Source organism: Homo sapiens, chromosome 10 (genome assembly GCF_000001405.40).
Source record: "Homo sapiens chromosome 10, GRCh38.p14 Primary Assembly".
NCBI classification, from domain to species: Eukaryota; Metazoa; Chordata; class Mammalia; order Primates; family Hominidae; genus Homo; species Homo sapiens.
The window spans coordinates 10395672-11425325 of record NC_000010.11 but is presented as its reverse complement, the minus strand read 5'-3'; the positions used below and the strand labels follow the sequence as shown (position 1 = coordinate 11425325).

Below are 1029654 nucleotides of genomic sequence, written 5' to 3'. Positions count from 1 at the left end.
TGGGCCTGAGGTTTCAGGATGAACTTGAAGGCTTGAGGAGGGGAGTCCTCCTTAACAAAGAGCATCTTTTCGATACCAATGAAGTGTATGTTTTTAGGAAGGCCTTAGAGAGCAGAGGGACAAGTGGTGGTTGCCCATGGTAACCGAGGTGAACTTTATTCCTGATTGGATGGAGGGCAGGGGAGGCCTGGCTGCTCTGCTTCTAGGTAGATTTTTTTTTTTTAATTATACAAATGAAAAGAAACAAAGGAGTGGGGTATAAGAGCCCATTACGGAGGGGCTTTTTCTTTTTTCTGATAATTATTGGTTAGGGAGGCCTCTTTCATGTAAGGCTGATGGAGAGAAGACCTAATACAGGGTGAATATTGCTCCTGCCATTTCCAAAACTGCAAACATTCAGAAAGATTTTGCCACCCCAGAGGAAGTTAGGTAGCAATTTATAAGAGGTGGAGTTTTTAGTAAGTTGACACTATATGCTCATAAATAAAACCTTTGGTAAGTTTAAGATAATTTATGTGTTCATTTATATCTTAAAAAAAAAAAGAACTATTAGCTGGCTCTTAAGTTTTCCAATTCTCCCAGCTTTAGAAGCTGGAGAGGGGCTGGCCCTTAGACACCGCAGGCCACCTAGCGGCCACTGCATGCATCATGACGTCCAGAGGGAACTGGGTTTTTCCTCTAGGATGTCCTTGACAAATGCAGTGTTTCTTCAGTGATAGACACATCAGCTGATTTGCGTGGCTTGGCCTGGCTCGCCCAGAATTCTGATTTTTGTTTTTCTGATTCCGTCCTCCTCACTTGACCGAGCCTTTGATTCGCTCCTTCATCATCATTCAGCAGGAAGAGCTGAAGCTTCTCTCCCTGACAGCTGAGGGCGCGTCGCTTCAGCAGAGACCTGGCAATTTGCAGGGCGGTGAAGCACCACTCCTCCCCTGGATAAGAGCTGGTGACAAATGGAGCTGAAGAAAATAAAGCAAATTCCAAAAGTGGAGACAATGGGGTGAGATCAACGTGAAACGTCAAGGAGCCGAGGATGCCGTCTGTAGACATGGCTGGGGGCTGCACACAGCGCTGCCTCGGATGTGGCAGGGGTGGCTCTTCCCTCCTTTTGGAAGGGCTGGGGCATGAGCACGGCCAGGTCTTTTCCAGGGGAAGACAAGTTGGTCTTGCTACCCTGTCCGTTCAGGGTTCTAGAATATTCTTTCAGGAACCTGAATTGCGTCTTTCTCTCCTAGGCAATCTGGCTTGTTTTGGTGCATTGGGAAGACTGTATTTTCCCACTGGCTAGTGTGAATTAAGTCGTATTTGCTGCCTTTGACAGAATCACCTTGAGGTGATAGGAAGCTGCCCTCCCGTGCTCAATTCCTGCTGGCCGGGTTCATCGAGGCTGCTGGGTCAGTTTGACACCTGCTCAGCCCTGGTGAGGTTGGCTATGTGGTCACGTTTTCTGTTCCCTCCTTCCCATCCCCGACCACAGAATACAAAGTCTGTGTGTGTGTGTGTGTGTGTGTGTGTGTGTGTGTGTGTGTGTGTGTTTGCTTGTATTTATAAAATGGAATGGAACCCCAAAACTGCTTATGGAGGGGACATGAGAGAAGCTAGATCTCTTCTCTGTTGGGGCACCCTTGGGCCTGGGTAAGTGCGGCCCCTGTCCTGGCCTGCCTCCGGCACCATCTTTCCTCTGGGATGCGGGATCCATGGGGCCGGGGGATATGGAACTGATGCCTTCCCTTCCAGAACACAGACTCCAACATTCCCTGCCCAGAAGGCCCAACTCCAGGGCTAGGGCTGGGCAGGCCTCATGGTGTGTCCTTCCTCCTGAGGGTGAAGGGCAAGATACGTGAGCATGGCCTCAGACCCGAGGGCTGACACGTCCACACAGGTGTGTGCAAGGTGCCGGGGGGTGTGGGAGGTGTGAGGAATGGGAAGAGAAGGGGGAGAGGAAGGCTGGTGCTCTCCATGCCCTCATGTTTCAATGTGGGATTCCAAAGAGCCAAGAATTTGAAACTGGAAACTGGTCTTCTGTGCTGATGTGAAGTGTTTATGTAAGTAGGAGGACAGGACATGTTCTAGTCAAGAACCTGTTGGGGCCAGGCGCGGTAGCTCAGGCCTATAATCTCAGCACTTTGGGAGGCTGAGGCAGGTGGATCACTTGGGGTCAGGAGTTTGAGACCAGCTTGGCCAACATGGTGAAACCCCGTCTCTACTAAAAATATAAAAATTAGCTGTGTGTGGTGGCAGGTACCTATAGTCCCAGCTACTCCAGAGGCTGGAGGCACGAGAATCGCCTGAACCTGGGAGATGGAGGTTGCAGTAAGCCAAGATTGCACCACTGAACTCCAGCCTGGGTGACACAGTGAGACCCTGTCTCAAAAGAAAAGAACCTTTTGGCTGAGTGAATGACTTTTGAATACATGTACACGTGGGGTACGGGCCTCTGTGACCTTATCCCAGGACCTACAGGTGTGAAGGTTGGTCTACTCAGTTCTCCTGGTTTTTGTATATTTGACTTCAGAATCATGTATATGTTTTACAGAAGTAAGAACAAGAATTAGAATTTAAAGAATGATCCCTAAATGTCAAAAGCAAAATGAAACAAATGAACTGATTATCGAGTTGGCCACATAACCACCTAGGAATGAACCATTTCAAGGGATGTTATTTTAAAACAGTAATTTGTTATTAGATTCCTAACTGGGCTGGATTTAGAGAAAACTGTAAAATTTTTAAAAAGCACCGTATCCAATAATACTATTATTTGTGGTAGTGTTAGGCATTTTTATTCTGAAACAATGTTGTATATATTGTGAAATAAAGCAAATGAGTTCATTTGTTTGCATCATTGAGAACTGTATGATTTGACATGGAAGGAAGGAAGGACAGATGTGCAACTAATTAGCTAAATAAAAACCCTCTAGGGCCTGAACCCAAATAGGAGGTTTTATTAGGAAGTCATCATGCATTTTATCTTAAAAAACTTTTCATGGTTTTGTCCAATAGAAAGGCTTAGAAACAATGATTAACTCAGTAGCAGTGAACACCCCCAGAACTCAAATTGGGGTGTCTAAATATCTAAAACCATCTCCCAACAAAAGGAAGCAGCACCGATTCCAAGTTTGGGATGGGATGTGCTTAAAATGAGCTCAGACTCTCCTGTCATACTGGAAGGCAAGGATGGTATCAAAGATGCTGACACCACATCAGAAGCACTCAGGAACCAAACCAAAGGGCTTCCACTTCCAAGATGAGACTGTTTTGAGTGTCAGTAAGAATACAGGGCCACAGAAATACTTGTTTCTACTTATGCATTATTTTGAAAACTGGTAAATAACAGAATGAAAGGAGTCAACCAATCCACCCATCCATCCTTCCTTCCTTCCTTACTTCATTCCTCTTTCTTTTTGATGGAGTCTTGCTCTGTCACCTAGGCTGGAGTGCAGTGGCATGATCATGGCTCACTGTAGCCTCAATCCCCTGGCCTCAAGTGATCCCCCTGCCTCAGCCGCCTCATTAGCTGGGACTACAGGCACGTGCCACCACACTCAGCTCTTAAATTTTTTATAGCAATGAGATCTCACTATGTTGCCCAGGCTGGTCTCAAACTCCTGAGCTCAAGTGATCCTCCTGCCTCAGCTTCCCAACATGCTGTGATTACAGGTGAGAGCCACTGCATGTGTCCTAGTTTGTGGATATCCACAAAATCACTTGCTGGGATTTTGGTTGGGATTGGATTGAATCTATAGACCAAGTTAGGAAGAACTGACACTTTGACAGATATTGAGTCTTCCTATCCATTTATTTAGTGCTTCTTTGATTCCATTCATTAGTTTCATAGTTTTCTTCATAGAGATCTTACATATTTTGTTAAATTTCTACCTAGGTATTTCATTTTTGAGGGTGCTAATGTATATGATAATGAGTCTTTAATTTCTAATTCCGCTTGCTTATTGCTGGTACAATTGACTTTTTTTTTTTTTTTTGTGATGGAGTCTCACTCTGGCTTAGGCTGGAGTACAGTGGTGTGATCTGGGCTCACTGCAAACTCTGGCTCCCAGGTTCAAGTGATTCTCCTGCTTCAGCCTCCTGAGTAGCTGGGATTACAGGCGTGTGCCACCATGCCCAGCTAATTTTTGTATTTTTAGTAGAGATGGGGTTTCACCATGTTGGTCAGGCTGGTCTTAAACTCCTGACCTCGTGATCCACCTGCCTCGGCACAATTGACTTTTATATATTAACCTTTTCTTCTAAAACTTTGCAATAATCTTATTAGTTCCAAAAGTTGTTTTAAATTATCTCAGATTTTCTACATAGATAATCATTTCATCTGCAGAAAAGGACAATTTTATTTTTTCTTTCCCGATCTGTATACCTTTTATTTCCTCATCTTATCGCATTCACTAGGACTTCCAGCACAGTGTTGAAATGAGTGGTGAGAGGTGACATCCTTGCCTTGTTCCTAATCTTAGTGGGAAAACTTCAAGTTTCTCATCATTAAGTATAATGTTAGCTGTAGGTTTTTGTTGATATTCTTTATCAAGCTGAGGAAGTCCTCCTCTATTCCTAGTTTACTGACAGTTTTTATCAAGGATGGGTGCTAGACTTTGTCAAATGCTTTTTCTGCATCTAATGATATTATTATGTGATTTTAATTATTTAGTTGTTGATGCGATGGATTGTATTTGATTTTTTTAAATGTTAAACCAGCCTTGCATAGCCAGGATAAATCACACTTGGTTGTGTATAAATCTTTTTTTACATAGTTGGATTTAATGTGCTAATATTTTGTTGAGGATTTTTACAACTGTGTTCATGACATATATTGTTCTATAGTTTTCTTTTTTTGTAATATCTTTGTTTTTTGTTTGCTTGTATTAGGGTGGTGCTGGCCTCATAGAATGAGTTAGGAAATATTCTTTCTGCTTCTAGCTTCTGAAAGAGATTGTAGAGAATTTATACAATTTCTTCTGTAAATATTTGGGGGGATTCAAGAGTGAGCCCATCTGGGCCTTGTGCCTTTTATATTGGTTGTTAATTATTGACTGAATTTTTAATAGATATAGGTCTATTCACAGTGTCTCTTTCTTCTTGTATCAACTTGGGCAAATTGTGTCTTTCAAGGAATTGGTTCATTTCATTGAGATTATCAAATTTGTGGGCATAGAGTTGTTCATACTATTCCTCAATTATGCTTTACATGTCTATGGGATCTGTAGTGATGACACTTCTTTCATTTCTGATATTAGTAATTTGTGTTCTTCTTTCTTAGCTTAGTGGATTAACAATGTCATCGACCTTTTTTAAAAAACAGCTTTGATTTTGTTTATTTTCTCTATTGCTATTCAGATTTCATTGATTTCTGCTCTAATTTTTATTACTTGCTTTCCTCTGCTTATTTAGGATTTTAAAATTTACTCTTCTTGTTTCAGTTTCCTAGTGTGGATGCTTGGATGACTGATTGTGGAGCTTTCTTCTTTTGTAATATATGCATTCAATGCTATAAATTTCCCTCTAAGTGCTGCTTTCACTGCATTCTATAAATTATGATGTTATGTTTTCATTTTATTTAATTTAAAATATTCTTCAATTTGTTCCTTGAAATTTTGAATTATTCCTGGAAATACTGAAATTTCTTCCTTGACCCGTGTGTTATTTAGCAGTGTGTTGTTTAATCCCCAAGTATTTTGGGTTTTTCTATATTTCTGTCATCAATTTACAGTGTAATCCCATTGTGGCTTAAGAACAGACGTTGTATGATTTCTGTTATTTTAAATTTATTAAGGTGTGTTTTATGGCCCAGAATATGGTCTGTCTTGGTGAATATTCCATGTAAGCTTGAGAAGAATGGATGGAGTGCTCTTGTTAGATGGAATAGTCCATAGCTGTCCATTATATCCAGTTAATTGGTGGTGGTGTTGAGCTCAACTGTGTTCTTAATGACTTTCTGCCTGCTGGATCTGTCAATTTCTGAAAGAGAAGTGTTGAAGTCTCCAACTATTATAGTGAATTTCTCTATTTTTTTCTGTGGCTCTATCAGGTTTTGCCTAACATATTTTAATATTCTGCTGTTAAGCATATACATATTAAGGATTATTATATCTTCCTGAAGAATTTATTCCTTTATTATTATGTAATACCCTTTTTTAACCCTGATGACTTTCCTTGCTCTAAAGTCTGCTCTGTCTGAAATTAGTAGAGCTACTCCTGCTTCCTTTTGATTAGTATTAACATGGTATAGCTTTCTCTATCCATTTACTTTTAATCAGATATAGCTCTATATTTAAAGTAGATTTCCAAAGGAAAATAAATTGTTCTACCCAAAAGACACATGCAACTGTATGTTCACTGAAGCATTATTCACAAAAGCAAAGATGTGGAATCAACCTAGGTGCCCATCAACAGTGGATTAGATAAAGAATATGTGGTACATATACCCCGTGGAATACTACACAGCCATAAAAAATAACAAAATCACGTCCTTTGCAGCAACATGGATGCAGCTGGAAGCCACTATCTGAAGTGGATTAACACAGAAACAGAAAACAAAATACTGCGTGTTTTCATTTATAAGTGGGAGCTAAACCTTGGGTACAGATATACATGAAGATGAGAACAATAAACACTTGGGAATACAAAAGGGGAGAGAGAGGGAGGGGACAAGGGTTCAAAAACTACCTATTGGGTCCTGTGCTCACTATCTGAGTGACAGGTTCAGTCGTATCAGCATCATGCAATATACTCTTGTAAGAAACCTGCATATGTACCCCCCAAATCTGAAATGAAAGTTGAAAAAAAATAAAGTGGGGTTCATGTAGACAACATACAGTTGGGTTTTGTTTTATCTGTTCTGATGATCTTTGTCTTTTAATTGGTGCCTTTAGATCATTGATGTTCAAAGTGGTTACAGATACAGTTGGATTAATATCTACCATATTTGTTACTGTTTTCTATCTGTTGCTCTTGTTTTTTGTTACTATTTTTGTCTTCCACTGTTTTTCTGCCTTTTGTAGTTTTAATCGAGCATTTTCTATGATTTCATTTTCTTACTCAACTAACCTAAGTCCACTTCCAAACAACATTATACTGTGTCACAGTTAGTGTGAGTCTCCTATAATAACAAAAAATCCTAATTCCTCCCTCCTGTCCCTTGTGTCATTACTATCATTAATTTTTCTTACACATAAATCTACATCAGTGTATATATACATGCACAAGCACACATGATAAAATCAGGTATTGCTATTATTATTTTAGGCAAACTGTTATCTATTAGGTCAACTAAAAGAAAGAAAACTAAAAGTTTGGCTGGTTGCGGTGGCTCACGCGTGTAATCCCAGCACTTTGAGGCCAAGGTGGGCAGATCACCTAAGGTCAGGAGTTCGAGACCAGCCTGGCCAACATGGTGAAACCCTGTCTCTACTAAAAATACAAAAAATTAGCTGGGTGTGGTGACACGCACCTGTAATCCCAGCTACTGGGGAAGCTGAGGCAGGAGAATTGCTTGAACCTGGTAGGTAGAGGTTGTAGTGAGCTGAGATCACACCATTGCACTCCAGCTTGGGTAACAAGAGTGAAACTCCATCTCAAAGAAAAATAAGAGTTTTTATTTTATCAGTCAGATGTGGTGACTCATGCCTGTAATCCCAACACTTTAGTAGGCTGAGGCAGGTGGATCACCTGAGGTCGGGAGTTCAAGACCAGCCTGGCCAACATGGTGAAACCCTGTCTCTACTAAAAATATAAAAAAATTAGCTGGGCGCGATGGTGGGCGCTTGTAATCCTAGCTACTCAGGAGGCTGAGGCATGAGAATCGCTTGAACCCGGGTGGCAGGGAGGTTGCAGTGAGCTGAGATTGCGCCATTGCACTCTAGCCTAAGCAACAAGAGCAAAAGTCCATCTCAAAAAAAAAAAAGTTCTAATTTTACCATCACTTATTTCTTCTCCAGTGCTATTTCTTTCTTTACATAGTTCCTAGTTTCTGACCTATGTTGTTTTCGTTCTTTCTAAACAGCTGCTTTTAACATTTCTTGCAAGACAGGTCTACTGGCAACAAATTCCCTCAATTTTTGTTTGAGAAAATCTGTTTCTCCTTCACTTTTCAAGGATGATTTTGCAGAGTACAGCATTTATTTGGGTTCAGTCTTAGCATGTCCATCTCTATGCTGACATTGCACATCTGTTCCTAATACTGTCCACTTGATCCATTAGTGTCCTTAGCATCTTTTTTTTTTTTTTTTTGAGACTTGGTCTCACTTTGTTGCCCAGGCTGGAGTTCAATGGTATGAGCCACAACCTCTGCCTCCTGGGTTCAAGCGATTCTCCTACTTCAGCCTCCCAAGTAGCTAGGATTATAGGCGCCGGCCACCATGCCCGGATAATTTTGCAATTTTTTTTTTTTTTTTTTTTTTTAGTAGAGATGGGATTTCACCATGTTGGCCAGGCTGGTCTCGAACTCCTAACCTCAAGTGATCCACCCACCTCGGCCTCCCAAAATGCTGGGATTACAGGTGTGAGCCACTGTGCCCAGCCCCTTAGCATCTTAATCATAATTGTTGTACATTCCTGGTCTCCTTAGCGCATAGGTTTAAAATTTCTGGTCTGATAATTCCAACATTCCTGCTGTATCCGAGTCAGGTTCTGATACTTGCTCTGTCTCTTCAAACTGTATTTTTTGTTTATAGGTATGCCTTGTAATTTTTTCTTGATAGCCGGATGTGATGTACTAGGTATAAGGAACTGTGGTAAATAGGCCGCTAGGAATGTGGTAGGAGGTAGGGTGTGGTGGGAAGGGAAATGGGCTGTAGTCCTATGATTAAGTCTCAGGCTTTGAGTGAGCCTGTGCCCCTGGGCTGTGAGCTTCACAAGTGCTTCTGAGTTCCCCTCCCTTAGGTGAGACGGGATGGCTTAAGTGGGTTGGAGTTGGGTATTTCTCTTCCCTTAGCTTGGTTTGGCTGTGATAAAACCCCAGGAGGTTAGGCTTTGGTTAACTACATATGTGCCTTGATTTACAATGGGGTTACATCCCAAGAAATCCATCAGAGAGGTGAGAATGCATTTAACACACCTAATCCACTGCGTCATAGCCTAGCCTGCCTCGAATCCGCTCAGAACACTTGTATTCTCCTACAGTTGGGAAATCATCTCGCACAAAGCCTGTTTTATAATAAAGTGTTGAATATCTCATGCAATTTGTTGAAAACTATACTGAAAGTGAAAAACAGAATGGTTGTATGGGTGCTGGAAGTACAGTTTCTGCTGAATGCATCCACATCAGCTTGAAAATTGTTAAGTGGGGCCAGGTGCGGTGGCTCACACCTGTAATCCCAGCACTTTGGGAGGCTGAGGTGAGTGGATCACCTGAGGTCAAGAGTTTGAGACCAGCCTGGCCAACATGGTGAAGTCCTGTCTCTAATAAAAACACAAAAAGTATCCAGGCATGGTGGCGGGTGCCTGTAATCCCAGCTACTTGGGAGGCTGAGGCAGGAGAATCGCTTGAACCCTGGAGGCGGAAGTTGCAGTAAGCTGAGATCGTGCCACTGCACTCCAGTCTGGGTGACAGAGCAAGACTCTGTCACAAACAAACAAACAAAAAAACTCCAAAAAACAATAAAAGAAAACTTGTTAAGTCAAACCATCTTAAGTTGGGGACATCTGTAGTTTCTTCCGGGGGGCAGACCTTAGTGAGAGGAACAGAATGCTCTGGCATTTTCTGGAATAGTTCCTTTCCCCCTCCTACTGCCAGAAGCAGGAAATAATTTTTCTCCAATATTTGCTGTGAGAACCTGGTTGAGCTCCTGGAGGTAAAGTCCACAGAAGTGTGGGGGCTTCCTATGGCTGGGTTCCCCTGGAGTTTTAATCTCAGGGTGGTCCACGGTGAGCTTGCAGCAGTTTGCCTGTGAGTTCAGGTTCCCACCTGGCGCTGGTTCCTGTGGAGTGTTATGTACATGGGTTTCTGCCCTTGTAAGTTGTGGCCCTGTGCCTACTAATGTCAGGCATTGTGCTAAATGCTTTATTTAGAACCCATTGAATGCCGTATGGAAGGTGACAGTGGCCTCCTTTGACAATGCAGGAAATTAAGGCTCAGTGAACATACGTGACCTTCCCAGAGCACAGAGCCAGTGGGAGTGGGGTTTGAAGCCAAGGCAGAGTGACAGTAAATCCTACATGGAGGTGCCTGCACTGCGCCACTCCCTTGGGAAAAGTGGCCCACAGTGGCATAGAGGGGAGCAGTGATTTTGTGAGAGATTTACCCAGCATGCACTTAGCTGAGTAGCTCCAAGGTTCTCTGGTCTCTGGCGAGTGTTTTGAGACAGATGGGGAAGGGGACTTAAACGCCCTAACTTCAGAATGATTTCCCCTAAAGTGGAACTGAGGGACAGACAGAAGACCCGTCTGCTGGTTTGCATTTTTGGGCAGTTTCTCCTGAGCAGCCCTTTGCCCTTGGCTCAAAGTCAGGAACACAAAGCTCTGGGGCAGAGAACAAAGATTTCATAGAAATCCACCCTGTGATCTTAGTGCGCTAAGTTCCCGGTGACTGTTAACTCTGCCTTTGTAACATTTCTATATTTTTCAACGAGCCTTCACAGTGATTGTTTTATGTAAGGCTCACAGCTGCTCTGTGAGCCAAGACAACTTATTGTCCTCATTTTCAGGGCAGAAAACTGAGGTTGAGAGGGTCAGTGACTTGTCCAAAATTACAAAGGACGTTAGCAATGGAGAAAGGTGAGGATTTAAACCTCTGGACTTCTAGCTCCTTCTCCATGGCAAATGCCATCTACAGTCCTGGGGATCTCTGGTTTATCAGTTAGTGTTCAGGCTAAGCTGCTGTGATGAAGAGGCCTCAAAATACAGTGGCTCAAATGAGATAAGGTCTTGTTTCTTTCTCATGTGACATTCCAGGGATGAACAGGAAGCCAGGTTCCTTCTCTCTCCTTGCTATGGCATTCTCTAGGCTGTGGTCTTTGCCTGGTTTGAAGGTTATGTGTACTATCACTTTCAAGTTCCAGTCCACAGGGAGGAAGGAAGAGAGGAAGCCAAGGGCAAGCAATTTCCATGAAAAACAAACAAACTAAAAAACATGATCTGGGCCGGGCATGGTGGCTCACGCCTGTAATCCCAGCACTTTGGGAGGCCAAGGCAGGCGGACCACGAGGTCAGGAGTTCGAGACCAGCCTGGCCAACATGGTGAAACCCCGTCTCTACTAAAAATACAAAATTAGCTGGATGTGGTGGCACATGCCTGTAATCCCAGCTACTCAGGAGGCTGAGGCAGGAGAATCGCTTGAACCCGTGAGGCAGAGGTTGCAGTGAGCTGAGATTACACCATTGCACTCCAGTCTAGGTGACAGAGTGAGACTCTGTCTCAAAAAAAAAAAAAAAAGTAAAACATGATCTGGAAGTTGCACACATTCTTCTGCTTATATCCCACTGGCCAACACTTTATCACATAGCGGCATAGAATTGCAAGGGACATGAATTGCAAGGGAGTCCAGAAGTGTGCCCAGCTGAAACTTGGTGGGAAGAGGTCTTATTACTAAAAGTGGTAAGATGAGAATAGAGAATAGATCCTGTGTGATCATTAGCAGCCTCTGGCTCAGTTGGTCCCCTTGGCCACCCAATTATCCAGGCAAATGTTTCTTCCCACACAGAGATCACACTCCCCACTCCCCACTCTCCACAGGGCACAGCCTCAAGGCCCACCCGGTTACTCATCCAGCCTAGTGCCCAGGATTTCCGAGTGTTGTGCCATCTTTCCCGTCAGGGTCCCCATGGTCTGGCAGCCTATAACTGAGTGGTGAGTTCCCTGCCCGCCTCAACCCATATTCAATTGATTTTCCCTGCTGGAGTTGGCACTGGATAGGCTGCCAGTCCAGAGGGAGTTCAGGGACACAGGCAGCTCTGCACCATAAGATCATCCGTTAGGTCCTGTTTCTGAATTCTCTGAGGCCATCATTTTCTCCCCTCTGAATCCTCCTTTTTCTCTGTATCTGTTATAAGAGAATTCCAATAATCACTGGTGGAGAAACATCTTGGCAATCATGTTTGGAAATGGTTTGGGAGAATACATGAAATGCTTGTCCCATCTCAGGGAGGCAGCAGGAAGAGATGCACAGCCCAGGGGTAAATTCTGCAAGACACCGTCTCTCACCTCCTGTGGGACCCTGGGGACTCACTCTTTGCCTCAGGTACTCCTCTACCAAGTGAAGGCTATGATAGCTCCTGCTCTTGAGACTGTCATGACGATTAAATGAGTGAGTACTCATAGCAAGGCATCTGTAATCCCAGCTACTCAGGAGGCTGAGGCAGGAGGATCACTTGAAGCCAGGAGGCAGAGGTTGCAGTGAGCTGAGATCACACCACTGCACTCCAGCCTGGGCAACAGAGCGAGACTTGGTCTTAAAAAAAAAAAAAAAAAAAAAGTACTCATAACAGGTGTTTAGTAAATATTACCATTACTGTTATTGGATTGCCTATCTCTGTGACCTAATCACCCTATTTGAGCTGCTTGCTAAATATTTGCTGTTTCAGTGAGTACATACTTCACTCTAGCCTTTCCTTATGCACAACTGCAAGTTAAAACACTTGCAATAATGCTTACAACTCTCTCTAGATGTTTCAGTCTGGGTCCAATCAGGAGACTGATATCATATTATAGTTAGAACAAGGGAAGACAAACATAAATAACTATTATGCAGTGATAGAAGAGTGAACACAAAGATGGAAGGAGAACTCTAACAGGTCTCCTAGGGCTGAAGAGAGAGTACCCAATGGATGGCAGGCTTGGAGAGGGGGCAGGCATGGAAGAAGTTGTGGTTGAAGATCACTGGATGGCACAGAAGTCCACTGCGTTAACCTGGTTAGAGCTGGTTCATGTTACTGGGCAGCAGGAAGAGCACTCCAGGACAAAGGTGAGCAGGAGCAATGGGGAGGCTTCCAGAGGGGTCAGGGCACTGCTGTCAGCGTGAGTCCTGGAGCTCAACAGTGTCTGCATTGAGGGGTCTGGAGCCTAGGGGTCACCAGGTGGGGCCAGGGCTCTGAGGCTCCTTGTGCTAGGGCAGGGTGCCACTGGATGTTCCCCAGCTGCTCAAAACACATATACACCACTGACCAGCAATGCAACTGGAGGAGGGGAAAAAAAGCAAAACCCAGCACACTGAAATGAGGATTAGGAGTCTCCCTCTCCTTGCAATGTTCTCTCACCCTCTACTGACAAAATTTAACATTGCACTCACTCTAAAGGAGAAATGCTTCATCCATCCAATTCTTGCAGAGCAGATACTGAAGGATGAATTTGGAGCCAACAGGCAATACATTGATAACTGGCACACTGGGTTAAAAAAAAAATTGCAGTATTCATCCACCAGATAGAATACTATGAAATAATTAAAAATTATGTTTTAGAAGACAATTTGTATTTCCCTGATGATTGGTGACGTTGAACCCATTTTCGTATACCTGGTGGCCATTGTATATTTTCTTTGCAGAAATGTCTGTTCGAGTCCTTTCCCAATTTTTAAATCAAGTTATTTGGGTTTTTAATTTTTTAATTTTTGTTTTTTTTCCATTGAGTTGGAGTTTCTCATGTATTTTAGATATCAACTCCTTATCAGATGTATGGCTTGTGAATATTTTTTCCCATTCCATAGGTTACTTTTTCATTCTGTTGTTTCCTTTGATTGTATTTTCTAGTTTGATGTAGTTTGTTTTTGTTTTGTTTTGTTTTGTTTTTGTTTTTTTGAGGCAGAGTCTTGCTTTGTCACTCAGGCTGGAGTGCAATGGTGCAATCTCAGCTCACTACAACCTCTGCCTCCTGGGCTCAAGTAATTCTCCTACCTCAGCCTCCCAAGTAGCTGGGATTACAGGCACCCACCACCATGCCTGACTAATTTTTGTATTTTTAATAGAGGTGGGGTTTTGCCATGTTGGCCAGGCTGGTCTCGAACTCCTGACCTCAAGTGATCCACCTGCCTTGGCCTCCCAAAGTGCTGGGAATACAGGTGTGAGCCACCGTACCTGGCCTGATGTAGTTCTACTTGTCAATTTTTTTTTTTGCCTTTGTTGCCTGTCCTTTTGTTGTCTTATACAAGAAATTATTGCCAAGACCAGTGTCAAGAGGTTGTCCCCTTATCTTTTCTTCTATCTTACATTTAAATCTTTAATTGATTTTGAGTTGGTTTTGTGTATGTTGAAAGATAGGGATCCAGTGTCATTCTTTTGCATGCGGATATCCAGTTTTCTCACGTGTAGTGTTGAAGAGACTGTCCTTTCCCCATTGTGTACTCCTGGCACCCTGTTGAAGATCAGTTGACTGTGTATGCATGGGTTTATTTCTGGGCTATTTTATTTCAGTGGGTCAGTATGTCTGTCTGTATGCCAGTGTCATGCTGTTTTGATTACTGTAGTTTGTAATATATTTTGAAATCTGGAAGTGTGATGCCTCCAGCTTCATTTTTTTTTCTCAAGATAATTTTGGCTATCCTCAGTCTTCTGTGGTTTCATATACATTTTAGGATTGTTTTTCTATTTCTGTAAAAAGTGACATTGGGATCTTGATGGGGATTGCATTGAATTGGTAGATTGCTTTGGGTTGCATGGAAATTTTAACAATATTGTCTCCCAATCCATGAAAACCTAGAATTTGCATCACATTACCTTGGTTGTCATGATGATATCATTTTATAAAAAAGAGTAAAGCTCTTTGTTAAAAAAAAAAATAGATTCCTGAATGTGTTCTCCTCTCTCCCTGCCTTTTACCTCCTTCTATTTTTCCTCTTTACTTGGTGAGAGACAGGTCTCGAGGGATAGTCACTTTATGTATTAAGAACTGATGATTTTCACTCCTTTCTTGTCATCTGCCTCATCCCTTATCCAGGAAGAGTTAGGAGGAATGTGTGTAGTTACCTAAAATTGCAACCCATAAATACTAATTGGCCACCTTCCCTCTCCTTGCTTTCAAAATTCCCCAGGGACAATGGGTTGGCCTCTCCTCACGCTCGGGAGAACTAGGAAGGATTTGTATCCTGGCTTAAGAAAAGGGCATGAGAAAATACAATTTCCTGTATTTTATGCATTTTAGCACGCATCTATCTGTGGTGAAAACAAGGGTCCCTGGTCTCCAGTGCTGGGGAACCAATGTCTAAGGGGTTTATTTTCTGCTGGACTTTGCATGCACTGTGTTTACATGCACTGAGAATCTCTCTATGGTCTGCAGCATTTCTCAGCTTTTGTTTTAATTAGTTTGTCTTGTGGAACACAGTTTAGAAAATGCTGCTAGAGAAAGGTATGAAAGACGTTTATAAATAACCTTTTAAAAATTTAAATATTAAAATGCTTGTGATCTTGTAGCATCTTTTCTTATATTGGTGATTGCCTTCTGTTATAAACAAAGTGTTTTCTCATGAAAACATCACTGCATGCATGTACACAGGTATACACACATGCATATGTATGCATTGACAAAGACTGGAAAATTCTACATCACAGCGGTAGCGGCTCTCTGAAATTATCTACCGTTTATCCCATCTGTGTGATTTGCATTTGTCTCCATTTCTATGAGTCTTTGTTTCTTTTGTATTAAGACAAAAATAACCGTGAAGTGCCTTTTATTATTATTATTATTGCTGTTATGATGATGGTGGCATTTAAAATCATCTGCCAAGTGCCTCTCTGCAGGAGAGCTAGGCACATCACCTCCCCACCCATCAAGGTGACTGCACAGGGGTTGTCACCAACGTCAAGTTTCTTGATGAGGCGGCAACGACGCAAATGTCAGCTGGGGAGGGTTCCCTGACCCGCTAATGGGCAGAGCCTACTTTCCTCTTCGGGGCACTCTCACGTTTTCTCAGCGGGTAAAGCCCTCACCCTCTTCTGACAATTATTACTTCGTGTCAAAAGGTTGCCGTGCTGAGCTGTCCAACTCTGACAACAGAAGACAGAGCAGCCCCTGTCAATCTCTGGGCCATGAGGCTCTGGCAGGGGGTTAAAGGTTCTGGAGTTTTCTGTGGAAAGACATAACATCCTCTTTCCTGTGCTCCCTGGCAGCAGCCTCCCACGAGAGACCTCACCAGCCCGCAGTGTCACTGTGTGCTGGAGCCACGGCCTTCGATGCTGGCACTGTCTTGGCGCCTGGCTCTACATCATGACAGTGTGACAAGGAAGACAGGCTGCCTGCTGACCATCTTTGGGACAGAGAAGCTTAATATCCTGGGATTTGTTCAAAAAGGAATTGGAAATGGCTTCTTGCTCCCTGTCATGAAAAATGACCTATATAAAATCCAGGCTTTCTGCAGGTGTAGAAAGGGAGGAACAAAGGCGGAGACAGGAGGGTTGGTTGAGGACAGGAATTCTAGACCAGCCTGGGCAACATAGCAAGAACTCATCTCTATAAACAATTTAAAAACAAGGCCAGGTGTGGTGGCTCACATCTGTAATCTCAGCACTCTGGGAGGCTGAGGTAGGCAGATTGCTTGAGGACAGGAGTTCAAGACTAGCCTAGGTAAGATAGCAAAACCCAATCTCTACAAAATATTTAAAACATAGCTCAGCCACGGTGGCTCACACCTGTAATCCCAGCACTCTGAGAGGTTTAGGTGGGCAGATTGCTTGAGGATAGGAGTTTGAGACCAGCCTAGGCAACATAGCAAGATCCCATCTCTACAAAACATGTAGAAATTAGTTGGGTGTGGTGCTGAGTGCCTGTAGTCCCAGCTACTCCAGAGGCTAAGCTGGGATGATCATTTGAACCCAGGGGTTTGAGGCTTCAGTAAGCTATGATCATGCCACTGTCCTCCAGCCCAGGTGACAGAACAAGACCCTGTCTCTAAAATAATAAAAATAAATAAAGGGAGGGCCAAGGGCCATCCTTTGACCCCTACACTGCATCCTTCTCATGTAGTTCATGATGCACCCATGGCGTGGTTCCTGTTGCACCTGCCCTTCTTGGAAGGGTTGGTTCATCTGTGAGGAAAGTAGAGGGTCCTCGAGTGAGGCCAAGGGTGGCTGAGGGCAGTGGGTCTTCAGAAAGAGGTCACTAAAGTGAGAGGGACCAGCCTGGCTCCAAGAAGCAGCTCCTCTGGGAGAAGCTGGTAGAACTTCCAGGTCCAAGCTCAAAAGCACCAGTGACATTCAATTCCACCCTGTCACTTCTCCTGCCCCACTCTGTGTGCACAGCAGCGTGGCCCAGAGGAAGTGCAGTGGCTTCCTGGCAATGCTGAGACCCACCCTCTGTGTGTGAACCCATTTACATGATGAGTGGAATGAAGGTGGCTGATCACAGCAAAGGCTAATATGACTGGAAGGCTCACTGTGTGCCCAAAAGATGCTTTTCACATGGATTATTCCATTTCTATCATTCCTTTAGCCCGTGCTTGGACACCTGCTGTGTGCTGGCACCATTCTAGGTGCTGCAATATGGCAGTGGATAAAAAGACCAAGACTCGTGGTGAAACAAAACATGGTCTATCCATGCAATGGGATATTATTCAGCCTTAAAAAGGAAGGAAATTCTACCCATGCTACAACATACATGCACCTTGAAGACATTACGCTAAGTGAAATAAGCCAGACATAAAAGGATAAATACTGTATAATTCTACTTACAGGAGTCCTCCCCTGGAGTAGTCAAACATCATAGAGACAGAAAGTAGAATAGTGCGTGCTGAGGGCTGGAAGGAGAGGGGATGAGGAGTTGTTTAATGCGTGCAAGAGTTTCGATTTGAGAAGATGAAACAGTTCTGGAGGTGGATGGCAATGATGGTTGCATAACAAGGTGAATATGCTTCATGCCCCTTGTATTAGTCTGTTCTTATGCTGCTAATAAAGACATATCCAAGACTGGGTAATTTATAAAGGAAAGAGGTTTAATGGACTCACAGTTCCACATGGCCGGGGAGGCCTCACAGTCATGGTGGAAGGCGAAGGAAGAGCAAAGGGATGTTTTACACGGTGGCAGGCAAGAGGACATGTGCAGGGGAACTTCCATTTGTAAAACCATCAGATCTCCTGAGACTTACTACCATGAGAACAGTACAGGGGAAACCTCCCCCATGATTTGATTATCTCCACCTGGCCCTGCCCTTGACACATGGGGATTATCACAATTCAAGGTGAGATTTGAGTGGGGACTTAGCCAAACTATACCACCACTGAACTATATGCTTAAAAATGGTTCTGATGGTAAATTCTATGTGTAATGTGGTGTAATTTTTAAAGAGACAACATATGTCCTCTAAGGGTCCGTGCTGCTGTGGGGATGTCTCTAGTCTAGCGGCTTACACTTAATTTGGAAGTTGGAGTGGGTGATAAAATGCCTGCAAACCCCAGTGATGGCTAAGGATCCTGGCCCAGAGGGAGAAACACACCCCAGTCCGCCCTGGGAGGGCTTTTGCACCAGGCCTGCTGGCTCTTCATTGACTGCCCCCATCCCACACAGGCCACGCCCCCCAATCCCTTTGTCTCTTTCCAGGGTGGCATCATCTGACCGTTGATTCTTGACCTTGACCACACACTTGACTCAACTGAAGAGCTTTAAAAATTACTGACATTTGGGTCCCATCCCCTGAGGTTCTGATGTCATGATTTGAGTGCCACTTGGGTTATAGGGGTTTTAAAAGCCCCCAGGACCTCATAATGTGCAGTCAGGGCCGAGATCATGGCCTCCTCAAGGCCAGCTGCCTTTGCCACGGCACAGTACCTAGGAGCCCTGATACTTGGAAGGGCTCACAGAAATATTTTAATCTTCATTTTTTTTTAAATCAGAAGAAAAGAATGAACTCTTAGGTTGAAGAAAATGTCATAGCTAATATTTATACATTTGTCTTAGGCTGGGTGCAGTGGATCATGCCTGTAATCCCAGTACTTTGGGAGGCCAGGGTGGGTGGATCACCTGAAGTCAGGAGTTTGAGACCAGCCTGGCCAACATGGCGAAACCCTGTCTCTACCAAAAATACAAAAATTAGCCTGGTGTGGCTGCAGGTGTCTGTCATCCCAGCTACTTGGGAGGCTGAGGCAGGAGACTTGCTTGAACCTGGGAGGCAGTGCACTCCAGCCTGGGCAAGAGAGTGAGACTCCATCTCAAAAATAATAATATGTATACCTTTGTCTTTATACCAACACAGTCATGAAATATTTTCATTCTTTTTGGAGGAAGGGCTCATGAAGGTCATGGGGCGGACACTGTCTGCCATGACCCTGCTGTCCTCAGTGCCCCATTCAGAGCTTTGCAGCCACTAGGCACAGAATGAGTGGAGGGACGCACAGAATGAAATAGTACTAAGGACAATGAAACCCTTCAGGATGGAGGGAGATGCTGGCATGAAGTCTCCTGGAGCGAACCCTGCTAGTGGATCTGGAGAGGCGAGGCTGTGAAGAATAAGGAGTGAAGGTAAGATTGAGGAGAGAGCTACCTAAGCATGATACACAGGGTGTCTCACAGGGGGTTCAGGAGTGTCTCTCTGTATCTCTGTCATTCTCTGTCTCTTTTCTCTGTCTCTCTTTCAATGTGAACTGCAAACTTTGTTCAGTTTGAAGCAGAAGAATTTAGGATGAATGTTAGGGAAGACTCCCAGAACCTACAAATTATCCAACACAAGAAAGGATTAATAGCCTGGACAGCATAGTGAGACCCTATATCTACAGAAAATGAAAAAACAGCCAGGCATAGTGGGGCCACCTGTAGTCCCAGCTACTGGGGAGGCTGAGGAAGGAGGATTGCTTGAGCCTGGGAGATTGAGGCTGCAGCGAGCTATGTTTGCACCACTGCACTCCAGACCCTGTCCCCAAAAAATAAGAAAAGGAAAGGATTATTTCCCAGCGGGGCTGGGTCTAGGTGAGTCAGGTCAGGAGTCCAGGTGCACGATCTTAGGAGACCCCCAGACTAGCTTGAGTCTTGCGTAGCCCCTCATGTTTGTACCCGGAACACCTCACTGGCCTGCCCTTGTCACTGGCCTGCCCTGGTCCAGTGATGTTTTCTGGGGTCCTCTGAGTGTGCCTTGGTGTGGATGCAGGGTCTGGATGTGATAACTCAGTAAGCTCTGTTCCTATGGACAATGGCAGCCTTCCTGAGAACACTGGAGAGGATCTCGGCCTTTGGCTCATTTAAAAATAATTGGAGTAAACCAGCAAGCTGAGGTTAAAGAGTCTCCTGGGACTCCAGCGGAAGCAACCTCAGCTGGCTGTTCTGAGCCTGGATTTCCACGGCACTCGGTAGGGAGGAATGCTTTAAGAATTCTGCAGTCAGAGCCTCCTGGGAGGCCTGGCTCGGGTGGCACCTGCCTCTTTGCGGTGGCTCAGGTGCCCCGGCTGAGATGCCTGGTAGGGCGTGCTGTGGGAGGTGAGCCTGCCTATGTCACTTGCTCTGGCGAGAAGCACAAAGCCCGTTGTATTTATATGTTAGGAATCAAGGCAGCTGTCGTGTGTTTTCACGGCACGTGTACCAGCGTCTGTCACAGTCAGATCTGTTCCCTGGAGGGTGGGGCGAGGACAAGACTCCCTGGTACCAGTGGGGAAACTGAGCCTCAGGGCCATGAGGGACTGGGTGCGGGGGTCTCTGGAGTGGCAGGGCTGGCACCTGGGGGAGTGCTGGTGCTGTCAGGAGCCTGTGATGGAGCAGGGGCCGGCATTAGCATTTGACCTGGGGCTGCGCAGTAGTTAGTGTTATCAGGCGCTGACTCGTGTTTCTTTTTTTTTTTTTTCCTTCTTTTTATTATTATTATTATACTTTAAGTTTTAGGGTACATGTGCACAACGTGCAGGTTAGTTACATACGTATACATATGCCATGCTGGTGCGCTGCACCCACTAACTCGTCATCTAGCATTAGGTATATCTCCCAATGCTATCCCTCCCCCCTCCCCCCACCCCACAACAATCCCCAGAGTGTGATGTTCCCCTTCCTGTGTCCATGCGTTCTCATTGTTCAATTCCCACCTATGAGTGAGAACATGCGGTGTTTGGTTTTTTGTTCTTGCAATAGTTTACTGAGAATGATGATTTCCAATTTCATCCATGTCCCTACAAAGGACATGAACTCATCATTTTTTATGGCTGCATAGTATTCCATGGTGTATATGTGCCACATTTTCTTAATCCAGTCTATCATTGTTGGACATTTGGGTTGGTTCCAAATCTTTGCTATTGTGAATAATGCTGCAATAAACATATGTGTGCATGTGTCTTTATAGCAGCATGATTTATAGTCATTTGGGTATATACCCAGTAATGGGATGGCTGGGTCAAATGGTATTTCTAGTTCTAGATCCCTGAGGAATCGCCACACTGACTTCCACAATGGTTGAACTAGTTGACAGTCCCACCAACAGTGTAAAAGTATTCCTATTTCTCCACATCCTCTCCAGCACCTGTTGTTTCCTGACTTTTTAATGATTGCCATTCTAACTGGTGTGAGATGGTATCTCACTGTGGTTTTGATTTGCATTTCCCTGATGGCCAGTGATGGTGAGCATTTTTTCATGTGTTTTTTGGCTGCATAAATGTCTTCTTTTGAGAAGTGTCTGTTCATGTCGTTCGCCCACTTTTTGATGGGGTTGTTTGTTTTTTTCTTGTACATTTGTTTGAGTTCATTGTAGATTCTGGATATTAGCCCTTTGTCAGGTGAGCAGGTTGTGAAAATTTTCTCCCATGTTGTAGGTTGCCTGTTCACTCTGATGGTAGTTTCTTTTGCTGTGCAGAAGCTCTTTAGTTTAATTAGATCCCATTTGTCAATTTTGTCTTTTGTTGCCATTGCTTTTGGTGTTTTAGACATGAAGTCCTTGCCCATGCCTATGTCCTGAATGGTAATGCCTAGGTTTTCTTCTAGCTTGCATCCTTGCTGGGAACCTCCTCCTGCTCTCAGCCCCACCAAGCCCCGGGCGTGGTTGACCCATTATTGAAGATCAGTGCTGAGCCACGCGTCAGCCGGTTGGAAAGAGCCCCTTCCCCAGCAGCCACTTCCTTTAATCAGTAAACACCTGCACCCCAATTGTCTGCCCTAGTGTTAAAGAAAAAAATGATTCAGTGACATTCAGTAAAGCACAGGAAGGAAGCCGTCATTCAGGATGTGGTGACAGACATGGAGACTGCAGCAGTGGGGTTGTGCCATGGGGCAGAGAGATCGGGCTCACCTCTGAATGCAGCCTGGGCCAGTGGCGTTTATAGTCACAGAGCAGCGTAAGGGGAGTGGGCGTCGGTGGATGGAGAATTACTAAGAGGAACATCAGAGGGAAGGGGGATTCTGGCCAAACCCACCTAGCAGGATTCTTTTTTTAATTTGATTTTTGTGGGTACTTAGTAGGTGTACCTACAAGATTTATGGGGTACATGAGAAGTTTTGATACAGGCATGCAATGCATAATAATGACATCAAGAACAATGGGGTATGTATCCCTTCAAGCATTTATCCTTTGTGTTATAAACAATCCAGTGATGCTTTATTTTTAAATGTACAATTATTATTGACGATAATTGCCCTGTTGTGCTATTAAATACTAGACCTTATTCATTCTACTATTTTTTTTGTAGCTATTAACCATCCTTATCTCGCCATGCACCCCCTTACTACACTTTCCAGCCTGTGGTAACCATCCTTCTACTCTCTATCTCCTTGAATTCAACTGTTTTGATTTTTAGATCCCACAAATAAGCGAGCACATATAATGTTTGTCTTTCTGTGCTTGGCTTAATTCACCTAACATGTTGACCTCCAGTTCCACGCACCTTGTGGCAAACTACAGGATCTCATTCTTTTTCATGGCTGAGTAGTACTCCATTGTGTATAGGTACCACAGTTTCTCCATCTGTTCATCTGTTGATGGACACTTAGCTCTTGCAGGGCTCTTGCCAAAAGCAGGCCAGGGTGATCACACATCACCTAGGGGGTGGTGGAGGATGAGGAAGGACCCTGATCAGATCTCAAGGGTGATCAGATGTCTGGGGTGGGGGGTTCTTTCTGAAACTGGATTTTATAAGGAGGTGTACAGATGAGCCTCGGAGAAGGTTCAGGAGCCTGATTACAGTTTAGCCAAGCAGAGAATCTTTGTCATCAGTATGTTCCCAAGTCGAATATACATTTTGTAGGGAGGGTGTCTGTTCCTTTAACATCCTGTAAAGCAACCTGAGACCCCATTTACACTCAGCTGGAGAGAGAGCACAGCCCCTCCCCAGGCATTCTGAGGTGCTTTCCTCTAGAATAACAGGGGGTCCGCTCCCCACCCTTCCACAATCCACGCTGCAGCAGCCTCCTTTTCTGAGGCTCCTCCCGCCTCAGTTCCTGTGTGGCCAGAGCCCTGGGATGTGGCCCACTTCTTTGTCCCCTGAAGCACACCAGCCCAGGGCCTCTTCCTGCTGACTTCAGAGGCGGATTCATCGCCCTGCTGATGGTGACAACTGGAAATGCAGCCGTCCATGTCCTCAGGAGCCCCTCTTCTTGGGGGTGCCGTCCTGATTCCTTTTCTTAATTCCAGCACCCTGCCTCCCAGTCCTCCAGGGAAAGATCCAAGTCTTGCTGCTTGAATTGCAGTTCTTTACACAGAGCCTTTCAATCCTGCTTTGACTGAATCCCTTTTATCTGGGTGAGGCCTTTGCAGGGAGGGGCAGGCAAGTCTTTTAAACCCAAAAGACCCAAGAAAGCCTATCAAAAGCCCAAGAAAGCCCATTTTTCCCCAAAACAAAAGATCACCCACCCTGAAGCTCAATTTTGTCACTTCCCATGAGAGCCCACAGTTGGGCTTTGTTTGAAAGGGAGTTCGTTTTCCCTTCTGCACAGCAGTCACCAGGAACTGCCTGTGGACTCAGCCTGGAGACAGGCCCCGGGGAGCCAGGGAGGGCCGTGGGTGGGCCTCGCGCATCAGTTGCCTTTCTGGGTTTTGTGGTGGCCCTGTGGCTGGGCGGAGCTGTCCTTTTCTGGGGAGCAGAGGCCATCCCTGCTGAGGGTTTAACCTCGTTGCTGCCCGTGGGCTGGTTCTTTGACCGTGAAGTTCTGCATTGAGTTCAGCTTTGGTTGCTGGCCTGACTGCCACATCTGGGTGGGGAAGCTTTCTCTAGTCATTTAATGGCTTTCTCTTTGTTCCAGATGGGGGCCACATCTGGTTTAGAAAACCGAGAGCCCCAGGGAGACTGTCATGGGATCTCTGCAAAGATTAGGGTCGTCGTCCTCCCATGTTGTGGCTGAAGTCTCAGGGAGGGGCACAGCCTCAGGAACGCTGAGTGATTCTAAGAGAGGACAGGCTGGGAGACTGGCCTCCTGCAGGGTGTTGGTCATGTGTGCACACATGCACACATGTGCATGCACACACAGTCACACATATATGACTATGCACACACATACACATATATGTGCAAGAATGCACAAATGCTTGTGCACACGTGCACAGATGCCAGTATGCACACACGGACACATACGTGCACACTTACATACCTGTATGATCCCTATACGCACAAGCACATGCATGCACACCCATGTACACGTGCACCCACAGATACACATACACACACAGACAAATATAAAGACGTGTGAGTGTGTGCACCAGGTACGCACACGTAAACACACCCTAAAGCCAGCTCTGCCACAGCCACTGTCATGCACTGTCATGCCCAGGGTCTGTTTGCTGACCATTGCAGCTTCTGAAAGAGCAGTTCCTGAAGTGTCTTCTCCCCAGGTGAGTGGTTGTTCATGAAAATGGCTGTAACAAAGTATGGGTGCCCGGGCAGGTTTTTATGGGATGGGAAGAAGATGAGGTCTGAAGAGGTCAGGGAAATGGAAGGATTTGAGCTGGGTCTTAGGTAGGATTGGAATAAGCAGAAGAAGCGTGAGGCTTTTAAGATAAAGGGGGCTGTGGAAGTGATGGTTGATGAGGAAGTTCGTAACTCGGGTGAGAGCAGGCTGGCTGGGCTGGGGTGGAAGATGCATAGGAGGACAGTCCAGACTAGGTGGGTAAGGTGGGGCCAGACCAAAGGGGGCCCAAATGTTTGGGTGATGGGATGGACTTTAGGAGCCACTGATGTTTCTTGGAAAGAGAAGGAAGAAAAGGAATGCCGCCTCCTGCCATGCTCTTACTGTTTGTTAGTTTCTAAGCTGGATGCTTTAATAGGCATTTATGAAAATGGCTGCAACAGAGTGTGTGTGCCCAGAGAGGACTTTACTGGATGGGAGAAAAGAGGATTTGTTTCATCTTTCCCACAGTGCTGTAAGGTGAGATATCATTACTCCTATTTTTACACATGAGGTAACTGAGGCTGAGAAAGGTGATGTAAGTGGCCAGGGTTACATAAGTTGTCATGGATTTAGCCAGTTTTCAAACTCAGCTCTCCCAGTTCTGAAGCTCATGCGTGTTCTTTCCCTCCCGAGAAGAGAAACAGAGCTAAAATTTAATTTAGAGAAAGATTAATCTAGCTGCAGCAAGGACGCAGAGAGCTTGGAGGCTGGGGTCAGGGGACCTGCTGTTGAAATAAACAAGAACGAGATGAATGTGCAAGAGAGGCCTGGAGCATCTCATCACACCAGAAAAGCAAAGAGCCTACCGAAGTGGACGCTGGAGCCAAAATAGTTCCTACTGGCCAAAGATGAGGTGATTCAAGCACCAGTGAGGACTGTAGCTGCAAGGGATTGGTTACAATGGATTAAAACGCATCAGATATGTTGAAATTCAAACCTTGATAATGGCACTAAAAATGATACCCACGTCGACCACTTTTGGAAGATGCTGGGAAAACCATTCAGTATTTGGGGAACTGGTATAAGAAGAGAAAGAATCAAACATTCCTTCTGCTTTTTCGATTATGGAATAAATATTCCGTATCTCCAAGTGTCTGTCTTTTTAGAAGCACTCTAGCTAATAAATGAGGAAGGAATTGTAGGGTTAGATCAACACCATTTGACAACCTCGAATGAATGAATGGATCTGGGCGATGATCATCGATGTCTACTGATAACACAAGAGCTGATCAAATACTATGCACCACCCAGCGGAAGAAACATCACCACCTTTGAAGTTCCTCGACAAAAAGAATCATGCCTGAATCAGATGAAGTCTCTAGGGTTACACATCAACTTACCAGAAATTCAAGGGACCAAGGAACATATTAAATGACATCTTGGGGATGACATCAGCAAAGGCCAGACTACAGGATCATTGACTGGATACTTGATAATATTCAGAAATGGATACCATTATTATTTATTTTTGAGACAGAGTCTCCCTCTGTTGCCCAGACTGGAGTGCAGTGGCATGATCTCAGCTCACTTCAACCTCCACTTCCCGGGCTCAAGTGATTCTCCTGCCTCAGCCTCCCGAGTGGCTGGGACTATAGGCATGCACCACCACGCCCAGCTAACTTTTGTATTTTTAGTAGACACAGGGTTTCACCATGTTGGCCAGGCTGGTCTTGAACTCTTGACCTCAAGTGATCCGCCTGCCTCGGCCTTGCAAAGTGTTGGGATTACAGGTGTGAGCCACCGCACCCAGCAAGAGATGGATATCATTTTTAAAGGGATGATAATGGTATTGTGGATATGTATTAAGAAAACTCTGATCTTTTTCCAGATGCATTTATAAATATTTATGGATGAAACGATATGGTGTCTGGGGTTGGGGAAATGAAAGGGAGATATGGATGAAACAAGGGTGGCCATGTGTTGAAAATTGTTGACTTTAGGTGATAGAAGTTCATTGGGTTCTTTTTTCTATTTCTGTGTATGTTTTAACAAGCGCATCAAGTGGAGAGGTCATGTTGCTGCAGTGAGGTTGGAAAAGTAGTGCATGAGGAAGCATTTCTAGAAGGGAAAGATTAATGAAGCAGAGCTGGATCCAGGGCATGAAGTCGAGGATGAGGCACTGTTGAGTCCAAGCCCTCGACATCCGCCCATCAGGGCTCTGCCAAGAGTGTGGCCTGGCATGGCTCAGGTTCCCACGGAGCTAGGTCCTGACTGCAGACAAGCTCCTCTGCCTTTGGGGAGCTGAGAAATGTTCTCAGCCCAGCTGGGAAGATTGCCTGCCAACTCTTAATGATCTGTTCAGTACTCCCAGCTCCAATGTCATCCACTCTGTGAATCCTCCCAGATCCCTCCCAGGCAGAGGCAGTCATTTCTTCCTCTGGGCTCCCCAGGCACCTGGCTTAGGCCTCCTGTTCTGTGCAGTCTGGCTTGCATTTCAGTGGGTTGTGGTTAGTCCCTTGTCCCCGGTGCTGAGTGTGCTCCCAGGGCAGGGTCCATGCAGGAGCCGAGAGTCCTCCACACAGGAGGCCTGTGGATTACGACCCTCTTTCCTCTGGCAGGTGAGGACAGCCAGGGATAGACACTGTGGAAAGCCTGCCCCGATGAGGTCTGAAGCTTGCCCCCATCCCACATGGTCAGGGAGAGGCTCAGCCAGAATCGAGACCCTTAGCTGTTTCTATGGTCCCCTGCGCTGTGGCTTCTGACTCCCTTTCTCAAAGTCAAGTGCATTGAGGACCTTGGATCAAAATGATCCCAAAGGCCCTTCCCATCGGGGCATTTTCTGGGTCCCTCACATGCTACTCTGGGGTCTCAGAAGATGAGTGCCTCTGTGCTGGCTGCTGGCAGGGGCCAGGCTCGGGTGGTGAAACAGATGACTGCGTACATCTTGCCCTGGGAACCTGCAGAGAAGGTACAGCCCATGGAGAGAGCTCAGGTGGGGAGCATGAAGTGAGAAGGCCCAGGAGCCAGGGACGCGGTCACATGCCACTTTCGGAATCCCCTTTCTGCTCTGATTTTGGGAAGCTGGGCCATCTCGGGTGTCATTTTATACAACTGCTGCTGAACTCAAGCGGCCTCCCTGGGAGCATCGAAGTCTTGGATTCATTCCAACCTGCGTGATTGCATTGCGCCTGTTAAACTCCCTCCACAGCCTCCGTTGGATACTGTTTTCATTGAATTTGCTTTTTCAGATCAGTTTTCGGAGGGGCATCTGCAGACAGCACGCTACCCAAAGCTGTCTCAGTGTGGAGGCCCAGAACAGAACCCCAGGCCGTGCTGACACAGGTTTCGGGAGCTCCTGGCCATATCCCCACTGCTGGGGACCAGGAGCCCTGGGGGACAGCTGCTGGTGGGCAGGACTAGGGGATGCTGCGGGCCTCCCTGCCCATTTGTCCTTATCCAGCTCAGGGAAGAATGACTCATGAAGGGGTCAGAGCAAGTGGGGCTGCAGGGCTGAGCCACACACTCATGGTGTGGGCCCGGCTGGGCGTCAGGGGTCAGGACTGGCCCTGCTCAGCCTGGCCGTGTGACTTTGGGCAGGGGGTGCTGTCCAAATTAGATATCCCTGAGGTCTCTCCTAATTTTAACAGGATGCCTTTCAGCATCTTGGAATTGTCTCAATACTGTGAAGTCAGGAAGCTCCCTCCAGGCCAGCGGGTCAGAGGTGGCCCATGAGGCTCCCTGGCTCTGTGGCCATCAAGTCGGGGTGCAATGAGCAGACAGGGGCCTCCAGCCTCCCGTAGCCAGCAGGACCAGAGAGCATCCAGTCCAATCACAGTTGGCAAGCCTTCCAGAGCTGCAGGTCCTTCTTGAAACTCTGTCTGTAACACAGAGACACGTGCAGCTGCTTGGTAGACTCAATCCCCTGCCTGCCATGGCATTGACTCATGGATCTTGGCTGTTGCCTGCAGGGGCAGTTTGGGCTCTGAGCATGCGTGAAACCAGGTCCACTCTGCCACCCTCAGGCACGTAGGCCCGTCTTCGAATCCTGGGGGGAGGGAGAGGGCGTCCTCAAGGCACAGCTTGAATCCAGAGACTTCAGTCCAATTCCCTCATTCTGCAAGTGGGAAATTGAGGCTGGAGGTCCCACAGCCTGTCAGAGGGCAGACCAGGACCAGAACCTGGCTCCTACCACCTGTCGAAGTTTCTCCCGTGGCACAGCCAGCCCGTTCTCTGTCGCATGCAGCGACCGACCGAGAGCTCTGGGAAGGGTAGATTGGGAGATTTCTCACCTGCTTCCTCAGTGCCTGCTGCCTCAGGGGCCCGTGCAGGTTTGTTGAGTGAAGTGGAGCTAACCACGTGGCTGTGGAATTGTGGGCATGTCGGGGAGGGAGCTGCCGGAGGTTCTGAGGCCTGGAGAGGCTAGTCCCCACGTCTGACCTCAGAGTGGGACGCCACACTCACCAAGAGAAAGATGGCATTTCTATGCAGGACCCCAGTGAATAGATGGAGGATCTGCTCGGCCACCGTTCTCCTGAGCTGACTGTGCCTGGATCTCTGCAGGCAGCTGGGATGACACCTGCCCCTGAGGACAGCCAGTGGCTGCAGATATGTGGGGCCAGGCCCTGCACACAGGGTTGTGCTGGGAGCATCTTGATAAACTTGCATTTTTACTGTAGTCCAGTCACCGTCAACATTCTTCACCGGCCCTGGAGAGGGGAACCTCATCCAGAACCCGTGGTTCTGTGGTATGAGTCTACATAAACCAGGCAACTCCTGGCAGACTTCACTTTTCCTGGCCAGCAGCCCCCTGACCCCCACCTAGCTTCTACAAGCCTCTTCTGGCTCCAGAGGTCTCACACGCCCTTGTCTACAAGTGGAATGAATGATGGAATCTTCTGGAATGATAGATTCTGGAACTCTGAGCTTCGGTCTCTGGAATGCGTGGATGAATGTCTGTTCTGTTTATAGGCACGTCTCCCTGAGTCCAGGCTTCATGCTGTAGCTATCCCATGGTCAGGAGAAAGTTCTCTCAAAACACTAAAAACTTGGTGGCTTTAGTCGGTGGCCTTTTCCTCCTCATTTCCGTTTAGTGAAGTAGTAGAGGGGTCACTTTCCCTTCTAAACTTTCTCATGGGCCATTAGCGGGAGGAGATGTTCCATGATCTGAGCCCTAATGAGTCCAGGAACTGGAGAGAGAAGGACCTGTGGGGGTGATGTAATTGGAAAGTCAATGGCCCAGTTATTCTAATGGGCTTTAATCTGGACCCTGGTGCCCACAGAGGGGGTGTCTTGTTGCAGTCAGACATCAGAGTGGTACTGGGGGCATGGGGACACGGTGCTAGGAGGGCCAGAGGCAGTGAGGGAGAGACTCTGCTCTAAGGCAGCTTCCTGTTGTTTTTGCTCATAACAGTCTCCTTCCAATTACCCAGGTCCAGACAACAGCTCAGTGGCTTTAATGACACTCCTCCAGCTCTTACAGTTAATTCAAAATGTTCTGGAGGAAAACTCTGGCTTGCCTGTGGGTAGCTCGATGTCCTATTTCCATGAAGTAATAGATGGTTCCTGTCTACTATTCTAGATACCAAGTAGCCACGGGGCATGGGTGGCCGTCTTAGGACAAATCTCATAAAAAGTAACAGCCCGGATTTGGATGTCTATTGCCAAACATATTGGGTTTTCACTCATTTGTTCATTTATGAATTCATTCATTCAACCTAGACTCAGGATCTACATAAAATATCCCTCTAAGCATTTCCCCTACCCACCCCCTAAGGGGGTTCCATGGCTCCAATTATGAGCTCTGGTTGCTCTTGTTGGGGGAAGGACTGTCCCTTCTTATCCCTGAAGCCCGTGTTCCCTGTCACCTCCTCAGGATCCATGGCTCTGTCACCATGGTGCTCTTCTCCTGCATCCTTTTTTGTTTTGTTTTGTTTTTTGTTTTGTTTGTTTGTTGTTGTTGTTTTTTGAGAGAGTCTTCTGCGGTTGTCCAGGCTGGAGTGCCGTGGTGCAATCTCGGCTCACTGCTACAACCTCTGCCTCCCGGGTTTAAGTGATTCTTGTGCCTCAGCCTCCCGAGTAGCTGGGATTACCGGCATGCACCACCATGCCTAGCTAATATTTGTATTTTTAGTAGACACAGCGTTTTACCATGTTGTCCAGGCTGGTCTCGAACTCCTGACCTCAAGTGATCCGCCTGCCTCCGCCTCCCAAAGTGCTGGGATTACAGGCGTGAACCACTGTAACGCAAAGGTTCTTGCCTTAGCCACGCCAAAGAATTGGTGTGGCGGCTGCCTGCAGCGAGTGATAGAGACATGGACCAATAGAGAGAAAAAGCTGTAGGCTTTATTGAGCAGAGTGAAAGTACAAAGCTTCCACAGCCTGGAAGGGGTCCCGAATGGGTAGCCATTGTTGGTTTTGGGTAAATGCCTTTTAAGCTCTTTACGGTGGGAAATATGGGAGGCGGGAAGACGTTACTAGAACGAGAAACAAAGGCAGTAAATTATTTTGTGACATGCCATAGATTTTGAGGAAAATCAAAATTGCAACTTAGGTTTTATCTATTTTATGACCTTGCAGCGGCATGGCAAAGGAGTCAGGATCTCACAGGATTTTACAAAGTATGTTTACAAGGAATTGGAATTGGGAGTAGAGATAAGGTCCGCTGGTCACAGAAAAACAGGCAATTAACGTTTGTTTTACTTTAGTTTTGGGGGAGAGGGAAAGGAGAGAGGGAGAAAGGACACAGGGAAACTTACAGCAAAATTTTCGCTGTTTATAGCTTTCTTGGGGAAGAAAACACATGTACAAATCTGGGCGTTAGGAATATTTTAAGCATATATCTTCAATATTATTCATCCAGGACCGAAGGAAGTCCTGAAGCAGGAAATGAGTGAGTTTCACAGCTTTCTGAGCCCCTACTCGACCCAGGAAGCCCAGCTGCCCGCTCCTTTCTCCACCGTGCCCGGCCTTCTGTGTCTTTCATGTATGTTCATGTCTTTTCTCTCATAAAAGTTCCTTCAGGATTCCTAACTTCTCCAGTTATGTCTCCTCTCTCCTCCCATTCCCAGCCAGGGTTGTTCCCTACCTTCTCTTCCCACAAAAGTTTGGCTTTCAATCCTACATGGCCCTGAAATGACTTTCACCCAGGCCACCAGTGCCCCCTGTATAGACACATGCCTTGGGCGCTCCCCACCCTTCCTCGCGTGGCCACACCTCTGTGGTGACCACTCTTCTCTGGGAATTCTCCGTCCCCTGCCTCCGGAGACACCACACTCTCTGGGTTTCTGCCTCTCTCATGGCTCCTCCCTGACGTCTCCTCTTCTCAGCCCTTCAGTCCTGTGCTCCCTGGGGCTCTGTCTTGTTTCTTCCTCTCCCCATCGCTAGGGCTCCAGTTTCCATATGTGTCCCAACATCACCCCGAAAACAGCATCTCCCCAGGTCTCCCTCTCCTCCCCAGCGCTCTATTTTGGTATCTCTATTTGGGTCTGTCAAATTTTGCATTTCTCTTGCCATCTCCAAAAATCAGCATCTCCGTCCCCATCGTTGTTTCCTATCTTCTTCCCAAATCCCCCCCTGAACTTTTCTGTTTCTGGCCTCCATGCCTTCCATCCACTCAGTAACTCACAGCAACAGATTCTAGTCCCGAGATTCCCTCTTGTGCATCCAGTCCTCCCACCACACAGTGCGCAGTGCTCTCTCCGGCCCCCGTCACCGTCACCGGCCACCTGCACTGCCCACAGCACTTGGTCTCGCAGCACCCGCCATGCCCCCTCCAGCTCTTTACCCACCATGTAAACAGAAGGGCCTTTCTACAATGCAGTTTCTCATGTCACTCTTCTGCTGGAAACCCTTCAATGATTTTAGAGTCACCATTAAGACAGGTGAAATATTTCAGACTTTACCAGACCCTTCACGACCACAGTCTGCTCTTCTCCAGCTATTTTTTTCTTTCTAGAACATTTGATATGGTTTGGTTGTGTCCCCACCCAAATCTCATCCTGAATTGTAGCTGCCATAATTCTCACATGTTGTGGGAGGGAGCTGGTGGGAGATAATTGAATCGTGGGGGTGGTTTCCCCCATACCATTTTCGTGGTAGTGGATAAGTCTCACGAGATTGGATGTTTTTTTGTTTGTTGGTTTTTGTTTTTATTTTTATTTTTTATCTTGAGATGGAGTTTCACTCTTGTTGCCCAAGCTGGAGTGCAATGGTGTGACCTCTGCTCACTGCAACCTCCGCCTCCCAGGTTCAAGTGATTCTCCTGCCTCAGCCTCCCAAGTAGCTGCAATTACAGGCGCCCGCCACCATGCCTGGATACTTTTCATATTTTTAGTACAGATGGGGTTTCACCATGTTGGCCAGGCTGGTTTCAAACTCCTGACCTCAGGTGATCTGCCTGCCTCAGCCTCCCAAAGTGCTGGGATTACAGGCATGAGCCACAATGCCCAGTCAAGATCAGATGGTTTTATAAGAGGTTTCCCCTTTTGCTTGGCTCTCATTCTGTCTTGCCTGCCATCATGTAAGACGTGACTTTCATCTTTGGCCATGATTGTGAGTTCCCCCCAGTCACATGGAACTGTGAGTCCGTAAAACCTCTTTTTCTTTATAAATTACCCAGTCTCGGGTATATAAAAGCAGCATGAAAATGGACTAATACAACATTCTTTTCAGGATCGGTCACCTGATCAACAACTAATAGCCTTATAGGCTATTTGTGTCCCTCCCAAAATTTATAGGGTGAAGTCCTAACCCACAGCATCTCAGAATGGGACTCTATTTGGAGAGAGGGTCTTTAAAGAGATAATGAAGTTAAAATGAGGTCATTAAGCGAATCTAGTAGGACTGGTGTCCTTCTAACAAGAGGAGATGAGGACACAGACATACACAGAGAGAAACCATGTGAGGACACAGAGACGGGACGGCATCTCCAAGCCAAGGAGAGAGTCCTCAGAAGAACCAGCCCTGCCGACACCTTGACCTTGGACTTGCAGCCTCCAAGATCATTGCAAGAAAATGCATTTGTGTTGCTGAAGCTGCCCATCTGTGGTATTTTGTTACTGCAGCCCAAGCAAACTAAGATGTAGGCTTTTTACATTTCACCTAGTCCAGGAGGCCTTCTTTTTCTCCATACCCTTGACTTCCCTTTTGTAGCTCTTCTTTTTTTAAAATTTTTAATTATTTGTGGGTAGATAGTAGGTGTATATATATTTATGGGGTACATGAGATGTTTTGATACAGGCATGCAATGTGTAATGATCACATCTTGGAAGATGGGATATTAATCTCCCCTCAAGCATTTATCCTTCATGTTACAAACAATCCAATGACTCTCTTTTATTTTTGAGACAGAGTCTCACTCTATCACCTAGGCTGGAGTGCCGTGGTGTGATCTTGGCTCACTGCAACCTCTGCCTCTCAGGTTCAAGCTATTCTCATGCCTCAGCCTCCTGAGTAGCTGGGATTACAGGCATACACCACCATGGCCAGCAATTTTTGTATTTTTAGTAGAAAAAGGGTTTCACCATGTTGTCCGGGCTGGTCTTGAACTCCTGACTTCAAGTGATCCGCCTGCCTCAGCCTCCCAAAATGCTGGGATTACAGGCATGAGCCACTGTGCCCAGCTGCTTTTAGTTATTTTTAAACATAGAATTAAATTGTTTTTGACTCTAGTTACCCTGTTGTGCTATCAAATACTGGGTCTTATTCTTTCTATTTTTTGTACCTATTAACCATCCCCACTTCCCACCCCCCACGGACCGTCCTCACTTCCTGCCCCACCCCCCACCCTTCCCAGCCTTTGGGAACCATCCTTCTACTCTCTATCTCCATTGTTTTTATTTTTAGCTCCCACTGCAACACTTTGTATGTGTGGAATCACTTCTTCAGTGGCTGGGTTCCTTGCAAGTCTTTGAGGTTCTATGAAAGTAGACACTGGTGCTAGTGCTGATGGGTGTATCTCAGTGCCTCACACATTCCTGCTGTCTGGAATCTTCCAGGCACCACATATGTGTGACTGACTGAGGAAACCAGTGGGCAGCATTGGAAACATCCAGGAAGATCCTTGGAGCCGGAAGACCGCCCACTTTGTGCAGGCTGCATTGACCACAGAATTGGAGCCCAACTATTGAGTTCCCGTGAGGGAGATGTAGGGACCAAGGAATAACTTCCCCTTCACCCTCTGGAGGTTCATTGAAAATTACTAGCAAGAGGTAGATTAATAGGAGAAAAGACATACAAATGTATGATCAGTGTGTTCACATGGGAGTCTTCAGAACGAAGAGCCCAAGATACAGGGGGAAGTGTCTGTTTTTATGCTTATGTTCAACAAAATATGGACAGCCACGTAAAAGTATGATTGGATGCAAAGGGTCTGATCTAATGCTAATAGACGGAGTGAGGACATCCAGCAAAGCCTGTCTCTCTAGATTCTTCTTGGCCTCTCTGAGTGGCGTTCCTTCCTTCCGGGTGTGGGCAGGACCCTCTCTTGAATGGGGGTCTTATGACTTACAGTCAAACACAGTAGCTCAGAGAATTTCTTTATGGCCTGCTTTTACAGAGAAAGGCAGAGGGAGAGTTAGAGTAGATTGTCAGGATTTATGACTGGCTTTGGGGAGAAGGGGTTCTGGATTATATGACCCGCTTTGTGGAAGAGAGGTTCCAGTTTCTATGCCTAGCTTTTGGGGAGAATGGGTCTGAGAGACAGGAGGTCAAGAGAAGGTAAAAAGAGAAAGCGTTTTGCGTCTGAGGCTGCTTCTGAGACCTTCATTTTGGGGTGTCATTTTCCGAACCCCAACAAAGGCAATGGGAACGTTGATTCCTAGATCTTGTCTATTTCCTTTTCACTGCTGATTGTTCAGGAATAAATGGAAGTGAAAGGAAGATTTGAAAATATCATTAAGGGGAATGGTGTGTGGATTTGGTGCTCAGATCCTATGTGGCCTCTTTAATGAGGCCTATTTGGAGAAGGACAGCTAAGAGGAAGGTGTTCATGGTGGGAGGTGAAGTCTGGGGGGTAGTGAGAGGCTGTCAGGAAGGAAGGTTGTGGTGTGGAGACTGTCCTCACTCAGGGTTCATTTTCCTCTAGAGTCTCCCTGGATAAGGAGGGTCCAACAGCCTGCCCCTGTGAGTAGCTCCTGAGTGAGGCAGGGATGTGGAGGGGAGGATTCCAGAGGCTTCCACGACACACACACCTCAGCATCTGTGTGACCATTTCTTCCTGCACTGTTTTTTCGGCTTTTCAAACTGAGGGTGCAGGAGACCCCAAGCTTCCTGAGAACAGGAAGATAAAAGGCTTCTCTTGTCCCCCTTTGCTCCTTTCCACATTTTCCCTTCCCCTTTTCCTGAACCTTCTCTTACCTCATCTCCTGCGCCATCTCTAGCCCAGGCGTGCTCCTCCAGGAGTGGGCTCCGGCCAGGCTGGCATCATACGACCGCTTCCTGCTGGTGTTGGATGGAGGAGGGCGTGTGGACCAACCACATTCTCGCTCTGGGACTCAGGAATGGCCAGGTGGCCCCTGCAGGCAGCTGCATGATGGGAAATGTGTGTCCAGTCCCAAGAGCCCCAAGGACTGCAGGGTTTTCGTGCACAGCCACATGGACTGAGAAGTGGAGAACTGGGCTGTCGGACAGGGAATGAGGCAGAGGTGGGGGAAGAGGGGAGGAAGAGACTGAGAATGGCCTGGGTTTCTGAAGATTCTCTAGTTCCTTCTTCCAGGACTTTCTGGAGGCCTACCTGTGTGAATTTCCTGAGTTATCCCCTCCGTCTTTATAGTATGTACCTCTTTTCTCCTAAGCTGGCTTGAGTTGGTTTCTTTTTTATTTATTTATTCATTTTGTTGAGATGGAGTTTTGCTCTTTTCACCCAGACTGGAGTGTAGTGGCATGATCTCGGCTCACTGCAACCTCTGCCTCCTTGGTTCAAGCGATTCTCCTGCCTCAGCCACCTGAGTAGCTGGGATTACAGATGCCCTCCATCACGCCCGGCTAATTTTTTGCATTTTTAGTAGAGACGTCTTTTCACCATGTTGGTCAGGCTGGTCTCGAACTCCTGACCTCAGGTAATCCACCCACCTTGGCCTCCCAAAGTGCTGGGATTACAGGCGTGAGTCACTGCGCCTGGCCTAGTTGGTTTCTTTCAGTACGACCAGAGGTCTCTGGCTGCCTCCCTTCTGTCCTTCTACTTTCCTTTGTTCTCTCTCCTGCCTTCCCTCTCTTCTCTCCTGCCTCCATTTTCCTTCCCTTTCTTTCCAGTCATGAGTCTAAAGGGTCAGTGCCGGGAACAGACAGGCCCAGGCAGCAGAGATGGGCCGTCCCCTCCCGGGCTGCTTGCAGGCGCTGGGGTTCCACTGCGTTCCTCTTCCGAGTTGTGGAGAGAGGCCTCCCCTGTAGGCTTGGCCAGGCCTGGTAGGTTTTTTGTTTGGTTTCCCATAAATCACCTTCCCAAACCGAGATCTGCTTCTTTGAGCTGATAAATATCTTCGTCTTGTGTGCCCAAGTTCAAAACCACCACCCTAGCAATGAAAACACACTTGTTTTCACCCGTTTCTATATGGGGTCACTTTTATGTATATTTTAGAGGCACAGTTTTTCCCCTCGTAGATCCTAACAGACAGACTCATTCCTGCAGAAGGTCCCATTGTCCTCCACGGGTAGACGGGATGCAGCACGCATGTGTGTGTCCACATTAGATACAGAATTGAATCACAGTAGTGCAAGTTTAATGACAGAGGGAGAGAATAAAACCCTTTAAAATGCTTTGCCTGATCAAAATTTCTAGGCCCCATACTTCATATTTGTTAATCCTCCTGGGAGAAAAGTGCTATGGTAATGGCTAAAGCATGCTGAGTTTAGCCTCTCTTTATTGAAAAGGAATTTTTTTTAAAGGAGTTTAATTTGAACAGCAGCTTCTGCCAGTCTCGCTGTAATTACAGCCTTCCATTTCGACTGCAAGTTGTATCAAGCTCGGGAGAGCCATAGGGTGATGTGAGGGCTGGAGAGAGACAGGCAGGGAAGCCTTCTTTCTGGGAGGATTTCTATTGCTTTTATATAGAGATATATTCTTTTTTTCTAAGCCTTCACTTAAAATACAGGGTGAACAGTCAGATTGTCAGAGCAGGGCTTGGCGTGAAAGCCTCTTATTATTAATTTTTTTTTCCATGACAAACTGCCTCTGGGTTTTTGTTGTGTTGGTTTCCTGCCCTCCCCACGCCCCTGCTGGGATATGAGAATCAAAGCTCATCCCACAAATGGAGAGAAGAGGCAGGTCACAGATCAGCATGCTGGTGGATTCCTCCCACTGTCCCCAGGATGTGCCAGTCAGTTTGTCCACCCTGCCTCTCCCAGCCCCGTCCCCTCCTAAGGGGTGTCTCAGGACCCGGCAGCCTACACTCAGCATTGGATGATTCATGATCCATCCACTGGAGCCAGACATCTGCCAACCCTCATCCTCCGGCCCCAGCGCCGTGGGAACATCCTCTGTCTTGATCCTGCACCTACGTGGGTACAGAACTCAAAAAGCATCCCCTCCCGCGATAGCAGGAGTGAGCAATTGGTGAGAATTTACAGATCTCATAGGGGAGACAGTTACAGGGGATCACGCCACAGCAAACTACTTCAGGATGCATTTTAGATGTTTTGTTTCTCGGCCGGGAGCGTTGGCTCATGCCTGTAATCTCAGCACTTTGGGAAGCTGAGGGGCGTATATCACCTGAGGTCAGGAATTCCAGACCAGCCTGGCCAACATGGCAAAACCCTGTCTCCACTAAAAATACAAAAATTACAGGTATGGTAGCGCGTGCCTGTAATCCCAGCTACTCGGGAGGCTGAGGCATTAGAATCGCTTGAACTGGGGAGGCGGAGGTTGCAGTGAGCTGAGATCACACCACTGCACTCTAGCCTGGGCGACAGGGTGAGACTCCATCTTAAAAAAAAAAAAAAAAGATGTTTTGTTTCTCTAAAGTCTTTTCTCTGAGTGTGTTTCTACTCCCTGTCCTCAGAAAGTACCTAACCTTGGTGGCTGTCCTCTCTTCTTTTATGCAGAGCAAAATGCTTTGTCTCAGCTCCTGGACTTGCACAAAAACCCAATATGGACCACAGGACAACACAGAGCTACTGGGTGAACCAGATCCGCTTTCCATAAAAGGCAGTTTTATGATTATCTTTGATATAGAAATAGGTCACTCAGCATCAGGGATGGATCAAAATATTTCTCTCCTCTGCCTAAGAGCAATAATTGAATGAACAGCTCTTCTTTGTTATTGAGGTTTTAATCGGTAAAACCTTTCATTGACAAAGCATTGAGGTTTTGTCAATGTTACGTCGCATTTAACACTCATTAGATGCCCTCCCTCTGAATCCGCATCTCCCACTGTCTTTAATTAGTTCAGGAAGTTCCTTGCAGTCCCCTCACTGCTAGCACTGGTCTGGTGGAGACAGAACTGGAAGGGAGACCACCTGGGGGAAGCAAGAGGAGCTGCAAAGACACAAATGGGCCCTAACTGCTCTGCCCTCCTGCCTGGCTCGACAGTCTTCCTATTGCTTCAAGAAAAGTCCGCACCTCTCAGCATGGTGTGCAAGGCCCCCCGCAGTCTGACGTCCATGGAGCTTCTGAACCTCCCCTCCTGCCCCTTTTCTTCTCTTCAGCCAGCTGGGTATGCACTTACCTCAAACAGGGATTCCCACATAATGCTGGTCATGGGTGTTCTTCAATAGAGTTCCTTAAATTGTTGATCTCTAGGGCGCTCCAGGGCCTTGTAACTGGAGACCACTCCCCTTCTCACAGCAAAAGTGAACCCACCTTTGCTATTACCCTACTGTACATGGGAGGGTGTAACTGACATGAGAGGGTGGAATCCTGAGTTGGACCTCAGACTCCCAGTCCTAGGACGAGGGTGGAGCCCCCCTGTCCCCACCATGTTTGGGGGAGCTACTAACCTCTCTCACGTACCATTCTTGGAGGGCAAAGTATGGGATGCTGTTGGAGTCTTGTCGCCTGGGCTCTGTTCTCTGAGTTCTTCCCCACCTGCTGCGCAGAGCTGGAAACTGCAGTCCTACTTGCCAGGCTCTGAGAAGGTGTGCACCAGTAGCCATAGGGACTGGCTGTTGATTCAAGCAGGTTGCTGGAAATAATGGGCTGACACCTGGAATGGGGTAGGATTTGTCCCACTAACCTGGTCCACTTTGCCAGGCCTTGAGGGTGGGGCACAACTTCTCTCATGCCACCTCGGGAATTCATGGCTCATGACAAGCACCTGAGAGAGGCTCTGTCGTCACCTTGCGTCCAACGCCTGGCACTGTCCAGTCCTGCAGTAAGATGTGTGTGAGATGTGGCTTGGACAGCACCAGGAAGGAGCATGAACTTATTACCTGATTGATATGGTTTGGCTGTGTCCCCACCCAAATCTCATATTGAATTGCAGCTCCCATAATTCCCATGTGTTGTGGGAGCGACCTGGTGGGAGATCATTGAATCATGTGGGAGGTTTCCCCCATACTGTTATTGGGGTAGTGAAGAAGTCTCATGAGATCTGATAGTTTTGTAAGGGGAAACCCCTTTCGCTTGGTTTTCATTCTCTCTTCCCTGCCACCACGTAAATGTGCCTTTCGCCTTCCGCCGTGATTGTGAGGTCTCCCCAGCCATGTGGAACTATGAGTCCATTAAACCTCTTTTTCTTTATAAATTACCCAGTCTTGGTTATGGATTTATCAGCAGCGTGAGAACAGACTAATGCACTGATACCTGGCATGGCTGGGAGGGATGCCTTCCTGTCTTGAATTTGCACTTGTATCACCTCTGGCCCCACCAGCCAGGGGGTTGGGGCCAAGAGCCCAGGGGCAGCTTTGGTCCTCAGTGAAGGCTGGCCCAGAGGCTCTAATCTATGACCCTAACCTATTTTCTGACTGAACCACATCTTCACCACTGAGAAATATTCCACAGGACATACGCAGCCCATCTTTTCTACCGTCCCGCTGGACAGTAGTAACTGACATGGGAGGGTGAAGCCTTGAGTTGGACATCAGGCTCCGTGTCCTAGGAGGAGGGTGGACCCCCCATCCCCACTCTGTTTGCGGCAGCTGCTAACGTCTATCTCTGTAACTATTTCTTTTTTCATCCCTAAGACTTGAGCTTTCAGCAGTATTCTCTTTCTTTAAAATTTCTATGGCCTCCACTTTCTCCTCTTCCTCTGGGGCTAATCACGAAGCTTCTGGAAGTCCCTCAGGCTGTTCATGGAGCCTGAGGTTGTTTGTGAACTGTCAGTTTTTCCAAGCAGACTTCTGGCTGTGTCGTGCTAGGCTTCCTGACGTCTTTGCCTCCTTCTCCACTGCCTTGCCACAGCTCCCTCCAATGTCACTCTTGCTCATGGGTCTCTTCACCCCCTTTTCTCCAGGCACTGAGAAACTTAAACTCTTCCCAAATCCTCCCAGAACTCTTTATTCTAACAGAGCTGCCTCTTCTTTCAGGAAGCTATCTGATACGGACAATGTTTGTGTTCCTTCAAAGTTCATTTGTTGAAGCTTTAACCCCCAAGGTGATGGTATTTGGAGGTGGGGCATTTGGCAGGTGATTGGGTCCTGACAGTGGAGCCCTGATCAATGGGATTAGTGCCCTTATCAGAGACACAAGAGAGATGATCTCTCTCTCCATCGTATGAGGCTATAGCAAGAAGGTGGCATCTGTAAACCAGGAAGAGAGCCCTCACTAGGAACTGAATCAGCTGGCACCTTATCTTGGACTTCCCAGCCTTCAGAACCATGATATATAAATGTTGTGTAAGCCACTGGTTTGTGGTATTCTGTTATAGCTCTCCAAGCTAAGACATCATCTATGTTTGAACATTTTGTGCCAGAGCTGGGCACTGTGGTGCATTCCTGGAATCTCAGCACTTTGGGAGGCTGAGACAAGAGGACTACATGAGGCCAGGAGTTTGAGATCAGCCTGGGCAACATAGTGAGACCCCTGTCTTTACAAAGAAAAAAAAAACTATTAGCCTGGCATGATGGCATACTTGTAGTTCCAGCTATTTGAGAGGCTGAAGTGGGAGGATCTCTTGAGCCCAGGAATTTGAATCCAGGATGGGCAACATAGCAAGATCTCCTCTTTATAAAAAAAGAGAAGGAAGAAAAGAAAAGTTTGTGCCAGAAGAGGAGTGCTCATACCCACCTTCTAAGAACATTCCAGAGCCAAGTTCCCAGCTGCCCATTCCAAGTCCTTCTTGCTTTGAGAGGCGATTCCAATCTCCATAACCATGGCTCTGGATGCCAAACAGCTCTGCAGTGTGGAAGGACTCAGCTCTGACTCCGTGGGACCCTAGATGTGATTCAGCCATAGCTTTGCTTCAAGGTTTAGAGATCCAAGACGGTAACCTTTCCCCCTTTTCTTCTATAACCCATGCAACAGGCTCCATATCTTTTTGCCCAGGATGTGAGCTAAGAGTGGGAGGAGAGAGCCTAAAGGACTCTCTCTTACTATTTTTTCAGCCATTGAAGGGGGCTCATAGCCCATGCTAAACATGATTTTCTTGCCTGGGTTCCCTGGGAGCTGGGGTTGGGGCTTAGTCTATGCTTGTAGCTGGTGACCAGCTTGGCCACTATCCCCTTAAAGTAAACATACACATGAGCACAGGAGAGACCAGGGTGTTCACATAGATGGTAAGGTCTTTGGTGAGAAGTCAGAGCTTCAGAGGGAGGGGTGAGAAGAGAAAAGTCAGGCAATAGACACTCCTCCCATGCCTAGTCCTGGTCTAGTGACCTCGTGTCCCTTTTACTCTCTGAGAGCATGGCCGTCTGGGCTCAGGCCTTTGGGATGGCCCCGGGGAGGACACTCCTGGCCCGGCGCGTTGTGCCCTCTCTGCCTTACTGTTTCCTTCCCACCCAGTTTTTCCGCCCTTTGAACTCCTTCCTTTTCCCTGACTCCCCTTCTCCTCTGCTCCACCTCCACCCTCAGACTGCCCTAGAATTTGAGAAGTTTCTAGTTTCTTCTGCTGTTTTGTAAGCTTTCTTCACCTCTGGAGACAGTCACGAGCCAGGTACACCATCCATTCTGCTGCCTGGTGGATGACAGGGGTGGCGGTGGGGATTTTCCGCTCTCAGTTGCAATTGCCCTTTTTCCCCCTTGATTTACTTTAAGTTCCTAACATCAGTCAGATACATCTTACATTGAAAGGGGTCATTTCTGCCAAAAGTCCTCATCGGTTTTACGTTTGAGATTCAGAGCCTCCCTGCTGGCCTAATACCAACCTTATTATGCAATAGGAAGTCCTCCACAGCCCCCGCCCCCAGCACTGCCTTCTGACTGGGTTACCTCGAAGCACCTTCATCCACTGAGTCAGCTCTAAGGGGCCTCAGGCCCAGCGTCTCTCTGGCCACAGGAGAGGGGTGAGAATGGGGGCTTGGTTGCACTGCCACGCGTGAGATTGGAGGCCAGGTACGGTGGCGCACACCTGCAATCCTAGCACTTTGGGAGGCTGAGGTGGGAGGATTACTTGACGCTGAGAGTTTAAGACCAGCCTGGGCAACGTAGCAAGACTCTGTCTCTATAAAATGCAAAAACTATCTGGGCATAGTGGTGCATGTCTGTAGTCTTTCCTACTCAGGAGGCTGAGGCAGGAGGGTCACTTGATCCTGGGAGGTTGAGGCTGCAGTGAGCTGTGATCACACCATTGCACTCCAGCCTGAGTGACAGCATGAGATCCTCCCTGTCTTAAAAAAAAAAAAAAAACTGGAGATGACTGAGAGGTGGTCTTTTCAGAGACCTGTCATTTTACAGACAAGAAGCCTGAGGCTTTGAGAGGTTAGGTGACTTGCTGAATCCCATTGTCAACAAAGGCATGGCAGAATTGGGGGTGGAATTGATCTCCTCTTGGAGGTTGCAGATTGATGCACACTTCCTGGGCTGCCTTGGAGGCATGGGTTGAGGTGGAGTCCAGCCTTCAATGGCCCTTGCCATTGGCTCCTGGCCTCCACTCCGATACTTCACTGGGACAGATGTCATCTCCAGAGGCGGCCCACACACGTTTGCTGAACACGTCTTTCCTTCATGGAAATGCAATTAGTCTCTCTGTGGTTTCCACCCTGAGGTCCTGGTTCTTCCTCTCAGAGTCAGCACCCTCCTGCCTTGATAGCAGTGGTCCTGGGAAGTGGCCGTCTGTCTCTCTGCCTTCTCTCCTCCCTGTCCCCCTCCCTCGTGGGAAGCCTCAGGGCTCTGCACATATGCTCCGGGGGTGCCCCCGTCTAAATAGGAGAAGCACACTGCTTTCTCTGTGCCTCCCACCGGATGCATGGGAGCTTTTCCCACACCCGCACATTCTCCAACTCTCTGGACCCCACCTGGGTGTCTTCAATGCAGCTATGACACTGACCAGCTGGATTAGTGCGGGCCCCACAGGCGAAGGGCTCAGTGCCACAAGACTGCCCCCCCATGCTGTGTCAGACGCCTGTCATAGCAGTGGGCCCCCAGGTCACCCACACTTCTATTTGACTTGGCTACAAATCAGGGGTTCCCATAACCCCATCCTCAGGTTGAATCATTTGCTATGATGACTCACAGAATGCAGAAAACTTTGACTGGTTTCTTATGAAAGAAATGATAGAGGATGCCAATGGGCAGCCAGATGAAGAGTGCACAGGATGAGGTCCGGAAGGGTCCCGGGCACAGGAGCTTCTTCCCTGTGGAGTTGGGGTCTCCCCCGTGGAGTTGGGGTCTCCCACCTTGCTGGCTGGTGGGAATGCTCACCAACCCAGAGGCTCTCCAAACCTCGTCTTCTAGGGATTTTGTGAGGCTTAGGCATGATGGATTATTTTCTTGGAGTGGGACAGGGTCTCTCTGTGGTCCAGGCTGGAGCACAGTGGTGCAGTCACAACTTGGTGCAGCCTTGACCTCTGGGGCTCAAACAATCTTCCTCCTTCAGCCTCCCCAGTCCCTGGGTCTGCAGGCATGTGCCATCATGCCTAGATAAGTTTCCATTTTTTTGTAGAGATGGGTTTTACTAGGTTGTCCAGGCTGGTCTCAAACTCCTGGGCTCAAGTGGTCTTCCCATGTTAGCCTCCCAAAGTGCTGGCATTACAGGCGTGAGTGTGATGCACCTCGCTGGCATTCTCTATTATTAACTCAATCTCCAGCCCTTCTCCCCTCCCCGAGGATGGGCGTGGAAGCTTGAAAGTTCCAAGCTTCTAATCCTGGCTTGATCTTTCTGGCGACCAGCCCCCACCCAGGAGCCCACCAAGAATTGCTCATTAGAACAAAAGATGCTCCTATCCTCCCAAAGGGTTTAGGAGCTCTGTGTCAGATACTGGGGTCAAAGACCAAATATTAGAACCAGGGATGTGCTTAGTACTTCTGACATTCAGGAAATTTTAAGGGTTTTAGCAGTTCTGTGCCAGGAACCAGGGACAGAGACCAAAGATGGATTTGTTTTGGTGATACATCTTCTGTGTCCATTTGTGGGGCTGAGATCCAGGTGTTGTCTGGCGGGCTCAGAGCACACCGGATTGCATGAGTCCCTTCGGTGGGCACATTGCCTTGCCCTCTGCTTTCAGGCAGCCCATGTGTGGCTGAGCAGGAAAGAGGCCACAGCGCTGGAAGCCTGACGTAGGGAGCTGTCACCACCTGCCACCGCAGCCCCCCAAGCTGCTCCTGCCAGGCCAGGAGTGCAGCCAGCCAGGGAGCGAGGCCGGAGCCAAACAAAGATGCAGATGCTGCTGCCGGAAGCAGGAGAGGAAGCCGCGGCCAGTGCTTGGCATCCCGATTGGCATCTCGGCCAGCGGGGCTCCGGGGAGGAGTGCTGGGCAGTGGATGGCTCATGAAACAGACAGATAAAGAGGTTGTGAGTGGATGGCTCTCCACACGGCCATTGACAGGCAAAGATGGCACCGAGCGGCTATCTCAATTGCGCGGCCAGGGCACTTTGCCATCTGGGGCTCAGGCTCCAGAGGTGGCCAGCAGCACGGTTCCCACAAAAGGTGGAGCCGTTGGAATTTCTGGTTGGAAAGCCAGTTTTTGAAGGATGATTTCTCGGCTCCTCTAATTAATGAGAAGCAGAGATTTCAGGTTGGCAAATGGAGCTCCCTCCGGCCGGATGCACGTTTTCGTGCTCTCTTGCTGCCTTCAAGTCCTTAGAAAATGTTTGGGGGAAAAAGCCTTTAAATAGGCTCCAATTTTCTAATTTAATGGGAAAGTATCGGGCTGAATGGAGGGGCTCCAAAGAGGCCCCCAGCCCCACCTTTGGGCAGCACCCAGGCTAGACTCTCTCCTCTGGTTTTCCAGCCTGCAATCATTTTAAACCCTGGGTAGATTATTTCCCTGCTCTCGGAAATCCCATAGTGCTCCCAAGTCCCAGTAGAGTAGAATCTAAATGACCTACGTTGGCATCTAAGGTCCCTGTGGCATTCCTCTCTTCCAGGTCAAAACAATTCCAGTTTCTAAAGAGACATTTCCCAAGGGGACACAGTGTGCTCTTCCTCAAACCTCTAGGGGCTGGGTGGAGGCTGTGGGGACGACCTCCCGTGCTGCCATTGCGCTGGGGTCTGGGACACAGCCCCTCCCTGAATAGCTAACTCCCCTACTTGGCTTCCCTAGCAACCAGCCCTGCGTGGTTCATTTCCCATGGGCCCAAACGTCATGGAATGTCAGAGCTTCCTGTGGCCTGGTCACTCTATAAAGGAGCTGCTGAGGCCCAGAGAGGGCAAGGAGCGTGGTCCAGGTCACACAGCCAGTTGCTACTGAGCATAGACTTCCCTGCACTGGGAGAGTGGGGTCACATCCTGCCCCCCTGCTGTGGGTGCCTCTTGAATCTCTCTCAGTGCTGGGCACAGAGTGGCCTGTGTCACAAGTGCTGCTTGGTTGATCCATTTCCTCCTGACTTCTTTTGCTTGTCTCTTTTAACCCATTTATGTCTGAGGTTGCAATTTTTTGAATTTTTGCAATCAGACCTTGGCAATGACCTTGAGCAGTAGGATATAAATAACTACCACATGCTTAGCGTTCCAATAATGGAACACTAGGCATAAATGAGAAATGACACTGGCATGAGCGAATCTTGTTGGAAGAAAAGACCCTTGGAGAATGGGGAGAGGGTTTCTCGCCATCGCCCCAGTGGCCTTTGCCTCTCTTCTAGCTGATTCCAGAGACAATCCCAATACGGCCTGTCCAGAGGCCTGGCTGGCAGTGGGGCCTGCTTTCCGAAGTGTCCCTGGCTGCTGCTCTGGGGATCGTGGGTGGTCATCTCCCCCATAAGCAGGATGCATGGCCCCTCATCAGGCGGTGAATCCAAAGCTCGGCAGTCTGTGCTCCTTTGCAAAAAACCAGCTCTTCTGTGTCCTGTGGCCCCGTGGAGAGGGTTGCGCAGGGCCACGCTGGCAGTGACACTCTTGAAGCAGGAGGTGGCCCAGGATTCATGACCCTAATTACTCCTTTTCCAGGGTTGATCGTGGAGGTGGCAGGGACAGTGGGTTCCCTCTTTCCTTTCATGTGCTCCCCCAATAGGAGTTCTCACAAGGGGTTGATTTTGCACTCTCGTTAAAAGCAGCACAGGCTGGGCGCAGTGGCTCACGCCTGTAATCCCAGCACTTTGGGAGGCTGAGGCAGGCGGATCACAAAGTCAGGAGTTCAAGACCAGCCTGGCCAACATGATGAAACTCTGTCTCTACTAAAAATACAAAAAGTAGCTGGGTGTGGTGGTGCACACCTGTAATGCCAGCTACTGGGGAGGCTGAGGCAGGAGAATTACTTGAACCCGGGAGGCAGAGGTTGCAGTGAGCTGAGATCCCACCACCGTACTCCAGCCTGGGCCACAGAGTGAGACTCTCTCTCAAAAAAAACAAAACAAAAACAAAACCAAAAAAAAGGAACACATTAGAGCCAACGAGGTCTGGGGGAAGAATCTACTGACCTGGGGCCCCCTGGGAAACTAGGCATGTGTGTGTGGGAAGCCTACAGGCCGAGTGAGAGCTCTGGGGTCTGTGTTCTAGGCCCAGGCATGTCTCTGACTTTTTGTGGGATCTTGGACAAGTGGTTTGACTTCTTTGATTCTCAGCTTATTCGTTTGTGATAATCTGTGTTTCTATCCTGGCTATACAGGAACTGCCAGAGTGATGTGGGAGCACTCGTTCTAATAACAGATTCTACTTTGTGCTCAATTTGGGCCAGGACCTTTAATACAGCACTGCTAAGAGTTACCACTCTTGTCAACCCCACTTAATAAACAAGGAACCTACAGCTCAGAGAGGTTCAGTAATTTGTCCAAGGATGCACAGCTAGTGCATGCAGAGCTGGATCTGAGTCCACAGCAAGGGCTCCTAACACTGGGTTACACTGCCTTTGAGAACTTCAGCTTGCAGCTCTTCCATTTTCCAAAGCAGTAACATGGGGCAATAGTACCGGTTTCCATCCTCCCCCACACAGATGCTCTGAGGCCTCAGTGGACTTAAAGACTCTGGCAAAAATTCCAAATATCCTCAGTTTTCCCAGCCTCAATGATGATTCCTCTGCCATCGGGTTACCTGGCAGGGATGGAGCATGGCCCAGAGTGGAGGACAGTGGCCTGGGACCTGCTACCATCTCCGAGTTGGTCCCTGCATGGTTCTCGGTGAATGGAGGAAAACCCTTTAAAAGTCCCAGGGTTGGATTTCTTATCTGTAAAATCAGGAGGTTGAACTAGTTCAGGGGTTCTCAAGTCCAGCTGCACCTGAGAAACATTTAGGGGAGTTTTTAAAAGACATCAATGCCCAGGCCCACCCCAGACCAATCGACTCGGCCCACGGGGCTGCTCCCACCTTCTCACAGCTCCTGGGAGTGAGGAATGTGATGTGCACCCCAGCCTGGAACCCCCAGCCCAGGCAATCCCCAGGGCCTCCCTCCACCTCTGAACGTCTATGTCATTAGAATGCATTTGAGTGTCTACTCTCATTCCAGACTTGAACTAATTTGTACGATCCAACCTCACATTGAATTAAAATCAACTTTGAGGCCAGGCACAGTGGCTTACACCTGTAATCCCAGCACTTTGGGAGGCCGAGGCAGGCAGATCACTTGAGGCTGGGAGTTTGAGACCAGGCTGGCCAACATGGTGAAACTCTGTCTGTACTAAAAATACAAAAAGTAGCCAGGTGTGGTGGCGGACACCTGTAATCCCAGCTACTCGGGAGGCTGAGGTGGGAGGATTGCTTAAACCCAGGAGGTGGAGGTTGCAGTGAGTCGAGATCACACCACTGCACTCCAGCCTGGGCAACAGAGTGAGTGAAACTCCGTCTCAAAAAAAAAAGAAAAAGAAAAAGGAAAAAAAATCAACTTTGAGAGTGGAATGGTGGAGGCGGAGTGACTATAACACAAAAGCCAGGGCTTGGGGTCAGGGGATTTTTAGTCTATTCTTGGTCCTGGAGATTTTTATTTAATTCTTGGCCTTGGCAAATGGAGACACCAGTTTCCCTCTCACGTCATCTCCTCATCTGTTAGCACGCTGCCTCCTCAACAGATTCGCAGCTGCATGCCCTGCGTGGGCTGGCTCTGATTTCCCCAGCCCGCCGACGTGGAGATGCCTCCCTTCCCTGACCCCTTACCCTCCGTCTCTTTAGCAACTCATGCTACCATTATGGCTGCAATGAATCGAAAATCTGCAAGAGATTTTTTTTTTTTTTGAAAAGCAATTCATGACACCTCATGAAGAAATGAGTCCCCCTGGAATATTCTGTCCCATTATTTCCAACCCTTGGGCACATGCACCCTAATGGAGAGGAATATTTCACAGATTGGCAGAAATGCACAAATAAGAGCTTTGGAGTCCAAAGGCTTGTGCTCAGATCCATATCTGCCATTGACTAGCCATGGGACCTTTGGGATGAGACTTACACTTCTGAAACCTCTGTCTGCTCTCCATAGAATGGGGATGAAATGATCTACCTTGCAAGGAGTTTATGAGAAGACAGTGATGGACATGCAGTGTCTCCAGCCTTGATGACTCAGGAGGAGGAGATGGAACAGCTCCCCTCAAAAGCTCTCAGGGGAGGTCACAGCTGTGTCCTCATCTGGTCTCAGTGTCCTCAGTGGGAGAGTAAAACAGGTGTAATGTCTCCAGGTGTGACATGATGAATGATGTCTTGTTCTTGAAGCAGGTGGTAGGAATAATGGGTACAGCATTGCTGTGGGTGAATGTTTGTGTCCCCCTGAAATTCATACACTAAAATCCTTGCCCTCAAGGTGATGGAGGTAGAAGGAGGGTTTTTTGAGAGGTAACTAGGTAATGAGAGGGCAGAGCCTTCATGATGGGACTAGTGAGTTTATAAAAGAGGACCCAGGAAGCTGCCTCACCCTTGCCATCATATGAGGACACACTGAGAAGACCAGTATCCATGTGAGTCTTCACCAGACCCCAGATTTACTGGTGCCTTAATCTTGGGTTTCCCAGCCCAGCCACCAGAACTAGGAGAAATAAATTTCTGCTGTTCATAAGCCACAAGCCACCCAGTCTATGGCATTCTTTTTTTTTTGGAAGACAAGGTCTTGCATACTGCTCTGTCATCCAGGCTGGAGTTCAGTGGCAATTCACAGGTGTGATCATAGCTCACTGCAACCTCGAACTCCTGGGCTCAAGCGATCCTCCCATCTCAGCCTCCTAAGTAGCTGGGACCACAGGTGCATGCCACCACACCTGGCTGGTATTCTGTGATAGCAGCTTGAACACACTAGGACAAGCATGATTTGAGGAGAAAAGTCTCCACATTGGTTTTCTGTGTGATTTTCAGCCATTTATACAACAAATATTTATCGAGAGCCTACTTTGTACCCGGCGCTCCTCCAAGTCAGGGGTTAGCATGCTTTTTCTGTAAGGGGCCAGGTGGTAAGTATTTAGGGTGTTGGCCGTATGGTATCCATCACAAAACTCTGCTGCCATTGTAATGCAAAGCAGCCACGGACACCACGTAAACAAGTGAGTGTGGCTTCCTTCAACAAGATTTTGTTTATGAAAATAGGCTGCAAGCCTGCGCAGTGGTGCATGCCTATAGTCCCAGCTGCTTGGGAGGCTGATCTGGGGAGGATCCTGCCCTAGAAACCTCCCCAAGAACCACTGTGCTCCTCTTCCCACAAGGACTGAGTTCTCATTTTGTGCCGTTTTGGCACATTTGCTCGTCACCATCTCTGCCTCTCTCCCTGTGTCTCTGCGCCAAGTCTTAGAGGGCGGGATCCATGTCTTCCACTCCTCTGGGCCTAGGAATTTGAGACCAGCCTGGGCAACATAGCAAGACTCTGTCTCTTTAAACTAAAACCCCGCGAACAGGCTACAGGCCAGATTTGACCTCCAGGTGGAGTTTGCTAACTCTTGCTCTAGATGCCTGGGACCTATCAGGGAATAAAAACTAAAACCAAGCTCAATTAGCCAGTCTCTGTGGAATTTATATTCAAGTGGGGGAAGGCAGACAATAAACAGTAATATAATTAATATGTAAATTTCTGCATCTGTGAGAAGGTGAGATCGTGGTATAGAGAAACACAGCAGGGTTCAGCAGCGTGTGCTGGTGCCCGCTGTATGCATCTCTTTGCGGTGAGCTCATGTTGGTCACTGGAAATCTGCCGTGATGGGTGATGGGACTGCTTACCCCAGAGAGATCAGCCGTGGCTATGCCTCAGGGCTCCCTGCTGGGAGCTGGTTGTTAAACATTCACCAGCACATCACTGCTATCAGGGGATGCGGAGTGCTGTGTTTTAATTTTTGGAAGATGGGTCTGGGTAGGTCTTCTTGAGAAGGTGACATCTGAACAAAGGAGGATCTGAACAAAGGAGGATCTGAACAAAGGATGATTGAAGGAGGTTGGGGTGAGCCCGTGGCTTCCGGGGGAAAGGGTGTTCCCTGTGGAGGGAGCAGTGGCGGTGGGAGGTGCTGGACTGCTGGAGGAGCAGCAAGGACGGGGGCGGGAGACCAGGACAGCGCATGGTGCAGACCAGGTGACACCCTGGCAGGAGGGGAGGCGGGGAGTCTGCTCAGAGGCTATGGCAGGAGTCCAGGCATGAAATGATGGCTACTCTGTGCACAGTGGTAACAGTAGCAGCACCAGTGTGACATGGTGACACATGTGATGGCAGCTGGGAGAAAAGGAGTCCCGTGCTTAGGTGTTTGGGCTTAGTAACTAGAGGGAGGAGGTTGTCTTTTTTATTTTAAGTCACAGTCTTGCTGTATCACCCAGGCTGGAGTGCAGTGGCGCGAACTTGGCTCACTGCAACCTCCGCCTCCCAGGTTCAAGCAATTCTTGTGCCTCAGCCTCCTCAGTAGCTGGGGTTATAGGTGTGCACCACCGCACCTGGCTAATTTTTGTATTTTTAGTAGATAGGGGGTTTTGCAATGTTGGCCAGGTTGTCTCGGACTCCTGGCTTCAAGTGATCTGCCCACCTCGGCCTCCCAAAGTGCTGGGATTACAGGTGTGAACCACCATGCCCAGCCTGTTGTTATTAACTAAAAGGAAGGATCAGATATCAAGTTTTGACAGAAGTTTGAAAGGTGCCCAAAATCCTAGTGAAGTTGTTGATGAGGAGTCAGATATTCAAGTCTGGACTTGGGAAGAGAGATCTGGCTGGGCGTGGGGGCTCACGCCTATAATGCCAGCACTTTGGGGGGCCAAGGTGGGAGGATTGCTTGAGGTCCAGAGTTCAAAACCACCCTGGCCAACTTAACAAGACCTTGTCTCTACAAAAAAATTAAAAATTAACAGCATAGTGGCACATGTCTGTAGTCCCAGCTACTTGGGAGGCTGGGGTGGGAGGATCGCTTGATCGCTTGAGTTGAAGGCTGCAACGAGCTCTGATGGCGCCACCACACTCCAGCCTGGGCAACAGAGCAATACTCTGTCTCTAAAAAGCAAAAAAAAGAGATATCAGTCAGGAGTTGTCTATTTGTGGGTGATTTTTCACTCATCAGAGGAATGGGCACCAATGGAGTGTGGAGGAACATTGAGGACTGAGCCCCGGGGCTGCCAATGTTTGGAAATTAAGAAGATCAAAGGTGCCCACAAAGAGGACAGAATATGAACGACCAGGTAAGGAAGGAAGAAATGATTCTAATGTCTAAGTAGAAACCACTGGGAATCATAATTCAAAATCTAGCTCAGGCCAGGTGTGGTGGCTCACACCTGTAATCCCAGCACTTTGGGAGGCTGAGGCCAGAGGATCACCTGAGGTCAGGAGTTTGAGACCAGCCTGGCCAACATGGTGAAACCCCATCTCTCCTAAAAATACAAAAATTAGCCGGTCATGGTGGCATGTACTTATAGTCCCAGCTACATGGGAGGCTGAGACACGAGAATTGCTTGAACCCGGGAGGCGGAGGTTGTAGTGAGCTGAGATCACACAACTGTACTCCTGCCTGGGCAACAGAGTGAGACTCTATCTCAATAAAACAAAAAAATAATAAAAAATAAAAAATAAAGTCTAGCTCAGTCTCCTCTTCTGGGTGTCCTCCATAACCACTTTACCTCCACTGCTCTTCCCCTCCTGTGAGCCTCTCCTGTAGCTTCTATACAACCGCTCCTTGGGTGTGTCTCACATACTGTCTTGGGTCAACCAGTGGTCCCAAGAGGAGGCCGGCTCAGTGGTGTGGTAGTTCACACCTGTAATTCCAGCTCTTTGGGAGACCCAGGCAGGGGGATCAGTTGAGGCCAGGAGTTGAAGGCTAACCTGGGCAACATACTTGCCCTGTTAGAGACCCTGTCTCTAAAAACAAAATTAAGAATTAACAGAGCATGGTGGTGAGTGTCTGTAGTCTCAGCTACTCAAGAGGCTGAGATGGGAGGATCGCTTGAGGTTGGGAGGCCGAGGCTGCAGTGAGCTATGTTTGCACCACTGCATTCCAGCCTGGGCGACAGACAGAGACCCTGTCTCTAAACATAAAAAAAACAAAAAGGGGCCAGGTGCGGTGGCTCACACCTGTAATTCCAGTACTTTGGGAGGCTGAGGCAGGCAGATCACCTGAGGTCAGGAGTTCGAGACCAGCCTGGCCAACATGGTGAAACTCCGTCTCTACTAAAAATACAAAAATTAGTTGGGCGTGGTGCCGGGTACCTGTAATCCCAGCTACTCAGGAGGCTGAGGCAGAAGAATTGCTTGAACCTGCGAGGCGGAGGTTGCAGTGAGCCGAGATCACACCATTGCACTCCAGTCCAGGCAACAAGAGTGAAATCCTGTCTAAAAAATAATAATAAGATAAAAAATAGAGAAAGAAGAATGTCTTTGGCTTTCTGAAGGAAAGCCTCAGGGAAGACCCATAGGTTCCCCAACCTTCATCCCACCCAATACCTGAGTCACCGTACGGACAGCACCCATGGGCTCCTGACTATGGCTCACTGGTTGGGCAAAACCTTTCCCTCCCTTTGTTCCTTGGGAAACGTAGGAGGTGGTGTGTGGCTTCTTCCAGAGAACACGTAGGGACTCTAGAGCTGAACCCAAGGAATGAGGCTGTGTTCCCTGGGGACCCTCCAGCAGCCCAGGTCACCCTCACACATTTGCAGATAGATCCAGAGCCTCTGACCTCATCGTGCACTCCCGAGATCAGCCATGCACAGCGGCATTCTCCAGGCTGCAGTCACGGAGAACCACTGTCAATTCTCCCGTCAAAGACCATGGCATTCGCCCTCGAAGTGAAGCCCAAGATGGCGGATGAGGAGTGGGGATGCTTAACAAGTTACCTGACGCCTCTGTCACCGGATTTTCTCTGGGCCAACTATGCTGTTAGCTTTTGTCCTTGAGGTTCATTCACATGTCGAGAAAGCTCTAGTCCAGGCACATTTTCCTTCTGTGTGGTCCCTATGGCCAGGATGTTCCCCGAGAACCACCGTTGTTTCTCTTTCTGTGAGGACATCACCATAATTTTTTTTTTTTTTTTTTGAGACAGGGTCTCATTCTGTGGCTCAGGCTGGGTTCAGGTGATCCCCCGACCTCAGCCTCCCAAGTAGCTGGCGCTACAGGTATACCACCATGCCTGGCTAATTTTTTGTACTTTTTTTTTGTAGAGACAGGGGTTTCATCATGTTGCCCAGGTTGGTCTCAAACTCCTGAGCTCAAGTGATCTGCCTGCCTCCTTCTCCCAAAGTGCTGGGATTACAGGCGTGAGCCACTGTACTGGGCAGTCCTCTTTTTGTGCTGTTCGTGATGCATTTGTTGTCACTTTCTCTACCTCTCCCCCTGTATTTTTTTTTCTTTTTTTTGAGATGGAGTCTCGCCTTGTCACCCAGGCTGGAGTGCAGTGGCCCCACCTCGGCTCACCACAAGCTCTGCCTCACAGGTTCAAGCGATTCTCCTGCCTCAGTCTCCCGAGTAGCTGAGATTACAGGCACCCACCACCATGCCTGGCCAATTTTTTGTATTTTTAGAAGAGATGGGGTTTCACCATGTTGGCCAGGGTGGTCTTGAACTCCTGACCTCAGGTGATCCACCCACCTCGGCCTCCCAAAGTGTTGGAATTACAGGCATGAGCCACTGCATCAGGCCTGTATTTCTGCACCAAGTCTTTGAGGCAGGATCGATGTCCTCTGTTGTTCTGTAAATCTGCTCTTCATATTGCAGCCAGAGGACTGACCCCTCTTTAAAGCTCCAAGGCCATGTGCTTTTTCTTAAAACCAGGACTCAAAACAGTGCCCTGCACACAGTTGAGCTCAATGGTGGTTTGAATGAAGGGAACCCTTTGAAAATGCTCTCTCTTTGCCTTCAGCCTCTACAAAGATAAGACCTTTGTGGCCATGACTTTGTCATGGACTTTCTCCTACCTAGCTAGCAGAGGAGGTCTGACTCTTGCAGCCAGCTTCCCTGTGGTTTCTGCTTTCTGTTGTAGGGGCAAAAAGAAGGCCTCTCCTTCACTCTCAGAAGGTTTGCTGAAAAATCAACTCACAAAAAGCAAGTTAATGGGAGAAAAGGCATATACATTTATGGTTAACATGTGCACGGGAGCCTTCAGAATGAAGACCACCCCCAATGCAGAAGCTTGTATACCATCTGGAAGACCATCCCCATGCAGAGGCTCATATACCATCTGGAAGACCACCCCCAATGCAGAAGCTTGTGTACCATCTTGGAGACCACCCCCAATGCAGAAGCTTGTGTACCATCTTGGAGACCACCCCCAAGGCAGAAGCTCATATACCATCTTAGAGACCACCCCCAATGCAGAAGCTTGTATACCATCTTAAAGACTACTCCCAAGGCAGAAGCTCATATACCATCTGGAAGACCACCTCGGTGCAGAAGCTTGTATACCATTTTAAAGACCAACCCCCATGCAGAAGCTTGTATACCATCTTGGAGACCACCCCCAATGCAGAAGCTTGTATACCATCTTGAAGACCACCCCCATGCAGAAGCTCATATAACATCTGGAAGACCACCTCCATTGTGAAGCTTGTATACCATCTTGAAGTTACAGAAGGAATGTGGGCTCAGAGCATGGTCAAAAATAGTGGTAAATCAGGTTATAGTGGCCAGATGGTTATGGAAGGGGGAGAAGAAAAGGCCTGGCTAGCAAAGCCGGTCTTATTATGTAGATGAAAGCTCACAGGTAGCAGCCCCCAGAGAGAATAGATGGGAAATGTTTCTTTCTGACGTTTAAAGGTCTCAGTCTCTCAGTTCATCTTTTGTAGTTCTAGACAAGGGAAGGTCTGGCTGCATCATTGCAGACTTTTCTACAGATGCACATTTTCCCCAAAAAAGACAGCTTTGCAGGGCTGCTTCATTGAGCTGGCCCTCTGACAGCTATCTCAAAATATGTCAAAGAAATATATTTTGGAGTAGAAAATGTTTTGATTTCCTTCACTGTCATCCAGGTTTATATAATATTCAGTCATTTAGGCTGTTCCCTCCTCTTCCCCCAATTCAGACACAGATCCTGGACAAGGCCCATGGTGAGAGAGCTGGGCAGAGCTTGGGCCACTTCCCCTGCTGTGGACACCATCCTGGGAAGGACTACATTTTAGTGACAGCACAGTGGAGTAAGATGAGCAAGATGCTGGTGACAGACCCAGCACTTGTGTGGTCTTGGGGATTACTCAGTCTCTTCAAGCCTCAGTTTCCCTGTTGAATATTGAAGATAAGAACCATGACTCAAAGTTGATTGCGTGACATAGGTAAATATCCGGCATGATTTTGCCATAGTAGGTGTAATGGGTTTGTTACTGGAAAGGGGCCCTGATCCAGACCCCAAGAGTGGATTCTTGGATTTCATGCAAGAAAGACTTTGGGGCAAGGCCGTAAAGTGAAAGCAAGTTTGTAAAGGAAGTCAAGAAGCAAAAGGAACAGCTACTCCGTAGGCAGAGCAGTGTCATGGGCTGCTCAACGGAGAATGCTTATGGTTGTTTCCTGATCGTTTGCTAAAAAGGGAGCAAAGAAGTGAGGAAGTGAGGAAGTAGGCAGGGCTGAGAAGTCTCGAGCCCCACCTAAGATACCTGAGGCAGCTCCCACACCTCCTGCCAGGGAAAGAGGCCAGGGCCCTGAGTACACGGTGTGGTGATGGCAGCCTGGGCTTGGGCCGGCTCCAGCATCCGCCTCCCCTCCCCAGCCTTCCTCCCTGGGGAGTCCCACCTTCACTGCACCCATCTATCCCTCCTGCCCTCCTGATGAAGTCAGGAGGAGCACGGTTGGCGGCGAATCCCCTCTGCAGGGATTCTGAATTTTCTCCTGAAGGCAGTGATAAGCCGGTGAAGAACACTAAGCAGGAAGTGGTATTAGCAGATTCGCCTCTAAAAAAAATCACCAGAGGCTTGTGAGAAGGACATATGACCATGGCAGGCCAGGGGAGGGCTGGATCAGGGTTCCAGGGGAGGCCTGGGGACAGAGCGAGCTCAATGGAGAGGAGGAGAAGCTGGAGGGATTTGAGCCATTTGCAGAGGCGAGCATGGACGGGAGGCTGAGATTGGAGGTGTGGGGAGGGGAGTGGGGTTCTACACACTGTGCTCTTGAATAAACCAGGGCCTGGTGCCCTGTGGGCACCGAGTGCACACTTGTCCCCAGCGCCTCCTGCTGGCCCTCCCTGGAGGCACCGGCACTCCCGTGTGTGCTTGGGGTCTGGAGGAGCCGCAGTCATCAAGGCCCCATCAGCCCATCCACCAGGATGCGCCTGGACTTTCCCTTCCATTTGGAAATCCTGCAGATGTATCACTGATTGGCCACACAAGAGCTATGACTCCCTAACTCCATGTAATGTGTAATGATAGCAGCACAAGCCTAAAATTACCGAGGACAAGGAGCTGCGGAATAATTATAGGGTGCTTTGTTACTTGGAGGATTTTTTTCTTTTTAAAGCTGATTCCATTAAAAGCACCAGTTTGGTGGGTGGGTGGGGACAGCAGGTGGCCAACGGATGAGAGAGACTGATGGGTGAGTTCAGCTTCCTCGGGGCTTCAAGACAGGAGAAGTGGCCCAGGATGAGGGAGGGAGATCTGTGTGGCCCCCTCAGTCCCATGTTTGAATGGCCCTCCAACCCTCCTTAGCAAATAGCATCATTGCAGCCTCCCAGGTTGGCGAGGGGGTTGGAGGTGGGAAGGAGTTGGGAGGAGAAGGGGGAGGGGAATGGCATTCCTGGGCAGCTCTGGGATCACCATGATATAGTGCAATGCAATGGCAACCAGACTCCACCCAACACCACACCACGACTCAGCAATCCATGCATGACCTTATACAATGACTCAGCTCCTAATCCATGCATGACCCTACACCACAACTCAGCTCCTAATCCATGCATGACCCTACACCACAACTCAGCTCCTAATCCATGCGTGACCCTACACCACAACTCAGCTCTTAATCCATGTGCGACCTTACACCACAACTCAGCTCCTAATCCATGCATGACCCTACACCACAACTCAGCTCCTAATCCATGCGTGACCCTACACCACAACTCAGCGCTTAATCCATGTGCGACCTTACACCACAACTCAGCTCCTAATCCATGTATGACCCTACACCACAACTCAGCTCTTAATCCGCGCATGATCTTACACCACAACTCAGCTCTTAATCCATGTATGACCCTACACCACAACTCAGCTCTTAATCCATGCATGACCTTACACCACAACTCAGCTCTTAATCCATGCATGACCTTACACCACAACTCAGCTCTTAATCCATGCATGACCCTACACCACAACTCAGCTCTTAATCCATGCATGACCTTACACCACAACTCAGCTCTTAATCCATGCATGACCCTACACCACAACTCAGCTCTTAATCCATGCATGACCCTACACCACAACTCAGCTCCTAATCCATGCATGACCCTACACCACAACTCAGCTCCTAATCCATGCATGACCCTACACCACAACTCAGCTCCTAATCCATGCGTGACCCTACACCACAACTCAGCTCCTAATCCATGCGTGACCCTACACCACAACTCAGCTCTTAATCCATGCATGACCCTACACCACAACTCAGCTCCTAATCCATGCATGACCCTACACCACAACTCAGCTCCTAATCCATGCATGACCCTACACCACAACTCAGCTCTTAATCCATGCATGACCCTACACCACAACTCAGCTCTTAATCCATGCATGACCCTACACCACAACTCAGCTCCTAATCCATGCATGACCCTACACCACAACTCAGCTCTTAATCCATGCATGACCCTACACCACAACTCAGCTCCTAATCCATGCATGACCCTATACCACAACTCAGCTCCTAATCCATGCGTGACCCTACACCACAACTCAGCTCTTAATCCATGCATGACCCTATACCACAACTCAGCTCTTAATCCATGCATGACCCTACACCACAACTCAGCTCTTAATCCATGCATGACCCTACACCACAACTCAGCTCCTAATCCATGCATGACCCTACACCACAACTCAGCTCTTAATCCATGCATGACCTTACACCACAACTCAGCTCTTAATCCATGCATGACCCTACACCACAACTCAGCTCTTAATCCATGCATGACCCTCCACCACAACTCAGCTCTTAATCCATGCTTGACCCTATACCACAACTCAGCTCTTAATCCATGCATGACCCTACACCACAACTCAGCTCTTAATCCGTGCATGACCCTCCACCACAACTCAGCTCTTAATCCGTGCATGACCCTCCACCACAACTCAGCTCCTAATCCATGCATGACCCTCCACCACAACTCAGCTCTTAATCCGTGCATGACCCTACACCACAACTCAGCTCCTAATCCATGCATGACCCTATACCACAACTCAGCTCCTAATCCATGTGCGACCTTATACCACAACTCAGCTCTTAATCCATGCATGACCCTCTACCACAACTCAGCTCTTAATCCATGCATGACCCTCCACCACAACTCAGCTCCTAATCCATGCATGACTTTATACCACAACTCAGCTCCTAATCCGTGCATGACCCTACACCATGAATCAGCTCCTAGTCTATGCATGACCCTACACCAGGACTCAGCTCCTACATGACACAGGACACTACACCACAATACAGCTCCTACCCCATACACAACACTGCACTCCTGTTATACCTTGCCCCAGTGCAGTAAGACCAGATATCTACACCGAGGTTTGCAGCAGGAGAAAGGAAGGCTTTTATTTGCAGGGTGCCAAGCAAGGAGGACCAGGCAGCTCACACTTAAGTCCCAACCTCCCAGAGGGCTTACAGGTTAGGCTTTTTAAAGGCAGGGAGGCAGAGGTTATGGGCAAAGTCATAAATCAATACAAGGCAGCTATCCATTGCATTGAACTAAAAAGTGGGGACATCTCCAGGCAGGGGGGCCTACAGGCCATAGGTGGATTTAAGGATTTTCTGATTTGCAATTGGTTAGGGAGACAAAGTTTTGTCTAAAAATTTCAGATCAGCTGGGCGCGATGGCTCACGCCTGTAATCCCAGTACTCTGGGAGGCCGAGGTGGGAGGATCACCTGAGGTCAGGAGTTTGAGACCAGCCTGGCCAACATGGTGAAACCCACCTCTCTACTAAAAATACAAAAAATTAGCTGGGTGTGGTGGGGCACGCCTGTAATCCCAGCTACTTGGGAGGCTGAGGAAGGAGAATTGCTGGAACCTGAGAGGCAGAGGTTGCAGCGAGCCAAGATTGTGCCATTGCTCTCCAGCCTGGGAGACAGAGTGAGACTCCCTCTCAAAAATAAACATAAAATACAATAAAAATTTCAGATCAACAGAAAAGAATGTTAGCTCCAGCTCATGGGTGTGACTTCCTCCAGGCCCCTCAGGAAGGAATTTAGAACAAAGAACAGGGATCAGAGCTGAATCCTCTGCTCCCCTTATCTGAGGTCTGTTTGCCAGTGAGTCTGCCTGGTGGGGGTCTGGGTTTCTGTAAAACAACTCAGGGACATATGTTAAGATGTTATCTTTAGTCTCTAAAGGGAACCAAACATTTTTGACTCTAACTTTTTTGGCCATTGTTTTAAGCCACTATTACCTTCTTGTTTCCTGAATTGTTTATTTTTTAAGGCTAGCTGGGTACCTGGAATTTTAAGTTGTTTGTTTATTTTTTAGGGCCAGCTAGATACCTGAAATTGTTCTTGAAGGAATTTAAGATTTTTTTTTTTTTGAGATGGAGTCTTGCTCTTTCTCCTAGGCTGGAGTGCAATGGTGCAATCTCCGCTCAATGCAACCTCAGCCTCCTGGGTTCAAGCACTTCTCCTGCTTCGGCCTCCTGAGTAGCTGGGATTACAGGCGCCCACCACCACACCTGGCTAATTTTTTGTATTTAGTGGAGATGAGGTTTCACCATGTTGGTCAGGCTGGTCTTGAACTCCTGACCTCAGGTAATCCACTTGCCTTGGCCTCCCAAAGTGCTGGGATTACAGGTGTGAGCCACCACGCCAGGCCTAAGATTTTAAAAAATGTCCACGTTTGGGTGTGGGGAGGGTGTGCCCAGCAGGCCCTTAACAGGGGGTTCCTGCTCCGTCTCACTGCAACACAGCTCCTACACCACACTCCACAGTCCACCACAACTCAGCTCCTACACCATGCACAACCCCATGCGTGACACTTAACACACATGAGGCCACACTTAACAACTACGCCCCAACTGTGACACACCTCCTGTGCTGAACTCCACCCTCGCCCCAGCCCTCTGCCCTGCCCCATCACATGCTTCCCACGGATCCCCTTGGCTCTGACCTAGCAAAGGCCCCAGGCTGGACATCAGAAGGGGCCCTTAGGAGCAGAGCAGAGGATGGAGGGTGCTTGCTGTGACCACCAGCCCCGGCTGTATCTGTAACCCTGAGGACGTGAAGCTGGAGAGGGCCATCCTGTGTGTGCAGCCTTCCTCAGAGCCTTCCTGCGCCAGCATCCGCGCTCTCCCTGGTCACGCTCTACCTGTGCTCAGCTATTGTTTGTGGCATTGTCGTTCTTCCTCTATGCAGAGCTCCCTGGTCCTTGCAGTTGCTCTGCCGGTGACAGCTTCCCCAGGGCTGCTGCGGGGCTGAGCAGTGCCCCTTGCCTGGGTGCACAGGCACCAAGGGGCCCTCTGCATCTCCCACCTCAAGGTTTTGCACAGTAGGTAGCCAGGAAAGGCTTCCTGGATGGAGTACTGGGCTGAAGTGGGACTTGGCTGTAAGATGCAGGAAATCCACTGAGAGGGGACTCTGTGGTGTCCCCTCATTCTCCGGTGAGTTCCAGGCTGAGAGTGGTTACCCAGAGGCCGTCCCCGTGCCTCTAAGATTGCTGTGCAGGGGCCACCTCAGTTCTGTCCTTCTCTCACAGGACCTTGTGCCGACTTTGAAATGAAATTGTCTGCTCCCACCCCTCTCTTCAACTTCTGTGCACCATTATTAATTTGCACTTCCTATGGCTGGGCATGGTGGCTCACACCTGTAATCCCAGCACTTTGGGAGGCTGAGGTGGGTGGATCACCTGCAGTCAGGAGTTCGAGACCAGCCTGGCCAACAAGACGAAACCCCATCTCTACTAAAAATACAAAAAATTAGCCAGGCATCATGGCGGGTGCCTGTAATCCCAGCTACTCGGGAGGTTGAGGCAGGAGAATCGCTTGAACCTGGGAGATGGAGGTTGCCATGAGCTGAGATCGCACCACTGCATTCTAGCCTGGGCAACAAGAGGGAAACTCTGTCTCAAAAATAATAATAATAATAATTTGCACTTCCTTAACATAATGCTTCTGAAGGGTTTCAGTTAGCTCTAGCCATGAGTGTCCGTGTGGATTCTTTCCCCTCAATGGGCCTCTGCAATGGTCTCACCACCGTGGGACCTCACCATGCCAGCCAGGGCTCTGTGCTCAGGGACCTGTGCCTTGTGAATGTCCCTGGACAGTCATTAATTGGAACCACTTTTGAAAATGCTCTCCCTCATGCCCATTGTGGTGTGAATTACACAGCAGTGATCCCTTCGAGGAGCTGTGTAATGCTTAGGCCACGTCCATTCGGCCCATTCATGGCATCAGACAGACCCACACTTAGCAGAGCCCAAAAAGTCAGGCACATTCCTCCCCCCAGGCCCCTTCCTGGTGCTGTGGAGAAGTGACAGGGAATATTCTTGACTTAGACTGCCAGTTCAGGAGAGGAAGAGAGAGCTGGGGTCCAAGAAAATTTCCCCCAGCGTTACTGGTAGCAGGTTGTGTGGGCCAGGTTTGCCAGGATGGTGGAGAGCCATCCACCAGAATGGGGTGGGAGTGTTTTGGCTGGATTTGGGGTATCATAAAAGCAGTTATTTGAATGGCCCAATTGCTGGTTTGATTGAAGTATAAGATCTCCATTTCTAGGTTTCCAGAAGGAAGGGCAGAAGCCCAGCATTAATGGCATCAATGTGGCAGTTCAGATGGGTTCCCTGTCCACACAGCCATGGGTCTTTCTTTCTATGGTGGAAGGTGGGTGTTTGGAAGTCTAGAGTCAAAGCCATCTAGAGGATGATCTCCCAAGACATTGTCTTCTCTTCAGGGTCAGAAGAAATTAATTACCAAAGGGGAAGGGAGGAAACCAACACTATGCTTTTTAATTGCTTTTCCCTCAGAACAATAGGGTTTTTCACTCTATAGTTTTCATGAAAGCCCTCTTCACCCCAGCCCATCCCTACTCTCCCACAATCCCAGAAATAACCATTGTTAACAGTTGGTATATATACTTCTCCTTCTATCTAGATGCATAGTTAGATGCATAGGGATATATATGTACACGCATAATTTAAAAAATCACATAAGCAGGTCAATACTATATACAGACGTTCCCCAACTTACAGTGTTTTTATTTTATGATGGTATAAAAGTGATACCCATTTCACAGAAACCATACTTTGAACACCCATTCTGCTTTTCACTTTCAGTACGCTAGTCAACAAATTCCATGAGATATTCAACATTTTAGTGTAAAATAGGCTTTGTACGAGATGATTTTGCCCCACCATAGGCTAATGTGAGTGTTCTGAGCACGTTTAAGGTAGGCCAGGCTGAGATGTTCAGTAGGTTAGGTGGACTAAATGTATTTTCAACTTACAATATTTTCAACTTTCGATGTGTTTATTGGGACGCAACCCCCTGTTAGTCAAGGAGCACCTGGATTGTTCTGTAGACTGGTTTGTTTCACTTGACAGTGTGGCCCAGGGATCTTTCCATGTCACTCTATATATGTGTGTACTTCATCACTACATAGTATTTTATATCGTGGATGGCTCATAATTTATGTTACCACTTCCATATCAATTATTTCTAATTTTTTTTGAGATGGAGTCCCACTGTGTTGCCGAGGCTGGAGTGCAGTGGTGTGATCTCAGCTCACTGCAACCTCTGCCTCCCAGGTTCAAGCGATTCTCCTTCATCAGCCTCCCAAGTAGCTTGGATTACAGGCACCTGCCACCATGCCTGGCTAACATTTTTTTGTATTTTTAGTAGAGATGGGAGTTTCGCCATGTTGGCCAGGTTGTCCTCGAACTCCTGACCTCAAGTGATCTGCCTACCTTGGCCTCCCAAAGTGTTGGGATTACAGGCATGAGCCATCGTGCCAGGCCTCCAGTTTTTTTGATATTACAAATGATCCTATGGTGTCTGGCAATGCATTTTCCTGCAAGTAATAAACAATCCAATTATAATCTTTCAACATAATTCTTCCCTCTGTCCTTGGATCTTCCTTCCTTCCCGCCTCCCTTCCATCCTTCCTTCTTGTCAGGGTAACAGGACATCTGCCGGTAGACAGTCCAGGGCTGGGGCTGCCGCCAACAGATGTTAGGAAGGAAGCAGCCTTTTTCTGTTTTGCCCTCCTAGGGTGTGGCTTGGTCCTCCTGGTCACAAGTCAGTTGACATATCTTGGCTGCACCTGTATTTCAGCCAGGAAGGAAGATGCCCAAAGGTAAAAGAGTCAAGCCAAACACTTTCTTCTTTTGAGACACTGCATTTGGGGGCTGGGTGGGGAGGATGGAGGAAAAGCCCCCTTCACAGGAACTGTTTCTATTCAAATGGCCAGACTGTGCACATGGCGATCTGAGGCTTAAAGGAGGCTGGGGATAGATAGGTTTCATTTTATAGGCTCAGCTGTAGAGGAAGACAAGGAAGATCATGGCTGGAATGGTAGATGAACCAGGCTTGGAGTACAACTGCCACAGGACATGTGTGAATAGGGGTGTTGGAGAGATTCCTAGAACTGGATTTGTTGTCAACAGCTGCTTGGCATGGTACTCAAGGCCTGAGACCTGGAGTGTTACCTTCTTCTCTTTCCTACAAGTCCCTCTGACTCAGCCCAGTGTCTTCATTTCTGACCTCTCAGTTGCACCCATGCCTGAACCACACTCTCCTAGAAGGTCCGTGCGGCTTCTGTGCACCAATACCCTCTGAGGTTCATTCTGTCTTCCATTTTCCCTGGAGCATGTGCTGGCCAACGTGGCTGGGCAAAATGTTTCTTTCTCGAAACTTAGAGGCTGCATGCTTTCACCCTTCTTCTCCCTCCTCTCCCCTTACATCTTTCATAGAATTATTACCAAGGGTCTGTTTGGCTGAGGAACTAAGGAGGAAAAAAACATCAACGAAGAAGAAAGAACCAAGGCCACAGGCTAGATTCAGAGCCAATGCCTCCCACTTGGAGATGCAGGGATCTGTTCTCAATCAAGTCCTCATGGATTTGTGCCAACGTTCTGGAGAAGAGGGGCTTCAAATAGAAAGTGAAAAGGCAATTTCACTGGGAGACCCTCTGGTCCCTCAGCAATCACTGTTCCAACAACAGTTACTGTTGGAGCTCCTGGGAGCAGCAGGCAGAGTGGGAAGCGGGAGAGGAAGCCACCACAGAGCCCCGTGGTTCCCAGCACCATGGGGTGACACATGGGGTTTGTGGGCAGCAGAGGCCTTGGCACAAACATCAGACCCTTGGTGGCAGTGGGCAGGGAGCCAGAGGAGGGGAGGTGGAGGATGGCCTGTCACAGTGTCTGGGAAGATGTGCCCACACACCCACGTGAGCTATCCTCAGGGGCAGGGTGAGCTGCTGGTTGGTGTTGAGGCCCTGGAATAGCAGATGAGAGGGAGCAAGACAAATCCTGTTTTATGGCTGCTATGTTTGTCTTCAGCTATTTGAGCTGCTATAACAAAATGCCACCAACTGGGTAGCTTATCAGCTACAGACGTTTATTGCTCACAGTTCTGGGGGCTGGGAAGTCCAAGATCAAGGCACTGGCAGACTGGATGTCTGGTGAGGGCCCATTTCCTGGTGTGTACATGGTCATCTTCTCACTGTATCCTCACATGGCAGAAGGGGTAAGCCAGCTCTCTGGGGCCCCTTTTCTAAGGACACTAATCTTATTCTTGAGGGCTCTACTTTTGTGACCTAATCTCCTCCAAAAGGCCCACCTCCTAATGCTATCATCTTGGGAGTTAGAATTTCAACATATGAGTTTTGGAGGACAAAGATATTGAGACTATAGAGATGTTGATTCTGTCTTTTTTTTTTTTTTTATGGGACAACTTGGATCACGTATGCAGATGTTGTCTGCAGGTATAGATGGTAGGTCCCTGGAGGTCCAGCTTTCACTGTTGTAGCTGCTTCCTTGCTGTGGAAGTTGCTTTCTTCGTGACTTCAGCTACATTTTGCAGCAAGATAATTTTGGAGAGTATACCAGGAAGCAGCAGTTCTCAAAGCTGGATATTCTCTGGGTGCTTTGTTTCAACAGTCTGAGAGTATCTTTTGATTAGATATGCCTTCAACTTTTTCCAGGCTAAAATGACCATATCCCTGCTCTCTGGAGTGGAATTTTGGAGCTTCTGTCTGATATGAATTTCCAAATTATTTTCTATGGAGAGTTGGCTTTTTTTTCTTTTTTTAATTCCTGTTAAATTTTCTTGAGATAACGATGGGTTTACATGCAGTTTCAAGAAATAATATGAAGAGTATACCCTTTAACCAGTTCCCCCAGTGGTAACATCTTGCAAAACAATGGTACAGGATCATAGCCAGGATACTGACATTGACAAAGTCAAGGAAGTTACAGAACGGCTTTATTACCACAGGGATCCCTGTGTTGGCTTTTCATAACCACCGTCCGGATGCTTCTACCCCTCCTTAACTACCAGCAACCACTAATCTGTTCTTCATTTCTGCAATGTCATTTCAACAGTGTCCTGTAAATGGAATCAATGCTGTATATAACCTTTTGGGATTGGCTTTTCTCACTCTGCATAATTCCCTCTAGATCCATTAAATGGCTGAGCATGTGAGTAGTTCACTCAGTTTCACTGGTGAGTAAGAGTGATCTCTTTCAAGTTAACATCGGATCCCATTGCTCCACGGCTTCTCTCTCCAGTAGCCCATGGAATGACAGCCAAGCTCCTTGCACGGGGACTTTGACCCCTGCCTGGCTCTCCAGCCTCCATGACATCCGCTCGCTGCTGGTTTGCTTTGCTCCAGTCACCTGGGTTTCTTGCCAGTATATAAATTCTCAGTGTTTTTCTGCTTATCCTTCCTCCCCTACCCTAGTCTTTGACTTTACAGTTTCCTCTGCCTGGAATAGAAATAAGAGCAAACATTGACAGGGTCCTCCTTGCATGCCAGGCATTGCTGTCACTTATTCAGGCCAACTATTTCATCTAGCGCCCCTATGAGGCAGATGCCATTATTATGCTGCTATAGACACGGCAGAGACGTTCTGTCATTTGCCCAGGGTCACACATAGGTTACACAGCAGAGCAGGATTTGGTTCCAAGTAGTCAAGCCCTGCAGCTGTGCTCTGTAGCCCCAGGGTGTACAGGGGCCTCAGCTCCTGTCCCCATGCCTGCAGCCCCAGCCCTTTCCTGTCATTCAAGCATCTCCACAGAAAGCTTTCTCTAACCATCAGCCCTAAGCAAGTACGATCTCTCTTGCTGTCATATTTTATTTTCTTTCCTCTGTTTTTATACATTTACTACTTATTTGTGGGTCCATATGTATATTATGTGGTATTGGTTTTTTGTTTAAACAGGTTTTTAAACTTTAAGCAAAGGACCACATACTGTATGTATCACTATGCCACTTGGTTCTTGGCTCAACATTGTTCTTGAAATTTGTGTATGTTGAAGAGGTGGCTCTTATTTGTTTGTTTTATTTAGAGACAGGGTCTTGCTCTGTCCCCCAGGCTAGAGTGCAGTAGTGCTATCATAGCTCACTGCAGCTTTGATTTCTTGGGCTCAAGTGATCCTCTTGTCTTAGCTACAGGCATGCGCCATCATTCTTGGCTAATTTTTATTTTTATTTTCTTTTGTAGGGACAGGGTCTCGCTATGTTGCCCAGGTTGAACTTGAACTCCCAGCCTCAAGCGATCCTCCCACCTCAGCCTTCCAAAGCACTGGGATTACAGGCATTAGCCACCACACCTGGCCTACAGTGAACAATCTTGTTTCCAGGTTTTTACTATTATAAACAGCAGTGCAGTGAACAATCTTAGACTTTTTTTTTTTTTGAAGAAATTGGCATTAAAAAGTATCTTTCTTTCTTTCTTTTTTTGAGACAGAGTCTCTCTCTGTCACCCAGGCTGGAGTGCAGTGGCATGATCTCTGCTCACTGCAACCTCTGCCTCCTGGGTTCGAGCGATTCTTGTGCCTCAGACTCCTGAGTAGCTGGGACTACAGGCGCCTGCCACCACACCTGGCTAATTTTGGTATTTTTAGTAGAGACAGGGTTTCACCGTGTTGGCCAGGCTGGTCTCAAACTCCTGGCCTCAAGTGATCCGCCTGCTTTGGCCTCCCAACATGCTGGGATTACAGGCATGAGCCACCGCACCTGGCCTAAAAGGTATCTTTAAATTATGGAAATTATATAAAAAATATAAGTAAGAGAATATTCAACTTTACTAAGTAGTGCCAAGTTTCTATCCAAGGAGTATCTTACCAGTTTATTCTTCCATCAGAAGTTTAAGACTTTTTCTCCACATTAAATAGTCAGATTTTTGTTTTGAAAAGATTACTCAAGTTGCAAAGTAATCTTTTCAAAACAACTATGCCTACATCTCAATTTCAGCCCAGTGAGCCCTATTGTAGACTTTTGACCTCCAAAGTTGTATCATCATAAATTTGTGTTGTTGTTAAGCTGCTAAGTTGAGGGTAATTTGTTACAGTAGCAATAGGAAGCTAATACAAGCCTGTATTCGTCTGTTCTCATGGGGAGGAATGAGGGGGAATGCAGGAAGGGCCCAGGCAAATGGAGAATTAAGAGCTGGGCCAGGCAAGTTTCTTCTGCTGAAAACTTGCAGTGGAGAACTGTCCCTGCAGCACGATACCGCCTTTTGATGTTTTCCATTATATTGGCATCGGGCGGACAAGAATAGAATTATCTGCTTGTCAAGTGTTAACAATCAAATATCAAATTGTGTGGGAGGCCCAACAGCTACTCTTTGTAGAAAATTATTATTTATTTTTTATTTAACAGAACTCGAGGTTGAGAGGCTGCCCCACAGTGGCCTTCTGTGGCGCTGGTGTTTTCTGTGCTTTGGCTCAGCCCGGGCTGTTTATTATGCAAGTGCTGTATTGCAAATGTGGAACAAAGGAAGCCGAGATATCAAATTAATACTGTGATCTGTTTTTCTGTTTTGTTGCCATAACAATCTGTGGCTCTTGAAGCAAAGAGAAAATTAGAATTGTATTAAAGGTGTTTACACCATGTACGCCCCATCCTGCATGATTATTTATTGCTATAAGAAGTGTATTTCACATTTGCTCAAGGAGAGTGAACTGCTTTTTCCCTCATGACTTTTCTAATAATCCTTCCAACCTGGCCTTGCTTTTGACCTTGGCTTTTTCTCATTGTTCTGAGCAGGACAGAAGAAGGAGGTTCAGTCGGATGCCTTTTGACTTCATGACTCCTATTAATAGATACCCCTTCGCTTCTCCCCAGTCCTTGGAGCTCTTTAAAGTCAAGAGTCTTGGATAGAAACAAAACAGGACTTGGCGTAAGTTTTCCCTTTTTCTTTGTCTCCTTCCTGACCTCTAAACCTGATTAGGAGGCCTGTCATCCTTTGGGAGAGATGAAAAAAAGCTGAGGGGTAAAAGAAAGGATAGTTAGAATAAGAGAAAGGATAATTGGAGTAAAAGAAAGGATAACTGGGGTAATTGGAGCCCCAGAAGAAGTGCAGCGGAAATTCATATGGCCAAAAGAGAAACAGGGTGCCGGTCCTCTAAAATCCCCCTCACCTAACCACGCTGCCAATGTCAAGCACTTAACTGCTCAGAGACTTCTTTGAGGCCTTTTCTGCCCCAAGCATCCCAGTCTGAGTCACAGGGTGGCTGCAATGATGGGGCTGATGTGGTGTGAGCCCCGTGACTAAGTAGATCCATTTCCTCAGGTGGGACAGTCCGCTTGGGACTGTCCAGTGCTCTAAGGTCTTTGAAAGCAGGTGTTGCTCCTGCTCCTTTTGTCAGCCTGCAATTCCTAGAACAGTTCTAGGCACATATGAGAAGCCAAAGAAGTACTTCATCCACTGGTTGTTCGGGCCGTTATGATGACATACCTAAAGAATATCCTCATAGTGAGGGAAGATAGGATTAAAAAGGCACAACTCTGGGTGAATATGGCCAATTTTTGAGTGTCTATGGCTCCAGAGAGAATAGAATGAAGGCTGGGCATGGTGGCTCACACCTGTTATCCCAGCAATCTGGGAGGCCAAGGTGGGCAGATCACTTGAGTCCAGGAGTTCGAGACCAGCCTGGCCAACATGGCGAAATCTCATCTCTACTAAAAGTACAAAAAGTTAGCCAGGTGTGGTGGCATGCACCTGTAGTCCCAGCTACTCAGGAGGCTGAGGCAGGAGACTTCCTTGAACCTGGGAGGCAGAGGTTGCAGTGAGCCAAGATTATGCCACTGCGCTCCAGCCTGGGCGACAGAGCAAGACTCTGTTGCCAAAGGAAAAAAAAAAAGAATGAAAAGGAATATTTTGAATCCTTCTTAGAAGAGCCTTCAGGGGATTTGTTTCTATTTTCTTCTTCTTCATCAGGAAAGAACATGGGCAGAGGGGGAGGTGTGGGGACCTGTGACCCTCTAAGCAAAGAGATCAGAGCCACAGAGGCCCTAGGTGAGAATAGATTCCGCAATGTCTTGCTGTTGTCCTTTACGGCCCAGGGTACCTGCAGCCAGGTCTAAAGCCCAGAGCCAGATTAAGGCCCTTTTGTATATGAGCCTCTTTGTCAGCAGGAGAAACTCAAACCTGGGATTGTCCCTGGTCATTCCAGTGCTACTGGATGAAAGAGCCCATGGGGACTGAGAAAAATTCAGCCTTTCTCTCAACACCAAATTAATTTACTTTCTCAAATTCTTGTACACAGGCACACACACACACACACACACACACACACACACACACACACTCTTAAGAAAGGATAAAGAGTACAAAAATGAGTCTGGAGGTCCAGGTTCGTGGGTGAGCGGTCACAGTGTTACCAAGGGGGGTAGCTGCGTGTGAGTATGATAACTTCCATCCCCAGGGAGAAGCGTGAAATGGAAGGAATATTAATCAGGAAACTGGAAGGAGGATGCTGGGGAAAGGATGGGCGGGGCAGGAGGATATAAGACAGTTGGGCAAGGTTGGCTCTGAGCATATCAGGAAAAAGGCAAATTATGTCTTTCATGTCTCCCACTTCTCGCTGTAGAGAATATCCTCATAGTGAGGGAAGATGGGCTTTAAAAGGCATTTTCTAGAAAGTTCTGAGCATATCAGGGGAAACGCAAATCATACACATTTGCTTTTGCACATTTGCTTTCTAGAAAATGCCTTTCAGAACTTTCTAGAAAACGGGCAGTAACTTCCTGGTCACTGGCACAGAAAAGGGCGGTAACTTCCAGGTCATTGCCATGGCATTTGTAAACTGTCATGGTGCTGGTTGGAGTGTCTTATGCTAATGAGCAATGAGGGCAGCTAGGGATGCTTTCCTGCCATCTGCTGGTTCCCGCCAAAGTGAAGAACCCCACTTTTCTGTGCAGAGGCACAGTCCTAGGGCAGAGGTGCCTCTGGAACTAAGGACATGGCAGCAAAAGACAAACACGAGGCAAGTTTTGGTCTTCCCCAAACACTGATGTTTTGTTTTTATGAGTAACCTGATGACATGTTCCATCTTAATCACTTTCACTGGTGGACATTTCTGAGAAGGGTGAGTAACTTTAGTTAATTTCTTTTTCCCAATGGATCTAAATTGCTTATAAAGTGGCACATGTCCTACTTCAGTGCAGTCATCTGTTCTGATTCCAAAGTTTACATTATAGTGTGTTTATTTCCATGCCAGCCCTTTCCTGAGGCGTAGAGATGTGAAGTAACCCATCTAAGTTCACACTGAGAGTAAGTTCACATCAACCAGAGTGACGGCAGAGCATTTTGCCATTCTGCTTCTTTCAGCAAGCATCAGTGTGTGTGTGAGGAGGGACCTTGGGGGCTTCACTGCACTTCAGTTGAATCCCCTTGTATCCATATGGTCTGACTGTCTGTGACTGAAACACAGTCATGAGAGCAGGCTGAGGTTGCTGTCACTCTGAGGAAGGAGAACTGCAGGACTTATTTCCTGATCCTTAAAGGATGAAGTGAAAAAACTGGCAGGAACAGGCAGATGGTACAAAAGGGATCCCTAGCTGCCCTCACTGCTCATTAGCATAAGGCAGTCCCAACAGCACCATGACAGTTTACAAATGCCATGGCAACGATCCAAAAGTGATTGCCCCTTTCCTTGGCAAGGACCTGGAAGTTACTTCCCATTTCCTAGAAAGTTCTGAATAACCTGTCCCTCAGTTTGCATTAACCTGGCCTTTAATTTGCATGTAATTGAAAGTGGGCATAAGTGGATATAAATGCAGTTGCCAGCAGCCCACAGGTGTGGCTCTGGGGGGCACTGCCTAGGAGTTAGCTCTCCTCTGCAAGCAGCAGTGCCCTTCAATAAAAGCTTGTTATCTAATAGTGCTGGCTGGCCTTTGAATTCTTTCCTGCATAAAGCCAAGAACCCTCCTGGGTTAAGCCCCAGTTTGGGGGCTCACCTGCCTGCATCATCCTGGCAACCACAGAGGGAAGAAGCCAGACAGTGAGACACAGCAATGGCAAGAGACAGCAAGATGGCAAAACGTGACCAGTGGGATGGTGCGAGGTGACAGTCCATGATTGTTAAGATGGCGAGATGGCAAGAAGCAGGAGTTGGTGGTTGGTGATGTGGCGATCAAAGCTGTGGAGAGCTGTTGGCACTGCAGAGAGCTGGAACACTAGCCACACGCCTTTTGAAAGCCATGGTCTTTCTTGCAGGTGGTGGCAGCAGAACTGAGTGGACGGGTGAGTGGCCACAGCGCTGCCTTGTGTGAGACCCACTACCCCGGCTGACTGGGCACTGGACCACATGCTGGACACATCACAGCTGCCAAGTCTGCCCAAGCTGGGGAAACCTGGGGAAGAGACCTTCGCCTGAGCGCCATGTTAGAGACTGGTTGGCACCACTGTGGCTTCTGCAGACAGGTAAGTGTCCCCTTTGCCCCCCCCACCCCCAACAGTATCAGGTGAGGCAGGAAATGAGGCCTTTGGATAGGTAGTCAATTCAAAGCCCCCCGCTATTTGGTTGCCCTGGACAGAAGCACACCTGACCTGCCATGTCCTTGTCAGCCTTTCTCTCCATTGTTTCTCCCCTAATGCCATCCACATAATTTTTCCATTGGCCGTTTCATTTTATTTTCCACCTTGAAATACATTTTTTTTTGAGATGGAGTCTCTCTCTGCCACCTAGGCTGAAGTGCAGTGGCATGATCTTGGCTCACTGCATCTACCGCCTCCTGGGTTTAAGCAATTTTCATGCCTCAGCCTCCCAAGTAACTGGGACTGCAGTAGTGTACCACTACGCCTGGCTAATTTTTGTACTTTTAGTAGAAAGGGGGTTTCGTCATGTTGTCCAGGCTGCTCTTGAAACGCCTGGCTCGGCCTCCCAAAGTGTTGGGATTATGGGTGTGAGACACCATGCCCAGCCTGAAATGCATATTTCATTTGTAGCTTTTGCTTTGGTTCCCTTCTAACTGTATTTGGGTAATTGTTTAAGGCAGAACACTTGGTTGGAGAGGTCTCCTGTTGTGTTGATTCTGAGACACCAGAATCACGTTGTTCTGTGGCCCTACCTGGCCTTTGGGGTTCACTGTTTCCTGGCTCCTTGGATGCTCTAGGGCTTTTGGTATTTGGTGGGGGGATCCTCATTGGCTGATACTTGGGTACTCTGGGTTTTTGATATTTGGTATTGTTGGCTACGCCCAAGATGCTCTGGGGTTTTCAGCGTTGACATTCCCTCTAGGATTGTGGGTTGGAGGCCCACCCTAGGGGAGTCTTAGTCTTGCCTTTTCTTGTTTTCTGCCCTAAAGTTATCATTTTCCATAGAAGCATTTTCTTTTCTTATTGTTACTTTATTTACACTTTTCCTTCTGCACGTTGCTTAATAAAAATACTTCTGTAGTGTTTAATTCACTGGCAAACACTTATAATATATTTTGTAATACCTTGCTACCTATACGTACACCTTCCCTACAGGAAGTGCGAATCTGAAAGGAAGAACTGCGAGGGCCCAGTTGCTTTCCCTCTCACTAGCCTTAGAAAAGCTTCTTTGTCTGGTGAAGATTCTTCTTAGACAAGCGGACAATGGCGAACATCCGAAAAGACTTGCCAGTAGGGTGTCTTTAAGGCTTTTGGTGAAAATTGAAATTCGACTTAAAAAGAAACTCATTTTCTATTGCAGCATCATTTGGGTCCAATAAAAATTAGAAAACCAAGAGATTTGGCTTAAACGTGGTTCTTTATACCATAATGCTATTTTATAATTGGACTTACTTGGTTAAAAAAAAAAAGGAGGGGCCAGGTGCAGTGGCTCATGCCTTTTATCCCAGCACTTTGGGAGGTCGAGGAGGGAAGATAGCTTGAGGTTGGAGTTCAAGACCCATCTGGGCAACATAGCAATACCCCATCTCTACAAAAAAAAAAAAAAAAATGCTGGGCATGGTGGTATGCACCTGTAGTCCTAGCTACTCTGGGAGGTTGAGGCAAGAGGATCATTTGAGCCCAAGGGTTGGAGGCTGCAGTTAGCTGTGACTGTGCCACTGCGCTCCAGCCTGGGTGACAGAGCAAAGTCTCAATAAAAAAGGAAAATGGGAAGAGGTCCCTTATGTACAGGCTTTTATGGCCCTTTACTGGCTTATGTTACTTCCAGGCACCAGGAAGTCATGCTTAAGGAATTCCCTCCTAGCTGCTCCCCCTAGAAGGCCTACACCCTCCTCCAGAGTCTCCTCAGCTCCCCCAATTCAGAGGGAGGGTTCCCACCAGGTCTGTAACACAGGATTCCACCCCAAGGTCATCAGGTACCCCTCTCCTTATCCAACTGTCCCCAGCCTATCCCCCCTACTGCCTGAGGAAGTAAGCCCAACCAGTACCACCAAAAGTGTGGTCCTGTATCAGCCCCTGAAATCAAACCTGTGTCCATTGTGGGAGGTAGCCAAAAGGAATAAAAGAATAATCAGAGTACATGCACCTTTTTCTATGCCTGGCTTGGCTTTATGCAAGGAAAAATCTGGCCAGTTCTTAGAGAATCCAGGAACATTTGTAGAAGAGTTTATTAAATTGACCATGTCCTTTGATTTACTTGGCATGACTTGCAAGTATTGTCATCCACTTTCTGTGCTGCACAGAAGAGGCAGAGAAAAAGGTGTGTGGTTAAGCCAGTAATCCTAACAATGTTAACAAAGTAACTTAGGGAAAAAATGAAAATCCCATTCAGGGCTGAATGGTTGAGGCACTCAGGAAATATTTACTAAGGTAAATCCAGACACCCCAGAAGTGGAAGCTCTCTTGGGTATGCATTTTATGACTCAGTCTGCCTCTGACATTAGGAGGAAGCTATAAAAAGCAGCAGTGGGACCCCAAACCCTGATGAGCCAACTCTGGAACATGGTCTTTAGAGTTTACAATAGGGACAGGGCAAAGAGGGCAGAGAGACCCAAAAGAAATAGCGAAAAAGCACAATTGCTAGTGAATGCTTTAAACCATCTGGCCCCTCAGGGTTACCTATCCCAAGAAAGTGTCATGAGATCAGCATCTGGGATACCCAGATGAAAGCCCCTGACTTGCTGGCCCCTGGGCTGGAATCAGCGTGCCTACTGTAAACAAGAGGGCCATTGTCAATGAGAAAGTTCTAACCATCCTGATGAAAGAGGGAAAAAGCTACCGTCAATACTAGAGCTAACCTTCTTCCAATTGCTCCCAACCAGCTGCCTTGCTCAAGTGATATTACTGGGGGTCCCAGGCCCTTGACCTGACTGACAGACATCTTCCCTCTGTGGCAGACAAGTGGCCGTCTGGATGTTTCTCTTTGGTGTCTCTGCTGCTAAGTGGACTCTCTGCTGGCTCAGGTCTCCCCTTGAACAGTGGGGTTTGCCCCCTCCCTTCTACGGGATCCCCTTCCTTGACTCTCCCTGTTTTCCATACCTATCAGGGCAAACAAAATTTGGCTAGGTTGACAGGTCCCAATTTTGCAAATAACTTGGATCCAGCTGTCTTGGATAGGTCACTTTGTGTGATGTGTGTTGTGTCTAGTGTGCTGTCAAATTGGCTTATAAGTAAAAGATCGCTCATAAATTAAACAAGTAAGACTAAACTTATTAGTTTAAAGGGAATATTGCATCTTCTAAAATTTAACTTTAAAATTTTTATTTAGGTAAACCACTGATATTTGTAGGTGTTAGAATGATTAAAACGGCTTTAAATGATGAGCTTTTTGTGTGGTTTAAAGTCTTAAAATTATAGAATGGTTCCTTATCTATAAAGTCCCAATATCTGATAGGCAGTTTAGGATTTCTTGCTTCCTAGGTTTATATAAAATAAGCCAAAGAAGATGTATCCTTTATTGGGAAAAAGAATAGTCTTTGTCTAATTCAGAAGTTATTAAAAAGGAAGTTCAAAATACAAAGAAACCAGTAAGTAGAAAAGAGAGATGTAAAAAAAAGTTATTGGTAAGGAAGGATATAAAGAATAATTTTCTATAAAAAAGATCTTATATGATAAATTCTTGTCCTAGGGTAGAATGACTGATTATTTAAATAAGCAGTAGTATTAGACAAGTCAGAAAGTCCAAGTGTGTCAGAGGTGGTCTAAGTTGTGATAAGGTTTGTAAAGGGGAATTTATAAAGGAATTTTGTGTGTAATTAATTTGGCTGTCATTAAAAGAGAATTGTTTCTAATAGTCTTTCTAGAGAACGGTCCCATGTTAAAACAAGGTTTCCCTAAGGTACAGATTTGCTGTTAATAAAATTATAAAAATGTTTGCTTTTCAATTCTATAACATGTTTCTTTGAAAAACTTCACAGATTCTGATATGTTTAGGCCATGTCCCCCATCTAATCTTGAATTGTAACTCCCACAATTCCCACATGTCATGGGAGGAGCCCAGTGGGAGGTAATTGAATCATGGGGGTGGGTCTTTCCCGTGCTGTTCCCGTGATAGTGAATAAGTCTCACGAGATCCGGTGGTTTTAAAAACGGGAGTTTCCCTGCACAAGCTCCCTTTTTGCCTGCTGCCATCCATGTAAGGTGTGAGTTGCTCCTCCTTGCCTTCCACCATGATTGTGAGGCCTCCCCAGCCATGTGGAACTGTAAGTCCATTAAACCTCTTTCTTTTGTAAATTGCCTAGTCTTGGGTATATCTTTATCAGTAGCATGAAAATGGACTAATACAGATTCCTAACTCAAAAGTTCAACCGTTGTGTCAGGCTGCTCTCAGCACTGTCCCCCTTTGGGAAGGCCCATGATGATAACCATCTCCTTTAGCTTTTTCATCAGTGCCTGTAATATTTTTTCCTCTGGTTCCCACTGTTGTTATGGCCTGATGCTAAGATGCTAAAATATTTTATCTTAATGCCTAGAAAAGCAATGTTTTCTCCTAGTATAACTTGAACCTGTACTCTTGGTTTTTTCTTGATGTATAATCTTATTTTTGGCTTTTAGGTTTTGACTCTTATATTGCTTAAAAGGGTTTTAAGGGCTAATGAATGCCTGCCTACCTCCATTCCTGTCTGGCCTAGAATGTTTAGTTGGTTGTAAGTCCCTCGGCCAAAGAGAATCCCAAAGAAACCTGAAAAACTCAGGCAATGACATGAAATAGGGGGTTGGACATGCCTCACTGTGCCTCCCCTTGAAATCTGGGCAAGGTACAAACGGTCTTCCAACATTATGAAAATAAAGGATTGCCCTTTCCCATAAAAGAAAAGAATAGCCTCCCCTATTCAACCAGCAGCTTTGCCTTACTGAAAATTTTTTAAAAAGGACCCCCCCACCACTGGATCAATTACAACTCATCAGGTATTGTAAAGTGTCCTCACTGCTATTAAACTTCAGGGAATCACTAGCTGGGTAAACCTGTCCAGGATGAAACCTGTTTCTCTTAAGTCTCCACAGGTATAAGAGGAGGACAACATGACTTACACTTGTGAACCCCTAAAAGACTTAAAGCTGCTGTTTCACAAATGCACAAATACATAATATGACAAGGAAGAGTGTATGCAATAATAAACCACACCCATTATTCTCACTTGTTTGTTTTTTTTAACTTTCCTAAGACTTTTGACAGCTATTTTATTATTACTAACTTTTGACCCTTGCTTAACTTCTTTTTTTTTTTCCCTGAGATGGAGTTTCACTCTTGTTGCCCAGGCTGGAGTGCAATGGTGCGATCTCGGCTCACCGCAACCTGTGCCTCCTGGGTCAAGCAATTCTCCTGCCTCAGCCTCCTGAGTAGCTGGGATTATAGGCATGCACCACCACACCTGGCTAATTTTGTATTTTTAGTAGAGATGGGGTTTCTCCATGTTGGTCAGGCTGGTCTCGAACTCCCGACCTCAGGTGATCCATCTGTCTTGGTCTCCCAAAGTGCTGGGATTACAGGCGTGAGCCACCACACCTGATCGCTGTTTAACTTCTTAGTAAAGTCTGTGCCTTCTAGACTATGACAATTCCATGTGAAGATGATGCTGCACAAGGCTTGCCACCCATCCAGTTGTCTGACTCGGAGAATACAAACATCCTTCCATAGGGCCCCTTAGATCAGGTCCAGAGATTTTACTCCTCCAACACTAGGCAGGGCCTATGCCCATAAAATCAGAAAGAAGCAGTTACAGAAGAAAGACCTCTGCTCTTCTGCTGTCCCCTTAAGAGTAAGGAGCAATATCTAATCTTTGAGAGGGAAATGAGGGAGGAGACCAGCAGGACTTACCTCCCTATCCCCACAAGATGAAGTGAAAAAACCAGCAGGAACCAGCAGATGGTGACAAAACCAGGTGCCTGGCTGCCCTCATTGCTCATTCACATAAGACACTCCCATCAGTGCCATTTCAGTTTACCAACGCCATGGCAACAACCAGGAAGCTACTGGCCCTTTCCAAGGCAGTGACTCGAAGTTATTTCCTCTTTCCTAGAAAGTTCTGAATAACCCAACCCTCAATTTGCATGTGATTGAAAGTGGGCACAAGTGGGTATAAATGCACTTGCCAAGAGCCCACAAGTGTGGCTCTGGGCACACTGCCTATGAGTTAGCCCGGCAAGGAGCAGTACGGTTCAATAATAGATTGCTAACACCAGGGGCTCACTCTTGAATTCTTTCCTGGACAAAGTCAAACAGTGTTGGGGCTTGCCTGCCGTACATCAACGCTATTTGCAGAAACATGTGCATTCTATCTTATGTAATACATGACAGCTTTATTTGTTCCAAATAAATACCTGAGAGGATACAACTCTGTGGGTTTGGCAGATAAAATGCCACTATTATGCTTCCTTTAAAAACGTTCATGGAAGGGGAGGCTTTTTTGGTGTGTGAGGAGATGATATTGTGAAATATCAAGATCACTTACCTCCCAGGGACAAACACACGCCTTCTTCCCTACGACACTACCCTGACTGAGGGTACAAGAAGTGGCCTCTGTTTTCCCAAAGTAGGATTGCCAGATTTAGCAAATAAAACCAGAGGATGCCTAGTTAAATTTGAAAATAACAGATAAACAACAGTTTCAGTATGTCCCAAGTAATGCATGGACGATACTTAAACGTTTATTGTTTTCCTGAGACTGAGCGCCCTGTATTTTCTCTGGCACCTCTACCCCAAAGGAGAGTGAAACCAAAAAGACCAAAATATCCGAAGGACCAAATGCTTGGCTTCCAAGTTTAAGAATTGTGGTCTAGTGTAAAACAGGAAGTAGGGGAAAGAATTCTTGCTGGGTTTTATTTTTCTGCCTGAGATGGGAAAAGTTCTGGAGTGCCTTAGAAAGTGGCTATGGTGACTGTAGCTGCTCTCTGCCCCTCTCTTTGCTTGGCTGCAGCAGGAGGGATAGAGGGCAATAGACTCCGCAGGCGCCTGCAGCCAGGGCATGGGAGCAGGGCATGGGAGCAGAACGTGGACGCGGGCTTTGAGCGGCTCCGCCCACTCTGCCTCACCTGCTTCCGGTCCCAGAGAGTTGTGCGCCAGCAACCGGATGTTCCAGGGTTCCTCGCGGCCTTGCAGGTGCTCAGGCCGGGAGCAGGCCTGTGCTGTCATCGAGGGGCGCCCCTAGGTGCGGTGGGACTAACTCCACCTCCGCCGGGGTCGAGGGTCAAGGGTGGGGGCTAGGGCCAACCCACTGAGAAGCAGCACAAGGACGCTGCAGTGAAGGGGAAAAGGGAGTCGGCCGCGCGGGATCCCAAGCTAACGCCAGGTAAGCCACGCACCGCCCCCGCCTCACCCCACCACCTCCCGACGACGACGCTTAGGGTCAGGCCTGCGGAAAGCGGGACCAACAGAACCTAATGTCCCAACCCGGGGACACCCAAACAGACGGGATGTGAGTGCAAAGGAGCGGTTGTGAGTGGAGAAACCGTTTCTGTCCTCGCTTGCCCGAGTTCGCGGTGTGGGACGCTGGCGCCGGCCCCATTAGACAGTCACGCGCGCCGGGCTAGCGCAGGGAGGCCGCGACGCGTGCGTGCACTCCGCCAGGGTGTCCCTGGCTCACGGGGGTTGCAGCTGGCATTTGAGGTCAAGGCAACGAACTCATGGCTGTGACCAGCCCTGCCCCGTGTCCTGGGCCTATGCGGGAGCCTCTGTGCCAAGCAGTCTTTCCCATCGACCTGACAGTGGGCTGTGCCCCGGTCGCCACCAGGGCACATCCAGTGGGAGTGGGGTGACCCAGGCTCTCACCACCTGTGCGCCCAGGTGGCCGTCAGGGACCTTGTGGAACGTAACGCTTATGCCGTGCCGGTTAGTGGCCGTTTGGCTTTAGACCGATACTTCACATCTGAACCCGTTTGCTCTCCTGCAAAATGGAAATAATGCCTACTTCACTGGGTCACTGCCGCGTAAATGAAGATGATGCACGAAGAGCCCATCCAGCGCCGTGCCTGGCACATAGCAAAGGCGCCATACGCCAGCGTGGCGGAAGTGATTTGTCGCTGGGCAGCCCTTGACCACATCCTCCCACCTCCCTCTTCCAGGCTCTCCGTGTCTTCTAATTCTGTTTGATTAAAATCACCTTGCCAAGAAGGGCCGTTCAAGTTTCCAGGTGGAACTGTTACTTAACTTTTTCCGGGATCGTTCATTGCGTTTTAGCCTTTTATCTGATGGGGGAATGAAGCCTTTAATTTATCAGTGGAGCTTGTTAGGGAGGAAGTTTTTGGAGAAGAGAGCCCTTCCCGGTTTTGAGGATCATAGCGGATGGCAGGTGCGGCCTGAGGGATCGAGGTGGCACAACACTGGTCTGGGCCCTGCTCCTGGCACAGGGTGATGCTCAAGTGTCTCCAGCAGTTGGCCAGAAGACGCCTGGATGCCGGGAGCTGGCGGGCAAAACACCAGGCAGCAGTGTATTTCAGGGTCACACTAGCAGGTATGTATTCTTGGCCAGGGCAATGAGCTTCAAAGTGGAATGTCAGTAGGAAGAGAACAGGGCTTTCACACAGGGCCGGACGTGACTGATGTGCTGTGGGTGTGGTTTTCAGCTGCAAGAGAGGGAAAGCAGCTAATTAGGTGAGCTAATACTACCTGGAGATTCTGCTGACCCAGGTGGAGATGGAAAGAATCACAGCTCGGGGTAGGAAATTTTGTTGTGGTTTTGTTGCAGCCATCCTGACATAGGACAACAAGAAAAAAGAATGTTTTTTTATTTTCATGTAATGTGTACAGTGGACTTTGCTGACCAGAATGCATCCCTGAACTTTATCCTTATCCCTGAGTGAAGCCCAAGGATGCAATTAGGCTGAGGATGTGATTAAGAACATGAGGGGCGTTAGAGATAGGGTGAGAGCATTTGAGCATCATTGCTGGTAAGAAAATGTTGAAAACACACTAGCCTATAAATTTAGCTATGTCACTATATTCCCATGTCAAGTGGCCATGTCACAATATAGTTTCATGGATGTAGACAGAGCTTGGCAATTTTCTGGCCCGTGTAGAAGAGAGAGAACGGACTAAACCATCTCCTTTGGATAGACATCCCAGGCATCCGTCAGCAAGCAGGGAAGAGGAGGAAGGTCTCTGGGGGGCAAAATGGGCTCCTGAATGGGACGTTAACTCCCGATGTTAACGTCCTGGCTCATCCAGAGTACCCCTGTGGAGTCCTTTCTGGGAGGGGAGAAATAACATGCCATCAACCTGGATCTTATTGTAGATGATGCTCAGTACAGGCCCTTCCCCCACTCTGACAGTCTTGCAGAGTGGGGCCAGCATTCCTATAACTGCTTCCCACCCAGTTACTGATGCTGCCCACATCTGTAGCTGGCCCTACCTGGGAGCAAGACCAGGATGGATTTGAACCTGACATGAGCCCAAGTTGTCACCCATCACTTCCCAGGACATGCTGCTGCTACTACTGTGTCCATCTCAAGGACCTTTGCTACAGCCTTGGTCTTCTCCATTCCCCACTCCGAATTCTGCCCCATCCCCCAGTTTTTTTTTTTTTTTTTTGGTCATTTCTATGCTTTCTCTAAATGTCACACCCAATATTTTGCTGTGTTTGAAATACCTCTCAACCCTTTTTCCCCTTCTCTGGTCTGATTGCCTCTTCTGTGCTTACCTGAACTGGTTCAATTTCCTTGAAACATGTCTCCTTGCCCCTAGTCTTTTCCTCTTCTACTCAGTTCACTACCCACTCTGATCCTTCCTTGGTTGACTGGTTGTTTTTGACGTTGGTGATCCTTATTTCCTGTAGACTGAAATCCCAAGGTCCCTAATTTGGAACCTGGGGCCCGTAACAACCTAATGTCAGCCACGTTTCCAGTGAAGTGCATTGTCCCATCTTCCGGCTCCTGTCCACTCTAGTCAAATCGGGCTGTTCGCTGTCCGCAGCCACACTGCACACCTACTCTGTATTTGCTGCAGTTGTCCTCTACTTTTCTGCTTGGTGAAATCCTGCTTATGTTTTGGGATTTCTGTCAATTTGGCTGTAGATTGTTTCCTGAAACCTTCCTCACCGTTAGAAATGCAGTTCCTTCCCTTTGGGTTCCAAAGTCCCCACATACTCCTTGGTCATGACTTAACATGTTGAGTCATAATTACATACGCTTTCTCCTACCAGTCTGTAATCTTACGGAGAGATGATGTCTCCAGAATTCTATAGGACTTCCAATTCTCTACCAGTGTTTCCCAACCCTTGCCTTAGGACACTAGTTCTGCTGGCTGTTCATGAACACCTCTCTAGAGCTTATTGTGTTATAAATGCTGTTAGGAATAGTTCCCATATAGGTAGGTGCTGCTGTTGGTGTCCTGTGTTTCACAGATGATGAAATTGAGGAACTTGCTCAAGGTTCAAGCTAGTAAGTGGCAGAGCCACGGTCAACCCAGGCAACCTTATTCCAAAGTCCATGTGCTTCCCCACTGCATTGAATCACCCCTCCGGTTAATAGGTATCATAGGATGACAGTTTCAAGAATGAAAGCACAGCTTGCACTGGGCTGAACAAGGTGAACTAGGTAGGTCTTTGCTGCAGGGTGCAGAGCTGTCCCAGAGCTTTTCTAAGTGACTGCACATGGGCAGCTTCCAGGAGGATTGGGTTAACAGCACTCCTCACACCTTCTTGGCTGCCGAACTTATTTTTCCCATAGATTATCTTGCAGGGTAATGTCTGTAGAATAGAATTTGGAAAACATTACTTCAGATCAATGTTTCCAAATTCATACCACACCGTAAGTTTGTGAATTATTCAAATTTTAACCTGGATGGTTGTAATTATAGAGGTGTGTGACATATATTTATAATCACATTCTTGAATGACAGATCACCAATATTTCCTTGTTTGTTTGCTCTGGCCAACCTGAGGGGCTGCTTGCCTGGCCCTCTCGTCACCGGGTGGGGGAGTTGAGTTGGGAATCTCCCCTTCTCTGACACCTGCTCTGCAGAGCGTCATGTGCCAGGGAAGGCAGGCAAGTGGGTACCAACATTTTATTGCAACTGGGCAGAAATTGAGGCTGCGAACAGGGATGTGCTGACACTGTAGGAGAGGCTGAAAGGGGCACCTCTGGGGAGATGCAGTCAGTGGGGGATAGAAAGCGGGCAGAGCTGGGCTGGCGGGGCATGGGGTCCTGGAGCTCCAGGTGGGTGGTGACTGCAGCATCAGCTCAGCAGGGCATTCTTCTCTTGCCAGAGCCCCCGCCTCTCAGGCCCACAGAGGCCCTGTCCTCCCTTACATCCCCCCTACCCACCTACCCAGCCTAATTGTGTTCCTTGAGGGGAAGGCACCCAGCATTTATTTCAGTTCATAGTTTTTAAAGATGTGAAGCTGTTGGTTGGATCCCATTTTGTAGATGGGGAAGAAAGTGTCATAGTTGGGTGGTTGGGAAACATGACCCTGGAGCACTTGGGCCACTTTGGTCAGCTCTGGCCTCGGTAAAGACGTTGTTGTGTACAAGCTTTAGGGAGCTTCTTGCCCTGTCTCCCACTGTCTTTCATCCTCCCCCAGGACAGCCGTTGAAGCTCCAGCGGGGCGATGCTGAGTCTGAGCAACAGTGAGCTCAGCTAAGGTAGAGTGTCCCATAGAAGTGTCTCCGAGCAAGTAATCTGTGTGGGCGCCCTGGGATGCAGTGTCTGCTGTGCGGGGAGAGAGGTTTGCCTGGACCATCCACTTGATTACCTGTTTTCCCTTATTTGGCAGAGAAGCTAATTATGGCCAAACTCTCAGAGGGAGGGGTATGACGTGTTAACTGTCTGCACCCACGGCCTAACCAGAATGCCTGCCATAGGGTAGCTCTTTAACGTGTGTTTTGAACAAATGAATGATTAGCGGCGAACGTCCTCGCTCTGTGGTAGCTATTGTTTTGTTGGGACACAGAACTAGGATCCAAGCCCATGTCCTGCGTGCCTGCCGCCAAATGGCATCCCTGCAGTAGCAGGGACCTTGTGCCTGTCCGAGTCTGTTTGAATGGCTCGGTTGTGCTGTGCAGGGTGGGGGGCTGGCGTCGGCCCCATCCTGCCCTGGGCACTAACTTGCCAGGCCCAACAGGAGCTGCCGTGGGAGATGGGGGAAAGGGAGCGGATCCGCTTCTCAGGAATGCCTGAGTCAGGCGCCTGTCTCCACAGTTTCTGTTCATGTGCGCTTAGTTCTATGTCCGTTCTGATCTCAGATGTTAAACTTCTGTCGAGATAGAAAATGTTCCTGAGCGGGTGCAGAAAGAGATGACGGGACATCTGAGGTGGCTTGACCTCATAGCGGGCAAGTCTTCCATTTGGGACCCCTTAGCTGAGAAGCTTTGGGGCCACCAGGCAGAGCCTGCATAGGGGGCTCACCGCAGTGGTTCTCCCTCATTCCCACCCATGCCCTAGGCCCCCACTCTGTGGCTCCTGACTTTGGCCAGGGGGTCTCCAGTTTCCACCCCGCTGAGCGCATCCACAATTGAATAAAGAAGCCTTGTCCCCAGCCCCAGCATGCTCACTGCTGCTTCCCAGAGTCTCCTCGACCAGCCAGCATGTTTGAACCCTGACTAGATGGCAGGCACTGTGCGAGGCACGGGGGGTTCATTGATGGACGAGACACAGTCACTTCCTTCAGAGAGCTCATGGTCTAGCTGAGGAGACAGACACATGTGACATGGAAACAGCACACCATAAATAGCGAATGTTCTGCAGCATTGCAAAGAATGCGGGAAGATAGAAGTGGGTGGAGAGAGGAGGGAAGGGGAGAATGACTCCGAAGACTTTAACCATTTGCCACAGGGCTTAGGTAACAGAGAGTCTCTCTTAATAGTCACCCTCTGCTTAAGCTATGACTTTTAATCTTTGTGCTTTTAGTAGCAAAATCATTTTTCCAAACTTCTGCATGGATCACCAATAAAGACAACAAAAGCAGAGTGCCTGTGGTGAATTGGGAGCAGGGTGAGGATGGGGGTGGGGGTCGGGTGCTCTCTGCCTGGCTGCATCCGTGTGCCTGCCCTTGTTTCAGAAGTCCGGCCTCTGCTCTCCCTGAGGTGGTCATATACCCATTCAGGTTGCTGTTGAGCACCGCTTTGCCTTGGAAGGGCCTGGAACCTACAGGCTTGTTACAGACAGATCTACAGGTGACCTTGTCATTCCTGCCTTGGGTCCAAACTGGACAGCTAGGCTTTTCTTTTGGGGAAGAGATGCCTAAATACAATACAGGTAGGAAGGGGTGGATCTGAGTGAGGAATCGTTGCCTTTTCCTAGCGTGGGATGAGTTGGTGGCTTCCTGGAGCTGTGTGGTGTGTGAGCCTGTGAGGGGAGATGCCGCTAGAGTGGACAGTGTCTCTGAAGGGGAAAGGCCTGTTCTGGGACTTGTCAGTGCAGAGAGCTCTGCTGGAAGAGCTGTACTTTCTGGTCAGACCTTGCCTACAGTTCCCCAGGGAACCCAGGGAGCTAAGTGGACACCTGCTGGGAGAAGGTGAGAGGCCAGGCCAGCAGAGGCCAGTTCAGCTGCCCTGTCTTTAGGTGTGGCTGCTGCGATTCACCTGCGGCCCGGCCTAGTGCTCACAGCGCCGTGGACCCTGAGCACATCATTTTATGTGTATTGGCTTAATTGATCCTCATGACAACCCCACATATTAGGTATTATTTTTACCCTCCTTGTGCTAATGAGGAAATTCAGGCACAGAGGTTCCCTGGGTAATCAGTGGTAGGGTTGGCATTCACATCGAGGCAGTCTGGCTTCCCAGAGAATGCACCTGAGAACTTTCTATACATGGCCCAGCAGCTTCATGAGAGAAGGATCCTCCAGTGTCTCACAACTGGGGATTTTTATGTGCGGCTTCAGCTATAAGTGACCAGTTGGAGAACAGTGTGTGTGTGTAGTTTGTATTAAAACACCCTCCTGATGCAGGCACGTGGAAGCTGGTGCCAGGGTGCTTTGCTGACCAGTAGAGACAGGTTACAAGACATGGAGTATTCCTCAGAAAGCAGCTCCTGCCCGGCAGGTGACTTCCAGCTGCCTTGACCTGTTACTCTGTGCTGGTCTCCCAGCATGCAGCCCCTGGTTAGGGAGACATGGGGGACTCTGGAATCAGGGCTGCACACCAACAGGGGAAGACGTTGGTCTTATTCCTCCTTCCCCGACTAACTCAGCGCCCTCCTACCCATGACGCCCTCGGCTGTGTGCTCTTTACGGAAGGGGTGTGTTCTAGCTGTGTGCCTGACTGGCAAGGGAGGACTGTGAAGGGCGCCCCACACGCAGGCAGCTCTTCAGCGCCTGCGCCCAGGTCTCCTGGACCATGGGTCTCCCAGTGTTAAGCGCTCCCCACGCGGCTGCACGGCACCAGCAGGTATGCCCTCTCCAGGCCCTTGGCTTTGGCTGCCTTTTCCTGCTTCTTGGCTCTTTCTCTGCTCCCTCACTTTCATTAGAAGCTTCTTTTTTTGTGAGAAGTTTATGAGTAGGAGGTTTGTGGTGGGAGAAAGCAGAGAATGGAAGAATAATTCTGGATTATCTGTGGGTTTTCATTAGCTGCTCTTTCTGTCCCTCATTACCAGGAATGAATAAGATTTGCTTCATAAAGGATCAGGATGCTTGTGCCATTTTGCAAGTAGAAGTTAAGGAGTTTTTCTCAGAATCCAGCATTAAGCTAGAAAAACAAATCCAACATAAAACCCTGAAGCAAAAAAGGAATCCAACAGAAAATGCCATTCTGTTCAAACTTACGGCCTGTAGGAAAAATTTCAAAAATATTCCTTCAAAGGGCCAAGCAGCAGGCCTCCCGTTTAAGCGCTGCAACTGTTATAGGATGTCTCTCTCTCACACACCGCTTTGAAACATTACCCTTCTCATCCTGCATGATCAAATGCCTTCTCTTGCTGACTCTCATTCTGCCTTCCTGAATAGGGCGGCTATTGTTCTCCAGCAGGGCATGCTTTCAGTGTCACATCATTCTGGCAAAGTATTGACACAAACCAGCATTATTCCTGGATCTGCCTTTCTCTTTGGTCCCCTTTCTTCTGGGCCTAAAGAGATCACATCCAGAAAGACAGTTGGGTTTTCTAGGTTGGGGCAGACTCTGGGTGCTTCCTAGTGGGCTTTTTGGCCATGAAGGGACTGCTCTGTTCCGCCACCCACAGTGTGCGGATAGAGACTGGCCGTGGTCACGAGGCAGGCGATGGATTTCCAGAGGTCTCTTGGCTAAAATGCACTCCGGAGAACTTTTGTTTCCAAAGTCAATTTATTGAATATTAAGTCATAAAGCCAGTGATATAATTTTAATGAAAAATATCCTGTATCACTCAAGACTTAAAAGAACAAAAATACCCCTTAGAAACACTGCTTTGAAAAATAATCACATTAACTTTACACACAACAGAGTCCTTTCTTAAGCTTTATTTAAGAAATCGAGTACTATATAGTTCAATATATATAAGACACATCCAGTATTGTGTTCCTGATAGCAAGTGCATAGATTTTGTTAAGATATCATTTTCACTCAATAGAAACGTTTCATGGTCACATGAAGATAATATTCCCAGTGATTTGCCCAAGCATGAGAGGAGAAAACAGAACACAGCAAAAATAGTGAACTACAACAGAGATGAAAAACAACAACAGCAAATTAGCAGAACAGTCGATTCCTGATAAGTGAATAAGCTGATTGTTTGGTCACAATGTTTTATTCACTTATCAGGAACGATTCACAGTACATTAATGTTCACTGTGTGTCCTAGCCTGCCAGCTAAGAGTCCGAGCCCATCGGCTGCGTGCGACTGCTGTGGGCTGGGCAGCGTGTGTGGCTTCCATCAGCAAGGCGGATGTTGATGGTGCTGCGGTATCCCAAGGTGGTCCATGCATGGCACACGGATTCACCTTGCTCACACTGCAGTGGTGTCATACCGACTCAAAACTATGGGTATGAATTTAAGCAGGGACCAACTTTACAGTCAGTAAGTGCTTAAAGGAACTAGCATTTTCATCCCCTTCTTTGGAGAATTATTTGTTGCTTTAGAAAAGCAACAAAAACTGGCTTTGTCTTTCTCTTCCTTTGCTTAGCATGAGTATTTTGTCTTGTGCCAAAATGGTGGAACTATGTACTTATAGATTTGAAAAATAAACACTTGCACCTTGGAAATGATAATTTAATCACCCCCCATGCCTCCCAACATCCCCCTCCCACCTCCCTAATAAAAAGAAATCACACCCTTAGCCATCCTTTCCCACTAACGTAGGCAGTGTGTTTTCAGAGGAGACTGCCGAAGGCTATGAGGAGACTGAAAGCAGAAGTGATGGTAGGAAGTGAGCTCCATCCGTGCAGGCTGGAGCTGGTGGCATCACCATCACTGAGGCGGCCAGCCCCGGGGAGGGAGCCTCCCTTCCTCCACCTCGCCAGGCCCCTCTGTTCTTGAGCAGACTAGAAAATACAATCTCGGGCCAGAGGGGCTGCTGCAACGAGAGGGTGAAGAGCCTGAGCACCTACTGGGAGAGATTTCACTGGCACGCAGAGGAAGGCTGCCAGGTGCTGGGTGGCCTGAGTCAGAGCTTGTGCGTCTGAAAATACTGGAAGGAGAGATAAGACAGAGGGAGCAAACATCGACGGAATCTTGTAAGAGCACTTTAAGAGCAATCAGATTCCTGAGCAGAGGCAGAACAGGGCCTGCGGCTTCAGTCTTTGAGGGCAGAGAAGGAACAGTTTTTGATAACTGGCCTTGGGGTGACAGTGGGGACGAGACTTAGGTTCATCCAGGAGGGAGTGTGTGGATGCGTATGGCGTTATTAGCTTTTGTTTGGAAAAGGACAGTAAACTATGAAGACGACTTGAGTGTGAGAAACTTTACCTCCCCCTGCCTCCACCGGACTGAGTACAGCTTCCATTTGAGCCCTTGGAAATACTTCTTTTCTCTTCCGTTAGTGTTAATAATTAAAGCTGCTCCTGGATTCAATTAGCTTGTAGAAATAAATAATTTAAATGACTTTTCTATACATATCTTTTGATTGAGGGCAACAAATAATAGACTTAAGTTTAACCCTTTTCACTGGCTAAGTTGATTTTTCTTCCCTGGAGAACTCACTTCTTTTAGAAAGTGATTAGTGTCTAAGAAGAGTTGGACTGTAATGATGCGGGTTTGGCCTCGTGGGTGTGGAGAGGAAACCCCGCAGCAGTTTGGAATGTATGTTAAGAACTGCGTGGATAGACTCATGAGGGAGGGGAGAGAAGGGGAAATTAACCTGTGTGGTCAAAAGACCGTAAAACACCTTGGCAAATCCAACCCCAAAGGCAGTTACTGAGGTGAACTGTAGGAAAAAAGTGTATAAATCTTGGAAGCAGGAGTTCAAGTGGGCGGTTGTACATAAATCAAAGGTGGCTGCTGTGCAGTTTCCTCTTCCCCAAATCAGATATTCACTTAAGTGGAATCGACTGTATCTTTTTACACAACATAGAGAAAAAAACAGATACGTGAAACAGTGAGGTGTGCAGATGTATCACCAACATATAATGACTACCAACAATACAACACGCAGAGAGAGAAACAAGTATTAGGAAAATGGTTTAATATTGGAGACAGAAGCAAAAAACTGCATCACACAATAACATACATTACAAAAATAAGTTTGACTGTTTCAACTACACGGTTATGTTCACAATGAGGACAGAAGAATCAGAAAAAACTTTGATCTAAACAGCAAAAAAGCAAACCCTAAAGTTTTAACTAATACATTTATCCACTTAAAGTGACTGAGTACTTCTAAATCTAATTACCTTATTGTGTAACTGCACAATACAGAATAAAAAGTGAAACTTACCGCTGTTATTTTAAGACAAAATTCTAATGCTAGATATAAGCAAAGGGAAAAAAGAAATCAAGCCAAAGTTTTTAATTCTCAAAAGAAAAGCAACTTTCTTTCTATCAATCAATCAATCAATCAACCCGAAATCAAACTTGAAATCAGTCATTGTCAGGGGCCCACCAGAGCAAGCCACAAAAATTTCCATTTTTTTTTTAATCTCCAGTATAAAAAGTTCCACTGGTACAAAATGCATAAGTACAATCAGTTGTAGAAATAGGAAAGCCTGCGTATTTTTTTTTTGGCTCAAATTCCATCAAACAACAAAATCCAAATGCATCAATAAAACAAACAATACTCAAATGGTCTTACAGTTTCCACTAGGTTGCATTAACTTTGGCTTTTCTCAGACAATATTTAAAAACTATTTTGTAATTCTAAACAAAATGATTATTAATCTACAAACATCAATTCTCACAGCACAAAAAAACAAATACATTTTTTGTATGACATTATTCAAAAAGGTAATGAAACTACAGGTTTTTTTAAAATTTTATTTTTTTTTTAATTAGCACTTAAGATAATAAAAACAAACAGTAAAATGATTCCAGAGTAGCACAAGCCAACTATAACCCCTATGGTGAAAGAAAGATGAACTCGTTACGCCTTTGAGGACTGCCATTGTATCACAATTCTCTAATTTAGATTAAAAATGACTATTCTCTACAATTGATTAAAAAAAGCGGTTTCCCTGTGTGTGTTTTCTTCTGGCACAGGCCCTTTGCACCCTTGCAGCTTTTTCCTTTTGATATTTATTAAAAGATAAAAGTGGATAGAAGGACAGTTTGTCTCTGTGGAAGGTTATTTTTTGGAGAAGGGCAAAAAGGACTTTCCCCCTCATGTCCTCTCTTGGTGACTTGTGAAGAAGAAACACTCGATTCAGAGGGCGCGTCCTGAGCCTCCTGTCCCCTACCCTCAGTGTTTCCTCTGGGGGAGATGCATGCAGGTGGGTTGAGGTTGAGAGGGAGATGGGGAGGGGAGTCGGCTTCAGTAAATTGTTTTTCGTTGAGATTTAGGTAATTGATAAGAAGTTTCAGAATGAAATGGTCTTAGAAATTCAAGTGGTGGGCTCTTGTGTTTCCACGTACGTGGTACGTGTCGAGACACACCGTGTTCTCAGAGAGAGACAGGTGCAATAAGTGTTGTTATTAAGCTGATTGCTGCAGAAAGTACAAAATAGCCCTCAGAGGATGAAGGAAGGCCCCAGCAGTAGTAAACACATGTGAGGATAATACAAATCATGTCATTGTAAGGAAGTGCATGTGCTATAAGAAGGAAACGTTTGTGTTGCTTTTTGTTTTTTTGCATCAGTAGAGGCTAGTCCTTTCCATCCCAGGGCTATCCCATCCACACACACTGATCCTAACAGGGTGCTGAGCGGGGAAGGGGAGCTGAGGCCAAGAAGCTTCCAGGGCATGCCGAAGAGGAAGACTGGAGCTTGTGTTGGGGCTGTAGGCGTGACATTAGGATTTGTCAAGACAGCAAGGTACCTGTTCGTAGAAAGTCATATGGCACTTTAAAAAGTGGCAGCAGGAACTGGTGCTAGGTATTTGGTCAGTAAATTGTGATAAAGAACTGAGCTTTACTTAGATGAAATGTGTTCAATTAAAAAAACCAAAAAGGCTGGGAAAGGGCTATGGGCTTCTAACTCCAGACACCTGGTATATTCAGAGGTACCTACTGGGATCAGAGATGCCCCAGCATAATGGCTGATTAGAAATATTATTTAGGAGTATTTAGGAAACAGAAACAAAACCCCTCAAGAGACTGTCCTGCCACAAAGTCGTTTTACTGCAAGGTATATGAAAATATTCTAGACTAGGACATAGCACTAAACGTGATCTCAAAAGCATACAGGATTGTTAGGTGCTGAATCTACCTCCGTTTTCCCTCAGGGTTTATCCAATTACTCGTTAAAACTGAAGAAGGAATTCTAGTAGCACATTAGGAATTCTTTTCCCAAAAATGAGAAATAATCAAAAGTAGTAAAAGTAGTGTAGGATTTTTTCCCTTTAGATTGGCCTCGTGGAATTGTTTTCTGTTTTCTTTTGGATCTTAACCAAAGAACAAAGTAGTCAAACCGAAACAACTTAGAGGATAGATGCAGGGAAAAAAATCCAAATTGGAAACACCCCAAAACAAACTCAAATCATGACAGTATAAAAAGTCATCAACATTCCAGATAGCTCTGGGTAGAAAGGGTTAAAAGTTCAAAACTTTCTCACCTTAGAGGTTTCCATAGATTATGAAGAAAATACATGGTGAGGTTGCCTTCACAGCACTGATGTGCGGAGTGGTTAAAAAAGTGGGACATGGGCACTTATACAATGTCTTACAAAAAACATCAGAGAGAAATAACAAACAATAACAATTTCAGGCAACAAGACCACAGGATAGCAAGTTAACAAACTTTGTAACCTTTTTTTGTTTTGTTTTTTTTTTTAAATATTAGGGATTTATACAAAACACATAATAAAATACCCATGTTATCAAATTACTTCTCACAAGAAACACACTGAAGCTCTAGGAAGGAAGTACCTTTGGAATTTGGCACTATATATTTTCACTTTTTTTCTTTAAAAGAAAAAAACATCACATTTTGCTGAACACAAACACATCTAAATAGTCCACAATTAAAAAAAATGACATCAATGCTTCACAAGCCAACACAAAACTTATTCTGGAATAGGTTTTTTTTTTTTCCCTCACATGAAATTTTTTTTAAGCAAACAACTTTTTTTTTTGAAATTCTTTTTTTTTTTTTTGTATTAAGTAAACCAATTCTAAACTTGTCTTATCAACAAAGAACATTAAGACTCATGATGAAACCACAACTTAATTCACAGAAGCACCAACATAACACAGTTTACAGTAACCTTTCTCCTGTACATTGAAACAGTATAAAATATAGGTAATTTCATGTGCATTAAACCATGGATTGTCTAACTGTGAGTTCAGCAAAAGGTGACACAAATAGGTAGCATTTGCCCCAAAACAGGGTAAATATTTTTCTTATACTAATCTACAAAAAGTGGTTCTATATATATATCTTAATGAGAAAGTGAGCCACCTAAAATGGCCTTATCAAAAAACTTTACACTGCCTGAAAAATGTAAAAACTATTACAGACCTCTAGAGACTTAAAATCAGACAGTTTTTTTCTCAAACTGTTTTTGGAAGTAGTCTGTTAGAAACCAACATTCTGTGTCCCTGGACACATATTGCTATTGTTACCAGTGACCGGGAAGAATGCCAATCCCTGTATAATACTTTCAAGTCTGTTTTAGGAAAAGAAAAAAAATAAGAAAGAAACGTTTTTGCCACAGGTTTTTTCTATAATGAATTTGTCTAATAATAAATTTCAGTCTTGCATGAATGCAGCAATGTTTTTCACATTGACTTCCCAGAATTCATAGCTAGATGAGGTCACATGCAAATTTCAAAGGTCAAACTAGATCAAAGGTCAGTAGGAGAACCAAATATGATGTGAGGTCAGAAAGACATCAGAAACAATGACGGGACGATGAAACTTTTTTTTGAGACGCCACAGGGACATGCTAGGCAAACGATGAACTAACGGGCATGAAGATGTCTAGGGAAAAAACAAGGAAGAGTAAAAAGTTACACAGAATCTATGCAGCGGCAACAAAATCACTTTTAAGGGTGCAGGAGAAAAACTAATGCAAATCTTAGGTCATTAGGGAGTCTCCGAGCCATTCACATAATTTGCATTTCTTACACTCCTTATCCACAGCACAATGAAACCCCAAGAGAATCCATCTGGAGAGAGCGAAACGGGATGGATTCCGGGTGTTTTGGGGTGAGGGACAGGGGGAGAAGGTCCAGTTTCAACAAATGTGACATACGGGGAAAGTCAGACGACTGAACTGTAAACTAGATAATGGAAGTTACAAACAAAATAATCAGACAGATACAAACAACGAGAGGATAAAGCATGAACTTCAGGTCTAGGGTTCAACGGTGAAAAAAAGCCCATTCCTAGAACAATTCCTCTAGAGACTACTTCAGAAGGTTCTAGCTAGACAGAGAACTGCTCTTTAGGTACCCAATAAGTTAACAATAGGCAATAAATAACTTCCATTATTTCTGAGGCAGTAAAAATTTTGTATAAAAATAGAAATGCTTTTTTACAAATAAAATTTACAGGCCTGTGGCTTTCTTTTTTATTTATGTATTTATGTATTTATTTATTATTATTAAATTTATCTTTCAAGAAACATCAAGTATTTTCACTCATTTTTATTTTTTAAACCCTGTAGCTTTAAGAAACAGATCTCTAAATCTTTTTGTACATTAATCCTTTCTAAAAACTAAAATAAAACAATAACAAAATAGACAACCAGTGTAATATTTTGACCAATAAATGTCATGTTTCTTTGAACCCTAAAATAAAATCCTACTTAGTAAAACAAGCCGATGTAGTGGAAAGACGTGTGGTTGGAGTAAGTGCTTCTCCTGGCTTCTCCCTCTCCTAGGCCACCAAGTTAACCTCTAAGCACCGGGCCCTCCCTCCGGGGGCGGGCGCCGGGCAAGGAGGGGTGAATTCTCCAGGCAGTGCTCTCGGGGCACCAGTGGTTTCAGAGTTAGAATTGCACATTAGCGTTTGTTTGTTTGCCTTTTAAATTCTCAAGATGCCATTTATTTGTGTATATGCTTCTCTTTAAAAAAAAGCAAAAATGAAAAAAATTAAAAAAAAAGGTAAAAGGAGATTCAAATCGCAAAACAAAGGAGAATACAGTGGCACAACTGGAGGAGGAATTACTCAATAGAAACAAAGTAGCCCAAGTTTTAATTATGGCAAACTGGGTAGGGGAAGTGGGTGGGGACATGGAGGCCTTATTGTAAAAATAACCGTCTCTCTTGGTAAAAGTTGGCAATGTGGTCCTCCTCTGCCTTCCCTGTTGAGACAGGCTGGCTCGTGGGACTTACCCTAAGAAAGCTAAAATGAGAGCAGGGAGCCTCTGGGGTTAGGATCAGTAAGGTTTGCTGTCGTTTTTGGAACGCTTCAGCTGCACCTTCAAGCGTTTCATGCCGATCTGAAAGCCATTCATAGCTTGGATAGCAGCTTGTGCAGAGACTGGATTGTCGTAGCTAACAAAACCTGGAAAATACCGAGAGAGGGAGTCAGCCTGGAGAGGAAGCCCAGCAGAAAACAGAAAAGGGGGCTGGAGCTCTGGGGAAGGCTGAAGAGCCAGCATGAGGTGCCAGCCCCACGGGCCCAGCACAGCTCTGCGGAACTGATCGTGAGTCCACCGTGAGTGGATGATGGGGCGTGCCCACTGAGCAGCTGTGGAGCAGCTGGCTGGACTGGAAATGTGGCATCATGGAGCACACACCCCTCCCCACAACACTGAAACCTCAGACTCAATTGTTTGGCTGAATTCAGTTCCACTTACTGAACTCGCTCAAATCATTGTGTTTCAAGTCCTTTAGTATCTCTCCAAAAGAACCCCAGGTCCATACATGCTACTCATACAAGCAGTGGTGTAAATATTTCAGGGCTGTGGGGGCCCCTAGGGGCTCACGTGTCCCAGCCAGGTGAGGCCAACAGGCAGGCTCGGGAAGGGAAGGGCTGGAGAACAGCAGATACTGCCAAGCCCCAGCCTGTCACTCGAGCTCTCCATCGTCTGTCACACAGAGCCTACACCTGTTTAGCTGGAGGATGGGTCAATTAGCGAATAAACTCTAGAATAACTCACTCATACTTGATTTTTACCCATTTGGAGTTAATACCAAGGAGACTAGGGAAGTGCTGGGCCTTTCTCCTTATCTCACTTTCCATTTCCAAAGCTCCAGTAAATTCAGCAGAAAGGAAATTGCTCCCTGGCATCTCCCAAAGTCTGGGGGATACATAGTCAACGGCTTAGAACTTAATCATCTGAAGAGAATTCCCCATCTCTTACTCTGTAGCAACGACCTCCACCATAAACAGCAGGGAAGGCAAGCTTTTGAAAAAGAACTGCAAAGACCCAGTGACAAGAGGATCTTGGTCCCAGAGTCTGTTCCAGCACTGGGGGAGGCAGCAGCAGAGGTATAGCAAGGCTGTAAAGGGTGCTGATCCGAGTGGTGACAGGAAGCTATGGTCCTGATTTACATTTAGGTCTAAACGTCAGCTGTTCGGAAGGTTCTATACTAAGCACCTCTATCCATCTGCTATTAAAGCTAAAGAGAAAATTCCTTTACAAACTAGAGGAGGAAGAAGAGGACATGACTTTTCTGCCCAGTTCTCGGCTGATAAAAATGGGCATGCGGCATAACGCTGGGCAGCTTTTCAGAGGTAGGCTGGATTGCAAAGAAGTGGCTGTTTACATTTTTATTAAGTCTCATTCCCAATAAATGTGATCTGGGATCCAAGATTTTTGCTCTGACTTTCCTTTCCCTCTGGGTCTTTATCAAGGAACAGCAAGATAGTTACAGAATGGAAATGGACAAAGGTGAGATGGATAACAAAACCTGGCTAAGAACTAGGAAGGAACGGGGCACTACCTTATGACTGGCAGCCCTAAGAAATGCGGCTGGCTCACCAAGCAAACTGGGTGCTATAGCGTTCCACAAAAATGGAAACCAGTCCATCATGCTCAAGAATTGTCTGCTGACACTAACAGCTATGGTTTACATCAGTATGAGCACATGGTTAAGGAGGCTGTAGGCTGATAAACAATCTGTTTTCAAGGAAGTATTTTCTCAAATCAAATCATGAAGCAGAATTCCCTTCCAAATCTAGAATATTGTTTAGCTACGAAAAACACAAAAGTCAGCCTCAAAGCCTTGTAAATCATGTAGGGAAGCCTCCCTAAAGTAGGCTCCTGCTCAGACACACCCCCCCGCCCCCCATAATGATTTAATTTGCATATCCCTCTCTACTGAACTGTCACACGGGTTTATACAGTTGCCACAGCAGCCGCCGAATGGGTCCCGACTGACAGCCTTGCTGCTAGGGTAACGTGGTGACTGTAAGTGGCTGACATGCGGAGTCCTTTAACCATGCCTTCAGACCTTCCTGGGTGATAGCACAAATTAGACCTTAGGATTAGAGTTTTAGAAGCCAAAACATTCTCTTTGGCCTGATTACTCATTACCAGCCAGAGTTAAGTTTGAGAACCACCCTCCCTTTGCTACTTTCCTTTACAGCACAGAATTCTGTGTGTTTCCTCCAGCCCTTACCTAACTACCTGGGTTTTATGCTGTTACTATTTCCCACCAGCATGAATTATTAAATTGCAGGAGTGATTAAAGCAAATACTCTAACTCAAACTGGGCCCTGAGCTTGCCAAGTAATATATACTCTGAACATCCTGGCCTGTAAACTGCTTTGGGGGCCAATAGGGTTTGAAAAATGAAACAAGGAATATATTTAATGAATGCTATTGTCCTGGTGTAAAACATCAGTCCATTCTGTGAGCATCCCTTCCTCCCTAAGGGAGCGAAAAACACCCACAAGAGGCAGAGTCCAGGCTGCTTGAGGAAAGGGGGCATGGCAGCTGAGTCTCTGATAACAGCTGCACGCCCCTGGACTCCGCATTCATTCCCACTCCCCGATGGTGGCCCTTCAGATCTCATCATGCAGCGTGCTATGTAACCGTGAGATCTGTCAACTGCTCATCCCGGGCACGTGGAGCTGCGATCACGCAAGCAGCCTGAACACATGGATGTGTTGGTGCTGATGAATGGGTGTCTGTCTGTGAAAGTGTCTTTGTGTGCGTGTATGTCAAGGCCAATAAGCCCCCAATATGGTGTTGCCCACAACCACGGTGTCTGAATTGTACTAAACCTGGAGGGCTAAGGAATTAGTGGGGAAGATGAGCTAAATTGTGGTTAGATTCCTTAATAGTGTAGTATAGAAGATTACCTAATGTATGGGCGTTGACTTTAATTTCCCAGAGCCTTCCTTTCTTTGCCCAAATCTGCTTACAAGGATCCAGAAAATCAGAGCCCAACACAATGTGGGGAAGGCCCTATCCTGGCTGAAACTGTCTCACATTTTCCTTCCCACGACTCTTCACTTGGGAACCTACTGCAATATACTAGCTTAGTTTCTTTTGCATACCAAAGCACTTGCTCAGATTGGTCTGTTTGTCAATGAAGACTTTAGCAGAGATAACATTTCCAAAAGGCATGAACATCTGCAGAATGTCCTGGTCTCCAAATTCCTGTGGAAGGTGGTAAATAAAGAGGTTTGCCCCCTCTGGACCTAAGGAGGAAAAAAAAAGTCAGAGTAAGGTATCCCTTGAGTCTTAGTTTCCAAAGTCCCTTCTTAGGAATACTTTAACAACAGGTAGGCTAAGCATTTAGTTGAACAAACAAACAGATGGATAAATGTCAAGTGCTGGAGTGCCTTTCAGGAAAGCAATCATCCTTCAGATTTTCCTGATTTCCAAAGATGCTGGTTACGAATGGCTTCCTTTCCACTGACAGTCTTCTGTGAGTCACAGGTGCCACTGCCCCTTGGCATATGCATTTCAGTCACCTTTTCATGGGGCTGAAGGTGACAGTGGGCAGAATGGGGACAGATAATCTTGGCATGGGTTTTTCTTGGGTGGCCGTATTTTCTCAGGTACGGACAGGCTGTGAGAAGGAAAAAAGGGTGCTCTGTGCATTCTAAAAAATTGTAACAATTGACAATAATGGATGTAGCAGTAATGCTGCTCCGATTTCTCTATCATTTGCCTAGTTTTCCAGCCAGTTTTGATTTGCCAAATCTCTTAACACACAGTCTAATAATCATCTTTATTAGAAATGACTGGCAGTGAGTCAAGGCAAGGAAAGAAGGTAGCCTGAGTCTCATGACTTTGAGAGGAATGACTCTCCTGGGCGTTAGCCTTGGAGATGAATGCAGTGGATGTAGAAGCTGGGCAAAGACCGAGGAAGCCAAGCTCTGCCCGTCCACCTATCCTTTCCCAGTAAACACAGGCAGCAAGGGCAGGATGGAGATCTTGGCCCTGCTGGCTGGAGAGGTGCGTGCTCCTAAGCTGCCCTCGCTTTTCCTCTCCTGACTCTCCCCCACCCATATGAGCACCATGTGAAAGTTAAAAGCGGCACAAAAGGGCATAAATATGAGCTGAGGGAGATGAGGGCTGGCTGTTTCTTGGGCGTTCCAGGCATGGAGTCTTCCGAGGAGGGGCGCTCACAGAACTGGTGAGGCGACTTCTGCAGCGGGTCAGGAATCCTCAACTGGCCTTCACAGGAGAGGAACAGGCCTGCCTGCCCAACTAGGCAACCCCAGGGGATAGCTGCACTGGGGTCCCTAGATGTGGGAAGGGTGTCTGTGTGGCATGAAGAAAAGTAAAATGGGGATAAAAAGAACTTTGTAAAAATGTCAAACCAAGCTTCTTCCCCTGCCTCCACAAAATACATCACAAGAAAGTATCCTAATGATTGGGACTTTTCACAAAGAAAACTTCTTGAGGCAAACTATGGAAGCCACAGAGTGAACTCTTCCTTTCTCATTTAAAAGTGTGTCTTAATGACTACTGTAACTTTCCATATTGCTGCCAATTTCCTGGGATATATCCGTATTCTAGGGCATGGGAAGGAGTCTATTTTAAAGGGACACAATTGCAGGGGGGCCTTTGGTCCCCAGATGTTTTCTGGTTTTAAGGGAATCAAAATTTAACATGAAAAGATGCAAAACCTGAAACACTGGAAAGGGATGTTCTGAGCACTGCTGTGTGTGCACATCCTGGGTGGTATGTCTGATGGTCAGATTTGGTGCTACCAGCTTTCATGTTGCTACTGCACAAAAGATCCAAATGCACAAATGAGAGTTATTGGGCCCCAGTTTGAACTGTGAAGTACATCTCACCTCCTGAAGCCGGGGAGAAAATACAGTTTCAATGCACATGACAGATGACTGGGTATGCCTGAGTAATCCTAGCTTTCTAGAATGTTGCTCATGCTGAATTTGTCTATGCCCAACAGAGACCAAGGAAACAGAGAGACCAGTAAACGCACACAAGTAGGTTTTGTCCTTTTGCTCCTGATATTCCCAAGAAAAAAATGTCAGCACCATCTCTTGACATAGATCCCCCAATTTTTCCATCACCAAGAAACAGTTTGGTTTTGTATATCCCCCGAGTTTTTAATATTAAAATGAAAAAAAAAAAAAGATTTCATATGGAAAACCTCCCTTGTATGCAACTAAGGTGGCTGAGATGAAGAGGAAAAAACAAAATACCTTTTTTAAAAATGGGATTCTACCTGTGTGTCATCTCTCTTCCTCTAGAAATGGGAAACACCTGTTCACAAGTCACCCTTTCATCAGATTTCTCCCAGTGCACGTTACTGTCACTTGTTAGATTCTCTGTTACACTCACTACTGGTCCTGGCTGTTGGGGTGTTCATGTTTTATCTCTCTCACAGGGCACTTGATCTGGCATAAAGAACTGGGGACGTTTGTAGGAACAAAGCTGTAAGAGTCCACCAGCGTCCCCATTCCTCATGGGACTCGCCTCCTGCAGGTAATGGACAGAGGCGGGCCATCAGAGGCTCACTTCCTGTCTGGGGAAAAAACACACCAGGTCTCGCAACCTCGGACTGAACTGTGGAGTAGAAAATCTGGAATTCATTATTATTATTATTATTATTATTATTATTATTATTATTTTTGCTCTGCCTGGCATCATTTGCTTTTAAAATTATGTTTTACTTAAACTAATAAGAAGATGGTTTAAATTTCTTGAGCACATATTAACTGGGTGAGAAAGGGATCAGAAGAGAGTTATGACAAGGTGGGAGATGATTCCAAAGAAAAACTGAACAAATCAAAAACCCAAAAGCATGCTACTGAAAACCCGCACTCTTAAATCAGGAGTGGGCAATGGTTATTTTGGGCAATTTTATCTTAATCTCAGAAGGGGAATTACTGCACTAAGCAGTAACCCCTAAAACTCCAGGCGAGTAAGTTGAGGGCAGTGGGCTCAGATGAAACCTCAGAAACATGTTGTTTCGAAACATGTTGTTTCAGGGCCCAGACTTCATCCCTAAACTGCTCTAGAGTTTACTGGAAGGCCCTGCTCTGTAGTGGAGAGGTGACCACCATGTGGGGAACTGGCCTTCTGGCCTCTGTGTGATGATATCATTGTCCTACAGGGCCCTGCTCTCTGCCCTCATTTGTCACCATGGTACTCAGACCACAGAGAAAAGGAACACACACAGGCCTTTCTTTGGGAAGACAAGTGATGTTTATGATGTAGGGTCTCTTTCACAAGCCTGGGGAACCAGTTGTCTGAACACCTGTGCATGTTTCAAAAGCCTACCATAATAGTCAAAGAGAAAGTTGAAATAATGAAAAGTAACTTAGACTTTCATATATTTTTCATTTTAAAAGTGATATCCATGTTATTTATACAAAGAAAAAACCTTTTCCTTCCTTTAAAAAAAAAAAAAAAACCATGAGTATCTTTTAAGCTGTGTTCTCTTAAAACCCACTTCAGACAAAGCAGTTTGGAGCTATGGGGTGAGGGTAAAAGAGAAGGGAAAGAAACTTCAAAAAATCTCCCTTAGTGCTTCTCTATTCTAGCTTTTTATCCCATATTTAAACAAGTCAGAAAAAAATATCATTCAGCAGATTTTGCTCTAAAGGAGCTTCAAGTAAGGAAGAATGACCAGTGATCCTTATTTGGTCTTACTCATGAACCATTTCATAATTAGCTTTCATTTATTCTTAGCATTAACTTCCTGGAGTTTATTTTGCTTTACTGGCAGAGAAGCAAGGCAATCGATCACTTACTTGCTTTCCCTGAAGACCCCCAATTAAACAAAGACCAAGGCAATCCTAACCATGGATTTCATCATTCACCTGAAAACCATCACCTACTGAGAGCCGGCCACACACTCATAGGATGTGTGGACTCCAAAACCCTGGCAAACACAGGACAGAGAGCGTTTCACCCACAGAAGCCTGTGGCCATCCATCCCCTTCCCCCAACAAGTAGTTTCTGTGTAAGGGGAAAAGGTGATGGTCTGTGCTGACTTGGGAGAGGGAGGTCCCTGGGAATTATTTACAGTCAGCAGCTATGAAGTAGTTTATGGGAAATTAATAGTTTATAGAACTTAATTATGGCAGGGGGTGAGCAGTGAGAGGATATTTGGGGATTGCAAGAAAGGTGATCAACTTTCCTGGACTTAGATCTGCAGAGATGCCATAACCCTTCAGAAGATGTAGCTGGGGGAAATAATTAAAACCATTTATTTATCAACAAAGCCAGAGTGGTATATAAATATACAATGGACAAGAACTTCATCTGAAGAGATCGATGAAAAATTAAATTAGAAGGTAACTATAAGACCAAGTGAGAAAGACTGAAATAAATAGGTTTTTGCTTTTGTTTGAGAGAGAGGGGTATGTCTGTGTTCCCCGAATGGAGTGCAGTGGCTAGTCACAGGCATGACCATGGCTCACTGCAGCCTCAGCTCCTGGGCTCAAGCGATCCTCCCATCTCAACCTGCCAAGTAACTGCGACTACAGGTGTATGCCACCATGCCCAGCTTTCAGTTTTTTTTTTTTTTAAACATGAATAACAAAACAACTGCTTTCTGTTATGACATGGGTTCAGTTCAATTTGATACCTTCTAACCGTGCTCTAGAGGCCAGTGCTGCCTGTTGGGCTGGGCCCTGCCTGGGGCCAAGGGCGGCACCTACCTTCCTTCTGGCTGCCTGCAGCGCTCTGCTGCTGCAGCAGGCTCTGGCTGTACAGAGTGGGCAGCGCGGCGGCTGCGTACTGTTGAATTCCTGAGTAGGCCTGGGTGAGGGCGTCCATGGTGCCAGCCGTGCCATTCGTCAAGCCTGTGGCGCCAAGTCCTCCATTCAGAGCCGCCATACCTGAGAGCATTTGAGCAACTTTACAAAAAACCCAACAATAGAGAAGAGAAACAGCACTTATTCATTAGTGCTTTCCAAAGGAAGTTAGAGAATCATTTAAACACAGTACAACAGCAAGTACATGCAGCTAGCACACAATTACACTGACAGGAAACTAAAAATGAAACCATGAAGAAATAAATCGTGATAATGGGGGAAAATGACCTAAGCCATGAGAACCCTCACTCCCTAGGCCAGTGATTCAAATGCACTGTGGCACGAGTTAGACGAGACAGCTCAATGCCATGCAGCGTGCTACTGGCAAGTACCGTTGTTATCTTTTGGAAGTAAAAGCCTTTTGCTTCTGGGAGCTTAGGAGCATGTAAAAAAAAAAAAAAAAACCTTAGTAGCAGAGGCCTGTAACATCTGTACACTGAAATCCATTTACTGGGCTCTTTGAGGAACTATGGGATAGCTTGCAGGGCTGAGGAGGAAAGGATGAAATAAAACTTTTTTCCCTTAGGCCGTGTGATGAGGAAATGGTGGAGAGGACAAGTTCTGTACTCTCGGAACCAGTGGACCTGCAGTTTGAGGAGTTACAGTGTGGGAAAACGGACTTTCTAAACAGCTGAATGATGATGTCAGGGACTAGGACCTTAGGAATAAATAGCCTGGCTGATGAAGAATTGAGGCACAGAAGCCATGTGGACCCTTCCCACAGTCGCAGAGAGCTGAAGCTACTCGTTCGGTATCAAAGTGGTGCAGTTTTCAGCAGCAAATAGTTATTCTGTGCGTGCACGCATGCACACATGCCCAAGTGGCAACTGGGGTTTCGGCCACTGAAAGAGCTCCAGGTCATGTTTTTCAGTCAGCCGGAGACAGAGGTGTGTCTATGGGCTGGACCTTGGCTATCACCTGATGGGAACGGGATGGTGGCCAGTAGACTCGATTTCTCCCCTTGTATCCTGACTGCTCTTTGGCTCTACTGGGGTGGCTGACTGTCACATTTTCCCTGAATACGGAGTCAAAGCAAGCAACACTTTATAGAGTGCTAACTTTCATATCAACTCAGGAAACGGAAGAGGTGACATCACAATTGCCTCTGGGTCCCTTTATGATCACAGTTCTTTAAGAAAAGATGTTTCTGAGAAGAGCTTATTGAAAACATTAATGAAAATCTCAATGAAAGTAGGGCTATTGATTGGAGATATGAAAACAGCAAGGATGGCTAACTGAAAAAATAGGTAAGAAGTCTAATGAGAATGGAGGACAGCTAAGGTAAGGCTGCCTGGAAACACCAGAGAATCCGGCAGCAGAGTGACCTCCACACGCCCAGCAACGCTACTGCCCTAACAGAGCAGGTGGGGAATGTTCTGTTTACTCCACTTGTGCTTCTATTTGGCCAACTTCGCCTCTTCAATTAAAAGGACACATGTAAGATATGAATTAGGCTATAGCTTAACAGTGGAGGACTGTCATTGTGCCTCACCTCGGGTATTCCTGTGCTTCTCAGAACAGACACCAAGCAGGGGTGGCGAGACGAGTGTGAATGGCGTGAGAATGGAGTGGCAGCCTCCTGAGTGCAGGCTCAGTTCAGAGGTGTTGCCAGCTGAGGCCCTGCTGTGTCTGCTTTTGTTTCTCATTATGAAGGGGTCTATCTATTAATGAAAATCATTGAGATTTTCATTAATGTTTTCTTTGGGTCATGCAAGTAAGTGCTGTCCAAAGAGCTTGGATGCAGACTGTCCTAATTACCCTAAATGATCCCTCGGACACCAGCAAATCGCGGCCACCTCCCTGCCGCTGTGCTTCCCCTCTGTCCCTGTTACTATGGCCACCAGAGGGCTGGAGAGTCATTTCTCTATTCCTCCAGTGATCTTACTTCATCCTCACCTCCCACTATTTGTGTGATGCAAAGGAACTTCCGTGTTTTTTGAGATAGGTGAGAGGGGTATGTACAATAACTCGGGAAGGGCTGGACGCTGCTGATAAATTCTGTTGGTCTCACTTTGGCCAGGCTGTTAACGGGTGCTGTGGATTACAGATGATCGCACTCTGGGCACAGTCCTCTGGAAATGCAGATGCCCGTGTGGAGGAAATTCTGGCGGGAGAGGAGCGGCGACTCGCCGCTCTGCTTGGATCTCAAGGCATGAGGTTCTGGGTGTGCCTCGCAGCCTGCAGAGCCATGTGGGGCCTTGCTGCCAGACGAGGACGGGCTGAAGACAGCAGCTCGTCTCCAGTGGACGCCTCCAAGTTCCCATGGAGGGGTGGGCAGCATCGCACCACCATGATGCCTTGTCTGCTGCGGGTGGGAGTTTTCAGGCCCTGTCATGTGAGACCCACGGGGGATCCTTCCTGCGATGTGCAGCCTCCACGACTCGGCTTCTCCAGAGTGCCAGATACACAGGTGGCATTTTATGGCAGTGGTCACTGGGACCCAACTCCCTTCTCTGTACACAGCTGTTTTTTTAATTTCCAGGTCAGAAAAATTATCTTCCTACTTTGAACTCTTTCTCCTTTTTGCCAAAAATGTTTCTCTCTTACAATGCAGAAGCAGAACACAGCTCCTGCTCTTGAAATACTGGATGGATGTTTCAGAGGGTATTGTGAGGCTTGGAGCTCCAGCCAGTGACATTCCAGCCACATCCTTCTCTCCTGGCTCCACTTCACAGAGGCTGGCTGTGTCTCTGGACTACACCTCAGAGCTAATCTGCTTTCTGGAAGGGTCGTGTTTACTTCTGCTGGTGCTGTGCATGTAGGAGACAGCTGTGGCCAGCCCTGTTTCCCTGGGGAGGTGGCAGAGGCGGTACCATGAGCAAGGGATGCAGATGCTCAAGGGGGACCAGTCAGGGGACACGGGGAGGGTTTGGCCTCTCCAGCCAGGGGCTCGCCACCTCCATGGTATAAACATCCATGTGAACAAAAAAGTTCTAACAAGTACCAGCACACTGAGAATATTTTAAACCACAACTATCGTGGAAAATCTGGGAGGGTGGTTCCTAGGTCCAGGGTGGAAAAGTAGCTGAAAACCTGGTAGGGTTTGAAGAACAATCAGAGGCGGCCTTCCACTTCTGAGAACAGTTCCTGTGAGTCACCTGATGTTGTTCTAGATTAATTCTATCAAAGACAGTGTTGGTCAACCCAGCTGCAGGCACTTGATTTCCTCTAAAAGCTCTGGATAACAGAAGCAGAGCTGTGAAGAAAGTCAAGTTGAATAAAATGCTTCCACTTAAAAGAATAGGGCTTTTCCTTGAAATGGTCCACTGGATCGACCATTTCCTCTCATTTATTATTATTATCATCTCCATTCCCATGCATGCTATTTAGACAAGGAAGGCTGGAAGCAAGTGACAGGTGCGGCAGTGCGCAGCAAGGCCTCTGCACCTGGCCCGTCAGTAGGGCCGGCACGCAGCCTGACTACTGAGTTTCTTCTGCCTCATTCCTCTCCAGAGGCCCTCAACTTACAATAGAGACCCAGGAGCTGGGAGATGACTGAATCTGTTAACATGACACAGAAGGACTAACCCATAAACATGAGCGTGAATGTCTTTTGTTGGGGGACTAAGGAGATGACACTGAAAAGGAGAATCACAAGCCAAGTGCCATAAGCAGACCACATTCCCTGCAAGCTGCCCTGCTAGGCTTTATCCCAAATCAAAGAAAAAGGGAGAATGTCTTAATATTCTCACAGATTTGTAACCACTTCACTGGGGTAAGTTTTCCTTTGTATAGATGACGGATTATCCTTCTAAGCTGCAAGCTGATAAATGAGAAGCTAAGTATAAAATATCTAGAACTAAGGTAGATGAAGATGTCTATATGTGCACTGGGTGTCACTTATATATCTGCCTGTGTTATTAAGGGCACAAAGGTTGTGTGGGGCTGTGTAAACTATAGATATTAGGAATACAGATTAAAACAGTAATTTCACAATGCAAGTAGTGCCAAGCCACGAAAATATGCCTGGAGCATCTTCTCTTTTCTCTACTTCACAGAAAATATTTCCATAGACACTTTTCACCAGGCATCTGCAGCTGTTTTTTTTTTTTTAAACAATCATAATTTTAAGCACTATATGGTAAGCCATTTGGAAGCCATTCGAATTATGCATTAAAACAAGGAAAAATAAGATGCCACTTGACATACACTGAAACACATAAAATCAGATACAGACTCTTGGGTGGAAAAAGTATGTTCTTCAACTTAGTTCAGATGTTAACATATAAAACATGCTCAGGGAACCCTGAAAAAATCCAGAGGTGAACACTCTGATGGTCAATCACATGTGTTCCTTCTTCTGATCTGGATGATTCTTACATTTTTAGGGCGCTGTACTGTTTTTTAGCCCTTTGACTCATTAATGTATCAGGGAATAAAAAGGATATCAAACTCAAACAGTTTAATTGAGCTACTTGTCTACTGACCAAAAACTTCGTTTTTTGGGAGAGGTGCTGGGCTCTTGGGCAGGAAAGAGGGTAAAATGTTGGCTCTGGTGAGTCATCTACCTGCTTTCTTGCTGACCGCTGTGTCGGTGGGTAAGAGTTGGCTCTATTCAGAAAACCTGAATACTCTCCATATGGAAACAGATAATGGCTGCTGCAGTGGGGTGGGATTCATAGCAGTGCTATGGAAGCTGCCGTCAACTATTTGAGAAGCTGACTCTGTCCAGGTAACCACTGCTTGACGAATTTCTTTAGGAATTATCCAGTGGAACTGGTAGCATAATCATCTCTGTTGAGAAGGAATGGTCTGAAAGAAGATACTCTATCTTGGAAGGTTTTCTGTTGATATTTAGAGACAAGCAGCAAATATTAGCTCGAGGTCAATGCTGGAGATTGTAAAACGGCTCTGCATTAGTAACACTTTCCAATCACAAGGAATGTATTTTCATTGGTGTCTGGTTTTGGGTTTAATTAAATATTTTCTTGGTTCATACTATCTAGCAGGGGTTATTTGAAATGACAAACATTCTTTCTTCGTTTTCTATGAACTATACAGACTTATATTAACCCATTGGCAAAGAATTTTAAAAAGCAAAACAATTTAAGCCTGTTGTCCTTGCCAGAAGCAAAATGTGTATCACACAAGACCCCACACAAGAACTACTCATGGTTTCTCTGCCATTCAACACAGCCCCTCTCCAGTCCCTGACGAGAACGATGGGAAAATCTCAGCAATGCAGAGCAGAGCAGCGTGGACAGGGCGGGACGCAGACGAGAGGACACACACACACCAGTCATGAGCACGTGCTGAGGAGGACAACCATTCCCACTGGCCTGTTACTCTGCAGACCAAGGACAGGCAGGCGGTCAAATCAAAGTCCTTGTTTTAGGGGAACTAGGTCCTGGGGCAAGAGAAGCAGCATGAGGGGATGTGTGCGAGCACACGCGTCCTCGACCTAGGTGAAGGACAAGGTCAGAGCGAGGAGCTGTACCGGAAATGGGGGTCAAGGCAGTGAGGCTCCTACTTGGCTGCTGGAAAAGTCAAAGCTGGAGGCGGTTCTAACTGGAATAAAACAATGAGGCCGCGGCACAGCTACCACTTCACGGGCTCCACGCTAATCACGAGCCGTCCCATTTGGGAGGTATGGTCAGCTAAAGCTCGGTCCACGTTTTCGCTTTTCCCCAAAAGATGTACTAAATACAAAGATGTACTAAAACCTGAAAAATGTCCTAATTCTGAAAATGATTTATCAGGATTATACAAGTTAATTTTTATTTGGATAAATTTTAGGTTCATTTTCTACCAAGTCCAGTGCAAGGTATTCCGAGCCTTTACAGTATGAAATTACTGGGATTATTTTGCTTTAAAAAAGTATACTGCCTGGTCACCCTTTAAAAACAGTCCACTTATTGAACCATGGCTTAAAATAGGGCAACAACTGTCACGGACTCCTTTATTAAAAATGAGAATGGGCAGGTGCCGGGGTGCCTGGGCTGCATGGTAGCTAACTGGGCTCCCGTATCAGCAGCTCTGTTAGCTGTCGTGGATCTGCTGGGCTTGGCTACTCTCAGGCAACCAGGGGATCTGAAACGGAGGGACAGGGAAATTACATGTCCCCGCTGTGGGCTGAGGATCAGTTTCCTCAGTACAGGAACCCACACCGAGCATGAATCTAAAACACGACTTATCCTCTGGCCGGCACACTGCTCCCCCATCAACCGAGAATGACAGGAGCGGGTGGGCTGTGGAGGACAGAACCTGCAGTTCTCTGGTGAGTCCATCCATATGTTTCGGAACCAAGTACAATTTTCTAAGTGATTTGCCTCCAGCCTATTTCAACCTGCCACAGCTAAATGATGTCCCTCTGGATGGTCACTGATGTAGAGTGACCCATACCTGTGGGTGCTTAATAAAGATTCTGATCATGTCACTGCCAGCAGTGGCTCCTCTCCCCTCAGTTTCATTTCCTTCTTTCCAAGGCCTAATTTTCTCCCCTATTTAATTGTCATGAATCTTTAGACTTTGGAGCTGGAGGCTACCTTTAAGAATCATCTGACCCAGAACTTTCCATTCTCAAATGGAGACTCCCAAGCCCAGAGAGGGAGCAGCATCTGCCTGACTTCCCACAGCTGCCTGGCAGCAGAGCTGGGTTCAGGCTTCCAGCCTTCCAGTCCATTAACTTTTCCCACCGTAACACCCTGCCTCGCAGGACAGAACCGACCGAAACCAAACCAAACCAAACTCCTGGAAACCTGAAAAGAGCTGCCAGCCACAGAACCCCATGGATGAGCACACGCGCTGTGCTACACACTGAAGAGAATCTGGGGGTGGAGAGTGGTTGGGGATTTTCTGAGGCAAAACGAGTGTAGACAGCTTTTGCCTATCAAAGCATGTGCTCCTCCATCCCAAGTTTTAGTTCTCCCCGTGGCATATCCTTTTTCGGGTCATTTCTGGCTGACCACTTTCTGTGGAGAATTTGGGGGAAGGCTGTCCACCAGAGCAGCAAATACTCACTGTTGATGGTACCTGCTAGTGCATTAATATTATTCAGTCCAACAGTGGCTCCAGCCAGTCCTTGCAGAGTCCCGAGAGAGGTCAAGGAGTTCATGGCTGCACCAGCAGTGGAGTTGGGGGTTGAAGCAGCCACTGAAAAAAGGAAAACAGAGACAAGGGGAGAGAAGACACGAGGTGAGTGAGAGCCGAGACTGGAAATCCTTCTGTCATCATCTCAGTGGACGGAGCTGAGGAGCTGTGCTTGTGGCTTTGGGTGAAGGACATGTGGGATTGTACTTGTGGCAATTTTGACAGATTTGGTGATTAAAAAAATCTTCACAGCACTGTTTTACCAATACTGCAAACACACTCACTGCTGGATGGTGGGGAAATCTGCGAATGGGAGGCCTGCCCTGCCAGGTTTAGACATAATGAAGTTGACAATCATTCTTTGGCTTCATTATTGGATAATATCTTGCTTAGTTCTTTTTTTTTTTTTTTAAGCCTATGGGCATGAGTAAGATGGGCCTTTATTTTTCCTTCTTGTACTGTCTTTAGTTTTGCTACCAAGGTTTTGCTAACCTCATACAGTGACTGGGAGAGTGTTCCTATTTTTCTGTTCTCTGGAATAGACTGTGTCAGATTAAAATTAATTGTCATTTAAGTGTGTGGTAGCACTTGCCAGTAAAATGTTCTGGACTTTGTATTTCTTCATGGGAAGATTCTGAAATAGTGATTACATTTCCCTGATAAATAGGATGACTGAACTTTTCTTTTTGTTCTTGAATCCGTTTTACTAAGTTGCTGCTTTCTAGAAATTGCTGTATTTTGTTTTCAACTCTATATTGGTATAAAGTTATTCATAATATCTTCAATAAACTTCTAAAATGGAAAACATTTAAATGTAAGACATTTCTTGGCCTGCCTGATCTGTCAGTTACTGGAAGAAGCATGTGAACGTCTGTCATTCCAACTCCATGTAAACATGCTTATTTTTGGAAATGTATCTTGAAGGTATATTTCTATGCAAGAGGTTACTACTTGCATAGATTTGGAAATTATCCTATCTTCTGGTGAAATAAACCTTTTTGGGGCAACCTTTTTGTTTCTAATTTTTCCTTGAAGTCTGTTTTGTATGATGTTTGGTGTAAGAAAGCCGGCTGTTTTGGGTTTTTGCATTGGATATCTTTTGCCATCTTTTTACTTATCTGTTTGTATTTTGGCTACATCTCTAATACACAGACAGGTTTAAAAACAACACAGCCTGATAATTTAAGTCTTTTACTAGGGGTATTTAGATTTTGTCCTATTTGTTCTGCTAATATTACATTTTTTTCTCTCCTTTCTTGCTGTCCTTTGAGACAGAGGCTCGCTCTGTCGCCCAGACTGGAGTGCAGTGGCATGATCTTGGCCCACTGCAACCCCTGCCTCCCAGGTTCAAGTGATTCTCCTGCCTCAGCCTCCTGAGTAACTGGCACTACAGGCGCCTGCCACCATGACTGGCTAATTTTTGTATTTTTATTAGAGACGGGGTTTCACCATGTTGGCCAGGATGGCCTCAATCTGTTGACCTCGTGATCCGCCCGCCTCGGCCTCCCAAAGTGCTGGGATTACAGGTGTGAGCCTCCAAGCCAGCCAGGTTTGTCTTTCAATTCCATTTCCCCTCTCTACTACTTTGGAAGTCATGCATAGTATTCCTACTCTTTCATATATGGTCATAAAAACTTTAAGTCATCTTTAACTTATGAAAATCAAAGTTACTTATCTTTGCTCTTTGCCAGAACAATTCAAGGATCTGAGAATACTTTAAGGCAGAAGAGCCCCCTCTGAACCCAGATGTGGGATATTCATGTAGTCATGTATTTTACTTGTAGCTTGGTTTTCAGTTTTTATTCAGCACTTCATTATTATTCTTCATACCACGTATTTTGATTTGCCCACATATTTACCACTTCCTTTGCTTATTATTCATTCTTCTTTCACCTGGGTTATTTATCCTTTAGTTTGAAGTTATATCCAATACAGCTTTATTTTGTGAGGGTCTATTGGTGAAAAAGTCTTTTAGCTTTGGTTTGTATGAAAATTACATCTTTATCCTAGTTCATGAAATATTTCTTTCCTGGGTATTCGAGACTGAGAGGTTTTTCCAAGCACATTTTATGGCCTTCTGATTTCCATTATTACTGTTGAGAGGTCAGGTACTGAGATGTTTGTGTTTCTTGGACAGTGGTTTTTCTCTCTGTTTTAAAGATCTTCTCCTTGTCTTTGGTGTTCTGCATTTATCACTATGGTGCTTCCAAGTTTAGATTGATTTTTATTTTCACTGCTTGGAATTCATCTGGATCCCTGAATATGTGGATTTTTGTTTCTACCTTTTATCAGTTCTGAAAAGTTCTTGGTTATTAGCTGCTCTTATATTGACTTTCCCCCATTCTCTTTCTCCTTTCCACTAGGAATTTAGCTAGACCTAAGTTAGATCTATTCCATGTCACTTCACCTCTCATATTCTGTTTCTCGGTTGGGCATCATCTCCAAAATCTGTGTTCCAGCTCACCACATTCTCTTTCAATTGTATGTAATGTTCCGCTAAACTTACATCTCCAAATTTTACAATTTGATTATATTTTTTCATTTCTAGAATGTTATCAACATGATTGGTCATTTTTCATAATCAGTGGCTTTTTCGCTTTTCAAATTCTTTTAATATGTAAACATATTAGCTGTATTTCCTTTCTGTTGTATGCTAATAATGCTAATATCTGAGGTCTAATAATGGTGGTGTCTAATAATGTCCCTGCTATTTCTCACTCTTGGTGCTTGGTTTACTTGTATATTTTGTGGGGTTTTTTTTGGTTGTGAGCTTAAATATCTTGGAACTTTATTTCTAGGAATAATTTGAGGCCTGGGTTGAAGATGGGTTCTTTCAAGATGACTTACATTTGATTCTACAAGGTGCTGGAGGAAACTACAAGCTGGGGATACTTTAACTTCATGGCTTAGGATTTTTGGCCACTCAGATACAATCAAACTGGGTTGTAAACTCACGTGAGGGATGGTTTATTGTTATGAATTCTCAGAGGGAAATTCCCCTGGCCCTACCCAGCACTATGTTTTGAGATAGTCAGTTTTCCTTGTAGTTTTCTAGTGGGGAGTATTTTTTGTTCATCTTTACACTGAGAGTTTAGCCTTTTGAGGTTTCAGGCTCGTATGGGGAGGGTCTCCTATTAGATACTGCACAGGAGCCTTGGACTTCCTTGTATTCCTTATGGTTGGGAAAGCTGTGCGAACAGTTATTAGAATTTATTCGGTTCACCAAATATCCTTAAGGGGAAAGCCACCTTCAATATGCTACCCCTTCTCTGAGTTTCCTCTTTCACTTAATCATTGATTTATGAGTATTCTTTGCTAATTGAGTAGTTATTGATGTCATTAAAAATATTTTAAAAAATCTTACTATACATTTTAGGGTTTTTCCCGGTGGGAGGGTCTTTCCAGTAATCTAGTCTGCCTAACTGCCAGAAATAGAAGTCTCTCCTATTTGGGGTATTTTCTAGGGACTGCATCCGATGCCAGTCTACATGTAATAGTCCTTGCCAGATTGCTGCGCTAGTAAGTAGCGTGTTAAAAACTATCCCTCGCACATGTTTGAATTCTAAACCAGCAAAAAAGGCCTGAACATTTTCACACAATTTTAGGGTACACCAGGGAAGTACTTCTAAAATAAGGATATCCTTGGGCCCTCCTTCCAGTGAAACAACTACAACAGATAAAAATAATAAAAACCAACCACTTAAAGTCTCTGGAAATTGTCCTAAGTGTATAGATGAAGAAATATTTTTCTCAAGAAGATTTATCAAATCTCAGTAAGAGCAGCAAGAATCTGTGGCATGTGACCCACAACCCACAACCTGCTCCCTTCCCTGGTACAAATCCCCTCCTCTGAAGCTCAGCATAAAGGAAGCTCTACCCTGGGCAGGTATGGCCAAGAAGATGGGGCTACCTCTTCCCACAGCTCCAAATACACAGGGTTATGGTTTCTCCCAGGGAGGGGGAGACTACCAACATTGACAATTCACAGCTCCCACCCCTGCCAACTCTGTGGCAGAAGCTCTATTCTAGACCAAGAAGCAGAGGGGTCCCTACCTCAGTCCAGCCTTTACTCATGGAGGGGAAGCTCTACGCTAGGCATAGCATTCTGAGTACTGGGTCCCATTCACTCCATCTCACTCACTGGGTGGAGGTCTTATGCTGGGAGAGGCAAGGAGAGAAGACCAGTTGCTCCTATGCTCACACAGTACCCTTCCTGTAGACCAGAGGTGTCATTCACAGAAAAGCAGGCCACTGCCCCTGCACCACCTCCAGAGCAGGGAGAGACAGGTCACAAGAACAAAGGGCTCTGTAACTTCCCCTAAGGATAACTAATTATTTGGAACAGAGTATAGGAAAGTTCAAACCTCAGGCACTGTCAGAAACAAGATAAATTTTGTTGGTGAGCAATTAAGAGTAGGCAGTAGCTCCATGATGGCAAAGTAGACCAGCTGAAAGCTTAGCAGAGAGGGCAGGGAAAGGGACAGCCAGAAAGAGTCCTCCTGGGATCAGAGCAGGCCTCAAGGACTGGCCGAAAGAGCACCCCTACGAAAGGGCCCAGCCACAGTCAGAGCAGACTGTGGGGACAATCAGAGCAGACTGTGGGGACAATTTATGCTCCTGGGCCAAAAATAATAGCGCAAACAACTGAAGATTAGTGGAGGCTAACAGCTGGAAGTGAAAACAACAGAGATACAGCAGCCAGAAACTTAACAGAGATCAGGCAAAGAGGCAGTGAAAGGGAGCTGTCTGGAAGAATTTTGTAATTTAACAAAGGAAAAATAGGAATGTCACTCATAGCTCAAGGCTGTGGCCTCTGAGGAGTGACAGCAGAGGCACAGTGCAGGGGAATAGACTTCACTGAATTATTCTTGCTAAATCAGTAAGGAAATAAACACAAATGAGAAGCCAGTGGGGAAGGGGTGATGTGCAGTGGGTAAGGAGGATTAGCACCCAGAAGTGCTGTAACATCTACAATGTCCTGTTGTTAATAGAAAGCTATGATATATGCAAGGGAACAAGAACATGCAATCCGTACACAGGAAAAAGCAGACAGCAGACAACAGAAACTGTGCGTAAGAGGGCCCAGATGTTAGACTTGGTGGACAAAGACATGAAAGCAGCTATTATAAATATGATAACAATCTAAAAAATCATGCCTAAAGGATTATAAGTGTAATTACAATGTTTCATCAAATAAAGAATGCCAATAAAAAGGCTGAAATTATAAAAAGAAAAAATTGGAAATTCTTTTTTGCATTTTACAAAGTAAATCTATTTCTTTCAACATTCATAAATCAACACAGTACATGCAAGTAAGTAGGACAGAGGACACTTGCAATTCTAAGAAAATCATACTGCCTAGCATGTGATAGACATCTACCAGGCAAATGGCAAACGGCAGCATTTTAAAATTTAACTTTCAGTAGGAAAGTGATGGAAATAAAAATTAGCCTAGACAGTTCACCATACAAAAACAATTTTAAATGAGGGTAAGTCCAGTGAAATAATCTGCAAAATACCTACACAACTTTAATTAATAAATAAATGTGACCTGAATTGAACTGACAAGTTTTAATAGGCTATATGTAATTTACTTGTGTCCTGATTTAAAAAAATGGAAATTCTGGGGCTGAAAAGTAAAAACCAAAATGAAAAATTCACCATAGGGCTCCACAGTTGGTTTGAGTTGGCAGAAGAATGAGTGAACTTGAAGATATACTGATAGAGATTTTACAATCTAAAGGATGGAAAGAAAAAAGAATGGAGAAATGAACAGAGCCTCACAGAAATATGGTACACCATTAAGCACACTCACACACATGTAAAGTGTGTAATGCATGCACTAAAGACCAGAAAAAAAATTTCAAGAGATAATGGCTGATAATTTCCCAAATCTGATGAAAGACAATAATCCACACATGCAAGAAAATAAACAAACTCCAAGTAGGATAAATGGAAAGAAATCTATACCCTGGCACATGACAGAAATATGTTGAAAGTTTAAGAGAAAATCTTGAATGGAGCAAGAGAAAAATGATTCATCATGGATCCCAGTAAGATTAACAGCTGACTTCTCAGCAGAAACAATGGATGAGAAGTTAGTAAGATGACATATTCAAAGTGCTAAAAAGAAAAAACCTATTAACTCAGAATCTTATATCTAGCAAAACACAAGACACAAAACACAAGACAGGCTGTTGCTCTTAGTCTCTGCAGCTTGCACTGTGCAGAACGTCATCTTACAGCACAGACCTCACCAGTCTCCCCACCTTTTTGCACTGTAAGTGGGGATGGTCACCTGCCTGCCTCTGTGGTGAGCAGGGGAAGGATCATGGAGGTTGGCTGGCATGGGGCATCACTGAGAAAGGCAGGAAAAAGGGTCCTGGCCCAGCCCCATTGCTACTGAAAAATGAAACTATAGCTCTTAATAAAGAACACAACTCTATAGTTTCATCAGCTCTTTTCAGTGGAATCTTAAAAACAAAACACAAAACAACTGGAGGCAAAATGGGGTTTCATTAAGCCTGCCTTGTTCCCTCATCTCCCCAACCTTCTGTTTCATTGTATTTAAACGGAGGAAGAAGAAGGGCACTGAATTCACCGGGTTATTGTAAAGATTAAATAATCTATGTAATGAATTTGGCACTGTATTTGGCACCATTTTTAGATCATCATCAGTTATTAGGTAGAGGCTGAACAGAACAGACAAAATGATATAGGATCTATTTTATGAAACAATGAAAGCAGGTAACACTTTTCCCCACTTTCATCTAAACATCTCCAACTGTTGATGACTGCACAGCCACTGATCTGGCTTCTGCTGGAGGACCTTCTCCCACCTTGCAGGAAATCACAGGAGGGCCCTGTATGCCAGGCTGTAACCTTTCTCTTCCTATGATGTCCACACTGTGAACTGCTGGCCCAGAGATGCTGCCTGCTGCGCCCCCATCCAGGTGCCTCCAGAGTAGTGCCCGTCAGAGCGCGCTTCTAGAGAGTGCTTCGCCCTGGGGCAAGGGAGAAGAGGCGCTGGAGGACACCAGGCCTGGCTGATCTTGTGCTTAGGGAAGACTTCTCAAATCCTCCAAGTCTCCAAGGTGGGTCTGCAAACAGGTGTGTTGATGCCACACACTGCTCTCATGTGGCTGACTCCCAATGGTGATGGCAAACAGTGAGTTGGACAGAGAACTCCTTAGGCACAGATACACGCACAGCCTATGAGCATGGGGCAGCCTAGCTCAGGGGGCCATAGGAGAGGTGGAGGCGGCCTAGAAACTCCCTGGGCCCCTTTTGTTATTGATGACAATGAATCAATATGCAAATTAGGTCTCTTTACACCCTGGCTTCCTATTTAAAAACTGGGAGGCTGGCTATAGTGAACTGGACATAATTTCTCACTTCTTACTACGCTGTTCTTAGACGGTCCCAGTAGAAAGTTGGGGAGACGGTGAAGAAAAGGAGGGAGAAGAATCAAGCATGAGACTAAGAAAAATTAACTAGATGACTTGCCTTAAAGTGGAAAGACTCCCTGTGCACTCTACATCATCAGACAATACTTTGAAAATTCACCCCAACTGGCATCTCAGTTGTAAGAGGGTAGTTTTATTGTACATTTAGCCACCTTTAAGAACCTTCTGAATGTTAACAAATAATTTAAAGCATAAGAAAAACTCCAATTTGTCACACAGCCAACCTTGATCAAGTACCTAAAGACTGACCGTTCAGCAGATGCACAATTGAGAAAGAGGTCTTAGACAGAGACACATGCGGTGCCACCAACACCCAGACTCTCCATTTCTGTGCTGGCAGGCTGGCAAGATGCTGCCTCGGACAACCATCTGCATTCTTCCCACCTCAGATTCCTTCAGTCTGTGCTGAGAACTGTACCCTACGCTTTCTCACTTAAAAGTTTTACAAAATGCCAAAGGAGCATCTCAGGAGAGGTGCGGTCTATAAATGTTGGTTCATAATCTCCCAGAACACCTCTTCAAGCAGAGGCTGCACCATCCAAGCAGGAGGAGGCAGAACAAAGCCAAGAGGATCCCAGACGGAGGCTGCAAAGTGCACCTCACCTTGCTCGCACAGTGGCTGCAATAACTTGGATACGTCACATTTTAAGCCTGTTGTACCACTGGTTAAAACCTATCAATCAGGCGACGGACGTTCAGGCCAGCTGGCGTGCCAGGAAAGAGAATGGTTGAGCAGGCAAGGATGGCCATGGTTTTATCAGCTCATGTGCAGACAAAGTCTGTGGCCTTTTGTGAAAACTGTTTGTGGGGCAGGGTGGGGTGTGGAGAACAGGAAAAGCGAGGTGGTCCAGAGACCCTGATGGTGAGGATATGCCCACCTTGGCCTGGCCACAGAAGTTCTTTGCTTGTTTGCCCAGATAAGCTCACTGTTGGAAAACTACAAATTGAGTAATCCCAAACACTAATCCCAACTGAGGGGACGGGATGGGTTCCTTCTCCTTAGAGCTGTGCTAGGTCTGGGATGAACACTACACCCAGAAGAGATTCTTGTCTTAGGTTAACACTGTAGGTCAGAGACCGAGTGCCTAGGTCATTAGGTGCTAGATCATCACCTGGAATAACTCCCGTATAATATCTCCAACAGAGCTGAGAGCTGAACCCCCCAACCTTCCTTCTCTTCCTAATCCCACTGACAATAACAGGTAATAGGACATCTTTCAGACGGATATTTTACTGCAGGTGGGATCCTCCCAGGCAAACTGTGAACTAGACTGGAGTCTTTCCTGCGCTTGAAAGATGAGGAAGCAGAGGCCCAGAGTGTTGAAGGGACTGGCCCCGGTGTACCCGTGAGGGATGCAGGATGGGCGCCGGCACCCAGGTGTGGGCATGAGGACTCCACAAGGAGGCCAATGGCCTTTGCCACTTAGGGATACAGCAGTTGTGGAGGAAGGGCTGTTTGGAAGCTCTCTCAAACCAACTCAAATAAATTTCCAGAGAGGCAAGGACCTGAGCTCCACTTTCCAGAAAAAAGTTCTTTTCTCTGCTATGTGGATAACCTGGACCACCTCCCCCTAGCCCCTCACCAGCCTTGGATTTCCTGTGGGAGGAGGGGTGACTATCAGACTGGTAGAACTGGGAAGGACCTGTATCCACTGGGCCAGGGCTGGAGGAGGGGCACCGAGTTGAACCAGAAGATGCCGATGCGTGTTTGACAAAGGCATTCCCGTTCTCTCTTCTCTCTCTGTTCAAACAGCGCCATTCCTGGATAGGTAAATGAAGCTTATTTGGGGCCTAAGGGCTATGTTTGGAGAGGGAACTAAAAATTACTATTATGTTCTCTGTTCACCCCCCAGCCAACCCGAGACATCCATGTCCTAAGTCCTGGAACCTGTAAATATGTTAGGTTACATGGCAAAGAGAAAATTGTAGATGGAATGTGCTATGGTTTCAATGTGTGTTCCCCAAATTCCATATGTTGGAAACTTTATCCCCAATGTGGCAGGGCCTTTAAGAGGTGATTGGATCATGAAGGCTCTGCCCTCATTAATGGATTAATCCGTTCATGAATTAGTGGGTTAAGGAATTCATGGGTTATGTAACAGGAGTGGAAGTAGGGCTTTATACGTAGAGGAAGAGCGTCCTGAGCAAGCATGTTAGCACACTCAGCCCCGGCCATGTGATGCCCCGCACTGCCTCAGGACTGCAGAGTCCCCACCAGCAAGAAGGCCCTCACCAGATGCACTGCCTTGACCTTGGACTTCTCAGTCTCCAGAGCTGTAAGAAATAATTCCTCTTTAAAATAAATTACTTTCAGGTACTCTGTTATAAGCCACAGAAAATGGACTAGGAAAGTTGCTGATCAGCAGAACTTGAGATGGGGGAGGTTATTGTGGATGGTCTGGGTGGGTTTTTGTAAATGGAAGAAGGAATCAAAAGAGAAAAAATCAGAGATGGCAGCATGAGGACTTGCTGGCTCTGAAGATGGAGGAAGGGGCCATGAGCCAAGTAAAGCTGGTGGCCTGCAGAAGCCGGGAAAGGAAATGGATTTACCCCGAGAGCCTCCAGAAGGAACACACCCTGCTGACACCTTGACCCTAGCCCAGTGAGTCTGCTGGGTTCCTCATCTACAGAACTGCAACATAATAAATGTGTTGTTTTAAGCCATGAGGTTGGTGGTAACTTGTCATCTCAGCAACAGGAAACTAACATTCTGCAGCTCCACCGTACTGGGAATAAAGCTAACAGTGAGCACAGCTAAGGTGTGAGTGCTTGCCACGTGCTGCTCATTGCCAAAAGCACGTCACATGCCTTAGCCTATTAAGTCCTTTACAGTTATCCTGTGAAGTGAAGTCGCGTGCGGAAGGTCACACAACTCTCAGTGGCAGAGCCAGAATTTAAACCCAGGGGTCTGGCTGCAAAGTCAGCATTATGTTGATGTGGAAGTCAAGATTCTATTTCCCCTCTTATGTCTATCTAGTGGCTACTGCAGAGATTTACTTATGGAAGCAGTAAACTTGCACTCACTCAGATTTGCCTTTAATTTTTTGGCTCTGTTCCTTCCAGTCTGTAAGACCTTAGGCCATCTGCTCCATTCAGCTGAGGCTTAGTGTTTATTCACGAAACGGGAGTAACACACACTGCCTCTGCGGATGGGCGTGGCAATCCAAGAAGGCGGCACTGATGTCTGATGCACAGCGGGTGATCAATAAACGTGTGTTCAGTCTGTATCTGAAGGAGGAGAATCTGGGTATTCTGTCCTCAAAAGAGGAACTGCATCTTTACACTTCATTTTACAGCACTTGCAATGAAGATTCAACATCTTCTTCCCCAGAGTGGCGACTGGATGGATGACTAATTTTGCAGCCTTTCTCATTAGTCCAGTCATTGGGAAGGTCAGTCTGTGTGTATAGTTTTGAGAGCGTCCCGAGAAGGGTGACCAGACATGAAAGTTGAGTTGAAAGAGAGTGAGCTGATAAGAGTAAAATTGAGCCTAGAGAGGCAAGGGACTAAGGCAAGAAACAGTCTTAGGTCTTGACGTGAGAAAGATATTCTTTGCAGCTCAAGAGATCAAAATTAGGATCAGTGGGTGGAAGCTGTTCAGAGGCAGATTTTAGTTCGATACAGAGGAGAGCCGGCTAGGGAAGAAGTTTCCGCTGGGCCACCTCTGAGGCACTCGAGTCCCTGTTTGTGGGGTGAGAAAGCAGATGCCTCCGACATGTATCAAGGGGGTTTCTGTAGACCCTGAGGCTAGGCTTGATGGCCACAAGGTCCAAAAAGCCAACTATTGAAAAGCTCTTATTGTTGTGCCAAACACACGCTGGCTTCATCTCCTGGCAGAGAAAGAGAGGACTCCGGGAAGGCAGGATTCTAATGCTTCCAGGCAGAACTCTGGTGAAGGCTCCAACTTCCACTGTCCGCAGCACAGCGGAACAATGTGAAAATCTCATGTCAATTTAGAGACCCGAGAACAAAGGATCGACATAAATACAAGCCCCATTAAGCTTAAAATGGAAACAGCTTTTACTTTCTCTCCCGGGGAAACCTATACACAGCAGCTGCCACACCAAGTACACCCAACTCGATCCTAAATGACCAGATCACAGAGAAAGTCACCAAGAAAAAGACCACAGTTGTGTGGTGTCAAGTCCCTTTGGCCCAGGGCCCTGGGCTGCGGATGCTCTGCAGGCCATTTGGTCAGAGTTCTTGTCTGGGGGAGGCGGGCCCAATCCTGTCCTTTGGGGGCACTGCAGCCACAGACACATTTAATGGAGAAGATCGTTACTGTAAAGTTACAGCCTCGCCCGCATCGGCACCACCTGGGGCTCCCCTCACTCCCGCTGAGTCAGACGCTCTGGTTGTGGGGCTTGGGCATCTGAGTTGAACCAGCCCTCGGCGCTGCTTTTGCATGCAAACATTAGAGAACCACGTGTGTCAGGACTATCCGATGCGGTGCTGTCAAATTCCATCACGACTGGGTGAAAACTTGATTCTGAGGCATGAGAAGGTGAGAGGCTGCAGGGAGTGGGAAGGTTTGGTTTGTGACAGGAAAGGGCAACAGTCACTGGGCACCAAGGAACCCAGAGTCAAAAACTAGGTGAGAGTGGTAAGTTACGGTTCTGTTCTTCCAGAGGAAAAGAAACCCCACCAGAAGACAGCCGGTTGAAGAGCAGGGATTTGCTTGTCCGTTTCCCTAGAAACTATGAGAATCACTGGTGCAGCGGGCACTGAGCTGGCATCTGCTGAGCGGAGGAGGGGCAGGCGGTTCCAGCGAAGGCGGAGGCGGCTGACCTGGGCGCCCTGTCTGGCTCTCTCCACATGAGGCCCACGTGCAGGCCCTAGTGCGCTGGACAAGGGCCTCGCACTCCACCTCCCGCGGCCTAACTGGGGCTCCTCACGACATGGGTGAGCCTGTGGCCCCACCCAGGACCCTCATCAAACCATTCCCTTCTGCTTATGTGCCAGAGAAAATAGGAAGAGCTTCAGAAACAGAGTGGGTAAAGCCAGTTGCTGCCGTGGTGCCACCGGGCCAGGGCCAGAGAACCCCTCCGTTCCTCTGATGCAGCTCAGAAGCAGGGCTGCCGAGGGCCACGCTCAGCTCCCAGGCCGCCACTCTGCACAGGTGGGAGCTGAGGCCCAGTCCAAGCCCGTCCTGGAGAAGCCCACCTCCCCTCACTGGAACGGGAGTCGGGGCCGGGGGCAGCGGGAGCGGGGTGGGGGGTGCTGTGGGAGCGGGGTGGGGGGGTGCGGTAGGGGGGGAAGCGAGGGGGGTGAAGTGGTGGGGGGAGCGGGAGTGGCGGGGGGGCGGTGGGAGCAGGGTGGGGTGCGGGAGGGGGGGAAGCGGGGGGAGGGGGGAAGTGGGGGGGAAGCGGGGTGGGGAGCGGGAGCAGGGCCCGCATAGGGGCTCCAGTGGGCTTCTTATTCTGTGTAGAAGGTGGGATGGTGAACAAGACTCTTGATTTGGGGTGAGGCTGCCTGCGGAGGAACTTGGGTATTCCTCCATCCTTCTAAAGATTCCAGATCCACGACGAAAGGGAGAAAAACAGCAATGAGGGGCTTATCCATCTCTCACATTTGCCAGTTCTTTATTTAAAATATAATTCCCATATGAATTTTCCCCTTCGCCCTTGTCTTGGTCTCAGTGTATCTGCAGGGCATGTCTAGCGTTAAGTCTGTCCCAGAAACTGGCTTGCTTTCTAGGAACAAATGCATTAATGTTCTCATATTAACCCTACTCCCCACTCTTCCTGGATAGCAAAATACTTTTTTTTAAAGCTGCAACAAAACAACATTAACAGAAGACAGCAAGAATTTGCCTTCGGTGCCCTCGTTAAACACTTTCCACAGAACAATTAGATAGTGAAAACACAGTGGCTTTGTGGTTTAGGAAATAAAATCATTGTAAACACGGAGAAAATCGCCTGCATTGACCAAACATACTCAGGACACTGGAGCCCGCGGTCGCCGTTTTGCCTCAAACGAGCTTGGATGCGGAATTCCAACTGCGCAGGAAAAGATTGTGAGGAAGTAGGATAATTAAGCCATGACACAGGCACTAGCATTACTAGCCAATCACAACCCTGGGGCATTAATATACTACGCCTCTCCCCCCGTGAGGCCTAATTATTCCACAATAACCACACCTTTCATTTTAATTTAGTCCCTCGAAGATAGTTTGGGCAGGGAGGGGCGGGGTGACTGAGGAAGAGGAGGTAGGGTTGGAAAGTGACACTGGGCGCTGCAGTGGTGAGGTGTGACCTCACACTCCCAGCCTGGAAGAGGGTACCTTCCCCAGAGACATTGGTGCCCCTCTCTTCTGCTGCCAGTTCTGCTTCCCAAGGAAGCTGATGCCACCTGGCTTGGTGCAGTGCTGGGCAAGAGTCATCACTACTGGTTCTCAGGAAGACTGGGAAGAGGAAAATTCAGTCTAGAGGGCCGGGTCTGGACTCAGAACGACTGCTGAGGCTTTATTGTACGGTGGCACACATGTGGAAGGCGGGGAAGTGAGGGGCCAGCACCTGCTCCTCACGTCCAAAGCAGCTGTCCTGTTTCCACTCCTTTAATGTTCATTCCCAAAGGCTTGTGGAAGCTCTGTCTAGTGGATCTAAGAAATCTACTTCATGGGTTGTCAATAAACCAGGGTGCCTCCCTACCCGGCCTAATTTTTAGCATCTTCCCCAGTCCCGTGAAGACGGGCACTCATAAAGGCAGTGTGGGGCCATGAGTTTGGAAGAGTCCATTCATACAGGCAGTACACAGGGATCTCCTACGAGCGGGGCAAATGAGAGGGAAAAATCAAACCTCTTTTCCCTGCCAATGATATTTTGCTTATGATTTACTGAAACAAAAGTATATACTTCCCCTTTAGCTGGCCCCAGATGTTTGTTTTTACAGATGGCCCGGAGAAGGACCGAAAAAAAAAATGTTGATGATCTCCTTACAAGGGGGACAATGTGTAATTGGCGAAACCCAGAAATACGGTTCTGGGATCCCAGGAGTTCCTGCTTAGAATATGGACTGTCTCGTGGTGCGGTGGCGCTGTCATTTCACCTGTCACTAACATCCCGGGCAAACCACTGACCCTTGCAGGCCTCTGTTTTCCTCACGTGGATCACAAAAGAGGCAGTTGGATACATAACAGCAGCTGTAGCATTTAATGATGGGACCGGGCTCGGGCCTCTGAAGAGAAAGGGCAAGGACAGGGGCTTCTCAGGAAAGCAGGCCCATGTCACCATGTCACTGACAGCCTGTCTGAAGTCTGGCCTTCCTGGGGGGGGTTGGGGGGCAGCTTGTCCAGATGGAGAGAACATCATTTCTGGGAGGCAGATTTTCCTCTGGGCAACATGACCCCAATGGTAGCAGGGGGCAAGAGGTCACCTGGCGCAGCCCAGGGACGTCACAGCAGGGCTGCAGGCTCGCTGGGGCGCCGCGTGGACTCAGTAGGACTGCTGCCCCTGCAAGGGCCCGGTGCAGAGCACGCACCACCCGCCGTGTGGCCCGAGATACAAACCAACAACTCCCCAGGGGCCTCAGGCCTGACCCTTAGTGCAGAAATCCTGCCTGGACACAGCAGTCTTGCTCTGTTTAACCCAGTCTTACCATTTTGTATTTGGTAAGGAGGGGATATTGGTTCTAGGAGCTCAAGTGGCATTTGTGGTAGGTAGAAAGTTCCCCGTTCCCTTGAACAGCAGAACACAAAAGCAGAAAGGAGTGAGGAAACTGTCTTCTCCCTGTATTTACATCCTAATTTTTAAAGGAAAGGTGGGGAGATACTTGTTTTCCAAAGGCAAGAGATTCAGAGAAAAATATCATTGGACCTTATTCTAGTTTTAACCCAGTTAAACATCATCGGACCTTATTCTAGTTTTAACCTAAACATCATCAGCCCTCATTCTAGTTTTAACCTAGTCTTCTGTTCTCCAGAGCTGTGGTATTTCGTATCACTCCAAAATAATGATTCGATCTTTCCCATATATGATACTTAAACATCGTTTTTTTAAAAAAGCACCAGTATACATTTACATAAATATAAATATGTGTGTATATATAAACCTCAATGTTTCCACAAGAAAAGTGAGTATTAGCAATTAATTCTATTTCACAACTGAGAAAATAATTAAGATTACATTACTTGCTCCAATGACTCTTGATCAAGATGTCTACATACTCTAGAAAGACAAATATAATTAGAAATCCTCTGTTACATTCTGTAGGTTGACTTTTTCTTAAACCTCTGCCCCGGCATGAGTTTTTGTTTCTAGCCCCAGATATATCAATTCTTGGCCCATATGTGATATAAGTACCCTTCTGTCCTAAATTCTTGGCATCCTCCCCAATCCTGACAGAGGTCAGTGTTCCCTCCCTCAGGCTGCACCACCTGCTGACTCAGCCCTGATTCAGATTTGTGCCTGTTGGCTTGTGTGCTAGTACCAGGTCGAGATGGCACCACAAGGCCAGGGTGCTGCTGTGGGGGCTCCTCCCAGGGGGAGATGACATGTGACCCGACCCTCAGAAGGCAGCATCCCCCTCGCCACAGGAGAGGGACACGCTGGAGGCTGAGCTCATCCCTCCAGCCAGCCCTCCAACTCTAGTCCAGCTTTCAGCTCTCATTGGCCTATTCCTGTTTCCCTTTGTTCTGGCTCTTCTCTTTGGTCTACAGATATGTTTTGTTTCTCCATCTTAAAACAAAAACATAAAAACTTCTTCCCCTAGTGACCCCAGTACTTTTACAGATTTTTCATGTTCTTTTGTTTTTTAAGATAGAGCCTTGCTCTTGTCACCTGGGCTGGAGTGCAGTGACGTGATCTCGGCTCACTGCAACCTCTGCCTCCTGGGTTCAAGTCATTTTCCTGCCTCAGCCTCCCGAGTAGCTGGGAACCACAGGTGTGCACCACCATACCCGGCTAATTTTTGTATTTTTAGTATAGACAGGGTTTCACCATGTTGGCCAGGCTGGTCTCAAACTCCTGGCCTCAGGGAGTTCCTCAAGGAACTCCTGCCTCAGCCTCCCAAAGTGCTGGGATTACAGGTGTGAACTGCCATGACTGGCCCCATTACAGATTTTTAAAAATATTCACATTTCATGAACATGTCATATAGAATTGTGTCCTCTCTCACTGCCTGCAAAACTGTCAACCACTGCAGTGAAGCAGCCAGTCTGGGGAGAACCCACTCCCCAACTCAAACTTCAGTCAGCTCTTTCTGCCTTTTCCTCCTCCAGCCCCATCCTGCTTGGCTCCCCTGACACTGTGCTACCCAGAAAGCTCCCTTTCCATCCCCTGGTCCCTCTGTTCCACAAGCACAGACCCCAAGGCTTTCTGCACCTGGTCCCCGCCTTGCCTTGCTGGTGATTTTGGCCTGATGACCTCACCCCTCCCCGGGCTTAGGGCAGCCCGCCTGGCCTCTGCAGGTCAGTCTCAATCCACTCTGCAGCTCCCGGCTCTGGTCAGCCTGATGGTCACACATCCAACTGCTGCTGGACACATTTCACGGAATGTCCGTTCATGTGCACTTGAGCTCTCCATGTGCCACGTCCGATCATTTTATATGACAGCTTCCTCCTCAACTCCCCTCACAACTGAGAGCAATGCTCCACTGGCCACCCAGGCCCAACACACCATATCATTTTTCCTCCTTTCCTTTTGTTCTCCCTCACATCAAATGGGTGCCTCAGTCCAGTCACACAGGAAGTCTATCATTCTTGGGCCTAAAGTCCTGAATAGCTCTTCACTGCTGACAGGAAAAGTCCCAGCTCCTGAGCCCCGGCTCTCAGGGTCCCCGGTGGGCATCCTTTTCCATATGTCCATGCTTGTGAAAAGTGAGATGAACTTCCATTTGCTGATTAAATGCTATTTCTGCATTTTCCCACATTTGATGTATCTTCCATTCTGCTTCTACTTTTAAACATCCTACCCACCCTGAACATTTTGGCTCAAATGTCAACTCTTCTACTAAAATTTCCCTTACTTCCTTGGGGCAGAATCTCTCCTGTCACTGACCCCTGTACCTTACCTGCCTTCCTGCTGTCTGTGCTGTACAGGTCGGTACATTTTGCTTGTGTTTGTAGGTGGCCAATGCATCTAGTTGATGGTGACGGGTTCTCGGGATTAAACCACATCTGAACTAAAAATTTCCATTTTATTGCTTTCAAGTCTGAAGAAATGGAACTTACAGTATACGCTTCTGGGAAGTTGTGACTAGAATAAAGCTTTGCTGATTTTCCCACCTAATATAACACAATTAAGCAACACATGCTTTTCACCAGTGCTAGTGGTGATAACATGTTTGTATCATACAAGATCACAGAAATAAAAATTTCTGTGATTTAGTGAGAATAAAAAATCTCATTAAGTGGCTGGACAGAAAACACAGCCTGAGCTCATATAAACATCACAAGGGGATCTGATGTGGATTTGCCACAATACAGAAGAGTGTGCAAAGCAATATTTAAAAACAAATCACACTTAGCACAGAGTCCAGCGCCACCAACAGCAAAAAGCAAATACGTGAAGAATTAGAGTCAATGTCTGCACATGTTAAAAAGCCCACTCAAAACAAGGAACAATGCGCTTGGTGAGTGGCAGCCCTAAGATGCACGCGAGGATCTGTCCATCCCGGGGATGAAGGCACCCGCCAAGGAGAGCTCAGGGCACAGGTGGAATCTACTTGCATAAATCCCAGCGTGGGCTCTGTGGTGAACCGTAAATATCTCTACCCCCAAAGCTGCGCAGCTTTATTAAGCTTTAAATTGGTTACAGACTATTAAGAGACTCCAGCCTGCTCCAGGTTGGGGCATTGCACCAACTGCCTGGAGTATCCATCCACTCACTAGGCAGAAGTTCATTGCACACCCAAACTCCCTCCACACAAGGGGCCCTCAAAACCCCTCTGGGTGGGAGGGGTTTGCATGCTCTCTCCTCCTTTAGAAGCAGGATGATCAATGCCAAATAAAGGACATTTACTAGGCAGACACACTGTTTCCAACTACTGTTCTCCCCAACAGTATCAGTCTTACATGCCGAAGAACTTTCAAACCACCTGGTTTGTGTGTCATGCTTCTGTGGAGAAGCCACAGAGCAGCCCGAGCAGCAGGGCCAAGGGCTAAACCCTCTCGCTTTCTGGTTTGGCCACTTGCAGTTCTACCTTAAGGGGGGCCCTACTCCCAGCTCTCTGCTGCACCAAACACACAGAAAGATGGTACAGCTCAAAGGAGAGGAAGAAAGGAGAGAAGAGAGCTTCCCTCTCCCACTCTTGGTCTCATTCACAAAATTTAACGTAAGATATACAAAATATTGGTTATGACGTTTTAAGAGTGTAGAAGTTACAATTTATACTTAAAGGCTATTCAAATTGTTTTTACCATGGTGTGAATTCAGTAAAATGACGCTTTTCTTAAAAGCTGATGCTAGAAGAGAAAGGACATGCAGGTAGGAATCTTCATCAGCTTTGTCTACTGATGTGTCTCCAGTGCTGGAACAGTTCCAGGCACACAGATGCTTGATACATATTTGTTGAATGAATGAAAAAAAAAATCTATCAAGAGGTGACAGTCACTACAGAGTCATTTTATTTACAGAACATGTTATGTAATGTGTGACTCCATTAACATTAATGAAAATAAAGTGAGCCCCATAATGTCACGAGCAAAGAAGACAATTTTCAGAAAAGCAGTGTAAAATGTTGAAACTTGCAGGAAATGAGCAAAGACCGGGAGGTCAGTGCTCTTTCTACTGCAGCAATAAGAGTGTAAACAAGTTTGACTGTCAGCACCATAGGAAAGCTAAAATAAAAAATGAAAAGACGTTTGACAGATTTGTTGTTGTTGTTGTTGAGAAAGAGCCTCACTCTGTTGCCCAGGCTGGAGTGCAGTGGTGTGATCTTGGTCACTGCAGCCTCTGCCGCCTGGATTCAAGTGATTCTCCTGCCTCAGCCTCCCGAGTAGCTGGGATTACTGGCACCTGCCACTGCGCCTGGCTAATTTCTGTAGTTTTAGTCGAGACTGGGTTTCACCATCTTGCCCAGGCTGGTCTTGAACTCCTGACCTCGTGATCCACCCGCCTCGGCCTCCCAAAGTGTTGGGATTACAGGCGTGAGCCACTGCGCCTGGCCGTGTGACAGATTGAAACCCACACATGAACAGCCCATTTTACCAACTGGCTTGACTCTGCCTGACTGAGACACTTAGCCGCTAGTGGAGGGAAGAATGGTCTACCTTGAGATTTCCTTCTTTCTCTTAAGAATAAACAATGACAAAAGATGGGTGTAAGAAGAAAAAGAGGACGGTAAAGGCTAAGCCCATCTTCCCAGGAATAACTGGTCCCCTGCACTTATAAAATGCCCTGTGTTTTATAAGTGTGGTATAAGTAAAAAATACTCTAAAAAGCAAAATGGGACCTTGCTTATGTAAGCAGTGTGGGCAGGCACCGGAAGACTACGTGGACTTAGCAGTGCACACAGAGCTAATGGGCACTTTCTGGGGATGATCTGCCATGATGTTATGTTTCAAAAGCACACATTAGAGTAGGTGGTTCTTCTGAAGGTGAAATGCCCTTCTCTGATACCAGACTCGTACTTATTCTATATCGTGACATCAGAACATTTTGAAAGCCACTATTTGTAAAATAAGCTGCCCCTGTAATAAAAAGACTGCTTCATATGATTGTTTTGGTGTAAGTTAGTACTGATTTATTCTTCAGAAACCTGTTGGACCTGAGTATTCACCTGTAAGGTGAAACCAAATTGCAGGTTTGGTTCTTGAGGGATCCAGGCAGAGGCACGCCTTACAGGTGAACTGGGTGGGTACGCTGACCCTGCCAACGTCACTGTGAGGGATTTAGCTGCCTCCTTAGAGACGTGTGCGCTAAACTAGACTGAACAGATGGCCCTTAAACATTTGTCTTTGACAATTTTTGCTTCGCTATTCCACTGAATTTAAAAAAAAACAAACAACACTTGAGGGCCTGTGTCTGATGTGCTGCTCCAGATGCAAGGGGGAATTATGAGTAAATAACACACCTTCCCTACTTTAAAATAACTCACTGGCTAGAGGGCAAGACACAAAGTGAGTGCCCACATCACCGTCCTGCAGACAACAGGGTCAGTGTTAGTGAAGGGAGGCCGAGTGTGCCCTGGGAGCACAGGAGAGGGGTGACGTCTGCAGAACGCCTGGCCAGCACTGACACTCCAGCCCTCTCTGCCCCTGGCCTCAAGCAGCCCGACAGCTCCTCAGGAACCTCTGCACTGCCCCAGGTCTAGAATGAGCTAGGAACTTACTCAGCAATACGATGTGGAAGTGATCAATCCTAACTAGAAGGCTTCATGGTAGAGGTGGCATTTGCATTGATTCATATAAGTAGTAGGTTACTGAAAACAGTTTTTACTAATTACCGCCAAAAATCTTCTTATAGTGTAAATTACAGAAGCAGCATAAACTATACTTTTTATAATGTGCATTAGAAACGCTTTTATACCCACCCACACTATTCTCAAGAATGAGCACTGCAACAAGTATTAGTGATGTATTAGATTTTTGTGGGAGGAAATGGGGGAGATGTTCTAGGTAGAGAAGCTTGCAAGAATAATGGCGTAAAGGCCGACGGCGTGGCTGGGCTACGGGGGGTGGCCTGATCTGGGCGAGTGTGTGCTGGCTGGATTCTGGATGGAAGGGCGGAGGTGGTCCAGGTGGACCCTGAATGCCACACTCAGGAGTTTGTTTCACTCCAGTCTAGACCGCAGTTGCCAACAGTGTGTAAGACAGACAGAGGGAAGGGGCCAAGTTGGAGGCTGTTCCAGTAGTACAAGGAGAGAGAAGACAAGGGTCTCTTCCAGGCTCCTGTTGCCTGGGAGGGAAATGATGCTTCACAGGGAGAACTGAGGGGCTGATGAGGCACGCAGCTGAGCCAGGGGCCAGCTGCAAAGATCAGCGACCAAGTCACACCAGCCATTGGGACAATCCATTTAGCAGGGTGGGGCAGGCAGCGGGAAGGGCAGGTCTGTGGGGCAAGTTTAATTCTCGACTCTGAGGATGTGGGACCACTGCAGTAGTCTTGGGGAGACAGCCTCTTTGTCCACCTGTCTGTCCCTCTCTCCTGCCCCACTCTTTCCCATCTGGTGATACTGCCTCGTGCATGTCACCACTTGGAGGGGGCAGTGCAGGCCCCAACTCATTTTTATGTATTTGCCCTGCATGAACTAGAAGGCTCAGAAATGTGGGTTAAACCAGCTTATGCATCACACCTCTTTGCCTAATGCAAGTTCTCCTCTGATGCAAATGCAGACATCTATTGAAGGTGGCGACAAAGCCCCCTGTCAATGGAAAGGCCACAGGATAACTTCAAGGGTGAATTCTCATTTCCCACTGCTCATTCAGCTGCTTTGGTGACACAGGTGTGCAAGAACAACAGTCACCGTCTATCAGTCATGACTATGTGAGGCGAGCAGGGAATGCCTGAACAACGTCCAAACACTCCAATCTCTGTTACCCTCAGATAGTCAAAGAGGAAGTGTCACCATTTCCTTGAAGCTTGGTGTTTGTCACAGCCTTCAAGGAAGCTGGGGATACCTTGAAGATGGGGAAAATACCACCCAGAATTCAAAGTGATAACTCTTTGAAGGGTCAATGGTGGGAATGAAAAAATGCTTCCTAGCATTTTAGAATGCCTTGTACCATGGGAAGAACCAGTCTATGATCCTGGATGTGTACTTGGTCAAGTCTGCACTTACAGAAGCATTTGGAGAATTTTAAAGCATCCTTTTCTTTAAAGAAGAAGACAGAAGAAGTTCAGTGGAATAACATGGTACGTGAATGCAATACATTTTAGACCAAAAAATACCAAAAAATATTCATGTGTGGTAACAGTAACAGTCTCTTCAAGCGCTCAAAATTACCAGACAAAACTAACTCATTTGCAAGCTGAATGGAAGACAAACATTATCTTCTTTAATACCTAGCTACACCCCTTCTAGACAATTTGCCTCTTGCATAAACAGAGACACAGTCGTCAAAAACAGGTTAAAAACTGGGTAACAATAAATGACCCAAGAATTAATTAACTAAATAGGAGACTGGGGTAAACACAGGTAAAATGATCATATCAAAATAAAAGACAAGAAACATGATTAAATTAGGCTTCAAAAGACCCGTGAGAAACTCATAAAAGGCATAATATGCACTTACCTGGATTTTATTCTTTCATGATTTAATTTCTAATTTTATTCACTACCATCTGATAATTGCACGAAACACTTATTTTAACCATGGGCAATTTAAACTATTTTAATTTTTATTTCAAGGCCATGAGACAAAGGAACCTATTTATTGCCTGAGGGGATTTTTTTTTAACAAAAATTAAGACTTAATCTTTCATGTTTTAAAGCCAAGACTGTTTAAAATCATTTATAATAATGCTGTAGGGAGACTTTTCCTGGGTATGCAAAATTGAAATGATAAATTTACAATTATTAAAAAAATTAACAGTTTGGGGGATTGAATTGTCCCTTTGCTTTCCAGATGAATTTGTCTGAAGCTTAAGAGACACGCTTAAAAACAGGGTAAACCCCAGGCCTGTGGAGGAGAGATGGGATGAGGCTTCCCTTCAACTCACAGGGCAAGTGAACTGGCTCATGGTCCAAATAGTATGCCCAGTTTATTATTATTTAAAAAGTAAATAATGGCAATGGCCTTGGGAATGGCTTTCAACCCCTTTTATCTTCTAGGAAACTGCCTTGATGAAGTGGAGATTCATGAATTCTACTAACCACATTTTCTGTGACTTTCAAAAAGTCCCTGATGGAAATTAGACAAATAATTTACTTTCACTTAAACATCAGATTTTTTAGTTACACTTAAGAAAAATAATTGAAATGTAGATTTCAATCATTGCTGCTGCTACACTTTAGGATTCTAATAAAATACTTTCAGTTATTATGCAAAGCATTCCTCAGTAGAGAAGAGAAAAATCGCTCTCAGTGACACCTAAGCGAGCGGCGTGTTCTGAAGGGCAAGAAGCCTCTTACAGAGCAGTCAAGGCAAGGACGCTGCGCTGGTGTGGTTTTGACTCCAGCAGGGAGGAAGGCTCATCCCACAACACATTTTCCTCCACTGCAGTCTCAGGAAGAAATTGAAAATAGTCACATACATTTAAAATTCCTTTCCGACTAACACCTAGGCCGTCGCCCTAGACCGTCTGAGTGGCCCACATTTTTTTTTTTTTTTTAGACGGAGTCTCGCTCGTCGCCCAGGCTGGAGTGCAGTGGCATGATCTCCAGTAGCCCACATTTTAAGAAGGTTGCAACAAGCTCACACTCCTCCCAACGTGGGCTGGAACGGACGCGGTCCACCACAGAGCCCCCACTCCGCTCTCCCCCACCCACTGGCTCTGTCCTCTGCCTCAACACGCGCCATGGCTTCCGTCACGGAACTCAGGTCTCTGCTCAAAGGTCACCTTTTGAGAGAGGGGTCACCTCCTCCAGTCCCCTTTCCCCTTGTTCAGTGGGATTCTGTCACAGATCTGACACTCATTGCTTTGCTTCTTGTCCAAGTCCCTGAAGGACTGAAGGACTCCCGAAGGTAGGCAGCACATCTGTCCTGCTCACACCACAAAGCGCTTTTGGGATATGATTTTTGAGTTATCTTAGCTACACCAATCAGCCGACAGCTGCTTCTGCATTTGGCTTCTTAAACTGTCAAGCCTCCTTTGGACTGAAGATGCTCCAAAATGCATTCACAATACTCAGTGCTATTTTGGGGTAATCAAAGTGCTCACAGGGGAGAAAAAAAATCCCTCTTAAGAAAATACATTTTAATCTGATTTGTGAAATCTAAGTTGGGAGGGTCTAATTTTCATGTTTTTAAAAAAATGACTTATTTTTATGAAGGGGAAATCTATCATGTTAAAAATGTTTATTTCTCAAAAGGGATCGTTACAGGATTTACTTAAGTAAGTTGATGTGTTGCACTGAAGCTATCACTTAACTTCCTGAAATTAAGGGTGACAAAGTTGATTTTTCAGGAATAGTGTTTATTATATTAGATAAGGCCCTCATACAGTAACGGTATGTTTTTGAAGACACTGTACACAGTGAAGTCAATACACCTGCCATGCGATCTCAGCACATTACAGGGAAATCCACCAGCTTCTCCTAAACATCTCTCAGACTTCTCCCTCGAAACAATCCCCCAGGTGAAATGTCTTAGATACACAATGTTTTATGCAGAGACAAAGGGCAACTGCTCTTTTGAGAACTGCCAGCTCTAGGAACCTGCCTCATTCCTCCCTCAAGTCAAAAGCCCTAAAACAGCCAGCGTGGAGTGGGCTGTAGTTTTCGATGTGTGTTTCCTGAAGCTATTTTTTCATTAACGTTTTTCCAACACTTAGCTAATCCTTGGGGCGCAGCTGATAGGGGGTCATGGGATTTTGAAAGTTAGAAGGAAGCTTGGAAACTGTCCAGGCCATCTCCTTCATGTAACAGAAAAGGAGGTGAGACCATCTATTGAGGTCTGGAAAACTCAGAGATGGAAAGCCAGTGAAACGTTCGACTTTTTTAAATTAAAAAAAAACAAAACAAAACCTCAAATCACGGTATCTAAGCAACCACATTCTATCTGGCTTGTATGAAAAGACAACTGGCATCTGCTTTTGAACAACAAGGCAACAAAATTTGTGAAGAAAAAAAGACTTTAAATGACACACCCCAGAGCCTGACCAGAAATGAGCAAACATGTTCCTTACTGGACCGTGGATTTTAAAATCAAATGTGATGGATGGAGTTGCTGTGAAATGTGACATGGGAATGACTAGGAATTTTGAAACAGAATTCTTACATTGTCTTATTTTTTGGAAAAGGGCAGGACAAAGAAAGACTAAGAGACGGAGGCTCTTCACAGTGGTAACAACTTAACTAGTGTTGAATGGACTAGTGTTTAAAACAGAGTGAATGTGTGAGAACGGCTTGCACAGTGGATTCTCACTGAAAACTTTTTTGCATATTATCCATGGAAAATAAAAGACAAATTCGAACTTTGACCATTTTTAAAAATAAAATAACCCAATGACATAAAGCAGCCCAGTATAGTATCCCGGCTCCATCCTGGACACGTCTAGCCTCACCCTCGCACCTGGAGGCACGGAAACCTACCTGCCACTCCTGCTGCATCACCTGCAAGGGAAGAGCACCCCCCACACTCACCGGGACTCGTGAGGGCTCCCAGGGCGCTGCTCGTGGTAGAGAGAGGGTTTGCATTGGTGCTGGTGGCTGAGGTCTGGGCCGCAGCTGCAGCAGCAGCCAGCGTCGCCAGGTTCTGCAACTGTAAAGCATTCATGCCTGTGGAGGGAAGAGAAAGTTACTTTCAGCAACAGGCCTCACACTTCTACAGTTTCCAAACAAGAGCAGGCTCATCAAATCGTCAGGACACATGATGAGAGCAGACGACCCTGTGCAAGGTCACCTGCCTGGGTGGGAGCTGGGCTCTCCAGCCCTCTCCTCCAAGGCCACCTCTCCTTCAGTTCTCTCTGATGCAATTGCTCTTCCTAGAGACCACATACCCAGAAAGGAGCCTGAATCCCACCCCGTAGTTCTCCCTGGCAGAGCCTGCGCTTCTCCCTCGCTAACCAGTATTCTCAGCCCAAGGCCTTCCTGCCATGCTGTAGAGATAAGTGGAAAAGAGGAGAGATTTCAGTGCTGACTGGCCACAGTAGGGCCTTGTGGACTGGCAGCTTCTATGACATAGCTGCCAAGACATGGTGAGATGTGGCAGCAGCTGGAGGAAGGGCTTCAAGGTAAACTCAGTCCCTCAAAACGAGGTATTTCAGAAGAAACTACATTTTACTGGAAGCTGAACTGGTATGGGTTCTAAGCCTGTTAATCTATTTCTTGACAGTGAATGGCAGCATTAACTGAACCCCACCTTGAAGGGTTGTTGTGCAGATTAAATAAGATGATGAAAGCAAATTACTTTGGCACAACGTTAAGAGCTCAATGAATGTCACCTTTTATTTTTGTTATTGCTATTGCCATTGAACTTCTCTCTCTGGATTCAAGTGTGAACCCTAAAATGTGTCCATAGGGAGTTCAAATTTCATATTTGATGAACACAAGAATGACTGAATAGAAATGGCTGCACCTTAATAGTTTTATTTGTAAAATATTTGTATTTACCTTTTAAAGCGATTTATATTTTAAAAGAGGGACTTTAACTAGAATAAATGTGTGACTCATGAAAATTATGAAAAAAATAGAAATGAAAATTAGCATGAAGATAAGAGTGGGATTAGCTGAGAGATTTGGGGCAACAATCTAGGGGTGGGCTCAGCCCTGGTGTCTACACCGGATAGTTAGTTTAACTATCTTTTCTCCCTGTAGCCCGCTTCCATCTCTCAGTCCAAAGGTTCTCTGAATGGTCAAATTATGTTTCTATGATTCACTTTACCAGAAGACTGCACATGTGAGAAGCATGAAACAATGGTTCTCTCCCTACACAGAGGAACTGAAGATAGAAAGATGGTGGACTTCAGCTTCATTTTACCTTCTTCTCTGGTCTTAAGTCCAGATACTTAATCAATATCTACGGAGCAAATTCAGTCTTCTTTAGGGAGAGTGCCCTGAGAGCTGCTTCCGTAATGTGTGTGTAGGGGCGCTGGTGGAGGGATGAGAGAATGTTCTAGCAACATACATGTGTAAGCCCCCAGCCACGGGCGCAGCTCAGTGCCTGGCTGCTGAGTGCTCTAGACAGCACTCTTCTGCCCTGGCCTCCTCAACCAGGGTGCATTTCCACTTAGAAAAAAGTTCCTCCTGTCTTGGTTGCTAAATGGATTTGCATTTTGTCCAAAGTGATACTCTGTCTTCTTCCAGGAGACATCCAGACCTTTTGGCTTAGGTTGAAAGCCAAGCACCTGCTTTTCAAAACCTACTTATTTCACAGGGATGCTTGAAAGTGGGACAGAAGTATTGTGTAATCCTGTGAATTTCTGCAAGAAAAGGGCAGACTTCTGGCAACCTTGCTTCATCAAGTGAACATAATCAAAAGAAAGCACTCTCTGGTTTTCTCTCGTCAAGGGTCACACAGTGCCATATTCATGAGAACGTGGGTGTTGAGAGGCCCTGGTCTCATTTTTCAGTTTTACTTTAGGAAAATGGAGGAAATATGCAAATTGCCTGGCCCTACTGCAGACCAACATGGCCCCAGCAAGGGGCTGTTTCCTACAAACACATGAATGCATGTTTGACTTGAGTGTGAGGGAGCACCAAGGCTGTGCGAGGTCTTGCAAGGAATGAGGTACATTCACGCAGGTCTGTCCATGCCCTCTGGGCTCTCTCATGATGTGTGCTTCCTCTAACGTGAACCATGACCAGACCACACCACCAACATATGGCTGAGCACACAAGAACAGGGCTTAGCACCAAAATCAAAGCCTACAATATGCATATGGCACCGATTAATGACAGGCAGAGCCACCATTCTAGGCTTAGGCCAGCGGGTCCCCCTCCAGGACATATATGACCCTCCCAGGTAGGAGCCTCAGTGATGGAGCTGTGTTGATGGCCTGGCTCAGCTGGCCCACTTGGGTCAGAGACATGAGGTCCCTGGCCAAGGCCTCACAGCCATGGAGGAGACCCTCCTGGGCCTTGGCAGAGCCTTCTGCCCCATCCCATAGCCTCCTCCTAAGGAGACAGGGTTTACATTTAATGCACACGCTTTCTCTGTTAGCTGCAAATTTCTTTATCTGTTTGTTTATAACTCTTTCGTGGCTCTCATCATACCCTATGTTGACATTATTTATATGTATTTCTTGCCCTCCCAACCAGATACCAAGTTCCTTTAGGACAAAAATTATGTCTTACTCATTTTCAAGTCCATGTAAAAACACACACACACACACACACACACACACACACACACACACACACACACACACCAATATATATAGTAGGTGATGAGCAAATCTATGTAAGACAAACAAACAGGGTAACAGACAAGTTTGACATTTACATAAATTGCTCTGAAGAGTATTGTCTGTACAGAGCTAGCCAAGGTTTTAGTTTTCCCCATTATTTATTAGTTCTTTGGTATTTACAACAGCATCAAATATTGGCTGTTTCCTCTCAATCATTAACTAATCCACTGTACAGATACTTACTAGGGCCCATGTTTAGTCCTTCTCTCACCCACTGACATTCACTAAAGGTCCTGGAACTGAGCTGACAGCACTCAGGTTCTCTCCACTGCCCGCTCCTTTAGGATCCAGGGCTAAGGGCCTGGGTGTCCTCCTCTTCATTTCTCCTCCACACACTTTACCATCCAACAGTTTCTGACATTCTCCTAAGCCTTTCCCTGCTGCCGCCTGGAAAGTCCAGGGGGAGTGGCTGAGTCTCTGAGGCACCACACGGGGGCATAGCTAACACTGCTCAACAGCCAGACTGCAAGGAAAGGAAAAACTATGAGTCAAGGAAGCTGAGATGAAGAGTGGAAAGGAGAGGACACTGTGATCCCCAGCATCTGAGGGATGTGAGGACAAAAGGAGAGAAGAAGAGTTAGTCAGAACCAATCAAGGAGGCGGATCCATATTTGCTCGTCCATCTATCTGCCCATCCATCCATCCAACCATCCATCCATATATCCATCATCCGCCCATCCACCCACCCACCCATCCATCCATCCATCATTCCGCGTAACCACCCAACTATCCATCCATCCACTTAATTATCCATCCACAGATCCACTATCCTCCCACCCATCCGTCATCCACACATCCATCTCTCATCCACACACTCATCCATCCCTCATTGTGGAATAGATGCTCCCACCCATCTATCCATCATCTAACCACCATCCAACCATCCACCCATCCACCCACACATCTACCCAACTATCCATCCATCCACTCACCTATCATCCACCCATCCATCCATTATTCTCCCACCCATCCATCCATCATCCGCCCACCATCCATCCACCATCCATCCATCCACCCACATATCTACCCAACTATCTATCCATCCACCCACCCATCCATCCATTATCCTCTCACCCATCCATCCATCATCCACTCATCCATCATCCACACACTCACACATCCTTCATCAGCACACCCATCCATCCCTCATTGTGGTATGGATCCTCCCACCCATCCATCTATCTATCCATCATTCACCCACCATCCATCCATCATCCACCCACCCCTCCGTCCATCATGCTCCCACTCATCCCTCATCCACCCACCACACACTCATCCCTCATCCCCCACCACACACTCATCCCTCATCCACCCACCACACACTCATCCCTCATCCACCCACCACACACTCATCCATCATCCACCTACCACACAGTCATCCATCATCCACCCACCCCTCCGTCATCCACCCACCACACACTCATCCCTCATCCACTCACCACACACTCATCCATCATCCACCCACCACACACTCATCCCTCAGCCACCCACCACGACACTCATCCATGCATCCACCTACCACACAGTCATCCATCATCCACCCACCCCTCCATCCCTCATCCACCCACCACACACTCATCCCTCACCCACCCACCACGCACTCATCCCTCATCCACCCACCACGCACTCATCCCTCATCCACCCACCACACACTCATCCATCATCCACCTACCACACAGTCATCCATCATCCACCCACTCCTCCATCCATCATCCACCCACCACACACTCATCCCTCATCCACTCACCACACACTCATCCATCATCCACCCACCACACACTCATCCCTCATCCACTCACCACACACTCATCCGTCATCCACCCACCACACACTCATCCCTCATCCACCCACCACACACTCATCCATCATCCACCTACCACACAGTCATCCATCATCCACCCACCCCTCCATCCATCATCCACCCACCACACACTCATCCCTCATCCACTCCATCCATCATCCACCCACCATCCACCCATCCACTCATCATCTACCCCACATCCATCTATGATCTGGCACTGATTAATGACAAGCAGAGCCACCATTCTAGGCTCAGGCCAGGGAGTCCCCCTCCAGGACATATTTGACCCACCCATCCATCCATCCATCATCCACCCACCCATTATCCACCCATCGTCCATCAACCATGCATCCACCCACCCACCCATCCATCATTCAGCCCCCATCCATCATCTAGTCACCCATCCATCTACCCACCCACCCATCATCCACCCATCTATCCATTCATCATCCATCCATTATCACCCATCCATCCATTATCCACCCACTCACTCACCCATCATCTACTCACCCATCCATCTATCTACCCATCATCCATCCATCCAACCATCCAGTAATTACTGAGTGGCCATGATGGGCTAGACCCTGTGCAACACACTGAGGATAAAGTAGAAAACATGATAGTCTGTGTACCCGAGCAGATTGCTGGATATCAGAGCAGGGAGATGTCAGGGAGTGGGGAAGAAATCCCACCAGTTCATCAGTTTCTTGAAATAGGCCCAGATTCAGAATGAAATCCTCCCTGAAGTCTTTGATTCGATGGGGATGGTAGAGAAGCACAGGAAAGCAAAGCACAGCCCAGCTGAGAAGCTGCAAGAGATGTCATCCCTTCCAGCCTGTCCCTCTCCTAGTCCTTGTGTGCTGACCCATGAGGCTTTCATGGTCCTCCCAACTCTTATTTTCAGAAGTGCGTGCTCATAAGCCAGGTGTGGTAGCGTGTGCCTATAGTTCCAGCTACTCAGGAGGCTGAGGCTAAAGGATCGCTTGGGCCCAGGAGTTCAAGTCCAGCCTGGGCAACAGAGTGAGACCCCATGTCTTAAAGAGAAAAGAAGTTAAGTGCTTGTACACCAGAGGTGAGGCAGGGCCTCACGTTTCTTGGAACACAAGCTCCACTGGTGACACCAGGGATAACAGCAGCAATCACCACCACCTCCCGAAGGCAGCGCAGGCTGGTCAGCAAGAGCTCAGGTCCTGCTCTCACATGACCCGGGCTGAAAGCTGGCTCTGCCTCACTTACTGGCAGCCTGTTACCTGGAGCAAGCTCGTTACCTGTTTGCACCTTGGGGTTTTCAAGTGTAAAGTGCGACTGAAGTAGAACTCACCTCTTGAGGATTAAGAGATTAAATGGGTCAACACATAGAAAGCTCAAACAATGCCTAGTGCAGAGTTAAGCTCAAAAAAGAAGCTCTCAGACTAATAACTGCAATAATACTGTCCTAAACGACAATGACAGCAGAAGCAAGAACAAAGCGCGTGCCAGGCAAGCTCCTCAGTGCCTTACCCGTGCTCTGCTACTAGGGTTCCTAACACATCCACGTGGTGTGGGCATTGTGACTCTCCTACATGTTACAGAGGAAACGGGCATGAAGAGGTGAAAACACCATGAGCCATTCTCCAAGGGCCACTCCCTGAGAGAGCCCCGCCCCTTCCCTGGGTGCCTGTCCTCTCCCTGCCAGCCTGGCCTACCCACGGGCTGCCCTCTGCCCTCTCGGTCCCCATCTGGAGCTGTTCTGACCTCTTCCTTCTCCTCCTGTGCATTGGTATCCATTTCCTTCCTTAAACTTTGCATCTGAGAGAAGTTTAGAAGGGATAGGGAGGGAGGGATAGGGAGGGACGGATGGAGGGGAGGAAGAGGAAGGAAAGGGCTGGTCCAGCATAGGGTTTCGAAAGGCAATGTGACAGGGGCCCAGAAGTTAACTCTACCCCCCAGGTCCCCATATCCACTGGGAGTGGCCTTGCTCGCCCCACCACAACAGTATGAACAGATGTGAGAGCTGGGGCGGATTCCAGTCTAGCGCTGCTTCACCATGAAGTGCCGCTCCCTGCCCCAGGGTCCAAGAACATTGGGGCCAGTACGAATTTTGTGCAACTCGCCTGAATGCCAGAGGTCTGGGAATGAACTTGTGATCGTGTCTTCATTTGTAACTAAGAACTAGGTTAACCAGTTAACCACTAACTACTTAACTATGTACTACGTTTTGCTCTCTCAATCAATTTGGCAATTAACATACATATATATTTTTTGAGACAGGGTCTTGCTCCGTCACCGGGCTGGAGTGAAATTATGGCTCACTGCAGCCATCATCTCCCAGGCTCAAGCGATCCTCCTACCTCAGCCTCCTGAGTAGCTGGGACTACAGGCGCTTGCCACCACACCCAGCTAACTTTTGTAGGAAAGGGGTTTTGCTGTGTTGCTCAGGCTGGTCGGGAACTCCGGGGCTCAAGTGATCCTTGCCTGCTTCTGCCTCCCAAAGTGCTGGGACTACAAGTGTGAGCCGCCACACCTGGCCTAGTTTCTTAACGTGATTTCCTTCTGCATCCATCCCCAGAATCCCAGATACCACAAACCACTGGCTCTAGCTGCTTCAGTGACCAGACAGACCCTCGTCCGCCGCTGCCTCAGTGCTCTTCGTCGTGTTCTTCATCTACCCCACGTCAGTCCCCTGAACTTGGTGCTTCTGAGGCAGAGGTCCCTGACAGGGTTCAGGGTCTCCACAAACTCTGACATTTTATGAAAAAGTATGTGTGTGATGTGCATGCAAAATGTGTTTGGTGACAGCTCCTAAAAAGCTGAAGAACTTCTGACCTCTTTTGACAATCTGAAAGAGATACAAGTGGTAGTGGAAAATCACTGCATGACAGCCTGGGGGTGGGGCAGTGACTTGGGCCATCAGGAAGAAATGAGAGCTGAGGAGTGAGGACACGGAGAAGAGGGAGGATGAAGACAGTGCCTCCTCCCATTCTGAACACACACACACACACACACACACACACACACGCACACAGGCATGCACACGCACGCCAGCATCAGAAGCAGCCAGGCGAGCCCGAGCTCCTCCATTCTTAGCTACCTTCCTGGGCACAGGTGTCAATGGGGAAGGACCCAGTGGAGGCTGGCGCCAGGAAGCCCTAGAGAGCAGCCCTTCAGAGCCCTAGGACCTCCCCTGCCTCTTGGGCATCTCACTCCAACCAGGACTGAGGCTGGAGGGCAGTGAGGGCACCGTTTCCCCCACCCAGAGCGGCCTCTGTCCACTCAGCCAGGCAGAGGCCGTGGCCCATGTGTCCTCTGTCCATCCTGCCCCATGGACATCCCTGCACCTACCGATCTTCTAGGTGCTACTGACCATCTCATGCTCTGTCACACCACAGTAATAACCCGGGGCGAGAAGAGCGTGGGGACTGTCTTGGCCCCAGTGTTCCTGGGCCCTTCCCTGGCAACGATGCACGTCCCTGGTGGCTGATGTCTTGGCTCCTCCCACCACAGATGGATCCACAGCCACAGCGCCATCACCCGGAACGTGGACATCGCACCTGCCTGCCTTCCCCTCCTATGCGGGGGAGAAACGGTTTTGGGGAAAGGCACTGGCCTGATGTGCGGACACCAGCCAGGGCATCTGGGTGAGGACAGAGGTTCCCTCTCCCTTCTTAGCCGGACTAGGCTTCTCGGGCACAGGTGTCAGGCGCAGGCCTGCTCCTGGATGGGGCGCGGGGCCTCTCCTGCAACTCCCCTTATTCCTCCCCAGAACTAACAGCGGGCTTCACTTCCGCTCATCCGGAAGTCCTCTTTCTGGTTCCCCTCTGTCGCTCTCTCTTTTCTGAGGTATGTGGGTGCCCCGTCCTTTCCCCATCTCAGCCCCTCTCCCAGGCGCCTCCTCAGTCTGCACCCCAAGTCACACTTTATCCCACACGCTCATCCTGAAAGGGCACCAGACCGAGAGGCAAGGGCGCGTGCTTGGCAAACGGTTCCTTTCCGAGAAGAAAAACTGCATTTGACTTCATGAAGCACTCTGCTCAGATGGGCACCTCTCGAACCAGGGGCAATAAACTGGGTGACTGAACATGCAAAACATTTCAGTAAGTTTTAGGAACTCAACGATGGGCTAAGAAGATGGCAAAGAAAGTTGAGAATACAGGGATTCAACTTTCATTCAATACTTGGGGAAAAATATCCTTCTCAAAACGAAGAAATTATGTACCAAACAGATGCGCAATATGCCTACTTGAAACTTAAGATTTAAAAAAAATTATTTATAAGGAGAAGGGCATGAAAATTTAATTTAATGTTCACCTTAGGTAATTTTGTGTCTTATTGTTCATAGCAATTACCATAAATCTGCATATCAATAAGCATGAACAGATGTCAGTTGTTACAAGTGCTTGCCAATCAGGTCTGTTAAAAAGTGACAGATGGGTGGTTATAGAACGTTCTCATAAGGCCTGCAGTGTGGACTGCTGGAGACTCAGCTTGGGGAGGAACCAAGTTCTGCGTGAGTCTTTGTGGATGTACCAAGCACACTTCACCACTCCGGGAGCGCCTCCAATTCGACATTCTCAGACCTCCGATACACTGTTTTTGCAAATGTCTCCCTCCTCTCCACTCGTGCTAGACACCAAGACAGTCTTCTAAGAGAACAGATCTCAAGTTGATAAATGAAGAGCTGCTTCATGGTTTTAAGCAAATATTTGCACTCCATAATGTTATTGTTACCTTCAAAACTTAGACCAGATATTCTGGAAGGGAATTACTACTTGCTTTACTCAGAATCAGAATTGAAACGAAGCAGTTTCCTCCCGTTCATCAAAAGACACTTCCGCCGCAGCTTCAGAACCTCTGGAACTGGTTTAGTAACAATTCTTTATCCTAGAAAAAAATCCCCCCTAAAAAGAAAAACTCACTCATGATAAACTTGAGATGTTTTCCAGGATGAAGGGAGGCAGCTTTCCTGTTACCACCTCTGAAGTGCTTCCTAACAGTGTGGGGGCCGTGAAACACACCTCAAGGGGCTGAGACACAGAGCACGGTTTGCCAGCCTGGGTTTGCATCAGTGAGCCGGACCTGAAGCTTGGTCCTGCCACCTACTAGCTTAGTGCCTTTGGACAAGTCTGCTCATCTCTCTAAGCCTCAGTTGCCCGGCCATGCGGTGGGCTAACTTAGAGTCCCTACTTCATCAGGTTGTTGTGATATTTGGGAATTCTATACCCTAATCCTTGTTAGGTCATTGACTAGTGCTGTGGTCTCACATTACTCACTGAACCTTTTCATCTTCCCTTTTTCCAACCGTAATGTAGTAACAAAGTGGTAGTCACGTCCTTAGCTTGCTATGAGGACAGCTGCATGATTTTTAAAAGGAGCTTTGTTAAAAACAAAATGGTAAAACACTACCCCTTGTTTTTCTGTTATATGATCTTCTGAGTTGATAGTTGTTATAAACAAATTAAAGGCAGAGAAGACACTTTCTCTTACTCCCTTTCTCTTTCAAGAAAAATCCCAGCTCTCAGCCCAAACTCAGACCCCAAGTTTCTGAGATTTCTGAAATTCACTGAACAAATATCACCGCTGAGAGAGAAATGGACAAGTTTTCATTAGAAGTTTTAAGAGGGAAAATAAAAACCAACCAACTCCAAGGAGGCACAAAAAGTAGATATAAAAGCCGTCAATTTATAAAGGTATGTTCCTAATCCATTTTCTGCTTCTAAATTCCATATTTCATAAAGGTTCTCTTGGATAAAAACCATAAAGCACACTTGAAGTTATTTTTAGTTTGAAGGGAAAATGGTAAGATTTTTTGGGAAAGGAAGTATAGCTGACGTCTCATTCAATTTTATACATGCAACTACTTAGGATCCAGTCGTCTAAAATTTCTCTTTCTTTTTTTTGGTTTTATTTTCTCCTGAAGCTGAAAATGTTTCACCCATATAAATGTGGCATTTTAGACTCTAGCTATAAACCTCATCGACCAGTATGTTTTCAGAGTTGTTCACAACAAAATATTATTCGTTTCTAAAATCAGTTTTCACTTTTTGGTGATAGTATTCCAGGCTGGACTGCTTGAATTTTAGATGCAGAGATCATTTTATATATATCTGTCAATGTAATACAGAAAAATTACATGTGAATTGTTTATGTGCCCCCTCTACGTAGGACACAGTATCAATCACTCAATAAGCACTGTAACATCAGGTGGTGTTTGGGATAAATAACCTCTCGGGTTTCTTCAATCCCACTACCATATGCTTTCTACTGTATTTGTTATGTTTTATGTTATACAAACTATCTCCAAATCCTCAACAACTCATTTGTAAAGATACTATCATTAGTTTAATGTTCCTTTGGTTTATACATATTGCTGAAGTCATATTTCTTAATTTAAAAACCAGGCATTTAACTTAAGCTCCACTGGGGATTTATGTCTGTTGAGTTAGAAATCTGTTCACTCATCCACTCGAGGATACTCATGAGCAGCTCTTAGAGGGGTGAGAGCTGAGTCTATCAGCCACGGGGCCATGCTCTCCTGGAGCACGGAAGAGTATCCACAGAGTATCCTGAAGCATCCAGGGAGGTGAGGGCAGAGGGAAGGGAGGAAAGGGCTCTGGGGAATTCGGGAGAGAGGCGCCCCTCTCACATTCGGGGAAGCTGGGAAAGTTTCTCCTAGGAAGGAACCTCTATCGCCCATTCACCATGGTCACTCCATAACATGTGCACAGATTGATGGCAAGGACAGAGTTAAGCCCTACTTTTGGGACAAGACAAGAGCGTAGGAGAGGCCATATAAACTTTTCTTCATTGGTGGAGAAAGTACTCCAAGCCATAATACTTCAAATACGTAGGAAGAGGAGACCTGACGATCCCTATAAATGCAAGGTATCCTTCACAGAGCCCGACAGCTACACCTTGAAGACTGTGAATATTCCAAATACTCTGAATACTCCAGATGATGGTAGGGAATGGCCTGTCCAGCATTTGATTTCCTAGCCTGTGAGGACTTAGTGTGCTGAATTTCACACATTGAGGATTCAAGAAATGGATAATTTGGGAGGCTCAGAGCACATACAGATTGCCTTTAAATTAGCCATCTGCTCCTCGGCACCTTGTAAGGTGACTTCCCAGATACCCTCAGTTTTCAAATGAGCACGCAGAGCGTGCAGGGGCTGGCATCCTGACCTGTGGCTGGTGCGGCACAGGCACACACATCCTAATGAAAGATGACAGGGCACGCTGTCCACCCGGGACAGCACGCTCGGCAGCAGCCTCAGGACCCAGTGACCTTCTCTGCATAATCCAACTGTGGGGGTAGGAAAGCCTGAGGCCACCTCTAAGGAAAGCCCCTAATTTCAGATCCTGGTGAGTCCATACTATGCGAGAAAAGCAAATCTCCCGTGGGCTGAAAGTGTGACAAATCTTAGCATTTATTTTAGAGCTTGCAATCAGGAGGTTTTCTCTTTTAAAACACAGAAAATCCCCTGAATATTTTACTTCTCTCTCTCCAGCTCCTTTCATAGAATTAAAAATAAATTAACCATTCAATGTGATTCTTAGCTCCAAGGCCAGCTTCCCAAACCATATTCGTAAAGATGCTGCTGAATGATTTAACTATCAAGTTATTCCTATTTCTAATAATCCAAAAGCTATGTTACAACGGAACCAGGTGGCAGTGCCAATGGATTTAAAGCCCAACGAGGAATTCAGCAGTATTTTTACTACAGGCCAAGGAAGACCATCAGCTGATGAGCTTCCAGGAGCCTCGGGCCACAACGGCGGGGCTGCCGATCACACACCACACCCAGGGAGAAGCCCCCTGGAAAGTTTTTCCAGATTCATTTGAAGTGAAACAAGAAAAAAAAAATAAACAAACCCCAAGGATACATATTTAAAAAAAGAAACAGAAAGGTAGAAAAAAAGGAGTTTTCATGATGACAACGAAAAAACGCTTCATTCTGCACATGTAGGTTTCATTGCACTGATTCAGGGTGTCCTTGATTAACACAAACCGTGCTTGGTTCTAATATGCCAAAAACCTGTTCTCCTTGCTCTCTCCCCCCACCTTTTTGGAATGAAACAAGGAAAAGGCTCTCTGACCGTTCCTCACGGCAGGTTAATGGGCACCTGTGTTCTGATTTATTGCGCTCGCTGCCTTCCCTGGCCCCGTGTTAGGTAGGGAAATCGGCACGGAAGGTGGCACGGCAGGAGTGACCTTTCGCTAATCACCACACCTCAGTTACTACTGGCGCAGCTCATTAGAAGAAGGAATCCTTCAACGAGCTGGCTTTCAAATACAGTCACACTTTGATTTTCTCCAGAACAAAGATTCCACTTTCACATAAAAGCTTCTGATGCATGATTCTGTCAACTGGGGCACTACGGTAAAAAGGCACCCTGTTAATTGTCTGTCGTTATCAAGGGGCTGCAAACTGCATCAAAGATAGGCCTGCAATCCTGGCTTTCATTACGGAGGTCAGAACATTTTTATTGACTGTCTATTATTAAAATTTTAGAGGGCTGTCAATCATTTGGCTGCCCTAGATATAGGAATCTGGATGGAAAGCCCCCAGTAATCAATCTTATTTATAAAAACAACAAATGACTAGAGAGTCGTTGATATAATCATTTGTTGATATAGATGCCAATCAGGATTTCTCAGCCCCTTCATTCTATAGCGGTCATGCACAGCGAAGGTGGGTAGGTAACCTAAGAAATAACAGAGACACTTCAGAGCAGGCGGTTCCAACGTTAACACCAAAGACAGAAAGCTAACAAGTCTGATCATCATTCTTGGTTCTCTTCCCCTGCTTCTTGTCTTTGCCCTCGGAACCAACCCCAAATTCTGACAATAGCACGGTCAAAAGGAGAGGCGTGCTTCCTGACTTACCTGCCATTTGTTGAATGCCGCTGAACGCACCCAGGTTGCTGGAGGAGGTGGCCTGCTGCAGGAGCTGCGGATGAACACACAAGGGCAAAGTGGAGACGGTGAGAGCAAAGTAACTCCCTCATTAAACTGGGGACAAATTCAGTTTACTCTGCATTTCCAGGGTTGGTTGCTACTCCCTACTGATGGACTGAAGGTCCCCAGAGCTGGGGCTGTAAATCCATATTCATGTCCAATCTCTATTAAGAAACATAAACACTGGGGAAACTCACTAACACTGCTGCCTTAAAACAATTAATCAATTTACTCTTTTTAACAACCAGGTGTTAGATCTATTGAAACCAACATAGCGTGACTAATTATCTCTCTCTGTAGTCTAGCAGTTACCGTAACTCATCTCTGTCAATCAGGGTCCATTCCCTCCCTCTCTTCTACTTTCCAGCACCGTTCAGCTTTCTTCATCTTTCATCAGAAGCACATTGGTTCACTGACTCTGGTGCCAACATAAAGATCATCATGGTAACTACAAACATGAATGCATCTATTCACAGCCGTACAGCTGCAGCCACCACTACATGACCAAGCAAATGGGCAGCCATTTTAAAAGTCCTCACTGCAGAGTGAAACATACAGCTTGTCAAAACTCACAACTATCTGGTGCTATGTACATCGAAGTCACGCGTTGTAAATGTCAATCTTCAAAAACATTAATATACCTATGAGAAAGTCTGCATTTTCCACTAGTGCTTTCAGGGCTGCATTTTTCCTGCCATGCAGAATGAGTGGGTGCCACAAGATAAAGGCATGGAGCCCCTGGGGTGCTGCTGGACTTGTCCAACTCAGCTGAACCGCAGCTTAACTTAGGTGAAAGACTGAGTGTTGGGCTGAACTTATGGATCTTCTTTTTGGTAAGGGAGACCAGTACAGATGCAGTTAGCAGTGTGGGCAAGCAGATAGTTTTCTCCTATATTCAAATGTACATGGATACCAGAAACACAGATTTACCACATTTATTTTATTACTGAAATATTGTCACATTGTGTGCTCAGGAGGAACAAGATTAATTCACTATTTTAAAAACAGCTTTCAGAGCCAGGTGCAGTGGCTCACATCTGTAATCCCAGGACTTTGGGAGGCCAAGGTGGGGGGGGGGGGTGGGGATCACTTGAGGTTAGGAGTTCGAGACCAGCCTGGCCAACATGGCAAAACCCCCATCTCTAGTTAAATTACAAAAATTAGCCGGGTGTGGTGGCACATGCCTGTAATCTCAGCTTCTTAGGAGGCTGAGGCATGAGAATTGCTTGAGCCTGGGAGATGGAGGCTGCAGTGAGCAGAGATGGTGCCACAGCACTCCAACCTGGGCAACAGAGCAAGACTCTGTCTCAAAAAAAACAAAAAAACAAAAAAACAAAACTTTCAGAATTTATTTGGGGCTCGTGAAACAATCCAGAACACCGTTCCTCTGGGGAAGTCCAGGTCTTTCCAGTTTGATATGATAAACCCTACACATGGATATGACTCGAAAATGGATCTCAATTGAGGTAACAGCGCCAAGCAGTGTGGAACTATCAGTGGCTGATTCCAGCAGTCCCCAACCTTTTTGGCACCGGGGAAAGAAGTTTCGTGGAAGACAATTTTCCCACCAGACCAGGGGTTGAGGGGAAGGTTTTGAGATGAAACTGCTCCACCTCAGTTCATCGGGAATTAGATTCTCATAAGGAGCACGCAACCTAGACCCTTCAGCATGTGCAGTTTAGACCAGGTTCGTGCTCCTAGGAGATTCCAAGGCTGCCGCTGATCTGACGGGAGGTGGGGCTCAGGCAGTAACGCTCTCTCGCCTGCCGCTCCTCTCCTGCTGGGCGGTCCGGTTCCTAACAAGCCATGGACCGGTACTGGTACCCAGCCCAGGGGTTGGGGACCCTTGGCTGACTGAAACCCAAGCCTCAGGTACGACGGTATTATGGGACTTCACACTATCAGGTTATACTAAAACCAAGAAAAGTCTGTGTTCAGTCATCCCTCTCCATTCCCTGCCCACACACATACTCTCACGCACACAGAAAGAGGAAGAGAGCGGGGAAGAGGGGGTGGGAAAGCTAGGGACTGCCCACTGTAATAGCAAGGCCTTATTTCGGTTTGATTTGCTGGGTTTCTCATTCTCTTGCGCTTATCAACTGCAACTTCCTCCTCATATTCAATGTTTTTAAATTTTAAAAATTAAGCTAGCCTTGAAGATGTTTAGAGGAGTTAATAGCACCTACTGAGGTAAGTGGAAATACCTGGAGTGTCATTAAACCACCACCCAGGATTATTGCCATGGATAACCAACCTCTGGTGAGCCAGGGTCAGAATCTATCACTCAAGGCAGCTAAGGGCTCTTTCAGAGAAAGGGCTTTTCAGCTGAAAGGGAGTAGGACAAACATGGCCAAGAAAGAATCACCCATGGCAGAGGGAAACGTAGTGAGAACTTCTAAAAACATGTTTCTATAAATCAGGCTGAGATTTCCTCTCCTTCACCTACACAAACAATTTGCAGATGTGGTCCCAGAAACATGTGCCGGAGATTTCTGTGAGCCGTGGGGGCACAGGAGACGTGCTAGAAGACAGAGTGGACACGTGTCTCAGTTTTCAGAAATGGTGGATGGGGGAAGCCGGACTCTTAGAAAGTACAGGAAGGTGAGCGTGATGTCAGCCTCAGACAAAAATTCTGGTACACAGAATTAAACCAATCGACTGTGAGCATCTGAACAGCACACATTTGTGAAAAACAAATCATAGTCAAGCTAGACTCATTTCTCTTTTAAAGCAATTTTTAGACTGATTAGTCAAGAAAATAATAGCAGAGCAAATATAGATTTTAGCAAGACAGCTGACAAAATCTCTCATGGTATCTTCGTGGACAAGGTAGAGAAATGGACAGAAAGTGATGGGAACCTGAGCCAATGCTTTTGCTAGCAGCACAGAGGAAGACAGGAAAAGGATGCTTCTCATTCATTCATCAAATATGTACTGAAGAGCTATTATATACCAGACCCCACTGGGCACTGGGCACTGGGGGTGGGGCAGCTAAAAAGATGAAGGTGACCCGCAGCAGCACCCGGAGTCCTCAAAGAGGCAGTATGGCCAGCCGGCGGGACACGCAGGGCTCAAGTCCCATCAACCACTAGCGGCTGGTTGATTCTGGGTAACGTTACGTAACCTCTTTGAGTCTCCCTTTCCTCATATGTCCGAAAAGCAGGATCATCTCACCTTCCAAGGTGGAATAGGGAGGATCATTTGACACAAAAGCACAACTTCTGCTACAAAGTAAAGCCAATGGGTGACAGGATCACAAGAGGGATAGTTAAAATGTAAAATGACAGAATGAAGACCCAATACACATGGGGTACACACACACACACACACAGAGACACCCTCTCTGAGGCTGGAATAAAAGGCCCAAACTCACAATATGAAATTATATTAATAAATGTGAAGTCCAGCACTTATGTTCCAAAGTGGAAAAATAGGGTAGAAGAGCACAATTTAGCAGTAATTCGAGTAAAAATAAAATCTCTGGAGTACTGGCTGCCTTCCAGCCCGCATCTGCCATGGTTACTACAAACGCCGCTCTCAAGCTCCATTCAGATGCCCTCAAGTCCACACTAGAGGTTACTACTCCGTCCTGTTCAGATCTCGCTCGGGGGACTGTCTTAAATTCTGGTCACTGTGTTTCAATAAAGACACAAAGTGAAATGGAGAGCATGAGTAAACAACCAGAAAGCTCAAGTTCAGACACCAAGAGATGTAAGGAATGGCTGAGAGAACTGGGTCTGCTGGGGCTTGAAATAGAATAGAATTTTGTTGGTTTCAAATAGATGAAGTAAGAAACACTTGATTTCATCAATCTGGTTCCACTGCGAAGAGCCAGGATCATGGAATGGAAGTTCTGGGAGATTTCACCTGAGGTCCTGCTGGCGCAGACCCTGACCTGACAGGGATGAGCCAGCCCAGCGGCCTCCCTCTCGTTACATCATCAGCTGCATGTCTTCTAACTCAGGGCCTTGGGGTGCCTTTCAAAGACGAGTTAGAAGTTTAACCTGTGGGACTTTGCCCCTCCTACATCAGGCAGGAATTCAATTAGTCCTGTTCTTAACAGAATCAATCTAACTTGGAAAAATATCCTGCATAAATGCTGATTTCAATAATTCCCCGAGATTGAAAATGTACTGAAAACAAATGCCTCAGCGTAGGGAGGGGAAAAGTCAGTTTGCAGAGTTTCAGCGGGTGAAGACCACGCCGGCATTGCCCAGCACTTACCGCCAGATACTGTGGGGTCAGTCCGCCCAGCCCTGTCAGGTTCCCCCAGGTGGCAGTGTTGAGCTGCTGCATCTGCTGAGCGAGCTGCTGCTGGAGGCGCCTTTGCTCTTTGTCCTTCTGAGTGTCAGCAAACTTCACCACGATAGGTGAAGAGCAGCCCTGTGGTCAGACACATTGGAAAGTGGAGAGGGGGTTACAGGCTGGCGGAATCCGCTCACGACACTCAGCACCGGAGCTACCTTTCTGCACTAGCCTGGAGCACATGGAATGGGCTGAAATGGTTTAAAACGGTTTGATATTCCTTCTTCTCTGAATAGTACCATCAACAGAAAATTCCAGACACTGCCAGTGGTTTCTTTGGGGGATCTGGTGGTCGGTGAAGTCACTTGCTTTCTTGCTCTGATTAGTAACTGCCTCTCCTTCTCTTCCTGTGTCTTCCTTCAACCTTGCAGGACCTCCTTACAGACAACAGACCTTACCAAGGTTCTTTAATTGAGCTTCTCAGGCTGCTCGTCTTAAAGACAGACTTGGCTTTGTGTGTCTGCCCGTGTCCACAGGTGGACAGAGGACAAAGGGGAGAATCTGTAACGGGAATGGCCATGTCTCTCATTCATTTATCTTTTACTCTTTCCCGTTTTCAGTTATGTATCTGTGAACTTTGGGATTGTGACAATCCTATCGGCCCAGCAATCATAGGGAAAAGGGCTTCATTTTAGTTTTGAGGATGAGGGCAGAAGATATTCAGAGAACACAGGCATTCTCCAAAGTAACCGTTCACGTTTTCAGAGAGGCCTCTTCCCTCAGCACACCTGTGCTACCCGCCATCCCTGGAGCTGGTGCAAACCCAAAAAACAGAAGCACATTCTAGCCAAAGAAGATAGACCGTGAACAGCAGACGGAGGAGTCCACTTGGCTTCTTTCCCTAATGAATCTCACCATTCTAGCAGCTTCTTTCAGTTTTAATTTCCTTTAAAAGGCAAGGAGTAGGGGTAGTGAGAAAGAAATGGCTAAAGGTCACAGAATTCACTACTGAGCTAGATAAAATCATCAGGGATAATAAGGGCCTAACACCCCAAGCACGAAGACCTCCTTTCCAAAGCACCTTTGCAACATTTGCCACTTGGTAAGTAACTCAGCAGAAGTCTCCCCCTCCTTCCCCAGCCTCTTCTCCTCCTTTGTGTGGCTTGCCTACACGTTTCATCACAATTAAAGCTGTTCAATTTTGCTGAGGCATAAAGAAGTAATTCTACCCAAGTGATTAAAATAAAAACTTTTATTGAAACTCAGCATGATAATAGACCTCTCTCTCTCTCCTCTCAGAAATGTTATATTCCTATTTAAATGTGATTCTCTGTTCCATTCCCTTTGGGTCATGTTTCTCTTTTCTGGAAAACAAACGCATTTTTTTCCTTATCACCTTGGGTAGTTACTGGGGATGCAGTTCTGAATACATGAGGATATCATGTCTGTTAATAAAAAAAAGTGAGAAAAATGAGATGAATATTTCAGTGTTAAACTTCCAGCCTACTGGTCTTCAGCTCTGGTAGACAGAGTCATGGTACAGAATGTTAAATGTCAGTAAATTGCACAAAAATAGTATTTCCATCATTTAAAAAAATCTGTAATTCATTTTTTTCTGTATCTGTTCCATGTTTCAGTACTTCACTTAAAAGAGAGCAACATACTTTGAAGATTATGTAGAGAGGGGGTTTTGCATGGAAAAGGGTTGTCATTGTTCCATCAAATTTGTTCCATAACAAATTATAGCATCTCTCCTAACAGAACATCTATTTTTTTCTTCCTTAAATAGTAAAAATGATATAAAAGCAGAAAATTAGGCCAATGATTATAGCTTAAAAATGATTTTTTAAACCATGAAACACAGGGCAGGGATAGAGTGAAGGCAAGTGGAGAAACAGAAGGCACGATATAAAATTAATTGTTTTTAAGACCTTGTTCTTTCAACATTCACATCATTGTGAATTAGGTAATACATCTTGGTTAAAGATGTATGCCAGAGTCCTGGAAATAATATAATTAGTTAAAAATAAACAACGTTAGTCAAACAATTATAATGTGACTGCATAATATATAACCTCCTATTTAAATGCCAATTAAAAAAAAAACCAAACAAGAAATTTAAGTGTCAGAGGACCCCTCTGTGTAAGCATGAATGTCCAGTTTTAAACACCAAATTTGGTTTTCAAATAACAGAGATATTAATAATAAAGGATCAAAGGCTTAGGAATAAATATGCCCCAGTGGTCAAACCAACTCTTTACATGATGGGAACCTACTGTTTCTCAGCCTGGTTCATGCCCAGTTCTGCTTTATGATCCAGAGTCCTCCTTCTACAGGAACACAGGGGAACATGGTCTCCCGTGGGTTGTCCGTGGCTCTCTGAGCATTACTGGGGGGGCTCCAAGGGAAGGAATGGGGATCGTAATGTTTCTAACAGAAACACTGAAGAATTGAGGTTCAAAATTATCTCAGGTGAGACCAATTTGGGTACACATCACTAAATTACAAGAAATAAAAATAAGAATGAAACGCGTATATGGAAGATAATACAAGTAAAGAGTTTTCTTTTTTATTTTTTTGCCCCTAACAGCAGTTTCATTTTAATCTTCAAACTGAATTGAAGATTAAAATGTGGCTGGAAATCAGGCTAATCCACAGGAATGGAGCGGCCTCAGTAAGAGAAAGAGGGAAGCAAAACGCCATCACACGTGTAACTGCGTGTCAGACAAGATTAGCTTCCTAGACATTCCAAATCCTGCTCATTATCGCCTATCATGCCCGATTTTCACCTGAGCTTGCCTTCAGGTAGGGGGTTGTGAGTGTCTTAAAAATGCATTGCACTGAAAGGAAAACACAGTGATTATATAAGATATGTTAGGAATATCAAAGTCAAGATCAATGTTCGAAAAAGACAATAGGCTTTGCAATGCTGGTATCACAAGTCAGAAAAGTACAGTAAACACTGAATGACAATGCCATGCACACTCCTTCCCCCCTTTGCACCCACCTTTTGATTCACTATAAAAAAAGTTGCCCACAAAACATGACGCATAATGATCACTTAGCTCCCAGCATGCTTTGGGAGATGCAGCATTGCAAAAAACAAACAAAAACAAACAAACAAAAAAATAAAACCCCAACAAAATGGGGGGAAAACAGAAGCTCAATCAAGAAAAAAGTTTTTTGCATATTAAATAAAATTGAAAATATCTTTTTTCAAAATATGAAAACACAGCTTCAGATAACACCACAAGGCCACCTCCGGAAAAGATCACCCATACACAAAGATACAGTATACATAATACAGCAGAACATGCACTCCCAAATGATTCTATCAGACAATACAGAAGAAGTAACGGCATATCACTCTTGGAATGCTTTTGTGCAAAATTCTGAAAGGCCATGACCCAAATCACAGACTAAAAGTACAGAGCCATCTATCTAGGTTCGTGGGTGTGCATCCACACCAGGGTGTTTACCTTCCCCTAAAGCCATGATCTCTCATTAGGAGACCACATTTGAGCCTTTATTATGTTTCTTTGTTATTGCTCATCTTTTTAAGGAAGGAGACAAATCCTATTTTCCAAATTTGCACTTTCAATGTTAAATGCAGTGGGAGAAATATTAACTTTCTCCAACATTCTTGATGTAAAAACACAATGCTGTTTGACTAGATGGAAGATAACTTGACCCTGTACAAACGAAAGAACCCTGGGACTTAGCACAGGGCAAGCAGTAATTTGGGGTGGGAGGCTGTTACTGTTTCATCCGCACCGACCCCGGTGTGGGGAATGTATTTGATTCTTTAGGTCCAGAATGACACTTTGCTTAAAGTGCTCACGACTTTACATCACAGGACCCGTGCCACTGCAATAAAAGGCTCAAATAAATAACTGGAGAGCAAGTGGAAGGTTTTCCTAAATGCATTTCAAGTCATTAGGGGAAAAATGCATAGAGAAAGAGAGAGAGAGAGAGAAGGAGAGAATGAGAATGAATGAATGAAAACTGAGATGGTGAAAGTTTACATCTGTGATTGTCATGTGAACAATCCACACAGGAGAGAATTGCTTTACCATTCCCCATCATTTGCACAAAGAAAACAAAGAAAGGGCAGATGATACAGTACCTCCATGGTCTGAGACTGATGCATGGCTTTGATTGCATTCTGTGCCATTGCCCTTGTAGAAAATGTGACAAACGCACAGCCTGTGGGAAACAAGGGGACAGGGAGCAGGAAAGACAAAAAACAACAAGACAAAAGGGTTGGACGCTTGTTAAACCAACACAGTCTACGAGAACTGCCACAAGACGACACTGTTCTCAGTAGTACATAAAAATAAAACAACTTCTCTCTCTGGTTTTATCTTATTTTGCTTTTTATTCACAGTGCTGACTTGCTAATCTGACCAAAGCAGAAAGATTTATTTATTTATTAGTTTATTTTTTAAATGGAAACTAGGGGAGGAAGTTGGGTACTGTTTTTAGCCACCGGGTTTGAAATCAGCAAGATCTAGTTTGCATTTTCTAAAATAAAAAGTTGCTATTTTCCATTTTCTCCTTGACTGATGATCTTTACTGAGGGCATTCACACATCAGGGCTTTGTATTTCAAATTTTATCATTGATTTTTAAAGGGGCAAATAAGAAAATCCTCACACCAAGGGCAAATGAGCAAATAAATTTCAAGAGCTCAAAATGTCAGCAAACAAATGTATCTAAATCCCTTCCAGGTAGTTAAAAAATATATATGTATGTATAAACATAAATTGTTGCTATGCAAATACAAATATACCAAGTCTGTTGCAAACTATTTAGCAATTTTTAATTTTAATAAAAACAAATGCTCCATTACTCCGAGAATATTCAATACTGCTATAAAATGTAAAAAACGTGCATTGTCATTTATTTGCATAAAATCTTCAAGACTTTTGAGACTTGTCAATTTCTGAAACGTATCAAAGATTTGACCTTAGTTCTAACATACACAAGACAATGTACACTTCTGTGAATATCTGCTGGGAGACCAGTGAAACTTTCCGTGCCTGTTTTTTCTTGTGCTGTAAAATAACTAGACTCTGTAGTGCCTGCTCCTGCTTCCTGCACCAGCGTTGGCCACCATGCAGGTCACTGCTCCAACTACATGGCTCATTGCCCTTTTCACTAATAAAAACACTGCCTTCTCAAATTTACATTTTATTCATCATGCACCCTTGGGCTTCTTAGAGAAAAAGACTGTGAAATTAATGCAGATTCAGGCTGATATTATAATAAAACCACAGCACACTAAAAGGTTAGCTAAAGCAACACAGACTTATTTCACTTATGATCTCTAATGACTTTAAAAGTGCATTGATTTTCAGCTTCTTTAGCCTTGCACAGTTTGAACTTAGGTATCAGAGAATAATTTAGTGTTCCACTCAATTTCCTCAAAACATTATTATTACTACTTAAAAGATTTCCAAATGAAGCAGATCTAAACACTGAGAGGCTGACGTCTATTGTCATTTCAGAGTGAATGCATGAAAAGCAGAATTCTGGCATCAACGATGTGAGATTGTTGCCCCTGTGGCCAATAAGCAAAATAGAATATTCTGCATTCAAACAACCAGCAGATTGTTTGGTTTATGTAAATCAATTTGTGAGCCATAAAATATATTTTCTTCTTTTGCTCTGCACGAATACCTGGTGAGATTATCAAGTCAATACTGTAGCGGCACCTTTTAATCCAACAGCAATAAGAGAAAGCAATGCCTGCCCATTACCCTCAAAGCACAACGACATCCAGTCATGAAAATAAGTCAATGCATTTTTTGTTTGCATCATGCTATAATTTTTAACACACAAAAACTCTCAGTACATGAGAAACTCATCTCACATTCGCCTCCTGGCTAAGCTGGCTTGAAGAAGCCTGAATGAAGTTCAGCTCACGGTGAATGCTGAGCTGTCTCATGTGGTTCTCTGACAGCATGGCAGCTGATGAAGCTTACTATCTGAACACGCTACCTGTACTAAGACTGACTGTAGCTTTTGTCATCAATAACAGCAATTTAGTGGCCTTCTCTGAGGCAGCTAGATGATGTAAGTGTGGGACAGAGGACAGGACCTCCACTGGCTTCCATACTGATGCTGAGCTCTGAGGTGATCCAGTCCAAATTTACCATCTGTTTCCAAGTAACATCTCTTCAGAAGCATTTTCATCATCCCTGGCATTATTAACAGAGGAAATAACACTAAGAGATTTTTATTTTTCCACTTCTTATCTTGAAACTACAAGGGAGGAAAAGGCAAATCATCTATTGGAGATAGATTTGAAACCAAGCGGAGCCTGGGCTAATTCTGTTTTTAATAGTCAAGAAGATTGCTGTATTCACTTCATTTGCTCTTATTATCCAGCACCATGTGCCAAGCTGACAGTTTCCAAATGGAGGGTAAAAATGCGTAAGAAACATGTAAAATGTCAACAAAAATCAATAAGGCACAGTTTATGCATTTGCCACAATTTCATATATGCAGAACTTTTTAAAGTAACTTAGTGAGAAAGATACAGCAATTATCAGGCCTCAGAAGAGAAGTATTACCAATAGAACAATAAAATTCTGTTTCTATAAACTCAAATCATTGCCCTTTCCTCTAACAACCGTGCAATTAAAAACATGACTGATGCTTGTAATTATATAATCCTTACCCCACCCAAAAAAATGATCTGACACATCTGAGGACTTCTTTAACCTTTTAATTCTATTGGCAGTGGTGCAGTAAGACAGAAGCTGTCTCCTTAGGGGTTTCTGTCAAGTTCTGCATTGTGTGCTGTGTTCAATTACTTGAGAAAAAAATTACAGTGTCATTTATAAAGTGGGAGTGCATGTTGAAAAATGTCACTCTCTGTGTCACTCGGGATGAAGTCAAGCAACTTCAGAGTCAACTGTTTCTTGCAATGGTAGCTTGTTAACCACTGTAATTTCTCTAAAACAGGAGGTCACGGTAAGTCCTATGGATAGATTTTTAGTTTTTGTTTCAACACCACTGAAAACACATGGGTGGCTTTAGGATTAGGCCTCCAATGTATGGCTTTATACTAACACAGGATCATGTAAGTCCCTACCGTTAAGACTGGCTGCTGGCTTTTTCTCTCAAGCCAACCAGAAGGCTTTCCATTGGACAGAAATAACCTGGGTTGTAACTGTCCCCTTTCTACTAAAAATGAGCTTCTGGGTGCGGTGGTGTTCACTGGGTCTTTACAGGACAACTGCTCTGATCCTGTAGGGTCAGCCCTTAACTATTCTAGACTGTTGAATGTCAGGTCTCAGCAATCAGCAATTTGGCTACTGACCCAAATGCCGGAGAAACAAGGCTGGGGGGAAAATATACAGGTATCAAAATAATGAAGCCATACTTCTTTCTTTTTTGGTGGGGAGGGAGTTTTGGTAAGACAACATGTATATTACTCTCTGAAAACCTCCACATATATAGCAGCAAAAAAAAATCCAACTGTAAATTTGGCCAACCTGCAATTTACCTTTGCAATTATTTATTATCCCTACTTTCAGAATGTTACGAATTGCTAACAGAAATGAAAGGAGCTGCATTCCTCTCATTTCAGTGAGGTTACCTTCTTGCTGCTAAAACAGATAAATGATTGACTGGGGAAAGGTTTCTGAAAGTAATTTCCTCCTACAGACAAGATCTAAGGAAAGCACGTAGCCCTGTCACAGAGAAGATTTTGGAACACACCTATTACACTTGTCATTTCAATTGAAAGGATATCTTAACTCAGGTGTTCCACCTTTTTTCTTAGCTGCAAGAGAACTGAGAACTAGATGAATTCTTGCTCTGCACCAAAAAAAAAAAAAAAAAAAAAAAAAAAGTAAAGCCACTTTTAAAAGCATGAACAATGCCAGGGCCTCTTGCTTTTCTTTGTTACTTCTTTGAAAAAGGTGTAGTACCCACTATACTTCAAGTGAAAGAAGTATAACTTGTGTAGGACAAAGGAGATTTTAACCTATGGAAAACTTGTTTATAAGTTCCTAGTCAGCCAAAGAAATATCTTAATGCAGTCAATCTTCCTTGTATCTTTTAAGCAGTAGCAACGTTAAACATACGCTATCAATATAATATTGGGGCATAAGAATTAATACTCTGATGGGCCATCCCTGATGCTGAGTTACTTTATTTAAAACTGGCACAGACACATCACTCATTTATGGCATGCGAGGCTGGGTACAGACTAGGACCTACTTAATAGCTGGCAAAATCTCATCACTGAGATAAGATTGGAAGTCTGTATTTGGAACAAGATGGCAAATGCAGTAAGGAGTCAAGGGGGCATGTCGCCAAAGTTCCCACACATCTGAATGTTTAGGTACTGTGTGGGCAGAGCTGAAATGTGTGAAAACTGATTCATTTCTGTGTACATGCTTGTTGTTGTTGTTTTGAGACAGCATCTCGCTGTGTTTGCCCAGGCTGGTCTTGAACTCCCAGGCTCAAGTGGTCCTCCTGCATCAGCCTCCCAAGCACTGTGTACATGTTTTAATAGTCAAAAGCCCATTCCTGTATTCTGATCAGATATGACAAAAACCAATGAGGATTTAATAGCTAAATCCAGTCTGTACTTGCCAACATCCCTGAAAATATTGCCAATTCATTTGTCAAGGGTTTTGGCAGGGGAATGTTGGAACACCATAAACACAGCTGGAATATTCTTAAACAAGCAGAAAGTTACCTTAAATGGCAGTGAAGATTTGCCTACAGTTTGTGGGGGGAAAAAAATTAAACTCCTTTACTGTCTCTGGGTTACAGATATTCAACTGCCACGGTGCAGAAAACCCTGTACCTAAATAGCCCAGGCTGACTGTGGGATTGTGGGTAAGTGAGAGTGTGTGTATTTTAGGAAATCAACATGCTAGGGTGATGCTGTCGATCAAGCACATTTGGCTTAGAAACTTCAGGCTCTGCTTCTGAGAGCAAACACCTCATGTGAATTGCCACATGTGGGCCCATGGCATCCTGCTCCTTTTCTCCATGAAGGCTTCTACAGCAGGCCTGGAGAGGCTGAGCAGCTGCTGCAGAAGGTGCTGAGCATCCCAAAGTTGCTTGAAAGCATCTCAGTGTTTTCCAAATTAGAGAAGATGGCAGAATGGGTTACTTCCCCAAAGGGAGAAACGCATACTGAGATATGGCTACGCTGCCTCAAGCCAGGAAGAGTCCTTGGATCTTCGAGAGGCTCCAGGTGCTTGGCAGGTGTTAGGTGCTTTCCACGTAGAGTCGTGACAATTTCCTGAGGGTGTCTGCCCTGGAACATGGGCTGGGGCCGCTGAGTAAGATGGGATTTTAAAAATACTTTCTTTTCTTGCCAAAAGGTAGATCACGACTTACAAAAAAAAAAAAAAGGCAGTGATTCCGACTGAAAGTATAGCACGACTTGATGGGTACAGCTGTGGGTCAGGGCAGTGTACCTCTCTGACACAGTGGGGGTACTGGGTCAACTAGCCTGGTGAAACCTCAGTGTAACCCCTCTTAGGGAGGACCTGAAACTACTGATGTGGCAGGGAAGAAATGACATTAGAAATCCGCAGGAGCCAGCTAGACTAGTTGCCTCCTTTGTCTTCATCCTCCTAGGTGAACTGGGCAAAAGCAGAAAAAGAAAAGTGAACCGCTCAGCTGCACCCTCTCCCTCACCATAATCCAAGAGTTTGATTTTAAAACTTTCTCACGGAAGAGGGTATACCCTGGTTTTGTGTTAGAAGGTACTGTGCAGAGCAGCCATGCTTTTGTTTCACTTAATTTTTATTTATTTTTAAACAGCTGAGCCAGCAATAGACGCTGAGAACAGAAATGCTGAATGCCCTTTATCTGCAGTGCCACTAATGGGAGACACATTAATATTTGATTCAAAACTGCAATTCTTTAATGAAAGCAAAATGGTAGCATGAAAGAGAATTGTGCTTTTAACAAATACACTGATTCAGGAGCAGGCCCCTGTAGCCAGGAGTCCCTGGGTCCTGCGAATTGAAAAAAGTACCACTGTCTGTCTTCAGTTCTCAGGATAAATGGTTATAAATGAGTATTTTCTTTCTTTCTTATTTTTCTTTTTTTGCAACAGGGAATTCTCATCAGTTCACCAGAAATTACTTTTCTGCTGTTTAAAAAAAAAAAAAACAGATGGGGAGGGAAAAGTTTTCTCCTCTTTCCACTGAGCCAGCGTTTGCATAAAATATTGATGAGACTGCTCCCCATCACTTGTTGCAGGAACAGGCTGCTTCTGGTGTCAAGTGCTGGTTAATCAACCAAATGGCAGATCAAATTAGCTAAGTTCTCTTGTTAAGTACTGCGTGTCCTGCTCTTTCCCATGGAGGTTCTGGCTGCTTTAAAACCTGATCTGCAGAAATAACTGATGTATGCTCAAGGAGCTCTGAACGCTGCAGGCGGCAATCCTGTTCATTACTGTCCCCACTGGACAGACAGAGAAAATGTGCCAGAGAGTCACTGCCTAGATCAGCCAGGCCAGCAGACGGGGAGCAGAAATCAAGCACACATACTGCCCGCCCGGGGTCTCTCCGCTAACACATGCAGAGGGTATGCTCAGACGAAAAGCTAGCACACCAGCCGTGAATGACTCCCTGCAAGAGAAGCAGGGCAGATATAGTTACGGCTGTCATTTACAAATGGGGAAAGCTCAGGACAGAGGTAAGAAAATAAAATGACTAAAGTTCTATTTCATTTCAGTAGAAGTTGTGGGTCTGGAACTTGGGGTCACTGGCCCCTAAGCCATTATAGATTTCGCTATGAGTAATTTAAGGGCTCTCCTTGTGCCGTTTCTCCATACCTTGGAGAATGAAAATTACTACGGTAACACTGAAGTGTGACTGAGAATAACAACAGGAGATAACAGGGATTCTAACTACTAAATTGGCACCAGAAAAGGAATCACAAAAATATGATCACATCTTTCTACATATTTTATTCTTAATTTAGCCACACTGTCTTTTCCCATGGTATTCTCCCTCCTGGCTTGTCTGCTTAAGTGGACATATATATGATGAAGAATTGGACCACCAGGTGTGATTAGAAGGTCTGCTGGTTTGAGCCCCTAGGAAGGCATGCTAGTATCCCTTGGCTGGTGAGGCTGTTTGGGAGCCAGAGGTGGTGCAGTCTGCCACAGCGATGGATGGCTTTGCTTGCCCCTGACGATGGCACAGGTGAAAAACCGCAGAGGAGCCCCGGATACTGGATCTGCTATTCCAGGATCACACTCAATACAGTGACTTGTTCAGCTTTTAGAGAATTACATCTTTTAAGTGAGTGTTATATAACAAAATTTCAGAATTGTTAGAGAATGCATAAACTGATTTCCATGCCGCCTTTTTTTTTTTTTTTTTAAACCACCTTCCGAAGAAAACACAGGAATCAAAAGCTTGGCGTGGTTCCACCGCCTCCTAGTTCTCCTGTAGACTACCTTCATGCTGGGGCTCTGGAGGTGGTTGTAGGTGGGAACTTTTGTTCTCTCGGCCTTCCATTCTAGCAGCTGACATCTTTAAGCTTTATGTTTAAGAATCAAAAGAGCAAATGTTCTTCCTCACATGGTGCTGAAGTCAGGTCAAACTAGTGAGAAGGGTGAAGACGAGTGCTTTCATCCTCATGATCCAATCTTTTCTTTCAACATGTGGTTTGGGGTGCCAGTGCTGGCCCAGAGCCAGAGATTGAGAAGGAAACCAAGTTCCTCATTTGCCCCAAAGAAATTGCACTGGTAACTGCAGTAATAAGAGAATGAAAACCTCTCCATGTTGCTAAGAATATGGATTTCCTGTAAGAAGTGAAAAACACAGGCTGGGTGCGGTGGCTCACGCCTGTAATCCCAGCACTTTGGGAGGCTGAGGCGGGTGGATCACGAGGTCAGGAGATGGAGACCATCGTGGCCAACGTGGTGAAACCCCATGTCTACTAAAATACAAAAGTTGGCCAGGCGTGGTAGCGTGCACCTGTCGTCCCAGCTCCTCGGGAGGCTGAGGCAGGGGAATTGCTTGAACCTGGGAGGTGGAGGCTGCAGTGAGCTGAGATCGCGCCACTGCACTCTGGCCTGGCGACAGAGCAAAAAGAAGTGAAAAACACATTTTATATATACATTTCCACCTTGGACTGACTCAGGGAAGTGCAGTCAGACGAGTGTCAACCTCCAGCGTCAGCCTTTATGAGTGGTTCCAGGAAGGAGGTGTGTGGCATTGTCAAGGGAGAGGCAAACAGGGAAAACAACAGTGATTTCCAACTATTCTGTAAACACCAGCTTATCGTCAAGGCTCTGAGCTACAGCTTCTGCTTCTATCATGGTGGCAAAGAAGTGCCTACAATCTTCTTCAGGGTAAAGTCGCTTTTCTGTCACTTAACGAGTTCCCCTGGCTCAGGACTCCAGGAGTTTTGCTCTTTGAAATAAAACTCTAATACCCCAATACAGGCCCAGTTACCCTACATCCCTATCTGCTCTGCACTACATGTGAACATTGACGCTTTTTTCCCAGTTTGTGTCACTGTACTCTTAACATACTCTTAACATTTCTTTCAGGCACAGGCAGGAAGCCCGAGGACTAAGATGAAAACAACAAATATCCTTTCTCATTTTCTACTTCTCCTTCTTGCACCTCCCCCCACCAAATCCATTTCAATATGAGATTGAAAAGGATGCCTAGCAGTAGGGCAGCCTGTTGGCTTCACACCTGACAGTGATAACTTGAGCTAATATGGTGGCACCAAGGCCTTCTGAACTGGAGAAATAAAAGGTGATGATTTCAGCTATGGTGAAAAGTTCAGGTTGGATAACTTTATCACATGGGATGTATTACAGGGTGACCTCTTGCCGTGTGCGGTGCCTACATCTGTCTCGACTGTGACACAGAGCTCCAATTAGCACTGAAGGGGAGAGGCTTTCCAGACAGCACACTCACCTCGACTCAGCCCATCAGGTCCCCGGAGGATCCGGCATTCTTCTATCTGGCCAAATGGAGAGAACATCACCCTGATGTCGTTCTCATTACATTTCTTCGATACCATTCCTATGAACAATTTTCTGTCTTCCACAGCTAGGAGATAAAAATAACGAATGAGCAAAGGCCATTTCATCTTTTTTTCTTGTAATCAATGCTTCATTACCCCATCAAACCAGGCCCCAGCCATGTGAGACCAAGCACGTGTCCCAAGGCCAACTCTGCAGACGTCCAGCTGTCCTCCTCCCTCCATGCGCCCCACCCTGCCACTCCCTCCCACCTGGTGCTTCCTGAACCCATCTCCCCGTGTGCTTGTGCTTACTAATAAAATGTTTTAATATGACATGTAATGCTGTTAAGTTCTTTTCTCCTATTCAGAAACTAACAGTAATGCGCTGACTAAAATTCCAAAGTACTTGTATAACTGTTCAACACTACCATTCTCTGGGGATATTTTTGGATACAGATTTTATTCTGTTTTTTTTTTTTTTTTTTTTGTAGATGGTCTTTTAACCTGAATGACAGGGACAGAGAAAGGTCAGGAGAGGAAAGACGATGGGGGCAGATGGAGCGAAACAGCGAATGAAACTTTTCACAGAGTATTCGAGGGAAGAAAACATTTTTCTGTTTCAAATAGCTTCATCCCTGCTGATCTAGACAAGAATAAGAGATCAGAGAGATTCTTACGTCTCTGGGGAGCTAGGAAAGTACCTCTTTCCCGTGACACTGGTGATGCAGTGCTAACCAGGTCCCGCACCTGGTTCTAAGCAGCCAGGTTAGTTACCGCTCAACAGGAAGCCGATTCTAGAGAGGAGAACAGGGCGGCTGCTGCTGGAGAAACACCCTGGATGGCCCCGAGCTTCCAGCCCTTCACAAATGATCAAGAAGGAAACAATACTGTACTAGCCACCGGGAGGCAAGATTCTCGGGGAATAAAAGTGCATTTGGGGATCATGAGGACGACACGCAAATTCTAACCTGGGCACCTGACATTGGGGAAGATAAGACACGTTGTACTTCACAGGGCCCGGGAGATTTTCCTCAAAATCTCCATGCTTGTGCTCGGGAAATGTGAACTACTTTCGGCCCGAAAGACGAGGTTAAAACTGATCTCAGGACAGCGTTTGGAGTCCTTTTTAGGAGAGGTGCCTTTTTTTTTTTTTTTTTTAAGGACATCACAGACACCCACGGGGAGAAGTCCTGCTTCTTTTCCATCGTTTCATTTCAATCTATTTCTTAGAATTAAAAAAAAAAAAAAAAGAAGCTAGCCAGCTGCAGCCAGACTGAAGAGTGTCCTGGGCTAGAGGAGGACTCTGCTTTAAGTCACTTGTGCATACCTATTTCTTTTGAATCTGCACTATCATCTTGTCATTCCTATTTAATTGGCTTTTATTTCTGTTTCTTTTATGCCTACCCCGGACAGGAAGTGTCTCATTTTCATTTAGCGAATAGGCAATTATCCCAGACTTACTGGGGCCAGTTCCTTCTGGACGCTAAAGCACACCTCTGTGCTGAGAAGGGGCTGGGGCAGGTGTACTGGTAACAGGTGGGTTCCTCTACCACAGTGCTGTTGACACAGAAACTAAAGCCACATGTGGCTGCTGAGCACTTAAAGGGACTGGTGTGATTGAGGAAGTGCTTTTCTAAAATGTAATTTTAATTAAAGAGCCACACATGATTGCTCCATGAGCCAGCACGGCCCTGAAGGGCCTAGAGGAGACAGCTAAAGGCTCCTCTTCATAGCATCCCAGAGTGGAAGGAAGAGACCTAAGGGAGCTTCTGTCTGTCTCCAAAAGATTTCCCAAGGTCCAGCGGGGGAGGGACCTGCCTAGGGTCATCCAGCCTGGCCCACAGCCTGGAGTCCTCCTCCCAGCCAAGGATTCCTTCCCCTGCTGTGTCTCCTCCAAGTTCAGAGGAGGAGAGAAGGCTTGAAGGGGAGAGCAATGGCGGTGATTAGAAGACCAAGGTTCTAGGTCCGGTGCTGCCATGAGTTTGATATGTGTCTTTGGAGAATAGGCTGACCTCTGAGGACCTCTGTTTTGTCATCCATGGAATGAAAGTTTAGACTCTTTTCTCTCCTAGAAATGGAGAGAAGGTGGCCTGTGACATACTCGGGGTGACTGGGGCTCTTGAGGCAGGGACGGTGAGTGGGGGGTCAGAATCCCTTCCACCCAGCTCTCTCCCCACTGTGACAGCTCCTGGGACACCGCAGAAACTCTAGGGCTCCAAGGAATACAAGTTGAAAGGCACGATTCCACAATACTTGTAAACTACGAATCGTGCACCCAGGTGTTTGAGAAAGGCTCGCTGGGGGATGTGGAATTGAAGCTGGACGAAGGGTCTGGAGAGACTGGAGGTGGGAGAGCAAAGAGGTCCTAACCAGGCAAGGTGCACAGTGCGGGGCAGTAGGGACCTGGCTTGGGTGGATGGCGGAAAGCAGCCCGACCTCAGGATGGCACGCCCCATCTTCCGCTTCATGTGCAGAGAAGGAGCTCAGTGAGGAAAGCATCAGCTGGCCTGAGCCACTGCTTGTGTTCAGACTCGGAGGAGACATGGGCAACAGGCACCCCGGGCTCCAATTCCTGGGAGGGAGACTGCTGAGGACCTGACCTCCTGTACGCTGACGGAAAACTTCTAATTCAAGTTCTTTTTCCTCCCTTCAGAGAAGGCAAAGTAGCATGGATCCGCTGTGAACTGGTGAAGCCTGGTCAGTCATGGGCAGCACAGGCGCGACAGCTAAGCCAGAGAGACACCAGATACCCTGGGCAACGAGTGTACCTGCAGGCCGTCCACACCACCTGCTGCAGGCCGTCTACACCGCCTGTGCTCACTAACATGGGAGGATTCTGGTGGGGGAGGCCCTGTGAGAAAGTGGCATTCCCGTGAACGGGAAGGGGAGAAAAGGAATAGGAAGGGGAGAGATGGGACAGGAAGGGGAGAGATGGGATGGAAAGGGGGTAGAAAAGGGAGAAAAATCAGCAGGACTCCTCCTTCCCTCTCGTCTCCGAGACTCCTACCCCCAGCAAACTATGGCTGGCATTTTTATGAGAGTAAAAATAAAATTCCTGTTGTGTTTCTTCTTACCCTGAACAATCTGGTTTTAGTTCTTTTAAACAAAAGCAAATGAAAAATTCCCACCAAGTCCTTGGTTTCACTGCTAAACCTATAATTATGGTATTTAGCTAAAACAATTTGCAGGTTTTGAGCTTCAGGGAGATGCCATAGTAAATTAACCATGCAGCTCCTGGGTAAGCTTAAAAATGATTTTTTTCCTAAGACGAACATGAAGAAAATGGAAACTACTCATGAAGAAATGCTGACTTCCTAGCCATCACTCAAGGTCAACTCAGCCAGGCAACAAGAAGAAAGATAACTCGCACTTTTAAAAATATCAAGTATTAGCCAAGAAAAAAAATGGAAACCTCCATCATCCACGTTATCAAAATGTTAACTTCCATCTGTGTGTGTGGCGTGTGAGCGCACCTGTGCGTGTGCACAGAAGTGCTGGGCTTTGGGAATCTCTTACTAGCCAAAGTTGCTCCGTGGTTTCAACAGTTGGGCTGTGTTTGCTTTAAAGGCAATATGGGGAATACTGAACACACCCGGCTTTCTTCTGAGTTTTTTTGGTTTTCCAGTGACAAGTTAGTCATACAATTCATCCCCCAAATTCCCATTCTGAGGGTCCCTAACAGCTTTGTAAACATTCTACAAGAACACAGTTATTTTGAGTTCACTTAACTTTTTTATCAACTTTTGATGACCGTCTTGGTGAGTTTTTCCTGAGTATTCACGGGCACTAAGTATCTCACTTATTTTTTCAACCTACAGGAAAGTCAGTTTAAATGAAACGCACTGTGTTCACAGTATTCTGCTAGGTGCTTTAAGGAATTAAAAAACCAAAACCAAAACAAAACAAAACAAAAAAACACTTGAAGGGTAAAAGTCATTTTCCATGACGGACACTGAATAAGGGCAGGGAAATGCTTTTACACATGAAGTGCTGCACAGATGGGGTCCCCCGTGATTAGTAACGACGACCACAGAATCAAAAGGGGTTCCACACCAGCAGCCATTTGAAGTCTACCTTCCATGATATGATGAGAATGGGTTAATACTTTAAATACACGGGGTGACTTTTTTAAGTTAGGGGAATAGAAACTTCATTTAAAAAAAAAATCTCTAATTGTAAGTCTGCGCTAACACCCGCGTGTACAATCTGTCAAAGTCACACCTGGATTTGGGGCTGCCTGAATTAATTAACAACTTTTCAATGTGTTAGTGCTAACATATGGCATTTAATTACTGCCTCCAAATCTGTAAGTCTCTCCACTTTGAATTTCAAAATTATTTCTTCATCTTCCCGTGAATCAGAAAGTGACTGGATGGAGCCACCCCATGATTCCTATTTTTAATGGAGGCTTTGCAGGTCTGCACCCTCTGCTGATGATATTTAGTTATCTTGACTGCTGCTAGCTCTGAACTTGACACCTGGACACTGGAGGTTTTGGAGGCCTTGAGAGAGACACACACAGCAGGCTTAAGTGACATTTCTGGGTTCTAGGCGTTAAAGACCCCCAGCAAATTGTGAGGTTGGAGGGTTAAAGCAGGATGGATGGATTTACGCTCTGTATATAGAGTAAAAACAACAAGCAACTTCCCTTGCGGCAAGAGGCAAAGACATCAGAGTGAGCACAGCTCCAGCCTCTGAGACCAGACCCAGAACCGAAGCAGCTTCTGTTTGTATCACTCACTGCCAGCCTAACTTCAGCAACTGCTTGTGACTTTCAGTACTGCACAGCTGGTACCTCGTTGGGCACAGCAATAGAGGATTAAAAGCTGGATGGCATAGAGGATGAAAGAGGGTTAAGTATGTTTCTGCTCGTTTATGATGGAGGATGAAATCCACACCTCCTCAAAAGCCCTGCCTGTCCCGCCATTTGTCTTTCTGCAATGGAAAAATAACAAAAAAGGCGGATTCTGTTGGAAGGTGGGTGGTTTACTCAGTGTGCTCCTCTTAGCAGCCCCAGCAGTTTTTGCTTCTCCAGAGTGGGATTATTTTCCTTTTGGACAACCTGGCTCTGTGGGAGCACGTGGATGGAAAACACGATGCCGCGAGCTTCCATCGGTGTGCCAGAGGCTGCAGCTTAAATCAGAGCCAATGGAAAGGGCAGGTTACAGGAAGCCATGGAGACTCGGGAAGTCTGCTCAGTGACATCCCAAAGTGCAGGGCTGATCTGAGCGCAACCTAACGTTTCGGGGCTCACCCCAGAGGTTCCCTCTCTCAGAATCGCTCGATGGACGAAAGCTGCCAAGGGTGACTGCTTTTCTGGAGTTCACCTGTCCATCATGAATTAATCCATGATTAGCAGCTCTTTCTGGCTCAGCACATACAAAGTTTTAGAAATCTGAACACAGTGATAATGAAGACAGTAACTGTCTAACTGTGATGAGTCCTTTGTGCTATCCATAAATGTCAGCAAACTCAATAAAAGTGCAATTAGAGCTCGTTATACTTCTTTCAAAACTACAGGAGCTATTTAGAGCAACTGAGCCAAAGAAATCTTTGTGCTCTTTGAGCTTTTGAAACTATGCTTACCTGTCAAAAATGCCATGTGAAATTAGAAAAGGCTTGTGGCTTTTATCACTCGCTTTAGAAAACTACATATTCCTCCTGATTCCTCCATCAGGTCCAAAGAGAACCTCGAAGCTGTTCATGTCTGTGCAAGGTGAGGTTCCATTTGGGCCTCTGGAAAGAAAAGCCATTTAAAAGCAGCCTTCCGCTCATTTATATTTTTGGACTTTTCTTACTGAAAATTCAGAAAATGAAGGTCAATCCGCAAAGCAAAAGGAGCACTGGCCCAACTAGAAGACTTGGGGGTTTTGATTTGTACATACAGAGCTATGCTTCGGTATAAACAGCCCAGGCCTGGACAGGCCGGCCTCTGCTGCTCAGAGTGCACTGAAAAGGCTGCCTCGGTGAGTGGAATAACAGTGTTAACTTAGCAGAACTTAGCACACTGGATACTTGCTACGTGCCGGGTATTATGCTGAGCTCTTTATAGACGTTAACTTATGTAAACCTCAAATAACCTTGTAAGACGGGCATTACAACAAGTGTTCAGATGACACCACTGTAGCCCCCTCTCACAGCTGAAGAGACACTGATGCTGAGTAAGGTTAAATAACTTGCCCAAGGACAAAACCAACAAGCGTGGAGTCGGGTCAAATCCAGGCTTCTCCAAATAGTTCATAACTGCTACCCCAGGCTGCTGCTTGAAAAACAGCATTTTCAGGTAACCGTCTTATCCTAGAAATAACGGTGCCCGGTCCTCCTTGGCTTCTGTGATCATGCAACATTGGGTGTGCCCATGACAGTTTTATTATGTGCTGTGATTCTAGACCCAAAGCAAATGTGATTCTCAGGGACCACAGTGGACACTGGACAGAAAGAACAACAAAACACTCTGCAAACTCCTGGCAGCTGCCTGTAGAAAGGGTTCTCTGAGGCAAATGAATACCTGCACAGCAGAAAATGCAAAAAAAAAAAAAAAAAAAAAAAAAAATCCCTTTGTGTTTCAGTACTGGGATATTTCAGGTCAAATGTTTTCAATTTGGCTAATTTGTCATGTTTCTATATCTACAACCAAAGGTTCAGAAGTGAGACAAACCCTTTTCCATAGACTTTCACTTCATGGTCCTTGTCCTGAATACTCTAAATACAGTTTAGAGTATCATGGAGCCAAAGGCAGGGAACATTTCTTGGTGGCCACACACTCTGAGATGACTTGTACCAACAGGATTCATCCCAAAATACAAGAGTCATCTCTCGTGTCTCCCACCAAGGAAGTCATCAGACTGCAAGCACGCACCTCTGGAGCACAAGGGCTGAAAGGAGCCCGCCTGGGTGAAGTGGTCTTCTTCCCAGGCCAGCACGCTCCATGGAGAGCCTGCAGAGGCCAGGAGACCACCTCTGGGTGCAAACAGTAATCAACATTTCATAGAGGCATTCTATCATTACAGAGACTGTTACAAACACCTTATTTGAGTCTTGGGCTCAGGGGAAGGCAACTTAGGTGAGACAGTTACCATCAATTCCATTTTACAACTGCAGAAATCCAAGTTCAATGTTTAAGTGACTTCTGGATACTTAAATCAGTAGACTGAATGTCAGTTCTACAAGGTCAGAGACACAGTCTCTTGGGGTCTTTTCTTCTTCCTTTTTCTATTCAGTGCTGCAGCCCCAGCTCCTAGCAACATGCGTGGCACACGGTAACTGATGAACAACTGCTGACTACAGGAGTGGCGTGGCTCACTCACAGGGCCACAGAGCAGCAGCGGATTTGACAACTTCTGGTGCTAAGTGTCATGTTTGTGATAAAGCAGTAGAGAAAAAAACGAATTAACCCTAAGTAAAGTGCAGGGCTGAGGAGAAGACAGTGGTTAAAGCACCAAAGTCTCCTCCTAGAGAGAGAAAAGCTATTTTTTTATTTTCTTTATTTATATATCTATGTTGCCCAGGCTGGCCTTGAACTCCTGGGCTCAAGGGATCCTCCTGCCTTGGCCTCCTGAGCAGCTTCAACTACAGGTATGGGCCGCTGCCTTCTGCTGAAAGCTGAGAGAAGAAAGCTCTGACAAGTCGGGTGCTGGCAGCACCATGCTATGACTTGGAATTTTCTTCAAAACTTTCTATTCTGTGGAGAAGCCAGAAAATGGAATGCACTACAATTAGCAAAAAATACCTTGTGGAGAGATTTAGAGCCCAATCATAATTTACATTTGCAGATACGTAGATCTCTAAGTGCATGGCTTCTGCCCTGATTACTAATTAATGAGGTGCAAAACTGCCTGCTGGAAGGAAACAGTACTGATTATGTCAGTCTTATGGGACAGAGCAGCTCTCCAGTCTAGGATGGTAGAAGATTCTTTTAACATACATTTCAGTAAATTAAAAGTACAAAAAAGGGACAGAAGGTTCGCTGAAAGGGAACAAAAACTTAAAAGAGGGAAATGTGGCTATCAACTCTCTCATGTCTCGAATAGGCAAAACCCAATTGTTTATGGACCTCATCAAATGCAGATTTTTGCACCAAGTGTACGCTTATTTAATCAGCAGACTGAACTCTGAATTCTGATGCAAATGCATTGGAGCAATTTAGAGAAGAGTACAATAAGGTAGTCTCCAAGTCCAAAAGAAACACATGCAAAAGGTAAAAAAACAAAAACCAACGCCCCTCCCCCACCCACAGAAAGCCTAATTCTTCATGGGCAATTCCTTTCCTGCAGACGTCCTCTGGATCCCCATGAGATGTCCCTGTATTGCTTTGTTGGAGGAGACAGGAACCAAATGCCACAGGGTCCCTATACAGGGCAAGTCCCAAAGAGAAGGACACAGAAAGCCACTGCTTGTAACAGCCTCATACATCTTTACGCCAGAGATCATCAACAGGACAGGAGAGAGGAGAGTGGCGAGTGCATTACTCCAGACACACAGGCCACAGAGAAGATTCCAGGAGCAGCGCTCTCTGTCCTCTAGAGAGAAAAGCAGCTGGGCCGGCTTCTCCCGCCCCCAACTGACTTTGTAATTTAAAGCAGCAGATATTATTATTAAGCAAGACAGTTGGTTACCACCTACCGTTGGACTTTTCACTATCTGCAGGTTTCATCTGAATGGGATGATGCATCTAAAAACACAAAAGGGAGAAAGTAAAGGCAGATTGAACAACTGTAAAAATCATCTCAGAAATCTGCAGCAATTCGATTACTGATACTGTTTTAAGGGCACATAAGTGACAACAAGACTTCTCCAGGTACTATTAACTATGTTAAAAAGTAAGCCTGTATTTTCTGTTCGGGAATCAAACCCTTTGAAGTCACGGGGCCCTGTAACACAGAACATATTTAAAAGCTTGGGCTCTGCAGTCAGACTTCAGTGTGAAACCTGGTTCTGCCACTCGATATGATTTCTGCCTCTATGTTACAGGCAATTCTGCTCCTGCCATTTATTACAGCCATGCAATCTCGAGCAAGTGTCTCAACTTCTCTGAGCTTTGGTCTCCTCATCTGTGAGATGGAGGTAACACCTGAATTGTAAGGCTGTCAGAATTAAACGAGAAAATGCATGTAAAGTGCTTCATAAGTAGAGGCTAAGATGCGTTGAAAATAACTTAGCTATTGTTATTGTATCATTATAAAAATTATTATAAAATTAAATCATGCAGACTTTTCTGGCCATCCTATGTTTGTCACATAGGTTTTTCTTAGGCCTCATGAGTAATTTGAAGGTCTAGCAGTTGACTGACTTTGGTATCAGTATATAATTTTTATTAAATGCTAATACAAATACAGAATACGAACAAAGAGCCACTGAAGAATGGAAGGAAGGATGGAAGGAAGGATGGAGAGGAGGAGGGTGGAAGGGAGGGAGACACCTTCTGATCATGTCCAGTACATGACAGGAGTAGAAAGGACTAGACACAGCGGGGCCGAGGTCCTGAGCTACAGTGGACCCGGGGGACCCATGGCTCTTCCTAAAGTGCCCATCACACCCGGTGCCTGGTCCGCAGAGCATGCTCCAAGCACACAATGCTGCCACCATTACCAATTAGAATCAATTCCTCAAACCACCTCCAAAGGTCCTCCTGCTTCACATTTCATTGCACCCTGAGGAACACAGGAGCCACGGGGTGGAAGGAATCACTGGCTGCGCAAATGCTTTCATTATAATGGGTCCCATTCTCTCGGCACCTTTCATTTCCCCAGTGGACTTCCATCACTTGCAAGCCACAGCTCTGGGTTTTATCTAATTTCAATGAAAGGGAAATGGCACTTGGCTCTGATACTTTCATCATGGGAAATTATCATCAGGCAGTCAGGATCACGTGCACCTAATGCCGGCCTGGGTCTTCAGAACAGAGGAGGAGGGAGAAGAAAGAGGCTAAGTGAGCTGCCTCTTCAAAAGCAGGACAAGTCACCTGTGGAAAGCCATGAGTTGGGCTGAGGAATGTGACCTCTATCCTATAGAAATGGAGAGAAGGACCAGCAACATGCCTGGGGGAGATGGGCAGAGTCTTTGAGCAAGCGATCCTCCCAGCATGCATCTGTCTGGTTGTCCAGCAGGTATGGAGCAAACAGGTACCCTATGTCAGTCTCTAGGCCAAAAACTGGGAACAAAGGCCAGTGAAGAAGGTCCTCCCTTCAGGTGCTCAGTGTGGCAGGGGTGGGATGGCGGGCATGGGATGGCGGGCATAGGATGGAGGGGGTGGGATGGCAGGGGCAGGAGAGACACTGAGCCCTCAGCCGGTAAGCACCCTGGCAAGCATGTGGGGAGAGGCAGGACAGAGCCCACAGGGGTCCAGGGGTGTGGGACTTAATCCTGCCTGGCGAGGAAAGCCAAGGCTGCATCTGGGCCGAGTCCTTGGACGTGCGAGCACTGAAGGGGGGCCGGCATGTGAAACTCACGGGGCAGCCCCGCAGTGACCCAGGAAGTGGAAGGGTGACAGTTCCCTCTCACAGGGAGCTCCCAGTGTGAGCATGGAGGACCACGGGAAGGGGCGGTGAAGGTGGGCAACACCCAGCTCTCAGAGGGTCTTGCAAGCTAAGGAACTGAAATTTTGTCTGAAAGTATGTGGTCAGGTACAGAAGAAGTAACAAAGGAAACAAGATCGAAATTCTAGAAAAGCCATTTTGGCTGCCGTGTGGAGGGTGGATTACAGACGAGAGACACAGGCAGGGAGGACAGTTAAGAGGCTGCTGCCGCAGGCCAGGGAACACTGGTGGAGGCTGAACTTCATGGCGACTGGCTGGTTGTGGGGATGGTGGAGAAGGGGAACTCCAGGTCTGTACAACCAGGTGACTGTGGGATGACTGCCCGAATGGGGAAAGCATGAGCAAAGAGTTTCAGAGGCGGCTGACGAGCGCAGGTCTGGACATGCTAAGGTTGATGTGACTGTGGGGTACAGACAGAAGTTGTAATCATGGGGCTCAGGCTCGAGAGACGGGCCAGGGCCACAGAGAATGTTCCTTAGCGTGACAGTGAAGCCACAGGTATGCGCGAAGCTGTCAGCGAGGGAAAGAAGGGTGCAAAGAGCTGAGAGCCGAGGACAGAACTGCAGAGAATACCAGGAAAGAGGAGTCCAAGGAGAGCAGAGTGAGGGGCAGGAGGAGCTGCAGGAGCAACTGGTCCCATGGGAGCCATGAGAGGAGAGGAGTTTCCAGAATGAGGGAGAATCAGGCCACAGCAAACACTGTGAGAGGCCAAAGAATTTGGATCTGGCAATAAAAAATTCTTCACGGGATTTATCAGAAGTAGGTTCTGTGGAGGGGCAGTGAACAACTGGTCATGGGAAGTAGAGGGGAAAGGAGGAGGGTAACAGTAGATAGGGTGAATGAGGGCTTCTTCTATTTTGAGGTCACCTGCAAAGGGAGTTCAACAGGAAGCTCAGTGGAGGATGGGGGCCACCCATCTGTCCTTTCAAGACAGGAAAGACTTATACAGGTTCATCTGCTGAAAAGAGTCCACTGAGATTCACAGGTTCAAGATATGGGAGAGATGAGGTGAGCGCACCTACATTATGCCTGGGACACAAAAATGAAATGAACATGGCTCCTGCCCACAGGGAGTGTGCAGTCTATCATGGCGGTCGATACGCATCCACATAAAAAACAGGGACAAACAGAAGAGCACAAATAGAGCACTGTGAGCATTCAGATGCATCTGTGAAATGCGTGGATGATGGCAGGTGGAAATTCGGGAGCAGCAAAAACAGAGCCCCTATACTCTAAAGCTGTAAAGGACCCTGGAAATCACGCAGTCAGTGCTCTCGGCTGACAGGTATGAAGGGAATAAGTGACTGCATAGACACAGGTGATTAACGACAGAGCTGGGATCACACAACTCTAATATCTCCACTCTTAATCTGGTGATGCCTCCCCTAAACCACACTGCTTCTCCATAAAATGTCCAATGTGGGACTTGGCCATATGAGCCTTCGGTTAAGAACGGCATGCTTCACTCACTGAAGAGGGCAGACACACACTCGTCTAAAGGCACCTGCAATATCCCTAGGGGAAAGTAATCTTCCCTTCCCCCCAACTCCTGTAGGACCTGATCTCTATAGCTGTATGACTCATATGACACCAAGACTGCACCCTTAGCATTCGTGCAGCTGCTCAGAGAATTGGCTTGTGCTGCCGTAAGACTCTTCAGAAGGCTCTGCGAAGCAGCAGTGATGGTGATAACTCAGCTACTGCCACTGCACACCTGAACTTTGTTTTGCTCTTTCCTGGGCTCAGCAGGGGAAAAATCAACTTCGCAGAGCCGTGGATTGTCAGACCATGGTGAATTCTGAATAGATGGTCACCCCACTTCAGGTATGTTCTGAAGACAAGCTAGATAATGTATGCAAAGCACTGTGACCTTCTTAGAGAAAGGTGTTCAATCAGGACTGTATTAATAATGGCTCATTACCATGAACAGTTCATTTGAGTTACAGATTTCTGATCACATACAAGATGTAAATGTCAAGGAAGACAAAAAAATGGGTGGGAGGAGTCATTGTCATAATACTGTTTCACTTCCTCAAAATCTTCCGACTCCCAGAACTTTGGGAGATTTCTTGAGAAGTTATTATAAAAGAGTAGACATTCTAGTTCAAAGTTTTAAAGTATAAGGATGGAAAAAGAATTCTTTCCCTGTAACAGAAATGGTTTCAATGATTTGACCCAGTATGACTGCTCGTTTATTCACGTGTTTCTGTTTTTACCAGACACTATATGTTAGATGCTGGGAAGAGGAGGATGAGAAGGGGTTCTCATTGTGATGGAGCTTGCAGTGTGGTAGGAGAGACAGATACAGCAAGCATTTCCCACAGCGTGATAAGAGACGTGGTAAGAGCTGTACGGTGCGAACTCAGAGAAGAGACACCAGACACAGATGGAGGAAGGACACGCTGGGGAAGGCGTCTCAGATGAAGCTATGTCTGCATTCATTCTCAAAGCAATCCTCATGTTAACCGGAAGATGTGGAAAGGACATTTCAGGGAAAAGAACAATTTATTTGGAGGCACAGAATAAGAGAAAATAGGCCCTACTGTTGATCAAGAACAATGATACGATATCCTAACCAACAGAGGAAGCAACGGAAGTTGTTGTTGTTTTTATGCTGTTTTTTTTTTTTTGAGACGGAGTCTTGCTCTGTCACCTAGGCTGGATGGAGTGCAGTGGCATGATCTCGGCTCACTGAAAGCTCTGCCTCCCGGGTTCATGCCATTCTCCTGCCTCAGCCTCCTGAGTAGCTGGGACTACAGGCGCCCGCCACCACGCCCAACTAATTTTCTTTGTATTTTTAGCAGAGACAGGGTTTCACCATGTTAGCCACGATGGTCTCGATCTCCTGACCTTGGGATCCACCCACCTCGGCCTCCCAAAGTGCTGGGATTATAGGCGTGAGCCACCACGCCCGGCCAATGGAAGTTGTTAAAAAGAACATTCACCGAAAACAAGACACCTAAAGCACAAGACTAACAGTGAGGGATATGTTCATAGGCTGGACAATTTCAAGTAAAAAGAAACAATGCCCATCTACTCACTCCTGAATGAAATCTTCCCTAGGTGCCAGGACAGGCGGCAGCCAGTGGCCACACCCTGAGCACCCTTCTCAAGAGCTAATGATGAAATGAGTGGGGTCAGAACTGTTGCTTCTCAACTGCTTCCCCATGACTAGGGACCCTGGCCCTCCCTGCTGCCAGAGCTAGATGGGGCTGGAGGCAGGATCTCATGCTGTGCCCTGCACATGCCTGCAGGTCCCAGTAGACAGCAGGAGACGGGGGAGGGCCCAGGTGATGTGGTGGTCGCTAATTCAATCTACCTACTGTGTGGCTAGGGTCAGGGCTGAGGCTAGTTCCCAGGGGCCACCTCCTTCCTCTGTCTATGACAAGGGAGTACACGATCTTCCAGAATTTTTGCAAGGAGTCTCTGAAGAGACGTGTGCTAATTAAACTGAGGCTGCATCTCCAGCCACACAGAATGGGAAGTTTTAATTCAGGAGTGAGTATTTTTCAGACACAGTATGGGCTGTATCTAAAAAAATCTTCAGTGGTCTGTGCTGTCATGATCTGTCTATGCTGTTCGACGAGTCTAAGAATTTTACAAACACCAGCCTCTGACTTTACAGAGTGGTTTTCCTGAGTCACGATGAAACAATTAATGAGTCTATTACTTATGTTCATCTCAGCTGCACTTGCAGCAAGCCTGGAAGACGACAGGAGATCTCTGGTCCTCTCACGCAAGGCCGCAGCATGCTTGTGGGGAAATGGCAGGAGCATGAGTTTTGGAAATAGATCCTGTTGATGGGAGTAAACGGGATGTCACACATTTCTTCAAGTTCACATTGCTATCAAGAAAGGCTTCTAAACCCATTCATGTGAAGATTTCCTTGATGGTACATGAATTTTTAGAAGCTTTTTTTTTTTTTTTTTGAATAACATTTTGCCTAAAGCCGCACGTTAAGGTACATGGTTAACTTCTTGGTCTCTATTTAGCCCTATTTGTTTAAAAACCAGTGAAACATAGCGAAAGGGGAAATTTCAAAGGCTCCTTCCCTTTCTCCCTCCCGGGGAGAAGGAACTAGAGTCAAGCGCGGTCCCAAGAAGGCATCTGCTGAAGCTCTGTTGCTGCTGTGTACTAAGAATCAGCGTCCTATGCACAATGAAGGTGGAGCTCATGGAGGGGAGCATCTCGGCACACAGAGATATAGTCCTTCAGGGGTCTGCTTGGGCTTTCAGTGAGCTGGAGCTTCTTGAGGGAAGGCCCCTGGCCCACTGTCCCTTCTACCCCAAAGCTAAGCTTCTGCACCCACGACAGCACGCAGTGGTTTGGTTCTGACCCAGCACCAGTTGCCACCGGCGCCTCCGTCCCTGTCGCCCTGGTAGGAGCCATCTGTTGGTGGCGGACCACACAAGCCTCCCAGCATCAGGCCTCCCCCTTCGTCCCACCTCCTGGGGATAAGCAGCCCATGGTCCTCCCACCTCTTCTCCCTCCCTACACACACACAGGGTCCCAGAGCTGAGTGGTCCACCCTGGTCCTCACCCTGGCTGGCCTGTGACTGGACCTGATGCCCCTCACTCCTGAGTAAGCTGACCTTCGATTCTTCCCACAAGGCCCCAGCTGTGACTCATGAAAATGAAAATGAGAGTACGACTTTGGAGCAAAGCCATTTCTCAAGTCTGAGGGGTAAGTGCATGCACAGAGCGCTGCACACAGCTCTGCCAACAGCTGTCACCACCTGGTGCCGCCGTGAAGCTGGCCACGGAGCAGCTGCACCCAGCAGCTATACTCTCCAGAGTCGCCACTATGGACACAACCTCGTGGGGCTCTCTGAAGCCCTCTGCCTCGGTGGGTCTCTGCTGTAGGAAGGGAGGGTTCCGAGCCAACACAGGCCTAGTCTGGAGACAGAGTCCTGGGGGAAGGAAGCAGCTGCGGGCAGGGGGCACAGCTGGCTCCTCACACACAGGAGAACTCATGTTGGAACTTGTTGAACCCCAGCCATCACCAATTGATGAGTTAACCACCTTTAACATGAGATTCAATAAAACATGCCATTTTTAACCTGAAATGGGTTTTTACAGAGTCACTGTTACGCATCTCATTATTAAACCCATCCTGACCCCTGGAGAGAGCAGCCGTGCTAGCACATATTGTGAGCTTACTGCCCATAAAATATTTAAAAGTAGAGAGAGGGGATGGAAAGAAGTGAATTCACGAAAGAGCTATGTGCCAACTGAGAAAACGAAAATATTATGGCCAGTAAAGACCCACTGGTATTTTTCTTTCATTCCATGACAACACAAAAATCATCCATGGAGAATACTTGTGTCTCGCTTGTATATTGACTATGAAACGCCAAAGGCACCTGTACTTTCTGAATTTTTCTCTAAAAAAATTTGGGAATGCTAAAAACAAGTTTCAAAAGATTTGCCACCAACTGGAGGCCCATCATCCCCTCAAATGAAAGACAGCATGCCCCACCACGAGACCTTCTATTACATAGGAAGACACCCCCAACCCACACAGGTTTGCCTGTCTCCCTCATGAGTGACTCTAATTCCAGCCACTGTTCTATTATGCTCCTGATAGCAGAGATGGGGAATAATCAAAAATAGCTTTAGGGATGGTGACTTAGGAACATCAATCAGCACTAAAGAAGAACCTTCAAATTAAAAAAATAAAAACAAAACACTAACACTACGGTAAACTTGCTAAGATATCTTTAATAGAAGGACATCTCTAAAAGAATACAGATGACAAAAATAATCTGTCAGATCAATAACAAGCAGCTGGCCCAGCGCGGTCACTCACACCTGTAATCCCAGCACTTTGGGAGGCCAAGGTGGGTGGATCACTTCAGGTCAGGAGGTTGAGACCAGCCTAGCCAACATGGTGAAACTCTGTCTCTACTAAAAATACAAAAATTAGCTGGGCATGGTGGCGCACACCTGTAATCCCAGCTACTTGGGAGACTGAGGCAGGAGAATCGCTTGAACCTGGGAGGAAGAGGTTGCAGTAAGCCCAAACTGTGCCCCTGCACTCCAGCTTGGGTAACAGAGCAAGACCCTGTTTCAAAAAATAAATAACAAGCAGTTTTTATCACTGGGACAAAGCCATATCTGGAGGTCATAACTATTCCTGATAAGTGGAATGGAGCCTTTAGACAACTGCTGTCAACACAGAGGAAGCCTCCCCTTCGCCGTCACTCTACAGGCTCTTTATGCATGGTCATTAACTGAATTTTGACAAGAGCCCCAGAAATCGGTACCTATGAGGAACCCAGGCAGAGAGAGGCTAAATAACTTGGCCGAGTCAGACAGCAAGCAGGTGGCAGAGCAGGGATTCGAATCCAGGTCTGTCCGGTGGGAGCACAAGCCTGAGGCCTCTACCCCACGCCGCCTGTCATGTGCATCCACACAGTTGTGGTGTAAATAAGTTTGGGGTTTCTAAGAATCTGTAACATTACCATAATTTCCCTCTTCCACGCTACACATAAAGATTGCCTCCACCTACAGGCTTCTTTCCAATGAGGAACTCATACTTTATATGTGTGTGCAGTATACCTGTGTATTTGCATATACACATACAATGTTTTAACAATTAGCCCAAGAACAAAAATTACTGTTTGGGTTTTATGAAAAGGGCAGGAAAGAAATAAAAACATGTAATGAAAAAAAAAATAGCTTTAGAGTCAGGCCAGGGAAGTGTAGCCCCGGCTAATTTGCCATTCGACTAACAAGGACAGAGCTAAATCTATGCTTGGATCCAGAGGTTCAAAACTCACACAGTGGATTAGACTCTGAGGTTTCTTTCACAGGGCCAGCTGTCTGAAATGTTCTACATAGACGCTGAGAAGTGTGAGAGGAAACAATGGTTGTGAATCACTGACGTTAATTGATCTTACATTTTGTGGTGTATTCACAAACTGATAGTGCAAAAAAGTACACTGGAATCTATAAAACGAATCAAAGTGAAGACCACTCATTGTTGGGTGAACAATCATTCATGTCAAAAGGCCCTACTATGTGGCTTTATGTTAACTGCCTGGATTATGCAAGGTCTATTTATCTGAACACTGCTTTGGAAATTCGGGAAAAAACTGTTACCCTCTGAAGATGCCAATTCCATGATGGAGGCAGAATATATGGCATTTACCTAACCTCCAAGTCTCAGCGCTATTTCAAGTTGTTCTTTTACATATCACGATTAACATAGTAGGCACACAAAAAACTTTTTTTGAGATGGAGTTTTGCTCTTGTTGCCCAGGCTGTAATGCAATGGCATGACGTTAGCTCACTGCAACCTCTGCCTCTCGGTTCAAGCGATTCTCCTGCCTTAGCCTCCCGAATAGCTGGGATTACAGGCGCCTGCACCAGGCCTGGCTAATTTTTTGTATTTTTGTAGAGACGGGGTTTCACCATGTTGGCCAGGTTGGTCTCAAACTCCTAAGATGATCCACCTGCCTAGGCCTCCCAAAGTGCTGAGATTACAGGCACGACCCACTGTGCCTTGTCAGAAAACTTTCAATCACCATTTGCTGACATAATTTTATAAAAGTGATCTAAGCCAGTTTAAAAAAAAAAGTGGATTTGAGTTTGGTAACAACAAAGAAACAGAAGTGATCCTTATCTCATATCCCCTTCTCCCAACCAGGGGAAAAAAACTACAGTGGAAATAAATTACAACTTTTTCCTGATAGCCATGATGTGTGTGACACACTTAAAACACTGATGGCACAGTAAGTGCCCGCTACAGTTGTCATCATCATCCTCTTCATTATTATTTTGCAAAGTATAGGAGCTTCCCTGAGGGGAAGGAGACAAGGTCCCATCTGAAAGCTAAGAGAACACATTGGAGAGAATGGCCTTTCTCGGTCACCTGGGATATATACAGCCAGCAGTGCTCAACTCCACAGGCTAATAATCTAGTGATGGAGAAAAACTGCAGAACCCAGGATTATATATCTGATTTTGGCTTATCAGGCTCCAAATCAGCCTTTGTGCTGTAAAGATACCACCTATTTACATTTCCATTAAAATCACGTCGTACACCAAAGGGGAAAAAACAAGCAACAAAGCCATTTAGTCCTGGCAAAAAATAAAATAAAATAAAATATTGCAGGAAAACTAGATTACTCTGGGTGGAATTCTATGAGGGAATTTGGAGTCTGTTATGGTGATTAAGTCATCATTTCTGACAGATTACTCTAATCGGCTGTCAGACAGCATTCCACAACCCCATCTGTAACTTGGCATCCTAGTTCCTCAGCCTATGTTACCTCCTGTATATAAAACACACACCAAACAAGAGAAGGTACAGCCTAGCATTTATCACACTCGTTAGCTGTGATTAGGTTCTGTGTTTTCATACTAAATAATAACACAAGCTTTCATTTTGCTTTATTTAATGTTAAAATTAGAAGAAAAATGAATAGGCTTAAAATAGGAGGCACGGACCATGAATGAAAAATAACAGCTATGATCAAAGTGTGAGTGTGCCGCTTTCAGAAGCACTGCTACTCAAAAAAATGGCAATCTTTTCTTAGTTCAATTTTTCTTAGAAATATTTTTACTATATTAGTGATAAAGATGAATAAACTGATGCCGTTTTTTAACCTTCCCATTAGATGTGGCACCCAACTAGCTATCATCTCAGTAGAAGGTACTGTCACTGTGTTTAGCAATGTTATTGTGAACAGGAAATTTATTTGATAATACTTTAGTTCTTCCCTTTATGTCAATGCACCTTTGTGATATAAGAAGCAATGAATCCAGTCAGTTGAGCTCCCAAATAAATACAAAGCAAAACTAGTTTTTATTTAAAAGTTTATACCTAGGTTTGTCTGGAATCCTTTGCTTAGATCTATGTTTTAATAGCAAGAAACTAGAGGGTATAAAACAATTTTGAAAATGGAGATAAATGGAAAGATTCAACGTATGAAAAGCCTTATAGGATTATAGTGCTGCTAAGGCTGTACTATGACAGCTACAATTACAACAAAAGACCACGAGAATTGTGTGCGACACTCGGAAGATCACAATCACTACTGATTAATGAGCTCAAATTAAGAGAAAGGTAATAATCTTCCCTTATCACTAAGTGGGAAGTATACTGACATCCTCTCAGCCATGATTCCTTTCTGACTTGTGGAACTGTCTTCCGAAGTCAATGATGGGCGCTCCAATACTCATTCTTCCAGATGTTCTCCAGATCTTACCCAGGCGCTAAATCAGACAAGCTGCCCAACTGAGCAATGCAAAATACACACTGAAATGATAATGCCTGACCTGGCCATTAAAGGCGACTAAAGGCGTGGTTTAATTACCTGGTGGCTCATTTACATTTCCAATCCTAGATTCTATTAGGTTTGTACGAAAGTGATTGTGGTTTTTACCATTACTTTCAATAACATATACCGACAAACAGTATTCTCTCATATTTTAAGAGAAACGAGTTGTGGTTTAACAACAAATCATCCTTGTGACATTTGTCTCTGGCCGTGACGCTGCCTGGGGCCTCAGTGCTCCCTCAGCCTTCGGTGCCCTCCCCAGTGCCAGCTGTTGTCAGGTGGGGCTCACTGTGACTCAGTTCTCGACATCTTGGGAACTGGGATGAACAAAGCCCCAAAAGCCAGTGAGTGGCTGACCCCCAGCCTCCCTTGTAACCCTCACCCAGTGTGGAGATGCTAGTGGGGCTGAAGCAGCCCTTGCACCTGGGCTCCCCTTGACGACCTGGTACATGTGCTGGCCTCAAATTGGGAACAAGTCTCCTCACCTGGATCTTCTGAGCCTCTTTGCAGGGCTCGACTCTGTCCACCCTGATCTCTTACACTGCTTCCCAGGATGACCTACTACTCAGACTCTTCCAGCCACACTCCTGCCTCACCCCATAGGAAATGACCTGAATCTGGGTACCCCACAGAGAACTTGAGAAGCTGGACAGAGACCACGGCTTATGGGGACATCAACCCCGGGATGGGGGCAGCTCTTCCAGCTTCTCAGACCTCTCACCTAACACTCTGGCGTGGCTCTAAATTTGCTTAATTTTCTACCCCTTGAAATCCTCAGTTTAGCTCTCTCTCTCTCTCCTAATTTCTTTTCCTTCTCATAGACTTTTCTATTTCCACGGCTACAGCCCTAGTGAGGTTTTCATTCCTGCTCACCTGGATCCCCGAAACAGCCTCCTCACCAGTTCTGGTCATTGCCTTCCATCTTCTACACCATTGCCTTTTTAATCTGTCTAAAACTCAGTCTAGAAATTTTTCTCCCCCACTCAAAGACTTTGACTTATCTACCAAATTAATATCCAGCTCCTTGGCATGTATTTCAGGGAATTCCATGCTTTGACCCTCAGCTCTCTTTTCAGGCCTATTTCGCATTATTCCATCACTCTCTCTTCTAGTGGAATCAGGCAACCCCCTATTCCATGAACTTCTGCTGTGTGTTTATCCACACAACGGCACAATGACCCTTCTCATGCACGTACACACGTATTTCCTTTGCCAATCTAACTGTTCTACATTTATTATACAGAAACAGCTATACTTCAAGTTAGGTTGGGTAATTGCTGTGAAATTGCCGTTTTTGTAGTTTTTTAAAAACATGGGTTAATAGTGACCGTTTCATATGGTTCAACCTTATATATTGCATACGAATGAAACCACATTCTCTTCTTTTCAGATAACTCATTAAAAGGTCCAAGAAGTTCCACTTTTGTAGACTTTCTTTTTTAAGGTTTGGAAAGCTATCCAGTAATTCATCTGCAGTATTTACTAGTTTCAATTCAAGTTAAACAGTGACTTGATGACTTAAAACAACACTACCCTCTAAACAAACCACAGAATTGATGAGTGTTTCCTGCACAACGCAAGGCATCCTCCATCCACTCCAGGCAGCTTCAATGCTCTGTTAATGTTATTGATGCTTATCCAGTAATCTCTAGTTTCCTTTGAACTTTAAGACAATCTAAAGCCACCACAAGAATACCCCTCTAACAAGCAAATCTTTAAAATCTCTGGTTCAAAACTAACTTGGAAAATTTAAGCCGATTGTATTTTATCTTGAACCTTCTGACAGGATACGGGCATTTCATGAAATCAATGGAAAAGCACTACTGAATTTCGTATTCTAATGATCCTCCCATAGCTTAGTTTATGAGTCCTGAGTTGTCTGAGTTGCTTTGCCAGCCACGTTTATTAATTAGTGTCTAACATTTCCACCTCTCTGCAAGTTGCAACCTCTCATAAAAAATGTATGATTTCATTGGTTTAGGAATGACAACTTCATTTACGACAGACACATAAATACCACACCTCACTCAGCAATCTTTTTCCATTCATTTACCTCCATGGCCTTTGGGAGTTGTACTGAGTGAATGAAAACATAACTAGGGTAATTCCCCATTCTTACTCACGTTTAAGCAAAAATGATTAAATATCTGTTTTTTTCCTTTTAAACAAACAAGGCTGTCCCCCCACCCCCCAAAAAAAACTTCTCTCCTAAAAATAAATGGCAAGTTTTACAAAGTGCCTTAAGGGCTATTTCTTATTACCCATGTTTAAAATGCAAATCCATTAAACATCTGAGCAAGACATCAGATATTGTTTTCAGCAGCTACATTTATTCATCTCGTCTTCCATAGTTGCACTGACTTTGCTTGGTATTTTGCTAAACAAAGAGCTCTCCTCCAGCGTTGCTCAGTCTTCATGAGTTTGAGTTTAATTTCACTCATTTTGATTTCTACCTTCTATTCTAATGTGTGAGATTGTTCACCAACTTTGGAAAATACTGGTTGGTAGAGCTTAGAGAAATTATGACTAAGGTTCAATTGTTCTATAAATATGCTTATCTTCAAGTTCAATCTTTTAAAGAGAAAATTCAAGGATTAGGCCTTCAGATATACCGCACGTAACTGAAATTGAAATGGCAAAGGTAAACACAGATGAGGAATATGTGAGACAAGCATGTGGGAGAGATTTTATGTTAAGGAGTAAAGCAAGAACTCTTTATTGACAGCACTTGACCTGTGGTGACATAGCTTCTACTTTCATAATTTCTAACAACTGTGGAAATGTAGCATTTAATGGGGACTTGCGAAGCTTGCCTCTTTATGTTTGCTTTGTTTTTTTTGTCTTTATGTCTGTTTTGTTTTTGTCTTTATGTTTGTTTTTTGTTAGTGGAAAGAACATCACAGAAGCGTAAGGTCTGAGTTTGAATGCTGACTCTGCCAATTCCAAGTATGTGAGTCAAGTTGCTTGACCTCGTTAAAACTTGGTAAACTCATGTTTGAAGCAGGGATTGTACCAGAAAACTCACTGCATCATTGTGAGGACTGAATAAGAAAATATATATGAAAGTACACAGTAAAATGTAAAGTGACGTAGGGATTGTCAACCCTCTTCTTCATTCAGTTAAGGATTATAATTAGAGTAAAAAGTGCCTTTTTAACTCTGCAGGGCTTCCTGTCTCTACTGCGTTTGTTGTCTGTGGAGGGCGGATCTACCTGATGGAAAGGATTGCGATGGGGATGAGGGGATCAAGATCTCCCTGCCTCCTCTCACCCCCACCCACCAGTTTGTAAAGAACTTGAATTTTTTTTTTTTTTTTTTTTTTGAGATGGAGTCTCACTGTCACCCAGGCTGGAGTGCAGTGGCGCGATCTCGGCTCACTGCAGGCTCCGCCCCCCGGGTTCACGCCATTCTCCTGCCTCAACCTCCCGATTAGCTGGGACTACAGGTGCCCGCCACCTCATCTGGCTAATTTTTTGTATTTTTAGTAGAGATGGGGTTTCACCGTGTTAGCTAGGATGGTCTCCGTCTCCTGACCTCGTGATCCACCCGCCTCGGCCTCCCAAAGTCCTGGGATTATAGGCGTGAGCCACCGCGCCCAGCCAGAACTTGAATTTTTTTTATGTTGAAAGAGTGTCTATGAATAAAAGCTGTTCTTCAGAGTTCATCTATTCAACAAACATTTGTTGAGCACTATCTATGGTGTGAGGTGTTAAGCCGGGCTCTGACAATGTTCCCTCTCAAGGAGTTTGGAGCTCAGAACAGGAGCAGCTGAGACCTCAGCCATGGAGGGGAATGAAGAACAGCAGGTGACAGGATAAATTGAACCATGTGACACAGTAAATTACAATGAAGCAATGTTCACCTCTACCTTCCCAGGATAAGACACCAAATGTGTGTCTCGTATCATACAGCTGGGACACAGCACATGAGCAAAAATGTCCCAGAAGCTGAAGAAAAAGGTAGGGGCACAGTATAGAGCGTGGATCTCACCCTTCAAACTCAGCAGTCACATCTGATTTTTCTGATACAAGATGCAGCAATGTTCACATATGCCTGTGGGTGTAGGGGGTGATGTACAACTCTGGCACACCCACCTCTCCCATTCTAGAGAGCATCTAGAATACTAGGAAGCATGGGGATTACAGGGATAACCTCCCAAATCCCCTCACCCTTGCTGTGCCTTTATTACCCCTAATGACAACTGGTGAGTCCCAACTTGATAAAGACGGAGCAATTCTAGAGGTGCCATTAAGGTAGCATCCCGGTATCTTCACTGTTGGAGGTTGGGGGTTAGAAAGGTGAAGTGTATGTAGGAAGAGGAGATGAGGAAGACCATTTCTTGCGTTTGGCTTTGGCTGACCCACCAATTCACTTAAGATGGGCAATACAGGAGGAAGACCTGGTTAATAGTAATTTTAGTACTGGAATTTCCTGTAGACCATTTGAATGGATCTGTTCAATAGCAGATACTGGGTATCTAAGTCTGGGGTTTAGCAGAGAAGCCCGATTTTCAGATAAACATTTGGCTGGCAGCAGCCTGTAGAGGTAGCGGAAGCCTGGGATCACTGGGACCTAAAGAAATCACGCGGCGTGAGAAGAAAGCAGTGAAAACAGAACTCGGGGCATGTCAGTGTTTAAAGGGCAGCATTTGATCACACCCTTTACTTGCAGTCTCTGAAAAAGTACACCCAAGTTCCTGTAACTTAGGAGACAGCGTTTGTTTCTCCTGCGTGTGTGAAAGCCCATGGCGTAAGGTGTCTTTTTCTCTTTTTCCCTCAGCTCTGCTCCAATCCAGCCTCTTCAACATTCTGAGCTGTAGCCCAGGCCCAATCTGCCCTTTTAAAAATCAGTGTTGGGCCTGAACAGCTGGTGTATTTACTCTTTCATTAGTTAGAATTTTACTGAATTCTAGGTAGGTTTTCTTTCCCAGTAAATCTTAATGTACAGTGGACATGTTTAATAGCCACATTACAATGAAACTTACAGAGTGTGCCATGTTTAGAGAACAGAGTCAAGATAAAATGCCTATGAACACATCCAAGGAGTCCAAGCTATAGTGTCTGCTAACCAAATGCTGTCAAGAGGCTGAAGATCATGACTAAACAAGACTCCGGGATGCTGCTCTGGGAATTGGGAACCTGGCACAATTGACTCTGACAGCCTCATGACAGTCCCGCCACATATGCAGCATGCTCTGCCATTTTTCTTCTCCCATCCATGAATGTGGGCTATCTCCTATCCATGAATGTGGGCCATCTCCTATCCATGAATGTGGGCTAACTCCTCTGAAGCAGATTATGTAAAAATATAGCGTGGTGTGTCCTTGAAATCAGTACCATGCAACATCATCAAGGCAACATCATCAAGGCACATCTCAGGAGGAGCTACAAAGATCACCCCAAGAACTCAAACATCTTCAGCACTGCTCTTTCCCTTCTTTCCGAGCCATAGATTTTACCATTCGTCAACTGGACTGAGTCCAGAGCTCATTTCCACTAATGAGTGGATGCTGTGATTGTGATCACTTGGTCCTGTGGCTGTGTGAGTTACTCACTTCTATTTTTTCCCCCCAAGATCACGGGTGAAGGAGACTCGAGTCATCTGACTCAGAGACAAAGTTGTCACTGATGAGAAAACAATGAGGCTTATGAGTCTCCAAAAATGTGTCACTGAGAGATAGAAGCTATTTTTTAGCCCCGACTACATTAATTCAGCTCTAATCAGATACTGAAACAACAGAAATGAGTACAGGAATGTGAGAATGAAAGACAGCACTCATAGGTGGGAACTGAACAATGAGAACACATGGACACAGGAAGGGGAACATCACACACCGGGGCCTGTTGTGGGGTGGGGGGAGAGGGGAGGGATAGCATTAGGAGATATACCTAATGTTAACTGACGAGTTAATGGGTGCAGCACACCAACATGGCACATGTATACATAAGTAACAAACCTGCACGTTGTGCACATGTACCCTAAAACTTAAAGTATAATAAAAAAAAAGATGGGGCGGTGGTACTTAACACTAATAATACATGAATGCAAAGGTAAAATTTGATTTTCTCTTTTGAACACAATTTTTATGTAATATTGAGATGATGAAAGATTTTAATTTATTTTTTTATTTTTTATTTTTTTGCCTTTGAGTGCACTGCAGGTAAAATGGAGAGAAGAGAGGGGAAAGAGAAGAGACAGGATCAGGTTCAGTTGACCTCATGCTGTCTTTATTGAGTCCCGTTGTTTGGAAAGCTGTCTCCTCTATCAAAGACTAAACGTTTCTTGCCTTTTTGGGAAAAAAAAAAAAAAAAGAAAGCAACCATATACAAACTAAGTAAACAGGATTTTTTTTTTTCTGAAGAGTTAATCATTTGGTTGCAATGAGCAAAATGGACACAATGTGTGTGCTTCTGTAAGTTCTGCAGGAACCCTGGTCCTTTTTATCTTCCAGCCCACATACTCCTTCCGGATCCCCTTCTCTGCTCAGGGCTGACACCCCATCAAGCAGATATGATACCCTAGCTTGTCTCCTCCCCTGGGTATATGCTCTCTCTTGTCTTGCCCCACTCTGCTTCCTGTTCCACAAGGATCTTCTAATCACTTTGTTTCTTATTTGGTCGCCCAACTGCAGCTCACTCTTTGATGCTGGTCTAATAAGCAGCAGCTGCTGATTTAGGCAAACGCTGACCATGGTTAAGTTCAGGTTTTATGCAGCAACAAATGATTTTGTCCTTACAGACTACAATCCAGGATGTTTGTTGTAGCTACAATAATTAGGAATAACCCACAATGTGAAAAACTTCTCCAGATTCACAAGAAGGAAGAATGAAAAACAAGAACTCAGAACTCACTCAAGGGGAAATCTTACACTGTTCAGGGCAGATGACATTCTTTTTAAGCCTCCCAAATTGCAAAAACATACATAGACCCAGCATCCCTCATCAGGCAATAGTATATTCCACTCTAGCATTCATGTGGTAGTTACATTTTCTTTGTCAGCAAAAGTCTCTCAAGCTGCGGATAGCAAGAGACACAGGGTAATAAATGCTTTGCTTTCCTGGTAACGAATTTCGAGTCCGTGAATGATGAAACAGCAGGACTCTACACTCCGATGCTTTCTGCAAGGTGGAAATGAGCTGCTGAGTATTACAGATTAACTCTTTGTGGCAGAAAATTGTTCCTCATGCTTTAGAATTAGCTTGTTCTGGCCAGAAAAACTGTGCTTAAAATAGCAGCATTTCCATTCATCCCCTTACAGTCTGACACACATTAATTCTATGTAAGTCCCACTCAGAGATTTCCCACAATTTAGAGGATGGTTGGGAGGGAAAAACCCAGTTGCTCATTCAAGGATGCTGGAAAAACCAGCATGTCCTCACATCTCCATTTACTTTCTCACCTCCTGTCCTCCATAGTCAGGCTGCCCTACTCCACCCCACCTTCAGAATGTCTGGAAGGAAACAGGGAGGGTGGCAGCCTCTCCAGAGGATCTCTCTTGACTTTGGTACTCAGATGAGGGAACACAGCAACCCAGCACTTGCGAGAAGTGTGTGTGCACACACAAACGGGGTTGCCCTACAGTGCACCCTGTGAGGGACTCCCAGGGAAAGAGCATCGGAGAGGACCGGTTCTACAGAACAGCACTTCTCAAACTTTGCTATGTATCCATGTCACCCAGGATTCAGTATTTTCAATTAAAAAAAAAATTAATTTTTTCAGAGTGATGTTCTGACACACAGACGCACTGTGAAATGATGATCACAATCAAGCTAGTTAACGTATCTGTCACCTCACATGATTATTTCTGTGTGAACGTGTAAGACCCAGGGATCTAGTTCAAATGCAGGTCCTGGGGGAGGGCCTGCAAGGCTGCACTTCTAACACTTTCTCAGATGACGTGACTGCTGCTTGAGTACCAAGACTCCAGTGTACCTGTGGGAAGATGATGAGCAGGTCAGAGTCAGTGCCTGTACATCCAGATGAAAGCGGAAGATGAAAACAAGTTATGTCACCACCACCTAGCCCTTGGGGTCAACATTGGTTCATTCTCTTAACAGAAGTTCTAAAACTTGCCTGCACACTGGAATCATTTGGGAAGCTGTAAAAATACTAGGCTGGGCATGGTGGCTCAGGCCTGTAATCCCAGCTCTTTGAGAGGCTGAGGTGGGTGGATCACTTGAGGTTAGGAGTTCAAGACTAGCCTGGCTAACATGGCAAAACCCTGTCTCTGCTAAAAATATAAAACTTAGCTGGATGTGGTGGCACATGCCTATAATCCCAGCTACTTGGGAGGCTGAGGCAGGAGAATCATGTGAACCTGGGAGGTGGAGGTTGCAGTGAGCCAAGATTGCGCCACTGCACTCCAGCCAACAGAGCGAGACTGTCTCAAAAAAAAAAAAAAAATACTGATGCCAGACTCTCATCCCAAGTGAGTCTTATTTGGCTGTGGTGTGGCCTGGGCATACACAGTTTTAAAAGCTCCCGAGGGATTCTATTCCTGTGCAGCTGAGGCTGAGAATCACTGCCCCGGTTTTATATGCAAATGGACTGAAGTACAAAGGACCGCTTTCCTTTGTCTTCATCGGTTCTTTATAAGTTCATCTACTGCACATATCATTTTGGGTAGATGGCCAGGAAGAATCTTATTAGGTTTCTGGGTCTTTCCCAGAGAATGGAAATGAGAAAAAGAAAACACCAAGTTCAACAGCCTCAAGTCATGGAATGAAATGCTACACACAGACTGGAAATTTGGATTCTGGATTTCTGATTCTTTAAGGTGACATGCTTGGCATAACCTTGCAGAGAAATCACGGGGGCATGGTTTGCTGAAAAGAGCAACAGGCTCGGAGTTAGGAGATGTGATCTGTACTCACCCCAGCACTGACTGGTGTGACCTTCAGCATCTCACCTGTCCTCCCACCTTCCTGGGCTCCAGCTTCCTCATCTATCAAGTGAGGAGCTTGGACAGGACGTGCTTCTAGGGTCTGTGATCTATAATTCCATCCGGCCTACTTTCCTGCACAGGTCCTTTCTTCCTCTGTTGACCCACATAACATTCAAAGAAACCAGAACCGACTGAAATCAGCTACAGGATTTCCTGGGCTTTTGATTCTCTCTTAAGTATTTTCCTTACTGATGATACTTAGTTTTTGTCAGTGACCTGCAGAGTTTTTAAAATCTTGGTAACTCTGCCTTAGGAGTGATTCAGGTTAACTCAGTGACTGAGATTCTCAAATGATAAAATGGTGGTTCCAAGTTTTTTTTTTTTTTTTTTTTTTTTTTTGCGAGGGGCGCGGGTGGGGGTTGTGATTATAGTGCCTCTATGAGCTGCAGAAGACACCAAAGAACTAGTCAAAATCTAGGCTAATGCTTCCACACCTACTTAAATGACACCTTACAAATATTAGTAAATTGTAAGTCAGATATTAGCAATGTAAGGAAGACAGGATGAGCTTAGCTTCAGTTAACTGAAAGGTCTCTTTCTTATCATACTTGTATCTAGTTAAAATAGGTAGATTATTACCCATAAAAGATACTCACTGATGTATCATTAAAGAAATGTTCTCTAAGAGGTGTAGCCACTTTCACTTTCTTGAATGTAGAACAATAGGCTTCTAGTTGAAAAGGCAAACAGGTAAGGAAGACAAATTACTACCTTATTTGTTTTTTATGTGAGATCAAGTATATATAAAGTTCTTGGCATAGTTCTGAGGACATAGTAAACACTCAATAGCTGTTAACTGTTACCACTACTTTTAATACTTGAACATTTAGTGTTATTTCATTAAAATTACTTGAATTCTGAAAGCTACTGATAGATATCCATTATGTAGACAAAACATTTATAAGCCAAAATATGCTAGAAACATCCTGAGGTTCTGTGACTACTGTTCTGACATTTACTAAGCATATAACATATATAGAATGACAGCAATTCATTTTCTCTTTCCTAATCCCTGTGACTTCTTGACTACACTGAGCCCCATATGCTACTTAATGTGAAATACCTGCACAGTTTCCTGGCAGGTATTTAAATACACACTCTTCTGAGGAAACAATAATACCGTGTATGTGCTGGTGAGTACACAAAGTGTGGAATGTCACAGATTAAAATACACCCAGCGACCCACAGTCACTCAGTTAAGCCTCCAGGAGAGGAGATGAGTTTGCAGGAGCCTATCCTTTGCTCTCACTCGGTACCCTCGTCCCTGATGCGTGACAGTGTTGTAGAAAGTGCCAGCCTACAGGTGGCAAATAACCACCTGGTCTAACCCAAGCTGCCAGAGGCCACCATGACATCATGAGCTCTGACTGTTGTAACTAAGATAGAGGTAGCCTGAGCTTCCACCTCATGATACATCTCTATCCCTTAGATTCCGGCCGAATCTAACAGCAGATAACAGCAAAAACCACAATGTGATGGCTAGACAGAGCCAACCCAGAACTGGCCCTAATATCGCAGCCAGTGCTCAGCCTTTGATCCTAACTGGCCTAGGAATGTCCAAGCTTCCAGCACTTCATGCAGAGGCACCCCTGGCACCCATCCTCCTTTGCCTTGACTTTGCTGTGATGCGGAGAGCAGCAGCGCTGTCTCATGGGGCCGTGTTCATCCTGCTGTGCCATCTGTGGCGTGGGCTGCCTGGTTCTACCTCTCAGTGCCCTGGTTTGTGGTGGTGAGTCTGGTCCCTTGTCGGCAGCAGCAGATTCAGAAGCTTAGATGGTTATGCAGACTTGACTGCTTGGACCATCACTTCCTCATTAGTAAAACAACAGGGTAGAACAGTTCCTTTCTAAAGGCCTCCAGGAGTTTTCAGGGCAGGAGGGTGTGATGATGGCAGGCAGGTTGAGGTTTCCGTTTGTTTCACAACCTCGGCCTCTTGTCCTGCTGCCTAAAGCTTGGGGTTGCAGGTAACAGAGTCCTGCTCACTCTTCCAGGGTGAGCCTCCATACTTGCCCTTCCCCTGTCTGTGGAACACGGAAGCAGAGCAATGGCGAGGACAGTTGGACGGAGCTGGGCATTAAAATGCAGATTGTGGATTGGGACTGAAAGCCTGTGGATGCAGATAAAGAAATGCACCCTAATAACATGAATGTCAATGCGATGATGCTGCTGAAGAAAGATGGTGCATTTATAATCACTTTCGCAAAGCAGTACCTCTTACAGTGATGACTGTCTTTGATCTATCACTTCCTCTTAGAAAGCTCCGTGTTAGTAACTTCACACCCAAAAGTCTCTAGCAAATACCTTGCCTCGCTCGCTGAATGTTTTTCAGGACCTGTGCAAGGGAACATGGCTTCCCACCTTGGGCACAGCCGCTGCCAGGTGCCCCGATGCCCCTGCTGTGGCAGGGCCAGCTCGTGTGTGTGTGTGTGTGTGTGTGTGTGTGTGTGTGTGTGTGTGGCCACTGCCTGCCCAGCTGACTTCTAGGTTCATGCTGCTGCACCCTGTCAGCAGGTCCATGCCATCTGACACAGCCAGAACTGTCATGGTCCTGCTGTTCCACATCTATGACGAGCTGCAGGAGTGGGGCAGGACTGAGGATTTAGATTTACCTTGTGACAGTGCCAAAGGGGCAAATGTGGTCCTTCTGAGGCCCTCCACCTGCCAGGACCACTTGCCGGGACCGGCAAGCCTGCACCAACACACAGCAGAATGGAAAGTTCCTTGGCTTAGAGTCCAGACATACTGGTTCTACCCAACTGCCTGTAAAGTCAGGTGCCAGCTGTTTAACCCCAAACAAGTTACTCATCTTCTTTGAGTTTCAGCTTCCTTGTCAGTAAAACAGGGTATACAACAGATGTCCTGTGGAGTTGTGAAAATTAAACTACAGCCATGGAGCCTCCCCATGGCAACCCATAAAGAGGAGCTACTTCCTTCACGGTGACTGTTCCCGTTGTGCTGTGCTGGCCTCTTAAGCCACGCCCATTCCACCCTACAATGCAGTGAGCATGACACCTAAATCCACCACCACGAGGCCAACCCAACTGGGCAGTCCTAGAAATGACGACTTCTAATTCCAGTTCCATCACTGCTTTGCTTAGGGAGGTCAGAGAAGTTAATTTAATCTCTGGCACTTCAGAGATGTCCTCAGTGTAACAAGGTGAATGCTATCGATACATCACCTGAAATATTTTTAGAAGGGATAACAAATAAACAACTCTATAAAGCCATTTACAAACACAGAGGAGTCACTTACCCATGTTAGCTGAGGACAGGAATCAAATAGATAAAAAAATCCACCAAAAATCCTGAAACCTCATTAGGTTAAATACCCTTTCTTGTCAAACCAGGGCTGTACACAAGGAAATAAACTGACTCGTTCGAGTCCATCCCCTTGCCCTTTCTTTTCTCCATTTCCCGGTGGAAAAATTATGAGTACTAAGCTCCCTGTTGGTTCTCAACCAGAGAGGAAAGCAGATGCCCAGACAATCTCAAAGGGTATAGTCAAAGCTTGAATAATCCACGTTTGTCTACGTGAAGTACTCTAAAATGACTAACCCATCACAGAACCAAGTTAAGTCACAGTGTAGAGATTTTCGTTAAATAGGACATGACCACAGACAATGCATGGACAGCAAAGAAGAGTTTTGCAAGATTGGAAAGGGCCACTCAGTCCAACCATTTTTGTTTTGCAGATCAAGTACAGAGGGCATTGCAAGCGTTTTTAAGGCTGGAGGAGGAGGGGATGGCAGCACAAATGTGTGTTTTGAGTGTTAATGGGAAGTAATGACAGGCAGGGACAATGAGGACCATGAAAGAGAGCCTTTGTCACAGTGTCCCTTTCTGCGATCTCCACACGCACCGTTTACTGTTTATTCTTTCATCTCTGCGGCTGGTGGGCAGTGAGAGTGGTGAGGGTACGGGCCTGAAATATTCCTTCATTATCAAACCAACTTCAACAGCTTATGTCATACTACTAATGAGACTTCCCAGGCACCTGTATGCTATGACCATTTATGGTTGAAACGAGCAGAGGGACAGACGAAACTTCTTTCCCTCCCCACACCGCCCTCCTGTAAGTGTCCAGCGCGCTTCCCTGCACAAACCAGACCATATCCGGCAGAGCCCTGACTCCCTCTGATCCTGGCCTTGGCTCTCCCCAGCTCAGCCATTCCCTATTTCCTAGTGTGTGGGGGAAGAACCTTGGTGTTCCTGGGAGAACTCTCTCCACATCTACCCATGCTGTATGCTTTTTGTGTGGCCTAAAGCTCCAGGCTCCGAACTCACGAGCGCACTTCACCTGGACATCATCTCCTGAGTTACGCTCAGCTGATGTCAAAGATTAAAGATCTGTCCAGCCAGATATGATATTCTCAGAGATGAGTTCTCATGGAAACCCTATACGCTAATGACAGAATTTGGACAATTTTCTAGGTGTATATCAAACTTCTCCTTTCATCATTTGATTATCATGGCTCACCTCCTTCCTCTGTAATTCCATGCAGACCTTTAATCAAATTCATGGATCCCCCGCCTCCCCCACAATCTTCTTTTGAAATCCTATCAACCTTTTGGGAACTAAGGTCGACGTAAGTGAACTGCATATTCCCAGTTTAATCTTGGGCTGTCGTAGAGAAATGATTATCTCTGAAATCTAACTATGGCTTCATTTTGCCATTGTACCATCCTACCATCCCCTCACAAGATACTAATGAGATACCAGTATCCCTCAAGCAATGACACAAGGCACTTTTGCAAATCTGATCAGGCACCAGTACCAGCGCGTTAACATACTTTCTCACACAAGCCCTGGCAACAGTCCTATTAATTAGGGATATAGCTGAGACTACGTTGTTTGCAAAACTAAACATTGCCTTCCACTGGGTTCTGAGGCCAAAAGTGGTGTGGCTATTCCCTACTGTAATCCTGTGCTGGCATTTTCAACTTTGCACCACTGAAGAATCCTCATACATTTTCTCTCGTACAATTCCTTATACCGAGTAGGCCATGCTTTAAAAATAACTAGTTTTTTATTTTAATCAAAGCCGTACGTAAATAACTGCCCATCAACATTACTGAATCAACAGACTGCCAGCCAAAACCAAAACAACCTGCTATTCAGGTAGTGTGTAAAACTTTATGGCGGGTGAAATAGACAATTTGTAATGGCCTTTTATTAAGCATTAAAATATACTTTCCCATTGCCCTGGGGCCTGGGCCTGCAGAATGGAACTCACTGGGCCCAGGATTTCCTTCCATCCTCCGATATCCTCTCCTGGATCTATACCGCTCAGCTGGGAGCCATCCTGTTGCACCTGGCTGAGCCCGACTTGGGGCTGGGTCTACACTCTGCCCCTACCCCTTTCATACTGCTGTGACTCCTGCAGGGGGAAGGGAGCTTCTGCACCCTCAAGGACTCCTCCGGAGCTCCCCCTGCTACTCTCTGTCACAGTCCTTAAAAAGTCATCTCCAAGAGAAACAAAGTCCTTATTTTGTTTGTTTGGCTTTTATTTGTATGAGATTTGAGTATTATCTGAAAACACAGATGGCAGGGAAATGGCTCCTCCTAGGCAGTCCCATGAGGGCGAATTTCTCAGCCCAGGCCAAATTCTGCAAATGTACATCTGAAGCATCTGCACCAAATGGATGTCCTGACTGACACATTCCGCAGCAGAATACATGTGTGGAATACGTGTATGTTCCACACGTTTGTATGCTGGGGTGCTCCACAAGGAGAGTTCACACCTACACAAATGAGGAGGCAGACACAGTGCCTTTTGAGGCATGTTTCCTCATGGCTCAGGAAGCTCCTCAGGCAGTGCCCCGCTCAGGCCTGACTGTGAGGATGCTGGGAAGCAGAGCTCACCATCATCGCACGGCCATTTCTCAAGCACCCTCTCTAACACGCACCATGAATCTGCCATGATCCGGACTCAAAGCACCCATAAACAAAGAATTATAATTACACCAAGGAACTGAGATCGTTGGTGAAGCCTCAAATAAGAAAGTTCGCTACAAAGTAATTGAGACTAAGCCAGCAGGCTGCACAGAGAACGGGGAGGACTTTAACTTTCATCTTCCTCCATTTATTTGGACTGACATCCACAGGTGTACGTGTGGAAGGTATGTTTATGGGCATATAGACATACACATATATAGATCTGTGTCTATGAAACAATTTGTATCACTAAACACACATACATGTGATAACGTATCTACATTCATTTTATATTTTGGAACATTTGAAATATTTTTAGGCATAATTATCTTTTTTTAGAAAATAAAACTGTAGGCCTTTGGAAATATTTCATTATAAAAACTAACTTATTCGGGCATTCACTATGTAAGAGCTACTTACTAAACACATACCACGTGTAAGCATAGTGGCAGGCTTTGTGGTTTGGTGATTTGGTTATAAAGGGCATGGCTGCTACTACAGTATTCCCTGGTATCTAGAACAGTGCCTGGCAAACAATAAACGTTCAATACATGGTTGCCGAATAAAGAAATGCATCAGCGCTTTGTGTGCCCCGCATGGCACAAGACTTCGAGGACTCAAACCTGTTCATACAGATGTTTCGGTTGTTTTCCATGATAATTTTAAACCAAAGGCATGTGAGAAAAAAATACTCTAACTTGGCCCAGTTAGGCTTTGATTCCAATGGGATGGTTTCAGGAGAAATTTCTCTGACACAGTGAGATGAGGTTTGAGAGATTTTATGGCAAAAATAATAATGATGATGACAATGATAAAATGATGATAATCGTGGCTCTGAGAACAAAGGCATTAATACCTATCACTAAGTAGGAGAGGTGGTTCAAAGAAAATGAACACCTCCAAATGCATTAAAATGGGCAAATGAAATTTGGCCCCAGTGAGAGTCAAGCTTTTTTGCTGAAGAGAGAAACTGCAGCACTCCACTAGGAAAGAACACAGAGGCCAACTCCATGGCGAGCAGAGTGAAGCCTGCTTGGGAGGAAGGTGCCTACCCACACTGGTCCATTATCTCTTCCAGGGCAGGCCAGGAAGGGGCCCATTCACTCCACCTGGGTGAACACACTTGTCCCAGGAGGCCATTTCCCTTCCTGCCTCCTCCGATTGGATCAGGCTCATTTGTTTTTCTACCCCAGATCTCTGGCAGTCCTCGCTCACCTTGCATGGGTTATTGTAAAACATCTTTTGGCATGCTGCTGCTAAAATGGAGCACTCTAAACAAATGTTCTCTTAGGGCAATAACTCCTTAATATAAACTGCATTTAATAAAACTGGTGGTGATTCTAAAAAGAAATGGGTAAGGCATATTCAGAGAAGATGTCTGGAAGAAATTTGCAATTAATATTTTACAAGACATTTAGATTCCGCAGCTTCCTCCTTGCTGTTAAAATTTAAGAGGTTTCTCAAAACTGTATTCCTCTCTGTTATTACATCCTTAATTAAATTAATTTATACAGTGAATGCTCTAATGATACTGCTGTGGATTTCAATCCAAAAGCCTTATTACCAGAGACAATATGTGTTAAGACCTTGGAAAGAGAATGACACCCAGCACGGTGCTGACACCGGCACAAGGATATTTGGCCCTGACATCTGATTATTGAAAAGATCTTGGTAGTTTTTCTGGGCCTCAGGTAAGTCTCTATTTTACTTTATTTTTTAATTGAGCTAAATTAGCTCAATAAAAAACAAAATGAAAATCTTGCAAGTTGCCTTGACAAAGATGTCCCTCTGGGAAACACAATGGTAGATAATGACATTTCTACTGAACAAACTACCAGTTAGGTTGTGCCTAGATAAAACCCTCAAGAAGGGATGCTATCTTTAACCCCAAATTGACATATCATCAAAGCAGGTGCAACCAAAATTAGTCCAAAACCATAAATGGCCCAGCAGTAGGAAAAGTCAGCCTAACAAGGCACCAAATCCAACAGCTTCTCAGGTAGCCCAGCCTGTGCAGATACACTCACAGTGTTATCTTCAGGCTACAAAGGCTCTACTTACTAGGCATCTCAAGGATGTGTGTGTGTGGTGGAATGGGTATTCTGCAGCAGAAAAGCGTGAAAGCACGAACCATGTAAGTATTAACTACCTGTCTACTGTCCACCCTTCCAGCTAGATTAGCTAGAGGCCCCCTTGGGCTCGATCCCTGCTACTTCCTGCCAATACCTAGCTTAGAGCTAGGCACACTGTAGGCACTCCATGATCATTTGGGATTAATCTCATGAAATGTCAGTAACTAATGAGGCACTGTACCTAAAATTTCTTCTGTTGCTGGAGCATCCAGCAACCACTTCTAGAGGAGATGTGTGATCAAACCAAGGGAAGGACTCCCAGACTCTCATCCCTTGCTCTGTGTTGAGCTGTTGAATTTGCTTCCTTTATGACTGCCATTGTATTTCTAGGGTTTATGTTGAGAATTTCAGGGGATGTAAAACAGAGCGTCTTCTTTGGTTACCCAGTAAGAGGCAAGTTTGAGAAACGTGTCTTCAATGATTTTGCACTGCTCCGTAAGAGCCCTGATCTGTCACCTCAATCTGGGAGTCGTTTCTCCAGCCCCATGTAAAGGGTTTCTAAAATTCATTCCTGACATGTAAAGGAGGGTGCCTTTAAATCAAAATCTTATGGCAGACACATTTGATTGCACAACAGACCATCCTATCAACTTGTTTCTGCTTCCTAACTAACCAAGTTCTTTGTGTCCCTCAAGAAAGAAAGATGGCGCATACAGAGGAAAGCAAACTCCAAACATCAATCAAGCTTGGCCGCATAATAAAAGTTCCTTATGAAACAAAACATCAACTGCAAAAGAAAATTACATCGGAAAAAACCCTAGCATTATTTGATCTTGTTTTAAATCGAAAGTTTTGGACACTTTAGAAAAAAGGCAGCAAGTGACTTTTTAATGGATTTTATCCACAGGAAAATGATTACAACCAGAAAAGCTTTAAAGTGTCAGCTGGTGATGTATTTTTTCTTTATCACTTTTAGTTTTATTCAGAAAGAAATTGAAGGCATATGGCAAAGTGCATCATTAATTTCTTATTAATTTCATAATATGAAGGCAACCAGTTAAAATAGTAGTGTACAACTTTAAATTACCGAACTCACTTGGTATTTAATGAGAGATTTAGCACAGCAGGGTCTCTGTTAAATTAAGTTGTGCCTTCACATCACAGTGGGAAAACAGGTGTATATTGGTTTAGAATTATGGAAATGTTGACTAATTTCAAGGCTTGTAATCAAACCGCAAGGCACCCTGTAATATTTTTTCTTCCAAGAATATGCATTAATCTTTTATGTCTGGTCCCATTTCTTTCTGTCCACCAAAGACTCACACAGCTAAAAGGAAAACACTTTCATGTTTTTCCTATAGCTGTTAAGGGTAATGTGTACTGGACGAAGCTGTACATAAATGCAAGATGTGAAACTCTCTCCTCATTTACCATATTTGGAATAGCAAATGTAGCAAGTGTGTGCACTGGAAAGGCTATCAGCCTTACAAATCAGATCTGACTTTTCAAATTCCTTCAACCTGCCTCAAGTAATTGGGCATATGAAACTAGATAAGGAGAAAACCAAAAATAATCCACCGACCAACTTTTCCAGCTCCCAAATTATTGTCCTTGACAGTGGGTCTGTAACATCACCTCCCCTGAATTCTACATGCAGGATTTTTAGGAAGAAAAGAAGTAACACACGTACAATATTTAAAAAATATAAAACATGTTGTTTTCTAAGAGTCAGTGTAAGAATCCCAAACAGAAGCATACTCATAAGTCGCTTTCATGCATTTCAACATGCCCCATTCATCATATTCACTCTGGGTTTCTTGAGAGCACCCTCGACTATGAAGATCGCATGCTGGGAGCTGTGTTTCTAGTAGAGGGATAAATACATATTCACCAAGCTCTGCATTCACTTAAAATATGATGTGACTTGGCATCAAACTACACTATACCTTAAATGCTAAATTAACAACAGTTCACTGTCTCAAGTAATTTTAAAAAACACACCTAGAAGGGATTCGGCATGCTCATTACTAGAAAGCATTTGTTTTTAAAAGAAGAAATACAAAGTGGTCTTTGGGTTTGATTAGGAGCCTGGGAAATAAAAATGATTTTCATCTATTATTGGCTGAGTCAGTAAATATTTGCCTTGGCTTGTTCATTCCACAATGTGACCCAACACTGCAATCTCCTAGAATCTGTGTTAAAAAAAAGTCCATTTACATGAAGAATGCAGATAAAATAATACAATTTTTTTAAAGTCACTGAGTGAAGCACTTAGACTCAATAAAAACAGCTTTACTAAGAACCACCTTAGCAGTTTCAGAGAGAAGCAGTGAAACTGGGCAGGACCATTGTGGGACCACACACTTGCTTCTTCGAACCTTCTATTCTTTGATTTCCTCGCATACAAAGGGGAATACCAAAGTAGTATGATTCAAAATCAAGGTTCTTAATTTATGACTTTTGGGTGATGAAGAACCTCATGTTGTGAAAATCTTTTGCTGAGCTTTTTGCCACTACGATCTTGTATTGTGAACGAGTCTAGGATGAATCATACAAATGCTATCTTTTCTGGGGGCCTGTGGTGGTTCAATGGTTATGTGTGCATGTGTGAATGTGTATATACACAGAGGTGTTTGTGTATGCGTTCAGAGACAAATAAAAGACACAAAGGTAGAATTATACCCTGAAAACATTAGGGACATTACCTTATCTTTCTTTTATTCTTATCAAACTAGGTTTCAATAAAATCATTATCCTTGCACTGGTTACCACAGGTGCTTCATTATAACAAATGCATGTCATTATGAACTCATCACTGATATTTGGGTCAATGGGGAAAACATTCAAACAGCATCAGGAAATTAATAGCATGAAATACATAAAAGTGCCACAAAATCCTTTAGAAAAACTGTATTCTGGTGTTCCTACATGCAACATCAGTTCATTTCTGGTGAATTGTGCCAACTATCAAATATTACTGGGAAGGAAACGGAGAAAAAAATTGTAAGCTTTGTATTTTCTGTCCTATATCAACATGAAGCCACAAATTGGGTATTAAAACACTGACTTTGTTAACCACCATTGACTGTTTAGAAACCATTAGGAGGCTTAATATTATGGCTGTAAAGGGTACATTTTGTCCTTTCAAAAGAAAATCTAAAGACAAAATTTGAAAAGGAGCTCCTGGTGAATAAAAGCTTTTTCTTTTCCATTTGCTTCTCTTGTGTGTGTTGGGTTTTTTTTTCCTTTTAAAATCTTAGCCCACCCAATACTCTTTGGCAGCCGTGGCTGCCCAGTGGGGTCACTCTGATTTTCTAACCAGGGGATGCACTATTTGAGAATGCTTCCCGTCAGTGTTAATGCCAGCGCTCCTTTATGGGCTGGCCAGCTGGTGTGGCTGCTGCAGGGAACTGGGGGGTCAGCACACACTCCTCAAAAGACCAAAGTCATTTTTGGCACTAAGAGCCCATAACTAGAACCTTCAGTTGAAAGGACCATTTTCAAGCAATAAAGTGATTCTGGTACAAAAGTAAACCGACTCACCCCAGGTAAAGTTTTAATATTGTGCAGTGCATTCTGGGCCTCAAGTGCAGCTTTTCTTGTATAAAATGTTACGAAACAACAACCTACAGAGAGAAATGAAAAGGTTTTAGAAATTTCTGTGAATGCTTTGCTTAGATATAATGGAGACTGTGGCGAACAAACAATCTACTTAAAAGGACGCACAATTTAAAAATAATAAAGCATATGAGAACAGCAATAACAACATCTCAAGCATTTACACAGTACCTTTTCATCCTAAATCATATTTATTAGCTTTACCCACGTTGGAGATCAATTCCTGACTCTGTGCCTCACCTCTCTGGAATACAGCTATTCAAGAATGAGGGTGGGAGGTGGTGGAGGAATGGGTGAGATGTGAATGGGACCTGTGTTATAGCACCTACGTGAAGAGAAGCATTTAATCACAATAACAACAGCACAAGCTTACATTAATTATAATTTTCTTAAAGTGTATCTCCAGAACGTCAGGTTTTTGAAAGACTTTCTAAACTCAAAGCTTCAGACAACTGGATTATAAGCTTCTTAAAAGCTGGGATAGTGCATTCTTCTTTATCTCCACCACATTACATGATGTAAAGTTCTGTACATATGACCCTCAATACTCATTTGCCAATACGGAAGACTGTATTTTAACTGGCTTAGAAATTAAGCTACAATACAGATGGGTACATGCCCAAACAGATGTTAGTGGACTCTGGCCCATGCATTACATATATGGCTGTGGCATACTAACTGGCAACATTTTGATTCCTCCTTTCCAAAGAGCCTGTGGGAGTCCCCGGCCCTTCCGCGCAGGCCAGCATATATCCTTTTTCCAGCCAACCTCCTCCACCAAAGAAAACGGTATGGAAATCCTAGACTATTCCTTCTGCATCCTGGAGGAGGGCTTGCACCTTCTTCAACTTGTAGATAAAGATATTGGCTATTTGTTCAGCAATATAGTTTCTCAGCACAATCAGTTTGGGAAAAGAGGGTAGGACAAAAACTTGAAATTTAAGAAACAAAGATGCTAACCTTTGATCTGGGCTGTCTTTGGTAAGTGGTTGAGGAAAAAAAGTAAAGTGATGCACTCACCAAGACTGTATGTATTTTATTTTGGCTTTATTAAAGGAACATAACGCACGGAGCCAGACAGGGGCCAGAAGAGCTTTGAGAGGTGCTGCCATTTCAGGGGGAAAATAAAGTATAATCTCATTCATACAAGATTTCTAAAGACATCCAAGATTCTTCCTCGTTTGGAAGAGAAATTTGAAACCTTGTCATTTTACACTTGATTTAGTTAGAGTCTACTGACAGTCAATATATACAAAACCTTTGCCTTTTGGACAAGGTAGACTATGACCATAGCATCTTGGCATTTGAAAAACTCCACGCATCCAAAGATCAGGAACCCTTCAAATGTATCACTTGAATGAAGGGAACTGAACATTATAACATTTCTTTAAAGAATCAACCTGAAGAGACTGACCATTTTCACGAGCATCTTATTTCAGCTATTTTGAGTTCTTTGACCAGAATCCACTTGGCTCTGCTTCTTGATGGTAGATTTTTTACTGAACCGATCAACTTCACTGGTGAGTTCAGCTTCAGTGGCGTGATGTAAGCCCCAGAAAAGCCATAGGAATTGCTTCATGCCAAGGAATAATTTCCAAAAGGAAACTAACATCCCAGTTTCCAGTAACCATTTTTAGAAGAAAAACACCAACCATGCCTCATCAGGCTTGGTATACAAAGAAAAACAGGACAAGCCTTACTAAACGCTTCTAGCAAACACAGTCTCAGTGACTTCTCCTTTCCCTGTCCTGGGCTTATGGCGTTAGCTTCTGGATAAGGAAGCAGTGGGGAAGTTCTGAATTACCGCCTCATTTAATAACCACAGTTAAAAAAAAAAAAAAGCAGAATCTGATACTTTCAGGCAGGTAACTTTTGGGAATGAGATGTTTTAAAAAAGAAGACTTAGGGATGCAGCCATTTACTGGCTGAAATAAAGGAAATTACGAAAGAGTAAGTTCAGGAGATGAAAAACCGATGCCAGTTTGGCCACGCCACAGCCAAGAACGAAGAGTTGAGGTTGGTCTGGAAGACCAATGGTATGACAGGGAAAATGAAAATAGAGAATTAAACAACGCTAAGATAAAAGCGACAAGGAACAATGATGACGTAAATGGAGTGAATTGTGTGCACTTCTGTGTGAGCCAGCTGTGGAGAGCTTTGACCAACATACAGTGGTCTCAGGGATAAAGGGAGCACTCCTGCCTCAGACACCCAAGCAAAATCCCTGCCATGGCTCGCTGCCTGAGAGTCCACTAGGAAGGTGTAGTCCTTCTGCTATTTACATACTAAAACATGACCCTTGAGGAAGGAGACATTTAATTGTTGCTAGTTATTACAGCTTAGTGTGATTTTAGCTACTTTAAAGGGTCTTCCTCTTGAACAAAGTTCTTAGTGAAAAGAAGGTGGGTGGTTTTTGTTTTTCAGAAACGGACAGATTGAAGCTGGTATCTAAGCAGGGTGGGATGGCAGGTGAATAGGAGAAAGGAAGGAAGAAAGGACTCAAACATACAGAAGGGGAGATGGGAAGATCCCCAAGATCTCAAATACTTTCTAGTTTCATCCAAGGTCCACTCTGCCTTTACAACTAGTACGGTGAAGTCAGTCACTTATCACTACAGATCCTCTTCCAACTATGCATAGTTCTTAAGTGTTTCAGTTAAAAGTGTACACTCATCTAAACAGGTATTCTTTAACATCATGCCAAGAGAAGCTCTAGTTCCAGTGTGACACGCAGGAGGATACCGTAGGTAACACTGCTAATGTGCCTTACCGTTCATCTGTCCGACCCAAGAGCTGAGCCCCAGCACAGCTCCACAGGCGCCGCGTTTGGCAGGGAAGCCTGGAGCCTTTGTGCCGATTCCAAGAGGGGATCCCATCTCCAGGTGGGCGTAGCTCCTTGCCACAGTCCATGGCTTGATAAGCCCATCCCAGCCTGGATTTCTACTCTATTCACGGCCTCAGTAGGATACCCTTGTGCAATTAGCAACTTACACAAATGTGGGGTCCTGGGCAGACAAGGAGACTGGGAATACTAACCCCAGAGGCTTCTTTTGGTTTTTCACATTTAGTTTCTGAATGACTTACCGTGGGGAAATATCTTACCTCCTCAGTACCTTAGTTAGTTTCATCATTAAAAAATTTATTTATTTTTGAGACAGGATGTCACTCTGTTGTCCTGGCTGGAATGCAGTGGTGTGATCACAGCTCACTGCAGCCTTGAACTCCTTGGCTCAAGTGGTTCTCCTGCCCCTTCCCTGAGTACCTGGGAGTACAGGTGTGTGCTACCATGCCTGACTACTTTTTACATTTTTGTAGAGATAGGGGTCCCACTATGTTGCCCAGGCTGGTCTTGGACTCCTGGCCTCAAGTGGTCCTCCCACCTCGGCCTCCCAAAGCCCTTAGACTATAGGCATGAGCTACTGTGCCCGGCCTAGTCTCATCAGTAAGTAAAAAGCAGGTCTGCTTAATATCCCCCCACGAAACTAGGTGGATATGCAGCCAAAGTGTTTCATTCAGGACCAAAAAAGAAAAAGGGTCAAAAGCATTCTTTACTTCTATTAGACTAAAGGAAGTCTTATGCTTTGTTCAGCATTCATAATGGTTCACTTAACAAGTACAGTGATTGGTTAAGTTTTATTAAAATTTGCAGGATGAATACAGACCTCCAAATTGAAACAGTCAGCTTAGATACAGCAATTAGTGTTTTTCCCCAGCAGGACTGTAGTGTGTACCTTTCCAGATACTGGAATGTGTTTGAAAGACTTTCTATGAGTTTCTCCTAGTTAACAACCATAGTCTTTTTATCCACCTATCACTTAATATGCTCCTGTAAAATATTAGATTACCCACCTGCAGACAATATTTCAACAAAGAGAGAAATATCATTATTTTCCCTGAAATGACAATTATTATGGCAAAAGGTCAAGGAGCTACTACAGATCCCTGAAAAACCACGAAGGCTCAACAAGGATGAAATTTTCTTTCTTGTCAGCCCTAACCAAATATACAGCTGTTAAGGGAACCACCTGTCTCCTAGATTTCCCCACGCCAGCTGTAACTCAGGTCTGAAATGTACTGGATTCCTCTCCAGGTCAGCTGCAGCACCAGATGGCTCAGCAGTCTGATTCAGGGGCAAGCCTCCTCCCCTGCAGGCTCTGTTTCCAACATCGGTGTAAGGGGTAGTCACACATCTACAACACCCAGGGGCTGGCTCTTTGATGGTCAGTGGTCGCACCATGCATCAGAGGGGACAGTCCCTTGGGCTTCAGAATTCATTCTGGGAAACCCACCTTCCCTACTGTCCATGGAGTGGAGTGAGAGGCCTCGCTCCATGTTAGAGGTGACCGGCCAGGGGGCTCTGGGGATCAGCACAGGCTGATGCAGTCTGATGAACCAGGTGCTTCTGCAGGTCTCAACCCTCCCATTGCTGCTTAATGCTGGTAATTTCTGCTGCTTCACCTATTTCCACTTTGCTCATTTGACACTATCTAATAAGCACCTGCATGGGACGATTCATGCCACTGCTTATCTACTCATTCAGGAGCTTCTGCCAGTGGCAGTGGCCTAGTTAGAAAAGACAAACATGGTGTTCCATGCCCGGGTGACTTCAGGATATCCCTTGTTTCAGCGACCTCAACAATTCATTGTAATAATAAAAGCTTTGGTCCTTGAAGCAAAAAAAAAAAAAAAAAAAAACCCAAAACACAAAAAAACACCATCCTTCTTCATGTGCCAGTTTAACAAGCACCTCCCACGACTCCTCACCAGGACTTTTAAAATTCATAGGTCCATCAGGTCCAATGGAAAACTCGGGAGAGGTGAGCCCAGAACCAAATATCACAGTCTTAGGTCCATACAGAGCCTAGCAGTCCCACTAGTGATGACTTCTTCTGTTGACTACAAAAAGACTGTGCTGATTCTCTGTAACTTAGAGGGGAAATACACCAGATCTTACTGGCCACTAACACATCACTGTGATTCTGCTGTTCACTGTCAACATCTAGCAGGGCCCTTAGGAAAGGAACACAAGACAGAAAAAGCACAGAAGAAAGGTCCAGGGGCACAGAGCATTGTCTGTGAAGGCAGGCCCGGGGGGGCCTCACAGGGAGCATCTCGGGGCAGCCATGAAGCAGCAAGAAGATCCTGGACACTGAGAGAAGGAGACAGGTATGGAAAGCCCTGGTTCCCCATTTCCCAGCTGTCACCCTGCCTACCTCCCCAGGGGCCTGCTGCAGGGATGTGGATGCTTTTGACGCCCAGATTCCCTGAAATTGGTAAGTTTAGCAATACAGTTGCATATGTTCAGCTTGGAAAGCAATCTGTAATCAGTATTATAATTGTGAGCTATGATTATGCCATCATGGATCAGAAGTGGAGAGTGGCAATTCCCAGAGAGGCTGAGTGTGACATACTCCACACAGGGTAGCTGGTGTCTCGCTATATTTTTTCACTAATAGTTTCTGCTGTCATGAAGAGTTCCCTCAGGTATTTTGCCTGCTTAACTGTTAGATAATTTGAGACACTGGTATGAGATTTTTGCTGTTTCCAAAGATAAAGCCCCAAAGGCCAATGGTAGTTACACACACACACACACACACACACACACACACACACACACACTCTCTCTCTCTCTCTCTCTCTCACACACATACACACACACTCTCACTCACTCACACACAGTAGTGTGTTTAAAATCATAAAGAAACACTCAACTGTACTGAAAGACTTTAATTTTAAATGATCAAGTAGATTTATCCTCAAAGAAACCATCTGGATTATCACAAACCTTTTCAAACCACAGCTGTTTCCCTTGAAAATCTTTACTTGGAAACTCTGGGTAATAATACTCACAGGAAAAAAAAATGTACTGATATATAAAGATAACCAGTTTATATCACGGTTTGCTGTGAATCAAAGAGCAATAACGTATTTATATTTTTCAGTGTGGAGGTAATGTAGACACCACTCTAGACAATGATATGAGGTCAGATTTTAAACTCATTCTGCCCTTAAGAAAACTGACACCATACTCATTAAAGAAACTTCCTCCAAGGTTTCTAAACCAAGGTTTGATGCTCTGAGACACTGTTTTAAAAAGGCGGTTTTCTTTAAATTCCTTGACTCTAATATATGGACAAAGCAATTTTTGTTTTAAGAGACAGGATCTCACTCTGTTCCCCAGGTTAGAGTGCAGTGGTGCAATCATAGTTCACTTTAACTTCGAACTCCTGAGCTAAAGTCATCTTCTCCACTGTAGGCTGCTGAGTATCCAGGACTGCAGGCATGTGCCACTACACCAGGCTAATTTTTAAATTATTTAGTAGAGACTGGGTCTTGCTACATAGCTCAGGCTTCTCAAACTCCTCGTCTCAAGTGGTCCTCCTGCCTTGGCCTCCCAAAGTGCTACGATTACAGGCATGAGCCACTGAGCATGGCTGACGCAGTTTTAAAAATTACTTTCATGTTTTCTTTTTAAAAATTGGGATTTTAATTTTTGTTTTTTATTGACACATAATCTTTGTACATATTTATGGGGTACATGTGGTATTGTGATACATACATGCAAAGCGCAATGATCAAATTCAAGGCAGGAGGACAGTGAGTTGAGTTGTTTTTAATTATTGAAACACTGGCTCGTCAGCTGCAGGGCAGGAACTTCAGATCACATGCCAACGAGTCACAACGCCAAAGGCAGGAGCTGACCCCGCGTAGCAAGGCTGGTTTCAGGGAGGCATTCCTCATGACTCTTCTGCAGCCACCCGCCTGAAGCAAGGAGAAACTCCCCTGTGTAAGGTGTTCTCTACCATGGCAGGAGGGACCTTTCTGGAAAGTTCTAGTTCTAACTGCTAATTCTTTTTCTGATACCACCCTTCAGTAATATCTTCTTATGGGGAACTGTGGAGCATTTTCTGGAATACAAAATAACTATACAACTTGAGGGCTAATGAGACAAACTGAAAAATGGTTTCCTGCAATTCTGCGGCAAAGCTGGTCAAATAAAAAGTATTTCCGTTTCGGAGCTTATGGGGTTGGGCATGAGAACAGCTGTTTCCCTCCCTAAGTGGACTCTGCCCCAGGGTCAAGACGGGCCTGTCCACGTCTTCAAGGCCATTCGACATCTTACATATATGAAAACCTACTTTGTTTTCTAAATCTAAGCACATAAACACTTGAAAGCAGCCCCAGACTGATCATCTGATGACTGAGCTCTCTATATATTTTTTCTTTTTTTTATTAAACAACAAAGCAATAGCCCTAGCAGACAACTTCAACTCGAGTTATATTCGAATTCAGGACATCAAAAAAGTCATCATGTTGTAAATAGGAAATTCCTTTACACGCTGCCTTTGAATTCTAAGGGGCTGACAGATCAAGGGACGAAGGCCCTGGAAGGCTAAATTAGTGAACCCGCTATTTTTTTTTCCTGTGAATGAAGCTCTCTTTTGTATGTGCATTTGCAAGCAAAGCAGGTGCCTGCTTCACACAAGTCGAACTGCAACTGGGATCTTGGCTTCTTGTCAAGTCAGTAGCATGCAAGCCAGTTTAAGTCAAAAGAGGACACACTCCTCTTACTTGATTCCCCTTGCCATCTATTTTCTCCCTCAATCTTAGCCACTTGGAGAAGAATTTAATACCTTTTTTTTTTCCAGAGTCCAAAGGCTGTGGATCTAAGTGGGGCATTTTGTGCTCAAGCGAATCTGCCATGCACTACGGTTTCAACTCTCAGTCACTGGCTTTGGCCCTGCCAGGACCCCCTACTTTCACTTTCTACAAGGCAGTTAAAGGTTAAAAAAAAACCCATCAAAAATCCCCTGAATTAAAATTTTCAAGAAAACTTAGCATTAACCTTAAAAAAAAAAAAAAAAGAGTAGTCCTTTTTCCGTGGTAGAAGGTGATTTATACCCCTAGCATCTTGAGGCAAAAGGCAATGACAAAATGACATTCTTAGAAAGTACAAGGAGGCCTCAGGACATGATATGAGATCCTGGAGGGTCACCCATGTAGCCCTTTTTTTAGCCCAAAATCCAACCACCAAGAAGAACTGGCACTGCTAGGAAATGGTCACATCAGGGCACTATGACCGACTCTGGGCCCGTTGGTGTGAATTCCTGTGGCTGGACCTCCACGCAGTGCTTGCTTTCTAGGAGTGCTAGATACAAGTGAACAAATGAGGCCACCGATTTCACAAGCTCCGTCTAAAGCCCAGTCCCCTTGCCTCTCAGCTCTCTCACGTATTCCTGCCTGTAATTTTATTATCGTGGCTCCCCTGTGTTTGATGCTGAACGCAGATGGCTATAATGACATCAACTGAGAGATACAGGAACCAGGGGCATGAAAAAAGTACCCATCACAGCAAAAGTTAGCTAAAGGGAGAACCTCCAAGAAGATCAGACATATCTGTGTTGTACTGCTCCTCCAGCCTTTTACGCCTTTAAACTGAACACTATAAAAAATAAAATGAGAAGAAGTTAAGGTAGCGTTGCCTTCTCATGACTTCCATGCCTTTGCCTTTCCTGTGGAATCACAAAATTTTACAAGTAGCAAACGTTGGGAGTCGGGAAGCAGTACTCCAGCATAAAAGCCTCACAAGAAAAAGTTTCTCTCTGACCCCCTCCTGCCCTCCTGTCTCTCAGTCCCAGCCTCCCCTAAGCCCAGCCACAGAAACTGGAATCCCTCTCTTCCTCATAGCAGGTCACAGAAACCAGAACCCCGTTTCCCCAAAGCCAGCCATAAAACTTAAAAATACTGCTCTAACTTTCCTTCCGTCATTCTGTACAAAACTGGCCAGAAACAAATTCTCTGACCTACCTTGTTTGACTGTAGGTCATAAGACCCCCATTCCAGGGAAGGTCCTTCCCACACCCAGAAGGAAGAATCCTGCTCAGAGAGGCCAGGGAGAATGCGGACAGGCAGGCCTTGCCGAGTGTCCCTGCTCAGTCTGTTAGCGTTACGTCATGTCCTTTTTGTCCAATCACATTACTACATGGCTGACCATACTTTGTGGAACCTAAGTATGCAAATGAGCCTAGGCACACTTTGTTGGACCTAAGTATACCATTTCCCCTGTATCTTTGGGTCTGCATCCCGAAGGCGCCTGTGTCACAGAAACCGTGATCTCATCAACCTGCGTGCCTTTTCTCCTGTGGATGTGCCTCTTGTCAGGGACTCTTAGTGAACCTTCATAGGGCCAAGGGGAGGTTTTCTCTTGGTCCCTACACTAGTTCTACCAGCCTAACTCCCCACACCCTCCCATTTTACAGATGGGAAAACACCAGTCTACAGGTTAGCAGGCTGCCCCCAAGTCACACCAGGAGCCAAGAGCAAAGCCAAAACCATCCCAGCAACCACGAGTCGATGAGCACCCCTCAAAGTCTATGCCTCTCATAGGGAGAATGTCCCTGAACCACCTCTAACAGGGTCCACCTCACTCTGAAAGATCTGCTTCACACTCTGTTCATGTCACCTAAAATGTCTCTTTATAACCTAAACCTCTCATCTGAAATGTCTCTCCAACAGTCACCTAACACAACCCTTTTTTCCCCACCTAAAAATGGGACTTCCATAGCTAGAGTAGCAGCTACCCAAATACGAACGCCTCATCCTGTAGAAATCTACTTTTAAGGAAACCGTATCCAATTAGCTTAGTTTTATAGAGTTTGATATAATTGGCACCCTGATGTCAGCGGTATCACCATCTGGCCACTGCCTAGGAAGCTGACGGGCGATGCTGCCATCGGGCCTTCCGTATGTGAGTTATGTGGACTCCACGGTTTGGATTACCAAGTGCCATCCCAGGAATTCCCCTGGGAAACTTACACTGGCAGCGTGGGACCCGCACCGCCCTCTGGCCGCCTGAGGCAGTCGTGCGATGCTCCACCAACATCCTTCCTCACTTTCCCTGCAAGATTCCTCGCAGACAGCAAATCTGAGCCACCTTTTCAGCCCGGGAGGGAACAATGATCTCACTGGGGTCCCTGGCAACCCCATACCTTCCCTCCAACTCTCCATTTGACACGCTAGGACCAACTTTCTGTCAACTGGCCACAAGATCCAGGCCCCTGGCAGCCTCCTGTTGCCCTGGGGACTTTCCCTGGAGGAACCATCTTCTGTTATTTCCATGACCCCGTGAAGACTAGCAAGCTCCCTGTTTTCTGCGAGGAAAATGGAGTTTCTTTCTTTCCTTTTGACCTAGATTAAATCGACTGCATTTTCAAGCCTCTTGGGAAAGCAAGTGCAGCCTAATATGCACAGCTATGTGTATACTGTAACACTTCCTCACCCATGATTATGTAAATTCCACCAAAGCACGACACAGATAGAAAAGGTAACAAGGGCAAAATTGCTGGAATGTGCTTTTCCCCTTCTCTGGTTCTTTGAAATAAGACACTTATGTTAAACCATTTCAATTGTCTAATAGCTATGAAAGCATTGGAAGAATTTCAGCATCATCCTTTTTTCCCCCGATGGGACAATCATCGTGTTCAGCTGTTTCACGAACTCTCCCACCCTGCTCTGAGCATCAGAAAGGTAGGGTGACGTGTGCATTTGTCCAGGCCCCCAGGGGGTGACGTGAAGAAAGCAAGGAGTCTTCTTTGTTAGAGAAAACGTCACTTGACTATAGGAATGAAAGATAATAAGCTAGCCATAGAATTTATCACGCTTTGTATTTTTCAAAACCTAATTCCAAAGTAGTGAGCAGAACCATATTTTTCTCTGAAGGTAAGGAAGAATGAAAAACTTCAGGTTGAATGTAACAAGCCAACTAGAGGGTCTGGCTTCCCTAAAGTGGACGTTAATTGGCTCAACTCCCTGGCCAGCTGGTCTCCCTGGGGTCTCATGGTGAGGTGGAGACCAGTGGCTCAGCAGCAGGCAGGCCTTCAGGCTAACCAAACCAAGATCACTTCCCATACACCAAGGAGGCATCACGGGGTTAAACGCGGTAGGTGTAAGGTAGTTCTGTCTTGAATCCAATTAAGAAGGATTTAGTTTCTAAAGTACTGAGGGACCTCATTAGAAGAAAGTTTCTAATATAAGGTTATTTCATAGTATAGATTCTGTAGAGGATAGGATAGCATTATAATTAGGAGGCTAGTGGCAATGAGAGGTAGGTTAGAATCACATCTATTTTCCTACGATTCTCAATTCACAGCAAGCTGGGCTATTAGATGCTTCCAGGCCAGGCCGATCTCTCAAGTCTCCACTTCACTGCCTTGCTTTGACGATGCATCAGCTTGAATTCCCTGGACTAAGAATGCAGGCCCCTTATTGTTAGCCTGAATAAAACACAGCTCAGCTCTGTTCCTGAGCACCTATCAGTGGTATTCTAACTTATTACTCAAGGGTTCTAGGTGCCTCTGAACTCTCAAAAGGGTTATTTGCAATCCAAAGCAGAACAAAGGTTATTTTTTCTGGAAATGGAATAAGGACGTCATAATCTACTTCCTCACTCTGGTCTTTACAGTCAAAGTGAAATGGAGAGGCAAACCCTTTGGCTATAGAAATCCAAGGCTAGGCTGAAGTAAACATTTGTACTTATTGTAGATTGTTTTTTCTTGTTGGATATGATGCTGGAGAACTAATATTTATGGCCGTTATAACTGTCTTCACCCCACTCCGGCAATAGCTGAGTCGCATTTCATGTGTACGGAGATCAGAGACAGAGATATTTCTCCATACTGCCTGGAACAGCGGAAATCATTTAAGAAATTCACTTTTGGGGCCAAGGTGGTCCCTGAGTTCTCATGGCAGATACCATGACAGTTTTCAAAGTGATGCTGGATAGTCTTCTCATGCCCATTCATAATCCTTGCAGTGAGGCTGGTACAGTCATTCCTGATTAGCATCACAAGCTGATGACCTCACCTCCCTAAGCCTCTGGTTCTTAATAACATGGGGTTAGTGACAGCTATATTATAGATGTATCACATTAAGCCAAACAACGTATGAAAATGTTTAACACAGTTCCTGGCATGTAAATAAGAGTGCTTAGTAAATGTTAGCAGCTATTGTCCACTTTAAATTTAACATGTTTCTCCATAGAGCGCTGAGCCCTAACAGACACTATGCAGGCTCCCTTTGAGGCAGGTAAGGGATAGGTAGCTTTACTCCACTTTTATAACAAATGCAATACGGAAATGCAGCCGCGACAGGCCTGCCGCAGGCTGCGCTGCCGCTGTGCTTCCCTGGTAGGGAAGCCGCTTTTCTAAGTGATGACCACGAGCCCTTTAATAGGGCTTAGAATTGATTGTGTTGTCTTGCTTTCTGAAGTAATTACTTGGAACTAGCAGAGTTCACCCATTCGCATGGCCTTTGAATACTCTGAACATCCATTTACGTGACCTCTAAATAGTCAATCAATTTTAATGTAATCATTTTCATGACTTTCTTATTCAGGGTACAACAAAATTTTCCCCAACTGTATGCTCTATGATATGCCCCCAAGAGGCAAAAAATCCCTAAAACAGTTTGTTATTTGAAATAAAACCTACGGCTAAGGAGCACACCCAGGTTTCACTACTATACGAGTTTAACCAGATTGGTCACTTTCCTTTATCTCAGCAACAATAGAGGAAGAAAAAACAAAAGCAGTTAACACTGGGCTTCACAAGAAGACGTGATGTCCTAAACGCTGCGATGAGGACGGGGAGGAGGAGATGTCCGGCGGAAGCCTGGGGCACAGACCACCATGTGTGTCAGGCACCTCTTGGCCAAGGGGTTTCCAGCAGCTGGATTTCATTTTGAGAGTTCCTGTCACACGGGGATCAAGCGCAGGAGATCACTGCCGTCTGACTGTGGTTCCGCTGCCGTGCTCCTGTTCTCCTAAGGAATGCAGCTCTCTGCGGGTGGCTGCTACCTCTTACGCTTCCTGGGTCCCCCCACCGGCCCCCGACAAGGCATGGCGTGGTGCCAGGCACCGGAGGTTCCTACTGTATACTCAGGGGGTTGACTCTCACCGGAGCATTTTCACACCCCCTTCCCCTATAGCAATATGGTTTTCTTTTCAACTTGGAGTTCCATGAGCCTTTCTGATTCAGGTTCCTAGGGGTAAAAATGGTCCATGCAACACTCTCAACCCATTTCCTGTGAAATGACTCTGGTATAGTTACTTCTAGCCTAAGAGAGATGCGGTTTAATGGCTAGGTGAAATAGATTCTGTTTGATCCATTTAGTAAAATAATGTATACACAGTGCCAAGCCCAGAATCTGGCACAAAGAAAATACCGAAAAGAGGTTAGCTTCTTTTCTTCCTTCCACTGTACAATTTTAGGGGCAGTATGAAGGGTTTCTTGATATCCAGGGTGATCAAATAATTCATTCTCCAAGTGAGGACCCTTTTGAAAGCGGAGGGGATAATGTTAACGATGATTCTGGGACAAAAGAAGAAAACGGGGCTGATGTGGGCAAACCCTCTGCGCCCCTCCTCTTCTGTCCTCTCCCCCAGTCTCTCCACTCAGCCTCTGAGCTTCATCCTTTCAGTTGGAGGCTCAGATTCATATTAAAATAAAAATGCCTCAGAAGACACAACACCGCAATCTGTTTCCCAACCATTTACGCTGTAGTATCAATGAATCTTATGGCCACTAGGTTTGATAAGAGTTTCCATGGTGAGAACGCGGGTCATGGGGCAAGAGGGGATGTCCTAAAAGAAGAAGGATGACCCCCAAAATGGGGATGGCTGGGAAGAAAGTGACAAACTTCAGTCACATTGTAATTCTGAAAAGGGTCCATTCTAGATTTGACAGCGATCAACTTTAAATGCCAGACGGAAGACAGAAAAAAGATCTTAACCATCTGGTTTAAGTTCTTGCTTCCAGTTAAAGAAGTGGAGGCATGGAGAGGGGGTGTCTTGACAGAGTCGCCCCTCTGGTTCCCGATAAAGCCTGGCCTGATTCCAGTTAGGTGGACTCATCTTGCCAAACACTGCCTTACTTCTTCACCGCTCCATGTCTCTAACCAAAGAGAATGCTTGGCTTTCCATTTTTAGAAAATTAAATAAGTGTACCTGATTATGGATACTAAAAAAATGTAACACATGGTCCTTGTACGTGATGTGCTTGAAATCCAGCTGCTCACTCATTAGCAGGTAGGAAGAGGATTTATCTTCTTTGATCAAGAATCTTTCTCTGGAACACCTCAGAGGGAAAAGTAAAATATTTCCTTGATTTCAGGATAACAAAAAACTCTCCACACCACACACTGATTAGCAGCCACTGGGTTTTGTCTGAGGAAGAGCACGCCGCCCATCAATTGTTCCCATGCTGCATGCACGCTAGAGTAGTATTTGATCTAAAAACTTTCATTTTTCTCAATCATTGCCAATGACACTGATTCTATTAAACCTTCAGAAAAAAGAAAAGAAACACCCTGCAGGCTCCTATTTCTTCCCTGGATGACTGGATGAGGATGGATTTCTGAGTCTTTTTAGCCCTTTGGACTGTAGGGCCAATGCCTGTTTGGATTACACACACACACACACACACAGAGAGAGAGAGAGAGAGAGAGAGAGAGAGAGAGAGAGAGAGAGAGAGAGATGAGGATGGGGGTGGGAAGGCAGGCATGTGGTAGACCACTCTGCAAGGAGCTAAAATGCTCTAGGCAACGAGATGGTTTATAGGATAAAGCCTCTGCTGTACTCTCCTGCTTCCTAATTGTGCAGATAACAAATGATAATAATATTCTCCCACCACTAAGGGTCTCACTGTTAGTTCTAAATTATATTCGATAACAAGAAGATCAATAGCTAAGGCAAGTCTAAACAGTGGCTACCCCAAACACCTTTCCAACATGTGCTGGAACGCTTTCGATGTTAGTGAGAGCAAGTCTTAGCTCCCTGAATATAACTGTCACAGGCTAATATTAAAGTCGGTTTGATTCCCTGAGCACATTCCAAACTGTGGAAAAGGACTTGACCCATTTGACTGACTACTGGGTAGCTCAGAGAGGGCAGTCTAGGATCCAAATTTGCTACGAAAAGCTCACCCCACAGATACTCCACATACTGTGTCCATCTCACTGCAGCTTCCGAAACCATCGGGGACAACTTTTCCATCCTTTCTTTTTGGGATGACAAAGAATTTTTTGTCACATAAATAATTCAACTGCTGTTCACCCAATATATTTATAAGCTTTTCATTTCCAAGGTGGTAGGTTTCCCAAAGATTCAACATTATGACAGGAGGTGAAAAAAATGCCCCGAAGATTTCATTACTAGTCAATCTTATACGCTGACCTATGTGTTAAACAGCTGTCATTAGATGATAAATTCCAAGTAGTTGATATAAACCATAGAATCACCATCTGTCAAAATGAGTCGTAAACTTGGTCAACTCAATGAAACAATCTGCTACTCCAAGAAAAATTCAGGTAGGAACAGATGTCTTAGTGTTACATGGTACAGTCATGATCTTGTCTATGCAGTGAGGCCAAATTTTAAGACTGAAGAGAGTTAAGCATGGGTGCCAGGAGTTACGTTTCACCACCGAGTCCACCACCATTCCTTACAACACAGGATTCTCAGCAGAAAACTGCAACGAAGGTACCAAATACCTTTCTACAATCTAATCACCTCTTACAATAGCATTTCCCAAATGTTCCTGAAGATGATAATTGCCTGGAACATTGGCAAAAACATGGATTCTTGGAGCCAAGCCATGCCCCTCAGCTCAGGCTTTCCAGGCGAAAGGCCTGGTCATCTATAGGGCAGTGTTCCCTGGGATTCTTATCCTCCAGGAAGCCTGGGAAACAACACAGCAAAGGACAGCTGTTGCAGGGACTACCAGTGTCTGCTGAAGTCCATCCTCTCCTTCCTCAGGGCCAACACTGGAACAGAGCTCATGGTGAAACCACATTTGCCCCTTGCCACGTGACTAAAGGCTTCCTAAAGAAATACAAGTGGAAGTGACCTGTGCTGCTTAAGAGCCAGAGCTTTTAACAGAGCAGATATGAGTCCTCCATACTTTCTTTCCTCTCCTTTTGAATGGACACAGGTGACAAAAAAAGTAACAAAACACACACACACACAAAAACCAAAGAGATGGTAGAGTGACAAGATGGAGAAGCCTGGATCCCTGCATCACCACATGGAGGAAAGCCACCCACCAATATCCATAAGGGTTCTGTGTTTAAAAGTCCTAATATATTTTTGGGTCTGCGAAAATACTGACAGTTAAACCTATCCTAATACCTACAGATTAAAAAACACACACAAGGAAAATACAGGTGAAACAGTAACAATTCTGCCCATGTCAGTGCTATCTCTGCCTCACACTTCAGGGGACTACCCAACACAGCTACAAGAAAAATGTACTAGCAGGATCAAAGTGAGTATGTTTTAGAATTTCGTTTCAGAAAATTAGAAGTTGGTGAACTGCTGTAGAGAAGTCAGGTAGACAAAGCCATTGAAGCACTGAAACCCACATTTACACTTTCTTGATGAGAACACCTTTTTGAGCAAACCACTTGGTAAAACTGACCCGTTTGAGAGAGGAATATACTTCCCGACAAGAATATCTGACATTTCATCCTCACTGATGAACAATTCTCAAATTTCATTTGCTCAGAGGGAAAACAACTTGTACGGTGCGACTCAGCCCACAATGACACAGAAGTTAATTTCCGTCTTCTTTTTCTCAATCTTTTCTCCCTTCCTTTTGCTAGCAGGTTTCAAAACGCTGACCCAGTAGCTGAGGCTTATCTCCATCCCCTTGGACTGCTTCTCCAACCTACCAGCAGCATCAAATGACAGGCAGGCCTATGCAGAGGGGCACAGAAGTCTGACCTGGAAATGTCTTGCAGAGATCTGTGCCCACTGGGCAAGGAAAAGAGGGAGACCCTGCACCATGTTCCTGGGTAAGTCATGAGCCAGCAAGTGGCATTTAAGTCCTCTTGGTACCCAGGTAGCACTGCCATCATTTAAAATGCTTTCCAGGTATTCATGAAAATAAGCACATGCCCACATTCTGCAGAGTATAAGAAATATCAAAGGGATGTGCTATGAAAAGACAGAGAACTGGTATTCAGTACATTTAACCAATTCACTTCTTCATCTCCCTTGGTTGGGAATTCATATCTTTGCTGTAGGAACATGCTCTTAGGCTTTTAGCATTTTGGTACGGGAACAAAGAAAAATTAATAGACAGAATGGAGGCAAAGGTGAGGCTGAATGTGAGATACCTACCTATAAATATGAATGCAACCCCTAACAAATTCGTAGGCAGACTGAAAATCATGTGGGCGAACTGGTTCTTGAAAACTATTTGTAAAACTCCTCTAGTGGGCCCAAAGAGTTAATACACTCCCCTAAACCTCTTCTCTTCTCATTAAGTTGAACTCTGGAAAGTTTGGGTGAATTTTCACATCATACATTCTCAACCACAACTAGAAATCCAGAAGGCGTGTCAACAAAATCTGTCCCTGGAAGATCTGCCCTGAAATCTACTCTCTGGAGCACCCTGCCACGACCCAGTTTTGTGACATCAATGCCGGGGCATATCTGGGTGTTAACTGCTCTGGAAAACTCCCGGGTGAGAAATTCAGGCCATCCAATTAGGACACTTCCAGGTTACCTCTAGCTTAAACACTCTGACTGGTTTTATCTTATTAGTCTTCATCACATCCCTGTTCTAGGCTAAGCTTTCCCTCAGCCCTGCTGCTGCTTTAGAGAAGCAATGGACAGATTTTGCATAGAATAAAAAAAATTCTTAATTTCCAGCCATCGAGGCTAACTTCTTGCCTCTCAGCAGCTTTTAAAATATTGATGGCTTTTTCCTCATAACAGACAAGCTGAGTGGAGTCTGGAGGGCCTGCTCTTAACTGTGACTAGAAATGAATTTCATGGAATTTACCACATTTTTCAAGAGAAGGCACACTTGGGGGAAGGGGTGGTGGCAGAGGGCAACATCTGACCATCTTCCTTTCCAGCCCAGACCCTTCTGATTCAGGCTCTACACAGACCATACCCAACCTGCGGGCCTTCTCTGCTCGCAGGTGTGACATCTACTTCCAGCACTTGTGGTCAGGTAGCAATAGCAAGGATGGCCCGGGCTCAAGGAACAACAGAGTGTCTGCCTAGAGGGCTCAAGATTTGTTTGAAAGTTATTAGCTCCATGTTCAAGAGGGGGGAAAAGCAGGCCTAAGAGATAACCAGCAACCGAATCGGGGAGTAGAAGATAACATCGCAGAAACAAGGTGATGCATCTCATACTGTCTTCTTAACTGAATGGCTTCTAACAAGTCTCCAATTAAAGATGTTGGTCCCAGAGATCATGGTCTTGGGTTCTAATAAAACTGTTCATTTCTTCCTTGACAATCTCTCGCCACTAGAGAACAGTCATACAATTGTATGCCATCCTCCTCTCAGGTCCTACCAACCCCTCCTCCTAAGGTATCCATGGTTACCTGGAAAGTCAACTACTCTTGGTCTATACAAGGCCAGGACTGCCCTGCAATAAAATCCATTGTTTTATGTTTTCCCTATTAACTGGAAAGCTCATGTTCTACTTACAGTTTGAAGACAGACTGTGATTTCATGGGCAATCCTTTATATACAAGATGTTGAGTCTTGGGTTTTCCTCAAAACATCACTAACAGTCTATAGATTGCCACGAACATCTTTGTAAACAAGAATAATTATCCCTAGAGACTACCTAGTCTATGCAAAAAAATCTACAACGCTTTTCCTTTGGATGAGCTTTGTACAGAATGCAAGTCTGAAGCAAACCACTTGACCATGCCCTTCTGGGTCTCCTTCAATAGCTGGCTGTCAAAGTAGGATGCTAAGAAAGGGACACTGGTCTAGATTGCTTTTTAAAACCCACATTCTGTAACTATGGCTATGTTCTGACTGCTTTCAGAACAAAAGAAAACTGTAAGCATCAATATCCTTATTTTCAAGAGGTCTACCTATGTTCAGATGAGTACATGAAAGTGTAGTCTAAACAAGTTTACCTACAAACAAAAAATTCAAAATATTAAACAGAAAAAGATGTTGGCAACAGATTAAGTGTTCTGCCTCCCAGGGCTTGCTCTAAAGCTTCCAGACTCCTAGGAGGTCTGACCATCACAACCCATGTTTTCCCTTCAGAAGATAACAAAATAGAACTACCCAATTTGGGAAAGGGCTTGCTGAATGCAGTTTTTATCAGTCACTGCATTCGGCTCCCATATTAAGGACAGCAGAATAATTATTTTTGAAATTGTACACTGCCACACGGAACAGAATAAGCTGGAACACCAGGAGATAATGGACTGATTACACAGCTATCCTTTTAAACATTTCATCAGTCTTAGAACAGCAGATAATACAACTATTTCATGTGTACCAGTGGGTTCCAGATTAATCCTGCAGCGTTAAAAGCCGTGGAACCACAAATCAGCTGATTCCAATTTAAAGCAATAAATCACTGGTTAATGTTGACACAGTTATATGGGGTCTGGTTACCAGGTGACAGTTGCTGTAAGTTTTAATCCAACTTCTCTATTGAAAAATACACTATCTTGCAACTGCCTTGAAGCTGCCACAAAAATACATTTTTAAAGGAGTAATAAACAAATATCAAGAAATAGCCTTCATAAAATTGTCAGTATCAAAACGCTACAGAAGAGTCCTCATAAAGAAATGCAGTCAGCAGTAAATATATACTAGCACACTAAGCATGAGGAGACAGAACAGATTTTGCATACATGCACCCAAAATGAGATCCCCATTTGGGAATAAAGATGGAAGAGTTTCTCCCTCCTCCCTCTGCCACCGACCGTGTAAGTCAAACAGAACTGAGATTCTGTTCAGCGGATCAGGCGGGGGAGCCCAAAGGACAGCCTGTGTTACTTCCGTGTTGGATTGTTTAACAGAAAAGTGGCTCACTGAGATAGCCCATAAATGCTGCTGCTGTTCTCACTGGAGGTATGAGGCAATCGGGACACTCAACTGTATTCTGGAGAGTACAGAAAATGATTTTTGTTCTCTTTTTCCCCTGTGACATTTAATAAGGGACCATTTGCTACCCTAGTATCTGTTTATTTTATGGGAACTGAAACTTGAGATGAAACTGGATGCTACTTAAGCCACAAAACCTTTTTTACCCATATGAATGGACAGGAGAAGGAGTGAGCATCACAATGGGAGGCTCCTGGATTCACCAGTTCCCTGGTATCACGGACAGAGTGCAGAGTCACAGAGGGCAGCTTCAGTCCCAAGTCTCCCAGCTGAAGCAAGTCACTGACCACGTTCAACCAGAGATTTCTTTTCCGTGTAAAATGAAGAAAATGAAGATGCTCATCCCTACCCTGCCTACAGACTCAACCAACGCAGACAATGAATGCGAGAACAATGGGAACCCTTCTTTCTTTCTTCTTTCTTTCTTTCCTTTCTTTCTTTTCTTTCTTTCTTTCTTTCTTTCTTTCTTTCTTTTCTTTCTTTCTTTCTTTCTTTCTCCTTCCTTCCTTTCTTTCTTTCTCTCTTTCTTTCTTTTTCTTTTGAGACAGAGTCTCGCTCTGTCGCCCAGGCTGGAGTGCAGTGGTGCGATCTCGGCTCACTGCAACCTCCGCCTCCCAGGTTCAAGTCATTCTCCTGCCTCAGCCCCATGAGCGGCTGGGATTACAAGCGCATGCGCCACCACGCCTGGCTAATTTTTGTATTTTTTTGTAGAGACGGGGTTTCACCATGTTGGTCTGGCTGGTCTTGAACTCCTGACCTCGTGATCTGCCTGCCTTGGCCTCCCAAAGTGCTGGGATTACAGGTGTGAGCCACTGCGCCCGGTTCTGTTTTGTTTTGTTTTGTTTTTTTTAAAGAGAGAGGGTCTTGCTCTGTTGCCAGGCTGGAGTGCAGTATAACCACAAACTCCTGGGCCCATGCTGTCCTCCCTCCTCAGCCTCCTGAGTAGCTGGGACCACCGGCATGAACAATCATGCCTGGCTAATTTTGTTATTTTTTTTGCAGAGCTGGGGGTCTCGCTGTATTGCCCAGGCTGGTCTTGCCAACTCCTGGGCTTAAGTGATCCTCCAGCCTTGGTCTCCCAAAGTGCTGGGATTACAGGTGTGAGTCACCACGTCTGGCCTCAAAACATCCTGTTAATAGATGAATTCTATGCCAATGTAAGTTATTACTGAACAGGTATCTATGTTCTTTAGCGTAAAAACCCAATCCACCACAGCAGGAGCTAAGCTGCCTGCAGCAAGTTACTCCCCATCTTCATTTTCTTCCTCGAGAAAGACGCTGACGCTGCTCACGTGCTTCCCAGGGTTACTGTGGGACGACTGGTCTAAATGACTCCAAATTACATATTCAGGGATTTATATGATAATACAGCTGCTAGCCAATAAAAATAGCCTAATTATGAATTCAAACTATATGCAAATGCAAAGGATAAAGTAATTCTCAAGGGACCAGTTTTTTTTTTTTTCTCCCCTGCCTGAGGTGCTCTTTTACCATGGACGTGGACAAAGGAGGTTTAAATGAATACTTTGTTTTGCCATGTTCAAAAAAAGAGTATTAATATTTTGTGACTGCATCTGTGAATGAAGACACTCAAAAAGCCATGTTTCCAACTTAGGTTAATAATAAGGCTATTTGTCCACCCACTCTTCGGCATTGCTGCAATATTCCTGGCCTCAAGTGGGAGGCCACGTGGAACAAGGCCTCAGAAAACAAAGGACATGCAGCCTCCCTGAGCCAGTTCCTATAAAACACCACCAGGCAGGCCACAGCCTTGACTCTCTTAGTGGCTGCAACTCTCCTTTTCCCTTCTCCAGCAAGCGTACGGTTTGTGACGTCAAGGTCTGCCAAAAGAGCTTGGGTCACGGTACCTAGGTTATGGCAAAATAATCTTCCTTCTAATTCCAATCAGACGCCAGTCAAAACTCTGAACACAACTGTTGCCTTGTCCTGTTTCCCTTAGTGACACTGCCTTAGTGACATTGCTTTCTACAAGAAGCACTGCCATCCGCCTGGATGGATGTGGAAGGTTTGTGTCTACGATTAGGAACTAGCAAGGGATGAAAGAAACGGTACCTAAGTCTGGCTTCAAGGACCTCATGACTTCATGTAGCAAAAGCAGAAGTCAGGGAATACCTCATTTTACTCACTGCCTTTCAGAACAACCCACTGCACACTAAACCTCCTCTTGGTGCCTGCTGTGTTTCTGTTCTCCTTGGTGCAGAAAAATGAGCCAAATAGCAGTTAACACTCTCAGACAGCACTTGGAGGATAGTCTCGCAAGAGGACAGTAAAAGTGCCAAGTGTGACATTACTCTGTTGTAACAGAAGGAGAAATATTATCACACCTAGAGGTGTGATAGGAGTTTAAGTTCATGGTCGAATGCTGACGATGAGTATCATAGATTTCTACAGCTTCCAAAAGGGCATTCAGAAGCTCCTTCTCAACCATAGAGGGAAAGACATTACTGTCTCTGCTACACTGAGATGGGATGAGTGCCACAGGATGCTTAAAAGCTGCCTGTTAAAAATTCAAATTCAGGGCAGAAGCCACTGAGATGAAGCTCCCCTCCACTCCTTCCTGAGATCCTGGCTTGTCCAACAAAGACGCATCGGGATTTTTGTAACCCAGATGGTACTATAAAATATGAGGGATTATTGCTTTCTGTGAAACAGCAAATAAAAATTGAGTTGAACTTCACAATGTTAAGTGCTACTGTGAGCATTCGCAAGCAATGTCACTTTCTTTCAGATTCAGAAACTGCTATCTAACTCAATTTCTATTAAAATTTACCATTATATTCACAGTAAAATAGCCGAATATATTAACATGTCACTGATCTTTGCTGATAATAACCAAAATGGGGAGGGCTAGCAAGAGTGCATTTCAAGGCTACGGGCCATCTTCCCTTTGTGCAGCTCGCTTTGCCTTTCCTCCTACCCTTCAGTGGTCAATGTGTGGACCCTGAATGTTCAGGACAGCTTTGCAGGGAAAGGACTTACTGGTTCTAGGGGACTGTATGAATGCAAAGGTGTACACATGTTCGTTACTGGGCAAAGACCAATGTTTTCATTTAAAAATTTTGAATTTTCTCATTTTTCATTTCAAAATGAAAACTCAATTTAAAAAGTAAAAATAGGCTGGGTGTGGTGGCTCACACCTGTAATCCCAGCACTTTGGGAAGCCGAGGCAGGTGGATCACGAGGTCAAGAGATCGAGATCATCCTGGCCAAGATGGTGAAACCCCGTCTCTACTAAAAATACAAAAATTAGCTGGGTGTGGTGGCGTGTGCCTGTAGTCCCAGCTACTCAGGAGGCTGAGGCAGGAGAATCGCTTGAACCTGGGAGGTGGAGGTTGCAGTGAGCTGAGATCATGCCACTACACTCCAGCCTGGCGACAGAGTGAGACTCTGTCACAAAAATATATATAAAATAAAAAATTTTTAAAAAGTAAAAATACTGTGAAAAATTCTAAAACATGAAACGCACCAAAATGAGAGTTTCAACACTGTAAGTCTTGTCCTTGAACTACCAAATTCCTAGCAATGTGACCACTATTTAAACTAAATCTCAGTTGTCTCATCAGAAAATGAAGATGACCGGACCTCCCCAGCCTCTTTCCCAGGTTATACTGAGAACCAATACTTCATAAATCTATAAACATGAAGCGTCATATGGGCACTTTTTTGAATTTCTTGGAAAAGCTATTCCATTTACAAAATACCATAAACCATGCATAAGATCAAACAGTCTTCAAAGATCACATTCTTTTGGTTAAACCTGCATTATTATGTTCTCACTACGAAACCTATATTGGCCCCTCAATGGGTACTATCCTTCTGCTGTACACCCGGCCCCTAGGTGGGTTTAAGTCTCTTCCTCCTTCCCACACACTGGAGTCCTCAGGTGGAATGAACAGGAATGCTGGCTCAAGACAGCCCCAGCCCCAGACGGAGTGGGGAGGGCATCAGCAGGAACACAGAACTTACCCATAATTCAGTTACGTCTCATTGTACAGAACCTTCTTTGGCTAACACAGTTTGTGGCGAAATTTTCTTCTGTACTCATTTAAATGTAATTTCTGCACTTGTCACGGTGAAACTTTGGAGTTATTCTCTACACATTCACAGAAATGTGTGATTTCTTACAGGCTCCCAGTTCTATGATTTTGAGACTGCTATTGATGGGTGAGCTGGTTAATTTCACTCTTTCTCCTCTTGCATTTGGCACCTAGGGGTTTTCCAACCAGGAAGCAATGACAGCCCTGGAGAAGCTTGGCCCAGATCCTCATGGTGCCTGAGAAAATCCAGCTCTCCAAAGGAAGGACTATGATGACATTCCACGAAGTCACTGGAAGCCCCACGCGAGGCTGAAGATCTGGGGGTGTTTGGGTTCAGGGCTGTGAACTACCATGACTAATTCTTGCTAAATGACCTGCAGTAGTTGTTGGAAACAATGTTAAGAAAAAAAGTCATGAAGATCTTTACATGAAAAATGTGAAAATTCACAGACACTGCCAAAGTCAGTGGAGAATGTAATGAGAGTAACACCAAACGAAATTTACCAGAGCACTCTCGCAACGTCCAGCTTGGTCCTTCTCAACCTTGGCTGCACGTTAGAATCACCTCAATACCTTCAGGTGCCACCTGGGACCCAGCAGGGGAATTAAATCCAAATTCCTGAGGGTGGGGTTGGGACACTGGTATTTCTCTGTTTCAATTCCTCTAGGTGATTCTAACGCACGCCAGGGGTTAAAACCATGGCATCCCATTTGAGTCCCATGTGAACTCGGTGAAAAGAACTCTGTGAGGGTGGGCAACTCACCCAGGTCACACAGGAGATGAATACTGTCCAGATCGGATCTCCACGTCCCTCACTGCTTTCCAAAATAGCAAGGCTGGCTTGTTATTGTCATGAGACTGCCATGGGGACAGCTGTTATGGGGAGGTGAAGGAGCAGGGTGCCTGACTTCCCAGGAAACCCAGCTCTTGCACAATCAAGTCCTTCCATGTTAGCAGCTGACGCTGTGGTCTCCCCTCTATCGGTCAGTCCAGGGTGGCAGGGCTGGGCAGCACTGTGGTGGCACACAGTGCCATGAGACTACTCAGCATGGGAAAAACAGCTTCCTGGGAGTCAAAACAGCTGGTGCCCTTGAATGTCACTAGAATAAAAGAGGCCATGCCCTTGGTTCCTCCAACTAACTACCCACAGCACTGCCTCCCTCCAGCCTTGCTGGGATCAAGGGGATGCTCACTCGGGAGGCCGAGTTTCCTCTGCGCCTCTTGAAGTATTTTGGGGCTGTGCTGGAAGAGCCCCATCTCAACCATGACTGAACGCAAGCACCCTCCTCAGTAGGTATGAATCTCACAAGATCCCAGCCTGTAGGGGTGCACAGCTGAGCAGGTGGGACAGCTGGCTCCTTAAACCTGATGAGTGTGCTCAGGAAGGGGCTGAACATGGAGAAGAGCAGGTGACACTTCCTCAATACTAATTGGCTATTCTGGGAAAACAGCAATAACCCATAAAATGACACTGACTTGTCAGGAAAATTCCCTGGGGTTGCCAGGTTCCTAAGAAGTAGAGTGGACACAGGGCGGGGCCTCTGCATGGGAGGGCAGGGAGGGTGGAAAACAGGCTTGGGATAAACAGCATGAGCATGCACACGGCCCCTCCCTCCTCCTTCACTGGGGATCCGTTTCTCCACACTCAGATTTTGGATCATCGTTTTGTTCAGAAATCTAAACACCAATGAGATAACCATTATGTAACTATTTTTCACTTATGAAGAAGTCCAGTCTGCCGACTGGGAATAAGCCTCATCTTCTGCAGGGAGGAGGCCAGGACGTGTAACATCCTGGGGAGGCCACAGTTAAATGAAACCCAAGGGCAGGCCATGGGGTGCCCCAGGCTCCAACCTCCCCTGCTACTCAGTGACTTCAGATTTCAAGGTGGTGTCCCTGTTGTATGCCCCCTTGATAGGTCACTTTCCCGAGACCACAAGGTTGGTAGCTGACGCCCCACAGCACGTCCTGGTCCAGAGGTCTCCTCCCCACTGCAACACCAGGAGACACCTCTCCGTTTCATTGCCTGGGGTACCTCCCACACAATAGAGGACGGGTACATGTGTGATGGAGCCCCTTATAAACACCAGGACAGAGGCATCAGCTTCAACTGGCTGAGATCAACAGAGCATGGCCCCTTCCCACACTCCCACTCCTGCCCATTTACTCTCCAAGCCCCATAGCTAGAGAGAACCATCTAAGTAGGAAGCCTCTCTGTAAAGCTGAAAAGGGACAGAACTAGATGAACATGAGTGTCCATTGTTACAGGCACTGAGCCAGGTGCCTTTCAATACATCAGGCCCCATTTACAGACAAGAAAACAGATTCAGAGAGGACCAGCAGCTTGCCCAACCTCAGGGAACTGGATTTAAACCCTAATTTACTTCTAAGTTTTCTGTACACATGACCAGGATGTCCATGAAGGTCAGCAGCATTAAATACATTGATGCTGCTGTGCAACTGTAACCACTGTCCATCTCCAGAACTCTCACATCTCCCCACACTAAACCTCCATCCCCCTTACACTCTTACTCCCTGTTCCCTCCTGCTCCAGCCCCTGGCCAACCACCAACCTATTTTCTGTCTTTCTGAATTTGACTGCTCCAGGTAACTCAGAAGTGGAATCATTTCAATGGCTTTTTTTTTTTTTTTTTTTTTTTTTTTTAAAGAAAAGAGATACAAAACCCAGCCACTGAGAGTCAAAATTTAGTTTTGAGCTTTCTCCTTTTTTGTATGCTTTCAGTATTTCAGGGAGATTTTCGAGGACAGAAGCTCTCCTTAGCACTTTGAGGGTACAGCCTACTTTGTGAATTTTTTTTTTTTTAAAAGAACAATTCCTTTGAGAATCTTTCCTACTGGGAGTTACTGCTGTGATTAAACAGCCATTTCTTGAACCACGTACCATGCTTGGTTGTGGGAATACAAAGACAGCCAAATGAAAATCTCTGCCTTTAGTGTTCATTTTTTTTCAAAGAGAAAAGGGCAGTTCTTGTTTGCAAACTGACACACAGAGAAGAAAGAGGAGATAAATCTAGCTAAGTAGGGAGTAGTGCTGAAACATCCTGCAAACAATTTAATTTTCCCATTACTTTTAGCCTAAGATATTCTTTATCATCGGGCCAAAATTTCATCAATACCTAATTTGATGTTCATTCCCAAGACTGCCAGTAAATGTGTACTGAATGGGCATGTATGGATTGCCTACTGTGTACGCACTGTAAATTTCTAAGAGCATGTAAATGAGACGTGAATCCTGTCCTCAAGGGATTTATAAGTGGTTGGAGGAGATAAGACATGTGCATAAATAAGTTAACACAAGGTAGAAAGTGAAGGCTTGAATCAAAGAGGTGCACATAAATCTTTACAGGAGTTTGCAGAAAGAAGATAATTTACAACTTGCAAATGTGTTAAAAATGTGCAGGAAATGGAGAACCTGAACAAAGAGAAGCTGTCAACAAAAAGAGATGGAAGTACAGAAATTCCAGTTAACAAATCTGTAGGAATGGAAATGAAGGTAATGAAGGGAATGAGAGGAGAAAGAACAGAATGGTTTATGGAAGACCTGGAAAGCATGGCCAAGGAATCTGGGCTGTATCTGAGTCAACGTGTGCCACTAAAGGTTTGCATACCATCGCTGGTGCTGGAATTCCTCTGGATAAATAGAAGGCACTGTGAGAAAAGAACCAGGGACAGGAAATATAATTAAGAGTTGCAGACTTCTGCCTCTGGCCTAGATGGACAGTCCTCTTGCCTGAAAACAGCTCATGGCCTGAAAGAGTTTCCAGGCCACAGCACAGGGAGCTGGACACCAGGCAGGACCCAGTATACTCCCTGAGCTGAGAGTGCGAGGGCCATTAGAATTCACCGTAAAGAGTAGCAAAGAGGAATGAGCTGCAGAGAGAGAGTAGTAAGAAGAGGCAAAAGGGAAGAACAGGTGAGGGGAAAAAAACCCTCAGTGAGATTAGAGACCTAAACCAAATTTTATCAACGATTACATTATATGTTAATTATCTAAACACTCCAATTAAAAGGTAGAGCTTGTCGGAGTGGATTCAAAAAAAATTAAGATCCAACTACCTGCTGTGTACAATAAATGCACTTTAAATAGAAAGATACATATATGTGAAGAGAGAGAATGTAAAAATATATATTATTTAACAGGAGTCAAAGAGATCTGCAGAGGTCCCTCTTGAGTATCCAGTGATGATCAATGCACATGAGTGAAGAAACTACCAGACAAAGAGCCCTCCAAAAAGATGAAAGGCTTGGAATAGTGCCTGTCCTTACCAGCCAGACCGAAAATACTCACAATTCACGGTCTTGGGTAGAGGACTAGGAGAGGCCTCACTTTAGAAGTAGAAAATAATCATACAGATGCTAGAATTAGCAGACAAGGACTCAAAAAAGTTATTTATCGCTGTATTTGGTATGTTCCACAAGACAAGCAGAGACCTGGAAGATCTAAGAAAGATCCGAAACGGACTTCTAGAGATTAAAAACTACAATGTCTGAGATGAAGAAAACACTGGATGGGATTAACGGCAGATTAAACACTGAAGAAAAGATGAGTGAACTGTGTTTCAAAATGGAATAGAGAAACAGAGACTTTAAAAAAGGAAGAAAAAAACACATTAGTGAGCTGTAAGGCAACTTCAAATGGCCAAATATACAAGTAATCTGAGTCTACAAGGAGAGTTGAGAGAAAGCAGACATTAAAAATATCTGACAAAAGAAAGGGATGAAAGTTTTCCAAATTTGATGAAAACTGTAAGCTCACATGTCCAAAAATCTCAATGAACTCCAAGTACAAGAAATACAAAGAAAACCAAACCAAGGCACATCATAATCAAATTACTCAAACCCAGTCACATAAAGAGAAAATGTTAAAAGCAGACTGAGGAAAAAAAAACAGAAGGAGAAGGATGACATCTGAAACAATACAAGTGAGAAGACAGTGAAGCAATGTCTTTAACATACTGAAAGAAAAGGAAAATCCTGTCCACCTAGAAATCTATAGCCAGTAAAAATATACTTCAGTCTGGGCGTGGTGACTCACGCCTGTAATCCCGCCACTTTGGGAGGCCGAGGTGGGCAGATCACCTGAGGTTGGGAGTTCGATACCACCCTGACTAACATGGAGAAACCCCATCTCTACTAAAAATACAAAATTAGCCAGGTGTGGTGGCACATGCCTGTAATCCCAGCTACTTGGGAGGCTGAGGCAGGAGAATCACTTGAACCCAGGAGGCGGAGGTTGCGGTGAGCTGAGATTGCACCACTGCACTCCAACCTGGGCAACAAGAGCGAAACTCAGTCTCAAAAAATATATATATCTAGATCTAGATACATACTTCAAAAAAGGGGCAAAACACAAAAGGTGAAAGACACACAAAAGGTGAAAGGATTTACCACCAGATGATTGGCTGCCCAAGAAATATTAAAAGAAGTCCTTCAGGCAGAAGGAAAATGATGCCAGAAGGAAATATGGATCTACACAAAGGAACGGAGCACGGAAGTATTAACTACGAGCATAAACAGGCGAGATAGTTTTCTTATGATGGAAATATCTATAAAAGAAATTTGGCCAATTAAACAAAATTGTAACAAGGTATTGTGGATGTATTTTAACATGTAAAAGCAAAATGTAAAAACAGCAACAGCATAAAGTCTGCGAAGGGAGAAATGGAAGTAGATTCTCATGCTATACATGAAGTTGCATACTATCACTTGAATGATAAAGACGTGTAACAAATACTCTAAAACAACAAAAAAGAGCTATAACTAGTAAGCCAACAAAGAAGGTAAAATGAAAAAGTAATTTGAAGTAATAAGAAGAGGCAAAAGGGAAGAACAGGTTGGGGGGGGGGCGACCTTAGTGAGATTAGAGACCTAAACCAAACTTTATCAACAATTACATTATATGTTAATTATCTAAACACTCCAATTAAAAGGTAGAACTTGTCTGAGTGGATTCAAAAAAATTATGATCCGACTACCTGCTGTGTACAATAAATGCACTTTAAATAGACAGATACATACACGTGAAGAGAGAGAATGTAAAAATATATATTATTTAACAGGAGTCAAAGAAAGCTGAAGTGGCTATACTAATATCATAATAATTTCAAATCAAAGGATAATCCCAGAAATAAAGGTCATTTCAAAACCACCAAGGAGTCAATTCACAAAGAGAACACAAAAATTCTAAATATCTATTCATCAAAAAAACAGAACTTCAAAATACATAAGGCAAAAATAGAACTCAAAGGAGAAATACACAAATACACGAGATTTCAATAGCCTTTCTCAATAACTGATAGAACAAGTATTAATATCCAGAAAATCAGTAAAGATACTGAAGATTTGCAGAACACAACTCAATCAAACTCACTTTTGTAGAACACTCAGTCCAAGAACAACAGGATACCTGTTCTTTTGAGATGCACATGGACTGTTTACCAAGATAAGTCATATTATGGGGCATCAAACAAGTCTCAATGAATTTAAGAGTTCTTAAGCCATACAAGGTATATTTCTTGACCAAAAGGACATTTAATTAGAGATCAGTAACAGAAAAAACTCCCATACCCCTCTCAAATACAGGTTGAGATCCTTTATCCAAAATGCCTGGGCCCGTAAATGTATTGGATTTTTGCTTTCAGATTTTTGAATATTTGCATTATACTTACTGGTTGAGCATCCCTTTCCTGATCCAAAATGCTCCAATGAACATTTCCTTTGAACATCATGTCAGTACTGAAAAAAATTTCAGGTTTTAGAGCATTTCAAAGTTTGGATTTTTGGATTAGGGATGCGCAATCTGTATTTAGAAACTAAATGACACATTCTGAATAACCCACAGGTCAAAGAAGAAATCAAAAGAGAAATTAGGAAGTATTTTCAACTGAATGAAAATGAAACTACAGCATATCAGAATTTGTGGATGTAGGTAAAATGGTACTTAGGAGGAATTATATACCATTATATACTTTCATTTGGAGAAAAAAAGATTTCAAATCAGTAACCTCAGCTTTCATCTTAAAAGTCAGAAAAATAAAAGCAAGTTAGACCCCAAATAAGCAAAAGAATGGAAGCAATAACAATTAAAGTGAAAGCCAAAGAAATAGAAAAAAAAAAAAAAAAAGCAACAAAACCAAAGGCTAGTTCTTTAGTAGACAAATAAACCTGGGAACTTTAAGACAAAGGGAAAAAAGAATGCAGGCACAAATTAACAGTACCAGGAGTATCAGGAGACATGACAAGTAGAACTGTCTTTATGTGTAGATTTTGAAGACATTAGAAGGATATTAAGGGATTATACACAGTTTTATGACAATAAACTTGACCACGTAGGGTAAATGGACATATTATCTGAAAGGAAAAATGCACTCAAAGAAAAATATAGAACCTAATTATTCCTATAGGTACTAAAGAAATTCAATTTGTAGTTAAAAACCTTCTTACATAGTTAACTTGAAGTCTGGGTGACTTATGTGATGAATTCTACCAAACAACTAAAGAAATAATACAACTTTATACACAATTTTCCAGGAAACTGAAGAGGAGAGAACACTTCCCAATTCATTCTATGAGATCAGGATTGCCATTATACCAAAACCAGCCAAAGAAGTTATAAACAAACTACAGAAAAATATTCTTCCCGAACACAGATGTAAAAATTCTAAACAAAATTTGAGCAAATGGAATCCAATAAAATCATTATGACCAGCCAGGCATGGTGGCTCATGCTTGTAATCCCAGTACTTTGGGAGGCTGAGGCAGGCGCATCACCTGAGGTCAGGAGTTCGAGACCAGCTTGACCAACATGGAGAAACCCCCTCTCTACTAAAAATACAAAATTAGCCAAGCATGTTGGCGCGTGGCTGTAATCCCAGCTACTCTAGAGGCTGAGGCAGGAGAATCACTTGAATCCAGGAGGCGGAGGTTGCGGGGAGCCGAGATCGTGCCATTGAACTCTAGCCTGGGTGACAAGAGTGAAACTCCATCTTGGGGGCAGTGGGTGCAGCGGGGGGATCATCATGACCAAGTAAGACTTATCCCAGCAATTCAAGGTTGGCTCAATATCCAAATCAGTCAATATAGCTGGGTGTGGTGACGTGCACCTGTAATTCCAGCACTTTGGGAGGCTAAGACAAGAGGATCACTTGAGCCCAGGAGTTCGAGGCTGCAGTGAGCTGTGACTGCGTCAGTTCACTGTAGCATGGGCAACAGAGCAAGATCCTGTCTTAAAAAAAACACACAAAAACAATGTGATTTGTCATATTTACAAACAGACAAAAAACCCGATATGATCATCTCAACAGACTCAGAAAAAAACATTAAAAAAAATCTAATATCCATTCCTGATGATAATTCTCAGCAAAACAGGAAGACAAGACAATGTCCTTGATAAAGGGCATTTGTGAAAAACCTATACATTACATCATGCTTTTCAGTGTAAAGAAAAAGTCTTCCTCTAATATCAAGAACATGATAATAATGTCTGCTCTCACTATTTCTATTCACCTCCATAGTGGACGTTTTGGCCAGTGCAAGCAGGCAAGAAAAGACAAGACTTAGATTGGAAAAGAAGTAGAACTGTCTTTATGTGCAAATGACACGACCATTTACGTAGAAAATCCAACAGACTCTTTAAAAAAGCTACTAGAATGAGTTTAGCAAGGTTGTAGGATACATAATCAATACACAAAAATCAATTATATTTCTATATGCTAGAAACAAATGATTGGAAATAGCAAATAGAATAAAATTAGTTAGAAGACCACGGAAAATATAAAACACCTAGGGATAAATCTGACTAGGGATATGCAAGGTCCTGTTCATGGCAAACCACAAAACATTTGTGAGAGAAATCAAAGAAGACCTAAAGAAGTGGAGAAATATACCACTTCATGGTTTTGAAGACTCAATATTGCTAAGATGACAAATTTCTCCCAATTGATGAACAGATCCAATGCATTTCCTATAGAAACTGTAGTAGGACTTTATTGTAAAAACTGCCCAAATGATCCTAAAATTTACGAGGAGATACAAAGAATCTAGACTAGCCAAAACAACTTTGAAAATGAGGAACGAAGTTGGAAGACTAACAGTATCTGACTTCAAGACTCGTGATAAAGTTGCAGTAACTAATGCAATGTAATACTGATGCAAAGACAGACAAATAAGATCACTGGAGCAGGTCAGACTGTCTTTAAATAAACTGACACATATACAGACAACTGATTTTTGACACATATACAAAAGCAATCAGTGGAGAAAGGACAAATAGTGCTGGAACAATTGAATATCCACATGCAAAAAGATGAACTTCAATAAATAATTCATGCTGAATATAAAAATTAACTCAAAATAGATCAAAGACTAAAATGTAAAGCCTAAACCTGTAACACTTCTAGAAGAAAATATAGAAAAAACCTTTATGACCTTGGGTTAGGTTTTCTTTGATATAAAACCCAAAGCACAATCAGTAAAAGAAGGAATTTATAAATAAGGCTTCACCAAAATTAGAAACTGCTTTTTAAAAAATATTAAGAGATAACAAGAAACAAACTAGCAGTAAATATTTGCAAAACGTGTATCTAGTGAAGTACTTTGATCAAAGAGCATATCCAGAACTCTCAGAACTCAACAATAAGGCAATAACCCAAGTAAAAAATGAGCAAAAGATCTGAATTGAAGATAGATATACACGAATCAAACATATCAAAAGATGCTCAGCATCGTTAGCCATCAGGCAAATTAAAATTAAGACCATAATGACATACCACTACACACAGATTAGAAGGGGTAAAATTAGGAATAGTGATTACACCAAGTGTTGGAGGGAATGTGGAGGGAATGAAACTCTCAGGTATTGCTGGTAGGAATGTAAAATGGTACAATCCCTTTAGCAAACAGGCGGTTTCTTAAGAAGTTCGATATAAACCTACTATATGATACAGCCATTCCACTCTTAAGGTGTCTAGCTGAGCGACAAAAGCACTTGTCTTTACAAATACTTGTACATGGATGTTCCCAGCAGCTTTTTGTTTAAAATATTCAGCAAATGACAACAACCCAAAGGCTCATCAAGAGGAGAGGTGATGAGCTGTGGTACCTCCATTCTATGAAACGTTACTCAGCAATCAAAAGGAATCAATGAGTGACGGGGATGAATCAGGCTGAGCAAAGGAAGCCAGATCCAAGAAAGCACATGCTGTATGGCTGCAGTTATGTAACATTCTAGGAAATGGTAACCACATACAACAGAAAGTAGGTCAGTAATTGAGGCATGGGGCAGCCAGGACAGAAGGGACTGCCAAGGTGCATGAGGAAGCTTTCAGGGGTGAGAGATGTGTTTGTTATTTTGATTGTTGTGATGGTTTCACAGGTGTATACATATGTTAAGATGTATCAAATTTTATACTTTAAGTACGTGAAGTTTGCCGCATATCAATTATGTCTCCATTGAGCTGTTGAAAAGACCCTTTGATATTCTAGGTGGCACCAAGGGTGACAACAGTAGGAATGCACAAATGGCGGTAGGAACATTAAAAAACTCAAGTTCACAGGATTTGGATGTGAAGGAAAGGAAAGGCAGCAGTCAGGAATAATGCCGAGCTTCTGAGATTGGGCGACAAGAAGGAAGACTGTTCCATTAACACAACAGGGCCAACCAAAGAGCAGATAATGTGTTTGGTTTTGGACAAGCTGTATGCTGGCAGAATGTCTAATTAAAAGGGGCAGCTTAAAACATGGGGTGGTAGGGAGAGGTGAGAGACACTAGCCTTTGGAACTTCCACTCTCATTTTCTCTTCATACCTCTTTGTTATCCTTGACTCAAATTCTTCTCTGATCCCCAAAAATAAATTTTCCTCCATGTTATAATCCAAGTCCTCAAAGGAAGAAAATCCAAGTCTGGAAGAGTTCCATTCACCTACACATGACCTTCAGGGAAGCTCTAGGATCACAACTAGGGGCAAAGTATATCATTGTCTTAGAGTTCCAAACATGCACTTGGCTAAGTGGAGTTTTCATAGCCTCATAAAAGGGTCGTATGTCTTGGCACTAAGTGAATAAAGTGATGGATGAAAACTCAAAGGAAAAGGGCAGTGTGCACTACGGGATCTAGGAAAGTAGAGAGGGATAGGACCTATGAAGTCATTTCTGTTTGCTGCCCCGCTCCCCGGTTACATCAGTCCTTGCCAGAATGGAATTGTTCCTGAGAACTGCAGTGTGGTTCTTCACACTGGAGCCAAACGAAACATCTGTAAGTCTGGCGGGGTTTCAGGTGAGCACGCTGCTCAGAGGGCTCAGAGCCCTTGCTGGCAAGAGACTCCAATGACAGAGTGAACTGTTTTTCTCCTTCCTTATTTTATTTTAAATGTCAAAGCTTTTCACACTACAGTGACACCCTAAAATGATTCTCTTACTTCCATTGCTTCAGCTGAAACAATATTTTTTCATGCTCCATGGAGTGCCCATCAGCTGATTCAAAACCAGGAATGCAACGGGGTGTTCCATGTCAACGTGCCATGAAAAGGAAAGAAGAACAAGGCAGGATACAGGCTGGTGGGAAAATAATGTCCCTTTATCTTGAATGCTTTGCATTCTCTCCATCAGGAAATGTTCTTCACTGTTTTAAGGCACCGTACTAAGTTCGATGAGGTCCTATAATGTATACCAATGGACTAAAACAGCCCCAAGGCAAGACACTTAGAGTTAGAGATGACAAATGCGTATGCAACTGCAGAATGGCACAAAGTACTGTGCACAGTGAGAGGGGCATACAGCGTCACAGGAATTTCAGCAGAGCGAGACATGACTCTGCTGGGGTGTCCAGGAGGAAGAGCCATTATGGATGCAATGGCATATGCACTGGATGCTGAAAGGCCACAACAGAAACCATCAGAACTGGGAAGAAGAAATGACACCTCTAGGTAGAGGAAATGGCAAGACTCAGGCATGGGAGCACGAAATCCAAGGAATGTTGAAGGAATAATTCAGTGTACTTGAACAAACATTAAGCACCTATTGGTTACCACACACTGTGCTAACTGGTATGAATACAGAGACATCAATGACAACTGACAGTCGAGAGGAGTATTCATTCCGAAATGAGAGAGGTAACGTCAGTTTGACAAGCACAGCAGGCAGAGAGATGTGCCCAGCTCCACGCTACAGAAACCCTGGAACCGAACAAGGACAATGTCATGGTTAAAAGTGGGGATGCTACCAACAAAATATTTAGGTTTAAATTCCATGTCTGGGCCAGGAATGTTGGCTTACCCCTGTAATCCCAGCACTTTGGGAGGCCAAGGCGGGCTGATCACTTGAGGTCAGGAGTTTGAGACCAGCCTGGCCAACATGGCAAAACCCCACCTCTACTAAAAACACAAAAATTAGCAGGGCATACTGGCAGCCACCTGTAGTCCCAGTTATTAGGGAAGCTGAGGCAGGAGAATCGCTTGAACCTGGGAGGCAGAACTTGCAGTGAGCCGAGATCGCGTCATTGCACTCCAGCCTGGGCAACAAAGCAAGACTTGGTCTTTAAATAAATAAATAAATAAACTCATTCATTCATTCATTCCATGCTGCCACATACTTAGATGTGTTACTTTGCTAAGTTTCAGTTTTCTTCTCTGTAAAATGGGCACCATAAGTAGTATAATCTCACAGGATTATTGTGAGGACACATTTTAACAAGATAATGTATAGTCAGCCCTTAGTACAGGACCTAGCGCATGGCGAGTACTCCAGAGAAATACTAGTTATTATTCTTATTGTCAATACTACCGAGAACTGATCTTCCTGTCACTGAAAGGCTCATCTGCTCGGATGGCAGGCTATACCCAGAGCTGTCACTGGGAGATAGCGTCAGCCTGGAAGGGCCCCCTTCATGTTTCCGGACTTGGGTTTCCTCATCAGGAGGAGACTGAGTACGGTGTCGGTTTTACCGAGTCCAGACACTGTTGTCACTGCTCTGCCTCCACGACCTCACTGAATCTGCTCAACGGCCCTGTTCATCCTGCAGATGAGGAAGCAGAGGCGTGGGGAAGTCAACCCTTAGTCTAGGTCACAGAAGCGGTGGTGGAGGAGGGATCCGGAGAGGCACGCAGTCTCCAAGGCCCTGTTCTCGACCACCACCCTATGCTGCCTTTTAGGTTCACCACCTTCCACTCTTGTTGCCGCTTTCTGGGAAAGTGGCATTTGATCTGGTAGCCAAAGGGTAGAAAAAAGCTAAGCAAGACATGGAGATTCACCGAAACCAGGAAACGCACAGAACCAGACATCATGGCTCAGACGGGTATGGAGTTTTACAATTTAGAAAGTCTTTCACTCTCTTTATTATGTTTTCCTCTTTGGCCCCCAGTGACTGAGGAGCACCAACAGGCTAACAGAACCTCACATTAGAAACACCTCAGCCTTATATATTTGGGGCTGCTGACAGAGAAGACTAGGGGGCTAGGAGTCCGAGTGAACATTTTTTGGTTTAGGACTATTTTGAGAACTAGGGCTGAGTGTGACTGTTACCTGACACCACGTAAGCTTTGCTAATTTAAGACCTGATTTTCAGCATGCACCTGGCAACACTCTATACGAGCTGGACAACTCTGACCCTCCTTCCCCCTGTTTGTACAATGCAGTTGTTCTTAACCTTTATAGGATCACAGAGCCTTCAGGGGGGAAAGAAAAGAAGACTGTCACAGGCTCTCTCCCCAACACAGGCACACGCACACACATACCCTCATGTTCCTCACTCCATTCCATCATGCCCCAGTAGTCATCTTTGTATTCCTGGGATGCGGCACACTGCCTGGCACGTAGGGTTCTCAACACATGTCCTAAGAATGAATACAAGCATGTCTCTGCTCCACAGAATAGTAACTGTAAAAATGGGTAAGTTAGTGGTGGATCAGAGAGAGGTAGCATTTACTTCATTCGTTCAATCTGCAGCTACTTTTCAATGGCTATTCCATGTCAGGCACCGAGCTAGGCACGCAAATTTCAGAGACACACAAGATACAGTCCTTCAGCAAGCGATGTAAACTCAAAGGACTTCTGATCTTTATTTGCATAAAGATACTTAAGAAAATAAGCGTCATAAATTCTAAAAGATTTTCAAAGTGTGCGTGGAGCTTTGATTTTTTTTTTTTAACAGTACAGTATTACGTGCCTATTTTTATTTGAATGAATGCCAGGAAAGAAAATGGGAGACTAAGTTGTCTTCTGAACTCCATTTACAATATTAGGGCTTAGATTTAAGGTCATATGGAACACACATGGCTTAGGTAAAAGAAGCGAAAGCATTAAAAATTACTCCGAAGGATGTGTTGGATTTCAAGACTTGATCAGCAATTTTCCCTGGGATTATCAGCTTTGCTTAAAATATCACTTAATCTTTGTCTCAGGCTCCTTTTCTGTGAAATGGGGGCAATGTTCCTGGGGGTGTGGAGGAAGTGGCCAGAGGGCAAGAGAGGATGCAGTGTGGTTTAACGGTTTCCTGACTTTGAAGTGTTCTAAAAATACAGCATTTTCATCGCAAACATGTGATGGAGTATGTGTCAGCACAGCATTCTGTGTTGCTAGGGCAGCCCGACCAATGGGTTTTCATAGACTCACTCAGCTCTGCGGCTAATGCAGGGGGAGAAAGCCACAGAGCGATAGGCCCCACTCTTATCTCCTGAGCATTCTAGCCGTCTGGAAGACATGTGGCAGGCCCTCCAAAGACTGATTAGTCTAGGTTAAACAATCAAACTCTGCCATTTGACGAAGACTCTTCTTTTCGCCTCTTAAGCTGTCACACATTTATTTGCCTTGGAGTTTAATCTGTGGCATAAAAGCCTGACATGTCCCACTTAAAAAACTATACTCCTAAGTACAGATTAGAGCACAATTAGGTAGAGAGGAAAGCCTAAAATATACGATTACAAAAGTGTGTCTTTAATTTATTCATTACCTTTCCCCAAGTCTTTTTCTTCCTTCACAGAGATTAGAGCAAAGCCTTGGCTCTCGGAAGCACTTCCTTTGCAGGGAGTGGGCCTGGTGGAAGGGCCCCGTGTTTGCCACCTCTAGAGCTGAATACACCCTGTGCTGGACTTGCAGAACAGCTAAGAGCCAGCGCCACCTGGCAGCTGTATGGTGGCCTGTGTAAAACGGACTGGTGGTCACCGTCCAGTTCCCATTAGACAGATGTCCACTTCACAAAGGGAGCATCACACTCAGCAGCCCGGTTGGCAAAGGGGAGCGAGGACTGGGCACAGAACGCGCATTTCCTCTTTGCGCCGAACCAGGTTGCCTACTCCATAACGCTGACGCAGGCCAGGGCATGTGGCAGGTAGCATGGCTGCAGCTGTGGCCGCAGCGTTTCATGTGTAGGGATCTGACCTCTTTGCAAACACCTGAAACCCTCTTTTCAGATGTCGTCTCCTTTATCCTACCAGGCAGTCACGCTGTTCCAATCTAGGCTGCGGCTTACTGAGCCTCACAGGGGCTGTCTTCTAAGGCCACCACCAGGACATACTGGCTTCACCCAGAGAGTGACGGGCACTGCAACTGCCTACAACACTCTCCGCAGCCTCCACCATGGGGTTAGGGAGAATGCTTTGGGAATGGGAGGCAGAGAAAGGCCCTCCTCACCCGCTCCTGAGTTCATGGCATCTTCACCCCAAATCAACAAGCAATTGTTGAATCCTGAACAGAAAGGACAAAATGGTCCCTTATTACAAAACCTAACTTTCTACTGGAGAAGCCTTGACTATCTTACAGAGGATTTAAAAACTAAGGCCCCTATTTCCTTCTTTGCTGTTGAGGTACTTCATGCTGTCTGGAACGTGAAACCAGGCTGGTCTGTTTTCTCCCTGACTCATGGAAATGCAAAGGAAAAGTCCATTTCCAGCACTGCAGGGAAGTGTACAAATTAAGCAACATTTCTTCACTGATTTTTCTTAATTCATGCCAACATTTTGGTTCATATCCTCCTTTTAATAACCTAATTTTCTCTTTTTTTTTTTTTTAATTCACACATGCAAACATAAGCCAACAAAATACAAACACCCAAGGTAAGCTAACCTGACTTGAAGGAGTATATTTAAGAAGCAACACAGAAAGTAAAAAAATAAGGAGACTTTTATTTCTTTCATCATGCTGCATTAACTACATGAGAAGGAACTTACTCAGAATTGCTATTAATTTTAATACCTCCCTACTAAACATTCTGTGTAGGGGATGCCTTAGTAATGTGAATTTTTTAGAAAGGGGTGTTTTTTAGAGAGGGGGATTTATGAAAGCTAGTATTAACATGTTTACTTCCTTTTCTAAGTTGCGAGTCTTCTAATAACCACCTTAACAATACTTCGTCCAAATGAGCCACCCTATATAGGCTTCTGCAACCAGTGGTGATTCCAGGAAGGGTGCAGGGGTGAGAAGGAACCAGCGTCTCACTGAAATAACCTTCCTGCCAATGGTTAGCGCAGGATGCTTAGACATTCTGCATTAAAGTGAGCAAGCTTCCTCCTCCACTGGCCACAGAACACCACTCTAACGCTAACCCACCATCTTCAAAACTGAGTGTAGCTTGCAGTACAAGAGGCTATGTAAAAGCGGATGAAGGAACTGGGATAAACATTGAAAAAATTACCCAAAAGTAACGCCTTGTTGATGGTAGTTTACTCACACTGTCAACTTTGAACAAAGCACACAGAAAGGTCTCTCTGTGGCAGAGAGAACATCTGAAAGCATCTGCATCTGTACTGTTTTCTAGTCCATCTAGTCTACACTACCTAGCAGCCTTTATTCAGTTTCCACCATATGCCAGGCGCTGTCCTAGGCAACTTACATTCAACATTTTATAAGCAATGCCACACCCATTCGAAAACAAATGGCAAAGAAACAAATTAACTTTGGGCTATTGCAAAGTTTAAAATACACGTCAGAGTTCCACACACATACATACATGTCTCCTGTGATGGTTAACACTATCAGTCACTCTTTGGTGCCAAGGGGATTTTGATCCATCAGGTAGGGGCTGGCAGCTCTTCCTCAGGACCCTACACCAAACACCATTACAAGGAAAAGGGTACGAGGACCCGCTTGATGCAATGCTGATGGCTTCGTTATGCTAATAAGAGGACTGTACATTTTCTGTCCTTGGATTTAATGGAGAACCCTCAGAAAGGCTCATCAGTGAAACTTTAGCCTCTTCTTGTCCTAAACTCCCTATAGGGAGGGGAACCAAATGAAGACAAAGGGGAAAAAGGGGAAAGAGGAGATACGGGCATGTAACCGAAAGGAAAAAACGTCAGACGTGTACCATCACATGGCCTTGGTTCCTCTAATGTTCTCTCACTTCATCTTTATTATATGAATAGCACAGGATGATCACGCTCTCTAGCGCATTCTCTGCTAAACAGAAAACACACGCGCACAAGAACACACATGCATGCATGTGTGCAACGGACATGGCTAACCCGAAACTGGTTTTACATTTCGAGGTAATTGTGGCTCTCCTCTCTTTACTACAGACAATTCTTTCTCTCCTTCTGGGGCAAAGAACATGGCTTGCTCATCTTTATGTTCTCAGCACTGAGAATGATGCCTTGCACACAGTAGGCACCCAGAAGCATCTACTGCCACATGACTGGTGCTTTGGTAAACACTGTGTCAGCTGCCGGCACCACATTTTTCATCGTTTCTGTTCTATATTCAGTTCAACATTAAAACGGTCCCAGGGCTTTGAAGGGTACCCTAACCTCAACTCATTGTTACAAAAGGGCTCTGCATTAAGCCTATGTGAGAGCTGACCGGAGGCCCCCTCCTGGGGACTGCTGGGTGAGCTGCCCCACCATCTCCTTAACTTTTGTAACATGCTCTAAGTTCACCACCTCGTCTCTGTAAAAGTTTGGCTCAAACTCTACATGTTGCCTGCTGTTCCAACATTTTAAACATCAGCAGCAGTATCCCAGGGTTTAGCATTAATTGAAAGAACTTATCTATATATAGCTTCACTCTGCACTTTAGCGTCTTCAAAACTTCAATCATATTCTCTCTTTTTTTTGAGAACACAATCCCTCCTTTTAATGTCTTGCTACAGCCTTTCCCCCTTTTCAATCTCATGACTCAATGCTCTGAGGTCTTTTAAGTTAACCTCCTAGACCTTTCCATGTGGGCTCACCTTCCCGGACCTTTGCGATTCATGCTGCTCTCCCTTGGAACTCCTCCATCTCCTTGATATCCTTCAAAAACGTTTCCCAATATCAGGTACAGTGGCCTAGTTAGGAGCTAAAAAGCTTTCTGTGAAAAGTGGTGGATTACCTGTTCCGTAACACTTGGTGTCTGGTGCATCACTGGGAACGTTTAGCATTTGGGGCGGGGGGGCAGACTTTAAACATGTTAATACTAGCTTTCATAAATATCCCTCTCTAAAAAACACCCCTTTCTAAAAAATTCAGATTACTAAGGCATCCCCTACACAGAATGTTTAGTAGGGAGGTATTAAAATTGATAGCAATTCTGAGTAAGGCCTTGTTTCCTCTGCTCCTCCCCCTCCCTGATGTTTGCGTTATTTCTTTACTTGACTAGGATGCAGTTCCCATTAAACTATAGTAGTTTGGGAAGGATTTTTTCCCCAAAAGCTAAAAAGGCAACAAAATAGCAGCAATTCATGAACTTAGTAAATGCAGACAAAGCTGGAAGACTACTATAAAGAGACAGGTTTTGACCCACATGCGGGTAAAGCTGCAGAATTTGTCCTACATAAGCAATAAAGCCCAACATATTTTATAATGATCAGATGGTGGGTCAGTTAAATAGTGTGGTGAGTAAATATTCTCTCAGCCCTTTAATTCTTCTCCCTAATTCCTATTTATGATCTTCCAGTAGAAATAGAGAAATTATATTCCTTTATTCTTCAAACTGATCACTGTCCAGAGTGTATCTTATGGGTTTCTCCAATGTGAATTAATACCTGAATGTGGATACTGGATTAGAAACATGTCTGTCACTTACATAGAGAATGAAAAGAATACTGATCCAAAATACCAATTCCTGCAGTGTTTCCAAGGCCATCTCCACTGTCTGACCCATTGGCTTTACCATTACAGCATTCCCCAGTGTAGCTAACTAGCCCCTTTTTCCATTTACAGCAAAACTTTCTTCTCTGCTTGCCATTTGTGTGTGTGTGTTTGTCTATGTGATTCAGGCTTTGACAAATTCCTGTACAGCATAATCCACCAGCTCACACATGCCTTTTTTTCCTGCATTCCTTTCTCTGTAACAAAGACTCATCAAGGCAAATGTAGAAACATTTGAAGACATATTTGAAGACCTTGATTCTTTAACATAGGTAAGAGCTCTAGTTCACTACAAATTTCCTTAGTATTATACCTAATATACATCACTCAGATAACCTCATGTCTGACTGATTCCCCACGGAATTTCTCAGTATGGGTCGGAACATCTTCAATTCTCCCGACTGTCTCAGAACCCAACACATTATCGTCATCATTTCTATTTTCAGAATATATAAACCTATGTCAATCTGTCGCTAAATCATCTTATTTTAGCCTAGTTTCCACTTTTTCCCTTTTGGTCAATTATCTTTCCAGCCCTTCTTAGGTTCCAATGGTTTCGAAGATCATAATGATTATTCTGTACTTATTCATGGCTGTACGCTCTGGCATGCCTGTGAGCTGTTCTCGTAAAAGGTTTGGCCCACCCAATATTAGATAATGAAGCAGGAGAATGGATGGCCTCAGAATCAGTGAAATTATGATGAGGTTAGAATCTGGGGCTGTATGTCCAAGGATGAAAATTCAGTCTTTTAAGAATCTACTAACATAAGATACAAAAAGCAGTACTAATTATGCTAGTGGTGTTTCACGTTTCACCATGGTTGGAATTATTCAAGATAATAAACTTCTTCAAAAGGTATGTCATGATTTTTTAATTAATGCTAGAATTCTGAACACTTCTAAAATACAACTTAACTATGGTTAATTTTAAACTTTCATTAGAAGCAGAGTGTGAAGGAGGCAGCAAGTAAACCTTTCAACCCGAATGCCTGATTATCTGGGGTCTCTGGAGCGAAAGCAAGGAAAGGCAGGTAGGTCACGCTAAGGCAGCTCTGAGGCAATGTGTGTGAGTTTCAGAGTAACTAACAGCGTCACCCTGTTGACAACACCTCTCCTTCTGGCCAGGAAACTGGACTTGTCCCCTCCAAAGGACTGGTTGCCTAATGCCCCCACGGTATGGTAGCCCAGAGTGGTACAACTGGGTGACTGATGGTAAGACATCTCTAGTGGGGAGCTATCTCTTTCTTGCTGGCTGCAAATAAAAAGGCAAGTGAGGCTTCTAGACAGGCAGCCTAGACAGGCAGCCTAGACATGCACTCAGTGGCAAATGCAAATTGTGAGATCACCTAGACTTCACTTTTTCAATCTACCTGCAATACGTGCTGGAGGGATTGAAACAGAAGCCTAGAAACCCTGGGTTTTCTTTTCATGTCACATTTCTACCAAAGAAGTCTGTTCTCCTTTCATCCAGCGCCTGTTTTCTTTATTCTTCTGCTACTTTAATTCCAGAAAAGCAAAGCTACTGGGGAAAAGACGACTGGGGACTAGCTGAAGTCTTAATGCCCCAGACAGAAGAGAAGAAAACAAAATGGTTAAAAGCGGCCAGGAGTAATTTCTTTTCTTCTTTGATATTAGCTCGCTCTGTCGGTCTTTTTTGTCTCCCTCCTTCCCCTTCTTCCTCCTTTTCTCTCCAGAGATATAAGGATCAAAACGTACCCATGATAGGTATTATCTGCCAGGGCAGACGCTGCCCTTTGATAGAAGTCACAGAAATTCAGCACTGTGACCGACGGGCACAGTCTCGGCATCACCAGAGTATGGGGCATTTAAAGGGATTCCTTCTTCCTGTAACTTAAAGGAGGCTTATTTAACCTTTGTCCCTGGCTTTATCTCAATCAGCACAATGGCTAGAGTCAGTATCAGTAAAAATATTTTAAAATTGCATTTCATAAAATGAATTGTTATATCTTTTAATATAGCTGTATGATGTAGGCAGTGAAGCCACCTTTCACAAAGATGTGACAAGGATCCTCCGCTTGCATGAATCTAAAAATTCTGACTGCATTTTATGTTTGTCCCATAGGTCGTCGGTCAGCCAACAATGAAAGGATGTCACAGTAAGTAACACAGAGCCTTCTGTTAACATAACATTAATTCAGGATGAGATGCCCTTCCTGTGGGCCACTGAGGCAGCACCAAAACTGGGGCTGTCCCAGAAAATCTAGGGCAGCAACCCTGCTTTTCAAGAAATGTAGGACAGAAATCCCATTCCCTACTTGCATGCGTTAAAATGTAGTGTAGGTTCATCTTCCTGCAGTTTGAATTCTTTCTCAATTCCTGATTTCAAGATAACATTGCTTAAATAAACGGGCTCCCAGGTCCACTTCTATTACTTAAGTGAACTTTCGGACATGTTTTTAGGAAGAAAGGAAAGGCATGAAACATGAAAATGACCCTCCCCACTCCAGTCCTCCATAAAGCGGCCAAAGGCATTCCTTACAAACCTTTAACATTTTAAAGAAGAAACAAATGGTTTGTAAGATGATCAACCCGCTTTAGACCATGCCAGCAGCACTCACACATTTGTTACCTTAGTGAATATGTAAAGCAACTTGTGAAGTGGGTATTATTTCTACTGCATGGATAAAGAAAGCAAGGCTCATTCTCTGCATGAGCTGGTCATGATAAGTACCAGTACTAAGTCCTCTTCCCCAGGGCCTACCCTCACTCTACCATGGCACAGAAGAAACTTCTGGATTTAGGGCTACCTTCGGGCCAATTCTGAAATAAGTAAAGTTAGTCTTTGGTGTCTTTATGCTTCTGTTCCTGTTTCCTTCTTCCTGTTCATTCCCCAGCAGTCTGGTCTGATTCTCAAGAAACTTTTCCATTGTACTGAACTAGAGAGAGATTGAGACAAACTAAGATTTTACTAACGACTTCCTGAAGGCTGAAGTAAAGCCTTTAAGATGGAAAGAAACAACTCATCATCCTATTCGAAGATCAGTCGGGCCAGCCCCAGTGTAACCCTCACTGCAGCCTGACCAAGACGAGGCTGAAACAGCAAGAGCATCTAACCCACACAAAAGCTGCTCTTGTGAAACTTAAGGTAATAACTCTTCCCAAAGAAGCCATGAATACAATTTCTGATCCATCCAGAAAGCTCTGGCTTGCAGTACTGTTGCGATGCAGTTGCACAGCAGTTATGCCATGACCTCCCAACATACTGCAAGAAAAAAGGAAGTTTTTTCCTTTGGTACGTAGTGATAGTCAACAAAAGCCACTTCCCTTTTCTATTTCTCTTTGAGCTGAGAAGTTGCCAAAAGAGACCAGTAAAATGTGATCAACAAGACATTTGGTTAGGACTGAGGTGCTGTTCCTACCTTCTAATCTCAAATGCCAAGTGATTTTAATCTATCACTCGGTTTTCACTTCCATAAAATCAGAATGACAGTACCTAACCATTTAAGTTTAGAAAAATGTAAAGTGTTCATTATAGAACACGCTTTCTCAGAGTGCTATGATTTGGGATTGTAACTTTGATTAACTAACACATTACGAGAGCGATGATCCAAAGCACATAATTTATCTACTGATTCTAGGTTCCAAGTATGGTCTCGCTTGAACACACTTTCCATATCTGCCAACTTCTCCCATTGAACATCAACTGCCAACCCTTCAACTCCTCCTCCTCCACCTCCTGGACCAGGAGCTGTCTTTCAGCATTGCCGGCTTCCTTACTTCAGACCTCCGAGAGAACTTCCTAGCATATCTGCTACCCTTCCTGGCCTTCTACGATGCCTTCTTGAACATCTCCAACTCTGGGTTCTCTATGACTCTGTATCTTTCCTCACTCAGGGATAAACAGTCCACAACCATCAGGGCCCACTCCAGATGGACATGATCTAAGTGTGACCGGCCTCTCCCTGCTCTTCAACAGTTTTACCACTCTTTCCATTCAATTTCCCAAAGCAGTCATTTCAAACCTTTTCCATTCCTTTTAAGTCTTCAATTCATTGGGACTTCAGAAATTTCCTATTTACTGAGAAGTCTGAGGGCAGGCGCTTGTACGAAGTGTCTCCTATTTCTGAAACTTTGTGTTGTTACTCCTTCCTGAATGCCCCTCTGTCTCAAATGAAGTATCTTTCCACTCTTTCACAGACCTGAGGCAGAGTCATCTCTACCTTACACTTTGACAATCTCCTTTGCTGTACAACTTATCATTTGCTGAACAAACAAACTGCATGTCTAAGCTTCCTCTCCCTTCATGCCAGACTACTAGAAAGGCACATCTACACTCAGCACCATGTATACATCCATGCATTTCCTTTCCCCACAACCTCTATCCTTCTTCTGAAATACTCTTGGGTCCTCCCAGTCACCAAATCCCATGGTTTTTCTTGGCCTGCATCCTTCTTGACTCTTCTGTGACACTGCAGACTCAACTCAATCAAAACTGAACTTAATGCTCTTCTCCTCCATTCCCACCACTGCTGACTGTGCTCACAATCCTCCCAGTTAAGCCAAAGCCTCCTGGTCTTCACTGAGCCCAATTTAGTTATCAAGTCCTCTTCCTTCCACTGTCCGTCTGTCCCTCAGCCTCCCCTTCCATTCCCATGACAGACGACATCCTGACCTCAACACACGTCAACACACTGCATCAGCCTCTGAGCCTCTTGTTGCTAAAATATTCCTAGAGTCTCGAGAGTCTAACAAAGGAATTTTAAATCCTTCAGCCTGGGAAGGAAGGCTTGCTAAGAGCTGCTCTAGCCTATAGCTCTAGGCTTTGTGGCCTTCCCTTCTCTACTTCATGTCACGTATTTCCCATTTCCTCTGAACTGTGGGAGAATTCACAGTTCCCAGAAATTGCCCTGCACTTCCGCACCTGCATGCCTGAAGCAGGCCAGTCCATCCATTTGTAATGTTCACCATCATTATTTACTGAAATCCTAAGACTGTTTTCAAGATTTGGTAAAGATGCCATCTTTTTCATCTCCCATAAGCTGCGACTTATTCATTTCCTCGCTCAACTTCCATGGTTCCAGTAAGCCCATCTCTTTCTTACTCATTTACTCTTAGCTCATGTTCTTTTGTATGAGAGTTACCTGTGGACCTGCCTTCTTGTCCCTTTTAGAGTTTACGTTCTTGGAGACATTGATGGAGATAATAACAACAACTATGATCATCATGACTGCCATAACCAGCTCCTACTGTATCCTAGCTCTGTGGAGAGCACATCACCTCATCACACAGCAACACTACAAGGACTGCCTCCACTTTAAGATGTGATTAAGTAACATGCCCAAGGCCCGTAGCAAAGAAGCAGTAGAGCCAGAAATTAAATTTAGGGTTCTCCAATTTCAGAAGCCATGTTCTTAACTCTCTGTGGTATTGCTCACCATCTACAGACCAAACAGATGAACCCTGAATAAAACACACTTTTCCAAAGTCCTCATGTGGGAGAGAGTTTACTGAGCCAGAGTCCCCAGAGTTACTCAGCCTGCTTGGTCAATACATGCCCCTACAGTGAGAATATAGGTATCTCAGGCTCGAACCCTGAAAGGATGATTTCACAAGTATGACCAAGTCTTTGTGTCTCACGACTAAACAGAAGATGAAATGGAAAGTGAGGGGGAAAATCTAATTCACCAGGATTATTAGGTAACAGCCTGACTGTCTCTTTGCCTGGGACCATCAACACGGGTAAGGCAATGAATCAAGGCCTCTCCAAAAGCCTCACTCACATAACCCAAACCACCTCCAGTAATTCTAGTTTCTGAGGCTCTGATATCAGCCCTGTGAAAACATGATAATTGTACTCTGCCGACAAAGTCTGAATCAAAGTAAATGTGAGGTCTTATTTTACATGTAAACAGGCAAAATAATAATGGCATGCATAGGTATCAACATGAATAAAGTGGGGGCTGTTGCTCTCTCTAGGTAAGCGGCTAAGGGCTGTAATCCTCTGAGAGCAATGTCATTATACAGCTCAAATCCCATCACAACAAATACCTTCACAACAGAGATGTCTGTATAACAAAAGCTCTTTCAAGCTTTGGCTGACAGCCCACATACTTTAAGGAATATTTGATGTGAGACTTGGAGTTCACAGTAATGGGAATTGACCTGTATTTCCAAAGGTAAGATTTGAATGATTTCATCTCTAACTCCTACCCCATGATATCATGGGGTGGGAATGATGTACAATCTAAACACCTGAGTATAAAAACTAAACACAAAGACAGAAATGAAATCAACTCATTCTTCAAGAATGAAATTTCTTCCTTTCACTTGGGGAACACTTAAGTAAAGGAGACTGCCCCTGACCCAGGCCCTGAAACACAGCACACCAGGGCTACTCTGCCATCTCATCTCATGAAGACGCAAAATGGTGTAGTCCATGAAGACAGATGGACCATGTCCGAATCTCCACTCTGTCACTTAACAGCTGGGCAAACGGGGCTATGTTTCTTAACTTCTTATAAGCCTCAGTTTCCTCATCTGTAAAATGTGACTACCACCACCTACCTTCTGGATTTTGGTAAGGACAAAATGAGGACACATGTAAAGCTCCTGACACAGGGTCTGAGATACATAGCACGTGCTCAAAAAAACTTCCCTCATCAGGCCTCCCTTCTTCTGCAGCCCCACGGGCTTCTGCAAACTATTTTCGCCAAATTAGTAATCAGGCACAGTGAACAGAAGTTAACAAAATGTATAGTATCAAATATAGGCTGGTAAAAAATGCTGCTCATAGGAACATCTGGGCAAGAGAGAGACAATGGGAGAATAACTAGGCCACACATAGGTACTTACCTGACTGGGAAAAAGGACTTTTTGGCCAAGGTAAGATACATGTATTCCATGGCTGAAAGTCCCGGAACCAGGCATCATAACAGTAAGTGAGCTCTGACCATTATGTCAAAGGTAACTTTTAAAAATGCTGATAAACCAAAATTTGGAGTCGCATTTTCCTTGTCAAGGATGAATTGTGGTTATTTCTCTAAAGCATAGTTTACTGCCTCTGGTCTAGTTTTCCCTAGGTGACAGTCTGGCTGGTGAGAGAGCCCTTATTTGGTGATTTTTAAATTTATTAATTTTTTTAGCTCTAGCCTATTGTCTTTCCTCAATAGCATACCATGGAAGTATTAAAACAAACTCTAGTCTTCTCCATTTGGAAAACATGTAGGTAACCAGTATCAGAATATGTCCAATAAAGGTATTTAATATTGCGCTCATTTGTGAAGTTTAAAAATCTACAGATTCTCAGTTATCTGATCTTTCTACGTCTCAAATAATGAGGCAATCAAGTTTGTGGTGACAACATTCTATGTGCTTTTTGAAACAACCTTGCTACTACGTTTGGAAAACTAGAGTGTTATGAACACACTCCGAAGACACGCATGTCCACCTTTCTAAAACGAGTACTGGCCAGGGGCTCTTCAGTTCCTTAAGAGGCTTCCAAAGCCCTGCCAGACCCTGGCAACAACAGGGAACAAGAGGAACAGCCCAAAATTTCTCGGAGTCACAGAATGTCAGTCTTAAAGATTTCCTAGTTCTATCATTTCACCTTGCCAGTAAGGAAAAGGGTTAGAGAAAAGTATGTGCCAATATGTTCGTGTGCCCAACCGAAGTGTATACACAAGCCAAGTGATGCTTTCAGAGGTCTTAGGAGAAGCAATATAGAAATAAAATAACATGCCAGACAGAAACACCAAGGCACAGAGCAAAAGAAACTGTGAGGCCCGCAGAACAACAGAGAGGACTCCTCAGTAGAGAGACTGAGAGATCAACAACAGAGAAAGAAGAAAAAATTACTAAAGCAAAAACGTTAAAACAGCAACAGAGACCAAGTGGTAGCAGCAGAGTAGATATTTTAAATTCAGTCTGCAAAGAGCTTACAAAGTAAGACTCCAGGGCATAGAAGCATCACACTCCTCACAATGGTTTCTGGGTCTCTATCTCATTAATGGCACCCACTGCCCCCCATCACCGTCATCTTAAAATGGAGGCAGTAACAACTACCAGATCCTATACCTTCATCTCCACACTGATAAGGGCGTAACCCTCAAGCATTTGTGAAGGTGTCCTAACTATGTCAGGCCACTAGGGTGCTGCTCCCAGCTCCAAAAGGCAGATTCACCTCACGGTCCCCACCTGACCCCCAGGAATGGGTGTCCCTTCTTCAGGGGAGCCTTTTCTCCCTCGCACCAGTGGCATCACGTCAACTGTTTATAAGCTACCTAGAGGTCCCCACAGGCTATGGAAAAGTGAAATGCAATTGTAATTACATGGGCAAGCCTAGGAACGTAGGGGTGGGAAGAGTTAGGTCCTGAAATACAAGGCTGGGAAACGCGATTCCTCGGAGAAGCAACCACCCCGCCCAAGCACAGGCTGGGCTGCCTAGAAAGTGACCTCCCGGGAGCGATCACGCGCCTGGACCGAGCCTCTGCGCTCCCGCCCTGCCTCGGTCCCTCTCTCCCGCCTCCAACCTGTCCCGGCGGGCAGGCGGGCGGGGGTGCGGGGAGGAGTCGGGAGCAGCCCCTGGAGCACAGGGGCCGCCAGCACCGGCTGCTTCCAGCCCTCCTGCCTACCCGCCCTTCCTCCTGCAGGCTGGGGGCTCGGACAGCCCCAGTGCCCCGCGACGCCCACCTGGACGCCTGGCGACCCCCGCCCCGCGCTCTGTACCTTTACTCTGCGGAGGGTTCTGACTCCGGTCCCGGAGGACGTTGATCTGGTAGACGGCTCCGTAAGGCTCAAAAAGTTCTTTCAGCTCCTTTTCCGACCATGACCGGGGGATCTGTCCGACAAACATCTTAATGGCATCTGGGTCTGGTTGGTCTGAGTGATCCAAAGCTCCGTTCATCTTGTTGGCTGTGCCGTTACTGTCAAAAACGGAACCGGGAGCCAGAGTTAGGGCGGCACGATGAGGGACAGGAAGAAAAAATAGTGGGGGTGGGGGAGCGGGGAGGCGGAAGGAGGAGGAAGAAGAGCAGTGGCAAAGTGCCTAATGAGTCGTAGAAATTTGATGAACTAAAACAAAGCGGAGGCACCATGAGTTGCTCCTCGGCGGCGGCGAGGCTCTCACTGCGTGCTGCTGTCGAGCAGAGCCGGGGGAGCACGGGGCAGCGCCCTGCCGCCTGTCACCCAGGGCGTGGACATCTTGGAGGCTCGGGAGGCAGCTGCAAGTTAAGTGCAGGTCTAGCTCTGCAAGGCTGCCATCAACGCATCAGCGCCTTATCAGCCCTACCCTGGCTGTGGCTGGGAAAGAAAGGCAGAGCTAGATGTCTGCTGGATTTCTCTCCCTCTCCCTGCCCCGCCCCCCGCCCCACCGCCCTTTTTGGGAGGTTTTTGGAAGAGAGGAGAGAGGTGGTAATAATAAAGTCACATGGAAAGAAAATGAAACACTTGGCAGTCCGTCAGATGACTAATGCAAGATGCGGGTGATGAATTTGCAGAGTGCGCGAGGCATCCATGTGTGCATCAAATTAGTACGTTGTTGCTACTCAGAATGGAAAGCGGTCCAGCTATGCAGCTCTGCGCAGCTGATTGGCTGCCCACGCTGGAGAAAAAGGCCGGAGCTGGGAGGGGGCTCCCCTTTAAAAAGCACATTGTTTATGGGACCCAGGCACAAAGGGTTTAATTCAGAGAGGCAAAGGAGATCTCAGAATTGCCTGCTTTGTGCTGGGTTAAAAAAAAAAAAAAAAGCAGCCCCAGAAAGTTGAGTTCCCACTAAAAGACACTGAATATTTCAAATCTCTCACACTCCATAAATTGTTCTCTGTATATCTGACTTCCAGATGTTGCACTTGAGTTCTAAACAATCACACGTTTGGGAGAGAAAAAAAGAAAGTCTGCCTTTTCTTCTCCCAGCTTCAGTAAATATTTGGGGCTGACAGAGAGCACAACCATAAGCTTTTGCATATCAGTCCTCCTCAACGCTGTTTCCAAAATCCCCATTTGGAAGAGAATGCTGTGTACAGCCCGCACTTCTAGTCACCATCAAGTAATACGATGATGAAGACATGTCTTTTTCACTTGCCCCCACCCTCCTTTGAGCAGGAATAAACAGTAAAGCAAAACCATGTACCCTTTTTGTGCCCCCTACCCCCGCTCCAAATATACCCTGAACCCAGCTACTCTGCCAAGTGACAAGGCTGAATGCCTCTCGGCAGCTCATTTGCAGCACTGCGCGCTTGCTCCAGCTTCTCAGCCTGTGAAAATAGAAGGCGCCGAAACAAAGCAGGCAGAAGCTGCCCCTACAGAGCCTCCTCCATGAGCAGACCCACCCCAAAAAGCAGAGAGGTCAGAAAGGGGACATGCTAACTAATACTAAACTGCAAGGGCCAGATGTGATCTCCCTGTAGCTTCCTGGTACTACCAAGAAGGTAGACAAAGATCTTACAGAGAGCTACTTACTTGGTTAAAATGAAACACCAGACAAATACACCATCAGAGCACTTTAAATCTGCTGTGGGTCTAGGATGGCCCTAAGCCCCTAAAAACAAGATACTCATGGTTAAAAAGCCAAAACCCTACGGGGTAAGGAAAAATCCTGAATGAGATTCAACCTAGAGAGGAAAATGATGTCAAATACTCTTCGCTAGGTCCTGGTTTCAATTTCTACTTCTTCGTATCCCCCTATTTTACCACTTTATTTTTTTATCCTTGAAATAAACAATCAGACTGTCTAACTTGAAGCATTTTCAGAGCTTGCTCTAATCAACCTTATTGTTATAAAAAATGTTCTGCTGAATAAAATACTGAGTACAAAATCTTCTCTCAACAATTTTGGTGTAATGTAATCCTTGTTTATATTAGAGCCAGATTGTTTATCTTGTTCTTATGCACCTATCCTTTTTAAGTCGCTCTTTGAGAATTCAATCAACACTTGAACCCTGTGGGTCTGTGGCTGTAGCGGGGTGGAGGCAGTGGAGCCCCTTGCAGTACAGCATGTCATGTTCACACCCTGTCGGGGGTTGAGAGTGTGGCAAGACTTATTTCTGGGACAGGAAAGACTTGTGGTTACTGCTGTTGACAACCAGCTAGATTGAAAAGAGGAAGGTATTGCCACAGGTCTCGGCTAACAGAAAACAGAAGTTCAAAAAATGGGGCTGCCGCACCTCATCTGCGGAGCACATAATGTAACACAATGGAGAAGGGAGTGGCATTGTACTAGTTCTAGTGTCAGAATTCTAGAGCAAGCAGTCTTCAATGCTTCTGCAAATAAGAGGCCATTTACTCTTTTTCGAAAAATATAAACTCACCAAGATGCATCAAGTAAGGGAAGTAGAGGAGCCGGCCAATGCCTCATGCCTCTGGCCTGTATGTGGCTGGTGTACATTAGTATTTCATCCCATGAGCCATGCTTCACCGCTGCCTGGAGACCTCTCATCTAGAGGCAGTGTGGTACAGGGGCTCTGAGTTCTGGCAGCACCTCTTCCTAAATGTGCTACTCTGGGCTTCAGACTCTTATCTGTAAAATGGGTATAGCGGACTCCATCTCTTAGACTCATGTGCTTAATACAAGACATGGCACAAAATAAGGGCTCTCTCAGTGTCGGCTATTCCTACTGTTAATTCCTTCTTTGCATCTGTGAAGCATCTGAAATGAGTGACCATCAAAAATCTACTTTTCAATTCAAAATTTTTATAGTATAGACTCAACCACAATTCCTATCCTAAATAATAATATGTGTATTTTGGTCATCACTTATATAGCAAATATTGTGATAGGTACTTTACATTTTTTTCACCCCCCCCACCCCAGTTTAGGCTACTTTGAAACCTACATTTACTCAGTCACATAGTGTGTCTCCATCTCCACAGATTCCCTTCTTCTCTATTCCTACAGAGCCACCCATGAGCACCTCTCATTTCTATCTACATCCTTGCCAAACTACCTGCCCTTTTGGAAGTAACTTTTCCAAAGATTTGCATCAAGTTCTAAGGGCAGGACAATCCCTTCCTTAAGTAAATCCAATGATGTCCACTTGCTGTACAAGTTGAAATATCACCACCCCCCACCTTCCTGATCAAAAGCAAAATAGGTGGTCCTGTCCCACCAACCTCTCTCCTGGCGCTGCCGAAATGGGTGGTCCTGTCCCATTGACCACTCTCCTGGCGCTGCCAAAATGGGTGGTCCTGTCCCATCGACCACTCTCCTGGCGCTGCCTCAATAGGTGGTCCGGTCCCACCAACCTCTCTCCTGGCACTGCTGAAATGGGTGGTATGGGTGGTCCTGTCCCACCGACCACTCTCCTGGCACTGCCGAATCACATGCCCTGAATCCCCACAGTACTGCCGCAGCTTGGTTTACTCCCTTCTCATCCACCCAAATGAATCCTGCTCTGGACTCCCAACTCTCTCCCTGGCTGATGCTCATTTTTAGCGGAGACTCACTGAATTCTTTCATCCTCATGGGGCTGTAGCACTGACACTTCTAAGCAAGCCAGAAATTATGTGTTCAACAGTTAAACCTTTGGAGGTACCTGCTAGAAACTAAGGACAGCCAATGTGCTCTTCAAAGAGAAGTAATTACAGGAATAGACACCCCAAATCTCAGCAAGACCCCTGAGAAGATCTCCTATTTACAACAACCTCATCTAGGGCTTAGAAAATCAGACTAGCTTGCTTCTCTTCACTCCCTAGCCATTCTCAACACCCAGTACAGTGCCTCTTACAGTCCAAGAATTTACATCCAAATTCAAATAATATTTATTGAGGAGCTACTCTTTGCCAGAAACCTTTGCCAAGTACTTGATATACAATACTCTTCAACAGCTCCCGCTGGAATCATTATCTGTTTTGGAGATGAACCCAATGAGAGTCAGAGATACATTGACTTTTCCAATGTCACACAAAAGGTGCCTAGAGAATGTGAATGCAGTGAGAGGTGAAGGTCAACTGCCTCTGCTTCACGTTCCATGAGTTGGGTTTCTCCAGGTGGACATTTCCCAACTCGGTGACCACTCGCAGGCCCCAGACACATGCGCACACATCTCTGCTGGCACCTTGCCTGCAAACTGCAATGAGATCCTGAGTGCCAATTCTGCTAGTACCCTTGGCAAGGAGCCAGCTAGAAGGCTCCTCTAAGACAGATGCCATATGGAATAAGACCGCAAGTCTGCAAGCACTACGCCAGTGGGCAATAGTATTCTCAGTGTCAGAGACAAGATGAAAATGAAATCTTGTTCGGAAAAACGATGAGTGCTTACTTTTTAGTTTTAACCCAGGCACTGACCTACTTCCCTATTTTAGAGGAAAAATAACTAGATCAACAGAGTATATGCAAAATCTTCTGAGGTCCCTCTAATCAGTAAACTATTATAATAATTGATTCAACATATTATTTTTACTAGTTTTAGGACAACAAGCTTTTATAAGGCCCAGTGATTTGCAGGCTTCCTTTGGGAGAATGCAAACAAAAGAATGGAAATTTCTATTCTTTTATCTTGTTCTGTGGGCAACTTTCTGTGTTGTATTTCCTTCATTTATATAAAAAGAAGAACAAACTTACAAAATGGCTATAAGAATTGCCAAATGGCTATAAATTATTATACGAATGCTAAAAGACATAAAATGTCATCTTCAGAATGCAAACTAAATAAAAAAGCACACACAAAAAAGCCTTGTCTTAGAAAAATTGTGCGTAAAGATAGAAAATCTGCCTGGTAGTTATTAATAATCTTATTACTCCAATACTCTTTTTTTTTTTTTTTTTTTGATCCTTGGGATAATCCACGTCAGTGCTACCCAACCCGGTGCCATGAAGGAAATGTTCTGTATTTGCACAGTCCAATATGGTGGCCACTAGATACATGTGGCTAATGCAACTAAGGAATTGAATTTTTATTTAACTTCAGTTTACCTAAATAGCTATAGATGCAAATATACTTGTCCTTTGCTTGTTTTTTACTGATTAGAGTTGAGATTTATCTAAACATCATTGCATGGGAGGTTTGTTTTGGAAACACAAGAATATGGGGCCAGGAAAGCCCCATCAGTGCTTGAGGCCCTCAACAGCAGGTCAGTGAACAGTGGGCCAGGAGGCCTGAGTTCTCATCCTGGCTCAGCAACCACTTAACTCTAGGATCTGAGGCTAATGATGTGACCACTCTGCGCCTCAGTTTCCTCACTTGTAAAACAAAGCAAGAGGATAGTTCCCATCTGGCTCTTAATTTCTATAATCCTATGGCTATGGTCTGGACCCAGAGATTCATGGAAAAGCTAATTTAGATAATATAACCAGCTGCCTGAAATCTTGTTGTGATTCCTTGCCTGTGTCCAATTCAGTCCCTCTGGCTCACAGGTGACACAGGCTGCAGGCTGGAGAGCTGACAAGGTGTCACTGACACTATGGAGAGTAGCCTGGAGGCTCCGACAGGCCGCTGAGTGGCCGGTTAATTGGGGTGCTGCGAGAGCCCCATCTCTTGCCAGGTATGCCAATGCTCTTCTTAATGTCCTAACTTCAGTCCCATCATTTCTGTAGCTAACAAGCCACTCTTTCAAAGGGCTCAGGAATCATTTTTAAATATCACTTGTACTTAAGTAATAGCACACGAAGAAACAGGCTTTGTTTGGTTATTACAGGAAACTGTCCAAGACTCAGCTGCTTAAGGCAAAAGCAGAAAGAACCTGGCGATGGGCCTGGTGCCTCCGGCGGGTAACAGGACAGACATGAAATTCATTAATATTAACAATCTCTACATTGTTCATTTTGGTGTTGCCATTATTTAAGAAGAGAAATCTCTTCCCAACAGACTGGCAGTGGGGCAACTAAGGTCTCAGCATCAGCTCCTTCCCACACTGCATGCTGGAGAACACATCAGAAACTCAGGCCCTACCCTCAGGAGGCGCCCTGTCCATGCTCAACTTAGCGCATCCTTTCGATTTAGGAAGAGGAGTCAGTGGTCATCCAACCCAGAGCTCTGGGAATTGCAACTCCCTTTTAAAATGCACTGCTTCACAGTCATCATGAAAAACGCGTCTGTCTTCCATGACTGCCTTTCGGCAGGGCAGAGTTTGCCACCTTTCTGACACAGCTATGTCTTAACTGTAGTGGCATCCAGGGCTGCTGAAAACTTTGGGTAAATTTAACAAAATGTTTTGGTTATCAGTTACGCCACCAAAAATATGTGAAAATAATGACACTCCCCTATTTAGGTGGAAGGTATTGTTACCATTTATCATGTGTACTAAACCTTTTGAGTCACTGCCACATAAATTATGGAATGAGGCCCCAAACCATCTCTGAGATGGCCACACATCAGCTAGTGAATCCACATGGAAAATTGACCAGAGCAAATACCCTAAACATTACAAAGTCAAAGCCCTTCTCTAAATGGTCAAATTGTCATTAAATAGCTTGAGCTCCTCTGAAGAAAAGGTTCAGGTTTCCTATATGTACATACACACGTATTACCTTATGATCAATCCTGCACTTTGACAAAATTAAAAAAATAGTTTCTTAAGAATGTACAGGACATCATTGTTATTCACAAACAACTAAGAAATAACACATTTGTGTTCTTGGGGACATTATGCTGGATTACCAAAGGTATTGCTGAACTGTGTTCGGTTGGGGGTCTCAAATGCTTGCCAGGGTAAAATGCATCCAAAATTCGTAGAGAACTATTCCTGCAGAAAAGATCACAGAACACAGGCATTTGGAAAAGGGAAACCTTATTACCTTATTTCAATGTGACTGCTAGTAAAAGGCACAAAGCTGGAGAACCCCCACAAAGAAGTAAATTTGGAGACATCTAGGGGGTACCTGATGGCTGAACAGACAATAACCCTCCCTGGGAAGGGAGCAAGGCAGCAGCTTAAGACAGCCCTCACCCAGGCAACTCATTTCCTTCTGTGATTTATCAGAAATAGTTCAGTGGACTTCAGGGCCAAGCAGGAGGCGTTTGCACAGGGAGAGGTAGGTGTTCTAGATGAACTTTTAGAAATGGCAACAGGGAAACAATCACCACAAGGAAGATTTATTGAGGGCTTCCCATTCCCAAAGCGCTTTAGGGACGACACCAATGAATCCTCTCTCCTGCGGCTGAGCTCAGTGTGACTGCCCCTAACTTTACAGACAGGAAATTCCTCCAGGAGCCCCTGCTTCTACAGCAGGTCTAGGGTATCCTTCCAGTCTGACTTACCTGCCAATGGCTGGATGCTGCTGAAGCCACCTGTTGGCTATGGGCAACTAATTGAAAGTGGCTCTTTGGATGATTGACAGGAGACTGGTTTCACCGTCAGTTAACTACAAAGAGAATCCTTGTAAAATGATAAGATGAAGACAAATATAGGGGGAAACTCAACAGGGGCCTGCGCTTCCCAAGATGAAGAATGATTTTTAACACAATGTCCCCCACTGCCTCCACAGTCCAACAACAAATGATTAAAGGGACCCACATCAAGGGGGGCAAACGAAAGACACACGACATCTGATTCCCTGCAGACTAGGTTGTGGTGACTGTGCTTCTCAAGGCAGGTAACTTCTGTTTTCACCACTGAAGATACTTTGCCTGGACTTATTTATGCAAGAGAACACGGTCAGTGCGGATTCACAACCCTCTCTACACACTTCAGAAGCCTGGGTGGTGAAAGCCAGTTCTTCCCCTTTGCAGAATCTTAAACAAAACTGAGGTTTACCCTGAGTCCTTTTCTTTCCTTCTCATTCTCAGTTACTGAATATCTGCTTTATGTCAGGCACAGTGGTAGGTTTGAAGGTGAGAGAGCTGAAAAATAGGTCATTTATGTCCTTCTGCTGCTCATGGCCAATTAGAAGAGACAGACATGGACACAACATAAAACCAAAACCAATGTGGTATAAGGCCTATAATAGAGCAATAAATAAAGGCCTGGAGTTAGTTAGAAACAAGTGACTCATTAAGCCAAGGGGATTGGGCATTTGGCATTCTGAACTATGCTGCATCCCTGTGAGCAATGTTTAAGTGAAATTTTTGTGTGTGTGTGTGTGGGGGGAGGGCGGATATCAAAGTCAAAAGACAACAGGCTATACCATTTCACCTAGTTGGCAATGGCATTGAAACGAAACAAAAAACTGGGGAGAAAAAGGCGGCTCTAACAAGGAAGGGAGCTGGGAAGGTGGGAAACGCGGCCCCAGAGCACAGCTCCTCTACAACCATGCATGTGTGAGAGGCACGGAAGTACCAGCAAAGACCCTGGCGCCGACGGCAGTCATGTGCATGGGTGACTTTGCACAGGGGACACAGCCTCATCCCCCAACCTGCTCTTGAAATGCCACCCCCTGGAGCCTGTTCCGCAAAGGACCTTCCATTTCCACCCTTCATTCTCACACGCTGTGGGAATCCTGTGGAGAGGTCACCCATTCTCAAGTATTTGAAAATAACTGCCCTCATTTTGACCATTAAACTCTAATCCCACAGCACACTCTGGCACCACCTCAAATTCAGCACACCTAAAGTTCATCTCTTCCGGTCTTCTTTTCCTCCAATCAGCTTTTAGGCTCATCTTCCCTGTCTTTCATACTGGCTCAAATTCCCTTCCCAACCAGCAATCCATGACCAGAAACAGTGCTGCACACAGAACATGCGTGTAATGCGGACTGGCTGCTTGCTCTGGCCTTTCCCTTCTCTGACCGCGGAACCTCAGAAACAGCGATTCACGGAAGCCCCATCAAGTGCATGGTGGAAGTGTGACATCCTGAAGACAGGGATGTCTCATTCATTCACTTAATCATATTTATGACGCGAGTCTGACAAATTCAAGGAGCTGGGGATACCGCAATGACTAAAGTGGGGGTAAAACAGTCTTCACGGAGTTATATTCTAGAGTGGGCATGAAATAGGCAAATAAGTAAGCCTTATCGATTAAAAAGACCGTTTTGACAGAGACAAATAAAGCATGCAGGGGAGGGCGTTGCAGGGTATTAAATAAGAGGGCTGCAATATTAAATAAGGTGGTCAGGGAAGGCCTCGTCTGGACGGTGAGGATGGTCTCAGCACATCCTCAAAACACATTTACTGAATGAATAGATTTAATACGGCACGCGAGAAGTCTTCAAAGCAGTAAAATTAAATCACACGTCATGTGATCTGTCGCCACTATTAAGAGCCATGTTATCCCGTCCAGTGCCGTCCTATTAAATCCGAGAGTCAACACACCTATTACTAGTCAGTTACTGAGTCATGCCTATTTTTCTCCAAATGCCCGCTGGGTCCACTTGTCCCTGAACAGCCACTGTCCTGATTCTGGCTATCCTCTTGTTCTCATTACATTATTATTAATATAAAACTGGTTGGTGGGCTTTCCTAATTTGGACTAAAGGACAAAGGCGTCACTGACCTTTGTGCTTGCCCGGCATTCAGAACTCCACCTACTTTTCTGTTAAATGCTGATTATCTGTCCATTCATTATTCATTTTATCATCTATCAATGGCAGAATTTAATCTCAGGCTGGTCTCTCCTCAACCTGCTTTTGGGCTACCTTTCTCAGTCGTAAATGATGTGTAATCAAGGAATACAACTGAAATGAAACGCCAGGCTAAGGAAGGCAGCCAGCAGTGTGAGGTTGGATGTGAACGCACTTGAGATTAAGGACGCCACTGTCTCCTTCCACTGATCTGGAAAATCAAAAGTTGACAGTCCATGGGAGCTAATTATGTCATATTAATGACGGTAGTTGTTTAGAGAGAAAACAGAATCCACTTGTGAAGAGGGATATGTATTTATTACATTCAAGTGTATTTTTCTTTTTCCCAAAAATGCCTTCAAACTCCAATATTTGTGAATAGTCAGCATAAAGAAAAAAATGATCTTAGAGCAGACAGAAACGTATGTCACAAACTTCCCATCCGGATGCTCATGCCCTTTGAGGTCTCTGGAGAACTCTTCAACCCACTCCTCCAAGATCTCTCATGTTGGTTTTCCACAGCCTGATCACCTGCATTTCAAACCTGCAGGAGAAGACGAGGAGCAAACAAAAGGGAGGCTCTGCAATAGGCAGGCCCATGTCATGATGAGGGCAGACACCAGGGTCTGAAGCAGCCTCGTGGTGAAAAGCCCACTCGCAGCAGGGGCTCAGATGTGTTCCCTAGCCATTCCCAAGGACGGCAGCACAGCGCAATTATTCATTTGTATAATCACAAGCTTGTCTCATCCAAGGGGTCACATTAAGCTCAATAAATTCTGCTTAAGGAGGCCGGGAAATATATAACTTGTTGTAAGAAGCATTCCTTCAAAATGAGACAACAAAGAGAAATGGTGCCTTAAAGGAGAAGCTTTCAACTGTACTGCAAACTTAGCTCATCAGACTGGCTCATTCCTCAGGGATGAGCTGAGATGTTACTCTGGTTTTCACACAGTGGCGTATCAAATGTCGAGATTTGTGTACCATCTAATTTGCTGTCATTCAATGCAACAACTGACTCTGCCTAAACTCTTCGGCTTTGTTTGGGTTAATGCTGACTAAGTATCCTGCTGGGTTTTTCCCTACCTGTGATTGTTTTTGTCATCTTGTCCGGGAGAAATAAGGGCGATGGGTGGAGTACATGGGAGCAATGAATGAGTTGTTCCCTTTTGGGAGTTTGTTTTTTCAGTCAGTAATGTATCATGAATCCAGAAGTAAACTTTAGTTCTTTCTCTTCAGCGCATCACAACAGATGATTGATGAGGTTTAAAAGTTGGATATAAAATGCCCCAAAGAGATGACAGTGATATCATTAAAGGGACAAGTGTACATTTCCTACAATTTTCCTGTCTGGACACAACAAAAGGCAATCAGATGCACTACAGTGACTGCACTGAATTCCTCGACAGCAGTTCAAACGTGCGCCTCTCTGACAATCTCAAAACAATTTGCAAGAGGACTTCCAGAGTTCTCTGCAGGCCACCTCATCCTGCATGTTTCCTTTCCATGCAAATATGCTGGTCTGTCATGCTACAAAACCACATCTCAAAAGGCAAAGGCCAAATGACATTCTACTTCGCTAGTTTTTAAATCCCTAAATTGTATCTTAAGATGAAATCAGTACCAAATACTACATTTTGATTTGGAAATCTATAGGTCCTGTCTCTTTGCTTCTTCTCTCTCTCAGCAAGTCATAAATTCCATTTAGCATCTTAAATCACCAATTAAAATAGGCTTTGATATTTAATTTGCTTATTTCTTAAAACACACACCATCAGATATAACCCCCTAAACAAATAAAAGTAGAATTATGTGCTAAATTATAATGGCTGTTATACTAAGAAGCTGAATATCATTACATCAAAACTCCCCATAGTTGATTTTTTTAAAGCCATTTCTTCATTTTTTGACACTACATCTGGCACAATGAATACAGATGATCATGTGTTTATATATCTGTCTAACTGCCTTTCCCAAACACAGCCAGATGGAGTCTTTCAGAATCAAATTAATTTCAGATTAATTCATTCTGGACCCACTCCAGTTTCATGACTCTTTGCTTTGAGGCAGCAACCAAATTGCTGTGAAGTCATCAACTTGAAAGAGCACAGGTTCCTCGATACCAAGGGGAAAAAACTGTACAATTCTGCGGATGCTCCCCCTACCCAAAAAGAAATCCATTCAGGTACCACAAGATGCCAGTTTAGGGACTGATCAACATTTCACAGTGTCAAAATCACCCAGGAAGAATTTTTCTTCTTGGATCCAAATAAGATCACGGTTAATTGTACATCCAATATTCATAATGCCTTTAGATGAGATGATTCCAGGGAAAATTAGCATCTCCATTAGAAACAGCAGAACCAAGGGTGTTAGGGTAAACTTGCCACATAAGCAGAGTCAGGTACGACCTGTGACACAAGAGAGTTACTCCTACACACACAAAGCGCATGTTCTCTGTCTCTAGCTGTAGCTACTGAAGGAACTATCAACAAATGTAACTGGGCTTTGCATGCTGTCAATCTCGGTGGATGCCTTTATTATCCTACTTGTTTCAATTGCAATTTGGGTTTCCATGGAGACACAACAGTCAGCTCTAGAAAATTATAAGATAAATGTCAGACGGTGATAACGGTGTTAATGAAGCTTCGGTGACAAGCAGCTCTGTGCTTCAAATAATAAGCCTATTTTCTATTAGCATATGTATAACCTGTCAAAAAATACCTGGAAGAGAATATTCAAAAATATCTATCTATATTTAAGAGGGGACAGGTGAAAGGCCCCTCTAGAATGGCTTAAATGTGGTGGGTCAACCTGAACAACAGCAAAAAAAATTAAATTGCCAGTTTCTTGGGAAAATTAGGCATGAGCCAACGGCTCTAAATGAGGCTTTAGCTGACATTCAGAAATACATGACTTCACTTGGTCGTAAAATTTTTTCTTGTAATGTGGTCCAGGGAATCTGTTTTTGCTTCTGGAAGGAAGAGCTCCACTTGCTAAGTCTGACCGTGGAAGATTATGAGCTTTAGAGAAATCAGCGCCACAGCCAAGCTCATGGTACCTGGATTGATGGAGCCCACCACCTCCCTCGATGCTGGGGTGCTGGATAACTCTAATGGGATTGCCAGAGTCCACAGCCATCCTTGCCTATTCCACAGCCAAACAGGTGCTACTGAAATTTTAGCAGGTCAGAGAAACTGACAACTGTGACAAGAGTTATGTAAGTTTGATGCATTCTGAAGACACAAGTTGAGACTATGGAATTGTGAACTACAGCACAGTTCAAGGAAAGATGCTACAGAAAGTAACTGAAGGAAAAATTTCCTTTTTTGGGAGAAAAGATTACTAAGAAATAAAGCAGATTTTTATGTTTTGTTCAAGAACATCCTTTAGGATTCTGAGTGAAAAGGTTAAAAGGTGACAAGTTGAAAGGGTGGGAAGTTAAAAGGATAATTTTGTAAGTCACAGTCTCTCTAGAAAGACAACACAGACTTGTATAGCTGATGCTATCTGACACCTTGCTATAGTCCCATTATTTAATCTTTCCCACCAGATTTTTTTTTTTTATTTAACAACTGTTTCCTGAGAACCTACTTGGTGTCATGCACTGTGTTCAGAACACAATGATGAACAATGCGTTGTCACTGCTCTTATATTCCTCATTGTTTAGTAGCTTCTACAACCTAATGTTCAAGGTCTTGAATGAGGTGTCACAAAGTTCTTTTCTTTCTGTCCAAACTTGGTCCAGTTTCGCAGTGACTACATGAATATGTTTTTGTGGGGCATGGCAACTCTATTGGCTGCACCCCTGCATGTGGAACAGCCCAAGTCCTCTCCCATCCACTTACTCCTACCCAAGCCCATTCTTCAAGAGGAAAATTCACAGGAGTCAAACCCAAGGTCTAGGATATAACTGGGCCATGGTGCTAGGGTCAGGACTTTCACTGCTGCTTTTGAAGAAACTACAGCAATTCTTGTTCCCTGAACAGCATTTCTTTTTCTCTTTACCAAGCTCTAACTCTGAAAGGCTTGTGTAGACTGCCCCACGCCTGCCTCCTACTCAGAGAGGGGGCTACTTCTCCCAAGTTGCAAGATGGAGCATGACCCGAGTGAGACTCAGGGCAGAGTGGGAAAAGAAGAAATGGTTTAAACCAGACACCCTTGTTTTTAGGAGAAAGAATATTCTATGTTTCCTAAAAGCCCTTATCTACTTATTTTTTTTTTCTTGACTCAATTCACCATAAGATGTAAACATCCAGGGACTCAAGTTAGGGTTTGGTCCAGAAAACACAGCCTCATTCCTCCTTTTAGTTCAAGGCTAAAATTATCTTTTGCTCTCTGTGGCCAGGTGGCTCTCTGGAGCCACAGGTTCTACAGCAAGGCTCATGGCCACACATAGGGTCCCCTGTGTATACGGTACTGATACATCTCCAGGAATAAGGTGATGGTAGAGTCCAGAGTTCAAAACTCTATCCACCTCACTCAACTGGAAGGAACACAGCCTTGCCAAAAGACAAAATAAAAACAATACAAAACCAACAATCCATAAACTGTCGGCAACAGCAAAATCCTACACTATCGTTACTGACTCACACACTCCCTCGTCTCTTTCCCAGTTATCCCATCCATGGAAAAGATACAGAAGAAAAAACAATTCAAGTACACACAAAGCCCGGGATACTAGCAATATGGTTCTTTAATAGGGGCCAAAGTGGTAAGCTGAATCCAGGGAATATACAGGAAAAGCCATAAGGTTTAAATTTAATAACTTGATTTGGACTACGGGACCGGAGGTGGAAAACTTTCAGTTGTAAATTAAGGCTTAATATTATACTACTAAAAACTGGGTGGGGAAACAGCTGTGGTCATGGAAACAGACTACAAACAGCATGCCTTTCTCACCAACAAGTCTAACCAATTAAATAGCCTCATTCTTCCTTAACTAATATTTTGCTCCTGGACTTTTTATGATCTCACAACATTCTTGAAAGGTGTTGGGGAGTTGAATATTTAAGCCAAAAAGTCACCTGTAATCATTGTTGATATTTTTATACTACTGAAATAATTACTGTTCTTCTTAATAACCACACAAAGCATCTAACTGTAGTTCTTCAGTGTTAAAATGACAGGTCTAGACTGGGGCTCCAAAATTAATCATAATTTTCCTGAATTCATAACATTTGCTAAATAAACTCATTGGAGAGACGGGAGCTCCACATGTGAGAGAAATAAACAGATTATAATTTAAGTGTTGCATAGCACAGCTTCAAAAGCAAATGCAAAAGTGAAAGCTGAAAACAAATGGCTGCCCAGGTGTTTTGTTTTCTTCCTGCTGGTTGACATGGGGAGGTTTGGGTACACAGAGGCAGCTCAACTGCTGATCTGGAAGCTGGAGCTCAGTGCAGCCACTGTTGGTTCAACCATAATCTCCACTTTGAATGGTGTCAAAAGTATCTTTTAGATTTTAGGTTTGTATGTTTGTTCTTGCAGACCATTATATAAGGGCAATCAAACAAAAGAAACTAAACAGGAATTCCCAAATCAATGAAGTCATTCAAGTATGATTATGAAGGAAGTCTTTTCAAAACAAGGTGGATCGCAAGTTCCTCTAAGACATGGCATGCAGGGTTCATGTTTAGATAGCAGTGCACACACTTGCTATGCTGGGAGGGGCGTCACAAAGTAACTAGGTCAAAATAAAGATTATAAACCACAAAAAGCGTGATACCTGTGCTCTTGCCTTCAGCTCTACATTTTCTTTGAAAATCACAAAGTGTGTATGTTTGTTTTCTAGATGACTGATTTAGGGAAAACAGAACTACTTGGAAAGACTTGTGTCTTATGTTAGTAAAGACAACAATGAAACAGATATCACTGATGTTGAAAGCTAAAAACTCACCAAGGACAGGAGGATACAGAAATATTAACAACAACCCATATTACTACAAAAACAATTTTAATTCTCCTCCCAGGGTCATATGGTATCAATTTTGGAAACCACATTTCCCCTGGGAAATTTAACTGTGAGCTTTTCTGTGTCCATAGAATCACGGATATATTTAACAGGGGAAAGACATTAGGGTTTTTGGAGATCAACTGACAAGTGCTGAATACCTGAAGACAGTATATTTCCATCGGGGTCGATGCAAGATGATGAGGTAACTTCCTAATTATGGGCTTATAATGACACACACACTTAGCGATCAGCTTGTTTTTGAGGCTTCCATTCAGAGGTTTCGTTAGCAACCCAAAGAATCGTGATCTCTGTGGACAGCTTGGAAACGTTCTACCTCAGCACACAGGAACATGAGAAGCCAAAGAAAGTCAGTGAGAGCAGAGCACGGGAGATGCAGCAGTAAGAGGAACACGAAATGTGTCCTGACGCCACCCTCACAAGGCGCAAAGCCTCGGGTTTACTTAGTACACTGCTTCTGGAAATCCCACCTCCTCTGGCCACGGGGCTCATATTTACTTTATAGAAAAGATTCGTTCCTGAGGAATTTTCACCTAGATGACATGAAACCCACAGATCTGTGCATTCAGCTATGTGGGAAATAAAACTGCATCTGCTGATGAGGGTGGGGACATTTCCTTAATATATGTGTCAATAGGTCAGGCGTGGTGGCTCATGCCTGTTATCGCAGCACTTTGGGAGGCTGAGGCAAGTGGATCATCTGAGGTCAGAATTCAAGACCGGTCTGGCCAACATGGCAAAACCCTGTCTCCACTAAAAATACAAAAATTAGCTGGGTGTGGCGGCACACACCTGTAGTCCCAGCCACTCAGGAGGCTGAGGCATGAGAATCGCTTGAACACAGGAGGTGGAAGTTGCAGTGAGCCAAGATCGCACCACTGCACTCCAGCCTGGGTGACAGAAGGAGACTCCGACTTGGGAAAGAAAAAAAAACACCTGTCAATAATGCCAGTGTGGTGGCAGGGACTGGGCAGCATTCAGAAGGAGGTTACTCTCCTAAATGGGTTAAAACTCAGGACAAATGCATTCCAGCTCAGAGCAAGGTCCCTAGTGATACCAGAGTGATGAGGTTTATTGAGGCTATTTTTAATACACTAACTGGCCTTTACTGACAGGCTACTGGGCTTGCTTTGTGTGTGTGTGTGTGTGTGTGTGTGTGTGTTTGGTTTAAGATAATAATCGATAACAACAAGGGCAACTAGCTTGGCTGGCTGGAGGCAGATATTGCTCTTCCCCCGCTTAATTAACAAAAACATTCCAGAACCCTGACAGAGAAGAATAATGGTGAAATAAATTATGGAACCACTTATGTATGAAAGCATACATTATTAAAACTACTCTAAATGGGTCCTTAATCTAAATAAAGATGGTCATTTTAGGAAGCCAGGCATCTCAAGAATGAGAAAGGACACAATGCTATCGTGACCCAAGACAGAAAAGGTGGATCGCCTTGCCAGCAGACAGTGAGAGTGTCAAACTGCCCTTGACTGTGATTAAAATTCATATATGTCTCTAACACTGGATGCGTCTCAGCTTCAATTATTTACAGCCCTGTATTTCTATTGGTTAAAGATAGGAGAAAAAAGCATATTGGGCAAAACTCACTACTAATATTTACACTTGGCCTATTCCAGACCAGTCAGCAAAAGCAATGCCTTCCGTTACACGCTGTGTGAAGGCAGGCACAGGCCTCCGCTGGCTAAATCTGAACAATGAGCAATGCCCACAGCTTAGGGTTCTCACTGTTGCCCAAAATACCAATTGAGTACGGCTGAAATACCTTTTACTCTCTCAGTTGTAATATTAGTACGGCTGAAATACCTTTTACTCTCTCAACTGTAATACAAGGAAACTTAATGCACACATTTAGAAAAAACAGAGGAGCCCCTTCCTTATCAAGCCACGTTCTTCTTGCCGGACTGGGGTCACTTTCATGGCTGTTCATTTATGCAAATAAACAAGCAGCGCTCTCGTACTTTAATGTAAAATCTATCTTACATACATGTACTATTTCACACACCTTCCTCATTCTGCCCTGTGGCCGTCTGAGGGAGAGAGAAACCTCTTTGCTGCCACTGTGCCATGCCTCCTGCTGGGAGGAAGGAAATCTTGCCTTGTGTGTGAGCCCAGGCGAGGCTCTGCTTGGCAGTTTTACAGACCTGTGGTCAGGTGTTCACAAAAATGGATTTGCAAGTGATACAGTAATATGAAATCTCAACTCTATGCCGTGGAGATAATTATAATCAGGACAATTTCCTCCTAACAAAATCGGCAAACCGTTATTATGTGTGTTTCTGTAACTTAAATTCTGCATTAAATACAAGAGGAATCCACTTGCCTTGCATATATTGCCATGTGATTATGAAACGCTGAACCAAATCACTTTAAAAGACTCACCCTACTTAACAAAGGCATCCTGGTTTATATGCATAAAAGCCACACTCCAAAAAGCTTATGGGGACAAGCTTTGCACATGCATTTTATTTTTTAATGACTACAGAAGCTCCTGGGGCTCACGATATTAAAAGAAACAAAAAAGGAGGGAAGTAGCTTTGGTTTTTAATTACTTCTACCTCTAAATCTAACAATCTTAAAATAAGTGTTCTTTAAATATTTAGAAACAAACTAAAATGCGACCCATTTGACTTGTCCAGACACTGGTTTTGTGTCAGTACCACTACTGCTGGCACCACAATTTCTCACCAAGAGGGCAAAGCCAGAGCAAATGAAAAGTATGATTCCTTTTCCCAAAGTATCATCCTTCACAAAAACAAAAACCTGAAAATACCAAGTAGCAGTTTCTCTTGAATCCATCATCCCTTTTTCATTCCTATAGTCACCTTCACTGTGTATCCTGGCACACTCAAGCAGAGAGCCTGGCAGGCACAAGGGAGTGGGTGGGTGGATGGATGAAAGATTGATCAGATAAATAAACAGGACGTAGTAATGTGTCTCTTAGTTCAGGCACTGATCTCATTCTAATGACTTCCAGTAATTTTTATTTAGGCATCTTGCAATCTGAATGTCAATTTAGAGAACTAGATTGACCAAATCAGCTCCATCTTCTTCTTTCAAATAAACACATCCTTTCTGATGTCACACACCAAGGCTACAGGCTGGCTGCTGAGCTGCCTTACTTTTCACCCGTGCTATCAGGACGTCCAGGCAAAGATAACACTATGTGGATAAACACACCTGGGGATGTGGCTATGAGTTGCAAATGCAAGATGAACTTATCTGATGACAGGGAGAGTCAAGGTGCCTCTGGCCTCACATGGAAAGAATCCTGAAAAGTCCTCTTAGATTATGAGAAAGATTCCATTATTTAGCAATGGTATATAGTAACAAATCACCGACAGAGCACATGAGCGTGTGGCCATTGGGGAATGATGGAATGTGGCTTAGTGACCCCACGTTATTCTTCTCCAATCCACTTTCTTTGTGAGTAATTCCCTTCCACCAGTTAACCATGACCACAGACAGGCCACACAAGGAGTAATAAAATGGAAAGGGAAAACAAATTGCTTGTTTAGATGATAACAAAGATATTTCCTCATTATGAAAGCTGGATTGTTCAGACCTGAAACACAGCTATGCTTACACATTATCTTATCCATTTTTTAAGATACGTGTAGAGATACAGATATATTCCATATGTTCGAAAAGATACTCTGGTAGAAAGCTCGATTAATTACACTTTGGGTCCTTTTGGAAAACCCTCACATGAACATGTGGAAAATACTGCTAATAAGGTGTCATTATTTGAATAATTCATTCATTCACTAAAATGAATCTCTGTAAAATACTACAAAATATTTGTAGGAAGTGTAGTAAATGGAAAAGAGGGAGGGTTTTGATGCTTCAGACCCAAGTTCAGATCCCAGCTCCTGAAGCTTTCTTGCTATGCAATCCTGGGCTGGGATCAGAGTGCCAGATCCTACAGCAACAGAACAAGCACAAAGAGGCCCACCTCTCCATGCTGTTGTAAGGATTTAGTGAAATGTTTTACACCGTCTAAAAGTACCAGAGGAGAGTACAGGTAGGTATTCTCACAATGTTCTTGGATTTTAAGTAGTAGTTAGAAAATGAAAAAGAAAAAAGTATACATAAGGAATAATTCTCTCATAAAATGTAAACAACGTATATAAAATCCACATTTTAAACAGAAGCTACCTGGCCTAACCTGATCCCCAGCACCCAGAACGCTACAGTAGTGCAACCAATACTGGTAATGACACTAAAAAAAGAAAAATAAATGAAGCAACTTCTTATCTACCACAGAGGCCTGGCTGGATTTTCTAAAGCATGTCTGGTTTATGTGCAGTTGTTCTACATTCAGCTTGAAGGGAGCCCTGCACAGAGTGCTACAACCTCTCTGCAGTCACCCACAGCTCACTTCCGCTCTCCACTTCCTGCCTTCAGCGTCCCCACCCTTTTCAGTAGCTGATTTGAGAATATAGATTTCCCAGAAAAATTCTATCCTTTAATATCTCCACCCCACCAACTGGTTCTGTGCGGACAATTTTACCTGATTCTTATATTAAATGCAATCACTCACCAGGCAGTCATGTTTTCAAACGTGGGAGTCCTGCATACAACCTGCTATTATTTGCTTGGTCAGCACAAAGCACCTTTCAGAGACGCTCCTGAATCCTGACACTCCTGCAAACCCATCTGAAGCTCAGCCAGCTCTTTCAACAACACATAAAAGTATCTGTGCCACACAGATGCCTGAGACTCACTTATAGAGCAATTACAAACCTTGAGCAGCAGCAGTGTTTTACATTTGTTCTGTTCTGTATTTTTAGCCTGGGCTTTTTCCTTTCATGGATTATGGTAAATATAACATTTGCTTCCAGAATGTGGGACTTGCTGGGATAATAAAGGAAAGTACATAACAAACAGATTACCTTTGGCTACTGCATTACAGGGAGGAACACAGTTATGCTAAGTGGATGGATTTAGTTATATTCAAATTCTATTAAGCTGCCTTGCCTTCGACACAGAAATAAACAAGAAAGTCTTACAGCTTCGCATATTTTCAACTCTCCACTCCCCAGTCAGGGCTTGGCGAGGGGTGCCTTTTTTTTTTTTTTTTTTTTTTTCTGTTTCCTGAGACAGGGTCTCCCTCTGTTGCCCAGGCTTAAGTGCAGTGACACAATCATGGCTCACTGCAGCCTCAACCTCCTGAGCTCAAGTGATTCTCCCACTTCAGCCTCCCGAGTAGCTGGTACGACAGGCGTGCACCACCACACCTGGCTGATTTTTTATGTTTTGTACAGATGGGGTCTCCTCATGTTGCCCAGAGTGGTCTTGAACTCCTGGCTCAAGTGATCCTCCTGCCTCGGTCTCCCGAAGTGCTGAGATTATAGGCATGAGCCACCGTGCCTGTCCTTGGGGGTGCTTTTTTTTTTTTTAAATAATACAGTCTATGTTTTTGAAAGTTTGTTCCTGAAGTTTCTTTCCTTCATTTAACATTGTCTAATCTGCTTTCTCAACACCAATTCAACACAGGAGCATGGGAGAGCCAAGTTAAATAAGCACGATAATTCTGCTGGAAACTACATACAGTCTGTTGCGTAGAAGCATACAGTAAACATTCTGCACCGAGCACTGTGTTTCATCCCCAGCAGATGACATTCCTTATGACTTTATATCCCATGGCTAAATTGATTAATATAATATCGAACTACTATTTGTGTATTTTGCCTAATTGCCCAACTACATAAATCATTATGAGCAAGAGGGACGGTTTTTTTTCCTTCTTACTCACAAGCCTGCTGCTTTTCTGACCTTGCCACGCATTAGCGAGAGTAAGTTGTAAATGCAGAGCTGCAAATGTCTTCCGAAGGCAATTACTGTGAAACTTTGTTCTAACATTATGAAATGCGGCATTTTCACTAGATAATGTCCATATTAACCAACCAGAGGCCTAGAGAGTGAACCCAAAAATGAAAAGAAAATGTACCACTAGCAAAGCATTAACTGCAGAAATGCCAAGCAGCTTTCTCAGCCAATTGAGTGGCAGCACTGATACACAGCAGTGCTGGGAATATACAATATTTAAAGAGCTGTCTCCTTCAGGTCTGTGCATTTTATTTGTTTCCTTTTTGAAGAATAAAGTAAAGACATTTACCACTCTGAAAAACAATTTAAGTCAGGTATAAACTTTGAAAAGAAATGTATTTTAATAAAAGATGAGAATAAATGCAAATATATGTCTAGAGACTTTCTAACGTAGATGCTTGGCAGAACACTGAAAAGGTTAATGCAAGGTCTATACTAAGACTGGTGCCTTTGGTAGCCATTTTGAAATAGCGAAATAAGCATAAAATATTGCAGGGCACGTTAAACTGTGTGGGGGCCTGAAGTTCTCAACGTGAGATATGCAAGAAACTACAAATAAGGGAAGAGGAAAGCAATGGTATGCATAGTAGAAAACATCCAACTAATTCTTCTGGGGTGGAAATCATTCCAAATGCAGATGAAGTCAGGAAGGCATGAATGGCAGCAACTGTCTGGCCTGGAAGGGTCCGTCAGTCAGACAAAACCGGAACTTGAAGTGAGAGGAAGCACACATATGGCGATCTTAAGCTGCAATGGTCAAGTCCCTAGGGCCTGAAACAAAGTGAATTTGTTTTTCTACAAGTCTCTAGCATTTCAAGGGTTTGCCGATTTCCAACAAACCAGAATCATGATGATTAAAGAACAGCAAGATATTTCATTAAACTGGATATTAGAACTGTGAAAAGGTGACAGAAGCCTATTAAGAATTGGTGGGATAAGGAAGAACATTTTTACCATCTCCAAAACCCAAGAGATATGGAATGGAAAAGTGTCCATTACAGGCACACAAAGGAAAAAGAGGACAACAGGAGGAGAGGAAGAAGCACGAGGGGAGCGAGATTCCCCAGTGGAGGGAGGACAGAAGAATCACGAGGGGAGTGAGTCCCCCCAGTGGAGGGAGGACAGAAGAATCACAAGGGGAGTGAGTCCCCCCAGTGGAGGGAGGACAGAAGAATCACGAGGGGAGTGAGTTCCCCCAGTGGAGGGAGGACAGAAGAATCACGAGGGGACTGAGTAACCCCAGTGGAGGGAGGACAGAAGAATCACGAGGGGACTGAGTCCCCCCAGTGGAGGGAGGACAGACCTTGGCTCTACCAGAATCTCTTCCTAACTACCTGGCCTTACGACTTACCTTCCCATTCATTCCACGCACCACTACTGAGTTCTTTTTCCTAACTACAGGTGTGTATTTCTCGGATCCTGTGGTCATTAATCTCTTTATGACAGCCCATCTGCTTTTTTTTTTTTTTTTTTTTGAGACAGCGTCTCGCTCTGTCACCCAGGCTGGACCGCAGTGGCATGATCTCGGCTCACTGCAAGCCCTACCTCCCGGGTTCACGCCATTCTCCTGCCTCAGCCTCCCGAGTAGCTGGGATTACAGGCGCCGCCACCATGCCATGCTAATTTTTTTGTATTTTTAGTAGAGATGGGGTTTCACTGTGTTAGCCAGGATGGTCTCGATCTCCTGACCTCGTGATCTGCCTGCCTCGGCCTCCCAAAGTGCTGGGATTACAGGCGTGAGCCACCGCGCCCAGCCCAGCCCAGCCCATCCACTTTTAATCGTCACTCCAAAGTTCTTCACCACTGGATCCAACTGATACTTTCAGTTCTTACCCTATTTTCCCCCATAAGAACCATAGGGCACAAACTCTTCCACCCTGTTGTCTGCCTCTGGACACTTCATTCACTTCTGCGCCCTAGAATTCGTTTCCAAATCAGAATTTGCTCCCATCAAGAAACAAGTTATCATTCAAGATACAGTGATCAATTCTTCTCTAAACGTACCACATTGTCATCTATGTAAGCCATCTGATGGGCAGTCACACTTTATGCAATCTCAGATGTTTTCATCTCAGGCAGCTACCTGGTTAAGGTATTACTTAACAAGTGGGAAAGTATGATGTCGTGGGAAGGCATCTTGCCAAGGAGTCCAAAGACCTTGTTTGCAGTCGTTATCTTCATTACTTATAAAGAGGGCTACAGGACATGACTTCATCTAAGCTACAGTCTCTCATTAATAATATGTCAGCTGCAATAATGTGATAGATTACAGTTGTTTCAAGGATTAAAACAGATACTATATGTGAAACTACTGTGCACGCTATTGAAACACTACATACCATACATTATGTTTTTATCTTTCCTCCCAACTAGACTAAATGTCTTGAGGGCAGGAACCAGGTCTAACAGTTCTCTGAATTTTCAGCCTTATCTATCAAGGCACATCACCATGAAACAGGAACTAAATAAACATGCAATGATTGATTAGTCTGCACTTCAAAGTCAACAGTGAAGGGCCTGAGGAACTGAGGACTGTTGCTTTTGTATTCTTCCCCACCCCAGGTTGTCTAGTCTAGACCACACAAATGTGTTTTCCACTTGGCTCCCCCAGAAAAATCTTCCAAGAACGTCAATCTGCTTCTGTTGCACCAGGTCCTTAAAATCTTTTACAGTTCCTGTAGGTACTCTTCAAGCCTTTCAGAATAATGAAGGCTTTTCAGGAGCTTTCTTGTGGCTTATTTTATAGCCTCACTCTTCCCATCCTACCCCTCCGAGTCTCTGCTCCTGACTGGTCGGCCCCCTGGTCCTCAAATGTGCTGAACTCACCCTTCCAATGTCCTCCATCGTGGGGACTGCCCCTTGCCTTTATTCCTTTTGCCAAATCCTATTTAACTTCACAACACTTCTCAGGGAACTATTCTGCTCCATCCAGTAACCCCAGCATAGGTTAGGGGGCACTGTGCTAGGAACCTCAGCTCCACATAATGACTTAGACAAGAGCTTCCCCACAAAGGAGTCAAGCATTCAGAGTTTCATTCTCAGACCTGAGCACAGCGCCCGGCATGTGGTGAGTGTTCAAAAAATTGTACTCAATGAATGACTCTACGAATACACAAAAGTTAGCAACTATGCTTTATTTTTTTAAGACAGGGTCTCCTTCTGTCACGCAGGCTGGAGGGCAGTGGTGTGATCACGCTCACTGTAGCCTCAACACCCCCGGCGCAAGCGACCTTCCCATGTCAGCCTCCCAAGTAACTGGGAATACAGGCGCACTCCATCATGCCTGGCTAATTTTTAAATTTTTTGTAGAGATGGGTTCTTGCTGTGTTGCCCGGGCTGGTCTTGAAATCTCGGGCTCAAGCAATCCTTCCCACCTTGGTCTCCCAAAGTGCTGGGATTACAGGCATGAGTCACTGCGCCTAACCCTTATTTTTAATACAAATAAGTGACTGGCACTATCCTAAAAATTGTTCTAATTTAACAAATTTGAGAGTATTAAATCTTAAATAGCGAAATTTATAAGTGACAAAGCAAATACAGTATTGTGTACTTTTTTCCAATATACCAAAACTTATTCATAATTAAAAATTCACATGCTCATAAAATACAGTAAGTCTTGTCTACATAAATACAAACACAGAAGAGCTACATGACGCTAAAGGTGGATGGACGGGTGACTATTGCACACCTACAGTATTTCACAGAGAAGCATACCAGATAGTTGAAATGGGGCACTTAAATGTCTAAAGACGGAGTTGGGCATGGTGACTCACTCCTGTAATCCCAGCTACCTGGGAGGGTGAGATGGAAGGATCACCGGAGGCCAGGAGTTCAAGGCTGCAGTGAGCTATGATTGCGCTACTGCACCGAACATGGGCGACAGATTGAGAACCCGTCTCCTAAACAAAACAAAAACAAAAACCAACATCAAAAGATGAAATCTAATATAATTCTTGCCCTTTTGGGTACCTATAATTGGGGAAGAGTGAAAATATACCAACCAGATTTCTTTTAAGGCAAATTTAGTTACGGTTAGGTACTTCTGACTAACTGATTGAGCAGAGGCAGTTTCTCAAAAGATAAAAGTTGGCTCACCATCTCTCAAAAACTAAAAATGTCTATTTTACTTTAAATGAAATCCCACGAAACCATTTCCGGTTTGAACCTCCTGGAAAATAACGCAAGTGAGAAATTGAAGATGGCTTACTCTACCATATTAACAGTGGAGACGAAGAGAAATGAGCCGATGAGAGAGGCAGAATTGAGAGGTTTGTTGAGATGACCTGAGGGGGTGTTTGCTGAATAAAAAAAAAAAAAAACTGAATGATGTGGTCTACTTTAGGGTACTGGGAAAGGAAACGGGGAGAGGTAAAGAATAGGTATTTGTGCAACTAAAATTTAGAAGAAGCATAAGGCAAGTCATCAGATAGCAGGGGGTAGGTAAGAAGGAAGAGTTAAACTCTTTAAAAGTGTTACCTAAAATAGACTAATAATGGAAAGATGTATACATTAATTGCACTCAAATAACTCACAAGCTTGAGCGATACCTTCCTTGTAGGTTACATTTTTACATAAAAATCACATAATCTATATGGAAGTTTCATCCCCAAAAGTAACTAAACTATTTATAAGAAAACACTGATATGGCCCCTTTTATTTAGCACATAATACCATAAATAATAATGCAAAGTTTTCTAGACAGTTTAAAATATTCCTCGAAAGTCAATCAAGGGTTCAAAAATAATCCTGAATTTTAACAGAATTTCTTTCCTCACTCTTTTCAACTATTTAGAACTGTGTTTTGCAAAGACAATGTTTCTTGAAATTTCATTTAAAATTTTAAATTTACAATGAAAGCATGATGATTCATGCACTATGTAAAAGGATTTAAAGATAGTAGCAAGCTATAAAATTCTGATAGTTTTCTTCATTGTTTAAAACTACTCATTTCAGCATAAACTCCACATTTATTTATTTCAGTTTCCTTACAAGTAACATTCTCCAGAGCATTACTGTTTCCATAGATATTCTTTATACAGGGCGGCTGAAAAATTCTCAGTATGATTAAGGTAATTCACTTTCATGACTTAAGTAATTGAGCCTATCTTTGCAGTTATTAATTATAATTACATTATATGTACTTTCCAAAAAATAGAATAAATATAATTGCCATAACTGTACTGTAAAAAACAGTAATTACATATTAACTCCCATCAGTTCAGTCACATACCACTGCACTTAATGCCTTCAGTATGTTCCAGGCTCAAGTTAAATGGTAAGCACCAACTTTCCCACTTACACTTGATAATTTATGGCCGTTTTCAGTCACAGCACCCAAGGTTCCATCTTACATCATTATAAATTGTTTAGGAGGGAGAACACTGCTCTGTTTAACACACACGAGAGATGATTTCCTACTGAACACATGCCACTCATTTTAGCATCTTGGCTTCTTTAAAGAAAACAAGATTTGAAATACAATAAACAAAGCCAGTTCATGACACCTGCCCCCAGTCTTCTAAAAGTAAACGTTTGGCAGTATGTTTTCAGGCTCATCTTTTTACTGTTCGATGATAAATTCTTTGCGAGTTTGCACCATAGCACCCAGCAGAGTATCCCGATCCTGTGTGTGTCATAGCTGTCGGTGTGTAAACACAGAATGAATAAAATAAGTCTGTCAAGGAAGAGACCCAGGACAAGCATGGAAAAGCTGTACCGTCTTGAACAGCAATGGCCACTCAGAAGCTCTCTGTGCTGCAACCGAAGGCTGGGACAGTTGAGAGCTACAGAGAAAATGCCCAGGAAATGTCATACTCTGGGACTTTAGTCTGAGCCTCAGGATAAAAAATAATTCCATTTACGTGTCTCAGTTTATTTTTTAGAAATGATCTAATATTTAATATGTAAACATCTCCAAGAAATGGCAGCTGCTGGGAAATGAAAATTCCATAATCATTACTGTCAGTATTTCAAAGTCTCTTATGGAAATTGCTATATTCTGTTTCCATATAGTTTCACATTGTGCTAATTTTGTTTATTTTAATGTGCTAGAAATAACTTTAAATTTGTGTCTAAAAAATATAATTAATTAGGTCTATATTCCAAGCCAAAATTCATCTATCATCTAAATCTGTTTTTCCCCCATTTTTATTGGGGCACAATTAACAAACTGTGCAAATTATTTTTACCATCCTAAATTGAACAAACACTGGTTGGTATACATGCTATGAATGACTAAACAACGTACAGTCAGATTCTCCTCTTTGGGTACACATTACAAGGGAACACTTGAAGCTTGGCTCCAAATTCTATAATTTTCAATCACTGAAAGAATATGGATAATTCTGTTTTTAAAAGTTTACACAATTGCTGAGATCCACACAGAAATGGTATTTAAAAAGGACAGTAAGTTACTCTGTGGAGCTGAATTTGTCGTACTTTTCAGGGAAAGGCAAATTAATATACACGCAGTAGGCTCTTTTAACTAACTGAGAAAATGATGATGATGTAATGAGAGTCAATAATGGAGTGCTTAATGTATGCCAGACTTTGGGTAAGTGCTTAACATCTATTTAACATTTTCTATATCCCTATCAGATAAGTACTATTACTCAGGCCATTTTATAGAAGAGAAAACTGAGTCTAAGAAATTTAAGTCCTGTGGCCACACAATATAGTCAGAGTACACACATGTACACAAAACCATCTGACTCTAAAACCAAAGCTCTTACCCACAGCATTGTACTAACACGGCTTCCACCCTCTGGAATTTATATGCATCCAACTCCCAAAGAATATGCCTTAATTTCCAACTATTTAAGTCACAGAGGGCTAACTCCAGAAGATCTACTGAAAAGTATTAAATAGAACATTTCTAACTCTACTCTATTGACTCCAGAACTCCCAAGCGAGGATCTTCTGGTCTACTTTAGAAAGCCAACCTACAGCAATCTCTAACATTTCAAATGATCCAAAAAGCTCTTACACCATAACTTTTCCTTACTTTATTCTGATATCACATTGTATTTTCCAAGCTGTACACTTTTCACATGTGCATGTGCATACATACATAGGTATATACATATATAATCTTACATATATGCCATATAGTCACATATACACATATATGTATGTATTTAAATTAGATAGCATTTTGAAAAAGAAAAAAAGCTTATTTTAACTGAATATATTTCTAAGTAATTAGAAATTCACCTTTGCTTTATGGTTGGATAATATTAAGTCAGCAGAATGATATGCCATCTGAAGCAGAGGTGGCCTGTGTTTCAAAAATTCCAAATACCTTACGGCAGCAAATTGTAACATCCTAATAGTGATGTTTAAATTATAAATATTAAAATAACAAAACACTAGAAGTAGGATGGAATCAGGATGTGGGAAAATTGAGGTGGAAGGAGACATTCGGTGAAGAGCTAGTGACAGCCGGAACACTGTTATTGTTAGCCTTACTCACTTAGCAATTAACCAGGTTTGTCTGCTATCGTTTAACTTCGTTTTTTTCTTTATATTTATTTATCTATTAATTTATTTATTTTTGAGATGGAGTTTCGCTCTTGTTGCCCAGGCTGGAATGCAGTGGAGCAATCTCAGCTCACTGCAACCTCCGCCTCCCAGGTTAAAGTAATTCTCCTGTCTCAGCCTCCTGAGTGACTGGGATTACAGGTGCCTGCCACCATGCCTGGCTAATTTTTTCTTATTTTTAGTAAAGATGGAGTTTCGCCACGTTGGGCAGGCCAGTCTCGACTCCTGACCTCAGGTGATCCACCCACTTCAGCCTCCCAGAGTGCTGGGATTACAGGTGTGAGCCACCGGGCCCGGCCAAGTTTAACTTTTCATATGCTGTTTTCCCAGCCAGAATATAAGATCCTCAGAGCCCAGGAACCATGCTATATTCTCTATCATCTCAAGTAGTCAGCATAGTACCTTTCTCCTGAGAACTGAATAAATATTTGCTATTTGGCTAGTTGATTGAAAATCTCCATCCCAGGTTTCCAGTTGTCTTTCTGAACCTTCCAATCCAAGGTTGAATTGCATTTCTCAGTAAGTATAAAGCAGCATACTCAGGTTCTGCATCTGTTTTTGTACATCCCTATATTCCCACCATCTAGCCAAGTGCCTGTATATTATAGTCCACCAGTAAATATTTGCTGAATGGACGTAACTATTCTCAAAGGGCCATGAGTTACTCATGAGTGTGGTCCAACTGCCAATCCTAGGCTCCACCCCAGAGAGTCTGATTCAGCAGGTCTAGAGTGAGATGCTAGAATCTGTACCCTTCCCCACCACCGCCCAGGCCATACACATTATTTACAGACCTCAGACCATACCTTGACAAGTGCTAGCCCTATCCCTTTGCCTCTAGGACTCCAGGAAAAATTCATTAGTCAGGGATGCCCATGCAATTTGCCCAAAATGTGGGGGAGCAGTAATGATGGATTTCATAAAGGGAGGATGAATGAGAAAAGGACTAAGTGTAGCTCAGAGTACCCCTGACTCTAGGACTCAAAATTGACATCCCTCTCTTGAGCAGGAGGCACAAATGACGGTGGCTATTTAGAAGACAGTATTTCACAGAAAGGCAAGGGTCTTTCCTGTAGCATATTTCATAGGCATTGATACAATTGCTTTAATTTTTAGAAAATCTGTTAGCTAAGTGTTGAACTAGAGTGGAGTTTAGAGGAAATGCACGTTTCACAGACATTCAATGGTTTTTTGACAAACCAAAAGAAACATAATGCATGAGCCATGCACTTGGCCTGGGCCTCTGCCCTCCACTATTTCACGTCATGTACGAGAAAAGACTTGTCAGGGAAGGGAGAAATTGCTAAAAAGAGGTGTGCAGGTTAATATAGACGCTGCATATAAATTATTTTAAAACAAGTACTGAGACATCAGTGGCACTGCTGGAGAACCCCACGGCAGTATTTTAAGTTAAGAGAGAGCATTAAACAGCATCGGCACATGATGCCAGAGCTGGTCAGGACCAGAGACTTCTCAGGAGGAAAAACACAGGGAGTCGGGACCAAAGCAGCATTTTTTCCTCAGGGTGTCGCTCAGCCTCTCAGAGCATCAAGTCAACCTAACACCCATCTACAAGACTAACCTTTAAGGATTTTGTGAAGGTGCAAACACTGGTATTTGAGGGCCATGCGAAGATCTAAGATTTTAAACAGCATTGATGCTAGACACTGCAAGGTAGGGGATATTTTCTCAAGCCAGCGGCCACAGCTATTTCAATTACAGAAAAGAAAAGTGTTTCAATCAGAAAGATAGACACGTGCCCCTCCTTAGATTCACTGCATTTCCCTGCCACTTCCTATCAGGAGGAACTCTAACAAGGTGGAGGCTGAGGGAGGGTAGGTTCCCGGGTGTTCCTTGCTCTCTCCTCGTGCCCTGCTTCTCAAATCCCACTGCCAACAGAAGCACTAATCCTTACAAACAAGCGTGTGTTCATTCACTCAGCAGGAACTTACTGAAGGTCTGTGAGCAGCAGATGCACCCTTCAAGGTGCTGGAGACAGCGGTAACAGAGAGGCACACAGTCTGTGGCTCCACAGAACAGCCCTGGTACGGAAGACAGAGTCACCTATGGGCACCGCCGAGGACAATCAGCACTGGAAGGACAAGCACAAGATGCCTAGGGAGAACACAGTCCATGTCCAATCACCCAGCAGCTCCAAGGCTTTGATCAGGCAAGACCTAATTCTATGCAAGCCTTCCCTGTGGCTACCGAAAGTTCCCAGGGGGATGAGTCTTCTGAGGCCACACTCATCCGCCCTTAGCAACTCCACCACTTTTTACTGTGAAGATGCGCAACTACAGAATCCAAACTCACCTAAGTAGTAACGTTAGATTCACAAAACACGGGGAGAGGCCAACGTTCCTCCTGCAGGGCCCCTGCCCCTTTGCACCCTCAGGCAGATGCTGCCACTGTGTTATTTATCTCCTCTAATCCCTTAGCTTTGCTGCAACAGGCCTTTGCTGGGGATTCATTCAGGCACAAGGAAGGGAAGGACGGCGATCCTCTTCTCTTTAGAAGAGTATAATTATATTCTTAGTAAAATATTTACAAATATCGCTATGCTAGTCATTTACAGTCTATGCAAAGTATACAATAATACGGAATTCCAGCCACAAATACAAAGAGAACCTATTTGTGACAAACGAAAGACAACTGTAAAAAAATACAACCAAATTTGCTGGCTAAGTGTCAAGTGTTTCAGCCTCTGCTTAACATCTGCTAAGCTGGGGAGGGGACAGTCTTTAAAGACTTCAAAGTCCTTTGTAGGTTCAGTCCAGAGGAATTACCTTCTTCTGTAAGAAGCTGTACCTTTTACTAGAACTCCAGGGAAGAGAGTCTGGGTCAGCAGAGACCCCAAAGTCAGGCCAAGGTGATAGGTGTGCAAGGCTGGGAAGGGCCGCCACAGGAATTTACTCAGCTGTTTTCAGACTCAGATTTCCCCTACAAAGCGGAGTGATACTGGATTGTACTGAGGATTAAATGAGATTATATGTATCAGATTAGGCTTAATGTGTATTATTTCCCCTTTGTTTTTAAGTATTGATGTTTGTGATTTTGTTCTGACATTAGTAACACATTCCCTATCTTGTATACGTATGTACAACTTTCCCTTTACAATGACCACAGTTATTACCATTAGTTGCAGGAGCACTGCACAGGCCTCTAAACTGTGAAAAGTAAAGAACCACCTCGAATGTTTCTTCTTCTTCTTGGTCCCACGGCATATGCTTTTGGATCAAAAAGATCAATGATTCAATGGGAGAGAGAGCAGTATTTGAATGTCTCTAGCTTTCAGGATTCTGTTTAAAGAATTCCATTCTAAAGTAAGAAATGTAGGTTCCTGACATCTTCAACTCAAGGCTCTAACAATCTGTTACTCTACCTGGTTGTCCTCTTCTTTAATGGTTCCTTGTGGATCCAAAGATCTCTTCGGGAGAAGTTAGATGTGTTTGCCTTCTTTCCTAGACTTTTATGTTTCCTGCTTTCCCATTTTACGATGAAATGATGCTAGCGTTCTAAAGTAGAGGACACATGTACTACAGCTGTCTTTAAGCTCTTTATAGTTTTATGTTTTCAAACATAACAGGAGTATTTAATCAATGGAATTTTCATGACTCAATTTGACCAAACATTGCTGCCATCCCTGCTCATATTAGTGTAGCTTCTGATACAGATCACCACCACCATCACCTCTTAGATTATCCTGAATCGTTATTTATCCTGTTTTGAGGTCAAGAAACTCTATTGGTGCTTAAAACAAAGCAATTTCACTGCATGAATGACTAATATTTTGGGTGCATCATGAGCAAAGGCCTAAGGGTCCATTTGGTGGCCCTGTTTTGCTTTCTATGATACCCTTTGGACGTGTGATTATGTAACACTGTGTCACTTTTTCTCCTAGGCAGGCATTTAGCATTGCTTTTCATTTAAGTCTTTTGCCGGTGGAGTGATTTTGCTGCTGTCAGACTGCATTATGGATATTAGGTCTTGAATGAGCTGTAACTTTCTGCAATTGAAAATTTCTAACACAAAGACAATTTCATTGGGCCCTGTCTTGTTTAATACATAATCCTTTGAGTATTCACGATCAGGCTGATTTCCAGGATTCTACCTTTATTGCCCACATTTGCTGAATTATGAAGGTTCTTAATTTGTATCCCTTGGTTGTGCTCTTGAGCTAATTTAGCCTTCACTGGGATGAAAATATGTCCGTATTTCCTTCCCTTGATATTCTACTCTCTTACATGCTAGGCTTTTGCTCTCCTGAAAAGACAACCTACCTTGTAAAAACTGGGACAAATAGAGAAGTAACAATAATTAAAACCCACTTAGAAACTCATTTTAAGTAATAGATCTTTAGCAAAAAGTAAATATTTTACAAGAAGTAACACTAATGATCTTTGTTTTATATTCTTTGCTCTTGACTACACACTGGTAGACATGTTTAATTGGCAGCAAAATTGTTACAAACAACGCATAAGGGAAGGAAGTAAGGGACCTGGGTGATGCCAGTGGATAACTTGAGGACAGACTTACATTGGGCACACATGTGCACAGATATAAACTGTACTTTCTGTCAAAAAATGCTTGAATATTCACAAGTCTTCCACTTTTATAAAATTACGGTTTTATTGATGAATGCAGGACTTAAAACTCAATATCCACCCAAAATATCACTCCAAGACTGCTATGAGTTTTCTCTATGAATTAACAGAAACTCAACTCTTTGATTACATGTTATAATGCAGGAGTTCTGGCTTTTATGTCTAACCAGCCGCAATACTAGACCCCTGGGTCAACCTTTTAATGATGTTTCTTTCACCACTGAACCCTCTCTTTTCCCAAAAAAAGTCACCAAAGCCAACTTATATACTGAGCTGCAACTAGCTGCAAAGTATATCCTATGGATCACAGTTTATAGCTCCCTGTCATTGCAACAGCAGCCCATGGCTACTGCCACAACATAGCTGAGAGCATGTCACCTTCCTCCATGGATCCATACTAACGTAGCACATAAACATGCGAGGGGAGGTGGCCCGTGATTGATAGATGTGAAAGATTCTTAGTGCACAAAAGGTGTGCTGGCTGTTTTAGTGTCTTTGGACCTTACAAACCAGTTATGAAGACAGAGGTCAAAGTCAGCTTTCAGAACAGGTTTATCAAGTCCAGGATAACCCCAACAGTTAACATGACTCTATTCAGCTAGGATGATGAATCCCAGATCTTACCATTGGGCGGAAGTCCTACAGAAACATCACGGCACCTTTCCTCGAGTGACTGAGTACACAGTGTCCACAGTGAGTCCCAGGAGTCCTCGTGCTTCTTGCTCCAGCGTATTCTCCCTGAAGCTAAGCACATGACAGCTGGTTTCCTGTATGACACTCTTAAGGCCACTGTCATCTTGGAAACTGCCTTCTTCTTGTTAGGCTTTTAAGCAATCGATATCACGCCCAATTCAATTACTGTCCTGCCAAGTGTTTTGAAGAAATCAAATATTCAAACTTTGAGGTGTATTGCTATCAAGTATTTTCAGTAGAACTGCAATGTAATACAAGTGATTCAAATTTATTTTACAAGATTTTTGTGGTTAACAACCACAACGTATGTAACAACAGTTGGATGCTGGATTCACCTTGGATGTTTCCATGAGCGTCTCTTTGTTAATATGCAAATGCACTAAAATCTACTTTCAGGGGATTCTCATATCTCTAACTTTGGAGGGACTGGCTTTCTCCTCATCTAGCTGTATTATAAACTAGTAATGAAATGTTGCCACATCTGTTGTGTATAAACTAGTAATGAAAAGTGGAGCAGAAAAAGGAATTCTCACATTTAGTGGGCTAATAACAGACTATGTTTCAATAATCTTCACTTACCCAACAATTATTGGCATAGCATATACTGTTTTTTAAGTACACATTTTTAAGTGTATTTTTAAATTCCCCACAACATTACTAACTGTCGGTAATAAATCAGATAGATTGTGCTCTCAAAAATGTGTCATCTGGTTAGAAATGGGAAAAACATCTACACTTTAGAACTCAAAGCCGTTAATACAAATATGTATTACATACACACATCACAAATACTCTTCAGATCTCAGCAGAGCACTTTTAGTGCAAAGCAGAGAGTGATAAATGTCTTACAAGAATAAAGTGCTATGGGGCATCCCAGTAAGGAAACCAAACTTCCATCCTGGGGTGCAAGGAGGGGCAACATGTGAAGACTTGGTAGAGGCCAGCCCCTACCTGCTCAGGGGAGCTTGTGAGACAGTTTTGGGACTCTAAGGGTTTAGCATTAAGAAAATGGTGAATTATAACAATGCTGGCACAAAGTAAGTGCCTGCTGAATGAATGGTTTAAACAGAAATTACAACAAACTGTTTCTCAGACCACAGTGCAACCAAATTAGAGCTCAGGATTAAGAAACTCACTCAAAACCACACAACTACATGGAAATTGAACAACCTGCTCCTGAATGACCACTGGGTAAATAATGAAATGAAGGCAGAAATAAAGATGTTATTTGAAACCAATGAGAACCAAGACACAATGTACCAGAATCTCTGGGACACATTTAAAGCAGTGTGTAGAGGGAAATTTACAGCACTGAATGCCCACAAGAGAAAGCAGGAAAGATCTAAAGTCAACACCCTAACATCACAATTAAAAGAACTAGAGAAGCAAGAGCAAACAAATTTAAAAGCTGGCAGAAAGCAAGAAATAACTAAGATCAGAGCAGAACTGAAGGAGACAGAGACATAAAAAACCCTTCAAAAATCAATGAATCCAGGAGCTGGTTTTTTGAAAAGATCAACAAAATTGGTAGACCTCTAGCAAGACTAATAAGAAGAGAGAGAAGAATCAAATAGACGCAATAAAAAATGATAACGGGGATATCACCACCAATCCCACAGAAATACAAACTACCATCAGAGAATACTGTAAACACCTCTACACAAACAAACTAGAAAATCTAGAAGAAATGGATAAATTCCTCGACACATACACCCTCCCAAGACTAAACCAGGAAGAAGTTGAATCTCTGAACAGACCATTAACAGGCTCTGAAATGGAGGCAATAATAATAGCCTACCAACCAAAAAAAGGCCAGGACCAGACAGATTCACAGCTGAATTCTACCAGAGGTACAAAGAAGAGCTGGTACCTTTCCGTCTGAAACTATTCCAATCAATAGAAAAAGAGGGAATCCTCCCTAACTCATTTTATGAGGCCAGCATCATCCTGATACCAAAGCCTGGCAGAGACACAACAAAAAAAGAGAGTTTTAGACCAATATCCCCGATGAACATCGATGCAAAAATTCTCAATAAAATACTGGCAAACCGAATCCAGCAGCACATCAAAAAGCTTATCCACCAATATCAAGTCGGCTTCATCCCTGGGATGCAAGGCTGGTTCAACATACACAAATCAATGAACGTAATCCATCATATAAACAGAACCAAAGACAAAAACCACATGATTATCTCAATAGATGCAGAATAGGCCTTTGACAAAATTCAACAGCCCTCCATGCTAAAAACTCTCAATACACTAGGTATTGATGGAACACATCTCAAAATAATAAGAGCTATTTATGACAAACCCACAGCCAATATCATACTGAATGGGCAAAAATTGGAAGCATTCCCTTTGAAAACTGGCACAAGACAGGGATGCCCTCTCTCACCACTCCTGTTCAACATAGTGTTGGAAGTTCTGGCCAGGGCAATCAGTCAAGAGAAAGCAATAAAGGGTATTCAATTAGGAAAGGAGGAAGTCAAATTGTCCCTGTTTGCAGACGACATGATTGTATATCTAGAACACCCCATCATCTCAGCCCAAAGTCTCCTTAAGCTGATAAGCAACTTCAGCAAAGTCTCGGGATACAAAATCCATGTGCAAAAATCACAAGCATTCCTATACACCAATAACAGACAAACAGAGAGCCAAATCATGAGTGAACTCCCATTCACAATTGCTTCAAAGAGAATAAAATACCTAAGAATCCAAATTACAAGGGATGTGAAGGACCTCTTCAAGGAGAACTACAAACAACCACTCAATGAAATAAAAGAGGACACAAACAAATGGAAGAACATTCCATGCTCATGGATAGGAAGAATCAATATCGTGAAAATGGCCATACTGCCCAAGGTAATTTATAGATTGAATGCCATCCCCATCAAGCTACCAATGACTTTCTTCACAGAATTGGAAAAAATTAAAAGTTCATATGGAACCAAAAAAGAGCCCACATTGCCAAGACAATCCTAAGCCAGAAGAACAAAGCTGGAGGCATCACACTACCTGACTTCAAACTATACTACAAGGCTACAGTAATCAAAACAGCATGGTACTGGTACCAAAACAGAGATATAGACCAATGGAACAGAACAGAGCCCTCAGAAATCACACCACACATCTACAATCATCTGATCTTTGACAAACCTGACAAAAACAAGCAATGGGGAAGGGATTTCCTATTTAATAAATGGTGCTGGGAAAACTGGCTAGCCATATGTAGAAAGCTGAAACTGGATCCCATCCTTACAACTTATACAAAAATTAATTCAAGATGGATTAAAGACTTAAATGTAAGACCCAAAACCATAAAAACCCTAGAAGAAAACCCAGGCAATACATTCAGGATATAGGCATGGGCAAGGACTTCATGTCTAAAACACCAAAAGCAATGGCAACAGAAGCCAAAATTGACAAATGGGATCTAATTAAACTAAGGAGCTTCTGCATGGCAAAAGAAACTACCATCAGAGTGAACAGACAACCTACAGAATGGGAGAAAATTGTTACAATCTACTCATCTGACAAAGGGCTAATATCCAGAATCTAGAAATAAACAAATTTACAAGAAAAAACCCCACCAAAAAGTGGGCAAAGGATATGAACAGACAATTCTCAAAAGAAGACATGTATGCAGCCAAAAGACACATGAAAAAATACTCATCATCACTGGTCATCAGAGAAATGCAAATCAAAACCACAATGAGATACCATCTCACACCAGCTAGAATGGCAATCATTAAAAAGTCAGGAAACAACAGATGCTGCAGAGGATGTGGAGAAATAGGAACACTTTTACACTATTGGCAGGAGTGTAAATTAGTTCAACCATTGTGGAAGACAGTGTGGTGATTCCTCAAGGATCTAGAACTAGAAATACCATTTGACTCAGTGATCCCATTACTGGGTATAAACCCAAAGGATTATAAATCATGCTAGTATGAAGACACATGCACACGTATGTTTACTGGGGCACTATTCACAATAGCAAAAACTTGGAACCAACCCAAATCTCCATCAATGATAGACTGGATTAATAAAATATGGCACATATACACCATGGAATACTATGCAGCCATAAAAAGGATGAGTTCATGTCCTTTACAGGGACATGAATGCAGTCGGAAACCATCATTCTGAGCAAACTATCATAAGGACAGAAAACCAAACACCACATGTTCTCACTCATAGGTGGGAACTGAACAATGAGAACACATGTACAGGGCAGGGAACATCACATAGTGGGGCGTGTCATGAGGCGGGGGGCTGGCAGACAGATAGCATTAGGAGAAATACCTAATATAGATGATGAGTGTATGGGTGCAGCAAACGAACATGGCACATCTATACCTATGTAACAAACCTGCACATTGTGCACATGTACCCTAGAACTTAAAGTATTAAAAAAAAAAGACAATAAAGAGGCTGAAAATGAACTTAAAAAAAAAAGTATGAATGACCACAGATGGCTGAAGAGCAACTATATCCCCAGGGGCATGTAATAAACCATGAAGGCAAATGCTCCAATTATTACAAGGGAGTAGGAAATATAAAATGCTAACTACCAGAAATGTATATATTATGAAACTTATGAAATGTCAAAGACTTACTCTGTATTCACAGATATGACTGTTTTATTCTATATTCTCGAATACATTGTGTTTTGTATATTGACAGCACTGATTTGGACACAGCTCTGCATATTAAGTAGCTGCAGCCAGAGTGAACCACGGGAAAGGCAATTTTTATATACATCAACAATGTCTGCATTTTTAGGGAATTATTGAAAATATAATCCCTGTATTCTGATGTAACTGTAAATACACACATATATATGTATCTATACTTGTATGTATGACGAATGCCATCTTGAAAACGTCTAGTGAGTTGTCAAACCCCTCTCTTCTTCCTAGTTTGCTTAATACTATAGTCCACCTTGCAAGGGTTGTGTTTCTACTTTTGTAGGTATACTGGTCCATTTTTGACACCCTGAAATGTGAGTAGACATGTGAGAGAAAAGGCAAGAAATGGTTAGCAGATACAGAGGCGAAAAATGGTTCTGAAAGGATTCAGGATTCCTTGGTTATTGCTGAAAATGCTGTGAAAGGCAGAAAATTAAAAATAAAAACACAGAGAACTGGAAACTTAGGAAAACATTAATCATCGTAAATGAACTCATCCTTACTTGGTCATTGTCTTCCAGACAGCGTATCTTGACTACTCAAAGGAGGTGTAAAGCAGCTCAAGCCAGCATAGCTGCAGGATGTAGTATTTTACGTCAAGTGAACAGAAAGACCTTATTCTGAGTGATGGGAAGACAATTTGAGGAAATACACTAAAAATTATAAGCGTGTGTTGACAGGAAAATGAGACGAATTGTTTACATTGGTGGAAGCCACACAAACCCAAAAGCTGTGATTTTAATAACACAAAATTTAGAGTAAGCGCAGAGTATTACTCCGTTTGAAAAACAGCAGACATATAAATTAAGTTGCCAAGGAAGACATCAAAAACAAACAGTATAAATGAGTTTTAGGAGACAAGTAGACACTTTAATGGGGGCAGTAGGGATTTAAGGCTGTAGTGACAAAGTAAGTGGACAGGATAGCAAAACCGAGAGGTGACAGCAGTGTGGCAAAACGCTACCATCACCGCTCTAACAGCATAAACCCTGGACCACTGCGCCATTTTGGAGTGAATTAAAATGAAGACAGCATGTTATAACACATCATTGGTTTATTTTAAAAAAGGGAGTGAATTGAGAGACTTAATCCCCTCAAGAGAGAAGTATTTTCAAAATTTAGTTGTTACGGTTGAGCTCTCCTCTCTGAGCCACTGGTTGCTTGTGTGAAACTCTCATTTTTTTTTTTTATCCAGTTACTACCCTAAACCTGCCTCTCTTTATCAATGGAGCATACCCAAGGGCTTTCACCCTATGGCCACATTACAAATAACAAAGGACACTGAAAAATCCCGATTCCTAGCTCTCAAAAGTTTAGATTTACATCCAAATTAACAGCCAACAAGAGAACTGACTATTCTTTCACTCCCTGAGCCCTGGGTGTAAGACCGCTGGAGAGTTTGGTTTGTATGGCCCCTGCTGTTTAATGATCTGCACTCAGCTGGGCCCAGAGGTCCTCACACTACATCTGTGTAAGTTCTTGGCCATTTCTAACCACTGACTGGGTCAATTTCAAAAGAGAGCCTGTTGAACCTGAAACCATCATACTTAATGGTCCAGCTAAGTGGTTCCCATTAGAAAGGAAGTCACGTAGACTGAAGTAATGAGTAAAACAATATCACACAATATGGGGACAAATTTTGCCTTATGCCTGTTTGTAATCTACCTGTTGTTCCAGGAAAGAAAACTTCAACCAACATTTTTTCTCCCCCATCCTGGTCTGTAAGAAGAAAATCTCATGCTTTATAAAAAATATATATAAGCATATGTGAATCAAAGTGAAATATGCTATCCATAAGCCATAGAAAGTATCAGAAGAATTTATGAATATGTACCAAAGGTATTTTCAATCTTTTCAGCAACTTTGGAAATTTCACGTATAATAGACTGTAAGCTCCATGGGATCAGGCACCATGAATGCTGTGTGTACCTTGTACGCTTAGAACTTATTGCAGTGCCTGGCACATGGTAGGTACTCAACAGATGCATGTGGGACAGATGCTTGAATAACAGACTGATAATGCCTTACTGAACTTCCCATTCACCTGACACAAATGATCTCCAATTTTTGGAAAATTTAAAACATTGCCATTTCATGTTACATTTTAAAAAGCTGAATCAGTCTGTTTTAGATCTAAAAAACATCAAGTTTATTACATTCATCTTTGTAATGCAATTTATTTTCAATGGAGCAACCTTTATCCCATCCCATTTCCATCTTTATTAGGAATTAAGAATCTAAGTGATATTGTCCTTTCCTCAAAAAAGGCTCATGAACAGGTGGAACCCATCTCATTTCATAGGAAGGTCATATAAGAATAATAAGAGCGACTACATTGAGTGTGTAGGTATGTATGTATACACACATCTCTAATCTTTCATTATCAAGAGAGACAGAGGGAGAGTGATATGATTTGGCTGTGTCCCCACCCAAATCTCACCTTGAATTGTAATGATCCCCATGTGTCAAGGGCAGCACCAGATGGCAATAAATGAATCATGGGGCAGTTCTCCCATACTGTTCTCATGATAGTGAATAAGTCTCATGAGATCTGATGGTTTTATACACGGGAATTCCCCTGCACAAGCTCTCCTGCCTGCCACCATGTAAGACGTGACTTTGCTCCTCATTCACTTTCAGCCTTGATTGTGAGGCCTCCCCAGCCATGTGGAACTGTGAGTTAAACCTCTTTTTCTTTATAAATTACCCAGTCTTGGGTATGTCTTTATTAGCAGCATGAGAACTGACCAATACAGAGAGACAGGGACATAAGAAAGAAGAGACTGTAAGAAAAACAAAAGGTACAGGTCTTCATGTTACTGTACATATTAGCTTAATATTTTTTTCCTTGTTTTTCATCTTAGAAGGACTTTACTGGATTGTGCTCTGTTAATGTGCTCATCACTAGAGAAGTAATGGCCACTGCGCAGCAGGATGGGGGTAGCAGGCTCTTTTCTGCAAAGAGCAAATGTCTCATGCAAAGGAATTGTCCCAACATGGTGTTCAGCCCCAGAGACTCACTAACATCACAGAGGATTATCACCCAACTCTTAACCCTCACCACCTATCAAAACCTTGCCTCAGCCGGGCATGGTGGCTCACACCTATAATCTCAGCACTTTGGGAGGCTGAGGTGGGAGGGTCTCTTGAGCCCAGGAGTTTGAGACCAGCTGGGGAACATAGCCAGACCCTGTCTCTACAAAAAATAAAATAATTAGCCAGGGATGGTGGCGTGTGCCTGTAGTCTCAGCAACTCAGGGGGCTGAGGCAGGAGGATCTCTTGAGTCCAGAAGTTTGAGGCTGCAGTGAGCTAGGATTGTGTCATGGTATTCCAGCCTGGGTGACAGAGTAAGCTTCTGTCTCTAAAAAAAAATTTAAAAATCAAACAAAAAACAAACCCTGACTCAGAATTGGGACCTCCAAACAGTGTGCTTGTAAGCAAGGACTTTAGAGATCACAAATCTTCATGGCTGTAAAAAGTGCCTCCTCCCATAACATCTAGGATTTTACTCCAGACACACAACTGGAGAGCTGGGAGACTGAGGACCGGGAGGAACTGGAAAACTATGGATGTACAATGTATTTGCCCTTATTTTTCTTCTTTTTGCTACTTTCGGGAACTTATATTCCAAACTATAAACCGTACTCCCAGATCCTGCAGCTGCATGACTAGCCCTTCGGAGAGATGCTCTCCTGCCTCCTCCAGGGAGCTTCCCTCAAGCCCTGGCCCCACTCTATGGTAGACCAGGTGCCCGACACATACTCCCACAGTTCTGCTGTTCATCTCCACAACAGCAATTGCAAACTTGAAAATAATTTCCTAGGTTTCTGTCCAAGAAGGTAAGTTTCCTGATGAGAAAAATTGAGCTTGGCTATAATTTAAATACTTGATATGCATCAATAAAACTTTAAAGTTATGCATGAGAATTTCTTTCACGACTGCTTGTTGTAAGAGGCCTGTTTCTCATAGTGTTAAAGGAACAAATCTAAAAGGAGGGGGAAAGGAACTCAAATCCTAATAACCGTTTATCAAGTGAGGAAGCCTTCTGGAATACGCTCTATGAAGGGCTTACTTCCTCAAGACATTTTGAATCAACACAAATAGGTGGCTTTCTACAGTCACTGTTTGAAGGGTAAAGCTGTTTGAAAAGCAGCACAAAGAATCAACTGATTTTACCACTAGGTTTTTTAACTTTGACAATTTCTGAACAACATAAAAGCCTTTTTAATATGTCTCTGTATTATGTAAAGCAGATGTCCTTGGTTACTAAACTGATTAGTAAGTGGTTTCTATCATTTTAATGGTTGCCATCATTATTGCAAATTTTTAAAAAGTGCATGAGGTTGCAAAGCAAGGCTGTTCTGTATAGTTTGGGGGATGACAGGCTGTCATATTAAGAAAGGATCCAGGGATACAGCTGAGGCCTTGCTGCAGAGATCCATTTTCAAAAAAACACTGTTCCAAATAACGAATAGTGCTATGCATTGAAAAAAGAATGTTCCATTCAACAGCTTCTTAAAAACACAATGGAAGCCAGGATAGAAACCAAGATTTGCCAGAGATGCCTCAATTATATAGTGTACCTCACCTGGGTGTGGAGCGTTCCAGATTCTTTAAGATGAACTCATAATCTGCCATCATGCTGGGCTATGCGGTTATCTGGCACACATGGACAAAATAAAGCCCCTCATCAGTCTGCACTGAGCCCTTTCTTGAGGAGTACATTTCCTCAGTTAAATGTACATCGTCTCTACTCTCCCCTGTCATCAGAGCATTTCTTTGAGCATGCTGGGCTCCGTGTATTCAGAATTAAGACCTCCGGAAAGACAGTTTCTGCAAGAAACACTATGGGGCATCCTTCATTAAGAAACAGACACAGCAAAAGCATTTTTTTCCACAAATCAAAGTCAAAGACAGTAAAAAAAACAAAAAAAATACTAGCCTCTTAGCACTAGGCAAGCTTACTTCATTGCACTAACCAGAATATTAACTTATATTTATTTTTGTGTTTCACTAACGTCTGCGTCGCTATTTGACCAGGAGCACCTGAAGTGCATGAACCATTTGTTTCTGTTCATCACTGTATCCCCAGCACAACATGGTACCAACCACATAGTAGGGCCTCAAATAATTGTTAAGGGAAGATGAGAAGAAACCAAAGAAGAAAGAAGGGAGGGACAGCAAGGACAGAGGGAGAGAGGAATGAAGGCAAAAACAAAGGGTACTGCAAAACAGAAAATGCTGCTTAATGGTTTGGCATCAGAAGAATTTGCCTAATTTCTTTCAAGCAAACAGTCCAGACCTACAAAGACTCCAGCATCTTATGTGTGCTATTTATTCACAAGCCCACAGAGACTGGCTAGCCTCTGAAAACACTAAGATAGGTCTTAAAATTTTGTATCAACCATGTAATTGGACCCATCAAGGAAGAAATTGGTTTTCTATGCCTGGAAATTGGTGGGAATTTTATTATTTCTGAATTTGCAAAATAGTATGTAGTTGAAAAGTCCAATTGTGTAGACTTATAAACTTCTCGGGCAAGATATGGGTCTAAGGTGGTGATTTCTGTCCACGACAGGAACATGCCTTGGGGTCTAAATAATGGAAACTGTAGACACTGAGCTCATTTACAGGCTACACACCTCCTTGCAAGCTCTTGGCACGTCTGCAAATGGACGCGCTTAAAAGCTGTTGATTTGAGCTGCTGCACCTGCAGTAATTCTGCACTTCAAGGACTCCAAGCTTCAGGCAGGAGCACTCACAAAGTATTTGTAAGAGCCTCAGCGCTAACTGTAGTGCTGCCGTAAGTCTCACTATGGTCCTTTTCTGCTTTCAGGTAGTAATCTATGAAATCAAGGGCCCAAACCAGCCACAGCATGGATGGGTTGCAAGGGCTGGTGAGGGGTGGGGAAGCTGGAGGAGAAATTAAGCACTCCCTAGATGCAGCAAAGGTAACAGCAAAGGCTCTTTCAGGGTTTCACAGTTGAATGCAGTTGTCCTAGATTCTCCTTGGGATTTCTGAAGGGCAAGAGTGCTCTCCCTGAGTGGCAGCTGGTACTTCTGGTGGGGAGGGGAAAGGGTCTTTGGAGATGCAGAAATTTCAACTGCATAGATGGTGTGGGTTGTTGGCATGTCTCTAAATAACAAGAAGCAAGCTTGAAATCTTATGCTCTCTTGGTTCATTTTCTGTTATTCAACAATCATAGAAACAGGTGAAATGCAAACCTGTTAGAACATTAAAAACTAAGGAGCAAAACCCAGCAAAGCTTTTCTGTTTGCTTCTAGGGGGAAGGAGCACAGGGAATGGCACAGTTTTGCTACTTGCTACTAACTATTTGGGGAATATTTGCTCCTTGGGACTATTAAGTAGGGTCTCCTTTTCTGCACCGATGTGTAAATTAAGAGCTAAATATGCATACATCTGTGAGCAAATGCCTATCCTTATAGTATATGAACTCTGAAGACAGTATCCCCTGACACCTGGCGAAGGTGCTTGACACACACGACATGCTCAAAGGATGCTTGCTGACTCAAATGAACCTCTCCTTTCACCTGGAGAATTAGCAGTGATAGGACCAAATTCTGCTTATGTCAGGAAAATTAACAGCTGGGAAATGGAAGCATAAACAAATAACTAAATGGGTTGTGGCGGAAGTTGCACAATTATATGTGATTATCAAAATTCAAAGTGTACCTATGAAACGATGAATTCTATTATATGCAAATAATATGTCAATAAACAAAAAAGCGGGGGCCGGGGGGGGGGAGGCGGAATCAAGCAGCCAGGCAAATAAACAGTGCCCTTAGGATTTGAATCCAGATATATGCATCCTCTTGATCACTGTGGTATTCCACTCCCTTGATCATTATAGGGGGAGGAGGATAAAGGCTTTTTCATGTGTACATTTACGACTTGTATTTCTTTCTCTGTGAAAAGTCTATTTGTATGTTTGTATCCCTCACTCATTTTTTTCCTAGGGTTTTTGATTTTTAAAATAATTTATGAAAGTTTAAATATTAAAAATAGTTAATTTGTTGGTAAAAAGGAACTAAAGATTTATAGTACAAACATGACATTTCTGAATGACACATTTATTCTGGAATTGATTAAATAAGTTATTAATGGGTAAGCCTATGCTAGAGAAAACCATAAATCTGATTGCTATAAGACATTATTTTTCTGTTTAAAATCTTGTTTAAAGTGCTATGAAAGAAATGAGGTCTGCTATCCTGAATCCCAGGGCACTCCCCAGCTTCTTCGGAGGTATTGGATAGTGAACATCTACTGTCCTTAGGACACAGGATTGTTACCAAAGTAACATCTGACTTTCAGGACGCCTATCTACTGAATTTCAACAACTGAATTTATTGCTCTATTTTATCAAGCTCTCTTAAATATGCTCAAGTTTATGCAAGAAGTCTAAAGTTTAAGGGGAAAAAAAATGTGCCTTCAGACCCTCCTGCCTTCGTTACTACAGGGACACAGAAGGTGACATGGTGGCACTGCTTTTCTGGTGCATCTTCTTGGTGAAGACTCATCAGTCCTGATCTAGTTTCAGCCTTGTTCATGTAGCTGGTCAACTGGATGGCGGCTTGAGAAAGTGCCATAAGCAGGCCATTCTGTCTGAGCATCTCTGGCTCACCTTTCCTGATGAAGTCACCATCGGAGACTGGCAGGGGAGCAGGGCTCCTCCATCCTCATTTCACAGAGAGTGACACAGGAGTTAAGTGACTTGCGAAAGGTCATACAAGCAGTCATCGGTCAGGACCAAAATAGAACTGGGGGTTGCTGACCTCCTTGTCTCCTGCTCAAATGATTCAAGGACAAGAGAAGTGACTCCTGAGCTGTAAAATAACACTACAGGCTTTTGATTTTCTCATCCTTGTACAGGATGAGCTAAGACATTTATTTGCTTTAACATTTCTCTTCAACATACAAATAAGAAGCTGTTGAACTGGTGAGGAAAATCCAAGGCCAAGAACCCCAAAGTCAGTAACTTCAGCTTTTCTACTGACTAGCTATGACCTTACGCAAAAATCTGAAGTCACCATGCCTCAGTTCTTCTCTCTACAAAATGGAGACATTAGGAACTACTTACTGAATATACTAATCTTTTAACAGAAGTGACGTATCTTTGAGCATTGTTACTCAAAGCTTTGGGGGCAAGGCACATGGGGGCTCACACTTGTAATCCCAGCACTTTGGGAGGCTGAGGCCTGAGGATCACTTGAGGCCAGGAGTTCAAGACCAGCCTGGGCAACACAAAAAGACTCCCCATAGATGAATGTGGTTTTTCAGCATGCCACTTAAGAGGAAAACAAAGATCAAGTGGAGGTGACCTATTGAAAACAGTACACCAAGCCTTGGGTTCAGACTACCGAGAACCAGGATGAAGAATAAACACCCATTCAAATGGGGTTTGCTTATCATGCAATTGGGCAATGAGCCCTCAGTTGGCGCTACTAAAATATATTACCTTCACTGTGCAAATCAGTCTTGACACATGGCCTTATTTAATTCACAGGCATGCTTATACTTCTGCAAAACTAAAAAAAAAATAGCTTTTAATTACTATTTGTTGAGCATCTAAGACAATTAAATGCTTCTGATTACCCTTTTGTTTTTTAAAAACATAGAAGCAGAGAATGAACATTTCCACACAGCCATTAGAGCAAAATGCCTTTTGAGGCAGAATGCATTCAAAGCATTCTGCCTTATAAAAAATGTATAAAAGGATAGCGCAGAAAAAGGCTGTGAGGAGTGACATGGCCTATCATGTTGTGCATGCATGAGTTAGCTTTTACAAGATCAGAACCAGAAGCTCAGATGAATCCTATTTGACCCAAGCCTGATGCTTTGGAAGTTCCGGGGTCAGTGGAAGAGCCACTCAAGGGTACCCTCTCTGGAGAGTCACACATTTTAAAAATACTTGGGTGATTTTGTCATTCATCACCTGGAATGGAGACCACTGCTCCATTTTAATGTCAGCAAGGATCATATTCATGTCATGATACCATCACACACGTGGTTTTTGTTTTTATCATAAATATTATGGAGTCAGACATAAAAACCCCTAAGAGGCTGTATAACAACACCTCAAGATGGACCTAGGTCTAAAGGAGTGGCCTCTAGAGCTGCTGCAGAGCACAGGAAAGCTGGTAGCACAGGTAGACAGCAAGGCCTCCTTGAGCATCTTCATTCCTGGAGAGCCACTGGCTTTTTCGAATGATACCTAACCAATTTCTACAGGGCAAAACATTTTGACTTTTGTGAAATCAGCAGGATTTATATTGTTACACCCGTTGAATGAAGAAAGCAACTCAGAAAGGTGACTATTCCAAAGCCACACAGCCAGTAAATGTCGGAATTCAAAGCCAGTTCTTCTAAGTCCACACATTTGGCATTCAACTAAATCCTTTAATGAGCCTAAAAGATGTGAGTAGAGCGGGATGATATAAAGGAATAAAATAGGTTATCACTGGTTGTCACTGTGATTTACAAATCATTGCCTTGTATTACTCAGAAGCAGCACAGCATAGTGGCTTGAGTGTGGATTCTGAAGCCAGACCGCTCAGGTTCACGTGAAAGTTCTGCCATTACCAGCTGTGTGATCCTGGGCACATGACTTAACTGTGCCCAAGTTTCCTTATCGCTAAAAAGAGGGTGATCATACCACTTAAATCATATGACTGTCATGTGGATTAAATATAATAGTATCTGTAAGCCGTTCAAAATAGTATCTACCATAGTTTAGGTGTTGTGTAAGTGTTGGTTAACGAATGAATAAATTATTCTACTATGATGTTCAGTGTACTTCTCCGACTGACATAAACAACTTACTGATGAATTTTTAATAGACGCTACCTAATACCTTTGTTCAAAGTTTCTTTTGACAAATTCTGATAATTTTCTTGGCCATGTCATCAAAAGGAGCACAGGGTCTCTTTCTTCACTGAATTTAACAAGTGAAGGGACCACCACTGGACATCCAACCAACTTCGCTGAACTCACCAGGCACTCTTCTCTCCACAGCTCGAAAACCACCAACTGATTTTGCCAAGTTATCAGCACACCCAGCTGTGGCACTAGCGCTCAAGACCTGAGACCTGAAGCCTTGCTGATCAGTTTCTGGTTAGACTCCAGGCCTCACATGTATGTTAGTGAACACATGCTCACTTCTCATACGTGTAAATTAGTGAACACACAGACTTCTCCTACATGTAAGTGTGTGAACATGCACAGGCTTCTTGACCATGTTAAGTTTGTAAACATGCACAGATTTCTTGTCAAACTAAGTCAACAGACTCAGGCATCTCTGGTGATTAGGTTTTAAAAATTAAGTCTAATAACAGACTGCTGAAAAGGCTCCACTGCAGTTAAGTCTTGGCCATTCACTGACAGTTACAACTGTAGATGGCTTAGTCTTTTACTCTTCTGAAGGATGGTTTGTACATTTCTACGATCTAGCATTCTTGCAGAGAAGCAATTCAAAACATTAATTTAGAGTATTAAATTAAAAGGATTTTATCGAGAAATTACGAATACTGTCCCACAGGATTAAGGCCATTTTTAAAACTGTTTGCTATTTTCCTGCATTTATCATTTGGAAACCAAGATACAGCACCATGCTGGCTGCTACAGGGAAAAAGGTCCTTCATGTGTCTTCTTCACATACCAATTGTCAAAGCATAAATGTCAGATATATTACAAAGGAAGGTGGTACAAGATGTGAAAAATCAGCCTATTTTTCACTCTATGATAGGGCAAAGAGACATGCATAAAATCGATTCCTGTGAAAATTATATTTTTAATACCACTGACAACCAGCAGCACCAAACTGGATTAGCAGTGGTGATGAGTAACTTGAATCTCCCTATGTTTTCATCATGCATTTCAGTATTTTGCTTCTTAGGTCTATTGTTTTTCCTCTGTAGTTCTGTCAAGTGTCAGCTGTGACTTTTTGAGTAGCTTTGAGTAATGGGATCAGCCAATGTTCTGTACTTGAAGAAATTCCATATCATTCGCTTCTCTAAAAATACTGCTGCCTGCCACTGGCGCCAATCAACAGTGATGAATAGCTAAAGGGACAAGTAGGTCTCTAAATTTACTTCATATCTGACAGCCCTTCAGCAGATATGGATAATGGATCCCTATGACTCACAAATACAACTCCCTCCTACTACAAGCAAGCCCTTTCTTTTCCCTACAAGAAAGGGCAAGAATTCCTAATGACCCCTGTTCTTCCTTTCCCCTTTTCAACAATCCAAGAAAAGTATGTTAAACGCCTGTAGCATCAGGTTCTTTGCAGCTGCTGGGCCAGATATAAAATGCTAGTGAAAACACACATCCCTTTTTATCTCTTAAGCTATTACTGTGAGTCTTATGACTACATTTGAATCAGTGTTACCAATCAAACGAAGTTGAAAAAATCAATTTGTGTAGATGTGTACATCTCACTACTGTACCTTGCTGACCTCCAGATATTCACGTGCCTACTGCATATTAATCTGCATCCTGGACCATTTGCAACAAGTAGATCCCCACACATTTATGTGGGGCCAATTTTATTCTTCCGGTATTTATTCTTCAAATTCAATTTGAATTCATCCTTGCAAAAATGTTTATTGAGGCCCTACTGTGTGCCAGAAGGTACATATACTACATGTTGGGAAGCCAGTGGGGATACTAAAGGGACAGAATTACATACAGAAAATCAGCTATCTACTGAATTGATGACCTTTAAAAAAGAAAACACAATTGTGATGTTTTAGTTGTATGTTTTGGTTGATCAGAACTCAAAATCGTATAATAAATGATCGCATCTTCTGTAGTGGGTGTAGAAAAAGAGGTATTGATCTTTTCAGAGTATAAACATCTTTGTGAAGTTTAATATGTTAGGATACATTTCAATTTCTCAAGTCAAAAGAACTAAAGTGCTGTGGCCAACCCATTGCCACTCAACAATCACTTATTAGAACCCTTTCATTCTCAAATTCACCATCATCATCCACTCACTCAACCTCATACAAAGAACAGATATTTGACTGCATTGATATTCCAACCATGGGTCTTAATTTCAAGTCCTTTTTTGATTTATGACTCGACGAGAGTGTAAGTAAGAACATTAGCAACTTTTAAAGAGTCATTAAGTGGCTTGTGACAAATCCTTATTTGGTGTTATAAAAAGATATGACACAGCATCTAGAACTGTCACATTTTCTTTGATATGTTATGTATTTACTGCTACAGCAGTTTCATTCATTAATACTCCTTCACATTTGTTGTGTACTGGCATTTTACATAAATACTATTGACCTATTATGCTTGTGGATATTAAGAAATTATTATTTCTATGTTCAAAACATTTCTTAAAGTCTTTTTGATCATTACTCATTTCATTGTTTTTACTCTCAGCATGTTCTGAGCACCTGGCCCTTTGCTAGGTATTAAAATGAGAGAGACCAACAAGAACTAGGAAACCCTCAAATGAGCTATTATATCAAACTTTAAAAAAGTAAGCAGAGGGAGAAATAGGGAGGAACATAATAATCAAAGCACAGAAGCATTTCCCAGAATTGGATTTGTTATGAGCCGTTTTTGCCCAATTACTACTTTAATTGAACCATCTATAATTCCTTCTGCTGATATTTTTAGTCTACAGGAAGCTAGACACAAATCATATATGAAGCCAGGAGCCAGCACATTTTCTGACAGCAGAGGCTCCCTGAAGTCTATCAAAATGAACAGAAGAAAGAAAAAATCAAGATGTGATGGTCCTCGAAAATGACACCTGTCAAATCAAGAACCTTGCTTTTGTTTCTTGTGTTCCTAGGCTGGCTGCACAGAGGAGACTAGGCAGGACCCCAGCTCATGCAAATCCATACAGGCAGACCCGCTGGGAACCCAGGTCGAGGTGGACTGTCGTATTTAATAAGGGATTCTCAAGAACCTAGCCCCACCAGAACACCAGAGGCCTTCTCCAATTTAAGGAATACTTGCTTCTGATACAGAGCATTTATAAAATTCTATTTTAGTATCCCACGTATATTTAAAGGGGCAAACATAGAAGACCTTCTCTCCAGCCAGACCTATTTCCACCACTGTATCTCCAGCATAGCTTTAATTAGTGAGAAAAGTCCATCATATTTTATCGTCCCTTTTCCTCCACCCTCTGATATGTTTCTATATTCCCTTAACAACCAATTAGTGATAGCATAGAGGAGAACGCCTCCTATAACATTCGGTGCCCCCAATTCCCCATGCACCATCTAGTGGTGGTAATAATTACATTAATAGCAATGATGATGCTGATGATGCTATCCTCGGTGAATTTAAAACACCTAAAAATGCCAATTTAACAGTGAATAAAACACAATCTTGATTTTCCTTTTGGAAACATGACAAAGTGCTTATATATTACCTTGGCAAGAATCACTATCCAGGTTAGAATGCAAGTGAAAGCCATCTATATTTTAAAGTAAGAAGATATTGATTCACTCAGTAACTAAAAATTGTGTTTCCCTGTTCATTGGCTTTCCCAATACTGGTAGTAAGACCCAGTGTTGCTGAAGTCAGGACACAAGCTTCGGATATGGGCTACACGTGTGGAAATGCATTGCGTTTACTCACGACTCAGTCAGGACACAAGCTTCAGATATAGGCTACGCATGTGGAAATGCACTGTGTTTACTCATGACTCAGTCAGGACACAAGCTTCAGACATGGGCTACGCATGTGGAAATGCAATGCGTTTACTCATGACTCAGTCAGGACACAAGCTTCGGATATGGGCTACGCATGTGGAAATGCACTGCGTTTACTCATGGTTCCGTTTCAAAGATAGCTCCCTTCACAAATTAGTTTGCACTTGCCATACCTTTGTCTATAAATCATTTGTGTTGCCCCAACTTCTGGTCTCACAGATGCTTGCATTAAAATTGATCATTACTATTGCTTTTCCCATAAATATCGTTGTTTACATTTTATTGCCACTTGAATTTCTTCTCCTAAACATCAAGACATCTTTCGCTATCCACCACATCTACTTCTTCCTTTGCTATCAGAAAACAACTGGTAACCAGTTGGAAAGCTGAAGCACCACTCCGAGCCTGGCCAACGGTTCTAGTCCCTCTCATGTGAATGTGCATGTGTAATGAGAGGTGACACACACGTGTGTACTGTGTATGTGTGTACATATACGTCACTAGGAATGTCAACATGTCCTCGTCTTTCTCTAACTCCTGCAGTTTCTGACTCCCTTTCCCGTACTGCATAACACATCATCTCAAATTCTTCATGTGTCCCTAGCGAATGCGATCTTGATGGTGCTTTCTACCTCCTGAGATACATCTCAAAGAAAGGAAAAAGCTCATTATTCCCAAGGTGGAGATGAAGAATAATATGCAAGAGCCTATAAAGCAGGACTTTGCTGAAAGACATTCGCACCCAGTAAAATGTGGCACATGCAAGAGCATCAGCTCAGGGTCTGCCTAGACACAGGCCATTGAGAAAGTTCTGCTGTACTATTCCATGTATATGTAAAGGTACAAATATCTAAGAGGTCTCCTTGAAAGCCAAAACTGGAGACCAGAAATAAGCCAGTAAGTAGATTTTAAAAGCTACTCTGAGTTATCCATCACATATGTAGCCTGTTTTCCTTACAAAAACCAGGCCGAGCATACAGGTTGCACTGACTGTCAAAAGAATAGGTCTCTCCTCCTCCAAACATTTGATTATTATAAGTCAACCAAATTCAAAAGATAAAACTTCCATTGCTTATATGAGAAATCTCTTTCTAAGACGTATTACTGTCTGAGGTATTGATTTGTTCTTAAATTGCCTGTGGAAACACGCTGAGTTTCGGCGTATCCAACGTGAACTTGGGGCACTCTGCCTGTAGGAAAGACATAGCACAGGAAGATGCATCCACATGATTTCAATCGTATTTCATCTCTAACCTGTACGACATAGGGCACGTTGCCTATGTGAAAAGAGAGACTGCCTTCATATCAGACAGACAAGCATTTAGAATCCTCTCCAATCCATAAGCAACAACAGTTACCCATTAGGGAAAAAAAAAGAAACATAAATCCTCTTTGTGACTGACAATAGCCTTCCTCTAGAACTGGTGGGCTATGTTGGGAGGAAGAAAAATTTCTCAGTCTATGAGACACATTTTATTGAATGCAGATCAAAGAAAAACTAAGCTTTTTCTTATGAATCATTTTTAACTACAACTGACAAACACTTATCAGTAACAAAGGCCTCGCAACAGAATCCACTCTATGAAGCTACTTTACTTTTAAATATCACTAGATGACCTAACCTAGTGAACAGGGAAGTTGTTCAACAGTTTTGTTTGGTCGATTTGCCTATTTTAATCACAGAAGTTTTTAAAAGTAAGTAAAACCAGGCAGTGGGAAGAAGATGTAGATTAACACATTAGAAGGCCCAGAAAGTCTGAGCCCCTGAGTAAAAAAGCACTCCATTAATAAATGCCACATATTATTATCTCATCCAAGTATTTCAAATCACTTCCAAATGACAGCTCCCACTTCAGAGGCAGGTAGCAGGATGGAAAAGGGTGGAGAGTACATCCTAACCGAATGGTACTCAGAGTGGGAGAGGCTGAGCTGATTATCTTCCAACCTTATAACCCTTCTCCCAAAAGGGCCTTGCTGGACGTTCTGTAATTCCAGTTTTGAAAGAATTCAATAAAATGCTCATTGCAGTGCTGCGTTTCCAAGGGCTTTGCTCCTTGTTAGTGGGGGTCTAGGCTTCCAAGCTCTCGGGCATGAAATGAGGTGGTGGTTAAGGTCAGGGTTGCAGTTCCTTGACAAGCAGAAACTGCCCCCGGATGAGGCCTCCCGTGGGCACACTGTACTCTGGAATTCCAGAAGAAAGGGGCCTTTGTTGATGCACTGCTGAGAATGCCAACGACCCATGAGAACACTCTCAACGTCACACTGGCTGTCTCACTGCCATCTCCCCACTCACCAAACAGCAAACAAAATGCCACCCAGGCCTCCTCCTCTCTTCTCCTCTCTGATGCTCTGCTTAGGGACATGACCTCCATTAAAGCCCCTCTGTTTCTACTCCATGCATTAGTGTATTTCATCAATCTAGCAGTGTTTAGACGAAGCAGAAAAATAAGCAGAAGCTTTGTCCCGACTTAGGTAGTAGGAGATGGGAAAAGAAGTACTAAGCGTTAGATGGCTTCCTAAAACTTCATCGTTTCACATTTTTTCTGTTCCACTCAATGACGGGGATGAATACTCACACAGAAAATCACACTCTAGTAATACATCTAAAGATGTAATGTAGCTAGAAAAGAACAAAAAGCAGATTTTTTTTTTTAAGACATGGTCTTGCTCTGTCGCCCATGCTGGAGTGCGGTAGGACGTTCAGGGTTCCATGCAGCCTTGACCTCTCAGGCTCAAGTGATCCTCCTGCCTCAGCAGCTGCTCTCCCCTCCCCAAGTAGCTGGGACTACAGGAGCATGCCACCATGCCCAACTAATTTTTAAAAATTTTTAGTAGCAATGAGGTCTTGCTATGTTGCCCAAGCTGGTCTCAAACTCCCGAGCTCAAGCCATCCTCCTGCCTCAGCCTCTCAAAGTGCTGGGATTACAAGCATGAGCCACCGCTTCCAGCCCAGGTTCATTTTTTGAGACACAGATTAAAATACGAAACATCATGAGTCCACTCCTGTCAGACTGCTCTCTCACCTGCCTCGACTCCCACCCACTGACTAAACTGCTGCCAATAAATTTCCTTTTGCTACAAAGTCAGGGGGCGGGGAGAGAGGAAGGGAAAACATAAACCATGTGCATGCAGGAGTTAAATAACCGGCCTGCAGAGCACAAGCGTTGCTTCCTCAACAAGGTTAAAGAGAAGTAAGGAGAAACTCACAAAACTTTCATAGGCAGGAATAGATTGTGAGGGGTAGAGAGACTGAAAAAATCACCTGCTCTAACCTGTGAAAGGAAAGAAGCAGCCCAGGGTAATGAATTCAGAGAGTGCCTAGCTGTGTCAGAGGAAACCTGGGCCACAGTCCTATGTCTGTCTTTGGTATGTGACTACCGGCACTGTGATCTCTCTTTAACTTTCAGATTCTTCGTGTGAAAATGACAACATGGGGCAGGCATGATTTAAAGGCTCTTTCTTGCAGCTTTCGAATTCTAGATAGAAACTCAAGTCCATTCACCATGTACTTGAGGCTCCAGTGAGTCCTTGCATCACTGCTTTCTTGGAGGCCTTTACCCATGATGCCCAAGTCTGTTTGCTATTCCAGAAACAAAATTAGGGTCCTAAAACAGATTCATGGATATGTGGCAACTTGTTACATATAAAGGTAGCAACACACATTACAGGAAAACAGATGGAATACTTAGGATATGGTACCATAAAAACCAGCTTACTATTGAGAGAAAATGCTGGATCCGTAACTTACTGCCACAGGAGCAACAGAAACACAAAAATCCCTCCCTTCTGAGGGCCGTAAACATCTACATATGAGATATACCTAATGCAGCTAACAGAATTAACTGCTGGAGAAAATATCCTTGATAGCTTGGGATGAGGAAGAATTTCTTAAATATGATTTAAGTCATCCAGGAGTACACACTGACAGATCTGCCTACAAAGGACACAGTAGACAAAACTGGAAGATGTGTGCCACACCTAACAGTGAACAGAGGATTAATATCCAGACTATAGAAGAGATTAACAAAAAAGACAAGAAACCCAATGGAAAAATGTGCATACGATGTGAACAGGTAATTGAGAGAAGGGAAATGGATCCAAATGGCTAAGAAGTTTATAAAGAAAAGCTCAATCTCACCAGTAATCAGAGAAACGTAAATGAAAATGACAATGATACAGCTATCAGATTAGAATGAGAAAGTCAACACCAAGTGGAGACGTGGGGAAACAGGAAACTTCATTCACAGATCCTGGGAGTATGAATGGGTCCAGTCATCCCAGAAAGGATCTCCCACACTTGATGAAGTTAAGTGTGCTTGCGCCCTGCAGCCTCAGAACAGAACCAGATGAACCCTCCCGCCAAGCCCTAAGGGGATATGTGCATTCACTGCAGCACTATGGGAAGTATCTGGGACTGGGAGGCCGCTGAGAGTGCTATTACCAGGGGAAGGAACAGATAACATGTGGGTGATCTATGTTATAGGACCCACGCAGCAGTCAGAAGCAAGGAGTAAGATGCACACCTAGCAAAACAGGCAGTTCTGAAGACAGTACAGGCTGAAAAAACAAACAAAAAAACAGTGAACCAGAATCCACAATCCCATTCATGTAGATTATAAAACTAATTCATGCAAGTATCTAATTTTCCAGGATACACACACACCTAAACAAAGGGTTGACACATCCTAATGGTAACCTGTGAAGGGAATGAGCAGGGAGTAGGGGCTGTGGGGAAAACAAAATGAGAGCATCCCTGCATGGCCTGAGGGGGAGAATTCTGCCAATCAGCACTGCACATCTACAGAAGGCAAGGAGTGGGGAGAGGGAGGGAGTGGGGAGAGGAAGGGAGTGGGGAGAGGGAGGGAGTGGGGAGAGGTAGACAGTGAGGAGAGGGAGGGAGTAAGGAGTGGGGAGAGGGAGGGAGTGGGGAGTGGGGAGTGTGGGGAGGGGATGAAAGAAGGGTAAGAGAGAGCAAGGAGACGGGATGGGGGACAGGAAGGAAAGAGAATGGGAGAAGGGAGGAGATGGGAGAAGGGAGGAGATGGGAGAAGGGAGGAGATGGTAGAAGGGATGGGGAGAAATAGGGGGCAGAGGAGGGAGGAGGGGGAAGAAGAGGGAGGAGGGAGAAGAGGAAAGGGGAAAGGAAGAATGAGAGGAAGCAAAAGGGGGAATGAGAGAAAGGATCCAGGAATGAGAGAAGGAACAAGGGGAGACCTGGCTTGACTGCTTCTTTTCAGAAGTGACACATGGACCGGATTAAGGGTTCAGAAGCCAAACATTAGAGTAAAAGACTTTAAAATGGAAGTGAGGTATCTTAACTTCTAGAAATATGTTTGGTTAAAATATAGCATAGTATTCAATCCCCAAGTATTTGTCAAATACTTGGGACTGCAGTAAGTGTGAATTCAAACTACAACTAATCCTCCTGTGGACAATGTTGCCATTCCTCCAGTCTTCTGTAGGGTAGCATCTAAGCGGCCAAACTCTACAGACCGCACTCCAAAACATGGAGGTGGCTATTGGTGGATGAGAGGATTCCTTCCCAGAAGCTCACAAGTGTGTGGTGTCCACATCAACACACACATCTGGAATCCAGTTCTCTGAAGAATTTGGGGCCCACAGGCCAGTTTAGCCTGGAGCTGCCCCCCTAGGAGAGGCAGGTGCTGCTGGTTTGCCACAGCCCCCCAGCCCCCTTCCCAAAACCAGCACTGCTCACCAGGCCTCAGGGACACCTGAGTTGGCCGCCTTGCTTCTGCCGCCAATCACTTATTGCTGGGTGGGGACAGCTAGGTAGGCAGCCTCCTGAGCCGCTGAGGAAACCGGTATCCACGCAGCTCCCTTAGTACAAAACATGTTAAGTCTTACTTCTTTGTTTTTGCTTTAAGCCCAGTTCAAGTGGGATGTCTGGAAGGGCTGGGCTCCCTCTGCAATCTGCTGGGCACCAGCAGGGGATAACAAGGCAGGGAAGGGAAGCACTGGAGCTCTCCCCTGCAGGCACAGGAGGTGCCCCAGCAGCCTTTCTGCAGAGAGGTTTAGATAGTAAGTCTGAGCTGAGAAGTAGCCTGCACACTGAAGCGTCATTGTCCCCAAGGACTACACCACTCAGAATCCCATGCTGGGTGTGTAAACAGAACCACAACTGCAATGCCCTTTCCCTCCTCAGGTGTTAGCTCCTTCCGTAAAGACCACAAGTACAAATGATGACTGTTTACTTCATAGAGTATTCATTGTTCTCTTTATGTTAATTTTTCATCCTTGCTTAAAATATCTACTTCAAATGCTCAGGGAATTCCACCCTGGAGGGTGCTGGGTCCTTGTCCCCATTTCGTAGTTCTACAGAAATGAACATATTGTTCCTGTTTCAAGACTAATATTAAAAGTGTCAAGATGGGCTGGGCGCAGTGGCTCACGCCTATAATCCCAGCCCTTTGGGAGGCTGAGGAGGGCAGATCACTTGAGGTCAGGAGTTCAAGACCAGCCTGGCCAACATGGCAAAACCTTGTCTCTACTAAAAATAGAACAATTAGCCGGGCACGGTGGTGCATGCCTGTAATCCCAGCTACTTGGGAGGCTGAGGCAGGAGAATGGCTTGAACCTGGGAGGCGGAGGCTGCAGTGAACAGAGATCATGCCACTGCACTGTTCAGCCTACGTGACAGAGCAAGACTCCATCTCAAAAATAAATAAATAAATAAATAAATAAATAAATAAATAAATAAAATAAAGTAAAATAAAATAAAAGTGCCAAGATGACCAAGTTCTGGGTTTGGATGTTTTCTGCCTTAAGCTTGTCTGTAAAGTGGGTAATACCTTCCAAAAATGATCAAGACATATCTGATAATGAGGCCATGTGAAAATCATAAAAACTTTTCATCATTTCTCTGCAATATGAAGCCCTGGTACCCAGTAACCACATTCTATCAAAAGAGCCAAGTGAATACCTGCATAGCTTTGATTTTTTGTTCTCATTACAAAGAATCTCTAAGTGAACCAGACACTATATAATGCCAGATAGTAAGTGCTATGAAGAAATCTAAAGAAGGGTATGAGGTGGAGTGTGACTGGGGTATCGTATTCCAGGGAGTAGTGGAGACTGGAGCAGAATCTCTATCAGGTGGGGGAGCCTGCAAGCTCTGTGGACATGCAGCGGGAAAGAGCACAGGATCCCAGAGCAGAGATGTGTGAAGGTGTCTGAGGAGCAGCCAGGGTGCTAGAGCACACAGCTGCAGAATGACCTGGCTAAGAGAACACAAGATGAGGAGAACATTTACATTGAGCTGGGGGAATCAGAGAAGGAATTAGGTTAGGTATACGCAACCCAAAATGAAAACCCAGTGGCCACCTCTGGTGGGCAATTGAAAAAATGCAAATGATGTCACAAAAGGCAGGGGCTGAAGACACATCTAGGAGTCACTGTTGTCTTGGAGATAATCAAGTCATGGCCAACTCTTCTGGAAGGGTAAGAGCAAGAGCAGTGGGTATGTCTTATTCTGCTTCAGGATCTGTTCTATGATTTTACAAACAAAACCTCCCTTGGTCTCCGTAACACCACTTTGGGATAGGTAACTTAATTATTCCATTCTACGGATGAGGAAACTAAACAAACTGATGAATTTAAAGCACAGGAAGCAAACTGATGAATTCAAAGCCACACAACCAGGAAGTGAGGTAGATTCAAACCCAGCCAGGCTGGCTCCAGAATCATTACTTTCAATTAGGACTGCAGGTGGTAAAAAAGCACGACTATATTTGTTTTTCGTTTAGTGAAAAATCATGAGGTACTGTCTAATCTGGACTTAGAGTTTTATTTCCCATCGGATAACCCAACCGGTATGTTTTGAATCACTGTTTCAGTTTTGCTCATCAGGAAATCACAGGGTTGGAAAAAAAGATGCTTGGCCAAACTACATCGCAGCTGAACCAGGGTCTTCATTCTGTGACAGTGGACCAGCTTCAGAGAAGGTGATTACACAACTGTAATTGGCAGCTGCCCCTGCAGCTCAGTTTTCACACTCAAGAGGTCACCTCTGCCTGCCACATGCTATATGGAGCCAAACTACATACTACCTACAAGCGTTGATACTGAGGCTCTGAACATGTCATTGTTTTCCCAGATGATTCCTATTCTTATCAACTCCAAAGAGCATTATTAGAAAATGAATTGTATCTTGTTTTCAATAATGTTTTACCTTAGTGCATTTAGTGAACATTTTTCTTAGTTCAAGAGTATGTTATTTTGTTTTTTGGAGACAAGGTCTCATTCTGTCACCTAGACTGGAGTGCAGTGGCACAATCACGTCTTAGGGCAGTATCGGCCTCCTGGGCGCAATCCATCCTCCCACCTCAGCCTCCCTGGTAGCTGGGTCTATAGGCACACACCACACACCTGGCTAATTTTTGTATTTTTTGTAGGGACAAGGTATTGCCCAGGCTGGTCTTGAGCTCCTGGCCTCATGTGATTCTCCTGCCTTGGCCTTCCAAAGTGTTAGGATCACAGGTGTAAGCCACTGTGGTTTGCTCAAGGGTATTTCTTAGGGTCCAGGAACCCTGGGAAATACTTAGGTTCATAAGGTCAATTTCATCAGAGTATTTTGTATGTCATTTGCTGGAAGTCGAAACTATTATTTTTAAAATCTCATAAAGTTTGATCACCTGATAGAGGATTATAATAGATTCTAGGACATAAAAAATGCAAGTAAATAAATCAGAATGCAAATAAATACATCAGGCTAACATTCTTTAAAAATTACCTTCCTCCAAATATATAGACTTGTACAATTTGACATGATTTATGGTATATTAAACATGGTTTAATAGGAACAGCAGTCAATATCAGTGATCATCAGATTAATGCTGGAGACCAAATACTAAGAGCAAAAGGGTAGTGTCAGTCTATTTCTTTAAATAAATAGTTTTCATGCTTTGCTGAATAAAAACAGAACTGACCATAAATATTATTACCTGCATTTCTCCCATTTCAGGAAAGGGTAAATTTAGGAGTCAGTAAATTCTACCCTTCCAGATTTTAAAATATGCAATAATTTTAGCCTTCCCATCCCAGTAACAGTATCATGTCTCAGAAGAGTTTCTACTTTAATCTTTTGGGCTACCTAACTACATCTATATACGAATTCACCCACTTGTTAGGTATTTATTCAGTATTTACTGGACTTCTACTACGAACCAGTAATCAGAACTCAATCTTGAGGGAAGGACAAATATAACCAATACCACCCCTGCAACAACAAATCAAACATGAGCCAGGTACAATGTTTAATTTCATGTGTCGAGAGTTGCGTGTGGTTTATCTCAGATAATCATGACGACCTTCTGAGAAAGGTACTGTTCTAATTCCCCCCTTTGCATATGAGAACATTGAGGTTCAGAGAAGTCAAATAACCTGGTTTCAGAGTTCACAGTAAAAAAAAAAAAAAAAAAAATCAGGCTACAAACACAGGTTTATCCGATTCAGAAGCCTAGGCTTTTTAAAAAGAGCACTAGGCCATGCAGCCTCTTGTAAAATGTTAATAAAAATGTAAGTGAAAATAAAAGCTTCTATAATGTTATGGGAATAAAAAAAGCAAAAAAAAAAAAAATCCATAATGTACAAGAAAGCATCGGAGCAAAAATTACATCTGAGTTGAATCTTGAATGACGAACAGAAGCTCTTTCAAGTTTAATCTTGAAAGATGTAAGCATGGTGTGGGGTTGGCTCTGGCAAAGCGTGGATTTTTTTCGAATTCTGATAAATGGGTGACTAGCTGGGGTGAAGAATGTACAGAAGTCACTCAACAAGAGGTTGGAAAAGGGAGATTGCAGCCGCATTGTGAGGCACCCTTAGGACTTGCTGAGAAGTTGATGCATTAACCATTAGGCAAAGGAGAGGCACTGGAGAATTCTGAATAGGGAGTAACAAGATGAGACTCAGGTTTTAGAAACATCAGTAACTTTTGTGTAGAGGTAGAAGGTGGCTGAAGAGGTTGTTCCAACTGTGCAAGGGAGAAGTGGTCTGTCCATAAACGATGAAAAGAAAGGAAAATTTTTAAATTGAGAAAGAAAAAACTGACAGGGCTGAGGGTTTCATGAGCTGTGGGGAATGAGAGAGAAAAAGGAGTGAGGCATGATTCCAAGGCATGCTTGGTTGAGTTTTATAAGACTTCCATGGAGAAAGAAAGGGGGAAATGAGCTCCATTTTACATTGAATTTGGTTGCCTAGGAAGAGATTTCCAATCCAAAATTACTGGCATTCAAGAAAAAAGCAGGGCTTGAGATAAGGATGTAAAAGTCAAGAGTTCCAAGGACGCTGTCTGAAGCCACCAGCATGGCTGAACTTGGTAGTGGGAGGAGAACAGGGCCCCGAGTTTCAAGGACAAATCACACACATCTCCATGAAAGCTACAGACAATGGTCTGCTTGCGATGCCTGAAAAGAAGTCCAATTTTAGAGCCATGTAACTTGCTAAAAGATTCAATAGCATATGCATTTGTTCTATCTTCAGCTATAGCAGAAACTGTTTATATAGGAAAAGTAAAGTTACCTTATGAACTGAGAATTGCTTAGATGTTTAAATTTGTTTCTTATACAAAGAAGAACCAGCTAATGCCTTTCTCTTTTAATTGATTACTTTAGAATTAGCACAGTCGGGCAAGTATCTTGAAATCCACTGAAGTCCTATTTTTGCCATGGACTGGAAGGAAGGCTTAAGTAAAAGCTATTGCTACTTCTGTGAATTTATTTTTGCTTAGGTAATGGATTCACTGGATTACAGTCTGGTCTAAGAATGTCAAATTCAGAAACTATGCAACTTCAATGTGGTAAGTAAAATTGACAGGGACACTATTATACTAATCAACCACAGTGGCTTATCAAGAGCTCTACCATGACAATTAGTTCAGTAAAGGCCCATGATGCTTCTATATGAAAGAAAAAAACACCCTTAAAAACACATTTTTACAATTTGGACTATAACTTTATTATGGGAGTTTGATGCTTTCTCCCAGGAAATTGCTTTAAACCAGGATACCTCAACAATAATGATATTTTCCTGTCATTATTGAAATTGTCAACAAAAGTACAGATCATTATAATTCCATATAAGATACAAAGAATGGAGCAGTAAACTAGATACATTTCCCACAGGATGATATTAAAGGAAAATTATTCCAGGCAAGGGAGAAATGATGCTTGGTATGCAGAGGTTACAAGTGTTTCCGTTGTGCTACAGTGGTAAAAACCTACCAGTCAGCCAGTTATTAAGGGTGGATCCTTGCTGTGTGGAAAGCACAGCTAATTTTCTACAAAGAAGTTTTAGATCATGATGTTGCCAATATCTGACTGTACCTGAATTAGTGGACAAAGTCATTTATGATACTACCCAGGTTGTCAATTTCTCTGACCTTGAAACCCTCTCATGTCTTGGGTTCTTTGACATTAACACTCTCCTGGTGCTCTATGTCTTGAGAGCTAGCCCTCTCTAACTTCTTCACAGTCTCATCTTCCTCTACCTAGCTCAGGAATCATTAAGCAATCTCATTCACACCCATGGCTGAAATTACACCTATATACAGTCACCATTTACATGTTCAACCAAGACCTTTCTTATGACATACCGATCTGTACATCCTATTTTCTATTTGGTATTTCCATTTGGATGTCTCAGAAGTATTGTAATTCACCCCACATATCGGAAGCCTCAAGTTGCTGATCATTCCCTCCAAACCTGATCCCTTTCAGCGAACTAGCTCTCTAACACCACCATTCATTCAAGTACACCAGTAAGAAATCCAAGAGTCATCATTTATACCATCATCTCTCACCCTCCATATCCAATCCATCATAATATCCTATTGATTTCCCCTTCTAAATCTCTCTCAAACACCCATAAAAGAAACAGGATTCAGAAACAAAGCATTTTAGAAACAGTCAAGTCTCAAAATCTAACTAGACAGCCCCAAAGGTGTTTAGTGGAATAAACACCTCTTTGCCTGGTGTTTCAACGTGCTGCCATCTGCATCCTAATGCGGATTTTGTTTCATTGAATGCAACCTTCCAATTCACAGAAGAGAAGAAAATCAGAGAGCTGGTATGGGAGACCTCCCTTGACAACAAACACAGAAAGAGAGTTACTTTGCTTTTCCTATCTCCAAGGTACCTGTTCATTGGGCTTGCAATGTTAAACATTGTTCTGTGCTTTAAAAACATCTCACATTATAAAATGCTACGGGAACTCTTTGTGGATAGGAAAAACCCTGCACATTATTTCATTCATGGACTTAATGTTTGAATGGTGGGGATTGGTATGAAGCGTGTCAGATGGGTTGAGTATCATCTTTTTCAAATATAAGAATGAATTTCACAGACTTCTGAAAGTTCCCTTTTCATTTCCTAGAGGGTATACCCTCTAGGAAATGAAAGTGAGTTCCATTCATATTTATTAGGAACTCACATGTGGTCCTGAATGAAGGTGTCCTCTCACCTATGAATAACGCATGTTAAGGACTTATCCATGTAACCAAAACAACCTGTACCCCAAAAACTACTGGAGTAAAAATTTAAAAATTAAAAAGTATGTGGAATTCCTAGGAATGGAAAAGGGCCAAGAGGATTTTCTACAATTAGCATCACCCTTAGCTGACATTCCACATCATCAACTTGTTGGCCTTGGGTGACTATGAATTATAAACTTTATTTATTTATTTATTTATTTTATTTATTTATTTATTTTGAGACAGAGTCTCGCTCTGTCACCCAGGCTGGAGTGCAGTGGCGCCATCTACGCTCACTGCAACCTCTGCCTCCTGGGTCCAAGTGATTCTTCTGCCTCAGCCTCCTGGGCAACTGGAATTTCAGAGGAGCCCACCACCATGCCCGGCTATTTTTTGTATTTTTTAGTAGGGACGGGGTTTCGCCATGTTGGCTAGGCTGATCTCAAACGCCTGACCTCAGGTGATCTGCCCATCTGAGCCTCCCAAAGTGCTGGGATTATGGGCATGAGCCACCACGCCCAGCTTAAGCTGTTTTTTCTGTTTTTTTTTTTTTTTTTTGTTGTTGTTGTTGTTTTAATGTAGAAACAAGGAGTTTCCAATAATAGGGGTAACTATGTAATGTATAATAAATTCAGAGTTTTACCAATAAAAATAGTGGCAACCTACCACTTTACGAGAAAGATTCTGCAATTTACACAATAATGTATAGAAATAAAATAGTCCACAAAGAAAAGCCAAATATATTACGGTAACAAAGAAATGTGTTGAAGAATAATTTTACCTGATTATGAGTAGCACCGACTACAAAAATTTCTGTAAAATTAAGTTACATTGGTGTTAATGCTGCCACAACTCATCAGAAGTGGAAACAGAAGGAAATCGGGAATTCTATGCTCATGAGCTAGTCCCCTTTTTAATCCATCTCTAAAATGTATCTGTTTAAGGCAAAGACCTCGTAAAGAGCCAACGAACAGAAGAAGAAAAGAATCGACCCCAAGGTCATTTTAAATGAGAAATAAAATCTGGAGGGAAACCACGCCAGAATTTATTGAAAAACAGATTTTTCTCCTTCAAAAATGTTATTAAAAAATACGAATGTTTTTGTGACTTATTGCCAAGTATATGTTATAAGCTCTCTGCTTCTCAGATGTACCACACTGTACAATGTGATGGATGGGGGCTATTAATCATTTTTACTGAAGAGCAGAACAGCCCATGCAACACAGTGGTATTAAAAAAAGGTGTAGGTATTCTAAGAGTACATTCGTTTCCTCATAAAATCACATTTCATGTATCCCTTGGTTTTTCAAATAGTTCCTTCCAACTGATTCACGTATTTTGCTGGTCCTGAAAGATGGGACGCTGTGTGGGGCAAAGGGTTGTCTCATGGCCCCCAGGACGACGGTCCTAATTCATTCTCTGGCGAAACTTTTATCTGAAGTCATCTGTGCGTTTCTTATGGCAAAGCTTATCTGCATTTCTGTCTGTTATCTGCATTTTAAACCAAACCCAGTTTTAAATATTCTCCTGCTGGACTGTGCCCAAACTGAGGGGATGAGAGAGGTTCGGGGAAGCTGCTCTCACGCGTGGCCTGCTGCCCAGGTAGAATTATCACCCGGTGCAGAGCCAAGAAGCCTCGGTCAAATCAGCTGTCCAGCAGTTCATAGAAATTAACCACACAGATAAAGGACAAAGTGGCCGCAGTTTACAGAAAAGTAAGGCCAGACATTCTACTGTATCCAGGGCCTTTGTTATTTCTACAGAGAAAACAGTGTGCTCATGACACATTTATACTTATCATGCATTATTTGTCTAAAATGGAAAAAAAATGAGCGTGCTCACTGTGCCTTTCTAAAGGAATATGTGATGATTTCAGTGTCTGTTATCTCTTTTTGGGCCCTCTTCCTCATCCATTTTTTCCCTCATTTCTTCCCTAACTGCCCTTTCCTCTGTGATTCCTTTTTCAAGGCTGAAGAACTGTTATCCCTCTGCAGTACATGGGGGTTTGAGCTCACGTCAATGTGCCTGACCTAAGGGCAAATGGAGCTAAGCAGGAGGGAGAATTAGACACTTGCCACGGCTTGGAGACAGGGTCTACTGCTCTCTGCTGAACCAGAGGAAAGAACACACTGGCTCCTGAACCTTCGCAGGAAGACAAGGCGAGGGCTGCTGGGTGCCCGTCGCTGCTCACAGCACAGAACGTCCCACTCCTCAGACTCTTTGTCCCCGTCCTAAGACTGTCCTTCACTTGGTCCATCCAATCCAAAATATGGGCATACGAAACACACCTCATCCTTCACACACACAACATGCTCAACCTTCACTAGCCACGTGACTTTCTTTCTCACATCATCCTGAATTTGCTTTTCTGGTGAGTACCCAGGGACAGCCCTGGTTCAGTGATGAGGCCTCACAGCCTGTGGTGAGTGCTCACTGTTAGTGTGGCTTTGACTGGAACACAGTCCCTGCAGGGTGGCATCCAGTGCTCCCTGACTCCATGCATGAGGTGTCATGTGGTCAGTGGCCGCATGGGTTAAACCCCAGAAGGCCAGACCTGGAGGAGAGATCCAGCTCCAGCCCATCTGGGAAGTCCCTGATCGGGGGTGATGATGGTGACAAAGGTTGGTTGACCAGAGAGATCCACCATCCACCATTTGGGGATGTCCCTACCAGGTTGAGTACAGTGTGAGGAAAACCCCGTAGAAACTCAGGTACCCAGGAGGATCCTAAAACCAAAAAGGCAAGAACAGAATATGCTATACATGGGCACTTGGTGACAAAGAATAGAGACAAAAACTTGGTTTTCAGAAGTATAAGGTCAAAGATAGTTAGTGATGGTGCCAAGCTACCCACTATTGAACCGGAGCACTCAATTCCCTGGTCCCAGAGTCAGGGTAGACCACAACCTTATTATAACCCAAGTGGCTCGAGGCAGAGATAGCATCGAAAGGTCCTATCATTGGGTATTTTATTTTCCCAGACTGCATTTCCATCTCTCATGCATATCTCTTCTCCTAAATCCTCCCAACTCAGAAATTTACTTTTCAATCTTCTGACTTTTCTTCATACCTAAGAAGACTGGACAAAGTGCTTGAAAAGCAAATGGAAACATTTTATGAATAACTACGCAAAGGAAAGACATATAAATATTTTTAAAGGCAAGTTTTTAACGTTAATGGTTCAATGAAATACCTCTCCTATGTTATCTTAATTTTTTACTACAAACATACCAGGAAAACAAATGTGATGGGCAGCTCTACTTTTGTTGGGATACTTATGGGAAATACTATACATCACTAAATTGCATTAACTAAAAAAAGATTTGGAAATTGCCCAGGGAAAACATGATCAGGAGAATTTTGTGAGGAAGAGCACTACTCCTCCAGCCACATTTTCTGAATCAGGGATAAAAACTCTTCGTTTCCTATTGTTTTTAACTCCCATTAGACTGGCATACATTTAAAGACATAAGGAACTAGTAATATAGAAAGGAAGGAAGGAAAGGAGGAGGAGGAGTGGGTTAGAAAGAAGCTTCTGTCAGACCTCGTCAGATTAAGGTCAAGTATAGAATTCTCATTAGTTTCCAGTTCATTTAAATTCGGGCTACAGTGATTTGAAAGTAACCTCCATCATCCTGGTAGATAGAGGACAAGTAAGCAGGTCTGCAGGGCTACACAGAGAGAGTGACTTGTTGCTTCCTAAGTTACAACCAAAAGATACTCAGAATTGCTTCTGAGCCAAGGTTTTTGTTTGGTTTGGTTTTGTCATTTCGGTCAAACTCTTTGAAGAGGGATTCCATGGAGAAAAGCTTTGCCCATGCCCAGTCTGGCCATACAACCCAACACAGGCTGCTCTCAGTTAGCTCCGTGCAACAGACTTGAGAGATTGCAGCAGTTTCCTTGATTCTTAACTGCTTTTATTTTCCATTTTTATTTAAGATACTTAATTTGTTTTTAGTGATTTACTCTTCTTTGTAATTAGATTTAGTGATTAGCGATTATCTTTTCCTTGGCAATGCAGTTTCCCTTCTACAGAAATGAGCTTAAGTCAACACTACAGTTGCCACTAAGTGTAAGGATTCGTGAAGGGGAAAACGACGGACTCCCTTCCCTCTGTTCTTCTCAAGTAATGCAAATTAGAGGTAAGACAAAGAAAGAAGTAATTAGCAGGAGGGAGGCAACAAAATGGATATTTTAAATGCAGAATCCATTCATAACATAGCACTTCTCAAGAGAGCTCTTCTAATAGATTACCTTGCTGAAATGCATTATTTAAGCTTTAGTTGTTCAGAGGTAGAAGTAAATGCATTTCCTCTGCATTGGTGCATAATGCGCTTCAAATAAATGCAGGTCAACATGAGGCTACTTGTTTGTTTTTGCAAAATCGGGTATCAGTACAAAGGCAGGAGGAGGTAGAAGGAGCTGTTAATACCTATGGATGCGAGGTAGGTGTCCAGACATACTTTCATGATAATGTTCAATACATATGGCAAAATGTTACACTGTAAATTCTAAGGATATTTTTTTTTTAAATATAGTTTTCCTTAAAAAATCAGCTAAAATAAATGCATCCTTTTTCACAAGGGAGTTTCACAAATGGTTTCATCACTTTCTTCCCGATTCTAAGTGTTGGCCTCATAATTTGTGAGAATTTCATTTCGAAGCGTCTCCTGTCATGATGATGAATGCCAACGCCAGCTTCTCCTAGTGGGGAGCACTGCGTGCCTGCCTCCATCACTCTCTTTTTCTGGTTGCGAAACAAAAATTCTACCACAACCTCTTTCAAGTTGAAAGGCAACAGGCCTTTTCCCAAGCTGAGATGCTGTTTCCCAGTGACAACTCATTGTTACAGTTAAAAATGTGGGCAAAAGATATGCAAGCTTATATGCCTGTTAAACCTCAGCTGCCCTCCCCCTGCAGGTCGTGGATTTAAAAACATCTCTTAGCTTCATCTTAGCTCCAGGTAAACTCACGAGCTACTGCAGAAAACATGCCGAATGCCGGGGCACTGAGACGGCTACATACAGTCACGGATGGGACTCTGCCACGGTCCTCAGTCACATTTACCCAAATGACACATTGTGGGATGATGCCGCACACAACCGCCAGCTACCACACTACTTCCACCCAAATGCAAGGATGCTCATTCTAATGAAGTCACAAACTCTGCTTAGTAGCCTGCTGATGTGTGTTACATGTGCATGCTTCTCTCAGAAAAAGAGAATCTCAAAGCATCTGGTTAACAATCATAGGAAGAAACTTCGCTTTGTAAACCCCCTACGCAAAGTATCACGGGGGCCACGCATCAAGGCCAGTGCTGATCTGGGTGCCTCATTAAAAATAAAAACCAAAAATGACATAAATATAATTAAAAGGGATGAATGATTGACAGGAATGATAAACAACCTTCAAGATCAAAAGCAAATCGAATCCAGTTATTACTCTACCAAAAATATAAAAATGTAATTATACTGTTTTCACACATCATTATTTGCCATTTTGGGAAATTAGAATGGACACATTAATTAATGTAGAAAATGATATTCAATTAAAACAAGTGCAGTGTATCCTTCAAGGTTTTGCACTAGAGTTCTTGTCAATGTCCCCTACTGAGGGGATTACACCAAGCAGTCTCATATGTGTTCATTCGATGGCTAAGGTATTTTGTATGTCAGGGACATATTCTTCCTCGTGAAGATTCAGAAACCAAATGACGGACACTCTAACATGGATGGACACATGATGGGCAGTCTTTTTCCCAGAGTGCTTAAAACACTCTTTTCTACCTTTAAAAATAAATCAGCCGATGTATTTAACATATAGACACAGCTCTCACTTCCCTTTTGCTTTTTTTCCCCTTCCAAAGAAATTGTTGTCAGGAAAAAGCTGGTTGCTATGGAAGCCTTATTGTCGACCACTTCAGTATGAGAAGGTTGGAAAACATTCAACCATTTCAAGTCACCTGATTTACTAAACATTCCCAAGTTCATTATAATAAGAATGAGGAAGAAGAGACAGACAAGGTAGTTTCAAAAAAAACAATGCAGCTCTTTGCCCACAAGTGGACTGCATATCCTAGTAACCAGAACCTCTATAACCACGGCTAATTTGGACAAACTTTTCTTCCAACGCCATGCTTACAAATGATGGCATTTTAGAAAAACAGCAGATTCTTATGGCTCTAAAATAACACACAGTTCTTGTCACTGTTGTGTACTTAGCGTAAAGTTAATGTTCTGCAATTCAATTCAGTTACGCAGCTAGGTCGCCAGCAAGTTAATTTGCCACAAAGACATGTTTCATAAACACCAGGGCAAATACAGCACTGCAATACACAGAAAGTGGCTTTATAAACTGGCCTGAAAAATGGAATGGCTTCCAGTACCATGTGGACATTGAATCTCCGAGAACTCATATCGACTGTTGTGTGGTTGGTCTGATCTCATCTGTAATACCATTAGCAGAAATGAACTGTAACCAATTGTTAAGTGGCTACTAATTGTCCATGACAATGATGGAAAACACTGACTCAACCTTAGAAGAGTTAATTTCTTCTGAGTGGTAGAGATACAATCTGAAGCCATCATAATTATATCACAGGTTGACCTTATTAGTCAGTCATTCTGGAGTTCTAACTGTAAAACAGAGATTAAGAAATAAGTGGTAAGCTGAGATTACATAGACAATTTGGACCATGTTAACGGAATTGACTGGCTGATTCAGTTGAAAAAAGGGCCTGGACAAGGCATGTAAAAAAAAACTGCTCCCTGATGAATCAAAATTGCTGAACTATTTTATAGTTGTAGATTATTAGTATATCAAGTTTGTTTAAAGCTTTGCTTGACATATAGGAACAGTTTCACTATGACACTCAATTTGATGACTTGAAGGTAGTGATTTGCTACAATTACGGAGCTGGGATATGCATAGGGCTATTGATTTGATTAGGTAATCTTACTCTTCTTCCTCCTCTTTTCCATCCTTCTCCACATCCCTAGTTTGCATGCCACAGATTGACTTACATAAATAAATTAAAATTTTTATTAGTTTAAATTTCACAATACCCTTTGTGAAGACAGAAATACCCTGAGGTGTAGCTAAAATAATGTTGGGTGTTAGGACTTTCAAGACTAAGCCCCAATCCTGGGAATAGTCCACTGGAATTTTCACATTAATTCCCAAACACCAAACTGTGGCCCAATAAACACCATCTCAAGAGGGAACAGACCAAATGTCCCACAAATGATTGAGAGCAGCATGAACTTCTTCTTCTGTAGAACTCAACTTAACAGCAGATGCAAAAAAGCTAGAGGAGACAATTACAAGTAACTGCATCACTTTGCATCTATCAGCATGCTAAGTCCCTGACAGAGTAAGAAATTAAGACTGATGCCAATCAAGACGTACAGCCTCCTATTATTACACAGTGGAATGGACGGAATTGCACTGGACAGCATCTGAAACGCCAGGAAAGGCATCTCCCAACAGACAAGTGCAAAGAAAAGTTGAGCTGCAAATTTAGAGGTGATAAAGTAAGATATCTGTCTCCTATGTCTGGATGGATTCACTCAGCTGTGGACTGAGTGTTCGTTTAGCAGTCTAGAATGCTGATGGGGTTCAGGCCATGCTATCCCAAACTGTGGCATCTTGGCATTTGTGAAAACAGCACAGGCAAGAGGGCCACTCTCACCTTCTTCCCTGAAGCAATTCACAAAACCTGGAAAGAATTTTCTGGCCTTGTCTATACCCAGAGAAGAGGAACATCCTTATCTCTGAAGAAACAGGGACTACAGAGAAGAATTTGAACAAACAAGCCTTGTTAAGTCTCCTTAGTTCAAAACCATGAGATCATACCCTTCTTTCCTCCAATCATATTTCTGCATGACTGTTAAAAACACAGTTCTCCCTGTTTCTTCAGCTCTTCATTTCCTTATGAAGGCGCCCACGTAACGTTAAATAAATCTATCTGCTTTTCTTTTCTTAATCTTTTGTTATGAGGGTCTCAGCTATGAACCTTGCAATGGGTGAAAATGTTTTCTCCCCTACAGTGCCTGGAATAAGGGGACCAAGGCCTGAGATCAAGGATAAAGTGGTGTCCGCCAACAACCTCTTGTTTGTGTTTTGATCACCATCATTATTCTAATAAAGGAAGCTGAAAGTTGTATTACATTTCTTAAAACGTGTTTAAAAGTTGAGGGGGAGAAGCAAACACTGTGTGATGTTAAGAATAAGTAACACCTATGAATAAGGTAAGGTGGCAGTGGTAGACTGTGCCCTTCCATTGTCATACTGGGGCCCTTCAGAGGCCTGTATGGGGATTATTTCATTCTCTCAGAAGAAGGATCTATCTCTGATTTTGCTCTTTGGCCTTGGATTAGAAGTTACAGATTAAATTCTAGATGTATGTCTAGTTGAAATGATCATCCCAATGGTTATGGTTTTATTACGTTCTAGGATATTGATCAGTATTATATATAACTGAGAAATTTTATTCTGCTTTTCTAAATGCCTGTAAATACCTGGTTCTGCAAATGCACTTTAAGCCAACGTTACCGTCTTACTGGTTTCCTCATGAACGAGTTATATCTGTGAGAATCGTTCATTCTGTATTTGATTGAGAGTCATGTTTTTAACTTGGAGAAGATTTTGACAGTGGTAAGTTCATGTTTAGTCATTCATGGTAATTTTATTGCTTGCCTTTCCCCATTTTTCTGTGGGTTAAATTTTTCTACTAGTTTCATTTCACAAAATGAGTTCAGAAACTACTAGGCTGGTAGGGGAAAAAAATTCGGGTTCGCCTCCATCTTCGATGTAACCTTTCCTTGTATTGCTGTCAATCAGCAGAGAACATGCTCGTTTGACTGCAGAAGGCTGCAACGTAGTATTTCCTCACAAATCTAGTTTACCCTGTCTTTAAAAAATGAGGAAAGGCATTGAAAGAAAAGGCAAAGCACATGAACTTTCTTGAAGGGATGTGCCATGTACTCAAGGCCTCATCTCTTTCAGGTCCTAGGCATGGAGGTCAGTATTTTCTCAAGCCCAGAACAGGCTGATTAACTTCTGTAAAAGAGGCCATGTTTCTCACAAAAAATTTCATTCCTTTGCTGAACGGTTCCCCAGGGAGAACAGCCTTACCTCCCCTGTCCTGGAAGACCAGCGATTTCACTTAATGTCTTCTACTCAGTTGACTCAACGCCCACTTATTAAAATGATGGAACCTGAATTTGGTGTTTGTCGGGGACTGGGAGGAGCAGCTGTGCCCTAACATGTTATGTTAGGAAGCTGATTAGACAAAAAAGGAGAATCAAACATTCATACCATAGGCTTACTGCTTTATGTCTTTTTTTCTTGAAATCATCCTATTCAAAAGGAATTTCAGAAGGTAACTCATAATTGATATTTAAGTCTACACATGATCTTGAACACATTAACTATGGATTATAAAAGAATGATATTCAATACAATGATTACATGTTTTTAAAAAACGGAAGAATAAGTCTGTACATTTTCTTCTAATTTAACCATCGGTTGTTTATTTCTAGCCTGTATTTTTATTAAAAAGTTGTTTACATATGCACATATGATTTTTAACTTAGGTATCAATTTTCACCTAAACATTGATGACAGTATGACCTAACCCTCTTAAAACTCTTGTGGAATTCCATTAGATCACTTCCGTCCCACCCCAGTGCTAGAGAATAGAAAATAATCAGTAATTATTAGCCTTTTTCCTTATCACTACAATCTTAAATGGCTATGAAGTATTCTATTATGTAGATATATCATAATATCTTTACCTATTCTCTTATTGCTGGATATTTAGGCTGCCTCTAATTTTTCAAGATTATATATAATGCTATAATTTCAATATGTACATTTCCAAATTAAAAATCAATCTTTCAATGTCCTCTCAAGTGAGTCTGTTAAAATGTCTGAGTATTCTAACCTATAAAATCCTTTCCAACTATTAAACAGTAGAAAATAGAAATTCATTTGATTTTTTATTAATTGGGAGGAGGGAAAGAAGTACATAAAAGCAGCATATCCAGATTCAGACATGATGTACTTCATATTTTCTGAAGGTCAAAAATAAGTCCTTCAATCTGGGAGGAAAAAACTACCATTTATTCTTTTAAATACAAACATATACAAAAATCCTCTCTTTTCCTAAGTCTTCCACGATTACTTCTTCTACCGCCTTGTTTCCCTTCATAGCATTCAAGGTGCTCCCTAGGCCTACTTTTTTTTTTTTTTTCCCCAAATTTCATTTTAGATTCAGGGATTACATGTGCAGGTTTGTAACCTGGGTATATTGCGTGATGCTGAGGTTTGGGGTGTGAAATGATCCCATCACCCTGGTGCTGAGCATAGTACCCAGTAACTAGGTTTTGATGTCTGTCCCCTTCCCTTCCTCCCAACTCTTTGGAGTTCCTGGTGTCTATGGTTTCCATCTTCATGTCCATGAGTACCCAGTGTTCAGCTCCCACTTTCAAGTGACAACATGTGGTATTTGGTTTTCTGTTTCTCCATGAGTTCACTTAGGATAATGGCCTCCAACTCATCCACGTTGCTACAAAGGATATGATTTCATGCTTTTTTTTATGGCAACGAAGTATTCCATGGTACAACACATTTTCTTTATCCAACCTGGCACTGATGGGCACCTGGGTTGACTCCGTGTCTTTGCTATTGTGAACAGTGCTGTGATGAACATATGAGGGCATGTATATTTTTGGTAGGGTGATTTCTTCTCCTTTGGATATACCTCTCATGCCTTCTGCCTTCTCTCTACCTCGTTAATCCTTAAGCAATTGCCATCTGGCTTCTGCTTCCACCAGCCACTGAAACCTCTTTCAAAGACCATATACTGACACTCCTGTCTTCACGCTCTTCATTCATCTAGCCACTGTGGCTCATATTCTCCTCAGTCTGTCCCTCCCCTTCTTGGGTTCCTCATCCTGCTCTTCTAAATGTCGAGATGCCTGCAGCAGTTACGCTTATCTCTGGCCACTATCTCTGCTTTTATCTCCTTTCTTAAAAGTCTTCAATGTCTCTAGGCTGGTGTGTAAAGTCCTCTATCTTCAGTTACTACACCCTTTTCACCTTCAAAATCCTATGCGCACCTCAAACTCAGCAAGTGTTAACTGAATTAGTCATCTTTGCTGCCATCGGCTGCCAACCTCCACTGTGGCCTACTGTGTGTTTCAAAGATGGCTCCGGAAATTATTCCCATCCCACATGCTCTTTTGCAACGTGACCCTGCCATCCCCAATGACAGTGGGAGTCCAATCCTCTCCTCTTGAATCTGGGCTGGCTCTTAGGACTCTTGTCACCAAAAGGATGTGGCAGAAGTGGCACTGTTCAACTTTTGAGGCTAGGCTGAAAAGACTGTACAGCTTTCTCCTGGTTCTACTAGAAGGCTCCCCCCTACAGAAGCTCGCCTCTCTCAAACCCAGCAGCCGTGCCAATGGCAGCCCAACGCACGGGAGAGGCTTGCATGTGCTTCAGTCACCAGCTCCAGATGAGCCCAGTTTTCTGGTAACACTTCCCACCTGTCAGATGTGCTAGCGAGGACACCTCCAGATGACTCCAGTCCTCAGCCAGCTGAGTCACCTGTCATTTGAATTCTTCCAGCTGAGGCTCCCAGACATTGTCAGACAGAGACAAGCCATCCACCATCTCTGTGCCCTGTCCAAACTCCTGACCCACGCAGTCCATAAGGAAGAGGTTCTATGCAACTAAGTATGGGATGATGTGTTACACAGCAGTACCCACCACACCCAACAAAACCACCAGTGCTTCCTGGCTCCCTCTGCCTAAGACATGTGTTTCTGCACATCCATTCACACAGCCAAGAAGCATCATCATTTGAGAAATCCGGCTCTGCTAGGCTCTTCCTCCTCTAGTCCATTCTGTAGCTTACTGAATTCATCTTCTTAAACCACAGGTCTAACCATGCCATGCCCTGCTATAAACCCTTTACTAGATCTCTAATGTCTAGGGAACAATGTCCAACCCCCTAGCCCAGCATGCAAAGTCCTCTAAAATTCAGCCTAACATCACATTCTCTGCTTTATCTCTCATTTTCCACTGATGATGTTCCCATCTGGTTGGATTGGTCACTGCCCTCTAAAGATGTCCGAAGTGTTTCTACGCATATGCCTCACTCATGCTGTTCACTCTGCCTCTCATGTCTTTTCCCCTCATAGCCATGGGTACAAATTCGTGCCTCCTTCAATGCACAGCCTTGCCTCACCTGAATGTCCTCAGCACTTCACTCTAGCCTCCTTTCTGGCATGCCTCACCTTTGCTCATGTGTGGGCATTGGCTTTTGCCTCTCACCTCCTCTACTGAAGCACAACGTTCATTAAAGGCTCAAATCACACCTTAACACCTGTGTTCCCAATGCCTAACACACTGCCTTCTACCTAAAGGGCATTCAGTGATTCTGTCACAGTGGAGAATGTATCAGAAGAACAGACTTCATTGGCAGGAAAACAGTTAATCATCTTCTACTCCAACATTTAAGAAACATGTATAGTATGCGAGGCCCTGGGAAGTAGACCGGCCCTCCTTCTCCTTTGGAAGTTCTGATAAAGCCTAACTACTTCACCGCAGGTAAAAAGAGAAGTCTGAGGTGAAATTTTGACTTTAGGTGCCTGGAGAAGAGGCTGTAGAAGGACATTTGCTAGCACTATCCAGCAACGCAGGGTGGGGTTCAAAGGCGTGTGTTATAAGACGATGTTTCTGTGGGTATGTGTTGTTGTGATAGGCTGATTATTCCTACTGACTGAATAATATGGAGTCAAATCCTGTCATAAATGTGATGTGTCTCATTCCAGGCCTTGCTTTAATGCACTGGCATTTTGAGAAGAAAATGATAGACAGCTGCAGCTCGCTGCTGTGCGATAACAGTGCCATGTTCTACGTCAGTCGACGGGCCGTCAGAAGGGCATAATTTAAATGGAGAAGCCAGTTGCTACTTCCCTTCACCTGGGCAATTTCAGTTAGAACTCTTTCAGGCACTCAAAAGACACAGGTTTTTGCCCCTTGAAAAAGACCTGGGAGTCCTAGGACTCTTTAGGTTTACTCTTGTCTAGTGTCAACTGCTTAAAATACCAATGCTTTATCATCCACACCCCATCCCAATATATACGAAACACATCTCTCATCACCTATCAATCTTTTTACATTGTTCATTCAGTTTGGGAGCCGGTATATGAAGAGCATTCCTGGGGTCGTCCATAAACCCTGGGAAGATAACAGAATTCAAACTCAGCAAACATTCTCAACACCAATGCCATCTTTAGAGATGTAAGACAGCACTGATGTCACAGTGCTTTATATTTTGGGGAGCAGTCTTCCCAAACACCATCTAGAGACTGGAACTAGACAATTCTGTAGCCTCCTGTGGCCCTAAGTCTCTCAAACCCGCCTCACAGTGACAGGGTGGCACACAAGCCAGTGAATGTCTCCAAGCAAATCAGAGAGACCTAATACTTCCTTCAAACCCAATTCTCAAGGATCAATTTTGCCCTCAGTGGTTGCTCCCCCATCTCCTCCTGTCCCTTTAAGAAAGCAAGAAAACACCTTTCCCTGGAATGTGTAGAAATATATTTTTACATGAAATTTTATTTTGGTCTAACCATGCAGGAAGCTATTACCCATCCATTATCTTTATGTGCGTGATTAGGAATAATAGCTGATTTGTGAAGTTATCTATTACGGGAAATAATCAAGATTAATGAGCCCTGTGGCACTTGCTGAATGCCTCGAGAGATTTATTGCTCAGGCTGTGCATCTCTCCTGTTGTGTTGCTGGTGCTGTCGGGAGTTTTTTTTTTTTTTTTTTTTTTTTTTTTTTTTAACAAATGCAAATGGAGACATGGATTCACTGTGGAAGAGGAAAAACGCTCTTTCAGTGTTATCAAATATTTTGGACTGCTCAGCCTCACCTCTCTCAATGATGCTATTTTACTTTACATAATGATGTTGGAATGTTGGCGTCTAATCCCCACTCCCTATCAGACCCGGGTAGGCAGCGTGCAGCTCACACCCTCTGCAGTGCAGGGAGCAGACACAAAGACGCAGCTCACTTTGGACTCCTGTCCAAAGTCAAGACACAGGCCAGGCGGAGGGAAAAATACGGTTGTTATTGCTGCGAATGCCAGGGGAGTTTAAATCACCTGCTCAACTGGGGAGATTCCGCTCTCTCCTCAGTGGAGCTGCCCTATAGCTATAAGGGTCTTCCAGATGGCACTGCATTATCCTGAATAATCCTGTTCATTGAAAAACAGTGGGTACCTATAGATTTGATCCCGTGTATTAGAACACCATGAAAGAAGAGTCCAGGAGATTGTCAAATATATTTTGATTGCAAATTGTTATTTGGCAATAACAATAGCTAACATTTATGAAGTTCTCCTAAGCACTTTCACGTGTATTAATTCATTAAATCCATCACAATGAACTTGTTATTGGTACTGTCGCTTTCCTCAGTTTACAGATGGGCCGTTGAGGCACAGAGAGTTGACAGAAAAGGTCTGGATTATTGTGAAGGTCTGGATTCATCCAGGGCAGTGCTATCCTCGATGTATTTCTGGAAATGGAGTGGTGACCCAGGATTCAAATGGTGGTGCAGTCTGTTTTATTAACTGTGTGGTTAATATGACATTATAAAAACTGCTTCTGACACAAGGCAGATGGGGAGGTGGGGACAAAAAACTCCCAATAACTGGATCCCATCTTGGGGAAGCAGATGCAGGCCCTGAACCAGACCGCCTGCTTTTGCATTCCCAATATGTAACTTTAGGCAGTTTCTGTCAACTCTCTGTGCCTCAACGGCCCATCTGTAAACTGGGGAAAGCAGCAGTACCAATAACAAGGTCACTGTGATGGATTTAATGAATTATTATACATAAAAGTGCTTAGGAGAACTTTGTAAATGTTAGCTATTATTGTTATTGCCAAATAACAATTTGCCAATCAAAATGTATTTGACAATCTCCTGGACTCTTCATTCACGGTGTTCTAATACACGGGCTCAAATCTATAGGTACCCCATGTTTTTCAATGAACAGGATTATGGTATAAAAGGTGAACATCAAATTAGGAGTTAAAAGGTCTGGCTTCTAGACCCAGGCCAGCCACTGAACAATGATGTGCTGCTGACCACAGCACTTTACTTTGGGTCTAGTTTTCTTGTCTGTAAAGAACTGGAAAATGATTTCCAATGTCTTCAACGACAGTATCTACTAAACCTTAAGGTTATACTTCTTCTTTTTGTTAACTTAGGGGGAAGAACAGCATGATGATTAAATATAAAATCACTGCCATATTCTCAATATTTTACGTAAATGAAAGAAAAGCCAAACGAGTAAATTCAAATACTGAGAATATCATTGTATTATCAACTAATAAAGCCAGAGTATTTGTAGAAATTTTCAGAAACCAAAGCCTTTGAAAAATACAGTAATAGCAGAACATCCCAAAAGGATACTTTTAATGTGTTAGTGCCTAGAATTTCCGTAATGATATTAAGAGGATCATTGGGTTTATTTAAAAGCGTATATACTGATGACCTTAGCAGTTTGACGATAATGACCTCTTTGTTGCGGGGTCTGTATTCTCTAGACAGTAATTTTCACATTCTCTGGGCAGACCTTAGAAAATGAGACCGTGGGTTTTTTTTTCTTTTATTCTCTTTCCTAGGGACTTTTACTAATTATCAGGTAAAATCTTAGAATTCTATATCAATAGTAAATTGACTAGTTTTTTTAAAGTGGTATTTTCATTTTCAATTTAAAAACAGAAATGAGTCTTTGGGAATTATACCAACTGTGAATTTAAGTGCATGATTATCATTTTTCTCGCTCAACTCCACCCTTGACTCTGCCCATTAATATACTGTCCATCTTTCTTGAAGCCCAAGTGAAATTCTAAGACATCATCTTCAGCCTTTCCAAATGACATTCACCACTCAGCACCCCAAAGCCTGTTTAACTCTAATGTAGCATTTTGTACAGCACACTTAATTGTGCTCTGGCACACGCCTTCTTTCAACCCAGTAAGGACCTAAGCATAGCATCTACCTCTAACCCACATTTGTTCAAAAACACAGCCAATCTTGTGTCCATGCATTCCTCTGGCTGCCCAACAAGACCCTGAACACAAGAGCCGCATATTCACTTGCGTTTGTTTCCACCACCATATCTGGCAGACACCATCAACAAAGCTATTACTCCACCTAAGCTGTGGAATTGAATTATTTTACTTCTTGGGGTTACATCCAACCAGAAAACAAGATAGTAAATTCTTCTGGAGGAAAATGAATCTTCCAAGCGACAGTTTCCTTTCCTTGCCAAAACATTACTTGCTCAGACCACTGGCAACCAGCAGGGACCGGATCTTCACAGTGGGCTGGTAATGGCTGTGACCCTTCAATAGTGGGGTCTGGGCCCCTGGATTGAGGGAGCAGTAAATCATGTCTGATATAGTCCATGCTGTGGTTGCTGAGACTGGCAACGGGAAGCACAGAGTGAAGACGTGGTCAGTACATGTCAGCCTTGGTTTCAAGGCCCTCTCCGTACACTTTCTGATCTAATTCTCCCTTATCACTAAATGAAAATGGCATCATCATCCCCTTTCTAATGATGAAGACACTGGGGTATGGAGAGGTTCACTGGCTTGCCCAAGTCAGTGGTGGAACCCAGAGTCCAATTCAAGCTGTCAGACTCCCAAGTCCTTGCTCTCAACCACTCAACTCGGTGAGATGGGGCAGAGAGTAACTACATGCATCACCCATTGCAGGAAAAGGGGAAATATGGAAAATGCAAAGGAGAAAACAGGTCAAAGCAGAGGGCTGAACTGAGGTTCTAGAGAGGGAGCCTAACATTACCTTAGTAAAAACTTTCATAGAAGACCCAAGCTATTTTCCATCCTTGATAGGCTGGTTATTTGGGGTCTTGGCACCCCTCCGTGACAGAAATAGATACCACCATCATCACGCTACTCCTAGGCCAGTCGGTTGTGGCCTCTTCCCGTCCCTGTTATTTAAACTCAATTACATTTACATTTAAGGGTTCCTTCCTAGAAGCCCCTTTCACAGAGCAGTCAAGAAGCTGAAATACACATTTGTTTCCTATTATTAGGAATTCACCAGTTGGCACAGTCCCCAATCATGAGCATCTGTCAAAGTGATAATGGTCCTTTCACTCCTTTCCCCAGTTCATTTTTATTTTCCCAAAAGAGGTGTCAGCTGTCAACAGATTCCGTGGTATGAACAGAAGGGTCACCCTGAACCCCCACCTCACTGCCAATCAGGATAAGATAACAATCACAACCGAAGGATGCACTGTGTCCTGGGATGGGACCCAGGGTTACGATCCATCCTCATGGCTGACTCCTTCATGAAGGGAGAGGAGGAACACTATTCTTATATGAATGGAATTTTTTATCTGACATCTATTTATTCAGCTTAGAGATATTAGGAAAAAGTAACTTCACCTCATTCCATTTACAGCTAATCATTACACACCAAGGGGCTGTTTCACACACACTATCTGAAGGACAACAAATTCTGACCATTTTGCTCGAAGGCAGCTTCTTTCTCCATCTACAAGAGGTATCTTGAAGTCAATAGATTGTTTCCTACCATGGATGAAGCAAGCAGGCCATAAAGCATGGCTTACTCACAGACAGCATGGACTTCATGCCAAGAGCTCAAAGAATGTGGTTTTCAACTTAAATTTGGAAATGTGAAACACTGACTCCAGAGATCTGTAATCTGAAAATCATAGCATTTTTAGAACTGGAAGGGATCTCAGAGCTCATCTAAGTAATCTCCTCATTTTACAGATCAGAGACTTGAGAGCCACAGAAGAGGAGTGATTTACATAGTTACTCTCTATTCAGAGCAAAGTAGGATCTGGAGCCATTTTTATGTCTCCTAAGGACTCAGTTACTGCCCTGCAGGGCCACCTAGCACAGTGCCTCACCCAGGCCAGCCATCAGTACGTTTCTGTTGAACAGCTGAGTGATCTGGAAATATAGAACAACTAGCGGGAAGAGAGTTTGGAGATAGATATCAGCACCTGGGCAGGTCATACAGCTCATCCTTATCACTGCAACGAAACAAAGTTCAACCGTTGGCTGCAACTGAGTGGACTCTCTTTAGGATCCTCTGTTGGAAGGAGCTAGAAGCAGGATACCATTTTTTTTTCCTATGTTTTCTTGGAGTTTTAACAGATTTGGATTCTGAAAGAGTCCCTGGAGGTAAAGCAGAGATGGGCCTGTGTGAGCGTGGACAGGGGGTGTCACCTTCCTCATTCCTGCCCTCCACAGGACTCTGGGTCCAAACAGAAGCAAGGGATGCAGCCCCAGCCCCAGGCCATAGGAACACATGCCACTCTGTGATAAACTGGCCAAAGTGACAGGCAAATCTGCAAGTCTCTCCAGGGAACGAAAACTAGGCCAGGGTGATGTGTTATCAGGCCCAGAATAAAACTTGTTTTATTTGATTCTCCATGAGTTAAAAATGCATGGAAGACAGCACCAATATAATGGGGACATCAGAGGCCAGGGAAAATACATCCCTAAGTGATGAATGTGTCCTGAAAGCCTTTCTTTCTTAAGGTAAAGAATATCAAGGAAGCCCAGCTGATACACACTAGAAACCCTTTGCCAATACTTATTTACCAGAGTGGGCAAAAAAATGTGTCAAGTATGCCAGAGAAAAAACAAATCTGTCAAAATCTCCTCGTACAAATTTTCATCTATTTCTAAATCCATCTCCCATGAGAACCCTTCCAGAGGTTCTAACACGTGAATTTAATGAAATCTCCTATTTTTTATTTTTTTTCTATCTCAACTCTTCCAAGTTCTGGCTGGTATCTGATCCCTCAGTGCCAAAACAGCAAAGCAGGCTCCTCAAGTAGAATTTCCATCTTTCCTGGGAAAAATGTTCTATTGGGAACGTGAATGCTCTTTCCCTAACATTTTGTTTAGTCAGTTTTTCAAACTTGAATTGTCCCAGGTATGACTTAGAGAACTTGGATGCTAGTTAAACTTGAGTTTTCAAGAAGCACCCTTTCAATTATGAGACTGAGATTTAGACACCAACTCCTGAAGGCTTCTTTCTTCCTCCCCCTAGGCTGCTGGTCTTTTTGCCAACCTGGGTAATAGAAAATCCCTTTGTAAAAGCTTCTTCAAAAAAAATCTTACATTTTTAGCTGATGCTATTAACATGAGAACATGTCCCATTTTATAAAAGTTCTTATCTGCTAGAACCAATGTACATGAGTAAGTCTTCACTTCACTAATGAATTTATTATAAGACTGGAATTGCCCCCTATCCCCAAATAAGCACCATTTAAAGAATAATTTTTTCTAAGTTTGATTTCTATGAAATGGATGCTAAAGCAACATCTGAGAAATTCAACCAGCACCTGTTTTTCAAAGGAACACCAGACTAATTCATCTCACTGGGCCCACTCAGAAAGTAAAACCAGAAGCAGGCTGAGACAGACAGCCCTAGCCTGCCTCTAGAAACTGGCAGCTGGCTCAACTTAATTCTAATGACAACAGACGTGGATCAACTTGTGGTTCATATAATTTTCTTTTCATTAGGTGACTATCAGGACTTTGACTGAAATTTAAGACTGTCTCAGCAAAGCCTGTCCAGCATCCTCCTCCACCTCCGGAATAGGGGCTTATCACAGAAGTCTTAAATTAACCACCCACATAAGGTTCTCTCTACAATACACAATGAAAAGGCCCTTCAATATCCAAATCACTGTCATGCACCAATTATCTTCTCACAGAATGAGTGTCTGATAGAGAGGAAGGTAATGGTTAATGCAGACAGAAACTTTCACGTCTAACACTGCCTTTGCCTGAAATAAGTACAAAGTCTACTTATTTTTATAGATGTCCAGGTAGCCATCAGTGAATCCATTTTCTGAGTAATCACAGGTAAACTGCAAACTGTATGTTCCTGGTCTTAATAGAGGAACTAGTAATAGCCACATCCCACTAAATATATGTACTCGCCCACTTGCTCATTCCATGAATGTTTACTAAGCACCTAGGATGGTCCAGGAACTAGGTGCTTATAAGAAATTATCCATTCATGACTGTAAAAGACTTGTAAAAATACAGCTCATTTAAACAAAGAAAAAGCAAGGGGAACTAACATTAATGGGGTCTCTACTTGGATCTTTTACATGACCTCACTTAATTCTCACAATAAACCTATGTTATTTCCATTTTTAAAATGAGGAAATTGAGGTTGTGAGAGGTTAAATGATTTGCTCAAGGTGACCCTCAGTAGCAAAATCAGCATTTGAACTAGCATCTGTCAAGTGCAAAGCTCTTTCCTCTCTACCTTAATGACTCTCATAAATATGGCTAAAACATTTATAAACCGGAGAGCAATTCACAACAGTTTATAATCTGGATGGTTCCATTTCATTTTTTTCTTAGCGCTATAAGTAGTAAAAATGGTCAGCAGCTAACAAATCCCAAAGTCATCTTGCAGTACAGTGCATCTTGCTATTGCTGTTTGCACTCTACTGTGGTAACTCTGATCATATGTGATGATACTGCCAGGTGATGGCAGAAGCTGACCCAAGAGGGAAAGGTGAGTGACAACTTCTCTTTTCATCTTGAATTGCTAGATTCCATGGCCTAAAAAGGGGGGGGGGGCTGTATTAGTCCATTCTCACACTGCTATGAAGAAATACCCAAGACTGAGTAATTTATAAAGAGGTTTAATTGACTTACAGTTCTGCATGACTGCAGAGGCCTCAGGAAACTTACAATCATGGCGGAAGGCACCTCTTCATAGGGAGGCAGGAGTGAGAATGAATGCCAAGTGAAGGGGGAAGCCCCTTATAAAACCATCACATCTCCTGAGAACTCACTATCACAACAACAGCATGGGGAAAATCCCTGAACCCCCATAATTCAATCGTCTTCACCTAGTCCCACCCTTGACTCATGGGTATTATTACAATTCAAGGCAAGATTTGGGTGGGGACACAGAGCCAAACCATACCATGGGCCATCTGCATTTTCCGCACGTTTTTGTTGAGGTGACAGCTGTACTTCAACCTAAAAGCTGGGTATCTGCTAAAACCAAGGTCTACAGATGGGAACATAAAGCTATTTTAGAATAAGAGTTCATTTAGGTGAGAGGACTTTAGTTCAGGTAAGTACAAAAAACGTATGAAATTTATACATTTTTGAGATACTCCTCTCTTGTCACTCTCAGTAAGTTTTAGAACGTTTTTAGTTTTACTTCCAGGGCAATAAATGTAAGGAGTCCCCTTAAAACTCCAGAGAGGGTAGGGAGTAAGAGTAAAACAGAGGAGTAAGTAGTTTTATACTTTGAGTACATGAAGGAGATGCACCCCGTCACACCCCAACTGTACACACAGACTCCAAATCGCAATAGAAAATGTGAGCTGCTCAAGTGATTTAATCAATTGTAAAACAAATCTCTTTGGGTCCAACAGCATTTGCTTAATTCTTTAATCACATCACGTTATGCTGAAGAAGGGAGCAGCATGATTCTCTAAAGCAAAGCAATGGATGTGCCCAATAGCACCATCACTCCCAGACAGCAACCACTGGACAGCCAAAGGTTTAGAGTCTTTTCTTGCACAGGTCAAGAATATGTAATAGGTAAGAGAATACAGACTGGCAGCCTCCGATTCTTTTATATTTTCTGCAAGCCGTGCATGAAGAGAAAGAACCGCCCACTCTTTTCTAATCTGACATAATTATTCATTCACCCATTAAGCTTTTAAATAAGTCCAGTGTTACATCTCTACCTAGCTTTTCTGAGTGGTTAGTTTGTAGGGAGTATAGATAGATTTTGGAAGATAGGGGATTTGGAAATGAACAAGGTTCTGGATGAATGAAACCAGTGACTCTAGAAATGGGTCAAGCATTAAAATGAGGCCAAGGAAAAATACATTTAGGGACTATTTCGACTTGGGACTGTGTTATTCTCTGTGAGCACCTGTTATAGGTAGAACTCGTTCAGCTCTGGAAAAGCAGTGAATTCATTCCCTTCCCTTGGTAATCATTTTCTGTGAGCAAAGCATAAGTTTATGAAAGATGAAATCTGTAGCACCCAAGAGAGAAATGTTGTTGAACTCGATTTCCCATTGCATACATTCCGCCCCCCACCACTTCCTTTAGGATAATACAAGGAAGAACAATTATACAGCAACTGGAGGAGCATTTTTTTTTTTTATAAATAGACTGAATGTCTTAAAGAAGCTCTCAAGTATCTGTATCTATTAGACTATGGAATTGTCCTCCAAGGGAAAGCATTCAAAACGAAATGGATGAAACACGAATGGAGGGAATTATCTCAAACCAGAAGCAAATGGTCTGCTCTAGCCTACCTACGCAGGTCACTTCCCAGCTCTCATTTCTATTTTGCATTCCCTTTGGTATGCTTTTCTCAAGGATTACTTTGGGCTTTAGCTGCAAAACTCCTAATATGCTTTTACAGGTGTTACTGTATGTCTAAATCCTGATGTAGCAGTTTGAAAGACTGCTGTCTTTGTCCTACATATTTTTCTTCTACTCACATAACTTCTCAAGCTGTGGGACTAGAGTCCATAAAAGTGATATTAATTTTATGTTTATGTGCACTGTATGGTTTTGATTATGGTGAATTGTTCATAATTCATCTGTCAAGAGGCTCACCCCTGTACTTCAATGTATCTCACTTACAGGGCAATGAAATGTTTCACACGACGATAAACGCTAACTTTGAACCTAATTGCTTTCTGGTTTCAACTTCAAATTTTGCTGATAAAAGTAATAATAGGTATTTTTTTACAAGGCTCAGAGGATTTGCATCATTTTCCAGAAGACAAAAGCATACACATTCAAGGCTCAGTATTTGGAAGACAGAAGTTTCGAACGCCAACAAATTGACCTCATTACTTCTGGTATTTTGATCACGCTTAGGGCATCAGGTCTCTCGTTATAAAAGCCTTACAATGCCTTCAGTACTGGACTCATCAGAACTGACCCACTTGGGATTATTTCAGATGTTTCCAGAGTCGTGTTTCCTTACTTTCCCTGTACTTGGCTTTAAGAGAGAAACAACTGGCAATGGTGGTCATTATAAAAGCACCCAAACTCAAAGCCTTTTGCTGGGGTTTGTTCTGGTGTTGGCACACATTCCTCCCTATGTGCACACTTGGTTCTTACAACCCCTCTGTACACTGAAAATCTGGTATTTATAATGATAACCCTCGGCACTGTGTGAACTACTACCACCACGGAGACATTCACTTGTCTCAGAGTTAACGGTTTGCAAAACGGCAAAGGACTTGGGAAATCACCGTTTTATAGGGGAGGAAATTGAAGCCCAGAAAAATAAAGTGACTTGCCTAAGGTTACTAAGGAGTCAATGACAGAGCAAGAATTCAAAGCCAGGTATTATCTACAAGTCCAATACTTCTTTCATAACCTCTCTAGTTTACTATAACCTGCTTTTTTCAAAAGCTACATGTTATCAATAACCAAGTTAGATCTGCAAGACAAGCTCCCCTACAGTCAATCCCCTGTAAGCCTGAAATTATACTACTGACTACCAAAGCCTTGATTTGCAGAGCTCAAACCAGGTGATTTAAATTTTCCTAAGGCTTAGGAAGTTAAAAACAGACCTAAGTCCATAGATCAACTCAATGCTTCTTTGACTATAAACTTTTCCCTAATGAATCCACATCATTTTAGTATGCACCAAAGGAAAGGCTAAACACACAATTTCACCTAGAGCCAGCATTCTTTTAAAAAGGCAATGCTAGGTGCTACATGTTACACTGGTAACAGGAGAAATGTGAGTGGGCAATCAGTACTTAATTCTGAGCTGTAAAGCATTCTTAGAAGCTTTCACCTAAAAAACATTCGAGAATTGACAAGTAGCCCTGGATCTGGGTCTGTCCACAGATATTAAAGCAAGCTGTGCGCATTTAAAGCCCTCAGGCCACATTTACCTAGCTCTTGCTGTATAACAAATCAAGCCTACGTCCTTGCAATGCTAATGCACCCCCATAGCAACTGCCTTTTCTTTTTACTCTGTCCCTTTTTGCTTGCTGCTGAATTTGGGCTCTTTGACTATTATTTACAATTCTAAGACAAAGTTCTGTATAGTATCCTCCTTATCCTCCAATAATCTTTCTCGAGGAGGAGTAAAGTTGGCCTGATTTAAGCTTGGCGTCTGTCCACCAGGCCAATGCTGTTAACAAGCTTCCCCCATGTATGACCATCAATATCCCATCTGCTATTTTAACTTCTGCTTGTTCATGTCTACCTGGACTCTAAAAAACAAACAACAAAAATACCCACAATGGATCTGACTTGTTTTTCCTTCTGAATAATTCAAGAGAGAGTTAAACTAATGTTCTTAATTGGTATTTTCTCACACTAAAAAAGTATGCTGATATATCATTTTTCAATAAACTTCTAACAAAAACAGGAAGAAAAAGGAAAGCTTTTTGTTTCACTCATTCTGAGATACTGATGTTGGCAGTTTATTAAACATTTTAATTAATTGAGATTAATCAGATTACTAGTATTTTGCCCTAATACTGATGCTTTTTTCTTGCCTACGACGTTTTCAACCATCATTCCATAGCACCTGCTTGCCTGGATCCTTCAGGAATCACTCCTCCTTCCTAAGAACGCTGATGGCTGCTCACCCCCATTTCATTCTCAATGTCACCTGCTTGGCTGCAAACACTTTATCCGCCAAAGACAAGTCTCTAAGTGAACGCTAAACCAACATTCACTGTAGACCCTGGACATTTAAGTCCATACGTATGTTCACAGCAATAATCCACTTAATTTACACAGCAGCCTTCTTTTGAGTTTCTTAGAGCTCTTTGCAGATAGAATAAAACACCTTCAACATACCGGTTTTGGGAATCCAATTACCATCTCACAAACTTTATCACATCGTACATGTATCTGTATACCAGGACTGCTCTCCATACGTTACTGAATAAGTAAGGTTGTAAAATAGAATATAATCTTTTTACTGGGCAGTTCTCACATTAACCTTTTCTTTTTTTCTGTTTTAGAAGAGACGGGGGCGGGGAGAGAAGAGGAATGCTGAAAGGGCATTATGCTTTTGCTATTTAGTAAAAGAAGTATCAACATGCCTTCTGATGACTCCTGAACATCCCTTACAAATGAAGGAGCCACAGAGTGGGGCAACTCCATGCCTTTATCACTCAGCCAGCCAAGGAAGAGGAAGACAATCAAGCCACACTTGACAAGGGACAAGACCATTCACTTTCAGGGCCAAGGGGATTAGGACAGAGCAGCATTTTCCCATAGTGACAAGAGGAAACAAGAGAATCGAAAGCATCTTTCAATTCCATTCTGAGTCAAAGAGGTTGTTCTTGCAGCCCAACTGGGAACCTACATGCAAACCAGTTCTATGAGAAAATATGTCCCCAAATTCCAGTAAGTGGTTGAAAGTGAACTTTTGACTAATTTGTTATTTAGAGACCAAATTCATTTGCTTTAGATATTTCAACATAAGAATAACACATAATTCCTATGGCTGGGCAAGACCAGGGAGTACGCACAAAGGAAATGGATATTTTCCTAGGTAGAGGTTGGAATAGAGCTGTGTCCATGTGCTCAGAGTTGCAACACATGATTTACACCTTTTGTGACACTCAGAATGGTTACCATGCTCTCAGCTGCACTGGTTGTATTTTTTGCACCATACCTACACTGTCTCTGCTCACACAAGTGCTGCCAATAATACCAGTCCCCCGTCGCAGACAGGAATGAAGGGCATCTTTCAGCAAATTTCAAAGAATAGCAGGTAATTTATCCCATAGTGAATATTAATTAGGCAAACCAAAAAACGGCAATCAGGCATGGGCTAGAAATCTTTCCCTTTAACTCCATGCTACTTCTAAGGCAGTACTAAGATATTTGGAAAACGGAAGGGTTCAATTCAGTGATGAAATTTTTCTTTAGGATAAGCTGACATATTTTCTAAGAATAGACCTAGGCTGGAAGCGACAGTCACTAAGTAACTTCCAATCTTTGGCTGTTTTTAAAAAATCCCTTAAGCAGCAGAACAGTCATTCCCAATCTTTACGAATATATTTTTAAAAAAATGTTTCAGCACCCTCATGGGATAATAGTTGAACTTTTGGTATCAGATGACTTGAGAAAAATACAAAAGGATATAAATTCAAAGCTAGTTTGAATTTGGTAATGTGTTTTGAAATAGACATTTTGCTGATCAAAAAAGCAACAAAATAGGTTGAATAGATGTTGTAACACACACATACTCGTATATACTTTAGCCTGCAGACAGAACTTGATGTGTCCAAGGATTTAGAACTTCTGATAACAACTACAGACCCTCGAGGGCTGTGGCACGGAGGCTAGAAATCACTTATCTAAGGTAGGTTTTCAAATTCAAAGCTTCCAAGTTCTATGGCCATTACAAGAATATTCTCAATTATTTTACATTTGATAACAGTATGAAAACTATTTAAAAATGTATAACCAAAATCATGAACATAAAGAAATTGTGAATTAAACCCTCACTCTGCTTCACAGCACTAGGTAAAACACGAAGGACATTTGTGGGTTTCCCAGCCACCACCCTGCAGCCATCACCTTATGTTACCAGCACCCCAGGGAGACCTGGCCCCTTCTCCTCAGTCAGCGTTAGTAAGATCAGCACTCTGTGAGGCCCAAGGCCATTCTGATGCCATGGTCACCGTTAACCAGTGAACCACAATTGAGTGAAATATAAAAACCATTCCACTTGAAACCAGAGTCCACACATGAAGTCTTTAGGCACAGTGCCTGACATATAGTAGGTGCCAGCAAATTTGGCTATTTTTATAACTATCACAAGCCAGTAATTCATTAAGCCTGGATATGAACAAAATTCCAGACCCTCATACCACTGTATGTTGCTGTGACTATTGCTAAACATCCCGGCGTGTTTCAATCCCTGCTGCTACTGCCATTCCTCTACTTTAAATAAACGTGTCTATATTCCCAGAAATCGTTAACTGAAAAGACAAAACCATTAGGGTAAGGGGTGTTGCAGCTGGAGGGCTTAAGTGCCACCAAAATATAATAAAAAGCCTTCCTAGAGAAAAATGCTACATAATTTGAAAGCGAATTGTCAAAGCTTAAGGGATAGTTTCTTCTACAGTGAGGGCAGTACAGGAGGCCCACTGAGTCACTAGCCAGTGTTACACTCTGCTCTGTCCAGATTTGTGAATGTTTCATAATTCAAGTATTATTGCTAAGATTTGACATGTTAATATTTTGGTATAATTATATTAGCATTATTTATATTTATCATAATTGTATTTCTAAAATATGTAACTTGTATTAGTAGTATGTTGTACAATAAGAGTGTGATTTGTGTAATAACTTATAATATATAATGTAATAGGATATTAATATAGTTATTAGTATAGTATTAACATTTTAATATAGTTATTAAAAATGTTTTCTATGTTTTAAAAACCAATTTTATTATGTTTCAGGGATATCTGCTTCCCATCCTCAGTTAGCATACCTCCGTTTTATAATGTAAAAAAAAAAGGGAAATCAGGATTCACCTAAATGAATATCAATCAAATGGATATTCCACAACTCAAGTGATACCTGTGAACCCGAGGTGTTAGTAAACTTAAGGGTCACCATCTACAGACTCCACAGGGATGGGAGATACTCTTGTGCTCCTATGGTTGGGGCTGCCTCTATATCCTTTGCTTTAAAATTCAGAAGGAGTGAAGATCAGCTCAGGCAATAATGCTGGTTTGTCCCAGAGTCCAGAATCTGCTATGTTACCCAGAGTCTCTTATGCTCAAAGAGGCTGTCAAAGAACGGGGTGTGGCTACCGTGGCCTCCCAGGGGCAAGTGGTCACACTCCAGCCTCACAAAGTGAGCACTGACTGTAGAGGTTCCACTATGGTCATGGTCTTAGCAATATGCAGGAAACACAGTCCAACCATTCATTGTCATCTGGGTAAAATACAATTAAACATCAAAGACTTGAGTCTCACATAGTGACATCAAAATCTTTCCCTCAAGGCAAAGAAACAACTTGTCACATGCACTTAAAAGAGGTTCTATAAGTTAACATTAGAGAGAGGAGGAGAAGGTACAAAACCCTGGGAGAGAAAAACACATAATTCTCTCAAATTAGTGTCTTCCATGGGCTGAAAACATCTATTAAATGGGGACTTTGATCCTAAAGAAAAAACGACAAAAGAATGTTGCTCGACCTCACCTCTATCAACTTTCCTCTGTTTCACCTGGAATGTGTAACTCAGCTGTCCACATCTTGGACCACTTGACCATGCTGTGTGATCCTAAGGACATAACCCAAAAGGCAATCTCCAAACTCACGGTGTCGTCACCAATTCAACATTTCTATTTTAATGTGGGATCAACTTGTCATGGTCACAATGCTGATTATGACTTCCATCCAGTTTTCCTTCTATACATGTCCAAACATGTCACCAACATGACCCCATTGACTCGGGACTTGTCAGGGGTGAGATATGAAAGGATTCAGATCTGTTTTGTTCCTGCGTGGGGTCCCAGGTAAGAAGAACTGAGATTATAATAAGTGGGTTGGTGAAGCAGCAGAAACAAAATCCTGTACTTGTTTCCAAAGCCTCTGGGAAATAACACTGGTTTTATTATTTTCATTTCTCAGAACTACTTCCAGCAGCAAGACAGTTAAGAGACACATTGGATGAGGCAACAGCGGGGAAGAAAGGGAGCTGATCTTGAATTGGCTGTGTACTGACAGATTGTATGAATGAAAGCAATAAAAATAAGCCCCAAAATCTGGGTTTTGAGTGGAAAAATCTCTTGTGAAAGGCAGTTTATTTCAACTGCGATGTTATCTTTGTGTCGAAGATAAGTCAGGAAATGTGTAGCCTCAGTCACCTGGGTTTGAATCCCAGTTCTCCCTCTTCCTAGATGTTCGACTCTGGCAGGGAAGTAGCCTCCTCTGAACCTTACTTTTATCATCTGTAAAACGGAGGTAATGAAACCAACCTCATATAGTTGTTGTGAAGAGTAAACCAAGATAAGACATGTTGGATGCCTGGTGCAATAAAACTTCATGCCCCTGAGCTTGCTCCCAAGAACCAGCGCATGTCCTAGCTGGAGGCTTGCTGCAAAACACAGGCCAAGTGGAACTCAGGGAAGCACGACAATTCAAAGGGATCAGGAGCTCTCAAGTCGTTCATGAAGGTAGAAAACTGATTTAAATTACAGCAGAATTAGCCTCGATAAATAAAACATAAACAAGATTAAAATAAATAGGATCACTGCTGTATTTATCTGGCCATTTGATATTACTGTGTCTTTACTCTCTACCACCTTTAAATAGCCAAATTTCTCAAAATAGTCATCTATACTATCCCCTTCTTTTCTTACCTTCCATTTCATAGCTGGCTAGTTCCAATCCAACCTATAATCTCATCACTTTATTGGAGTATCTCCCACTAAGGTTACCAAGTATCTCTATGTTGGTAAATTCCAAAACTTTTGTTCTTTCGTTTTCCTCTTACTAGACTCCTTAGTAGCAACTGATGCTATGCACCCTTCCCCGAACATTCACCTCCTCTGTCTTCCTTCACACAGTATCATGTTTTCTCCCATGCCACTGTTCTTCCTCCGTCTCCTTCACAAGCTCATCGTCTCTTCAGGCCACAAAGTATTGTTGGTCCCAGACACTGGGACTTAGATGTTCTCACTTTATACCCCTCCCCCCAGATGATTTCATCTTTGCTCAAGATTTTCACGACTCAAGATGTTCACCTGAACTACATGCAGATGAACCTCCAACTCCACACCTCCAGCCGGAAATTTCTCACCAGGCCCAGTCCTGTATGCACAAGTGCCTGGTTCAAAATCACCTCAAATGCCATCATCACTTTTTAAAATCCAAGTGTGACAATGCCCGTCCTCTGCTTAATTCCCTTAGATGGCTTCCCTTGTTCTTAGAATCGGGGAAGAAATCCTCCTCATGTCTACAGGTCCCTGGATCATGGGTGCCCGCATCCTCTCCAGCCTCGCCCCACCGCTGGTGCTCTCTGCATTCCCACCACCTGAGCCTTCACTTAGTTCAAGCAAACCGTCTGTCTCCTACCCTGAGTCCTTTGCATGTGTTGTTCTCTCTACCTGAAATTCTCTTCCCTCCTCCTTTGCCTGCTAAACCCACTGTATACGAAGAAAAAAGGGTCATCACCAATGGACCTCTTTTATTTTTTTACTTTTTGAATGAATTTAAAGAATGATTTAGAGAATAAAACAAGAGTACAAACATTATTGGAAACATTAGTGATAACTTAAATAGCAAACCCAAATTTTTACTCCAATTTTCCTAGCTTTGAAGCTTCAGATACTCAAAACAGGTAACTTCCTTGAATGCAACTAACTGCTCTTCGACTGTCCTGAATGAAGCTGGAATATATCCACCTTACAAATGCTAACTCTAGGTTTGAACGTAGCTCTAATAGGTTCTAGCTCATCATTACTTCTGGTTCTTTTCGTAGCTGCATGATCAAAACGCAGTATCTTAACATGTGACGGCTCATAGTTTTGCTGATGAAAGGACAGCCATATTCCTGGCTTAATAATTACGAAACACTTTCATTTCTGGATTTGGTGCAATCAATTAGAGTGACAAGCCAATGATTCTTTTCATTTCTACATCATATATTCCTTCTAACCACCTCTGTATACACACCTGCATTTGTCCACTTATAAAAACCATATGAAGTACATTTTCCATAAACAAACATCTTAAAAGATGAAATAATTTGTCACATGTCCTTCTAGCAAAAACAGAATGCTCCAGGTTTTTGCTGCAAAATGTTGCATGATGAAGTACTCCCTACTGAATGACTAACTGGATATGAATACCGTATTTCCTTTTCATCCATTGAAATGCATTACTGACTCACATGATTCCTGAGTTGAGGAAAATTCATCTGGGATATCTTCGTCTGAAGAATCTGAGATTTCACTTACACTATCAATTTCACCATCATCATTAGAGTCTAGAGAGCTTCTGTCTTTTGGCATTTATCTTCTGAATCATGTAGTAATCATGATCCTTTTCTTTGCTATCATGGGAGAAAATGATCAATTCTAAACTCTGTTCAACCAGAGATTTTTTTTAATTTACATAAAAACATTTCTTGACTTCTTTTATACCTGCTTGAAAGATACAAAAAACTGTGGGTCATGCAGTAAGAAAACTCAAGGATAATATAATAACACTTCACTATTGCATCAGCCTTATATTTGATTCCATCACTCACTGCTTTTCTAACATTTATTTTAGTATGGTTGGGAATAATTGATAAGCATGGATGAACAAATTCCTCAGATGATGAAATAGGAAAATGTTTCAAGATACAGAAAAGACCACTAAGACGTCACAACGTGTCTTAGGTGTACAAAAGGTCCAACAGAGCTATGTGGTAATGCTAAGACAGAATGAGTTGTTTTTTTGCCTTAAAAGAAATAATGAGGCCGGGTGCGGTGGCTCACGCCTGTAATCCCAGCACTTTGGGAAGCTGAGGCGGGTGGATCACGAGGTCAGGAGATCGAGACCATCTTGGCTAACACGGTGAAACCCCATCTCTACTAAAAATACAAAAAATTAGCTGGGCATGGTGACAGGCACCTGTAGCCCCAGCTACTCGGGAGGCTGAGGCAGGAGAATGGCGTGAACCCAGGAAGCAGAACTTGCAGTGAGCCAAGATCGGGCCACTGCACTCCAGCCTGGGCGACAGAGCAAGACTCCGTCTCAAAAAAAAAAACAGAAATAATGTTCTCATAATGTTCTGTTTGTTCCTTCAAAGACCTCTATGAAAGATTAAATTTATGCAACAGCAATCCTTTAAAGCACTTAAGGCATCTCATAAAAGAAACTCCAAAATTAAAATGGGGTCCAAGGGACCCTGATGGTATACTGAGGGTTGCAGGCAGCTCTTCACCTTTAAGATATTGGCATCATTGCCATCCTTTTCAGGGAAGATTTTCTGGATCTCCCTGATTAGGTCAAACTTGTCTATTATGCTGTTTTGTAATATCATTTTCTTCTCTCTCATAGCACTAACACAGTTGCGGTTTGACATTTATTGGTCTGATTAGTATGAGTATTTGGTCAATGTCTGCTCTCTCAATAAACTTTAAATAAGCGTAGAGACTGTGTTTCCTCAGCATCTGGAATCAGACATGACACACAGTAGGTTCTCAACAGGGACCTGGGAAAATGAGTCTAAATTTGGTTCTATCTCCACACTATGTGAAATAACTGTCATAATGGGTGAGAAGTGCCCACTATTGCTTCAGAATTTTTGCCTAAGAGATTGTTAACATATTTTCATCCTCCCCCCATCCCCTACTGTGTGATCCTTGACAACAGTGAAGGAAGTATTTACTAAGTACCTACTGGGATCAGGTGGTCTATGTTCAATGTTCTGTTTTAATTCTCAAAATCTTGCCAACTGAATATTCCCATTTTCACTTTACAGACGGGAAAGTGGGATTTAGAAGGTTAAATAACTTGCCCAGGGTCTCAGAACCAATAAATAGGAAAAGAGATTTAAATTCATGCCTGATCTGACTCTAACCTGTGTTCTTTCAACTTCAACCACTGGAAACACACAAGGGAAGCATGTTCTATTTCTTTTACAACTATCCAGAACACAGAGTTTCTTGCTTGGGAACCGGTGGGCACTAAGAGGTGTTGTCTAAAGAGCTATGATCCAATTTAAATCAATATTTAGATTTGGTTTGTCTTGCATGGGTTTTGTTTTTTTCTAAAAGGCTTGTACTGTCCTTGCCTTGTGTGTGGAATTTTATTTAAAGTAGAATATACGCCACACAGGCACTTAGAAGCGTTCTCATTTTCCTTGGACAACAGGAAGTCAGCTCCAGTGGATTAATAAGAGCAGTGTGCTACAGATATTACACATTTGCAAGCAAGTTTTACTTAGCAAATTCAGAAATAAAGTTCCCCAATGGACGACCTGCCTTTTACCGGCACTTCAAAAATATATTTCCACTGGCTATCAGAATGCTTGTTGCCATAAAATATCATGACTTAACGTAAGCCCAGTGTTTTTAATCTGCCAAATATGTACACATTTACGTACTCTTACAAGAGGTTATAATGGCTTCCTCCTTAGAACTCATTTCACTTCATACATTTCTATTACAAGCTGAGGTTCCTCCTTTCCAAATCCAACAGCAAAATCATGAGATGATGTCGCTAAAAGACATAAAAAAGCTAGAGTGACATTAAAGGACTAATAACTGGATGATGGAGGGAATTGAGAGTGAAGTCAAAGTTGCGAATTCAGGTCCCTCATTATAATTTCTACCTGTAGGCAAGAGTTCTATCATGCCACATGACAGTAACTACAGAGCCAAGCACAGTCTCACCCTGACTGTGCTGTTTACAACCGACAGCACCTACACCAGCGGTCTCAGGGGGAAGGGAGGAGATGCAGCAGGAGCTGGGGTTCTTGCTTCAATATACACATGCAAGTCTCTTAGCTCCCCCCACACCCTGGCACCTAGGAAACCATGCTGTAATTGGGAAATGGTAATTGGTAAGTCCCACAGATGAGTCCCCAACAAGCAGCAACCACTCCTCCTCCTTATCCCCGACAGACACACCTTGATCCACACAGTGCAACCAACCCACATGCACACCCCAGCTGACATAGTATCATCCTTTGGGCAACTACATATGTGAACGGTTAAAGAGCCTGAGGCTGACAAGTGGGATGCTCATGGGGGTCTGGGGAAATCTTAGGGTGGGAGGGCATGAGTGTTTCACTACTGTGGTTAAGAGTTAAGAGCCCACTGCCTCAGCTGGAATACTGACTCTGCCCTTGAGTGACCTGAGGTCCTCAGGTGAATCATTTATGCTCTCCCAGTCTCCGGGTCCTCCCCTATAAAATGAAGGTGATGACATGTACTGTTTGAAGTTGTTGTGAAGGGTCACAGGGTTAATCAACGTACAGTGATTGGCAGCACACCCACCATAGCAAGTATGAGCTATTGCTGTTACAATTTTCAGAGAAGGAAAAAAAAGGTGTGGTTCCAGAAAAGAGATGAAATTTAAGAAAAAAAAATAGTAGTTATCAAACAACTGATGAATGTCAAGGCACACAATGAAGCCAGCTCATTCTTCTGCTCAAATCCCTTTAAAGCTTTACTCCCGGTGCCATGGAAAACCTAACTGCTGACAAGGCCCTGTGTGGCTGGGACCCCACTTCCGGTGGCCTGATCTCCTTTTTTCCTCCTCCCTACGCCCTCTCAGCAGCCACAATGGCCTTTGGGTTCCTCCAACATGCCAGGTGCATTCCTGCTGTATGGGGCACTTCCAGTATAACTGCTTTCTGCCTGGACTACTCTACCCTGCATAAGCACGTGGCCTAATCCCTCAGTGGCTTCCTGGTTTTCTTTCAATTGCTCCTTCCGGAGAAAGCCTACCCTGATACCCTATTTAAAACTGCAACCCTCCCCGGGCCCTCCAAATCTGGAGCTCCTAGTTCTCCTTGCCCTGCTCTATTCCTACCCCTCACCCTGACCATAGTACCTTCTAAGTAAGTTGTTTTATTTATAGCATCTGCATTCCTCACTAGAGTGCACACTCAGCAATGGCGGGGGGTGGGGTTTGTCTGTCTTGTTCACTGATGCTCCATAAACATGTTTTGAAGGAATAAAATCTGAACTTCATATTTTAGATTTAAGTTTTTCCCTATTGGTTCAAAGAGGAAAACCACATCCTTGTGGGATCCCCCCCTCATTTTGACATGGATAAATCACAAACAACGACTGGAGCTCCTTATGATTCCAATGATCCAAGAAACCTCTAACCATCACACTAGATGGTTCACTGGATAGCAAACTACTTAGTGTACCGCATTTATTTCTACGCTTCTCTTTCCCAAAAGAATCTGAGCTCATTTCGGTAGTAAGGAATTTCCCTTTAGCAGTTCAAGAATTTACCGTCAGATCTACTGAAAGAAACCTGAGGAAACAAGATGATAATCTCACATTTTTGAAAATGCATCACTGTAAGACAAATACTTGCATACACAACACCATACAATAATTTCTAGGACAGATATTGATGTTTTGATCACGGCAATCATCAAACTCGTGGCCACCAGAAAATCCCAAGATACACTGACCACCTCTCCAAAGAGGAGACCTTGTTTAACAGAAGGTGAGCTCCTTAAGTTATGAAAGGAAACTCACCCTTAAGATACATAAATTGCTTAACTGCTTGAACTGCTTGATTGCTTTGATAGCAGGGAACTTCACTTCGATAGCAAGCACTTCACACTGATAGAGATGTGCATTACAGGATTACCAGGGATAGTCTAGGTGACAAATGACACATACATCTTGAGAAAGAAACATTCCTGAAATGGAGACTGGGCCTGCAAAGCTTTTGCAGTATTTTTCTACCTGGTCTAATGTTAGATGATTCCCTGACTACCGGAGGGTTTGTACTATGCCAGGTTTATCCCAGCTCAAGCAACAGATTTTTCTCTCTGACTGCAGGTCACATTATCTCATGAATGAACTGTTATTTAGGTCAGTAAAGAGTCTCCCCTAATTGAATGTGCCTTTTATTCCTGGTGCTCCTGCTCTATATATCAAGATTTTAAATCATATTTGGGGGGTGGGGAAGAGATTGGTATGAGGAAGCAAAAGGGGATTGAGACATTTATATACTCTATTTGAAGCAGAACAGGTCAAAATACCTGAATAATTTTAAATCTTTCACTCTTAAATGATGGGTTCACTATGGTTTAACTGATACCACTTGCTTAGCTATTACTTCTTCCACAGTGTTAAACACTTTTTCTCCCTTAACAAGAAATGCTGTTTGATTTTAAACTTGAAGGTTACTGTTCCAGAAAAAAGAAAAGCAATGTATTGTTTCTTTCATCATAATAGGCAAACAAACAAAAATAATTCCTTGGTTGTAATAACCACAGACCACTCTGAAGGGAGTGCTGGTGGGACTGGCCTGCTGAAAACAGTCAATTAATCTAAATGTGGAACGTAGTTAAAGAGAAACCAAATCCACAAATCAGAAAAAGCATCAAGCACTGTGAAATGATTTGGAAAACCTAGCCCAGATCTAAGAATCAGGTTAAATCTGTCAGTGAAATGAGATGATTCTGTTAATTGTGCATTTAGACTTCGAGAAGACTCAATCTTTTGCCCGAAACAACAAGCATAAACTCCAGAAGGAGGGGATCAAGTCTCTCCCAAGCAGATGCTGGGAATCATGCCTGACACGCAGCAGACCCTTAAAGTATCTGCTGAAGGCACTCAGGAATTAGTTTCCTGTAGTTCAACTGAGTGAATGCAACTCCACCGATAAACAGCACACTCCAGGAGCTACAAAACATCAGATTATCCATGCAGAACGCAAAAGGCATCAATCCACTCCCCTCTGGAAGCAAAAGCCAAAGATGCTCATTGTCACCTTTTAGAGAGTCCAACTTAATAGGGCAGAGACAGGCCTAGGCACAAGTGTCTCTAAAGAATTATTTAGGTGATTTTAATGTGTGGATCAAAATGAAAACCACCAATCTATCAATACAATACTGAGTTCTTAAACCCAAACATTTTTACACGATGTCTTATCTACGTTAAGAATACAAGCAAAAAAAGGGTTTATTTAAAGACAGCTGCCACATTTGTGTAACACTTCAAAAGGATATGATATTTAGATTTCACATTTAAAATCTGTAACTATATTCTAAGGCATTTTATTGAGTATGAATAAACCTTTTATTTATGATGCTTTAACTTAAAATGTGACCCCAAATTACTCTGAAATAAGAAATGCTATGCACAGCGCTTAGCACACAGCAATGCTTTCAAATAAAAATTGGTAATTAAAATTCTCTAGTTTCAATATTGACATGTATATGTTCCCATGTGGAGATTTTATAGATAAGTCATGAATGTTTGGTAGTAGTCGCCTGACCATCTTAAGTCAACATCTTTCAATGATTTCAAATCACTTCAGATATCAAATGGGGAATAAATATTTCATAGGTAGCCCCCTTCTGTATGTGCCATGTTCCTAAATACTGACATACCTTGAGGATACAGCAGGTTTGGTTCCAGACCATCAAAATAAAGCTAGTATTTCAATGAAGCAAGTCACATGAATTTTTTGGTTTCCCAGTGCATACAGAAATCATGTTTACACTATACTGCAGCAAACCTATTAAGTGTGCCATAGCATTATGTCTTTTAAAAAGTACGTATCTTAATGTTAAAATACAGCATTGCTAAAAATTGCTAACTATCGTTTGAGTCTTCCGCTGCTTGCAATCGTTTTGCTGGTGGAGGGTCCTGCCTCGATGCTGATGGCTACTGACTGATGGCGGGGGGGGTGCTGCTGAAGGATGTGGCAATCTCTTAAAACAGGACAACCATGAAGTTTGCTGCTTTGACTGACTCAGGGAAAATTTTTCTGAAGCATCCCATGCTGTTTGATAGCACGTTGCCCATGTTAGAACTTCTTTTAAAATTGGAGTCAATCCTCACAAACCCTGCCACTACTTTATTAACAAAGTTTATGGAATATTATGAATCCTTTGTCATTTCAACAATGTACACAACATCTTCACCAGGTGTCCATCTCCAGAAACCGATTTCTTTGCTCATCCGTAAGAAGCAACTGCTCATCTGTTCAAGTTTGATCATGACACTGCAGCAATTCAGTCCCATCTCCACGCTCCACCTCTAATTCGAATTCTTTGCTATCTCCACCATACAGGGACTTCCTCCAATGAAGTCTTGAAACCCTCAGTTATCCATGAGGACTGAAATCCACTTCTTCCAAATTCCTGTTAATATTGATACTATGACCTTCTCCCACGAATCATGAATGTTCTTAATGACCTCTAATATGGTAAATCCTTTCCAGAAGGTTTTCAATTTACTTTGCACAGATCCATTAGAGGAATCACAATCTATAGCAGCCATAGCCTTACAAAATATGTTTCTTAAATAAGACCTCAATGTGGAACTTACTTCCTCTCCATGGGCTGCAGAATGAATGCTGCATTAGCAGGCATGAAAACAACATTAATCTCTTTGTACATCTCCACGAAAGCTCTTGGATGACAAGGTACATTGCCAATGAGCACTAATATCTGGAAAGGAATTTTTTTTTCCCCCCCTGAGCAGTAGGTCTCAACCGTAGGCATAAAAAATTCGGTAAACTGGCCAGGCTCACGCCTGTAATCCCAGCACTTTGGGAGGCCGAGGAGGGCAGATCACCTGAGGTCAGGAGTTCAAGACCAGCCTGGCCAACATGGTGAAACCCCGTCGCTACTAAAAATACAAAATTACCTGGGCGTGGTGGCAGGTGCCTATAGTTCTAGCTACTCAGGAGGCTGAGGCAGGAGAATTGTTTGAGCCCAGGCCGCAAAGGTTACAGTGAGCTGAGATCATGCCACTGCACTCCAGCCTAGGTGACAGAGCGAGACTCTGCCTCAATTAAAACAAACAAATAAAAAATTCAGTAAACCATGCTGTAAACAGATGTGCTGTCATCCAGGCTTTGTTGTTCCATTTACAGAGCACTGGAAGAGTACGTTTAGTAAAATTCTTAAGGGCCCAAGGATTTTTGGAGTAGTAAATGAGTAATGGCTTAACTGAAAGTCACCAGTTGTATTAGCCCCTTATAAGATAATCAATCTGTCCTCTGAAGCCAGACATTGACTTCTCCTCTTTGGCTACGAAACTTCTAGATGGCATCTTCCAATAGCAGGCTGTTTCATTTACCTTGAAAAACCTGTTGTTCAGTGTTGCCACCTTCATCAATGATCTTGCTAGGTCTTCTGGATAACTTGCTGCAGCTTCTTCATTAGCACTTGCTGCTTCACCTTGTACTTCTATGCTATGGAGATGGCTTCTTTCCTTCACCCTCATCACCCAACCTCTGCTAGCTTCAAACTGCTCTTCTGCAGCTTCCTCACCTCTCTCATCCTTCAAAGAATTGAAGAGTTATGGACTTGCTCTGGATTAAGCTTTGGCTTAAGGAACTGTTGTGGCTCATTTGATTTTCTATCCAGACCACTTCAATTTTCTCCATATAGGCAATAAGTCTATTTCACTTTATCACTTGTATGTTCATGGGAACAGCACTTTCAATCTCCTTCAAGAACTTTTCCTTTGCATTTACCACTTGGATAGAATGCTTGGTCCAACAGACCCAGCTTTCAGCGTTTCTCAGCTTTTGACGTGCCTTTCTCACTGAGCTTTAATTAATAATTTCAAGCTTTTGATTCTTTAGTCTTTCATTTGAACAGTTAAAGGCCATTGCAGGGTTATTAATTGACCTGATTTCAATTAGGAAATTGAAATTTGGGGTATAGAAAAGCCCAAGTGGAGGGAGAAAGACAGAGAATGGCAGCACTTCACACACAACTTTTATTAAGCTCACTGTCTTCTATGGGAACTGTTCCTGACACCCTGAAACAATTACAATAGTAACACCAAAGATCATGGATCACAGATCACTGTAACAGTTATAATAAAGTTTGAAACATTGTGAAAATTACCAAAGTGTGAAACAGAGATGCAAACTGAGCACATGTTATTGGGAAAATGCTATCGGGAAATGGCACCGACAATTTCAGACAGACACAGGGTCACCATAAACCTTCAATTTGTTAAAAAGGAAAAAAAAGGCAGTATCTGAAAAGCACATTCCAGTGAAGTGCAATTAAACAAGGTGCACCTGTATTCTATCTCCAAGCACATCAAAGGCTGATGACACTGTACTTCTAAGAGCAGCCAAGGAGAGTTTTAAAGACAGGAGCATTGAGGGTAGGCAATGCAGGAACATCTTTAACATCAAGAAACTCCACCATATAAAATATTTCACATACCCTAATTACACTTTTCCTGTAATTAATGATTTCATTCTAATGAGAGAATCTGGCATACTTGTACCTTACTCTTCAGAAGTACAAAATGCCCCTGAATCCTGAAGGCACCACTGACTATGCCGGGAACGGTGCACGCAGAGCTGTCCTATCCAGGAAGTTTTGAGTGGGGTTCACCCATTTCCTAGGGGCTGTATTGAATGGCAAAGTGTATTCCATGTTCTTTCAGGTATGAGAATGCAGTAAAACTGCTGCTGGTACCTCTGAGATCATGGGGCTGTTCAGTGACTTGGTGGGACAAACTAGACTTCAACTCTTCAAATACTGTAATCTCCATTCACAAGGAAGTCAACAGCACCAACTCTCTTACTAGACTTCTCTTCCTCTTGCATTTTGAGCACAAGCCTCTGATTTCAAAGATGTGTTTCTGATACACTTTTAAATAAAAAGAATCCAAGAAAAAGAACTATGACCAATTCAACGGCTTTTGAGCATCTATTCTGTGCTAAGCTTAAGCGTGTGAAAGTTGAAACCTATCCTAATCAGATAAACTCCAGCAATTTAAATGCAAAGGCTCTATTCCCTCCTTCAGGTGCACTATTCCAGGGATTTCAGATATTCAACAAAATTAGTTTGGGGGAGTCCTTCACCAGCTAAGTTTCCTTAAGTGAAAGCACTACCCTTCACTCTTCCAGTGCCTGAGGCTGCGCTTCCCTCTGGCTGATACAAATCACTGCATTTTCCATACTCTGTCCTGATGGCTGCTATCTCGGAGTCTGCAAGGCTATGGGCTTATTGCAATAGCACAACTCTTTCCTTGGACTCCAAGCCTTCTCCTTCAAGGTTTATATCTTTGAGGCACAGAAACAAGAGCAGTCACATGGGATATGTTTTCACCATCTCACCAGAATTCTCCTTCAATCAGCCTTAGCCTTAAAAAGACCGTGCTAGGTAAACAAAACACTTTCCTCATGGTGAGAAAAGGGCCCATTTTCCCTGAGAAACTGTTTGGTAAACGGTCTTAAATTTGCTCCCCACCTTAGTAAAATGGCTCAAACCCTCCCAAATTACCAGGCCAAATGATCAGGTACAGTATAAAGACAAATATACTCAAGCACAGGTTTTCCACCCTAAAACAGACATGCAAGTCTAGTCAAATCAAGTCAAAAAGCCAGGGATTAAGGAATAGAATGTGTATTTCAGCTGACTGATTAAAATGGCATCATGTGATGAGCCATGGTGAAATGAGTCAGAGAGCCTGCGTTCTAGTGATGGTTCTGTTTACTAGTGGAGGGCGCTGAAGTAGCAGTTTGTTAACCATGTCTGTTCCTTGACTCATACATAAAATAGAAGGACAGACGCAATGGCTCACGGCTGCAACCCTGGCACTTTGTGCGGCCAAGGAAGAAGCATTGCTTGAGCCCAGGAGTTTGAGACCAGCCTACGCAAGATGGCGAAACCCCCCGTCTCAACAAAAAAATTAAAAATTAGCCGGACATGGTGATAAATGCTTGTTATCCCATCTACTCAGGAGACTGAGGCAGAAGGATCACTTGAGGCCAGGAACTCCAGGTGGCAGTCAGCTATGATTGTGCCACTGCACTCCAGCATGGGCAACAAAGTGACATACTAACTCTAAACAAAACAAAACAAAACAAAACAAAAAAGCCCGGGCGCGGTGGGTCATGTCTGTAATCCCAGCACTTTGGGAGGCTGAGGGGGGTGGATCGCCTGAGGTCAGCAGTTTGAGACCAGTCTGGCCAACACGGTGAAACCCCTTCTTTTACTAAAAATACAAAAATTAGCCAGGTGTGGTGGTGCATGCCTGTAATCCCAGCTACTCGGGAGGCTGAGACAGGAGAATCGCTTGAACCTGGGAGGTGGAGGTTGCAGCGAGTCGAGATCGCACCACCGCACTCCAGCCTGGGTGACAGAACAAGACTCCATCACAAAAAAAAAAAAAAAAAAAAAAACCAACAAAAAAAACCAACAGTACCTCACCTAATTTGCTTTTATAGGTTGTTGAAAAATAATACTTTATACTTTAACACAGTAAGTTAAGATAAAACTCTTAAAGCCAGAAGTGAAGTGGGATGCAAATATAGTGTAACTCCTTAAAATCAGCCTTTTCCATTAGAAGCACACACCAGGGCAGTGACAGCTATATACAGTCAGACTACAGGAGAATAATTCACAGACAGTACTTAACAATGTTACCGCATGGCTGAGCTCAAGCTAAACTGGTTTAGTATTTTATGCCTACTTGTTTGCAATAAATACTACAACTCGACTGGAACATGCCAGATCCTCCACTGGATCCAGAAGGGCAGGTTTTAACATTAGATTCCGTTTTTTTTTTTTTTTCCTCTTCAGATAATCTATTCCCATTTGGTTGGGCGTAAAGTATTTCCATTTTGCTTAGCCTCTTTTTTCTTTTCAGGCAATCTAAAAGCTAGACTAAAAAAAAATTAAGAGGAAGAAGAAAAAGCTTCCATTTAACATGTCTTGCTAACAGTAGAAAGTAGAACTTCTCTTGCTAAATATAATTGTTCTTTGTGGTAGACCGCTAGCAAATGTCAGAATCTTGTTGGATGCAGTATCTTAAAATGCATCTTTTTCTGGCAATATGGGTTAAAGGGATGATGCTGGGGTATGGAGAAACAGGCTGTTAACCAAAAACATTTTGTGACTCCTGTATTCCCGAAGTCATAATCTGACAATCACCATCCCCACGTTACATCCTTATGCTTAAAAAGCCAGCTTCAAGTACTTCATCGGGGGGAAAAAAAGAGAAAACATACTACGTCAATGGCTTTGAGCGTATAATCAGTGTTTGTATCCATAAAGGCCAAACATTCTCTTTGGATCAACACTTATTCAAATGCTATCCTCCCCCACAAGGCCGTGGCTGAGGCTCCTTTGTGAGAGTTCCATGGTGAGTAGTTGTTTATATCAGGCTATGAACTTGTTTTCCTTTTTCTCCTGTTTTCTCTATAGATTAATATTTAGCAAAATGAAAATCTCCTCCAGGTGTTTACCTGGCTGTATTTCAAGGCATTCTTAAAATCACTGTTTCCTCTGGCACGGGTCATGCTAGTAGAGCAAAAGCATGTGTTAGTTGGGCTGGACCACCCCCCACCCCACACATCCCCTACCCCTCTAGAGGCCCAGGCATCGCTCTCACAGGCAGGCGCACCTCGTATGACCCACACTGGCTCATTAGCTTCTGTTGCATCTCATGGAAGTCGGGTCTGGGACTTTTTGTTCTTTCAGGGGTTGTATCTGCTGCCTCTGGAGGTTGATTTTTCATCAGGGCAAACTGTTTCTCTGTTACACAGATGGTACCAGGGCCTCCAGGCACGGCTGCTCACTAATTGCCCCAGCACAGCCTCCCCTCCAACCTACCAACCTGGAATTCATTTGAGAGCAGGTGACTGGACACTTCACGCAGCGGTTCTTACTCACCCCTCCCCCAGAAGCATGTGGTTAGAAGGTTGAACATGGCGTGGGATTTTCCTCCTGTGGGCCTTGCCCTTCCCTGCACAGACTTCCCCCAGTACTATGACTTCTTTTTCTGGCATAAGTTTTCAGAGTTATTGCTAATGGACACATTTTCAGACTTTGATTAGAATGCCTGATCAATCAGATTTGCTTCTAACACTGGCTCTTAGTATCTTCTTCACCTAAGATAAGTGGTCTACTATCTTCATGAAAATGCATCCTCTGATCCTGCTTCATCTTAAATGTTTCACAAGGCTCATTTCTACCAAGAAATAAATCAATATGCTTTGTAAACATTTCATTCTACTCTTAAAATTTATAATCCTTGACTCCCTTCTTATACGATTCAAATACCTTCCCTTTCTGCACAAGAATTCCTCTAAGATCCAACCACATCCATCTTTCTTGCTCTCTACCTTAGTGCATTTTATGGAAAGTATGCTTATAATTGCATCTTACAATTCTCTTTATCTTACAGTGAAACTATCAGTGTTGAAAAGCTCATGCAAGTGTAATAAATTATTACCTGATTGATTATCAACTACAGAGCAAGCTATTAGGCACCTATTCCTAGCTATGCATCTTAGAAAAGGCAGACGTGATTTATAAAAACATCGAACCACTCATTTCCTGCAGAAACAACAAAGCCTCATTTAAGGAATAACCCCACAAATATGACTGAGTGTGAGAGGGCATATTCTATATGCAGAATGAATTATTAGAATGATTATGAATACATTTTAAAGAGCTTTATAGAATTGTGGAATATAGGGTCCCATATTGCACACACACTTCTACCTATAACAAAAATCTCCAGTTTCCATCAGAGGGTTTATCTATACATGGGCTCAGCATTCCCATTTTCAATGGACAAACATGCTGAAACCAATTGTTTAAAACAAACAAATGCACTTTCTAAATGCACTTCTTGGATTTAGGCCATTGTCACAAAATCACTACTCTTCTCTGTGGCTCCCCTATCTGCTTTTAAAGCTTTGTTTTCAAATACAAAAGCAGATTTAAGCATTGCTTGTAGTGAGTGCTGTAGATGGGATTTAAATAATACAGCAGTTGGGACTGAAAAGGAACCTTTAGAAATGGCTAGATGGGGGATACTCCAGATGGGGAGAGGGAAAAGAAGAAAAGACTCACATGTAAGAGCTTTCAAGATGGCGGCCACAGCACTTGCACTGGGCCTACAGAATAGTCTGCCGTGCCTTCCAGACGCTATCAAGAGTTTGGGAGAGCAATCGGGATCAAAATTAGGCCACATTTAGCAAAGAATGTCTTTCCACTTCAGAAACCACTGCACAGAATATCAGGTTTAGAACGAATCTTAAAAACCATCTAAGCCAAGAACATCTATCCCAGTCACTCATAAGTGTATGAAGCATGAGGGCACAGGGATGAGGAAAGATTCTGAAAGGAGAAATGCACCTGAGAGTGCCTATGGCACCTGTGTCTCCACATTAAAACTATTCCCAGGAAAATGATACTCGGTCAGCCAAATAGTTCCCTTTATTATTCTTTCTCTCAGTTTTTCTGACTCAGAAACACAGGAATCTGATCCTGTTCATGAAATGCAGATTATGAGGAAACTGTAGTACTAGATACAGAATAATGGGTATCAATGTGGACTTGTAAAGGCATTCTACAAAGGTATAGTCTACCTATCTGCTTTGTGTTAATGTGTATTTGTCTTTCACCTAGTGAAGTACACCAGGAGAAAATACATGTGAAGTATCAGTTAATATCTGTCCCATCAACTTGTTTTCCAGTTATTCTGGACAACTGAAATTTGCAAGAATAATACATTAACACATGAAACACAGGTTATGAGCATTACAGTAACATCTGTAATTCAATCAATTTTCAAAATCTACAACAGCTCAAAACTTTCTCTAAAAGAATACACTAGAAGCCGGGTGCGGTGGCGCAAGCCTGTAATCCCAGCACTCCAGGGGGCCGAGGCAGGTGGATCATCTGAGGTCAGGAGTTCAAGACCAGTCTGGCCAACATAGTGAAACCCCATCTGTACTAAAAATACAATAAGTAGCTGGGATTGGTGGCGGCCGCCTGTAATCCCAGCTACTCAGGAGGCTGAGGCAGGAGCATCACTTGAACCCAGGAGGCGGATGTCGCAGTGAGCCAAGATTGTACCACTGCACTTGAGCCTTGGTGACAGAGCAAGACTCCAAAGAAAAAAACCACTAGAAAAGAAAGTCTTTTTCTTCCCTTAACAATCTTAACTCTCCTGTCGTGACTTTCATTTGACCTTCATGTTTCACATCAGTCAGTGCCAATCCACAGACTACACGTCCACCAGAGTGTCCTGTAGGCCACTATGAAATGAGATAAAGACAAGGTCAATTCTTCATAAATTGACATTAAGTTAAAAGACGGTCCTATTAACACACACACACACACACACACACACACACACAAACACACATACACAGTTGTTTTCTTCTTTAAAAAATTATGATGAAAACTGATGATAGATTTTTTAAAAATATCCTTGCCAAAATAAAATCTTAGCACCTTACATATGTTCCTCCAAGTCTAGGAACCATTGCCATAAATATCAACCGCCTCTTCCTCGTGAGACCACAGTAACTATGGGATGATACAATAAGGGCAAGATGAAAGATCAAAGCTTTGGTGAAGGAAAGATAATGGAATAAAAGACACGGCTGTGTATCCTGTAATTACCACTATACAAACAGGCATCAGCTTTGTAGTAATAATCGTAGAGCATTTATTCTGCACTTCCTATATGCCAGGCTTTTTACTCTTTTATGAACAACATCTCACTTGTCACAGCTTGAGGCTGTAAGTTGAATTATGTGTTGCTTACTAAAGATACTGGAAATTATACATCAAAATTCATTTTGGCTATGTTTAGATAGTATCAAAATGGGGTATTTTCCAAAATTAGCAAATATAGTTTTATTATTGGTAATAATATCATTAATAAAAACGATAAACAGAACTGACAAAAGTACATTCAAGAAATATCAGGCCGGGTGCGGTGGCTCACACCTGTAATCCCAGCACTTTGGGAGGCCGAGGCGGGTGGATCACGAGGTCAGGAGATTGAGACCGTCCTGGCTAACATGGTGAAACCCCATCTCTACTAAAAATACAAAAAATTAGCCGGGCATGGTGGTGGGCGCCTGTAGTCCCAGCTACTCGGGAGGCTGAGGCAGGAGAATGGTGTGAACCCGGAAGGCGGAGCTTGCAGTGAGTGGAGATCACGCCACTGCACTCCAGCCTGGGCAACAGAGCAAGACTCTGTCTCAAAAAAAAAAAAAAAAAAAAGAAATATCAGAGTATGCCTACGAATGCCCAAATAGTCTTTTTTTTTAAAAAATGTGTGTTTCTTGGAACAAGAATAACAAATTTGTTGATGCAAAAAATTCTTTTAGCCTAAAAATGGAAGAGTTAAAGAGAAAAAGTATTTCCCCCTAATCCATCCACAACACATACTTGAAACTGATTATGACTGTGTTTGAATGCATTTTGATTCCTTAGCTATGCCTCTCAGGTGAAAGGACCAATGGCAAGAGGAAGCAGAGGATTCATGCACTAGAAAATACTGAGAGAGATCAGAGTATTCTGTCTACTTCACTGAAGATATGGTCTATTGAGGGAAAACTAATTAACAGTTGATCCAAGGAACAAAAGAATGCTGTTATGTGACATTTTGTTGGGAAACTGACTGTAATAATAATAAAACAAATGTCCAGAGAATGTGTCACATAATTACAGTGTTTATGGTTGATAATTCAAAGGCATAGATGAATTGGATTCTTCTGCAGGTCTCCTTTACCCTGTGAGTACAACTTACTTTGCTATAACCTTGGTTTTCCAGAAAATAAATTTTAAAGTAATGAACCAATACTACAAGATTAAAGAAGAAAACATTTAAAAAAAAAACTCAGGCTGTAATCAAAATGGAAGTTAAATAGAATAACATGACATTTCACTCTAAGGACAAGAAGCTCTGAAAAGTTAGTATGGACCAGTTGTGTGATATTGTAGGAAAATAACATTTTGACCTGAGAAGCCCTCTACTACATGATTTACTGGTTCCAGTGCCTGAATCCACTTCCTTCCTCTTCCCAGGATATGGTATCATCCTGTACATTCCACCATAATAATGGGGCCATCTACTTGCAGAGTTACTGCTTGGATCAAACAAGATAATGAACAAAAAAGACCTTTCGTTGTAAAGGATACCATCATACAAGGTTACCGTCAGAGAAATGTGTTAAGGATCGGCAGAAGTGCCAACTAAACACAAAACTATTGAAGGATGTAAAGAAAGGTATAGTTTACCTAATTGCAGTTAGCTTTTCATTTTTCAATACGGAACTGCTTGGTTCTGAACAGGACAAAAGTTCATCTGATAACCCACAGGACATCACCCAAGGACCGTGCAACAATGATCATCTAAGGAAACAAGCATCAGCATCTGAGCCCAAACAACCTACAGGTCAGTAACAGCATAAAGAAGCTTCAATCTCAGGTGTCTGCATCAAGCAAGGTTTAATCATAGTAACTAAAAAAATGAATTATCTGAACTAACTTTGGCAATGTCTTTGAAAAAAGGTAATGATCTCTACTGGTTGTCTTCTCAGACTTCCCTAAATGTTCTACAGACACAATTTAGCAAAAGAAAGTATTAAGAACAACAGCCTAGAATGGTGGCTCATGGCTGTAATCCCCACACTTTGGGAGGCCGAGATGAGCAGATTGCTTGAGCCCAGGAATTCAAGACCAGCCTAGACAACATGGCTAACACCATGCCCAGCTAATTAGGCATTTTGGGGCTCATGACAAGACTGTAAAATACCTAATTAGCCAGCGTGGCATTGCACACCTGTAGCCCCAGCCACTTGGGAGGCTGAGGTGGGAGGATTGCTTCAGCCTGGTAGGTGGAGGTTGGAGGTTGCAGTGAGCCAACATTGCTCCACCGCACTCCAGCCTGGGCCACAGAGACCCTGTCTCCAAAAAAAAAAAAAAAAAAGTATTAACAATACATACACACACAAAAAAACAAAAACCTGCCAAAGTCTAGGAAGCAGTTAAGATCATTAGATTGTATGGTTAATCCTACATAGTGGGCAATGTGAAGGTATTTTATATGAAGCTCAAACGTTTCATCTTCAGTGAAGCCTTCCTTGACCAGCTTTACCACCAGTCAAATCGGGTCCCCTGTGCATACATTTTAAACTAGCTTGTAATTGTATCTTTGTGTGATAATCTGATTAACATCTGTCTCCCTCTCAAATTGGAGTTCCATGGAGGCAGTCACCGTATCTGTTATGAAACCTTAGCACATTGTGGTGCCTGGCACTTAGGTGTTCAACATACTGTAAATGAATAAATCCAATGCAATACTTGATCGGGCAGGCATCAGGCTGAGTTTTATAAACATGGGCTGTTTAGGTTGTTGGTACAGTTTATGTAAGCCAGACGAGCAAGAGAGGCAAACTCAAAGGAATATAGGCTAAGGATACTGCCAGATTTAAAATATTTTCCATAAATAATACATAGGTGGATAATCAAAAGAGAACTCTATGTTTTAGTTGTTTTCAATATTTAACATGTAAGGAAGCATTTCAAGTGAAATGCAGTAAAAGATGTTTTCAAGATAGCATCTGTATCACTGTCTGGCTCCAATACAACTTTTCTTCCAAGAAAGAACTAAAAAGCTAACCTTTTCAAGAAAGGTTATCTTTCTAAGAAAACCTAGAAACCAAAGACTATAGAGATTGAGCTCACAATCCTTACCCCTCCCAGACCTGGCCCTTCCCACAGCGAAGAAGTGTCCCCATGCTTTCAAGAAGGCAACATTAGATCTGTCAGCTTTCATGCATCTTGATCTAGCTGCTAAAAATAGAACTGGTCTTGGAAAATAGGCGAGGTTTTCTCAGGGTTCGGAGTTTTATTATTATCACTCCTTTCCTCACAGTGGAAGCTTTATGGAGGAGGATTCAGGAGGAAAGCAGGGAGGCAGGCAAACAAGAGGCCCAGTGGGCGAGTGAGTGAATGGTAGGGGAGGAGAGGGCCTGTGCTCAAGCATAATCTGCAGAGCTCTGCATGCAAGGCAGGGAAGGGCAGCCCCTGGGTATTGTGAGAAGAGGCACAACCCCATCAGACAGGCCTTAAGATCTGTCTGGCAATGCAGGGTGGAAGGGATTGGTGACAGAGAGAAGACAGGAGGCTGCACGATCATCTGGAGACAGAGTGGTGATGTTGGAATGGAAAGGCAGGGACTGATGGGAGATCACGGAAACAGGCCCTACAGAGCTAAGTGCTCAACCCAATATTAAAGAGTAAGAATGCACAGAAAGTGTCTGCACGTAGCTATGAATCCAAGATGACTGGCTCCCCACCAGCAGCAGGAGCTGCTACAGTCCAGCAGAACCAAATTAGAACCGACACTCCATGTTCAAGCCAGGCCAGGTTCCAATAATACAAATGTCTTCTGCTCGCCATGACTTCTGCAGCAGTGTCACTCATCTCACGCATGTCCCAGAAGTATCTGAAACCCAAGCCCAAATAATGTCCAGACAATGTAGTTTAATGATTTTTAAATGTTGCATTTTCTTTCACCATTTAAAAGAGATCAGTGCAAGCAGGATGTTTTTAAGCCCATTACACTGGACTTCTCTCTGAACACTTCACGGACAAAGAGTTCGGGACACAAATACTGTTCTCTTCTTAGAACGCCACATTTTCTGTGGCTCATTAACTCTTCTCAGTGCCATTCAGTTCCCTGCCCTTAGCAGGAGGCCAGTTTGTCAGGAAACCCAGAGGGAGCAAGAAAGCTGGAGCTGCCCAGCTGAGCCACACATCCTGATGAAACTATTTATCATAAATACTGCCTGCCCCAGAAGGCCCTCTGAGCACCTGACAGGCCACAGGTGGCATGTGGAACCAGCAGGTGGCATGGGGAACCAGCAGCAAGTGTTTATGGTGCCCCTGAGCATGCACACGGGCAACGGGGTCCCCGAAGGACACTGCCAGTCCTCCGCAGTGGTAATGTTCTGAGGATGCATGAATGACACTGTGTTCTCCTCCTCCCAGCTGTGAAGGTGTGTTTTGTAAGCACTGTCACACTTAGCACTCCCCGCCCCACAACACCCAGAGTGCACATACAACCCATTTAAAGAAAAACAAAAAAATAACCACTACAAGGAGGCAGGCAAGTCATTATGAGTAACCATATCTCTATGGCCCTTTCTAGTCCAAATTCTCTAAGTATGTGCCGGAAGCGTGAGGTAGTACAGAAAAGGGGAGATGCAGAAACAAAATAACATTTTGAGAAAAAAAATTAGTATTTTTTTTTTTTTTTTTTTTTTTTACTAAAGAAAGGGATAGGAACAAATAAGTTGGGAGAAAAAGGGAACAGGAATGAAGATCAGAGGTCCCGGTTCACATTGTTTTCACAGACTACGTCCTTGACCTCTCCCCCATCTATTTTCGACATAAAATGATTAGACGCAAACAGGGCATCTAAACTAGCACAATCCTGTTGACATTAGAATACACGAGTAAAACGACTATAGGATTCACCACACTGGACCACACCGTAATAATCTCAATAATTAAAATATTACTAAAAGTCAATTTGCTGAGATTCTCACTTGAGGCTTAACTTAGGAAGTTGTAAGGAGAAAAAAAGACAGGCAGTTTTAAAAAAAAAAAAGATGGCATACTAACAAGTGCAGCTATTGAAAATATCTGGAAGGCTAAGCTGATTTTTTTTTTAAGCAAGGAAAAAGACTTTTTTTTTTTTTAACAGAACAGTTTGTTCAAGGTTACATAAGAACATGCAGAAAACAAGTGATTTCCTTCTTGCCAATTTCTCATGGTAATAGGTTACACCCAAGATCCCACTCAATTCTGTACATATTTTGAAGCTCCTCTGGCTTCTAATACATGAATGCAGTATCCAGAGACAAAGACGGGGCTGTAAAACACCTAATTTCTGTTTCCCTGACAATTCCAATGATGTTGTGCTCCCTGTCACTCATTTAAATTAGGTATTCTGCACTCAGAGTATTTACATGTAATGCACTTATGTGCACACACACTTTGGAGTTTTTAACCAACTAATTCATACACCTACATTTGTAATTACAGTCAGTGAATAAGAACCAGATTGGCTGAGATGGAAAATGACAGTGCTCTGTAATGTATCCAGTTTATAAGTTTGGATTGCCCCTCAAGAAAAGAGGAAGACTGTGTTCTTAGATTCTACCTTAGGTGTTTTATGAATGCGTTTTCACAGCTTAGTGGATCTTACCCAGCGTAATGGTGTTGTCAAACAAGGGTGGATCTAACTCTTCCCAGATGTCAATATATTCCTTACACGGGAAGTAGAGGTGGGATAAAACAGAAAACCAGGATTGGTGGCACGGGAACATTTACTGTCACAAATAACCATCCTGGAATTAAAAGTTAAACTACAATACCCTAGGTACAGTAACGCAACCATCTGATTATCAAGTATATGTCAGGTTCATCTCTCACTACTTTTATATACGTAATACTGAGAAAGCTAAAAATGCATATTCTGTTCACTGCCAGTTTTTAAAGCAGAGGCAAGAGCCTAAATGCAAAGGGGGAAAAAAAGGTCAACTTTTCTATTGTCAAGAGTGTTAATAACCTGCAGCTATAAAACTCTCCCTCTTTCCTTTGACAGTGTCGTAGAGATTAATAACCTCCACAGTTCAAACTATACTTTCTTGACATTTTCTAGTGACTGAGAAAAGCTACATTGCAGGCAGAGTATCACTAACTGGAATACAGCCTTGGGGAGTGTTGAGGGGAGGAGGTGTGGGCCAAACAATGAACCTGAGAAGAGAACAAACTGGCAGGGAACAATTCTTACATTTGGAGAGAGGGCTTCAGGGGCTTGTTTAAATTATGAATGAGTGAATCTTTATTATGATATTTAGTTCATTTTTCCATAATTTTGAAAGTTGACATCTAGAAGAGAAAAAAATTCTTCAGGTTTGTCCCAAAGTATTTCACTCTAGAAGTGCATGTGGCAACAGTAACATGATGGGTAAATTAGACAAATAAAACTTTGTCTAAATATAGGCAACATAAGAATGAAAATGTCTATATCCCAGAAAAATTTAGCCTGAAATCAGTATTCAGGAAAGGCACTGAGGTCTTCAGTAGTGAGAGAACTACTGAATAAACAAGATCTCATCACTACTTTAAATCTTCTAAAAATAAATTTTTTGCTTCAAAAAGGAGTTGAAATTTTGCCTATTGAATCTACACAGAAAAGAGCAGCTTTAATACCTCTGAGGCTTCTTTAGGAATCAAAGACGATGCTATAACGTAGGGATTTTCACACAGTACTTCCCAAAATCTGTTCTGCAGAACAGCAGCATCAGAAGATGCCATGGTCAGAGACTCTAGAAATCGCTCTCTTCCATACCCACAATGCACAACAGCCATATTAAAGATCCTGACAGCCCTGAATTAAAGATACCTGTTTATTTTGCTTAAACCCGAGTTCACTAAGCTTGCGTTCTTTTTGCCATAGAGACCCTTTCATCCACAGAACACCCTCCTAGTGTCCTCCAGGGACTCTACTTTGGAAAACACTCATCTCAAAACTGAACTCATGGGTTGGCTGTGAGTAAAGCACTAAAATTATACTCAGAAATTTAGTGGAAAAGATATTTACAGGTCTTTAATATCTTTGTATAGGACTGTATTCCCTTCTAAGTAGCAAGGACTCAGTGGAAATGGAAACTTAGAGATTGTTTTTATCTGTTTTCATGAAGGAAAACATCATTTTCCTCTAAAATGCTTAAATAGGAAGAGTTTAAAGGATGTGCAAAACAACCTCCCCCGCCCCTCCAAAATTCTTTTCTGGTGAAGAAATACTCCAGCGCTCAGACCTAGGAAAATGTGAGCGAAATAAACAATGGGTCTGACAATATAATAATTCCGAACAATCCTTCCTCTACAAGCCCAATTTGTTTTCTATCACATCTCTGGAAATTTTCTTCTCCCCAGTGACTCAAGCACATGTTAGCTTAGTGGAGGCAGTTTCGATGAAATTTAAAATTTTAGAAAATAAAGCAACAAGCCAAGGGCTTAAGCTTTATGTTAATAGGGTGTTGAGAAATAGCGAAATGAGATTAAAGACATGGGATTTACAAAAACTCTTTGGGAGGTATGAGAATCCTCATTCCTGTATGGGTCCTGAGGGTTCTGCGGGCTGTTATTAGCGTCCGTCTGAAATGAGTTAGGAAAAGAAAGGGTAAATGAGGAGAACCTTGGAGTCTATGAAAAAGCTCGTACTTCAGGGACCACAGAAGCCATGAAAATTAGCACTGAGCCCACATGCCCAAGACATAAAAGAAATCAGGACAGTCTTAATGAGAATCAGGCAGTGCGCCTAATGAGAACCTTAATATACTTTATCTTCCCTTTATATTTCATTTCGGTGTCATCAGAGGCAGTGAACCAACAAGTACTTATTGAGGGCATACTCTGTGCCCAACTCTGGGCCAAGTCGTCTAGGGAGATCCAAATTGCATCCAGCAGCAGTTGGCAATCTGTGATTTTCTGACCGGCACATTGACACGGGCATCACAATCACCTGGGAACTCGTTAGAGATGCAAATTCCCAGCCCCACCTTGGACCCGCTGAATCGGAACGTCTGGGGATGGGCCCAGCGTTCGGTGTTGTTAGACAAGCGGTGCCGTGATTTTGAGAACCGCTGGCGTGCAGCCCGGTTGGGGAGGCAGGAAAACATTAAACAGCAGCAAATAGAACAGAGCTGGAAGGTGTAGACAGCTCAAGTCAGCTGGTCTCCCTGTATGTTCAAACTCTTCATGAGCGAGTCGTTGCCTTTAAAAACAAACCCTGAGCATTTTAAATTTTGTTTCCTTTCTTTCACCTCTACCCCTAGAGGCTTCAGTGAAAAGAGCAGAGAACATTTGTGAACTCCCATTATTGTAACGATGAAATAAGCACACATTCTAACGGGTATTGTGAGTGTCCTGGCCAGATTAAGTGCCACAGAAAGATCTATTTTTTGTTCTTTAAATAGGCTATAAACAGATATGGCACCTTAAGGGGGTCTCTGTGTTATATTTGTTATATTGCGTTCAGCAGTAGGCCCCGTTCCCTTTTTCAACAAATGGAATGATGTACAGCTCTGGGGAAAGAAGCGGAGGTCATACATTTGCATTTTATTGCTCTACTTATAGCCCTTTTACTACTCTTTACCTGAGAGTCATTCCAGCCTCCCTTTGCCAAAGAATATTTCATCACACATGGTGTTCAAATGTTTTAATAGTAATAATTGCAGTTAACATTTATTGAGCATTTCATTAGGTGCCAGGTACTTTATAGGAATCATCTCATTGAATTCTCACACAAACTTAGAGGGTAGCTACAGTTATTCACCCATTTTACAGGTAAGGACACTGAATATTGGAAGATAAAGTCTCATAGTGACATGTTAAGGTATAAAGTTAATGGCTGGGGGCAGTGGCTCACTCCTGTAATCCTAGTGCTTTAGGAGTTTGAAGTGGGAGGACTGCTTGAGGCCGGGAGTTCTAGACCAGCATGAGCAACTTAATGAGACCCCTGTCTGTATAGAAAAACATAAAAAACTAACCCAGCTCTTAGCCTGAGCTCAGGAGCTTGAGGCTGCAGTGAGCCATTATCATGCCACTGCACTCCAGCCTGGGCAACAGAGTGAGATCCTACCTCCAAAATAAAAATAAAGTTAAGACTCAGCCTTAGGTAATCCTGACTGCGGAACACAAGTTCTCAGTCACAGCATCATATCCTCTTGAATTATTTAGGGTACTGGAAGGCACTGGAACATTATCTTCACCAAAGTTAATATCAGCCTTACTTATTTTTGGCTATTCTATTAAATGGAATAAACAGGCGAGTAGAGGCCTGGAAGGCACTTGAACAATCTGGAATTCCAGGTAACAATGTGCTGCACAGTAAGAATAAATTAAACTATGAATGTGCAATTCAAATACGTGGACATATTTTGTCAATATCCCTTTTGGTATTGTGGTATCATGTTTTAGATAAGATTCTCAACAGCAGAGTCTCATCCTTGGATATTATAAAACTACAAGAGCTCTATGTATATATAAGTGAGATCCTTATTAGAACCACAATAAGATATTATAATATTACAATAGTATATCCTAGGGTATTGTAATAAAAGGCTATTATCGTGTACTTGGCTAATAGGGTCCATACTGTTATAATGTATTAAAACCAGATTGAGTAATAAAAATGACAATATTACCATCATAATCTCTGGTACTTGGTGGGGGGAAACATTTCTCAAATGAGGTCTCAAAGCACCTGCCCAGAATTATTGCAAATTTATATACGAAGAAACTGTGCTACAGAGATTCACACAAATTGATACGTACATATAGAAGTCTTTTGCAAGATGTAAAAAAAAAATTTAAAGCTCACCCAAAATAGGTTGGCAGCAAAGACTGAGTGATGCCAAAAGGGAGAATAAAATAACCTGTTCATTTAACAGTAATTTACTGACTTCCTGTTTTGTGCTAAGAACCGATCCAGGCTATGCAGATATATCAGTAAGCTCAAGAGACCAAGCCCCTGCTGTTTCGGGGCTCCCATCCCAGTAGACAATACGGAAAAGCAACACAAAAGCAAATAAATATGGAGCATTTTGTTAAACGGTAAAAAATGCGATGAAGGGGATAAAGTAAGGTAAGAGGATAGAAAGTGATGGGACACTGTTTTTTTGAGATGATAGTCAGGGACCGCCTTTGGATGAGGCGACTAAGTAGATTCTTAGAAGAAGTGAAGACGCAAAGGCCGTGCCCACAACTGAGGGAAGAGGGTTCAGGGCAGAGAGAAGAGCGAGCACAGACAACCTGAAGAGGGTGTGCTGGCAGCGTCACAGGACAGCGAAGAAGCCCATGTGGGTGGAGCAGAGCAAATGTAAGATGCTGGAACTGCAAGCGGCAGGCGGTCTGTGGCTGTGGGATATTTTAAGGACGCTGGCTTGCTTTCTAGGTATGCGAGGAAGCCACTGGGGGATCCGAGCACAATCTCAAGTCCAGGTGAGAGATGATGGTCGGGTGACCAGTCCAGATGGGAAACATGTGTACTCGGTCTGGGGCGTAAGAAAGCAGTGGCCACAGCAGGAGCGACTGCAGGTGGAACGCGGAACCCACAAGGTTGTTGATGGCCTGGATGTGGAGAATGTGGGAGAAGCAAAGCCTCTGGAGGTCTGCCCGGAGCAGCTGGCTAACCATTTAGTGAGATGGAGAAAGGAAGGACGGGGGATGAGGAGCTTGATTCAGGACACGGAAGTCTGCGATGCAACCATGTAGGCATCCAAGTAGAAAGAGTCCAGCCAGGAGCGGGATATTCAATGCTGGTGTTCAGGGCAAGGTTGAGGCTAGAAACACACAACTGGACTGCATCAGAGATCACAGAAACCAACTGTTCCATTCCTTATAATGGGAAAATGAATATAAGTAATTCCAGACCAATTATTATTTTCTCATGTGTTTTTTCTTCACCCAGCTTTCCTGAAATGCAATGTTGCAGTGAATGGTGACGGTGAGTCAGGAGACATGAGTTCTACCAGCCCTGGCCCTGCCTAATACCCTCCGGGCTTAGTTATTACTTTCTGTGTCCCACCCTTCTCATTACAAAAGCAAACTTAACTGATCGTGATCCTGGGATGGGCAGCAACAACTGTTGCCAAGGATGCAGCAAGTTGGAACCTCATACGCTGCTGGTGGGAAGGTAAAATGGTGCAGCCACTTTAGACAAACAGGTTGACATTTCCTCAAAAACTATTGCATGACCAAGCAACTTCACTCCTAGGCATATACACAGGAGGATTAAAAATAAGTTTTCACACAAAAACTTGTACTTGAATGTTCATAGCAGCATTATTCCTAAAAGCCAAACCATCTTAAATGTCCATCAACTGAGGAACAAATTGTGGCACCTATACATAATGAAATATTGGGCCATAAAAATGAGGTCCTGAGATACACTGTAACATGGATAAATCTCCAAAAACATCATAAGTTAAACAAAAGCCAGACACAAGAGGCCACATATTATACAATTACATTTCTGTGAAATGTACATGTAACAGGCAAATCCAGTTAACACAGAACAGAGATCAATGGTTGCCTGGGGCTAAGGGAAATTGGGGTGGGGGAGGTGACCCTTAAAGGGTACGGGGTTTCTTTTTTGGGTGATGAAATTGTCCTGGAAAAGATAGTGATGATGGTTGCACAACTTTGTGCATATGATAAAAACCACTGAATTGAACATTTTAGAAGGGTGACTGGCTTTCGTGGTATGTGAAAGACAGCCACAGTCAGGCACAGCTTCTCAGATAAAAAGAAAAGACACACCAGGTTAAAGTCTTACGCTGTCAGAATAAACATCAATGTGAGTCTATGCTGTTAGAAGAAACATCAATGTGAGTCTTCAAAGTCAAGAGAGACCGTTCAATCATCTGTATGCAGCAATAACCAAGATGTCCACCAATTGTACTCTCATTTCCACCTTTGCTCTGACCTCTGCTTCCAAAGAACTCTAACCTTTGACTGCCCAGTTTAAAGTTATTCAACACAAAACAGTGCTGCCAGGCTTTAAAAAGCTCGGGATCAAATATACTGTCTACTGTCGAATAATAACAAATTTGAAAGGGAAGGAGATAAATGTAAGTTTCTTTCTACCATAAGAGAAAACCAACCTCTTGGTAATCTTCTGACAAATCAACACAGTGCTAAGCCCCCAGCTTTCCTTTTCATGTTATTACTGAAATTTTGATCATGCAAAAATCGTTCAACAGAAATGTTCTAGTCTATCCATCTAAGTCTACCCATGGCTAACTATGTACCCATAATTATGCCCCCAATGGGTAGATCATAATATATAATTTTAGTACAATTCACATACATGACAATGGAACTAATCACAGTAATCTAGAAAGAAGTATGCACCAAATATATGAAAATCCCAATAATCTTGACAATTCTTTCGTATATATAGTAATGGGTCTGTGGATATCCAACTATATCAGCTTACAGATTGTAAACTCTCCATGATAGATTTAATTCCACAGGGATTAATGTTATGTCCTGATGGAAGGATCAGAGATCCCACTGGATTCACAGCATGAAAATGGACCCATCTCTTTATATAACTGTCACAGGAAAATGGTCTGAAAACACAATGAGAAAAGTTCATGTAACTTGACTCATCAGAAACTACGAATGAGTTGAGAACTAAGAATTATAAATCATATTGTTAATACGAAGTCTTACCACCCTGATACCATCTATAGCTGCACTTTATTTTTTCATCCTCATTACAAAAGATGGCGTGAGAACTTTCCCTGGTATGACTTTCTGAGTGAACCTGCTCAGAGTTTAAAAGAGAAATCCTGAGGCATGTGTGTTTAGACACCAACACCATTATTCATAGCCAGTGGGTTTCGATACTGTACTACCATTTCCCTAAGTCTTGCCTTAGGTAGTGTCTCCCTCTCTCTCTCGGGATCTTACTCTACATCTTGATACCACCACTGTTTATCATGGACTGACTGTGTCCCCCTAAAATGCGTATGTTAAAGTCCTAACCCCCAACATGATGGTGTTAGGAAGTGGGGCCTTTGGGAAGTAGATTGAGTTGTAGTCACAAGGGCGGAGCTCCCGTGATGGAATTAGTGCTCTTTTAAGAAGAAAAAAGGACACTACAACTTTTTTGAACCATGTGAGGGTACAGCTAGAAGGCAGCCCTCTGCAAGCCAGGAAGAGAGCCCTCACCAAGAACCAAATGTGTCAGCACCTTGATGTTGGACTCCGTAGTCTCCAAAACCTTGAGAAATAAACATTAGTTGTTTAAGTCGTCCAGTCTATGGCATTTAGTTATAGCAGCCCAACCAAAGTAAGATATTCATGGCAGGAGGCCATAGAACAGCAGCTGGCCAGAGAACAACCTATCACAGAGATGGAGCTAAACAGAGGCTTAATGCAGCCCTGAATAATGGAAAAATATTGAAAATATTGAATATTTTTGATAATTTGAAAAAATATTCAAAATATTGAATGGAAAAACACCTGAAAGGTAGAAGGTGAAATCAGTTGGAAGAGAAGAACTCACAAAATCAAAGGGAAATAAAAAATCATTTCCATGAGTGGGGATATAACTTTGAGGATGCAGAGTTTTCCCAGCACCTAGGATGGTAACGGGCACATAAGCAGGCATTTAAAAGCATTTGTTGAACCAAGGAACAACAACAAAAACCATTACACAGGAAAAACAGAGCGACCAACCAGACCAGAACAACAAGGAACTGCTTGGAAGTGCGTCGCTACATAGAAGATACATTAAATAGGTTTCTCCTGGTGGCTCAGAGTTCTAGGCTCCATAATTAAAATTCTGTACAAATTATACCTTTAAAAGTTCCATAAACTATTGTTACTTTTATTATATGATGCAGTTTATCAGCTGTGAAGATGTTATTATAGCAGATTAGGAACTTATTAAACACTAAACATAAGACAGTGTGTTTTCGAAACAGAGACCCTATTTTGCTTCTTCTCCAAAACACTGTCTATATCTTGTTAATGCTTGTTTTGAATTATCTCCATATTGTTGGAGGCCATTCACAGAGAACACAGTTAAGATGGCAGTCAGATACATAAATGAAATGCCACCCTTTCCTTCTGCTTTGGACTGCCCTGAGAATTCTTGAACTTCCTCCTGTCCTACCTTCCCTTATCAACAATCATGTGGTCCCATGATCAGTGGCATGAACATTTTAAAGTTTTTCAAAATTTACTATTTTCCTACGAGACACTGAACTCCCTGAAAATAGGAAGTCTCAATTAAAAAATCAATTTGTCATGGTCCACATAAAGATAATCAATACATTTTGCTCTCAGTCCTTGGGATGGTTTTTGTAAATAATATTAGCTTGACAAAAACAAACAGGAAGATCCCACCCCCAACACATACCACATTCCAATGTTACCTGGAATTAAAATATATACCAACATGCATCTTTAGGTTACTCTGGTCCATGGTTTCCTCCAGTGGCAATGGAATTTACAAAAATGTAAGACGTAATAGATATATAATTATCTTTTTTCCTAAATGAAACTAGCCTTAAAAACTGGTACATAATGTTCCTGGTTCAATGATCAAAATTATGAAGTACACTTAACCTATCTTCCATTGAGTGGCTTTAAATGGAACCTTAAACTGTGACTCAAGAACTTGTTTTCAGTAACATGCATTAGAAGCGTGTAAAGCTTACAAAATAAGATGTGTACGTGGGCAAACATGGGACAAGCAGTGTCTTGTGAAGTAAATAATTAACTCTGAACTCGTTTTAAGGTACTTTGAGTACACACTGTGACCGTGACTACATAGCTCACCACCCTAATGGTATAATTCACACAACCAGCATAAGAAGTAGGTTGGAGGAATAGTCCAAAAAGTACTATGTTATTTAATAGCTTTGATGGGCTACATTTGAGATGAGCTTACATCCCAAATCCTGGCATGGGAGGTGCCCCATGAGAATTGGCCCAGTTCATCTCAGCACCAGCAAAGTGCATTCTCCACTTTTCTTCCTATCTCATCTGATGTGTTTGACCCACTCTGTGCCATACAGGGCACGAAGTGTTGTGGGCAGAAGGCTCACTGCATCACGGTTTCTGCTCTCAGTGTCCTCCACGCTAATAGGAGAGCTGACACAGGACTCGGCTGTTATCGCCGTTACATGGTCGATGCCATGAGAGTGGTGTGGATGCAAGCGCGTGTGCACACTTGTCCAGGATACTGTGGAAGCTCAGGCGCACTTGGCTTAGGGTGGTGGATGGTTGAGGGGATGAAACAAGAAGACTGCTGGCTTTCTACAGGAGGCCCTGCTCCACCTCGATCTCAAAGAATCTGTAAAAATTTCCATTTTTAACTCCAAAAGCAAGTTTAGTAAGTTTCACTGATGCCAGAAGGGTTTTAATAAACATGAATCCAATCAGTATAACTTAAAATAATTATCACAGTTTTAAGCCCACCTATGGGGTTCCAGAAATTTAAATGGTTTTATGTGAGATATTTATACTAATGTTAGAGCACCATTTAAAATAATAATCCTTGACTTTTATCCTACCATCTTTTGTAATATATGATTTATAAATATATATGTGTAATGTGTATGAAATCAGTGCTGAAATGGATATTCAAATTTTCCTTCTAGAATTCATTTTTATAGTGGTGTACTGCATAGTAGTTGATTATTAATAGAAATCCTGTCATAATTCCTACTGTCCCAGTACCATAACTACTACTCTTTTGATGTACTTTGGTAGAAGAGTAATCACTGTCTAATAGGATTAACTTCACACCTTGCCTAAGTCGACAACCAACCTGTATCAATAACTTAATAAGCACTACCGTTTGAAATACCATTCAATTTCACACACCACATACCTCTACCAGTACAACTTGGTGATATAATGCAGCGCAAACCACTTTAGATGCATTCTTAGAAGCATTTTTTCTCTTAGGAATATAGGGCAGAGGCTAGGCAAGAGGACTCCACAAAGGGAAGCCAGGCTACAGATGGAAAAAAAGGAAGTCATTTTTCAAATGAAGCTACTATGTTCACCCCCTGAACGCTGACCTCAGCTCCTCTTTGCTGGTGTGGCTGGGTCCTCTCCGAGGCAGCCATCTCCAGGGAACAGTGGGACACAAAGCATTTCTCATGCGAGCTTCAGCTCCTCTGCCTGTTATCACCAGCAGCAACAATTGGTTTATAACTTAACATGGCTACCTACTAGAGTTCCAGGGAGTAAAGAGCATTTTTACAAAGTCTTACAGAAACTACATACTAAAATCACTGTTTTTTTTTTCCATAAACTTCGGCTTCCCCAAAACAAAGAAATCTCAAGCTTTTCACTTTGCCACTGCTCATTAATTCAACCTATAACCCAATTCTATCTTGCTCTCTACCTTTATACATGTTTTAAAAATTAAATTTAAAATCATAGGACCATGAACTAGAAGCATATCATGACACAGAAGTATCATGGTAAATCCATTTCAAAGTGGAGACTAAAGTGTCAGTAAGAAACTCAACAGCCCAAGCTAGGCCACGAGGAACCTTCACCTCGTACAATACTGAGTCTAATAAATGGATGAATAAACAACTCTCACCGTTCTTTTAGTAAATTACAGAAACCTTAGTGGGGTTTGTTACACTCTTAATAAACTGTTGACATGGGGCTGTGGCCAGCTTGAGCATTCAGCACGTGCCCATCACCAAGCAGATAGACTCCACTATCTACCATGGCTGACTCAAAGCCCAGGCTACTGAGACTGAGGAACAGCTCACCAGGAAACATCCAGATAAAAAGCAAAGATCACAAGTTGAGAAACAGCTTCCCCCTACCTCCACCCCAATCAGCTGAGATACAGTGGTCGATATGGTTTGGCTGTGTCCTCACACAAATCTCACCTTGAATTGTAATGACCCCCACATGTCATGGGAGGGACCTGTTAGGAGGTAACTGAATCAAGGGGGTGGGTTTCTCCCACGCTGTTCTCACGACAGTAAGTCTCAGGAGAGCTGATGGTTTTATAAAGGGGAGCTCCCCTGCACATGTGCTCTTGCTTGCGCCATATAAGATGTCCCTTTGCTCTTCCTTCGTCTTCTTCCATGACTGTGAGGTCTCCCCAGCCATGTGGAACTGTGAGTCCATTAAACCTCTTTCCTTTATAAATTACTCAGTCTCAGGTACATCTTTCTTTATTAGCAGTGTGAGAACGGACTAATACAGTGGGTGAAGATAGAAGCTCTCTAAAAAGGGAAGTATGAGAAGGACAAGGTGAGAGCCAAAGAGTGAGAAGCGCAAGACGCCCACAGTCAGGAGGCTGGAAGAAAGGGGGCATGGAGGGGTAATGAAGGATAATCAGAAAAAGCATCACATGTCACATAGGCCAACAGAGGAATTTTAAGGAGACAAATTGCCAAATACACCAAAGGCACATGGAACACATACTTTCATGACATAAAAAAACAACCAACACCCAGGCCATACTGATGCTTCCTCCCTCAGCCGCCCATGAGGCACAAGCCTATCTGTAAACCCCCAGCGGGCTCTCAGCGTAAAACTAGCAATGGAATAGTAGATCCAGGGATATCATCTTCCCATAGGAGATTGGTCTGAGGAGGCTAAAAGGGATCAATACACCACCAGGTGGCAACCCAGAGCCAAGTATGATTCCCATTTATTTATCTAGGATCTCTAACACTGGATCATAGGAATGTCCAATATGTCAATGAAATGTCTACTTTTATGTTTAGCAAAAGATAAGATTAGGGAAATAATCAGTCCCCACAGAAAGGTAAATATTGAGACTGAAGGAGCCTGTTGCCATTGTATAGAACATACCCTCAATTAGTAACTGTACCTTTACTGCGTAAATGGCTGAAGAAAGTAATTAACGATTAATAGAAGCTGCCCTCAATTTAAAGCCTGGAAGCAAAGTAATTAAATTCAGTAGAAGCTATAGCCTCTAAACAAAGTTACATCGTACAAATACAAAAGGAAACACAGATTTGAATAATAAATGCAAATTAGGAACAAGGTTTGTCTATAAGCTGAAGAGAAATGATCCTAAAATTATCCTTCCTAAGAAATTCTCTATTCAAGAGTCAGTTTATGGACCTGTTTTAATCTTGGCAAAGGTCTGACCTGAATCCTGGCTGATGCTTAAGTACAGCCTGGCTTTCAGAGTATTTACGCATGCAGATCAGACAGCTTCCTGCAGTTTGAATTAGCTGTACAACTACCTCTCACATCAGTGCAGATATACTTGATATATACAGTGTCAACATTACTACCAGGGATGGAGATCACAAACATTGCTTTGCTTGTTGGTCATGAAATAAAATTGCCAAGCAGAATTTGTGTAGCTCCAGCAGGTATATTAATGCAGGCAATACTGTTATCAGCAGTCTTTAGCCTGCCTCTCTAAGCTTCTAAAAGAAACATTTAGGGAGAGGAAGCATTATATCTGGCTACAGCTGCACATTACATGGTCCATTGAGACTCAGATGCTGATGGCTGAACGGAATAACAAACAGCTGGGTATAAATGTAAAAATCAGGAAACCAATTTCAAACACACATATTTCAAAAATCCTCTGAAATTCCAGCACGGTAGGAGAAAGAGCAATTAGCCTTACAGAGTGAAAAAGTATCTCAGATTAAAATTCAAAAATATACCTAGGCACCCCAGGGCCATTAAATCTGGCTGAGCTCTCCTGTGACTCTTTCACAAAGGGCAGTGTTAGAACAAAGGCAGTATCATCAGATCATTTCCTGGCTGTGGTCACGCTTTGGCTGAGTCATCTGAAGCATCTGAGCTGCCTATCCCAGCTTTCCAGAACGGGGAAAAGTTATTAACAGCACTGAATGGGAAGGTTTCCCCAAAAGCCTCATCTCAGGGTCCTCCACATTAAATCCAGGCACCAGGGAAGGGTGTAGAGAGACATCTCCCAGCAGGCTGCTACCATATTAGAAACAACAAATAAACTTGTATTAAATTTTAAATAGCTTTTCTATGTATAAGGATTTAGGTAAGAAGACGGCTTGGAGAAAGGTTAGAATTTTTTTTTTTCCTTAAGGTTTGAAAGTCTTAACCATTTTGGTGGAAAAGTTTGGGTTAATCCCACGCAGAGACTTTTAAACATGGTCACACATTCGTATTTAAGAAAGGCGGTGATAAGGATCAGACAAGAGAAAGGGGACTGTATAATTTATTATCCAAACTTGGACACTTTTAATTCAAAGGAGGATACTATTAATGACGATGCTAGGACAATAGATGGAAGCTGGGAGTATCCCAGCAAACCAGGTCAGCACCCACTTGAGTACCAAGGGCACAAAACAGAGCCTCAGGTTGGATCTCGAATGTCAATCAAGTGGCTGCAATTCCATCCTCTTAATTTCACTGATCCTCATCTACTTGTTCTCAAGATTCCCAATCCCGGGTAAATTACAGAGCTCTGCTACAGAAGTTTAGGGAGCAAAAGGACAGGCTCGATAAAAATCCAGATGCCACTGCTTACACAATTAATTCCATGGATCATACCAGATTCAACCTGACCTAATGGAGCAGTGCACCACCACCACTGCAGCTCTTTTGAATGGGAAAGAACTGCCACATCGCCAGTTTTGATGAATGCTGATTTTCCCCCATCACAAGCTAACTGGATGCTACAGTCCAAATGGCCAAGATCACAGAAGAGGGGCTTCTGTGCACATTTCCACCAATCAACAGTTTCTTCCAGTGTTCTTAGTAATAAGGAACACATGAAATATTTTTAACACATCTAGGAGGGATCTAGACACAGCAAAAAAAATAAAAATTAACAGTTTCTTCCAGTGTTCTTAGTAATAAGGAACACATGAAATATTTTTAACACATCTAGGAGGGATCTAGACGCAGCAAAAAAAAATAAAAATTAAAGATGAGGCCCCATTATAATATTTACCTCACCTGATCTACAGAATAAGGAATGAAGGTCTTAAAAGTTACATCGGTTAATTTCTTGTATCTCAACAAGAAATTCCTTATTAATCCAACATAGCCCCAAAACAACACAGAAGTACAGCTCTTTCTTCATTTTAAACTTGTGTTTCCTTCAAGAAAATACAGGCAAAGTCAACAGGACAAAAGCCCAGAGTCATCAAATATTTAAGCTTGTAATCTAACAACTATTGTTATACTTCATACAATTTTTGTAACACCTAGAACAGCCGGCAGCCACCTAGCACATTATATGAGACTTAGAGACTAAATATTTGTGTTAACAATGCTAAACTGCAACTCTTATTCACTGGCAGACATTTCAGACTTAAAAAAGGGAACAGGTAGTACAGAAATGTTTAGGTTGTTTCCAAGTGACAACAAAACAACTAATCAGTTCAGTCCAACAATAATGGGTCGCTTGTAACTCGTAAGTCCTAAACTCCTCAGTTGTCCAACTTAACTATTCGATCTGCTGTACAGACTGTACAACTGTAATGTATTTTCTGACTCACACTGTATTTACAACACTACAGGGGAATCAATTTGCCACTGTAGGGGCTCACAAGAAACCCTGAGAATTAGATAACTTTAAAAGCTAAATTTACTTTGGTTCTAGTCTAATTACCTTTCTTAAAATAAATTTTGCTGATTGGCTAAGAATCCATGCTATCAAAAGCCCAGGCAGTTAGTCAGATGCCTCAACAAATAACCTGTCAAAAATGTGCCCTGAGGCCAGGCATGGTGGCTTACGCCTGTAATCCCAGCACTTTGGAAGGCTGAGGTGGGCGGATCACCTGAGGTCGGGAGGCTGAGACCAGCCTGACCAACATAGAGAAACCCTGACTCTACTAAAAATACAAAATTAGCCGGGTGTGGTGGCGCATGCCTGTAATCCCAGGTACTCGGGAAGCTGAGGCACGAGAATCGCTTGAACCTGGGGGGTGGAAGTTGCGGTGCGCCGAGATGGTGCCATTGCACTCCAGCCTGGGCAACAAGAGCAAAACTGTCTAAAAAAAAAAAAAAAAAAAATGCCCTGAACATTGAGACAGTATTTGTGATTCACAGAAAGAATTCATGAGATGTACAAATTGAGTTGCCCTCACACCTCACCACTGGACAGTGATATTTGATGAGGAATGTCTATGCCTCAGAATTTTCACTGTAGAGGCTTTGCTTCAAAAGCTGTAACAATCATTTACACAAACAATGAAAACACCCTTGTCGATGCACTGTATTACTCAGAAAGCTTTTCACCTGGACCCCAAAGTTATTTTAACTCCATGAATGTTAATACCTAATTGGTAATCTTTGTATTACAGTACAAAATAGTCTGTCCAAAACCCAACATACATTTGAGTTTATCATTTATGTTAGAAAAGGTAACACAACATACATATTGGGGAACATCTAATTCACTATATATACATTAACTGTTCACAATTTAATTATGACCCAATAAACATTTATTTGGTGACATATCATCCTGTCAGACACAGACACCAGAGAATCAGGAATGGTCTATAGGTTTCCTGAGCAACCTTCGTCAATTATTTATTCTGCTTCTATTTTGGATAAAGCCATCACAATAATTTTTCTTTAAATTTTCCAAGAGTTTGGACTCTACTGGGGCCTGGAAAGTGAGTTACAACATCGTGAGATACCACGTAGATTGTAAATTTCATGCCTTAAAAACAAAACAACGATGCCATCATAAATTCTTCCTCTCATTAGTTTTCCATCCAAAACCAAGGAACATCTATTTCATTAAACAGTTCCTTAGATTTTAAAATGCTACTCAACAATGAACAAAATACTAAGATATAACATGTCAGATTCTCTTATTTTTATTTTTTTAGGGACAGGCTGGCCTCAAACTCCTGGCCTCAAGCGATTCCCCCACCTCAGCTTCCTGAGTAGCTAGGATGAAAGGCACTGAGTCACCCCATCCAGCTAGATTCTCTTTAACAATTTCAAGGGGTTTAAGCTGAAATTAGAAACTGGGTCTCATCTTGTGTCTACAAGAGTAAAATTGACCAGGATGGTTTTCTGGTACCAAAGCCAGGTTCTAAGGACAAAGAAAGAGCCCATGATGTAGTGGGTGGCCCCTGGAAGCAATTTTTTTTTTTTTTTTTTTTTTTTTGGCTAAGCCCTATGTGGAGCTGGGAGATGTAAAGACATATAATGTCCCAGGGATGCAATCGCACCTGCCCCAAGAAGGCATGCACCTCAACCAACTTTCTCAACTTTGCCTATCATGCTTCGATCTAAATCAAATTGTGTTTGTTTCACAGGGTGGAAATAGAGGACTTGTGTGAGGAGGTGCCACTGTGATTGAGTCAACAATGGAGCAAATGAAGCGCTAAAAGGGTAATAGCATTTTCCTCAAATTATACGATCATCATTGGAAACCCAGCATTTTGACAAAGTGTTCAAACATCAGAGAATGGAGTTAGTATCACGTAGTTGAGAGCCATGGTATTGGGCCTTACAGTCTGATTTCTGAAAGCCTTATAATGAGGGTGGAGTGAATATACATTCCATTCTTTGGCTGTATTTTTGTTCCACAAAGCCTGCAATTTTCAGTCACTTGAAAATGTAATTATAGATAATGTTTGCATCAGTAGCAAGAATACAATAAGCACACAGGGCATGAAAACTCCACTCAAATCACATCCTCTTAGGTTATGGCGCTTGTGTCCTGCCAAGAGTAAAGGCATTTCGACAAGCTAATGTTCAGTATGAAATGGTTTGTGGGTTAGGCCAACCCATGCATGAATTCTACTCTAACTTTTCTATTATCCCTTCCTTTACATTGGGTATCTAGAAGTAGACAGAAATTTATGATTTGCTGAAAACACAGAATCCCATCAAATGTTTATGCACTTGAGCACAAAGCTGTGGAGTGGCTGAAAGTGTAATGATCCTTGAAATGGACCAGGTACCACATGTCAGCTGGCCACAGCTGTCCATCATTGAAACTCCACTGATATCCTGCATAGAGGCTCATTTATTCTATTGCCTACTTACGAGGCCTACTTAAGGAGGAGGGAGTAAAAACGGATGTTACTGTAGAAAGGATACTGCATAAGGTCATCAACTGAGGTGGGCTGTGGGGACAAAATGCCACCTGAGAACCATTTTCTAATTCACAAGAAGGCGTAGCGCCACCTGAGAAGGCCAAGCATTCGTCTAAGTCATATGCAAAAATTTTTAAGTTGGAAGTTAATGGGGGAAAATGCCAGGTGTCTAATGAAATCCTCCAAAGAAACCTCTTCATAAAATATACCGTTATCATAAATGAAGAATAAGTGTCCACCTTAGCAGTCAATGTTAATTGCTTCTTTATCTTGGCAGTAAGTGAGAATCTGCCTCAGGCATTAAGAGATCTTGACACTGCTTGGGTGTCCCCATCCACTGACATGTCTCTTACAATGCTCCTGCCTTCCAGCCTCAGAAATTGCTCTATGAAATACAATCAAGAAAAAGCAATTTATGTGGAAGAGCACAGAACAAGTAGAAGATTGCTGGGTCATAGCTAAGAACCTGTATTTCACACTCAAAACCCACATATTCAGCTGCCAATATGCCCACCTATCCAGAAACTCAACCTGTTTACACCAAAAAATCCTCAAGAGACTTGCAGGCAACCTCAGGCTTTGGAAACGAGGAACAGAGGTGCAACCTCAGGCTTTGGAGGTGAGAAACAGAGCTGCAACCTCGGGCTTTGGAGACAAGAAACAGAAGTGCGACCTCGGGCTTTGGAGACGAGAAACAGAGGTGCAACCTCAGGCTTTGGAGATGAGGAACAGAAGTGGGACCTCGGGCTTTGGAGACGAGGAACAGAGGTGCATCCTCAGGCTTTGGAAATGAGAAACACAGGTGCAACCTCAGATTTTGGAAATGAGAAACAGAGGTACATTTTCGAGTTTTCAGTACCACCACCTTTTAGAACCTCAATATCCTCATTTGTGAGATGGAAATGACACAAATTATTGAGGAAATTTTTTCTGAGAATTATTGATAAAATATAAACTCCTTAGCCTGATGGCTGGCCCATGGTATATCCTAAATCAAGAATAACTAATCTCATAAAATAGTTCAGAAAATGTAACCACAGGAAGGCAGCATCCCTTAAAGTGTTAGTAATCAGAATTAAAAGAAACACACACCAAAAAGCAGCGTATGATTGGCAAGGAATTAGTTTGGTTGACACTGGAAAATGTTTTCTGGCTTCTGGGGTCTGCACGATTATTACTTGAGCAGGCATCTGGAAACAAATCTGGAACAAAAGTAGCACATCCTTAGGAGACCTGAAAAACGAGACTGAGAGAGAGGCAAGATAAAAGTGTGGCCAATCACGTGGCTTCTGAGGTGACAAAAGTCCAATTTTGGTCACTTTTTACAACAGGCAGATTTAAAACTGTTGGCCCAACTGAAAGTCTGCCTATAAAGTTAATCAGACTTCTTGGACATTGATAAGAGAAAAAGTGCTAATTACAAAGTACCAATTAATTTGTACAGAAACATTTGTAGTATCTGTGTGGCTGGCCCTCTTCTCCAAAGATTTTGCCAGCTTTCAGCCACAGACCTAGTTTTCCCTTCCCAAGAATCTCAGCAACAACAGTCATCTTTGATATTGCCAAAGGCCCCCCTGCCTCCAGCAAAGTTCCCTGGTTCACCCTAATGCAAAGTGCTGTGTGATGAGAGGCAAGAGTCTGCATTTTGGAGGTCACATTCACAGCCCAGAGAGCTTCTCCACAGTCAATATCACACTCTCAGCTACAGTAGGTGCCAAATATTCCCCTGGCCCGTCGTGGAGGATATTCCTCAACAATGGATTCACACACCGAGGCTTTAGGCTTCCAAACAGAATCTGTGCTGTCTGATCTAGGGCATCAAGTCACTTGCAGCACTGGGAGCAAACTGTCACATTCTGTGGAGACTCTGATCTCTTAGCACTCCAAAGACCCTATCAGCTACATCAGAATAAAGAAGTGCCTTTTTTATTAACCACCAAAATAACCAGGACACACCCTGCAGCTGGACACCACATAGATGCTACAGATAACCCATACCCCAAACCCCTTGTCTTAACCCTACACCACCACATAAGGCAAAAATCACCAATTCCTTGTCTAGGTCATTTCCCCAAGGACTCTCTCCATCTACATCCTCCAGGCATTCTGCGGCCTGAGCACCTTATGAGGCCACCCAAGGCTGCCAGGTCTACAGACCTCTCTGCTCCATATTCATACCATCAAAATCGTGTCCTTGGCCAGGTGCAGTGACTCACGCCTGTAATCCCAGAACTTTGGAAGGCCAAGGTGGACTCACCACTTGAGGTCAGGAGTTCGAGACTAGCCTGGCCAATATGGTGAAACCCCATCTCTATTAAAAGTTCAAAACAATTAGCCAGGTGGGGGCCTGTAATCTCAGCTACTCAGAAGACTGAGGCAGGAGAATCACTTGAACCCAGGAGGTGGAGGTTGCAGTGAGCCAAGATCGCACCACTGCACTCTAGCCTGGGCAACAGAGCAAGATTCCATCTCCCAAAAAAAAAAAAAAAAAGGCTGGGTGCGGTGGCTCACACCTGTAATCCTAGCACTTTGGGAAGCCAAGGCAGGTGGATCATGAGGTCAGGAGTTTGAGACCAGCCTGGCCAACATGGTGAAACCCCATCTTTACTAAAAATACAAAAAATTAGCAGGGCATGGTGGCGGGCGCCTGTAATCCCAGCTACTCGGGAGGCTGAGGCAAGAGAATCACTTGAACCCAGGAGGCAGAGGTTGCAGTGAGCCGGGATCGCGCCACTGCACTTCAGCCTGGGTGACAGTGTGAGACTCCATCTCAAAAAAAAAAAAAAAGAAAAAGAAAAGAAAAGAAAAAATCGTTTCCTTAACGGCTGGGTTTCTGCAAGGGTTGTGATTCCCATTATGTCAGAACCAGCCTTCATATCGTGTGGCTGATTCTCTTCCCATAAGAAAATCAAAATCTGGTGTAGAGAAGGGCTTTTCAGAAGGACCACGTGGAGATACTGCCTTTGCTTCCCCCCCATCCCAGAATGGAAAGGTCTGACCACTAGTTCACAGAAGGAACATGAACTTCATTGAACTTCTCAATCATCATGCAGAAAGGTGAGGGGAAGAAAAAAGAATCAGTCTTCATGATGTTGTCCTAGGGACTGCGCGTTTTCTGAAAGTTCACTTGGGAGCAACAATGCTTTATGGGTCTTTGCCTGAGACTTAAAAGCATGAAAGTTCCGAAGAAGAAAACATTCACTCTTCAGCTGCAATGAAGTTCCATTAAATTTGATTCTCCCGGGAAATGCGGGGGAACTTGCGGCCAGTTTTAAGTGCCAGGAAGCTATAAAATATTTAGGTTGTCATTTCTTTCCCAACATTAGTCTGACGGTAATACTGTGGGACAGGTAAGCAGCGTATTTTATTGTCCTTATTTTCTAGACGAGGAATCTTGACAAGTCAACTGAGACTTGAAGTAGGCATGGAACAGATTAGAAGGCAGGCCAGGCATTCTCATAAGACAGTGGCAAAGGACGCCTAGCCTTGAAGGATGCCCTTCCACTCTGGTGCTGGGAGAGGCCCTGAAGCCATGTCCCTAGTGGTTCCATTCTACGACATACAGGGCAAGTCGAACAATCCAAGAGGAAGTTACTTCCATGAAAAATTAAAAACCACGCATAGCCAATGGAATGAAAATGGTCTTTGTAGTAAGAAAAAGTATTTCCTCAATTCCTCCCGAAAGAAAGGTAAATTCTGTAGCAAGTACTCAACCGAGGTGAAGATAAAAAAAACGACTTGCCTCTCAGTCTCCTCTCCAACACAGGAAAGGGGCCCTTATGTAAGGGGACTCTAAGACACCAGAAGTAAAAATGCATTCCCAAGCGCTCTAGGTACCCAGAAGAGGAAGAAACACCGTCCATTTGATGCTGGCGGCAACTTTCGGACATCAGAGCGTAAAAGAAAAGGGGGAACGAGCAGACAGGAAAACATGAGCTTGTGGTGAAAAGAAAGAAGAATCCCAAATGCACGAGGAGGCAATGTAAGGATGGCTTAATATTAAGAAACTGCTTTGAGACAGAGCTGCCAGCAGCATTCAGGCTTCTCAAAGGATTCCTGTGTTATCTCTCAGTCCTGACACCAAGAAAAGATGGCTGGCTGGACAATGGGAGTCACGAGCAAAGATGTTACCAGCGTGGACTGAAGTGACTAATTGCAGTTGGAGGCCTCCTGGTGACAATTTTGAGAAGGCAAACACAGCTGCAGCATAGCCAAATATAGCTGGCCCAGACAAAGACATCCATAAAGTTAATCATTCCGAAACACGCCACCCTTATGCTCAACTCGAAAACTCAACACTCCTCCTATAATGTAGGAAGTCAAAATACAGTTCAATGCGCAGAAACAAGCAGCTGCTCCAGTGGAATTTACAAGTGATGAGCTAGGTATTTGGATACTGCTCTCCTCCCGAGGCTCCAACCCTGAGAACTAAGTCCCAGACGGCTGTGGCCCCTTCTGTTGAAACTTAGGAAGCCGCTCAGGAAAAGGATAAAACGGGCATTAAAGGAGATTTTTTAAAACATATATATAAATCAGGAAAACATAAGAAGGGCAACAAGACAACTTCAGAGAAAGCTGTACTCTGTACTGGTTATGACCACACTGAATCTAGGCCAGGGTACAGAGATTCAGGAGTGAAGAGCAAAACAACGAAGTAAATCCACATTAGTCCTCTAACAAATGCTTTCTGTCTTCACACTTTTGGGTATCATCTTTCTATTATTCCCCTAAGAGTTTTCAAGGACCAAATGATTTCAACCCTGTTTTACTTGATACCCAATGTCTTCCCCCCGAGTTCCAAAGAGAAAACACCTGGGTGTGTGTGGCGGGGGAGGCGGGTAGGTATTTAAGTTGGTTTAAACCAATTTACCCACTTCCGGGCTTGTGAATCTGCTGTAACGTTCACCTTTTTTAAGTGTTCAGTTTATATGCTGGACTCCCATTAGACAATAAAAATTTCAAGGACCCCTTTCAACAGCAACAGGTGGCAGTGGGATCATGACATGGATCATATAAAATGGAAGCAGCAGCCAAGAGGCACAAGGTAGGGGGTGTGGTCCGCGGAGGACCGTATGTGTCTGCATAACAAGAAAACATCCGTGGAGGCCCAACTGTCCAGATTTCTCTGTGAAGTCTGTTTTTCTTCCTACTCTAACTCTGAAAAGACCTCAGGAGTAGCAACATCTTAATTGCCACTGAGAAACAGAAGAAGCCCCCAGATCCAAGGACTCAGCAGTGAGGAGAAAAGAGGCCCTCAAAAGGGAAAGAGTCTGAGCTTTTCACCCAGTAACATGGCAGAACTGCCAGAGTGAGGTTGTCTTCACCCTTCATCAGAGTTAATCCAAAGTTCTGGGCAGAAGAGTTGAAATACAGTCCTGAGACTTTTTTCTAGCAGTATCACTAATTTGCAGTACATCTTTGGTCACAATGTGAAACTTTTCTGAACATAAAGTCTTTCAGTTACAATGGTAATAATCCAAAAACACAAGTATGATCACTTTTGTAACCAAAGACCATTTCGTGGTAAATATTTTAAGAAAGCGAAGACCTATGCTGTATTAGTCCATTTTCAAACTGCTATAAAGAACTGCCTGAGACTGGGTAATTTATAAAGAAGAGAGTTTTACTCAACTCACAGTTAAGCATGACTGGGGAGACCTCAGGAAACTTACAATCACGGCAGAAAGGGAAGGGGAAGCCAGGCACCTCCCTCACAAGGTGGCAAGAAGGGAAAGCGTTGAACGAAGGGGGAAGGGCCCCTTATAAAACCATCGGATCTCGTGAGAACTCGCTACCACGAGGACAGCACACGAGAAACTGTCCCTATAATTCAATTACCTCCACCTGCTCTCTCCCTTGACACGTGGGGACTATGGTGACTACAATTCAAGATGAGATCTGGGTGGGGACACAAAGCCTAACCATATGTCCAATAAGATGACTTTCCAGATATACAGTCACATACATATACACACACACACACACACACACACACACACACATATATGTATATACCCCCACACATATTTCAGGCCTACTGACCACATTCAAGTAAATGACAAAATACTTTACTCTTTTAGCCTAAAAGACCAACTGATTGTCTTTGTGTCAAATAAATGAGGGTCAACTTTCCTGCTACTAGGAGAAAGGAAGACATAATTTGGGAGAAAGGATATAAAATACCACCTTAAAATTTAATGAGTTTTACTCAAGCTGTGAACTTTCTTTAGAAAAAGCATAAAATCAAGACTTTCAGCATAAAAGCACAGAATTTTAGACTTAGTATGTAAATCAAAGTACTTGGGAGTACACTGTTATGGTACCAGAAACAATTTAAGCTGTCCAAAAGCTATGTCAAGATGTGAAATAAATCAGCTGACCTTAATTTCATTGTCCCTGAGTAGTGAGTCACCACCTTCATCTGTGAAAGTAGGAAATCTTCAGTCCTATTGGAGCTTGTAAATGTCAGACAAATCAGCTGTGGCACTGGGGAGACTGGATTTCCATGGTTATGACAGAGAGCACTGCATACAGTCTCACTGAGGAGACAAACTTCCGGGACTTCTTCATTATTATTATTATTATTACTATTATTATTCTTAGAAGAAGAAGACGGAGTCTTGCTCTGTCGCCCAGGCTGGAGTGTAATGCTGCCATCTCAGCTCACTGCAACCTCCACCTCCCAGGTTCAGGCGATCCTCCCCCCTCAGCCTCCCAAGTAAGTGGGACTAGAGGCATGCGAAACCACGGCGAACTAATTTTTGTATTTTTAGTAGACACAGGGTTTTGCCATGTTGGCCAGGCTGGTCTCCAACTCCTGAAGGTGATTCGCCTGCCTCGGCCTCCCAAAGTGCTGGGATTACAGGCGTGAGCAACCGTACCCGACTGACTTCTTTAATTACTGAGATTTAAAATCAAAATATTGTATCTAACTCCTACCTTTAAAGCACTAGAGGAATCCTGGCAAACTGGTCAACTACCTAGGTGACTCCTGGGCTGCTGATCTGGAGGACGCACAGATTGTTTAAATGAAGATCTCTTCAGAATAGATTTCTTCATTTAAAACCCAACCTTAAGTAAAAGGCCACATAACCTGATAGAAAAACACAGACTAATAAAGCCGACCTGATAGTTTAAATACAGCCTAAACTTAATTTACATAAATCTTTAGGAGGAAAAAAAATGGGTCTAATAATTTGCTGGTTATGTTGGCTCTGAGGCATTCACTCAAATGGAGTAAATAAAATTTAACCAAAACCTGAATTTGTACTCATACGTCATTTTGAAAACCACAGGACTACACACTTATTAGCATTACATTTTAAATTATCAGCTGATTTTAAAACATCACTTTTAGTATCTAAACAGAACATACAATCTGCAGTTCATAAAAGAGACTGTTCATAAAACTCCAGGTTGGCACGGCCAATGCGTAAATCTCAAATACGCTCACAAGGCATTTCAGCCACATAACTGGAATTGTATTTCTATAAAAACAGTTGGAGTAATCACTTTCTGTCATGATTTAGAACAAATGGGGAGAGTGAAGCTGTTCAAAATCTCCCTCAATGTCTTCCCCTTTCTTTTAAAAGTCCTTTAGGAGGAGTCTAAAGCTCTCACTAAATGAAAAATACATTCCCAGGAGGAGGAGATGGTTTCCATCCCTTCACATCTGGATTCAGAGCATGAGGATATTGGATGGAACAATTACACGGTGATGATACTAAAGGGGAATAATTATTTTACAATTACCTGAAAGCATCACATTTGCTGCTCTAATTAGTTTTTGTTTCCCACATAGGTTTTTCCCAGGAATGTGCAGCTCCATTTCTCTTAAGTTTAGCAAGAGCTGTTTCTTAAGGAAAAATAAAAATACATTTTCTGCACTGCTACACAAGTAGCACACCACTGATACTGGCTTCATTATATTACTCGGCACCTCCTTGGTGGAGGAAACAAACAGGATGCATGAGAACTTGTAGGTGCTAATGAACTGGAAATCATTAGTAGTTTCCAAACCCTCCCTTCTGTGGTTCTGTAAAACAAACATTACACTGACAAACATCTAACTCTTTGTGATGGCCTAATCCGAAAACAAAAAGCGAAAATGTGACCCTCCCGTGAAGAAACAAAATCTCCCAAACGGTAATACTCTAAAGTGGAAATAATGACCTATTAAGTTTGGGTAAAGTGCAGCATTGAACATAAGCAACATTGATGACTTATTAATTTTGCTCCTTGACTCATGTTGAAAATATAACATTTTCCATTTAAATGCAAATTAGATACGGAATGCTTATAGTACTGCTTAACATTTATGAGAGTTTGTTTTCATTTTTGTCGGTTTTTACAAAAAATTCAACAATGACATCATATTCCCATTATAATCTACATATAAGTCTCAACAATGATCGCTACCCTGATTTTTTGCCCAAGAGCTGGGTCATATTGGGCGCTGGCTGTATTACACTCAGCTGTATCAGATCATTTTGCATGCCAAACGTAACCTGTCTTTTTATGCTAAGTAAACGAGTGTTTAACCTTTAATAAAAGTAAGGAAGGGGTAAAGAGAAATGAAGTTTGGGGATTTATGTAAAAAAGCTAAGGATATTGCAGTCTTTTACCAGAGGCCAAATACAGTGTTATTGTAGCTGTCAGGGGAGAAAAAAAAAACAACCAAACACTGAGAAGTGGAAAACACTCCAAATGATCCCATGAAATCTTAATTACTAGGTTCATATCCAAAAATCCCATCACCTTTTTATCTTGTCTTTCAAGGGTCTTGTTTCCCCAGCTCACTGCATCTCATCAACAGATGCCAAAGTTATCTCAACCCAGCAAATTGCAATTAAACAGCAAGATTAAACAATTAAAATAATACCTCTGCCCAGATCAAAGATAACATCAGTGTTCTAAAAAGCCAATGTGGGATGAATTCTTCCTCTCGGAAAGCAGCTGATAACATGTGCTGTTAACGGAGCAATCTCAACTGAAAAAAACACTTCAAAAATTTTCCTTAAAGAACCATACGCAAAGTCTTTTCTTTAGACTTTTCTCATTTTAATTTCCTTTCATGACCATCAGAGTATCAGGTGATAAATGCCAGTTATCTCCGTATTATTTATAACTGCATTTTCTAAATAGACTTTAAATGCCCATGGAGGAGAAAAACAGAACCCCACTGCTTTTGATCTTTATCTTGCTGGAACCTTGTAAACCAAAAAGATTTTTAATTAAAACGTATTCTGCTTAGTTAATAAATATATGGAATAACCGAATTGGAATCAAATTAGAAAGTATAAAATGATGTTTCACATACATCAATCCTGATCAGGTGACATACTTATTTCTTATGCTCATTCTCACATGGCACAGTTTTGATTTTGATAAAAGGGTATGTCATATCCTTTAATTCAGTGTTCTTCTCTGCATCAACCCATGAACATTACATGCCACCCCACATGTGTTCACTTACTTGAAAACCACAGTTTTGCCATTTACTGCCTATGTGGCAGGGGCAAGCAGGTCACCTCTTTAAGCATCATCTGTAAAATGTGGGCAATATCCACCCTGCAGATTAGAGACGGTGTGAATAAACTATCCTGGCGCATGGCAGGCACTCAACTAACAACTCACGTTTCCTTATTTTGGGGGGAGGCAGTAATTACTTCTTGGACTCGTCACACTGCCCCTCTAACAGTTTCTTAATCTATAAAATGAGGTCTGATGAGATGGTCTCTAAAGCCCTTTTCAGCTTTAACAATGATGTCCTTAGAACCACCCTTCAGTTTAATTATACACTGATAGATATTTTGCCAGTTATCCTAACTTGAAAGGACTTAACAAAAAGCTAGTTCATTAAGCTGATGAATTTACAGTCAACATAACTTTTCTCATTTTCAATAAGGTTACCTACCAAATGTAAAAAAAATTTATTTTTAATTTATTGGTAGACTCTTCTCAGTGTCTTATTCTAACACCTAATGCTTTTTAAGCTGTGTTTATCAGTCTAACTGTAATTTCTCATTTCTGAGACTTTATTTATTAGCTTTGTTTAAAAATCCAAAACCATTTACAAACCCTAAATGCATGTATATGGTCATTAAAAAGGTGAATCAAAGGAGGAAACACTCTCCACCATCTTAATTGAAAATCAACTGTCAGTTTAAAATCAAATTTAAAAAAAAATCAGTGCCTGTTTTCATTATGCTGTGTGGCTAATATTGTAGATGATATTGTATAGTAACACAAAGACAATGAAACTTTAATAGCCAAGATTATTTAAAATGTCCATTTCCATTTATAGTTTTGATACCGAATGTTTAAAACCCCAAAACTTTGAAGCATATGTTACAGCAATTCTACACCACTACAGAGCCTTAAATGATCTGGGCTCTTTAAACACTGGATAGCTCGTGGGGCTATCAAGCGTAATAATTCATCTCAAAAGCTATTTGTTCATCTGCCTTGAGGACTCAAACATATTACATCTTGCAAACTTATCTAATATATTCTCGTGGGAAAACGCCATTGAAAATATTCTACTGCTTTAGAAAAATCAACAGCAGAAAAGCCCCTATGCTTTATTTAAGTTCCTTTTAGGAACAGGCCAATATCTAGCCGACTGCAATTTAGTCCAAATGGCAATATACCACACATGACAACCAGTCCCTAAAACAATAAATCCGCATGGCTATCTTCTCAACTGGGTGAATATGGCAATAAAACTTACAACTTAGGCGGATTTCAGGCATTTTCAACTTGTCATATTCCCCCCCACACACCTCTATCCCCAGATACAGTATTTAATGTGAGTTAATTATGAACGATATATAAAAGCATGCTCTAGTGTTCTCAGGGCTATGGAGACACACAATAGCTATTTAGGAAACAAATAATAAAACTATCATTTACAAATCCTCTTTTCTTCCCTTAGTTCAATTAAGCAACAGCTGACAAACGCTGAGAACAATTTGGGTTTGATTCCAAAGGCTATCATTTGGAAATAACTAACATTTGGAAGAGAAGTGAGGTGGAAGTCACGTTAGGATTTTCATAGGAGACTCCATGGCTAAGGCACAAGGGCTCAGTTCAGAGCAAATCGCTTGAACAGGCCACATTCATCCACCAAATGAAAAGGATAAATTAAATTTTTGTAATTCATAATTTAATTGACAAGAAACTGCATCTTTCTGAGGCCATTAACACTTTAAATTCATAGAGCATTCATCAGCTTAGCTATATTATGGTCACTTAAGTAGCAGGTGACCATAAATTCAAAATCATGATTAGGCGAATTCTTCAGTTTAGCCTGGACCCTCTAGCCTCTAGAGGAGAAAACGCATAAAACTTTCATACTAGCTCATGTGCAAACATGTATTACGTGTCTATACAGGTATATATTTTAAGATGGGGGACAGGACAGAGGTCTCTTAAAACAAATATCGTGGAAATGTTACTAATCATGATTCACATCTCGGAGAAAACTACCAAAACAGAATACGGAAAAGATGAACCTGATCGTGTACAAGCAAATTAACATTCTTAATATTGACTCAAAAGACAATTTGCATAACAGATTCTATCATCCCCCTCCTCCACCCCCCTCCTTTTTTTTGGTGGGGAGGTCCTTGCAGCTCAAATAATTGGCCACTGCAGAGTTTCTCAAGAATCTCTTAACTCATAACACTTAACATGCTAGAAAAAGAATCTAGCATGGCAGGGGAAAGTTAGTTGCCAGGGAAATGGATCATAAAGCCTGGAATAACCTCAATACTGCAGAGTACCATAAGGTGCCAGACAGAATAGGGATGTTAAGTCCTACAGTGGGTAGAACAGGAAACATTTTACACGCACTCTTACCATACCAATCCATTTTTTTCTCACTGGATTAGATTAATTACAGCTTAGATCCGCTATCCAATTTCTCGCCTGATCAGAGAAAACTTAAAATGTCGAAAAAGGACACAGACCTTTTGTTCCCACTCTGGCAATCTTTTCTCTCTTTTTAGGTTTCCTTTTCCTAACATGCCTGAAATACAAATAGATCCTACTGACCCCTCCGAGCTAATAAAAACTTTCCTATCAAGCCAGCTAAAAATTAGACATACTTTCCTTTCTTCAGGAATCCCAGCTCTCTACTTCTTTCCAATAAACGCTCTACCTTAGTTTGACGACATGTAAAACAACCAGAATCACATTAATTATTAAATTACAGACTGCATATCAGACAAACCATGATTACGTAAAAATTACCTCTAATTTCTGCAATAAAGTACACCTGGCTAGTTTCACGCTTTATAATTATCCCCCCGCCCTTCCTTGTCTCCGCTTCCCCTCTCCCACCTTAGGAAAGGATCTTTGCAAATATTAAATCAGATGAGCGGGTAATTTGGTAAGAAGAGCTCTTTCCCCCCGGCCACCAGAGCTCCGTCAGCCCCGCATTTCAAATGACACAAGCGTGCACACTCGCACGCGCGCACCCCGCCCGGACCCCGTGCCCGCTCGCCGGTCCCCGCCCGGTCCCCGTCACGCCGCGCTCCGCTCAGTCCTCACCCGGACCCCCAGACCCCGCCCGGTCCCCGCCCGCCCCACCGGACCCCGGGACTCCGCGCCCGGCTCGCCGGTCCCACTTGGACTCATGGACCCCGCCCGGACCCCGGGACGCCGCGCCCCGCTCACCCTGCTCGCGGGTCCTCGCGCCGGTCGGTGGACCCCGCCCGTCCCCCACTCACCCCGCGGGGACCCGGGACGCCGCGCTCGGCCCGCTGGTCCTCACCCGGACTCGCGGACCCCGCCCGGTCCCCGGGACGCCGCGCTCCGCTCGTCCCTCCGGGAAGCCCCGCGCCCTGCACCGCCGGCGCTGCTCGTCCGCACCCGCTCCCTCCTCCCGCGTCCCGTGCCGGCCTCCGAAGGCCGAGGGAGGCGACGGATCCGAAGCGGCCGAGTCGCGCCCGGGAGCTGCGGGCGACGCCCGTCCCCTTCGCGCCGCCGACTCTGGGAGGAGGACGCCCGCTCGCCCGGCCTCGGGACGCGGCGCCACTCACATTCTGTCAGGAACGAGCAGGCGGCCCTCGACCATCATGTCCGGGAGGAAATCCAGCTTGAAGGCAGAAGTCATGTTCGCGGGCGCACGCGGCGGCAGCGGCGGGGGGCGGCTCTGCGCGCGTCCGAGCGGCCGCGGGCGGCGCGAGACGGGCAGGGACAGGTGCGCGCGGCCTCCCCCGGCGGCCGCCGAGCCGGCACTTGTCACATTCTCTCCTCGCGCTCCGCCAATCCCCTCCGAAATCCAGCGCCGGGGCGGCCGGCTGCCGAGCGCCAGGTGCGGCGGGCGGGGGCGGAGCTCGCGGGGCGCCCGCCGCCGCTTAACCCCTGCGGGCCCGCCGGCCCAGAGCGCGGCCCCGAACCCGGCTCCGCCCCGCGGGGACACAGGGCGGGCCGCCTCCGCGCTCACCGCCCGGGCACGGCCAGACTTCTCAGGGTCCCCTGGGCCCCCGAAGGCAAACCCGCTCCCCGCCTGGCTCTGCTCCCCCGCCCGGGGGTCCCTGGCAAGAGGCCGCCGTGGCCGCTCGGAGTAGGTTTAGGGCCACCCAGGCGCCAAAGCCCGCTCCACTTCCATACCCGAGCCGCGCTCCCAGAGCCCAGCCGCGGGAGGCGAGCAGCCCGAGGGTTCGCTTCGATGCTCCTCGGTGTGGTGTGCTTGCCCGGGCAGGAACTAAGGGCGATCACCGAAAGGATATAGGAGGTTTAGGCAAAATAAAGATCAGATCTATGACCCAAGTGACATTTAGGGACTTATCGCAGTGCCCTAAGGAAGACAAACCTGTCTCTGCACGATGGCACTGCCTTTTCTGTCATCTTGCAAACACTAAGAAGTATAAGCGGCTGAAAATAAAGTCATAAATCACGTTTTCTACACAAACGATAATCATGAATCTGCCATTTCCTAGTATTTAACACAATAATTAGAAACCAGCTGAGTGAATTCACGAGTGTTAGGTCTGTAATGTAAGGGCCATGAAGCTTAAATATCCACTTAAGATTTGTGACTGATTTACTAACAAGAATTGAGAAAAATGGCCAAACTCAGAAAAAACAGAGAAGCTGGCGAGTTTAATTTTTAAGTGATTTGCATAAGTTCTGGAAAACTAATTCGTTTCTAAGGTGACATTCTAATTGATCGTTCTCACTGTTGATTATGTGGGTGGCAAACTTTTCACAGTGTAGTCACAAGTATGTAAGACTTCATGGCATATTTCACATTCTGAATCAACATCATAAATTGCGTACCAAAAGTTTATAGTTTACCTCTTAGAGAAACCTTCACTTGATTTTGTAATGACATCTTAAACTTTTAGGGTAATGTATGTGTCTATACAGCTATACATCCATATACCTATACAAACATACACGCACACACACATGGTTTTGTTTGAAATATGTAATTTTCAGTCTTTGTCTTTCTAAAAATCAGAACTGTGCTAGGAAGCTGGGCTTTCTCCTCACAAATTATGCCTGAGGATACCATCACACAAACCAGAGGGTTAAACAACCAAGTTACAAATAGTTAAATGTATCAGACATGATATAGACAAAATATGATTTTAATTATTTCTCACCAGATTCTTGTGTGATGACAGCTAACTATCTTTAGAGGTTATGAAGGCAAATGGACACTTACATATCAATTTTAAATCCAGTTTGATGCATTGAGCAATACAAAGTATCAGACCTGGGATATTCAATTAAGTCCACACATGCTTAATGGACTTGGTTGCCTTCTTCAGCTGAACAATGTATCTGGCTTTTGACCTTCTATTTCCAAGATCATTAGATGTAGGGCTAAACTAACCTTAATTTTTTAAATACTACCTTACTGGAGGAACCAGGTCTGGGCTCCTAAGGAACTGAGGAATGGTTGCAATCGAGTGAATTCTTATACTCCCAAAGGGCCAAACTTGTCCCCAGACTACTAAGCTGCATTTATTCCCCAGCTACTCTTCTGCCTTTGAAATTACAGGATTTTGATTGGTCTTCAATTATCTTAATAATTAGCTGGATAAATGAAGACAAACCTTGGCAGTTCTTGGTTTTCCATACGTTATTTGCATAAATATCTAATGTATATAATCAGCTGACTATATAAAAATTATTTTAAGAAAGGAGCAGACTTGGCCTCCAAAACAGAAGCAAAACACAACTGCATTAATCAAAATGAAAAATATTTTCTAATCAGCCATAGCATAAAGGCTACATTCTGTAAGGTAGAACATGTATATCTACATTCTATAAGGTAGAACATGTTTCATTAACATGTACGCTTCTGAAATACTTATTTTCTCTTTAATTGCATGTGAATTAGTTGGAAGAAGCTGTAAGGAAGCCCTCTTACTGACTTAAGCCTTCTCAGCAGTTTGTTAAATTCTAGCCTCAAATCCCTTGAGGCAATAGTGGATTCAAAGCAGCTTTTAATCATACTATGAGGAGGGTGAAGTAGTATGTAAGTAGGTCATAGAGAGAGGATTCCAAGTGCATAGGTTACTGCTTTATTTAACTACTGTGTAACATAGTTTTCAAATCACATTTGCTTTTGCAGTTTAAAGATATAAGCAAAACCAGGGTCAAATATAAAAGAAAACTCACTCTACATGGGATATGGTGATGTGAACCGAGGAGAGCTTATGGGGTGCATCTGACTTTAAATACTTTGGCTGCCAAATAAATAATGTAGTGATTGCATAGGCACTTGATGTAGATACCAGAGGGAAACTAAATACTCACACACATCACCCCCCACCATAGGTTATTGACAACAATCTTCCATTTGTAGCTTTCATTTCTAATATCGAGTCGGTTTCCATGATCACAGCACATACACAAAAGCCATTTGTAAAAATACAAATTTCAAAAGCTCTTGAGAAAACAAAACAAGAACACCCAACCAAATACCACCCGATGAAAAGCTTCAATTTCTCATTTCACTGCTTTGGAAAGAAGAAAAAAAATCTAAAAACAACTCAACAGGGCCCCTTTTTTAATTTTCATGCAGTAACGAGCCATCAGGTATCATGTTTTGGCAGTTGGAGTTATTTGGCAGACAGCTCTATGGGGCCGCTGTTGAACGCTCGGGTTCAATGAAGCTATTTTATAGTCAAGGATCTTATCGACAGCAGTGGAGGGGACGACGCCATCAGCTGGCCCCACCCGTGGATATGAACCGGTTGGTGACACCACCCTGTGTTGCCATCACTGGGGACCAGGCTGTCCTGAACAATGAAGTTTCCTCATAGTTTTAGCTGCATTGTGGAAAAACCTTAAGCTCTTCTTAGCCCCATCCCCCTACCTTCCCTAATTGTCTCCTTTTTTTAATCAACTTGCTATTCATTTCCCAAACAAAAGGCAATTCAAGAATTGGAAGCACTTCAAGGGAAAGTTTCTGAATGACCTCATTTTATATGAGGCCTTCCCAGGCAAGGGAAAGCACTGTGCAGTTTCAGCTCCACTTCCGTCTTCGAACCTCATCTCATACAGAGTTTTGTCCACAGGTCATTGAGCACTGAATTATCACTGGCATTAAAAAAAAAACACACTCAATGGAAACAGTGCTAATAAATGCATTTGTACGCAGAGTACAAACTGCTTGAATTGGAATACAAACCCTTTTCCTGCCACCTCACTCAATCAGTGAACCAGAATACAGTCCACTGACTTGAGATCTTTCAACATTTTTGCACAAAGTTGCTACTATAATTTAGGGACTGGTGCTTGATATATCGTGACCCATGTTTATAACCCAACAGTTAATTTTCTGCTCGTGCAGACAACCTTGTATATCTTGTGACATTTCCATTTTTTATTATTCCTATACATAACTTCCCATGGTAGCATCACTTAAAAGGCAGTAGCTATCAGCCCTTCAACTACAGAACAAAGATGTGCTAGCATTGTTCAGTCAACTCAAAAAGCCACCTTTACTGAAGGATTTCTTTTTCCTTCTCATTTCTGGCTCGTCATGACAAACCAGGATGCAAAACATCTTTCCCCTATCACATTTGCAAATTCAAATTTTATTAGCATAGCTGTTTTAGTTAACAGCAACAGCAAAGAAACAAAAAAACACGTCCAGCGTGCTCACAGCCATTTGGAGCAAGCAATACAGGCCCTGTGAGGGGATTTCCCATCATTGCCAGGCAATACATTTGAAATCCACATGAATTTTAAGTACCTGAGAGAATATCTGACTTTGTGACCATGTGTTTGTTCTTGGCTTACTGCAGTTTCATTAGCAACTTGCAAAAATAAACATTTTTTAATGTGTTAACAAAAAACCCCAAACATATCCTTAAGTGACACATTGTAAGCCTATCTCTTCTTGGTTCCGTAATGACATCACTTAAACAATAAATATTTATATCGCCAATTATAAGTTTAAAATGATCACTTATTTTCCCTCCATCTTGATAACTTCTGGAACAGTGACATTATCACATTTCTAAGGCGATTTAAGTAAAAGTAAATGCCAATAAAGATGAAATCGTTATTAAGCTCATTTTACATTTTTTCAGGGAATAGTAAGTAGTCACCATTGCTTGAGAATAGCTTCCACTGGTTTCTATTTATTTTTATTTTTTGCAATCTTGTGTTTTTCTGAAGCTGTTTTTCATAGAGCCAGAATACATCATGATGAATTTATCTCCCTTGTGAAGAGGCCTTCAAGCTGAAGACAGTTCCTTGGATACATACCTTCTCACTCGCAAAGGAGGGACCCCACTAGCGTGGTCTGCAGCTTCCAATCCAAGGGAATGAAATGTTAGCACTGTGGATCTCTCACACCCAGAGCCCAACCATCTCATCACTTCCCTCTCTAACTTGCCCTTTCCTTTTTCTCCTTTCTCCATTGTACCAAGATTGCAGGCCTTTTTATTTCTTTCTTTCTCAGCTTTCTCTTTCTCCCTTTTCTCCTCCTCTCTCTCAAATGGGAGCCAGACAGTGGCAGAAACTTCCTCTCCAGCTGCGTGTCTGAGGAAGTAGGTGGCTACCAAAGTGAAGAAAGGAGCCGTGGGTTGCTCATCTGCCAGAGAAATCATGTTTGACTTGCCTTGACCAAGGCCGATTTCTGAACTAGGAACAGCTGTCTTCGCAGTGAGCCCTGGGATTCCTTTCCAGACATTACCAGGAAGAGGAGGGGGAGGATGGAAGACTGTCCACTATGAAGGGAGTCAATAGGATGTGAAAACTGGGAAGGAGACGTCTGGGGAAGGGGTGGGGAGAAGAAAAAGGCTTCCCTGTTTAGCACTGTGATTTGCACACGGCAGGCACTCAGAAAAAAAAAAATCCTTTGAAGAAATGTCCCAGTGCCCTCTTGAAGATGCCGAGATTTGTCAAACCATACCAAGTGCCCTTATCTGGTGCCAGCCTGGCGGCAGGAACAAAATTTACACTTATCAGAATGAGGTTTTCATTCCTTCCCAGTCCACCCCTCACTGCCCCCACCCCGACGACATGTTTTCCCCAACTGGTCAGAAGTTCTTGTCTTACTGTCACATGGTGTTAAATTTTAGAAAAAGGAGACATTACCGCTTGACAGACTACAACAGCTGAACAGCAACAGCTGGGAGGACACAGTTGCAGGCGTAACATTCGGTCCCGGAGAAGGCAGCAACAGGTGGGGTGAAAGGAAGAGAAATGGATGTGGTAAGCTTGAGGGTGGGGTTGTCTGAGACGGATCTTGGCAGGAATCAAATTCTCTACTTCAGAGGGAATCTCTCTGGGCATGACAGCCCATGTGCCTGAATGTCTGTCCTTTTTCTGAACAAATACATCTTGAAAAAAGAGTGAGGATTAAGAGAGCCAAAGCTTTGGTTTCTGTTAAAATAAAGCAAATGAATCTACTTGACTCACTATGGTAACTGATCCCTCCCAAAGAGCTCGTGGTCACTAGGATCAGAAGATATCTGATCCAGTACATGCAGATCAGAATCTTTAGGGCAAGCACTGCTTTCAGACTGAGTGAAGACATTTTGAGGCTTAAGAACCAGACTTGTTGGATTCAGCATTTCATTCTGTCAAAGAGTTGATTGACAATGGGAATGAGTCATTTAATTTTCTGATTCATCAGCTAGACCTTTCTTCTTAAGCGTGGCCATTCCGTACTTCCTAATAGAGATGAATGGCTGAAAAATCAAAGCCTACCATGATCCTCAGATAAGAAGTACAATGTGTTAACCTAATTATCACTACAGCAGTTATATAACCAAGCTATTAAAGTGACATGTAGGTTGAAAATACATTAAGGTTTTGAGCACAGGAAATTTATTTTTTCCCTATAATATGGTTCAAATCTCCAGCCATTTTTAGCCAAGGATAGAGGCTTTTGAAAATCCCAAATGACTTTTTATTTAACTTTGCTTTTGATGCTAATTCCCATGAAGTCCATTAGGGGAAATTTTTTTTCTTTCTCTTAAAAGAACTACCCAAAGCCTTTAGGAAAAAGTGGTATAGCTACCTAGTCAAGCTATACAGAGTGGAGTATGTTCTATCTTGTCCTACCACTATCGCTGAGTACAAAGTGTCATGTGACCTAATCACTTCACTTCTCAATTTCCTCTTTATATGAATAGCTACATATTTGCCCTGTTTCATAGGAATAGGGCAGGTAAGAGAAGAGGAGAGATGTAAATGACATTAGGGTCTGAGGAAGAAAGGAGATGAAGCTAAGGATTGTATTTTGCGTTTTTTTTTTTTTTAATAATAAAGATGAATTCAGGGTGTCCTAATGACACCTTCCCTCTCCCCCTCACCCACCTCCATCTGCCCATCCTTCAGGGCCCAGCTCAACTCCCCTGTCTCTGCATCTCGCCACTTGACCCCTCCTCATTCACTGTCTACTCTTTGTTCCATGAGTGCTGTGAGTTGCTTGAGGCCCCAGACTATGTCTTTCATTGAGCACTGCATGTATGTTTGTTACTTGCTTGGTTTTCATTGCCGTATGACCTATTTTGGCCCCCGAGATGCATAAAAATTCATACTTTAATTTCATAATGCTTTAAAATTGTCTATTGTTCCTTCCAACATCTGTTCCCATTATACAGATTCAAGCCCAAGAGAAGTGAGGCATGGGATGCTTTAATTCAAAGACCTCCTCAGCTGTAAGGTGAACAAATGAGGGTACAGAAGAGAGAGTTGTTAGAATCTACATTGGTACTTTCAAAAATGTTTCCTTTCTTCCTTCCTAGATGCTTTCTGCATTAGCACTGTGCTCCATTTCTTCAGTCCTATGCCCTTCCCAAAATTGGCACTGCAAGGTAAGTTTAAAAGAGCTGTAATTTAGGAAGGGCTGAGCAGCTGAAACTATAAACAGTGACCAGGGATTTGACCGCAGATCCTACGTGACAGTTCCTCGCTGAATTGTACAACTTCCTCGCTAGTTAAAGCCAGGAGACACAAATCAACGTCTACAGTGGAACCACAGCACCAGAGAAAGAAATGTCTTTAAAATGTCAACTATTAAATAGTTATACTGTCAAGATGGCTCATGGGAGGTGTTTGGCTGAATACAGGGTCATAGTTCCTCCCACTGTGTCTATGGGCCTGTGACTTTACCTCTCTCGGGCTCAGTTTTTCATCTTTAAAATGGGAATAACAACTACCATTAACTCTTGGATATCTGAGGATTAAATTATACAAGATCAAAGTAACCAGTTAGTGTAGTGCCAGGTAGATTGTTAATAAGTTTCATTTTTATTCCTTATTTCAACACCCCCACCCCTATCTTTGTTAAAACCTACAACGGGCAGTTGGAAAGGAAGAGAGAAGGCCAGTACTGATTCGATTGTTCTTTTAGCACTGAGGTTTCCACTGATACTTCTAAGGCCTGTAGCCAGACCCAGAGGGAAGAGGGAGGTTATCGTTTCTGGAGAGCAGGCACCGAACATCCTGAGGCTTGGAATGGGGTCTCCATTCGTTTTTATCAAATCGTTTTTCATAAACAAGGTCAACATGAGTTTTCATTTACAGACATGATACCTTAAAGGCATCTCCAAATGAGCAGGTCAGCCTTCTCATCGAGCCCAGAGGAGAGCTGGACTCTCAGCCCAGGATGTTCACAAAGCAAAGCATGAGCAACATCGCAGGGCCTGCTGTCCTGGTGGGACTGAGATGGAGAGCCTTACAAGAAGGATGAAAAGCAACTCATCAATTTCCGCATAAAGGCACAACTGTGCCCAGGCTAGTCAGTTCACAGACCTGCTAGAAGCCCGTGATGCTGCCTGTAAGCTTCAACACAGAGTTTTCTACTGATTGCAGCTGCAGGCCTTCTGAAGAAGGGGATGAAAACAGCCACGCATATCGGAGGTATGTCAGCATCATAACTTGAAACCTCAAGCTCTTCCTTTCCATGACAACAAAGTTTGTGGAACTAAATAGTCTTGCAGGGAAATTCTAGTTTTTATTTTTCTCTGAGGGCATGCTGCCAATCCTGCTCCCTAAACTCAAGTGATTCATCACCATCCTAAACAGCCAATCATGGGCGGGTCAACCTGGAATGGGCTGAAGTAGCAGGAGTTCAATCTGCCCTCGTAATACATGTCACTCAGGGCTGGTGTCACCCTCTCTCCACAGATGCCATTTCCTGTTAACTTTGATGGTCTTGACATACAAGAAAATGTGCCGGATCAGTCACACACTCAGAAGAAAGCTGTGGGGGGAGATAAACACACCTGTACCTGATAATTGCTGACAACGTTCCATGAAGCAGAATGGTGTGTTTGGGAACAAAGTGTACCTCATCGAAAATCAGGGTTAACCAGCAACATCTCTGAGTTGAACGGAGGTTCCGACGCGCGCACGCACACACACACACTCACACACACGCGCACACACACACACACACACAACTTCCATCTTAGTCCGATCTCTGTGAATTGATGCCATTTAATCAGAAAGGTGCTTCGGCTCTAGGACACTTCATTTTAATTCTGAATGGGCTACAACATTAAAACCTCCCACGTCCTGTCCCTCCTTGGACACTCTCTTTCCAATGTCAGCCAAGTCAATTGCCACGAATTTTAATCCTCTCCACACCACTGCCTTGTCTTTCCTACCCAACAAAAGTCACTGTTAGTTCAGAAAAAGAATCCCATATCCAGGAACAATTAGAGAAGCAATCAATAGTTTTATGAATCAGGAATGCTCCCCCCCCCCCCCCGCAAATTCCCCAGGAATTATCAAAATATGCAAAGAAATTCAGTGAAGGCTAATAAAGGTGACCCAAGAAGGCATTATTGCCACTGAATGGACTTGTGCTCATTACTGTTCCAGAAAGTACAGATCAATGCCACAAAGAAGATGATGCCACAAAACAAACTGCATTCTGTTAATGACTGTTACAGAAATCTCCATACAAAGAAATCTAAGTGGGATATTTCTAATATGCTCACTACCATGATGACAAAACCAAGGTATGCTTTTCGTCTATGAATTCTGACACCTTAAATACAGAATGATCGTCCCCACGTAACACTCTTCCTTGTGCATTTTACTTTCTTTCCAAGAACCTGCGTGTTTCCATGGCTGTGCTCAATGAACTTTTTATCAGCCACATTTTCACCTAATTAACCCCCCTGATTACAATAATTAGTATTGATTCACTCTTTGAATGACTTCCTCGGTCTTCTAGCACAATCTGCACTTGCTACAAAGTTCTAGATATGAATACTAATCAAATGCTCACTTTCGTTTTTCAGCCCCAAAAGGAGATTTTTGCAAATGTATACCCTCCTATTTTAAAAAAAGCAAAACTGTCTGGTTTCATTTTAACAAATCAAGGAATATTCATACACAGGGGGTTAGAGATCTCAGTCTGTGGTCTGCTGAACACATCTATGTGAATATTCCCAAAGCTCATGGCAGAAGGGCTTAGGGTGCAATATTTACTTTCTGTGGAAAGAAGTCATTTTCCCAGTTTGAATCTTTTGCTATTCATTTTTCTGCATGTCTGGGCTTAGAATTAAACTTTCCTCCAACATTTGTTAAAGTCACTACCTTGAGGAATCATTACATATAGAGGCTTATGGAAGGATACAGATTACGTATCCTGTTCCTGTTGTGGAAATAGATGTAGACAAGTTTGCCAGCTTCGGGCAACCTCACACCGTCCCTATCAGGTGAAAGGAAAAGACATATGTATGTCGGATGCTAGAATGGGGGCAGCTTCCAAATTCCGGGAGCTGGTAATAATCCAACCACCGGAAAAGCAAACAAAGTGAGAAGAGAGTTACCTCGTTTCCGTACCTAACTGTGACTACCCAGGAATTAGAGTGACTAGATCACAGATAAATAACTGCTAATTTAGTCAAAAATTCAACGTGGGGGTTTCCACGTCGTTTCTTTAAGCGGGCCACGGACAAGCAGCTAGGGAGCACAGAAGGCTACTTTCCTCCCAACCCACACAAAATTGACTTGCAACCTTTGTTTTGGATTAAACATTTCCCATGGAAGCAGAATCGGAGTGTGCTGGAAACCGTGTGCCGGCCTCAGATATAAAGCTTCACCAATTACCTTTTATGAGCCCATCTTGAAAGCAGTTATTGGTATACGATGGAATGAGCAGTTCCGATCCCATCGCAAGTAAGACAACATCACAGGCATGCATTTAAAATTCACTCTATTCACAACCGATAACTTAAAAAATATGATTATGCTGCACATATGTTTTGAGTGTACCTACTCTGAAAATACTGTCCATAGAAAAATCTCTACTTTAGAAGGCAATTCTATTTATCCGGTAACATTTATTTTAATAATCCTGTATTAAAATTTTTTGTAACATTTCAACTTAAATTGAAAAAAACTGAAATTCACGTCCAAATTCTAAAAAATAGCTCATGTTTCATAACTGTTTTCCTAAGTAATACATCTTGTTTCTTATTTATTGAGAACATCATTAATTTAAACCAAAATATAATCCAATAGGGAATATTTACAACTAAAGTTTGAAAAATTACCCTTCAAAACAATTTCCCCTCTGTTTTTTAAAATGAGGTACTTAAACTCTCTCTATAAATGTACTAATATATTCTGATATATTGCTGTGGCACAAACAGCTAATTAAGCAACACATTAGAATGTTAGATAAGATATATTCTTCACAGAAGTCAACCTTAGTAAAATGATTTTCATGTAAATCAATTATAATTCACTAGTCTAGGGCCAATTCTTTTATTTCTTATGTGGCAATATGAATGGTTTCATTATTTGAGAAGTTTGAAACAGATTTTTCCATTTTCTCTGTCGAAAGCTTCACTGTTCTCACCTTAGAAACCAACGCTTATCTTGTAAAATGAAAGATATTTGAAGATGTGAGAAATGTTTGCCCTGCATAGAAAGGCATTTTATAAGGACATAAGCATAAATCAAAAATCAATATATTCCACAGAGACCTTGAACTTCACAACTTAATAGGCTATATAATAATAGTTTGTGACCGAAATTGTGAGGGCAAAAGTTCTCACTTGTCCTTGAATTTCTAAACCGTTTATCTACATGGATGCCAAAGGGAGAAGCAGAGACTAAAAACTGTAATTTACGTAAACATCAAGAATATTCCTCTTAACTCTTTTTCATGCTATGTTTCATAAGTTCACCAAATGAGCAAATTAAAAATCCCCAAGCTTTAAATACCATAGAGGCAGGTCTGATCACAAGGCATTTGCCAGAATGATAATGGTATTACAAGCATTCTCAATCAATAAGTTTTCTTTCAGTAGTTAACAGAGAGGTAAGAAATAAATCTCTAACTTAATCCAACCAACATAGCGGCAGAATGCAAAAAGCTCTATGAACGGTAGATACTAAATTTTTTAAAAGCACTAAACCACAAACAAGCAGTTGCAAAAGCTCTTCATTCTGATAGTCTATACAAACAAGATTATAGGAGATAAAAAAGGGTGTTGAAAAAGAAAAAAATAAAGCCCCAGACATGCATTAAGCTAGTTTGACAGCTGCATTGTTCAACCGGTCCCATTGTCAGACCCAAAGATGTATTCAGTGCTACAATGTCTGCTAGCAAATAAACAAAAGACTACATTTTTCAAAGCAGGATGCCAATTCTATCATAATTTTCCCTCTGCTTCCCAAAAGGTCAGTGGTGCCTCCTTCCTGGTATGTGAGAGAACCCCCAACACAGAGGCAGGAAACAAATATTTGCTTTCAATACATGGGGACCCAGGACGCCATGCATGAAAGAGGTCTCCAAACGGGTACACATTTTGGCAAACAGGATAAAGTGATCCAAACCTGGTAACACAGGAGGACTATTTAGGTAGGCTAAGTCCAGATTAGAGCGGTATTTGGAACGCAAGTCTAATATGGAGTCTCCTCAGCTCCTTTTTCGGTGATTATTCCATGCAGAGTGCATAAAAATGAAAGAGGCTTAGACATTGCAAAGGAAAAGACGAACCAAGATCCAGATTCAGAGCCCTTAAAATTATCCACTGGCCACTCACAAATAGCAGTGAGCAAATACATGATATGCTTTCAAAAGGCAACTAGTACAAATAGAATTCACGGCAGTCCTCCGCCTTTCTCTCGCTGGCTCTCTCTTTCTCCCAATCTCTGGGTCTCGATTTCATCTCCCTCTTCCTCTTTAGATTCTTTTTCCCCCCTTCTCTTCTAAGGTAAGGAAGCTACTTGATTCAGAGCATAATTATTGTCTCAGCCAGCTCTAGAAACTAGAAAAGCGTGCATTAAAAACAAAGGACACAACAACATACCTTAAAAGCAGCTCTTCATTTCTCATAGTAACAGCGGATTTGGGACAGCGCATGCTTCTATACTGATAGTCTCAACAAAAGCCAGTTCAGAAGTATGCTCAAACATCAATGCCACAGTCGCTGCTCACTAACGCGCCCTCTCCTCCCTCTCTCTCTCTCTCTCTCTCTCTCTCTCTCTCTCTCTCCCTCTCTCTCTGTCTTCCCACTCTCTTCCCTAGTCAAATGCTGAATAGTAGAGCAAGGGGGCTCCTGCAGATTCACTAAGTAGAAATAATCCTCTCTGACAAGTTATGTTGTCTATGCATATTATTACACTAATACACTGTGCTGCCTATAGGGGTCTTGTCTGCATTCACTCAAGCCTGGCTGGTATTACTTCTCCTAATTACCATCTTTAAAAATTGGGGGAACAAAAAAAACAACAACCAAGGAACTCATTTACCTTTTTCTTACACACTTAATAGCAAAACCAATTTCCCAGTTGCCTTTTGCTATCAAAACTACCAGCAAGCATCGCAGATGAGTAACCACAGATTGGGATGGGTCAGTGTGCTAAAAAGGATTTTTGCCTCTCTTTTCTGGGACACTGCATTCACAGTTGGATTCATCTGCTCCTCTTGTCTTGTCCTCAGGAAGAGTGACAAGGTCAAGACCCTTAGCCCCACCCTGAGTCATAGATGCATAGCATAGAGATCGAGGATTTGGAAATATTTTAACTCTGTGCGCACCAGAATTCTCACAAATCAGAGCGTCATTCACCTGGAGGAGGGTATCTAAAGGAGGCAGGCAATGCAAAGATTGTTTGGTGGCACTGGAGTCCTCATCGACACAGGAGCATCATCTGCAAAAGACCAATGAGTTGCTCTTTTCTAAAATAAGAAAAATCTGCTTTCCTACCAGGCTTCGCATGTACAGTTAACCAGGGAAATATACATTGTACTTCTGTTTATTGGAATTAGAAAAATTCTACGCAGATTAGCCAAGTAAAATAACAACACACACACACACACACACACACGCGCGCGCACACACACACAGGAAAGAAGAGATGCTAAGGACTGAGCAATCCGTCATCAAAAGTGCAAGCTAAGGCACTATTCCAGGAGGTGTGTGCTGACCTGAAGCCAAGAATGCGCTCAGCTTGGATGGAACAACATAGAACAGCCTCAAACAGACGTGGGTCACTGAATCCTGGTCCCGCTCCCATTCTCCAACATGCACCTCAGTATAACCTGGACTCAAAGCATTACTGGGGATAATAATAGAGGAGGAAAGTAATGGTGGACTCTGTTCCCCACCTATTTGAAGATCTGGAACACACTCCAATTTCTTGCTAGGTCTCTGACCTCTGAACTTGGTCTTGATCCACAGCTAGAAAAATGAACATGTTCTCTGGGCAGGGGGAGACGAAGGTTTTTAAATCTCCACTGCACAGAAATCTTGCATGATGTATCAGCTGGACTATGGCAAATAAGCGAAGGATAGCACTCACCATCCCTATTTCTAGAGGGCAACAAGAAGGCGTGATGAGTCACTTGACAAAAATCAGATCATGAAATGAGAGCCTTGTCCCTAAAACAACCCCATTTTTTTTTTACATATTCTTGCTTCATTCTAACATATGAAAGTTACAGTGAATATATAAAAATGAACAACCTTGCCAGCGAATGATATCATATAAAATCTAAGATGTTCTTTTGAAGTAAGAAAAGCATCATGTAAATGAGCTTGGAACCAGAGAGATCTTAGGGAGAAACAGTTTGAGCCCATTCGCCTTGTGACTTGTGCTCGGTGCTGGGGCAGAAGTCTCTTAACCTCTCTGTGGCTCTCTTTACTCCAGCGGTTAAATGGGGGCAACAAATGCTAATTTATTTTAAAGCATGTGAAGAGCTTGTAGTGAAACTGGGTGTGTTCAGTCAGCGTAAATATTATTAAAAATGGGATAACTGGACTGATACCAGCCACCGGTTTTGTCCATTAGAGAAAAGTAAAAATACGCTGCTCGGACACAAAGCCCTTTTTGCATATTTCCATGCAGTTTCTAATGGGGGCTAAACTATGAAGCAAGCACTAACGTACAACAATAATGCAGTTGCTTATCCAAAGGTAAATTCTTAACATTGGAAGCCCATGTTGTAGTATATGGGGCTGTTCCTACAGTGAAATAAATTGTGGATCCATGGTAGTAAGGACTGGAACTGAACCAAACCATTAAATATTTTATACTCTCTCCACTTCCTTTTTAGTCTACGGATGTAAATAATGAGAACGCTATTGAGGTAGAGTTTAGTACCTGTCTAAACGCCACTAAGATGACAGATTGAGGGCTTTACATCCACCATGTGCTAAACCTGGGTTATAAAGATGAGTAAATAGGAAGAAAGGATGTAGTTTATAACATGTACATAGTGTATATAGTAAGTCTTTGACCTCCCCAACTCCACATGGAATTAATCTTTGCACTTCTTAATGCACCCACTAGAATATTTTTCCCTTATCTGATAATTAATACATATTTGTTAAATAAAGGAATGAATTTATGTTTAACCACTGGAAATGTGAGGAGAGGACTATTTTATTTTCAAAAAAATTTTAAATGCCATTTCTCTAACAACTATGTGAAAAAAAAAATAACCTTGACGTTTCTTATTCTAATTCAGGCACTGGTCAGCATAGATGACTACACTGAGATATTCCTTTCATGCTATTGTGTTTTACATTTCAAGACCTTTTCACATTTAGCAATTGATTTAATCCCCATGACAACATAGTGGGCAGGCACCGCTGGTTCCTTAACCCCCTTAGCTGCAGAAATTCAAGTGTAGGAAGTGGCTGGAGTGACTTACCTGGAGAAGATGCAATAATGATGGAGCTTAGGCGCTCATTCTACCGACTGCTGGGCCTGCCCCTTTCTACGACACCACATGCAACCCAATGCCCCCACTGTGCACAGAGATCCGCATACTCGCCCCAGCAAAGCATAGTTTTTAAGGAGTGCTTAGTGTAATGAATCTTACACTTCCCTAATGTGATAGTAATAACCTTAGGGGATAGTGATACGGTTTGGCTCTGTATCCCCACCCAAATCTCACCTTGAACTGTAGCTCCCAAAATTCCCACGTGTTGTAGGAGGGACCTGGTGGGAGATAACTGAAATCACAGGGGCGGTTTTCCCCATTCTGTTCTCGTGGTAGTGAATAAGTCTTATGAGATCTGTTGGTTTTATAAGGGATTTCCTTTTTCACTTGGCTCTCATTTCCTCTCTTGCCTGTTGCCATGTAAGACGTGACTTTTGCCTTCCGCCATGATTGTGAGGCCTGTCCAGCCACATGGAACTGTGAGTCCATTAAACCTCTTTTTCTTTATAAATTACCCAGTCTCAGGTATGTCTTTATCAGCAATGTGAAAATGGACTAATACAGATAGATAGTAAGTTAATGAAAAATTGCTTAAGCAGTTTCTGACTTGGATACTAGTATCAAAGCAATTCCTTTCAAACTTTATTCCAAATGAAGGTCGAGTTGAGCCTAGACAGACTAACAACTTTTGGGGGCTAATTATTAATATTTTTTGGGATCATCTGCAGTAGGAGCCAATTTTTAACAATCCTGATTATTACTATATTTGGTTGGTAGGGATTTCTTTTTTTCCAAAAAAAAAGCAGTAATTAACAAAGAACAATAAGAAAATCTTAGATTGTTCGGATGCCCTCTATATCCAAAAAGATGTTTTTGCTGTATAAATTACATTTTTAGCTAATAATGCAAACTTGATGAAGAAAAAAACTAGAAAAGTTCTGCAATGTGAGAATATTGGCAGTGAGCTAAGAATCAGCCAGCTTCTTGGCCTTTTCAGATTTGAGCTTTCTAAACAAATTTAAAAGGTGAAATTATAGGTGCATTTGTTTCTGTTATAGGTAATTTCCAGAAGAAAGAGCTAAATTTCCAAATACAACTTAATGATTCTTAAGTTTTTTTTCTGCTTTCTGTGTCTTGTCTTTGCATTTTGGCATTTACATTGCAAAAGTAATAGAAAGTATCATTTCAATGGAAGTGTTAATACAAAATATGCCAGAGCCTGACAGAACAGATTCCCTCTTTGATAAGCATGGGACAGTACACAAATCTAGCCTGCCTCTCAAATCCTAAAAGAACAATCCAGGAATGTGGAGGCATCAAGGACATTAAATCTATTTAGCTGCTAGTTTCAGATACTGAGAACTGCCAAGTTTAATTAAGAAACATCCCATATTGCTCTGGAAGATGGAAAGAATACATAGAAAATTTGTTAAGTAAATATGAAGCAATGATCAAGGTCTAAAAGAAATGGATTTGCAGTGTACCAAGTGTGTGATACATAGTAGGAGCTCGGTGAAGTTGATAAATACACGTGCAAATGGATGAACGTTCTTCTATTCTGCTGATGTCACACTGAAGACACAAAGCTCCTCTGACCCCAATTTATCAACTGCAGAAGAAGGGTCTTTCTCTATGGGTGCAACAGAGGCAAAGCAGTGACGTCTGCAAATAGTGGGGGAGCCCAGGGCAGCACTGGGGACAGAAGCCGAAGACTAATGGAATATGGTGCAATCCTTCTTCCAGACCCCAGTTCCATGCTCTGCCTCGTGGGGGAAAATACTTCCAAAGCATAAAAGACCCGAGTATCACAATTCACTACCTGAAACATAATACTGACAGTGGGTTTAAAGTAAGACACCAGTAGCATTGCTAAAGAAAGGGTTTGACAGTATCTGGGGAACTTGTTCATATGAGTTGCTTTCACTTGAGCAACTCAAAAATGACCTGTCAGTCATACTGTGGAAGCAGGAGGTGGCCATCCCAGTGACAAATCCAAGGGCCCTAAATTCCAAATGGAGACTCCTTCCACAAAGACTGTTCACTCATTTTCAAATTGGAGCTGTTTACCAGGAGGAGCAGGGCGCAGGAATGATTAATGAGCAAGACTAATTGTAAAGCCCCTTATCATGATAAAGTGTCACATTTATCAATATGTATGTATAAATAGCAAACCATAAAGTACTTGGAACTCCAAGAAGCCACTTGAAAATAGGTACTAGATAAATTTAAGAAGTATTGTTCTAAAGAGTAATCATGATTCTCTGCTGTAAATGAAAGCAGACACCAAGAACTGGCTTCAGAGGACTATGTCTGTGTAGGTAAAGAAAGGCCCATTGAAGACAAGAAGAAGAAAGGAAAACATTTCCCATTAAAATAAACTATCATGGATAATGTAGTTGATTAAAAAAACAAACAAACAAACAATCAAAAACTAGCTTTGGTTTGTGAAATCTTACAACTTAGCAGACAACATGTTCACAATGGAGAGATCAGTTTTGGCCTAATGTTTTGCCAAGCACCACTTTCAGGCAGGTGGGAAATCTTAAGAAGGCCACAGGTGAATATTCATAAGTTAGGCGTTTAATATTTATGTGGAAAATGGACCAAGTTTATTCTTGCTATTTTTAGAGGAGGCAAAGGCACAAGCAACTCCCTTTCTTCCTGCTCAAAGTGCCAGGTCAGAGAAACTACGTTACTCGACCATTATCTGGGCATCCAAATGTGAATATGACCTTTGGTGCACTTGGGGATCTTCCTTTCCTAGTGGTTTTGATTCTAGGGAATCCTAAGAAGTAAACTGCACAAGCTTAATAAAGACCACAGTGGAGTGGATCAGCCTTCCTTCCTGGAAGGTGAGACCAATATGGCAATTCATATGATCACGTGACGGAAATGCAAGAGAGACCCAGATGGTGTAGGAAAGATGAGTTTGAAACTATCATAACACATCCACAACTCTTTTTAATTTTTTATACTTTTTCAGAGATGGTGTCTTGCTCTGTTGCCCAGGCTGGAGTGCAGTGACACAATCATAGCTCATTGCAGCCTTGAACTCCTGGGCTCAAGTGTTCCTCCCACCTCAGCCTCCCAAGTAGGTAGGACTACAAATGTGTGCTTCCATGCTCATCGCATAGCTCTCATATAATACTCAGGTGCTTTCAATGTTACCTTTCTATATCACCCTCTGAAACTAAGTTATTTACTTATTAACTTGTTTGTTATCTGTTTCCTCCATGTGAACCTAAGTTCCATGAAAACAGGGAGCTTCTCCATTTTATCCCCACTTTAGAACAACGTGTGGTATGTGGTAGACACTTAGGAAACATTTGTTCGGAGGATGGATTTCTTCACGAAGCATTCTTCCTGTGCGTTACCTAGTCTCAGTGGCTTGCAGCTGTATCGCACAATTTGTGAAATACCACGCTCAACGAGGAGTCATTAAGTTATTCAGCTAGAACAGGGAGAGACAAAAAGATTAGGAAGGGCCTGTTCCTAACTTTAAGGATTTGATACATTCCTTGAGATGGAATGATAAACTTGATGTTTTCATAATTGTTTTTGAATTTTAAAGCACCATTTATATGGGTACGTTGAAAATAAAATGATAAAACTGTATATTACCTTCATTACTTTCCATAAATGCTAAAGTTTGGGAGTTCATAAACTGCAGGCAGGTAGAACAGGGCATTGAAGATGAGATGGGAAGACAAGACTTTCAGAATTAGGAGCAATGGGAGCAGGAGGGTGATTTTTGTGGTGGCTTGGCAAAAGCAAGTGTCCTATAGGCCAGGAACAAGAATCAGAAGCCAGTGTAATTTTTGCTTCATTCATTTTTAGGAGTAGTTCTACTTTTTGCATTTAATGCTTCAGTTGACTGTGCCACAGCCCCAAGAGCTGGTGTCACCTCATTTCTTCCCGGGTCAGCCTGCGCTCTGCTGACCTCCCACCTCACTGAGATCCCCCAGAGATCAACAGCAAGTTACTCTTACGAGTTCTATCCTCTGCCTGCTATTAAAAACAAATCACTGGAAGCTATTAAAGGCCCCACACATTTCCTTAAATCAGTTCCTAATGAGATATACCATCACTTTTTAAAGTGCATTAAATTTTATTTTACATTGCAGTGGTAGAAAGTAAGCATTACTTTTACTTTCCTATTCCTTGTAAATATGGCAAATGCTCTAAGCACATAACTAAGTTATGATCCCCAAAAGAAAGTCCCTGGCAGGTTTCTAGAGGCCAAAGAGGTAGTGGAGACAAGGCAGAGAGTAGCCTAGGGCTGAGTGAGGAAGGATATTGCATTTCACACTAAAGACTCTGCCATTAGGAAGCCATGAAAGGTTTGGGGCTCTAGAAAGATAACTCAGCATTGTATTAGCCTGTTCTCACGCTGCTAATGAAGACATACCTGAGACAGGGTAATTTATACAGGAAAGAGGCTTAATTGACTCACAGTTTCACATGGCTGAGGAGGCCTCACAATCATGGTGGAAGGTGAATAGGAGCAAAGTCACATCTTACATGGTGGCAGGCAAGAGAGCGTGTGCAGAGGAACTCCCCTTTATAAAACCATCAGATCTCATGAGACTTACTATCACAAGAACTGCATGAGAAAATCCAGCCTCCATGATTCAATTACCTCCCACCGGGTCCCTCCCATGACACGTGGGGATTATTACAATTCAAGGTGAGATTTGGGTGGGGATACAGAGCCAAACCATATCAAGCATGAAGCATGGACTCAGAACTTGGAAGAGTCTCGAGACAGGAAGGAAGGGCAGTGGGAAGACCACCCTACAAGTGAGCGACTACGGGGCCCGTGAGGGAGGTTCTTTTCTTTGTCAACCACTGCCTACTTGTCCAGCTTGTGCAAGATGCATGTAATATTTATGTGGAAAAGGGACCGAATTTATTCTTGCTATTTTTAGAGGAAGCAAAGGCACAAGCAACTCCCTTTCTTCCTGCTCAAAGTGCCAGGTCAGAGAAACTACGTTACTCGACCATTATCTGGGATCCAAACGTGAATATGACCTTTGGTGCACTTGGGGATCTTCCTTTCCTAGTGGTTTTGATTCTAGGGAATCCTAAGAAGTAAACCACACAAGCTTAATAAAGACCACAGTGGAGTGCATCAGCCTTCCTTCCTGGAAGGTGAGACCAATATGGTGATTCATATGATCATGTGATGGAAATGCAAGAGAAGCCCAGATGGTCTAGGAAAGATGAGTTTGAAATTCTCATAACACATCCATAGCTCTTTTTCATTTTTTATACTTTTTCAGAGATGGTGTCTTGCTCTGTTGCTCAGGCTAGAGTGCAGTGGCACAAAGGCTTGCATCACTTAGCTATGAGAGCCATCCCGTAAATCTGCATTATCACCCACATGACACAAATGAGGAAACACAAGGGCCTGGCAGATTAAAAACGGCCCAAGCTGACACATGCAGTACGTGGAAGGGATGGGCATCACTATTCCATGTTGCCAGGCAGCAGCTGTAGAGAGAGGAGAAGGGCCAAAGCAGATTTTAGCAGTAGAATCACAATGTGAATAACTGAGTGGGTGGAATGAAGAAAACCAAGGAGTTGAAGATAATTCTGATGTTTCCAACACGGACAATTTGGCAAATGATGATACTGTTGACCAAGAAGGCAACCAAAAAAGGTAAAACAGGGTCATTGGGGAAGATAAGTTACTCTGCTGAGAATAAGCTGAGCTTGAGAAGCCTGTGGGCAGCACCTCCCAGGGGAGGAGGAAGTTAGATGATACTGCAGTGGAAGAGACCAGCCCAGAAAAAAGTTGAGGGCAACAAAAAAAAATGGGATCTGGAGGAGGACCAGAACTGCGGGGCAAATCCAAACTTGACAGCGGGGACAAAGGAGGATGTTCCAGCAAAAGAGAACACCAAAGGCATTATAAAAGGGTTGAAACCTAGTTGGAGTAAGAAAGTATATACATACAAAGTTATGAGTTACCTTGCCATCGATGAGATCATGAATTCTTTATTTGGATGCTGAATGAAAAAACAAGGCAGTACAAATAAGAGGCAGGAACATGCAGAAAGTTTCAGAAACCAGTTGGGAACTGGGGCAGTAACCCACGAAGGCAGCCTAGCATGGGCCTGCACATGCCCGGAGAAAGGAGGCGGGGACAGAGGAAGACCCTAGAGGTCGAATAAAATCCTTGCCTTCACCGACGCTAACCAAACCTTCAGCTCCTTGCCCTCATTTCTGAGATAGAATCATAAGTGCTCTGCTATTCATCACCATCTCCTCTAATGTATAACTAAAAAGTAACAGGGCTAGGGGGCTGGAGTAGGGGCACTGCACCCAGCTTTCTGAACAGACAAGCAAAGGTGCAGAACAAGCTCTTATGCTTCCAGCAGGCCAGTTGGGTTCAATATTTCCAGAAAAGCAACAGCACAAGTTGATTTTGAAGATATCTTTGAATTTGGCCATATAAGGACTCCAAAAAAATTATAAAAAATTAGAAACTCTACATTTGCATAAAATGTCCTGGGCCAGTTGTTTTATACTTTAAACTTTTTTAGTAAAAAATATGATATACTTACAGGAAAGTTCACCTAAGTGTTTAGCTCATGGAATATTCACAGACTGAACATACCCATGCAGTCAGCACCCAGATCAAAAGAGTCTTATGTTCATTTTTAATTCCAGAACCAATGCATAATTTGATGAACATAAATATATAGAAACTAGAATGCCCATGAGTTTACATTGTCAGAGAGACGAGAATCTGTTGAACAACACTTTCCCAACCACTTCCTCCCATCTCTACTACGTTAGTTGAGGCCATCAGACCTCATAAGGAATCTCCCTGTCCCTAGTCTCTCTGGCTCTGATCCATGCTACACATTTCAGCCAGAGTTATTTAATACTGAAATATGGTCATAGCTGTCTCCCGCTTACAACTCTTTGAAGGTGTCCCCTACCCTAAGATGAAGTCCAAGCCACATAATAATGCCCATGAGATCCACCTATGTCTCCAACTCATCTCTCAGGTATTCTCACCTGGCACACCTGAACTTCTTCCAATTCCTCAAATACACAATTTCTCTTGTGTCTGTGCTTTCGTTCATGCTGTTTTCCACCAATGCAAAACTCTCCAGTGATCCCCACCCTGTGACTGGGTTTATTTCTGTGTATCCTTCAGGGCTGAGCTTAAATATCAAGCACCAAGCATAAAAATAGGTGCTCAAAAATACTGGCTGGCTGAACATATGATTAATTCGATGACATCATCTCAGGAGAAAAGGAGATACAAAGATGTCATAATATGGTCCCAGTTTCAAAAAATAAAAATAAAAAATGTGACGAGCTACATGAGCCACACGTTTCTTTTTCTGAAGGACTACAGTGTTAGTTATCTAAAGTTGAATTACTCTAAGGAGGATTCAAAAGAGGCACGGGGCATAGCTCCTGCCCTTAAGGAACTTATAACCAAGTTAGAAAGACACAGCTTAATTTGGGAAACAAAGAATAATGCAGTGTCTAATGCTGTGGGATTTTATGGGCCGCAAGAGCTCCAAGGAAGGGCAGGTGATAAGAGCGCGCTGGAATCACCAGGGAGACTTTTGCAGAGACAGGACTTGGGAGACTCTTGAAGGGTGTGCCTTCACTGGGGTAGGACATGGAGGGAAAGTGTGAGATAGCCCTGCAGAGGAGACTAGCCTGAGGGCAGATTACATGAGAGACAGTAAAAGAAAGCCTGAATAGAAGAGCTTGGATTGACAAAGGTGGAGAAACAGACACTAGGAAGAATGAGGCTGAACTATGAATCTTATACATCAGCAGTCCCCAACCTTTTTGGCACCTGGAGGGTGGGGTGTGGGGGTGGGAGGGGGGAATGATGGTTTTGAGATGAAACTCTTCCACCTCAGATCATCAGGCATTAGACTCTCATAAGGAGCATACAACCTAGATCCCTTGCATGTGCTGTTCACAACAGGGTTTGTGCTCGTTTAAGAATAGAATGCTGCTGCTGATTCAACAGGAGGCAGAGCTCAAGCAGTAATGCAAGCAATGAGGAGCGGCTGTAAATACAGATGTAGCTTAGCTGACTCACCTGCCACTCACCTTCTGCTGTGTGGCTGTGTTCCTAACAGAGCTGGGGACCCCTGTTGTAAATCAGGCAAAGGAATCTGCATTCAACATAGTAAACAATGGAGATTCCCTGTAATTTCTGGATCAGTAAATGAGAATCCTCTCTGAATACATCAATGAGAAAGTGAAGGACAATTTTGGTGGCAGGTAGCTGACAGGTAGACCATGATGTTCTAAACATTAAAAGCACTTGCACAATATAAAAATAATCAGAATTTGAGATCATGGTGGAACAAGAGAAAGAAACAGACACTCTGCAAATGTAAAAATAATGAAATATCCCCTTCTTCCAATTGCTTCTTTACCAATGACAACTCTAGTCCTTCTTTAATCTTCCTGCTGTCTATACATAAAAACTACCAAGATACTTGTGTTAGTCAGCTAGGGCAGCTGTGATAATATACCATAAACTGAGTGGCTTAAGAAACAAAAATTTATTTCTCACAGTTCTGGAGGCTGGAAGTCAAGATCAAGGTGACAGCAGGTTTGGTTTCTCATGAGGCTCCTCTCCTTGGAGCCTTCTCCCTATGCCTGCACATCTCTAGTGTCTTTTTTTTCTGATAAGGATACTAGTCCTACTGGATTGGGGCCCCACACCTATGACATCATTAACTCTAATTACTTCCTTAAAGGTTCTATCTCCAAATACAATCACATTCCCAGGTACCAGGGTTAGGACTTCAACACACAAATTTTGGGGAGAACACAGCTGAGTCCATATCGATATCCAATGCTTTCTGAAAACATCCAATCCAGGACTGTCCTCCAGTTCTCTAATACCCCATTAGAATCATGCAGCACAAGCCCTATTTCTACAATAAGCTCCTTCCAACTCTCTTTTTCCAAGTTGTCCCATCATAACCTTGGCAGGCATTCTCTTTTGCTGCCACAATTATGTAAATATAGCTTTGACTACAAGTGTGTTCCCAGTGGCTTAGGCTGTTAGACTTCTATACCAGGATCTTCCATATTCCTGAGGCTTGCCTTTCTCATGCTTGGTGTCTGCCTAAATTGGCATTTCCCCTTCCCAGTTAACTCCTGCTCATCCTTACAGTTGCAGTTCAAATATCACCTGCCCTGAAAGTGTTTCCCAATTTACTCTTTCTAGTAGCTTCAATTAGATGCCTCTTGTGATGGCTTTGAAATGAGTCAAAGCCTTTGTAATGAGTCAAATGTAGTTTGGCCAGGCCAAACTACATTTCCCAAAATTCATTTAAAGATATTTCTAGTTAGGGTGAGACACAAGATTCTTGGGAGATCTGAAGGACAGAAGGGAAGCAACAGTTATTTTGTAGCTCATACACCTTATTACTGATCTGCTGACTCGCCTCTTCGGTGGGAAACAGCAGCTGGCCCTGCAATTGTTCTGCCCTGCCCTGGATCATCCGCCCTGAGTTTCTCTGAATTCTGGGCCAGGCATGTGTTTAGCTGTCTCACCAAGGTCAATGAACCTTACTGAGACAGAGACAACAAGAATATATAAGTGTTTCAGCACATCCTCAAGTAGTTCAAGCTGTGGTTGTGGGCTTTAGCCTGCCCTTGATCTCCTCCACTTTACCATCTTTCCTTGTTAACTATTTGGTCTACAGACTTCAAGTTCCAGCACCAGATGTAGAGAAAAAAACCTTACAGAGACTGTTTAACCTACTGCCGTAACTGTGCAGTCAAATTCCTGTAACAAACATCCATTTATCACCTATCATTGAATTATCTATTATCCATTAATTACCTTTCTATTTAACTATTGGATCATCTACCTACCTATATATCCATCATCTATTGATCCTGCTAGTTCTGTTTCTTTGGCTGAACCCTAATACACCCTCTTCTGAAATATTTCTCCGTACTTCATCCAAACCTTGAATATACTTCTCTTGTATCATTTATTATACTTCATTGGCACAAATTTTGTGTTAGATTGGATTATTTTGCCAATTCTTTGCGCCCTCCTTCGATCATATGACCTTATAGTACAATAGAGTGAGTGGAATATATGTCCCCACTACATTGACATTGGGCTTGATAATGCCACTTGCTTTCATCATTAACACGTTACCCAACATTAGGTTAAATGTGCTTGTGTGTTTGGGTTTTTCTCTGACATGAGAAAAGCATGCCTGGGGAATCCGCTGTTCCTTCCACCTGGGTCCCAGAACAAACACACATGGAGATTTGAGCCCAACTCACAATTGAAAGCCAACCCCAGCTGACTCACAGTTTGAAAGAGAGCCACCTAACCTAGATCTGCCAAACCATTGTTGATCTGTAGATTCATAAGTGTAAGAATAAACATTTATTTCTGCAAACCACTGCACTGTGGAATAATTTGTATGTGGCCTTATTGCAGCAATTGACTAGTAAATTTGTTTTCTTGTCTGGGGCCCCATTAGAGTGTTAGCTCCTTGAGGTCAGCTACCATGATAAGAATTTCCATATTTCCCAATGCCTATTAAGGTACCTGGCACACAGTAGATACTCAATAAATGTTTGTTGCATAATAGCGTAAAAAATAACCAAGTGAATGAAGAACTATAGTAGAGAAAGGCATGGCACAGGGGTGTTTTAGGAAGGAGAAACTGATAGATGAGTGTAGGATGGAAATAGGGAGTAAGTCTAGAATCAAGTAATAAACATAATGGGATCTGTGCACAATTATGGGATAAAGTGTTGTCTACTTTTTTCAAGAGGCCACAGGGGTTCCATGTGGTTCCAGTAATTTTTGAAGAGCATTTCCTTCCCTCTTTCAAGTCTTTGGGGGCAGCTGCAGTGGCTTTCTGTAGCAACATTAGAGAAATTGATGAAAGATGAAAAGCCTCAAACTCCTCCAAAAAAAATTGAGAAAACAAAATTACTGAGAAGTAAAACTTTCCTATTTTTCTTCAGATAACCTTGTCTCAGTGTAACAGTCTAATTTGTTATGGGCAGTTTATCACCCCCAGGATGCACTGGTGGATTTGTTGGGGACAGGCAGGTGTGACACCACATCTGAAGCTCTCCCAACTCTTAGCCTGGTTACCAGAGGTCTCTGCAGCCCATTTGTCTCAGTCTTCTCAGCAGGATCATCCCCACTGAGACTCTTGTCACATCCCCTTAGCGTGTGCCTCATAGGCCTGTCATCAGAATTGCTTCTTAGGAGACAGCTTGAAGGATGCCAAATTCATTAGCTGTCGTCAGCTGAACTTTGCAAACCTTTTTCTTACCTTGAACAAACAGCACACACATATACACATGTGCACACATGCACACCCAACACCACAAATACCCACAAGGATTCCACTGTGTTTTGGAGAACAAAGAGAGAGTCTGTATTTTGTTTGGTGTCAATCATAACCTGAGATTAAAGCCGCTGTTTTATGCATTCAAAAGTTACACCCGCCAAACTCGGCTTTCTCTGCCTAAGCTGTGAACTTCAAAAGGAATACTTTATGGGGGGAAAAAAACTCACACAAACAAAACAACACACACGTGTGGGCACACACACACACACACACACGCAAAAGAACCTCAAAAAGATGCTGTAAGCACTGGAATGCATTTCATTTTCATTCTTTAAATGAAGACTCAATGCCAAAATGCCTGCAAAATTATTCTTAGGGTTATGGAAAGCCACTGAGAACACAGGTTACCCCAAATGATACCCAAACCATGTTGACTTAGTAAAATGTCAGTTGGTACATTTCTGAGCATCTTATTGAATCCTCTTTCCTGGCTATCTCAGGCAGAAACAAGACTTGTTTTATAACAATTATTTATCTACAAATCTCTGGAAGATCATTATCTTTTTTAGCCTTTATTTAGCATCTTGCTACAAATGAAACTTATCTATGAAATACACTGAATTGCCACTGAGCGTATATTATACTATTATACTACTAAAACTTTACCATTGAAAGACTCTTAATTTAGATGCCATTAACTCAGATTTAGTGATAATTTGGACATAGAACATGATTCTCTTAAAAATAACGTTTATTGTTTTTAATGATTACAAAAGCAATTCATGCTCATAATAATGCTCAGAAACACAGATAAGTATAAAGAAGAAAAATTATCTACACCTCAATCTCACTAGATACAAAATTGTTTAACTTTTGGTAATATTTCCTTTTAGTCATTTTCAATCCATATACTTTGTCTCTTTATATAAAACTGTGGTTGTATTGATCAGAATTTTTAATCCTTTTTATACAACATGATATATTTTTCCCACATAATGACGTTGAAAATATTTTCCAAGGATTATATATTATTTCATTTTACAAATATCCCATAATTTATTTAACCATTCCTCTAAGATTAAATATTAAGGGCATTTATAAATGTTTACTTTTATATATAGCATTGAGATGAAAATTCTTGTGAATGTATGTGGGTAATTCTGATTTTCTTCAGAGAGAAGATAACTGTTTTACATCTTAACATAAATTACTAAATTGCTTTGCAGATTTGCAATGGACATTCCCCCATATACAAGAGTGGCTTGCTATTCTCAAGTGTACTGTTAATTTTAAATTTGTACTATGATGAGTGATGACCTGTTACTTCACTGTTTTCTTTGCATGTCTCTGAATACTAGTGAAGATAAATATTTCTCCCAATGTTTATTGTCCTTTGTCTACTTTTATGGTCAGTTTATGTGCTTTAGTCATAAACTGTTTTTTTAATCAAGTTGAAACTGTTCTATATTTATTTATGTATTTTAATTCCTAAAAAAGATTTTTTCCCACAAATCATAATTTATTTTTAATGATTAAAAATGTTTTGGTCTGAATTTACAAACTTTCATATAGCCAAAGATTTCAATAACTTGCTTATTTTATTTAACATAAAAAGTCTCACCTACCCTGAGAGTAGATTTTTACCTTTGTGTTTTTTTCATTTTCCTTTTTTACTATTTGATCCATTCACGATGTATTTTGGTTCATGGTGTAAGGTGAAGATACAACATAATTATTTCTTTTTTCCACGTGGGAAGTTTAACCAGTATCATTTATGATGCAGTCCTTTTCCCTGGGGTTTTTGGGGTAAGATGTGTATGTTTACATATCAGATTTCATGCTACTGAATCCGTCTGTCATTTCTTAGGTTGGTACCATGTTGCTTTGATGAAAAACTGGTAGCTATACTTTCTAACATCTGGTATAGCAAGTTACTCTTAGCATTATGCTTCCCTTTCAAAGCGAACTTCAAGCTGAGATTTACAATAAATTCAAATCAATTCAAAAAATTCTACTGAAATTTTTATTGGTATTTGTTCTGAACACTTGGATTTATCTGGGAAAAATTTAATGTATTTAGAATACTAGCTCTGTCCATCTAGAAGTATAGGCTAACTCTAAATTTACTCAAATTCTAACATTTTCTCTCTGCGAGGACTTAATGTTTTCTTCAGACAGTTCCCACGTGTTAACTACTGATTTAAGGTAAAGTTGTTGCTTAAAATTTTTTTCAGTACACTGTCCTTAAATTCATACAGATCTTAAATTCATACAGATTTTTAGTTTTTTCACTTTTTATGTTTATATTTATCTTTTTGGCAAATGACAAAATTTCGATCTTTAGTGTTTCTAATGAGTGTATCTGTTTATTTGGGTTCCATGATTTATTGCTATGATCAGAACTTCCAGTACATTATTTCGTGAATGATGACAGTTTGTGCCCTTGCTCATCTCTTACCCAACTATCGGTTTAAGATAGCTGTCTTTCATTAAATTTTAAAAGTTCCTCTGTATTCCTCGTTTTCTAAGAGTTTCTTTAGCCTCTTAGGAATAAGGGCTTAATATTTTTTATATTTTTACTTCAATAGTTTTTGGGGTACAGATGGTTTTTGGTTACTTGGATAAGTTATTTAGTGATGATTTCTGAGATTTGAGTGCACTCATTATCCAAGCAGTCTACACTGTACCTAATATGTAGTCTGTTATCCCTCACCACCTCCCAACCCTCCCCACCAAGTCCTCAAAGTCCATTATATCATTCTTATGCCTTTGTATCCTCATGGCTTAGCTCCCACTTATAAGTGAGAACGTACGATATTTGGTTTTCCATTCCTGAGTTACTTCACTTAGAATAATGGCCTCTGGCTCCAACCAAGTTGCTGTAAAAGACATTATTTCGTTCCTTTTTATGGCTGAATAGTATTCCATGCTCTCTCTCTCTCTCTCTCTATATATATATATATATACACACACACATATATATGTATGTGTGTATATCTATATATCTATATATGTCACATTTTCTTTATCCATTCATTGGTTGATGGGCACTTAGGTTGGTTCCATGTCTTGGCAATTGCGAATTGTGCTGCTGTAAACAAGCATGTGTAAGTGCCTTTTTCATATGATGACTTCCTTTCCTCTGGGATTGCTGGATTGAATGGTAGATCCACTTTTAGTTCTTTAAGGAATCCCCATACTTTTCCATAGTGATTGTCCTAATGTGCATTCCCACCAGCTGTGTAAACTGTTCCCTTTTCACCACATCCATGCCAACATCTACTGTTTTTTGACGTTTTAATTACGGCCATTCTTGCAGGAGTAAGGTGGTATCTCAGTGTAGTTTTAATGTGTATTTCCCTGATAATCAGTGATGTTGAGCATGTTTTCATACATTTGTTGGCTGTTTGTATATCTTCTTTTGAGAATTGTCTATTCATGTTCTTTGCCTACTTTTTGATGGGATTATTTTTTTTCTTGCTGATTTGTTTGAGTTCCTTATAGATTCTGGTTATCATTATTGAGTTCCTATTGAGATCGTTTTTTTCTTATTGATCTACTGAGGTGATGTGTTATAGTATGTTAATATTATAAACTAAAACATCTTTTTATTTTCAAACAAACCACAATTGATTGTGGAGTATAATTCTTTTAATGTGCTCTATCTCTGAACTACATCAAGGGCCCTAAGTTAAAACACAATCTTAACTAGAAGTCCCAAAGACTATGTACCTTTTTTTGAGTAAAAAGTTAAAAAGCAAACAATATATCTCGATATTTTAAAGTTTAGGAAACATTTAATACAGCGCTGTTGTGACATATTTATTTTCATTCAACTAAGCAGTATATGTGTGTGTATATATACGCCTTAGTTTACGATAATATTTACAAAAATAGCTTACATTTGGGAAATTCTCCAATTTTAGGAAAAAAACTGTTCCGAATTAGTGAGGTTTTAGAGCAATGCCAGAAATGAAAAAAAAAAAAAGATCTCTAGAGAGCTGTTACAATGTTTTCACTATTGACTTACAAGGTATTCTAAAATGATCAATCCTTTTGCTGTTGGAGTTTTGGAATTGAGCGTCTCTGCTGTCTCACCAATCTCACTTTCTTCCTTTAATACCTTGTGACATGATTCAAGTAGTAGGATGCAATTGAGACGGTAGGACCAAAGGTAAAGATGACTACTGCCAGCTAGTCTATCCAAGCCTGACTTTCGGATAAATCTCTTGATGACTTTTCTTCCCATAAAATAAACAGTTTATACACTTGTACAGCAGACTGCACATTTTCATCAGTTACTGCTTGGACTGTGCCTTCCTCCTGCCACTGAAAGTCCTCAGGGCTGGGGGCCTTCTTCCCTCCTTTGATATAGTCATATAAACCCATTATATTTGGTGGTAAGAACGCGTGACCTTGTAGTGCTGACGCTAATGTTTATCTCACACATTCCTCCCTGTGAGCCTGGCCACATTGCAATGTGGCAGACATTGCCCTGTAGAGGGATTGGTGGAAATGCCCGTTACAGTTGTGCCATCATCACTTTAAGTGTGGTTTGATCCCCTTGAATTTATTAATTCAATTTAATTTTCAAAACATCACTAAGCAGCTGTCACATGAATGGAACTGTATTCCAATGTAAAGATACTTCATCTGATTATACAATACTCCTTTCTTCTTCCCAGATTAAAATTTTAATTTCTACTAATTGGGTATCAATACCTAACTAACTTCCACACTTTACAAGCTACTTAAAAAACACCTATCACACGTTTTCACCTTTAATGTAACGCATTTATCTCATATGAAAACCCACAAAATCAGTATTAAAGAATAGAATGAAGATGTAGTAAAGGAGATAATTCTTTATGAGATGAATCAGACTCACAGAAAACTTGATTATGTCCATGTTATAAAACAGCTTTCTTAGATATTAGAGGGAAAAAATCTCTATTGGTATTTTGATTTATCCTAGATTCTAGCAAATTATATGAAAATCAATCTTTAGAATTTTTTGCAATTTTAATAGTTTGAAATACAGAGAATATACCTTTTTTTTTTATAAAAAGTTTTACACTGTATAGATAAGTGCTATTGTTAGTATAGGATGTAAGAAAGTGGACAAAACTGGAAATTAATCTAATCAACTATCTATGGAATTTTCAGAAGTTGCTTGGGAGACAAATAGATAAATGAATGGTTAAAATTCCCTCTCAAATTCAGTGTTTATTTTCATCTCAACATGTAACTATTTTAACCGGCATTTCTATACAGTAGGTCTTCAAATTTCCTAGGGATGAGAAAAGAGTCCAGCTTTTACAAACATAGCCCACATGCCTATTCTATGGTTGGACAGGGTGACTCCAATGCCTGTCAGCTGCCCAGGAATGGGGTCATCATCGGTGTGGCTGTCATCAGGCCCACGTGCAGACCCAGCTTTGTGAGCACACATTCATGGGTCTTTAGCGAGAAGAAGAAACAAGAGAGGGAAGGAGAGAATGAGAAACCCAGGATTTCAAAGTGGAAAGCTTTAACTCTACTTTTTATATTATGACCACGGCAAGGCCAATCATTTAAGTATGGCTGCGGCTAATCCCACATTTCAACTAAGGACACTGTTTCTAGCATGAACCAGCCTTCCACAGGCAGCATCAAAATCTTCAACAAAAGGAAACTTGTAAAAGATGATTACCAAGCACTTACATGGAGACAATGTGTGCTTTGTGGTCAATTAAAATGCAAGAATAGTCTGTGTTGGGTGTCTTACAAAAGGGCCCTTTCTTCTCAGGATTTTAAGAAAGGCAGATCTATCAAACTTATGATAATGCATTGCCATGCTGATTTAATTGTCAATTACAAATTACTTAAGTGTAGTTTAAGGATCTATATAAAGCCTTATTTTTTTTTTTTTTACTTCTAATAGCTATTAATGGGTGTTAAAGAAAGTGAAACCATTTTACTAAAATGTAATGTGGGGGTGTATTAAGAATAAGTTTTCAAAATGATAAAATATTATCACCAAAATGTGAACCCCTGTACATTTTAATATTCCCGAGTAGGTCAGTCTTCACTGTACTGAAAGAACATTTCCTTGAAATGGCATGCAATTACAGTTTAAACATCTTCGTAGATGTTATACATAGAACGAAATTTTCCTAATTCCCAGCCAAAATGTTCCTTTGGAAATTGGAAAGGAAGTTGGGGCAACATATTTTTATATTTCCTCGAAAAGTTTGAGAAAATGTGAAACATTCGTCAATAGAATAGACTCCATTGACCACATTCACATGCCCGTTTCTCTTCTTTACTGCCCTGGTCCCTGTTGGCTTTTAAAATTGAAAGAATGAATGAGAAAGAAACATTTTGTGCTCTGTATAAGGACAAACATTTAGTCCAGTCAAGGTATGAATGTGCTTCACTTGACAGACATATCTCTAAAAAGAGGTATAATTTATATTCATATATTAAAATAATATTTTAAATATGCTAGTGGGTCTTGCTAAGGAGACAAAAATGGTGGTGAATCCCCTTAAAAGAGAGAGTCATTCTGTAATGAAACCATGATGTCCTAGTATATTTATTTGTCAGCCTAACTTTCCTGAACTAAGTTTCTTTAAAGGGAGGGCATGCATGCTACCTGAAGACCGCTTGAGTACATGCAACTGAGGTTATCCTCAAAGTGTACCTTTCTCTATCCTCTAGGATACTCACTAGACAAGGAGCTATTAGGAATATGAAATTAAATATCATTAGAGTCAGAATCAAACGGCGCCAGGCTTATGTCCACATAACCTAAAGTAATTGAGAGGCTGTACAATTATCCATCTAGCTAGTAACTGTAGATTGTTAAATAAGCCAAGTAGTCAAAGCAAAATAGCTATTTCAGAGTCTTAATTGTTCTACTTGGCAGCCTGCATTGCTCGCATTAAACAACCATCAACACTTCGTTTAGTTTTATATTTTATGATGGGATGTGAAGTAAAAAGAAGGTGGCCACTAGAGTAAGATAGGGCTTGGAGCGGATCTCTGACTCGACCCTCTGTGTGTCCTTCAGTAAGTTTCTTTTCGGAACCTATTTCCTCATCTGTGAAGTGGGGATAACGCATACCTCGCCTGAATATTACAAAGGTAAAATAAATTAACAGATGCCAGGAAGCTGACACATAATAGACACTTAATAAGTACTAGCTATTGTTCTATATGATCTTTTCAACACTGAGGTCTTTAAAAAAATCGGCAGATTCACATGTGTGGTTATAAGTCTTCCATTCGCAACTTAATAGTTCAGTAGTTGACTCAGAGGTTACATGCAAATTGCAATGCTGTCTTTTAAATCCTCGAGGGCAAGCTTCAAAACCTACATTAATAACAGATATATCGGCCAGGCGTGGTAGCTCATGCCTGTAATCCCAGCACTTTGGGAGGCTGAGGCAGGTGGATCACCTGTGAGGAGTTCAAGACCAGCCTGGCCAACATGGTGAAATCCTGTTTTTACTAAAAATACAAAAATTAGCCAGGCGTGGTGGCAAGTGCCTATAATCTCAGTTACTTGGGAGGCTGAGGCAGGAGAATCGCTTGAACCTGGGAGGTGGAGGTTGCAGTGAGCCAAGATTGTGCCACTGCACTCCAGCCTGGGCAGCAGAGTGAGACTCTGTCTCAAAAAAATAAACCAAAAACCAAAAACAAAAACTACGGATGTATCTTCGGTAGCACCCATCATAGCATAAGGCCTTTGTAGGGACTCAGTAAAAATTACAGACTGAATTGAGTCCAGTACAAGAACTAGAACCATGTTATATATGTGTTTACTCTTTGCTTCTCAAAGATAATTTTATTTTTTAATAGTCCCTAATCAATTCAATCAAGTAAACAGGTTAGGGAAGATATGTATCAACTTAGATACAGGTTACTAACTGAATACCCTACCCCCAAGCACCCTCAGCTAGTTTTACTAAAATGTGTATAAATAATGCTATGTGGACATGTGTGGTATTTAAGTAAAAATGTTTAAAATACATAATTCAGATGTATCACTTTTTATCTAATATTTTCATCTTGTATAAACCTATGTGTCTGAACTTGCCTTCTGAAAAATTGAAAAAAAAATAATGAAAAAAGAGCTTAAATTATTTTTTAAAATGTAGCACTTCAGCTAATTACCGGATTGAGAAGATGCAACCTCCAAGTCAGTAAAGGGCTAATATCCCATTAATATGGCAACATTTCTGGGGGAAGGGGCTCATTCAGCATATCTTGACAACATCCTTTTTGACAATTTAAATGAATACATACAAAAGCACAGTAGTCTTAGAAAATGCAAACATTAAAAAAAAAAAACACACACCAGAAAATTTCCAGTAGGCCATAAGAAATGACAGTAACTTCAAAACCAAATTCACCTTAAAAGTTGAAGATTTGAGGGTAGTTATGGGCAAGAATGGGCAAACTGGCAAGTGCCTGATAAATTAATTAGACTTAACATGGTTGGGAGAAAAATGTCATACTCATGTTGCCCAAATGAATATGCCTTAGGTCATAAAACAAATCTAGTTTAGAAGGGAACCAACTTCTTCCCTTCAGATCAAAGCTGGAACTACAGGGTAATAGGAAGAAAGCACTCAGCATACTTTAAAATCCTGGGATCTGATGAGCAGCTCTTTCCTGGACCTCATTCCTCCTTGTTCTGTCCTCATGTCCTTCCTTTGGGGCCTGTAGCCTGGGCTGGGACCCAGGTGCTGCTTGGTTAACCTCATCTATGCCCCCAAGATCTCCAGATTCCTAAATTTTTGTAGCAGCCAATAATTCATTTTCTGTGTTATTCTGAAAGCTAGTTTTCTTTTGTCGGTTTACAAATATATTATTAGGGACATGCCTCTGTGGGGGTTTGGGGTAACTGTAAGACTTCTACACCTCTACCTATCATTTCTACCTGGTTCCAGGTGCCAGAGGATTTTGATTGTATGGGCCTCAGGAAGTAGAAGAGAGGGTCGGCTGAGCATGGTGGCTCACACCTGTAATCCCAGCACTTCGGGAGGCTGAGGTGGGTGGATCACCTGAGGTCAGGAGCTGGAGACTAGCCTGGCCAACATGGTGAAACCTGTCTCTACTAAAAATAAAAAAATTAGCCAGCCATGGTGGTGGGCACCTATAATCCCAGCTACTCAGGAGGCTGAGGCAGGAGAATCGCTTGAACTTGGGAGGTGGAGGCTGCAGTGGGCTGAGATCATGCCATTGCACTCCAGCCTGGGCCACAAGAGTGAGACTCCATCTCAAAAAAAAAAAAAAAAAAAAAAGGAAAAGGAAGTCGAGGAGAGGGTCTACCAGGCAGTTACAAGTGGAGGCTTGGAAATTGGACAGACCTGGCTTTATATCCTGACTGTGTAGCCTTTCTAAGCCTCGGTTTTCTCATCTTTAAAATGAGAACTATATTATTTTACCTGCCTAATTGAGTAGAGGAATTAAGTGAGGAAATACATGAAAAGGCCTTGGCACAATGCCGGGCACATAGAAAGTGCACAATAAATGTTACTTACTTGTATTATTTCTATAGGTTCTCAACAGAAAAAGATGAGTGTGAAATGGAATAAAATGAGCAGAGCCCTAGAAAAGGGTGTAACTATGGCAAACACTGTTGGAAATACCTATTTCCTCTGAGTTTCATTGGAAATAAAGCATGCATGGACGATAGAACACTAAGTACATATTTTTGTTGTTTCTCAACTAGGTATAAAAACTCTGTATCTTAAAAAATATAGACAATCTAGGAAGTACTTATTGACTTGTGCAAATTACCGTCGCTGCGGATTCTTCAACCTTGAATCTATTAGACCACATATGCCGGCCACTTCTTCTGGCTTATTAGTTTTTAGTGCCCTCAAAATGCAGCATCAATAGGGTCTCACTAAGTGTGTGGTAAAGCCAATAAATGTTTTGACAGGGAGTACGGTTTAGTAAGCTCATTCCCTCCTCAGCCTTTCAACAAATCACATAGTTCAAACCAAAAAGAAAGTCCTTTGATTACAGGTACTTAACAGAAGTCTCTATAACGAAGTGGAATCCAAGTGCGAAGAAATGAATGAAATAAGTGAGAAACCTTCATTCATTCAGTTATATTTATTGGGCACCTACTCTATATAGACTCTGGGACTTCAGTGGGCGTGTCACAATGGCAGAAGGGTTCTCTCTGGAGCCCCTAATGCATAGACCCCTGCACTAGCAGTTCAGGATTTTGTGACACCTTCATTATAAAAAGTGTAGACGTACACAAATTAATATGTGCTGTCATGCCAGGTAATGAGTAGCGCTATCAAAAGAAATAAAAGGGGCTGTGTGTGGTGGCTCATGCCTGCAATCACAGTACAATGGGAGGCCAAGGTGGGAGGATTGCTGGAGACCAGGAGCTCAAGAGCAGCCAGAGAAACATAGGAAGGCCCCATCTTCAGAGGAAAAAAAGAAAGAATAAAAGGAGAGGAAAGGAGTTGGATTAAGGGATATTTTATAGATGTTGGTCAAAGAAGGCCTTTCTGACAAGGTGACATCTGAGCAGATTCTCAAATAACCTGTGCGGGTGCGAGAGACCGTTAGGAGATCATGTGAGTCCTCAGAAATGCATCCCAGTTAGTGGGAAGAGCAGGTGCAAAGACTCCTGAGACAGAATCCATTAGGTTGATGCAAGGTGATTGCCATTAATGTAAGAAACAGGAGGTTTTTAAGAAATAGCAAGAAGGCTAACCCAGAAGAAGCACAGTGAGCTGAGCAGCATGTGGAAAGCAAGAGAAGGAGGCCACGAGAACGTGGACTTTTGCCTCTTACAATAGAGGCACACCTGAGTCTAAGAGGCGAGAAGGGCTTCGAAGATAACATTCCTTCTACAATAAGGTGGGTACCATCTTGGGGGGGGAAGAGAAAAGTGACATAACTTCTTTGAAATAAACAGGAACATCTGTAAAGATAAAACTCTAAGATCTGGGAACAAAAACTGTATGTGACAAAGTGGAGCACCAGCAGAGATGCGGAAGACAGGAGAAAAGAAAACGAAGCCAAGGCTGGCTGCCGGAATGATCTGCTCCTGTGTGTTTATTATTCTTTGACATTTAAAGCTCTGGCAATTTTTCTTTCTTGTTCCTTGCATTCTTCCTTCTTCCTCTGTTTTCAGCAACTTTTTAGGGAAAAAATGAAGTCTGATGACTTTGAATTGAATTATGTGTGCTGACCTCATGCTGCCTTCTTCCTCACCTTTCATTTTGCTTCTACAAGCACTGTCAACATTCTCCCTAAAAACAATGCCCTTGACTTTCTTAAAATAAACATGCTACCAAAAGAGAATCTCTTCTTATCAAAAAGGAACAGAACAAATAGTTACCACAATCCTTGCAATTACATAGTTTTCCTTTTTCACTTTACTGTTATCAGCATTTCATTCCCTGCCATCTCAGATGTTTTACCAGCTATGTTCTGACTGAGGTCTGCTCTTACGGGCATTGTCAACTTTGATTCGCTCCTTAGATAAAGTCCTTTGTAAATTGTGAGGTTATAAGCCAATGGAATTTTTTTTTTTTTTTTTTTTTTTTTGAGAGACAAGGTCTGGCTCTATCGCCCAGGCTGGAGTGCAGTGGCATGATCTTGGCTTACTGCAACCTCCACCTCCCAGGCTCAAACTATCCTCCCACCTCAGCCCCCTGCATAGCTGAGACTACAGGTATGCACCACCATGCCCGGCTAATTTTTATATTTTTCGTAGAGACAGGGTTTCACCATGTTGCCCAGGCTGGTCTTGAACTCCTGGACTCCAGCCATCCACCGGCCTAGGCCTCCCAAAGTGCTGGGATTACAGGCGTGAGGCACAGCGTCAGGCTTCTGATGTAATTTTTATTAGAATTATTATCACTCATAATTATTTAAGAAATTTCCACTGCTCTCCCCTGTCATTCCTTCTTAGATTTATAATCTGAGGTTTGCCAATCAGTGACTCTTGTGGCCTCCCAGCTGTGTGGTTAGAAGGCACAGGCCTGGCGTCAAGAGAATAGAAATGTTACCGCTCCTGATACATAAACGTGGGTGTGTGGGAGGGGCCCCAGTTACCCTTCCTCTTTCCTTGTTCTTGGGCTTCCTGTTTCAATCACTTTCTCTCCTGGAAAATGGTGGCCAAACCTGGGGGCAGAGAATGAGAGGCAGGGGTGGAATTCTCCAAGGGCAGAGAACTGGCCCTGAAACTGGAAGCCTGGGGAACACTTTTCAGGATTTTAGAAATAAGAAGTCTGAAATCCTGCAAATGGGCTACAAGGTCAACACAGAACTGAGTCCTGCCAAGGAGCCCAAATTCTCTAGCTATTAACTTCCAAAAAGGCATGGGATATGCTTCCATCAAGCTATTCCTTGCTTATGAGTATTTTTGTTAATTTTCCTAGTATTCATCAGTAATACTGATATTGTTTTGACACTGGGTTTTCAAAGATCTGCCTGTTTTCTTCTCTCTTCATATTCAGTTTTGCAACTTAGGGTATTGGCCTACCATATAATCGGTAGTGGTTGAGTCTTGCCAATTTATTCTTCTCCGTATCCATTCCTTAATGACTGTGAGATATGGCTTCAGTGTCCCCTATAATAATTCAAGTTGTTTTTATTGCATTCTTGGCATGTGTAGTACAACTTTTGTGTTTTCATTACCAATTATTCTGGACACTGATTAACATGTAGTTGTCAATCTCCTATCACCTTGATGTCTTTAAAACACACAAACCACGTCAGAGACCTAAGTACTACATGGGCTATATCTGTTCTTGCCATCTTAATTGGCTACCAATCAAAGACGTCAATAAAAGCATAAATGTAAATGAAAACTCTTGAGCTAGCCCTGGTTTTTAACACCAATTTTTTATGATGGATTCACAGGTGAATAGTTTCCCTTCTCCACCAAGACTTACATTATTAGAACTGTAAGAGGCAGCAAAAGTGTTAAACAGGATGGATTGTACAAAGCATTAGGCTAAAACTGGATATTCATTTTCTGCGTAACTGAACAATGGCATAAAACCAGTGTCTTGGGAAGTCTAGAAGAGCAGTCATTCTGCTTTGATTTTTGAATCACGTAATTTCAGGATGAGTCAAGTACAGTAATTTCATAGACACATTCCTGTAAATCTGTGACCAACTTCTGAAAAGAATTGCCTAATGTTAACCATCTTTCTCTGGAAAAAAAAAAACAAAAAACAAAAAAAAACCCAAACCCAAAACACACAAAATACCTTCCTTCTTCATATATTAACTTCTATGTAATAGCACAAGAAGAGCTAACATTTACTGTGCCAGGCACTGGTTTTAACTTCTTGTGCATATTATGTTTATTCCTCAAAACAATCCCAGGAGATGGGGACAATCAAGATGCCCCTTTTACTGTAAGCCCCAAATTGTTAAAACACACTGCTCAGAACCACACAGCTGTGAAGTGGTAGAATCAGAATTTGAGCCTAATCCAATTCCAGGGCACATGACAGTGAACTGCCAGAAAGGCAGTTATGTACCTGAATGAGTCCAGTGAAGAGAATGTACAAAACGTACCAAATTCTTCCATTTTCCTTTAAAGAAACTGCAAAGATTTCCCCATAATTTTAGAAGGGGATGACATTCAGAAAAATGCTTTCTTTCTCTTTCTGTGTTTCAGAATATCTAAATTGACTCATTTCTAATCTTTAAAATTTGTACATTTCACACCAGGAAAGACAGTCAAAGAAGGGAACATTTTATTCCCAACTGACATTCTGGGTTTAAATATCCTTTGCAACAGTTTTGTTTTGAAAGATCTCAGTGGTTGCATATGAACCTGCCAGATGTCAACAATGTGTCTGCTGTGTACAATATCCCCCAAAGACTAAAGATACTTCTTGCTGATATAGTATTTGGAAATAACTGGCAAACATCGTGGACCTGCAGCATCACTAAGTGTCTGTGTAAACACCTCTGAAACAACAGATGTTCTGAATTCTTGTTCCCTTGGAATAACAAAATGACTTGCAGGGAGCTGATGTTCCCCTCACTTTTCCAAAACAATTTCAGGAAGAATCCGTGAGCTCTCAAACTCAGATCAGCTTCAGGTTCTGGAATCCACCTGTGGCTACTGGCAGTTTTTTTTTGCAGGTGTTTGCCCGTGGGAAGCTGTCAAGAATTGGTCTAAATCAGGGCAGAGCTCCTGACAGAAGGATATTAACCAGCAGGAACTCTTTTAGGTGTCAGAATTTCTTTCTGGGACACAGTCATATAGGTGGGATCTGTACTCAAAAATAAGTCAGTGATGGGGACAGCAGAAAAGTCTGTGCTTGAGCCGTTTAGGCAGAAGAAGGGTTATCTGGAAATGCACAATGATGAGACACGACACATGACAGGGGACAAGAGAGATGCCCAGTGGTGCAAGTGAGCGGCATTTTGAGTTAGTTCGAGGGAAGAGAGGGGAAATTTCAGGAAGTCAGACCCTGAAAGGTGAAGGAAATGACACTGAATATGAACAAATACAGATCTGTGGTTTGAATTGCAAGCTTAGTCATAATAATGATCATCAATACTTTATAAGCATTTTGCAATTTCCAAAGCCTTGTTAGGTGCATCGTATCATTTTAACTGATTAGGAACCTGAGAATCAGAAATGGAACCAGATCTTGAACCCAGAAAGGGGAAGACAAGAAAAAGGAGCAAAATGAAAGGTGATCTTCAGGTTTTCCCTCTGAAACTAAAGGCATGAAAAAAAGAGTAGGGTAAAATGGCTTAACATAAAAAAAAAGACCAAGCCTGACGTGAAATGAGACATACTAATTTCATGAAGATATACACAGATAGATAACGACTCTGTCTACAACAGAGCCCTGTAGTTCTGAGAACAGGCATTTGATGCAGTCAAAAGACCCACATTCTAGACTTGGATCAACAAATCACCCACTGTGTAACTTTGGCAATGTCATTGAATATATCCAAGCCCAAGTTTCCTGATCTGCAGAATTGGAGTAATAGTGAGGTAGGAGATGTGCAGGACCTGTTTTCTGGTCACAACCCTGCTGACCAAAACAGTGTCTGGATAAAACGGGATGAAGTTAAGACACCAGTGGAAACCAGCAGATGTGACAAAAGGCATCCCTAGATGCTCTCATTGCTTGTTAGCATAAGACACTCCCACCAGCACCATGACAGTTTACAAATGCCAAGGCAAAGACCCAGAAGTTACCACCCCTTTCCAGGGCAACAACCTGGAAGTTACTGCCCCTTTCCCAGAAAGTTCTAAACAATCTGCCCCTCAATTTCCATTGACCCACCCCTTAATTTGCATGTAATTGAAAGTGGGTTTATAGGAGTATAAATACCATTGCCAAGTAGGACTTAGTGTGTTGCCTATGAGTCAGCTGTGCTCTGCAAGGAGCAGCACTGTTCAACAAAAGATTGCTCTCTCACACCACTGGCTTGCCCTCGATTTCTTTCCTGAATGAAGCCAAGAACCCGCCTGGGTTAAGCCCAGCTTTGGGGCTCACAGTCCTGCATCATCAGCATCTGCCTTCCACCATATATGTGAATGTGCTTAGCATTAGAAGCTAGGCAAAAATACTAGCTTAAAATGATAATCAGATTCCTCTTAATCAACCACCTACAAGTGTCTGTGAATATCACAAATGCAAGTACTAAGATCTCCATGAATTAGATGGTCCAGTTGTAGAAGTAAGGAAGATTAAAACTGAGTGGTCAGTTTGTGGACCTGACATTGGAAATTAAGTATTTGAACTTCTGATCCCTGGATCTTTCATCAAAGAAAATCAATCATTTAAACAATGTGTTGGCCAGGCGCAGTGGCTCACCCCTGTAATCTCAACACTTTGAGGGAGACCTAGGTGGGAGGATTGAGGCAGGAGGATCACTTTAGCCCAGGAGTTTGACACCAGCCTTTGCAACACAATGAGACCCCGTGTCTACTAAAAATTAAAAAATTAGCTGGGCGTAGTGGCTCATGTCTGTGGTCCCAGCTACTCCAGAGGCTGTGGCAAGAGGACTGCTTGAATCTGGGAGGTTGAAGCTGCAGTACGCCATGATTGCACCATTGCACTGCAGACTGGGTGACAGAGCAAGACTGTGCCTTGGGAGAAAAAAATGTGTTCCAAGTCACATAGCCACAAAGGAAGTGAGAGACAGCATTTGACACCAGGACTATCCAAATCTAAAACCTGTGCTCCTGAGGCTACATCCCTGAAAACTAAGAATTGATGTCATTCTTCTTCAGCCTTTATCTACTGTTGATTACAAGGGACCATTCATTTGCAGATAAATATCACAATGCTGTTCTGCCAATATGGGAAGATAGGTTTTTGAGTCAAGACACTGTAAAATCACTCTATGGTTTGCCTTCCTTTATGATAAAAACAGAAGTTCACCTCTGCATTGTGTGCTGAAAATTAATTTCAGTCTTGGTTCATGAGAATTTGACCAGGCAGGGCTCAATGTGTCTAAGATGGTATATACTTAATTTCGATACCATAGTTGAGAGGTGGGGCTGGGAAAAATAGCAATACAGCCAGCAAGCATTTCTTCTCCTTTCACTGATAGTAAATTGCTATACATAATCACGTAACCAGAGGGGATGGCTTAGTGAAGTAAGCTTCAGGTTTGCTAGCCTAGGCTGTTTAAAACCTGAAATTCTAATCCCGGCAGAGTCAGTGCATGACTCTTCATCTCCTTGAGTTTGATCAATTACATTTCATAGATTTTTTATTATGTAAGAGACTCAAATGAGGCTTTAGAACCCAAATCCAGTCTATCTTATGGAGACACTAAATACCTTGTCCTTTCTATTTATCTAAGTATTGAATTTCAGGCTTACTGTTTCTAACACCTCTCTCTAACTACAGTTAGAGAGAAAATTATGTGAAAACTTTTAATTAAGATGAGAATCTTTTGGTGAGATAATTCACTGTATCTTTTATATATGTTGATCTGCTAATACTAGTGAAGGAATGGGCCTAGGAAACAGAGGAATCTAACATAAAAAATGATATTAACCACCATTTATTGAATAACTACTGTGTGCTCGGCACACATCATAAATTATCTCATTCAGTCCTCACAGCTCCCTTGTAAGGTAGATATTTCTATACTCAGTTTACAAAGGATTCTAAATGCCATGTCCAAAGTCACCCTAACTAAAGTGGGAGAGCTGAGATTCTGGTATAGATGTGTCTGACCCCAAAGTCCATGTTCCATTTATCTATGCTTCCCTGAAGTTACTGAATATCTAATTAGAAAAATTAGAATGATGTGGGGGAAAGGTACCAAAAATGGAGTTGGAAAGTAAAACCCCAAATCAGCAAGGCAGCAGGACCCTGGGGCTCAAAGGAAAACCTGAGTCACATTGGCAAGGCAGGGTGGCTAATGCCTGTAATCCCAGCACTTTGGGAGGCTGCAGGGGGAGGGTAGTTGGGGCGCAGAAGTTCGAGACCAGCCCAGGCAACAGAATGAGATGTCATCTCTACAAAACATAAAAAAAATTAGCCAGGTGTGGTGGCACATGCCTGTACTCTCAGCTACTCAGGAGGCTGAGGCGGGAGGATGGCTTAAGCCTGGGAGGTTGAGGCTGCAGTGAGCTATGACTGAGCTACTGCAGTCCAGCCTAGGCATTTGAGTGAGACTTTCTGGGTCATGCTGTTGTGTATTACATCAGGGCTATCTTTAAAGAGCTGGCAACTGGTCCTCCCACTCACGCCCTGCCTCTTCCACATGGTGAGTAGGCAGGCTTTTAAGCGTGGTCTGCAGGAGAACCTGGCATGGGTGGGCGTGAGGGGTATAACACTCTAAAAATGCCACAAAGCTCTTACACTTAGTGAAATCTTGCCTCTGCTGAGGTGGGATGTCAGGCGTGGGGTGCTGGGACCCAGGAGTCATATCCCCTAAGAGTATGTGCTGCTGCCCTCTGCTTTTTTTGTTTTCTGTTTTGTTTTTTTGAGACAGAGTCTCCCTCTGTCCCCCAGGCTGGAGTGCAGTGGTGTGGTCTCGGCTCACTGCAACCTCTGCCTCCTGGGCTCAAGCGATCCTCCTGCCTCAGCCTCCCAGACTGCAGGTGCACGCCACCAAGACTGGCTAATTTTTTATTTTTTAGTAGAGACGAGGTTTTGACATGTTGGCCAGGCTGGTCTCGAACTCCTGACCGTGAGTGACCCACCCGCCTCGGCCTCCCAAAGTGCTGAGATTACAGGCGTGAGCCACCGTGCCCGGCTGCCTTCTGCTTTAACTATTCTCCTCAGGGTTTCACATTCTTTGCCATTAAAAACATCTCGACCCTCCCTTCACATCTTTCCATCTATCATGTGATCATCCTGTTGTGCCTTCGTTGTAGTGCTGATGATGTAGGGAGGGAAGACACAGGCAAAATCTACCATGTCCCCATGTTTTCTGAGGAAGGTAGCTCTCTGAGGGCCACTCATGGATATTGTGTATTTCAGAATAGGAACAGATCAAAAAGGAAGGGTGTGAGTGGACGTGACCTTGTGAGTTGGAGGCTCGTTGAGTTTGAAGTGCCCCAGGAGCAGCCAGGTGAGGAGGCAGAGGAGAAAACTGGATATGTGCACCTGAAGGACACAGCAAGGTCAGTCATGGAGACCGGGACTGAGAATCATCAATATGTAGAAGACGGTTGAACCCGTAAGAGAGATGAGCTCAGCCAGGGAGTAAATATATAGAAAGAAGAGCAGTGGGTCAAAGCAGAAAGCTGAGAAATACCAAGAGAAAGGAGAATTACAAGGACAGATGTAGGGGGAGAACCAGGAGACGAGAGGGATGGGGAAATCAAGTTTGAAGAGCAGCATTTCCCAGAGGGAATACCCAGAGGATATTCCTAGTTTTAAATAAGATGAGTTTTCCAGGTTAAAGCAAAACAGCTTGCTAATTTCTATTGTGAATTTTTACAGGGGATGATGATATGTAGAGCTTCCTAAAATCATTTAACCACAGAACTCTTCATTTTCTATAAAACCTATTCATATCCTTCAAAAGTTGTGTTCTTTGGTGCATGCTTTGGGATAACCTAGGTAGCGAGTTTCCCTGAATAAGAAATTGTCTGTGAGCTCAGTGCCACAGAGAAATCCAGTATATGAGGACTCCATAAAGGCTAAATTTTAACAATTGCCAAGACATTGATTACCTCTATCAACCAATATTGTTTCAGTGGAGTAGTAAAGATGAACTGACTGAAAAAGAGCAACAGATTCACTAAGAAGAAATGAGGATGGTATATGTGTATCAAAACATCATGTTGTATACCTTAATTATATACCTATTTTATTTTCCAATTATATCTCAATAAAAACAAAAAGAAAAGAAGATGTGAAAAGCATGCATGGGTCAGGCATGGTGGCTCATGCCTGTAATCCCAGCACTTTGGGAGATCGAGGTGGGTGGATCACCTGAGGTCAGGAGCTCGAGACCAGTCTGACCAACATGGTGAAACTCCATCTCTACTAAAAATACAAAAATTAGCCAGGCACGGTAGTGGGTGCCTGTAGTCCCAGCTACTTGGGAGGCTGAGGCACAAGAATTGCTTGAACCTGGGAGGCACAGTTTGTAGTGAACTGAGATAGCACCACTGCACTCCAGCCTGGGCGACAGAGCGAAACTCTGTCTGTAAACAAAACAACAACAAAAACAAACAAACAACAACAACAACAAAACCATGCATGTGGATGACTCTTTCCAGAAACTTGGGTTTGAAAGGAAGGACAGGCACATAGGCTGGTAACTAGGGTGGGTGCAGCATGAGTTGGACATCTCAGGATTGGCAGAGCATTTTGCAAATTTATAGGCTGGATAGAAAAAGCAAGTGAGCGAGCGAGAGAAAGAAGAGCCAAAAATGTATAAGGTGAGGGGGGTTGAGGTGGAAGCGTACGTGCTCAACAGAGGCACTGAAGCTATGGAGAGGAACCAAGAGTAAGACAGAATATGGGGTGTGCTTGTATAAAAAGAAAGTAGCTGTCTATGAGAACTCAGAGGAGCAAGAGCTTCACACTAGTTGGGAGGACAGGGCAGAGCTCCTTCCAAGAGGCAGCCTTTGACTTGGACCAGGAAGGAGCAGCCAGAGAAGCAGATATGACAAGGAGGCAGGGAACGAAAGCCACTCCAAAGGGATGGGAGCCCAAGGAGAAGGAGTTGAGAGAGGCTAAAAAACAGAGTACACCCAAAAAACAACTTTTAGGATCGGAATTCTAGCACTTTTCACTTTTAGCTATTATAATACTCCCTTCATTCAATGTCATCAGTTCCATGGGATAGGATGTCTAATTGACTATGGGATTTTTTTTTTTGAATTTTAAATTACTTGACTTTCTATATCTCAACTTACACAAAGAAAAGAAAACAAAGTTTTCTTTTTCTATCCAAAAAAAGAAAAGGAGACTAATGAAACACACAGTCTACTTTTGGTGAATTGAAGAGTGTAATTAGACAAGTCAGAACAAACCCAAATCCTGTAGATAAAAAAAATTACATGTTGCTCATTTTGCTAATTTGGAATGAAGAGGTGAGTCAAGGATTTCTACAAGACCAGGATCTGGAAAGAAAATGAGAATTGTTATCAGTGATTACTGTTTACCATTTAAAGATGTGAAATAATCAGTGCTTTGGGTAATATTTTAGAAACAATTATTTTAAAGGTTTTGCAGGTCTGTGCAATTCAAAGCAAGAACTCACTAGCTATCTCTTGGTTTTGGAACAAATGTGAATACTGGGATTTAGATGCATCCAAAGGACATTTCTACAGACCATTTCTGTTCTAAGCAGGCTGCATCAACAAAAGCTTTTCGATGGGTTTCCTCTTTAACATTCCACTTTAATCCTTCAGCCAATCATATTAAAAAAAATCACACTGGCTGGGCTTGGTGGCTTACACCTGTAATCCCAGCACTTTGGGAGGCTGAGGTGGGCGGATCGCTTGAGGCCAGGAGTTCAAGACCAGCCTGGCCAACATGGTGAAACCCCGTATCTCTTAAAAGCAAAAACTAGCCAGGCATGGTGGTGCACACCTGTAATCCCAGCTATTCGGGAGGCTGAGGCAGAAGAATTGCTTGACCCTGCAAGAAGGAGGCTGCAGTGAGCCGAAATTGCGCCACTGCACTCCAGCCTGGGTGACAGAGTGAGACCCTGTCTCAAAAATAAATAAATAAATAAATAAATACATCACACAAATGGAAATTACCCAGTTCTAAAGATGTCATTGTAGTTATTTCCATTAGAAGCCGCCCCCCTCCATGGCTTGGTGAAGCATCCTTGTCTTCCCTATCAGAAAGAGAAAGTTCCTCCCCATCCCAAATTAAGTGTTTAAACAACAAGTATTAGGTAGTACATTGGTAAACTATGACACCAGCACCACCCAACTTCCTATAGATGAAGCAGGACCCTTAAATCTACATCTCTTTAATTGCCACAGACATGAGGGATAAACACCTTCGTTTATGTGGGAAAGGCTTGTATGGAAATAGAGCTCAAGTAACCACACATGACTTTAGATCTATTCTTTTAGGGAATGCATCTATATTTGATATGTATTCTGAGGCAAAGAAACATCCAGACCATTCCTTCCTTTATGTGTAGTGCCTGAATAATAAGTGTGCACAATGACAGAGAATGGGGAAGGGGAGAGGGAGGGGAGGGAGAAGGAGATAGAAACAGGGAGAAGGAATGCAATATTGTGTGTATCTTTGTATGTGTAGCACAACGGGGATGTTTATAGTTTATTTGTTATTGGTATGTAAACTAAAGAGACAGACTAATCTACAATTAATCTACTTAAGGGCTAAGTCTCCATTTCATATGATAAAATATGCCTTCTCCATCTACTGGAAGCCCTTCCTAGTCACAGTTCTTAGAGATCACTCACCCCTGATGTTTCTCCTTAATGCCTACCCCCAACCTGTGACTTAGTGGAATTCACTCCATACTTTTTGGGGTTTGCCCAAGTCCCACTTATTTTTTTCAGACTTTTTAAAGTCTTGCTCTGTTGCCCAGGCTGGAGTGCAATGGCACAATCTTGGTTCATTGCAACCGCCGCCTCCCAGGTTCAAGTGATTCTCTTGCCTCAGCCTCCTGAGTAGCTGGGACTACAGGCACATGTCACCACACCCAGCTAATTTTTGTATTCCAAGTCCCACATTTTGAAGTTGTCCCCAGATACTCTTGTCATAATCATCATCGCAATCATAATCTTAGCTGTTATCCCTATCAGAAAAAGCAAGGTCTTTGTTCATCCCATTTGCACATTATTAGAACTAGATAGTGCATTTTCATTTTGAACAAGAAAAAAAGGCCTGTTATTCTTAGAGTCATTATAACTTATTATTCATTTTAGCTCCAGTCATTAGAAATGTATCTCCTTAAACATCATGAATAACAACTTTATCCATAACCATAATGGTTTGACCTTTAGTCTATGGATTCTTTGCCAGGAAAAGTAATATTGAGCATGAAGCAATGGTCCCACCACGATAAATGAATGTTTTTTTTTTTCTTTTCACCACTTTTAGTAAAATCCATTAATATACTCTTATCTTTGCTATACATTATTTTAAGCCCATAAGAACACAGAGTGAAGTGCAATACAATTAGAATACAATGCACATATGTCCTTACTGGAATCTTTATATTAGTTACGCTTTTCAAAAGTCATCTAAAAGAAACCCTGCTCCCTGTACACTCCCACTTCACACAGACAGCAATAAAATATACAATACTCATTGGGTTTTAGAAACAATAAGTGCTCATTTCTCCATTTCGACAACAGGAGAAACAGAAAGCAAATTATTTACATAATTTAAAATACAGCATGATATACGCATATTTAACTTTGGGAACATTGCTAGGTGGCAGCTGGTATTCTAAACATCATCACGCATTCCACCCAGTGGAATGGAACACAGATTGTTTATAGAAAATGAAAAACTAGGTGCTCCAAATTTACAAGCCAAGAATTTTTTTCTGGGTCAAAACAATAAACATTTTGGCAATCATGAACAAAAAAAAAGATGCGCTGTCAATTCTTGATGATTTAGCAGAGTTGGGGCTCTTTCCCAGCCCTCCCTTATCAACTCTGGTGGCCAACCCTGTGCGTTTTGTTGACCTTTCTATAACCTCTGAGAAAAAAGTGAGGACTAGACAGTTCCTGTTGCTCCTTCCCAGTTCTTAAAACCAACCCAGAGGGGCTGGGTTGAAACTCTAGGCTTAAAGTACAGATTTCAGGTCCTGTTGGATTTTAATAACTTACATTTTTTTCTCCCTCAGTACTAGAGATAATAAAATGGGGTGTGTGTGTGTGTGTGTGTGCTTACCTTAATAACTCATATTACAGCATCCCCATTGCAAAGCACAACTGTTAGGTTTACATTTGTCCCAAGACACTTCGGCTATCTGTCTATGTGGAGGACATACCCTTGGCCGAACTCCAGTCATGGCTGACCCAGGGCCCCAGCTGCTGGGCTCTGAAATCCATCAGTGTATTTGCTCCCAGGTCTTGCTTCCCACTGGGAGCTTCCAGCCATTGATTGAAGGTGGCAGGAACACTAAGGCAGGCCCGTTCAGCCCGAGGCCCCTCCAGCAGCCTTGCTGTATGTTTCTTAGGCTGCACGGCAAACTAGGAGGCTGGCGCCCACCTTCCTGCACTCAGGGTCACACATGTATTGTGGCCTCACCACCCTCCCCGCCTTTTCTGGCTCCCACCCCATTTTCTCATACAGGCATTTCCCCCGAATGAAATCCTTGCATGTTTATTTCCCTCTCGATGCCTACTTCTCAAAGTACTGGGACTAACACAGTCTGTAATTCTATGTGAAAATGAGGAGTAGGAAAGTGTTCAGTCAAGCCTAGTCTAAAGCGGCCTCCTTATATATTTTAAGTTCAGCCTAAAAGTTTCTCCTATATAGTGACCTCTAACCTAACCAGATGTGTAAACAGACTGGAACCTACTCTCGTACCAACCATTGAGTTTCAGCCCAATCCCAGGCGGTCACCTGTTCAAACTGTTCAAATAAAGCAAATGCCCAGCTGTCACCCAGCCAGCTGTCTCTGTGCCTCCCTCCCACGTTCTGTAGGTCATTTTCCTTTTTCTGTCCATAAACACCCTCTGACCACGTGGCAGCACCGGAGTCTCCGTGAACCTACTTTGGTACTTTTGTTCGTGGGGCTGCCCGGTTCTCGAATTGTTCTTTGCTCAATTAAACTCTGTTAAATTTAATTTGTCTAGAATTTTTCTTTTAACAAGGGTATGAATTGGTAATCAATGAAATCCATTCAGGCATTTCACTTCAAATAACTCTTCTGGTTCATCCCAAACTATTCCAGTCAAGTGGCTACAGGAATTCGTTTTACTTTCTGATTTGCTGGTAATGATTGCTTTCTTCACCTGTCCCTTACCTCACAATGATAGAGACCTTACTGGTGACCTGGGCTCCGGGGCACGGGGATACAGGACTGCTGGGAACTCACTGACTTACTGTAGTGATTCAGGCCAGCCTCTGGTTTCCTTATCCTGGTCCTCTCATCATTTAATGCCCTATCCCCAGATATTCTTCTCTTTCTCGACATGAAACACCTGCTCAGCTCCAGGCATTTAGATTTCCTCCAGAAAGGAAGGAGAATGTGTGTCCCAAGCACCATCTTTATCAGCTACAAATCCTTTGCAAATCTTCATAAAAAAGGAAAATGGTAGGGTTAGAGTATGGTAGGAAGCCCAGAGGAGAAGGTGGGAGAGGGAGCAAAGCTGTAGTTGCCAAAAGCTAAAATATCCAAGCAGGACTGTCCATGCCTGGAACTCCGGAAGCAAGAAAAGACATTAATAGAGAAAGAGATCAAAAATATCCTCAGCCATTTATATTACAGGGCACACAGCTATCCCCGAGCTCTTCAGCTCCACTGTACCACACTCATTGACCCAGCTCTGGAAGAAAAGCAGCATTGGAGTCTCCCCAGTCACTAGCTAACAAAGGGAGAGGGCAAAGGGGTTGTGTGAGTGGGCTTTGTAGGAGGCAGGACTATGCAAGATACACATTCTCAGAGTGCTGCACGTGGACACTGCCTGGACATGCAAAGGAAACTCAAATGTAAGGTGTGTAAACCAAAACTCACCATCTCCTCCATCCCTGTTCTCCTATCTGGGTACCCCACTTTAGTGGGTGGTGCTGGATAGCAGTAAATCCTAAAGTTTTCCCTTTGGAAGCACAGTAAGTAGGGCCCGTGGCAATATTAGAAATATTTTGTGTTAGGGAGACACTTGTGACCATTGCTTGTCACAGTCATTCTATGTATGGCAAAACACACTTGAGTTCCAAACATCAGATTCCAAATACACTGTGGAATATGATCCATTCATAAGTTGGGTAATAACTGTGCTAATGATGTGGGATACAGCCTCATTTAGAAAATTATTATTATTCTCATTAATCAGTTAAAGTTATTCATTCATAGCCTGATATATTTGGAGCTCAGCTTGGGTTCTTTTAGGTCTTTTAACTTGTGGGTTTAGCATTGAGTTCCTTGACTGTATTTGGTTCTATGAATAATATTTTGTGCTCTTATATCCCACTTTAAAATGGATAGAAATCTTAAATATCATCAAATACAATTTGGATGATATTTATTTGTTCTAATGATTCTCAAAGTGTATTAGCATCACCTGGGAATCATTAGCAATGCAGATTTCAGCCTCATTCCATATGACTACATCAGAAACTCTGGGGTTCAGGCCCAGAATTGAATTTCAACAAGACCTCTAGGTGATTCTAATCCATGCTCAAGTTTGGGATCGAATGTATCTACTATCTTTAGGCCAGGAATTATGTTAATCACAGATCAATTAAAGCTGTTTTAAGTGTCCTACATGTGATTTGTCCCTGGGGAGAATCCAAAAATAGCCTCAAGAATGAATTTTGTCTTTAAGAATTTTCAAGCACTTTGGGGAAGCTGACACACATGAAATTAACAGAAAACTGAAAGGACAGTAAGTTATTAACTTACTGTCAAACCATACCATAGGATATTCAAGAGAGAGGGCTATATTCATTGGCCTCTATCAATTCAAGATGTGATTCAACATTTGCCTTACAAATAAATAATAATGATGGAAAGGCAAGATATTCTTCTAGCAAATGAGAAACGAGAGGGAAAGCCTCTTTTCCCTGGACTCTAAGAATTGGGTTGGAGTAAATTGAATTGTATATGTAAATATGCTGTTTTATCATCAGAGACAATGACTGCACAGTTTTTTTCATTAAGCCATGCTAGTATTACCACCGTGAGGGCTAAGAGTTTTTTTCATGTCCAGCTGAAATATTTTCCCATTGACCAGAAAAAAGCTCTTCATAGCTAATTCGTAACTGGCACCGTAAGATCGTGGGATGTGAAAGCATTTTGCAAGTTTAAAATGTTATATAAAAGTTAGATGTTTCTATTATTATTATTGCTTGGTTTAAAGAGCTGCGCTGCTTCTGCATGAGAGGTTTCAGGATTTTGTTGGGTCTAAAGTGGCACTATGAGAAGGTTCACATTCAGTTTAAAATTTTAGAAAATCTGTTTTCTTATTCTTTCTGTAGATGTATCTGAAAATGTACAAGAGAAAATCAAAAGCCCCAGGCTTTCTTCTGCTCTCGAAATGATATTTTTTAAGTTGCTGAAATGACATAAAATAAAATCCCTTTGAAAGGTGGATGGCCTCACTTACAATTCCATAGGCCTGACCTTAAAGTGAAAAAGAAAATAATTTGCTCACTTTTGGTGGTCATTAATTCTTTCAAGTTACAAAAGTACCATTTAGCAAATTACCTTTTTGAAGGCACGAGATGACATCTTAAAGGTCAAAAGTGTTAAAACACCTTCAAAAAGTGGCCAGTTTACCCCCTTAATCACTGATCACATCAGTCCAAATAGCTTCAATTTCTTGAGTGCTGGAGTCTGATAAACATAAACACTTTTAGAAGCATGATCGAATTCACCCTTAACACCATGCTGAGGGTGCAAAAGGGGAGCCTGAGAAAAAGATTCCAGAACTTCTCTTGTAAGGTAAAGGAATCCCATGGCTTTCAAAGGAGAGTTTAACTACAAACTTGTCCAATAATTGCAAAATAGTGTTATCTTAATAGTGCTCTGCTCTTCCTTTTTAATTGACCATGCTTTATAATGCTAATATTGTACTAATATAATATCTATTCTAATATCTTTTTGATTCAGATTTATGTTTTCAGGCTGAGTGGGAGCACATCATATTAGATTTAGATTCTAGTTTATGAAAGAATCCTTCTGAATCTTTTTAGACGGCTGTGAATATGGAGAGAACTCAGGAAATGTGTTCCTGAGGCATCTCCATTGAGGACATAGATGCGTATACTAGAATGGGAATGGGCTGAGAATCCATTGCTGCATCTAGATTTGGATCAACATGGCCATACTGACAATTTCAGGAGGATAAACCCCTCTCTTCACCTTACATGGGTGGCTTTAACTATGAAGGACCCAACTCTGACTTCAATTTGGTACTTTTGCTCAAAAGCCGTAAACTAAATCCAGTTAACAGGCTGCTTTATCATTTTATATATATCAAATATATGGCAGGATGGACCCATAAATACAGGCTCAGGCATAGGGGAGCTATGAAAAGACTTCACACTGTCAGGTGAAAGCAGGGCAGCATGCATTCTCCTCCAATTCTTCACATGCATTTCTCTAGTTTTGAGCATGTGGATTGTTTGTACATGCACTTCTGACAAATTTCACGGAAAGCTCTAACCGTCAGTGGTGAGAGACGTTAAAGGCCCCGTTAAGAAGAGCAGGTTAAAGATGACAGCCTCAAGTGTGAAATATAAGAGAAGATTTTTTTCAGGGTTGAATAAAACTATTTCCTGGCTGGGCACGGTGGCTCATGTCTGTAATCCCAGCACTTTGGGAGGCCAACGTGGGTGGATCACTTGAGGTCAGGAGTTCAAGACCAGCCTGGCCAACATGGTGAAACCTCATCTCTACTAAAAAATACAAAAATTAGCTGAACGTGGTGGCGTGTGCCTGTAATCCCAGCTACTCGGGAGGCTGAGGCAGGAGGCTGAGGCAGGAGAGTTGCTTGAACCCAGGAGGCGAAGGCTGCAGTGAGCCGAGATCATGACACTGCACTCCAGCCTGGGCAACAGAGCAAGACTGCATCACAAAACAAAACAAAACAAAACAAAACAAAACAAAACAAAACAAAACAAAACAAAACAAAACAGAATTTCCTTATGGGGAAATACAATCCATTTGACTTACCAAGATGGCATTGCACGTTTGATGAAAACATGACTCCTAAAGCATAAGCAATATATGGTCACTATGGAAAATGGCCAAGCAAAATGGAATTGACTTCAGCATCAGCTGAGGGTTTGAGTGACCACTGGGAGGCTGGGAAGAAATATCACATTTTTTCTCCTAGTTTTTCCCTGTCACCTCCCTTCTTCCTTCATTTCCTCTCTTTAGTTGCTGAAAAAGACATTTAATTTTTTTAGAGACAGTGTCTTGCTCTAACACCCAAGCTGGAATGAAACAGCCCAGTCATGGCTCACTGAAGCTTCAGACTACTGGGCTCACACCAACTTCCCGCCTCAGCCTCCCAAGCAGCTGGGACTACAGGGGTGTGTGCACCACCATGCCTGGTTAATATTTTTTATTTGTAGAGATGGGGTCTTGCTCTGCTGCTCAGGCTGGTCTTGAACTCCTGGCCTCAAGCACTTACCCAGCCTTGGCCTCCCAAAGTGCTGGGATTATACGTGTGAACCACTATGCCTAGCTGAAGAGGAAATTTCTCGTTATGGTATACTTTGTTTGATACTTCAAGCACAAAAGCCCCTTAGGGCAGAATTCTGGTCTTATCCTATAACAAGTAGTGGCTTTGTGAGTGGCCACAGAAAGCAGAGGAGACAGGGCAGGGAGATGGTGCTGTACCCAGCATCCCATTTGGTTTTGTCTGAAACCTCTACCATGTGGTGCTGTGGTGCTGTGGTGCTATGGCACCTGCGGGTTAGAAATGAGAAAATGAGAGAGGAGAGCCTCCCTCTTTTTTCTTTTCTTTTCTCGTCTTCCTCCTCACCCTCTCCCTCTCCCTCTTCTCTTCTCTCTCTTCTTTCTCTCCCTCCTCCCTCCCTCCCTCTCTCTTTTCTTTTTTTGTAGAGATGGGGTCTCCTATAATGTTGCCCAGGCTGGTCCTGAACTCCTGGCCTCAAGTGATCCTCCTGCCTTGGCCTCCCAAAGTACCGCATTACAAGCATGAGTCACCGCACCTGGCTGTAAGAGGACAGCCTTTGTTAATTTGAGATTAGTTTTTTGGTTTTCATCCATACTTAGGTGGGAAAAAAAGATCTGAGGGAAGGAAAAGGAAAATGTATATCCAGGAAGACAATGAAAGATTAACTTCAGAAGCCAAAATTAAATAATGTGGGAAAGATTTCAAACTTTCTTTTCTTTTTTTTTTTCTTTTTTTTTGAGACAGAGTCTTGCTCTGTTGCTCAGGGTGGAGTGCAGTGGTGCCATCTTGGCTCACTGCAATCTCTGCCCCGTCTCTTGGGCTCAAGCCATTTTCATGTCTCAGCCTCCTGCGTAGCTGGGATTATAGGCGCCCACTACCACACCCGGCTAATTTTGTATTTTTAGTAAAGATGGGGTTTTGCCATGTTGCCCAGGCTGGTCTTTTACTCTTGACCTCACGTGATCCGCTCACCTCAGCCTCCCAAAGGGCTGGGATTACAGGCATGTAAGCCACCGCACCTGGCCTACAAACATTTTTTAAACAAAATCTTCCGTGTTACTGAGACCATTGTTTTAATTTTTAAAACCAAGAAATTCACCTGGATGAGAATATCACCCACTCCTTACTTTAATATGGTAACATTTCACAATACATTTTTAGTTTTTCTCTTCAGGAAGTCAATATCACAAACTATAAATACACAGTGTAATCTTCTGCCAATAAAATGAGGTCAGCTTTCCTTTGGGTCTCCTTTAAAACTTGAAATCATTACTGCATCTTCCTACTCCAAATCCCCTCACCTACTTAAAGAACCTACCTCTTCTCTTTTTTTTAGGAAAAAGAACAACAGATGCCTTCCAATTTCAAATTAATTCTTTGGCCTTTTCTGACCCAAAAAATATTACTTGTAAGAAGTCCGTATTGGAATTCAAAGTGCATTGGGCAGCTGGGGGCTGTGCTAATGAAACAGGGAGAAATATTAAAGCAATGACAGCCGTCTCATCCTCATGTCCTCTTTAACCTTTTAGCCAAAGAGAATGCTGGACTTTGAGAAATTTAGGAGCAGAGAAGCTTCCGTCTAGGGGCACGGCTAGTTACAATGTGACTCTAAATGTGCCTATTGTGTTGAAATGTACAAAGCTAATGCCCAGTTAAAAAGAAAAAAGGAGGCAGATTCTAACGCATACCTATTAGGTTTGCTATAACATGTTAGAATCACCTAACTCTGCCTTGAGCTAAACAACCAGCCAGCTCTGATAAGAAGTCTCTGCTGCCCTGCTCTGTTAGGAAATGGGATGTCGTGTCAAATCAAATACTCTGTTTAATAGAGTGTTATTAAAAATACTGGGTATGCATTACCAATTTGCAAGATACGCAATACAATAAAATACACTTAACACTAAAACAACACTGAACATATTTTAATCTTTCTCCGATGAATCAAGAAATTTCAGAATTTTTTATGGGCTCCAGGTCACCCTGACGAACCTCAGTCTTCACTATGCCCAGTGAAGCATGGTTATATCAACTAATAAATGTTTCTATCTGACAGAATGTTCTAACAACTAGCTTTAACAGTATAATGTTTCTACAGGATGGGTACTGGACCAAAAATGTGAATACCAGTCAGTTGGGAGTTTTTGCCTAGGATGGCAGCACATTCAGTTCAATTCCTGAAGAAGAATGCTGTCTTCAAGTGGTTTGAATGATCAAGAAGACTTTTCCTGCCACAAGGGTGGGTTGCAATGAGGAGAGAAGCACAAGTTGCTTCAATGCCTCCACCTTTGTTCTTGCAGCACTGTTAACAGAAAGCTCACCAGCTGTAATGAGCGGATGCCTGTTGAGTTCCAGTGTCCCCAGGGAGGGGTCTACCACCAAAGAATGGTCGCCTAGGAAGCGTACTATCCGGCTGTGACATCCCAATTGCAGTGTAATGCCATCTTGAGTGGCTGGAGAGTTTGAAAGTCTGTAGCAGGAACCCTGAAAGCTGATGCTTATGTTGATAACCACAGTGCTGGAATAAAAGCATGTTGATGCAAATCTTTTTTCAGTTTTGGTCACACAAGGTGGCAGTGACTGGTGCTAATTGAAAAGGAAAACGATAATTCAATGTTGTAACGGTTCACACCTACCCCATGCTTTCTCATCCAGAAGACATTTTCAACCAGACACATTTTCCACAAAGGGAAATAATCTAAGGTCATTTCCTGTGGGGTATGGGGTCATTCTGTGTCTCTGAAGAGGCCAGGCAATACTTACACGGTGACAGCACCTTCTGCAGAAGGACCAGAAAGATGCAAGGAGGAAAAATAGAATATGCATTTTCTGAAAGCATATTCCATGCTTTGGAAGTAGGGCTGCACTAACCAACATGGGCTGCAGATTCAAGAACATCCCTGCCATCCATGTTTGGTTTTCCATGGTGGACAAGTCACCCAGTTGAAACCTTATCATTCTCCCTTGGAAAATGCATGGAAAAAATTTTTTGAAAGTTGTTTTCTTCTGAGCGGAACTCAAAGTGTTTAAAATGCTGGGTAAATACTTGTGGAAGATGATCAGTCTGTCATTAAAGGGAGTACACCATATATAGAAACTAGTGGCTCATAATAAAGTCTTCCTTACTTTGATAACTGATAAGCACAGATTCCTCATGTGAAGTGCCACAAAAGGCATCAAAATGGATCCAAGACTTTTTTATTTTTCTCTGAGATGGAGTCTCACTCTGTTGTCCAGGCTGAAGTGCAGTGGCGCGATGTCACCTCACTGCAACCTCTGCCTCCCAGGTTCAAGTGATTCTTCTGCTTCAGCCTCCTGAGTAGCTAAGACTACAGCTACCACCATGCTTGGTAGCGTGGTAGCTACCACGACGCTAGGCTAATTTTTTTGTATTTTTAGTAGAACAGAGTTTCACCATGTTGGTCAGGCTAGTCTTGAACTCCTGATCTCAAAAGATCCGCCTACCTCGGCCTCCCAAAGTGCTGGGATTACAGGTGTGAGCCACCGTGCCCAGCCTGGATCCAAGACTTCTTGATACTGAAAAAATGTTTTAGCCTTATCTTGTAAATGTCAACCAAAGCGCCATACATACATACCTTGTGATGTTGTCGTGGCCCTATTCTTTGTTTTCTTTTTCTTTTTTTTTAGAGACTAGGCTTCGCTGTGTTACCGAGGCTGGATTGCAGTGGTGTGATCATAGCTCACTGCAGCTTCAAACTCCTGGGCTCAAGCTATTCTCCTACCTAAGCCTCCTGAGTAGCTGGGACTTACAGGTACTCACCACAATGCCTGGCTAATTTTTAAATTTTTTCTAGAGATGAGTCTTGTTCTGTTGCCCAGGCTGGTCTTGAACGCCTGGGCTCAAGTGTTCGTCCTGCCTGGGCCTCCCAAACCTCTGAGCCACCATGCCCAGCCATCTTTGTTGGTTTTCGAACACAGTTGAGAGGTAGAACACGAGAGGATGCCTCCAAATGAGGGCAGAGCAGCAGCTTTCCAACTCAGAGGCCCTCTGTCACAGTTTCTCCATAATGCTCCACATTCCCTGTGCTAGCTCTGGAGAATCCCAAGTTGGGGTGCAAAATATCTTGGGCAGATGGCTGGGTTTCTCACTTCCCTCTCCCTGACTCCACCGTTTGTTCTATTTTCCCCTTTTAAAATGTGGTTCATTCTAAAAGCAGATGAATTGGGACGCACAGGACTTCTGAGGATAGATCCCAGAGAATTCAGCTGCAAAGCCCAGGAAAAGTGATATTTCTGGGAAAAAGCCAAGCACAGATTTCAGCAAAACCTCTCCCTCATGCTTGAGCAAGTTTTTCTTTCTTGTTGAAACTTGTCAAATTCCCTTTATCCACCCTTCTCTCTAGACAGATGGACAGAGAAGAGACCAATACACGCTTTTAGTCTAAACATTTCTTTGATGAAATAGAGCTTTCTGCTAGACTCACTTACTTACGCCTAAAGAACCACTCACATTTAATTTGCTTACTTCACCCTCCACCTGGTGAAGATTTCATATACATTCCTTAAGTCATAGCGCTCCTCTGAAACACATAACAAAAATGGTGACATAAAATGATTTTCTTCGAAACAATCTGAAGTGATTCAAGTGCTTAGTTTCATATCATCTCACCATGGGATGGTGAGAAGAAGACTTAGCAGAGAATGTGATCCCAATTAGGAAGATGGGGAAAACCGATGAAAAACGTGGTTTGTGAGTTAAAGGGCCCGTGTTTGTCCTGACTTTCAAACCAGTTTCTGTTCACCAGCTACCAACTCTTTTGAAGACATGTGAGCAAGGAGAAGCTGGAGAATTTGGCCAATTATGAGTCATTTTACTACATCGGGAGCACAGAAGTGATCCTGAACGTGTTCTTCAGGTAAGAGGTTGCCCACTGACTTTGACCTCTCTGCCCTCTATCTAGGGAGAGGGGAGGGATGGGGAGAAAGAAAGACTGAAGCAATCGATGGAACAAATGCCTGGTGGTCTGACGGTTGTTTAAAGTAGATCCTGGTTAATTCCAGTAGGGTTTCTTCTGGCCTTAGCTCACATTGCCTCACAGGTGAATCAATTCATCCTCTTACATTCAAACAGAAGGCATCTGAGATCATCCTTCAGCGAGAGCGAATGAATCCCAGAGGAGACACATGCACAAAGAGAATGTTAATTCAATCACAGCGCTAATGTACCATTACCTGTAATGTACTTCTTTCAATAACTTTACCAGCACCTGAGGTCATATCTAAATACATAAATCGGTTTGAGTGAATTAGTGGGAAACTGGTTAAATGGTAAAGAGACTAAGACTTATTTGCGGAAATGTCAGGAACTCCAGAGAGGCACAGCAAAGAGAGGATTAGAGGAGAAGGTGGCTGCCTCTAAATACTTCCAGAGCTCCCTTGTGCAAGAGTCTACACTTGATCCTGAAGTGCTTAGATGTCAGAGGTGGGGCCACTCATTGGAGTTATAGGAAGCAGCGTTAGGCTCATTCTAAGAGGACCTGAAATCAAGGGCAACCCACTTTGAGCAAATCACTTTTTTTTCTTTTTTTTTTTTTAAGAGACGGTGTCTTGGTCTACCGCCCAGGCTGGAGTGCTGTGGTGCAATCATAGCTCACTGCAGACTTGACTCCCTGGGCTCAAGTGATCCTCCAGCCTCAGCCTCCCAAATAGCTGGGACTATAGGTGCACACCACAACACTCAGCTAATTAAATTTTTTTTTCTTTTTGTAGAGACAGAGATCTTGCTATGTTGCCCAAGCTGGTTTTGAACTCCTGGCTTCAAGCAATCCTCCGGCTTGGCCTCCTAAAGCACTGGGATTACAAGCTTGAACCACTGTGCCCAGCCAGCAACCCACTTTTGCGGGTCCCTTTGCATATGGCAGTTCCCTGAATCACCTCAAAGACCTGTCTAGTGGGTATTATTTAACACTATGGTAGAGAAGTTAACAGTGAGGTTCAGAGAAGGTAAGAAAGTGCTTTGGGTCACAATGCTTAAAAGCAGCAGAAACAGGATTAGATCCAAGTCTGGGCTGCTTCCAAAATTGTGGCCATCTGATGGCCTCCACCCAGGATAAAATAACTGCTAAAAAGGGAGAGAAATATGCAAGCCAATAAAGTACCTGGAACACTTCCCCCTCGTGACAGGAAAGCATTTTCTCCAGAAAAGCATTTTAAAGCCCTAACATTTTGATTATGGCACTCTCTTGAAGAAATAGAGCAGAGATACCATAAGCTTCCATTCTTCTTTCTTTCACTTCTTATTAAGGGTAGTTTTGTGGCAGCAATAAAGGAAAATAACTCAGTATCGACATTCAGTAAGCTCCCCATCAAACTTAGAGGAGAAACAGAAGAAGGATGTTGCTATAAAAATATCTGTAAACAGACCCATCCATATAAGACGAATTTAAAAGCCAGGGCAAATGGACTCTTGGTTGCCCTTTCTTCTCCATTTCTTTGTAACAAGTGTAATCTTTCCTGACTTAAGTCTGAACAATTCCAAATGATGACTTGATTTGCAGTGATCGACCTAGCAGGAACCAGGGGGCTCGGGTTAGTGTTTAAACTATTGTGGTCGGGCATGGGATGCTAGCAAGTCGCTTTGCCTCTTGGAGCTTCCGTTTCCTCTTGAGTAACTTGAAGGGACCCCTGTGATGCCTTTGACCTCAACCTGCATGAACACAGAATCTTCCTACAACAGTATCCTAGTGTCTGGTTCTTGTCTTATTATTGAAATTGCTGTATATAAGAGGAGTGGGTGGCTAAAAATACAGTATGATGAATCATGGTTCTGGGGGCAGACTATCTGGGTTTAAATTTCAGCCCCAGCTCACTTTACTCGCTGTGTGACCTGGGCGCAGTATTCAAACTCTCTAAGCCTGAGCTCCTGCATCCATGAAATGGTTATAGTAACAGTACCTACTCCACACAGGTGGCTGACGGTTGAATGAGTTCATACGTCGAGAATGTGTGCTATTATGGCTTCATTGTGTAGCAGTGGTTCTGAACTGTGTTTCGGGCTCACTCAAGGAGCTCTGAGATAACCATATGCAAAAGCTCTATTTCATGGGGTCAGATTCAATAGATCTGGGTTGGGCTTCAGGAAGCTGCAAAGTCCCTGATGCACAGCTAGAGGTGAAAACATCAGTCATCAATTCACATGAGGCCCCCAAAGGCAGGCGAGGCATACTCGCACTGTGTGGTTGAGTGGGAAGCACACACACTTTAGTTCCAGAAAGACATGAGTTCAAATACCGGCTTTGCAATTTCTTAGCCACGTGGCCTTGAGCAGGTTACCTATTGCCTCTGAGTTTGTTTTCTCATCAATAACATGGAGAGAACACCATCTTTCTGGCAGTTGTTGTGAGGTTTAAAGAGAGGTGAATGACAAATTTAAAGCCCTAGCAGGCAATCAATAAATTATACTTTAAAAAATACACATTTAACCTTACACAGATTGCTCAAACCAGAAGGAAAGATCACAGAAATAAAATTGCTAAGCTATTTGGAGCCTTTGAAATAGGCAGTTGACCTAAGAACTGTGGATTATGATTTATCTTTTTAAAACGATAAATGCATGAGCATATTATTTTTTTCTCCCTTTGGAACAAAAGATATAGCATATTTATGTATTCTTTGCTATATGCTGCTTTTTAAAAAAACTCAATCATATGTCTTATGGAATGTTTTCAAATCAGTAAAGAACATCATTATTTTTACTTTACAGAATCATAGTATTCCATTGAATTGATGGTTCATAATTTAACAAGTTCCTTATTGACAGGTGTTGAGGATGTTTTCTACCATTTGCTTCTACAAACGGTGCAGGATTAGATAACTTTTAAATAAGTCTTTTCGAACAAATGTGTCTGTGAGACAAATTCCTAGAAGTGGAATTGCTGGATCGGGAAAATGGTACATTTGACATTTTGTTAGAAGTTGCCAAATTGGCCAGGTGCGGTGGCTCACGCCTGTAATCCCAGCACTTTGGGAGGCCAAGGTGGGCGGATCACAAGGTCAGGAGTTCGGGACCTGCCTGACCAACATGGTGAAATCCTGCCTCTACTAAAAAAATACAAAAATTAGCTGGGCATGGTGGCATGCGCCTGTAATTCCAGCTACTCGGGAGGCTGAGGCAGGAGAATTCCTTGAACCTGGAAGGTGGAGGGTGCAGTGAGCCAAGATCATGCCACTGCACTCCAGCCTGGGCGACAGAACAAGGCTCCATCTCAAAATAATAATAATAATAATAATAATAATAATAATAATAATAATAATAATAAATAAATTGCCAAATTGCCCTCTATAGATTTTGTACCAATTTATGCTCCTATCCACAGTGGGAGAGGGGAGGCTGTTTCTCACCCCATCATTTACACAATCTGTTGTCAAATTTTCTGACTTTTGCCAATCTGATCATCAAAAAGTGGTATCACGATGGAGTTTAATTTGCATTTGCTTTATTAGGAGTGTGTGATGCATCTTTTCACATGTTTTAAAATAATTTCAATACCTTTTCCTGTAAAATGATTATTCATACCCTTTGCCTCTTTCTCTATTTGTCTACTAGTATTTGCTATTTTGATTTGTATCAACCCTTGATATATTTTCAATAGCAGGCCTATGAAATAGAGGAATTACAAATTTTTTTTCTGGTTTGTCATTTTTTTTTTTTTACTTTGCTTGTGATGTTTTTGTTCTGTATATTTTAGTTTGCCAAGCAGAATTTCTCAAAATGTAGCTGAATTTATCTAATTTTTCTCTTACGGCTTTTGGGTTTTGTCTGATGGTTTCAAAAAGGCTTTCCCATTCTGATATCATGAAAGAATTCTCCCATGGTTCCTTCTAAGTTTATTATTTTGTATTTTTCATTTAAGTCTTTGATCCATTTGAAATTCATCCTGGTGGAAGGTATGGCTCTAACTTCTTTTTAACTGGGTGAATTGTATTTTTTTACACTTAGAGAAGAACAATATACAAGAAAGTGTAGGTAGGATTTATAACAGCAGTCTTGAAGATTTCAAGCAAAGAGAAAATGAACAATTATTCTTGTTAGATAACTTCAGCAGCTAAATTTCTTTTGGGTGTGAAAGCACACTCAATATTCTTCTCCCTCTCCTTACCAGTTGTCACTCATTTACCAAAAATATTAATCTGAACAGTGAATTGAGCTAAAAATTATAGATGGTAATTATAGATGGTATAGAGTGAAAGTTTCTGAAATGACATGAGTGATGGACTGTATTTTCCTCCCTTGCCACGGAATTCTCTTTTGTGGGCATCCTATCTCCTTGATTTTCAATGCTTTAAAAGCCTCAATGCAATAACAATATAATCATAAAAGCTAATTAGTAAAGATTTTGTGTCTTGTTAATGATGTACAATTGATTGTGGCTCGAGGACAGAACGAGAGTAACCATTCATCCATGATGAGCATTGCATTTTATCTTCTCACAATGTGAAGGTGATGGCATTTTTATGACTGTGTTTCCATTATGGAGACATCTGAACCAACTCACCAATCTGTTCTGTAGCATCATCTTTTACTACAAGCAAACCTGAGCCCTTTAAAAATGTAGAGATAATTCTGGATGCCTGATTACGGGAGGAATGAGGAAAATTAATTACATATGGACCAAATGGTGAAAAACAGTCAGGCATCATTTATCTATTCTATCTTTGCTTAATTTCCTTTTTCAACTACACTTCTCTCCTATAAGGCCATTGGCCATAATTACATTATACAAATGGCTGATTAAAAATAAACTTAAAGCAGCTCCTTAAATAACTACAATCCCCCACCTCTTTTTTTTTTTTTTTGGACCATCTCATACTCATTAATTCTTTATAAATAAATATATGTAGATAGACACAGACATGCACAGATGTTAAAGTATCTATTTATATAGAGAAGGAAACACCCTGTGGAGACTCTGGGACTTGCCAGGAAAAGCTACTCTCCGGGAATCTATTCTGCTCTAACTTCCTCTCCTGAGTCCAATGGCTGGAAGCCTTCATTCCTGACTTCCTTGCTCGCTCACTGTCTTTCTTCTCTTTTCATAATTTCCTCCTCCACCTCAAGAGGCTCCAGCCCTGAAGCCATGCACGACTGTAGCTCCTATCTTTGGGGTTTGGTCCAATACCCCATTTTTCAAAGGCATGGGAGTCCGGCTCTTTTCAGAGTTGGTCTGGATCACAGAGCTGTGATGAGAAAAGTGCATCATGGGTGCGGAACTTCAGGGGGGAAGGATAATGAGTTTGTTGTGACGTGGTTATTTTCTTAGATCGTACAACCAACGTGGTAATGCTGGCATAATAATTCCCGGTTGCCATTTTCTGACATTTGAAAAGATCTGAAGATACGCCCCTTGGATGCCTGCAGAGAAGCTCTGGGGCTTCAGTCAATGACTCAGGGTAGCCACCGAACATGATGCTCGGGCAGTGGGTGCCACCTGGACTCCACTCTCCCCTCTCTCTGGGATCATAGAGTCCAAGGTGTTCTGTGGCCTCTCGGCCAATCCCAGCAGCTCAGCGTGCAGAAGACCGAGGAGCCATTGGTCAGTGTAGGAGGTGCCTGGAGTTTTGGAGATGGGATCCACAGGTCTCTTCACACCGAACGCCTCTTCCCCTCTTGTGCCAGCTTGATGCTGACTTCAATATGTTTGGGCTGCTGGGCCCATGGGAGGAGAAAGGCTGGGGGTGGGTTGTGTAGGTGGATAGAACACAAGGCATCTCTTTATTTCTTCTCCTGTCTTTCTAAGTAGAGTTTGATTTAAATGGAAAAGCATGAACCTTTTTCTTTCTTCTTTACTCAAGGGCTGGCTCTGATGGGGAGACACTAGGCGAAGTGGAAAGACTGAACACCGGGTGAATTGGGAGGGCTGTGGTTTTCAACCTTTAAAACTAATGTCCTTGGAGGAGTAAAATGGCATGGAGCCATCCTCAGCCACTCAATCACCCTTCCCCTTTGCTGGTGTCTGTTCACCAAACAGAAACTTTTTACAATGAAGGGCTTGAATATTTGATACTATAAAAATCTTTTTTTTGTGTTGGAGAAGGGCCAGGTGTAGTAACTCATGACTGTAATCTCAGTGCTCCAGGAGGCCAAAGCAGGTGGATCACTTGAGCCCAGGAGTTCAAGACCAGCCTGGGCAATGTGGCAAGAACCCTGTCTCTACAAAAATATAGCTGGGTGTGGTGGTGCATGCCTGTGGTCCCAGCTACTCAGAAAGCCAAGGTGGGAGGATGGCTTGAGCCCAAAAGGTCGAGGCTGCTGAGAACTATGATCGTATCTCCAGCCTGGGCAACAGAGTGAGACCCCATCTCTAAAAAGAAAAGAAAAAGGAGGATGGTGCTGAAGTTGAGTTCCGAGTGGTTTGAAGAATTTGTTCTGATGGCTTTGGTAACTGGTTTTTGTAGACGCCAAGTGTCTAGCTAAATAACAAATCATGAAATAGAGGGGTCTGAAATTGGGACAGGAGCTATTTTCATGAGTTACCACAGTCCTATCATGAGAGAATAACCACTACAACATACACACACCACAATGCTCAAATCTGACTGTTCTTAACTTTGACTGCCAAGGTGTTTTCTGTGGAAATTCTCCTTTGGCTCAGCACAGGCCTAGATTTCCAGATGCCAAGGATGACACACTTTTTGCAAGAGGCATTTTGCAGTAGAGGCGTATTTAATACATGCTGATAGCTGCTGCTCTTCTGTCTTAGACACTTTAACTGAACTTTCATATTTTGTACTTGTGCCCCGAGGCAATTTAATCAGGAAAGTTGCAATGCTATGTGCAAAAATGATAAATAAGTAAACGATATCTAATTTCCAAAAGAGGGCAGCAGCAATGGGGAATCGTGGTCCCCAGAGTCCCTCTTCATGTCACCCTCATGAAATCCTTGCAATTCTGCCATTCTTCTATATGTCCCTGAGTGAGGCAGTCCCATGATAAGGCGCTATTAAAGAAATCATACGTATCCCCTCGCACACACAGAATAAAATGAACATTAAGAACGGTATCACTTCCTCCTGCAGTTATCACTATTTATGAGACCATCACACATTTCCTTTGTCTTTATCCAGGTCCCCATGTGAAATCCTGACTCTTTGGAGCCCTTTGCCCCATTTGTTCAGACCCAGACCTCGCTGGGACCACAGAGAGAAGCACATGAGAGTGGCCATTCTCTCACCTGCACCTCCCGTCCTCAGACACACACACTGCACTGGGTTCTTCTTAGTAATGACCTCTGGGGTTCTAGCAACTCCAAGATTCAGAAACCACGGTTCAGGCCCTGGCCCTTTCCCAGTGCAAACTTCCTGCCTGTCTTCAAGAAGACAAGGTCAAGGTAGGGAAACCCAGGGAAGCTGCAAACCCTCAACTCGCCTCTTGCAGCCAGGGGATAAACTCAGGAATCAGGGGAGAGAGGTGTGATGATACATGGTCCCAGGCATTGCCAAGGTAATCAGAGAAGACTGTCAAGCAACCAAAGGTTAGAAAGGGAATGCTGTGCCCTTTTAGCATTGAAAAAGGCAAAGTTCCATCGACCTGAAAAGAATGTGAGTGTCTCAGGTAGACAAAATAAGGGTTTTCAGCCAAAACTGATCCAAGTCATGTAAAGTGAGTTTGAATTTGTAGGTGAGTTTTTTTTTTTTTTTTTTTTTTGGTGTGTGTGTGTTTCGTTTTGTTTTGCGACACAGTCTCACTCTGTTAACCAGGTTGCAGTGCAGTGGTGTGATCTTGGCTCAGTGCAACCTCCACCTCCCAGCTTCAGGTGGTTCTCATGCCTCAGCTTCCCTAGTAGCTGGGACTGCAGGTGCCTGCCACCAAGCCTGGCTAATTTTTTTTTTTTTGGTATTTTTAGTAGAGATGGGGTTTTGTTGTATTGGCCAGGCTGGTCTTGAACTCCTGGCCTCAAGTGATCCATCTGCCTCGGCCTCCCAAAGTGCTGAGATTACAGGCATGAGCCACCATGCCTGGCCTCTGGGTGAGGTTTTTAAAAGACAAAACAAAACTTAATGCATTCCTGCTTGAGAAGCTTCTGCCACCCTCCTCTGCGGCATGATGGCCTCCACCATGGCACTGGGTGTCCCATCTCTCTTATCCACAGTGGTGACGCCAGGTCTGGGGAGATCACTAGAGGCACAGCCCCACTGGAAGCTGTGCCATCCACATGACATGAGTGGGGTTTGGGGACTGATACGTTGCTCCGGAAAGTGCAGGGGCTTTGGGAGTGGCACAGGGATGAAAGGAGAGAGAATATGGGAAGGGGATGCAATGGAGAAAGCTGAGAGGAGGTGGCCTTGGAGACGGAGGGAACACATGTATAGAGGACCCCCTCAAACTCCAGGAAGTCAGACTTCACATGCAAATATCTTCACCCTGAATTTCCCTTCTCTCTCTCAGAGATGGTCCCCTCACCTCCTCCAATTCTCTCTGGGTAAATACTGCTGTCACCTGCTGTTTGTGTGTGCGTGTTCATTTGGGGGAACCTAGGTCCAGGCAGTGTCTGGAACATGTGAAGGAGTTGCTCCTCCTTCTCCACACTCAGGAGCAGGAAACTTACCTTTTAGATGGGTACAGAGACAGGTAAGCGTTTTTGCAGGAAGCCAGAGCCAGCCAATGCCAGCAGCAGAGGAATTCAGACAGGGTTTTGATCACGATAAGAAGGACCATGGAGAGTTTGAAAGACCCCAAGATTTAGAACGTAAAAACATGATAGCCACCGTGCAAGAGGGTCTGCCTGTCTTAGGGATATGGATAGGTAGAGAATGAAGAGGAAGGGCTCAGAGGTTCCGACTATTGTGCAGAAAGGAAACCATGGAGCTTCATGCAAAGAGGCAGCCCTCCCAGCCTAGGGGGGCTTCATGTAGCCTTGGCTTCCTGAACATTCTTGAAGCCTCCTGAAATGTTCAGAAAACAACCAATTTAGCCAAAGGTTAAATTGAAGCCCACAAATTTATATAAAGCTTGATCAAATAGCAGAACATCAAGTCTTAGGCCCAACACAGAAGGTACGTCATCACAAGAGAGGGTGTGGCTTTGACAGCAGCCCCCAAATTTAGAAACCATCCAAACCTTTCCCTCCAGAGCAGGGCGCTCTGGGCCTAGCTCAGAGGACATGCTCCTGAGGCTAGCTATTTTTCTGCTACTACTCTGGCTAAGAGAGACATGTAAGGGCTGGATGTAAACTCCCAGAGGGCACCTCCTGGGCTAGAGAAGATGCAGCATGAGCTCAGGTGGGAAGCAAGGTCTGTGTTGAGATACTGAATACAGGACCAAGAATACAGAACTGGAGGACTATGGGTGAAGAAGGTGCAGACCAGGCTGTATTATGGAAGTGGTTTCCATCCCTCTCTCCATCCATGTGAACTTGCCCACTTTCCAGCTGTATGATCTGATGAGCCCAGGTTTCTGGCAAAATACAGAGGCCCAGCCCCTCTGGAATGTTTAAATTTCTGAATTAAGAAAAGTGGGCACCCACACAGTGTGTCCAAACCTACATCCAGCTTTCTCATTCCCTTGCATGATCTGTACATATCTAACACCCCAAGGGCAATTCTTTGTGATTTTTCTACCATGCTTGGACGTTCTTGCCTCAAGCTCCTATGGGATCCCACCTCTCCTCTGCTGGCTTGCTCCAATACACTCTTCATGAAGACTTTCCTATGGCCCCATACTAGAAGCATTTTCTCTCTCCTCAAATGCCATATTTTTCTTCTGTGGTGAAGATGTGTGTATGTGTCTTCTTACGCTACTCATGACCTTGAAAGCAGAAAGTTGAAGGTATTCAGGTGTCTAGCGGGGATTACACAGTAGGCACTCATCCCCTCATACATTTCTTTATTCTGTAAACTTGAAAGCCAGGCATTGTTCTAGGCACTGAGGACACCGAGGCAATAGGACACTGATTTCCTCTTTCATATGCTTGTTAGGAATTCAACACAACACGAAATAATCAACAAATTCGGGGAATGTTAATCTGACCATCACCAGTTACAAATGATGTTTCATGCTACCTTCTATTCCTGCCTTCATAAATCAAGGTAATTACTTGGCAATCTGGCTATGCCTTGTAAGGCAAAAGAGCTGTTCATTTCTTGTGTCAAATGGTGAACAGGGAGGGAGAGTAAAATGGTAAATAACCCTGCCTCCCATCTGTGCCCAATCAGCTCTAAATCTCCAGGAAAAAATGTGCTCAGGATGGCCAGAGAAATGTCCTTCCAACTGTGCATGGAAAGGTATGATTTTGTGCAGCAGGTGAAGGACTGGTTAGAGTAAGTGTGTGCTGAGCTTTTGTGTTTGAAAGCGAGCCTGTGCACTTCTAACGATTGGAAGGTTTCCTTGCCTTCTCCGATCTTACACACAGCAAGGACAGCAAAGCCTTCCAGACCTGCCTGTGACATGCACTGCACATTCTAAAGATGCCTATGCAATGGAAAACACCACTGTCTGCTCCAGCACAGCTGCCATTCTTCCATCTTATCGACCTTAATGCAACAACTCCTCACAGGCAGAGATTTTAAAATGTGTTCTTGGCAGAAGAGAGACTCAAAGATGGGACAAATGTGTCATTTAAATGCCTGTTAAAATGGAAACAGACATAGTATAGTCAGAGGATTGTGGCAGCTAAGAACATAGTCTCTGGAGCAAATCTGCATGGGTGGCAATGCCAAGCACATGAGGTCCTAGTTGTATGAACTTAGGTAAGTACAGAGGGTTCATACTTCTCTATACCTCATCTCTAAATGGAGTCAATAAAAGAACTTACCTTAGAAGTATTATTGTATTAAATGAATTAACATTTGTGAGGGGCTTAGAATAGTGCCTGGGAGTCACCATGTGAGTCTTTATTAAATAAAAAAAAAACACTAAAACTTTATCTCTTTAGGAAAAGAAAAAGAGAACATATATCCCCCTACCTTTTGATTTCCAACAGTCTACTGAGAGGCCAAGATTATTTGCAGGGAAAGAAAAGGGGTAAGTTTTATCATATACAGTACATTTTTATGCTTACTACTCTCTTAAACTGAAGGAAAACATCCAAAGAGGGAAAAAGGAGTCTTCCCCAAAGGCTACTTAAATAAAACCTGAATAAATGAAAGCTCTGTAGGTAATTTAACCCTCTGGATGGAATGACACAATTTCTACACCCTTAATGAGTATCACGTGCATTCCAGTGGGGAGAGAAATTCCCCAAATTGGTCCTCTTTATGCCTTGTTTCCTTCTTGATGTGCAATTTCATCTTTCTGGAGCTCATATAAATCTCTCCCAGCCTATATTATCTTCCCATTATGAGCCAGAGGCCATAATGACAGCCACCTGTTTTAATGACAGAGCCAGGATGGCATCATTTTCAGCAGAGTGTTGTTAATCTGGGTAACCTTTCCCTTCAGGAATGCCATCCCCACCCTCTCGCAGCTACGTGCCAGTTCCAGAGCACCTGTTCCCCTCTACTTTGAAAAGGTGAATTCCTCCCCAAGGGGGCTCCCCTGCCTACAGCCCAATCCCCTGCTACACAATTTGTATAAATCTTGCTCTTTTGGTCGCTATGGTTTTCTCAATCAAACCAGCAGGGGGAAAACGTGGGAGGTGGAAACATATTGTTTGAGGGTAGGCATTAACATCCCATAATAACCCAGCCAGAAATTTGTCAACATCATTAACAGCCCCTTTCCTGGGGCTTCTATCCTGGAGTGGCTGCTGAGGGGCCCTCGCTGTTGACTCCCCCAGGACATTAGGTGTGTGGGATCAATGGTACCACAGGGCTCATGCCAGTGACTGTCAGCGACACCATTTACTACTCAGATACACCCAGAGAGGGGCTCCCGGAGCTCTGGCCGCCTCCACTGAGCCACAGTGACATTCACAGGCTCCCTGTACTGCCTAGATGGCTAAACATGGATTTCACCTTCAAAGCTGTGCTGGCAAGCCCACCTAAGTCAGGCCCAGGTAGTTCTCGGCTTGTCTCTGGTCCTGGACACACAGTGTGGTGTAAACTGGAAATCAAACAGGCCTCGGTGCAGAGCTGGCTCTTCCTCTTACAGGGTGGAAGGCCGCAGGTGGGGCTTGTCACTTCCCTAACAAAATGCTATGGTGCCTATAGGTGGCATATGCTGGGGTCTGGCCGAGAGCAGGTACTCAGGGCAAGTTACCTGCTTTCCTCCCTCCCATGATACCTAAGACCTGCTCATCAGCCAAGGCCCAAGGCTACTGCATGAAGCCGAAGGAGGGAAATGCTGTCAGCTGCCCCCTCCACCAAACAACCTTGTCCCCCTGCTTCTATGCTGGGTCCCCTGGCAGCATCCCCACTCCTGGGTTAGCACCTACGGCTCCCATCCGTTCTTAGGCTGAATGTCTAAGACTCTCTGATGTTCCAGTCCCACACATTACTCTGAATCCACACACTGCTTTCCTGCTTCCATCCTTGTTCAGATGGAAGCCTGGGCTCTCCTCTCAGGCTGATCCTGTCTGTGCCCTGGATCCCATGCCCTCTTGCCTTCTCAGGGACTCTGCCCCCTTCTCCCCTCTCCTGATGCCTTCTATGCATTTAGATGAGTAAGTTTCTCCTCTCTTTAAGAAACATCTGGCTGGATGCAGGGACTCATGCCTATAATTCCAGCACTTTGGGAGGCTGAGGCAGGCAGCTCACCTGAGTTCAGTTGTTCGGGACCAGCCTGGCCAATGTGGCGAAACCCCATTTCTAATAAAAATACAAAAAAATAGCTGGGTGTGGTGGTGCACACCTGTAATCCCAGCTACTCGGGAGGCTGAGGCATGAGAATCGCTTGAACCTGGGAGGTGGAGGTTGCAGTGAGCTGAGATCACGCCACTGCACTCCAGTCTGGGTGACAGAGTGAGACTCTGTCACAAAAAAAAACAAAAGAAAAAAAAATCCTCCCTCCAAGTTTATTCTGTGCCGCTCACTACCATTCTTGTGAGGGGACCTCTCTTGCCCCCTCTAAAGTTGAGCTTCTTAAATGAAATGAAGTTCCTATATTTGCTCAGTTCCAGCTCATTTCAAATCCACTCCACCCTGGCTTCCTTCTTAACTCAGAGGCCAAGGCTGCTTCTGTGTGCACCGCTTTCACCTGATCCTTAGTGCCTGTGATGACTGTGGACTAGTTCAGATCCTCTGCTCTTCTCATGCAAAATATTTTCTGCAGGTCAAAATGTTTTGCCAGTAACTCCCAAATCATCTACAGCCAAGGAGAAAAGTGTTTCAAGACAGAGGTGCTCAATGGTATCAAATACTGCCAACAGACCAAGTAATACATGCATTGAAGTGTCTACTGGATCTAGCTATATGTAAGTCACTGACAACTTCTGTAAAGTTTTTGTGGTGGGGTAGGGACACTGCAGATCAGTTACCTAAACTAGTGAGTTAAAGTGACTTACAAGGCTCAAAGTCACACACCTAGATAGACCCAATACTAGAAAAGAGACTCTTCACTTCTACTATGTTATTTCATAGTTAAGTATGGACTCAGCTTGCCTTCCCTTGTGAGGGTAGAGAACTACTTTTTAAGGCATGGCTGGTCCACCCTCACATGGTCAAGTTTCAGAGTCATATTAAAGAGCAATCTTGGGGCTGAGTGTGGTGGCTCATGCCTGTAATCTCAGCACTTAGGGAGGCTGAGGCAAGCAGATCACCTGAGGTCAGGAGTTTGAGACCAGCCTGGCCAACATGGCAAAACGCCATCTCTCCAAAAACAAAACAAAAAAAAAGCTGGGAGTAGTGGTGTGTGCCTATAATCCCAGCCACTCAGGAGGCTGAGGTGGGAGAATTGCTGGAACCCGAGAAGCAGAGGTTGCAGTGAACCAAGATTGTGCCACTGCACTCCAGCCTGGGTGACAGAGCGAGACTCTGTCAAACAAACAAACAAACAAAAAACAGAAAAGAGCAATGTTTGGTAGCTGATATAGCTAGTTCTTCAAGAACAGTGTTTTGCCTCAGGCTCCAGAGTCCTTCTAGAGCATCTCAATCTTTCCTAGCACATGCCTAGATCATAAGACTTTGATTCCCTATCCTAATCTGCCCATCCTTGTAAGAAATATGCACATGAGTTTCTGCTCCTCCCATTGTCTGTAGCTCTTGGGTCCACATGGCTTTTTCCTTCCAGAGGTCAACTAATACTCTTCCTTTGGCCCCATGTGGGAGTTCTGCCCCTCACAGGTAGCAACTTGATAGCGATACTCTTACCAAACGCTAGAGGTTCAGTCTAGGTTTCATTGCTGGCTGCACAGAAAGCCAATCACTGAGACAAGTATTGCCAGGAAGAAGACCTTATTCAGATGACATCAGTTGGAGAGATGGGAGATAAACCCCAAATCTGTCCCCTCCCCAACAATAAAGTTAATGATTTATATAGACAGGAAGGACAACAGGAGGGGCAAGGAAGAGGAGTTGGTTAACAGGCAGCAGGTGCATTTCATTGTACAAATATAAGTTTCTGAAGCTTCAATTCCATGGGCATCCCGGCTTGTTGGAAAATAGTTCAATACTTGTGGGTCCTGCCCTGAGCTTCCCCTTGGCTTAAACTCTGGTTCCTTTTTGGCCACAATGGGACTGTTGCCAATTATCCAAGAAATAGTTAATCTGATCATCATATTTTCTTGACCCTATGATTTAGTCTTCATTCTCAAGGTATTAATCCACATCACCACAAATAATTAAGAATTTGTCCTAAAACTTAGCATTTATTGCATCAAAAATAACTCTCCATCATATAGCAATTTTAGAATCAAGTCTGCGTATAAAGCATCTAAAATGGCCCCCAGTGATCCCTACCTCTTGGTATTCATGTCTTTGTATAATCCCTCCTTTGAATATGGGCTGAACCTCATGACTCATTTATAATGAAGAGAGTGCAGTAACAGGGATGGCATGTCATTAGATTAAGTTACAAAATGACTATGACTTCCATCTTGTGGCCAGATCTTATTCTCTCTCTTGTTTCTTACAATGGAAGCCAGCTTCCCTATGGAAAGGCCCACATGGCAAGGAAGTGAGGGTGGTCCCAGGCAACAGAAAGGCAGGGACTAAGGCCCTCATTCCAATAGACCATAAGAAACGGAATCCTTCCAACAACTACACAAATGAGCTTGCAAGCAGATCCATCCACAGTCAAGTTTTCATAGCAGATCACAGCCCCCTTGACTGCAGCTTTGTGAGAGATGGTGAGGCATGAGTGCCCACCAAAGCTGTGCCCAATTTCCTGACCCCAAGAAACTGAGATAACAAATGTTTGTTGTTTTAAGCAGCTAACTTTTGGAATCATTTTTATACATAAACAGATAACCAATATTGCATCTAAGCTAACCCTTTTGCATGATCCAAGAGTAGAAAAGAATCACATCCAAGACAATTTTTTTTTTCCTGAGGCCCAAATCAAAATGAAGACAGAAAACTATGTTGTCAAAATTCAAGCATGATACATGATAACAAACATGATGTTATGAAGATTATTAACTTTTGATTTTTTTTTTTTTTTTTTTTGAGACAGAGTCTCACTGTCACCCAGGCTGGAGTGAAGTGCTGTGATCTCGGCTCACTGCAACCTCTACTTCCTAGGTTCAATCAATTCTTCTGCCCCAGCCTCCCCAGTGGCTGGGATTACAGGCACCTGCCACCACACCTGGCTAATTTTTGTATTTTTAATAGAAAAGGAATTTCACTATGTTGGCCAGGCTGGTCTCAAACTCCTGACCTCAAATGATCCAACCACCTCAGTCTCCCAATGTGCTGGGATTATAGGCATGAGCCACTGCGCCTGGTCAACTTTTGATTTCTAAGGTTAACTATTAATAGGAAAGTAACACGCATATCCTTCTATTCCTACTATCCCAACTGAGTAAATGGAAGAGACGAGTTGTTGCTGCTTGCTGGGTGTCACTTGGCTGTTGTTTTCTCTAGCTGATTTGGGCAGATGCAAAGTGGCTCTAGGATCCAAGTGCAGCGTTAGCATTAGTGAACTCCCAAAATATCTTGTTTTCCTGGGGTAAATTTACTTTATAACTACTACCACTGCCAACCAGAAATTAAATCAATAAATCAGTATGAGGAAATTGTCAAGAGGAGCTGGGAGTCCTGCGAGAAGAAACCAAGGGTTTATGGACTGAATTCCCACACTCCTCTGTAGCTGGCCTGCCACCCAGTTCCAGGGTCAAGGGAGGCCTAGAGAGGGGGATGGCATCAGGACCCTGGGGGCAGGAAAACACTCCAGCACTCTCAGTCCAAGTTGGCTATGGTGTCTCCGTAGCACATTTCTTCACTCCTCCAGAAAAAAAGAGAAAGTAATCATTGCCAAGCTCCTTCTGCTCTTGTTTCTTGCAGGGAATATGTATTTCTAACTTATTAACCCTTTGCAGATACTTTACATTTCTGCATGCTCAATGCTGCTTTTCTGTGAGCCCCCTTTTCCTCTGGTGTTGTTTCGCTAGAACAACATCACTCAGGACCCCGTGAAGAAGATAAAAGATCACCCTGACTATAAGTTATGAAGTTAACACAGTTGGCATACTTAGATGTTTGGTAGAGAAATGGCCTTTTGAGGTTTTACATTAGTACTACAGGGTAATTCACTGAATCATGTAGAAATCATGATTGCTACAAAAGTTACAGATGATCAAAACCATCAAATAAGCCAAAAACATATATATTTTTGGAAGGAAAAGCTCTCTGCAACCCTTCTTCTCCCTACCCTTCATGCCACACATACATACACTACACATATGAACACATTGAGATTTATGCTTGGCCAGACAGACACACTCTCAGGTTACAACTACTATGTACATAATGAGAGCTACCAGAATAATAAAGGAAAGCAATCCCATGCTATTCCTAGATGTTTCTATGTTTAGTGCCATGCATTTAAGATAGCCATATGAGTTACTGAATTTTGTATACTTCATTCAAATATGTTAGTAGAACATAAACAAAGCCATTTGTGTGACACAGAACCTCTTGACACTTGTAAATGTCCAAGTGACAATTTTTTCATTTTTGTCTGGATGCTGGACATCATCCTTACCTCAAAAATGCACTCCTCAGTCCACACTACTCCTTTCCCTGCATGACAAAGGAGCAAGTTAGCTGCTTTTGTGGGACTTAGCAGGGATTATCTACAGTTCTTCAATGATTCATTGAGACCTATGAACTGCCCAGAACACTGGGAACTGATTTATCTTGAATAATCAAACATAAACATATGCTAATCTTGTAAAAAAACAAACAAAACAAAAAAACCCGGGTATAACTATTGATGTGAAAAGTATAATTCCCCCAAGTGCCACCCTTTAGAGTTAAGGTAGCTGACATATAGAGCTATGTGCTCTCTCGTGCCAACCCTTTTTCTTTCTTTTCCCACCTCCACACACATAATAAACCTGGCAAGCATAAAATTTAGATATTAGGTTGGGGACCCTAATCAGAAGTAAAATGCTATTTTCAAAAACTATCTCTAATCATTGATCTGTCTATGGACGCTGCCTGACATGTTGCCAATACTGGCTTTTCTTTTTCTTTATTTTTTGAGATGGAGCCTCGCTCTGTCACCCAGGCTAGAGTGCAGTGGTGCGGTCTCGGCTCACTGCAAGCTCTGCCTCCTAGTATCACACCATTCTCCTGCCTCAGCCTCCCTAGTAGCTGGAACTACAGGCATCCGCCACCAAGCCCGGCTAATTTTTTGTATTTTTAGTAGAGATGGGGTTTCACCGTGTTAGCCAGGATGGTCTCGATCTCCTGACCTCGTGATCCGTCCGCCTCGGCCTCCCAAAGTGCTGGGATTACAGGCATGAGCCACCGCGCCCGGCCTGGCTTTTCCGATTCTGTTTGAATCATTCATTTTTCTCCTTCCCTCCCTTCATTGAATAAACACTTATTAAGAATTTGCTAATTATCAGCTGAGTAGGGTGGCTCACACCTGTAATCCCAGCACTTTGGGAGGCCAAGGTGAGTGGATCACCTGAGGTCAGGAGTTTGAGATCAGCCTGGCCAACATGGTGAAACCCTGTCTCTACTAAAAATACAAAAATTATCATGGCGTGGTGGCTTATGCCTATAATCCCAGCTACTTGGGAGGCTGAGGCAAGAGAATCGCTCGAACCCAGGAGGCAGAGGTGGCAGTGAGCCAGATCACACCACTGCATTCCAGCCTGGGTGACAGGCGAGACTCCGTCTCAACAACAACAACAACAACAACAACAACACCACAAAACAAAAGAACTTGCTAATTATCAAGCACTACAGCCTAGGTGATGGGGTTACAATAGCGGCCACACTGATAACTTGCTAATTATCAAGCACTACAGCCTAGGTGATGGGGTTACAATAGCGGCCACACTGATAACTTGCTAATTATCAAGCACTACAGCCTAGGTGATGGGGTTACAATAGCGGCCACACTGATAAGGTGGAGACTGTCAGGGCCCTGCCTATATGACCTCAGCCTGCCCTGAAGGTCGTCTGCAGATCCCTCCCCAAGAAGCTTGTGGATCTCAGGCTTTCTGACTTTCAGAGAGGGATTTTGCTGCTGCAGGAGCGCTTGGCCTAGGCATGGAGAAAGACAGATGCACACAAGAGCAAACACCCCTGGGGTGACTTCAACTAGCAAGAGGCAGGGCAGATGGAAAAAGACAGCTGCTTCTGCGTCCCTCGGTGGGGCAGTGCTTCACGGGGTCCCCAGCGGGCTCGAGCCTGAGTTGTCCAGGCACTAACCCACCTACACTCAGGCTTTGCTGACCTCCCCCATTCCTGTCTCACATCCCCCTCCCTCATGTCCTTAGACTCAAATTCTTGTCTCAGGATCTTCTTTGGGGAAATTCAGTGAACCTACAAACTCACTTGGGAGACAAAGAAAAGGACCTCCAAATTGTCATACAACTCCTGTTTTCCCCCAAGTAATTCAAATAGCAGAATGCTAAAATAATTCAAGTTGAGAATCTTCTAAACTTGAGTTGCCTGACATGTTTGCAATGGTATTTTAACATATCCCTCAGTGTCACAAAAATCCATAAAATGTTCATTCAAACGAAATTTGAAGGACACAAAAACCCAGGCATATTCTCTGAAAGAATTATCATCTGATGCCCAAAATACAATGCTCTTGCATTTTTCATTCTCTAAATTTAAAGATAATCCTTTGGTATTTGGGTCTTTGGACTGGCTGCTCTGTTCAGCCCTTTGTTAAATCTAAATAACATTTCCTATACTGCAAAATAATATAATACCTTGAATCAAACCAGTTGTTCTTGGTAAACTTTACTTGAATGCTATTTTTCATCAACATCACATGCCCATTAGAAAACAAAGAACAGCTGGCTTTTCACTAAAGTGATTAGTTTTCTATGATTGAATTCTGCATATTCAGTATTACCCATCTCCCCTCTATCTCTCTTGAGTTATTCCAAATTAGATTTCTATATCTAAGATACCTCAGTTTACTTTAGTTGAGGGGATAGACTGAATGGGAATAGAGTCGAAAGTAGAGAAGAATTTTGCTTCTCTAATACTTTTCAGTTCATATGGAGTAAATAAAACAAAGACAATTTTAACACCTGTGCAGTCAATAAATGTCAGTTTCCAGGAATCAATTTCAAAACTATGGTTAATTCATAGTCCCTCTTTCCCTCCCTCCATATATATATATACATTCATACACTATCATGCTATCTAGACTTACACTGTCTACAGCCACTGATACAGAATGAGAACATCTAGGAACTCAATTACTTCACACAAATAACACTTCACATTGGTAAAATAAACACTAATATAAAAACTTCTGTCACTCTGTCAATTATAGCTACTCATCACAAACTCAGAATTGAAAGTCAAATCTTGATTGATACTGTATCCTAATATGATACTGTATCCTAAGCTCAGTAACAGAATATTGCCTTTCTCAAGTTCTTTTCAATCCACAGGATTCCACAGCTGTTTTATAGTAACTCAGAGTTTGAAGAGAAATTACTCCTGCAGTACCAGTTTCCAAAATGCTTTGTAGCATCTTCTCAAAAAACAAATGGGAAGAAGCCAATCAGAAATAAGGTAGAATTGGCCAGGCACGGTGGCTCATGCCTGTAATCCAGCACTTTGGGAGGCCAAGGTGGACGGATCACCTGAGGTCAGGAGTTTGAGACCAGCCTGGCCAACATGGGAAACCCTGTCTCTACTAAAAATACAAAAATCAGCTGGGCATGGTGGCACTTGCCTATAATCTCAGCTACTTGGGAGGCTGCGGCAGAAGAATCGCTTGAACCTGGGAGGCGGAGGTTGCCTCCCGGTGAGACAAGATTGCACCACTGCGCTCCAGCCTGGGCAACAGACCGAGGCTCTGTCACGAAAAAAAAAAAAAAAAAAAAAAGAAAAGAAAAACAAAAAAGAAGAAAGAAGGTAGAATAAATAAAAGCATTACATTCATTCATTCATTTTTATTGAGATGTAATTGAAGCCTAAGCATCAAATTCTTAAAGCTCCGGATGAGAGACTTGGCAAGTGTCGGTTACTTCTTTCAAAGATGGGACTGGTGGCTCTGTAGTCGTTTGCTCCTCAAAGGATGGTCTGAGGACCAGAATCATCAGAAACCCCGTGGGAGCTTGTCAGAAATACAGAATTTCAGGTTTTGCCCCAGACCAGCTGAATCAGAACATGCATTTAAACACAATCCTCCGGTCACTTCCATAGCCACCTAAATTTGAGGAGCACCATTCTACACTGTGATATGCCAGCATCGACACTTGTTTCAGCACTTTGCTTTTGCTTGTTTCAGCACCAGAACAAGGTTATGGTGGAAAACGCTAGAAATGAAGATTTTGTCCCCAGGGATGGGGGATACAAGTTACCAAAGTAGTGGCGAGAAAAGGTACAGACAACCAGAAAGCAGTTAAAAGGGTTCCTGACTCTTCTGCCCCAAGAACAGGCCCTGCAATGATAACTGGACTCCATCCACCCCAAGAAAATGTTAGCTTGTCCAGTGATCCCACACAGTGTGGTCATGAGGACTTAGTTTCCACTGTCTGATCTTCAGCCTATTCATCTGTGAAACAAGGAGACGATGCAAAACAGGTTCCATGGAGCTCTAAGGTTCTAGGATTCTAGATACAAAAACTAACAGGCTGAGTGTATACTGCAGGGAGAACAGTCATGTAACATGAGAATTTTTGCACAATTATGCAGATTACTCTGTGATCTTGGACAATCTTTATGTTAAAATGTGATTATTGCTCCATTCAAAGTAACCATTTCTTTACCTTCTTTCTAACCTCTGCAAGACTTATTGTTTCTTTCTTTTCTCTCTCTTTATTATTTTATTTATTTTTTTTGTGAGATGGAGTCTCACTCTGTCACCTAGGCTGGAGTGCAGTGGTGCAATCTTGGCTTACTGCAACCTCTGCCTCCAGGGTTTAAGCGATTCTCTTGCTTCAGCCTCATGAGTAGCTGGGACTACAGGTGTGTGCCACCACGCCTGGCTAATTTTTTTTTTTTTTTGTATTTTTAGTAGAGATGCGGTTTCACCACGTTGGCCAGGCTGATCTTGACCTCCTGACCTCAGGTGATCCACCTGCCTTGGCCTCCCAAAGTGTTGGGATTTCAGGCGTGATCCAAGAATTTATTATTTCTTTCTACTTTACAAAAGTCAACTAGAAGGCACATGCATATCAGAGAAGGGAGAAAAATCTATGAGAGAGTGGAAGAGAGAAAGGATGAAGAATTATAAGAAATATTTGCAGAACCACTGGATTATGAGAATTCCTAAAAATCAATGTGATACCATCTTGCTTTTCAGGGATTAATTCCTTTTGTAGCATTTCATTTCCCAATTATAAAGTAGGATTGTTCTTTATTATTGCTAGAAATGGGAACATATCTTTGTTAACTTCCCAGGCATCCCTGTATGATGTATGAGTGGCCACACACATTAACAAACAAAATGTGAAGTCCTCGTGGCTCAACAACCCTTGGGATGATATGCCATATTAGTTACCAGCCACTGTATGACCTATTTTCCCTTACCTGTTATGCCTAAGTTTCTCTCAAAGCACTGTCTCAAACTCATCTCTGCTCTTTTATAGGAATTTTTAATTTAGGACACTTAGGCCATACTGAAGCAAGGTGACAAAATGAATAGCTACAATGTCTCGTGAATCTTGGGTTTCCATTCACCCTGGTATTCAAGAGAAATTCTTGCATCATGGAAGTTGCAGTTGGATAGGACTTTCTCAGCTGAACACTGTCATCTGCCAGAGCTTCAGGCAAGAACCCAGAACAGATGAAACCCCAGACATGACAAAATAAGCCAAAGAATACCAGGCCAAGGTGTGAAAGGCCAGATGAGAACAAGCAGCGTACACGATTCTGTTGCCAACAGATCTCCCCTAACAGTGTCGTGCACCAAATTTCCACAGTGAATGTCAGGAAAAAATGGCAATTGAGGTGGGTGGTCAAAAGAGAAGCACAGTCTATGATGAAGTCACCCCAGAGAAGTCCTTTTTCCGTTTTCTCCTGAGAAATTACCAGAAGAAATTAAAATCCTTTTGAGTATTGCATTTATCTCTGCAGTAACATTATTTTTTCTTAAGGAATCTCTATCAAATTTGCATCTTGTCTAATTTAGCAGGGAATGTCACCAGGATAAGACAACTGCAAAACCCATTTGGGTGTGCCAAATGACTTCAACCGAACCTCCATGCAAACAACATACAAGATGCTTTCTTACTAAATGCTCAAACATCAAGTTCTACATCCAGAACTGCCCCTCAACCCTCACCCTCTCGAACTCAGTAAAAAACAACCCTCTTTCTAGCTCTGCATTTCCAATGAATGCCTCTTCCTCCAGACATCCCTAGTTTTTGTTCATGATACTAGGACATTCCTAAACTGGAAATGTGAGAATCATGTGGACTGCTCGCTCCCTCCTTCATTGCCTGAGTTTAAGCAAATAATATTGATTAGTTTTCCCCAATATTTTCTGTAATCAACTATTTCGTTTTTGTTTCTACAATGAGCAGTCTTGTTCATGCACCTGTTACTCTCACTTCAACCATTCAGAAAGATTCTTAGCTCCCATTTACTCATGAGTTCATTTGATGCATATTTGAGCATCTGTTGTGTGCTGGAGGCACTATGCTAGGTGTTGAGGATAGAAAGGTGAGCACGGTAGACTTGGGGCCACTCCTCGAGGAGTTTACAAGCTGCTGGCTCTTCCCACCATGATAGATGTTACAGATTACCATCAGATTAACCTTGCTAACGTGCTCTTTGAATTCTATTTTTAACCCTGTTCCAATGCCCCTACTGGTATTGAAAACAAAACAAAGCAAATCACAATAAGGTATCACCTCACCCCAATTAAAATGGCTATTACAAAAAAGACGCAAAATAAGAAACGCTGGCACTGATTGGAGAAAGGGAACCCTTGTATACTGTTTGTGGGAATGTACATTAGCATAGCCATTACGGAAATCAGTATGGAGGTTTCTTAAAAATCTAAAAATAGAACTGCCATATGATGTAGCCATCCCACTATTGGGTAAATATGCAAAGGAATTGAAATCAATACGTCAGGACATATCTGCACTCCCGTGTTCATGGCACCATTATCCACAATAGCCAAGATATGGAATCAACCTAAGCACCCATCCACAGATGAACAGATAAAGAAAATGTGGTATATATACACAATAGAATATTCTTTGGCCATAAGAAAATCAAAATCTGTCATTTTCAACAATATGGATGAACTTGGAGAGCATTATGTTAAGTGAAATAAGCCAGGCACAGAAAGACAGATACCATATCACCTTACTCATATGTGGAATCTAAAGAAGTTGATATGATAGAAGTAGAGAGTAGAATAGTGGTTACCAGGGGATGGGGTGGGGTGGGGATGAGAGGAGGGCACTGGGAAAGAAGGTCAATGGGTATAAAGTTACCGTTGGATACTAAGCTCTTGTTGCTCTATTGCATAATAGGGTGACTGTGGTTATAATAATATAAAATTATAAAATGTTATATATTTCAAAACAGGTAATTTTAAATGCTCTCACAACAAAGAAATGATAATTGTATGAGATGACAGATATGCTAAATACCCTGATTTGATTTTTGCACAATGTATTCAGGTATAGAAATATCATACTGTACCACATAAATATGTATAACTATTATGTGTCAAAATATTTTTTATATATGGTCTCAGTCTGTCACCTAGGCTGGAGTGCAGTGGTGCCATCATGGCTCACTGCAGCTTCAACCTCCTGGGCTTAAGAGATCCTCCCACCTCAGCCTCCTGAGTCACTGGGACTACAGCCGTGTGCCACCATGCCTGGCTAACTTTTGTACCTTTTTTTTTTTTTAAGAGACTTGGTTTTGCCATGTTGCCCAAGCTGGTCTTGAACTCCTGGGCTCAAGCATTCCTCCTGCCTCAGCCTCCCAAAGTGCTGGGATTACAGGCATGAGCCACTGTGCCCGGCCTTGTGTCAATTTTTTAAAAAGTAAACCACTTCTATCATTCTAAAGCTTTGCAATCTGGCTTCTATCTACTTTTCTAATTCATATTTCATTATTCTCTTAACAAACCATCTGGGTGAAACCAGTTGGCTGGGTCTCCATCTCCAGACACTCTACATTCCTTGCACTTTGCTTTATTTTTGCCCTTTCTGGTTGCAGAAGGGATATTCCCTCCAATGATATTCTTTCAATTGCCATATGAAAAATGTTCTCTCTTCTCTGCACTTAATTCTTTGGTCCAGGTATATGTTACTTAATGTATTATACATACATATATATATACACACACACACACACACATACACATACATATTTACTTTATCATGTAAGAGACATTTTGCTAAGAAAGAACATGCTTTCTTCTACTAAAATTGATTCCTACTTTTGAACCATTTGGTTCTTTTATTTAATTAACTAATTTATTAGTTTAATTTTTAATTGACAAGGTAAAACTTTCCCATATTTATAGGGTACATTGTGATGTCTTGATGTACATATACATAGACTGTGGAATGATTAAATCAAATAATTAAATATCTATCACTTCACATATTGATCTTTTTTTGTGATGAGAACATTTAAAATCTACCTTCCTAGCAATTTTCCAGTATACATAAATTAATTATAGTCACTATGCTGTACAATAGATCTCCCAAAGTTATTCCTCCTGTCCAGTGAATCTCTGTACCTTTTGACCAACATCTCCCCACTCCCCACCGCATACCTTGTCCAGCCCCCATGCTACTCTGCTTCTATGAGTTGGATTTTTTTAGTAGAATCTTTTGGTTCTTAAGGGCAGGGATCATCGTACCTTGTATCCCCCATAGGACCTCATATATTTCCTTGATCAAGGATGTCATTAGTAATGATACTGCCTGATATGTTCTGGCTGTGTCCCCACCCAGATCTCATTTTGAATTCCCACACACTGTGGGAGGGGCCTGGTGGGAGGTAATGGAATCATGGGGGCAGGTCTTTCCCATGCTGTTCTCATGATAGTGAATAAGACTCATGAGATGTGATGGTTTTATAAAGGGCAGTTCCCCTGCACAAGTTCTCTTGCCAGCCACCATGTAAGACATGACTTTGATCCTCATTCACCTTCTGCCATGGTTGTGAGGCCTCCCTAGCCATGTGGAACTGTGAGTCCATTAAACCTCATGTCTTTATAAATTACTCAGTTGTGGGTATGTCTTTATTAGCAGCGTGAGAAAAGACTAATGCATTGCTATTATCAAGAGATTCATTTTAAGGTTTCATTGTGGTGTCCATAAGCATCTCCATTATTAATTAGGTATGTATTTTAAAAACTTGTAAACCATACGCAGAAACCTATTACGTTGAAAGCCTAATTTGGAAATAAATTTTCTTTACTTTGGAAGGGGTGCCGTGGTGCCCAATGATGAATTAGGGGCCACCAGGTGTCACTATGTCGATGCTAGCCTGAGTTCCACAGGTTGGGATCTGGGTGAGGGAGGGTCTCAAATGCTATAACTGTGGTGGTAAATAGAGTTTCCACTTACTCACTGGATAATCATGTTTCCAGTATGAGTTTCTCTTTAGAATCCTTTATGGAGCTTGGCATTATTCCTTAAAGTTACACCCCCCACCCCCAGCCAGCATGACAAGCAGAGGTTTAAGGATGAATAGTCAGGCCTAATGGGGAATTTATTTTCTCTGCTGGCTCATGTCACTGCCTCAGCTTGGTTTTATATAGTGTTTTGTGAGTCTAATGTTGCTTATTTGAAAAATGAACACAATATAGGATGCTTGAGTGGTTTCAGTCCAAAAGGAAAACTGCGTATTCGCCAGAAAGAAGGAAAAGGAAAATACATAATAGAAACATTTACAAAACCTAATCCGAAAAGAAAGGTTTACAGGGTTTAAAACTATCTATGTATACATGGGAATAAATTTTATTAATTTATGTGTTCTTGGTAGCTCGACAATCCCAAACATCAGTGGAAGCCAATATTTAAGAAGGTATAAAAAGCAAATCAACCTTGGGCAGGCACAGAAACTCTCCAACCTGTTTTGTTTTTGTCAAAGCTCATTGGACAGCAAAATCTGAAACCCTTTAGAGGAATAAGAAAGGCTTTTTAACTAACATGGGTGTGCTTTATACTACAAAAGTTATTAAGTAAAGATGAGAATATTGTATTTAATATAGAATGTTATTATATCTTGGAAATGCCCCTTTAAATACAGGAGAAAATGAATGGCAAAAGGTTATGGAAAAAAATTATTCACCCAAGGGACGAGCAACTTTTACATAGCAAATGAGGAATTCTAACTGCAAAATTGTATCTTACGTGGAAACCATTTTCTACCCCTTTGCTCTATAAACTCTGAAGATATGAATGCTTCCACAAACAGAATGAATAAATCTCCAATTCTCTATGGCGACAAATCCAGAAAACGGCAGGCTTTATCTTAAAGAAGTTCCACTACTGCACAAAAGCTCTCATGCACAAATAATGGAATTCTCAAATTGGGATAAATGTGCTTTTAAGAATTTTTATTTTGATCATTTATTTCAGGAAACACTTGTGGATCATGCAACATAGCTTTGAATTACAGAGCAGATAAGGAAAATCTAAAAGGAAAAAAATTAGGGCAGGGCTTTATTAATTTTTAAAGTATGTCTTTGCTATCCTCTTATAAAGAGCCAAATAGGGTATCAAAATCTCTGGAGATCACCAGTATAATTTCTTTATCATGTTCCATTTAAAATTTAATTATGCAGTCTACCATAAGAAGAATCTGAGAAGTCTAAATAGGTCACACAGTGAGTAACTTAACAATATTCTAAAGTTTTCCTCATAAAGATCATTCCTTTGATAGTCTGCTACACATCAGAACACTATATTATAAAACAAGTGTAATTTAATTCAGTCACTATGGATTCTTATACGCATCTATAAAGAATTTTGAGAATTAATGAACACCACATTTGCGATGGAGCTGCCCGTGATAGGCGGGCAGTATTTGCATATATACTTCCTTTAAGTGATTGTTATTTTCGTGTATTATAGCAAGGTCAAGGGACTTTTACATTTAATGCTTTGGGTATTCTCTTTTGAATCATCAGCAATAACTCGTAGCAAGGCAACAATCTAGGCACTGCATAATTAAACTCTGAATTTGAGGGTTATATGCCCGATGGCTTGATGCTCTCTCATCTCCACCTCAAATTTCAACTAACATGCAACTTTAATTTCCTTATAATAAGATAAAGAGCAAACACTGTTTTAAGCACTTTACGGGTATCATTTCACTTACTTGTCAGAACAGCTGGCCCTATTATTACCCATTTTACAGATGAAGAAACTGAGGCAGACAGAGGTGAAGAAACTTGCACAAGGTCAAAGAACAAGTAAGTGGCTGAACTGGGATTTTTAACACAAGCCGGAGTTTGGCTCTAGATCATATGCACTGAATCACTTCGCTGGGCTGCTCCTTATAATGTAATATGGTATCTTCTCTTAGACATGAACACACCTAAGCATTGGTAAAATAATTAGCATAATCCTCTCTTTCAGTGAACTAAGATAACAGCTACCACCTATTGATTGCTGTGTGGCAGGCATTGAGCTAAATACTTTACATGGGTTATCTCCACACAGTGATACTATGAGATGGGTGTGATAATTCTTCCAATGTTATAAATGAAAAACTGAGGCAGAGATAATAACATAATAACTTAAGTCCACATGATTAAGGAATGGCAGACACAAGATTCAAGCATTTCTGAGCCCAAAGACTGATCTCGTAGCTTCCATGTTAACATGGCCTCAACAGCAACAGCCAAATTTAGGTTAATAACTTTCCAGCCAATTAAATGAATTTTTCCAGGTGCCCAAGTCTACGGAGCAGTGAGAAGAGTGAGAAGGGTGAGAGAAGGCAGAAATCATACATCTTGTCTACCCCTGGTTCTTTAGGAGAAGGCTTCCTCAATCCTTCCTCCTTCCCTTCCCAATTCAAATATTTATTCATTGATTTAAACATTTATTAATCCATTCAAACACTTATTAATTCATTTAAACATCTATTCAGACGGTCAAACACTTATGCAAATATTTATTCGTGCCTACTATGTTCCAGGCACTGCTAGGCACTGGGGACAAACAACAAATAGTAATAGGATTTTAGTGTGTTTCCTACTTAGCGGAGAAGGTGTAAAAGTCCTCTAGTCAATTATATTATTGGATGACACAGATGCTAGGATAGGGGTTAAAACTGGGGTCTTTGGGAACCAACAGAAGGAACATAAATCTCTTCAGGGCAGAGAAGGTATCAAAGAAACCTAGGATGTGTATAGAACAGTGGTCAGCAAACCTTTCTATAAAAGTAAACAGTAAATATTTTCAGTTTGGGGGCTATACCGTCTCTGCCACAGCTACTCAACTGTGATGTTGTAGCACAAAAATGGTACAGACAACACATAAATAGATGTTATGGCTGTGTTCATATATATATATATTTATAAGCACAGGCCACTATCTAGATTTCGTCTGTGGGCTGTAGTTTGCAAAATCCGGATCTAGAAGAACAAGTGGTAGAGAGTTTGGTAGGGGAGAAAAAGAGCAGAGAGATGACACTGGGCTTTCAAATAGAAGGAAGAACACATACAAAGAGTAGGAGACCAGATCTCAGTTTTCTTATCTCTGAAATGGGGGCTCATATAGTCATTCAACAAACATTTATTGACTGCCAGTTCTGTTCAGGGTCCTACAAATGGAGGAATAAACCGGACAGGCAAGGGAGACATTGTTCTGGAGCTAAGGGGGAAGGGAACAGATCATTTATAAATCAACAAATAAAAAATAGATGACAATAAATATGGCGATGTGATAGGAAGTGTGTTGGGGGGTTACTTAATAGGGTGGTGAAAGGAGAACTTTCTGTGGAAGTAAGTGCGGAGAAAGGCCGGTGTGTCAGAAGCAAAATAAATGAGAAAGAAAGTAGCAGGTGATGAGGCTGCAGAGGTAGATGAAAGCAGCCCTTGGAACCAAAGTGCATTGCATTGATTTTATTCTAAGCAATAGGAAACTCTTACATGATTTTATGAAAAAAACAATATTTTGATGGATGACTTTTCAGAGATCATTTGGACTTCTACCTAGAGAATGAATTGCAAAAGAGGAAGTGGGAAGGACCAATTCAAAGGCCATTTAACAGTTCAGGTGGGAGTTTATGGTGGCTTGGAAAGAGAGAGAGAAAGTAGACAAAGTGAAGATAAATTTTAGGTTGGGCATGGTACCTCACGCCTGTAATCCCAGCATTTTAGGAGGCCAAGGTGGGAGAGGTGCTTGAGGCCCAGAGTTTGAGACCAGCTTGGGTAACATACCAAGACTCCATCTCCACAAAAAATGTTCAAAATTAGCCCAGTGTGCTGATGTACACCTGTAGTCCCAGCTACTTGGGAGTCTGAGGCAGGAGGATCACTTGAGCCCAGGAGTTCGAGGCTGCAGTGTGCTATGATCATGCCACTGAACTTTCATCTTGGCAACAGAGTGAGACCCATTTCAAAAAAAATAAATAAATAAAGATACATTTTGGAGGTTGAGCCAACAAGTTATCTGCTAAGTCTGAGAACAGAAAAAGGTGTTTTTTTTTTTTTTTTTTTTAATGTCACTAGGTTCTCCTTTGAGTGTTGGGTATATGATGATAAGGTGGGCTGAGGTAGGGTTCAAGAGTTCTTTTCTGGCCACATTAAGTTTAAGTTTATGCTTCCACATAGAGAGTCACATTAGCAGCTGGATATTCAGCTGTGAAGCTCAAGGAAGAAGTCAGGGCTGGAGATATATGAATGAGAACCATCTGCATAAAGATGATCTTTAAAATCATGGAGCTGGATGAAATCTCTCTCCACTCCTCCCCACAGGGGAATGGAGCAATGCCCAGGGCGCCCTGGGGCACCTCAACCTGCAGAGGCCAGTCAAGCTGGCAAGGAGTAACAGAAGACTGATGAAGAATGGCCAGCAAGAGAGGAGGGAAACCTGGAGGGCTTGATGTCTCTACAATGAAGAGAGCACTTCATGGAGGAGGAAGTTGTCCCTAGGTTGAATGCAGCTGAGGGACTAATTAAGATCACAGCTAAATGGCCACTGGATTTACCCAGATGGAGAAGAAGAAGAAAAGCACCTACCTGGCATGGATGCCATTCTTTAAGTACTTACAATCCATTCTCCCCTTACCCCGACTCCTACCTTTCTCCTTGCTGACAGAACAGGCCTCCCATTACAAAGGCTGAGAATACCAGAAACCCAATGTCCCCTCCCTAAGGGATCAGGCATGGAAAAGGGATTCCTCCCCTAAAAAACAGTCCCATGGAAGAAGATGGACATGGTCCCCACGTGACGGCTGGAGTTGCTGTGAGCATGAGGTGCGCCTTATCAACATGATGAAGATGGCAGACGGTGTACCAGGGTGCTGGCTGTAGTCCGTTTTGTGCTGTTATAACAGAATCACACAGACTGAGTAATTGACAAAGAACAGAGATTCATTTCTCAGAGTTCTGGAGGCTGGGAATTTCAAGCTCAAAACACCAACATCCGTGTGAGCCTTCTTACGGTGTCCTCACATGGCAGACAGCAGAAGAGCAAGAGAAGACAAACATTGGGTCCTCACATGGCAGAAGAGCGAGAAAAGGAGTGAATCTGCCCCCACAAGCCCTTTTTACGGTGGCATTGATCCGCTCATGACATCAGAGCCCTCATGACCTCACCACCTCCCATTCATTCTCACCTCCCCAGAGTCACATTGAGGAGTAGGTTTCCAGCACATGAATTGTGGGGGACACATTCAGACCATAGAGGCTCTGAATTCACCCTGGGCCTTCTCTGACCTCTTGAACCATAACTACAAACTCAACCTGCATTTTTAGCCTGCTGTAACTACCGAGGCTTTTCAATGGATTCAACCTGAGAAAAATAATAAAGAAGGACATTGTAAGGGAAAGGTTTGTGCAGGAAAGAACTCAGTCACAGGCTATGAGTGGTAGATGCATTAGAAAAGGTGAGGAGGTAGGGGCTGGGGCAGGGAGGAAGAGAGAACACACCTCACCATCTGCAGCTGTGATCGCAGAGTCTGGGTGCTGTATGATGGTTGGGCGCTGGGAGTAGAAAGTTGGGTTGTGAAAGGTATGGAAACCAGTCACTTAGGCCAGAGGGTTTGTTTCATATTTTGAGTCAAGCAGTGAATCTGAAAGAAGACGGTTTGGAGGGTGGCAAGGTCTGGGGACTCTGTGGGCTATCCCCTGGCCTGTACTTACCCACTCTGACCCACTCGCTCCAGTCCTGCTCAGAAGGTTGGTTCGGGATGATGTCCTTACTGCCTCTGATCAGAACTAGCCCATCTCGCTGCTGAAATCCCTTGGGTTTTGTGTTTGCTTCAGTGTTTCCCTAGTTCTCTTATGGGTTAAACACTTTCCCATAGCACTGGGATGATCGGTACCTTCTTCATGCCACTGAACCACTTCAGAGAAGAGATGGTGTCCGTCTGTTTTCTCCCACAACCAAGGTACAGCACGCACTAAGTGTATGCCAAGCTGACAACCATGCTTGGCATATACTTAGTGCATGCTGTACCCTGGTTGAATTAACGATAGAGGATGAACTGTGTCAATACTGAATAGCACCAGGCATGGGCCCCAGGAGAGCTGGGGGAGCTGCTGCTTCCTAGGGATTATAAAGAAGACAGGAAGTGTCCATCCATCGGCTCTAGATGACTCAGTAAGAGGTTGGCCTGGAAGTACCAGCATATTTATCTCTTAATTTTCGAAAGTCTTTCAGAAAATGGCATTGCGTACTGAGGACAGTGAGAAATAGGAGGTTATGTTTCCTATCAAAGCCCTCCATGTAGAAAGGTGAGCTCTCAGAGATGATCTGAATTATCTTTGCTTCCACCGTTTCTGCCTATTGCTACCTGATCTGTCACATCCATGACTGAGAAATATTGTCAGCTGGAGAGGTAAGTCTCTCTCGTCCTTTAAATGGAATCTGTTCGGTTCAAATTTTAGATAACAAAGATCTATGACTTAAGACCAGAATTTCACACGCAAAACGGCATATAACGGCTTTTGTCTCTGACAGTCACACAAACCAGGCATTTCCGTCTTCTTGGTAGCGGCTCTCAGACAGTAATCCTATGGTATACGCCAGTGTTCTAGGTATTGGGGGTTCCCCAATTGCTTAGATTGAATTATGTTTCCTAACCCTCTCACAGAAGGCAAAAAAAAAAAAAAAAAAGCGATCAAGTTACTGGATTAATATACAAGAGAAAAGTCTAAATTTTTCTTTCGTAACTTCTTTAACTGTTGGCCCCTGCTTTCACTGGTTTATACTAAAATCCAGTACAAGATGACATCTGATTTATATACCGAATTATTTTAAGCTTCATTTACGAATACTTCGTGGTCCTCAAAGAACATCCTGACTTTTCGGTGCTGTGTTTAAGAATCAACATATGAATCTCTACTGCAGTACTTAAGATACTTCTGTTAAGGTCTATTATATCCCTTCATTTTCTAAACTGTTTAGTTTATGTTGAAAAACAGTGGACTCTGTTAACAAGGAATTAAAATGCTCCCTTTTTTTCAAAAACAGCAGCTCATAGTGCATGATTACAGTAAAACCTCTGTTGATATAAACTGTGTTTATATCTTTTTTTTTTTTTTTTTTTTTTTTTTTTTGGGACGGAGTCTCGCTGTGTTGCCCAGGCTGGAGTGCAGTGGCGCGATCTCGGCTCACTGCAAGCTCCGCCTCCCGGGTTCACGCCATTCTCCTGCCTCAGCCTCCCGAGTAGCTGGGACTACAGGCGCCCGCCACCACGCCCGGCTAATTTTTTGTATTTTTAGTAGAGAGTGTTTATATCTTTACTTTGCTATCCAAAATAAAATTTTCTCTCTTTATAGGCATTTATATTGAAACCTCATTCCATTTGAACAAGTGGGGTTTCACCATGATTTATTTAAAACACATCTACCGAAACGCAACACCCTTCATCCTAAAAACCAGATCTTGAAAAACATGATTGTAACGGGGAAAACAACTGCTCAGATTGCTAAATTGTCCTTTGCTACAAGCAAAAATAAAAGCAAGGAGTCATTTATAAGATTGAAAATGATTGTTTTCATAGTTCAAAAAATGGTTCCATACATCCCGTTTCCGGGACACTTCAACATAAAGAGATCGGCATGGATAGTACGTGTAGCCAGTTTAAATATTTGTTTTAATCCTAACAAGATCATTGGTTTTAATATTTATAATATAATTTCAATGCTTAGTGCATGTTGCTCATATAATCTAATTTTTTTCTGGTGACTTATTACTACCAGGCTTTAATTTCAGCAATGGCAAGAATTCAAAAACACATTTAGGTTATCATTAGCAATGAAAAACAAACTTAGCGCCTGCCTGTTCAAGCACCTTGGGCACATATCTCATTTCGACTTCAAAGCATTTTTAACTACCCAGACGCAATCCACTGCTACAGCATGCGCACATTTTCACAGAATATTATCCACCAGTGGCCGGAGTGCTTTAAATTAGTACCACGTAAGGTAATTACGGTGGAAATACTCCACCCTTATGCAACCCGTGTAAATGGTCTTTCGGAACATTTCAAGACAGTCATAGCCAATGAAAACCAAACCATAAAACTGTTCTCAAATGCCACCGTCTTCCTTCCCAGCCACATATCACTAGTTGGCAGTTGCCTGAGTTGCATTTTTCCATTTTTCCTAGACGTCACAGCGTAAGCGCACCTTTATGACTAAGTGCAGAAAAAACTCGAAGTGTCATGTTCCACTAATCATTAGCCTACAAACAAACAAAATAACTACAGGTGCCTTGTTTTCCACAGCACCGAGGTATTTCGGGGCTAATTTGTACTTTCCCCGTGACAGGCTGAAGAAATCTGAAAAAAGGCTGAAAGCTGGAACAACTGATGGAATTCTACGAGACTGTACAAACAAACAAACACTAGCAAAAGAAATAAGCTGGACACAAGGGGAGGATTCATCATCAAATCATTACATGATTTCATGTTAATGTGGGGAAGGGAAATATTTGTCAATGGCTATGTCTCAAACTGCCCCTGGAGAAGTCGAAAGAATACCTGAAGCTACATTAGAAGTACGATTGAGAAATCACTGATATATTACTTCTCACTCCTTTATCGCCAGGCAGTACAGTGATTGCAAATTGCAGTTAGAATGGGAATGTCGGCATGTTGTTTATTTTCAACATGATTCGACATGAGAATAACAAAAATTCCTGAAGAAAAATAAGTAGGCTTATTACCGAAATACCACCCACCAAACCTAAGAAGAGAGCAGCCTCTCCCTTGAGTAATAAACCAGCTACAAAAGATCATTCCTGGGGAATATACGCGTTGCTGCTTGGTATTCAAAATACAGCGCTACTTAATAGAATTCCGGGTGCCGACGGTGATTTCTCAGACATCTGAATCATTTTCATCTGTGTGATTACAGCACGGAGTGGGTATCTTCTGACAACATAGAGGTGGTCTGCTTCTTAGCTGCTCTACAAAAGTTTGGAAGTCATTCCTCGTTCCATTATTTCAGGATTGACTTCCTCAGCCCAAACGTGGGTAGACACACAACAATCTCTCTGCCCACACATGATGGGATGCTCAGGTCTTCAGGGTGGACTTTTTCCAGAGTGAAAGCACAAAGACAAACAATTTTAGCGGGGAGACACAAACCAGAACACTCGGACAGTTTTAACCCTGAAAACTGGCACATGATGGAAATGTTTCTTTGGGACGTTATCCAAAGAATGAAGACCTACAGTAATTTAAATATTTGGATCACAGTAAACAGTTTTTTTTTGGCAATATTAATCTTGATCCTATAAGCAAAGATTTTCTTTACATAAAAAAAGCAACCAAATGTGCTTATCTCCGGTAACAGATGGCAACAATTTGTACTTTCCCCTGTTCTCCAGTGCTGTTCATGACAACATTGGGCTCACTCTGCTTCTCCTGTTCTTGAGATTCTCTTGATTTCTACTTCCAACAGTTTCTAGGCAATATCCTAGGACATATGAATACATTCACGCATGATTATCGAGTACCTTCAAAAACTAAGGCACGAGCCAGGCGCGGGGGCTCACGCCTGTAATCCCATCCACGCTTAGGTAGAATGTCTAAGACTCCCTGAGGCCCCAGTCCCACACACTGCTCTGAATCCACACACCCCTTTCCTGCGTCCATCCTTGTTCAAATAGAAGCCTGGGCTCTCCTCTCAAGCTGATCCCATCTGTGCCCTGGATCCCGTGCCCTCTTGCCTTCTCAGGGACTCCGTCCTCTTCCCCTCTCTCCTGATGTCTTCTGCACATTTAGATGAGTAAATTTCTCCTCTCTTTTGGAAACATCTGACATGGCCAGGCACGGTGGCTCACACCTGTAATCCCAGCACCTTGGGAGGCCGAGACAGGTGGATCACCTGAGGTCAGGAGTTCGAGACCAGCTGGCCAACATGGTGAAACCCCATCTCTACTAAAAATACAAAAGTTAGCTGGGCGTAGTGGTGCACGCCTGTAATCCCAGCTACTCAGGAGGCTGAGGCAGGAGAATCGCTTGAACCCAGGGGCGGAGGTTGCAGTGAGCCGAGATCGTGCCACTGCACTCCAGCCTGGGCGACAGAAGGAGACTCCAGCTAAAACAAACAAAAACAAACAAAAAACAAACACCTGGCCGGGCACAGTGGTTCATGCCTGTAATCCCAGCATTTTGGGAGGCCGAGACGGGTGGATCACCTGAGGTCAGGAATTTGAGACCAGCCTGGCCAACATGGCAAAACTCTGTCTCTACGAAAAATACAAAAATTAGCCGGGCATGGTGGCAGTCTCCTGTAATCCCAGCTACCCAGAAGGCTGAGGCAGGAGAATCGCTTGAACCTGGGAGGTGGAAGTTGCAGTGAGTTGAGACTGCACCACTGCACTCCAGCCTGGGTGAAAGCGTGAGATTCTGTCTCAAAAAATAACAACAACAACAACAACAACAAAACAAAGGCACAATCCTTGGTGCTCAGGAGAGATTCTAGATACATTCAATGCCCAGCAAAATACCTCTTAAATTATTGCCCCTTCCTCCCTCCCTTCCTAAGTTTCTTCCTCCCTCCCCAGTCTTCCCTCCCCCATCCCCTCTCCCTCCCTTCCTCTCTTCCTTCTTCCTTCCTTTCTTCTTGCCTCCCCAGTCTTACCCCCATCTCTTCTCCTTTCCTCCCTTCCTCCTTCCTTCCTTCTTTTCTCCATTTCTCCCTCCCTTCCATTAAATGCTGGTAATCATCCTTGATGGCTAGTTATTTAGAGCTTGCATTCTGTTAATCATGTCTTATTTAATATACTGACATAAATATCAAAAACATATAAAACACATTGATAAATTACATATAAAGCACAATGATCAATTACATATTAATTTCTTTCTATGATATAATATTACTAAGTATTTATTTTGATGACAGTGAGAATTCCACTGCACTTATACTATCAATACTATGATGTGAGCTCTTCAGGGGAAGCTCAGGATTCTTTCATAAATCTCTAAGTCCCTGAACACAGTAAGAATACTGAATACATTGAAGAAAAAACCAATCCAATATGTTTTTCGATTGCCAATTCCCGTGAACATAATAAAGGAAGCAGCATGTTTATGATTTCTATGGCATATCTAGCTCATATATACATCTCCAAATATACCATATGACTTCAAAGGAATGTGAATAATCTAAGTCATTTATGAACATGAGCCTCATTACTTCCTGGTTACATCATGTATATGTGACGCATGCATAATTTTTGGCATTTACATGGTGATGTATGAGGTATCAAAATCTGACATGAGGAAGACAAAATGAGAAGACCTCTTACAGAAGACATGGCACAGTACTTCTCTTTGTGGATATAAGAAATCGGGCATAGAATAAGCAAAGCCAGCGTGCTCACCTTGGTAGACTCCCAGCTAACTCTGTGGCCGTCTCTCTGCAGGAAGGAGAAAAAGAAGATAAGTATGATTAAGTTTATTTTGGTGAATTATGAAAATGTATTTAATCACATAATAAGTATTATGGTATCAGGTATAAAGAAGATACCGTACATGCAGGTGGTTAGAAAGTTAAAATTGATTAATTGCATTTCTGATTAATTCCCATTGATCATTCCAATGGTTACTTTCAACGGAAATTTTATACACATGCAAAATATCTGCCTCTACTTTCTGGTGGTTGAATACAATGAAGTTCAAAACATTAAAATGTAAAAATGTACAACATCCAGAAGGATAATAGAAAGAGAAACAAATCCCAAACCACCTTGTAGACATTTACATGTTAAACGAAGCACCAATGATCTTTCTCCAAGAATCTCTGAGAAATGTATTCCTTTGGGGATGTTGCTTCATGTTGACCTCTGTCACCCGAAGCTTATGAAGGAACACAAACAGCACAAAATGGAATTCTTTTAGTAGCAAACTGCTGTTTTTCATTTCTTTGTTATAAAGTTCTACCATTTAGGACTGTTGAAGGTAGATACTATGATAATTCAAATGGCACAAAAGAAAAGTCACTAAAGAAAGGCTTTTGCATATTAATAAAAATGACCAGAGACAAATTTCAAAACTAACTTTGTCCCAATTGCCGTCTCTTGTCTTTCGTTTTCTTTCTTTCTTTTTTTTTTTCAGACAGAGTATCTCTCTTTTGCCCAGGCTAGAGTACACTGGCGTGATCTCAGCTCACTGCAAACTCTGCCTCCTGGGTTCCAGCGATTCTCGTGCCTCAGCCTCCTGAGTAGCTGGGATTACAGTTGTGTGCCACCACGTGCAGCTAACTTTTGTATTTTTAGTAGAGACAGGTTTTTCCACGTTGACCAGGCTAGTCTCGACCTCCTGACCTCAAGTGATCTGCCTGCCTCAGCTTACCAAAGTGCTGGGATTACAGGTGTGAGCCACCGCACCTGGCCCATCTCTTGTCTTTCAATCAGAAATGTATTCTTGGAACGAGAAGGGAACAATGAGTAGAAGGAGGAGATGGAGGCTTTCGGTTGAACTCTTTTAAAAGGAGAGGAGGGCTCAACTTCAAGGGATTAAAGGTGGAATTCTTAGGAACAATGGTATAAAATCTCCTTAGTGTCATATAACCCCTTTAAGAATCTCATTAAAGACACAAACACCTTACATAGAGAAAATAACAATATATACAAACACACAGACTGTGGTACACACTTGCAGACGGTTCATTGACCTCCTGAATCCAATGTGTCAATCCTGGTTAAGCTTCAGCTTTAAAGGAACATTTTCTTTTCCTACTGTGTCAATTCAAACAGAGGACTTCCTTCTCAACAAAGGACATTCCCTGACCCTCCCAGCTATTAGAACTCCCTCTTCCTATTTACTCCCTGTGATAATACCTGAGCACTTTGGAGAAGTGGTGGTTCCAACAGAGCCATACTTCCTTAGTAAATGAATAAGTTTAGTTTCTATAAAAATATTCTTTCCTAAGTAATCATATAATATTAAACAATCAGCTTTTATTGCTATAAAGATTGGCTTTGGGGAGAAAGTTTCCATTCCTTCAGCAAAACCAGAATTGAAGGTATTGTCCACTCTGCCACTGAATGTGTCACACATGTTCATGTCTTTGAAGAATTTAGTGGCTGCATGAAAAATTCTCTTTCCAAACAGAATCTGGAATTGTGGATACCCAAGCTAAGAAATACCCCTCCCTATTTAGCCTTCCCTTATGACATTTATTACAATAGAAGTCTCTTTTAAGTGTCTGTTTTATCCTTTATCTTTCTGTCATTTGAGACCGACATATACACTCAATAAATATTTATTCATCTTATCAGGAATGAATGAACTTTTCTGGCCTCGTTGACCTTGAGGGTGAGATTTATGTTTACAGCTTGATTGTAGTAACACTAACAGCACAGAGTTAAGATACAACTGAATTTCTTTGTGTCTAATCTTTTAACTTTTTATTTTTGCTTTCCAGACGATACATATTTTAATATGATGAGTCTCCTGGGATCTTTTAAAACGAAGTTGTTCATACATTATAATAAATCCATTTAAATCACAGTGGAGCATTTCTCAAACTTGACATTATTTTGAGCAAAATAATCTTTTGTTTTGGATGTTGTTTAATCTTGGACATTGTAGAATGTTTAATGGCATCCCTGTCATCTACCCACTGATGCCGGTAGTACTGCTCCCCACCAGCCCCACTGTAGCTCCCAAACATGTCCTCAGACAATGCTAAATGTCCACTGGTGACAAAGCTGTCTTCAACTGAGACCGCTGCAGTAAGGCCAAGCACAGCGGCTCACACATGTGATCCTAGCACTTTGGGAGGCTGAGGCAGGAGGACGGCTTGAGCCCAGGAGTTTGAGGCCAGCCAGGGCAACACAGTGAGACCCTGTCTCTACTAAACATTTGAAAAATGAGCTGCTCATCATGGTGCCTGCCTGTAATCCTAGCTACTTGGGAGGCTGAGGCGGGAGGATTGCTTGAGCCCAGGAGGTCACAGCTGCAGTGAGCCATGATTGTGCCACACCAGTCCACTCCAGTCTGGGCAACAGAGTGACATTCTGTCTCTTAAAAACAAAACAAAACAAACAACAATCCACTGCAATAGAAATGTCCATAATTGACCTCTGTTTCAAAAGCTTACTGGATTGACCAACATCCTTCACTCACAAGGGAAAACACAGAGGCTGAGGCCTCTAAGAGCACCTGCTTTGCTTTGGCTCCAGCTGCTTAAGTCTCCACGCTTACCAAGAGTATACTGTGTTTGTTCCCCAACCTGTTTATGGTACTGGCAATCACTGTAATTTTTAAATTTAATTAAGCCTGATGTAAAATTGATGAAATACAAGTGTGGAAAAATTCTTGTTTCTGTAAAAACTAAGTTAGAAACTTTGAAAAGATAAAAAATGACAAGTCACTTAAGAAAAACTGATGTTGAATTAGATACAAATGTCTCTAAGTTCTTTTTCCTTAAAAAAAAAAAAAAGAAGAAGAAGAAGGAAATTCCAGGCTGGGTGCAGTGACTCATGACTGTAATCCCAGCACTTTGGGAGGCAGAGGCAGGTGGATCACTTGAGGCCAGGAGTTCGAGACCAGCCTGACCAATGTGGTAAAACCCCATCTGTACTAAAAATACAAAAATTAGCCGGGTGTGCTGGCACGCGCCTGTAATCCCAGCTACTCGGGAGGCTGAGGCAGGAGAATTGCTTGAACCTGGGAGGCAGAGGTTGCAGTGAGCAGCGATCACGCCACTGCACTCCACTCCGGGTAACTGAGCAAAACTCTGTCTCAAAACAACAACAACAACAAAAGAAATTCCAAATGGTGGACTATGGGTGGATTTATGCACAAAAGACAATGCAGAACTTTATTCAGTGAATCACACATTCAAAGACAAAGGTGTTGGCCCTACCTTGAAAGCAAAAGATAGATGCTGGGGAAAAGTCATGTTCATCATGTATTAAGTCCCAGCCGGGGAAAACTATGCTTTACACGCTCATGTGCTAAAAACTGACATTAGAGTTACAGATATTACTTGATGTCCATGATTACTGAAAACCTGATGATTTCATTGGTGCATGTAGCTCCAAATTTTAACAAAATGAAACAGACAAAAACACCCCACTGTATTTGACTGCAGTAATGTAGCTAGGAGTCATCATCCAGTCACCATTTTTGAGACCAGCAAATCGACAAACACTGGAGCTTTTCAGGTGACCATTTGTTTGTTTTTATCTGTTTACTACTGTTAAACAGTCATCTGAATTAGTGACATGTTTTCATGAATTTATACCTTTTGTAAAGCAACCCTTGAGGAAAATAAATTGAGCAGAATATCCCATGCTTCTAGATTATGCTCTGTCATAACCCACCTGAGGTGATTTAAAGCAGGTGACATAAAAACCATGCATTTTTCATTGACCTTTTATAGGCACAATGTCCATTATTAGCATTGCTTCCTAAGCGTAAATCATCTTTATTTCCTGACTAATATTTATTCATGCAAAATATTCATTAGCACTTAATCTACGTTCAGCCCAGGCAATGCTGGATGTTTTGAGAGGCACTAAGATGAATTTAGATCCTGATCCTTCTTGCCAAGTGTTTACATTCCAGTAAAAGAAACTGTATAAGGCACCAAGTAATGAATACTCTTCATTTATCTACTACTGAAAACTCCCCTAAGGGCCGGGTGCCGTGGCTTACACCTATAATCCCGGCACTTTGGGAGGCTGAGGTAGGAGGATCGCTTGAGCCCAGGAGTTCAAAACCAGTCTAGGCCACATAGCAATACTGCTTTCCTATAAAACAAAAACAAAAACAAAAACAGAAAAAACAAACAAACAGATGAGGTGGGCATGGTTGCATGCACCTATAATCCTAGCTACTTTGGAGGCTGAGGTGGGAGAAGCACTTGAGCCCAGGAGTTCAAGGATGCAGTGAGCTGTGATCCTTCTACTGCTCTCCAGCCTGGGTGACAGAGCAAGATCTTATCTCAAAAACAACCACAAAAAAGGCTACTCTTAGTCAAAGATCACAGCTCATATAAGATGTTGAATACTCAGTGCCTGGCACACACCAAACACTTAATAAATTTGAGTGTATAGACATTTTCTACTGGCTGGTAATTCTGCTCTCTTAAGTTCATTTTTTAAAAAATGCCTGATATAGTTATAGCAGTATTTGGAGTTTAATTGTACTAATTTCCTTTCCTTAGTTATCATTACCAAGATAATCTGATTTCAAGTGAAAAGCAGAACACTAAAAAATCTTTTTTTTTTTTTTTTTTAAAATAAAGTTTCACTCTGTCGCCCACGCTGGAGTGCAATGGTGTGACCTTGGCTCACTGCAACCTCCGCCTCCCAGGATCAAGTGTTTCTTCTGCCTCAGTCTCCCGAGTAGCTGGGATTACAGGCACATGCCACCACACCCTGCTAATTTTTTTTGTATTTTTAGTAGAGATGCGGTTTCACCATGTTGGTCAGGCTGGTCTCCAACTCCTGACCTGAGGTGATCCACCCGCCTCGGCCTCCCAAAGTGCTGGGATTATAGGTGTGAGCCATCATGCCTGGCCCAGACCACTAAAAATTGAATGAAAACAAGGATGCAAACAACTACAAAGTGCAATTATATGTTCAGAGAAAAAGAACTGTCCCAGCAACTAAGAAGTAGAATGAGGTGATGGAAGGTGCTGGTTCTGATAAGTTGTATATCCTTGGGCAATTCATTTGACCTCTTCAGGGTCTCTGTGTCTCAGATGTCAAAGTAACACCACACCATCGTTGGTGTGATCATCAGCCTGAACCAACAGGAAAGCTCTCCGCAAATTTGAAGTTGCAGCATAAATTCAGTTTTATTGAAGGAAAAAAATCCCGAAAAAGATAGCAGACAAGTGTCCCCTGTGTCTGACACAGTTTTGGTAGATTATTTAGCATTCCTTAAAAAAAATCTTTTAATTTTAAATATGTAGAGCATTCATCAGTGCAAAGCGTGATGCCAGCTTTTATCAGCTGTCTGCAATAACATTCCCTCGTCATCTCCTGTCCTTCCCCGTTCCTGAACTATGCGAGCAGTTCTTTTTTTAGGAAGTGTTGAAGCAAGAGCACACCATCTATTTCTGTGCAGCCTCTGCCAGTTTCCAAAATTAGCTGACAACTGTAAAACACAAGACATGAGCCCCCATGCTAATTGTGTGTCAGCAAGATAAATATTTTTAAGACCTGGAATGTTTTTCTCCAACTGTATCTTTAATTTTTTTCCCAAAAGTACAGAGAACATTTTTTTTTTTTAAAAAAAGGTAAAATAGATTTTATTTGTATTGCCTGTCCTAAAAATGATTTAATGTTCTAGTTGTAGAAGGTGTGGGGTTTTCTTTATTGTAATTAGGAGTGAAAGTATTACAACCAAGCAGATTTTTCCCCTCCCCTCTCTTCCCCTTCCCTTTTTCCTTCCTTTCCCTTTTTCCTTCCTTCCTTCCTCTCTTCCTTCCCTTTCCTTCCCCTGCCCCGTCCGTCCCTCCCTCCCTCCCTTCCTTCTTCCTTCCTTCCTTCCTTCCTTCCTTCTCTCCTTCCCTCCTTCCTTCCTTCCTTCCCTCCCTCCCTTTCTTTCTCTCTCTCCTTCTCTCTTTCTTTCTTTTGTCAACTAGCTTGAGGCAAACTGTGGGCATTTTTAATTTGGATCCATTTTCAAATAAAACATAAACAAGAACTTAGCTTAAAGACATCATTACAGGCTGGGTGCAGCGGCTCACACCTGTAATCACAACACTTTGGTAGCCTGAGGCAGGTGGATCACCCGAGTTCAGGAGTTTGGGACCAGCCTGGGCAACATGGTGAAACCCCATCTCTACTAAAAATACAAAAATTAGCTGGGCGTAGTGGCACATGCCTGTAATCCCAGCCACTTGGGAGGCTGAGGCAGGAGAATCGCTTGAACCCGGGAGGCGGAGGTTGCAGTGAGCTGAGATTGCGCCACTGCACTCCAGCCTGGGCAAAAATAGTGAGACTCCATCTCAAAAAAAAAAAAAAAAAAAAAAAAAAAAGACATCATTACAAAGGCATATATATTAATTCAGGACAGTTAATTTTTTTTCTTGTGTGGTGAACCTTAGCACTGGAAAATCCCAAACACCTTAGAGATGAAAGTTTCTTCTCTGTTAAACAAAATCTAAAGACACTGTCCTTTCCCCTCACTCTGATTTTCCCTCTGGTCATTCATCACTATGTTTTCATTCTTTTTGGCCTTCATGTCTTCTCTCCTACTTTTATTCCTCCTTGATTTTCACTCATGATTAAAACATCAAAATGTGTGTGTGTGTGTCTGTATACAAACACAAGTAATTATTCTCACATGGTGAAATCTACAATTGCACACACACATTCATGGAACTGTTCACATCAAATGGAATCTTCTTTAACACCAGCCACTATTCCAGGCCATTTACAGGCGTCCACTCACTTAATCCTTAGAAAAGCCTCACGAAGTAGTTACTATCACTACACCATGGTTAGGACGAGAAAAATGAGACAAAAGAATGTTATGTTACTTCCCAAGGCCATGCAGGCAATGACAGATAGAGTCAGGATTTGAACACAGCCCAAGCATCCCAGCTCCGGAGCCCATGCTTTTCATCAGGATGTGAACAACAGGGGAGTATGCGTAAGCCACAGATATGTTATCTATGCTGTATACTCCTGCACCCCTTCTGGCTTCTGCTATAGCAAATGAACAACAGCAACAAAAAAAGCCCCGTTGGCTGGGCGCACTGGCACACGCCTGTAATCCCAGCACTTTGGGAGGCCGAGGCAAGCAGATCACAAGGTCAAGAGATCAAGACCACCCTGGCCAATATGGTGAAACCCCCTCTCTACTAAAAATAGAAAAATTAGCTGGACATGGTGGTGCATGCCTGTAGTCCCAGCTACTCGGGAGGCTGAGGCAGGAGAATCGCTTGAACCTGGGAGGTGGAGGTTGCAGTGAGCCGAGATCGCGCTCCAGCCTGGAGACAGAGCATCTCAAAAAAAAAAGTAAGTCCCATTGTTAGGAACTTCACATTCTAGAAGTGGGAGATAGACAAAAACCAAACAAGCAAATGAATATTGATTCCTACATTATATAGAATATGTTATGAAGGATGAAGCAAGGTAGCGGGGTAGAAAGTAAAAGCAGGGTGGCAGAGGCTGTAATTTTATGCAGGGTGGTCCTGGGAGACCTCTCTGATGCGGTGACTCTGTGAATATGTGACTGCATTAAATGCAACCGCTTCCATCCTCACCTCCCTTTCTTATGCTCATTTCTTTCCTTTGCACTACTGCATTTCTTTCTTCTCCTCAAGATTTACGGGGTACCTGCTGTATGAAACAGGTGATACTAGGTATTGTTGTAATTTAAGAGAAAAGAAGGGCAGCCTGTGTTTGTACATTCAAAATGCTGATCAGCTAAAACAAGACCCTTAAATAAACTCACCACATCACTTAGAAAACTGTAGGTTTCGACAAGAGATACTTTACATCGCTACAGAGGCCAGCCTCTCAGATCTATTCCTGGGTGGAAATGATTGCAATATGAGCCAGCTACATTCACAGATGTGGTTCTGCTTTCAGAACAGTTTCCCAAGAGCGCTCCTGTAAGTTCCTTCTGCCTAGCCTACATTCATAGGAACGAAACTTTCTCTACCTCTCAGATTTCAAGATAAAGTCCAGGAGGCGGAGTTACTCTTTAAATCACTGCATACACTTTTGGGATTTCGCTGCCTGGACGGAGGTCCGGACAGGCCCCAGGCCCAGGCTTGCGGAGAGGCGCTGCCGTGGGGAAACCGGTCTCCCATGCACAAATCCCTTAGTCAATACTCAGGAATGCACTGCGCGGTGCTTGGAACGAGCCACTTCCATCTGATAGGAGGCAGGCCTGCAGTCGGAGCCGTCAGAGGCATCGCTGCAGTTCAGGTTCATTGAATCTAATCACTGACACATACAGCCTCTTCCTGATCATCTTTCATTTTCACTTGGGGAGTCCTGTTGAGAGTCCTTGCTATGATTTTATTTGGCTCACAATTTACTTGTATTATTTTAGTATTCTTTCTATAAAAGAGCCACAAGTGTGTGCCTTTGTCCCTGCCCTTGTGCTCAAGTGCCTTGAAAATCAAACTGCCAAAGGTTTCTCTTAATCACCTCCGCAGAGGAGCCCATCCGGCCCTGGCTGGCATCTGTAAGGGAAGCCAGTGTGCAAATGGCACTGGTGTCCCTTCCGTCATTTCGAGATAGTGGGAAGGGCTTATGTTTGCTTTCTTTCAGAAATGTCCTCTTCAGACGCAGCTCAGAAACCCACCCAAGAAGAGGAGGCCTGTCTTGGACACTGCTAGTGGCATTATGAGGATGTTCCCTATGCAGGCTTGGGTTTGCATGTTAAGCATCATACACCATATGCTCTGTAATTCTACCACAGTTAGACAATGTGAGCCGCTAAGTACCTGACTCGGCTGTTAGTAACAATTCCTGCTCATTGAAAGTCACTCATTTAGACTTTGGCAGTCGCAAATGTAACCAGCTCTTGAAGATAGTCTCAGAGCCTAGAAATGTCACATGAAGTTTCACTTACCAACTTGTACTCCCAGAACTGAAAAGCAAAAGTCAAAGCAAAAACCGAAAAAACAGACAATGCACATGCGAGACATTTACTTGTGTTTCTTTTTCTTTTCTTTTCTTTTTTTTTTTTTTTTTTTTGAGGCAGAGTCTCACTCTGTAGTCCAGGTTAGAGTGCAGTGGCACGATCTCGGCTCACTACAACCTCTGCCTCCCAGGTTCAAGCGATTCTCTTGCCTCGGCCTCCCAGGTAGCTAGCTGGGATGACAGAAGCATGCCACCATGCCTGGCTAATTTTTGTATTTTTTAGTATAGACAGGGTTTCACCATGTTGGCCAGGCTGGTCTCAAACTCATGAACTCAAATGATCTGCCCACCTCGGCCTCCCAAAGTGTTGGGATTACAGGCATGAACTACTGCACTGGCCTGTGTTTCTTTAAAGCTTTGTGAACAAAGTGACATCTCTCCAAAACAAACCAACAGAAGTGTATTTTTTTCAAATCATATGCTTGTACAAGTGGGAGAGGATCAGTTTATTAAAGAACTCTGCAGTTAATATTGCTGAATTATTGTGCTCTAAGCTGCACTGCAATTCATACGTGGCTTCTTAAGGAAAAACACACCAAAATAATTATTAATCAAAAACAAAAATTTTATATAAGTTCGTTTAAAAGGATGCCTATTTTGCAATAATGCCCAATTTTTCTCTATTAGTTCCCAGGGACATAATATCACTAATAAGTCCTCTTAATTAGAGAAAATCATCTCTACTCTTGATAATTTCTGGATCAAAGAGGGATTTGCAAATACCAGCCTGCATTGTGATGTTTGACTAATGGCCTAATCCATCAACCAACAAGTATTGGTATTGAATTCATTAGCATTTATTCATTTGTTCAACACACATTTCTACACCTCCTACTGTGTGTCCATCTCTACATGCTGGATATTATTAGACAGGAAACTTTATAAACATGAGCCCCCTCTTTCATGAGGCTGTCTGTCTACTGGAGAAGACACAGCCACAAATACTTACACAAATGAATACATAATGACAAGTAATGGGAAGAGATTTTATCCACCTCATTTCACTGATTCCCTTTTGGGGAGGGCAGGAAGGGAGTTTTTGCTGAAACAGATATCAAGGGACTTCATTCGCCTAACAGCCAATGCCAATATTTGTGACTGAGAAAGCAGATAACATGGACAAGAGGAAGAAGATTTTTGTCTTAGAGATGCTCCTTCTCTTTCTGAGAAATGAAAACACAAAAGCCACGGTCTTCAAAGAGGAGTCTGTGTGAGAGCTACCAGGGCAGAAGGAACACGGGAGGTTCTGGTGGAGAGAGAAACCATGGAGAAGAACAAGCAGTTTTGTGACGGCCACAGAAAGACTCCATCCAGAATGAAGTGGTTTGATGGAAAAGATGAAGAGATAAGATACCCTAGCCCCTGGACTTCCGCTGTCTGTGATGAAGTAGGGGCCACATTATTTCCTCCTACCAGGTACTATGAAGGTTCTGAGGGACACAAACCATTTCTAAGGACACAGCCTCTCTTGCCTCCCCCAGATACCCTGAAGTGAGGAACAGATTTGCTCCCTTTTAGGCAGCAGTGTGGCTGCGGTGACCTCAGTCAAAAGGACAGCCCCTCAGAGGACCTCCCTCTCCCTGGGCCTACCTCCAACCTACAGTCAGAACATGGGGCTCCCCTCAGTTAAATGCATTATTTTTCTCTTTAAAAAATGCACCAGCGGCCAGGCATGGTGGCTCACGCCTGTAATTCTAGCACTTTGGGAGGCTGAGGCAGGTGGGATCACTTGAGGTCAGGAGTTCGAGACCAGCCTGACCAACATGGCAAAACCCTGTCTCTACTAAAAATACTAAAAAATTAGCCTGGCATGGTGGCACATGCCTGTAGTTCCAGCTACTCGGGAGCTGAGGCAGGAGAATCGGCTGAATCTGGGAGGTGGAAGGTGAAGTGAGCCGAGATGGCGCCACTGCACTCTAGCCTGGGTGACAGGGCAAGACTACATCTCAAAACAAAACAAACAAACAAAAGTACCAGCAATTGTGTTAAAGCTGTCTCTGGCTACAAGGTTGGAAGCTCTGAGCAGCCACTTATGGAAATAGCAAAGAAATAAAGGTTGTTCTGATATGATTTGAAAGAATCTTTTTGTTGTTGTTGTTAATGTTGGTTTTTATTTTTTAATTTTCTGAACAATGGCTATAAACACATAATAAAATGCTTCTTTCTCCTGAAGATAAAGAACCTATTTCCTTTCTCCAACAGTGTATTTATTTATGTTTAAAAATATCCCTTCAGGTCGGGCGCGGTGGCTCATGCCTGTAATCCTAGCACTTTGGGAGGCCGAGGCGGGCAGATCACGAGTTCAGGAGATCGAGACCATCCTGGATAACACAGTGAAACCCCGTCTCTACTAAAAATACAAAAAAATTAGCCGGGCGTGGTGGCAGGCGCCTGTAGTCCCAGCTACTTGGGAGACTGAGGCAGGAGAATGGCGTGAACCTGGGAGGTGGAGCTTGCAGTGAGCCAAGATTGTGCCACTGCACTCCAGCCTCGGCGACAGAGCAAGACTCTGTTTCAAAAAAAAAAAAAAAAAAAAAAATCCCCTCATACATTCTTTGACAAGGAGCAGGGTAGTGCTATCAGCCCTCATTCCGCAAAGGAGTAAAGTGAGGCTCCCCGAGGGTCAGGAAGCAGCTCAGAGCTGAACATCTCCCCTCTGACTGTACGGGCAGGCCGGGCGGCATCAGTATGGGCAGAAACAGAACTTGATTTGAGTCCTGAGCATAAAGGAGAGAGAGAGAGATGAACATCTTTCCATTCATGAGGCATTTTACCCATTTGAAATAACACTACTCCGAGAGCTTTCTGCAGAAGGGTAGCTCATGCTATTTTAGATCCTTCAAATTTTCCAGGTTGCTTCTTGGACCATGCTGGGCAGATTAAATGTGGTATCCATCATTACCTCTGAAAATGCAAATCTGTGTATTCAATGTATTCAATCATGGTGGGTCATGTCCAAATCTCTCATTTTAACAATCTCCAATACGTCTTTTTTCTGTAGCAACGGGAATTTTGAACCAACCCCAGATGAAATTTACAACCTTCAATACATTCACAGATGACAATTACATCTCTATAATCACTAAAAAAATAAAATAAAATAAAATAAAATAAAACCAACAGAAATGGAATCAACAGTAAAAGAGCTAAATTATAGATAACAGAATATTCATAAAATGATACCTCATCTCATGAGTGTGGGTGCACTGTCTGCATGCCAGGATTTCTTTAGCCATTGGTGATATTCAGCATATTGCAATTGAGTGCAATTACAGTTAGCTATAATTAAGAACAATTACAGCTTTTATTTCTCTACTTGTTCTTTAAAAGCACATTTGTAATAAAACTTTTTTTAAAAGGTGAAGAATATAATTATACATCCTTATAACGTCTCAAATAATTAGTTTGACTAAAGTTTCTTCTGGAACAATTTTCATTTTAACTGTCAAATCTGCCATTTATAGTCAATGAAACATACTTTAAAAAATTCCATCATTAACCTTTTTCACCCCATATAGCTGTATATGAATTATTGGTACAAATTAAAGGTTTCGGTATTTAAATCTCTAGGGCCTGTTGCAAGCTGTACGAATTTTTTCCCTTCTAGTTATGTGTGTGCATGCATGTGTGTGTGTGTGCGTTTGCGTGTGTGTGTCTTTGAACAAAAAGGAAATGCTATATTTGTAGAGTATGTTTTCTTGATCCAGATTTTGGGAAAAGATTTCTTATGTTAGAAAGGTACGTTCTCGTGGCTCATGCCTGTAATCCCAGCACTTTGGGAGGCTGAGGGGGGTGGATCACGAGGTCAAGAGATTGAGACCATCCTGGCCAACATGGTGAAACCCCGTCTCTACTAAAAATACGAAAATTAGCTGGGTGTGGCGGCTTGTGCCTGTAATTCCAGCTACTCAGGAGGCTGATGCAGGAGAATTGCTTGAACCTGGGAGGTGGAGGTTGCAGTGAGCCGAGATTGCGCCCCCGCACTACAGCCTGGCGACAGAGTGAGACTCCGTTTCAAAAAAAAAAAAAAAAAAAAGAAAAGAAAAAGAAAAAGAAAGGTATGTTCTGGTATGTTCTCTACTTTGCCTATTACAGAACACTCTCCTCTTTGTTTATTTACTGTATATTTTTATAGCATCAAAACTAAGAACCCCCTGGATTGTGACAGGTCTGTCTCTTAGTTTAGTAATTTATAGAGCACATGGTCAATATCAGCTTAATTAGGACTAGTGAAATGCTACCTTCTCATAATCTAGATTCTGTCTCAATGCTAGTTCATTCCTGCTTGTCTCCTGTGCTAGACTGTAGATTCCATGAGGGCAGCAGCTTGGGTGCTTTTGTAACATCTCCATCACCAACACTTAGGACAGTGAGTGGCTGGCGCAAAGTGCTGGGTAAAATGAACACACCGCATCAGCAAAGATGGCTTTTTTTCAGGTCTTTCCCATTTATGTTGGGGATAATTAAAAATTTTATCACCTGAATGACTTTGAAGATAGAAGAAAATTAGGTAGTACAACTCTGGAAATTAAGAATATTTTCACCACGTATCCTGTTGAATTAGCAGACCTGGGAAATAAATAGTTAGACAGCCTATGCATGTTGGGAATGAGGAGTTGGGACAGATCATCTTTTAAGATCTTTTACAACTTTTATTTTTTTATTTTTATTTTTATTTTTATTGAGACAGAATCTGGCTCTATCGCCCAGGCTGGAGAGCAGTGGCACCGTCTGAGCTCACTGCAACTTTTGCCTCTTGGGTTGAAGCAATTCTCCTGCCTCAGGTGCCCTGATAGCTGGGACTACAGGTGCATGCCACCATGCCCGGCTAAGTATTTTTTTCTTTTTTCTTTTTCTTTTTTTTTTTTTCTTTTTTGAGATGGAGCCTTGCTCTGTCACCCAGGCTGGAGTGCAGTGGCATGACCTTGGCTCACTGCAAGCTCCGCCTCCTGGGTTCACGCCATTCTCTTGCCTCAGCCTCCCAAGTAGCTGGGACTACAGTTGCCCGCCACCACACCTGGCTAATTTTTTTGTATTTTTAGTAGAGACAGGGTTCCACCGTGTTAGCCAGGATGGTCTCGATCTCTGACCTCGTGATCTGCCTGCCTCAGCCTCCCAAAGTGCTGGGATTACAGGCGTGAGCCACCACGCCCAGCCCTTTTTTTTTTTTTAAGTAGAGATGGGGGTTTGCCATGTTGGGAAGGCTGGTCTCGAACTCCTGGCCTCAAGTGAACCTCCTACCTTGGCCTCCCTAAGTGCTGGGATTAACGGGCGTGAGCCACCATGCCCAGCCTCAAATTTTAGATTATCTAGTAATTTATCAAACTTAGACCAAACTCTAATGGCAATTTAACCTAAGTTTAAAATGGGTATGTGTAATTGTGTGGTGGTGAATAAATAGTATTTCATTCCTAGGAAAGACAATGAGTGACAAAGATACGAATATACTGAAAAATTGCTGTTACTAAAAATACTCTCAATATTCAAAATACTGAAATTACTGGATGTACTTTATTTTGTAAACTTTACCATTTATTCCATAACAGCCACCAATTATTACGTAGTATGTTTTAATCATTTTGCTTAGCACTTCACACATATTCCACAGGTCGACAACACTGTTAGTTATTCATTATCATGTCCATTCTTCAGATGTGGAAACTTGAGGCTCAGAGAAGTCAAATCAGTTTGAACCCAGGCCTGTCCAACTCTAATGTGAACAGTTGAAACAAGCAAACGAAACAAAACACAGCTAATCATGATCAAGAGACATCCAAACAGGATGATAATCTGGGTGGATCCTTATCTAAAGGACGAAATGAGAGAAACAGGGATCTAAGAAAAAAGTCCCACTCCTCAATTTTACTTATAGATCTTGAAGTGTTTTTCCAACTGCTTCTCAGGAATTGATACTTTCTATGACAAAGGTGTATATATGCACATTAGAAGTTTTGAAAGCAGTTGTGGGGTAAAATGGTATTTATCAAGGGTATGGGGTAAAACTGTATTTCTCAGGAGTATGGGGTTAAAGCTCAGTTTAAACCCTCCCCAAGTGTACCAGAGGCAGGCGCATGGGCATTAATCACAGCGACGTCTGCAACAGAAACAACCTGCATGCCCAGGAATAAGGCCATGGCTATGTAAACTGTGCTATGGATGTTGTGTGCAATCTAGGGAGTGGTTAGAAAGAATGAGGTAGACTTCTATATTTTAATATAGAGAGGGTTGGACACAGTGGCTTATGCCTATAATCCCACACTTTGGGAGGCTGAGGTGGGAGGATGGCTTGAGGCCAGGAGTTCATGACCAGCCCGGGCAACATATTGAGACTCTGTCTTTACAAAAAATAAAAATAAAAATATTATCAGGCATGGTGACACATGCCGGTAGTCCCAGCTACTTGGGAGGTAGACGTGGGAGGATCGCTTGAGCCCAGCAGATCCAGGCTTCAGGGAGCTATGATCACACCACTGCACTCTAGCCTGGGTGACAGAAGGAGACCCTGTCTCTAAACAAAAAAAAAAATTAAAAATGGATAGAATTACAAGGCATATTGCGTGATAAAAATAATAAGATACAGAATAATATGGTTCAGTTTAAGGATGTTTGTGTTTAAAAATAAAAGACACAGATGAATAAAATATTCCATGGGTACATTTGAGTCTGGACATGGATGGCAACGGTCCTGGAAGGGAACACAGCAGCGTGATCCACAGTGGACTCTGTAGAGAGAAGATGGCAGGTGGCTGGCACAGAGTGCTGGGTGCCTCCTATCCCCAGCACCAGGGATGCCCTTAACTCATCACACCCACAGCCTGGCCAGGTCCAGCCACATCAGTGAGTCGTTTATGCTATGCAGGCATGCATGACCTGGGGATCAGCTGGCCTCCCCAATGACTGCTTGTGGGCCTCCTGTCCTGTAGGGGCACTATAGAAGAGCCCAAGGCCCCTGTGCAGGTGGCTCTGCATCATCCCCAAGCACAGCTGTACTCCAGTATCCCTGACGCCCTTCACTCACCACCAGGAGGAAATGGGGGGTTTAGTACAGGGTGGATACTCATCACCATGGAGGCCCTTCTGAAAACAAGGGCAGTTTATAAAACTCATTTCACTTGGTCAGGTTGGCCTAATAGTATGTAGTTGGATTCCTGAAATATGTACGGAGTCAATTTTTACACATTGACTCATCTTTAGACTCCCTATAGAAGCTTTCTTACTTAAAGTGGCCCTTTCGGACTCTTTTTATAAGAAACGTGATCAATTTCTTCTTTATCTGTTTCATACATTTGTATTTTCATCAATTGGGTTTGCTTATTGGAAAGTTCCATCATTAATAGAATTCTCTACAGTAAGGGGTAAGTAGAAAGGAGGTATGTGTACTAACAAAAACTCAGTCCTAGAAGACAAATGTGGCCTGAGTTGTATGTATAGCCATCTTCGTTTTCATCTGACATCCTGGGAGCAGATAGGTCAGATTTTTCTGGAATTGTGGACTGGTAGAACCCTCATGTCCCACAAATATTGCAGGGACATTATACAAAATAAATGCAAATGGAATAATGTGAGCCAGCATTCCAGTGGAACAGGTCACTTAGCTGATATACACAGTCAGGGCCAGTCTTAGTGAGATTAGGAAATGGTACTGAGGAGCTCCAAAGAAATCTCACTTTCCTCTCACTAACCTGAGCTCCTAGACGAGTTCTCTGATAGCTGAAATTTCCCTTCTTTCAAGCTCTCTCCTTTCTTTCTTCCTGTCTTTCCTCTCCTTTCTTCCTCCCTTCTTCTCCTTATCTTCCCTCCCTCCCTCCCTTCCTTCCTCCCGCTTTTCCCTCCCTCCCTCTTCTCCCTCCCTCCCTTCTTCCCTCTCTCTCCTGCCTATATTCGCTTCCTCTCCTCCCTCCCTTTCTTTGTCTCTCTCCTCTCCATCTTTCCTTCCTCTCCTTCCTTCCTCACTTCCTCTCCTCCCCTCTCCTCCCTCCCTCCTTTCCTGAGCTTTACTAAGGTGTAACTGACAGATGATCAACTACACCCACTTAAAGTACAGGATTTCATAAATTTACAGCTGTGAAACTACTGCCATAACCAAAATAATAAATCAACCTAACAACTCCAAAGGTTTCCTTCTGCACCTTTGTAATCCTTTTCTCCTATCCCTTCCCTGTCCCCAAGTAACCACTGATTTGCCTTCCTTCACTCTACGTAAGTTTCCATTTCCTGGAATTGTACATAAATAGAATCCTATGGTATGTATCCATGTTTTTGGCCTGGCGTCTTTTACTCAGCACAATTATTTCAGGATTCACGCATGGTGTTGCCTGTATAAACATCTCATTACCTTTCATTGCTGAGTAGCATTCAATTGTATGAGTAGACCATGGGGCCTATGTGTCGATATTTTTCTTGAGGAACATGTGGGTTGTTTCCATTTTTTTGGCTCTTACAAATAGAGTTGCTATGAACATTCATGTACACATCTTTCTATCAAAACTGTATGATTTCCTTGCTCTTGAGTAAACATCTAGGAGTGGAACAGCTGTATCAAATGGTAGATGTGTATTTAACTTTTTAAGAAACGGCCAAACTGTTTTCTAAAGCAAAGGTGAGATAGTGCTATTTTACATTCCTACCAGCAGTGTCTGAGAGTATATGAGAATTCTAGTACTTCCCCTCTCACCGTGACTTGGTATTTTTAATTTTAGCCATTCAAAAATATGGATAGTGGTAGCTCACTGTACATTTAATCTGCATTTTACTAATAACTAATGATGTTGAGAATCTTTCTGTGTGCTTATTTGACATTTGCGTGTCTTCTTTGGTGAAATGCTTATTCAAATCTTTTGCCCAATTACAAAAAATGGGTTGCTTCTTTTCTTATTGTTGAATTGTTGGGGATTCTTTATAGTTGAAAGTATTCTTTATACATTGAAAGTAAAGGCAAAAACCACAATTATTTTTGCACAAACCTAATATGTTCTGGACACAATTTCTTCATCGGATATATAATGTAATAATATTTTCTCCTAGTCTGTGACTTCTTTTTTCATTCTCTTATTGATGTCTCTCAAATAAAATGAGTTTTAAAAAAACTTTAGTGAAGTCCAATGTACTAGCTTTTGGATCACGCTTTTAGAGCTGTATTTAGGAACTCTTTGCCTACTCAGTCACAGACATTTTTCTCCAATGTTTTCTTCTAAATGTTTTATAATGTGAAGCCTTATGTTAGGTCTGTGACCATAGTGAGTTAATATTAAAATGATGTAAGGATTAAAGTTTATTTGTATGTGGATGTCTAATTGGTTCAATATCACATGTTGAAAAATTCATTCTTTTCTCACTTCATTGATTTTGCACCTTTGTGGGAAATCAGTTTTCCAGATATGTAAGGTCTCTTTGCTTTATATATGTAGGTTTTCTATTCTGTTGCCTTGATTAACCTATCTCTGTGTCAAGACCACACTGTCCTGATTACTGCAACTTGATAACACATCGTGAAATCATACACTGTTAGCCTCCCAACTTTGTTTTTCTCTGTCAACGTTATTTGATTATTTTAGGTCCTGTGTCCACATGAATTTTACCAAAAAATTCTACCGAAAAATCCTCTTGGGATGTTGACTGGTATTGCATTAAATATACAGATCCCTTTTGGGGAGAATTCATTTGTTAACACTATTGAGTCTTCTGACCCATAAATTCAGTGTGTCCATTTATTTAGCTCTTCTCTAATTTCTCTCCACAATGTTTTGTGTTTTCAGTGTACAGATTTTCACCTCTTTTGTCAGATTTATCCCCCAAGGCTTAATACTTTTGAAGGAGTAACAGGTACAGTGTACAGAAATACTATTTACTTCCATTTATATATCTTGTACCTTGCCAACTTGTGAAACTTACTTATTAGTTCTAGTAGCTTTTTTATTAAGATTTTATTCAATTTTCTACATCGACAATCATGCTGTCTGCAGAAAGACAGTTTAATTTCTTTCTTTTCAATATAAGTGTCTTTTATGTTGTACTTTTGTATTGCATTCTTTCTGACCGCGCTGGCTACAACCTGCAATAGAATGTTGAATGCGAGTGGAGAGGGCAGACTCACTGTCTAGTTCCTGACCTTGAAGAAAAAAGACTCAGTCTTTCCTTATTAAATGCTATAGCAGGAGGGAATTTTCTGCTACTAGATTAAGGAAGTTTCAGGTTGAGAACTTTCCCTTCTATTCCTAGTTTGCTGAGATTCTTTATCAAGAATGAATGTAGAGTTTTGTCAAATCCTTTTCTCCATCTATTGAGATGATTATGTGGTTTTTCTCCTTTAGCTTATTAATGTGATAAATTATATAAATTGATTTTTGAATGTTATACCAACCAGACCCCACATGGCTATGAGGAATGTCACTTTCTATAAATTGTTGGATTCAATTTGCTAAAATTTTGTTTAGAATTTTACATCTATGTTCACCAGGGATACTGATCTTTAGTTTTCTTTTCTTGTAGCACCCTTGCTTGTGCTAACAGGGTGATGCTTGTCTCATAGAATGAATTGGAAAGCATTCCCTCTTTTTAGTTTTCTGAAAGAGTTTGTGTAGAATTGGTATCATTTCTTTTTTTAAATATTTGGTAGAATTTATCAGTGAAATGCTCTGGTTTGTAGTTTCCTTTGTGAGAAAATTTAAAATTCAGTTTCTTATTAGAAATGGAAAGTCAGGTTATCTATTTCTTGTTTAGTGAGTTTTGAAAACTTGTGTCTTACAAGGAATTCATCCATTTCATTTAAAACAGGGGTTGGCTCTTAGTCCATGACATGCTTTGGGTCTGCGTCCCCACCCAAATCTCATGTCAAATTGTAATCCCCAATGCTGGAGGTAGAGCCTGATGGGAGGTGACTGGATCATGGGGGCAGATTTCCCTTTAGTGCTGTTCTCATGATAGTGAGTGAGTTATTGTGAGATTTGGTTCTTTAAAAGTGCGTAGCACCTCCCCACCACCCCTTCCTCCTGCTCTAGCTTCCCCGTCACTTTCCGCCATGATTGTAAGTTTCCTGGGGCCTCCCAAGCTATGCTTCCTGTACAGCCTGCAGAACCATGAGCCAATTAAACCTCTTTTCTTTATAAATTACCCAGTCTCAGGTATTTCTTTATAGCAGTGCGAGAACGGACTAGTACAGTCTGCAAGCTAAGAATGTTTTTACATTTTTAAAGGTTGGGGGAAAAAAACCATGACATAGACAATTTGTGGCCCTCAAAGCCAAAAATACTTACTATCTAGTTCTCTGCAGACGAAGCTTGTTCACCCCTGATCTAGGTTGTCAAATCTATTGGCATAAAGTTGTCATAATACCCATGATTATCGTTTTAATCCCTGTACAATCTCTAATGATATCACCTCTTTCATTTTCTATATTCATAAACTGTGCTGTTTTTCCCCACCCACCCCATAAATCTGTTTGGCAATTTTATCAATATTCTCAAAGAATCAGCATTTAGTTTCATCAATTTTCTTTGTTGGTTTTCTGTTTTCTGTTCCACTTTGACTTTCACTATATCCTTTCTTTCACTTATTTTGTGTTTAATTAGCTCTTCTTTTTGTAGTTTCTTAATGTGGAAGCTGAAGTAATTGATTTGAGACTTTTCTTTGTTTCTAACCATAGAGGTTTAGAGCTAAAAGATCCCCCACAATACTGCTTTAGGGGCATTCTTTGGATGTGCTGTATTTCTTTACCTATTCAGTTAAAATACTTTCTAATGACCATTTGATGTATTTGACCCATTCATTATGCAGAAATGTTTTATTTCAGCTTCAAATATTTGGAGATTTCCTACTGATTTATAATTCAATATTTTTATCATTTACATATTTTATATCACTTGAATATTTTTAAATTCATTGAGACTTATTTTACGGCCCAGGGTATGAACTATTTTGCTAAATGTTCTATGTGCACTTAAAAACAATGAATTCTGTTGTTGGGTATGATGCTTTATAAATGTCAATTAGGTCAGGTTGTTTCAAGGGTTGTTCAAATCTTTTATATCCTTCCTGATTTCCTGTCTACTTATTCTATCAATTATTGATGAGGAATGTTGAAAACTCTGACTATTGTGGATTTGTCTGTTTCTCCTATCAGTGTTTGTTTCATGTATTTTGAAAATATGTTATTATTTTCAACAGTTTAGAATTACGACATCTTCTTGATTAGCTGATAAACTGACCATTTTATGATTATCAGATGACCCTCTCTATCCCTGGCAATAGCCTTTGCTCTGAAACTGACTTCGTCTACTACTAATAGAGCCACTCCAGCTTACTTTTGATTTGGGTATTAGTTACTTAGGGCTGATATAAGAAATCTTCAGAAAATAGGTGGCACAAGCAATAGAAATTGATTCTCTCAAATTTCTGGAGGCCAGAAGTCCAAAATCAAGGTATTGGCCTATGCATGCTCCCTCTGAAGAGCATCAGCTCGAAAGGTTCCAAATAGCATCATATAATTCACATAAATTAGGTTTGGTGAGACACTGGGTATGATCCAATCTGGGAAAATTCTTGTCCGTCTGTGGACCTGTGATACTAGAAAACAAGTTATCTGCTTCCAAAATACAATGGTGGGTCAGGCATACAGTAGACTTTCCCATTCCAAAAGGGAGGAAATTGAAGAAATAAAGGAGTTACTGGCCTAAAGTAGGTTTGAAACCCAACAGAGAAGGTTCCATTAGTCTTTAGGGCCAGATAATATTCTCTGTGGCTTGATCCACCCTCTGAGCCCACGAAGACTGAACCAGTCACTGTTTCTGGGCCTACAGAGACCACATTGGCCTCTCATCTATGTCCACTTTTCTGGCCTCTGCCTCTGGAGGTCTTTCTTTTCTTTTTCTAGAAAGGTAGAACATGTCTGTAGTTGAGCAGTTCTATCAGCCTGTTTTCTGCCTGTAGAAGCCTAGAAGTTCAACTGCCTTCTTTCATTTCATTCTGTCTCTGTTCCCTTCAGTACAAGCGGTCAGTGTTTCTGCTGATATAATGCTCTCAGAAAGCTTGTTGCTCTCCTGTGCCTGCCGTGAGATCCATACTATTACACGAGAGGATTCTGAATGGATCCTTCCTGGATGACCCATCTCTATTGCTGGCCTCTGCTGAGATGGTTGCTTGGGTCCATGAGTCACAGGCCTCATCTCTTCAGCAAAGGTTTGTCCAGCCACACCCTTGGCCACATTGTCTGGAGCATATTATCTGGATAGGTTGAGAATTTTCCAAATCAAGTACTCATCCTTCTTTGTTTAATAGTTACTCCCTCAATTTTTTTTTCTTTCCTCTCTCATTTTGCCATAAGCAATAAGGAGAAAACAGCCCACATTTTCTACATTTTTCTTGGAAATCTCTTCAGCTAAATTCCCAAGTTTGTTGCTACAATTTCTACTTTCCACCGGACCCTACAAGGCAATTCAGCTACATTTTCTACCTCTTTCTAAAAAGCATCCCCTTTCCTCTCATGCCTGATAACATATTTCTTTTGAGACCTCACCAGAAGCACCTGAAATATTCTAATTTCTACCAACAATCTATTCATGATGATATAGGTATTCTCTAAAATGATAGATGCTTTCTCTGCCATGGTCTTCACTTCTCACTGAGCCTTCACCAGAAACATCTTTAGTGCCTGTATTTCTACCAATAATCTCTTCAAGGAATTCTAGGCTTTTTTCTGTCATGGTGCCTCAAAATTCTTCCAGCCTTTACCCATTACCCAATTCCACAGCCACTTCCACATTATTAGGTATTTGCACAATAGCACCCCATTTCCCAGTACCAAAATCAACGTTAGTTTCCTAAGACCATCATTACTAATTACAGATGGTCCCAGTCTTACAGTGGTTCAACTTACAATTGTTCAACTTCAGAATGGGTTTATCAGGATGAAACCCTGTCCTAAGTCAATGGGCATCTGTACCAGAAACAAGGTGCCTTCAAACAACAGAAATTTATTCTGCACAATTCTAGAAGCTAGAAGTTTGAGACCGAAGTGCTGGCAGGGTCATCCTCTGGTCTGAAGATTCCAGGGAGTAACATCTTGTCTCTTCCTACCTTCTGATGTTTGCTGAGAACCCATGGCATTCCTTGGACGGCAGCTGCATCTCTAGAGTCTCCGCCTCTGTTGTCACCTGTCCTTTTCTGTGTGTTGTCTGTGCCTCTGTGTCTCCTCTTTTCTTCTTATAAGAATACTGGCCATATTGGATTTAGGGCCCACCCTAATCTAGTGTGACCCCATCTTAACTATTTATATCTCCAAAGACCCTATTTCCAAATAAGGTCATATTCGAGATTCTGGGTAGACTTGAATTCTTCACAGACACTATTCAACCCAGTACACATGGTGTATCTTTTTTTATCCTTTCCTTTTTAACCTGTTTATATTTTTATATTGACAGTGCATTTCTTGCAAGCAGCATATAATTGGATCTTGCTCAATTAATGGCTTATAACCTCCATTGTGGAGGCAAGACCCTTCTATGTGCTGTACCCACCGCCCTGTGGATCTTGAGGTGTTCCTGTCTGGCTGATGGGAATGGGCACTCTTTTCAGCCCTGTGTGACTACCAGTCACTATGACCTTTAATCCTTTCAAGTGGTTATCTCCCCAGCTTCCAGTAGTTTCTTTACATGTATACATCAATCAGTACTAAGCTAAGTACTAAAGGGGGACTTTCTACAGATCTCTGAAGTTTTCACACTACATAGCTCTCAGCTCTCTAGTACTCTCCTGTGAATTCTAGCCACCTTAGTCTTCTTGGACTCTCAGCTTTGTTTCCTCAACTAAGAGAGTCTACCAGCCTCCTTCTTCCCCTTCCAAATACCTCAAGCCATGGCCTGGAAACTCTCTCAAAGCAGTAAGCTTGGGGAGCTTAGAGTTCATCCCATTTGTTTCCCATCACTGAAAGATCACTGCCCTTCATTGTCTGTCTTCCAGTGCCTTGCAAACTATTTTTTTTCCAAAAGTATGATTTATTAATATATGTTAAAAATGTATTTAATATATTTTGCCCATGTTTTTGGTTTTTCATCAGACAGGAGAATAAATTTAGTCCATGATACTCCATCTGGGTCAGAAGCAGATATCCTGCAGTTGTATTTTTGGGGACTGGAAAATAAATTGTGAAATTGAAATTTTCTTGAACTGGAAAAGGTTTGTCCAGCCACACCCTTGGCCACATTGTCTGGAGCATATTATCTGAATAGGCTGAAAATTTTTCAGATCAACTACTGGTCCTTCTTTGTTTCATAGTTCTTCCATATTTTTTCTGCTTCTGCTTTCATTTTGCTATGAGCAACAAGGTGAAAACGGCCATACTTTCTACATTTTTCTTGGAAATCTCTTCAGCTAGATTCTCAAGTTTGTTGCTCACAATTTCTACTTTCTACCAAACCCTATAATGCAATTAAGCTACATTTTCTGCTCAATTTCAGGTAAGGTAAAAAATGTATAGGGTGGATAACACTGTCAAATTCACATCAAGATGGTGAATATTTCTTACTTGGGAAAATATCTTTATGGGGTAAGTCAATAAAGGACATCAGGAGGCAGCTGGGCTCAGGGGTTTGATCTCCTGGGTTCAAATCTTGGTACTCTAACGTATCTATCAGCTGTGCGACTTCAGCCAGGTTATGTCACCTTTGCACCTCAGTATCTCGTCTGTGAAATTCAGATAAATCTGGACTCTTGTAAGGATTTAATGTGATATCACTCAGTACAGTGCCAGGCATATAGTAGCTAGCACATTTGATTCTCAATGAATACGGACTCATATTATTATAAGTTTCACTTCATAATATTACCTGGAGACTACAAGTGGAACAATGTAAGAGAAATTATTTGCAAACACAGCACTGGGATTTTTAAATGGACAGACATTTTCCGGTTTATAAACAGAGTATGAAATCATAGTAGATTTCCGGTGTGCCCATCAACAGAGTGAATTCACCATAAGGTAGAAATCTACTGCCCTGCACTCTAAGTTTGTGAATAGGATTAGCACCATTTATAAATATGATGCCTGACAGGCTTCCTATGCTCAATTCATTTTTTTTTCTTTCAGGTGGCACATTTTATAGTCAATCATAGTGGATCCTTCTTTCTAGTTAATTGTACATTTCCTAAGTTTGGACAAACTTTTATGATCAACTGCCTAAAATTCCGTCCTACTGGTGTGATTGAAACCAGGGCCTGGGACGTCTGTGTGCTAAAGGAACTTTCACATTATCTTTTCAACTTTGCCATATATCTGTGGCTTTGATAAAGTGGATCCACTTCAGAACAATGCCAGACAAATCAAGTTACTCAGAATCTCATGATATGGTCAGGCTACTTACAATATCAAAGCTTAGTCATTTTAGACATTACATTAAATCCATCAAGTTGGTGCCCTTGAGCTGGTGAGAGGATTCATCATCGGAAATCGAGTAACATGGTACCAGCTCTCAGACCCCAATTTTATTCTATTTGGCTCTTTATAATCCATTTTAAAGTTCATATTATACCTCCTCTCTGCACTTCAAATATTGGCCTCTTGCCCAAAGTGGTAAACTTCTGAGCTTACTTCCAATTCTTTTTTTTGCCCAAAATGAAAAATCTATCATTTGGCCTTTTTTTTTTCTCCTGTCCCATAAGAATCAGGTTAAAAACTTTTTTTGTTGTTAAAATTGTCTGTAAGCTTCTGACTCACATTCATTTCTGTTATGGTTAACATAGTCATTCTGCTCCAAGAACGCTCTCTGATTCCAGAAACCATGAAGAGCTCCTAGTGCTTGCCTTCTGATATGGTTTGGATCTGTGTCCCCACCCAAATCTCGTGTTCAATTGTAACCCCCAGTGTTGGAGGCAGGGCCTAGTGGGAGGTGATTAGATCATGGGGGGAGGTTTCTCATGAACAGTTTAGCGCCATCCCCTCGGTGCTGTTCTTGAGATAGTGAGTGAGCTCTCACGAGATCTGATTGTTTAAAAGTGTACAGCACCTCCCTCGTCCGTCTCTTGCTCCTGCTCCCACCTTGTGAGGTGTCCCACTCCCTTTTTGCCTTCTGCCATGACTGGAAGCTTCCTGAGGTCTCCTTGGAAGCAGAAGCCACTATGTTTCCCATACAGCCTGCAGAACCATGAGCCAATTAAACCACTTTTCTTTATAAATTACCCCGTCTCAGGTATCTCTCTATAGCAATGTGAGAATGGATGAATACACCTTCCTAGACTGGGTTTGCTCTGGGGACCCTGTACAGTAGACGAAGCCATAGTTTTAGGTCCTGCAGCCCCACACAAGTCCACAGTGGTGACTTGTAAATCTTGCCTCCTACTCCTGCCTGACTCCTGGGTTTAAGCTGTTGATCTCATGAGAGTTGATCTGGAAACCACTTGGATGGCAAAGGAACTGTTGGAAGCCTCATGTATCATGGCACTTCCATAATCTTAGGGCTCAAATAATTAAGCTCTTTCTCTATGTGTAATTACAGTCAAGCTGCTCAGGAACTTGCTGTGTGGCCTTGACTGAGTAATCCACCCTCTCTTGTGTCTCTGTGTGAAATGCCCTGCCTCTGCAAAAGAAGAATGTTATTGACTGCCCTCATTGGGATTTGGGCTGGATTAATTTGCTGCTGTATTTTAAAGGGCAGTTAATTCCAATTCTTGCTTCAAAGCAAAGTGTTAGAATGTTCTGCTCTAATGTTATCCAGGGTGTCCACAAGAAACCAGTGTTAAGAAGGATGCAATAAGAGAAAACAACCATAAGAAAAGAAGGATGACAAAAAAATGATATCAACATTTTCCTCTTTCTTTGTTTGACTTTCAGGTCCCGTCACCTCTACCTGAATGTAAGGAATAACCAGGCTCCATCCTCCTTGACAAACATATTTTCCTGTGTTAGCTTTACACAATAACAACAAAAATCATCTCTGTGTGCTTTCTCTCCTCTATGTCAATACCCAATGCCTTCCTCCATGGTAGATTTACAAAACGTAGGAGCAAGGCTGGCAGTTTTCCAGTGAATTGGAACAACATGTAGAGCCTGGCAGTAGATCTGGGGAATGACACATTGTCCAAGTTCACTGCATGTCCCAGATAGTTCAAATCACAATGGGAACTTATTTTCCATTCCTACAGAAGGCAAATAACAACAATGAAAGCTCCACTAATGAGAATGAATGTGGAATGGGACATTTTGATAAACGGAGATTTCTATTTCTAGACTTTGTGGTTGAAACTCTTAAGTGTGAAGCAATTCACTGTGAGTCGGCTCAGTCTACAGGAACAAAAAAGGGTGCCTTCCATTTGTGGATGGAGGGGATCTGAAGAGTCTCATGCTGAACATGAGTGTGTGCTCCAGGTCAGGCCAAGGAGATGAGGAGCTCTGGGGAATGAGGTAGAAAGACCAGCCACAGGGTAGAGCACTGGAACCTGGGCCCAGGTGGGTGAGTGACCTTGGCCAAGTAACTGGACATCTCTAGTCTCTAGGGAAGCTTCCTGCCTAAACCTGATTGTGACCCTGAAAATAGTCTAGAAGCTGTTTGGGTTTTTAGCAAATCTATGCTTACCCCTATGCTTCTTTTCTTACTTATGTCTTGCTTTCTTAATTATTTCTTGCTCTCAAAAGTGGAGTTCAAGAAAGCAACCTGAAACAAGAGTTTCTATTTATTTGGGCTCTAATTAAATAAAGGTTTTTTTTGCATATCATTGCTTGTGCTACTTGATGAATGTCTATGTCTTGAAATAATAGAAAATCATTAAGGCAAACATATTTTAAAGAATAAGCCTTGCAAGCAATGCTGCTCAAGAGTGAATGGTTGTCAGACCTTAGATTTTTCTAGCACTCAGTATATACTGTGCTATTTGCTCCTCCCAATGATCCTGCGAGGATTGACAGCCCAATTTAACAACACTTTCCAGATGAGACAACAGACTTAGAGTGATTAACAGACTCTTCCAAGATCACAGAGGTGATAAGTGACAGAACTGAGACCAGAAGCCAGAGGTGATCTGACCTTGAGGCCTGTAGCTCTGTAAATCCATCCAGTCTGCCCGTGCAGCTAATAAACAGCGAAGCAGCCGCATCGAGTCATGGAATGAACCGAGGCCTGAAGTCAAGTCTGGGTTGAAGTCCAGCTCTGCCTCTTAAAAACTCATGTCTGAGTCATGTCAACATCTGAGCAGCAGTTTGTTCGTTTGAAAAATGAGAAACATGACACATACCTCTCAGGGTTGTTGCAAGGATGAAATTACAAGCTCTAACGTTTGTAAGTATCTAGTATTGCATCTGGCACAGAGAAGACATTCGGTAAAAGGTGCTGCTGCTGCTGATGACAATAATGATGATGATGAAAGAGAAATCTTTGAGATTTTTGTCATGTGCAATATTAAGAGCTATTCTTTCAACTTTGTCTTAGAGGAGGCAACAGCATTTCTTCCATGGAGTTTGCCTATCAGGCTAAGTTAGTGTTGCTTGCTCCCCAGACGCCCTTATTTGGCTAAGGATTTATATGAGAGAGAGTGAACAGCAGTATATTCCCAGTTGCTTACATTAATGTATGGGAAGGCAGTACAAATAATCCTAAACAGATAATCCAAAAATTACTTACATTTGTTCTTAGCTGGAGTCTGTATGTCTAATCGTCTGGAAATAACTTTAAACATATGAAAAAAACTCCACTGAATATTCAGCTTCCCTACTAGGCTGGGTTTTGTTGTTGTTGTTGTTGTTGTTGTTTGTTTTTTTGAGATGAAGTCTTGCTCTTGTCGCCCAGGCTGGAGTGCAATGCTGCAGTCTCGGCTCACTGCAACCTCCACCTCCCAGGTTCAAGTGATTCTCCTGCCTCAGCCTCCCGAGTAGCTGGAATTATAGGCACCTGCCACCACGCCCAGCTAATTTTTGTATTTTTAGTAGAAAAGGGGTTTTACCATGTTGGTCAGGCTGGTCTTGAACTCCTCACCTCAGGCGATCCGCCCGCTTTGGCCTCCCAAAGTGCTGGGATTACAGGCATGAGCCACAGCGCCCAGCCTATGCTGGTCTCTTTAATCACTTTCCTGTCTCTTCTCTGTTGTGGAAATGGAAGAAACACTTTGCGCATGGATGTGGAGAACAACTAAAACCAGCTTCACCTCTCAGCAAAAGTGCTACCTTTCAAGGCAGAGAGGTGCTTAGTGCTTCAAACGAAGTTTACTTTCAACAAATGAGCAAATCCTAAACAACCCTAAATTTCATCCATGTCCATCAGACTGTGGGGAAAATCAGTAAAATTATCAAGTAATCATTTCAATAATTGTAATAATGCACAACTGAATTTTATACTATGCTTTGTAGTTGACAAAGCATTTTTTTGCCATGACATTTTGTAAGGTGGTCTAGACCAGCAGCTGGTGAGGGGCGGGGCATGCATTCCCACATCCTTAATTCTCAGTCTGTGGGCCTTCCTTTCTACTTTACTGTCCATGATGTAGACAATTCACCTTTGAGCGATCCATGCCTAGACATAAAGTTATATGGAAATACCCCTGATTCCAGAAAGCTGGTCAATACCTGTATAGATCATCTTCAAACCTGATATATCATTATTCTCCTTCTCTTTGGCTGTTCATTTTACTGTTATTTTGAACTAAAGAGAAAAAAGTCATGAGAACTCATCATATCTACATGCCACTGAAATTCTATCAGTTGCAGTTTAGGGGAAAAAAACCCCTCCTCATTGTGACCCTGACCCCATCGTTTCCATCTCAGGAAACTGTATACTTTTGATTTTAGCATAGAAGATGAAGATGAATGTTGATCCACATCAGTATAGGACTCTCCTAGTGTAAATGCCCCACATTTATCATGCACAGGAAAGACTGTACACTCTTCCAGGAAGAAAAATGGTCCCCGAAAATTCCAGATGGGCTATTGACTTTTCTTAGAATCAGAACCACGGTTTAAGTTGTGCTACTTTGGAAGACTCTCCTATGCAATACTCTTGTGTTATGCTCCCCTCCTAGGGCTGGGGCAGGAGGAAGGATACTTTTATGTTTTCTTGACCAGCAGGTATATGCTTGCAGGTGGCAGAACTAAGTTCTTAATACCAGTGCCCATGCCAGGCTAGCTAGATCTGCACATTTGCTCATGAGTTTTATTAGAAAGCAAAAGTCAGACTGACATGGGTCAGAGACGGCTGGAGGTCTTTTGAGAGAAGACATAGCACCTGAATCTTGCATGTTTCTGATGATCAGACATTCTCCAGTTCTGATAGAGTATATGCAAAACCTCTGATTTTAATGAAGAAACTACTCACAATAATATATACTTGCTCAGGGACAGCAAAAAAATTTCTTTTAAAAGGTATTAGGTGCAGTGATAAACATCAGCCTATTTATCACTGTTTTGTATCATGCTGCCTAGAAAAGAAAAACCTCAGAGCCCCATAAGTGGAGTACAGTATATGATTTTATTTGAAACTTCATTACATGTAGATTAACCCCTGCGAAATGGCTCCATCACATGGCATTACTGGGAAGAGGTGAAAACAACAAGAAAGCAAATCCATGGATTTCAGAGTGAAAATCCCTTAGGCTTAGTTTCTTCTCTGTTGGATCTACCCACATGAACATTTTATATTAGAGGATTTTAAGTTTCACAACCTCTTTCTGCTTTCTTCATCACAGAAGGTTTTACATTAAGAGTTTTGCATTTCTGACAAGAGAAGAAATAAAAGGAGGGTGATGGGGTGTGCCTTTGGCTGGTTGGTGTCCCTTCTCTGGGCACAAATTCATTCAATTATTTAATAAGCACTAAGAGTCTATGATTTGCTTGGGTAGGGCAGGAAGACAAAGATAAGAGTGACATGGTCCCCGCTCCAAGAAGCCTATGAACTACTGGGGGAGACAGACCATGTTATATTTAAATAACGAATCAGTTATGAAAGATATATGTACAACGTGCTGAAAGGTTTCAGAAAAGAAGTTACTCACTAATTTTGGCGAGAGATGGTAATAACTGTTTGTTCTGGGTCTTGAAGGGCAAGCCCGAGGTTACTAGAAGAAAAAGAGTGTTTGAGGCAGAGAGCACAGATCAGGCGAAGGCATGGAGGTATGAAAACACTGCTCAAGCCTGGGGCATGCAGACTTTCCAAGAAGGCTTCAGCCCTAGGCTCACGGAACACAGAGAATAGTTGCTGAATGAGGCTGGACAAGGAATGTCTTGGTTTTTTCGTTACCCACAAAAAATCTTTTATGTAAAACGAAGTCTCTGTTTTCCATTTGTTAGTCTCAGAAAGATCCAAATTCACTGATCTAACTGGTCCTTATAATTCAATACTGCACGATAATCACATGGCAATTTTTAGCTATGATTAAAGTTATGGTGTGAGATGAAACTGTTCCCCCAACTCATCCCCCAAGAGAATTCAGTCTACAGGGGTGCCTGTGCCTGTGCCATGCTCTTCCCACCCTGCGTGCACGATTAAATTTCCTTCAGAATGTGTCCAGTAAGCAAGTCTTGCCTAGAAGGAATGTCTATGTTCTTTCTGCTCCCATCTAACCCAAGGTGATTTTTCACCATTTACATCTCTTGTCCTTTAGAAATTCAGTAATGTAAATCATTTGCTATGTCATCCATAAATCTTGTGCACATGTACATCTTGACATCCTAAACCATCCCCCACATACAGTTAGTGCATCAAAAGTCTACACAGGCTGGGTGCGGTGGCTCACGCCTGTAATCCCAGCACTTTAAAAGGCCAAGGCGGCCAGATCACTTGAGGTCAGGGGTTTGAGACCAGCCTGGCCAACATGGTGAAACCCCGTCTCTACTAAAAATACAAAAAATTAGCCGCGTGTGGTGGCGTATGCCAGTAATTCCAGCTACTCAGGAGGTTGAGGCAGGAGAATCGCTTGAACTTGGGAGGTGGAGGTTGCAGTGAGCCGAGACTGTGGCATTGCACTCCAGCCTGGCGACAGAGCGAGACTTTGTCTCCAAAAAAAAAAAAAAATAAAAGTCTACACAGAACAATTGCATTTTCCTCTTTCCTCTGAAAAGTTTCCCAGACAATTTTAAATGTTTTGTTTCAGTGTTCCACCAGAAGCTTTGATGTATGAATTTCTAAGAAAAAAAGGACTAGAAAAATTTTTTCCAAGTGTGCATAATATTCTAAAAGTGGTTACAAAAAAATAGACCAACAGCCGAACAGATAATCTCTATCATGCAAACATGGGTTTTGGTACTATTAGTATTTGTTTTTCCCACTCAACAGAAGCAAAATCAATTGGACAAGCGGCCTAGTCAATTCAATTGAACTTTGCAAACTACCACCCTGTCATAATAATATGCGCTGAAACGCCTGCCTGAACTGCTTACATAACACAGCTCTTATCACATGAGATTTATCAGCAGCCACATTTTTCTTCGTAGGCTGGAGCCCAGTGAAGTCAATGGTGAAAGAGTCCTATTAATCACAGTTGAACTTCACGTGCTATCTGTGATACCTTGTAAAAAGGAAGGTGATAAAAAAGATGCATAGTGACACTGACTGTCAGAAATGCTTACGGGATGATGTGCCTGTATCTGATGGCTTTGCAAGTTGGATTGGCAGTCTACATTCTACAAGTGGAGCTTAGGAAAAAAAAAAAAAGAGTAACAATGCTACAAATCTGGGAAGGAATAGCTCTAGGCTTCTGCCAGTCCCCGGTTATTTTAGACCTGGCGACAGGGAGTTAATGCATGAGAGACTGCCAAGGCAGCCATTTGAAACTGCAAATTCAGGAAGCTGTGACACCCAGGCAAAAATCTGTCTCCCTCTCCCACCCCACACCCCAAACCTCAGCTCATCTAGAAATGCAATTTCTGTGACTGTCCCTTGCTTGGCATACCACAAACAGCTTATAAATAATGTCAGCCCCTCGCTCATTAATTCTGTTTTTTGTTGTTTTCTGAGACAGGGTCTCACTCTGTCATCCAGGCTGGAGTGCAGTGGTGTGATCACAGCTCACTGCCGCCTTGACCTCCTAGGCTCAAGAAATCCTCTCACCTCAGCTTCCCAGGTAGCTGGGACCACGGGCATGCACCCACATGCTGGGCTAATTTTTTATTTTTTGCAGAGATGGTGTCTCACTGTATTGCCTAGGCTGGCCTTGAACTTCCAGGCTCAAGCCATCCTCCTGCCTTGGCCTCCTGAAGGGCTGGGATTACAGGCATGAGTCCCATGCCCAGCTTCATTTCCTTTTTTAATGCACATACACGTTCAGGCTCTCGTTCAGTTGTCAGACTCTTCTTCGTGTATCTGTGCAACAGTCTCATCTGTCAACAATGTAAATATCAGGAGGGCAGCCCTTCTGTTGGCACTTTGCCTATATTCTGCATGTCTCAGTGTTCAGTGAGAGTTCTAAAATAATGAGGCTCAAATTTGTTTATGAAAGGCTGTTATATTATATTATATTATCATTTTGGGTGATGGTCTTCTCCAAATAGCTTTGTCTTGAAGCAACAGTTAAAGGGGTAACAGATGGTCAAGTGACTTATGCTGGTATAACTAACTTGGGCTAAAAACAGTGCCTGATACACAGACTCAATAAATACCTACAAAAAGAGAGGAAGGAAGAAAGGAAGGAAAGAAGGAGGGAAGGGTAGGAATGAAGGAAGGCAAGAATGAAGCAAGGAAAGAAAATGACCCTGGATAGAATATTAATTTAAAATATAAAAGACCACCCATCCAGATTATTAGAACACGTGGGAAAGATGAGTTCTTTCTGCTATCATGAGATATGGACTCATGTTCTTCCAAAAACATCCACAGTCTAATCCCTGGAACTTGTGAAAATTTTATTTTGTATGGCAAAAGGGGTTTGCAGATGTGATTAAATTAAGGATCTTAAAGTGCAGGAGAATGAGGGTCATAGGAGGAGACTAGCAGATGGGAGATGGGAAGCAGAGGTCAGAAAGAAGAGATCTGAATGTTACACTGCTGGCTTTGAAGATGGAAGAAGAGACCAGGAGCCAAGCAGTCCAGGTGACCTGTGGAAGCTGGGAAAGGCACATCAATGAATTCTTTCTAGGACCTCTGGAAGAAATCCTGAACCATAAGATAATAGATTTACATTGTTTCATGCCACTACATTTGCAGCAATTGGTTACAGCAGCAACAGGAAAGTATTACATAATATTTCCATTTTGTTTACCAGGGGCTTATGGAGACATTTTTGTGTAATTTTTAAAAAAACTGTTCTGTGAGCTTGCTTCCTTTATGTAAGTATTTTTATAAACTTCAGGAAGTCAGAGGAGGTTTGTTATACAGTTCATCACAATAAATTCTTGTCTTCTGCTTGTTTCCTGCTAATCTGGAGCCTAGATTCTAGATTTAGACTAGAACTGCACTTATATTTCTCACATAATTTTTAAAAACAAACATCTACCATTTGATAACTTTTCTTCTAGAAAGCATTTTTCTCCAGCATATACACTAGCGTGAAGCAAATACCTACATATAGTCTGTAAAGACCTATCATTTTATCTTTTTTGTTTTTTTTTTGAGACAGTGTCTCACCCTGTCACCCAGGCTGGAGTACAATGGCACAATCTTGGCTCACTGCAACCTCCACCTACCGTGTTCAAGCGATTCTCCTGCCTCAGCCTCCTGAGTAGCTGGGATTACAAGCAAACACCACCACGCTCAGCTAATGTTTTGTATCTTTAGTAGAGACGGGGTTTCACCATGTTGGCCAGGCTAGTCTCAAACTCCTGACCTCATGATCTGCCTGCCTCAGCCTCCCAAAGTGTTGGGATTACAGGCATGAGCCACTGTGCCCAGATACCCTATCATTTAATCTTAAAAATCACTTACTAAGTGCTTAGCATGTGCTAGATAAATGCCATGGCAGAGAAGGCCACAATAAGCATGCCACAATGAGCATGCATGTACACAGAATAATCACTCAACACAAAAAGACCAAGGTGCCCAAAGTCATACACAGTGGCACTGTATAGAAGTGCAAAGGCTTCTAAACTAGCTGGGCCCTAGTTTGTCCAGATTTCCTCAAGTTCAGGAAAACAGTATGAGTAAGGAGTTGTGGTCATGTAAGTATAAGACATATTCTAGAAATGGCAAGAAGTCAAGGATAGTTCAAGCACAGTGTATGGGTGTGTGTGGGTCTTGAATGTATGGGTAGGCAAAAGAGTAGTACACATGAAACATATAAAGGGTAGGATAAGTTCTGTTCATAATATTAAAAGTCCTATTAAAGAATGTGGACTTTCTTTTGCATACATGAAATAAAAAATTAGGGAAATCTGGGAGTGCAGCATCATTCACGTTTGTGTGAACTCATACTTTGACCTTTGACATTTAAAAGCAGGTTTAGCAATGGGCAATGGTTAAGTTCAAAATTGGGGTGGGAAACATCACACAATACCTTCCAGATTGTCCAAACCACTTCTGACAGTGGCTGGTATGCACAGGTTCTACTTTCCCAAAGCCAGCCTCTAGAAAATACACAGCTCCCTCATTTAGGAAAACCCCATTTAGTCACAGCTGTTCTTCATAGAGTCACTGTTACAGAGCTTTGAAAATGGAAAAGGACCTTCAAGATGATCGTTTACTCACTCTTGGCTGTTTTTATTTCGTGGTGTTATTCTTTTTTCTTTCCATTTACAATGGAAACAAAAGGAGAGCAAGAAAGAAGATTGTGAGGTTCCTTGCAGATTCCTAAATCATATTCCCAAACAGCTCCTGACAAAGAGGAGGAAGACAAAGAGGAAGAGCAGGAGGGAGGGGAGGAGAAGGAAGAGGTGTAGAGAGAGGAGGACAAAAGTAAGAAGGAGGAGATAAAGAGGATGAGGAGGAGGAGAAGGAGGAGGAGGAGGAAGAGGGGGAGGAAGAAGAGGAGGAGGAGGAGGAGGAAGGAAATTATGAGAATGCCTAGCCCTCATCATCTGTTCAATGCTAGTAGCAGAAGCGAAACATATTAGGCAAAACCATATGAAATTGCATTTTTGTGGGTCAATATGGTCAAATATCAGCAAGTGGCCTTGGCTGTACCCATCTTTCTCCCCAACTTTCCACCCTTGAGATGAGTTTCTCACTACCACAGGACTCCGCACCGTCTCAGTACAGCAGATGAGTCCAACAACAGCACTGGCCATGGATCCTGTCCCCTTCACAAAGTCACTCTGGCCAGGGACAGCATGAGAAGCACACAACTACACTCCCCAGAGCCTAAAAATGCCATTCCGGGTGGCAGCATCCATGATGACTGTTGGGATCACACAGCGAAAAAATCAAGAGGGCCAGTTTCCGTAGACAACACACATTTAAATGAAGAATCTGTTAGAGCTGCCATTGGATTGCAGCATGACTGCTTGAATAAAACATTATTTTCCTTATACAGGATAGAAAATTTTGGAACACGAAAAATGCTGTACTTCTCAAATTTTATTGCTTAAACGCTCAATTTATGTAAGGAATTTTAAAGCTAAAAGTAAATACAATGTAGCTCAATTAACATTTAGCCTCATTATTTTTCTGTAGGTTTTTAAACATGTACATATTTGCTCCTCTAGTCAAAGTGTTAATTTGCTAAGCTCTATAAAGATATTTCTCTTGAAAAGTAAAATGGATATACATGGGTCTGTTACTAGATTAGCAGAATGACAGAGTATTTTTGAGTATTGTGTAATGGCCTGTTAAAATACAATAACAATGAAAGTAAACTATTAGTCTTGCTCCTGGTGCTACCTTATCTTAATTAATAAGTGTGGAACTGACATTTCAAGAGACAGGAAGAATGACAATAAGCCCCTTCGCCATCTTATCATGCCCAGAGCTTATAAACCAGGGGAAAGTGAACTTTACTATTTAGTCATGACAAGATCATATTATTATAACAGAAGATTCCTAGTCTGAGGGTGCTTTATGGGGACAGGCAAAGAGATCAAAGGTTAGCAGTGCACCCAGAACTTGATTTTTTTTATTTGATATTTTAAATTTTGGAATAATAGAATAAAATAATAGGAGTAAAATAATAAAATGCACTTTATTTATCAAGGGCCCAAATCACAAGAAAATCTTACGGAGAAAATTCACATGAGGCAAACTGTCATTAAGTATGATATTTTCCCTCTCTTAACACGCTAGAGAGGTTCTCTCATCAATGAAGGAATTGCTTTTTAGAGCAATAAAACCCCATGGAATAATTCAATTTGTTCATGTTAGCAGAGGGATTTTCCAATAATTAAATGAGTTTCATGAGAAAGACAGGACACATTTTCGTAGCTATGAATGAGGATTAAACCAATAGAAACTTCCTTCCCTGTTCAGACAAGTAATTTAGTGACAACAGAACACCTTCCCTTTGTGGTCAAGTCACGACAGAATGGAGATACATTTAAGAAAACAAACTACGAGGGAAACCACATTTCAGTTCTGCTCTTGGATGGCAATTTCAGCCAGAGGAGGCCACTCCGGGGATTCACTGCCTGCTTTCTTCTTCCCTTACTTCCTTTCTTCATTGAGGTCTTTGGACCTCACTTTTCTGATTAATTGCTTCATGTTATAAGACTGATTATAAGAATGTTATAAGACATGATTACAAGAATGAAATCATGAGTCACAAGATGCAAGCCAATAGCAGTCTAAACAATGTTGATAACCATTCTGTGGGAAATGGGGAAACCAGCCAAATAAATGGATATGGTAACGATTGCATTTTCAGAGTTAGGATAGCAATCCGCTGGCTTTGCCAGATTCACTTTCTGCCCATTTCTCCTGAAGTGGACTTAAAAACATGTTAAAAGATGCCAAAATGCAGTAATACTACATACAAAAGGTGTCAATTGAAATATTACTAATCTTTGGGAGAAATTGCCCCCAATCTCAAAACAAGATGGAACATATTGAAGATGGAGTAATATCCAGTCATGCCTACACTTCGGAAACCTGATAAAGTGGATAAATGACTGTTAGGCAGCGGCAGTTTTGTCTGGCATATGCATAACAACTTGCTCTTAAGTACCACATCTGAAAAAAAGGGATTCTAGCAGCACCGGGTGGACTCTGAGAGATGACTCTTTCAGTATAAGACACACCTGTACACATATGAAGACTTTCAAAATGTCAAAGACTAAAGCAAAATATTCTCATCAAAAGTCAGATCGGGAATTTAGCTGACTCATAACATTTCATTTCTTAAAAATAAAGAAAGGAAATCTGAGTTACATATGAAAAATGTTTCAGGATGCTAAATCTGGAGGGTGGGTTTACCTTTGTCTAATGCTACAAATCTTTGGAGAGAGGCATTAAGTTTGAAGTATCTCATATTTTACTAACAGCTGGTCTCCCTAGCCAGACTCTCTTTCACAGCTTTAAACTTCAGGAAAAAAATGAAGTTAAAAATTTATTTTTATTCTGAAGGAAATAGGTAGTTACTCATGAATTCTGTACGCAGCCAGATGGCTTTCAGATTTTAAGGCAACTGTAAGTCTTGCTTGGACATGCGAGGTCTCTCAAAATATACCATCCATGCACCAGTTCTGAAAATGTATGTAAATTTATTCCAGTGATAAGTGAGATGAATCAAAAGCAAGAACTTACGCATAGCAGGCAAGTCCAAGGACAGAGGGACAGTGGTGAGCAACTGATCAAGGTGAGGCCATAGAATCACGTCCTAGTAACAGTCGTAAGTGAAGTTGCAAAATTAAACATGCATGTTAAACAGTTTCTGGAAGAATCTATTTACTGTAGCAATCACCGGGGTCTGGAATTCCATGTGACATGAAGAAGGTGGGTGGAGAAAAATGGAACACACTAAGTTTCTCACTATAAATAAGGAAGAATAAAAAATGGTAGTCCTTGAATCCTTTGAGTACATAAGACTTTTCTACCTTCCAGAAATATACCTTCCTCATCACTGGAAAAAATAAAAGCAGAAAATAAGACAAAGAATTCGGGAAACAGGCACAAACATAGAATGTACAAAATATGGCAGAAATTAGCCCAACTATTTTGGTTAAGACAAAAAACATCCTGTTTCAAGAAATTTGCTTCCACTCCACTCTGCCTAAACAGAGAGGCTTATTCTACTTCTGCTGGCTTTGGCCTAGTTGCTTGGTCCTTCCTTTTGGTGTTTCCCAGTCTGTTCGCTTCTTAGCTTCAGAAATTATGCCTTCCTGTAAAATCCATATGCTCAACATATTTTAGTCATAGAGGCTGAAGCCAGTATCCGTAACACCCCAAATCTCACTTGAAGGATTCTCGGGTAAGAGTCAGTCCGAAAAAGATGCGGTTAAGGAGATAGGCTCCTTAGCACCCTTCTCTATTTCACCATCCTAAGGAATGAGGTCAGATAATTTCCTGCGTACACTGATCACCCCTATTTTCTTCCTGTTCAGAATATTCAGGCCTCCAAATCATGGTACATTTATCTTTTCAGCCACTTGCAAGTTCAAGGACAGCAGAAACTATAACGTGGGCCCCCTTAACAGCAGGCATGGGAGAAAATCTAAGTCTTCCCAAGCCCAAATTTCATGTTTCTCCTCCCTGGTAGGCCCAGCCCCTCACAGTCTCTGTAGGACTTGCAGGAACCAATCTTTTGTCAAGAAACTAGTAACAGTCTCCTCTTGTGCTGTTTCTCAAATCATGGCGATGTTCTTGTATTTAGTTATTCCTAGACTTACGATTTATGCTCCTTGAAGAGAGGAACCGTTTCTTACCCTTCCTGATTCCCATTAGATTGGGCACATTTTCTTCTACTTAGAAGGCTGAATAAATATTTGCTAAATGGATTTAAACTTGAAAATTGAACTGCTTGAGTTCACCCTGTGTCAGATTACTCAAGAGGTTAGATGTCAGGTTTTATAATTAGGAAGATGGTCACCTCCGTGATGCCATTACTGTCAGACTAGACAAGAAGGTTCAGAAAGTGTATGTGGGGAGTGGCAGGTGTGGAGTTGGGGGAGCAGTGAAACTCTTTGAAAATACTGGAGTTATTCCACCCAAGGAAGAGAAGGATTAAGAACAGGATGTCGGGATAGCAAGGTGCGCTGGAGAGAGAAAGCATTTATTTCATGTAGAAGGCACAATAATACAAGGTAACAGAATTACATTTGATTGGGCCGAAGAAAGGATTTCTTAACTCAGTGTTAAATGATTAAGACAGGTGCCCTGTAGACTATTTTCCTAGAGAGCTTTCAAAATGGAATTGCCATTTATCCCTTCCAAATGATTTAATCACAGGACTTTCTGGTAAGGTATGTGTAAATTCAATACCCTATTTTATTTGTAATTCTGAGAATCTGTGGTATGAACAACTTCAAATGTGAGCTTTGCAACAACTCAACTCTGAACAATTTGATTTTCTTTTTTAAATACATAGGCCGGAGTCAAGTTCTAAATCAAGTCTTTAGTGTGGATTTAACCAGGTTGCATTTGAGAATACTAGCCAGTGCGTGGCACTAAGTATTGTATATGTTGGAGAAATGTCCAGGAGCGGGCACTCTGGGAGACACAGGAGCAGCCAGGGAGGTTTTCTGCCTTTGTCAGATGCAATGAATTGCATTCACCAGGCCCCTTGTTTAAATGTGTTATGAAAGTGACACAGTGTTTACTTTCCATTATGAGAAAGTACACTGCCGTGCAGGCTTGGAATTAACTGTTTTCATTTGATTACCTAAAGGATAACTCCCTGGGATGTGAGTACAATCATCCCAGTTATTCTCCTGGATACAAAGCGACAGGTAATTAATGGCCCCTTGTGCATCCCGGCAAAGACAAAAAACGAACAGGAACAGCCCTGGGAGTGAGAAGTGTGAAAAGTAAAGGATGAAATCTTAGTTTAATTTTATAGACAATGCATCTGAGGGAGGTGGGAGGGAATCAACCACAAAGCAGTCATAGCCCTTCATTTCCCCTGGCCCTGATCTTCACCCAGAGCTTGGCAGAGACGAGAAGATGCTGTAACAATGCTGTCATGAGGACGGTTGCTTTCCTCTGTGTGTTTGCGGGCAAAGAAAATCATGTTTTCGTCGTAAACAATTATGTGATCTCAATTTGAATTGGAAACAAACACTCTTTCCTCCACAAGTAGCGATGTATTGTCACTCAGAAACCCTCCACTCACTAAGATGAGGAGAGATTTCTCAGCACAAATGACCAACTTGAGAGGACTGAGGCTGAAGTGGAGGGTATTTGTACGACCACTTGTCTAGGCCTGCCCACTTGGACGTGTGTGTATGAGATCTTTATCTACCATCTGATTCAAAGAGCAGACAGAAGCCCCCCAATCTCAGGCTTGAGGAAGTGAGCAGACAATTGCGTCGTGGCACAGAAGCGCGGGTTAAATTCAAGGTTTCATGAAAGGAAACTGATTCACACACAAAGCAAGTGTCTTGTCCAGGAAAGTAACCCACTGTGCTCAGAGACTCACAGAAAGGCCTGTTTGTTTTTTCCCATCTGAGGTTGCTCACCAGATTAGCCCAGGGAGATGGCTCCTCAACCAAGCAAAGGAAAGAGTGGCCCTTGGGTCCAAGCTAGTTGACACTGGAATCAATATCTTTCCTTCTAGCAGAGAGTGAAGGATTCTATTAGAGTCATCTAATAGATGGGATCCTATAGGATCTTCAGGTTGGAAAGTGTAGGAGGTGGTGTTCATTTCTGTGTCTAGCTGGGAAATTCCTGCTGGCGGGCGAGCAATCCCAAGCTTTTTGATTGCCTCAGGCTCTGGTAGAGGCAGGGAGGTCCACTGGTCCCCTCCGTTGGTCTGTTTTCTATCAGCCATCCCCCACTTGGTTTATGAATTTTCTTTTTGGAAGAGTGCATCTTGGTTTCTGGGTTAGGCTGCTAGAAAATTAGATCCTATCTGGATGAATGAATAAAAGAGATGTATGCTCTCAACTACAGGAGGTCAGAGGCTACGCCAGGCTTGCTGAATATAACAGGCACGAAGTAGAATTATTGAATAAATAAAGGAAGGAAGAAAGGAAGCAAAGAAGGAATGTATTCAGCCTCCTCTAAGGATGGCAGTAAAATGGTTCCCTCCTACCCAACTCGTCCATCTCACTCATTATCTTACAGCCTTATCAATTCTCTTTCTCTAAATTTCAGGTTGCTGAGAAAATCTTCCATCCATTCAATTGTGAAAGGAAAATAAATCTCAGGGCCCCCAAATCACTAAGCTAAAGAGAAAAGTCAAGTGGGGAACTGCTCAGGGCAAAACTGCCTTTCATTCTATTCAAAGTCACTCCCCTGCTCACTGAGATAAATGCATATCTGATGTTCTCCTTTGGAGAGGCTAGTCAGAAACTCAAAAGAATGCAACCATTTGTCTGGAATCTACCTACGACCTGGAAGCACTCTCCCCACTTCTCGTTGTCCTGCCTTTCTGGGCTGAACCAATGTTCACTTACCTATGATGATTGATGTCTCATGTCTCCCTAAAATGTATAAAACCAAACTGTGCTCTGATCACCTTGGGCACATGTCATCAGGATCTCCTGAGGCTGTGTCACGGGTGTGTCCTTGACCTTGGCAAAATAAATTGTCTAAATTAACTGAGAGCTGTCTCAGATATTTGGGGTTCACACAAGAAATTGTCAGTCATACTGCCCTGATGATTAAGTTGAAGGAAAGTTGAATTACTGCTTGCCCAGATTACCGCAGTGGCCTCTACTTGTTTAAGGCAAGTCTACATTAGTTGCTCACCTTTATGGAGCCACATCTTTAGATGCCTCCTGCAATAGGACTCTTGTAGAAGGACGCTAACACTGCCAGTACTCTAGAGGAGTGCAAATAAGCCTTCTGGGTGGCATTCAGCTGAGGAAATGCGAGTTCAGGAATTTCAGGTATGATCTGAATCTCCATCCTACATACATGCAACCATGTGTTGCACACAAACACACATGCACACACATAGACCACACACACATTGCATGTGCACAAACGTTGCTCCATTTAAACAAGTGTCTCTTAATTTATATCTGAAATATCACTCTTATCTGGAGTGCATGATGATGCTTTCTTGGTTTTAAAGACAGGAGAAAGAAGAGGAGAACATAAGAGACATGATCCCGTAAGTGGAGAGGCATTCTGGAGAGTAGGAAAACCAATACATACAGGGAGGGTAGGAGTCAGTAAAGAGGCATTTTGACGTTGCACATCTTTGTCCTGCAGACATCAAAAAACCAGAGCCATCACACTGCATTCAGAGTAATCGGCCTCCTAAAACGCGGCACTGTTTGCTACATCTCATTAGAAGACACGCTTGTCCAAGTGTGTGAGAGTCTCTGGCAGGTGAGAATAAAGAGGCAAGGATGGTGTATATTATGTACATAATTCTGATCAGTGGCAGGACATTTTTGGATTCCTTGTGTCTGAGAAGACAATGGCACAGTTTAGCACAGAAGTGCAGGTTAAACTTAAGGTTAACCCAAACTTAACTGTGAGGGTTGAATGCTACCTCACCACAGCATAGCACAATGGGAGCGCTCTCTTCCTCCTAAGCATAACCCTGCTTCTTCCCACCTCCCATTCTCCTAACATATTTATAGGGGAAGGTATTTCTCCAGTTGGTATTCAAATGGAAGCTGACATTGAGTTTGGTGCTTTTTTATGTGGTCCTTTGCACAAACCCTGGGATTAGAATAAGCCTCATAAAAAATGATTCTAAACCTCCCCTCTGCCCAGCTGACACCTGTGAAGCACAATTGTGTTTTAATGACAACACTTTGGGATGGCTCAGGTACACATAACGCCATATGCAAGGCTTTCAGATGGTGGCAAATGCCATCAGTACTTACAATCCCTGTAGGTAGGTTTTCTCTTGCTGTGTTCAAGTTTGAATGGAATATAAATGCACCATTAAGGCTGCCCTAGAAGTACAGAGAGCAGTTGTTGCATAGTTAAGCGAAAAGGCAGCATTTTATGTCTGATAGAGCAGTCATCTTGCAAACAGCAAATTGGTAGAGAGAGGCAGAGGGAAGAGATGTATGGAGAGTAACCTCAACAGAAGAGGGAGATGGAAGTCTGCAAGTTCCTTTTAAATAACATACTGTACTTTATCAAGCTTTTAGAGAAAAAAAAATGCAGATTCTTTTCTAGGATTAGATGTAAGGTGCTTATCCCTCATCCTCCCACCCCAGCACAGGCAGGAAAGCCACTATGATCACCACCACCATTGTTAGTAAGAAAGAGGGAAGAGGAGAAACAACCCTCCTACGCTACAGTAAACAAAGCGAGTTTAGCCCATCACAGTGAATGATGAATGGCTTCGCATCACTTTCCTAGGGAGAGAGAAACCAAAGATTGTGTATCAATTTTTATAATTTTAAGGCTGAAAGATAATAACTCTGTAATAACTCTGCAGAAATGGAGCAGACTATATAAAAATCCCCTCTGAAAATGTGATTACACGTAAAAATCCATAAAAATGTACAAAGTGATAGATGAACCAAAACTAAACAAATGCAGTTTTTTATCCTTTTGGAACTGAGCAGAAATAGCATATGTAGAGAGAATGATTTTATTTTGTATTTTTAAAAGAAATATTTGGAACTTAATTGAATTATACTTCTGCTGGGAATTGAAATTTTCAGACGGAATATCGGATTTTATTTTAAATTGAATTCCACATTGAAGAGATGAAGAACGAACCATCAGTGAAATATTAACAATAAAGTTGACACATTTCAATAAACAACAAAAGAAGCTGAGCATAATATAAGCTAGACAGTTTCTTCCTACACTTTCCTAAACCCCCAAAGGGTCTATATTAACTATTCTTGATAATTTGGATAAGGAAATCATCTTTGATCAATTTTAATGAAATCTAGTTTACATTTATATTTATTTCTAGAGATTCTTAAAACAGATCAAAATTAAATCCTTTTCTTGTGGTCACCCTGATGAATGTACTGTTTCCTTTACACCTTCAACGTCATATTATTAGTGAATCTAGAACAGGTATTGAAATGCTTGTGTCATTCTGCATGTTCCTCAGAAGTTACCAAGTTAATCCTGGATTCTACATACTCCATCTTTCCAATATATATTATTTTTATTAAATGATTTTGTTTGAGTTGAGCCTTCAGGAATTTCACGACTTCCCATTAGGTAAATTTAACCAACATCAACATATATTATGAAATGTGCTTACATTTTTTGCATTTACAAATCACACTAACAATTTGTTTAATAATTAGGGTTGATGAGAACAATGCTTTTCTTCTCTCAACTTTGAAAATCTTGTATCAGAAGTCCTTAGAGATCTATTTATAAATTTTTAACTCATAGTTATCAGCTGGTATGGACATCCCTGTATAGTATAATCAAGGTTTTTTTTTTTTTTTAACCATTTTCCATGGAATCTGGGTAAAGTGCATTATTAATACAGTGCGTTCTTTCTTTTTTATTTTCTTTCTTTCAAGAGACAGAGTCTCTTTGTCACTACTCTTTCTTTTAAGAGACAGAGTCACTTTGTCACTACTCAAGTCACTCAGGCTGGAGTGCAGTGGTGCAATCATGGCTCACTGCAACCTTGAACTCCTAGGCTCAAGCAATCCTCCTACCTCAGCCTCCCAAGTAGTTAGGATTAAGGCATGTGCCACCATGCCTGGCTAATTTACAAAAACATTTTTTTTTGGAGAGGCAGGGTCTTGCTACGTTGCCCTGGCTGGTGTCAAACTCCTGGGCTCAAGCGAGCCTGGCTGCCTCTGCCTCCCAAAGTGCTGGGATTATAGGCATGAGCCGCTGTACCTGGCCAGAATCATTTTAATATATAATTTCAGCACATTATTTACATCAACTAGATATAGGGCAAATACAGAGACTAAGTTAGCAGCATCCCAATCAAAGCTGTATTTTTAAATGGCTGTAAGGAAGAGCAATGTGCCACCTGCCCGCATCAGCTTTGCTCACAGGAAGCTGTTTCCTCCACACCCCCAGAAAGAAGGCTGGACAAAGGGGTGAAGGTCTGGAAACCGACAAGGAGGATTCAGAGAAGGGACAGGGAGAACTGGATAGGGACGATGGGTTGGAAAAATAAATTCCAGAGCAAAGAGAAGTTGGAGAGATGAACAGATCTTCGATTTATTGCTAATTTAATTAATATAGGATGACTCTACAACCTTGGTTAAAAACCCATTCAAGTTGTATAAACTTCCACCCTTCATGCAGCCCCAATTTTGAATAGGAGAGCCTTGGTAGGAGGTAACAATACGCTTGGGGCACTGATGTGCCTGTTATCAACAATATGAACTGCAATTCATCTTACTAAACACCTTGGACAGAATCCAGCTTGAGACTCAGAAGGCTCTTTGGGATAAAAGATGTTGTCACTAAAGAAACCCTGTTTGCTTATCAAAGCAAAGGCAACCAATTAATAGTTTTATCACTAATACTGTTACCCCGAGGGCTAAAATTAAGTTTATTTATTTATTTTAAGTTCAACATCCTAAATTCCACCCTAATGCACAACAAGGTACGGCTCGTATTACAAATGAATAACTTAATTAAAAAACATTGATTTTGCTCATTGACTGCTGCAAATTTTATTAAATATTAATGATAACATTTTGTATTTTTTATACTAGTCATGAAAGTTTTATGCACTCTCTCCCCTACAGCAGCCTTAGATTTCATGACAAAATCTTAGGCAGCTCAAAGTACAAACATAAATATTGCATTGGCCAGCTTGGTACAATATATGTGTGTACATAAGCCGATAAAAGGATGTGTGTACATTTACCCAAATGTGAGTGAGTGAGGAAAGCTGACATGAGGCAAGCAAGGGAGAAACTTGAATGGTGAAAGTTTATGTTTTATTTTAACCACCAAGAAAGGTCACCCAGAAAGAAAGTCCTGGAACCAGCGTCCCATGAGACAAGACCTCAGAACCTCTCACCACATGTGTCCTTTCCCCAAACTCTGCATATGGAATTCAAGGCACAAAACATTGCTCCATAAACCACATGATTTTACAGGTTTCAAGTCTATGGCAAGAGGTTTCACCAGAAGGACAAAATTCTCTTCTTTCCTCACCCCATGGGTGCAAAAAAAATTTTTCCATAAAAGCCACCAGGCTATGGGAGAGCCTTTAAAATTTTTGCAGTTTTTTGTTGTTGTTGTTGTTGTTTTGCTTCTGTGGGTTTATTTTACATGTTTACATTAGAGTCGGCACAGCCTTGCATTGTTATCTGTCTAGATGGACTAGAAGTCACCCTTATCTGGTTTTCTCCAAGCTTTTAATGGTAAGCATAAATGTTTGGGATCAGCTGACAGCTGTGTGCAGTGAATCAGGCAACATCATCATTCGGAATGTTTTTCTATTATTTGGAAAATTGTACTTAAAAAAATCCATAAAGCACTCAGTAGAACATCGTTTCTTTGAACTTCAGCAGTGACTGATTTTTTTTCTTCCTTTGTATCTCAAAGTCATTTAAAAACAAGTGAGAAGTTAATTTGTTGAGATCATTTCCTCAAATCACCTCCCAGGTCAAAAAGACAGCTCTGGCCTCTGCGTTACACAGTCTTTCCAAAACGTAACCAACTTCCTTAGGGATACAATCATAGCAACCCAGACTTGAAAACAAAGCCGGAGTCTGATTAAGTACTTGCCAAAAAGATTCCAACCATAGTCTACATAGTTTGCAAATACCCACATGGGGAAGGTTGAGGGAGAGAGGAAGGGAAGGACAGGAGCTTTCCAAAGGAAATATTTCACATGGAAAATATCAAGCATTTTCTAAAATGAGTAATTAAAGGACAGGATAGAATATCTTTAAGATATAAGCTTCTTTGAAATGCAAAATAGAAATTTTTGTCAAATAGGCAACGGAAGATAATATGTGAAAATCAATGTACTCAATATTATAGCTCCTATAATAGGAGACTTAGGGACCTGAGAATACGTTTGCATGTTTCAGCATTGTATTCGTTTGGGCTGAATTATCAAATTTCTGGCAATGTTTGCCTCTTTTCACTACTTCCTCTCTCCTTCAGCTCCCAGTGGTCCCTGGAAAGCCCATTTCTCTCCTCGCTCCTGGGTCCTCGTGCTGCTGGTGGTCTCAGGTTCTTTTACGTCCCCTGGTTCCATCCCAAAAGTCCTTCCTAGAAGTCTTTCGAAATGCCTGAATTGGGATTTCTTTCTTGTCTTCCTTCCTTCCCTCCTCCTCTTCCTCCTTCCCTCTTTTCCATTCTTTTTCCCACTAGGTCTCTAGACCTCGTGATCTGCCCTCCTCAGCCTCCCAAAGTGCTGGGATTGCAGTCCTGAGCCATTCCCGCTAGGTTTCTAACACAAGCAAAGAAGTTGTAGCTTCCACGAGGTGTGCTTTTCAGACTGTGTTATGTAAAACAACTCCAGACGTCAAGTCACAGGTGGCTTTAAAAAAGAAATCTTCTAAAGAAAATAAACAAGGTAGAAACCATGACATTAGATGTGGCGCATAGATTTTTAGTGAATTTAAAGATGTGCAAAATGCCAGCCAGTGACATCAGTATCATTTCCCTTTCTGTTGTGGAATGAAGTTTCTTTTCCTAATGAGGAATGCTCAGGGAAACAGAACAAAGCTAAAAAGAAAAGAACCCTTCTTTGCAATGGCATTTGACACTGGACCCCAGGGCATGGTTTGACACATTTTGAAAGTACCAGTGTCCCCAGCTCAGCTTGACTGCGAACCGGCTCTACATAGCCACCTTTAGTCCTCCCAGGGAATAAATTAAATCTGCATCTTGACTGTGTTGCCTGGAAGAGACTGTTCAATTATTTATGGCGCAACAGCAGGGAGTTGCTCTTCTCTGCAAGTTGCGGGGTGGGGGTGGGAGCGTACACTGCCTCTTGTCTACTTCGGGCCACTGCGTTAGTGAGTCCGGTAATGTCTAGAGAAAATAACAAGGCTGGAGGCAACTAAGATATATTAACGAACAAGAGGCAGTAAATCCCTTTTTACTGTTTGGAGACTGTGCTCAGGCCAGCGCGACTGTCACCGTGCTCTGGTGCTGCCTGGGATGTGGCAGGTGTGCACTCATGCCTGACCGCAGAAGGCTGGGCGGGCGGTGGGTTAAAGACCACACGGATTTAAGGTTGAGGTTTTAAAAATGGAAATAAGAAGAAACTCAAGAATGTGTAACCAGAGAATTTACTAATTGGAGACTTCTGCTTCCCATTTTTGGTCCTAATTCTCAGACTCAGTGTCATAACAGCTTCATGTTGAGAATCAGAAGACCCAACTCTGGGTCTCAGAGGGCTGACTTCCTGAAAGTTTTTGTTATTTACTGGTATTTCGGAAATCACTGAAGCACAGAGTCACTTGGAGAGCCACACCGGCGTTTCCATGAGGGTGAGTCTTTGCTATGGAGACTTAGACCCTGGTCCCTGCTGTCCAAATTGTTTCAACATGGAAAAAATAAATAAATAAAACTAAGGTATAATTATTGAGAAGACTTAAATATATATACCCCGAGATAGGCAATACATTTACATGTCAAAGTGAAATAATCTCAATGACTTATGGCCTTTTTTTATATATACCAAATGTCCCTAAATTTAACGTACATATCTTTTAAAGTATATTTATTAAATTCTATTCCTTTTCTTGAAATAATCTTTAATAAAAATTTTAAAGATGGACATCATTCCTGATTTTTCTTAAGAATTCATAAAAATACATGAACATTGTGGCTTCTTGGTTAATATTATGTTAACCATCTCCTATTTCTTTGCAAGTAAGTTCTTAAATTTTAGATTTTAAGATAGTAGATAGGGCTGAGGTCTGGCATAATATAAGATATAGGTAATCTCAATGGCAATATAATAAACCATTTAAAATTGGGCATTACTTTTTTTTTGAGATGAGGTCTCACTATCTCACTGTGACTGATCCTTATACTCCTGGGCTCAAGCAATCCTCTCAGCCTTCAGAGTAGCTGGGACCAAAGAAACATGTCACCGCATTCAGCTATTTAATTTTTGTAATGACTCATGGCCGGTTTTCTAAATGACTCATTATGTTGATAAGGCGTGAAGAGAGAATGCAACATGGCAGAGGGGTGCAGAGGAAGTAGACACCATACGAAAGTAAAGATGGAGGATCCCAAAGGCTGCCTATTTTGTAATTTTTCATAAAACCAGGGATTAGAAAATGTTGTGTTTTAGTTGTTGGGACAGAGCAGAAATCCTATCCTAAAATATATATGCAGGACATTTGTTGTTTCCATTTTTTTTTCCCCCAGATGAAGTCTCACTCTGTCACCCAGGCTGGAGTGCAGTGGGGTGGTGATCTTGGTTCACTGCAACCTCTGCCTTCTGGGTTCAAGGGATTCTCCTGCCTCAGCCTCCCAAGTAGCTGGGATTACGGGCGTACACCACCATGCCCAATTAATTTTTGTATTTTTAGTAGAGATGGGGTTTCACTGTGTTGGCCAGGCTGGTCTCAAACTCCTGACCTTGTGATCTGCCCGCCTTGGCCTCCCAAAGTGCTGGGATTACAGATGTGAGCCACCGCGCCCCACCTGTTATTTTAGTTTCTAAGAGGTATTATTCAACCTAACTTCATTGGAAGGATAATAGAAATCAAATACGTGATATTTACATGGACTTTTTCTCTTCTGAGAACTCAAGACTTTTTTTTAGACCTATCTAATCCCTCCAATATCCAAGTTAAGAGTCCAGTTTATTACATCATGTTACTATTAAAAAAAGTAAGACATGGAAAAAAAGTTTTTGCTTTCTAGACAGATAGATAGAAATAGACATATGCAGTAGTTTGGTTTGTCCTAATATTAGCACATGTTACTATAACATTCTTTTACATGTGTGGTACACATTAATTAGTTCTGTAGTCGAGAAAGAAACATGCTAGGATGGGGGACATACCTACCATTGAAATTAGCATCAAAACTAAATTCTATGAAGACCTACCTATTTGGTAGCAGTGAGCCACAAATTCTTCCCTTTTTCTACCATGTTTAAACTTTTTATTGAACTATAATATACGTAGAAAAAAGTATACATATCACAAATGATACATCCATTGATTTCTGTACCTTTTTCTTTTAACAACATAGTGATAAGAACATGCTCACAGGTTAAAGCAGGAGAGCAGCCAGTAGGAAGGAAGGAGATGAAAACTAGGAGAGTTTCCGCAGTGGCAGATGGTAGACCCCAAAGACAGCTGCAATATCTCCCATCCCATCTCCTCTTCTGCCATGTGACCTTTCTGCTCCCCCATCCAGGGCTAGAGTTTATTTCTTTACCCACTGGCACCTGGTTAGGCTCTGTAATTGCTTTGACCAATAGAATATAGCAGACATGAGACCTTGCCATTTCTTGGCACAAATCTTTAACTGGCTTGGAAGCTTCTTCCTGCCTCTTGGAGTATTTGTTCTTGGTATGGCCTTTAATAAACCCAAATCACATGGAGGGGCCTTATGTAGGTATTCGAGTCACAAGCAGCTGAGCTCCCAGCCAGCGTCAACTTCCAACTTTGCGTGTGAGCCATCTTGCATCTCTGATCCAGGCAAGGCCATAGCTGCAGCCCTAGCCAACATCTGACGTCAAGTGCTCAAGAGAGCCCAGTAAGAAATGCCCAGCTGAGCCCAGTCAATGCACAGAACCATGAGAGATAATCAACTGTCATTTCACCGCCACTAATTCTGGGGGTGGTATGCTGAACAGGAACAGATAACTGGGACAGGTACCAAAACACTGATCTAGGAATTTGACTTTTGGATATAGGAGGAAGGCAGAAAAGACACAAGAATAAGCAAGATTGTAGATATATTTTCAGATTGTATGGGTGGGAAATTATAGGTGAGAATCTGGACACAATATCATTTGGTAAGAAAGAAAGAAGGATGGGAGAGTGGGTTTAAGAAAGGGACAAATATTTGGAATATCAGATATGTGGAAACGAAGACAGAATCCAGCAAAAAAGGTCACTACATACTTGAAGGCCATGCTGATGTTTAAGCTATAAATCTGAAGAATACCATCAGCCTGGGGCTGGGATTTTTTCCATCTGTGCTCGGCTATCCAGGTCAGGAGAAGACAAAGAACATGACTGGATTGATCTTGGATTGCAGGTTTAAAGAATAGATGAGGAAGGAAGACAGAATGAGACAGCTGTGGTTTCTGGTAGGCAGGAGTTGAAGGCATGGCCCATGGGTTTTGGCCTGTGCAGGGAAAGAAAGTAAAGCTGGGAGAGGCTTGATAATAGAAATGAAGGAAAAAATGATGCAGAAGTTTGAGGCCAATAAGATTAGCGATATGAAAGAAGAGAATGAGAAAGCTGGGGAGATAGGCTGTGCTCCAAAAACAGAATATTATAGAATCTGTTGATGTGTTTGCATCTTTTCATAACATTGCTAGTAATTAAGAGTTTTACCTAGAAAATATTTAAAGACTAATTGAATAAATCAGTTAATATTTCCACTTGTCAGTAACTTGTGAAATCTCTGGTTGGGAAGATGGTTCACAATGGAGGGTGAGACTGTATATTTGTCCACACTCAATGGTGTGCTGGAGCTGGCTCACACCCACCTGGGGGAGCCCACTGTGCACCTTTTTCCATAGCTGCACTCAGTGACATCATGTTGGTAGCTTGAAATTGGCCATGGTAGAAATATTTACACCACAGAAATATGCAGACAGTATAAATCAGAGCCTTTGTTTCCCAGAGAGTAGGTTGTTGAACATTTACCAGCACATCAAGACCCACAACCTCCCTATATTCTATTTATAATCAGTAAGATAATTTAATTTTGTCCATTTCTTATCAATGTAGATATATTTACTTATGCCTTATTCTGCATAATTGCATCCAAAGGACACAAAAGAAGAGTATTTCACCCCACTTTTTTTTTTTTTTTTTTTGAGAAGGAGTTTCACTCTTGTCACCCAGGCTGGAGTGCAACGGTGTGATCTCAGCTCACTGCAACCTCTGCCTCATGGGTTCAAGCGATTCTCCTGCCTCAGCCTCCCGGGTAGCTGGGATTATAGGTACCTGCCACCATGCCCATCTAATTTTTTGTTTTTAGTAAAGATGGGGTTTTACCGTGATCTGCCCACTTTGGCCTCCCAAAGTGTTGGAATTACAGTCGTGAGCCACCGCGCCCGGCCCTCACCACAATTTTATTAGCTGCACGAAACCTGATTGTTGGATTTTTTTTTTTTTTTTTTTTTTTTTGAGAGGATGGAGTCTTGCTCTGTCACCCAGACTGGAGTGCAGTGGCACGATTTCGGCTCACTGCAACCTCCACCTCTCGGGTTCAAGCGATTCTGCTCCCTCAGCCTCCAGCATAATTGGGACTACAGGCGTGTGTCACCATGCCTGGCTAATTTTTGTATTTTTAATAGAGATGGGTTTTACCATGTTGGCCAGGCTGGTCTCAAACTCCTGGCCTCAAGTCATCTGCCTGCCTCCCAAAGTGCTGGGATTACAGGCATGAGTCATCACACCTGGCACAGTAAGTGATTTCTTACTCGTAAAGCCTCACAGCTCCCCTTTCCCTACACCAGGGCATTCCAAGATGGAAGGAAAAAGGCAACAAAACAAGCTGAAGTCAGCAGTGTGAAGATGTAGGCCTTGTCCAATTGTATGGAATGGAAGAAAGGAGTACCTGTGAAATGAATATTCTGAGAGGGAAAAGCAGGTGCACTTTGACCTCGCTTCTTGGTGAGCTTGTGGGAAAGAGGAATGGAAGACAGGCCGCGGCTCTTCCTGGACCAGTGTGAACATGCCTACCAATACTGCATGAAAGCCCGAGGACCAGGAATCTACCCCCACACACGCACCTCCCTTCTGCTGTTACTTCACAAACACTATAACACTGTCACTGGAAATGGTGCTAAATAATTGATCACTTAGAACAAAATTATTTAACCTCTCCAATTTGCCCAGTGATGTAGCTGCTTTATTAATGATCTAGGGCTCAAACAGGCTTATCTTCACACTTCAAAAAAAAAAAATCTTTTTTTTTCCAGTTAAGTTTTCACATAGTGCCTGCATTCTTCTTTCTCTCTCATTTTGCTTTGAATAGTAACAAAAATGGATGAATAGCACAACAGAAAGGAAAGGTTACTGGGAATATGAATGAAAATCTAATCCTCAGAGGATTTCAACCTAGTGGGTTTGAAATAAGACACGCATATTTTACCTGCTAGGCAGAGCAAATCTGAGAATTTGAAGCTGTTACTTAGTATAATGAACTGTATTAATATTTTTTCCATTCAGGCAATAAAAACTGAGAATGACTTAGATGTAACTATAAGGCTAATAAAACTCGTTGTGACTCACTCTCAGAATTACAACATAGACTTAAAAGGCTTCATTATAATCAGAAGCATATTAGCTTGGTCTCTTTTTATTAAACAGGAGCAAATTCATATATTTTATTTTGGGGAGAATTCTAAAAGATGAATATGTAATAACTAGTGTTGAAATGCAGGTTGATATTTTTGCGAGAAGAAAAAGCACTAACAAAACCTTCATGCCACTTGAACTCTGTTTTGTGACATTTTTTATCCTGGTGGCTTCAGAGATAATCCCATTAGGCATTAGATGGTTTCCTTCCATACTTTTCCTTAAATACAATAGGAAGCAGACCATATTTTCTACGAGAGCAGGAGAAAAGTGAGGTGAGTGGTGAATTCTGTTTAATGGTGATTCTGTTTAGTGATTGAAAATTATCTAACAGGAAAAAAAATTTTCCTCATTTTTCCTTCCAAGGGCACTTATTAAGATAGATTTTTAAATGAATATATGGTGATACAGCAAATTAAGTTTGCTGCATCCAAACAACACCACACCACAAGATTTTGAAAATACCCAAGGTTCTTTTATTTCATATGTGGGGAAACTCTTATATTGTGAATATATATCTTTTTCATTATCTCTAGATGATAGTATCTGGGGACAAGAAGTGGTTTTAAAATTTCAACAAGCTTTCCCTGAGGGAAAAATGACACATGAAGTAGTGTGAATATGGGGATGAAAGCTGGTTGGTTATGAACTGAATATTCGTGTCTCTCTAAGATTCATATCTTGGAGCTCTAACACCTAAGACAATTATATTTGGAGATGGAGCCTTTGAGAGGTGATTAGGTTTAGAAGAGGTACGGAGAGTGGAGTTCTTACAATGGAATCAGTGCCCTTATAAGAAGAGAGACCTGAGCCAGAACGCTTCCCCCAACCACCCCATGTAAGGACACAGCCAGAAGGTGGCCTTCTGCAAACCAGAAAGAGAGCCCTCACCTGGAACTGAATCAACAGGTACCTTGATCTTGGACTTCCACCATCCCCAGAACTGTGAGAGATAATTGTCTGCTGTTTAAGCCACTTGGCCTGTGGTATTTTGTTACGGCAGCCTGAGCTGATTAGTACATAGTCTGTGCCCTTAGAGAGCTCAGTCAAGAGTGGCAAATAAATATACTGAAGATTCTGGTAAGATAATTACTATCACAGGGATATGCATGGGTTGCTAATGGAATGCACTGGAGAAATGATGTAGTTTTCTTTCTGAGATTTAATAGGTGAAGAAATGAAAAAAAAAAATGCCCTGATGTTAAAGTGATTTGCTTAGGGTCAAAAGTTGGTTGGTGGCAGAGCTGGGATATTAACCGATATTTTATGTGTGTATGTACGTATATGTGTAATATATTTTTAAGCCATTCACTGAGTGCATTTTGACTAAGCCCTTATTATATGCTAATTATAATAAGCATGTTAAAACCATAAACTGAGGCACAATAAATTTTAAAAAGTTTGTTTGAACAAGCAGCACTTCATGAATTGGGAAGCTCCAAACTAGAAGACGTTTGGGGTTCTATCAAAGAAGCGTAAGGGACAAGCTTTTATAGAGCTAATGTGAAAGTAATACAAATAAAGTATTTGATTGGTTACAGTTATAAAGTTGCCTTATTTGGTTTGTCCTGCTGGAAAGTCCTAGTTAAACAAGTTAGTGGGCTGCTTTTGACCAGAGGGTAAGTTCTGTTTTTCTTTAATACAGGCATTTATAAGAAGTGGCTCAAGCTAAGTTTCACTTACGTTTGCATATAAAGAAAGGTCTAAGTCACTTATGAGGGCTAATTGGCTTTGTCTGCCAGGGAATCTTCAGGCCTGGTCTCCACTTAATCTATTAGGTTGGTGCAAAAGTAATTGTGGTTTTTGCCATTAAAAGTGACGGCAAAAAACTGCAATTACTTTTGCATCAACCTAATACTTTAAAAGTGTTTCCATGAATTATTTTATCCTTTCAACACCCTAGCCCCATTTGATAGATAAGACAACCAAGGTTTAGAGAGATCTGCTAACTTTGCCCAAGGTCACATAGCTCGTCAACATCAGAGCTGGGTTTTGAACCCAGAAACTTGAAATGTCAATGTTTTTGACAGATAACAAATGTAAAAGCACTTGGAAGAAATAGTAAACAAGTGCTGATCTGTAGGATCTCTAGTGCCTTCTCACATGCTACACACACATATGAGAACACACACATTGTATAATTTTAATGATACCTTCCTCACAGGGTTAATTTGAGGATTAATGTGATAGTGGGATTAATACTCCTAGGGACTCTAATAAAGAAAATTATCTCTTTTAGCCTGGGCAGTGTAGCTGGGAGGAGGAGTAGGGTTCTTTCCTGTTCATCCCTGCTTCCTCCAGACCACTGTACGGTTTTCGCTTCTTTGAGGCTCACAGCCTCTGGCTACACCAGCCTCTTAGCACAACTGGTGGAATCATTTTTTGGTTCTTCAACTGTTGTCATCATTTTAAGGAAATGTGAAGTCTATGTAGATGACACATCCCACCCTCTGGCTCTGCAGATCTTGTCTGATCACCTCCTTTGCTCCATGTTGCCACTTACTCTGCCCTTATTCCTATTCCCACACAGAGCAGAACACTATTGACAGAATTAAAATAAGAATTTTGAATATAAATTGTTTTTGTGTAATCATGAATATTTTTAATTAGAATAAAGATATAATGAATTTTACTGATATTCCATAGTCTTCATGGGAATATCTGCTTTTCTGCATTTGAAAATATAAAAGCAGGTACTCTCAACATTACATGGTATGTTGATTTTAAAGCATGTCTGCAAATGATTGAACACAGCTCCTGTTGAAGGGCAGGGCCCATGTGCCCTCCTCTTGAATCTGAGCTGACCGTAATGACACACTTGTAACCATTAGAATACAATGAAAGTGATGTTGAATAACTTCTGAGGCTGGCTCAAAAATGGCCAAGTACCTTCTGCCTAACTCTGTTATAATGTTTATTCTGGGGTGAACCAATCAGGTACCACCTAAGAAGCTTGAAGTGGTCCTATTGGAAAGTCCACAAAGAGGCATTATGATTGACAGCCCAAATGAGTTCCAGATGACAACCAGCATCAACCACCAACCAGGCGAGTGAGCCAAACTGAATACACACCCCAGTAGAGCCTTCAGATCATTGCAGTCCAGCCAACATGTGACTGCAGCTACATGAGAGACCCTAAGTGACTACTGCCCAGCCACGTTCTTATTGAATGCCTGACCTACAAAAGTGTAAGCAAAATAAAAGGACTGTTTTAAGCCACTGGGGTTGGTGATAATTTGTTACACAGCCAGTAACCAAGACACATGAACATTAGGGCCTCTACATACCTTAATGTCTTCTATTCATTACCATCTGGTTTAACTTACAGCCTTGCAAATGATACATTAATATTTCTAAAGAAGTTTACTTTCACAGATAACAGTCATATGTTAATATGAAGAGCTAGATTCATTTCCATTTAAATGCCCCCAAGAACCTTGTCTGTAAGCATTTTGGAGAGCTGGACACAATGGGAATAAAAAAGAAAATAGGTTGACTCTGCCAATGCCTTTTATTAGACCTATTGTTTTTAAAAGATTATTTCTAATTATATAATGGTTAGAAAGTCAAGGGCCTTTGTCTAACTTTGAGCATATTAATTATCTTCTGTCTTAGTTTCACAAACTCAAGGACATGAATAATTTTTATCTGCCTTAATCATATCATCTAGGGGAATCAGAATTTTCAAGAGATAAACTTTGAACACTTTTACTTAAAAAATTTTAAAGTGATTTCTAAAACAGGAATATCCAATTCTTGCAAGATATTTAAAATATACAATTTAGGAGTGGGGTTGGGAAGGCATAGAGTTGGGTGGTGATTAAAATGGCTGGAAGTTAACTCCTCTGGTGGATTTACCTAAAGCCCCTTTCACAGCTGAGAAATTGTCTAGGGATCATTAACTTTTATAAAACCATGTAAATATATTTTCACTGAGAAAAATGTGTTGTTAAATTAATTTGTCTGAGGCTGCCTCCATACTATGAGTTTCTATGTAGCAAAATGCAACCTAACTTAGTACATAAATCCACTGCAACCTAATTTAAGAATACATTCTTGGCCAGGCACAGTGGTTCATGCCTGTAATTTCAGTGCCTTGGGAAGCTGAGGCAGGAGGATCACTTGAGCCCAGGAGTTTGAGACAAGCCTGGGCAATACAGTGAGATTCCATCTCTACAAGAAGTTAAAAAACTAGCTGAGTGTGCTGGGATGCACCTGTAGTCCAAGATACTGAGGTGGGAGGATCACTTGAGCCCAAGGCAGAGGTTACAGTGAGCTGAGATTGTGCTACTCCAGCCTGGGTGACAGAGTGAGATCTTGTCTCAAACAACCAACCAACCATTCTTAGCTGGGTATGGTGGAGTACACCTGGAGTCCCATCTACTCAGGGGGCTGAGGCAGGAAGACTGCTTGAGCCTAGGAGTTCAAGGCTGTAGTGTGCAATGATGAGCCACTGTCCTCCAGTCTGGGTAACATAGTGAGATTACAGTCTTTTATATATATAAAAAAAGAATATGCTCTTGTAACAAGTAGCTGAGTCTCAGCCAATCATAGCAGCCAAGCTTTTAGCAAATCACAGGCTGTCAACTAATCAGACCATGAACATATAAGGCAAATGCCTCATCACACTGTATGCAAATAAGGCAAACTCATAGCTGTAACCAATCAAGCTGTCTCTGTACGTCACTTCCTTTTCCTATCTATAAATACTGCCTGCCACGTTGTTGGGTGAAGCCCTGTGAACCTCTCCTGGTTCTGAGTGCTGCTCAATTCATAAATTGTTCTTTGCTCAAACAAACTCTGCTAAATTTAATTTGTCTAAAGTTTTCCTTTTAGCAGCACCAAGTATCATTGTATAAAAAGTTATCAACTGAATTAAAATTGAGTTTTGCCATGGGAAAAAATGAAATGAAATTGACTTTTTTCTCTTATACTTTTGATAACTTTGCATTTTAATGAGTCATAGAATTTCCATCAGAAGACTCTAGTCAGAGAGAGTTCTTCAAACAAGTTAGGACAGGCATTTTGACCCACAGGTGGCCTGAGGACATCTGGGACACATTGGTGGCCTGGGGACACCTGTGGGTCCTAGAGACCCTTTCAGGAGGTCTGTGAAGTCAAACTATTTTCAAATAATGTTATTACATTATTCACCATTTTTAATCTTGTTCTTTCAGATGCACTGTGGAGTTTTCCAGAGGCTGGATGGTGTGAGATATTGCACAGATCCAATGCACAAGTATACATGAAAATCCAGCTCTCCCATTATATGAGATATTAAAATGATTTACAAAAGTGAAAACTAATCACACTTCTCTATTTTTTGGTTCCATATAGCTATCTTATAAATTTATTAATAAATGATACATTTTCATAAAAAGATACCTTAACATGTAATGGATTTATTATATTTGTGAATATGTATTTTTCCCAATTTTATTTTCTAGGGCAAATATTGATAGACATAAAACATACAAACAAACACTCTTTGATATCCCCAATTTTTTTTAAAAAATGTAAAAGAAGATTGACACCAAAACATTTGAGAACTGCCAGGCTAGGAATTTATCTGAGGAAATAAACATTATTTTACTGATGATAACTATATCATTTATATTGATATAAGCAGGTGTTCCTAGGTACACTGAAAACTTAAGCATCTAAATCTATATTTTGCTTCAAATCTCAAAAATTCTAGTAAGAGTCAGAAAACCTAGTGGCATAATGTGTGGCCTGACTGCTAGATCTTCGAATAAACCACTTATTCGAAACTCTTTGAATCAAAACTCCAGCTACTATAAAAAGGTTTGTGTGTATGTGTGTGTGGTTATTTAATAGGATGACAGATCAACAGGAAAACATTTTTCTATGTGAAATACTATTAATTGAAAAATTCAGTTATGTTCTATCTAAATCTCTCTTCTCCCCTCTTTTCAGAACAGTTAACAGGGTCATACTGTGGTGGCTATTTCCCATTACCTTGTTTGCTTAGGAAAATAAGCAATACAAGAAAAAAAACAGATCTTTCTGTTCCAAAGGACTGTTAAGACTCACTTCATTTAGCCTCTTCTTAACCAACAAAATGGGGCTAATGAATCACTTTTGATTAAGAAGTCCTGAAATTAGATTCTAATTAGGATAATAAAAATTAACTATCTTGATCAACCTGAGCCCTCAACCAAGCCTTGGTCTGATTATTAAATTTTGAGGGAATGAGCAATTTGTTTTTTATTGTTTAATGACTTGTTTTCAGGTTTTTACAATTACATCATTAGCCAAAAACAAGTGAATAAGAATGGCAAAAAAGGAAAACAAAACCAAAAATCATTAATACGAATACTTGAAAAAAGTTTAGTTCTTACAGTAGCTACTAATCATTTTGAATTTGTCCTCTGAAAGTCCTTCAAAGAAAAATATTTACTTATTATCATCTGCTAGTTGTTGAACCACTTGTGGGTATCTAAAAATTGTACAAAAGATAAAGAGACCACACTGTCCTAGTGTTAATTTATACCTGCGTACATAGTGCTTTATCAAGAGTTGTGAGAAAAGTTATAATCCTCCTTACTTTTTAAACTCTTCTGGCTTTCTGAATCTTCTGAATAAACTAAAGGAATAATGTTATTTAAATGTTTTATTGAAAATGTTCATTTTCCCTAGATTTTTTTTTTTTAGGAAATACATCTATTCCTGGATACTTTCATTCATTCAACAACATACTTTCATTCATTCAACAATTTATTATCAAGTACTATGTGCTGGCACTGGATAATGGACTGCAAAAGGGAGAATTTCATGAATTTTTAATTCTAATGGAGTAGATAAATTAACATTTAATATAGCTCAAGTACTTTTTGACAGTAGGAAGAAAAATAAAACAAGAATATAGCGTGTGATGGGATGTGGAAAGGGGTATTTAGATAGGATAATCAATAAGGCTTCTCTGATGGGTAGGTTACAAATGGCCACACATTCTTTCTATCTCATTATGCCTGTCTCTTTGAATTTGGCCTAGGTCATGTGATGCGCTATGCCAATGAGAAATTAGAAAATAGGACACAAGCAGTTATGAAAAGTAGCTAGACATTGGGGTATTCTCTCTCTTGCTACTCTTTACCATGTAAACAAAGCAGGACTAGTCCATTGGGTGATGAGAGGCCACAGAGAGGCCTTAAGGCATCCCTCAGGCAACATTTTCCATCCCTGCTTGGTGTTTGTGAAATTCTTGGACCTGTGGGTTTGTAGTTTTCATCATATTTTGATAAATTTTAGTCATTATTTCAGCAACTATTTATTCTGTCCTCAAACCTTTCTGGGACTCTAAATCACGTTTAAAGCCACTAAAATTTAGCCCACTGCTTATTGGAGCTGTGTTCATTTCTTTTTCCACCTTTATTATCTCTGAATTTCTGACTTTAGATAATTTAGATAATTTCTATTCATTGATAGTCACTCTGCAGTTTCTAAACTGCTGTTAAGCCCATCTAGTGACTAAAAAAAAATTAGCGTCTGTACAAATTTTACAAATTCCCTATGGTTGTGTTTTATATTTCTGTTACTTCATTGTGTGTTCATGTTTACCTTTAAATGCTTGTGTATTTTTCTAATTGCTGTTTTAAAGTCATTTTTTTTACTAGTTTCATCATGACTCCTTACTGGGTCTTTTTCTATTGACTGATTTTTCTTTTGGCTATGGATCACATTTTCCTGTTTCTTTGTACATCCAGTATTTTTTTTTATTGAGGTAAAATATATATATATATATATATATATATATATATACTATATATATGTAGTTTACCACATATATTTATATATATATAGTTCACCATCTTTACAATTTTAAAATGTACAGTTCAGTACATCTAGTAATGTTTGACTGAGTATTTGACATTTTAAATATCACACTGTTTTCTTCCTTTAAAGAGTGCTTTGGCAGGCAGTTAAGTTACTTGTGGGGCAGCCTGAGCCTTCTGAGATTTGTTTTTAAGCTTTGTTGGGGTGATTCTACATTAGCCTTTACTCCAAGGCTAGTTTAGCCCCACTACTGAGAAGTAATTCTTTTGTGGTCTCTACTGACTGGTCTGCTGTTTGACAAGGTCTTTTCACTGCATCTGGTTGGAAATGAAACATCTCCCACCTCTCTGAAAGCTCTAGAAGCTTTTTAGCTTATAGAATCCCTGGTTGTTCTTTTCCCACACCTGTGAAGATTCCCCCAGTGCATGAGAAGGTTAGCAGTCAGTCAACGACCAAGGCAATGTCATAAATTTCTGGAGCTCTTTCTCTGCAAAGCTACTCCAGCTTCTCCAAACTCAAATCTTGGTCTACTCCACTCATTAGCAAACTATTGTTCTCTGCTTGGGTTTCCCCTTCCTTTGCTGTTGTCCAGAAGGTATCAGAAAGCTGGGATGATTATGGAGCTTACCTCATTTATTTCCTTTCTCTAAAAGATCAGAATTCTACGCTTCCTTGTTGTCCAATGTCCCAACAAACTTGTTTCATGTATTTTGTCCAATTTTCTAGTTGTTAATGGTGGGAGAGCAAGTCTGGTACTAATTTCTCCATCAAGCATGAAAATGAAAGTTCAGAAGATTAATTTTTGTTTGTTTGAAGACGGAAGATACTACAGCAATGTTATAAAGCCAATGGGAATCACCCAATCAATAAGATAAATCTGGTGATGCTTATGAAAAATGATATTTCAGAAGTAAATCCTTTGAGAAAGTGAAAAGGGATGTAAATGAGTGCACGAGTAGAAGGCTTGGCATTATTTAGGAGAATGGGAAATGTGTCTAGTGACTCAACGTTTAACAAAGATGCTAACGAAGACAGAATAATAAAGTAAAAAATATTATGCAATGAGAAGATTATTTCTTCCATTGTTTATTATCTGATCAAATGATTTCAGTAAGCAGAAGAATATGATAAAGCACTTGTTCCTTACCTTTAGCCAAAATGCAGTCATTTTTTCCCCCAAAATTACAAGTCTTTAAATATTTGATCTCTCTGTTCTACTTTGCAGATGTTTTATTTGAGGATCTTCATACCCATAGAGATCAAACATTTTTTAAAATATTACATGGGAGTGACTCATTGTGGATGAATTCTGGGTTTTGGTGCTGGTCAACTTTTTTTAAATAAAACATTTGCATTATATTGTTTTCCACTCAGGAAAACAACGCGATCCGGTGTGAAAATGCAATTAATATCTAAATAACAGAGTTAGTGTCAGGATTAAAGTAAAATATAGTTAATATGCCAGCCACAGTTGTCACTGAAATACCAACTTCCTTATTTTCTCCTTCCAAGGGAGTAGAAGCTCTGGCTCACTCAGTCTTGCATTTCTAAATTTTTAAGTTCTCCAGAAAGACAACATAAGACACCATCCATGAAAAAGTATAATAAATTTAGTTCTTTTCTTCCCAAATACCTTTCCTAGATCTTAGATCCGGTTTCTCCAGACTGACATCTCTTTGCCGCCTTTCTTGCTTTTTATTTCTTTTGTTCACTGTGGGGTCTCTTGGGCCTAGAATCATCACACATAGTAGATAGCGAATATCTACTATGTTAGATACCTAATATCTACTACATGCTGGAAGGTTACAAAACCAGTGTTGGTTTTACTGGCACATAGTAGATACCCAGTAAATATTATTTATGTTGGAATTAATGCTGATTACTAGTGCCTATGAATACCTCCAAGGATCCTCGTATTCCATAGCACACATTTTGGCAACTGCTACCATGGAGAAAAAATTGGTTTAAGTTAACCACCCTGATCCTCCTCTTTTCTGTTGAGACCTGCAGCAGAATGAATGGGAAACTCTTTCTTTGTTATGTCAGAAACAGGCTGTAAAATAAGTCTGGTAGCTAAGCCTTTTAAAGTCACAATCTGTGTAGGATTTATGTGCCAGTGATATGAAAGGATTAAATCTGTCTATGCTCTGCTAGCCTTTGGTGACAGGGCACTGTATTTCTGTTATCAGAGCCTCTGTCCTTGGTTTTCACACCAGTGCCAATGGATTTAGACGTGCAGGCTGGGCCTCACTGTTGTGTGTACACATGTCAGCTGCAGGAAGCCCATCCTAGGTGACAGCAGTGTCACTTTGGTACCACATCCTCTTTTACACCTGATCACACTTGCAGAGGGGAATGCCAGAAGCACCTCTGAGTTGCAAGACTGGAGGGAGTGATGGCAGGATGAGGTGCCAGATGGACATCTTGAAATGCAGAGGGGCCTGCAGACCCCCAGTGTGAGCACTGAGAAAACTGATCAAGCTTGTGTGTCCCATGCAGATTCTCACTGGGACTGGAACCCAGTGGCACAAAGTGGTGACAATTCAGGAACCAGAGAGAGGCTGGTGGACCCGATGCTTGGCAGTGACCCAAAGATGAAGTTCCCCAGCAGGTGAAGATTGACTTTGACTGACTTCTGTTTGTTGGGCAGAGTTACACCCTCATCGTGTTGGAAATCTGAACTTGTTCATCCAGGCTTGACAGGTGGACGCTGGCTCAGATTTTCCTCCCCTGGAGCCCACTTTCTGCCCGCTTGGGTGGATTCAATCCTGGTATGACTCAATCAGCTAGGGGGTTAGAACAGGGGGTGGGAGAATGATGTTGACTTGGAGAGGGGGCCCTGCATTCAGATATTTTAATATTTATACATAGAAGTGAAAACAATTAGTTTACCACAAGACAGGGGTGAGAATTTTAAATTGCAAGTTGGAATTTGGAGGAAGACAAAGGGAGCTTATAGTTTTGCTGTGCACTGGAGAGGCAGCAAGCAGAGAAATGGGGAGAGAGGGATTTGGGGGAATGCTGTGGGTTTTGAATTGAACACAGTTCATTTAATCCTGTTTTGGGAAATGCCAATAAAGCTGGAATCATTTTTGCCAATAATTATTTTTGGATCCCGGAGTGGGTTCCTTGGGTCATGGTGGAATAGAATCCCTGTCTTACCTGTGACCTTTGAGCTGAAGGATGCCTATAAACTCACTTCGAGAATAAACGGCCATTCAGAAGGAGCCATTTGTAGGTTTGGCAAAACCTCTTGTTTACGGTCACACCATATCCATAACTTGACTTCTCATTCTGCCTGGCTTTGCCACTTTTCACAGCTTGGGGCTGACCACAACTGCAATAAGCACCCTTCCCCCAAATTGTTCCTTAGGTTGGTTCAGCTCTGGACAAAACTAGAGCAGACACAGGCTCTTTTGACACTTCCATATTCCAGGTTCGATTCGCATGTTGACACAGAGTCCTCATGAGTGTCCTCCAGACATATCTGATATTCATATTTAGGTATTCATGACTTGGCATTTTGCAAGTAATGTGTAAAATACATATTTACACCAGGAAAATGTGCATTTTAAATGGACTCTTAAATGAGAGTTCATGTTTAACAGGAAAATATTTCTAGATGACAGAATTGCAGAAACTACACAAAGAAGGTATATGGGGATAGAAAAGTTGCATCCGGAGCACTCTTTAAACACCACACTCCTTGACTTTCGTACATGCGAAGTCTTGCTCTCCCTTTTAATTTCCTTGTTTAGGTGGACATTCATCGTCACCTGGCCAGCCGGCATCCTCTGCCCCTTTCTAGTGGCTTCCTGATTTTCTCGGAGGATCCCACCCCTCCTACACTGTGCGTAGTTTAGTGTGAAGCTAAAATCTGGCATCTGCCTCATGCCGAGGAGAACCGAGAGGCCAGCTCCCCACTCTCAAGATCTCCATGTGGCCAGGAGGAAGGCACGTGACCTAGTCTCGCAATAAGGGGGCTTTTTTTTTTCTATTGGACTTTTACTCATGAGCAAGTGACATTAACACCAAAAAATGCTTGGTGTGTATTATTCCCAGCCACCATGTTTCCCCAGCCTCCTGTTCCTACCAGGAGACCATTCTACGAGTGTAGTTATGTTTCCTAGACTTCCAGAGATGCTCTTCTTTATGCTCATTTCCAAAACTGGTTTGTAACCTTCCAGTGGATTCTCTGAATTCCCCAGATCTTTTCACTAAATGCACCACTCCTCCCCAACTGCCCCCCTACCTGCCCACCATCTTTCTTTTTCTTATAGGAGCCTGCTAATTAAGCCAGTTATTACAGCAACCAAGAATCCTAGACATGACAAAGTTAAAATAATGATTAATAGGCCGGGTGCAGTGCCTTACACCTGTAATCCCAGCACTTTCAGAGGCCAAGGTGGGCAGATTGCCTGAGGTCAGGAGTTCAGTACCAACCTGGCCAACATGGTGAAACCCCATCTCTAATAAAAATACAAAAAAATTAGCCGGGCATGGTGGTGTGCACCTGTAGTTCCACTTACTCGGGAGGCAGAGGCAGGAGAATCACTTAAACCCAGGAGGTGGAGGCTGTAGTGAGCCAAGACTGCACCACTGCACTCCAGGCTAAGTGACAGAGTGAGACTCTGTCTCAGTAATAATAATAATCATGATTAATAGTTGAATAATATATACAGAAACCCTTCCATGCTCAAGGAAATTGAATGTTAACCCTGTGTTCTAAAAGGCACACACAAAAATAAATTTTGATTTTCCTGTTCAGCCTCCAAATTCAGCTTCTGAAAATTAAAAAGGGCATCTTATCTCACGCTGTTGTCTTGGTGTGTGTGTGTTTAAAGTTTTCTTTTTGAGAAAACTGTAGATTCACATTCAATTAAAGGAGATAACACAGACAGATCATGTGAATGCTTTGCCCATTTCCCCCGAGGGTAACATCTTGCAAAAGTGTTCTAGTATAATATCACAACCATGATGTGGACAGTGATTCAATCCATGGATCGTATTCAGATTTCCCCAGTTTTGTATGCTTTCAGTGGTGTCTGTGTGTGTTTACTTCCATTCAATTTTGCCACACGTGTAGGATTGTGTATCTACCACCCAGTCAAGATACACAACAATTCTACCACCACAAGCATTCCTCATGCTGTCCTTTTATAACCACACACCTTTCTCCCATGCCCCTTCCAGCCCCAACTCCAGCACCTACTAATCCATTCTCTGTTTTAATAAATAATTTTGTCATTTCAACAATTTTCTGTGAATGAAGTCATATAGCAAGTAACCCTTTGGAATTGGCTTTTTTCATTCAGTATAATCCCCCTGAGATCCATCCAAGTTGTTGCATAAACCCATAGTTTGTTTCTTTGTTGCTGAGTAGTTGTCCATTGTATGGATGTATCACATTGGTGTAATCATCCACACTGAAGGACATCTGGGTTGCTTCCAGTTTGGGCTAATACAGATAAAGCTCTATGGATATACTATATACATATTTGTATAGAAATATAAATTCTTCTGTCTTGAGTAGACACCAAGGAGTTAAATGGTTACATCATATGATAGATACCTATTTAACTTTTTAAGAAACTACAAAACTGTTTTCTAAAGCAACTGTAGCATTTTACATTCCCACCAGCAGTGTATGGGCTTTCCAGTCCCTCCCCATACTTGCCAACACTTGATATAGTCAGTTGTTTAATTTTAGCCATTGTAATAGGTGTGCAGGAACAGGTCACTAGTTTCCATTTTCATTTCTGTAATGACTTATGCTGTTAGGAATCTCTTTATATGCTTATTGGTCATCTATATGCCTTCTTTGGTAATATGCCTGCTCGATTTTTTTGCCCACTTAAAAAATTGGGCTGTTTGCTTTCCTCTTATTGAGTTTTGAGAGTTCCTTGTACGTATTCTGGATACAATTCATTTATCACAGAGAGGATTTAGACCTATTTTCTCCCAGTCTGTGGTTTGTCTTTTCATTCTTTTAATGATGTCTTTCAAAGAGAAAACACATTTTTTTGTCTGATGTTTTGTTTCAATGAGGTCCAATTTATCAACTTTTGGATCACAGTATTAGCTTCATATCTAAGAAATCTTTGCCTACACAAGGTCACAAACATTTTCTCTGATGCTTTCTTCTAGAAGTTTTATAGTTTTAAGTTTTATATTGAGGTCGGCAACCTTGCTGAGTTAATTTTTAAAAGATGGTGTGAGAATCGAAGTTAATGTTTTTGCAGATGGATGTCTAATTGTTCCATCATCATTTGTTGTTTATAGTGGGAGGGCATGTCTAGTACCAAAAAGCTGCTCTGAACATTTGTTGTGAGAAATGAAATGTTCATTTCTCTGGGATAAATGCCCAAGAATGTAATTGCTTAATTTCATAAGAAATGGCCAAACTATTTTCCAGCATGTGTTTTGAAAAAGAAAGATGTAAGAGTTAAGAACTCATATGGATTATGCCTCTGCTTCTTCCTTGTTAGTCATCGTGGACAACTTACAAAATACCTATGTCTCAGTTTCTTGGCGGGCACAGTGGCTCACACCTGTAATCCCAGCACTTTGGGAGGCCAAGGCAGATGGATCACTTGAAGTCAGGAGTTTGAGACCAGCTTGGCCAACATGGCAAAACTCCGTCTCTACTAAAAATACAAAAATTAGCCAGGCATGGTGGGGGGCGCCTATAATCCCAGCTACTCAGGAGGATGAGGCAAGAGAATCACTTGAACCCAGGAGGCAGAGGTCGCAGTGAGCTGAGGTCACGCCACTGCACTCCAGCCTGGGTGACAGAGCAGAGACTCCATCTCAAAAAAATAAAAATAAAAATAAATAAACTAATATCTATGTCTCAGTTTCCTTACTGGTAAACTAGGGACAATAATATTGTGCACCCCATTAGGTTATTGTGAAGATTAAAAGCATTAATAAAAATATTTAAAAGAATGCCTAACATGTAAGGTGTGATCAATAAATGTTACCTGTTATTGTTTGCAATTGATGTTGCTATTATTATCTTTTGTGGCTCTCCAACATATTCAAACATCCTTCCTAGAGTCTGATAATTTCTCGTATTATGAGATCCAAGGAGGAAGCTGAAACACTTGCATTTCCAGATTCTTTCGTGGTTAAAGTAGAGGCATGTGTGACCTAGGTTTCCAATCAGCGTAGCTCTGAAAGCCTTGGATTCAGAAATGAGCAATACTCAAGGGCCATGTCTTGGCAATTCATTCTTCCAAAGAACTTTGAGAGTCAGCAGTGGTGGAGTGTTAGGATTCAGTCCCAAGTTACATAGGTACCATGCAGTGATAGCAATCATCTTCTTACTGGAGAAAATCCTGCCACATGTTTGGGCATTTTTTTCTAGTTGTGTAATTTCAGAGTGTTGCTGTCTAGCCTTTCTGGAGATTATTAAACTACCAGATATAATTTAATAACTTCCTTTGCTACTTATATTGGCCAATTTTTTAATTTTTTTATTTTTGAGATGGAGTCTCCCACTGTCGCCTGGGCTGGAGTACAGTGGCGTGATCTCAGCTCACTGCAATCTCCGCCTCCCAGGTTCAAGCGATATTCCTTGCCTCAGCCTCCCAAGTAGCTGGGATTACAGGCACCCGCCACCATGCTCGGCTAATTTTTTTTTTTCGTATTTTTAGTAGAGATGGGGTTTTACTATTTTGGCCAGGCTGGTCTCAAACTCCTGACCTTGTGATCTGCCTGCCTCGGCCTCCCAAAGTCCTGGGATTACAGGCATGAGCCACCACACCTGGCTGGCCAATTTTTTTTTTTTAAAGCAATTGCTTGTGTATATCCTAACTGGATAAATTTTTATCCATATACATATACACATACACGTGCACAAAGATAGAAACTATTTGGTCATAATATATACACACACACGTATGATAAAACACATTATCGAGACAATTGGAGAGCGAGCCAGATTGTGTCATAATACCATAACATGTTAATTTCCTGATTTTGATAATTGTACTGTCGTTATGTAAGGGAATATCCTTGTTTTTAGGAAACACACACCTAAGAACTTAGGCATAAATAAAGGGGCATCAGATCTGTAACTCAGTCTCAAATGATTCAGAAGGTAGTATGTATGGAAAGAATGACGAAGCAAATATGGCAAAATGTTGAGAAACAGGAAATCTGGGGAAAGAGTGTATAGTATTCTTTGTATTGTTCTTACAGTTTTCTTTTCTTTTTTGTTTTTGGAGATGGAGTCTTGCTCTGTCACCCAGTCTGGAGTGCAGTGGCATGATCTCTGCTCACTGCAACCTCTGCCTCCTGGTTCGTGATTCTTCTGCCTCATCCTCCCAAGTAGCTGGGACTACAGGTGCCCGCTACCATGCCCAGCTAATTTGTTTTTTTTTTTTTTGTATTTTTAGTAGAGATAGGGTTTCACTATTTTGGCCAGGCTGGTCTCGAACTCCTGACCTCAAGAGATCCGCCCGCCTCAGCCTTCCAAAGTGCTGGAATTACAGACGTGAGCCACCATGGCCAGCCTGTTCTTACAGTTTTTCTACAAGTTTGAAATAATTAAAAAAATGAAAGATAAAGAAAATTAGCCAAAATGGATATTGTTGTTTGTAATTAAGAAGCTTGCAATTTCAGAAGAAGGACGGGGGAGTCCAGGATAGTGAGAGAGGCTGTTGTCTGATTTTTTTCCCCTTCACCCAGGTACCTGGACCATGTGAGAACAGCCAATAGTCACGGGCTTTAGAAGGGAGGTGTTCCTTCGACATGGGACTCAAATCCTACGTAAAACATGGCGGCATCCACTAGCAGACTCCCCTTACAACCCTGTGGTCTAATCTCCGTTTTCTAGATGGTTGAAGAAACTCTACCGTATTTCATGGTTAGAGGCAGCAATCGGAACCCGTTCTGTTGATGTCCCTTCTCCATCTCCCACGCTGGCCTAGGAGAAAGATCCAGGGCCCCACGATGGCCAAAACAAACATTTCCTCTCTGATGCTGAAAGGGAAGATATCAGCAGAACTCCACAAAACCATGAGAGCCTTCCAGGGGCAGGAAACAGAACTCTTGCCCCACGAGCCTTCTGTTATGGGTGGCTCTGAATTACTTTAATTTAAAGATTTCTGTCTTAATTCCATTCATAAACGTAAACCCATCTTTAATTTCCCAAGAAGCGGTCTTCTGGTCAAAAGCAACGCTCCTAAGCTTTAGAAGTTTTTAAGTTTCACAGGTCATGCTTTTAAAGAGTGGGATCCATAAAATGATGCCACCCCGATATTCAAGGCGCTGTTGCCATTTTTCAAGGCTGAAGTACAGACAGGGGAAAGGAGCCAGCATAAACTTTAGATGGGTAAAATAGCTCTACTCCCTAAGTCAAGAGCATTCAAACTTATTCAAGACCACATGATTTTTATTGCAATAAAGGGGTACTGAACACATCAACTAGAAAAGCTTTTACCTAAAATGTACTTGTTTAAAAGGCCAATTTCTTATAGGAAAAGGAAACGAAATTTCCTCCAGAGGATTTAGTCTGAACTGATATGCACAATATAGCGGGAAATTGTCATCTCCAGTTATCTGATGGACTTATAGACCTTGAGGGGAAGAGAAAGGAGAGAGGGAGAGAGGGAGGAGAAAAAAAGAGAAGGGAGACCATCTTCTATATGTGCTTTGATAATCTCCTGTATGGTGAAATTAAATGTACTTTAATTTACAGTATGTACTTGGATATAGTCATTTAAATACAGTCATTTTTGCTGTGTGTGCAGCCAATGTTGTATCTTCACATTCACAGATAATGCTATAAAATCTGGCTGTCCATTAGAATCTCCAGGGAGCTTAAAACTAAAACCACGGCTAAGCCTCATCTCAGACCAAATGAATCAGAAGCTCTGGGGTAGGGCCCAGGTGATTCTGCAGAACAATGAGAGCTGAGAGCCACTGCTTTAAAACAGACACTCTGCTCTGCACAATGAACACGCTCTTGCATACAGAAACCTTTTAAAATACACTAGAACTTGCTATTGAAAGTCATTCTGCAATGACGCTTTTCAGGCAAGAAAGCCACCCTTCCTCTTGGGAGGACATGAATCTGAATTGTTATACATCGTGCTTGCCTCCAATCATGTGAATGTTTACAGAGTGAGGAGGTCTGCTGCAGGACGAGCATGCATTTCTTCCTGCATGTGTATCGCACAGGAGCCACCCAGACTTTACATTTAAATTTGTCTTCCTACAGCATTTTCTCATTTGAGGCTATAAAGGAAGTAGGTCAGATGATATCATCACTATTTTACATTGACAAGGAAACAGAGAGAATGGAAATGACATTCTAAAATTATCTTTGAGACAGGACTAGAATACAGGTTTCTTTGCACCTAATGTAGGCCATTTCATCCTCCACTTTTGTTTATAGATGTGTGTGCATATATATATATATGCGTATATATAAAAAACATACATTATACATTACTTATTTTATATATATACCTAATATAAATAGATATTACTATATCTAATTTTGTGTGTGTTTCCTGCAAATAAAAATATTAAGCTACTGTTTAACTTACTTTACAACACCCTCTTCAAGGTTAATAATGGGCTTAGCTCTATCAAAATTACATATCAAGTCTGTAAGTAATAAAAGACATCACATCGGAGACATCTGCCTTTCTTAACCTTAGGCCGGCAGGTATGAGAAAATTGCAAGAAGGCATTACAAACAGAAAACCAAAACCTGCAATCACATGGAAGTGTTCACATCTTATTTAAACAGCATGTACAATAGATTGGTATCAAACTCCATTTTTATTTTTGGAAAACATAACTTTCCCTTAGATGGTTTTCTAGCCTCATTTCAGCAAAATGGACCTCGATTTCAAGATTCAGATGTGCTGCACTCTGCTTGCAGGCATAGCTGCAAGGGCATCGTTCTGCTCAGTGTTAAATGTGAGCTCTAGGTAGAAAGCATCCCTTACAGATCTGAGCCATTCCATGCTTCACATTGGCTTTGCGTGGTATGCTGAACTCAAAAGGCAATTACTGCTTTCTCTTGCAATTTATGGAACCCTTCTAAATCTTTATCCCTGGTGATAAAAGCATCAAAATGAAGACAAGTTTTGAAAAGAAAGTGACAGGGAAAGGATCACATACATAGACTCTTCTGGGATTTTTTTTTGAAAGTTATTTGCTTATTTCAATAATATTTGTCAAGATGAAAAGACACCAGTGGATTCCTCGGGCTCTCAGTGTCCAGGCAGCAGCTGCTGCTCTGTTGATAGAGGGAACATCTGTGAAAGATTCTGGGCAGTGAGGGGGAAGATTTCATTGTCAGCAAAAATAAAGCTTTAGGAAAAACCAAGTCCTGGGAAGCAAGAAGGAGCTTGGAAAAAACACTGAAACCTAGCATATGAGGAGGCCATATCGTATATAATTAATCACAAAAATGCCAAGTCTTAGCAGAAGGGGAGGAAGGAATGGATTCCTTACTGTGAATAGCGAGGTTCCCAAATATCGTCAAAGGAATTGCTTACTCCTGCTTGAACTCTGGGAGCGCAGAAGGATCTGATCGAATCACAAAAGTCTACAATGAAAGGGGGTTCACAGGTTAATGAGTCATTTTACAGATGCCGAAGCTGAGACACACAGACGCACTTACGTCTTGATGTACCATATTGAATTAATAATTTGCTCATTACGGAACCAAATAGTTACATAATAATGAGGGGTTTTTTCTTGGTTTCCTTTTGTTTTTCAGCTTTAATAAAAGAAATCGCATCAGATATATCTATCTTTCTTAATCTTAATCCAGCAGGTATGGGGAATTGAAAGAGGGCATTCCAAGCAGAAAACCCAAACCTGCCATCACATGAAAGTGCTCAGATCTTATTTAAGCAGCATGTACAACAGTTTGGTTATGAAACTTATTTTTTCTGTATAACTGATACATAAAAATTGTAGATGCATGTGATATATACATGTGATATTCTGAGACATGTATGCATTGTGAAATGATTAAATTAAGCTGATTATCCTAACCAGATAATACTGAGTTTTATCTTCTGCTTTTAGAATCTCTCTTTGATATCTTTGCACAGATACTGTCTTTTTCTTGGAAGAGATAGCTCAGAAATTTCTTGCAGACTTCTAGCTATGACTCCTTGGACAGAGTGTGTGTGTGTGTATGTTTTGCTTTGCTTTATTGTTTTATTACATTTTCTGTTTCATTGTAAAGTTTAAGGGAGTTTCCACAGATACTATCCCGAGAACATAGGGTTATTTGCCAAAACAGCTCCCAGTTTTTTTTTTTTTTTTGGAGCAATGAACTGAAGGCTAATGGACAGGAAACTGAGACTGCATTTTCTTTCTTTCTCCCTTTAAGAAATTAGCCTTTGGAAACATGTTTAATACAGATCTCCCATTTGAGGCCCTCGAAGAATAAGCCTACCATCTCAGAGACACTGAATACTCAAGCAAGAAAATGGCCACAGCAATTTCTCGTCTATGATGGCAAAAACCATTCATCATTAAATAAAACATTTAAGCAGTAATTTAAATATTACAGGCTGTGAAAGTGCTCAGGCAGTGAATAGGAACTAGAATTAGAAGCCCATTCCTGTCCTTGAGCAAATAATTAAAACCTTACTGTTTCTCACACTTTTCTACAAAAATGGAATGAAAATGCTGGTCATTCATCCATCTCACATGAAACTCTGAGAGCTCATGAATAGTTACAAGGTTCTTTCTCAAAGGGAGATCCTTGTGGAAGAGGTGAGCAATAAACAGCAGACATTCTTTCCTGAGTTTTCCCTGATAATTCTGATTTCAAATTTTCTGTTCCTTTCCCAGGGCATATGTCAATCTTTTTGCCAGGTTTCTCTGCTAATCCCAATCAAAACCCTTTTCTTACGGTCCTTAGACACAGATAAAATCTCCTGAAGTCAGAGAATCCCAAGAAAACCCAAAGAATAACTAGAGAGAAAAGGCTTAAGTAATTTCTTTAGTATTAGCATAAGGCATTTGTTAATTTGCATGACTGATTTACAAATGTCAGAAAACAGCCCTTTGCTAGTTTCCCCACACTCTTCATTTTTCTGGGATAAAACTGCAAATGGCAGTACAGCAAGCCCGTCCTGGACTCTCTCTCCCCACTTAGAGGAATCTTCTGTACTATCTATGTTCATGTGTCTTAAAGAGTTCATTTTTTTCCCTTAAGATTTTGTTCCAGGAGAAGGCAGCAAAAGAATCACTGTTTTGGCCAGAAGTATTAATAAATACTCCTTATTTTTCTCCAGCTTTTTCAGACTCAACACTCTGGCTCACATGGGGGTAGAGATTGGTTTCCCCTTGTTCTGAATGTTTTGAAAAAGGAACTTCATGGGACAGGATGATTTCAGGAAAAACCAGAAAGAAATTTGACCCAATAGGTTCCCCATTAAGTATACTCTTATATATTGGTCAGAGGTCACAAATTAGGTCTTATTTAACAGATAAGCTCTATTTGTGAGGAAAAAAATATCAGGACTCTGAGGCAGGAACAAAGATAGGAGAAAGGAAGTAGAAAAGTCAAGTAAAAAATATCACCAAGAGAATTCAGAAGCACCCGAGGTAGGACAGATTCCCGGAGGTCAAAGGATCTTAGGAATCATCTAATTCATTTTTCCCTTATTCATGATTCCCTTCCACAATATCTTACATAAGTGGCTGCTCAGACAAGTTTTCTCATATCTCCAATGAAAAAAAATCTTAGTAATTCTAAGACATTTACTACCATCCGTTTTCAAGGATACCCACTTTCATAATCTGCAAAAAGACAACTGGGACAGATTCAGAACCTATTCAGTGTTGGGGGGCGATTTTGTTTCAAAAGTCAAAATGTCGTCACTGCTTTAATACCCTTCTATCAGTAGATCATGTAGGCATAAAATCGATAAGGATATGAATGATCTGAACAGCATGGCCAACTTTATGTAACTGAATATATAGAATACTTCATCCAAACACAGTAGAATATACATTTTTCTAAAATCCCATGGAAAATTCACCAAGATAGATCCCATTATGAGCCATAAAACACACCTCAAAAATTTTGACAAATATAGACCATACAAAGTATGTTTTCAGGCCACAAAATAATTAAATTATAGATCAGTAACAGAAAGATAGCTGGAAAAATTTGCGACATGCAGCAAAAGCAGTGCTTAGAGGGAAATATGTAGCATTATCTGCATATATTATAAAAGAAGAAAGATCAATAATCTGATTCTAGGTTATGAAATTAAACTTAAAAAAGAACAATTTCAACCTGATACATGTAGAAGAAAAGAAATAATTAGAGGAGAAGCCAATGATTGAAAACAGAAAAACAACAAAGAAAATCAATAAAACAAAAAGCCAGTTATTTGAAAAGATTAATAACCACCTTTTGTTATATTGATTTTCTTTGTTGTTTTTCTGTTGTTTTTCTTTGTGGAGACACAAATTGCCAATATCAGATATAAAACCTGGGTCATTATTACTAATCCCACGGACGTTGAAGGGATAATAAAGAAATATTATGAACAACCCTATAACTACAAATTGGATTACTTAGATGAAATGGACTGACTCCTTAAAAAACATAAACTACCAAAACCTACAGGAGAAACAGACAATCTGAATAGCCCTATATTTACTAAAGAAATTAATAAGTAACCTTTCTTCCTCCACCTCCCAAAGAAGTGTACCAGGCTGAGATGGTTCCGCTGGTGAATCCACCAACAATTTACTAAAGAAATAATGCCAATTCTCCACATTTTCTTCCAGAAAATAGAAGCAAAGAAAGTGCTTCCTAAATCATTCTGTGAGGCCAGCATTATTCTAATATCAAAGCCAAATTAACACATTATAAGAAAGGAAAATGACAGTCTAATATCTCTCATGAACATATATGTAAAAATCCTCAACAAAATATTAGCAAATACAATTCAATAATCTGTAAAAAAATTATACACTATGACCAAGTAGGATTTATTCCAAGTATGCAAGGCTGGTTTGACATTAAAAAATCAATTAATGTAATCTACTATATCAACAGGCTAAAGCAGGAAACTCATATGATCACGTCAATTGATGCAGAAAAAGCATTTGAAAAATTCTAACATTCATTCATAAGAAAAAAAACTCTCAAAAAGGAATGCACAGAAACTTCCTCAATTTGATAAAGAGCATATATTTTAAAACCTATTGCTAATATCATTCTTTTTAGTGAGATCCTGAACAATTTTCCCCTGAGACCACGAATAAGGAAAAGATGTCCTTTCTTATCACTCTGATTCAGCATCATACTGGAAATCCTAGTTAATAGAAAAAAATACAAGAAAAAGAAGTAAAAGCTATACAGATTGGAACAAAAGAAATAAAACTGTCTTTATTTTAGATGGCATAATTGGCAATGTAGAAATAACAAAGAATCTACAAAAATATGCTGGAAGTAATCAGTAACTATAGCAAGATTACAAGATACAAGGTCAATATACAAGTTAATTTTTCACCATATACAGCAATGAACAATTGGAGTCTTCCAATTTGAAATGAAAAATACCATTTACAATCGCATCAGAAAAAAATGAGAAATATTTAGATATAAACCTAACAAAATATTTATAGGACCCACATACAGAAAACTTCATAACACTGATGAGAGAAATCAAAGAGGATTTAAATAAATGGGAAATAGTCTGGGTTCATTTTGAAAGTCTCAATATTGTTAAGATGTCAGTTGTTCCCAATTTGATTTATAGATTCAATGCAATTTCAGTAAGAATCCCAGCAAGTTATTTTGTGGGTATCAGCAAAGTTATTTTGTGGATATCAGCAAACTGATTCTAAAGTTTAAATGTAAAGACAAGAGACCAAGAATAGCCAAAACAATACTGAAGAGGAAAAACAAATATGGAGGATTCACACTACCCAAATTCAAGACTTACTATTAAGCTATACTCATAATAATCAAGACAGCATGGTGTTAGTAAAAGAATAGACATAAAGATCAATGTATCAGAATAGAAAGCCCAAATATAGACAAACACAAATATAGGCCATAGATTAAAAAAAAAAAAGATGCAAAGGCAATTCAATGGGGAAAGAATGGTATTTTCAACAAATGGTGCTCTAACAACTGGATATCCATCTATATAAAAATGAACCTAGACACAGACCTACACCTTCCATAAAATTAACTCAGATATAAAACTATGAAACTTCCAAAAGAAAATCTATATATAACTTTGGGTTTGGTGATGAAGAGGTTTTTTTTTTTTGATACTATATCAAATGCACAATATATGAAAGAAAAAAATTGACAATTTGGACCTTTTAGAATTAAAAACTCAGCTTTGAGAAAGACACTTTTAAGAGAAACAGAACCAGAAATACCATTTGACCCAGCAATCCCATTACTGGATATATATCCAAACGATTATAAATCATTCTACCATAAAGACACATGCACACGTATGTTTACTGCAGCACTATTTACAGTAGCAAAGACTTGGAACCAACCCAAATGCCCATCAGTGACAGACTGGATAAAGAAAATGTGGCACATATACAACAGGAATATTATGCAGTCATAAAAAAGAATGAGCTCATGTCCTTTGCAGGGACATGGATGAAGCTGGAAGCCATCATTCTCAGCAAACTAACACAGGAACAGAAAACCAAACTCTGCATGTTCCCACTCATAAGTGGGGGTTGAACAATGAGAACACATGGACACAGGGAGGAGAACATCACACACCGGGGCCTGTTAGGGGGTGGGGGACAAGGGGAGGGAGAGAATTAGGACAAATACCAAATGCATGCAGGGCTGAAAACCTACAATACAGGTTGATAGGTGCAGCAAACCACCATGGCACATGTATACCTATGTAACAAACCTGCATGTTCTGCATGTCTATTCCAGAACTTAAAGTAAAATTTTAAAAAAGAGAGAGAAAGAATCAAAAAAGACAAGCCACAGTTTGGAAAAAAATACATTTGCAAAATATGTATCTGATAAAGGACTTGTATCCAAAATATACAAAGAACTATTACAACTCAGCAATAAAACTAACAAGCCAATTAAAGTATAGGCAAAATATCTGAATGATATCAAAGAAGATACATGCATGGCAAGTTAAGTATACAAAAAGATATCCACTGTCATTTGTCACTTGGGAAATGACAATTTAAACAACAATGAGATACCACTAAATACCTACTAGAACGACTTAAATTAAAAAATTGGCAATGCCAATTGCTGGTGAGGATGCGGAGCAACAAACACTCTCATTCATTGCTGGTGAAATGCAAAATAATATAGCCACTTTGGAAGACAGTTTGCCAGTTTCTCACAAAGCTAAACAGAGTCTTCACTTATGCTGCAGCAATAAGGCTCCTAGGTTATTTACCCAAATGATCTGAAAACTTATGCCCACATAAAAACCTGCGCATGAATATTTACAGCAGATTTATTCATAATTGCCAAAACTGGAAGCAACCAAGATGTCCTTCAACAGGTGAATGGAGAAACCAACAAACTAGTACATCCAGACAAAGGAACACTATTCAGTGATAGAAAGGAATGAACTATCAAGCCATGCAAATACATAGACAAAACTCTGTGAAGTAGAAGAAGCCACTCTAAAAAGGCTACATACTATGTGATTCCACATATATGACATTCCGGATAAACCAAAATTACAAAAACAGTTAAATATATCAGCGGTTGCCAGAGTTTAGGGTGAAGAGGTTGAATAGGTGAAGCACAGAGGAATTTTTAGGGCAGTGAAACTATTCTCTATGATAATATAATGGTGGATGTGTGCCACTGCATTCGTCGTTCAAACCCTTAGAGCCTTATAGTACAAAGAGTGAAACTTAATTTGTGCAAATTTCAAAAAACATCATTCATAAGGTCCAGGAATCCCAGGGTGGAATTCAGAATGTCAAAAGAAAAGTCTGACTCTATTACACACATTTGAAGCAACCTCACCAAAGGCTATGAAGGAAAAAATATTCTTACTTAAGTAACTTCTGAAACGAGTGAAATATGTAAGGCCAAGGGCGAAAGAAGCTGTACATAAGCACTGCACTGTAGTTGATAAAGTTGTTTCTTAATGGGGTGTAGGTATGGCTTAACATTCTGAAACCACTATACACGTGAAATTGAATGTATACATAAATGGATGGCATAAAGTGGGAGCCAGGTGTCTCACTGTTAGAGTGGGAGTTTCCAGATAAACAGGGAGAGAAGGTAATGGAATAGAGCTGAAGACATCAGTATGAGCTTATGTTAGCTTACTATTTATATAGAGGGTTACATGTAGAGATATTTAGGGATATATGTATATGCATGGGTTAATGTATACAAATATTTCCTTGCTCTGTCAGCTGAGAGGGCCTAGATGCAATGACAACCCGGTAGCAGTGAGCACACCTCGTGTCCAGGTCTTGGTTTCTAATATAATTTTTGTTTTTTGAGATGAGTCTTGCTCTGTCGCTCAGGCTGGAGTGCAGTGGAGTGATGTTGGCTCACTGCAACCTCCCCCTCCTGGGTTCAAGCAATTCTCCTGCTTCAGCCTCCTGAGTAGCTGGGACTACAGGTGTGTGCCACCACGTCTGGCTAATATTTTTGTATTTTTTTTTTAGTAGAGATGGGTTTTCACCATATTAGCCAGGATGATCTCAAATCTCCTGACCTCGTGACCTGCCCGCCTCGGCCTCCCAAAGTGCTGGGATTACAGGTGTGAGCCACTGTGCCCGGCCTATTTTCTAATAAATAGAACCAGGACTCCCTAGAGAAATGGCTGATTCTAGGACAGGGGAAAGAAAAATACAAGATGTACATAAAATATCTTGTTTTTGAGCAGGTAAGTACTCAAAATATAACAAAACAAAACCCACATGAGAATGTGTCAAAGGACATATACATTAGGAGACAACTGAACAAGAGCATCCCATGGCCAAGGACAGAACAATTCAAGCAACAAAATTAAGGAGTAATGAATTACAATCCAAAGTATGAAATTAATATAAATCAGTGAGTTCATCTGATATAAATAAATAATTTAATACCTAAATAAATGGGAAACGAGAGACATAACTTCCATGCAGAAGAATTCCAAATACTTCTTGTAGATATCCTGCCCTGAAGTAGGTGAAGCATAATTCCCCACTCCTTAAGTGTGGGCTGCACGTTGTGACTTCTTCCCAAAAAGTGCAGTATGGTAAGAGGTGGGAGAAAGAATAACTTTGTAGTGGAGAAATGCGATCAACACCAGATGACTGAGGTGGACATCAACCATGAGAAGCCATGTTGATAGCATGTACACTCGATATAGTGGGATGGGAATGGTGGTCCTTCACTTCTGTGCTCTTCCTCCCCCAAACCCATAATCCCAGTGTAGTCATGAGAAAAACATCAGCCAAATCCCAATTGAGGAGCATTCGACAAAATATCTAAGCAGTCCTGCTCAAAACGATCAAGGTCATCAAAACCAAGGGAGGTCTAAGCAACTGTCCCAACCAAGAAGAACCCAAGGAAACGTGACACTAAATGTACTGTGACATCCTGGATGGAATCGGGAACAGAAAAAGGACATTAGGTAAAAAGCAAGGAAAACAGAATACTGTACAGGCTTTGGGTAATTAATCATGTATCAATACTGGTTCATTAATTGTGATAAATATACCATACTAACACAAGATATTAGCAATAGGGGAAACTGGATGTGGGGTTGATAGAATTTCTTTCTGCTATATTTTCCATTTTTCTGTAAATCTATAACTAAAGTGGAAAAAAAAAGTCTACTAAAAGCAAAACAAAACATGGCCATTGGGTCAGGATCTTGCACTTTGCCAGCACTTTTCCTGGGGATGGCATATAGGGAGGTGTCTGAGGGGTCTGTTTTCCTTGAAAATGACTCCAAAGTTTGGAATAATTGAGTGGGGAATGTCACCACCAGTCTGACCGTTAATACTTTGTACTAATATGCATAAGATTTTGTGTCGGGAAAATGCCAAGTATAACGTCCATTATAGTCTAACCTTCATTGAGACATGAAAGATACATGAATAAAAGCAGTATCTCATAAATGCCACTACAAGGGTGATAGAAGGTGCAATAAAAATTCTGAGGATGAAAAGATCACAGCAGTTGTATTAGTCTGTTTTCACACTGCTGATAAAGACATACCTGAGACTGGGTCATTTATAAAGAAAAAGAGGTTTAATGGACTCATAGTTCCACGAGGCTGGGGAGGGCTCACAATCATGCGGAAGGTGAAAGGCATGTCTTACATGGCAACAGGCAAGACAGAAAATGAGAGCCAAGTGAAAGGGGAAACTCTTTAAAAATATCATTAGATCTCATGAGACTTATTCACTACAATCCTCCAGAACAATATGGAGGAAACCACACCCATGATTCAATTATCTCCCACTGGGTCCCTCCCACAACGTGTGGGAATGATGGGAGCTATAATTCAAAATGAGATTTGGGTGGGGACACAACCAAACCATATCAGCAGTCATGAATGACAACGTAGGAGTGCGGCACAAAGGAGTGAGCAGGGAATTCCTGGTGTAAGAGTTCTTGTAGGCAAAGGTGCAGAGGTAAGAAATACTTAGGATTAGTTCAATTTAACCAGACCAATGTATTCATATGGTCAAGTTAAAAATGAGGCTACAGGCCAGGTGTGGTGGCTCAAGCCTGTAATCCCAGCACTTTGAGAGGACAAGGCAGGCAGATCACGAGGTCAGGAGGTCAAGACCATCCTGGCTAACGCGGTGAAACCCCATCTCTATTAAAAATACAAAAAATTAGCCGGGCGTGGTGGCACATGCCTGTTGTCCCAGTTACTCGGGAAGCTGAAGCAGGAGAATCAATTGAACCTGGGAGGCAGAGGTTGCAGTGAGCCAAGATCGTGCCATGGCACTCCAGCCTGGGCGAGAGACTCCATCTCAAAAAAAATAAAATAAAATAAAATAAGGCTAGATTTTATGTGACAGGCAAAAGGGAGTCTTCTATAGTTTCTCAGTAAGAAAATCACAGAATTAAATAAAAATTTTAAGTAGTGATTCGCCTGCATACATTGCCTCTCTCTCTTTCAGTCCAATCTAGAAAGGCTTCTGCCTGGCCACCAATGCGTTGGTTGTTGTTGTTATCTACTTCAGTGTTGTCATATCGAATAGACACACTTGTAGTTTTATCTCTAGTTTCTCAGCTGAATTTAACACTGCTATTGATTGCTTTCCCTTGAAACAAAGTTTTCTATCAGTGTCCGTAACACCACCCTTCCTGGATCTTCCCCTTCTCTCTCCAGCTACTCTTATTTGCTGGTTCTTCTTTCTCTCTCCACCCTCTAGGTGATGTGGTTCTTCAGGTCCCCCCTCCTCCTTTCTCCTTTTCTTTTCTTATGCTTCTCCCTAGTTGACCTCATTTATCCCCATGGCTTGGTTTATTTCCATCAGTTTGATTTTTTATTCCACAGTTTATATCTCAAGCCCAGAATTCTTCTCTAAGTTCCACTCTTATAGACACAGCTGTCCATGGGACTCCTATTCTTGGATGCCTAAGAATTATGGAAGAACTATCTCAACGCTGACATGTCCAAAATTGGTCTTTCAACCTCCCCTCCCTCCACTTCAAATCACCCCCTAATCTTTCACATTTTCATAAACGGCACTACCATCACTTCGTTCTGTACAGAAACCTTAAAGTCAGCCTCGATTCTGCCCTTGGCCTCACTGCCCCCGCACCCCACCATCCAGTCCAGCTCTGTGATCTTACAATTATGCATTTGTTTACATATTGTTGTCTGTGTCCCCCATGAAATCATGAAATCCAGAGGGATAAACTATGCCTCTTTTTCTACCGTGGCATGCAAACTCAGAGGCTGATACACAATAACCATGCACACATTTAAAAATCAATCTGCTGGGCTGGGCGTGGTGGCTCACACCTGTAATCCCAGCACTATAGGAGGCTGAAGGGGGTGGATCACCTGAGGTCAGGAGTTTGAGACCAGTCTGGCCAACATGGTGAAACCCCATATCTGCTAAAAATACAAAAATTAGCTGGGTGTGGTTTCGGGCATCTGTAGCCCCAGCTACTGAGGAGGCTGAGGCAGGAGAATCGCTAGAACCCGGGAGGCAGAGGTTGCAGTGAGCCGAGATTGCGCCACTGCACTCCAGCCTGGGTGACAGAGCAAAACTTCATATCAGAAAAAAAAAAAAAAATCAATCTGCTGGAGCCTGTAATCCCAGCTACTGGGAAGACTGAGGCCAGAGGGCTACTTGACATCAGGAGTTTGAGGTCAGCCATTGCAACATGGCAAGACCACATCTCTACAAAAATAATAATAAAAAATAACTAGCCGAGCACGGAGGCTGCAGTGAGCTAGGACTGCACTAGCACACTCCATCCTGTAAGACAGAGGGAGACCCTTGTCTCTAAAAATAGTAATACATTAAAAAAAACATCTGGCCACAAGGGGTACTGGCAGTTTCAAGATGCAAAGCTTAGTGAGGAGGCTAATGCTCCAGTCAGGCACCATGTCCCTAATTTATACTCCAGCCTCTTATGTAAGAAAAATGGGAGGTAGAAAGGGCACAAATGTGAGAGACATTAAGAAGGTAGGAGAGACAGAATTTTGTTACTGCTTTGATAAGAAAGGAGAGGGAACAAAGATGGTTCAAAGGTGTGGAGCCCAGGGAGACAGATCCACAAATCACTGAGAAAGGTGAGCCTGGAGAGGCAGCATCGGACAAGCACCATGAAGGCTGCCTGCTGGGAGCCTGTGCCACACGTGTGTCTGGCTTCCTCTCGTGCTGTTAATGACTTTTATAATTTTATTATCTATCACATCAAACCAAAGTTTTGTCTGAAGTGGGATGTTGAAGATTTCTCGTGAGCTTCCTCATTGTTATGCAGAGGAAAGGCTTTTGGGGTCAGGTAAAAAAATTGGGTCTGACTTGCAGGATGGTCCCTACTAGCCATCCCTCGTAACAATGGTCATTCACCTCTGCAATCTTGGAATCTTCTGTAAAATGGCAATAACTACTTCATGCAGTTGTGAGAATTCTAGGGAATACACATGGTCTGGTCTGGGCTGTCGCCTGTCCTGTGGTGTTTTTGAGCCCAGCTCACCCCTCATTCTTTTTGTTAAGTTCAGGGGTACATTTGCAGTTTGCTATATAGGTAAACTTGTGTCTTGGGGGTTTATTGTACAGATTATTTCATCATCCAGGTGTTAAGCCCGGTACCCATTAGTTATTTTTCCTGAGCCTCTCCCTCCTCCCAACCTCCACCCTCTGATAGGCCCCAGTGTGTGCTGTTCCCCTCTATGTGTCCGTCTGTTCTCATCATTTAGCTCCCACTTATACGTGAGAACACGCAGTATTTGGTTTTCTGTTCCTGAGTTACTTCGCTAAGGATGATGGCTTCTAGCTCCACCTATGTCCCTGCAAAGGACACCATCTCGTTTTTCATGGCTGCATAGTATTCCATGATGTATATGTACCATATTTTCTTTATCCAGTCCACTACTGATGGACATTTAGGTTGATTCCGTGTCTTTGCTATTGTGAATGGTGCTGCAATGAACATACATGTACAAGTGTCTTTATGGTAGAATGATTTATATTCTTTTGGGTATATACCCAGGAATGGGATTGCTGGGTTGAATGGTAGTTCAGTTTTTAAGTGTTTTAGGAATTTCCACACTGTTTTCCACAGTGACTGAACTAATTTATACTTCCACCAACAGGGTATGGACATTCCCTTTTCTCTGCAACCTCACCAGCATCTGTTATTTTTTGACTTTTCAATAATAGCCATTCTGACTGGTGCGAGATGGTATCTCATTGTGATTTTGATTTGCATTTCTCTAGTGATCAGTGATGCTGAGCTTTTTTTTCATATGCTTGTTGGCTGCATGTATGTCTTCTTTTGAAAAGTGACTGTTCGTGTTCACATCCACTTTTAAATTCCTCATCATTTCTAACATGGGGCTGTGCACGCACTGTTCGCATCATCACGATTCACAATCCTTGATTATATTCCTACCTAGTTTCAAGGCATAGTGTGGGAATAAATGAGATAATGCTGCCTGCCCCTAATTATCTACTTTCTAACTGATTTACAGCAAGGTCTTACTCTTGGCCTGGCCTCACCCTGACCCAAGGAGATATTGGACAGCTTCTCTGTACTGCCAGTTGCTGTGTGCTACGGAAAAGGAGTTCACCTTCAGCATCAGTTTAATGAACACAGTTGGTAAGGAAAAATACCAGGTACATTCCCAAATCAAGCATAGGTGCCTTTGAACATTATCTGTGGTTTTGAACTGAATCTGCTATTGCTTCGTTTACATTAACCAGGTTGATGAGAATGGGCTATGTGCCATAATGCTAACAGGGCTTAAAGCTCTTTGGAGAGAAGATAAGCCGTAAACACAAGGCGTTATCACAAAAGTTTTATGCATGAGAATGAATCCTCAAAAGTATGAAAGGTAAGAAATGACATCTTTCTTTTTGCTAAATTTTTTTCTTCACAGAGCTGACTTTAAAAATACACACACACACACACACACACACACACACACACACACAGAGTTTTCTGTGTCTGTAGGAGGCTCAAAAACTTCAAAAATTGTCGGTGAGTACACCTGGCATTCAGAGCTCTAAAACGCTGTCCTAAGGTGATTCTTGGATATCTGAGAAAGCCAGTTTTCATAACAGAAGCATCTTATTCTTTACTGTTTGTGGTGATAGGCCAATTTTGCATTTTATCTTCTCTCCCCTCCGATTCCAGTGTAATGAATGCATGTTCTCAGGGGTTATTTATGCAAGTATTTCCATTTTAAAAACAAGACACTGGGGAAGGGAGAAGCAACTTTGAGACTACCACTAAGGACCCTAGGGAAAAGGTCCTGTAAATGGATCCGGTATGGGATTTCCGCCCTGAATCATGGACTATTTAGTCAATTGATTTGATCATCAATGTTTTATTGAACCGACTCACCTGCACACCCTTCACAAAGCTATCATCACTCTTCGAAAGGGTTATTCTCTCCTTTGTGCTACTATAAACATGGCATTTGTCCAGAAGTTGAGGTCCAGCATGAAATGCAGAAGAACCTGGGCTATTTCCTGGCTTTTAAAAATGATTCTTGTGCTACGGGTGATCCTACTTGTCTCTATATCTGGGATCTTTGGAAAGGCCCTGGGTATATTGAAATCTACCCGTGAGTAGCTCTAGAATATTTGTGTTCAGACCATTTCCACAAAGTTCTCCAAATTGTTCTTCTCTTGGCAAATCTTTACTTATTTATTTATTTATTTTTATTTTTTTTTTTTAGATGGAGTCTCGCTCTGTTGCCCAGGCTGGAGTGCAGCGGCATGATCTTGGCTCACTGGAACCTCCGCCTCCTGGGTCCAAGTGATTCTCCTGCCTCAGCCTCCTGACTGGCTGGGACTACAGGCACTTGCCACCACTCCCGGCTAATTTTTGTATTTTTAGTAGATACAGGGTTTTACCACGTTGGCCAGGATAGTCTCGAACTCCTGAGCTCAGGCAATCCGCCTGCTTTGGCCTCTCAAAGTGCTGAAATTACAGGTGTGAGCCACCGCGCCCGGCCTTATTTATTTTTTCAAGATGGAGTCTCGCTCTGTCACCCAGGCTGGAGTGCACTGGTGCAATCTTGGTTCACTGCAACCTCCGCCTCCCGGGTCCAAGTGATTCTCGTGCCTCAGCCTCCTGAGTAGCTGGGATTACAAGAGCATGCCACCACACCTGGCTAATTTTTGTATTTTTAGTAGAGACAGGGTTTCACCATGTTGGTCAGGCTGGTCTCGAACTCCTGACCTCAAGTGATCCAGCCATCTTGGCCTCCCAAAGTGCTGGGTTTATAGGCATGAGCCACCTTGCCCAGCCATAGCAAATATTTATTTAAATGCCTACCATGTTCCAGGCATTGTACTGGTCTCCCTTAGGGGAACATTGATTTGGGAACAGCTTGACCAGGTGGAGATCAGGCTGCAAGTTGATGTCAGGGGCCCCCTTGTCCATAGTGGAATGATGGCTGTCTCATATCCCTAGGGACAAGTCCAGAAACATCGATCTTGCCATCACATTCTCATCCCTGTTCTCAACACGTTCCTTGAGGATTTATTGGCTCACCTCTTTAGGCTGAGGGCCTTCACAGGAAGTTGACACACAACAGTCTGTGCCAACTGCCTGATGTAGGAAGGGCAGCGTGGCTTCGGAAACCTTGTTCCAGAAGTGTCCTGACTGCCCTCAGTGTGAGTCACGACCTTCAGCCAACCCTGAGGGAGTAAACACCAGGGAATCTGGGGTCACCTTCAAGTGTCTCAGAACACTCATGACACCATCCGAAGTCAACACTGGGTGACTCGTGGTTATTTAATGCTAACGTACTTGAAGTGCGCAATTGGAAATCCAATTCACTTCAGAATGTAAGAGGACTCCTTTCTTTGTTCTACAGGCTTCAGGAAGAAAATAAAAAGTTCTAGGATTCCACCATTGCCCATTTCCAGCACTTTTTGGTTTAATTTAGGCAATTCTCTCTCCTCCAGCCTCACACAAACCCAACATTTAAGCTAGTTTGAAGATCAAATGCAGAGTTAAGCAAGGCTGAAGTAATCAGAAACTAGGAATTTGATATGGTGTCATCTATTGTTTTTAACGCATTGGACAAAAAGTCAGGAGAGTGGATTCATTGACAGATGTGTACCACTGTGATAAAAACACAGTTTTGTAATATATTTGTGTTTTGCAGCTAGGCAACCAAAAATGACTAACACACAGGAAGTATGCAGTTGTGTGCTTCTTCTAGCCAAATTATGGGAATTATAAATCTCTTATTTTCTTTACGCGAATGCTTTCTATGTAAAAGAAAAAAAAAATAAAAGAAATACAGCCCCTTGAGTTTTGTGGGCTTGTTTTTGACTGACTTCTTTCCCACAGCCCTTTCATTTTCTTTCCTTAGTCTTTCTCACAGGGTAAGCAGTAGGAAGTTTTGTTAAAAGAAAAGAAGGGAGTGAATTGTAAGTTATTATTATTATTTTTAAATCCTCCAAGGACCTAAGGAAGAGTAACACAAAATGACGAATCAAACTTGGCTTCATTATGGGTGACATATTATACGAACTATGTTATATTTTTTAAGCTTTTAGGAAATAGACTGGTATTAAGGTAAAGACTTGCTATAAAATAGCTATGATTACATTGCAACTCAGATTCTAACAGTCTGCTATAAATACTGTTTGAATTATTACTGTAATTCTACAGTATCCTTCTGTCGGCTTTTTTTTTTTTTTTTTTAAAGGAACTCCATGGCATTCAATAGCTCACAGTTTGTATTGCCGTTTGGAAATCTTTTCACAGCCTAAACAATTGCTTATAGATATCTAAGTGGGGAAACTTTCATTACAGTACATCAGCCAGGCATTTTCAAAAGAGGAGTCTTATACAACTTTTCAACAGAAATTGCTGCCTCTTGACCCATGACTGCCTATAGTTTAACTTTTCTACACGGATACACTCATGCCAGGCAGGCAAAGAGGTAAATATCATAGAGGATTGAAGAAATGGTGGTGGTGGGGTTGGTGGGGGAAGAGAACTTGGCCAGGGGGGTTACAGGTTGCTACTGCCTGGATTTTGGAAAAGGTAGTTGTGTGTTAAAAATGAGATGACATCAGTTCCAAAAATTTGCAAACTGCCTGAAACATTGAGAAGCTCCATTAGAACATATGCACCACGTAACACAGAAGTCAACCTCTGGACGAGCTGAGAGTCACCATCTCAGTTCAGCCAGGCCACTGTGTGTGTCCCAGTCACCCCATCCTCTCTGTTTTGCTTCTTATCTCTGGGGATGTTGGCTGGCTTGAGTCCTAGAGGCAGAAGAACATGCTAAAGCTTTTACTAGAAAGGCACTCAGAAAAAAACCTAGCACCTTATGTCCCAAAGCCTGCTGTGCCTACAAATGTGACAGATCAATTCCCTTGGAATAACATCTGGGAAGGAATAAAGATATTTAAGTCCAAATTCCATAAAATTATGGCACAAATTGATTGAATTGATCAAAATCTCAAATTCATAAATTTACAGGAAGTCATCCCTGGAAAGACCCTTCTCTGAAGTCTAGATACATAATAGATCATGAGTCTCAGATATGGGGTGATATAGCCAATCAAGGTCCACAGCTTGTTAACAATTAGGTTGGAAGAAAGATTCAGGGTTCCTAACTCCCGGATTATGGATTGATTTATAATCAAAAGTATTTTTAAGCTATTCTGTTTTTACTGTATGAATAATTGTGACTGTTTTCCTGTATCATATCATGCTTTGTTTGCCTATTTCAACTTTCATCAGAAAGGGATCAAAAGCGGAGAAGAAGAACAGGTTTGCAAGTCAATATTCAAGATACGTATCAGTCCATAGGACAGTGACAAGATAACTATGGTGAGAAGATAAGATTGATGACAATGAACCATTCCTCAACACAGGAGATCATCTTTGTGGGTTTATTCTGTGTAATATAACTTATAAATCTATATTACATATTTTTCTTTTCCATTTGATCCCCTCTTCTAAACTCTGGTCTTGGACATATATGCTGTTTTTCATTTTGTGTTTTGGTGGACAATTTTGGAAGGTCAATTTGCAGCAAGTGTTGCTACTTCTCCTTATGCCTGTGACAGAAATGACCAACCAGGCTCAGCATCACTTTCAGTGGGATCATGCATTCCTTCATCCATTGCTTATTCAATTCATTCCTGTCCTTCCATGAATACTTTTTGAATGCTTACTAAAGTACTTCAGAATATCAGTCTTAGCCCTGGACATTCTTGGTCTAACATACTGTTTGGAACATAAATATTGGTTTTATAAATGAGTGACCAAATCCATTTTATCTGTTGATTTCTTTGTAATTATAATAAACATAACATAAAAATGACCATTGAAACCATTTGAAGTGCATAGTTTAGTATCATTAAGTATACTCACACTGCTTTGTAACTAATCTTCAGAACTCTTTTCATCCCAAACTGAAATTCTGTCCCCATTAAACAGCTCCCCATTCTCCCCACACACAGTGCCTGACCGCCACCACTCGACTTTCTGTCTTTATGAATCTGACTATCCTGGGCACCTCATATAAGTGGAATCATACAGTGTTTGCCTTTTTATTGACTGGCTTCTTTCACTCACCGTAATGCTCATAAGGTCCATCCGTGTTGTAGCATGGGTCAGAATTCCCCTCTTTTTTGAGGCTGAATAATATTCCATTATATGCATATACCACATTTTGTTTATCTATTCACCTGTTGATGGCTACTTGGGTTGCCTCTGAATGAATAATGCTGTCATGAATAATGCTGCTGTGAACATAGGTATACAAACACCTCTTTGAGAACCAGCTTTTAATTCCTTTGGGTACATACCCAGAAGTAGAATTGCTGGATCACCTGGTAATTCTGTTCGCGGTTTTTTGAGAAACCATCATACTGTTTTCTGTAGCAACTGCACTGTTTTACATTCCCACCAACACTGTACCAAAACTTGTTATTTTCTGCTTTTTTTTTTTTTTTTTTTTTTTTAAGACTAGCCTTCCTGACGGGTATGATGTGGTATCTTGCAGTTTTGATTTGCATTCATTTATGGTTTTGATTGATTCCCTAATTCAAATTAGTTTTATTTTTAAAGGTGTTTTATTCTACTCTCTAGTGAAAAATGAGATTTATAACTTACACTTCTCCACTCAAGATTTGCATTCTTTGCTTTATTTTATTTTTGTAATGGAACACACATGCTTTCTCTCTCCTACATACATATTTTTGCCTAACAATATTCTTTGCATAGAGAAAAATCAAGTCAATGACAGATACGACACACAAGTACTTTTAAGAAGTGTTGTAAGGAGTAACTATCCTGGATACCTGAATCACAAGCATAAATCAGCTCCCCTGTGACACGTTAGGGAATATGAATACTTTCCATGGCTAGAGGAGGGACTAACATAATCAGTCTACTTTAGGTCATCCTTGGTAGCTAGGGTGAAGTATATGATCAATTACTGAAAATCAGTGGATGAATCCTGTTTCGCTATGTCTTTAAACTCTTTTTTCTTCACTGATGCTTTTCCAAACTAGTCTCTTCTCAGGTTGCAAAGATAAATGATTTGCATTTTATATTTTTCCTATTTTCCCTACTTATCCTCAGAAGGAGACGTGATGAAGAAGTGAGAGTGTTAGCAGTGAAATAATTCTTAACAGAGTTAATAAAATGAGAGAGGACGGACAAAAATCCCTGAGTACCCCATTATTGAGATGTTTACCTTCTGCATACTCTGGGGTGGAGGCTATCATGTGCTCATGGGGATATGCAAATATTTGTAAAATGCAGGAGAATAAGTCCTTCAGTACCCCAGGGATCTGGGTCAAAATATCAGAATTTCCTTCTAACTCCTGCAAAACAAACAAACAAACAAACAAACAAACAACCCTCTTTGATCTCAATAAAATTTCCAGGAGGGCGCAGAATTACTTAGTCCTACTTGATTAATTCTATCCTATCTAGAGCATTCCTTCACACCTCATTCCCTGAAAGATCCCAGGGAAGGAAGTCACAACACTGCATTTTATTCCCAACCAGTTATGACTCTGTGCACAGTTCACGGCCTCATTTGTACATTAAGACATCCACATCTCTGGATTCTAAAGGCTAGCCACTCCCTACATGGAAATTCTATAATTCTGCTTCTCTTGATTACTTTGCACAAACAGCAATGCAAATTCTGGACCTGAGAGACAAAAATACAAAACAGAGCCCCTAGAACAAAGCATTCTTTATCTTTGAAGGCAACTCAGGTGCTCTCATGGGTATTTCCATTTTCACTGTATCTATTGTTTCCATTTCATCATCTGGATCTCGAACTTCTCAGAGATAGAACCTTCTGTCCACTCACAGTATTTAGTAAAGCACAGAGATGCAGCTTCCATCACTGGGTTCTGTCATAGACAGGATTGTCAGACAAAAATACAGGATTCCCAATTACATTTGAGTTTCAGACAAATGACAAGTGATTTTTTTTAGCATAAGCATAGCCCATGCAATATTTGAGACATACTCACACTCAGTAATTATTTATTGCTTATCTGAAATTCAAATTTAACTGGATGTCCTGTATTTTTATTTGATAAATCCCAGAACCTTAGTCATAAACCATTGTGTCTGAGACCATGAGTCATGGACAGTGGTATACGTGAATTTGAAGTCCATCTTGACCACAGCTAGATGAATAACTAAGCAGGTTACACAGCCTCCATGATCCTTGATTTCCTCATCAGCTGAATGTGAATAATATTCAAAGGAGAGCCATACCAAGAGAAATGGGCATCCAGGAAAAACTAAGGATTGTTTTTTTTTTGCCCCATCCAATCACTATTAGTTAAATATTGGCATATATTTATTTAGTGAAAATAGGAATAATATATTAGAAATCAACCCTCTTATGGTTTGATTACTCTGGCATTTGTTTGGCTCTACAGCCCCTTTATCTGACTCTATTCCTAGTCCTGCTGTAAGGATTAATATCAGAGATTTGAAGTCTTAGTACAGCTCCTGGCAGAGAGTATACGCTCATTGGATATAGATAATATTATTGTTATTCTTAAAAGATCTATGTCTGAGTAACCCACTCATGAAGATGATCTTTGGACATGGCTTCACAAGCATCTTTTAATCACAGCTTCAGACCTGAGAGATAATCTGGTCTAATTTTATCATTTTGCAGATAAGGAAACTGAGGCCTTGGGAGAGAAAGGAATTTACTCAGAGTCCTCTAGGCAGGTGGGGACACAGCCTGGGAGGCTCAGGACTCTTTGCTGCTATATTACTTTGCAGAGAAGTCCACCAACACTCCGGATACCTAGATGGCTGCTGACCAAATCCAGTAAAGACTGACCCCTACAAAGCAAAAATGACAGGCACATTTAAGCACATGTGCAAATATTAGCTTTACCATTATGAAAGTTTATGGGAACACAGGAATCTTGCTATCACCATTGGACACTTAAAACATCGGTATCCAGCTGGGCGCGGTGGCTCATGCCTGTAATCCCAGCACTTTGGGAGGCCGAGGTGGACAGATCACAAGGTCAGGAAATCAAGACCAGCCTGGCTAACACAGTGAAACCCCGTCTCTACTAAAAAATACAAAAAATTAGCTGGGCTTGGTGGCGGGCGCCTGTAGTGCCAGCTACTTGGGAGGCTGAGGCAGGAGAATGGTGTGAACCTGGGAGGCGGAGCTTGCAGTGAGTCGAGATCGCGCCACTGCACTCCAGCCTGGGTGACAGAGCGAGACTCCGTCTCAAAAACAAAACACAAAAAACAAAAAACAAAAAAACAACAACAAAAAAAATCGGTATCCTTCCCTCCAAAACCCCACTCAAATCAGACAGGGAGGCTGGAGCTCAGGATCCTACCATAGTCATCTCCAAATAAACATCAATTTCCGATTGTGAAACAGCCCCAATGAGTTTCCAAGTATCTTTGGAAACTATTAAGACGCTTGTGTAGATTATAATTACAAACGCTTATTAAAACAGTATGCCCCGGGAAACAGAGAGGACAAACAATGACAAACACAAAGGTCACTGCCTGATGAAATATTTCCATTAGGTGGCCCAGGTCCATGTTCTTTTCCTGATTTTCCTTCTTAATCAGAGGCTCAAAGAGGTGTCGATGAGTGCTGGAGAGTTAACGTTCCATGAGAATTGAAAGCTTCAACTTAACAATTCATTGTTCTAAATATGTTCTTATGTTTTTTGGCAGCTTGAATGTGCAAGCGCATATCTGAGCTGACCTCTGGCTGCAATTCACGCACAGTCTGTGCAGCAACAGAGACTAAATATTTCTGACATTGCTTAAGAAAGGAGTCACTTTAAGTGGGTTTACACTTTGTATTCTTACCAAAAGTATGGTTCAACATTAATAGGGTTAAAGCTCCAGTTAGAGAATGTGCATAACTATTATCCAAGAGCCATGGGGGCAGGGAAAGGGGAAAATCTCAGATGAGCACTGAAGGATGGTTTGACAAGGATCTCAAACATCCTTAAGTTTTACTTCATTTTATTCTTTTCTCTGCAGAGTCTTGGTTGAAGATGTCAGGTTCCAGATATGCATTTGAATTTGGGGGGTTTTGTGGATAAAACTGAGAGGTGAGAGGTACTGTGAGATGAGACAAATGGAAAATTCTAGGAAACCCTGTTTTTGTTGGCCAAATAAATAAATACATTTTGAAAATCACACACTATTAATAACATTCTTGGGTATGGCTGGCTCAGACAACACAGCTCATTATTTGGAAGAGAAAACAAAAGGCTTTCGTAAAGTTCTTGCATAGATTTTAATATACCAGACTTTCTATTTTTAAACTTTAATGGCTAAAATTTGTTGTATAATAGAAACAAATTCCAAATGGTATTAGAAGGGAAAATGAACTTTTATCTCTCAGTTGCAGCTAGCTTTGATTCTATCTTCTGTAAAACAAACATCTCTCTCTCTCTCTCTTATCTATCATCTATTTATCTATGTATCTATGTATCTATGTATCTATCTATCTATCTATCATCTGCTAGATCTATCTATCCATTCATCCATTCAGCTATCTACCCATCTATCCACACGTACACACACACACGATCTGAAATAAGCATACATACTTAAACATTAATGGTGTGTTTGAACAAGTTTTATGCTTTTTCTCATATATAAAATGGGTATAAGAATAATACTTGCTTTACAGGGTCGTTGCAAGAATTAAATAAGCTCATAGATGTCAAATGTTTAGAACATTGTTTGGCTTGCAATGATTAAATAGCAGGTGAGATCCATACTTATAAAAATTTATTAATACGATTATCTCTGCCGCATTTAGGTTAGTATTTTTAAATGAATAAAAATTATGTTGATGTTTTTTACATTTAACATAATTCAGCCATTCTATTTTTTTTTGTGCATAAGAAAACATGCATACACAGATACACATACAGACACAGCTCAGATAACAAAAGCCCTTATGTTATTTCTGTCACCTACAGTTTAGAAAGCATTGTATGCCAGTTTGAGGGAATCCTTGAACTTGAAAGGTCACACAGTGTGTTAAGGAATAGCCATTCCTACAGCCAGATCCCAATTTCCATTCCTGCGAGTGCCCAGATCTTTACTCTCAGCTCATCCCACAACCCTGGGAACGCCTGCAAATGCAGACCCAGCAACCAAGATGCTGTGAGACAATGTTCAGATACGGAATTTTTACTTAATTAATATGTGATATTCAACTACAGACTCACTATGAATTTATATTTATAACTAGAGCACTAGAAGGTACAGGCCATACCTATATTTTTTCTGTTTCTTTCTATGCACATAAAAAGCTTTAAAAAGTCCTTTCTAATTGTGATTTTTTAAAAAAGAAAACTACAGAAGAATTAAATTACATATGCCATTTTAAGGGTCTTTTTTGCTCCATTTCAAGAAAATATTTTATTCTCAATAACCCACATATATCTAAACACTTAATAAAGTAAGTAAACTATTTCTAAAAAATCGATTTTGGATTTATCTAATGAATTTAACCTTGCCTCACAAATGAAAATTTTAGATCTGTACAGAAATGGTCTTTATAAGTAGATTCTTTGGAATGCATTAGTCCTGGGTAAGCTATTAGGGCCAGCCAGCTGCTTTCCAAGCAAGACAAGAAATATAAAATCTATAATAAGTAAATAATCCAATTTTCTTTACTCCAAATGACTAGGTTTTGAAACTTGTTCAAAAACATGTTCTCTCTCTCCTTCTCCCCCTTCCTCTTTCTCTCTCTTTCTGACATATGAAAAGAAAGGAAGCAAAGAACCTCAGTAGGAGAAAAACAGTGAAACAGTAAATCAGGTCTATATATTAAAAGCACAGGTAGTTAATCGCTTAAAAAGACATCTTTTCCCCAGAGGTTCTTCAAACTGAAGGTTGAACTTCTGGCTGAACACATATAATTAATCTGTGGAATGCAATCCAAGGGGTTTTGAGGGCATTTTATTTTGAGTAAAAATAATATCATGCCTCAACTAGTGAAGCAGCTTTGCCAACTTATAAACACATGACTGCATATGCATTACTATTATTTCTTCTAAGCACTGTTTATGTAACTCCTCTCCTTGAGGCAAGGAAATCTCTTCCTTTACTGCAGAATTTGCCTCTGAGATAGTCAAGAGGCAATGACTTCCTGTCTATTAATACATTTGTACAGAAGCAAAGGAAGGCAGAAACAAACAGCCAGACAGCAGCTAAAGTCACAGGGCGGCATGGCCCCTGTAGGCCGGTCCCCTTCCAGGCTCTGGGGATGCAGAGGTGGTGACATCCAGTCCAGAGCATATTGCATCGCAGCTGCAGAGGAAACACAGGCTCTAGAACAAGCAACCACAGCACAACGTGGTACCTGCCAGGCGGCCACATCAACAGGTGGTTGTGAGAGAATAGAAAGGGAAGGAGTGGCTGCATTGTGTGTAGTCTGTGTGCCAGCTCAAAACATCCACTTCCTGTTGGCCACCGATGCCCCAAGGCTTCTCAGCAGGGGAGAAATAAAATCATCCTTGTCTTTTAATAAAGTAATCCCCAGCAGGGCATGGTGGCTCCCAGCACTTTGGGAGGCCGAGGCAGGAGGATTGCTTGAGCCCAGGAATTCGAGACCAGCCTGGGCCAAAAAGCAAGACCTCATTTCTACAAAAAATTTAAAAAATTAGCTGGGCATCGTGCATCACCACATACTCCCACCTATTCAGGAGGCTGAGGCAAGAGGATTGCTTGAGTCCAGGAGCTTGAGGCTGCAGTGAGCTATGATCGCGCCACTCCAGCCCGGGCAACAGAGCAAGACATGATCCTTAAAAAAACAAAAAACCAAGGAAACCCCTGCAGCAACTGTGGTAAGCCCTGGAGCTGGAAGAGAGAGTCAGGAAGCCCTGTTAGAGGCTTTCAGGACATTTCAGTAGAATGATGGAGGCCTCAAGTCAGGCGGAAGCAGGAAGACAAGAAGGACTTTAACCCTGGAGGGGGCTTCCAAGGAGAACATGAAATAACTTAATGATAATTAAATACACATGGCAGGGAGAGGCAATGACCCACTGGTGACTTCAAACCTCTGTCCCTGGTACTCTCGCCTTTCCATGCCAAGAACCAATGGCTCGGCTCCGTGCCTGCCCACACACATGCACCCAGCATCCACGTGTGCCTTCAGTGGCCAACTCTACACAAGTGAGGTCTAGAAAGATTTCTCCAGCCATTCCCTTGGAATTCCAGAGCCAGACAGTCACCTGGAAGCTCTCTCTTTGGCATATTAGAGGTACCTTGGACGCTAGATGTCCAAAGTCAACCCCAAACCTGGTTGCCTGGCAGGATTCAATCTACATAAATGATACCCCCACCCATACCAGAAACCTCGGCAGCTTGCTGGACACTTTCTTTTCCTTCAGCCCCACAACCAATGTCACTCCAATCCCTTATGTTTGACTTCCTTGAAATCATTTGAATCTATCCACTTTTCTCTAGCCTCATTGCTCTTGTCACAACCCAAACTACTGTCATCTCTGGCCGGGATATCTACAATAACCCCCAGAATGCTCTCCGAGATTCACTCTGGTTCCCTTCAAATGCATCCTCTCCACCATTCTCAGAATGAACTTGTAGAAATGCAAATCTCTTAGTGGTGCTCTGTTTGAAGGTGTAAATGGTTTCCATTGCTCTTACAATGAGAGAACAAAATCTTCAATGCGGCCTTGAATGTGGCTTAACCCTCATTCCTGTCCTCGCTGGTTGACTCCCATATGGTGTTCTGATCTCAGTGTGAGTAACGATTCCTCAGGAACTCCTTTCTTGATTTCCCTAACTGAGTGAGAGATCTGTGTGTCACCCTCACAACACTCTGTACCTCTCTGTCCACCCCTTAGTGCAGGTGTGATTTTGTATTTATTTTGTGTTATCTCACTACTGTTTTTCTGACTAGGCAGTAAATTCCATGAGGCAGGGGCCATGTCTGTTTATACTCACCAATGAATTCTCCTCCTGGCACATATTAGATACTCAATAAATATTTGAATAAAAACAGATGGAATAAGTCCATGGTTTCTAACATGGAAGAATGGGGAGATGGTGGAAGTCATTGATCAAAGTTGAGAAGAGTTGGACAATGCAGAGAGTTGGAGCAATGAATTCTGTGCAGGACAAGTTACAGATTTTTCCCTTTTTAAATGATTTCTACAGGATACCCACAGAAAAGAGTACTAATATTAGTTCATTTTAATGCTGCTGATAAAGACGTACCCGAAACTGAGAACAAAAAGAGGTTTAATTGGACTTAGAGTTCCACATGGCTGGCGAGGCTTCAGAATCATGGCGGGAGGCGAAAGGCACTTCTTACATGGTGGTGGCAAGAGAAAAATGAGGAAGAAGCAAAAGCGGAAACCCTCTATAAACCCATCAGATTCCATGAGACTTATTTGCTATCACAAGAATAGCACAGGAAAGACAGGTCCCCATGATTCATTTACCTCCCCCTGGGTCCCTCCCACAACACACGGGAACTGTGGGAGATAAATTCAAATTGAGATTTGGTGGGGACAAAGCCAAACAGTATCAGGTACAGAGAAGGGATGCAAGCTCAAATGCCCATAGGGACCACCCAGATAACATACAATAAGGGAGGCCATGAAACTGTAAAGTCTGAGACAGTTGACAATGGGTGGGAACTGAAGGTGCATGAAAAATCAGACCCAACCTAAGACATTCTATTAGCAAAACAAAACACTTCTGCAAGCTCCAGTCAGCCCTCTTGGAGAGCTGCTTGACATCTTGGAGAGCAGAGGAAAAGAAGGTCAAAGATAAAGGCCTAGGTATGCAGAGGGGGAGGTGGCAGAGGGGAAGGAGGAGTGAGCACAGATGCAGGAGAGAACCAGTGGATGTTCTCTCTCCAGTCTCGTGGAAGCCATGAGAGCAAACTTCTCAAAGAGAAAGGGGTGAGTCAACAACGTTAATGCTTTGAGAGTTCCAGAACAATGAGGGTTAAAAGTGGGCCACTGGATCTGGTTATTAAGATTTGGCATTGGTAACCCTGGCAAAAACAGTTTCACGCTAAACTCATGCTAAAATTCGTGGTTTCTGGCTCTAAAGCTAGGCTGATTTCAGCACTTCCTCTTCAAATAGGGTTATCCCAGAGCGCTGCGTCTGACCTTAGTTGACTCAGGTTCCCTTTCGATCAACATCAGTATCTCACATTCCCCTTAAATGTTATCTTTTTAATTAAAATAAAATTAAAATGTAACTAAAACCCCATTAAAGCAAGGATAACTTTGTATATGCTTTATAGTTTCATAATTCAAATACCCAACACCTTGAGAGGTATACTGAACAGCTATCATTCCCATGTTAGAGATGAGAATACAGAAACTCAGGGAGGTCAAGAATTTACCCAGAATTAATAACCAGGTAAATGCAATCACTATCAGCCCAAGTCTGGGCTCATCCCATGTCTGTGCCAAGTGCTTCCTGGTTAGTCTACTTGGTGAGATACTATTAAGTTTCAGTTGACTGTACCTCTACCACAGGACACACACACCCAAGAAGCCCAGGTAAGAGTGGCTCAGACATTCAACTTTCTGAAGGAAATATGCCACGCTGTCTGGGCATGGTGGCTCATGCCTGTAATCCCAACATTTTGGGAGGCCGAGGCAGGCAGATTACTCGAGGTTAGGAGGTCGAGACCAGCCTGGTCAACATGGGGAAACCCCATCTCTACTAAAAAACACAAAAATTGGCCAGGCATGATGGCAGCTATCCCATGGCATAACCCCATGATGGCAGTAATCCCAGCTACTCAGGAGGCTGAGGCATGAGAATCACTTGAACCTGGGAGGTGGAGGCTGCAGTGAGTTGAGATCGCGCCACTGCACTCCAGCCTGGGCGACAGACAGTGAGACTCTGTCTCAAGAAAAAAAAAAAAAAAAAAAAGGAAATATTTAATGCTGCTTGTTGGAACCACTGAAGGCTGAGAGCTTTGGCCCCCAGAAATGAAGCTGTCTTTTTCCTTATCAGCTTCTGTAAGTAAGGTCATACAACTGGGATCTGAAACTATGATCACTTCTCTAATGGAAGCAGAACGTCATCTAATGAGAAAAACCTTTCTTTTGGATTTACTACTTCAGTGGCTAGACAGCTGGATCTGCTTGGGTCCTCTGCTTTTGGAGTCTGGTGCATGTGACTGATACACTCATGCTGGCCACAGAGCTGTCTTTTCCTGGCAGAACAGATGGGTGGATCACCAGAGGAGTTCCTGGAGGCCTTGTGAATGCGTATTAACACAAAACCAGTGGCATATAGTACCTCTTAAAGATTATAGCCCCAAAATATAGTTTCTGAATAGATGCTGCCTAGACAATTTTATTGACCCCAATGAAATACCCTTGGTGATCAGAAATATTTGGCTTTATGTACAAGTGATATTAGCGGCAACATCAGTTTGTTTAATGAGTGGGTGGGTGAGTACCATGTGCTAGGTGCTTTGTAAGGTCGGCTACCTCAGAGATTCAATACTTACCTAAGGTCCTACAGTTATGAAGTGGCAGACTGGATTTGAATTCAGGTCTATTTTGCACAAAAGTCTACTGTCTTACTATACACTGGGCCTCAAACACAAATTAAATCAAGCAATAGTAGTAAGGGAGCAAAAGTTCAGTAACCTTATTACTTTACGACATAATGATGTTATTGCTTCTATGTTTGTTGCAACACTGTTTACAATAGCTAAGATTTGGAAGCCACCTAACTGTTCATCAGCCAATGAATGGATAAAGAAAATGTGGTACGTATACACAATGGAGTACTATTCAGCCATAAAAAATGAGATCGAGTCGTTTGCAACAACATAGATGGAACTGGAGATCATTATGTTAAATGAAGTAAGCCAGGCACAGGAAGACAAACACTGTATATTCTCACTTACTGGTGGGATCTAAAAATCAAAACAATTGAACTCATGGACATAGAGAGTAGAAGGATGGTTACCAGAGGCTGGGAAGCGTAATGCGGGGGTTGGGGGAAGCTGGGGATGGTTAATGTTACCAAAAAATAGTCAGAAAGAATGAATAAGACCTACTATTTGGTAGCACAGTGGGAATGACTATAGTCAACAATAACTTAATTGTACGTTTTAAAATAATTTAAAGAGTGCTATTGGCTTGTTTGTAACTCAAAGGATAAATGTTTGAGGGGATGTGATTACACATTGCATGCCTGTATCAAAACATCTCATGTACCTCATAAATATGTACACCCACTATGTACCCACAAAAATTAAAAAAAGGAAAAAAACCCTCATGTTAATGCCCTAAACTTAGCCTAACACAGACAGATGTGTCTATTCCTTTTCTTCTCACTTGGATTCCATGTAAAACATCAGTCCTCTTTGCACACTCTCCCACCGTCCACTGCCCGCCATGTTGGTTCTGTACCATCTGGAAACTTCCAGGCTCAGCTTCCAAGTCAGTTGTTGGAATTGCTGACACCACCTTATCTGACCTATAGGTTCCCAATTTTCTTTTCCAACTTTCAGTAATTTTCTTTCTTAAGGAAGGGCCAGAGTAGTGCATATTTGCATATTTTATCTTTCATATACAAGAGGTTTTCATGTTGAAGACTCCAGTACAGCCTATGGCTACAAGCTGTCTTTTTAAAAGAGTATCTGCTTAACTTTAATCCATTACCTGAACCTGGACCATACTAAACCAAATCGTTACATGGAATCACCTGTGGAGAATTTAATGGCAAAGCAAGGAAGCAAATTAGTACCATATGATTAGCTTGAGTAATACTAAGTTTGTTTATCCAAGGCCCATCTGAAGAATGGATTGCATTTTTAAGATATGACTTGTTTTCCATATCTGCACAGAAGCATGTCTCCAGTTAACTGGACATTTAATTTTCCACGTATTCCTCTTTCTTCTTACAGCTCTATGGCTATTCAGTATGTGCATAATACAGATAAAAATAATTATAGGAAAAGGGACACAGAGAGTGTCACAATTAAACTGTGCATTAGCAAAATACACTCAATATACTTGAAACATCTTGATTGCTGTAATCAGGTAGGTTAGATTTTCAGCAAATACTTTTTTAAACAGAGGTTTATCTGAAGTCAGAAGCAGAAGCCAGCTCCTAGAGTCACCCTATAACACAAAATTACCTGAATGTGCCTTTGATTATTTTTTTAAAAATCAGATATAAAGAGAAATAAGAATGTAAATCAATGGATTTATGAAACACAGGGCCTCTTCAGCCACTTTCCAGGACTGGCTTATTTGTCTCTTGTCTGAACTGTCTTTACTAAAATCTTCTGTGCTTACCAACAACAAATATAGAAACTTATGGTCTCAAGATGTGATTTATACTTTTATGTTACAGGCTGGAGATTAAAGTTTAGACCAAATACAATTGCAGGGGTCAATAAAAGTAAAAGGTCTATGTAGGAGGATGGTGTTACCACAAGTCAAAAAACATTCACTGTTTTCACGAAGATAAAACATCGTCTGCCAAAAAATAAGAAACGATGATCAAAAGGGATTTAGGCCAATTTATGGGGCAAAAAAAAAAAAAAACAACCCAAACCCCAAGCTATGAAATATAGAGTCAAGGACTTACTCTCACTTTCTCTATGGTGTTTGAAGTTTATATGCAAAATGTTTAGCTCTGTTCCCCATCTAACTAACAGGCTGGTTGAGGGTGTTCTGGGTCTGCTCATTTACTGAATGGTGATCCACAGAACGTATGCAAAAGACAAGGAAGCTAATTTCATGGCTACCAAAAAAAAATTAACTAGAGAATTAAAGCTTAATATAGCTTTATCCTCTGGAGAGAGCTGCTTGATTGCAGACAGAGCCTAAAACAAGGATTCCAAAATACAACAAACTAGTTTCATTAGAAAGACTTTGCCCAAGATATGTTCAATAAATGGAAAACCACATTTGCTGCCTGTCTTCTGTAATGAGGGAAGACAGCAGAACAGGGCTAGTCTGGGAACCAGGCAAACAGGTTTTATTCTCTATATTCTCTAACCTAGTTACTAGTTTTTAGGAAACAAAACCCAAGTTCTCAGGAGCTGTTTTTCTCAAACAAACACTCCCCTCTTTCAATGATATAAATAATGACCATTTCCTCCTTTCCTGCAGAAATATTAATTGAGCAAATTGTCCTTTTCTGCCACCATCAGCACAAGGCCAGTTGCCCAAAGGTAAAATCTACCTCTTGCTGTACAAGGGGAGAGAGGGGCAAAGAGGAGCACATCAGTGACACCCTGGGAGAAAACCTGATTAGAATCTGGGCCAGGGCAGGGGCTCCAGAGGGTTTTACACCCACCAGGAAGAAGTCATACATGCAATTAAAGTCTTTAAGATAAATTCTGCCTCAAACTGCTTCCCTCTCCAGTGATCTTCTCAAAGCCCCATTCTTCTATAATTCTCACTCTTTGACAAGGCAGACTGACACTTTCAATTTAGTAATTGAAGGGCAATTGATTGTGAAGTGGTAATTTATTAAGGAAGAGGGGAGAGAGCTATCCTAACCAGGAAGGAACTCAATCCAAGTCAGGTCTTCATGCCCTAGGTGCTCTAGACGGAACCTATGGTGTGTGATTTCAGGCATACTGAAAGCCTCACCAAAATTCGAATTCCTGAGTTCTTCTGTTCCCACCTCCCATCTCATGTTGCATAATTGGAGATAGTTCCTAAAATACAAATCCCCTGACATCATATTACCTGGATTTAACCTCAAGGTAAGCTGTAACTGATTGAGCTCTCTGAAGAGCCTCCCTACAGGAGGAAACTGGAGGGCCATGTTACCTCATTTGGCCCAGGGCCAGCTCAAAATCTTAAATCTCTTCAAAAACAGTGTTCTCATTCTCTAGTGATAGAGATGCATGGCCTGTCATGGAGGGGCCCAAGAGGCACGTGTTGGAAGTGGGAAATGTGGGCTTCTCTGGGATACTACGGCGCTGCTGTGGTTGCCCGAAGGCCTGATCATACATGCATTCAATCTAGCATCCAAGCCATGAGCGAACTTTATTTTTGTTTAAAAATAAAATGTGGGAGGCCACATCCAAAAGAAGAGGTTAGATTTTGTGGCGATGAAGACAGCAATCATGGATACAGACCAAGACAAAGAGAGTCAAGTTCTCTTTCTTCTGAAGTCATCTTCTGGCTCTTTTGGGCAATAAATGATCCCAGCTGCCTTTCTTCCCAGAGTCCTACAGTCCCTTTAGAGCAGCTTTTTTTTTTTTTTTTTTTTTTTTTTAGGACTCTTCTTTCCCTTTCTTCCTTCTCTTGTTCCCATTTCATGATCTGTCCTCCTTCCCCAAAGGGATAAGTGCCTGCTATGGAAGGATGTGGCTCCAGGTCATTGAAATGTATATTTGCTAGAGAGTAGAGGTGCTGAGCCTTCCTTAAAAGACAAAGTGTGCACTGTTGTTTGGCCTCAATATATCCAAAGTGAAAGGAGATCCTGGGTCTGAACAAACCCAGCTCTCTCTCTCTCATCTCTTGTACACTCTTTTTCCCAGGAGCTAAAGCCCAGGACAGCTTAGCTCAGCACACAGTACTGGGGGAAGCAGATTCTCTCTTGCTGCTTCTTGTAGTTCAGTCTCCCTGTTGCTGTCCAAGTTATCGTGGATCTCAAAGGTTCTAAAACTCAATGGAGTTAGCAAACCACGGCCCATGGCCCAAATCCAGCCCAACACCTGTTTTTGTAAAACTGTAAGTTTTATTGGAATACAGCCATTTGGAATAAACTGCTTAAATAGAGTTTAAAGGAAGTTTTGCTGGAATAAACCTTTTAAATAGAGACCATGTGCTTTCATGGAGAAGGGGAAAAGCATCCCAGGTTTGGAGAACTGGATAATGTATGTTATGTTCAATAACGACAATAATAATGGCAGCCAAGGAAGGACACATGCGAAGTCTCAGAGCCGGCATTACATGCCATTTACAAATAACCAACTTCAGTGAGGGCCACATCTTCCCAGTTCACAAAATCTTTCACTTTACCCACCAGGAAATATGATCAAATGTATAAAACTGCCATTTCCACAGCTCTGTAACAATTCTTTCTGACTTGGACATTTGTATCTTTATAAGAATGAAAAACTAGCACAAAACAAAATCAAAATGGAGTTCTACAGCATGGTTAACAGAAACACCTGCACCCTGGATGGATTGCAATCTTCAGCCCTGCAGGACCAGTCATAAAATCGCTAATGTCAGTCTCTGTCAGCAGAACTCATCCCTGAACAGCTGATTTACATTAGAGCTCCAGCTCAGAGACAGCACATCTGAACACAGATCTGTAGTTTCGTCCATCAGCTCTACGGAAGGAGTGGGAATAAAAGAGCCTTGAAAGAAAATGAGGATCAATATAAAGAGAATTGCTGTGCTGTGAGAAAAACTGGGCAGTATAGGAGATGGATTCATGGTATCACTCAGAGGTGGGATTCGGGATCCGATGGGAAGGTACTTCTCTGTTCTATCTTACATCGATCATACAATTTTATAGTTGGGCAATCCTGGTTCAATATCTCATAGTAGAAATGAGGAATATGTGGGTTTCCATCCAAACACTCAGATAAACGCAGTGCCTGATGATATAAGGGATACAGGAGGACACCAGATTGAATCAGACATTGACCCTGCCTATCTTCCAGACATTGACACCCTATTAATGGAATTACTACACAAACACTACAAAGTAGAAAATATGCATTTGCAGATCTGAGGTTTAGATTCAGTGTTATGAACATTCAGAAGAAGAAAATCTTACTTCCACCTGAGGGTGGACAGCCAGGGAGGGGGCTTAGTGAGAAGTTCTCAGGTGAAATTAGAAAGCATGAAACCTGGGTCCTGCATACAGGACCAGGCACTGCTGAGGACACAGTGCTGAACAGACAGTCCCTATCCTCCTAAATAATATGGTGTTTGGGGAACGGAGACTTTTATTTTTACATAGACATGAAGAGATCATCAAGAAATTGATCTCTCAGGTGCCCTCTAACTCTGTTGCACTAAAGTCGAGAGTGGTGGTGATATGGTTTGGCTGTGTCCCCACCCAAATCTCATCTTCAATTGTAGCTTCCATAATTTCCACATGTTGTGGGAAGGACTCAGTGGGAGATAATTGAATCATGGGGGCAGTTTCACCCATACCGTTCTCATGGTAGTGAATAAGTCTCACAAGATCTGATGGTTTGATAAGGGGTTTCCCCTTTTGCTTGGCTTTATTCTCTCGTTTGCCACCATGTAAGACATGCCTTTTGCCTTCTGCCATGATTGTGAGGCCTTCCCAGCCACATGGAACTGTGAGTTCATTAAACCTATTTTTCTTTATAACTCACCCACTCTCGGGTATGTCTTGGTCAGCAACATGAAAATGGACTAATATAGGTGGGAAATACAGCAGCTCTGCATGAGAACAGACAGGACCCTGCATGTGGATTATTATCTTTACTGTGGACTGGACAGCATAGGATCCTAGGATTCTGGGACTTTTAGCCAAAATACATTATTTGGGGAGAGGAGGGGAGATGAGGGGCACATGGTGATTTTCTCTTTCCTAACAACACTCTCTCTGGGACCAAACTCCTTGCAGCCCTCTTCTCAACTAGGCCTCCACCTTGAGCTATAAAAACCACAGACTCAACACAAATGATTTCATCAGTCCCCCATGACACATTTGAAGACGTAGTTTCTAACAGCTCAAGGCCACATCCCCAGGGTGATTCCATTCCCCTTAAAGTGTCTGCCTCAGAAGGCTCCAGGATGCCAAAAGAATTGACCCTGTGTTCCAGCCAATACCTGACACAGGCCCCTGCCCTCCCTTTCTTAGGTCATTGAATACATAGGGCTTATAATGGTGATCCCTTCCTCCATCCCTTTGAGATGTGCATGTACCCCCTGCAACTCAGGAGGGTCTTTCTGAAGAACCTGAAAGCTGTTTCTTTACAATGTAACCACGAGGAAGACCAGGGCCCCTCTCCCCCCATCTCTGTGGGAGAACTGAGTCCTAACATCTACAGGTGGCAGTGTACACACCCAGTTGCCTAATCACATTGCCCACATTTGCAATTTTTCACTTCCTGACTCTATGGCACTCCTGCTTTCTGGCCCTCCACCCCATTCTCCCTTTAAAAAGCCTGGTCATCTCTATAAAGCTGAGCCCTGTTGATGCTGGAAGTGCATCCCTACTGCAATAATTTATTGGTAATTAAAATCTGTCCTGACCACTTAATTTATAAACAAAGAAAACTTTATATTTGACCATTATCTGCTGCTGTGACTCAGATCTGGATCTGCTGCCATGAGATCCTTGAACAGGACAACTCTGCCTGCACAGAGACTTTTGTGTCCTCTGGGTCTTTGGTCGTGAGTCTGACTCTCCTGATCCAAGGCTCCGAACACATGTCTGTAGGAGCACAGCGAGGAGACATTTTGATACTGATGGCTCTGCGCATACTCTCTGAAGCTGGAAGAGAGTCCCAGGCTTCTTTCAAAGGGGACCTTCTGGGTTGCAAGTGTTTCTTCCTGGATCCTTATTCTGAGTGGGGATTCATTCCCTGATGCCTGAGTTGGAAATTATTTTTCTTCCTGCCCATCCCATAGGAACTTCTCAGCCATCTGAAAGCCCCTTTTTGAACTCCTGCTGACTGGAAGCTCCACCACGATGGCACTCACTCTACCCACTTCTTGTTGGCATGACTTGATGAACGATGATTGGGAACTTTAGTGGTTTCTTTGGGAACAGGGTCTCCCTAAACTGGCTCCTCTAAGACCTCTCCCTTCCGTTACCTCCTTCCTCCTTCTGCCGGTCTCCATCTTCCCTTCCACTCCCCTGCATTCTTTGATATGAGCCCCTTAGAGCCGCCCCTGGCTCTTCCTCTTCTCTCTTCCCTCTGCTGGACCCTTCCCTTCCCATTCCAGCCACTCAATTACTGACAGTTACTGGAACCTGAGGCCAGCTGCCCCCATTGGGGGATGCTTAAGGGACTTAGGGATCCCAAAAGCAGCTACCTGAGGCTGCAAAGAAAAACTAATTGGAAACAGATATTTAGTTCACCTCCCCCATGAGATGATCTATCAAGGTAAAAAAATCTTAAAGGCCTCCTCCACAAATATTAGTGGTAAATTTTAGCTCTCACATTCAGCAGGTGAATGTTGGCTACTCCATTTGCCAGAAACACAAATTGGATTAAAAAAATGGAGTAAAGATGAGAACTAACTCTTCCGTACACGATTGTATTTTGTATTATTGTATTTATGCCTGACTCATGGCTAATATTAAAAATGAAAGCCATAGGTTTCTATTTATGTCTATCTGTGTGTTTATGCATGTATGTAAGGTACCTTCCCTCCAGATGGCATTGACAAATTAATTTACAAAATCCTTTAAAAGAGTTCTATCCTAATTGGCTTAGAGGGAAATATGCACTTATGTAAATTAAATCTTTCTAAAACTGTCAGAAATATAGAAACCCACTCAAATGTTTATGTAATTTGAGTAAATTCTTGGTAAGATTAGTTTAATATTGTTGGTTCAATAAAAAAGGTATGTTTTCAGAGTTGTCAACATTAAATATAACGTGAGAATAAATTTTTGTTTTTCTTGAGTTTACCAGTCACATAAACTAATATTTTCTAGATATTTAAGATTATAAAAATGATAATTTGATTTGAAGCAAATTAAATCATTATTTTCACAAACTTCAGTTCAAGAATAATTGTTTCATAATGTTTGCCTAAGAAGAGTTTCCAAAATCTTTTCAGTTACTTGCAAACTTAGAAGTCTGCTAAATTAAATAATGGATATTCATTAAATATCTAAATAATTTTCAAGTAAGTACTAAAGCATCAATTATTAAACGTTAGCTTAAGTTTATATACTTTTGACTTATTGTCGTATGGTATAGAGTGTCTGAAGATTATTAGGTTCTGCTAAGGAAAAGAGAAATTTTGTCCTAAAGTGACTGGTTGTTCCAGAATGAGAAAGATGGAAAGTATAAGATGAAACCCGAATGGATGCAGAAAGTCATAGAAAGTTTAAGGAAAAGAATATTATGTTGTGATTAGTCTGCTCAGATCACCATAATGAAATACCATAGACTGGGTGGCTTAAACAGTACAAGTGCATTTTCTCACAATTCTGGAAGCTAGAAGTCTGAGATCAAAGTCCCAGCATGGTTCTAATGAGGGCTTTCTTCCTGGCTTGCAGACAGCACCTTCTTGCTGTGCCCTTCCATGGTAGAGACAGAGACAGAGAGAAAGAGAGAGAAAGAGGGAGGCAGAGAGAGAGAGAAAGAGTATGCACAAGCACGAGTGAGCTATGGCATCTCTTCTTTTTAAGGATACTAATCCCGTCATGTTGGTTTCACTTCCATAAACTTATCTATACCTAATTATTTCCCCACAGCCTCATCTCCAAATACCACCACATTGGGGGTTAGGGCCTCAACATGTGAATTTTGGGGAGACACATTTCAGTTCACAGTAAATGTCAAGACTTGCTAAGATCAAATGGATTTATGTATAAAATTTTTAAAAATGAGCTTCAATATCAATAGCGTATGGACTCAAACCTAGTTTGGTTTGGTTTTCTCTTTCTGAAAATAAGAATGTTTCTTGAATGAGTGGTATGCTCTTGATAAGAGACTGTAGAAGGTTTTTCTCTACTTTTTAGTAATCTTCCTAGGAGAGAAAGATTCTGCACCTCATAAAAATAATTTTCTGTGTTTCATGTTGTCTTTACCGTGTCTCTGATTAGTTAAGAGAACCATGTCTTCTCACTTTAAAAAGAACTAAGGTTTTTAAAACAATGATCTTACCTCCTGTATTTACTTTTAAATTCTTTCATTGTCACATTGGTTAGATACTTAACTAAGGATTGTTTCGCAGTGACCTGTGATCCTATTTTGTCAAGTAATCGAACCTTTTGACATATTTGACAGCTTTGCCTTCCTAAAATCAAACCCAAATGAAGCCTTCATGATACCAAACTGACTTTGAGATTTCCCAAGGGCCTTTGAAAAATCTCAAAGGGTTTGTTCTTTCACCTGGTTAAAAAAAGAGATGTTAAAATCATTGAATTTACTTGCGAGGTGGAAATTCATGAAAAGCATTATTTAATAAAAAGAAATGTTTAACCTTCCCCAGGTTATATTTGTACAGGTAAATGTGGTATTTCAAAAGTTACACGAAGTTCCTAGAAATTTGTCAATGCCCTTTGTGTCCAGGATCTATCTCAATGCTGTTTTGCCTGATATTAGACAACAATAGTGTGATGTCGTCAGTCATAATTCCAGCAATTATTTTAACATGTTTTATGTCACAGAAACTACCACATTTTCTTGTCGATAGTGTTATTTTTATAATGAATGCCCATCAGATCTTTAACCATGGCCATCTTCAGTATTTTGTCATCCAGAAATAGTGACTGTTTTACTCTGCTCATGCAAACAGCTCAAGCCACAGAACTTTGTCTTTAACAAAAAAGAAGCTGTCTCAGAGACCTATGGAAATAACTGTCTGTGACAGGTACTCTGGGGTGCAAGATTCTGATGTCATTGCTTACATAACCTTGATACCATCCTAATGAACTGAGTCAGGTTTTCCATAACTCTAGCAGAGAAGCTGACAGCTTCATAAAATTGCTAACTCAAGATCAAGCAGAACAAAATTAATTATTTAATATATTGGACTTGGTAAAGTGATAAGGAATGATTATTATGTTTTATGGCTTTTGTTTGGAATATTGCTGGCTCTTTAATACTCTATTTTCTGGATAGCAGAAAATTCCTTTTCCTTTCGTCTTAAGCTATCTGTCATCCAAAAAATCTACTAAATTATACTTTTGTAAACAAAATAGAAACATTTATCTTTTTCTCCCTACCTGATCTCTTCAGAATTCAGAATTTGTTCTTGGGTATTCTTATTTGCATGACAATAGTTATTTGCACAGGTGCAAAAAAAAATCTGTCTCCCTTATAATAGAACATAATTGGAAACATTGGTTTATATGTTCAAGGCTTTGAATGGAATGCCCTATTTGAGAATGACACATAAAATCAGATATGACCAGACATATTTAAGGATCCAAGGTTGACTTTACGGAGTGAAGGTATACAAATCCCTCTTGGAAGAACTAGGCTGATACCTGGCTTACAGGATTTGCAGATGTATAGGTGAGTAAGAATGGTCATGTCCTGGCAAGCCTAAGAACATTAAAATATTTTGGGGACCTCAAAAGAAAAGGAATTTACCCAAAGCTACAGGTATTGAAGGTGAAGTCTGATGGCAAGTTCCTGGCTTGGCTTGCTAGAAAAGCAGAGGCTTTTGAAAGTCCAATAGGAGATTCTTTATTTTCTAGCAAAGCAAACTTAAAAAGGTCTATGTGCTCAATTATTATTTTTGCTGCACTTATATAAATATCATCTGGCCCAGTTTAATGAGACAAGAAACATTTTATAAACAAGAATAGTATTAGTTTATCTTTGATCAAAAAGGGGGGTAACCGTGGACAACAATCTTATGTTTCAATAGAAAACTGCAACACATCCTTGTGGGTGATCAGATTCTAGTCCTGTTCCTTGTTTTGGGGAGTTTATATTATTTACCTGTAAAACCGGACTGGATCCTTCCATCTTACACATATGGTCACCCCTTACCAAATACTCTTCTAGTTTTCTTGAGTGGGTGACTGTAACTCTCCAAAGTTAACGTTTTCACTTTTTCTCCCTTCCACCTGACTTGTCATCAATGAGAACTGAAACCTGATGGCCAAGATCCTTATTGTGACTCAGTGTTGTCTTATAGCTGCTATTTGGCTCCATGATCTGATACAGTCCTGCACACTGAAGCCAGACAAGTGGATCTACATGTCCAGAAAGTCATTACCACAATAAATCATGTAGGAGCAACCATTACACCCAGAGCTGCTGCTACCAGGGCCACTCAGAAAGTCCACTGGAGGCTGGGTGCAGTGGCTCATGCCTGTAATCCCAGGACTTTGGGAGGCCAAGGCAGGCAGATCACAAGGTCAGAGAGATCGAGACCATCCTGGCCAACGTGGTGAAGCCCTGTCTCTACTAAAAATACAGAAATTAGCTGGGTGTGGTGGGACGTGCCTGTAATCCCAGCTACTCAGGAGGCTGAGGCAGGAGAATCGCTTGAACCAGGGAGTAAGAGGTTGCAGTGAACCAAGATCACGCCACTGCACTCCAGCCTGGCTACAGAGTGAGACTCCATCTCAAAAGAAAAAAAAAAAAAAAGAACACTGGAACCCCTGTGTCTCCCATGCTCTGCTCCAGGAAATACCCTTCGTGGTGACATTAATGTCTACACCATGATGACAAAAATCCAAACCGTAAACCAGGAAATCTGTCTGACTGCCATTGCCCTTCTCACTTCACCATCTAAAGATGCTTAGAGCTCAGTGTCCAGAGATCTTCTCAACTGACTGTCCTCTGGCCTCAGACACTGAGTTTACAGTCAGCTCCAACCATTACTTTTCATTTTTCTTTTTGTTTCCATAGAAAGGCCCCTCATTAAATGCCTGATTGCTCCCCCATCTAGCAGATGTCCTCGACTACCGAGTCTCAACAGATGGTTTAGCTGGTCCTTAATGAACACAAGGTGATCAAATGGAAAATGGACTTAGAGTGTTCAAAGCAATGTACACTGTCTCTTTTTTCCTGGAGCAAGAAAAGGACTCCTAAAGACTCTCTCTATGATCAAACTCCAGCCGGGCTCCTCTGAGCTCTTCTCAACTAGGCCTCCACCTTGAGCTATAAAACTTACAAACTCAACAAAAATGATTTCATCCACCCGTCTCCCCCCCTCATTAAAAGACTTGAACAAACACTGACATAGTTTCTAACAGCTCAAGGCCACATCCCTAGGGTGATCCCATTCCATTCCCCTTCAAGTGCCCGCCTCGTAAAGCTCCAGGCTGCCAAAAGAATTGACAATGCATTCCAGCCAACACCTCTTCCTGCAGCTCTGCAAAAAATTTTTAAAAGTACTGAGTCGTAACTGAGTCATGATTCTTCAAATATTCCTAAGGGAAAAGGAAAAATTACGTGGTGCAAAATTTTCCTCTCTGAGGTGTAGTAAAGACAACACACTTTGCCATGCTTGTCAATTTATCAAGAAAAAGTAGTAACTAGATCAGAAAAGTATGTGGTGTCACTGTTTAATTGCTCTAGCTCAGGGTTAGCAATACCCAAGTCCACACTGGGGCTCCACACCTGTTGTATGTGTGTGTTTGGATGAGTGACCGGAACTTTACAAGTATCACTTCCTTCTAAATAAGAGCAAAAGAACCACTACCTACTTCACAGGGCTATTACAAAGATAAAATGAGACATTACATGAAAAGCACTTAGCATAAGGCATGGCATGTAGAAAGCACTGATAATTCTTGTATATTATCATCTAAGAATATAAATTCCTGATCTTCAGATGGCCAGCCTGCTCACAAGGAATACAAGCAGAGCATCCATGCAACCTTTTCTGGCTCTATACATCTTTAAGATGTCATGTGACATGAACCGAAGGGTATCCACACATGACATTCCTCCAAACTTACACAGCGTGCTCTCCTCTGTGAATCTGGGATGCATCTTAGGAGACTTCCCGGCATGTGAAAGAGAAATGTACACTAAATGAGCCAGAGACAGAAATGAAAAAGAAAGCATCAAGGCCAAGCAGTGACTTACAACATTTCGGGGTCTGTTCTATGTTTCCCATCAACGTGTGCTGTTTTCATTAATGGGAGGTTCTCACACACTCCATAAGGGAACACGCAAAAGTGTAGTTCGTTACAGCTTTAAGGCTCATTCAAACATTTAAGGGATGCAGTAAACCATACATTTCCTCCAGACATTCATCATCTTTGTGAGATCAAGTGCTCATAACCTAAAACATCTCTGACCTTTGAAATATCACCAGGGCTCCTCTGAAGTTTTTTCCTAATAACAAGACTAGTTTTTGATATTTGCCTTGTCGTATGAGATTTGAAAGCATCCCTCCAACTATCTGTCAAAGCCACTTCTATTTTCCTGCTAGTCAGATCATTAGTCTAGATCATGGACCAAGTTAGACTATGGGCCCTGGGCCATATCCAGCCCAGTGTTTAAAGACAATCTGTTTAAATAAAGTTTTATTAGGTCACACCCAAGCTGTTTACATACCATCTATGGCTGCTCTCAGGCTAACATAGCAAAGTTGTATAGTTGTGACAGAAACTGTATGGTCAGCAAAACCTGAAATATTCATCATCTGGCCCTTGATGAAGAAATTTGTCAACATCTGTTCCAGATCATTCTCTTGTTTAGAAAGAATAAATTCCACCTCAACACTACATATAGATCAGATTCTCAGAGAGGATTTTAGAATTTTCTACATTACCATATTAGACACTTTTCTGATTGGCACAGAAAAAAGCAACTGAAGATAGAATTACTCAACTAGGTGTTAGGAGTCATTAATTCATCAGTCAATTCATTCATTCCACATAACACAATATCACAGTGCTAAATACTAGGGGTGGGATGTGAATGACATATACAAAGCCCCTGGCCCCATGGAGTGAGTATAAAGTAGGATAAGAGAGACAAAGAGTGACTCCTTCACTCATTCATTCATTCATTCATTGTCGTGTGCTAGGAAATCTTTTAGATATTGGGTATGTAACAGTTAAATACACAAACAGTGCATTCTAATAGGGGAGAGAGATAATCAGTAAACAAATACATATGCAGATGGCAGATACTGGCAATGCTGTGATGAGAATATTAGCTGAACCATACGAAGTGAACATTTTTATAAGTCAATATAGTTGAGTACTGGCTGTTGCCTATGATTCAGTCCATCAGGGAGATGTGCTAGAGGTTGACTTTTGGCTTTAAACTGGGAGGTCAGGGAAGGGCTAACTGAGGAGATGACATGGGAGCTAAGGCTTGAATGAGGAGCAGCCTCTACCCTGCCAATAGCTAAGGAAAGATTGCCAGGCAGGGAGAGGGAGTAGCTAATGAAAATCAAGCCAAAATAGCCTGGCTGCATAACTGAGAAAGAGAAAGACCAGCAGGGCTGGAGCAATGTGAGCTGTGGGGAGAGAGGGAGGAGATTTAGGCAGAGAGGTTCATAAGGGTCAGGCCAGATGGGGCCTTGCAGGTTAAAATAAGGATACTGGCTTTGACTCTAAGAGTAAAGGGCAAGTTTTAGTAGGGAAGTCACAGAATCTGATTTATGGCGTTTGTAATGCTTTCATTCCTCTATGTGCAAAATTGTTTAAGAGAGCAAGAGTGAAGCAGGGAGTCTTGTTAGGAGGTAGCATTCTTAGCAAAATGAGATGTTATCAATGGAAGGTGGAAAAAAGTGGACAGAGTCACTAGGTGCTTAGGAGTCAAACTCAGTAGGAGCTGGCAATAGTTTGGATATAAATTAAGACGGAAAATGGGGGATTAGGGAGACTGCCTAACTTTCCAGTTTGAGTACCTGGCTAGATCACTGTGACTCATGAACCTACTAGAGCTGGAAACCAGTGAGTTCTTGGGGGGACATTATAGATAGAGTTTATAACCTGTTGAGCTTTTGACATCTTTAAGGCATGCAATTGGACTGAGCTGTCTGAAAGCTGAAGGAGAAAGGGAGACAGAAGTGGAGGTGGGGAAGGACATTCCTCAGGAGAGAGGATGGAGTTGGAAGAGGAATTGGCAACAGCTTGCAGTGCTAATGAGTTCTATGACTTCCTTTAGTCAATTCATCTATTCCCTTGTCTCTAAATGGGAGAGTTAAACTTGATTTGGGGTTTTTAATCCTTCCCCAGAGGTGACTTAGGGCTTATGCATGGGTAAAGGAGACACCAGATATTCTGGGTCCCATTCCCTGCTTAATTCTCCTGTCAACTTTTTTTTCTCTCAAGTCTTATCTATAAACATCTCATCTTGTTGCACTCAGCATATGTTCAAGTTTATTTTATTCTTTTTTTGTTTGTTTGTTTGAGACAGAGTCTCGCTCTGTCACCCAGGCTGGAGTGCAGTGGCACGATCTCAGCTCACTGCAACCTCTGCCTCCCAGGTTCAAGCAATTCTCCTGCCTCAGCCTCCTGAGTAGCTGGGACTACAGGTGCGTGGCACCACACCCAGCTAATTTTTGTATTTTTAGTAGGGACAGGGTTTCACCATGTCGGCCCGGATGGTCTCGATCTCTTGACCTCATGATCCGCCTGCCTCGGTGTCCCAAAGTGCTGGGATTAAGGTGTCAGCCACTGTGCCCAGCCTATTTTATTCTTTTAATCATAGGTCTAATACAGTGTCAACTTTTTTCTTCTGTGTACCAAGAATACTTTATTTAGCTTTTGAATTTTTTTCTTTGAATGCAGCTGGAGTGTTTGTACTTTCCGAGGAGTCAAATGGGAGAATGTTGAAAATTATTGGCATGTCTTTTGGTGAAAATTAGGTTTCTTTTATGTCCCTTGGGGTAGACAGTCATTAAAACACAGGCAGTAGCACTACGACCACCCCTGGTTTCTCCATGTAACAAAATGGAACAAGGATGGAGCGATTTCAAATAGACAGTTCTTGAGAAAGGCTTATAACCTGAAATTGTGCACTGCAAACAGATCATCTCCTAAAACACTATATTGTGGCATAAGCAGGTTTTAAAATTGTGCCTTTTGATGACTTTTTAGGAGCAACAGGTTTGGCAGAACTCTAGACTGAGCTCCTGGACCAAACACATGAGGATCTTCCAGGTTACGTGGGTTTAAAGGCCTTTTTGCCTTGTAATATGCTTTACATATCAAATGTTCTACTCATTTGTTAATCAGATGAGGACAGTAACTGCTCTTTCTCTTTACCAGAATGGGGCCTCTCACGCCATTCTCTGGATTTCTAAAGCATTTTATTGACATAACTCAGATCACAGACAACCCTGCTAACAACCGTGCTATGTGGCGTTAGAGTACACACCTCATTCTCCTGCTAGATCACCCATTTATCAGGCTGTGTTTTATCTTTGCTTCTTCCACATATTATAGGCAGAGACTTATTGGTGGCAAGTAAACCGTTAAATGAAGCAAAATTAGCCAAAAGGATGCCTTGTTGTAAACAATTAAGGAATTTAAAATGCAATTTATAAACTCTATCCCTTTATGGTTCCTGACCTCAGAAAAGGATTACACACAGTTAAAAAGCCAGTGGAATAATGCTTGCCAAGAAGAGGTGTGGACAGAATGAACTTGGTGTAGCCAAAGGAGTCAATGTAAAAATGTTTCTCTTTCCCAGGTCTTGCCAGTCCAAGTTTCTGAAACTTCACTTACTCTAGCAAAACTAAGCTTCACTTAAATTTGGGGCATGTTTAGGGGAAAAACAACATTCTCACTGTTTTTTTTTTAAAAACGGGTTAAGACTTGAGATCATTATCTAAAAATGCCTTTGGGGGCGATACATGTTTCAAAATCTATAACCGTAGTCATATACATTCTTAGAGCTACAGCCTGCCTTATCCACTGATGTAATAATAGTAAGTTAATCGCCTGAGAAAAATTGTTTGAAAGCACTTGTAGGAAGTGTTTCAGTTTTAGAGACAGGTTAGTAATCCAGTTTAAAAAAAAAGGAAAGCATCATTTATTCTAATAGATGTATCCTAAGAACATTTAAAGAAGCACTTTACCATTTTTCGATAGTTAAAAATAAAGTTTAAACATGCAACAGAAAAAAAATCACTGAAGGACTCATGAAAATGTAGCTTTCATCAAGAAATCCTGGTAATTATTTAACGAAAGTAAAAAGCCAGGTACACAAAGATGTTCATTATGTTGTTGTTAGTACAAATTAAGGAGTGGAAACAATCTAAATTTTCAACAAAGAGGGTGTATCACCTGAGGTCAGGAGTTCGAGACCAGTCTGGGAAACATGGTGAAACTCTGTCTCTACTAAAAATAGAAAAAATTAGCCAGGTATGGTGGTAGGCACCTGTAATCCCAGCTATCTGGGAGGCTGAGGCAGAAGAATTGCTTGAACCCGGGAGGTGGAGGTTGCAGTGAGCAGAGATCATGCCACTGCACTCCAGCCTGGGCAACAAGAGTGAAACTGCATCTCAAAAAAAAAATGTACATTAATATTACGGTGCTTTATTTAGCCATTAAAATGGCGGTTATGAAAGTTAGGCAGAAACATGAAAACACGTTTGATATGTTAGCTGGAAACAGCAGATTATAAAATAGCACATACTACCTGATGTGCAAAAAGCATCCGTGGAAAGTTCTAGAATATGACATGCAGTACTTTTTAAAAAGAAAATAATTAAGATGGGTATTGGCAATTTTTAAATTTGCTCTTTTCTATAATCTTGTTCTTAAAAATAACAAAATCAGACAAACATGAAGACAGAGTCATGAATAGGAAATAAAAACTTAGCAAATTAATACAACACAAATGTCAGGAAAAAGAAGTTCCAGTAACGTCCGCACATTTCTCCTCATTTGTATTTCCTGTTTGGGTTCTGGTCTAGCTCCTATGAAGCCATGTTTTGGGGAAGGTATTTGGAAGACATGACACTGTGCAGAACCACTTTTAACAAAAATCCCTCAATTGAACATTTTCATATTTCAAAAATTGCCAAAAACGCATTTGCTAGGAAATACCATTTACAGTCAGTGAAGCCCAAGAATTAACTCTGCCAAGGTAGTCAGCTTAGACAGGATGCATGAACTCTGCCCTTTCTAGCTCCTTGTGTTCTAATTTTTCTGGGCCTCTGAGAGATGAGGAGGTCAGAGTGCACTTTTTTAGGAGCATTCAGAGAAAGACTTTATGTCATACATTCTGCCCATTCAGTTTCACCATAAGCTGAGGCCTGGGGGTGGGGGTGGGGGTAGGGGAGAGGTCAGAGGAGGAAACCAAGTTTCCCTTGACCCTTCAAGGGCCCTAATAAGGCTTTCTGGAAAAGTTCGCTTTTCCTTTCTTTACTCTTTTTTTAAATTTTTTGAGATGGATTCTTACTCTGTTGCACAGGCTGGAGTGCACTGGTGTGATCTCTGCTCACTGCAACCTCCACCTCCTAAGTTTAAGCGATTTTTCTGACTCAGCCTCCCAAGTAGCAGGGACTACAGGCACCCACCACCACACCTGGCTAATTTCTGTATTTTTAGTAGAGACAGGGGTGGTTTTGCCATGTTGGCCAGGCTGGTCTCGAACTCCTGACCTCAAAGGGATCCATCCACCTTGGCGTCCCAAAGTGCGGGATTATAGATGTGAGCCTCCGCACCTGGCCAAATTTCGCTCTTCTATCTGAAGTCCCAGAAAGTTGACCACATTCCACCTCACACCTTTAATGCCCCCCTGAAGCCCAAAAATTCAATATGAGGATTCCTTCCAGCGAGTCAGCTGGTGTCATTTAAATAAGACTGTCCTCCCTCATTGCCAAGGCTTCCCGACCTCCCCCCTGGGGTGAAATTGGAGGACCTCACGTTCACAGGCCACTCCTTACACCTCTGCCTCCGAACAGTCTTCCCACTAGCAGATCTGCGCATCCCTGAACCCCACAAGGTGCATTTCAAGCAACCCCAACCACTTCTGCACAGGTGTGGGGCGGGAGCAGGGCCTTGGCTATGAACTCAAACCAGGATGCAAGAGAAAGCAAAGCAGGCCTACCTTAAAACTTTCCAGTTTTTCAGAGGATCCAAGTCAGAGACCAAGGAAACCATTGTCTAGGAGCCGGCTGAGGGCGAGTCCGGAGAGGAGGAGGCGGGGATGGGGTGCTGGGGAACAGACGGAGGATTCTGGACCCAGGCCGGGCCCTGGCGCCCCGCGGCTCCCTCCTTCCCGGGCTGACACGCACTTTTCCTGACTTCTCTCCACCCCGCAAATCAATCCTGCGCTCTCCTCCGTCCCACACCCGGCTCCCAGCTCCACACCACCTTTTAAAGCCCCGGTAATCTGCTCCAACTGATCAAATTTGACCTTTTTGTAGCCCACTTTATTCCAAGCACAGCTCTCACTTAAATCTCTCTTTATTAACACCGTCCTCCTTGGCTTTCTTTGGGAACAAACACAGATCAAGCCTGAAGCCTCTGGACTTTACCAGCAATCATTCGCAGATTACTGCAAGCTGCAGCCTTCCCCTCCTTGGGGGTATTTCTCCTGCCTCGGAGATTTTGCTTTTCTTATTCCTGGCAGGAGACTGGTTAGGTTTCTTTCCTCCTTTTTTCGTGGCTTAGGCTCTGGGACTCTGACACTGGGCTTAGAGCTACCCTCAGAGGCTGTAACTACTTTACTGCTGGGATTTGTTTTTTAAAAATAATTTGGAACAGGACTGCAAACAAGCTAGACTTTACTGTGTGTTTTCTGGCAGGGATTTTTTGCTACACTGCTCCCCCACCCTTTGCTGGCTTTCTTGTGTTTTTAAATAACATGAAGGAGGAAATGCAGAATCTCTTTAAACATAAAGAGAAAAGGGTATAGGCTACCCCCTACTCGCCCCCCACCTTGTGTATCTTGTCATTTACTGAAAACCAAACATCCTTCCAATACTCGTTTGAAATTGTGCATGAGAGATGTTTTAAGATATCCAGGCAGTATTGTTTTCCTGTACTGTTTGTTCATAGTTTGTCTCCTTATCCCTTCGCCCCGTATGGGTTCTTCGGGACTGTACTGATTTCTTATTTTCATAAGCACTGCCTCTTAAGCAGAGGCTTCTATGCTTGGAGGGTCCTGGTTTGAACTAAGACCTCCGCAGCTGAAGCTCTTCCTCCTGCCCTCAGGATCCTGGAAGTAGCCGACCTTGAAATCATCTGGTCCAGTGGCTTCCGGACCATGGCTGGCCAGCCCGTCAAGATTTCTGCTGCAGCTGCCTGCAACATGAGCTTTACTTGATAGTCTTTCTTTATATTAAATTCCTCTTTTTCTTACGCTTATTTTTAAAAGGGATTTTTAAAGTCATTCCCATAAATGGAAAATCAGCTTCACTGGTCTTTGGTAGAAGGCAAATGCAGGGAATAACTAAAATAAAACAATTATTATTATGCCCAGACACTGAGACCAGCTAAAGGCTCTGATTTAGGTCTTTTTTTTTTTTCTCTTTGTTGCAAAGAGAGTTTACGCAATGTTAAGAGTGTTAAGAACATACCTGCACCAGCCAGAGACTTCCCTGAGAAGGAAGAGGGAAGACTGAAAGAAAACATATTGTGATTCAGTGCTTTGTCATGTCCTTGTTACTTGAAAGCATCAGCCCGGAGGAAGGGTCCCAACTTCTTCCCTTCAAGCAGAGCCTTCTAAGAAAGAGAATCTCTGTTCTTTCCTGGGGGGAAGATGCTCCCACAGGTTTTGGAAGCAGGCTACTTTTACTGTCAGGAAGTTTTTGCCACTCCAAACGCCTATCCCAGCATTGTAAATCCCTTTCTTACCAGCCTGTTCTCCATGGACCCGTGGATCTTAACATATGCAGCTAACCCTCTGTTTAGATTTGTTTTCTCTTTAGCAGTCATGGATACTTTCCCTAATGGCTGTGAATGACTTTCTTCAGAAGTGCAACTGTCTCTAGACTAAAATTAAAAGAGAATTTCATACCTCGTACAAAAATCATTGCCTTTCTGGGACTTCAAGCTTCTTCCTGGGCTGTGTTATCCCACTGTGAATCTCAGACCACAGCGTAATCATGTGCAAACATTTACATAACACTTTTAATCTCCAAGTACTTCACCAAATGTGGGTGATAATAATAGCTTTTATACGGAGTGTACCTCCAAAGGGTTCCGGGTGCTTTGATAATTAATGAAATGTTTTTCCCTTTAGAAAGTTAGCAAGAGAGTAGCAAAAGATTATAATGAAATAGTGTCCGCAACTATAATGACATCATCCTCATCCTTAGCCCACGGCACCAGGGAGATTCAGGTCTGGGGAAGGGAGGGAAATGAGTTCTTAACACTTAGAGTTCAGGGTTAATGGAGGAAAAGGGTGGGATTTGGCTTTTGGCCAAAGGACAAAAGGACAAACCCATTTTTGTAAATTATGAAATACCATTTTAAAGCAGCTGTCTTTTCAAAAACTTTTTAAAGGTAGTCAGTAGAATGTTCCTTCAAATAAAATCTTGTACCAAGCCCAAGTACAGAAACAGATACAGTAGTAGCTGAAGTGTATTACTAGGTACTAGGAACGGTTCTAATTTCATTAGGTGTGTTGATTCATTCACTCCTCATAACCAACTTGTTTATGAGGTAAGTTATGAGTTGTACTCCCCATTTGTTAATGCAAATGAAGACATTTGGGTGTGGAGAAATTAAGGAACTGGTCTGAGCTCTCAGGGCACTGAACTTAGAAGCGATGCCTGTGGACCTGGCGAGTAACCGCCACACAGCACTTCTTCCATCTGCTTGGGGGCTTTTCAAAAGGGATTTTTAAAGTCATTTCCATAAACGGAAAATCAGCTTCAGTGGTCTTTGGTAGAAGGCAACTGCGGGGAACAACTAAAATATAACAATTATTGTTACGCCCAGACACTGGGGTGGGGATGGGGTTGGGGTTAGGATCAGGATAGGGATGGGTAAGAGGAATCCCTGAGTCTCACCGATTCACTCCTAAGACCCTATAGAGAAACCCTAGAGTTTAGGAGGATAACGTTTGAAACCCACTTCCCAAAAGTATTTAGAGAGGAAGGAGAGAAATTATCTTTTAAAGGATGCATTGAGTCCAAGAAGGGCAGAATATTTTGCCTTTTTCTTAATTTCAAAGTCCAAGTGTGTGTGTGTTTATGTTTACATATACTGGAAATTAATTCCATGCTATCACATACTGCAAATTTCTTTTTCCTTTTCCCTAAGTATTTCATTCCTGATTTCAATGGATCACACCTAATGGATCTGTTTCCTACTAAGAAATAGGCCATCAAGACAATTAATTCATCTTCAACAATGAGGGTGCTTCCTAAACACAAACAAACAGAAATGTTGCCTTGTTCAAAACTGGGCCAACTATTTATCTGTAACACAGAAAGGCAACAGTAAATTTTCTATTTATAAAAATGAGTTAGGTTCAGCCTTAATAAACTTCAGCCCCAAATTAGTTTTCCGTCATGTCACTCTATAAATTGTAAGAGTTCATTCTCTTTGTCTTCTTTTTCACAATTTTGATACATTTACCCCTTTACATAAAAAAAAAATTTTTTTTGGCATTCATAATGATTCTTAAAGAGTCACCTCTCCTGAGAGTTCCCTGTTAAAAAAAAAAAAAAAAAAGTTGAATCCATATAATGCAACATTCGTGATTGTCCTGATAGTACCAGCAACAAGTCTCGTCACTTTCCTTTTCATAGAGCTAACATTTCTGTGATCTCCCTCCCCCTTCCTTTGGTTTCTTCGGTGGAGAAGCCAAAACCACAACCCAATTCCAAACAAAAATAAAGCCCACTGTTTGTACCTCCTCCATCCAAGCAAACCCAACCCTCTGAGCCTGTGGTTTCCGCAAGTACTGGGGTTAGAGTCATGAGGGAAGTGTGGGAAAATGTGGAGTGTCAGTCAAGAGGCAACACTAGGAGGCAAGGAATCTGCATTTCTTTCAGACCTTGGCAGAGAGCGCCCTGGGAAATGCGGATATAGAAGGTCAGGAGAACATCTCTCCTGGTTATACAGCATTCCAGGTGGGCTTTCATGTGGTTGAGGATAATATCATTAGCACCAAAGGTGAAAATCCGTGGAAGCTCATCTTATTTCAGCAGAAGAGTAGGATGGGCCTTGTGGCACGAGTAAGCCAAACAAGGGAAAGGCATTCACCATCAATTGTAAGTAAAGCCAACCATTTAATAAGGCTCCGGAAAGACAGGTGTGGTGTCTTAGTAAGTTGCTGCCCCACAAAATGTCTAATTTCCTGATAGGGGCTTTAAAAAAAAAACTGGTTTGTTACGAAAGAAATACAAAATTTTCTTTGTCATTTTTTCATTCGTCTTTCTTTGGGTGTCTCCATTTCTTATAAACTGCAGTTTTCTTCCTAAGGATCTGATTATCCTAAACATTTTTTGTTTTTGTTATTGTTTTGGAGCGGCTTGCTTTAAACTTATTTATTCCTAATTCTGTTACTTCCTGGTTTAAATTCTTTCCCTTTCTGGTTATCCTAGTTTTTTTTCTCTTCTTATTTTTGCCGGCTCTTGCCTTCTTCTCAGGTGAGTAAGCTCTCTCTCTCCTCTTAAGAAGGTGAAATGACTAATTGGAAATTCATTCTCCTGCTGCAGAAGATTTCCCGATCTTGTTAACGTGCCAAAATTTTAAGGTTGGCAGATGGAGCGAGCTAAAAAACCCCAGCACTTGCTCTGGACCCTGGAAATAGGACCCAGCTTTCCATGCTTTTCATAGCAAACCACGGCGTGGCAACAATGATAGTCAAGGGTTCCAAGATAAAATACAGCACACCCCGTGTGCATCAGATTTCAGAGAAACGACAAATAATTTTTTAGTATAAGTATGGCCCTAACCATTGCATGGGATATACTTATACCAAAAAAAACAAAAAAAAGAAAACATTGTCTTTTTATCTGAAATTCAACTTTGGGTTCCTCTGTTTTTATTTTCTAAATCTGGCAACCCTCTGCTAAATGGACTTTTAAATAAAAATTACCAGCATCACTGTGGTGATTATTTTTTATTTATGGAGGTTGGTAATGGTACCTCTGACGTTATTGACTAGGCATCAAAATAAATTTATTTGTTCTTCAAGCTTTATATTGTTTTAGTTGTTAAAAGCCAAACATAAAAAGGCCCTTTGGAGGTTGCTTTTTGAACAAAGCAGTGATAGGATCAAAATATGCCTATTTCTTCAAATATGGAAAATTAGGGAATTCCATACGGTCTTCTCGTCCTAAGATTGGCTAGTTGAACGCATTTTTAAGTGTTGGTAATATTGATGTGTTGAGAAGCATTGAAACTGATGTTTTGTAAAACATGGGGGCATGTCTGTATTATATTTATTTTATGCACAGTGACTTGGCAGTTAATGTAGCGGCTATGTTTTCTTATTTTGTTTGTTTGTTTGTTTTTCCCAAGCATCAGCTCCCACTGTAAAAAATCTGCACCTGAATAGTTAGCCATTAATCTTGAGTTACATAAAATGTGTTTTGTACATATCCTCACTTTAATGATGTCTATAGAGACAAACTTTCAAAGATGGCTTTTTTCTTTCTCTTTTTTAGATAAATGAATGTAACTTTAATGGGATTTCAAGTGCTTTCATGTTTTGCTCACAAAACCTGGTACAATGAAAAGTCTATGAACAAAGATATGTGTTTTGGTCCTTCATCGATGACTTAGGAATTGCTATTATGGGACATTTGATAAGCTAAAAAAGAAAAAATTCTGAAGGGCCTCTAAAGAGACAGCTACAAAACCTGCTACATATATGCAAAAGACCCAGTGCATTATTTGGGGTCCACGTATGTGTCTGACATTTTCTGCTGGTTCTAAGGCTCTCCTAACAATTGGGAAGGAATGCTTTTTTCATTTGGAATCTTGGTCAGCTGAACAGGAGGGTAAAACGGATTAAAGCCAGGGGAAGGGGAATGTTGGATCTCTGCCAGGCATATTTTAAAGTGAGAAAGGAAGAGAGGAAGGAGACTCACACCCAGCCAGCTGCTTTTCATACCATTCAAAGGAATCACAGACCAAATTTGGTACATACAGTAGGGGGGAAAAAAGAGCTTTAACTCCTATACTGCCATGGGAGATGAGATTTTCAAAGCTGTGTCATGTTCTTCTTTTAATTTCCAGTCGGCCTTTGTTAGCACACAGGGCTCACACCCACAGGGACAAAGGAATACCCAAAGGAAAAATCTGTGGCTCAGATAGTCTCCATATCATAGACCAGGGAATCACACCTGAAACATTGATCTTACAGTCTTTTTTGGTTTTGTTTTTCTTTGAATGGCAGCTTTAGATTGTTCTGGTTTTTGTGTGCTTACAAACAGGACTCCTCATCTGTTTTTAAGAGGGAAATCTGAGTTTTCAAGGAAAGCCGAATACAGTTGCCAAGTTGCCAGTCAAAGAAACAATGTCAACACCTGCTCATAGAGATGGAATTCCTAACCCGGAATATTGCCCTTGAATTACAACGAGAAAAAGGTAGGCCTTCCATTATTACCCACTCCCCACTCCCCCACAAAAACTCCAGCAGACCTAAGTAAAGTTAGAATGTACCACAGATTCACTTGAAGACAGATCTAAAAACTAACTTGTTAATGTAATTCAAGGTGGTAACCACTGCACACAAATATTGATTGATTATTGATTGATTACAGAAAGCATTTGTTGAGCAATCAAATGATCCGTTTAGCATGTCAAAACATTTTCCGATTTGGCTACTAGGTAAGGCAGTACTTCCCACTGTGGTGAGGAACCTCTCTCCCTCCCTCCCTTTCCTCCTTCCTCCCTCCTTCCTTCCTTCCTCCCTCTCTCCCTCCTTCCTTCCTCCCTGTCTCCCTCCTTCCTTCTCCCTTCCTTCTCTTTTCCTTCTCCCTTCGATTCCCTTCCTCCTTCTCTCCTTCCTTCTTTCCTTCAAAGTTTTTGATTCATTGTAGACCAGTACTTTTGTTAAATACAAATAAAATCAAGCTATTAGAAAAACAATACAAACCCCGTTAAGAAAAATATTGGATTAAAAGCCATAAAATTACTCCGTCAAATTGCTATGCATTTCCAAATTCTTACTCCTAAGAATTGTCATAAACTGTAATAAACAATCCACAGACCAGTGCTGGTCCACTTTCGATACCCTGGGGAGCCGTGATAAAACGTATTCCCCAACGATAAGAAAACAATTCACAGAGACTTTTAAAGAATTATTTTAGAATCTATACTGAACTAGAAGCTTTATAATCTAAGATGAATAGAAACTATATCCATTTACACTATTGATGAAAAGAAAAAAATACACTAAACTATTCTAGTAAAAAATGAAAAGTTTACCTCAATGATCTCAGTAGTCACCTGATGCCAAACATTTCTAAAGTCATAATTTAATGAGAAATTTAAAAATCATTTGTAATTACATGAATGATTTAAAAGTTGGGACATGGGCCCATTGAAAATACATCTTTGTTTACTGGCAAAGTTGGAAATTGGTAGCTGTACCCCGGCTCCAACTGGTTTCTTGAATCCCTATTTTTTTTTTTTTTTGCCACATTAAAGAGAGGAAAACAAAGCTCACCTGCTAGTTTACCACACTCAATCTATAAAAATCTCAATGACTTCCCCCAGAAAGCTATGTAGACTATAAAATATTTCAGTGTTTCTAACATAATTTCTGCTATTGTACATCAACATTTTTTTAGATCACTAAACAATTGAGACAGAGTTGTAAGTAGAAAGATCTGAAATGAAAATAGAGAATTTTATTGAATGAATACATAAAATTTAGTATGTATCAAGGAGAGTTCTAAAGACTTACAAAAACTAGCCCACTAAATACTCATAACAATCTCTGAGGTATGCTCTATTTTAATCTTCATTTTATAGGTGAGGAAACTAAGCACAGAGAGGGTAAATGATGATTGTAGTTTGTGGGTGACAGAGGCCAAATTTGAAGCCAGGTGATCTAGCTTGAGAGTCCTACTGAATTCCTTACAGAAAGGGCATCTTCTAACTGACAATCAGAAAGAAGGATAAATAAAGCATCTTTAGAATCATACGGATCATTCAATTGGATGATTGAATGAACACTGTGATTTAAATAAATATTTTCCATGAACATATTTAATTCATAGAACATGGTAGAAGGCAGAAGCCATAGGTTTAACCTTAGATCACTGAAGATTCATTGGTAATCCTTTCACCATTCACCCCTCCTTTTAAAAACCAAATCTGTGTCCTTTGAGCAAGACAGCTATAGTAATATCATGACCACTTGCTTGCCGTAATATCTTTCTTTGTAAACATCTATCCCTAATTTGTCCTTTATAAAGGAAAATAATTCCCACGTTAGTTCTCATGTATGTATCATGTATTATACTCTATCAGAATTTATAAAAGGACCAATGGTTTTTCAGGTGTAGGCAACAGAAACTATGCAAGCATTTCCAGAATCCAGAGAAGGATTAGTATTGTCATATATAAATCAAAGCCTACATACATATAAGTACTATTATGAGGGAGACATTCCCAAGGGGTAAAGGACAGAGCTGGACAACAATAATTATAGTAGGGTTCTGTTAGCACAAACGTTAACAAATACATAACGGGAATATAAAAACTTGAATATAAAATATATTCTTGAATATAAAAACTAATAGACGATTTTAAAAAACCCTAACAGAGAAATTGGAATAATTACTCAACTAATGTCATATGAAATATTACAAGAACGCTGTGGAGGTAAAAAGATTAGATTTTCAATTCATATTCAAAACCAAAATAAATAACAGACAGAAAAGTTAAATATACAAAGTGAAGCCATAGAAAATTAGAGAAAAACATAAGGAAGGCAAATTTTTGTCTTGATAATTTCATTTCTTGCTTTTATGTGAAAGCATTTATAAAGAACAATTTTAAATAAAATGCAATTAAAATATAAAGAAAAGTTCATGTTTGAGTTCATAAAAATCCGTTTATCAAAAACATCATATATAACAGTAAAAATGAAAGACAAATTAAGAAATATATATGGATCTATTAAAGAGCAAAACCCTGTGGATACAATAATAGATAGTATGTATGCAAAATCCCAAACCAGAAAATGTATGGAGGAAGAAATTCAAATGAAACAATGCATATAAAAACTATCTCTGTAAGAATCAAGAAATATAAGTAAAAACAAAATGCAATATAGCATTTTACCCATCAAATTTGTAAACACCTTTAATTGATTATATGTAATGATACAATGAGGTACAATGAAATAGGCCCACTCATATATGGCTGGTGAGTGTTTCAATTGCTGTCCAGAAAGCAATTTGGTAGCATGTATCAAAAACTAAAAACAATGTTATATTTGACACAGGATTTTTATTTCTAAAAGTTTTCTTCTTAAAGGTTTATGTGCAGGATATTCGTAGTAGTATTAATTATATTAATAAGCTATCAGAGGCAACTTAGTATCTAATAATTTAATGTGGGTTAAATATATATGCATATGACATATCTATAAAACTGGATATTATGAAACAATCAAAAACATGTTTTGGTGGAATGACTTTGAAAGACTTTCAGAATGAAATAACTGATCAAAAGTCACAAAATGTTACATAGAATGTGATATCAGTATTTTGTATTGCTACCAGGACTGCAAACTCAACTGCCCATAGTCCCCAGAGAGGAACCATAGAGGTACTGTGGACAGGGAAGTTGTCTATTAAAATGCAACAGGATTTTTTTTCTCTTGCTTTTCTAGAAACATTCAGCTTTCTTGGTCTAGCTTTCTCTTTTGCAATCATCTTTCCTCCCGACAACACCCGTATTTCTTTCCTCTTACTCTAATTGAAGACCAGCCACAGGAAAATCTCTAGGGTAAGACAGCATAATAACTGGCAAGACAACTCAGTAGCAACAAAGGGCAAGCAGGGGTGGGTGTGGCAAGCAGGAGAGAGGAGCTCTCCGAAGATAGGGGCCCTAACCCAGCTCCAATCTTTCCATGCCACTGTAGACTGCAGCCCAGACAAAAACGCATTGAGGTGCTTCCAGTTTTTGACTTCCAACATTCATACTTATATGTGCAAATGGAAAAAAATACTGGAAAGAGGCTGGGCAGGGTGGCTCATGCCTGTAATCCTAGCATTTTGGGAGGTTAAGGCGGGCAGATCACCTGAGGTCAGGAGTTCGAGATCAGCCTGGCCAATGTGGCGAAACCCCATCTGTACTAAAAATACAAAGATTAGCCATGCCTGGTGGCACACGCCTGTGATCCCAGCTACTTGGGAGGGAGAGGCAGGAGAATCGCTTGAATCTGGGAGGTGGAGGTTGCAGTGAGCCAGGACTGCACCACTGCACTCCAGCCTGGGTGACAGAGCGAGACTCCATCTCAAAAAAAAAAAAAAAAAAAAAAAAAAAGATGGAAAGAAATATACAAAAGTAATACAATTATTGGTACAATTTCAATCATTTAATTTTATTTTCTTCATACCTTTCCTTATTTACTAAGTTATTTCCATATATTTCTTTCTATAATCAGAAAACCAGGACCATTCTCATATTATTCTATTTAGTCACCCTTTTAGGGGGTACAAAGTAGTTTTAGAAAAAAAAAGGTCCTATTTTGAAGTTTGCCTCTGACCTTCTATTTTGAAATATATCCATACAGCTACATTCTTATAGACTGTTGTTATTTGTACAAACATTTCTTACTGGTCTGAAGCTTCTTTGAAAAGCAGGGCTTCAAAAATTTGTCTAATTTTTCTCCCTTATGGCTTGCACTAATCATTTTTGGCCTCATTTTCAGCAAATCATATCTAATGTCCTCAAGTATTTCTAGGTGATGTTAAGCAATTTTCTAATCTAGTGGTAGAGTCTATTGGTGATATGATTTTGACAGTTCACTGGCCAAAGTGTCTTTTATTATAGAAAATATTAGGACATCCCATAATGATTTGAACCGGCATGGCTTTGGAAGCAGAAAAGAAGGCTTTAAGGTTTAAGCTAGCACTGCCATGCCATCTCTGGGACACATGCTTCTCTGGATAGTCACCTTATAAATGGGGATTAAAAAAAGAAAGGGGAATATAGAATGCAGCCAACCAGTGCAGTACTCGATCTAGGAAAAAAGAATGTAGCAAGCTCAGCTGATTGAGGGTAATGATAAAATAACTGGGAAAAACTACAGAGCCCTGACTTTACGTAGGGACAAAGAATACTTTTCACAAAGCTCAAACGAATTAATTACAGAATCACTGCTGTATATGAACAATAATCTTTATATACCTCTGCCTTCGGGTGTCTTCTGTTTAAAAGCTAAGGCTTCCTGAGAAACAAGCTTGTTTGACCATTTCTCTCCTGTTTATAAAGTTTGCGTTTTATGAAAATTGGGAAACCGGAGAGAAAAAGCTTGAGTTCACTTTTAACCAGCTGTTGTTTTTTTCTAATTTCTCTGTTTTACTCTAAGTATGTTCTGTTTTTAAAAGTATTAAATGAAAAGCAAAAATGAAAATTGTTGATAGCATAAAAACAACTGTATCCTAGCTATTAGGCCAGCATTACTGGACTAGAAACCATTATAATTCATTTGCAAAAAAAGGCTTGATATAACATTTAAATAAGAATTTGTGTGTGTGTGTGTGTGTGACATCAAACCTTAAGGGCTTTCTTCCCACTGAAGCATTAAAAAGTGAGAATTCTGATTTCTGGTTGACAATGTTTCAATGAATATGTCACTTTATAATTACAAATGCAAGGGAGGAACTTTTTATAACTGAATATTTAACACATATTAAAGTTCTAACACACGCCACATAATTTTTGTCTGAGATTGTCCATGAAGTGGGTATCTCAAATCATTCACTTGAAAACTGAAAATAATTTTCTGAGATGAGTTCACTATGAAAACAGGGATATGACCAGCTGCCCTGTAGCTTTTCCTTCCCTGCACTCCTGTGTGTGTGTGTGTGTGTGTCTACGTGTGTGTGTTTTAATAACATAATCCTTATAGGCAAATAAAGATCAAAAGGAGTAGATGGTAAATATTTCCTGTAGAGGCAGGAGGTAGAGAATGGTTAAATTCACTGTCTTTCAGATTTTCACTTTGCTTAATTCTAGAACACTTCTTATTCCTGTAGCACCTCTTCAAGTGAGATGGCAGACCACCTCAGGATGGAAATGTATTTCTTCATCCCCCTCTCTACTTCCCTGTGACCTCCTGCAAATAAGGTGAGGCTGTTTATTTTCTCACTTGATTTCCATTCTTTGAGTTGAATCACAGATTGCAGCAAACTTGTAATAGCAGATTGAGAAATATAGAACTATTTCAAGGGTTTGTGGTTTATAACTTCCTTTTAAAAGAATTAACCCTTTCTAGGAATTTTTTTTTTTTTTTCAAATGGATCACAAGGTGTGACGCAAGATTTCTCATCATCCTGATCTGTATTATGGTTGGCTTATTGGGTGCCTTCCTGATGTGGTAGTCCAGGGTCATTTTTTATTCCCTCTTGTAAATACCCAAGACCAGAAATCTATAGGTATAGTGAGTCCAAAGGAGATTTCTCTTCATGATAACCCTTAACATGGGCATTATCTCATGTAATGCTACAGAAGCACGATGAGGCATGTATTGTCCCTGTGTCACTGAGGAAATGAAAACATAGCCAAAGTAGCCCTGCCGGTAGACAGTGGCGCAATTGTGAGCAATTCCAGCTCCTGTGTGGCTGACCCCGGAGCCAGTGCTTTACCAGAGATTTTCCACCTTGGCCTAGACCTTTTGTTTTATTTATTTATTTTTCCAATTTTGGAGGTTCCACTTGCAGAAAACATTTTTTTTAAATTAGTTTTTTTCTAATTGACAAATAAAAATGATATATATTTATGATATACAACCTGACATTTTGATATATGTATGCATTGTGGAATGGCTAAATCAAGCCCATTAGCATATCTAATACCTCACATACTTTGCATTCTTTTGTGGTGAGAACACTTAAATTCTACACTCTCAGCAATTTTCAAGTGTAAAATACATTGAATACATTTACTATATAGTCACCATGTTGTGCAATGGACCTCTTGAACTTCTTTCTCCTAACTGAAGTTTTGTATCCTTTGACCAACTTCTCTCCAATTTCTTCCCCCATCCCTCCCATGCTCTAGTAACCACCCTTCTTCTACTCTCTGCTTCTAAGAGATATTTTTTTGTGGATTCCACATATAAGGGAGACCATGCAGTGTTTGTTTTTCTGTGCCTGGCTTACTTCACTTAACATAATGTCCTCCAGGTTCATCCATGTTGTCACAAATAACAGGATCTCCTTCTTTTTTTAAGGTTAAATAGTATTTCCTGTATATATATATCACATTTTAAAAATCCATTTATCTGTTGTTTGACACTGAGGTTGACTCCGTATCTTGGCTATTGTGAATTGAGCTGAAATGAACATGGGAGAGCAGATATCTCTTCAACATATTGATTTTATTTCCTTTGGATATATAGCCAGTAGTGTGATTGCTAGATCATATCATAATTCTGTCTGGGCTGGGAACTTTTAAAATCCCAATGTCCATGGCACACTCCAGATGATATTGAGATAGAATCTCAGAAGCTGGCACCCAGGTGTCAGTATTATTTAAAACTTCCAGGTGATGCTGATGTAAAGGGTGGGTTCGGTGCCACTGCATTACATGGATCCCTGATTGATCACCATGAAGAATCAAGGTGAGGATTGGCTGTAACTCAAACTTGAGTGAAATGCATATGGAATTTTATGCATATTCATCTTATATTTGACAGTAATCTTTCATAATGCAAATTTAATGGAACTTGACTTGAAAAAGGTAAAACTATATAATTAAGCACTTTCAACTGTAGTGTTTTCTATTGTAACTGAACACTTTGGTTGTAGATATTCATGGATCCAAGCCTACCTATGTGAAGTCTGGTTGTAGAGGTGAGGCCATGTGGAAGGCAGTTTGCAAACTCTATCAGCCACCTGTACAGGTGATGATATGGACAGGAGACAGGGACATACTAGGTAGGAGAAGGCAGTTACCCAGCAAGGGCCCCACCCTCAAAACAGAAATCCTGTGGCCCTAAATGGGAACAGGTATTCCTGTTTTTGTGCCCAAAAGTTGCCTTTTGCCCCATCACACCTCCCTATCCTGTACCCACATAAACCCCAAACTGCTGGCTCCACAGGGAGAGACAAAGAGAAGAGCAGAAGAACAGAAGAATGGAGTGGCAAAGAGAAGAGAAGGAGTGACTGAACATTGACAAGACTTTGGTTGGGGATGGTCAGAGAGGAGATTAGCTGCTAGACGGCCACACTGCGGAGAAAGATCATTTTCCCACTCCATCCCCCTTCCAGCTCCCCATCCATCTCACCAAGAGCCAGCTCCACCACTCAATAAAACCTTACATTCATCTTTCAAGTCTGTGTGTGACCTGATTCTTCCTGGATGCTGGACAAGGACTTGGGTATCAAGAGGGCACTGAGCTGGTTAACACTTAAGCTGTTCATGGACAACAAGGCTAGCACTGTAACACGCTGACTGGGGCTTTGGGAGTCATGGACACCCACCCCTAGATGCTGCCATGGGGCTGGAACCCAGGGGTGCTCATCCCAGCTCCTACACCTGCCCATCTGTGTGCTCCCCAGCCTGTAAGGAGTTTAAGCACACAGCACCAGAATAAATGAGGCATATCCCTGTTGCTCATCCTGCAAGGGGGTTCAGGGAACTCTCCCATTTCAGTGAGATGGGTTGAAATGTGTTTAGTTGAATATCTGGAGCCATCTAAACCTCAGAAATAAAACCCCAGTTGACTCAAAGTCAGCAAGTTGGAGGTCATGACCTTCAGTTCTTTATTTATTTTTTTTTTTTGGGAAGGAGTCTTGCTCTGCCACCAGGCTAGAGTGCAGTGGCACGATCTTGGCTCACTGCAAGCTCTGCCTCCCAGGTTTAAGCAATTCTCCTGCCTCAGCCTCCCAAGTAGCTGGGACTACAGGTGTGTACCACCACGCCCAGCTACTTTTTTTTTGTATTTTTAGTAGAGACAAGGTTTCACCATGTTGCCAGGATGGTCTCAATCTCTTGATGCCGTGATCTGCCCGCCTTGGCCTCCCAAAGTGCTGGGATTATAGGCATGAGCCACTGTGCCCAGCCCCATGACATGCAGTTCTGATTTTGTTTGAGAGCACTCCTGCTTGGAGACTGAAGATTGTTGCTTAGAACTTCAACTGCAGAGCATTCAGTTCTTCTGGAAATAATACTGCATTCATTTCCTGGGGTCACTGTCACAAAGTCTCACAAACTGAGTGTCTTGAAAACAGAATTTTATTGTCTCATACTTCTGGAGGCTGGAAGTCTAAGATCATGGTGTCGGTACTGGCAGGGTTGGTTCCTTCTGAGGCTGTGAGAGAGAATCTGTTCTGCCACTCTCTGAGCTTCTGGTAGCCTCAGGCATCCCTTGGTTTGTAGATGGCCATCTCCTCTGTGGGTTCTCCCTCTGTACTTTCCCTCTGTATCTTCCTGTCCCTGTACCTGTCTCTGTGTTCAAAGTCTCCCTTTTGCTAAGGACACAGTCATACCGGATTAGGGCTCTCCCTAATGACCTCAACTTGTGCATCTGCAAAGACTTTATTTCAAGTAAGGTCACAGTCACAGATACTGTGAATTAGGACTTCAATATCATCTTGGGGGACTCATTTCAGCCCATAACAAATCTTTTCTGCCACCCGAAAGAAGTCAGGACTAACCAGAAAGAGTGAAAACCCTTCACAAGAGGAAATTTCTTAATGTTTCTGAAAAAAGAGATACATCCTACCTTAAACCTATATAGGATTTTACAGACTATAAAACATATTCATGATCTTCATAGTAACCCTTCAAATCTACTAAATACATTTATAGTCAGAACGTTTAATTAAACACTTTGAGGTCACATTCACAAGGGAGGGTCTACGGCTGAACTTTAGTCATACAATCCCATTCATGTTTACTGCTCTCCCCAAATAAATGAGCAGTCCAGTCTGACTCATCACAGACCAGGGGGCACGATGGCTGAGAAACCGCAGACTAACCTAGCTGACATCACAAAGAACCTGAAAGGTCTGGTCACAAGAGAGCAAAGGAAGGTGAATAAATCCTCCTTCAGAAAGTGGCGCATTCAGGATGAGATGCTGAGGAAGAAAGGAAAACACAGTGCTACCACTTGGTGAGCTTCCCATAAAGATTGTTTACTGGCAAGGGGGGAAGGACACTGTGATGGTTGATTTTGTGTTAACTAGACTGGGCTATGAGGTGCCCAGATTAAACATTGTTTTGGGTACATTTGTGAGGGTGTTTCCAGATGAGCTTAGCATTTGAATCAGTGAACTTGAAAGCAGATGGCCCTCCCCAATGTAGATGGGCATCATCTAGTCCACTGAAGGCCCGACTAGAACAGAAAGGCAGAGGAAGGAGGAATTTGCCCCCTTTCTTTCTGCCTCACTGATTGAGCTGGGACATCTCATCTCTTCTTCTCCTGCCACACACTGCGATTTATACGAACAGCTCTCCCAGGTTCTCTGTCCTCGAACTGAATTTAGCTTTCCTCAAAACCACTAGCTTTCCTGGGTTGCCAGTTCACTGCTGGCAGATCTTGGGACTTTTCTGTCTTTATAATAGCATGAACCAATTTCTCATAATAAATTTCTTCCTATATACAGTTGTCCCTTGGGATCCACAGGGGATTAGTTCCAGGACCCCCATGAATACCAAAATTGGAGGATGCTGAAATTCCTTCCGTAAAATGGCATAATATTTTCATATAAGTTATGTAATCCTCCCTTATACTTTAAATCATCTCTCAATTACTTAAAATACCGAATAAAATGTAAATGCTGTGTAAATAGTTGTTATACTGTATTGCTTTTTAAATTTGTATTATTTTTATTGCCATATTATTACCTTTTATTTTAATCATTTTAGTATGTTTTTGATTCACGGTTGGTTGAATCCACAGTTGTAGTATGGATACAGGGAGGTGACTGTATACAGGCATGTGCCACTTAACAATGGGGATATGTTCTGAGAAGTGTGTCTGTAGGTGATTTTGTCATTGTGGGACCAGCGTAGAGTGTACTTACACAAACCTAGATGGTAGAGCCTAATACACACCTAGGCTACTGATGTGATTTGGTTGTGTCCCCACCCAAATCTCATCTTGAACTGTAGTTCCCATAATCCCCATGTGTCATGGGAGGGGCCTAGTGGGAGGTAACTGAATCATGGAGGCAGGTTTTTCTTGTGCTGTTCTCATGATAGTGAATAAGTCTCATGAGATCTGATGGTCTTATAAAGGGCAGTTCCCCTGCACACACATTCCAGCCTGCCTCCGTGTAAGACGTGCCTTTGCTCCTCCTTCACCTTCTGCCATAGATTGTGAGGCCTCCCCAGCCATGTGGAACTGTGAGTCCATTAAACCTCCTTTCCTTTATAAATTAACCAGTCTTCTGTATGTCTTTATTTGCAGCATGAGAACAGACTAACACAGCTACCAACCTGTATAGCATGTTACTGTACCAAATACTATAGGCAAATGTAACACAATGCTAAGTATTTGTGTATCTAAATGTATTTAAACATAAAAAAGGTAAAAATATGGCATTATAATCTGCTGGGGCCACTCATATATGTGGTCTGTTGTTGACCAAAATGCCATTATGTGGTGCAAGACTGTATGTACTATTTGTTCTCTTTCAGTGAAGATCACTGATTAATACAGACACTGAAGACTACCTTTTTTTTGGTAAGTGGGTTCATTTTCACAACGTGCTTTCTTTGTGGAATTATTTGCTTTCTGAGCATTTCTGTGATGACTCAAAAAGAGTAGAATGTTTTATCAATGAGGCATGTTGCTTTTTGAAACCTGCTGAGCCCCAAGTGAAGTAGTTGCTCAGTCTGTAGTAACCCCAACTTAATACTCATTGGCATGTTAATTAGAGTTGTGCTGATGAGTGGGATTCTAGACAATGATGTCAAATACAAACCCCTGCAAATACCACAGGCTGGGATTATATAAGCCCCTTGGCTTAAGTGTTTCCCTGTTTGCCGGGCGCAGTGGCTCATGCCTGTAATCCCAGCACTTTGGGAAGCCAAAGCAGGTGGATGGCAAGGTCAAGAGATGGAGACCATCCTGGCCAACATGGTGAAACCCTGTCTCTATTAAAAATACAAAAATTAGCTGGGCACGGTAGCAGGCGCCTGTAATCCCAGCTACTTGGGAGGCTGAGGCAGGAGAATCGCTTGAACCCAGGAGGCAGAGGTTGCAGTGAGCTGAGATAGTGCCACTGCACTCCAGCCAGGCAACAGAGCGAGACTCCATCTCAAAACAAACAAACAAACAAACAAACAAACAAACAAACAAACAAACGTTTCCCTCTGTTATCACTGTCACAGATTAGGATGGAAAGAGGTCTCTTGAATTTACCAGGATATACTGCTAATCTGGCAACACCAAGAAGCACTGAGCACCTATCTTCTTTAAAATGCCTAGGGTAAGTGCCTCCAGGAATCATTAATTCTTATTCTTGCCAGATAGTCATATGCACAGAATTAGGGGAGATTGGGAAGCTCTATAAAATGGTTAGTTGGCTCTGACTCCATATTAAAACAACACAAAACAACCAGAGAATTTGAATAACATCAGATGTCCAAGTTCATGATTGAAAATGTACTTTTTTCAAAGAAAGTGTGGACTATTCCTCTTAGGAAAAACAAAATAACACAAAAACACAAAACATTCTACTGTCAGAAATATCAGAACTTAAAGTGAACAAAAAAGTTATTAGAACCCACTAGTCCATCTCTCCCTTTCCATGTTACCCGCAAAACATCCCTAACCTCCCATCACCTTGAACTCCCAGTCCCACCCAAACCTTTCTGCAGTGATCCATCCACTGATCTGATATGCCTTTAGGTCTCTGGGAGATATTTCACACCTAGAAAGTTTAAAGTTTTTTTTTTTTTAATAGCTTTCAGGCCAATGAGTTCATTTTATAGAAAAAGAAATTAAGATATGGAGGGAAAATTTAGATCTGTGATTCTCAATACTGACTGCACTTTAGCATTTCTTGGGGAAGCATTTTAAAAATACCAATGCCTGGGCTGCATCCCAGAATATTTGATTTCAGATCTCTTGAGATGAGGCCATGAGCATCTCCTTAAAATAATATCTCCTCAGATGAATATGATGTAGAGCGAGGCAGAAAAACCCTTCGCTGGATGTTCATGGTCATCACAGCTAGGGCTAATGCTCAATAGCTAGAAAGTTTTCCACAGCCACATGAGGTGAGGGAGACGGAGCCAGAAGAAAGGAGAAAAGGAAGGGAAAAAAAAAGAGGAAGGAGAAGGAAGGGTGGAGAATCAGGAAGGTTTGTCAAGGTGCAATGAACGGGGCCCAAGAATAAAGACATTTGCTGCTCCTCTGATCCGGCCCTGGCTTGAGTAAGGTTTTTACATGTGCGAAGTGCAGGGTCCTCATATTTAGTCTTTACTCACACCAACCATATGTTGCATTAAGTGACAGTGCAGAACAAGCCTGTGTTAGGGAAAGTAGGGCAAAGCTAGCTTGAAGTTTCTGGCTCCTGAGTTTTGAAACTATTCTTTAAACCTTGGAGATACGCTGTTACATAAGAGGGTCAAATGAACACAGTCTGTGAGCTGTAATCCATTCTGCAAATGTTAGTCATGGAGAGATGATACAGTATAAGGAGGCGGGAAAGGGTGAATGGGGAAAGATGAACTCAGACTTTGTCAAATGCCCAGTACCTGTTAGGTTCTTTGCAAATACCTTCTCCTAAGGCCCCCATCTTTGTTCTTTTTCTGTTGGCCTTCAGTGGAGATAGTGTATAAATTCATTAGTTAGGCCTGATTGTGGGATCCAAATGGGTGTCAAGACCTGTTGCCTACCTCCACATCTAAGTTCAAATGTCACATCCTCCATGCCTTCCTAGACTCCCAGCACAAATTTTAATTGTTTCTTCCTGCAATCCCATTGCACCATATATGTACCTGGACTGCAACCCACTGTTCCCTAGTTGCCTGTGCCCAGCAGACCGAGATTCTCAGAGTTCTTAATTATGGCAAATTTTTGGTCTTAAAAATTTATTCATTTTTTACATATATTTATCAATCATTATTAACCAGAATCAATGCTATTAGCCAGCAAAAGGTATATCACCATGAGGGACTTAGAGAGTCTCCTCAGAGGCAAACACGTAAACAGGTGATTACTCTTCAGGGTAATAAAAAGGGCAATACAAATCTCAGTTCACAACTCTCAACTATAAGAAATGTGTTCTATTTGTCTATAATTTGACTTTATTTATTTTTTGAGCTCCCATTTCACCAGGGAAGCTCAGTTATTTCTCAGTTAAGTCATAATTTTTCTCTCTTTTCCTGGCTTGACCTAAGTTCTGGGAACATATCAATTTGCCAAAGTTTTGTAGGCAGGAGAGTCACTGGATGTAGGACTCTGTGTACGACTCTGTGTACAATGCATGCATTTTCTTGGACATCCATGCAGGAAGGCATTGAGATGCTTCATATTCTTGCCAATCTGGCCCCTCCAGGTTGTAAAGGTCCCTCTCTTGGGTCATTGAATCTGCGTAAGATCCCTTTCAAATCTTCCCCACCTTCACTACGACCAAGAAACTGGGACCTCCAACACCCCTTGCTCCCTTTCTGGACTTATAAATTCAACTACAGTTTTGTTGTCACGACACTGGACTCTTTCCAAAATATGGGGTGCAGGGCCCCCATCTCCCGAACCTGATTGCACCAGTGTCTATACTTAACAGGAGACATGATTTTTTGTTTGTTTTTAGGAATTCTTGCAGGAAGTAACTCTAGAATGAGACCTGAAGTTGTCAAGTAGAAAAGGGGTGCGGCTGAAGAACTGCTGTAGAGGCAGACAGAACAGCTGTGCAGGAAGTGAGAGCAAGGTGGGTAAGAAGCTGCTGAGAGTTTATTAGGGTTGAGTTTAGGGTAAGGGCCAGGAAGTGATAAGGGAGAGAGGTAGGTAACGGCCAGATCATGAAGAGCTATGGAGTCAGGTTTGGGATTTCGGTTCATCCTCAAGGCAAAGGGGGCTAGTGTAGAGGACCACACACAGATTTCAGCAGAGGGGCAAATTATCATTTGCATTGTAGAAACATCACCCTGGCTGCACCGGAAACATGGACTGGAACGAAGAAAGATTGGAGGTGGGGAGACAAGTTGACCAAGGCTTTGACCCAGGCAGCAGAGGAGAAAGGATCTGAGTCAAGGCAGAGGCAGGAGGAGAGGAGAAAAGAGTAAACAGAAAGATGTCGCGAAGGCTGGACTGAGTGGCTGATGGGATGTTGAGGATGAAGGAGATAGAGGGGTGAGGTGTGATAGCTAGGATGCCAGCTCGGACAGCTTGTTACATGTGATTGCATCATTCAAGACAGAAAGCACAGAAGGAGAAGCTGCCTTGACAAGATGATTATGAATTCAGTCTAGGAAGTATTTGCTGAATTTGTAGCACCTGGGACATCTGTATGAGGATGCACCAGGGCCAAGAGTATACGTAGGCCCAGAGCATGGGACAGAGCTCTGGATGGAGGTGACAATGTGGGGATCAATCGAGCGAGGTGTATCTAAAGCTGGTGGAGTGGAAGAGGGTTTTCTGGTGTGGTCAGAGTGTAAAGTCAGGAGAAGTTAGTGCCAAGAGCACAATGCTGAGAGACACTGACCACAGCGGGTGCATGGACAAGAGAGGGCACACAAGAGATGCCACAATCGGGAGGCGGGTAGCGCATGGGAATGAAAACCTGGAGAGATGGAGACCATGGAACTCCAGAAAAGAGAATATTTATAAAAGAAGGGAGTGAGTGATTGGCCGAATGGCATAGCCAAGACGTGAAGAGAATGCAGAGGGCATGGCCTTCCGGAGGACGTGTTGACCTTTGTAGGTCATTGTCACAAGAGTGACAGCAGGAAGCCAAGTGGCCGCTGGCCAATGGGGAAAATAAGGCCTAAAGAAGCTGTCTTCAGATCATTTAGTACCCCTGCTTGAAACTCCTCCCTGGGCTTCCACAAGCTGAGGGCTAGAAGGCCAAGGGCATGAGGCGATGGGAGCTGGGGCTGCTGGGCTGGTCCTGCTCTGTGCATGCAGCCGGGAGTGGGGATGTGGAGCAAACATGAACGCTGGGGTGGCCCACAGTGAAGTGAATCCAAATACCCATGTAGTGGACAGCCAGGGTCTGTGGCTGACACACGCATTGGGCTCCTTTTGTCTTACTCAGCATTCCTTCTTCCGTGTTCTCATTGCTTAGATCTTGACAAATATTATACATAATCTGGGGATGAATGAATTTTTCCATGCTTGAAAGGAACACCTTTGGAAACCCCTGACCAGGGTAAAGCAAGGATCCCAACGCACTGCGAACAGCTGGGTGACGGAGTACCGTTTACATCTTCACAGAAGTTTTTCACCATTTCTCCAATCATTCTGTGTTTTCCAGCAAGTTTCTATAGAAGTATGCTCCAACTCACTCCGTCGTAAGCACGGCTTCTCTCCTGAGTATGCTAAACTCCCCAAACGCAGCAACAACACAGCGTTCCGATCTTTGGAATTAATAAGCAGTGAAACGTTTGAAACTGAACAAAAATTTTTACAGCTACTGAACTTCCTGTAAGGAAGGCATGCTTAGTAAACTGCACTCTTTCTGTAATACTGTGAAATGGGAGGTATTTACGTTGGAGGGCTGATTGCTGGTTCTTCATATGATGTTTTGAAGTGGAGGTTTCTATTAATGATGCCTCTGTTGAGCACATCTGGTATATTTCTGAAGAGAGGCTTTGTAAACACATTGGGCAGGCCCAGCTTGTAAGTGACAAGGCAGCACAGTGAGGGTGCAGTGGAGAAATCCAAGGAAATAAGGGATTTGTAAGAAACTAGGACCAGCTTAAGTTATAATGAAAGGGCATCGTGTTAGGAAAAGAACATTTCCATCCTTCAGTCACCATCAGTTAAAGCAGACGTACATGGAAACCAGAATGATCTCTTTACAAGGTTATTAAAGATTGTTTTTATTACCATAAATCACTCCTCATTGGTCTCCTATCTCCAATTTGATGTTTAGAATCTAATCTGGAATTCTTATGATGCCCTAGGAGGCCCCTGATGCTCTGCCTCCTGGTCTGTTTCTATGTCTCTGTCCCCTATATATATATTTTTTTTTTTTTGAGACAGAGTCTCTCTCTGTCATGCAGCGGCACCATCTCAGTTCACTACAGCCTCTGCCTGCTGGGTTCAAGTGATTTTCCTGTCTCAGCCTTCCAAGTAGCTGGAATTACATGCATGCATATGACCAGCTAATTTTTGTAGTTTTAGTAGAGACTGGGTTTTACCATGTTGGCCAGGCTGGTCTCAAATTCCTGATCTGAAGTCATTGCCTGCCTTGGCCTCCCAAACTGCTGGGATTACAGGTGTGAGCCACCGCACCTGGCCTCCATCTCCTGCTTTCTCTCTGTACCATCCCAGAGCCCCAGTGCCTCCTTGCTGTGCCTCAGACAGGCCAAGGTTGTTCCTCTGTCAGGGCCTTTGCAGTGGCTGTTCCTTTCCCTAGATATTTCCAAGACCCTCTCCTCACATTCCAGGTCTTAACTAAAACATGACCTCACGCTAGGCACTGTGGCTCACGCCTGTAATCCCGGTACTTTGGGAGGCTGAGGCCGGTGGATCACCTGAGATCAGGAGGCCAAGACCAGCCTAGCCAACATGGTGAAACCTGTCTCTACTGAAAATACAAAAATTAGCTGGCATGATGGTGAACACCTGTGATCCCAGCTACTCGGGAGGCTGAGGCAGGAGAATTGCTTGAACCTGGGAGGTGGAGGTTGCAGTGAGCCAAGATTGCACCACTGCACTCCAGCCTGGGTGACACAGAGAGACTTTGACTCAAAAAAAAAAAAATAAATAAATAAAAATAAAAGTAAATAAATAAATATCAGCTCACCCAAGAGGCCTTCCCTGGGCATTCTTAGAGAAAATGCCACCAGTGCCCTAAACCCGCTGGTCCCTTCTCACCACACCATCCTATTTGTATTAGTTCCTTCTCACACTGCCATAAAGAAATACCTGAGGCTGGGCCATTTATAAAGAAAAGAGGTTTAATTGGCTCAGGCTTCCTCAGGCTGTGCGGGAAGCACTGCGCCATCTGCTTGGCTTCTGAGGAGGCCATGGGAAACTTACAGTCATCGCGGAAGGCAAGGGGAAGCCAGCACATCTCACATGGCAGGAGCGAGAGCGGGGGCAGGGAAGGTGCCACACACTTTTAAACAACCAGATCTCATAAGAACTCTATCATGAGAACGGCACCAAAGCGATGGTGCTAAACCATTCATGAAGGATCCACCCCCATGATCCAGTCACCTCCCACCAGGTCCCACCTCCAGCATGGGGGATTACAACTGAACCTGAGGTTTGGGTGGGAACCCAGATCCAAACTGTATCCCCCATACCACCCTGTTTTAACTACTTCATAGTGCACGGCCGCCCCTACATGTGCACATTCACTAATTTGTCTATGTGTACCGTGTGCTTCCGTCTATCCACAAAGGCTCCTTGAAGTCAGGGGCCCCATCTCTCGTGTTTGGAATTGTATTTCCAGTACCTAGAACACTGATGAGTGAATGCTTAATAAATATTTCTCTGCTGATAGAAAGAAATCCTTTATGGAAATCTCTTAAGGAAGTTACCAGGCAGCATAAATGGCCTGATTCAGATTTGGGACTAGTCTCCAGCAGCAACAATCTTGGCCTTTTCTCTCCATGACAGTAGAAAATATCAAGTATGGAAGTGGTGGGGAATTGTTTTGCTGTGAATATGGGGAAGATAATGATGGGAGGATAATGATGAACCTGTCGCTCATTGACTCAGACCCTCACTTGCAAATATTCACATTGCAACTAGGCAGCAGTGTTTATCGCAAAGGTTTGCTTAGCAAATTAAAAGGAAGGAGCAGTGGGTCTGGGCCATGTGAAGAAGGAAGAGGAGGGAGAACAGTCAGAGACAGGGAAAAGGTCAAGGTTGAGAGATTAAAAAATCCCAGAACTGTGGAGCATGGAGGGCTGGGCTTTGAAAAATACCCCCAGAGTTTCCAGTTTATCTGGTATAAAGGATTTGCATTTTTAGAAAAGTCCTGCAGGTAATTCTAACATACAGCCAGTGTTGAAATACCACTCAAATCAAAGAACAAATGTAGTCAGAGGTACCCAGTTAAAGCTCAGCATGCTTGTCAAATAGTCAGTCTTATATTTTTTTCCAGTGGCTTATTTTTACCCATACAACATGCTAAACTTTAAATCAAAGGACAGTGCCAATATATGTATAAATGCCTACAGGAATTTTGAATGTTATAATTAAATCAAACCACTGCAAATAATGTCGGAGCCTTAATCACAACATGAAGCAAAAGGATTTCAGTTGAAGTGTTCGGGTTTGAAAAGTTACAGGAGAATTTCTCACTTTCAGTTTTCATAGCTTTTTGTTTGTGCCTATATCAACGCCTACAGTGATGGGATGTTTAGACAGTCATGCTCGGGCACATATAACACAATAATCCCCTTGAAAAATCTTAAAAGGTGGGTCAATATAAAAGGTGGGGGGTTATTTTTCCCTCCCGTTTCATATTCTTCCTTAGAAATCAACACCATATTTGTGTTTAAAGAGATTTCCTATATAATGTTATTCCAAGTGGCAGATGCTGTTCACTGCAGAAATGCTAAATCAGCATGTCAGGCAGTTTAAATTACCTTCTGCTGTCCCCCCCATTCAAATGTGACAATATACATCTTTAAAGGTATACATTTTAATGAAACGTTACTCATGCACTAAATTTTCTTCTACTATATAAAAATTAAAAGCAACATTTCTCTGGCCTAGAGCTAAGTTTTTATGACTCCCATGGTATTCTCTTTCTTATCTTGATTTTTAAAGATGTTCAAATAGTGAGTTTTCTTTTTACTTGACACATTTTCACATATGTTGCCTTGATCTTTCACATCTTTTACCCATATGGGAGGCTTCCTAGGAAATAAAGGATTTGTATTTAATTATCTCATGGGGACAATTTAAAGGGAAATCTTGAGCTTCTCCTCTATAGCTCTGCCTTAAGGAGGAATAAGAAGCAATGGTGAACCTACAGCTTTTGGCTGTTGATAGAGCTTTCTCACCGTTCCCTCTGTGATAGCACCAAGCCCACCTGTTCACTTGGGCACATCCCAAGCTCATTGACTCGGACCCTAATTTGCAAATATTCACCTTGCAACTAGGCAGCAGTGTTTATCGAAAAGGTTTGCTTAGCAAATTAAAAATTATGAAAAGGTAGAAGACACAGCATTTAAATTGAAACCAACAAACTTCATGTAATTTTAAACATTTGAAAAAGTATCCATTTACACTGAATAATTGAAAGCTGAGTTTTAAAAATCTAGAGTAATAAAATTTACATTTTACAGTTGAAACTAGGCTTAGAGAGCTCAAAAGATTCACCCCAAGATCATATAGTTGAACAGTGGGAAGACCAAGATTAGACTGCAAGTCCAAATTCCCTCCCATGTGACTCTACTTTCCAAACTCTTTACTAAAAACAGATCCTCAGAACAGTCTTAAGCTAGTTCCAGTTTTTTTTTTCTTGAATATAATAATACTTCCGGTAAGGTACATTTTACAATCTACCTTTTTTTTCCTCTAAATCAAACTGGTCTTTCTGTACAATAGGCACAGTAATGAAGTTCTACTCCATTCTGCTATAGTCTAAGGCATGGAATTGTCTAAGGTTTTCATATACGTTCAGATGAATGAACCTAGAGAAACAAATAGCAGGTTGATGTACTTAGGAAAAACTTGCCCGACGTCTATATATTAATCAGAACTTTTTCAGTTGTAAGTGACTGAAATCTGTGTTGTTGCCTCTGATAGCTGGAAAGGATACTGGGACAGCGTGCAGGTGTATTAGTCCGTTTTCACGCTGCTGAGAAAGACATACCCAAGACTGGGCAATTTACAAAAGAAAGAGGTTTAATTGGACTTATAGTTTCCACTTGGCTGGGGAAGCCTCACAATCATGGTGGAAGGCAAGGAGGAGCAAGTCCCTTCTTATGTGGATGGCAGCAGGCAAAGACAGAATGAGGAAGATGCAAAAGCAGAAACCCCTGATAAAACCTTCAAATCTCATGAGACTTATTCACTACACGAGAACAGTATGGGGGAAACTGCCCCAGTGATTCAATTATCTCTCACCAGGTCCCTCCCACAATACATAGGAATTATGGGAGTACAGCTCAAGATTTGGGTGGGGACACAGCCAAACCGTATCAGCAGGACTGAAGGAAGAACTTCAGAAACCAGAATCAGGGACAGGGACTCAACCAGGCACTTATGCCATGCTTGCTTACCTCTGCTTGGCTTTGTTCTAAAGACAGGCTTCTGCCAGCATCTGGGAAGATGGCACCAGTAACCTGAGCTTTACATCACACTGGCAATATCACTGTAAACTATGGCTTCCGGATCTATTTCTCAGTCTCAGAGAAAGTCTCCAGTTGACTCTGCTTAGGTCATGTCTCCCACTGGGTCCAGAGGGAAAGGTCACCTTGGCTGCCTAGGGATATTGCAAGTTGGGTCAGGGATGAATGCAAAATCAGAAGATGGGGAAGAGAAAAGCTTCAGGGACAGGCAAAAGCAGTAATTGCTAACATCAATTACATATGGAAGTTATTGGTTTGAGCAACTAGAAGAACACTCGTCTATTCCCTCATCTCTTTCCCAAGGATCTGTCTCTTTAATGGAAGAATTTGCAAAAATATGAACGCCCAGTGCTCATTCCAGGGCTTCTGAATCAGGATTTCATAAGGTGAAGCCCAGAGGGGCTTAGTATTTAAACAGCACCACAGGTGACTCTGACACATCCCTAGATAAGAAGTACTGTTTTAAGTAATTATCATTAGGAGTCTATTTTCTGGGATGGATAACACATCAAGCATTCATCATCCATTAACATCTTATGAATTAAACAGATTAGCCAAATTCACTTAGCAGGATTTCAAAATCATGAGATATAGAATGAATACAATTTGATGAAGAAGAAAAGAGGAATTAGGGCTGGTACTAAATGGGGCCTGGGGTGAGGAGTGGGGGGTGGGGTGGCATTGCAGTGGGGGCTCTGTGCAGTTAAGAATAATCTGAACCTCATATTTTACTTTCTGGCCACAGTCTATGATTCCAGCTCTCTCTGTTTCCTCCTTCCTATTTAATAATTTCCCTTCAGTCTCATACTCCTAGCTCATGATTCCTCAGTTTGCTCTAATTTTCTGCTGGCCTGAACCCTCTCCCCCAGCTGCTTCAAATACCCTGCAACCTCATTCTCCCAGTGCCTCCACCCCAGCAGACCTCAGCCTAGGTCAGTCCTGCAGTTAGCCTTCTCCCCTCCTGCTTGCTGGCTGTTTGATTGATTGATTGATTGATTGAGATGGAGTCTCGCTCTGTCGCCCAGGCTGGAGTGCAGTGGCGCGACCTCGGCTTACTGCAACCTCCGCCTCCCAGGTCCACTTGAATGTTCTATGAGATGTCAATATTAACATATCCAAAACTAATTATGCAATCTTTTCTGCCAAGCCTGTATACCTCTTCTTGTATCCTCAATGCCAGCTAATCGCACCGCATCCATCTAGAAGCTCTCATCAGAAACCTTCAAGTTTTCTAATAAACCCCTGTTCACATCAATCTATATATCCAATTGACTACAAAATCCTACTTATGTCCCCATGTACTTACAATATCTCTAAGCTATTTCTTTCTAACCCCCCATCACCATGTAACTTGTTCAGACCTTCATCATCCTTTGGTTGGACAACTCCAGTGGTACAGCAATTAAGTCTAGTCTCCCTACTGCTGTAAACTGATTCTCCACTTTTTAGCCAGAGTCATGTATTTAGGAGGTAATTCTAAGTGATCCTTTCTGCTTAAAATTTTAAAGTGAATTAGCATCACCTACTGAATAAAGAGATTATTATTATTATTATTATTATTTTTTGGAGTTGGAGTCTTGCTCTGTCGCCCAGGCTGGAGTGCAGTGGTGTGATCTCAGCTCACTGCAACCTCCGCCTCCTGGGTTCAAGTGATTCTCCTGCCTCAGTCCCCTGAGTATCTGGGACTACAGTCATGCACCACCATGCCCAGCTAATTTTTGTATTTTTTAGTAGAGATGGGGTTTCACCATGTTGGCCAGGCTGGTCTTGAACTCCTGACCTCAGGTGACCTGCCAGCCTCAGCCTCCCAAAGTGCTAGGATTACAGGCATGAGCCACCACGCCTGGCCTACAGAGCTGATTTCTTATTATGATATGAAAAATCCCATGTGATCTACCAGTCACTAACCTCTCACTGCAGCACGTTTTATGCAAGTAACCCAGAACTGACTGCAGTTCTCTCCATTCACTGTTCTAGCCCCTGTCCCTTGATCAGGTGATTCTCTCTACTTGGAAGGCCTTTCCCATCATTCATTGATGGACCAATCTCTACTCATTCTTTAAGACAGGAGAACTTGGATGCGAGAAATGCCCAGTTCCATTTTCTCTCGCCTGATAGACTTTGAGTTCATCAGGAAAAGGGCCACAGCTTTAATCTCTGCATTCTTATTCTGTAGCACAATACCAAGCTCATAAAAAGCATATAATAAATATCTGTTGTACTAAGCTGAAGGATATCTTGGGGAGACAATCTCAAAAGGATGAAGAGAGGAAAAACAAATAGGAAATGAGAAGAGGACAAAAACTCTCTTTGCTTATTTTACAATTTTGTTTTTAGTAGGTAATATATTTGGCAGGTAGAAGGAAGGACAGAGGGAGCATGCATTACCAGTACTGCAAATGACAGCTACTAGCAGGGACACATACTCTAGTAGAACAATAAAAATTAAGAAAGAGGGTCAGGCGCAGTGGCTCACGCCCGTAATCCCAGCACTTTGGGAGGCCGAGGTGGGTGGATCACTTGAGGTCAGGAGTTTGACACCAGCCTTACCAACATGGTGAAACCCTGTATCTACAAAAAATACAAAAATTAGCCAGGGGTGGTGTTGGGTACCTGTACACCCCGGTACTTGGGAACCTGAGGCAGGAGAATCGCTTGAACCCAGCAGGCAGAAGTTGCAGTGAGCTGAGATCGTGTCACTGCACTCCAGAATGGGCAACAGAATGACACTCCATCTTAAAAAAAAAAAAAAGAAAAAGAAAAAGAAAGAAAGAAAAAGTGGGATCTGGAGAAGGAAAGTGACAGAGGTGTAAAACCTGTTTCATACATTCAACTTCTTCAGATCTTCTTGACCTTAGCTCTTTCCAGGGCCTTGGGATACTTGTTTCTGCCCAGTAGCTACTTTAGAAACCAACTCTGCATGGCTCCAACCAAACTCATGGGGCTGTAACCTGCGAACACGTTGCGCTTTGCCCTGTGTCCCTGCCACATTACCACTAATCCCATGCAGGGCTTTGCTTGTGATGCTGAGATGCTATTTAGATACATTCAAGGACCCACGTCTATGCAACTCAGAAAGGTAGGTGAGTTACCAGCTCATGGGGCAAATGTTTCACCAATTGGATGCAGGGGCTGGCAAGTTTTTTGGTTTTTTTTTTTTTTTTGAGACGGAGTCTTGCTCTGTTGCCCAGGATGGAGTGCAGTGGCGTGGTCTCAGCTCATGGCAAGCTCCGCCTCCCGGGTTCACGCCATTCTCCTGCCTCAGCCTCCTGAGCAGCTGGGACTACAGGCGCCCGTCACCACGCCTGGCTAATTTTTTTTTTTTTTTTTTTTTGAGACGGAGTCTCGCTCTGTCGCCCAGGCTGGAGTGCAGTGGCGCGATCTCGGCTCACTGCAAGCTCCGCCTCCCGGGTTCACGCCATTCTCCTGCCTCAGCCTCCCGAGTAGCTGGGACTACAGGCGCCCGCCACCACGCCCGGCTAATTTTTTGTATTTTTAGTAGAGACGGGGTTTCACCGTGTTAGCCAGGATGGTCTCCATCTCCTGACCTTGTGATCCACCCGCCTCGGCCTCCCAAAGTGCTGGGATTACAGGCGTGAGCCACTGTGCCCAGCCAGCAAATATATTTTTACCGCTTACTTCCCACGGTTGGGTTGTCTGAAGATGAAGTGATTCATATGGCCCCTTGGGAGATAATCCCGTGAGACTGAGCAATGAACCCCACTGCATACCAAGCATTGGTCTGTTTACCAACACCCTCTGCAAAGTCTCTCTTTCTCTGGTCACACCCTTTCCCTCACCCTGCTTCTCTTCTAATGGACTCTCTAATACAGTAGTAACATATATATTTTATTTATTATTTTTTAAGTTCCAGGCTCCATTTCCTGAGGGACTTAGGCTGAGAGCATTGGTATCAGGCTCTTGAAAACATACCCTCAGGATGTCATTCTGGAGGCACCTAATTTGACTCAGGCCTCAGTCAATCTGGAAGACATAAATAAGCACAGGAACAGGAGGCCCAGTCTACCCTGTCATCGACTTTGGAAGTAGTGAAACCCGTCCTTGAGCTCACAATTATGGCATCATGGTGGTGTCGGTGGTGGTGGCAGTGGTGGTGGCGGTACTGTTGGTTGTTGGGGTGATTTATGATCAACCGAATGACTTGGGACTGGTTTATGGTTCAAAGACTGGTCAGCATGATATACTGGTGCTAGCCAAAATTGGGTTATTGCTGCATTTCAGCTCCAGCATAGCCCCAAAAGACGGCGATGAAGGAAAATGTCCTAACTCCATAGAACTTCCAGCCACACACTCACCTGTTCCTGTTCCATTGACAGAGAAGTGGAAGTGGGTTGAGATATGAATATATATGGACCGTTGGCAGTGAGAAATGAACGGGTGCTCCATCAGGGGCTTAGAAGGAGAAAGATTGGAAGATCAGGTACAAGTTCGTCCAAGGAAGACATGTGTGAGTGGGTACAAAGCCTGTAGACTTTCATGTCTTATGGCAGTGCCCAGTGAGAAGTCACCATTGAAGTGGCAGCTCTAAAACCCCACAGGGGCAGGGGTCTCATTCTGTGCATGTCAGTCAGCCTCTGCTTTGGGCAACCCCAGGGCAGACATAGCAGGCTCATGAACAGAGTGGCCATGGTGGCAGGGGTGAAAGTTAAACCTCAGCCCAGCAGCATAGGCTCCCTCTCCCCAAGGCTCACCTAGTCCCTGCTGCTGCTGAGTACCTAACCTCCAGCAGTGGAGACCGAGGCTGACACCTCCCCTGGCTCCATTCCCCAGGGTCCACTCAGACACTAGTGGCAGGTCCCTTACACCTGACCCCTTCCCTCCCGATGGAGGCAGCAGTGTGTCTTTCCCGGAACACACATCTTCTCCAAAATATGGCTCTCCCTTCCTCCCCTGCAGGTCTCTACCTACTGATCTACTCCATATACAGTCATCTCAGACACATTTTATGACAAAGGAAGTGCAACAATGGCAGGCAGTAGCAACATAATTTCCTCATTATTCCGTGTGCCTCATCACCCAGAACAGCTGGTCTGTGAAGGACTCAGCTAAGGCACAGCTCAGGGTAAACCTCGGCCAGGATGTACGAATCTGGGAACCAAGGGGAGAGAATTAGGATTGGCTCCTCTCACCATCCATCACCCAATAACAAAATGATGGCATTTGCACTTCCTGTCTGTGCAATCTTAGTTTCCACCAAGTTAGAAGTTCTGGTTTCCGGGCTGAGTGGATGGGACACTTACTTACATAGGAGCACTTGGTTTCTCAGGTTGGAGTGCCGGAGGCCAAGACAGCAGCTTTTGTAAATTGGTAGCTTGGTCCTGACTCTCCTGAGGAGCTGGGAGGGTGGCCCAGTGCGCTTGTGTCTGGCCCAGTGTGCTTGTGCCTTGGGCCAGTGCGCTTGTGCCTGGGATCCAGGGCATTTCCTCTGCAGTCTCTTGGTGCTTCTGAGTTGAATGATGATGATGAGAAATGGGAAATTGCACCAACTGCAGCCCAACAAAGAAAAGACACTCAGTCCTCATGGAGAGAGGTCTGGATCCGCCCTTCAGATAAGCAATGGACAAGCCACGGTGCTGGCTGAGCATGAGCGAACTCTAGAACAGGTAGTGGAGGATCAGCATCCAGCATGACCTCAAGACCAGCTGCAGTCGGTTGTTCCCTCAACCTTTTAACTTAAGGCTTTCTCAGAGACTAAGGCTGGCCACCACTTTGAAGGGGGCACTCTGTGACTGATTGGTTTTATATTTCCTCTTACGGCATCTTGTTCTCACAGCAATAAAGCCCAATTGTGGTCGGGGAGTCAATACAACGCAAGGGCACAGGTAAGTGTGGCGGATAGGTCTTCAGGTCTTCTCAGCCTCATCCACCTCCTGGTCCAAGGCTCTTTGCTCTGGCCTGGCCCTTGCTGTAGGACCAGCTCTGCTCGGATTCTGGCCAGCTTCCCGCAGACAGAACTCAATGGCATCTAATGCTGTCACACCAAACATCTCTCACCTCGTGCCCTGCGCCTTCTACTTTTGTAAGAATTGAAATAAGAGATGCCTTGGGACTGGTTCAAGGCCACCCTTGTGCAATTCAGAAGCGTGGGGCAATTTTTCCACAAAGTGAAAAATGGGACCAGTGGGAAATGGGAGCTGGCAGATAAGGTCTTCCTGCCCTGGACACACTGTCTGAAGTTCACCGTCATTTGTATGGATCCTTGGACATCAGCCCCCACAAGATCAAGCCGTGGGTGACCCTCCACCCCCAAAGGTGGTACTAGTAGCCTGCCCTTGTGTTGGCTCTAGCTTCTCTCTCTTTTCATTCCTGTTTTCCCTTAATCCCGCTTTCCTGGGAGTGCGCTCCCTAATAAAATACTGCACATGAGCTTTTATCTCAGGCTTTGCTTTCTGGGGAGCCTGGCCAAGGCAGAATTCATGTAAGAATGCAGAGATGTGAAGTGGAGATATTTAACTGCTGCAGAAGATGTACAAGCAGATACTCAGCAGACAGTGGAGGTGGGGTACAAGAGCCTAGAAAGTGGGGGAGACCTCTTCATCTTCACTCTGTTACTTCCAGTTGTCAAATATTGGCTTCCAATTGCCAAGTAAAGTATTGGCATGATGATTTATAAGATTATTAAAAAGGCATTAGAAGGAATGGGAAATTAAGATTCTGAGACATGACAGGGTCAAAGGGTGACCCTTTAAATGTGTTTTATATGTGACATTAACACGTGCCTTGGAGCTTACTCTTCCAGACACAGTGATCCTCTAGGCCCTTTCCTCTTGGAGAACTTGGCTCTGTCTCTTCTCAGAAGACACCTTGTGCGGTGTGCAGAGCCTCTCTGTTGTCTGATTAGGTCTGCATGAGCAGTCGTGTAGAACTTTGAAGTGCTCCATCGTATTTGTTTATACCTCTTATGCACGTGGAAACTCAGGTTAGGCAGATAAAAATGGCTAAGGGTGAAGACACAGTATGAGATCGGCGCCATGTTCCCAAATGGAATTTTTGCAGAAAGTATGTTTTTTTGAAAACAATTTCATTCACAGCATCTTTGATTGGAAATTTTTAAAGGACATATGATTTCCCTTTCAAATATGAATTATTGGGACTTTGTCAATGCACACAATAAAGTGTATCATAAATAGCCTCACAGAAAAACACATTAGTCTCCCCAGAGTATCCCTACTGACATCTCCTTTCCTTTCCTTCCCGTCTGAATTTTTGCATGACCCCAGAGTGGCTCTGTTACTAAGAAGAACAAATGGCTGAATGAACACCAAAAGCGTGGAACGCTGCTAGTCTGTGGGTTACCATTTAAAACTCTTTCAGACAGCCGCACAGCGTGAAATACTAATTCACTCCATCTACAATACCATATCCATTAGCACTTTCTCATCCTGGAATTTAAATAGTCCAAAGCTCAGAGAGTCACTAAAGAGAGTAATTAATACAATAGCACAATTCTCCATGGTTCAGGTGATATGATGAATGGCTTTACCTGTCACAAACAAATACTACAGGAGGCAGGCTCTTCCAATTTTGCATTTTGAATATTCCCCCTCCCTCTCCATGTTCTGACATTCTCTTTCCAGGTGGATGTTGTATTTTTGTCTAGTGAAAATACAGGGACCCTCTGTTCCCGCGTTCGTGCCTCATTCTGTTTCAAACAGCTCCACTGTTTGAATAACCACACAATTGCAAAAACAAGCCACAAAAGAGACATGGTTTATATGTTGGTTTCACCTTCCATTTTCTTCCTTTCTGCATCTTCCTCCTCTCACATACACAGGGCAGCTCTGCGGAAGGTACAGACCCTTTATCAATGGGCTGTTTAGTTGCATGACCATGCAGGGTGGGTTTTCCTGACCGGGGCAGCGTTTCCAGGTTGTGTGAGTTTGGAGGGCCTCCATCTCATAATTACATACGTAGGGATCTCAATTTCCAAGTCCATTATCAAATGTATGTCACAGACCACATCACAAGGCTCACGACGAGGGATATGATTGCTCTCATGTGCAGTGAGTGGGAGGTGAAAAAGCTTCCGCCAAATGTTGGAACTGCTCAAATGACCTCTTTTGCGTAAAGGAAAAACAGGTGCTCCATAAATACAAATTGGGCCAGCATTTTGCACTTAGTGATATCTTTTCACACACATTATCTCGTTTATTCCCACAGCTACTGTCCAAGTTCCAAAAGTCAAGCATCATCATGTATGTTTTGTAAAATGAGCAAATTGAAGCTCGAAGAGGCTAAGCAGAGATCGCATGTAGAAATCTTGGATTACAACCTAGGACTGCTAACATGAACTTCTAGTACTAACTAGAGGCTGTAGCTCTAAAAATGTGGTTGGCTTTTCTCAAATCTTTTATAATTTATTTTATTTTAGAGACAGAGTCTTGCTCTGTCACCCAGGCTGGAGGGCAGTGGGCAAGTTTTAAATATTTTGTAGAGACAGGGTCTTGCTATGTTGCCCAGGCTGGTCTCAAACTCCTGGGCTCAAGTGGTCCCCCTGCCTTGGCCTCTCAACGTGCGGGGATTACAGGCATGAGCCACCACAGCTGACCTCATTTTTTTTCAAATCTTTCTTTGCTGTATCCTTCTGGAACTGCTCACCATAGAGGGTAAGTGCTTGTACTCATATTAAAGCCCACTGGCATAGATATTGGGTGTGAATCCCAGAAGCCTGAGACCGGAGAACTACCCCCAAATGGTGGGGGTTATGCTTGCCTAGTGGATTCCGGAATGTTGTCTCAGTTCCCGAGCGTTAGTTTGAATTCGATCTACGTGTAGACATCTGGAATAGGTGACTCCCCTTCCAGGACCCTGGGTGTCTCTATTAATCTACTCTTTCTTTTCCCTCTTGCACGAAATTCTCAGATGATTTTCCTACCTATATCTCTACTTCTTCACCTCCAAGTCATGCCTCAAATGACTTCCATTTAGCTTCTGCTAGCACAATCCATAATTAAATGCTGTTACAGCACTGACTTTCCTATTACTCAGGCCCCTGAATACTGCCCTGCCTCTCCTTACATTTCCCAGAGTGGACATCCATTCTTCCTGTAGAACTCTTCTCCTGCCAAAGTCTCCTGGGTTGCCTCCTACCTCTCTGGTCATTTCTTGTCTGCCTTGTTTGTTGGGTCATCCTTCTCTCCTAAATCTCTGATGTTGGAAAGCATAAGGGCTCAGTTTTAGGACCTCTTCTCTGTCTCTCTCCCAATTTTAGAACATCTCATCAGTTCTAATGAATTCATTTGCCATGTATATGCTCAGGGTTTTCAAATTCATGTTATCATTAAATACTTTTAGTCTACGTCAGGGCTCTCCAGAGAAACAGAACCAATAGGAGATCATCTACATATCTGTCTACACACACACACACACACACACACACACACACACACACACACACACACACGGTTTATTATAAGGAATTGTCTCATGTAATTAGAGAGGCTGAGAAGTCCCCAGATCTGTAGGTGGCAAGCTGGAGACCCAGGAGCCCATGGTTTAGCTCCAGTCCAAGTCTGAAGGCTTGAAAACCAGTAGAGCTGATGGTATGTGTTCCAGTCTGGAAGCCAGCAGGCTCAAGACCCAGAGCTAACGTTTCAGTTTGCATCTGAAGCTAGGAAAAGACCAATGTCCCAGCCCAATTGGTCAGGCAGGAGGTTCTCTCTTGCGATGTGGGAGGTTGGCTTTTGTGTTGTATTCAGGCCTTCAACAGATTGGATGAGGCCCACCCACATTTGAGAGAGCAACTGCTTTATTCAGTCTACTGATTCAAACATTAATCTCATCCCAAAACACCCTCACAGGAACACCCAGAATAATATTTGACCAAATATCTGGGTACCCTGTGGCCCAGTGAAGTTGACACATAAAATTAATCAACATACATTTTTCATGGACTTACACCTCTACCAACCTACTCAACCATGTCTACTTTGATTTCTCACAGGTCCCTCAAATTTAACCTGTCAAAAACTCATTGTATAATCTTTTTCTTCAAATTTATTTCTTCCTCAGGTATTCCTGAAAACTGTAAAATGACACAACTCATTCAACTTCTTATGTGAGAACCTGAGAGATGTCTTTTATACTCCTCCTCCTACCTCCCCTCAAATAATCAATTCCAGCCAACACCCATTTTGAGGTATTTGCTGAAGCTCTCAACTTCTTTTAATTTCTGCTGTTACTTAATTCAAGTCATCAAGATTTTTTTTTGGAATTGTTGACCACAATGACCAAAAAGATCTTCTATGGAACATAGAAGTCTATGGGACAATACCATATCTATGCTCCATAAAACACTGAGTGATCTTTTAAGATACACTTAGACCATGTCACCACCCAGCTTAAAATTCTTCTGTGACTTCCCATTGCTCTTAAGATAAAGTCCAAACTCCTTAATGAGCCCTACAAAGCCTTGCGTGATGCGACCTTTGCTGGCATCATTATCCTTTTCCATCTCTCTCCTTCCCTGAGCCCTGCCAGGAGTTTTTTCTCAGTTCCTCCCACTCATAGAGCTCTTTCTTTCCACAGCACTTTTACAAATCCTGTTCTTTCTGCGAGAAACACTGTTGGCCTTTTTCCTCGTTTGCTTGGACGTGTTCTACTCAGCCTCTAGGCTTCAGCGGACATGTCATTTCACTAGGAAATCTTCCCGAGTTCCCTGCTTAGGAGCATGTATCCTCATTGCAGGCTGATCTCCTTCCTCCCCTCCATCGCAGCTTTCATCATACACATCCCCCATTCACTGCTTCTGTAATTCTATTTAATGCCCATCTCCCACACAAGATGGTAAACTGTATCGACGTGACTTGCTTGCATCTTCTGAGTTAAGGAAATACACGAATAATAATTTAGGGAATAAATGAATGAATGCAATCAAAGAACTGCTGAGATGGCTGGCTCTTGCTACAACCAAGTCACAGTAGCACAGTCTCTTTTCCTTCCAGGTGCCAGTCTGGGTCACATGGAGCATTCAAGAGCCAACAGCAGAACACTCCTAGAGTCAGGCGTTCTCAGGATAAAGAGGGGGACTGGGGTAGGACAGAGAGGTCTAGATGTACCAGGGCAGGAAAGGTAAGAGTCAAGACAACAGTGGTAAAAATGATTTTAGCTGGCCACAGTGGCTCACGTCTATAATCCCAGCACTTTGGGAGCCTGAGGTGGGTGGATCACCTGAGGTCAGGAGTTTGAGACCAGCCTGGCCAACATGATGAAACCCTGTCTCTACTAAAAACAGAAAATTAGCCAGGCGTGATGGCACATGCCTGTAATCCCAGCTACGCAGGAGGGTGAGGCAGGAGAATCACTTGAACTGGAAGGCGGAGGTTGAAGTGAGCCAAGATCGCATCACTGCACTCCAGCCTGTGTAACAAGAGCGAAACTCCATCTCAAAAAACAAAAAAAAAGATTTTAAGAACCTGGCTATTTTAACTACTATTTCTATATAGGAATATCACCGTCTTTTCAAGAATATAATTTGTCTTCTCTGTATGATTTTGCAACAAGCCTACATATTCAGGAAATACTTGGAGTCTGGTTCCCTTATCTTCTGGCAGGGAGAGGAAGATGAGAATTCAGACTTATAAAACTGCTAGAAGAATCACCATGACAATGGTGATTCTCCTATGTGTTGTTAGGGCCATGAAGCCTCAAGCATTGGGCCCAAGGTGAGCCATGGTTGGCTGATTAGAGAAATGGACACTAGGTCAGACGTGGTAGTTCACACCTGTAGTCCCAGCACTTTGCGAGGCCGAGGCGGGTGATCACCTGAGGTCAGGAGTTCGAGACCAGCCTGGCCAACATGGTGAAACCCTGTCTCTACTAAAAATACAAAAATATACCTGCCACCATGCTTGGCACCTGTAATCCCAGGTACTTGGGAGCCTGAGGTAGGAGAATCGCTTGAACCCCAGAGGCAGAGGTTGCAGTGAGCCAAGATCACGCCACTGTGCTCCAGCCTGGGAGACAAGAGTGAGACTTCATCTCAAAAAAAAAAAAAAAAAAAAAAAAAAAAAAGAAAAATGGGCACTGAGTTTCTAGTGAATCCAGCCAATACTCAGAGATGCCTGCTTTATGTAGGGTGGATGAGTTAGGCCTGGCATCTCCATCTATGTTTTCCTATTTTACCTTCCTTTCATACAGTCTTATGCCTTTGGGATTTGTTCAATGATGCATTTGCATGCTATGCTTAGGTCCACGGAATGGATGGCAAACCGTGTTACAAAGCAATCATTGATTCGATAGCTCATATCTCTGTGAAGCAAGGATCTGTGCCAATGAAGCTGAATGTCAGCTTTTGGCAAGGTTAAAAAAATTGAGAGGACTCTCTGACAATTAGGAGATAGGGAAGCTCTCCTAGCAGCTTTGTTCAACAGGCAGTTTTAATCAAAAGACAAATGAAGTTAGAAGACACATTGTATTGATCTTAAAGAAACACAGTGAGGCATATGTCAGGCAAACAAGAAATGTATGGAATCAAGAAAAAAGAAAGGCATTTGTTTTGGCCTGGATGACTTATTTCATTGCACACTATTAAATGCACTCAAATCTGTCAATTACACACTGGATGCTACTTATAATTTTTTGTTTATAGCCATGTAATATCTGAACCATATTTTTCCATTAAGGCACCAAGGTCAATGACACAGATAATTAACCAACTGATTTAGTACATTTATTTTCCCTGAAGTTCCAGGAAGGCTCTCAGTATCCAGCCTTGAGATTCCCACTCTGTGTAGACACTGGGACAGCGTAGGCTCTGTAATGGGACACCAATGTGATCCATGGCTGGCGTTTTGCCTAGCAGCATCATACATCTGCCTAAATGATGATGAATGCTATCTTTGGACGAGGCAGGAAGATGTCATTTCACAGGCCCATATTCCTGACCTCCCAGGGTTTCCCACTAAGACTGCCAAAGAGTCGTAGTGCTGATAATTCCTTATAGAACTCTGAAGGGTGTAAAGGTGACAGGCAAAGCCCATGAAAAGAGCCCAAGGTGCATTGAAGTTTAATCTATTACACCAAGCAGCACAGAGAATAGCTGGATGCATTTGTGTCCTCTTGTTTTGCCCTTCCACGACGGCAGTCAGCAGTCCAGGTGTTATTTCTTCCCTCTCCAGCCGTGCTTCACTTAGTTATATCTAGAGCTGTAGTTTACCTATCAATAAAAAGAATTTGAAATCTCTCAACACAGAGATATTATTTCTGCTTCAACTTATTTCAGGATGCCACAGTTCAAAATGAAAATCTGCAGATTGCTGATAGGTCTGTCAATATCATTCAGCTGCTAACAACATTTTATTTGTGATACCTGTAGACAGAGTGCAGGCCCCTGAACCCAACCACAAACAGAGAGAAGGTCCCGGGGCTCAAACAGTGTGGTTCCATAGGGGCCTAGTTTACAAACTTTGCTTCTTCATTATTGAAAGATTCTTTACAAGTTTTAAACTATATAAAATTTAACCATCTTGTAACAAATTCAGCAGCAGGATAACAAGGGCAGAAACTGTGTCTTCTTTTTTCCTCCCTCTCTCCACATTGCTAAAGAAAGGGAAGTTTTTGCCATAATGCTTTACTAAGCCACAGGTGTAGATCCAACTTCTTCAAACTATATATTTAAAGACAAGTAGCTTATTCTTATATTTTTGGGAAAAAGTCTGTAGTTGATTTCATTTGTATCTCTTTTTATATTTAGGCTGGTATCTTTTCATATGTTTCTTAATAGTTTCTCTTTTAGTGATTTGCCTTTTAGATTGTATACATACATACATACATGTGTGTGCATGTGTGTCATTGTCATTGTTGAATTCCAAGAATTCACAGAGTTAGTCTATTTTATTCTATTTTATTTTTTATTTTATTGTACTGTTTTAAGAGACAGAGACAGTGCAATGGTATGATAATTCCCACTGCAGCCTCTAACTCCTGGGCTCAAGTGATCCTCCTATCTCAGCCTCCCGAGTAGCTGGGACTACAGGTGAACACCAAAACGCCCATCTAATTATTTTATTTTTTTGTAGAGAAGGGTTCTTGCTTTGTTGTCCTGGCTGGTCTTGGAATCCTGGCCACAAGTGATGTTCCTACCTCGACCTCCCAAAGTACTGAGATTACAGGTGTGAGCCATTGCATTTGGCCCATAGTTTTTTGTTTGTTTGTGTGTTTTGTTTTTGAGACAGAGTCCCCCTCTGTTGCCCAGGCTGGAATGCAGTGGTGTGATCTTGGCTCACTGCAACCTCCACCTCCAGGGTTCAAGCAATTCTCCTGCCTCAGCCTCCCGAGTAGCTGGGACTACAGGCACGTGCCACCACGCCTGGCTAATTTTTGTATTTTTAGTAGAGACAGGGTTTCACCATATTGGCCAGGCTGTTCTTGAACTCCTGACCTCATGATCTGCCTGCCTTGGCCTCCCAAAGTGCTGAGATTACAGGTGTGAGCCACTGCGCCCAGTCCCCGTAGTTATTTTTTAATGGATATTGCCATTTTGTCCAGCAAATAGCAAAAATTACTGCTTCTTTAAGTCAATCTGATTTTTAGTCTTTATATTTGCACTAAGACAATCATTCCTAGAAAATTACTGATCACAAATGAATGGAATAGAGTGAATAGATGTGAATAGAGTGGTAGTTCAAGAAAAGAAAAATAAAGGAATCAATAAAAATATCATTATTATCAAGAGTTAATTTAAATATAACTGCATCATTAAAGGCAACATATCAGAGACCTAGTCAATGGGAATCTAAGGGATCCCTGATGTTCAGTGAAAAATTACTCAACAAATATGAAATAAAATATATGATATGGCATAGATTTTATAAATTAACATTTAATGCAGTTTTATTTTAGAAAAAGTGAAAATAAAAATGCCAGTTGAAAACCATGAGAGTGTTTTATTTTCAGGTAAAAATCCCAACTCTATCTCAAACAGAATGACTATCCAAATATTTATTAGGTTGATGCAAAAGTAACTGTGGTTTTTACCATTACTTTTAATAATCAGCAAGATAAATTTTCTTAAACACATTTAAATACAGACAGAACTTTTGAAAGGTCTGCTGTATGAGAATATTAAATGACCTGAAAAGTGTAATAGTCATCTGCCAAAGGAAAATATATAGAAATGGAAAGAAATAGTATCATTATTTTTGGCGGGCCACCATGTTTCCTGTACTATTTCAGGTATGCAGAATACAGAAGAAAGTGAATCTTGGTGTTACATGAAATGGTTTCTTTCAAAATAAATAATTATTTACATTTTCCCCTAATACTATGTCTATGAAATTATTGTGAAAAACATAGATTCCTTGACCAGGCAGCATTTTATATTTAATAAAACCAACATGAGTTAATACTGAACAACAGAGGGATGGTCATTAGGATGGTTTGCTTTGACTCTATTCGGGTAAAAAAGAATTTTTGGCAAGTTGGAATTTGGGTTGTTTTTGGTTGTGCGTCTGGCATCCATTCTCTCATTTCTTCTTCCCAAGAAAACACCAGTTGTATTAATGTACTGGCTGATTTTCCACTCAGCTCAGGTGTCTTGTGAATCTGATCCTACCCGTGGTTGAAGAGTGACTGTACTAAGATCCAGCATAGGAAGGATCACGTGATATAACATCGTAAGAGGGGGCGTGGCCATCACATGAGGGTCTTTTTAGGAAAGATGTTCCTCACTCTTCTGAGAAGGGTTACAAAGATGTCTCTTTCTCTTTTCCCTTTGGACCATTTGTCCTGTGCACCTGTCGTAGAGCGACTGGTGCTGTGTCAAGACCAATCTGAGGAGGAAGCAGCAGACGCAGGAGAGCAGAGCCATAGAGACTGCGCGCGAAAATGTAGCAGAGCCAGTAGATGAAGGCAACACTGAAGCCTATCCCAGCCCTGAATTTCCCCCGTGTTTGGCAAGTAAATGCCGGTATTGTTGAAGCCAGTTTGAGCTGGGTTTTCTGTTACTTGCTACCAAAGCTGTCCAGAACAATATGATTAGAATTGTAATGCACTGTGAAGAAGAGCCAATAGAAGATAAATATGAATATGAGAGAGGAAGAAACTCATGTTCTCACTCTGTCATCCCAAGTATCTGGTGTAAAACAATAAGAGGTTATGTCAATTATCTGTTAATTACCTAGGAATTCTTTGTATCTACTAAGATAGAGATTTTTTATGACATTTTGAGATTACAAACCTGCATTTTGCCACCTCTTATTTTTTTCTCCCTTTCAAGTTTCATCCTGGCATTTGTCTTTTGTAAACATAACCTTGGTGTATATTTAAAGTTATCAATTTGTATCATCTTGGAAGCCAGTGAAGATTGTTTCTGCCCACAGGAAGCAAATGATCTACTTATTGAGGGAAACAGAACATCTAAGTTTTAAAAAGCAATAATAATTCACAAAGCATATTCTCATTGTCCGTTGACTGACGCCGATGGCTTGCTGCTGAGGAATTCATGCAGGTGTTATCATAAGAAGGAGTTATTACTTAAGGCTTGGGTAATTAGGAGAGGCCTTGGAGCATGGAGACTTGTTCTGGGCTTCAGAGAACACGTAGAATTCAAATCTATAAAAAGAGCTGAGGCTAAAGAGCAAGGAGTCAAGTTATCAGTATTTTTGGCACCACATTACTGGTGTTTTAAATTTGGCAAAATGGCTGAAACCTAATTAAAGATACCTAAATAATCTAGACTTAAACTGTGAACAACAAAAATAGACCTGGGGCTAAACACCCTTAAATCATGAAATTCTAAGACAGCAGAGTTCACTTAGAAACCACTTCTTCCTGATCATGCTTCCTTGTAGTCATCATTTGAAGCTGTCTAGTGTCTCTTCTAGTTTCTTAAAGAACACGATTAAGAGTGCTTCTGTTTGGTTAGCGTGTTGGCTTATCCTTGGAATCCCAGCACTTTGGGAGGCTGAAGCGAGAGGACTGCTCAAGTCCGGAAGTTTGAGACCAGCCTGGGAAACCTGGCAAAACCCCATTTCTACAAAAAATAAAATAAAAAAATATTGGCCAGGCATCGAGGCACGTACTTACAGTACCAGCTACTTGGGAGGCAGAGGTGGGAGGATCACTTAAGCCTAAGAATTGGAGGCTGCAGTGAGCTGTGATTGTGCCACTGCATTCCAGCCTGGGTGACAGAGTAAGACTCTGTCTCAAAAAAAAAAAAGAAAAAAGTGTGCTCTGCTTCATTGCTTAAGTAGTTAATTTCAAATGCTTTTCTAGTCAAATACTAAAAAAAAAAAAAAAAAAAAAAAACCACCTCAGCATGTACAAATCTCCAAACAACCTTTATTTATGTTTACTTTTAATAAGAGCTATGAAACATGTCTCAACAAGCAGGAACCTAATTGCATCAATGCATTTGATCTGTTGAACATCCTGTTCATAATAAACCCTCACCTATAAATACACATTGAAAATACAAATTAAGCATCCACATTAAGCAATGCGGCCTGTTTCCTAGATGTCATGGGTTTTGCTCTGGAATTATCTGTATAACCTCAAGAAGGGGCCATGTTTTTTCTATAGTTCAATGCATAAACTTTAGTTTTAATTGGTGAAGTCAGGTGCATGTGACCAAGTCCCTAAGGTAGGAAAATTAGGAAGAATTTTACTGTTTCAAAAGTCAACTGTTCATCTTATAAGTTCTCTCAAAAGACTTGTGATTTTTTAATATAAGAAAGAGAAATGCTACTTAAGTTGTCCAAGAAGAAAGCTATATAATTGATTAACATGGTAGTGTGTTTCCCGGTCCTTGGATACATTTCTGGTCTGGGAGTGGGCTCACTTTTCATGACACCATTCGTATCCGCAATGATACCAGGGAGCAAGAAAAGAGGATATTCTCCTTTTAAGTGGATTGGAAGTAATGGTGGAATGCTTGCAACTTTGAGCTAAAGTATATATTTTTTTGTGAATCACTCTGTTGCAGAGTTACACACACGCACAAATAGAGAAGCAAAATCCCATATGCACTCTTGATCTTAACACACACACACACACACACACACACACACAGAGCTTTGGAAATTGGAATTCATTTTTAGAGAAAAAGTTTTTAAAATGTGACCCTTGATAATTAAAGAGACATAAACTTTCTATGATAATGGCCTTAAATTGTGTTTCACGGTGTGACTTAAGATCCATCCCCACCAAATACACACAAACTAAAACAAACATTTCACCAAGCAATGCTTACCTTTTTAATATTTAATGCACTCAGAGAATTATTTATTCTATGTCTTTCATTTAAAAATTAAAAAGGGTAGTTGCAACCCACAACGTAGATTTTACAATTCACCAAGGGCTCACATTAGTTGGAAAACACTGTCTTTAAGTACGTTATGTGATGTTTGGGAACAATGGTAATATATGTAAACGTGTGCAATATTGGTTTGTGAATATTTGAACTAGGATTCTCCTGAACCAGGGATTAGCAACAGAATAATTCTGAGACTCAGAATCCCACTTTTAATGCCTATCATGGTAGAATTTTTTTTTTTTTTTTTTTTTTTACTACCGGTATTTTGCTCCCATGAGTAATACCAGTAAATTATTTTGCCTAAATTCTTTTAGATCTCTGGAATATCTTTTTTTTTCTTTTTCTTTCTTTTTTTTTTTTTTTTTTTGAGACGGAGTCTTGCTCTGTCATCAGGCTGGAGTGCAGTGGTGCAATCTCGGCTCACTGCAACCTCCACCTCCCGGGTTCAAGCGATTCCCCTGCCTCAGCCTCCTGAGTAGCTGGGATTACAGGCATGCACCACCACGCTCAGCTAATTTTTTTGTATTTTAGTAGAGAAGGGGTTTCACCATGTTGGTCAGGATGGTCTCAATCTCCTGACCTCATGATCTGCCCACGTTGGCCTCCCAAAGTGCTGGGATTACAGGCGTGAGCCACTGTGCCCGGCCTGGAGTATCTTGAAATATAACAAAACGTCATGTCCTGCTAAGTCACAGTGCTCTGTCATATTTCTAGAGCCAGCTTTATTTAAAAGCTGCAGCTATCCACTTGCTACTACTGGCATCTTAGACATAAGGAGGGTTCTGCACTGTGATGGGTACTTTAGCCATGGTTAATAGTGACAATGACAGAAACCCTCCAGGTAGTGTCCACGGACCAGATCCCAGGCCTGACTCTCTCCTGGGAGGAGTACAAGCCAAATGGAACCAACATCTGGATATGGTCCATGCCCTGCTGTGAATTCTGAGAAGCAACCTTCGTCTGTGACCTCTTGCATGTTTTCAGTGAGAACACCAGTAGATTAGGTAAAACTTCCCCTTCATCAATTCAGTGACCGAAGCAGGTCATAATTTGTTGTTACTAACACATCTTTTCTCAGCAAGAATATTTGATTTCATGGGTCTATTTTATCTGTGGATGTATTTTAAACTTTAATCAAAGAGCCAGGTCACGAGAGCTATGCAACTTGAGAATCTATTAGTACCAGAAACCACACTTGATTGTTTAATTTCTCAATTAAAAAAATTTCCATTCGCAAATTGGAAATACGATGTATTTCACAAACACACCCAATTTAACTACTCATTAAATCATAATATTAATCTTATTTTTTTTCCCAAAGCAGTACGAGATTTGTGCTGATCCACCTCTACTATCAACTTAATCTTTTGTGACCAGGGGTTAGCAATGAACAAAAGCTTAGTCATGGAATTTACAGCCATAGAAGGAAGGTAACATCACTGGTCAATATTGAGACTGAATGCAGTGCCCTGCCTCATCAGCATGAAGTTCTACTTAAAGGGACTATCAGAGAAAAAAAGGCAAAAAACACCATCTGGGTGGAATTACAACATGGCTGGCATGTATAACAACTATCTATGGTGGTCTATTTTGCCCCTTAAGGAGTTATCATTCTGTGCCCTTCAGATACGAACTTGCTTCTTTGTCAGACTTGGAATTATAGCTGAATTGGAACTACATTCTTTTACTTTCCAGGACATTTGTGTCTCTACCTCCAGACTGAAGTCAGCTGTTTGGAAAGCAAACTTCCTCATGGAACGCAGTGAGTTCTCTCTCCATTTGGCATAAATGCTTGTAGGGCAGAGATACTTATTTTTCACAAAAGGACAAAGAGGCACCAGAAAATCTGATTTATAAATGCACTCCCAAACCAAGATCCCAGAAAGGTTTTGCTCCCACAGGCTCAGCACTCCAATATTTCTCAGAAAAGGAGCTATTGTTAGCACAGTGAGATCTTCTTAAGCCTGCTGGATTCTAAAAAGAGTGCAAGGAATATTCAGGGATTTCTAGACATCGCTGAAACGGGTTCGAAATCCTCAAACAATTATTTTGAGAAGGAATGTTTGTTATTTCTGTAGGTCTTTGTATCATCTTTAACAAAGGGATTTGGATTTCATAGATGCTAGTGTCTAAGTTGGAATAAGAATGGAACGGATTTAGTGACTCCAGGGACCTCAATCTGCACCCATGGCAACCAAATTTCAGCAGGGTCTCACCACTTGAGTTTCAAGGACGCCTTTGCCAGCTGGGATTTAATTAATGAGAAATCAACAGACAGGTGACAATCATTCTATTCTTCCACCTTATCACCAGGGCTAGAATTTGTGACAAAAGTTTTAATTAAACTTTAACTTTCTCTTGCCTAATTAACTTTAAGATGGAACACACGTATACACACATGTGTATTTGCGTGAATAAATTTATTTGTTAAATTTTTTCAATTCCTTGTTTTACATCAGAGCATCTGACAGGGAAATGGACAGTATTTAATCCAAATTAATCCAATGTGAATTTCACCTTCTTCAGTTGTCTTTCTTAAATGTTAAAATACTTAAAAGAGTGCCTGACCCATGTCAATGCACAGTAAGTATTAGTTAACCATAACAATTTCACTTCTTTCATCTGCCTTCCCTGGTTCAGAATCTTTCTCTGATTTTTTGCATTTTCCCCAAGAGCTCTAACCAAATACTACACTAACTATAAAAAATAGTAGGACTGATCCTTTCAGTGATGGAGAATTAGTGGCATTGCTTTTCTTTTTTTTTTTTTTTCTTTGAGATGGAGTTTCACTCCGTCGCCAGGCTGGAGTGCAGTGGTGCAATCTCGGCTCACTCCAACTTCTACCTCCCAGGTTCAAGCAATTCTCCTGCCTCAGCCTCCTGCGTAGCTGGGATTATAGGCACGTGCCATCACCCTCGGCTAATTTTTGTATTTTTAGTAGAGATGAGGTTTCACCATGTTGGCCAGGATGGTCTCAATCTCTTGACCTCATGATCCACCCGCCTTGGCCTCCCAAAGTGCTGAGATTACAGGTGTGAGCCGCCTCGCCCGGCCTATGGCATTGCTTTTGATAGATCATTCTATACATTTGAATTGAGGGTAGGTGTCCTATCTACTTGTTCCTCTTATTTCCCCAAGGTTCTTACCAAGATGCCCTTTTCTCTTTACTAATTACCACTAGCTTCAATTTAGAACAGTCAGATTGGCTCATTATAAAACATTCTGAAAATGCTTAAAAGCAAAGAGAAAATATGAAAATTACCTTAAATCATATCATTTATTGATAACAATCATGAACATTTTTACTAATTTGCTTCCAGTCTTTTCGTCTTTATAGACATTACTTGCAATCTTTAAATAAAGCTGGGATCATACTACAAATGCATCCGAGCAGCCTTCTTTTCATGTATACATTTAAAATAGTATCTTATGCCATTAAATATTTAAAAAATATAATTTGCAATGGTGCTTAACATCCCATTCTATGACTCTATACTATTCACCCTTCCTCCTTTATGAGACATTCAGATTGTATCAGTATTTTGATATTCTAAATAAATAATAATATCGTTTGCACATTGATGCTTAGTAGACATTGTTGGCTGATTTCTGTCACTCAGGTGCCATTTAATCCACAATTTTGATGGATAGCACATAAAACTGTAATTTAGATTTCTAGGCCACTTAGTACCCTCAGCTTGTTCCCCATGCTGTAGCCTATTTATTATAGAGGGAGTAGAAGGTGATATGCCTTCTGTAATGAAGCCCACGCTCACAGAAGCTCTAAGTTGATTTTATATCCAGCCCAAATATCCTGTAGATCTAGAATCATGAGTATTCTATAACAGTACAACAATATGTGACACATAGTAGACATTAAATAAGCATTTCTAGACGAATAATACAATTATCTAGTTGACATTTCACTCTGTTTTCTTGCAAGCATTTCAAACTCAACACATTCATACAGTGAACTCTTAATTCCTGCTACGAATCTCCCGTAAAGCAAAAATACTACCTGGCTCTCTCCCTTCTCCCGATCTCAGTAAACTGAACAATTCATACTGGTTTGGCAAACTGGAAGGCTGAATCATCTTTGACATTCTCATCTCACTCACCAAACACAGCAAACCCTATTGCTTCCTTTACAGACTCTGCTTCCAATTCACCCACATCTGTTTATCTCCACAACCACCACCTGATCCAAGTCACCACCAGCTCATTGTCAGTCCTTTTCCCTGGACTCCTCTGTCCTGCCATTGACCTCTTTCAGAGAGAATTCTTTTTTTTTTTTTTTTTTTTTTTTTTGAGACAGAGTCTCGCTCTGTCACCCAGGATGGAGTGTAGTGGCACAACCTCGGCTCACTGCCAGTTCTGCCTTCTGGGTTCATGCTATTCTCCTGTCTCAGCCTCCTGAGCAGCTGGGACTACAGGTGCCCATGACCATGGCCGGCTACTTTTTTGTATTTTTAGTAGAGACAGGGTTTCACTGTGCTAGCCAGGATGGTCTCGATCTCCTGACCTCGTGATCCGCCCACCTTAGCCTCCCAAAGTGCTGGGATTACAGGCGTGAGCCACCGCGCCAGACCCCAGAGAGAATTCTTGAATATATACTTGGGATCCTGCCTCTCCTCTCCTGAAAGCAACATAATTTGCACTTAGCACTTTTAAATTTAATTTTATTTAGAGACAAATAATATTTGTGCATATTTTCGGGGTCCACATCATATTTTGTTCCACGCATAGACCGTGCAACGATCCAGTCAGGGTATTAAGGTATCCATCACCTCAACTATTTATCATTTCTATGTGTTGGGAACATTTCAAGTCCTCTTTTTTTTTAGCTATTTTGAAATATACAACACGTTGTTAATTATAGTCACCCTACTCTGCTATTGAACATTGGAACTTATTTCTTCTATTTCACTGTATGTTCACACCCATTAACCAGCCTCTGTTTATTCCCCCCACCCTATACAGCCAGCCTTCCCAGCCTCTGGTATCATTCTACACTCTTCCTCCATGAGTGCAACGTTTTAAGCTCCTATCTATGGGTGAGAACATGCAGTATTTGTCTTTCTGTGCATTTGGCCCTTCTAATAAAATGTAAACCCGGCTGGGCACAGTGGCTGTTTCACCACAGTGGTGAAACCCCATCTCTACTAAGAGAAGTAAAAATAAATTAGCCAGGCGTGGTGGCACATGCCTGTAGTCCCAGCTACTCGGGAGGCTGAGGCAGGAGAATGGCATGAACCCTGGAAGCGGAGCTTGCAGTGAGCCGAGATCGTGCCACTGCACTCCAGCCTGGACGACAGAGCAAGACTTCGTCTCAAAATATATATATATATCTATATACCCAGACTCTTTAGCATGGCTTATGAGGTGCTCCCTGGCTGTCCCCTGCCATTGGCCCTTTTTTACATCCTGTGATTATGCCAGTATTTTCCATCCTCAGAGCATCCTCTGAGGCTGTCCTTTTTAGCTCTGTATCCCTGATGATCCCCGCTTTCCCTCAGCTGCTCTTTTGAAACGGAATCTTTCTTACACTCCAGGTTCAGGTGCCTGCCGCCTTCCGTCAGCCTCCAGACACCATCTAGCAATGTATCCTTCCCCTTTCCTTCGTTGCACTTGCCACAATTTGCAAGTGCGTTTCTTTACTGGCTTATTATTTGTCTCTTTCACTAGACTGAAAACTCCAAGAAAGCAAAGGCCATCCTACCTGTTCAATTTTTTGTGTGTTTTACACACAGTGTCTAGGACAAGGCTTCTTGGCACAAAAGAAACCTTGGAGAAATATTTATTGAAAGAGTCCTTAGATTCTATCACCCCAGTGTGGGTAGGGATGATTTCTTTAGAACAGCCTCCATTTCCAGCTCCACCAGCTTGCAGACTTTTAAAGGATGGACCTCTTACCTAGACAACATCAGGCTCAATTTTAATATTTTTCTAAACTCCGCAAGAGAATCCTATCCTTGAAAAAATCTTGATGACTGTTTAACAAATTCAACAAATATTTCCTAAGGACTTACTTCAAGGAAGCCAGAGCCTAGGTAGGTGCTTTTCTCAGATACCATCCAGTTCTCAGTTAGAAATTAAGATAACACTTTCTATCTCCCATACTTCTCTGTCTAACACATGGTGACACCAGGCAGCAAAGGTGATGCTTTGGAAAACTGCGAAGGCATATGATTTAGCAGTGATGTGGTATTAGGTTGGTACAAAACCAACCTAAACAGTTATCTATTTTTGGTACATTCAAGATATTTAAATCACTCATTTAATAATTTAAAAGCATAATGATTTTATTATATTAATACTTACTAAGAATAGCAACTCTAAAATCAATACCACCGAAATCTCCGATTTTACGTCTATGAGACTAGTAACAGGTTTCCACCAAATCAAGAAACTGCTTCACAATGTTGGTTTCTGTTCAGTCTTAAGCAGAGGGAGGTCAGAAGGATAATGAGAATTCTTTTACAACATGCATTAGAACTCAATTTTCAGGCTTGGCCTCCTTCAGAAGTTAAAGTTAAAATGATTTCCTTAAGCTTCTAAAATTTTTGAATTCAAACTCTATATAAAATGGCTAATCAATCTGAAATCTGGGTCTGTTTTTCGTCTAAGCTTATTTGGCATAGCATCTCTCCAAGAGGCTGACAGCACTAATCAAATTCTTACATTCTCTGTAAGCAAACGGGGTGACTAACAAATTTTGGTGAATGAATGCATAATTGAATATTAAATATCTGACTTTTAATGTCTGTGTCAATATTGTCTATGTTGTCTGTTATCCCGGTGTTTTGCAGATTTTACTTGTTGCCGTCAAAGAATGCAGACTATTCCATCTTCATAATAACAAATCCTGCTACAAGATTTAAAAGCAGAAAGCAGTGAAAGAAAGCTGTGAAAAGCAAGGAGGTGAGGCAGCTGATCTGTGTTAGATGAATGGTTAAGATTCAAGGGGCTGGAGAATTCATGCCCTGGACTGGCCATCTAATTAAAATGAGAAATGACAAAGGCAGAAGCTAAGCAGTTTGAGATACTAATAACCAGGCAAAAATGCAAAATAAGGACAGTTAGTGTTCATTTCCATCCCTATGCCATCAAAACCAAATGACAGGCAGGAAATAATATCAACATGATGCAGGTAGCATCAAACGTGTTTTGCCCGCACATTGCATAAAGCAGATGGGAAGACCCGATTATCATCCCTGCTCAAGTACAGAGGTACTGAGAAATTCCCAACGGTGATATGACTTACCCAGAGATACCTACATTAAGTTTAAAGGTAGGGAGGCTTGATGGTCAGCTGCTTCCATGGTCATTTTAGAGGGGTCACCCTCCATTAGGCAGAGACTGGCAGGAAAAAATCCATCACCAGGGAGGCAGAACGAAGATAGGCGGTCTTTGTAGGGATGGTTATACTCAATGGAGGGAAATGGAACTGGTTTAAAATTATACTAACTCTTGGCAAGCAGGCCAGTTAGGAGGAGGTTAAACACAACACACAACTCGAAGCCCCAGGAGGAGACAGGCTGCTCTGTTGGGAAGGATCTGCCAAGCTCTCGACTTCAAAGAGAGCTCACCAGGGGGTGCGGAAGAAGAGAAGAATTTGGATGAATATGTGAAAATGTTTACATGAATCTAGGAGGAGAGATTGAACAAATTCACATGGACTAGAAAATTGCCTTGAAAACTATGAAAGGAGATACGAGTAATGAAAGGAAAATAATTTAGTAAGAAATCAAGGTGATGAAGCAGCAGCTGTGACCAATAAATGTTATTTTGCACGAGGTCTGACCCCAGTTCTGCTTGCTTGCCGAGTGATGATGGAAGAAACAGAAAATCACAAGTAGGCCATGTCCATGAAACAGGCCTCTTTTCAAATGTCTCTTCAGTTTTTATCATAGTTTTTTTTTGTTTTGTTTTTTTTTTTTTTACGTGGCATGGTTTTGATGGATTTGACGGCAGCCACGTTCTGCCTATCTTTCATGGAAGAAACGTTTCCGGCAGGAATAAACTCATATTCACGCCTTCGAGTCAGGCTTCTTGAGCCTTAAAGCTCTGGTTATATACTGGAAGGCTGGCTATGTGTGCTGTTTTGAGAACTCCATATACAAACTGCATCCAACAGGAAAGATTGGTAAAATGGAGAGTTGGTAATTAGCTTCCATTTTTGGTGTAGAGGGGATTTGGGTGGGAAAATCTCCCTCCTCCTCCTAGAGAGCCTCTTTATGACTTACAAATTTTTATCCTGTAGTCAGAGTCTGAGGGTAAAACAAAATTAATAACAATTGACCAATTAAATGTCACACTAGAAGGGGCTCATCTCATAGTACATACTCCATGGATGCTTGCTAAAAAAAAAAAGCAGAATCATTTTTGCTAGTATAATAGTCACAGATAAATGCATATTTAAGACAAAAAGCAACCTATTCTAATTGCTTTGAATTTTGGGATTTGCCGTATAGGGCAGGACACACTGGGCTGGATGGGATCAGGTTTGTGTACTAACCACAGTGGCTAGAAATGGCTGGTATGACACGGAAACCAGCACTGGATCCAACTTATCCTTACTTGGGAATAATTAGGTGTCATAGGAAATTGCTTATAAAAGCACTCTTTAAACACTTTGGAAATGTACTAAATACAAATAAGTACTAAATTACATGTACCATTACTGTTAATTTATGACCTAAAGATTTCTTCTTGCTTCTTGCAAATGTGAATAATTACACCTGATATCTCCAGGCACTGAAATTATATGCATTTGAATGATTTAGGATGCGAAATAATACTGGTATTTTTTTAAACTCAGAGAGGAGAAATTTGTGTGTAGAAGAGAGTGTGGCTTCTAATGTTATTCCCAGCATATAGGTGGGCTGGCAATACTGGCACTCGTATACATGGGCTTGAGATTTTAGAGCTTCTTTGAGCAACTTTGGATTAATTTCACTGTTTTAGATCTTTGTAAGACAGTCTTATCTGAGTCTTTGGAGGAAAAAATTAGCTCAAAAACAATTCAATATTTAAAAAAATCTGGGTAGAACACAACATAAAGAAGAAAAAGAAGTTACTAAGAACATTTTACATTTATATACCATATCCAGGGGTTATCAAAGATGAGCATGGCTGCTGCTGGACTACAGTGGCCTACAAGAATCATTTTATTTGTATCGATATGTGTTTCTAGAAGTCTATTTTTGGATTTTGGATTTCTATTTTGTTTAGGAACAATTGCCTAAAGTAGTGTCTTTAAGAGTTCATATGGTCTGTATGGTGGCCTCTAAAGGTAATCATCCTTGCTGTGTGATATTCTAATAATTTCCATAGCAACCACTATGAAGATGTCACAAAGAGGATTATGACATCAAGTGTGAAATAAACAACAAAAACAAAATATCACTAAGACCAAGATGCTGCCCGTGCACTAAATAAATGAGTGGGAAATAGACAAAATGGAACATTGTATTTTCCAATTAAAATGTTCTTGCACTCATAAGTTGCCTATCAGTGAGGGAATCCTCAAATATGAGTTTGGGCCAATGGTATCTTCTCATCAGGGGTGATCATGGCTCAATTCTAAATGCAGCCATTTAGAGATTAGAGCTATTCTCAGTTTCTCAAAGGGCAATACTTGATCTAGCTGCACAGTATGAAACACTTTTCAGAAAACTGTATTATTGTGTGTATCTGTAACTTGTCATTTCTGCTTCTTGTCAAAACTGCTATGATGTCTTTCAGTCCAAAGAAACTTGCTTCGCTTCTAAAGACCACCGCTCATTTCAATAGAGACCACTGGCTATATTTCACATACTAAATCATAGTGAGCATCCATGTATGATTTCCAAAATCAGAGGGACTTTCTTTTGGATAAAAATGAACACACTATGAGATCAGAGGAGTGTCTGCAGTGGGGAAATAACTCTGGTACAACAAAGTAAACTCTGTGGGATCTAATATCATTTTCTTCATCATTTAGCCTCAACTGGGAACAGCCTTAGGCACATAGTAGGTGCTCAGAAAGTGTTAAGTCAATGAATAAATGAATGTAGCAATGAGATACCAGGAAAGCAAAGACAGAAATGCCTATATGTAACTTACAAAATGTTTCTCCATAAAGTTGAGAATCCAACCTCAGTTCAAAGAACATAACACGAATTTCTCCTTCTCATGAAGATGCCACTCTCTTCTTTTGTTAATAGAGATCACAAATCCTCCCTTAATGCACATTTCTAGTGAGGTACAAGGTCCTAACTAGGTTGGAGAAAATTGCCCTGATTGTCAAAAGGTGAGGCTGGCTAGCCAGCCAGGCAGAGACCAAGCCATGCTGTAAGCCACAATAAGCACTGGCCTTATCTCTAACAATTTCAAGTTGAAAACTTTTATCACTTTTCTTCTAATTTGACTTATTCCAAGTTAATTTCACCTGAGTAAAAATGTTCTTTTTTTTTTTTTTTTTTGCAACAAAGTCTTGCTCTGTTGCTGCAGTACTGTGGTGCTATCTTGGATCATCCTGCCTCAACCTCCTGAGCAGCTGGGACCACCAGCGTGCACCACCATGCCTGGCTAACTTTTGTATTTTTTGTTAAGACAGGGTTTTGCCATGTTGCTGAGGCTGTTCTTGAACCCCTGAGCTCAAGCAGTCTGTCCACCTAAGCATCCCAAAATGCTGGGATAATAGGCATGAACCACAGCACTCACCCAAAAGAGTATTGTAAGGAGATGGTGGAGAAAAGGGTGTATGGATAAATTTGACTATACAGTAAGTCCTCATTTAACCTTGTTAATAGGTTCTTGGAAACTATGACTTTATGTGAAACATGGTTAACAAAACCAAAATTTTTTTCTCATTAACAGTATAATGAAATGACATTGAATGAAACTAAGTTATCTGAAGACTTGACATTTCACTTCAAGTTGCAGTTTCCAAGAACCTATCAATTACCTTAAATGAGGAAATTGTTCAGGGGAAGGCTGGAATAATTTCAGCAATAAAATAAATAATGGTAGTATTAGATAATACATAGAACAGCATGGGTTCATACTGTTATAAATGCACTAAAAAGGGAGAAGGAACATCTCTTACTTAAGAATTTCAATTAATAATTACAGAAAGAATGAAATAGAGAAATCACCATTAGACAAACAACACAGTAACAATTGTTGTAGACAAGAACCACCAAATGGATTATAAAATTAGAGGGCAAAATTGTGAGGAGGAATCGGGATACTTGCATAGTCTCAAACTATCTTCCCTATGACAAGTAATTTCAAGAGAAAAATAGTAACTTTCTAAGTGGAGATACTGAGTGGACAAGGCCTTAACCAAGTGACCAAAGTTAACCTCACTAATAATAAGGCATACTGGCCTGTTGAACACTGATTTGAAGCACTGAGAAGGCAGCATCCTTTCTATGCCATTCTTGCCAAAACCCATAGCTGTCTTCTAATCAGGAGAGCACATCAGACAAACTCTAAATGAGGGTGATACTACAAAACAACCGATGAGTATTCTCCAAAAATGTCAAGTTCTTTTTTTTTTTTTTTTTTTTTTTTTGAGACGGAGTCTCTCTCTGTCGCCAGGCTGGAGTGCAGTGGCGCACCTCTCCCTCCCGAGTTCAAGCAATTCTCCTTCCTCAGCCTCCTGAGTAGCTGGGACTACAGGTGCCCACCACCACGCCCAGCTAATTTTTGTATTTTTAGAAGAGATGGGTTTTCACCATGTTGGCCAGGATGGTCTCGATCTGTTGACATCGTGATCTGCCTGCCTCGGCCTTCCAAAGTGCTGGGATGACAGGTGTGAGCCACCGCACCCGGCCTGTTTTTTTTACAAAGTTGATTTTATTGTGTGTATTTAAGGTATACAACATGATGTTCTGATACACATATACACAGTGAAATGTTCCTACAGGTAAACAAATGAACATATCCATTACTTTTTATAGCTAACTTTTTTTTAGTGGTAAGAGCACCTACAAATCTAGTTTCTTAGCAAATTATTAGTATGCAATACAGTATTGTTAACTATAGCCCTCCTGCTGTGTATTAGATCCCTAGAATTATGAATTCTGCCTTACTAAACATTTGTACCTTGTGACCAGTGTCTGTTCATTACCTACCTTCTCCAGCCCTGGTCATCAGTGCTATACTCCTTGTTTCTATGTAATCGACTTAAAAAAAAATCCTGCATATCTAAGTGAGATCATGCAGTATTTTTCTTTCTGTGGCTTATTTCACTTAGCATAATGTCTTCCAGTTTCATCCATGTTGTCACAAATGGCAGTATCTCTTTTTAAAGGCTGATTAATACTCCATTGAGTGTGTATGATATATACATACATATATTTCTTTATCCATTTATTCAACAATGGGCCTCTAGGTTGTTTCCACATCTTGACTATTGTAAATACTGTTAACACAGGAGTACATATATCTCTGCAAGGTGCTGACATCTTTTTTTTGGGAGGGCGGGTACATGGAGTGGGAGATAAACCTGGAAGTGGTATTGCTGGATTACCATGACAGTTCTGTTTTCAATTTTTTGAGGAACCTCCATACCATTTTCCATAATGGCTACACCAATTTACACTCCTACCAACTGTGTATAAGAGTTCCCTTTTATCTACACACTGGTCAACACTTGCTATCTCTTTTCTTTTTGAGTGAGGGATAGTCTGTTCAATAAGTGGTGCTGGGAAAACTGGATAGCCACATGCAAAATAATGAAACTGGACCTTTATCTTATACCTTATGCAAAAATCATTTGAAAATAAATTAAAGACCTAAAGATGAGACTTGAAATGGTAGAACTACTAGAAGAAAACACAGGGGAAAAGCTCCTTGATATTGGCCTTGGTAATGATTTTTTGGACAGGCAAAAAAAAAAAAAAAAAAAAGCACAGGCAACAAAAGCAAAAATAAACAAACGTTAAACTAAAGAAACTTCTGCATAGCAAAGGAAACAATCAACACAATGAAAAGACAGTCTATGAATTGAGAGAAAATATTTGCAAACCATGTATCTAATAAGGGCTTAATATCCAAAATATGTCAGGAACTCACACAGCTAAATAGCAAATAAACAAACAACAAATAAAAATAACAAAAACAAATAACCTGATTAAAAAGGGGGCAAAGGACCTAAATAGACATACTTCCAAAGAAGAGTAAAAATGACCAACAGTCTCGAAAAGGTGCTCAACATTGCTAATCATCAGGGAAATTCAACTGAAAACCACAATGAGATACCACCTCACAACTGTTAGGGTGGCTGTGATTGAAACTGTCACATTCTTAAAAGACAAGGAAAGGCTAAGGAACTGTTACAAAAATTGGGGGAAACTAAGGAGACATAAGAGCTAAATGCTTTGTGGGATCCTGGATTGCTTTCTGGAAGAGAAAAGGGCAACAGTGGAAAAACTGGTGAAATATGAATATGTTCTGTAGTTTGAATGATAGTATTTTATGAACGTTAATTTTCCAGCTTTGATCCTTTCACTATGATTATGTAAGATACTAACATTATGGGAAGCTGGATGATGGGAATATGGGAACTCTACCATTTTTTGCAACTTTTCTGTAAGTCTAAAATTATTTCAAAATTAAAATGCCCAAAAATGGTATATATGGTGCAATAATGTCTGTTGCAATTTCCCTGTCTCCAACTGATCATTGATTAGCACTTGTATATTTAAACATTTGGAAGATTTCAATGAAACATCAAACAAAACCAATTAAACAAATTTTATTATGTAAATAATCATTGTCAAACATTATAAAATAAGCATAAAAACCTTATAATCTCACTGTTTTGTTAATATTCATCTGTCCTGAGTTTTCTATAGACATATATATGCATCTACTAATATATAATATGAATACATATAAACATATATCATTTTTGTTATCGTCAGATTCTATTTGGTGATTTTTTTTCACTTAAAAATAAGTTGGTAACATATTTTGTATAAATACATATACACCTGTAGCCTCGATTCTGTGCTTTTAAATAGACTTTAATTTTTAGAAGAGTTGTAGATTTACAGAAAAGTTGGTAGCACAGTACACAGAATTCCCATATACCCCATGCCCAGTCTCTCCTACTATTACAATCTTACATTAGTATGGAATATTTTTTACAATTAGTGAATAAAAGTTGATACATTATTATTAACTAAAGTCCACGGTTTGTTCAGATTTCCTTAGTTTTTACCGAATGTTCTTTTTCCCTTCCATGATCCCATCCAAGATATCACGTTTAGTCATCAAGTCTCCCTAAACTCCTCTAGACTTTGACAGTTTCTTGGACTTTGCCTATGTTTGATGACCTTGAAGATTTTAAGAAGAACTAGTCAGGTATTTTGTAGGATGGCCCTCTATTGGAATTTGTCTGATGTCTTTCTCAAGGTAGACTAGGATAATGGCTCAAAACCTCGGGTTGTATGTCTTAAATATATACAACTTTTATTGGTCAATAAAGCTGGAAAGAAAAGACTGGGGTGGTGAGGCTTGCGGAGGGACAGCACAAAGATAAAGAGGCATTCTCGTCATGTCATACCAAGGGTACATGCCCTGGCATGACTCATCAGTGCTGATACTGATGTTGATCACCTGGCCAAGGGAGTGTTTGTCAGGCTTCTCCGCTGTCAAGTCACTCTTTTGCCATTTTGTTCATACCATATTCTTTGGAAGGAAGCCACTATGTACATCCTACATTTAAAGACACTATTTTAATGGCTACAGAAATATGAATGTATGGCAGCATATTTAACTAATTTCTTTTATGTTAAACATCTAAAGGGTTTTAAACTGGTAATTACTATAAAAGATGTTGCCACATACCCTAACCTAGTTCATCTATCTCTTCACAAACCACTGATTATTTCTTTAGGATAAAAAGCAAAAGTGAAACCTTTGGGTCAAAATATACATAAAGCAGGGAATTTGACCTGTAGTGTCAAATGGACCCCCAGGAACTCCATGCAAACCCAGTCCCACCTGTGGCAGACCTGGGTGAGAGCTTTCTATTTCTTTATATCCCCTGTGTGTGGCTGGAGCTGTTGAGCTTGATGTCAGATGATGCTGCAGCGGTAGGCAGAGACCCAGGTGTGCAAAGAGTTTGCCTTTTCTTCTCAGTATTGCAGGAGGCCATTGGAAGTCCATTAGCTGGGGAGAGATCTGACCTACTTTCTGGGATTTGCACTGTGTCTTCACTTCTTAAAATAATCCCTTAGATTATAGCTGGGTGTTTCTTTTGACCTTGACTCAGAGGTTGTCAAAATAAGAAGGCAGTATGGCAGGGAACCTGCCAAGGTTTCTTATGCCAATCTAGCATGCCATCAAGTGAGGAAACCCAGAAGGTGGGGCTGGAAACAGAAGAGGAAGAGACAAGATGATTTATTCAGAGCAAAGGGGATTCAGGCAGAGGATGGAACAAGGAAGAAAATAGGAAAAGCTTCCCCCCTTGCTGGAGGCTTTCCAAATGACTTCGCAAATGTATTCCATCTTGCGTGCTGTCCATAGTATGGGCATTGAAAAGCAAACAGGAGAGGAAAGTCATAACTCCCAGACAATTTTCTGCTAGTTTTGAGTCTTGGCAGAAAATGTATTACCCAAGATAAGGAGAACATAAGGTAGCCCAGGAAAGAGCTGTTTAGAGATAATTCTCTGTGAGATACTAGATATATCTTTTGGTATGACTTAGTAATTCCTCATGCAAAGATGTTCATTACACTTGGGATGATAAAAGGCTAATATAAAGTACTAGAATCCCCTAAATCTTCATAGCTTTTCAAAAATAAGGATTAAAGAGAATTATAGGGACAGTATGCGAACCATTAAACAGACCCACAAGATAACGTTTCAAACATTTGACGGATAGTTAGATGAGACCAACAAACACATTAAAGTAGAAATTGCCAAGACTTATACTTTTTTCCTCTTGCCATTGATTAGGACATATAAGTACCAAGGTTCCTGAAACATCTCAGAAACTACCAGATGGCTCATCCGTCATAGGGTCTGCTGAGATTTAGAATTAATCTTTAATTACTTATTTATAATTTATAATGACACAGATAGGGCCAGCTCATCCTGCTTGAGTAATTTTCTGTGAGATTAAGTTGCGCCATTTGGAAGGCATATTGACTCTTTCAATCCCTACAGTATTAGGAAATCGTATGTCAGGGTACCAATCATCACGATCCAAACAATCGATATTTATATGAACCTTCTTAAACAGATTGGTGTTGGTGTTCTCATTTTTGTGTGTTATTAGTAAAACCTCTTGGTATCTGAGTCCTGCAAAATTGATGATCAACACACTTTAGCCACTAGGAAAGCTAAAAACATTAGCTCTGACATTTTTTTTCTTTATTTTCCTCTTAACTCAATCATCTTGCCATATAAGAACTGTTTTGTGAATCAAAACAACCAACCCAGCAAGCAAACAAGCAAGTCAACGAACAAACAAACAAACAAACAAAAATTCCCAACGTATTTCTCTTAAGTTGTCTTATTCGTTCATAACAACATACAGGGTATTTTAGGAGATGTTGATCGTAAATATCCATTATTTTGCCTATTTGACATATGTGATACCTCTCTGTAATCAAGTATACAAACCAATAGGAAATGGTCCAAAAAAAAAAAAAAGAAAGAAAGAAAGAAAGAAAGAAAGAAAGAAAGAAAGAATAGAAATCAGTTTAGCAGAAAAACAAACAAACCCCACAAGCCAAAAACAAACCAAAACCAAAACACCTAAGCTAGAGAGTGGACCACATTCGTAGCACCTTCGTTTTAAAAGCAAGAAGACTTTCATGAGCCATTGTAAGACAATAACAAAAGACATGAGAATATATCGGACCAAGCTCTTTTCAGGGTTTGTATCTTGTTTTGGCTGCCCAGAAAGAATCTAGGGTAAAGAATGAAAAATAAATTCTAATTTGAGAGAATTTTCAGAACTAGACTGGGTACTCAATAAAATCTAGTCCAATTTCCTTATTTTAAAGATGGGAAGAATTAAATCCATTGAGGTTTGGTGACTTATCCAAATTCATACATCGAGTTAGTGCAGGGTGATTCATTGAGCATGTGTTCACTGGCTGTATATTGAGTGTTCCTGAATTTTAGGTGCAGAAGATACAGTGGCTAGTAATCTGTCATGGTGCTCACATTCAGAATGACCCCTTGCTGCTCTAATAAATGCTGAAAACACAGAATGTTGTTTAACTTTCTCTAGGAAGGGTGAGGGGGAATAATTGCTCACAAATACATTAAATATCCTAGGAAGATGCTGACCACTTATTATCACCATAGCCATGCAAACAAGGACAAATGGGTCTCTTTTACAGCAGAATATAATTCAGTCAAAAAATAAGAAGCTACTTCTTTAACGTCATGGGGATGATGCATTCAAATTATTGAGGAAATTCATTGGCAGTATAAATTGAAATAGATATTCATCTGTCTTCAACTCTAGTTTTCCCCCAAATTTATTCCTTTTGTTTCTCGACGTCCTGTTTTAAACAAATAATTCTAAGAGTTTTAGTTCCAAAGTTGCTTTTGGTATAAAGCATATCATTGCTACTCTCTCTGAGGTGCTAAAATTAATAAAAACTTAATTTAGCTGTTGTGCTTCTGTGTTTATGCTGAAATTTTTTTCGCAACATACTGATGCCTTGAAATAGCCCACGAAATATGGCACGGATGAGATTTTTAAAAGTTGACTGTAAAGTGAAATGCAGAATTTAACTTCTTAAAAGTTGACTGTAAAGTTAAATTCTGAATTTAGCTTTTAAAAATTTTTATCACTAACTTCACATTAAAATATTGAAACAAGGTACCCAAGGAAATCATTCGGATCCTGATGTTACTAATAGCCTATGATAACATTTCCTATGGGGTGCATTCTCATTTTGTTCAAGACATTTTATAGTTATAAATCCACACCGTCCTTTCAAGTAACCCTATTTTATATGTGTTAAAGGAGAAGGAAACTCAGAAGATGAATTTCCCAAAATACCACCCTAACAACTGGCAGGAAAAGGTTTGGAACTAGAGTTTGATTTGGCAAGAACCTTGAGTAGTCTGAGCTTCAGGACTCTTCATCCACACAGTCCCCTTCTAAGGCCCTGGGAAATGCCCTTGAAATTTGTTTACAGGGCAGGGAGCCCAGTCGTCCCAGTTTGCCGGACACTTAGAGGTTTATCAGGATGCCGGACTTTCAGTGCTGAGGCTGGGACTGTCCTGGGCAAACTGGGATAATTAACCAGCCTATTAGAAAGGGCCATATGCTTACAAAAAAATTTAAAGTGAAGTATTATGACCACAATAGATTAAGACAGCTGCCTTTCTCCACTCCTATTTCCTTCCCTTTTCTCTTACCTCCTCTAGGGTTACTGGAATAACCCCACACATTCTTGGGTTCTAGCCTAGGGAAGCTTGAGTTGCAATTAGTTGTTTCACAGCTACTTCTGTGCACAGTTGAGTATTTGCCAGCCGTCCTGGGTTACAGAGGACATCCAGGCTTGTGCCTATGCCCACAGGGTCAACCCCTCTAGCACTGTGACAAGAGGATGTGGGGGCAGGAGTCAAATGAGGACACACATACATCCTAACAGCACCCAGCACCAGATGTGTATGGACAGTGGAGAGAAAACGGGATATGAAATATATGAAGCAAGGAGTTCTACTAGAGAAAAATCTTCCAAATCTTACAGCCCATAAATGAAAGAAACTTGCAAAGGTTTTCCCAAATTTAACAACAATCCTCAATATATGTGCTATTACCAATAGCAAGTTGTGAAGTTGGAAGAACTCATAATAATAATATTTGTAACTGTCAGTTTCTGGTCAACCATTCTGGAAGGCCGAATTACCTTTCCATTTTCCACATAAAAAAGAAGACAAGATTGTTGTATTAAAAGGTGATCAAAGACTATGCAGCTAAAAAAAAAATGAACATGTAGAAGTAAGGGTCTTATTGAGGTTTGTTGAACAATTAGTAATTGATATACGTATGCTATTTTAAGGATTATTGAGGTTTTATAAAATGTTTAATTTCCTGTTATTTCTCATTTTAAAGAGGTGTTCACTTTTAACCTGATTTCATTTTTGTAAATTTGTATTACATTCTTAAAGAGGGTCGCTAAATTTAAGTGTTAGGCCCTGACACAGTTTGTCCTTGGCTCTGTCCCCACCCAAATCTCATCTTGAATTGTAGTTCCCATAATTCCCTCATGTTGTGGGAGGGACCCAGTGGGAGACGATTGAATTGTGGGGGTGGTTCCCTCATATTGTTCTCATGGTAGTGAATAAGTCTCACAAGATCTGATGGTTTTATAAGGGGAAACTCCTTTCACTTGGTTCTCATTCTTTCTTGTCTGCCACCATGCAAGACAGGATTTTCACCTTCCACCATGATTGTGAGGCCCCCCCAAGCCATGCTGAACTATGAGTCCATTAAACCTCTTTCTTTTGTAAATTGCTCAGTCTCGGGTATGTCTTTATCAGCAGTGTGAAAACACACTAATACAGGCCCCATGAAACTTGAACCCATCCCTGGATGGCCCTAAGGTCTCAGCTGAGTCTGTTTCCTCTGCACTTTTTTTTTTCACTACCTCCTCCGGCACACTTGCCATTTCCCACATGCTTAAAGCTTGTTTCTTTGATGACTGCAGTTGGAACATTTATCGCTGTTGGCAGATAGAAAGAGGGAAAGTTTGAAGAAAAAAATGTAATTTTCTACATCTTCATAAAATGTGATTATGGGTCCGAGCCATGTGATTCAAACAAGAATAGCACATCTCTTAGAGAAACTGATGGGCAGAGGAGGGCGCTTCAATGGCCCGGGTGTAGACTCTACTTGTCTACACAGGTAGAATGTGGGGGCCGAAGCTAGCTGCAGGCACACTCCTTCTCCCTGAAAAGTGTGGTCTTCATTGCTTGATTGACTGTTAGTAGATTGTGCCCTGATGTTATTTTTTAAAATATGGTCCTGCAGTTACTCCCAGGGAATAGGTACTCCATGCTAAGCCCATTCCTCACTGCTTGATGATTTCTTCTGAAGTTCACATCAGCAGCTGTTAGTAGTGAGGCTCATCCTCTTTTTCTTCCTGGGGAGTTTCAGGGTGGGCTCTCCAATCCCAGCCTGCCTGCTGAAACCTGGCTCCTTGTGTGTTGGTGAACAGGTTCAGATTCTTGACTTTTCCACAAAAAAGAATTGGAGGCTGGGCGTGGTGGCTCACGCCTGTAATCCCAGCACTTTGGAAGGCCAAGGCAGGCGGGTCACTTGAGGTCAGGAGTTCAAGACCAGCCTGGCCAGCATGGTGAAACCCTGTGCCTACTAAAAATACAAAAACTAGCCAGGCGTGGTGGTGGGTGCCTGTAATCCCAGCTACTTGGGAGGCTGAGGCAGGAGAAGCGCTTGAACCCGGGAGACAGAGGTTGCAGTGAGCCAAGAATGTACCACTGCACTCCAGCCTGGGCAACAGAGTGAGACTTTGTCTCAAAAAAAAAAAAAAAAAAAAAGGAGAGTGAGTCCAAAGTAAGAGTAGGCAAAGAACTTTATTGCAAAGTGAACATCCACTCTGAGAGGCAGAGTGGGTTGCTCAGAGGGAGAGGCAGCTCCTAGCGCTTTAAGGGGAATTCCCTTTATGGAAACTGCAAAAACATATTCATAAAATACTGCTGAGGTCAAGGATGCAATGTGGACCTGCAATGAGCTTTTGTGCTCAGTGTCTACATGCTCTAACATGCATTGCATATATCATTAGCGTATACAGTCTCCGCCTAGGGGTGTGTTTTTTTACTATTAAAATGAGAAAAAGGTCACAATAAGCTAAACCTTGAGCCTAGCTGTGCATGCCGGACCCCAGAGAAGTCCCTAGCCCTCCCTGCCAAGGCAAGAGTTTGTAGCTAGTAGCTTCTTTGGTGCTGACTGGCTGGGGACTGGGGAAGCTACATCATGAGTTAGGGGTTTTTGTTCCCTTTTCCAGGCCAGGACATATGGGGTATCAGGAACTTGTAACCATCTGGTGGTCTGCTAGTATCTTGTAGGGTTGCTTATCTTGCAAAAGAGTTAGGTGTTGACTCAAGAGGGTGCAAAGATGAGGAGTCTGGTGTGAAAGGGGCATGCGGGGCTCAGCACAGGGGGACAAGTCAATATGGCCTCCTCACTTTGCTTATCCTGACTCACTTTTCCACAGTCTGGAAGTTACCTGTTTGCTATGGACCCTCTCAATCTCAAACTGAACAGAACATTCCTTCTTCTGTTCCTACCGAGTGCTCTTAGGGTTATAGGTTTGCGGTGTTGAAGGTTGTATGGATACTAAATATGCTATTGATTGAAAGTAGCAGTGTTCTAAGGGGTACCCTTTCAAAATGATTTTCTTTCTAGAAGTGTTATTTTGACAGGCAATGCTCCTCAAATACGGACTAACCACATTTTGTCTCTTATTTTACATTTCACACTGCATTTAAAAATACCAGTTTCCATATTTCCATAACAGATGCTGGAGAAGTTTTCTATCTACAACTTTCAGAAGGGAATGTCATTTCATTTAGATTCTAGTTTCTTTCCATTTTATACAATTGTCATTTCTTTTTGTTAATTATGTTGTATGCAATACAATGGAACCATACATTCAATGATATTAGACATGGAAATTCAAGAAAACAATACTCTACCTGAATGACCATGGTAATCCAACTAGTCACAGCAAGCCATGTTTTTCTATATTGGCTAAATGGGCAATGAATAAAATTACTTTGAGGGTGTGTGTGTGTGTGTGTGTGTGTGTGTGTGTTTTCTGCAGGATCTTTGCTTCCTTAACATATAAATCCAATTTGGAAAAAGTGATTCGACTGGAGGAAAAGCCTCAGATGTGGACTACTGCAATATTTAATGTTCAATCAAACTTGCCTCTTTGGGAAAGGGATGGTGATTGGGAGATAGGTTGAGATGATTGTGAAGGTTAAGATTATTGGGTATACCATGTGGCATTTTAACAGGCAAAGCAAGGCTCCCTGGGAAATATTCGTAGCCACTCTATCTTCTCCTATAGCACCACTCAGGACAATATCAGGGACTTCAAACAACAATAGGTTATTTCTGTCTCATGCATTTTATCACAAGCTCCCAGTAGACTCTGCTCATTATGATCAGCCTGGAAGTGAGGCTGACTGGGGAGCTGGCATCAACACTGAGAGAGGGTTGGACAACTCTGCTGCATCTCCCACTAGCAGTGAGCTGGCCCAGCCTGGAAGTGACCTGGGTGCTTCCCTTCACAACTCTTCAGTAGAAATACCATGTGGTCCCCCTCATCCACAAAAGGGCCAGGACGACACCCCTCCCATGCTCCTGGAAGGCGTGAAGGCAGAATTAGTTTCTGAACAGGATGCATGGTTTTCACGTGGCAAATATTTTAGCTTTCCTTCTTTCATCTCTGCATCTATCCATCTGTGCAATGTTCCCACATGCGTGTTTTCAGTTACTAGTAGGTGGAAGTTACAGTGCTACATGCTAGAAAACACAATGATGAAAAGACCTACTTTTTTTTTATTTTTTATTTTTGAGACAGACTCTTGCTCTGTCGCCCAGGATGGAGTGCAGTGGCACGATCTTGGCTCACTGCAACTTCTGCCTCCCGGGTTCAAGCGATTCTCCTGCCTCAGCCTCCCAAGTAGCTGGGATTACAGGCATGCATCACCATGCCCAGTTAATTTTTGTATTTTTAGTAGAGACAGGGTTTCACCATCTTGGCCAGGCTGGTCTCAAACTCCCGGCCTCAAGTGATCCACCTACTTTGGCCTCCCAAAGAGCTGGGACTACAGGTGTGAGCCACTGTGCCCAGCCAAAAGATCCACTTTTTATTCCCAATGTTGGTGAGCACAGTGGAGGGAAAAAAAAATTAGAGGATTTACAAGAGATTGGAAAAGTCCCCTAGTAAATTTTATTGATGTTGAGATTTTCCAGAACTTCCGTAATCTTGGGATAGTGTCATTTTCTCTATCTTAATCCACAGATGCTGAAGATGTATAAAGTGCATTGAAAACTGAAGAGAATTTACTACTTCACCAGTTATTCCTGATACTCACTAAGAATACCTGTTAATGTATAGAACAAGATTAATTTTCATTTATTTTATATCTTAGGAGTCATACACAGGTTTCACTGTAAGAGTAATAAGCATATCATCGATAATTTTGTTGTACAAGTTACAGTGCTACATGCTAGGAGGCACAATGATGAAAAGACCAACTTTTTTTTTTTTGAGACAATCTCCCTCTGTTGCCCAGGGTGGAGTGCAGTGGCATGATCTCGGCTTACTGCACCCTCCGCCTCCCAGGTTCAAGCAATTCTTGTGCCTCAGCCTCCCAGGTAGCTGGGACTACAGGTGCACACAACCAGGCCTGGCTAATTTTTTTTTGTTTGTTTGTTTTGGAAACGGAGTCTTGCTCTGTTGCCCAGGCTGGAGTGTAGTGGTGCGATCTTTGTCTTATCTTATCTTTGTCTCATATAATGCCATGATGTTATTATTAGGAATAATTAACCACAATTAGGAATATCTTGGAACTTGTGGCTTTTTGGCATGTTGCTTTCTGAGAAACATAACACAAATTATCCTTGAAGCAGCCGTTGCGAGGAAAAACATGTCTTTACCAATTCTCACCTCATCTGCTATACTCTTTCCAATAAAAGAAATGAATTGATATTTGATTCGCTGTATTTCTCTTACCATGACTAACGTACTTTGTTGGGATTTTAGAAAGTTAGAAACTTGTTAGTGCATTTGCCTGTTTAATAAAGGGCACAGCTAAGGTCTGAGAACATCTGGTCAAAAGACCGAATCTTCCTCTCCTGTGAAGACTGGTATTTTTATCTGGTCCTCTCAGTTTGTCTGCATAATTTTTCCCTCACAAATTGGTATTTAAACCTCAAAACCTTTAGCTAACTACATCTGTCATTGATATTTTATTGTTTAATTTTCTTTTTATGGAGCCAAATTACATCTCTCCCACATACAGCCGGCGCTTTACATGTCTAATTTGTCGACATGTTCTATAATGATAATTTCATTGATTTAGAAAGTGACATTATGAGCAACATATGTTCAGTTTAGCAGTAGACCTTGTTAAGGCAATCAATTCTTTTCCCCTCCAGAACTCAAGTATATTCCACATTTAGAGGCGGTAGAATCATTTAACCAGTTCATGTTCTCGTGGCTTAACGAGAGAGAGAGAGAAAGAAATCTACCTTTAGGATGTTTTCCTAAAAGAATAAATTCTCACTCTGCAGTTTACAATGTGCATACATTACCACTGTATACCAGAGACAGGTGAAAAGAAACAAAACAGAGCACACATTCAATAAAATAGCAAATGACACAGAAGAAATGCTTTACAAAAGTCCTCCTGCTGTCCCCCACCCTCTCCTATTCACCATGTAACCATAATCATCAGCTCTGCAAATTTATCTTCTGAGAACCTCCAGAGCAGCTGGCACAGTGCCAAATGCCAGGCCTTCCTGGGTGCTTTCCTGCCCCTGTTTCTTTGCTTGCATTTTTTTCTCTCTCTTTTTTTTTTTTTTTTTTTTTTGAAACAGAGTCTCATGCTGTCACCCAGGCTGGAGTGCAGTGGCATGATCTTGGCTCACTGCAACCTCTGCCTCCTGGCTTCAGGCAATTCTCCTGCCTCAACCTCCTGAGTAGCTGGGATTACAGGCGCACACCACCACGCCTGGCTAATTTTTGTATTTTTTTTTTTTTAATTTTAGTAGAGATGGGGTTTTGCCACGTTGGTCAGGCTGGTCTCAAACTCCTGACCTCGTGATCCACCCACCTCAGCCTCCCAAAGTGCTGGGATTTACAGGCATGAGCCACCGCGACTGGTCACATTTTTTTTCTCTACTCCATACTTATCAGAAAAAAAAAATCATTCTCATTTTTCAAGATCCAGCTCAAAGGTCATCTCTAGACAGAGACTTCCCCAACCCTCTCTCTTCTCCCAACCCAAGTCAGCATGAGTCATGACACCTCTACCTGTGGCTAGTGTATGCAGCCGACTCTTCACTCTTCTGTAAGCAACACGGGGAGAATCTTATTCATCTTTGTGTCCCCAGCAGCTCCGTGCCAGGCTTATTGTAGCACTCAATAAAAATGAATTGGATTAAAGATAAAATATTTTCTATTTGACAAAGTAACTGTATACCATAAAGGAATCTCTAAGATGACACTCTGTTTTCTTTTCTTTTCTTTCTTTCTTTTTTTTTTTTTGAGACAGAGTCTTGCACTGTTGCCCAGGCTGGAGTGCAGTGGTGCGATCTCAGCTCACTGCAACATCCGCCTCTTGGGTTCATGCCATTCTCCTGCCTCAGCCTCCCGAATAGCTGGGACTACAGGTGCCCGCCAGCACGCCCGGCTAATTTTTTGTACTTTTGGTAGAGACGGGGTTTCACTGTGTTAGCCAGGATGGTCTCGATCTCCCGACCTCATGATCCACCCGCCTCGGCCTCCCAAAGTGCTGGTATTACAGGCATGAGCCACCGCGCCCGGCCCTGTTTTTCTTTATAGTGCAATCAAGGGCAGATGTTCTGTGTTGTGGATGATGATGACATATAAAGCCAGCTTGGAGTTTAGTTCCGTATCAATATAAAGTGAAGTGGTTTAGAAATGATGCGGGAAATATTGGGAGGAACTTAAAAAATGTCTAAGAAAGTTAGGACAGGTGGCTTCATAAAGAAAGTGGCATAGGAAAATGGAAGCAAACAGATGAAACCCTTAGAGGGATCTTATTTTTCCCTGAAAGGGATTCCTGGAATTTGACTTATGGTGGGAAATCAACAGCATTTACACCTCCTGATAGGGTTTGGATCTGTGTCCCCACACAAATCTCATGTTCAACTGTAATCTCCAGTATTGGAAGCGGGGCCTGGCCGGAGGTGATCTGATCGTGATGGGTGATTTCTAACGGGTTAGCACCATCCCCTTAGTGCTGTCCTAGTGACGGAGTTCTCACGAGATCTGGTTGTTGAAAAGTGTGTGCTGCCATCCCCCTCTCTCTTCCTCCTACTCCAGCCATGAGAACACACCTGCTTCGGCTTTGCCTTCCGCCATGAGTCAAAATTTCCCGAGGCCTCCTCAGCCACGCTTTCTGTACAGCCTGCAGAACCGTGAGCCAATTAAACCTCTTTTCTCTATAAATGAACCAGTCTCAGGCATTTCTTGATAGCAATGTGAGAACAAACTAATACACTTACTATACTATGCGGTAATCATAGTACATATAGCATCATTCTTAATACTAAAGGATTAAATTGTTTGAGGTAGGTGCTTATAAAGGTAGGAAACTAGGACAACATTTAAACATTTTCCCCCCAAAGTAAACATTACTACAGAAAATCTGAGTCCCAGTTCATGACCAAATGGAGCAAACACATTTCTCCCTATTCCTCCTGTTCAGTGCAGCCAAACACCCTGAACATTACACAATGAAACAAACTTAGGAAGATTCTAAAAGCGGGAGAGAGAAAGGCAGGTCGGTGAGGTACCTTGGGACTCGATGAACGATATGGTGGGTTTTCTTTTTGCCTTAATTAAATTTCCCTGGTTGGGAACTCTAGAAGCTGATGACCTAGAAACTCCAATGAGAGCAGACAAAACATGTCAGCAGAAACGGCTGCTCTGTCTAGCCAGAGGATCAAGAGAAGCACAATCTAGAAAGGCAGAAAACACATGGACAATGACCCCTGGACACCAGCCAAACACAACGGAAAAAGCCGTGCCACCCTCTTAGCCTTGGATGCCAACCCTCTACTTCACCCCTAGGCATGGAGTAAATTCTGAATCTGGAGCCACTAAGATGGACCTGGAGGAAAACCCTAAGAAGCCGACTGAAGGTGTGTTGGTGTCCTCAGTGGGGTGCTGTGTCCCCATGAGGAGGGACAGCAATTCTGAGGGTGACTGAGGCTGCAGCTGCTATAACATGCTGAACTTTCTTGTGACAAATGGTCTAGATTGTTTTAAAAAAGGAAAAAGCAAGAATGAGTCCTTCTGGCTTTTAGTTTTGCATAAATTATGTTTCAAATCTTTACATTTCAGAAATAATCATTGCTGGAAATTCTGTTAAATGTTTTGGAACTCTTTTTTTTTTTAATTGTAGAATTTTCTCTAAAAAAACTAAAACCAGCTATCGGTATGGCAAAATAAATAATAAATAATAAATAAATAAGGGAAGGAAGGAAGCGAACTGGAGCACTGAATGGTATACCAGGCAACCCGAATATCGTTCTGCATTTAGTGATTATAACACGTCGCCAAGAGAGTCATCATCATAGCCTGTATTTACTACACCTAGAAAATGCTGCTCACAGAGCTGGTATTATTGGCCCAAGTTGACAAGCTCCCATGAGGAAGAAATGGGATTAGAAAACAAGTCCGTCTGGCTCTCAGCCTCTGCTTGTTCCATTTCCACATGTGGCTTGAAGGCTGTATCCAAGGTAGAAACTCAAGTTACTAGAGTTGAAATGTATTACAATGAAGTTGGGATTTTCTCTGGCAGTCTAAGGAGGACCACCAGCCGTGAGTATACATTACATCAGGCAATAAATGAAGAAATCTTTTTTGTTCTTCACCCGTCACAATCCCGTACTGTTGCGGACTATTTAATAGCTACTACATTTCACCCCAGGTGATGGAATCGACCACTTGGATTCAGTTTGTTTATCACCCTGTCAAACTAGAGAGGTGCTCTCTCCTCCTTTGACAGAAAGAACACCCTGAATAGAGGTCAACATTTACTGATGTAGTTATATTATTACTGTTAGGTAATTAGAGTCACTTTTCAACTTGTATCCAAAAACAAACAAAAAAATTGATTTGTCAGTAATACAGAAAGAAAGCCACCCTTAGGGAAATTAGAGTTGATAATGGAGCTAAGAATTGGAATACTGGTAAAAAGCTAAAGTAAACCCCAAAGTAATTCACAAAAGTTAGTGCTAACATTGAACACATTTTCAAAACAGAATAAAAGAGGCTTTGAAAAGTGGTTATACTAATCAGAATGAAATGTCTTACGTAGCTGCCACCTTCTAGGTTTTATGACTCAACTAAAAATCATGCCCCCTTCAGAGCTTTCTGAATTTATGTCAAATTTGCCATCACTTGTAAATATCCCAACAGATACAATCATTAAATCAATTCCACAAAGCCTTTTTGAGCCATTTTTAAAGAAATTTAGGGGCTACAATCATTTACAGGAGGTAAGGACTTGAGAGAAAGATAGGATAGAAAATTAGTCCTTTTCAGTTTGAAGCCCTTTGAGTGTAACTGACCACACCCACATACTTAGGTTGCAGAATAATCTCGCACTTTTCTTTTTTCTTTTTTTTTTTTTTTGAGACGGAGTCTTGCTCTGTTGCCCAGGCTGGAGTGCAATAGCATGGTCTTGGCTCACTGCAACCTCCGCCTCCTGGCTTCAAGCGGTTCTCCTGTCTCAGCCTCCTGAGTAGCTGGGATTACAGGCACCTGCCACCATGCCTGGCTAATTTTTTTGTATTTTTAATAGAGATGGGGTTTCATCATGTTGGCCAGGCTGGTCTTGAACTCCTGACCTCATGATCTGCCCGCTTTGGCCTCTGAAAATGGTGGGATTACAGGCATGAGCCACCATGCTGGGATTACAGGCCTGAGCCACCACACCCAGCCTAATCTTGTACTTTTAAAGCAAAAAGATTCTAACAGCCCAGGAGGCCTTCACTTTATCAATGAGGAAATTGAGACCAAGGGACATGAAATGAATACCCCAAATTTGTCCATCCTAGAAGAGAAGGCTCCAGGACAAGAACGCGACATGGTTAATGTAAAAAAGTTTTAATTTTTTTGGTTTTCACTTAAAATAAAAGAATGAAATTTTTATGGAAAATGCAGAGATGAGGTGATTTACAATGGTTACAGAGTTCAAGAGCAGGGCCTCTCTTTCTGCTTCTTGAAGTCAGCTAGGCTTGATACATAAATGTGAAGAATTCAACTTTTCATTATTGAATGTATCAGTGTATTGATTCTAAAGTGCTTTAACGTATTGATATGAAAGATTACTGGTACATTGGAGATGAAATAATCATAGTTGCATTTTTTTAAAAAAAACCTTAGTCTTCCTACTAGCCTTATAGTAATATTTGGGGCTCCCATACCTCCAAGAGGCGAAGAATGTTGTCAATGAGATGTGACTTCAAATAAAGCTCACAAATCATTTTCAAAATGCATTGGCTGTTCACGGAATACATATTGTGCTTTAAATTTTCACCTCCTCTAAAATCCCCTTTCTCGTCCTCCCAGAATGGTACAAAGATACTTCCAGAAATTCTCTATGCTTTAGTCCTTTGTTCTCAAACATCACCAACTCCCTTTTCCATACAAGTGGTGGAGTTATGTGCTTTAAAAAAAATGAGGAACTGTGTACACTGGGCACCTTAGAAGTCTTGGTCAAGATTCAAAAAATGGATTCACATTTTAAGGCAAAAGCTAATTGGTAAAACATTTGGAATTTCTGGAAGAACCTCTCAAACACTGTTCAAATTAACTAAGAATTGAAGATACATTTGCAAAACACTCATGGAGTCCTTATTGTCTCCAATAGGGCAGCTCTCTGTTGATGCATCTGTTTTAGAAGACCCTGAGAATTTCCTCTCCAGGATGCTGGAGACATTGCTTAGAAACAGTTCAGACCAACAGAACTTCCATTTCAGATGACCAAAAGTCAAGACATAGTTGACGTTTACTTTAGACAGCTAGACTCATTCTTTATACTCACAGCGCAATGCTTCCCATTAAAACAACAACGACACCACCACCTGTTCTGAGGAAACTCCAGCCATGTACAAAAAAACGATGAATTTAGGGAATGGTCCATATTTCCGATTGACTACAGCTGGTTCAAAAATCCTTGTTCCTCATAGATACCATGAATTAAAACTCAGAGAAAAGATAAAACATATGAATATTATAGTACATAATGATGGATGAGGGAGGAATCAATTTTGTAGATGTTCACACTTCCTTTTAATCGAATAAGATGAATATCAACATCCAAAATGAAGGAAGAGAGGTACCATTTTCTTGTCATAAGAGGGAGGGCCTTGCTCTATTATCTCTTAGCCTGCCCAGTTCTGAAATCTCAGTATTGCTGTCACTCTGCCCCAGTCAACATAATCCAGGTGGTTATTTTAAAAAGAAATGCTACAGTCAGCTTCTGGAAATATAGTGATAACTTTCAGGTCACTCACAGAAGTCATTGTTAATTTTTCCCATCACCCCTGGCTGGCTGGTCATAGAAAATCAAGTGTCTTTGCTGGTTCATACACAGCAGTCTCTTTCTCTGTGGAAAGTCACATGTTGCTGCTTTTTAAGCAATAAGCTATAACATTCTATTCTTGAAAAGAGCAGAAGTTTTTAATTATAAAAATAATCTTGTTTTAAGGGCTTGGCTCTCAGTCAAAGAGTTGAGAGGAGAAAAGAAAAAGGGACATAGTTGTGTTTTCAATTTTTCAATTCAGGCTTTAAGGAGACTGCCCTTATTTAATTTCTTTTAGGGAACAAGGCTATTTAAGCAATGCAAATTCTTATGGGTCTACAGGTATTTCTTACCTCTGAAATTCTTTCAAATATTTTTTAACATGCACTATTCAAAGGCATGTAATTTTAATAAGCGTTTTTTTTTAAGTTTTTTATTTTTTATTTTTAGAAAGACGGTTTTGCTTTGTTGCCCAGACTGGAGTTCTGTGACTATTCACAGGTACAATCACAGCTCACTACAGCATCCAACTTCTGGGCTTAAGCAATCCTCCTGCCTTGGCCTCCAAGTAGCTGGGACTACAGGTTTGTGCCACCAGGCCTGGCTCTTTTATTTTTATTTTTTGTAGAGTTGGGATCTTGCTTTGTTGCCCAGGCTGGTCCCACTCCTGGCCTCAAGCAATCCTCCTGCCTTAGCCTCCCAAAGTGCTGGGATTACAGGCATGAGCCACCATGCCTGGCCAACACTTTATGTTTATATATCATTTTACTATATTTAAAAAGCTTTCCTGAACTATGCCTCGTTTAATCATTAAAATGGGCATAATAGGTTTCATGACCCTCAATTTACAGATGAAGATGCTCATTAATTCATTCCTCAAACCCTGAACCCATTGCACATGCCAGGCTCTGGGATCTATCCAGAGATGAAAGCATTCCTCTGGAGTAAAGTGATCAGAAGGAGCTGAGAGGGGGAGAAATGCTGTTCTATAGACCCCCAATGTGCTGTAACTGACTGTGTTTAGTGATTCTGAAGAGAAGCCACGTATGGAATGGGAAGTGGATATATCAGTGGTTTACCTAGAGGGAACTTTTAAAAGGTGATATGTCTATAGTCCAGAGGAAATGCAAATCCTTCCTAAAAATTAAAATTTAATTCAAGAAAATATTTATTGCACTCCAGTTTCAAAAGACGATAAGAAGGAAGATAAGAAAGGGCTAAGGTGTTGATGAGGAGAGGAAGCATTAGTAGGTATTGAACACTGAAGTATTATTTTGTTCCAAAACTTCCACTTGGTAAACATTAATCAAAGAGAACAAATAGTAGCTTTGCGTTTTACCAATTACTTTTCTAAAGAGACACTCAATATTTGATGGTTGGGTATAGATTGCTTCTAAATTCCAAGTGTATCTCCGTGTAGATTAACAGGGGTAAAATGCATTAAGTATGTGTAAACAAATGATTAATATTTCAAACTAGATCTATTTGGCTACTTTTAAAGATTGACCTCAGCCTACTTCAAAACCTCTGCCCAAACCCAGCATTTGGCTTCTCTCCCCAAATAGTGCAGGAATAACTTTTCATCAAAAGCAGTTGCATGTGACATTAAGGTTTTGAATTTAAAATAAGATATGCTTTTAAAAACTCATAAAATGCAAATGTTTATAGTCTCTGAGCAGAAGTTGCAATCTGTGCGAGAGTGCTTTACCCACACCAAATTGACTAAAACATCACCTGTCTAATGTGGCTTAATTATTTTATTAATCTGTGTTACTAGGCAGAACATTTTGTTTCACATCCAGTGGGTTTTAAATGATAGTTCTAGGATTTGCATTCATATTTTTCCCCCAACTGGCTTTCCTAAGATTTTTATTTCTGCTTACTTTATTGTGCTTTATAGGCTGAATTCAATTGCAGAAGGAGAGGGCAAAAACGGCCTCAGGCAAAAGCCCAGCCAAGCCCACCCAGGTTACATGCAACAGTTGATCATCAAGATGACTTGGGTCCAAACCAAGAGACTGGACTCGTGATTAACGAGGGTTGCTTTGGATAAAGAGGTTTAAATAGGCAGACCTAAATGATGCTTTGTAGAGTGTCATATTATCTTAAAATTTCTCTCTATTTTTTTAACCGAGAATATCTTGTCAGCGTTCGCTATAGGCTGTGATGATACAATCTTTGGCATTGCAGCTTTCTTCTAAAAATCCTTGCTCCCCAGATTCTGTACCATTGGGTCTCCCAACATAGGGCCACAGATAAAGGTGGAGAAATGAGTTAGGGAAGGGGTCTCATATCTAAAGAAACTGTCCTGTTGTTTGTGGCGCTTTTCATAGGTGATCACATGTAATCATTTACGCGATCACCCAAAGGGGGTGCTGGCAATGAGAGCCATCTCCGGGCAGCTCCAAAAGCAAGGAGAAAGGAAGCAGATTAATGGTAGGCAGGAAACACGCTATTGAAGACGACAGCAGTCCTTTACCTTTGCCTGATATTCTACAGTAAATGTTATCATATTTTAAAAACTTATTTAATTCAATGAGCCTATGAGATAAGTAGATTTAATATCCCTATTTATAGATGAGTTGCCTGCCGTAAGTCCTGCACAGTGGTAGTCAAGGGCAGAGCCCCAGCGCTTCTGACGACAACTCAGTTCCCACCATCCCACTGTCTGCCCTTCCTCTCCTCATGAAACGCAGCCCAAGTGGATCCACAAGATAGGGCTAAGTTATGTTCACTTAGGACCAAATTAGATAGGAGGAAATGATGATATTCAGAAAGATGAAATGGTTAATAACAAAATATTATTACCCACCTTTGTGGATGGCTGTCAATGAACTGAAAACGGCTGTTTTTGTCTCTTTCAGACTAGGTTATGAATTGCTCTAATCCCCACCGCCCAAATCAGAATCAATAGCTAACATTTGCTGAGTGCTTACTATGTACTGGAGGCTATGCTAATGGTTTTACCTCTATTGAGCCTTATAATAACTCTGTTGGGTAGATAGGTCCCATTTTTATTCCTACTCTACAGATTAGATGAGGCACAGAGAGGTTAGGGTCACAGAGCAAGGTGATACGTGGAAGGGTCAGGAATGGAGTGAAGAGCAATTGGCTCTAGGGTGATTATGCAGTTCAGGAAACTGAAGAGAGTGCTTGGCTAGGCTATCATGCAACATATAAAAGCAATCAATATAGGCTGGGTACACAGTGGCTGACTCTTACAATGACAGTGCTTTGGGGGGCCTAGGTGGGAGGATGTCTTGAGGCCAGGAGTTACAGACCAGCCTGTGCAGTATACCAAGACCCCATCTCTACGAAAAACAACAACAAAAAAAATTAGCCAGGCCTAGTGGAACATTCTTGTAGTCCCAGCTACTTGGGAGGCCAAGGTGAGAGGATCACTTCAGCCCAGAACTTTGAGGCCGCAGTGAGCTATGATTGCGCCACTATACTCCAGCTTGGGCCATAGAGTGAGACCCTGTATCATTAAAAAGTATAATAATAGGCCGGGTGCGGTGGCTCACGCCTGTAATCCCAGCACTTTGAGAAGCCGAGGTGGGTGGATCAAGAGGTTAGGAGTTCAAGACCAGCCTAGCCAACGTGGTGAAATCCCATCTCTACTAAAAATACAAAAAATTAGCTGGGCTTGGTACATGCCTGTAGTCCCAGCTACTGAGGAAGCTGAGGCAGAAGAATCGCTTGAACCCAGGATTGTGCCACTGTACTCCAGCCTGGGTGACAGAGTGAGACTCTGTCAAAAAAAAAAAAAAAAAAAAGAGAATAATAAAGCAATATAAAGCTTCCAGTAACTATTTCAGAAAAACAGTTAGTCTGGCTTTCTTACAATCAATGGAAATATTTGAATAATTATTTATCTTTGCTGCTTAAAATATTTGGGCTCAAGAACCCTGGGGAATTGGTATAGAGAATAATCATGTTTCCTATCAGCAGGTGACAAGTTCACTTACCATTTATAGGAAACCTGCTGGTTCTACTCTTTCCCTGGGTGTGATGAGGACACAGCAGCAATAGCTGCACAGAGCATGGTGTCTGGTAGCTTAACTTGGGTCAGTTTCCTGGAGGAGACGTCACAGTGACACCTAGGTTTCAGCCAAACTTTTTTTTTTTTTTTTTTTTTGAGACGGAGTCTTGCTCTGTCACTCAGGCTGGAGTGCAGTGGCGCGATCTTGGCCCACTGCAACCTCTGCCTCCTAGGGTCAAGCAATTCTCCTGTCTCCGCCTCCCAAGTAGCTGGAATCACAGGTGCCCGCCACCATGCCCGGCTAATTTTTGTATTTTTAGTACAGAGGGGGTTTCACCATGTTGGCCAGGTTGGTCTCGAACTCCCGACCTCAGGTGATCCACCAGTCTTGGCCTCCCAAAGTGCTGGGATTACAGGCATGAGCCACCGCGCCTGGCCAAGAAATCATGGATTTGTCTGTGGGGAATTGAGGAAGTGAATGAAAGGGTAAAGGAACACACAGAATGGAAGCGTTTTTGGTTCAAATTCACTAGTGGTCTTTGCTTTCCTATTAAGAGCAAGATAGCACTCACTTTGAAATAAGGCTCTCAGATGTGTTTATGCAAAATTTTAGAAGTTTAAAGAAAATTGAATTGGTTTGTTGGGCAAGAAAGCCTTTATAGGTAGCTTCATCCTTTTAAGATTTCATGTTCCATATTCCAGAGATAATAATTATCTTCTTTGTTTTTAACACCAAAGACGAAGTTATATAATCTACATGAATGCCTCTTGTTATTGGAGTGAAACAATTACAGATCATTAATTTGACTGTATAAGCTCACTAGGAAACAGAATTCTGCCATTATTTTAATTATTTATAATAATTTAAGAACCCTGGGGAAAGGTGGGAACAAAGAAAATTTTCCCAGAAAATTAATATCCACAGAGACACTAACAGAAGCCTAGAGGATAGCACCCTCCTTTGAAAGAAGTAGGGAGAAGTATTCCGGGCAGAATACATTTTTCTGGATCAAGTAGAACATCACATAATTCCTGCCCTCTTCCTCCAAAGGACCCTGATTCTTTTTTCTTTGCTTTTGATTTGTTGTTCATTTAAATTACCACATACAATGGTGATAAATTCTTCCTGCATTTTACTTCCTATAGGCCAACATATGACTTAAAAGGTAGTGAAAAGCTATATCTCATTTGGGAGGCATGAGGTTAACCATTTTAAACATAAAATGTTTCATTTCCATTTACGTGAGAAGAGAGAACTAAATATAAATTTATTTTTTTCACATAATGGGCTGAAATTTTCTTTCATGAATAAAAGTAATGGCTTATAAATTAGTTTAAAAAGACATTCAAGGGGCTGTTTTGATTAGGTGTCTGTATTTGACTAAGATACTTTTTTTTTTTAATAAGTTTCATTGCCTTTGGTGACTCCTCAAAGGAAAGAGAAAACTAGTAAATTAAAGGTACATGCTAGCACGTTAAAAAAATTTCCAAAGGCAGGGCACAAATTATTTTATTACCACACCAACTGAGCCATTGCTACTTCACAATTCATGAACAAATTTTCCATTACTATAGAGTCATGCTTTTATTGACTGTCATAAAATCACCATTTGTATCTTTTTTATCCCGCTGTGTTTCTATTTGATTGGAAAAGTCCTGTAACAGGTATAACATCAGCTCAGGTTACCAAGAAATCTATAAAATAGCTTCCTGCTACTACCTTTGGTACAGATTGAAAGAATACATTATGATCCCACTGAGTCCCTGATAAAAACTGATTCACGTGCCCGCATGCTTTATCCTTAACTGTTAGATATCTGGGCTTTATCTGCTCTATTAAATTACACGAGCATTTCACTGGTATTGATTAGTTATGTTAGGCTTAATTAAAGCATCTGGGTCATGAAATTTAGGCACAAACTTTGGCCATGGAAATAAAAGCAGAAAAAAACCTCAAAATGTTGCAGCGAAAGTGTTGGAATGTTCCAACAGCAGGTTATCTTTGCTTTGGTGGAAAGTTTGGTTGCCAGTGCTTGTGTTGAAACTGATCACCTTGGTCTCTGATACTTAGATGTGGTGTGCACCTGGGGTTGCAATGAAAACAAAGGAAAGAACATGACCATAAACTGATAGTTGCATTAACTAACTCAATTTTATGGCTACACTTCCAAAAAGCCAAACTAACAAAAAAGGAAATAGGTTTAAATGTTCATTCTCAATGATTTTTTTTCCCCTTTTTGAGACTGAGTCTTGCTTTATCACCCACGCTGGAGTACAGTGGTGTGATCTCAGCTCACTGAGGCCTCGACTTCTTGGGCTCAAGCGATCCTCCCACCTCAGCCTCCCCAGTAGCTGGGACTACAGGCGTGTGCCACCATGCCTGGCTAATTTTTATAGTTTTAGTAGAGGCGGGGTTTCGCCATGTTGCCCAGGCTGGTCTCGAACTCCTGGGCTCATCTGCTCACTTATGCCTCCCAAAGTATTGGGATTATGGGCGTGAGCCACTGTGCCCGGCCTCAATGATTTTAACAAACAGTAAGTACTTATTATATGTTAGAACTTTCATGAACTATTTGACTCATGTCTTTAGGATATTAACAGAAGAATATCATTGATCAAAATGGCTCTCAATTGCTGACGGTATCAGGATTTACATGGATGACTATATATCCAGGGGCCACCTAGGAAAGACAGTTGGATTCATCCTTTCTTCCCTCCTACATTGTTTCCATTGATGTTCAAATAGAATTTTTCTAACTAACAAAGAATGAAGTTTGTTTTTAAAATGCAGAGAGAACTGTATTGGGACTATATCAACTCAGGTGATGTCAAAAGAACAAGTCACCCCAAATGAGGGCATATGCAGAAAGGTTCAATATTTCACAGATGCCAGGAACTAACTTCCTGGTCATGTGTTCCTTATAAATGCAAAGGATATACCAGTTTAAATATCACTATTTCTAGGAGCTTTGTGCATAGCTATTTATGCTTCCCAGAGAGTTTTCAGATAACTTATCCTTACAGCAACCCTATATGGCAAGCAGAGAGAGGAGTTATTTTAGTCTCTGGGAAAATGATGGTTGTGTAAGGGGAATAAAACTAAATCCTTGTTCACCAACTCTTCTACCAAAGAGGTTTTGGATAATGCCTTGGGAATGTTTTATTTCATAGAACAATCCTACAGTGATTCTATCTGTGTTATTTGAACCCACAATATTATGTAAAATAGATCAATAAAAGGAATCATAATTTAAGTTTTTTCTTTTAATTATAAAGGTAGTAAACAGTAAATATGGAAAAAGATGCTCTCATCAAAGAATAGGAAACAATCTTTGACCAAGAACAAAGATTCAGCAACTTGAAAGTAGAAGGATATACTGAATGCTAAACAAAGGAACTATAATTAAAACATTTCATTTATACAATTTGATTGTCTAACTTAAGGGTAGGAAGATGGACTGTTGAAAATTCTATGGAGCTAGTAAGAAACACAAATTTTTTCCCCAGTTACTGAAAAAGCAAAAGGTGCCTTTTCTCTCCTTCATAGCCTTTGACTAACTATATTAACTATTAATGTCTTATTTTATATCACGGTTTTGTGCTTTAAAATGATCCATGAAGTTCTTAAAATGTTAACATACTTTGCTATTGACTCACTTAATGATTTCAGAGATGCTTTATTTTTATTTCTGGGAGCTCTTCAATTGGTTATGGCTGCTAGAATTTGAACTTTAAATCTCCTTCTTTCTGTCACCTAGGTCCAATAATAATCTCTAAGCAAACACTTAAAAACACAGGAGAACTCTTTAATAAAGTCACCCTGCGATGAATCTTTGGTATGGTGGAAGTAAAATGCCTTTGTAATAACAACTATTTCCAATAAGTCAGATTTTTTTTTTTTTAAATAAGGCTTCTTAAATGTATTAAGTTCGTTTGGAGTGGGGATGAGAAGACAGAGGATACATTCTTAGAACTTAGCTAACATAATTATTTGTCAATTCAACCGTAAGCATGTGGATGCCAAAAGATGCATTTAAACATGCCCACTTTTACATTTTGGAGAAGTTATTTTCCCTGTGATTAAAAGGTATCCCTTCTAAAGAACTCATCAAAAATCCCCCATCCCTCTTAGCCCTGAGATGATTGTAATTCTGTCAACATGTCGTAGGGGCATATATAATCTTCTTTTATTGTGTCAGCCTGCAGGCACTCTTGATCTCAATTGGTGTGAATCTCATTTAATTGCTGAACTGTGGAAAGATGCAAGGTAGTCTGTGATTTTTTTTCCCCTAGTTCACACTTTCTTTTCCTCTTGAAGCTAAACATGTCTAGCCGGCAGAGCTCCCTAATTCTTGATGGCTAGCTCTAATTAGTTATAATTCAGCTACCATCCTGTTTTATATTCCAGGTCAATACTAGTAATTGCACTGCATTCTTTCTTTACTTTTCCAGACGAAAATTTCTTTTACCAAAGAAAATGCTGATGATGTTGGCAACGACCATGCAATTACAGACGAAATAACAGTGGTATACATGCAAAAAATGAGCTTCAGAAAGTTGCCAAAATTTAAAAGCTTTTCTTGAGGGAATTTCACATTTTCTAGTGGCCAAAAGATGTTTAATATTTTGGGGGAGCGATGTCTTTAATCACCATCTAAAGACTACCTGAAAGTAGGGTCTTCGTGTTGGTCTTATTGCTCTCAAAGTCCATCTATACCCATATTTCCTTTTTCTTTTCTTTTTTTGAGATGGATTCTCACTCTGTTGCCCAGGCTGGAGTGCGGCGATGCAATCTCCACTCACTGGAATCTTCACCTCCCAGGTTCAAGCTATTCTCCTGCCTCAGCCTCCTGAGAAGCTAGGATTACAGACACGTGCCGCCACACCCAGCTAAGTTTTGTATTTTTAGTAGAGATGGGGTTTCACCACGTTGGCCAGGCTGGTCTCGAACTCCTGATCTCAAGTGATCCACCTGCCTCAGCCTCCTAAAGTGCTGGGAATACAGGCATGAGCCACCGTGCCCGGCCTATCCCCATATTTTCTTTTGTTGCTAGTTCAAGTCATTTACAACAGTTTATCCTGTCCTTGACTCAATTGCATATGAATAGGTCTTAGAGGTAATCAAAAATGTGAAAGCAGAATTGCATGGCATACCAGAATTTGAAGCTGTCTCAAAACAGTAGTTCACCTGAATAGTTCATATATCAAAATCACCGAAGGGTCGTAGGTGATTATCTGCAATTCTCAACATGGATAACTGCACTCTGCAGGTAGGCAGGCACATGACACAACCAGGCAGTTGCCTTACTCAGCAGCATGTAACTTGTGATGGGTTCTTCCATTGTTTAGATGACATCTAGATAGTCAGCCCCAAGTGTTTACTGAAGTTCTCTGTGTCAGGCACTGTTCTAGGCTCTGGGGACACAGCAATGAACACCGTAGAGTCACTGCTGACAAGGGACATGCCTTCCAGTGATGAGAACAAGCAATGCGTACATAAAAAATAAGATAATTTCAGGAATAGACATTATGAGTAAGAGAAAAGAGGTTAATGTTCTGCTTCTGTGACAGAAGGTGGGGCTGCTCTAGCAGGTTACGAAGGCCTTTTGAGGAAAGACCATTGGGGATAGGGGAAGGATTTAGGAAAGGGTGTCAGAAACAAAAGGAACAGTAGGCAAAGGTTTTCTAATGGAAGCAAACTTAATGTATTGTAGAACAGAAATAAGGTCCATTGGGACCATTTTGTTGGGATGGACAGGAAGGATGGTGGAGGTAAGGGCCAGGTTTTGGAGGCCTTGCCTATTTTACCAAGGGCTGGGGCTTAGCTCAAGTATCATGGGAGCAGAGGATTTCAAGCTTTTGAAAGATTGCTTTGTTGACGGAGCAACATTTGGGAGATGATTGGATTCATCCAGGAAGGAGATACCAGTGGTGTGCACTAGGATGTAACTAGCAGTGGAGAAGGTGAGTGGTGGTGGAAGTTGGAATATATTTTGGAGAGCAAAGCAAAGAAAGGATGACTCATAGCCTGAGAGATGATGGAGGCATGAGTGAACTAATGGGTAGAAGTGAATATGGAGAATCAAACGTCTGTACTTTGGCCGTGTTAAGTTTGAAATACCCATTTCAGATGAAGATGCCAGGTAGGAGTTGGATGTCTGAATACTGGTCTCAGTAGAATAGTCTAGGCTGTGAAAATATTTCATTGCTGGTTGTATTTGAAACCATGGGGCTAGATGCAATCACTCAGAAGAGGGTAGGAAAGGAGGGCCTATAAACCTTGCAATATTTATAGCTTTGGTTAAAAAAAAGAGGGTCCATTAGAGGAGCTTAGAAAAAAATGGCCTACAACCGGTGATGTAGTAGAGAAACTAGGCAAATATAAATCATGGAAGTCAACAGAATAAAGTGATTAGAGAAGCGTGTAGTCAACCATGACAAGTGCTACTGAAGTGCGAATTAAGAGCTGCACACTCTGAACGTTCTTGTGTCTTCTGAGGAGCCAAAGCTTCTCTGATGGATGGACGTGGGTGTGATCTATCATGTAAGCCTCAGATGACCTGCCATTCAAAGGCCATGAACTTGCCCTATTCTGAGAGATTCCAGTTTTTTTTTTTTTTTTTTTTTTTTTTGTCTCTATCCTACCAATTTCCAAGGGACTATATATAGTGAATCTGGGAAGACATGCTAAATCTTCTGAGATGAGGAAATTCAGGGAAAAGTGGCTCCCAAACTATTCTATAAACAGGAAAATGATGGCCTTGGGATGTTGAGAACTGCTCGGCTTCTTCCTTGCACATCCAGACATAAACATTTAGCCATCCTCCCAATAGGTGAACTGGTAGTGAAACAAATACATTCACTTTTTACCCTCTCTATTTGTTTTCTTTCTTTTTATGAGATGGAGTCTAGCTCTGTCTCCAAGGCTAGAGTGAAGTGGCACGATCTCGGCTCACTGCAACCTCCACCTTCGAGGTTCAAGTGATTCTCCTGCCTCAGCCTCCCAAGTAGCTGAGACTACAGGCATGCACCACCATGCCTGACTAATTTTTGTATTTTTAGTAGAGACGGAGTTTCACCATATTGGCCAAGCTGGTCTCAAACTGCTGACCTCAAGTGATCTTCCTGCCTCAGCCTCCCAAAATGCTAGGATTACAGGCGTGAGCCACCGTGCCTGCACCCCTGCCTCTATTTTCATGGTGCATGTGGTTACTTTTTATAACTAACCTCCAGATGTACAAACTGGGGCAATTGCTCCAGGTCACCTCTGCTCTGTGCAGGTCAGGAATGGACTTTGGAGACTGGACAATGAACACAGTACCCCAGGGACTCAAATGCAACCCAGTATCCTTGTGACTCAGATATGCAACCCTGACACCAGCCAATCACAAAGCCTGTCATCTTTTTCTTAAGAAACAAAACCCATAAGAAACACAATACAAATATTAATTCTATAATGTCATAGCTCCTGGCCTATGTGATTTTTTGGTGTAACTGACAGCATCTGTCATATACTGAATTCCAAATTTGCTCTTATGGCCAATAGCAAGTCACATGATTGGCTATCTTTTAGGCGTCAATATAAAGCAATGGTTCTCTATAGGGAGGGGGTGATTTGGCAATGTCTAGAGACAGAGAGAGTTTTGCTTTTCACACTGGGAGGATGCTGCTGTTGCATCCAGAAGGTAGAGGCCAGGACCACTGCAACCCTTCCCAGACACCCAGGACAGCCCCGCAAACAATTCTCTGGACCAAAATATCAAAAGTGTCAATCAAGGTTAAGAAACTCTGATTAAGAATAAAGGAAAAACTAAAGAAAAACTCTAAAAACCACAGTTAATTCTTAGCACTCACCTTAATTTTAAAATGGGTTGAGAGTACTTAGTTTATTTTTCTGTTAGGCCATTTCTCTAACCAGTATCAACGTCTCAGTTGTATGCCATTTGTTTCACTTTTAAAAAAGAAAATGAGGAGGGTATTAAATTATAAGTACATCAAAATGTCCATAGCTTTCTACTGATTCCATTAATGCATTTTAGTGTTTCTCGTGAAGTTTTTATGTGTCACTGATATTGCAGATGGGACCCTTACTGCTCCTGAGACAAAATCTGACATTTTAAAGTCATTCTAAAAGAGAAACAACAGTGAGAAAAAAAAAATCAGATTTCAAGCTCACCAGGTAGTAGGTAGCCAGGGCAATTGATTTTCACCCAAACTGTTTGTTCCTTAATCATATTACCAGATCAAAACCTACTTCTGCTGTACTTCGTTATGCTTATAAAATGGTACCATTTGTGGAGCATGTGCTTAATATATGTTTCTTGAATAAGTGATGCCCACTGATTAAACTGCTTCTGGTTTCCCTGTAATTATTCCTACTTCAAGATACGAAGTTCTGGTCAGGAAATTTTTGCCTAGACACTAATTATCCCCAGACAATGGAGTCTCAAATCTACTTCTTTACCCTGCTTTATGACGACGGTAACAACTTTATGATGGCAACAGCCTGCCTGAGTATTTTGAGAAATGCATTTTTCTCCCTTTATTTTGCTTCAAGCATACTATCAGTGTGCCCCATGCTCTAGTGAGGAAAACTGGGTTTTGTTTGGTATTTAAAGCATTCCTTTAGAGCCATATGAGTTTGAGTCCTTGCAAAGTGGCAGTCAGGGCTCAGTGAGTTTTCATGACTGTATTGTGGAATCCTGACTGGAAACATTGTTTTGGGGTCCTAGAATCCAGGCAGATCCAAGAGCCACCAGGGAAAGAAAGAATGAAGCATATATTCTTAGTCTTGTTATTCGCACAAGCACAAAGCCATCAGGTCCCCTGGGGAAGAAAGCTCCCCCTTCTATAACAGTGTTACTTCGTGGGGAGAGTTAGGTTGGTCAAACACATACCACGTATTCACATACCAAGCCAGTACAAGAAGTAAGAGATCACACATTGATGCCAGCTGAGGGAAATCAAAGAAAACTGAGTGCCGGATTTTTAAAATCGATCATAATTGCCATTATTCATTTCTTAATGGATGTAACTGAGACAAGTTGTCTTTTTTGGACATGTTAGACCACTGCCTCGCCCTTTTCCTGTTAAACAGTGATCAGAAATAACAAAAGGAAAACATTTAAACTTCCCCTTGGATCCTGAGTAGCTTGGAAAATCAATGTTATTTGAAAAATTCTGTGTCTCATCCACCTTCACATATTCCCCTCATCAGGACTTCCATTATTGCTGGCTGGTTTACTTCCTAGTCCCTAATCTTTCATAGAAAAGAAGTACTATTTTAAAATCACATCAATTTTGCAAGCTTCAAAGTTGGGAACAACAGTTAAAAGCAGGGTGGGCGTGGGGAGGAAGGAGGGAGATTAAAAAATAACAACAAAAACAATTTTGAAATACAAGAATGCTAAGAAGTTAGGAAGAGGTTTGGAAGAGGCAAAGAGGAAACTGGAGATTTCTTTTGAAAGAAGTCCCCATTCTCTGAGCCTCCATTCCTTCTGAATGTTAATTACAGTCTTTACCTTGGCATTTTGCTCTCATATCAGGGAAGCAATTACTGGCCTAATTCAAATTCATAGCAGCCATTAACAATGAACAAACAGATACATTATTTTAATTCCATTTGCCGCTTCCTTTCTGCTGATGTATTGACCCATGAAGTGTTGACTGGATGTCCTGTAATTGGCATTTGGCAAAGGTTGTTATCATCATCATCCTTCCCATATATGAGTATTTATTAAGCATATATTGCATACGTAACACCTTGCAAGGGCAGGCAGCTTAAAGACCACAGGCCAGAAATAGCATTTGCCTTTATGTAGGTTATATAATGACGCATTCATTTTTCTAGATATAAATTTAGCCTATTTGGATGTACGTGCATGTTCCTATACGGTGTGCGTGTGCGTGTGTGTAAGGGTGTGTGTGTGTTTGGAGGGGTCAAGGTGAATAACAACACACTCAGAGGATTATTATTTCTTACATATAATTTTCAACCATTCCCAGTATATTATTTCAATCGTATATGTATGTAGACTTTGTCCTTCACTCAATACTGCTATTTCCATCAGATTCCAAGGCAAGATCTCACCATGAGCTATTGTTAATAAAAAGAGAGGAAGAGAAGAGAAATAGCTCTAAAATAGAATAATCTATAACCCTTTTCCTATGATTTCCTCTTCTTTCTTGAGTCACTGACTTTTCTTATCATGAAGCACTGTAATATTATCTTGCTTTCCATTCATTTTGCACACTGATATTATATTTGTTAAGTTTTAATTTGGAGGTATTTTATATATGCCAAGCTGGTTTTTTGCTTTTGTGTTTTCAGAATCATTTAATGTCATTGCCCTTGTCCCAAGGTACCAGCCATACATAAATTAATTACTTTGACCAGAAAGAGTACTAATGTCTCTCAGCACTGTGGAATCTCATGAACTACAGGGAAGCCATTCACCTTCTTGGGTCTCAATTTCCTCTTCTGTAAAGCCAGAGGGTAGCATTCCAGAGTGTCTTCTGGTTCTGAGCTTATAGTTTCTAAACATGACCCTGAGTTTCTGAGCTTGTGGACTAGGCCAGTGCAATGAAATACTGTGCAATGGGTAACACTAATTTAACAATGTATTGACGTTTTTTCTTTTACGCCCTTTGAATTTGCTCCCTGCCTCAAATATGTGGTGTTTTTATGACTATTCTCTTCCAAGTCAGCTCCTAAAGCCTTTGTTTATATGAAGATACTAACTGCCAATAATTGGTGAAATGTCACCGTTCTCTGAAGTTGTTCCATTTTAACTTGCATTGATAATATACGTTAAAGATAGTATCTAATGCATAAAATTATATTTATTCCTCTTTTTCTGCTTGTATTTCACCTTGTAGGGATTAGGTCCATGTCCCTGAAGTCCTCTCTACATAAAATTTAGCAAAGGGTGAATTTAGAGGCTTAGTAATAGTTGATTTAAACGAATAATCCAAACCTTATTAAAATCAGTTTATAGTTTATAGGATCTCAGGCACGCAATGCCTGTTATAAGAAGTAAATTATCAAAAACGAGATTGTCTTGTTCAGCCCTGCCACCCAATGCAGGAATCTTGTCTTCAGCGTCCTGGACAGATGGTCATTTCGTCCGCTTCTGCTTCAGCACTGACAAACTGATCACAGATCCTTGTGGCAGGTTCCTTTATTGCTGACCACCTCTGATGGGGAGGGATGGTTTCCTTCATGTGAACCAAATTTCTGTCTTCGTATACTTCATTCAATTTTTCTAGTTTTGCCATCTAGATTAGTAAGGAAGACATCTAACATTGTCACCATTCAAATATTTAGTGACAACTATCATTTCACCATGACCTGACATTTACTTCATTTGGGTGAACAATTTTTCCTACCCCAAATTAAAAATACAAATATTTTACCCTGCTTGACATAATAAAAAGTTCCTCAGAGCATCAGGTATCCAGGATTTTGCTGATATTTAAGAAATTATCTGGAGATTGAGGATATAGTCCCAACTGGAGAATTTCTGAGTCAAACTGCGTGATTGTAAAATCTGGCATCTGAAAATAGCACCCTAAAATTGACTTGTTATTTATAGTTTTACTAGAGTACTCACACTCAAAGAGCCAGCATTTCAAATGAATTTGAATATTTAAGCCAGATTGATACATTGAAGGAAAACCAGTAACCCCCAAATGCCAGAGCTCAGGACTTCAGCATTGACCCCCTAGGGTTGAAAAACTCCTGAGTCGGGATGGCTTTTGGAAGATGAAATCCGAGTAGTGGGCTAGTCTTGTTGGAATAGTTATGTTCATGCTTGTAACATTAAAGGCCTTCTGAGATTTGTTTGATATTTTCATTGGCTTTATCTTCTCTTCTTCAAAGCAGCAGCAGGAGCACAGAGATGGTAATATCTTTGCATGGCTTGTAAATCTAGCTGCCTAAGGTTTTGGTAAAACTAGAGCGTTTAAAGTTGTAAAATCTAGGCAAAGAAAGGTCACTGGACTTTGTGTCTGGAAATTTGAGTATTTTTCTTGACTCTGCCACTAACCACTCTGTAACTTTTGACAATTCACTTGAGTTCTTCAAGTCTTAGTTTTCTAATACCATATGATGCTCATATCTGGCCTTTTGGAAAACTTGGGCCCTTGCTGTCCGTTTTACAGGGTGAAACCTCATGAATTCTACCACATTTTCCTATTTGGAGGATCTCATTTCTTTTTGCCTCTTTTCTTCCCATCCTTGAGTGTCCTGAAGGTCATAGGCCTTTCTTTATTCTGGAGACACTCTGGGTTAAGACACTGTAAGTGGAGGATGTTGATAGAGGATGCTGACGGTTCTGGGCTGGAGGAACATTCAGGCCAGGAGTAGTCATATGAACAGGGAGATGAATTAATGCAAACTTCCCCTGCACCACTGATGTCCATTCACTCATTTATTCACCCACTCACTCAAGAAACCCAAGTTTTAGTGAGTGTCTACTTAGTGCCAGCTAGGTACTGTGTGAATAAGGGTCTATCCTTTGAGGATATCATCAAAGCAACATGATGTATCAAGTACTACTGAGAAAAGTACATGTAAAAGGGACTCCTGCCTAGTCTTGGCTTCCTGAAAGAAGCATCATATACTCTGAAACTTGAAAGATGAGACTAAAATAGTCAGGGATGGAGTGAGAAGGGAGGGAGGAAAGGGAGACACCCTCTGCAGACTGAGAGAACACCTTGTGTAATTGGCAAGTTAAAGACATTTTAAATAGTTCAAAGTTAGCTCAGTCCGGCTGGGATGTAGAGTGTGGCACCAGTGAGTGAAGGAAGACCAGGGTGGAGGCTGGGCCTGACCATGAAGGACATCATAAGTAGGTGACCATCTGATTTATCATCTGGTGCATTCTAGAGAGCAATGGGCAACACAAGGAGTGATTACACTGGCAGAGTGGCATAATTTAGAATTGTTCATGGCGAACTGGGACACACAGACTTCTACAGGTGAATGGGCCTCCTGTGTTACGAGGTTGCCAAATGTTATACATGAACCGGGACCTGGGGACATCCAATCATCTAAGTGGTTTATAAAGAATCTGGACTCCATTGTGATTTTAGCAGCTCAGTGACAGGGGACATCCAAGAAGCTTTTGGGGGGAAAGATACAAACCCAAACCCAAACTCATTATGCTGTTTTCTGATCTCTTAAGTGCTAAATGAGTAAATAGCAAGTTGTAGGCTCCACTCTAGATTTTTGCGTATAATTTTAGGTGGAATTTCTTTACCCCACACTTCCACCACTCCCTCTCTCTCCCTGTAGTTCAATCACAGCCTTTCATCCCACAATAGGAAATTAAATATTTAAATGCAAATGCTCTGAGAGTTACTCCATGGCTAAGGAAAAGTCTCACCCTGAGGGTTTTTTTTTTTTTTTTTAATAGGGAAGGAGGCTGACTTCTGAGAGAGAGGGGAAGAAGCAGAAAATGGGACTCACACACGCACAGAGTTTGAGAGCTTCACAAATTTATTTTGTGACTACGTTCATATGTGGAATAGTCTAGAAGAAAAGTATGGTAGGATGAATAGGAGGGAAGAAAATTCCTTATTTTTTCTTTTAGAGTTAAGGTCTAGCTCTGTTGCCCAGGCTAGAGTGCAGCGGCACGATCACAGCTCACTGCAGCCTCACATATCTACGCTCAAGCGATCTTCCGACCTCAGACTCCTGAGTAGCCAGGATTACAGGCTTGTGCCACCACCGCCGGCTACTAAAATTTTCTGCACAGACCAGGTCTCGCCATGTTGCCCAGGCTGATCTTCAATTCCTGGCCTCAAGGGATCCTTCCACCTTGGCTTTTCAACTTGTTTGGATTACAGGCATGAGCCACCATGCCCAGAAAAAAAAAAAAAAAATCTTATATAAGCTCCTGCATTCCTGCTTGGCTGATCTGGGGATGGGGTGGGTGAGCATTCTAACAGGGATGGCATTCTCTTGCTATTGAATATTATGAACATAATTAAAACTTCTACTTCCATGGTGGAAGCACGTGTTGGGTCTGAACAGACATGACGCAGGAGACATATGTTCAGACAGCGAGATGAGGGAGGAAGCAGTGTGCCTGCCTATGAGTTAACTAAGCCCCAACTACCCAGCTAATGCGTCTCCTAGAGAAACGGGAGACTCCACTCCACTGCCAGGGATGCTGATCACCAGCCTTTTAATTTTATAGTTTGAAATGAAGTACCCCTTGATGTATGTTTGATTATTAATTATTATATTATTGTTCACTATTTCTGGAAAGCAGTAACATGTTTAATAAAAGTCTGAGCTACAATAATGAAAATCATTTAGATAATTTCAAGCATTTCAACCTCCTAAGGACTTCAGTTTGATTTCCAAAATACTGTAGAAACTTCCTAATTCAGACTAATGACAGAGAGCCCCATTGTGCATTATAATCTTGCAGATGAGTGGGTATGCAAACAGACAGAAAAAAAAATCAAGGAAGGTAAATCACACAATATGCTTCCTCTATTTGTTTTGACAATGGTAGTTCAGACTTAACAGTCTATGATAAAACTTCCCTGTACATCAGTCAGTGTACTGTCGCTTGTTTCATAAAGATAATGAAGTCTTGGTAATCAGAAATCTCACTCTAGGACTCAAGACATTAAATCTTTGCTCAGACATGGCACTGGGACTGCAGGGGTTTCAAATAATTATCTGGCTTACAGAGTACTGAAGTGAGAGTGATAGAAGTTCCACCGTAAAAGCAAAGTGAAAAACAGAGGTAAAAGGATATTTTAATCCATTGCATGGCTGCCATTTAGAAATATTGGAATATTTTGTCTTTAAAAATCACAGATCTTTCAAGGCAGAAGAGATCGTGTATAAGTTAGCATCCCAGCCTACTACACTGCTGTATTGATTAGGGTTCTGTGATCGTACCTTCGAGAAACAAGGAGGTCTAACTTAGTTACATGCAATTCTCCCTCGTCTGAGAAAATGCTACATGTTTTTGTGCACTGAATGGGATTCATACTCAGGGGTAATGTTGGGATTCAGAATGTAATGTACCTCAATTTTTATTATTACCCATCATTTTATATTCTCTTCTCCTCCTCTCCCTTCTATTCATGTTGATGGATGGTTCTCAGCCCTAGCTGTACATTAGAACCATCTAGGGAGCTATTTAACAACATCATTCCGCATCTCTAGACATTCTGCTTTAATTGATGATTGACAGCCAGTGCCAGACCATTGATAGTAGAAAGGGCTGTGTTTTCCTGTTTAGTCTTCAGTATCATATTCTGTATCCTTCGTAGAGCCCCAGTGGGGAGGATCTATCTGGATCCTGGACAGGATAGAAAGACAGTCTCACTGTTGGTTAAGTCAGGCCTGAACCATTTAGGGGGAGGTGTGGAGTAGAAACCTGTGCCCTGGAATCAGCATGCCTGGCTGTGAATTCTCAAGTGAACACGGACTAGCTGAGTCATGTTCTGAATGCATTTAATTAATCTCCCAACTCAGGTTTCCTCATCTGTAAAAAGCAGACAATTACAACTCTATAGAGTTGTAACTAAAGAAATTAATACATATGAAGTGCTTAGAACAGTTCCCCGCACATGGTAAGAACTATAAATATCAATTGTTATTTTATAGAATCTGTAGGTCAAAGACAGAGCGATAGAAGGTGCTGCTTTCCAACACCTGCAGGTTCTGAAGAAGTCGGGTTGGTTCTGGAGGAGGTAGCGGAATTGCTGATGCTGTCAAGGAGAGTGGGATGACCCTTTGGGTAAACCCTATAAATGGTTTTGAAAGAGTGAATTCTGCAGGATCTCTGCTTTTGTAGCTATTTAGGGGGAAAAATCTTAGATAAAGAAAGGGCCAGAGAAATAAAATTGTTATATTTTTAAAAAGGGGTTGGGCACGATGGCTTATGCCTGTAATCCCAGCACTTTGGGAGGCCTAGGTGGGTGAACCATGAGGTCAGGAGTTCGAGACCAGTGTGGCCAACATGGCGAAAACCCGTCTCTACTAAAAATACAGAAAATTAGCTGGGCCTAGTGACAGGCACCTGTAATCCCAGCTACTCAGGAGGCTGAGGCAGGAGAATCACTTGAACCTAGGAGGCGGAAGTTGCAGTGCGCCAGGATTGTGCCATGGTACTCCAGCCTGGGTGACAGAGTGAGACTCCATCTCAAAAGTCCACCTGAGTTCTAATAAAATTTTGTTACCCAAAATGGGTCTGCAAAAGTTTTTAGAGAGACAGTGAATTCTTAAAATGCTTGTTTATTTGTGGGAGGAATTATTGTAGAGATGTAATAAGCTTGGTTAAGATGGCTCAAACGTTGACACAACTACAGTGATTTATTTGGACTGGCAGGCTGGGAGGAGTTCCTTAGCAAGGTTAAATTTCAAAGCTCATAGGTCAGAGACATAAAGGGGCCAGTCAAGTGAAAAGGAAATCCCTAGCCAAAAGAAAGAAGTGAAGCATACCTTCCTCTCTCTAAAGTTAAATCTAGATTGATTGAGATTTTGGAAATCATTTGTTTTGTGGCTGTTTCCCCCTTCTCCCCATTTTTAGTGGTAACATTTACATTTTGGGCCTCTCCTTCCTGTTCCTCCTCTTTTTGTTTCAAGCAAGGCAGGGCTCATGGAATGAAATAGAATATAAGTTTAATACCAGCTTAAGCTAAAACTAATTAAGGAAGCAAATCTGCCGCTCCCCTCCAAAATCAAACACTGCATACCAGAATCAAGTCAAAATGACTTTTAGATTGTCTGTTATTTGGGAATATCGGTACCGCTGCTCCTTCAATTACCAAGTCTAATTTGGAGTTGACTGCAGATTTAAGCACTTTTCGCAGGAGAAGTTCATGAGGCATTCAGACTAAATCTAATTCATTTGTACAGTATTTCTTGGGCAAAGGTGGGTAGCTAGGGATTCGTCTAACTACGGGGTAGAGGAAAACTGCAGCACGAGGGACTTTCTCATGGTCTCTAAGCGAGGTGATGGCAGAAATGGAAAATGGGACGTGGTTCTCCCTAGCTGCACCCCGCACGGCCTCTTGGTTACCCATCTCGCCTATGGGCGATTTGCCACTGGTCTCTGCTTCCATCCTTTCTCTGTCTTTGCACAAACATACAGAGGCATTTGAAAAACAACAACAACAACAACCTGGTTATAGTAATGCTTACATATATTATGTTCATGAGCCTTTCCATGCACTTCCTGTGAAACCTGGAGCCCCGGGTATTTGGATAAAATTGAAAGGACGCATACTAATTTGGACGCTGTGACAGCATTGTAACCAAGACTTACAGTTGCAAATGGTTGACAACTCAGCTATTGGGTGATAAGAGAGTGATGGAAATCTGATGTGATGGGATGACCCTTTCTGACAAGTGAACAAAGAAACCTGCATATCTATTTTTAACCAGGCTCTGGAGACTTCCAGTAATTGACATTTGGAGCCGAGCTCATACTTGTCCTAGTTCCTGGGGATATTTGCATCTCTTTCTGTGTTTGGGTTTTGTTTGTCTAATCTTTCTGAGCAGGTTGGGAAGGCATTAGCCTCTGCCTAGGCTCAGGACTCAGGGAAGATGCTCTCCTTTCTCCCAGCTCCCTGCAGCCTCCTGCCATTTTCTCTGGCTGGGCCTTCGTGCATGATGTTTTATTACAGCAGAAATGCAAATGCTACCTTGTGTTGTTGTGAGTTGCCATACCTGAGGGCCGCTGATAAATCAGGTTTTATTGTTCGTACTTATTATAGTGGGACACAGAGAGACATCAAGGTTGGGTCCTTGAGTTGAAGTGCAGCAGAATAAAAGATAAAGCCAGAACTTGGTAGGTGGAGGCGTAGGAGAGTCAGAGGTCACCTCCAATCTCCCTTAAACTCTTATGTGGGCCCTTTGGCTGAAACTAGCAACCAAACTGACACCAGGCTGATGAACAAGAAAGAAGCATATCAATTGTATTAGCTTTAAATGTACATAGAGATCTTCTGAAGAGAGAGAGGTGAAGAAGTAGCCAAAGGAAGTTGCTTTTATACTTTTTAGACAAAGAATGATCAATTTGAGAAGAAATTACAAGGCAAAGAATAGGTAGCCAAGGGGCAGTCAATTTCTACAGGAGTCACTAGGAGATACATAGGAGTGGGGAGTGTAAAAGTAGTAGAAGTAAGGGTTACTTTGAGAAGTCTATTAATTCAGGTCCATTGCAGGCCCCAGCGCTCAGTCTCTGGTGATGAGGTCTGTTTTCTTGCCTTGGTACAGGTATGGGGCCTCTCCCAGAGGAATCTTTATGCTATGCTGCAAGCAGGAAGAGACAGGTCAGCCCACCTGTTTTAAAACTGCAATATCTAGAATGTGGTCAACTCAAAACAATCCATATAACAATCTGTTGTATTTTGGTATGGCGCATCCTTCACTCCTTCAGAGGCTGCATGTAAACAATTCTCCCAAAAGGAAGTGACTGGAATGAACAACAGAGTCTGTGAACCCAGCCTTGGGCCTCCCTTTCTTCTTTTCCCTCTTCCCTGGGGCTGCTCATGTTCCTGATCAGCCTTCCTGTATTGGGTCTCTTATTCTGCCTCTTCCTGAATAAAACCTCTTCCCATGCAATGATTCAATGATTTATCCATATCGAGATGCAATGGACACACAGAGTTTCTGCATTACTTCTCAGCATGTTTTTAGCATTTGAACAAGGACAAGGCTGAAATCCAAAGGGGTAACCCTTTTGTCTGGGAATTCCAGATACCTAGTGGGGGTGAAATTCTCAGGTTAAGGTGGAGGCTAGGCTTTTTCTGGAAATACTGAAATATCAGCATTTCAGTATTTGGGCCTCTGCTGCTTCTACGTAGATTAGAGCAGTCTCCATGAAGATGGAAGGAAAAGGCTGTGAGAACTGGAAACTACGGCGATGCTGTTCTATTCTTCACAATAGGCCACCAGAGACATCATTCAGGAAACACAAATCTCTTCACTCCAACTGAAAAGCCAGAAGTAGTTTCATGGCTCTGAAAGACCAAAATCTTTACAATGATCAACAAGGCTCCAGCAAAGTCCAGCCTTCTCTGGCAATCTTGGCCTCTCTCACTTTTCCAGTCTTCTTTCAGTTCCTCAAATGTACAAGCCATCTGCAGTCAGGCATCCCCCTCTGTCTGCGAGGTGCTTCCTCACCCGTCACCTCCTCCCCATTCCCCCACACTGTCTGTCTACCTAGATAACTGCAAATCACCATGATGACAGATCAAATGTCACTTCCTCCTGGAATGCTTTCATGATCGCTTATTTGCTCTGTTCTTATCCATACAGTGCTGAGACAATTTGCAATAATTTGCTAACTGTCTAAGTATCCATCTCTACAAGGACAAAAACTGTGTATGAATTGCTCACCATTGATATCCCCATCTCTACCACCTGCCAGACCCAGGAAGCACAAAAAGAAGTCCTTATGGGACCCACAGATTATATTGAAATCCTGATTGAATAATTACTGTCATGATTGTTATTTTACTATCAGAAAGAAACTTAGAGGTGTCCTCAAAAACATATATTATTTTCTTTCATAAATTTGATATGTATGTGTATATATACAGATATGAATGCACAATATTGGGGAAATATTTCATTTTTCAATGCATCTTTTACATCTACTGTTTTACTTGTTCCTCAAAAAAATTCTGTGAGAAGCTGAGGTATTTTATTGTGAGGAAATTCAAATATATGTTATATAAATATACGTAGATAACATACACTAGTATATTATATGGATACTATATAAGCATTTTTATATACACTAATTTACTAGTATGTTATATAATATAATTATGTATGATATGTACACATTTATGAGTATATTATATATTTACCTAAAGCCACACTGCAAGCTAGTTTCAAAGATAGAATTCATTACTGAATTTTATAATCAAGAGTGATGATTAAGATGGTGATGACAGTGTGTGGGTGTTGTTGAAAAGACTGCCTCTAGACACCCTTCCTTTTGTGTTGGCGTGTAAGGATGGGTCTTTAATTTTTGTACTGTCTTTCATGATTTGTTTGTGATAACAAATCGATGACCGCTATGAGAAGTCTTTCATTGCTGACTTTTCTGTAAAGTGAGAGAGGATAAAGCAGAAGTCAGCTGGGAAGTAGTTGAGACCAAAACGTGTTGGTTGCACAAGCAAGCTATTAAATACACACCTCACCCAGACCTGCAGTTTACTGAGAACGTAGGTGATCCGTGGTTTGGATGGATTATTCTGAAAACAAATGGATATGTAATTTTGTAGATGAAATTAGGAAAAGCAAAGAAAAGAATGTTACATATGTATATCAAATACTTTGCTAAGTACTTTCATAGGTTTTGTCTTTCTTATTAATCCTCCTTGTATCCCGAGAGATGTTGGTTTTGTTATTTACTTGTTCCAGATGAAGGAATCAAAGCGGAGATCAAAGTCAGTTCGCCTGCATAAAGTCACAGGAGCCACCTGATTTATGGGACTCTTCTACCAATCTGAGTGCTATTAATCGATTCCATTGGCTTCAGTTCTTTTCCTGGAGCCATTTTATAGTGAAACTGAATATTCTGTCATAGATTTACTGTCATATTGGACAACTTTTTAGGATCTACGAAATAAACTGACTGCTATTTAGCTATGGCTTGATGTTATCACACCACCTGCTAAGGTCTGAAGGTGTGTGCCCCACCCCCCAATTGATATGTTAAAACCTACTCTTCTTTGGGAGGCTGAAGTGGGCGGATCACCTCAGGTCAGGAGTTCCAGACCAGCCTGGCCAAACATGGTAAAACCCTGTCTGTACTAAAAATACAAAAATTAGCTGGGAGTAGTGGCACATGCCTGTAATCCCAGCTACTCAGGAGGCTGAAGTGGGAGAATTCCTTGAAGCCAGGAGATGCAGGCTGCAGTGAGCTGAAATCCGATTGTGCCACTGGACTCCAGCCTGGGTGACAGAGCAAGACCCTGTCTCAGACAAAACCAAACCCAAAACCTAATCTCCATGGTGATGGTATTGGGGGGGTGCGGCCTTTGGGAGGTGATGAGGTCATGAGGGTGAGGCCCTCAAGAATGAGATTCATGTCTTTATAAAAGAAACCTGAGAGAGCTAGCGTCCTTTTGCCATGTGAGGATGCAGCTACCGATTGGCAGTCTGCAACCTGAAAGAGGTTCCTCACCAGATGCTACATCCGTCAGTGTCTTGACCTCAGACTTCCCAGCCTCTAGAACTGTGAGAAGTCAATTTCTTGATTGCTTAGGAGACCCCGAGTCTAGCGTATTTTGTTAGAGCAGCCCGAACAGACTAAGATATCAACCTCACTGATGCCCACAGACTGGTCTCCGTCCAGCTTCCAATTTGCACACTGGCCTTAAGCAATGCTGCAGTGCCCACTTCATGAGCTGGGTTTTCTGGGGCCCTCCTTATTGACAATGGACAGCTTGTCATTCAAGAGCTGCTTTGGTAATGTATCACTCATTCTCCATTCGTCTGTCCCATTGCAAACATCCTGCAAAAAACCACTACCATGCTGGCAATTCCCACCCATGTTAATGTCTCCATCTTCTCATTTATTACCCTCTATATTCAGGCTTTATGCTCAACATACCCCAAACTCAGGTCAGATGCTTGCTATGGGTGGACAACCACTTTTTTTTTTTTGTCTCCTTCTAAAGCAGGACATCATCATAATAACATGTGTTAATCATGTTATTACCAAACATCTTGAAGATATTTTGTTTTCTAATCCTTGAACATGTACCTTAAAAATCACCATAATCGCAAGATGGCCGAATAGGAACAGCTCCCCTCTACAGCTCCCAGCGTGAGCGACGCAGAAGACGGGTGATTTCTGCATTTCCATCTGAGGTACCGGGTTCATCTCACTAGGGAGTGCCAGACAGTGGGCATAGGTCATTGGGTGCACGCACCGTGCGCTAGCCGAAGCAGGGCAAGGCATTGCCTCACTTGGGAAGCGCAAGGGGTCAAAGAAAGGGGTGACGGACGGCACCTGGAAAATCGAGTCACTCCCACCCAAATACTGCGCTTTTCCGATGGGCTTAAAAAACGGCGCACCACGAGACTATATCCCACACCTGGCTCGGAGGGTCCTACACCCACGGAATCTCACTGGTTGCTAGCACAACAGTCTGAGATCAAACTGCAAGGCCGCAGCGAGGCTGGGGGAGGGGCGCCCGCCATTGCCCAGGCTTGCTTAGGTAAACAAAGCAGCAGGGAAGCTCGAACTGGGTGGAGCCCACCACAGCTCAAGGAGGCCTGCCTGCCTCTGTAGGCTCCACCTCTGGGGGCAGGGCACAGACAAACAAAAAGACAGCAGTAACCTCTGCAGACTTAAATGTCCCTGTCTGACAGCTTTGAAGAGAGCAGTGGTTCTCCCAGCATGCAGCTGGAGATCTGAGAACGGGCAGACTGCCTCCTCAAGTGGGTCCCTGACCCCTGACCCCTGAGCAGCCTAACTGGGAGGCACCCCCCAGCAGGGGCACACTGACACCTCACACGGCAGGGTACTCCAACAGACCTCCAGCTGAGAGTCCTGTCTGTTAGAAGGAAAACTAACAAACAGAAAGGACATCCACACCAAAAACCCATCTGTACATCACCATCATCAAAGACCAAAAGTAAAACCACAAAGATGGGGAAAAAACAGAACAGAAAAACTGGAAACTCTAAAAAGCAGAGCACCTCTCCTCCTCCAAAGGAACGCAGTTCCTCACCAGCAACGGAACAAAGCTGGATGGAGAATGACTTTGACGAGCTGAGAGAAGAAGGCTTCAGATGATCAAATTACTCTGAGCTACGGGAGGACATTCAAACCAAAGGCAAAGAAGTTGAAAACTTTGAAAAAAATTTAGAAGAATGTATATCTAGAATAACCAATACAGAGAAGTGCTTAAAGGAGCTGATGGAGCTGAAAACCAAGGCTCGAGAACTACGTGAAGAATGCAGAAGCCTCAGGAGCCGATGCGATCAACTGGAAGAAAGGGTATCAGCAATGGAAGAAGAAATGAATGAAATGAAGCGAGATGGGAAGTTTAGAGAAAAAAGAATAAAAGGAAATGAGCAAAGCCTCCAAGAAATATGGGACTATGTGAAAAGACCAAATCTACGTCTGATTGGTGTACCTGAAAGTGATTGGGAGAATGGAACCAAGTTGGAAAACACTCTGCAGGATATTATCCAGGAGAACTTCCCCAATCTAGCAAGGCAGGCCAACGTTCAGATTCAGGAAATACAGACAACGCCACAAAGATACTCCTCGAGAAGAGCAACTCCAAGACACATAATTGTCAGATTCACCAAAGTTGAAATGAAGGAAAAAACGTTAAGGGCAGCCAGAGAGAAAGGTCGGGTTACCCTCAAAGGGAAGCCCATCAGACTAACAGCTGATCTCTCGGCAGAAACCCTACAAGCCAGAAGAGAGTGGGGGCCAATATTCAACATTCTTAAAGAAAAGAATTTTCAACCCAGAATTTCATATCCAGCCAAACTAAGCTTCATAAGCGAAGGAGAAATAAAATACTTTACAGACAAGCAAATGCTGAGAGATTTTGTCACCACCAGGCCTGCCCTAAAAGAGCTCCTGAAGGAAGTGCTAAACATGGAAAGGAACAATCGGTACCAGCCGCTGCAAAATCATGCCAAAATGTAAAGACCATCGAGACTAGGAAGAAACTGCATCAACTAAAGAGCAAAATCACCAGCTAACATCATAATGACAGGATCAAATTCACACATAACAATATTAACTTTAAATGGACTAAATTCTCCAATTAAAAGACACAGACTGGCAAATTGGATAAAGAGTCAAGACCCATCAGTGTGCTGTATTCAGGAAACCCATCTCATGTGCAGAGACACACATAGGCTCAAAATAAAAGGATGGAGGAAGATCTACCAAGCAAATGGAAAACAAAAAAAGGCAGGGGTTGCAATCCTCATCTCTGATAAAACAGACTTTAAACCAACAAAGATCAAAAGAGACAAAGAAGGCCACTACATAATGGTAAAGGGATCAATTCAACAAGAAGAGCTAACTATCCTAAATATATATGCACCCAATACAGGAGCACCCAGATTCATAAAGCAAGTCCTGAGTGACCTACAAAGAGACTTAGACTCCCACACATTCATAATGGGAGACTTTAACACCCCACTGTCAACATTAGACAGATCAACGAGACAGAAAGTCAGCAAGGATACCCAGGAATTGAACTCAGCTCTGCACCAAGCAGACCTAGTAGACATCTACAGAACTCTCCACCCCAAATCAACAGAATATACATTTTTTTCAGCACCATGCCACACCAATTCCAAAATTGACCACATACTTGGAAGTAAAGCTCTCCTCAGCAAATGTAAAAGAACAGAAATTATAACAAAGTATCTCTCAGACCACAGTGCAATCAAACTAGAACTCAGGATTAAGAATCTCACTCAAAACCGCTCAACTACATGGAAACTGAACAACCTGCTCCTGAATGACTACTGGGTACACAACGAAATGAAGGCAGAAATAAAAATGTTCTTTGAAACCAACGAGAACAAAGACACAACATACCAGAATCTCTGGGACGCATTGAAAGCAGTGTGTAGAGGGAAATTTATAGCACTAAATGCCCACAAGAGAAAGCAGGAAAGATCCAAAATTGACACCCTAACATCACAATTAAAAGAACTAGAAAAGCAAGAGCAAACACATTCAAAAGCTAGCAGAAGGCAAGAAATAACTAAAATCAGAGCAGAACTGAAGGAAATAGAGACACAAAAAACCCTTCAAAAAATTAATGAATCCAGGAGCTGGTTTTTTGAAAGGATCAACAAAATAGGTAGATTGCTAGCAAGACTAATAAAGAAAAAAAGAGAGAAGAATGAAATAGACGCAATAAAAAATGATAAAGGGGATATCACTACTGATCCCACGGAAATACAAACTACCATCAGAGAATACTACAAACACCTCTACGCAAATAAACCAGAAAATCTAGAAGAAATGGATAAATTCCTCGACACATACACTCTCCCAAGACTAAACCAGGAAGAAGTTGAATCTCTGAATAGACAAATAACAGGAGCTGAAATTGTGGCAATAATCAATAGCTTACCAACCAAAAAGAGTCCAGGACCAGACGGATTCACAGCCGAATTCTACCAGAGGTACAAGGAGGAACTGGTACCATTCCTTCTGAAACTATTCCAATCAATAGAAAAAGAGGGAATCCTCCCTAACTCATTTTATGAGGCCAGCATCATTCTGATACCAAAGCCGGGCAGAGACACAGCCAAAAAAAGAGAATTTTAGACCAATATCCTTGATGAACATTGATGCAAAAATCCTCAATAAAATACTGGCAAAACGAATCCAGCAGCACATCAAAAAGCTTATCCACCATGATCAAGTGGGCTTCATCCCTGGGATGCAAGGCTGGTTCAATATACACAAATCAATAAATGTAATCCAGCATATAAACAGAGCCAAAGACAAAAACCACATGATTATCTCAATAGATGCAGAAAAGGCCTTTGACAAAATTCAACAACCCTTCATGCTAAAAACTCTCAATAAATTAGGTATTGATGGGACGTATTTCAAAATAATAAGAGCTATCTATGACAAACCCACAGCCAATATCATACTGAATGGGCAAAAACTGGAAGCATTCCCTTTGAAAACTGGCACAAGACAGGGATGCCCTCTCTCACCACTCCTATTCAACATAGTGTTGGAAGTTCTGGCCAGGGCAATTAGGCAGAAGAAGGAAATAAAGGGTATTCAATTAGGAAAAGAGGAAGTCAAATTGTCCCTGTTTGCAGACGACCTGATTGTATATCTAGAAAACCCCATTGTCTCAGCCCAAAATCTCCTTAAGCTGATAAGCAACTTCAGCAAAGTCTCAGGATACAAAATCAATGTACAAAAATCACAAGCATTCTTATACACCAACAACAGACAAACAGAGAGCCAAATCATGAGTGAACTCCCATTCACAATTGCTTCAAAGAGAATAAAATACCTAGGAATCCAACTTACAAGGGATGTGAAGGACCTCTTCAAGGAGAACTACAAACCACTGCTCAAGGAAATAAAAGAGGATACAAAGAAATGGAAGAACATTCCATGCTCATGGGTAGGAAGAATCAATATCGTGAAAATGGCCATACTGCCCAAGGTAATTTACAGATTCAATGCCATCCCCATCAAGCTACCAATGACTTTCTTCACAGAATTGGAAAAAACTACTTTAAAGTTCATATGGAACCAAAAAAGAGCCCACATCACCAAGTCAATCCTAAGCCAAAAGAACAAAGCTGGAGGCATCACACTACCTGACTTCAAACTATACTACAAGGCTACAGTAACCAAAACAGCATGGCACTGGTACCAAAACAGAGATATAGATCAATGGAACAGAACAGAGCCCTCAGAAATAATGCCACATATCTACAACTATCTGATCTTTGAGAAACCTGAGAAAAACAAGCAATGGGGAAAGGATTCCCTATTTAATAAATGGTGCTGGGAAAACTGGCTAGCCATATGTAGAAAGCTGAAACTGGATCCCTTCCTTACACCTTATACAAAAATCAATTCAAGATGGATTAAAGACTTAAACGTTAGACCTAAAACCATAAAAACCCTAGAAGAAAACCTAGGCATTACCATTCAGGACATAAGCATGGGCAAGGACTTCATGTCTAAAACACCAAAAGCAATGGCAACAAAAGACAAAATTGACAAATGGGATCTCATTAAACTAAAGAGCTTCTGCACAGCAAAAAGGAACTACCATGAGAGTGAACAGGCAACCTACAAAATGGGAGAAAATTTTCGCAACCTACTCATCTGACAAAGGGCTAATATCCAGAATCTACAATGAACTCAAACAAATTTACAAGAAAAAAACAAACAACCCCATCAAAAAGTGGGCGAAGGACATGAACAGACACTTCTCAAAAGAAGACATTTATGCAGCCAAAAAACACATGAAAAAATGCTCATCATCACTGGCCATCAGAGAAATGCAAATCAAAACCACAATGAGATACCATCTCACACCAGTTAGAATGGCTATCATTAAAAAGTCAGGAAACAACAGGTGCTGGAGAGGATGTGGAGAAATAGGAACACTTTTACACTGTTGGTGGGACTGTAAACTGATTCAACCATTGTGGAAGTCAGTGTGGTGATTCCTCAGGGATCTAGAAGTAAAATACCATTTGACCCAGCCCATCCCATTACTGGGTATATACCCAAAGGACTATAAATCATGCTGCTATAAAGACACATGCACACGTATGTTTATTGTGGCATTATTCACAATAGCAAAGACTTGGAACCAACCCAAATGTCCAACAATGATAGACTGGATTAAGAAAATGTGGCACATATACACCATGGAATACTATGCAGCCATAAAAAATGATGAGTTCATGTCCTTTGTAGGGACATGGATGAAATTGGAAATCATCATTCTCAGTAAACTATCGCAAGAACAAAAAACCAAACAGCGCATATTCTCACTCATAGGTGGGAATTGAACAATGAGATCACATGGACACAGGAAGGGGAACATCACACTCTGGGGACTGTTGTGGGGTGGGGGGAGAGGGGAGGGATAGCACTGGGAGATATACCTAATGCTAGATGACGAGTTAGTGGGTGCAGCGCACCAGCATGGCATATGTATACATATGTAACTAACCTGCACAATGTGCACATGCACCCTAAAACTTAAAGTATAATAATAAAAAAAAATCACCATAATCCTAGGAATATGGCGATTTCCCTTTTCTCTGAAAAGAAAACTGAGATAATGTAAGAAAAATAAGTTCCTTGAGGACATAAGCTTGAAGGAGGTTGAGCTGGTATTTGTTTGTTTTTTCGAGACAGAGTTTCACTGTCACCCAGGCTGGAATGCAGTTGGCACGATCTAGGCTCACTGCAACCTCTGCCTCCCCAGTTCAAGTGATTCTCATGCCTCAGCCTCCTGAGTAGCTGGTATTATAGGCGTGCATCACCATGCCAGGCTAATTTTTGTATTTTTAGTAGAGATGGGGTTTCACCATCATGGCCACACTGTTCTCGAACCCCTGACCTCAAGTGATCTGCCCACCTCAGCCTCCCAAAGTGCTGAGATTATAGGCATGCACCACTGTGCCCAACCATGAGCTGGTATTTTGCATGCAGGTGGTCTGTCTTCTGGTCCTGCACTGTTGTCAACCATTGTGTACTGATGGGATGCTTGATGGGAGCGGGTAGGCATTTGTGCCTTCATTCTGTACTTTTATTTTGGCACTCACTGTATTTTATACAGTGTATTATTTTAATCTATGTGTGTGCATACACACACATACACATGATAACACTTAGTAAGATGTATAGATAACCTTAATCATGTAGGCTGATAGACTGGGAAACATGTTTGATTTGCTCAAGCAAACTCAAGCCTCTAACTCAAGGAAGCTACAGTCTGGAGGACATCGTATGCTACAGGGTAACACCTGCAATTCGGGCATCATAATGAACCAGTCACAAAGGGAAAGGTGCAAAGTTCTGGGAATTTCTAAGGTGAGGTAGAAAATCTTCAGCAAGGAGGAAACCTATATAGTCTTAGAAGCCAATGAAGAAGAGGAGAGAGGTCAGAATTCAGAAAAATGATACAAAGAGAAACAGTATTACTGGAGACTGTAGCTCCTAGCACCCATATATGGACATTATAGCTTATGTTCCACAGAGATGGTCATCAGTTTAAACCTCATTCTCAATCTTGTATATTCTGAAACCTGCCACTGGAGTCTCTGCATGTAGATCTGACTGGTGCTTGGAATGTCCTCCACATATACTTGTTGAATGAAATACTTCCTGTGGGATTTCATGTTTGATTTCTGTTGAAATTCAGTAGGAACATGTTATGTATAGATATAGAATTTTGTTCACACGTACATATTTCGTTAAATTTGTTGCATAATGTGAAATGAACTTTCAATTCTATTGAAATTCCTTGGCTGAATAGAGGGCTTTGTTTGAGGAGGTTGGTGTACACTCTCGGTTATTTGCTAATCCAGGTTCTTCGGTGAATCTGTTTTGGTTCATGTGATTTGAATGCCTTTTCTGGTGTTAGCTTAGGAGTAAATTCGTTGTCATAAACTATCCATGAGTAATCTTGTTCATGTCTTTAGCCTGCATGTTGAAAGTATTTCATAGTGCTATGAAGTATATTCAAATACTAGTTTTCATTTTTCATGTTATGATTTTGTGAAATGTGCTTTTTAATTTGATATACTGCAAAGGTGATATGGTTTAGCTCTGTGTCCCCACCCAAATATCATGTTGATTTGTAATCCTAAGTGTTGGGGGAGGGACCTGGTGGAGGTGACTGGATCATGGGGGCAGATTTTCCACCTTGCTGTTCTCATGATAGTGAGTCCTCATGAGATCTGATGGTTTAAAAGTGTGTGGCACTTCCCTCTTCACTGTTTCTCTCTCCTGCCACCATGTGAAGAAGGTCCTTGCTTCCCCCTCCCCTTTCACCATGATTGTCAATTTCCTGAGGCCTCCTGGTAATGCTTCCTGTTAAATCTGTGCAGCTGTGAGCCAATTAAACCTCTCTTCTTCATAAGTTACCCAGTCTCAGGTAGTTCTTTAGAGCAGTATGAGGATGGACTAATACAAAAGGTAACAAAAATTATGGAACTCAGAAATGATACCATATTTTTTCTTCTTTAAAACTTAAATTTAACTACTTTTTTTTTAGGAGAGAGATAGGGTCTTGTTCTGTTGCCCAGCCTGGGGTGCAGTGGTGTGAGCATGGTTCACTGAAGCCTCGAATTCCTGGGCTCAAGCAATTCTCCTGCCTTAGCCTCCCGAGTAGCTGGGACTACAGGCATCCACCACCACACCCAACTAATTAATTAATTTTTTTTTGGTATACACAGAGTTTTGTTTTGTTGCTCAGACTGGCCTCAAACTCCTGGCTTCAAGTGACACTCTTGTCTCTAAGTGTTTGGATTACAGGCATGAGCCACTGAGCCCAGCCAAAAAAAAACTGGCTAGTACCATTTATTTTCATACAACCAATTATATCATCACGAGTTGGTTTAAAGTATTGGTTCCATTCTTAGGGATGCTAAATACTGTAAATATTATAAAGGTGCCAGGAATAACTGGTGATCAAGGAGTAATGCATTGAGGTCCCTCTGTTGTACCCAGGACTTTCTCTGTACTGGACATGCATCAGCTATTCAATTGGTTTACTCTGTTGTGGCACAATGATACTTATGAATTTGGGAGTCTAGTTAAACACACTAAATGGAGGAGGCTGGGTCGGGTCTGGGCAGCACTGGAAGGCAGTGGTTATAATTTGTTAGCATCTTTCTTTCTGACTGTGGTCAAGGCAGTGGCATCTTGGAAATGTCATAGCTTTGCTTCACTGTCCCCTATGTGGAAAAGCAGTCCAGATCTGTTTATAAACAAGCACTTTATCTCCTACCTTAAAGGATTCTGCAACGTGAGATATACTGATAGTTTCAAGCTGCAGTTACAGGACCTACAGTTCTTGCTTTGACAAGACAGAACTTAGTCCATCGGCTGTCATGTTAAAATGAAAGAAATGCAGGTAAAATCCTAAATCCAAGAATAAAAACTCCAGACTGACTATAACAAAACAGATTCTTGTAACTCGGGGAATTGTTTAACCATGGTGATAAACTTGTTCGCGAATATCATAAATGTAGCAGCAGTAGTAGCCCTTGCTGTGAGTCTGTACTTTAGAAAGAACAATGGTAAGGCTTTGTATGCTTGAATCACAAGTCAGAATAGGAGACAGCATTTTGCTCTCTGCTCTTTTGAGAAGATCCATTGTTCCTATTTGCAGAAATTCCCAGACATTCTGGCTGTTCTGATCATTTTTCTTTCTCATGCCTCAGGTAGCAAATTGACAGTGGGTAGGAGAGTGTAAACACTGGGGCAATAGAAATTATGTAAATGTTGCATCCCGGCAAGAAAACTTTCAACCCCTTGAGGTCTTTTAGACAGCATTAATTCTAGAAATTAGATACAAAATTTAACTTTTTCATGCTTATAATGATTTCATAAAGAAAAACTCATTAGTAAAGGTGACAAATATGAAGTTCTATTGAACATTTAAATTCAGGAATCTCAGTGAGTGCCCTAGGGAGATATTTAGCCAGCCAATGACTCTCTGATGTTATTAAGAAGTAATTTATTCAAGGAAGTCTCCATTCATGAGTTTACATAAGAACAATACCTACTTTTCAAAGGCTTGTGTTCTCAGTATAGAACATACCTAATTTACAATGACTTTTGGTTAAAATTTTCATTAGGTTCGTTCAATAGTATTTGATAATTTTAATTTAGTTTTTTGAGATCCCAGGTTCCCATTTACAGGAAGAGAAAATGCATAGGAAATAAATTTTTAAAGAGCAAATTCATCTCTCAAGTGAGCTCTGTTAATTTCAGTAGCAAATCTGAGGTGGAGGAAAGTTAACCTTTAGTATTTCTATGGCAGTCCGTTTGGGCAGAGGTGACCAGTATCCATTAAAAACAATTCAGGTCCACTGTATCAGCACTTTGCATGTGCCCATCTGTGCAGCACTTCCACAAGAGACTCTTTGGTGAAATACTGAAATGAAAAAACGGCACCACAGTTTAAGTGTAGGGTGTTTTCATGGGCACAGAAAAGCAGAATCGAAACAGGTAAGGAGCATATGCTGCCAGTTCCTGAAACAAGGGTTAGGGAGCATACAATGGCCAGAGATCAGGAATTTAGGTAGGAAAACCACTATGTAAGATTTCATCAAGAAGGTGGGATCAGGGCAGACTCAGAGTTCCACATATAAGAAGATAAGGCTGGGCATGGGACCAGTCATCCCAGTAGAGTGGAATGAGCCTTTTGTAGTGCAAATCTGACTTCCTGCTTGTATCAGTCTATTTCCATGCTGCTATGAAGACACATCTGAGACTGGGTAATTTATAAAGAAAAGAGGTTTAATTGACTCACAGTTCCACATGGCTGGGGGGCCTCAGGCAACTCACGATCATGGCGGAAGGTGAAACAGGCATGTCTTACATGGTGGCAGGTGAGAGAAGCAAGAGCCAAGTGAAGAGGGGAGCCCCTTATAAAACCACAAGATCTCATGAGAACTCACTCACTATCACAAGGACAGTATAGGGGAAACTACCCTATGATTCAATTTTGTCCACCTGGTCCCACCCTTGACACCTGGGGATTATTACAATTCAAGGGGAGATTTGGGTGGGGACACAGAGCCAAACCATAACACTGCTCCAGAAGGGAAGATCTCAGGGATGCGGTGATCACAACCCTGCCAATGTAATGGGGACTTTGCCCAGTTTGACTGGAAATAAAACAAGTTAACAAGAGATTGCAAAAAAACAAAACAAAACAAAAACCCACCCCACCCCCCCCCCCAAAAAATCCAAAAACCCAAATCCACAGAAAATTAAAGATTTTAGCAATTAAGTTTCCAGGTAAAGCTACCTGGTTTATACTTCCAAGGTAATAACTTCAAACGTTTTTCCCAGGTAATCTGCAATCCTATCAACACTCTCCCAATTTTATCAACCAATTGAAAGGATCTATTTGCCAACAACGAAATCATCTTCTCACGTTATTACCACCGTGTTGACACTGTTGAATTGTAAATAAAATGTCCTGTCACATTAAGCAGCACGGTCCTGAAAAGTTAGGTGCGGTTTGCGTAGCTGCCATCATCCTCAGTGAAAGATCAAGGAGGGCAAGCCACTCCCAGGCCACCATGACCATTCTGAACTGGCCTCTTTCCCCTGACTCTTCAGGTAAAGGAAGAGGACTAGGAAACAATTATTCCATGAATTTGATCAATGCAGAAAACCAAACTAGATTAGACACCTTCTAAATGTCAGCTTCCCCCGACTAACAGTCTTATATGTGTTTCTTCTCTTTATTTAGCTCATGAAAGTAGCTGTGGTCTACTTAGAAAACAGACTCTTTCACACTTGTCTCAACCCACAGCAAAGAAGGAACTGGCTTCTTTCTCAGTAGGAGCCCTAAGCTATAAAATCAGCCTCATATTAAGGTGAATTCAAAAGAACATCTCCTGAATTTTTAGGGCTTGGCTTTTGAGACACCATATAAAACCTTTGAAACCAAAGTCAAAAGCCCTGTGTGTTAGTTGTGTATGGACTTTGCAATCTATCTAAAATACATTCTGATAGTATTAGAAGTGAATCTACAGAATGTATCGTATGTGATTGCCATTGTCATTATAAGTTACGGCTCTGTATTTTATAGGATATAATAAAATGAAATGATAAAAGTGACATTAAACTTTGAATTTCAGTGCTTAAATCACACATTTGATTCATCATTTGGCAGCTAAATGTCTCTTAAGTACTGTGGAAAGTTTTATGATTTAATGTTTGCCTAAAGAACGGAAAGAAATGGGTAAAGCTGTGTCACTAAGTGCAGTTGAACGATGCTGCATAAAACCACCAAAAAGCAGATGACAGTCTAGTTTCCTTTGGCCTCTGAGAAGAGAAAGACCAAAATCTGAGCCGCTCTGTATACTTCTGGCCCCCTGGTTCCCAGAGGATCATCAAAACCACACCATGCACAGAATAAGCATAGGGTTTACCTGCTTTCTTACCACTGCACTTAACTTGCCCTGACAACCCTTTGAAGCCCTTCATTATGCCTAAGAAACTGACATTTTGGTCTCCGGTGGTTGTTTGTACTTAGCCTCCTGTCTTTGTTGGTTTTGCTCTAACCAAAGAGAATCCACTGAGATATGGGAAATCTTAACTCTCAATGCTTAAAGGCTCAATGAACTAGCTCCCGGTGCTGTGAATAGGATGTGCCTGCAGGGTTTTCTGAAAACCTTGTTGACTATGCACCTGTTTCTCAGATTTAGGAGCTTCAAAATAGCACGTTCTATTCTTGGGATGGGAGCTGGCCTAATTTGACAAAGCTCTTGTTGCAATTTTTTGTTGTTGTTGTTGAGACAGGGTCCTGCTCTGTCACCCAGGCTGGAGCACAGTCATGTAATCTCGACTCACTGCAGGCTCAACCTCCTGGGCTCAGGCGATCCTCCCACCTCAGCCTCCTGAGTAGCTGGGACCACAGGAGCATGCCTCATGCCCAGCTAATTTTGTTTATGTTTTGTAGAGATGGGGGTCACATCATGTTCCCTAGGCTGGTCTTGAATTCCTGGACTTAAGCTATCCACCCGCCTTGTCCTCTCAAAGTCCTGGGATTACAGGCGTGAGCCACTGTGCCTGGCTCATTATTTATTACTTTTTAAACTTTGTTTTACTGAACCTTCTGGCAATGGAAATCGTTTTCCATATTCTGACCCCCACAGTCATTGCTCAAATGTCTGGTAAGAAGGCGGGACGTAGAACAGCAATATCTGGTTTCCAAACTCACTTTGTTTGGGCTCTGACTACAATTAGATAATTGTATATCAACTTGCACACTGATAGAGGAACAGTGTAATTCGTGGTGCAATCTGATGATGATTCTAGAGGATTTGTGAAGGCCCCATTACTCCCTAGAATGTTTGCTCATCTGTTGACTCCTACTGAAATAGCCACAGTCCTCTATCATCCGTGCTTCATCCCTTCATCCCGAGGTAGGAATCCCTGTGATATGTAAAGGTTGTAACATAGGTAATTCCCCAAGGTGTTATTAATCATAACTAAAGGTACAGAAAGTACGTGCGATTTTTTTTTCTGTGGGTGGGAGTAGGAGTCCCTAAAGGTAGAAATTCTGAAAAGGAGTGAAAGGAAAGAGAAACAGTCAAGAGGAAAAAGGAGAATAGAAAATCCAGAGGTCCTGGGGACCCTCTTGCCTGACGACTTTTGCCTTTGGTCCTCCTGTTGACAAAACTCTAGGGTTTTAAAGAATCTAAATTGCTTTTTGTCACCTTCTCAGTTAGAGAGGCTAATCCTAATATTAATGAACACACTTGAGCAATGAAATCGTAAGTTTTTTTCTTTCATAACCAAGCCCATCATATATGATCTACATTACAACTGCTATCCACGCAATGCATATGTGTTTTAGGATTGAGTAACTTTTTCTTTCCCATCTGTACTCTAAAACTGCGCCATATGTCACCTAACAAGGTATTTTCCATTATTATTTTATTCAGTTCACTACATGTTATTCCTCTTGCCCCTTGAGAATGAGCCTGTCTGTAATCAGAAATCACTTCTGCTCACAGCTCAGTGCACCTACTGTAGATGTGGCAAATACGTGTTTATGGGGCTGGTAATTGGATTAAAACATTAAAAAGAAACAGAAAGATGGACCGTATTGAAACGAATGGAAAACACAAGCATGAAAATCAACAAAACCAAAATGAATTAAAAGCTCCAATGAATGAAATCGCTATTAATAGGAGTTATTTATCAGTAACAATGCCCTGGATTTTGCAGGGCTCAACATTCAATTGCAATGACATTTAAAAACCTAAGTGGAGGAGGAAAAGAACTTTTGAACAGACTTTCTGTGAGAATGTTTCGAAAATAGCTGATCAGTTTCTGTGTATCTTCTGGCTGCCTTTACGCTGTTCATGTCTTCTTTGCCCCTGGATATTGAAATACTATAGTAGGGAAAATGTCCCGTGTTAAATTATTTAAGAGGGCAAATTAATTATTCTCTTAAATTTGGGTGCTATTTTGATACTTGAAATTAGAGAAAAGAGAAAGCAAGTGTGATCTGTTTTCACAGGGTCTTGCTGCGTTCTGTGAGTGTGGCACTGGGGGCTTGCTGGTCCATGTTGTCAATCCAGGAGTGATGGAGTTCATATACAGCTGACTGCTTCCATTCTCAAAACAGACCCATAGAATTCAGTTTCAGAACAGTCTCCTAATACTGTTACTCAAAATACTTTTTACAAAGAAGCCGACGTTTTGGGGGAAAACACAAGAAAACACCTAGTAATAGAACAAAAGCGATCGTAATACAGAAATGTGCAATCAAACAGTCATCCAGGAATGCTGATATCCAATAACAGGTAGGCTCTTATGTAAATGTGATCCAAAGAGACAATGGATCAGATTCAACAGTAAACTGAATCCAGAAGAAAAAAAAAATGCAAAGAGAAACAAGAGAAATGTTTATATCCCAGGAACGACAAAAAGCAGAAAACCAAAGCCAAGGGAATAAACCACCCTCACTACTTGTCTAGCAGGTGCTCTTCAAACGGAACACCTTCAGTCTGCGCAAGAAGCAAGCTCTTACCTGATGGGCCGGATCACTCCTTTGTGTAGCTCTGTAGACCTAAATATGAAGAAAATAGAAGTAATGAAGCACAGTCCTCCAATTTGTGAAACATGCTCTATGCTAACATGTAATTTTTCAAAAAATTGTTCTTTAAGAAAAACGGTGAAGCAATGGGTAACAACTGAGATTAATTTTGTGTCATTTGCTCTTGTAAATTTCTCATTGTGCTCACCGACCTACAGTGAATGCAGAAGTGAAATTTACTTGTGGAAGGCTTGTTGTTCCCCGTCAGAGTAAAATAATATTGCTGCATTAATTGATTTTTGATTTCTACTACATCTACGCAAATAAGATTTTACTCGGGGTGGTCCATATTACATTGAGGATTTTGATACCTGTTGGCTACCTTCTATTTTACCATATCAATTGAATGAGAGGTAAAGAAGGAAATTCAAGCCCTTCTTCTGCCACAGAAATTCTGTCTAGAGACTTAATGTCAGAGGATTATTCTGGAAATCTCTTAATCTGTTTTATTTTGATGGTAAAATCTAGAACATTAGCCAGTTGTTTGGGTCAAATGTTTACTGAAATCCATTTACTACACGTAAGCTTTTTTATGTTTTAGCTAAGCAATACAAACAAACTTGGTTCCAAAATGGGTTTTATATGAGTTAAAATTCATTTTCATGGTTGTCAGTGGTGTAAGATTGATGAATTAGGAGCTGGGAGGAATATGCTATTATAAATGAAAAACCTGATCTTCATTCTAGAATCCTTGAATTCATGAACCTAGACTAGGACTTGACAAACTGTAGCTCATGGGCCAAATCTAGCCTGTTAGCCTCTGACTTGTGAGCTAAGAATCATTTTTACTTTTTTAAATGGTTAAAAAAAATCAAAAGAACAGCACTATTTCATGGCATGTGAAAATTTTATGAAATTAAAATTTCACTGGGGACCAATAAAGTTTTCTGGAGCACAGCCATACGCACTTGTTTATATATAGTCTGTGGCTCCTTCCACTCTATGAGGACAGTAGGTGAGTAGTTGGAATGGAGAGGGTATGACCTGCATATCCTAGAATATTTACAACCTGGCCCTTTTAGAAAAGTGTACTAACCCCTGACCTGGGCAGTCATTGATTTCATCTCGGTTGGAGGTTTGGAGGCAGATAATGTGATGAGACCCTAACAACTGACGCTGATCAATAAGGTAGGTGAATGCTAACTTTTCAGACCATTAAAATAAAAAGAACTGTATTTTGTCCTGGGGCCCATAGGTCACTCACAGCAGACTATGAGGGATATAAACATGAATAAATGGAGTCCTTAGCTGTCTGTGCTGGAAGTCCTAGGCTGAATTCATTGCTGTACTTTAGATACTCATCAGTTCTACTCTTCATCTGATAAGACTTTATTCTTAATATTTGATAAGAATATCTAGATCATTAATTCAATACAGAATAAATAAAAACCCTTGAGAGAAGCAAATCAAAATATTTAAGTATATATCTAATTATTATTTACATGAGGAATTTACATGAAACTAAAAATGTCTACATATTTCTGTAACTTATACAAATAATACTTAAGCATTTATATGAAATTGAAAAATGGACACAACCAAACTATATTTTTAATGAAAAGATATAAACACATAAACATACCTATTCATATATACGTAGTAAACAATTAACCTTGCTAAAAGAGAGCTCTGGCCTTTTCCCTTCGCCCTGGGAAATCATGGCTAAGTTCTTGGAATGTCCTGTTTGATATGAGTGTCACTGTTTACCTGGGCCTCTTGGACTGCACCAGATAGGCTATGCTAACAATGTGATTTATGTCAGAGGCCTTGGGCCACGCGCTATCCAAGTGATTTTTGGTGAAGCTGGAGACAAAGGCCTTGCATATAGTCAACGTGTTTATGTAACTGGGCCCTAATAAGAACTCTGGACAACAAGCTTGGTGGGCTTCTGTGGTTGGCCTATAGCATACAAATTGTCATACATCATGTTTCTGGGAGAAGAAAGCACTGTCTGCAAAACTCCAGTGGGAGAGGATTACTAGAAGCCTCGCTCTTGGAACTGTCCTGGATCCTGCCCCATGTGCCCCTCCCCTTGGCTGATTTTAATCTGCATCCTTTCACTATAATAAACCAAAACTGTTGAGTATGAGCACTTTAGTGAGTTTCGTGATCTTTCTAGAAAATTTTCAAACCTGAAGGTAGTCTTGGGGATCCCTAAACTTGCAACTGGTGTCAGAAGTGGGGGTGGTCTTGGGGACTCCCAAACTCTGCAGTGTATATACATTTTTTTATTTGTTTATACACATACGCACATACATACATACATACATACATACATACATACGTACATACATACAAATCATGCTACCCGAGTTTTGTGCATGTTTTGGGGAGTGGATAGCATGTTGATTCGAGAATGCTAATGATTCTTGATCTGGTGGTGGTTAAATGAGTATTAACGTATCATTATTCTTTAACCCGTAAATATACATTTTATATACTCTTCTGTATTTATAATATCTCAGTATTTTAATAAAGAGGAAAAACTCCCTGTAGAGGAAGATATTCACACACATTCACACAAGGTTCAGTGCAGCAACTGAAGCATTCACCTATACCAGAGATTACCATTCTAAATTGAAGGAGAAAAAGGAATAATGTAACATTCATGTATTTATCGTGTATTTTTCAATGGACAGCAATGTGTATCACCATGTGCCATGTATCTACTGAATACATTTAAAAGAGTAATATAAGTAACAGTTTTATTTTGAAATGTCAATATTGTGTTGATAATTGTGGAAACTAGATGGATATATGAGAGTTCATTATCCTGGTGTTCTTTTGGGTATGTTCAAATTTTTTCATGATAAAAAAGGTTTTTAAAAGTAAAACATAGGGCCAGGCATGGTGGCTTACACCTGTAATCCCAGCACTTTGGGAAGCCAAGGCTGGCGGATCACTTGAGGTCAGGAGTTTGAGACCAGCCTGGCCAACATGGTGAAACCCCATCTCTACTAAAAATACAAAAATTAGCCGGGCATGGTGGAGGGTGCCTGTATTCTCAGCTACTTGGGAGGCTGAGGCGGGAGAATGGCTTGAACCCAGGAGGTGGAGGTTGCAGTGAGCCGAGATCACATCATTTCACTCCAGCCTGGTAGAGAGATTGAGACTTTGTCACAAAAACAAAAAACAAAACATAAGAAAAGATTACCATTTTGTCCTTAGTCTTATTACTCAGGGGCTACTGCCTATTTTTCATGAAGAGAGCAGTCACTAAAATGAATTCAAATTGGAGATATATCATACTGCACCATCTCCTACCATTCTTGATAAATTATAGCCACCAGCTTATAAATAAACAAGTATTATTTTAGCTTTTTACAACAATATGCTAAAGTAGGGGGTGGAGATAAACAAAACTCTCCTGAAATCCCTTTATTTTAGCTTAGTTGTTCAAGGACCATAATCACAATTCCCCTGGCCATGTGAGGGAATATTGGTTTTGATTTGTTTTATTTGCTCTTTTCTGGAGACTTAGAAATTCTGTTCTACTGTTTATATGTGTATCCTGGAATGGAGTATTTGTTTCATCTTATTTTGACCTCATTGTAGCAGCATAAACCCCATTTGTGCAGGTTAAATGACTTCGAAAGCTCAGATCCCCAGTAGATTCCAAAAGGATCCTAACAGAGAACTATAACTTCCTCCATGAACAGGAACTGGGATCTCACCCCCTATTTAATCACCTATCCAAGTTCTGGGAATGCTGTGTGCTTAAAACAGTTTTTAATGGATTGATCACAAGCAAAATTCAACCCTATCAACAGTCAATCTCCTTCACTCACAGAGATGCATTTGGTGCAGTTTCTGGCCTTTTGGCCGTCATTGCATATCTACACTGTGGGGCCTTGGGTCGTGCACTAACACATTGACTTTGGTGAGGCTGGAATCAAAGATCAGCCCTGCAGATGGTCAACCATGTTTATGTAACCAAGCCTCCTATGTGCACCTTGTGCAGTGCTGTTCCATGGAAAGACCACCATCATCTTTCAGGTAGCAAAGACCAGCTGCAAAATAACATAATTCTTTACAGCCAGATCATTGAACTTTAGCAGTCACCAGTGCTTACTATCTGACAAATCTGATTACTGCCTGAAATATAGATGCTGTAATACGGTCACAGTAAGGCAAAACAATTTTAAATGTTCATTTAACTTCTTAAAATATCAGATATAATTTCTTGACCATAAAACAATCAAACAAACCTAAAACACAATTTGGAAATAATTTTTGCTAGATGTGTGGATCCATAAGTATCTCCTATAAAGTAATTTTACAGGCAATAAAGAGAAAAAGATTATAAAGATGGCTAGACAGCTAACTGAGTAGAATAGTCAGAATATGCCAAAGAAGCAGAGAGTTTTGTCACAGGCTTGCACCAGTAGTCTGCTCAGGCAGAGTAATACATATACACTAAAGATGGTAACTTACTAGGTCATGTTATAAAGTGACTGTCTTTCAAAAGTCACCCAGATTGACTGTCACAAGTCAATTCCTGGCAATTGCATTACTTGCCTTCATCTGATTCCATTGTTCATATAGTCCTAAATAATCAGGCTAGTCTTATTGATTAGTGGCTTGTTCTTGCCAACTGAGCAACTCAATCAAATTGACCCTGTGGCAACTTGTTTCATTGCTTAGCAGAGAACAGCTAGGATTCCCCCAAAGCCTGAGTCAGCCATCTTTGAGCATGTAAAACAATAAACATGAGGCTGCTTCCAAGCAAAGAGCACAGTTGTAGAGAACAAACCACTGGGTGGCACTACCGCATGCGGTTTCAAGGAGAGCTTGGCTACACTAATGGAGGATCTCAAATCTTAACGTGTGTTGACAATCATTCAGTGGAATTTGCAGGTACTCTGATTTCTGGGTCCCACTCTAGAGACACTGATTCAATATTCAGTATTGGGGCCCCAGGGATATGCATTTTTCAATAAGTACCTAAATAATTCTGATTGTGACCGTCTCAGAGAATCTTAGAGAAATACAAAGCTTTATTTGCCCTGTGGTCCAAACCTCAACAGTCAGAACTGCTTCTACCTTTCCAAAAGGGGCAGTTGGTTTCTGCTATCACCATTCAATTCATGGGTTTATGCCAGGACCTTTTAGCAGCCATAAATTCTATGACCCAGTAGAAAAGGGTGTAGCCAAAGGCTCTGTCCACAAGCGTAAGACCCACTCAGTCAGTGTATAAATGGTACTTACTTGGTTTCTATGTAAATGATGTGAACCTCCAAAGTATTTTATTAACATCCTGTAACTGTATATTCTAATGTCCCCAGAGAATAATCTTGGCTGATTTCTCTCTGCAGACTATACATTGCTATAGCCCTCATTATTTTACAGCTGTCAAGTAAAACCATGAGCAGCTGGGCTGAACTGGTCTGCTTTTTTGGACCATATTAAAAGACTTTACATTGTTAATAAATGGAGGCAATTAAAGGTTAAGTATTTAGTTCATCTAGCCCTTAGAATAATGAATGATTGTAAAGACAGGTTTAATTTAATTCCCCAAATAATTTGGCATTCTTGGTTATTAAGAGTCTAAAAGTACTGTCTGTTTCTGGTTCCATACTTAGCCAGTGTGGAAGCTGTCACTCCCCCCTAATAACAAGTAAAACAATGCAGGACAACAGCTCTTCTTAGATCTGTAAAAGAAGTAGGTTCACAGGACAAACCTCTGCCCTCCAAACTGGAAACACATCATAGGCAGACACAAAAAAAATCAGAACCTACAGGAGCAGAAACCTCCATGGAACCAGTGCTGGGGTAGGAAAACTGGAACTGTAACTGGCAACTCACTGGAGGCTTGGTGTGAACAAGCCTGAGAACCAAAAGCTCTAGGGGAACCCCATCACACTTTTGTGAATTTTACCTGCAGGAGCTTGACCAGATCCTCACAGTGAATGTAAGAGAAAAATCTCTTGGTGCTTTGCTTCTGGCATGGGGAGAGGCCAAGGAACCATTTTTGAAACACACCAGATCACTCTGTTCTTTTAAACAAAGTCTACCCTTAGGAAAAGCTAGTTAACCACGGTCTAATGTGCTAGAGTTTTATCAGAGCGCCACTGACCCAGGAGAAGGGAAAAAGTTCAACTCTACCCAGCTGTGTGGACTTCCCCATGGGAGAGGGAAATACCCATTTCCAGCCCACTGTGGCATTCTGGTGGGAGAAGGAAAAAACTCAACTCTAGCCCACTCCAGCCATCCTGTCTCACCTAAGGAAGGAGAAATAAAATGAGAAACACTTGGAAATTTCACAGTTCAGAGGCACAAACTCACTGTAAGACTGAGACCTAATTATAAGGCCACAGAATGCTTCTCCTTCCCCCACACCTTACCACTACATTATTAAAGCCTACCACCAGCAGTTCCTCTTCCCAGTACATCATCTCCAGCTACCAAGAAAAGATTACAAGCCATACTAAAAGGCAAAAGCACAGTTTGAAGAGATACAGCAAGCATTAGAACCAAACATACTGGGAAGTTGGAATTATCAGAGAGGGAATTTAAAACAACTGTGATTAATATGCTAAGCAATCTATGTAAGAAAGTAGATAGCATATCAAAACAGATGGAAAATGTAAGAAAAGAGATGGAAATCCTAAGAAGGAAGCTGAAAGACATGCCACAGATCAAAAACACAGTAACAGAAATGGAAGAATGCCTTTAATGGGCTTATTGGAGGACCTGAGGTGGCTGAGGAAACATCTCTGAGTTTGAGAATATCTTAATAAAAACCTCCAAAACTGAAAAGCAAAGAGAACAAAGACTGATAAAAACAGAATATTCAAGAACTATAGGAAAACTAAAAAAAAGACATAAAATGTGTAAAAAGAAATAAGAAGGGAAAGAAAGAGAAAAAGAAATACTTGAAACATAGCTGAAAAATTCCCTAAATTTATGTCAGACACCAAACCACAGATCCAGGAAGCTCAGAGAACACTAAACAACAAAAATGCCAGAACTACACCTAGGCCTTTCATTTTCAAACAAAAGAAAATCAAAGATAAAGAAGAAAATTCTGAAAGTCAAAGGGAAAAAACCCCCGCTTATCTATGGAAGGAAAAAGATTCACCTCTGACTTCTCAGAAACCACGCAAGCAAAAAAAGAGTCAAGTGAAACAGTTAAGGTGTTGAGAGAAAGAAACCAGCAACCTAGACTCCTATACCCTGTGAAGTTATTTTTCAGTAGTGAGGGAGAAATAAGGACTTTCTTAGAAAAATAAAAATTGAGGGAATTTGTTGCTAGTAGATCTGTCTTGCAAGGGATATTAGAAGAACTACTTTAGAGAGAAATAAAATAACGTAAGTCAGAACTCAGATCCACATAAATAAAGGGAGCACATCAAAAAAGAAAAAGGTAAAATAAAAACATTTATTCTTATTTTTTTATCTAACAGGTAACAGTATGTTCAAAATCACAACAACAATTTCAACTATGTATGCTTGTGTGTGTGTTTGTGTGTATATACCTCTGTGTGTGTATGCTTCTATATACATATAAGTGAAATAAATGACAGCAATGGTACAAGGGATGGGAGAAAGGAATTAGAATTGTTTTGTTATTATAAGGTATTCACACTGGCACAAGTGGCACACTCACACAAGTGGCACACTCACACAAGTGGCACACTCACACAAGTGGCACAGTGTTATTTGAAAGAGGGCTTGAATTTGTTATTCTTTTTGAAATTAATGACTCTAAGGCAACCACTAATAAGGTAAGAAAAAAAGTATAACTAATCTTCTAAGAAAGGAGAGAAAATAGAGTCATATCAAATCCTCAATTAAACCCACAAAATGCAGAAAAGAAGTGGAAGAAAAAGTAGGAACAAAGAACAATAGCAACAAAAAGGAAATAGTAACAAATATGGTAGACAGCAATCCAATTATATTGATAATGATTTTGAATGCCAGTGATCTAAATGCAGCAATGAAAACACAGACTGTTATAGTGGATCAAACAACAAGACTCAATTGCATGTTTTCTACAAGAATCTCACTTTAAACATGAAGATATATACAGATTAAAAGTAAGCGGATAAAGAACAATATACCATGCTAACACTAATCAAAAGAAAGCAGGAGTTGCTGTATGAATTTCAAAAAGAACAGACTTCAAAGGAAAATTATCAAGGATAATGAAGGACATTAACTAATAAAAATGGGATCAATTCTCCAAGAAGACAATGGTTCTTAATGTGTAGGTGCCTAAAATCAGGGCATGAAAATATACCAGGCAAAACCAATAGCACTGCAAGGAGAAATAAATTAATCCATGATTATAGTTAAAGACTTTAATACCCCTCTATCAGCAATTCACAGATCCAGCAGGCATACAATCAGTAAGGACAAGCTGAATTCAACAATACTGTCAATCAACTGGATATAATGGACATCTATAAATTACTTGATCCAAGAGCAGCAGAATACACATTCTTCTCAAGCTGACATGGAAGATTCACAAAGACAGACAATATTCTGAGCTATAAAACACTGCTTAGCAATTTTCCAAAGACAGAAATCATATAATATCTGCTGTCAGGCCACAATGGAGTTAAATTAGAAATCAATGATAAAAGAGAGCTGGAAAATCAGAAGCTATGTGGAGATTAAAAAATAGACTTCTATAAAACATATAGGTCCAAGAGAAATTTAAAAAACATTTTGAGCCAAATGAAAATGAAAACACAGCTTATCAAAATGTGTGGGATGCAGCGAAATCAGTGCTTTGAGGGGAATTTATAGCATTGAATGCATATGTTAGAGAATAAGAAAGATCTAAAATCAATTATCTCAGCTTCTACTGTAAGAAACTAAGAAAAGAAGAGGAAATTAAATCCAAAGTAAGTAGAATAAAAGAAATAATAAAAATTAGAACAGAAGTCAATGAAATTGAAAATAGAAACTCTATAAAGAAAATCAACAAAACCAAAAGCTGGTTCTTTGAAGAGATAATAAAATTGGTAAGGCCCTAGTGAGTCCAACCAAGGAAAAAAGAGATAAAACACAAATTACTGTATCAGAAATGAAAAAGGGTTTATTACTTCAGATCTCACTAAGATCATGAACAAGGCAAGGATGTTCCCTGTCACCACTGCTTTTCAACATTGTACTGGAAATACTAGCTAGTGCAATAAGAAAAGAAAAGACAATACATACAGATAGCGAAAGGAGAAACAAATTTGTTTGGACATTACATGGTAGTCTACGTAGAAAATCTGAAAAATTAACAAAAACAGAACCCCAAACTCCTGAAACTAGTAAGCGATTATTATGGTAAAGTTATATAAAGTGAATATAGAGGAGTCATTTTCCTATGCAATGAATACGTGAAATTTTAAATTAGAAACACAATACCATTTGCATTAGTGCCCTCAAAAAAAAATGCTTAGGAATAAATCTAACAAAATACATACAAGATCTATATGAGGAAAACTACAAAACTCTGTTGAAAGAAATCAAATAATAATTAAATACATGAAGAGATATTCCATATTCATAGACAGGAAGACTCAATACTGGCAAGTCGGTTTTTCCCAACTTGATCTACAAATTCAATGCAAACACAATGAAAATCTCAGCAAGTTGTTTTGTAGATATTGACAAACTGATTCTAAAATTTATATACATAGGAAAAAGGCCCAGAATTGCCAACACATTATTGAAGAACAAGAATGAAGTTTGTAGACTGATACTACAAACTTCAAGACTTACTATAAAGCTACAATAAAGAAGACTCTATAGTATTGGTAAAATAATAAATAAATAGATCAATAGACCAGAAGACAGATTCCAGAAATAGGCCTACATAAACATAGCAACTGATTTTTGACAATGGAGCAAAGGCAATGAGATGGAGAAGACATAATATTTTTAACAAATTGTGCCGGACCAACTAGACATGCATATGCAATTAAAAAAAAAAAAAAAGGAATGTAGACACAGACCTTCTACCCTTCACAGAAAAAACTCAAAATGGATCACAGACTTAAATGCAAAATGCAAAATTATAAAACTCCTAGAAGGTAACATAGAAGAAAATCTAGATGACTATATAACTCCTAGAAGATAACATAGGAGAAAATCTAGATAACCTTGGATTTGGCAATGACTTTTTGAGTGTGACACAAATGGCGGGAACCTTGAAAGGAATATTAGATGAGCTGGATTTCATTGGAATTAAATATTTCTGTTCTGTGAATGACACTGTCAAGAGAATAAAAAGGCAAGTCACAGACCGGCGATAAATATTTGTGAAAGACACATCTGATAAAGGATTACTATATAAAATATATAAAGAACTCTTAAAACTAAACAGTGAGAAAATAAACAACCCAGTTAAAAAATGGGCCAAATGCCTGAACAGACATCTCACTTAAGAAGACATACAGGCTGGGCACGGTGGCTTACACCTGTAATCCCAGTACTGTGGGAAGCTGAGGCAGGTGGAGTACCTGAGGTCAGGCGTTCAAGACCAGCCTGGCCAACATGGGGAAAGCCTATCTCTACTAAAAATACAAGAATTAGCCAAGTGTGGCAGCGTATGCCTGTAATCCCAGCTACTCAGGAGGCTGAGGTGGGAGAATCACTTGAACTCGGGAGGCAGAGGTTGCAGTGAGCTGAGATTGCACCACTGCACTCCAGCCTGGGCAATAGAGCAAGACTCTGTGTCAATTAAAAAAAAAAAAAGACATACAGATGGCAAATAAGCATTTGAAAAGATTCACCACACCATAAGTCATCAGAAAAACATAAATTAAACCAACAAGGAGATACACCTGTACACCTATTAGAATGGCCAAAATCCAGAATATTGACCACACCAAATGCTGGTGAGGATGTGAGTAACAGGAACTCTCATTCGCTGCTTGTGGGAATGTGGCATAATACAGCTCTTTTGGGAAGACATTTTGGCAGTTTCCCGCAAAACTATACACATTCTTTCTATGTGATCCAGCTATCACAGTCCTTGGAATTTACTCAAAGGAACTGAAAACTTATGTCTACACAGAAACTTGCACACAAATGTTTATAGTAGCTTTATTCACAATTGTCAGAAGCAACAAGAGGTCCTTCAGTAGGTGAATGGATAAATAAACTGTGAGATCCAGACAATTATTTAGAAGGATTTGGTACTAAAATGAGCAAATAAGCTGTCAAGCCATGGAAGGAGATGGAGAAAATTTAGGTGCCTAATTCTTTTTTTTTTTTTTTTGAGACAGATAATTCTTTTCTCTTTTTTTTTTTTTTTTTTGAGACAGGATCTCACAGTATCACCCAGGTTGGAGTGCAGTGGTGCAATCACAGCTCATTTCAGCCTCAATCTCCCAGGCTTAGGTAATCCTCCCACCTCACCCCGCAAGTGACTGGGCCTGCAGGTACATGCCACCGTGCCTGGCTAATGTTTTTATTTTTTGTAGAGATGGGGTTTTGCCATGTTGCCTAGGCTGGTCTCAAACTCTGGGCTCAAGTGATCCACCTGCTCAGCCTCTGAAAGTGTTGAGGTTACAGGCATGAGCCATTGCACTTGGTATAAGTATATAATTCTAAGTGAAAGGAGCCAATTTGAAAAGGCTACAGACTGTGATTTCAACTATGACATTCTGCAAAAGGCAAAACTATGGAGACAGTAAAAAGATTAGTGTGGTTGTCAAGGGTTAGAGGGGAGGGACAGATGAATAGGCAGATCACAGATTTTTAGGGCAGTGAAACCACTCATATTATAATGATGAATACATGTCATTATACATGTGTCCAAATCCATAGAATGTACAATACCAAGAGTGAGCCCTTATGTAAACTACAAACTCTGGTTGATAATGATGTGTCAATCTAGGTTCACTGAATGTAATAAATGCCCCACTCTGGTTGGGGATGCTGATAATGTGGGAGGCTATGCAAATGTGGGGGCAGGGGGCAGGGATCTATGAGAATTCTTTGTACCTTTTTGTCCATTTTCTTGTGAATCTAAAACTGGTCTAAAAATAAAATCTCAAAAAAGTCTAAGTACGAATAACCTTATTTTCATTTTGTTAATTTTTTTTAACAGAACTTGGTCAACTGGTAAGTGTTATGTTTTGTTTGATGTTTGCAGCTAGGCTGGACAATCAATAAGGGTGTTATGACTCTTGTTGGAAACTCAGATTGGGGCTGAAAATCAGTTGAGTTTAATTCAACAAATATATGTTGAGCATATGCTATGTTTAAAGCATGTAAGAGGCCAGGAGCGATGGCTCACGCCTGTAATCTCAGCACTTTGGGAGGCCAAAGTGGCCCGATCACCTGAGGTCAGGAGTTTGAGACCAGCCAGACCAACATGGCAAAACCCGTCTCTACTAAAAATACAAAAATTAGCCAGGCATGGTGGCGCTTGCCTGTAATCCCAGCAACTTGGGAGGCTGAGGCAGGAGAATCGCTTGAACCTGGGAAGCAGACATTGCAGCGAGCCAAGATTGCACCATTGCACTCCAGCCTGAGTGACAAGAGCAAAACTCCGTCTCAAAAAAAAAAAAAAAAAAAAGGCATATAAGAGACTCAGTCCCTTCCTACAAGAAGCATGCAATCAAACACAAAAAGCAATAATACTATGAAAAGTGTGTAAGCTCTTTAAGAAATTAAAATTCTCCAGGATTCAGAGGGACAGGGAATAATATCTTGTGAATATAAACGAAGATATCATGAAGAGGGAGCGTTAGCAGTGTCAGTAAAGCATAGGATGTATTGTGAAAATGACTAATCCAGCTGGGGTGGCCTGCAGATTGCATTTAAGGAGTGATAGCAGATGATAGACCTGTAGGCTTTTATCCCCTTATGCATTTGGGTCCTGGCTCCCAGGGAGTCATGGCAAATTACATATTAGAATCCGAATCTGCACATCTTCTTTAGAAAGAATGTGTTATGAATAGTTTGGGAATAAAATGATGCCAGTTAGCTTCTGACAATGCAGTCAGGTGGGAACCAAGCAGCTGACGTTCTGCTCTCCAGTTCTGTAATGTCACCTGGTCTCTCTCTGTCTCAATTCTTCCACCTGTGCAGTATAATTCTAGGATTCTTTCTAATCTCAGAAAACATCAGCATAATAAAACATTTTATTTGACTAGGAGTTTACTCTTCATAAAATAGCAACACATATATTCTCTCTTTGATTTATACAACCAATCTTTCAGATGTTTTGGCTGACATTTTAATCTCTATTTTGTAGGCATAGAAATGGAAGTTCAGAGAAGAACAGTCAATTAGCTAGGGTCACACTGCTTTCAACCTGAGAATCTCAGTTCAAATCCACTTCTGCCACCAAACCACTACTGAGCTGCCTCTCTCCTCAGCAAGGTGTGAATAAGGTGGGTATAAAAATATTTTGTGATAGAGGTAAAGTTAAAAGCCCCTTTAGGACAAACCAACTAATATTCATAGTCATGTAACTAGATTTTTTTTGTATGTAACCTTTTGTTTGTTTGTTTTTTTGTCAGGGTCTCACTCTGTTGCCCAGGCTGGAGTGTAGTGGCATGATCTCAGCTCATCGCAGCCTCTGTCTCCTGGATTCAAGCAATTTTCCTGCCTCAGCCTCCTGAGTAGCTGGGATTACAGGCGCACACCACCCTGCCTGGCTATTTTTTATATTTTTGGTAGAGACAGGGTTTCATCATGTTGGCTAGGCTGGTCTCAAACTCCTGACCTCAAGTGATTCCCCCACCTCGGCCTCCCAAAGTGCTGGGGTTACAGGCATGAGCCACTGTGCTTGGCCTATATGTAACCTTTAAGAACAAAATAAATGAAAAGCAAATAATAACAAAGAATAACAAAACAAGAAATAAAACCTAGTGTCAGAGAGAGTAAAAACAGAAGTAGTTGGGTCAATACGATATTAAGTGTCTTTGACATGATGCAATGGGAAACATATATGTTGTATTTAGCCCAAACTGCGTACCGTGAATCCATCAGAAATTCGTACCATGGAACTGTACCTTTCATGGAAACATGCAAGACAGAGGAATAAGCTAACTGGGTCCATGAAGCAGCAGCCAGTCAAATCCACAAGGTAGGGCATTCTGGCAGAACAACTTGCTCAGCCTGCTTGACAGATCAATGTCCTAAATCATAGGATGGGGTTGGGAACGCAGAGCAGTGGGAGGGAAGATTAAAAGGGGACCTGAGGAGAATTTGGGGTGATAACTTGATTGTGATGATTTCACGGATGATTACACGTGATAAGAAGTACTGCATTGTACATTTTAAATATGTACAGTTTATTGTATGTCAATTATATTGCCATAAAACTGTTAAAAATGTCAATGGTGAAAGCTATTCGTTTAACTACAGGGATGCTCATCGTAAATTTCTGGATATCTAAGTCTCTCCCTCTAGGCTGGTGTTTTGCCTGATTTATCCATTTCATACTCTTTAATGGTAGAGAAGACTACAGGGCTGGCACGGGTGCTTGTTTGAATCTGTGCCTCTTTGGGGCACATAATTTGAGCAGTCAATTTAGTCAAAGGGATTTTGCTGGTAGTGAGGATGTGCAAAGAATCATGGGGTTTGTTTGCATGGTAAAAAGCTGCAATGCACTGCCATTCTGAGAGGCTCAGGATAATCCTGGCTGGAAAATGGCATGGACTATGTCCCTGGTGAGTGGAAGGGCTCGGTTTATTTCTATCTGACTTCTTCTGATTCCAAATTGTGCTTTTATTCCCTGTGTTCCAGTGGATTGGGGACTGGTATTTGTGTGCGCAGAGAGGCACCTTTGCAAAATCTCATTTGCATAAGCCCACACACGGGAGAACGTTTCCAAGATCCAAAAGTGGGAATAATACTGCTCCTGCAGATAAAAATAAAGGAGCTCTTTGAAATTTGGGAGACCCATTCAGCAACTCCAGTTTACATACTCTTTAAGTTATAGGAAATATTTCAACACTGATTTATAGTCGTGATCAGCCTGGCAGCTATTCCTGTGGCCTTTTGTGCTAAAAAACATCTCCTTTTCTATGTATTGACACCTGAGAGCACTCTCACACAGTCACATACATGCTTTCTTTTATTTGGAAAGAGCTAAATGCAGGAATATATTTTGAATAAATTATTTCTTCCAAAACAAACGCGTGGTCGTTTTAACAGCATCGACTGACAGGGGCAGTCACTAAAATAGAAAGTTGACCCCAAACATTTTTCCAGTTTCTGTTGCATAATTAAAACAAAAAGTCAGCTGTCTGAGTAGTAATAACTATAGCTTCCATAGACACAACGCCAGGAGACCAATTCATTTATTCAAAGAGCATGGTGCCTTTCAGCCCTGACATCTTAAAATATTTCCAAATGAACAGGAACCTTTTGGATTGCCCGGGATGCATAATCATTTTTTCTTCTATTATTCACATCTCCATCATGATTCCCAACTGACTTATTTTAGAGGGCCTTTGGCTTATAAATGTATGCTGTGGTGTGTGCATGAACGTATGTGTATGTGTGTGTGAATGTGTGTGCAAAACCAAGCCAACCACTGAAAATAGGCTAAAGGTTAAACCATCTTCTTTCTTTTTTTTTTTCTTTTTTTTTTTTTTTTTTGAGACGGAGTCTCGCTCTGTCGCCCAGGCTGGAGTGCAGTGGCGCGATCTCGGCTCACTGCAAGCTCCGCCTCCCGGGTTCACGCCATTCTCCTGCCTCAGCCTCCCGAGTAGCTGGGACTACAGGCGCCCGCTACCACGCCCGGCTAATTTTTTGTATTTTTAGTAGAGACGGGGTTTCACCGTGTTAGCCAGAATGGTCTCGATCTCCTGACCTCGTGATCCGCCCGCCTCGGCCTCCCAAAGTGCTGGGATTACAGGCGTGAGCCACCGCGCCCGGCCTCTTTCTTACAAACACATAATCATCCTCCTTAGGTGAGAATCTTGGCGGTTTCTGAGATAGGTGATTTCAGGGCCTTCTCTCCTTCCTTGTTTGCTACTTCCACTACCAACTTGAGACTCATCTTTGATTCTTCAACTAAGCTTAAGGGCAGAAATGGTGTGAAGTGCTTGAGATCATTAATAAGTTGGAGGTGGAGGAGCGTGTGTGGTCACCTGGTGCTATGCTGGGCACCAACCCACAACCTGCCCCCACTGACTTATTTCCTCTTGAGAGACACGGAGCCAACACAGCACCCCGACCTGAAGTGAGTTGACTAGTGGCATCTGACAAATGCTGCACATTCAGTAGCTGTTTTTTTACTGAGACTTTTCATCTGGAAAAGGGAGAGGTTAAAATTATGGGGAGCAATGAATGGAAAGAATGAAATTTGCACTCTCAGGCTGAGTAGATTTGGAAACCCAGTAAATAAGTATGAAAGAAAGAAAAGCTAAGATACCTGGAAACACAGCCAGGGCTGCAACAGAGCCAATCGAAGGATTTTCTCTGCTTTGCAAGCGGTGAGAATGATGAAGCCTGCTGAGAAAGTCCCTGACTCTTCGTATCACCGGGCCTTGGCACGGTGGGTGAAACACTATTATAAGCTTCATGGCCTTGGCTTCGTTCCTGGACCTTCCACTTCTGATGATTGTATGGGATAGGCTTGCAGAGTAGTTTTTGTAGAATATTTCCTTAGAACATTATGCCCTTCTTCTACCAAATGAGTTCTTTGTGGACCTTAACATTTAAGAATACCCAGAATTTGGTGTTTCTAACTCCATCTCCTGGAGCATTCCTATATCCTAGTGTTTATTAATAAGTGACTTGTAAAATTATAGCATCAACCTTCTTTTAAAACTAATTTGTGATGCACTGAAATCAGGATTAAATAAACAGAATATTTTCTTTATTATATTAGGACTCTGTTAACTTTATTTTCAACTACAAAATGGATACTTACGAAATAGCAACATTTTAATACCTGCTGGTAGGTTTCTATGTCCAGGGTGGACAACGAGTCTCTGAGGCAGCCTACCCTGCACGGTCGTGAGAAGAGATAATTGAATAGGTAATTCAAGATGTTTAGATTACAAGAAAAAAATAAAATTCTGGCTTACACATACATTTATATATATATATTTATGGATACATTACTTATGGATACATTTACATATATCCATAATATACTTTATGCATATTATGGATTTGTAATGCAGAACCATTGGAAGCTCAATTTGCAGACAATTTCACTACTTCCACAAATTTGCCGGCATAGCTCTGTATTTAATTTTGATTTCCATGTTTTTTTCCACCTGTGGGCATACTCTTTGACCCTAGGAACACAGTTTGACCTTTTCAGCTCCTTTATTCAGTTTAACATTAATTTTTCTTCTTTATTCTGAACTGGTTTTCACTGTACTTAGTGAACAATGAAGGGGCTCTGGGGCCCAAATAAACCTGTAAAGTGCCCACGAATTTTAACCAAAGAAGGCAACACTACATGATTAAAAGCTTTAAATTCTCAAAGAGCAACATGATTAATCCAGTACTACAGTGTTGAGTGGCTTCACACTGCCTTCATTTGTTGGTATTGTTATTTTTCTTGGTTATATTTGATTAGTTGCAATGATAATTTTAGTTCGAACAGTAAATGTGAATACCTCTTTGCGATTGCAAAATGTCTTAACTATTTCAGTAATCTTTTAAACTTCCCATTTCTGTCTTTGTGATGAAAAGGAATGGAAGAGGGAGATCTGCCCACGAAGATAGATTCCCCTAAACCACACACTGGGGCTACTACCGTAACGGCAAACACAAAATTTCTCTTACGTTTTCTGTATTTAGCAGAACTCAAGGAAGATGGTTCAAATGGTTTTCTACCCAGCTTGATTTCTATCTAGCCACTTTAAAGATCTCTAGAATCCCACAGTCTTCCTTGCTAGCCCACCGTAGTTGTTGAAATTGAAAAAAGTATATGCATAATTTTTACCCAAACTCTACTTTCACCTTTTCTCTTTTGTTTGTTCCTTTGCAAATATAGAGGAAATTCACGTGGTGTCTTTGTAATATTGTTTCAAATATCCAAGGGTGTCTAGGAGGGCATTTTTCTAGCTTCACTTTTCCAGGTGAAAACACCTCTACCATCATTAATCTTTCAGCACAGAGCTTTTTAAAAATATCACTTTGTGTTTATATTTCTATATTCATTTTTAAAAACTTGAGCCCTGAACTTGTTGCAGTAAAGGAACGATACAATGAATATTTGAACTGAGTAGTGATTTCTCTTCTTGCATCATCTCACATTATTCTGGAGAGATAAATATTGTTATAACCATTATTATATTGATATGCCTATTATTTTTAGTTGCTGAGAAAATCTAGCTTCAGCTTGTGATGTGCCAGGACCACCAAAACTGTGTTTTTGTGTTTTTGCCTACCTATCTTTCACTCAGGTTTTGAAGAGGCTTATAGTTTTTTGACTCTGAGGATGTTAACATGCATCTATCCTCCGTGGTTTATATTCTTAAACTAATTTGTTTTGGGAGTTCAAAGTTCTTGAAGATAAGCTCTAGCAGGCTAAATAAATCTGTTTTCAAAGTCAATTTCTCTTTCAAAATGTCACTTACAACAAAATGGATTTCTTTTGTTGCAATAGGTTAACTACCGGTAGTAAACTGACGATGACATACTGAAGAATCTATTTGGGCTTTAATTACATAACATGTGGCTACTGTTGAGTTAGAAATGTAATAATATTTCTGTTGCATGCTGTGATTCATCTTGGATGGATATTCAGGGCCAGGGATATGAAAGCCTGATATCACTGATAAATAACTATAAACAAAAAGTCAGCCTTAACATGTTTTTCAATGGGTCAGCCAACGGAAGCATTTCTTATCATCTTACCCTGTATTTTCCAGCATCCACAAACAATTTTACTCTCTCTTCTGAGCATTATGTGAGAAATAGTGAACTTTCAGTATTTCTTCCTGTTTTCACCTCGGTTTAGCTACTGACATAAACATTCTTTGAACCTGTTTTCAAATGGATTGAATAGCTTTTATAGCCAAAATCAATGTCATATTAGTTTGAGACTGGTCAAAATTTAAAGAGTTAAGAGTTCTTGAAACTTGTTCTCTATCAGTGTATGAATATCCTGGATTTTTCTTGTGCTTTTATTCTTTGGGGGAAACTAGGGAGGAATTGCAACATATGAGGCAATTCCCCTTGAACGATCCTAAATATTAACTTGTAGCCGCTTGCTTCTGAACAACCACGGAGAAATAACCAGAGATTAATAAATGTTGCTCAATTTCATGGTTGTTCTTGGGCAAGTTCCTCCTCACAATATTTTGAGTGTACACAGCAGCTGCTGCACGCTTAAAATGAAAGGTTTTTCACGTTCACCTCTTAGCCCCTGTAATATTTCAGCTAAGCCTGCCTGAGGACTTCCTCTCTTCCTTTGATGGAAATAATAAAGTATGATGAGTTTGCAATAACAGCTCTCCTTTCCACCACCATCTTATTTCTTAGAAGTGGAACAATAGCTCCTTGTACTGCTGTGAATAAGACCCTTCAGAACAGTGGAGTTCAGACCAAGAAGCTGGAATGGGGCTTTGTTTGTGCCAAGTGCTGTGGGGGTCATGGAAAGACATCTTGACACTGAGTTGCCATGGAAGCATTTGATGTTGTAGTGACACTTCTCTTTTTCGGCAAGTGGTTAATGTGCTCTCCAATTAACACATCAGAAAGCAAAGCTACTATGTCAAAAGATCATCTGGTAGATTCCAAGGCTCTTGCCTATTTCTCCCTCCACCATTGCTGGTTTGTTTGCACTTTTTTTTTTGTCAATTTAGCATTAAAATTTTCCTTAAAGAAAGACATCACTTGCTCCAAAGACCAGGGTCATGGAGAAGGGGGTCACTTTTACTACAAAATGAGACTTCTTAGGCACACAAATTTCCCTTTTGTCACGTGCTTCCTCATCTGCCTACCATGCCTGCAAATCTCTGTATTCGGAAGTGACTGACCTGCCAGGACACAGGGTGAGAAGCCACTACAGGGAATCAGGCCAGTGCTGGAGGATCTCAGCTTGCGTTGTCTCTGTGGTGCAAAGTCACCAGGCAGACGTTCAATGGTGGCAGCTGCTGCTGAGTTTTTAACTCACTGAGAAGTCATGCACATTTTAGTCTTATCTTAAGCCTGGGCAAATATCTAACTGTCTACTGGAGTCACTGGATCTGAGCCCTGAAGGGTGGACCTTTCCACATGAAGTCTGAGTGCATTTCTTTGCATGGATTGTTCTACCTTGGACATATGCAGGTAAATTGTGATATGAAGAGAATTTATGTCTCCTAGTGGCTGAGCTGGTACAGTGGACGTGGTTGGAGGCCGCTCAGACCCTTTTACCAGGCGGGTGCTCCCATGCACCCAGTGCTGTGTGCTGGCTGTTAATGGCTCACAGCTGTTCTCCTCTCCAGGGACTTTCCCTTGACCTCCACCCCCCGCAACTCTCCAGGAGCCTCCTCATCCCAGAGGTACCTGGGAGGCTACTTCTACTTGCAAACCCCATAGCCCTGGAGCAGGGCTGTCCTCAACAAATGATTGACTGATGTTTAGATACAAAGGTCTGTATCTCTTACCTGAGATGAGATGCTCTAGAACTTTCTGTGGGATGAGAATAAGGCTGAAATTCATCTGAAACCACCTCTTTACTTAACTATTCCCTACCTCACTTGCTTCCCTTCCTGCCTAATATGTTCCTGCTGGGGCACTCCCTCAATTCACTCCTTGCATAAGAATTCCTGTCTCAGCCTCTGCTTCAAGGGAAAGTGACCCTAGAAACGTGGTAACTAAATCTACTATGATGATGTTCTAACTTTCACAGTACAGTTATCATCACTTATATATCTATTTAACATTTGAAAAGTTAAAGGAATATACCTCATTTGTTAAAAATGCAGATAGGTGTTTACAACATTTGCCAGCAATTCCACTCCTAGGTATATATCCAAGATAAATGAACTCAAAAGGCCTTGGACATATATCTTCAAAAGGCCTTGGACAAGAATGTTCATAGCACCTTTATTCATACAAGCCAGAGCCTGGAAACCACGCAGATGTGTCTATCAGCAGAAGAATGTAAACATAAACTGTGCTGTGTTTATAAAACCGAATCCAACTCAGCAATAAAGAGCATGAGCTATGAATACACACAACCATAGTTGAATCTCAATGATATCTTGCTGAGAGAGACCAGATGCAAAAAGGAGACACTATATGATTCAATTTAAATGGAAGTCTACCGTAGACGAGTAATCCATGGTGATAAAAATCAAATCAGTGATTACTTTGCAAGAGGATGTGGAAATGGCTGGAAAGGGGCAGGAAGGAGTTTCTGGGACTGGAGAAGTATTCTGTCTTGATTTGCATTCATCAAAACTTATTGAAGAACACATTTAAGATCTGAGCATCTCACTGTATGTAAATTATACCTCAATTTTAAAAAGGCAGATGTAAAAAAAAATCTTTTTCTGAGTTTTGTTTATTTTGATCACACACTTGTGTTGAACAGGGACTATGACTAAGTTATTCAGAGTCCCCGACACAGATGACAGTGATTGGTGGCAATATGTTAGCATCCCTGTGTGTTCGTTCTGTAGAATTTTCCATTTGGGTTCAATTTACTTTAAGTTTACTTTGGATTACAGAAAGGGATAGAGAAAGATTGTTGATTCTCCAGGTTCCTTTAAAAAATGAATGTCATATAGGTCATGCTTTTGGATGACACTTTGCAAAAATGTAAAATGTTCTATCGTTCATTCATTTTTCTTCTATTACACATTTTAGTCTGCTTATGGCATTGCAGGTACTGAATTAGAGGCTAGGGAATATAAAGAAAAAAATAAATGCTGTCTCAGCCTTGAAGAATGAGGTGAAGGAATTGATTGTAGCCATTACAGCAATAAAATACTGGGAGTGCCTAAGAGAAGTACTGTACTAGGCATAGCAGCTGCTGAATGGAGCGGGTGGAGAAATCCATCTGGGGGTGCTAGGAAAAGCTTGCTAAAGTAAGTGGTGGTTGGAATAAACACCCACAGCATCAGTAAGCCACAGAGATGGCATGGGCTTGCTGAAAGGTGAACACTCTAGACTTAGGTAAACCAAAATTAAGACCTTTGCTCCAACACACACTATCACTTGGGCAATTTTCTTATCCTTTTTGAGCCTCCACTTTACTATTTTTAATCTGGGATAAAACTTACCTTGCAATGTTGCTATGACATCATACATAGCTATTGTTGTTATTATTATATCTGTGAAAGGTGACATATTTAAGTCATGATCATCCGTGAACAGTTTATCAATTAGCAACCCAATTTAACAGCAAGAAAAGGTTCCTGATGAAATTCTTTTGGGGGAATCAAAGGTAAGTTCCATTTTATTGCCATTTCCTGCTTCTAGAGGAGGCCTGGTTTCCTTGGCTCATGGCCCCTTTCTCTATCTTCAAAGCCAGCAGCATATTCAGCTCTCTCTGAACTTCTATTGTCACATCTCCTACTTACTCTCTGCTTTTGTCGTCACGCCACCTCTCTCTCTCTGACCCTTGTGCCTCTCTCAACAACCCTGTGATCACCTTGAGGGCATCTGGATAATCCCAGAAAATCTCCCCATCTCCAGATCCTTAATCAACCCTGCTAAGTCTCTTTGAAGCCATTCTGGTGGATCTGAGTAGCTGAAGGGTACAGTTGTTGAATGAAGGAGAGGCCAGGTAGGGCTGGGGAAATGCCTTGCCTGTCACTGAGGGAGCTGGAACCGAAGGCACTAAATAGTCCTCATGCTGACAACCTGAGATCTGTGTGTCTGGAAGTCAATTCTGTTTAGGGTATGCAGGGTGGTTTGAAGGGTCTGGGAACTGGAGGTGAGGCCAGAACCTTGGATGCCATTGCAATAGGACAGGTAAGGTATGAACTAGAAAATTCACCAATGCCCAAGATGGATTCCTTCCTCACTCCCCATAATAAGAGGAGCGATTTGAAGCAAGAAGATGAGGAGGGGAGGGAGAAGCATGACATTCTTGCTTTCGAGAGTTTTGACAGAATAGGTAATTGCTAAAGGAAAATAACCTACATGACACTCATTGGCAATTACTCACTTTGAAATTCCTTTAAATATTGCAATACTGAGGGCATTTTAGACTTGATAACATAAATATTTTATTAAAGAGCAAACAATTCACTGACTAATCTTACTGGAAGAAGATTCTCTCATTATGGAAACAGTGACAAATTATTTGTACATGGGGCACATCTCTTTAATATGCTCCTGTTTCTTTATGAAATTGAGGGATTAGTCGGATCAAGAAAAACGAAGGAGCAAAAACCACTATTATCAGGCTCTTGAGGTAGCTAGTATTAAATAAAGCAATTTGAACAGCATTTCTACAACAAGGGTCTAGGTAGCTTCTGTTTGATTTTTCCAATAATCAGAGGTCAAACAATTGTGAAGCATTTTTCTGGTGAACATTTATTATTTTAACCACCCCAGTTATGCAGATCTGTTTATGAGTTCAACTCTGGGTAAGTGGTTACAAATGCCCTTCAAACCAAAGAGAAAGCTCTTTCATTGCACTTGTAGTTTCTGTAATTCTAAAAAAAGACCTAGATATTCTCTCTGTGTTATCCAGGCAAGATGTCCACGGTCTAAAAACATAAATTCCAGATAAAAACCACCAAGACTGTAATGATCAAATTCTATCAGGCCAGTTAAAATGTTGAATACTTGACCCAAAAAGGAAGAGACAAGAGCTACATAGAATAGACTCACAAATTCAGTTTAACAAGATAGAATGTATTTTATTAGGTTTGACTTCCTGAAGATGCCTTTCTGTATGCCAGAAAATTAGGAAAAAAGTGCAGAAAAACAGGCTTAAAATACTTTGATGATAAAACACATTTATAAAAGTTAGCAAATTGGCCAAGATTTTGGTTTCCTAGAAGAGGGATGCAGGAGGTTGTTTATAAATTCTGCAGATCTGGTCTTAGATCCAGCATGTATAGATTTATGTTGACTTATCTTAATGTAGACAAAGCATACTCATTACATTGCTTAATGGATGATAGTACCCATAAAAATGTCAATATTATCTTTGGATTTCAGATATGAAATGTAAGGTAATCTACAAAAGTGGAAATGTGGTTAGAACAGAAATGATGAAGTGATTGCACAACAGTTTAAGACAGAACAAATATTTCAACACTCTCAAGGCCATAAAGAGCAGGGGATTGGGACAAATAAATGGGCAAGAAGGGACCACAATGATCCTAGTGGTCCACAAGCTAACCATGTATTAGGGTTTTTTTTGAGACTCAATATTTGGATTTTAGAAAAGACTGCATCAGACAGGAATTTTTAAGTAACCATTCTCAACAGGGGAATAGTGACAATAGCTTCAAGCTTTGACGTTTTATGGGCCAAGTGTGGAATTATGTTTGCTACTTTCCTCTCTGTTTCATAGTGGCATGTTAAGTTTGCAACCAAAAATCACAGGAGCTGTAACTTTTCTTTCATTTTACAACTCAGCGTAAACCTGAATAAAAGTAAAAGTTAATAACAGGGCAAAGCAAGCCTTAATAAAATTCAACAGATCCTTCTGGATACATGTACTTCTTGGTGATTATTATTTGCTTATGAAATAGCTCAACATATTAAAAAGACATAAAGCATATTATAATGAACATCTTGTATCCCCAACTGAACTTAAGAAACAAAATATCATGAATACAATGGAAAACCTTGTGGGATGCTCCTGGAATATATTCTCCTTCCCAAATCCTTGGGCCCCTCCTTAATAACATATGTATGTAGATCCTTAAGGCATGTGTAGTATTGTTTGGTATATACTTAAACTTTATATAATTGGATTCATATTACATGCATTCTTTTTTTCTTATTCAACATTGTGTTGTGGGAATTAGTCACGTTGCTAACTTTGCCTCTACTTCATTTTTTTATTTCGTAACTTAAAAAGAAAACAGCTTTATTGAGTTACAATTCACGTACCATATAACTCACGCATTTAAAGTACTGGGCTGGTGCAAAAGCAATTATGGTTTTTGCCATTACTTTTAATGGCAAATATATGTATATACTTTTAAATATATATACTTTTAGTGTATGCTTAAGGTTACGCAACCATCACCACAGTCTAATTTTAGAACATCTTCATTACTCCCAAAAAGAAAACAAGCACCCAGCAACAATTACTCTCACTGTCCCTTTTCTCCAGCAAATCATAAGCTACCAGTCACTCATCTACTTTTTTTTCTGTGTCATATGTGTAATGCGAACATTTCAAATAAATGGACATATGCATTATTTGGCCTTTTGTGTCTGACTTCTTCTTTAACTTAACCAAATTTTTTCAGGGTTCAACCATGCTGTAGCCTCTATCAATCTGCTGAATAATATTCTGCCATATGAATATACAACATTTAATTTATCCATTCATCCATTGATGAATATTTGAATGGTTTCCACTTGTTGGCCATTATGAACAATGCTGCTATTAACATTAATGTGTAAGTTTTTTTGTGTGGACACGTTTTCTTTTTTTTTTTTTTTTATTGATTCTACCATGTGCAAGTTATTTTTTTATTTTTTATTTTTTTAATTATACTTTAAGTTTTAGGGTACATGTGCACATTCTGCAGGTTAGTTACATATGTATACATGTGCCATGCTGGTGCGCTGCACCCACTAACTCGTCATCTAGCATTAGGTATATCTCCCAATGCTATCCCTCCCCCCTCCCCCGACCCCACCACAGTCCCCAGAGTGTGATATTCCCCTTCCTGTGTCCATGTGATCTCATTGTTCAATTCCCACCTATGAGTGAGAATATGCGCTGTTTGGTTTTTTGTTCTTGCGATAGTTTACTGAGAATGATGATTTCCAATTTCATCCATGTCCCCACAAAGGACATGAACTCATCATTTTTTATGGCTGCATAGTATTCCATGGTGTATATGTGCCACATTTTCTTAATCCAGTCTATCATTCTTGGACATTTGGGTTGGTTCCAAGTCTTTGCTATTGTGAATAATGCCGCAATAAACATACATGTGCATGTGTCTTTATAGCAGCATGATTTATAGTCCTTTGGGTATATACCCAGTAATGGGATGGCTGGGTCAAATGGTATTTCTAGTTCTAGATCCCTGAGGAATCGCCACACTGACTTCCACAATGGTTGAACTAGTTTACAGTCCCACCAACAGGGTAAAAGTGCTCCCATTTCTCCACATCCTCTCCAGCACCTGTTGTTTCCTGACTTTTTAATGATTGTCATTCTAACTGGTGTGAGATGGTATCTCATTGTGGTTTTGATTTGCATTTCTCTGATGGCCAGTGATGATGAGCATTTTTTCATGTGTTTTTTGGCTGCATAAATGTCTTCTTTTGAGAAGTGTCTGTTCATGTCCTTCGCCCACTTTTTGATGGGGTTGTTTTTTTTTCTTGTAAATTTGTTTGAGTTCATTGTAGATTCTGGATATTAGCCCTTTGTCAGATGAGTAGGTTGCGAAAATTTTCTCCCATTTTGTAGGTTGCCTGTTCACTCTCATGGTAGTTTCTTTTGCTGTGCAGAAGCTCTTTAGTTTAATGAGATCCCATTTGTCAATTTTGTCTTTTGTTGCCATTGCTTTTGGTGTTTTGGACATGAAGTCCTTGCCTGTGCCTATGTCCTGAATGGTAATGCCTAGGTTTTCTTCTAGGGTTTTTATGGTTTTAGGTCTAACGTTTAAGTCTTTAATCCATCTTGAATTGATTTTTGTATAAGGTGTAAGGAAGGGATCCAGTTTCAGCTTTCTACATATGGCTAGCCAGTTTTCCCAGCACCATTTATTAAATAGGGAATCATTTCCCCATTGCTCGTTTTTCTCAGGTTTGTCAAAGATCAATTAGTTGTAGATATGCGGCGTTATTTCTGAGGGCTCTGTTCTGTTCCATTGATCTATATCTCTGTTTTGGTACCAGTACCATGCTGTTTTGGTTACTATAGCCTTGTAGTATAGTTTGAAGTCAGGTAGTGTGATGCCTCCAGCTTTGTTCTTTTGGCTTAGGATTGACTTGGCGATGCGGGATCTTTTTTGGTTCCATATGAACTTTAAAGTAGTTTTTTCCAATTCTGTGAAGAAAGTCATTGGTAGCTTGATGGGGATGGCATTGAATCTGTAAATTACCTTGGGCAGTATGGCCATTTTCACGATATTGATTCTTCCTACCCCCATGAGCATGGAATGTTCTTCCATTTGTTTGTATCCTCTTTTATTTCATTGAGCAGTGGTTTGTAGTTCTCCTTGAAGAGGTCCTTCACATCCCTTGTAAGTTGGATTCCTAAGTATTTTATTCTCTTTGAAGCAATTGTGAATGGGAGTTCACTCATGATTTGGCTCTCTATTTGTCTGTTGTTGGTGTATAAGAATGCTTGTGATTTTTGTACATTGATTTTGTATCCTGAGACTTTGCTGAAGTTGCTTATCAGCTTAAGGAGATTTTGGGCTGAGACAATGGGGTTTTCTAGATATACAATCATGTCGTCTGCAAACAGGGACAATTTGACTTCCTCTTTTCCTAATTGAATACCCTTTATTTCCTTCTCCTGCCCGATTTCCCTGGCCAGAACTTCCAACACTATGTTGAATAGGAGTGGTGAGAGAGGGCATCCCTGTCCTGTGCCAGTTTTCAAAGGGAATGCTTCCAGTTTTTGCCCATTCAGTATGATATTGGCTGTGGGTTTGTCATAGATAGCTCTTATTATTTTGAAATACGTCCCATCAATACCTAATTTATTGAGAGTTTTTAGCATGAAGGGTTGTTGAATTTTGTCAAAGGCTTTTTCTGCATCTATTGAGATAATCATGTGGTTTTTGTCTTTGGCTCTGTTTATATGCTGGATTACATTTATTGATTTGCGTATATTGAACCAGCCTTGCATCCCAGGGATGAAGCCCACTTGATCATGGTGGATAAGCTTTTTGATGTGCTGCTGGATTCGTTTTGCCAGTATTTTATTGAGGATTTTTGCATCAGTGTTCATCAAGGATATTGGTCTAAAATTCTCTTTTTTGGTTGTGTGTCTGCCAGGCTTTGGTATCAGAATGATGCTGGCCTCATAAAATGAGTTAGGGAGGATTCCCTCTTTTTCTATTGATTGGAATAGTTTCAGAAGGAATGGTACCAGTTCCTCCTTGTACCTCTGGTAGAATTCAGCTGTGAATCCATCTGGTCCCGGACTCTTTTTGGTTGGTAAACTATTGATTATTGCCACAATTTCAGCTCCTGTTATTGGTCTATTCAGAGATTCAACTTCTTCCTGGTTTAGTCTTGGGAGAGTGTATGTGTCAAGGAATGTATCCATTTCTTCTAGATTTTCTAGTTTATTTGCGTAGAGGTGTTTGTAGTATTCTCTGATGGTAGTTTGTATTTCTGTGGGATCAGTGGTGATATCCCCTTTATCATTTTTTATTGTGTGTATTTGATTCTTCTCTCTTTTTTTCTTTATTAGTCTTGCTAGCGGTCTATCAATTTTGTTGATCCTTTCAAAAAACCAGCTCCTGGATTCATTGATGTTTTGAAGGGTTTTTTGTGTCTCTATTTCCTTCAATTCTGCTCTGATTTTAGTTATTTCTTGCCTTCTGCTAGCTTTTGAATGTGTTTGCTCTTGCTTTTCCAGTTCTTTTAATTGTGATGTTAGGGTGTCAATTTTGGATCTTTCCTGCTTTCTCTTGTGGGCCTTTAGTGCTATAAATTTCCCTCTACACACTGCTTTGAATGCATCCCAGAGATTCTGGTATGTTGTGTCTTTGTTCTCGTTGGTTTCAAAGAACATCTTTATTTCTGCCTTCATTTCGTTATGTACCCAGTAGTCATTCAGGAGCAGGTTGTTCAGTTTCCATGTAGTTGAGCGGTTTTGAGTGAGATTCTTAATCCTGAGTTCTAGTTTGATTGCACTGTGGTCTGAGAGATAGTTTGTTATAATTTCTGTTCTTTTACATTTGCTGAGGAGAGCTTTACTTCCAAGTATGTGGTCAATTTTGGAATAGGTGTGGTGTGGTGCTGAAAAAATTGTATATTCTGTTGATTTGGGGTGGAGAGTTCTGTAAATGTCTATTAGGTCCACTTGGTGCAGAGCTGAGTTCAATTCCTGGGTATCCTTGTTGACTTTCTGTCTCGTTGATCTGTCTAATGTTGACAGTGGGGTGTTAAAGTCTCCCATTATGAATGTGTGGGAGTCTAAGTCTCTTTGTAGGTCACTCAGGACTTGCTTTATGAATCTTGGTTCCCCTGTATTGGGTGCATATATATTTAGGAGAGTTAGCTCTTCTTGTTGAATTGATCCCTTTACCATTATGTAGTGGCCTTCTTTGTCTCTTTTGATGTTTGTTGGTTTAAAGTCTGCTTTATCAGAAATGAGGATTGCAACCCCTGCCTTTTTTTGTTTTCCATTTGCTTGGTAGATCTTCCTCCATCCTTTTATTTTGAGCCTATGTGTGTCTCTGCACATGAGATGGGTTTCCTGAGTACAGCACACTGATGGGTCTTGACTCTTTATCCAATTTGCCAGTCTGTGTCTTTTAATTGGAGAATTTAATCCATTTAAAGTTAATATTGTTATGTGTGAATTTGATCCTGTCATTATGATGTTAGCTGGTGATTTTGCTCTTTAGTTGATGCAGTTTCTTCCTAGTCTCGATGGTCTTTACATTTTGGCATGATTTTGCAGCGGCTGGTACCGATTGTTCCTTTCCATGTTTAGCACTTCCTTCAGGAGCTCTTTTAGGGCAGGCCTGGTGGTGACAAAATCTCTCAGCATTTGCTTGTCTGTGAAGTATTTTATTTCTCCTTCGCTTATGAAGCTTAGTTTGGCTGGATATGAAATTCTGGGTTGAAAATTCTTTTCTTTAAGAATGTTGAATATTGGCCCCCACTCTCTTCTGGCTTGTAGGGTTTCTGCCGAGAGATCCGCTGTTAGTCTGATGGGCTTCCCTTTGAGGGTAACCCGACCTTTCTCTCTGGCTGCCCTTAACATTTTTTCCTTCATTTCAACTTTGGTGAATCTGACAATTATGTGTCTTGGAGTTGCTCTTCTCGAGGAGTATCTTTGTGGCGTTGTCTGTATTTCCTGAATCTGAACGTTGGCCTGCCTTGCTAGATTGGGGAAGTTCTCCTGGATAATATCCTGCAGAGTGTTTTCCAACTTGGTTCCATTCTCCCCGTCACTTTCAGGTACACCAATCAGATGTAGATTTGGTCTTTTCACATAGTCCCATATTTCTTGGAGGCTTTGCTCATTTCTTTTTATTCTTTTTTCTCTAAACTTCCCTTCTCACTTCATTTCATTCATTTCATCTTCCATCGCTGATACCCTTTCTTCCAGTTGATCGCATCGGCTCCTGAGGCTTCTGCATTCTTCACGTAGTTCTCGAGCCTTAGTTTTCAGCTCCATCAGCTCCTTTAAGCACTTCTCTGTATTGGTTATTCTAGTTATACATTCTCCTAAATTTTTTTCAAAGTTTTCAACTTCTTTGCCTTTGGTTTGAATGTCCTCCCGTAGCTCAGAGTAATTTGATCATCTGAAGCCTTCTTCTCTCAGCTCGTCAAAGTCATTCTCCATCCAGCTTTGTTCCGTTGCTGGTGAGGAACTGCGTTCCTTTGGAGGAGGAGAGGCGCTCTGCTTTTTAGAGTTTCCAGTTTTTCTGTGCTTTTTTTTTCCCCATCTTTGTGGTTTTATCTACTTTTGGTCTTTGATGATGGTGATGTACAGATGGGTTTTCGGTGTAGATGTCTTTTCTGTTTGTTAGTTTTCCTTCTAACAGACAGGACCCTCAGCTGCAGGTCTGTTGGAATACCCTGCCGTGTGAGGTGTCAGTGTGCCCCTGCTGGGGGGTGCCTCCCAGTTAGGCTGCTCGGGGGTCAGGGGTCAGGGACCCACTTGAGGAGGCAGTCTGCTGGTTCTCAGATCTCCAGCTGCGTGCTGGGAGAACCACTGTTCTCTTCAAAGCTGTCAGACAGGGACATTTAAGTCTGCAGAGGTTACTGCTGTCTTTTTGTTTGTCTGTGCCCTGCCCCCAGAGGTGGAGCCTACAGAGGCAGGCAGGCCTCCTTGAGCTGTGGTGGGTTCCACCCAGTTCGAGCTTCCCCGCTGCTTTGTTTACCTAAGCAAGCCTGGGCAATGGCGGGCACCCCTCCCCCAGCCTCACTGCCGCCTTGCAGTTTGATCTCATACTGCTGTGCTAGCAATCAGCGAGATTCTGTGGGCATAGGACCCTCCGAGCCAGATGTGGGATATAATCTCGTGGTGCGCCGTTTTTTAAGCAGGTCTGAAAAGCGCAAAATTCGGGTGGGAGTGACCCGATTTTCCAGGTGCATCCGTCACCCCTTTCTTTGACTTGGAAAGGGAACTCCCTGACCCCTTGCGCTTCCCAAGTGAGGCAATGCCTCGCCCTGCTTCGGCTCGCGCACGGTGCGCGCACCCACTGGCCTGCGCCCACTGTCTGGCACTCCCTAGTGAGATGAACCCGGTACCTCAGATGGAAATGCAGAAATCACCGGTCTTCTGCGTCGCTCACGCTGGGAGCTGTAGACCGGAGCTGTTCCTATTCGGCCATCTTGGCTCCTCCCCCCTCCACGTTTTCATTTCTTTTAGGTACATACCTAGGAGTGGAATCGCTGGGTCAGATGGTGACTCTGTGTTAAATATTTTGAGGAACGCTAAAACTTTTTCCAAAGTGGTTGCATCATTTTACTATTTTTAGTAAGCAATGTATGACAGTTCTATCTTCCCCACATTCTTGCACACATTTCTTATTTTCTGTCTTTTTCATGATAGCCATCCTAGAGAGTATGAAGTTGTATCTCATTGCAGTGCTATTTTATCTTGTCATGCTGTGTACTATTTCATTTTGTGAAAAATTCATTCTCTTGTTAATAAATGCTTAGGCTGTTTCAATTTTTTGCTCTTATAATTCAAGATGTGTACTTTTACATAGGTCTCTCTAAAATGTAGAATTAGAATTGGAATTTCTGGGTTACAGAGTATGCATATCTTTAATTTTATGAAAAATTATGGAAAATATTTTTTAACTTAACATTTTAAGTCAAATGGGAAGATATACTACTTTGGAAGCAAGATGAAGAGCAAAAGTTTAAATGTGCTTAATGAAAATAACTTTGATTCTTTTATTAAGATGTCTTACACTTTGCATGCCATTTCTACCCAAGTCAATGCTCATGATAATTTCAATGGGGGCCTTTTTGTTCTGCTTTATTTGTTTTATTTTTCTTTTTAATTTCCCTCGATTGTCTCAAATGAGGCTGTAATGAAATACTACGAAGGGACAGGTCGAACTTTGCACTGTCCTCTATCATTCCCTGGATGTGAGACCAGCATCTGCGGAGCATCAAATAGTCTGAACGTTTCCTGATGGTTGCAATGTGATTGGCATTCCTGGAGCAAAGTCCTAGTCCATCCACACAGAATGAGCAGATTACGGCGGGTGGATATCCTGGCTGTGTTGTCTCGGGCATCGATCTAAATGGCCACTTAAATCATCCCGCTGCAGAGATCGATGTGAAGGTGGCAGAAGTGAGCAGAGGAACAGCTGCACTCCAGGGGAATCCGAATGTAGCCTCTCAGGCATCACTCTGTCCTCGAAAGCAAGTGGGCACAATCGGACATTTTCAGTTTACCTACACTACACGCGGGTCCTTCTGCAGTGTTGGGATGTCTGTCTCCAGAAACCAGTATTTTGGGAACTCCAGAGATATCTGGGGTCCTGGGAATTCACTTGCCTCTTCTAGATGCATGAGGGAATCATTGAATCACTCCAGATCCAACTTAAAATCTACTGGTTTTTGCAAGTCTATTATGACTCAGAGGTAATGTCAGTGAATTTAAGCTGTTGTCTAAGATAAGCTGTGTTGTCTGTGGTACCACATCCCTTTCTATGAGATGTATCCCTAAGATATATCTGTATGTAAAACATATAACACGAGTTTTGGGAATGATCCAACCCATTTTTTCCCCCCAGAGGAAACAGTTGGCAATATTAACTTGAGTACTGTAATACTGATCTGAGTATGGTAATGTTGACCTGAGTTTGGTAATATTGACCTGAGTATATACAAAAGAGAAAACCCAGCCCGCTATCTAATTACAATTTCTGACCTCTGCAACAGAATAAAGGACCTATGTTTTTACCCTGAGATGCTCAAGGCAAATGCATTCAGAAAATGTTGTTGCCTTTTGTTTATGAGATCATTTAGATAACAAAAGCCATACCATTTTTGGCTATGAAGAGTATGTAAATGTGTGCTGGGTTATCTATGAGAATCGCGACTTTCACCAGCATGAAAAAATGAGAGGATAATGGTTTCTTTAGACCAGTGCCCGTTTCAAAAGGGGATAGATGGGAAATCAGTTTTCTTCTAGCAGCTGAAAATCCAGGACTGAAATCTTCAGCCTTGCAAAGTTACAATATACCATAAGGAAAGGTGAGCAACACATAACATTTCAATGCAGTGGCTCTCAGGAGGGGAGAAGATGGGTAATAGCCGACAGCATCATCTGTAAGCGGTGCGCCCCTCCTCATCATTTCACTTATTGAACCCAATGGAATGCAGCTATAGTAATATTTTTGAGAAGATCAAATTTCCAATAAGCTTGCTCTAATATTTTGGGATAATCATGACATTTAAGGATGTCTTCCTTCGGGCTGCTGGGTACCACGGTCAATCATCTTGGATATTAAGAAACAAAATTACCAAACCGTAAAATATTCTTCAACAAGCTGTAAGAGAAAATCAAAATATACACCTGACCCATTTAAGCTACAGACCATTGCTTCCAGAACACGATCTATCATGACATAGAGCCGAGAGGAAAGGCTATAGACTTGCATGGTTCAGTGTGATGCCATGTAATAGTTGTTGCTGTTATTCTTTCGCTTTGGCTGATGGGGAAATTGTACTTTCTTTTACCTACTGCAACCCTTCCTGTCCACTTTTAGGAAACTAGTGAGCGATAAGTATGCATGAAAGAGCATTTTTGATACCAGACGCTGAGCTGAGTTTGGCATATGGACTGGGATGTATCAAAGGTGATCTCTTACTTCAAGGACTTTATAGCCTAGTAAAGGCAGACAGACATGATGAAAGGAAGTGCTTCAGGGAGCTACATTAATGACTATCCAGGGATACTGGTACGGGTTCCCTGGGATTTTTAGGATGGATGCTGGATGTTGATATAGAAGAGACCACATCCAAGAGCTGAGTCCTGGGCTTCAGGTAAATGACGTCAACATGGGGATGAGGTGCTACTGTGCCTGGGCAGTGGGTTTTTGCTTTACATTGCTGCAAGGTGGTGGGCAGTGGATAAAATCGTATACTTTCATATATCCTGAGGATAGCACAACTGGAAATTTCTTGAAGGGTAAGTAAATTTGTACATGAAGTTTGGAGTTAAAAACATCTGTAGTTGAATCCTAACTCTATCACTAATTCAGGGTCTGAAGGAAGTGGATCAAAATGCAGGTGCTTTTCTCTCCCGTAACAATGGATTGGTCCTAAGCAGCTCACCTCTTTCACAGAGCAGTGCCCAGGATTCAGTTAAATGGCAAACTAGTGTTTTCTAAACTGCGATGACAGGCCCATGGAATCTTTTTGGAATAGCAGGTTTATTTAGTGGTAAGCCCATTAAAACATTTTAAAACTGTAAATGATGATGTTTATCATGGAAGATAAAAATACACACAAAGTTTTAAAAGAAAGCAAGCCTTGAAATATTTTTTCTTGCCTGATTTTGGGGACTATTTCTCCAAGGCCCGGGGATATGCTCCATCACGTCACAGAGGAAAAGTGAGAAAAGTGCTGTCCACGGAGGCACCATGTAAAATGCAGAGCGCTGTCCAAATGGTGCTGTTAATGATCTGTCGTCATCATTTATTGATGAGTAATCTAAGTCCTTATTAAGCAAGAGCTGCCCTTTGGCTGTGGAACAATGGCTCTGGAATTTGGTGACTATATGTTATCCGCATTGATGTTTGCATTTGCAAATTGTCTTTCATTTATCAGAAAGACCTGGGAGAGTTGAGATCAAATCTAAAACGGCTTTTATGTAAAGGCAGGGAGGGTGTCCATACCCACATGTGGAGCGGGCGGGCAGTGGGTTCAAAGGACAGGAAATCGCAAGGAGCAGAAAGTTTTCTTACAGCAGGTGATGCTTCAGCAAAGTCCTGAAGCAGGTGTAGGGTTGAGACTGGAGGAGGAATGGGGAAACAGGAGTTTGACACAAAGGGAGTTAAGGAAACGGGAACCAGGAGGATAGGGGCAAGGGCTAGGCTGTGAGTTATGTAAGGCAGAGCAGTTAACTTAGACCCTGCTTATCATGCTCAGAAATCAGAATTAAGTCCAAGGAAAGGAGGAGTATGTGACCCTATTTATAATGTCACAGAGATATTAGATGGCAGGAAATGCAATGTATCCTTCAGTTCATCATCCCTCATGCCAACGAGTAGGCTAGCAGGGGAGTGGCATGACCAGGCTGTGTGAGGTCCAACACTCATCAAAGGGCAGGGAGAGATCATTAGCGTGGGGCAAACTGTTTCACCCTTCTGGGCTTCATTTCTTCACTCTCTTAGCACAAAATTGTGCAGCTAAGTTAATGCCAAGCGAAGCTGAAGTATTAGAGAAAGGCTCTTGGCAAATAAAATGCCATGCAAGTTCCACAGAATGATGTGGCACCTCAGTGGCACCTGCTCTTCGTCAGAACATCCTGGGTCAGTATTTCATCACAGCTTGTCATAAATATTCCATGAAACAAAACTCAGGAAGTAATACTAGATTTGGATAAATATTCCAGCCTTGGAAGTCTTTGCAGTCATTTTCAAAACATGTAATCCATTTCTTAATTATGCATGGAGGTGGATGTGACTGCCATCATATTTAACACTACCAAGTGTTGTAGCAATGGAACAGAATGAGACTTGGTTAAGCAGTGAGGGGGCAAAGTAAGGGGCTGAGAAACGACGTGCAAAAAACCAAGTGAAGCTTGATGGATGTGACAAATGATGAACCAATGTTTAACGAGAGATTTGTGGATGAGCATCAATTAGCCGTGGCTTTCGTTGAAATGGATTTGTTGATTTCCATTTGTCCCAGGCACATACTCTGTCTTTGTTCATGGATGTTTACTGATTGGTCCTTAGGGAAATTGTGAAGTAGGTGAACTTTGGTTTTGACGGTTTTCTACCTTCCTTTCTGTCCCCATTCCAGACTCTACTCTTTGTAGCTTTTTATCTGTAGGTGCTCAGAGCACTTAGATGATCTCAGATGCCCTGTCTCATAGGGAAAAAACAGACCAACACATGCCTAGTAACTGCCTAATATCTGCCCATATTAGATCTTATCTGAAAACCTCAATGGAGAATGAGACGTCAAGTTCTCCAGTGTCCTAGCCCAAAAGATTAGGATTAGTGCATCTGGAAAGGTTAATACTCTTCATCACTTCAGAGTAAACTGAAGCCACAGGAAGTTAGCATCCTGATGTCAGTCTCAGCCAGCCAGACACAAAACCAGAACGAGTTACCCTATGTCATGCTTTCATGGAATCACAAAATAGAGTTGCTTCTATACATGGAAGAGGGTTTTAGACAGGAATATCTTCTTTGCCTTCAATCATTTGTCAATCTCAGAAGAAACTTATTGAGTACCTGTTCCCCACCAGGCACTTTGTAGGCACAGGAGATGTACAGTGAACAGGACACTCTCCCTGCACTCTGGAAGCTTATCATCTAACCATTAATCAAGCAAATTTATTTTTTATTTTTTTGAGACAAAGTCTTGCTCTGGCACCTAGGCTGAAGTGCGGTGGTGCAATGATGGCTCCCTGCAGCCTTGAACTTCTGGGCTCAAGTGATTTTCCTGCCTCAGCCTCCTGAGTAGCTGGGACTACATGGGCGTGCTACCATGCCTGCCTAATTTTTCTATTTTTTGGTAGAGACTAGGTCTTACTATGTTGCCAAGGCTGGTCGCAAACTCCTAGGCTCAGGTGATCTTCCCAGCTCAGCCTCGCAAAGTGCTGGGATTATAGGCATGAACCACCGCACCCAGGCACAAATTCTTAATCACAATTGCGACAAAGGTTTAAAAGTAAATCATGAGCAGTGGCTGTCTTCTAAGGCTGGCCTATGTGAGTAGGGTGGAGTACAGAATTGCCAACAATCCAGCCAGCCCCTGAAAGTGAATGGTGCTTCTCCCTGAAACATGTATTCAACAAGGGGGGATTCCACAGAACTCAACAAGGGGGGATTCAATCTTGCCAACCAACAGCATCTCATCCCCCCTGAATAAGCAAGCTACATGGCACCCTACTGTCCTGAAAGCATCCATGTTCTTTCAAAAGAGGCCAGTATCCCCAGGAGATCATTCAGAACCCTGGCAGGATATTTTCGTTTTTGGTTTGTTTTCACAGCTGCTGGGAGAGAGGCGCTTTCTCTCAGTGTATCAGCTAAATTTTCCACACAGTGCCTTGACGTACAGTTGTCCCACTTCATCCGCCTGTCACTGAGATTTTCAATATGATGTGAAAAAGTTGAACCCCATCTGACATTTTCTAAGTCACTGCTGATTTGCTGACATTCTCCCAGTTGTCTGGGTGGCAACTGTGAACTGCTCCAAAGTGCATTTGCCAGAAGAGCCCGCTGTGTGCAAGGAAGCCCAGGACGTGGGGGGAGATACTTTAGACACTAGTGGGGCTAAAATAGGGCCTTTGTTTCATTTTTCTAGCAAACCACGTCAGAAAAGAGATCCATGGACATCCCTTGCTACACAGATGGCTGGCAGCTTCCTATACCTCGCCCAGGCTGATCCTGCCTCAGACAAAATCATGGAAGCAGATGAAGATGAGTCTATCAGCTGCTTTTGTGCCAGAGGATACTGAGTCACAGGGTTTGGTTCAGTGTGACGTGCCTGCTGGGCTCAACTGCGGTGAAAACCAGACCTGTAAGAATCAAGCTGACACTACTCTGTCTCCAGGAAGAAGCTCTGAAGTGCAAACACACACACACACACACACACACACGAACACACACTGTGCAGTTTCCTAATTGAATCTAAAATGTAAGTGCTTTGCTGTTTAAAAGGACCTTGCTATCTTGATAAGAAAAACTAATGAGATGCCCTTTCCAGAGCTGGTCACACAATAGTCCTAGTGACAAGGACCCCTATCAAGAAATAAAGCAGAAGATAAATGAGATTTTTCTAATATCCATTTCACCCACTGTTCACCAGTGTCAGGCAGTACAGATTCTATTTATCACGTGGCAGCAGACAGGAGACATGAGTCTGTAAAGAAAGCTTCAGTTGCAGCCTCATGTTTTCAGCCACAGGTAAACCTCTTTTGTCAGCTGGTAGAAAACAAAGGCAAGGCTTGGGTTTGGGGGATGCTGGGGATCCAGGACAGGATGATGTCCTTAATCTTGCATTTTTACCTTAGGGCTGTGATAACATCCAAGAAATTAACTTTTGGAAGACAGGGGAGAAACAGATTATTTCTGACTGACTAATTTAATGGGTTACGATTTATAACCCACTAAACTGTAACTGTGTCAAAGGTTCAACATGCAAATGAGAGTTAAGAAATTGCCACTTAAGACTGTCACAATTTAAAATTTTCAGAGCCTACGTTAAGACATAAAGTAAAATATTGATGTTCACTTTCAGGTTGAGGAGAAGGCTGGGTAGGTTTATAGGAAACTCCTGTTGTCCTCTTCCCTAGAAGGAACTCTATAGAGGTCAATATTTAGATGTTGTTTTATAACCTCCATTATAAATGATAGTGTTAGACTAAAGAATCAGATCTAAACCTGGGAAATATTTATAATTCTGTGGTCCAATTTTTCAAAAAATTTACCTGTATTAATCCATTCTCACATTGCTATAAGGACATACCTGAGACTGGGTAATTTATAAAGGAAAGAGGCTTAATGGATTCACAGTTCCACAAGGCTGGGGAGGCCTCACAATCATGGTAGAAGGCAAAGGTGGAGCAAAGTCACGTCTTACATGGTGGTAGGCAAGAGAGCATGTGCAGGGGAACTGCGCTTTATAGAACCATCAGATCTCGTGAGACTTACTCACCACCAAGAGAACAGCATGAGAAAAACTTGTCTCCCTGATTCAACTATCTCCAACTGGGTCCCTCCCATGATACACGGGGGTTATGGGAGCTACAATTCAAGATGAGATTTGGGTGGGGACACAGTCAAACCCTATCACTACCTTTACAAGAACTACATCATTGATGGAAACCTGACCCTGCCAAGGGTTCACTCCAGCAAAATGTTTAAATGCATGTTTGTCCTCTTCTGGCTCTGTTCAGCATGATGGGGAGTGTAGCCATGTGACAGTTAAAACATTTAAAAATATTTTACATTTCAACAGAACTTTCTTATCTGCAGAACTCAAAGGGCTGAGCCAGCTGCAACTCTCCCAACTGCTGTTTACCACAGACACAGATGAGGAATGTCCTTGTTCTCTGAGAAGAGGCTGGCTGAGAGGCAATCCATGTGGAGTGGCAACACCGGGGTCAGATGGCAGGCCAGGCCTGCAGATATCAACACACAGCCTCCACCACTGGCTGCCGGTGCAACCCAAGCAGTGGGCAGGGCTCCACCTGCACCCACTGCTGTCCACAGATCCATTGGGAAAAAGAATCATTTTGAGCCAATATCAACGTACTCTTCTGGGAACTTTTACTATTCATTCCTTTTGCTATTTTTAGGGGAAGCATGCCTGTTAAAAATAAGTGTTTTCTCTCCAAAATTCCTCCATATTTTCATATTATGAGTGCCCTGTAACATTTGCAGAGATAAGCAAGGAGGGAAGGGGGCAAGGAAAATGCAGCTATCTTCTTAGAGATTTTCTGTTTCAAAAGAGCTAAAGCACATGCATGGAAGATTCATTTGCATTTCAATAAACATTTTCTCTCTGGAGTTGCTTCAATTTTCCTCTTGCTCCTTGCTAAAAAGACAACCTCCTCGTCAGGCTGTGACATCACTGTTTAATGCAGGCAACCATGCCACACTCTGTGCCTGCTGGGTAATATAAACTTTAAGCTAACCAGCCTGGCTTTGGGACTGTGCTGGAGAAGTGATTCAGAGAGAGTATGAAGGTTGGTGTGACCTGTCTGGAATCCCTTTTGATTTACCACTACAGTGACAAACTACTGGGCAGGCAATAAATGTGTAAAGTGGGGAAGAATTTGCCTCAGATAGTAGAAAATCCAATAATCTTGGGACTATTATAAATATCCTTGCAAAAGCAAAAGGACTTGGACCTCTCTGCTCTTCATGCTATATCTGGCAAGCTTCCTGTCTTCCTTTCCCCCATGATGGCCTTGTTTTTTGAATGAATGAATGAATCCATTTCTTGACTATCTTCCACCAGGTCTTCACTCACTAGGCACTCAGAATAAGGAATAGAAACAGTGCCCTTTATCTCAAGGCTCTATGACCTAGTTTGGAAGCTTACTAGAATCAGCATAAGAGTGATATAATAGCAAAAGATGAAGAGTCCATTGTGAGAAAAAGGAGGGGGAATTAATGCAACCTAAGAGTTACCTACTTGAATTTTCGTATTTATTTTTGTCCATTTTTAAACATGATGGGGTGTGAGATGAGAAACACAAGAGCAAACTGAATTAGTCAATGATAAATTTGTTTTAAAACCTCCATAGGCTGGGCACAGTGGATCACTCCTGAAATCCCAGCACTTTGGGAGGCCGAGGCGGGCAGATTGCTTGAGGTCAGGAGTGTGAGACCAGCCTGGCCAACATGGTGAAACCTTGAAACCTTGTCTCTACTAAAAATACAAAAATTAGCTGGATGTGGTGGCGGTCTCCTGTAATCCCAGCTACTTGGGAGGCTGAGACAGGAGAATCACTTGAACCCAGGAGGCAGAAATTGCAGTGAGCAGAGACCCCACCATTGCACTCCAGCCTGGACAAGAAGAACAAAACTTTGTCTCAAAAAAACAAAAGAAAACAAAAAAAAACCTCTGTAGCAATACACCCGTAAGGGGAAGAAAAACAATACTTAGTACATTCTAGACACCATGCCAAGTAAAGAGATACACGATGAAGTTTACCTCCTGAGCACAGCCGGACAAAGTACTGCGTGATTTCCACTTTACAGACAGAGAAACAGAAACTAAGTCACGTGCTGAAGGTTGCATTAGGCAGTGGAGCCATAGAATGTAAACCTTGGTTTGCCTGTACATGACCGGAATTATTCCCACAACCGTATGCTGCCTTCTAAATAAAAATATGGTTATTGTTGTTGATGAGTGCAGACTGTGGGAAGCTGTTGAAATTTCATAGTTATCCAGAACGGTCAGTAAGTTAGGACTGACTGACATACCACATGTTCTCAACAGCATAGGTTATGCTGTTCAGAGATTTGCAAACTTTTCTTCTTCCTTAAAGACGGTTTATCATACTCATGTCATTGACTTATAGCCAGTACAGATCTCTTTGGCCCTCAAAGCCAAGCAGATGAGATGAGGTGACAGGCAATGTGGAGGGAAACAAAGATGGCCAATGGAGTTTCCATCCATTGTCATAACTGGGCCAATGCAGCCATGCGATGAAGAGCAGTGGACGATGAGAAATAAAACCAAGGATTTTGTCATGTTAAGTCACAGAAACATTTTTTCTTTCTTTCCTTTGTTCTTTTTTTGAAAATAGTATGAGAATGCTAACAAGGTGCACAGATTTATGTGTCAAATTTCATTTTAATGTCCATCCATCCATCCAACAAATATTTACTGAGTGCCTACATGCTGGTCTTAGAAATTCAGAGATACAAGAAATGATTTCTGTCCTCAAGAAACTCACAAGACTACAGAGTAGGACCACTGTGCAAACAAGCCATTACAGAATCAGACCATTATTGAAGAAGATAAAGATTCCAAAGGAAGGGCAGAGCAAAGATCCAAATCTCACCTGGTGGTGGGAGGAGGGGAAGGGGATATTGGAGAAGGCTCACAAGGAGGGCATAACAATTGGGAAAGTCTTGATGCATGATTAAGAGATTTGAGTAGAGAAGGGAGTAGTGCTTGGGGGAAGGATCCCAGACAGCAGGAACAACAGCATGAAAAAGGCAGAGGAGAAGGAGAATAATGTTTTCACAGCATTGCAAAACTGACTGAAGCCAAGCCTTTACTCAACATCCAATATTGTCAAAACATTATTAGAGGCTCACAGATGCAAAGATAGGACAGGGTTTTCATCCTTGGTGTGTTTAATATATCACTGGTGAGACAGATATATACATAATTAAAGACATAAGGAATAGTGTTAAGTAGGACTGGATGTAGCACACTGAGAGTGCAGAAGAAAGGGGAATTCATTAAGGGATTGGGAAAGGCTTTTTGGAGGAGATGACATTTAAAATGGGGCTTGAACCATGTGCCAGCTTTTGTCAACAGGTAGTATTAGATGAAGGCATTGCAGGTAGCAGGAGGACACACAAGGACAGGAAGGTGTGACCTCCTCCAGGAATGGAGACTGTTTCATGTAGAGAAAGAATAAAAATGAATGGTGCTGGCCATGTGAATTTCATCTCCTCCTTCAGTCTCTCCTTCATTGACGGTCCCTAGTGAGTCTTGTTTGCTTGGTAAGGTGACAGGGAGGGCCTCACAATGAAATATAATTCTTGGAAAATTAATTGCCAAAATAAAACAGAATTATTTTAAAATTTGGTAATTATCTGCCCCAATAAAAGCCTACACGAAACATAAAAAAGACATTATTAGATATTGATCAGGGACTTCCCAGACCTCTTTCATCATTTCAACAATGTTTTTGAAGGATTTTAAAGATATATATCAGGGCAATTAAAATTTACTTATTCCAAAGTCATTTAGGAAGCATAGTTGGAACAAAGTCCAAGTAGAGATGGTTAAAACAAGCGAATTTAATATTTGCATCAGTGCCTTGTGAGGACAGATATCTCCTCCAACGTTTATAAAATTTACTTGTTAATTCTTATACTTAATATTTTAAAAGATAGAAACATTTTCAAAGAGGCATAAGTCCTGCAAATTGCAACCACTCTTTTAATATTCAAAGAGGAAAATCTCAAGGGCTCCAGTGCAGTTTGCAGCATAATCCAGATTGGAAAATAATTTCTTTTGTCATAATTGATAGCACCATAAGCCATAAGCTGACAATAATACTAGCTATTAAAAATACTCAAGACACTTAGGGTATTTAATTACTTAGAAAAAATTTCACCATGTCAGTGCCAATCACACAATGCAGAACAATTGCACATATTTCTAGGACATATTTTATTTTCTTATGATTATATAGTGGTTAACAGAATCTTATATTAAAAGCTCTCTTCTGGGTTTTTCTAAAACAAAGAACAAAACCAACAATAACATTGAATCACAGAGGAAGAAATATTAATTAAACAAATGTGACAACTGGATAGTGATTGAACAGAAAATGTGGTCTGTACAGGGCTCCTCTGATTGGGGATCTACTGGAGCTCTGATTCATTGACTTTTGTAATGAGATTTCTACTTTGCCAGTCAGGGTGAGGTGGAAAAGTTTGGTAGGAAACTGACATTTTATTTCAGTCCACATAGGAATCCACTCTTCATGGTCTAGAAGAGAGTTCTGCATTTGGTGAATACATTTGGTCTAAAAAGAGTAGAAAACTTAGTCCTTTGCCAACAGTTATTGCCTTGCCCTGAGTCAGATTTCATGATTTAGGCACCTGTGGCTAATGACTTGTGCTCCTCATACACTTAGAATAGCCTGTCCTTTAGTAAGCACCCACATCTAAAACATGATGTTTCATGCTACCAATGGGTGCCCTCCAAAATAAATTAGATAACAGGACTTGTCTCTACATAGGTGTTTCTTTACAATGTTTCCTTTTCATTCATGTCTCAAAAAAAGAATGTGCAACTCATTTACTCATGAGAGCTGTGATCTTCCAGTAGATACTGTATGGACTAGCTCACAGTTCCACACTCTGATTATCCCACTATGTGACCATTTATTTCCCCACTGTTCATGAATGAGTGAATGAATGAATGAATGGATGGATGGATAAGTGAATGAGTGGGTTCATGTAGGAATTATTAATAAATGACATGTTTGTTGGTGAGGATAAGCATGAGCTTGGAGCAAGCTGAGGGTACTTCAGCACAACTTGGGATACAGAAACCAAAAGGACCCATGAATTTTTTTAAACACATGCCCTTTAGTAAGAATTGTCAAGGATGCTCACCTGGGGGCATTAAAGTGTATGCACAAAAGACAGCGGGGTGGGTGCTGTTTTATTTCCTGTACCAAAGAGACACTGGCAGCAATGTTCACAATATGAAATGATGCTCCACTCTGTCCACATCAGTATCCCCAATTGAAGTGAGTATTTCTCAAGATTCTTTTTTGATGAACTATTCATCCCCCGAACTCAAGGGGAGATATATATCCATATATAATAACCTTATGATTTTTCTTTTCTTCTGTCAAAGAGGTACAATTTTAACTATCACTGAACCTTGTAAATATAATGCTTGTTCTTCAGGACCTCAGAAATTCTACTTAACCCCTATTCAGATGTGGAATTTAGTGCAGCTGCAACAAGTAAGATTTTGATGAGAAGGACCAAACGGGGCTGACAATGCTTGATTCATGTTAACTTGAGCAGAGCACAGATCCTACAACATGTTCAAATCATCTGCGACTCCGTGTCACATTGAAAGGTGAGTTCAGAATTTTTCAGGTGACCGTTGGGATCCTGTGCCTGCCAAGGAAGAATATGGTTTTAGCGCAGTCACCTTTGCTGGAAAGTCCCCATTTTGAGGTATGGAAGTGATGACATATCAGAGTTTGAAAAGCATTGTATTCTCTAATTTTTGAATGATGGCTACCAGGCTCTTTCCTCATCTCCTGTCACTAGAGCCAGGGCTGACGTGAAAAGTTTCCCCTGCCTCTGAGCAAGACAGAACCTCAAATACAATGGCTGCAAGATGTAATTCTGTCTGGGAGGCTAAGGAAGACAGTATAGTGCAGAGCAAATTGCAGTGGCCTGAGTTCTAGGATCTAGAGAGATGGAGGTTCTAGTTCTAATCTTGTTACTAGATAAATATGTTGCCTTTAGCTGAATGTCTCTGTTCCTGGGAGTCTGGGACACTAAGGTATGTTTTGTGGGGGACATAGTAAATCCCTTCAGGATGTAGATTGCAAAATTTTTGCGGATTTTACTCCAACATTTTTAGCTTTCCCTTAATAATGTACCAGAGTCGATTACTCACATGATGTAATGGAAAACAAGTCTAGCTGGGTTGGAAGACTGGTCACTAATGCAAACACAATTACCTAAGAGCTGTGTAACCATGAGATTTCTCTGAATTCAAGGTCCCTCATATATATAATTACCATGAAATCTAAATATCTAAAGTACTTTCTACCTGGAAAATCTGACTTGCTGGTCTTATTTATGTGTTTCATTCACATAATCCCTAGGAGGAGACACGTTTAAAAACTTGTGTCTTAATAGGAAAATAGTTTTTCTTTCTGTTAATCCTAATAATTTCATTATCACACTTGCAAATGTCTCATAATTCTAGGTTTTCAGAACTTGGTGAACCCCTCCCCTTCATAATCTCTCTTACAGATCATCTTCACATGGAAGGTCTCATTGACAGTGGAAATACTTATATTATTGACCCTGTGATGTTAGGGTAAAATTCGTAAGCAATAAGGATTTCCATGTTCTCAGAAATCAAAGAGAAACTGACTATTGGGCATCCATGGGAGGGATTCTTGCTAGTCGACTTGGATACGAATTCTATGTTTGTGTGTGGAGATGGTTGGGGAAATTGAAGATGCCATGTATTTCCATAGTATTTTCCCCATTTCATTGCACAATGCAGTCAACACACAATTATTGTGATGTAGCTCACTGGCTTCTTCTGAAATGCTATATTCTGCTCTAGCACAGAGCATTAACATAACAGAAATGTGAATCTGATTTTATTGCTGAACTCCAGGCTATTTTACAAGTAGAGAGAAAAATGTTAATATATGCAGCAGAAGGTATTTTAAATAAATATCTGTCATATATAGTTAAACTCGTGTTAATTATGGCTCAGTCAGAAGAGAACAGAGAGGAAGGTATTTATTGTGGGTTGAAAAGCCAAATATTAGCTTTGTTACAAAGTAAGTCAAAGGAAGTAGCAATTACATATTGTTTTGATCATGCAGAGAATTCTTTAAAACAGATAATTTCTTGTGTATATATTATTGATCAGAAGGGAATAATTCAAATAAAAACCTTTGACTAAATGGCTATTAAAATGGCATTTTGGAAGAGTGCAAAATTCATTCCTTAAGTTATTTGATATATTTCTTAAGGGAAAAATGTTTTTGCCCAATAATCTTTTCTTCATGATATTTATCACATATATTTCTGTTTAGATAGAACCAAATGGGTTCAGGGAAAGAAGGAAAGACTTTTGTAAATGGGTAACAGGCATTCTTTAGAAAACATGAGTTGTCAGTAATTACAGTATCACAGTTGCCACAGCAAGCACTAAGGAAGTGGCATTTGGAGGTCACAGAAACAGTGTCTCTTTAATAATGGAGTGACTACCTCGTTTTGGAGAGAATTTGAAATAATGCCTAAAAACCTTTTCATAGGCATGGAGGATCACTTCCCTCACAGCCATTATTTTAAATTCTGCTGATTATTTAGAGACAACTCGAACATGCTTATTTTTGATGTTGTTAATTGAGGAGAGCTGATGGAAAAAGTAAAGAAACATGTATCTATATACTTGAATTTACATACATTCATTCCCTTTCTACACATATTTTTTAAACACAAAGATTTTATATAACATTTGGGGCTTAATTAAAGATAGCCACCCCCTACCCAAGAGGCATAGAATTAATCTAGAGTTAAAGTCATAAAACATGAAAGACAAATTCAAGGAAGTAAGCCTACAATGAGATATGATCAGAAAGTGGAACGACCTTCTAGAAAAATAATTGATAAACTGGTACATGGAATCTTTCCACGGAAAAAGGAAAGTGGGCTTGGAACAATTTATCTGATATGTTCAAGAACTGGACTTTAATAGGGATTTCTTTTTGCAGGAAGTGAGATGATTTTTAAATTATTTACATGTAAGTTGTTAAAAATTTACAGGATAATAAATGAATTAAAGAGCTAATTTCTTAGGGGGCAACTGGACAAATGATGTGCTAACTCAGTCATGGGCTGAATCATCCCTGCTTCCAGGGATGCAGTAGAATTATCTGTCCCTGCCCCTTGAGTGTGAGGGTAGCACTGTCACTTGCTTTGAGAAATGAAATGTAAGCAGAGGTGATGCATAGCACTTGTGGGATTTAATTGCTGGTTTGCCACCCTTTGTCCATCTCTTCTGCTGTGTGGCCTCCAGGGAGTCTGTGCTATATGGGTCATGTAACCTGGAGGGCTGAGCCAAAACAGGGAGGACTGCTGCCCCGCAGAATCACCTTGACCCACAGCAGACTTTGGCTGGTAAGAAATGAACTTCTGGCCATCCTGGGGAACATGGGGAAACCCCGTCTCTACTAAATATACAAAAGATTAGCCAGGCATGGTGGCACATGCCTGTAGTCCCAGCTACTCGGGAGGCTGAGACAGGAGAATCGCTTGAACCCGGGAGGTGGAGGTTGCAGTGAGCCGAGATCACACCACTGCACTCCAGCCTGGGTGACAGAGTGAGACTCCATTTAAAAAAAAAAAAAAGAAAAGAAAAGAAATGAACTTCTATTGTGTTAAACCTCTAAGAATTTGGGGATGTTTAGCATTATTGCATAACCTAGCTTACCCTGATTAGAAAGCAAAATACAAAGGAATATTTGCACTGTACACCAAAATATATACAATATTTATTTTCCAATTGTATATAAGCTAATTTAGATAAAGGCATATCTGCAGCTGATGTGTTAGCTACTTGCAAAACATGAGAATCAGCTGAAACACTACTAAAAGTGGTGTAAGATGCCTAGTGGGAAATTAATATACAAAATAAACTTCCTATATAAAACCGACAATTAGTATAAAGGTGTGATAGAAGAGAAGGGCCTATTTCTAGGCATACCCCCAATTTAGAATATACCTAGGAAAAATATTAATGAGATATATGCATAATATATATAAAGACAATTTTAAAGCATGAATAAGTAACTCAAAGAAAACTTAAAGAAATAAAAAATGTACTATGTTCATGGATAGAAAAACATAGCATCATATAGATTTAAGAATCTTACATGAATTTGTAAATTTCATGTAACTCAATTAAAGTATCAAGACAAGCTTATTCTAGAGCATATATAGTAAAGTAAAAAGTAAGAATTCCAGGAAAATCTAGGAAAGCAGACTGCTTGGAAACAAGTAAGCTCTAACACTTAATAAAATAACTATAACAATTTAAAATAAGTAATTCCAGTGGTTGAATAGGCAGGATATAATTAAACAGGTTAGAAATTTAGACACAAACCCAAATACATACAAAGATTTAATATATGACAAAATGGTATCTTGGTCATATATTAAAATATATGTATTAATTTGAAAAGATATAATATTCATTAAATAATAATTATCACAAAAAATATATCAGTACCTCACTCATTACAGGAATATAAACGGTAGAAGGGTCAAATTTTTGAAGGTTAAAGTAAAATCATTAAAATACTATAACAGACATACTCAATAATCTCAAAGTACAAAAGGTCTTTCTAAGGTGATACAAAGCTCAGAAGATTTAAAAGATATTTTACTCACATAAAAATATTCATTTTCTATGTGACAAAAAAGTGACAAAATAAAAAAGTCGATGACAAACTATAAGAATATTTGCAACTCATGTCAGTTACATTTAATATAAAAATCTTTATAAATCAATATAAACACCAACAATCCAATAGGCACATGAGCAATGGATACAAACAGTTGGAAATGGAAACACCCAAAAAGATACCAGGCAAGAGAAAGAGAAATGCAAACAAACACCATACTGAGATATTACTCCCAGAGACTAGCAGAGATCAGAACCATAGCCTGTAAGCAGTGTTGATGAGAATATAGGGAAATAAGGACTTGCTTGCATTTCTGATGGTGCAACTGATGAAATCTTTGTGGGGACAATCTGGCAATGTCCATGTTTAAAAAAGTGTCCATATTATTCAAACTATTAGTTTAACTTTTATAAATTTGTCTTACAGATACACGCACAGGACGGTGAAATGAGTTAGGTCTAAGCATAGCCCAAAAGCCCATTTCCATAATCATGAATAATAATGATGATGGTAATGATCACAGTAATAACATTGAAAAATAACTTCAATGCCCATCAAGAGAATACTGGTTTAAGGAAAGGTATGGACATTCATACAATGGAATTCTATGCAGCCTTTATAAAAAATGAGGCATCTCTGTATTTACTGATATGAAGTGAGCTACAAGATGTAACATTAACTGTGAAATGTAAAGCCCAGATTCAGAACAGTTGGCATCTTATGCAAATATTGATATACATAATCGTAGCTGTGTGTGTGCACAGTTATTTTGGAAATTTATCCTAGAGCCTTGGTGATCACCATTGCCTCCAGGGATAGGAATTGGAATACTAGGTTCAGAGAAAAGAAGAGGACCTACCTTTCTACCTTCTGAATTTTATACTACGTGTTTTTATCATCTACTAAAATAACTTAAATATTTTCTAAAAGAAAGACTAGCGAACACCGACAAACAAAAAGAAGATTTTGAGATGTTATGAAGAGGGCTGGTTTCCTAAGTGTGTTAACAATTCTAACAGAATTCTAACAAAAAAATTGGACCTTGAGGGTTTCTTGTTCACAATGATCTAATTGTCAGATGACAGAGCATTCCTCTGCCTTCACCTTTCCCAGTAGGTCTAGATTATCTCCTTTTTTATGTAGAAGCTTATACGTGTGTGTGTGTGTGTGCGTGTGTCTGTTTGTGTGTGTATGAAATTAGAAATGGAGTTATGCTTGCACAATAATGACAACATGAGGCTTCTAGAAATAGTCAGTTGTGAACGTCAAAGGAATCACTGCGTGACTCAAGTGATTATGTATGAGGTGAGGCAATGGATTTAAAACCCATGCCACCCTTCTGGCTCCCCAACTCTTTGCATCTGTCTCTATGAGGGATTCCTTACTCCAGTGTGTGGAAGTTTTAGATCAGATTTAAATCTAGAAATGAATTCAGAAATCACAGCTTCTCTAGTTTTAGTGATGAGACTATAGCCTAAAGCATTTTGGCATTTGAAAACAAAGTGGAAGAGGAGGCTTGGGATGAGGATGGGTCACTTTGAGGGAGCAAAGAGAGCAAATAGGGACACCTGCTGTGTGCTGGACATTGGGCTAAGCCTTTCACAGGCCTCTCGTTTATTTTTCACAACACTAATTAGTATGTATTATTCATATCACTTTACGCTTGAAGGAACTGCAACTCCAAAAAATGTAGCCTTGCAGCTGATTAGAGGTGAACCAAGTTCCCAGCCTACCTCTTGTAAATTGCCCTCCCTGCACCAGAGGTTTGGTCATTAACTGGTATCTCTGCTCAATACTTTTCCCATTTTCTTATCTTACATTTTTTAGAACCTTATTTTTCCATTGTGAGTAGAATCTCATGTATGCTAGGGAAATTTTTCCTGCTAAGAACTCAGACAAGGAGCTCAAAGTCAAATGCAGACGCTCTTCCAAAGAAGAAAACGTCCAGTGGATGGTCCACTAAAATCACTGCTCGTTCACATTTTAGGAATTAACAGCTTCCCCATCTTTCCCTCACATACAGTAAGGTTTTATGTTTCCTATTTCTTAAGCACCGGAAGTAGTGTTACTGTCAAGTTTTAAGTCATTTCTCAACAGAATGGGTGGTGGTGGGATGAAACGTTCTTTATCCCTGCTCCTTGAGAACTTCTGGAATTTTCTCAAGCTAATATTTTTCAAACTGTCATGACCTCTAGAGAAAGCTTTGAAGTGTGGTTTCTGGGTTGGAGACGGAAGGTTAGTTCCAAGCCCTTCAGGTCACCTCCATGCCTGCACAGAAGAGTTTCAGGTCCAAATGACAATTTCCAAATACATGTGCATGGTTTTGAACTAGCGTTTTCTTTAGCCCTGGTTTAGTTTGTTCAGACTCACCGTGAGTTTGGCTTTGTTTCTAATGAGGAAAGGTGTCTCTGTTAATTCTAAAGTCTTCCATTTAGAAACAGAGTTCCAAATGTCAGGCTGAGTCTGGAAGTGATTACTCATAGGAATAAAACATGATCAGTACGTTTGAATGAATGTTCACAGCTGTGTTTTTTATTAAAGAAATTCAGTGAGAAGAGTTTTAACGTCGCACTATAGTTGAGAATCTTAAGGTGTATAACATTGGCAATTCCAAATTAGAGCTCCCCTGGCAACTGTCACTCTATGACATCACATTTTATCTAATGAGGCATAAAAATGTACATTGTGCACTCCGCAGCTCCTTAATGTGCATGGGGAATGAGAGTCAAGGGGAGATTGGGAGCCATCTCTTTGAATTCTTAGCTGTAATGTTTCACCTATGCAGTTTTCTTTATTTGCAGCTATATTTTCCACTTCTCATAATTCAGTAATTCCAAGGCATTGCAGACCCTATAAATGCCATGCAGATATTGGTTAATTCCTCCTCTTATTCCATCCATCCCACTGCCATTAATTTCTCTTCCAATCTCTAAGATCTTCTGGGGCTCTTAATAGTATCTATGTTTATGCTTGTCCAAAATGCACTCATTTTATGAGGTGTTGGTTTAGTGGCTACAAAACGTTTTACAGCATCTAGTGACAATCTCTACCCAGTGGGTCTGGTTTCAACTGTAGTCACTAGAGTCCTATTAATCTAATGAGGAAAGGTGCTTCATGATTTCAGCCTCTTTCTGCAGTGAGGGGAGTAGAGATAGAGATTAGATAGAGATCCCAGTGGTCTCTGATCCAGATGGTGGGTGTAAGGATTATCTCTCTGCTCAGACGACACAGCATTCCTTGCCTAAGACTTAGCACAACCCCCAATGAAGAAAAGAAAAAGTCAGTAAAGATTGTGGACTGTTGGACGGTCTTCACAGTTGCCAACTCTGAATTTCAGAAAGTAGCTCTGGTGCTTGCAGATGCCCTTCCATTCAAAATGTGAACTGAACAAACATTAATTCCTTAATCCCTTCCCCCAGACAAAGCCACACAGATGGGCTGATTAAAATCATAGGTCTGTGTTAAAGGAAAATTATTGCATTAGAGGAAGCATTCGGGGAAAGTGGGCGATGGGTTGAGAAAAAAATAACAAACAAAAGCAGATGGAGTGTCTTGCTTGGCAAGATATTACTCCATTATTCTTTTATTATCTAACTTCTGAAGTGGGAGAACGCAGAATAATAGGAGGTACAAATTTTTCCATAATAAAACATCAGGTAAAACTCCTTTAGGAGCAAGACATCTAATAGGCTATTGTTTAATAGCTTCACAAAAGCAAGCTTTTTTTTTTTTTTCTTTTTTTTTTTTTTTGGTCTTCAGCCGTGCTTTGCAATGGTTTGCCTAGGCAAAAACTACTACATAACATGACATCACGTGCAATGTGTCCAGATTCCTAAAACAAATGCCTCCATTAGTATTTTGAAATGGAGTACACTGGGCACTCCAACATCCTCACCGGAAAACAGTTCACTGGAAGAGTTCTGCTATCTTTAAGCACACTGGGTCTTTTGTCAGAGAGATTGTTATTCCTGAAGTATCTCAGTTTATGTAACCCAAAAAGAATGTAGCTCAAGTAATAATGATTTTGCAGTTTATGTTGAAGAAAGCATGATAGACTTTATCTAAGATGATATAAAGGGAGGCTTAAAAAAATTTAAGCAAGTGAAAATTTTAAAAAGAGGTTAAAAATAGTTTGCAAATTTTCTATAGAATATAAGACCCCAACACGACAAAGCAAATACAACCACTCATCCAGTAAGCTGGGCTTCAAGAATAGGGGTGCATTTTGTGAGCACAATTTTCTTCCAAACTATGGGAAAAAAATCTTAACTTGAAGCTATTTTCAGGGGATAGGAAAATGAACCTGGGAAAGAGGACACACAAGTACAGCAAGGAGTGTTCAGGGCGGAGGCCCAAAGTTACAGTGCAGAAGTTTGGGGCAATTCCTCACTTTATACTCAGGATGAAGTTTTACCTGATGTTTTATTATGGAAAAATCTGTACCTCCTAGAAGTACAGCACCAAGGAGTATTCAGGGCAGAGGCCCAAAGTTAGGGCACAGAAGTTTGGGAATCTCCTGGTTCAGGAACAAGGAGATTCTACATGAATGAACTCTCTAGGGAGAGTGGAATACCCTGTCTTTCTATCACAGTCTATTAATGCAATTGGATTAACAATGTGGGTCCTTTTCTGCTCTTCAGAAGCTTTGAGTTGTTAAAATTAGAAAGTACCCCTTATTTATAGTCAGGATCCTTTTCTTTCTAGCCACAAATTGATGGGAAGGCGGCCTGATAAACAGGAAAGTCTTTTTTTAATTTATTTTTATTTTTTTAAATTTTTAAATTATACTTTAAGTTCTAGGGTACATGTGCACAATGTGCAGGTTTGTTACATATGTATACATGTGCCATGTTGGTGTGCTGCATTTATTGCGGCACTATTCACAATAGCAAAGACTTGGAACCAACCCAAATGTCCATCAATGATAGACTGGATTAAGAAAATGTGGCACATATACACCATGGAATACTATGCAGCCATAAAAATGGATGAGGTCACTTCCTTTGTAGGGACATGGATGAAGCAGGAAAGTCTTATAGTCAGACACATAAGTATACTTGCAGCCACTTTTGACCCCGTGACAGCAGATAAGCTCCTTAATGTTTCATGGAATTGATTCACTCATCCCCCAAGTGGAGATCCTGCTCCCCACTTCATACATTTTGGGGGAGAATTGGGGAAACACATACACAGGAAGGATCTAGTAGCATGGTTGGCATATGGTAGGTGTTCCATAAATGAGTTCTTTCTCTCCCTTCCTTCTGTCTCCTTTTTCTGGAATAGGAGAAGCTTAGTTTGTATGATAATAAAATATTTGGTTCTAGAGACATGAGGATACTGATAACATTTTTTTGACTTTGCCTTTCAGGGTTTACTGTTTTTAAGGTTAGATAAGAATTAAGCATCTGGGCTGGGCATGGTGGCTCATGGCTGTAATCTCAGCACTTTGGGAGCCCAAGGCAGGGGGGATTACCTGAGGCCAGGAGTTTGAGACCAGCTTGGCCAACACGGCAAAACCCTGTCTCTACTAAAAATACAAAAATGAGCTAGGCGTGGTGGCGGGCACCTGTAATCCCAGCTACTTGGGAGGCTGAGGCAGGAGAATTGCTTGAACCCAGGAGGCAGAGGCTGCAGTGAGCTGAGATCGTGCCACTGCACTCCAGCCTGGGTGACAGAGCGAGACTCTATCTCAAAATAAAATAAAATAATTATAAAGAATTAGGCATCTGCATGGTTCCAAATAATATGTTAAACACAAACCAAATGTGCATGTTTCTCCTCCCATGGAGCTTATCTTCTGGTAGAAAGTGAAAAACAGTTTCATTTTTAAGAGGCTATGTAGAAAGTTTAATGAAAAGTGTAGAAGCTTCAGTGTTCAATGTGCTCAAAAGAGCCAGGAGGGGCTGCTGGGTTCAAGGTGGTGTCTTAAGTTGACCCCATAGGTTCTTTCCCTCCTCATGTTGTGCAGTTCCCTTTGGCATTCTACCCAAGAGCCACCATCCCCTAAGATCATCAACTGCCTGGTGGCCAGTGGTGAAGCTCAAATGAGCAAACATCTGTGAAAGAGCTTCAGTGTCTGTAAGGTGCTGGAAAGAAATGGGACTTCTAATTTTTAGGGCTTTGCGTCAGCCCTCTGCATTCTAGAGAGGTGAACTCCTGAAGTCTTTCTCCTTGCCCTGATCTCAGATGTAAACTGATCCGGTACAGAAGGACTCCAGGAAGCAGTTCTGAGACCATTTGCATGTTTAATATTAGCCGACAAGCAGCTAAAAATGTCATTAACATTGAAACATAGCCACCTTAATTCTAATCATTCCTAGAGAGCCAAAAATTCTACACTTTACCCCTTCCCTCTTGAAGGTATATCTGTTTATTCAGAGGTCTTCTTGGGAAGTTTGAGGGTCTGAGATATAAACTCCTGTGAACCTCTCTGACGTTTGTTCACCTCCTTTTAGGAATAAATACAATGAGGGTATTTTGGAGGGCTACACAATGCGAGAGCCTCACTACACATTTTTAATCACGTGGCCCAGGAACTTTGATTTCTCTGACAAATTTCTTCTTTCGTTACAGCAGCCACTTAGCAGTGGCTTCTTAAGTGCCAGAGACCTAGAGTTTGGAATTGGAGACATTCTCCGACAATGTGTCCTTATTTCACAAAGCCTCATGGCCCGCCTTGCGCTAGGATTTAAGGAATGCTGGAAACAAAAATCCTCTGAGCCCTGTAACACTTGAAATGTTGTCAGTGTTGCTAAGGTGCTAGCAGAGAAAAATAATCAGCATCTTAAAATTCTATTGTAAACACGTGATTAAGGATTCATTTTCAGGATTTGACGACTCCAAAATTAATACACAGAAGCAAGCACGTTGAATAAGGTGTCAATGAAGTACACCAAATAGACAATAAACTGCTGCCTGTGATCAGGGCCAGCCAGCTGAAGAATAATTCTGTTTCAACTCAATAATATAGGAACGCTTAAAAGTATTAAATATCAAGCTCTAAAATGAGGGGAAAAATTAGAATAAAAATCTATAGCAAAAAGACTAGAGCCTAGAGGGAGAATTCAAGCCTGCTTATTTGTAATCTTTTTTTTTTCTTTCCCTATGAAAGCTTTATCAGTAGCTGATAGGTTTCACATGCATGAAACTGTTAATCACGTTTAGGAAATTTACATGCTGTTAACTGCATATGAAACTCGTTTAGTACAGGCAGATTTACTACCCTAGATCAATCTTATCTCATTTACTCCATACCTAGCACTAACACAAATTCATTCTAACATGAATACATGGGGAGATCTTGACATGAAAATAACCCTTTCCTTTCGAAGGAATGAGGACCCTGGTGTAGATCCCCAGCTGTTTGGAAAATGTGTGATTCTGCAGCTCCCAACCTGCCATGTACTAAAAATCAGTAAAGCAACGAATGTACTTCACCCTTGGATGTAGGCACTCAAGAATATCAACTTAATGAAATTAAGTTCAAGGTGAAAAAAAGCCACATTAGCTTTTTATTTTGGTTCAAGTTGGGAGCAAATCCCAAAACATATTTCTCTTTCTAGGTCAAAGCAGAATTCTTCACATTGCAAGTCCGCAAGTGGCAGGTGAAACCGGCTGTAGGGTTGTTATACTCCACTGCACTGCACCAGGTTTGACTTTCGCAGACAACTTGGTATTTTTAGAAGAAAAAAAAAAAAAGAATCACATGAAATAGATACAATGACCACAGCATTCAAAGAAACATACTGAAGATAATGAAGCAATCGTGCTGGTGCATAGAGGCCCAAACACTCAGATCGACCCTGTTCCTCTGGGGCTTCAGATCACGGGACGGGGCCCTTGTGCCCTTTGCCCCTCTTCAATGAGGGATGGATAAGAAGCGTGAATGGAGAGCTGGATTGAAGGGGAAGGATGCAGTGAAGAAAGAGAAGTTGAAGGAAGCTGGCCCTACAAGGGTCCTTTCTAAACTCAGCCTGAGTTGTAAATGATCAAGTAAGAAGTTTTCACTTTGGCCCTGAGGCTATTTCATTATGGGGAAAACCTTGCTGTTCAGGGCTTCGAGATTTGAAGTTTTGAAACTTCTCTGCATTCCCAGCTGATCCAGCAGGGCATGAGGCTTTTGTTCCACGAAAATAGAAGGCATTATTACTGTGCTTCAGAGATACGCAGTGTTGCCTTCCGTGCAAAATGGGATTAATATTAGTACCCACTAAAGTACGTTATAAAAGGTTGCCGTGAGCATCAAATGCATTAATATGTAATGGCAGCTGCCCGTAGTACAAGGTCAGTGACTGTTGCTGTTGCCGTTCTTGTGGTTATTATTGCTGTATTTCCATAGTTAGAATTGCCCTTAGATAATATAGCAAGTGGATTAAAAGCCAAATGGGGGTTATCTTTAATTTGTCTTTTCTATCAATACCATACCTACATGGTTAGGGAAAATTTCCCACCTTCCCTATGTTTTTACACAGTTCCTATCTAATTAAACTGAGAACGAGTCAGGGAGAACTTTAAGGGAAAAAGAAGTCACAAAAGGGCAGTGTGAAGACTGAGTTTTTCATTTTATTTTGCATTTAATTTTGTTGGTAAACATGAAGAAATATTCTCGCCCACTTAGGCTTGGCAGTGACAGCGGTGATAAAAGGTGTGAGCCGCGCAGCTTCGTGTGACATCTTATTTTATTGTTAACAACAAAAGTAGCAGCACGAGGACCTTTCCTCCTGCCATCTGCCTCTTTGTGTCCCTGTGAATCTGTTTCTTGTCCCCTCATTCCCTGGAGAGAGATGATTATCCATGAGTTATTTCAGCAGTGCAGAATTTCTCTCAGAAATCTTGGAACCTGGGACGACTGTCTTAATTTGTCAAATCTCAGGGAAACATGTGAATAGAGTGTGCTATTTATAGATGTTTAGATCTGTTGGGATCTGAGACTGTATCTCCCAGGGTTTTCTGCAATCAACATATATAATCGCATCAGGACTAGGTTTCTGTGCGGAAAACATGATGCTGGGCGTGGTGGCTCATGCCTGTAATGATGCAGCACTCATTTGGGCCATTTTTACAACCCATGATGCATCAATGAGCCGAATTGGCCAAATGTGATGTGAACTGTGAATAGATGAAGGGAGCTAGATTTACTAACTGCTTGTACTGAAAGCCTGAATCATTTTGACTTGTGTAGATGCAGACCAATGTTTGTTGTTGTTTTTTAAGTGACTCAGGTAATGCCATCGAAGCATGACTGTGACTTGTTAGTATGGCTCACGTGTTCTGGAACAAAGACAAAAGGCTAAAGATACTGAAAGGCATTTCTAGTTGAGGACTGTAAAAACTGATACAGACCAGATTTCTGGCATGGATTGTAGAAATTTGTACATAAGCTCAGCTATGATCCATGTCAACTGTCACTAAAGCAGAGGGGATGATAAGAATGAAGCGGAGGCCACGGAGACAGGGATCTGTTTGTCACCCTTGGGAATATTGTTCCTAGTGCACACTGCCTGGTACATCCTGTTCTTTCTCATTCCAAGCCACAGAGATAAATTTTTCAAAATTGGAAACGCAGAGACAAGAGCAGAAGAGTCAATCCACAAAGACTTGCAGAGTCCAGTTTTATCATAGTCTTATCAGATGGGCCCTCCCTTCTTGGGTGTAGGGCTGAGCACATCATCTCTGCAGTCAGACTACCTGGGTTCCGGGCCAGGCTCACCAGTTCAACTCATTGGCTGGCACTGGGCAGTTCACTTCTGCATCTCGACTTCTTGACCTGTAAGTTGGGTATAATAAACCCTATTTCGAAGATTTGCGGTAAGGATTAAATAAGATTATATAAAGCACTTAGAACAGTAAATGGCACCTTATCAATGCTCAGTGAACGTAAGCTCTTTTTAACATCCTCATCATGGTCATTATTTCAGTATGTCTTCCCCCTCCACTGTCTCTGGATCATCGTGGGTCCATCTGCTTCTTAATGCCTAGGCTCAGACATTCTTCCTGGATCCTTTCCCCTAAGTACTGGAAGCTACTAAAGCAGGTACCATGTTTCCCCATGGCAGCTCCTGCTGCAGTGGCTTTGGGGACTGCTGTAACCAGGGAAAATAGAGTGACAGTCCACTCTGCCTAAGGGAAAGAGACTTCATGCCATTCAAATACTGCCAGCATGACATAATTCCCACTGTTAAGATTAGCATTTTTGCAGAATCAGAATATAGTATGAAGAGAGGTAATTCGGAGTAAATTAAATGATAATTCTGCAATCAACTTGCCAACTGCCCTTTTACTTTTAGTAAACTATGGAGCACTTTTTGGACGCATGTTTATTACACAGATTACCCACATTCGCTGCTCTCTGAGGAATAAGAAGAGCCTCCTTTGGGAACTCTCTGCAGACAGGTTTCAAATTCTAGCAAATAGAGGCAGCTGTACTGCCATTCATGGGCATAGATTCCACAGGCTGCCTGTCCTGTGTGACTGACAGCATTTTATCCAATTTTTTTTTTTTTTTTTTTTTTTTTTTTTTTTTTTTTGAGACGGAGTCTCTCTCTGTCGCCCAGGTTGGAGTGCTGTGGCGCAATCTCGGCTCACTGCAAGCTCCGCCTCCCGGGTTCAGGCCATTCTCCTGCCTCAGCCTCCTGAGTAGCTGCTGGGACTACAGGCGCCCGCCACCACGCCCGGCTACGTTTTTTTGTATTTTTAGTAGAGATGGGGTTTCACAGTGGTCTTGATCTCCTGACCTCGTGATCCACCCACCTCGGCCTCCCAAAGTGCTGGGATTACAGGCATAAGCCACCGCGCCCGGCTTCCCTGCAATTGTATTGTTTATCACCTGCTTCCAAAGCCAGGTCCACAATCACACATCCTGTCTGCACTCCTCTCCTTCACCTCATTACTAATATTTATCTCAGTTCTTTCCCCAGTCGATGACAATAACCTCGGCTTTATTTTGTTTTATTTTTTGGACACAGGGTCTCATTCTGTCACCCAGGCTGGAGTGCAATGGTATAATCATGGCTCACAGTAGCCTCTACCTCCTGGGCTCAAGCAATCCTGCCACCTCAGTCTCCTGAGTAGCTGGGACTGTGGGTGCACACCACAGCTCCTGACCTATTTTATTTTATTACATATATATATATACACACACACACACATACGTATGTATGTATGTATGTAGTGATGGGGTCTCACTATGTTACCCAGGCTGGTCTTGAACTCCTGGGCTCAAGTGATCCACCCATCTTGGCCTCCGAAAGTTCTGAGATTACAGGCGTGAGCCACCATACCTGGCCTAACCTTGGCATCTTATAAGAATCACTCTACCCTTGCAGGTGATGAATCCTCTGCTGAGTTACATTAATGGTCCATCTCAAAACCAAAACACTCATTTGAGATCTGCTTCTAAAATTACCTCAAACCTTGAATGCACAGGCCTTGTGGTGCTTTTACCCTGGCAGCGCCTCAGAATCACCAGCAATCTTTTTACAGGGTCCCAGGGGCTCATCCCCAGTGACTGTCAGGACGAGAGGACAAGGCTTAGGTGTGGCTACTTTTGAAAACCCACACAGGTTTGACAAAGTGTTATTGGGCTGTGAATTACTTCGTTTTTCATCTTGCCAATCCAAATATTCTCAAGGCTCTATGTGAGAAACTCCTTTTAGAATTTAGGGCTGAAGGAAATATTTTTTTCTAATATGGAACGCATTTGCTTTCATCTCCTAGAGAAACTTATGCAATATACCTTATTTTTCATGATATCTGGTGGAAGGGTGCTTACATTTAAGGTTCAGCCATAGATGCCATTTTACCTCTTATGGCAAGTATCTTCTAGCCTCTGTTTTTTGATGTGAGTTTGCTATCTCTTAATAAATATATTTGTTCTAGATCTCCTTGTTTCTTCAGATTATTGGCAGAGTTGCTTCTTGTCTCTGCTCCTTCGTTTTCCCAACTCTAAGAGGAAGAGTGAAATGGATAATAACAATAATTCCTGTTTCCTGAATGTCTTATGTGCTAGGCACCATGGTAGGTGACTTATGTGGGTACCCTTCAGAAAGGGGGTAAATTTGGATTCAGCAAAGTGTAGAGCCTCATCAGTTCCTCTCAGGGATTTCTGTGCCTGCTGAGGCTCTCATGATTGTCTCAACTCTCTTTCTGTGGGTGGAGACCTATGCTACGCTTCTTTGTTCTGGATGTAAAACTCAACTGTTCTTCAAATGTGCCATAGGGAATGTTCTCAAAAAAAAGCTTCATGAACAAACTAGCTCTTCCCAAAGAATTAAGGAGGCTCTGATGTTTACACTGCACATTAAATTGCATATTAGGTTTTTTGGATCTGAATCATTCTACTGTAGCCTTTTTTTTTTTTTTTTTTTTTTGAGTCAGAGTCCCACTCTGTCAGCCAGGCTGGAATGCAATGGCGCCATCTCTGCTCACTGCAAGCTCCACCTCCTGGGTTCACGCCATTCTCCTGCCTCAGCCTCCCGAGTAGCTGGGACTACAGGCGCCCGCCACCATGCCTGGCTAATTATTATTATTATTATTTTTTATTTTTTTATTTTTAGTGGAGACGGGGTTTCACCGTGTTAGCCAGGGTAGTTTCCATCTCCTGACCTCTTGATCTGCCCGCCTCGGCCTCCCAAAGTGCTGGGATTACAGGTGTGAGCCACCGCGCTCCGCCTTTTTTTTTTTTTTTTTTTTTTTTGAGATGGGGTCTCGCTCTGTCACCCAGGCTGGAGTGCAGTGGCTCGATCTCGTCTCACTGCAAGCTCCGCCTCCCGGGTTCACGCCATTCTCCTGCCTCAGCCTCCCAAGTAGCTGGGACGCTGGGACTACCTACAGGCGCCTGCCACCACTCCCGGCTAATTTTGTTTTTGCATTTTTAGTAGAGAGGGGGTTTCACCGTGTTAGCCAGGATAGTCTCAATCTCCTGACCTCGTGATCCGCCTGCCTCGGCCTCCCAAAGTGCTGGGATAACAGGCCTGAGCCACCACGCCCTGCCTCTACTGAGCCATTCTAACAAGGGAAGGGGATTGTCTACCGGCCATTTCCCTAGGTCAGGGGTCAGCAACATTTTTCTGCATAGGGCCAGATAGGAACTATTTTACACTTCGTGGGCCATATGGTTTCTGGTAAACGTACTAATCTCTGCTTTTTTTTTTTTTTTTTTTTGAGACTGAGCCTTGCTCTGTCGCCCAAGCTGGAGTGCAGTGATGCAGTGATGCCAGCTAGGCTCACTGCAACCTCCGCCTCCTGGGTTCAAGCGATTCTCCTGCCTCAGCCTCACGTGTTCTTTTTAATTGAGGTGGCCATCCCTCTACCTCAGCCTCCTGTGTAGCTGGGATTCCAGGCATGAGCCACCACACCTGGCTGAACTCTGCTGTTGTGAAAGCAGCCTTAGATTGTATGTAAACAAATAAGTATGGCTATATTCCAATACAACTTTATTTACAAAAACAGGTAGTGGGCCAAATTCGGCCTGTGGGTCCAAGATTGGCAACCTTGCCTTAGAGAACACTATCTGATAGGAAGTATTAGAAACATTTTTTTTCTAATATGGAATTCATTTCCTTTCATCTCCTAGAGAAGCTTATGCAATATACCTTATTTTTCGTGATACTTGGCTAAAGGGTGCTTTCATGTAAGGTTCAGCCGTAGAAGCCATTTTACCTCTTAGGGCAAGTGGGTTTCTTTCTCTCTCCTTCCGTTCGTCTCTTCAACCCTGTATCCCATCCCTGTCATTACCGACAAGCCAAAACCCCCTTCTTCCTAGGTAAAGCAATTCTTTTTCTCCAGAATGTTGGCACCAAATGGTATGTAAGCCCATGGGGTCTCAATTTCTACCCCCAAACCCTTAGGAAAATGTTTTTCCAAACAAACTTCTCCTATCTTCAAGATTCTGGCACCAACTGTGTTGATAATACGACGTTTTCTGCCTCACTGAATTCCCATCAGCGCACAGCCCTGTAACTCAGTGGTCATAAATGCTACGCCTTCCAGGGCAGGCAAGGGCCAGGTGGGTAAGACCATAGGGAACATGGAAGCCTGAGGGGGGTTGAAGAGGAGCGCTCTACCCAAAGACCTCCACGTCCATCTTTGGAAACAATGGTGTGTTCGCCAACACAACAAACCTGTGGACTAAAGTCAGCCCAATGACTATGAATGTACGAGCTGTTCTGTAAAGATTTCTATGTTCTATTTCTACACATTTAAACTAAGACTCAAGGTCCAGATGGTTTTTCCATAGCCTCTAATTGGGAGAGCACTTTAACAAATACCTACTACTACCTACTACATGCCTGTAGTAATGACACAGGAGCTAAAAAGAAATTATCTAGGCAGTTAGTGAGGGTAAGAGAGTCCTTGATAAGATTTCCCTTTTAATAAAAAGCAGCCCACAAATCATTTCTTTTTCTAACAAAGAACAGCTTGAAAAATCAAGCTGCAGACATAAATAAGCAAGCTTGAAGCTTGCATAGGTAAATGCTAGCAGCTGTGCCAATAGGAAAAGGCTATCTGGCGGCCAGGCATGTTCAACATGGAAGTTCCCCCTTCCTCCTTCTTTGTTGCCACGTGTGCAGTAAAAAGGCAGGCAACATGGCGCCAGCCAGGTAGAGACCCTAACTGCATAATAAAAGTTTAGGGTGAAATGGCCAGCTTCTTCACATGCTATGCAAACAGCACACCTGGTTCAACTAATCTCTCATGCCCTGTGTAAATCAGATGCTATCTCCTCAAGCTCAGCTATAGAACCCCCTGTATTTCACCATGGAACCAGAAGACTTATTTGGAACCCCCTCTCTCTCTGCAAGAGAGAGAGCTTTTCTCTTTCTCTTGCCTATCAAACCTCTACTTTTAAACTCACTCCTTGCGTGTGTCTGTGTCTTTGATTTCCTTGGCGTGAGGCAACGACCTTCAGGTAGTTACTCCAGACAACGATGCTGCTTCAGTAGGACTTGGTCATCCTATGACAGACAAGGCGCAGTTCCTGTCCTCAGGGAACTTACAGTCTCATGAGAACAAGAGACGAATGAGAGGCCATTTCAGTGCCCCACCATAAGCGTTGCCATGAGGAATGGTCGGGGTGCTTTGAGTTGCAGTATGATCATTGAACTCAATTATATGGGCTGGAGTTGGCCTCCTGGATGACATGACTTTGATGCTCTAAAGAAAAGTGAGATTTCATCAGAAAAATTTCATACTGAAGCCAGAAGTCTGAGGATCTGGCAAGTGCAAAGGCCCTGAGGTATAAATGATCAGGGCTCTTTCAAGGAGAGGCATGGAGGATTAAGATGAAGAGGGAGAGTAGGGAAGAGGCTGGATGGGAAGAAGCAGCCTGGTCCCTGTGCACCTTGAAATGGGCTCATTCCTAAGAGGTCAGGGAGCCAAAAATTGATTTTAAGCAGGGGAGTGACGGTCTCAAATTCAGACTTTGAAAAGATCCTTCAGGCTTGGTTCCAGATACTGGATTGGAAAGAGGCAGGCTTAGAAACCAAGAGCTGTCTGTGTCGGCAATCCAGGCAAGAGATGATGGAGGGTAGCTAAGTGAAGGTCACAGCCCTGGGGGTGGAGAGAGCTGCTCAGAGTCAAGAAGTATTAAGCTGATAAGAGTTCAAGATTGCTTTGATTTAGGGAAGGAATGAGGGAAGGGAAGAAGTCAAGAGTTACGGCCGGGGGATTTTTAGAGCCTTGTGCTTTCTGGTTCCAGCATAAAAATGTTGTACCAATTAGGAAAATAAATAGGGTGTTATTGAATTGGAATGTTAATGTAAATTAGATGTGCATCCTTTCTGGCAATCCCTCCATACTCTGGTGCATGGTTACTTACTTCCAGTAAAGCTTTGTGCTTTGGTTGTCTCTGGCTTCCCTTTCCTGTACTTTCTTCTCTCCCTTTTGGACCTATTTCCCCCCCCTTTACAAAGCCTAAGGCCCTTTAGAGTCTCTGCCTTGTTCATTCTCCCCAGGAGGAAAGTCAGGGGGCTGCTGTATCCAAGGGTTCAAGCCAGGAATCTGCAGCCAGATGGTCTGGGTTAAGAGCCCAGGTTAAGCAGGGGAGTGATGATGTATTGATCCCTCACAATGTGCTAGGCACCCTCTCTAAGCCTGCCTCTTTCCAATCCAGTATCTAGAATCCAGCTTGAAGGATCCTTTCAAAGTCTAAATTTGATACTGTCATTCCTTTGCTGAACCTGAGCTGTGAACCTTAGGTTAGCATTTAATAACCATGTAGCCTTTCAAGTTACCTAACCTCTTGTGCCCAGCTGGCTTCACTTTAAAATGGGGTTCACAATGTGGTATTGTGAATATTATATGACTCACCCCAAGAAGGGTGTCTAGCCCATGGTGAGGGATCAATACATGTTAACTATTATTTTGGCATTCCACACAAGCCTGACTTTCCCTTGACCCTATTTTGCAAACTCATATTCCCAAAGTTGTCATTCCATTCTGTTACAACTCTCATTCCTTGAGATGTATCTAGCAGGGATCTGAGAAACTATTTGCTGTATGTAAAATTGTTATTAGCTGATCCAGGAATTTTTTCAATTTAGAAAGAGAATTTGGGGATTGGGTTCAGTGGCTCATGCCTGTAATCCCAGCACTTTGGGAGGCTGAGGTGGGAGAATTGCTTGAGCCTGGGAGTTTGAGACCAGCCTAGGCAACATAGCGAGACTATGTCTCTACAAAAAATAAATAAATTAGCTGGGCGTAATGGTGCATGCCTGTGGTCCCAGCTACATGCGTAATGGTGCATGCCTGTGGTCCCAGCTACATGGGAGGCTGAGGTGGAAGGATCGCTTGAGCCCAGGAGTTCGAGCCTGCAGTGAGCTATGATTATTATGCCACTGAACTCCAGCCTGAGTGACAGAATAAGATCCTCTCTCTCTCTCTCTCTCTCTCTCACACACACACACACACACACACACACACGCACACACACACACACGAATTTGGGTGAGGAGGAAGCACTGTTTTGCCCTCATTCTCTTGAGGCAGTGAGTAGGTAACAGCCTCTCTCTGGCCTAAATAAAAAGTGTCTTGAGTGCATAATGCCAAGACCCACACAGCAGTATTTATGTTACGATTTCTATAGAATCCCATTTATACATCCAACGATTATTTGTTAGGCATTTTATACAGAACCTGAAACCTGGACACAACCTTCATATAACCCCTTGATTCTCTATACAAAGCAATGCCCAGGGAAATTGAGAGAATTCTTTCCATAACAGGAGGCCACTTCCTCCAACCAATAGGTTCTGAATTTGCTTTCTAAAATTTTAGATAATCACACACACACACACACACACACACACACACACACACCCCAAACAAAACCTTTGAGAGTACTAGTGCTTTCATTTTCCAAAATATAGTCAATCATTGTTATTTGTGGTAGCTGTAATCTGTAAAAGTCACTACAAACACTGAACTAGGGAACATTGAACCACTGCTCCTAGGAGAAATACAGGCTTAGGTTCCTGTCAGCCTCTGGTCACACATCAACCAGCCAATACATCAGTCACCTTATATGCCAATCACCTTATCTTATGTTTCTGTTTAGATACACTTCATTAAACATATAATGTTGATTTATTAACACTGAACTCCAGCCAAGAGCATCCTAACACATGCTTGCAAGAGGTTTATATAATACACAGGCTTTCTTGATAATGTATATCATAGCTTTCTTGTTCTTAGGAACATTAGACTTCCTTCACCAGTTATATTAGTTCATTCTTGCACTGCTATAAATACATACTTCGGACTGGGTAATTTTTAAAGAAAAGAGGTTTAATTGGGCTTATGGTTCTGCCTGGCTGTACAGGCTTCTGGGGAGGCCTCAGGAAACTTACAATCATGGTGGAAGGTGAAGGGGAAGCAAGCACATCTTACATGGTGGGAGCAGGAGGAAGAGAGAGTGGGGAGGTGTCACACTTTTAAACAACCAGATCTTGTGAGAATTCATTCACTATCATGAGAACAGCAAAGGGGAAATCTGCCCCCGTGGTCCAATCACCTCTCACCAGGTCCCTCCTCCAACACTGGGAATTACAATGTGACATGAGATTTGGGCAGGGACACAAATTCAAACCATATCAACATGACACTTAGGGACCATTTTAAACAGCAACATCACTACCACAAAGCGCAGAAATGTGGAAAACATGGCACTAAATAATCTGCGAAGAGGATACTTGCTCACAGCCTGACAGCTGGAACAGGAAGGCAGAGTGTGGCCTCCTGGACCTCAGCGGGGATGCATCCATCTGACAACCCAAATTTTTTGCTGCTTTGTGCATGTCTGTAAATGATCACAATGGGCTGCAAGTATTGATTTTGCAGTGACAAATTTTAAACAGTAGGTGAATTGGCAAATACGGGACCCACAAACAATGAAGATGAACAGGACTTTCATACATGTCTTACTTCCCCCCTAGTTTGATACAGTATTTGTGCCTTACTTCATGGCTTTATAAATTAGACAACAGTGAGTAGGTTGCTCAGTTATGTATCAGGGACTAGAATTTAACAGGCCTCCTTGGTTGATGGGAAGACGGCTCCCAGGAACTGGAAGATGGGAGCCAGACCGACCAAACTGTACCTTTACTAAACTAAGCCCATGGATACCATCATGCTCTTCAGAGCTTGCCTCTTCGTCGATTCCCATGACCTGATTGCTTCCCACCACCGAAAAAGAGTTATGTGTAGACAAGTTGTGTCTTGGGACCTACGTGCTTTGCTCTTTCCTGTGTCTGTTTCCTGAAGAACAGATTCTTCATTTACCATCTCACCTTCGCCTGGGCTCTGGACAGTAATTGCAGAGAAAAAAGTCCTGAATTCACTATCCAACCTCCAATCGGTGGCTTGTAAACCTGGATAACCTGCTTTATCTTAATAGTGTGATAACAACTGGCAAGGACAGTGACATGAAGATAAGGCTGGGCCCATCTCTCTCCCTGTCAACAGGCCTAGCACCTTGTTCATTTTTATTTGCGAATAAGCAACTCCATCAATTCTCTCTTGCCGAGTTCCTGGTGGCAGCCTCTGTGGAGTGGTAGGGAATGTGAATCACTCACGATCAGGTCTGAAGACAGTGGAATTTTACAACTTTAGTTTAGTTTTGTTTTGTTTAAATGGAGCCATTTGCCGTAAGATAAATCTTCCTTTAAAGTCAGAAAAACAACTCCTATGGAGAACTGCCTTCCGGATGTGGCTGCTGGGTGAGAGGCTGCCTTATAGGGATTGGGAGAATTGCTTATTTGGAGGAAAATGAGGTAGGAGTGGAGAGAAGGAGACAGTCTTCTACCACTCTGGTAGAGCGGGAATGCTAGCAGTCATCTAATTGGTGTTCAATGTAAGAGCGTAATAAAAATGGCTAAAATTACCAAAGGGAAAATGGGGGAGGAAGGAGACATCTGGTCAACCTAATCAACCTTCTAGATTGGCTAATCTAGATCCTAGAATCCAAATTATTCGAGAAACACAAGCCCAGTCTCCTTTGCACAAACATTACTTGGGTTACTGCCCACTCTCATGAATTCTCCACTAGCTGGGGAGAGGGCCAAAGCATTTGTTTATTTCCTCATTCTGACTCAACCTCTTTATTCTACACTTGCTAGTCCAAATAATGCCATTTAAAAATTATAGACATTGAGGGCAATAAAAAAAATCCAGCCCTTGTTTCCAAAATGCTTATCACCTTCCAGGAAGGAGCAATAAATCCAAGGGACATCAGTAAGATGAATAATAATTTTGGGGAGGTTATGGTACTCCAAAGAATCGTTTCTATTTTGCACTGTGATTATCTCGCCATAATCATACCCCTGTGTTACATTATTGCTCATAATAAAAGTCCACATATTGGAGAGGAAAAGCTTTTTCTTTTAAAGCATTTTCAGGAAGGATTAGAAGTTATTTCAAATACAAGCCATGGCAGCCCTAACAGGGGACCAACTGATACATGTTTGCATTCAACAATTTGAGAGGAAGTTAATTGTAACGAAGGGGGAAAAGTCAGGAATCTGTTACATTCTGCCATCTCTGTAATTAAACAATAAAACTACTATATCATTTCACACAGACATTGTAAATACTAAATTAAGAAGCCCCGATGAAATGTCAGAAGCATTCTCTTATGAGTTTATATCAGCCATACGATCACCACATTGATTCCGCATGCCAATGAGATAACATTCCACTGTGTTTATTTTTCTCCCAATTGCCTTCCGGAAAGTAATAAAATTAAATCCAGTATGATATTAAATGTAAACATGCATGGATATTATATGTAAATACCCATTTTAAACTCTCTCTGCTTTTTGGTATTTTCTGGGCATAATGTTGTCAAGCAACAATAATATTCCGATCCCCCACATGGCTTACACTTACTTTGAGGACGAACAGAAAAAACTCCCTTTGTAATTCCACTTGACATTTATTTCATGATTTGTGGCAAAGAAAATACTAGGAAAAAAAAACCCTCTACTTTTAAAAGTTACTGAGCTAAGAGTTTCGAAGCCATTAAAGTTTGATTTCCAATGCTTACACCTTGAATGGGTGTCTGTTGAGCGTTTCTTTAGGCTGCTTGACTTCCTCTGATGCTAGTTTTATTTTCTCATTTTAAAATCTGGCACTTCATGCTAACTGGATGAATAAAACAATTGCACTCATCTAACCGTGGGTTGAAATGTCCAGCTAAGACTCTATTCTTACAATTCAGACACCAAGTAAGATCTTTCTTACTATATGGAATGCTTTAATTTGGAGAAAACTAGGCTTCTCATCAGGATGAAGTGACCAGTCATCTTAAATTACATGGGCCTGATACAAGAATCTGGCTCTGAAGGGACATGCAAACTGGTCAGATGTGGTGGCTCCAAATGGGAGCACAGGAGCTCCCGAAGGAATACAGCAAAGGGTATCACAGGATTAGCAGAAAGAAAGGCATCCAATACAAACCCATTACTTTGAAGATGTGATGGAGACCTGGAGAAATTGAGAGGCTTACTGTCATGACTCAACTTCCTTCTACCTCCCTGTAGCATCTTCTGCTGCAGAACATCTATATCTTTGCACATATTATTCCCTCCATACAGAATGTGTCTCTGCTAATCAGAATGGTTCATTTTCTCCCTCTGGCCTGTATGTTTCTGTATCTAGCAGAATTCTTGACACACAAAATTCTTAACAATTATTTGGTGACGGGATGCTTAAGCTCACAGTTAATGAGTAACAGATCTGAGATTTATTTGTGTGTGTGGTTTTTCCATTTTTATACTTCATGCCTCTTCCTTTTCACACAATCTATAGTGAAGCTTATAATTTCACCGGTGCCTGGGGAAATTGACCAAAACCAAAAGATGGAATGTACGACTGGATCTGGTTTTCCCATAAAGCAAACTGGCTTTTCTTTTTTTCCTCAATGAGATTTTTTTCATAGTTCCCCCACCCAGTGGAAATAATACTGACCATTGTGGGGATAAAAGCCACTGTCATACTTCTATGGGTAGGTCTACCAAATACTTCAATAAGTAGACTTGAAGGGAAATTTTCCTTTTGCCAAATGATTGTGTGAGCCACATAATACCATAACCAGTAGAGAGGGTGATCCTCTTTCTCCTAAATTTAACTACATATTAGGCTGAAATCATGGATCTCCTTGGAGTCTTGTTAAATGTTTAGACAATGGTATGGATCAATATGAATCACTGCCTCCTCCCTCTCCCTAGTAATAAAGGACCCTGCTAAGTTCTTGCCTCTTTTGCGTTTTGACAAATAGCTTACCTGAGCACATTGTAAAATAAAAAGATAAAAGGAGATTTTATACATCAATATCTATACCTGTATCTATCTGTCTGCCTATCCATATAGAGAGAGGTGTGTGTGAGTATTTGAGTGTATGTACATAATTAACAGGCCTCATATGTCTCTGCCTCCCTGTCATTAATCTCTAGCTAAACCAGGAAATCAAGTTAGACAAGGACAGAGATGACATTGACTTTTTGGGGAAGGGTGTTTTCAATCATGTTGGATTTGTAGGGTTGTTAGCAGTAATTTGAAATGATCTCAGTTACGTTTTGTTACAAATATGGCATATTACGACTGTGTAGTCATTTCCCATGTTGGTGACTTACGGGTTCTAAAAGGCATTACTAATGCAAAAAGGAGGCCACATTTTCAAGTGCTTTGCCAAGGTAAATTTATCTGGGGTGGCAGGTTTGCAGCTTAAAAATGAAAAAGTCAAATATAAGGATGAAGAGGTATACAAAATTTTCGTAAAGTAAGATAAGGAAGGAAGTTAGGGTAAGCCCAGTGCTTGCTGTGTTGGTTCTCAATGGCTCTTTATGACCCATGATAGGTTGGCTCTTAGAGGAGCTTACCTGCTACAGAACTCCTCTCCAAGTCACTCCATATAGTCAGTTGCCAGCTTGGTTCTGGCCGCATCTGCATGAGGCCACAGTTCTTTCCCACCCACACAATAACTCAGGGGATACAGAGGAATACATGTGACATGGCCCACTACAGGGTTGCTCTCCAATCTGTCCTTTCCAACTCACATCATAGTTGGGTCATAGTAAAACATACAGAGCACCTCGTCCAAACTCATTAGCCTCATCCCCATTTTCCAATCCTAAAAGACAGAAAGTAGTGTAATCCTCAGGCCACATGGGGTCATTTTACTTCCATCTTTCTTTATTTGGACAATAATGATTTGCAAAGTATGCATTTTGACTGTCATCAGATTTATCTTTCTTTTCTCCACTCAGAATTCTGTCATTTTCTCCCCCTAATCACTATAACTGGTCTAAAAATGAGACAATGAGCCAATTAAGTTGTTTGCTTTATACCTAGTCAATAACAAGTTTGACTATTTTTATTGACTGTGCTGAATCCATTGTTGACTTTTTGGGCATCACAGAGACAAAAGCATTTATTAGCATGGAAGGACAGTTTCCTGTGAGTTAACTGCAGTTGAATTAAAGAAAACCCGCTTTCTTTAAACTTCTGACTTCCAATCTCAAAGAGTTTCTAAGTCTGTCTAAAGATAAATGTAAGATTTTAAAGTTCTCTCACATTAGCAAAAACAACTTGGAGCAATAATCATTTTAAATGAACCATCAAACATGTCACTTCTAAAAAAATACCAACCTCAAATTATAACTTACATAAACTTTCTAAAGCAACTCATGGAATAAAATGATATTCACACATGTTCTAAAATTCAGAATGAAAAATTTTGTTTTTTGAGTTGGCATCATTTTAAGGAAGTAGTGAGGGAGAGAGCGTGTGAAGATGGCACTCTGTGTAGGAAGAAGATTTTAATTCTTCATACCATGAATATCTTAAGGATACAGCTCTAATTAGTAATGCTGGAGGTTGTAGCACATTCAATCAAGCTGGTAGCATATTCATTTTGATAGATCTTATTTAACTGACTGAAGAAAAGCAAGGCTCAATGTGTTACTGTCTGTTACTTTTGATCAAAATATCAAAGGGTATTGCAGCCTGAACTAATTATCTTAATTGATATATGGTGCATAGCAAAATATATTGATCCACATAAATAGGTTCCAGATCAATTTTCCTTTTGAAAATAATGTTTACATTTAGAATGGGCCTCAGAAATTCATTGAATACGAAAGTTAAAATTAATTTCTCCTTAACCACAGTGATTAGTGAATTTCTTGTACCTTGAGCAGTTCTGAATCAACGCAAAACATCTTTGAGGGTTTGTATATTGCTCTTCCAAGCATATCTGTGAGGCAAGTAGATGCAGACGATGGCACAGCCCATTGTTTTAGCACGTTAGCAGATGGAGAGAACTGAGTCACAAGCCAGTTGGGTGAGTTGGCTAAAACCATAGCATCTAATGTGATTACAGCAATCCCCAAATAGAGTTCTCAACTCCTACATCCCATCTGTTCCTTAAAGAGACTTAGGAAGCCAATTATCTGTTCCTCTGTAAGAAGAATCTATTGATTCTATTAGGAGGAACAGAGTTGGCCCCAGCAAAGTTTGCCTTGACTTTTCCACCCCTGCACTTCTTATTCTCAGCACCTCCCCTCCCTCTTATCCTTCACATTTGCTTCCATCCATGACATTCTCATCAGCTGTTCAAAACCTTTTGCTGTGCAGCTCCTAAGGAGATGTGTGTGTGTGCACGCGCGGTGGTATTCGGGAAATCTTGACGAAAGAAACATTTATTAACCATTTTCTATGTTGCACACAATTCTCTTATTCCGGCCTCACTATGACTTATTGGATGGGATGCTATTTCATAATGTACATGCTATCAGATGCCAAATAAGCAAATTGATGATGGTAGTGCTGGTGGCAGCAAAGCAGAATGTTTATTGAGTCAGAAATAAAATGACTGGATTGTACCTTTAGCCTTGGCCAGCAAACACATGTGGCCTTGGCTAACATATAATTTTTCTCTCTGAACTTAGTTCTCTCACCTGGAATATAGGCATGACACAGTACACTAGACGAACACTAAGACTGCCTACACTAAAATGATAAAATAATGTGATTGACATGACAATCAAGGCAGGAAAGAGCAATGGTTCTCCCAGAGAAGATTACGTTTGCAAGGAGGCTGCTTTTCATCCTGGCTCACGGAGGCCAGTGTTCTCAATCCTGGCCACAAATCACAGTCACATGCCCTGCCCCCATTTCTGGAGCGTTTATACTTTCCAATACTAAGCCTGCTGATTCACGGGGTCCCTATGCCATATTTTTACAAGTACTTTTAGTTCTAGGTAGTTCTAGTTAAGATATGTGGTTCTAATTAAGAATCACTACTCTCGACGGAGGAATTCCAGATAATACAGAAAGATATGTGGCGGAGTAGAAGCTTTCCTTAGACTCCTGAATAGCATCATCTATTTGGTCTCAGTGGCTGGGCTGGGGAGAGCCTGGGAGAGCTGGAAATGTATAGATTATAGGACACAAGTGGAATGCTGTCTGTGAGGTCAGGCCTCATTTGCTTTCATTTCATCCATATCTTTGTCCCTCGCCTCTAATTCAACCTGGATTGAGTTTTAAATCTTTCCTTAAAGAACAGCCATTAAAGATGATAAAATAATCTGGCTCCCAGAGCTATCCAAGCCCACAAGTTCTAAGAGGAAACAACAGAGACATCTGCAGCATCTAATCTTGACTTTGGAGCTAATTAAGGATCCTGTGGGATGCACTAAGTCCAGGATGTTATTTTGCCTAAAGGAATGGACAGTCCTAAGGATGAATGATTTTGAGTCCCCAGGCCAGTATTAATCTGGTTGTCTTCAGGTAAACACTTCTGGTGTTCAAAAACGCTTTCTCTCTTCTCATTCAAGCAGCTCCTTGAAGCTGGAAACCCCAAACCAAGTATCTTCTGGGTAATTCCATTGCTTTCCAGGATGATATAACCAAGGTTGTAACACACGATTGGCCTCATTCAACTGATATTTAGAAGGTTTGTTTGTTTGTTTGTTTGTTTGTTTGTTTTTAACAGAGTTTTGCTCTCATTTGCCCAGGCTGGAGTACAATGGCGCTATTTCAGCTCACTGCAACCTCCACCTCCTGGGTTCAAGTGATTCACCTGCCTTAGCCTCCCAAAGTAGCTGGGATTACAGATGCCCACCATTACACCTGGCTAATTTTTGTAGTTTTAGAAGAGACAGAGTTTTACCATGTTGGTCAGGCTGGTCTCAAACTCCTGACCTCAGGTGATCCACCTGCCACCTCCCACCTCCTGGGTTCAAGTGATTCTCCTGCCTCTGCCTCCCAAAGTGCTGGGATTACAGGCCTGAGCCACCATGCCCAGCCTGATACTTAGAAGTTTTGTTTGGAGACATCCCCCCAAAACAGAGTCATGTATTGCTTTAATGCCTGGATTCTCATTTTTAGTGATCTTGGGCAAACGCTGAATCTAATTGAAAATGATTCACTCACTAGTTTTGAAGGATTTTACATTTTCTATTTCTCTCCTGAAGTCTTGCATTTGAAGAAGAATATTTACCTAATGACCTTGTTCTAAAATTCACAGAGAAAAAGTAACTAATCCCCTCCCATCCCTTTCTTACAGTATTTTTCTTTTGATACCATTGTGTTTTGGGGGAAATCAGGATGAATGAAAAACACCTGCTGCTTTTTTAGAATGGGTTTCTATACACACTTGGCTTTGAGATCTATCAAAGAATAAACCTGTAATTTCAACTACTGGTAGTTTGAACCTACAAGTTACAAATGGGAGTCACAATTCCTATGGCAGGCGTTTTGTTAGGCTGTCAGGTAGCTCATTTTGCTGCTGTTTCCTATTTTTTTTTAACATTTTCTTTACATAAATAAAATGTAACACTGTGAAAAATGAAATTCCTGAACAAAAACCACATGATGAGGTGCACCAAAGAGCAGTTACATTATTCATTTCAAGTGGTTGGCTGATGTGGAATCTTCGTTGAATATTTCAGTGTTAGGAGTATTACTGAGGTTATAAACTGAGTAAGGAAACAAAATTGCTCTTGGTCAAGGATCAGCTATTAGCATTAAATAGCTTTTGAATATTTATGGAGAGCACATAACACCACGATGATGTTTAAAGGTCTCAGCAATATTTTTCTTTGTTTTTTTCTTTAATTAAAATAGCCATAGAATTGTTAAGTTCTAGAAAGAACTTCAGAATGAGGTGAGGGTAACCTTACCCCAGGGTACACAGGGTACACAGTTAGTTCTTAACATATCTAGTCTAAGTCCTAATCTGCCATCTTTGAGTCGTTACATCTTTCTAGAAAACCATACTTTTCAAGATAAATGAGAAAGGAGACTTTCCCAGACCCTTTAAGAAATTGCTTTTTTTTGTAGTTGGCCCATCCAATTTTATACAATTATTATTTTAATATTCTAATTTTACTCTAGTGACTCCAGAGAACTTTAAGGTACAACTCATAAAGGGACCAATATAATATGTTTCGCAAAAATCTCAGTTGGTTAGAACATGTTACAAAGAACCAAGTTTGCTGATTTGAATCCCATACAATGCTAGTTAATTTTCTAGTTTTGTGACCATAACAGCTACTGGTAACTTGTGAAAATATGTGCTAAGGGCCTTGAGAGTGGCAGTGGTGCCTGCCTCTCCTCAGTTTATCACTAGTAAGCCATATTCAATTTAAAGCTAGTCCTCGACTAACCATGAGTCAGCCCCACCACTTTAATTTAATTAATTAAATTTAAGTTAATTCTCAAGGAATTTATGTAATTGTCTTTAGTTTCAGGACTGCGATTAAGATTTAGGTCTCTTATTCTCTGTCCAGTGAATTTTCCATTACAGCCTAAATCCTTCTAAGGTCTCCTGGAAGACTGAAATTGGCCAAGTCTCCTCAATCACGTTTTTTTGAGTAAAACACAGATATCTTCATGCTGCACATATTCCATTAAATGTGTTTCTAACTTGCAGTTAGGACTTACAGGAGGCAGTCACTGAATCCTTCTACCCCTTTGTTTACCTCTGAAAACCAAGGCCATATTTACTTGGATTAATGGAGACCGAAGGGTTGGGACAGAAAGGAATGGGGAGGAACACAGAACAAAACAAAACACCAGTGCTTTCCAACGTTCTGAGTCACATTCAGGGTTGTAAAATGACTTATCGCCCTGAAAATGTTGGCAGAACATTCAGCATAGATCATACATTACAGGCACATGATGCAAATGCTTCTTGGCTCGTGATTACAGACCAGCAATTTCCTAGGCCCTATCGCAGTTCCAAATAACTCATTGTATTTGCTTTCTGAACTAAGTTTTTTGGACTGATTAAACGAAGCCTCCCAAAAGCATGCCTGGCACTGGGCATATATGACTTTGCTGTTTCTCACAGGATGGATGTGACCCTCTGTTGTTGCCCAGGGTTTCACAGAATATTTGCGCAAACACACATGATCTTCATTTCCTGGACTCTTCTCAGCTTAAGCATGCATATACAATGGGATCAAATTGGCCAGGGCGAGGCCCAGTCAATGCTCTAAGCTGATTTCACGTTTGACTATGTGGTAAACCACAGGTTCAACCACGCACTCTGATTTGCCCAATAAGTCAACCAAAAGAGTAATCGTATTTGTATTCAGCTATAACGACAGAGGTTTTCTTGACAGTATGGAAAATCTACAGCCTTATTGGATAGTAGGAGTTATGTTTTTATTACTTCACATTTTTAAGTTTCAGGGTACTCGTGCAGGATGTACAGGTTTGTTACATATGTAAACGTGTACCAAGGTGCTTTGCTGCACATATCAACCCATCACCTAGGTATTAAGCCCAGCATCCATTAGGTCCTTTCCCTAATGCTCTCCCTCCCCGAACCCCACCCCCCGACAAGCCTCAGTGTGTGTTGTTCCCCTCCCTGTGTCCATGTGTTCTCATTGTTCAGCTCCCACTTATATGTGAGAATATGTGGTGTTTGGTTTTCTTTTCCTGCATCAGTTTGCTGAGGATAACGCCTTCCAGCTTCATCCATGTCCTTGCAAAGGACATGATCTCATTCTTTTTAATGGCTGCATAGTATTCCATGGTGTATATGTACCACATTTTCTTTATCCAGTCTATCGTTGATGGGCATTTGGGTTGATTCCATGTCTTTGCTATTGTGAATAGTGCTGCGATGAACATAAATGTGCATCTATCTTTATAATAGAATGATTCACGTTCCTTTGGGTATGTACCCAGTAATGGGATTGTTGGGTCAGAGTTATGCATTTTTATTTGTAACTATTTTTAAGAAGATAGAAATAAAATGGTGAGATGGAATATACATATTCAAAGAACAGACATCAAAAGTATTTCAATTTTCATATAAGGATTAAGTTATTCACATAAATAATTAACTTGGACAAAATGTTTGTATTAATAATGAAGAAGTAAGACATGCTTATTTGACTGCTTTTTCCCATTATCTGATTGAGACTCTGGGCTGCTCACTGATTAGATGCTGGCTAGAACAGGTAGGTAATTCTAGCAAAATCTATGGGAATAGCTTCTTGTAGGAAAAACAGCTAAGTAAATTCAATACATTTTATTTTCCTAAGTACTCATGTTGAGCAACATGTTTATTTCAACAAACTCATGTTGGTCTCTTGGCTTACTCACCATAGCCTATACAATGATTCTGAGAATTATTACTTCGACTACTACCATGAGGAAACTTAGAGATTCATTTTACTCTTTCTCCAGGAGATAAAACCATAGAACCTGATGATTTCAACTTGTTTTATCCTTTTGGTCAATCCTTTGTGGATATCAAACTTCTTTTTGACTAGAACCTTTGATTCATTAATTCCCAGTGAACCACAGCAACAATGCGAAATCTATCGTATCTTAAGCTAATTTGTGTTCTAAGAATGAGTTATTGTTTGTAAATCTTTTTTTGTTTGTGTCTGAGACAGTTTCACTCTGTAGCCCAGGTTGGAGCACAGTAGTGAAATCATGGCTCACTGCAACCTCCACCTCCCAGGTTCAAGCGATTCTTGTGCCTCAGCCTCCCTAGTAGTGGGGACTACAGGCACCCACCACTATACCTGGCAATTTTTTGTATTATTAGTAGAGAATGGGTTTTGTTGTTGTTGGCTAGGCTGGTCTCGAACTGCTGACCTCAAGTGATCCTCCAACCTTGGCCTCCCAAAGTGCTGGGATTCCAGGCATGAGCCACCATGCCTGGTTATTATTTGTAAATCTCTAACCAACATTTTAGTTATATATCTGAAGCATTCCAACCTTTATCATTTATATTATGAATAGTATTAATTTTATAAGTTAAAGTTTACTTTTCAAGGACAGTGTGTGTGTGTGTGTGTGTGTGTGTATGTGTAAATATCCTAGACTTTGCTTCCCTGCTCTGTCTCTGTTTAGAGATCTCACTACTTTCTGTAATAACACTAGAGACCTACAGGTTCAATAGCTGACTATTAGAGAAAAGGCACTTATCCTTATTTTATTAAGAGAGAGAATGAATTTTTTAACGTAAAATATTCCAAATTCTTGTTTAAGTTAGTGGTGCAGTTCTGGTGATGAGATTAGTGATAAAGTCTACTTTTGTGATAATTAGCCCCCTTTTCTCTCCACTCTCCTAAAATAAGAAGAGTTTAGATTGCAATGCTTCCCAAGAGGCAGAAGACAGTGGCCTCAAGGTAAAAGCAATTTGAGCCTTCATCTCAGGCTGCTTCCTCAGCTGTTCATTCATTCTGTGGCTTGAATGGGGAATGCATTGCCTAGAAATGCGAAATATATGGAAAATAATTCTACCTCCAGTTCATTGTCCTTTTGGCTATTTTTCTCATTTTGAAGCTGCATGGAGCTATTTTGGGCCTTCTCGGTGCACTTAACATTGCTTTAAAACAGATTTAAGTCTCCCTACGTGACTGAATTTCCAATTCTCTATCCGACAGAGCAGTACACTATTAAAGCTCTACCAGGTGTTCAATATGCACACATTTATCTGACTCTTCTTTTCGTTAGAAATAATAGAAAATGAAATTGAAGATTTATGGTTGAGTGTGATTTGCTGAAAATACTGGTCTAAGAACAGCTTTATGTCTACTTGGTAAAGTTACAAATGAAATCCAAAATGTTTCTAAACATAATGTACTTTCCCTCTTTGTGCTTTCCCTGGGCCTTGCTACGCACAGTCGCATGTTTTAGAGACAACTCCAAATCCCTCAACGAATGCCAGTTAGGAAAAGACAGACAAAGGTATATGTGAATTATACACCCATGATTTACCGATTTTGTGGCTCATTCATGACAAGTTGTTGAAAACAGAAGACCGGCTCCTGTTGCTCTCAAGTTCTGTGGCACATGGTGAGCATACATGCATTTCTAAAAACCTGCTCACTTTTTAGAAATGCATGTATGCTCATCAAGTCTTGATCAATTAAAAAGTAGATAAAAAATAGATAATAATATAAAAATATCTCCCTCTAGCTTTGGAGTGGGAGACTTACTGCCAAAAGTTTAATAAATTTATTAATTAAAAAACATCTGATCACCACGTCTGAGTTTGGTACACAGTTGACACTCAGTGAGTATCCGTGAAATGAAAATGACTTTGCGTAAATATAAAGGATTGTCACATCACAAAATCTGCTGTCATTAGCTATCTAGAACATGCTACTACTCCAGGCAATTCAGTTCTATTCTATTTAAAAGTGATCTAGTTCCTACCGTTTGCACAAAGTTTGATGGTTTGGGGGACTACACATGAGTAAGAGTGAACCCCGGTATGTCAGGACCCCAGACTTGTAACCAGGGTTCAAAGATTTTGCAAAATTGCAAAAGGTCAGCAAGGGTCTGAGCAATTAAAAGAAGGCCCAGGTACACAGCCTATCTCAGTGGGTACAGCTGCCACTCATAGGAAGAAAGAACTGAAACGCTATTAAAATGATACAAGCACGTTCACTGCAGCACTATTCACAATAGCAAAGACATGGAATCAACCCAAATGCCCATCAGTGATAGACTGGATAAAGAAAATGTTGTACATATACACCATGGAATACTATGCAGCCGTAAAAAGGAATGAGATCATGTCCTTTGCAGGGACATGGATGGAACTAGAAGCCATTATCCTCAGCAAACTAACACTGGAACAAAAAACCAAACACAGCATGTTCTCACTTATAAGTGGGAGTTGAACAATGAGAACACATGGACACAGGGAGGGGAATAACACACACTGGGGCCCGCTGAGGGGTGGGGTTTGGGGAGGGAGAACATTAGGAAAAATAGCTAATGGATGCTGGGCTTAATACCTGGGTGATTTGTTGATAGGTGCAGCAAATTACCATGGCACACGTTGAACTGTGTAACAAACCTGCACATCCTGCACATGTACCCCGGAACTTAAAATTAAAAAAAAAAAAAAAGAATGAACCCAAATGCTCATGCTAAACTGCAATTGAGAGAATGCAAATATAGGAGCTAAGTTTGTTTTTTGTTTGTTTTAAGACAGAATAGAACACAGATGGGCCATTCCTTAAATTTATAATGCAGTCAATTAGCCATTTAAAAGGTTAGAGACAGGATGTTTTGAAGAAAAACCAACTGTCGTTTAAATGTGCCCCATTTCAGAAGGAGCTTTCCTGGCCCAAAGTCATAGGGATGGCATCTCTTTTCCACTTAACCATGTTTTGTGCTGTTCTAGGTTTAAGTTATCAAAAGTTCTTTAGATCTCCAGATTAAATCCTGAAACCCTCACTAGAGATCCACGACAATGTTTACAACACCATTAAAATCTTCTTCTAACCTCTTCTTGCTGCTGTCCCCATCCCTGTTCTCCCTGCCACTGCAACAATGACTTTAAGTGACTTTGTATTTCCCTCCATTCCCCCTTAGGGCTTTTGATATCAGGGTTGAAGCAGTATGGAGGGGCTGAGATAATTATTCTCAGGATTATTGCAGGGAAATTAAAACCCCATTCAGTCCTGGAGAATGAAGAAGGGGAGTTCTAAGAGGTAGGGTATTGGTCAAGCTTTCTGGAGCCGACAGATCTCTTTAACTATGGAAAAGCTATGGTTCTGCTTTCTTCCGGTCTGGCTGTTGCTCTCGCCTGTGGAAGGCCTGTTCTTCCTGCTGTACGATGTCTTCCCAGACCTTGCTAACCCTGGAGTCGGACTTTCTGGATGCAAATGATGGTTCCACCCCTGCTGGCTATGTGGCATGGGCAGATGACTGCACCTCTCTGTGCTTCAGTTTGCTCATCTGTAAAATGGGAGGAGTAAATAGTGCCTATTTCACAGGGTTGAATAAGATTTAAATGAGCAACTATAAATAGATTGCTCACAGTGGTGCCATATAGTATGTTCTACTCGTTTGCTCATTAATTTATGTATTGAGCTTGACATAAAATTCTTTGGAAAAGGAGGATCCGTGTCTTTAACAAACTGAAAAACTTCTGCTCAACTTTTGTCCTCCCCACTCCCTGCTTTACATGTTAAATACATGTATCAGTTTCTCTATATTTTGGATTATTATGTTTGTCTCCTCTTCCCATATCCATCATCTGAATAAAAGCTTTTCCCAAAGTTCTACACCCAGATTTTATGCTTCCTCTGCCACTTTGGGCTTCTGTTTCCATGGCTACAAATATCACCACCATGCAGGTAACTTCCATGTCTCTGTTTTGATCCAAATTGTATCCTTTAAAAGACATTATAAGTGAAAATCATTTTAGTCCTTCCAATCAAAAGAATAAAAAGCAGAATGGCAATGGCACATGTTACAAGCAGTCCTGTGGTCTTCAAAACAACTTCAGAGATAGATCAGGCTCATATGGAGAAGTTTTAAAAATAGACTTTGGTAATTGACTCAAATGCCCCACAAGAAAACATCTCTTTTCAATGAAACCTTGCTTTGCAAACGCCCACGCAGTCCAATCATAAACCAGCTTCCTCTTTCTGAGCATCCCCTCCTGGGATGCATGAATTTCTCTGCACTTTCCTGAGGACAGAGTTGTAAGTGTTCATTAGCTCCCACCCTATTAGCTGGTAATAACTGGTAATGGTATAGTGGTGCATTTGTGCAGAAGGTCAGCATTAAGACATATAAAGAAATGGGGCAGAGGCCGGGCTCGGTGGCTCACGTCTGTAATCCCAGCACTTTGGGAGGCTGAGGTGGGTGGATCAGGAGGTCAGGAGATCGAGACCACCCTGGCTAACAGGGTGAAACCCCATCTCTACTAAAAACATAACAAATTAGCCGGGTGTGGTGGCGGGCTCCTGTAGTCCCAGCTACTCGGGAGGCTGAGGCAGGAGAATGGCGTGAACCCAGGAGGTGGAGCTTGCAGTGAGCCGAGATCGTGCCACTGCACTCCAGCCTGGGTGACAGAGCGAGACTCCATCTCAAAAAAACAAAAAAAAAAAAAAAAGAAAGAAAGAAAAGGGCAGAGACGAAACAATAAAGACAACAGAAAAAAATTAAAAACACGTCGCAGGTGGTTTGGCAGCAAAGCGCACAGTGATAACCTTTTCACTCTTTTAAGGCGTATTTTTCCATTATCTCCTTTGTAGGCTCATCAGCTTCAAAGCTAATGTTTCTCTGACTGTCAACTCCCCGTACTTTTACAGTCTTGATGGGCACATTTTATGCTATCAACTGGAATTCAGGAAGAGAATAAATTCTTTTTAATATGAGTTTGCCTACTGCTAGTAAATATGAAAATTTTTAATATTTACCAAGTACCTATTCTGAGCCAAGCATTTTGCTGGTTCCTTTTAATGCATCCCCTCATTTAGTCTTCTCAGTAAATCTGGAGGAATATAGTTCTTTTAATCTTCATTTTACAAGCAAGGAACTTGAATGTCAAGGAAATTAAGTGACAGGCTCTGGTCACAGTTTATAAGAAGTGGAGCCAAAATTTCAATTGAAGTCTCATTGAAAGTCATTGCTCTCAATGACTTCTCTATAGTATTCTTTCAATTTATACTAATTAATAATACTCACCAATATACCTGGAAGCTTAAAAATCAGTCCCCAAATTGGGCATGAGGGAAGAAAGAGAAACAAAATGCTGAATTATTAAAAAATTAGAAAATCAGCCCTGGCCGGGCATGATGGCTCACGTCTGTAATCCCAGCATTTTGGGAGGCCGAGGAGGGTGGATCACCTGAGGTCAGGAGTTTGAGACCAGCCTGGCCAACATGGCGAACCCCATCTCTACTAAAAATACAAAAATAAGCCAGGCGTGGTGGTGCATGCCTGTAATCCTAGCTACCGGGGAGGCTGAGGCAGAGAATTGCTTTAACCCGGGAGGCGGAGGTTGCAGTGAGCCGAGATCCCGCACTCCAGCCTGGCTACAGAGGGAGACTCTGTCTCAAAAAAAAAAAAAAAAAAAAAAAAAAAGAAAGAAAAAGAAAAAGAAAAAGAAAATCAGCCCTTGATTTTTTTCAAATGTTGGTGAAATCCCATAATTGTTCAGTAGGTCTGAATTCTTTAGTTTCAGTTATCAAATCTAAATAGTGTTCTCTGAATAGGCACACAATAACCTGCACAGATATGTGTAGCTTCATAACGACATGCATATGTATTGTGTCTCTGTAACCGCAGCCAGGTGGCTCTTAACCAATGCACTATGAGTTCAGAAACCCAGGTCACTTTGCCACGCTCCGTTGCAGGATGTGAGACTTCTGCAGTGGCCAGGCTTCTGTTTCCATGCTGATTAATATGGCTGCCCAGCATAAATCATGGCCCTTGTACAGAACTCACTGCCAATTCCCTGAAGAACTGTGGTAAAAGAAAAATAACAAAGCCCCTCTAGAAGAAGGATGACTGACAGACGTCTATCAAGGGCCTTTTCTGAGGAGGAACTGAGTCCCCATGTAATAAATATGTTCATACTTTATTCATGTCTACCTGAGTTTCTAGAACACAATCTTTGGCCATCACAGCATCTCATCTGAAATATTTTGATGAAACATAAGATTTGAAATGAAATATTTTCTAAGCGCTCTATGTCCTTAGGAAGGACCCCAACTCTCTCTGGACACCATTTCATATAAATATAGGAGAAAGTATTATTTCAAATGCTTTTTAACCCAGATACCAAAGGGTTCCTTTTTAACTAGAAAACACTGAATTGACAAATGATATGCCTTTTGCACAAAGAGGTAGTGTCCTTAGACTCGATTCATTAAAGGGCTCATGCCTACATCTTATTGAAAAGTAATATTTATGTATTAATATTAATATTAATTAATCCTAGATACTATTTTGTTTTGGGATGCACTGGGGAATATTTAAGAGAAAATATTTAACTGGACAAATGTGTTGCTTTATCTATAGTCAAGTGTTAGGGTCATTAGAAAAAGCACTTGAAAAAGATTGCAAAACCTTGAGCAGTGGCAGGAGAGGCCAAGGGATCAGGGCACTTGAAACGTGATTTTGTTAAAGTTGCTGTACTTTACTGTGTTCATGTGTCCAATCTTACCATTAACTTGGAATCAACTATAAGGATTTTTTACAGGACTATGTATCAGATGCCGGTCCTTTAAAGTTAATTATAATTACTATGTGATATCAAAAGGTCATTTATTCAAAATGTTCTCTTAGTCATTAGAGTTGATTTTTTTTTCATGCCACATTTGTGCTTGCCTAGAAATGACTTGGAAGTGTGGCTTGTCATTGTTATTCAAGAAACACAAAACTTTGAGGACTCTGTCCACAGCACACTGAAATGTGCTGCTTGAATTTACTGTCTGAAAAGTTGTGGTATATGAGACATAAAAACAAGCAAACAAATAATCTATATTCTCAAGGCTTACAGTATTGCCATTGTTCATAATGTCATTTCTAATGTACTATCAATCAGTTTAATGTGGCTGATTCCAAGATGCTTAATTTACACGAGTGAATTCTCTAACTCATTGGGCCTCTTTGGTTGAGTCATCTGTCTCCTTCCAAAATTTAAGTATCTGGAGACAAATCTCTTTCTATCCCTGATGAACACACTTAGAAAATTCATATTTGGCTTGAGGTTGGGAGGATGGAGTTTTATTTTCAAGACTTCCATCTGAATAGAGGGTGTCCTGGGGGTAAGCACACAGGTGACTGTCACAAGGAAGGCTCATGTGTCACTCTGGTGCTTTGGTAGTAGTTGGCAGATGAGAGAAGTTGGTCTCTTGAGTGACCCTTGAGGAACCACCATAGCTTTCTGGGTGGAGGAGGAAGAAATGTCAGGAAGAAGAGTCTGAGGAGAAGTGGGAGTTAGTACAGGAAGAATCTGTCTCCATTCACAGCAAGGGTGAAAACCCACATCCCCAAATTCCATGCCACTCCCACAGATTTCAGAGCTGTGTTTCAACTTGAAAAGAGAAAAAGGTGGAAAATACTCAAGAAGAGGAAGAAAGGACAGCTGAGGTCACGGCTTTCCTTCTTTCTGAGAAATGGGTGAAGGACAAGAGGACAAATGCCTGGGCCCAGAGGTGCCCTGCAGGCGCTCACCCCAGAAGACTTCCAGTTGTTTAAAGCAGGAGGTTGTTCAGTGTTTCCAGAAGACCACAAACTCCATCCTCTATGATCCTGTATGCTCTGTAATGCAGAATTGTCTGCTACTCCTAGGCCACCTATGGTTTTTGCAGTAGCAACTGGGTCTCCTCCTGCACAGATTGCTACCCACCCACCATGGCAAAGCAGATCCAAGCCCCACGCAAGCAGTGTTCTCTGAAAGGGCACCAAGCCACATGTGCAATTCTGAGACAAAGTGGAGAGTGGGTGGATGGCTCTGCAACCATGTTCTAAACCCAGGGAAGCAAAAACTAACTTTCTTAAATCCTTTTTCAAAGCGAACATTATAATGAAGACTTGAATGTGGTATTGCTATGCTATTTTTTTTTTTTTTTACAGGTAGAAGTTAGAATCCTTTTTCAAATTCCAAAAGTCTTGCTTTCTCACCAAGTTCAACCCTCTTCATCTCAGTACCCACTACACAAAAATGGAGCAGTAATGATCATTTTTCTGAACTACTTTTGATACAGGACAGGTGAGTCCCAAACTGGGGCTTAGCCCACAAGGGTTCTTGCTTCTCCCAGGAAAGAATTCAAGGGTGAGCTAGCCAGTGGCAGGGCAGAAGAAAACAGCTTTATTGAAGCAGTAGTGTTACAGCTCCATGACTGCTTCTGCAGATCAGAGTGACCCCATAGGCAGAGCATAACAGCTCAGGGCTGTTCTGCAGTAATATGTATACCATCTTTTCTTTTTTTAAAGATGGAATCTCACTCTGTCACCCAGGCTGGAGTGCAGTGGCGCCATCTCACCTCACTGCAACCTCCACCCCCTGGGCTCAAGCAATTTGCCTACCTCAGCCTCCTGAGTAGCTGGGACTACAGGTGCATGCTATCATACCTGGCTAATTTTTGTATTTTTTGTAGAGATGGGGGTTTCACCATTATACCTACTTTTAATTGCAAACAGATTAAGGGTCAGTTTATGCAGGTATTTCTAGGGAAAGTGTAGTCACTTCTGGGTCCCTGGGTCATTGCCATGGAAAGGAACAGTAACCCCCAGGTATTGCTGTGGCAGTAGTAAACCGACATGGCACACCAGTAGTCCTGTCTTATGGAAAGCTGCTTCCACCCCATCCTTGTTTCAGCAGGTCTTCAATTTGGTCCACTGTTTAAGCCCTACCTCTGGAGTCGAGTCCTGCCTCCCACCTCACTTTCAGTATGTCCTTATCAAATCTGAGTCATTCTGGCTACCATCATGGTTACATTGTGTGTACTTTGTATATCCTTGCCCTGACCTGGTCCCAGCACAGCCTTACAGGGTGAGGATTCTATTACCCGTGACTGTGGTACTCCTTCCTACTCCCTTTGTATGTCAAGTTCTTAGCTTTGAGTCTTCAGGCCTTTAGATTTTCCATGGATCACCTTTAAGAGGCTTGTGCATGTCCTGAAATTGTACAAATAATTTTATGTAACATACATTTTCATGGCAAGATGGTCTGTGGTATCAGTTTAAGAATTAATGACCTAGTTGGTCATTATTTCAAGATCCTTTGCCCTGTACACTAGTGTGTCTACAAACTATTCTATCTGGGCTAACGTCAAAGTCAGAGGTTGCAGCTACGTTTATGTTGCCTGGGGGCAGTCCCTCAAATGTCCTAGCATGAGCAACCAGCCCACCCTCTGGAATTTCTTCTGCCTGGAAGACTTTCTGACCTCTTCTAAGGAGAGAGATGAATTCTTCTAGTGACCCCAGAGTCCTGAGAACTAAGGGTTGAGAGAACTCCTGAAAGAACTGACTTAGTACCCAACCAGCCCACCCTTTGGAATCTCTTCTGCCTGGAAGATTTTCTGACCTCTTCTAAGGGGAGAGATGAATTCTTCTAGTGACCCCAGAGTCCTGAGAATTAAGGGTTGAGAGAATTCCTAAAAGCACTGACTTAGTACCCAACACTCCCCTAGTCATGGTTCTATGGCTCTTGAGCAAATTCTTGGTTCTGTTTTCTTCCTACCTGATGACCTTTGATTCTTGTAATGATTGGGACTCTGACATATCCTTGTGTGGATCAGTCTTGAATTGCTGCTGCTTCCTAAAGGAAGCAAAATTCTGTTCTTCTTTCCTCTGGTTGGCTGATTTTAGTTTTCTCTGCTTCTGGGCTCTTCTCTGAGCTTAGCCCCTTCTAATGGAGGCCTCTTATGGGATGGCCAGAGTTTCGCACTATGCAGTCTCATGCCTGGGCACAGGTTAGCTCGAACTAAATGCACAGTGTCTGTCCAATGGGTGCCCATAAGCCTGTATTCCTATAGGCATCTCAAACTTACCTCTCATAGAAATAATCACTTTTTCTTTCTAAATGAGCGTTTCCTCCTGCATTAACTGTACCAGTTGAAAGCAAATAGTCCACCAGTCACCTAAGCTAGAAAATCTGGCGATTTCTCTTGTGTCTCTTTTGTTCTTAGTTCCACGTACAATCAGTTTTCCTGTTTTGCCAATGCTAAACTCAAAATATTTCTCAAACCTATCACCTCTTCTCCGCCTCCACGGTTATTGCCCATTTCAGGTCTTTATCATCTCTCACTTGTACTCCTGTATCTGGATCGTAACTGCTCCCAGCCCATCATCTGCAAATCCATAATAATGATCACGATGAAGTCATGATGGCTAATGCATCATGGGTGCTCATCACAAGCTTTATACTATGTGTGTTTTATGTGCCTCCCCATATGTAATGCTCACTATAACCCTATGGAGTATGCATTTGGTGTTATTGTATCCACTTCACAGATGGGAAAACTGAGGCTTGCAGAGGTCAAAGAACTTGCTCAAAGTCTCATGTGTGGAATGTGGTGGAGCCAAGATTCAAATCCAGCTCTGTCCATCTCCAGAGCTTTCATTACAGAATCAATGATTTATTTGAAATCAGGGTTGCCTAGATGGTCCATTTAAAATACAAATCTTCCTGGTTTAAAGCCTAAAATAGTGTCCTATTTCCTTAGCGTATCACTCAGGACCCTCAATGGTCTTCCCTTTTGTGGTAGATTACTAGAATACTGGCCTGTGATATTATCACACCTCCCTGTGCCCACACCCTTGAGGTCTTCTCTCATATTAAGTGTGGACTTGGCCGGTGACTTGCTATGGCTAATGGGACATTTGGAAGTACAAAGCAAGAAAAGACTTGAGAGATGCTTGGGCATTGGGGTTTGCATACTCATGGATCTCTGAGAACTTTTCATCTTCATATGAAGAATCCAAGGTGAACTTTCTGGAGGATGAGAGACCATGTGAAGTCACTCAAGTCATTCTACTGGAGACCTTGGATGCATGAGCAAAGCCGTTCTAGATCTTCCATCTCTGGCCAAGCTGGCCCAGACCAAAAAGATACCCCAAATCACTCATAGGATCATAAGTAAATAAAATGGTTATTTTAAGCCACTAAGTTTTGGGGTGATTTGTTATACAGCAAAATCCAACTGATGTATCTGCTGACCCTCCTACCATCATGTCTCTCCACTCCTTGCTCACCACTTCAGTTCCTAACAATAGCACTCTGCTTGTTGGCTGTGGATCTGGCTTGCTTGCTTTTGCTCATGTTGAGCCCTCCACTGGGAATGCCCTTTCTCTCAGCCTGGTTAACTTGAACTCATCCTTTGCTACTTGGTTTATATTTTGTCTTATATTTCTTCTTTGACACTTCTCTTCTAAACTTTCCCTATGGCCCTTCACGTGGGGTTAGGTAGGTATCCTTTCTAAACATTTTCAAAATCCCTATCACCACGCTTCCAAATGTCTTGTTCATGGGTCTACTCCCCTGCTAGGATCTGGGGGTTTTGAGGACACCGCAACGCCCCCATGCTTTCTTCCCTTTTACCCCCAACCTCTAGCAGAGTGGCTGGCACTTAGCAGTAGCCAATAAAATGTGCTGAGTGACTGAGGAAATGAATGAATGAAATCAGGAGGAGGTTGTCTGTAACTAGCTAAGGGAAAGGCTCCCCAAATCAGTAGATATTAGTTGGTTTTGACACTCTTTAATTCACCTTTTGTGTATTTGTCTTATCTTATAAGATATGAACTCTGAAAGACAAATGCAGATGACTTTTAGTCAAAGGAAGTCGTGAGTAGCCAGCAAAGCAGTGTGTCAGAGACTTTAACATTTTGGGTTGGCTGACAGTATGAAGGAATGGAAGGTGCTAAATGAAACCCACAGAAAGGAAGGTCTGAGGTTGATTATTTTACTTGTTCAAGCGTTTAAAATAGAAATCGGAATCCATTTTCTAACAGGTTTCCTGTAACTGGATAGAAAAAATCTACCCAGAGATTCTTCTTTTTCCTTTTTCCATCCCAAACCTCCTAGCACCATCGTAAAACTCACCCTGAGACAGAGTTGATAAACTGACAGATAGTATCAAATGTCAGCCAGGGCTTCGTTTCCATCCTGAGGCTCTTGGGAACAGCATATGAACAGATTGTTCCTGCCAGAGTATCTCATTATTTTAAGCAAATTGCATTTCTCATTGACTATGTTGAAAGGTTGTACGCTAGTTATAATTACCGGTTTTACTTAATTTCCTTTTATAAATAGGTCGGTACTCCACACTTGAAAGTAGTATGTTGATTACGGATTTTTTTTTTTGTCTTTTGGCCTCAGGGACTGTTTAGTGTAGAAACTGCTGACTGAGTGAATTTAATGAAACAAATACATATCCAATTACAAGAGGATATGTGTGTGTATGTGGGGGTGTGTGTGTGAACACACATAGACTCCCAGGTAGCAAACACACACTATGCCAGGATAATATGCCTTACACTGAGTGCAGGAGAGACTTTGGGTTCTAAATACACATGGAATGAGGCACAGCAGAGCTACTGGTGACAAAGCCTCTCTTGGCGGTGGACGCTGAGTGGCTGGGAACTGAATTGCCACAGATTCCCATTCATGGAAAATCTTTGTTCTAATCAAAGTCAGTTTCCTTAAAAAGTGCAAACGTCTTAACAGAGAAGGGAAACAGATCAAACCTCCATTTCTACAGTAATTTTTAATAAAATATACATTGGTTTTTCCTGATTATAAAAGTAACACAGTTTGTCACAACACTTACAAAATAAAGAAATCTAAAGGAGAAAAGAATAAACGTTACCTTTAATCCCACCACCAAGAGATAAACATTCAGTATTTCACATCTTTCTTTAAATGTATACATCTATATGTATGTATACATATATACTTACTATATGCCCAACTTTGTGTTTTGTTTTTCCCACTAGTATTAATGTACTGAAAGCATATACCCATGTTATCTACATTTGTAAATGTAACTTTTGATATTATTCCATAGAGTGGATACACTGTTACACCTTTAACCATCCCATTATTAAATGTTTCATTAAAAAATCATTTTTGATATTATAAATAACGCAATATTGAATGTTCCCATAATTAATTTTCTATATATCTTCTCTTTCCTTTTAATGAATTAAATGAAATTTCTAGGTTATGGGGTTTGAGCTCTTTTATGTCTTAACATAGATGACGAAATCACTTTTTTTAGATATATTCTATCAGTTTATGGTCACTCAATGGTAATAGGAGTATATGTTTTATATTCTCGTGAACACCAGGAATTAAATGTTTGAAAATATCATCAATGTGATAAGTGAGAAGGTCTACTTTATTGTTTTAATTTGCATTTATTTTGTGCTTAGTAGGGATAGACAATTTTATTCATCTACCATAGCAACTTAACACATGCATTTTGCCCTGGAGGAATAGGGTTTAAAAGAATGAGACAGAGACAAATAAGTTTTGACGGACAAAGGGCAGAAAAAAAGAAATGCCCAGAGCCTAGATTTTAGCAAAAGCATCAGTTGAAGAATTTATAAAGTTTCTGACTTAACTGATGAGGGAGGGGCCAGTCCTTGGTATTTTCCACAAGCTTTGCTGGTAGATCTAACATGAAACTGAGTGGAGAACACCTGAGACAGAGCTTGGTCAGGAAGGCAGACCTGTTGGGCTGCCAAGGTGGGCTGTCCAGAGCAGTTGAGGGTGGAACACAGAGACACTGGGTACCTTCGTGGCTGGTGGTAGTAAAGGGCAGGAAAGTTATCAGAAGGGAATTAGAGGTAGAATAGCCAGTGTGATTCCGTCTTTGATTACACCACTTACTCTCAATTTGGGACTGAAAATTGTGCCTTTTATTATACAACTTACTCTCCAGTTGGGGCTGATAATTCAGTTTGTGAATTGTTCTGGTTCCTGTTTTTCTGGCTTCAGGGTGCATTTTACACATTTCCTTGCTCATAAGCACCTCTGTGAAATGTTAAAAAATAATGGCTAAAATAGAGGGCTGGGGATTATCTGTGGGTTTCAAATAGCCAATCTTTTCTTGACCCCATTGCCACAGAAAATAACAAATTAACTTTAAGATGATGTTTCTTCCCATCTCTGCACCCCAAATAGAGGGAGATTATAAAAGCCTGTGTGTGTGTGTGTGTGCATGCACATGTGTGCACTCACATGCCTGCTATGTCATACCTTAGGGCAGCACATGTTTCTATAGCCCTGGAGGCAAATAAAACCCCCAGACAGTGGCCTCACCTCTACAAGGCCATGGAAGGATTCCTGAGCACCCCGGGCAGAGACTTGAATCTACCTGTCCCAGATTTCCTGCCAGGACTGAAAAATGGGCTACTTAGAGGTAGGCACCCTAGAATCACTACTTTAGGGTTGTTTTAAGGACACTGCTCCTGGTATCTGAGGGAAGTCTAGGACCTTAGCCAGGGTTTTAGAAGCAGCATGATGTAGAGGAAAGATTATAAACCTCAGAGTCAGATAACCTGGATCCTAGCCAGCCTTTCTGCGACTCACTGTCTGAATGACGTGTGAGAATTTGCCTAATTTCTCTGGGTCTTGTGACTTTCTCATGTGAACAGTGAAGACAGTGACTCACGTCTTTTCTTGTGGGGGAAAGGATGAATTTCCATGACCCCCAGCTTGGCCAGGCACTCACCTGGTGGACTGAAATGAATCACTAAGCCCCTGTGAGTCTCATTTTCACATTCTCTCAAATGGGGTTAACAGCACCAGCCACAGCTACCTAGCTCAGACTGAGGAAAGGTGTACGAATTGGAAACAAAAATTAAAATTCTAAGTCCCCCAGCCATCTGAATGGATGTCTCCTCTCTGCCCAGGGCATTCCAAAGTTAACCTGAAAAACTAGCTGAGGCTATGATGGGAAGGGATAGTTGGATAAGCCTTATTACCATTAACATCAACACAGACCTTAAGACTGGTAGAACAAATCCTTTAACTCTGATAAGAAACATTTGCCATCTATTGTCTCTTAAGTGGGAAGCTTCATCTGCATGATAGAACCTTGGCTTCCATAAACCTGTATCTTCATCCAGACATTCCTTTCTATTGATTCCAGGTCTTTAGCTAACAACTCAACAAATTGCCCAGCGGAAAATCTTTGAATCTACTTATGACCTGGAAGCCCCCACTTCCAGTTGTCCTGCCTTTCTGGACCAAACCAATGTACATCGTACATCTATTAATTGATGTCTCCTGTCTCCCTAAAATGTATAAAACCAAGTTGTAGCCTGAGCACCTTGGGCACATGTCATTAGTACCCCCTGAGACTGTGTCACAGGTATGTCATTAACCTTGGGAAAATAAACTTCTAAATGAATTGAGATTTGTCCCAGACACTCTTTGTTTTATAGGACCGGGTAAGTTGATGTGCATGGAAACATCAAGGAGAGTTTAAACTGGCACTTCAACATAAGTGGGTGGTACTCTGTGAATACTGGCATCCACACCAGAATAGGATAGAGGAGTCTGTTTCCGAATGGAGTGCTCCAAGTCTGGAATACCTTGAGAATAGCTCTAGGGTTCATTGTTCAATTAATGGCTTTGCTGTAACATTGTTTAGCCTTTTTACCCCTTGACCTATTTTGGTAAAAATGTAAATCTCATATACTTCTTTAATGCCATTTGAAATATCAGAGTACATTAACTATCAGGAACAAACTTGAGTCATCTACAATCCCTCCAAGAGATGCCTCCTTGCTAGTCTGACCCACCCCACCACCATATTGAGCATGGCTGCTCTGAGGTAAATCCTGAGGTGACAGCCAGAGTGCCACCAGAGGCTTCTGGGTATCCCAGGGTGGTACAATCCCAATACGCCCTTTAATAGCCCTTTGGACCAACCTCAAGTTCACAGAATGCCAGAGCTGCCAGGTTCATCTGAGGCCCAGAGGAGTAAGTGACAGCTTTAGGGTCTCTCAGCCAGTGTGGGACAAGGTTGGAGCTAGGGTCACTGGTCTCATTCACCTGCTTGTTCCTGTTAGGAAATAGTCTTCCTCAAGGTTGAAGGAGTTTCTTTCTCTCCTGTGGCTCCAAGTTCCAAATTCCAATCCCCTGAAGACACCAGGGTGTCTCAAGCTGCCCTGGGATTTGGGGTAATGGGTCACGGGGCCATCAGCGTCTGAGAGACTGCCCGTTGCCAAACATGCACAATTTTAGGCCTGCTGGCTCAGTTGGTGGAAACATTTATGCTTCTTTAACACAGTCTGTTAGAAGGGATCATGCCTTCATCTTCAAGACAGCTAAAACATTATGTAAAAAAAAAAAAATTACATCTTTACCTTTTCTCACAATTCCTCCTTCTTGGTGAGTGGGCGGAGGGGGAGCAGTTAACATGTGCTTGGGCTGGAAAATCTTGTAAACCTTTTCCCAAATCTGCGGGTATCTATTTATAACATGCCCTGGGATCTTGCTCACCAAGCCCACAGAGCCATAAGCTAGTTTTACACAGTAGTCAAGCCCTCATTTCTCCTCTTGAATTTGGCTAAGTGAGCTTCTTTAGTAGTAAAATTACCAGGGGAATTCAAACAAAGAGCAAGGAAAGAGTTGAGCTGGAATTCTCAGAATGCAATTCTAGGGCTAACGTGGATAGTTTTGGTATTTCCTGCTCCTAGGACTTGTCTTGAAAAGGGACAAGGACAGATAGATCTCTACAATTTACTTACAAACAAACAACAAAAAAAGGATTTTATGTTTATTGTTATGTTAAAGATGTTTATTTTATGTTATTCTATTTTTATGTTTATTGCTATGTGAAAGATGTTTATTTTGCCACGACCGATGAGTTAAAATAATTGGGAAGGCTTCTGAACACTTTAATTGTGTAGCAAGGACTTGCCTCTTCTGTTCCCCTGAAGTTGTCTGGCAGAGGTTTCAAGGGATCCTACCGAGATGTGCTAAGAGTGATTTCAAATGCAAATGCGTTTGGGTTCAAGTAGGAAAATATATAGGAGTGAAATGAGTGAAGCAGGTTGGTTATCATTCAATGGAGCAAGTGGATTATGCATGTCCTATCGACATTTTGTTGCATGTAATTTTTGATAAATCCCCATGCGGGCTACACAATATGTGGACTCTGCCCAAGGGTGGTCTGTTGCTTTCTCCTTCTACTTGGTGATGTGAACTCCCTTTCTTTCCTTTTTCTCTCCCTTCACCAAATAGTAGCATGACAAAGTGGTTAAAGACACGGATACTAGGACAAACCCTCTCTGGGCCTCAGTTTTGATCATTTCTAAAGGGGCACCTCTGGTTCTGCTCATGTTTTGTACTTTGTTTGCAGAAACCAGCCTAGCAACCTCTTTCTTCCAAAGGCCTTCTCCCTGTACCCTGCATCAATCCACTGGCATGTTTAGGTCTTAGACATTCAGAGCAGGAAGAAACATTAAAGGCCACTATGTGTTCTAGCTGCCGTATACAATCCACCTGGTTCCTCCTGACTGTAAGAACCACCAGGAAAACGTGTTCAAAATACACATTAATGGGCCACACTTCTTAGAAATTCTGATTTAGTAATGCTGGAGATGGGTTCTGAGATCTGTATTTTAGCAAATTCTAGTGTATATTCAGGTTAGGAACCCAATGATCAAACTGATGATTCTAATTTCAAGGAAAAAAAATTACGTGGTGTGCCCAGGTTCACCCAGGTAGTGAGCATGATTAGGTTGGAACTCAGCATTGCAGGCTTCCAGCAGTTTTCCCACTACACGGCATAGCTTCCCTTGAACTTTCCAAAATGACAAGCTTCAAAGGGGAAAATGACACACTTTTTCATGAACATCTTTTTAATTTGTAAATGACATTAATTGTAGGATGTAAGTCTCAGATTTAAGGACTAGGGTATGTGTTTCAAATCAATGCATACAGAAGAGCACGCAAATGCAAACATCTTGATTTCACCCAAGCAATCTCTGAAACATGTAAGTTTCATTTGGCCTGAATTGGAGCAGTCTCCTAGAGGGTCAAACATGGCCTTTTTGTTATTCCAGGATATTCCAGAGAAAAAAGAAAAAAATTAAAAAATAGATGGTAACCAGATTTTGAGAATAGAAACCTATTTTCCCTGTTGCAAGTTATTGTCTCAAGGGAGAAAGGGAATAAGTGTAAAGCAAGCCTATTTCAGGAAAAGATTAAACAAAGACAGGCCCTGCCTCAGAGTTGTGAGAGTAAAAGCATTTGCAGTGGTGCAGCTTGAAAGCATGCCTTATTTTATTAGCATCCACTTCTCTTCTGAAAGGCTAATTGTAAAATTTATAGAGCTAATTATCTCTCCAGATTAATATTTATGAACATACAATAGTAAATGTGAGTTGCAAGTGTTGTATTAAGCATTGGCTTTTCTTTTCTCTCTTCACACATACAAGCAAACAACAGATATCTCAAGGTGATGTTAATATTCTCTCTACAATGTATGTAAACAGTCATGCTAAATTTTTCTTCCCAGTTGCTGCAAATTGGTATTTACCCAGCAACTGAAAACTATTTTTAACAGTTAATACTCTTGAAATGTATTGGGATCCTTCCGCAATATGACTGAGAACTTGGAAAATCAATTACATAAAAGATCCCCTAATCAAACAGTGAAGAGAGAGACTTCTCTTTATTGACTCATTTAAACTACATTTTATTCTTATATGACAAAGGGAGCGTAATCAAAAACACTTTATTGTTCTTCCTGCACTTGGAATATGGAGCAAATGCACCTTTATTTCCAAAAACAGAATAAGGTTAAATGTTGCACAAATACTGCACTTCCACACAAATCCTAGTGTGTTCATTCTAACACAATCAGCTGAAACCCCAACTTTTGTGTATAAATCTTAGCACTTAGCTGGTTCTCCTATCCATATACATACATCATGTAGTTTCCTTTCTCCATGACCCAAGGTAGAGAAAGGTGTACAGAGGACAGAAGGGAAAGATAACGGAAGCCAAGTTTGCTGACAAATGAATGGCTGTGGGCCAGTCCTGGAACTCTGTGTTTTAGTTTTCTTGTCCGCAGACTTAGGGGTATTTTGCTCTATTGAGAATTCCCAATCAGGGATTTATGGTTTGGCAAGAAGACAATGGATGAGTTTTGGGAATTCTCTAACCCTCCACCTCTAAAACCTCGTATGAATTGATTATACATGAATTAGTAGGAGCATCTTACTGAGAATATTCATTTGCTTCCAGCCATTCTCAAAGGGTTTCAAAACCTCAGAAAGGTTAAGGGCTATTTTACTAGATGACCTCCAAGATCCCTTCCTGTTAAAATTCTCTTTAATTCTTGCTATATCCTTGCTGTAATTTTGCTTTAGTGATCCACCCTTTCTTCTGTGCAAATCAAACTTACTTCTCTCAAAATTTCCTCCTTCTTAGACTTTAGAACTGCCCTGGTTCAACATCGTAGCCTCCAGCCACATGGGGCTATGTAAATTTAAATTAACACTAAAACTTAAAAATTCATTTCGTTAGTCTCACAACCCACATTTGAAATGATCAACAGGCTCCTGTGACTTTCGTGTGGCTACTGCATTGGACAGCAGAGACAGGGAACTCTTTCCTCATCTCAGAAAGTTATATTAGATAACATAGCGTTAAAGACAGTGGTTCCAATGCTCTCCTTACAAGAATCGATATTGTTAGTAAGCTCCACAAGTGATTCAGATACAGTGTCTATGCATTAAACTTGGAGAAACAGGGCTGTTAAAGCAAACTAAATATGTCCTGAGGAGGACTCGGTACTTCTATATTTGAGTCCTTGTGGTTGAACTGTAACCAGCTTAATAGGCAGACAAAACTGAAAACCTAACTTAGTAGTATGTACCTGTAACAATAGCTAAGTCTTGGCCAATGCCAGCGGCCACACTTCAACCATTCATACACTGCTGAGTGTTCAAACTGTGTGCAAATAAGGCATACGCCCAGCTGTAACCAATCCAGCAGTTCTGTACCTCACTTCAATTTCCGTATGTCATTTCCCCTTTTATGGTCTGTAAATCTTCTTCCACTATGTAGCTGTGCTGGAGTCTCTGTGAATCTGCTATGATTCTGGGGGCTGCCTGATTCGCAAATCGTTCATTGCTCAATTAAGCTCCTTTAAATTTAATTCAGTCAAAATTTTTCTTTTATCAGGGCTAAGTCTACATATAGAAGAGGAGCTAAAGACATCCTGACCTCTTATTTCTTGCTTGTTTTTAGGTAGGTGGTGATAACCGTGTTATCACAGACCTGCTAATCGCTCTATCAACATCCTAAGTCTCTATTCAGGGGAGTAGACAGCCTTAGCCCCCTACGGTCTTGGGGTTGGAAGGCATCTTTGAGGCTATATAGTCCACTCATTTGCCGCTTGGATCCTTTTTAGACACCTTTCCAACCTAGTGCTCTTGGACTACATACTCTAACAGGAACAGTGATGGAGACAAAACTCTCAAGGTTGCACATTTGATCTTATAAAAGCCCCAGTTACACCCTCATCTTTCCTTAGGTTGAAACATCTCCTGGTATCTTCCACTCCTGGGTTCCAGTTTTGTGTGATCACAGCTCATTTCTGACTTTGGGTGTGTGAGGATAGTGCCAGTCTCGGTCTTTCTTTCCTAGGTGTCACATTCTGTAAGTATATTCTACAGAAGGAAAGGGCTTTTGGAAAAGAATAAACTCTGGTGAGCTGCCTTGGGTGTGAGAGGAAAGAAACTGATTTCCAGTCCTGCCCCGGCAACCTGGTCTGAAGCTTTACTGGGAGAAATGACTGTCTCCTCAGCTAGAGCAAAATACAGGCAGCAACTTCAGGCTAACCCTAGAGGACCCATAGATTTTTGCATTAAAATGGTTTTGAAGCTTTGGGGCATTGAGAGACCACTTCCTTGGTACAAAATATTGTTTTTGCCAACAGCACAGGTAAGCCTGAATTACTTTCCCCATGGGGCTCATGGACAATGTAGGTGAGAACAGAAAAATATGTGAGGGATAAATCATGAGTAACTAGAAAATGCCCTGAGGACACATAGACATAAAGAAGGACAAACCTGATAAACTGTCAAATCCTGCAGTTATAAAAGTGGAGAAGAGCAGATAAATAAATTCCAGGTGTTGATGGGACCTCATTGGTACCCTTGGTTTGGTGATTCTAGAGACAAACTGTTACATATCAATCATAATCCTCTTTCACATAGTTGCACTGCAAGGCCTTCGAATATTTGAAGACAGCTTTCATTATCCCCTATGTCTTTCTTCTTTAGGTTTAAGTCTATACTATTTCTTCCATCTTTCTTTATGCTACGTGGTCTTGAAATTGTTCATTATCTACTGCACAGATTCCAGCTTGTCCAACTCCTCTTAAATTGAGAAGTCCAAGACTGAATGTTTTATTCCAGATGTGAGTTGACTGCCCTTGAATAGAAAGAAACCATCACTTCCTTCTTTCTAAATTCTACACAGTATTTGTATTAATGCAAATTTGAGATTTTACCACTTTTTTCATTGAAAGCAAAGACTGGCAGAATACAGAAGAAGGTCATGACCTGGGAGCTCCAATTCTTCCCTTTATTTTACCTTATTTGTATCATATTTTTACGCTTTTAGGGAAAAACACCATGAAATAAAAGCAGCTCCCTAGACCAGCTAGTATAGCTCAGAGAATATGAAGAGTACTCAACAATGCTTATTGATTGCTTGAAAGTCTGAGAAAGAATATGCAGGACTGAGGAAATTACTCATTACATGCAATAACAAGGTTGTTAACTGGAATTGGAAAGGATTGGGAGAGGTGGTTGGTAAAAATAAAAAATCTAGATAATGAACCATTTGTTCAATTATAAAGTGAGAAGCCTTGACTCTATAATCGCTAAGTTCCCTTCTTATCCTTAACTTATATATTTCTATGAAAAAATATAATCTCGGAAAACTATCTCAGGCATTAGCCTTTCTGATATCCCAGGTAGACAGGAATATGAGATCATCACCAAGGACCCATATCCAAAAGGTATGTAACAATGGATTTCATCAATGTATTTAAATTTTGAAAAAGAACATTTAAAATGTTGTAAGGGGCTTGCTATAAAAATACTGACATAAACTAGTTAAAATATCCCCTGAGCAGGGATTCACAAGTGCGGGCCAGTATACAGGAAAATTCGGTCAAGTGGATAGAAAGTATGATAGGAAAAGGTCCTTAGTGAGATTATATACAGTCAGACAAATTTTCACAGGAACAAGGACATCTTGGAAATCTTGCTCCGGCTAGACAGGATATGTGGATATGTGACCCCCCACCCTTTTTTTTTAGATGGAATCTTGCTCTGTTGCCCAGACTGGAGTGCAGTGGCACGATCTCAGCTCACTGCAACCTGTGCCTCCTGGGTTCAAGCAATTCTCTTGCCTCAGCTTCCTGAGTAGCTGGGATTACAGGCACCCACCACCATGCCCAACTAATTTTTGTATTTTTAGTAGACATCGGGTTTCACCATGTTGGCCAGGCTGTTCTCAAACACCTGACCTCGTGATCAGCCCACCTTGGCCTCCCAAAGTGCTGGGATTACAGGCGTGAACCACCGCGCCTGGCCTATGTGACCCTTTTAATCTTAATGTAAGTATTTGTGGATATCTTAATGGTTACCAAATCATCACATTAGTTATTTGATTTTCAAAATAATTTGGAGCTGGCTTTGTAGAATGAGTCTCTGGATTAGTTTGTTTCCTGCTCAATCCTCCTTCTTGTTGGAGCCTCATGTGACTACCCTGGTTTGCCTGAATGTGAGAGGGAGACAGTGTGCTGTTTTTCTGTTACTTGTGTTGGTGTGTCAGCTTTCCTGAGTACTACTGACACAATCTCCACCCTGCCAGAGCGTTCTCCTCATCTCTTATTTGGACTGTCATCTCCTATTTGCAATGGTCAATCCAAGTTCTAGCACTCTGGACTTCCCCATAAAGATACCCTCTTGAAAGCAAAATGGATCAAAATCGGCAGTTTTCAACTTAGCTTTCATAGATTGCTCCTTGACTCAAACAATCAGCTATTTCTAAAATTAAATATAGAAATTTTAGCTAAAGGTTGTACTTAAACTAATATCTGGGGAGCAACTAGTAGCAAATTGAATGAATAGGACCACATCTTTTGTTCAGTTGTGAATACTACTCATTTGTTAGCTTGTAAACAACACATATATTTCACAACAATTATTATGTGCAAACACTGACATCCTATCCTTTTCAGGAGATTCCAAATATGTGCAATTCACCAACATTTAAAACACAAAAACACATTATCTCTGACATACAGGCAATAATGACTATGGAGTGGAATTGTGATCCAAATAGATCTATTTTTCTATAATTGTAACCTTTTCATGGACAAGAAAGAGAAATTTATAAATGTAAATCATTCCTTACCACTCACACTATATTTTCAGGTAATTCTATTAGCTTCTTTAGAGTTTTTACAGTCACTAAGAGATCAATTCACCCATTGACTCAACCATACAGTAAATATTTATTGATCCAATGTAATACAGTTTGTTAAGCCACTTTGATTCCCTTTTCTCTGATTCTCAGGAGACAGAACTGCCAAGAGGAGAAAGCTTGAAATGGAAATACAATGATCTAGATTCTATTTTCTCTAATGTTTCGTAATCTATGTTATGTATTAGTTTCTTAAAATCATAATTAAAGAACTGCCAGGAACTTTCAAAATTGTGGGTTTCAATCATTCTGTTTTAAATATGAAGAAACTGAGGCCCAGAAAAATGAAGGAGCTTGCCGAAGGTCACACAGTTGGTTAGTGCCGGGTCAGAATGCTTAGCCAGTGGTCTTGGTAAACCATACTAACATTTAAGGGTGCGAACAGGAACAGGTTGTGAGCTTAGAAGAGTAAAAAAAGGATTTCTTATAGTCATTCCTGGGTCAATCTATGGAAGAAATAGAATCTGGAGACTTCTTTTCAGTGAACAATTCTAGATGCCAGCATGGTTAAGAGATTAATAGCAAAGTTTAATAAACTCTCTCTTGCAAAGTGCACTTATGAATTGGGGGAGACAATAGATTCCCTGCCCTAGTTTCTCTTTTCTTCTAAAGGTTGTACTTTAGAAGGTTGCCCCCACCTTAATTAATCCAGGAGTGATTATAAGCTTTTTGAATGGCTTGACCTTTCCAACTCATGGTCTCATTTTAGTGTTCATATGAAAACATATTTTGTAATATATTATTTTAAGGGAAAAACTTTCTTTAAATACATTTTCCTTGCATCATCACTATTATTACTGTGTAGAAGGAGAAGATAATTTATGGTAATCTTTTTTGATGTGTTCTTGAATTTCCACATCAGTCCAGATCTCACACTCTTTGTTATCGGTTCCTGTAAGTCAAATCTCATTTTTTTCCCCATCAGCATTCTATTTATAAACTATTACATCAATACCTCATTGTGTTTTGGGAGTGTGGGAGTGTGTGCATGTGTGTGTGTGTGTGTATTTATTTTTACTCTGCAGCTCCTACTGAAAAACAATTTTGTTTCTTTCTCAGATATTTGGAACTTTTATGTATTCCATAATATCAGATAGTTAATATTTCCTAGAGGAGATGAAACATTTCTTCAATGTATTTTGAAGATAACAATATGATACCAAAAGATGAATATTTTTACTATTCCGGGGTAACATTGCCTCTATTATGGGACTGTCTATGTTTATCCTCTTGCTGTATTTTCAAGGTGGAGGGAAGACTTTATTTTAGGCCACAAATATGTATTTATACATCTGTATCTATCTACATCCTAACTCCAATGGTATATAACAGCCCGGGGGTCTAAGGTCAATAACAAATGCAGCTCAGTGAGAAATGTGTCTTAAACAATGAGTTAACAACCTATATTAATCCTTGAGGAACTACCCAGACCAAGCCAAAGTGAGGCATCCAGTTCCTATTTATCACAGAGCCTCCATCCCCTGGAGAAAGGCAATGAGTACCATGAAGACCATCTAAAGACAGTAAGATGCTCATACATACATGTTTCTCCATGAACGTCAATCCTGCATTTTCAGCCTTCTTAAACTCCAAGATGCAAATCCATAATACTCCCCTGAAGCAGTTCATTGGATTTGAATTTTACTATGTCTCCATTTGGAAGTTCCAAGAAATCAGAACTTGAAAGGAACTTGTTATTCCTTTACAGCACTTACTTGTTCTTTTATACCCTTTTTTCTTCAATCATTAATTAAACAAAACATGTTCCTGTGTAGAGAACAAAAACATGTTTTGTTACTAAACAAAAACAGACACTATGTGTAGAGGACTATCAGGCTTTGGAAGATTTCAAAAGCAGGAAATAGAGTTCCTATGTCTTAGATCAGGAGATTATGATGTAGTTGAAGAGTCCCAACATGCATGAGCTAAGCAGCTAATAGATGTGAAAGTTAATATTAGCATCAACAACCTAAAGTGTATCAAGCATTGGGATGATTGGTGCAAAAGGAAATTAGTCTTAGCTCTTAGAGGAAGAATTAACGTCAAGATGTGAATGCCTAGAGAGGGTGTGGACCCATGGAAGGACTGAATCTACCCATAAAACACAAGCAACTAAGTCATCCTGTTGAAAAGTGCCAACGTAATGAAAGTAGAATATCCTGAGAAATGCAGGTTTGGGTAAGATAATTAGATTTTGGGGCTGGGGTGTGCTTGCATGGTCCTTTTCCCACTTTGGAAATCAGTATACCAATATGTTCTCCCTTTAGATTATTCCTCTGATATACGATAACAGAGGACCTCATGAAAGCTGATATACAAAAATTAATTCAAGATGGATTAAAGACTTACATGTTAGACCTAAAACCATAAAAACCCTAGAAGAAAACCTAAGCAACACCATTCAGGACATAGGCATGGGCAAGGACTTCATGTCTAAAACACCAAAAGCAGTGGCAACAAAAGCCAAAATTGACAAACAGGATCTAATTAAACTAAAGAGCTTCTCCACAGCAAAAGAAACCACCATCAGAGTGAACAGGCAACCTATAGAATGGGAGAAAATTTTTGCAACCTAGTCATCTGACAAAGGGCTAATATCTAGAATCTACAATGAACTCAAACAAATTTACAAGAAAAAAACAAACAACCCCATCAAAAAGTGGGTGAAGGATATGAACAGACACTTCTCAAAAGAAGACATTTATGCAGCCAAAAGACACATGAAAAAAATGCTCATCATCACTGGCCATCAGAGAAATGCAAATCAAAACCACAATGAGATACCATCTCACACCAGTTAGAATGGCGATCATTAAAAAGTCAGGAAACAACAGGTGTTGGAGAGGATGTGGAGAAACAGGAACACTTTTACACTGTTGGTGGGATTGTAAACTAGTTCAACCATTGCGGAAGTCGGTGTGGCGATTCCTCAGGGATCTAGAACTAGAAATACCATTTGACCCAGCCATCCCATTACTGGGTATATACCCAAAGGACTATAAATCATGCTGCTATAAAGACACATGCACACGTATGTTTATTGTGGCAATATTCACAATAGCAAAGACTTGGAACCAACCCAAATGTCCAAGAATGATAGACTGGATTAAGAAAATGTGGCACATATACACCATGGAATACTATGCAGCCATAAAAAATGATGAGTTCATGTCCTTTATAGGGACATGGATGAAGCTGGAAACCATCATTCTCAGCAAACTATCGCAAGGACAAAAAAACAAACACCGCATGTTCTCACTCATAGGTGGGAATTGAACAATGAGAACACGTGGACACAGGAAGGGGAACATCACACACTGGGGACTGTTGTGGGGTGGGGTGAGGGGGGAGGGATAGCATTAGGAGATATACCTAATGCTAAATGATGAGTTAATGGCACAGGTATACATATGTAACAAACCTGCACATTGTGCACATGTACCCTAAAACTTAAAGTATAATAATAATAATAATAATAATAATAATAAAAAGATTTGTTGAGAACAACTGGACCCAAATTCCACAATAAGAACATACAGATTTTCAGTCCTGTCAGGAACTGAAGAGGTGATCAAGTGATTTATCAACCTTTGATTCCTCCCTACTAAGGAACAAATAACCCATTGCCATGCAGGCTCTGTCAACAGCTCTTGTCCAGTCTAGATTTATTTCTGTGTGTCCTGAGATATTCTCATCATTTACTCTGGGCGCAATGCAGTTTGCTTCTTGCTTCAGGGCCTCTATCTTAGTCTTTGCTTATGGACTTTCTCAAGATACAAATTCTGCCTGTCAGTTTCTCTGCTGTGCTCTGAGCCCACTGTTTTGATGGCTGCATTCCCCTTTGTGTGATTAGTGTTTTCCTTCTTGCTGAGGTAATGGGAGTGAATATGTAAACCCCTCTGGGGGTAGAATAGCCTCTTCCTCTTTGGTTTCCTAAATGAAAGCAAATCTCTCACTCACATAGGCCTCAGGAGCACCACATTTCCAGTACAACACAATTAAACAACACACTGGTAAGAGTAACTCCAGTGTTAATTTACTTTATACCAGTTACTCTGGATAATGTACCACACACTGTACAAGTGAATGGGAAGTGGATGAAGAATGAGAGAAGATCAGAGTGGATAGAATTGGGGGAGGCAGAGAAAGCACCCTGAAGGAGGTGAAGGGGCTAGGTTTTATAGTTTGGTAGAGAGATGGTTAACGGATATTTGAAATAAGAAAAATAGCATGGGTAAAAGTACAATGGTGGGAATACACAAGTCATCCCAGAAAAATTAAGGCAATTGCACAAAAGTAGAGTTATTGTTGTGGTACCATCGGGTTCTTAATGCAAATTAAAGTAGACTCTTCTTTCTTTACCTATACACTGGGAAGTCTTCCTATATTAACTAATACGTTAGAAGCATTGCAAGCCTTCTCTGGGGTTGATTTCTTCTTTCATGAGCTCATCAAATGTCAAAATATGTGCCTGAGAAAGCTAGTATTTATGCTTATTGGACTGCATCTTATTTAAAAAAAAGGACTCCAAAATTAATCTAGGCAGACTTTTATTTCATATTAACTACAAACTTTAGACAGGGGTGATGGGTAGGAAGCTCTCAGCTCTTCGCAGTTCTTTGACCCTTAGTCCTTGAACTTCTTTTATACCCGTAGCCCCCCAATTTGGTCTCTAGCTCCCTAGAGGGATGAGGGAGAACTCTTGCAGTTCTGGCCATGCGAGAAACAGAAAAGATCTGGGGCTAAAGGCCCAGCCAGATAAAGCAGCAGCCAGATGCCTGAAATGTTCTGCCTTACAGCTTCTGCAAAAGATTCTGAATGCAAAACCTTTTATGTTAGTCCATGAGACTGCTAAAATGTCTACTTTGATTTGATTTAAAATCTACTTTGATATGATTTACTCCTCCGAATCCAGAGATAATGTCTGCTCATGATTCAGGACCTTGCCAGGGGTCAAGGATTCCTCTACTGTGATCTTGAAAGATGTTTTTTTCAGTTGTTGAATTTCACTTAGAGTGTCCAACACTCTGAACATGAACCAATAGTAAATTTCCATTTTTCCCCTAATTTATATGTTACTTGAGTGAATATCTTGTTCTTTGTAACACTTCTAGCTTTTATCATCTATTCTGCACCAAACCTGTTTTAATTGGATGTGTTGACCTAAAAATTTAAACATATGACCTCAGTAGCCAGAGGGAAGCTAAGCTTTCAATTCTTGGAACAGACTGCACGTATTTGATGTTAGGTCAGACAGAGAAACCACATGGTGAGAGAGTCATCTTTTTACGTGATGGTGGAAAAGGTTATGAATTGGGAAAACAAAAAACTCAAACCCTGACATGTTGCATAAAACACACTCAACAAAAGAAAAACCTGTCTGGATTAGGTATTTTGCAAATGAACATTTCTTACATTTCTAGGAGAATAAATGTCCAACATAGAGCAAGTTTTGTGAGTACTTTATATAAAACGTCAATTGACAAAGGACAACTTTGGTTGATAAAGGAAAACAGGTATAACCTAAATGCAAAGCATGGATTAGCTCAGGCTCCTTCCATGAGTTAGACCTTATTCTACATCTAACACCCTTCAAGAATGGGTTAATAAGTAATGTGTTCTCTTGTGTTCTTTCATTCACGTTTTGGTTGCTATTATTAGAAGAAACAGGCTCAGTGAAACACCATATGTATAGAATGGTGATCAATTGTGCTTATATTTATTATTAAATTGTGAAGGCTGGGTTATTTTTCTTGACGTTATTAGGTATACTTAGCATTTTTAATAAGAACAACTAAATAAAAAGCCATTTGCTTGAATTTAAACATTAACATAGGTCAGGTGCGGTGGCTCACGCCTGTAATGCCAGCACTTTCGGAGGCCAAGGTGGGTAGATCACCTGAGGTCAGGAGTTCAAGACCAGCCTGGCCAACATGGTGAAACCCCATCTCTATTAAAAAAAAAAAAAAAAAAAAAAAAACCAGGCATGGTGGCGGGCATCTGTAATCCTAGCTAGTCAGGAGGCTGAGGCAGAAGAATTGCTTGAACCCAGGAGGCAGAGGTTGCAGTGAGCAAAGATCATGCCACTGCACTCCAGCCTGGGTGACAAGAGCAAAACTCCATCTCAAAAACAAAAACAAAACAAAAACAAAAAAACATTAACATACATACTGCCAGCTACAATGTTTGGGTTGTTTGTACATATTATACTTCACAAATACGAGAATACTTATTTTGAACAAAAACAGCTTTCTTTCCTGTTTGTCACTATTTTCATGAGAAGACCCATACTTTTTAAAATTAAATGGAACTGTTGTTAAACCTCTTTGAATTAAAAATTTATCCCTTGTTACCAGCTCACCACTAATCATTAGTAACAAGTTGGTTGGTGGATCATAACACGTTTCTCATTAGCTTTTTATTCTTCGCTTTTTTCCTTAACCTGTGGAGTAGGCAATTATCTCTTCCTGCCCAGCACGGCATGGCCCCCACTAGCAGAATTTCATGCCTTCAGTGTGCTTCTTGCACAATCCTTCTTCTACTTTGTCATCAGTTGGTCCTACTGATGACAGTCCTACTGCCTTCACTATATCATTTACTTGCTCAAAAGCCTTCTATTGGTCTGCAGTGCCTGTGGGATAATGTCCTTGGCTTTCAAAGTTCTTTACCATCTAATCTTTATTTCCCATGATTCCCATATAACCCTCCTTTATTTAAGAGAGTGGATTCTATGAAATATGTCTTCTGAGTCCCAAATTTGTATTCAGGCCATTTTTAACTTCCCAACTTCTCTTTAAAATACAAAATTTCTGAGGTCCTCTGTGACCAGATCAGATCAAATTGATCCTTCTTGACTATGAACATGCAGAACAATTTTTTTTAAACCAGAAGAATACTTCTCTTTGGCATTTAATACTTATTGGCTTTTACAGAATAATATATAAATAAAAATATGCAAATAAAAACTCTGGAAAGTAGGGGCTTGGTCTTATAGTTCTTTGCATCCCTGTGACACTGAAATCATCACCTTAAATGTGTGAGGATCTCAATGAATATTTTTGATTGACTATTTTTAATCCCATAAAAGCTGAAACGATTATGTTGAAACTTGATCAAATAAAATATTCTATTTCTCATTTAATCTGAGCTTTATTTACAGATTTTAATTTACAGAAAAATAGATGTAAGATGTAAGATGTTTGCATATTTTATTTGTAATCAATAAAAACAATAAAAATGTAAGTACATGTGCTCACAAGATCTATTTCCTGCTCTTATTTCATTGAACTGGAAACTTCTTGAGAAAAAGAATTCTGCATCTCTTTGGTACAGATTACCACCCCAAAGAAAAACATATAGTCCCACTGAACCCTTGGACACACAACGGAATTGAAAGTCATTGCAGTCAAGGTATAAAAACTCTTCTATAAAGGCAAAGATTTCATGATGAAATCACCAAAACGATTGCAGCAAAAGCAAAAATTGACAAATAGGATCTAATTAAAGAGCTTCTGCACAGCCAAAGAAACTATCCTCAGAGTGAACAGGCAACCAGCAGAGTGGGAGAAAACTTTTACAATCTATCCATCTGACAAAGGTTTAATATCCAGAATCTACAAGGAACTTAAACAAAGTTACAAGAAATAAAAACAAACAACCCCATTAGAAAGTGGGCAAAGGACATGAACCTACACTTCTCAAAAGACATTCATGCAGCCAACAAACACATTATAAAAAGCTCAACAACACTGATTATTAGAGAAATTCAAATCAAAACCACAATGAGCTACACCAGTCAGAATGGCAATTATTAAAAAGTCAAGAAACAACAGATCCTGGCAAAGGCTGTGGGGAAATAGGAATGCTTTTACACTGCTGGTGGGAATGTAAATTAGTTCAACCATTGTGGAAGATGGTGTGGCGATTCCTCAAAGATCTAAAACCAGAAATACCATTTGACCCAGCAATCCCATTACCAGGTATATACCCAAAAGAATATAAATCATTCTATTACAAAGATACATGTACACGTATGTTCATTGCAGCACTATTCACAATAGAAAAGACATGGAAACAACCCAAATGCCCATCATCGATGATAGACCGGATAAAGAAAATATGGTACATATACACCATGGAATATTATGCAGCCATAAAAAGGAATGAGATCATGTTCTTTGCAGGGACACAGTTGGAGCTGGGAGGCATTATCCTCATTAAACTAATGCAGGAACAGAAAACCAAACACCACATGTTCTCACTTATAAGTGGGAGCTGAACAATGAGAACACATAGACACAGGGAGTGGAACAACACACATTGGGGCTTGTCAGGGGAGGTGGGGTGGGGGAGGGAGAGCATTAGGGAAAATAGCTGATGCATGCTGGTTTAATACCAAGGTGATGGGTTGATAGGTGCGGCAAACCACCATGGCACACGTTTACCTATGTAACAAAACTGCATCTCCTGTACACATGCCCTGGAACTTAAAATAAAAAGAAAAATTAAAAAAAAAAGAAAAAACCAACCGAACAAAAACTGTTTCATGAATCCTGAGATTAAGTCAGAAGATTTAATACAGAGATATCCAGAAAGAACAAGGGACCTCAATAGAAAATATACTGCTCTTAATGATTAAAAAAAAAAGTCTGAATTCCCTTTATATTTAATTTAAACCTTGCAAATGGGACTTCTTAAAGAACCATTCTGCAGTGCAGGTCATGGGCCCAGACTCTCTCAGGGACTAATACCATACGTGTTGCCATTAATTAGGTGTAAAACAGAACATTACACTTTCTAAAGCTATTCTCCATGGCCACGGCCACATTCTTACAACATGCTCTGCCCCACTGAGGTGAATCCCATCAGACTGTTCTGCCTCCCTCTCTTATTGACAGCAATAAGAGTATTGCTGTGACTGATGGACTGTGTCCTCCCTCTCTTTATTTATTAAAGTCTTGGGTTCCAGACCCTCTGTCCTCTCCTCATTCCTACGCTCATCTCATCCTGAGAAATGATAGAATTCCGTCCGTGCCTATACTTCACTTCTAAATTTTTACACTCTGGCTTATCTCATGACCCACGGTCACTCCATTAGATACCCCTGAAATCTACTGCAAGAATCTGCTGTCCGACTCAGCCTTACAAGCATCCTGATAGCAATCTTTCCTTGATCTCATTAAGACCTCCTAATGATGCCCCATGTACCCTCCCAGTCATTTTTGCATTATTAACAACAGCTCAGATGCCTTCACTTTCTTTATAACTCAATTTACAACCCATGGTCGCTTTTATTATTACTGCTTGGTACAAACTGTCACCAAACTTGACTTTCTCTCCTGCTCTTGAATTCGTGTGGCAAAAGCCTATTTGCCAATACTTCAGCAGCTTAATAACTATAGGTTCTGGAGAAATATTATATTATTTGGGCGATTGGATGCACTTTATTATTTTATTACTGTCAACAGTCCATAATATTTACTATTTTAAGCAATATCTTTCTTGCAGTGCCTTCCCAGGCCAGCCAACCAGCCAAATGTGTCTGCTTTTTACTGACTGAAGTACGTTCTTTACTAATAGATTTAGTAAATGTCTGTGGATGGTAAATGCTCTAATGTCTTCAACTGTCTGAATATTTTGCTTTTCTGTCATTTTGCTAAATTCCAGTCAATCTAATTCTCGCATTTGTTTATGTTTTTTTCAGTCCTCTGATGCTGGCCTGCCATTTGCTTCTGAAAGTATTAAATTATGGCTGATGAAAAGGCCGACGGTTATGTAATTGCCTGTTTCTTTCAAGTCACCTTTCTTTTCTCTCTAGAAGCTCTTAAGATTTTAATATTAACCTTGATGTACTTTTATTTAATTACAACTCATTTCAGTGAGGCTTTGATTTTATTTAACCAGCTTAGTATTCAGAGCGCACTTTCAACCTCAAAAAAGCTACTCATCTTTTTTTTCCTGCAAAAATCTCAGAAACATGTCTTCACATATTGTTTTCCCACCATTTCCTGCATGCTCTTCTTCTGAAACTCTCTTTAGACATATGCTGAAGCTTCTTGAGCTATCTTCAACATCTCCTAACTTCTCATTCATGCTTTTAACGTTGTTATCAATGTTCCAGGTAAATTTCTCAGTACTATCTTCCCACTTGCTAATTCTCTCCTTAACTGTGCTACTCTTATATTGTGGCATCTTACATTGTGGCAAATATATACATATTTATTTATTTATATACAGATATTTTTAATTTTAGTAATTTAGTTTTAATTACTAGATTTCTAAGTGGGTCTCTTTCATATCCACCCATTTTAGCCTTTTTCTTTACATTTTAGTAATCTTTTAAAATTGGTATTATTCTTTCATTTATCTCTTTGAACATCCTAAACATTTATATAAAATTCCTTTCACCTGGGGTGAATTTGTGTTTTGCTTGTTGACTTAGATGCTGGCTTCTTGGGAATAAATATTGGTTGTTAAGTTCATCTTGAGCTGAGGTTTTCTGTTTTCTCTGTCTCTCACTTGCTTTTGGTTAATCTCAATTCATTCCTTGCCTCCACCCTGCTCCTGGGATGCACAATGTGGAACCACATCTTACAATTGTGCTTCAGGGCTCTTCAGGCCATTGACTGATCCAGGAGGTGGGTTTGACTTGGCTTCTCACCCTGAGGCATTGCTGCTCTGCTCCCCTCAATGCCCTTGTAGACCCACAGCTCCCTATATGCAAGACCTCAGGTCTCAGGTGAGCAACTGCCTCATGTTATGACACCTCAATGTGGGAGGCACTAGATTGGTTTCTCAACTACCTTTTCTTCTTCCTGTTATCTAGAGAGGTTGGGAAGCCAGTGCACTCTCTTTCAGTTATAATTTACATTCTGCCAATGAGGTATATCCATGCTAGATTTGGGAGGAAGTAAGACAGAGGCAATCTTCCTGAAGATTCTGTTTGTCTCTGCTGGGTAGCAAGGTCATAGTTCTCCTGAAGCAGTTTCTGGTGAACATTCTCCTGATGTCCAGAGTTTTCCATGACTGTGGCAGCATCTAGCAGTCTAAGACAGCATAGCTCCCAAAGCCACTGAAGTTGTGACTCCCCAGTGTCTAGTTCATGGTGTTTCAGGAGTCATTCCAAGAAGTCCACCTGGAAACTGCTTCTTCAATCCTCCCAATGATTTCTGAAAGTACTGATTCTTTGCATTGAATTCCTCTCTCTTTAAAATGTATAGGGTGCTTTTTGTTTCTTCTGCACAACCCAACTGATACACACATCTTAACCCTAGCTTCACAAATGAGCCTGGATTAAAATATATTTTATCCTTTACTGATAGGGTTTGGCTGTGTCTCCACCCAAATCTCATCTTGAATTGTAGCTCCCATAATTCCTATGTGTTGTGGGAGGGACCCCGTTGGAGATAATTAAATTATGAGGACAGTTTCCTCCATTTCCTCCATACTTTTCTCGTGGTAGTGAGTAAGTCTCATGAGATCTGATGGTTTAATAAGGGAAAATCCCTTTCTCTTGGTTCTCATTTTCTCTCTTTGCCTCCTGCCAGTTTAGACATGCCTTTGTCCTTCCCTTGCCTTCCCCCATGATTGTGAGGCCTCCCCAGCCAGATGGAACTGTGAGTCCATTAAACGTCTTTTTCTTTATAAATTACCCAGTCTCAGGTATGTCTTTATCAGCAGCAGGAAAATGGACTGATAAACTTACCAAATCCCAGAAAATTCTCAGTCATCAATGCCTGATTTTTGACCAGTAATTAGCAGCCCCCTTTCTTCCACTGCCATAGTTTTCTGCTCTGTTTCAAGTAAATGATGGTGATATCTTCTTTCTAAGATCAATCTAGCCTTTTTTCTATTTTATTTCTCCTTGCTACAGGTTGGAGGAGAAGGAATGGCCTGAAAGCATAAATTTATTACAATATTGTAACTAGAAGTCGCTTCTTTAAATTGAGTGTAGTTCAGATTTATGGCCATAGGCTCCAATAGGTACTCAAGACCACCTCTTTCAATTCCACCATACTTCCCTAGTAAACCAGCTTTTTCTTTCTCCAAATTGAGAACTTCAAAACCTTTCCCCTCTTTTTAAACCCTCCCTAACCCTCCTCCTCACTCACATTTTTCACTAAGAAAATAAAAGCCAACAAAATGAAACTCCTTTCTTTCTCTATCATTACATCCACAAACCGCCATGCCTCTGTGCAGATCTTCTTTGCTTGCCTTCCTGTTACATCCAAGAAAGGTACCAGTATTGCTGTAGGCAAAGTCAACTTCAGATCTGCACCAGATTCCATTATATCTTGGCTCCTCTAAACGAAGGGTGAGCAAACTCTTTTGGTAGAGGTCCAGATAGTAACAAAAAATGTTAGGCTCTTCGTCACAAGGACTCAAGTCTGCAGATGTGGCATGAAAGTAGCCATAGGTGATAAGCAACCAAGAGGTTATGCTTTTGTAAACTTCATTTACAAAACAGATGCTTCCTCCAATTGTAGGCAGTAATTTGCTGATCCCTGATCTGGGACCTTTCTTCTTCACTTACTTTTTTTTTTCTCCGGACTCATCCTCCCCTTCCTCTCTAATCATCTGCCTTGTAAATAATCTTACACCCATATCAAGTATCTTTTTGGAATCTTGTCCTCCTGCAGTTACCATCCCATGCTTTCAAATGGATTGTTTGCTCTCATTCTCTCAACTTCTTCATTTATTCTTTAATCCTTTCTACTTGAAAGGACTCTATTTAAAGCAGCCTTGCCTCCTTTTACTTCCTATCTTATCACCCTTTGCTTTATAGTACTTACACCCTGTAATTATTTTGTTTTTCTTTCTTCTGTGTATACCCTCTACCTTATTCCCCAGAGTGAGAGTTCCAGGAGGGTAAGGATGTGGTCAGCTTTGTTCATTGCTTAATCACTGGGTACCCTAATCATGGATTGTAGGAGTTTTGTAAATATCTGTTGAATGAATGAATGAAGGAATCCAAAATGCTGTTTTAGACCCTGTGGTATGCTGCCTAGATCTGTTCTCCAGGATTTATTTCCCCAGCTGCTGGGAGTCCTGCCAGAAGGTAGACTTTTTTGGAAGTATCTCCGCTCAAGGGGGCCACATCACCCAAAGTCATGGCCCCTTCCTGGGGAGGCCTTCATCCAGTGAAAGATCAGGGTAGGGGGTTGCTAATAACTGGTCAAGATTCAGGCATCGACGCCTGAGCATTTTCTGGGATTTTGGTATCAATGTAGGAGATATACAGGCTTGAACCCCTTTGCCTCATCTCAGGTTGACTCCGAAGGGTCACCCCACCTTAAGAGTTCCTAGTAGCCTGCTGAAGCCTCTGTTGATGCATAAAAGCTTGGCTTATTTTCCCGCCCCATTCTGCTTCTCTGCCTTCCTTCCCTGCCTTTCCCTTGGGTATTGATTCCAAGAGCACTCCCAGATAAACCTCCTATACTTGAATCTCTAGTTTAGAGCTAGCTTCCCCAGGGAACCCGACCTGTGACACTTGCTGAAGTTTAATTGATCTATAAATGGCAACATAGGATTCAAACTACCTCTACTTGAATTTTAAAGTCAATGCACTTTTCCTGGTCGGTTTGTTGGAAGTGTAACACGATTCTCTAGTTTTAAAATAAAGGCAGTTTATTTCTATTCCTTCTTCAGGTGTCTCTACCATTAAAACTGACTTAACAATAGAGGAAATGTTTAGTCACTGAATCTATTTGTATCTATTATTTAGAAGAAGTCTACCTGGAAATTTTGCTCTTATTTTATTCAGACTGTCTTTTCTTAAATGAACACTGTCCTTTTCTGCATAAACATCCAGTTCACTTTTATCTTCGCGGCAGATGTGAGCAATACTTCAATATGTATATTTATGCATATGTGGAGGTAAATATGTGTGCCTCTAAAAGCCAAATGCCATGCATGTTCTTTGGCTATAGCTTGTATAATCTGAGTAAATATAAAAATTTAAGTAGAGATCGGTGGAAGAGGCCCATTCTAGGATAGTTACTTATTTTCAAGAAGCCAAAACAATCTCTAGCAGTGTTTTGATAACATCACAATATGATAGCCTTGAAAAATCTAAAGTCTTTTGGACTCAGCATAGAATTCAGCTCTAATCTATTTACATATGTTGTGAACAAAAGATGGCAACCTGAGGGTTTATAAAAGGTGGCTGTTTCATCTTCTTTTTCTCAAAGCATATTCTCACTCATAGGTGGGAATTGAACAATGAGATCACTTGGACACAGGAAGGGGAATATCACACTCTGGGGACTGTGGTGGGGTCGGGGGAGGGGGGAGGGATAGCATTGGGAGATATACCTAATGCTAGATGACGAGTTAGTGGGTGCAGTGCACCAGCATGGCACATGTATACATATGTAACTAACCTGCACAATGTGCACATGTACCCTAAAACTTAGAGTATAATAAAAAAAAAAATTAAAAAAAAAAAAAAATCCCTAAGTGCCTTTCTGTTGTGCTATTGTGGAAGGTCCTTGCAAGAACCTAGAGCAGCACAATCACTGGCAACTGGGACACTATTTTTTTTTTCCTGCATGTTTGCTGTGGAAGTGAATGGGAAGCCCTGCAAAGTGCTGAGGTCCTTGGACCTCAGTTTGATCCCATCTAGAGAGATTATGGTTCACATTTTCCCTGGAGCCTTCTTTTAAAATGACATCTATTAAAACCTAATATGCTTATCCCTGGACTCCTAGTTCCTTGAGGGTAAAGACCATGCATGGTTCTGTTTTGTGTCCTCACGTGTTGGATAAAATCTTGCCACATTAAATACACATATAGGTTAGAATGGGTTGGGATAGAGTTCCATGTAATTTCCAAAGTTCTGTTTTATATAGCTTCTCAAGTGCAAGAAAAGGAGAAAATGATGCAAAATTAGAAGCATGTTTAATTTCTGCTAACTAAAGCATAAAGTCAAGTACGGCAACCTCCACTGCCTCATTAATTGCTGACCCTTAATTAAAGGTATCATACATCATTAAGGACTGAGCCTAAATAAAGTAAATGCAAAATTAGATAAGCATAGCTATTACCTTAATATGAAGCTAATGTAGCTCCATCTTTAATGATCACACAAATAGGCTCTCAGGCTGAAGTAACAGATATTTGCATTACCGTGCTTATTAAAAGGAAGTCTGTAAGTCCAAAATTCTTCCTTGCAGAGAAATTAAGGAACACACACAAAGTCTTCCAAAGTCTTATATATTCTTACACCAGAAGCATCCAGGAATGACCCAGAGAGTCTTCTCATGGTGGCCTTTGGACCCTCTAGAGCCAGGTCTTACAAAAGTTAGAATAAGGAGCGGCGTTGCTCATCCAACACATCTGCTTAGGGCTAGACAGATTAAGGATAATGAGAGATTCCAGTCATTCTCTTTTGAGGAAGCCCCTCTTCCTATTCATTTGAAAGCATTTTTATTCTGCATGTTTCTTCTCTACCTCCCCTTTGCAGGGGTCTATCCCTGTGGGTTTATGAGAGCCGTCATCACAGGCTGGCATTTCAGAACTGACTTATTATTTCAGTCACTTGTTACATAACTAGGAAAGCAGGTCAACATTGCTCTTAACATTTTCTGGAAAAATTAAGGAGAAAAGGCTGCAAGGGACTTGTTCAGTGTTGTCCCAGCCAGTGTACAGGGACTTCAAGTGCTCAGATAATAGCCTGGGCCACTTGACTGAATGCCTCTCCTCACCCTACCTTCTCTCGAACCCGAGTGAGAAAATAAGCCCCTTTATCAATTAATTAAGGAACATGGGCTCTGGAGCCAGGCCAATTTGGGTTAAAAATTCCATGTCTGACACATTCGGCTGTACAATCCTGGAAACTTTTCTTTCCCTGAGCGTGCATTTCTTCATTTGTACAAAAGTGAAAATCCTGATCTCATGGAGTCATAATGAAATGATTTATGCAGAGCTCTTACCACAGTGCCTGGCACATTGTAGGTTGCTTATTAACTGGGAGCCTTTTTATTTGTGTATTGATTTGACTAGTGATTTCTTCTGGAGGTAGTTTGAGTGTGCCTTCCATTTGCTTTTCTTGGTGGAGGTAGGAAGGGCAGATTGTTTAGAGCACTGTGGAACCCAAGCCTGGGTTTGCATTTTGGCACTTGGCTGCTTTTCTTCGTGGAGAAAGTGTGTGTGTGTGTGTGTGTGTGTGTGCGTGTGTGCGTGTGTGTGTGTGTGTGTGTGTGTGTGTGTGTATTCAGTTAACAAGACATACCGGTCTTAGAAGAGGAAAGGGCAAGGTGTAATGAGTCAGAAACAGATGAAAAGGGTAAAGAGGTGATGAAAATGGTCATCAACACTTTTGTCTTTGTCCCTGGTGACTTTTACATAGTCATAATTCCAGCGATTTGCTGTAAAACATATCTTCACAGGTGTGATGGGTTGAAATAAAAAGAGGAGAAAAATCAGTTGTGCACCAAGAAATCAAAATGTTCGCTTTTTAAAAAATCTTAATTAATTCCTTATGCCAAGTCCCAGTAAGGACTCCACCCAGCTCTTCCTGGCAAATGTGTTGATGTGTCGCCATTTCTGCTGATGCATTTCTGAGCTGAGCTGCAGGGGATGTCATGTGTTGCGGTAATTGCCATGGAAACCATTGTCATCGAATGAATAGAGAGGCTTTAAATCCTTGGTGATGAGCCTGAGAACCTAAGTAGGTCTTCAAGTTTAACTTGCTTGGAAGTGTTGGAAGTGGTTTACACTTTACACAGAGGCATTGGAGGCAAAAGGTAGCGAGCAAAGGATGGGAGAGAGGAAGTTATTTTTTGTATGCAAATAAAATAACCTAACATGTTATACTTCTACTTGCACTTTTTAATGAGAAAACAAACACCGAAGATGCATAGCATCAAGCCTCAAACTTTGAGCCACACTCTTGCGTGTTGAACCAAGTGTCACTTTGATACATTACACTTAAATCAACACTTCTCAATTCACCTCTCACAAATCTCAACAAATGTGAGTGTTAACTATTTTTAAGGCAACTTATTCTGAGGCTTATCTAGATGGTGAGATCCCTGCAGGTGAGGCCCCGTTTTGTTCTTTGTGTTTCTGCAGGTCCACAGAATACACATTACATAGAATGGACCTTCACAGAACACACAGCCTCAGGTTTCTTCCATTTGAAGCATGATGAGAAATGATCAGCGAGTACAGGAATCCCACCCCGCCATCAGCAATTTCTTAGAATCTCTATCTTCCCCTTGCCCTTTTTTTTTTTTTTTTTTTTGAGACACAGTCTCCCTATGTCGCCCAGGCTGGAGTGCAGTGGCGCAATCTTGGCTCACTGCAACCTCCGTCTCCTGGGTTCAAGCGATTCTCCTGCCTCAGCCTTCCAAGTCTGGGATTACAGGCCCACACCACCATGCCTGGCCAATTTTTGTAGTTTTAGTAGAGACGGGTTTTGCCATGTTGGCCAGGCTGGTCTTGAGCTCCTGACCTCAAGTGATCCACTCACCTCGGCCTCCCAAAGTGCTGGGATTAGAGGTGGGAGCCACTGTGCCCAGTCTCTATCCTCTCTTTCCTTCGTAAGTAGGAAAAGAGATCCTTCTGAGATCCTCCCACCCTACCCCTTGCCCAGGATCCTTCCTGGCTGGGTGTCTTCTAGGAGGACAGTGGTGGCAGCAGCGTCAGTAGAGACAGAAAACGAGGGCTGAAATTTGGGAAGGTAAGCCTTTCTTTCTCCCCAGATGGCTTCAAGACTTCTATCTGACTCTTCCCTCTCCTCCAGAGATCCTATGGCATTCACGGGGCTAGGATGGAAGCCACTTCCTGAACATTTACATGGCAACCATGTCATTCTCCAGAGGTTTTAATAAAAGAAAAGAGAAGGTGGGGAGGAGGAAGGACCAGAGGACCAGGTCTTCGTATTCTGTCCCTTTATCTTTGTTCCTAGCTTTAAAAAAAAAAAATGCCTTAGACTTCCTGAAGTTTCAGTGCTGCCTTAGAAATAGTTACTGCCCCATGGCAAGCCTGAGAAAGATAGTCCTTGGCTGGACGGAGCATACGGCTGTGGAGGGCAGGGAGGTAGGCTGTGGAGGGCAGGGAGGTAGGCTCCGTATCTGACCTGGAAGTGAAAGGAAATAAAAGGGAAGGAATGGGAAGAGGAAGGGAAGACAGAGGAGGGAAAGGACCAATGCAGTAGAAACTGTGAGGGGTCAAAGCTTGTGTGGGTAACTTCAGGAATGAGAACCTTCCTTTCTAAGTCCCCTCATTCCTGTTTTCCAAGGGAGACACGGTGAGGTCGCTAGAAAGGACAGCATGAACGCTCCGGAGCCGGGCTGCTCAGGAGAGAGTCTTGGATCTGCCACTACTCTCTGCAAATTACTTAACCTCTTCATGCTTCACTCTCACCCTATTTAAAAAGTGGATAATTATAGCACATATGCTGAAGAATGATTGGGAAGATTGATACAACACTACACAAACATTTCTTAGACATCATAGTAAATGATCAATATATGTAAGCGATTAGGATTATTCATCACTAATTGTGCATAACTATCCCTTTGGCTCTTCATTGAGCCAGAAACACAGCCTGTCTGCAGAAGTCATAATTCACAGTTTTATGTGGAGAATCTGCCCACCATCTACACAAGGGGATTAGTGGAGATGGAGAGAAAAGTGTTGCCAGAGGGTGTGTGTGTTGTTTTCGTGCTATTTTAGAGTGACTACAGCTGGAAATCCAGCAATTCTAAAATCTTGTCCTAATAACCTCTCCACTGGGGGAAGTTCTCAAGGGAATTCTAGGCAACCAACAGCAGTGTTGATTGGTCACCTTGGTAGGGTTGGAGCCTTCTGGTAAGTGATGGAATTGAAGCTAAAAGCTTGCATTTTCCTTGCAGAATTTAATCCTGGTATCGCATCACTCTCTAGCCAGTCTTATGAAGAAATGAAGTCAAGGAGAAAGTGAGAGCAGGGGGGCTGAACCTGCACCTAGGCCCTGGGGGAAAAAGAAAGGCTTACCTTCCCAAATTTCACCCCTTGTTCTCTGTCTCTACTGACGCTGCTGCCACCACTGTCCGTCCTAGAAGACACCCAGCCAGGAAGGGTCCTGGGCAAGGGGTGGGGTGGGAGGATCTCAGATATGTACAAAGGAAAGGGAGGATTGAGACTGGGCACAGTGGCTCCCACCTCTAATCCCAGCACTTTGGGAGGCTGAGGTGAGTGGCCATAATGCCACCTTCTCAGTGGTGTTGTCCCCATCTGTCCCACCTTAAAATACAACACCTACAATTCCCCATTCCATTTCTCTTCCTTATTTTTCTCCTTAGCACTCATCAAAATCCAAGATACTTAATGTCTTAATTCTCTTGTTTATTGAAGATCACTCAGGACTAAAATGTAAACTCCATGAAGAAAGGGATTTTGTTCTATTTTGTTTACTGCTCTGTCTCAGCAACTGAAGTACTTAACATGTATTTGTTGAATGAAGGAAGTGAAGAAAGGAAATGGAGCATGACTATGTACTTTCCAACACATAGGAGCTTAAGCCCAGCCCAATAAATGTCCTGGAGTGCTCAGCAGTCATATCCACTAGTCTTCTCCCGGGGTTGGGTCAGAGTGTGGCTGGAAAGGGGAGAGGGCAAATAGTCATGGGTCTGGTAGACGGAGAAGAGACTGAAAAATTCTTTTTTTTTCCAATAGAAGAGGAAATTTTTAAAAATTTTATTTTTCCATAAGTTATTGGGGTATCAGTAATATTTGATTACATAAGTTCTTTAGTGGATATTTGTGAGAGCCTGGTGCACCCATCACCTGAGCAGTATACCCTGTACCATATTTAATATCTTTTATCTGTCACCCCCCTCCCACTCTTGCCCCCTAAGTTTCCAAAGTCCATTGTATCATTCTTATGCCTTTGCATCCTCATAGCTTAGCTCCCACATATCAGTGAGAACATACGATGTTTAGTTTTCCATTGCTGAGTTACTTCCCTTAGAATAATAGTATCCAATCTCATCCAGGTCACTGAAAATGCTGTTAATTCATTCCTTTTTATGGCTGAGTAGTATTCCATTGTATATATATATCAGAGTTTTTTATCCACTCATTGATGGGCATTTGGGTTGGTTCCACAATTTTGCAATTGTGACTTATGCTGCTATAAACATGCGTGTACAAGTATCTTTTTCAAATAATGATTTTTTTTTCCCCTCTGGGTAGATACCCAGTAGTGAGATTGGTGGATCAAATGGTAGTTCTACTTTTATTTCTTTAAGGAATCTCCATACTGTTTTCCATAGTGGCTGTACTAGTTTGCATTCACACCAGCAGTGTAAAAGTGCTCCCTGATTGCCACATCCTTACAAGTGGAGGGAACCGGTGAGTGAATCAAAGACAGGGTAGGATGGATCTGAGAATATTACCCCTCATCCTGCCAGGTAGAAAGCTGGACTAAAGTCACATTCTGGACTTATTTTCCAATGGAAACATTAGATGGTTGGTAATCCGTTAGTAATAGTTCATTATATTTCAAGGGCCATCCATAATATTGTCACAAGATGAAAACTTACATTCTACATTTCAAACAACAATAAGCTGTATGTTTTTGTATGCCTGCATTTGATCTATGCTTACCTGTATTTCCTTTTGGGAAAGAAAAAGGAAGAGGAGGAGTACTCACCTTAGAAAGAATGAATTCAGAGTCAAGTTCTCTTTTCGAGTTGACTACAGGGTACTATTATGGGGCAGCTATACTTGGGAAGCTGACCTGTGTTTGGGAAGCCTGTCCAGAGCCATAATAGATTTCAGCCAGATTGAGGATTTCGAGACATTGAGCCCTCATTCCAAATTTCCTCTTTTACTGAGACTAATTGGTTGGTAAGCCAGCCTCAAGCCCTGCACAGTCAGCTTTGCCATATACACTACAGAAGTACAGGGAGTCATCAGGGACTTCTAAAGCTTCATCAAATGGTAAATTTGCATTCAATAACGATTTTAGTGCAAATTTTTATACTCCTAGAGCTGCTTAGTAAAAATCATGGCTAAGGTTGTGGAGGCCATAGTCACATGGGGAGAATGCAGCAGGCGGTGCACAGCAGTCCACATGTGCGTGAAGGGAATTTGGCTTTGCTCATTTTCTTGTTATTTGCTATGAATCCTACCTTACAATTCTCAGATAGGCCATTTAAATGCACTGGAGATGTAGATGACTTACAATTATCAAAGGGTTAAGAAGGCCCTTTCCAAATAATAATGTCTTTCCTTCTGTCTGTTTCAGTGTATTATTTCTACCATGTATTAGGATCACTGCTGGTGCTTAAGTCAATATGGTGACACTCACAGCAACATCAGCACTATCTTACCCACCTGTGCCCATACATACATGATTAAAACAAAACCTTTGGTGGTGTTTTGAACAGCTAGTATATGTCAAACGCTGTGCTAGGCACTTTACATCGATTATCCAGAACCCTTGTAACATTCTGTGGGATGTTTAACTAATGAGGAAATTAAGATTAAGAGAGTTTAATAACTTGCCTATGGTCACATGGCTAATGAGTATGAGATTCAAAACCAGATGGCTACCAATCTCATTTTATTTTGCAACACTTTATGATTCTGGAGAAAACATCGAATTCTTCACATCACCAGTGACATAGGTCAGACATGCTTAATACTGATGAAGGAAGGAGATTTGAATTTTATGACACTTACTACAGTTTGTTATAAGACAGGTGGTTATTTAAATTTGCCCGCTCTGTGCCCTCAATGAAAAGTGTAAATGCCAGCAACACATGTATTTTTAAATCTTCTAGTAGCCACATAAAACATTTAAAAGAAATAGTTAAAATTAATTCTAAAGTAATATATCTAAAATATGATCACTTCAATATTAATATAAAAATTATTAATGAGATCTTCTTATATTATTCTTATGCTATGTCTTGGAAATTCAGTGTACATTTTATAATTTTAGCACAGTCTGTTCGGACTAGCTGCATTTAATAAGCTCAGTCACATGTGCCCAGTGAAATATAAACTACCATCAGAGAATACTATAAACCCCTCTAGGCAAATAACTAGAAAATCTAGAAGAAATGGATAAATTTCCTCGACACATACACCCTCCCAAGACTAAACCACGAAGAAGTTGAATCTCTGAATAGACCAATAACAGGAGCTGAAATTGTGGCAATAATCAATAGTTTACCAAGCAAAAAGAGTCCAGGACCAGATGGATTCACAGCCGAATTCTACCAGAGGTACAAGGAGGAACTGGTACCATTCCTTCTGAAACTATTCCAATCAATAGAAAAAGAGGGAATCCTCCCTAACTCATTTTATGAGGCCAGCATCATTCTGATACCAAAGCCGGGCAGAGACACAACAAAAAAAGAGAATTTTAGGCCAATATCCTTGATGAACATTGATGCAAAAGTCCTCAATAAAATACTGGCAAAACGAATCCAGCAGCACATCAAAAAGCTTATCCACCATGATCAAGTGGGCTTCATCCCTGGGATGCAAGGCTGGTTCAATATACGCAAATCAATAAATGTAATCCAGCATATAAACAGAACCAAAGACAAAAAACACATGATTATCTCAATAGATGCAGAAAAAGCCTTTGACAAAATTCAACAACCCTTCATGCTAAAAACTCTCAATAAATTAGGTATTGATGGGACGCATTTCAAAATAATAAGAGCTATCTATGACAAACCCACAGCCAATATCAGACTGAATGGACAAAAACTGGAAGCATTCCCTTTGAAAACTGGCACAAGACAGGGATGCCCTCTCTCACCACTCCTATTCAACATAGTGTTGGAAGTTCTGGCCAGGGCAATTAGGCAGGAGAAGGAAATAAAGGGTATTCAATTAGGAAAAGAGGAAGTCAAATTGTCCCTGTTTGCAGACGACATGATTGTATATCTAGAAAACCCCATTGTCTCAGCCCAAAATCTCCTTAAGCTGATAAGCAACTTCAGCAAAGTCTCAGGATACAAAATCAATGTACAAAAATCACAAGCATTCTTATACACCAACAACAGACAAACAGAGAGCCAAATCATGAGCGAACTCCCATTCACAATTGCTTCAAAGAGAATAAAATACCTAGGAATCCAACTTACAAGGGATGTGAAGGACCTCTTCAAGGAGAACTACAAACCACTGCTCAAGGAAATAAAAGAGGATACAAACAAATGGAAGAACATTCCATGCTCATGGGCAGGAAGAATCAATATTGTGAAAATGGCAATACTGCCCAAGGTAATTTACAGATTCAATGCCATCCCCATCAAGCTACCAATGCCTTTCTTCACAGAATTGGAAAAAACTATTTTAAAGTTCATATGGAACCAAAAAAGAGCTCGCATCGCCAAGGCAATCCTAAGCCAAAAGAACAAAGCTGGAGGCATCACACTACCTGACTTCAAACTTTACTGCAAGGCTACAGTAACCAAAACAGCATGGTACTGGTACCAAAACAGAGATATAGATCAATGGAACAGAAAAGAGCCCTCAGAAATAACGCCACATATCCACAACTATCTGATCTTTGAGAAACCTGAGAAAAACCAGCAATGGGGAAAGGATTCCCTATTTAATAAATGGTGCTGGGAAAACTGGCTAGCCATATGTAGAAAGCTGAAACTGGATCCCTTCCTTACACCTTATACAAAAATCAATTCAAGATGGATTAAAGACTTAAACGTTAGACCTAAAACCATAAAAACCCTAGAAGAAAACCTAGGCATTACCATTCAGGACATAGGCATGGGCAAGGACTTCATGTCCAAAACACCAAAAGCAATGGCAACAAAAGACAAAATTGACAAATGGGATCTCATTAAACTAAAGAGCTTCTGCACAGCAAAAGAAACTACCATCAGAGTGAACAGGCAACCTACAAAATGGGAGAAAATTTTCGCAACCTACTCATCTGACAAAGGGCTAATATCCAGAATCTACAATGAACTCAAACAAATTTACAAGAAAAAAACAAACAACCCCATCAAAAAGTGGGCGAAGGACATGAACAGACACTTCTCAAAAGAAGACATTTATGCAGCCAAAAGACACATGAAAAAATGCTCATCATAACTGGCCATCAGAGAAATGCAAATCAAAACCACAATGAGATACCATCTCACACCAGTTAGAATGGCAATCATTAAAAAGTCAGGAAACAACAGGTGTTGGAGAGGATGTGGAGAAACAGGAACACTTTTACACTGTTGGTGGGACTGTAAACTAGTTCAACCATTGTGGAAGTCAGCGTGGCGACTCCTCAGGGATCTAGAACTAGAAATACCATTTGACCCAGCCATCCCATTACTGGGTATATACCCAAAGGATTATAAATCATGCTGCTATAAAGACACACGCACACGTATGTTTATTGCGGCATTATTCACAATAGCAAAGACTTGGAACCAACCCAAATGTCCAAGAATGATAGACTGGATTAAGAAAATGTGGCACATATACACCATGGAATACTATGCAGCCATAAAAAATGATGAGTTCATGTCCTTTGTAGGGACATGGATGAAATTGGAAATCATCATTCTCAGTAAACTATCACAAGAACAAAAAACCAAACACCAGATATTGTCACTCATAGGTGGGAAGTGAACAATGAGAACACATGGACACAGGAAGCGGAATATCACACTCTGGGGACTGTGATGTGGTGGGGGGAGGGAGGAGGGATAGCACTGGGAGATATACCTAATGCTAGATGACGAGTTAGTGGGTGCAGCACACCAGCATGTCACATGTATACATATGTAACTAACCTGCACAATGTGCACATGTACCCTAAAACTTAAAGTATAATAAAAAAAAATTTTAAAATGTGGAAAAAATGCAGGCTATTATTGAAGTTCAGTAAAGTATTATATATACACATAGGAAAATACATACATATGTAATATACGTATCTATCCAGAGAAAAGACTGCATACAGTCACCTAAATCCTGGCAAGTCTGGAACAGAAACAATTAGGGCCTGGGCAACTGTGAAGAGCCCGAAGAGGCTCTTCTTCTGATGTGCAGGACATTCTTTGTAGTTTACTGAACTTCACTTTAAAATCTTAAGAGTGTTTGCAAGAGGGATGCAGGAGTTTGTGAGTGTGAGTGCATGTGTGTGTGTGCATGTGTTGTACACATAAGAGAAAGTGAAGGGGCTGTAGATTTCAACTTGTTCAATGTCCTAAATGGTACAGGGTATGCAATATACCAAAAAATGTAGCTATTTACCAAAGCCACAACCTAGGTCATTCACAGCACAAAATGTTAATGTATAGGTTATGTTTATAACAGAGCAAATCCAATTTTGTTTTACGTGAGAATTATCCTCACGAGTATAAAAAGGGTCCCATTCTGAAAAAGAAACATAACTTGGGTTTGCCAGTATCTTATTTACTGCCCTAGTACATCAGGCACGTTTTTACCAATGATGTGTAGATTATACAGACACGGTTCCTTTTTGTAAATGGTATTCAATACAGAACGGAGACTGAACAGCCATCACACCTTACCATAGACTTTAGATGGACATTATTTTAACTTTACCATGGATGAAGTTAAAAAAAAAAAAAGACTTTCTGGCCTCCCAGGTTTCTCTCTGCTAATGCAGCTTTACAGTGATTCCTCTTAAGATTTTCCTCTTGGTTGCCTAATTGTTCATAATCCTTTGGGGTGACTTACCTCTATCCTCTGGGTGGCATTCTTTCATGTATCTGTAAAAAAACCACGGTGTCACCCTATGGCTTTCCCTTGGCAAATTTTTGAAGTTGATCTTTAGTATATTTCCCTTTCTTTTTCTAACCCCTTCGTGACTTGACTTTCTCTTTGTAACTCTTTTTAATGCCCCTGGAACTCCACCCCACAGCATCATGCCCTTCTTTTCCTGTACCAAATACATACACTCTGCTTTCTAGAGGAAAAACCATGTTCTATGTATAATGCTATTTGTAACATCTCTAGGATTATTTGCATCTTACACCTTATATGTCACTGTAGAGGGAAATACATGAGTTTCAGGCATTGCAATGTGGTTGGAAGGGGTGCATTTCTGGAGTTAATGAATTTGAAAACTGTATGAGACAAGGTCAATCCAGGCAAACACAGTGAACTTAATTGAGGGAAATATTTACATAGACGATGGAAGAGCTGAAAAGCCAAATAGGGTAGAGTGAGATAACTCAGAAGGATGGAGGGACCACTGGGAGAAGTAATGCACCTGGGACCATCAGCCAGGGTCACCACAGGGAGGCTGGAAGCAAAGACTGACCTGTGCAGGAGGAGCTGGAGTCACAGAGGACAGAGCTGCTGCAAACTGACTGATACAAAAAGAAAGAGATGGTTCCTCTCTTTTCTCTGCCCTGTACTCTCTTGACAGTGCCTCCCAATGGTCAAACACAGCTGGAAGTAGGCCTGGGAAACAGAGATGGCAGGGGTCAACCTCTGTCATTAAAGAACAGAAGGACACAATCAGATCAGAGTGCAAACACGCCAAAGACCCACCAAGGCTCAGGAACGCATGCTCTCTGCTGATACAGGAGGCATACCTGGGTGGCTCAGGTGAAGGGTGAGGAGTATGAGATCTGAAATGTCCTATGCATACATCTGGGCCAGATGCTTCTCCCAGGTGTTGAGGATAATGGAATTCATGAATTCCCTCTCCTTTGTTGCCAGTATCTAACCTATTGCTGAATCCTGTTGACTTTCCCCCCTTATCACTCTTATATCAGCTGACACATGCTCATTCCTACATCACCAATTAGTCCAAGCCATGGTCTCTCCAGCTGGGATCACACAATGGCTCCCAGTTTTCCATCTGCTTCTATTCCTGCCACTTTCCAGTCTATCCTTCACCCCAGGGCCAAGACAATCTTCTCAAATTGTCACTATGATCATGCTGCACTTGATTATACTTTGTGTAAATCCCTTCTGAGGGTTCACTTGGCATTGGGTGCGACCACAGCTCCTCCTAGGGCTGGCAAGGCCCTGTCTGGTCTGACCCACCCTGACCATTGAGCTTCCCCAAGCTCTTTCTCCTCCAGCAGTGACCTCCTTCATAGTGACCTCCTTGAACTTGTCTGCCTCCTGCTGTAGGGCCTCTGCTCGCAGTGTTCTCTGCCGCAAATCCTCTTTCACAGATGACTTCAGCTCATCACTCAGACCCTGGCTCAGTCATCACTTCTGCAGAGAAAGACCTCTTTGACTTCCCTGACTAGGTCACCCCTCTCTCATCTCATCCTGGAAAGCAGAGACCAGATCTCCTCTCTCTGTGTGTGACTCTGTCTCCCTTCGTCTCTTTGTCTGTCTCTCTCTGGCATATAAGGTGCTGTGGACTGAGTTGTGCATCCTCAAATAGATATGTTAAAACCCTAACTCCCCGTGCAATGATATTTGGAGATGGGGCCTTTGAGAGGTGATTAGGTTTTAAATGAGGTCAGGAAGAGGGAGCCTTCATAATGAGATAGTGCCCTTATAAGAAGAGGCATTATATGGTTTGGCTGTGTCTCCACCCAGATCTCATCTGGAATTGTAGCCCCTGTAATTCCCATGTGTCATGGGAGGGACTTGGTGGCAGGTAATTGAATCCAGGTCTTCCTGTGCTGTTCTTGTGATAGTTAAGTCTCACGAGATCTGACCGTTTTATAAAGGGGAGTTCCCCTGAACCAAGCTCTCTTGCCTGTCACCATATAAGGTGTGTTTGCTTCCCCTTTCACCATGACTGTAAGTTTGCTGAGGCCTACCTTGCCCTGCAGAACGGTGAGTCAATTAAACCTCTTTCCTTATAAATTACCCAGTCCTTGGTATGTCTTTATTAGCAGCATGAGAACAGACATACAAGGCACCAGAGAGCTTCCTCTCCCTCTCTCCCCATCTCCCCATGCCCCCTTGCTGAGAGGACACAGCAAGAAGGCAGCCATCTATAAGCCAGGAAGGGAGCCCTCATCAGGAATCTGACTGGCTGGGACCCTGCCCTCGCAGCATTCCATCCTCCAGAACAATGAGAAATACATGTCTGTTTAAGCCACCTCATCTGCGGTGTTTTGTTATAGCAGCCGAAGTTAAGATAGAAGACACTCAGTAAATGAAGAATTAAAGAACGAACAACATCAGAAAGGAAAAAGCAGCCCAATACCAAATGCTCCCCATGGGATCTCTCTGATCTCTGACCCACTTTCTAAGGAATACCTTTTCTCCTCTCTAGCCGTGATGCAGACTATGAACCTGTTTCACACCGCCCCCCACAAAAACACTCAGAAGGTTCTCTTGAGGTCAGAATGAATGGTTTCATTTCATGGCTGGAAACATTTAGCTTTTTTATCCTTCCTGGCCTGGTAGATGTGAGTTTATACCTGGAGATAGGATCCACCCACAGGAGGTACTAAAGGACAAGCCACAAGAGGTTTTGTCCTTGGGAGAACAAATATACCAGGCAAATTCCCATTTATTTTCTGCTAGTCTCCATTAGGAAAAGCTGCAGACAAGACAGATACTATGTGTTTCTTTCACCTCCACACGCTGCCTGTCTTTACTTAAAATTCTTTCTTTCTGCCTATCCATTCATTGCTAGTTACAATTTTCTGTAACAATGGGCTGCCATTTAATTTCTCTCCTCTAAGCCTAACTGTTCCTCAACCCAAGGACTCACTGCCATGAAGCATTATTTTACAGTGTGGAGAAGCACCTGGCTCTCCCAAATGGTCTTTCATTTGCACTGATCAACAAGAACAACAAAAGCCTTGTGTCAGAGGTACAAGGCAACCGCTTTGTCTGAAACCACCCACTCGTCTTTTGTTTTCTTCCACAGCACACTGTGCATTATGTTCCACGTGCTCCTCTCTGGGGCTCTGCAGATGTGAAACTTTAAATGCAGGGTATTTAAAAATAATAAGGAATATAGAAAAAAAAGCACCCTGAAAATTACAGAGCTTTGTAGTGAAGCAGCATGCGGCCCTCTAAAGAGCTATGTTTATCAAGAGTTCAGATGCTTTCCGTGTTGCTGATTAGAGTGAGCTGGATGACAGAGGAAGGGGTCAGAGGGCAAGGAAGTTAAATATCAACATTGGAAAGCACCTGAAAACCAGCGCTCCTGGACCCTGCTCCTTTTCATAGGAGATACATTAAGCGGAAATACAGTTGTCGGGGAGCCCTGGATCACTGACTGCTTAAGGACCACGCTGTAATGAAGGCCTTAGTGGGCATGCGCAGAGTGGGGCTGTGCAGGGGAATTAAAATCAATAGAGCTCCCACTACATCCCAGCTCCTAAGTATTAGTACACTTGCTTCTCTCAGCCAGTCCTTATAAAAATCCTATGAAACTGTGAAATTGACATTCGCTTCTCCAGTGGAGACTGGGGGGGAGGGGGTCCAGCTCTGCTTAGTTTCCTCTTCAAGACAAGGCACTTAACTCCCCAGCTGCCGGGCCAAAGGCTCCCAGCAGAGCCATTACGTGGGAGTCTCCTTCAGCTGCACAAAGTCTCCTGGCTAAAGGATATGCTTCCTTCTCTCCTCCCCGGGGTACACCTGGTTAGTGTTGAGCTGCACTGATCCATTCCCTCTTGCCTCAATCAGGGGCAACTCTAAAATGCCATCCTAGCTCCAGGGGTCTCTGAAGGGTCATAGAGGCCTCTTAAGACTACAGTTGACCCTTGAACAACACTGGTTTGAGCTGCATGAATAACTGCACCAGACTAATCTGGTTCAAATTTAATGTAACTAAGGTGTGAGCTGTTTTTCAGTTTTCACAGATCTCCACATTGACGGTCACATAACCTGAGCATGCCCAGATCAATGAGGCATGCAACCATGGGTGGAAATAAAGTGCTCAGACCCAGGAATTTGGACTGAATTAAGAAGTAGGCAGCTGGGCGTGGTGGCTCATGCCTGTAATCCCAGCACTTTGGGAGACCAAGGCAGGTGGATCACCTGAGGTTGGGAGTTAGAGACCAGCCTGATCAACATGGAGAAACCCCATCTCTACTAAAAATACAAAATTAGCCAGGCGTGGTGGCTCATGCCTGTAATCCCAGCCACTCGGGAGGCTGAGGCATGAGAATCACTTGAACCCGGGAGGCGGAGGTTGCAGCGAGCTGAGATGGTGCCATTGCACTCCAGCCTGGGCAACAAGAGCAAAACTCCATCTCAAAAAAAAAAAAAAGACATCACATGACAGAATCCAGGATCCAATCAGATGGAGTCCTGGCATCACCCCATGGCAGGATCCAGTCAGATCATGATTCCCAGCATCAACTCATTGCAAGATCCAATCAGAGATCACACCTCATTACCTTATGCTTATAAAACCTAACCCAAACCTCAGCTCTGGGAGACAGATTTGAGTGTTTCTTCCTGTCTTCTTGCCAGTCAACTTGCAGTAAAGCTTATCTTTTCTCAAAAGCCTATGCCATCCAGGATAGTGGCTTCTATGCACACTAGACAGTGAGCCCATTGATGACTCTGTAACATGTGGGTCCACTTATACACAGATTTTCTTCCTTCTCTGCCACCCCAGAGGCAGCAGGCCAACCTATCTCTTCCTCTTCCGCATCCTCAGTCTACTCAATGTGAAGATTATGAGGATGAAGACCTTTATGATGATCCACTTCCACTTAAAGAAGAGTGAATATTTTTCCCTTCCTTAGGATTGGCTTAGTAACATTTTCTTTTCTCTAGCTAACTTTATTGTTAGAATATACTGTATAATACATAAAACATAAAATATGTGTCAATCCACTGTTTATGTTATTGGTAAGGCTTCTGGTCAATAGTAGGCTATTAATAGCCTTTGGAGAGTCAAAAATTATACATGGATTTTCAATTGTGCAGGGAGTCAGTGACCTTAACTCCCGCACTGTTCAAAGGTCAAATGTGTATGGTGTTTCAAGTTCTTCCATGACAAATCCTGCCTCCCTCACCCCTTTATTGGTTTTGTGCTGAGACCTTCCTTTCCCCACACAGTAACTCTTCTGCATGCAAATAGTCATCTCAGACTGTTTCCTGGGGAACCTACCTTTTATGAGCTGGATTGTGTCACCTCAAAATTCATACGTTGAAGTCTTAACCCTCAGTACCTCAGAATGTGATGTATTTAGAAATACACTCTTCTGAGAGGTCATAAATTGAGGCCTTTAGGGTGGGCCCTAATCCAGTATGACTGGTGCCATCTTAAGAGTCAATGAGAACATAGACAAGCACAGAGGGAAGAATATTTCAAGACATAGGGAGAAGGCAACCATTTGCAAGCCAAGAAGAGAGGCTGCAGAAGAGACCAACTGGGGCCGGGCGCAGTGGCTCACGCCTGTAATCCCAGCACATTGTGAGGCCAAGGCAAGTGGATCACCTGAGGTCAGGAGCTCGAGACCAGCCTGGCCAACATGGCAAAACCCTGTCTCTACTAAAAATACAAAAATTATCCAGGCGTGGTGGTGGGTGCCTGTAGTCTCAGCTACTTGGGAGACTAAGGCAGGAGAATTGCTTGAACACAGGAGGCGGAAGTTGCAGTGAGCCAAGATTGCACCACTGCACTCCAGCCTGGGTGACAGAGCAAGACTCTGTCTCAAAAAGACAACAACAAAAAGAAGAAACCAACCCTACTGACACCTTGATCTCAGACTTCCTGCCTCCAGAATGGTGAGGAAATTAATCTCTATGGTTTAAGCCATCCAGCCTATGGTATTTTGTTATGGTAGCCCAAGCAAACTAGTTTACCACAAAGACATCTTCTCTAGCTACCCTTGTCTCTCCATTTCATAAATGAGAACATGAGGACCAGAGAGGTGAGGTAATCTGCCTAAGATCACAGAGTCGGCAAGAAAAAGAATTGTGATCTAAAGCTGATCTTTCTGCTACATGAGATGAAATCTAAACTTGATTTTGCTGTCTGATCGGCCCTTTGCAGCCACTATTAACCCTCAGTACAGGTACCGATAACTGAATTAATATTCAATATAATTTAACCCTTGTCTAGAATGAGAGCTCCTTCTAATTGGGGTTGGTCAAGAGGAGCTAGCCACACATTGCTATGTATTGCTCTACCAATCATTAAATATAGCATATTCTTCTCACCCTAAACATCCTTTTAAAATCCAAGGCAAAATACTTACGAAAAATAATTATGGGATATAAAATACACATTTATTTATGACTATTATATAACTTAAAGCTCAAAAGAGAGATTAAGAAAACCTTGAAGCATTTTCTAAAAAAAAGAAAAAACATAAAATCATGATCTAATCTCAGCCTAGGGAAAATTATTGATCTACCTTGGAAGATGTTTTCTATTTAATTTTGTAAAATACTGCGACTCCTATAACTGTAAACTAGTTTGAGTCTTCAGAGTTCAAAAATGGCAAACATACTAAATGATTCCTACTGTTGGGATATTTAGACTATAGTCATAATTAAAATAAAAACTAAACCCTTATAGAATAGCTTAAAGATCCATCTCTCTAGATTCATTCTCCTCTACACAGTATGGTTATCTTTGCGTTTAGGGAGCATAAGGTTGAATTTGAAGCTGAGACTATGACTAATGCCCTCCAGGAAGAAACAACACAACAACAAAATGCATACTTGCTATAGTAATTATAAATTGGGAGCTCGACAATGAATGATTTAGGATTGGTAGAGCTGGGAGGGACCACAGGGTATCCCTGGTGCACCCCCTTGATTTAAGAGACGAGGGAACTGGGACCCAGAAAGATTAAACGATGTGTCCATGGTCACATCCTCATTAGTGCCAGAGCCAGGACTGAAACCAATGGCCCCTGGCTGATAATTCAGGGCTCTTTCCCCTTTGACTTGCTGCCTTGTCTCTCTATAGAAGCTGAGCTCATAAAAAGGTAACCAAATAACATGAAATCGAAAAATCATTTTAAAAGAGCCGCACCTTTTATGAATGGCATCCCTCTCCACATGACATGATGGTGTTCATCTGTGCATTGGGCTTATATTCCACAACAAAGGAAAATATTCACTCTCAGAAGGTAGGATGATGGATGTTTGATACAGAACAGAGCAAATCTTGCTCAGCAATGGAAGCTAGAGAATAAAAACCAGCCCGATACTTTTACCTATTTGATGAATCAAGTCTTCAGAAAAATGGACATTTACAAGCTTATTGCTGAGATACACACACACACACACACACACACACACACACACACACTCTCTCTCTCTCTCTCTCTATCTTTTTGGTGTTGTAAGAACAAGACAGTGACATTTAGCGGAGGTGGGAATGGGTAGTGGTGATGCTGCCACAGAGACCAAGTGGCTCACATGAGGGTAGGTGACACCTGGTGATCTTGGAGGCAACTGGACTATGTAAGAATGATTAAATACACCTTAAGGCAACACTGAGATATAAGGCTTAGAAATTCTTTTTGTGCGCTTTGCTTTTTTGTCCTGTGCTATCCGTTTGAGAGGCATTCCAACATTCATCACTTGTTCACTCTGTCACAGGCAAAGTCAGTGGAAATAAAATCCTGTTGTTTCAAACATATTTCTGACAGGTGTAGAACCAATTAAGGCCATTACTGTGTCATGTGGGAATTAGGCATTCGGCACTGTGGGTCAGGTGGCTGGCTAGTGGGGGCTGCAGCTTGGGCACAATAGTGAGGAATTTGTCATGGATATTTCTCGATAGGCAAGTATTTGGGTAGGGCCAGGATTCAAAACAGTTGTCTCCCCAAGATGCTCGGCTCCCTACACAATCATTTTTATTCATAGATGATTCCTTGAATATCAATTTTTTTAAGACAGAGTCTCACTCTGTTGCCCAGGATAGAGTGCAGTGGCGTGATCTCGACTCACTGCAACCTCCGCCTCCCAGGTTCAAGCGATTCTCCTTCCTCATCCTCCCAAAGAGTTGGGATCACAGGCGCATGCCACCATGCCCAGCTAATTTTTGTATTTTTAGTAGAGATGGGGTTTCGCCATGTTGCCCAGGCTGGTCTTGAACTCCAGACCTCAGGTGATCCCCCTGCCTCGGTCTCTCAAAGTGCTGGGATTACAGGCATGAGCTACGGCACCTGGCTGAATATGAAGTTTTAAGGAATCATTCAGGAAAAAAAGAAAAAAAAAAAGGTCTATCAGGTACTTGTCTCTCCTTTTCCCTGACTTTTTTGGGAGAATCGTTTCAAGTATCCCTTTGTGACAAAAGTCATGAAAATAATTCACCTACAACATATAAAACCCATTCTAAAGTATTGTGCTCTTGACCAGAGAGTAATTATGACCCGTAATTGTCCAAATGAGCTGGCCCACTACCCTTAATACAAGTCCATGCAGAGTAGAGGTGGCCTGTGCTTTGACTCAGGAAAGCAGTTACAGCCAGTTTACTTATAATACAGTTGGTTTACATGTTAAAGACACAAGTTTCATCTACCTGACTGTCCCAGGCTTAAACTCACCAATGACCATGAAAACTGTCTCCCGGAAACCTGCACTAACTAGTTCCAGTTAACCAAAATCAGAATCCGCTTTTTTGGAAAAGGAGATCAACCTGAACTCTGAACAAAAGCATCCGTGAGGCTATTTATACATGCCTTATCAGAATTCGGTGGGTTTAATGAACAACACAGAGATGATTTGGTGCTGACTGCCACATTATCCTGCACTGTGAATTAACATCACACACACAGTATGGTTATCGGCAGGCAGGGTTTCAGTGTTGATTGCAGATAACTGAGGGATATGTAACCTCAGCACTTCTAAAGCTCTTTTGAATGGGTTACTTGGTGCCAGGTGTTTTAGATAGGAATAATTTTTTTTAAGTGCTTGTCAGATTTCTTTTCCTGATTGTTGTCAGCGTCGTCCTATATCCTGAGGGGTTTAGCACAAGGCTGTTCTCTGAACCTCTCTCCTGATTGTTCCCTTTCTCCAGGAACACAGCCAAAATTAAACACCTCTGAGGAGGAGCTATCCCCACGTGTCTTGGTGCTTTTAAGCATAGACGTGGCCTTATTTTGATATGCTCTTTATTTAAAGGTTGCTTCTGCCAGAACTCACATTGCTGCTATTATTTTTCAGTTCACTGCAAAATATTTCTGAGTGGCTTTGCTCCCTCGATCACCCTAAAAGTGTTGAACTTCTTTGTTCTTAAAAATAATCTCCTATTTGAAGGTTAACTCTTTCTTAACATAAAAAGATTTGTGTGTGTGTGTGTATAGTATATTTTAGTGTGCGTGTGTGTACAGATATTTTAGATATTCATCCTGAGGATAATAGCAACCCAATAAGATATTATGACAGAATATTAGAAGTCAGGAAATGGAATAAAGCACCATTTTATTTGTGGCCTATGTGGCCGCATTTTCCAGAATAATGTGGTAGGTAATTAACTGACTGTTAATGTAAGGGGCATCTTTGTCATTAAAACATCCTTTTCCTTGCTTAGAGAAATGTACGTGGTGTCATTTCTTTTGAAGCAGGCCTTGTTTGGGTTTCTTTTGATTGTAGGCAGAAATCCAGTTAATCCAGTGACGGGATTACTAGCCATACTAGGTTAAATAGAATGTTGATGTCTCAGGGCAACTGCTGGAACCTGAGTGGGGATGTGAATTATGCTTCCTGACAACATACCAGCACACATACATACAACTGCCTCTACGCATCCCCATAGAGCATGTCTTGCTTTCAAAATAAATCACAAAAGAATACTTTAAGGTAAAAATGGGCATCTTTACGTTAAAAATAGAAAGCATAATCTTACAGGTTGTATTGTGGTCCCTTGTCTTCCTCGTCAGTGTTCCACAAGAGCCGAGGACTTGCGTGGGCTGATTGCTCAGTCCTACGCGTGTATCAAAGGGAAACAGAAAACCCACTGAGAGGTGTGTATTACAGTGATTAGGAATTCAGGCACTTCAGGCTTAAGAATCTTAACGATGACTTTGGACAAAATATTTTCTTTTAGATGTAGGAACCCAGACATTCCTTCAAGGGTCCCAGAAAGACTACTGAGTTTATTTTGCCTATAGAATATCAAATTCGGGAGTGATTTTACATGTGCTATTGGAAGGGTTGTTCGATGGCTATTCAGTTCTTGTCAGTGAGCAATCCCTTACTCTTCCTTCTCTGTTACATTTGTGGCTTCCTGGAGGAAAATGCTATTCTGTCTTATCTCTCTCTCCATACTCTGTGTTGGGAAGTTGGTAACAGTGGTAAGAATGTTTCTTGATAATAATGATGTCGCACAAAATTTTAGGCTTATTCGTTTCTTAATCTTCCACTCACTTTTTCTTATATCCAGCCATTGTTTTAATGGATAATACTAGTAGTAGTATACTCATAGCTTTATACATGGAATATTTTTACTTGAAAACACTTGTATATGGCTATAGACAAATATATGCAAGAATATCACATATAATACCTATGTAGATATGCAGGTATTATTTCCACTGAAGCGCAGAGCGAAAACCCGTTTGTTCAAAGTCACTTCTCTAAGTAGTAACTGAGGCTAGAACCCAGGTTCACCCAAATGCACTCTTACCCTTGCCGGGTGGTGCATGACAAAATATTCCTCCAATCTAGCGGCTCTGCTGTGACTCTCTCTGGTCTTCAATTGCTCCCTGCCAGGAGGAGTAAGATAAAGTCCTTGGCAAACCACTCCATGCCTTCCACCTGGATGGCCAACAGGGAATTTGCTTCTCTGTTTGTGCCCACCTGGTGGCCCAAGGGAGACACTGTTTCATTTTACATTAGATTCCAATTTCAACACTGGTCGCCAGCATTTGTTGCAACAGAACGTTCATAGGTGGAATGCTGGCATCCCTCTAAATCCGTGTTCTACTCCTTTAACAACTTTAGAACATATGCCTTCAGTTGTTTTAGGGACATAATTGATTCAGGTCCCCCAAAGCAAGCACTTTCATATTAACTGCGTGTTAGAAAGAGGCAATACAATCACAGCTTCAGCCATATCTCATTAGGGGCGCATGCATTTCTCAAGGCAAGACTCACTGCATGCTTAGCGCTGAATTTGTTTATCATCCTCCAGAGTCAATGCAAGATGGTACCTGACACAGAAGACTGTAGGACCCTCTGAAGCGGGAGAGGGGGCATTATAGTCTACTGCTTTGTTGTTGTTGTTGTTGTTGTTGAAATGGAGTTTCTCTCTTGTTGCCCAGGCTGGTGTGCAGTGGCATGATCTCACCCAGCTAAGTTTTGTATTTTTAGAAGAGATGAGGTTTCTCCATGTTGCCCAGGCTGGTCTCAAACTCCTGACCTCAGGTGATCCACCCACCTTGACCTCCCAAAGTGCTGGGATTACAGGTGTGACCCACCACACCCAGCCTATTCTACTGCTTTTATCATAATGTGCACAGAGCTGGTGCACAGCCAGCTGTGTTGTTTACATGTGAGTTTCTCTGTGATGTTCCTGGTCCTCTTAAACACAGAAACTTATTTTAGCTTAATTAAAGTTGACAGGCCTCTGTGCAGGTCACTAGCTCCTGTAAAGGACCTCGTCTATGGGATCAAGCAGGTTGACCAGGTAGGTTAACCTTCAGCTCACTTAGGAGGGAATTTTGAGACTTGCTTTTTTTTAGCTTAGACGGAGAAATGGAAAGAGAACATTCTCCACTTCTTTAGCAGCTGTAACCTTGGCCAGTCTTTGAAGTTTACTCTGGGGGCATGATGAGGAATGAGACCAACCATTTCTCTACCCCTTGGCTCCCCAGCCACCAGGCAAATATTAAGTAGTATAGGAGAGATCAGCACCAGGGGACCCAACAGACATCTGTTTGCTAGAAGCCAAGTCTTCAACCTAATTCAGAAACCTGCTGGAACCCAGTAAAAGAATCTGCAATCAGCTGGGAGGACTCTTCTCCAGGGGGATGCCTTTGAACATACAGGGGCAGCTGAATTATTCCAAAGGACTCTTCTGCCTGAGAGACTGAAAATACAGACTGACAATGGCCTGGTCATATATTAATATAAAAATAAAACTCTGGCCCACAGTCTGCAGTGTCCAGCCCAGGAGACCAACACACTATCTAGAGAAGCCAGCTATCCATAACTCAGACTCATCTCACTGGGAGGAAGTCAGACTACTGTCTTGTATTATTATCCAGGAAGTCAAATCATAACCCCTGTCACAATTGGACTAAAATGGCTAGGGCTTGGTCAATGACTCACAGCTTCCCTAATTTTTTTCCCCTGCTTCCCATTTAGGAAGAAAGCAGAGAAACAGAGAAGGAGTGAAAGCCAAATATAGTACCTCCAACTAATCATCCAGGAATTACCCCCTCTAGTTAGCCTGTGCGGCTTCCCTATTCCAACAGCCTCCAATCAGGACACATCTGACACCTTCTGTTTTTTCTATCTTAGAGTGGAAAAGCTTTCCCTCTCCTCTGCCAGTCTTTGAGTCTCTGCCAAAAAGCAAGAGATGGTGGCTGCCTTCTTTGCAGTTTCAAACTCTGAGTGAGTAGCCTTTGTCTGTCTTCATTTGGTTGGTCTTCATTTACTTCTACTTGCCCTGGTGTTTTTTTTCTTTCCTCATCATGTGGTAGAGGGGTTAAGTAAGTGGGCTCCAGAACCATGCTAACTTGTGTTTGAATAGAGGCATCAATGTTTGTGTGGCCTTTGGTGAGTTACTCAACCCTCTATATCTCAGTTTCCTTATCTGTAAAACTGGATAACTGGATTTGACTCAAAAGAGCTATGTGAGAATTAGGTGACGTGATACCCGTCAAAGCATTTAGAACACTGGCATGCTGATGGAAGCTATTTATATCAGCTTTTTCACAATGAAGCCCATTGTCCCATTACCATCTCGGTTGACCTGCATCATCAGGTGTATATCCTATTAAGATGCAAATTCTGTCTGGGAGAGGCAGTGCATGAAACTCTTGGCATTTACTGACAAATGAACTTCAATTAGCAAGTAAAATTTCTTAGCCTAGGAAGATTCATGGAACTATTATCAGAGGTGTTTGAACCAGAGCAACTTCATCTTGAATAGGAGTTGGGTCAAGGGAGACTGAGACCTACTGAGCTGCATTCCCAGGAGGTTAGGCATTCTAAGTAATAGGATGAGATAGGCTGGCACAAGATACAGGTCACCAAGACCTTGCTGATAAAACAGGATGCAGTAAAGAAACCGGTCAAAACCCACCAAAACCAAGATGGCAATGAAAGTGACCTCTGGTCATCCTCACTGCTCATTATACACTAATTATAATGCATTAGCATGCTAAAAGACACTCCCATCAGCACCATGACAGTTTACAGACACCATGGCAACATTAGAAAGTTATCCTATATGGTCTAAAAGTGGGAGGAACCCTCAGTTCTGGGAATTGCCCACCCCTTTCCTGGAAAACTTATGAATAACCCACCCTTTGTTTAGCATGTAATCAAGAAATAGCCATAAAATAGCGAACCAAGAGCCCTTGGGGCTGCTCTACCTATGGAGTAGCCATTCTTTTTTCCTTTACTTTCTTAATAAACTTGCTTTCACATTAGTCTAGGGATTTGCCTTGAATTCTTTCTTGCATGAGGTCCAAGAACCCTCTCTTGAAGCCTGGATGTGGAGCCCCTTTCCAGTAACAATATGACATCAGCAATCTTCCAGAGAGCCTTTATATGTGTGTGGGTCTTTTTTTTTTTTTTTTTTGAGATGGGGTCTCATTCTGTCGCCCAGCCTGGAGTGCAGTGGCATGATCTCAGCTCACTGCAAGCTCCGCCTCCCGGGTTCTCGCCATTCTCCTTCCTCAGCCTCCTGAGTAGCTGGGACTACAGGCACCCACCACCACGCCCGGCTAATTTTTTGTATTTTTAGTAGAGACGGGGTTTCACCATGTTAGCCAGGATGGTCTCGATCTCCTGACCTCAAATGATCCACCCACCTTGTCGCCCAGGCTGGAGTGCAGTGGCGCGATCTCCTGACCTCGTGATCCACACGCCTCGGCCTCCCAAAGTGCTAGGATTACAGGCATGAGCCACTGCACCCTGTGTACGTGGGTCTTTTTGGGGGCTGACAGTCAGGATACTGAATTCCTTTGGATTAGCATACAGTTGTGGAGAATGTATGAGTGTAGAGAACACAGCCGCCACAATATCCAGCCTCTTACAGAACCTGGAATGTTCACAGTGGACACGGTTTGGGTAGCCTTATATGTTTTAATTATTGGTAGAAGTAGATGGGACCTCCCTTTCCCTGAAAAATCCAGGACTCCCTGCACAGATGTTGGTATTTCTGATCATCAGAAAGTTATCTGATGAACTCATCACTTGTAATATTCACTGATTTGGCCTGGGAGAATCAACATTTCACTCCTTACTTTTCTGCAACCTCCTGTTTAGTCATGAACCACCGTATGGGGAGCTAGGTCTCCTGGAGCTTAAAAATTAAAAAAGCCTGCTTGCTCTGTGAAAAGGCAAAGCCAGCTTAGATGTTTCTACTGGAACGTAGGCTAGCCAGGAGATTTTTCTTGATGACTGTTGCAATAGCCCCCAAAGCAAAAGGTTCCTGAGAGGATCTTCATTTTGGAGCCTGGAACCCAGGACTGTGTGCATGAGATAAGGGTAATGAGGGTGCTAGGAGCCAGGGAGCTGTGTTTCATGCTCAGTCGAACCTGTTCCTTGGGTTTTTAGTCTGTGAGTGGATGGCTGATGCTGCGTGCTGACATGCATCTTTCCAGACTTTGCAATAAAACAACTGGGACTGTGACACTGTTAAAACTTCACTTTGAAGTCCCTTTTCATCTGAGGAAGGCTGTCCCCAGCAAGAGAAGGTACAAGCTTCTTCCAATCAACTCAAAATTAAGACACTGGAGTGAGAGGAGTTTTTAGCTGCCTCAAGTATTTTCTTGGAAAGAGCTGGGGTTTAAAAAATAAGGGAGCCAGCAAAGTCCAATTCTCCCTTTACCTCGATGGAAATAATTTGTTCCCGAAGATTCACTAGAACTACCCCTGGCAGTCTTCCCTGAGCACCCAAGGGAAAAAGAAATAAAAATCTAGAAAAGATGCCCTATGCCACCTGGCTTATCGTCTTACTTTCTGCTTCAGGTAGCCAAGTCATTTACTTTGAAAGCCTCTGTAACTGAACATGTGTATTTCCTGTGCTATTTCAAATGTGTTCTATTATGTCTTGGCCTTTTTCACTGATGGACTTTGCACATAGTCCTAATACCTGGTGGTACAATTTCCAAGTGGGAGGCGTTCTCAGTGCAAGCTGAGTAAAAGCAGTGGCAATATCGTTTAGGAATAAATGTAATCTCAAGAGTTGGAGTTTTAGAGTTTTCTGTTTGGCTTCAGAACCCAAGTATCACAGGACCCTGGTTCAGGGAATATGGCCTTCTCTGCCTTACTTTTGCCATCTGTATAGTGGGATGAGCTGCATTACTGATGGGTGAAAATCTAATGGGCAAATAAACTCCTAAAGTAGCACAGAGGTGGGGGTGGGGTGGCGGTGGGGTTGAGGGCTGGTTCTTTGCAAGCCTTTGAGATTCTCCCTAAGTTTAATTAAGCAAAAGGCCAATCCCCAAAAGTCTCAGGGCAAAAACAAAACAGTTGTAAAAACAAAACAGTTTTCTCTAATGGTGACAGGCAAACATTGTGCTAAGTCCTCCGACCTAAATTATCCCTTTTGCTACTTACTGAAAGCCCATAGAATATGTATTGCTACTTTTTCTTTGTATAGATGAGAAAATAAGTCTCAGATGACAAAACCATCTCTAAATCTCATAGCTACTCTATAACTCTTAAGATCTGTACTCTTAACCAGTTCATCAGTGATTCTCAAGAATTACTTTAGGGCTGATGCCCAGAAGACTAGATTGTGGATCAGAAATCAGCATTTCATAAAGCATCTGGATGTTTCTTCTGTGGGCAGCCATCTGACGACTAAGAAGTTTTGAGCTGTATTACTTTTCACTTTCCTGCTCTTTACTACATACATTTATGTCCTACTTCCCTCTTAAGAGAATTGCGGGAAAATTAAACAAAGGATGACACTCAAACAAAAAGATAAAGAAAAAATGCTAACGAAAATCAGAACTAGTAAGGAGGGCAAGAGAAAAACGTGGTTCCTTCCAGCTCATAAGACCATGTGGGTGTAACAAAGAACAGTCACATATAGTCAGTACGGTGGCCTCCTTTCCTTGATGTTTCTCCTTTCCTTCAGTAATTTCTCCATGCTCATAATGGTTCCAACGTTATTCCAGTCTCAATACCAAACTGCTACCCATCTCATATTCTGTAGTATGTTTGGGGCTGGAAATTTGATAGCTGACCATGCTAAGAATAGGGTGGGTTGTTTGGGCAGGGGATAGGGGTGGGAGGACACACAAGGCTGACACCAGGAGACTCTAGGGACAGATAATGGCTTAAAGCCAGGAGAGCAGACAGAGAGGGAGCTGCAGGAGATTTAACCAGAGACACTTGAGATCAAGCATAGGGAGTGGCAAAGATTCAAGAGCCTGGTCAGCAGGTGCACTGTGTAGCCTCTACTTGGCCCTCTCAATCCACTGTCCACCCTTCTGCATCTCTCTCTGAGACCAGGAGGCTGAGCTCCATTGAATGCAGCACTGGGGCTCTCTTGCCCTATGGTTTCCAGTTGAGTTCAGCCAATGGCAGATGCTGGCAGACCAGAGGGAGGCAGGAAGGAGACATGGGGGCGGTCATTGTCAGCTCATCTTCCAACTTGGCAAATGGGGACTGGCAGTGGTAGTACCCTGCTACTGAAGGACATGGCCTTTGTCAGGGCACCCCTACTAGCAACAACTCTCAGGATGCTCTGGTGACCACTGCCTTCCCCTTTATGCCTGAGGGTGACAGTGGCTGCTGCACTGCCTCTAGGGCTTGTGCTTTGGGTGGGCTCTGCTTTTCCCCTTTTGCCCATAACCCTCCTCATTCCATGAAGAGCCCTTGGGGACAAGGGCTCATCGCACTTGGACTGTATGCACTGCACCCTTCCTAATCAGGCTCCCGCGGCCACGGACCCCCCAAGTCTTCTGCCCAAATGGCTCCAAGCCTACTTGCAGGTTCTGTCAGGTCTGTCTTTTCCCTGGGTCGATTATGCACCTGTAATGTTTTCAGTCATAGGCTTAAGGGGTAAGAAAATGTCAGTTGTTCATGGGGGTTGGGATCTGAGCTAGGATACATGAGCTGGGTTATCTAGACTCATGTGAGACCCACTCATGGGGTGGTACAGAGCTGGAGGTGGTACAGAGCGTGAGGGTGTGGGCCAGTGGCTGAGTGGCAAGGATGGCTGGTTCTCCTGACACCAAAAACTTCCAGGATCACCCCAAGGAGTCCTAGTATTCCAAATTCGAAGCAAGCCTCCAGGTCGTTATGAAGTATTTTTTAAGGTAAGTGGATGAAATGTACTTCATTTCACAGTTTTCTTAACTTATAACTTTTAAATAGATGGACCTATGGTAGGTGGCTCTCCATTTGGGCTCCTGCCCTGGGGCCCAACAAATGCTAGAAACAGGCCTGAGGATACTCCCCCATCCCCTATCCCATGGTTTATATCCTTGGATTCTTCACATTGTTGAAGTTTCCCTTAATGTTGTCCCCAGTTTTCTAAATATTCCTGGGCCGGTTATAAAGCTACTGACTGTCAGCTTCAAAACTCACCCTCTTATCCATCTCTTGGCATTTCTGGGGCTGGTTTCTATCTTTGCATGGCCAACGAGCTCTTGGTTAAGAGCTAAGTCTCAAGTCTCTTAAGAGCTAAGTCTTGTGTCTCCTTCCATGCTAGAAGGAGACTTCCAGGCTGGAGGAAGAGGAGGCTTCCTCCCTCTTGTTTGCCTCTTGTTCCTATGTGCATCATGGCAGCTTACCATTTTACTCCGGCAGTGGCATTTTGTTGAAGCAGCAGCAGCAGCAGCAGCAGCAAGTGAATCCAGCTTGTCCAATTTGCTGTTTGTTTTCCAAAACTTTCAAAACAAGCCTCCTCTTGCCCCAGCAACACTAGCCAGTGGAGCCCCCTCCTCAGAGGTCTGCTTCTTGTCCACAAGATCCCATCTGTCATCTTCTGCATTTTAATAATCCCAACTGATGCCCGTAGTTCCTCCAGCCCGAGCTGCTTCATGCAGCTCATTTGTCTTCTGTGATTATTAAGAATTCATCCTTACCCTTTCAGTTACCCAGTAAATACTTCCTTGTATTAAATTCTCTCTGTTAAAATAACTGGTGTTTTTCTGTCCCTGTCGGCACCCTCATCAAACTCTTTTCACAGACCCTGCTTCATGGTGACATCTGTTACCTGTTGGGACACTTGCTGACATTCTGGGCCAAGAGTCAAACCAGAAACCCTGTTTGGGGTCACAGTTAAATACAACTATAAGGTCTAGAGTTGCCAGCCACAAAATGGACATACTTCATCAGTGTCTTGAGATTCGTTCAATTCTCCTCCGTGAGGAACACTTCACTTAAAGAAGGAATATTTGCTGACAGAGCACCTGCCATTTCAAAATAGACCAAAAGCATTAGGGGTATTTATGTGACCAGTGTTTTTATTTATATCAAACTGTGTTTGTGGAAAGTACATCAAGTAACAATGCAAATTACTCCAATAAGATTCCAAAAGCTGTCTGGGCATGGTGGCTCATGCCTGTAATCCCAACACATTGGGAGGCCAAGGTGGGCAGATCACAAGGTCAGGAGATCGAGACCATCCTGACCAACATGATGAAACCCCATCTCTACTAAAAATACAAAAATTAGCCAGACATGGTGGCATGTGCCTGTAGTCTCAGCTACTCAGGAGGCTGAGGCAGTAGAATCGCTTGAACTCGGGAGGCGGAGGTTGCAATGAGTCGAGATCGCACCACTGCACTACAGCCTGGCGACAGAGCAAGACTCTGTCTCAAAAAAAAAAAAAAAATCCAAAAGCTTTCTTGAAGCCCCCACCCCTATGAACACTGGCAAAATGCTTATGCTACCACTAGTTACAGCCCAGTCCCATTGAATCATGGCTATTTATCCCACAGGTTTGCTCACTTTATGTGGTGTAAAGTCTAAAATTATGGCTCATCATTATGTAACACCTTGATATTTAGTAAACCAGGAGGGCCTCTAATGGTCTGACCACAAATTCCCTCCCCATTCTGCTCCTGTGGATAAGGTCCCCCAAGCCAAATGTTCGTTTTTGTTGTTGTTGTTTTTGTTTTTGTTTGTTTGTTTTTGGAGACAAAGAGTCTCACTCTGTCGCCCAGGCTGGAGTGCAGTGGCGCTATCTCGGCTCACTGCAGCCTCCGCCTCCAGGGTTCAAGCGATTCTCGGCCTCAGCCTCCTGAGTAGCTAGGATTACAGGCGCCCGCCACCATGCCCAGCTAATTTTTTTGTATTTTTAGTAGAGATGGGGTTTCACCATCTTGGCCAGGGTGGTCTTGAACTCCTGACCTCATGATCCACCCACCTTGGCCTCCCAAAGTGCTGGGATTACAGGTGTGAGCCACCGCACCCGGTCCAAACCTTCCTAATCGAAGGGACAAGGTACGGTTCCTGCTCACCCAAGTGGTGGGTTTCAGTTCTCTGCTGAACTGTGGGATTATCCCAACAAGCCAATCACAGCCTGCTATGGGAACCAGAGGGCATCTCACCCTTTTGATACTACACGTTCTGACTTCCACAGCTGTAGGTGTTCATCCTGTTCCCAAGTGCAATCATGCTGTGTGGTCCTGTGTACTCTGACACTCTCTCCTCTCCCAGTCTCTGAGTCCATGAGACTCATCAAGTGCTGTTGATTTCATCTGCCAGTATTGGGTATTGAGTGCTTCAACTTCTCTAACACTCTGGGGAAGGGGTTCCTGTCTTTCCAATGTGGTAAATAGAGGTGATTAAAACAGGAGGTAAACTAAGATCCCTCCATACATATACTAAGGCTGATGTAATGGGATTTTAATGACAGAAAATTCATTTTTTTCTTTACTTGAAGTAAAGTTATGTGGTATTAATCTAATTAGTTCATTATATTTGCATAGACAGATTTAACATTATCCTGTTTGTAAAGAAGATCCTTAAAGGTCTCTTCAAGTATTAAATAGTCTACTTTATGCCTAATCCTACTAGGGAAAGGGATTAAGCTGCTTCCTTTTTCAAAGTGCATCAATTCTTTTAGACCATAATAATATATCAGGGTGACCTCTTGATTCATTCTAAGAAATACCTCAGTGGCCTGAAGTTAACTATTTCTTAAAAGTGAATCCATTCTTTTCTTCTCCAAGATAGGATTTTACTTGATATCTCATAAGTGGGGGAAGACAGGCGTAGAACTACAGATAAGTGAGGAAAGAGAAATTGAGTTGGAGCATGAGGTCCATATTTTCAATTTAGTAAGCCATCATAAGATTTATCTGTATCTCCCTTTATCCTTTCTCCCTCTGGCTCAGAGGAAGAAGATTCTGTCTTTTCAAGGTTAACCCAACTCTGTGTGTTCCACATCTTATTCCTCCTAGGTTCCTCGGAAACTCGCTCTATCAATTTCTTTCTCTCTCTGCCCTCTTTGTCCCTATCAGCAAACATACTCCGGTCTCCCCACTTTCAAAGATGTTCTCTGAGTTGCCTCAAATTATTTTGCTATTTTCACCTCTCCTTTTACCCTAAACTTCTTTTAAGTGTTTTTTCTTTACTTAGTGCCTGCTTTTTCCTTTCTCTGTCTCTCTCTTTTTCTTTTTCTTTTTTTTTTTTTTTAACAACTCCTCACCTCTTCGAATCTGGCTTCTGTCTCTGCCATTTTACTGAGAATGTTCCTGAAGAGTCAAATACAGTTGCCTTTTATTTTTTTCCAGTCCTTATCTTTTTTGATTACTCTCAAGCTTTTGATTTTGTGGTCTATTTTCTCCTATTCAAAATACCCTGTGACAGGGTAATGTTTTAATTTTCTTCCTATTTCCAGGTTTTCCTTTCTTGGTTTCTTTTATTGCTGATTGATCTTTAAGTTTTTCAAGAATTTACTTAGAGGTATTTTGTTTTCTTCATACTCTCTTCTTCAGTGATCTCATTTAATTTCAGAAATTCAAATATTATCCGCCAGTGACTTCCAAGTAGATATCTGTGTGCCTCAGCTCTCTCCTGGACTCCAATTCTCTACTACTTGCCGTCAATCTTTTCCTGGATGGCCCATTAGCATCTCAGATTCAACATACTTTGACCTTAACTTATTGTTTCCCCAAAGAGATCTCCTTGTCTGGACAAAGCCTTTGTCCATTTTCTCTGATTCTTTCTTCCTAATGTGCGAGGATTCCTTCTCTGTCAAAGTGATTAAGCCATTCGCCCAAGGGCATACAGACAGCTGCAAAGTCCAGATTCAAACTGGAGTTTCTCTGACTCATACACTGGGCTTTTCCCTCTGTAAGTTACTCTGAGGTAAAGAGATTCAACAAGATGTAGTTTTAGCTCTTGAAAGTCCTACAATAAAGTTCAGGAGGCAGTTTTGTAAAAAATTAATGACCCATAATAGGTATTTAAAAACTATTAGTGTACCTTCCTATGTCTCCATAATGATCATTAAAAGTTTGTATCACAATTTTAAGAAAATTGTACTCTCGTTCTTCTAAAATGTATATGCTCTGAATATTGGACTCTATGCTCCTCCCCTTGACCCTTAAAAATCATCTTCATTAAAAGACAAAACAAACTCTGTTTAATCAACATTTATAGGTAAAATAAGAAGTGATGACTTGAAATCAAAACACATCTCTGTATTTAAGCCCATACTGTAAATCATACTCTCCACATTGAAATGTACTCTAATTAATTTCAGGTGTTTACAGCTATATTATGGTAAGTTGTCATGGTTTTGAACAAGTGAGCATAATTTAGCCATCTGCACTATTTCTTCTCAGTTACAAACCCAGCATTCTGAAATAAGATGGATTTAAATTTGCAGAGACAGCACTCAGAGAAAGCACGAAGCCAGAAATGCTAAGTTCATGAAAATTCCCATCAACCCAACTCTCCCGCCAATATTTGCAAGATGTCTTCTTGAGTGGGGTTGCTCTCTATTTTTTTTTTTTTTTGAGATTTTGTCTCTTTGAGAAGAGGATAGCTTCATCTTTAATTTTTTTTCTCTTGTATCATTTTAGCATTTAATCTTCCAGTGATAAACCAAGGTAGCTTAGAAGGCTCCCTGGTCTCTAGTGAATAAATTAACATTCCTTTTGAAATACAAAGATAAATACCTAAAAGAGATACAAAATTTGGAAGCAGTTAATGATCCTCATTTAACAAGTGATATCTAAGACTGACCTTAGAGTTGGCTGTATCCTATTTAGATATTAAGACTATAGGAACTGGAGCAAGGCTGTGATATTATTTAACTAACGTTCTGCTGCTCTCAATGTAAGATTATATAATCACAGAAAACTTTATCACAATACACTTTGCCTTCCTCCCTTAACTTGTGACTTCCACTTAAACTCTTAGGGTTCCAACTGTGCAAATGAAAGTGCTGCTTTGGTAACAGCTTGTTGAGAGAACTCCATGTTTCCCAGGAATGTACTTGAAGAAGATTAATGAGTTCTACATATATGCCAAGTCAATCTGTTCCTCCCTGTCAATCATCATCCCAGCAACAAGCATCTGAATCTCTGCTGATATGTTTTCAAACAGATGTGTGGCTTAAATTTTAATTAAATCTTGGGAACAAATGATTACTAAAAACTTTCCAAATTTGTGGCCAAGGAGTTTTACAGTAGCGTCAAATGAATTTTGTTGAGTAGACTTTGTCCACTTGAGCACTTCTCAAACCCAATGGTAACAGAAAGGGTTGCAAAGATGTTGCCTGTCTTTTGAAAGAACTTGAGTACCTTTCACCACATTGCCGTTAGGCAAATATGGAATACTTGAGGCTTAAAATTCTGTGTACTTTCCTCACTCTCAGCCACCTTTGTTTAAGGCTGTCTGAGCACCCAGTCAATCCTCTACTTATTGTTTTTCTCGTAAGGTAGAGTCAATATAGCCATTAATGCACCTGTAATACCATGAGAGGGACTGGAGCACCAGGACAGGCCAGGGCCTGTTCCCAACACCATTTGCTCCTGTCTGTGGGACCACAGAGTGCTGACTATCATCAGGATTGATATTGCCTTTTATTTCTAAAAATGATGAGTTTCCAATTAAACAATCTCTAAAAGTTTACTTTAGTAGAGATGATTAATTCTGATTCAAAATTTATCAAACAGAAGTGAGAAGAGAAATTGAACTTGTAGACTTTACCATCAACCTCTTCCTCCCGCAGAATTCACACACAGATCAGGATGCTAAGTGAAGAGTGCACCTGGCTTAGGAAGTACCTCATGACCTGGGTAGAGCGGCTCAGTGTGGGAGATAAAGGAGGGGCTGGTGTTGGAGTCCAAAGAGACTGATTCAGAATAGGATGTGAAGTCAGGAACTGGAGGATATGGTCAGGTATCCCAGTCTCATAACATTATTTTCCCTTCATAGAACTGTTTGTCCTATGAACGATTTAATAAAATCATTGGTTATTTTATTATCATAAGGATACTACAAGACCTTGGTCAAGTTACTCAATTTTGTTTTAGAGCGTGATTAAAATCACCTGGGGGCTGCTGTTACAATACAGATTTCTCAAACCTAATCTACTACATCCAGAGTTCAATCAAGTTACCTGTATCTTAAAAAATGTCTGAACTTGTTTCTGACGTAGGTGTTCCCCAGGGCCCACTTGAGAAACTGTGGTTTTAAAGGAATATCAGTTTAGACTGGGATGATGTGTGACCACAAGCGGATGCCAATTCAAATGTATTTCTTTCGAAGATGTGGCTAGTATATTTTGGAAAGATCTAGTGTTGACATCAAGCATTGATTTTTAGCTTGCTGGTACTGTAACAGGGTGAAAGCACAGAGAGACACAACCATGATTTTATGTGCTAATATCAGCAGAAAACTACCACTTGACCATCATCTTAATTAGCTGTTTTGCATTATAAATACTACGAGCAGTCACCAGCTGCAGGTGTATGTCCACCCTCTGGTTTACGCCTATGTAATTTGAAGACACGGCATTAAAAAGACCATTCTATTCTGCATCTAAAATTTAAAAAGTACCAAATTGACACTGAAAATAATTTTTAAGAAGAATTAGTGAAGAGCATGACATATTGGCCACTTCAGAAATCTTTCTTCTTTCAATGGACCCATCTCAGCACTCACTGTTTTTAAACACCTTTGTAGGTAACCAGGTATCAATACGTGATAGTTTTATGTTAACTCAGAATAATTTCCGCAAAAGAGGAAAGAGCAAAGAGGGCTTTCAGACACCCAGAGGAAGAGTCCTTGGATTGTATGTGTATATTTGTGTCAGAGGCATTCAAACCAGAGCAACTCCATCTTGGGTGAGGCCTACAAAAATGAGGCTGAGACTTGCTGGGCTGTGTTCCCAGAAAGTTAGGCATTCCTAGCTTCTAGATGTTTATGGTTAAGGGAACAGATTGATAACGTTTACTAAACAGACCCAGACTTGGGAGTGTCCTAATATTTCAGTATCTTGACAACAAAAACATTCCTAATTTTGCTTTAAAAATAATATTTATTCTTGCAAACTATAGTAATTAAGAAATTAATCCTTTATCACAAACCCTTGTAGCAGAGCACATCTCCTCACAATCTTTTTATCCTGTATAAAAACAAGCATCGTACCTAGGGTGGACTCATTCCTCCTCTTACTTTTGGGAACGTCCTACTCTGTCTATGGAGAGGCTGTTCTTTCATCACTTTACTTGCTTAATAACCTTCCTTCTGCTTTGCACTGCAGACTAGCCCTGAATTCTTTCTTGCATGAGATCCAAGAACCCTCTTTTGGGGTCTGGATCGGAACCCCTTTCCTGTAACATTTGTGTGTGAAGGGGAATGGTGAGTGGGGAAAATCAATGAGTACACCTCTCATCTCCCATCTGGGCATCAGAGCAACTGCAGAAACTGTTCAGCTTCTACAAGCCTTGGGCATTCTCTTGAGAACAAAGGAACGTTCTTAAATTCTTGCTAAGCCACAGCCTAAAGATGGTGGCACTGCCTTGGAGTCTGTTCATAGCCACTGATGTGGATTCTGGGGTAGAACATCTTTGTCATCCTTATTATACCAAAATTATTTAGTGTTCTGACTGAGGCAGGGTTAGGCTTCATTTTCCCTTAGCAAATAATTCACTAATCTTTAAGATTGCTTCACACTCACCATTTTTTTTTTTTTTTTTTTTTTTTTTTTGAGATGGAGTCTTGCTGTCTCACCCAGGCTGGGGTGTAGTGGCACAATCTCGGCTCACTGCAACCTCCGCCTTCCGAGTTCAAGTAATTCTCCTGCCTCAGCCTCCTGAGTAGCTGGGATTACAGACGCGCACCACCACACCCACCTAATTTTTGTATTTTTAGTAGAGGTGGGGTTCCCCATGTTGGCCAGGCTGGTCTTGAACTCCTAACTTCATGATCCGCCCACGTTGGCCTCCCATAGTGCTGGGATTATAGGTGTGAGCCACTGTGCCCTGCCAACACACTCACCTTCTTTCTACCCCAGCAATCTGTGTCTTTTGTTCTTTATGTCTTCCAGCTTATTATCATCTACTCCCAGAAAGCTTGGAGAATTTTCTCATTCCTTCCTGCTGCATGACAGCTGCTTAAGAGTTTATTAGCCAAATACTGGTGTGGGAAGAGTGACAGAATCTCCATCCACTAAAAAGAACACACTAGGCTCCTCTGAATTTTACAGAGCAGAAATACAGGCCGTGTCTGCATTGCTAGACTCTGCCCAGGAGAGTGATATGAACTACATTTGCTATAATGCTAATTTAAATTGCCATTAATGAGCATACATATTTAAATTGTAGACTAGGAAGTACTATTGTATATCTAGCTTATTTCTATCCTGCTCAGGCTGATAAGACACTCTCCAGACAACTGTAATTATGGGTCATTTGTAGAAAATAAGAGCTGCTTTTTACATAGCGGAAATAAAAATCAATTCTTCATTCAATTACCATTCTTGGCTGTGCTATGATAGCTACTCCTGGTAAATAATCGCGTCAAAATAAAACCAATATTAATAATGATAAAGTTTTAGAGGACAAATTCTTCCTTTGAAGATCAAAATAAACTTTTTTCTTTAAGTCCCTTCCATAACAATGAGTCATGAGTGAATTATCTGCATTCTCCTTTCACTTATTTGGTGATAAAAGATCTTAAAGAAGTATTGCTGCATGCAATGACACAACACCACTTCTGCAGGATGAGCGGTCATAGAAAAGATCACCACTCAGTAAATGCAAGAGGAAGAATCACCAAGTGTGGGCTGGGGATCTGTTGAGCAAAGAGGCAGGCCAGCACTACAGGCAGACTCTTAAGTGGGGTGCATGCTCACCTCTGTGGTCTTCAGCTAATTTAGGGGGAGTAGATTAACATATTAATGTCTTAGGTTCAAGAAGCAGTTCTCTAAGCTTGAGACTTCCCTCTTGTTATGTAGGTGCTGTTTGTTTTGCAGGAAGCCTTCCACAATAGCATTAAATGTCAACAGCAACCAGCCTACAGGGTCATGGTGAAGAAGGCCAAGGTGTCTGCAGCTCCAGGATCCCCTTTCTCAGCCCACACTCACCTTCTTTCTGCCCTCCCAGCAATCTGTGCCTTTTGTTCTTTATGGCTTCCAGCTTATTATCATCTACTCCCAGAAAGCTTGGAGAATTTACTTATTCCTTTCTGCTGTATTAACTTTATGACAATCACACACACACACACACACACAAAACAGGAATCTATCTTCAGCTGTGGAAATTCAGGCATCTGTAAATTGAAAGCACATCTGGCGAGCTGGTTTGGTTAAGAATGTTGCAGGATGAGTTAGACATCTGCAGGCCTGGGCTCTTATCTGAGGGTAGGTCATTTAACTGTGTGATCTTGGGTAGGTCATTTAAACGCTCTGAGGACTGAATGAAGTAATGTGTGGAAAAGCCCTTTCAAAATGAAATGAAAAAGCTCTGTGTAAATGTCAATGAATCTGCTAGTTTCCCTGAGATGAAAGCTTACTTGAGTTAGAATTATACACAGTGTCAGTCTCTTAGGATTGCATCTAGACAGTCCCTCACTAAAGCTTGGCCCTGTGTATGTGCTTTTCTTCCAAAGGTGTCAAAGCCCCAGAGGAGAACAACTATGTAAGCAACAGTATTTTCTTCCGCATAAAGAACTGTTGTCACCTATTGGAGGCAATGACTGGTTCTTCAATCACTGCTAGAGATGGCTTGGAGTCTCCAGTGTATCCTCTAAGGTCCAGGCCATATTATAATAAGGTAAAGACCTCTGCCTGAAATTCAAGCATCACTTAGAAAAAACTCAAGTACTGGATTGATTTGGAAGAGTCAAATATATTCCATGGTGTATGTTATCTTTAAATGGAACCCCGTGATTATTAATACTTTTATTTTTAAACTCTATAGCCTGGTTACTTTTTTTTTTTTTTTTGAGACAGAGTTTTGCTCTGTCGTCTAGGCTGGAAAGCAGTGGCATGAACTTAGCTCACTGCAACCTCTACCTCCCAGGTTCAAGCATGATTCTCCTGCCTCAGCCTCCTGAGTAGCTTGGACTACAGGCGCATGCCACCATGCCCAATTAATTTTTTTTGTATTTTTAGTAGAGATGGGGTTTCGTCATGTTGGCCAGGCTGGTTTTGAACTCCTGGCCTCAAGTTATCCACCCGCCTCGGCCTCCCAAAGTGCTGGGATAACAGGCGTGAGCCACTGCACAGAGCCAGCATGGTTAATTAAGAGCAGGTCAGCTCCACGGCCTCAAACAGGGTGTGACATCATTGGAGTACTGCAGTGGTGAAAGAAGATCAACCGAATATTAACCCTTTTTCATGTGTTTATGCAAAAAAACACATCTGGATTGTTTTCACTTGTAATGAAACCATAACATTTTGCCTGAGCAGCTCAAACTGCTGCTGCTGATTTATAAACAACTGTGGTGCAAGTTTAATGCAGCCTCTTGTGGTCCAAGGGTAGGACTTCCTTCTTTGCTTAGGTGTCCAGAAGTCCAGCTCTGAGTGGTTGTTCAGCCTGTGACCTCCAGGGAGAGAAGGAACAACGTTCTGTAGAAAGGACCCAGCCATTTTAAGTGCCATTAGATACAGAAATCAATGCTGTCTTCTCTATGATATTCCTTTTGTAGCACTTTTTGAAGATCATCCATTTGTGTATTCAACAAACATTTGTTGAGTGAAAAAGAGTTGGAAGTGACAGAGGTTGGAGTTGGTGGGTGATGAGCTCAGAATGGGCATGAGGTGGACTTTGAGATGCCTGTTGGCTGTTGACTTGAGAAGTCCAGGAGGGAGTTGAATTTACATGTCTAGACCTAAGGGCTAGTTTACAGCCATCAGTACCTGATGCGTATAAGGTCACCCAGGCAGGTTATGGGGAGTGGCAAAGGAAGACAAAGGGAAGCATATTAAATGACAACAATTAAAGGTGTCTGGAACAAGCTGAGTAGTCACCAGAAAGGTGAGAAAGCCAGTCCCTCCCACTCTTTTGTAACATTCCTTGTGATGTTACTCTGTGTGACTTTATCTGAAGTTTTAATTCTAGAAAAGAGATCTTCAGGGAAATGTTTATGCAATAAATCCATAATTTTTTATTAGAACATTGTTTTTCATGTGACAGCCTATTATTTTTGATTCTATAATATCTTTGCAGTGATAGTTTGAGCAGAAAAGCATAGATACTTGGTTGAAAACCAGAATAAAAATCTAACAGGTCTATTGAGCTAGTGTTTTTAACTTTCTAAAAGAGCTAAGCAACTTAGAAATACATCAACATCTATATGTGAAAAAACATGCCAGCATCACTAATCATCAGGGAGATGCAAATTAAAACCACAATGAGCTATCACCTCGCACCCGTTAGAATGGCTTTAATCAGAAAGACAACACACGTTGGCAGAATGTAGAATCAAGAGAGCCATTGTATATGGTTGGTGGGGATGTAAACTAGTACAGCCATTATGGAAAACAGGATGGAAGTTTGTCAAAAAATTAAAAATAGAGCTATCATATGATCCAGTATGATCCACCACTGGGTATATATCCAAAGAAAATGCAATCAGTATGTGGAAGACATTCTCATGTTTACCACATCATTTTAGACAACAGGAAAGATACGGAATCCATCAACCTAAGTGACCATCGGTGGATGAATAAAGAAAATGTTGTCTATATGCAAAACCCAATACTATTCAGCCTTAAAGAAGAGGGAAATTCTTCCATTTGTGACAACACGGGTGAACTTGGAGGACATTAAAATAAGCCAGGCAAAGAAAGACAAATTTTGCATGGTCTCACTTACAGGTAGAATCTAAAATGTTGAAACCATAGAAGCAGAGGGTGGAATGGTGGTTACACGGGGTCAGAAGGAGAGGGGAATTAGAAAGATGTTGGTCTAGGGTAGGGATGTTCAATCTTTTGGCTTCCCTGGGATGCATTGGAAGAAGAATTGCCTGGGGCAACACATAAAATACACTGACTATACCTGATGAGCTAAAAAAAAATTGCAAAAAAATCTCATCAGGTTTTAAGACAGTTTATGAATTTGTGTCAGCCACCTTCAAAGCTGTTCTGGGCTTTCTGTGGGTCGTGGGTTGGACAGGCTTGGTCTAGGGTATAATGTTTCAGTAAGGCAGGAAGAATGAACTGTGGAGCTTTACTGTATGGCGTGGTGACTGCAGTTATTAACAACGTATGATATACTTGAAAATTGCTAAGAGCATAGATTTTAATTGTTCTCACCGAAAAAAACTGATCCCGTTGTGAGGTGATGCCAATTAGATTGATTTAATCATTCCACAACGTATGCAAATATCCAAACATTGCACTGTATCCCATAAGTACATACAATAAAATGAAAGATGACAGTGTACACCTATATGTACACACCTGTATACACTATAATCTAAGAACCCTCTACATTAGGACTAGAGCGATATTATCAGAAACATATATGCATACATGCATATTTACTTAATTGCTGTCTCCGTGAGAGTTTTCTTGGCTTCCAGGCATGAAACAAGTGATGAATAGGGCCCCTCTCCTCCAGAAATACACGTGCTATATTTCTAAACAAAAACTCATTTCATCCAAAGTTTGAAAATGACCTTGGTAATTTTTCAACTCAAAAGAACATGCTCAATCAAAGTGTGAGGCATCATTTGAATACTGCTATGATAAAAAATAGAAGATAGTGCTTAAAACCTTTAAAAAATGCTTACCCATTCTTGAAGGTATTGGAGAGAGAAATTCTATCAATTCGAAAGCCTATCTTCTACATTTTTATTTATGAAAGTGAACTCTCCTTTCAAGCAACTTAAAATTAAGGTCATGGAATGCTTTCAATGCACTTGGCTGTTTTCATGTGGCAATAGCATACAAATGGCCACAGTCCCCATAACTCAATCCTATGTTAACAATGACTGCATGCTTATTCAGAGGCCTGTGAACCTGTGTTCATACTAGATAGGGCCTAACTGTAGCCTTAAGATCTATGAATCTCCTAGATTCTTCTGCAAAATGTATCTACACAAATAGGAAGAGATCTGTGCACATGTGCATAAACCCAGAAGGAACATAATCTTTTAAACTTCTATGAGCTTTGCCCTCTTAGAAACATATTTACTTCAAGAGAAAATGTCTCTTGATGCTACCCACTAGACATTGCCACCCTAGTTTTCTTTCTTATTCCTTCCATTTGCTATGATTTTCATCTTCCCCCATTTCTTATTATTTTAGGTACCACCTGTCTATAGAAGACTTCATTCACTGAAAGTCTTTCCTACTAAGTGGGGGCACACAGCTTACGTATCTCTGGGCACAACTTCTAGTTGTCTGTGCTTAATTGAAGCTAAATCTGCCTAAATCATTAACACATACAGTTTATCTATATAAATTTGAGGTTGTAGCAATGTTGCTGGCTGAAGAACTTGAACTGCAAGGTGGATGGTGCCATTCACAGGCTTAAGATGCTCTCGTTGTTTTGAGTGATCAAGCAGACTAAAGTATGTGGCCTTCCATTTAATAAATGAACACTGTTGGTAACTCTTCAACTGCAACATGGAAGGCTCTCCCCACCCCTGCACAACCCAACCACTGACATTGCACTTGATCATGAGCTCTGTGAGGGCAGGAGCCATGCTCTGTTTTTATTGTTGCATCCCTAGTTGTAATGGAAAATGTGTTCAATAAGTGTTTATTAAGGGAAAGAGTGAGCTGAATGGAATTTGAAAGGATTCATGATGTCCCCAGCCCCGTTGCAAGGATCAACTTACTTCTAATTTAGATTCTCAGAAATTTCAGCCTCAGTGAGAGTCTAAGGGGTCTTTCTGTGCTGGTTTTATAGCAAGCTTACAAGGTTTCACCACCTCCCCAGTCATAATGTCTGTAAATGTATACAGCACTATAGTAAGATACTTCCAAATTCTGATGACAGGTCACCTCCTGACTGTTAATACAATAAAAGTTGAAGTAAATGAATGTAAACATCTATCTGCATAATATCCCATTTAAAAAATCATTTAAATACATTTAGCTGAAGTATCTAAAATGTTCCCAATATCTATTGAAAGATATAGGTATAGTCAAGCCTAGAGTGTTGCTAAAGAAACTCATAACCTCCTAACTTACATTAAACCTCGATGGCTTGAAGTCACTGTGTGGAGCTTATCAAGAGAAATGGAGAGAAATTCAATTCAGATTGTAAGAATCTGGTAGGTTGATCTGTAGGGTCACCTTTGACTGCCAGCTCTTCCCTGACTCATCTCTCCAGAGGTAGACACATTTGACGGTCCATAGGTGGGCTCCATTCTGCCCAAGTCCCAGAATCAAACCTTACTTTTAGCAGGAGAAACTGGAAGAGTTCCAACTCTGTGGTCTGGACCTCAACTCTGAGCACCTTTTCCGTTTGCTTGGCTCTGTCCTGAACTTAATCCAGGGCTGACCACATACTAAATGCCTTCCAAAGATGAAGCACATTACATATGATTAATAGTAACCTTCTGGTGGCCAGACACGGTGGCTTATGCCTGTAATCCCAGCACTTTGGGAGGCCGAGGCAGGTGGATCACTTAAAGTCAGGAGTTTGAGGCCAGCCTGAGCAATATGATGAAACCCCATCTCTACTAAAAATATAAAAATTAGCCAGGCATGGTGGCATGTGCGTGTAATCCCAGCTACTCAGGAGGTTGAGGCAGGAGGATTGCTTGAACCCAGAAGGCAGAGGTTGCTGTGAGCCAAGATTGCGCCATTGCATTCCAGCCTGGACAATAAGAGCAGCAAAACTCCATCTCAAATAAATAATAACAACAACAACCACCACCACCTTCTGGTTTCTTAACCAGGAATGTGCTCTTGACTTTTCAAAAATATGTACCTTGGAGTGCCCTGTAGATGGTACGTGCTCTGTGAGAACATGGTTCCGGTGATTCCTACATTTGGAAAATATTGTATATTAAATCCATGTTCGTGCACATTTCATGTATTCATGAACGCAATTCCAATCGGCATGCCGAAGATTGGGAAGAGATGGCAGAGACATCTAGTTTGTCTGTTTAGGCTCAATATTTCCTAATGTTGGTTGGATGAATGGTTATAAAAAATTAAAACAGGAAGGTCAATTGGCTGCTACTTTCGATATCTTGATAACAGGAAGAATTACTCCATAGAATACTTCGAAGTATTTTTGCAAACAACATGTGGAGAAGGGCTCTTGGGTCCCATTTTGGCTCCAAGAAAAAGATTACTGGGATTATTTAGAAATATTTGCCATGGGTGCAGTAGATGTGAGGAAGTTGCAAGGTTTTGTCATCCCTGCCCCAGATAAAGGTGACTTCACCAGGAGATGCCACGTCTTGAAACCCCAGCTGGACCATGGCCATCCTTGCTCATTAGCTGCAGCCAGGTGTGGACCAGCAGAGCCCCGTTACCCCCATTCATTCCGTCCTCATTATCTGGTAGTTAGAGAAGGATGTCATGAGTATGTAGAGTTCCCTGGTTTTTAGCTGTTAAAGTAACACATCTGCTTATGGCTTTAAAAAAGTAGCACAGACATTTTCGCAGAATCCTTGGAGTTACACATTGATGAAAAGAATCAAATAATAAATTAACTGTCATGTCTTTTGCTTTAGCTAACAACTCAAGGAAGTTGTATCAATTTTTACAGCTTAGGGTTAGCAAGTAAACAAGCAGATCAACACAGCCGCTCCCCTTTCTTTCACCATTTTGGCTCTACCACTTCAGACGAGTTACATGAAGATCTGAGGCTCAAGGGAGTTAAAAGCTTAAAAAACACAGGTAATAACAGGATCTAGCAGTTTACTGAGAAAATTAAATTAAAAATGCATTAAAAGTACTTAGCCTAGTGCATGACATGGAGGAGGGATGAAAACTGTTTTAGCTATTAATCTGAAATACTATTAATAAAGAATAATTGCTATGATTAATCTGAAAACTGAAGGCACAGAACCTTGACTTAGCTTTCCAAGACTGTGCCTCAATAGCTTCCCAGGCATTTTGGAGGCTCCCAATTCTGCCCTCTTTGGTCAAGTGCCTGACATATTTACTGAGACATGGTGGCTCTGTTTTGGAATATGGTACTTCCAGGATGTCATACCCTTGTTGATCTGCGGTAACTGTGCTCACTGAGTCGTCATAGCTCTGGTTTTAGTCTGGGACAAACGACTCACTGTCTTTAATTCACCTTTACTATCACACAGCAGGGGATACCTGTGCTTCTCTGATGGTCAACACTCTTGTTTCGAGCCACCTTCTGTTTCCTCTTGCTCAGTGCTGACCCTGCTTGTCTCAGATTCAGCAACCTGAAATCTTTCCACTCCTTCAACAGAAATTTTAACAGGGACTTGCATTTCATAAGCTAGTTTGGTTACCATAGCACTGTGACTCTTCTCAGGACCTGATTTGAAACCATCCAGCTTGACTAAGTAGTTACTAATCTGTTTGGTTTCCATTTAAACTTCCCCTTTTTTTCCCCCATATGCTCATTACTGTGGTTTATATTCCGCTTCTGATGATAGCTAACCATTTCTGTGAAGCCTAGAGCATAATAGGTATTAAAAGCTCAAGCCTTCTGATGCATCTGCTATTTGTTTTCCCTCCCTACTAATTAGCGGGTCTACATTCTCCTTTGTCTTGTTCCTAATGTATTTGTGAAATATCGTCTGGCTGCCCTTTGTTTCTCTCGCTGGTTGCATCTCATATTGTGCTTTGGCTTTCCGGCTGCTGTTCCCCTATTACGCCTGCCCTATTCTCTTGCCCTTGCCTTCAGCAGCGTGCCCTCATTTCCCTTTACATGTCATTTCATTCTGGCAGCTCAAAGCTCAGCGTGGGTTTTGCTCTCCATTGAATCACTAGCTGAGTAGAAGCTCGAGGACATGCTCTTAAGTATTGGGAGAACAGGAATATTTGGCTCTTGTGGTATCCAGTGCTTAGCTCAAACTGTAAAACATGACAGTATTTTCTGGAAAGTCTACCTACCCCTAACCCTGGAGGCTGGACAGCTTGCCATGGTGTCATCTTGCTCTGGATATTGTTGGGTCTTGAGTGGTATCCTTTGTTGACATCAGTGAATGTTGAACCAGGGTCAGGTATAAAAGGGTCTTTCATAGCAGCTCTTCTTGTCCTTTCTTGCATCCATAAAAATTTATAGAAATTTCAGGTTTCTCCATAGGTCTTTTAAGAAATCTTTATAAAGTGTTCTGGGGACAATCTAATGTTTCACTTAAAAAATGCAAAGCAGGTTTTATTCTTCCATGGTAGTCTACTATCTGGCTGGGTACATTGCAAGATTTAGTAGATCCCATTATGAAGAGGAAGATGGAACACTGAGGTCAGGAACCATAGTGCAGATTTCCCTGGCTGGCAATAAGGGAGGCTGGGCAGGAGGACAGCCATCCTCTCTGCAGCTGAACCTTACAACATGCAATAAACATCCAGAGGTCTGGGGCTCATCTAAACAGAAGGATTTCTTAGTCTCCTAAAACTGTGAGACCACCTCTGGCACTCTTTGAATAACAAGGGAGACAGACAGCCTTAACCCTTCCCCATCTCACGTGCCTTTTGAATTGAGTGCTTGCTGGTTTAATGGTGAACGCAGGTAAAGGCAACCTTCACGGGGTCCAACTCACCATTTTCATTTGTCTTTCAACCCATGACCAGTCTTGTGGTTTGGCCTAGCTCAGCATCTGGGAGGTGGTTTTCATAAACACAACAACCCGAAATTGTTTACTTCTAAGAAAGCTTTGAGGAGAATGGAACCCGACAGGAACATTGCAGGCATTCTTTAATTTTCAGCATTTGGCTTTCACAGGATACATCTGTCAGGACTATTTTTCTTTTCTTTTTCTATCACTAGGAAGTCAAGTTAGTTGACTTGTGAGGTTCCAAAGCTTCTATAATGTTATCTTTAATATTAGTAGTACAGGCACATCTTCCATGCCATCACAAAAACTGTCAAAAGCAATGTCTTGGGTCATGTCATTTTTTACAATTCTGGATTCTTTCTTTGATTTAGCCTAATATTAGGCTATATTCATTTGCATAGAAGATTTATTCAAAGCATTTATAGGTTGCTATTGTAATGGAACTTCCCGAGACTGGCCCTTTAACAAGCAACCATTTCCAGAGATCAGCCTCGACTCTGCTTCATGAACATGTAGAACCTGGACCCAGACAGGCAAATATCTTGCCTGACTCCTGTTCTGACACTTTAGCCAATTCCATTTTGCTAAATTCTGTTCCTAGCTTATGGCTTGGGTCACCTCCCTGAAAATCCAAACTGGTCTGTCCTCAGATTGTTATTCATATCGAGTCTCAGATCATCCTATGTTATTTTTTGATTGACTTCCTGGTATTCTGTTTATTCTTCCTAAAACTTGGCTCTTATTCATTCCCTTCCTGATTCTTTTTGGTCTGAAGTCCTGACAAATTGTTGTCTGCTTAGAAAGCTCCACTGGGCTCACCTCAGCTCCCAGCAATGTGCTGTCCCAATTACATGAATAAATTGATTTTCTTAGATGGTGGCCTCTCAGCCAACTTGTCCTCCTCTGCACTTTTGGAAGCTGGGTCACCAATAGGACATCCTTACAAGTGGCCCCTTCATATTTCTTTGACTATGAAGCCATTTTTTTTTAAAAAAAAATCATTTTGTGGTATGTTATATCTACTCTGATGTCCACCATTAAAAAATTGGTGCCACTATTAGCTGAGAACATTAGCTTCTTTTAGATTTGGTACATCAGCACTTAGTATTTCATTAAGAATTTTACTGCATCTTGGTTAATACTTTGCAGCTAAGATGATAAGAGAGAATTCCTACTCTTGCCATGTTTGAGATTATAGAATCATAATACTAAAGATCCCATTTCACTCTCCATGAGGAACCCAGAACTCAGACAGGTTAAGCAGCTTATTAAAGGTCACACAGTAGCAAACCAGGAAGGTGAAATACAATCTCCTGCCATCTACTGTCTATTTCCTTTATCACCATTTCAGCGTCCCACACAAAATGCAGACACACAACTGTGTGGAGCTTGGGCTGAAGAAAGCTCAGTATTTGTCTCAAGTCCATTTTCAGGTAGAGTGCAGGGCTTAGGAGAGTTGAACTCAGAAGAGCTTCAATTACATTAGGGAAATAAACAAAGATTAAGATGCTACAGCAAGAGCCAACATCCACAGTGGAATTCAGAATTCCAGAATTCAGAATGGGTTGATGGTAGAAGCTGGGCTGGGTGTTATTGTTGAGAAGTCGTCTGGTAACTTAGCACCATGCAGGAAATGCTAAGCCTGAATGAGACGTTCAGACAGCTGGGTGGGTTTCAAGGAGATGGTGGGTGGTTGTAACGTGGTTTGTCACCTTTTCAATGGAAATGAAATCCAGCAGTGCCAGGGAGGCCATTGTATTTATATAAGAAACTGGCAAGCCCCAGGTGTGGGAGGCTGGAAAGCCGGAAAAGGAAGTGCCATTTTATAAAGAATTTTCTAGCACATTAACCACATAATTCCTCAGCAGGATCGCTAGCTCTTTGCAAAGAGCAAACCTCTCCCACATAATTGCCATAGTGGGATTGCTTTTGGACAAGCTTCAGAGCTCCTGTTGAGAATTATGGCAGCATCTGGGCACCTAGTGAGGCTACACCTTGATCGCTACTGTCTCTGACTATCCTTCCCATGTTGCAGGGAAAATCGCCTCTGCCTACCCTTCCCATGCTGCAGGGAAAATTGCCTCCTAAGACCTGACATCAGCCTGGGCAGATGTCTCCAGTGCGTTTCACTAAGGGATCCAGGCTTCAGATGTAGAATATGGGCCCTGAGTATTGGCCTGAACTCCAGGAGACAGGCACATGTCAAAACATCCTATTTGTGATGATGTTATTTGTTATTTGTTATGAATGGAGCTGACCAGGGTCAGGGTGGTGAAGGGTTGACAACCTCCCTGTTTTCCTTTCTGTGTTTTCCTTTCCTCCCTTGTAATCAGAATTCTTATACCAGGAAGGGGAACATGAGGAAGCTGATTAAAAGTGTGGGCTCCAGGATCAGACTGCCTGGGTTTGGCTGGAAACTGAGGCCACCTCCTACCACTTCAGGCCAGTTCCCCCTCAGCCTGGGAAGCCTCCCGTTGAAGTTGAGTCCCCCTCAAGCTATAGCGATTGAATGCAGAATAACCCTAATCATGCCTGTCTATGATTCCAGTAATTGTAAGGGGCCTAAATGAGATAAATTGCATAGAGTAAAGTAATAATAATAAATATTAGATATTATGTTGCTGGTCCTTCTTTCACGGGAAAAATTCAATAAATTCATGCACTGCTGTTTCCACACAGCTCTTCTAGTAGCTGCAACATCCAGTAATGAGTGAAGGTGATGCGTGGGATCCTACGGTTCTCTCAAAGAGGGGACATGCTGTGCTGCGGAAGGAGAAAAAAGAGGTGGGTGCCGCCCTCTAAGGCCAGGCTGGTTTGTCCATGGGGAATGAAGACAGCAGGCTGAGAGGGATTGTCTGAGAAGAGTAAGTTTCCAGAAGAACTGAAAGGGACTTGTCTCCCCCTTCCAGAGTTGCCCGGGTGGCAAGGGGTGGGGAGAGAACTCAAACTCAGCCAAGGTGATTTTTGCTTTTTTTTTTTTTAATGATGCTGAGTATTTATTTTCTGCCATCTTCTCTCTCCAGATCTATGGACATAATTTACACAGGACCCCCGAGGGTAATTAAGCCAGCAATTCTTTTGCCAGTAAAATGAGAAAAACCAGCTCTCAGTAAATTCTGAATTCCACTATGGATGTTGCAGAAACAGAACTAAAAACAGCTGCAGTTTATCTGTGCTGCCGAATTGACTGTAATTTGCTGCTACCCTCACCCTTACCACATAGCAATCAGTGTACAGAAGTGCAGAATTTTAAGATGATGAATGTTTTATTTCTTAAAATAAACAGTAGCAATTTAGCAACATAGTTATGTATTTTACATTTTTTATATAGTAAAAGTATATTGGAAACTTCCTCAGTGTCAAAAATCCTTACATGCACTTGTCAAAAATATCAAGATGACAAGCTAATATGGAATTCAGATTTAAATAATAGACTTCTCAGATACATCCCATGAATCTTCTGGTTGTTTTGTTTGCACTGACCAAGAGATGCCTATTGCCTACCCCTAGTCTGGTATTTTAAGATTGTCAGAAATAGTCACGCAGTCCAAAAGTTAGGACTAGGGTTTTTTCTTTTGTTTGTTTGTTTTTTCAACAAGTTAACTTTTTCTCAGCCTAGCAAACGCCAGTCACCAAATGAGTTTCTTTGCTTGGAATCATTTCCTCAGTCCAGTATCTGCTTTCCATGGTTGTAGTACACTGACATAGTCTCACCCGAGCTGGTTATTACTACCGTCTCTTATCAAATCTAAGATTGGTGGATTTTAAACGCACCATTATTTCATTTATGACTAAGCAAGAAAAACGTTGCCAATTAAGTGACATCATCCATCATTAAGATGTTTCCCTGTTTCGGAGATGTTCAATGCGAAAAATAATGTGCATCTTAGGATCCATAAAATATGGCATCTCTACTTTTCAGAGAAGGAAACTGGTTTAGTGACTGACCCAAATTCGCATGCCTACTAAATGGCGATACAGGAGGCAATCTCTTATTTCTGACTCCTGATCTTTCCAACTTGGCTTGTCTTGCACTGTGACCTTGAGTCATGAATTCCCTCTGGGCTACATTTTTTTCCTTCTTTGTTTCAAGTGGCGTTAACGGGGATAATAACAGAGTATCAGTGAGTCACAGTGGGACACTGAGCTAAAAAGGATTCTTTTGAGTTCAAATGATCCTTTTTGCTCTCTCAGGATCACTCGGTCTTTTACCAGACTGAATCTTGTTTGTTTTTCCTTATTATTAAATATAAATATTCAACTACTATATACCAGTGCTTGAAAACTATATAGTAATAGAAGAGATTTCAGCTCCAATGAATGAGCTTTAGTCAACATGATTAAGATATGTGATATGACTCCAATGGTGGATTTGGGAAGATGTATGAACATGATTAGTTTTAGCACATAATTGAATTGTGTGATTTCATGAGTTTACACAGCTAGTGTCTTCTGGCTTCATTACACATACAGAATTGATTGTGAGAGCTTGGCACAAAGTTTATAAAAGGCGATCAGGTGCCATTGTAGAGTCCGGTGTTCCCACAGTTAGCTCTGAGGGTGTGTCACCTGCTCAGGACCCTCTGTCCCTAGTAGCTCTCAGCCTACTTGGTGGAGCTTTGTTCTTGTATTTGGAGATCTCCTTTCAAATCCAAATGCCACAGGCAAAACATTTCAGTCCTTGCTGCTATGATGCATTTACATAACCTGTTATATAACTCCTTACTTGTCATAAATGTTAATTAGCTGTGCTTTGCAAGGCTTCCAGAGGTTATTCCAATTTTACTGATGAGAAGATGAACGGTAAGATTGATCTGGGAGCAATAATTTGAATCATGCCACATGACACAATAGAGGTTTTAGGAATTAACACTCACGCTCTTGATTTGTTCATTCTCTGTTTAACCCATGGATTAAACAATCTCTGGCTATTCATTTTCTTCAGAGGAGGCCCCTAAAAGCACCTCTGTTGTCAATGCCTTAAATGTCTTAAATCTCTAGAGATTTAAGACACACCCCCATCCACCACCGACTATTTCCAACCTCATCAGCCATTATAACCAAATCGTTCTTCTTGCCACGTCTGAATCCACGTCTGAATCCCATTCTCTCCCAGGCTTATCCTGTAGGCTCCTGCTCTCGGCCAGGGCTCAAAGCCCTCCCTCAGGAAGTGCCAGGAAGCTTCCAGCACTTGATGACATGCTGCTTTGCGCTTGCTGTTTCTTGTGTTAACATCCTTCAAGTAAGTTCCTGGTGATCAGGGACCACGCTTTCATTTTTCTTTATTCTCTACCTCACCTCAATTATGCTGAGTCCACAGATGTTCCCCAATAACTATTAAAAGGAGTATTTGACTAAGTGGATTCACCAGTAGGTCAGTTACATACTTGGCCAACTGATTTAAAAAAAAAATTCCATGAATCGATCAGTTAGTATAACGAGCTACTTTCTATAGCCAATTGTCTCTGCAAACTTCTATACTTATAATATTCCAAACTGAGTTATACCATCTCTCATTCTACAGTGTTTGAAATCAAGAACTTCATATTTGCATATATTTCCTGAGGGTCTGGGAATAACATCTTGGAAAGCTCCCAGGAGTTCTGTGTGCTTAGCAAAGAATATGAATAAACCTGTCAGCAATCTACCCAGAGTGGACGGCTCCAGGGTGTTGAGTAAGTGAGAGCAAGTGGAAGGCTCTCTTCCATTGCTGGCAAGAGGAAGGGTCTAGGCTTTGCTCAGAGAGGGATCTAGGCTTTGCTCAGAGAGGGATCGAGGCTTAGCTTAGAGAGAGATCTAGGTTTTGCTTAGACAGGGACCTAGGCTTTGCTTAGGGAGAAACCTAGGCTTTGCTTAGAGAGGGATCTATACTTTGCATAGAGAGGGAACCAGGCTTTGCTAACATATATTGCTTTTGTCCCTTCTATGGGTCTAATGCAGAATGTGGCATGGTCTGTAAGTGAAATCTGCGAGTTTATATCTTTAAAAGTTAAAAGTCTTTTAAAAAAGTCAACGCTGTATAATTTAGAGATTTAAGATACACCTTTTGGATTATTTTATCATCTTGGATATTTTACTGTAATTTGAACTTTCTGCTATATGTGGGCAACCCTGCTAAAAAAAAAATCTTGAAGCCCTGGGATAAAATGAGGTTTCCTTGCTACTCTTATTTTTGGTGTTTATGTCATTTTTTCTCTTCCCCAGTTTATATTGGATGAAGGAGGAGGATTATATTTAACTGGACAGAAGTAGTTACTGTCATGGATTCATAGCCTTCATTTTCCTTTTTAAAAAGCCTTAAAATAGAAAATCAAAGAAGGAAATCTTCTGATCCTAGTAAGCTGATCATATCAGGATACAAGAAGTACTGCTCTTTCAGTAAATCAGGTCTAGCAGGACTAGATGGGAAGATGATGTGGTTGTGACAGCTGCCACCCTTTGATTACTAGATTTGATAGAGTGATACGACTTCTTCAGTATGTCACAGCATGTTCATAACAATAAAAAAAACAACAAAAAAGGGGCAAAAATCTCCAGTGTCCTGTAAACTACTAAGGTACACAGAAGTTGGTCCATTATTAATGCTTAAGTTGAATCCTTTAATGACACTGATTATTATCATTGTGCATAACCAAGAACATTCAGTGAAGGAGTGGGTGATCCGAACAGCCTTGTGCATCACCAGAAAACCACCACCATGGCACCGTTTTCATGGTATTGAATGTATCAGTGAACTGTGGGGCCTTGACTTTTGGGGATAGGCAGCTTCTTATAAAGCAGTGGGCTAAAATCATCCCAAGAGCATTTCTTTTAAGCCTGGGATGGTGGCCAGGGTATTGATTTGACCACCCACTAGGACTAATAGCTAATCTTTAAATCTTCTGATGCCAAACGAAATTCAGTAGAGGAACTAAAGAGACAACTGTGGCTTAACAGGAGGGGAGGAACTGACCAAACAGCAGAAATAAAAATGTCTTTAATTGATCCTGTTAAGAGTTCTAGACCAGGAGCGGTGGCTTACGCCTATAATCCCAGCACTTTGGGAAGCTGAGGTGGGCAGATCATTTGAGTTCAGGAGTTAGAGACCAGCCTGGCCAACACGGTGAAACCCTACCCCTACTAAAAATACAAAAAAAGTTAGCCGGGCCTGGTGGCGCATGCCTGTAATCTCAGGAGGCTGAGGCAGGAGGCTGAGGGCAGGAGAATCACTTGACCTGGGAGGCGGAGGTTGCAGTGAGCAGAGATCACGCCACTGCACTCCAGCCTAGGCAACAGAGCAAGACTCTGTCTCAAAAAAAAAAAAAAAAAAAAAAAGCGTTCCAAAAGTACCTAGACTGGGCTTCTCAGAAGGAAGGTCTTGTGTTTAATGTGCATCAGCAGTAGAGAATTCATTCTTTTCTATTGTGATGGTATGGTACTGTTGACATGTGGTGCCATGCCTTCCAAATCCTGTCACAACAGATGTTGCCATCAGCAGCACAGATATTGACTGAGTTCCCACTCTAGGCTTCAGAGTGAGGAGGAGGCATGCTATTTCATCCACATCAAGCTCTTTACTTGCTTGTTTCATTTATACCCTCGAGCAAGGAGCTGATTAGTTGATAAAAAATTAAATACCCAGAGAGAAAAATAAGGATACTTTGCCAGATCCTCATAGTCCTTCTGGAATATACTGATTTTGACATCCCTGTGTTCCAGGGTTACAATAATTCAGTTCAACAGATATCAGTTGAAGGTCTGACATTTGCAATCTTGTGTTGGCTCTTTACGAAGAAGAAACAGATATCATGTTTGCATTTCAAAATATTTTAATCAATTTGAAAAGGGGGACTATGAGTGCAAATTTGTAGCCTCAATAAAGAAAACAAGAGTAGCAGGCCTTGATATGGTTCTTACTGGGCTGCTGGCGGTTTGAAGTGGCTATTTGTATTTATTCATCTGATTCTTACAACAACCCTTGAAGTAGGTAATATTATTATTTACATTTTATAGTTGAGGAAACTGAGATGCAGATAGATTGAAAGAAATTACCCGAGATCTCATAGTAGAAGTGACATTTAAACTGTGGGCAGCTGTGAAGCTATACTGATATCCACTACACATACTGCCTTCAAGACAAAAGCTCCCAGGGTCTCTGCTGAGTTTATTTACTTAACTATCATTATCTGGTCTTACTTTTGCTTTTTTCCTTTACACTTTATTCACCAAACAGCAGTCAATATAATCCAAACACACCCATATATAAATATATATACACATTAAAAATATATGTATACATATATTTTATTTATTTATTTAGTTTTGAGATGGAGTCTTAACTCTGTCACCCAGGCTGGAATGCAGTGGCATGATCTCAGCTCACTGCAACCTCCACCTGCCAGGTTCAAGCAATTCTCCCTGCCTCAGTCTCTCCAGTGGCTGGGATTACAGGTGACCACCACCATGCCCAGCTAATTTTTGTATTTTCCAGTAGAGATGGAGTTTTGCCATTTTTGCCAGGCTGGTCTTGAACTCCTGACCTCAGGTGATCTGTCCACCTTGGCCTCCCAAAGTGCTGAGATTACAGGCGTGAGCCACCGTGCCCAGCCTGTATACATATATTTTAAAGTAAAAGAGATCATATAACTCTCTAGCTCAAAACCCTGACACTCACTCCATCTCATGCAGAACTGAATCCAAGCTCCAGGCAGGCCTATGGGGCCCACAGAGCCTGCTGATGCCACCTCTCTGAGTTCCCTTTCACCTTACTCCTTTATCCTTTTCCCTTTAGTGCCTCTGGCCTTTGTATTCTGGGAACATCCCTTGCTCCTTCTCCCTTCAAGCCTTTTGCATTTGCTATGCCCCCTATCTAGAAGGCTCTTACCCCAGATCTTTGCAAGGCTTATTCCAGTTTAAATTTAGATTTCTGCTCAGAGATCACCTTCGTGGATGTCATCCAGAAGAGTCCATCAACTGCCCAGCACTCTTCTTCCCTGAGTTATTTTCTTCCTGACACTTATCATTATCTGATACTAAATTATCTATGTGCTGGTTTTCACTACAGCTATTAGAATGTAAGCTCCAAGAGGACAGGGGCATTACACATTTTGTTTACTGCCAGCACCCCAGTGACAAGAACATAGCCTGAAGCACACTGTCAGTGCCAATAAGTATTTGATGAATGAATGAATGAGTGAATGAGAAAACCACTACATTGATGAAATATTACTTGGGGTGATATTAAACTTTTGGCAAGATGAAGATAAACGCAAAGAAGATATTGCTATTTTATGCCATCTCTCCTCTCATTCCCCCGCTGTTCAGTTTTTGGCTTACTAGGCAGGACCACACAAACAACACAACCTAAAAGAAGTATTGCAAAATGCTCCTATTACTAGGAAGCTAGTTGCACAGAGGGCTAAAAGCCACTCACATTCTGAATCAAGTATTACGGAGATGACTTTTCATTAGTGAAAATATCTAATTTTCATTCAGGATAATGGCACTTACAGGTTTGTGAATAGGAGGTGAATCTAATGATAAAATGTCCATCCAGAGGGATCATCACTAAAATGAAGCCTTAACCAAGAAAGATCTAATAAATTAATATTAAAGGCAATTATGGGTTGGATAAGTATAATTTGTTTCCAAGGAAAAAGGAGCAGGGCTAGCAATGCAACGCACAGGCAAGAACAGATAGGTTCAGAAGCCAGAATCCCTCCCAGCCATGGAGAAATGCCTTTGCAGGTGCTGGGCCTTGGTTGTAGAAAGAGCACAATTCAAGTTCATTGGCAAGGTCAATGTAGGGTCACTGGTGGCCCCTCCATCTCTGACTCATGGTTGTGCTTGTTGATGGGGAAAATGAAAACACCTAATCCTTTGAGTCCTCTAGGAATTCACCCTCAATGTACTGTAGGGGCTTTTCTGCAAAGCGACTACAGTGGTCCCTTTTTCAGTTTTCCACAACTGCACCAAAGCTGAAGCAGTGAGTTTGCAGTATGTGTGGCTAATCTCAAAGGGCCTCTTTGACAAGAGATGGCAGCAGAGACACAGATTATTTTCTAGAGTCAAAGGTTTTCTTCCTGGGGCAGGCTGGGATTTATTCTGTAGAATGATGTCTTGGTCCATTCTGGCTGATATTACAAAAATACTATAGACTAGGTGGCTTACAGACAATAAAAAAATTAAATCTCATAGTTCTGAAGGCTGGGAATTTTAAGATTCAGAAGCTGGCAGATTTGGTGCCTGATGAGGTCAGATTCCTCTGTTCTCACTGTAGTCTCATTTGGTGGAAAGGGCAAATGGACTGTCTGGGAATTGGGGCACTAATCCCATTCATAAGGGCCCCACCTTTATGACCCTGTCACCTCCTAAAGTTCCCACTTCCTAATATTGTTACATTGGGAGTGAGGATTTTCACATAAATATTGTGGGGAAACACAAAAATTCAGTCTCTATCAACATCACAAGCAGGCATAATAGAGCTAGGACAGTTTACTCAAGGACAACAGAGTAATATCCAGTCCTTTCCAACTCTTTACATCCACATTATGATCCTTCCAGTACCTGAAGGAAAATTCAGCATGCAAGCAAAACAATGGGAAATAAAGTTAAACAGAACCTCCAATCCTAGATTGCATCAGATTCTTAGGAATTACACATTTCTCAATAAAAGTATGTTTTAGCTTTACCCAACCATATAGCCACTTTGGGATTCAAGATGTTTGATCATTATTATTGCATTAATTGAAAATATATATCTGGGCCGGGCGCAGTGGCTCACACCTGTAATCCCAGCACTTTGGGAGGCCGAGGCGAGTGGATCACGAGGTCAGGAGTTCAAGACCAACCTGGCTAAGATAGTGAAACCCTGTCTCTACTAAAAATACAAAAATTAGCTGGGCATGGTGGCGGGTGCCTGTAATCCCAGCTACTTGAAAGGCGGAGGCGGAGGTTGCAGTGAGCCGAGATCACGCCATTGCATTCCAGCCTGGGTGACAGAGCGAGACTCCATCTCAAAAAAAAAAATATACACACACACACACACACACACACACACACACACACACACACACATCTGTTTAAGAAATCTGGGTGAGGGAAGTATTGAAAATCTGATCAATAAGACATACACACAACCAGTATGCCTAACTGACATTTCTCCCTGTGGACTATTGGGAAAAGTCCCTGAATAATTCCTAATTGGAGCCAGGGCTTAGATAAATCCCACAGGACATTTCAGATGGCTTGGGCCATTCAAGAGCATGCCGAGGCTCTCTGATGTAGGTTGTTTGGCTTAAGGATTTGAGGAAGCAAATAGAAGCAGCTGCACTAAGGATTTTCTGCAATTAGATTCATGCAGATTCTGGAAGCTGCTTATTAGGTCTGTCACTTTCAATCCATCTGGCATTTCCATGTTCAAGTAGTATTGCGAGTCACTCAGTGGGGTCAGTGGTTTTCCTTTTACATGCAAGACAGCATGGTACTACCGTGAAGGCTTATCTGTTTGAGGTAGGATGCACAATTTGACTGCCTATTGCAAGGAGCATGAATATTTTTTTTTTTTTTGTATTTGTCTGTGAGAGACAGCACAGACACCTCCCAGGAGTTCCAGTATAAACCAGTCCAAGACGAAGATAGTATCCCCAAGTTGTTCTGGGCTTATTCATTTTTGTTTTTATTTTTTGCAAAGGCTCTTTCCTCTGGTACCTTATGTAGCACACAGAAAATAAAGGTAAATGCTATAGAAAGCTAGTTTATCTACTTTATTTCATCATTTGTTTGGTATTGATTCAGGAAGTTGTAAACTAATTAGATGCTAGCCCTGGAACCGGGCTTGACTCTTTCCAATGACTAAATTTGAGGGCTTTCAATATTAAAGATCACATCTGATCACTTAGAATGTGCTAATTTTTTTAAGCATGATTCCTCCTTCTACCTTCCTCCCAAAAGTGCTATTTTATAAAGTCAGCTTTCATTTGGATGGAGGAAAATTGAATTCAAAAACATTCAGAAGAACTTCACATCCATATAGCACACCCTCCATCTTCCCACAAATTCCTCTCCTTTCCATCCTGGTCTCTCAGTTGACCATAATTTTTCCATGCATGTTTGAGGATGTGCTTATTTGGAAATTTTGTGTCTCCCCTTTCTACCTTCTAGGTAGCTAGTGGGATCATGCTAATCCCTACTATATCCTCTGGACTATGCAGTTATGAGAACTTCCAACTCCCAGCCCCAATCCTTAGTATTTTGTAGATTTTTTGCATTTGTACCTGACCTGTTGAGACTCTGAGAACAATCTTTTCCAAGCAGCTCATTTACCTCCAGGCCTGCTTGGAAAGAAAAAAAATCTAAAACAAATAATCCTGTGACATTGGTGGAAGTATCAGCAAAAAGCTGGGGGACATTTTGTTTCTCAAAATTTAGGTGTGAGTATTTCCGGATGTTAGTATGAAATATGCTTAGATGCTATCTTTTATGATTTTGACTTAGAGTTCCATAGAATCAGGAAGTAACAACAGCCAGTTTTTCAGTAAAACTGGCTGTTTATTAAAAAAGAAAAAGAAAGAAAAGGAAGGGCTCATGTCAACGTTACATTGAAGTGCCTGAAACCTAGGACAGCGATCGCTGAAATGACGAAGTGAACTGGTTTCCGGCCTTTCCTATGAACTGAGAACTAAACACCCCAAATCTCCATCATGTGGTCTACAAAGCACATCCTTTGCCTGGATCTCCGCTGTGGAACGTGGCTTTAATATGCACAGGAGGTAGCCAGGCGCAGTGGCTCATGCCCGTAATCTCAGCACTTTGGGAGGCTGAGGCAGGTGGATCACTTTAGGTCAGGAGTTTGAGATCAGCCTGGCCAACATGGGGAATCCCCGTCTTTACTGAAAATACAAAAATTAGCCAGGCGTGGTGGTACGTGCCTGTAATCCCAGCTACTCGGGAGGCTTAGGCAGAATCCAGGAAGTAGAGGTTGCAGTGAGCCAAGATTGCACCTCTGCACTCCAGCCTGGACAACAGAGACTCCATCTCAAAAAAAAAAAAAAAAAAAAAAAAAAAATTCACAGGAGGTGGACAACTGTGGTAGATAGTAGCTGCATTGTTTAGGCATTCTTCCAGAGTCCAGGATTATAACTCCTGCTTTTCAAGTTTATATTCCTACAAGTTCTAGAGCCTCTGCTCTTTCTTAAGGGAAAACAGATTGGGGTAGGGAATGGGTGGAGTGGGGCAGGTGGATATGATGGTTGTCTCTTGACAGTGAAGTTTGATTTACATCAATCTTTCTGGTGGTCACTTTGATAATATTTGAAGATCATTAAATATTAGCCTTTTTAGGACCCTCACTCATTCCAGAACCAGTTGGTGACAGAAATTCAGAATGAGTTGGAATAATTTATCGGCACATACCTATATAGACACAGACACAGATACACACACACACACACACACACACACACACACGAAGTGCATCTTAAGAATTTGATGAGAGCTGGTGGAAACAAAAAAAAGCATGAGACTCAAGAGAGAAGCTCCAATGATCTTTTTTACTTTCAGTAGGAAACAGGAAAATGTGAGGAAATTTTTTTTCTTCATTTTGCTGTTGCAAGAGGGATAAGAATTTAAGGATAAGTAAAACTTTAAAAAAAAAAATGAGAGAATACCGACTTCTGCTTCTGGGCAAATGGAGTAGACACACTTTTCCTTATTCCTTTGTCTATATACAACTCAAATCTCTGGACATTATGTATAAACCAAACACAAGACTTTGAAAGGTGGAAAGAAGGTGGTAGACCATCTAGGGAACTTGAGATCTGAAGATAACATGGTGATGAGTTCCCAGATATAGAGCTGAAGTCGTTGCCAATTCAGAAATAGCAATAGGCACATTTTAAAAAGCCCAACAAAAGTTTATTCTCTTTACCCTACCCAAATGATCAGAAAAGCAGCAGCCTAGCAAGACATAAAACTATCTGCTAGGTAGTGTTTTAACAGTTAATATCTGCTGTACTTCAGATGAGTTCATGACTTCAGTCATACTCATAGTAGCAGAGGCTGAGTGGGGAACCTAGAATTTTACCCTCACCAAGCTGTAACAAGGTATTCCAGGGCCCCAGGGGGGTGGTGTCAAAGAAGGCCAAGTAGAGAGCTAGAACGTTAATCCCCACTGACCAGTAATGAGGTCCCCCTTTCCCTTTGCCTCTTCTCCTTGGTGTTAGTGGTCTCTATGTAGGGGAGCCTGAACTTCCAAGTGTACTTGCAGTAATAAGGTGTCTTTTCTCATCTCTGCTGAGCTGGGATCAGAAGCAGCCTGGTGGAGAGTCAGAACTTTCATCCAGTGGTAATAAAGTCACCCTCACCATGGTGTCAGTGGAGGTTACCTGAGGATGCAGAAAGCATATCCCAACCCTGTAGTAAAAAAGGAGCCCTCCCCCAACTTATGTGTTAAAGAAGGTTAAGTGGTTAACATGGACCTCTATCTCTACCTGGCATTAATGAGGCAGTACCCTCCATTAGGAAATCTCCTGTTTCCTTGACATAGGCATGTCAGAGAAAGCCAGTGAAACCAAAGTTGTGATTAATTAATTTAATAGTCTCATATTAAGACAAAAATGTCTAGGTTTTAATTTAAAAAACCAGTCATCATAAAAAGAACCAGGAAGATAGATCTCAAAATGAATGGAAAAAATCAATAGATGCCAACACCTTGATGACAGACATGTTTGATTTATCTGACAAAGGTTTTAAAAGCAGCCATGATAAAAATACTTCAACAAGCAATTACAAACATACTTGAAGCAAATGGAAAAAAAAGAAAGCTTCAGCAAGGAAAGAGAAGTTATAGAGAAGAAGCAAATGGTAATTTCAGAAATGAGAAATATGATAACCAAAATAAAAAGCTCAGTGGATGCATTCAACAGCAGAATGAAGGGATCAGAAGAAAAATCAGTGAACTGAAATATAGAATGACATATTCTGAATAGAGAGAAATACACTGAAAAAAGAAAAAAAAACATGGACTCAGAAATGTATCAGGGACATATAGGGCTATAACAAAAATATCTAACTCTCATGTCATTTGAATTTCAGATGGAAAGAAGGAGGTGGGTAGTGGTAAAAAAGTACTCAAAGAAATAATGCTGGAAAATACCCCAAATCTATTAAGAGACATAAACCTACAGGATATATCCAAATAAATTTCTGCCAAGGCACATAATCAAGCTTCTGAAAATGAAAGATAAACATCTTGAAAGCAGCCAGAGTAAAAATGATGCCTTACCTATAGCAAAAACAATAAGAATGACTATCGATTTCTCATCAGCAACTACAGAAGCCAGAAGGAAGTGACAAAATATTTTTCAGATACTGAAAACAACTGTCAACAAGAATCCTATATCCAGTGAAAATATTCTTCAAGAATGAAGGGGAAAATGAGAACAGTTTTAAGGGAAACTAAGAGAATTTGTCACATGCAGACTTACCCTAAAAGAATGGCTAAAGGAAGTTTTCTAAGTGGAAAAAAACCATGAAAGAATAAGCATCAGGACATCAGGAAGGAACAACTACAAGTAAGCAATAATGTAGTTAATACAACTGGATTTCCTTAAGTTTTAAAAATTATGTTGGGCAGTTGAAGCAAAAATTATGTGTATCTAAATGTATATAGTGAAAAATATTTAAGACAATTACATTATAAACAGGGGTGTTGTAAGAGGACATAGAGGAAGATAAGGTTTCTATACTTCACTTAAACTGGTAAAATGATGATATCAGCAGATCGTGATAAGCTTTTAATATATCATGTAATACTTAGAGTGACTACTATAAATGCTATGCACAGAGATACACTTGAAAATGCTATAGATAAACCAAAAGGGAAATCTAACAATTGTTCAAGTAATCCACAAGAAGAAAAGAAAAAGAAAACAGAAATGCAAAACAGAGTATAAACATACAATAAAAAATGAAATGCTAGACTTAAGCCATAACAAATTAGTAATTACATTAAAAGTAAATTAAATTAAATGTAAATGATCTAAATATACCAGTAACAAACAGAGATTGGCAGAGTGAATTTAAAAGTATGTTCCAATGATATACTATCCATAATAAAATCACTTAAAACATAATGGTATAAGCAGCTTGAAAGTAAAATAATGGAAAAAGATATATCATACAAACATTAATCAAGCGAAAGTAGGAGTGGCTATATTAATATCTGATTTCCAAGCAAAGAAATACATCAGAGACAGAGATGGAGGTTACATAATGACAAAAGGTCAATCTACCAAGAAGATATAACAATCCTAAGTGTGTATACATCAAGCACAGGGTTGCAAAATATGTGAAGCAAAAATTAGAACTGAAAAATAGTAGAAAAATTCGCAATTAGAGTTATAGACTTTAACATTCTGCTTTCCGCAACTGATAGAATAACTAGATAGAAAATTAGCAAGGATACACAAGAACTCAACACCACCCGTCAAAGAACAGGATCTAACAAATATTTATAGAATATCCCACTCAGCAATAGCAGAATATGAATTATTGTCAAGTGCCCATAAAACACATACCAAGATGGTTAATATCCTATGGATAAAACAAATTTTAACAAATGTAAAAAACAGAAATCATGCGTCATGTGTTCTCTAATCACAATGCAATCAAACTAAAATCAATTCAGAATGATAGGGAAATATTCTAACCTATTGAAACTAAACAGCCCACTTCTACATAATCTGTGGGTTAAAATGCAAGTCTCAAGGGAAATAGAAAATATTAAACTGAATGATAAGGAATACATAATGTAATAAAATTTTGGGGGATACAGATAATCCAATTTTGAAGGAAACTGAAAGCACTAAATGCATCAGAAAGGAAGAAATGTCTCAAATCAATAATGTAACTTCTCATCTCAAGAACTTCAAAATAGCAGAGCAAAATAAAATCAAAGCAAGCAAAAGGAAAGAAATCATAAAGAGCAGAAATCATTAAAATTGGAAATAGAAAAACTAAGGCTATTTTTTAAAAATCAATAAAACTGACAAGCATCTAGCAAGACTGACAAAGAAAAAAAGAATATGCAAATTGCCATTATCAGGAATAAAATGGGGTATGTTATTACAGACCATGCAGATATCAAAAGTACAATAAGGAAATAATGTATTATGAATATTCATATACACATATATTTGACACATATGATGAAATGAATCACTTCCTCAAAAAACACAAAGCTACCACAATTCACTCAATATGAAATGAATGGTTTGAATAGCTCTGTAACAATTCAGAAAATAAATTCATAATTTAAAAACTCTTAAATATCCAGGCCCAGAGGGTTTCATTGGAGAATTTGGGACCCTAATACCAAGACTAAATATCTAATACAGAACTAACACCAATTCTACACAATCTCTTCCAAAAAGCAGAACAGGAGAAAACACCCTCCAATACTTTTTATGAAGCTAATATTACCATGATATCAAAACCAAACAAACATATTGACAGAAAAAAACTGCAAATCAATATCCCTCAGGAAAACAGACACGAAAATCCTTAATAAAACACGACAAATAGAATTCAGTAATATATATGAAGAATTATATATCAAGACTAAATAGGGTTTATTTCAAGGATGCCAACCTGGTTCAACATTGGAAAATCAATTAATGTAATCCACCATATTAGCAGAATAAAAAAGAAAAATCAGGTGATAACACCAGTTGATACAGAAAAAGCATTTGCCCATCACTTATGATAGAAATTCTTGAAAAAGAAACAGGAATAGGGGGCAACTTCTTTGCTTGCTAAAAAGCATTAAAGAAAACCTACAGCAAACATTGTATTTCATCATGAAAGTCTGAATGCTTTCACTCCAATATCAAGGACAATGCAAAAATGTCTGCTCTCACCACTCTTATTCAACATAGTGCTCAAAGTTCTAGCCAGTTCATTAAGTAAAGTAAATAAAGTCATGCAAATCAGAATGAAAGAAAAGTGTTCTATTTGTCAGTGATATGACTGCCTACATACAAAATGCTATGGAAAACTCCTAGAATTAGTGAGTTCAGCAAAGTTGCAGGATACAAGATAAATATATAAAAATCAGTTGCACTTGTATATACCAACAATGAACACATGGAAATTAAAATTAAAAATACAATATCACTGTCAATTGCTAAAAAAGCTCTTTAAATACTACTCAAATACATATAAAAAACATGTATTCAGAATGTATAAAGAATTCTCAAAACATAACAGGAAAAATACAAAAAAACAAAATCTAATTATAAAGTGGGCAAAAGACAGGAGATATTTAATGAAAGAGGATACGCGGAAGTCAAATAAGCACCTGAAAATATTTTCAACATCATTAGCAAGTAGCAAAGTGCAAATTAAAACCACAAAGAACTACCATTACAGACCCTATCAGAAAAGTTAAAGTAAAACGCAGTGACAAATTCAAATACTGGTAAGGATTCAAAGAAACTTGATTACTCATACATTGCTGTGGAAATGCAAAATGGTACAGCCAGTCTGCAAAACTAAACTGTTTCTTTAAAAAACTAAACATGCAAATACCCTGTGACTCAGCAACTGCACTCCAGAGACATGACAACTATGTTCACACAAAAAACTGTACAGGAATGTTGATAGCAGCTTAATTCATCATAGCCCCAACCCAGAAACCACTCAGATGTTTGTCAATGGATAAATGGTTAAACCAACTATGGCACATCCGTACCATGGAATACTACACAGCAATAAATAATAACTACTGATACACACTACAACCTAGAAGAATCTCCAGAGAATTGTTTCTTGAAAGGTTACACATCATGTGATTGCATTTATAAAAGACTCTAAAAATGACAAAATTATAGAAATGGAGAACAGATTGCTGACTGCCATGGCTTAAGGAGCAGGCAGGAGCAGGAGGCAAGTGGGTAGGATAATAAAAGGCAAGGTAAGGGGTCTTCTTCATGATGCAAATGTACATCTTGACAGTATCAATGTCAGCATCCCGGTTGTGATGTTGTACTATAGTGTATTAGTCCATTTTCATGCTGCTGAGAAAGACATACCTGACTGGGCAATTTATAAGGAAAAAGAGGTTTAATGGACTCACAGTTCCATGTGGCTGGGGAGGCCTCACAATCATGGTGGAAGGCAAAAGGCATGTCTTACATGGCGGCAGGCAAGAGAGAATTTGTGCTTTATAAAACCTTTATAAAACCATCAGATCTTGTGAGACTTATTCACGATCATGAGAGCAGCACAGGAAAGACCCACCCCCATGATTCAATTACCTCCCACCAGGTCCCTCCAACAACACATGAGAATTGTAGAAGCTACGATTCAAGATGAGATTTGGGTGAGAACACAGCCAAACCATATCATATAGTTTTGAAAGATGTTACTATTAGGGGAAAATTAGTAGGAATACATAGCATCTCTCTGAATTATTTCTTGTAACTATATGTGAATCTACAATAATCTCAAAATAAAAAGTTCAACTTAAAAAATGGGAATACTGTAAGTAATAATTCTCCAAATAATAAAGTAAGATGGATCCTATCTCAAAATGCCACATCATTATTATTTAGTGCCCAAATGAGACTTAAGACAGTTAGAAGCTTCGATATACAGGGTGTAGTTACTATGACTCACTTAAATGTTATTGAAATGCTGTTTCCTGTTCCAGTTTCTGCGGTGAGGCTCTAATGGAGTTTATACTTAGCAAAAGTGAAAAGACTGACTTTGCTTTATGTATGTCTCTCTATTGTCCTAGGTCATGGTTTTCTGGTACCTGGTACTGCCATTAATGTTTCAGGAGCTGTTTTTCCCCCACAAGACAAGAGTCTTATTCTGTTGCCCAAGCTGGAGTGCAGTGGCATGATCTCAGCTCACTGCAACCTCCATCTCCCAGGTTCAAGTGATTCTCCTGCCTCAGACTCCTGAGTAGCTGGGATTACAGGCGCATGCCACCACGCCCGGCTAATTTTTGTATTCTTAGTGGAGATAGGATTTCACCACGTTGACCAGGCTGGTCTCGAACTCTTGACCTCATGATCTGCCCGCCTTGGCCTCCCAAAGTGCTGGGATTACAGGCCTGAGTCACTGTGCCCAGCCAGGAGTTCTTATTTCTGCACATCATCCCAGCTTGTTTCCCATTAAAAGCTCCACATTGCCATTCTTTCCCTCCTCTGCCCCAACTTAAACTGCACTCCTAACTCCTAAGCGAACTTAACATAGCAGTGTATAATCACATAATCACATGTGAATTACTAGTAAGTTTAGCCCTCCTTTTGAATGTCTTGTATTCAATAAAAACAAAAATAATTCAAACATAGTCTTCTGTTGGTAGAATGGCTGGGCATGGTGGCCTGTAATCCCAGCACTTCGGGAGGCTGAGACAGGAGAATCGCTTGAAGCCAGGAGTTTGAGACCAGCCTGGCCGACATGGTGAAACCCCAACTCTACTAAAAATAGAAAAATTAACCAGGCAGGTGGCACATGTCTGTATTCCCAGCTACTTGGGAGGCTGAGGCACAAGAATCGCTTGAACCCAGGAGGCGGAGGTTGCAGTGAGCTGAGATCGTGCCATTGAACTCTAGCCTAGGCAACAGAGTGAGACTCTCTCAAAAAAAAAAAAAAAAAGTAGAATGCTTGGGAAAGATCCAGTATTTCATAAGCAGTGGATGACTGTAGTTGTAAATGAGCCAGGCAGGGACCATGCAGACTCTCTTTGACTTCTCCCATATGGATTTTAGAGAAGGAGAATGAGGCAGAGCTGGAAAAATGCCCAAGTGTGTGCTTGTCCTCCCCTTTCTCCTGTCTCCAACTCTCTCCCATCTCCCTGTGGTCCTTCTCTAATTTGTAAAGATCTTAATGAGACCATTAATTGTTTTCCATTATTTTGCATGTCAATGTCCTTTTTAATGAAATGAGTTAATCAAATTTTTGCTGCAAATCCCTACTTCCTCATTTTCCGTGGATTTAATGCACACACTTGCTTGGCTTGTTACATTGTGTTTTTCAGCAATGTGACTCTGTGTTAGCTCCACGATGGGGAAGAGGCTAGAGGAAGGCGAAGCTTGACTGTACCTGCAAGATAACACTTGCTGAAAAGGCACCATGTCATGATCTCAGAAGGCATGCGTGATGGACTCTATTTACCTGGTCCCATTTCTCTAACCAGTCTCCTTACACTATGCTTTCCACCTCATCTCTTACTGTCCTTTTAACCACTGGCAGAGTTCTGCCTCCAGGAGCCAAGCTCAAATTGCTGTCTCTTAATCAAACCCAAGAGACTTGGCCAACTTTCACCATTGTTAGCCATTCGGCAGGTTTTGGCCCGATCACCTACTTCCTTCCTTGAACAACTTTCCTCCTCCAGTATCTTTGAGGCTGCCCTTCCTGGTTCTCCTTACTGTGAGTCTGCATAGTGTCTAACTTGTCATCTGCCTCTGCATAGGGCACTGGCATTTCAGATGGCACGTTTCTGAGCTGACATTCTCCTGAAATGGGCGCCTTCCGCCTCTTTCCTCCCCACAATTCATGGCCATCCTTATCTCCTTCTTGTTCAGGCCAGATGCTTTGGTGTAGTCCTTGACTCTTCTTTCTCTCCCTCTTCACAACTGGTCCGTAAGCAAACCCTGCTTTCTCTTCCACAAAATAGATCTAGAATTAGAGCACTTCTTCCCGCCTCTTATCACGACTGTCTGGGGACCCTCCTTCACCTCTGACCTGAATTACTACAATAGTCTCCTTTTGGTCTGTTCTGTTCATCAATTTCTTCTTTTGCACCTCGTCTATTTATTCTCAACAGAAAATCCAGAGTGAAGATGTTAAATTGTAAGGCGGTCCAGTTATGTCCTTGCTCAAAACCCTCCCACAGCTTCCTGTCTCACTGAAGTAAAAGCCAGCCCTTAGGATGCTTACAGTATCGGTGCCCTCTTGTCCTGATTCATCGTCCTTTTCTCTGACCCAGTCACACCAGCCTCCTTGCTCTTGTGGAACATGCCCAGCAGACCCCTGCTCCATGGCCTTGCCCTTGCTTCCCGCTGGCTGAAACACTCTCTTGCAGACAGCGGTGTGGCCGGCTCCTCCTCCCCTGGCCACCCATCTAGACACTAAAAACCCTCATCCCCAACCCTTCATCTCTCCCTTTCCTCTTTTTTTTAACCTGTAGCACTTTTCACTGGTTTCTGTGGGGTATCATATATAGTATACATTGTGTAGTGCCTTTCTCTTCCACTAGGCTGTGAATTCAGTAGGCAGATAATCATGTCTTTTTTGTTGTTCCATTGCTGTATTTTCAGCACCTAGTGCCTGGCACATAATTGACATGCAGTAAATATTTTTGCATGAACTGAATGCATGATTCTCTCCTCCATCCTTTGTTTCTCTTCCTCTGTTGCGTCCTCTCCTTTCTTGGATCTTTTTTCTTCCTCAGCTTTGTGAATCTAGATAGCTCCCTAAAGTTTTTCCTTGGTGCTGTCATTTTTTTTTTCTTTTTATCTTTTTTTTTTTTTTAGATGGAGTCTTGTTCAGTTGCTCTGTCGCCCAAGCTGGAGTGCAGTGGCGCGATCTCGGCTCATTGCAACCTCTGCCTCCTGAGTTCAAGCAATTCTCCTGCCTCAGCTTCCCCTGGGATTATAGGCATGTGCCACCTTGCCCAGCTAATTTTTGTATTTTTTAGTAGAGACAGAGTTTTGTCATGTTATCCAGGCTGATCTCAAACTCCTGGCCTGAAGTGATCCGCCCACCTTGGCCTCCCAAAGTGCTGGGATTACAGGCATGAACCACTTTGCCTAGCTGGTCATCTTGTTTTTATTACATAACTTTCCTCCATCCTTTCTTCCACCATCTTCCTTCCCTTCATTATTGACCCTCCCTCCAATGAACCTCCACACCCCCAAACTTCTCATGGGTTTCTGAGACTGTAGTTAGGAGTGTTAAGCACCCCAGGTCCTGTAGGGCAAGAGATACAAGGGTACAGTGTATATTCACACAGAGACAATTTCAATACAGTTTATCATAAGGACTTCAGGTTCTAGCTTATGTTATAGGGATAAGTGTGTATGTCTTCTTCTTTCCTTCTGTCTGGTGACCTCCTTAGGGGCAAGAACTGTGCATTACTTATTTGTATTCATCCACCCTCCATCTTTTCATCCATGCATGCATTTATCAACAGCTATCTGTCAAGCACCTATTGTATGCCAGGTTCCATACTAGGGCTCTGGGAATGTGGAGGTTAGATAAGAACAGAGAGGCTTTAAAAGCAATCAGAAGACTTTATCATTTCTTGTTATGAAGATCAGGCATGCAGCAAGAAAAGGAGACTACTATGGTAGTATAGGCAAGAAATTAAGGTAGCTTCTAAAGGAGGTGTTTATGGTAGATACGAGTAGACAAATGTGAGAGATATCTAAAAGAAGGCTTAGATATAATAGTCTTTCAACAGTAATTACCGAATGAAGTAACTTGTCATAGAAGGAAAGTGTGGCTTATAAGAGTTCAGGATTGTACAGATCTGAGTTTGTCTCCTTCAAGCTCTTCTGCTTAAGACCTGCACGGCTTTAGGCAAATTACCTAACCTCTCTAAGCTTTAGTTTCCTTAGCTGTCAAATGGGGACATGAGCAAAAGGGATAGAGTTTCCATGGACAGAATGAATCAATGCTTGTAAAGTGATTAGCACAAAGTCTGGCACTAACTGACTCTAAAATGCTACTACTTACATTATAATAAATGTTAAATACCATTCTTTAAAGAGTAACAAATGGTTATTTCCACACAGGTTGGAATATCACTCTATTAAGTAGAAATAAACTTTAAATTATGTCCATGTTTTCTGGTACAGGTGGATATAGGGTGAAAATGCGTACAGTCCTCAGAGAGTATGACCATCAGTGAGCTCACGCTGCTAGAACAGAAGGGATCATTGTAGAACAAAGCAACAGAAATGCCCAGGTCTCCCTGGGCACGGTCCATTGTGCATTAAACATTGGGCAAGAAGGTCACTTAGAGTCATGGTAATTGCAGTACTGATGGATGGCAGCAGGTAACTATTTCTTCTGCCAGAGATTTTTATCTTTTGAGGAAGGGGAGAAAGCAAGAGGCATTCAGTGGAGCAATTCTGGTTGTCTGCGGACCCTGTGGCTGTTCAGGTAGAGAGGACAGGGATGAAAGTGTGGATGATGTTTAAGGCACCCTTGAGGTCCTCTACATGAGTTTTCTTTAGTAACCTTAAGTTCTCCACTAGTTCCTAGTAAAGGGGCAATGTCTAAATATTGGGTGGAAACACCCAAACAGCCATTCTTCTGTCCACATACATCATGGTAAGGCCACAGAACTCTTCAAAGATATGACTCACAGCTGTTTAATGTTCCATACATAATATGAACTCTTTTTGATGTTCTTGTTTACAAAGAGGTAAATTTTTTTTGAGATAGAGTCTCGCTCTGTCGCCCAGGCTGAAGTGCAGTGGCACCATCTCAGCTCACTGCAACATCCGCCTTCTGGTCACGCCATTCTCCTGCCTCAGCCTCCCGAGTAGCTGGGACTACAGGCGCCCGCCACCATGCCTGGCTAATTTTTTGCATTTTTTTTTTAGTAGAGACGGGGTTTCACCATGTTAGCCAGGATGGTCTCGATCTCCTGACCTCATGATCTGCCCGCCTCGGCCTCCCAAAGTGCTGGGATTGCAGGCATGAACCATTGCACCTGGCCACAAAGAGGTAAATTTTTGATGGGACACAGTGGACTTTCAATTCAGTCTTTAATTGCTTATAGGCTAATATTAACTTAAAATAGCCCAAGCAGTGGTATCCCAATCCACCCTAGCTTGATTTTCTCTACTGTCATTTAGCTTAATTTGGACCTTTTGTTGTATGTAGATTCATATTAATTTTTATCTGAGACATCAAATCCCAGAGTCTAATCATATTATTTTTTATAGAGGCCTTTGATAGTGAATATGGCATTTAGATGAGAAACTCTAAGATCAGGTACAATGATGAACACAGAACAGATGCTCAAAAAACCCTCTGTGATTGGTTTAAGAGAAGAGCTTCACTGAAGAAGATTATGCTGAGGGTGTCTAACATGTGTATAAAAAAATGATCTGAGGAAGAAAATGTCAAATCTCCTTATCATATATTTATTGCTTTCCTTTTTGTTAATTAGAACAAACCAATCAGTTTTTCTATGTCTTGTTCTTCCCGTATGTAAAACACCATTTATTGGAAAGCAACTGGCTACAGTATTAAGAGAACTTGTAATGCGCTCTGCTATTTCTCAGAATGCCCATTTCTCTGAGTGGGAATAGTCAAAGATGTTGAGTTACCCTTCATATTCTACCATTCAGTAACAAAGCCTACTAAAAGAAAATGTCCATGTGTTATTAGAAATTCAACTTTACAGGAAAACATTCTGAATTCCAGTATTTCAAAACCCTGCTCCATTGATCTTGAGGCTGCTACCTTTTCATCCCTTCCTTTGAAAGGAAACATCATAAACTGGAGAGAGAGTGATTCCTGCAGCGTGGTCTACATGGTTCAGGCTGAAATGTATTCATTAATTCACTGTTTGTGAAGCATTCATTCCGTGCCAGGCAAAGACTGCTGTGCTTTGGAGGCAGTCAGCCTCTCTTGGGAGAGACATTAGTGTAAACTTCTCAGAGATTTTACCCTGGAAACACTTCAGGGCCCCTGAGAACAAAGAACCATGAGGTCACCGGGGAGACAGCACATCTTCTGCTTTGGATGGTCAGGGGAAGGTTAGAGGCAGGTTGGCAAAATGGTACTTTCTAGGCAGAGAACAACATTATGATCCAGACTCAAAGGGATGGGCACAGAGCAGCCTACCGCTTGTTAAACAGTTTGGGCTTTTGCAGCTGGGCACGGTGGCTCAGGCCTGTAATCCCAGCACTTTGGGAGGCCGAGGCGGGTGGATCACTTGAGGTCGGGAGTTTGAGACCAGCCTGGCCAACGTGGTGAAACCCTCTCTCTACAAAACATACAAAAATTAGCTGTATGTAGTGTCAGGCACCTGTAATCCCAGCTACTCAGGAGGCTGAGGTGGGAGAATTGCTTGAATCTGGGAGGCGGAGGCTGCAGTGAGCCTAGATCATGCCACTGCACTCCAGCCTGGGCAACAGAGTGAGACTCCATCTCAAGAAAAAAAGAAACAAACAAAAAAAAAACGCCCAAAATCCAAACAAACAAAAAAAGAATTTGGGCTTTTGCTAAAGGCTGTGAAACTTATTTTTTTTTGGTAAAGTATATATAAAATTTACCATTTTGACCATTTTTAGGTGTACAGTTTAGTGGCATGAAGTACATTAATACCTTTGTGGAACCGTCTCCACCATGCATCTCCAGAACTTTTTCCATCTTGCAAAACTGAAACTCTGCACCTATTCGCCCATAGCCATCCATGCCCCCTCTCCCCAGACCCTGGCAATCACCATTCTACTTTTCTGTTTCTGTGAATTTGACTACTCTAGTGCCTCATTTAAGAAAAATCGTACAGTATTTGTTATTTTGTAATTGGCTTATTCCACTTAGCATAATGTCCTCAAGGTTCATCCATGTTGTAACATGTGTCAGAATGTCCTTCCTTTAGAGGGTGACCGTATCAGTTTGTTCTCATGCTGCTAATAAAGACATACCTGAGACTGGCTAATTTGTAAAGAAAAACAGATTTCATGGACTCACAGTCCCACATGGGTGGGGAGGCCTCACAATCACGGCAGGAGGTGAAAGGCACGTCTTACTACACGGTGGCAGGCAAGAGAGAGAATGAGAACCAAGTGAAAGGGATTTCCCCTTATCAAACCATCAGCTCTCATGAGACTTATTCACTACCATGAGAACAGTATGGGGGAAACTGCCCCCATGATTCAGTCATCTCCAACCAGGTCCTTCCCACAACATGTGGGAATTATGGGAGCTACAATTCAAGATGAAATTTGGGTGGGGACACAGCCAAACCATTTCAGTAACTGATACTTCATTGTATTTATATGTCACTTTTTGTTTATGGTGGTCACTTGGGTTACTTCCACCTTTTTGTTATTGTGAATAATGCTGCTGTAAACGTGGGTGGACAAATCTCCCTTCAGTTTCTTGCTTTCAATTCCTTTGGCTATGTACTCAGAAGTGAAACTGCTAGATCATATGGTAGTTCCATGGTTTATTTTTTTGGAAGAACCGCCATACTTTTGTCTGCTTTCCAAGTGCAGCTTGCATATATATATATTTATTATACTTTAAGTTCTAGGGTACATGTGCACAACGTGCAGGTTTGTTACATATATATCTATGTGCCATGTTGGTGTGCTGCACCCATTAACTCATCATTTACATTAGGTATATCTCCTATTGCTATCCTGGAGAGACAGACTAATCAGCTTGGTTTAGAGAACTCATTTCCTGCTCTGAGGAGAATGGAAAAGAGGGGCAAGGCTGGATTTGAGCTGTTGTGCAAACGGATTAGAGATGGAGATGTGATCAGAGGCTGTCTGTTGTGGAAGAGGACAGAGGATGAACTGCAGAGATTTTCAGAGAAGTACAGTCAAGTGCTTAATGATGTTGGTGATCTGGCATCACCAATAACTAGTCTCTGACATGAAAGAAAATTAAAAATAGAATAAATCCTAAATTACTGAGTTAACTGGGAAGGGATGGAGAATGGAATAGCACAAGAAGTGAGAGGACGGGAGGAAGAGGGGTAAGAAAATGGGAAAGTGGGAAAGAGAGGGATGGGGCATTCAAGAAGAAAGGAAAAAAGACCTGGCAAAAAAGGATCTCATGTATAAGAAAAGATCATGTTTATGAAAAGACGATCATTTGGGCTTGTATGTAACAACAAATGCAGTTAAAAAGATGTTCTTTAGACGTGGTGGAGAAAGTCAGGACAAGAAAGACATAGACAACTAGCTGGTTACTGGCACCAGCTAGATGAACCACTTTTGTCAATGTGGCTTAACTGAATTGACTATTTAACTGAGCACAAAGATTTCACTGGCTTTGGGTTTGAATGCAACACAAACTTTTTGTTTCAGAGATTAGAGATAGGAATTCACATTCTAAAAGAATTCATGAATGCTCCATCATGAAAGTAAGAAAATTAATACCCACAGTTTGTAACAATGGGCTTCATGCAGTTGAGCTGAGAAAACCCTAAGATTAGCTATACAGTCCAGGAGCCACCCATATTTAGGAAAACACAGGGCTGCCAGCGTATGTTTGTAAGAACAATTAGAATGAAGATTATCTTCCTGAAGATACCAAAGAGCAAGAGGCAAAGAGCACCAAATGAATTCAAAACTATTTCTAGTGCACATACTGCAGGAAACCTCATTTAGTCATATTTTAGAATGGATATGCTATGCAAACAAGTATAATTTCTGTGCAAGACAATTCTGCATCTATTCAGTGTGTCTGGATGAAGTTTTTGAAACACACTGAAAAAAATATATTGAATAGATTTTAATGTCAGTGAAAGGGGCTGGATTGAAGTACCTAGACTCATTTGTGTGCTTTGCTAGGGAAACCTCTTTGCCAAGTAAGTTCCTCTAACTTTGACCTTGAGGGAGCTAAGCTGGTTCAGAGGAGGAGGAATCAGTGGTTTTCTAGCTGCGATCAGATTTAAGTTTTCCTTAGTCCATTCCCTACAGACATTTATATAGTAGTGGTTTTTCTTACAATAGTCACTGGGAAACAATAACCAATTAAGTGAAAACTTCATACCATTTGCTCCTCTAATGCTGTTTTTATGTGACCTTCTCATTTGTAGTTTGACATCTTTTGGAGGTGAAATATCTCTGGCTGTAAAACTCTTCCATTTGTATAGAAGCTTGTCTTTAATCCCAAGTAGCCATTATTAACTCCCTTGGGCAATTTGGGTCAACCTTTTTTATCTTGGTATTCATGTGGGAAGAAGGCTGTTTACTTAGCGGGGTTTAGACATGGGGAAAGAAATGACCACTCCCAGTCTAGGGGCTTATGCTCATTTGTAACCTATCCTCATATCCCTATGTTCTTCACTTTTTTCTGCTCTTCTTTATTTTATGTAATGTGTGTGTACCTGTGTTTACATTAATATCTGTGAATAATTTCCAGCCTATTGTGCACATGCTCCACCCCCCCCCAACCAGATAGATTAGATTATAAATGATAATCTCTGGGATGACAGAGAGGGCACTTTTGCCTCTTTAAAAATACCCCTTTTCCTCCAAAATCATCACAGACAGGTTTGACTCTGCAGTGAATATCCTTTAGTGCATTTGGCTGAATGAAGTCCAAAAAAGTAACCATAATAAGACATTCCTGGACAAAGGCATTTTCCACAGAATCACATTAGGCAGACTTGGCAGATGCCATGTGATAAAGGAAAACAGTGATTTCTGCTCATGACAATTTTGCAAGCCTTAAAACCAAATTTCCAACTGTAGTTTTTCATTTCCTATCTCTTCGAATAATAGGATTGTTTCTAATTTAGGCAAAATTTGCCTAAATCTGGTATTTAGGCTAAATCTGATATTTAGGCAAGCCTAAAGAGTTCTGTTACTGTTACAAATGGTATTTTAGTTGTCATTAGTTTATGACATGATAGGAGTGATTTTTTCCCCCATGACATTCCAGAGAATTTTACTGGAAGAATAATCAAATGTGATGTTTCAGATAAATAACAAAGGTTTATGTTAGTCATGCCATAAAGTACTCTGCATCTTTCCTTCTGACATCTGAATCTCTGTAAGTTACACAAATATGTGTTCCTTCTGCATGATGCATAGAAATCCACCCACCCTCCCCCCAAACCTGTACTCACATAGATTCTTAATTTAAAAATGTGAATGGAAAAGTTATTTTTCTGGAATTCTAGAGTTCATGAGGTTGTTTGCTTGAAATTGTCAACTCCACCTGAAATCTTACCATTTTGCTGATTTTCGTCACGTTTTGTTTTAAGGATAGGCCACACAGGATATATTAGCACACATCACTCTCAAATAATTAATGGACTACTTTATAAAATTGCTCCAGAATATTAAAAATCCAAAGCATTGCCCCAAAGTATAGGTCTCTCATGCCTAAGCAATCATCTGTAGTTGCAGTTGCTATTTTTGACTGACATATAAGAATCAAAATTGAATTCATTTCTAATATACACCGTATACTCACTGAGTTATGTGAACAAATGGGAGAGCTAATTGAAATGATTAAATAACACTAAGAAATGAAGAAACATGAAAAATACAATATGATCGGACACTGCCAAAACAATCAGTACTAGACGGAGCTGACACTGAAAAATGTAGTCTAGTTTTAAAATTATCAGTGATGAAGACTCTCATTATGCTACAAATGTACCAGCACTGTTCCAGTTACAATTTGGAAATCCCAGGGCTGTTTGTCCTTCTGGATGAAGGTGACGACAGGACTAACATATCTGGACTCTCTAAGAAAAATCCTTTAGAGAAGTGAGGTTTCATTTTTGTTAGGTTGAGTCATTATTATCCTTCAGTATTAAGTTCTGTAGGGTGTAGGTTATGGGAAGTTTTTTTTTGGTGAAGAAGTTGGTGTGAAAATGTTCATCAGTGAGATGTCTAGAGCTTCTTGACAGCACTTTACAGGGCTGGGTGTTTGAGATGTGTATCAGAACCGCATTCGCTGAAATTACATTGATATTTAATGGAAGATTCTCCATAGCCTTGCTTGGAGGAAATTAAGCTGGCCACTATCACCATTCCCTACTCTAAATTTTGCCACTTTCAGTAGAGGAGGGTGTTCAGACATGTTGTTCTTTGTGTCTCTGTTGGGGATTTTGGAGTCAGGATTTTGATCCCAAGCTCCTTCTTGCATTGGTTATACGGTTTTTCAAACCTTGAAGGAAAAGAATGGAAAGATTTGATAATGAATGTACTTCAGTTTAACATCTACGTTAATTTGCTATGTCAAATTAATGTTATCAGTTTTTAAGGCTATACCTGTTATGTTTCTTAATACCATCATTATACAAACAAATCTCTGTTGAGAAAGAGTAGAAAAGAGAATAAAAGTGTAGAAATATGGTAATAATAATACCTGCCATTTCTTGAGCAATTAATCTCCTTGTGCATTAGTTTCTTGTCTATAAAATGAGGAAGATATTAGTAAAATACATGATTAAGTGAGCAAATACACATGAAGTGTTTTTGTAGCTTATAAGTTATAGCTAATACTGAATAAAGATTCAATACAGCTAGGTACCAGGTATGCTAAGCATTCTCCACAAATCACCTCTTCTGTCCATGAACACAAGTCTATCAGGCAAGTATTTCCAGCTTCTTTGTTGCAGATGAGGAAACTGACACATAGGGAAATTAAATAATCTGATGAGGTCACAGAACAAGTAGCTCTCCTAGAATTTGAAGTTTGATTTGTCTGACTCATGTTTTCAACTCTTTCACTAGTTCAGTCGTTTGTTTTCATCGCTATATTGATTTCCAAATAAGGATTGGGATTACTACTCCATTAGATTGCATTGAAAAGGCAATATAATAAGGATATCCTTAACTAATACTTCAAAATAAATTATAAATCAAGTTAGTTACATTTGATTTATCAAAATTAATGTTTTATGGTTATAGAACATGACAAGTTTATTTTCACTTTGGGGACTTTTGTTTTCTCATGAACTGTTGAAATTAGCTCATTCCATTAATAATATATTGGCTTTCACTGTTACATTTTTATGTAACAATCATGTAATGATCACATAATGATTATGTAATGATTATGCATTATTAAACAAAAGAACCCTAATAACATTTGCAATCTTTGGATTACAAATACTACTAACTTCAATTTCTCATTCTTATGTTCAACTATTTGATACAGATATATTTTTATACAATTTAAAGGGTTAAGCACAAAGACCACCATTACTAATTCATTTGGTATTCATTTTAAGACCTTTAATCGTGATGCATTAATTTGGTATAAATGTGGATATATTATTTCTTAACAATTCCACTGGAATTTACCAGTTAAATTGTCTAGTATAATTTCAACATCTTCTCAAATATGCATCAAAGTATAAGGTTTTGGTTATGAAACTTCCAAAGGTGAAGAAAGAGTCAAAGCATTTTTTTCTTTTCACAGGCGATATTGTAATACCCAATGGAAGGATGGGGTCATGGACGTCATGAAAAAGCCAGGGTAAAACTATCCACAGTTAATAATGCAGAAAAACATACTGTAGTGTGTTTGATTTAAAATTCCTGGGATTTAATGTACAAAGCTTTAGAACCAGTCCAATCCATGCAAGACAAAATCAACCAGGCTGCTGTTTGGCTTTGTAAATGGCTGAGATGTAACTTAAGAGAGGGAAGCTTTTGATTGTAAATAACCTCCCAGCCTTCATGCTGCTCTGACCTCTGACGTGGCCACTTGGCCATTCTACAATTTAAATTTTACAACTGTGCTATAAGTAAAACATTGGCAACTAATATCTAATAATAATAGTAACAAAGTAGAATACACGATCCAAGAAGAGCTGTCTTGAAAGGACAAAAGAAGACATTGCAGCATCCCCATTTGCTGAGAGCCATCACAGAAATCATAGGAAGCCAGCAAGATGTCTATTCTGAAACATGTCTACTTGTCCTGATACCTTTAAGCATAAAATGCTTCTACATTCTCTATGCAAGTGAAACACACCCCTAGGCATATACGATGGACAGGGAAATTTAATTTTATACTAGGGGAATGAAGAGATGGGATAGGAAGATAAATGTCAAATTGCTGCTTTGAGCTTTTTATAGTAATTCCTCTCTGCTCCCTTTTTGCCTTTCCTGACCTTTAGTGGACTGAGTCTTCTCCATCATCATTAGATCCTTCTGCTTTTAACACATGTCAATGGCTTCCTAAGTTAGGGTACAAACTCCAGGACAACAAACCCAAGAATGTTTATCTAGATTACTTTTCAAAATCCAATATAGGTTGAGCATTCTAAATCTGAAAATCCAAAATGCTCCACAGTTCAAAACGTTTTGATCACCACTGACATGACGCTCAAAGGAAATGCCCATTGGAGCTTTTCAGATTTCAGATTTTCAGGTTTGGAGTGCTCAATCAGGTAAGTATAATGCAAATATGACAAAACTCTCCCCATAATAAAAGGCCAAAAATCTGAAACACATTGGGTCCCAAGCTTTTGAGATACGGAATACTCAACCTGCTGTATAATGAATAGTAAATAGCATGCAATGGTGTAAAATGTAAAAGTTACTTTTGTATGAAGACAAAAAATGCAATTTATTAGAGAAGACTCATTTGAGCTCTGATGTTTAGCAGTTGCTCTCTCTAGATCACAAATTAAATCATGGTATTAAAATCATTATGGGGCCAGTTTCTAAGCCTTTCTATGTGCACTTGCATTCCTGTGTGGGTTTAATTAACCAGTGAGAAAAGGAAAAGGTTGGAGTTCTTTACTGGTGTTTGTATTATCTGTTGATTGTTTTCCTTAGTGCTTTTTCCAGTCTAGATTTAGAAGCTTGAGAATGAAGACCACCATTTCCACCTCTACCACAGGCTCTTGGAGCCTCATTGACATTTCCGGGAGAATAAAGAACATACTACTGGAGAGGCTGTAGCATTTCTTCAATATCTGAATGCCATTATTCTATGTTTCCATGATTCTAATTCTACTCCATGCTCTGATGCATGCAATTAACTCATTGGAAAATGGTCTTTCTTGACATGACTGCTGAGTATAGAATGTAAAAGTTTCTGATCACAAACTTTGATGAATACAGGGGTGATTTCACTTCCTCTCCTGTATTTCTCCACATTGTAATTGTCAGTTATTATTTTTAACACAAGTAAGCTTTCGATTTATCCTGATTATAATGATGTTGTAGGGCTCTGTTTTGCACTTTCATGCCTATTTTAGGAACGGATAGGATAGAGACAGTTAAATCCAGTGACAATCACTGCAACCCTCCCAGGAGTATTCTGGGAAGAGGTGCTATATAAACACAAAGCATTCTGCAAAAATGGTTGTATTCACCCTCATAACATCTCATGAGGTAGATGCACTGTGAACATTGTTAATATAAAGCTGCTAGTGCCACAAATAGAGCAGAGATTATTTTCTCTCCCTGCATGGGGAATGACACCATTTTCCTCACATTTCTTAAGAGGAATTATCCATTGGACTGCTTTGTGAATGGCAGCCTTGCATGTATTTGTCTGATTGTTCACACTTGTAACCAAAAGACTTGTTTGAGATGAAAAGCAATATCCTGGGCTTAAAAGTTTATATGTGTACAGGTGCTTCCCACTGCAAACCAAATTGGAAAAGGCTAACATAGGATGCTAAAATAAAAATGAGTAGAACTGTTTATTAGAGAAGAGCATCTGTTGAACAATGCTATGAACACCTGTCACCTCTGGACGATCACGCCTTCTAATTGCGGGTCCTTGGCATTACTCATCACTGCCTTAAACATTTTAATCAAGATTATACTGTAACAACATGAATTTTATCTTAGCAATAATGATCAGAAATGGTAGGCAATGTAATTGAATCTATTATCAATCCCTGAATGAGGAGTTGACTCTTCTGTAAGGCCAATCCCCTTGGCAGATCATGTAAAAAAATATTACTGGGCTGCCCCAGTGAAATGTCAGAGCATCCCTAGAGGGCAATTCCTGGTAGCATCAGAAAGAGTACATAAAGAGATATAAAGTACAAGCTGCTCATAAAGCATTATCCAGAAGCTATCTGAAAAGAGAAATTCAACAAAAGGGATATTTTCATTGGAAAATATCCTCTTCTTCAGGGCTGATATAGAATGCAGGATTTTAAAATAAAGTCCATATCCAGGATGGTAGATATACTGCCTAATTATTAGTTGTGCTAATTAAGAATGTCATTGTGTGATTTGATAGTATTTTATTTGGTATGTTTAATTTTTAGGTTCATCATCTATTGAAAGCCACATTAACATTTTTGGTTATTAAAATGTGCACACATGACCAGCTCCACATTGACTGGGGCTAGGCTTGTATTCCTAACCGACTGAAAAGCCACAAGTACTTTAGTTGAAAAGCTCTCTGGCAGGGTGTGGTGGCTCATGCCTGTAATCCCAGCACTTTGGGAGACCGAGGTGGGTGGATCACTTAAGTCCAGGAGTTTGAGACCAGCCTGGCCAACATGGTGAAACTCCGTCTCTACTAAAAATACAAAAATTAGCTGGGCATGGTGGCATGTGCCTGTAGTTCCAGCTCCTTGGGGGGCTGAGGCAGGAGAATCGCGTGAACCCAGGGGGCAGAGGTTGCAATGAGCCAAGATTGCACCACTGCACTCCAGCCTGGGTGACAGAGTGAGACGAGAGTGAGATGAGAGTGAGACAAGAGTGCAGGGGAGGGGGGAGGGAGGGAGAGAGAGAGGGGGGAGGGAGGGAGAGAGAGAGGGGGGAGGGAGGGAGAGGAGGGGGGAAGGGAGGAGGGAGAGAGACAGAGAGAGGAGGGGGAGGGAGGGAGATAAATGGGGGAGGGAGGGAGGGAGAGAGAGAGGAGGGGGGAGGGAGGGAGGGAGAGAGAGGAGGGGGGAGGGAGAGAGAGAGGAGGGGGGAGGGAGGGGGAGAGAGAGAGAGAGAAGGTGGGAGGGAGGGAGGGAGAAAGTGGGGGAGGGAGGGAGGGAGAAAGTGGGGGAGGGAGGGAGGGAGAAAGCGGGGGAGGGAGGGAGGGAGGGACAGAGAGAGAGATGGGAGAGAGAGAGATGAGAGAGAGAGACGAGAGAGAGTTGAGAGAGAGATGAGACACAGAGAGATGAGAGAGAGACGAGAGAGAGAGAAGGAGGGAAGGAAGGAAGGCAGGCAGGCAAGCAGGCTTTCTGCAAGAGGAATACAATTTTTTAACTTGTAGAGTTAAGGATTAAACTGATTTTCTTTACAGAATATTTTGCGTTGTTCAATTTGCTGCATTTTCAGAGTCCTCCTTTCAGCCTCTCACTGGACTGGACACCAGCCTGGTAGACAGAAAGTTTAGAAAATAAAATTGATCATAGAGAGATCTGACTGCTGTCTTTATTTCACTGCTAAATTAAGGTTAAGCAAAACTAAAGACACAGACAGCAATCTTAAAATTTTCTTAAGTAAACTGGTTGATTTATATTATAGGCAAAGAAAGGGGTCATTTTCAGATCTTGGAGATAATAATTGGCTAATAGAACATTTTACCCACCCTTCGGTTTGTGCATTCCTCAATTTACAGACTAATCATGTATTTACATACCCAGTGGACTCCTATGTGCTACCAGGAACTGTGTTATGCTTAGCCCAACTCACTATGAAATCTTCCAAGTGCTTTCAGAGGAATTGTTTTTCTCTCTATTTTATAAATGAGGACATAGATATTTGGAGAGGTCATCCCATGACATTTTAGGTCCTAAGAAACAGAGTTTGATTTGAACCCATTTGACTCCAAAGTCTATGCTTTTTTTTTTTTTTTTTTTTTGGTATTCTGCCAGTGTGGACTGAACTGTTTACCAAACATTTGTTTAGATTGTACCTGTGAGACTGTAACTTGTAAAGGTGACAGAAGCAACACGGAGAAGCAAAAGCCGTTGAGAAAAGTTTTTACCACTTATGGTTTCTAAGAGAAGGGGACACACCAGCCACATGAGGAAGTACCCGGCTCTTTAAGGAGGCAGAAGAAGGGAGGAGAAAACAGGGTCCAGCGCCTTTATTGTGTTTTCATGGGAAGGAAGGGGCCAGGCAGGTGAAGCAGCTGAGCAGGTTTAAAACTGGCTAGTTTAAATAATTTCAGTGAGCTCTGAGCTATCAAACAGTGACAGGGGAGGCGTCCTTTGTCATCCAGTACCTGGCACTGGAGCGATTTAGGGCAGGGAAATATTGCCTTGCTGTGTGAGTTAGATGAAGGGGGTGGCTGGCAGTGTGAGCTTTGGAGTGGTTGGTTTGTACAGGGCAGGTGTGTTCACAGGCGAGTTGTTTACTATCTGTAGGAATTAGCTCTGGGAGGGGCAGTCTCTCCAGGATTAGTAAGATGCTCCAAAATGTCAAAGCCTCATAAGACACAGAAAATAAAAAGCATAATCAATACACTGTTGTTTGAAAAAGAAAATTGTCTTTGGTGTAAGTTTGATAAATGTTGCAAACTTTGTACTTGGCTTGAATATTTACAATACCTACTGGCATAGTTAAGGTTGTATGAAAGTCTTACAGTGAAGGAAACTTTTTTAACACTTTAACCCAGAGTTTCTTACATTGATTTGACCATTTACAGCCAACTCCTATTAACATTAGCAGAACATTAATGCTATAAAAGCATAGTTTGGTAAATACCTTCCTTAACCAACTTTTCACGTATTTTAAATTAGGTGATTTATATAAATCTGTGATTGAACATTAAGCAAAACATACACTCTATACATTTTATGCATTGAAAATAATCTATAATGTTGCAAAAAACATACCATATGCATTGGGATATTTCTGAACAATTCTAACAGAATCTTTCCCCATGCAATGAAATGCATGAATACATAATCAACAATTTCCAAAATGGAATCTTCTGAAAGACATTTACTATGCAAACCACTCTTTCTCACAGACGCAGAGTGTATGTGCAAATCAATATTGTTCACCTATTATAGCAATTTCTATCATGCTAACCCTTATATCTGCTTAAAAAGATAGGAAAATGATCCTTAAGTTTAAGAACATCCAAAATGTGGCCATTGAGGATTCAGAATCATGCATTGCTAGAAATAACTTTTGCCTAAATTGGACCTTCTACATATGCAATGAGACCTGATTCTGTATTATTTCATGTACTGCTAAGCCTGTGTTTCTGCCAGTGAATAATTATTTTGAGTTATTAGAGGGAAAATGAAGCATAACATTTGCATGATTTCCCTCAAACTACAGAATTGAGTCGACAATTTACAATTAAAAGGGAAAAAATCATCACACAAAATATCGAGATCTGAAGACAAAGAAATGATATTGTTTCCTTTTCTCTTCTTCCCAAGACTTGCTGACCCAATTATTAATTTTCCAATAATGTCATATGTCATTCAAATGGCCAGGTACTGGTGTGACTTTTAGTTCTTTCAGAGTATCAGGGAGTGAGATGCCATCTTCAAATCTAAAATAATCCAGCTTCAAGGGGGAAATGGAGTGTGGGGAAGTTGATTACCTGAGATTTGGAGTTAAACTGGAGTTGAGAGAACTTTCTTCTTGTCATGCCTTTCCCCAAAGAAGTCTGTTTATGGAGGATAAAAGTGAGGGCTCACTTAATTAGCTCATGTACTCATTCAATAAATATTTATTATGGACCAACATATACTAGGTACATGATGGAAAACAAAGAAATTCCCTGTGTTATGGAACAAATTTTGAAGTGGAGACAAGTAATAAATAATTAAGCATGCAAATAAACATGAAAACATATAGGAATAAATGGCACACAGAAAGCACTTTAATATGATGGCAAGTGACTTATTAGCTACTCTAGTTTCAGTGGTTGAGGAAAGTCTCTATAAGGATACAATTATTTAGACTAAATAAGAAGGAGCGGGGAAGAACATTCCTCTTGAATTTTTTTTCAAAGTACTAACACTGAGCAAGATCTTTTTTTACCCCTGAAATGAAGTCTCACTCTTGTCAACCAGGCTGGAGTTCAATGGTGCGATCTCGGCTCACTGCAACCTCCGCCTCCCAGGTTCAAATGATTCTCCTGCCTCAGCCTCCCGAGTAGCTGGAATTACAGGTGCCTGCTACCACTGGGCAAGATTCTTTATCATGTGAATGATACTGCAGTGTAAACACCAACTAAAATAAAATTTATGGTGTTTGGAGATGAAAATCAAGCTAACTTGATGTTTAGAAAACAGTCCCCACATGAACAATTTATTGGGATGTTGATGATTCTCTATGCACTTTGAGTTTTCTGTATAATATAGTTTTTAGTTATCAATTTTCAGTCTTACTTTCAAAGGTAGTTGTTACATACCCATCTTCAAATGCTTAAGAGTGAGTTTGTTTCCTTCAATTTGGGAGTTTAGGAATCTGTGACCATCTATGTCCTTTATAGCAATGATTCTCAAATTAGGTAGCATCTTGCTCACTTAGGAAATTTGTGAAAATATGAATAGCTCATGTGTACCCCCTGTGATTCTACTAAGGACTATATTTCAGTGCATGGGACTCTGGGCTTTTATTAAGAGATTGTTTGCTATGTTTCTCTGAATTACCCTCAAATTGAGAGAGCCACACAGTGGGTCAGGAGAGCTTGGGCTATGGGTAGCTGCGTGCAGAGAAAAGAGTTCTGTTAGATAAGGGGAGCTGACTCTCAAATAAACCTGGTTATTATGCTAAGTTAAGGGGGATCCACTGCTTCAGTGCTCCTCTGGAGGGATTAATGGAGGTCATAGGTCCTTCAGACATGACTCAGAGGCCTGTTGGAGGAGGCTTTGGGCTCCCGTGTTTTCACAGAAACGCTCTTTACTGTTTTATATTTTGTGGTTACATGTATGACTTAACTAAGTTAAAGATTCTGCTTCTAAATAGATTAAATACCACCGAGCTATGTGGTGAAGAAAGAACCAGGAACAATTATTTCCGAAGACCCGCTGAAGTCAGATTCATAAATAAGATTCTAGATGCCAGAAATCATAGGTGAGATCCTGGGAGCCAGGCTAAATCTCCACTTGATCTTAGCCAAAAGGCTGAGAAATGATCAGGCTAAATCGCCAGGTCAGGCTTGATGATGCTTGGTTAAGACAATGAATGCACAGTTACGTTTTCTTTGCACAGAAAAAGGTAAAAAGGGTTAAATTGTGACTAATCGTAATAGTAATTCCCATTTATTAAGAAACCATGACATTTCAGGATTGCAAACGTTATGCAATTTATTCCACATAACGAATGTTTGAGGAAGATATTAATATTTTCACTTTCCAAGTGTGTAAACTTGAGTTTTAAAATATTAAATGACGTGTCCAAAGTCCCCTGGTAGATCAAGGACCTAAACTGAGGTCTGTGTGGTTCCAGAGCTCGTATTCTTAATCACAGCTTTCAATCAGACCCTACCTTAGAAAAAACAGAGCTCTTTGCCTGATTTCATTGGTGAGAATTATAGAAAAGGTGATGAAACCATCATGATACTTATCTCCTTACCATCACGATACTTATCGCGTTTCCATCATAACTTCCGTGTAGTTTGAAAATTAGTCTAGATGGGCCAGGTGCGGTGGCTCATGCCTGTAATCCCAGCACTTTGGGAGGTCGAGGTAGGTGGATCACGAGGTCAGGAGGTCGAGACCATCCTGGCCAACATGGTGAAACCCTGTCTCTACTAAAAATACAAAAATTATCCGGGCACGGTGGTGTATGGCTGTAGTCCCAGTTACTCAGGAGGCTGAGGCAGGAGAATCACTTGAATCTGAGAGTCAGAGGTTGCAGTGACCTGAGATTGTGCCACTGCACTCCAGCCTGGGTGACAGAGCAAGACTCCATCTCAAAAAACAACAAAAAAAATTAGTTTAGATGAACCATCTCTAATAAAGATGAGAAGATGGAGAAAGAGAATACTTCTTTATTCTCCATCTATCTCAGATTCTAAGAGGCAGTCCTTGCTTGAAGAAAAAGGAAGCAACGTAAAAAAATCAGAGCAGACAAGCGACCTGTCAGTCAGATAATGCCAGGAGAAGAGTGGGGATGGGCACATTGAAGCATGAACAAATCAAAGATTTAGAAGTCTTTCCAATTTTACCAAGCCATACCAAACCAAACCAATTAATTTAACCTACTCTTTGTGCTTTTACCTTATTATTGCTCATAAACCAGAAAAAATATTCTGTTGCTTCCAGTGATTTACACTTTGCTGTGAATGCTTTTAAAACTGAAACTGTCCCAGACAGAAATGATGGAGGTCTGCTTCCAAAAGTGTCTGGGGCCAAATAAAGACCCATTCAAGTGTGTCATGAATTTCTGACTTCTTACCATCACGATCCCTGCATGGGTAGCTTCATCTGTCATTCTGATTTAATAATTTATTTAGGGCGATCTCATATACTATAAGTGAGTCCAAATACATGGTGAGTCCAAATACAACCAAAACATCATTTTCCTCTAATGACTATATAACTGTATTTTTAGATTTAGGCACATTTAGAGAGAGTTTTATCGTGTATTACTGATTTTTTTTCTCCAAAACAAAATTAAATGTAATAATGCTGTAACTGCATCAGATGCTATCAAGAGGAACGTGTACATTAGCTTCTTCCTTTGGAAACAGGAATTTTCTGGTACATGTTTGTTTGAATATCAATCGGCACAAATCAAATATCCAAAATGTGTAATATACTTAATGATAAAAATACCTAACTGGGGTTGTGAGCTTCAGCAAATAAATAAAGCTTTTCATTGGCCAGATTCCAGCCTTCAGTGGGTGGAAACTCTTAATGTAATTGAGAACTAAATAGCATTGGAGTCTATGGTTTTTCCCATTCAAGTCTTGGCTTAGCTGCTGACAGTCAATTTTTGTGCCACATAACCTAATTTTTCTCAGACAAAAGATAGCAAATCTGATGGCTAACTTTTTTCCTGGAAGGGTATGTAAGAAAACTGTTTATATAGAATCCGGTGTCTGGCCACGTTTTTAACTGATGCTTGTCAATGACTCAACAGTAAGAAGTGAGATTCAAAACAACCTCAGGGATAATCTCATATCTAGAGCATTAAATTGTATTACAGATATTCTGAGGACAGAAATAATAAACTGCCCCATTATATGAGGGATCCATTTTCCTTGGGGAACATCAGGAATGAAAAGATTCCTATGCTACATTGTTTTAAACACCAGTTTCTATGTCATTTATGAATTGGCCAATTCTTCTTATAAAGGGCCAGATGATGACCTTTTTTTTTTTTTTTGGTGTTGCAGGCCACATATAGTTTTTATCTCATCTTTCTCTATTTTCCTCCCTTCCTTCCTTTCTTCCCTCTTAAAAATGTGAAATCATTCTTAGCTCAAGGGTCATATAAAAACAGTCTGTCGAGCTCTTAATCCTATTTACTTTTTAGGGGCATTAGGTCATAACAGCACTCGGCCTAGAAAACTGCTCAGTCAAAAAGCTAAGACAGGGTGAGGATGCAAATGTGATTGATGAGGTTTATAATTAAGAGGGGGTTAGCTTCAAAATTCTGGATGACTGAATGCCCACCAGATGTTTCTATTTTCTCTACCTACTTAGCTGTGACTATGACTTGGGCAAACCAGAGAGATGAAACACTTCTAGGCCCACCCATTGTATTTTTGCTGTCATGCAAAAACTCTCTGAATCAAAGGCAGCGCCAGTATTGGAGTGGGCAGAATTGTATTCTCAGTTCTCCATTCTTTCTAATAACCTTAATTTAAAAATATGATAAATGTATGCCTCTCCCCAACCCCATCTTATGGAATGAGCTGCAGAAATGTAGCTGAAACTTCTAATCAGAAGCCAGGCTAAGAATGTGGACTGGTCACATTTCTCAGCCTCATGGTTTGATTGATGATATATTTGTCCATTTTGAAGAACAACAGAAATGATGTGTAGGTTAACTAGTTTGAATTATCTGTCTCCTTCTGCATTTGTACAGATATCTGAGTTGGCTGTGATAGAAATAAAGAAATAATATCTTTAAGTTACCTACATTTCTGGAATTTTTTTTACATAAGAATAATTTCAATTACATTGTCGGTCCTTATAATACCTGAGTTACCAAAGGATCACTTTTTAAAACAGTATTAGTCACCAAATGAACCATTCACAAAATGAAGAACAGTTAAGTTCCTTGAAGCTAAACATTAAAGGCCAGAATGGGGCCAACACTGATAGTTTGCTAACTCTGTGAGAAAGAACACAAGGAATATAGAAAAATCATAGTTTTGAAAAATAAAAAAAGGTATGATTGAAGAATATGCAAAGGTTCTCATTTTTAAAATATCTTATATTCAGAAAATGCCATAAGAAATAAATTTATATTTTCCCACCAAGAAGTTGGATATCTGTTAGGGCATTTGATGCTTTTCTTTTTTAAAACTTGCATGCCAACAAGTATATTTAGTGCAGAGTTTAACTTTCCATAAAAATCTTTGGGTTAAAGATATTGGAGAGTAGGAAAAGGGCATAGCTACCATCCAAATACAGATGTTAGGGTCCCAGCCAGATGGCATTACTTTGATACCTCCCTTCCTGATTTTTGGATCAAATCCCTTGTCCCAGCAGATGTGAATAGACATCATAATACTGTTACCATTCTCAGCTTGGTAATAAAAGACAGCCTTGAAATTCAAGTAGCCCTTTGCCTCTGCATCAAACTTAGCTCTCAAATACCTTCTTGATAGTAAACATAATGTTGAATAATTCACACCGTGTGACTGAACCTACTTGGGATGACACAGAGGGGCAGAGCTGTATGACTAAAGTTAAATCAGAAAGTAGATATAAAATGATAAATAATCTTTCCTTGTAAACACAAATGGCATTACACTGAAACACGTTGAAATTATATGGTATTTGCCCAGAATGTTCTTGAGTTTGAGGAAATTTACCAGAATATCTGTCAATTACTCCTAACTAAGCCATGCTAACCAACGCTTTGCCTTGGAATGTGTATTCAAGAGAACAAAAACCCAGCAGTCTCTGTGGTGGAAAGCAGCAGTCTCCAGTTAACTTTAGCAGAACCAGGTGCCCAAGTGACTCAGAAGTGATGGTATACAAAATGAAAAGGTATTGTCAACAACCATTACAAAAGAAAGAGCTAAACAGCTTAAAAGTGGAGTACAGAAAATAATAAAAGGAAGAAAATGTCTGCCCACTCAAAGAAAAATGCACTCCATGATCTTAATTGCTCACAATTGAGAGTTTAAGCATTCATTATTTAAAAGTTAAGTCTTTTATGCATAAAAAAATACAGAGAAGGCCTGAGCAAAGTGTTAACAAGTAACTAGAAGCACTTCTTAGCCTCAAATTACCTATGAGGACAACGTATATTGAGCACAATTGGGGGAAAATATTTTAATTACTGCATGACATGTTCTTCATCCTTCTACTGATGGATTGATTATATTTGTGTTCCAGAAAGAGGCCCTCAAATTATGTAATTGAATATCCCTGTCTTCCCAAATAATGATGCTACCCTGAAAACTTGATCTGGAAGTAGAAAATTACTTTTTTTTTTTTTTTGAGTGGCCAAGCACAGGAGCTCAAACAATTCTGCCAATAATTGCGATGTTGGTAAGTCAGTACCTTCACCAGTTTTACATATCTCCTTCCATATGAGTGAGACATGGGCAGATTGGTGTGTTAGAAAGGGTCCTGGGTCAAAGTTTCAGGGGACATGGGATGTAAGACTAGACCATCAGGAACCCACTGAAATGCTACTGAGAAAATTCTGTCATCTCTTTCCATCTATCTGCTTCATTTTGAGCGAGGATGTAATAACTGCCCTCCCAGAATCAGAGACGTACAGGGTAATGTACCTGGACATCATCAAATGTGTACACAAAAAAAGTGCTCTAGAAATATAAAAGTAGGGAATTGTTCCACATATGGCTTATACGAATCTTTTCCAAGAAAAACAATTCCTGAAATGTTCCTTGGAATACTCCTTTGGACATTCTGAACTTGGCATCTTCTCAGTCTACCTGCTCTCCATCTTTTCCAAAGAAAGCATTATCCTATTGACCTCTGTGTTAAGAACATCATTCCTAATTCACCAGTGAACCCTTCAGATCTACTACTAAAGTATGCCCTAAGTCTGTCCGCTTCCCATTATTTCCACAACTAATGTCTTAGTCCTGACCTCATCACATCTGATAAGACTCACCTGACTGTTCCCCTTGCTGCCACATGTAGAGAGAGTACAGTCTACTTTCCGTAGAACAGTCACAGCAATCCTTTAAAAACAAAAAGTCTTCAGTTCAAACCCTTACTGGTGACTTCCTCTCCTGCAGAGAATTTTATCCTTTGTACTAATAACCCCCACAGCAGGGGGTGACTAATGACCTTTTCTGTATGGCCTGCAGGTTAGGAATCATTTTTCCAATTTTACATGGTTGTCACACAAAAATTATATTGAATTCAAATTTCAGTGTGCATAAATAAGTTTTATTGCAAAACTGTCACATTTACTCATTTATAGATTGTGTATTGCTGCTTTCATTCACACTAAAACACAGAATTGTTGATCCATAGACATTATGGTCTGCAAAGCCTACTATGTTTAACTTTTTGGCTTTCTACAGTTTGTCAACTTCTGCTCAGATTGGGTGACTTCTCTTTTTCTACCATTCACATTGTTACTCTGCTCCCACCATGCCAACTTACTCTGTTAAGCTTGTTTTTGTTATGGTATTATTTTGTCTTTTTTCCCCCTTTTTGTGGAGAATGGGATCTCACTATATTGCCCAGTCAGGTCTTGAACTCCTGGGCTCAAGCTGTCATCCTGCCTCTGCCTCCTTAAGAACTGGGATTACAAGCATGAGCCACTGCTCCTGGCCTATGGTACTATTTTATATGTTGTTTCCTTTTGCCCTTGGATACTATTTCCCTGAATATCCAAGGACTTCTTTCCTCACATTACTCTAGAATTTAATTGTTACCTTTCTGAGGGAGGGCTTCCTTGACCACCTATAGGAAATAGCACTGTTATAAAAATAAGAAGAGGACACAAGTAGTAGTTTGTTTCTGAAATATAATCCCGGGTTTGTCTGAATTCAAACCCTTCCCATTTAGATGTTGAACTTTTTCACTGTTAAGAATCAGTGTTAAATATCAGATATTTAATAGTCAATAGCTCAGATATAGTTTAGAGGACAAACTAGAAGTGGAAAATGACATGATTCTCTTTTTCCCAGTTCTTCCAAGAGCTTAGTGTGTGACTCTGGACCAATAATTTAGTACAATTAAGCCTCACTTTTTCTTTCAATGACTGAATAATTATTTCCTTTGATCTGCATAGTAAATATAATGGTTAACCATAGGCATAACCATTACATGAAACAAATGACTCAACGAAAATAGCAAGAACAACCAAACATCCCCAGAACACATTAAGCATGTATCATTCTCATCAGGATTTAATTTTACATTCTTAAATCCCAGACTATTTAAAAGGCGTGACTGTCTTTACAAAAAACTTGCTAAGGGTATATGTAACAATAGTACTTGTATTAGTTTCCTAGGGCTGTTGAAAAAAGTACCACAAATTGGGTGGCTTAAAACAACAAATATATCACATCGCAGTTCTACAGGCCAGAAGTTCAAAATAAGCAGGTTAGCAGGGCACATTCTTTCTGAAGCCTGTAAAGAAACTCTTACCTTTTCCTAGATATTGGTGGTTTCCTGGAAATCTTTGTCTTTCCTTGGCTTGCAGTGGCATGTAACTCTGGTCTCTGCCTTCACTTTCACAATGCATCTCCCTGTCTCTGTCTTCACATGGCTATCATCTTTAAAACACCAGTCTGATTGGATTAGGGGCCCAGCTTACTCCTGTATGATTTCATCTTAACTAACTGCATCAGCAATGACCTTATTTTCAAATAAGCTCACATTGTTAGACAATGGAAATTATGACTTCAACGTATTTTTTGAGGGGAGGCACAATTCAATCCACAACAGTACTCATAACATCAGGCAGCACAAAGCTGAAGCTTCAGGAGTTCGCAGTGTCAGAAATGAGATCCTGCAAATATGTCCATAGCATCTGGATATAGAAGAAAATTCATAGAAGAACCCATAGAAAGGGAGAACCCCAAAATAGGAGTAAACTCTTTGCCTAAATTCTAAGTTGCCAAATTACATGGGCCTAGGGGAAACCTCCAGGAGGCCAGACTAATAAAAGCAGCATTTGTGAGCTATATGAACAGAACAGATATATTAGTAGCTGCACACCAACGAGAAGACAAACATTGCATTAATGTCCAGGCAAATTAATTAAATACTGTAATAACAGAGCAAGAATTCTCAGACGATTACAGAATTCATTGTCATGACAGTGGATTACCTTCAATGTCTAGTTTACAACTCAAAATTACTAGACATGCAGAGAAACAGGAAAGTATGGGCCATAAACAGGAGGAAACAATAAATAGAAACTGACTCACAATGGTCACAGATGTTGGATTTAGCAGACAAAACCTTAACAGCAGCAATTTTAAGTATGTTCAAATAATTTTAAAAAGTAATATGTAATCAGTAGAAAGAGAACCTCCAGAGAATTAAATTTATAGAAAAATTATAAATTTGAGAACTAAAAAATTTGATAAATTTTAATAATTTACCAGAGAAACTCAGCAGATTGGAGATGGCAGAGTAAAGTATGAGTAAACTTGAAGATAAATCAATACAAATTACCCAATTTGAAGAATAAAGAGGATACACATTGATAGAAAAATAACAGAGCCTGAGAGGCTTGTGGAAGAGTATCACTCAGGCTATCCAATATGCAACCGCAATTCCCAAGAAACAAGCATGAAAATATTTTGAAAAAAATAGTTACAGAATTTCCCCCAAATTTGGCATAGAACATTTAATTCAGATTCAGAAAACTTAATGAATGTCAAACAGAACTAAAACAAAGAAAACTATTCGTAAGCACCTTGTAATTAAACTGCTGAAAGCCAAAGAAAAAAAAATCTTGAATTCAGCTAGAGAAAACACACACATTAATTACAGGAGAAGAAGGCTTTGATTGACTACTAACTCTCCTAAGAAATTATGGAGCCTGGATAATATTGGAATGACAAAGCAAATGGCTACACATTTAAACAATTGGTCAATAATTAATTCTATGCTTAGTGAAGCTATCCAAAAAAGGAAGATGAAATCAAAACATATTTAGATAAATATAAAGTGAGAAAATTTATTACCAGGAGGATAGCATTCCAAGTAATGAAAAAGATGTACATAAACATCTTTTATATACAGGCTATATCAACATATTTTTTTCTCTTAAATTCTTTAAAAGAGAAATGATTGTTTAAAGCAAAGACAACTTATTTGTGTTTATATTGTAGATACAAATGACAAATATTATTATATATATAGCTCAAAAGCCAGAAAGTAAATGGAAATATACTTTTGGAATGTTAATGGCATTAACTCTGAGTACATTGGGTTAAGTTTAAAATGAATATTGTAATCTACAATATTCTACTCAGGAAAAGAGGGATACTTTATAATAAAAAAATGGTCAACACAGCAGTATAATGTAACAATTATAAATGTATACACACCTAATAACAGAGCTTCAAAATACATGGAACAAAATCTGAGAGAACTTAGGGGGAGAAATAGACAAATATTTAATAATAAAGATTTTATACCACTCTCAGTGACAGATATGATCTGCCCTCAAAACAAAACAAAACAAAACAAACAGTAGGAAAATGGATCATAAGGACAGTACCAACCTAAATGGAAATAGAATACTACATCAGATAACTGTGGAATACTCATTCTTTTTATGTACATCTGGAGTTTTCATCAAGATAAGCCATATGTTGGGACATAAATCAAAATATATATTGATTATTGGGCATATTCTCTGATAAATGCGATTAAATTAAAAATCAGCAATAATGAAACATCTAGAATGGCCCTAAGTATCTGGGAATTAAATAATACTCTTCTCAAAAATCAATGAAAAAAAGCAATTTCATAAGAAATTAGACACTAAAATGAAATAAAATTTAGAGATAAAGCTAAAGTGGTGGTTGGGTGGAAATTTATAACTTTAAAGGTACATATTAGAAAAAGAGAAAAGTACTAAATTAATTATATAGGTTTCTACCACAGAAGGTAGAAGAATGGATTCCCAAAGCTGTCCATGCTTTAATCCCTGAAATCTTTAAATATGCAATACTAGATGGCAAAAGAAAGTTTGCAGATGTGATTAGTGGCATGGACTTTGAGATAGGGAGATTATTCTGGAGTATTTGGGCGGGTCCAGTATCATCACATGGGGCCTTAAAAGTGGAGAACCTTTCGCAGTTGAATTAAAGGTAGGAGATAGAAGAATGAAGAAGGGAACTTTGAAGTGTAAGAAGTATTTGACTCAGTATTCCTGCCTTTGAAGATTGAGGAGGAAGTCTACAGGTCATGGGATATGTGTGACTTCCAGAAGGTGAGAATGACCCTCAGCTGATAAGCAGCCAAGAAACAGGGATCTGAGTTCTACAACCCTAAGAAAATGGATCCTTCTCTAGTGTCTTCTGAAAGAACTACAGGCCTGCTGACACTTTGATTTTTGTCTAGTGAGATCTGTATCAGACTTCTGATCTACAGAACTCAAAAAGAGGAAACTTGTATAGTTTAAGCCACTAAGATTTTGGCAATTTGTTATGGCAGAAGTGTAAAACTAATAAACTCATTTTAAAAAAAAGGGGTAGAAGACACAAACTATTAATGCTAAGGATGACGGTAGAGATACTACTAGAGATCCTGTAATAATCAGGGGATAAGAGAATATGAATATTTTATGGCCATGAAGGTTGAGTATCCCTTATCTAAAATGCTTGAGACCAGAAGGGTTTGGGATTTTTGATTTCTAAAAGATTTTGGAATACAATGTTTGCATTATTCCTATGTACTAGTTCAGAATCCCTAATCTTAAAATCTGAAATCCAAAATTCTGCAATGAGCATTTTCTTTGAGCATCATGTTGGGTGCTCAAGAAGTTTTGAATTTCAGAGCATTTTGGATTTCAGATTTTCAGATTAGGGATGCTCAACCTGTACTTGGGATTACTCAGATGAATTATACAAGTTCTCTGAATAACATAAATGACCAAAACTAGTATAAGGAAAAATGAAAAATTTAATTAACCCTGTATCTACTAATAAAATTGAGTATTTAATTAAAAGTCTCCCCACAAGGAAAAGGCCAGGCACAGATAGCTTACTGGTAAATTCCATCAAACACTTAAGGAAGAAAAAAAATTACCAATTCTACACAAAATATTGCATAAAACAGAGAAGGAAGGAATACTTCCCAACCAATTTTATGACACTAGTATTACTCCAATGCCACACCAAAGACATTACAAGAAGGCAAGGTGACAACTGGTATCTTTCATGAAAAAAGACACCAAATTCTTAATAAAAGTATTAGCAAATCAGATCCTCAGTTCATAGAAGGACAATGCTCTTTCATTACGAAAACTCTCAGCAAACCAGGCATAGAAGGGGACTTCACCTCCTTTATGTGGTGAAGTCTCTGCATAAAAATACCTCATTCTCTACAGTGAGAGACTAAATGTGTTTCCCTTAAGACTGGGAACATGTCAAGGATGTTCACTTTCATTATCTCTACTTAACATTTCACTTGAAGTCCTAGATATTTCAGACAGCTAAGAAAAAGGATAAAAGACATACAGTTGGAAAGAATGAAGCATTTTGATCAAAAAGTTGATGGTGTATTTAGAAAATCCTAATAAGAATTTTAAAATATGCACGATAACATGGAAATTTGTTAAGATAGCAGTATAAGAGGTCAGTAAACAAACATCAATAATATTTGTATATTATAGCCACAAGCACTTGGAAAAAAATTTCACTTATTAAGACACTAAAACGTTATGCAAGGGGTCTTCAAAGTGTTCATGAAAAATGCATATTATGAAAACATTATGCATGGATTTCCATTTTTTTTGCACTGTAATAAGTTCATACTAACTTTTTATAAAACGTCTGAAGAGGATCTAGTTTGAGGCATACAAAGGATACAAGATGAGTTTGAAAAGAGCCCCTACTAGAGCAACATGAATTCCATGAAAACTGAAGAAAGAACAAACATCAAATTTAGAATGAAGCTTGGGTGGAAGAATGAGATCACTGATGCTTTATGTAAAGTTTATGGGGATAGTTACCCACATAAACTCACAATTTACAAATGGATAACTTGTTTAAAGGAGGGATGAGAACAGTGTTGAGGATGAAACCCACAGCAGCAGATGGTCCACATCAAATTGTGAAGAAAACATTTTTCTTGTTCACGCCCTAGTTGAAGAGGCCCAACAATTCACAGCAGGAGCAATAACCAACACCATAGACATCTCGAATGGTTCACCTTACACAATTCTGACTAAGAAATTAAAGTTGAGCAAACTTTCCACTCAATGGGTGCCAAAACCATTGTATCCAGATCAACAGCAATCAACAGCAGTGCTTTCAATAGAATTTTTAAACAAGTAGGATGAAGATTCTGAAGCATTTCTTTGAGGAATTGTAACAGGAGATGGAACATGGCTTTACCAGTATGATCGTGAAGACAAAGTACAACCAAAGCAACGGCTACCAGGAGGTGAAAGTGGTCCAATTACAGCAAAAGCAGACCACTCAAGAGCAAAGGTCATGGCAACAGTTTTATGGGGATGCTCAAGCCATTTTGCTTGTTGACTTTGTGGAGGGCCAAAGAAAGATAGTATCTGTTTATTGTATAAGAGTGTTTAGAGAACGCCAAAGCTTTATCATAGAGTCCTTCACCAAAACAATGCTCCTGCTCATTCCTCTCAAACAAGGACAATTTTGCAAGAGTTTCAGTGGAAAGTCATTAGGCATCTGCCTTGCATTCCTGATTTGTCTCTTTCTGCCTTTTTGTTTTCTAATCCTAAAAATTATTTAAAGGACACCATTTTTTCTTCAGTTAATAGTGTAAAACATGTTGCCTTGTCATCAGTTAAATTCTCAGGATTCACAGTTCTTTAGAGATAAACTAAGTGGCTGGTATCATTTCTTATAAAAGTCTCTTGACCTTGATGGTGCTTATGTTGAGAAATAAAGTTTACATTTTTTATTTTTAACTTTCAATTCCGTTTTTCCATGACCTTCTTGAAGTCCCCTTGAATATTTAGGAAAAATTTCACAACAATAGTGAAATACCTATGTACCAAAAACTACAATCCATTGCTTAAAGAAATTAAAGAACAACTACATAAATGAGGAACAACAGAAAAATTGTTTATGGATGGAGGACTCAATAGAGTTAACATGTCAATTTTACAAGTTGAATTTATATTCGATGCAATTCTAATAAAAATTTCACCAGAAGTTTTACTGGGGTAAATATTTATGAGCAAATTCTAAAATTTATATCAAAATGAGAACTTAGAAGAGCCAAAGCAATTTTTAAAAAGAGAAAGTTGGAGAATATACAGTATCTTTTTCCAAGACTTACTATAAAGCTAATCAATACAATGTGGAACTAGTGAAAGAATAAATGTATAAATCCATGGTACAGATCCCAGAAAATGACAAACACACCTACTGTCAAGTGATTTTTGACAAATAAACTAAGGTAATTAAGTGGGGGTAAAGAATAGTCTTTTTAGTAATGGTGCTGAAGCAACTGGCTCTCCATATGACAAAAAAATTGACCCTTGGTTTTTATTTCATACTAAACATAAACATTAGCTCAAAATGCATGATATAACTGTGTGTGAACACTGAAATTATAAAATTTATAGAGAAGCACTTAGGAGAAAAATCTTAGCATTTCCACTTTGTCCACACAAAAAAGTATGAACCGTGAAATAAATTTTTATGCTAGTATATTATAAGTGGTATATTGGTATATTGTGGTATGTTGGTATACTGGTGGTATACTGGTAATTTGGATTAATTCAAATGAAAGTATATTGTGCTTTGAAAACACACCATTAAAAATAATAGGAAAGTCACATACTGGGAGGAAATGTATTCCATACACTCATCTGAAAAGAGATGTCTATCCAGGAGAAAAAATAACTCCTACAACTCAATATTAAGATGACACATGGAGCCCAATAAAAATTGGACAAAATATTAGAACAGATACTTTACCATAAGCCAATGTGTTCATGAAAAGATGCCCCACATTATTCAATTTCAGGGAAGGTTTATTAAAACCACAGCGAGTTAATACTACATACCCGTTGGAATGGCTAACACTGAAAAGACTGGCAATACACAAAATGTTGGCAAAGATACCCAGCAACTGGAATTCTCCAACATTGCGGGAGAAAGTATCAAATGTTACAGCCACTTTGGAAAACTGCTGGGTTTTTTCTTATACATTTCAACATATCTCTACCATATGATCCAGCCTTTTCAATTCTAGCTGTTTACCTGAGAGAAACACCTATGCCTACATTAAGGCTTGCACATGAATATTCATACAGCTTTACTTATAACAGTTCCCAAATGGAAAGTACCCAAATGTTCATCCACAGGTGAACAGATGAACAAACTATTGCTTATTTATATAGTGAAATACTACTCAGCAATAAAAAATCTACTGATGTATGCAACAGTATGTATGAATCTGAAAGTCAGTACGCAAAATGAAAAAGCCAGACACAAAATCCATACTGCATAATTCCATTTATATGACATTTTATAAAATGTAAATTAATCTATAGTGACAGAATACAAATCTGAAGGCCTGTCTGAAGGCCAGGTGTGGAGGCAAGAGTCAAAGTGACACAAGAAACTTTTGTACGAATGGAAACTCTCTGCAGCTTGATTGTTGTGGCTTCACAGGTGTATAAATCAATGAAAGCTCATCAGATTGCTCAAGCGGTACTTTAAAAGGTACATAGAAATATCAGATTATGCAACGTTGTTTCAGGAGAAAGACATTCTTGTTTCTTGGATCACATGTAAGAAGCATTTGAACAGATGCTAGAACAGCATTCTCAACATATACTCACTATTCTGTTGCAATTTTCCTCTACAGTCTTGGGGGCATTAACATGATAATGAAGAAAACAGAAGGTATAAAATCATGGGGCAGGTATAACCACACATCAATTCAACACGAACACAGAGGTTAAGACTTAGAGCTTGTTAGCTGGTAATTGTCTTGTATTTTGTTTAAACCACAGGTGGACAAGCCCGCCATAACCATCTCTTTTCCTTACAAGTTACCCATCTTCCACTAGGATGGAATAAAAGAATTATAGTGTTGGATGGGGTCATTTCCTCTTTGTAAAGATGAGGAGGATAGAGGACTAAGTAGATTATGAATGACAAAGGCAGTGGGTGATGAGAAATGAGACTTGATACCTCCTGACACCCCATTCAGCGCTTCCTGCCCATTTTTATTTTACAGTAAAAACACACAAAAATTACAGCTGTTAAGACTACTTACATCCATAAGAATTTTTTCAAAAAACACAGGAAATAGAAAACATGTGTGGCTATAGGTGAAGAATTGAAGCAAATGAGAGAAGCAAACATTATGTCAGCTCCAGACACTCAGAAATAAAGTTACAACTTTTCTTGATCCCAATAGCCTGATACAATGCTAAGGTCATCATAGACTAATTAATCAAATTACATTTTCTAGTCTACCTGCTGCATTTCTTACTACATTGTAATTCCCCTGATGACCAAGACATGGCTTTTTCGTTTTTCTTGTTTCCTGAAGATTCTGATATACTTCCTGTCACATAGTTGATCCTCAGTGAACATTTATAATAAATTGAGCAACTGTCAAATGTCGTATTTTCAGGGAGCAATCCGTATACTTTCATGTTGCCTTTAATGTTTATTCTGGCATTATATATATTTTTGTCCATATGTCTGTGTGTAAAATAACAATGTGTATTCTCGTCAGAAGGTATTTTCTATTTCAACACCTGTGCAAGTAGAAGGTGAAAATCCTTCCCAAATGCCGCAAGAGCTCATGGCAAATGCAGAACTATTGTTAAGAAATTTTTCTCTTGAGCCTGTAATGTCATAGCACTTCAGTGAGGGCAGAAGAAAAGACAAACTGATATTACGTATCCTTAGGTAAAAGGATTTGGGGCTATTCCTGACTCTCTATTGAAAAAATAGGGTAAAATCTAACTAACATAATTTCAGTGTTATTCAATGTTTTGTTAATGGGGGAAAGCATCATTTTAACTACAGCAATCTATAGTGTTATGGACTGATTACTAGTTCAAATGACAGAGTCCTACAGTGAAACCCATAATTTTACATTGCGTTCTGCAAAAGATGATGGCAGTTCTTCACATTTAATGGTGTTGCTAGCTCAGAATCTTGTTAACACTCAGAGTCTGAGAGGTTGTGCTTATCCTTTCTTATTTTAAGCCAGAAGGAAAAATTTTCAAAGATCTATTGGCCTTTGTTTTTCACGTACGGGATTTTGGTCAATTAGAAAATTACAAAGAAGAGGCACCTCAATTTGAAAATTTGAGAATAGAATGATAAAATTATAAAGAAATGAATTTTTTTCCACAATAAAAAAAAAGACAAGTACTGTGGTTTGACTTGCGTTTAGCTCTTTGTAGCTATTTCTAGTCACTGATTCTATGGAAAGTCGCTAAGGAGTTAGTCGCTTGTTACTGGGCAACAATTTATTCCAATTATAACTGAAATGTTGCTAATAGACAGTTACCGGTGGATAAGAACAGACTTTAAAAATGAACTATTAACTCCACAGCATTTTCTCTTGTTGTAAAGAGGCAGAAATTATTCTAACAATTGACACTTTGTAATGTTCTAAGGTCTTTTTAGACATTTCAAGCGCTCTGGGGGCACCGGTGAGGACCCAGGGGCGGCATGGTTCAGAGCTGTTAAATATAGAGCGACACAATTAGATAGAATAGCTATAGAGACCCGAGACCAAATGTTACCAGCGTATGGAATGCCACATTCTCTATAAGATGCAAATAGCATACAACCTTCAAAATCCATAGGAGTTTTTTTTTTTTTTTAGAAAAAGGTTTTAATGGACATTTGGTAACTACATTCTGTTTTTGACAACCTCCCCATTACATTTCTAGTTATCTATTCAAAACCAAAGGACAAAAAATAAAAAAATAAAAACTACACCAGTTTACAAAGAACAATGGGGCGAAAGCAAAATGTATTCCTTGCTGTTTCACACGTGCTTTTAAAGGAAACAAACAACCAAACAAACAGAGAAATTGTAGTTCCTAAGTTTCTTGACCCAAATCCAAGCAGACTCATTGACAAGCCTAAACCTCTCCGTGTGTCTTCCTGCTTCTGAGGCTAAAATATGGATAAGCTCAAAGTTTGACACATGGATATATTTTCAAATGACATGTTTAGTGTACAAAAAAAGAGATGTCTATGTTTTTTTCTTCTTTATAACATTAAGATGTGATGTAAAATATAGTAGCCAGAGTTGCATTTTTCACATGAGCAAAAGTTACATGCAGAAAAAGAACAGAAGTTCGTTGATTGTAGGATATGTAACCTTGAGAACTTTATCTTATAGCCAACGGTCACACATTCTGAAATGTCTTAAGTGATCTGGTCAGTGCTAAAGGTAGTAAGAAAATCTGGTTGCTGAAAATTTACACTATCTAATTTCAGTTATTCCCCCACAACAGAGTAACAGGCAAGCACATTCTCAGCAGCCGTTCCAGGCAGAGTATACACAGAAATACTTGTTGAATTTAATTGGGTTGAATAAAAATTTGTCCTTTTGAGGAACAAAGTTAGCATCTCAAATACAAGGTCTGCAAATGATGTAGGTTCTTCTTAGTTGGCTAATGAACTCCTGACTAGTTACAGATGAAAGGGATTAAAATGACTTTACTGAGCACTCACTTTAGTCTGTTTCATTATCTGAACTAAGGAAGTCTAAGACAATTAGGATTCCTTAAAAAAAAGTTTCATCATTGCACTTCCTGTTTGATGAGTAAACAGCAGACTCGTTATGGTCTGCAAGGTACCTATTAAAACCCGTAACATCCCTGGAAGGAAGTAACTTGGAGAAAGTCAAGAAATCTTTCTGACAGGACACCGCAACTCCAAACAATCAACAACTCATTGTCATAGTGCGACAATCTTAGCCCTGTTGCAACTGGGCAAATAGTCCATTTGCAGAGAGAAGCATCATCGGGGTAGACAGGAATGCTGTTATTAACCATTATAAGTATGACGCGAAGGTCGTACATCAGGCTATTACACCTTTTCATTATACGCTAACCCCTCACGGCAGGGAAGCCACGCTTATGACTGCATTAGACAGACAAAGCCTTCAGCTCTTTAAAAAAAGAAAAAGCAAAAAAAAAAAAAAAAAAAAAAAGATGAAAAAAATTAAACTCGTTTTCTTACCAGCACGTTGCAGCACCAACTCGCTCACAGGAATGTTGCCTTTTACAGGTTTCTCTTTTAATTATCCTAGAAGCAGGGAGAGAAAAAAAAAAAAAATCAAAAAAAAAAAAAAAGGCAAAGAAGAAGCAGGGTGGTTAAATTAGCGTGCTGGAATCTTTTCAGTTTGTCGCAGAGTAGAAAAATAAAAAAAGGAAAAAAAAGGCTCAGTAATTTAAATTTGCTCTCAGTTCAGGCTGCAATGCTGGGTCCCGCCCCTTCTTCCGGCTGGGTTCCACTACCTGCAAGGCTGGAACTGACAGCCACTGTGCAAACAAAAAAAGGCAACAAGCATGCTGGGACCATTCTGTCTGCTGTTTGGGTCTCACTTGTCCTGACAACTAAAAATCATCAGTGGAAAGGTATTCTACATTTTTTATTTGAGGTATTTTATTTGAGGTATTTGCATGTAACTCCCATTCATTTTAATTGATACACCATAGTACATGATGTTGGGTTTGATTTCTGTTTGGGGTGTAATTTTTTTTCTTTTTCTAAACATCTATAATTATTAACACTATTTTTACTATGACAGTTTAGTGACATCTTGTGCATTTCTTACTGTTCCTGTCTCCTGCTCCAAAACACATTCTTTCCTGTCTTTTCCTTTAATTCCTAAACACTGAAATTTCTGGGAATATAGAGATGGAAATACCAAGATTAGTAAGGTTTCCACTTCTGCTCTGACTCTTTCTTTTTTTGGGGATGGTGGGAGGGCTACAGGGAGGTGCATCATACTAAGAATAGTTTAAGGGACAGAGGGCCTAGGATGAAGGTCCCATCAACCCCAGAAACTTCTAGGAAGGATGAAATATTCAAATGAAAAAGTCTCCACAACGAAATGCAAGAAGTTTATTTTCGTATTTATGTATTGTGCAAATAACTAAAAATAATGGAAATAAACTTGGTCTCCATTGCCAATTTTACCTAAGGTGTCTCCTATAGAAAACCGCTTTAATTTTAGCAAGAAAAACCTGATACTTAACGTGCAGGGTATTGCGAGTGTGTAGCAGAGGAATTATGAAAGAGAATAAACCCCATCCTTCTTCTGTCAGGATGTAAATTGCTTGTGCAGAATTTTCAACAAGGTTTTTTTTGTGTGTGTTGTTGTTCTTTTCTAAATGCTCTTTTCAGACGAGTGTGTTAGCGACTACTTCAGTATTAAAGCTATCGGAAGACTGTTGTAGTAGGGAACATCTATAAAGTTGCCTCTTGATCTGAAGCACTGCTTTTATGAAGGTTTATGGCATTGGTGCTCCTATGCAAGTCTGGATTTTTCTCTGATCATCCGACTACCCTAACTTGAGAGGACCATGCTGACTGATGTGTCATGTCCCATAGCTGGGGGTGGGTTGCTAAGGAGTAAAATATATAATTGTACACAGTTCTTCAACAGTGGCCAAAGACACAGAAGAGAGTTACTCTTGATAACATGATTGTGCTTAATCTACTTTTTAAAATAAACTATTATTTACCTCTTATCCCTACCTCAAGCCATTTAAATGGATTTCACCATTTCTGCACAACTTGCAGAACCTCTTAAATTCAAGGACGCACTGCTTTAATGCATTTCACTTTTAAAAATCAGACTTTCAAAAGATAAATGATTAAAAATGTAATTTAAATAAATATGAGTTCACTTTTTAAATTGGTAAAAATTTAGCTGTCAAATATTTGTTCTGTCATTTGAGGTCTCATCAAAAAACCAAACCAATTAAAAATGGAAAGGTCTGAGATGCACAGAGTGAAACTCCATCTTTGTCTTGTATTATAACCTTTACCAGGATTATTTCTCTACTACTGTTCAGCAATGAATGCCTTTGCTCACTTCCTACTAACAGCTGTAGCATAGAAAAAAAAAAAGGGCAGGTCAAGTACTCAAGAAGCCATGTTAACTTCCCAAATAGTTATGCAATCAGCTTTAATGAAACAGTGGTAGATTACACCAATGTGCTAATTATAGGACTTTGTCATAGCATAAGATGCAACGAAACAACCCATGCCTTGGCTTGGAAAGTGCTATGCATAGATTATTTCAAAAGATTTAATTGAAGAGAGATTTTATTTTCCTGAAGCATTCTACAATTAAGTGGCATTCTTTCAATCCTTTCTCTTTTAAGACTAGTTCTGGACAAAAAAAAAAAAAAAAACAAACCTGAAAATAAAGTAATGACTTAAAAAATATCTTACTACAAATATGACTAATTTGCCAATATTAGTTACTTTGGTATAATTTTGAACATAACATACTTAGAACATGTTAGGGAATATCAAAATATACAGAGTGGCACATACTGGTTTATATTCTGAATGTCTATTTTAAATGAAGAAATAATACTTTTATGTTCATCAATGTTTATTGAGTTCAGTTAGAAAAATATTAATTTTTTAAGAGACTGAGTCTCACTCTGTTACCCAGGCTGGAGTGTAGTGACATGATAATGGCTCACTACAGCCTCAAAATCCTGGGCTCAAGCCTTCTGTGAAGGTGGGGCTACAGGTGAACACCACCATGCTTGCTAATTCTTTATTTCATTTTTTGTTGAGATAGGGGCCTGTGTTGCCCAGGCAGGTCTCAAACTACTGGTCGCAAGATAACTTCCTACCTCAGCTTCCCAAAGTCCTGGGATTATGGGAGAATGTTAATTTGAATTAAAATAAAATAACCCTGACATTAAACTTAAGAGAAGGGACATTTTTGTTTGGCTAATGTCAACTAGGTTTTAGCAAATGTGTGAGACATGTGATTCCACTAGATATTTAACCTATTATTTCAGAGAATTTTACTTGGTGCTGGAGAGATTAAGCAATATATTACATATCTCACAGCCATACTGGAAAAAAAATCCACTTCAAAAATAAATATCCCACTAAATTGTTAGGGCATTCTGTGGAGTGATACACATTTAGGTGGCTTTCACATCATGGAGATGTGTTTTAAAGAAATACACTGAACAAGTTTCCTGGAGATATATTTTAAAGAACTTCTTGGAATTGGCATATTGTCATATGCTATTTAAATTTTCATGCTCAGAGAAAATATCGAGGTGGGAAACGCTAATTCATTTTTTAAAAGCTGTATCAAATCAATACATCTTAGTCTTTCCAGTTATAACTGATAATTAAATATCATTTTCAAACTTCTTGCATATATTAAAATTATTACTTTTTGATAAATGTATTCCTCATTATGAGTCAACTGTCTTCAGTGTAATTTTACTGTTTTGTCTTTTGGGCAGTATCATACTGTCTAATAAATCATATGTTGTGGCTGTGATATCTTATTGACTACAATAACTCATGTATAGTTTTCCATTTTAAAAGAATTTGAAAAAATTGTTTGCTTATGTTGTACTGCTTAGCTATCATAATTAATTAACCCCTTTATATCTGAGTATTCAGAAAGTATTTTCTCAGTGCTGCCATAAAAATGGTCTTCTACTCATGTTTGGAACCACGTCCTCATCATTGAATCAATTGAAGTTTATGAAAAGTCTAATTTGATTTTTAAAACATACACAGACACAGAATTCTTGATTTTAAGGAGATGTTCACAATAATTTCTTTGTGACCACGTAGGTAAAGAATTGTGGGTGATATTATCTGGGTATTTAGATCGCAAAGAGATCAAAACAGACCCTGATATTTGGCCTAAGACAGAAGAAAGACCATGAGGAGGCCTTAGACCTCAGCAGGCCATTTCCATCTTACTGTCGTATTCTTACACAGACAGGAAAACGCACCGCAGATGAACTATGTTTTTCAACTGAACTCAATTCCGAAATACAAGGTAGCTCACGTGCGAATGGCCCACACGGAGAATCAATGTCCCTGTACCATTGATGCTGGGTCTATGTGATACCTGAAGTTTCATGGCATTTTATTAATTTCTATTTCTAAACTAAAAGTGCACCCTGCTCTGCTAAAAGGCACAGAAAACATACAGAATGTAAACCGAGAACATGGCATGCCACAGAAAGTATAAACAGAAAACCCTGACTTAGAGAGACATGTAAAAACTAGAGCATTTTACAGACACGCCCACTACCTGGCCAAACTGGATGCAAGAATTTGGAAGTGCATATTGGAAATAAGCGAAGTTTTCTTACAAGTCAGCTGATAAGAGATTTGACTTTGAGAACGTTTAAGCAAAGATGAAAGCTCAAGGAATTGCAATATTGAGGTGAGAAAAGGACGGCACAGGGGTGATGAGATGGATCAGTAGAACACATTCAGCGCTCAGAGAAGGGGGTGACTTCTCACTTGGGTAACAAAGTGGAGAGCAGTACACTCCCTGTGGGAGATGGGAAAGGGGTTGGCGATTGGGAGTAGTGAGTGATGAGGAGGTCAGTTTGTAACAAATCCACCTGAGAACACTGTTGGACAAAGTGCAGGAGATGGGATATTTGGGTCCAGCATTCAGAGAAGTTACCAGTGGAGAAGCAATGATGATCAGAGTCATGGGAGTACAACAGAAACCACAGAATAATGAGCTCTTCAAGAGAGCGTCAAGAAATAGAGCAGAATCCCAGGAACAGCAAAGAGGAAGCTCAGGTGAGAGATTAAGTGACTTGAGAGGTAAGAAGAAATGTGGAACAAAGTGAGATCAAATAATTCAAGCAAAAATGATCTGGACTAGACCAGGGCATCAAATGCTGCACGGATTTCAAATATTTATAATCTGGCCAGAATAGAATGGAAAATATCAGTAGGAATTAACTAGTAGAAAGCTATTACTAAAGTGATTTTTATTGTAATGGTAGGGGCAGTTGCCAGATAGCACTGGTGAAAACGTGAATTGTGAAAGGCAAAATGTCACGGCATTAACCACCACACAATTAAATGTAATAAGGACTTATTAACGATCTTATTGTGGTCCTACCTGGCCATGTAGTTTAATTTAGGTTTTACATAGGTAGTAAAGGATTCTAAACTGACTTCCAGCTTCCTATCTTAAAAGAGTTGACAATCTATTTGTAATGTATACAATTGCATTTTAGATTTCATATGACAAACCATTCTATTTTATATAGAGAACACCATGATATGATAGGTAAGACAACATACATAGCTGTGCATAATACATAAGTATCTCTTACTAATGTGTGGCATTCAACTTGGCAGGGACTATGTATGTGTATAATTTTAAAGGAGATTTAATGGCATACCTAATAAATAGGCTGAGTAAATGCTCGCTGGATCACTAAGTATAGGAATATAAATGACACTATAATGTACTTTAAACTTTCCAGGAATCAGACACATGTACATGTACGTTATCACTTCGAATGGTGACCTACGTAACTGTCAATACTGGTCTGAACTGGCAATATTCTTTCCTCATTTCAGGACTTGACTTTTAGTAGTTGCTTCTGAGTTTTCTCAAATTTGAATCTTTAGCAAACAATTTATAAGGAAGTGTAGCCCTCCTAGCCCACAGATGCTCTGCAAAATGCTCACTGACGTAGCTTCTGTTTTCTGATATTGTTAGTAAGGCAGAATTAAATGACTTGCTATTTTGGCATTTTAGCAAAGAAGTAGCATTTCATTCCAAAACTCAGAACTTCTTTTTAAGCCATTGGTGAGAAAGTCTTTTTTAGGGCAGTGTTTTGGCCCTAAACCATGATTTTCTGTACTTACCAGAATTTATTGAATTTCTCTCTTTTAGATCTAGAAAGAAAATCAAGAGGAGATGATAGGTGGGGAGAGATTATATTTGAATCCTGAAAATAATCTTCCAATATTTTTCTGAAACAATTTACCACTTTGATTTAACTTAAAGCCACTTCAAACGTGGGAATTGCGGGTACAGTTTTCCTGGACACTGAGTTAATTTTATTATCCATTCAGGGGCTTATATACCAGTTTGTTATACAGTTCATTTAGACAAAAGTTGAACAGTTGATAGAATATATTGTTAGGCCCCCTCTTGTTCTCCTTCCATTTTCCACAACATTACATAAACTTTCTAACATTATCTTTTTTTTGCTAGAGTTCAATATACTCTACTGTGGGAAAAACAAAAACAAAATAGAAACGAAACGAAATTTTTGCAAGCTTGTTGTTGTGAAAATACTTCACTCAGGCAGCCGGGCGTGGTGGCTCATGCCTGTAATCCCAGCACTTTGGGAGGCCGAGGCACGCAGATCATGAGGTCAGGAGTTCGAGACTAGCCTGGCCAACATAGTGAAACCCCATCTCTACTAAAAAGAAAAGAAAATGCTTCACTCTAGAATTTTGATGAGAAGGTAAGCCGGTATATTATCATAAAAAAAACTGTTTCATTTTCCAAGTCGTTTAGTCAAAATGCAGACTTGATGTGCTTAAATGAACTTTTCAATTCTGCACTCAGAAAAGCGCCATGAAGACTCACGTGCAGCTTCCTGAGGAATCTGTGTTTCACCCTAGAAGCAATGGGAGGCCACTAAGGTATTTTAAGCAGAAGCACGACATCTTTATACATATTGTTGAAAGACAAACCTTCCAGCAGCATTTAAAATAGATTGAAGTGGTGAGATTATTTCAATAACATATTACCCTGAAAATATTTTACCTTGCTTGGTGGCAACAGGATTTAGGGTAGTGTACAGGGAAATATGATTTGACAATAGAAAATATAATTTTGGGGGAAGAGGGAAAAAATAAGAATATAAAAGCAGAAGACAAGCAGGAATTAAATTAATATACAACATCATACTCTAATGTTGAATACCCTTGATAGAAGTAAGCTAAGCTTTGGTTCTATAGCTTCCCAAACAATGTGAAATAGAAAATATCATTAGCTGCATGCATCAAAATATCTAGAAGATGAAAACAAACCACTTGTTTAGGAGAATTATAGCTCTTTGACATGAGAAATTACAGAGGAATTTCTCTGCGTTCTCACAGAGAGGTACCAGAATGGTATGGTAAACAATGTTTGGCACACACATTTATATTTTACATACAATGGGTCTGATTTTGGTCTTAAAAGGACCCAATTTTTATCAAAGCTCAAGGTGATTATAATTTTAGCCTGAAAGATAATCAAACGTGGCCGGGCGCGGTGGCTCACGTCTGTAGTCCCAGCACTTTGGGAGGCCAAGGCAGGCGCATCATCTCAGGTCAGGAGTTCGAGATCAGCCTGGCCAACATGGTGAAACCCCATCTCTACTAAAAATAGAAAAACTAGCCGGGCGTGGTGGTGGGTGCCTGTAATCCCAGCTATTCGGGAGCTTGAGGCAGGAGAATCGCTTGAACCTGGGAGTTAGAGGTTGCAGTGAGCCAAGATTGTGCCATTGCACTCCAGCCTGGGCAACAAGAGTGAAACTCCATCTCAAAAAAGAAAATAAATAAATAAATAATAAATAAATAAATATAATCAAACACTCCACTACAGACCTAAAAATAAATAAAAAGGCATAGTAAGCAATTGAGTAATCAATTAGACAATATGAAGCAGTTAATTTCAGTTAGGCACTGTCCTTGTCACCAGAGATACAACTGGCAACAGGACTTACTGTGGCTCTCAGACTACTGGGGACACAGACAAGTTAACAGACAATTGCCATAGTGCATGATGAGTAGAAGGAGAGGGAAAGCGTAGCATGAGATGTGAAGGCAAAGCATGTTCCCAAATGAGGCTTGAGGGATGGTTTCCAAGGGGAAGTGACATCTGTGTAGCAGCCTGGAAGGGAGAAGAAACTCCTGAGGAAGAGACTAGAAAAATGGGAATAGATGAAACAGCCACACTCGAAGGGAAGAAAGAGGTGAGCACCTTTCCTCCAGTGAGTTAACAGTTGTAACTCTAGTCCCTAGAACAGAGTTATCGAAACAAACTTTTAGCTAACTCATAATTTCTTAAATGTTGATAGAATAACATTGCTTAACACAGTTAACGTCATCCAGCTAGAGCTTATGAAGGGCATCATATTTAATGTTGAAACTCAGAAGCATTCTCATTACAATCAGAAACAAGGTAAGAGTGATTTCTGTTATCTTTGTTATCCAACATTGTTTTGGAGACAAGAGTTAACAGTAAACAATATATATTTTGAGACAGTAGAGGCAAACTCATTCATTTGTCTTCTTTGGATGATACACTTATCTATATAGAATACTCAAGACCCTACATATAACTCAGAGGAGATCAAAGTTACTGATACAAAATAAATATATAAAAATCAAGAATATTCTTATACCTCAGCAATACCCATAGAATGTAAGAGAAAACAAAAGCCTCTATATGCCAGTAACAAAACCATGAAAAATAAATTTAATAAAAGATGTGCAAGATCTTTTTGGACAAAATTATAAAATGTTAACAAAATATATAATATAGAATGGGAATATATGAGTTAAACAATGTTATAGAGAATTAATCCATAAATGCAAAGTAAAATTAATCAAATTATTATACATTACAACTCATAGAGTCTGCATCTAAAATTTATTGCTTCAACTGTACAGTAAGGATCCTTTATAAAATATAATATTTGGGGGAATAGTATGTAAAAAATTTTCAGCTATTTCTTGATAAGAAATATGAAGCCACAGCTTTAGGAAGCACAGCATACTTTAAAGCAAATCAACAAAAATAATTTTACAATGAAACGTAATGAAGACAGAAAAAGGAAAGCAGGCTTCTACTTCTAGCCATGACCCAGTAACGTAGTGTGGGACTTACATTCCTGACATGAACAATAAAACCAGGTAAAAAATACAAATCAACCGTGTACAAGCCTTGGATCATAAGCAGCTGAGAACTCTCATCCGTGAGAGAGGGGAAACGCATGAAATGACCCCCTACTCACCATAGCTCTCCAGGGAGAAGTCCCAAAATGCAGCAGAGGGAAGCAAAGCTAAAACAGAGCTTTACGGAGTCGCTAATGAGGAGGCAGAGAGTTCGAGGCTACTGAAACAGCTGAACTTTGCATGGCAGATTACCAGAAAGGAGAACATAGTGGACAGAGGGACTCCTAAGTATCTGTCTGCGTTTCTCAAAAGTCCTTAAGGCCAGGGTGGGATTCTGCATTGCCTAGCACAAAGTGCAAGGTTCAGAGTGGAGCTGATATTGCATAGCTGTGGTAGATGTAGTACTGTGGCCCAGTTAGAATGGAAGGGCATTGTTAAGTTAATACCTGGGCATCCAGCTGATATACCAGCAAGGTCACACCTTAGGAGCAAAAACTGTATCTGAAAGTTACGTAACCTTCCTTAAGGAAACCTAAAATGAAGCCTCAACAAAATACGGTAGAGATGCTAGCAAATTTGCATCCCATTAAAACAAAATTCAGTGTTCTAAAAAAGACATTAATCCAGACTTAACAACAATTGATCATTTACAAAAACCAGCATTCTTGCTTATTCCCTAGACATGAGAATAGGCAAGAAGAGAAATATCTATTTATTTAATCCAAAAAGAAGACTGAAAAAGAGAAACAATATGACAAGAGATAGGATAGAAAACAAGCAGAAATATGGTATATATAAACCCAAATATATCAATAACTGCAATAAATGTAAATGCACCAAACACTCCAATTAAAATGCAGATTATCAGACTTTGTAATAAAGTGAGACTCAACAAAATGCAATCTACAGAGGTTCACTTTAAAATATGAAGATACTACCATATGATCCAGCAATTCCACTACTGTGTGTGTATAGGTGTATAGACAGACAGATAGATAGACAGACAGATAGAAAAGAACTCAATGTATTGGAGAGCTATCTGCACTCCAATGTTTATTGCAGCACTATTCACAATATATAGAATCAACCTAAGCAACCACTAATGGATGAATGGATAAAGAAAATATGGTATCTATATACACAATGAAGTATTATTCAGATATAAAAAATAAAATCCTGTCAACTGCAGCAACATGGATGGAAACAGAGGTCATTATGTTAATGAGATAAGCCAAGCACAGACACACAAATATTGCATGTTCTCACTCATATACGGGAGTTAGAAGAGGGGATTTCGTGAAGATAGAGAATAGACTGGTGGTTACCAGAGGCTGGGAAGTGTAGTGGGGAAGGAGGTTGAAGAGGGGTTGATTCATAGACACAAATAGTTAGACAGAAAGAGTAAGACCTACTATTTGATAAATCAGCAAGGTGACTATCGTTAACATATATCTATTGTACCTTTCAAAGTAACCATAAAAGAATAATTCAAATGTTCCTAGCATAAAGAAAAGGTAAATACTGACAGTGATGGATATCCTAAATATCCAAATTCAGGCCAGGCACGGTGGCTCACGCCTGTAATCCCAGCACTCTGGGAGGCTGAGGCAGGTAGATCACGAGGTCAGGAGATTGAGACCATTCTGGCTAACACGGTGAAGCCCTGTCTCTACTAAAAATACAAAAAATTAGCCAGGCGTGGTGGTCGGTGCCTGTGGCCCCGCTACTCTGGAGGCTGAGGCAGGAGAATGGCGTGAACCTGGGAGGTGGAGCTTACAGTGAGCTGAGATCGGGCCACTGCACTCCAGCCTGGACAACAGAGTGAGACTCCGTCTCAAAAAAAAAAAAAATCCAAATTCAGTCTTTGCATATCATATACATGTATCAAATTATCTCATGTATCCCAAAATATGTACATTAATTATATATCAAAAAATAAAACTGTTAGAGGAAAACAAAAATAAAATATAAAGACACAACTAGGTTTAAAGTAAAAGTATGACAAAAGTACATCATGTACACATTAAGCACATGGAAGTCACAGAAGGATACATGTATATCAGACTAAGTGGATTTCAAGATAAGAAGCATGAGAGATGAAAAAGAACGGCCGGGCGCGGTGGCTCACGCCTGTAATCCCAGCACTTTGGGAGGCCGAGGCGGGTGGATCATGAGGTCAGGAGATCGAGACCATCCTGGCTAACAAGGTGAAACCCCGTCTCTACTAAAAATACAAAAAATTAGCCAGGCGTGGTGGTCGGTGCCTGTGGCCCCGCTACTCTGGAGGCTGAGGCAGGAGAATGGCGTGAACCCGGGAGGCGGAGCTTGCAGTGAGCCGAGATTGCGCCACTGCAGTCCGCAGTCCGGCCTGGGCGACAGAGCGAGACTCCGTCTCAAAAAAAAAAAAAAAGAAAAAAAAAAGAAAAAGAACATTTCATGCTAAAAGAGCAAAATCAACAGAGAAATGTAACAATCCTCCATGTGTCTGTGGCTAATAACTGTCTTGAAAAATATGAGCGAATCTGGCAGAACTAAAGAGAGAAGTAGAAGAAATTCCAACTTGGAGTTGTAGATTTTGACTCTTCTCTCAGAAATGAATTGAAAAAGGAGACAAGAAATCAATAAGGATATAGAAAATCTGACCTCAGAACATTATACCCAGCAACTGCAGAAAACACGTTTTTTTCCCAAGTGCATGTGAAATTGCCCCAGATATACCATATGCTGGCAATATAATGAGTGTTAATACATTTCAAGACTAATGAGAAAAAAAGAAAAAAATTACATCGTCAGAAAAAAAAGAGGCTACATCACTACATATCCTCTCATCATGTAAGAATAAGGAAATATTATCTACAAGTCAATGTCAGCAACAAATTAGATGAAAATACACGTTTCTTAAAAACTCAGTTTACCAAAATCGACACCAGAAGATACAGAATACCAGAAAACTATTTACTTATTAAACAGATTTGTAATAATATACTTTCCTGCAAACAAAAGCCCAGATACACTGATGCATCCTAACAAATGAATCATGTCCATTTTCACACAAACTGTTTTCAAAGTAGCAGAGGACACTTCCCTAATTAACATTATGAGGCTATCTGTAATGACACCATGTTGACTATAATAAAGACTGGCATGGTCATTGTAAGAAAAAAATGTACAGCATTAAGTTTTCTTACAAACAAAGATATCCACCCTATTTCTCCTCAATTCAACACCCAGGAATTTACTCAAGAGAAATGAAAACACTTATTACCCAAAGAATTGTAGATGATACTCATAATTAACTTATCCACAATAGCCAAGAACTAGAAATAAGAATATGTTAACAAGTGGATGAAGAAACAAATTCTGGTGATTCATACAATGGAGTAAGTATGTAGAAATAAAAATAATCAAACTGATGATATACACAAGAACAGATATTTTGTAGGTATTGTATTTAATAAAAGGAGCCAGATATAAAATAATACATAGAGCTCTGTAACAGGCGAAACTAATCTATGCTAATAGAGATTAGAGCAACGGTAAGAGGAGTTGGAGTGAGGAGACTGGACCATGCCAAGGTGAAAAGGAAACTTTCAGGGGAAAGAAGCACTGGGGCTGCTTGTTACGTGGATGTGTGTATTTGTCAGCGCTCACTGAGCTGCACACTGAAATCTATGCACATCATTTTATATTTTGTGTGTAAAGTTTATAATAAAAGTGAAAATTAGAGAAACCAGAACACCTATGAAAGAAGGACAATGGGAATAACTGGATATATACTAAATACAACAATGTAAGCTGGAAGAAAATGGAATATTAACACAAAAACACAAAGGATATTCTAAACAAGTATGTAGGTTTAAATTTTGTCTCTGTAAAATGTTATAAATATCTAATTTGTGAAGTTTTCATGAAAAAAGAGAACTGAAATGTTAGAGAAAAACAGCATGTATGTCAGGGGAAAGATGATCTGAGTTAAAGTCTTTGAGTCTTGTTTTCTAGAAAGGCTCTCCTATGGTTCTGACCCTTGTGAGGTTATACGTTAATGGAAAAATTTCAAGAGTAGCCACTAACAGAAAAGAAGAAGCTTAAATATCAAATCAGAAGAGAGAAAAATATTAAAAATAAAATAGATAAAATGAAAATATAATAAAAGAGAAAGAATTATAGTTGTTAGGGACATTCACATAGTGATTCTTACAACCATCCCCCAACAGGTTAATCGGCTCATATGTATAATGATTTGAATCCTTCCCACAACTTCATGGCTTCACTATTACCCGAATTTTATAGAGAAGGAAAGTGTGACACACAATGTCAAAAAGCTACTTCACTTAGTAGCAGATTCAAACTTAGGCAGTTTGGTTACGAAATCCATTTTGGAACCAATATCCTATTCTTCCTTGAAAGGCAGAGCAAAGATAAATTTAAAAGAGATATAATGAAAGGAATTCCAAAATGACAATAATTTCAATAAATGTGAAAGAAGTTACTGGTAAAAATACTTCTCAAAGGAATTTCAAAAGTTACAGCCCTGTGCCACTGGAAGTGGTAAATGTAAAATACGGCAAAATTGAATGTCAAAGAATGTCAAAGAATGGAAAAAGAGGTAAACGCAAACCAAAATAAAGATTAGGTAGCTATATTTATATAGAAATACAGTTTAAGATAAAAAATATTGAGGTTAGAAAGGATCATTAGACAATAAAAATATTCTATTCGCTGGGAACTTACAGCTTTACAAACTTGTATGCAACTTATAAAACAGGCCCCAAAGTTTACAGCAAAAATGAAAAGAACTACTGTGGGGTTCATGGTGAATAAATGATGAAATCATTCAAAGAGGACCTCAAGCCCTAGAGTGGAGAATTCTTATCTTTTATTGTTTTAAATAATGATTAGACATAAATGTATACACCATAATGCTTTTAAATATAGTAATAGATATTTTTGCCAATAAAGTCTTTGCTACTTGCTATTATTTCTTAAGTAAAACTTATAAGGAGAAATTACTGATTTAGAAATTAAATAATTTTCAAGGTTTGATATTTATTATGTATATTATTGAGTTTACTTTCTGAAAAATTAAACTTACACTTAAAATACAGATATAATTTTCAATATTTTAAGAAGGTTTTACCAATTTGAATAGATAAAATATAGTGAATGTAGATTATTTTAATTTTGAACTCCAGATTTAAGTAATACAGGTTTCTTTCATACAAGTCATGATGCATACTCGTGTATGAGCTTTTCATGTTTTACACAATTTCTATTAGCATGTTTATGTTATTTTTGACTCATAAGAGCTTTCATATATTAAAAATATAGAACTTCAATTTGTAAATATTATTTCAAGTTTTAATGTAGTTCAAGTACTGCCTATAAACAAATTTTTCATTAAGAAGCTTAAAGGTTTAATATACTCTAATGTGTTTCCGTTATGTTTTTCTTTATTGCATTGAGAAAATATTTTATTATTTCAAGATTAATGATTTCCACATATTTACTATGCTTGTAAATTAAATGGACATATAATTATTATTTTAGCAAAAAATCGTAATAAAAGCAGAGTTGAGTGAATTACAATTAGAATTGAATAAAATGAAATAAATCAAGACATGTTGAAAGTATTGATAGTGGCACATAAATTGAGAAAAATTTAGAGTCATGAATGTTTATAGATTAGTCAACCAAAAGAAGTAGAGAAAGGCAATAAAAATTAGAAACAGATGAAATAGAAAATAAAGATACCACAGATATATTAAAAAATTAATAGTTTTCTTAAGAAGTAAAAAAACAGGCCGAGCATGGTGGCTCACGCCTGTAATCCCAGTGCTTTGGGAGGCCAAGGCGAGTGGATAACCTGAGGTTGGGAGTTTGAGACCAGCCTGACCAACATGAAGAAACCCCATCTCTAATAAAAATACAAAATTAGCCGGGAGTGGTTGCATATGCCTGTAATCCCAGCTACTCGGGAGGCAGAGGCAGGAGAATCGCTTGAACCCAGGAGGCAGAGGTAGTGGTGAGCCGAGACTGTGCCATTGCAATCCAGCCTGGGCAACAATAGCAAAACTCAGTCTCAAAAAATAAAAAGTAAAACAAAACAAAACAAAACAAAAAACAGCTCTCATAAAACATGAGGGGATGTCATTAGAAGAGGGGAGATTTAACATATTATTGGAGAATCCCATAAATGACTTGAAGCCAGTAAGTCAGAAACCTTGGACCAAACAAATTCTTAGAAAAATATAATGATAGAAAGCTGAAGAAGAAATAGCAAGCTTAAATAGCCTAATAACCATAGAAATAAAATTAGTGTTAAAAATTATCACAAAAAATTACCATCCCAAATGACTTTGTCAGTAAATTCTATGTAACTTTGAAGGAAAGGTTTCCCATTATTCTGCATTTTCCAGAATATGGTAAAAAATAGAAATACCCTAATATCATGAGACCAGCAGAAGCTTAAAGCCAATCTCAGCTGTTATTAATTACTGTGAATAAGAATGGGAATTAACTGGTTATGGGATTGACACATAAAATTCTATTTCTTTTTTTATTATACTTTCAAGTTTTAGGGTACATGTGCACAACGTGCAGGTTAGTTAGATATGTATACATGTGCCATGTTGGTGTGCTACACCCATTAACTCGTCATTCAACCTTAGGTATATCTCCTAATGCTATCCCTCCCCCAACCCCCCACACCACAACAGGCCCCGGTGTGTGATGTTCCCCTTCCTGTGTCCATGTGTTCTCATTGTTCAATTCCCACCTATGAGTGAGAACATGCGGTGTTTGGTTTGCAAGGACAAAATTCTATTTCTTTACATGAACAAATGAGAAACAAAAATTACAAAAATATGTATGCCATTTACAAAGACAATAAAGTTACAAGAAAAATCTCACAAAAATTGTGCAAGACAAGACTGGAGAAAACCAGATAATTTTGTTGAAAGCTTTAAAAAATGATTTAACTAAAAAGAGATATCATATTCATGAATTGTAAGGCTCATATTATATTTAATTCTTACTCAAACATATTTATAGATTCAATGACATGTCAATAAAATTCAAAAAGTCTTTCTAAGTTGATTCTCATTCTTATATAGAATACACTAGACCAAAATTTGCCACAAAAATTCTAATAACACAACGTGTTTATGTGCATGAGTTGCTCTACCAGGTATCAAAACCTATTATTAAGCAATAGATAGTGTGTTATTGGCCTAGGGATAAAGAAATTGATCAGTGGAACAAAACAGAACACTTAAAAACAGATCCATCCATGAAATCTGGCATCCATTGTCACAGCAAGTATGCAATAAAATGGGTCATTTAATTCAAAGTTATGTTCTGTGGCATTTTATGTCAGTAAATTGAGCATTCTGTAATTCATCTGAGGGTGGTGCTTGCAGGGGAACAGGGTATGTAAGGCAGACTCATATCCTGAGTGTTAGTTCTGGCATGAATGAATCGCTGCCCCTCTGGGATCGAAGACATTCGGATGTATTAGATTTTCCACAAGGTGACGGACTGTCCTCTTTGCACAATGTTATATGTTGAGACCTCAGATCTGGGCTCTGCTACTGACAGGGCTGAACATTCAGGAGTAACAGTAGGTAGCTGAGTCTCTGCATGAAGAAATTGGGGGTATCTGGCTTATTCATAACCACCACTTCTCTCATCATAACTACTCCATTTATGGGGCCACTGTGGAAGACAGGATAGAGTCTGCCTGCCATTTGCCCCTAAATGCATCCTGTCTACCTAGCTGTTGAAGGCCTCCTTTACTGATACATATTGATTATGCCTACACTCTTGGGTCTTCCCTCTATTTTCCTCCTCTTCATTTCCAATCTTTCAGTGTGGGTATTACCAGGTCCTTATTCATGAAAAAAGCAAATCATTGCTACTGCCCAGAAATGCATGCATCTTCTTACCTCAGGTTATTTTTCTCTCCATACAAAAAACATGACTGAGTCTGTCTACTGCTTGTGGCTCTACAAACTGATTTTCTTCTCCTCATTGTTCTTTGAGGTCATTCCCGAGTAGGGCTGTAGTACAGCATCAGACCAATTCTGTCTTTGCCAACATGCTGAGCTAACCTACTTCCAGAGGAAGACTTTTATTTTCTTTTTGGTTCATTGTTAGGCGGTTTTAGAGAATGGCCAAGGAGGCTCTACTTGTGTGTGGGACACCCATCAACACAAAAAATGTTGGCAATATGGAGATCTGAGGCATCTGTTCTTGTAATTTTGAGGGCCATCTGGAAATGCTCAGGACAAATTCTTAATGTACAACTCACATCATATGATGGATTGTGACTGCACCTGTCCAACTTTGTAACTTGGTGAATCTGACTATACTCAACTCATTATGTAGTTCCAGTGGTTAGGCACTTGCTCTCTGCTAGGGCTGGGTAGCATGCCAGAAGTTGCTTTTCAAACCCCAGACAGTACCTTGCTTCAGAACTCTTGTGTTCTTTGCAGTGCCTCATTTACTGGGGATGACCAGAGGCTTTATGTTAGTACATTATCCACCATAGATCCCTCTAGCCCCATTGGATCTGCCAGGTCATACAGTCTGGACCTGTGACAAAGTTCTCTCTCATTCTTTGCCCTTAAAACCGGCAGCCTCTGAGTCACTTCATAAATGATCAGGGCACTTTGTGCAAAAATGGTTTATGCTACCTCCAAAATACAGATAAAACTACTAAGCCTGTGGCCATGTTTCTCTTAGTGGTAGGGAATGTATGGTTCAATAACCCTTTCCCTTAGATAGAATAGAGTACCACAGCATGCTCCAGATTAATGAAATCTTGTGAACATTACGAAAGTGGCAGGTGTCTGAATTTTAATTTTGTAGAGTACATAGTGCCCTCTGGCATGTTATGTACCTTTTCAGGGTATCAAGAATACTTGCCACTTTCTGCTCACTAGAGCATTTTAATATATGATTAATATGGTGGCTAAACACGGTAGTTTTCAGAATGACAAGATGATCCAAGTCTTTACAGAATACGTTGTGACAAAGAACAGGAGAACTGACACAGCCTAGAGGAAAGACAGTACATGTGCACTTCTACTGTTCCCATGTAAAAACATGTGGCTTTGGTTCCCTTTACCCCTGAATTTTGAAAATAATTTACTGTATCAATTATAGTCACCATATCAATACTTGCATACCCCAAATCTGTGATGATCTGTTATATTAGCAGACACACAGTGTGGAGGCTCCTCAGGGTACCTGACCACATATGGTCCAGATACAGCAACAACTATAGTTATGAGTACATTCACCAATATTCTAGATCTCCTCTCCATCTAGGCACAGAAATGGATTGCATTTCCCTGCCCTTTTCGAAATGAGGCTAAGTCTATTTGAAGGGCTTTGGCCAGTAAAAGGGCAAAGTCACATTCATCACTTCTCGGTGGTAACTGTTAGCCAGTGTGTTAGCATCTACATTTGCCCCCATTGCCATGGTCATTATCAAAGTGTTGATGTATGTCTATTCCTGCCCCAAATAACCTGTGTTGGTCATGCCCCTGTGAGCAAGAAGTAAAACTTTAGTTGTGTTAAGCCACTGAGATTTTGGGGTCATGTACAACGTTAATATATCCAGAGGCTGGGAAAATATGGCCTACTGCCTGTTTCTGTCATACCATGTTGTTGAACCCTGGTATAACCGATGCTATCATGATAAAAAATGAAGAAAAATACCTTAAATCTGAAATGCAGCTCCACACTGAGCATAAGTAGGAATAATTGTTTTCCTAAGCCACTCAATTTTGGCATGACTTATTATGCAGCATTATTGTGGCAGTACCTAATGGATATACTATGTGATTTAATTCCATAAAGTTGTATTTTTTTTTTTTTTTTTTTTTGGAGACGGAGTTTCGCTCTGTCGCCCAGGCTGGAGCGCAGTGGCATAATCTCGGCTCACTGCAAGCTCCGTCTCCCGGGTTCACGCCATTCTCCTGCCTCAGCCTCCTGAGTAGCTGGGACTACAGGCGCCCGCTACCACGCCTGGCTAATTTTTTGTATTTTTAGTAGAGACGGGGTTTCACTGTGTTAGCCAGGATGGTCTCGATCTCCTGACCTTGTAATCTGCCTGCCTCGGCCTCCCAAAGTGCTGGGATTACAGGCGTGAGCCACCGTTCCGGGCCAATTCTATAAAGTTTTAACACAGACAAAATTCAGGAAAGGTATTTGAAGTCACAATGGCAGTCACCCTTTGTGAGTGGTGACTGGAGGAAGCCCCAAGAGGGTGGCTGAGTTGCTGTGATGTTCTGGTTCTTGATCTATGTGGTAGATACACAGGAATATTCAGTTTCTGAAAGTTCATCAGGTTTAAATAACTCGATGAACTTCTGATTTTAGTTTTCCTTATGCCAAGAAGTTTTCCATATTTTCTTTGTGTCAAGAAGATAGAGGAATGAGCAATACCTATGTGTCTTTATATTGAATGATTTATGAGGCATATAGTTAAGAGCAAAAGGCAATCATAGAATAGCCAGTATGAATAGTATGCCACCATTTGTGTGAAATTCAAAAGGTGGATATGGATACATACATTCTGGCATATAAAAAATATCTCTAGAATGATAAATTTAGTTGCCTTTAGAGCGAATAACTGAAAAGTCAGAGTAGAGATTAAATAAACTTTTAACTGAGGAACCCCCTTTTTAAAAACTGATTTTTTTAACCACGTGTATATAACTTAAATTTTAAATACCAAAATTAGATTTATAATGTATATACTATACTAGTAACTCTTCCATTATATCTGTTTCTGATTGCTACTATTACTTAAATAACAATGTGATAACATCCTTAATTTTGTTTCACTATTTAACATAGATTTCTGAAAAGATGATTGGATCCAGAAATGGATGAGAGATTTCCTTGAAGATTAAGTGATTTATTCACAGATATTTACATTTTATATCTTACTGTATCTTTTTGTTATAGGTAAAATTATGTTTCATATTTTTGGACAAAAATTTAGAAATTTTTAGGATGAGAACTTGTAAGTCTAGAGTTCTTTGGATGATTTATGAAAATTTGATTTGCATTATTACATATATATTTTAATTTTTATGTGGCCCAGGCTCAAAATGCTGGGCTGAAACAATCCTCCTGCCTCAGCCTTCCAAGATTGTTTGGATAACAGGCATATACCTCAGTGCCCAGCTAAAATTCTTTGTTGTTTTTTCATCTTGCTATTTAAAGAGCATTATTCTAAAAATGTATTTATTGTATATATTTAAGGTATACAATATATTTTGATATATTCACAGTGAAATTATGAAAGTCAAACAAACCAATCTATCACCTTCTGTAGTTACCTTTTGTGATAAGAGAACCTAAAATCATAGCAAATTTTCAGTATACAATGTTATCAACTATAGTCTTCATGTTTTGGGTTGGATCTCTAGATTTATTCATTCTCACAACTGCAAATTTGTACCCTTTGGCCTACATCTCATTTCCTTCCCCTCATTCCCAGTATCCACAATTCTACTGTTTCTATTTATTCAACCTGTTTTAGATTCTGCATACAAATGAGATCACACAGTACTTTTTCCCCCTATGTCTGGCTTACTTCACTTAGCATAACGTCCTCCAAGTTCATCCGCATTGTGGTAAATGGTAGAATCTCCTCTTTTAAGGTTGAATGCTATTTCATTGCATTTTTCTATGTGCAATCCTAAAGGGTGATTTTTAGGATGGAGCATAGGGTTATCCAGCCACTTCTTAGCCTGTATTAAGAATCACAGCACATAATCACACATATACACACAGAGCTCTACAAATTTTTGGTGTACAGTGGCTTCATCTACCTTCAACTCTATGGCTGAGGGGCTTTTCTTATGGGTCATTTGGCTGCCACAGTAGGCAGTGTGAATTAATCATTCCTTTTGTCTAAATATCTTCTTTCTTCCTTTATTTGTATAGAGGAGAAGGAAGACTTGTGTCTTTTGTCATTTCCATTTCTGAGAGTTTCCTCTCCATTCTGCCCATTGGTCTCCTATTTTCACGGTTTCTCCTGGCAGAGAAAGACCCTCCTGTCATTTTAATAATCAATAGCAGATTGCAATTCTTCATGCTCTTCCAGTATTTTTCCAGTGGAGGGAGGAATTTCTGCCACATATGTGGTTATGTCCTAAGAGGTGTCATGTAATGACACAATCAAAATATCTTTATATCTGTAGATATAAAATATCTAGATATAAAACATCTGGATATAAAATATCTATATGCATAAAATCAAAATCAAAATATCTAGCATATGATTCACTGATTTTACTTCAAAAATAAAAATTCTCCAGGTGTTAATGCATTAGCATCATGGTCATTTTTGTTTAATCTTTATTAAAAATGATTGAAAAAGCCATTTGGATGAAGACACAACTCTCAGTTCTCCTTGTATCATGTTAGTAACTTGATATATTTTACTTCAAGTTTTTTAAGAACTTGAATTGACCCGAAATAAAATAACTATTGGCTGTTTTTTTCCTACAATTATGAGCCTTTAATGGAAAAGATGACATTATCAATTCTCAAACGTACTCTTATTTGAAAAACAATCTACTGAATGATATTACATTGCAACTACCTAGAATCTCTTAATTCTAAGAAAGTATGTCAAGGGCAAGAATTCTGTTGTAAATACCAATTCTACCCTTGTAGAATTATCTTATGCAAATCACTTCATATGTCAGTGCATATTAGAAGGAACTGGCAGAAGTTCCTCCAACATTTGTGTTACCTTTGATTTTTTTCATGGTTAAAATATGGTTAATAAAATCATGTTGTTGTGCTATTCACAGGGATATTTGGTGGCAAGTATTGCTATACTTCCCTATAATAGTTTTGATGATTGTAAGATGTTAACATTGCTATATGAATCTCATATCGTTAGAACATGTTCCCTGTGTACCTAAGTCAATTGTTGATATAATTTAAGACAAAGAAAAGCGATCACTAAAGAGAAGTATGGATTTGTGATGAGTTCGAAGTGAATATAGTGTTTCTTAGTGAAAAAACTCTAAGTCAGGAATCTCAGAATGTAAGTCATTTGTTCTGAGTGACATTAAAAAATAAAGCCAATCTTATGTAAATTGAAGGAGTGGAGCACGATTATTGGATGCTTATTAGGGCCCTCTCCTGATCTGATATTCTGTGTATCTTTTACTATATGAATACCCCTTGAGGCTGTCTCTCACTTGTTGGGCTATTTCAGTATCTTGGTCATCTCTGAGATTTTCTTGTTGGCATTAACAAATTAGGATGCATTGGCCCTAAAGGCAATGGTTAGAGAATTATGTCAGAAATAGCAGCTTATGCAATTGCCAGCAGTTCTTTGGAAATTTCTCTCATACTATTCTTTGAGTCGAGTCATGGAATCAAATTATAAGTCAAATTTTAGTGTACAACTTTGTCTTCTGATATGCAAAGAGACAGAGCAGAGAGACTGAATGCTGAAGCAATGCTGGAGGAACTATGATAGAAAGATGCTCAGACTGGTAATTTCTATGTATTATGAATTTCTATCAGATCTTCTCCACTTAAACAGACCCCTTTGGGAGCATGGTCTATTATCATGGATTTTCAGATGCCCCCAACATGGAGTCTACATGGATACAAGGAAATAGTCTATTATATTAATTAGGTTCATTAGCAGCTTTAACGAATTAACTCCCAAACTTTCAGGACTTCAACCTATTTCTTCCTCAAGTAACCATGTAATCTGGATGTTCCTGAACTTTGGAAATCTTTCCTCCAAGCTGTGGTGTAGGGACCTGTGTTCCTTCCCATTTGTGGCTCTGTCATTCATGAACAAGGTCTGAGAATTCTCTGCTTCCAGCTAATAGACAGTGGGGAAACAGCATGGAAAATGCACACAGTTTCTTTTTCTTTTCTTTTTTTTTTTTTTTATTATACTTTAAGTTCTAGGGTCCATGTGCACAACGTGCACGTTTGTTACATATGTATACATGTGCCATGTTGGTGTGCTGCACCCATTAACTCGTCATTTACATTAGGTATATCTCCTATTGCTATCCCTCCCCTCTCCCCCGCCCCAGGACAGGCCCCGGTGTGTGATGTTCCCCACCCTGTGTCCAAGTGTTCTCATTGTTCGATTCCCACCTATGAGTGAGAACATGCGGTGTTTGGTTTTCTGTCCTTGCGATAGTTTGCTCAGAATGACTGTTTCTTAAGCACCATGGGTTGCACGCACCATATTTATCACTTCTATTGTCATTCTGGACCTAGCGCAAGGACTACTGGGGAACATAGACTCTGGCTGGGCAGTTGCTTTCTAGGGCAACTCTATGCTATGCAAGAAGAAAGCACGATTCCCACAGTTATCCCTGCCCCATCCCATGTGTCAGTTTAGCATTACGAGATATGTGTTAGATCTGTCCCTTAATACCAAGTTCACTGTTTCTTATTAAGTGGCTACCCACACATGGGTGTTTATCAAGTTCATTAAACCATAAATTGAATTTTTGGCCGAGTCCTATCCCAGGATTGACAACTCACACTCCCCTATTGATGACTCTTGAATGACTCTCATCACATTCATTACTAAAACAGAAAGGTTGCCTGAAACAAGCTGTTATTAAACAAAGCAGTCCTGGCTGCATTTATTTGAAGGTAGTCTTCCCCAGTAGATCATTTTTCTTTGGATTATTAACTCAAAGTTCTTGTTTAATGAGGTATAGAACAGCACTGTTTCCAGCATCAGGAGACCTGATACTAAATGCTTACCTCTTTTGACCTCAGGTTTCTCACCTGCAAAATGCATTTAGACTGACCAATCTCCAAAAGCTCTTCATGCTCAAAAGTCTCTACAGAGTCAATTGGAAACCTATTATGTTGCTTGTGTACCTTAGCCCCTTTGAAGTTCTGTTTTCTCATCTTGTGGTCATGCATATTGATGTGTTAGCCACATTGACTATGCTCATGTCTGAACACTTTTGCCAGTGTGATCTGTCAACTTGTCACTGCTTCCTAGACCTCAGCAACTCTGCTGTAATTTCTGATCATGCTTGAGTGTCTTCTGGAAGCACCCTTTCCCTCCATCACTTCAATAGCTGGAATGTGGCCTATATGCTCAAATTCCTAATCAACTTTTTGAAGCATTAAGCCTTAGCTTATGATAACTGAGATATCTAACCTTTGAAAACATATTCCCCAGGTAGACACCACTCTCTTCTCTTTGAATCTAATTTAGTACCCATGAAACGTGATCCATTTGATGGGACCATCTGTTTTTTTTCTTCTGCCAAAGACACTCTGCACATTTTGGCAGCTTCTCTAAGTGTACTCAGTAACTCATGCCAAGTACAGTTGGAATGCACCATGAATCTCAACTCTGAAAACAACTGAACTAAGCAGTGTTCATCTTAAACTGACTGATGTGCAGTGAGTCAAGCAACACTGGCCTATATACCTTAAGGTGTGGAGGGGAAGAGGAAGGGAGAATAAGTTGATGTGATAACTTCTGCACTGTAAACTGGGGGCAGTGATTTGGATTCACAGGATAGTGACAATTTTGGGATTTTTCTTCCCTGAAGTCTACTCCCCAATTTTGGGATTACAATCTCTATTCACATAAATATCACTGTGATCCTTTTTATACACATGACCCTGTGTATGTCTGTACCCAGTTGATTGGTTCAGAAGCAACATCTAAGTCTGAAGGAAGCTACATTTAGGACTCAGATTTCCAATATGGTATTTCTCAAGTCACTGTAGCCATACGAGCAACAGCTTGGGTGTTATACGACATGAGTCTCCCACATGGACCAGAAAAAGAAAGATTGACTGTCTTCAATGAGAGCGAGAAGAGGCAGGGTGAGAGGGAGGATATGAGGAAGAAAAAAAGAGTAGAAACGTTCAGATGAAGACAGAGTTCTGACATTATTTGTGCACTTGTGTCTGTTTTTCCCCCAGCCCAGTCATATTTTGTTTCTTAAATTCTAAGAGGTAGAGCATTTAAAAAATAAATTGTTTTTGCTTAGGCAAGTTATGCTATCTGCAAACTAAATTTTAACTTATACATACAAGGGAACAAAGTAAGATTTAGTATCTTTCCAGTTAACACAAGTCTTGGCTTATATTAGTTAATTTCATTAATTGATTAAAGAATCTAGACTAAAAATGAAGTTTGAACCATTTGGAGGTCTGATCTCATTTTTAGAATCATTGACTCCAAAAGATGGTAGTCTTTATAGCTTATCTGTCACAAACAGTGTCCATGCTTTCTGTGTGTCCAGATTCTGAAGGGTTAATCTTATAAAATATTTATACCCTTAAACCAGACTTAACATTTAATTAGATAAAATATTATGATGCTATAGTTTTTTCTGCTTTAATATTAAACTTTAAGGGATGCTTTATAAGACCATCATAGTTCTCATTTGTATATCAGAAAAGCCAAACACAAAATATGGAAGTACAAAGCATGTATTCAGAAGTAAGCTTAAAATAAAGCTTGGTGATTTTGAAAGGCTGTATTCAATTTGTTCACACTGTGGTGAAGAATAACAGTCAAAGAGGCAGGTATCGTTCCTGATTTTTATCAAAAATTCACATCATATCAGTGATAACATTTTAAAAAACTTTATAAATATCTCTTTAAAAAGTTAAATGAAATATTCAGTGACTTTGTGTCAGTGTCTAGAAAAAGGAACTTCAAACTAGATGCAAATGTGTCTTACCCATTTTTAATTAACTCTTGAGAGTGATTTTAAAAACATTGGTTTTATGTATGCTTAAGGAAACTTGTTAATACTATATTTTTTTTCTGGCTTTTGATTGAATTTGCTTTGCTTTAAATTGGGGAGTCGTTTTAGGAAACATTATCTTTTCCAACCCCAGGATCCCATTCACTGAGGAGGAAATGAAGAGTCCTCATCTTTTTAGATGGAGCTCTTTGTTAGAATCCTGGCTTCGGAAGTTGCTGTTTTTCGTAGGGCATGTCCTTTAACCTCTCTGAATCCTGTTTTGCTCATCTCTAGTAAGATAATAAAGTTTGACTTAAGAGGTGATTGCAGAATTAAAGACATGGTAGACATATAGCAGGCAAGAAATAAATAGTTGACATTGTTGTTCACACCAATGTCCTCAGCCAAAATAGAAATTCTATTTGGCTCCCATTAAAGTTTTCATGAATGAACTGGCTTATTCTATTCTTGACAACGCATAGCATTACTCCCTCTGCAAATGCAAGAGGGCAGAAAAACGAGGACTCTGCTTACTGCTGTGATGCTGAAGAAGGTTCAACCAAAGAAGCCTCACATCTTTTGTTCTCCTGGCTGAAAACCATGTATTTGGGTGGTTTTCTTTTAATAACATTCTTTGTCAGCTGGGTTGAATTCCCCAATTTATTATGTGTATTTGACGTTCTTTTACCACACAGATATTAATAAAGAAGGAAATAATATAGAAGTAGTTACCTTCCCTCTCCCCATAGAATAAAAGGCATAAAACCATCATATTTTCATTTGGTCAAACAATCAGAAAGTAGACAAATACATATGGAAATTTAAAGATTTTTCTATTTTTTTCTCACAGGAAGAAGAGCAATGTTAAAAAAAAAAGTACATTTCAAAGTGATGAATGAAAACAGCCTTTGAATGATGGATTTAGAAAACGTACTTGTTCCATAAAAAATATCTCACAGTAGAAAATAAATTTTCTCATTATCAAGGTTTTCAATTATTATCAAATAAACCATTTGAGTCATGTCTTTTAGTATTAAAGTCAAGGAAAGCATTGGTGTCCCATTTGCAGTGATTCATAGTAAGTTTAGCAGATTCACGATGGCTGGGTTTATTCAAATTTGTCATTGAGCATTCAAAAACAATTCTCTAAATACATTTTCTATTTGTTATCATATAAATCAGTGCAAACAAACCTCCATGATGTTTAAGGGCTTAAATATTCATTCTAAGTGTTCACTCTGGGTGTTTTAGTTTTACTATCCCTTGGTGTGTCAACCTTTATTTTGCTTACTAAGAATATCCTAGTGTAGGTGAGTTACTGGTAGGGACACAGCAAGCACTCAACTCTTCTTTAAAATTTATTTTTATATTAGAAATTTGTATTTTGACCTTCATATTTGAAAATGTGTGTCTTCTCTTTACATAGCATATCCTTTGGCTCAGTTATAATTACTTACTTGCCTGTTTCAGTAAGTTCTAACCAGAAGGATGCACAAAAGTTAGATGCAACCCAAGGAGGGAAAAAGTGTGAATGGGTTTGCATATCATTTCTCAAGTAACATACATCAGTGACAAAAAGCCGTGAAACTTTACTTTTTTCTAATCGTTTACTGTTGCAGCTTTTACATCAGGTGCATTATTTATTTAATTTATAAAATTCAACTCAACCAAGTTGCGTGATGGTAGAATTCATAAAACCACTCATTTCAGCTGGGTACGGTGGCTTACGCCTGTAATCCCAGCACTTTGGGAGGCCGAGGCGGGCAGATCATGAGGTCAGGAGATTGAGACCATCCTGGCTAACACGGTGAAACCCTGTCTCTACTAAAAATACAAAAAGTTAGCTGGGCATGGTGGCGGGCAACTGTAGTCCCAGGTACTTGGGAGGCTGAGGCAGGAGAATGGCGTGAACCTGGGAGGCGGAGCTTGTAGTGAGCCGAGATCGCGCCACTGCACTTCAGCCTGGGTGACAGAGATTCTGTCTCAAAAAAAAAAAAAAAAAAAGAAACAAAACAACAACAACACTCATTTCATCCTTACATACCCTATTAGCTATTTCCCCAATTCATTACACTTTTTTTTTTCTTTCTGGTTTTACGTATACAACTTTAAGTCATGTTTCTTTTAGTTTTTTTTTTTTTTAACCTACTCTCCCTCCACAATTTAAAGAGCTTGTGGATATCAACAGGTTGAATGAAATTTTACCAGGAGTTAACTTATCTGCTATGAGTAATTCAACAGTGTGTTATTAAGACAATGTGGAGGCATAAAAAGGCAAAACATTTTTTACTTTCCAACTTTTATTTTAGGTTCAAGGGGTACATGTGTGGGTTTGTTACATGGCTAAATTGCATGTTGTAGGGGTTTGGTGTACAACAACTTTGCCAGGTAGTGATAGGTAGTTTTTCAATCTTTACTTTTCTCCCACCCTCCACCCTCAATAAGGCCTGGTATCTATTGTTGTTCTTTTTGTCCACGTGTATTCAATGTTTATGTCCCACTTGTAAGTGAGACCATGCAGAATTTGGTTTTCTGTTGCTGTGTTAATTTGCTTAGGATAATGGCTTCCAGCTGCATCCATATTGCTGCAAAAACCGTGATTCTATCCTTTTTCATTGCTGTGTAGTATTCCATGGTGTACATGTACCACATTTTCTTTATCCAGTCCACTGATGTGCATGTAGATTAATTCCATGTCTTTGCAACTGTGAATAGCACCACAAAGAACATACACATGGCACGTGTCTTTATGGTAGAACGACTTGTAGTCTTTTGAGTATATACCCAGTAATGGGATTACTGAGTCAAGTGGTACTTCAAGTTCTTTGAGAAATCTCCAGACTGCTTTCCACACTGGCTGAATTAACTTACCTTCCCACTGGCAGTGTGTAAGTGTTCTCTTTTCTCTGCAATCTGTCCAGCATCTTTCATTTTTTTGACTTTTTAATAACAGCCATTCTGACTGGTGCAAGATGGTATCTCACTGTGGTTTTGTCTTTCCCTAATGATTAGTAATATTCAGCATCAAAGACAATTTCTGTTACGAAAGCTTTGCAAATGCATATTCTCATGGCCATTTTATCCTTTGCCCCACTGCATAGAGGTTGCAGCATTTGAAAATTATCAAAAAGCAGCAGAGACAAGTTTGGGTGGTTTCCAGGGGAGAGGCACTGAAAGTGATTGATTCCTATCAAAAGCACAAGGACAGGGTAAGTGATTCTTTCTAGTAAATGACAGTAGAGATACAGCTGAACTGTAAGAATGTAATAATGGTCATGGCAAGGAAGGCTGATGAGTTCTAGGAAAAGCACATTGCTCGTGACCGGAGCCTTGGTTCTTGACTTTTTCAGGTCTGGTATCAGGCCATCACCATATCAAAGAATCTTAATACCACCATGGTAGAAGCCAAATTTTTACTTTTTGTCTTTATGATTAGCCACAATCATATTTATGTGTTTTTTGTCAACGCTCAATAATGGCAATGTAAACTCTGTCATATCTAGTTTACCCAAGTGTACTATTACCAGGTCATGCTCCAAAATTAGAGCATCACTATCAAGGGGCATATTGGGTCATAAGTACTATGCCCTAAATTCCACTTTGCTAAGGCCAACTGATCAAACAGCAAGCAAATACGAGAAAGGAGATTGAAACTGAATCACAAGAAATGTGCGTTCTACGTGCGGAAGTGGGATTCATTACAATCCGATGCACTGCACCAAAAGCATAGTGTGAAAGATTAAAAGAATAATTTAGGATTTCCTAATTAGATATCATTGTCTTCTCATCAGCAGTTCAAGTATAAAAAGACAGAGATAGATAAAGTAGGCACATTGGTAGCAATAAAATAGCAGTGACTAACACCAACTGTTACAGCAGGAAGCCCTAGGCATTGGGAAGCTGGCACAGAGGTTCTGGCTATGTCCTACAGTCAGTACCTTTCTGGAAACCCTCTGGAAAGAAAACAGCTGATGGGATCAGGGAAGATAGGACCCTACCAGACTAGATCAAGGACAAAAACCATCTCCTTCACTCAGAGTGATAGATTCTGTCCACCGTCAGAATGTATAACAGGTAGTTCAAAGAGATTCATTTCCATGAATTTCCTTTGAGTCCAAATTCACTTTTTAGTAAGATAATACATGCCTCCATTGTATTATTTTTTCCTATGTCTATGTTTGCCAAATAATGCCGTAAAGATCTCCATTTGTGAGTTTAAACATAAATAACTGAACTCAGATGAATTCTGCTGGTCACGTGGGGATGATCTAAGAACTTGGCAGGAATTGCTGTGATCGCATCTTCAGGCTGCTAGTCATAGACACCTGTTATCACTGGAAAAAGGACTCTTCAGTCACAGACCTTAATGTTTCCTGTCTTATGCTGGCAGAGACATCTGCACACAGAACCTTTGTTAGTCCAATTTTTTTTGCACAAATTTGTTATTTTGTGGAAGTTCCCAGTAAACACACACATGTGAGAGCACACACAAGAACTTGTCTACATCACTACTCATTGGAAACATTTATTTTCTCTTCATTTCTGCTCCTCTTCAGAGGAAAAAAAAATTCGTGCAGGATAAGGTACCATTGCTTGTCAATCGCTTTCTAAATTTGGAATCAGTCCAGAAAGCCCAGGAGGGATCTCAACTCAGCCACAGTTAATCTTCAGAAAATCCATCCCACGTGACTTCCCCCACACCCCTCCCCCCCCATCAGCGCTGATCTTTTCATGTATTCTTTATAAGGAATCCGTTGAACTTTAATTAATATGAAAAATTCAGGTTTTCATCTGATTTAAATGTGTCTGACATCACGCTGCTGCTAAAAGCAGAACAAAGTACAAGCATGGTGAAAATAAAACTTAAAACTTGGTGCCTATTTTTTCACCGCAAATCATCTCTAGCACTTTCATGAGGCAGGAGAGAAATGTACCCACAGCATTTTCTAGGAGTCTTCATGTCCGTATGTATGAACAGGGACATGCTTGAAAAATGTCTGTACACAGGCAGGAACACGATTTTCTCTGTCACATCAGTCAGCAATCTTTAGCTCTAAACGTTCCATTTAAAAATGACTGGAGTGACATAGTTAAAGGTATAGAATTCCAAAAGGGTTAACGTGGTAGTGAGGAAGAATTCTTCTGAAATGAAAACACACACTCATCTGCCATTCGTACACATGCACCACCTCCTTGCATTCAGTGGATTGTTCAAAATAGGCACAAATGTGCTCCTAGAAGGCGTTAGGGTTCTGCTTGCTACAGATCAGGCTGCTCTCATGTTTATGGATTCTACTTATCCATGGGTGTAGTAGAGGATGTGTGTCCTGATGTTGAGACAGCTTTGTTACAAGGACTGTCATTCTGCCTTCTCCATAGAACCTAGTGTACTATCATAGCATCACATGAAAACCTAAGAAGTGACTACAAGAGCACAATCAGTGCATTTTTGAAACATACAATACATTGTTAACTGTAGCCGGAGTTGATAAATATCCTAAATATGCTGACTTCATCAATACCTGTTCTATGCAAGAAAATGTGTTCTCTGTAAATATGTGCCAGTGTTATGTATCAATATAAATAATGCATTTTTCACTGCAATAAAATATATCAATTATTGAGCTTTATCTTTTTCTGAGATAGGGTCTTGCTCTGTCACCCAGGCTGGAGCGCTGTGTTTGACCACAGCTCACTGCAGCCTCAAACTCCTGGGCTCAAGTAATCCTCTTGAGTAGCTTGGGCTAAAGGTGTGGGCCACCATGCCTGGCTTTTTTTTTTTTTTTTTTAATACAGCCAAAGTCTCACTATGTTGCCCTTGCTGGTCTTGAACTCCTGGGCACAAATGATCCTCCCACCTAAGCCTCCCAAAGCACTGGGATTCCAGGTGTGCGTCACGGTGATAGGTCCCTGATAAAACTTTACAGTTATTGGTTAAAAAAAAAAATCCTTCTCCACCATGATATGGTGTATGTGGTTGGCTTTCCTCCTCAATGTGTCTTCTTCAGAAGACTTTCAGGATCCAGTAACTCCTGGCCAAGAATCAAGCAGAACCCATTCTCCAGGAGATTAGGATGAGAACTGGTCATAAAGTCAGGTACAGTTCCACAAGCAGACGTGGGAGAAGAGCCAAGTTTCACCTGTGAGGTCTTGCATGTGAAATGGCTCACATATTCATGGCAGCCACCCACAGGGTCTTTAGCATCTTACCATATCAAACTGAAAAAATCAGCACAATCTAGATCATTGGACAGGTTTTATTGATAAAATAATGACATTTTTATTTGTATTTATACTTATCTAGTAGGTTTGTTCAGTAATAAATATGTGAGCTCTGTGGCTTGGGAAAAAAAGTTTTAATTAGGACTTTGTTCTAACTCTGCCTATTGGCCTTGATCAAATTACTCTATGTTCATTTAACACCACTTCCCACTGTTATATGGGGAGAAGATGGGTCATCTCTTACCATATACATGTGAGTAAAGCTAATGTGAATTTTTGGAAACTCATTTAAATTAAATTCTGAAAGGGTTAATCTCATTAAATGATTCTGAAATTCTGGCAAGCATATTTAAAATGTAAAGCATCTCAACTTCTTTTCAGTTCCGTACCAATGTTTTCCTTTTTTTTTTAACCCTGTAACTTCTGATACGTATACAAGCTACCCTTTACCATACATGTACAAACAGGTACACACAGGTATCAGAGACTTTTGAAAATTATAGTATAAATAAGCAGCATTGAGATAGTTTTATTTTAATGTGATTGTGTTTCAAGGAATATGTATCCGAAGGTAAGAACCACAGGTTGGAGTTGAGTCAATGTTCATCTTAGTTGTTGAGTAGTTAGAGTCTTGAATTAAATATATACAGAGTGCCTCTGCCATTTCCTGATTATTTTTGTTAATGTTTTGGTAAATTCAGTGGGCATTTAAGTATGATTGTCTTAACGCTGTATTTCTATCAAAGCTTTCAAAACCTACAGGGATATGACTATAGTTTGAGAGGCTGGGGTTGGTAAACAACTCACTGTGAGTTTCTTGTATTTCTGTGCATCTTGCAGGCAGAGGCACTACCAGCCTTTAGTCTAGATTCTCTAGTCAAGGATGTGTGTTTGGCAAACAGTCTTGGCAAATAGAGATGGTTGCTGTCTACCTCTACAGCAAAGGGCAGACATGCTTGCTGTTCAGTGTAATGAAGTTAGCATCTCTCTATGGGGCTAAGGTCATGCATATTTATTGCCAATTATAGAAGATTTCTGTTTTCTAAACTCAGGGTTCTTTTCCTAAAATCCAATGAACTGTATGTGGTTATTCCCTGGCTCTCTGTTGCCCGGTGGGAACCAGAGCTTGAGAAGCCGGCACAAGAAATGCTGATGCTCTGATTCTGCTCTTACCATGAGCAGTAAGCTGTCCTTTTTCTCTGACCCAGGAGTCTGTGTCATTAGCTAGAGCATCGATGAAACTGTCAGGCTAACTTATGCACTTGCAAGTAGGGTAAAATCTCATATTCTCGACTGTTCTTGACAGATACGTGTGTGGTCCAGTAGGAATGACGATTTCCTAGTTGTTACAGTACCATTTTTTATGGAAATTACAGATCAGAAATATTTTCTTTGGACTGATACAGTAAGCCTATGGTATGGACCAGAGATTACGAAATTGCCATCTGTAGGCTGAACCTGGCCTGCTCCCTACAAAAACTTTGTTTTTGTAAAGAAAGTTTTATTTGAACAGAGCCACGTACATCATTGATATGCTGGCTATGTCTACTTTCATGTTATCACAGCAGAGTGGAGTAGGTGCCACAGAAATCCTGTGGCCCTCACAGCCAGAAATATTTACTACCTGGCTCTTTAGAGAGAATGCTTGTCAATGTTTATTAGAGATCAGAGGCAGCAATCAAAAATTCAAGCCATCATGAGCTGCTCTAGGAATATATGAGGTAGAAATGAAAGTAAAATAACAGTTGCATGATAGGATAAGAGTTTAACAAAATTAGCAAGAAAAAAACAAACAATCTCATTGAAAAGTGGGCTAAGGTCATAAACAGTTATCAAAAGAAGATATACAAATGGCCAAGAAACATACAAAAAAAAATGCCCAACATCACTAATGATCAGGGAAACGCCAATTAAAACTGCAAGGTAATGCCACCTTCCTCCTTCCAAGAATGGCCATAATCAAAAAATCAAAAAATAATAGAAGTTGGCATAGATGCAATGAACAGGGAACACTTCTACACTGCTGGTGGGAATATGATAGAGTACTACTCAGCCATAAAAAGGAATGAATTAATGGCATTCACAGCAACCTGGATGAGATTAGAGACTATTATTCTAAGTGAAGTAACTCAGTAATGGAAAACCAAGTATCACATGCTCTCAGTCATAAATAGGAGCTAAGCTATCAGGATGCAAAGGCATAAGAATGACACAATGGACTTTGGGGACTCAAGGAAAAGAGTGGGAAGAGGGGTGAGAGATAGATAAAAGAATACAAAATGGGTGCAGTGTACACTGCTCGGGTGATGGGTGCACCAAAACCTCACAAATAACCACTAAAGAACTTACTCATGTAACCAAACACCACCTGTTCCCCAATAACCTGAGGAAATAAAAAATTTTTAAAAAATGGGTTGCAGTTTAACAGCAAAGTACAGATAAATATATTGACTGTATATACTATATTTCTACAGTGTATTCAACAAATATTTGTTGAACTACAGTTGCATATTCAGATCTTGCAAGACTCAGCTCATCTCTCTCAAAGAAGCTGACTCTAATTCTATATTAGACAATTTATTTTTTCTCCTCAGAGCTTCCGTAGCACCTTATCTGAACATCTTTTATAACCAATTTTCTACTTTACATTACAGTGTTTATGTACATTGATTTATCCTGCTAGACTTAAGGTAAAATTTATAACTGTAAATGTATTCACAAACTTATTTCCATGATCCAACTTTCAGGATAAGGATCAACTTTTAGAAAATTGAGAAATTAATTTGAGCCACTTTCTTTAACAGTAGGAATCATTAAAATTGGATTTTTATACTATAAGATTAAAATAGCAAATTATGCCCTTACAGTAAAACATTCAATATGCTCTAATACATTGTCTTTGTAGAATATTTCTCTTTCTAATTACATTTCTTAAAGTCTAATTGCATTTCCTTAGCTGATTTCAATTTAATAAAGGAGGAATGTAACAGAATGGAATTATACCTATTGGCAAGGGAAAAGATATCTACAAATCGATTCTTCTTGAGAGGATGGGGATGGAGAAGATACAAAAAAAGATATCACTAACTCTTGGGCTGGGTGCAGTGGCTCATGCCTATAATCCCAGCACTTTGGGAGGTCAAGGCAGGTGTATCACAAAGTCAGGAGATCGACACCATCCTTGCCAACATGGTGAAACCCCGTCTCTATTAAAAATACAAACATTAGCTGGGTGTGGTGGCATGTGCTGAAATCTCAGCTACTTGGGAGGCTGAGGCAGGAGAATCACTTGAACCCGGGTGGCAGAGGTTGCAGTGAGCCAAGATCGTGCCACTGTACTCCAGCCTGGCAACAGAGTAAGACTCCCATCTCAAAAAAAAAAAAAAAAAAAAAAAGAATAAGGAGGGGCAAACTTGCTCTCAGTCTTTTAAGATGTGTTAATTTTTCAGGCAAACCTCATTATTGCATGATGCCCTCAAATTAATCTCACTCTAAAGTAATCATGACATATCCCAGCTGCTGGTCCAGAGCTCTGGGGGTTCAAATAAAGGCTGGAACCTCTTCACAGAGGCCAGCACCTTGGAGGAGGACAAAAGGCATGGTGGGAGGAGAGTTCTCAGTAACTGACATACACTCTGGTTTTATCTTTTCATTTTACATCATTTAGTTTCACTCTGTCCTTAAAACTAACAAAAGTTAAACTTTCACAGCCAACAGGTTAGAAAGGTGCAAAAGTTTCCATTAACAAAGAATGATACAAAGTAAGGTAGAAATTCAAGAATATTAAACACGTCAGCCTCTCATATGGGACAGAAATTAGAGAGTTTAAGGGCAAGTGAACTTGTCAGGTCTCATGTGTTTGTACAAACACAGAGCTAAGAACAATTAGATGCTAGAAGAGATAATACTGAATTACTGTTGATATCCTAAGGCCAAAACTTGGCTTACCACTCTGGCAGTCAAAGGCTAGTATCACCTTCATGTCTAATAACTACAAAAGCGGAAGGAACACATTTTTCATGTGCGGTTTCCATATCCTATAGAGACAAGGTTTGTTCTTGAATTTTTGGTTAATTCTTACCAGCCTCCAAATTCTAACAGAGTAAAACTATTTTTAAGGGAAGAACAAATGGGACGTGCATATTTTACGAGGCTTCTAGCATGTTAGGATTAAGCAATGTGGTGTTGAGAAAGAAGTGATCGTATTTATGTGTGACAACTCTACTAACCTGTCAGTTACTTCAAGTTCAAAACTATTGACTTTTGCACACATCCCCCCAAAAATTTACCTGTAAACATTACTAATATATCATAGGAGCTGATGAAATGCATATGTATTGAGTCAGTAGCATTGATTGATATGGCTATAGAAATAAATGTTCATAAACCTATGGGTAAAATAAAACTTATTCTAATTTTTTCTTTCTACTTTCATCTATAAAGGCCAGACAGATTCAACTGTGTTTTTATTGCTTGCATGTAGTGTGCGTGCACCAGTAGAAAGTCAGTACCAGGCCAGTAAATGGGTATCAGCTCAGATTGTATAATTGTCATTGGGCTGATGTTCAGTTCCATTTGAAAACTAACTGTAGAGCCACCAATTTTGTAAGGAAGTTAGCAATTTTCTTTGTTAATCAAACTATCCATATCCCAAACCAAAATATTACCTTCCTCCTGAAACTGGTACCTATTTCAGCAACATCCTCCCCGTTTCCAAGACTTTAAATCTGTGAGTTGTCTTTGACACCTGCCTCTCTTTAGTGTTCCTACCTATTCCATTCTGACTCCTGTGACTTTCACCTTTATTCAGGTTTTTGAATACATTACAGGTTGATTAATCCCAGTTCAAAACTGTCATGTGAAATTCTCCGAAATCTGAACCCTTTCTGAGTACTGACATGACACTCAAAATGTTCATTGGAACATTTTGTATTGTGGTTATCAGATTCTGGGTTTGGGATGTTCAATGGGTGAGAAAGCATAATGCTAATATTCCAAGAATCCTAAAACTTCTGGTCTTAAGCATTTTGGATAAGAAATTCTCAACCTATACCTCAATTTCATTTCCTCTACCACCATTTCAGATTTAGACCATCACTGATTCTGCTTTGAGTTGTTGTAATGAATTCCAGTTGGCTTTTAGTCTAGACTCTTCCCTCTCCAATCTAATGAACAGTTAGTTCTTCCAGGCAGATCTTTTATATATGCTCCTTGTACAAAATGATTTAATGACTCCCTACTGCCTAGTAAATAAACTCCATTCTTCACATATTTTAACGAAAGGCTTTCTAAAACTTAGCCTTAGCTTTATCTAGTAATGATCTCAGTGGTTATAATCAAGACCCCTCACTTCCCAGAGTCTCTTTTTCTCACTTTCAAAATGCAGAGGTTAAAATTATTTCCTTTTTTTGTTTACTATTTGATGATTTTGTACTTTAATTGTTTTTAGGGTAAAATGTGTATTACATATTAAACAACTTGCATTTCTTGTTACTCCCAAAATATGATCTACAGCAGAGGGTTTCTCAACATTTTGGGGATTTAGAGTATTTTTGAATGTTTGGTGAAAGCTGGGGACTTTCCCAGAAAAATTGCATGCAGAATTTCATGGGGGTAGTTGTGTGGACTGTGAGGACCTGTGGAATTACTCGACACTTTCCTGAATTAGGCCTCTTTTCACCCCATTCTATGTATCTACATTTTCCCAATATACCCCAGGTAACTGTTGAAACCTAACTCAAATGCAATATCCTGAGTCCTATTTAGTTTCATTTATTAGATATGAATGACTCATCCTCTAAACCCTATAGCATTATTTTGTGTGCCTATCTCAATACCTATGGCATTCTGACTAATATGTCATTCTTCATGTGTTTCCCTCTAATTCCATCTGTGTTGCAAGAGGCTTGCAAGCAGGGCCAGTGTCTCCCCTCTTTGCTTACCCTATACTCTTTACACCACCCCGTCACCCTGAGGTCACCCTTGAACGTTAAAGATATTCCATGAGCATCTATCTATTAAATCAATAAATGAAGGACCAGAGGAACACTTTTAAAAACTAACTTTACGTTTACTTACGTATTTAAATTTAATTATATATTCATTTGTATTTAGAAAAATGACACAATGCCACTGTTATTACCTCCAACTTGTTAAAATATCCTTATAATAAAGAACTGGAAATAAAAAGTGAAGATGGGCTATCTGGAAGTGGTTCCGCTATAGAATTTCATGGAACATTTCTGAGAAAGGCTAGATTTTTGTCCAGATTCTATGGCAAAATAGCGTTACTGCCTACGATAATAAGGTCAACTTTCACAACCAGTCTGTGTGTTACATGTTGTACATTACATTCACAATTCAAAATGTTTAACTTTAGAAAACTTTCTTTGTAACCTCGGGGAAAATAAAACAACTTGTATCCTTGTGTCCTCTGTTCTTCAAAGTGGTACCTTAAAGATCGGAAAGAGTTCATACAGCATTTTGCAAAAGCACCATTTGCTTTCCAAGGTGGTGTTCTTGGTTTGTATTGAGGACTAGGTAAATAACCCTTTTTGCCATAGAATCTGGACAAAAATCTAGCCTTTCTCAGAAATGTTCCATGAAATTCTATAGTTGATCCACTTCCAGACAGGCCATCTTCACTTTTTATTTCCAGTTCTTTATTATTAGGATATTTTAACAAGTTGGTGGTAATAATAGTGGCATTGTGTCATTTCTCTAAATACAAATGAATATATAATTAAATTTAAATATGTAAGTAAATGTAAAGCTTGTTTTTAACCCTTTCATGCTATGCATTTCTTCCAAGGAAAATAGCTGCAACCCATTTCCTACTATTATGTTACACTCTTATCCCCATTAGTCAATGATTTATGTTTTTAAATTAAATTACAATAATTACTCTGATTTCCTGCTGGTCTTGAGATCAACATGTTCCTGGGCAATTGGATACATCCCAGCTTACAGAGACTCTATCCTGAGCTCTTCTATATTAGCTTGTTCACGTTTGTGACTATATACATCGAATGTCTCCTACTAAGGAGGAATCTTAGCCAAAATCCCCAATCCTACATGGCTTTTATCAGAAAATTGCACTTGTTCCATGGTTTATGTAGTGATCTCAGATCCATTCACTCCTTCAATAGATTCTTTAGACATATCTATTAGAGATTTCTGAAAAATCTATTTTGTACAAAATTAATATGGTAGAATAACCTAAACTTTTTTTTCCTCTTTAATTGGGAATGGGTGGGAATAGAAGTGATATGCTTTGGATCTGTGTTCCCCACCCAAAGCTGTTAAATCATAATCCCCAGTGTTGGAGGCGGGGCCTGGTAGAGGTGATGAGTGCATGCTAGTGGTCTTTCATGAATGGGTTAGTACCATCCCCTTGGTGCTGTTTTTCATGATAGCGAGTTCTCACAAGATCTGGTTGTTTAAAAATGTGTAACACTGGCTGGGCACAGTAGCTGGGAGGCCAAGGTGGGCAGATCACCCAAGGTCAGGAGTTCAAGACCAGCCTGGCCAACGTGGTGAAACCCCATCTCTACTACAAGTACAAAAATGAGCCGGGCATGGTGGCATCTACCTGTAGTCCCAGCTACTCAGGAGGCTGTGGCAGGAGAATCGCTTGAACCCGGGAGGCGGAGGTTGCAGTGAGCTGGGATTGCCCCACTGCCCTCCAGCCTGGGCAACAGAGCGAGACTCCGTTTAAAAAAAAAAAATATATGTAGCACCTCCTGTCTTGCTCTCTTGCTCCTATTCCTGCCATGTAAGAAGCTCACTTCCCTTTGCCTTCTGCCATTATTGGAAGCTCCCCCAAGGCCTCCCCAGCAGATACCACTATGCTTTCTTTACAGCCTACAGAGCGGTGACTCAATTAAGCCTTTTTTTAAAAAAAAATAAATTACCTATTCTCCAGTATTTCTTTACAGCAATATGAGAATGGACTGACACAGGAGGTAAGCCATATGTGGCATAAAAATAACCTCATCTGAGCTCATGCTTACAATCCTCATTGAAGGATGAGGAAGAAGACATGGATAGTTATATGGTGGTTCTTTCAAGGTAAGACGGGCCCAGAAAAGAATCAGTATTCCTTAAAACAATACTGTTGTGGTTTTTGTTTTCCAGAAGCTAGAGTCATCCTAACAAGAGTGATAGTCTTTCCCCAAGTGAGACCAGGCTGTGCTGTCTGGGGAAAAGCATTGCTGGCCTTGTCGAGATGCACCGACGACTCAGCTCAGCTAAGGACTTAACCAGTACAGGACTTGCTGCAGCGGAGCCTGAGCTGGATATGGAAAGCAAAAGGTGAGTCCTGAATTCTGAAACACAGGCCTGAGGGGTGGAGGGAGGCAGATTTGAAGGAGAGGAGGAACATTTATAAACACTCTTCTTTGGATCCAGAAAGGGAACACTTTTCACAGAATGCCTAACTCTACATGGTCCCCTTCTGATGTTGGGAATAAATAAGCTAAACACAAGTTTAGTTAGCTAAGAAATATAACTCTCTATATACCCATTAAGATTATATAAATTATATATTTCTTACCCTGTATTATACTTTAAAAATACTGTCAAGTATATCTAATTTATTTGTTGAGACGGTCTCACTCTGTTGCCCAGGCTGGAGTGCAGTGGTGTAATCCTAGCTCACTGCAGTCATGAACTCCTGGGCTCAAGTGATCCTCCTGCCTTAGTCTCCTGAGTCACTGGGTCTCCAGTCACGCACTACCCTACCAAACTATTTTATTTTTTTAACTTTTTGTAGAGCTGGGGACTTGCTGTCTTGCCCAGGCTGCTCTCAAACTCCTGGGCTACTTGACTGTTGCATAGAAAACTATGTCCTTCTATTGAATGTTTTGTGTTTGGTGAGCAAGACTGGAGCAGCGGGATGTTTTTGGGTAAAGGAGGGTGGCATTTCCTTTCTTGGTCATCTTGCATGGTTCTCACAGAAAAGAAAATCCACTGCCCCTACTCCTAGAGAATAAAAAATTACAAGTGGAGACACTGCAGATGCTGGCAGTGGTCAACAAGCCTTCATCCCCCCAGTTGAGGACTGTGAGACCAAGTTACCCGGCATAAAAGAGGGCTTCTCAAGTCTATGTTACACTGGCAGCTTTGAGGAATGATGTAAGGAGGCTTTTCAGACAGGAGGAACTATCCTTAGTGAAACTGTCTACAAAGAGCCCATTACTTCTTTTACACAACTCACGACTTCCTACAATAGGTATCAGCGCCCCTAAGCAACCTTTCTTAAGCAGAATTTAGTTATGAGGTTCATGAAAGGAATGAATATTCAGACTTTCTAATGAGGCTCTGCATGAGAGATGTGATTTCTGGAAGGAAAATCTGAATTCAGTCAAGATGACAGTGGGGTTTTTGCCAGTGTAGGTGTTATGGCTGCTGGCAGTTCTGGAAGGCCAGAACTGGGATGCTGGGGGACGATGTGTGTGGGCCACGAAGCCTTCATTCTGCTTTCCTGATGTGTAATGACCCCTAATTCAAACCCGTAGGGATTAGGGGCTGGAGCATGCTGAATCAGACGTGAGATTTGTTTCTATCGTTTTCTCATGATCAGAAGCAATCTCTCCTCCTTGTGAAGTGTTCACATCCTCCCACTTCCTCTCCCTGCTGAAGTCAAGCACAGATCTGCAGTGGAGCCATAAAAACAGTTGGGTAACTTCATCTAGGCAGCCCAGAGTTTGTTCAAAAGGATTGACAGGGTCTGGCAATTATGACTCAAGTCAACTGTGGAGTGACTGAGAATGACAGACATCTTTCCCCATCCTCTTTCAGGAATTAGTGGGCTTCCTATGACATGTGTAAAGCTTAGAAGTTGTGAGATGTGGGAAGGGCATTGGAGCAGTTCAAGATGTTCAGAACCTCTAGTTTCCTGAAATAACTGGGAGCAGCCTGCTGGCCTGGCTGACATCTATGATGTTTTCATGTGGCTGAATGGTTACCTGGGTTTAGAGAGAGAGAGTCCCTGAAGGAATCATCATTATGGTTTGATAGGCATCAAAATGTGCACGAAGTGGTACAGCAACTCCTAGAAGAAAACACTGGGGCCAAGCTCCATGACATTGGTCTGGGCAATTATTTTTTTAAAAAGTGACCCCAAAAGCATAGTCAATAAAAGCAAAAATAGACAAATGGGGTTACATCAAACTAAAAGTTTCTACATAGCAAAAGAAACAATCAACAGAGTGAAGAGACAACCTGCAGAATGGGAGAAAATATTTGGAAACCACACATTTGATAATGGGTTAACATCTAAAATAAAGAACTCAACAGTAAGAAAACAGCCCAATTAAAATGGGCAAAGGATCTGAGTAGGTATTTCTCAAAAGAATATGTACAAATGGCCAACAGGCATATGAAAAAATGTTTAACACCACTAATCTTTGGGGAAACGCAAATTAAAGTCACAATAAGATATTACCTCACCCCAGTTAGAAAGACTATTATCAAGAAGACAAGAGATATTGAGTGTTGGCAAGAATGCAGAGAACAGAACTCTTCCACACTGTCGGTGTAAATGTCCATTAATGCAGCCATTATGGAAAACAGTATGGGGGTTTCCCAAGATATTAAGAATGAAACTATCTGCAATCCCACCATCCAAAGGAACCAAAATCCATAGGTCCATAGGTCAAAGGGGTGTCTGCACTCACATGTAATGGTAGCACTATTTACAATAGCCAAGATAGGGAATCAACCTGTGTCCATTGACAGATGGAGAAAGTGTGCTATATACACACGATGGTATACTACTTACACTACTTCCTTAAAAAAAAAAAAAAAAAAGAGGAGGTCGAGGCGGGCGGATCACGAGGTCAGGAGATCGAGACCATCCTGGCTAACACGGTGAAACCCCGTCTTTACTAAAAATACAAAAAATTAGCCAGGCATGGCGGCAGGTGCCTGTAGTCCCAGCTACTCGGGAGGCTGAGGCAGGAGAATGGCATGAACCCAGGAGGCGGAGCTTGCAGTGAGCCGAGATCGCGCCACTGCACTCCAGCCTGGGTGATGGAGCAAGACTCTGTCCCCCTGCCCCCCCAAAAAAAGAAATAGAAGGAATTTTTTTTTTTGAGACAGGGTCTTACTCTGTCACCCAGACTAGAGTGCAGTGGTGTGATCAGGGTCTTACTCTGTCACCCAGACTAGAATGCAGTGGTGTGATCAAAGCTCACTGCAACCTTGACCTCCCAGGCACAAGTGATCCTCCTGCCTCAGCCTCCTGAGTAGCTGGGACTACAGGCACACACCACCATGCCCAGCTAATGGTTTTGTTTTTTATTTTTTACAGAAGCAAGATCTCCCTATGTTGCCAAGGTTGGTCTGGAACTCCTGAGCTCAAGTGATCCTCCTGCCTCAGCCTCCTAAAGTGTTAGAATTATTGATGTGAGCCACTGCATGTGGTCAATTCTGTCATTCTTGACAACAAGGATGAAGCTGGGAGATACTGTGCTGAGTAGAATAAACCAAGCACAAAAAGACAAGTGCCTCATGAGCTCACTTATATGTAGAATCTGTAACAGTCGAACTCATCAGAGAGCAGAATAATGGTTACCAGGGACTAGCAGTAGGCTGGAGGGAGAGGTGGGGAGGTGTCGGTGAAATAATATAAAATTTCAGTTAGAAAAAATAAGATTTAAGAGATCTATTGCACAACATGGTGACTATAGTTATTAACACTGTATTATATTCTTGAAAATCACTAAGATTTTAATATTCTCACCACAAAAAATAAGCATGTGAGGTAATGCATATGTTAATGGCTCAATTTAGCCATTTCCAATGATTAAATATTTGAAAGCAGTTATATACCATAAATGTGTACCTTTTTAATTAAAAAAATTATTTTCTAGCAGGATGCTCTGAAATTGGAACTGAATATTACTTAAACCTTGAAGTCTGGGAACAGGGACATAGTGCTTTTCCAAAACTGCCAGAAAGGTGTCTCTTAATGCTCTATGGATAGAAGTGGCCACCTGTCTTACAGGCTGACGCTGGAGCCCAGCAAAAGTTATTTTGGTAGACCCTTATTGTTTAGCAATGCAAAAAGAGAACCTACTTACTTTCTTTGTATTAACTCTGGATACTGATAAACTAAATAAAAATACCTTGGCCAGGGATATTAATTATTTTGTTTATTCATATAAAAGCCTGTTCCATGCTTGATTTTTCACGTGCTTTAAGGGACACATTACGCAACAGAAGAGAGGCCTGCTGTTCCCTCCCTGAAACTTTCGAATCAACCACTTCCTCCATTTACTGTAGCTCTGTGGAGACTGAAAGGAACATAAAAGCCCGTGCAACACAATGCTGATTCTATCGAATATTCTGCCTCATCCAACCCTCCCTAGCCCAGAGTAATTGTTCTCTCTTTTGAGTCACTAAGCTCTCATTTGGCACTTTGCATTTGAATCTTTTTATTTCATGCACTGCCTCAGCAACAGGATTGTCATTCACTTCGACTCCACTCAGCTTAAAATATTTATTTTGTGCCTACCACAGTCCAGGGACTGTGAGGCACTGGTGATAAATAGAAGACAACTTGGTCCCTGGCTTCTAGTAAATTAATTCATATACAGGTGAAGAGACTGGCACACAATCCAAGCACAGCAGACTATGTGTAACAAGAAAGAATGACCAAGGTAACAGGTAGCAAGGCAAGAAGATACAGGGTTCAGGGCATCCCTTAACGGGGTGTCACCTGTGCTAGGCTCAGGGCTGAGTTGAAGTTCCTTAGGCAGGGGCAGTGGAAAAGAAAGGAAGGGAAATTATATTTCAAGTGGAAGGAAAGCAAGTAAAAAGAAAGGACTGGAATATGCACTATGTGATCCATGTAGGGAAATGGAAGTAGTTTAGCACCAATAAAGCATAAAAGATAAAATAGTGAAGATCAGCAGGAAGTAATGCTTAGACTCAGATGACAGACTTTAGTTTATTTTATTACAGGATCTGGATTTTATCCTAGGGCTGATGGGAAGTTATGCGATGGTTTGGGTAAGTTAGCAACAGACATTATTATGAGTTAAAACATGGAAAATGAATTAGAGGACGACTAAGACATGACTAAGATGGAGGCAGCTGGGAGTTAAAGACATGTTTAGCTAACACAGCCTGAAGAATCTGGTGAGTATTTACAGACCTGAGGGTGGGGACAGGGAAGTGTCTAGAGCCATTCTCAAGTCCTACCTTGATGTACGTTGGTGCCACTAACAAGGAAAGGAATGAAATAAGAGGTCAAGAACCTCTTTGTAGGTGAAAATAAGTTCATTTTGGACCTTTTCAGTTAAAAGTTTACATCTTTGCACTCCAGGGACAATCTGAGACTACCTCCCAGGAGGCAATCAGAGGTGCAAATCTGGGCTGCTGGGAGGAATGCTCAGTGTGTGTCTCTTCCTGCTTCTCCTCTGAGCCAGCCACTGGGCCCTGGCTCTGCAGCTATCCACTCCGGGCTTTTGATGATGTAGGAATTATGGAGATAATGATGAATCTTTAATCAGTTGGATACTTTATCCACTTATGGCATTGTTTAGGTAAGGCCGAATGTTTTTTCCAAGGCCTTGGGCCTGAAGTAACTTGGTTGTCTCCATGAATTCATTCACCCTCTCTGTTCTGTCATCTCCTTTGATGTTTCCTTTGTTTGCAGCAAGAGGCTCTAACTAGTCTCTCCTGGGACCCACAGGGTCCACGAAGTGATGTGGTGCAGACACAGGGTACCGTATTTCTAGCTGTTGCCACGATGAAACAGGTGTCTCTAGAGCATGGGACAAAGGATTCTCCCAAGACTGAGGGGTAAAAATATTGCTTAAAGCATCACCCACAATCACACTTTTGCCTTAGGGACTCCATCAGGTGCTATAGTTTTTAAACATTTTCTGTATTCTAGCAGACCAATGATCCATCCAGTTCAAAATCTAAAGCCTCCGAAAATGTATTTTTTGATAGATGCCTAAAATTAAAGTGTTAATCTGTGGGGACAAGCAGAAGAAATTTGACTCTGATTGCTCTGAATGCCCAATTATTTTTTCAGAGATTGATCTTAGAAGTAAATGATCAACTGACTTTTCCAAGTTAGACATATTTTTGTCAGGTAGTAATGTGGTACCTAGAATCGTTTTTCAATTGGCTGTCAAAATTAAAAAGAAAGACTGCCTCCTTGAAGGTAGCCAGAACATTTCTGTTGTCTCTGAGCACGCTGGTGGGGTACTTTGGAGTTAGTGTTGCACTAAGCTTTATGGCAGGGGGCAAGTGATAAAAACTGGGGTAGCCAGAGGTCCAGCTACTGCTGTGATAAGGATGAGCTCTAGCCTGGCATCAGCCCAAACCAGCTGGGTGGCAAGAGGTAGGGAAAGCTGATTTTGGTAGACAGGTAGAGTGAAAGGCGAAAACCAAACAAAGAAAACCAGAAACATAGGTGAGATGGGAAGAACTGAATGTGGAAGTAAAGGGACTTTTCTTTACCTGATCACACATTGTCTTTAAGTGCTTTTGTCAGTTTTGCTTTACGTATTTTCTTCTGCTGGAGTTTTATTTTTATCCTACTTATTCTCTACTTTCTTCTGGTTATTTTTCATTCTCTAGAGAATGATGATTAAAACTGATTTTATAGAGCAAGTATTTGTCGTATTAGTCCATTTTCTTACTGTTATGAAGAAATACCTGAGACTGCATAATTTATAAAGAAAAAGAGGTTCAATGGACTCACAGTTCCACATGGCTGGAGAGGCCTCCCAATCACGGTAAGAGGTGAAGGAGGAGCAAAACCACATCTTACATGGCAGCAGGCAAGAGAGCCTGTGCAGGGGAACTGCCTTTTATAAAACCTTCTGATCTCATGAGACTTATTCACGTCACGAGAACAGCATTGGAAAGACCCGCCCCCATGATTCAATTACCTCCTACCAGGTCCCTCCCATGACATGTGGGGACTATGGGAGCTACAATTTAAGATAAGATTGGGTGGGCACACCACCAAACCATATCAGATTTTCTTTAAATTAATCATTTATTAAACACAGCTCAAATTTGAAGTCACTGTGAGAGGTAGATACTAAGAGGATTTAAATAGGTAGTGTGCATTGTTTGTACCCTGGGCAGAATTTGTAATCTAGTGTGGAAGATAGAATATACACAAATGAATACATAGCAGAGCAGAAAGGGCTGAAAGTCTGGACAGTACAGTGGGAGCTCAGAAGCAAAAGGGATTACTCCTAGAGGAGAAACCAGAACAAACTTCAAAGGAGTGGCAATACTTTTAGCTTAGCAGAAATAACGGTCAGTATTGCAGTGGGTGGTAGCACGCAGGCAAATGCATGAGCAAAGCCACAGCGGTGGAAGACAAATAGCAGATCCAAAGAGATCCTAACAAAAGTTGTCTGAGTGGAATCACTCAGTCTTAAAATCTTAAAATCTTTCAGTTTATTTGTTTCCACAAGATTTTAATGTTATCATTCTTATTATTTTCCCAGAAAACACCAACACCCTCTATTAAAACCCTATACATCTAGTTATTATGTGTATCGCAAACATTAGTCTCAAACTTTTTTATAGCTTGATAACTAAAATATGGCCTTGTGATATTTGATTAACTTTAGATAATTGTAGCTGTATGTTTATTCTATCATAACAGTTGACACTTTATCAGGCATAACTTCTCCCTTGTTTGTAGGGGAAAACTACTACAACAAGAATATATTTGCATTGGGAGCTTGCCAGATTGAAAGTTAAAGATATCTTATCCAAATTGTAGATTACGATTTTTGTGAGTGACATTGAGGGAAAGAACAGAGATGAGACAAATATCAAAGTCTACCATCCCATCAGTTCACTGGCTATTTGGATTTTCCTTTCCGTGAAGTAGCTGTTTAATCTTTGGCCCATGTTTATGTAGGATTGTCTCATTTTCTCATTGTTTTGTAAGAGTTCTTTAAAATATTTGGATATGAGTCCTCTATAAAGTGTACATATTGCAAGTATGGTTGATTCTCATGATGTGTGGTAGTTATGGTCCATCAAGTTACCATGAACACTAGCAAATACAGAACCATTTTTCTGCATGGAAATACAGGGTTAGGTTACTATAAGCCTCTGGTCACCTTTTTTGTCAACTGATCAACGCATAACCTCGTTTTCTGTTTCAAGACACCTAACTTGATATGCATTGTTGATTCATTAATATAGAAATCACTGCTAATGGCACAACTGATGCCTAAAGGAAGCTTATCCAAAACGTGTACTTTCTCTGTAAGTCACATCACAACCCTCTAGAGCTTAGGAACCATAGACAGTACTACACTTGGTCATTTACAACAGCAAAATATCCAATAAAAAGCCCCAGAATACAAAAGATGTAGCCCTAAATATATCACACAAAGGGCACTCGCTTACAGAACAAGAGCCGACAGAAGGCAGAGCATCATATGACATCCTGTTCAACCTCACATGGAAATGTGTGTGTTGGGCGACTCAAATATTTTGCTGCTCTGCGTAAGTCTGTGAATGACTGAAAATGCTGTACTGATTTTGGGATTACAAATAAATTTTAGCAAGTAGGTGAATTCACAAGTTCAGAATATGCAATGAGGAGGATCGACTGGCTCACTCCAGTTTGCCGTCTTACACACTCTGTTGCCTTTTGATGGACAGAAGCTCTTAATTTTAATAAAGTTCAATTTCCCCAACGTTTTCCTCCATGGCTAATGCTGTGTGTGACTTGACTGCGAAAATTTGCCTGTATCAGGATCATGAAGAAGTTCTCCATGATTTTCTTCTGGAATTTAAATGTCTCACTTAGATGCATTTCCATCTAATTGATATTTTTGTATAATAGGATGTAGGGCTCATGATTTTTCCTTGATATTTGGCTAACCCATAACCATTTATTGCAAAGATTATCCTTTTCCTACTACATTGTGGTGCAAACTCTGCCATAGGTCAGTTGACTATGCATGTATGTGTGTGTGTGTGTGTGTGTGTGTGTGTGTGTATGTATGTGTGTATATATATATATATGTCATCTTACGAATTCTGTTTTGTTCCATTTGTTATGTATCTGAACTTGCACCAGTTGTAGACTGCCTTATTGACTGAACTTTAAAAGTAACTACTGGTGTTAGTAAGAAACTTTCGGATTTATCTTTTGAGATTATCTTAGCTATTCTTAGCCCTGTGTACATCTACATAAATTTTAGAGTAAGCTTATCAATTTCTGCATAAAGAGAGATTAGAATAATGTAGGACTGATTAGAATTGCATAGAATCTATAAATCAATTTGTAAAGAATTTGAGATATTGAGACTTCCAATCCACAAACATTTACTGGAGATTATTTAGATCTTAACTGTTCTTAGTAATGTTTTGTAATTTTAGTGGAAAATTCTTGCCACTATTTTGTGCTTGTTTGATTTTTCTGGAGCTATTATACATAGTATCTTTAAAAAGTTTTGTGTTGTTGGTATATAAAACTATAGTTAGTTCTTATATATTGGCCTTATATCTAATAACCTTGCCAATTTTACTCATTAATCCCAATATTCCATTTATAGTTTTTACATGTAAAACTTATAATTTACAAAATACATATGTATGTGTGCATATATATTAGCACAGGCAAAAATAGAAAAAAATGACCCTCAGTAGAGAACTCAAGCATATACAGGGATTTCATGTGAGAGTGAATATTGTATATGATCAGGGAAAAGTCATTTAATGTATTTATGTGTATAGTTAGAGACACGGTCTCCCTGTGTTGTCCAGGCTAGTCTGGAATTCCTGGGCTCAAGAGATCCTCCTACCTCAGCCTCCCAAAGTGCTGGAATTACAGGTGTGTGAGTCACCATGTCTGGCTGCAAAATGTATTATATTCCCCCCTTTTACCACTCTTCTATTTCTCTTATCTTCTTGCACTTGCTGGGACCTAGAGGATAAAAATGAATAAAACTAGGATAAACATCATCTTTTTCTCATTCACAAACAGGGAAATTTCTTCAATATTCCATTACTAATACTATGTTTCCTACAGAACTTCATAGATTCTCTCCATCAGATTAAAGACTTTAGGTTTTTGCTGGTTTGCCAAGAGGTTTTGGCCTAACTAAATGTTAAATTTTAATCAATGCCTTTTCTTATACATTGAAATGATATTTTTGTGTTTGAATGTGGTAATTACAGGGATTCATTTTCAAACATTAAATAGCTGCTTGAAATAAGCCTACGTTGGTCAAGATGGGTTATCCCCATTACATATTGCCAGAATATATTTTCTGTCTTGTTAGGATTTTTGTACCCATGCCCATGAAAGATAATGACTTGAGATACTTTTTTGTAATGCCATTTTCAGGCTTTGGTATCAAGATTTCTTTAGATTAGGTTTCCCGAGAAAAAGACTGAGACAGATTTGCTTGCAGGCAAACAACTTCTCTAGGGGAGTGAAGAAAGTTTCATTGTGTTATAGCTCACCAGAGGCCACGGATGATCTGAAGAAGTCCTTGAGCCTGGACGACCCCTCAGCATTGTCTGTGAGGCCAGAGGGATGGGCATTTATATCCTGAACAGCCCAGCCTTTGTACAAGGTTGCCCTGGGTTGGTATGACCTTGGAGAGATTGTAGCTCTCTTAGGCCACTAGAAATGCCCATGGAGGGACCCAGCTGAAAACTGTTAGCTGCCAACACTCAAGTCAAGGAGGCAGTCAATGACTAGTCAGGAAGGCAGTATGCTATACCATCTAGGAGAGTTCCACTGGCCTCATAAAATTAAATGGATCAAAAATGGTAGAAATAGAACTATATCTGTATACTGATGGGAATAATCTGGCACATATGAAAATTGAGAATTGAATAGAAACTTAAAAGTTGGTTCTTTGAAAAGAAAGGAAGACAAAACACAATGAAAAGAATCCTTCTCTACCCTCTAAAAAAAGAACTCCAAAAAGTACAAGGTGGAAACCAAAGGCATAATCATTTCCTCTATACATTAGAAACACTGAGAAGGCTGTAAGATTACATAATACTTAATTATATACCAATACCTTTGAAAATGAGGTGGATTGGATCATTTCCCAGAGAAATAAACCTGCAATTTGATTTTTCAATGTGGAGGTCATTGGTCATATTGACAAGAGCAGTATTAGTGAAGTGGTGAGAAAAGCTGATCCAAAGGCATTTAGAGATGATTAGAAGGAGAGGAAGTGGAGTAAAAACAATGCTTTGGATAATTTTGTGGGCCTAGGGAAATACAGAACTAGAATGGTAGCTGGAAAAATAAATAAAGTCAAGATAAGTATATTTTAAGATGGCAGAAATAGCATCATATTTCTGTGCTGATGGGAATAGTCTGATAGAAATGAAAAACTGATGCAAAAGAACAGTACAGAAATTGTTAGATGTTCTTTTTTTCTTTTAAAAATCAGGTTTCTTAGGTTGAATAGAGAGATGTTCCTGTCAAGGTAAAAAGAGATGGCAACTGGGTGCAGGAAGCACAAGACTGGCTTCCGATGGGAGCAGGAATAGTCATCAACACCTAGGCGTTCTGGTGCAGACACTGGTAGCTGAGAAAATTTGCTGTTTAGAGTCTTTGGAAATTTTCCTCTGATAATGTATTAATGGATGAGACAACTAAAGACGTAAATTCACTCCAAGTTGTTCTATAATTTAAATATATTTTAAGTCAAAATTAACAGTTTCAGTAGGATTTAACCACCTGATCCCAAATTTGCTTGACAAAGCAACTACAGGCCAATTTTGAAAAACAGAAAGGTGTGCGTGAGGGTTACTACTATGTAGCAATTTTTTTTTTTTATCTGTAGCAACTAAGATAGCTTGGTATTATCATAGGCATAGGTAAACAGAAAACAAAACAAAACAAAAAAAAACAAACAAAAAAATGACACTCAGTAGAGAACCCAAGCATAGGCAGGGGCTTAATGTGAGAGTGAATATTGTGTATTATTAGAGAAAAGTCATTTAATAAGCATTTGGGATAAATGAGTGTCCACATAAAGAAAATTAGATTCCTATGCCAAAGTGTCCACAAGAATGCCACATAATCCAATATCTAAATGGGAAGAGTTAATAACTGGGACTTACAGAGGAAAGATATGTCTATTCTCCAAAGTCTTCTTGTAAACACATATTACCTCCACCCCCAGGAAGGTCAGTCTTTTTCTCTATGCTCTTTTTTTTTTAAATTATACTTTAAGTTTCAGGGTACATGTGCACATTGTGCAGGTTAGTTACATATGTATACATGTGCCATGCTGGTGCACTGCACCCACTAACTCGTCATCTAGCATTAGGTATATCTCCCAATGCTATCCCTCCCCCCTCCCCCCACCCCACCACAGTCCCCAGAGTGTGATATTCCCCTTCCTGTGTCCATGTGATCTCATTGTTCAATTCCCACCTATGAAACACCATGGAATACTATGCAGCCATAAAGATGATGAGTTCATGTCCTTTGTAGGGACATGGATGAAATTGGAAATCATCATTCTCAGTAAACTATCGCAAGAACAAAAACCAAACACCGCATATTCTCTATGCTCTTTTATGCTCTAAATGGATTTGGATAATGAGGTATCTCTCACTATGGTCTCTGTGATGAAAAATAGTCATCAGTGGTGAATTGGTAAGAAAAATCCATTTTTAAATGGATTTATGGTGGCATTCACTAATACCCTGCTTCTACATGTTTTCCTCAGTGTAAATATTTTATGAAAAACGCCCATCTTGCTTGTCTGTGCTACATAATCATATATACCCATCTTTTATGACATAGTATGTCTGATGAACGTGTTTCATAAATACGTTGGATGCCTCCATCAGTGCATTAGCACTCCTGTCGGCATGAAGAAAGGAGTGCTCCATGTACCTATGTAACACACCTGTACATCTTGCACGTGCATCCTGGAACTTCAAGTAAAATAAAATTAAAAATAAGTTTTTTTCATCAAAGAGGAATACAATTTTGAAATTACTTGAAGGATTTAATGATCTTACCTGCAGAATTCTATCAGCTGTCTATTTATGATTGTTTGATAATTCACTTAAAATCTCAGGTTATTTCCAATTTTGGTATTGTATTGTTATTAAAACTATTATCTTAATAAAAGGAGTGATCTTTTGTCCTAAAATTCTTCCATAGAACTTTGTTTCCTTGTTCAGCCCTTCTCTCTTCCTGTGTCTGGTCCATTCCTCGTCTGGCTGATCCGTGCCCCACAGAGCTGGTCCATGCCCCACAGAGCTGGTCCATACCCCACAGAGCTGGTCCAAGCCCCACAGAGCTGATGCAAGTCCCACAGAGCTGATCCGTGCCCCACAGAGCTGGTCCATACCCCACAGAGCTGATCCATGCCCCACACTGCTGATCCAAGCCCCACAGAGCTGATCCGTGCCCCACAGAGCTGGTCCATACCCCACAGAGCTGATCCATGCCCCACACTGCTGATCCAAGCCCCACAGAGCTGATCCATGCCCCACAGAGCTGGTCCATACCCAAAGAGCTGGTCCATACCCCACAGAGCTGATCCATGCCCCACACTGCTGATCCAAGCCCCACAGAGCTGATCCGTGCCCCACAGAGCTGGTCCATACCCCACAGAGCTGGTCCATACCCCACAGAGCTGATCTGTGCCCCACAGAGTTGGTCCATACCCCACAGAGCTGATCCAAGCCCCACAGAGCTGGTCCATGCCCCACAGAGCTGGTCCATACCCCAGAGAGCTGATCCAAGACCCACAGAGCTGATCCAAGCCCCACAGAGCTGGTCCATGCCCCACAGAGCTGATCCATGCCCCACAGAGCTGATCCATGCCCCACAGAGCTGGTCCATGCCCCACAGAGCTGATCCAAGCCTGGAATGTCTTTGAAACCAATGGGAGTTCTGCAGGGGGCTGGGCAGGTGAAGCTGAGAAATGGGACCTTTGTAATTCTTGCCTCTGCACCTTGCAGGATTTGTCAAAATTTTTTGACTAGAGATCCAAATGCTTTCCTTTGAATTTTGTGAACTCCTTAGATCTCTGCCACAGACATTCTTCTTAAAGCACATCCAGCCAGATAATGATCTCCTGAGACTCCTACCTGCTTCAGGTCCACGCATTCCTCAGTGGGACTTGTTGGGAGGTGGTGTGTGCTTGATCTTTATTTCTGAAACTGAAGTTCCAGCTAAGAAATATTGAGGGCATCTAATTAGCATGAGAAGCACACATCACCTTCCATATACACCACTTTTTTCTTCTACATAATTCCAATTGAAAGTGTGCTCACTTAAGGAGAAAATTTAATTGAAAGCAGTGAGAGTAGACTGTCCACCATCATTCATCTTTGGCCATGACTCATGTAGCTGATTTTACCCGTGTATCCCTCTTGTTGCCCCCAAAATGGGCTGAATATTTCCTTCAAGCTGTACTCTGTATCCACAGGCACTAATAGATTACATGTATAAATAGGCAATAAAAGCTTTTGAGTTGCTCATGCAGAATCAGGAGTTGGGCCAATGAAAACCGAGACACATTGGAGTGTCAAGAATTGCAAATTTTAATCTTGAAGTAAAAGCAAATCCAAAAACGAGGTTATGTCACCAAACTGAGGACAAAGATGCGGGGTGAGGCAATTCAGTTATCTATAAAGTAGTGGAAAAAACAATTGAGTATTTAGGGTCAAATACATGATATTTAAGGTTGAAAGTGTTGGGATTTAAGCATGAACCCTTGAAATAGAGTAGAAAGGGAAGTGCCTACTGGTTTTAATATTGGGAGTGGTTATCACTACCTTGTCTTTCTCGACCAGACACAGATGTTAACCTCTGTTGATATAGCCTACATTCTCCCATATCCATTTACTCTACATGTACAATAAGTTAATATATATTTTTTTGAGAGATGAGGTCTTGCTCTGTCACCCAGGCTGGAATGCAGTGGTGCAATCATAGCTCACTGCATCGTTGAACTCCTGCGCTCAAGCATCCTCTCATCTTGGCCTCCTAAGCACTGGCATGGCAGGCATGAGCCATGGTGCCTAGCTTAAATAGTTTTTATTGTTTTAATAGATTATTTTATTTCTGCCATAAGAGTAAATTGCAAAGAAATATGCTAAACTTTAAATATTTAAACTCTACAGGATGTCTAAAATCTAGAGCTGTCAAATCATAAAATGCACAACCTTATCAGGTGGTGAGGCCCCATCATTGAAGGTAAGTGCAAGCTGGAAGGCTAGTTGCCCTTTTTGCATTGGGCACGAGGCTGAGCCAGACACTATCAGTTACCATTTCTGTGAGGCAACTCTGTATGAGATATTATAGTTGTTAAAACTGTCAGAGTGGAATTGCTCTGCAATTCTACTAGTTCAACTAGTTGTTAATTAAACAGTCTGCGTTGACCTGAAATTACATGCAGAATGAACTTGGTGCCTCTGAATACTAGAGTGAAACCAACTAACACAGAACATAGCTAAAGTTAATATTGTGTAAATTTAATTTCTAACCAGGCATAGTATTTCATTCGCAATATATAACAATTTTACATTGGAACTTGTAATGCTCCTCCTATCTGAAATAAAGCAAAGTAGAGGTCGTAAATGCTAAGTTATAGTCTAAATAATATACACACTAAAAATAATGAGCACAGACTTAGTATTTGAAGAAATGTAGAACTACTTGCAAGGAATATGTAGTATGAACAACATCAAAGCACTTATTTTCTGCTACTAGTGTTTATAAATATACTGGTCACTGGGTTACGGTAATATGCATTTTTATCTGTAAGTTACTATACGGGCTCTGAGTTCATTCACATAGAATGACTTAATATTGTAGGATTGTTGTTAGTGATTAGATTGCACACATAGAATGACAATTTACTCTAGAATTTCAGATAGGCTTTAATTCAAGTATCCAATCTTATTAGTCCATTGAAGATTGAGATATCACAAAACTCCAACATGTTGGTATATACATTGACTTTGTTAGACTATCTCCAGGCAGCCTTATATGGAACAAAATATCGTTATCAGTTCATATGTTCTAACAGAGGGGTTGGAAAATATGACCTTGATATCAGTGATTGCATTGTATTTTCAAGAGAGGAAGAAAGAGGCCAGTGTGTAAATTGTCTTGGCATTCAAATTAGGCTCCTTAAGATAGGACCTAGAATGAAAGTTAAGGCTTTATCGTTGGTCCCGATTAGCAAAAATAACCATATATAATTCAGTTAGTTTGTTGTGACACAAATAAAAACAGATAAAATGGTTTTGTTGAGTTGTCAGTGACTCAATCATTTTTCCTATAAGAATAATCCCAGCTACTCAGGAGGCTGAGGCAGGAGAATCACTTGAACCCAGGAAGTGGAGGTTGCAGTGAGCCAAGATCACGCCACTGCACTTCAGCCAGGGTGACAGAGCAAGACCCTGTCTCAAAAAAAAAAAAAAAAAAAAAAAAGTCACCATTAGTCTATTAAGGGACAAAGTAAAACCTTACGTTTCCATTGAGCCTCAGATCACAGATTCTTTTTTTTTGTTGTTATACTTTAAGTTTTAGGGTACATGTGCACAATGTGCAGGTTTGTTACATATGTATACATGTGCCATGTTGGTGTGCTGCACCGATTAACTCGTCATTGATCATTAGGTATAACACCTAATGCTATGCCTCCCCCCTCCCCCCACCCCACAACAGGCCCTGGTGTGTGATATCCCCCTTCCTGTGTCCATGTGCTCTCATTGTTCAATTCCCACCTATGAGTGAGAACATGCGGTGTTTGGTTTTTTGTCCTTGGGATAGTTTGCTGAGAATGATGGTTTCCAGCTTCATCCATGTCCCTACAAAGGACATGAACTCATTATTTTTATGGCTGCATAGTATTTCATGGTGTATATGTGCCACATTTTCTTAATCCAGTCTATCATTGTTGGACATTTGGGTTGGTTCCAAGTCTTTGCTATTGTGAATAGTGCCGCAATAAACATACGTGTGCGTGTGTGGGGAGGAAACACATATTCAAATTGATTTGTTAATTCTCTCACTCAACAGCAATCTACACAGATATCTTCTGTGACCCAATGTGTGGACCTTTGTCCCTACCAGTAAGCAAGCAGTCAGCTCTGCAGTGGGCACCAGCTGGGTATCCACCAATCCAATTCAATTCTGACACCCTCTACCTGGAGGTAGAATCAGATCCCGTAGGTTGAGAGCTCAGTCCTAAGACTGCCCTCCACCTCCAGTGCCTATCTCAAGCCCTAGGTTTTTACCCGTGCTTCTGACCAAACGGCTATGAAACCCCATACTCTGGGGCTCTGAAAGCCCAAACTGGTAGTCTTCCCCATCCTTCTGAACCTGGTCAGGTTCCAACACTCTGCTCTATGACACTACAGCTCCCCAACTTTGGCATGGATGCCACCTTGCTTGGGCTCACCTAATGGCTAAATTGGGGATCCCACGACCCCCTCCTAGGGTTTGATGAATTTGCCAGAGTGGCTCTCAGAACTCAGGAAAACAAACATACTGATCTATTATGAAGGATACAGAAGAGATGCATAGGGTGAGATTTTGGAAGGGGTGTGGAGCTCCCATGCTCTCCTTGTGTGCCACCTTCTGCAACCTCCACATGTTCAGCTATCCAGAGTCTCCCTGAACCCTGTCCTTTTGAGTTTTCATGGAGACTTCATTCTGTAGGCATGTCTGATTAAACCATTGGTCATTGGTAATAACTGTCATCACCTTCAGCCCTTCTTGCCTCCCCAGAGGTTGTGGAGTGGGGCTGGAATTCCCAAACCTCTAACGCTGCCTTGGTTTTCTCAGTGGCCAGCACCCATCCTGAAGCCACCTAGGGAACCAAACCACCAGTCATCTCATTAGTGTGCAAAAGACATCACCGTGGATATTCCAACGATTTTTGGAGGTGTATGCCAGGAAACAGGGCTAAGGACCAAATACGTATTTCACAGTATCACACAAATGGAGGGTGCTGGAGTAGATGACTGTAAAATTTCCCAGGGGTACAGGAACAAGCAAAGTGATCCTGACAATAATGTTCTTAGGCAGAGATTGTGAGGATTTACCCCCTTGCTCCTTCCTTGCTGTGAATTCTAGGAAACTGGGGGAGAGATGTGGCAGAGAACAGCTTGGAGTTAAACCAGGTAGCACTGACCTTTACAAATACTGTTCTTTAGGGTAATAACTCTTATTCTTCCTTTTACTTGTGTCTGGTTTATTGTCTGGAAACATATTACATTTAGCCTTTCTGTCTTTTTCTTGCCTTTCTCTCTTTCTCTCCCTCTCTCTCCATGTCCTTGCCCCGCTCTCTTTCCCTCTCTCTCTCCATGTCTCCCTCTCTCTCTCTCCTTCTCTATTTCTCCCACTCTCTCTCAAAAATCACCCTGCTAGGCACTACAGGAGATACAGCAGCATGTAATGGTTTGCAGAGACATTTCCATTTCAGGCACTCCTCTAAAGGCTTGTTATTGCATTTCATCTTCACAGCAACTCTGTGAGGTCAGTACTATTTTGATCCCATTTTACAACTGAAAAATAAACTGAGGCACAAAAGTGTTCTAACCCCGGTTTGTACCAATGTTAAAAACAATGTTACCCCAGTTTATATAACCAGTGAACAGAAGAGTTCTGTTTTGGGTGTAGGGTCTACGTGCTAACTACTTATTATTCAATTGGAGAAGACATGGATGTATTGTGTATAACACAATATAATTACAAGTAGTAACCACAAATATTCATGTTAATGGTAGAATTGTGTAACAGTTGCAGTTTACAGTTGTACCACTATTAATCAGGGCTAGTGAGCTAAATGCTTGTAACTACAAGATATTCCTCCTTAACACATATAGAGAGACCTGGGAGCTCTCTTCTGAGCCCTCAGCCTATGTTTATAATTGCTTACAGGGCCAGTCTATTGCACACCCCACAGGAATCAGTTTCACCACATCCCAAACCTCCCAGGTCCAGACTCATTCTCTTTCCTGTGACCCTGTTTTGGTGAGCCGAAGTAACATTCAAGCAGAAAGCCAGTGTTGTCTTTGAATCATCCTTATTTTATGCCCAGTCAAACATTCCTGTGAATTTTGTCTTGTAATTATTCTCAAATATCCTGTGGCAAGTGCATTTCCCAGGAAGTAGAGATTGAGATGGAGACATGAGTGCAAGCAGTTTATTCAGGGGCAATGCTTGTGAAAGATAGAGGAGAGAAGCAGCAGAACTGGGCAGGAAGAATGTTCAGACTCTGTTGTAGATCTGACATCGGAGAGGAGAAAGGGAAGAGGAAACAGGATCAGGCATGAAGTTTCAGACAACCTGGCACCTACAAAAGTCTAGGTCAACTCAGTAAGAAACTTAAGCCTCAGGACTGGCCATTAGACGAGAACAAAGTTGGACAAGAACGGCTAAATCCTAGTGTTGTGGCCATGTGCAGCCATTGGCTTAGGGCTACATGGGGTGAGTGGAAACTCAATTCCAGTGCAATGGCAGATGCCCAGAACATTACCACTAGAGGAGGTTGGGGAACTGTACTCCTTGGGATTTAACAAGTCCTTTCTTGAAGGCAAACCCGAGTGCACCTCTGTGGCTGCCACATGCCCCTCTTCTTTCCATTCCTCCTGTTACTAAGTCAGAGCCTCAGAATTTTCACTTGGATTATTATATGTTATCCTAACTGGTCCTCTTGGCTCTATTGCTTACCTCAGATTCATTCCATTCTAAGGGACACATGTAGAAAAGTAACGCTCCTCTTAAAATACGTCAAATTGTAGGCTAGGCATGGTGACTCATGCCTGTAATCCCAGCACTTTGGGAAGCTGAGGCGGGTGGATCACCTGGGGTTGGGAGCTCGAGACCAGCCTGACCAACATGGAGAAACCCAGTCTCTTCTAAAAATACAAAATTAGCCAGGTGTGGTGGTGGGCGCGTGTAATCCCAGCTACTCCAGAGACTGAGAGAGGAGAATCACTTGAACCTGGGGGGCGGAGGTTGCGGTGAGCCAAGATGGCACCATTGCACTCCAGCCTGAGCAACAAGAGTGAAACTCAATCTCAAAAAGAATAAGAAAAAAAAAATAGGTCAAATTGTGATAATCTCACAACAGAACATACAAGGTCCTTTTTTACTCCTTACATGCCTGGCCATACCCAAGCTCCCTCAATTGTTCTTCCACCATCTCTTCCGAAGAAATTTCCCCTGATTCTTTCAACTGGGATTGCTGACTTTTGCCTCTTTTATTTTTCCTTCCCTCAATGGAATATAGGCTTATCTAAGGGAGAAAGCACATCTTTCATCTGTGTAGACCCATGCTGAGCTCACTGACTGGAATATATTATTTTAATAATATGTATATTGAATGAATTACATAAAATGCATTAGTATGATATTTAATTGAAGACTGTCTCAAGAGAATCTGCAAACTCTAATTTTAGGTTTACAATTAGAAAGAAAAATTATTGGATCTACCTCATAATAATTGGATTTGTTAAAAACTCGCATTAAATAACTGAAGATACAAAACATGTTTGTTTACATGTAAGGTGGGCAATATATTTAGGAATCCAAAAGTGCCGGGTTTAATTATCCATGTTTTTGAAAATATGTAATTCACATAAATTTGATTCTATAACCACTATTCAATTTTAAGAAAATGGACTATGTTGTCATGGTCTCTGATAATAACATGCTCCTTATCTGCCGTTATTTCTGCTGTTACAGTTCCTTTCCAATTTGGGTCTTGATTTCTCTCAAGAAGGACTGTAAGCCAAGATAGGCACTCTCTAGAAGAGGCCTGGGTAGTTTTTGTGTGTCAGGCGAGACACAACGAGGAAGTGAAGCCAAAATGCATAAAACAGAAAAAATGTCTTACTTACAGATTCCAGGGAGGCCAGGGTGCTGTCGACGGGAGGTCTGGAGGCAGCAGGTATCTCAAGCAGGGAGTCGAAGCCAAAGAGGGAGAGCTTCTGGAACTGGGGCTTTACTAGGGCCCTCAGGCATGCTCCCTCAGGGGAGGTTGTGCATTGATTGGTTTAGAGGAAACACGTGCAAAGGGGGACGTTATTGACAGGACTCTGGTGTTGATCATTAGGTTCAATCATGGCCAGCAGCTGTGGGGTGTGTTGGGGTTTGCATCAGTGAGATGAGGAACACGTGGGCTGTATAGCAAACATGACACATGGCGGGACAGTCTTAACCAGGCCGAAGGTGATGGGACACCACTGGGTTTCAGACAACTTATATCAGGCCTAAAAGTGGATGCCGGCCAGGAGCGGTGGCTCACGCCTGTAATCCCAACACTTTGGGAGGTGGGGGAGGGCGGATCACCTGAGGTCAGGAGGTCAAGACCAGCCTGGCCAACATGGTGAAACCCTGTCTCTACTAAAAAATACAAAAATTAGCAGGGCGTGGTGGCGGGCACCTATAATCCCAGCTACTTGGGAGGCTGAGGCAGGAGAATCACTTGAACCTGGGGGGTGGAGGTTGCAGTGAGCCGAGATCACACCACTGCAATCCAGCCTGGGCAACAGAGCAAGACTCCATCTCAAAAAAAAAAAAAAAAAAAAATAGTGGATGCTGAGGCAGCAATTCTATGAAACCAATGTATGGCATTATCTTTACTTGCTGCCATAGTAAGCATTGGCAATATTAATATTAATGTACCAAATAGCTCCAGATTCCTCTTAGGCTGAACATTATTTGTTTTCAAACAAATAAAACAAAGACCTCAATGAACTTCTTTAGATGTGAAAGTTCAAGGTATGTGGACATGTTTTGGAAGGAGATTGGGGGCAAGTGCTGACTGCTATTTCTTGTATAATGAATAAATAGGATTTTTTTAGTCAGGAACAAACAAGAAGAAAAAAGAGGGAGTGGTCAGTGAGTCAAAGAGAAGCTCCATGGAGATAGGTGGTCAGAGAGAACTCCCAGGGTCAGGGTGGCCACATAACAATATTCAATTTTGAGTTCTGGAAGGTATTTAATATAAAACACTGCATCCTCCCACCTGTAAATGCCTATGACATAGCATTGTGCCAGTTATATGTCAGAGAATAAAGAATTTAGTGTTCAGAATAAGCACTGAGTGGAGCCACCAAGGGACGGTTGGCATGGCATGATGAAAGACTTCAAAATCCCAAGTGATCGAAGAAAAACAGGACTTCAAAGATGGAGGTGAGGAGGAGCCTGCATCCACCTCCCAGTTGTGTGCTGCAGGGAGCGCCTGCTTGCCCATGAATATTCTCAGGAATTTTGTAAGTCTGTTGTTAAACACAGCTATTATTAAAACTGCAATGAGATATGGTCTCAGGCTGCGCACAGTGGCTCACACCTGTAATCCCAGCACTTTAGGAGTCTGAGGAGGTGGGTGGATCACATGAGGTCAGGAGTTCAAAGCCAGCCTGGACAACATGGTGAAGCCCCATCTCTACAAAAATACAAAAATTAGCTGGGCATGATGGTGGGTGCCTGTAATCCCAGTTACTTGGGAGGCTTAGGCAGGACAATTGCTTGATCCCAGGATGCAGAGGTTGCAGTGAGCTGAGATTGTGCCATTGCACTCCAGCCTGGGAGACTGAGACTCCATCTCAAAAAAAAAAAAAAAAAAAAAAAAAAAAAGACATCATCTCACCCCAGTTAAAGTAGTTTATATCCAAAAGACAGACAATAACCAATGCTGGTGAGGATGTGGAGAAAGGGGAATCCTTGTACGGTTTTGGTAGGAATGTAAATTAGTGCAACCACTATGGAGAACAGTTTGGAGGTCCCCTAAAACACTAAAAACAGAGCTACTATATGACCCAGCAATCCCACTGCTGGGTGTGTACCCTAAAGAAAGGCAATCAGTATATTGAGATATCTGCAGTGTTGCAGCACTGTTCACAATAGCCAAGATTTGGAAGCAACCTAAGTGTCCATCAATAGATGAACGGATAAAGAAAATGTGGTACATATACATGATGGAGTACTGTTCAGCCACTAAAAAGAGTGAGATCCTGTCATTCACAACAACATGAGGGAAACTGGAGATCATAGGTTAAGTGAAATAACCCAGACACAGAAAGACAAACATTCCACAAATAAGTGAGAACATTACCTATCACTTTACATGTCGCTTATTTGTGGGATCTAAAAATAAAATCAGGGCCAGACGTGGTGGCTCATGCCTGTAATCCTAGCACTTTGGGAGGCCAAGGCAGGCAGATCACTTGAGGTCAGGAGTTCGAGACCAGCAGAGCTGATGTAGTGAAACCCCATCTCTACTAAAAATACAAAAATTAGCCGGGCGTGATGCTGTGTGCCTGTAATCCCAGCTACTCGAGAGGCTGAGGCAAGAGAACTGTTTGAATCCGGGAGGCAGAGGTTGCAGTGATCTGAGATCACTCCACTGCACTCCAGCCTGGGTGACAGAGTGAGACTGTGTCTCAAAAACAACAAACAAAAGCTCCCAAAACAATTGAACTCACGGATATAAAGAGTAAAAAAAATGGTTACCAGAGTCTGGGAAGGGTAGGAGTGGGGTGGCGGGGAGGTAGGGATGGTTAATGGGTACAAAAAAAAGTTATAAATAATGAATAAGACCTGTTATTTCATAGCAAAACAGGGTGACTATAGTCAATAATAATTGTACGTTTTAAAACAGCTAAAGGGTATAATTGATTATACTCGAGCACCTTAGTGTTATAACCAAAACCCTTAGTTGTTTGTGACACTGAGGATAAATGCTTGAGGGGATGGAGACCCCGTTCTCTATGATGTGATTATTACGCATTGCACGTCTGTACCAAAACATCTCATGTGCCCCATAAATATATGCACCTACTATGTACCCACAAAAATCAAAAATTATATAAGCATAATAAAATAAGTCGTATTAAATAACAGAAGTAACAAATCCTCAGAATATCACTTTCTGATTATTTTAGTACGTTTTACCATTATACATGTTCTGAGGTTATTCATGCCTAGTGTATCCGTATGGTGGCAACAGTATATAATGGTGGGTGATGGTTCAGCTATGGCATTTGGGTAGCGTGAATTTACCATGGTGGGAGTATTTACACCATAGGCATTGGCAAACACTACATGTTGGGATTTCTGGTTGTGGGGAGCTAGGTTGTTAAATAGCTACCAGTAACCATTGGCCACTCCCCAACTCATGAACATGAATATCAAAAGATAAGGAGGTATATTATGTGGCCCAGGACATGATGAAGAAGGAATAAGAGAAAAAAAATGTCTCGAGGGAGCAGATGGCTTCTAAGGAGAGCTGAGTTACACATGAGGTTCACGACTTCCCTCTGCACTTCCTTGCAGGGCTCCTGAATCTTCACACAGAGCTCCATACCTGTGCTGTTCATGCCCCATAATTCCCAGTCCATCTGTTTCAGTTCTGGTATAACATCTTATTTCTAATCTTTACTTCTATTTTGGATACAGAAGTGACGTACATATTTTTTATCCTTTCCTGAGTCTATTCAGTAATGTTGAGATAAACTGTATTTCTGACAAAGGAGATGATACATCTATATAATCATACTATTTTTGGTATTTTTTAAAACGTTATATTGGATTCATAGTTTTATCATTATCTGGCTGTGGATTACAACCCAATCATCATGCTTATTAATCTAAATCTTCTTTGATTATGTTAGGCAGATAGGATAATAAGAGAGCTCCTAAGAGATGTTTCATTGTTGGAGCAGTAGTGTTCCTGCCTGCATCATTTCTTCATTTTTTATTTTCCCAGTTTCTTGGCTAAAGTCACTAACAGCTTGCAAGTTCCAGCCTGTGTTGTTTTCTGGCCATGATGAAAGCAGGGAGGCAGCTCCAGCTTCCTTACAGCATGAGATGATACATTGAGTAATTCTCCTGTTTTGTGAATCAATGATCTAGTTAGTATAGGGGTTGAGGGTGTGGGTTCTGGACCCAGACTGCATGAATTCCTTCCAGTTCTCATCCTGCCACTTTTTAGCTGGATAACCTTGGGCATCTCTCTCCACCTGAGGTTTTGTTTCCTTGTGTGTAAAATGTGAATAAGGATGGTATCTACCTTATGGGTGGATTAGATTTCTGTGTCTGCCAGAACAAATGATAGAAACCTGTTGCTGAATGCAAGAGAAATGTATTATTGTCTCAGAGTTCTGGAGGCCAGAAGTCCAAACTGCCGGAGTCAGCAGGGGCACACTCCCTCCAGAGGCTCTAGGGGAAATCATCTTTCATTCCTTGCCTCCTCCAGCTAATGGTGGTGGCTGGCATTCCTCAGCTTGTGGCTGCATCACTCCAATCTCTGCCTCCATAGTTAGACTGCTTCTTTCTCTTCTGTTGGCCTCCTGTGTGAGTCCCTTAAAAGGACACTTACCATTGGCTTTAGGGCCCATTGACTATTTCAGGATGATCTCAAGATCCTTAATTATATATGTAAAGATTTTTTTTTCAAATAGTGTAAAATGAATGGGTTCTGGGAATTAGAACATTATATATCTCTTTGGGGCACCATTCAACTCACTAAAATGGGGTTGTAAAGATTCAATGAGTGAATACAAGTAGAATAGCTGGAACAATTTCTTGCCTGTAATAAAGGATTATTAAATATTTCTCCTTTAATTCTCCCACTCTCCCTCCTTTTCTTTTCCTTCTCCCTTCTACTTTTTTCCCTTGGTTTTTTTTTCAACTTACTTTTTGAAGTCTTCTCATTTTCTTTAAGTTGCCATATTGAGTCCCAAGTCTCAGGATTCAGTTTCCACTGGGGTCTTTCATTGTTTCCCAACCAAAGGTAACTTCCGTTTCGATGTTGGGGTTTCTGGAGCAGGATTCTTCAAGTTGTACCAGTTGAGTTTGAGGGAGCATCTCTCCTGTCCCTGTTCCAGAGCCTCTCTCTGATGGCCTGCCTGAGAATGCCTGTCTTCTTGGCTGTCTCACCTTTTCAGTCTCTTTTCCAGGTTCTGGACAACTACTCCCGACCTATAGTCACTTGGACCATACTTCTGGATACCTCCAGCTATGATTTGAAATAATTGTATACTTTGCATTCCACATTCTGACTGTTCTTTTTCTTTGGCCAGAACCAAACCTCCAGATGTTTCTGCTTGTCTGCCTTATGAGGGAGACACCAGTGGTAGTCATGATCTGAGTCAACTCTACCCCACACATGATGTATTTTTCCCTTCTGACCTCTCCGCTGTCAGTTCCAAAAGCTGGACCAGCTAATTTAGTTCCTGACTTATCCTAATAGGTGGGCCTGTGAAACCCTGGCTTCTTTGTCCATTCTGTATCAAGGGGCATCACACTGAGTGGGCCTGGACGATCTTGAGATCTAGCCAATGGCATGGCTACACTAATTTACAAACAGATGAACATTTTGAATAGAATACTTCAAGATTTTCTTAACATTTTGGGGGGTTGTTATTGATAGATGAGAAAGAAGAAAGAAATCATCCACAACTGAGAGCATTTGAATTTCCAGTTATTCATAAAGTCACACATGGATGAAATTGACAAGCATGCCAGTTTTAGAGGCAGGTTAAATTCAACAACTCCAAAATTCAAAGAATAAAATGAACTCCATCCCCCTCAAAAAAAATCTTAAGAGCTGATCTCTCCTTTTGTTTCCTTGTCTGTAAAATGTGAATAAAGATGGTATCTACTTCATGGGTGTCATGGGTGGATTAGATTTCTGTGACTTCCAGAACAGATGATGACAAACCTGTTGCTGAATGCAAGAGAAATGTATTCTCTCAGAGTTCTGGAGGCCAGAAGTCCAAACTGCAGGGGTCAGCAGGGGCACACTCTCTCCAGAGGTTCTAGGGGAAATTGTCTTTCATTCCTTGCCTCTTCCAGCTAATGGTGGTGGCTGGCATTCCTCAGCTTGTGGCTACATCACTCCAATCTCTGCCTCCATAGTTACACTGCTTCTTTCTCTTTGGTTGGCCTACTTTGTGAGTCTTTTAAAAGGACACATGCCATTGGATTTAGGACCCATTGACTATTACAGGATGATCTTGAGATCCAACTCCCAAATTCAAAGAATAAAAAGAACTCCCCTCCCCACTAAAAGAAATCTTAAAAGCTGATCTCTCCTTCACAAATCCATGGGAAAAATCATACACTCCTGCGCTCCAGAATGGTCTTAGTCCTAGCATTGCATAACCTATGCACAGTTTACTGATCTGAAAACAATCCTGCTGTATTTGCTATTTCATGCATTTACTCATTCTTTACTTCACATAGCAATTATTCAGTGTGCAT

The 1029654-nt window shown here is 41.6% G+C and overlaps 1 protein-coding gene, 7 long non-coding RNA genes and 2 pseudogenes across 80 annotated transcripts, besides 48 other annotated features; 8 read left to right on the top strand and 2 right to left on the bottom strand.

Annotated features, from left to right (window-relative positions):
- Nucleotides 40180-40259: a silencer, noted in NCBI's record as "silent region_2127". NCBI's record gives its function as "represses an Ori minimal core promoter by ATAC-STARR-seq in GM12878 lymphoblastoid cells {active_cell/tissue: GM12878}" and the evidence as "EXISTENCE:reporter gene assay evidence [ECO:0000049][PMID:35858748]".
- Nucleotides 69860-74864, top strand: LOC105376409 (uncharacterized). Its single transcript, XR_930656.2, has 3 exons — nt 69860-69976; nt 73298-73504; nt 74555-74864. It is a non-coding gene; the product is annotated as an uncharacterized LOC105376409 (long non-coding RNA).
- Nucleotides 74865-80651: 5787 nt separating this feature from the next.
- On the top strand, nt 80652-108493 carry CELF2-AS1 (CELF2 antisense RNA 1). The gene is made up of 3 exons (NR_126062.1): nt 80652-80748; nt 101659-101756; nt 106116-108493. It is a non-coding gene; the product is annotated as a CELF2 antisense RNA 1 (long non-coding RNA).
- CELF2 (CUGBP Elav-like family member 2) lies at nt 88651-962776 on the bottom strand. 70 transcript variants are annotated; one of them, XM_047424494.1, is made up of 18 exons: nt 962740-962776; nt 742832-742870; nt 579170-579263; nt 505327-505362; nt 484872-484909; nt 259644-259840; nt 207819-207901; nt 176125-176173; nt 167454-167588; nt 158649-158728; nt 154502-154660; nt 150206-150269; nt 136774-136908; nt 111056-111187; nt 103940-104137; nt 99347-99490; nt 96229-96400; nt 88651-94870 (listed from the first exon to the last, which is right to left on the bottom strand). In XM_047424494.1, the coding sequence occupies exons 6-17, from the start codon at nt 259819-259821 to the stop codon at nt 96273-96275; spliced, it is 1485 nt and encodes a 494-aa protein (XP_047280450.1). In that variant the 5' UTR covers nt 259822-259840; nt 484872-484909; nt 505327-505362; nt 579170-579263; nt 742832-742870; nt 962740-962776; the 3' UTR covers nt 88651-94870; nt 96229-96272.
- Nucleotides 102543-102602: an enhancer, noted in NCBI's record as "active region_3010". NCBI's record gives its function as "activates an Ori minimal core promoter by ATAC-STARR-seq in GM12878 lymphoblastoid cells {active_cell/tissue: GM12878}" and the evidence as "EXISTENCE:reporter gene assay evidence [ECO:0000049][PMID:35858748]".
- Nucleotides 108964-109469: an enhancer, noted in NCBI's record as "H3K27ac-H3K4me1 hESC enhancer chr10:11357820-11358325 (GRCh37/hg19 assembly coordinates)". NCBI's record gives its function as "activates a minimal SCP1, AML or CMV promoter by ChIP-STARR-seq in naive H9 embryonic stem cells {active_cell/tissue: H9 hESC(naive)}" and the evidence as "EXISTENCE:reporter gene assay evidence [ECO:0000049][PMID:30033119]".
- Nucleotides 109470-109976: an enhancer, noted in NCBI's record as "H3K27ac-H3K4me1 hESC enhancer chr10:11357313-11357819 (GRCh37/hg19 assembly coordinates)". NCBI's record gives its function as "activates a minimal SCP1, AML or CMV promoter by ChIP-STARR-seq in naive H9 embryonic stem cells {active_cell/tissue: H9 hESC(naive)}" and the evidence as "EXISTENCE:reporter gene assay evidence [ECO:0000049][PMID:30033119]".
- Nucleotides 129756-129805: an enhancer, noted in NCBI's record as "active region_3009". NCBI's record gives its function as "activates an Ori minimal core promoter by ATAC-STARR-seq in GM12878 lymphoblastoid cells {active_cell/tissue: GM12878}" and the evidence as "EXISTENCE:reporter gene assay evidence [ECO:0000049][PMID:35858748]".
- Nucleotides 131849-132348: an enhancer, noted in NCBI's record as "H3K27ac hESC enhancer chr10:11334941-11335440 (GRCh37/hg19 assembly coordinates)". NCBI's record gives its function as "activates a minimal SCP1, AML or CMV promoter by ChIP-STARR-seq in primed H9 embryonic stem cells {active_cell/tissue: H9 hESC(primed)}" and the evidence as "EXISTENCE:reporter gene assay evidence [ECO:0000049][PMID:30033119]".
- Nucleotides 132349-132850: an enhancer, noted in NCBI's record as "H3K27ac hESC enhancer chr10:11334439-11334940 (GRCh37/hg19 assembly coordinates)". NCBI's record gives its function as "activates a minimal SCP1, AML or CMV promoter by ChIP-STARR-seq in primed H9 embryonic stem cells {active_cell/tissue: H9 hESC(primed)}" and the evidence as "EXISTENCE:reporter gene assay evidence [ECO:0000049][PMID:30033119]".
- Nucleotides 163577-163646: an enhancer, noted in NCBI's record as "active region_3008". NCBI's record gives its function as "activates an Ori minimal core promoter by ATAC-STARR-seq in GM12878 lymphoblastoid cells {active_cell/tissue: GM12878}" and the evidence as "EXISTENCE:reporter gene assay evidence [ECO:0000049][PMID:35858748]".
- Nucleotides 163667-163716: an enhancer, noted in NCBI's record as "active region_3007". NCBI's record gives its function as "activates an Ori minimal core promoter by ATAC-STARR-seq in GM12878 lymphoblastoid cells {active_cell/tissue: GM12878}" and the evidence as "EXISTENCE:reporter gene assay evidence [ECO:0000049][PMID:35858748]".
- Nucleotides 177791-177900: an enhancer, noted in NCBI's record as "active region_3006". NCBI's record gives its function as "activates an Ori minimal core promoter by ATAC-STARR-seq in GM12878 lymphoblastoid cells {active_cell/tissue: GM12878}" and the evidence as "EXISTENCE:reporter gene assay evidence [ECO:0000049][PMID:35858748]".
- Nucleotides 178171-178490: an enhancer, noted in NCBI's record as "active region_3005". NCBI's record gives its function as "activates an Ori minimal core promoter by ATAC-STARR-seq in GM12878 lymphoblastoid cells {active_cell/tissue: GM12878}" and the evidence as "EXISTENCE:reporter gene assay evidence [ECO:0000049][PMID:35858748]".
- Nucleotides 180277-180486: an enhancer, noted in NCBI's record as "active region_3004". NCBI's record gives its function as "activates an Ori minimal core promoter by ATAC-STARR-seq in GM12878 lymphoblastoid cells {active_cell/tissue: GM12878}" and the evidence as "EXISTENCE:reporter gene assay evidence [ECO:0000049][PMID:35858748]".
- Nucleotides 182517-182606: an enhancer, noted in NCBI's record as "active region_3003". NCBI's record gives its function as "activates an Ori minimal core promoter by ATAC-STARR-seq in GM12878 lymphoblastoid cells {active_cell/tissue: GM12878}" and the evidence as "EXISTENCE:reporter gene assay evidence [ECO:0000049][PMID:35858748]".
- Nucleotides 188807-188876: an enhancer, noted in NCBI's record as "active region_3002". NCBI's record gives its function as "activates an Ori minimal core promoter by ATAC-STARR-seq in GM12878 lymphoblastoid cells {active_cell/tissue: GM12878}" and the evidence as "EXISTENCE:reporter gene assay evidence [ECO:0000049][PMID:35858748]".
- Nucleotides 197924-198013: an enhancer, noted in NCBI's record as "active region_3001". NCBI's record gives its function as "activates an Ori minimal core promoter by ATAC-STARR-seq in GM12878 lymphoblastoid cells {active_cell/tissue: GM12878}" and the evidence as "EXISTENCE:reporter gene assay evidence [ECO:0000049][PMID:35858748]".
- Nucleotides 212153-212252: an enhancer, noted in NCBI's record as "active region_3000". NCBI's record gives its function as "activates an Ori minimal core promoter by ATAC-STARR-seq in GM12878 lymphoblastoid cells {active_cell/tissue: GM12878}" and the evidence as "EXISTENCE:reporter gene assay evidence [ECO:0000049][PMID:35858748]".
- Nucleotides 214357-239010, bottom strand: LOC124902375 (uncharacterized). Its single transcript, XR_007062051.1, has 2 exons — nt 216702-239010; nt 214357-214655 (listed from the first exon to the last, which is right to left on the bottom strand). It is a non-coding gene; the product is annotated as an uncharacterized LOC124902375 (long non-coding RNA).
- Nucleotides 215317-215556: an enhancer, noted in NCBI's record as "active region_2999". NCBI's record gives its function as "activates an Ori minimal core promoter by ATAC-STARR-seq in GM12878 lymphoblastoid cells {active_cell/tissue: GM12878}" and the evidence as "EXISTENCE:reporter gene assay evidence [ECO:0000049][PMID:35858748]".
- Nucleotides 215607-215766: an enhancer, noted in NCBI's record as "active region_2998". NCBI's record gives its function as "activates an Ori minimal core promoter by ATAC-STARR-seq in GM12878 lymphoblastoid cells {active_cell/tissue: GM12878}" and the evidence as "EXISTENCE:reporter gene assay evidence [ECO:0000049][PMID:35858748]".
- Nucleotides 217124-217193: an enhancer, noted in NCBI's record as "active region_2997". NCBI's record gives its function as "activates an Ori minimal core promoter by ATAC-STARR-seq in GM12878 lymphoblastoid cells {active_cell/tissue: GM12878}" and the evidence as "EXISTENCE:reporter gene assay evidence [ECO:0000049][PMID:35858748]".
- Nucleotides 217254-217333: an enhancer, noted in NCBI's record as "active region_2996". NCBI's record gives its function as "activates an Ori minimal core promoter by ATAC-STARR-seq in GM12878 lymphoblastoid cells {active_cell/tissue: GM12878}" and the evidence as "EXISTENCE:reporter gene assay evidence [ECO:0000049][PMID:35858748]".
- Nucleotides 227864-228163: an enhancer, noted in NCBI's record as "active region_2995". NCBI's record gives its function as "activates an Ori minimal core promoter by ATAC-STARR-seq in GM12878 lymphoblastoid cells {active_cell/tissue: GM12878}" and the evidence as "EXISTENCE:reporter gene assay evidence [ECO:0000049][PMID:35858748]".
- Nucleotides 242064-242565: an enhancer, noted in NCBI's record as "NANOG hESC enhancer chr10:11224724-11225225 (GRCh37/hg19 assembly coordinates)". NCBI's record gives its function as "activates a minimal SCP1, AML or CMV promoter by ChIP-STARR-seq in naive H9 embryonic stem cells {active_cell/tissue: H9 hESC(naive)}" and the evidence as "EXISTENCE:reporter gene assay evidence [ECO:0000049][PMID:30033119]".
- Nucleotides 244686-244980: a silencer, noted in NCBI's record as "tiled region #12202; HepG2 Repressive non-DNase unmatched - State 21:Repr". NCBI's record gives its function as "represses a minimal TATA promoter and a strong SV40 promoter by Sharpr-MPRA in HepG2 cells {active_cell/tissue: HepG2}" and the evidence as "EXISTENCE:reporter gene assay evidence [ECO:0000049][PMID:27701403]".
- Nucleotides 246306-246600: an enhancer, noted in NCBI's record as "tiled region #4729; K562 Activating DNase matched - State 5:Enh". NCBI's record gives its function as "activates a minimal TATA promoter and a strong SV40 promoter by Sharpr-MPRA in K562 cells {active_cell/tissue: K562}" and the evidence as "EXISTENCE:reporter gene assay evidence [ECO:0000049][PMID:27701403]".
- Nucleotides 247207-247256: an enhancer, noted in NCBI's record as "active region_2994". NCBI's record gives its function as "activates an Ori minimal core promoter by ATAC-STARR-seq in GM12878 lymphoblastoid cells {active_cell/tissue: GM12878}" and the evidence as "EXISTENCE:reporter gene assay evidence [ECO:0000049][PMID:35858748]".
- Nucleotides 249347-249436: an enhancer, noted in NCBI's record as "active region_2993". NCBI's record gives its function as "activates an Ori minimal core promoter by ATAC-STARR-seq in GM12878 lymphoblastoid cells {active_cell/tissue: GM12878}" and the evidence as "EXISTENCE:reporter gene assay evidence [ECO:0000049][PMID:35858748]".
- Nucleotides 259375-259614: a silencer, noted in NCBI's record as "silent region_2126". NCBI's record gives its function as "represses an Ori minimal core promoter by ATAC-STARR-seq in GM12878 lymphoblastoid cells {active_cell/tissue: GM12878}" and the evidence as "EXISTENCE:reporter gene assay evidence [ECO:0000049][PMID:35858748]".
- Nucleotides 267437-267546: a silencer, noted in NCBI's record as "silent region_2125". NCBI's record gives its function as "represses an Ori minimal core promoter by ATAC-STARR-seq in GM12878 lymphoblastoid cells {active_cell/tissue: GM12878}" and the evidence as "EXISTENCE:reporter gene assay evidence [ECO:0000049][PMID:35858748]".
- Nucleotides 319838-353785, top strand: CELF2-AS2 (CELF2 antisense RNA 2). Its single transcript, NR_046108.1, has 7 exons — nt 319838-319857; nt 326852-327254; nt 327917-328041; nt 328904-329024; nt 349991-350378; nt 352451-353516; nt 353632-353785. It is a non-coding gene; the product is annotated as a CELF2 antisense RNA 2 (long non-coding RNA).
- Nucleotides 352754-353953: an enhancer, noted in NCBI's record as "BRD4-independent group 4 enhancer chr10:11113336-11114535 (GRCh37/hg19 assembly coordinates)". NCBI's record gives its function as "activates an origin of replication core promoter dependent on BRD2, P300/CBP, MED14 and CDK7 cofactors, and independent of BRD4, by STARR-seq in HCT116 cells {active_cell/tissue: HCT116}" and the evidence as "EXISTENCE:reporter gene assay evidence [ECO:0000049][PMID:35650434]".
- Nucleotides 375375-375875: an enhancer, noted in NCBI's record as "H3K4me1 hESC enhancer chr10:11091414-11091914 (GRCh37/hg19 assembly coordinates)". NCBI's record gives its function as "activates a minimal SCP1, AML or CMV promoter by ChIP-STARR-seq in naive H9 embryonic stem cells {active_cell/tissue: H9 hESC(naive)}" and the evidence as "EXISTENCE:reporter gene assay evidence [ECO:0000049][PMID:30033119]".
- Nucleotides 391396-391906: an enhancer, noted in NCBI's record as "H3K4me1 hESC enhancer chr10:11075383-11075893 (GRCh37/hg19 assembly coordinates)". NCBI's record gives its function as "activates a minimal SCP1, AML or CMV promoter by ChIP-STARR-seq in primed H9 embryonic stem cells {active_cell/tissue: H9 hESC(primed)}" and the evidence as "EXISTENCE:reporter gene assay evidence [ECO:0000049][PMID:30033119]".
- Nucleotides 407258-407637: a silencer, noted in NCBI's record as "silent region_2124". NCBI's record gives its function as "represses an Ori minimal core promoter by ATAC-STARR-seq in GM12878 lymphoblastoid cells {active_cell/tissue: GM12878}" and the evidence as "EXISTENCE:reporter gene assay evidence [ECO:0000049][PMID:35858748]".
- Nucleotides 407648-407797: a silencer, noted in NCBI's record as "silent region_2123". NCBI's record gives its function as "represses an Ori minimal core promoter by ATAC-STARR-seq in GM12878 lymphoblastoid cells {active_cell/tissue: GM12878}" and the evidence as "EXISTENCE:reporter gene assay evidence [ECO:0000049][PMID:35858748]".
- On the top strand, nt 414070-416302 carry CELF2-AS4 (CELF2 antisense RNA 4). Its single transcript, XR_007062052.1, has 3 exons — nt 414070-414419; nt 415132-415467; nt 415735-416302. It is a non-coding gene; the product is annotated as a CELF2 antisense RNA 4 (long non-coding RNA).
- Nucleotides 473163-490386, top strand: LINC00710 (long intergenic non-protein coding RNA 710). 3 transcript variants are annotated; one of them, NR_015413.1, is made up of 6 exons: nt 473163-473388; nt 477770-477880; nt 478726-478814; nt 479232-479301; nt 481002-481143; nt 489913-490386. It is a non-coding gene; the product is annotated as a long intergenic non-protein coding RNA 710 (long non-coding RNA). The 3 variants fall into 3 exon arrangements; NR_024410.1 differs by lacking the exon at nt 479232-479301; NR_024411.1 differs by lacking the exons at nt 477770-477880; nt 479232-479301.
- Nucleotides 554554-554603: a silencer, noted in NCBI's record as "silent region_2122". NCBI's record gives its function as "represses an Ori minimal core promoter by ATAC-STARR-seq in GM12878 lymphoblastoid cells {active_cell/tissue: GM12878}" and the evidence as "EXISTENCE:reporter gene assay evidence [ECO:0000049][PMID:35858748]".
- Nucleotides 593402-594601: an enhancer, noted in NCBI's record as "CDK7 strongly-dependent group 2 enhancer chr10:10872688-10873887 (GRCh37/hg19 assembly coordinates)". NCBI's record gives its function as "activates an origin of replication core promoter dependent on BRD2, BRD4, P300/CBP, MED14 and CDK7 cofactors, with strong dependence on CDK7, by STARR-seq in HCT116 cells {active_cell/tissue: HCT116}" and the evidence as "EXISTENCE:reporter gene assay evidence [ECO:0000049][PMID:35650434]".
- Nucleotides 604232-604778: an enhancer, noted in NCBI's record as "NANOG hESC enhancer chr10:10862511-10863057 (GRCh37/hg19 assembly coordinates)". NCBI's record gives its function as "activates a minimal SCP1, AML or CMV promoter by ChIP-STARR-seq in naive H9 embryonic stem cells {active_cell/tissue: H9 hESC(naive)}" and the evidence as "EXISTENCE:reporter gene assay evidence [ECO:0000049][PMID:30033119]".
- Nucleotides 619292-620491: an enhancer, noted in NCBI's record as "CDK7 strongly-dependent group 2 enhancer chr10:10846798-10847997 (GRCh37/hg19 assembly coordinates)". NCBI's record gives its function as "activates an origin of replication core promoter dependent on BRD2, BRD4, P300/CBP, MED14 and CDK7 cofactors, with strong dependence on CDK7, by STARR-seq in HCT116 cells {active_cell/tissue: HCT116}" and the evidence as "EXISTENCE:reporter gene assay evidence [ECO:0000049][PMID:35650434]".
- Nucleotides 626063-626756: an enhancer, noted in NCBI's record as "H3K27ac-H3K4me1 hESC enhancer chr10:10840533-10841226 (GRCh37/hg19 assembly coordinates)". NCBI's record gives its function as "activates a minimal SCP1, AML or CMV promoter by ChIP-STARR-seq in primed H9 embryonic stem cells {active_cell/tissue: H9 hESC(primed)}" and the evidence as "EXISTENCE:reporter gene assay evidence [ECO:0000049][PMID:30033119]".
- Nucleotides 626757-627451: an enhancer, noted in NCBI's record as "H3K27ac-H3K4me1 hESC enhancer chr10:10839838-10840532 (GRCh37/hg19 assembly coordinates)". NCBI's record gives its function as "activates a minimal SCP1, AML or CMV promoter by ChIP-STARR-seq in primed H9 embryonic stem cells {active_cell/tissue: H9 hESC(primed)}" and the evidence as "EXISTENCE:reporter gene assay evidence [ECO:0000049][PMID:30033119]".
- SFTA1P (surfactant associated 1, lncRNA) lies at nt 630412-640887 on the top strand (annotated as a pseudogene). The gene is made up of 4 exons (NR_027082.1): nt 630412-630628; nt 632801-632954; nt 638591-638681; nt 640657-640887. The product of NR_027082.1 is annotated as a surfactant associated 1, lncRNA (transcript).
- ORMDL1P1 (ORMDL1 pseudogene 1) lies at nt 648659-649074 on the top strand (annotated as a pseudogene).
- Nucleotides 657461-657614: a silencer, noted in NCBI's record as "fragment chr10:10809675-10809828 (GRCh37/hg19 assembly coordinates)". NCBI's record gives its function as "represses an EF-1alpha promoter that drives an FKBP-Casp9 reporter gene in an ReSE screen in K562 erythroleukemia cells {active_cell/tissue: K562}" and the evidence as "EXISTENCE:reporter gene assay evidence [ECO:0000049][PMID:32094911]".
- Nucleotides 728034-728576: an enhancer, noted in NCBI's record as "H3K4me1 hESC enhancer chr10:10738713-10739255 (GRCh37/hg19 assembly coordinates)". NCBI's record gives its function as "activates a minimal SCP1, AML or CMV promoter by ChIP-STARR-seq in primed H9 embryonic stem cells {active_cell/tissue: H9 hESC(primed)}" and the evidence as "EXISTENCE:reporter gene assay evidence [ECO:0000049][PMID:30033119]".
- Nucleotides 739492-739601: a silencer, noted in NCBI's record as "silent region_2121". NCBI's record gives its function as "represses an Ori minimal core promoter by ATAC-STARR-seq in GM12878 lymphoblastoid cells {active_cell/tissue: GM12878}" and the evidence as "EXISTENCE:reporter gene assay evidence [ECO:0000049][PMID:35858748]".
- Nucleotides 749212-749261: an enhancer, noted in NCBI's record as "active region_2992". NCBI's record gives its function as "activates an Ori minimal core promoter by ATAC-STARR-seq in GM12878 lymphoblastoid cells {active_cell/tissue: GM12878}" and the evidence as "EXISTENCE:reporter gene assay evidence [ECO:0000049][PMID:35858748]".
- Nucleotides 773607-774224: an enhancer, noted in NCBI's record as "H3K27ac-H3K4me1 hESC enhancer chr10:10693065-10693682 (GRCh37/hg19 assembly coordinates)". NCBI's record gives its function as "activates a minimal SCP1, AML or CMV promoter by ChIP-STARR-seq in naive and primed H9 embryonic stem cells {active_cell/tissue: H9 hESC(naive and primed)}" and the evidence as "EXISTENCE:reporter gene assay evidence [ECO:0000049][PMID:30033119]".
- Nucleotides 835553-835752: an enhancer, noted in NCBI's record as "active region_2991". NCBI's record gives its function as "activates an Ori minimal core promoter by ATAC-STARR-seq in GM12878 lymphoblastoid cells {active_cell/tissue: GM12878}" and the evidence as "EXISTENCE:reporter gene assay evidence [ECO:0000049][PMID:35858748]".
- Nucleotides 835714-836264: an enhancer, noted in NCBI's record as "NANOG hESC enhancer chr10:10631025-10631575 (GRCh37/hg19 assembly coordinates)". NCBI's record gives its function as "activates a minimal SCP1, AML or CMV promoter by ChIP-STARR-seq in naive H9 embryonic stem cells {active_cell/tissue: H9 hESC(naive)}" and the evidence as "EXISTENCE:reporter gene assay evidence [ECO:0000049][PMID:30033119]".
- Nucleotides 840857-840986: a silencer, noted in NCBI's record as "silent region_2120". NCBI's record gives its function as "represses an Ori minimal core promoter by ATAC-STARR-seq in GM12878 lymphoblastoid cells {active_cell/tissue: GM12878}" and the evidence as "EXISTENCE:reporter gene assay evidence [ECO:0000049][PMID:35858748]".
- Nucleotides 896659-897160: an enhancer, noted in NCBI's record as "NANOG hESC enhancer chr10:10570129-10570630 (GRCh37/hg19 assembly coordinates)". NCBI's record gives its function as "activates a minimal SCP1, AML or CMV promoter by ChIP-STARR-seq in naive H9 embryonic stem cells {active_cell/tissue: H9 hESC(naive)}" and the evidence as "EXISTENCE:reporter gene assay evidence [ECO:0000049][PMID:30033119]".
- Nucleotides 962777-962976: 200 nt separating the features above from the next.
- On the top strand, nt 962977-1005788 carry CELF2-DT (CELF2 divergent transript). Its single transcript, NR_120637.1, has 4 exons — nt 962977-963137; nt 991295-991402; nt 1002552-1002728; nt 1005730-1005788. It is a non-coding gene; the product is annotated as a CELF2 divergent transript (long non-coding RNA).
- The last annotated feature ends 23866 nt before the right edge of the window (nt 1005789-1029654 follow it).

Coding starts and splice junctions, on each gene's coding strand:
- CELF2 (XM_047424482.1), bottom strand. Junction 154,661..158,648: donor ATCAGTCTCAGACCATGGAG/GTACTGTATCAT, acceptor GTCTGACCACAG/GGCTGCTCTTCACCTATCGT. Junction 136,909..150,205: donor CGGCATTCAACAAATGGCAG/GTAAGTCAGGAA, acceptor TTCCCTCCACAG/GCATGAATGCTTTACAGTTG.